At 39.7% G+C, this 1,153,433-nt stretch overlaps 2 protein-coding genes, 2 long non-coding RNA genes and 1 pseudogene across 51 annotated transcripts in view; 3 read left to right on the plus strand and 2 right to left on the minus strand.

Annotated features, from left to right (window-relative positions):
• Positions 6,416-509,707, minus strand: CADPS (calcium dependent secretion activator). 41 transcript variants are annotated; one of them, XM_021069125.1, is made up of 35 exons: positions 507,961-509,582; positions 387,111-387,224; positions 376,404-376,736; positions 279,455-279,535; positions 268,102-268,335; positions 263,966-264,087; positions 212,740-212,851; positions 204,933-205,072; positions 183,611-183,677; positions 171,687-171,795; positions 164,617-164,829; positions 159,826-159,837; positions 151,361-151,497; positions 147,760-147,947; positions 145,247-145,405; positions 131,018-131,119; positions 129,430-129,493; positions 128,892-129,015; positions 126,468-126,536; positions 125,578-125,595; positions 112,078-112,184; positions 111,059-111,067; positions 106,853-106,873; positions 105,487-105,643; positions 104,236-104,377; positions 96,163-96,309; positions 92,639-92,794; positions 88,658-88,805; positions 80,608-80,682; positions 79,620-79,703; positions 53,705-53,737; positions 52,764-52,826; positions 46,694-46,801; positions 10,878-10,982; positions 6,416-7,636 (listed from the first exon to the last, which is right to left on the minus strand). In XM_021069125.1, exons 1-35 carry the CDS (start codon positions 508,402-508,404, stop codon positions 7,457-7,459), a joined length of 4,377 nt encoding a protein of 1,458 aa, XP_020924784.1. In that variant the 5' UTR covers positions 508,405-509,582; the 3' UTR covers positions 6,416-7,456. The 41 variants fall into 41 exon arrangements, with proteins under 41 accessions (XP_020924784.1, XP_020924826.1, XP_020924820.1 ...); XM_021069140.1 differs by lacking the exon at positions 96,163-96,309 and having other exon boundaries at positions 6,680-7,636; positions 507,961-509,707; XM_021069128.1 differs by lacking the exon at positions 125,578-125,595 and having other exon boundaries at positions 6,680-7,636; positions 507,961-509,581.
• Positions 633,652-637,904, plus strand: LOC110256259 (annotated as a pseudogene).
• LOC106505628 lies at positions 689,882-868,144 on the minus strand. 4 transcript variants are annotated; one of them, XR_002337611.1, is made up of 6 exons: positions 868,008-868,144; positions 865,555-865,674; positions 858,565-858,656; positions 849,205-849,447; positions 815,624-815,827; positions 689,882-690,875 (listed from the first exon to the last, which is right to left on the minus strand). It is a non-coding gene; the product is annotated as an uncharacterized LOC106505628 (long non-coding RNA). The 4 variants fall into 4 exon arrangements; XR_001300230.2 differs by lacking the exon at positions 868,008-868,144 and adding an exon at positions 867,664-867,851; XR_002337612.1 differs by lacking the exon at positions 849,205-849,447.
• Positions 811,651-816,179, plus strand: LOC110256260. The gene is made up of 2 exons (XR_002337610.1): positions 811,651-813,160; positions 815,736-816,179. It is a non-coding gene; the product is annotated as an uncharacterized LOC110256260 (long non-coding RNA).
• The window catches only part of SYNPR (synaptoporin), a 323,587-nt gene continuing 38,099 nt past the window's right edge, over positions 867,946-1,153,433 (plus strand). The window contains exons 1-4 of one of the 5 annotated variants that reach the window (XM_021069171.1): positions 867,946-868,165; positions 868,281-868,346; positions 1,070,626-1,070,750; positions 1,141,391-1,141,589. In XM_021069171.1, the coding sequence (XP_020924830.1) occupies positions 868,148-868,165; positions 868,281-868,346; positions 1,070,626-1,070,750; positions 1,141,391-1,141,589 (408 nt within the window). In that variant the 5' untranslated portion in view covers positions 867,946-868,147. Of the gene's footprint in view, positions 868,166-868,280; positions 868,347-930,009; positions 930,820-1,024,500; positions 1,024,884-1,070,625; positions 1,070,751-1,141,390; positions 1,141,590-1,153,433 lie in introns of those variants that run through there. The other 4 variants (XM_021069169.1, XR_002337609.1, XM_021069170.1 and 1 more) reach the window with 4 other exon arrangements.

A 1,153,433-nucleotide genomic window follows, 5' to 3' on the forward strand; every position in this document is an offset into this window, starting at 1 on the left:
GCCATGAGCTGTGGTGTAGGTCGCAGATGTGGCTTGGATCCCCTTGCTGTGGCTGTGATATAGGCTGTCAGCTAGCTGTAGCTCCGATTCGATCTCTAGCCTGGGAAGTTCTGTATGCTGCAGGTGCAGCCCTAAAAAGCAAAAAAAAAAAAAGAATCAGACTGCAGTGGGGCTTGGGTTGCTGCCAAGGCACAGGTTTGTTCCTGGCCTAAAACACTGAGTTAAGGATCTGGTGTTGCTGCAGTTATGGCGTAGGTGGAAACTGCAGCTCAGATTTAGTCCCTGGCCTGGGGCATTTCCACATGCCACAAGTGCAGGAAAAAATAAAGAATTAATTTGACAAAAAGCTGGAGAATAAATGGATCAGAGATGGTTTTACTTCTTTTCAATGTAGAAAGAAACCCATTTCCTTGATTTGAGAGAGATTGATGAGATCATTAGTCTACATTAATCTGTCCAGAATTAATTTATCTGAATTATTCTGAGCTTTATAGAGAGATGGACATTTCGTCACCCTGCCAGAAATTACTTCCTTCATAGGAGTTCAACTTGCACTATCACAAAACTAGAGATTGTTGTTTAATTAAAGCATCCTCTCAAGAGTTTAAATTTTCCAAATACATTGCAATGTCAGTATTCTCCATATGCTCTGGAATTTTTAGTCTGTAATCTTGATGTTTGGTTGTTTGGGTTTTTTTTAAATTTTTTTGAAGGATGATTTTTATTTAGAATGAAAACAATTGCACTAAAGAACACTGTGGAGGAATTTGCTGTGCTCAAAACTCTGTTCCAGGAGGTGACTGGGGAGTGAGGTGCCTAGTGCAGCACAATAATACAGTGACATTCATAGAGTGACTGAAACCTAGTGACAGCTTCCACTTAAGCGGTATTTGTCTTTTTATGTAGCCTTTGGTTTTCTTTTAAGTGTGTTCAAAAATTTCCAACACTCTCTGCAATCCTTACTATCTTCAATCACGTTTCTGCTTAGAGATTTAAGCAGAGTCTTGTTTGTTCTTTGCAATTGTATTCACTACCCAGGAAACAAGCCAACTTGTTTCTGACGGACAGAGGGAAACATGCCAACTTAACCATGTTTACGATTGCTTTTTGCCATCGCATGATCAATTCTTAGGAAATAAGAAAAAATTTTATTTGGGCACTTTGGGCTTTTTGTTGCCTTTGCATTCCTTTTATTTTGTAGTTATGTGTCTGTATATTAATTGTGATAATTTTATCCCTCTGTTAGCTGGTGGCTTTTTGATTAATTCATTGTGCTGTGTTTTCCTTTGACCTTCAGTGTACTGTCGTCAGGGTAGAGAACTCTGCTGGCTGATTACACTCTTGCTGGCCCTTTTCTTCTCTTTTGCTAAATCACAACAAATGCAGATTTACAACCTTAGATGAAATGCATAGTTTCATAAAAAGGAAAACAGATGATAACTTTAGTATGTCAAAAACAACCGTGAATAAAAGATGAATATTGATTTTTAAAAATTTGTTTACAAGAATTGCAGAATTGTGCATAATTTTATTTCATATTTGTTAATCATGTGCTGATGGAAACTGGCCACAAAGAACACACTTATTTTGGATTTTAAAATTTCAATAAAATGAACTTATTAAAATTTATGCTGCAACAATAATGATACAACCCTTGCTGGTTGATTGACTTCCTAAAATTCTCACAGAAGCCCAAGTTTATGACTGCATGACTATTCATGCCTGCATGAGAAATTCAGGTCACATTAGTGGTGGGGTGGATGGTTTTCCTAAAGCTGTTGAGATTCTTTATCGTGAGTCATTCTTTCTTCATAAACAGAGGATATGGTAATAAATTTAGTTTATATTGTCTTAGTCATGATCATACTCAGGTGTGCTTGATGTCGGCCCATTCAACTCAACCAACATTTATTTTCCAGGTAACAGACTGGCTCAGAAAAATGGGTGCATGGTCCCTGACCTCAAGAAGCTGACAGTCTAGCAGAAAGACATACACATTAAAAATCATTATAATATAGTGCAGTAGACTGGGATTGAATTTGGGGTGTTTCAGAAATTTTTCTTTTTCCCCAGAAAATTCTTAAGTCACACATTTCTAACAGTCTCCTGGGTCACTTCCACAGATGGCTCATTTCCACCATTATGTTCGATCCATCTACATTTTATCCTGGATTTTTAATTTACCTTATTTTGCTTTTATTTCTCCTTTGATTAGACAATCTCCTGAAATACAGCACAACCATTAAAAGTAATGCAGAACATCTATATGTGCAGACATGGAAATGATTCTATACTGGTAAATGAAAAACATGATATATCTCAGTAGGCTCAGGCTGAATCCCATTTGTGAAAATATATTTAAAAAAATATATAATATAAATATATCCAACTGGATATTGGATATATATGTTATATATATAAATATATCCAATATACTTATATATAAATTGAACATATTTGGAAGAATATATGCCCATCTGTTAGCAATGGCTACTTTGGGGAAATGGGTTGGTGAAGGGAGAGGCTTCAATTTTTTGTTTCGTATAATTCTGTTCTATTTGATTTTTTTAATTTAAAAAATTTCTTTAAATATTTTGAAAAAATAAAAATCCTAGTTAGCTCTCTTTCATGTATACCAAAAACCCAAACAAAACTAGATGTCCACCTATGAAATCTTAATCCACCCTTCCCATCTTAATTTCTCCTAACCCCTTGCATAAATCTTTCCATGAAGCCAGGCTCTCCTAACACACTAAGCATATTCATTAATGCCTAAGTCAACATGTCTTTGTTGAGGCCTCACTATGTGCACTGGGAATACATCAAAGATCAGAGAAAATAGCAGCTTGAGCCAAATGGCACATCCTGTCACCTACCTCAGCTTTGGTCTATGTGTTTTCCTTTCCTCTCTGTGGGCTCCTCGAGGCCCCCTCCTTCAGGAAGCTTTCCTTTTCCTTCTCCCTTCTTTGAATCTTACAGTATTTAGTCTATGTAAGTCTTTTGAAGAGTCAATTCACCTAGACTAAAGGTTCTAAGAGAACAGTAATCCGATGATTTACATTTTTTGTACTTTCAGCCTTTGTTTACTAATCATATATATAGTGAATTTAATAAGGAAGAGCAGGAGAGTTCCTATTGTGGCTCAGTGGAAATGAATCTGAGTAGCATCCATGAGGATGCAGGTTCGATCCCTGGCCTCACTCAGTGGGTAAAGGATCCAGTGTTGCTGTGAACTGTGGTGTAGGTTGTAGACAGGGCTCAGATCTGGCATTGCTGTAGCTGTGGTGTATGCCAGCAGATACAGCTCTGATTTGATTCGTAGTCTGGGAACTTCCATATGCTATGGGTGTGGCCTTAAAAAAAAAGGAAAATCAGGAAAGCTGTCACAAATTATACCCTCCTGAATTGGAGAAGAGCTACATGAAACATGTAATGATGCAATAACCCACTCATGAATAGTGTGATGAATACCATGAAAGAGAAGGAGAGAGTGTCATGCGGATATACATCAGGGAAATCAATGCTGAACTGAGGGTGGGGTTTGCAATGGCCTCCCTGGGGATTTAGTTGGGCTTTGAAGGAAGAGACGAGGTGTTTAGGGGCAGGGGTCCAGGTGGGAAGAACCATGGTGCACAGCAAGTGAAAGAGGCAGGGGTAGCTGTAACCTAGAGAGAGAGGAGTAGAGTTAACAGAGGCGGCTGGAGGGTTGGGTGAGGATCAGCTTGTACATGGCCTTGTCTGCTAACTTTGCAATATTTGAGCTTAATTCTACAAGGGGAGCAATTGCATTCTTTTAACTGGAGGGTGGACAAGACCACACTTACCTTTTAGAAAGGTCCCATTGGCTAATAAGAGGGAATGGATCAGAGAAACAGTCTAAGCATTTCTAGCAGTGCCCAGTCAGTATGGACTCAACTCTTTAGGGCCTGGTCATTAATACAGTGAATGCTCCATCAGGTTAACATTTCTCTCTACATTTAGATGTCCCACCATCCTTCTGGCTCATTTTCCTATGGCATCTTCCCTACCAGTCTTCAAATAACTCTAGAATTTTCCTCTTTAAGAAAAGGGGAAAAAAAAAAACCCCAAAAAACTTAAACCTGCACTTCACAAGAGAGGCTACCCAAATGGCCAATACATGTTAAAAGGCAATCAGCTCCATTTGTGTAATCACTGAACTACAATTATAAACCATCACATCACATCAGAATAGGAAAATGAAAAACAGTGACCATACTTAGTACTTAGTAATGCTGAGTATTGTCAGGGACTTTTATACTCTGCTGGTCAGAGTGTAACTGTGTTCATGCTCTGGAAAGATGGCAGTATTTCCTAAAAATGAACAGTGTATCTTTACCCTATGACCCAGCAACTGCACCAAAAGATACATCCAAAAAATTCATGGCAGTATGATTTATAAGAGCCCCAAACTGAAAACAAGATGTTAACATGGATAAATAAATGGTAGTCTAGTCATACATTGGCATACTACAGAGCACTGGGAAGAAATGAACCACAGCTACAACAACAGTGTAATATAAAGCAAGAAGAAGCCAGACATAAAAAGAATATGTGCTGTGAGTTTACCTGCATGAGTGTTTCAATTTAGCCAATGCAATGAGAAACCAGGATAGAGGTTACCTTTGTATAGTGGTTACCCCTAAGAAGCAGAGAGAAACTGTAAAGGGGCACAGCACTGGTCTATCTGGGGGTGTTTGTTTTGTTCTATTGCTTGACCTGGTGGTGGTTCAAAGAGTGTGCTCACTCTCACAAATCACTGAGCTGTATACTTAGGATTCGTGCACTCTTTTGTATGCATATCGTATTTTCATTTCAAAAGATGGAAAAAAAGACAAAAACTTCAGATTTCTCAAAGGAATAAAAGGAATTCCAAAGGAATAAAAAAGAAAGCTCAAGGTCCCCAAACTGTCTCCATCTCAGTTTGCAGTTTATGCCAAGGATGACCTGAGACTTCAGCTTGCAGAGCTCCTCTGATGCCATTTCCTCCTCCACAGCCCTTGCTCCAGGGGTGCCACACTGGTGGATGATATTCAACAGGAAGGACCCTTGGTGCTAGGCTGTAGTGAATTCTCCTTTTTTTTTTTTTTTTTTAACAGCCTTGGTTTAGGGCCTTTTGTAAATTGCTTCTTTTTATGCATTTTGATTAGTTGGCTTCCTCACTCACTTACCTCCAGGCTCCTGAGCAGTTTCTTTCTTTTTCCAGCTCCTAGACGCTGGGCAGACACGCTCTCTTGTGCATTCTTGAGTTGTTTGTAATTGTTGCGAGAAACATGCTTTAGTTTTGGCAGCTAAAAATATCATTAGTACAACTACATCCTGCGAAAGTCTAGCTTTGCCACACTGACTTAACTCTGTGCTGTTGGGGAGCAAAGACTTTTCACACCTGATGCTATAGCCTCATCATTTGCCTGAACAGTTCTCTACTAGTCTCTCTAGATTAACGTTTCTGCATGGAGTTGTGTAACCACTGGGTAAGTTCCCTTAAGCTTTCTGATCTCAATTTCCTTGTCTATAATGAGGATCATACTAGTCCTCACCTCTTACGATTGTTGTGAGATCTGAATGTGGTAATACATGCAGAAGGCCTGGCATAAAATAGTTGCTAAATAAATGGGAGTTATTCTGAGTACTAACGGCAGGGAGTACTGGATGGGAGTTATTCTAAGTACTAAGGGCAAGGAGTAGTGGTGATTTGCACCTGCAGACCTCAAGGATTAAAGAGAGTGAGATGTGCTATTTAGAGGGCTTGGTCTGTCGAGATCCACTAGTGAACATTCTGCCTGGTCCTAGAGAAAAAGTGGTCATCTCTCTAGAACCTGAGTCAGCCCCAAGGAAAGGTCAGCTTGATTTAGCAGTAGACACAATAAAACAGGTAAGGCTACCAAAATATTCGATTTCTTTTTAACTTAGCTGCTTATATGGCTGACAAGGACTGGGGAGTGAGAAGAGTACTCCATATCTTAGAGAAGCTTGTAAAATGCTCTAACAAATATATAAGAATCCTATATAATTGGCACACGCTTTGTTTGAATGCAAACACTGCTGTTAAAGTGGTGCTTAAAAACAGTTTGTTGGCCTTCTCTTCATACAGGAGAAACATTTCTCTCGTTTACACTACTCTCTTGCTTAGCAAACCCTTATTTATCCTATAATGCAAGTGTAATCTGCCCAACATGTCCAAATGCCCACAGATTCTGAATTAGCGGAGTCTGAATTAATGGAATTTTAGGCTGTCTCTTGTGGAGACAAGCATTTGAAAACTATCCACTCCAGCAGTTTTGAGAACAATCTCTGAACGTTTCTTCTCCTCTTCTCTTTCCCATGTCTTCCTGCTTTGTGTGTTTCAGTTCTGGCTTTCAAAGGAGACGGAAAAAAGACTCAAAAGTGTTCTTGGGACATTTCAATAGTTATTTATTGAGAAGCCACAGTTTTCCACACTTTCATAACTGTAGGCTTTATATAAGGCAAAAGCAAGATGGATCCACTACTTTACACAGAAAGAAAGGGCTCTGCAGAGGACCCCAGGGTCATGCAGTTACAGATCAAAATGCAATGTACATGACAGATATAAAAAACAGTGTGGAACAAAATAATTTAAATTATGGCTACAATCTACTGAAAGAAAGATCCATATCTTATTATAAACACATTTATAGTCTAGGGTCATAATTTAAATATTAAGGTCTTTTTTTTTTTTTTTTTTACATACACAGTTATCGAAACATAAAAGCAAATGTAAGATTTAATAGGATAAACTTTGATAGAAGACAGTCGCTCTGAACTGTGCTGGATGTTATATAGGATCACCCTTGCCATGGCAATTAGGAAGATCGAACCACTGGTATGTAGCCATCCTTTTTTGGGTAACTATCTGGATAAGTGAAAGGATGGGGCTAACAACGACATCAGGGGTTCATTTTGCAGTTTTAGGAGAACAGAAAGAACCAAAAGTTGGCTGTTGGAGCCTTGCCTTTTGTTTTCCGAAAAACAAAGTAGATCTATGTGTCTTAGTTAAATTACTTTGTTATACTCATTTAAATAACTGGCATCCACATACGGGAAACAAAGAAAGTACTCGGTGTACTCGCCCTCACTTCCATTTACCGTCAATGCACACACAGCACATTAATGAAGCATCATTGAATTCTGCTGATAACAGGGATACACCTAGCAATAGAGCTATGTATTCTCCATAAATGGTATTTAAAGAATGGTGCTCCATATTGCTTGTAAACATATAGACATGGATTCAGGAAATCGTGGAGTTAAAGGTTGTTTGCTAATCTTGGTACCACATAGCTAAAATGGCAACTGTATTGGTACACTTCTCATGGGCATGGGAGTTGACAGAAAGTTCCCTAATGGGTTAACTAATGGACTAAGGACATGCATTGATTACAAGACTCTGTCCTAGTGGACTCCAGGCCCGAGTGTTCTAATCATCCTCTTCGTCTTCCTCATCACTGTCCTTCATGCTGATCCCCTGCAGGCCCCCACCCTCGCTCACAGAGGCGGTGGCCTCCTCCACAGTGAGACGGTTCCGGATAGTTTCGTAGGTCTTGCTGTTTAAGGTTGAGTCCAGGACCCCTTGCAATCGGAAATCTCTATAGGTTTTCTACGGAGGGAAAAGATGCAGTGATGAGGGAGATCTCATTGCCATGAAGGGAGGGAGAGGTAACAAAGCAAGGCTGGGGTGAAGAACATTGACCAGAGCTAAGTGTCACACTTCATGCACTGTCACGTGAAAAGCCACCATGTTCAGATTTCACTTGTACTGAAAACTGAGATTTGTTGAATGACAGAAAATGAGAAATTGTGACAGGATAAACTGTATTAGATGAGACAAAGCAAAGAACATAAGCTTGTATTTATTCAGTTCTGTAAAGGGAACTGTTCCATAATTGTTTTGATTCTTTTTTTTTTTTTGGGTCTGGTTCTTTCTCTTAGGTTAGCATGATATTGTTTGATAGACAGTATGAGGGGCTACAACACATAAATAATGGATCAAGTGATTATGGTATTTTGTGATTTCTGTTGCAGTCTGGTCTTTAGTAATTTTGAGGCTTGTAACTGCATATCCCTCTGTCTCCTTCACAAGGCAGACATATGCATGTTGGTATATGAAACTTATTACAGGCAGCAACAATTACGGGGAAGATGGGGCGCTAATGCCTCATCAATATGTTGCAGGCATGTGACTCATCTCTCGTCTCCTTGGGAAAGAAGTGTATCTATTCTGTTCACAACTTCATGGTCTCAGGCGAGAAATTTGGCTCTTTTTCAAGAACAATGGTTTGGTGTTACTGTACCACAAGTTCTTTCTTTGTTCCTTCAGGCGATTTCCCTTGGATTTCCTTAGGTATCCCAGGGACTGTTTTTCTAGGAATCCCTTAGCGTTAACTGAACATGACCAGAAGCATCTGGCTGTTGTCTACTTCACAAAGCGTTTTGTTGAAAAAGGTCTCTCTCTAACTACAACTCTTCTCATCACACTGCATATCATTTCAGCTACTGATTCTGCTGTTTGTTTCCCCTCCTGATAGGGGAAACTTGCTAAAGGGGCAAGAGAAGGAACACTAACACACTTCAACACCACTTGCATCGTGATTTCGGTTTTTGGTAGTCCATCTGATGCAGTCCTAGTGTCAGTCACAATGGCACCCACTCTTGAAGGTCACAGGCGGTCATGACTGCAGAGTTAACTAGAGAATGTGGTTCAGCTCAGTGAAGTCCAGTAATAAAAGATCATGGATAGGATGACCACATGGTCCCTGTGCAGTTTATGTCTTTGTCCCAGTGTGACTATCTGTGGCACTTTCTTTCTCTCTTAAAAGTAATCTGTTTTCGACACTAGATTAAAAGGTCATCTTAACTAAGGACTGAGCTGCAAGGCTCTCCTAAGTAGCTACAGGAGCTGGGTCTTCACCCGGAGGGGGGAGAGGAAGAGGCTGAGTAAACACTAGGTGTGGTGTAGACAAGATAGCCAGATGATTTTTTTTTTTATTTTTCTGGACTTTTCAATCACTTAGCATTGATTGGCAGAATATGATGGGAAAAAAGAAAGATAGAAATCTCTTGAATATTCTCTTCTCTATTCAAATCCAGAGCAGTATGTTTCTCAAGTAGACTCTGAATGTCTAAGGGCAGGGATCATAGAGTCATTTTTTTAAAAAAATACTCCATCTTGTGATATATAAGTAGGGGCTCACCTAATATTTGTCCAGTGTTGGATGGATGGGTAAAATGCTTGCTGGATGATAAATGAATGGATGAATAAACAGAGTGGATGGAGAGGCAGGAAAGAAAGCCTGTTATCACTGGAAGTTTGCCTTGGAGAAGGAGGCCTCTAGGTAATGTACTTAGTGAAGAGGTGGCGAATTCTGCTTTATCCCTCTGTGTTGTGGTTCTAGTTCAGCTGGGCCCATTTTGGGCCAAAGTGAATGAGTTCCTTTGGCCGTGTCATTTCTGTGTCCTTTCCCTGTGGTTCATGTCTGTGTTGATTTTGGCAGAGGGCTAAGAATATACCTCCTCTCAGATATAATTTTTTTCTTAATAATATATTGCTAATTCCTATTGTCACAACAAAAATCTGGAAATATCAGTTATCAGTAATGGGAAGATATTTTAAAATAATAAAATTAATGTCTTCTTTTCAAGTCTACCCAATAAGGGTCAAACAGAGAAAAATCCCCTAAAGAGTATTTATATCCAGAAAGTGGAATTTGAGTGGCCAGGCAATGGTTAGTAAGCTTGCCTTAAGGGAATAAAAATTTAAAATATGAAAATTAGGTTGAGTGCATACATTTCTTTTTTAAGAGCTGCAGTATACTGCTGTCTGTAACCTTCCCTGGGAGAACTCTTTGTGAGATCAAATGCATATGATAATAATTCTCCTTAATTACACTCAACGGAACAGTAATTGGTTTTAAGTCAGCACTGGGGTTGAGGGGCAACTTCAATGCAATGGTGCTAATCCGAAAGAGACTAAGAAATGGGGGCGGTGGTGGTGGGGTGAGTGGGGGCAGGGGGACTTTTGGCAAACTGTTAAGAAATAGAAAATCAGCTGTGTTTTACTGTTAAAATATTTTAAAAGAGACTCTGTACTTTGAGATTTTTGCATACGAATGTTTTAAAACCCTCCACGGTGAAGCATCAAATGGAAACTGAAATGATCAAAACCGTATTTACCCCCTTCTGTGATCTTATTATTTCATGTAAACCACTGAGATTTCACGCTGAAATAATTATCATTAGTCCAAGGCACACACACATAAGAACAGGGGGAAAAAGCTACATTCAGGGTATGTTACCTCACCTTCATGAACCTTTACATTAGATTGTATACACACATTGTAAGAGAAACTACTTCAATTAACTACAAGAACAATATTGATTTGCATCCTGATAATGATCACAGGACATATTTAGAAATAGCTGGAGGTAAATATTTCTATTAAATTAATTTTGGCAAGTTTGCATTTAATTAAACCATAAATGAAATTAGAAATTGATGTGATTACCATAGTGGTACCCAAAAGCCAGCTTTTGAAAATGTGATGCAATGGGCAGGATGGCCCCTGCAAGATTTTTGTGTGGCCAATGCATAAAGCATTTTTCCAGTCTGGGTAAGATACCCAGTTCCTTTTTATTAAATTTGCCTTGGATGTCTGAGTAATAAATTAACCATGCATCCCAAAGTGATTTCATCAGTTTTTCCTGCCTGAGATACTGTTTATAGAATCATCTTGTTTTATATGTAAACTAATATTCTTTGTGATAAGGAAGTTCTGCAGCTTGCCAATGAAATGGATTTCTGTGAGCTGTTTTCAAAGGAGAATCATGATGTTTTCTTTTACCTTTACCATCCTAATTAGTGTTTTCAATTGATAAATGTGAAGCTGTAAGTCCATCCGGTCCGTCAACCAGGTGCAGATCACATTCATGGAGCTGTTGTACCATTGCTGAAAAAAGAGACAAAAGTTCTCCAGCCAACACATCATGGAACATTGAAAAAGCAGAGAGGGAACAGGCCATGTATGAGCCCCCTGATCTGTTCCAAGAGGAAAACAGAATGGTTAAAGAGAATTTGAAAGCACAGAGATCAGGAACAGTAACTGACACAAAATCACAAGGTACCAGATCAGCCGAAAAGAGATCAGCTTGGACTTTAGAACAGAACTCTTCCACAACACACACCTCTTATATAATAATTCACAAAGACCAGCTTTTGCTCTTCTGATTCTTTTCTTTGGTTCATTTTACTCAGTTGAGATTTAAGTCACTGTGTATTTCCTCATGCTACTGACTCTCAGGCGCCCAGAAAGATATGGGTTTCTTTCTCCACTGAAACAACTGATGCCACTTGCTACTCACCTTGTGACAAATCCAGAGCCTGTCTGTTTAAGACAATTCTGGGCATCAGGCTCGGAGCCTTAGGAATTTTGAGCAAAGTTTACCTTCATTTACCCTTTGGCATTTGGATAAAGACAATGAAGAAGGGTTTCTCTTTAAGGGCCAAATTACACTCTGGGCAGCTTATGTGGCCTTACGTTGGCTATGCAATCTGTTTTAATCTTAACACCAAAAAATTATGGAAGATGAGAGAAAAAAAAACCATCTACAAATGAGCTCATTTCAAGCTGTTGAAATCATACTTCCCCTTAAGGGGGTTAAATTTTGCTTCTTGTCTGTGAAAAATGCTTGAAGCTGTGTCACTTTAGACTGCCACCCCTGTGGTGCAGGGAGTCTCTGGTGCGGTATAATTTTGCAGTACTGCTCATATATTCATAAATCTCACTCGGAGACATATGAACAGTGTTATGAAGTGTCAGTACGAAAAAAAAAAATCTAATCTTTTAAACTTCACCAGGTTTCATTACGCATTGCCGCTTATACCAAACAATTTACAAATAAAATGAAAAGGTGTGGATGGACCTATATATTTATTTATAGGGCGTGTATATGAACTGTGCACAGAAAAGATATAAAAACCAAAGTGGTTAGAGAATTGAAACATTGCATACTCTCCTGCTAACCAGCACACACACATGCGCGCACGCGCGCACACATACACACGCATACACGCACACGCACACCAGTGGAGATTTGAAAAGCATAAATAAAAACATGTTTCTGATGGTAACTCCACCCTTTCTCACCTAAAGATCATCCAAAATCAGTTTATGCCTAACACTCACAGTTTTTCCGAAGCCTTGTTTCTGACTTAATTTCTTTAAAAAAAAAAATTAATTTGGGTTTTTTTTACTTGCAAGGTAGAACTGCCAAGTTTCACCTTGCAAGAAACGACACAGTCTCAGCCATGGCGTTCAGAAGCCCTCTTTGCAATCTTTCGTCTCTAGGCTCCTTCCTCCTCAGAGCCAATTGTGGCTCTTCTTGGAGCCCAGCCGCAAACAGAGACCACACCACCCCAATCAAGGCAGCACTGCAGCCTCACAGCCAACTTCTGCTCTTTTAAAGATCATGGAGGCGAAACTGTCAGTTTTGGGAACCTTCTGTCCCTCCCCCAGGGAGCAGGCGGGGTGAGGGATGGGGACTTTTTTCTTGAGATCTGCAGTTCCCTCCCCGTAGGGTAAGGAGGGGCTTTGCCCTGGTCAAGGTGCTTCAGGCAGGGCCAAGTTTTCCCCTCTAGGAGAGAGAACATTTTACTGAAACTTTTTCTTTGGTGGGGGGAATGTGATGATTTGGGGGTGTTTTTGGCACCTCGTGCCTTGGGGTTCTGGAGCTTTAGCTGCCACTGCATCTGGGTTTGTGAAGCAAGGGGCTGGGGACAGAATATGACTGGGTCATGGGTGTTTCTGTAGCCCTACCTTACTCTCAGCAACTGGGGGCTCTCCTGTGTTTACCCTAGGCCTCGACTCCCACATTTACTGGCTTCATCTGACATGCAGTCTAGGGGCTCAGATAATCTATTCTGAGAATAATGAGCAACACCCCTTGCCCCCGACCCCCACCTCCTGGGGTTGGAAAATGACCTTCAGAGGAATCTGGGTGACCTCCTAGCCAGCCCGACAACACCGTGGCCCCACCGTGGGTGCACGGCAGGGACACAAAAGAAGAATGTGACACTCTGGCTTCTAGGCAGAGGTGGCATTTTGCTTTGGCTGTGACAACAAGCAAACCGGTGCTGGCTTCTATCACTGCCAGCAAGTCTTGTGCAACATGCCTTTTTCTCTTTGCTGAGAGACATGCCACCTTTCAGGGGATAAAAAAATAACGAGCCCCCCTATCTCCCCATTTTATATAAGTAATTCCTGTTCTTATAAGAGGGCTTGTGGATAGTAAAAAGGAGAAAGGAAAAGGGAGAATACTGTCAATACACTTACTCTGCTGCTGAAAGGGTAGGGAAGTAGGAAATGCATGCAGCGATGGATCAGTGCATCACACTCACAGATTCCCACCCCAGGAGAACAAGAAAGCCCTGGAACATCCATGCTTCTCCTCCTGGATCTCACATCTAGCAAAAGAGGTGTAAAAAATGTATGATGCCCCATTGGCTACACATCGAAAGAGGCAAAAGGGAGTAAGTCAACTCCTTTCCAAACCTTATGCTCAAGTAGATGAAATTGGAGGCACTTTTGGATGAAGCACAGCGCTAACTTGGTTTTCCAGAAAGGCGCTTAAAGGCACTTGGATGTCGAAGAAAGCAAGAGTCACTGCCTTCTAGAACTTGAAAATCTTAGAGGTGAAAGGGATCTTCCATAATATCCTCTGTAGAGGAGGAAACTAAGACCCAGAGAGGTGAAGTGACTTGCCCAGGGTCACACAGCTAGTTGCCCAGTATTAGGCACTGGAGGGGAAGAGCCGATTATCTAATTACTCCTCCCTAGCAGCAGGGGTGGGGGGGAACAGTGTGCAGGGCGTGAGAATTGCTCTTGTGTAATCTCTTCCCAACTCTGCATTCAGGGATATCACACTGATAGCTGGAAATGGGCCTCAGTGGGAGTTTTTACCCTGTGGAAACTGGCAAACGCCACAAACCAGGGCATTCTCCTTCCCAGAAAGCCGGTTGTTAAAACATTTTATCAGCATATTACTGGGTGTCAAGGGCTGTTCCTTCTTTTCCTCATGCAGTTCACAGTGCTTATTAATCAGGGTTGCTTTATTTGAGATGGATGCTAATATAGCAGATTTGTTATGATTCTTCAAAAGAGGAAATTAATAAAACGTTGTAAGTTCTCCCCCACTTTTTTTGTCTTTGGTTCAGATATGCCTTTTCCAGAGATATCCTGACACCTGGGCACTAAAATTTTAGTGAAATGCACTCCAACCCTTAGAAATCAAAACTGTGAGCTGACAACACATGTACTAAGTATTTACTTATAACCACAACCCCTTTGCTGCTTTCCCTCAATTCAAGCATATTAATATGAGACTTCTTACATGAGGTTACTTTAATTCTAAAACAGCCCCAGAGAGGTAATATCCCCAGGACCCTGGCACTTCTAAAGAATGTTATCTAGGGATAATTCTGTGACGGTTTTAGGGTTGGAAACCAAAAGGACGCCCATCACAGCTATGGCCTGCGGGATAATAGGGTGCTTGGAAAGTTGGGAACTTCTTGAGTAGCTGCAACCAGATCTGAAAGCTCTGCTTAAGAGAAGCTAGAAGGCTTATCTAATAATTTTCTATTTAATTCTTCTTTCTTTCTTTCTACAACATAGGCCTGAAGAGCACAGGCCTTACCTGTCTTTTACCTGGGTTACTTATATTCTCAGAGACTCAGTTTCCTGATCAGAAAATGGGGAAGAATCAGCCTCTCACAGGCTTTTTGATGATGAAATGAAGGGATGCTAATGAAGCTCACATTACAGTGCAATGTGTATTTTGTACTTGGCACATAGTAAGGCCTCAATAAAGGTTGGCAGCCACCATCTCTCTGCCCCCCCCCAATCACCACTAACATCTTCATCATCATCACCATTACCATCATCTCTCACCTCTTTTTTTCTCTCTCTTCCTCAACCTAGGAAATATCACAGAACAAGGAAGAAAGCCACAGCAAATAACCATAGAAAGACACACAGTGACAGAAAAATTCTTACTGGAATATCTCTGGAATCATATGCACACGTCTTACAGGACACAAGACTAGTTCTTAGGAAAGGAATTCCACTGGAAAGTTATTTTGGGTGAGATCACCACCCAGACCTACAAAACCATTCTGGGTGCATTATACACATTTTACCTTATTTTATTGTCTTTTTAGGGCCACACCTGGGGCACATGGAAGTTCCCAGGCTAGGGGTTGAATTAGAGCTGTAGCCACCGGCCTATGCCAGAGCCACAGCAACACTAGATCCGAGCTGCGTCTGTGACCTACACCACAGCTCACAGCAACGCCGGATCCCCAACCCACTGAGAGAGGCCAGGGATAGAACCCACATCTTCATGGACAGCAGTCCAGCTTGTCAACCACTGAGCCATGATGGGAATTCCCATTATACACATTTTAAAACTACACTGACCTAGATTTAAATATTAGATTGAAAGGATTCAAACAAAATAGTGATTTTTCAAACCTTGTGTGGATTGGCTACTTATTAGCTGGATAAACTCAAGCAGGCTACTTAACTCTCTGACCCTTAGTCTCCTCTAGGGTTAAGACCAGTTCTTACTTTATAGGATTATTGTGAAAGGAGATAATTATGTAAAGAGCCTAGCAGAGGGACTGTCACATAGTAAGCACTCAATAAAATTTAGCCACTCTTGTTACTATTGCTCTCAGACATGTAACACAGGTATCCTTTCAATGTATAATACAGAACGATTTTCTCAATCTGTTTCTAATAGAAACTCACATGCAGATATACCCAGGTCACACATTCTGTGCGGCAAATACACCCACTTCGTGCAGAGAAATCCTTCCCTTTCTTTTCTTTTCTTTTCTTTTTGTTTTTTAGGGCCATATCCATGGCATATGGAGGTTCCCAGGCTAGGGGTCAAATCAGAGCTACAGCTGCTGGCCTAGGCCAGAGCCACAGCAACGTGGGATCCAAGCCATGTCCTCAGCCTACACCGAAGCTCACCGCAACACCAGATCTTTAACCCACTGAGTGAGGCCAGGGATCAAATCTGCATCCTCATGGATCCTAGTTGGTTTGTTCCTGCTGAGCTACAATGGAACTCTTTTTTTTTTTTTTTTTTTTTTTTGCTGAAATTCTTATACGTAGTGTGTCTCTTCTATAATGTGGGGGTTCACTACAGCCAGGTGTAGGGTGAGGTCAGTGAGGCAGTTATGTTACAAGTGCAGGCTCGGATGCTGCCTTTTAAAATATTTTGCTCATCATGGATTTTCTGAGTTCATTTTGGTTTTTAAAAACATATTAAAATATTGATCTTGATTATTCTATTTTTGGGTTCCTCCTTAAATTCTGCAACAGAGAAGTGATTCATTCACCTCTCCCTAGTCCCTGTCCTTGGGTTCACTGTTCCCTCAGGAACTTGATCCTCTGGAAGCGCTGCAGGATTGGGAGAGAGGATGAATAATTCACACTTCACTGGACAATATAGGTTCATGAAAAATGGACTTTCACTTGGCTTTGGGTAATCCCTCGTCAGCAGAATGGAGTGATATTACAGTGATTGCTACTGCCTTTGTGCCTCTCCCAAAGGCCACCTCAATGAGTCTAACTTCTTGACCCTCCCACCCCTATCTTGATGTTAATTCAATGTCCTCACAATGTTAGTGATTCATTTGTTTTCAGAGCCAGCTACATAAGGAGTGAGTGGCAACGGAAAGAAGGAATAGAGGCTGAAAAGGAAATAGAACTACTCGAAGTGTTTCTATACTCAGTAATTACAAGGGTAATGTACCTGCTTAACTCATGCAACCCCCGCCATTAGTATATACCATTCTACCATTTTTAACAAAGTACTATTTTGTACAGGATTCCTAATACACACATACACATGCACGTGCAGAATTAATAAAAATCACTACCTACTCATTGAACCCTGAGTCCTTATAATATACAAGCATTATTTAATTTCATCATTGAGTTGAACTCTTAAGACTGTCAATACTATTAACAGCCCTATTTTGGAGATGAGAAAAAGGGGCATAGGTAGGTTCAATAAGCAGCCTGTGGTCCCACAGCAAGTAAATGGGGCGACAGGCTTCAAGTTGTTTATTTTCCATTACATCTGTATGAGTTTTCACATTCAGCTCAATCATTTAAAAAAAGTAATGGCTTGCTTATATAGAAACAACTACTTTCTAGGTGCCTTTTCATCAGTCATTCAACTCAACTTCTCAAAGGAGAAGTGTGTGGGGAGGACAATGCTGTGGAATTTGTCTCCTTCAGAGCTTAAACTTGGCCTGGTGTTGAAAAGATTCTACTTTTTATGAGTTTAGAAAGTTGCTAAGCAGAGTGTGGGGAGTCAGGGGTTTTCCCATGGAAAACCACGCAACAGCCTTAAAGAACTAATGGATGAGAAACAGTCATTGCTGACTCTTAAGGGAAATGATTTGAAAAGGTTGGATGGGAAGGAAGGATGCCATTTCTTAGCTAGCATCAATGTATTTTTAATTCCTCTCCCTGTACCTTAGCTAACCTCTTCTTACTTTCTCTTAGGTTGGTAACTCAGCAATTGCTACTGGGCAGTTTGTGTTTTCAATGAGAAATTCAACCAGGAAAATTGCCTTCGTCACAACAGCTTGAATTTTCCTAACAGAGTTTTGGATATACAAAATTATGACAGTGATCAAAATTTCAGTTCTGAAAAATGATCCATCATAAGCTTTAAATTTTTCTGTGAAGAGGGAGAGGAAGACAGAGTCTTAGGGAAATTCAGTTTCATGTTAAATTAAAGAAGACGTCATCAGAAAGTGCTTTAAGAAACAACATTTTAGGGAGTTCCCATCGTGGTGCAGTGGTTAACGAATCCAACTAGGAACCATGAGGTTGCGGGTTTGGTCCCTGGCCTTGTTCAGTGGGTTAAGGATCCAGTGTTGCCGTGAGCTGTTGCATAGGTTGCAGACATGGCTCAGATCCCGCGTTGCTGTGGCTCTGGTGTAGGCTGGCAGCTACAGCTCCGATTCGACCCCTAGCCTGGGAACCTCCATATGCTGAGGGAGCTGCCCTAGAAAAGGCAAAAAGACCAAAAAAAAAAAAAAAAAAAAAAAAAAAAGAGAGAGACAATATTTTAGGCAGAGTCACAAACCCAACGAAAATAATTTAGTGAAAAACCCAGTTCTTCCTGTGTTGCTTTTTCTTTAAAGAAACATTTTATTGGAGTATAACATGTATGCATCACTTTTAGCAAAACACACACACACACACACACACACATACGTATTCAGAGCAAGACATGCTGTTCCATGAAAGGTAATATTTGGCCCAATATGGTGAAAATGAGCTCTTTTAGAAATTAGTGGTATTTGGCCCAAGGACCAATAACCACACCATACACAAACACATATATTTACATACCTTCTTTGATTAAAAATTGTGTTTCAATCTAATATATCCTAAGCAAGAAATTCACAAGGATCTGAGCTCATTTCCAAATACACATTTCCTTTGAAACTGGCATGTCCACACTATATATATGCCAGGCAGGCAAAGCACAAAATGCCTGGGCAGTTCATGGCTGAAGTCTTAAGAGTTGAGTCTTTATTACCATCTATAGTCTCACTTCACAGATGAGTAAACTGAGGCTCAGAGAGTCAAGGTGTCATCCAGCAGCGAGCAGAAGATGAGCCTGGATGGAGCATAAGGCTGAGAGGCAGTACAACCCCTAGAAGCTAAGAGAATGGACCTGAGTCAAGCCTGTCCGATGTTTGAATCTTGACAAATCCCTTAACCTCCCAGTGTCTCAGTTTTCTCATCTGCTAAATGTGGATGATTATACAAACCGCTTAGGGTTATTGTTGGGATTAAATGAGTTAATATGTGTGTCCTATTTACAATAGCGCCGGGCACACACTAAGCGTTAGCTGTTATTATCTTAGCTACACTATCCAACACAGCTTCCAGAATAAGAAACAGTATCTCCCTAGGTGCAAGCTATTCAGGGGTGTGCAAAGCCTCCTGAGCAGCATCCGTTCTTCTAAAAAGGTCTGAGCAGACAGGTAATTTGCAACCTCTTGGTAACCAACCTGTTATTTCAGATTGAAGAAACACAGTGAAAGCTGGAGGATTGTTATCTTTTCTTTGGAAAGTACCAATTCGCCAATGCAACACATCAGAGAAATTGCCTGAGCACCTTGCCTGAAGTGTCTAATGAAGAAAGCACATTCTGTGTATTGGCAAGGAGTCAATGGGGAAGATAATACTTTGACCACACCCATGTGACTAAGTTCTTCATTTTGCTTCTTGTAACAAAAGTGGGTTATTATTAGTGAGGGAGGAAAAACCCTCACAACCTATTTCAATTGCTATATTGAAATACTGTAATGAAATCTTTTATATTTGAAGCTTTCAATGCATATTTCTTCCTTACAGTTTGGGTAATTTAAGAGCATGTGAAAACCCTTATCCAGGTTTCTCTATCCTTCTACCAGAGTCCCCATAGCTTCACTGGCCTGGGCCACAATTCCACAGCCTCAAGGGTTTCTAAGGGCTAAGGATCGCCAGGGATCCAGTTGTATTTGGTGTTCTAATCCAGATTCAGAGAGGGTTTGACAAAGAAACCTTGGCATGTTTAAGACATCTGTGCCAAGTGGAGAAGTACTGAAGATAGGACCCAAGTTTCAGAATTTGTAGAGCTCCCCAAGGGCTGAACCCACATTTTCTAAAAGGGCATATCATCCGAGTACTTGAAAAAAATGGGTATGTAGTTGAAAGATGGAACCTCGTGCCTTAATTGAGTGTTACTATAATTCAGAATTTGATTTGCCAGTGTAATTGCTCCTAAAAAAGGGTATTTCCCAGTCACAGCTTCAGGAAGCCCAGCTAAAAGCAAAGGCACCAAAAATAACTGGACCCCCAAATCAGAGGTTATAGATAATCCGAATGACCACCTAGGTTTTCCCAAGTATCCTTTTTAGTTGAGGGTGGTTTGTGTTAAACATCTGTACTTCTCCGAATATCTAAAAAACCATTTCATTGAAGTCTTTCTGAAGCTGTCTTAGTGTTGCGGCTTTTCAGGGTTCCAAGCTCTGGATAGCATCCCCCTGAGAGTCCCAGATGGATGGGAAGTCAGAGGCAACTTGCTGAAACCAGGCTTCCAGAGACCGCCCTTATCTACAACCTAGTTCCAAGAGCACCCAGCTACTTGTTTGCTTTACCTTCTTCTCCTAAGGAAGAGATAGTGCGAATGAAATAATCATTTTTTTTAAAGCTTTGATTTAAATTGCTACTGCTGAAACACTTTGCTTCTTTAGGAACATGTGCAGAATTGAACATTTGGGAGCAATTTTATTTTAACCTCCTTAGAAAGGCCCTAGGTGATACCTTAATATTCTTTTATTAAAATAAGCAGTTATCTGCTCAAAACCAAATTTCAATACTCTAAATCTGAAATGTGGGAAATATCCAACAAGTGTGTTTAGCATCGACATTTCAAATGGACAATCAAAATGATGGATCTGTACCTGGAGTCCTGACTTAATGCATTACAGCCTTCTAACCAGTCAGTCCTGTCACTATTAATTGCCTGGGAGAAGATACAAGGGAAGTAAGAGTCCTGAAGGATCCTTTCCGAAAGCAAATCAAGCAGCAGAGTTTAATTTAAAGCTTAGCTTATGCAAGCTATACCGGGGACTCTGTCTGTAAGACACGTGTGTGTGTGTGTGTGTGTGTGTGTGTGTGTTTTAATGGCTTGATGAACTTGTTGACAATCTCAGTAAGCTATCCAAGCTACCCAAAGCCACACCGGAAACGAGTTTGTCACTTCTGAATCAAGCAGACTGTATGAAACCCAACAAGTCACAAATCCCCTTGTATCCTGCCCAACTCTATGTCTCAATATGGTGGATGGTCACCTGCCAGGAGATGTGAGAGTATTCAAAAGGCTTGCTTTCCTAATTCTCCTAAGATATTACTGGAAAGTTTACCATCTCTGAATGAGAAGACTAAGTCCCAGATCAACTCATAGCTATTTACCTAAAGACAGACAGGTATAAGACAGGAAAGCAGAGGCACTAAAGTGCGTTTTGAACTGTGAATGCTATCTCAACTTACACCAAATGCCACTCTCCACCATTTCAGATCCTGAGTAAGTGCTATTACAAAAAGATGGAGCTCCAGCAATTCCACTTGTGAGTACAGAGGCAGAGAAACTGAAAGCAGGATGGGGAAGAGATATTGGCATACCCCCTGTTTATAGCAGTATTATTTGCAATAGCCAACAGGTAGAAGCAACTCAGGTATCTGGTGACAGATAAATGCATAAACAAAAGGTGGTATGTATACATGATGGAGCATTATTCAGCCTTAAAAAGGAAGGAAATCCTGTCACAAGCTATAACATGGAGGAACCTTGAGGATATTTTGCTAATGAACTAGGGAAAAAAGACAAATACTGTATGATTCCCCTCATATAACATGTCAAGAATAGCTACATTCATAGAACAAAGAATGGTGGTTGCCAGAGGCTGGGGCCGGGGGGTTGGGTGGGGCAGGAATGGCGAGTTATTGTTTAATGGATATAGAATTTCAGTATTGCAAGATGAAAAGAGTTCTAGAGATTGGTTGCACAACCGTGTGAATACACTTAACACTACTGAACTGTACCCTTTGAAATGGTTAACCTGATCAGTTTTATGTTATGCATGTTTTTATCACAATTAAACCAAAAAGAAAGAAGTGAAAAAATGCCACCCATGCAGAAAATAAACTTTGCTTTAGAAAGTACAGGTAGGCAGCCGTGCACATATTCTAATCTGGAACACCCAACCATGTTTCACAAAAAGCCAAACAATTATGTGCACGAGGAACACGGGCATTTCCTTTAATCCCAGGACTGAGACAATTTCTCCAGGCCGAGTTCTGCGGCTGTGAAGAACAAAGAACATATCTGGTAGCATTTGCTCAGTCACTTATTGGGTTTATTTAAAACATGCCACGGGGCCAACATTTCTAAATCTGTGAAATCGAATTAAATGAAGCCCAGAGATGAGAACTGAGAATCCTCCTAGAGGACTGGGTCAGACAACAAAAAAGGATGCCTTTTTTTCCCACTTCGTGACACGTCACCTCATATGTTTTCATGGAGACTCCCCCATCCGCATCCCCGGCCCCCCTGATGTTCCAGGAGCAGATTTGATGAAGCGGCACTCAGCCCCGAGACCCCAGTTCCCTTTGCCCACAAGGGCAGCTGCTCCCCCATCTAGAATCATTCCCCCTGCGACAGACTTATTAAGGTTTGGAATGTGTGTTCAGGAAGCCCTTATTTTAGGAAACAATTAAGTAGAATTAGGCTAATAATGCGAGGCAGGCAAAGCTTTTGCCCTTTGCTGAGAAATAACTCCTACATGGAACAGTTATACTAATAAAAATCATGTATTTGTTAAATGCCTCAAAATGATCTTTGCACCAAGCTCGGCAATTAACACTGCCCCACTGAGGGGCATTTATTCCCCAGGCTAAGGAGGATTAATCTCTGTGTTTGCTCCACCAATGTCTTCCTTTGCTGAAAATACAGTAGGAGGCTTTGGGCTGGAAAGAGAAATTTCTGCAAGCGGGAAGTTCACAGGAGGCTTAATTTCCTTCTGGTCTTAGAGGGTGGCAAGGTGGACAGGAAGGGCTGGGTGCTCCCTGCCAGGCCCACACAGAGGCCCATGCCAAAGATCTTCTTGGGCCTGTCCTTGACCGAGAAGGAGGATGGGAAAGCCTTTCTTCCAGGGGCCTGGGCCTCATCTACTGAGGGGACTTTCACCCCCAAACCCCCAATCCCAGTCTGCACAGTAGCCAAGCTAACTGGCCTTCTTCTGGGCCAGAAGCTACAGATTTCCCACCTCCAAGTCCGGGCAGGAAGTGACCGCTGGGCAAAAGGGGGACACAGACCCTCCCGTTGGACGCTTTGTCTCCTTGACAACACCCCAGCTGGTGGCCCGAGGAACAGACTTAATTTCTTTTCTTTCTCTGCCCACCCTCCCCGCCCCATACATCTTTCCCTCTTTCTCTAGACGCAAACGTACGACATCCAACATAAAGTTGCCGAAATAGCAATCTTGTCTCTGAATATATAAATTGCAAAAATTGATATGAATAAATCTGCAAGTAGCACACTGATTGTGGCACATTTTATCAAAAAACGGCGCTCGGTTGCTCGGTGGCTGGGGAGGGGGGTGGTGTCATTACACATACAGAAAAACATCTGCAAACTCCCAGTTTCTTTACTTAGAACTGAATGGAGGCATGACCTCCTGTTCCTTGCCATGAACCCTGAGTTCACACTCATATTTTACATGTTACAGGAAGCCACAGCTCGCCCCAGGGGTGCTGCAAACAGACACGCAGAAGCCAGATGTAGCCCCCCCTGCTCCTTAATGCACCTGAAGAAGCCGGCAACTCAACATTCAAAAGCTGACATGCTCGTAGCTTAAGGTCACTTCAGATTTTGTAAAGCGGAGGACAAAACCAGGAATGCTTCTAGGGCTGGGCTGTCAGCGGGGAGGCGGAGGGATTACAAGAAACCTGTGACTCTGCCTCTTTCTGCCTTTGCTGGTAGTTTTTTTGTGTGTGAACAAGTGCCATACAACAGATTGAGCCTCGTATAAAGGCCTGAGACTGTGCAAGGGCCCCCCGCTGGGCCTCAGCTGTGCTTGCAATTAGCAATAGGCACCGAGTGATTATTGTTGGGGTAGCGGATGGCAATGCGAAGTGACAAGTTTTATGGGGGAAGTTGGGAGTGGGGGTGCTCGGCAAGTTTCTCTTTCTTTCCTTTTTCTTTCTTTCTTTTCTTTTCTTTTCTTTTTTCTTTTTTTCTTGTTCTGCAAAAACCCTTCCTTGGGTGGCTGCAACCTCCCGTTGCACTGAAAGCTATTTTTTTTCTCTGCTTCCCCCCCCCCCCCCCCGCCCGGTCATTCAAAAGAGTCTGAACAAAATCGGTGAAAGAATATTTTTCTCGGTCCTTCAGAACTCGGGTTTTCTAGGTCAGAGCTTCCTTGCTGCCCTATTTAATGTCAGAAATACCCATTTGCCTCAAATTAGCAGAGATCTTGGAGGAGAGGGCAGGAGATTAAGCATACAAAATTACTCAGCAGGTGACGGTGGGGTGGAATTGAGGGTTGAGAAGTCTTTAAAACTGACTACAAGACATTATATACTTCTGACAAAAGAACATAGTAATCCTACCTGCTTGCTTTAACCACTGTTGTTTGCCTATTATTATGTGCTTTAATGCTCATGAGAGCAAAACTATTGCTGATACTACTCAATTACCATAGTAACTCACACCAGTGACCTCTTATCTCAAGGCTCCCAGCCCAGCTGAACCAATCCAAAGAGTTTGTGTCTTTTTATTGATTTAAACAGCAACATATACTTGGACTGGAAAGCTCCAGAGGGAGGCTACTCCTCTCTTTGTCCAGGATCAGAACTTGCTTTGCAGTCTGGAGTAGAGGCTTTTTCACCTTTTGAATCCAAGGTGTTTCTGAAGTTTATGGACTGGAGGCTGTGGGACGCCTTCAAAAACATGATGAAGACACAGAACAATGCCTGGTAACAAGAAAAGACCATGTGTGCATCAAAGACGAGCGGCCTCCCAGCTGCATGGATAGTCGTGTGCCCCACTTGGGCCTTTAGCTCTCTCTGTCTCCCAAGTTTGGGAGGAGGAAAATGGGAGCCTCTGACTGGGGAACACTGGCTATTTTATCATATCAGTGGGGTTAAAGGCAGATAGGACAAAACAACTATGCAGAGGGATTTAATTGTGTTTTTCAAAAGAATTATAAGTGATATTGCCTAAACTTTTCCAATTTTGCATTTCCCCCTGGCCTGTGAATGTATCTGTGAATGCATATATGCATACTGTGTACTCTGTCTTAATACTATTGGCTATTCAGAGTCCAAGGGTTACATTTATATGTTAAACATCCTGACAAGTCCCACCACAGAGAAACCCTGTGAACTTTGCTTTATATTTTCCATTTTTTTTTTTTATATTTTCCAAATGAATGTGACTCAAGAACCACTTTCCATGAGCCACTTAGTAATCTCTTTCAGGGTCCTTATGTTCTATTGAACCCACATTGGAAAGAAATTCTATAGTAACATCAATAATAATACTGAACAACAGCAATGGTAAAAAAAATAAACAGTGAGCCCTTTTTTCTTGGCAGGCACAATTCTAAAGGGTTTATATGGATTAAACTCATTTAGTTCTCCTAAAACCCTCAAGAAATAGTTACTTTTAAAATCCCACTCTACATTTCTATAGCATATCATATTTATATGAATTCATTCTCCATGAAGAAGAGAGACAAGGAAATGTAATAAGCCATATGTAATAAATTGGCTTGTAATGTTCATTCTATTTTTCCTGTCCTCCAGAGATCTGGAAGCCCACAGGCTCCCTAACCATGTATTTTTCTAGAACTCCATGCCCTATTTAATATCCAGTTAAATGAGGACCGAGGCATGACTCTCTGAAAAATCCTTCCACCTTTGAACTAAAGGTACCCAAATAGTGAAATATAACTTTCCCCTCTGTCTCTTTTGATTAGCCTCAAAGCCCTGCTGTCCCGAAAGAAAGAATCCAATTTAGGTATCAAAATTAGATCTGTGCTTGCTTGTACACAACATGGCTTCTAAAACTGCTGGACGCCTCAGTAATTGAATAAAAATGTAACTAGTGGTCAAGCTCTGAATGAAAGATGGAACATGGGCCCAATACCAGCTGTTCAAATACCCCCTGGCTGACCAGCAGGACCTATCACAACAAATCAGGACATACTTGTGTTTGGGACTCTTGTTAACTAGACAAGGTTTTGTTTTTTTAGCAAATGTCAGAAGATGATACCGAGCTTTCGGCAAGCAGACCTGGAAAACTGACATTTAAGGGAAAAGGGAAAAGCTCTCTTAGGTACCTGGATTTTCTTAGACTATTTCTTTGTCCAAGAGATATAAATAATGAGCCCAATGTGATTAATCCTCAATCAGCATCTAACCAGGCCCTGTCTGCCACCTGGGCTGCCTAGGGCAGGTGTGCAGTTTGGATATTAACAAACTCACCATGGTTAACAATACCTTTTTCTGGGGCCTATTTTTCTCTGGATACGTTGGGGATTTAGTCCTGGGCCTCCCTGTGCATTGAGAAAATGGACCCCCATGCCTTTAGCCTTCGTCCTCTCAAAGGAACCTACTGTTTTGAGAAAATGTATAGTTACAATCCGAATTCACACTTTTCAAGTCATTTCAGTCACTTAGAGCTCCATTATGTCAAAAATGAAATTCTAGTTTTGGTGGCACATCCTACCACCTATTATCCATGTGAGAAGTGTGAATAATTTATCTGAAAACTATTCTCTGCTATGCATACAAGGACTTCAGAGGCAGGAGGGAGATGCATCCTTGGAACTGAAATCAGATTATTCACAAACAGCATCCGCCCATTGCCTGATTGCTTCTTAGGTACGGGAAGTGCATCGAGAGTTAACAGCATTAACTCGCAAGCAGATTGACGTAAGCAGCTGAATAAGAAATTTGCATACCATATAGAAATGATTATAGAAATCATACTCTAAAATAAGGATTGTAACTCTTGTACGGAACAGAAAGATACAGCGGAGTGCCAACTTTGTCTTTTGAAAACGGGGTTGGTTAATCACATTAGTGCTAATTTCATCATTTGCACATATTAAACTTTCTCTAGTCATGACTCATGAGAGTTTTGTGAGTTGAGGCTGAAGTTCTTATGCAGGAAAATTCACAGTGACTTTAGGGCGTTGTTTTTCTGGGCTAAGGTTGTTTTAATCCCAACTCTCAATAATAATGAAAAAAACCCATGATCTGTACATTCACATAATTTCTATGTTATGCCATGGAAAACATTCAGGTAAATGGGATGCTATGGGTCCAACCACACAGAAAGTTTCCAAGTATAAGATGACAGGCTACTAATATACCATCGAGGAGGCACAGTCCAGAGTCCCCAGGATTCCAACACAACAAAAGCCAACAACTAACACACACACACACACACACACACACACACACACACACATGCGTGTGTGTGTGTGTGTGTGTGTGTATACACGTATATGTACAGAACCCTTTTCCAAAGTCCTCTAAGCAGTGTAAAAATTATATCCATGTCAACTTAGTCAACCGCGTTCTATGGAGGATGATTTCTCATAAGGAAAATACCATCTTCTTAGGAGCCAGAGATGACATTAAGTTTCCTGAGAGCAGTCAATGGGATAACACTCAGGTGCTGGTTTAAGAGCCCTGGCTTTCAAAGAGAAGGTGGTGGCATGAAGGTGGGAGAAAAGATAGCAGGTGGACCAGTCAAGACTTAAACTCCTAGGAGGAAACATTTAGGGGTGTGTGGTGACTGCCCCTATAAAGGAGAACAGAAAAATTTTGATGCCTGGTGCTCAGAGATGAAGAAAAGAAAGACAAAGTGCTGCTTTTTAAAAAGTTAACATGTGTTTTCACCATGTACAGCTGGGTTCTGCTTCCCAATGGCGCCCTTTCCTCTTGCTTTATTTTTAATCTCTGGAAACAACATTCCCCTCTTACCACTTGTCACTGAGCATGACTCTAATTTTTTTTTTTTAATCTTTCTAGGAGGGAAAAAAACCACCCTCACATTTGCCAGATCACTAAGCCAGACCTTATCCTGGGGGAGCCCACCACCCTATTTCTGGAAAGGGCATAAACCCCCAGACCACCATCCATACACAAGACATACATTTGACCCTCCTGGGTGCTCTCAACATCTCCAGATGGTTTTGGATCCACCAGCTAGGAGAGAAGAAGGCTGCATTAGGTCCCCCATTGAAGCATTCAGATGGGTCCAGGATCTGAGCACATAGAGTTAAACTGTAAATTAGCCATGAGTTAATATGTGCAGGCTGGATCCCCCTGCCTTGCCATTAATGCTTTCCGTCCACAAGGCTCCCTCCCCCTTCTCCACCCTCCCTTCCTTTTTTTGAGGCGACAGAATAAGAAATTAAACACTTGTGGGTTCATTCGAAAGAGTGAATGAAATTGAATAAGCTCTCAGTACTTGAGGCGCACAGCGAGTGCCTGAATGGGGCAAACCTCCTAAGTTGAATGGAGTGTCTTTTGGGACCAATTTGTCTCTTTTCACTCTTTATTCTTCCCTTTTTGCTGACAGATGTACAAAGGCGGAACTGCGCCGTGCAGCTTATCCGCAGGCACCCACAGCAGCTGTCACTTTTGTCGAGCAAGTTAATCAAGCAAATGCCACCATATCCCACTTTCTATAAGGAACAACATGTTATAGACAGTAGTCTTGCTAGAAAGAGACTTTATTTTAACTTTGATTGGCTTGGTTCCCCTGCCCCTCCCAATGCTACCCCCTTCCCCCCCAAAAGGAACAGGGTGGGGGATTATGCCCAAGCCAAGGATTTGGCTATGATCACGTTAGATTTACTAATAATATTGTATGGGAGACTGATGACTTGATGTGGAGTTCTTTCCTAGGGGTGGAAGGATGCCCTGGATGTGTTTTTTTTTGAGCACAATATTGTTTGTGCTGGACTCTTAGGCTGCATGGCTCAAGTTATAAAAAGAAAAGCTGAGGGCAGAAAATAGTATTAGGTCAAAAATGTCTTGGATAAATTTTATTCTCTTTTCCTTTGTAAAGCAGGCTGCATTATTTATATATTTCTTTTGATAAACTCCTTTGCTTGGCCAAACTTACAAAGACTACGCTAAACACAAAATAGCATGTCTTTATGCATCTTGCCGTTAGTGATTCTTTAAAATGTACGCCCAAATTTATTTCTAAAGTACATCAACACAGGCAAGCAGGCCTCTGTGTCTCTAATTCTCTGTGAGCCAAGCGGGGGGAGTCTTTAAAAGAATTCTAGCACGTCCACATCCACATACTTCCGTGCCCCACCACTAGTAGGTGGTGTCCAGAAACCACAGGTGGAAGTGAGCTTCAGTAAACAGTGTATAATGCTGACCTCAGCTTCTACCCCAGCAGCCCCCACTCATTTAGGAAATTTAGGAAACCCAAAGTAGACATACTTTGAATAAACAAACTCTTTAGAAACAAAGCATAGAGACAACTTTTCAGTGGCCAAGGGATTTTGCTATGTTCAAGGGCTGGCTGACAGCTGACATCTATCTGGTAAGCTCTTTAAAGCTTTGAGAGTTAAAAAACAATTCCTCCCTCCCATTCCCTCTTCCCTTTTCCCCCTCCTCTCTTCCCCTCCCTCCCTCCTTTTCTTCCTTCCCTCCCTCCTCCTTCCTTCCTTTCTCTTTCATTGCCTTGTCACATAAGCTTTAGCCAGGATTCAGTCAAGGAAGGACTTTGGTGAAACCCAATCACAAATTTTCACATCGTTCACACCTTAGGCATTATTGGATAATAACCACGTAATGACTTCATTGCAACCACATTTGTATTATGCATGGATTGTATGACCATGTTATTCTGTAATGCTGGATTACTTTTCCCCTTCTGTAAAGCACTGCTGATCTGTGAAACCTCATAGTGCCATTGAAAATGTAGCTATGTGGATAAGTTAAGAGTCCAAAGTGCCTCATAGGAAAATCTTAGGCATTGTTGTTGAATTATACCACTGTGTCAAGATTTGCTTAAGGAACTTAAGCTGCTACTCTAAACCATTTATCAACTGTCTGGGATGCAATGGTATTGTGTTACCATCATTCTCCCTGCCCCAAATAAGCCACAAAACGTAATTCTTATGGAATAAAAGATCTCAGACAGAACACAGAGGGAGGTACAGACTGAAAGCTGAAACCCACCCCTTAGTTGGGCCTAGGTAGAAGTAGTTTTTGCAGCACATATGGTATGCAAGCTTCCCCACTGTGCTGTGGTCCCTCTCTGCTGAGGATGGGGTTTCACCCTGAAGTGGGTGCAGTATCGCTTCCTGGGATCTCCCACTTTCAGGTATAGGATCTGCTGGTGTTGGTGGAACTTGAACCCGGTGACAAGGTCCTCACAGTCAGGAGGAGGGAGGGTTGAGTTTTCATTAAGTGATCTGCCTGATTAGCTATGCAACTCCCATCATTGTTAGTGGGCAAGCTGTGACTAATAAGCCACTTTCTACTTGGGGGTTACATTTTCAATTTCTGTCTTAAATACTCTTGTAATACCATGTAGGAAATAGTGACTGTTATAGCACAGTCCCCAGTGGATGCATGCAGGGTGCAGAGCATTCAGGGGAATGGGAGTTTGGGGGCACATGTTTGAATAGAGTTTGTTTGTTTGTTTAGGAAGACATTATGGCTGGGTGTCTACACTACAGCAGAAAGAAAGGAGTCTGCTCTAGGACTGATCACTTCTCAGGCTTCTGAATTTAATGAAGTCAAATGTACCTCTCTCAGTGACTCAACTTCTTTTTCCGTAAATACCTATCTCACAAGGAAGTTATAATAGTTACACAAATGATGACATTTAAGTGCTTAGAGTAGTACCTGGTTCATAGATAGAACACAATAAATACTGGCATTGACTGCCTCAATAGGGATGTTAGGTAACTACCTCCTAGGACTGCTAAGAGAACTTAAAAGAAATAACACCTTCGATAAGATGATGTGGTTATTGCTAACGTACAGTTGGGAAATATACCTAAAAGAAAGCTTAAATAAATTGTATCATTAATATTAAACAGCCATTTATTAAACCCCTCAATTGTTGGGAATCTTTCTGTCTGTTTGCATTTGCCTTTTAGGAGAGCGCTCTCCTTTTCCCTCCCTCCAAAAGTTCTCTTTGGGAATGAATCATAAGAGCAGCTTTCAGGAGTTCTTGCCATGGCACAGCAGATTAAAAATCTAACTGCAGTGGCTTGGGTCCCTGCAGAGGTGCAGGTTTGATCCCTGGCCTGGCACAGTAGGTTAAAGGATCCAGCATGGCCACAGCGGTGGTGTAGGTTACAGCTACAGCTTGGATTCAATCCTTGGCCCAAGGACTTCCATATGCTGTGGGTGTGGCCATAAAAATTTGAAAAAAAAAAAAAAAGGAGCAGCTTTCAGAAAATTGTATGCTAGTAAACATTTCAGCTTCTTCCTTCTAAGGCAAGGGGTATGAAAGAAGGAACAATGTATTTGGAGTTGGGGAAGTGATTAGCAGTACAGTATTGGAAAAGTCACTCTTTTTACATCTTCATGACTGGATAGTGTCCCTTGGGGTTAAGTGGGGTAAAGTCAGGGCCCTGAAAGATCTTGACCCAGAGAATTAGATTCTGTTTCAAATGCTTGGTAAGGCGGAAAATAGAACTCAGACATTTGAGAAAGTGTTTCAAAGGTAGGGGTTGGAACAGAAAAGGTTTTCCAATAAATCTAACAAGTTAGCAACAACAACAAAAAAATAAAATGGGCCAAAATAATTCCTTCCCCATGAAATTAATCAGAACACTACATGTTTAAGAGTTCTGAAAACAAATCAGGTGACAATTGCAAAAATCCATAGAAAGATACTTAAAGGATTTAATTATTTTTTTGAGTTGGAATTAGAAATAGACATTATCTTCCACAAGGTCCACAAGATAGGCTAGAGATTCATCAATACCTATTTAACACACAGTTATTGAGGGTTCACATATTCCAGAACAGGGGGGATAAAAATGGTGAATAAAATAGATAATATCACCACTCTGGAGGGGTGGGTGGAAAAACCATAGTTGAAAGAGATGAGGTCTTTGGGGCCTTGGGGTCCTGGGAAATTCTTTTTGACCTTTAGGTTCCTGTTTTAAAAATGGAAATAATAGTACTTCTCCTATCTCTTTGTATGGTTGTTACAGACATAAAAATGAAAAAGTTATAAGGTTGTTTTGTTGGACACAGAGCAGGAAAAGCATTAATAGAAATAATAGAGCTAAACATGTCATTCAGTATCTTGTATCCTCTAAATCAGTATTTTTCAACCTTACCACTGTTGAAATTTTGGCCAGATAATTTTCTATTGTTGGGGGGTGGGGTGGGTTGCTGTGCCATGCAGGGTAAAGTTCACCATCTACCCATTAGCTGTTAGTAGCATTTCTCCCCCTCATCCCTGTTTGTGACTGTCAAAATGTCTCCAGGCATTTCCAAATAAACCCTGGGTGGACAAAATCATGCATAGTGGAGAAACACAGTTCTCAATCAATGGTTCTTAATTGAATCAAACCCCTGGACCTGTTTAAAAAAAAACAGATGCCTGAGCTCTATCTTAGATCTACTAACTCAGAATCTATGGCAAAGAACTGGGATGAATATGTCTCTAAAATAAAAAAAAATATGTAGCCCTCCAACACCAAAGCCTATCTAATTATGATAAAAAACATCAAACAATCATCAACAGAGGGGTATTCCACAATATGTCTGACCAAAATTCCTCAAAATTTCCAAGACGATCAAAGAGGAGCTTAACATGAGACCCAACTAAATATAATGAGATATTATAAATGGGATCTAAGAACAGAAAAAGAACATCAGGTAAAACTAAAAAGTATGAATAAGCTATGGATCAAAAAATACATTAAGTAATTCTGATGTACACCCCTGGTTAAGAAGCAGACATTAAAAGACAATACAATAATACCTATTAATATATAAAGACTTTAGCTCTTAAGATTTTGGAGCAGCTAAATGCCTACAAAGCAAACATCCAGATGTGTAGATTGGAGTCATCATAACCTGGGTGAAGCTATCACTTGTTTAAGTTCTGGAAAGATCTCTTCAAAGAGAAGTCTCGCCAAGACTGATGAAACTACAGTGTTGGTGAACCAGGGATTCTCCCAGAGGAAGCAGTAATGTCTCCTTGTTTAGTGCCCAAGGACAGAATCCTACCTCTTTTTCTTTCCCAAATCCTAGATGTCTGTAGATTCAGCCCAGGGCTGCCTCTTCTGGGGAACTATGTCTGAGGCTCCATCCCAGTGGGAACCTGCTCTACTTTAAAACAGATTTTCTTAAGGAAACGCTCCTACACTGTTGGTGGGGATGTAAATGGGTGCAGCCACTGTGGAGAACATTATAGAGGTTCCTCAAAAAACTAAAAATAGAGCTACCATAAGATCCAGCAATCCCACTCCTGGGAATATATATATCCAGAGAAAATTCTAATTTCAAAGGAAACACACACTCCAGTATTCATAGCAGCACTATTCACAATAGCCAAGGTATGGAAATAACCTAAATGTCCATTGACAGAGGCTTGGATAAAGAAGATGTGGTACATATATATAATGGAATACTACACAGCCATAAAAAGAATGAAATAATGCCATTGGCAGCAACATGTATAAAACTAGGTATTCTCATACTATGTGAGGTAAGTCAGAGAGAGACAAATATCATATGATATCATTTATATGTGGAATCTAAAAAATGAGACAAATGAACTTATTTACAAAATAGACTCACGGACATAGAAAACAAACTTATGGTTACCAAAGGGGAAAGGTTGGGGGGGGAGGGTAAATTAATAGTTGGGGATTAGCAGATACAAACTACTACATATAAAATAGATAAACAACAAGGTCCTACTGTATGGCACAGGGAACTATATTCAATGTCTTGTAATAAACCACAATGGAAAATAATCTGAAACTATATATGTAAAACAGAACCACTTTGCTAGAAACTAACACAGCATTGTAAATCAACTACACTTCAATTAAAAAAAAAAGATTTTCTTTGGGGATCCTGCAGCACAGCTGGGCCTTTTGTTACTTGCTATAATAGTCTCTGACCATTTCATCTCTGGCTTTTCAAATCCTATTGATGTGGAATGTATCACTACTTTTCTTCTCTCTGTTGCAAAGCCTGCCTTAGCATTAGGTAAGGATGGGCATTGGTTTTTGCATTACTACCACTACTGATGGAGACCACAACAACAAGAAGAGATATTTGTGACTAATGTCTATGCACCAAGCACCATCATGGTATAGGCATTCCCTCATTTAGTTCTCCTAAAGAGCTACATTACTGTTTTTATCCCTATTTTTTTACAGAGGAGGAAAGTGAGCTTTGATAAGGTTAAATAAGTTACCCAAAGTCACACAGCAATTAAGTGGCAGATGCAGAAATTGACCTTGGGGATGTCTTACTGCAGAACCTATGCTGCTCTTACTGCTTGATGTAAAGGAGATGGTTCCTGGGAGTTCCTATTGTGGCTCAGTAGGTTATAAACCCGACTAGTATCCGGGAAGATGGGGGTTCAATCCTTGGCCTCAATCAGTGGGTTAAGGATCTGGAATTGCCATGAGCTGTGGTATGGGTCACAGACACAACTTGCTGTGGTGTAGGTGGCAGCTTCAGCTTCAATTTGACCCTTAGCCTGGGAACTTCCATATGCTGCATGTGTGGCCTTAAAAAAAAAAAACGGGACAGTTCCCTAAAAATTGGAAAGGGCACCTTCTAATAGAAGGAAGCTGTAGTGATTCATTTAATGGGACAAGATAGAAGTTTTTACTGAAGTACAGAAGTTTCATGGGAACTACTCATAGATGAGGGCTAAGTTCCAGCTGAGAAAGGTAGGTATTGATGATCTTCGGTTTTTAATTTTTAGACCTCAAAAGATGTCTTTGGATAAAGCCTGTAAAAAGGATTTTTGAAACTAGATTCTGATACGTCTGCCAAGTAGAGTATTTCTTAGAGACAGTCACTGGAATCCCTTGGTGAGAAAATGATCCACAGATAATGCTCATCATTTATACCAAATTTAAACTTAAAGAGCCCATATCATTAAAGGATTTTTAAACTACTGACATTTTGAGCTGGATAATTCTTTCCTGTGGGGCTGTCCTGTGCATCTAAGGATATTTAACAGCATCCCTGGCCTCTACCCACTAGATGCTAATTGTACCTTTCCATTTGTGACAACCAGAAATGTCTCCAGACATAGCTGAATGTCCCTGTGGGAAAAATCACCTTGAGGTAAAAAACAGTGAGCTTTTAACTCTCCAAACTAGTGAGGTACCAAACACCTGTTCCCTGCCACCCCCAGGCCAAATAATAACTTTTTTGAACAAAAGGGTATGAGGTAGGCTCAAGGATGTGTTGTACAACACGGGGGAATATAGCCAATATTTTGTAATAATTAAATGGAAAGTGACTTTTAAAAAGTGTATAAAAAATAGGAGTTTCCGTCGTGGCACAGTGGTTAACGAATCCGACTAGGAACCATGAGGTTGCAAGTTCGGTCCCTGCCCTTGCTCAGTGGGTTAATGATCCGGCGTTGCCGTGAGCTGTGGTGTAGGTTGCAGACATGGCTCTGATCCCGCGTTGCTGTGGCTCTGGCGTAGGCCAGTGGCTACAGCTCCGATTCGACCCCTAGCCTGGGAACCTCCATATGCCATGGGAGCGGCCCAAGAAATAGCAAAAAGACAAAAAAAAAAAAAAAAAGTGTATAAAAAATAAAAAGTTTTAGGGAGTCGTGGCTCAGCAGTTAATGAACTCCACTAATATCCATGAGGATGCAGGTTAAATTCCTGGTCTTGGTCAGTGGGTTAAGGATCTGGCATTGTTGTGAGCTGTAGTGTTGGATCTGGCATTGCTATCGCTGTGGCCAGCAGCTACAGCTCCAATTTGACCCCTACCCTGGGAACCTCCATATGCTGTGAGTGTGGCCCCCCCCAAAAAAAGACCCAAAAAAATTTTAAAAAAGCAAATGGAAAGAAAAAATGACTTAGAGAATTTCATGAGGAAACTCATGAATTTAACTTTGCTTATTTTACATATTATTTTATGCAATATTATGTATTATGTGTTCTTTCCAAAATTTTTTTACACAAAAAATGGGTGGGGCTTTCATATCCTGGTTAGCAGGAAGATATGACAATTAATAATAATTCCATCCTGGGTAAGACCTGGAGATTTGCTGGTATAACTGGCATTAGTCCAGGGATGGTTAGGGTGAAGAATTCTGCCAAAGGCAGTCAAGGTAACCCAATGTGGCAAGTGGCGTTATCATTATAAAACCTTCTGACTTGGGAGTATTCATACTGGTGGCGAATCGCTAGACTCCATTAACTTGATTTTTAGTCACCTCAGCAGGAGTTAAATAGAACAGGAGGCTGTTAATTCTCTTCTATTTATTTTTTTTTATTTTTTTTGTCTTTTTGCTATTTCTTTGGGCCGCTCCCATGGCATATGGAGGTTCCCAGGCTAGGGGTCGAATCGGAGCTGTAGCCACTGGCCTACGCCAGAGCCACAGCAACGCGGGATCTGAGCCGTGTCTGCAACCTACACCACAGCTTATGGCAACGCCGGATCATTAACCCACTGAGCAAGGGCAGGGACCGAACTTGCAACCTCATGGTTCCTAGTCGGATTCGTTAACCACTGCGCCATGATGGAACTCCTAATTCTCTTCTGAATTGGCAATTGGGAATGAATGCAGTGTTCTAGTTGAGCCTTCTTTCCAGGTTTTTGGACACATGAAAATAAGTTGTAGCCACATGGTAGAAGCAACAATTTTTTTTTTTTTTAAATCAAGGTCCAGGTGCAATTATAAAAAGCAAAGCAGTTGGGGGAGGCCAAAGTGGGAATCCGTACTGCTGATCTAACACACTTCTCCAGATCCCTCCCATGGCTCAGAGAGGGACTGACTACTCTGGAGAGAGACAGTGAGGGGATGAAGAGTTTGGGACGTCTCCTAAGCTGGTCCTCTCATTGCATGAAGCCCTTCAAACATAATCTACTTCCAAGTCCTGCACAGCTCCCAAGCTAACTCTGGGCTTGACAAGTGGATACTTTGTTGTTGATGTTATACACACTCATCAAGTGTGTGTGAAGGTGGACGCAGAGGGACATGCGACACGCTGCCAGGTAGGGCTCCCATGTATACATGCAGCATTAACCTTTTTTCTTGCTCATCCAGATCAATGGCTCTCAAACAGGAGTGATCTGGACACCCCCACCCCCTCCCAGGGGACATGTGGCCACGTCTGGAGACATTTTTGGTCGTGACTGCTGAGAGGGGTTTGCTACTGGCACCTAGTGAGTAGAAGCCAGGGATGCTGCTCAACATCCTTCAATACAGAGGCCAGCAGCCCACAACAATCGCCTGGCTCAGAATGTCAGTATTACAGAGGGCAGGAAACTCTGCTCTTGGGAGGGAGAGACCTATAATAACCTACACATTATACTACATATGATGAAATCATTTCACTGATTACCACCAAGATTTTTGAAAAATGGAATAGAAAATATCAGACTGCATCACATAGAGGGTAAATATTGTTTCATAAATGATTTTGCATGTGTGTATGCATGCATGTGCTTGTGTGTTATGTGTGTATACATAAATACTGGTAAAATTTGCTTCTTACTGTGAGTCATGGGCAAATAAGAGATTTGCTGATCTTACTCTGTACTTCTCAAACTTTAATATGCCTTTGAATCAATGGAGGATCTTGTGAAAATGTAGCTTCAGATTCATTTTGGCTGGGGTTAGGGCTGAGATTCTGTGCCTCTTACAAAAACTCCCAGGGACAGCTGATGCTGAGGGTTCAAGGACCACATTTTGAATAATATGAACCTAGATTATATTTAAATTCATTCATTAAAAATTTTAGGGCAAGTGATTATGACTTTAGACATGATGAGACAGTGAAATCCTTCAATAGTAGCCTCTACAGAGCCTGGTAAGGAGAGAGAGGGTTACTTGGTTAATTACTAGGACTTAGTAGAACTCTATCTTGCAACACAGTGTGATAATATTTGTTCCACAAAATGTGCCTTGGCTACTGTGTGTGTATGTGTGTGTGCTTGCACGTGCGTGCATTCAAGTACATGTGTGATATGTGTAAGGGTCTGTCACTTCCTGCCTCCATGCACTAAGTCTGCCATAAGAAAAAAAACAAACCTTTTCTAAGATAGAAAAGTATTGTGTGGGTCACATTAGCATGGATACTGTGACCTTAATGTAACAGAGCAATCAGCCTGGCTTCTTAGAATGATTATTGGAACATTCTTTGCTGGAAAAGAAAACAAATTAACTGTATTCACCAAATGTCTCCTGGAACACAGAAAGCTGTTCTCGTAAAGGCACTTAGCAAAACTCTTCCTTGCACACAGGCGCTAGAAAAAATTCAAGACTGGTTTTTATATAAGGTTTGCCTGAAAGTCAACAAGATCGATTTCTGTGAATGGCTTTAGATGAAGCTAGCCAGATTAGAAAGAGCTACTTGAAGACATGTCCCTGAAATATAAATCTGTAAGCATGATGCTAACAGAAAACAAATACTTCCTTTGGGATAGTAATAACCCATTTGATACAACTAATCCAAATATATTAAAACTACCTTATTTTTTCTGCATATACGGTTGGTGAAACCTCAAATTGCCTAGGCATGGAGAGAAGCCTTCCCATATTCATATGGACTAGAAATGTGTTTTTATACTTATGACTCCAAAAGAAAAATAATGAATTGTTATCATTTACTTGTTATTGTGAAGGCCATAGGGGAAGAAAAGATGTATATTTGCATATGAGTTTCATTGCAATAGGGCAGCAGAGGCATCAAAACACTTCTTTCCAACCCCTGTCATGTTAAAGATCAAAAACTTCTATTTTGAGTGCCTTATTCTTTTGGCTTAATATTTTGTTAAAATTGCAAATATTCCAACAAGGACAGCACTAAATCTTCTTCATCTTAATAGAGGAGGAAATAGCACATCTGCTAAAAGCAGAATTCGATGATGGGAAGTAGGGAAATCATGAAGACAGTAGGACTTTAAAGGGCACTAGAGGATAAAAGTCATGAGGATGAACTTGGATTGTCTTATACTCCTAGCTTAGAAAGGTCCTGAGTCTGAGGTTCACACCCAAGAACCCATACCCTAATCATATGTGTGTGTGTGTGTGTGTGTGCATGTGTGCATGCATGCGTGTGTGCATGCACATGTGTGTGTGTGTGTATGGATATATATTCCTTATAACATTACAAATCAAAGTGGACAGGCCTAATACTTCTCATTTCCCTCTTACTCTCTGTCCAATTCCCATATTCTTCTTGGGAAATGACATTCCTCTATAGCTCTAATGCAAGGCCCAGGACATGGTTTAACTGCCAGAATTTACTTTGGTATTCCCAGTTATGTGTGTGTGGGGGGGAATCCATTGTCTCTCCTTTCCTGGTTCATTTTGGATTTGTTTTTACGTTCCAATATATAAAATCCACACAGAATCTAAAGGGTATCCTAGTAGTCTGGAGAACAAGCTGTTTAGTCTCATAATTGAGGATGAGAGGGACAAGGTCATAGTTCAATTAAAGTTTGATCTAAAGAGTATCGAAAGCTCAGCTTCAGACTGATTTGAAGGGCTTAATTTCACATTGATAACTGCAAGGAAAATCCTCAGAAAATTAACCAAGATACCTTCTGAATGATCTAAGGTGCAGAGGGAAGTTAAAGTTCCTGGTCTAAGATTTTTACCAAAGCAGTGAGATAAGAAATACTGGAGGAGTTCCCATTGTAGCACAACAGAAACAAACCCGACTAGAATCCATGAGGAGGCGGGTTTGATCTCTGGCCTCGCTCAGTGGGTTGGGAATCTGGTGTTGCCTTGAGCTGTGGTGTATGTCACAGATGTGGCTTGGATCCTGCATTGCTGTGGCTGTGGTATAGGCTGGCAGCTGTAGTTCCGATTCAAACCGTAGCCTAGGAACTTCCATATGCTGAGAATGTGGCCCTAAAAAGAAAAAAAAAAAAAAGAAATGAACCAGGACCTCAGACATACCCATCTAGCTCATAGCTCAGGTATCTGTGCCTTAGTATATGAAATAAAATCCCTGCAGCTTTTTGTATGGCCAGCTTGTTCCATGACCTCTGTGGATTTCTTGCTGTCTAGCTTTTTTTTTTTTTTTTTAATACTTTCAGAAATTCTCCCTACATACAGAAAACAGTTTTTTTTTTTTTTTAAACCCTGGTTGAATTATGCTGAGTTACTAATTATGTCCAAAAGAGCTACTTGGTTGAATTCAGCTAGATATTTTTTTTTTTCCTCCTCAAATCAGTTCTATGTTTAGATAGTAATAAACTCCTCCAGTCTGCAGAACAATTGGCACGGCGGTCCCTTTAACAAGTCGGGATCATGAAAAAAGGGCCAGTGCTGGTAAAAAGAAATTTAAAGTACATCACAACCAGATAAAACATGTGGCCCTGTATCCCTGTATCAGAGCCTGGGTTGCAAAAACCAACCATAGAGAATATTTTTGGGACAAGAGGGAAATTTTGAATATGGACAGTCTATCAGATGAACACTTACTGACATGGAAAATCAAGACCGTTAACTTAAAAACAGCAATTTTTACTCACTTATTTTGGTTAAAAGAACTTAATGTATCCTAAGGACATATAAAAAGATCCAGAGAATAAACACTCAAATAAGAATCTCTGCCTGATGGACATGTAATGTTTTCTTATTTTTGCTTAGCTATATTTTCGAAATGTCTCCAGTGGACATTTATTCCATCTGTCATAATAAAAGGTATTAACTCCTCCCCTCTCCACCCCAAAAACTCCTCATGTTATAAGGCCAATTCTGATTTACATGCCAATGCGATGCACTTTTGTTTAGGGAGGAGGGACAGGTCATTTTAAAGTCACTGGAAGGAACAAATAGTTCTGTGAGACAATGAGGATTATGACGATAATAAAAGACTTGCTGAATTGTTAACTATGCCAGGCTACACCAGTACTTATTTAGTCCCCACAACAAAGGGAAGAAGTCATTTTCTTTACAGATGAAGAAAATGAGGCTCAGAGAGGTTAAACAATTCACCTGAAGTTAAACAGCTCAGAAGTGACAAGACCAGGACCCTTCTCCTGTCTGGCTTACTTCAAAAGCCCCAGTCCTGACCATGGCTCTTCTGCCTGTTTCTGTGCTACATTTTACCGAAAGTAAAAAGGTACCAGGCTGCTGTACATTTATGTAATCCTAAGCAAGCTTGGGGTTAATGGCTGAAAGTGACAGCAAGATTCTCATAGCATCTTGGAATGAAGATGGAGCTTTGTTGAACAAGAAAAAAGATGCCTGGGAAAAGCCTTTCCATTTAGTGATGATGAGGATGAGGATGTGACGATGATGGTGGCTGACACTTACCAAATGCTTCCTTGGAGCCCGATGCTTGCAGGAGCTCACGGCACATCACCCTCATAATGATTCCATGAGAAGGTTCTGCTTATTACCATCTCTGTTACACAGATGAATCAGCTGAAGCTCTGAGAGATTAAACACCTTGTCCAAAGTCACCCAGCTTGTAAGGATTAAGGGTGAGGTCTGAAGGCTCCAGAAGCAAGGCCCGTGCTCACTACCTAAGAGCTCCCATGAAGGGACAGCCGAACCTGCTTATTGCTTTAGAGAGGAGCTAACTCACTATCTTAGTGTCTTGAATGCCACATGCCTTGATTTCTCTCATCACCCCCCTCAAACTGCAACCTATCACACTGGTGAATCTTGTGTACTTTTGGAGGTAGTTTCCCTCACCTGGACAGGTGGCCACATACATTATAGCATCACCTAATAGCAACGATAACAAGGCTTTCCTTCTGGCCAGTCTTTCTGTGCTTACTTCCTAGAGCAGGGTGGCTCCTACTCTGATTGATATATGTTCATGTAGAGAGTGCACTTGTAATTTAATCAGGTCATTAAAAATAAAGTTCTCTCTGGCTTCATATAGAAATACAGCAAATATATTTTAATGCACAGAGGTTTCATTTTTCAAATTACCCCTTTAAAGGGACACATTCACACTCAATTACTGTGCTGACACATAAAGTGGACAAATATACGGTTTGATAATGGAACAGCAAATTAAAATCTATGCGAGGCAAAGGATACGGAGTGGCGGCCCCATCCGAACCCGATCGTGCTGCCTGATTAAGAGCTTACGAGGCAGTTTGGTGAGGGGCCCTTTCCTGATCTGATAACTGCCACGGAGAAGCCAAATGCAGAGTCAATCTGCAAGTACTTAATCCTCCAGAAGGCAGATTAAGTGTATAATTGACCTATATAATCCATGTATCATCTCCAGTCAACTGTTCTCTGGGCCCGGTTCACAGGGATACGGGGCCTGAAGAAAGGCAGTGTGGATGCAGCATTACCCCCACTGTGGATGCCATCCAAGTTCGAGATGGCTTTTTAATCACTCATCTCCGAGCCTGTGAGGTTTAAGCAGATGAATTCGCCCTAAGCACATCTCTTTTAATCCCGATTTTCTTCTCAGTCTGTATCTTCAAGAAGTACAAGGAGGAAAGAAAATAAATTAATTTTTGTTTAGACCTTGAGATCTTAGGTGCTTCTCTTGATGATCTGATCTCTAATTTCAAAAAGCATGTTTTTGTTTCGGGGAAGATGTTGAATTAATCACCAGAGAAGGGGGGAAAAGCCATCTGCATGATTTATGGACACTCAAGCTTTAAATCACTGTCTTTGAGAGTTATTTCTTGGGCTGTGCTTTCCTTTTCAGTTGCTGCTTTAGGAATATGGAGATTATTCGGCTCCGTGTTTTATCTTTTCTTTAAAAGTCAGCAATAATTTTCAAAGAGGCTGAGCTCTCACTTGAGTCTGACAGCAATCGGATTCTCTTTTGAAACAGTCAGTATCTTTAACATAATTTCAATTCCTTGTCATTATACGTATTGGACTATTCTCTTGCCCTACACTCCTGAATGTTTTTGTCTCAAAATGTTATAAACTGTGATGTTGCAGCAACTGAAACCAGTTGACAAGGGCTAAAAAAAATGGACAAAAAAGCAGATGAAAAAATGTACAGCTGCATATCTGAAATGCCAAGAAAAATGGGATTCTTTTTCCAGCCAGCACTAAAGTTTTCTTAGGTGTGTGACTAAAAAGGTTGCTGGCATTTTAGAGAAGATATAGGTAAAGCAATTGTTGATAAACACAGAATTTTTCACTGCACTGAAAAGACCTGGTTGAGGCAATGTTCTGCCTGGATTTCTTCAATCCACCTAGAAAATGTCTGTTTAAAAAAAAATTTTGGTGAAGATGAATTTGGAAAGCTGCTCTTAAGTTACATAATAAAATAGATAAAAATGCAGAACATTAAATATAGAGCCCCAAATGCTATGCCGATAATCTCCCACAAGCACCCAATTCCAGCCAGAAGTACAATGACGAGGCAAAGAAAAAAAAAAACAGCTCAGACAGAGAGAGAGAAAGTGTCCTGAAATACAGGCCTGGTTAAAACAGAAGATGTGCTCATTAAATGACCAACTATTAGTTCAAATAGTCTCAGATACAGACACACACTAAAGCCATCCAGCCTTTTCCACGAGATACATGAAGAAAGACAAAAAAATGGGAATATTCCTGCAGAGAAAGAACTTAAAGGACTTATCAGGTAAATAAAACTAAGACTTTGAAATACAGCTAAAAACACAACAGGAACTCTGAGAAACATGCGTCTGAATGACAGATGCCAGCAGGAACTAAAAACCAGAGAATGACACAACAGTCAAAATCAACAACCTCCAAACAGCAAACAATCTCGGAGAAATATATATTTTTCCTCATTCTGAATGCTAATTTTCTATTATTCATTTTTGCCATTTATCAAAATGCAACAATTTGGAAGAGAAACCTCTCAGATCAACAAGTTTTTCTCAAGAGCTTTCTGCCAATTGTTTAGAAACCCGCCCCAGGACCATTATTGTTAAGAAGGGAAATGAAAAAGTAACTTCAGCGTAGCAAGAAATTTAGGGTGGGAGGTTTTGCAGCCCCTTTTGCCTTAATATTCTGATTCCCTGTGTAGCGGGGTGGACATGAGCGCCTTGCAGAGCGTGTATATGTAAAGAAATAAACACCATGCCTGAGGAAACAGAAGCCGAAAATAATCAAACATGTTGGTAATCTGATGTTTTGCTGCTAGATTATAGAAAAAACACTAAGTACTGAATTAAATTACCGGGGCTGCATGGTAATGAAGCTTTTTGAGAAGCTCTGGGTTTTTGCGAATGACAAATGTTTTAAATCCATGACAGATTCAAGAACTTTTTTTGCACTACATCAGTTAGGTTGCCTAGCACCAATATTCTGTAAATTAGGGGAGCAGGTTATTTGGAAAGTAAGGAAGTAAATGGCAAAGAAATTCGTTATCGCTAAATAAGCTACTGAACATTTTTTTCCACAGGGGTGGGAGTGATGCTTGGTGAATGATTGTAATAGTTAAGTTTTACAAGCAGATATTCAGGGAAGAGTAATTAAGATTCCTTTGAAAAAACATAACTGGGACACTATGAGATTCAATTGTGGGGATTCTTATAATGTTACTGATGCCATTTTATGCTGGTCAGTATAATTCCACAAAAGAACTTGACATACTCATGGATTTTTGAATGACCTGAAACGAAATTTGCAGCTTGAAAAGCATACTCTTAGGGATGTTTCTTTCCATTATCGATTCACATAAATGACCAGAGGGCTTGAATTTGCCTGCATTCTTAAACAGTCGGGCAAGTCCAGTTTTACCATCTGTGCTAGCCAAGGCTACACTCTTATTTGAAATAAAGACTCAGTTGTGCTTTCCCTTTAAAAAAAAAAAAAAAAAGCCCCAGAAAAGGACACTTTGCCTTGCTGCCTTCAACAAAGCTACCTTAAACAAAAATTCCCCCTCATCCTTCATTTTAAAAACAATAACGAGAGCAGGGTAGGTTATTTGTCAATGAAGCAGTAGGCTGAACTGCAGATTGAATGTCAAATTCAGTACTGGATGTTTGAAAGTTTTAGAGTACTCAGGGATTTTCATATACACCCTCACACGGGAACAAGCACACACACACACACACTCGAGGGCCACACAAAACCGAGAATCAGAAGATATTGATCAAAAGGGAAAAAACCAAGTCAACCTAGGCATTGAAAAGAACAACCCACAGGCTTCTGGAAAATTGGTAGCCTGGAATTTCATTTAGTGGTGATGGGCAGAGTGTCCACCCTCCAAAATGCAGACCCGAGGGTGCTGCCTGCCTGCTTTCAATGCCTATTGGCTGGGCGATTGTGTCCCAGACATTCTAGGCTCAGTACTTTCATAAAGGCACACATGCAGAGAGGGGCGAGGACCTGCCGGTGAGCTTTATGCATGTATGAGGCATTCTCAGTGGATGTGGGCCATGCTAGAAGATGTACACAGGAAGATTATTTGATTCTAATTCATGCCACTTGATATAATGTGATAAAACATTTGACATGAGAGATAAGTTCCATTTTAATCCAAGGGAGGACGGGTGGGAATTAAAAAGTAAGAAGGGTTTTTCTCAAAGAAAGGTGATGCAGAGGAAAGAGCGGTTTTGAGCACAGAAAGGGGATGATTAGAAAAAAAAAAAAGAAAGAAAGAAAGACAGGAGCCTTTTCAACACATGAGGAAAGCAAATGAGCTGGAAGACAAAGCATATAAAAGTCAGGAGCTGCAGAGTCTTAAGCAGTGCCAACAATGAGCTCACTTAGCCATGGAACAAAAACACACACACACACACACACACACAAACTCAATGTAAATTGCTGAACACAATCACAGGAAAAATATAGAAACACGGATTCCATAGTAGACCAAAACATTAATGTTCGGGCTGGCACTAAAAATACGGAAACCTGGACAGGAGGAGCTCACGCTTCACAAGACAGAAGTAGGCTGTACAATTAGAGCCACACGGAGACAAGTATGTCAGCTTCCATGCACTCTGGCCGGGTCTACACTGGCAAATTCGGTAGAAACTTGAAAGAAAATATCTGGCTAAATTAGGCAGCCCCATCTGCTTTGGCCTGAAAGAGGCAGGCGATTTGAGACCAAAGCAGATTTTTTTTTTCTTTTTTCCTTTTTTTTGCTTTTTGCCTCAGTGGCTTGCTTTGGAAGGGCAGATGTAGTCTCAGTGGAAGTAAGATTGCTTCATAATGATTAACCCTCGGAAACCTGCATTTTTCTGAAGTTTACTCAGTCTGGCAGCCTGATGAATCTGCTCTTTGTCCATCAGCGGCTTCCCCCGAATCTTCAAGTGGGTGGGTGGGGAAGGGACACCTTGGTTCAGAAGGGCAAAGGACCAAGGGATGAACAATAAATGTTTGCCAAAACATAAACAATACATGTATGCCAGGGCTAACTAAGGATTTCTAGTTCTTCGGAAACAAAATCATCTTTGACGTGATCAAAGATGCAACATTGACTGCAAAGTCACACATCACAGCTGGTGGCAGGGAGGTCTGCCCCTCAGGAGAGGTAGCTGGCCTCAGCCTCCCAGCTGGCAGGGCATATCTCCCTAAAGGGGGCCAGACTGCAAGGAGGGGAGCCATGACCGGGGAAGGTCTTTGCCAGTTAGAGGAAGCTGCCTCACAAGCTTTGTGCACGGAGAAGCCTGCCTGCTTTAGGCTGTGCGCCGTCCTCCGTATCACACAGATTGGGACTGAGACACGGCCACACCAGAGTGGGGTCGGAACAGACACACAACAGAGAGGAGCCTAAGGCAGAGGGAGAGGAAAAGATTTTGTTTGCATTAGGACCAATCCGTTTTCTCAAAATGTGACTTATCCTCCTGTCTCTTATTTTGTCACATTTTGGAGGGTCTCCTCCTTGGCCTTCAAGGAGGAGAAGGCATTTACTTACATCAAATAACCTTTCTATATACATCTCCTCATTGACCTTATCACGGAGGACATCCTGAGAGTGGCGAACGAAAGTCACATAGGCATCAGCCACGTCCATCCCGGGTTTCTGCAAAGAAACAGGAGAACATGAAAATGAAATTCTCAGACAGTGACTTTGTCTCCACTACCTATGCATTTTGCTCTGCCCACCTCACACAGCTCTACCTGCCCACCCCCCACCCCAGAGCCTTTGCTGGCATCTGAGGCTAGCTCCCCAGTGCTGAAAGCTATCCTTAGCACACAGGATTGCTATCCAGAGCTGATACTCAAACCTCCTGCTCTTCCTAGAAATTTAACCTAGCTGAGAAGGGAGTTGGGATTACAGAGCTTTATGGAACATTTTTCTATTATTATTATTATTATTATTATTATTATTATTATTTTCTGGCTAAGATACTCTCTTCACTGGAGAACCCAGAGACCTTCCCTGGTTTTTCCTTGGATTGAAACCTCTGCTGAAAAATACTCAAATATACTTTGTCTTCCACTGCCTGTGCTTACCATAGTATTAGAAAAGGCTCAGTTTTCCCCCATCCCCTCTTGAAAAATTGAGAAAGTGCCAAGTAAAGAAACTGTATTTCAGTCTATAGCCCCTCCTACCCAGCTCATATTTTGGGGGTAGTTTAACCTGAGCACGTAATGACTGTTTCCCAGTTAGTTTACTCAGAGGAGGCATTCAACCAGTTGACTTTGCTTCCCGGCACTGTCTTACTGTCCAGGGATTAAAACAAGATGTGGAGGGGGAAAGATGGATTTTTAAATAAATTAGATTTTCTGGAAAGGTAAGCAGGTGGTTTACCCAGGAGTTACAAAATCATTTATCATAAGAAAAAAAAGTAAGAATGCACAGTGCTTGAGATGTTGCAATCAAAGTTATCTCCAAAGAAACCTATTAAAACACTGTAATATGGGTCATTAGGATAGCTGCCACCAACCCCTTAAATTTCCACAGTGGAGACGTATGTTGGCTAATAACTAAAAAGATTAGTTTTCATTACTGTGATTTACCTTAGATCACAAAGTATCATTTCTCTATAAGACGTGACTGTCAGGCACTGCAAATTGAAGTTAGTTAACACTTCTGTGTAATTTCCAGGGTGAAAATGAGGAAGGTTTGGAAACAGTAGGACTGTATTTTTTTTTCCTGATACAAAGCAAACAATTATCAAGCAAAGGGCCAATGCTTGGCCCCTGGGATGCTAGTAACATTTCTTAACACCTGCTGAAACAATGACAAGGTATTAATTTGAAAAACAATGAGGACAACCCAAAGCCACAGTAGTCAACTGTTACACTTTCAAGCAATTTTCAGCAAATGGATTGAGCAGGTTGCATGATTGTCCTATAATTGTTGCAGTTTTACCATACAAAACAATAGAGGTTCTCCAATGAGATGTTAAGTGATAGCTATCAGTTCTCAACTGGCACCTCTCCTCCTCTCCCTTTGGCAGCCACTCATCAAAGGGCATCCTCAGTAGGGCTAGGGACCCCTACCTGGGGCACTTGAGAAACTTATTATTATTATTTTCATTTCTTCCCTGGTGATGCCTGTGGCAGATATAGCCTTTTCCTGGACACATGCAGCCATCTCAGAGCTAAGATTCAAAGCCAAACTCAGCAGACCTCTTTGTAACTACAATGTTAGGAACAGCGATCTACAATAATGATGATTTTCACCACTCCTTTGGTTTTTATTAAATTACTATCCTCAAAGGGGAATGTAATTTAAGTTTTAAAAACTTGAGAAATAAAATCATTGCGGTTTAGCTCATCCAGGCAGTTAAAAAAAAAAAAAAAACCCGAAAACCAAAAACCCATGACACTCTAAGTTTTGACCAAGTTTTATTTTTCTTCATAGCACTTAGCAATGTCTTACAAAGACATAAATTTATTTGTCTTTTGTCTTCACCCACTAGAACATAAGCTCCATAAATACAGGGACTTCATTTGATCTATTTTCTATTGCATAATGCCTGGCACATAGTAGGTGCTCAGTAAATATTTGCTGAATGAAAAAAATCACGAATGAATAAGCCCCTGCTCTGCTTCCTTTTTTCTCCCCTTTTCTTTTTATAGCAGCACCTGTAGCATATGGAAGTTCCCAGGCTAGGAACTGAGTTGGAGCTGCAGTTTTGACCTACACCTCAGCTTGTGGCAATGCCGGATCCTTAATTCACTGAGCAAGGCCAGGGATTGAACCTGAACAATCACAGAGACAATGTTGGGTTTTTAACCCACTGAGCCACAATGGGAGCTCCTCTACTTCCTTTTTAAAACTCCTCAGTCACATTACATAGATTTTCATTGAATCTCCTCCAAACTGGAACATCTGAAAATCACTTCAATTTCTCTAGGCCTTGGTTTCACCATCTGTGATATGGGATTGATTATAGCTCCCCTACTTACGTTAAAGGATTGTTTTTATCATTAACTAAAAAAATGGAAGTTAGAATGCCTTAAAGACTGTAAATTGCTATACAAACATGAGCCACAATGATTATTTTCCCCCAAGCCCCCCAAGATTATATCACTTCATGGTCTTATCTACCTTTGGAATCTACTTTGGAACTAAGAAGAAAAAAGGGGCTTCAGAGAAATGATCATCAAAATAAAAATGACCACGTCTCTGCATGAAAATACGTTATCTCATGATAAGAGTTTTTCAGTCCCCACTCACAACCAATTCCATCAAGTCTGCTTTCCACCCTTTGGTGGACCAGGAAGGAGAATGAAGGGACTTATGTGAAACAGGTGTGCTGGTAAAATGATCACCTTTCTTGACACTCTGAGCTTGAGGGAAGAGGCTGCCAAACTGTAGCACCAGATATTAGACTCAGTAGTCCCTGAGATTTGGGACTATCAGGGGCAGATATAGGGCCTCCTATATTTGGGAGGCCCAGGGGGGAGCAGGTCACTATGTGGCCACTGGGGGAAGATAAAGTCACAAAGGTGATCCTTGGTTATAGAGAAAGGGTTAAAGTATTGCCAGTTCCCTATTTAAAAAGACAGGGAAGAATGTGCAATGCATTCTAAGCAGGTTTTCGACCAAAGTGGTTAATATAAAAACTATTCGCAATAGCAAAAAGACAAAAAACAAACAAACAAACAAACAAAAAAACAAAAAACTATTCGCAGACCAATAAGCTAACTGTAGTTATAGATAGAAAATATTCTTGACTAAACAAGTGATGCTATTAGATAAATTAAGTTTTATACCACACTGCTATCTAAACACAATAGGAAAATATTCAGGTGATGGTTTTCAATATCTCACAATTATATTGTTTCTTTTAAACGTGGCTTGGGCAGATTGATGGAATAGGACGTAGATTTTAGAAAATAATTAAACAAGGAACATATAAATCTCTGTATAGTTAAACTTCTTCCATGTATGGAAGACATAATTTGCGAAGAAGCCACTTGGTGGCTTAGGAAAAATAGGATATTTTAATCGTAGCTTGCTCCTCCCAGGATATTTCTGAGCTTGGGAAAACTAATTCAGATTTTCAGCATCCTAAGCAAGCCCTAATTAGGAATGCAAATCTGCTCCATTTTGAAGGGTCGAATACTACATCTAAGACAAAGAGATATGCTTTGGGGATTATACAATGTTTTGAATGATGGGCAATAGTGCTTCTCTCTATTAGTGTAGCTAATTAAGAGACAAACCTCTAAGGTAACTAACTACTAGTCCCCACAAGGAACTAAACCAACAAACTATGTGCCAAAACCCTCAAAGGGCAACAGGAGTAAACTCAGAGTCTTCAGAGCTAGAAACAACTTGGAAGATGATTTTACCCAATGGTTTTTAAACCTGGCTGCAATAAGAAGGATATGGGAAGCTTAAAAAAAAAAAATTGATACCTAGACCCCATACCCAGAGATTCTGCTTTAAATTGGCTAGCAACCTCACATTAATACTCATACAAGCTCCCCAAATGTTTCCAATATATGACCAAAGTTGAGAATCATTGATTTAGTCCACTGTTCCCAAGGTTGCACTATGTATCAGAATCAAGTGGAGAACTTGTTAAAAAGAGACTTTCAGGCTGCACCCTAGAACTACTGAATCAGAATCTCTGGAGGCGAAGGGCTAGAACTTTCCATTTAAAAAAACCCAAAAAACCAAAAAACCAAACCAAAAAATCTTGGAAGTATTACCTCTGCATATTCTGGTTTGGGGACCCCTGATTTAATGGGTGAGTCACTGGTGAGCTGGTAAAATGGCTCTTCAAAACAAAAACAACAAAACAAAACAACAAATCTTGATCTGTAGTGCTTGCCAATTTCCGTGGTGTAAATAGTTTCTCCATGCCTGATTTTAAGCTAACAATATGTGTGTGACTAAGGCAGAGTTGGAAAGAAATGCATACAACTAACTCGTGGGAGCCATTGCTGTCAGGCTTTATATATGGAACTGCTAAGTCCTTGAATCTTCATGGTCCCACTTACTTGCCAGGTGACCTTGACCATGCCACTTAACCTCCCTATGCCTCAGTTTCTTCAGCTGTGAAACAGGATGATCATATTACTTCCCTCATGGGGTTGTTTTGAGAAGTAAACAATGTATATATAGTACATGTGTATAATGTATTATTATTTTTAGAACATTGTTTATTAAAACATTTATTATAATATTATTTGCTACAAAAATACTTTAATCAGGAATTTCCTTGTGGCATAGTGGGTTGAGGATCCAGCATTGTCACTGTAGCATCTTGGGCTGGTGCTATGGCTGAGTTTAATACCTGGACCAGGACCTTACACATGCTATGGGCACAGCCAAAAAATCCCAAAAAACCCCACTTTAATTATCTTAATTTTAAAGTTTAGCTTTGTTCTAAGCTGAACTATCTGGTTAAATCATGGTGAATAAACACATCTGTAAATGTGTTTTTACAATCATATTTTTCTAATACTCACTAAATCATTTTTCAATTATCCAAATAAAGATGTTTGTCCATGCACTATCAGACTTCATCTTGCAGATGACACAGTGTTTAAGAGCATTGGTTTAAATCTCAGCTCTGTCACTTACCAACTATGGGATCCTGAGCAAGTTAATCTCTCTGTGCTGTGGTTTCCTCATCCTTAAAGTGGGTGTATTGCCAAGGTTAAATACAAAGTGCTAAGAACTGAGCCTGGCACACAGTGGCTTTATAAGGTTTTGGTGCACATGCTGTTATTAGAATATTCTTATCATTGGTAGTATTTTGGAACATGCTGAATCTCTGGAGGGAGGAAACTCAGCTGATTCATTTTTGTTCCTATCTTTACAATAAATCTGAACCTGGGTTATTGGAATTAGGCTGAACTGAATACAATTGCCAATACATGACTTTTTTGACCTCCACTAAATCATTTGACCTCCTCAGTAATTTCAGTGAAGAGAATCAACTGCTGGATCATTTTTTTTCCCCTTGCCTACTGGTTGCCTGTTGAAACCTCACTGGTAAGATCCCCTTCTGCTTTGAGGTGTGACAGAAAACAGACCTGACATACCAGATCTTTGGGTTGGGGACTAGAATTTCCATTTCTACTACCCCTGAAGAACAAGGCAGGCCAGGATTGAGGTCACCAAATTCATCCCTCCTCCCATGCTCTGTGCAACAGAGCAGAACACCTCCCTTCTCTCAACCCAAGGTCTCTGCTCCTGCTGCTGGAATCCCTAGTGAGTGCCAGGTAAGGTGCAGAGTGTCATCTATATGTGTGTCATTTAATGTGCTCCGCAAATCTGTGATGTGGGTATTGTATCTCTATTTTAAGGATAGAGAACCAGGCTTAGAGAATTTGAGCAGTTTTCTCCCTGTGAACTGAAAGTTTATACTTGGGGGCTTCAGAAAATAAATTACTTAACTTCTGTCCTGGCCCCAGGGATGTAAGCTTTTTCTCTCTTCCATTATAAAGACTATCTACGCAAAGGAATCGGGAGGTCCCCCAATGAGAAGTATTATATAAATTCAAAGCATAATTATTGATTGTACATTCTTTCATTAAACAAACAAAATGTATGCTAATGGTAAACTCACTCCAATTTTCCATTTTGCCATCCTTTGAGAAATAAGCCAATAAACCATTACACACTTAGCTTCCTGGGGAAATGAATTTAAATGTTAATATAAATCCTTTTAGAAAAAAACAAATTTTAACAAATAAGTATTTGAACAAGGAGGGTACTTAACCACGTTCAGAATGAGAAATATTCAGTACAAGACCCTTGGTGGCTGTTGAGATAAGCTCTCTAAATTTAATATTTTATAATAGACTCACACCTCTTTTGTTAGAAACGGAGAAACAGAATCATTTTATTTTCCCCTTTATTGGAATATAGTTAAATCTCTCCAATTTTATTTTGCTAATAGGCAGGGCAAAATCTGTCTATAAATGTACCCTGATTTATCACAGGTAATCCCACACTCCAGCATTCATGTGCAGTACTTAACCTCAATTTAAATGTAAATTTTGGGCAACTTTGAGTGCTTTATCTGTGAACTTTGAGAGCTCTCTTCATTAATGAGGTCTGCACTAATTATAAGCAACTTTGTAAGGTTCCTTAAAACAATTGCAGAACTGACCCCCAAATGAACAAATTTGGAATTTATTTGTTTAGAAAAAGAATACTGGCACCTTGTGCAAATTTCTAGCTAAGACCCTGCTCCCAAGGTGGGCATTCAGGGAGGCAGAGGGGGACCAGATGATAACAGAATGAAATTTACCAGGGAAACCAATGAACTCTGAAATGAAAGTGAACTGGCTTTCCCCTCAGATAGCATCTCTTTTCCTGTTGAAAGGAACCCTACCCTCTTCTCATCTCAAAACAATTTTACCATGAAATATACTTGGCTTCCTTTCTTCTGGTTATTTGAGTCAGGAATATACAATTTAGCAGCAACGAATGAGAAGAGCACCATCAAAATTCTCGTGAAAGCCAAAACCTTCCCCCCACCCAAAACAATTTTCAAATACTCACAGGTACATCCACATATTTGGAAGCTGCCTTCACCTAAGGAGGAAAGAAGAGAATGGGAGTGAGGCTGGTGTTTATGTTTTATTGTTCACAGCTCAATGCTGTATCACCATCTGAGTTAAAACAATATGCTGGCACACGGAGCTGACCAGGAAACACAGAAAGGTACTAAAAAAATAAAATCTGTTTGCTATATTTTTTTTTTCCTGCAAGCCAGACCCACTGCTTTGGAGAGAAAGAGAGAGAGAGAAGAGGGAGGGAGGGAGCGAGAAGAGAAGAGAGAAAGGGAAGCTTTACTGACTGAGATTCTGTAGCTGGGGTGGGAAATGTGCATTTTCTTCCCTCCCTTTAAAAGGAAGAAAAATGACTGGAGCTAAATCCAAAGTGATGAGTGGGGGGATTGTCAGTCTGGAAATAAGAAACCAAGGCCCTTGTCGCTTCCTTACCTTGGAGTCTTTGTGTAATTTGGCAGCAGGTTTGTCCTAATCGAATCTGTTTGAGTTCTCAGTTTCTGCTAACGCTTTTAAAGAAGAGAGGATGTGCTGGGTGGGCACCCTTAACCCAGAGGGAGGTGTGTGTCTCTGGGTGGGCGTCAGGTGGGTACCAGAGCCTTTCAAAACTACCTGAAGGCTACTGTTGTGTATCCTGAGACTTTAGATACTAAAAACCCCAGAAGGGAAGTGGGTATGACATTTCTTTTTTTGCTTTTTAGGGCCTCACCTGCAGCATATGGAACTTCCCAGGCTAAGGGTCGAATCCGAGCTACAGCTGCCAGTCTATACCACAGCCATAGCAACTCAGGATCCGAGCTGTGTCTGTGACCTACACCACAGATCACGGCAACGCCGGATCCTTAACCCACTGCATGAGGCCCGGGATCAAACCTGCATCTTCATGGATCCTAGTTGCATTTGTTAACCGCTGAGCCATGAAGGACATTTATTTTTGGTTTGGGGAGAAGGAGTGCAGTAGAGTATGGTGTTTGAGAGCATGGAGTTTGGAGTCAGATCTGGGTTCACATCCTGGCTCTGTGACTTACAAGCTATGTGACCTTGGCAAGTTATTCCATCTCTCTGAGCCTTGATTACCTCGTTTGCAAAATGCACATACACTGAGATACCTGTTGCAGAGGGTTGATACATAGGTGAATGCACGCAGAGTCCCCAGACACAGTGAGCTCGGAACAAATGCAGGCCAAGGTGATGGATTTACAAGCAGATCGCGGGAGGGGGCTCTAGATTCTTTGAGAAGTCAATGAATAGGAGGTTGCCTGATTTTCTATGTGTTTCATTTTGACACAAATCACATATGTCCCTCTGGGCACAGGCAAAACTGAGTGGCTACATTTGGGGGCCAGAGAGGGTTTTCAGTTTTGTTGGCAACTACAAAGACTGTGTTGCACACCAAGCGCTTAGGATAACTTTCACATCTCAGGGGGGCTGCCTCTTGCCACTTGGCTGAAACCAGTATTAGGAATTACCATCTCTACCCACAGGTCTCCCAGGAAAGTATCCATGGGAGTGTTTTTCCCTGATGCTCTTTTCTCAAAGCCACTTATAAAATTGTCAAGATGCAAGAAAGTGAAGCCAGTGAGCCAATGGGTGGGGTGGAAAGAGCCCAGGATTTAAAGTCAAAGGTTCTGTATGTGACAGAACTAGTGGACCTTGGATGATCACTTTGCCAGATTTTCTCTTTGTAGAGTCTCTTTGCCAGGTTTCTCAATATCTAGAACAGGGAGAAAATACCGTGTACTTTGTAGGACTGAGAACCGGATCAAGGGACGAAACGTGCAAGAAAATGTTTCAGAAACTTTAAAGGGCTGAACGCATATAGATTAGGTAATTAAAAAAAATTTTTTTTTCTGCTTTTTAGGGTTCCCAGACTAGGGTTGAATGGAGCTACAGCTGCTGGCCTATGCCACAGCCACAGCAATGCAAGATTCAAGCTGCGTCTGTGACCTACACCATAGCTCATGGCAATGCTGGATCCTTAACCCCTTGAGCGAGGCCAGGGATTGAATCTGCATCCTCATGGATACTAGTTGGGTTTGTTATCACTGAGCTATGATGGGAACTCCCCAATTAGTTAATTATTGAGAGGGCAATGCTTTCTACCTTCTGGAACCATCACCAGCACCCAAGATGATTCGTAGAGTCTCCTGTGACAGATTCTCTTAAAACCCTACATTTTTTTCTTTGTAGCACTGGTTGCAATCCCAATCCCAATTTGGTACTTTTTTTTTTTTTGACTGCACCCATGGCATGTGGAAGTTCCTGGGCCAGGAATCAAACCTGAGCCACAGCAGTGACAATACTGCATTCTTAACCACTAGGCCAGGGAACTGCAATTCAGTAATCTTTGTGCAATGTCTGTCTCCCACTGAATGTCATGTCTTGTCCATGACTGTCTTCCCAGTGACTCACTTGGTACCTGGCTTAGACAAGGCACTGAGGGAAAATTTATAGATGGAAGGAAGAAGAAAAGGCTAGTGACCAGTGATAATGTCAGGATGGTTGAGGAATAAGCAGACCAGATCAGGAAGCCACTGCATGAGTTAGTCTGAAAGCCAACATGCCTGCAAAGGCTGATGGGTGAAGAAAACCACTAGGGGCCATTAAGGGGATATATGAGGAAAACTTTGCAGAGTTTGCATAATTAACATTTTACCAAATGATACCCAACCCCAAATCTTTTCCCTTTATTCCTATTCTATCTAGAATTTTGTTTGAACAAGAAGGTGGCTTTCCTTCCAATTCTCCTCCATGTACATGTAACATTTGTATGATGTTTTTCACTTTGCAAACACCTTCATGTACAGTTTCTTCCTTAAGCCACCCTGCACTATTTATGACTGAGGACACTAAATCCCACAGAATTTAAGAATTTATTTGATCATGATCTCAGCCAGAAGGCAGAGAAATCTGGGCTCACATAAGTCCAATTTTTCCTTTTGAACTTCTGATCTTCTCACAATGTTAGAAAGTGTGGGAATTCAAGCATCAGTGGTCAGGGCAAATGCTGATGAAATTACTCTTATCAGCTACAAACTGCCTCCTATGCTCTACAGAGTGCTTGGCAGTTGTTAGGAGTTTTGCTACAGCTTAAATGATCAACCTTTAAACACGCCTACACTTACCACCAACATGCAGTTTCAACCCAAAGAATGACACCAAAGTTTATTTTTTTCAAGTAGAAGATAAGGCGAGCTTTATCTCATGATGACAACTATCCCCTCTCCTAATTTGTTAGGTTTTTTTTTTTTTTTTCAATCTGCCACGTGCTGACTTACACTTAGTTTTATTGATCCCCCTGACCCCCCCATCCCCAAATAACAGGAAAAAAAAGCTCAGAGTAAAACGTGGTCCTATTATGATTTAGAAAGATGTGGTGTATCAGTTTTGGTCCTGGCTACTGAACTTTAAGGAAGAGGTTGAGGCCAAAGGGCAGTCTGGAAGTATCTTCTACAAGGAAAGTAAAAGGAGTTCCCGTCTTGGCGTAGCAGAAACGAATCCAACTAGGAACCATGAGGTTGCGGGTTCGATCCCTGGCCTTGCTCAGAGGGTTAAGGATCCGGCGTGGCTGTGAGCTGTGGTGTAGGTCACAGACACGGCTCAGATCTGGCGTTGCTGTGGCTCTGGTGTAGGCCAGCAGCAACAGCTTTGATTTGACCCCTAGCTTGGGAACCTCCATATGCCACAGATGTGGCCCTAAAAAAACAAAAGACAACAACAAAAAAAAAGTAAAAGAGAAGTTGTCTTGCCTGCAAAAGAAAGGGCTAATGGCAAAAGAAATGATAACCTTCATGTAGTTAACCAAGGACCTTCCATTAGAAGACTGAACTTGGTCATGTAGCACAGAATCAGGATGAATGGGTAACACGACAGGGCCTGAGAAGAAGGGACAGACAGCTATCTCAGTCCAGCCAGGCACTGATGATCTCTGGTGGTTGAGACCTCCTTGCTGGAGGAGCTCCAGCAGAAGGTATGTGCGGTGCTCTCCTGCCTAATGTCAACAGTGCTACATTTAAGTATCATGGTTCCTTTTTTTTTCTTTTTGGCTGCACTTGTGGCACGTGGAAGTTCCTGGGTGGGGGATAAAACTTGTGTCCCAGCAACAACCTGAGCTGCTGCAGTGATAATGATAATCCTTAACCTACTGCCCCACAAGGGAACTCCCAGATTTCTTTTACGTATTCAGAGGGCTGTGTTTTTCAGCCAGCTATACTCTAAATAGAAAGGAAGGACCAGATTTTTGCAACCCACCTGGGATTTGGAATTATTGCCAAGGGTCAGAAAATCCAAGTGCACACTGGGCACTGTGTCCAGATCAAATAAACAGTGCACCTTACAATCTACACAAGACTGTTTCTTATTACATGTATATATTGTTTTGATGCATAAAAATTTTTCTTAAAAAGCACCATTTTATAAAATTTTGTTGGTATGCATTTTTTTCCCCACCAGTGGTTATCAAAAGTTTGTGTGTGTTTATGTATAATTTCCTTTTCTTTTTTAGATTTTTAAAGGGGAATAAGTTCTAGGGAGAAACGAGCTGTTTCTGCCCTTTTCTTTTTTAACTGTAAAAGAAATCTTCTTGTGCAATGGCTAAAGGTTAGGTGGAGAATTGGCAGAATTAGAAGTCAGGTTTTCCCATATTATAGCTTGGTGACTTTGACCAAGTTATGTAACCTCTGAGCCTACTCCTCTGAGATTACTGTAATGCTCCTCAAAGGAATAGGGAGGGGATTGAATTAGGTAATCCAGCTAAGTATGTAGAACAGAGCTGGGAACATGGTGAAAGCTAATAAATGTACCTACTCTTACTGGAAATATTGGCTTACTGGTGTAAAGCACCTGCTCCTTGTCCTGGTGGTCAAGGTGAGAGTTTCACTGCTCACCCTAGCCCACGGGCAATTTCTTGCCATAAAAAGGATGCTGAAATCTCCCCAGGTTAGCGGCAGGTATGCGAGCTGGTTCTCAGTCAGGCAAACTTCCTGCCAATTCTGTGAACACGGTATGCTCTGGACTCCTCTCCAGAACACAGACAGAAGCAAAGACCTCTGCTCCCCGCCCAGGCTGGCTGAGCTATGGCATGAGGGAAAGGGCAGTTCCCCAAACCAGGGTATTCAATCATGCATCCTTACTGCTTTCTGTTCCAAAGCCATGTGCCTCAGGGCCTAGGAGGCCAGGCTGAAAGACAGGGGTTTCCTCTCCCTGCCCTCATGGGAGAGGCTAGAACTGTGACTTCAGCCTGACTTTATTTTCCCAGACCCCCTGCTTTCTCACCATCCCCACTCTAGTGGGACCAAAAAAATGCCCTTTCTCTAGCAGGATCCATGAACACCCCACCCCAAGCCTGACCCCTTGACCAGAAAGAACCAGTTCTGGGAAGGGATGTTCAAAAAAGAGACACAAATAGGAGAGGCTGATGGAGACCAAGGATGAAGGTGGGGGGACCAGCTGTCAGTGAGCCACCTGTTCATGTTTTCTGAGGCTTGCAGCAAAGAACAATTCTTAGGTACAAGGCATGGCATTAGGGGCTCGGATGAAAGCAATCACTCCTTGATTCGTGGTCCCTTCCTTGGATGATGTCTAAACGCGCAATCTCTCCAAACACACAGGAGTCATGTCTACCCAAGGACTCGTAGCTAGTGCTCTTGAGTGCTGTGATGAATGAAGGGATTGCACATGTTATATTTAATCCTCACAACCTAGGATTAAAAGGGCCCTATTAATATTCCCATTTTACAGTTGAAAAAACTGAGGCTAAGAAAAAGGAAGCAATTTAGCTTAAAGTTACCCAGCTAATAAGCTACAGCTTTGGACAACCTGTCCCCTAAGCTGTCCATTATTCAGTTAAAAAGAAAAGCCTATCAAACCACTTTTTATTAACTAGTCATATTTAAGTCTTGTTTCTTTGTGTGTGTAGACACAACCTAAAACAGCTTTTTCAGGAAAAATATTTGAGAGATTTGAATAATGATCAACACCGACTCAGGGCAGAAGGTCCAAAACAGTTTCTCTGGCTTCAGTGTCCCAGCTAATTACCTCGACCCTCCACCTGACTTAGCGTGTGTAGACAGGCTTAATGGTTACTCTGTTGAGCTCCTCCATTATTTTTCAGGTGCCCAAAGGTAATCTTTTCATTGAACACTCACCATTCCGGGATTTTCACAATGCTGATGACTAAGGGATTTTCTTCTGCCTGGTCCTAATAAGGGGACCTGAGTTAATCATTGTGCAGCTTTGATAGGGAGCACGGCAGGGGCTTAAACCACTTCTCTTGCTTCATTAGGGGAAAAAGCAACCCAGGTGCAGACCACGAGGACCTCAGGGTTTGATACTATTAAATCAATGCACGGACAAAAAAAAGTGGATTAGGCTCTTTTTGCAAATAGAAATCTGGTGGGTAAGACTCAAAGATGGAAGTAAAAAGAAGTTGAACATATATCACTGCATTAGTGACTGCCTGAGCTCTCCTTTCTCCCCACGGTCTCTTAAAAAAAAAAAAAAGGCAAAAATCAACCAAGGAAACGATTTATTCTCTGCACGAGCTGACTCCACCCCTGCCCATTTGACTTCACAAGAGCTCTGAGCTGATTTCTCTGTCTTTGCCCATACACTGTCGACCATACTGCTCTTTCAAGGGGCCAGCCGCGTTTACTTCAGTGTGTGACTTGTAAAATTTCGCTATAAGGATAATGATGCTATGTCACTCCTTCCTCCACTTCCCTAACCCAGATGATCTTAGAGATTCAGATTTTATTTATTTATTTATTTATTCATTTTTGAGCATTGAGGCAGTTCAATGTGTTGATATGCTATAGTGCCACTACCACTTATAAAATAATTTTATCTTTAATAGTTGAATTTTATCATCTATCACCATCCTCATGTCTAAAATGTAGGCTCTATGAGGAATATGAACTTCTTTTTCTCTCCTCACTATGCAGACTGGTATATAGTAGGGGCTCAATAAAAATGTGTTGAAAGAATGAACTTTTGAGCATGGTATTTAGAGGTTTATAGTGCTTTTTTTTCCTCTTTAAAAAACTCTCAAAAAAAAAAAAAAAAAGAGGAGTTCCCATCGTGGCGCAGTGGTTAACGAATCTGACTAGGAACCATGAGGTTGCAGGTTCGGTCCCTGCCCTTGCTCAGTGGGTTAATGATCTGGCGTTGCCGTGAGCTGTGGTGTAGGTTGCAGACATGGCTCAGATCCTGTGTTGCTGTGGCTCTGGCATAGCTGGTGGCTACGGCTCCGATTAGACCCCTAGCCTGGGAACCTCCATATGGCACAGGAGTGGCCCAAGAAATAGCAAAAACAAACAAACAAACAAAAAACCTCTCTCTCTCTCTCCACACACACACACACACATGTATATTTTCTTTTTAGGTCTGCACCTGTGGCATATGGAAGTTTCCAGGCCAGGGGTCGAATCAGAGTAGCAGCTGCCAGCCTACAACACAGCCACAGCAATGCAGGATCCAAGCTGCATCTGTGACCTACACTGCAGCTTGCAGCAATCTGAGATCCTTAATCCATTGAGTGAGGCCAGGGATAGAAACTGCATCCTCATGGGCACTAGTTGGGTTCTTAACCCACTGAACTGCAATAGGAACTCCTTCTTATTTTTTTAATTCAAGTACATGATTTACAATGTGTTGGTTTCAGGTGTATAGACACATACATTTATAGATCTATTCTTTTTCAGATTATTTTCCATTATTGGTTGTTACAAGATATTGAATATAGTTCCTAGTGCTATGCACCAGGCCTTCTTGAAGTTAGTTTTTAAACTATAGCACTCTTAAAGAATCATTTAAGAAAACTACAACCAAGCACTACCAATTCAGAAGGAAATGACATTGTTGCTTCAATGAAATGAGTGCACAGGGGCTCTTGTTTCCCTCCGCTATGGACAGGACAGTGTAGAGGTAAGAGCTGGGGGCCAGGAGTCAGACATGTGGGTTGGCATCTGGTTTTGTCAGCCACCAGCTGTGGGCCAGGTAATTAACTTCTCTAAGCATCAGCTTCCTTCTTGGAAAATAGAGATGACAGTATTTCCTCCTTATGGGGTGGTTGTACAGATTATTAATTAAAAAAAAAGATTTCTTAAGTGTTTATTCAAAGCATTTGACTTATATTAATTCATTTAGTGCGTGCCCAGCATTAAGTAATTTAATGTTTGTGAAAACCTTTGCAGAGGGCATGGCACATGTACATGTTAAATGAACGTTGGCCATTATTTTTACATTCTCTTTTCCTTTCATGTCCAAAGGGCTGATTTGATAGTCCAGGTTCCAGGGCACAGGGTGTGCTAATTTGATGGTGGGTAGGGTTGTTCAACTTGAAATATTTGCACACTGAAGTGTGGTAGTTCTGTTTCATGGTTAGAATGCTTCACGAGACTCACGATTAATCCTATGGTAAGATGCCTGGTCCTCTTACTTCTACTCTTCTTTGCTGGCCTTGTACCAGGTTGTGATCTAGACCCTTTCTCTGATTCTGGTTCTCCTTGGCTCCTCAGGCCCAAGCTCTTAACAAAGAGATCCTGGGAGACCAGCATGGCTCCGTAGAGTTCTCTGCATTGTAATATGGACCCTAAACACAGTTCATAATGTGGCATCTTGTGGCCAAAGAGGCCTGCCATCAATTGTTATGTTCCCTGTGGGTGTGCCATGTCCCACTGAGTCCATCCCCCTTGAGTCTGTTACTCCAGTGATGAAGAGAATAGTGATGGAGATGACACCATATTAGTCCTGAGCCTGATATGCCCGCTTTGCTTTTTCACCCTTGAAAGCCAGCTGCCACTCAATGTAGCTGTGCAGAGACTACCATGTCATCAGAAGCCTGGGGACATGGAGAGGCTCAGTAGGATGGGGAAGAAATAAAGCATAGGGAGACACTCAACTTATCAGGCATACAGCTCCAGCCCAGCCAAGCTAGGGGCCCCTATCAGTGCTCCATGGAACCAAAGAGTCTTCTATGCAGGCTTTTCCCAGATTTCTGACCCATAGAAATGTGACCAAAATAAACTGTTTTAAAAAGCTACTGACTATGCTACAGTGTGTTATGCAGCAAAAGATAACCAAGATATTCAAGAAGGTGTTACCTGGTCTCACATTTTCCCAACTTTACTCCTCACATTCCTGGAGGATGCTATGGCGAGGTTGCTGTCAGTCTAGGACAGGATTTGAACATTCCTGGGCCTACTGGGTATACAAACACTAATGAGTTGCCTGATTTTTCCCTTGACCCTCAATGGTATTTATTGAGCATATACATATGGAGCACTGTGCTAGACCCTTTATGTATAATATACATATATATATTTGGTTTTTAGGATTGCACTCTTGGCATATGCAGATTCTCAGGCTAGGGGTTGAATCAGAGCTCCAGCTGCTGGCTTTCGCTATAGCCACACCAACGCTAGATTTGAGCCACATCTGTGACATACACCATAGTTCATTGCAATACCGGATCTTTAACCACTGAGCAAGGCCAGGGATTGAACCTGAAATCACATGGTTACTAGTTGGATTCATTTCCAATGTGCCACAATGGGAACTCCTCTTACATATAACTAACCCTGTTAATCATCCCTGTAGAACACAACAAGGCTTTTTACCACCCCCCACTTCACAGATGAGGACACTGAAGTTCAGAGAGGTTAAGCAACTCTCAAGAGATGAATCAGAAAGTGGTAGAGCTGGAGACCAAGCCCAGGTCTGGTTATTAAGTGCAGAGTCCTTTCATAACATCAAGCTGTTGATACTCTGAAAATGATGAGTCATTCTAAAGCTATTTCTTAACTAATGATCACCTGGGCTCTGAGAGGAGAAGGGGCACTTACTTGTGGACTGCGGCTCAGACAGATCTTGGCTTGAATTATGCTCCATCACTTACTTGTTGAATGAGCTTAGGAAAATTGTTTAACCTCCCACAGATTCTACAATCTCATACGCAAAATGAGGACAATGAGTATCTTTTTTAGAAGGTTCTTGTGAGGTTGAATGGGTTGACATCATGCTAAGCGCTCAACACAATACTTGGTAAAAAGTAAGAGCTCAAGAAGCATTAGTTAATACTATTTCTAGGGTTTAACTCACTTGAAGTTAGGGGGAGGGGGCTGTACCAACAAGGGTTGGCAAACTTTGGCCTGCGGGTCAAATCTGGCCCACTGCCTGTTTTTATGTGGCTCATGAGCTAAGAATGGTTTTCACATTTTTATTTTATTTTTTCTTTTCTTTTTTTTAATTTTTTTTTATTTTCCCACTGTACAGCAAGGGGGTCAGGTTATCCTTACATGTATACATTACAATTACATTTTTTCCCCCACCCTTTGTTCTGTTGCAACATGAGTATCTATTTTCTTTTTTTTAGGGCCACATCTGCAGCATATGGAGGTTCCCAGGCTAAAGGTTGAATCAGAACTGTAGCTGCCGGCCTACGCCACAGCCACAGGAACACCAGATCTGAGCCTTGTCTGTGACCTACACTGCAGCTTGTGGCAACACTGGATCCTTAACTCACTGAGTAAGGCCAGGGATCAAACCTGCATCCTCATGGACAATATGTTGGGCTCTTAACCCACTGAGTCACAATGGGAACTCTGGTTTTCACATTTTTAAATGTATTCTTTTCCTTTTTTTTTTTTTTTTTTTTTTTTTTTTTTTTTTTTTTTTTTGCTTTTTAGGACTGCACTTGAGGCATATGGAGGTTCCCAGGCTAGGGGTCAAATTGGAGCTACAGCTGCTGGCCTACACCACAGCCACAGCAACACAGGATCTGAGCCATATCTGTGACCTACACCACAGCTCATGGCAATGCCAGATCCTTAACCCACTGAGCGAGGCCAGGGATTGTACCTGCAACCTAATGATTCCTAGTCAGATTGGTTTCCGCTGCACCACGATGGGAACTTCTTAAATGAAAAAAAAAAATCAAAAGAATAATTATATGTTCTGACATGTGAAAATTACAAGAAACTGACTTTTCAGTGTCCATCACACAAGTCTTACTGGAACACAGCCATGCCCACTCATTTACATCTTTTATATTTACATTTTATATTCATTTACAGCTGCTTTCCTGCTACAAGACTGAATAGCTGTGACAGAGACTGTGTGACTTGTAAAGTCAAAAATATTTACTCTCTGGCTCTTTCCAGAAGGAATTTTCTGACCTCTGGAGTAGAACTTGCTTAAGTGGAAACCAGTGGAGTGTGGGTTGGGGGAAGAATCATAAAACATAAATTTCTTATCCTAATGTGACTGCTAACTAGTTGACTACTTGTCTAACCTGTCAGCCTCATGTCCTTATCTATTATAACAGGACACAGAGGTAAGTCTTTTCTCTTAATTCCTTCCAAAAATATGACTCTTAAATGGTATACAAGAGAGATTCTATGAAGGGTGTGGGATAGGAAACACTTCCTACACCTTGAAAAGGTTATAAATATTCTAGCAGTAAAACAAAAATGTCTATTAATATTTTAGTATTAATAAGAGCTCTGGAAATGAGGCTCCAGGAAAAACTATAGTAACAGGGAAAGGCAAAAAATCAGAGATAAATAAAGACCATTCACGCAGGTACCAGACAATGTAACAGGCCGCAGTGGGTAGACTTGGCAATGAGGCATCAGGATTGCAATAGGCAGCATGCGTTGCTTATTTACCCTGTGCCAGGCACTGTTTCCAGTGTTTCTTATGAACCATTTCATTTAATATTTCCAGCACCTTTGAGATGCAGTCTCCTTATCTGCATCTTTTCAGGCTATTGTGAGCACTAACAAAGATGATACACATAAAAGGACAAAATAAAAGACATAGTAGAGTTCCCGCCATGGTGCAGTGGGTTAAGAATCTGACTGCAGTGGCTGGGGTCACTGAGGAGGTGTAGGTTTGATCCCCAGCCTGGTGCAGTGGGTTAAGGATGCTGCATTGCTGCAGCTGTAGGATAGATCACAGGTGTGGCTCAGATTCAATCCCTCATGGGAAATTCCATATGCTGGGGGTGCGGGCAAAAATATTGAAAGAATGAAAGGAAGGAAGAAAGGAAGACAGACAGACATGGCAAGTTCACAGTACATGCTAGCTGCTATTACTATTGTTGGGGTTACAAGCCAAAGGGACAGCCTTTCTATTCTATTAGCAATATCTATTTTTATTAGCAAAATCTGCCAATTTGCCCTGAGTCCATACTTTTTTTTTTTTTTTTTTTTGGTCTTTTTGTCTTTTTGCCTTTTCTAGGGCTGCTCCCGAGGCATATGGAGGTTCTCATGCTAGGGGTCGAATCAGAGCTGCCGGCCTACGCCAGAGCCATAGCAACGCGGGATCTGAGCCGAGTTTGCGACCTACACCACAGCTCATGATAATGCCGAATCCCTAACCCACTGAACAAGGCCAGGGATTGAACCTGCATCCTCATGGTTCCTAGTCAGATTCGTTAACTACTGTGCCTCAGTGGGAACTCCCTGAGTCCATACTTTTGCCCATGTTTCCCCCCTGCCTCCAGTTTTCATGCTCTCTCTCTTTTTTTTTTTTTTTTTTTTTTTTTTTGGTGACAAAAATCTAAAGGGCAGGTTTATATCTAGATGCACACAGCCCCTATGATAAGCACTGCTCAGGCCAATAACATGGGAGAAGTATGATCATATCATTAATCAGAAGATTGGAAATATTTGAAAAAGGTTATAGGGACTAGAGTCAGTGGAGGGAAATGCTTGAGACCTCAGAGTCTGGGGATGGACTGTATGGGGCCAAATTCTATATTTGTATAACCGGGTTACTTTGCTATACAGCAGAAATGACAGAACATTGTAAATCAATTATAATAGAAAAAAACAAAAATCTTAAAATTCTAGCTTTACTGCTTACTAGACAATTTACTTTTCCATGCCTCACTTTCCTCATCTATAAAATGGGATAATAATACTCTTCACAGAGTTGCTGGTTTATTAACTGAGTTTCTAGAACAGTTCCTGCGGCATAGTAGGTAAGAACTATGTGTCAGCTGTTACTATCATTTCTGTTGGAAAATCAGATTTTTCTATGGAGTCAAACTCGTGTATTAAGTTTGGTCTGGCCCTGCACTATCTGACAGCTCCAAAGGGCTACTTAAATTTAAATAAATTAAAGAAAATGTGGGTACATATACACAGTTGAATATTACTCAGCTATAAAAAATAATACCATTTGCAGCAACATGGATGGACCTAGAGATTATCATACTAAGTGAAGTTAGACAGTGAAAGACAATCATATGATATTACTTATAGGTGGAATCTAACAAAAGGATACAAATGAATTTATGTGCAGAACAGAATAAGACTCACAGACTTTGAAAACAAATTTATGGTTACCAACGGGGACAGGTGGTAGGGGGATGGAGGGACTCGGGGTCTGGGATTGGTGTATGCACACTGTGGTATATGCAATGATTGACCAGCAGGGACCTGCTGTATAGCACAGAGAACTCTACCCAATATTCTGTGACAGTGTATGTGGGAAAAGAATCTGAAGACGAATGGGTGTGTGTATATGTATAACTGAATCACTTTGTTGTACAGCAGAAATTATCACAATATTCTAAGTCAACTACAATAAAACTTTAAAAGTGGGGGGAAAAGCACACGAAAAAAAGAAAAACAAAATGCAATGAAAAAATCCATTTTTTTAAGTTGTACTGGCCACATCTCAAGTACTCATGAGTCATATAGGGCTAGAGGCTACGGTATTGAAGAGTTCAGATATAGAATATCTCCAACACTGAAGAAAGTTCCATTGGACAGGGCTGGTTTCAACTCAAGAGACATTCTTCAATGTAAATTCTTCCATTTTTTAGAACGAAGAGATGTGTCATTCAATTCTCATGTCAGAACGAGAGATCAGCGGGGAGAAGAAGCAGGGGAAGGAGGAGGCCGTGGGTGTCAAGAGCCTCATCTTCTGAGTGAAACAAGAACTAACGGTAATGGGTACTGTGGAAAGTGAGAAAGATGCCAAGAGAGGAAGGGTAACACTGGTTTAACAGTAACAGGAGGTGGGGGAAGAAGTAGAGAGAGAGCGAAGGGAGTAACTATGCTAGTGGACTATGCTAGGGAGGCCAACAATCTCTATGATCAAGCAATCAAGAAATAGCAATATAAGAATTGTACCGAAAGCTATGAAGAAAAAAGCAAAATTGTTTGAAGGGGTCCCTTCTGGGGTAAAGGACTGAGGGTGGAAAGGGACAGAGAATTGTTGCTTTTAAAAAAAATTATTATTGTGAGTGTTTTTTATACTCTTTCATACTTTAACTACACCTGCACATTTCTTTCATAAATATAGAGCAAAAAGAACAAAATCAGCGGTAGCATTTTCAGCATTCTAGCATCTGCGGGAAGAATGTATCTTCTCCAGGGTGACTTCTTCAAGGATTGTGGTTGATTGGAATCAAGATTCTGAGAAGCAAAATGTAGCAACCCCCCCCCTCCGCCACCACCCAATACATAATCTGGATGCTCTAAGTGCATCTTGGGAAGAGGAATGAATTATAAGTGCCAACTGAGGGACTGACGGCTTGGGGGAGACAGAATGTGCCAGTGGGTGGATGTACTGGGACTATGTGTGCGGGTGAGCAGTTGAGCAAACCTCAGTGGCTCCTGCTTGGGGCCAAGTGACAATTACAGTGAAAACCCCTTCCAACACTTTCTGAGCACTGGAGAAAAACACAACCCTTGAAGAAGATCTGGAATCCTAGACAGTATGATGGGTTCCCAGAGCTCTGCCACCAGAGGGGCTGAAATGTCTTCAGTGTTTGCTGAAGATCAGTGGTGTTTCTGGCCAACTGTAAAGTGCTCTGCCCATATCAGCACTGTGTAAATGCTGCATAGATGCACATTCATGGTGAGGCCATCTTCCCTTGCTTTCCCTTTTAAGAGGGTCAGCCTTTATCAGTGCCATCTTAACCAAGGTGGGAACTGTGACATCAAGAATTTTTGTTGTTGTTATTGGTTTTATTTTTATTTTATTTTTTTATGGGGAGGTAATCAGATGGCCATCGCTCAGAAAAATAATAACTGGCTTTCAAAATCTGATGCACATGTGAAAGAAAAGAGTTAAGCATCAAAATGTTTTAAAATAAAATTTCTCTAAATTACCTATAAAGGAACCACTGTTCATTTTTTTTTTTTCCAGATAATAGAAGGAGATAGTGGATTCTAAGTCTGGACTCTCAAGATTATTCTTTCAATGGTTGGCTACATGAACTTTGGAAAAGCAGTTTGTTTAGTTTTCTCATAGACAACAGAGAAATACTCATTACTTGATATGTAGTCAAATATAAAAATACGGGAGCATTTACCAGTGGCCAAAAACCTAATTTACCCTAATGCAATCCTTTTTTTTTTTTTTCCTTTTAGGGCTGCACCTGTGGCATATGGAGGTTCCCAGGCTAGGGGTCAAATCAGAGCTACAGCTGCCGACCTACGCCACAGCTGCAGCAACGCAGGATCTGAGAGGCATCTGTGACCTACACTATAGCTCATGGCAACAGCAGACCCTTAACTCACTGAGCGAGGCCAGGGATCAAACCTGCAACCTCATGGTTCCTAGTCAGATTCATTTCTGCTGTGCCACGATGGGAACTCCCTAACTCAATTCTTTTAAGAACTTGTCTCCTCATGTTACATGTGACAGAGGGGACTGTGCCTCAGAGAGGTTAAGTTGCTTCCCCCAGGGAGCACAGCCAAAAAAAAAAAAAAAAAGAGCTAGGATTTGAACCCAAGTGGATCTGATTTCAAAGAACTCACTAATGCATTATGTTGCACCCTTTACTGCCCTACCTTTCTCACAAGATAATTTATCAGAGTCTGAATATAAAATATAGACGATGGCTTTGGGATGTACTTTGAAAAAAATGTCATATTATGATGATGATATTCACCTATTACCACAAACAAGATTGATGTGACAATAGATGCAACCATCACAGATATCTGAAATGACCCCTGAAGCTTACTGTAGAGCTTCAGAGGGGCTGGGAGAAGGTGGGAGAGAGCACAGGCTTTCCTGGAAAGCATTCTTCAGCAAGAGCACAGGCTGTAGGGCTGCCGGTGGATTGCATGGCTTCTGTGCATGTTCATAAATATTGATTGTGATTAAACTATTATCATAGTAATGAGGGTAATAATACCTCCTCCAGCCCATCCCACCACACTACTCCACCGTCTCCACCTTTCATTAAACAAAGAGCTGCTGGCACTGCTGGGGAGTTGGGCAAGAGGCAGGGAAATGATCTCTATTAAGCAAAAGCATTCTGTTCCATGCGCTGATTAGGAAGCTGCAGCCTCATTAATGAGAAGAATTGTTCGCGTCTCCCGTTGCTTGGGGTACTGTGCTCTGAGACTGGGTCCAGGAAGTATGTGTTCTCATCTCTCTTCCCCCTGGGGCTTCCGAACAGATGCCCAATTGAAGGAGACCTGTTTTTCCTTCCACTCTCCCCCACTTCTGTCCCAACTCTTTATTCCCAGAGAGGATTTCTGCAAGATTCAAGGGCTCCTCCAAACCTACCCTTTTAATGCTGCTGTGATTTAACAGTGGTTGCAGGGTTATTATTTGCCTGGCATGATTTACTAGTAATTAACCCTCACAGCAGAGGCATGATGGTTTTCATCATTTACAGATGAGGAGACTGGGGCTCAGAGGGGTTAAGTGACTTCCTAAAAGACCCAAAGCTGGAGGCATCATGGAGCTGGTATATGGACTTGGGTCTGTTGGACTCCAGGGCTTGTGCTCCTGAAGAATGCTGAGCTGTTCCTCTATTTATTTACATGGTATCCTCTCATCTTAGGAGAAACTTGGATGTGCAAATTGGAAAGTTTTAATTTTGTAAAATCTCCAAGCAGGCACAAAGACTTATTTTTATTTGGTTCTAAGTGGGGAGCCTTTGCCACCTTGGGCATTTCTGGGTTTTGCTTTGCCTTATAAACATCTCTAAATGCTAAGAAGCTCAATTGAATGCAAACTGGAAGCAGGCAAGGGCCACAATTTGCATTCCTGCTTCTGCATGGCCTTGGTCCTGAGCCAATGAGTCCTGTACTGTCATTACTGAAGAGTAATGTTCCTGCACGAGGGGATCACCTGTCACCCCTGCTGCCCCCTCCTTCTCCCTGCAACTGCCTCAGTCTGAACTCAAGGGTAGAGATTGTTTACACAGCCGCTGCAAGTGAAAATTTGCTTCTGGTAGCTAGCCTGGGTCTGCTACACAGCAGAGAGGTTTTTTTCATTTCCTTTTCTTTCCCCCTCATCTCAGTAAAGAGTGGGGAGAACAAATACATGGATAAGATAGGAAATCTGGGGTCTTTGCCTAAATGAGCTGTTCAAGTCATTTTCCTTCTCTGGTCTCAGTTTACACAACTGCAAAATGGGGTGGCTAGAATGTATCACAACTTTCCAAATTTCTGGCATCAATACCACCTCTCTGATTTGGGCTACTGCCCATGTGCCATCTGTATTATATTTACTTATTTACTTAATATTCTCCTTTAAATTGGCTCACTTTTAAAATACTTAATTATAAAAAGAAGCTGAGTGTCACTACCGTAAATGGAAACTCAATATCACTTGCAATAAAAGAAGGAAAGCATAAAAATAAATACAACATAAATAAAAGTTATCACATTCCAGGTAGACGAGGTTGCCTGCTGAGGGTGCTGAACTTGAGGTCTGCTCTTTCCTTCTCTCTCTCTCTTCATTAGACATGAAGATTTGAACTTTTAGAGGACTGTGAGAGGCAGATAAACACTCAAGGGAAACTTTCTCTTTGAAAGCAGGATAAGGATGAAAATAAAATTTAAAGAGAAATAACCCTCTCACAATTTGATTGCTGTTATTTAAAACTGAGGTTTTGCAGCATCTAACATCATTTGTACCATGTACCATGAGGTCCATATCATAAGTTTGGAAAGCACTCAGTGATATGCTAAGAAAAAAGAGGAGGAGGAAGAGGTAGTGGAGGAGGAGAAATAACCCTGGTTAGTAGTGTTCGCCAATTTCTGGGTGTAAATACTTTGACGCTGGTCAGTTTCAAGCTACCAACAAGACATAGGTAAACACAGACATGAAAAAGATTCACAAAGACTTGGCTCGCAACAGCGGGCAGAAACTGAACATGTCACTGGACCAGAAATTTCTCAGAAGTTCCTTCTGCTGTATGCACTCTAGAGAGCAACTTCCAGATAATAGGGATAAGATCATCTTTTTTTTTTAGAAAGTCTTTCCCAATCTACAAGTTTTGCTCAATAATTTACAAAGAGCACTCATTTAAAACAAGGTTGAGTAATCGATTCTAATATTCAGTACTCAAGTGACATAACCACAGTAACAACCACAATCATAACAGTATTACAAGTATGGATACCTATCTATTTCAGGTATATAACATTTTTCTTATTTATTTCTAACAATACTACATGATACAGGTCTTACTGTTGATCCCGTTTTATAGGACAGTAAACTAAGGCAAGAAGTTAATTAATCTGTTCCAGATTATATTCTGGTAAGGAGCAGAACTAGACAAGCAAGTAACCTTGGTGTATGTTGAAATAAACCGGATTTGATTTAACATATGCTCAGAGAAGGGGATATTTAATTCTAGTTAAGCAATTATTTTGGTTAATAGAGAGGCATTCTAGAGACCAGGTATGAATGAAAAGTTCTTAAAGAATTTAAAGCATGAGATGCTAAAAGTACATTAAACTTAATGGAAAATATCTCTAGTGAATCAAATTTTTGAATATGAGAATGTGCTGAACTAGAAGTTATAAGAGAGTTTTGGTTGATCCTGTTATGGATGATAGTTTAGGTTGCTTAGGAGAGATGATTGCCATACTAAGGACTGAATCAGGAGAAAATTGTTGGTTAAAATCACTAAGGTCATTTAAACATTCCTACAGGATTAAGGTGAGCCTGTGGGCCCCCTGCAGTGTGCAGGGCCTGTAGAAGGGTGATGCTTACTTTGTATCTAACTTTCCCAATGACTCCCTGAAGTAGGCATCAGCACCAAGCTACAGATGAAACTGAGACTCATACCTGTTCAAAAACTTGCTCCCATTTCTGTAAGTCTGGCTTCATGATCACCCCTCTCCCTCTAACTTTCTGGTGATCAGCTTCCCACTGAATGTGGCTTGGCGGTCAGGTCAGAGTCTCTAACTTTTAATTTCAGAACAATTATTTCCTGTTTGAAGCCACACATGTGTTTGCTCGGTATTTCTTTCAGAGCTGACACATCTATGACCCTGTAGTTCAGCGCCTCACAGTCTGAAGAAAACACTGTGTCTGTCCTGTCTATCTTCAGTTTGAATGATCCTCATCTGTTTATTAAAGAATATTAGGGAAAATGGTTAACTTGAGATGATTTTTTTTTCTTCTGAAATCTGCCTTGGACAGTAGGTATGTTAATTGTCAACTGTGTTTTCAAGGCATGAATTGAAATTGGGGATGATGTCCTACTAGGTGGTAAAATTATCTGTCAGACCCCAAAGTGGATGTCAAATTCTCAAACACTGGAGAGCAGCTGATGAAAGAAGTCCATAGAAGACATGGAAGATAAGTGCTTTGTAATTTTTGAGCGTTTCAGGGCATGGTGTCTTTGTTGGGTCCATGTGAACAAAATACATTAGACAGAATAAGTCTTGCCTTCTGCTGTCAAAGCTTCAAGACTAGAAGACCACGAGCCCAACACCAGCCTGTAGCAGCTGGCTGGTCTCTCTATGGGCTCCCTTCTCCAAGTGAATCAATTTTCATAATGTCCCCAGGTAAACCCTTAAATTATAACCACATGACCAGGCTCCTGAAAACTCTGTCTCCATCCCTGTCATTTTCTTCCTTTTGCTCTGGTTTCGCCCTGAGTCACGTGAACTTTCAGTTTCCAGAATGTTCCAGACTTTCCCTTTCCTCTCCAGTCTTTGTACCTAGCGACAGTCTTTGTTTTCTTCTTTGCCAGGCAAAATTTTATTTATCTTTTGGATCTCAGCTCAAATGCCTTCCCTCCATGGTCTCCCAGATGAGGCAGAGTCCCTTTAGGCTATGGTGCTGTGACACCAGCTTCTTCTCTCTCTCTGAATAACTGCCAATGCTTGCAAATTGTCCCTTGAGAATATGTCTCCCTCATGGAAATATACAATAAGAGGCATTGTTCTTACTCATTGCTAAGCTCCCAGTACCCAGCACATAGTAGGAACACTACAAACATGTGTTAGATGAAGGAGTAGCTTAAAATGAAAGATTAAATGGGGAGCCTAAAGGAAGTGGGAAGATTTTGAATGTCTAATTCTCCGGTTTCATGGCAAGACTGATTGGCTGGTGGGTAAATGATAAATTTTTTCTTTTGCTGGTAAGATGTGAAAAATGGATGACTCTTTCCCTTGGGAATGATCACAGTGAGTGGATGGTTCTTGAAAAAATCCCTAAATGACTGCGTCTGTGGGTTTCTGGGCTTCTATGGGGAATAACATCGTGGTGATAACAAAGGAGTAAGTCTAAGACGGAGTCTTAGCAGCTCTGTCGCTGTGAACATACTGTTCAACTTCCTTCATCGGTAAAATGGGGGAGAATCATCATATCTATGACATGGGGTAATTTTGAGGATCTGATAAGAAAAGGCACATAAATCACTTGGCACAGAGCTTGGCACATGGTATATTCAATAAATGTGTGGGTTTACAACCATGGCGGGCACTTCTGTCCAAGGAAGACCCCTCCACTCTGAAGTACAGAAGCCAAATGGCTTGAATCATATGAATTCAGTATGTGACAATTTCATGAGGTTCTCTGAGGGTGAACCAAGACCTCTTTGTCTATACCGCCATCACCAGCCCACACTATATAAACCCACACTGGTTATTCCCTGAAGCTAAAGCAAAACTGGAATGCCATCAGAGATAATATTAACAAACCACTATCAATACCCATCCCATGCTGCACAGGAACTGCCCCTTAACCGAAATACTCTGTGGACCGAAGGGAATCCCCTTGATCCAGTTCTGGCCTTTGACCAAGGTGGCAGTCTTGCTCTCTGGCGTACCATCAAAAGCCCTGCACTAAAGCAGTCCATGCTCCTGGCTGATCTTCACTAACATTAGCCCTGGTCTCGGGAGAGAAGCACATCTACCTTGTTTCATTTCTAAGTGGCAAAACAATTTAAAATGCTGGCAAGAGGGGAAAAGGGGGAATGAGGATAATTTGAGATCTAGGAGATTGGACATACTGTAGGGTTAGGGCCCCCAACAACCCTAATGTGTGCTTTACTCTCCCTGGCTTGAGTGGCTTCCATGTTATATTGTGACAATATCCAGTGGATGTGGTTGATGGGGGACCTTGGGTGAAATGCACGGGGCTTCAGGGGATTGGATGTCATTGTTCCCTCTGCCAGCGGTGGGACTGGGCTCCTAATACATTTTCACTTTTCCTTGGAGACTCTACAGTTTAGAGGGAGAGAGGAGGCTGGTCTGGCTGGAGGGCTTAACCTCTTGGAGCCTCAGTTTCATCATCTGCAGAAGAGCCTTATTGGAGTGGGATTGTTCAGAGAATTCGAGAAAAAATATATTTAAGGCACTTAGCCCTGTGCCAGGCACTTAGCAAGTGCTTAAAGGCTAGGAGCTGAAGATCTTGCAGCTATTTTGGATTTCCCAATTCATCTCACATAGCCACCATCATATTACACTGAAAGGAATTCAAAGCCGGGGGTGGTCTTGTGTTCCAGGTCACACCGCTCCTTAGTGAGGGGTAGGGCTGAGGTCCTAGCCCAGGTCTCTCCACTCCATGATGTCTTTTTTTTTTTTTTTTTTTTTGCTCTACCCCACTGACTCTGAGGACTCAGTCGGCTCAGCTGAGCTCTTTGATACATCATAGTTCTCTGGCTTTTCATCTTTGCCCCCTCCAATTAAATCTTTATCTTCAACATCCACCCAATCCCTAAATCCTGTTCATGCTCCTTCCAAAATATCCTGCAAAAATGCCTCCTGCTTTTCTGCCACGTGGTCACTGTAGTTGCTGTTCTGTCCAGAAGATTCTCCCTCCTCCTGATCCATGACTTATCCCTTTAAATTTCAGCACCCATGTCTCCTCCTTGGAGAGACTGGCTGGGATGATCCTAGCTGAAAGAACATTGTCCCCCTGCACCCCCTTTCTCTCTGTTCCCTCTCTCGTTCCAGTTTGTGGCCTGTACAGCACTGCTCTATTCTAAAATTTTCTTTCCTTTTTAATACTGTCTCCTTTCCTAAATGTAAACTCCGAAAGGATAGGGAACATGTTATCCTTGCTCACTGCTGTGCCTCCAGCACCTGGCACAATCCACGACAAATAGGTGCTCGGTAAATAGAAGCTGCATGCATGAATGAACGAATGAACGAACGAACAGATCCACCAACAGAGTATGTGGTAACACCTGGATAGGACCAAAGAAAGGATTTTCACTTGCTGGCAGGGGGACCTGGACACCTGCTTGTCCCCCTTCCTGGCCTCCTAAAAGAACAGCGCGAGGCTACCCACAAGACAGGGATTCTTCCAAGTAGGCAGCCCACACAAAAGCACATCTTGCAGTCAGGGGAAATGGGCGGATAGTTGCTAATTGCGACTTCCAACTGGGCTGATCTTTCAAAAGTTCGAAAGGCGCCTGCCTCCATCAATCCCAGGCTGCCACTGCTGCTGGGGCTGGAGAGGGAGGAGAGGAGGGGCGTGCTTGGGCGCCTCTTGGGCTGGCACAGAGAAGCCACATCTCCTCCTCCCTCCCCCCACCCCCCAGCTCCTCTCCAAGAGAGGAAGCAATGCAGATGGAGACGAGAAATAAATATTCCTGCCTGCTCTGTGCCACTGCAGACGTTTTCCAAAATGTCTGGCTTGGACCATGAAATCAAGCCCACCCAGGAAAGGAGGCGCTCAGCGGGAGAAAGAGGGGGAAAGGGTGGCATATTTGTCGGTACTTGTCAGCTTTCTGGGGGGCAGAGCACATGGCTCAGACTTGGCAGTCCCACTGAGGTGGGGACGTGGTAAGTGCACAGTAATACTTGAAGAATTGAATCAGAAATGGGAGCGGAGTTAAGGAAATCCTGCCAGAGTGTCAGCACCAGCTCGGTGCCTTTGTCCAGGATCCTAGGACGCACAGCTGGCTCTCTCATTCTGGATTTCAAGGCTCTTTCCACGGGACCTGCTGCCTCTGCTCAACCCTTGGCCCTACACCCCAGTCTGGGGTTGTGAACACAACTGGGCTGCAGGAAGTCTTCAAAGGCCCTTTAAAATGCAGGCAGGAGCTCAGAATCCACGTGTGGAGAAATTCCTGCCACCTCTGAGCGCGGCTCGCCTTCTCCAACCCTGGAACACCAGCAGGGATGAGAACACGGGCTGCAAATGATAAGTGGGTGCTTTTGGCCTCGGGGTAGCCAAATGTGTGGGAGAAGTGTCACTAAGGGAAGTTACAGGCCCAGCAACAGCCCCAAAGTGTTCTGTGGTTACGAGGACTTCACAAGGCATGCTGCGCGGCTGCAAAATGTCTCTGAAAAGGGAGATGAGAGGATGCGAATTTCAGCTTGAAAACTCCTGCATGGGATATGCTAGGGCTTTGTTTCTAATCCTCCCGTGACAATCTCCCTGGTCCTGTGCCCTTGATGTTGTTGCCACCAGACCACCTTTCACTAGTTTCCTTGGCAAGGCAGTAACATGGCTGGGGCCCTTGGTGGAGTGAATTCTGCTCAACGAAGAGCACGGGGGCTTTTCTGATTTGCCCTTGGTTCAAATCCAGTGCAGTAAAAACAGTTGCTCAAAACGAAGCCTCAAGAAAGTGGTATCTTTTGTGGGTGTCGGGGGAACATTTTCCAGAAATGCTGCATTTAATTCTGCCTCTTTTCACCATTTCCATGACTTCACTGAAGAATGAAAGATTATCTAATATTTCCCACTCATGTGTCCTGAATCCTTCTTTATGAATCTTCCCCACTCATTTGCCCATCTGCCTTCTAGTGCCAGGCAATTGCCAGCTGAATCCCACTCTCTCCAGGAAGCCGTGCAGGGGTGGGGAGAAGCTGGCAGAAGACCTGGGTTCCTGTCCCCATTCTTCTCATTGCTGTGTGACCTTAGACAGATTAGTCCCTCTCTCTGGGCCTTGGGTTTTTTTTTGTTTGTTTGTCAAAGGAGTTGGTTGGATAGATTTCTTTTTCAGCTGTGGCACATTCGGGTGGTTCTATGAAGTGAATCGGATCGAATTCCTACTGTTACCATCCTCTTCCTACCCTAGCTCTGCCAATAATTCCAGGGATCAAGGCCATCACAATTCTGGGATTGGGTTCAGTCCTTTTACTTGGGAAGGTCACAGCTGCATATCAAAACAAGCTGGACATGTAGATAGATAATGTGCATATGTATAATCTAAAAATTGTTTTAAATGTTTTCTATCTACATTTCCCTTAATTCCCAGGAAATCTAAGGTGTGGGTTAGGGAAAGACCAAAGTAGGGTGTATTTAGAAAGGACTTGTGATCATGTATGTCTGCACTGTATAATAATCATATTAGTTATCTCTGCCATTTATTGAGGCTTGCTATGTGCTAGGACTATGTTGAACTCTTCCGCTTAACATTATTATCCTCACAACAGCAGGTTATGGAAAATATTATCCATGCCCCACTCCCACACAACATTAGTAGTTGACCACAATTAACACACGTACACGTAAACCAAAAACAAACGGGCTCAATGGCCCTCCTACAAACCAAAACTGAAACCAATCTGAGGCTCAGAGAGGATGAGATAACTAGATCACACGGCTGGTTAATATTGGTAATGGGACTGGAACTTGGTTCTGTTGGTTTCCAAAGATGATGATGCGCTATTCTCTGACCTGCATTGGGCCTTGTCTTGGCATTCAGTGCCTCTCTAGGAGATTCTTCATCTCCTAGAAGAGATGTTTTAAAGACCTAGAAGTAGTAGGTCCTAAACTGATTGCCTTTCCTATGGTGTTGCTAGAGGGGAACAGTTGGTTTCAGAGCCAGCAAGAACCTTGCTCTCAGAAATGACAAGAAAGCACGAGGAATGGGACATTTGAGTCCCCCCAAGCAGTCCATTTATAGTGACCATCTCCACTGATCACTTGCTTACAGAGAATTAGGCTGGCTTTTGCCCATGACCTAGCTTACCTCTGTGCTTATGCCCAGTTCTGGCACAGAATTAGAGACTCTCAGAATGTATAAAGATTGGATCATCAGCTCCAGAAGTTGTAAACTCATGTTCCTAAGCCGAGGTAGTTATGGGAATGAGTAAAAGCCAAGAGGGGCTATAGGAAAGTGACAAATAAATATCCTGGACTGTGAGGACCACCTGACTCAGCTCCAGAGGACGGCTGCTATACACACACACAGCCCAGAGCTGCTGAACGTTCACTTTACAAAGAAACCCTGGAACAGTGACACCTCTGAATTTTCTTAAGCGTGGGCAAATCGTTCAGTAAAGAAAAGTGTACCCAATGCAATGAGGACCAAATAAAATCTATTTACAAGCTCTATCTGACTTGTAGATCTCCATATGGAACCTTTAAAATTAATTTTCCTCATTTGCAGATGAGGAAATGATCGCCTGGAAACATTAAATGATCTCCCTGGGACAGCTAAGGTGGCAGAGGCCAGCACCTCTCCCTGTGGATACACACATGTAAAGACATATGTAGGTGTGTCTGTGTACGTGCGTATACACACATGTATTTTATGAAATGATTTTCGATTACCTACTGTCATGAAATGTTCTGTGGCTTTTCCTGTTATTATTCTACATTGGTGGTTGACCACAATTCACACACATACACAAACCAAAACCCAACAAGACACAGCAGCCCCCCTCCCTAAACTCAAACCCCAACTAGAGCGAAAACTGAAAAGAAAGAAGCTCTTTACTTACGGTAAAGGACAAAAAAGAAGAAAACAAAGTCCCCTCGTCATATCTGGATAATTTTGCCAGCACTCCTTCCAGGATTGTAACGAACTAGTAAAACAGCAAAAAAGCATGATTATTTCAAACTGTGACTGTTCACAATAAAGAGCAACATTTCCCCACCTCCCAGACACCAGCAGTGAGCCCTCGTTCGTTTGTAAGTTCTATTATTTGGTTCATATCTTTGGGGAAAGGAAGAGACTGGCTTTACATAGAAATATTTGACTTATTCGGCTTTCTCTTCATTATTATGTGATTGCAAATATAGAGTGTTACAGAAGTGCAAAGTGACAAAATATTATTGAGTTGCATATAGCATGCGATAATATTAAATGCACTTTTCAAAATCCAAAACTGCGCAAAGCAGTTTTTACGTTACATATTAGCACTACATTTAATCCAATCTATTTTTATTTGTATTTTATCAGTAATTTGGGGGAAACAGAAGTTCAGCACTGGCAAATATAAATGTCTTCCCATTCAGCATTACTTAGTTAAAATTCTATAATTCATGAGGGTGACTGAAATAGCTTTATCTGACTTTTATGTTTTATTATGACTCTCACTGCATGTGAAACTAGGGGAAAGGGGGTTTTCATGATGGCAGAATTCCTTATTACCGTTTAACTTTCTGGTTTTTTTTTTTTTTTTTTTTTTTTAAATCTAACTTTGTCAGTGCTGAAAAACCAAACAAATATTTCCCACATAACCTAGTGCAACGTTTGGGGACAAATTCTTATTAAGGTAACATATGTCACTTCATCAATTCATCTTCACACGGCTCGCAATCATCAGAAACATCATTCGGAGCTGAGGCTGGGTGACGTACAATCTTATTTCCTGAGAAATACAAGTACTCAGCGCAACTTTTTTTAACGTGTTACATTTTAATGGAAACACAGACATAACAAAGCAATATTCACAATGAAACATTTCACCTGAAGCTGAAGGTTACCTTTGCAACCAAGAGTGTTATCATTTCTTTAACAGTTTCTTCAATTAGTTCATCTATTTTTGAATGGTATTGATGCTAAGGAACACAGAAAAGACAAATATTAGCATGTTAGAAGGTGACGGCATCACATCCGTTGGTAATTTTTAGACAACACAATTTATAAATAAAGCCTGGCCTGCAGACCTAGTTTATTTCCATAGTTCCAGAAGCAGCTGGAAGATTCTGATTCTGTCTTTTGATGAAAAAAGATCAGAACCTCTTTAAAAAATCATCAGGCGCCTCGTTCCTGACTCAAAGCTTTGGCTGGCTTTGATACGTGGGGACACATACACTTACAAATAGCATGCATGGATGGCTTAACGGCTCTCCTGGCAGTGTGTTGATCTGGGTCTTACAAAGCAAGATACCAGAATCATTTAATACAGGGGATGAAAATTGTCTTTGGGAAACTGCTGGGCAATGTGACAGGAGTCACAAATTCTGAAAGGAATTTGACCAAGACACTGAATGATTTTGCAAAAACTGTTCTCAAACCAACAGATTTGTTGGGATCCTGCCTCAGAGCTTCCCAGTTCTATCTCAGGTGTGGACTCAGTGTGATGGCAGTGTTTCTTTCAGGACCTTTGTGGCAGCCACTCATTTTCTTCATTTGTGTATAAGCAGACCCAGGTTTAGAGCCTCTCCTGAGATGGCTGCTAAGTTTTTCAATTTCTCTAACTGCCGCTGTCAATTAAACTTAAATAGTAATGCAAAAACAAACCCCTACACAAACAAAAATCTGCTGCAAATGCCAGGAGAAAAGGAAAAGCGATTTCAACAGAAGACAGTGTATGCCAGCTCCTTGACATTTATTAGATCATTTTAGTATCCATTTGAATTATTCCATATTTCCTTAATAAAAAATAACAATGCAAAACATTGCTATTTGGAAAGGAAAATGCACTTACCCACTCTTTAGCAAACTTTCAGAAGGATGATTAATTAGGAATAGAAAAGAAAAAGGAACAGTGCAAATAAAAATTAGGACAAAAGGACACATAAGAAAATAAAAATTAAACAAACCATCCAAAAAGCTATGAAAACATACAGAAATAAAAAGGCATAGTAATGTGGTTTGATATTCTGATAACTGGCAATCAGAATTATTGAAAGTGAGCAAAGGGATGTGAATTAAGTTAATGCACTTAAGGTCATGGGTGAATTTTGATTGTAATTGGAAGACCTAGATAAAGTCCCACTAAGAAGTTAGGAAGTCATGATGTCTAAGAAAATATAGCTCAGTTTCTTCATCTGTAAAAACACAGATACTACTACTACCACCTAGGACCAAGAAGGGGATGCCAGTAAATATGACTGATTTTGGAAAGGGAATGAGGCAAACCTGTATAACAGTATTTAGCAGGTCTGTCAAATTATTATTATCTTCATTACATGATGATGATGATGATGATTAAACATCAGGGTTAAATCTTTTCTAGGCAGTTCTGCTTTCAGACTCATAAATCTATTTTGAAGATCAAGTTGAGGTTCTAGATGCAAAGACATTTTGTCAACTGTAATTGCAATTCAAGTGTGATTATTTGTTCAAGGTCATCAAGGAGAAGATCAGAGTATGGAGAGATAGTCTTGTTGCTCAATTATCTATCTCATTTTAGTTTCCTTGTATTTGATTAGAGGAAAATAATAAAGTGAATGGCCCATGTTGTATAGGCCTGATGAATTAGGATGCATGTTGGCTCTACCACTAGCCTCGTGACAGGATTTACTAGTAAGTGGCATAAACCTGAGGGTAAAAGTGAAAATTATCTGCAGAATTCTGTGCTAGGAACACAAAGAAAGATGTCAGAGCGAAAGAATTCAAGAGTATTGAAAGGGCTCCAAATTCATTTTTAGGTCTTGAGATAAGATCCAGAATCACACGCTCACTTTCCCTCCTCATGTGACTGCCTCACTCTGCTTGCTTTTCTTTGGAATTGCTATAAATGATTCAGATTTATTAAATTAATTATGAGTTTAACTAACCCAGAAAAGCTAGTTGCGGGCAAAACAATATGATGTGAAACATTAAATGAGGGGCTTCTAACCAACCAGAGAACATCACTGAGAATAGAAATAATCTCTTGAAACACTTGGCTGAAATGGCAAACAGAGCCAAGAGCAAATCATTCTCCATGCACCAAGGAAGATTTAGGCTCTAGATCTGAGGAGTTAACAGTGTAATTCTTTCTCAAAAGACAAACAACCTTTCTCTTCAGAAGTGGGAGAACCTCAAATCTTTTCATTCTCTAAGGAATCTAAGCTAAAGTACATGGAGACATGGTGGCTTTACGGGAAGCGACCTCCGATATTTTCATGTAGAACATGGCCCTGACTTTTCTCCAGGTGGTACCACCGTCTTTCCCTTTCTGTCCATATGAATATTATGTCTCCATTCCTCTGCACCTTTCTTTTGCTCTACTTAGGAAAACATGTGTTTGCTATGCTTATTCTGCCTCTTATTTCAGAGGGAATGTGAGTATGTCAATTTCCATTGGTCCTCATCTCCTCAATGGGGCTAGGATTATTTATTCCTGTTGTGAATATAGAAATTGCATTCACCTAACAAACTCATGAAACCATGTTTGTAAACACAGGTTAGGAACTCAGAATTCTGCGATCTGGCAGAATTACTACAATTACTAATTCACTAGCAGGGTGTACAGATTTTTCTAAACTCATCCAATATCTATACATCTTATTGTATGTAAATTATAATTTGAGTTAAATAAAACCTACTTTGGGAAAGACTAGAGCAGGATAGTATCTACCCTGCTTATCATGTAGCAAAGGGATACATATCAAAGCAATTCAAGTAGTTATAAATCACATATTCCTTTGACCAGATGCTCCTGAGACTTATTTGATTGGGCTTGCTTTTCTGGAGAAATAGTAAGTATTCTGCCTTCACTCTGCTCTTTCTTGGGAGATATATTCCTCTATGCAGATATGAAGCTCCAGGAAGGGGTATAAATATGACTGGGGCATCTTTTAATTACCATCCCCCAAATAGATTATCTTGTTGCAAAATTTCTTACAGTCAGATGAACTTTCCAATTCTCTCTTCATCCTAATATGGGTATAAATAGGTATCCTTACTATTTTTGCATTTTCCAGTCCTCTCTGTTGGCCTTCTTAGATTGACTTGACCCTAATAATAATAACAATATTCCTAAGTTACATTTTGGGGCACTAGGTCATGATGGCAACCAGGGAACAAATCATCTTCAATGGCATGGAAAGTTTGAAGAGTTTACTTCTGCTTCTGATCAGCTAAGTTACTGAAAATTCACAGTCACTTCGTGAAAATTATTCCACTTGACTTCCTGTGCTGCACATTTTGCCTTGTCATGGAACAGATTGTGTGTATGTTGTCTTTCTGTTAAGACCATCTGACCTTGGAAATGAGATGAAAACACACTAGACCAAGTGAGAAACTATTTAATACACAATTTCCTCTCTATTGGTGCTTCACAAATTTTAATTAAAAAATAAATATTTAAGATGGAAAAGTATGCTTAACAAATGTTTCAACAGCTGCCTTTAAATGAGACTTTACCCCAGGGATGAAATTCAGGAAGTGATCTTAAACTTGGACAATACTGTATCACCTGGTCAGTATCTAGTCCAAATACTTTGAGGGAGTTGGAATCCAGGTGAAAGCAGGTATTAGTAACTAGATCTATATATAATGTGAGAGTACCATTCAATAATCACAAAACGAAGCTACCTAAAAACACTGGACTTCTCTTCCCCCCGTTTCAAGATATTTCCAGCCATCCTTGGCCAATCTCATTTCAACAACTTAGTTTTACTTTGGAGGCGAATATCCCTGTTTTATAAATAGATAAAAATTAAGAAGAGACTGTTCACATGAGACATCCCATTAAAATTCTACTCAAGGTCACAGCCATAGAGCCAGGTCCTTCAGAGGAGGTATGTATTTATAGACAATGATGTCTGGCTTCATTCTCACTGTTCTCAGTCACTTGGAATTTTAAGGTCAGAAGAGGCCTCATTTCTCACAATCTGGCCACTTAGGTGTCTCTGATTCAACTATACTATGGGGAAATGGCATAACAGGTCTCGCTAGTATGGTCTGGGCAAGTGACAGGCTTGGGATAAGAATAAGAGACTAGAATACAGAATTGGATGCCCTTAATAAAGATCATTTACTCTGGGTGTGTGTGCACTAGTTCTGGGAAAATGGAAAACACTTACGAGTCTCAATTATTGTTTTCATTTTAAAAACAAACAAACAAACAGCACTTGAGTCATTTAGGGGTAAATAAATGGATGTCTTTTCTGTTATATCAAATACAACAGTGTCCAGGAAGAAGTAGTTAATGCTACTTAACCTTAAAAATATTACTATTGGGGAATATCCAAGACAACTTTCTAATCTCACAGCCAGAAATTAGGAAGCTTTATGCCTAATTTTGACAAACTCCATGTCTCTCAAAGGTTGAGTGTTGTCTGCTATTATCTCTCATTTGATGAATGATGACAGCTGGGTTATGAGAGTAAGTGACTTGCTTACTTATTTGCTCAAGGTCACGTAGTTTGGCAGCTAAGGTGTGGAGTCCATTTGATATAGTTTTTAAGCTGCTAGATAATTTATTCTAGAAGACCAAGACTTCAAGGTTAAGCCAAGGTCATTCTACTTCAGGACAAATGTGATTAGTGGTAAAGATAAGAGACAGGGTGCACTGTGACAAAACCAGCTTATTATTTCCAACCAGGGTCTAAAGTCTGTCCTAACTTACCTGTTTCCAACCAGGGTCTAAAGTTTGTCCTAACAAGATCCACAGGTCCCCTACAATTATATAGTGAAATTGTGTCAAGGTATTTTTTTTCCTGGGAAATGGGTTCATACATTTCATCAGATTTTCAGTAGGGTTTCCATCAATCTCCTCCCAACTCCTATAATCCTCCTCAAACCTCAGTTCAAAAACAAAAGATCTGAATGACTAGGCTTGTTTGAAGCAATCATTAAGCCATCCGACCAGGTATGTGGGAGTTCTCTAAACACAACCACAACTGAGACAATCTGAAGAGGAAGTGTAAAGCTGCCAAGGGGAAAGGGAGGCAGTGCAACCCTTCCCTACCCTGAATGACATCGTCCTTGTGAAAGAGTTAAAATGGACCTCTCAAGCAGTTGTAAGGGCAAACAGATAAACTGGACTCCATAAAACTTAAAAAAACTCTTGTGCTTTAAAGAATACTACCAAGAAAGTGAAATAAACAAACAAAACAGAAGGCAAGAAAATAGTTGCAAATTACATATATGATAATGGTCTAGTATCCAGATTATATAAAGAACTCTTATGAATAAACAATAAAGGACATCCCAATTTAAAAAATGAGCAGAGGATTTGAATGAATAGACATTTCTTCAAAGAAGATATACAAATGGCCAAAAGCACATGAAAAGCTGGTCAATATCACTGCATATAAAAACCATAATGAGATACCATTTTACATATACTAGGATCGCTATTAAAAAGAGATAATAAGAAGCACTGGTGAAGTTTCTCTTACATTGTTGATGGGAACATAAAATGGTGCAGCCACTTTGGAAAACAGTTTGACTAACCCTCGACAAGTTAAACATAGAGTAACCATATGACCTGGCAATGACATGTCAAGAGAGTTGAAAACCATAGGTCCACATGAAAACTTGTATAGGAGTATTCATGGCATCTTTACCTGTAACAGCTAAAAGGTAGCAACAACTCAAATGTACATCAACTGATGAAGTGATAAAATGTGGTATATCCATATACAGAATATTATTTAATATTATAAAAGGAAGCAACAACATAGATAAATCTTGAAAACATCATGCCACTTGAAAGAAACCAGTCACCAAAAGCTACACAGGATATAAAATGCTCATAATAGGCAAATCCTTTGAGATAGCAAGAGAGTTACCTAGGGTTGGGGAGGGAGGATTGGGAAATTACTACTAACAGGTCTAGGTTTCTTTTGAGGGTGATGAAAATGTCCTATAATTGAATGTGGTGATGGTTATACAGCTTTGTGAATATACCGAGAACTATTGAATTGTCCACTTAAAAAGGGTGAATTCTATAGTATGTGAATTATTTCTCACTTAAAAAAAAAGTTCAAGGGGAGAAAAGTTCAGCAGGGATGAGATTCTGGAAAGTTTGAATTTGAAGAGTTCTTGATGAACTTTAAAGATCACCAAAAACAGGGTTTTTAAAGTGGGCTCTGCAAAGCCTATGAGGTTGTTGAGAGTTCCCCAGAGAAGGGTGGGGGGTAGGTGATTGGTGGGTGGTGAAGAAATGCCAAGGTGAAGAGGAATATTGTAGCTTGTGCTCTGGGCCCACTCCTCCTTGACCCCTGCTTCTCATTTCATCCAGAACAGCTCTCATTTATTTGTTTTGTGGGCTAGCCTTCTTAGTAAGGTGTGAAGAATCAATTCTGCAGCTAAAAACAGCCTAAATAAAACTAAAATAGTGGTATCATTTTACAGATGAGGAAACTGAGGTTTAAGGAGGCTGAGAGGAGTTCCCTGGTGGCCTAGTGGTTAAGGATTTGAAATTGTCTCAGGTTTGATCCCAGGCCTAGGAACTTATGCATGCTACAAGTGCAGTCACTCCCTCCCCCACAAAAAAAGGAGGCTTGGAGATTACAGTTTGCAGCACAGTCAGGGCAAACACCCCAGGGTCTGGACACCTAACCTATGCCTTCCTCAGGAGGCTGTTCTTTATACCTCAGCCATTCTCCTTAACTCTTCTTGGATACTGAGTCTCCACCAGTGGTTGTCAAAATGTGGTCTCCAGACCAGGCAGCTGCATCAGCATCACCGGGAAATTCATCAGAAAAGCAAATTCTTAGACTGCAACCCAGACCTATCAGAAACTTGAGACTTCACAATCTGGGTTTTAAAAAGCTCTCTAGGTGAGTCTGATACACTCAGAGATTTGAGAACTACTGCTTTAGGTCATTCACATGAAGCAAATGGAGCCAGTGGCACCCTGCATTTGACCCCAGGGCCTAGAACTGAGCCCCTAGGGAAGGTCCCTAAAAAGAAAATCAACCAGGAGCAGAAGCTAACAGGGATGGCTGGGGAAACTGATTTGGAGGGGGAAGAAGGTTACAGCTGATCTTGCCAGGAAGAGAATACCACCAACCCACATTTAAAAATGGAAGGTGCTGAAAAGAGAAAATAAATAACGAATAAGGAGCAAATACAATTTAGTAAAAATTCTGAGCATGTAAGGCTGGTATCGAAAGATCTGATTTAGGAGCAATTTATGCCAATTGGCAACAACATGAGAGTTGCCAGAAATGTTTCTGAATTAATTCTAAATTGGTATATGAATATCTAGCTGGCTTAAGGCCATCAGAGAAAAATGATCATGATAGTCTTTAATCAAGCCCAAGTTGCTGTTTCTTTCTCCTTTACTTTTTAAATACCACTTTAGAATTGGAAACTTAGCAAAGGACTAAACTTTTTGGTCAGAGAAGATTCACAATGAACTCAGTCGTAAGGAAAATTAAAGTCTGTGATTTCTTGGAAATTCCAAGCCTGCTCTCTGGGGACTAGGTAGCAGGGTGATCTAGCGTTATATATCCTGGAAGTTGCTTAACAGTAGGAGGCATGCTCTCCTGCTGTCCAGATGTTCAAAGTGATAAAATACACTTCAAATGTGAAAATGACTTGTATTCTGGCAAACAGATCTGTTGGTGATGCCAGCCTAATAAATAAGGTCATCAAACTTCATCTGACTTAAAGGAACTTTACGACCACCCCGACTCCAGCCAAGAATCACTTTCAAGTGTGTAACAGAGTCATCAGTACATGCCTTAGAGATTTACTTAACAAACAGATACTAAACATTCATCTGTGGCTTAATCCACAAATGTTAGAGTATATTTCTGAAACTAGCAGACTAGTGTAGATGGAAGGAATCTGTGAAGTTTTCTTCTACATGATCAATGGAGGGGGGGAAAAATCTGTATTTTTTTTTTTTTTTTTTTTTACCTCTTGGCCCATTTCCATGCTGCAAAGTTTTGTTGATTGAGCTTTGGCATCAACCATAACATTAAACATGGTGCATATTGACTGTGGGACTCGAAAATCTGTTGATCGACTGGTTTTTTGCAGCTTAACTTCAAATGCAATCCTGGTTCTATTAAAACAAAGTAGGAAAAGACCAATTCAGCATTCAGATGGCAGCAGGTGGAGGAGACATTTTCTGAGGGGTCAGTGAAAAAGAAAATTGAAGGCTGTAATCAGTTTCAATCAACAATGACTTCACATGTGTTCCTTTTAAAATGACTTCCCCAGCTAAGGCAGGCCTATTCACAGAGACGGCCACGTAAACCCTTCCTTTCTCACCAGTACATGGAACACCTGTAGCTTGGACTGTTTCAGTCTATAGTTTACATGCTATGGAGAACCCTAATTGCAGGAGAATGAATGAATGAACAAAAACCCAATTACAGTATTAGAGCATATATAAGTTCTTGCACATTGGCAACTACCTTGAATCACTTCATTAACCACCCCCCAAAAAAAACCCCAAACCCACAAAAAAGCAGCTTCTGATCTTCAAAAATATCTCATGGGGTGGGGAATATCTCAAATGACATTTATTATTTTTTTTTCTTTCTAGTTTGAAAGAGAGTGACATAAAAAAAAATCCAACTAGCTTATTACATTGCTTTAAAGACTTAAAAAAAAAATAAGATGGCTACTTTTGGGGAGATGAGGAAAATTAGGAATGGTCCTGGGGGAATTCTACTATGTCTGCCTGTTTGTATGTTTTTGCAATATAATACATTATTTTGCAACAAGAATATGTTCTTTTTATAAGTAAAAATGTCATAATATACTTACCATCACAAGTACTGTACAACTGTGGAAACTTAATGTGACATAATTTTGACATAGGTCAAATTATGATCCCATCAATGTGCTAACTGCGCACAGGAAAAACCTAATCCGATGTGGCCAGCTGGTAATAGAGGTGTGAGATTTAATCTGTGCTATCAACTTTGTAAAGGGGACCAGTTAGATTTTAAAAGGTTTCAGAGAAGTGGGTCACATCATCACAAGTCTTTAAAGAAAAGCACGTGGTTAGTAAGTGGTTTTATTAAAGCTCCTTTCGTCCAGAGCATCTTTTCAGCACTGTTCACTGTCAGGTTCTGGAGATCATACAGCCACCAGGAAGGCACTGCTTTAAGAGGTATTTGTAGCAGTTTTCTAACAGTGCATAGGGAGGACCACACAGCTAGTTAGCTCAGGAAAGGATGCCAACTTGCTAACACACCCTGGGTGCATGCAGGAAAGCCAAGTATAATTTCTAAGGTTGGAAGCCCAGTTCTTAAGAAAAAAAAAAACTTAAAAAAAAACCCTTAAAACACTCCTATATATTATATGATCATGTTAAAGATAAATCTCTCTTGGCTCCTAGAGACTCGGTGCACTGAAGGAGCTTTCTAATCATGATGATCATTTTAAGCTACGTGGAAAATACATCACTTTCTGGTTTTGTGAAAAGGAGGCCTGATGGGGACTGACTTGGACAGGTCCCTGTGCTGATCTTCGGAGGTTTGTGTGCCAGTTCCGGCCCAATTTGAGAAATGGAAATGCTAAATCACTCCCTTACAATGAAGTAATCGTCTTCTGTTTTCACAGGAGAGCTGTTCATAGCCCTTGGAGTGTGCGGCTATGAAAAGAGGAAGCTGAATGCAAAATTAATATGGACTGAGAGGGCTCTATTGGACTGAAGAACCATAAATGGAGAGGTCACTTAATTCACTCACTCTCTGAGGGCAGAGTTAGGGCACCTTATTTTGTGTGGCACACAGGACCTGATATAGACTCGACTAGAAGCCTGTCAAGTCCATCAAACAAATGGTTTAAATTGCTTAGAAACTTGGAAATCTGGTGTGCCTGGTTGACTTTTTGGCACTGAATATTTACATCTATAAAATAATGTCCTTGTCCTTCTAGAACAAGGCCCTTTTACTATGTGCCAAAGAGGACAGCCAGTGTTCTAGGCTTTACTAATGTAGATTCTGTGTCTTACAACACCCAAGGATTTCTTCACATTTTACCCTCTGGATCTGGAGGTCCAGGGATGTATTTGCCCCTATGCTCGCTCTTTTCTGCTTTTGTTGGGGGCCTCAGTGCAAAGGGACATCAGGGCATGTATGCGTCCAGTGCCAGGTTGGACACGTGCAGTTGACTAATTTCTGTTCGTAAAAAGGTTACTTAACAGCCACTATGTGCCAGGCATGAGGCTGAGACCTGGGGCTGGTGGGGGCGGGGGTGGTGAGGATTCAAAATTACCAAGATACACTATCTTTGAGGTAGCTGATCTATAAAGACATGTGGTAAGGGAGAAAACAGAGTCATTATCTACCTTTCACAGCCATATATCTTCCCTTTTCCTCCCAGCATCTCCCTACTTCTTATTCCTTACTCAGAAGTCTGGCTTCTTAGAGGAAGGCAAATGTGTCTTTCTGTACAAGGGCGAGCCCAGATCAGAGGCTAGTAAAGGTTCATTCTGGTGCATGGTAACCACTAGTACAGATTGAGGGAGAACTTTTCACCACAGGGAATCTGCCCTGCAAGAAGATTTGGGTGAAATTTTTGGGCCCTAGTGAAAGGCTTGTATTCCCTAAAATTGATAGAGACCAAGTAGGGAAATGGTGGAATTTAAAACCTTAAGGAAAGATTTGGACCTTTGGTTTGAGAAATAGGCCTACCTTTAGTTCTAAGAGTGGAAAGAAATGAGCAAAACACAAAATCTGAATCACCAGGACTTTAAGTTCCCAGAAGTGCCATTGGACCCCTGCCAGATTCTCCACAACACATGGTTCCTCCCCCAGTTCCTGCTGAGATGCTCACCTACCTGGGACTGTGTTGTTCTTTTGCCCTTTTGGTTTCCAGTTTTGATGCTATTACTTCTCTTTTCTTCTTCCAAGATATAAAATAATGAATTCAGATCACTCTCAGCCAAACCCAACCCCCATCACACACAAGTGATCCATCAACTAAACTGCATAACATCTGGTGATCTGGAGAAGTCTGGGCTGCGTGGGGATTTTGTGCCCCTTTTTTTCATAAGGAAAAATAATAGAACCGTTATGAACTGGAAAAGGAATTTGGTTGTGTGTCTGGGAATAGACAGGGTGATGATAATGATGTCAAACCAGACACATCTCATTTCTGTCTCTGATACTCAGATGGAGATACTCTGTGAGGGAAGGGATGTGACCTTTCAGTCTTCCTAATGTGCCAAGAACTTAGCACCATACCCAGTAGACAGGAGGAGCCCCTTTTTGTTGAATGGATGCGTACTGTCCTCCATTTTCTCTCATTTCTCTGGAAAGTCTACCTAGGAACATCAAGTGCAGCATTCCCACCTCAATCCTATATGCCATGCTGACAAAATGGACATGGGCAGAGAGTCAAAATGCACAATTAATGTCTCATGCCCCTTTTTGCTATCTAGCTGGATTTGGGGCAAGACAACTGAATAGTGGCACATAGTAGATGCTCAGGTCGGACATACAAAGTGAATGATGTTGTGAAGAGCCTGTAGACACTGCTGGAAATCAAGAGATATCTGTTCCTATACTGGATATGCTGTAGAACTGTAGGTGCTTCTCTATTTTACATCCAGCTACCCACCCATACCACACTCATATATTAACAAATATTTATTAATTAAATATTTTGTGCAAGACACTTATGGGTATCCGGGATAAAGAGACAGGAAGGACCCTTTCCTCATGGAGCTAAATGAAAAAAACTGGTAGCTGTGCTTTGTTGGGTTTGGGACAGATGTGGGGCATGTGAATTGGGTGGCTCTGGTCCAGCTCACTTTGACCAGCAGTCACCTCCAAAACACTCCAAATTATGGCCAGCTGTAAGAGTGGCTACTTTGCCTTCCCAAGTCAGTGTACAGTGGGGAAGGTGTGTAGAACCTGTCCAGCCACTGATGCTCACCTTTTGACACAAGATTCAATCATGTCACTTGCCATCAGCTTCAGTCGTTGTTCCAGGTGCTTTCCAAACTCTTCTTCAGGCCAGTGCAAGTCCCGAATGAAGGTCTGAAGGGCATCAAGTTTCCAGAACAGATCCTCTGAAGTGCCTGATCCATTACTGGCAGGATAAAAATTAGAAAATAAGAGTCACCCACTGGCCTAGGGTTATGAAAAAAGCTGACACAAAAACAGCTGGGGTCTAGAAGGCTGAAGGCAAACAGTGGCTTCAACATACAAAACGATGTGTCTTGGCGGTGGAGGTGGGGGCCATCTCCATCGGCAGATTTTGAGTTTTACCATACAAGACTTAGTCGGCTTTGTTTGGCCAATTATTCCAGACCAGTGAGAAGTCTGAGGAAGGTATTGCCCCGTAGCTATAACAGTGTATGGTAAAAATCAGCCTTCTTTCAATAACCACATTAACACATGTGATGATTCAGATGAAGGCCACAAACCAGAGGGAGAAGTAGGTCTCAACGGATAATAACTACATGGCAACATGCAGTTATTAGAATTCAGGGTTTCATGCATTGCCCCGGCTCCCCACCAGAGTGGAGAACTCTTGGAGACTGCACAAGACTTTCAGTTTTAAAAGAACAGTGCTAACAAAGTGGTGAGCGAGGACCCACTTTCTCTCTTGAAGAGCTGGAAAGAAACTGGGGTGACTCCAATTGAGATGAGTACACCTGGATACCTCGAATCCAAGATTCTTGCTCAGTTTGGTTATTATTCCAATTTTCACAGACCAGCCTGTGGCACAGGCAGCCCCAGGACAAGGTGGGGTGGGGTGGGGGAGGTGAGTGGACAAGGGATATTTGCAAAGCTTTAGGGCTCAAAACCTGAGCTCTTTTACCATTGCACCATCTTACCCAGTCCTCTGTACAGATGGAAAAATTGGTCTTGATTGCTTTCTGTACAATGATGTCTAAGAAACTTTTACCTGGGGCATCGACGGAAAGCCTGTGTATGGGAAATGCTCCACCTCTCACCCTCTTGCCCTTCTCTGGCTGGCTTTCTCTTTTGTAACAATTCCATTTGGAGCTCTGAGGGGTAGTCATCCCCCACCCCCTTCCTCGCATACCACTAATGCTAACACGGCAATTTATAAAATGTCCAACATACCATGCATTACCACTTGTTCTGACATCGTCTATAGAAACAGATGAGAGTGGGTGTTTCTATTGTGACAGATGCCAGCTGCATTGAATTAATGCTTCAGAGAGAGAAATATAGCTAGTGCATAAATGCATACACAGCTACTGCGGGAGGTGGGGGGGGGCAAACTCCCAACATGCCAGGAGTCAGCCTACGGCCTGGACCAACAGGGTAGTTTTCAAGGACAGACCAGTCTGAGGTCAGTACATAGATGTATCTGACACGGAGCAGGTAACATGGAAACACGTCCTTAAAATGAAAGGTGGCAAAGGAGGAAACTGAAATTATGAAAAGATATAGAATCAGGCATTTCCTGGTGGGTGACTGAGAATCTACACCTTCTTTTCAGATACTGCTGTAAGCACTGTTTGAAAGTGGGGGAACGCATTGCTTCTCTGTGAAAGTTCAGCCTTCCCCCATCCCATCCTATGCTTGGGAAAAAGAAACCCCAACTTTCTCCTATCTAAACCCCGTTTTGGAACTGCACGGTTGTATGTTTTAAATCATTAAGTACATATGAATGCAATAATTGGTATTTATTACAACAACATTTTGACACCCATCTGGTTTCAGAGTTTCAAAAAATTCTTCTAGGGTTTTTTTTTTTTCTTTGAAGAGCTTATTATTAAGTTTTGACATGAGGAAAAGAATATTTTCTTTTTATTTTTAAGATAAACTGTTAATGTTAAGGCAATAGCACCAAGATTATTTTGATTGTTGAGCAGTTACCAAAATGTGTTCCCACTCATGCCTTAATTAATTGAACGGAGACCATTATCTGCTTGATTACAATGTCTTGATTCATATCTTTTCAAAAACAATGTCACAGAGCATGCACAGAAAGAGGTAAGAGAAGCTTTCAGATATTTATCTTTCCATTTTTAACAGCTACTACCTAATCTAACTTTTCAAATAGTCATCTTAGCATGAATATGATTTATGGGATTTTTTAGAAGTTTTTTTTCCCAGATACACATTTTGGAGGTTTTAATTTGTCTTTAAAAGAAAATCAGATACACTGACCAGGTGATTTTGTTGTGAACTTGTGAGCAAAGAGGGGTTTTTAAAAATACTAGGCCACTTTGGAGGAGCCAAGTAGAGTAATCATTTTGAAGTCCTGTTCTCTACCTGGATTGTGTAGAAATAAAAATGTTGAGGGCCATCTTGATGAATGTGATTTCAAGATTCAAAACATCACTGCCAGTTTCAGATCATTTTTTATTCCTTTGATAATAACACTTCCCTTTGAAAATGTGCCAATTTATTCTTTCAAGAAAAAGGCTTATCTGGCCTATAATTAGCTGTGGTCTAAGAAAAGGATCAAAGGAGGGTATAGAATCTCTAAACCTTCTTTCACTTATTAAATCATGCATGTGGTTCTAGTTTAATTTCCCTGAGGTAGGATTTCAGGGTGCTGGATCTTCTTCTTGCTAAGGAGAGAAGATTCATTTCCTAAGCTGGAAGAAGAGCCTTCTCCATCACCACCGTCCAAACTGCTGGCTTTAAAGGAGTGACCTGAACTTCAAGAAAAACAAAGCCCATGCCTTGGTGGCTTTTGAATGAAGGTAGAGAATGGCCCTTGAAAGTGAGACCACAGATGACACAGCTACCCACAAATTTAATTATCTGTTGTTTGAATCTTGCATTCTCAAATTTAGAGATCTTGCTACCTACCTCTCAATGCTCCAAATTGTATTATGACCTTGGAATGCAACCTTACATCACTTTTACATTACTAAGGCTTGATCCACTCAGAAATTTTCATTTAGTCCCAAACATACTGTTACTATATCCTGCCATTTGTTGACACCAGAAATATGCTTTATGGTTTAAACAGTCTCCGGGAATTTTTTTATTAAAAAAAAAAAAAACCCACAAAACAAAAACCAAACCCAAACCAGCTTCTCAGTAGGTGTGCTTTCCTCTTTGATTTGGATCAAGCCAGAAATGACTGGCCAGCTCAGGAAAGGGGTTTCCTTGACTATTTTTGGACGATTAACTCTTAAAGTCATGTCACCTGCATTAAAAAAAACAAACAAAACCTTTCCCCAAACATGGGAAGAAGCCTTTTGCAAAAGAATTCAGGACGTGAAACATAGTCTTCAAACGTTCAGTGGGCGGAAGACAAATTGTTAGTGCTGTATATATAGCAAACGTCTTACAAACACGCTGCATGCCAGAAATAAACAATATTGTCTCTGTATGATCAGCAAAATATGTCTAATTATCCATCTCCATCTCTGTTATATAGGATGTATAGAAATAAACAATGCATATCCATGCCAAGATCACTTAAATTTAAATGAGATCTAATGGGAACTGAATACACACTCAGCATCATATATAGCAGCCATCCATGACGGTGCCGAAAAAGTAGGCATTTGTGGGATGCCTAGAGGGATGTTAACTGGTAGATTTGGTACTTTGGGAAGGTTCACATTAGGTAGGTTCACATTGGGTAGATTACTGGTTAAACTCCTGTGGAAGAAACAGACAGAAAGAAAAAAATACCATCACAGTGACAATGCAGATGTGGCAGAAGCACAGAACAGTTGTAAATAAATTGGCTAAGTCTACAGCAAGACAGTAGCGAAAACTTAAGCGACACATTTCAAAAAGCAGCTTACAGATGGGGAGCTGTGATGCGGCTCAGTATATAGAAAGAAATGACCAAAGTTAATGGAGAAAACAATTAACTACAGAGTGACTTAAAAGCATGGACACTCATGGAGACCTATATACAATGATCATTTTATTTAAATGCCTTTGTGATGGGCTGTTTCCAAATCCATTACCATGAAGGTCTAGACCTTGTCTCATACAAAGAACTTAAAAAGTTCATGGAATTCTTGGCACTGCTGTGGCTAGGGCTGCAGTGAAGTAGTTGAGATGGGTAGAAATTGTGGAGCACTTTGATTTTCTTACCCTTATTTGCAAATTGGTTTTGATGGAGGCACATTTCTTTAGTCAGAGAGTAGACACAAGATGTAGCAGGAAATTCACTCACTTGAATGCACGCATAATGGTAATGGACAGAAATGGAATTCTTTCCAACCACTACTTCTGAAGACAGGTGGATGTACCATGAGCATCAGAGTTGATGGCAAAGATGAAGGAAAGTGTATCAAGAAGAATGATTAGCTTTGCATGATTTTATAGAACATGTAAAGAAAATGGAAATATCCCTTCCTGAACTAAATGCAATTAAAATGGAGAAGTGTTTACATTCAAAAAAAGGAAAAGAAAAGAATCTCAGATTCAGCTTTCAGAGTAAATTCTTTGGCCATAAGTGGATTTAAAATGTGGCTTTTTTTCCCAAGTAATTACCCTTAAAAGTGAGATAGAGATCAGAAGAAAGGCTGATGGGGGCTGGCAGGGAATGAGAGGGAGTATTCCGTTTCTTGATCTGTATGATTGGGACACGGATGTGTTGGGCTTGAAAAGATTAATGAAGCTTCATATTTTCTGCAAAAAGTTAAAATTTATGTTAAAAATGAAGCAACAATTAAAAATTGTGACCTTGTATCAGCTTTTTGTTTTTTGAACAAAGATTGATCAACTGATGTGATGAAAGAGAGATGGATGGCTTTATGAGTAAAGAGAGAAAATAAAACAAAACAAAAACCCCAGAGCGAATCAACCATATCTCCTTGGAGGGACTGTGTCATATACTGCTCAACGAGCTGGCATCGTGTGCTTCTGTAGTGGCATTTCAAGGGTGTTCCATCCAGCCAAAGTCACTGGCACGGTGGAGCCCAGCCTAACTCTGCATCTGAGAGGAGCCTTCCTGTTTAAGTGGAGTTGACAGCATTTTGGCAAAGAAGTTGAGGTTTTCTTTTTGGATCTTGCAGAAGAAGTGCAAGTTTTGCCAAAGCAGCTCTGCCCCGGGCAAGCTGTATTTGACTAACACAATCTTGCAAGGGCTGGAGCTGCCTCTCGGCTTGCTTAGAGGGGCAAGCCTACTCATAAGTCTGAAATTTTGGACGCTGGAGATAGCCTGGACACCTGCCTCTCTCTAGAAACGAGCTGCCCTTTCATGATGGGAATACAGCCCCGGCTGCCGGATGGAAAAACCTAGAATGCAAAGTTCCAACCTGGCATTCTTCTCCTTAAGGGAGACAGGTGACTCACAGGACTGTCCTTTACACTTCACGTTTGGGGAGAGCCAATTATACTTTTGTACTCAGGACGAAAGGGCACTCTCACGGGAACGCTCAAAAGAAGATTAGCTAAAGCGAATATTAAGTGGAAGGGAAAAAAATGGAACTTCCACTTCCATGTTTCTCTGTTGAACTGGGGAATTTGCTTTTGAATTCAGTCCCTGGTGGTTCTCAGTCTTAAACACTGCTATGTAACGAAACCGTTGGCGATTTCCACTGAGACATGTGTAAGCCTATATAAGCAAATGTGATCATTAAATGATACACACACTGAATATTGATCAAGGAATTAGGAGATCTTTAGAGATGGCAGCCTGGAAAGTTAAAATGTCAATTCTGAGCAAATTAAAAGTAGCTAGGAATGAATAACATACAAATGTATGCAAAAGCAACTTAATTTAAACATATTAGCGGATGGTGGGCACGCATATTAGAAATGAGTTTCGTTTTGCACATGAAAATTAAAAAAATGCTTATATTAATGAAACACATTGTATTTGTAAAATATGACACTTTGGCTGGGCTGCACTGGACTCATAGAAACATCTCCTTCTGTGACATATTATTATGATATACTTGTAAAAGGCTGAAGAAACATGCTTGATATTTCTGTTTTTAGCTAAATAATATTGTGTATTATTAATGATATTAATAACTTATGTTAATAAAGAGACAATTCCAAGCATTATATATGACTAACACATGTGAGAAGGGGGGATTTTCCAGTAGCACTTAGGTCAAACCAGGCTCCTGGAGCTGCTGATGGATATAAAAAATTATTATTTTAGAGGGCCCTTTAGCAACTACCTAAAAGCAGGTTCAGCATGCTTCTCGGTGAAAATCATAACTGGATATCTCTGGATAGTGTAAGAGGTGTAAATTGCAATCCTAACAATGGATACATGTTAAAAGTTAGACTCATTCATTTTGGGGACTGCTGAAAAACATTTGCTCCCATTCATGTCAAAAGACTCCTCCCTGGATTAAAAAATACTCATCTGCTCTCTCTCACCCTGATGAATGTTACAAATGTGTGTATATCTCAGCATTTCCACAGAGGGCAAAGTCACTCCTTACTTCTAGAATTAATTCTAATACAGTTGTGACTCTGCACAGAGAGGGGATGGTTGAGTCATCTCTCCAAGTTTTCTGCTTTAGATTTATGGATGGGGTTACATTTAAGACACAGAATGCCTTCCTCTTTATGAGCCATTTGTTGTATGAATTATGTGGTACCTTTTGTCTTCTTTTGGTGCTCTGAACACTAAAACCTCTCTCTTTGTTTACTCTTACATCTAATTCCTACTTTGGGGCGTGGAGCACTCTATTATCTTCCTAGAGTTTAGAAAAGTGGTTCCTCAAGCTTTTTTTCACTATCACCACCAGACCCCTCAACTGCTTTCCCCATCAAAGTTTAATACCACCAATATACTATACATCTGTTTGTGTACTGTATGTAGATCTATGCTTTATACATATTTATGAGTATGATTTTTTTGTTTGCCCTCTCCCTCTCAAAATAACCAATTTCCACCATCTTTGGGAGCTGTAAAGCCCTTGTTTAGAATGTGTGGCCTAGAGAATAAAGTTCTAAACCTCATGGGATTTTAAAACCTCCCAGCTACCGCTCCAATCTTATAGTTTGTCTCCTTTATAATTCATGCTGGTCCAAACCAAACATTCATTGTTTCTGCTGCCTACCTGACTTTCCTCCCAATTTTATGTCTGCCCATCTTCTTTCCCAACACCTTACCCTTTTGAGATACCCTCCAAACTATTTCCTTTATGACTCCTCAGTGGAGGTTCATTCCCTTCTATCTCTTGTCCTCATAACTCTTCCTTAAATTACTTGTACATTGGTAAATACTGAAAGTCATTTTTCTTGTGTGCATGTTGCTCAGACCCAACTACATTAAAATCCACAATCAGGGGATTGCATTTTCTTTTCTGTGTTCCTCCCCAAATAGTTTTCCTGTGGTAGCTGACAATTTTCAGCCTGTGTGGGTTCCTTAATTAAAGTCAGCTAATCAGTAAATAGTTACTGAACACCTGTTATGTCCCAGGCCCTGTTCTAGGTGTTAGGAAGGCAAAGGTGATTGAATGTGGATATGGGGTAAATATGGAAAATCACATATTCTCGAATGTTAGTGTTGGAAAGTCTTGGGTATTCAAAGTTCTTTTTTTACAAAGGAAGATGCTGATGTTCAGGAAAATCATATGACTTGTCCAAGGTCACTCAGCAAGTTACTGGCAGAGTTAGGAGTTGGCTTTTAGTCTAGTACTTGTCTATTTTATACCAAGCTGCTAAAGTATCTTTGGTCTGACATTTTATTATCATTAATATAGTGACATCTTTGACAATATTGGAAAAGAGATTATTTAAAAATACTTTCCATGTGTCTATCTCAGGCAGAGAGATATAAAGTGCATTTTGAGACATGAGAAACCCAAAGTTTTCAGTGTGCACATATCAAGAAGCAGTGCTTGGTCCTCCAATTCAGAATCATTCTGACCTGAAATGGGTAACAATGAAGTGTGGATTCTTTGTGCTTGAAAGTGTTTCAGTAGAGACTGAAAGATGATCTGTCAAGGAAAGCATAGTGCAGAGGGGTTTCTAGACTTGCAAAGCTTTGGATTAAATGCTTTCTAAGTTTTCTTCCACAGAGAATGCCAGGATGACTTGGCTGGTAGAAATGTTGTCCATCTGCTAGGGAGGACCCAAAGTTCATATTCAGGGCTGCCTGGAGGGTTCCGAACAACTCATGACTTGTCCTGATGGATGTTCCTGAGAGGCTTATGGGCTCCAGTCTGGGCTTGTCTGGGAGAGGCTACCTTCAGCTGTGGTTAGAAGCTAGGGGATGACATCTTCCACCAATGCATAGAAATTCAAATCACAACTCTCATCTGGCTTAACAGAAACAGAGATACAGTTTCCCTTTTATCTCCTTGCTGAGATGGAAGGCCATCTTTCGAGAGAAAGAAGCAATAAGGACTTAGTCATTTGACCTTTTCTAGCAAATAACTTCAGTTGTATCAAACCCAAATGATGATTACATCTCTGTTTTCTTTTAATGGGCCATATTTTGAAATAAGAAAATCTGAAGAATAGAGAATAAAATTTGTTTTTAGAATCTTCCATATATTGGTAGCATTTCTTTGTCAGAGTTCTTTTTTTTTTTTTTTTAACATTTAATGTATTTTGTTAACAATGTGGTGGGGGGAGGGGCACTGAACCTACACAGGTGAAAATCCACATACATTATATTTAGCCCTTGCATCTGTGATTCCACATTATTCTCAGTTCCATATCTATGGATTCAACCAACTTATGACCATGTAGTACTGTAATATTTGCTACTGAAAAAAATTCACATGTAAGTGGACCTGCATCATTCAAACCCATGTTGTTTAAGGGTCAGCTGTACTTGTTTTTCTTGAAGTAAGCTTTGCAGTGCATTTCTCAGTCATTTTACCTATAATCAGGTGTCTATAATCATGACTTTTGAAAAGTGGAAAACAGAACAATTGAAGTATAACAACTGTTTAAGAGAAACTATGCTGTATGAGTGTGTATTAGAGGATCATGTGGCAAAGCAAAGCAAATCTATTTATCTAAGTCAGCTTCTCATTTCTGAGTAAGCTTGATGAAAAACATTCCAAGAAGATCATTCTTTACTTGGAAAAAAAAATAAAGAATCTCTGCTTCTTTATCAACCTGCTATCCAGGTTCAGAGAGAAGCTCATCATTCCTCTTTATAGGTAAAAAGTAGAGAGAGTCATTCTCCTTAGTACATAAGTGTGTTCCCAATTTTTTTATACCCTTTGTTTTGTGCCGGCCATTCTGCAAATCTGTCCCATAGCATCTACATTCTGTTTACAAATTAGCTAATAAAATGTATGTAATTTCAAACGATTTTAACTTATGTTTTACTTGACACCTTCTAGTACCTCTACCTACTCTGAAAAGCATGTACTATTTAGCATGAATTAAGCAAACCAGTCATATTCACGAGTCAATAGCACAGTTTGGGACAGCAAAAAGCTACTTAAGAAAAAAAAATACATCCTTATAAAATATTCTCAGGGTTCTAGTCACAAACGATTAATCCTTTGCCAATTTTTAGATCTTTAAATTACTGATCAAAAAATTCATTCTTCATTTTCTTTACTCATTAAAACAAAAATCCAGATAAAATATTTCCAGACTAAGACTTCCGATTATGAAAATGACTTTGTTTCTCTTTTTGCTTCTGACTGACCAAGTATATGTAATGCTTCAAAAGAAGAACAGTCATTGGCTTGGTTTCTGAAGAATTTAACAGGTTATAAAATGACATTAGTGACATTATCATAGAGCTTCATGACAATTATCAGACATTGAGTCAAGACTTTTTAAAATTAGTTTTACAGATAAGAAGACAGTTATAGAGGTTTAGACCCTTTCCCTCTGGCTGGTAAACGGAGGACAAGGTCCTAACTTAAGGGCTTTTTAAGAAAGAGTGATGAAGGAAGCTCCTAATTTCCTCCTGTGTGTGTGTTGGTGGTAGTAGCCTCCACATTTAAATCCAAGAAAGTAAAAGCTATTTCAAGACCATTGCTATTTTCAAAATGCAAATATTACTCATTTTAACCTTTTCCTTTTTCACAACTGTTCTGCACAGTACACTGTCTTGATTAGAGTGAGCCATTAAAAAAAAAAATGCAGTCACTTGTTATTGCTTCATCATCAAGGGTCCTGGTTCTATTCTCATGAGTTAAAAAGCAGCAAGGCCATATTAAGAGGCCATTATAAACCTGAGAATAACAAGCTAAAATTTAGATTCTTTTTGGTACTTGCAAATGAAGAGCTACTGGCTATTAACCTGCTCTCAGTAGGGTAAGTCTAGAAACCTCTCTTGTGGCTCAGATGTGGAAAGAGGGGGTGTGGGCTGAAAAAGCTATTTTGCTCTGATTTAGTCATTAATCAGAATCTTATTCAATGTAACATTAGAAGGAGGATCTTAATTCAGAAAACTACTTAAAGACAGGGCACAAGTTAAGGCTTCCAAATTGAGAAAAGTGTCTTAAATATCTGCTCCAGAGTGCCTGAAAGTATGCTGTGCATATCCCACTCCGCTCCATGCTGGTTGCTGCATCCCACAGATGGAAAGGACCAGAGAAAACAAACCGGTTCTCTTACAGGAAAACAAGATCATCTAACTGAATAAAGCTGTTATCTGGGTTTATTGGTACTTTTCAAACCATACTAGAAAATTCTCTCCATCTAGGAATTCTCCACTTCTCCAGAAAGGAGAGTCCAAGACTGACCCTCTGGCAGTCTTGAAAGTCAGCCTTTCTTCTTGCTGGGAAATGCAAATGGCATGGGATCTGCCAGACCTTCCAAACAGGATCTATGTGCCAAGGACTTGTGGAAATTGCCAAAATCACAATCTATAGGATTTCCGGTTATTAGTCCCACAGGATAGATAGCCCATTAAAAAAATGGCAGTGTGATCAAATTCATTTAGGAAACTCTGGATTAAGCACAGTCAAACAAGTTTCTGTATTACTATATTGTCAGGGTTTGAAATACACTGGTGTGCTCTGCAGCTCTCCAAGAGGCAAGGGTGTGGGCTGGATGAATGGGGTACAGGGAGTTTCCTGCACATATCTGGCCACCGAGTCCTTTATTTGAGGAGTGTCTCAAAAGCCCAGACTAGGAAATGACAAACTCGAGCCCACAGGCCAGTTTCCTGCCTCTGAAAATAAAGTTTTATGGGAACACAGTCCCACTTATTTCTTGAGTTACTGTCTTTTGCTGCTTTTGTGCTACATTGTAGAGTTGAGAGTTGACAGAGATCATATCACTTGAAAATCCTAAATATTTACTCTCTGGCCTTTTACCTAATAAGTTTGCTGACCCCTTGCCTAGCCCCTATGGAACATACTGGGAAACATTAATTCCCAGGGATAAAGCCACTGGAGTAAGATACACAGTACAAATATCACAGCCAGGTTTATATCCCGTATTGCTTATGTCTTGTGCAATAAAACAGAGATTCCATTTCATAACACATTCCTCAAACTTTTCCTTCCTCCCCTCTTTGGACAAGGAGCCTATGAGAATCATAGCTGGAAGTAAGTCTGGTATTTGCTCTGTGTCCATGTTAACAGTGAAAACCATAAGACACCACGAATCCATTTCTGTATGACTCTCCAGCCATTTGCACCCAAACTCCGATGGTATCAAAAGAGGTTTCCTTACTTGACTGGTTCCCATGACTCCCGCTCAAAGCCCCTGTGAATGGATTGTGCAATTGAGGACTCCATCAAATCCACATATCTAACCACAAGTGGGGCAAACAGGTCTTGCAGGTGTTTGTGAAATTTTCCATTGCACAAATTATCTAGAACAGATAAGCAAAAGTGTGGTAAGAATCCACAGTTGCTTTATAGCATGGAGTGTATGTACACAGAGAGGATAGTCTTCTACATTAAATACACTGCTTTTTAAAAAAGACAAAAAGATAGAAGAGGAGAAGAAGGAGGAGGGGCAGAGGAAAGGGAGAAGGAGAAGAAAAGAAGAAAGTGTACCAGTAGCATCAAAGCTCATGCTTCAATCTGTGGAAGGAAAACAGAATTCAAAAACCTTTTACTCATTTGTGACACTCTTCTAAAAGGGAAAAAATGAATAATTCTTCCTTAAAGAACAACAGAAGCAACAATTGATACTGTTTTTTAGACTTCACACCTGCTTCCTTTTCTTCCCCTCTTAGTTACCAGGAAGAAAGAACATTCTCTACCCTTCCCTACCTTTATCACTCTCCCTGGGAGCAAGGTCTATTTCATGACTATGTGTTGATGTAAGGTACTCTGATATGCTTGGGGGTGTTACTGAGCTAGAAATTGCTTTTCTTTTTTCTTTTTTCTTTGTTTATCTTTATAGGGCTGAATCAGGGGCATATGTAAGTTCCCAGGCAGTGGTTGAATCAGAGCTGCAGCTGCCAGCCTACACCACAGACACAGCAATGCCAGATCCAAGCCAAATCTGTGACCTACACCACAACTCATGGCAATGCTGGATCCTTTCCCCACTGAGTGTGGCCAGGGATTGAACCCACGTACTCATGGATACTAGTCGGGTTTACTACCAATGAGCCACAATGGATACTCCAGAAACTGCTTTTCGTCTAGGAGGCATCTTTTGAGAAAAACTCAAAATGTGTAGTGGGTAAGCTAAGTAGCTTGTTCAAGAGCAAATGAGACACACAGGTACAGGCATCACTTTCCCCCTGCTCTGGGGCTCTTATGTCTCATGAAGAGAGAGCAACAGGACACTTGTTGGAAGAAAGGGAATGTGCATTAGCTCTAGGTTTTTTTTTTTTTTTTTTTTAAATAATCATAAAGCTATGAAGACCTGTGTCCAACCTGCAGTCTGCCAGGGATAAAGACGTTTTAGCAACCTGGTTATGGGCACACTACTTAGGAAAGTCAAACAGTCAAGGATGATACATACGATCGGTCCGCAGAAAATCATTCAGGAGCTGAAACAGTGGAAAACTGTCCCATGTGTCTGGGGGCTGCACCTCTAACGCTGCATCCATGTCCACTGCAAAGAGTGACAGGAACGTCTCTGCATGTTCCACCATCAAATCTGACCACCACGCGAAGGCCTTTGAAATTTGGCAGAAAAACAATAGACAAAGAGGTGATAAGCTGCTGCTCTGACCCAAGACGTGAAGTCCAGCCCTCACTGTTCAAGACTCTGTGCATCCAGCAGGGTTTGGTAATTTTATTGTAAAGAGAACAGCATTTTGGGATACAGCTGGGCCTCGATGTGTCCCAAGGTCCTGGCTTTTCATGATTCCAGGCCTGCCTTAGAAAGTCTTTATTCTGATCTGCAGGTCAGAGAATGCAACTTGTAGAAATGACAGGCATGGAACTTCTGTTCAATTTACAATAACTCAGTATGTTTTGAGTCATGCTCTTTATTGCTCTTGTTGGCTAGTTTTTGCTCTAAAATATTAGAATTTGGGAGTTTCTTCACTGTGTTTATGGGTTTTCTGCTGGTCTAACTTGAAAATTGGCAATTATTATTTACTTATGTCTACACATCTGGGGCTTAATTGTCTGGTCTCACACAAGCTCAGCAACTCATGTTTCCCTACACACTGGACATGTTACTCCTATTTCATACCAAGGCGAAGGAAACCACTGTTGCAATTGCCACCAAACTTTTGAGTGGAAATCTCTTTAAGCAGGGAGCCTCTGGTTTTGCATCCTGTCTCTAGGAAAGATCAGGCTTAAGGCAGGAGATACTCGGTAAGATCAAGACTTACTTTTCTGAGGGTTGGACACATATGTACATTGAAAACCAAAAATATCAGTGAAGTAACTCATTTTCATGCACGTGGGTCCTTGGAAATCATTGTGCAGGGTCTCAGAGGTGGCATTCACATCAGATGGGTCAGATGTGAATGCAATTCAAAGGCATGCATGCATGTGGACTAATCATTTCTGGCAGGGAGCATGCAGAATGAGTGGCAGTGTCAACAAGCCCCCCTTCCCCCCCTTTTTTTTTCTGATTTCGAAGAGAGCAAGAAAACAAAAACAAATCACCAGCCCCTTCTAGTCCCCCACCTCCCTGCCCAATGCTGTAAAGTATTTACATGGGAAACACTTTCCGGAGCATTCACCGAAAAAAAGATGGGGCGGTATTTGGAAACATGAAAGATGATTGTGGAAATAATCCCATAAATGAGAGTTTGTTCAATGGCCAAGCTCTTCTGTGATCTATCAGTTATTTGGGGATATTCTAACAGCCACCAGGAGGCAGAATAGGAGTTCACCTCTTTTCTTTCATGAGATTTCATTTTACTTACTTCTCCTTTATCAACATGTGGCTGGGTTGCAAATTAAATGGAAAAAATCAAGTCATGGACCATTCTGCAAGGTCAGCTTGGCTGGAAATAGACACCTGCTGTTTCCATTTTAATTTACAGTAAAACCTCACTAATTCAGAGCAACAGGAGAAGAGACATGAAAGTCTGTCGGCAGAAAAGCCTAAATTATTAGGCTTGTTAAAAAAGAAATATTATTGTGCTGCTTTCCAATGCAGTCTGTACCTGGGCACCAAAATAAAATGTATTCATTAGTTATCACCTAAACATATCATAAATGTAAAAGTTTTGTTTTTTTAAGACCCTCCAAATAATAATAGAGAAATTCACCTATAAATTGAAGTCAAAGAGATGGAAGCTTTGACTTTCTTGCTCCCGGGATGAAACTTGGAAAAAGAAACTTTAGAATTTCCAGACTAAGTTGAGTTCAAGTCCAACATTTTACTTAAGAGAAATTAAAGGGGCCACATCTGCAATTGAATTGTCACAAATTACAAGTACTTGGGTCTGAATCAATGAGGTTTTATTGTAGTTTCACCACTTGGGGATGAGAACCCTGGGGTTTGGGCTTGCTCCACAGACGACCTGGCCAAATCCAGCAGAGGAAGAAATCCTCCGCCCCACCCTCAGAGCTCTCCTGGCCACCTCTCTTTTAGGCAGGGACCTTCTAAATGTTGACACTTGGTGGAGCCCCACTCCCAACTCCCAATCCTATATGGAGGGCTGGCCCTCAACAGTCCTGATGCAGGATTTGTGTGTGCACAATTCACAATGGCACACCAACTTATTCTTTAGTTATCTGATTCACTTTACATCTTCAGGGTTAGTCCAAGAAAAGAGTTACTGGGGAGACTACATTGCTTTCCAGTTACAATTGTGCTCTAGGATGACAGGAGAAAAAAAAAAGACCCACACAAAATGAAACTAAACAAAAATCTAATCCTGAATGCTTGAAATTAAAACATTTTCAGCCCAATCTTACACCTGTTTCTTACCAGCGTTATAGAAAAGTTGCAAACCAGAGGCCATAAGAACCACCTATTTCTATTTTCTACAGAAAACTTAATCCCTTGTTAGAATATGATAAATTACTGAGCAATTATCCACAGTTGTCACATTAATAATCACATAGATAGGTAGCCCTGCAAAGAACAATGACTACTGTGATATGAATTACCACCACGGAAGTCTGGCAGGGAAACTTAGGATTCTAGTAAAAAAAGAAAATTTAAATAGGGGGAGGAGGGGTATCAGAGAAGTAAAGTCCAAATTGATGTTTATACACTCAAGGTAATTCTTTCGGAACCTCATAACCCGACTCTGCGAGAAGGGGGAAAAAGTTTCTGGCAAGGGCACTAACTACTAAAAAACCATACCATAATTTTAATTTAATGAACAGAGTCTGTGTGCCTGGGTTGGGCAAGGCAAGGCTTTAAAATAAAACAACGATTATATTTATTTATTTTATTCTTGCTCAGACAGATGAATGCTATTTCTGTACACAAGCTAACTCAATGTTTACGGGCATCTCAAGTCTTCAGAAATCTTTTCCAAAGACAAGAAGGAGTTGTACTTTGGCTTCTACATACTTACCCAGTGTTTTTCATTTTAAGGCAAAGATGTATGCTCAGGGGCTACAATCAACCACACTGGACACACTATATAGTCTGTACACAAACTACATGTATATATGTACCCCTCTGTGAACCACAATACATATATACATATACATACGTATACATAGAGAGAGATTGCGAAGGTGAAGCAACAGTACATGAAGGCATAACTCCTCTGTGTGTGTGTGCATGTGTGTGTGTGTGTGCGTGTGTGTGTGCGTGCGCACACATATAACTTAGGCTCTGAGAGCAGAATTAAGCTGTAATTTAGACATGTGTGACAACTGCTAGTATATACTGCACGTATGTATAAATGACACATTCTTAGCTGGTGGGAATTTTTTTCTCCTGAAACATTTAATTACATTATATTGGAATTAAAAAGCATTTTAAAGATTATTATTATTATTACTGTTATTATTTTTGGTGGGGAGGCAATTCTACTTGTTATTTTTGTCTGGTGCATGATTGCACCAAGATCCATGTTGAGGATTTTGTGGTTTTCTAGAGTTTATTGAGCACCTGAAGAATATGGCAGTGAGTACTGGTCAGTAGAAAAAAAATTTCATCCTTCACCAGCATCCTTCTGGCAGCAGAATCTTATCCTCAGTCCATAAGGGCAAATTCTGCTTCTATGGTTGTAGTCTAGAGGCCCTTGACCTGGCTTTACCCTGGGATCAGCTGGGCAGCTTTAGAAATTACCAGTACGTGGCCCTCCCTATGAGATTCCAACTAACTGAGCTGGGGTGAGACCGGGCATCAGCAATTTTTAAAATCTTCCCAGGTGGTTGCAATCTGTACGGGAGCATTGAGAACAGGTGGTTGTGCCTTTCTGGACCACTCTACCTTGAAACAAGCCCAACATGTTCTGTTTCGTTCATGTACGTTCCACACAGGCTTTGTCCTTTTATGCTTACATATTGGTGCATTTTGCTTCCTTACCGATGTGTTCCTAACAGTACAGTAGCCTAGCTTTGTTGAGTGCTCACTATGGGTCAGGCGTAGTCCCAGATGCAGTATTACTAGCCTTCCACCTTAACGACCATCTGAGGAACATTCTATAATTATCTCCAATTTACAAGTTAAGAGAGATTAAGTAACTAGGTTGATATCATAAAGCAAGAAAGAGGCAAAACTGGACTTCAAATTCAGCCACAAACCTGAACTCCTGACCATTCAGCATTCTATCACCTGAAGGCCAAGGCTGTCTTAGGCCTTCATGTGTGTCAAAAAAGTGCTGAGATAGCTGCTCTTGTCTCAGTGCTCAGGGGTAGTTTTTGACTGATTGAGTAATTAGCTTTGTGATTGGGCGAAACAACTAATTTGAGATATAATCCTGTACATGCATCTAAAAGCAAACTGGGTCTCTGAATTCCAAAGCATGCTGAAGTTTTCATTCCTAACTCCCAAAGTTAGAAAATAAGAACAGGATTGAATTTATTTCTACCCTACTTATGAATGGCTTTTGAATAGGTAAGATTAAAATATTTTAAGATATTTTTGTGGTTATGAGGGCAGTTTAAGACAGTGATTAGCACATAGTGGAAAAGGGTTGTTCAGAAAAGTGAAAAAAATGCTTTCTTTGGAATATCAACTTTTCTGTGGTACCTCTGTGAATAGTTTGGGAAAATATCCTCTTTTCTCAGAATGCAGCAGCCTTGGAAAACAATTTGATTAAATCAAGCATGTATGCCAATTTTCTTCTATCATTCACATAGACAATAACTATGAGGGAGGAAAACCATCTTCTTTGCATCCGTGTCTTCAAAAATTTGGTCTGACATCTGGGGGAAAAACCCTCAACACCCAAATCAGAGGAGGGCTGGCCAGACCCTTCCATGCCTCTGGAGACGATTTTGTGGGTACCTGGAAAAAATATACTTACCATCACTTGAACCCCAGATGCCCCCCAACCTGAAAAGAACATCGTATGAAGTTGAACAAAATTCTAGCCCAAATTAATTTTATGTCTGGAGGTTAGTCTAGATTTCTATGATTGGAGGGTGTTGATCTGGCCCCTCTGCTCAGCCTTGGCTGTGCCTTTGCTGGGTGCTGTAGGAGTTCATTATATCTGCCTCAAGGAGTCTTCACCCACTTCTCAGGGGGTTTTCGGGGAAAATGACGATTCTTTGGCACTCTCTCTATATATAAATACTGTATATATGATTCACATACAGACAGCTGTAGAGGAAGATTAGTATCACTCTGGCTAGCTACGGGTGACTACGTTCAGTACTCATCTGTTGGAATAAAGGTAAGTACAGACGGACATAGGAACTATGACAGGCTACGGGGACAGAGTCAAGGCAGGTAGGAGGCATGTGTTGGGATGTAACTGCAGTCGTTAAGTCTATCACTTGCTTCATGCACGCACAAGAGGATCACCCACATTTCCCCTGCTGTGGAGGGCCACCCATTTCACAAGCAGTTCACTGGAAATTGCTGTTACATTCCTTGGGTCAGTGTTAGGAAGCAGGAGCACTGGGAAAAGTCCCATTAGAAGACATGGTACCGGAAGGGCATGCACAAACTATGACAGCAGGTGGCTGACTCATTCATTTCAGTCACATACCTCTTTCCCCTGCCACGATCAGCCAAGATTGAATGGAACAGTAGAAAAACAGGGAGGAAATTTAAATATGCAATCAGGCAATAGTCGGGACAATTGGCTTTACGGTGTATTATATATTATTGAACTATACTATCAATTTTCATTTAGTCATGGGAATGATCATTTTAGGTGCTTTTGAAATTAGTTTTATTGAATGTTCCCTTTTCCCCCACCTTTTGCTACAGATGTGATTGAAGAGGAAGAGTGAAAATCAGTCCAGTTTTCACAAAGGCTACTTGAAGAGAGATGATTTTAAATCCCAGTTTTGAAATAAGCAGTGAGAGAACAGTTTGATCATAATGAAATCTTGGAATCTTTTCTTGGCAGGGTTGGGTTATTAAGTCCTTTCAGATTTGGGATTTAGTTAGCCTTGAAATCCCTTGGTTTAAAATGATCAAAATAATCATTTTGACAGTGGTTTATTTAAAAAAGTAAGCTGTATTTATTTAGATGTATGTTGGAGAATCGACAAGTTGAACAACACAGAATAATTTGTTTCTGTCACGCATTTAGCAACCCAGGTCATCTAAGATTAACAAATGAAGACTAGTGCAAGCAGACTAAGTTACGGAGATAAATTAAAAAAGATGGCTCTCGATCCACACACCAAATAAAATAAATCCGAACAACAGTGGTGGCAACAGAAACAACCACAAAGGACCAAAAAGTATTTTGTGTGTCCCTGACAATAACCATATGATGCTTGAATAATTATCTTGAAAATATACTCACCTCTTTGGCTTGTTGCTAGAAACATCTGAAAACTTAAGCTGAAACGTACAACACGCAACCCCTTTTTGGTTGTTTTAAACAACCTTCCCAAGGCTTCTCCTTGCAAAACTTCCACTTGCATTCTCTTTACCATGCCAGTTAAAAGAAAATAGGTGTTAAGGCATCTTATTGACAAAGTCGCTGGTAGCATCAATTTTACAACCTCACCTAAGAAACACCAAGAGGCATTTCCCACCATACCTGCTTACCTCTGCATGGTGTTCCTCATTCTGTTGAAGAACTTCAATGACTAGTTCAGCAAGACGTATTGTGTCTTCCAGCTTTTTGGCAGGAGTGATTAACCGGCCTACATTTTCTGTAGTACAAGAATTTGTGTTAAAATTCAGCGAAAGCGTCTGGCTAGTTTTGTGGCCATTAGAATTAGTGGATAATAAATTTCAAATAGTTACCAAGTTTTTAGAAGTTTCATGCAAATGTTGTGCCACATAATTAGTAGTGAGCAAACCATAAAGCCATTTTTAAAAATTATCATCATCAATATAATACATTTTAAGAAAAAGCAGTGCTCCAGCTTCAAATTTGCTTCTTAAGCTATATTAAGACTATGACAGCCCATTGCAAATTTAGCGACATTTTGTACACACGTTCTTTAAAGACAGCATAAATGTACTATCTTTTATCCCTCTCTAGGCAGTGGTGCTACCTGAAGTGGGAAGATATAACAAATCTTATTAGTCTTGTTTGCTGCTACTTTTGTTTCCTGGATTTGTCCACAAATGTTCAATACTACAGCATTGTTTTTTGTTCTAGGTCTGCATGTATAACAGGTATGGGAATGTTCATTTTTTAAAAAATGGGTTAAAAGGCCTGGCTGTTTTAAGTTGTCTAGGGAGGATATTGAAAATTAATGAACATTCCTGGGCTATGAGGTAGGAAGTGGGATAGAAATATTAAAAGAGTGTTGGGTGTAGTTTATTGGAGGAAGTGGTTTGTGTCACTCTTTGGCATAACTGATCAGTTAGGTGGCAACAATGTTCCCCATTTTTTTCTTTTAGTTTTGATTGTGTTGAAAGGGGGCCTTTTATCTGAGGAGAACAAACTGAACCTTGGTTTCTGTCCTGTCCTTTATAGTGTCTGGCAATGTTACCAAAAATTATGATTTTTTTCCCCCTGTGGGGGGAAAAGAGTAATATTTGAAACATAATTAATGAAATGGCCTGAATTCAACCAGTCTAAACTCACAGGGGAACCTGTCTTTCAGGCTTAGACTCCTTCACTCCTTGAAGCCTCAGAGTCATTTAGAGCCCATGGGGTGTAACGGCAATAAAGGTCCTTCAGCACAATTCCATGAGGAGGTATATATGTGCACAAAAGGACCGCAGAAATTTATTTTAATATCTTCATCTGAAGTAGATATGTTTTGGCTTCAGGATTTTTCTTACTATAGAAGATTACTTAGTACTTCACAGGAAGCACTGGTTTGTTGCTGTTGGTAGGGAGTACACAAATGGTAGGAGATTGCTAATTAAAAAAATAAGCAGCTCCTCATAATTTTTCCTGTGTGCATTTGTTATGTCAGCTGATTAGTAATTTAGGATTTAATAACACAAAACCAAAATTCCATCAAACACTATGCAAAAAAAGTAGTCCAGCCAATGGGACCTAAGAGGCATGGATGAGACTGGGTAGGAATTATTGAGGTGCTGAAAGTTTCACTCCAGCAAGGCCTGGTGATGGGTGTGAAAATGGGCTTTCTGGACTCAGGCCAATGGAATGTTCCCCTGTCTCTGCCAGGCTTGGGTGGAAATGTGGCTAGATATAAGGTTAGGGCATGAAGGTGGGAGCTGGGGTGAGGGGAGTAAATATGTAGATTAGGCAGAGAACATCCAACCCTCAGAGTAAGGAGATGTGTGGAGTTTGGAGGCTGACAGCTCATTGCCTGGCCCAGACCAATAAATACTTGGAGAAAGAATGAGGGATAAGATTGATTTCTGTGCTTTTGGGGGACCCAATCTGTTTATAATTTCATAAATGAACTGTCATAACTTCATTTCAGGCATTTCTACAACATACTGTGTATATATGTTGGGGTAATACGTGTAGAGTGAGGTATTTGCATTTTGATAGTAAATATGCATGGGCTACTATTTTTTTGTTAGTTGGTATTCACATTTACACATCAATTTGCAAATTTCTCATCCTATGCGTATTACCCATTTGACACATACACCCACATACACACATCACACACTTACATACATTTTCTAGTAACCAGACAAGCCTGCACATTAATACAAATCTGCAGGAAATCCCACCTGGGGCACATCTTGGAAATCTCTTACTGTCCAAATAGAGAACATGTTCTTTTGGGGTGAACACTCACCAAATGTAGGGGACTTCTAGCTGACAATGACACATGATGTAGAAATGGAAATCATTCCTACCAATATTTTTATGTGCTTTTATTTCAAAACTGTGAATGATTTTTGTGTTTGGAGAAATCCAAGACATGTAAGCTAGGACCACATGAAGATTTGTTTTAATATGCAGTGCTCTTAGATTGACTACCATATATATCAATAGATACACATAAAGTGTACGTGTGCACACAGTCATTCTATGAGTGTGTACACATGCACGCAGATATGTGTATGCCTAATGTATATATACAGACAGTATGTTTAATACAACCTCGTGCAATTTTGCTCTAACATGCAACCATATAAAGTAAGCAGGTCATGTAGCCTTTCACCTAGAACACTGGAGCTTCGAATGAATCCAAGTAGTCAGACTTCCATTTTTTATTAATTAGCTGCAGTCCATGAACTGTAGATAAGCTCCTTTATTGAGAGAACCACTCTATCCTCCTCTTCACTTGCACTCCTAACGCACTAGCTAAGTTGTAAAAAATGGCACTAAAAGCAACTGCTCTAAGATGTTGTCTTTAAAGAAAACATTGTGCAAAATCTAGCACTTCCCCCTCCCCGCAACTGAGGTCAAGGAGAAATTTGTGCTTAGAAATGACTTTTTTTTTGGGGGGGGGTCACTTCTGCTGTCTGGAAAGGTGTTGCAATATTCCTACCATCCAATCTTGTCCTAGCTGGAGCACTGAAGAAGGGGAACTAAAAATACAATATATTTAGTAAACATTTCATACGACAGAATTGAAGCTCATAACATATAAAAGAAAATCGTCATGCAAAATGTTATGCAACAATGTTATTTTGTGCTGACATTGAGATTTGAAAATGTTGCATATGTCAGACATAGCTAGACAAAAAAAAAAATGTGGACATTGGGAAATAAATGCTCCCTTTTTGAGTCTCTTAAAACCTATGGTGTCAAACTCGAGAGTCTGAGCCTCAGGTTAGTATTCTAAACAAAATTTCAAGAGAAATGAACAGAAAGCAAACTAAACTAGAAAGCTGTCAAATAAAGGAAAGGTAGAAGTGTACAGTACTTGGTTTTGGCCTAGGCATGCCTTTGAGCCTCTGATATAACATGCTGGTCTGCGTTTGGGTGGGTGGAGGAGGCCCAGGAGGTGACGGGGGAGCTGCTCGGGTAGGTGAAGAGAGACGGTAAAAAAGTAAAGAGACAAAGTGACCATCACAAAGGGTGACAAATAAGATGACAAACTCCAAAAAGAACAATCAAACAAGCAAAAATGATCAAACACGAAGGGAGAGCTATTGCTTTCCTGGCATGACTGCAACATTCCAGAGGTGTGACATCATGTGACAAGGGACGGGACTCTTACCAGCGTCATCAGCACCACCGTACTGAGACACTCAGAGGCTGAATGCAAATACTGGATGCCTTTATCCAGATGGATACACATGAATGATGGTGGCAGCATCATTGGCCGAAAGAAGATAGAATTTTTGTACAATGAAGAACACCTACATGCTAATAGCTGCTTCCTACTTTCAGAGGATCAGAGGTAGCACATGATGTAGATGCAGCTAGAGGATCTGGCTTTTTGCCAGCAGTACACTACTAACTTTCTATGTACTTTGGACCTTCCACCAAGTCTCTCTGTGCTTCTGCTTCTTCCTCTCTCAATTGAGAATATTAACATCTTTTTTTGTGTACCTTGCAAGGTTGCTGATAAGAGCAAATAAAACAATGCACAGGACAGATCTCTCTAAAGTTTCAGTGGTCTACGAATGCTTATTGTTATCTCCCGCATTGTGAGAAGGCAGGAATTAATTGCTTTGCAAAAGCAGATGAAGGCTGTGATTAGTTCAAGTGAGCTAGGGAATAGTCTTGCTCCCTTTGTGGAATTTCAACATGTCAAAATCTGTCATTTTGGGGAAAAATGTGTGGTATCTGATTGTTTCCAGCTCATTTAATTATTTTCAATTTGGAATTCTCATGGCTTTTATATTGTGGGTTGAATCATATATAAAAACTTGCCAGCTTATCAAATATGTTACTTGCTATTCCAAATGTTAGAATACCGTAATCAGCACTTGACCCATCTGTCATGTGGTTTACAATATCAGCACAGCAAACATCCTATAACAATAGCCTCTTCCTCAATACAGGCACAGAGCACCATCAGCTTCTACATTTCTCTCTCTTTAATAAGTGTCTCATTAACCTTGGACCTGGCCCTTTCTAATGGTTCTTGTTTATAAAGCAATCTGTACAGTGAGGGGGACATACTCCATTGCCAAGTTTGCGTCTTGATTTGCTTGAATTTTCAAGTGGGAAAATGAATTTTACTGTAGGCATATAGGAAATGCAATTCTAGCAACAATAATTAAAAATATGAGAGATAAGGATAAATATACTATTCTGGCAAAACCATCTATTAAAAGCAAAAGTTGACATCATCCTTTTTTTGTGGGACCACCTCAATGTTTTAAATGAAGGACTACAAAAAATTTTATTCACCAGGTCCTCTTACTTAAATCTTTTGTTTGGGAAAGATTTGTGTAAATAATCGAGAAAAATTGGTTGTAAACGATACCTATATAAAGGAAGACAACTACAGATCTCTTTATAAAAAGGGACTCTACATTTTATGTTTTGTTAAAATCCAGTTTTCCACCAACAGCCGTGTGGAAAGTTGGGTTCATCTCTGGGAACACCTCCTGCTGGCTCTGGCTCTTTGAGCAAACCTGTGTTTCCTGAGTGTGCAATTCTCAGGAAAACTCCTCCTTTATTCTTCCCCAGATAACAGAACATGTATAAACCACTCAACCTGGTGCTTTATCAAACAATGAAATGTCCACAGGCTGATCCATAACTGGCGAGGCAGCAGTTACATATTTCAGCTCAATGGGTCTCGATGAAAATTCGTAAAGGGATTCCCTCCTGCCAACTGCCTGTCCAGAATTCTGACAGTGAGGTTTGCCACCATAGAAAAACAAGCTCCCTATTTTTTTCCCTCACAGAGCAAAACAAAAACATCATACCTTGGTTTCCAACTTCATTTACCCAATTACCATTGCTCATGTTTACACAATTAAATCTGCTTGGCTTCCAGAGAGGGAGTTTAAATGTGACTGCAGAAAAATAAAAAGAGAATTCCTCTGCATGCTCAGCTAAGCCAAGGAAGAGAGGCATCCAGGAGTGAGAGACTCTCCAATTAGCCCTTAAATAACCTGACCATCTCTAATTCCAGCAAGCGAATTGCCAGTCCCCGAAATATCATATGAGAGATGGATATTGTTGATGGAAAGCCCACTTACAACCAAGTTCCAACCTATTTATGTGTTTGTATTATGCTATTACTGAAAATAACTAGTCTGTACTGATTCACGTGGATTTGAGGGTAGCAGTGGATAAAAGCTAGAGTAGGAACAGAAAGCTCAGTAGAGAGCCACAACATGCTTTCCAGAGTACTCTGCCTCCCTAAAACGATGACTCCATGGACCATACACTCAGCGCAGGGTTACAATTCAACATGCGGAAAGGCCCTCATATGTACTTGGTTCCCTGAGTCTTCATCACTCCATTTCAGAAGATTCCATCTTTAGGACGGTATAAAGCATGTGGTAGTAAGGACCAGTGGATGAATCATGGATTGTTTTCTCTAGTCTTTTTATTGCAGCCATCTTTGTCTCTTCCCCATAAGAACATGGGCGGCATGGCCTGTCCACTCTTTCTCTAACTTGTTTCTTCATTTTATGTCCCACTATTCAGGATCATGAGCCCACACTCTTGCCAAGGGGGTAGATATGCAACTCAAGTCTCATCATCCCCACCTCAACTGTTGCTAAAGATTCCAAGCCAGCCTTTAGTTCCTTCTCTCCCCTGAAGTTCACTGTTCACGTGGCATCCATAGTGATTTCCATAAAGCATGCATCTGAACCTGTCATACTTCTCCTCAAAAGCCTTTAAGAGACACTACCCCCCACCCAAATAACAAGAGTTATGCCTTCATAACAAAGGCTCAATCCCTCTGTTAATACCTCTACTTGAGCACTTATAGTCCCTTAATAACAAACAATTATATGCATGTTTGTTTCCCCTTATGCCCTGTGAATTCTGTATTTTTAGGGGCTAGAACAGTACCTGGCCCAGGGCAGGTCCTCAAATATTGGTGGAAGGAAATCCTGCCCAATGCTGTGTTTTCATGGAAAAATCCAATACTCTCTGATTGCAATGTACATGAAAACTGTACAGCAAATTTTATCTCTTACCCAACCCCCTGGTAACCTGACAAATGCATTAAGCTGAATTACTGAAAAGCAAACATTATAACTTAAATTTACAAACCAGAGAAGAACTTCAGGCATCTTAACGGAATTAAAAATGATTTAAGATAATTATAATTCTTTGTATTTAATTCAAACTCTATCCACAAGAAAGAAATAATGGTATTATGACATTTCCCCCTCTCATTTGGTATCTTTGTGTCTCAAAATTAGGCTTTGTCCTTGAGACTGGGCTGTTGCACCTAAGAAAAGTAAACTTACTTCTTGATAGACACAGTAGTGGACATCTGTTATTTTTATAGGCAATGTCGCCTTGCTCAGAATTGCCTCTCTTCCACTCCATGTGGCTCAGGTGGGAATGTCAAGCAATGAATCCTCCAGGGGCAGTTATGTGAGCCAAGCCAGGCCAACCATAGCACCCTACACCACCATGGGTATTATGACTGGCTCAGGAATTAACATGTGACCCAAGCTCGACCAATGAGAAACTTTTCTGGAATTTTATACCACTTCTTAAAAAGGAAAGCTCTTTCCTCTAGGGCCATCAGCTAGGATAAAAAGCTGGGGCTATCTACGGCTACGTTACTCCCAACCTCACTACCATGACCTCCAATCACATTAAAGAAGCCTGTCAGCTTGGAGAAATAAAAACACACCATAAATTTTTATTTCTGAATCCAGTTCCTCTATGCATTTCCTAGCTACACAGGCTAAAAATTACCTTTTCTTGCTTAAGCTATTTAAGGTTGTTGGTTTTGTTGTTGTTTTATTGGTTTTTTGTTTGTTTGTTTGTTTGGGCTCTTGCTATAGCAAAAATATTGATTAATAGTACTGTTAAATATTCACCCCGTCCCTAAACAAATTTTCACATATATGGCCACAAGGTCTCTGGGGCAGGATCTTGGGACATCTGGAAGGATGATGAGTAGAGGAAAACATTTCAACAAGGCCTAGGAACAACCCAGACTTTTCTTCTTGGGGAACCAGACCCTGACCCCCATGCCCCTCCTCCCTAGACCCCAGGCTTGGTGAAGTTGCCTTGCACTTATTCCTGCAGCATCCTGCAATCCCTTCTACAATACAGCCACTTATTCTATGCCTGTGTTCTCCAGCTTACTGGGAGCTCCCTGAGGGTAGGGACCTCAACTGTGTTTCCTCATTGCTCACTCCCCTGGTGCCTGGCACAGTTCCTGGAACTTAGTGGGTATTTAACAAATATATGTGGAACTATATTGCAACATTTTATTTTGAAATATATGATAAAGAGATAAATCAGCTGCCTCCTATATTCCACTGACATCCACACCCTAACCTCTGCATCAGCAGCTTCAGCATCACCTGGGAGTTTGTCAGAAATGCAGATCTCCAGGCCTGGTCCCATACCTACCAAATCAGAATTTACATTTTAACAAGGCCCCCAGAGATTTGTGTAAACATTAAATTTTGAGAAGCATTGCTTTATAGTCCATTTTTGAACTCAAATATTATGTCTATATTGCAAATTGGATTTGGAGGTTTTGTTTTAATTTCTTTCTTTCTTTCTTTCTTTCTTTTTTTTTTTTTTTTTTTTTTTTGGTCACACCCATGGCATGTGAAAGTTTCCGGGCCACAGCAGTGACAACACTGGATCCTTAACCCACTGCACCACAAAGAAACTCCTAGAGGTTTCCTTTTAAATAATAATAACATTATAAAATCATAGGTAGGTATTCAGCTATATAATAATAAGTGCTTACTATATATGCCAGGCATCATATTAAGAGCTTTATGTGGAATATGTGTTTTAATCTCTCCAACAATCCTTTGAGAGGAAGAACTGCTATGAGCCCCTTTTACAAAAACAAAAGTGAGGCTTAAGGAGGTTAAAAAACTAATAGGAGCCAAAATTGTGATTTAAATTTTTGGTATAACAAATCCTGAGTGCTCAGGCTGTTCCTGAGGTTCTGTTTTCTTGGAGCTGAACATGTAGGATTCCAGCATGTGGATGGTGGATGTCTTCAGCTGTCACACTGGAAACTCGGACCACTTAATACATTGTAAGTGGAGCCATTATCTCTCAGTTGAAGCAGCTTGAAGATGGGGGTGGGCTGGGGTGGAGGTGAAAATCCTGAATAGCCTGCAGGACCCCAGACTAGAGTCATTCACTGCCTTTCTTATTGTGAAACCAGTTCCTTTTCTCTAAGCCTTGATGTTCCCATCTGTCAAAGGAAGGTTTGGAATTAAGTTCAAAATCTTGTTTTGGTCTTATAATTTTATCACGAAAAACACAAGTATTTCATAGTATGGAAGTTGAAAGTGCGGGCTTTGGAATTAGCCTTGAATTCAAATTCTGTCTCTGCAACTAACCAGCTGTGTGACTTTAAATGAAGGGACTTATCACTCTATTTCTATTTCTCCATAGTTCTATAGACAAAAAGAGTGGTTTCTTATTTCATGGAGTGTAAGAGGCACATTTTAACATTTCCAAAATTGGATGCATCTTACACTTGATGGAGTGTCACAGTTTAGTTGGCAGCATTATTTTATTCTTAAAGAGTACATAAATTAATGGTGTATCTTATAATTGATGGATTTTAGAGTCAATGAAATATGCTAATAAAATACTTACAGAATTGCGAAAATTAAATGAGATATGCAAGTATCTACTTAGCACATACTAAATTCTCAATAAATGACAGTTGTTATCATGATCAGCAGCAGTAGTATGTCTTTTTTTCTGGTAGAAGAGATATTAGTTTCATGTTTATTGGATCATGGCATATATATATATATATACACACACACACACACGTTAAAATATACACCTATTTTAATGACTGCAGCTATGGCATATGGAAATTCTCAGGCCAGGGTTTAAATCTGAGCTGCAGTTGTGACCTATGCCACAGCTGTGGCAATGCCAGACCCTTAACCCAATGTACAGGGCCAGGGATTGAACCTGCGCCCCTGCAGTCAGATTCTTAACCCACTATGCCACAGGGGGAACTCCAACTCATGGCATTTTTTTTGTCTGTCTGTTTTTTAGGGCTGCACTTACAGCATATGGGAGTTACCAGGCTAGGGGTCAAATCAAAGCTGCAGCTTCTGGGCTACACCACAGCCACAGCAAGGCAGGATCTGAGCCATGTTTGTGACCTACACCCCAGCTCATTGCAATGCCAGATCCTTAAGCTACTAAGCAGGGTCAGGGATCTCATGGATACTAGTTGGGTTTGTTATCATTAAGACACAATGGGAACTTCCCAGGGCATATATTTTTTTAACACATCCTCTCTTCTTCCAAGATCCTTCTTGGTGATGGTGTTTGAAACATGTCTCTCCTTGCCCCCCTTCACTTTTTATAAAGTATAGATGAGGAACTAACCTACAGAATAATTTGGGCTTGGAAACTCTGATTGATATATCACTAAAAGAAGAAGAATGAAGAGGCAAACATCCAGTCACTTATGTATAAAACATGAAGCAGAAGATGGTCCTTATCTGAGGATCTTGCTGAGATGGGATGTGACCTCACTGGTCTTTTGGGTGGGTGGTTCCACACTGTGTGTTGGGACAAGCTTGTTGGTCTCTCTTTTCTCCTTCAACTGGACTGGGACCTATGAGACATTTGATGGAGACAGGGAAAGATACACAACCTCAACACTATAGAATCTGCATGGACGTCCTTTGGATGGATTTGACTTGCTCTAGAAGGTTCCCGTCCATTTGGAAATAATAATAATAATAAAAAGTCAGTTCTTGGGTAATCTCAGGAATCTCTGCTACCTCAGGAAGACTTCACAGTGAAAAGATGGTGGCAATTATCTGGTTCCAGAAAGAGCCACTTTGTTTTTCTTCCTGAATTAAAAGTTTTAAGTACTTTTGAATTTAGCCATTGAGTGAAAGGGTATTATCCAAGTGCCTGCCACATTAGTTGGAAAAGCTGCATGATGAAGAGAGACCCAAAAAAAAAAAAAAAAAAAAAGGTATTTGAATTTAAAATGATCTGGGTTGGGGCGTTCCCATTGTGGCTCAGTGGAAACAAATCCAGCTAGCATCCATGAAGACATGGGTTCAATACCTGGCCTTGCTCAGTGGGTTAAAGATCCAGCATTGCCGTGAGCTGTGGCATAGCCTGGCAGCTATCACTCCAATTTGACCTCTAGCCTGGGAACTTCCATATGCCATGGGTGCAGCCAGATAAAAGCAAAACAAAACAAAAAATCTGGTTCAAGGAGATGCAAACTATTGCATTTGGAGTGGATAAACAATGAGATCCTGCTGTAGAGCATGGGGAACTATATCTAGCCACTGGTGACGGAACATGATGGAGGATAAGGTGACAAAAATAATGCATGTGTGTGTGTGTATATATATATATATGTATGTATGTATACACACACACACATACACAACTGTGTCACTTTGCTGTATAGCATAAGTTGACAGGATATTGTAAATCAACTATAATAAAAATTATTTTAAAAAATAATCTGCATTCAAATCCTGCTTGATAATGTCACATAGGCTTTCCAAATCTCAGCCCTCTCAGCTGTAAGAGGGGCAATAATGAAGACTTCTCTATGGGACTAAGGGAAAGACTGAACCAGGTCCTCCATACCAGGGCCTTAGCATGGTGCTAGGGTCCATCTCTCTCTCTCTTTTTATCTAATTTTGCAAATTCTTGCCATATTTGAAGGAAAAATAATTTTATTTCGAGTTCCAGTAAAACTGCTTTGATGCTCAGAAAATTATGTAAGTATTTAGCCAAGATTTCAGGCAAAACAGCAATAGGAGTTTAGACTTTCTCAGAGCTTGCTGGGTTCAGAACGTGTGACGGTTTTAATGGAAATGTATTTAAAATAATAGAATTAATTTGCAGGAGTCACAGCTTTTTTTTTTTTTTTTTTTGTAGAGTAACAGCCTTTTACATCTTTTTTTTTTGAGATACTGTAATTAAACTGAACATTTATTTCTAATAATGCTACCAGACAGAAAGCATAAGTCCGCCATAATGCCATCTGCAGAGTCCCGTAGCCTTTCAAAGCGCAGCCTGACTAAAGGACTCCCTGGCCGTCCATATTTCACCCCGATTTGCACGTGTAACTCCAGCTGTGCCCTGCCACCTCCATGCAATTGGTTTTGCATACCTATCCATGTATTCAGGCTTTGTTTCCTCTAAGGACATTGAAAAGGGAGGGAAGGTTAAGAAAAAGGATCACAAGGTCAGGAAATATGTGATTATGATTGAGCTCTATTTTACCTAGAAGAGCCCTTGGACATACTAAGCTTCAAACGCAACTCTGCTTTGACCTTAACTTCTAGGTCCAGTTTTACTTTCTTCCTCCTCCTCCTCAGTCTTTTCTCTCCATCCCTGCTAGTGTGTTTTTTTCTGAAATGCAAACCACCAAGCCATCCCCTTACCTAAGGAGCCTTTAATGGTTCTCTATAGCCTTTGGAAGTAAGACACGTGGATTTTTCTTGTGAACAATCTGTATTCACATAAGGGTTTGTATATATTTCAGGTGAAGAATATTTGGACCATGAGAAACAGTCTGAACTCTGTGTTTTTTGGGGATGTAAAGGAGATCGTGCCTCCTGCTTCTGTTGCCATCAATAGCACCCATTCCTGCCGTCATTTCACTCTGTTTTGCAACCACATTGAATTACTTAGTAGCTAAGAGTATGGCCTAGCATCTAGACAAATATTCTGACTCTACTAACTTACTCTTCTAGGAGCAAGTTATTTAAACTCTCCATATCTCACTTTGCTCATCTCTAAAATGGGAATAATAGTAGTAGCTACGTCATAAGGGAGTTGAGGATTTAATGACTGTATACATATAAAATATTTAGAGTCACACCTGGCATGTGATACACACTGAATAAGCTTTTGTTATTTTTATTGACTGTATGCTTTTTTATGTATTTTGCATGTATTACTATGTTTATCTAGGATGCCTCTCCACTTTCCAATCCCATCTCCTTTTCACTGATACTATTTCATCCTACAAGATGCAGTTCAAACTTATCATCCTTGTGAAGACTTTCATGGTTTTCTGACAATACCCTCTGACACATAAATGTAGCAACTGGTGTTACTGCATATTGAATTTGTAATTTGCACTTAGGCACCCATTTACACATATGCTCTACAAGGCTAACAGCTGTTTCCTCTTGGTTACATAGTCCTTGGCTGTTACCACTGTACCTGACACGTAGTAGGCTCCCACTAAGCACTTGTCTAATGAATGAATAAATGAATGAGTTAATGAATAAATGAATAAATGAACACCTTCCCTTTTAGGGAGAGAAAGGCTTGTATGTTCTGAACATAGGTTTGCGCATCTTCAAATACTTATTGCATACCATCAAAAATCCTTTCTGAATTGATCTGAAATACATTCAACTTTGATTAAATGCTCATTATTTTTTGAGAATCCTTTAGGCTTTAAAACAATGATCATACTGTAGATTTATTAAAATTTTAAGGTAGAGCTTTCCTCAAAATAGGTTCAGAAGTTTGAGGGCCAAACAGGAAGAAAATTCCAAAGCCAGCGAACTTTTAAAAACTTTCCTCTCATGAAACTTCCAGCAAGGGCTCCTGTTCAGCCACCGGTGTGTGTATCCTGCCTCATCACGTGACACGTACAAGAACAACACGGACACAACTCCTCTCTGCCTTGGCTGATACACATTCATTAAAGAACACAAAATTCTCAAGAGGGCAGGAAACAGAAAAAAAGAAATGAAAAACAAAAAGGAAGATTAGTTTGGTTCAGTAATTAAAAAAAAAAAAAAAAGCACGTGAGGCCAAATCACGTGGCATCCTGAAACCAAAGATGAAATGAAACTCCACATCAAACCAGAGTTCTGTTCCTTCAAAGCTTATGCCTTTACAGAAATTCTGCTCTATAGAGGTCAACATCTAATGGGCATGAGATATCATTAGACAGCACAAATTAACTCCTTAAGTATCATTGCAACTCCACATCGGTCCTTGGGAGTACATATCTTAAGGAGCTATTGAAAAACAAAAACAAAAACTAAATATAACTCAACAGTCCTGATAGGTTTATAATGCATAGACAATTGGTTCACCTGCGTCCTTTTGATTCTCTATTTGAAAGAGAGAGCACGATAAGGAGAGAAGAGAGAGAGAAACAAGAACACATATGCAGGATTAATGAGCAAGTGAACCAAAATGCCCCCCACTTATGTGTGATACATGATATTGGAAAGAAAAAGTTGCCCCTGGGTTCCCACCGCCCGGAGGTGTGGGGGCCAGCAAAAAAAGGCTCCTTCACAGAAGTGGAAAATGCTGCACAAATAGAAAATTAGTAAAATTAAGTTTAATGTGAAATCAAGCTATGAAACATACATGAACTATCCAAGTGACAATTAAGTCATATGTTCTAGCCAGAGCTTAGAGGATGAGGACAAGTCAAAATCTCCAGAAAGAACAAGGAAAAGCTTCCAAGCTTGAGAGAGAACAAACAGGAGGCATTTAAGATCTATTTTTTACAGAGAGTTGACCACCTTGTGTGATCTTATACCCGCAATAGTTTGACATCTTAAACATGGGAAAAGAAGGCATGGTTTTGCCCCAACTGTCCTTTAACTGACATCTAACACATTGCTCCCCGCCTAGCTGCTACCTTTTGATTGTGTACCAGTGACAAGCACTTTACAAATTGGGGTTACACACAAGCAAAGTAAAAATGCATTCAGGTCACAGACAGAGAATAACTGAAAAACTTACAGACAAATCTGAGTTTATCACAAACAAATGGCTTAATTGTCTAACCTGTGTTAGGCTGATAAAAAGTGACTGGACTTCTCACAGTGGGTTTCACAAACAGAATCAACAGACAAGCCAATGCTAAAAAACTTGAAGCAAGGAGAGTGAGTTGGTTTGGACCTGGATTTTCTTGAAATAATGGAAACAGAAAGAGTGAAGACAGCATGGCGAGGAGGTGGTAGGTACTCACGAATGGTTAAATCCATCACTTGGGAGGCCAAGCAGAAGACAGGATGCTCATACATTTCTCTCTTTTTCCCTATAAAAGAGGATTTGGGCATGCAAGAGGCTTAGGTCAGAGGTAAAGAGGTTAAAGGTCATAGGTTAGAGGAAAAACGTTACATTAGCTCAAAGGAAAATAGCCACAGAATATTTTGGGATAAACACAGGATAAAAGAAAAAGGAGTTTCAAAATTGGAGATCTACTGGATTAACCATTCAGCATGCCGTGAGTCACGAGAGAGATTGTGACCATGATTTTACACGTCTCTTCAGAATTATTTGCAAGAGTACAATGACCAAAAACATCATGAATAAAGGGAAACAGAATCTCATTGACTGAAGGCTCCAAGATACTAAGGATTTCAGACTTTAGTATCTAAGGCTCTTGAGGTATTTCTTCATAAACATAGTCTCCAGCAATATTACTACAACTTCTTTCCAAAATTCTCAGGGAACTAAGCTGTTAATGGTCACAGAGGGGCTCAAATGTAAAAATGGAAGATTTCTTTTCTGAAGGTAGGCTCATAACCTTGTAAAAGAAAGTTGTCTGGTAGTAATATCTTTCAAGCTGCAATGTCTCAGCCTATGGTGGACTATGTTCATGAAAGAAAACCTGATACATGCAGCCAGAGGATGTTGGGTTGTCTGAATTAACAATCCCAGCATGCTTTGAAATTGGTGTCACAGCCACTTTTGCAGAGGTGATGTCAAAAAGTGGCTGAGCCAATCACGGACAAGGAAGGAGAGAAGCGGAAGAGAGCAGGTAGTGTGGAATGAGGTACTTCTCTGAAAAGAGAGTTGGAAAAAAAAGATTGGTTTCTTCAAAGAATCCCCAGACCTAAAAGTCACAGTGCAAAAGATAATTAACACAACCAAGAAGAATTGAGGCACAAAAGGAAATTACAGACCAGCTGATCTACTTTGGAAATGAATGCATTTTTACTTACAGATCTTAAAGTTTGTTTTTGGATATATTTATCTGAAAGAAGAGAGCAGATCTTACCAAAAGACTGGTAATAGCTAGACCAAGACCTACGTACAAGGCAGCAGACATGGCAACTGAAAGTTTCTTGATCCCATCCCATCTCTGGCCTTGCCTAGAATTATTAGGTACCCAGTTGACTTTACCAAATACAACCAATCATTATGTCCTGGGAAAGTAAATGCTGGAATAATTATTTGCTAATATAGCCCTTTAACGATCTTCTTGTTCCTCTATTTTTGTCACTCATTACCAAGTCAAGAGTTGATAAACATCCTTTTAGTGCCCAATTCTTAAGTATTTCTCCCTGGATGCATAACAATGAATTCATTACCACTGGTACACAATTTGCATTGTCAGACAGACAAAATTGAGAGAGGGAGGACATGTAATGTACAGAACACTGTGGATTTGACATGATCTTAACCTAATTCTCTAAGGAAACAAGGATTTTGGCAGGGTAAGTGATGGGGTTTTGGTAGTTGATTAGGTCTCTCTTATTTTTTTCCCCAGTCATGTCCTGAAGGCAGACAATGGGCATTTCTGGTTTTACTTGGGTGTTTCACATGTGAGAGAACATTAGATTCCAGAATGCGGACACACTGAGTTTTGCACACAGAACTTCCACATTTATACACTTACACCACTGGTCAAGTTGGGTGTGGTTTTCAAATCACCCTATAGCAGCCAACAGGGTAACAATGAAAAGTGATTAATACCTTTGTAAATGAACAGGTCCCAAAGAACCATATCTTCGCAAGTAGAGTGAACTCAAAGTGCCTTAGGGCGATTACTTGGTCATCAGTGACCACTTCCCTAAAACTTGAGAGGGCAGTGACAACAACCATCCTAGGTTTGGGGTAATAAGAAGGAACAAGATCTAAAGCAAACCAGGAGCCATCAGAGACGGCCGAACACTAGCCTGCCATCAAGTTTGAAAAGCTACCAAAAGACAAGATACTTTCAAGGGGCAAGAAAGAGTTAAGCAAAATCTTGATGTTCCTTTATTCAATTCTCGTTTTACTTCCTAAGTTATCAACAGTGGACAACAAACCGTTTTGTTTTCCTCTATTTAAAGAAGGTAGCAACCCTATGGAACTCTTTCACAGGAAAAATGTTAGCCACAGAGCAAAGGTAGGGCTAACACAGACTCTTCGAAGGACCTTAGTTATCTGATAACATCCTATATTCAATACTCTTCCCTGTGAAGACTGTTCCTGAACCCCTCTTCTTTAATTCATTTACATGGCCACAGCTGAGGAAGCTATCACAATTCAAGTGCTTTCAAGTTTCAGCTTAACATTCTGAGATGGGCCACTGTTTTCTGATGCCCATCAGGAAAGAGAGAGACTTCCCCAGGGAGGCATACAAAAATTTAACTTAAAACCTGGGGGCAGACGGGGGCCTTACCTTCAATTTTGGCATACTCTGAGAGCCGAGAATAGTTGACTAAAGCAGCCTGCTCTAGACATTTACGAATGACTGTTTTTACCTCCTCTTGTGGCACTGGAGTTACAATATCTTTCATCAAAACCTATAGGTGGAAAAACAAGGTTATTAAGATGGTTCAGCGACATGTGTTATTCATTTATACTTCTTAAAGAATTCAGTTTAAAAATTGGTGTAAATGCCTCCTTGCAACTTAGTACTGATCAGGAGTTATTGTTAAAGAAAGAATGAAAAATTCCAATGCACGGTTAAGATGCCAAAGCCTGTCCATGAATCACAGAAGGGCTAGGAACATCTCTTCAGTATATCCTAACTGTTTGAGAGTCCAGGGATAGAATATCTACAATTTTGGTACTTTCTTCATATTTATTCTGGTATCTGATGAATGGCAAACAAATCCTTTAAAAATTACAAACAAGGTCATACGACCACAGTATTTCATTACAATTATGTTCATGTCTCTGTGTATATATCATTTGTCTTTTACTTTCACTCTTACCCTTTCCAAGAGTGAGAGAGTAGCTTTCAAAGCACCTTCAGGTCGACCAAATGGAAAGCAATACCTAAAAAGGACAGAGGAATTTTCAGGTTGCCCAAACTGATTACATTTTAGCATGAAATATGCTATATTCTGATTCCTGCAGCGACTCTCTGAGGAACGGCGAATGCTTTTTATTTTGTCACATTGTGTTATGTTAATCTGAATTCACACCATATATGTGTGTATATAATGTATATATGTGTATGTGTGAATAATGACTAAAGAGAGACTCTGCAAATGTCTGCAAGAGAAAAGAATATTTCCAGTGATGACATCAGGCTCTGTTTAGATTTCTATTGTGAAGGAGAACCACTTTTTAGCTCAAATGTGACCCTCTATAGTATTATTGAGACCAGCATTAAAAATACTTGTTGAGAGCTATAATGGAAAAATTTAAAAAAGAAAAATAATCATACAAAAAAATAAAAAAAACTCATTGAAAGAGGCTAAAATTCACACATACTTATTTAAAACCCTAGAGGATTAAGATAAGAAATTAAGGAGTGTATTCTGAGTGAATTCATGCTTCTGTTAACTGTCTTTCCTTGATTGTAGTTTTTCATTGTTGTTTGATCTTTTTTATTGTCAATGTTATGTTGCACGGAGTGTAGGACTGATAAAGATTCATCCAGGAGGTTTGTAATGGCACAGAGAGAATTATGTCAGGTACCACTAAGAATCCTAATGACTATTTCAGGCTGTCACAAGCCTTTTGGGACACTCTTCCTCTTGGTACACAGGGAGTAGGGAGGGCTACCAAAAACCAGGCTATCCTAGGTCTATGCCACTTCCCACTTGCTGGCTGAGTGGCCTTGGACAGGTTGCTTAATCTCTCTCAGTCTCAGTTTACTTGTTTGAATGGGGACTATCAAAACTACCTTACACAATTGTCCTAAGAATTAAAAAAATGACTTCATACTTATCTAGCCTCTAGTTCTCTATGGTACACAGGAAGAATTTAATAAATAGGAACTATTTATGAGCTCTTATTTGACATTTCTTGTCCAGAGCCACAAGTGCAGCTTTAAAAATGTCTAGTTTGCTCTATATGGATAATCAGGCTATGCGGTGCAAGGCCCAAGTGCCAAACCTGCTGGCTATTATGAAGGGAAAAGTCAGACCGTCAAAGTGGATGCAATTTTCTTTCCTTCTCTTTGATGCTCCCTAGTTCTGTTTTCAGAGAACGTAGAAGGAGAAGGTAGAGATGCTCTTCTGGTTACCACTCCCTTCCCTGTTCATGAGAACTGATTCACAGGACTTCTCACTGTTTTATTTAGAAACCTTGAAGAAGCATCAAATTCAATGTTTTGGTAGATTTTTTAGATAGACTGATGATAACAAGGAAGTCTTTGTTCTTTTAGTGGAAATAATATGAACTTAAGATTTCCAAGTCTCCTGGCTACTGTCTTGGTCGGCTTTTTCATTCAGTTATTTCTAAATATCCAGTGTGTCTCTGAGAGATCTACCGTTTTAGAAAAATCAAGCCCTTAATTTGTCTCTTCCCAATCTCATTCTCCTAAAAAGTCCATTAACCCCAGACCCTTACCTAAAATGTGTAATCTGATTTTCCAACAGGACTCGGAGTCTCTCTTTGATTTCTTCAAAACGTTCCTTTTCTTCAACAGTCACAGTTCCAATTCCATCAGGCCTGAAAGAAGACATGTCATGAGGTGACGGGAACCTCATATGCTGACACCATCAAATCAAATCTCTAGCAGGAGGAAACTGTCTAGTTTAGAAGAACAACTACAGTGATCGATGTGACCTTAGGAGAAGTTCTGCTCTCTAGTGCTGGTGACTAGAGGGGAAGGGGTATTTTGAGGTAATCCTTTAGAGACATTTGCAGAACTGTCGCTCATTTATTGTGAAATGGTAAAATGTACAAAGTGGTGGCTTGCAGGTTAAGTCCAGCTTCCAGACCTGTTCTGTCTGGCTCAAAGCCTCTTAAAATCTTGAACTGCTTTGCAACAGTTTCTAAATTAGAAAAGTTTTATAATATGGCCTCTTGAAGATTTAGAACAGCTAGCATTAATTGGTGAGTGGCAATTAATGGCTTAGCTGGGATGGGCACTCACCTGGTCCCTATCTCTAAGTTACATTACCTGTCTCTCCTGTAGGCAGTTAGGTTTGGGACTCCTGAGTTACACAAACTCCTATGAAAACCAGCTGTCCTGTAAATGTCTGTCTTTCCCAGGGCTAAATGTTGTTAAATGACTTGCTTTCAAGCTTCTAATTACAGATGTTCAGATTAATTTAAGCACTCAAGTATTAACTAAAGAACAAATTACAACACATTGTAGAAATTATAAAACCTCAGTGAAAGAAAATGAAGAAAACGCAAATAACTGGAAAAATATCTTGTGTTCATAGGTTAGAAGATGTAACACTGTTAATATGTCCATGCTATTCAAAGCCATCTATAAATTCTATGAAATCCCTATCAAAATTCCAATTGGGATTTTTCACAGTAATAGAAAAAAATTCTAAAATTTGTAAGGAAACATAAGTAATTCTGAAAAGGAAGAGCACATTTGGAGGCATCACACTTCCTGAATTCAAACCATCTCACAAAGCTGTACTAATCAAAACAATATGGTACTTGCATAAAAACAAACATATAGACCGTTGGAACAGAACTGAGAGTCTAGAAATAAACCCTCGTATATATGGGTCAACTAATATTTGACAAGGGAGCTAAGAATCCTCAATGAGGAAAGTTCAATTTCTTCAATAAATGGCATTGGGAAAACTGGATATCCACAAGCAAAGGAATGAAATTGGACCCTTAGAACACTCACAAAAAAAGAACTTGAAATGGCTTAAGGACACATGTAAGACACATGAAATTAAATCCTGAAACTAAATATCCTAGAAAGAAACGTAGAAAAAAAGTTCTTTGACACTGGTCTCAGCAATGCTTTTTTTGGATATTACACCAAAAGCAACAAACAACAAAAGCAAAATAGATAAGGTAAAAAAAAAAGGTGACACCAGAGCAAACTAAAAAGCTTTTGCACAGCAAAATGTAAAGACAATCTATGGAATGAGGGAAAATATTTGCAAACCTTCTATCTGATAAGGGGTTAATGTTCAAAATATAGAAGTAACTCATAAAAACAGCAAAAAACCCAAGTAATTTCATTGAAAATAGGTAGAGGACATAGACAACATCTCTCCAAAGAAGAGATATAAATGGTCAACAGGTACATGAAAAGATGCTCAACACCATTAATCATCAAGGAAATACAAATCAAAACTGCAATGATTTATTACCATACAATGTCATAATGGCTGTTATCAAAACAAAAAGACAACAAATAAGTGTTAGTGTAGAGAAAAATGACCCTTTGTGCACTGTTGGTAGGAATGAAAATTGGTACAGACACTATAGAAAATGGTATAGATGTTCCTCAAAAATTAAAAATAAAACTGCCATATGATCCAGCAATCCTATTTCTGGGGACGTCTGAAAAAGGAAATCACTATCTTAAAGATACATCTGCACCCCTATGTTAACTGCAGCATAATTTACAATAGCCAAGATAGGGAAACAACCAAAGTTTTTTGTTGACAATATTATCTATGGACAGATGAATGGAAAAGAGAATGTGATATATACACAGTAGAGTATTAGCCACAAAACATAAGGAAATCCTGCCTTTTGCAACAACATGGATGGACCTTAAGGGCATTATGCTAAGTGAAATAAATCAGACTATATAATTCCACTTAGATGTAGTATCTTAAGAAGCTGAACTCATAGAAGTAGAGAGTAGAATGGTGGTTGCCAGGTCCTGGGCGAAATATGGAAATGTTGGTCAAAAGGTATAAACTTCCAGTTATAAGAAGAAGTTCTGGGATCTAATGTACCCTACAGTGACTATAACAGTATTGCATTATTTACTTGAAAGTTGTTAAGAAAGTAGATCTCAGAGCTGCTACTGTGGCTCGGTGGAAATGAACCCAACTAGTATCCATGACCTGGGTTCAATCCCTGGCCTCGCTCAGTGGGTTGGGGATCTGGTGTTGCTGTGAGCTATGGTTAGGTCACAGGCATGGCTCAGATCCTGTGTTGCTATGGCTGTGGCATAGGCTGGCACCTGCAGATCCAAATCGACCCCCAGTCTGGGAACTTCCATATGCCACATGTGCAGCTTTAAAAAGCCAAAAAAAAAAAAAAAAAGAAAAAGAAAGAAAGTAGATCTTAAATGTATCAACACAAAGGGATGTAGGTGTAACTACTTTTACTACAGTAATCATTTTTCAATATATACCTGTACCAAATCATTACACTGTACACCTGAAACTTACACGTATGTATGTCAATATCTTAGTAAAGGTAGAAAAAAGAACAAACCATATAGGCTATTTTTCAATTGTAGTGAACTATTGCTCATTTAATACAAAGAATGACTCCAGCATAAATAAGGGAATTTCAGCTTAATTACAGCATTCTCATGTTTCTGAATCACCATTAGGTTCACACACATTTTCCTTATTTATTTCCTTTGGCCCATTCACGTAGAAAATACAAAGGAAGGCTGCATATTTAAAGCCCAAATTTATCTGTGCCAAATTAGACATAGGATAATCTGACCCATTCAAAGTCTTCAGCATCCCAGATCTTGCAGTGACTTGTTTTGACTACTGGCTGAGCCAGTTTGCAGATTGGTGTGTCACCATGAAACTTCTATTGGAACATTCTTCAGTTTGCAAATGCAAGTCATCTTGAGACCAAACAAATGGTCTTATTTATAGGCCTTCTCAAGGATCCAGCATAAGTTGGGAAAATCCTGTATACCAGACCAGTCTGACTGCACAAAAGACTTGGCAAATGATAGCTGCGTACCTCCTGTTAGGGGTTTATTGGTCAGCTTCCCTTCTTTTTAAGTACTAAAAATGCCCTACTTGAAAACATCCCTAAATAGTAAAAGCCTGTGTAGCCCATCTCTTCACGCCCTCCTGAATTTACAGGCAAAATGGTATCAGGTAGGCTGTTCTCTTGGAATCTATACTTGTGCCCTTATTTTCAAAAAGATATCTGAAGTGTTAATTTATGAAGTTTATTAAAAACGTTTTTTTAAACACAAAAGACCCACAAATCTCTAGTCAGATCTCAGGATTAGTTCACTGACCTCACGAAATACATGTGACACTTTCTGCAGTAGTGGCTCATGTTTGTTATACTCTATAACTTCCTTTAACTGTGGCCTTTGGATTTTGCGGACACAAAATTCCACTTGCTAATGCACTGAACCTTACAATTGGTGTGTGCAGGCATACAATCGATTTGGGGAGAAAAAGGAGCCATTTTAGGTATTTTGTTTCTTAGCAGGGAATTAACCCAGAGAAAAATGCTCTTAAATATAAGGTACAATTCAGAGAGGAGTTTATAGATCACAGGGAAAAGTCTGAAAACCATTTACCACAGGGAGCCCAGGGATGTGTGTGGACATTATTAAGAAATAAACCTTTCTGTGAAGAAAATCATTCCTTTCTTAACCAACAAGTCTTCCAAGGCCATTAGGCAGTTAAAAGATAGCTCTTAGTTTGTATTTGAGATGATAAAAACTGAACATTTAGTATGTGCCTGGGCTTCGTGTAATTCTCACTACAAGGGGTATTATTACAAACATAAATTTGGATTATGATGTCCCCCCTTCTGTTCTGATGATTCACATTTATAATTACTAAAGGTATGGATGGCAGCTTCCATGTTTCCTTGGACTAGTTTGTGAACACTGTTAATCTCCCTATCCCAAAAAGGTTAACAACTAAAAATTATTGTCCTTCTTTCTTGTAGTTGCTTTGTAACTGCCTATGTCAGTGTGAATAATTTCGTTTTAAAATAAATGAAACAAACTCATCTTATGTCTGTAAGACACATGGCACAGAGTTCAGCAACAAAAACAGGTAATAAAGCACATCACAGTTTGAACATCCAGTGCAAATTTGTTTGTAATGGTCAGAATTGCTCTGAAAAGGTACTGGTAACAGGGGATCTTATTTTACAAACCGAGGAAGAGATGGGCAGGAATCATATCATTTGTCCAGGGTCACAGCTTGTAACTGTATCAGTTATAAAGAAAAAATAACCTTTATGGATATTTTGGTTTCTCATCATTATTACTGAAAATTCTGTCAAACATCAGGTTCTTTTTCCTTGACCCCTTTAATCAGTCCATGTTAATTTTACAGGTTTAGGGGGATTTCTATAGATCTACTAACTGGAGAATCAGTATTTTGGGGAGCACTATCTTCACAGAAGTAATAAAATGCTTTCCCCAGAGCAGTGGTTCTCAAACCTGAACTTGTCTCAGAATCACCTGGAAAGCTAGTGACAACTCAGACTGCTAAGGCACCCCAGAGTGTCTGATTCAGGAGATCTTGGGTGGGGCCTGAACACTGGCATCTCTAACAAGTTCTCTGGTACTGCTGGTTGTGAGGAACCTTCCTTGAGAACCTCTGCCTTAGAACAGGAAAATATCTGGTGGGTGGCTGAACACAAGAAAGAGCATTTTTGATTCAGGGCTCCCAATTTCCCTTCGATTAGAGTGAATTTGGAACGAAATATCTCCCTTAGAAAGCACATGGTCCCTTTATGAAGCTAACAACCCCTTCTGAAAGTGGCCTTTGCACCATTCTCAGGATGCCATTCTAAGCAGCGCTGGTTGCAAAATAAAGAGAAGAACTGTATTGGTGTCTCTCAGAAACCATGCTTTTGTTTCTCTATTCCGGAAACATTTGGGGGTGATTCTATAATTGTCATAAAACTGGCTCTGCATCTTGTTCCTTTCTCAATACTTTTAACACTTAAGGAATCACAAAGAATGAGAGAAGAGGAGGGATAAAGTTGGATTTTAAACTCCTACCTAGCAAATCCCAGGCTGAGCTGTATCTTTACTCATATGTGCCTAGAAGCCTGCATCCTCTGCCCTCTTGTATCCTGACTGCTATATTTTCTGTTCATGTTTTTGTGCTTCTTAGGGTCTGTTGGCACTTCCTAAGGGCACTTAAATTTCCTTGGGAGGAATGACTTTGGCTGCACTGTGGGTACTGCTGAGGCAGAGGGTGAATTGAGGTGCCTATTCTCTCATTGTCAATGCAGAAGGCTGCCTGCAGGCCAGCTCCTCCATTTCATGGTCATTGTACAGCTAAGCTGGACTAGGAACTACACTCAGCCAACCGGACACCCTTCCCTGGAACCTTAATGTCAAGTAAATGATGATAGGATTAGAAGAAATAGGTGAGATTTGCTCATCCCAGCAGCTGTGCCCTGACCAGCCAGAACCCCCAGGTTAGCAGCTCTTAATCTCTGAACATTAGAACCAAGAGAAACTTTAAGGGGTCTGACCCTCAAGCACTGATTTAGTATGTATGCAGGGGGGCCAACATTGTCATATTAAACTCCCTGGGTCTTTCTAATGTGCAGGTAAGGGCCGAACCACTGCTTTGGCTCTGTTTCCTACTTTTCTACAGCTATTTTGATTCCAGTTTCCCCTTCTCTTTTTTGGAGGCTCTTACCATCCCAATAAACTCCCTTTCGCTTAGATTATCCAAAGTTAGTTTTTGTTCCTCACATTGCACTGATGTAAGTTCATCAAGTACATATCCCCTCTTTTCTCATGCTTCCAACTTCAGCAGAAACATTGATGCCTTGGAACCTGGCTTTAGAAACGCACACAGATACATACAAACAAGACAAGGAAATGTGGTTGCTGGTTCTAAACTGCACACTGGCTAACCACTCACTTCTTGTATATCATGATCCTGCAAACTCGAGACAATATGCAGGTCAAGTGCAGTCATTTTTGGAGCCCCGTGGATGACTGGAAGCTCTCCCACCTGCAGGCCATCATTGGAGCCAGAAGTGGGTCTCTCTGGCCACAACAGACTATATTGCATCTGACACAGCAGGCATCTCTGGAATCCACCTTTCAAGTTTTTGGCAAACCATTTTCTCACTGTCCTTCACAAAGTTGACATTTTCGGCAGCATGATAGGAAAGATGTCACGTCGGCTGCTCTTCAAGTTCTTGTCACAGTGGTTAGCACCAGTTCTGTCATCTTCACTCTCCTCACAGTCTCCCATCTTGAGCCATGTCACAAATAATAATACATCTAGAGTTGTGTTTTTCTTTTCCTTTTGTCAGATTGAAACGACCCTAACCCAGCTGCCCATACTTTAGGACTTGTTATGCAAATTCATCTCCCCTTCCCCAAATGCTTCTGAGCTACAAGCTTGTTAATTAATGTCTATTGTAGGATTAATCCAATATGATTAAGCATGAGGCTTTTTTAATGTGAAGCATTGCATTTGGATATTTGAAATTAAGTGTGAACAACGGAGCCAAAGAAGTAAAGCTACCTTGTGTTTTGTGAAAGTGAATTGATCTCTTCGGGGTTGTTAAATTGTTGCTACACACCCAGGTGTGCACAGAGAGTCCTAGCATTTAATTATCTTACTAGCAGGGTTCTCCACATTATATTAAAAGCTGGGCCACAAAACCGTTGTTTGGAAGGTAAAGTATCTTTTTAAGAAGGTCAGGTTACTAAATTAATTCAAAGCATACAAGGATTGATGTGTTCTGATAGTGCATCGATTTGGTGATCAAGTGCGGAATCCAGGGTAAAAAGAAATGTGTGAAGTCAACAAAAGAGGAAAGAATGTCTAGTCCACCTCTCTGCATACAGCCAGCTTTAAGCTCCAATCACTATCAACAAGGGGTAAAACTCCAGCTGAAGTGGGAATATACTTTCTCTCCAAATGCAAATGTCCACATATGCCGGTGCAGGCACTGTAAACATGATATATTCTCTCTCTCCAAATGGATGCATGCCTGCAGACCGCATTATGGATCCATGAAAACGTCCTTAAACAAGCATGATAACTGAATCCTACCCGCTACAAAATTGTTCCAGCCCAGAAAGATGAGAGCTGAAAGGGTCAGAGTGGAATTGAATACTGTAGTAGATGTTCCTTGCAACGATCCCTAAAGAGAACATTTAGACCAAACACACTCTCTTAACTCTCTCTTTTTAAAAATTGACTTTTTCTAGCAGTTCTTTAACTTTACAACTTTGAGAATGATAATCCTAGCGTGAAATACTTTCCTTTGTCTCTCTCAAGTGGTTAAAAACTACACATTCAAGACAGGACCAAAGCATCATCATCTCAAATGGAGACATCCTCACTTGCTCATCTGGATGGTTTGTATAATCTCTAGGTTAATTATAAATTGTAATTAGGACTCTCACATCCCATAGTCACTGCTTCATTATGAAAGGCTAGCTTTACCCTTTCTTTCTCCCCTCCCTCCAGCCTTGCCCTTTTCTAATTATGCCCTGATGCCCTGGGGCTCAGACACGCTGCTAAAACAAATATATCAAAGTGTTTGTATCACAAAGAGTAAGATAGGAAGCAACCACAAGCAGTTTCTACAACATTACAAATGTGTGTTGAAATTACTTGAGGTTGGCTGTAGTCAATTTGAAAAAGCGGGTGGAGAGGGCAAAAGTATAACAGTGAGGTCTTCCTGAGTTGTTTTCTATTTTTCTAAACATGCAGCTATAACCCAACAATGTCAGAAGGTGTCTTCACTCTTTTATAGCAATGGGGGGTGATGGGAGAGTCTCTCTCTACTGAACAGTCTTAAAGAATGTGGATGCTATTGGCACAAGGACATTAAAGTGTCTCAAGCTCTGCTCAGGTACTGAATGAAGCAAGAGCCCACAGATGGTTAGAGAAATGGTGTAAAATGTATGCACTGCAGGAATTTATATTATGTTTATTTCCCCAGAGGACTGATTTACGAAATTTGTACTACAGAGATACTTCTTTTTAAGGACTAAGAGATGAGGTTCTTTATTTCTAGACAAACATGGATAATTAGGCTTTAAATTCCACCCTGAACACCCTCTGACCTTATATATAGCCTTCTGAGTGGTCAGACCAGTAATATGTGTGGCTTTTTGGTAACATACCCATATTGAAAAGAGTGTCACATCTGAAAATATATTTTTGCATCAGTGAATCCAGTGACCACAGTATGAGGACATACTGTGGGAATTTTAGAAGGAAAATGCCCATGACTTAGGTGGTTTTTATAAGCCAGAAAGACTGCCCTGATGGGATAGGTAATTTAGCACCTTTTATAAGATTTTATGTATCTGAGTTGGAAAATCTGCTATTCTTCTAGGGCAAATATTTCTTACGAAGAGGGTCACATGGATTAATAGCATATGAGATCTAAAAATAATTTCTCCCTGGGTTGTAGATTTTCTCTTGAAATGTGTTTGGACTTTTCCCCCTCTCCTTCTTACAAATACTTCCAATTAGGTGAAGTGGGTTCTTTGGGACTTAGAAGACCATGACTTAGCCACATGTAAGGCCAAAACCACCTGCCCAGAGCTGGGAGGCCAGCCAGCAATGTGCTCCTGTCCACAAGTGCAATAATGCCTGTGTTAGTGTGTAACATGAGACCAAGAACGCAGACGTGACTGTCACCCTCCAATGCCTGCCTGCTACCAAACTGCTGGATTGAGAGGTTGGTAAAGCAGAGCTATCCCTGTTACAGTCTTTTCTCTCTCTTTTGGGGAGGGAGAATTAAAAAGCACCAAATGTCATGTCATGATGGGTGCATATGTGTATAATGCAAAGAAAGAGACGGGGGTAGGAGGGGAGGAAGGAAAGAAGAGAGGGAGAGAAAGGAGATAGCAGTGGAAGGAAAAAAATATATATATGCAAAATGACTCATTTACTGCCAGGTAGGCATTCCCAAAGAAATAAAGGAAACCATCATGTGACATGGATTGGGAGTGCGGGCACAACACTGGAGACAAGGGCATTGTCAATCCAACAATGGCTGTGGTCCAGAGGACAGAAGACAAGAGACTTGAACTCTGGTAGTGGCATTGAAGAGAAGGAGAAGTGGATGGACTTGAGAGATACCTAAGAGCACTGACAGGGCATGGGAACTGAATCCTTGTGATGTGATGAAGAAGGGGGTGGCAAGGATGGCTTCCAAATTTTTTTCTTGGGCAACTGGTTGGATAGAACCACTTACTGACTTAGGCAACCTGATGGAGTTAACAGAGAAGAAAAGTGAGCTCCATCTGATTGTTCAGTTACTCAAATCCAAGTCACAGGGATTGCATGGTCTCTGCACACAACTAGCACCTTGGCTCCAAATACATCTTCCAAAAGAATCCTTGGATACATTTTCAGAGATTTTAGGACTCATGCCCTCTTACATCTGCTTGCAGACTCATTAATCTATGCAGCTTACTTTGGATTGGGGAGGTTGGCATTATGGATTTGTTAATTGCTGATACAATGTACTTTCTCCGCAGGCCATATGTGAAGAGCAGCACTGGCATTCAAGAAATGTTAAATAATAATGTAAATGAGAAAAATTTCGAATCCCAATAATAAAGGGATCCAAGGAACATTGACGCAACTTGCAATCATCGGAGCTGTTTGATTGCCTTGTCACTGTGGGACAGTGACCAAAGTGATGTTATTCTAAATGTCATCTAGAAAGAATACTAAAAATATTATGGTGAAAATTAAGTACTGCAGCCTTAGGAGCTGATTTAAAAATTAGAAGATATAGCGATTTACATCTGTGGATTTGATGATCGCCAAGTGCAGCCAGCTGAACATGCTCACAATTTCCTTTTCTTTCTCTCTGTCTTTAAGAAAATGGGTTCAGTTTTAAAGAGCTGGTCTAAACTCATTTTCCCTCAGTCAGTGGTTCTGAAATGTTGCTACATATAAGAATCATTTGAGGAGATTTTAAAACCATGATGCTTAGGCCATATCCCAGATTAACTAAGCCAAAATTTCTGCAGGTAGGGCTAATGCATTAGCCTTTTTTAGGCTCCGTGACCCCAGCATGCATGCAAGTTTGACCACCAAGGTCTTGAATAAGTAGGACCTGAAGACCAAATGTCTTAGAAATACATGAGGAGGAACTGACTAAAAGTGGAAATACTTGGCTCCATCGAAGACTTGCTGAATCAAATTATTTGAGGATGGGACCTCATACTTGACATTTTAACAAACTCCTCATGTGATTTAAATACACGCTAGAGTGTGACAACCCCTGAACAAGCTGCAACTCAGTGATGGCAACTTTTGGACACAGAATATATTTGTGCAAAATAAACTACAATCCAAGTAAAAAGGAGAAACTTCAGCCTATCACCTGGAAGTCTGATCTGTGTGTGTGTGGGAGGGTTGTTTGCAAGGGGCTGTTCTGTGCATTGTAGGATATTTAGAAACATCTCAGGCCTCTACCCACTAGATGACAAAAGCACCATACTTCCCCAGGGTGACAACCAGAAATATCTCTAGACATTGGCAGGTGTCACCTGGGGAAGGGGTCACCCCTAGTCAGGAATTACTACTCTAAAAGATGCCAAACATATGGTTCCATAAGTTCTTTTTCTTCTTCTTCTTTTTTTTTTTTTTTTTTTTTTTGGCTTTTTAGGGCCGCACCTGTGGCATATGGAGGTTCCCAGGCTAGGGGTCTAATCAGAGCTGTAGCCACCGGTCTACACCACAGACACAACAACACCAGCTCTGAGCCATGTCTGCAACCTACACCACAGATCATGGCAACGCCAGATCCTTGACCTGCTGAGCGAGGCCAGGGATCGAACCCACAACCTCATGGTTCCTAGTCGGATTTGTTTCCACTGCTCCATGATGGGAACTCCTGGCTCCATAACTTCTACTGCTTGGAATTATGAAAAGCAAACATTTTCCTGATTGGCCAGAAATGTCTACTTTGGATTGGATGTTTTAGATTCAAGTAGGTACAGTGTTTCACAGAGATGTGGCATAGGCTTCCAGAAAAGGTGAAATAAACTCCATCACCTGAACAGTCAGTAATGATTTCCAGCTGCAGTAGAACAGGACTCTGCTTCTGCCTTTGGAGCTGCTGAGTTATTAACAGGTAAAAAATTAGTAATTAGGTAAGCAACTACTTTTCACCTAAATTGGATGTGAGATGATAGGATTGAGCTCTCTTGTTCAGTTAAATTCAGCTAAAGGGTAATCTGTTTCCAGAGTCATGAATTCCTTCTTATTGTGGGTCAAAGAATAGATAACATCTCCATATAGGAATAGTGTTCATCCTGGTGAAAGAGGTAGGAAAATGCTCTTTTCAGTACCAAAAGGCTGTTAATTGGTGTTCAAAGGAGACTCTGTCTGATGGGGTCTAAAACTCCAGATATACCCTGGCTTTTTCCATGAGGCCAGAATTACCAGGTGGGCCAAACTGATTTTGGATATCTTTAGAACAAACATGGAAAAGTCTTTAATTCAGATGACTGCAATGGTATCTCACATGGAAATGTTGAAACTCATACCAAATGGCAGAATTTGCATCTCACACCATACACAGGTACTAATGATGGCAGAAAGGTTACAAATTCAAGCGCCAAAGCCAGTACATCCATGTTTGAATTAGGCCCACGCAAGTATTTGCTATGGAGCAAGTGACTGAATTTATCTGAGTCTCAAACTCCTTATCTGTTAGATGAGGGTAATAATAGCACAGATCTCATAGCAATGCAATAGGATAGAATGACATAATATATGTAAACAGCACTTCACACAGTGCCTGGTATACAACAAACATTTATTAAAAGGTGGCAATTATTCTTTTTTAAAGTAAACTTTATGAAATCTGACAATGGACTATTTTACTTGTTATTATAACCCACAGAAGATAATTTTAGAGGATAACTGGATATTGCAAATGCTATGATTGTATGTGCTCATTTTGCAATGAGAAAACTGAGGCACAGAAATGAGATATGATAATCTGAGATTTATACAGAACAGGCTCTAAAACTCAGATCTTTAAGATATGTGTACAGCACTGATGTAGTGCAAAGAGGAAGAGCTTTGAACTCAGAATATCTGAGTTTGCCACTTAAATTTACAGACATTCAGCTTCATCACCTGCAAAATGGATGTAAAAGTAAGTATCTAACCTGAAAATGTTATAGCAAATGAGAAAGAATGCATGAAAGTACCTTGTAAACTGTACAATACCATACAACTGATAGTTAATACTATGATTTATTCGTCCTTAAAAAGTGAAATGCAAACACAGACCCTGGAACACACACATAAGCCTCAAAATGCCTTTCAAGATCCTTTTGGATAGCTTTTCACCACACAGGGAGAATAAGTTAGTCTCCTGCAAGCATGGACATTTACTCTCTGTTCTGCTTCAATGAAGATCATACCAAAAGCAGAACCTTGGACAGCAGCCAGAGAAGCTCCCTTCAGACACCTGCAACATTCTCTATGGGTTTGCTGGATGCAAGCTACTTCTGCCTTGTAGTCTGACTCTCACAGGGAAACGCAAAAGCCCCACTCCATCTCCATCCTCATATACTCCAAGTTCAGAAGATGGGTGTCTACATGGAATTGAGGCTTTTTTTGACCTTCACTATAGGACCTGCATACACTGAATTGACAGGCTGCTATATTCTCTAGAAAGTGAAAATTGGCATTTTCATTTGGTCTGCCTACAAGTGAACTATATATTAGGATGTAGGACTTATAGGACTTAGAAATATTCAAGTGAACAAATTCATACCGATGCATAGAGCATACCTTCTTGTGAACTTTTTGCAGTTTGCCAATGCCGGGGTCAGAACATTGGTTTCAAAACCTCAACAACAAAATTTTTAAATGTCCATGTTAATTTTGGGTGAGAAGGGATGGTAAAAAAGGATATAATGGTAACACTGGAGATAACTGTTCATCTATTTTAAAAGGGAAAAAGCCACCATTGTGCCATTTTACCAATTCATAAAGACAGCATCCCTAAAGGAAACAGGAAACAAGAGCAGATAAACATAATTTTAGAACTTAAAAGTGCTTTCAAGGTGACCTCATCATATGAATGATTCTAGTAAAAGTTACTAATTTAGTGATAGACTTCATGTTGTGTCTTCATTATAAATCATTATTTGAAGATGGATTTCTTTCATGAGATAAACGTGAAACTGAAGGTGTTTGGTGAAAATGATGGACTTACTATAAACATAAATCTATCTCATGCCAGTCCATTTTATTTGCTCCTTAAACATAATTTCAAAATTATAAAAGAGCGGGTTGTTTATTATGATTGACTTGGTAAGGTACCAGGCTCCTAACTAGATGCCACTGGAAAAAAAAAAGCAATCTGACTCATGAATCTGTTTACATATTGCTCAATTAGGTTTTTTTTTCCTCAACATGAACATGTTTTAAGAGTCACTAAATACCTGACTCAAATTCAGTCCTAATACATGGTATTTTTGCCCATAGCTAGGATTTTTTATTTATTTATTTGGTCTTTCTGCCATTTCTAGGGCTGCTCCTGCACCATATGGAGGTTCCCAGGCTAGGGGTCAAATCGGAGCTGTAGCTACCGGCCTGCATCACAGCCACAGCAATGCGGGATCTGAGCCACGTCTGCAACCTACACCGCAGCTCATGGCAACACTGGATCCTTAACCCACTGAAGAAGGTCAGGGATCAAACCTGCAACCTCATGGTTCCTAGTCGGATTTGTTAACCACTGAGCCATGACAGGAACTCCCATAGCTAGAATTTTTTTTAAGGAAGTGTACTTTTGAACAGAGACTCCAGGAATACACAAAGCTTGCTTTTTGCTGAGGTGAAAGTCTTGGCATAGACGGCAGTGGGGGTTAGGGGAGGGTCACAGACATCACAAACACAAGCTAATACACATGTAACTGCTTACCTTTTGGGCTCTGTATTTGCCTGGGTTTTGGGGTTTTTTCTTTTTTTGGATTCCTTTTTGGTATCTTTTTTAGCCTCTGGTTCAGATGGGGAGGGAGTTTTGCTCCCTTCAGGGTCTGTATTTGGTGGCAGCCCACTAAGGTACACATGCATTTGTTGACTTTGGAGAGGGGGTGGTCGCATGGGGCATGCACAGAGTGTGGCCAGCCACAGGAGAATCAAGAGCACACACACATGCACAAACAAAAGAAAGAAAAAGAAGGATGCATCAAACAGCAAGAGCAAATGCATTCAAACTAAAATAATAAGCAAACAACAACAACAAAAAAAAACTGATGCAAACTTGCATAAGGAAAATCAGAACTGAAAAGAAAATAAGAAATCCAAAACTGTTTCCATGACAAGATGTATAAACCTAACTGTGAATCAAGTGGCAGTCTTACAATATGAAATCCAGACAATGTGTATCATAATTCATGATGATGTTTACCAGGGAGTTTACAAAAACACTTCATTATTTTATAACACTTTCTTATTCAGTAACATATGTAGAATACAGTGTGACAACCCAGAGAATATAATGCAACTTCTCTCTCTCTCTAAAGAATTCAGTCCAAGAGGCTGTAACAGATAGTCATCAAAGTGTACATATTTATAAAAAGCAGAATTATGCAGATATGCTCCCCAGGTATCAGAGTTTTCATGAATATCTTTTATCCAAATGAAAGGTCATGTGCTGGGCTAGCAAACCTTATAACAATGGGAGGTGATGAAAATCTTGTTGCCTGTTAAATATTCAAACTTACAATGCTATTGTTATCTAGTTCTAAATGTTGAAGTTGCATCTCATAAAACCTACCAGTGCTAGGGAGGGGAAAAGCACAGAACCAACCATTAGATATTTCAGAGTTGTATAGCTTGCAAAGATAAAGACGACTGACACAATTCTGATATAAAATAAAACGCGGTGTGGAGTTCCTATTGTGGTGCAAAGGGATCAATGGTGTTGCTGGTGCACTGGGACACAGGTGTGATCCCCCGCACAGTACAGTAAGTTAAAGATCCAGCGTTGGCATTGATGAAGCTGTGGAATAGGTCATGACTGTGGCTTGAATCTGATCCCTGGCCCGGGAACTCTATGTGCTGTGGTGCGGCCAAAAAAGAATAAAATGAAATGAAATAAAATAAAATAAAATAAAATGCAGTCAATTCTGGATTCTCCCACATGTGAATTTTTTTTAGAGCACCACAGACAGATTCTGAAGCCACCTAGTTTTCCCTGGGTGTGCCTTCCCTGGTTATTGGCTGGGGTTCCTAGGATAACATAGACTTGTCTTTATAGTAATATGAGGTTATATACACTGGGATAGTAAACTGGCTGTGGCAGTGTGGAAATTTATTCCATGTCTTCAGAGCCAAATGGTAATGTTCTTAAATTATTTGCTGCTTTGCATTATTCAGAACATGGATCTTTTCCTCCAGGAGCTGGGCAATGTCTAAAGAAAGTAAGTACTTACTATAGAGTTGGGAGAACTGATGCTCTGGTCTTGTCTACAAAACCTATAAGGGGGGTTGATGACACTGTGATCTCTGAAAAGTTCTTCTCTGCTCTCTGGTTAAACTCTAAGTGTCATGATTATCTTTGCCTTCCAGCTTCACTTTGTGTGTCTCAGCTTTTGAATTTCCACCACAGAACATTTGTACATGATATTTCTTTTGCCTGGAACTCCTACTACAGTACTCAGTCCAAGCATGGCTTCCTTAAGGAGGCTCTCCCTGTCACCCTGCCACCACATCTGAGTCCTGTTCCTTTATTAAATGCTACCATGGAACTGTATTCCTTTTCTCAGAGAGCCAATCTCTGTGGAACTCTGACATCACTTAGTGTCTGGTTTTTGCTCACCATGTACCAGAGTGTCTGACACTCAGCAAGTAATCATTAAATATTTATGGAATGAATGAGAGTAACAATGGCAAAAATTTATTTAGCCCTTTCCATGTTCCAGGCATTATGCTAAGACCTTTAAATCCACTTGCATCCTCTCAAGAACCCTATGGGGACATTAACATCCCTGTTTTACAGATGGGAAAACAGTGGCACAGGGGGTTTAATTACCACCCAGGGTCATGGCTAGTAAATAGAGGAGTCATGAATTGAACCTAGATTGTTCTAGTAATTAGAGACCACTCTAGGATTCCTGTTTGCCATTTCTTTTTTTTTTTCAAGTTTTTTTTAAATTATAGTTGAATTACAATATTGTACCAACTTCTGCTAATTTGTGCCATTTCTTTTAAGTCTCTTGAAAGGAGAAGAAATTAGGATCTGTGTGTTCTTTTTGTTTGTGTGGCTGGCACGCATGTGTGTGTGTATAAGTGTGTGTGCATGTGTTTGTATTACTGAAGGAATAGGGATGGATAGAGAGTTAGAGATGACCCTAAAAGTAGAACTAGTCATAAACTACTGCCAGTGCCTTAAAATTTTTTAAAAAGGAATGCCTCTGGACATGTGCTTACCTGTTCCCGTGGACGTGGGATGCACAGAAGGCAAAGCTGTAGTGAAGGAGCGTGGGATCAATCATGGCGCCATTTTCTGCCCGTTCAAGCAGGTCTCTGAGGTAGCAGAGGTGTCGGTGACACCCTCGCACTCCATTTCGGGCGCAGTACTCGTCTAGGACAAACACCTGGCCAGGACTGAACCAGCCCTGTTTGGGGAATAAAGGAGAGACTTTCTTTTAAATACAGGTTTCTTTTCTTTTTTTTTTTTTTTTTTTTTGGCGGGGTGGGGGGAGCTGCTAGAGTTGGGGAGTCACTGGAGAGGGAAGTTGAAAAACAGCCAGTGCTAACTAACACTTACTGATTGCTTATTAAGTGCCAGCCACTGTGGCCAGCACTGTGCCTGCTACCTTGTTTAACCCTTACAACGGCCCTAAAAGGTAGGTGCTGCTGCTGTCCCTCTTTAATGGGGAGGAAATTTCAGCTCAGGGAGGACATGGAATTTCCTGAGTATCGCACAAGTAGTAAGTGATGACATTCAATTAGCAGAGGGCCTGATTCCGGAAACAGACTCGCCCATGAGGCTCAATTGTACACCTTAAAAGGAGTGGGGATAGGGCAAAGTCTTGGTTACTGATAAGAGAAGATAGTAACATTAATGCCTTCCATTGGTGTAGTGCTTTTTCCTTGACAAAGGCCTGTCAGGTGAGCCCCCTCCGCAATCTTGTGAAGTAGATAGGGCACTTTATCTCCATTTCATAGATGAGGAAGTAGAAATAAGAGCTCACAAATAATACAAAACAGGCAGGACTCAAATCCAGCTCTGTCTTATTCTAAGTCTTCTGTTTTTTCAGTACTCTGGAGCATTAACAAATACTAGGATTGGTCTTCAAACATGCCAGGACTTCAAAAATCCTTTTGTTTTGGAAGAAAAAAAATTTTTAGATTTTAAAATGAAGATAACAGCAGAACTTTCAAAGAGAACAACATGACTAAGTTTTCAAGTTGTGAATCATATATGATTCAATTAAACTGAGAGGAGCTTCTTATTTTCTCCCACCGAGTTATGTGTTTTCTTATTATTTATTTGCTTGCTGAAGGACCACACAAAGCTCTGCTCTAAAAGAGAACCTGGGTGGAATCTCCAAGTCAGAGCAGATTGGGAGGTCCGATGGGGTAGAAACATCACTGTTTTATACATGGGAAAGTGCTGCCTCCGTCATGCACTCCAGGGATGCTCAGAAGGGCCATGTGACTTGCTGCTCAAAGTCATCCTTGGGACAAGTCTGCAATCAGATCACTTCTTTCAGTTTGGGTACCTTTCTGAAGTGGGAAATAGTCCAATTTAGGTGGTACTTTGTAAGCCTGGAATTTAGGATTGTTGTAAATCTAAATTTAATTTTACTTGGAGGGTCTTCTCTGAGTCATCTTTTGAATATCTCTCCCTTTTGAAAGAGAAGAGGCAAAAGGAGCAAAAGACTGGGTGGCAGGTAGAGGTCACAGAAGTGCAGCAAGGGAGGCCTCTGCCACACACCAATCTTGTATTAGTGATCTGAGGAGTCTTCGATTGACAACATGCAGCTCAGCGATGCATCCAACGAAAGACGGCATCTTTCCTATTTCAAATTATAAGTTACTGCAGAGGGCGGGAGAGTAGTCGAGGCAGTGGGCTGCCCCTATAGGCAACTTCTTTGCCACTCCATCTGCTACCCCAAATGCTAAATCTTAGAAACAACACTGCTGTGAAAGATTAAAATATATTTTCTACGACTCAGATGACACCAAGTCTTTTGTAGATGCCAAAATAGCTGCTTTGAAAAGAGTTGAAGAAATATCAATTAGGAACTCAGTCGAAGACACAGAAAAATTTATGTATCCCTGCTGGTCGGTCTCCAAAACTAACTGAAAAAAAAGATTGTAATAATGAGAAAATGGAATATATAGAGGCAGGAGATAAGGTCCTTTTAATTGCTGTTACTTTTTGAGATTTTGGGAGGATGATTAATAGATACAGGTAAACAAAGAGGGAAGGAAATGATTTGACGCTATTCATAATTAATTTTGGATTTTTAGGCCTATATATGACTAAAAGGAAGCAAGCTTCAAAATTTCATATCTGGTTTAATTTTTTAGTGGGCATTCACTAATTCTCCTTAGTGATGAATTTCTTAGGGAAAAAGAAAATCATCTTAAGAAATTAAGATTTGAAAAAAAGTCTTGAAAACAATACATCTCAAAAAAATTCCTCAAGAGATGAGAAATTACGCATAAAAGGAAATGATTTAAGTTCAGAGGCATATTCTTACAAGTTTCACAAATGCAATTTATAATTATGTGAATAATTACATAATCGTAGGAAGCACATTTGAGAAAAATTGCCTTGCAATGCAAGGTAAGCTTTTTTTTTTTCTTTTTTAAGTCAAAATGATGTGTTTCTTTCCAATTTGGCAGAGTGCATACTCTTCTGATGAAGTGCTTCTAAACCTGAGATAATCAATGAATCTTTTATGAGACGAAGATTAATAACTTATTCCATATACTCCCGCTTCTGTTTTTAAGACTATTTTATCTACCATTTTTAATATTTTGGCTTCGGCACAGGAAAAAAAAAAGGAATTTAAAACAGAAATTAGTCAGAATAAAGATATAGCCATGTCATTTAGAAAAAAATAGATTTTTCTTATATTTATGTTAATATCAATAATATGTTAATATTAATTATATACTATTAATAATATACTTAGTATGTGGAGTTAGAGATAAGGCTTTTCTACTGGGTAAAGCCATTTTATTCTTTCCTCTCAGCTTTCCCATCTATAAAATGGGATTAATAACCTTTATCTTTGAAATGAAGTAAAAATTTATGGTTTGCAGAAGGAAATAAATCAAGTCTCTTTTAGGCTTTTGGATGTAATAGTATAAAGCCCAAAATATATCCTCAGAAATCCAATACAGACATAATATTGAATTTAAGTTTAAATGATTTAAATCTAGGCTTAAAACAGGATTTCAAGAAATGTTCATGTTCTTGCTAGAGAGCTGGACTTCTAAATGCCTAAAGCACCATATAACAATTCCTTCTAAAGGTGAAAAATGCTTTTAGAACTATGAAAAAAAAAAAAAGCCACCCAAACAAATCCAAACCCATTTAGCTTATGAAAAAGGAAGTGAACTTCACTTATAAATCATTTTGATCTTAAAAAAAATAAACACAAAGAAGACATTCATTTCTGAGACAAGAACACAGAGTCTTATCATCTGGTTTGAGATGGGAGGGGGATCTTAAAGTCTAGGAAAAATGAGGCGATTTTTACAAGTTCCCCACAAGCAGGTGCCAAACTCGATTACCCTCTTGAGAATATTTCTCATGTAGCAGCTGAAAAGGGGGAAGCTCCGACACGGAGGCTGGGGGGTTGGATCTGCCTCTACTGATAACTTCCTCCCGCTGTATCTTCTTTCTTTGGTAAGTAAAACTGTCTCAACCCAGGAAATCAAGAATACATTTATAATTGTTAAAGGGGCTCTGCAATGGAGAAAAGAGCTTGACATAAAGGTAGAGAAATATTTTATTTTGTAAAAGGTTATCACGTTTAAATTGCTGTAGACCAAAGAATATACTTGCCAGGCAAGAATAGGAATCATTAAGTCTGTGATCCAAAGTAAGACGTTGCACCATCTCAAAGAGGGAAGCGTGGTCAAAGTTACAGGGGTTGGAAGAGATAAATTCATCCATGCCATGTTTTTGAGCTCTATCTGCGTCTGTTCATTTATACATGTAGAGAGAGACACAATTTAGAGAAACACATCACATTTTCTTTGACATTTCAAATACACAGGAATTCACTAGGCATTACGAATGCTAGCTGTTTCCTCGTTGCCTCCCACCAACATTCCCAAGATATTCTTTTTACCTCCCATTGTCAACTTGCATCACTTACTGGTGAGTTTATTGCATTTAGGCAAAAATATATTGGCATCAACATGTTTATCAAATGATCACAACTCCAGTGCATTTATGTTGTTCTGTAAAAACTAAGCACATGACTATAACTTCGCCTGTGTTTCACCAAACACTGAAAGCAGATCGGATCTTTGCTTATAAAAGCCTAGTTAGCGCTTAGGTTTTTAATAGATTCTGCCATTCCAGTGGTTATGTCTAGAGCAATTTCTCTACAATTATTGGGATTATCTGGAAAAAAAGGGTTATGCTGATTTTCAGCAGAGTGACAATATTCGTATCTTCCCCTTCCAAATCCCCATTGCCAATTTGGTTGCACAAAAGGTTTGGGTCCCCGCCCTCCAAAATTAAAACAAAATAATAACAAAAGATTTTCACTGAAGTCTGGAGGATAAGTTAAATGGGAATTTAGTTTGTGACAGCCAAGGACATTGCCTTAGAGTGTGCTTACTTAGTTAGCAAAGCTTATGAAAGACAAATTTACTCAGCAAGGGCTATGATCTGCCATTTATTGTGAATTAATAGTCTCAATGTATTCACACTTTTCCTTACAGGGTGAAGGCTGTAGGCAAAACCTCCTAAGGGCTAACTAATTAATCTCATATGTGTAACTAAAATAGTCTATATTCCATCAGCAAAATAACTTAGAGAATTCGACTTGAGTGAGGCCAAGTACATCCCAAAGAGGGAGGAACGAAGGTCCTAGACATTAAAAGCATCGGCTCACTCCATTTCATATTTACTCACTCTCCTGAAATGCAGATTGCGGAGAAAAAGAATCTTATATGAAATCCAGCAAGAGTTTCTGCATCCCCTTTGCTTACAATATTCTACTGGAATACGGGCACCTGCCAGAGACAGCGATGCTGTCAAGATACGGGGAAAATGGATTTCTGACTTGAGAGGGTGTTTGAATAATATTTTCATACCTGGCCTTCGTCCCAGCCATTTTTTTTTCCCTCCGTGCTTGGGGTATGCTGGAAATGGGGGTTATCGTAGCAGTGTGATGTTAAGATAATGACTTCTCCTCACATTATTAATTTTGCATATCATTCCAACCTAAATGTGTGACAGGTCAGATGGATGCCCTCTTCTTGTTAGGTTTTTAAATCTCCAGTCATCTTTCATAGAAGCCCCAAGTGGTCAGTGTTTGAATAGGATGTGTTGTTTATGCCCAAGACACACAGAAGCAACAGTTTCCAGAAGGCAAGTTGAAGAATATGAGTTTTAGTAGCCAAATTGCTCCATGAGGAGGAAAAAAAGCAAGGTTTTGGAAGGGACAGCACATGAACAGGAATTATATTAGAGAATCTGAAAGACTCTGCTGGGTTAATTGCTTCGGACTTGTCTTCAGGAAAGTACTTTCAGTTTGAGGTTAGGTGCTATACCTAGGAGGATTCTTTTGTCTGGTAATTTGGTCTCAAAGCTACTTTTCTCCTTTGACTCAGGATGGCCAGAAAGAGAGGTGGCCAGGAAGCTGGTACTGGGGAAAAATCTAGCTGCTTCTAGGCTGTGTGTGTTATGTGTTTGTCTCCTCTGGCCCAAAGCAAGTGTCTTCAACCTGCTCTAAATTTAGGTCCCCCCTGCCTGATGGCACCCCCTCTAATCCAGGTGGTACCCCTCCATTCTTTAGGAGAGATCCTGCCCTCCCACCTCCATTCTGTCAGTCCCAGGTGAAACTAAAAGTGGGGTATACCAACTGCTCATCTTGTTTCAGCCTCATAAAGAGCCTCCCTCACTCGGGGCTTCCCAATTCTAACAGAGAGAAGAGACATTTTAGCTAGCACTAGCTCCCTGCTCTGAGATTTCTCAGAAGATGCTGCAAGCTGACAAACTGGTCGGGCCCTTTCCTTCACCAGTTTGGCTCTGCTATTTTATTGCTCCTCCACTGTGATGGTGCAAAGGGTCATTTAGCTAGAAGGGAGGGGCCTCTTTTGTAGCTGTGAAAACATGGCCCAAGTTTTAAGTGACTTAACTTGTTATTTGTCGAACCTCTTGAAAACTTTGTGATGAACTATTTTGCCTGGTTGCCCACTCAGGAAATGGATCTGAAAAGAGAGCTTGGCTCCTCCGTGGAGACCAGGATACAGACCCCTCCTCACCACAATCCATCATCACAATACAGCTTCACTACACTAATTCTTGACTTAGAGTTCATTTAAAGAACAATCCCATCTTCACTTACATTTTAAAGCAGGCTTTAAAATATGCTTAAAATCCGCCTGCCTTCCTTTTTAGAAAAGTAGCCCTTTCAACATAAAAATTCCATTTCCCTTTTTCCTCTTTTCCTCTCTGTCAGTTCAGAGGTAGAATGAGCCTGGGACTGACTTAGATGGCCTGGATGCCAGAGTGAGCTGGGGATACCCGCTGAGCTGTTGATCTGTCTGAGCCTCAGTTTCCTTGCGTGTAAAATGAGCTGAACTTTCAGTTCCCTTTCTGCTGTCTCTGTCATTTAATCATCTTTAAGATCCCTTCACACCTTCCCTGTGCGTGGGATGGAGCTTAATGCAGTGGGAATTTCCAGCAAGTGAAACGAGCAGCCCCTGGATTTTGCTTACACAAAATCATCATTTACTCAGAATTAGGCTCATTATCTAATGGTTCCAACAACTCAACAGTGCTTAACAGGGTAGCTGGCTCCCATGAAATTTCTGAGAGTTTCATTGAGCTTATTATATTCAGGAAAAAAAAAAAAAAAAAAAAGAGGAGCGGTAGGGACAGGAATGCTATTTTAAGGTGTCAGGGGAAGGGATGTGATTTTGAAGCTCCATCCAAGCAGGGATTTTGATATTTTTGTTCTCTGCTATATTCTCAGCATCTAGAACAGTACCTGGTACACAGCAGGCACTCAAAACATATGTGTTAAAATAATGAATTTATTTCATCGAAATAAATGAATTCACCCTCTCAACAACGATTTTCTATTTCTTGATTTTAAGGAATGTAGATACACTACATTTAATGGGAGCTGTTGACTTGGGCCAGGATAGCAGTGGGTAAATGGGTGGGCTGAAAGGGTGGCAAAGATTGGATTCCAGACCAGCACTGCTGTCACAGGGTGCAAGATGTGAGGGAAGGTGATGGGTGTTTCTGAGGCTCATTTTCTTCTTTTGTAAGTTGAGAATGGTGTTTGGGTCTCCTTCAGAGGGGGCTGTGGAGAGCATCTGATGAGGATAATCTGGGAGGCCCAGCACACACTAAGTGCTCGAAAAACCTTCGCCGTGAATGAACAAGCAGGCTTCTTCCTGCTCCCGAAGCCAGTTTGTTTAACGTTTTTAGTGAGCCAAGGCTGTATCCACATTGACAGCTAATGTTATAGGTTGCTCTTAAACCGTATTGTTTCTAGGGAGCTGGGAGTCCTTCCCTTCTGTTCTGCCCCTGTATAACCAATTCCTACTCTCTGGCTCTGGGTTTTTGCTGGGTGAGGTTCCAATTTCTCTGTGGTCAGAATACACACTCACCCACCCACCCACACCATTAAACCCCTTTGTAGATAATATGTTCCTTGAGGGTGACTTTCTGCTCTGTTATTTCCTCTGCCAGCTCCCAGAGAAGCCAGGTCCTTAGGAGGTGTTTATTAACTGACTTATTCTGACACCTCCATCCCAGGAAACTTCCCATTGACTTTATTAAGGAGTCACACACATGGGGATTCAGATGGCATCTTGCAAATCCAAAAGTGGGAACATGTGCTCTTAGGGGGGAAAATCTTATAAAAGGAAACAGAATTCTAGGTGCAGGTGTCTTTGGATACCATTCAGATTGTCTGCCTGTGTCTCCATACATGTCTAGGACCATATGCATTACATATGTTGTCTATTTTAAAATAAAACACTGCAGTGGTCCAGCTGTTCCAAATTCTGTTTCAAAGAACTTGTGGCTGCTTCTCAAGCAACACCATATAGTCATCCTTGCACTGTCCCAGTCTGTTCTACAGTGCTGAACATTAAAAAAAAAAAATGCTCCCTGAAATTCCATTTTGCTCTGTACAAACAATTGGAATTGGTTGATTAGAGAAAGAGAAAACTCCAATGTTGACATTAGCAAGGGGAAAACAGCTCAGAGCAAAAAGATGAGAACATTAATTCCTGGATTCAGGACACCTTGGGATCAATTTCTTTGCCAATATTTAGCATGTGTCAAGGAAGTGAAAACGAATTTGAATACTGAGTAAAATAAAATGAAGAGGATACAGCAGAAGTTTAAAACTCTAATGATGTTTAGAGTATCTCTTGTTTTAGGAGATGCATACCAGTATTCTTTTTTGTTAATATGTATATTCTTTTTTTTTTAATTAAAAAAAACAAAGATTGACTGCATTTTAAGAATTGACTTTACCTTTTTCAGACCTGGCTGAAAAACTGCTAAGTCCTACATGGCCTGCAAGGGCTTCAAATGTATTCAAAATGGGCTACGTAATTTTAGAAGTTCTGGTGCTAGGGCATAATTCAAACATCTCTTCCAAACAATGCTACTTATTTCACTTGGGGTTTTAATTACATAAAGATTTTGAAGTCCTATAGCACAGACATAGGAGAGTGACTTCAGGCTCAATTTAGGTCAATAAAGTTGATAGTGGTACCTAAACTACATTTAGAAACTGAGAGCACTATCAATGATACCTCTGACACAGAAGCAGGCTGATAGACACTCAGATTTATGAAAGGCAGGCATGCTTTCAAGTAGAAATGAATTAAAATCTTTACTCCACATTTGAAACACTTTTAGTTTGGCATTTAAGGAATGCTGGGCAAATAATGGTTCCTAAAATGTGATTATGTGGATTTCATTCTCTCATGTAATCTACTTAAATTTCAAATGATTTTTTTTTTTTTTTTGGTCTTTTTTTCCTTTTCTAGGGCCGCTTCCCGCGGCATATGGAGGCTCCCAGGCTAGGGGTTCAATCAGAGCTGTAGCCGCCGGCCTACGCCAGAGCCACAGAAACATCAGATTCGAGCCACGTCTGCGACCTACACCACAGCTCACGGCAATTCCAGATGCTTAACCCACTGAGCAAGGCTCAAACCCGCAACCTCATGTTTCCTAGTCGGATTCGTTAATCACTGCGCCACGACGGGAACTTCTCAAGTGATGTGTTTAATTGACCATCCTACCATTTATATTTTTCTTTAACTGATCGCGATGCTTGGGTTCATTTCAGGTTTGATATTCCTTTCCTTTCCCCCCCTCACAATGGGAAAGCATATAACATATTTTTTCTTGATCACTTGTCTTAAAAGCAAGCATATTTTTGTAATCCTGTTTCCCATATAAAATTTTTTAAAGATAAGTCTGTAATAAGGTCTACCAAATGGGATTTTCTTGGCGGGGGGGGGCGGTGTGTGAATAATATAGCTTTCATATTTTCATTTTATTGAGATTTTCCTATTATTCCAACAGCGCAGGGAATGAAGACAAAAGGTCAAATCTCTTTATTTTGTAATATCACATTTTGGAAATTTTTATAGGTAAGGGGAAAAATTCTGCTGTTGAAAATAGCTGTAATTGTCTTGTTAATAAACTGGCTGAGAGAGGCTCCTTTCTCTAGTGAATCCCTTTTATAGTAAGCTGGAGGTAGCTGTTTTATCACTGAAATGTAGAGCACAGTTACGGCTGTTTTTACTCCTGATGGATGCTAGAGGCAAAAGACTAGCGAATGCAACTATAAAGTCATTGTGAACTCAAACTGCGAATTAAAAGGTGACTTTGTATCTTTCTTATATGGAAAATGTGTGCTTGTCATATCTGCTTGACAGTACAAGAGTGAATGTATGGTTTGGACAATAACGAACAATGACAGTAGTCAACCTCATCAGAAGACATGAAATAAAGAAATGACAATGATTGATGGCAGCTGGCTGTTTACGGATTTTTCTAGAAGAGTTTTTCTTGGCATGATCAAGTAACAAGGGGATGTTGTGCCCTGCCTGAGCTCTGCACATCAAGCAAAAGACTGGTCCTCCCCTGCCTGCTGCCCTTGAGGAACAACTTAATTCTTTCATGGTCCCTTTGACTAAATCAAGCTAACTTGCATGGCCAGGAGAGGATGGCTTCTTCAGAAGCTATCAAGGGCCACAATGCATTTTGCAGAAATCTCTGGCAATATACCCAAGGGGATAAACATGTGATGTTTATTTCAATGTTCATTTTTATAATTCTTCCTAAGACAAATGCTTGAGTGGAAATCTTATCAAAGATTTTTGTCAATGATCTCAAAACAAATAAATAAATGCTTTGTAATTTTCCCTGCCGTAGTTATTACATTTTCAATTAATTTACACAGTACCTGATGATGTTTTTGTTTCTGCCACATAATCAAAAATAAATTTTCTACAGTTGACTAATACTGCATCTTACTGTAAATCACTGTAGGTCATGAAAATACTCAGATGATTAGTGAATAGTATGTTAAATGTGTCTGAAGTAGTTGTCTACTGAGATCCTATCAAGGTACTTTGAAAAATTTGGACCTGATTATAGGAGTCTATCCTTTTAAAAAGTCATTTACTTTACAGTGAGAAGGAAAGTGATTAACAGTGTGGTTTTGGGTCATGCAAATTAATACTGAATTAATTCTCTGATGTTGCATTCCTGCAATGTAGCAACTGCAAGTTGACAATATAAGAAGATATAGCAAAAATCTCATGAGTCAAAACTATAGAAAGGAATTAAGGCAAATGACTATTTGGAAATCTACTATGAGAGCAATGCGTTGCTGTGCAAATACAGGTAAATTCACTAAAATGAAATTCATTCAGTCATCTATTCATCCACTCTTTCTTTCATCCTTTAAAAGAAGTAGAGCAAAATCCTAAATTCCCACTAAGTTCACATTCTCTAGTAAGCTTTTAAAAATGCCTCATCAGACATGGAAAGGAAAGGAAAGTTAAATTAATTATCTGCTTGAAGGGGTGAAAAAAAATCTGTCTGCTAGCCAGGGGTACGTTTATGCCAAATAAAAGAAAAAAAAAAGAAAGAGGTAAATAAAGCAAAATAAAGAAAGAAACAAAAAGAAGAAAGGACTATTATTTAATGGTCAGGAGGAATGATGTGACCTACGACGTCTAAGTTAGCATTCAGAATACTCAAGTACATATTTGCCTGCTCTCTTGACCAATTTTTCTACCTCCCTCTTATGTCGAGCCTTCTCGCAACACATTTTTGGTGGACAGCTTTTTCCTCTATGAATAAAGAAACTGTGTACTCTTTTTTACTAATAAATGAACAGTTTTTCTGAGTTTTAAAGTTTCTTTTCTTCCCTTACAGGTGTTTTTTAGAAAAATTAATGCAAATACAAATGATGTCAGAAAAGTTATTGTTGTAATTGTTCTTGGGAGAGCAGCAGAGAGATTTGAGACCAGAGGTCAAAACCCTCCAGGACATGGTGAGACTGAATCTGAAGCTTTTGTGAATCAGCTCCATGAATTCAATTGCGTCCTTCATTTCCTGTTTTTGTGCATGGTAGTTCTATGTATTAGAGCTCTCTTTTCAAAATGAATCCTCTATTTGGCCTTTGAGCACACCCTCAAGCCAGCTAGAATGAAATCTTTCGTGTTCAAATAAGCATTTACTTTATTAATTGTGTTCTGTAATTTCTTGGAGTCTTGCTCAGCTAACATCTTTGGGTTTCCTACCCCACCTTTCTATTGTTAAGGTATCCATGGTTACCACACCATTGGTTCTCTGACCATTCTAACCTTTGGAATGGGAAAGGACAAAACAACAACAACACATTGTCAGAGTGCAAAATGATCTGTTTTCAGGCATTAAGCAGTCAGGTAGCTGTGAATTCCACAAAACAAAGGCATTATTTGCCCATTTTGTTGTGATGTTAATATTCTTGGAATTAAAAAAAATTAGGAGATGTTGATGGCTGGCTTTACTCAGAGGATCATTTGATGCCAATATGAAAGCCAAGGAGAGGAGGCAATTATGCACACATCACATGCATCCTAGTTTCGGTATGGAAGCTTACATTTCAAACCTAAGGTCAGGAAAATAACATGAGAAGTTTTACTACAAAGTCTAGACATGAGGAAGATTTCAGAGGAGAGGGAAAAAGCACATTGCAGGTGTCAGATAATCTAGTCTGATTATCTGAGCTGTGCTAGCTATAGGGGAACACTTACCCTTCAGTCCAGCTAGAAGTTAGCAGGGTAAGAAGGAACAAACCAGAATAACATAAAGACTAGCAACAAGGCTCAGGAAAGCAGACAGGAGTTCTAACCTAGCAGCTAAAGTTCTTGGGTTCGAGCAAAGATTGAACAAGAAAACTTAAATGAAACAAAACAAAACAAAAAAACCAAAATCAACCCCCCCCAAACCAATAGTAACCAAGATCCCCCTAACTTTTGAAGACTGCTCAGGTGGTAGCAAAATTAGAACAATTCTCAAAAACATCCAACTTTAGGGATCTATCATGTGATTAATAGTTATTAGTTGAGAAATCGACATTAATATGAGACTCATTGCAAGTGATATATCAAATAACCATTGACCAAATAGCAAGGCTTAAAATACCCCCTCCCCTCCCACTCTGAATGAGAACAACGGAAGTACTGATTTTTACTGTTCCTCTAACACAGATTGGACAGGGATCAGGTGATTCAATGAGAGGCCACTTGGCGTAATAAATTATGGCAACACTCAACTATAGATTTGAACGTCATTTCCAACGTAAGCAACAATGCCTTAAAAATTGGAAGGTTGCAAGTATTTGTTTTAAAAAGTTGTATAGTTAGGCACTGACTTATTTTTTTTTCAAGTTTTAACCAAAAATAAGAAAAGGAAAAAAATTAAATCAACAACAACATACACCAAAAAACCCACAAAAGAACAAAAAAGTTTTAAAGTTTGGTGGAACCCTCCCCAAATCATTGTAGAGTCACATACAAACTAATGAATAGCAGGATCTATTTTTTCTTTTTTAGTTTTTCCAATTTTATACAAATACTCCACTCCACTCTTTCTAGACGTGTCTTTCATTTTGAAATTGCAAAAAGTAAAAACTGTACCCAGAAGTCTGTTAGACTGAATTTAGGAATAACCAAATAAACTCACAATTAGTCCCAAGTATTCCAAACTGTAAAATGTTCCATTCTCAAGTTTCCCTTGAACAGACAGCGACATGACAAGACTGGAGTGTTTATTTTTCTCTATACAAAAAAATCTCTCCCATTTTTCTGTAGCTCCCCTTTGCAATGTAAATATTAACAAAGTGATTACAAAGTTACCTCATTGAAAAGTTGCCCTTAAAAATCCTTCATTTGCAAGAATGGCAAATACTTTGAGCAAATACTCAAAAACAGGGATTTGATGAGATGTGTACAGAATTAAGTATTTAACAATGACCCTTACCGCTTAGAGCTCAAGGACATCTTTTTAAAATGCAATACTTGATTGTTTTTACTCTTTTTGTTAGAGAACCTGTGACTGACTTAATGTTTGTGATGTTAAAATTAAAATAAATCTATGGATAGACCGAGAATCAAATGGCAGTGAAGGCTCAAAGTTTGCTGTTTATTACTATGCCGTGATTGTTTCTCATGTTTCTATAACCTTGTTTTGTAGTACCAGGTGACCAACTGGTCCCAGTTTGCCCAGGACTAAAGGGTTCCATGACACAGGACTTTAATTGCTCAGTTGAGGCAATTCTGGAATTCTCCTGTGGTGCAGTAGGTTGGGGCTCTGGCAAGGTCACTGCAGTGGCTTGGGTCACTGCTGTGGCATAGGTTTAATCCCTGGCCCAGGAACTGCCACATGTCACAGGGTGGCCAAAAATAAAATAAAATGAGGCAAATATTAGGCAAATCTGGATGAACTGGTTACCCTAAGAATGAATAAACAGTGTGAGTCTGACTGAGTTATACAAGACCTGATCTGTTTAAGAGAGACAGTTTGAATTTAGCAGTTTAAAGGCAGCACTGAAGTAATTGTTGACATAACCACCATTCTGTGGCAGACTCCACTGAAAATGATGAGAAGCACCCCCTCTACCTCCCAGCCATTTTTTGGTTGTTTTGCATAACTAATCAGTGACACCACAGAATGTAAAATTCTTGGTTCCTTTTTGGATCTTTCTCATGGGTTTTATATACCCCTAACTGTGAATGATCACATGGAGAAGGTTGAGTTGATTAAATCCCGACTGATTCTGATGCTGGTTTCTAAATTATGGGCACAGAGCCTCACTTTCTGGTACTCTGGCTGCAGATTTTATTAAGTGCCTCACCTAGCAATGGATAGACTCTGGAGCAGGTGAAATTTCTGCTTCAGAGATAGTAAAGTAACTATGGGATTATTGAGTTTAACGCTATTGGATTGAAACTCTAGGAAAAGATTGTTATTTACTACAGGGTCATGGTGTACAACTGTACACAGAGGGCACTGTACAACTCAATAGGCACCATTCTCATTTTTGTCTATGGGAAAAGTGCTTCCTGCAGGGCACAATCTTCAGGGCTAAAAGTGATGACCTCATTCTTACAGAACCTTGGAGTCATATTCATATTCTCTGGAGATAAATCCAAGAACCATGAATTATCTGACCTCCTCATTCACCTCTCAGCCTACCTCACATGCTCCCTAGGGATTAATTCTCCCGGCCTCAAATCAAATTTCAACCTTTATGAATTTGCTTTGGATGCCCCATTTAATATAAGTTCCCTCTGTCAACTAGTATGGCAAAATACATCAAGTTTCTATGTACTCTATTGAATCTTCTTGCTGATGCCTAGTGAGTAGATTCTAATTTCATTGCTAAATGAATCCAACCCACAGAGGAAATTCTATATCCAGAGCCCTTGTGTATATCCATGTAGAGACATACATCAATAGATCTTCTCTTCAGCAGCCTCCGTCAGTAATCTCTTTTTTTTTTTTGAAAAGTATCTGGTCTTCAGTTAATTTTACCCCTGAAAGGCTGTCCACTTTCCTACACTAGAGAGAAAAAAGTGGGGATAATCATGAACCAAGTAGTAATTTCTTAACCTGGCAGATGATAGAACAGAGACACTGAATGTAAGGTGAAATGACTTCAGAAGAAATGGAGAGTATTTGGAAATAAGACTGGGATTTTCCAAATATCACCTGAGATACACACTTTATGAAGTTGATTTGGATGGTGGTTAAAATTAGGCATACTTCCCCTGATACATAGATAATTCCAACTCAGAGGGATATAACAGAATGTGTTGTGTCAAATTTATCAAAAAGGAGCCCTTCAGGCAAGGTGAAAGAAGAGATTCCATTGCAGAGGTTTTTCAAAAAAAAAATATATATATATATATATTGGGTCTATTTTATCTCAACTAATGACTAAAACATTTAGAAAGAAATGCTACTTTCTTTCTTTTTTGCTCTCAAATATATGCAAGTGCCACAAATAAAAACAGAGAAAGATAGAAGAGAGTAGGGAACTTGGTGGTGGTTATAGTCAGAAGAGCTGTGCATCCTCAACTTCTTCCTTATTCTTTCCATGAGATTGTGTGATTATTTACAATGTTCCACAGGGAATGCATCTTTCTTTAAAAAAACATCAGTACTGGACAGGAATTCCTGGGAGCACCTGATGGATAGTATTTGTTTAAGAACATAGTCTTATTAGACAGAAACAGACGTGGCAGTAGAATTCATTGAAAAGAGAATTCTGTTTAGTTGCTGTAGCTACTAAATTATTTGATCCACATTTTGTTTAAGAGCAACAGAGGAGAGACTATGTTTAAGGTCAAGTTTCTGATGTGGGACTTGCACACTTGCTTTCCCTTCTGCTGTAATTGCCTTTCTGTAGATATTTGTGGGGTTAACTCCCTTTCTTTTGGGCCTAAGCTCAAATCATTTGTCTTATGTGCCCTCTCCCCACTCAATCACCATTGCAAGGCATTCTTTATGGTATTTCTCAATGTCTGAAATTATCTGACTTATTTTTTCACTTGTTTGCTGTCTGGACTTCCCCATTGGGATGTAGGTATCTTGAGAGCAGGGACCTCATCTGTCTTCCCCATCACTATGTGTCATCACCTAGACAGGTGCTCAGTGAACAACAGTGAATGAGTGAGTTCCATGCTAAAGTAAGGACCTACCATGATTACTGCTAAAAATGTATACTTGACCTATCTCTAACTGACCTGTTATTCAGGGTAAGGCGAATATCTCTCCTTAGGGTTAACGTTTATAACTAAAATGAATTGTTTCATTTGGTGCTATTATGTTTCCATTTTCTGTGTTTCAATAAGCATCTCCAGTGTATGCTGTCTTTCATTTTACCTTGTTTATCTGAAGTGTCACAAGATCCATCCTAGGTAACGAGTAGGCATGGCAAAGGGGTAAGAACTTAAAACAGATGCTGAGGTAAGACGGAAAGAGACTAGAATATGAACTGGAGCTGTTTAAGGAGACAGTTTCATTTTTGGGTTCTGGTATTTTAGCTCAGAATGGGATTTTAGGTACTGTGTTTTGTTTTGTTTTGTTTTTTCCCCCACTGCATGTGATAATGTCATCATTTATTTTTAAATGGTTCTAAGTTGCAGATTTAAATTTATTTCAAATCAAGCCCTATTTTAAAATTACTTTTAATAGGAGGAAATGATGCAAGAATATACATAATCTACTATATTTGACGGACTCAAACAAATACATGTTTGGCTGTGAATTTCAAACTTTCTCCAAAACAAAGAGCTAAAAATGCACCTAAAAGATATTTTACTTTGTTTAGTCCTTGGGGGAAAATGTCAAGTATTGCACTTTAAAATTACTTTTATCTAACATTTTTGTCCCAAAGTTTCCCCTCTGAATTCACTATTTTTTTCCAGCAAACATGATTTTGTGAATCCTTAATCTTAAAGCAACTAGATTTTTTTCTAATTCAACTTTAAAAGATTGACTTTACAGAGCTATTTTTAAAAAATAGCGTATTTACTTACAAAATTGGGAGATGGGGGCATCCAGCTGAGGCACATTCCCTCCCTTGGCGTTGAGTTTTTGGACTTGGGTTGGGGGCACAGGCTTGTGTGACTGCCCGGTAGCCCGATACATAGCCTGGACCCAGAGAATTCGATCTTGCTCATCATCACTTGCAAATATCACGGTGTCTCCTTCTTTGACTGCATTGAAGAAAGCTCGGCCACCCTCCAAACCTGGGTTAAAAGGGAGGAAAAATTACTAAGTTGAGCTGCAAGGTTCTCGGCAGGACTAAGCTCTGCGAAAGGCTGTTTCTGTGCTTTCCCTTGGGGTGAAAAAAGGAGGAGTAGCAACATATTTGATTATAGGATGGGAAGTCAGATACCCACTTGGCTACAAAGTAGGGCCTTGATGTCCAACAGGCATTTTGAAACCTGGCTCTTGTCTCCTGCCATCTTTTTTTGGTTGGGGGCAGAGCTGTCAATTGAGTAGCCTACTGGCTGGGTAAACATCTGTCTATAAATCATACTATTATTTTTCTCATGTTTAAAGACAAACAAACCAAACCAAACAACAACATCTCCTGACCCCATCTCTCCCTTCAGTACAATATCGCCCTCGTGTTCTTCTCTTTATAATGCAAGGAAGATCTCTAGCAAGTCTTCTCAAATTTTAGTGCACATGTGAATCCTCTGGGCATCTTGTTAAAATGCAGCTTCCGATTAAGTACAACTAGGGCTGGAAACTGAGATCTTGCATTGCTAACAAGCTCCCAGATGATGCTGATGGTGCTGGCTGGAGGATCATGCTTCAAATAGTAAGTTTTATTATTCTGCTTTAAAGTCTCTCCAGTCTGGGGAGTTCCCGTCGTGGTGCAGTGGTTAATGAATCCAACTAGGAACCATGAGGTTGCGGGTTTGATCTCTGTCCTTGCTCAGTGGGTTAAGGATCTGGCGTTGCTGTGAGCTGTGGTGTAGGTCGCAGACACAGCTTGGATCTGGCGTTGCTGTGGCTCTGGTGTAGGCTGGTGGCTGCAGCTCCGATTAGACCCCTGGCCTGGGAGCCTCCATATGCCATGGGAGTGGCTCAAGAAAAGGCAAAAAAAAAAAAAAAAAAAAAAAAAAAAGACAAAAAATAAAAATAAAAAAGTAAAGTCTCTCCAGTCAGGCTGCTGCCCCACTGAAACCTGTCCAGATCACCAGTGACTTTCTCACTGCTGAATCTAATGATCAATTCAAAGGTCCCATTTTATTCCATCCATCCATCAATTTTCTTTGAAAAGCTTTCTCCACTTGGCTTCAGGTCATCTGATTTTCTCTTCCTCCCATGGCTGCTGCTTCTTACTTTTGGTTGCTGGTTCCTCCTCTTCCACCTCTTTATCCTGATCTTTAAATGTGGGAGCATCTGGTCTTCTGCCCTTGGACCTCTTCTCTTCTTCTTCTATACCCAGTCCCCTAGGTTTGTCATCCACTCAAATACCATGAATATGCTCATGGTCCCTATACTTCTAGCTCTACCCTGAACATCGGATCTGAACATCCAGTGGTTCTCTTGACTTCTCCATGTGGATATATAACAGACACCCCAAACTTATCCCATCTAACACTAAACTCCTGGTCTTTCTCCCAGACCTCCTCTCCATCTCTGTAAAGCTGAGCTCATTCCTCTGAGTGCTCAAGTCAACCACCCTGGGGTCCTTTTTGATTCCTTATTTTCTCTCATTGCCCATTCCAATGACATTCTGAAGGCTCTACTTTCAGGATGTTATAACAGAATGTCCCCTCTTCTTTCTCCAGTGCTGCCACCTTGAATTCAGGCATGCTCATCTCTCCTCTGGATTGTTTTAAATAAGCTACTATTTGATCTATCTGTCTTAATCGTCACTCTCCATAGCTGATTCTCAAGATGGGAGCCAGAGCAATTGTTTTAGCACAAGAGTCAGGCCATGCCACTCCTCTGCTCAAAACCTCCCAGTAGCTCTGCATTATACTCAGAGGAAAAGTCTAGGTTCTGACAAGGCCTGCAAGGCCTCACATGAATTGACCCTCCACTACTTCTATCCACCTCTCCTACCACTCTCTCTCTCATGTGCACCTGTATATATGATCATTAATGATGGTCATGCTGGCCTCTTGCTCTTCCTTCAACACTCCAGCTGTGTTCTTACCTCAGGACATTTGCACTTGCTATTTCTTGTACCTGGACCTCTTCCTCCAGACAGCTGCATGAGTCACATTCTCACCTCCTTCATTTCTCTGCTCAGATGTCACATGCTTACTCAGGCCTTCCCTGACCTCTGCATCTCCTACTTACCTTTCTTGCATCATAGCCCTTACCACATCTAACAAATTATATAATTTATTTTACTTCTAAAGATAGGGAATTTTTGTCTTTTTTGTTCACTACTGCATCCCTAGAACCTAGAATAGTGCGTGGCATAGAGTAGGTGCTCAGCAATTAGTTGATGGATGAGTGACTGCTCTATAGAGCCATCTTGTCCCATAGGCAGTTTTCAAAGTTAAAACTCAGAGAGAAGTAGGAGGAGGCTCGAGGAGGCTCGTTTTGGTCTCAAGCCAGAGTTATACTGTGTCTGTCAACATAACCCAAAAGCCTGCATTTGGGGTCTTCTGGGACTCTCTATCCATAAATAAGACTTCAATATTTTTACCAAGTTCCTCATCATTTTCCCCTTCCCCATTATCATTTTAAACATGAGAAGACGATAAGGGGAATGATTAGCATCCCTAAATTTCCAACAAGGCTCAGTCACTAACCTCTTTGACATTTACATTGGAGAAGATTTCTGGTGATGTTATGACTTCTCCATTGTGCCGATAATATTAATTCAAATGTCTGTTACATGAGAGTGATTATATGTTGGTAGTTTTGCAGTTAGAATTGTCAGGGCTTCTAGAAAAATAAATAGCTATTTTTTATATGAAGCAACTAGTGGTACAGCATTTAAAAAAAATATATATATATATTTTGTATTTTTAGGGCCGCACTCATGGCATATGGAGGTTCCCATGCTAGGGGTCCAATCAGAGCTGTAGCTGGCGACCTACACCACAACCACAGCAACACAGGATTCAAGCCGCATCTGCGACCTACACCACAGCTCACGGCAATGCAGAATCCTTATCCCACTGAGCAAGGTTAGGGATCAAACCTGCATCCTCATGGATACTAGTCGGGTTTGTCAACCACTGAGCCATAATGGGAACTCCCAGCATTTTTAATAAAAACTTTTTGGTGGTTATGATTATGAAGGTTTGACTCATTTCTTATGGATCATTTTAAAATGTGTGATTTGGGTAGGATGATGTACAGTTAGCAAGCTGGAAAAACGTGATAAAATGAATGGATGGAATCATAAGAAGGAAAATTCTGCAAGGTGAGACAGGAAGAAGAGCTGTGAGGGATGCTTTAAGCCCGAAAAGTGGGCCCCAGGGAGTTAAAAGAGTGGGGTCAGCAGAGCTTCTGTAGTCCAGTCTCATGGGAAACTTTGGGATAAGCTACTATGACACTATAGGTGAACTCTAGGCTAGGTGTCATTGCCCCACCACCTCCCCTCTGCCAGGGCCTGCAGCTGGGAACAGTGACACTGTTTTCTTGGAGCTACTACCAGAAAGTCAGTTCATGGGGTTGCCCCAGGAAGTAGAGAGGTGGAGATGGAAAGATGCTATGAAGTTTTCAGATTTGTGTTTAATCCGTTCAACTGTCCCATGAACTAAGGAGTATCATTCTCATTGTATCAATGAGGAAATTGAATCACAGAGAAGGTGAAAACTAGCTCATGAACACAAAGTGGGGCTGTAACCCCAGCTGTTTAACTCCAGAGCTGATGATAATAACCAGTACTGGACTCCTGCAGAGCCTGGATAGCACACTTGGTGCCTAGTAACCACTCTCTGAGGATTAGTTATTAACAGGGTCAAGGTGAATCGTGGAGTGAGTGGGCCAAAGAGAAATACCTGAAGCAACAATGATAATGACAGCAGCAGAGAGCAATGGAACTTTTTCAGAAAGCACTGGAGACCAGAGACACTTCAACAAGAACCAGGAGAGAGCAGAGCAACCAGGTGAAACAAAACCAAAGGGGAAAGCAATATGAACATCAACATGTGCTCCAAGGTAAAGCAACAATTTCTGGGAATGCAATCTGCAAAATGCAATGTGTGACTGTGCCTGGGCTCTGCATGGAATACCCCATAGGTACTGACCTGTCAAGAACTAGAGGACACGTCTAGGAAGGGCTGGAGGTAGACCAAGCAAGGAATGTTGGCCAGCTCCCTGACCAGGGATTGCTGTTCCAACAACACAAAAGGACACAGTCTACTTGTGATGTAAAGTTATCAAAGACTTTTAATTTAATCATTTAGTAAATTGTGCCACTGAATTATTCTGAATGACTATCCTCTTATTTGAAGACTTAATTATTCAACCTAATAGGAATTGAGAGACTGTCGTATCCCCTTCATACCGTATTCAGGGAAAGGTCAAGTGAAGCACTTTCATTGTTAGCGTATGATTGAGGGACTGAATGTAAAACTTACTTACAGTTATTTACCAATTCTTCAAATAAATCTTTCAAGGACCCTAAACAGGCAGAACTGATTTAAAGCAAATGCTTGTGTCTGGATGATGACTGGATCTCAGGTTGATACAAAAGCAAGGACATCCATGTTACAAGGCTACCTGCCCCATAAACATCTCCATCAGTTGGTTCTATTGACAACCAGGAACAAGCGAAGATGAGGAGGGGCCAGATGGACTCATAAGTCCTGTTTCATTTGCACACTCACTGTTCAGGGAGCATTGGGGAGAATCCTCAAATCTCTGAGGACACTGGCTAAATTGTACATTACCTCCACCTCCAGCGGACAAACTTTATTGTACATGAGACTCCCCTAACATACTTATTTAAAGGATTCTGCCCTCTCCCTTCTGGTTCTTGGTTAGGTTTGGGGTCCAGGAACTACTACTTTTAACAAGCACTTCTTAGGAAATTCCAGGTTGGACTTTTTTCATGACATTTGGGAATCTTTAAATCTCCCTTTTCATTGAATCATTGCTAAGAAAATAACTAGGTCTTGGCACATGGAAAGACAGAGAAGAAGCTGCTTATTATTTTCAAGAACATAATCAATTTACTTTCAATTTGCGCCCCTGGTAAAGGAATTTATAAATTATATCCCATGGGATCAATGTGAAAAAGAAGAGAAGTATTTGTAATATATATGGTCAGTTACTCCTTTGCTTATAGATAGAAGAGCTTTCTCCAGGCTCCTGCTCTTCTCCTTTCTAAAGGAAGAGAATTCTGCTTTTATATGATAAAATAACAATTCTAGGTTTGCTATATAGCTGTACACATAGCTATGTTTTACTGCAAGTGCCAGAGGCTTAGACCCCAAGTCCCAGCTCTTTTTCTTCCTTGGCAGAATGAGATGACAATCCTGGTGTGATTTACTTGGTGAATTGTGATAAAATCCAATGCAATCACATAATACTGAACTGCCTTAAAAGCAGTTAGTCATAAGATGGTGCTGTTCTTCCTTCTCATATTAGTCATTTAGTCTCCCAGTGTATTTATCTGCCATGCCCATGACATGCCGAAGAAGTTCTGGGGCCAGGAATGAACATGCACCGCGCAGGAGTGACAACACAGGATGCTTAACTCACTGAGCCACTAGGGAACTCCACGGCCTCCCACTTTAAAATGGAGGTCTTAGGAAAGAGGGATTCTATTTCTTTGAAGGGAACTCGATGATTTGAGAACACAAACCATCACGAAAGGACATGAGGGCTGGTTTCTTAATGCAGGAGCCACATCCTTTCTATGAGCTGTTGCATGAAACTGTTTCAAACTCATCATACGTTCTATTCATTAGCAGGGATTTCAGGGCAGAGCCTTTAAGTCTTACCTGGTCAGCTCTGTACCTCTCCTGCAGGATGCTAATTATATATGGAAGTCTGGAGGTGGGGGTGGGGGGCTGGGGGGTGGACCTGGTCCAAGGCCCTCAGGGCTGGGATTCTGAATCCCACTGAGATGCTAATTTTCCTAAGTGGGCTGGGTCAAAGGCCTTCCCTGCCACACCTTTCCAGGTTAATACCCCCATCTTCTCTCAAACTGTTTTTCTTTTATGTGTATTTTGTTGCATGTGGAAGAGCAATATGGGAGTAGAAAAAAAGGTTTTGGGCCAAATAATGCAGTATGGTTGGAAATGCTTTCCTTGTGCAGATTTGGCATAAAAATAAACTTCTCTGGGAGAGGGCTGCTGGTGCCTGTTGCTCATTAATATGCTGAAATGATTTCGCACCCCCCCCCCCATTTTGAAGGTTCCTTGAGGCGGATTTCTATTCATTTTTTTTTCTGGGGAAAAGATAAAATGGGTGGGGGGAGAGGTGTGAGGGGGCAGGATGTAGAACTTATGCAATATAGAACTTATGAGAAATACTAGCATTTGTGTGGTTCTCTTAGTTACATAAGGCTGAGGAGCTTGGATGTCTACACTGTGGGTTGGTGTCTTTTTAAGAAAAAAAAGCATTTAGGGAAAACTTTCAAGTATCATCAGCTTACTTTGAACTGTAGTTAGCACATGTGGATGTATAGGGCAGGTTTACTTGGACACAGAGATTTGGCAATACTTGCCAAGCCCACATACCACTGGAGAACAAGATACACACACACACACACACACACACACACACACACACACACACACACACACACACACACAGGTCCTCGGTGTATATGTAGGACTTCTTTTTCAGGAATTCCTTTTTAACATTCTAGGGTGGAATATATATTTGATGTGGGCACAGCTACAGAAAAGGAAATTGTATTATGTTTTCATTTTGGTTTTATGAGGATCCCCTGAGTCAAATCAAAGACCTTGATTAGAATGGCACTTACTTAACCAGGACGGAAGCTACATAAGATGGGAGGCCGTGGCTGTCGTGGTCAGCTACGAAACCCTAGTAACTTGGCTTAGTGTCCAACATGTTGGAAGTACCCAGCAAATGCTAGTTGACTGTTCACTTGGGAAGCAGGGAGTTACGTGGGTTCATGGCTTAACAGGTGAGCAGGTACCTGGCTGGGGGTCTGTGTAATCCACAGTGTAGCCATCCAGTTGTAGAAGTTCCTGAGGCTCTGCTTTTTTCTCCCGGTAACTGCACATGGCAAACGTGTACTGACTCACCTGAAAAGGAAAAATATTGATTGTGAGGTTGGTTCTCTAGAGCCCACTTACCTTGGGAAAAAACCCTCCCCGTTCAAACCTGACTTTTCCCGAGGCCCTGCACTCAGGAGCGAGCTTCAAATTAAGTTTCTCCATATCCTGACTGTGTGGCTTGGAGCAAGTTCCATAGCTTCTCTGGTCCTGTTACCTCATCTGTAGATGGATATATCTGAGAACCTATCTTCTTACTGGCCTACTATGTGGATGGATTGAGTGCACATGTGGAATGTGTTTAGAATCTTTTCCTGATGCTTAGGGGGTACTTGATAGAAGGTCGCTGCTATCATTACTGCTGCTGTTTATTGGGTTAAGCTACACAAAATTGTCAGGTTTGTAGGTCAAAACTTGCTGCCAAGCAGCAATGTTATAGGTTCTGCCTAATATGACTTGGCTGAAACCATCAAGCTCTCAGGCACAAACCAGGTCTTTCAGACAGAAGTCAGGGACTAGACTTTTATTTATTTGTGCCCCCCTTTTCCTTTAGTATTTTACCACTTGCAGGCCAATTCTCGGCGCGGAGCTGCGCCTCTCACTCCTTGCCCCCCTTCCCACTGAAGGAGTGATTTTTGTGGTTTTGCAAAGTCTCTGCTCCAGACAAGCGCAGGAGTGACATGCTGTCACAAGCAATGAGTGCTTGATCTCTAGGTGCCAGTCATGGTAGAGCTACCCTCAGCCCCAGATGGCGTGGCCGTTGTCACTGGTGCAGCCCTCACGGCCTACATGGGTATCCACCATGCCAGTGCTAGGCGGCTGCAGGCCGGCCTTCAGGATCCTGTCGCTGTGGTACAGCCAGACCCAGGGTGGATACTTGGCTTTTCTACTTCTGGCTTGTCTGCAAGGAGACCTGGGGAGAGCAAGCGTCCTTCCAGCTTTGAGCTAAAAGCTTAGGGGCATATTTACCATCCACGGATGTCACATGTCTTGGCAAAGGAGTGCCACATCCCTCATCTCTTAGCTCCTTTTATTAAAAGAGACATTTACTGAGTGAACTTTGATCCCTGCAGGGGATTTTTTTTTTAATCTCCTTCTCCAGGGGTCAGGTTTTTTTCTTTTTCTTTTTTTTAATGGTAAGAAACTGTCTCTCTCAAACCCTGCACACATTTTCTACACAGTCCTGGGCCTGCAGGTCCCAGTAGCAAGATAAAGGGAGTATGTGGGAGAATGTTTTACTGATTGATTTATCTGTTGCTGCCCTCTGTTGGTCCTGATAAAAACTTTCTGCCCAACTTGGGTTTCTTCCTCATGCACACAATTTGTAGATCAGTAACTTACATTACAAGGTCTTGATGGGCTTCAAGGGAAACATAAAGCCACTAAGAGTATCATCATATGTGGATATGTAGTATTCTTTGTGCTAAGTAGAATGACCAGTAACATCTTCTAAAAAGGATGAAGAGTGCAAGTTTTGGAGGCAGGGTGTCACATAGGCGCAGGTCCCAATCCCAGCCCTCATAAGCTGTCATCTATGTACCTCAGAGTCCTCATCTGTGTTTTACCTGTGTCTCACTGTGGCTGGAGGATTAATAGAGTGTTGATGGGCTTATCACACTGTGTGTGACACTCACCTAGCAAATATTCAATATATGTATTTATATAAGCAGTTTCCTTGCATTTGGCACTAACATTTAAATAAAATAGCTGAGTAGGTGTATTTGGCTACTAGATTTTAAATCCTTTGAAGGCATGCCAAGAGAGTTATAGAGTTATATGTCATGGTTATATTCTCCTTGCCATAAGTAATACTACCATGTAATGGGCACTCACTACTTGAATCTGACTGGTTCTAGAAAGTTAAGTGTGTATAATCCAGTTAAGAAGTTTTCTTTCTACAAGATTTACGTTATTCCCCTGGACAGCTGACCCCCCAGGTTACATGGCATGACAGTGAACACAGATATTGCTACAGCTACGCAATGATTTTTTTTTTAACCTCTCTGGCAATACAGAGATGATATAGTTTGTTAATGTGATGATTAGCCAAACAGAGTTTCAGACACTCACTCGAGATCAGAAAAATATCACAACAGAAGGGTGTTATTTCAAGATTCAGGCATTTACTATTACTACACGCTTGGGGCTTTTGGATTTTTCCTTTTCTATTTCAGGTCCTTGCTTCTTGGAGTGCTGTAGGCTGCTGCCCCCTTCTGGTAATATTGTTGAAGTTGTTCTGGACAAGTCGGGGTTCAAAGAAACTTGGGTTTATTAGGACCATTTAAATTTGGAATTTGTTAACTTACTTTAGGGGAAAAAATGAGATGAGAAGAAATTATTTATTTTGGAATATTTTTAGTTACTTCAAGGTTGGATTTTCTAGAGCACTTGAAGTGTTTGAGAGCTTGCTGACATTTTTTTTTTTTGAGCTTCCATAAGGCATCAATCACTGAAAGCTACTCCCAAAGAAATGCATGTTTCTCTGCCACAGGATAGTTCTATTTAAATGGTATTTTGATGAAAAGTTAATGAGATAGCAAGTACTGTTGTAATAATGGCATAGAAGAGCCTTGAAAGCATGCTGGAAGAGAGGATGGAATAGAAAGATCTAGTGATCTCAATGAATCCATTGATCTCAATGACCAGAAGGTGCCTGAAAGTGCACTTTGGAGAGAAAAGCTTACGAGAGTCCAGTTTTCACAGTTTTGGGATTTTCAGCTGCTTAGTACCTTCTCCTGGAATTGTGAGATGGAATGTTGGGACTTCTGAAGGTACAATCTTTTTTTTTTTTTTTTTCGTCTTTTGTCCTTTTTAGGGCCATACCCGTGGCATATGGAGGCTCCCAGGCTAGGGGTCTAATCGGAGCTGTTGCTGCTGACCTACGCCAGAGCCACAGCAATGCCAGATCTGAGCCGTGTCTGCGACCTACACTTCAGCTCACGGCAATGCTGGATCCTTAACCCACTGAGTGAAGCCAGGGATCAAACCGCAACCTCATGGTTCCTAGTTGGATTTGTTTTTGCTGCACCATAATGGGAACTCCAGAGGGGACAATCTTTGAGGATTTTTTTTTTTTTCAAAGGTGGCTGGATCTCAGATACACAAGGAACTCCTCAGCTCATTTCCAAACACTAATATAAACTAGGAAAAGGTTTGAAAGAATGTTTCCTAAAGAGTGGACTGAGGCATCTTCAGTAGAGTATGTGTATGTAAAGGGGGGATGAGGTTATACAAATGCACATTCATTAAGTCAGACCAACTGAATCGGAAACTCAGGTCCAGGTGGGCTTCAGGAATATGTATTTTCCATAATTGTCTCAAATATTTCTTAATGCATACTGAAATTTGAGAACTGCAGTTTTAACAAACAGGAACTATCTCAAAACTTTAAAGTTGCCTTGAGTTTCAATATATTTAGAGTTGGGGTATGAGATAAGGGGACAGTCCTTTCTTGTCCCTAATTTGCCCCTCTTCTTCCTCCCACCATGCATGAAAGACTAAAACACTTGGATACACAATAATAAATACATTTTGGAGTTCCCTTCTTGGCGCAGCGGAAATGAATCCGACTAGGAACCACGAGGTTGCGGGTTCCATCCCTAGCCTCGCTCAGTGGGTTAAGGATCCATCATTGCCATGAGCTGTGGTGTAGGTCACAGACGTGGCTCGAATCTGGTGTTGCTGTGGCTCTGGTGTAGGTCAGCAGCAACAGCTCCGATTAGACCCCTAGCCTGGGAACCTCCATATGCCACAGGTGCGGCCCTAAAACAAAGACAAAAGACAAAAAACCCCACAAAAAACATTTTGTCTAAGTCCTCCTTCCTTGCTTTTACAATTGTTCTTTGAGAATGACTCAGCTGTTATTTTTTTTTTTTTTGTCTTTTTGCTATTTCTTTGGGCCACTCCCGCGGCATATGGAGGTTCCCAGGCTAGGGGTCTAATCGGAGCTGCAGCCGCCCGCCTACGCCAGAGCCACAGCAACGTGGGATCCGAGCCTTGTCGTCTGCAACCTACACCACAGCTCACGGCAACGCGGATCGTTAACCCACTGAGCAAGGGCAGGGACCGAACCCGCAACCTCAGGGTTCCTAGTCGGATTCATTAACCACGCGCCACGACGGGAACTCCTCAGCTGTTATTTTTATTGAACCCTGGTCCCTAACCCTTGTCCAAAGCTCACATACAGACATCTTAGAAAAAAGTTCTTAATTTATGGAAGATTCATCCATGCATTCATTCAACAAATACTTTGTGGCTGGGAATATAAAGAGGTACAAAACCAGCTATGGTTTCTGGCCTCACGTCTAGCGGGAGGTAGACATTAATCACATTATCTGAGAAATGTGTAACTTTAATGATGCTAAGTATTAAAAAGAAATGTATGGTACTGTAAGAGCCTGGGGATTTGGTCTAGCTGGGTGGTCAGGAAGGCTCTCATGAGGGAGCAATGACTGCCTGAGTGAAGATGTGAGGTTGAGAAAGATTTTATGAGTGAAGCACAATCCCTGGGGACTAGTGACCATTTTTAATGTAATGTGGTTGTGAAGGAAGGATCACAGAGTCTAAATTCCATATTCTTGATGAACAGCGACACAAAAGCCTTATGGTGGAGCAGAGAGAAAATAAGTTTTGTAGCTATAAAGACTAAGATTTTTATCCTTAGATCTGTTATTTTCTAGCTGTGTGATCTTGGGCAGGTCAGTTAACTGTGCTGGACTCAGTTTTATCTTAAACTGGAGATGATGATAATATCTGTGGGACACATTTTATGTCTATATGTAGAGCATTCATCTCCCTCTGGTAACTAGAGCCTGATTTTCCTTGGGGAACCACCCTCTTTTCCACTGCCAGCCCATTTAGTGTGTCCAAAGCTAATTGTGCCTCTAGCTGGAGGCAGAATGGGTAGAACAGGTGGTCCTGGCCAGTCAGTACCTCCTTAGCTGCAGTGATTGGTTCAGGGATGAGCACATGACCACATCAGGCCAAGAAAGCTTAGTCGGGGCTTCTGCTAAAACTATTGGGCATGAAAAGCTGTTTTTCCTCTGCAGGTGCTAAACTGTTTTAAGTCCTGACCTTCCAGAGTCACTTCCTGGGACTTGCTTGAGGATGAAGCTGGCTTAGAGCAAAGCATAATCAAGAGACTGTATAGATGAGAAGCTAAGTCTTGGTGACTTTGTTTGAGCTCTGGACCTAGCTAGGCCAGAAAACTCTTTAGTTAATAATTTAATTAACTAACCTATATAAATCTTCCTATTCTAAACTTAAGCTAGTTTGGGATGATTGTCATCATTTACAAACAAAATATAAATATAAATGCCCTTTAGGGCAACCGTGAAGTCAAGTGAGAAGAATAAACATTCATCCAGAGTTAACAAATCATTCACTGACTTATAATGTCTTACAATTCACCTTTAGAGTTAACTTATTTTAATACTATTTTCTGGATGGCAACTGTTGTATTATGAGGTATTTTATATTATTAGACAATATCTTATCTCATTCAGATTTAGATTTTTTTTTGGGGGGGGTCATGCACAGGCATATGGAAGTTCCCGGGTCAGGGATTGAACCCAGGCCACAGCAATGACAATGACAAATGCTCCACTGCTAGGCTACCAGGGAACTCTGGGATTTAGATTTTTTTGATGCAGAAAAAGAATTTTTAGGCTTTATATTATCTCTAGGGAATCAGAAATAGGATATGGATTTAGTGACCACATTGATTCTGAGCAAGATGAGTTCTAAGACATTATATATGCATAAATCTTTTTGAGCACAGGCCCATCTAAGCACTTGGAGTCATGGAAGACACCTAGAAGCAGAACACAAGTGTTAGGTTTCACATTGGCTGTCTGTGAGCCATTGACCTTGGACATGTTATTTAACCAGCCTCTGCCCCAGTTTCCTCCAATGAGAAATGGACATAAAACTTGTCCTCACTAGAGCACAGAAGGGTTGTGAAGATCAGCTTGATGACCGCTTTGTAAACTCCAAGGCGTCATATAAATACAAGAAGTTCTTATCATCATTAGAGGAACCAGAGGATACTATGGTCTGTATAACGCTAAATGGGAAAAAAATACCTTGGATATATTTTGGATGAAGACCAACCAAAAAACTGATTTTAATGAGAATCTTTGGGGCATGGGAGAAAAAGATGCTAGAGGTAAAGCTTTCATCACTAGCAATGGTTTGGCTGCAGTTCCTAACAATGGTAATGGTGTGTTTGGTCCTTAGCATGGCCCCGAGGGTTTAGAATGAATTTACCCAGCAATATCTTAACTCAAGGTCCTAGGGACCCATTTTCCCTCAATCTTTGTTAGGATCTGCAGCCATGTTCAGAGGGCATATATTGGAATTTCAAGGAACACAGGTGAGAGGCTTTGTCAGGCCATTTACACATAATCATAATCATCTTTTTAGCTACTCTGATGCTCTAGTCCTTGGAGAACATGAGAGGGTGTGGTCTAAAGGGAATGGGAGACTTCAGTGTGAAAGGGACAATGACTGACCTCTGAGGCAGTGCTTCTCCAAAGCTGGTTTCTGGACCACCTGCATCAGTGTCTCTTGGGCTGCTTGTTAGGCATGCAGATTCCTGAGCTCCATCTCAGAATCTACTCTGCATCAGAGACTTCTGGATGGTCCCTGGGCATCTGTATTTTAAACAACACTCAGTGCAGGCAGGCCTGGACCTACTCAGAGCACATGTGGAGGAACACTGAAGTCTTTGGCATAGAAACACTCTGAAGCTGCTTCATTCCCTTCAGAGATGGCAGGGCAGATTCCAGGCACATCCATCATAATTTCAGCCTTAGTCCTTAAACACGGGAACTGCTGCTTTGGCTCAACACCCCTCGAGGAGTGGCCTTTGTTCTTTGTTAGTGGGAAGCCTGTTTACAATCTAACTTTTGTTTCCCAAAGTAGTAGCTCTGGAAGAGAGAATTTAATACTTCTGCATTACAGACAAAGATGGAGACTACATGCAGATTTTGTGTGTGTGTGTAAGAGAGAGAGACTGAGAGAAAGAGTGAGGGAAGGAAGGAAGTGGAAAGACTCAGGGAGAGGGGAAAGAGACAGAGACAGATACAGAGACAGAGAGATTGGAAAGTATGTGTTGCCAGCTCTTTATAAAAACACTGCCTGAGACCTAACATCTAAATGGACAGGAACAAGCCATCAGCAAGTCACCTTAGGCAGAAGTGCTTCCTGTGTGGCGGTTTGACACTGTCCTCCACAGAGATCCCTCTGAGGCTCCTGGGGAGCAGGGACAGGGTTGGGGGAATCTGCTTCCTTCCCCGGCTCCCTCACCCTTCCCCAGATTTGACCAGACTGGCTCTCCTGTTTTTGCTTCTGCATTCTGAGTTTCTGTGGAATGGTGTGGTGGCTAAGAAGAAACTGAAAATCGTTTGTATGTAAGACTGAATTCAACACTGTAGGCAACTGTGGGCAGTGATTGTCACTGCTTGAACTGTCATCTTTCTCTTCAAGCAACTTGGGATATTTCTGCTTTCCCCGAACTGAGCCAGGATAGAAGGCCATGAACTTCTCTCCGGTACCTCTGTTGACATTGGGGTTGTTTCAAAGGCGTTAAGTTTTTTTTAACCCCTGTAAATGTCATCACTTAAACAGTGAACAGGGAAAAATGAGAAGAATCAAAAAACAACGTTGTGAAGTTCCTGTTGTGGTGCAGCAGAAACAAATTTGACTAGGATCCATGAGGATGCAGGTTCAGTCCCCAGCCTTGCACAGTGGGTTAAGGATCTGGCATTGCCTTGAGCTGTGGTGTTAAGGATCGCAGCCGTGGCTCAGGTCCCGTTTTGCTGTGGTTGTGGCATAGACCAGCAGCTGTAGCTCTGATTCGACCCCCAGCTGGGGAACTTTCATATGCTGCAGGTGCAGCCCTAAAAAGAAAAAGAAAAAAAAAAAAAAAAAAAAAAAAGAAACACACACACACGCACTGAAAAAAACCAAAACCCAATGTTGTATTTTTGAGGCAGACCACCAAAGTTTCTCTTAGACATTGTTGTGGTGAACAGGATAAACATGGAAACAGAATACCTGAGTTCTCCTCCTGGCTCTGCCATTACCTTTATGATGGTGGGGCTGTCATATTACCACTGCAGGCCACAGGAGGTGTGAAGGGGAGAACTGAATTTAGGTTGAATCATAAGGTTTATTTTGGAGGATCCCTTTATCCAATGCACCTCTATGGCTCTTTAAAGTGGACGAGAATCACATGGATATGAAACATCTCGTGAAATGCTTATAGGAGAGATGCTGAGCTTTGGATGGGGTTTGGATGCTCTTTTATGATTTCAGAAGTGAGCACAGAGTTTACTTTGTAGCTGCTGAGTGATTTTTATCTTTTCCTGGTAAAAGGTTCAGTGTGAAGACACTGAAATATCTGTGTTCCAATGGTACTGTCTGAAATAATCATTCTTTTCCTTTTGGTTCAGTATATTGTAGAGACATGGCCTCACTAGTATTTTCAGCACAATTCCTTATTTTTTTTTCCCCCTGTAGAGTTTTTTCTTCTCTAAAAATTTCCCCAAGATAAGAAGCATTTTCCAAAGTGAGAGGTCAGTTACATCTCCCAAGTACTCTGTTATTTTAAAGATTCTCAGAGAAAAGTCTTATGTCTAATAATTGGCTACTGCAGGGTGGGAGGGGAGGATCTTGTCACATGGCAAGGCCACCTGTCCCATTTCCTCTGGGAAGGTGTCACCAGCCACTCTTCAGGCCATTTTCCTTTCTCAAAACCACTTGAAGCATCACCTGGACTCATGCTGTCTTCCTTTTCATTCTTTCTTCCACCAAGAGTCCCCTGAATGGCCAGGCCAGACACTGAGCTGGAGTGTATGTGTGTGTGTGGGTGTGTGGGTATGTGTGCATGTGTATGTATGGTGGGGAGAGGGCAGGACAGCTAGATGAATCAGAAACAGAACTGGCTCTGAAACAACACAGAGTCTGTGGAGGGAGGCCAGGCAGACCCACAAGTGGTTCTATGAAAGCTATGAGGCTACGTGAGAAGCATGGAAAAGGGAGAATCCTCCATAATATAGCACTGCCTCTTCTCATGTCTCTTGTCTCTTCACTTAAAAGCTCTCTTTAGAGTGGATATCACCCATTTTTGCCTGCTCAGCATCCATTTCTTTTTCTGGTAATGGGCATCCTGATTTTGTCTTGGAGACAGCTCCGTGATTCAAGGCGCCATGGTCCGCCCCTGGGAAAGCTGGGTATGTGACAGGGATGGACCAGTCTAACTCTCTCTCTCATGTGACCCTCAAAAGGAGATGCAGGGATAGAGAATGGTCAGAGCTGACTGGTCTTTCAGCCGCACCAGTGACACTGGCCATGGTTCCCACTATCTGAATTTCTGGGACTCCTCTGGGTTGTAGCTTTTTCTTTTTTTTTTTTTTTTTTCCTTTTGTTTTTTGTCTTTTTAAGGCTGCACCTGCGGCATATGGAGGTTCCCAGGCTAGGGATCCGATGGGAGCTGTAGCTGCCATCTACATCACAGCCACAGCAACGTCAGATCCAAGCCCTGTCTGTGACCTACACCACAGCTCACAGCAATGCTGGATCCTTAACCCAGTGAACAAGGCCAGGGACCGAACCCAGCATCCTCATGGATACTAGTCGGGTTCACTAGCCACTGAGCCGTGATAGGAACTCTGGTAGTAGCTTTTTCAACTATCCTATGATACAACAGCCTTCCAATGCACTTAAAAAAAAAAAAGCCCTTAAATACCTGGAGTCCATTTCTGATGTTTGCCTATAAAGAACTCTTACAGAACATTTAGATAACAGGGGTGGCTATGCTGGTATGGGAACAGGGAGTATATGGGAAATCTCTGTACATCCTTCTCAAGTGGTCATAAGCCTAAAACTGTTATTAAAAAAAAATCCTTTAAAAAGAGATTTTGAAAAGAAAAAAAAAAAAAGCTCCAGGCAGGATGGGAGGGAGAGGAGAAAGCTGTGATGAAATTCTGCTCATAGAAACTTAAATCAGCTACTAATCCAGAATTGCACAAGGAGAACTGTTCTAGGCACTAGAAGATTTCAAAGGGTTGTCTTCAGGGGGTTAAAGTCTTGTTACTGAGATAGGACAAAAACTTGAGAAGTTAAATAAAAACAAAAGATGTAACTTCCAAAACTGTGAGATAAGTAAAGGGAATTAAGTAGAAAAAATTCACACACACACACAAGCGCATACTTGCACAGTGCCACCTCCCCCCCCCCCCGCCCCCCGGCCAAACTCTTTGGACATGAGAAACCAGGACTCCTAGTTCTTTTCTAAGACCTACTAATGTGCCCTCCACAAAATAAGCACTCAGTCGATAATGCTCAGCTGATACTCTGAGGAAAAGTCTGTCAGGGTAAAGTGGCTTCTGTCACTTCACTGTAGCTTACTGGAATGGCTGGGAATAATTCCAGAATTTTGCTTTAATTCATTTAAAGTTTTTTCTGTATCCCACAGCAGTCCTGAGAACAAAGATGACCTCTTGCTCACAGCCAGAAGGATGCAGTTTGCCTTAGAGGTACAGGCGAGCCTTGAGTAGATCTGTAGAAGGTCTAGCCTTAGAAGCTCAGGGTTGGCAGAACTTTCAGGACCATGTAGTCCTAAGAGGTGGCTGCTTTATTGTGAGTTTTCAGAGTTGGCAGTGTTTAAAATACTAGTCAGTACTTATAGACAGCACAGTAACTGGGGAAATACCTTTAGTCATGAAATTAAAGATGACTCACATTGTGACATCTTTCAGAGTACAGCAAAATTATTTTTTGGCAGATCGAATTATAGTTTACATGCTCTGATGGAGCTTGTAAATTAAAAAGAGGCAATGGCAGATTCCTTTGTAAACTGAAAAATCCTGATGCAAAAAGCAAACAAACCAAAAAAAAAAAAAAAGAGTGGGGAGATTTTCAAGGACACTTATTACCATTTCTGGATTTTTCCTTAACTTCCCAGGAAAGCAACAATACTATTTCTATATTACCAATGTATTATTAATATCAATATCTGGATCTACATATACACAGATCTTCTTTGCTCCATGGTTAATAAACAGTCCCAACTGGGAAAGCCCAAAGTACATCAAAAAGGAAATTCTGCAGGTCTTAGAGTCTGAGTTACATGAACATCCATGAAACAATGTCTATAGTGATTTGCGTTCAAAAAAAAAAAAAAAAAAAAAAAAGGGAAGGGAAGTTGAGGAACAACACGAAGAGTTTGGTTATTGGAAAAGTCTATGTAGAAAGATATGTTTAGACTGTTAAGTATAATTACCAGGGTCTGAAAGCCTCAGACGTCAAGAAGAGTGGAATGCTCTTCTCCAGGTAATTCAAAATCAAACATGTTAAACAATGAAAACATGTAAAAAAGTCCAAGTAAATTCTGACTTTTCTTAAAATGACTACCTTAGTGTGTTCAGAAACAGGAAATTCTTCTAAACCAGTGTTAATGTCCTTAGTGCCATAACCAGGCACATGCCTGCTTCCTTCCAGGGCTCCTTCATTACCAGCAGGGGTGGGAGTTTACTGCCCCTACGTCTTTTACATATTTCTGTATTGTTAGAATGAAAAAATAACAAGCATGCATTGATTTTTAGAATTTTAAAGTGATGTAAAAATAGGACAAGGAAGACAAGGGAGCTCTCGGGGTACTGGAAATGTTCTATACCCCTCTGAATGGTGGTGGCATGGACATAATATACAGAAGTTCACTAGTTAAATGCTTGAGCTTTGTGCACTGTGGGTAAACTATAGCAATTAAAAGCATTAATTAGTCCTATCAAATCTTTAAAAATGATGGCTCTTAAGACTGATATTAAAGTTGAAGCGTTACCTGCACCAGTACAAAAAATCTTTTTTTCCATCTCTTCCAGACATTCTTACCGATGGCCCATAAATACCTAAAGGAAAGAAGAAAGACCAGAGATGCATTAATGCTTGAGCAAGTGTGCTGTTTAACTGTCTTTACTTTGAAGTTGGGTGCTCATAAACAAGGACATATGCATGGCTTGGGAACAGAAAGCACATTCTGCTGCTGTGTGGTTGAGGATAAGGAACAGCAGGTACGATTTACTTTCACTTATAGAAGGAAATGTGGCCCATCATCAGACTTGACAGATTCCTTGACTGATTCCAGAAAGCACCTTGGAAAATGTTACCTTGTGCCTTAATTTGTTTATGTGCTAGAAGTCTTGTAGGTAGGGAAACTCCTGAAAGCTGTTGCACAGGAGAGAAAAAAAAAGTGCTAAATCTTACAACTCCAACTCTTTCTCCTCTTGTCAAGTCTCATTCAGGAAAATCTTGCCTCGTTTGCTTTTCAGTAATTCTGGCAAACACAGGTACACTACAGAAAGGAAGTTTCAAGTAGACATAGAAAGTTCTCTTTACAACCCTCCCTCTCCCCCAAATGCTCTTCTGTTGGTGGAAATTAATCTTTAGAGAGAATTTTTTAAAAAGATTTTAAATTAATTAATTAATTAATTTATTTATTTATTTTGCTTTTCAGGGCTCCACCTGGGGCATATGGAGTTTCCCAGGCTAGGGGTCTAATGGAAGCTACAGCTGCCAGCCTATGCCTCAGCCACATCAGTGCAGGATCTGAGCCTCATCTGCGACTGACACCACAGCTCACGGCAATGCCAGATCCTTCACCCACTGAGCAAGGCCAAGGATGGAACCCTCAACCTCACGGTTCCCAGTCAGATTCTTTTCCACTGCTCCACTGTGGGAACTCTGAGAGAAAATTTTTTTAAAAGGAGGATTAAGAAATACAAAGCCACACTTCAAAGCTATCTGAAGTTTTTATTTATTTATTTGTCTTTTTAGGGTTGCACCCATGGCATACGGAAGTTCGTAGGCTAGGGGTCCAATCTGAGCTGCAGCTGCTGGCCTACACCACAGCCACAGCAACATCAGATCCAAGCTGCATCTTCAACCTACACCACAGCTCACAGCAATGTTGGATCCTTAACCCACTGATTGAGGCCAGGTATAGAACCCTCATCCTAATGGATACTAGTTGGGTTCGTTGCTGCTGAACCATGACGGGAACTCCTATCTGAAGCTTTTATGATCAGTGTTACTAATTCATTCATCAGTTATTCCATTGGTCTTGTGGATTGACACACGTTGAATTGGCATTGATCAAGGAAGTGAGGCTGCTGGTTTTGAGGCTCTACTAGATCAAATGAGGAAAGATCTGATCATACTCAAATCCTTTCTAATCCTCAAGTTCCAACACTGGCTTTACCTGCTATCAAAAACCATCTGTACAACTTCCAAATCCTCACTTCACCTGGAATCATACATAATTTCCACTTTGGAATATAATGAAGAATGTACCTAATTAAAGTGTACACTGTTTGACAAATATCAGGGCCTCTTAGGAGTGGCTGGTAGCTAAAGTACTTCCGTTTTGGACCAGAGACCCAAGTCACTTGGGTCCTTCTGCTTCTTCAGGCTTACTCACTCCTCAGTCAACAAGGACAGCTGTGAAGTTGCTTATGCTGATCAGACCTCTACTCTTTCAGTCCCAGACCACACTTACTGCCATGGACAACCCAAGACGAAACTCAACCCCCACCCCCTTTTTAGGGCCGAACCTGCATCATATGGAAGTTCCCAGGCTAGGGGTTGAATTGGAGCTGCATCTGAGGTCTACATCACAGCCACAAGCAATGCCAGATCCAAGCTACATCTGCAAGCTGCATTACAGCTTGAGGCAGCACCAGATCCTTGACCCACTGAGAGAGGCCAGGGATCAAAGCTGCATCCTCACAGAAACAATGTTAGGTTTGTAACCTCCCGAGCCACAGTGGGAAGGAACTCCCAAAGATGAAACTCTTGATGGGTTTCACTAGAATGATTTTCATCCTCCTCCTGGCTGTGAGACTGATCCTACCATCTGCAATTCTAGCATGAATTTCCCTGCTGAAATTCCTTCAGTGAATCTCCCCTGCTTACACAAAAGGAGCCCTCATGTTTGGCCATTCACCTGTACTTTCATGATTTATTCCAAATCAGTCCATCTATTGTATGATTGACTTACCTTTTTTCTTTAAATTGATTTAACATAGAATCAATTTGTTTTGAAAGGAAATTTTATATTGTAGCTTTGATATACTCATATTATATAACATACATTAAAATACATAAATAACTGTTTAACTAATATATGCTTGTCTGTGTATCATTGAACAATCTCATGTACCATCAGTGGTAAGAATATACTTGGGGAAATCTTCACCAATAGAGACCAAATGAAGCATCCTGACCTGGTCTAAAAATGTCTTTGTTTCCTGGCTATGCTTCACTTTCTAAATTCAGCTTCTACCCTGAGATTATCTGCAATTTCTGACCACATCATAAAGTTTCAGACCCCTATGAGTTTGCACATGTTATGGTGCCTGGCATACCTTCTCTCTGATCCTTATGTTAAAATTCATACTCTTACTTAACATCATTGCCTTTTTGGGCCCCACAAATAATTCTGCTGGAAGTTACAATGATCACCCTGCTATAATTTGTTTTCGTATTCATTGCTCCTATTGGACTATGAGTTCCTTGAAGGAAGAAAACTTGTTCTTTCCCCCCCCCAAATTCTTTCTAAATTGATATATTTTGATATATGGCAGGTCAATATACATTTGTTATATTTCAGATAGTTTTGAGTGCTGTGTGGTCTTGGGAAACCAGAGCAACCTTTATAAAATCCTCTGATGAGTTTCAGACATTGCATAAAGACACAGACTCCATTGCCAAGTTCTTTGAGTTTGTTCTCTGCACAATCCCAAATAGATCCTATCTATTTCTGTCTTCACTGTTATTCCCCATTTGAGCTTCCATCTACTCTACCTGGGCCACAGCAACAGGCTCCTATCTGGTCTTCCAGCTTTCACTCTAATTCCATTCATTACACAGCAGACAGAGTGATCTTTTAATGGGTTAAACAGATCATGAATACACCCATTCTAAACAAGGATGGGAAACTATCAATGGGTTTTAAGCAGGGGAGTGACACAATTATGTTTCTATTTAAGATGATACCAGTGGCTGCTCAGTGGTTAATGCACTGCAGATGGAATGGTTAAGAGGTAAATCAAGGACACTAATGAGATGGTTACAGTGGTACAGGCAAGAGAGAGGGTGGTGGCTGGACTGAGGTTGAGGTCCTGGAAATGATTGGCTGGTTGGTAAATTTATCAGCCCAGAGGCCAGCATGGTTGGCTCTGGTTACACAGATCAGCTAGACAAGTTCTCTTAACCTTCTTGAAATAAGGCTATTATGTATCCATGGCAGAAATGGACATAAAAGGGAGCCTTAGCCAGGCCTAAGAAGAGACAGGGTTAGTGGCCTGTATGGATTGGGAGTATAATCTTTCTCACTGTTGTTGGGAATGTAAATTGGTAGAACCACCATGGAAAACAGTATGGAGGTTTCTCAGAAAACAAAAAACAGAACTACCATATTATCCAGCAATCCCACTCCTGGGCATACATCCAGACAAAACTATAATTCAAAAAGAAACATGCACCCAAATAGTACCAGCGCTATTCACAATAGCCAACACATGAAAACAACTGAAATGCTCATTGACAGATGAATGGATTAAGATGTGGCACATATATACAATGGAATACTACTCAGCCATAAAAAGAATGAAATAATGCCATTTTTAGCAACATGCATGCAACTAGAGATTATACTGAGTGAAGTATGTCCGAAAGAGAAAGACAAATACCATATATCACTTACATGTGCAATCTAAAATATGGCACAAATGAACCTATCTATAGAACAGAAACAGACTCACAGATACAGAGAACAAACTTGTGGTTGCCAAGGGATGGGGGAGGAGCTAGGAGTTTGGGGTTAGTAGATGTAAACTATGACATTTAGAATGGATAGGCAGTAAGGTCCTGCTGTATAGCACAGGGAACTATATCCAATCTACTAGGATAGACCATGATGGAAAAGAAAATAAAATAAGAATGACTGAGTCACTTTGCTGTATAGCAGAAATTGGTATAACACTATAAATGAACTATACTTTAATAAAAAATTCAAAAAAAGAGCATACGGAGCTCCTTTTGTGGCTCATTGGTTAACAAATCCAACTAAGAACTATGAGGTTGCAGGTTCGATCCCTGGCCTCACTCAGTGGGTTAAGGATTCTGCCTTGCCATGAGCTGTGGTGTAGATTGCAGATGAGGCTTGGATCCCATGTTGCTGTGGCTCTAGTGTAGCCCGGTAGCTACAGCTCTGATTAGACCCCCTAGCCTGGGAACCTCCACATGCCACGGGTGTGGCCCTAGAAAATACAAAAAAAAAAAAAAAAAAAAAAAGAAGCATAGTCTTCTCATTCTATTTCTGCTTGTTAATCTGAGATGTTGGACAAAATGTAAAACTACTTGATGCTATGGAAAACAGAGTTGGGAAAGGTTCCTCTCTTGTAGAGTTGTTGTGGGGGTTAAATGGGATGATGCTGGTGAGGTATGAGTACAAGCAATGGCAGGAAATAGATGCACAATAAATTTCAGCCTATTATAAAACATCCTAGGGGAAAGCATAACATTACTACTAGTTAATAAAAGCTAAATATGTGACAAGAAATCTCCTTGGATATAAGTACCTGGGCAAATAGATGAAATAAAAGATAAATAAAGACAATGGGCAGAAGATTTCATAGTTTTAGTAATGCCTGGTAAAATTTTAACAGTCTCATACCTTTCTGGCAGCTACTACCCATTTTTTCTTTCTTCTAACTTGAACTCACATAAAGAGATGCAAAACAACAAACACAGCTACTACAGCTAATGTGTTTAAGTTTTAACTGATTAGAATGGAAGTAGGAAGAAGAGATCACTTGAACCCATAGGATATAATTCCTATGAATCATTATTTTTTCCTGCATTATAAAGATATTAGTTACTTCTGGGTGAAGTCTTATCAGTCTTTTGTGTTGTGCCAGGAACTTTACATGAATTTACTACACCCACCTGGAGGGGTTAGCTTGAATCTGGAGCCATGCTGCCCAGGTTCCTGTGCGACCTTGGCCAAGTTACTGGACTTATCTCTATTTCAGTTTTCTAATTTCTACAATGGAGATAATGATTATGGTACCTTCTTCAAGTGTTGTTGTGAGGATTAAAGCAGCTAATGAAATATAAAGTCCTTAGAACAATATCTGGCACAAAGTAAGCACTTATTACTAGGTATGTCATTATGTTATTATTCCTATTGACTCTTGAGGAACCTGACTTCAGAAAGTTCAAGTACGTTCCCCAGGGTTCCAAGTCGGTGAGTGACATTGCCAGAACTTACACCCAGAACAGTTTGGTTCTAGAACACCCTCCTCAGCACGCTACTCTTCCTCTTACTATGGATGACAAATGTTGCTTTCTTTATTGAACTAGGAACATGACTGGATATTCTAATCAAAAAGAGAAGATTTCTGGTTGAAGGCTACTGAATGGGAAAGATGAGTGGGAACAGAGAAAAATGAACAACTCTCCTTTGGAAAGTATCATTTGATTTGCAGGAAGGAGGGGCTTTCTCTCTGACATTTTCCTCAGCATTCACTGCTAATTTGGCACAAATCAGGAGGTACCAAAACCAAAAAAAAATTGAGGGCTACACTGTACCATTTCTGCTAGTCAGTTTTGGCTCTATACTTTCTTAGGTTGATGCATGCTCCTTAAACAGAATGTAAAATACCTGAAGGAGATGGAATTCTGCCACTGGAGACATATAGGGGGCTCCCCTCCCCACTCCAGCTTCTCATTCTATAGACAGATCTACCTGTGTGGGAATTAGTGGACCTCAACTCTCTCTTTAGGCCATCTGGGTATATGGGAAGCTGGATTCACGAACAGATAAATTGGCATTCTAATGCAGTGAGAAGAAGTTTAGCCAATGGGTTGCATCTCAAACTCAAGGTGAAAACACCTAGGTGGGAATTCTGGCCTTGCCATTAACTGTCTTTTGGCTTAGCTGCCGCATGCCTCAGTTTAATCAGTAAAGTGGGAATGGCATAGGCTCTACTCCATTTGGTTGTTTTGTTATGACTGATGGACATGATACACGTCAAATTGTTACCACAGTAACTGGCAAAGAATAAGTGCTCAGTAAATTTAGGCATTACACTCATTTGTTGCTATGCTTAGTAGTAGCAGTAGTAGTACTAGTAATAGACTACTAGTAGAAATAGTATTCCTAGTGGAAATTGCATGTTACCAACTTGGTAAAGGATTCACCTTTGGATTTGCTATTTCAATTTGGGTTCAGCTTTTGGGCATATATCTATTAGGAAATAATGCAAGATACACATATTTGGGTTTGGAGAATCAGGTAATATTTTGAATCTTGTAGCATTTTCATAAAACCCAGGCCTCTGGGTCACTGACAATTCTATCATTTACTGGTGGCACTTTAATTACATGAGAGTCCAGAGCAAAGAACTGAGGTCTACAAAGAGATGATGAAGATACACTTGGATTCAGCTCAACTTCACTCCCCAGAGTCTCAAGCAAGTGCCTTTATGTCCTGTTGTCCTGGGACTACTTGGCAGAAGGGCACACAGGATGCTTGTAACTTGGCATCTGTGTGAAAAAACGGGACCATGTTCCTTCATGTGGTGTTTGTGAATATATGTGAAATACTACCTCAGCTCTGTTAGGTAAGTATCTTCTGTGCTTAGTACTAGCTGTGTATATGGTGGGTACTCAATAGCTAGTCTTGGGGACATTTTATTGTATGTCTTAGGGTGTACACTATTGTACCTGGGGATGAGCATCCAGTGCAGGGAGAGCTGAGTATGTGGCCCCTCAGGACATCTGCCAGAATCACCTGTCCCTTACAAAGGGGTAAAGATGGCTGAGAGGGACATGGAAACCAGGGCTGCTGAGCTTCCATTAGCTAGAAGTCAATGAAGAGCCTAGAAATGAGAAGTCAATGCTGCCTGAGTCGAAGTGGAGAGTGAGGCTCAGCCCTAAGGGTCGAGGATGCTGCAACTGTTCTCCTCTGTGTCCCTGTGTCCCTGTGTCACCATGTGCTCAGACCATACCAAGCGGTAACGAGGCAGAGCCCCTTTTTGCCAGAAGTTTTTCATGAGAATTTTTTTTCTAAGAGGAGCAGTCACAATGAGACAAAAACTATTATTCCCACTAGGATGCTTCCCTCCCTTCCTTGGGGCATGAAAGAGAACAAGGAGAATGCTAAGGCTGCAGATGCCTCAGTGTTCTTGCCTCAGCCTGGCAGAAAGACGCATGGACTGAGAAAAGGTGTAAGGTACTCATGAAAGCAAATGACATCAGTGATGACAACCACCATCATTACCAATTCTTTTGTAGCAGTGCCTCTTACCAGGTATCAGATCCTGTTCCAAATGCTTTATTTACATTGATCAACTCATTTAATCCTTACAATCCTCTGAGGCAAGCATTATCATTACCCCCATTTTACGCTGAGCAAAATGAGGTCCAGAGAGGATTACATTCTAGGCAATTGACCTAATTCACATTTAAATATAACAATAGAACAAAGAAGATAAAAATGGGATCATAAGATTATTCAATTAATTTTTTTAAAAAAAGCAGAAAAAGAGGAAAAGGGAATAAAGATGAGATGGGATAAATAGGAAACAAATAGCAATATGACATGAATGTAACCATATTGATGACTATATTAAATAGAAATAGGCTAAATAGGCCAATTAAAAGGAAGAGATCTTCAGGTTGGATTAAAAAAAACTACACCCAATTGTATGCTCCCTGCAAGTAATGCGCTTTAAATCTAAAGACATAAATAGGCAAAAAAAGAAAGGAGGGGAAAGGATTTATGATGCTAATATTTTTTAAAAATCTGGAGTAGCTGTACTTATTAGTGTCATGCAAAATAAATTTCAGGGCTAAGAATAATACCAGGGATAAAGAAGATCATCTTGTAAGGATAAAGGAGTCAATTCATCAAGAAGATACAGTAATCTTGAATGTTTATGTATCTAATAACAGAGCTTCAAATTACATGATACAAAGATAAGTAGAAATGTTAAGCAGAAACAAATAAATTCACAACCATGGTCAGATTTCAACACCTCTATCCCGGTAATTTATAGAAAATCAGTAAGAATTTAGCTATCAACTAACTTGATCTAACTGATCTAATGATAGAAAATAAGCCAACAGGGGGAATAAAATGGAATCAAAAAAATATTCAATTAGGTCAGTTTAGGTGGTTCAGCTGAAAGTCTGTGCCAGTATGACTGGTGTCATGGAGACTTATGGAGAGAGGAGTGGAGGGTGATGGTTTTGAAGGACAAGAAGTCTTGAGCAGGAATTCCCATCGTGGTGCAGTGGAAATGAATCCAACTAGGAACCATGAGGTTGTAGGTTTGATCCCTGGCCTTGCTCAGTGGGTTAATGATCCGACATTGCCGTGAGCTGTGGTGTAGGTCACAGACATGGCTCGGATCTGACGTTGCTGTGGCTGTGGTGTAGGCTGGCGGCTACAGCTCTGATTAGAGACCCCCAGCCTGGGAACCTCCATATGCCTCAGGTGTGACCCTTAAAAAAAAAAAAAGTCTAGAAGAGTGGTATGGCTAAGAAGATAAGAGAAGGGGATTTTAAGAAGTGTGGTTAAGTCTTATAAGCTGTTTTCCCTTTAAGGCTTTTAAAACATAAATGGAAAATCAGAATTGTTTTAAATTACTCCTGCTTGGTGGACTGTGGCTCACCAAATGAATCCAAAATGGAGCCATGGGAAGCTCTGTATATTATTCAAGTTTCAGGTCCTCAGTTAAGTTAATTTCTTTCACTTCATACTGAAAGGAGGAACTCAATTCTAGACCTGGCCCAGATGCTGACTCTGACTTGGGCAAGTTTGTTCACCACTCTAAGCCTCAGTTTCCCTGTTAGTAAAGTGGAGATTCAATCACATTCCTTTACTCAGCAACTAATTTATTGGACTTTTACTACATGTCAGGCTCTCTACTTGCTTCTTTGAACAAAAGAGACAAGTGCCCCTGCTGACAAGGAACTTGAAGTCCAGTGGGGAAGACAGATAACAAAATAATAAATGAAGAAATAGATGTGTGAGATGACTATAAGTGCTCTGGTGAAAAGAAAGCAAAGTAAGAGACAGAGAGAGGACACAGGTGGGCCAGGAAAGGTCTTCTGATAAGGTGCAGAGACATGCAGAAATCTTGGTGAGCTGTGTGGACTTCTGGGTAAGGAAGAAGGGGCATCCACATCAAAGGAGACAGTGAGGACAGGACACTGAGATGGGGGCGTGCTTGAAGGCTTTGGGGAGGAGCCAGGAGGCCAGAGATGCTGGAGCAGTGATCAAGGTTGGATGGCAGTAGAGTACTTATCAGATAGGACCTTGTTGCCATGGAAATTACACTTCTATTCAAAGGAGGTGGGGAATCACTGGAGGCTTTCTAGCATTTGAGTTGCAGGATCTGACTTGTATTTTTTAAAAATGACTCAGGCTTCAGGGTGAGAAAGAGACTACAGGGGGTAAAGGGCAGCAGCGAGAGGCTTATGAGGCAAGTGCAACAAGTGAGGGGAGAAGTATAGGAGGCCTAGATTTGAATGGTCATGTGGAGGTGGAGATGGGAGGCTGAACTTTGAGATCTGCCTTGGAGGTGGAGAGAAGAGAACTTGATGATGGATGAAATGGTAAGAGAGAGCAAAATGTCAAAGATGATTGCAAGGATCTTGGTTTGAGCAACTGAGTAAAGGGAGAGGCCATTTATTAAGATGGAGGGATTAGGAGTTCCCATTGTGGCTCAGTGGAAATGAATCTGACTAGTATCCATGAGGACGCAGGTTTGATCCCTGGCTTTGCTCAGTGGGTTAAGGATCTGGCGTGGCTGTGAGCTATGGTGTAGGTTGAAGTTGAAGCTCAGATCCTGCATTGCTGTGGCTGTCGTGTAGGCCAGCAGCTACAGCTATAGCCTGGGAACCTCTATATGCCATGGGTGGGGCCCTAAAAGGACAAAAAAAAAAAAAAAAAAAAAAGGGATTATAATATTTAGTCCTTGGGAGGCTGTTCCAGGGATTAAATGAGATAATATATGTGAATGCACTTCCTGGACTTGACAACACCCTCTGGATAAAAATGATGAAAAATTAGAAAGCCACTGAGGAGCTGCTCATTCCCACATATTGCCAGTACTCATGTCATAAGGCCAAAAGGCAGTGTTAATGTTCTCACTGATACCATACTTTTCTGTTCAATAAAGTTATTCTGAATGGCCCAGGGGCTCACTGCAGAAACCGCAATCCACCAACAAGGAGTAATTCACAGGAAGTCTGATGGTTCCTTTAGGATTTAATAAACATTAAAGTAGATACAATTTACAGCCTCAACTGTGCTGCTGCTGCTGCTTTTTTTTTTTTTTCCTTTTATGGCCACACCTGTGGCATATGGAAGTTCCTGGGCCAGGAGTTGAATCAGACCTGCAGCTGCCGGCCTATACCACAGCCATGGAAACACTGGATCTGAGCTGTGACCTATGCTCCAGCTTGTGGCAACGCCAGATCCTTAACCCACTGAGTGAGGCCAGGGATCAAACCCACATCTTCACGGAGACAAAGTCGGGTCCTTAACTTGCTGAGCCACAATGGGAACTCTTCAGCTGTGTTTCTTAAAAATTCCTTTCTCTCTCATTCTTGAAGCTGTTTTGATATTCCGACCCTCCTTCCCCATATAATAAGGCTTCGTACAACTATTTTAGGTTTAAATTTTTAAAAAATGTAGTTCACAAACATTTTTATTTTCTTTGAATCATCCCTTGGGTAGCTAAGGGTAAGCACCCCTGATTTAGGCCACAGTGGGTCTGACAGTGTTTGTAAGGCATCCACTGTCCACTTCTTAAAGCTACTCCAAGCCACCCTCATGTATTTCCTGGCAGGGGTGATTTTTAAATGTCAGCCTAGTAAAATGAAATAGCGGCGGATTCCGTTAGATGAATTTCTTCTATTACTTGCAAGGTCAAGTTTGCCTGAAATATGCTAATAATGAATCAACAGAAGAACTACTTCATCCAGATTGTCTGGAGAAATGATGAGAATGTGGGAAATGGGAATGTGACCAATGAGGAAAATGATACCTATGTCAAAAGTTTGCCGTGAGGACTGAAGGAGAGTGTTTGTAAAACTCCTTGTACAGAGCCTCAAAGGGGCTTAGAAAGTGGCTTGAGCTACCCATCTTTTTCAGGAAGTTTTTTTTTTTTTTAAAGCAGTTTAAGCACAGATATATTCATTCACATTTGTTTCTTTCTCTTTTGTCTGCTCTGTCCTCCTTATTTTGCCCTCTTTCCTCCTCATTTTGCCCTCTTTCCCTCCTTCCTGATCACTCAAGCTCTTATTCCTTTGACAAGTATTTACTGAGTATTTATGAGCCGGAGCATTGCTTAAGACACAAAATCTGTTCCTGTGTGCTATAGGAACCTAATGGAATTCTCAAACCCTCTGTTTTGAAACTAGGATGTTTACAATGAAGGGGGAAGAGGTATTAGGGGGAAATTCCATTAAACATTTTTGGAATATGCCAGCAATATAAGAAGAAGGAGGAGGAGTTCTCCTGTGGTGCAGCAGGTTCAGGATCCTGTGTTGTTACTGCAGCAGCATGGGTCACTGCTGAGGAGTGGGTTCACCCACTGGTCTAGCAACATCCACATCCCACAGGGACAGCTCCCCCCACCCCCGAAAAAAGGAGGGAAAGGTGACCTTAGAAACATTTCAGGAACATTTCATGAGATGCTAACTTAATGGAGGTGAAGCTGACTGCCCTAAATCTGCGAATAGTTTGGCCTGAAAACAACACCATGAACATTCTCCAAATCCAAGCCCGAGTTCAGATTTAGGTACCTGGCCTCCATTTGGGAGGGGATCTTTGCTTCCTCTGCAGTTCTCCACACCTGATCCCCTCCAAGGCCCTGACAGGGAAGTATCTACCTCTCACTGGAAGCTTGAGCTTTCTTTGCTCCCTAGAACTCTGAGGTTCTAAGGCCAGGGCGCTGTCCTTTACTCTCTGACCACCTGCTGCTTCCGTCCACTCAGCTGCTGGGCTGCGTGCTCCCCATCCTCATCACACCCCCTTGGACCTCTCACGTGCTTCTGTTTAAACCTGTCTTAATCAGGGGCTAGTCTCTGGTAGAGGGTTTCTAAACTTGCCAAATCTCTAGCACATAGCCAAGCTTCAATTTTCATGAAAGTTTTATCACTTTTAGCCTTCTTATAAACACAAACACCCCCAAAGAGATTGAGACATTTCTCTAACAGGAGGGGTTAAGCAGAATGTAGCTGATTGGCAAATGTTTCTTGCAGAATCCTTGGAAAACAATCCATTGCCTTCCATTGGTGAAACATTCCTCCATTCAGAGTTAAAAGGCCCAATGCCTTTCTAAGTGGTCACATTTTTTGTGATGGTAGGGCCCAGCAATTTAGTTCAATAGGCCAAGGCCCAGCATAGACCCCAGCTGTCAAAAACACTTTCTATATAAATCGTTGCCTTGAGTGGTACAATAAAACTACCTATTCTTTTTTTTTTTTTTTTTTTTTAATTTTATTTTCCCACTGTACAGCAAGGGGGTCAGGTTATCCTTACATGTATACATTACAATTACAGTTTTTCCCCCACCATTTCTTCTGTTGCAACATGAGTATCTAGACATAGTTCTCAATGCTATTCAGCGGGATCTCCTTGTAAATCTATTCTACGTTGTGACTGATAAGCCCAAGCTCCCGATCCCTCCCACTCCCTCCCCCTCTCATCAGGCAACCACAAGTCTCTTCTCCAAGTCCATGATTGATTTTCTTTTCTGAGGAGATGTTCATTTGTGCTGGATATTAGATTCCAGTTATAAGTGATGTCATATGGTATTTGTCTTTGTCTTTCTGGCTCATTTCACTCAGTATGAGATTCTCTAGTTCCATCCATGTTGCTGCAAATGGCATGATGTCATCCTTTTTTATGGCTGAGTAGTATTCCATCGTGTATATATACCACATCTTCCGAATCCAATCCTCTGTCGATGGACATTTGGATTGTTTCCATGTCCTGGCTATTGTGAATAGTGCTGCAATGAACATGCGGGTGCATGTGTCTCTTTTAAGTAGAGCTTTGTCCGGATAGATGCCCAAGAGTGGGATTGCAGGGTCATATGGAAGTTCTATGTATAGATTTCTAAGGTATCTCCAAACTGTTCTCCATAGTGGCTGTACCAGTTTACATTCCCACCAACAGTGCAGGAGGGTTCCCTTTTCTCCACAGCCCCTCCAGCACTTGTTATTTGTGGATTTATTAATGATGGCCATTCTGACTGGTGTGAGGTGGTATCTCATGGTAGTTTTGATTTGCATTTCTCTTATAATCAGCGATGTTGAGCATTTTTTCATGTGTTTGTTGGCCATCTGTATATCTTCCTTGGAGAAATGTCTATTCAGGTCTTTTCGCCCATTTTTCCATTGATTGATTGGTTTTTTTGCTGTTGAGTTGTATAAGTTGCTTGTATATTCTAGAGATTAAGCCCTTGTCAGTTGCATCATTTGAAACTATTTTCTCCCATTCTGTAAGTTGTCTTTTTGTTTTCTTTTGGGTTTCCTTTGCTGTGCAAAAGCTTTTCAGTTTGATGAGGTCCCATGGGTTTATTTTTGCTCTAGTTTCTATTGCTTTGGGAGACTGACCTGAGAAAATATTCATGATGTTGATGTCAGAGAGTGTTTTGCCTATGTTTTCTTCTAGGAGTTTGATGGTGTCCTGTCGTATATTTAAGCCTTTCAGCCATTTGGAGTTTATTTTTGTGCATGGTGTGAGGGTGTGTTCTAGTTTCATTGCTTTGCATACAGCTGTCCAGGTTTCCCAGCAATGCTTGCTGAATAGACTTTCCTTTTCCCATTTGATGTTCTTGCCTCCCTTGTCAAAGATTAATTGACCATAGGTGTCAGGGTTAATTTCCAGATTCTCTATTCTGTTCCATTGGTCTGTCTGTCTGTTTTGATACCAGTACCACACTGTTTTGATGACTGTGGCTTTGTAGTATTTCTTGAAGTCTGGGAGAGTTATGCCTCCTGCTTGGTTTTTGTTTCTCAGGATTGCTTTGGCGATTCTGGGTCTTTTGTTGTTCCATATAAATGTTTGGATTGTTTGTTCTAGTTCTGTGAAAAATGTCATGGGTAATTTGATAGGGATTGCATTGAATCTGTAGATTGCTTTGGGTAGGATGGCCATTTTCACAATATTGATTTTTCCAATCCAGGAGCATGGAATATCTTTCCATTTCTTTACATCTTCTTTGATTTCTTTGAGTAAGGTTTTATAGTTCTCGGCATATAGGTCCTTTACCTCTTTGGTTAGGTGTATTCCGAGGTATTTGATTTTGTGAGGTACAATTTTAAAAGGTATCGTATTTTTGTATTCCTTTTCTAATGTTTCGTTGCTGGTATACAGAAATGCAACTGACTTCTGAATGTTAATCTTATATCCTGCCACTTTGCTGAATTTATTAATCAGTTCAAGGAGTTTTGGGGTTGAGTCCTTAGGGTTTTCTAGGTATAGAATCATGTCATCTGCATACAGTGACAGTTTGATCTCTTCTCTTCCTATATGGATGCCTTTGATTTCTTTTGTTTGTCTAATTGCTGTGGCTAAGACTTCCAAAACTATGTTGAAGAGCAGTGGTGAGAGTGGGCATCCCTGTCTTGTTCCAGATTTGAGTGAGAAGGCTTTCAGTTTTTCCACATTGAGGATTATATTTGCTGTGGGTTTATCATAAATGGCTTTGATTATATTCAGGAATGTTCCCTCTATACCCACTTTGGCGAGGGTCTTGATCATGAATGGATGTTGAACTTTGTCAAATGCTTTTTCTGCATCTATTGAGATGATCATATGATTTTTGACTTTTTTTTTGTTAATGTGGTGTATGATGTTGATTGATTTGCGTATGTTGAACCATCCTTGTGAACCTGGGATGAACCCAACCTGGTCATGGTGTATAATTTTTTTGATATGTTGTTGGATTCGGTTGGCTAAGATTTTGTTGAGAAGTTTTGCATCTATATTCATCAATGATATTGGGCGATAGTTTTCTTTTTTGGTGGTATCTCTGCCTGGTTTTGGAATGAGGGTGATGGTGGCCTCATAGAATGTCTTTGGGAGTATTCCTTCTTCTTCAACCTTTTGAAAGAGTTTAAGGAGGATGGGCACCAATTCCTCTTTATATGTTTGATAGAATTCACCTGTGAAGCCATCTGGTCCTGGGCTTTTATTTGTAGGGAGTGATTTTATGACCTCTTCAATTTCATTTCTAGTGATTGGTCTGTTCAGTTGGTCTGTTTCTGCTTGATTCAGTTTTGGCAGGCTGTAAGATTCTAGAAAATTGTCCATTTCTTCCAGATTGTCAAACTTATTGCCATATAGTTGTTCATAGTATTCTCTTATGGTTTTTTGTATTTCTGCTGTATCCGTTGTGATTTCTCCTTTTTCATTTATAATTTTGGTGATTTGGGTTCTTTCTCTCCTCTTTTTAGTGAGTCTGGCCAGGGGTTTATCAATTTTGTTCACCTTTTCAAAGAACCAGCTCTTGGTTTTATTAATTTTCTCTATTGTTTTTTGAGTCTCTATTTTATTGATTTCTTCTTTGATCTTTACAATTTCCTTCCTTCTGCTGACTTTAGGACTTCTTTGATCTTCTTTTCCTAATTCATTTAGGTGGAGGGTTAAGTTGTCAATTTGGGATCTTTCTTCTTTTTTGAGAAAGGCCTGGATTGCTATAAATTTCCCTCTGAGCACTGCTTTCGCAGCATCCCATAGATTTTGAGAGGTTGTGTCTTCATTATCATTTGTTTCAAGATAGTTTTTAATTTCCTTCTTGATTTCCTCATTGACCCATTGGTTTTTTAGTAGCATGTTGTTTAGTCTCCATGGAGTAGGTTTTTTCTCTTTCCTTTTCCCATGGTTGATTTCTAATTTCATGGCATTGTGGTCAGAGAAGATACTTGAGATAATTTCTATGCTCCTAAATTTATTGAGATTCGCTTTATGTCCCAATATGTGGTCGATTCTTGAGAATGTTCCATGAGCATTTGAGAAGAATGTGTATTCTGATTTTTTTGGATGTAGTGTCCTGAAGATATCAATTAAGTCTAACTTTTCTATTGTTTCCTTTAGGATCTCTGTTGCTTTATTGGTTTTCTGTCTAGAGGATCTGTCCATAGATGTGAGGGGGGTATTTAGGTCTCCTACTATGATTGTATTCTCATCAATATCTCCCTTTATGTCTGTTAATATTTGTTGTATGTATCTGGGTGCTCCTATGTTTGGGGCATATATGTTGATGATAGTAACATCCTCTCCTTGGATGGATCCCTTAATCATTAAATAGTGTCCTTCTTTGTCTTTCTTTATGTCTTTTGTTTTAAAGTCTATTTTGTCTGATATGAGCGTTGCAACTCCTGCTTTTCTGTCATGTCTATTGGCATGAAATACTTTTCCCCAGCCTTTCACTTTCAATCTATATGTATCTTTTGTCCTAAGGTGAGTTTCTTGTAGGCAGCATATTGAAGGTTTTTGCCGTTTTATCCACTCAGCCATTCTGTGTCTTTTGATTGGGGCATTCAGTCCATTGACATTTAAGGTGATAATTGATAGATGATTATTTATTGCCATTTGATCCTCGTGTTCCAGTTGATTCTATGGTTCTCCATTCTTCTTTTTTTTTTTTTTTTTTTTTTTTTTTTTTTTTTTTTTTTTTTTTTGGTTGGATGGTCTCCTGTTATTATCTGCTTGAGTGTATTTTTTTTTTCATTTTTTGCAAATGCAATATTTGGTTTTGGCTTGTGGTTGCCCTGTTTTTTAAGTATGCTAACCCCTTCCCATAATTGTGTGTTTTAGCCTGATGGTCCTGTAAGTTCAAACACTTCATTATTATATTAAAATTAAGAAGAGAGACATACATACAAACAAAAAGGATTATTTACCTCCTAACATCCCTTGCCCACATTTTATGGTTTTGATGACTCTTTTATTTTTTTCTTTTTAATTTTATTTTGTTTGAAGCATGTTCATGATTAAATCTGTATGCTGGCTTATTTGAGTGACTGCTCTCTGATTGTATCTTCCTCAGTCCTAGTTCTTCCTCTTCTTCTTCTTCTTCTTTTTTTTTTTTTCTTTTCTTTTTTCTTCCCTTTCCTTCCTTTCTTTTTGGTTTAGAGAAGCCCTTTCAATATTTCCTTTAACCTGGGTTTTGTGTTGCTGTATTCTTTAAGTTTTTGTTTGTTGGGAAAAATTTTTATTTCCCCTTCTATTTTAAATGATATTCTTGCTGGATAAAGTATTCTAGGTTGCATATTTTTTCCTTTGAGCATTTTAAATATCTCTTGCCATTCCCTCCTGGCCTGTAGTGTTTCTGTAGAGAAATCAGCTGATATTCTTATGGGGGTTCCCTTGTAGGTAACATTCTGTTTTTCTCTTGCTGCCTTTAGGATCCTCTCTTTATCACTAACTTTTGCCATTTTTATTATGATGTGTCTTGGTGTGGGTCTGTTTGGGTTCAGTTTGTTTGGGGCCCTCTGTGCTTCTTGTATCTTGAATCCAGTATCCTTTAGATTTGGGAAGTTTCCAGCGATAATTTCTTCAAATATATTTTCCATTCCTTTATCTTTTTCTACTCCTTCTGGAATTCCTATTATGCATAGATTGGCCCGTTTTATATTATCCCATAGGTCTCTTATATTGCTTTCCAGTTTTTTGATTCGGTTTTCTGTCTGTTGACCAGATTGAGTGATTTCCATTATTCTATCTTCCATATCACTGATTCGTTCTTCTGCATTATTCATTCTGGTTTTTACTGCCCCTAGTTCAGTTTGCATCTCTGCAAATGAATGTTCTAGTTTTTCTTGGCTCCTCCTTATATTTTCTAGCTCCTTTCTGAGGGTATCTGCATTGCTGTTCATATCTTCTCTTAATTCCTTCAGTATTTTCACTATTTCTCTTTTGAACTCCAGGTCTGTCAGACTGCAGAGATCAGTTTCATTGTTGACTGTTTTAGGTGAGTTCTCCTGTTGGTTTGACTGGGGGTGGTTTCTCAGCTTCTTCATCTTGCTTGTTGTCTTCTTTCTCCTGAGGGAGTTGTACTCTCCGTTATCGGGTAGTGTTTGCCTTGTCACTGCCCTGGAATATTTCCTGAGGGCTGTCGTTGTTGGTCAATCTTTTTTTGAGGCAGTGTGGCTTTTCTGGAGTGTTGATGGGACTAACAGTGTTTCTTTGAAGCAAAGGAGGACTTCCTGAGGGCAGACAGGACTGGGAGGTCCACCCCACGATGGTAGCAGATTTCACTTGGTTCTCAGCACCCCCTGGGGTCTTGGGCGGGTAGCAGGGCCCTTGGAGACTCAAGAGGTTCCTCCCCAGGGCAGCCCGACTCAGAAAGACCGTCTGAGATCTTTTCCCGATTCCGCCAGGCTTGTTGCAGCTTTTCTGGGCTGCAGGGGGTCCTGCCTGGAGCTGGCAGTCCTATGCAGCTGGTCCACTAGGTCTCAGCACCCCTTGGGGTCTTGGGCGGGTAGCAGGGCCTTTGGAGACTCAAGAGGCTCCTCCCCAGAACAGCCCGACTCAGAAAGACCGTCTGAGATCTTTTCCCAAGTCGGCCAGGCTTGTTGCAGCTTTTCTGGGCTGCAGGGGGTCCTGCCTGGAGCTGGCAGTCCTATGCAGCTGGTCCACTAGGTCTCAGCACCCCCTGGGGTCTTGGGCGGGTAGCAGGGCCCTTGGAGGCTCAAGAGGCTCCTCCCCAGGACAGCCCGACTCAGAAAGACCGTCTGAGATCTTTTCCCAAGTCGGCCAGGCTTGTTGCAGCTTTTCTGGGCTGCAGGGGGTCCTGCCTGGAGCTGGCAGTCCTATGCAGCTGGTCCACTAGGTCTCAGCACCCCTTGGGGTCTTGGGCGGGTAGCAGGGCCCTTGGAGGCTCAAGAGGCTCCTCCCCAGGGCAGCCCGATTCAGAAAGACCGTTGAGATCTTTTCCCGATTCGGCCAGGCTTGTTGCAGCTTTTCTGGGCTGCAGGGGGTCCTGCCTGGAGCTGGCAGTCCTATGCAGCTGGTCCACTAGGTCTCAGCACCCCCTGGGGTCTTGGGCGGGTAGCAGGGCCCTTGGAGGCTCAAGAGGCTCCTCCCCGGGACAGCCCGACTCAGAAAGACCGTCTGAGATCTTTTCCCAAGTCGGCCAGGCTTGTTGCAGCTTTTCTGGGCTGCAGGGGGTCCTGCCTGGAGCTGGCAGTCCTATGCAGCTGGTCCACTAGGTCTTAGCACCCCCTGGGGTCTTGGGCGTGTAGCAAGGCCCTTGGAGACTCAAGAGGCTCCTCCCCGGGGGAGCCCGTCTCAGAAAAACCGTCGGAGAATTAGGTGGATCTATTCACGGCCTGGCTAGGCTTGTTCTAGCTTTTCTGGGCTGCAGGCCTTTTCTAGGGGGCTGGTGGTGTTTGGTGCTGCTCTGTGGAAGTGTAGCCCCTCCAAAGGGCAAGCAGGCCTGTGCAGGGAGAGCCCCTGCGGTGGTAGGCTTCAGGCAATTGTTGAGGCCAGCCCTCCTGGCTGGCAGGCAGCCCCAGGTTCGGCGAGAGCGTAGGGGGTGGCGGGGGTGGGGGGAGGGAATGCACTGGGAAGCACAGCTTTCTGCTAGCTAGCGGGCCTGTAAGCTTGCTGTGGCGTGGGGGGTATTCTATGGGGACCCACCCCTTCTTCTCTCCCCTCCCCAGCACGGGCGCAGACCAGGCTCTTCTCCCAGGTTCCCTCTGAGGCGGCTTTCCACTTCCCCGCCCCTAGAGTATTGCTCCCTTCCTCTGCGACAGCTTTGTTTTCTAGTCTCCCAGGCAGTCTCTGCCCGTCAAATGGTTTAGAGACCTCCCAAGCAGTTTCCGCTCTTCCCCGCCCCCCTAGCCCGGGGACTAATCTCTGGAGCCGAGGTCTCGGTGCCCAGCCCCCCCCCCCCCAGGCGTCCCCCGGCCCTTTCTTGGGGACTAACCTTCGGAGGCGAGGTCTCGGTGCCCAGCCCCAACCCAGGCGTCCCCCGGCCCCCTCTCGGGGACCAACCTTCAGAGCTGAGGTCTCGGTGCCCAGCCCCCACCCAGGCGTCCCCCGGCCCTTTCCCGGGGACTAACCTCTGGAGCCGAGGATTCGGTGCCCAGCCCCCACCCAGGCGTCTCAATTTTTGGTGACTGTGCCCGTAGTTCAGATGGTCCGTTGGGTTCTTGATCGTTTTTCCGTACTCCGACTTACTGCTACACTCTTCTCTGCATCTGGAGATTCCTCCGGTTCGTTTGATCTTTCGCCCGGTAGGTGACTTTCCAGGGTGCGGGATCCCTTTCTCCTCCGCAGTTCCCTTTCGGGAGCGCCCGTCCCGCTCGGATTCACCTTCTCTCACTCTCCTCTTTTCTCCCGTTCTGCCCAATAATGTCACGAACTTCTTGCCGTTATTGGAGTTTAGGTTCCTCTGCCAGCGATTGGTTGTTGTTCTGTGCGAGTCATTTCTTCTGTAGATGTGCTTTTTTTGTTGTGTTTGTGGGAGAGGGCGAGCGTGTCCCCCTACTCCTCCGCCATCTTGTCCTCTCTACCTATTCTTTTTATCCTACTTGAAATTACTTCATTGGCCACTCCTCTCAAACCTTAAAGAACTGAAGACAATCATAAATTTTCTACTTCTCAGTTAATTTAAATGCTACGCTAAACACTAAAACTGATTCAATGTGAATTGATTGTTTGAAGGTCGCCTACGGCAACTGCTCACACCTCCTGACGTGGTTGCTGACGAAGGTGTGAGTGTAGGATTCTCAAAGACCTGGATGTTTCTAAGAAGGTATGGGAAACCAGTCAAACTCCCTATGCCAGAATCGCCCCCGCATGCTTCTAGGAAGGTTTTGAATTGTACGGGAAATCCCATTAGAAAAGAATAAAGAAATAACTCTATCCTGACAGTTTAGCAACAATGCAAATATGGTAATCATGAGAACTGAGGAACTTAGTGTAAATATCAAAGACATGTATTTGAATAATCCCTCATGTATTTCTTTGTAATTTCTTCCATGTAGTTCTTGGGAGATCAGTTTTGATTTTTAAAATGAATGGAGGTGTGTCTGAAACCACCACTCGGAGAAGGAACACTTACCCAGAATGCTTCATGTTTTGAGGCTTATCCATTCGGACAGCAAGTTTGATTTTGAGGTCTTGATCGGGGCAGTTTTTGGAGACTGTCATTTTGTGCCACTCTGACTGTTTGGGGCTGTTTGGGGTGGGGTGAAGAATAACCTGCAGGGAAAAAGGACAAACATCTTAGCTGGAAGACAGAAACACTGTTATGGACAGGTTTCCACAGATGAGAAACCTGGCTGTTGAGAACTGAGCATCTCATCCAGGTTTCAAAGCCAGTGGGAAGACAGGCAAACAAAGTGGAGGCCTGAGCCTCAAACTCAGACCCCAGGCTCCACTTACCAACTGCGGCTGGCTCATGGCTCATGCTGAGCAGCTGGCATGAGGACAGAAACGGCATTCTTTGTTCTCTTCTCTCCCTCCATGGCTAATTCTGTACAATCAAGGATCATGATGCTTGTGATCCTGCTTTTATACTTTTAAAAATTCTTGTTTAGGACATATGGAGGTTCCCAGGCTAGGGGTGGAATAAGAGCTGCTGCTGCTGGCCACAGCCACAGCCACAACCACACAAGATCCAAGCCACATCTGCAAACTACATCACAGCTCACAGCAATGCCAGATCCTTGAATTATAAAAGGAAGAAATGTCCTTCTAGATTAGAGAAACTTCTTGTCTGCTTTTTCCCATTCCCTCCAAGGCTGCAGGAGAAGATGGAAGGGACCGCATGTGATGAGGAATGTGAGACTTGAGATGGGAAGGGACATGCTTAGAGACCCACTTTCAATCTGATTTCACCTGGACTTGACACTTGATCACCCAGGACACAGCTCTGTCCTGGGAGAAAAGGAAGCAGACACAACTCCAAGAAGGCTTGGCTCTTAGGGAATGCCTTTTACCAGGTGCTTCAGAGATGGCGCTATGACTTGGGTCTTTTGCCTCAGTTTTCATCATCGTCACAGAGGCTGTAAGTGAAGCCAGAAGGGGACCCACTTCTCCAGTAAATCTACTTTTTACCATGCAATGAAAGAGTTCTCCCTCGGGAATCACATGGGATTGAAGGAAAGCGCATTCAAGGAGTGAAGTATCTGGAAAATCCCCAAAATGAAGGGAAGAAGAACTAAATATGGGCACAACAAAAGCTGGGCCCACTATGATCTGCTTCTGGGATGGCAGCGTGCCCTGGTTTGTTGTGTGCTATTTGGGGTCTGTTTTCAAAACCTCTGCTTTCTTCCAGTGCAGGGGAAGCAGGCGCCTTTCACCTCTGCGAGGGGGTGGGAGAGGCGCAGAGGCTTGGGGTGGGCACCCGGGCCTTCCAGACTTCACCAATGTCATGCGAACTTGGCTCAAACTTGGAGGGTAGAAACACATGGCTTCCAGAGTGACTGTGGAACAAGGCTCTGAGTAGAGCAGGAAAACATGGCAGGATAATGAATTCTTTCCTCTTTAACAGGCTTTGCTTGCATTGATTTTTGACCCCTTCTGATTCTTGGCCCAACCCTCTTGTTTCCAGTAAATTCCCTCTCTCCAATAAAAGAAAATTTGTACATTCTTGCTTAACCCAGCATCTGAGCATTCTCAAGATCTAATGATGTGATTAAAATGCAAGAAACCCTGATTTTCCAAACTGGAGGCTGCTATATATATATATATATATATATATATTTATTTTTTTTTTTGATCATGCCCTACTTCAACAAAACGTTTTTAAGCAATTAGCCAAATACCCGTAAATGGATCACTACTATCAATATAAATGTACAGCTATGAGTCAAATATATATCCATGTATCTTTTACAGGATGTCTATTTACTATGTATTAATATACTACATTATTTCATATATCATAAAACACACACAAACCTAGATGTTTTAAAAAGACTGAAAAACTGTTTTTAAATAGTTTGCTAACAATGGTGAGTTTGTACTATTATTAGCTATATTTTAAGGTACCATGTACATGTAAGGTAAGAATCAATGATACTGGATGAGAATCTGGGGTTCAAGTTGTCTTGTAAGAAATTTCATAATGTCTGGACTGATGCTTCACTCTGAGTACACCAGAACTGTTTCTATCCCGTGCCATGGATAATAGGACTCCTGCCAGCCTGACTGGGGTCAGCTCCATTATTACCATGTTGCTTGCCAGGCTTGCAACATCAGTATCATCTTCAAATCATAGCTCTTATTTGGTCATTGGCTCATTTTGAGAGGGTTAATTTGGTTAAAATTCTATCATAAAATGTGCCCGTTCCTTTAACTGGCACTAGTACACTGCGCTATGCTGTAGGACACTGGAAATACATGAGTAAGTCAGGGTGCTACTGGGTTGTGGAAACCCCTCGTGTTATCCTTCAAGATAATACCCATCCCTCTGTGTCACCCTGTACCATGTTCCATATCCTGAGACTCCAGGCTTTGTGAGGTAGAGAGCGGGGCCTGCTAATCTCAGTGAAGCTGACCTCTTGCCCTGAGCCAGTGTGGCTGGGGGGTGACATGCCGAGAAGGAAGGAAAGGGAGGAACTGGTAAGAGAAGCCCTATCAAGGCCAGAACAACAGCAGGTAAGGCCCAGGGCCTCCTTCTGCTCCCATTCGTTTGGCAAAATCAGATCTGCCATATGGATCCTAGGAGTGTTTCCCACTAGCAATATGGTGTCCATTCCTGATGCAAATGGCCAGTCTTTACTGGCCCCTCCACAAAGACATCCTGCTCTGCATAGTTGCTTCCTGTGGAGACCTCCTCTCCAGTGTATTTGGAGAGATGAGATCACTGCAATTCTCCTCCACTTCCATCCCCACCTACCATGTGCCCGACGGGCCGGTGACTCCTTTGCGTCGGCCGTGCTGAATTATTAGGATCCTGAGGGGGGCACATGAGCCCAAGCAGTCCAGACACCTCATCTGGACATTCCAGGCTGCTAATCGAGCACTTTGCTATCTCAGCTGAGGCCCATGTGTGCTGTGCTTTGATGTGGTGATGCTGATGTGGGAACACAACCCATCCCATGCGGTAGGCTGCATGCCAGCCTACCCCAGCTTCTCTCAGTTACCTGGGCATGCAGGCAGGTCCTGCTGGGGTCGGCTTTACCTGGTTGATTCCCTCCATCACTTAGCCTGTATATCTCTTTACCTCTGCATTCCCCCAGGAAGTTATCTCTGCCCCTCAGACTAGATTATATCCACTTGCTATGTGTTTTCTCAAGCAGAGTACTTGTCACACTGCATTGTAATTTCTGATTTTATATCTATATCCTGTATGTCTTGTGAGGTAAAGGATTTTTGCCTGTCATCACTCCTGTGTGCTCTGCGTAGAGCACAAACGACTGGACATAGTGGTCCCTGCAATCATATTCAATGAATACAAGTGTGATAACCATTGCAGCATTGGCAAGAGTTTAGGGAAACAGGCACTCCTTCGTGCCTTTTGTAGAATTATAACCTGGTGTATACTCTTTAGGGGACAATTTTGTAGTATCTATCAAAATTCAAATTTCATCCAAGATTTTTTTGAAATTTATCCTATAAACACACACACACACACACACACACACGTGTGTGTGTGTGTGCAAAGAAATAAACTTAAGGATATTCACAGAAGCATTGTTAACACAGCCAAAGACTGGAAACAACCTAAATTAATTATAATACCTCTACACAGTATATGTAGCCATGAAAACAAGAGGGAATGATATGGAATAATCTCCAAATATTCTGATATTTCAAGCAAGGGGCGGAGCAGTGTGTATATAGTAACTTCCAACTGTGTTCTTTCTTTCTTTTTCAAAGAGGGATATATACAAATATGCTTCCATATGCTATTTTTGTATGTATAGAATATTTTGGGAAGAATAAAAAATAAATTAAAAACAAAGTTTTTCTTTGGGAAAGAATACCAGGGTTAGGTGGTGGCATCATTAGTATTCACTGTATATCCATTTTAATTATTTTTTTACAATATGCAGGAGCTACTTTTTAGTCCCAAAGTTTAATAAAAATGTGCATGAATGAACATAGCACTGGAATTTAGAATGTGGCTGTGTCCTGCTGAACCTGGGAAGAATCACCGCAGAGAAACACTTTCCCAAGGGGTGCAAAGAATCACTTAAAAAAAAGATAGCTTTTGTCACCCAGCTGTGGCCTATGGGGGTTCTGCCAGCAGAGGGCGCCTGCCCCACCAGCACAAGGGCCGGGCAGGCCAGCTCCTCCGCAAGCTGGCAAGTTCTTAGGCAGGAAGTATAAACTAGTTATCTGGGGAACTATGTAATGAGACTGGAGGAGAGCATGATTTATTAAGAGATTAATGGCTGTGAAAGCCATGGCATTTTCGTGGCCTTCACCACAACAGGAGAGCCGAGAGTTTTATTTATGCATAGGGATGATGTGGTACAGTAAATAAAAATAGCCCTAGAGATGGAGTGACATCATTACTGGCAAATCATTCACCGTCTCTGGACCCCAGTGTGCTGTCTGTACAGGAGGAATAACAACTGTCCCTTCCTCACAGGGCTCTGGTGAGGAACCAGGGAGGGGCTGCACATGGAGTCCTCAGGACAATGGCCTGGCCGGTGGTAAACATGCACTGGCCCCTACTTATAGGGGGGTGGTGGTGGGGGGCTTCCTGCCTCCCACAGCCATCAGTTTTCTCACGTATAAATTCAAAGAGTTTGATTAGCCTGGTGGTTTTAACTTTTCCCGGTGGAAACAGCTTTGAAAATCTGGTGAATTCTTTAGATTAGCAAGTCCAGAAAAATGCACTGATCTCCCTCTCCCCAACATTTCTAACAATTTCAAGGGGCTCCTGAGACTCAGGGGTGGGCTCAGGTTGACTTGACTCTTCTAACACTAATATCCTAGGTCTCTGAAACACTCACAATTTTTCATTCAAGTCTTCGTGGAAGAAGAGAAGTTTGAAGAAAAAGGAGAGGTGGGCTCCTTCCCCTACTACTTGTGTCTCTCTTTCCCTAAGGACAGAAATGAATACTTTTCATGTTCCAAAGAAAACAGGTAAACCTCTTCTTTTCTTTCAACTCGTTTCTTTTTTGTGGGGGACATTCTTTTTGTATTAGTTTTGTTTAGTTTTTGTTTTACTTCTATCTGTGGTCTATGTACTATGCCTGTGATTCCAGCTCAGCTCTATAGATAAAAATCAGCTTTTGTTTTGTAAAAAAACAAAAAACAAAAACAAAAACAAAAAAAAAAGGAATGAAAAAGAAACCCTGGGTAATATGTTCTTGCTGGGATTCTTAGGTGTGAAGATCTGTGTGCTTGCCTTGCGGTATTCTATCATTGTTCTATAGATCTTAGAGGCTCAGAGAGGTTAAGTATTTTGACAAATGTCACATAGCTTTCAGAAGGGATTACACATTCAACTAGTAGAAAGGAAATTTATTAAGAGTCTATGTGCTGGGCTCTGGGCACAGATATAGGATGGTGAACAAAATAGTTTGTTTTGTGGCCATATTTCTCCTACCACAGGAAAAGGCATGGGGGCAGGGGCAAAAAAATAGGTAGGAGATTAAGAGATATGAGCCACCATATGTAAAATAAGCAAGATACAAGGATATATTGTACAAGGAATCTAGCCAATATTTTATAACAACTGTAAATAGAGTATAAAGTATAAAAACACTGAGTCACTATGATGCACATCTGAAACTAATATAACATTGTAAGTTAACTACAGTTTATTTATTTATTTTTTAGGGCCACACACACACCTGAGGCACATGGAGGTTCCCAGGCTAAGGGTCGAATTAGAACAGTAGCTGCCGGCCTGCGCCACATCCACAGCAATGCAGGATCCAAGCCATGTCTGTTACTTCTGCCACAGCTCTCGGCAACAGCCGATCCTTAACCCACTGAGGGAGGCCAGGGATTGAACCTGCATCCTCATGGATGATAGATTTGTTTCTGCTAGCCATGATGGGAACTGCTGAGTTTAATTTTTTTAAAAAGGAAAAATACTTTAGGTTTCTATTCTCGTGGGGCTTCCACTGGGGGAGATAGAAGCCAACGTTTCTGCACATTCTCATTAGTGATCAGTTCAGAGGAGGATGTGAACAGGGGGCTTAGGCAGTTTAATGAAGGGTGATGGGCAGTCAGCAAAGGGATCTCCGAGGAGGAGGTGGCATGTATGTAGAGATGGAAATAGCCTTTGGAAGAGTTGGGTGGTGGGGAAAATGGTCCAGGTGGAAAGAAATCCTCCCAAGATGGGAAAGAATTTGGTTTATTTGAGGGACTAAAATTTGGCCAGTGATGCTGAGGTCTACTGGATGAGGGGAAAGGGGACAGCAAACAAGGCTGGGGAGGTGGCCAGAAGCCAGATCATGCAATTCTTTGTGGCCTGTACTACAGAGTTCAGATTTTATTATGAGCAGTGTGGAATGATGGGAGCATTTTAAACTAGCATGTGACTGATCCAACTTATGTTCTGAAAATGCTGGCTATTTGAGCAGAAATTATCACAACACTGTAAATCAACTATATTTCAATAAAACTTAAAAAAAAAAGGAAAAGAAAACAACGGGATAGCACAGGGAACTCTACCCAATATTCTGTGATAATATATATGGGAAAAGAATTTGAAAAAGAGTAGATATGTGTACATATATAACCAAATCACTTTGTTGTACAACAGAAATTATCACAATATTGTAAATCAACTATGCTTCAATAAAATTTTTTAAAAAGAAGAAAATACTGGCCATTAGCTACAGAGACCATAGCTGAGATGTAAGAAGAAACATCTTTATTGTCTCAGTGGTACTCAAAGGGATTGGTATAACCCCTCGAGATGTTTCAGAAATTTAACAAAATAACTGGTATTGGGCTCTGCTGGTATCGAATGGGCAGGGCCCAGGGATAGTAATCATTCTGCAACAAGAGAGCTATTCCTTCCCAATGAGGAATCGTCCTGCATCCTGACTTTTTAGTATTTCCACCAGATATGAATGGAGGTACAAAAAACTGCTGATAATTAACTGCATCTAGATCCTAAATCTTTTTTGGCACATACATTCTAAATGTTTTTGGCATGCTTCCAGCAAAATCAAGGAAGCTTTGTTTTCAAGACTGGTTTACTGTTGCAATAAATGACTGATACGCAGATCTTGGATTTTGCCACCTGCACAGTGATTCTCCATCTGGGAACAAGTAAAGGTTCCTCCCTTAGATCTTCTAGTACAGTCATGCTTGAATTTTTACATTTTGAAACTATTATCAGTTGATTCCTTTCTTTTTTTTTTCTTTTTTCTTTCTTTCTTTTTACTGCCTCACCTGTGGCACCTGCAGCTTCTCAGGCCAGGGGTCAAATCAGAGCTACAGCTGTGACTTGTGGCCATGCTGAATCCTTAACCCACTGAGCCAGGTCAGGGGTCAAAACCAAATCCTTACAGAGACTGTATTGGGTCCTTAACCCACTAAGTCACAACGGGAACACCTGGTTGTTTCTCTTTTATTTCTCATTTACATTATGCCATTATAATGATTTTAAGATTGTTATGTGTGTTGGTTTGTTCAATTACCTAATAATTTTGCTTCAAGATGGAAAGGGTACTGCACGTTTCTGCTCTCAGGCGTGTCTGGGTCTCCCGGTGCTGAGAGATCCTGACCTATTTTTTGCTATGTGCATGGATTTAAAGAGGGGAAACTGAGGCTCCACAGCTGGGGGACTTTCTTAAGGTTACAGGTCAATGAAGAGTGAAGCCAGGGAATCCAACCCCGAAACTGGGCCTTTCAGCAATGTCACTGCTGCCCCTGGGGACCCAGGAACACATGCTCCCCAGAGCTCCTTGTGATGGAGAGTCCTTGTAATGGGCAGTGCTTACCCGTCCCAGCTCCTTGTCCTCCAAGGCCAGGACTCCTGTGCTCTCTGTGAACAGCTTCACCTTCACAGCGGGCAGTGCATGGGTCGTAGAGAAGTCACCCTGGGTGCCCCAGCTGTGGACAGAATCAGAAGGGTCAGCATGGAGACCTCCACCTTGATAATGCTAAGCTCAGCCACCTCCTTCTTGGGATGGGTGAATGCACGGTTAACCTGAGGCATCGAGGCATTGCTGGCTGTCACATTCCCCTCTCCTCCCCTCCCCTCCCAAGCTGCCAGAGTGACAAAAAGTGTTAATTAACTTGCTAGGCAAATGCAAGACAGATGCTCAGAAAGTTGCCACGGGTCTTCACAGAGCTGTAAGAAATCACTTGGAATTAGCATGAAATCAAGTTGGTGAGAACTTTCGTCCATGCATTTGCTAACCCTTCAAACTATTCCAGGGTAACCACTAATACACCCTGTAGGCTTTGAATCCCCAGTTCGTAGAAACTTCTGCTCTAGATTTTGAGATGGGGCTTTATTTGGCAGGAGCCAACAGCTGACCCTACCACGAGACTCAGTAGTAGCAGGGAGGTGGGAAGTCCCACCACCACTGACATCTACAGAGATGATGAATAGAGGAATAGATGGAGCTTAGCTCTGCTGAAGAGGAGTGACAGGTGGAAGGATGGGATGTGAGAAATGCCCTTCCCCATTCACTGGTCTCTGGGAGTCAGGGGAGATCTCCCCTGAGAAGTGCGTGGCTTTTATCCAGCATCTGGGTAGAACACTGGTCTGGGCTGACATGAGCCCTGATGGGCCCTCAGGTGTGACCTTTTCATTCACTTATTATGATTCTGACTGAGCCATCTCCATACTCTATACCTGACATCAATGTGATCTTCCCAAAGTGTCAACTGAATTGCATGAAGCCCCCACTTAAATCCTTCCATGGCACCTGTTCCACTGCACTGGGGCAATCCCAACCCCTGGGAATGGTTTTCCACTCATCCACTCAAGTGTCACAGGCCTTCCGATTGTGCCCCTCAGGGCTATTACCTGTATAGGCCCTTGATGGCAGTGCTTCTCCTCTATCTTTCACCTGGCTACTGCTTCAGGGCTCAACTTAAACAACGCTTTTCTAGAGAACATGTCCCTTGATCTCCCAGTCTAAATTAAGTTCCAGTGTTAAACTCCCTTGAACACACTGCTTAATTTTGTGTCTTAACAATCACTGGATTTGTAATTATTGATTTACTTGCATGAGTGTTTAATAGCTAAATCCTCTAGTTTTCTGTAAGACTGTGTGTTCTGTTTATATTGCATGCCAAGTACTTAGTATAGTGCTTAGCATGCAGAAGACAATAAATATTTGTTGGTGCAAATATATATTCTTTTACAGAACTTGGAAACAGGAATAGATATAACTTTATATAGAGCTGTTGTTGTTTTTTCATTTTGTCATATATAATGTCCAATTTTCATGCTGCAAAATAGCCACTGAATATCACCTTTAATGACTATAATATTATACCTTAGGGATGCACCATAATTTATTCAGCCATTGTCCTGCTATTGACATGGGGCTGGACATTACTGTTTAATGTCACCTCTGTTTATTTCCTTTGGAAATAGAGAGTTAGCTGGGAGATTGTGTCTTTACTCATTTATCAACAAATATTTCAATGCTCCTACAGTGCTGCCAGACTGTGCTCACCAGTGATCACTTTCAAAGCTTGGGATACCTATTTCCAAAATGCTTTCCACCAACCTGGTGACTGTCTTCCTATCACCTAGGAAGGAGGGTGCAAACCACATGGCTTCTTGCCCGCTCTGTGTGTCCCTAGTCACTTCTTCTTCTGGCCTATTTTTGTCATGGTTATTCTCACAGGCATTTCTTTGATTACCAGCAGGCTTGACTATTTTACTCTGTGTTGATTGGTTGTATTTCTTCTTTGGTCAGATGGACTTCTGGCTCTAGTCTCATAGTTGCACCCAATCAAATAAATCCCATTAACTAAACTCAAAGACTTGCGGACTCTGGAGAGTTGACGAGAGCGCCAGAACAATGGAGATCAGGGACACCCAGTTTCATGGGGATCCAGGTGTGCAAGAACCACTGAGGAAGGTGCAAGGGAGAAAGGAGGGGATGTGAAGAGGATAGGAGACAGAACAAGAAGTGACACTTTTAATACACTGGCAAAATGTTAGCTGTACAGAAGGAAGATCCTCATTTTGATCATCAGCCACAGCAGCAAGTTCCTAGGATAGAAGATTCTTTGTCCTGGCAAAGGAGATGTAACAAGGCCTAAAGATTTGATTAGTTGCTTAAAACTGTAGGACTTGGAGCAAGTTAATTAACATCCCTGTACCCTGGTTTCCTCAGCTATAAAATCATATTTCACAGAGTAGTTATAAAGAGTAAATAGCAGCAGGCTTGGAACAGGACAAGAGCGTCATGCCCAACCCCAATTTTGGCCACCTTCCCTTCCCTAAATAGGGACATATATAAGATGTATTCTAGAAACAGTGATGATCACTTACATTTTATGTTATGCATTCAACACACATTTATTTAGCACATACTAAGTATTTGACTCTTTGCTGGGCAAGCAAGGTGGACATTGTCCTTCTTACTACACAAGGGATGAGGTAAAACAGTTTATTTTGTGCCCATTTCATAGGTGAGAAAGCTGAGAAGAAGCTCAAGATCTTGGCCATTTTATTCCAGTGAATTGTGATCAAGTGGGGCTAGAATCCAAATTTCTTAATTACCATTTTACAGCTCTTGCTGCTGTTAAAGTCATGATGATCAACAGCAAGCATTATTAATGGCTGACAATTATGGCAAAAAATATGATCACTGCTTTCCTATTTATGGTCAACTGTGCTCTTAATCATTTTGGACATTTCTCATGCTTGATCATGGAGATAAGGAAGATTCCTGCTGGAAACCAAGAGAGTTCTCGAATGAGATGCTCTAACCTAAGCTACAAAGAAGCCTGAGTCCCGGTACCCTGGGGGCCCCACACTTTATCCCTATGACAGGATCAGTGGGCATGAACCCAGTCTGTCTGTACCCATGCTGCTACCCAAGGGTGCCTGGTTCAAAAGGTATTCAACACGACACTGATGGTGGGGCAGGGCAGGGCAAGGTCTCTGAGGCCCCATCATCTGGATGGGGTTCAAGCCGCTGGAGGCTGTTGTAGCAACCCCTGTCCATTTGGACAGTGATTTGCTTTTCCTTCCCACCAGGCCCACAGCTGTGCTTTTGGCTTCCTACCATGACACTTGGCTCACCTCAAGTTGCTAGGTCACTACTAAATTCCAATGTATCTGCCAGATTTCAAAATGGCGACCTGGCCCAATGGAGTGGACAAAAAGAGAAAGTCCCCAGTCTAATTAGGACCGGTTTTGTTCTTTTCAGGGCCCAGTACAAAAGGAAAATGTGGGGCTCCTTCTTCAAAAAGGAGGGCAATGTACCATTAAAGATAAACACAGTGTCTTCCTTTCTCCAAGTCGTTCCTCTTCCCCAACACATGCCCGTTATTCTATCAGACTCCACTTAACTGACATAAGGTCAAAGATAAAATAATTAATAATGTCAAGACAGTAATACAGAGCATGAAAACAAATGGTCTGAGCTTGGGGCCTGGGCAGTCTCAGGGTTCACAAGGTCATGAGTGAGACTCTGACACTTAGTGTGGCCAGAGGATGGGCCATGCTGAGGAGGTTGGCTGCCCATCTTTGCTCCTTGCTATAGTCCTAGGACTCTGTGGAAACCACTCCCAGCTTCTTTTTGTCAATGCTTCCTATTTTTAGGAGCCCCATAGGTACCTAATTATCTATACCTTTCTTCCCTGTCTCTCTCCCCTTTGGGAAAAAAAAATCATGAAAATGGCCACTCTCTGTCTTTTTCCAGCCATGGAAAGACATGACTATAATAAAAGCAGCTACTATTTATTTAGTGCTTACTATGTGCTGGTCACAAATTCCTCTCTCAAAAATATTAGATGGTCATACATTCATTTTTTAAAGCCTTCTTGCCCATCCTGTCAAATGCTTATAACTACCATCTCCATAGCTGCTGACGAGGAAACCGAGGCTCAGAGATGTTGGTAATGTGTCCAGGATCATACACAGGGAGCAAATGGTATGTGACTCCACATCCCAAAATCTTGACCAGGCCACTCTGTTGTCTCCCTCCCACAGGCCACCAACTTGCTCCTCTGCGTCTGGATCCAGTTAACATCAATTACCTTTGTAACTCAAAGGAAGAGTTCTGTTTCAAAACGGACAGGACTTTGGGCTGCCCTGAATTAATTTCACATGTTTAATATACTACACAGAGCATTACATAATCAGTGTGTGGTGGAACCATAGCCTTGCTGGGGGGAGGGGGCACACATTGGTAAATGAATCTATTTCTCATTGCTGCATTCTTCTCTGCACATTTCTTTTCCTTTGCTGTGCACTGACTGACTATTAAGATGAATGCCTCTTCTTAAGTTTCCCAGGACTGAAATAAAATTCCACTTTGATTTGAAAAGACCAGAGGTTGATAGTATTTATTGCCAGCGGCAGTTGGGAAGGTTTACTAACTTCTCTCTGAACACAAGGTAGAAAAAGTCCAGTGGGTGAGGTGTCTCACTTCTGTGATCTTATCATATCTGCCACTATAGTCACACTGTACAGCTGGCTCACAAAAGCACTAAAAATAACCACCAATTATCAAATGCATATGGTCTGCCAGGCCCTGGGCTGAGTGCTTTTCATAGATATCCACATTTAATCCTTCTGACAGCTCTGCAAGGTATATTCTGTTATTATCCCCACTTTATCAATAGAGAAAGTAGGATTTGGAAAGATTAAGTAATGGGGCCAGGGTTTCAGGCTATCTCAGAGCTGGGTTTCCAACTAAGAGCTGCTGACCCCAAAGTCCATTTATTAGATATAGCACTTTACTACCCCTCCATATCTCATAACACAGTATTAGAGTGTATTTGACAAGATCTGTGTATATCTGGTTCTCTAGATGGTGAACACCTTGGGGCAAGAAGTATGGTGTGATTTTAAAAAAAAAATTCCTATACTGAGTGCAGGACCTGACACACAACAAACATTTGTTTAATGACTAGGAAGATGTGACAGATTCAGGCGTCACCTGATTCAGGTGATTGTGGAGAGATGTGACATAGGAGATATTCAGAGATTTGATTGTCTCCTTTAAGCCAAACTGAGGACTTTATCCCCTTAAGGACTCAATGTTTTTCAGAGCACACCAAACTCTCTGAAGGTACATGCTGGCCGGCAGCATGAAGAAGGGACCCAGGAGACACAGCAGCCAGGACAGCACTTGGAGGAGCAGGGCATAGGTCTTTGAAGGTCAAGGAGGGGTTAGCTCAAGAGGTCAAGGGCTGGAAGTGATGTGGATGCCAATGGTATAATGTTGGAAAGTGCTACTGAGTTATAAAATAAACAACTGTCATTAGTTTTCAACCAGAAGCAATGCAAGCAGAGACTACAGAAAATGCAGTCACCTATGGGCATCTCCAAATATGAAGGAATATGTATTGAGACATGTATGTCCATTCTAAATCAAATAACTTTTGCAAGAGAGTGGAGAATAAAGAGAACAGTCCAGCTGATGAACCTGTGTGCACAAGTGGTAGTGGATATAGTTCTGACTTCCAATGCTAAGACCTTCACTTTGCCCTGCATTTGGATAACTCTTTCTGAATGTCTGTTATGTACAATTCACTGTTATGTACTGCTGTGGATCCAAAGGTGAATGAGATGTTGGTGCTTCCCTTGTGGGTATTATATTCTCCTTAGGGAGAATTCATGTCCAGAAATGATAACAAGTCAGAGCCTTGGCTTTCACATCTGTAACCAGGGATAAGAATAGTACTGCCCCCAGAGGGCCAAAGGAAAGATAAGTAAGGAGATAAGCTGTTGTATGTATAGTGTTCAACTCAATATCCAGCACAGAGAAAGCCCCCCAAAAAGTACATTTTTCATTTTACACTTACAGACCAGGGGTTGGTAAAGGTCTATGTGCCAAGTCTGGTTGACCAGCTGCCTACGTAGTATGGCTGATGAGTTAAGAAGAGTTTTTACATATTTAAGTGGCTGAAAATATTCAAAAGAAGAGAAACATTGGGACACATGAAAATTAAATGAATTCAAATTTCAATGCCAATCAATACATAAAGCTTTATTAGGACACCACTATGCTCATCCATTTACGAATCACCTAGGCTGTTTTTCATGCTTCAAACGTAGAGGTGAGACGTCATGGCGGAGACCTTATGGCCAACAAGCCTAAATTATTTACTTTCTGGTCCTTTACTGAAAATGTTTGCCAACCCCCACTATACCCACACTTAAATTGCTGCCGGCTCAGTCTAATGGGAGCGCTTTGATTTTCATTAGCAGATTAGAAGTATGCTCACCAGAGCACATCCACAAAGATAAACTGTCAACATGCACTTACAAGGACAGTTCACCCCATGGTGATTCAATTTGCTGTTCTCAATTCTTCATGGAGCGCTTGCTAGAACTCTTGGTGTCCTAGAAAACGTGAGGTGCTGGATCACAGCATTTCAGACACGTGGTGTCCAAATGCTGCTCGCAGACCCACTTGAGCTGGCTGCCTCCTTTAGTCACACCCCATCAGTATTAATATCAAATAATAAACATGAGTAGCAGATAATTCATTGGGTGGAGGGGGTGGAAATGACTTTTAAAGTCACAGTACATTACTTCTCCAAACCTATTCAATAGGGCCATGGCTTTGAAGGTGAACGCTTTGATCTGGGGAAGAAAATAAAGGAGATGGATGTGCTTGGGTGGAGGGAGAGAGAAATCTATGGGAAAGGCAACCTTCTACTGTGTGTTTGGAGAGCATCTGCTTCATCGCAGTCACATCTCTGTTTACTATTTAAAGCCTCTTATTTGCAGAAGCCTCCTTAGACCATATGTTATCAACAAATGTTGCTAATCAAATACACACAGTAATTTTCATTAGAATTTCCCCATCCCCCTCATGAACAAAAAACATTTGCCACAAAGGGAATATACCTCCCAAAATAACAGTAAACATCCACTGCAAACCTTTGACAACAGAGTGGTACTTATGAATGTGTGTGTAAGCCAAGAACACATCCACTTTAGGCAAATAAGGACCCTTGGAGAATTGGATTTTGTGCAGTTTGGTGTTGGGGGATGATGTCATTAGTTGCCATGGTGATGCTCAGCATAAGGCCATCATTCATGCCACGGAGACTGGATTTGCATTTATTCAAGGTATACGGCTCATGTGAGCCGGGTGTTAAATTGGTAAGGTTCATAAAATTAACTGTGGGCTTTAACAAGGGAGACGTGTCATTTCAGGGAATGAGAGTCCCTTGGTCCCGTTGCTAAGAGGGAAAGTTAATAATTGCCTGGAGACGACTGCATTAAAATCCTTTGGCCTGCCTTTCAGGCAGACGGCATGATGTCCTACATCAAGTGAATCAATTGTGCCGTCGCCGTGTGTTTCACGCAAACTAATTGATAGGATGTGCTCTGGGGTCTTTAATGTACTAGAAAAGCTAACCTACCTCTTATCTAAATAAATGAGGCATTTGCTTTGTAGAAATTGGTTATCCCGGAGGAGGAGGGATGGAGTCTCCGGCTTGCCTATCTGACATTTCCACTATCTCCTCTCCAGGAATCCAAAATCAAATGTGTCTAAACCTTTCTCCCCTCAATCTGTTCCTAAAGGAACTGCCAGCCACTTGGAAAAGAAAGGTTGGGAGTGCCAGGAAGAAGATGGGGAGAATATTTATACAGAGTGGACAGTTAGAACTTAACCGAGAAGCATTCATTAGGGGTACCTCTTTATCTGGTTTCTTGTTTGTCTCTTCCTGCTAGAATGTAAACTCCCAAGGGCAGGGATATGTGTCTGTTTCCCCGCTAAGTCTGAGGAGTGCAATATGCCCAGCACCTAGCACAGTGCCTGGCATAACCGATAGGCATTTAGTAAAGGAATGAGTTTAATGAGTTGTGAATTGCTCCACACACATACGTGCACATTTGAAGATGAGATCCAAGATGAAAGCGAAACTTAATTCTCCTGGACTTACATTCTTTGGGATGGTTAAAGAAGAAGTACAGAAAAATTCTCTACCCTAAACTTTGTTAAGGGTAGGGATCAAGCCCATTGCTGTTACAGCCCAATGTTTAGCTCTGCCTGGTGCATAAGAAACATTCAATAAATCCTTCTTGCATGAAGGCCAGAGATCAGACACAGGAGATCTGTGTATCAATCCTAATTTTCTCATTAGCTATGTGACCATGGGTAAACCACTGGCAGAATCTCAATTTGCTTATCTCTATAATGGGAGTAGGAAGGCTGATATATTTCGTCATCCTAAAGACAAGAGCCTGGGTATTTGGTTTCTAGAATTTCCTTTTGATTTCTTCTTAGAGTATCCATCTCTGCTAAAATTACCCTTCTGTTCTTGTATGTTGTCCTTTTTTTTTTTTTTTTTTTTTTTTTTTTGCCATTAGCAACCTTAGCATATTATCATAGTTGATTTACATTCCTAGTCTGGCAATTCCAACATCTTGACCAAATCTGAGTCTGGTTCTGATGCTTGCTCGGTCTCTTCGCCTTCTAATTTTTGTTGAAAGTGAGGTACCATTTAAATGGAACCCTGTGTGTCTCTAGCAGCAATTCCTCTTCCTGGCCTTCCATTCCAGTAGGCTCTGATTCTCTGTATCTGCCCATCTCTCTACATTCGAGGGCAGCAGTTTTCGCTGTGACCTAAATTCTCTGATGGATCTAAGAGCTGCTGATTTTCAGTTAGTTCGGCCTTTTTCTTGTTGTGAGGACAAAACCCATGACTTCCAATCTCTTCACATGCCAGACTGGAAACTGGAAATCCATTAGAGCCTGGATCTGTCAAAATCCTATCCAGCTGTGAGATATTACACTGTGTTCTTTACGGCAGCTGACTCATGAGAAAATGTATAGATGGTCAAAAAAAAAAAAAATCTTAAAAGGGAAAGCCAAGGTTGGAACTAAGTAATAGAATGGGTATGGGATTAGGGTGGTTGGTGTAGTATGTGATGCTGGCGCAGTGGGGTAGGCCTGGGGTTGTGTGTCTTGGGGTTTTGTGGGGTTGGGATGGAGTGAGGAGGAGTTGTCATGGGCCAAATTACAAAGATGACAGCATGTCACGTGGGTTGAGTGTCAGGGTTACCTCTGGAATGGAGTTACCACTTGGCCCAAAGGTCTTCTCTGTCATTGTGAAAGGGGGTAAATTTTTATTACTGGAAACGGTGGCTGTCTCCCCAGTCTGAGGTTCCCTGGCACCTCCATCACCTAATCCTCTAATCATCTGTTTTTTCCAAGTTGCTAAGGTCCATTAGAGAAGATGAATTGTTTGCTGCCTTGCAGACATTAAAAGAGTGCTTTCAGGAGGTTGCTAAGAATATGTTCATTCACTTTCTTTTCTCTGTGACTCAGCCAACCAACTCCTATTTAATTTCCTACATTGGTGTTTTCCTTCCTATCATTGCTCTTGTAACCTGAACTGGTTATTAGGGTTGCAACCTGTGATTCTCATAAACTGGGAGGCACTAGAGTTAACTGTGCCTTTAGAACCTGAACCTGCTTCAAGACACCTTGCAGCCTCCAGAAGGCTCACAAGTATACAGTCAGTGAGGCTAAAGCTGTCAGGAAACCTGCCCAGGGGGATTACAAAACGGACTACAAAACCCTTTGCATTCCAGCTAGTTCTACTAAGCATGAACCAGATGAGGAAAAACAACTCGGGATGGTAGAGCAACAGACTCTGAATGGACAGGAGCCCTACATCATGTTGGCCGTGCCTCTCATTTACAAATGAGGAGGCTGGTGCAGTGGGGACAAATTTTGGAGTCAGGCTATTTAATTTCTATCACTTAACAGTTGTCTTATCTCAAACAAATTTATTAGCTTCTCAGATCTCAGTTTTCATGTCTATAAAATGGGTGCATTAACAATATCCTTATAGGGTTTCCTATCTGCCTGTCCCCCAATTAAATGAGAGAAGCACTGAGTATCATTTACATTCCTAACAAAGGGCAGCTTGCATTATCCAGGAAGTTCAGGATTAAGAGGGCAGGCTTGGGAGCAGCCTGCATTCCAAACCCAGCCATGCCACCCTCTACTTGAGTGACTTTAAACAGCTGACTGAATGTCTCGTATCCTCTGCTTTCTTACCTGTCAAATGGGGATATTAATAGTGCTTCCTTCATAGAATTCTCTTGATTGAATTAGAGGAGAAAATGCTACCCAACCTGATCACCAAAAAGCCCTCCCCAATTACTCAGGGCATTTCAGAGATACACAACAACTTAGTCCAAGTGCTATCACTAGAATCAAACATCAAGATGTGAGCAAACCTTGTAAATGTTTTAAAAACCATATGAGCAATAGCTTTTGTGTTTCCTCAGTCAGGGAAAAATACAATTAGGGCTTGAATTTGGGTTGGTGTTTTTGGCAGCCATGGCAAAGGAGTAAGAGCTGAGAGTTCACTCTCACTTTCTCAAGACTTCCTTTTCTTAAAGTACCTGAAACACTTCCTCTCACCCCATCCTGGTGATCTTTCTTCTCTGGCTTTCTCTTGGTCCTAGGAGGTAGATCATGTTTTTATTCAGAGATTCACTATCTTCTGCCTCCTCCTAGAGAAATTTTTTCTTCCTACCCCATTGGTACTGGGTTTTTCCACATGACTACTTGCTTTGACCTCCTTCTGGGTAGAGTTTATAAACCCACAACTTGACTTTGAAATTATTCCTGTGACTTTCTTGGGCCAATGGATTATGAGGAGATGTGATGGAAGCAGAGGCATGAAATGTGCTTGAATGGTTGGGCTTGGTCACCTGAGCTTCTGTCATCACCATGAGCAGAGCATCCTCCAGGTAGCCGTTAATCCTACAATCTGGATTCAACAAAGAACTATATAGAGCAGGCATGAGCCCAACCCAGGAGCAGACCCAAGGTCAATGAGGCCCACAGCCTGAAACAGAGACACCCAGCTGAGCCTGGCAAGATTCAGCTATTTCCCAAACAACTTGTAGATAAGTAAATGGAATAAATGACTATGGTTTTAGCCATTGAGTTTTGAGGGCAGTTTGTTACACAGCAATAGCTAGCCAATACAGTGCCTTTATCTGGTGCTTGATCACATAATTTTGGTTCTATTCTATGTCCTGTAGATTGGTCTGGAGTCCTGAGCTAGAATAGCACATACTGGAGAGCTCAAACACATCTCATAGTCTTTTCATATTATTAAAAAATCTATTGCTGCCACTCAATAAACACCTGCCTAATGATCTTGCTGGTTTGAAAAAATCATTCCCAGTTCATACGTCCTCATAAAACCACCTCTCTGCTTCCCAGTGTCAAATGAGGCAGTCTCTCCACAGTGGAAGAGCTGGACTAAGGCCTTATTGTGCTGGTGAAGGCTGCCACAGGCATTGTCTAGGTCCCCTAACAAGCAAGAGTGTCAACACCTCCCAAGGCCAGGGCAGGCAGCCAGTGTCTCTCACACCACTTGTGGTCAAGTGTTCCCAGGGGAAGTCCTAACCACATCAAAGATGTTCCAGAATAAGTCTCTTGCATGGAAGGTGGTGAGTATTAAGCCAGCCTCAGTAATACTTGAGTGCCCCCAACACTGGTGGCTCTGTTTAAGTGGGTAGCCAAGCTGTGGTGGGCACACACTTGGCGGGGGGTGTTTAGGGATGGCCATTCAGAGCTTTGGCTGCCTTCCAAGCAGCTAGCCCATCCTGGGAGACCTCCCAGTTGCCTTTGTTAGAAAGGATTCTGAGAGCTGTTGGTGGTTTTGCTTTCCAGGGCTGGGTTCCCATCATCCCACAGAGAGGGATCCCTGAAGACACTCTTTTGAGCCATATTTGTCTCTTGCCCCATGGATGGGCTGGTGAATTTCTCCTTTTTTCTCTCTGTTTCACTGTTGTGAGAAACCATTGGGAGTGGCCATGAATGCCAGGAGCCTCAAAGGAAAATGGTGAATGGGCCAGCTGGCCAAATGCCCTTCAGTAAGGACTGAGATGTGGTCTCAGAGCACTGGGGAAATTGCTCTTAAGGCTAAGTGCAATGGCACTGGCCCAATGTGCAGCCAGAGAGCTGTTCTTGAAAAGTGACAGATCTCAGTTGTAGATTCAACCAGTCCATGGTACAGTGACATCATCTTAGCTGAGTGAAAATACCACCAATGTTCCCAGTCAAATCTGGCTCACCTTGTGCTAACCACTGGCATCCTCCACAGGACATAGCTACATTTACATCCCACCCACATAACATTAAACATACAAAAAGGACTCTAGGCCATCTTATAAAAAGTGTATAAAAAACTAGATGCAAGTCAAACTGCCATTGACTAGTGAATGCAGGTTCACTTGAAGAGGCATGATACTCAATATTTTGATTTTTCAGATATCTTTCTTTTAGAGTTAATACATTTCCTTTGACGTTTAGCTAGTTTTTGAGGGTCTTGAAAAAGATATGTGCCCCAAGCATGGAACCTACTTGAGTCTCACTGGTAAGATGGCTATGCTGGCAAGAAATGTCTTGGGCCCAGATGTAACTAATACTCTATGATGGGCTCTTGGTTTTCACTGTGAAATAATAAATATAAAGGCTCACCAATTGAGAAGAGCTAGAATGAACTTTAACTTCCCTCAATGCTGACTTGCGTGCATCTTCCCAATACAAATCAGTTTCCTACCCTGTGCCCAGGAGGTAAGCAGGCAGATACTTTCATCTATCTCCTACCTGCAAGGTCCATGGGCTCTCCTTGGCTCAGTGCCAGGGCAGACATAAACCAAAAGGAGGGAACTGAGCCAGATGTCCCCAAAATGCTCAGTGCAAGAGCCAGTCACTCACCCCTGGACTAAGTTTCCTCACTGTCTATGGATTTGACAGTAACAAAACCCGCCCCCTGGATAGATAAAGGCCATAAAAAGTTTTAGTGCTTCACAGGGGCTTACCCACATTAGTTTTCTTTTGACATGGGGGCCTTTTTTTGTTACCCATACTGCCTGCTTCCTTCCTGCCCACATCCTCCTCTTCCCTCTTTACAGATGGACACAAGCCTTGCAATGGACTCACCTGAGCCCATCAGTTCAGGGCCCTTCTCCACTCCTGCTTGGCAGGGGATCTGTTTTGCTTTTTCAGGCTTGCACCACACTAAAGCTCAATGTCTTGGAAAATTGAGAGGCAGAAAATGAAGCCAGGGGTGGCCAGAGAGGAACTCTGAGGGTGAAATGCTTAGAGATGTGAGCTCTATGGCCAGGGGTGGCCAGAGAGGAACTCTGAGGGTGAAATGCTTAGAGATGTGAGCTTCTAGTTTCAATCTCAGAGCTGTGTCATTATTGGCAAGAGCCACTACCTCTGGCAGCCTCAATATCCTCATCTGGGGACTGGGGATGAACAAAACACCCACCTCCTGGGGTTGTTATAAAGAAATCATATCATGCAGGTAAAGCACTAGCAGAGTGAACACAAGATATGGCCTGGCTGAATGAATGTTAGCCACTGTTATTAAAAGGCTTCTTGAGGTGATAGGGATTTAAAAGAATCTTTAGAAATCCAGGGGGTTGAATTTGGAGGCTTTCTTAAAGAAGGCCATGACTAAACTTATGAAAAACCTCCCTTTGGCAGGGCCGGGTTGTTAGGACCAGCCATCATTCAAGTACTGCTAACTTCTGTGCATCTTGATGGACTTGTTTGTAGAGATGTTTTTTTGTTGTTTGTTTGTTTTGTTTTTAAATCAAGATAACTACTTAGAATCATTCAAATGGTGAGAGAAGTATGAGTTCCCTCTCCTGGTTCTTCTCCTGCCTTACTGGCCTTGCTTCCTCTGTCCCCTTTGCTGCTTTTTCTCATTTTCTCTCTAAACCTCACACGCTGGCCTCAGTCTACCGACCTCTTCTCTTCTCTGTTTCTATCAGTAATTCTCAATGGGGGTGGTTTTCTGCCCCCCAGGACACATCTGGCAATGACTAGAGACATTTTTGGCTGTCACGACCATGGTGGGTCCGTATGCTACTGCTGGCAACTAGCAGGTAGAGGCCAGGGATGTTGCTAAAAATCCTAGAATGGGCAGGACAAATCTCAACAACAAAGAATTATCCAGCTCAACACATGCAAAAGAATGAAATTAGAACACTCCCTAACACCATACACAAAAATAAACTCAACATGGATTAAAGACCTACATATAAGACAGATACTCTAAAATTCTTAGAGGAAAACATAGGCCAAACACTCTCTGACATAAATGACAGCAACATCTTCTCAGATCCACCTTTTAGAGTAATGACAGTAAAAACAAAAATAAACAAATGGGACCTAATCAAACTTCAAAGTTTCTGCACAGCAAAGGAAACCCTAAATAAAACGAAAAGACAACCCATAGAATGAGAGAAAATATTTGCAAATGAATCAACTGACAAGGGATTAATCTCCAAAGTTTATAAACACCTTCTGCAGCTCAATACCAAAAAAGATACAACCCCATCAAAAAATGGGCTGAAGATCTAAACAGACAGTTCTCTAAAGAAGACATATGGATGGCCAAAAAACACATGAAAAGATGTTCAACATCACTATCAGAGAAATGCAAATCAAAACCACTATGAGGCACCACCTTACAGCAGCCAGAATGGCCATCATCAAAAAGTCGACAAACAATAAGTGCTAGAGAGGGTGTGGAGAAAAAGGAACCTTCTTACACTGTTGGTAGGATTGTAAATTGGTGCAACCACTGTGGAAAACAGTATGGAGATTCCTCAGAAAACTAAACATAGAACTACCATTTGATCCAGGAATCCCACTCCTGGGCATCTTTCCAGAGAAAACTGTGACTCTCAAAGACACATGTACTCCGATATTCATTGCAGTACTATTTGCAACAGCCAAGACATGGAAACAACCTAAATGTCCATCGACAGAGGAGTGGATCAAGAAGAGGTGGTACATATACACAATGGAATATTACTTAGTTATTAAAAGGAACGAAATACCAGCATTTCTAGGAACATGGATGGACCTAGAAATTATCATGCTAAGTGAAGTCAGCCATATAATGAGACATCAACATCAAATGCTTTCACTGACATGTGGAATCTGAAAAAAGGACAGACTGAACTTCTTTGCAGAACAGATACTGACTCACAGACTTTGAAAAACTTAAGGTCTCCAAAGGAGACAGTTTGGGGGATAGGGGAATGTGCTGGGGTTGTGGGATGGAAATCCTATAAAACTGGATTGTGATGATCATTGTACAACTACAAATGTAATAAATTCATTGAGTAATAAAAAATATCAATGATGCATAGAAACCCTGATTCTACACTGATCACACTAATGATGTCTCATAGACACCCCCAATTTAATATGTTCAACACTCAACTTCTAATTTTCCCCACCTCAAATTCAAATCAACCCCCCTGAAGTCTTCTGCAGGCCAGCAATGGGCAATTCCAACCCTCCAGTCTTTCCAGCCTAAAGCATGGAGTCGTCTGTGACCCCAAAAGATCTGTTGGTCCTTTCTCCAATACATAAGCAGACTCTGACCACTTCTCACCATTCCATTGATCCCACCCTGGTCCAAGGTGCTGTCTTTGCTCCCGACTTATTACAATAGCCTTCTGACTTGTTTTTCTACATTTTCCCTGCACACTCAACCCCCACCCCCCAGAAGTCAGAGTGATCCTTTAAAATTTAAGTCAGCTCTCATCATTCCTCAGCTCAAAGCCTCCCAAAGCTCTCTTACCTCAGTCAAAATAATTAACCAAGATGTCAATGGCCCCTAAGACCCTACTGAAATTGGACCTTCATTGCCTCTGAGCTTGTCACTTTCACTGTCATCCACTCAGCTACAGTCACACCAATCTCTTTGTTCTTCAAAAACGCTGTACACGCTTCCATCTCAGGGTCTTTGCAGTTGCCATTCCCTGTGTCTGAAATGCATGAGCCACTCTCTCAGCTTCTTCCAGGCTCTGGCCAAAGTCACTTTATCAGTGAAGTCTTTTCTGACCATCTTGCTTAAAGGAGCATTCCCAGTGCTCCTTATTCTCCTCCCCTACTCTGTTTTCTCCTTAACACTTACTGTCATCTGACACATCTCACTTTCCTTCTTGTCTGTTTACTGCTCGTCTCCTCCCACTAGAGGCCACCTTCTGTGGAGGACAATAGTTTTAGTCAGCTTTGTCCTCTACCATATCTCTCTCTAGACTGAAGCCCTACACATTTTAGACACTCCACACGTATTTGTTGAATAAATAATCAGTTCTGAAATAGAGCTCTTGATGAGTTCTAATGTTAGAATAATTTTCTTTCATTATCAATAGAATATTGGCAGGCCAGGTGGGAATCTCATCTTTGCTATATATATATATATATATATATATATATATGTATAATTATGGGAAGCTACTTAAATTCTTTAGGCCTCAGCTTCCTCATCTGAAAATGCGTTGGACCTTCAATTCCAAAGCTGCCATGAGGCTAAATGAAATAACACATGTAACACCCACAAGACACAAAACTCTGATTTATACCTATAAATCATAATAGGTATAGTGATAATAATGGAGCTGACTTGGGGAGTTTCCTCTAATCTGAGGTCCCATGATGAATTCCCTATTTATTTTATTTTATTTATGTTATTTTATTTTACTTTTTATTTTTTATTTTTACAATATATGGAAGTTCCTGGGCCAGGGGTTGAATGAGAGCTGCACTTGTGGCCTAGGCCACAGTCATAGGGGCTGGGGGCAATAATCAAAAATTGGGGACAACAGGGAAGTGACTGGACAGCTACCCTTGCCACTCACTCTGAGTTTTCCAGGGAATGAGAAGCGGGTTTACTGATTTAGCTTCAATATTCCTCATTTGTTGTTGGGAAGATGGGTGAGGTACTAAAATAGAGATTTCCTGGCTCTAATACTAACTATGCAAAAATGTGTATAAAGAGTAGCCTTCCCAGAGTATTTATTTTTGATATCTTCCTTGGTGATTTTGCTGCTTGGCTATGCTTGTAAATTACTGTGGAGTCCAGAGTTTTCAGCAGCATGCGAGACAAATAGCAGACAGGCCTACAGGAGATACTTTAAGATTCATGAAGATTAAGATGCAGACAGGCCTCAGTCTCTCAATCACAGATTTCCCTTCAATAGTAAGTAGGTGTCCCTTGGTAGAAGGACAGAATAACAGATGCTGACCATACGTACACGTAAACTGTCTTTTTTAGTTTGTGAGCTGTTAATGGGAACAGTGGCTCTGGGAACAGTGATTTTGTAAGAGTTACTGTAATAGTGACTCTTAGTGGGAAGTTATAAGTGACTCCCCAGCAAACGATGATGATAATAATAAAGCTCTGACTTCTGGCTGATTATGTGCCAACCACTGTTCTAGGGACTCTGACGTGAATCATCTCATTCATTAAATTCAGAATTGAACCTGAGTTGAATACACGTTGACTGTCACATGGCTGAGTTGGGGGAGGTCAGCCAAAGTCAAGAAGGCTTGATTCATGAAGTATGTGAGACCCAATGTGTACTTGATTCCTAGAAAATGGAGCGGGTTGAACAAAGAACAATTGGCCTTAGTGTGATTGGTTGCAGAATATTATGGGAATAGTATGCAACCAATAGATATGAGACCAACCCAGGGTGAAAGGAAGAAGGTAGAGAAGCAGAGGAGGAAGAAGAGGAGAAGGAGGAGGGGAAAGGGGAGGGGTGGAAGAGGGAGGGGAAGAGGGAAGAGAAGAAAAGGAGGGGGAGGAGGGGAAATGGGAGGAGGGTAGGGGAAGGAAGAGGAAGGAGAGGAGGAGAAGGAAGCAGGAAGTGGAGAAAGACGTTTGTCTTTGAGTAAAATGTTGTGATAAGTAAACATACTGAAAATTGGAATTCCCAGTATCCATTATTGTTTTAAAACCCTCCCTTCACAGCTTCCAGCTTCATATAAGTAATAAGACATCTTCCTGACCTTCTGAGTACATACAGGCACACAGCTTCACCTCCCTTTCCTTGAGGGAGGAGAGCAACATCAATAAGACACCCCTCTTCAATTAAGCTCCAGTGCACACCCTCCTAAAGAAATCTGTGTCTATTTTTTTTCTCTGCCTGCAAAAGCCCTCCCTCCCTCTGATCTGTAGCTTAGGCTCTGGCAGTTCATTATGAGCACAATAAAATCAGGTTTATTCCCTCCATCAATCAACCAAGAAAATTTATAGAATTGTGGTCATTAATTCCATCACTTTAAGGGGGAGGAGTGATAATTTCATTATCCATTATGATTGCTTGTAAATTTTTATGAATTATTTGCATCATTAAAAATTCAACATGTGCCTGACATGAAAATGCAGAGCTGTCTGGATCAGACAGAATTTTTTTCTTCTCCTTCTGCCTTATGTCAGGCACAGATACTGGTGATGTTCAGGGTGTTGAAGCTTTCTCTTCTTCATAGAGGGTGGCAAAAGCAGAGCTATGTGCCAAGGGAGAGTGAGAAAATATGCCAAAAAAGCATTAAGTGACACAAATGAGTGACTGACATGTGATTTAGCCCTTCCTACAAGAGTGGTACCGCAGGATGGTTTTAATGACTGACATAGTCATACCTTACCATGAAGAGTTAGATGGCAATTTGATGGTCCTGTCCAGGGACCTTGGCTTGGCCAATATTTTATCTTTAATTATGGGTCATGTTACACTATACCTTATATATAATTTTGCATTTTTGTGTACTGTTACTGTCTTGTCAGCTTGGGCTGCTCTAACAAATACCCTAGACTTGGTGACTTAAACAACAAACATTAATTTTGTTTGCTATTCTGGAGGCTTGGAAGTTCCACCACCAGCAGATTGAGTGTCCAGTGAGAAACCTCTTCCTGGTTGCGTCCTCATGTGGCAGAAGAGATCAGCTCTCCTGAGTCACTTTTATAAGGATTCTAATTTCATTTATGACAGCATCACCCTCATCACCTAATTACCTCCCAGAGGCCTAACCTCCAAATACATATCACATTAGGGTTTAGGGCTTCAACGTATAACTTTGGAGGGGTGACACAAACATTCAATCTATAGCATTCTGCCCCCAGACCTCTTAAATTCCAGACCTTCTCACAGGGTGAGAATGACACACCTTCATGCTGTCCCTAAAACTCCCCTCGAAGTCCAAAGTCTCATACAACTATCATAAGGACATTTGCCTGGTCATTGCTTCATCTGTAGTAATGGATCATGTTACAGCACATCTTGCCTGCAGTTCCACCTATTTTGTATACTGTTGACAACACTTATTAACTAAAAATTTCATAGATGTAATGCTCAGCACTGTATAGACATCACCTGCTTGAATCCTTGCCACAACGCTATTACGTAGGTATGACTACTTCTATTTTACAGGTTTCTTTCTTTGTGTGTTTTAGGGCCACACCCATGGCATATAGAAGTTCACAGGCTAGGGGCTGAACTGGAGCTACAGCTTCCAGCCTACACTGCGGCCACAGCAACACCAGATCCTTAACCCACTGAGTGAGGCCAGGAGTCAAACCTGTGGATACTAGTCACATTGGTTTCGGTTGTGCCACAAGTAAGGTGTCCTAGAGACTCATCAAGGCTGCAGGCAGTTTTGGAGCATCTAATTCAACAGGTATTTATCATGATATATAGTCTATCTATATATTGTTATGTCTATATTTTAGTAAAGTTGTGTGAGTAAACTTAGGGACATTTTTATTAGAAATAATTTTTAAAATTCAAATGTCCTTCTAACCTTGTATAAAATCCTGCAGAAAAAGATAGATACCTTAAATTTGACTTTATGGTATCTTGTTGCCATGGGGAAAGATGTGGGGTCAATTTCTCTGAAAACATTAATTGATAATCTCCTTTTTGTCCATCACAAGGTTAAGTTCTAAAGTGCTCAAAGATGTCTGGCTCCCAGTTTTTGTCCTAGTTCATTTGAAGAGCTGAGTAATTACCTCAACAATTAAAGAACTGCACAGAGGAACTAAACAGTTTAATATAGTTCAAGAAATGCCCCAGGTAAAATACAGTCAGCTAATAAATGGATAATAGAAGTAATGACTACTGTGATTCACAGGAGAGTGAGACTGATGTGGTGGCAGTGATCTGGGAGTCCATCAAGGTGGGGGAGGGAGCAACTGGAATGGGTCATAAGAATGGATAAAAGATGGATGGGCAGAGGGAGTATTCCGGGGGGGGGGGGAATTGAAAGCAACTGTTATGAAAAATCCTTTAGTATTTTCTTATGCTCTTAGGATAGATTTCGAACTCTGTGTTCATTTCTTCAATCAATAAATACTTATCAAGCACCTTATGCTTGGAGTTATTACAAACATGATTTTTTGCTTTCATGAGTTAATAAGCTGGTGGAGAAGCCCAACATGGAACAAGGGCATGCATGATGATATTTACCATGGGGAGAGTAGATGTGCTGAAGGATCATGTAATGTGGGGGAGTATTGAATACGGGGATGAGAGAGGGGAAGCATTTTCAGTAGTTATATAATAGCATCTAACACACATGGAGTCTGTTCTTCACTTTCACAGAGAAGTAATGGCTGTCATAGAGGATGGCTGACTTAGGCTGCTTGATAAAGGGTAAAAATGTTTAGGTTTGATATGATATATGAGCTATCACAGAGCAGACAGAGTTGGTCCGGAGAAAATCACTGAACTAGGTGAAGTTCACAAATATCTCTTATTTTCTTTCCTGCTCAACATTTTGCCCCTGCTTTTAGTTATGGCATTCTAATTATTCCTTGGGAACCACCCCTCCCTGACCTTGGTTCATACGGTTTGAGTGAAGCTGACCACACTCCTGGATTGAGATGTGGCCATCCTTGACACTACATTTCCTAGGCCACGATGGCTAGGGGTAGATGGTTCAGGAGTAGATCCTTGGCTCAACTGATGCAGTAAGAGTCAGCTGTAAGACTTTGGCTAAAATACAGGGAAGAAGATGCTTTTTCTTTGGGCGTTACTACATGCATAGACTATAGCCCAGGAAATACTGTCAGCGACTAACTTGTCTCAATGAAAACGAAGTTGCCTGAGAATGAAAAGAATCCAGAGCCATAGAGCTGAAGGAAGGAGAAATACTTGATGACATCTGGATCACTTGAGAATCTGGATCAAGCCATGCCTGCAGCCCTAAACTCTTCAGTTAAATGAAATGATAAGATCCGTTCTCAGCCTAAGCCAGTTAGAGTTTTATTAACTGCAACATAAGAAGAAGTAAAGTAAAATTCCACATACCCATATTTCTTCACTTGCCTGTTCCTTGTTCATTTACTTCTTCTCATGCATCTCTCCCTTTCTGATGCCTACTGCCTCATGATCAGAGTCTGACATTTTGCTCGTTGAAATACGTCAGCACTACTCCATTATTTGGACATCAAGAATTCTTCCTAATCAAACCTACTTGCCCTGAGTTATATTGATTCTTAATGAAATACAGATTAGTCTGAACCCTCCAAACTTCCTTTATCTATTCATTCAACTCATTTATTGGCTCCTAGCAGGCCTAGGCACTATGCTATATATGTTCTTGCATGGAGCTAGCCCTCTAGATTAACTGTACAATAATCCAATCTTACTTAGGTAATGATGACTAGGAATGATCTAACCCAGGGATCACCATACTTGGCCTGCCATCTGATTTTGTGAACAGAATTTTACTGAGGTACATCCATGCCCATTCATTTATGCATCATGTGTGTCTGTTTCACAGGAGAAAAGCAGAGATGAGTAACTGTAACAAAGCTGAAGTATGTGTCCTACAGCCCTTCATAAAAAAGTTTGAGCAACTATAGTCTAAGCCTTGTTTCCTCACAAAGGTATGTGCAGCATAACTGGGATCCCAACAGATCTGGTGTTTCAGTTCAGTTCTTTTTTTGTCTTTTTGTCTTTTCTAGGCCTGCACCCGCAGCATATGGAGGTTTCCAGGCTAGGGGTTGAATCAGAGCTGTAGCCGTGGGCCTACACCACAGCCACAGCAACACCTAATCAGAGCCAGGTCTTTGACCTACACCACAGCTCATAGCAACACCTGATCCTTAATGCACTGAGTGAGGCCAGGGATCGAACACGCAACCTCATGGTTCCTGGTTGGATTCGTTAACCACTGAGCCATGACAGGAACTCCAGTTCAGTTCTTTTTAATGGTAGAGGTAAATAAAGGGCAAACTTGAACTTTCAGGAGCCTTGTGGCACTATGTGAAATACTGCTCTGCGAGCATTTATTCAAAGTTATTGATTTAAAAAACCCTCCACATTTTGTATTCTCTCCCATAACTGTTTTTTGTTGTTGTTGTTGTTGTTGTTTCAGTATAAAACTGTTCCCAATTTTACCAGGAAGTTGACATGACAGGAAGATGCTGCCTGCTGACCTTTGGGACTTTGGGTTCCATGCATGTTCCAGCTTGAAAAGCATGGCCTGCATTCAAATTAATATGTCTCTAAAGTGGGACTTTTCAAGTTGGGGCTTAGGGGAGGGGAGGCTTTCTCTAGTTTCTGCAGCCTCTCTGCCCCCATCAAAGAGACGACAGCAATAGGAAAGGTCAATCCTTCTGGGTGATTTCTGGCCCCAGCAGCTGCTCCTTCTGCCTCTTCGGAGTATTGAGAATTTACAAGGGTCCTTTTTGGTGTCCTGTTTTTAAAGGTCTTTTGAAGCATTACAGTTTTTCTAATGAGAAGGGACATTTAGATATTATTCCTCAGGCTGTGTGTTATGCCCTTCGCCTGCGACCTCGCTGTGAAGTGCTCTGCTGGAACTCATCTAGACATTATTTATGGGCAGAGATTGCTTAAGGATGCATTTCTTGGTTTGAGGTTATGATTATGGATTTTTTTGGCTGCCTTTGTTTGGCATGTTTGGCAGCAGAAAGACTGTACTGTATGTTTGGAACACTGTATTGGTATTGATGCACAAAAAGGCACTCAGTATTTATTGGGTGCTATTGATTGTCTTTTACTCTTGGGGAACTGGGGTCTGATTATATTGTCAGGCTTTGTTTAACCCTCTTGAAAGGAGAATCACTTATCAGGACAGACTCAGCCCCTCTTCTTGGTAGGGTGGGGTTGCCTGGTAGCATTGAGGGACTGTCACCACTGAGGGTGGTTCAATGCTCACTCATGAAAGACACTGACTGAGGGCCTACTATGTGCCTGGTCTGTGCTAAGCACTCTGCCTTCAGGATCTCACTGAATCAGTACCACTGTCATCATCAGGTGGGGCTTTCACTCCCATTTTACTGATACTGACATTGACAGTCTTGAAGCAACTGGATCAAGGTTCCTCAACTAAAGAATAATAACAATAATAGTTAACGTTTACTGGACATTTGCTCTGCTAGGCATTGTGCTTAAGGGCTTCAAACCCAGTATCTTGTTTCATCGCTGCAGCAGCCGCACAGAGCAGGTACCATCATTATTGCCCTGCTCAGAGAAGGAAATGGAGGCTCAAGACATTAGAGAACCTGCTGCAGGTCACCAGACCAGGGAGGAGTGAAGCTGAGGTTCCAGCCCAGACAGCTTGACTTCAGAGTGAGTTTTTAAGAAACCTGTGCCAACCCACACACTCTAATGTTGGGAAGTGGAACTGGGATTCCACTAATGTGCTGCCTCTTGAAACCAGCAGCCCTTTCTCCTATCCATGCTGGCCCTTGACCTGCCAGGCAGTGTCCAGACTAGTGCCTTCCTGACTCTGAGCAGAAAGGAATTCCAACTCCCTGTGCAGATCCCAGGATGCAGAGTGATAATAGAAGGAGCCTGGGACAGAGAGTTCAGAGGCTCGGCTTCCAGCCCCTGCTAGAGTTCTGTGCAACTCCGAGCATGCTCCATGCCCTCTCTGTTCCTTCATTACACCAGTACAGAGAGGAGGCTGGGTTGGAGGAACTTAACACTCGCTTCTGGGTCCAGGGTCTTTGTTTCTGTCATTTAATCTCCGCCCAAGATGTTAGACATTTTTCTGTGACTCCTGTGTGAATACAAGATACAGACAAATCTCTGGTGGGGGGGAGCCTACTTTTTGGGGAAGTGGGCTTTGAATGTCACATTCTGGAACCTAACTGGGACTATTTTTGTGTCCAGAGGGCCTCTACTTGGATGGGAAGATGGAAGGCAGGGGGCAGAGGAGCAAAAGCTGGCTGCCATTAAGTACCAAAAGGGGCTACAGGCAAGTCAAGAGTTGTGGATGCCACCCAAGCAGAGCAGAATGGCAGCCTTCCAGGCACAGAAATGCCTGCTGAGTTGGCAGAGTCTTCATGACCTGAACTCCCCTTTCCTCCCTTCTAATGGTGACCTCATCCTCTCTTCAACCCCCACCCCCCCAGTCCCACTGGCTTCTAAGTTCTTCTTGAGGCTGCTTTCCCCACCAGTAAGATAGAAATAAGAGAGTGCTGATCCCACTTGTCCCCACGCAACTTTCCTGATCATTCCAGCCCTCCCACCTCTCCTTCCTGCAGTCCTCTACCTTGCAGAGTTTCTTTAACTGGTTCCCTTGTGTCAGTTTTACTTTGGGGCTGATGAAAATCCCAAGGGAAGCTGGCCCAGGACTAAGAAGGCCCTCTCACATCGCAGGGAACTGGGTGTGGAAGGGAGCTGAGCTGGAGTTGAATGTATCTGAAATCTGTATGATTCCCACTCCCTACAAAATGTATTTATGACATTTCGACCATGTTCCAGGTTGAGCACTCAGTGCTGTGGAGATGCTACAAGGCGCAAGACAGACGTGGCCCTGTGACTTGTGCTCCAGACCTTCAGTTTTTTTTTTTTTTTTTCTGGACCAAGAACTTCTTCCAAAGTCTAAACAATCATGCCTAGAGGCTTATGCACATCTGATTTTTTTTCCAGAATGTGGTAATTGTGGGCTTTCCTATTTTAGCTAGGACGTTAAAGGTAGACACTCAGCCTTGATCAAGGAAAGAAATACGAAAATGTTGTGTAAGTGAAAAGGCCAAACATCATGTATCCTGGTATTTTTAGGGATCCTACTTCCTTATTATTACATAATTCTTTGTTGTTTATCCCTGAGCTGGGCTTTGAGGATACACTGGCCCATTTTATCCCTGTTACTGATAAGACACTGAGACCCAAGTAAAGGATTCCTTAGGCCCAGAAAAAAAGGAAGTTATGGTAGGATTTAGCCACTAGATGGCAATCCCAGGCCGTGAATGCTTCCCCAATTTTGGTGATAGTGGACTTTCAAGGAGGGCATAGCTAATGCTCAGCTGTGGTGGATTTTTAATCTCGTGCTCCCAAGCACTTTCCCATTTGCTGTAGAAATATTTCAGCTGCTTTGGCAATGTTCAAGAACACACCAGGTCCTCTGCATTCTTAACTGCCTTGTTAATTCAACCATGTGGAATTGATAATTAAGAGCAACTGTTGCATGGGTTAACAGTCATGTGTAATTTAAAAATGCACCTTGGGCGTTTAAAACAAACAAAAAAGGGCCCAGATCTGCTTTATACAAAATCCTCACAGTGATATAAAAGTTAAGGTATCTCAAGAAAATTTTACCCCTTCTTCTCGAGGAGTAGTCTCCTCTATGTGGGGTGGAGATAGGGCTTCAGTGGTTATGTCTATGCCACGTGGCTCTGCTCTTGTCGGGAGCTGATCTTGTCAGACAAAGACACCAGGCCAAAGCACAGCCATTCTGGGTCTCATATTTTGAAAAGTCTGAACTTAGATCAGGGAGACTGAAGGGGAGGGTGGTCAGTTTTGAATGGAAAGTGCCACTAGATTAGTCTTTATTGGTGGCTAATAACTCCCGAGTATTTAATTAATACTGAAACGCAATCCTTCCATGTCCTCTGACAGAATCATTTTAATCAGATTTCATCCTAGGACACTGTAAGGAAATGGGCTAGACTGGAATGGATTTCTACTTATTTTTGGCACAAAAGAAGATAATATGACTCAAAAATAAAGCCCTAAGTTGATTTACAATAATTTCCTAGTCTCCTTGCCTCCCAGCTGTCCCTTGGTCCCCCTTTGGCAATAATATGAAGAGGACTAGATCTCAGACTGGCCATTTTTTTGGTGTTAACCACAAGGCAACCAGACCCTTCGATATACTTGTTCATTGATGATATTGCCCACGAGGCCAATGAAAACAGAGTATAAGTTCCCACGGCTGAAGAATTATTTTCTTAAACTACTATTTCAGTCAGTGGAAATAAAATGGTTTAATATCACAGATAAAGCAGATGATTGGTTATATCAATGGTTCTCAGCTGGGGGTGATTTTACCATCCCCTTTCCAGTGCCATCTGGCAGTGTTGACATTTTTTGGTTGTCACAACTGGGCGTGATGACGTTACTGGCAATTTCTTCAGCTTATATTTATAGACTTTTTTCTCTTCTTTTCTTCCTTACAACCTTTAAGACCCCTTTAGAAGTTTTTAAAGTCCAGGGTTACTGAAAAACACCGTATAATGCACAGGGAAACCTCTTGTGACCAAACATTAACTGGCCCCAAATAGCAATAGTGCTGAGGTTGAGAGACACTAGCCCTCAGTGGAAATTTTAGGTAGTTCTAGGAGTTACCCAAGTCAGAAAGAGGACTGATAGGGCTGTCTCTGCATAGAAGACAAGGTCTGCTTCCTTAATTTCTGTCTTTCCCGCTCTTTCTCCTTATCTCCATCCAAGTGTATGTGCATAGCCTTCCCAGCTCCAGCTGTTTGAGAATTGCATCAGACCATCCATCTGTCTCCAGGAAAGAGGAATCCAAAAATGCAAATGATTTGTTCTCTGTTAAGTATACAGCTGTGGAAAGAACTATTTAAACCAGGGCTAGCTATATATATATATATCTATATATATATCTATATCTATATATATATCTATATATCTATAGGAAACTATCCCCAAATTTCTCCAACCCCATCAAGAATCCCCTAAAAAAATCTTTTGCTAAGAGATTAAATTGCCCATCTCTTTTCAGGTGAACTTGCTTCCTGCTTTCCTGAGAACTTAGAATTTTTCAGAGACAGATGTATTTAACTTCTTTCCCTTGTATATTTAAGTTTCTCTACATTCTGCAGGGCAAGTTACCCAAATGGGACTGAGTCTCAGTTTTTCTTAGCTGTGAAATGGAGATGATAAAACATACTTCACAGAATTGTTCCGAGGTGGGTGCACACTAGAATCCAGATGAGGAAAATCTTTTCTCTCTGGACCCTTGTCCACGGACTGGTTCCACCCCCACCCCACCCCGACCCCCCAGGAGCCATGTCTGCAGCATGTGACCTTGCCCTCCAGGGCTTCAGATGACTGAGCCAGGGATGAGCACCTGACCCAGGCTGAACCAATCAGGTTCCTTCATTGCAGAGTTTGCAACTTACAATGGGGAGGCCCAAAAACAGGTAACCACTGCTGCTGGGTCACACTGATGGCAGTTCTCGAGCATTCTTTGTCTACTATTCATTCTATCCCTTTTAAACGTCCTTGTGTCTTTAAGTCCTTTTCCATCAGTTAAATTTTCAAGACTGTTTTTTTGGCCTTGATTCAACCTATATTTATAGATTTCATTCTCTTCTTTTTTTCCCTTTTATGCCTTTTTAGAACCTATGCTCCTGACACAGTCCTGAACTTGCAAGCACTTCATAGCCAAATTCAAAGGGCATTTCAAAAGCCATCTCCTCCGGGACCATTCTTTGGTTTTCCCAAAAAGCAGGAATCTGCAGTTCACCTCAGAACAGAATCTTTTCTATTTCATATTCGTTATGAATACACATGACTTGTTTTTCTGTGAGTGTGCATGCACCCTAAGGGCAAGGTCTTTACTTTTCATTTATTCATCTTTGGCCTCTAGCAGTGTTTTACACACTGGATACTCAACTGAAATTGATCAAATTCATGAATTATTCACTTATTTGTGCCCTGGGGACTTCTTTAATAATTGTTATCTCATCTTTTTCAAGGCTGTAATGAAAAGCTAATGAATATCCAAATAAAATTCAATAAATCTAAAAGGATAAAAAAATAAAATAGAATTCAGAGAAAAGTGAGGACCTATTTCAAATGTTTCCTTCCTTATGGTACTCAGCAGAAGAGAAACCCAGAAGCTTCTGGAAAAACCACCTGAGAAATCCAGAGTAGAATTAAACCCTTCAACAAACACTGGGCATTGTGATTCTCAAAATGCAGATCTGTCCTAGAGGTGATTTTAGGTGGCACAAAGATGAGGCAATCAGTAGCCACACGAGACATTCTCTTCCCTTCCTTCTGATTGCCTCAGGAAGCCCATCTCGATGTGGCAGAAGAACGTCTTAAATATGCTTATCCTCTTTTGTTTACAAGAGGTGGCAGTTTTGTTGACATTTGGAGCCTCCTTCTTCAGGGAACAGAACCAATGTAGAATTTACCAACATTGTTTTGTTTCCACTGAAGTTATTTTTATGGTGACTCTATTTACAATCAGACAGAAAAAGATCCCCTTTAAAATCTAAGTGCAAGAATGGGAATATATTTCTAAAAATATGTGAAACAAGTAATAGTGCTGGTAGTATGCAGGTGTGGTGTGAGGGTGGTCGGAGTGACTGCAGTTTTAGAAAGATATAGCGAGTGCTAGATACTGCATATTTAACTGCAGTGAATGTTAAAAATGTCAGATTTGAAAAAGGGAGGGTGACTTACAAGTTGATATATGTCCCAATTCTTCTTAAAGCCAAATTTAGAATAGATTTTTCTATGAAATCTCATCATTAATATGTATATTCGAGGATTTATTTTTATATAATGTTAAGTCCTTAATTCCTCTCAATCATTTCCATGTTACATCCTACCTTCTTACTGGTTTCTGTGTGTGTATCTGTGAGTGCATGTGTGAGTGTGTGTGTGTACCCTGCTTTCAACAGAACACTACAGCAAACATGAACTGTCAGATTCAGATTCTGACAAATGAGGCAAACTTCTGCCTAATCCAATTATTCTGTATAATTAAAGCAGTTAGTTTTGAATTACAACTGAGCTCAATTTTAAGGAGAAAAATAAATCACTCTTTTTAATTTTCTAGTGCCTTAGTTTTATCCAGCTTTTCCAAATCGTACTTATGGCCTGCCTATAAAAATAAACCTAAATGTAAATTATGATTTAAATCCCCATGGGCAAGCTGTTCTGCCTTATTTGTTAGAAAGCAAATAAGACCTACTTTATGGCCTGTTTGTGGAAATGAAAATTTCAGACCAAGGGATTTTAAAAAGATGTCAATGATCTCGATGCCATAGCTATACAAAGGACTAAACACAGGAATGTTCTCAGAATAACCTGAGAATCTTTAAGACAAACCATTATTTGATATTTTTCTTTTATATTATATGAAGATATGGAATTTTAAAATGTATATAAATACATTACTTGTGTTCACCACTTAAGCTATTTTTAAACAATCTATTGAGATGGAGGGCTCTAACCTCTGAGTTTTTGGTAATTTAATTTTGATCACTGGAGGTCAGTCAAGCCTGCATTTGGACCCCTCCCTCCTTCACTTAACTGTCACTCAATCCCTTTAAAACCAGTGGGAAGAAATAGGATTCCCTCTTTCCTTGTAAACCATTATGATTTGAGATCTCAAATATATTCAGCCTCAAACTGTCACATGAAATTCTAATTGAGAAACCCCAGGGTAAGCAATGTGTTCGTAAATCAGTTGTTGCAACCCTGGCCTGGAGGAAGTTTTTGCAGGTAACATTTTTCGTGCTCATAATGTCTCAATATTTAGGTCTGCTCTAGTGTCGGTGAAGTGGAGTATTCCCCCTCCTCCTCAGCTCAGATTCAAGAATGAGGAAGAAACAAATGAGGAAGGTGTTCTGCTGTGTGACTCCCTCCCGGGGCATAACCAGACTGGAAAGACCCCACCCCCAATGCCCGCATGCACAGAGGAATAAAGTGCAGTGCTAATAGCTTCTGCTGCTACAACAGACAATGCTGCCTAAGTGGTTTTCACTTCTTGGGGCCATGACACAGTCAGGGCAGCATGCAGATGAGATGCAACTCCACATGCATATCTGGCCAGAAAGCAATCATTTTCTCCTAGACTCAAAAAATAAGTAAACAAATAAAAGAAGCATTAAAAAACACAAAGACAATCAGAGAGCTGCTAACACAGAGACAGCTTCGCCTTGTCTGTGTTTGACTCAATTTTTGTGTACGTGCAAAATTTAGTAACTAATTACTAGCACCAGGCTTTGTATGGATGGTGACTTATCAGGTGTGGTGACAAGTGAATGACCTGTCCTTCTGCCACTCAGGAAATGGCACCACAACTATCTGGTTGCTCAAACTCAAAATCTAGATGCTATCCTGGATGCCTCTCTGCCCCCATTACTTCTACACAAGCACACATTTAATTTAACTGCTGGCTTTTTAGTAGCATTTTCTAAAACAGGTTTGTTTTTCTCAACTGTCAGCCTAGTCTAAGCCACTGTCACCTCTTGCTTGGACAGCAGCAACAGGCTCCTCACTACTCTCCCAATGTCTGTTCTTTTTCAAAAAGAACATAGATGGAATGATTTTCTTCTGACAGTTTTTAAAATAACAGCATTATTGAGGTCAAATTTACATACCATAAACTTCATCTATTTTAAGTACATAATTCAAGTAAATTTACAACATTGTGCAATCCCAGTTATAATCTAATTTTAGAATACAGTCATTACTGCCAAAAGATCATTTGTGCCTGTTTGCAGCCAGTCATACTCCTACCTGCAAGGCAGCCTTGACATTGAAATCCCAACTCCAATAGCACCTTTTTGGGGAGGGATATCCTGACTGGCTAAACTAAAGGGAATTTTCTCCCTATCCAGTCATTCCCTATTCTATTACCCTTTGGTTTTTTATTTTCATAGTACTCTCAGCTGTCTTAAATTATCCTACTTGTTTGCATATTTATTGTCTGTCTTCTTCCCATAGAATATAGGGAGGGGACCATCTTATTCATTGTTGTACCCTTACTCCTAGAGCAGTATCTGATTCATATGTTAAGACAGCAGTGAAACAATTTTGTTGAATGAATAAGGAAACAGGTATGAATACAAAAAGAATAAATAGAGTAAATCAGGATGCACAGTGGATCCCGAGATGTACCAAACCATAATCTTTCTTTTGGTTGAGTTGATAATATTTTTGGATCTACATTTTCTGATTTTTTTTTTAAATAAGTACTCCTATGAAGAAATTTTAGTCATTTGTCCCTTGACTAGATTTAACCTTATGTGGAGAAAGCATGTACTTCCAATCAGCTGCACTTTGGGTCTAGAGAATCAGTGTGAATACTCCTGGTTTGGAGTTTTATGTGATTTATCTCCACTTTTTAACAAGGTGTTTGATGTCAATTTCAAGAGCCATGGTTTCAGTCACCCTGGCAACCTAAGTTTAGAATTAAGCCCTATTAACTGCCTCTCTATTTAGAGTGTCCTCAAGGTTATGTAGGTTTCTCATCTTAAGTGCCTGAATATTTTCCATTTCAAATATGGGTCAAATCTTTTTCTCAGCTTACTTTTTAAAAAGAATAATAAAAGCCAAAAGGAAGAAAGAATCCTTTCCTTGGATTTATATATATGTGTGTATGTGTGTATTTTCTCTCAATTTATATATTATTTTGCTTATATAAATTGAAATATTTATATTATTTTGAAATTATATATATTATATTACATATATATATTTTTTGGCCAGCATTCCCGGATTGGATGAATTACAACATTGCTAAAATGGCCATACTACCCAAAATAATCTATGGATTTAATGTGATCCCTATCAAATTACCCATGACATTCTTCATAGAGTAGAATAAATAGCCTGAAAATTTATATGGAACCATAAAAGATTCAGAATTGCCAAAGTAATCTTGAAAAATGAAGCAGGAAGCATAACTTCCCAGACTTCAGACAATACTGCAAAGCTGCAATACTCAAAACAGTGTGGTACTAGTACAAAAACAGACATACAGATCAATGGAACAGAATAGAGAGCCCAGAAATAAACTGAGACTCCTACTGTCAATTAATCTTCAACAAAGGAGGCAAGAATATAAAATGGGAAAAAGACTCCTCAGTGTAGTGCTGAGAAAATTGGACAGCTGCAATATACATCAATGAAACTAGAACACACTCTCACACCATGCACAAAAATAAACTCAAAATGGCTTAAAGACTTAAACATAAGGCATGACACCATAAAACTCCTAGAAGAAAACATGCAAAACATTCTATGACATAAATTATACAATTTTTTTTAGGTCAGTCTCCTAAGCAACAGAAATAAAAACAAAAATAAACAAATGGGACCTAATCAAACTTACAAGCTTTTGCACAGCAAAGGAAACCATAAACAAAACGAAAAGACAACATTCAGAATGGAAGAAAATATTTGTGAGTGATGCAACCAACCAGGGCTTAATCTCCAAAATATACAAACAACTCATCTAACTCAACAACAACAAAACAACACAATTGAAAAATGGGCAGAGGACCAGAATAGAAATTTCTCTAAAAAACAAAACAAAACAAAACAAAAAATACAAATGGCCAGAAGGCACATGAAAAGTGCTCAACAAACATTGTTAGTTATTAGAGAAATGCAAATCAAAACTACAATGAAGTACCGCCTCACACCAATCAGAATGTCCATCGCTAATAACTCTACAAATAACAAATGCTGGGAAAGGTATGGAGAAAAGGGAACCCTCCTACACTGTTCATGGGAATGTAAATTGATATGACCATTATGGGAAAACAACATGGAGGTTCCTCAGAAAATGAAAAATAGAACTACCATGTGATCCAGCAATACCACTCCTGGATATGTATCCAGAAAAAACTATAATTCAAGAAGATACATGCACCCCAATGTTCACTGCAGCAGTATTCACAACAGCCAAGACATGCAAGAAACCTAAATGACTATTGACAGAAGAATGGATTAAGAAGATGTGGTATATATATATATATATATATATATATATATATATATATATACAATTGAGCATTATTCAACCCTAAAAGATGTGATAATGCCATTCACAGCAACATGGATACAACTAGAGATGATACCAAGTGAAGTAAGCCAGAAAGAGAAAGACAAATACCACATGATATCACTTATATGTGGACTCTAAAATATGGCAAAAATGAACCTATCTACAAAATAGAAGTAGACTCACAGACATAGAGAACAGACTTGTGTTTGTCAAGGGGAAGGTGGGAGGGAGTGGGATGGAATGGGGGTTTGTCGTTAGTAGATGCAAACTATTGCATTTAGATTGGATAAGCCACAAAGTCCTACTATACAGCGCAGGGAACTATATCTGATTTCTTGGGATATGTAGGTATAACTGAGTCACTTTGCTGTACAGCAGAAATTGGAACAACATTGTAAATCAACTATATTTTAATACAAGATTTTTTAAAATGAAGAGAAATTAGGGGCTCTTAGAGCTTAAGTCACACAGTAAAAAGTAATACTAAAAAAAAAAATAAATTGAAGCCAGCATTATTAAGCTTTGTTCTACTACTCGTTTGGAAAACTTATTTTCACTTGAATTTAACACATACAATGTTGATATGATGTCCTGATCCCTAGTGGGTTAAAAAAAATGGGAAGGAACTAATCAAAAAGCTCTTTTTAAAAAAGAATTTATGTTGTTACTAGTTATTGTAGAAGACTTGGAAAATTCCAGTGCTGAGCTGTGTTCATTTCCTGTGCATTGTCTCTCCCATATAACATAATCTGTGACTTTGTTTCCCTGATGCTTCCATCACTCAAGATCCTAAAAAATATAACTAAGAAATTAATTGTTCTCACCTCAATGTATAAATACCACAACATAATCTGCTTGCTTAGTTAAACGAAGTACCACTCTGCTGTTTATATAATAATTCTAATTGTGAGCCTTTTTATGTATCCAGACAAATGGAGCAAATTGAGATTGCTCAGTGAGGCCAGAGAATGACCTTTATCTGAGCACAATGGCTTGTTTGTTGTTTGTGTACAAACAGCTGAACCGCATCTTAATAGCACACTCACATTTAAAAGCTGTCATGAATTTTCAGAGGCTGCCAGAGACAAAGATGGCATTCTGATGGTGGAAGCTGAGGGCTCCCAACAAATAAACTCAGCGAGTGACTGTCAGCCACACACTCTCGTCACCACTGTATATACAGGATGATGGAGGTTTAAACTGTGCATTCTCTGGAATAGGGTGACCAACTATCCCAAGTTGTCCCAGGACACAGGTCTTTCAGTGCTAAGACTGGTAAGTCCTGGGCAAAATGAGAGTTGGTCACCCTACTCATCAATACATAGGAACTAACTAGCTATGAACCATTTTTCTAGGAATTTCTCCAAAAGAAGCAATCATAGATGAGTATAAAGATTTCCATACTATGTTATCTATCATGTGCCTACATGTGTGTGTAGAAGGGTATGTACACACAGTCATAGATACAGAAGAGCAAACTGGAAAAAGACACCAAAACTTTTATATTCATCATTGATGGGTATTGAGACATGAGTAACATTTAATTTTTCTTTATACTTTCCTTCAATTTTTGGCAACAGATATATGAATTTTTTATATGAAACATCAAATATAATTTTTACAACTAAGCCAATAAGACCAAGCACAGTGCTTTGCACAATATAGATACTAAGAAAATATTATTTGAAGTATATGTCCAAAGTAGGTATTTCCTGCCCAGACTTTTCAGCAGCTACATATGGGAGGATAGTCCTAGGTCTAAGATTCCACTGTGAGGCTGGAGTCAAGCCTGATTTACTTAAACATAATTAAACATGATCTTCATGTAAGACCAGTACCCAACATCCACATTATTTGTAGAGAGCTACTCACTCCCTTGCTCAGTGACACTGGAGCCATTGTAGGTTACATCTTGAAATCCTTTCACAGTAAGACCTCCCTTCCAGCAGCAAGTACTGCTACAAGCACAGTGCAATCTGATGTTTAAACTAAGTAGGACATGTAACCTTGAGGGGAAGTGAATGCGTTAAATTTCTTTTTTGGTTTGGTGTCAATGTCACTCTCACATCAGCATGTAACATTCTGTAAAAGACGTGTCTTTGCTAACGTGGTACAGCTGTAGAGTAATCCTTGCAGAGAATAAAAGACCCAGCTAGGGAACCGACTGTCCCAGTTCCCAGCTGTACATCCATTACACTCACGAGGTTGTAAGAGATGCAATTCACTCAAGGTCATTCACCAAGGCACCAGAACCACAACTTAGAAATTGGCAAATGATGTGTGAAAATCAAAGTTTGGGGGGTAATAAACAATGAGAAACACGAGAGACCCAAGCGATGGCACAGGCTAGAATGCAGCCTCCAGAGGGCATAGTGCTCCCCTTGGAAAAGAGTAGAAAATGGAGATGAGGAGGAGTGTCTTGGTTTGAGGCCCCAGTGTTTCTCTCTCTTTTTTTTCCTTAAAAACTGAAGTATAGCTGATTTACAATATTGTGTTAGCTTCAGGTATATGGCATGGTGATTCAGGTTTTTTTTTTTTTGCAGATTATATTCCATTTTAGGTTATTACAAGATATTTGGTATAATTCTCTGTGCTAAACAGTAAAATCCTTGTTGCTTATCTCTTTTATGCATAGTAGTTCGTATTTGTTAATTCCATACTTCTAATTTCTTCCTCTCCTTTTTGGTAACCATAGTTCGTTTTCCATGTCTGTGAATCTGCTTTTGTTTTGTATATAGCTTCATTTGTATTTTCAGATTCCGCATATAAGTGATATCATTTGGTATTTGTCTTAGACTTATTTCATTAAACATAATATTCTTTCAGTCTATCCAGTTTGTTGCAAATGGCATTATTTCTTTCCTTTTTATGGCTGAGTAATATTCCATTACACACAGACCATATCTTCTTGAACCTGTTCCTTCACTCCTGTTCCTCTGCTGCCACCAGCCACCATTATCTCCCACATGACTGCAGCAGCCTCACAACTGACTTCCCTACTTCCAGGATGACCCACGAAATCATCATGCAGTAGCCAGAAGGATATTTTAAATACATAAATACCATCAGGTTACTTTCAGGCTTAAAATCCAAACTTCTTACCTTGGCCTCCAGACGCTATGGATCTGCCTTCAACCAAACTTGCTGATCCACTTCCATCCTCCTTTAACCCTGGCTTTGCTCCAGCCCCTCAAACATGCCAGGTTCCTTCTAAGGGTCCCTGAATCCTCCATTCCCTTGCCCAGCATGCTCTTTGTCTGGCTCCTTCTTGTTCAAATGCCACCTCTTCAGGACATTTTCGGACCAACCTAATAACAACAGCTGTTTCTTCCCAACTTGGTTAATCTCCATCAAATCACTCTGCATCTTTCCATCACAGAAAAGCTGAAGGTGACCTGAATCCACATTTGGCTGAATGCTAAATGGACTGAGGGTGACAAATATCCGGCCAAAGCTGATTACTGAAATCACAAAATAAGCTCCTGAGAATGCGCAGATCAAATGAAATTATTAACAATTTAGTTTTTATTATAATTTTACTATTAAAATTTTAATAGTCACAATTTAAACTTCTGTTATTGTGGCATGGGAACAATAATTTCTTAGCACTACACTTCCTCTTGGTGCCACTATATGGCACATTTAAAGGTAGATGCCAAAGAGATGTTTACATTGCCTTGAGCTTGGTGAAGAAGTGGAATAACTGGGACCAGCTGTGGGGAAATGTTAACGGTGATAGCAAATTATCAAGCTTTCCTTCCTTCCAGATAGCAGATTATCTTATTTTGTACAACATGAAGAAGGCTGGTATAGCCAATGGCCTACAAAGATTAGAATCATGATAGAGCCTAATCTTTATTTTTCTGCTTTCTATGATTATTTAAATTTTACAAAGATCTCTTGGCTCAAATGGAGCATGATATTCATCTTAAAGATATCAGGTTATATTCTTCAAACATTCATCTATTTATTTAACTGTTTGAAAATATTCATTGCTTTTCCATATAAAATAAGCAGATTTTAATGGCCAATTTTTCCTTATGTTGACATTTTGACAATGAATATGTGTGTGTGTATATGTGTATACACTGACTGATAGAATTTCAACATATAAGGCACATATAAAAGATTCTGACTCTAACAGCATTTGGAATGCTCTCTAATACTTGGAAATGAATATTCACATATTAACAATAAAGCAGAATGATATACCTTGTTGTATTACAGATATTATCACACTGGCTATGATGATTATCTATATGATTACATGATCACTGACCATGCACAAGTGCAGAGATGCCAGAAAGGACTTTGAAATATCGTTTGACTATTAGGCCTTCCAAAGGCAAGGCTGAAGCAAAGCTACATATATTTTGACTAAATAGTAAGGCCAAAGCCAAACTTGGATGCATCTCTACCTATGATTTACAATGACCTTGTCTGTTGTCTGTCCCATTAAATTATGGGTGCCATAAGGGCAGGATTTTTGCTTCCTTGGTTCACTGCTATATGCCCAGCACCTTGCACAGTGTTTAGCATAGAGAAAGCACTCACATAAAAGAGAGAAAGGAAGGAAGGGCTAAATCAATGAACAAAGCAATATGGTGAATGTATCTTGGGCTCCTCTCCGTGTGATCTGATTCTTTCCGATTGACAAATATTTGTGGGACCATCAAGCAGCAGGCCTATGGGATGAATTCTGATCACAAACAACCAAAAGAGCACAATGAGTTCTTCCAGAGGCTGCAATTTTCAGAGACCAGGCTGGTTTTGAGATTTGTTTTGTTTGTGGTCTCTCTAAAAGAGGAAAGTGAAAAAGAGATAAGCATTTTCCCAGGTCTTAAATCTTGATTCATTTGGCTCAATGGAAGATCATCGAGTTCTGTTGTTGGAGCAGACAGTCTGCGATTTGACACAGCAGGGAGAAATACAGGTGACAATGCATGGCAGGGCAAAACTGGGGCTTCAGATCTTGAGGCTCCTGCCTCTAATTCCTTTTTCTTAATGGTCCTCAAATATTGGTGATGTAACTCTATTGTACTACTTGATATGTGACGTAATGGCAGACAAGATGTCTCTTTATTCTTATCACTCTAGAAAATTTATGAAAGAACAAATTCAGAAGCACAGAACTCTGCCTTAACTAGAATGCCTGGCAGCCTATTTGCTAAATGTCAATGTACGCCCTCAATTTATGGAGATTTAGTTTAATTTGTGATATACCTACTGATCCCTTGGTGTCAGTGTGTGTGTTTATGTGTGTGTGTGTGTGTGTTTTGTTTATTACTTGAAAAGTGACAGGGGTTTGGTGCCAAGAAAAACTCACATAATGGGTTTGCTTATTTTTCAGATTTTTTTTTCTGTTCATTTGACTATCAAGCACTTATTCAGGTGGAGAAAATTCCATCACAATTATCATCATGGCTATCAGTATTCTAAAGAGGTTTTCAGGACTACCATATGGACCCACTTTTTAGCTTTGCCCAAAGCCCTTCATCATTTGCCATTAAGGCTTGGATCTGAGTCAATCAAGATTCATTGACCATCTACTGCATGTAAGGCATTATACAACAATTAGCTGGATATATATATTTTTCTAGGTATGAGTAAGGCATCTATATATTGTTGGGGCTCACAGCAGGCTGCCCCAAGATGTGCCACAATGGCATATTGATCATTTTGACTTAAAGTTACTTGGAAAACAGCTAGTAGAAGAAAATGATATTAAAAAAACACTCTGACCTCCCTCTTTCCCCCTGACAGTGGGAAATAAATCTCCTATGTAAAAATATCCTCCCTACAGTAGGAGGATAGAAAGCATTCATATTACCAGAGCCTGGGATTCAAGGTTAAGAAAATGATGCAAACAAACTCTGTTATTCCTTCATTAGTTTCCTACCCAAAGCACAAAGCTTCTTATTAAATCTTTAGAAATAATTATTTCTTTGTCTAAAAATTATATGAGGGGGAGGGATAAATTAGGAGTGTGGGATTAATACATATGCACTACTCTCTATAAAACAGATAATGAATAGGGACCTACTGTATAGCACAGGAAACTAAATATTTTGTATAAGGGAAAAGAATCTGAAAAAACGCATACGTATGTATGTATAACTGACTCAACTTTCTATACTCCTGAAATTAATACAATTTTGTAAATGAACTCTAATTCAATAAAAAAGGGAAAAATAAAAAAACCCAAATAAATAAAAGTAAAGTAAAAATGATATATAAGTAGGGATCCCATTTGAATGAGACCTCCTGGGTGTACAGATGTAATTTTTTTTCTGTTAATCTGTTTTGTGTCGATTAAATTATTAGACCAGCCAAAGAACTCAAGGGGGAAATTTCCCCCTCCCCAATAATACGAATGAACACATTCCCAGGGAAGCTACAATGGGCAATTAGTTGAGAAAGGATCTTAAGCTTCTTTGGTTCACATCACTCACCTTTGATGGCCTGTGCTACCTGTTTTCTTTTCCATCCTGGTTCTGATGATGGCAACAAAAATTTTAAAGATAAGAACAATAGCTCTTACATTTGTGCCAAGTGTTTTGCATATATTGTTAAACTGAATTCTCACCAACAAGACTATGATGTAAGTGTTGTTAGTTTCATTTTATAGATGAAAGAAACTGAGATTCAGAAGGATTTAGTAACTTACCCACTATACCAATGTCAATGACACAATTGTCTCAGCCAAAGCTTTTGCTTTCATGCCTCTGCTGGGCCTTATTTTCCATATCATCACTAAAATGTTTCCAACTAGATTCCATGTACTGAAGTCTTTCTAAAATAGCAGTTCCACCCTAAACCCTCTGAACCAGAAGCTATGGGGCGGGGTGAGAGCTTTAAGTCCTTACCAATGAGCCCAGGGAACTTTGAAGGATTCTAGAGTTCAAGCATCAAAGCCCCAAGGTTTCTGAACACCCTGATGACTGGTATCATGCCAGGAAAAGCATCTGTCTTCCTCAGAGGCCCCATACTCACGGGCATCTCTGAAGTGAGGTGATGTGTATGTCACAGCACAGGGGGTTTTGCTGTTAAACAGATAGGATGCTTACGAGCAAGTAGAAAGTATTATCTCAGCAACACTTTGCTTCTCTTGAACAAAGGCTTGGATCCAGAAAGAAGCTAGAGTGGGCTTGTGGAGACCTACACTGTAGGGGCAAGATGCTTTGGTGTGCTGTGGCTCTGGATGAGGACCCAAGGAGGACACCGCCCTTATCCATTCCTCTCCCCTCCAGGAACCAGCTCTTGTATTAGTGAGCAGCCCAGCCTTAGGGTGTGTTCTCTCACTCTGGAAAGCATTTTGGCAATAGTGCCCTTTTTCCCTTGCTGGACATAGCTATTTGCTTTCCGTGTGCTTAGAATCATACAGCTTGGGTTTGGGATTGGTAAGCTTTTTGGTTAGGGTGGCTTCCTAACTCTTCAAAGCTTCTTTTCTTTATAATAATATATAAGAGGGGAAGTGCACATCTATTTCTTAACACTACTATGTGGGATTCAGTGATATTACAGTGGGCTTTCAGCTACTAGCAGTATTTCTTAAGAGGCTATGATATGACATTCACTGGACTCAGCTATTAGCTTAGATCATTTTCAACACCAACTCCATGGGCCAGGATGTATTAATGTTTCAGTTTCAAATGGAAAGAAACTAAAGCTCACCTATGAGAATCCACTTGCCCAAGGAAGGTAGTAGGGGTGGGATTTATACCCAATTCTGATTCTACCATTTGGTACCAAGAAGTTTAGTGCCTGGAGCCTGGTATATTTTAATAAATGGTAGGAGCAACTGTTATTGACAATGATCTCCATGAGGAAGGATGATGATCATGAGCTTTAGTGTCTCTCATGGAATTTTGTGAGCATCTCCCGGGCAGGGGCTGCCTCTGGCTCATCTGTAGACTCAGGCATGTAGCAAGGCAGCAATGAGGCTGCATTTGGGGAGAATCATGCCTGCTGAGCTGAGTGTCTGCATCAAGGCGGAACACCTGTGCGACAGCACATTCATCATCATTTAAACATGGGCAGTGATTCAACCCACAAAATAACTGTTTGTGGAAAGGAAATGAATCCTGTTCGATAGTTTTGCTGAATAGTCAATGCTAATTAAAATACTTTCTTCCAGAGGAGCGATTTCTTTCAGAAAGGTAGGGTAGCAGAATGAGTTATAAATACAGACTTTGGGTTTGGCTTCTAGCTGAGTTATTTACGGTCTGTGAAAGTCCGACCAAGTCACTTAACCTCTCCAAATCTCAGGAGTTCCATCAGTACAGTGGAAATAACAATAATACCCATATTATAGTTTAGTATGGTATCAAATAAGATATTGATTATGAAATATTTAGTATAGTACATGGTCCATAGAAAGTGTTAAGTCAATGTAAGTGATTACTATTTTAGACCGAGGTCATTTTTTTTCCATCTCTCCCTTCTCCCTCTGAACAAGAGTGAAGCCATGATAACCGCCAACAAAATTATTATGTGACAGGCATTGTTTTAAGTCTTTTATGTTAATTCATTTAATTTTCAGAAAATGTAAAAAATGAGGCACAAAGAATTAGGTAACGTGGCCAAGGTCACAGAACTGAGATGTGGACCTAGCACTCTGGATTCCCATTCTGTGCTCGTGCCCAAGACACTATAGTGCTTCTAGGCACTGAAAAAACTAAACGAAACCACTCCTGTTTTCTTATTACTGAGAATTTAGGGTTTCTGGGTTGCATCTCATTATTACACGTAAGTGAAACATTCCTTCCTATATCCTCTCTAATCACTAAATAACAAGTACAGTGGTTGTTTAAGCTTGGGAAGACATGCATTCAATTGGATTTCCACTGAACAGTGATGGGCAATCAGTCCAGATCTCAGCTTACATCAGCATCAGATATAATTTGCAAGTAAGCTCAGGCTAAGTATTCAAAGAGAACAAGAAAGGAAATGAACCTACTGTCACTTGGTTCTTAAGGGGCTATTAAAAATAGATCCTTGCTTCATATCTACCCAAAGCTGCACTACTCATGAAATCTGAACTTTCATGGGGACTCCCATTTGGATAGAGTACTATTAACTGCCAGACTCCAGTCATCACTTGATGATCCAATTATGGAACTCCCACTAACTCTAGGAATGTCACCAACTCGATGTTACTTGTAATTCCTGAAAATTCTATGTTAAGGTCTACCATTACTGCTCTTCTCCGGATCAGCCAGATGAAAAAAAAAAAAAAGAAAGAAAGAAAGAAAAAAAACCCACAGAAAACTATAGCATTACTGAGGGGGGAGGAGTCTGGGATACCATTTCTCAGAACATAGGGAAGCTGGGAAACTTGGTGACCTACATAAGAGAGGATGGCTAATTGAGGATGGAGTCAGATGTAGCACTTGGAGTACCTTTTCCAAAGCTTGTTCTCTTGTGTGCTGTCCTGTCCTTTTCTATCATCTACCTTGATGATTGTTGTTTTACCAGCCAGACTATTTTTATCCTCCAGCTCATGAGCAAACACACACTGGTTTTCAACAAAAGTTGTGGCTTTGAGACCAAGCTTACTCATCTCTGAACATCCCAAAGTATGATTATAATTTTGCTTCCTCCCAACACACATATCTTCAGGGAGTCTAGCAAAATTGAATTTCTGGGTTAGCATTGGCCTTTACCATTTATGATTTAATTAACTCCAAAAGAAGCTAAGCTTTTTTTTTTTTTTTCTCAGAAAGGAAAAATGAGAGAAATAGCACCCAAGTTTCCACTCAGTAGTACATAAACGTCTCCTAGACTGTGACCTTGAGCTGGACTCTGGAGAAGGATGACAAACAAGCTGATTCTCAGGAGGCCTCACTCCTTTTTCCATGTGTTGGCTTTGCAGTTTTCAAAAGCTATAGTGGCTCCTGAAGAAATGATCATCCTGTGCCCAGGCACTAAGTTGTTTCCAGCCAGCTTTTCTCTGGGCTCTGCAATTCCAAGAGTCTGCCTGTATTACCCTTCACTTTAACACTAATATCTGACAAACAGTATGTGCTCTGTATTTGTTGACAATACACCTGTCATTTCAAGGTTACTCTGGTCCTTAAAGATGTTTCAAGGGCTCGAGATGGAAATCCAATCAGAGCCTCCCCAGTTTAAAATCTTCCATTGGTTTCTCCATAGTCTTGGAATGAAGTCAAATCCTTCATGAGGCCTAGAAGGCCCTGAGTTGTCTGGTCCTGCTTTGTGCTCTTTGGACTCTATTTCCTATAGCACATTCCCCTTCACTGACTCATCTCTAGTCCTATTGCTTTCTTTTTGGTCTGAGAACATATCAAGCCCCTTCCTACCGCAAAGCCTTTTCACTTGCTATTCCCTATGTCAGGAATGCTTTTCCTAGCTCTTCTAATGGCTGAATCCTTCTCATCCTTCAAGTATCATCTCATATACTACCTACTCTGAGTGGGCTTCCTGAGCCAGTTCAGTACCCTATGTCTTTGTTGCTTTTTATTGTAGCACTGTGTTCATTTTTTTTAATATAATGATTTTTATTTTTTTCCATTATAGCTGGTTTACAGTGTTCTGTATTTCGTACAGAAACACATCACATCCTGTTACCGTCTTTTATATTTATGTGTTCATTTGTTTACTGTCAATATCCTATACTACAATGTATGCTACATGAGGCCAAGGCTTGACCCGTTATTCATGGGTGTAGCCCCAGTACTAGCTGGGAACAAGTAGGGCACCCTGTGTACAACCATTGAGGGAATGTAAGAGCCCACCCTTTAAATCATTCCCTTATACCTAAATTTCAAAGCGGCCATTCAGGAAATGCAATCTGTTTCCATTTAAACCATTCCAAGGTTCAGTACACAGAAAACATTTTTAGCTAAATTGAGGAAGGAAGTACCATTAAGAAGATGATACATGAGGCAAGAAATTGGAGGGTGCAACTTCCTTTTCTGACTTTGTAAATGACTTAATGTGGAGGCGACTTAATGGAACTGTATTTCTATGAATAATTGGGGTATAATAAGCCCAGCCCACTCTGAATCATACTCTTAGGACAAATAATATATTTCATAGAAGAAAATGTTGTAGAAAGTCAGCGTGTTTTGTTATTACTATTATTATTTTTTAAATAGGGTCTTATCAGATAAGATGCCATTAGAAAATGGTAGGGCTATACCAAGATTCACCAGTGAGGCTATTTTATTTTCTTATTTCCTTGGAAGATGGCAGGAGACGGTTTGATTGTATTTTCAAATCCCTGATAATAATGAAATCCATACATCATGAAGCCCATGGTTTGTCAGGGAATAAGAAAGTTGTTAAATAATGGAATACCAAGTGGCATTCTTGGTTTCAATTCAGTATGTAATTGCAGATGAGTTAGCACAATATTGGGCTGCTGACGCAAACTGCCTTTCTTTTCAGCAAAATTACCTAAATTTCTCTCATATTTAATCTTCAGGACATGCCTTCATTGGAGAGTAACATACTCTGTACAAATCCACAAAGACAGTCATCTGGGGAGTATATCTTGTACTCACGGAATATATCAGATTTCTTTACATCATTGCTCCCAAATTAATTTGCATATCATCTTTCCAATCTTCACCATTTTTACATACCAACCCAAGACACTTTCATGATTATCTTTTATCATGTCTCAATACCACCTGTGCTATTATTTATTTAATACAGGTTATTTAAATTAATTCACTTTCTAAATGCTAATATAGTTCTTTAAAAAGGAAAACTTATGTCACTGCTGCAAAAAACAAAGCAGCCCCACAAGCCATGAAGGGAATGTTACACATTACATTACAATCTGTTCTTATATTCTTATGTGTTTATTTGTTTGTGTCCTTCACTGCATGGTTTGTGAGGCCAAGGCTTGACCTCTGCTATTCATGGCTGTATCCTCAGCATTCATTGGACTTAAGGAGCGCATTCCATGTATACTTGTTAAGAGAATGGAAATGCCTACCTTTCATATAATTCTCTGACATCTAAATTTCAGAGGAGCCATTCAGAAAAAAAATGCTCTTTCCTTTAAATCCATTCCAAGGCCAAGTACATAGAAAACATTTTTGGGTAAACAAGATCTAAATAATGTGATTAAATTCCAATTAGAAGCTCTTGCCTGCAGCAGGTAGGCTTTTGGAGGTGTTAACGATTCACCAGAACCAACCAAAACATTGTCCTGGACTGGATCAGAAGAACTTTTTAGTTCTTTCAACACATGGAAAAGGAGTAACTTCCTTCTCACATGAATTAATGTTGCTCAATGCTATGTCTTGCTAACACCTAACATAATCTCTGTTATCAACAGAGTAAGAGTGCCATCCTTCGAAAAACACTGCTTTATGGCAAGAAAATTCCTCTGCCCTATCTCACAGGAGATGGACAAATACACCTGTGGTCTTGAAGCCACCAAGTATTTCCCTTATCCACTCCTATGCTTTCCTGAGATTGCTCATCGAAAAGTGGGATTTCAAGTACTTCTGCCCTGCCTCAGCACCCTCACTGGTTTCCCATCAGAAGTAGTATACACATGAGATTCTGCTGTTTAGCACTGGGAACTATATCTAGTCAATAGAACATGATATAGGATAATGTCAGAAAAAGAATATGTATGACTGGGTCACTTTGCTATACAGTAGAATTGACAGAACACTGTCATTCAAGTATAATGGAAAAAATAAAAATCATATTTAAAAAAAAAAAGAAATGGCATATTGCATCTATTAACCCCAAATTCCTAATCCATCCTACTCTCTCCCCCTTCCGCTTGGCAACCACAAGTCTATTCTCCATCTCCATGATTTTCTTTTCTGTGGAAAGGTCCATTTGTGCCATGTAGTAGATTCTATATGTAAGTGATATCATATGGTATTTGTCTTTCTCTTTCTGAGTTATTTCACTTAGTATGAATCTCTAGTTCCATCCATGTTGCTGCAAATGGCATTATTTTGTTCCTTTCTATGGAAAAAATAAAAATCATTATAAATGAAAATACAAAACAAATCCTAACACCCTTCAAAAAAAGAGAAGGAAATGGTATATTATAAATGGAGGCAATATTTTTAAGGTAAATATATCTATTGAAAAATTTTGGTCATATATTCTGGCTCCCTACACTAAAAACCCATGAGAGGAGGACAAAAGAATTGAGAGGATATATAGTCAGCTTGAAAATAACCCATGTGTAGAAAATAGGTTGATAAAAGGTAGGATGAGAGGGGGCTACAAACACACAAACACATGCACATGTACCCTTTTTACAACCACAAAGTATATTTAAGTCATGAACACAGCATTCTTATATTATGCACCTAGTTCAAAATAACCATCTTGGGGCAGAGCCATGGTTGTAAGTAAAGAGGTAGCCTTGAGAAAGGAGGTGAGAGAGAGCTTGGACCCTCCATCAGTAGGTTTGGACCATAGAGAACAGCATTTCCAATGGATGCTAATAGGTGTTAACTTAAAAATGTTTGGGAAACTCATGGATAAACAGAGCTAAAAAGGTTCACTTTCTATGGTAAATCTTCAGAGTTTTTAAAATGCCAATGTACACCGTGAATAACTCACAAGAAATGTAATGTCTTTTATTTTCCAACCTCACTTGACCATGGTACCAGTCTCCCTATCCTTGTTTTTCTTGGAGTATTTTACACATTAGAGTTCTAAAAAACACTCTTGGACAAACCAGGTTATGTAATGCACTCCTGCATTTGTGACTGTACCTGGAACAAAAAGGAAAAAGCCAAATTCCTTGTAGACACATGACAGGATAAGATATTAGAGTTCTAGTTTTGGGGTAAAATACTTAGTGATAGCAACAATAGAATTTATAAGTAGTAAATAAAACAGGCTTGAACGGAAACTTGGTTTTTGAAATGTATCAATAAGGTATGGCATCAGCTGGCAATGGGAACAGTCAAGGACACGAATCAGAAGATGAAGAGGGCAGGAAAAGGGCTAAAACTTGTCAGATGATGAAGTGGAGTTGTTAGAACAGATGACAGATGACCCTCCAAAGGGTATGTATGGGGATAATCAAAATCAAGTAGCAGAGATGACAGAGACTAATAATGGGAGAAACTGTAAGCAAAAGCAGGGAGGAAAAGGAGAAGAAACAGAAGCTTCAAAGAAAAGAAATGATGGAGCAGATTCTGAGTAAGTTCAAACATGAGAGGGAGGGAGAAAATGTACCTGCACAGGGGCTCATTCATTCTATCAGACAAAACTGGGGGCAGAAGAGAAGTACAAGCAGTGAACTATGACCAAGAGAAAGGTAAAGAAGAGAAGTAGATAAATAATTTTAGCTTTACAAGGTAGATGAGTACAGATTATAAGGAGATTTTATAAGGATAAAGAAAGAGGAAGAGACATGATCTTTGATAGATTTCAAACTCTGGGTATATCTCTTTGAGGTACTCTAGAAATAGCAAATGCAGGACACTCATACCTCTTTCTTTACAAGATGATCACGCACTATTTTCCTATGAATACAGATTTGGCTTCAGAACCCTTCTCAACACAGCAAGGAAACTACTACCGACTGATGTGACTTGACACTAGTTATGAAAGTTACATTCTTACTCTATTAAAAAACAACAACAACAAAAATACAAACAGCTCATGCAGCTCAAAATCAAAAAATTAACAGCCTAATCAAAAAATGAGCAGATGATCTAAATAGACTTTTTCCAATGAAAACAGACAGATGGCCAAAAAAGCACATGAAAAGATGCTTAACATTGCTAATTATTAGAGAAATACAAGTCAAAATTATAATAGGTATCACCTCACATTGGCCAGAATGGCCATCACCAAAAAGTCTACAAACAACAAATGCTGAAAAGGGTGTGAAGGAAAGGGAACCTTCTTACACTGTTGGTAAGAATGTAAAATTGGTACAACCAATATGGAGAATAGTATGGAGATTCCTTAAAAAAACAAAAAATAGAGCCACCATATGATCTAGCAATTCCACTCCTAGGCATATATGTAGAGAAAATTATAACTTGAAAAGATAACATGCAACCTAATGTTCATTGAAGTGCTATTAACAATATCCAAGACATGGAAGCAATCTAAATGTCCACTGACATAGGAATGGATAAAGATGTGGTATACAACAGAACATGAGTCAGCCATAAAAAGGAGTGAAATTATGGCATTTGCTGCTACATGGATGGACCTAGAAATTATCATACTAAGTGAAGTAAATCAAAGACAAATACATGGTGTCACTTATATGTGGAATCTAAAAAAATGATACAAATTAACTTATTTGCAAAACAGAAATAGATCACAGACTTCAAAAATGGATTTATGGTTACTAAAGAGGAAAGGTGGTGGAAAGGGACTAATATTTATATACTACTATATATAAAATACACAATCAACAAAAACCTACTGTATAGCACAGGGCATTCTACTCAGTATTTGGTAATAACTTATATGGGAAAAGAATCTGAAAAAGAGTGGATATATGTTATACGTATAACTGAATCACTTTGCTGTATAGCTGAAAATAACACAACATTGTAAATCAACTATACTTTAATATAAAATAAAAATTAAATTAAAAAGAAAACACAAACAAAATCCTCTGAGGGATTTTGGTAAAGACCCACTCATTAACTGAGGAGGAATAGAAAAATTATACTTCTGGCTTGAGAAGCAAAATACTTCAGTGTGAAATGTTTATTAATATGGACATAATAATGCTCATGTATGGATTAAAGTAAACATAAACATGAAATAAGAGCATTTCAAGTAGTAAGACCAACGCACTCCATATTTATTTGTAATGTGAAACTTTTTTTTTTTCTTTTTAGGGCCACACTCGCGGCATATGGAGGTTCCCAGGCTAGGGGTCTAATTAGAGCTGTAGCTACCAGCCTATGCCAGAGCCATAGCAACACGGGATCCGAGCTGCATCTGCAACCTACACCACAGTTCATGGCAATGCCAGATCCTTAACCCACTGAGTGAGGCCAGGGATTGAACCCGGAATCTAATGGTTCCTAGTCAGATTCGTTTCTACTGCACCACGATGGGAACTCCCGTGAAACTCTCTTAAACATTCACAGATACATGAAAATCAGCTCATCACTCACCCTGGCAACTGGAACCTTTAAGCCTAAAAAACTGATATGAAGTGCCTTTCAGGTTAAAATAGTCCATATCAAACAACAGCTTCTTAGAATAATCAGTGATTTTTCTTTGCTTCTCTAACATATGACACCATATTGGGCTCAACATCTTAAAAGGTTGGAATCAACACCAAACAGGTTTTAATTCCCCCTCTATGACCTATTTTTTAAAAGCACAGATAAATAATGCAACAATATAACAGCACTGATTATGATTGGGCCATGGTGACAGATGGGTGAAAAATTGGGAGTTTATCAATGATGGTAAAAAAGAAAGTGCACTCATTTTCAGCATGAAAGTAAGTTTTAAGAAAGGGAGGAAGGATAGTGTGTGACAAGGTGTGTTGGTTTCCTTTTCCTCTTGCATACACTCATTAATTTCACCCGGATCTGGGCATCTGAAGCTTTTGCCTATTCACACAAAGAAGCACTTGAAGGCATACAATGACCTCAGATTTCCTCTAGTCAGGGAAATATTCAGTGTTTTCTTTGAACTGTTTTGTTTGAACACCCTGGGAAGTTATTCATGTTCTGCCAAACAGCTCATAATGCTTTGAGGGAGGAGAGACAGTGAGTAGCTGTGAGGGGTTATCCTTTTTATGACTTTCCTCTGAATTAACAGCAATAAAAAAAGATGCTCATTAACCTAGGCTGGTTTAATTGAGATAGGAAAGAAAAGGATTTTGAGTGGCAGTGGGTAGGGAGAGAAGAGAGCAGTGATCTCTCCAGAATTCATGAAGACTAAGAGTCTATTGACCCGAATAAATGAATCATCATCACTCCTGGGAACTGCTGCCTTAGAGTCCTAACTGGTCTCCTGCATCGGCACTGGCCCTTTCCACTGCAGCCAGAGTAATCTTTTCAAAACACATGTCTAATCATATATGCCCATCCTTACCTCTCCGTGGTCTCAAGAGGTACTTTAAGGTGTGGCCCCTTCTTGCCTCCTTGGCAGCTTACGGAATACCTTGTTCTCTGGACCCCAGCCTCACTGGCCTTCTTGCAATAGCTTCTTGCCACAAGGACTCTGCTGACCATAGGGCCTTTGCACAAGCTGACTCTGCCTATAATGCTCCTTCTACTCCCAATCCTTTTGCTCAACCTATATAATATGAGCCCAAATGTCTTACAACTGCTCAAGAAGGCCTACTTAGACTGTTTCCAAAAATTGGTTCAGGTCCCTTCTAAAAGCACTCTTTCATTCTTGGCATTTATAACCCTTTGTAATTATATATTTGTGTTATTATTATTTTTTTTATTTCCCCCACACACACACCCCACTCAACTGTAAGCTCTGTAGGGCTACAACAGGGACTATTTTCCTTTCTACTGTGCAGTAGTGCCCTGTATATATACACTGACAAATACGCGTTGACCTAACAAATTCTAACAACAACAAAAAAATTTTTGGCCACTCTATGGCACATGGATTTCCTGGGCCAGGGATCAGATCTGAGCTGCAGTTGCAACCTAAAGCACAATTGCGGCAATGCCAGATCCTTAACCCACTGTGCTGGGCTGGGGATTGAACCTTCATCCCAGTGATCTCAAGATGCTGTGGGTCCTGTTGCACCACAGTGGGAACTCCTTGACCGAACACATTAGTTGACTATGCCTAATGTGACATATTTGCTGATGCATTCATAACTGTGACACATAATGGAAAGAATTGCCTATACTGCAAACCAAATATTATTTAGTGAATATACTAAGACAAATTTCTATGAAATTCTCTTGCACATCTTACTTAAGGCTGCAGGCTATGACTAAACGCTCTAAGGTAAATACATAAAGCCTCCAGAAAGAAGACTATGTCTTAAATTTCATTCTGTTCTCTGCTCTGAAGGAACTGGAATCCTTATTATAGCTGCCAAATAAAAAGTAATTGTCATTTTGTTTGGAAAATAAACATGAGTACATCTTGCATGAACTTCTGGAGAAACCAAACCTTTTAGCTTGGAGTTAGCCAAAACGGTGGCAATGAGAAGAACTTTCTAGAAGATGAACCAAGGAGAAACATAACTTACGTTGGTTTGGAAGCCTCGGCCTGGTCAGTCTGCAGTTTCTCTCCTCCTTCCACTTCCATTGTACAATATACAATGCGATTTGGAGCTAAGGATTTGAGGCCCTGGACTTCCATGATCACCACCTGGAAAAAGAATCCCAAACAGCAGAGCTTATTGCCAAAGCTCATTGACAGCACCATCCAGAGGAAAATATACATGAGTAATTACAAAAAATCCAGTAGGTATCTGATGGCTTCTATCAGGTTTCTACCAGCTATTCTGGGACAAGTCTGGGAGGGAGATACAACTCTTCACAGTGTAACTTATTTCCTCTCAGATGGAAAGACAAGGTTTACTAATTCTGATGCTCACAGGGGCCAGACAGGATATGTGAAAAGAGCTACACTTTTCTGTGTTAAACACCTAAGATTATTTTTCATTTCACGAAAAAATAGGATCTCTCCTATTTAAATAAAAAATATATAGTCTAGCTTTTAATTTAGAACTTGGAAGAGACATAGGCCAAGGGATTAACTTTTCTATTTACAATAAAATAAGTGATAACACAAGTGCTAAGATAAAGCACAAGTACCATTCAGCATTAGAGTCAGAGATGCAAGAGGGTGTAGTGGGGACTATGGCAAACTGAGAGCCCTATTTAAAGGGAGCAGTTGCTACACAGTTGCAGCCTATTGTTGCTTTGTTTTACCCCAGTCCAGAGTTGTCAAATACTCTACTTTTCCTACCAGAAAATGGAAATCTGAATCAGAATCAAAGTCAGAAATACAACTTTAAAATTTTGACTGTACTTCTAAAAGGAAGAAATGAAACATGCAAACTCTGTGCAGGCCAACATTATTAAGATGTTTTTGTAAAATGCCTGCAGTTGCACACTATCTTTTTAGACTGAGGGAAAAGGCTGGTGTTTTGGTGGACCTAGTTGTATCATATATAACTCCTGGCGTTCCCACCACTAACCTTAAACTCTATTCAATCACCTGCTATTTTCACAGGTAACTTTATGCCCTCTCACTCATCAGAGAGAACAGAAGGGAAAGGAGGGAAGATGAGAGGAAGAGAGGACAGAGATACTGACTTGAAAATCTGAAACAAATGACTGGCAACAGAGATCTATAAAGTGCAAGATATATTTTAAAAAAATCACTGAATTGTACCCCAAAAGAGTGAATGCATTACACAAGGAGGATATGGATATGTAAAAATATATACTTTTTTTGTTTTTAAAATTGGCTTGATACAAGGAAGCACAATAGGCTGGCAATGAATAGCCAGACATCTCAAACTTGGAGTGAATCAGGATAAACTGGCAGGTTGCTTAAACCAGATACTGATGGGCTTCATCCCCAGAGTTGCTGATAAGTAGATCTAGGGTGGAGGCCAAGACTTTTTATTTCCCTGGTAATGTGGATATTGATGCTGCTGATCCTGAATTGAGAACCAGTGTACTACACATGCAATGTTGGGCAAATCTTAACTTTGAAGTCACTTCACCTTGCTTTCAAACCTCTTCAGTATAGGTTTCCTCATCTGCAAGATGGAGATAATGATACATGTCCTCCCTCTCTTTATGGCTGTTGTATGAGAATTGCAGGAGATGATGTATGTAATTGAACATTTTTATGCTGGGTAGAATGTAATATCAGATGAAAAGAAATGAGAGGTGTTGAAGAAAGAGTACAATTTATGGAATTTTAAAGATCTGAGTTCAAATCCTGAATTTGCATCTTCACTAGCTGTGTAAAGATTTGCAAGATTCTTAAACACTCCAAGGCTTTGCTTCTGTATCTGCAAATGCCTTGAAAGGTTGTAGTGAGGATTCACTGAGTGAATGATGGTATAGCATTCCACTAATACCTATTGTGTTTCATCAGAGCACTCTCCCTGCCCAAGGCTATGCCACTTGTAATCCTGGACTTCAGTTCTCTTGCTCCAGGTAACAGCACTCTGCTGTCCCTTCCAGCCATGCAATTCTCTAATCACAAAAATTATGTTCTGTGCCAGCCCATAAATTCAAACCTAGACTGCCCTGATGACAGTCCTCTTGCTCCCTTTTTTTTACCTCCCTCACTGTGTCTCCCCAAACACATTCACAAATAGATACTCAGTGCTTTTTGCTGGCTGTTTTAGTAAGATGTGCAATTTAGTGTTCTAATTAAAAGGTATTTGCATTTCATTTGGTACTTGTACTTACAAGTTACAGCCTGTTTGAATCATGTACACATGGGAGTATGGTTAAAGACTCGCCCACATGTATATTTTGGATAATCAGCTGCATAATATTGAGTACTGATAAAGAATTAGAAAATTACAGATTTAAAAGCTTCATGAATATCAATCAAACACTCCCCCACCCCTTTTATGAGGAAGACAAGAGGCAGTAGAGAATAAATTGCCACCTTTAATTGGCAATCATCAAATTCAAAGACACCTAAGAAAAAGCATTTACTAGCTCAGGTGGCAGTATTTTAAAAAAAGGAAGGAAGTTTCTGTGAAATTACACTGATGATTTTTTCACACACCAAGTACTCTATATTTAATTGAACACTACCTCTTCCAACTGCAAAATACACGTTGAAAACACTGTAATGTGACTATCTCAACCTGAGCTGAGCGCAGTAAAACAAATTACCTGCAGTTAATTCACAGCAAGCCTTAACGATGTTCTAGAATATTAATTTAGTCTTTACGAATTCTAATTAAATCTACAGACATTTGATCTATTTTCTTGGATTTCCCAGGTCTTGGCTTATCATAAAATCCTTGTGGGACTTTGAGCTTTCATAAGTTATGAATAGTTTTTAAACTTTGGAATGCGTAAGAAGCACCTGCATGGCTCATTAAAATGTACAGGCTACCCTCTGCCTAGAACATTTTTTTCCTGACAATTTTATTGAGGGATATTTTACATATCATATAATTCAAGCATATATTTCAATCATTTAAAGTATATAATACAGGAATTTTAACAAGTTTACTAGGCTGTGCAACCATGATCATAAATAAGTCTTAGAACATTTTTCTCTCCCCGGTAAGGTCCTCCATGTCCATTTCTACCTCCTGCCCTATGTAACACTAATCCACTTTCCATTTCTGGGTATTTTCCTTTTCTGGACATTTCATATCAATGGAATCAAATATTGTGTGGCCTCTTGTGTCTGGCTTCTTTCACTAAGTATAATGTTTTTGAGGTTCCTCTAGATGAAAGCATGTACCAGTAGCTTGTTCCTTTAGCCAGTGAAGAGTATTTCATTATGTGGCTGTCCCACATTTTGTCTGTTCATTCACCACTTGATAGACATTTCAATTGTTTCCATTTGGGGCTGTAGTGAGTAACACTGCTATAAACATTCGCAAACAAGTCTTTGTGGGGACATGTGTTTTCATTTCTCTTGAGCTGGTAAAGTAGTTGGAACACATGGTCATTTTATATTTAACTTTTTGAGAAACCACCAAACTATGTTCTAAAGTGACTACACAATGATATATTCTCATTCTCTAGGGATCTGGGTCAACAGTTCTGGATGGTGCCAGGAATCTTCATATTGAACCAGTTTTCAATTATCCTGATATAGCTAGATCAGATCCACTCCTTAGATTATATGTGTGAAAAACAAATGTGTGAGTAAAAAATAGAGAGCCATATTGACAAGTTAAGCATCCTGCCACAGTTCTGGCCCAAAGGGACTCTTTCTTGGGGTGATAATATAAATTTAAAAAGTCTCCACCTCAACAAGGGGCTCTCTACAGGGTAGCCAATGGGAAAGAAAACTGTCCACACATCAAAAAATGGTGCTAGATCCCTTTTTTCCTAACTTTAAGACAGGTTGCCAAAATTTCAAACATTCTAACTTGCATGAGGCATTTAAAAATCACCTTTGGCAATGCTTTTTAAGACATGGAAAGTAATGCAACATGAAATTTAGTAGGTGGTTCTCAAGACTGCATTTCTTAAGGAAAAGGATGGGCTCCTGGAGATGGGAAATGACTAGCTGATTAGCTGACCTGCACTTTGCAAGCTGTTATTTTAATAACTGCTCCTGGGGTATAAAGAGGGAAACAAGCTGATTGGGATGCATCTAATCACCCAGGTCCTGCCTTCTATGCCAGGAAACTTTCAAGGGTTTAGGGCTTTTTACCTCCAAGGAGAAAGACAGCACGACATCTGACTTAGAGAGCTGGTTCTCGCTCTCCTCGCCCATGTCGATGATGGAAGCGTTGTGGCTGCGTTTGAGTTTCTGAAGCTTGAACTCGCCGCCTTTGGACACTGGCATGCTTTCCAAATTGGCCATGAGCAGATTGACTGAAGACTTCAGCTCTTCAATGTACATGTTTTCCATTTCTTTGGACACAAACTTGGGGAATTTGCGTTCCTTGGAAAGAAAGAGAGAGGAATGAGCAGAGGAGTAAATGGAGACCCGATTTACATAGAAGGTTTTCATCTTGCAGCCTGAATTTGTGGTGACATCTAGCGCTAATGAAATTTGCCCAGAGACTGGGGCATTGTGCTAGAAAAATGATCAGCCTAGTTGAGTAGACAGCTGCCTGCCTTCTAGTTATTTATAATCTCTAACAGGGAAGAAACACGTATATAAACATATAGTAACAAAGTGTCAAATGTTTTACTGTAGTTCTATCTCCCCTTTCAATTTTCTCCAGGAAATTTGATTTATGGGAAGAAAAATGGGGTGATATTTTTCAAATCTGGTTTCAGTTCAAAGAGTTTTTCTTTTTAGCAAAATGCAGCCAGTTGTTTTTAAATTGTGGAGACAGAAAGACACCCTATTTCTGGATACCTATAGAGATTTTCTCACATGAATAATTCAAAAGGATTTGAATCATTTGAATAATCTCATTTGAGATGTTTTAAACATTGCCTGTGGCTATTTCTAAGAAGAATAGTTAACTGTTTTCAAGAAAAATTGAAAAAAAATTAATGAAGTGATGAAAACTTTGATTAAAATTCCTTAGAAAGGAAGATAAAGTAATTCAGTATGAGAACTGACCTCTATTTTTTCCCCTTCTTATGAATTCATCTGTAAAGGCAACATGCTTTAGCTGGGCTGTTTCTACATACGTCTATATTGTCCAGGCACCCTGAATATACTTTGATACTTCACCTTTACAAAGAATCATTTCATGAACTTGATCTCCTCAGTCTAGCTCCATAACAGAGCAGATAAGGGCCTGCCAAATCAGTTTGACATTTTTTTTTTCAAGTGACAGAAAAATCCAATGTGAACTGGCTCAGACAAATGAAAGAAATTTATTAGTTTGAAAAGGTCCTGCAGTAGAACCAGCTTCAGGCTGGGCTATAATCAGGACTCAGATGATATTATTATAATTAAATTTTTCCTCCAGGTCTTGGTTTGGGTTCCTCTGAGTTGGGTTTCATACTCAGTCTGGCTCCTCTTAAGGTTATGAAAAGTTTGCTAAAAATCTGAAGCTCTCACTATTACATCATATTATCTAAAGGAAAAGTGAACATCTTTTCTTGTAATGCTCACAGAATAGGGAGCATCTTTTATCTTGGAATCCTCACCTGAAATCTGATTTATGTACCTACTCTGAACCAGTTTGCATGGCCAGTGGCATGTCATACTGAATTATTTAGACATGAGTTATTTCTTCTACCCCTGGGTTCAGAGTAGAAGTTCAACTGGATCACACAGAACATAAATTGGTTTGCCAGTTCTGGGTGGTAGAAAAATACTATGTCTAATATATGGGCCCCTGACTCAAAGTCAACCAACTAATTCTACCAAGTGGCTGGCAATCAACTGGATTTAATGTCTCAAGCAGTTGCACTGAGAGATACTGAGAATGCAATCGGTGGTGGAATTAAAACAGTAAGATCAGAGAGACTCTTGGGTGGCTGCCATACTGTCCATGTTGGAACAGGTAAAAGCAGAACAAGACACGTGACAAAGAGAGAGAGGTGGAGTGATAGAAAGAGGGAAGTAGAGACAGAGAGGAGGAGGAAGGGAGGGGCAGAAGAAGCTCTGGAGTTACAGAAAGGAGCTTTGATTTTTATTGGTTTTCCAATTCTAAGCCAAGTTGTTCCTCCTGCATTTTAGATCCTTGAGATTTTCTAATTTTCCTTTTAATAATTCCCCCAGCCCACAGCTAGAAAGGTATGTCTTCCTTTTCCACCACAGAAACTTCACTGATATTGGCATAGTGGGTCCTCTGTATAGAGCTTGGAGATGCCTTTGCCCTTCACCAGTTTTCTTCCAATCTGGAGTCTGTAAGTGTTTCTCTTACCACCTGCCTCCCTAGGTGACTCTCAGTCATCTTGTCATCTTTCATATTTCAGCCTCAGGACTTCACTTCACTGGGTTGGATCCCTCTTTTATCCTTTTTTATAACACGCAGTTCACCTTTTTGATAACACTTATTATAATTATAATTAATGAAACAACTTTGAAATTTATTTAATGTTTTCTCCTCCTGCCGGACCACAAGGCAGGACCATACCTATCTTGATAGCCCTGGTGAACTCCTGTTGTCTAGTATAATGTTTGGCACATAGTAGTATTCAATACCTATGAGTTGGGATGACTTGTCAAAAGGTCCATATTAAATATCAATGCAGCTGAAACTCACCTATGAGAAGGAGGTGGAAGGATGATAAATTAAGTTCTGGAAGCACACTGAGATTCTGCTTTCCCAGGTAAATGTGTATGGGAGTCTGATATCCACCCAGAAACCTTTCATTACTGGTTCCTTCAGAATCTCTTGATATAATCACTTCCCACTTTTAATATTGGGCTCAGCCCGCTGCGTGGTGCTTTCTAAACACACTGTGAGTGAATGTGAGAGAAGGAGCAGGATGGGTCCTTCAGAAATGAGAAAATAGGTTGATGAGCTCGGCAGGAACTTGTAATGATGCAGTGCAAAATTCCTTTATCTTTCAAATTTCTGCACATTAGGCTTGTGTTTTCATTCTTGAGCTCAATTGTGAGCCTCAAGAATATGGGTATCCTTTACGACAAAGGCTATAGTTTTCTAGGACACTGTTACTTAGAGAACACAACCATGCAAACTATGTCTGGCACAGTGTTAGGCACAGGGGGATCACAAAGACTGCCCTGGAGCTTACAGCTAGTGGGGAGAAAGATCTGAGGGAAATATCAAGGTGGATGCTATAATTGAGGTAGATGAGAAATGAGCTCTTCCTGAGAGAACCAGGGGTGGCTTTCCAGAGGAGGTGGCCCTTGAGCTGAGAGTCTGAGGAAGAGGATGAGCTTGACAAAGGGGTTGAGTTGGCTGAGACAGGGCCATTTGTATTTGCTCTTTTTCATGAAAAAATATAACAGGCAACCATGAATCCAAGAAGGTCTATAGAACTGAACATGGTCACAAAATATTTCCTCATCTTTTTTGAACATGGCTTTTCTTAAGAATGAGGAGAAGAATGAGGCAAGTTAATCCATGTCAAAGGCTGCCAAACAGCAATGGTTACATACTAAAAGTCTGAAGGCCATTATACTGACCTATTTCATTCCTCCTTGTATTGAGGCCCAAATCTCATAACTATATGGGAGACTGGGGGTGCCAGGTAAATGAGATTTTGATTTTTACTGGCAGCTGTGGAGAAAAACCATTATGTCTGTGAAGTGGGTTCTTTCCTGCCAATCAGCTGGGAGAGACTTACTATTAAGTGTTTTCCCTTCATTATATCCACCTCTGGGACTCACTTAAGGCCTTTTAACTCCACAGTCTTAAAGTTTTGAAAGAAGACCCAGTGCTTACTGACACCACCACTCTGGCCCAGAGCTGGCCTCCAACAAACGTTTTGCAGCAGGGTATTGGAAAAATCCAAAGAATAATCACTCCTCTCAGACCTTGGATATTTCCTAACGACATCATAAAAAGAGGCTCATAAAACTGAAGTCTGCAAGGGAAAACAAGGCCATTTTTCTGTTCTGAGAACTTAAGCCTTGAGAAGGAATAGCATTCTGTCAATCCATGCCGAGGTTCTAAACGGGAGTCTTCAGCAGCAAACCCATTATAAACACATTTCAAAGCTGAAGTTGTGCCAAATAAGGAAAATGGAGTCGTCCATCTCGACTGCTACTTTTCCAAGCATAAAAGGAAATTGGCCTTGACAAAAAGACTGTTTATTCATATTGCTTTATGAAAGATCTAGCATATGCACAGAGGAGGTCTTCAAAAGAAATTCTCTGCCAGAATTTTGTTTTGGGCTGATAACATTCCATAGTGGGGATGGCCCCTCAAGGATAATTCCTACCAGAGTTACTAATGCTCGGCCACACTGAGGGATTTGGGGAATATATTGAAAAACAGCATTTTAAAGTGGTAACAGCTTTGTCAGTCATTTGCTTTGCTTTTCTGTCTGCATTTTTACCCATAAGAGAGTGAGGTGGGTACATGTAAAAGCTGGCCAGGCTACCGCCCACTCAGATAAAGCCTCCTTAAACCCCAAAGGCTCAAATGACATGTTGTGGATGATCAGAAGGGAGGCTGTGGCTGAAAGACACTCTGTAGATGGGGTGCTTGTGGACAATGTCACTCATAGTCAGTACAATCTCTCAGACATTTCTCTGGGTTCCTATCATGTGTCAGATGGTACAGTTGTCACTGGGGATGAAAGTCAGCCAAGAGTTAGGTGTCCAAGGTTGGGGGGAAATGCCAGAAAGTGACTACCAGACTCCCTGTGACACATGAAGTAACAGAGGCATTTGCAGGGTACAAAGGAACACCAAGGTACCTGACTGGTTCACAGGGCTGAAGTAGACTCGTCTTTGAATCCTGAGCCTGCCATTTACTAACAGCTTTCTTTACCTGTCCAAATTGTAGTTTCTATATGTGAAGTGTGAATAATAAGTACATACATATATGTACACATATACTCATGCCCATATACATATATACACATACATATATACATAGACACATATACATATTTACATTGAGTGGCTTGCTACTTACTCCCACCACTCTAATGACAGACCCAACAATTATGATGGTGATGAGAGTAAAGACCATGATGCCAGCTGGCAATTACAAGTTCATTGTCCTGTGCACTAAGCAAAGCCCTTTACGAGCTTTACTTCATTTAATCCAACAACCTGCTGAGGCTGGTGCTATTATTTATTCCCATTTTCCTAACAAAAATGAGGCATAGAGGTTAAGTCCAGAGTCAGTAGAACTGAGTTTGAAACCCGGAGCCCATGTTGCTAGCTACCATGTGATAGGGCTGAGTTATCTGGCCCCAAGTGGCCACAGGGCCAAGGTGAACCCTGAGGGGCCTCTCAGAGGGGTTCCCCAACACCACCTCTGCATGGCTCACAGGGGTCAGATGGCTTCTCCATAAATAGTGGCCACTCCACCATTACCAGTGTGGAGGGTGAAGTACAGGGAGTGATGCGGGGACGGGTGGCCATGCTAAAAGAGAAAGGTCTTGGCAGTCATTTGTGAAAATCAGCATCACAGCTACTGAAGGTCCAGGTATTTCCATTCCCTGGACTGGCCCTTTCACTCAAAGCTGTCCTTGAGAGGAGTAGTCTGACTTCCTCAGCTTTTATGAATGAGGTGGACTTCCTGCCCCTGAATGAACCTCCTTGGTGTTTAGATTTTTCTTTAAACTCAGATTCCCCTGAGTTCTGCTACCTGACAAAGGCCAGAGTCATGGAGAGTCTCCCTACACACATTCTTTCAGGCAAAGCTGAACAAAGCTTCTAGCATGTGTCTAACACTCTGCTACTTCATGACACAGGGGAGATGCCAGGTACAAGATACTTTTATAAGCTGGGGGTGCTGTCACTTTTTGGTAGGAGAGGGTTCCACTTTTATCTGATTTCTGGCAAGGCATGGACAGCACTTTTCCTTCAGGGAAATATCTGGATATTATTTCTCACTTAGGCATATCATCCGTGTTTGCAATGGGACCATGGTATGATGGTAATTGTGCTCTGCCGAGAATAGGGGTTTATTTATTTATTTATCTTTTTGGCCGTGGAAGTTTCCAGCCAAGGATTGACCCTGCGCCACAGCTGTGGCAATGCTGGATCCTTAACCTGCTGTGCCACAAGGGAACTTCCAAGAATAGGGGTTTAAATGGCAACCCCATGTTTAAATGATAGCTTGAAAAACCAAGGGTGCTGAAGCACACTTGACCTCTGTCACTAATATTACAAAAGGTGTACTATTTGTCATATAATTCACTCAATAATTTCAAAATTTACCCCAAAATGTGGCCAAAAGAACTGGCAAATATCACAGCAGCCCTAATGCCACAATCTTCTCATTTAAGCTTCAATGTCAGTTTCTGATCAGACAATTTAAATAACTGAAACTTAATTCCTGGGTAAAATTTGGGGACACTTTAATGTCAACATGAGAGGATTTGGGAGTATGTTTGAACAGGGATTAAGAAGTCTTTTCTACCAGATTTTTAAAAAATGCATTCAGATCTCTTTGTGGAATTTTTAAGGCAGCGTGTCTGATGTTCACAGTGAGGGCTCACACAGCCATCTCTATCTCATGGTTCCTTGGATGTTGGTGTGATTGAACTGAGAGATTAGAGCCTAGGGTTGTGGGTAGAGGAAAACCACCTTGCAGTTTCCCCACTTCTCTCCTAAGAAGAAAGGGCAAACATATGCCTTTCACAAGTATGTGGTGATGGACATGCTTTTGGCAGAACCACCAAGGTCCCTATCACCTCTGTCCCAGATTCCAAGGAAATAAAATTAGAAGGGATTCAGAACTCCCAGAGCCTATTCTGCCTGCTGCTATTGCTTCGTTTGGGCTTCTGCATACACTGAAGGGAATGCACAACCAATTTCCATGGAAGAGAGAAAGCAAGTTTCCTAGAGAGGCAACATCAGGGAGAAAGGAACTGGGGGCAGGCTTGTCCTGGTGTAACTCCCCACCTGTCATCTGACTACTCAAAAGAAAGAATGTGAAAGTTGGAATCAGAGCACTCAGCTTTCTACTTACTAGCTGAGTGCATTTTGGTACATCACAAACTCTTCCATGTGCTAAACTGGGGAGAAATATGGGAACTCCCAGGATTGTTTGTCAGAGGTCTAAATGAGAGTTTATGATCACTTTCACAGCCACTGTTGGACACATTTAATGAAGAAGTGATGAGAGAAGAGAGAGGTTAGGATGTGGTAAGATGAAGGCCTGGGTGAAAGGCATATGGGATGCTTGGATTGGGTTGATGGGGAAATGAGGGCTGTGTTTGGGAAGGTACTTTGTAATGGTAGTGTTCACACTGGGTAAGAGAGCAGATTCTGGTCACTGAGTGACCTTGGACAAGGCCTCTGTCTCTGCTTCAGCCTTGTCTATGAGATGGGGATATTGATAGCACCTTTCTCATAAAGTTGTTGGAGGGTTAGATAGGTTATCAAGTGTAAAATCCTTAGGAGAGAGTCAGACACAAAGTAAACACCATATAAGCAAGAGTTATTTTTTTTTTTTTACACATCTTGGAGTGTCTCCTAATTCATAACAACCACCCAACCCACAGCCCTACCTTGTGAGTACCACAATCACCCTCTATGATACATTTCCAGAATCTACATGTTCTCATCCCCTTTCCATGGTGGGTTGGGTGAGTGCTGCAGGAGTTGGCCCTTGAACCAAATTGGGCCAATCAGAGGCTTGATTCTTGAAATTGTGAATATGAAGGGGGTAGTGAGAAAAGAGGAAAGAGAAAGTAGGGAGAATGATTTGAGACAGAGGTTGACTGGATGAATGAATTCCTAACTGGCCATCCTGGAAACATAGAGAACTGTGCAACAGTCATGTCTCCCACCTGAGAAGAAAAGAAAGCTGCTTTACAAAAAAGGAAGGAATAATGAATAGGCCACACAGAATCAAGAGATGGGGAAAAGTTCTGTCCCTGTGGTGCCCCTGGTTCTACTTCCTTCCTTGGTTTGGGCTGTACCTTGCCTGTGGGCTCTGGGAGACACTCCTGACCCCAAGAATCAGTCCTTTCTTTTACATAAGCTTCCTTCAGTTGGTGCTTCTAATTTGCATTCAAGATGCTCTGCCCATCTTTTAATTCAGAGAACAGAGTGAATTATGTATGATGGATGACATCTATCTCCAGGAATTTCTGGTTATGATATTTATAGGAGCTGATGTTCCGCCATATGGGTTGAATTGCACACCCTCAATAAAATTCACTGTGATGCCAGAAATAGAAAAATCAGGGCATGCTAAAAGAAGATAAGCTTTGTGTTAATATCTCTTCATGAACTAGCCCATATATGAGATCCTGATATTTTATTTCATTTTTAGTAGGTAAGATGTTTCTTACTTTTCTTCAGTAGTAGCCCAGTTGGTTTAAGCAAACAGAGAATTTACTTTTCTTGGACTTCAACTGAACTGAGTGAAAGCAGTTATACAGCTGAGGGTCAAGAATAAGTAGATCCAGGGGTTTGAACATCCTGAGAATCTCGGTATATTCCATCTCTCTTATCTCTCTTGAAGCTATCTATGTTGACTTCATTCTTTAATTTTCCCTACATGGAAGAATTGAACATGGCTGCACACATCTTTCTACCACTAGAAGATACAGTTCTGTTGGACCACAGTCCACAGGTCCCAGTGAAGGAATTCATGGGTTTAGTTGCATCCATTTCTGGACCAATCACTTGTGGCCAGGACAGGTTTGGAACCAGGATTAATTCTACTTAGGTGTAAAAGTCACTTCCAAGACCAAGTAATTGTGGCAAATGAGCCATTGGCATGAATGAATACTGCAAAAGAAGACATTCAATTTCTGTCTCCTGGGGAGATCGGGAGAGAGCAGTGGGCAGACTCTCATAGAAATCCTCATAATCTGAATGTTAAATATATCCTCTATATACTTTGAAATTATTCTCCATCCTCTGTGAATAATGACCAAGTTTCGCTTTAATTGCCTATTTCATGGTCCAAGAAAGTCTAGTTCTAAGTTTTGTCTTTAACATCCTATTTGGTATCAGACTATCTAGCAGCATGGACCTGGGGACAGTTTTTTCTGACTTATTGTCTAAAAATGAGCAACTTGGCTCACTATGCAACAGCTGTTCACCACAGACTACACAAGTTTCCTAAAATATCATGGTATGCCTCAAAGTAAAAACAAACAAACAAACAAAAAACTAAAGGTGCCATGAGCTTGTTTTTGAAGTGTGTGTTTGTGTGTGTGTGTGTGTAAAATTTTTCTCTAGGTGGCATGAATACTTATTAGGTGGAAAAGGAATAGATGCCTCAGGGCAGGGCATAGACCAAAGGACCTCTATTTGCTGGATAATCTGCTAAGGAGACACGGGAGTTTACAGAAGTAAATTCTAAAGCCTTATTGATGTTTACTCCCACATCAAGCAGGATTTTCAAACATAAGAACCTTTGACACTGCCTTTAGCCAAATAACTTCAGACTATTTTTAGCCACCAGACTGACTCTACTAGAAACGCTGAAGGTGTCCAAAAACAAGATGCAAAACATTTCAATAAGACTGCTTGAGCATGGATGGGGATCTTCCTGCTTCTTGGGATCTCTCTTTGGTTTCTCTTCCAGGAGAATTCATTCCCACGGGTACACATCCTGAGACACTTCTTTCCATAAAGAGGAAGGTTGAATGCCAAGCTCTACTTGGTGTCTCTCCCCCCTTCCAATTCCCACGGCCCACCCTCACATGAACACATACCTTGTGGCCACCGTGGGAACCAGTAGGATCCTATTATGTAAAATATTGATATTTTGTTCTTCATGGATATTTTTGCATTCATTATAGTTTTCATTTTTTAAGATGTTTATTGTTTCTGTTATAGTTGATTTACAATATTCTGTCAATTTCTGCTATACAGCAAAGTGAGCCAGTTATACATATATATCTCTGTGTGTATGTGTATGTGTGTATATATATAGATACACACATTCTTTTTCTCACATTATTCTCCATCATGTTCCATCACAAGTGATTGGATATAGTTCCCTGTGCTATGCAGCAGGATCTCAAAGTATTTAATTAAATATTATTTATGTTGATGACTGCATCCCTCACCCATTTTGAAATTTTGTACCTTAGCTTAGCTTAGTACCTGACCCAGTCCTGATGTTGAGACAGACTTGTGTAAAGGGTCCAGTGTTGCCTCCTAAGTAGTACCTATCCTGTTCAGCCTAGATTTTCCCATCTCTATAACAAGAATGCTAACAGCAATGTCCTTCTAGGATTGTTTGGAGGATTGGATGAGGTGGTGCACATAAAACACTTAACATGCTTGACACAGAGTTAGTACTCAACAGATACCATTAGTAGGAAGACTATTAACAGTAACACACATGGCACTGCTGTAAGAATAGGAGATAATACGTAGGCTCACAGTCATCATAGGAGGACATAAACCCAACCCTAGAGCAATCCTATCTACCGGGAGACTCAGACATGTAAATGGATAGTCACTCTTCGATGAACTGTCATAATAAAGGTTTACATGTGGTGTGAAGAAATCACAAAATGGGGAGCACTCACTCAGTTCTTGGGGAAGGGGTTCTGGGCTGAGGACTGAAGGCTGAGTCAGACAGCTTGCTAAGGGGAGGAGAGAAGAAATGTCCTTCTCAGTGGAACCAGCAGTGGGTACAAAGGGACCAAGGCTGGAAAGGACCCGGGATATTCAGAGGGTGACATTCTGTGTAGCTAGAATGGGGAGTTCTGGTGAGAACCTTGTGGGAGGGGAGGCTGGTAAGGAAGCATAATGGTCTGTGGACGAAAAGCCTTGAAGATCATGCTAAAGGAGTTGGACTTTGTTCTGGGGCCAAGGGAGGATTGTGTTGAAGGATTCTAAGGCTCTGTTTTGAGATGTTCACAGAGGACGTTTAGAAGGCAGTTATGTAAAGGACGGCCAGGAGTGGGGAGGGAGTGGGTCCAGGAATACTCATGAGGAGGCTAATGTAAGGTCCAGGCGTGGAAGACGAGGGCCTGAATCGGAGCCTTAGCAGTGGCACTGGAAAGGAGTAAAGGGATCTGACCCACATTTTGGAGGCAGAATCAATGAGCCGTGGCAGACTGTGTGTGAACTGTTGTAGGGAGGAAGGAGAAAACGACACTGACTAGGAGGTTTCACCCACAGGAAATAGACAGAGGCCAATGGAAAAGGAGTTCATGTGGGGATGTGTACTTGGTGGGAAGAAGAGGATACGAAGTAAGATTCTGACCACATCTAACTTGAAATGCAGGGACTATCCAAGTGGACATGCTCAACAGACAGATGGAAGTCTAAGTCTGGGACTCCAAAAAAAAAAAGTGAGGCTGGAGCTTGAGTACTGGCTGGGGCATAGAAAATACGTGTGCTGTCTCCAGGAGAGGTGCCCTGAGAAAGGAGGCCTCAGGACCCAATCAGAGTGACTGCCCCCTTCCCTCCTGCTCTCATTCTCAGTTTTATCTTTTCATGGTCCTTAATAATCAGTTTTCTTCCTGAGTGAGACTCTGGCCTGGTCCCCCAGCAAATGTCCCCAGAGTTTCCTTACCCTGGCTATTTGGTCTGCCATTTGGAGGCGTCCATCCAGCTCTCGTCTGATCTGGGCTGCTTGCTCATCTGGATTGTCCAGCTGCACAAAAGCACAAACATGGAGACATTCAGTCTGGGTGACAAAAACCAAGATGCTCATGACTTTCCATTTTACACCCCTAATCTGTGCTCCCATGAACACAGTTAGTTCTAAACTAAATGTCAGAACTGTGTAGCATTCCTGCTGTGGCATAGTGGGTTAAAGTTCTGGCATTGTCTCTACAGTGGCTCAGGTCACTACTGAGGCATGGGTTTGATTCCCAGCCCGGTGCAGTGGGCTAAGGGTCCAGTAATGCTATAGCTGTGGCAGGAACTTCCCTATGCCATGGGTGTGACCAAAAAGAAAAAAGAAAAGTTAAGAATCATGTGACAGACAAAATCCAATTTGAAGGAAATCCCAAGTTAAATCTTTTCAGTGTATATATGTATGTGGACTGGGTCACTCTGCTGTGCAGTAGAAAATTGACAGAATACTGTAAACCAGCTACAATGGAAAAAGAAATAAATGTCATAAAAAATATTTTCAGGCAGAGTGTGATGTGGTAGGCAGGACATTGCTAAGAAAGTCATTTGAATGAACTTGGATAAGAATCACATCTAAACTTCTAGGTAGCAGTGCCACTAATGAGGTGGCACTCCTATTTTGGAGTCCAATGAAGAAAGTGTTTATTGGGCAGACATACAAGGTAGGAGAGGGTACTATAACTATTAATAACATATAGAGCATCTATAGTGTCTACATGCCATATATCCTGCTGCTCTCCCACCCCTGAACCATAAGTCAACTACAGCATTCCTTCTCTCTGAGTCCTGAGACCTTCTCAATACTCCAGATGGCTGCTACTGCTCAGTTGGTGTTGATACCTAATTGAAGTCTCTTTTCATCACCTCCGATGGGTAGACAACTTAACTTCTCTGGTGTCAGTTTCCCCATCTATGTAATGAAGGGGTTGGTTATACAATCTCCACCATCCCTTTTACATCTTTCTATAAATCTATGAAAAATATTGGTAAATATTTCTATAAAGGACCATATTATTAACACTCTGGGCTAGGAGAGGCCTAAGATCTCTGTTGCAGTGACTCAGCTCTTCCAATGAAGTGTGAAAACACACAGACAATAAGTAAAGGAATGAGCACTGCTGTGTTCCAGTAAAATTTTATGTACGACAGATGGCAACGGGCCATAGTTATTGATCCCTGCCCTGTGGACTGAAGTTCTCTAATTCCAAGCAAGCCTTGTGTTATCTTTCCAACTGTAATAGAGTCTGCTTTGTTCAATAATTTATAATTTATTTCATTCACGGAAAAGTTTCCTAAGAAGGGAAGAGTGACATTCAAATCAGATGTGCTCTATTTTTCTTTTCAGAAACTAGTAAGTGAAAACAAAAAGTAGATAAAGAAATATGTGTTCCCTAAGTCCCTTTCTTTTAAAAGCCATTTTTGTTTATAAAATTGAAAAGTATGAAATTTTTATTCAGGAATTTGAAAATGAAAACTGAGCTCCATGATTAAAAAATCTTATTTATTCTATGAAATGGTATAAAAATGTTATTACTAAGATGATGTAAATGAGAACACTGGATAAATTATGGTCATATTTTTGAAGCATCATGAATAGTTCTCTTTGGCTTGTTTTACAAAACACCTAAGAATCCATCTGATTTTATTCTGTGCATTTACCACCCTGTCCAGTTCAGGAGTTGCTTTATCTTCTCTTTTCCATAAAGCTTGGATTGCAACTCATTGCCATGTATTCTAAGGTAGCATTTTCTAAAGGATATTCTGCTGAACAACAATCTTATTAGATACTCCAAAAGAAAGTGTTCAGAAAGGCTCCAAAAGAGTGGTTATCTAAGTGTGAGCAATGCTATGTTGACATGAACAGTTTCTGAGAAGTCTGCAGTAAGGAAATCTGTCAGACTTTGACTGACCCAACTATTATTTAACATATATTTTTTAATTTTTTGCATCATATCTGGTGAACATGAGTTGGAAATCCCATTCTAGATAAATAAAGAGAATCACCAGAGAGCAGTCATACCACTGATCAGTGGTCCATCCATGACCACATGTGGGAAGCATGGTTTTCTTAGTGCTGGTTTTAATATCAGTGAACTGTTTTTATTCTGTTCCCTTGGAAGCCCAAGACTTCATATCCACATGCAAACCCATAGGGAACACTCAGAAGTGTCTTATTCAAAACACATATGTAAAGAAAACTTCATACTACTTCCCAGAGAAGAAGGAAAATGATTTGGTTGGGGCTCAAGTTGGGAATTCTGTCAAAAGATATGGTGTTCACAGAGGTTAAAACCAAAAATACAGCCCAAGACAAACATGGCCATTATGAAGCTTCACAGTGGTGTATGAGTTTTCCCACTGGCTTCATTGAATACAACTAGAAACAGCAGAGAATGCCAGCAATGAAGATGAGCAGGTTAGGTCTACACAAAGCTTGGTTCACTCATTCATTGGTTCACTTACTCATTCATACATCAACTTTTTATGAAATGTCTTGCTATGCAAGATACTGGAATACAGAAAGGAACAAGACAGCCCCAGCTCTTGCTACCATGGAGCTTGAGTCTAACAAGAAGAAGTATCATTATTTGAACAATTTGGGCACACAAGGGAGGGAGTTAGCACGTAGTGAACATCCTATTTCAAGACCAGGTACTATATGATCTATATTGAAGCCTTTTCTAAGGGGTCCCAAGAAATAGATGTTAAAGGGCATTCTCCCAGGAAAAGGATTCTGGGGTCAGGAAACACCGCTCCCTCCTGAAAATTTATGACATATTAGCATAATTAAGATAAAAAATTCTAGAGTAAATAAGCCTATTTAACTGCATTTAACTTTGTCTTTGACACAATTATTTCACTGAAAACCAGTATTCCACAGAGAAGTTTGGCAAATTCCTCAAGTGGAATAACTTTATGAAGTCGGCACCATTATCATCTCCGTTTTACAGGTGAGGAAATTGAGTCTCTGTAAGCTTCAAGACTGTGGTAAAGTTGTATAAGCCATCTGAAACAGAGTCTGCCCTGCTTCAATCTGGACCTGTCTTGTTCTGCTTTTTGTTGACTTTCTTCTTTACTGTGTTGTTTTGGTTTTCTCACTGGCCCTGACAATTAACTCAGCTATTTTGTTCAACTGAACACATAGGGCCATCACTGAGGGGCTGAGAAATGTTAACACTCCATCTCCTGTCACGACTGATTTCTTTTGGGGAAACTGTAGCAGTGCCAGAGCTCTCCCTAAGAAATGATACCTGTGGAGTTCCTGTTGTGGCTCAGCAGAAAGAAATCTAACTAGCATCCATGAGGACAGAGGTTCGATCCCTGGCCTTGCTCAGTGGGTTAAGGATTTGGCTTTGCTGTGAGCTGTGGTTAGGTCACAGAGGAGGCTTGGATCTGGTGTTGCTGTGGCTGTGGTGTAGGCCATCGGCTACAGTTCCAATTAAACCCCTAGCCTGGGAACCTCCACATGCTATAGGTGCAGCCCTAAAAAAAGACAAAAAAAAAAAAATGATATCTGTGGGCAGATCCTTATCCTGGCTTTGCCATTTAGTAGTTATGTGATGCTGGCCAAGTTACTTAACCTCTCTGTGCTCAGGTCTTCTCATCTGAATAATCAAGATAATAAGTCTACCCAAAGGCTGTCATGAGGATTCACTGAGACCACAGACATAAAGTATTTAACCCAGGGCTTGGCATGCAGCAAACCCTCAGGAAATGATGGCTGCTCTTTGTTATCAGAACAGTCCATGCTGGCTATATTTCTGACATGGGCCACATGGGGAGTCAAAGTTTCAGATGAGAAGGTGTTGGATGGGCTAATGTCCCACCCCTGGGTGGATGGGGGTCTTGGTCTGATAGTCTGTGCCCGGAAAGGAAGGTGATGGGAGTTTCCATCTCTGGATGAACTTCCTTGGCTTCTCAGTGTATCCCCCCATTCTCCAGGGTCAAGTCCTTTGCTCCACTGGACTTTAATTGGCAGAAGTGACTGGCAGGTGAACATTGCTGCTGGAGAGCTAATGATCCAAAGGGAAGATGAAAACAGAAATGTAACCAAAGCTCCCTAAAATAGCCTGGCATGAGAGAGAAGCCATCCTCTGTGGAAAAGCTTGACAGCCCTGCTGTATGAAACCCCTCAAAATAAAGAAAAATCAAGTAATTACCTTTCAAGTGCTGGAAAGAAAAAGCCAGAGAGTGAGCTTCCATGGAAACGAGGTTCTGTTTACCTAGCTGGTCTTTTCCACTGAGCAAAGGATAGATCCACTGGCAAACCAGGCCAAGGGCAAACCTTTCCCTTTGACAGCTCATTAGGGTTAAAATATGTACATGGGTATGAAAGCTTTTTACCTAATTAGCCAAATAATCTTCCTACTAGCAGAGGTCAAAGAGAGGCAGTGGGTTGTTTTGATTTGCCAGCCCAGCAAAGGGAACTACTTCTCTGGGCTTTTCTTTAAAGTGATGGAGAACAAAGCTCAGTGCTGGGTAAGTGCACACAGGTATCATCTAGGATGCTGGTTCAAACCCATCCCAAGGTCAGGGAGTCTCTCCATTTACACCTCTGCCCCTACAGTCAATGCAGACAGGAGAACTCAGACCAGCAGCTCTCTGGGGTTGGTTTGCACCGGCAGGAGCACTACATGGTGGAGGACCTCACAGCGCCCAGTTATCCCTCTCCCATGTTTCAAGACCCTGTCAAATCTATTAACCTCTTCGAGTCTCAGTTTCTGCAGGGTGGGGACCATCTTTATTTTGTATAGCTATTGAATGAGACTACATGCTTCAAGGGAAGTCAGGCCAACTGGGGTCCAAATTTCTGCAATTCCCTTACTCAAAGCCATGGAACAAGTGGCTAAACCTCTCTAAGCCTCAGTTTTACTGTCTGCAAAACCAGGGATGAGATAAGATACCTACTTCAGTGTGTAGATAGAAGGATGGAGAGAGATGACTATGAATGCATAGCATCTAGTATGGTGCTGACATAGAGTAGGTCCAATAGCTTAGCAACTAGTTTCTTGAATTATCAATTTCAATTTTTAGAGTGGAGGCTCATCAGATGTTAACTCCCCCTCCCTGCCCTTTGTGATTTATGAAAGAAACCAGGCGGGTAGACAGGGGAACCCTGGAATGGACAGTAGGTGCCTGTATTCTGGCCCCAACTGGCCCTTAGCCAGGGGATCTGGGGCCAAAGTCATAACCTCTTTGTCCAAAACTCTTTCATCTGAAAAGTGATGAACCCTAGGTGATTATGTTCCAGGAGTCTCTGAAAAGCCAGGATGAACATTTCTCAAAGTTGCATTCCGCAGAACATCATTCCTGCATACCCTCTATGAAAAAGACTTCTGCAGCCAAATAAAGTCTGCTTCCTCTCTCCCCTTCCCAGAGAAGCCACCAGACATGTTAGTGAGAAATGCTACATGAAGGCAAGCTCACGTGGGTCCAAACTTATCTGACAACATGGGTAATATGTTTGAATACTCCAACACACTTCAGGCCATGCTCACCTAGGCAATTCTCCTGTTAGCTTCACTTTTCTCATGTCCAAGGACAGAATTTGGGAGGAGAGAGAAGGATGCAGAGAGGAAGCAACCCCACTCTGCAAAAAGGTCTATATCTCAGTGAAAGGAAAACACTCCATCTGACCTTTTTGGCTGATACAGATTGCACCAGATTGCTGGGCATCCTCATTAGCCCTGAAGCCCTGGAGGGTCGGCCTTGACGGTGTGCCCGGAAGACATCCTTGGGTACCACTTTTCCTATGGATGCCTGAATCTTCTGGGTCTCATGCATCATGATGATGTGGAGGAGAGTCCAACTCTGGATTCTTCTACAGTCCTCACTGTTACTGCTAAAGGCAATCCGCAATCAAGCAAAGAGAGGATGTGATTCAAATATGCAGAGAATTTAAACAGAAGCAAGCAGATTACTTGGTGCACTGTTTGACTAACTGTTCTGCTTTCTGGACACATCTCTGGTCCTCAGCCTCAGAGCCAATGGACAAAGTTTGTCCTCAGAACTATACTCAACATGATCCAGAACTGTGGCTGGGAGGACACTTAGGAGGTAGTGACCTCAGGCTGGGGCGGGGCTCTGTGGCCTTTTGGGTGCCACCTCCTCTGCCTCAGTCTGCTCTACTGGGTCCCCTGCAAGGCCTTTGGAAGGGTTTGCTTTCTCCTGCTTCCAGATCTTTGCATGCACTGTCTCCCACACCTGGAACACTCTCCTTTGCTCCCTTCCTTGACTGATCACCACTTCCTTCATTCTTCATCTGTGCAGTAAACTCTTCTCTGACTCCTCCAGATTCCCTTCTGTCATATATTCTTTGGGCACAGTGCACCTCTTGTTTATTAGCATTTATCACAATTATAATTCCACACCACTCATGTGATTATTTGATCTCTACCTCCCAGACTGCAAGCTCTGTGAGGGAAGGTGCCTGTAAATTTGGTCAGCTCTGCATCCCTGGCTCCTAGCCTGGTTCCAAATAGAGAGTGTGCTCTGATGAATGCCTGGCCAACCAAAGGACTGAGTTAACTTCAACCTAAAGAGGGAAAAGGACCCACCCACAGGCACACAATCATCAGCGAGAGAGCTGAGACCAGGTTCCCAACCTGCTAACCTTCAGTTCTCTATGTCTTGCTGCTTGGCGGCTGTGTCCTGGGAAGCGCCCCTTTCTGCAGAAATAGGTCAAGACTGAACTTAGCTGGCCTATCACCAGTCTCACTGCAGATAAAGCATCCTTAATTCTTGACTATGGGGCATGGAGGCAGGTGTGCCTGTCAGCAGCTGTGGTGCAAGCCACCTGCTGACCTGGGTTCAGCTCAATCTGTTCCCCTTGTTTTCTCTCCATTTTCCAGCCTTGCCCCTGGGCGCCCAGGGACTCAGTCTGAGAAGGAGGCTGCCAAGAGCTACTGCAGAGAGGGCAGAGGCGCCTCCCATAAAGCACTGGCACGGCCCTCCTATCCTCCACAGCCCTGCATTTTTTATCCGCCTTCAGAGACAAACTGCTCCAGTGAATGCTGCCTGCCTGGTGCACTGCGGTCTGGAAAGTTACAGCCAGGACAGTGTCAGTTCCCAATGAGGGGATGTGGGTATTGAGCTCCTGCCTCCAGAATGCATGGAGGTTTGCACTCAATGTCTGGCTGCTGCCACTCCCAACACCTTTCTTCCCATCTCTTCCTTCCAGCCTGCCTTCCGTCTGTCCATCTCTAATGTGGAGGCTGCACAACAGGGTCAGACCTCTCTTGTCCAGGATTCACTGTTGCCTTTCCACTTTGAAGCCCAAGCAACACTGAACAAGCTATGAGATCTCTCTAAGCCTTAACTTTTATTTTTTCAACCCTCTTAGCTCTACAGCTGGAATAATAATACCTCCCTGGTAGGACTGAGGAGAGGTTAAATGATGCACTGTGTGTGTCTGACACTTAGCGGAGTACCGGCAGGCAGTCATTTTCAGGAAGTCTTAACCACTACTGGTACTTGGTATTCCGTGGCTGTATACCTCTTCCTTACACAAATTCTGATTCTATTAACACTTAAAGTGGAGGATCAGGTTTCCCCTGCTTTCAGGTAGGAAACCAAGCTTCAAAAGATGAGGTAGTTTGCCGACAGTTTCCGAGACAGCCAACCCTGCACAGAGAGGGTAATCCTGAGAAAACAGGGCATGGATTTTAGAATCAGAAAAACTTAAGATCAAATCTTGCCTTTGTCATATACTCATGGTGTGACCATGGCCAGGGTACTTAACCTCTTTGAGCATCTGTACCTGGAGCTCTAAATAATACCCTCAGAGGACTATTGTAATGGTGACATCATAGACATCTCCACACTGTAGAGGTTTAACACATTGTAGGTTTATTATTACTTCTATTATTATCACTGGGAGTGAGTCTGGTGAAAACTGCAGCTGGGCCTCTGACGTGAATCTTTACCAGGGCTCAGTTCCAAGGTTATTTGAAGAGAAAATGTGGAGTTTGGTGTCCTGGACACACTCAATTATATTTTGTTTTTGTAAAAATCACCCAAAGAGAAAACGCCGCACTTGAAGAAGAGTTAAAACCAGATCATTAGTGTCTATCTCTATGATGCCTTATTTCCTTTCTAAGAGAAGACCTTGAGTAGGTCAAAGTTTCCATTCTGAAGGATGTGCTTCTCCTTGATTGCAAAATGCAAGGTTTAGCTCCCAGAGTTTGTGAGCCAATAAGAACATCCTCTGCATTTGAGTCACCCGTTTTATGTCTTCTCTGACTTCTGGCAATGCAGTAAATATAACCCAAGAGCTCCAAATGTAGTAATTCTCTGAGTGAGCAGCAAACAAATACATAAAAATACCCCAAACATAAAGCCAATTCATTCCTTTATGATCCTGCAGTGCTCAACTGGTCTTTCTCTAGTCCTACTCTCATCCTGTGACCTCCTCTCTACTTTTTTCCATTTCAAATCTGACATCTTATCCAGGGTCTGATTTGAGACCTGCCTTCTTTAGGAAAGTCCTCCTTGATTACTTTAGTCATGTATCAACCTGCTTCTATAGGTAGCTCTAACCAGTCTAGTATCTCAACCTCTTACAGATCACATGTTTCCGATTTCCCTTTCCTGCCAGACTAGCTGTGGGGCACAATGGTCTGGAACCCAGGGAACTGGAAATAGTCAGACCTGAGCTCAAATTTTTGCTCTGACACTTATCAGCTCTGTGACACTGGACAATATGCTGAACTCTCTATGTCTTCCACTTCATCTGTAAAGTGGGAGTCCTAATAGTAATAATGCCAACAGTAGAGGTTTGTCATGAGAAGGAAACAAGACAATACCCATTAAGGACTTATTGTGATGCCTCAAATAGGATACAGGGCCAGAGAGTCAAGGCTGTTCTTTAGTACCGTTGAGGCCAGAGACCACAATTTTTATCCAGCATGAAGGATGTAGCTGTGATTTTTATGGATCATCTTAATGATCTTCACAGCTGGGACTGGGAGATGGTCCAATTCACCTGCACACACCCAGAGACACAAGAAATTGCAGCTATTCAGAGAAGGAAGCAGGCATCATCTGTCAGGGTGGGAGTATGGCAGCTGAAGCCCAGGGTGTGGAAAAAACAGGCGGTTTTGTGAAGAGAGGATGCATAAGACTACGTTAGCTTATTCCTTCTTAACTATGAAGTCACACCTTCAGTATCTCTTGAATCCGTCGATTCTGTTTATCCACTTCCCTAGGACAAGCTGTCACCGTCTCCATTGTGGATCCCTTACCTGTTTACCTGCTTCCCCTCAGACATAGTTGTTCAACCTGGCCATACATTAGAATCACCTGGGGGACATGAAAGATAATCATGATATCCAGGCTGCACCCAGACCAACTAAATCAGACATTACCGTTGGGTACAGGCATCAGTTTTTTAAACTGTTCTGATGATTCCAATGTGCAAAAAGATTGAGAACCTTTACCAAAAGTCAGTGGTTCTCAAACTATGGTGTATTTAAGAATTGACTAGAGAACTTGCTAAAACACTGAGCCATGGGCCTCATCCCTGGAGAGTTTTGATTCTGGAGGTCTGGGGTGAGAACCAAGAATTTGCCCTTCCTTGGTGATGCTGGGAAGCACACTCTGAGATCAAGGATGGAATCCATGCTCAGCAGTGCTCTCTGCTCATTTTTTGGGCACAGGCACTTGCTCACATTACTCTCCTGCTTAAGACCCTGCAAAAATATTCCATTATCCTTGGCAACAGAAGCCTGAGATCCTTGTTAAAGTGGAGGAAGCACTGCCATCTGGCTCCTGCAAAGTTTTCCAGCCTTTTTTCCACTGCTCTGTCCTGCCTCCAAGCTCAGGCCATTCTGTGCTGCTTCAAGGTTCTCAAACATGACATACTCATCATACCCCAGGCCAAGGCACACTACTCTGCCTTCCTATGCCATCTTCATCTGGCTAGCACTTATTAACCCAACTTCTGGCCTCTATGTTTCTTCCTTAAGATCCATCCTAGCCTCAGCTAAGGTCATTTCTTCAAGGTCCCCACAACATCTTGAACCTCCTCTTTTATAACTCTCATCACATTTGAGTTTTTTGCTCCAGGTCATGTTTTCTGCAAGACTACAAATGCCCTGAGGATGGGAACACTGTATGTCCAGTTCTCTATAAAATCTCCTGAGACTGGGCATATATCTGGACAAAACAGATAATACACCTGTATGGTCATAGAAGCACTATATTTACAATAGCCAAGATATGAAACAACTTAAATGTCCATCAACAGATGAATGGATAAGGAAATGTGGTACAGGAGTTCCCATCATGGCGCAGTGGTTAATGAATCCAACTAGGAACCATGAGGTTGCGGGTTCGGTCTCTGGCCTTGCTCAGTGGGTTAAGGATCTGGTGTTGCCGCGAGCTGTGGCGTAGGTTGCAGACGGGGCTCGGATCCCGCAATGCTGTGGCTCTGGCATAGGCCAGTGGCTACAGCTCTGATTCAACCCCTAGCCTGGGAACCTCCATATGCCGTGGGAGCGGCCCAAAGAAATAGCAAAAAGACAAAAAAAAAAAAAAAAAAAGAAAAAAAAAAAAAAAAAAGAAATGTGGTACATATATACAATGGAATATTACCTAGCCATAAAAATGAATGCAATAATGCCATTTGCAGCAACAGGATAGACAGAGAGATTATCATACTAAGTGAAGTAAGTCAGAGAAACAAAAACATCATACGATATCAGTTACATGTGGAATCTAAAATATGATACAAATGAACTTGTCTACAAAACAGAGACTCACAGAAATATAAAAGAGACTTCTGGTTGCCAGGTGGGGAGGGAGGTGAGAGGGATGGGCCAGGAGCTTGGGATTAGCAGATGCACACTATTATATATAGAATGAATAAGCAAAAAGTCCTACTCTATAGGATAGGGGAATCCATTCAATATCCTGTAATAAACCATAATGGAAAAGAATACGAAAAAAACATAAATATATATATGTGTGTGTGTGTATAAGTGAATCATTTTGCTGTACAACAGAAATTAACACAACATTGTAAATCAACTATATTTCAATAAAATAAACTTTAAAAATTAATTAACAAATTTTAAAAATTCCCCAGGAGTTCCCACTGTGGTTCTGTGGGTTCGGAATACTACTACAGCAGCTTGGGTTACTACTGAGGCATAGGTTCAAACCCCAGCCAGGTGCAGTGGGCTGAAGGATCTGGTGGTTTCACAGCTGAGGCTCAAATTCAACCCCTGGTCCACGAATTTAGATATTCAGCAGGCATGGCCATAAAAGAAAAAAAAAAAGTCTCCATAGACTGATGCCTGATAGGTGTGCAAGAAGTATTTCTAGAATTAACTTGAGATGGAGATAATAATGTCCACTTGGCAATTCCTTTTTTTTAACACTCTTCTTTTAAAAATTTATTTCTTTTCTTTGTTGGCCGCCCCACAGCGTATGGAGTTCCCAGTCCAGGGATCAGATCCAAGCTGCAGTTGTGACCTACACCACAGGTGTGGCAACACCAGATCCCTAACACACTGTGCTGGGCCAGGGATCGAAACTGCATCCCAGGACTCCAGAGACACCACCAATCCCACTGTGCCATAACAGGAACTGGCAGGGATGTTTTCCTAAATTAATGAAACAAGTTTGTAAGCTCACTTAGTGTGGAGTCTGACACTTAATAGGTACTCAAATCATGACCTAAATAAAAATCTGAATGCATATGGTTTAAACTTATTAAATCCTTGTTGAATATAAAACTGAAATTGAAAAGGGACAGATGAACTGATCAAGGTGGTGTCAGAAGTATGAACCAGTTTAGTGCTGGGAAGCCAATTTCCTCATCTGGAAACTGGGAATATTAATACTTAACTCATCATTTAAAAACTATTCATTAAACACTTGCTTTATATCAAGCACTCTACGAGGTGTGAAAGCAGAACAAAGAACTTGCCTTCTATGAGCTTCTGATCTACATAAGAGTCAACATACCTTAAATACCGAATATACACTATGGCCTGGCATTGTACAGAATATTTCATTCTTTGTCTTGTTTAATCTTTGAGATCATAATTATTTCAATCAACACCACTTTACAGATAAGGGGACTCAGACGAATCAAAGTAACATCTGCAAGAAGTGGGAGAGCTAGGATATGAATTCAGATCTGTCTGAATCCAGAGCACATGTTTTTAAGCAGCTTGCTGTCACAACACTGGAGATAACTTCTAGAATTCTTTCAAAAGTAAAAAAGAAGGATGGAGTTCCCGTCATGGCGCAGTGGTTAATGAGTCTGACTAGGAACCATGAGGTTGTGGGTTCTATCCCTGGCCTTGCTCAATGAGCTAAGAATCCGGCGTTGCTGTGAGCTGTGGTGTAGGCTGGCAGCTACATCTCTGATTAGACCCCTAGCCTGGGAACCTCCATATGCCGAGGGAAGCAGCCCTAGAAAAAGCAAAAAGACCAAAAAAAAAAAAAAAAAGAAAAGAAAAAAAGAAGGATTATCAACCAATTAGTAAACAATTACACAAATGTAAATTATTTTATTGTCATTAGTTTTAAATTAGTTTTTACTAATTTCTGAAATTCTATGAAGGCAGTTGATGCAATAGAAAATGATCATTTCTCCAAAAAGAAGCACAGGAGATTGTGATATGAACGTGATAGGACATAAAATGCTTTTTTATGCTGTTACATAATTTTGATATCTCAGCAGCCTTGAATCACAGTGAAAAGCAAGTGATAACTGACAAAAATAATGCATTCAACAGGAAATTCAAAAAGGATCCACTGATATCTAAAATACCTCTATATACTAATAACATCAAATGCTTATGCTAAAAGTGCCCACTATGTTAGAAGGAAGTGAATTTCATTTTCAAATATTGATAATGCAGTATAAAAGTTATTCTCAAGGACAAAATGAAGTCAAGTTTTCCACCTTTATGTCTTTAATGAATATGTATGTGCATGAAGGTGTGTGTCTGTGTGTAGATGTGTACACATGTACAACAGAGACCTCAAGTAGTAAAAAACATAGAGCTGTCTGTCAATTGAAATTGAGGGGAAGTAGTATAATTTCCAGGATATGTGAGAACTGTCACATGCACCTCTGTTTCCTTTGAGCAGCATGTCACAAATATAAGACGTACTTAATTTCTAGTCCCAGGCTCATCATTATACAAGTCCCCAGGAGGAAGTGGGTCTATTCATAAGTCTACCCACATGTATCATTATTTCATTTTGCCTGCCCTGAAGAGTGTGCCTACCTTGTTGAAACCATTGTTCAAAGCCAAAAATATTTACAAAGGGTGTGTTTCACCTTGATTAAGACCTGTCAGAGAAACAGTTAGCTCCTGCTATCAAATCCATAACCAAGGAGATATATTTTATTAGTTATTTTAAAAACACCTGTGCATAAGAGAAAGAGGTACTATTAAAAAAGAGGACGGTTCTAAGTTTTCAGCAGATGCTCCCATCTGTTGAAATGAAAAAAAAAAAACAACCCACCCAAATTTAAGCTTCCTGTTTGGAATAATCTGTATTATGGGCTATAGATGAGTGAAGGCATCAGGATATCATCTACTAACACAGGTGGCACATTGCCATAATGAAAATATAAGTAAATACTGAAAAAGTAAATTTGAAGAGGGAACAAATTCATCAGGAGAGGCTAATTTATTCCAGTAGTGAATTAATCTGAAGCCTCAGTGGCTTAAGACATCAACGGTTTATTTCTTGCTTATTCCATTTGGCCAGTGTGGATTTCAGGGGACTCTGTTCCACAAAGTCACTCAGGGACCCAGGCAGATAGAAGCACAACCATTTCATGACCCCCATCTCAACATGTGGCTTATATGCTCACTCTGACAGGGGAACACAGAGCATGGACAAGTCATAGCCTGTTTGCTAGAACCAGTCACATGGCCCTAACCTAACTATAAGGGAATCTAGAAAATATAAAAGAAGACATAAAATATTTTGTGAACATTACTGTCTCTGCCAGAAAAAGCTACCATGGATTCTGGTTAAAGTGCTCATAATATAAAATCTATCTTGAATATCTGGAAATTGTTTGATTTTCTGACCTGACCTGTGTGGATAATCCTACATCATTTCAAATTAATGCAAGTGAACGTGGTATAACACAATTAAATTTGCATTGTGAAAGGCAAATATGGCTGTGGCTTAGTGGAAGGAAATTAAAGAGATACTCTCCTCTGAGAGAGAAACTTGCAAATAAACAGTATTTTAACCAGTATAAATTGAAACAATTTTCACTGAAATATGCAATTCTGGCACAGAAGAGGTTCAAATCAAGATGGCCTTAGGGGCTCAAAACCTAATTTATTTCTAATGTACTTACAATCATCCAGGCTATGGAATACTTTGAGTGGCAGACCACCATCAAAACAGATGAATTCTTGTCTCCTGAAATTTTATTTGTATTTCAAGACTAATCCTCTGTGAAACAGTTATTAAGATTAGATAATCCATTTGCTGATGTTACCCTTTCACATTTGCAAAAGCACCGAAGTTGAACTTTCTTAGCAAAGGGGATGCTTTTTAGGGCCTTCAGAGAGAAAACTTCCCAGCGATTGTAGCAAATCCACCCCATTCCCACCTCACAAATTTCTATAAAATCTCAAAGGAAACAAATTTAGTCAGGGATCTCAATCACCTTTTTAAAAAGAGCAAGCAGAGAAAATTCACAATGGGAACTGTGTTTTTAAAAAGAAATAGCATATATATGTACCAGGTCAATGACCTGCCCTTTTTGTGCTAGCATTCCTGGAGACAGGATTGATTAGCAAAACGATGCCTTTCAGGAAGATGTTTGTTGTATTCTAAGGCAGCAGAGTGGAAAAATACATTTCTGAAAAATGGTTTTAACATGAAGGGAAAACCAAATGATTTCCAGGTGAATAACTCTGCTAGTGTCTGACACAAAATGTGTGTTCAATATATATTTATTAAGTGATAGCCTATAAATACCTTATCCTTCTTGCAACAGGGAACCCTCAGCATTTCTAAGCTGATCTATGTGTTTTTAAATTAAAAAAAATATTCTCTATGAGATGGATGGATCAGCTGCTGGCCATTTTATTTGAATAAAAAAATGGGCAGATTGTACAGCATAGGGAATATAGTTAATATTTTAAAATAACTATACATGGAGTATAACCTTTAAAAATTATGAATCACTGTGTTGAACACTTAAAACTTACACAATATTGCAAATCAACTATACTTCAGTAAAGTTTTTTAAATTAAAAATGGTTTAAACATTTCATTTTCATGACTCGGAATAAAAAATGTTTTTACAAGCCCATTCCTTTGTTTTCTCTAAAATAACACCTTTTTAAAAGTTAACAAAAAAAAAAAAAAGAGAGAGAGAGAAAGGGAGAAATCTAAAAGTATAGAGTTTGGAGAAAATGAGATCCTTAGGTACAAAAATCCATCAAAAAGTTGGAGGGACTGTATAGAGATTATTATTACTGTGGTTGTTTATATGGTTTACCTGCTTTTAACTCCTAGAGGCTTTCTGCTGACCTTTTAACAAAATGTGTACTCCTCTAGTTTCTTACTGTGAAATTCTGCCTTCGTGATATCAAATCACAGTGCCACAGGCCCCTGCTGGTTTCAGACAGGGCTTAATGGATTCTGTCTCTACAGTTTGACATGTGCAGTTGACTTGGAAAATGGCTGATTAAAAAATTTAGAGTCAACATATGCAGCCAGCCTGCACAGAACAAGATAACGCCCTGGGTGACAGCCTGTGGCTTTGATGTAGGACAGTTGGAGGGGATCCTATGCTGCTGATAGGAAGTCAGACTGCAGTACCCAGCAAGGAAAAAATTGTGAAAAATTCATAAGCTTCCCTATCATTAATAATTAATCTCCGAGTCAACAAGCACTGGCAATTTATACTGGCCAGCACTGGGAAACAGCCAGGACCAGAGCTCTACCTCCCTTTGCAAACCTTTCTGAAGCGATTAATTTCATGACAATCTTCAGTTTCTTATCAGAAAAGCAGGGCTGCAGAAATTCAGGAGACAATCCTCAACATAAACCGTGACGTTAGCTTCATCATAACTTAGAAGATGAAAGAATTAGCTCTCCTTAGCCACACTCTCCCTAAAAATGGTTTAGATTTGCTTCTTAACCTGGTGGAGGTGGTGGGGGGCTGATTTTGCTCCCAAAGGGAATATCTGGTAAAATCCCACAGACATTTTTAGTTGTCACAACTGAAGAAGAGTGTGCTACTGGTATCTAGTGTGTAAGAAGCCAGGGATGCTGCTAAACATCCTACAATGTACAGGATGACCCCGACAATGAAGAACCATCCAGCCCCAAATATCAACAGTGCTGAGGTCAAGAAACCCTGCTATATACAGTGACCTCAGGCAGGCAAGCTCTTTGCCTGACAGCATTTGATTACAGGGGCAAAGAGAATATGGCTCAGCTGACGGGGAGGCTTAACTTCATCATGTTAATCTTCTAGCTGTTAAACTCTTCCCAGTATTATAGCTCGGCTGAAATCTGAAATAATTTGAGGCAAGAAAGATAAGAATGGGAATGTGGGCAGTTCATACTGTGGCTAAAAAAATCTGAGACAGTGACAGGCTTGCAAAAATAATCTAGGTAGGTATTTGAGGAGCCCTGCTTGAGAGGCTATTGCATTTCAGTGTGTTTAACATAGGTGGGATTCACCACTGGAACCGTGAACAAGAGTGTTCCCAGTGTATCAGCACCACTGGGTTCTGTGCACGCCCCTGCCACAGGCTTCCTTGTTCCAGAAGAAGGCTCTGCAGGGTCCCTGGAAGCACATGACGTTCTCTAATATTCTGTTGGGTGTGCGGTGATTGTTACATATTCACAAACCAGGATCCTGAACTGTTGCTCAGAGGCGAAGGGTGACCCAAACATATAACCACCTCTCCTTGATTGAAAAGCCTGAGATGCATCTTAGAATTGAATGAGAACCCAAAAGTAGAAAACCTGGGGTGGGATGGAAGCACAGGTAAGGAGGATAAGATCTAGGTAGGTGATCTTCAGTCCCTTTAATCTAACTTATTTTAAAATAAAAGCGGAAAAACCCTGCCTTTTTTTTTTTTTTTGGCTTTTTTTACGGCCACACCCCTAGCATATTGAAGTTCCCAGCCTAGGGGTTGAATTGGAGTTACAGCTGCTGGTCTACACCACAGCCTCATCAACACCAGGTCCAAGCTGTATCTGCCACCTACACCACAGCTCATGGCAACACCAGATCCCTAACCCACTGATTGAAGCCAAGGATCGCACCTGCATCCTCATGGATACTAGTCAGGTTCATTATCACTAAGCCATGACAGGAACTCCCCGTGCTTCTTTTCTAATCAAGCCAAAGATTTTTGCCCTCCTTCCTCACTCAATTTAGGTTTTCCAATGTCACTATTTCATAAGGAAGAAAAAAAATTAATGCTTGATTCTAACATCTGTGTTTCTAGGGATTCTCCCACTGAAATGAGAAACCACACTAATCATGTGTAGAAGAACAGGCTTGCGATGAGTTCATTTTACCCAAGAACATCTTAAGCCAGTTTGCTTTCTCTGATTAGCTTCGCAGTGAGTGGGAAGTTGAGATTCTGGGACCCAGGCTTATAATCACCCTTCCCTTGTTAAAGTTTTCTTTAAGTGTAAATGCATGTTTTTTTTTAAACATATAATTTCTACATGAACAGAGCTGCACATAAGAAACATGCTGACCAAAGGAAATGTCTGCCATGAGGTATCGAATGGGATTCTTCCTGTTTTTCAGGAAATGGAGACGCAAACTTCAGGGAAACATTCACATCCTCCAGGGCTTATTAAGAGCTGTCCAGCCCGACATGGCTACCCTGATCATCTTCCCGACACCCTCCCCGCCCACCTTGTCCCTGTGTTTATGGAAGCAGAAGACTGGGAAAGGAGACGAGAGGAGAGGGAATGATCAGATCAGAAAGAAAGAGAACTATTGGGGTTCTTGGGATATTGTCTTAGGGGCAACTGTGATGGCTTTTCTTCTTTTTATTTCTTTTATTTTCTTTTTCTTTCCTTCTTTCCTTCATCCCCCCACTTTTTAATTAATTTTTTAAATGGTTGCACCAGAAGCCTATGGAAGTTCCCAGGTCAGAGACTGAATCAGAGCCACAGCTATGACGAACACCACAGGTTCTTTAACCCACTGTGCTGGGCTGGGGATTAAACCCTCACCTCCACAGCCACCCAAGCTGCTGTAGGTAGATTCTTAGCCCACTGCACCACAGCAGGAACTCCTGTGATGGGTTTTCTTTCTGCCCTCTGGGGCACTACCTGCTGCTTCTCCTTTAAGAAAATAACTTGGAGAGATTGGGGTACCTGCAAGAAGAGCATCTCATTTTCCTGCTGGATGTCTGCCATGCAACCTATTGGCTGGCCTAGGTCTAGTTGAGCAGATCTAAAACATGAAGAGAACCATAGGAAGACAGCAGAGTGATGGCGGGGTGCACCTATGTCCTATTTTTACTATGACTATTTGGTGGGGCAAAGATGCATGGGTTTCTTATGAATCAAGTACATAGAGAAGAAGAAAGTTGAGCTAGAGCCACTTTAATGTAATCTTGTTCTAGAGGATGGATGTTGGACCAGGGAACCCCAGCAACAGGTGGCTCTGGAATGGAGCCCCAGGGGTAGGAAGTGAGGTGTGGTCAGGTGACAGGAAGTTTTTGAAGGTCTCCCTCATGAAAACACATCTCTGTATGACCAAGCTCTCCCAGGCTGCACAGCCCACCTCAGATGTGCTGTTGCCCTGTCTAGAATGTTTCTACTGTCATCTATGCCAAGCCAATCCCTGCCATTTTTCCTCTCTAGGGCAGGTTTCCCACCATGTCCTGTCTTTTGGATTCCTTTCCCAAAGGCTCTCATGAAATCATGCACCTATCATCATAGCAACCAGGTTAGTTTACAACTGCATCTGTTAGTATAATTGCTGATTAATGTCTGCTTTTAAGTCCCATGGTTTTTGCTCAACAAGATAATCTTAGAGATTGGCACAGAGCCTGGATTATCAAATTCTTGAGGACAGAAAGAAGGAAATGAACCCTCTGTATGGAGCCCTACCAGTGACCTCTTCATAGCATTTACCGCTATAAAACTTGGTATTATCCTTTGTGCTCATATCTAATGCTCCTATGAGACAAGACACTTCTGAGGGTAGGAACCATATTTGGTTTCTCTCCTGATCTCTAATAGAACAATGAAGAAAGAAACAAATAGTGGGCAAGATTATTATTTTTTTTTGTAAATATGTTCATTTGTATTATTTTTAATTAGAGTCCACATATAAGTGATATCATATGATATTTGCATGTGGTGTTAGAGAATATTCTAGTTTCATTGATTTCCATGTAGCTGTCCAGTTTTCTCAGCACTACTAATTGAAGAGACTGTATTCTTTCTATTGTATATTCTTGCCTCCTTTGTTGTAGATTAATTGACCATAGGTGTGTGGGTTTATTTCTGAGCTTTCTATCATATTCCATTGATCTACATTTCAGTTTTTGTACCAGTACCATACTGTTTTGATACCTGTAGCTTTATAGTATAGTCTTAAGTCAGGGAGCCTGATTCCTCCAGCTCCATTTTTCTTTCTCAGAATTGCTTTGGTTATTTGGGGTCTTTTGTGTTTCCATACACATTTTAAAATTCTTTGTTCTAGTTTTATGAAAAATGCTATTGTTAATTTGATAGGGATTGCATTGAATCTACACATTGTCTTGCATGGTATAATCATTTTGACAATATTGGTGTATCTTTCCATCTGTTTGTGATTTCTTTCATCAGTGTCTTACAGTTTTCAGAGTACAGGTCTTTTGCCTCATTAGGTAGGTTTATTCTTAGGTATTTTATTCTTTTTGATGCAGCAGTAAATAGGATTGTTTCCTTAATTTCTCTCTCTGATGTTCTGTTGTCAGTGTATAGGAATGCAAGATATTTCTCTGTATTAATTTTGTATCCTGCAACTTTACCAAATTCATTGATGAGCTCTAGCAGTTTTCTGGTAGCATCTTTAGGGTTTTCTATGTAAGTGGGCAAGATTATTGTTGTTTGATGAACCCACATGAACAAAATCCTACACTAGATTTTTCTCATTCAAAGCTGACCCCCAGATAATCTTGTTTTGAAGAACTATGGTTCTTCATTCACCGACTCAATGGCTTGAATGTATTTACATGATCCCCAAGATTCCTCTGCTTTACTCTAAATACCATATGAGGACTTCCCATAGTGGTGCAGGGGAAAGGAATCTGACTAGGAGCCATGAGGTTTCAGGTTTGATCCCTGGCCTCACTCAGTGGGTTAAGGATTTGGCATTGCTCTGAGCTGTGGTGTAGGTCATAGACGCAGCTTGGATCCTGTGTTGTTGTGGCTGTGGTGTAGGCTGACAGCTGTAGCTGCAATTTGACCCCTAGCCTGGGAACCTCCATATGCTGTGAGTGTGACTCTAAAAAGAAAAAAAAATAAAATAAATAAAATAAGATGAAAAATTAAAAAAAATAAATACCATATGATATCACTTATATGTGGAATCTAAAACTTGGCACAAATGAACTTATCTACAAAAGAGAAACAGAGTCACAGACATAGAGAACACACTTGTGGTTCCAAAGGGGGAAGAGGGAGGGAGTGCCATGGATGGGGAGTTTGGGGTCAATAGATGTAAACTATTATATTTAAAATGGAAGCAAGGAGGTCCTCCTGCACAGCGCAGGGAACACTATCCTACCTTTTGAGATAGCCCGTGATGGAAGATAATCTAAAAAAACAATGTATATAAAGTGAATAGGTCACTTTGATGTACAGCAGAAATTGGTACAACCTTGTAAATAAACTATACTTTAAGATAAAAATAAATAATTGTGATTCTTAAAACAATCCTGTTCCAGACTGACTTATGCAATAGGTAGGGAGGGACAAGGAATGTTGGATGTGGAGGAAACAGAGGCAAGAATGACACTTTAGATGACACTTTAGGCTTTTTTTTTTTTTCCAGAGGACTTTAGTTGGGAAAAAAATTCCTATCAAGACATATCACCTTCGCACCTGTAGAAGATTAAAAGGTATTTATTGCAGGGCTGCCTTATTAACTAATGAATTTGAAGGCAATAACAAAACAATCAGAAGTTACAACAGTGAGCTATTTTTGGCAGCATGAGGGATGAAGTCAATTCGGAAAGAGGAAGGCTTCCTTCTTTAATAATTGAAATCCTATTTCACAGTCCATAGATTTTGTGACTGTGCCTTGATACCACAATAAAAGTATTTCTGGAATCAAGGAAAGAACTCAGTTTTTTTTTTTTTTTACATTAAAGATAAGTGTAGCAGCTATTTTTCTCACTGTTTATTCTGCCTTAGCATAGGGAAACTGTACCCCTAGGAAGCCAGTGAATCACTAAAAGACCTGAAAAGGCCAGGATGGACACACTTGGTCTGTTATGTGAGATACTTAAATCATAAAGGAGCTTAATTGAGAACCCTTGCAAGGAAATCCCAAGTACTGGAGATGTTGGCTCTTCATGAGTGCTCGGTGTACTTCCTATGCAAGCACTGCTTTGTTTTTGTGTGTGTGTTTTTTTCCACTCAAAATATTGTGCTTCAAAAATCATCTCTGAAAACTGCTACTGTCCAAGTCATAGGATTTCTAAATTAGTCCATTTTCATTATCACCCTTACTTTGCTATTCAACTGAGTTGGAAGCCAAGAGGTCAGGAAACTAGTTTAATATTTCAAAATTCTTATTTAAGAGATCTGGCCCACTGGAAAATAAGTTTCTAAATAGGATTATGACAGAGGCAGTTCATCCTTTCCTTCTCCCTACAAATATTTATTAAACATAGATTGTGTCAGGCAATGTGCTAGCCATTAGGTCTACAGTGATGAACATAAATGAACTAACTGGCCCTTCCCTTGTGGAATTTATAATTTATGGAAGGATGCCAACATTAATCAAATAAGCATGCACATTAATGTATACTGACAAATAGATAACTGTTTCAAGTGATGAGAACAAGATTCAGTGAAAGAAGACTGACCTAGAAGCTCCTGAACTGAGAACTAAAGACATACAGAGATTAACTTGGCAAAGAACTAAGAAGCACACTTGGGACAGGCATGGTACAGTCAACCCTTCATACTCATGGGTTTCTCAAACTGAATCCAGGCAACCACGTATCCAATCATCACTGACTGAATCTGCAGATGTGAAATCTGTGGATACAAAGGATTGCCTGTACTCTTTGTATTATGCCATCCTGAGAAAGAGAAATGGAGATGGAGAATCAGGCTCCCAGACTTCAGACTATACTACAAAGCTACAGTCATCAAAATTGTATGGTACTAGCACAAAGATAGAAATATAGATTAGTGGAACAGGCTAGAATGCCATTTTATAAAAGGTACTTAGCATCTGAGGACTCTGGCATATGCATGTGCTCTGAGAACCAATCTCCTGTGGCACAGTGAAGGATAGTGAAGGATGAAATACGTGTAAAGGGCCAGTAGCAGGAGGGAATGTGGAAGCAGGTCAGTGTGGCTGAAGGACAGGGTGAGGGAGAGAGTTGTGCAAATAAGGGTAGAGAGATAGTCAAGAGTTAAGTCATGGGGTCAAGGAAAGACTGTGCATGGGGTCTTGTAGGTCATGGGAGGGTTATTCATCTGTATCCTAGAATCAGCAGGAAATCACTAGAAGGTTTAAAGCTGGAAGGTAGGATGGGAAACATGGGGAAGGGGGATGAGCAGCTCAGACTGGCATTTCATATAGTTAATGTGGAGAATGGGTTGGAATGGTTAAGGATAGACCCTGATGATGTGGCCAAGTCAACTGAAAATACCAAGTGCCTACATGGGGCTAGGTGATTTGTCCTGTATGTAAACTTATTTGTGACTATAATCCCATAGAGAAGATTTTTAAAAAATATTTAAACAAACTTTTCATTCTAAAATAATTTTAGATTTATAGGAAAGTTGCAAATATAGTGGAGAGTTCTCATATACCTTACACCCATGACCACCTATTATTAATATCTTACATTACCAAGATACACACTAGTATCAATACACTGTTACTAGCTAAACTCCATAATTATGCGCAATTCCTTAGTTGTCCCCTAATGTATTTCTCTTTCCAATATTCCATCAAGGCTACTCCATTACATTTTGCCATTATGTACCAGACTCCTTTAAACTGAGAGTTTCTTAGATGTACCTTGCTTTTTTTTTTTTTTTTTTTTTGGTGTTGTTGTTGTTGTTGCTATTTCTTTGGGCCGCTCCCGCGGCATATGGAGGTTCCCAGGCTAGGGGTCAAATTGGAGCTGTAGCCACCGGCCTACGCCAGAGCCACAGCAACGTGGGATCTGAGCCGAGTCTGCGACCTACACCACAGCTCACGGCAACGCCGGATCCTTAACCCACTGAGCAAGGGCAGGGACCGAACCCGCAACCTCATGGTTCCTAGTCGGATTCGTCAACCACTGCGCCACGACGGGAACTCCTGTACCTTGCTTTTGATGAACTTGACAATTTTCAGCAGTGGTTATATACTTTGTAGAATGTCCCTGTATGTGTAACTGGGCCACTATGCTGTACAGTAGAAAAAAAAAATTGTATTGGGGAAATAATTAAAAAAAATAAAATAAATTAAATAAAGGGATTAAAAAAGAATGTCCTTCATTCAAATTTTTCTCATAGACAGACTGAGTCTATGGATTTTGAGAATGAAACCGTGGAAGGGAAGAGCCATTTCCACCATAGCATATGCTATATGCATACATGATATTGGCCTTATCATTGATATTAACCCTGATCACCTGGCTAAGGTAATGTTTTCCCCACTGTGAAGTTAGCTCCTCTCCCTCTCCTGGTTTTGCTCTCTTTGAAGCAAGTCACTAGGTATATCTAAATTGAGTGGGCAAGTTTTACTCCACATCCTTGACTATTATCTAAACAAATCACTTAGAAATCTTCTGTGTAGGAGATCTGTCTCTTCCATCTATTTATTTAGTCATTTATTTATTATTGTATGAACTTAACAATATTTATGCTTTATATTATAATAATCCAGGGCATCATTTAATCTGTTGCTCTGTTATACATCTGGGTACTGGGAGTTCTTTCTATTATTCCCATATCCCTATTTATACACCCACTATTGTGGGTTTTTTTCTAAGCACCTCTTTACTTTTTGACACTACTTGATGTTCCAGGTTCATTTTGCATATTGCCTACTGCAGCCCTAGAATTATTCATTTTTCCAAGAATCCCCGGTTCCTTTTATGAGCATTGGATATGCTCATTGCTGCTGGGAGAAAAGGTTTTGTTCTTTAATTCATATGATAACACTGATGATTAGACAGTATAAATGACTTGCCAAAGTAGAGACATAGCCAAAATTCAAACAAACATCCTTTCCTCCAATCTCCTTTGTAAGAATACTCATTCATTCAAAAAGAATATTCGTTTCAAAATGAAAGTTTCATTTCAACCCACTATTTCCCTGGTTGGCCTATGTACTCTGGGGGAAGCTGAGCCTATTCTCAGCTCCAGGTGAGGGTCCCCTCTGTCTTAAGCTGTTCAGCAGATCCCACGTACCCAGCCACAGTGATTGGCTCATGGACAGGATAATGTGGGATAAAATATATGCACCAATCAGACACAAGATAATATTTTCTAGAGGGTTTTTGGGCAAGAGACTTCCTCACTCTTTTGAGACAGATGCTGGGGGAAAGCTCTCTCTTCCTGCTGGATGTGAATGGAAATGTAAGAAGAGACTATTGCAAGATACGTCTGTGCATTGTGAAGGAAACAAAGGGGGCAAAGACTCTGTTCCTGAACTAAATAGTTTATGATCAAAGTAGGGCATAAAATGATATAGAGCTGAAAATTATGCTATCAATTAAAGATGTTAATTCACCTATTCATTTACTTAAACTTATAACACATCTACTTTGCTTCCACAAAAGAATTAGGTAGTTTCCTAACAAGGCAGGGTTGCAATAAACCTCTATAGGATAAGAAATCAGTTAAAAAACTGAGAATGTTCACTTCACTCAAAAGCTAAGTTCAAAAAACTTACTGAAAGTGAGCAAAAACAACACTCTTGATTCTTTATCATCAAAGGAAAAATGAGGAACATGGCGAATTACTCTGTTTTCATAATCAATTTCAAAAGTACTAGTTTTGAACTCTTGGGAGGAACCTACCACCAGACAATCTGCAAAACACACACTGAACTTCCTAACTGTTGGTAATAGTCAGAGTAGTTTCACAAACAATGCAGGAACATTCCTATGAAGGCCATTTCTTACATCCATTTTCAATCAAAGCCAAGGGTATAAAGGGTAGTTCTGGGATGCTTTACAAAGACTCCCCAGGTATGTGGCCTCCTAATGAACTTGCTAGAGGAGAACATTCCAAAGAAGCTCAGGAATAATAATTAAAAAAAAAAGTTAATGGACCCCTTGACATTTTTACTAATTCAATCCCCAAATTCTTCTCTGATCTTAACTTTCCTCTCAAAATGTTCATATTTATCACTCATTCCATCAATTTCACCTTCCTAAGGACATCTTTCTTTGAACTTTCTGACCTCCAATTAGGACTAGTTGTTTTCTGCAACTGGCCCATAGATTTTTACCCTGGAATTTTCCCAGTCATGTGAGGAGGGGGGATTCTCTTTACTTTTCTCCTGACCTGTGTTGGATTGCCTTTTCCTTGTCTTAAGTATTCCTCTTTCTTGGGTTACTTTCATATTTTGGTGGAATACTCCCTTTGGTAGCTTTCTGAGAAACAATACAGGGAACATATTTTTTTGGGGAGGGGAATTTCATGTCCAAAAATACCATTTTATTTCCTCAAACTTGAATGATAGCTTGGGTAAACAACTTTCTAGTCTGGAAATAAAAGTTTCTAGAAATTTGATGGCTTCACTTCCTTGTCTTCTAGCCTCCAGTGTGGCTGCCGAAAAACTGAAAATACTAGCAAGGAAAAATACAACAATACATTAAAAGAATCATATCCTATGATCAAGTGGGATTTATTCCAGGGATGTAAAGAATCTTCGATTTCTGCAAATCAATCATTGTAATACATCACATTAACAAATCGAAGAATAAAAATCATATGATCATCTCAGTAGATGCAGAAAAAGCTTTTGACAAAATTCAATACCAGTTTACAATAAAACTCTCTAGAAAGTGGGCATAGAGGGAACCTCCCTCAATATAATAGAGGCCATTATGGCAAACCCAGAGTTGACATCACTCTCAATGGTGAAAAGCTGAAAGAATTTCCATTAAGATCAGGAAAGAGACAAGATGTCCACTCTCAAAACTTCTTTTTTCTTTTTGTGGTTGTACCTCCTGCAGCATGTGGAAGTTCCCAGGCTAGGGGTTGAACTGGAACTGCAGCTGCAGGCCTATACCACAGCCAGAGCAACATTGGATCTGAGCCACATCTGGGAGTTATGCTGAAGCTTGTGACAACACCAAATCCTTAATCCACTGAAATAGGCCAGGGATCAAACCTCACAGATACTATGGTGGGTTTCTAACCCACTGAGCCACAATGGGAACTCCTCTCACCACTTTTATTTAACATAATTTTGGAAGTCTGGCTATGGCAATCAGAGAAGAAAAAGAAATAAAAGGAATCAAAATTGGAAAAGAAAAAGTAAAACTGTCACTATTTGCAAACAAGATACTATACACAGAAAATCCTAAAGATGCTATCAGAAAACTACCAGAGCTCATCAATGAATCCAGTACTTACAGGATTCAAAATTAATATGCAAAAATCTCTTGCATTTCTATACACTAACAATGAAATATCAGAAAGAGAAATTAAGGAAACAATCCCATTCACCATCTCACAAAAAAAAAAAAAAAAAAAAAAAAAAACCTAGGAAGAAACCTGCCTAAGGAGGAAAAAGCCCTGTACTGTGAAAACTATAAGACATTGTTGAAAGAAACAGAAAATGACACAAAAAGATGGAAGGATATATATCATGTTCTTGGATTGGAAGAATCAATACTGTCAAAATGATTATATTACCCAAGGCGATTTATAGATTCAGTGCAATTCCTATTAAATTACCAATGGTGTTTTTCACAAAACTAGAACAAAAAAATTTAAATTCATTTAGAAACACCAAATACCCTGAATAGCCAAAGCAATCCTGAGAAAGAAAAATGAAACTAGAGGAATAGGCTACCTGACTTTGGTCTATACTACAAGCCTACATACAATAGTATGGTACTGGTGAAAAAAGAGACATAAAGATCAGTGGAGCAGGATAGAAATCCCAGAAATAAGCCCACACACCCACAGTCAACTAATCTACAACAAAGGAGGTAAGGATACATACAACAATGAAAAGACAATCTCTTCAATAAGTGGTGCTGGGAACACAGGAGAGCTACACATAAAAAGAATGAAATTAAAACACTCTCTAAAATCATACATAAAAATGAACTAAAAAATGCATTAAAGACCTAAATGTATGATTAGATACTATAAAACTCTTAGATGAAAACTTAGTCAGAACTCTCTTTGACATTAACCACAGCAATATCTTTTTGGACCCTCCTCTTAAAGTAATGAAAATATAAACAAAAATAAACAAATGGGACCTAATTATACCTAAAAACTTTTGCACAGCAAAGGAAACCACAAACAAAAATGAAAGGACAACCTATGGAATGGGAGAAAATCATTGCAAATGAAGCAAACAATAAGGGATTAATCTCTAAAGTATACAAACAACTCATATAGCTCAATATAAAAAAAATAAAACCAAAACAAAATAAAAATAACCAAATCAAAAAATGGACAGAGGACCTAAACAGACATTTCTCCAAAGAAGATACATAGATTGCCAAAAGGCACATGAAAAGACGCCCAACATTTCTAATTACTAGAGAAACACAAATCAAAACCACAGTGAAGTATTACCTCACACCAGTCACAATGGCCATCATCAAAAAAGTCTACAAACAATAAATTATTGAGAGGGTGTGGAGAAGGGAACCTTCCTATACTGTGTGTGGGAGTGTAAATTGGCACAACCACTATGGAAAACAGTATGGAAGTTTCTCAAAAAACTAAAAATAGAACTACCATATCATCCAGAAATCCCACTTCTGGGCATCTATCAGAAGAAAACCATAATTTGAAAAGAGACATACACCCCAATGTTCAATGCAGCAGTATTTAAAATAGCCAAGACACAGAAGCAACCTAAATGTCCATCAACAGAGGAATGGATAAAGAAGATGAGGTCTACATATACAATGGAATATTACTCAGCCATAAAAAGAATGAAATAATGCCATTTGCAGCAACATGGATGGATATAGAGATTCTCATACTAAGTGAAGTAAGTCAGAAAAAGACAAAGATCATGTGATATCACTTACATGTGGAATCTAAAAAATGATACAAATGAACTTATTTGCAAAACAAAAACAGATTCCTTGACTTTGAAAACAAACTTATGGTTATCAAAGGGGACAGGTCGGGGGGAGAGATGGATTGGGGGTTTGGGATTGGCATGTGCACACTATTGTATATGGGATGGATGGTCATATGGGGACCTGCTGTGTAGCACAGGGAACTCTACCCATTATTCTCTGATAATCTATGTGGGAAAAGAATCTGAAAAAGAATGATAATGTATAAAGTATAAATTATTACAACATTGTTAATCAACTAAATTTAATAAATTTTAAAAATGGAAAAAAACCTCAAAATCTCTTAAATTACTCTTTGTTATTTGAACCTATTCTTGTCCCACTCTCTATAAGCTTGAGAATTCTTCTTTGTCCCTGATGTCCTAAAGTTTGAGTCTAAGTGTTCTCTGTGGGTCTGTTTTCATCCACTGTGCTGGGCACTTAGGGAGATCCTTCAATCTGGACCACGTTTCCTTTAGTTGCATGAAATTTTATTGCTATGTGATGATTGTTAGGGTTTCCGCACCTTCATTTTCTCTGGGCTCTATTTCTGAAACTGTCATTCCGATGTTGGACCTTCTCTTATGTTTCCCATTAAAAAAAAAATCTTTGTCTTCGCTTCATATTCTAAAACATTTTCTCAATTTATCTTCCAACCTTCCTATTGAATTTGTAATTGCTGCTATCAAAGTTTTTGCTTCCAAGAGCACTTGTCTGTTCTCTATTTTTTTTTTGTAAATAATACACTGTTCTTGCAATACCATGGTGGCAATATTTTCTTGGATCCTACCAAGGATGTTAACATCTGTTGACATTTTCTCCTTCCTCATGATCCATGTTTTCTCCAAGTTGTCTCTAATTTTCCTGTTTGGACTCTATCTTCCATATTAGAGGTTCTTCAGTTGTCTGGCAATCTTTGGTTTCTGGTCATTTTTAAGAAGGGAGTGAGGAACAAACACTATTTGGATGCTTTGAGAACTTAACGGGGCTTTTGACTTAGAGTTCATTTAACATGATCTGGGTGCTTTATTTGAGGGAAATCCCCAATGTCATTATCTCCTGCTGTGCCCTATTGAGTGTGTCAGGTTCCCCAGAGAATCCTGCTTGGAGGATGAAGGCCTAACTATCAGTATCTGGTTGCTGGATAGCAGAGGGAAGCTGAGGATCTCAACATTCATTTTGCATCTGTTCACTTAATCCCCTTGCACAATATCATCTATACTCTCAACCATGCTAGTTGCACCCTGTCAATAGTTACGGTTTGTTTTTGTTTTTGTTTTTTTAGGGCTGCACCCGCGGCATATGGAGGTTCCTGGGGTACGGATTGAATCAGAGCTACAGCTGTCGGCCTACACCATAACCACAGCAATGCTTGATCTGAGTGCGTCTGCAAACTACACCATGGCTCACCACAATGCTAGGTCCTTAACCCACTGAGTGAGGCCAGGGATCAAACCCGCAACCTCATGGTTACTAGTCAGATTTGCTTCTGCTGCACCACAATGGGAACTCTGACCCTGTGTTTTATTCTCGTCACTTCTCTTCTAGGAAGAGTATGATTGGAGTTCTGAAGACAGCAATGCTTTTTAGACTTTTAACCAATCTTTATTTTTAGCTTCCTCTTAAACTTCACTTTCAGAGATAAATATTGGCACAAATTCCTGAGCCATTTAAGGATATATATCATAGGGTACTCAGATTTCTTTATTGCTGGTATAAAAATTATGTTTCTTTGGAGTTATGAAATCATTTACTTCTTGCCTATTTATTATCCAACTTGCATTATTTTGTCATTATCTCTTCTCCTCACCCCTTTTAATTATTAGTTTGGAGAGACTATAGAAGGGAATGATGACCTTATATGTATTTTATACACCATCTTTTAGTCAGTGACCTATAAATTGTGATCTACTGAGTCATGGGGTTCCCTCTAGGTCCTTTGGGGACCACGGAAGAGAACTGTATAAAGGTCAAGGGTAGGGCTCCAGACTTTCCACCCTTATTCCATGAACAGCATCTCTAGACTTTAAACCATGTCACATATCATTTGAAAAAAAAAAAAAGGATTCTGCTGCTAAAAACAATTGCATGGCACTTACAAAAATCTATATTTGGCCCTGAAAGCTACCCACATGCATGCCTAAGGATAGAGAAGAGGGGGGCATACAGATATTAACATGTTAACACTAGCAGCCTCCAAATATGGCCTTTAACAAGTTCCTTCTCCTACTAAGCTGTGTCGCTCCTGGTGTCAGGAGGTGGAATCTATTTCCTCTCCCTGTGAATTTGGCTGGCTTTGTCATTGGCTATGATCGGCAGGATTTAGCTCATTACATTCTGGAAGTTCTGAGCTCAAGCCTTAAGTGAACTGGAAGCATCTAGTTTCAGTCTTTTGGTGCCCAGTTGTCATGCTGTGCAAAGCCCAATACACAGGAGAGAATTAAAGGACTCTGTAAAGACCAGCAGTATTAATTGCACGCCACCTGAGGAAGCCATCATTAATGTTCCAGCTCAGTGAATGCTGTGGGTGACTGCAATCCCAGCTGATAGCACTGAGAGTAGAAGAACCATCCTTCTGAACTCAGCCAATAAATAGAATCCTGAGAGATAATAAAACAATTGCTCTTTTAAACTAAAATTTTGGAGTAGCCTGCTATATAGGGACAGATAACTAAAACAGAACATTCCAGGGGCCCTTTGTTTCCTTCTCTGTATTTTTCTGATTTTAAAAAATATTACTTTGCAATATACATGCTATTTAATCTCCCTTCTTTAAAAACACGTTATAAAAATGTAAACGGAGAAGCAACTTTTTTGTCATCATGATTAAGTTTTTGTAATTAATAGCATGCAAAATGGCCACCAAGACATGATGTGGTTATGAGCAGAATAAAGCTAACAAACTTATAGGTATCCAACTTGACCTGCTAACATATACTTGCGCATGTGCACACACACATACACACATCTGACACAAGTGATCACGTCTGAAGGAATGAATAATCAAAGAAACAAACAGTAAATAGACTTTCTATGGAAAAACTGGGTGGAATATAAAAATACTATATAAATCACGAGGGATCAAACCCACATCCTCATGGATACTAGTCAGATTTATTTCCACTGCACCACTATGGGAACTCCCCTGTCAGGGTTTTACTCCCACTCTTCCTCTTACAAGTTGGGATGTTGAGTGAATTACTTAGCCTCTGAATCCTTTCCTGTCCACTTGAACAAGGAACAGTTTTAATTCATATGATTGTGTTAACTGACTAAAGGATTATTTTTGCAAGTTAGGTATTGGCAAGAGAATTCTAACTGTGTATACTATCTAAATACCTTTAAATATAATTTTTAATAGTATACTATATTTTAATAGTAAATTATTTTTAATTCAGGAGCATTAAGTACATTCACATTTTTGTGCAACCATCACCACCATCCATCTCTAGAATCTTTGCATCATCCCCAAACTAAAACTATTTTTTTTTAATCCATCAACTGATTCTGGTCACATTCATCCGTTTTTTATTTTATTTATTTATTTATTTATTTATTTTGTTTTTCTGTCTTTTCTAGGGCTGCACCCACGGCATGTGGAGGTTCCCAGGCTAGGGGTTGAATCGGAGCTGTAGCCACCAGCCTACGCCAGAGCCACAGAAATGTGGGATCCAAGCCGTGTCTGTGACCTACACCACAGCTCACGGCAACACTGGATCCTTAACCCACTGAGCGAGGCCAGGGATCAAACCTGCAACCTCATGGTTCCTAGTCAGATTCGTTAACCACTGAGCCATGACGGGAACTCCTCATCCATTTTTTAGCATGGTACCTAATACCTGTTAACTGTTGTATAACAATCAGGGATCATGGGGCTTCATTTTAGCTTTTGAATTTCATTTTTTAGCAGCTTTAATTGTAGAAATTAATATTTCATTACTCTTATCCTTTCTTAGAAGTCTTTCAAAGAAAGAAGACTCTTTAAAAAACAGAATGAAACTTATTGTATCTTGAATAGTCATAATTTAAGATGCATTATGGGATCTTAGCAATTTTATTTTTCCTAGACCCTAAAACAGTTTGCTATTCATCACCTTAGGCATTATTTGATATTACTTACCAATTACTCTCAATGATGCTAAAAAAACCACTAATGTGAAACTTTAAAAAACATGAATGTCTGCTGTATAACTACCAAATAATCTATGATAATCTATGTGGGAAAAGAATCTGAAAGAGAATGGATGTGTGTACATGTATAACTGAATCACTTTACTGTACAGCAGAAATTATCACAATGTTGTAAATCAACTATACTTCAATAAAACTTTAAAAATGAAAAAAGAACACGAATGTGAAATATAAAAATAATGGAAATGCCTAAAAGTTTGATGCAATAATGAAATAAACCATCCCTATTACATCTGTTTTCCTGTTATCTTACCCCAAGTATTATAGCATCTCTCAAGGATTAAGAGAAGAGAGAGGATACCATCCTTGTAGTTTAAAAAAATCTTTTAGTCAACACAGATGAGAATTTGTAATTTTTATTTTCTACCTATAATGGCAAAAAATAAGGAAACTTAGAGAGGAAGATGTTTCATAATTATTCGATAAATGAGAACATTAATGCAAAGACTAATTCAGACTATGAATCTTCAGATGACAATATCCTAGGCAAATGCTCTCAAACTCTAGAATCATTGTGAGGACACTGTATTTCCAAGGACAAAAAGGCAATGCAGTGTTCTCAATCGGTTAGTCACTCAATAAGAATTTTTATTATGCACCATGCACAAAAATAAACTCAAAATGGCTAAAAGACTTAAATATGAGACAAGACACCATCAAACTCCTAGAAGAAAACATAGGCAAAACACTCTCTGACATCAACATCATGAATATTTTCTCAGGTCAATCTCCCAAAGCAATAGAAATTAGAGCAAAAATAAACCCATGGGACCTCATCAAACTGAAAAGCTTTTGCACAGCAAAGGAAACCAAAAAGAAAACAAAAAGACAACTTACAGAATGGGAGAAAATAGTTTCAAATGATGCAACGGACAGGGGCTCAATCTCCAGAATATATAAGCAACTTATACAACTCAACAGCAAAAAAGCCAATCAATCAATGGAAAAATGGGCAAAAGACCTGAATAGACTGTTCTCCAAGGAAGATATACAGATGGCCAGCAAACACATGAAAAAATGCTCAACATCGCTGATTATAAGAGAAATGCAAATCAAAACTACCATGAGATACCACCTCACACCAGTCAGAATGGCCATCATTAATAAGTCCACAAATAACAAGTGTTGGAGGGGCTGTGGAGAAAAGGGAACCCTGCTGCACTGTTGGTGGGAATGTCAACTGGTACAGCCACTATGGAGAACAGTTTGGAGATACCTTAGAAATCTATACATAGAACTTCCATATGACCCCGTAATCCCTCTCTTGGGCATCTATCCGGACAAAACTCTACTTCAAAAAGACACATGCACCTGCATGTTCATTGCAGCACTATTCACAATAGCTAAGGCATGGAAACAACCCAAATGTCTTTCAACAGATGATTGGATTAGGAAGATGTGGTATATATACACAATGGAATACTACTCAGCCATAAAAAAGAATGACATCATGCCATTTGCAGCAACATGGATGGAACTAGAGAATCTCATACTGAGTGAAATGAGCCAGAAAGACAAAGACAAATACCATATGATATCACTTATAACTGGAATCTAATATCCAGCACAAATGAACATCTCCTCAGAAAAGAAAATCATGGACTTGGAGAAGAGACTTGTGGCTGCCCTATGGGAGAGGGAGGGAGTGGAAGGGATCGAGAGCTTGGGCTTATCAGACACAACTTAGAATAGATTTACAAGGAGATCCTGTTGAGCAGCATTGAGAAATATGTCTAGACACTCATATTGCAACAGAACAAAGGGTGGGAAAAAATGTATACATGTAAGGATAACTTGATCCCCTTGCTGTACAGCGGGGAAAAAAAAAGAAAAAAAAAGAAATCACCACAGGGATATATATATATATATATAAAGGAATTTTATTATGCAATGTTTTGTCCACAAAACGTAGACCATTCTGTTTTGCTAAAAAGGTGAATGTCCATATTCTTTTATATTTATGATGACTATACACTAAAATGTTGCTTGATATGGGTCCTAAGTGGATAAGGCAGGTATATATCAAAGGGTGGATAAAAGAAAATAGATAATATAAATATCAAAAATTCTATTGATCACTCTAATTTATGTTAATAAATCTGAAATGCTTTGCAATTATGGAACAAGGATGGCTGTCCTCTCAAAATTATGAGCCATCAAAAATTTTCAAAAGTGTATTTTGATGATATTAACTGCAAGAAGATAAAATCAGAAGTAATGATAAGCTATAACTTTTAGAGATATATTTGAAATCTGGAATCAGATTTAAAGATGGCTATGCCCCAGAATCACACATGACAGTTGGTGACCAGTTAATGGCTTTCAAAGTAAGATACCCATTTTTGATATATGTACCTTCTAAACCAGGAAAACATGGAATAAAAAAATTGCTATTTGCTATTATGTAAATTTTTAATAAAATTTCTAATAAAGTTGTTTTTCATCCTAAAAAATATACTACACAAATCAAAGAAGTAGTGATAACGATTTTAGTGTTTGGAAGAGAAGCAGGGGAACTTAAAAACAATCTAATCCTAGCATTTCAGTTTTAGAGCTTAGTAAAGTGAAGTCAGGAACATGAAGTGACTTGTTCACATCTCTAGAAAGTGGCAGTGAAGAAGACTACAAAGGAAGCACCATGCTAGGAGAATAAGTTAACTCATGCCAGTGAATGAAATTAAAAAAAGAAAACTACATTTTTCTTGACAAACAGAAGGGAATTTTACTTCTCTTGATGTAACTCTTCAGAAGCATAAAATACTGGTGCCTTCCTATGGAGGGAAAACAACAATAAAGAAAATATTTATTCAAAGTTACTTGGGAAAGTCAGGTGTGAGAGGGAATCAATGGATCAGCTGACATCAGAGGGCGGTGGGCAGGAAGAGGTCTTTGGTCCCAAATAAGAGAGCATTCCCCTGATTTACTGAGGTTTTTGTTTTTTTTTTGTTTTTTGCCATTGGAGTTAATGAACATTGTGAGTTGTGATGTAAGAAAAAAAAAGTGATTAGTCTGTGGACAAGCAGAGGCAGATAAAATCCCCTGGTTTGATGAAGATTTATCATTTCCATTCTTTCCAAGTTTGCCTCAGAAAACACTGTTTATGGAATATATTTCATGATGGTGTTGCACCTACCTTGTTTCAATGAAGTTCAATTCATTTGTGTTTTAGTGTGTATCTCCTCATGATCATTTATTTAACATTACGCATTTTGATAACATCTCTCACTTAGGGAATATCCCAGAATGCACTGGGTAATCAGGCAGGAATGTATTTTAAGCCATCAGGGACTAGGACATTAGTTATCATTACAGATACCCTTTGGTCTCAGGTTTCTCCCCATACAGCAATACCCAGAAGGCGCTGGCCTCATGCTAATTCTTAGTAACATAATTGAGATAATGGTGATGGCTGTGGGTTGCCACCAAGCAGCACAGCTGCAGCAGCTGTCACTGTAGCCTGGGAGCAGCCATCAGGAATGAGTTGCTTCCTTTATGGGCAAAGGCTTGCAGCTTAAAACAGCACGAGGAGCTTTGTTTATGGCAAAGAGGGATCAACAGTCTTGTTTGTGTAGATTAGGGTTGAGGGGGGACCCAGAGGGGGGTGGCAAATCTCTTCCATCTGTTCTTGTTTTTCTAAAAGGCTGATGTGAGTGAAAAATTTTAAATGGCTAAAATTCTCTGCTCATTGCCCTCAATATCAGTTTATAGGTTTATAAGTTCACACTGACCTCCTCCAGGAATTTGTGAAAAAGTCCCAAATGGGGCAGGAAATACTGCAAAGTGCCATCTGATTGAAGTAGAAATGATTTCAATCAACAGCCAGGGACATTTTATTGGGAGACTGTTAATAAGTTCTAAGAAAAAAAAAAAGCACTTACATGCTGTCAAGAAAAGGAACTTCTTCTTGTTTTTAACTAAATGACAAGAAGGTACACTCTCAGAGAAGGAGGCCTCTGAGATCCCAGGGTGCCAGGCATTTAGAGCCAGGATGGATTGGCTTGAACATTTTCAATTTTCAGGGGTTAGTATCATGACTACTTCACCTTTTGGTTAATATTATCTTTTGTATATTTTGAAATCTTGCCTTAAATTTCAATGTTGTACATTAAGAATTTTTAATGCTCCTTCCTGTTTACGGTTCATATTTTTTGCTTCTACCTTAATATGACTATGGTAAAAATCCCTTTTAAAAAGGATTTACAAAGAGATCATCTCCTCTTCATAACAAATGTCCAGTAGGTGGCAGTAGCAGTGCTGTGAGTTGGGTGGGACTGAAATAAGTCATACCCATTTCACAGTTGAGGAAATTGAGGCCCAGCAAGGTCAAAAAAAATTTCCAAAGTAAACCATTCATCTAATCCCATTCTGCATTTATTTGACAACTATTTGGCAAGCAGACACTATACTATGGGCAACCACATCACAGAGGTGAGGTAGAAAAGTACCAGGGTTAGGAAGATGTGTTTGGGAGCTTGGCTCAGGATTCAATAAAAAATTTCCATCACATCATCAAGATTTCTCACTCTCAGTCTTACTAACATTTTGGAATCAATAGTTCTTTTTTTGTGGGCAGACTGTGCCGTGCATTGTAGGATGTTTAGCAGCATCTATGGCCTCTACTCAATAGAAAACAGGCACACTACTCCCCTACTTGAGATAACCAAGTGTCTCTAGTGTCATTGGCTAGTGTCCCTGGGTGTGGAGGGTTGGGGGAGAGGTTACTTCAATTGAGAAGCACTGAAATAATTGAATTTGAAGGATGGATTAAGAATATGTGCCTTATATATACAACAGAATACTATTCAGTCATAAAAAAGAACAAATAAAGCCATTTGCAGCAACATGGATGCAACTAGAGATTCTCATACTAAATGAAGTCAGAAAGAGAAAGACAAATACCACGTGATATCACTTTTGTGTGGAATCTAATATATGTCACAATTGAACCTATCTACAGAAAAGAAACAAACTCATGGACTTGGAGAACAGATCTGTGGTTGCCAAGACGGAGGGGGAAGGACTGGGACTTTGGGGTTAGTATATGCAACTACTGCATTTGGAGTGGATGAGCAATGAGGTCCTGCAGTATAGCCCAGGGAACTATACCTAATCACTTTTGATGGAACATGATGAAGGATAATATGAGAAACAGAATTAACTGGGTCACTTTGCTGTATAGCAGAAAATGTCAGAACACTGTAAATCAGTTATAATAATTTTTAAAAAAATAAAAATATTTAAAAAATAAAAATGAGTATAATAGTCCCTACATAACTGTCTTACTGTGGCTAATGAATTGACTGGAAGTGACCATTAATGGGAAGTTCTGATTCTCAGGTCATCCAATGTTTGCAGAGTTCCTTCTATGTGCCATGCCAACAAGAAGGTGGAGAAGATCCAGACCTTAACATCCAGACCTTTCCTTTTATCTATAGTGTCCCCTGAGCCTCACCACTGGCCACTCCTCTAAGCCTCCCAACCTGCCCTGTCCTTGCTCCTGCCATCCGTAAACATTTTCCTGTCCTAGTCTGTTATCATCTTTCACCTAAGTTGTCAGGAAGCTTACAGGTTTGAAAAGGCTTTTCTCAGGTTGACATTTTAGAACTTGCCATGCTCAGAGGCTCCGCGTCATGCTACTGTCCCTTCTTGTGAACAACCCACACGACAGTTCACAAAGCCCTCTGAATGGCTAGCATTAGAAGGAATGAGGGATCCTGGAACCCACTGTCCCTAAGGGGTCCATGGTAGCAGTGAGAGGTGACATGGGAAGAGAAGAAGAGGGAAAAGAGGTTACCGTTATCAGCTATTTGCTCTAAGTTCCGGGGGTGGGGGGAAGGGAGGGGAAATTTTCCAGACTGTGAATAAATGTGTGACAAATGATTTATCTTTTGACTTCCTTTGTTACTAAGCTGTGATTTGACAGCTTTTAAGAGTTTTAGTGATATTTTTTGGTAGAAAAACTTCCTAGTTCTAACAATGACTACATCTCAAATAAGGAAGGGCGAATGTTAGATTTCATCCAAGCAGTGAAGTGTTTTCTATAGACAAAACAGTGCAATTAATTTTTCCCTGCTGCACCTGAGCTAGAGGAAAATGCACTCCTCCATTCCCTTTTTTTCTGTTATTACCTCAGATGGCTTATAAAGACTTTTCCTATAATAGGAATTGTGACTCTAAAGAGACTGCACACAATGAACTTTAAAATCATAATGTAAACATAATTAAGAGATAATGCCAAGAAGACAGAATGTCATCTTGAGATAACGACCTCCAACTGCTCTAAAAGTGTAGAAGGAGAAGAAAGCCAATGCCCAGAAATGCAGGTTGGACATTAGCCAAGACCTTCACTTGAATGTCAGTGCTCGAGGGCTGCCTGAGTGATAACAGAATCCCTGCTTTACAAAATGTAGTCAATTCTCCATCATTCGCAGGAGGGAGGTTATAGGGCATAAAACAAAAGACAACATATTAATTTTAATCTGGGTGATGTATTTGTATAACCCCTTGGACACAAGTGTACTTTTCATGAAAGAATTTCTTTCTGCTAAGTTGCCAAAATTTATCAGACCCCTGTTCAAGTCTTTCAAAGCCTCAGGTTCTGCTTCTGGTTGGTAAATTAATTCATGCAAATGTGCTAATAGCTTTTTGGGTTATCTTTCCCAGCAGGTACACTTCCCTTTTAATAAATGGAAGAGCTTCCAGAAAGAAGCATCTCCTAAAATGGGCAGGAAGGGCAGGATTTCAAAAGGTAGCACTGGGAGATGAGCTGAGAGTGTATTCCAGATGGAGGAAGCAGCATAAGCCAAGTATGGTGGTAGGAAAACTCAAAGCAAGTTTAGAAGCATGACAAGTAGTCTGGTTTGACAACAGGGCAAAAATGGTCAAAGAGGATAACAAGCACTTTAGCTGGGAAGAGTATAATTCTTGTCTAGACAAGAATCCCAAACAGGTACCTTGTCTGTCAAATTTGGAGTGAAGATGTGCTTTGATTTTCCTGTGCAATATATATATATAGTCTTTTTGCCTTTTTAGGGCTGCACCTGTGGGATATGGAGGTTCCCAGGTTAGGGGTCAAATCTGAGCTATAGCTGCCAGCCTACACCACAGCTACAGCAACGTGGGATCCAAGTCATGTCTGAGACCTACACCACAGCTCACGGCAACACTGGATCCTTAACCCACTGAGCGAGGCCAGGGATCGAACCCGTGTCCTCCTGGATACTAGTCACGTTAACCACTGAGTCACAATGGGAGCTCCTATTTTCTTAATCAGGATTTTTAGCTTCTCTTAAAAATCTGGAAGATCTGGCCATAATGGCCCTATGATGCTGCTAGAGCTGGAGCAAATTATCAGCTGCCTCTGGTGAGGTTCTTTTTCCCCAGGTGGCTACAGTCCCCACCAACACACAACACACCAAGGAAAAAAGGAAGTTGTGACTTACTGCCAATTTTTTCTAATGCCAAAGAATCACAATCTCCAAGAAGATGCATAGTTGTATTGTCTTTTGTTCTTATACTGAGGGTCATGAAAAAGAAGTTGAATGTCCTTTCACCAGACTCACTTCTGTCATTTCTATTAACTCTGCCAGCACCTGAGATTCTGATCCCTGCAGTTTAAACAGAGGAAGACTTAAAAAGATTTTCAGGGTGGGGGTGGGGGTGGGGTAACATGACCAAAGCATACCTCAGTTTGGGCATGAGAAACCACACCAGATGGAAAAGAATGAAGAGGGCTCTAACACAGAGCAGAATTAGCACGTGGCTATAGTACTACAAATCCAAGTTCAAAGGGTCTGAAGGAGACTAGCAGAAGTAGCAACAGATTGGGCAGTAACAGATGCATGGGTGAAGGAGATAACATTTTGAAGTTTTTACTTTAGCTTCCTGAGCATATGACATTGGAAATTCGCAAACTTGGAGAAGGAACTGGTAAGTTGAAGTGAGCGATGAGCTCATTTTGAATATGTGTTTTTAAGGATACTGGGCAGATTAGCTGGAAATAGGAGATGAGGGCATAACAGAGAGACTGAAGCAAAGGACAGGAAATTGTGAATCACTTGAATGGAAAAGGCAATTGATATAATGGGAAGGAAGATCACGAAGGCTGAGAGACTGTATGTAGAGAGAATAGAAGTCCATGTAAGAACCATGGGAAGAACCACATTTAGTATCTCTTAGACTGCTCAGAATGCTATAAAAAATACCATAAATTGTACATGTATAACTGAATTACTTTTCTGTACAGCAGAAATTATTGCAACATTGTAATTCCACTACATTTCAATAAAACGTAAAAAATGAAAAAAATACCATATATTGAATGCCTTATAAACAACAGAAATTTCTCATAGTCTTGGAGGCTGTGGAAAGCCCAAGATCAAGGCAGATCCCTGTCTAGTGAGGATCCATGCCCTGGCTTACGGATGGCCACCATCTCCCCACGTCCCCTCATGGCAGAGGGACAAGGAAGCTCTCTGGGGTCTTTTTTATAGGGGTACTGATCGCAGTCCTGAGGACTCATGACCTAATTATCTCCTATGGTCCCTGCATCCAAATACCATCACACAGGGGACTGGGTTTTAACTTATGAATTTTGGGGGGGACACATTGAATCTATGGCAAGGAGCCATGAGGAGACCATGAAGGAGTCAGAGAAGGAGCAACCAGAGAAAAGGAGGAAAACCAAGGGAGCAAAGCAGGATGAGAGGTGGGGAGGAGGAAAGTTTGAGAAAGAAGGACCTGTGATGTCAAGTCTGTGGCTTGAGGCAGAGCCACTGAGTTTAGAGGAAACCAGGGAGGTGACGCCAGATTCAGAGAGGTAAAGGAGAGAGTTGAGGAATGATGTATATTAATGAATCTATCAACTAAATGACATAAAGGCTTTATCACCATGGTTTCTGAAGCTCAGAAGTCAGAAAGTGAAGAGTAAGTAAAGAAACTAAAGCATCACCAAGAAGTATTTTAAATAATTCCAGCCATTTACTAGAATGTGGTCACAGAGAGTAGTCAGGCTTCCCACTGTCACAGTGACATTCTGAAATCATGCATAGGTATTTTTTGAAATGAGAAAACGTGTTTGGGGTTGAGCATGAATGCGTGGCTTTTGTTTTATAAACCTATCTGTCATTATGACATCAACGACTTGAATTTCTCAAACCATTGTCACACCTCTGTGTGATACAGAATAGAGCATCTATGGTAGAAATATTCTGGTCTTTGCTCTTTTCTCCTGGCAATGGTGCACTGCTGTTCTTTCAGTGAGCTACTATGCCCTAATTCCATCTTGTTATGGTGGAATGGAAGTCTCAAGCAAGGTAGAGCCACCCTCCCTACTGTCCTCATTCTCCTACCCAGTCTAACATATGGGCAGAAGACCTAGTAATGCCAATCCAAACTTCTCCTGAGTATCTTAATCTTTAGGACAGAATAAATAACTTGGAATTAAGTCAATAAAATGATGGCTGTGAAGATGATGCTCAGTAGCATTTGCAGTTGTTACCATCAGAATGGTGCTGTTCCCATCAGTCCCCACATCTGACTGTGGTCCTTTACTGTCACTGTTGTTTAACCTGGCTGGCATCAGTTTAATTTGCTTGCTACCCAAACAGTTTCACTGCTATGTATCTGTTTAAGAAGACGTTGGTGAATCTTACTGATGATATGATTCTGGGACCTGGAGATTTCCATGATTAACCATGAACATTATTTGTAAACATACCATGAACATTAGCTGCCACCACAGATCCTCCTTGGGATATTCTCCTATTGCCCTGTGGGAGCAGGACCAGTGTCTGCTCTTCATTGCTATAGAGCTCATTCTTGGGGCACATGGCAAATGCTCGTTAAACAGGTGAGTGACTATATACAGGAGGAGACCCTCTTTGCCATCATGGCAGCCATACAGAGCTTTACATCACCCTCATAAAGATCCTCCAAGGTGAATAGTGGGCTCCTCTCTTTATGAACCAGATGAGTGAAACTGAGCCACAGGGGAAGTCAATGCCCGACTTGGCAATAAAGTACAGTGGCTCCAGGTACCATTATCTTCTCTGGATAAATAAAAGGAAGCACATGGGCTATCTCTTTTTTCATGGCAGCATTGTGGTAAGCCAACCTCCACCCACCAAATACTGCTCATCCCTATCAATCTTGCTGAGCCCCAGACGTTTGGTCTTCAGGTTGGAAACCTCAATTCATGAGTAGGCTGGATTACTACATGAGTTCAAAAGAGACAGAAACACACGAGAGACAGAGAGAGAGACAGAGAGAGAGAGACAGAGAGAGAGAGACAGAGAGAGAGAGAGAGAGAGAGAAAATATCCCACCTTTGGATATTTGGGACTTGTCACAAAATTTCTTAAATGCACATTCACTTGCACACAGAGTATAAAACACACCTCAAAAATAATTCTTCCAATAGTAGCCAGTAATGATATTTCCTCTCCTGGAAGCCATGGGTTAAGACAGTGAATGAATAGATGGTACACCCCTTTTGACAACGTGGTCTTCTCTTGTGAAATGTACATAAAAGTCCAGATACCCATGGATTTTCTTTTATAAACACTGTCAGGTCACATCTATCATCTAAAATTCTCAACCCCACTGTCATTATGAAACCTGTCAATGCTAGTATTTTCAACTAGGTCCTCAAACTCTGGTGTGCATCAGAATTATCTCAGAGTTAAAAAATATATTTACATATGCTCAGAACTCACCCCAAATTTTTGGATCAGGATTTTGAGGGGATGGAGCTCCAGTCCTTGCATTTTTGTTCTACTTCCTAGGAAATTCTTATGCTCAACGAAGTATAAGTACTGCTCAGTATAAAGGAACTGTCCGATCTAGAGAAGACAAATACCTGGCACACTTAGTGCAACATTTTTCTCCTGCATCATAGCAAATATCACTAACTCATCTCTGCACTCTTTCCCACTAAGCCACAATTTTGATCACCCCACAATGGCCATTTAGTCAGAGTAGGATCAGAAGAAAAATCTATGTGCTGGTCTGGAAGATAAACCCTATATATTGTTCCAGCCTTCTGGAAGTGGGTTGGATCTAATAAGCCCACATCCTGTCGTCCAATTACAGACATTAACTTACTCCTATAACCATATAGGATACCACTCTTTTTTTAAACGGAGGTATTATTGACATAAAAAATTGTTAAAAAAGTAAAGTATACAATGTGATTATCTGATATATGTATACATTGTGAACAAACTCCCACCATCAAGTTAGTTAACATACCCATCACCTCACATATATACCACATATACCTTTTTTTTTCCTGATAACACTTGAGATCAGCCTAAGTAAATATCATTTATATAACACATTACTATCAATTACAGTCATCATGTTACACATTATATCCTCGCTAGGGGCAGGGAGGTGGGGAAATAGAAGAGGCTGGAAAAGGGTACCAACTTTCAGTTATAAGATGAATAAGGTCACATGTCATCATCTTATTCCAAGCCACCATCACTGCTCACCAGGATGGTTCACTAGCATTCTACCTGGTCTCCTAGTTTTGATTCCTGTCTCTTGTACTACAGTTTCCATAGAGAGCTGAAGTGAGGTTTTAAATATCAAAATCTGGTCGTGTTTTTAATGTGAGTGGTGCTTTTTTGTTTGTTTGTTTGTTTGTCTTTTAAGGCTGCGCCCATAGCATATGGAAGTTCCCAGGCTAGGAGTCAAATCAGAGCTATAGCTGTCGGCCTACACCATAATCATAGCAACTCAGAATCTGAGCCGTGTCTGTGACCTATACCACAGCTCACGGCAATGCCAGATCCTCAACCCACTGAGTGAGGCCAGGGATCTAACTTGCGTCCTCATGGATACTAGTCAGGTTCTTAACCCACTGAACCATGATGGGAACTCCAAAGTGTATTGAATTTATAAATTAATTTAGGGAGAGTTAACATCTGTATAAAGAAAGTTATGTCAAGGTCAAGCTTAGAACTATCAGTGTCTCTCATTTGTTTATAGAGTAATCATGGCCTCTCAGCAGATGATCTGTCTGACCTCTACACACTTCTCTAATATCATCTTGAGATGTTCCCCCCATTGACCTTTTTGGTTTTTAAAAAATATATAGATATTTTTATCTTTTTTTACTGAAGCATAGTTGACTTACAACATTAGTTTCAGACGTGCAATCTAGTAACTCAATATTTGTATAGATTACATGCCATGCAAAGTTATTATAAAATATTGCTTACATTTCCTGTGCTATACATTACATCCTTGCATCTTACTTTATAACTGGTAGTTTGTACCTCTTAATCCCCTTCACCCCTTTCGCCCTTCCCGTTACTGCTCTTCCCTCTGGTAATCACTAGTTTGTTCTTATCTGTGAGTATGTTTCTGTTTTCATGTGTTCATTTGTTTTGTTTTTAGATTCCACATTTAAGTAAAATCATACAGTATTTATTTTTGACTGACTTCATTGAGACCCTCCAAATCTATCTCTGTTGTCAAAAATAGTAAGATTTTATCTTTTTTTTATGTCTGAGTAAAATCCCATTGTGTGTGTATATACACCACATCTTCTTTATCCATTTTTCTGTTGATAAATACTTAGGTTGTTTCACACTCTGGCTATTGTAAAAAAAAATGCTGCTACGAACAATGGGATACATACATCTTTTTTAATTGGTGTTTTCATTTTCTTCAGATAAATAACCGGGAGCGAAATTGCTGAATCATATAGTAGTTCTATTTTTAATTTTTTTGAGGAACCTCCGTATTGTTTTCCATAGCAGCTGCACCAATGCACATTCCCACCAACAGTGTATGAGGGCTCCCTTTTCTCCATATCCTCACTAACACTTGTTATTTGTTGTCTTTAATGATAGCCGTTCTGATGGGTGTGAGGGAATAGCTCATTGAGGTTTTCATTTGCATTTCCCTGATGAGTTATGATGAACATTGACCCTTTTTGTTTTTTCCAATTTCTTGAACATCAAGTTTTTCCCCAGTCAAGAACCCCTACACTTTCTCTTCCCTCTCAGGAATATTCAAGTCCCTTTCTACTTCCATGCTGGTTCTTCTCCATCCTTCAGGTCTCAGCTTAAATTCAATTTCTCAGAGAGGTCCTCCTGATCACTTTGTGTAAAGCAGTGCTCATTTTCTTCCACCCATTACTCTTTATCACATTGATCCATTCATTTCCTTCCTGGTCATTCTGACAAGACATAATTACTTTGTGCACTCATGTGGTCATTTTTTTTTTAACTGCCTGTTTTTCACTTGGAGTAGTAAGCCACATTACAGAGAAGGACTAGCACTTGTCATTATTATCAACTTCATCCCCTGCACCCAATATCATGATGGGCGCAGAGCAGGTTCTTAGTACATATTTGTATGATGCTGGGGCTAGGAGTCTGCAAACCTTTTTCTTTCCTGCTTTGCCAGCCGCTCTGTGTTAGGCTCTGACAATAGAGGATGCTAAAGGAAGGCTGCAAGGTGGAAGATGGAGAAGGTACTTGCCTCTTCCTGTTTTTGCTTCTTTTGGTGTGAGCTGCACCTAAGCAAATGTATACCTCCTGGCAGCAGCAGTGTTTTCCCTCAGCAGCAGCTCAATCTCACATGCAACCTTTCCATCACTTGCAGAACCAACCTCAGAGGGTACCAGCCTCACAAGGCCCTGCCTTTGAGCTTAGAGCACCAGCACTGTGCCCAGCACCCTCCTCAGAGGTCTGGGTTTCAGCTCTGTGGTCCTCTCTTCCTTAAACTTCTAAATTTGAATAATTCCAGCCCATTCTTTTCTCCCCCCTCACCTCTAGGTACAGTGGCAGCTTCCTGCAATTGCTGCCCCTGCGACATCTGACAGTTTTCTTTTTAACTTTGCAGTTACTCGCTTAATAACTTTTTAAATAGTTAACCATACTTTATATTAAATCCTCTCTGTTCAAATAACTGAACTGGTTTCTGTCTCCTGACTGGCCCTGGCCAATACATGCAGACAGAGTGATAGCAGTGGGTGCTGCCACAGCCTAATAGAGCAAGTCTCAACCTTGCTTAGGGAGGAAGTTTGAGAAGAGTAAGGGAAGGCCTATTGGCAAAGGGAGAAAATTCTCTTATTTAACAAACCACCAAAACAACAGAGAGATGGAGGTGAAAACCCTCTCAGACAGTGAAGGTGTTCTGCCTACGAAGAAGGAAGAGAGGGAAGAGAGACCCAGCTAGAGGCAGGAAGACCTATGCTCAGTAGTACCACACTAGGGAGAGGGGGCTGCACCTCTGCCTCTATCTCTGTAGTGGTCCAGAGAGGCATCCACATCAATCAGGAGGCCGATTAATCAGAACAGGGTTCTCTGCACAGGAGGACATTCTGATGGATGGCATTTCCAGAGCACCTCCCACAGATACCCTTGAATGTGGAAACTGACCTATGGACAGGGCTTTGCAGTTTATAACACATATTTATAGATTATCTGATTCAATCTTTGTAAGAACTTTGAGAACTACAGCAAGGCAGTCAAGTACATGAGCTTTGAAGACACAAAGCTCAAGATTGATCTTGGCTCAATCACTTTCTAGCTATGGAATTCTGGGCAAGTTACTTAAATACTTGATCCTTAGTTTTCTCTTTTTCCCAAGTGTACATTATGGGAAAGTCCACTGTCCATCTCATGGGGCTAATGATTGGGAGAAAGTACATAAAGCACTTAGCACCTTGCCTAATACAATCAAATGTTCAATAATGCTTTCTCTTACATCATTAATGAAAACAGAGGGAAGCAGGGAGGTGAATTTACTTGCTCAAAGTCACTAAGTGATGAATGCAGGCCTCACATTTGTCTTTACCCTCGGGTCCCTTCACACTTTTTCAATGGAAGCACTGCTCTTCTGGAAGCCCCTCTGCAAGGGGCCAGGCCACTGGCCTACCCAGGTGTGTCCTGCAGAGGCACCGTCTCACACATAGGTTCTGATGTGTGAAGACTTGCTCAAATGCAGCTCCTTGGCCCCTTTCCCTGGTGCAGATGAGCGAGTCCCGGCACTGCCATCCACAGTGGCTGTAAGTCAAGGCTCCTCTGTTCATCCTCCTGGACTTCTGTTTTCTCAGGTGGAAAGGAAACAGGATGAAGGAAGATCACCTCCTGTGCCAGTGGTTCTTTTTAACTCTGCCTATACTCTGGCAACACCTGGAGAGCTTTTGGAAAAAATACTGCTATCTGGGTTCTCACTCCCAGAGATTCAGATGTAACTGAACTGAGCTGTGGTTTAGACACTGGTCATTAAGAAAAAAAATCCTGTTGAGTCTACTGTGAGGCCAGGACTGACCAATATTGTGTGGGTCAGTGGTTGACAAACTATAGCCCATGGGCCAAACCTGGCCAATGGAATGTTTTTATTAAATACACTTTTATTGGAACCCAGATACCTTGTTTGTGTTTACCTATCATCTATGGCTGCTTTGGTGCTATTGAAGCAGAGTTGAGTAGCTGCAACAGGGATCATATGGCTCCCAAAACCTAAAATATTTACTAACTAATATTTACAGAATAAGTTTGCCAACCTCTTATTCTAAAGGTTTGTATGATCTCTATGGGTTCATGATTACTATGTGATAAATTAGATAATATGGTCAATCTAGAGAAGTGACTTTCAAACTTTCTAGACCACTCTCTAGAGTAAAATAGAATGTATATCTGTGGTGGTTTGAAAAAATTGTGTCTACAAACTCTTTGGTCATCTTCCTTTCTAGTGGTGGAGCCTAATTTTTCTTGAGTGTGGGCTGGATTCAATGACCCACTTCTAAGGAAGAGAATTCAGCAAAACGATGGTTTGTGACTTTGGAGATGAGGGCATAGAAAGGCATCATGGTTTTCAGCTTGGTTGCTCTCTCTCTCTTGGATTCTTCCAGGGATTAAATGAGGTAATATAGGTTAGGCATTTGGTACAGTGTCTGCTACATAGTAAGTGTTCCTTTGGAAGTCTCAGTTCTCATTATAATTATCATAACTCAATCCCTGAGCATGTCTCACTCCTTATTAGGGATGATTTTTGAATTCTGAAGGAAGGAATTGGGGGGCTAGTCTTATGACTCATTGGTGTCATTAAAGTGGGAATTCTAGGACTATCACCATAATCTCTATTCAGTTTTTACCATTCCTCCAGCATTGTACTTGTGCTTCATATGCTTTGTCTCTCTTTATTCTCACAGGAACACTATAAGGACTGTCAGTTTATACTTGGGAAAGAATTTTTAAGTAATGTCTCCAAGGCTACATAGCTGGTAAGTGGTAGAGGCAGCATGGGAATCCTTAGTTGGATCCCAGAAACTGCAGTCTCATTCATATTATCCTTCTAGGATAAGAAATGGCAGCTAATTTGGGGAAAAGTTACTATTATTAGCGATGGTAGTTGTAAGGAGTGGAGGTCCAAGACTAAAAAATTCCAGTCTAGGGGCCCCAAACTATCCCATTTAAAAGCACTGGGATGAATAAAATATGGATGGAAGTGTATCTCCTGGCCTCTTCCAGAAGACCATGAAACTACTGTGGCATCTCTCTGAAAAGCCTGAGGGTGAAGTGATGCTTGGAAGAGATGCCCTGCTTGTCATCTGATCTCACAGAATATACCTACAGGCTCCCATCTGCAGGCCCTGCCTTGGGGCATGGAAGTGGTTCAGAGAAGAGTATGTTGCAGAATGACCAAGAACCGAATATAGCCTTGTGTCCCCCAGCAGAGGGAGGTCTGTTTATTTATTCATCAAATCATCCATTCATGCAAACATGTGAATGCCTGCTACATGCCAGGGACTGTGAGACACACATAAATAAAGAAAACATGGTCTCTGCCTTCAAGGATCATGAAGAGCAAGGCCCATGTGGCCTGTTATAATGCTAAGGGTTGAGCGGGACAGAGGAGGAATGAAGTGCCATGGAGCTCAACTTGGGAAAGCTCCTGAGGATGATTCAGAGGGGGACAGACATGTGGAGACCAGTTGCGCTGTATCATCAAGAAATAAATGGACTAGTGGCAATGAGACCATAGAGAAGGGACCACACATGAAAAATATGGACTTGGGAATAGTTGGTGACTGACTGGATGAAAGCAAAAGAAATACAGGAGTTACTGGCATGAGTTTAAGTCTGTTTCTAGCAATCTCTGTCCCAAAGAATTTTCTATGATGCTGGAAACATTTTGTCTGCATTATTCAATATGGTAGCTGCTAGTCATATACAACTACAGAACTCTTGAAATGTAGCTAGTACAACTGAAGAGTTAAAATTTTAGATGTCCTTAATGTAAATTTATAGCACTTCCAATGAATTGTCCCATTTAATTTTCACAATGAGTCTATGGAAGAGGTAGCACCCTTAGCTCCATTTCACCATGGATAGAGAAACTGAGGCACAGAGAAATGAAGTCACTTGACCAGAATGACCCAGCCAGTAAGTGGAATTTGAGCTGAGACATCCTTGCCCCAGAGCCCATGCTCTAACTCACACTACAATTATGTTGGCATTTTGCTCAGACAAATCTTTTTGTAGAGATAAGCCCCTCATATATAACAAACATGTTAAAATCTTGTGAGATTTTTGACAGTAGAATTACGTACAAGGTATTAAGGCAGCTTACTTTTTAAATGAATACATTTGTGAACATCCTGATTCAACTTTTTGGTGAATCTATAGAACTTTGCTGAGAAAGTTCACACCTCCAACTGAGTGACTCTACTTAATGAATTCTGAAAATGGAGTAAACTGCTCAAAGGACTCCAAACACTTCTCTACCAGAAGTCCCTTAATCTAGGAAGGGCCCTCTCAGTGGCGATGGAGGATGGTTCTGTAGTTAATTTAAGGGAAATGAGTGGGCATTTTTCGACTTCCAGCATTAGGGAATGAAGGTCAGCACTCATAGCTGGAGATTGTTGTATGGATTGGAGAAAGCTCCTGGGAACATCCTTCTACAGTACTCTAAGGCTACTGACATTTGGCCTCTCCCACCAGGAAGCCACAAGTGAATTGTGACGACAGTTTTTTCTTCGGTGGGATTCATGGCAATTTGAAGAGAGCCATCTTAGAAATGACAGACCACAGGGAAAAAGTCAGAATGAATTAAGGGGCTCTAGGCTAGATTTGAACCAGTGGCTCCTAGGGTAATGTGGCTTAATGACAGGAGACTGCCAAGGTCTTATAATGTGTGACTCCAAGACACAAATCAGGCAGATCATACTGAGAAGAAATACCAGGTTGTGTTTTCCCTTTGCTACAATAGGTGAAATTTTGAGATGAGTTAAGACCCCCCAAGGAGCCCATGGTGCATATAACACAATGTCCAACCAACTGACCCATTGCTACAGCAAAGCACGTCCCCTTGCAAGTCCCCTTATCTGGAATTGGGTGTCCTCAGGTGAATTTCTGGCAACATGGAGAATGTTTAGCTAAAAGATGGTAGGTCACCATGCTGTAGATCTGAACTCTGATTCCATTCATTCACTTCACCCATTTATTCAATACCTACAACATATCAGGCAAGATTTTAGGTACTGGGGACATGGCACTGAATGAATCAAGTGAGTTCTCCACTTACTTGGAATTAAAATTCTGGTGGGGAAAGAAGGCAATAAACAGGAAAATTAAACAAAGAAGACAATTTCAGATCCTTACGCTTGTGCTACAGAAAATAAGCTGTTATGGTACCAGAGTGTCATTGAATAGAGAGACTTCTTTTGGCCCAAGTGATAAAGAGTAACTCCAGTCTTTACACTCAGGGAATATTCCTTCTGTACTCTCTGAATTTGTTCTACCAATCACTCCTGGTAAATTGTAGCTATGAGATAGTTGTCTGTGCTATACTTATGTGAGTGTACATTTCACTTTGACTTGACTCATTCTATTTTCCATTTGACTCACATATGCTTTAATGATACCAAAGGAAATTGGCTGGTATCCATTGGGGTTCTATTTATTTCAACTGCTGTTTTCGTTTTTCATATTTTTGCCTCCAACTAAAATTTCTAATTTGGTCTTTCTTTCATCTGGCAGGCTTTCTTTCATGTGCCTGCTCTTGGACTTAGTGCTAAAGATGATGGATTTATTACATGGAAATTCAAGTTATTATTGACGAGAGCTGGGGATCACTGAGGATGGTTTTCTCCTCTAGTACGAAGCTAATACCAGTCAGAGATGGCACTCTTGAACTTCTAAAAGGGTGCCTCAAATTTTAGCAGGCACAGGAGGATCTGGTATCAAATAGTACTAGATACTGTCTTTTTTGTGTGTGTCTTTTTAGAGCTGCACCCAAGGCATATGTAAGTTACCAGGCCGGGGGTGAATTGGAGCTACAGCTGCCAGCCTACGTCACAGCCACAGCAACGTGGGATCCCAGTCGTGTCTGCGACCTACACCACAGCTCACAGCAACGCCAGATCCTTAACCCACTGAGTGGGGCTAGAGATTAAACATGCTTCCTCATGGATACTAGTCAGGTACATTACCACTGAGACATAATGGGAACTCCAGTCTTTTTTTTTTTTTAATAGAACTTGTGGGTATTTCATAGATTGACAACATTTCAATAAATATGCAAACCACAGCTTGGAAAGATTCATTTTCTCTTTTCCCTCTACCATTTCTGGAAAGCCCATATAGGGAAATAACTGCTAGTAGAGTCAACAAAGTAGAAGGATCAGAGCACAGAAAACCCGCATATAAATTAACCAAGCTGAGCATATCTGCGCTTTGATGGTGTTTACGATTCCAGATTGGTACTAAAAAAAAAAATCTGTGATATCTGATTGAAGCATTGTGTCCACTGACATTTAAGGTAATTATTGATAAATATGTATATATTACCATTTTAACAGCATAAATTGGTACAACATTGTAAATCTGCTATACTTTAATAATAAAATTTTTAAAATGTAAAAAATAATCTATGACAAAAATAATAATCCTGAGATAACATAACAAAGGAAATATATATATATATGACTGGGTCACTTTGAAAATGGCACATCATTGTAAATTAACTACATTCTAATTAAAAAAAATCCACCCTTAAAAAATAAAGTAACATTCCTCTAAGACAAAAAAGGTGCTCTGGGGGAAAATTAATAAAATCATCTTCCTTTTTTGTGTTTTCCTCCTTAATTGGATGATAGCTTTTGCAGGATCCCTTTACCACTGGTCTCCCATGCTCTAATTCCGGAAAGGTAAGAACTAGAGTGAAGTTGTGTGGGGCTCCCCCCGCAGCTGCTCTGGCAGCATCCTTATCCTTGTAGGCATCTGGGCACACTGAAGAATTCTCTTCCTTTTTCCAAAAACACCCATCTCCCCCAGCTCACTCTTAGCTGTTCCTGATTTCCCATCAGGGAGGCCTAGAAGGGAGCCTCCCCGACTCGCCTCCACCCCATTCTGCTTTCACTGGAATGTCTGTCTGCACATGGTGTTCACACTATACATCTGCTCAGATTTCCTCTGATGATAAGGACACCAGTCATACCGCAACAGGGACCACCCCAGCCACCTCATTGTAACTGGATGACTTCTGTAAAGCCCCCATCTCCAAATAAGGTTACATGCACTGAAGGTTAGGAATTCCAACATGAGTATGGGGGGGGGATACAATTCCCTCTGTAACAAGAAACTACGATAATTTGCATCCATGACACTCAATACAGTGCCTGACATGTGGGAGACACTCCATAAACACTTCTAGAATGGAAGAATCAAAAGCTGATAATGGGCCCTGAGGCAGAAACACTGAATTGGTAATTTTCTATAAAGAAGGGTGATGGGATAGGGCTTCATTGTCAGTTACTTTAGTCTCTAGCCCCACGTGGCTACTGAGCACCTGAAATATGGCTAGTCCAAACTGAGTTGTGCTATAAGTGCAAAATGCAATCCAGATTTCAAAGACATCATAAAAAAAGAGTAAAACAACTTCTGAATAATTTTAATATTTGTTATGTTATTGAAAAAATAATGTTTTGCTTATATTGAATAAAATAAAAATATTATTCAAATTAATTTTACCTGCTTATTTTATTTTAATGTGACTACTAAAATTTTAAAATAATATCTATATCTTGCATTTTATTAGTATTAGACTTGACTGATATAGGGAGAATTTGGAACACAGAGAAAGCATTGATGTGGATAGAGGGAGAAAAAGTTGGGAAAAAATAATAATATTTGTGTGTATTGGTCTGTATATATATTGTATGTGTGTGTATTATATATATATATATATATAGAGAGAGAGAGAGAGAGAGAGAGAGAGCATGTGAATGTACATATATTATGTATCCACCAATGTGCTAAGTATTCTATATGTAAAATCTATTTTAATCTTTACGATTTAATGTGGTGAGTATTATTGTTATTATGGTAATCTCCATCTCACAGATGAGAAGAGTGAAGTACTGGAGGTCAGGTCACTTGGCCAGGGATACTATGAGCAGTGATTTAAACTCATTCCTCCTGGCCCCAGAGCCCACTCCCTCAAGCACACACTGTTTCCTTTTCACAAAGGAGCCATCTATTTGAAGAAGGCAAAAGCATTAAAAAGAACCAAAGGCTGAGTTGGGGTGTGTAGAACCTGTAGAAAAATTCAACCACCTTCCCCGTCTTCATTAGGACAGAGCCTAATCAGGCCTAATGAAGACGAAATCCAGTTGAGTCACTGGTGACCTGCTATAATTGCCTTCACTGATGGATCAATGAGAAAGCAGAAAGCTGAGCAGCTGTGGCCTCTGCAGTAGCCGCACAGGACGAAGAAAGGGGCAGGGGCGCAGTGAGCGCTTTTCGACTTTCTGGGAAGCCCAAGGGACTGGAAGTGGAACAGAAACCAAGTGCAGACAGAACAATTAGCTACCAGCCTCTCTCTGCCAGGGCTCCACTCCAGAAGAAAGCTCTGTGGGATGTGAGGAAATGAGCTCCAGTATCAGGACACCTTCCGTTTCACTGCAAAGGCATTTGAAAGTACTTGCTAGAGCAAAGTCAGAGCTTCCAGATCCTGTGTCCAGCATCCACCAGTTAATATGGCTTTAATGGGGGTATCTCCAGCTCCCACTCAAACAGGGGGCTCTGTCCAAGCAGTAGGGATCAATCGGGTCGCCCCTCCTCATTTTGTAGCACTAGTCCCTCCAGGAAGGGAGACAAAGCAACAGGACATTTTTTTCATAAACGTTCAGACTGAGGTCATTATGAGAGATATGTGCTTGAATTCTCATTCCCCAATTTATTAGCTACTGGACTTTAAACAGATTGTCTCCAAATTGCAGTTTCCTTCCACGTAGAACTGAGTCTTATTTCATGCATATCATCAGAGTGTTGTTGCTTATTATTAAATTGTATATGAAGTTCTTGGCCCAGTAACCCATATATTCAATAATTACTTGTTTTTCTCCTACTATGCACCAAATCACGTATTACTTATTATTCCTAAAAACACATTCCTGAGGTCCAAGTCCAGACCTACTGAATCAGAATCTCTGAGGTGCCATCTGGGAACCTTCTTTTCTTTTTTTCTAGGGCCACACACAAGGCATACAGAAGTTCCCAGGCTAGGGGTCGAATTGGAGTGGCAGCTACTGGCCTATATCACAGCCACAGCAACGCCAGATCCTAGCAGCATCTGGATCCTTAACCCACTGAGCAGGGCCAGGGATTGAACCACCCTCGTCCTCATGGATACTAGTCAGGTTAATTACCACTGAGCCATGGTGGGAATCTCCCTTGGAACCTTATTTTCAAAATGCTCCCCAGGAGTTCCCGTTGTGGCGCAGTGGTTAACGAATCTGACTAGGAACCATGAGGTTGAAGGTTTGATCCCTGGCCTTGCTCAGTGGGTTAAGGAGCTGTGGTGTAGGCTGCAGATGTGGCTCGGATCCCGCGTTGCTCTGGCTCTGGCGTAGGCCAGTGGCTACAGCTCCGATTTGACCCCTAGCCTGGGAACCTCCATATGCCGCAGGAGTGGCTCAAGAAAAGGCAAAAAGACCAAAAAAAAAAAAAAATGCTCCCCAGATGACTTGAAGGATACCAGTGAAGCTGGAGAACCTGTAGGTTGCATGCTGACATCGGTAGCACTAATCATTACTTGATTTCACTTCATAAAAAGGCTTGAGAACAGAGATTCTCTCTCTCCCTAGTCTCACTTCTTATTAGCAGGCGAATCCTTCTGGACCTATGACTGAGTGAATGATTCTATCCCACGAAGCTTCTAGGTGGTTCCCAATCTTGGTTACATGTTAGAATCAGCTGGGTTAGGACAGGAGAAGTTTTTTTTAAGAAATATTGATCCTTGGCCTCTACTGCAGATCAGCTAAATAAGACTTTTCACTGGTGGGGCCTGAGAACGCTAACATTTTTTTAAAATTGGGGTACAAGTGCACAAATCTTAAATGGATAGCTCAATGAATTTTCATATATTAGATACAACCATTTAACCACCACCAGATCAAGACATGAATTATTGTCAGCCATCTAGGAAGCTTTCTCACATCTCTCCTCACCTTACCTTTACTCCCTCCCATTAATATATTTTATTTTATTATATTTTCCATTTTTAAAAAGGTTTATTGAAGTGTAGTTGATCCACAAGTTGTCACAACATTGTGGATCAACTACACTTCAATAAACCTTTTTAACAATGTTGTGACAATTTCTGCTGTACAACAAACTGACTCAGCCATACATACTTACAAATCCATTCCTTTTCAGATTCTTTTCCCATATAGGTTATCACAGAACATTGGGTAGCATTCCCTGTGCTATACAACAGGTGCCCATTTGCCAGTCAGTCCATATACCACACTGTGCATATGCCAATCCCAAACCCTGAGTCCATTCCTCCCTCCCCACCTGTCCCTTTTGGTAACTGTAAGTTTGTTGTCAAAGTCTGATTCTGCTTCTATTCTGGAGATAAGTTCATTTGCATCCTTTTTTTCTTCCCCCATATTCCATGCTTAAGTGATATCATACATGTACAGCTAGGTTTGAGAATCACTAATTTGAATTCTAGACCAGTGGACTTTCCATCTAGGCCTCATCCCACCACATTTGCGAACTTGTCTTTAGGTAATTTTTAATCTTAAGTTTATCAGGGCAAAGAAGAAATGAAAATACTTTCCATCTAACCCAAGCTTATCATCGCTGCCTACCCATGCAATTCCTGACTTATGATTTCCTCTGTGCCTATTCCTTCATGCTCTTGGGATCCCCCTGTGATTGCCACCTTTATGAGGTTTGTGCCCCATACCAGCAAGCCAGCCTCTGGTTTTAGTTGCAGCAGGAAAGCAAACAAGAAGAAAAAAAGTGAAGGTTCTTAATCTTTCTTGCACCACAAACACCTTGGCACAGACTGGTGAATTCTGTGGACCCCTTCTCATCATATATTTTTAAATTTATACAATAAGATATGCAATAATCTTGATAAACAGACATCAAAATTATTTTAAACATCATTAAAAATAAATGTGCTTGTTTAATAACTCATCAACTAACAAGCTCTAGCAACAAATCTAATATCTGTGGTAATTTTGATGGAGTGATGAGTATAAACAGCATTTCAGGGTACCTGCAGCAACAACAAAGATAATACACAACATTTGTTGATATCATTATAGTTTGTTGCCTACATTTATACCTGAATTACATGCTAAGTTTCAACTAAATGCTAGTAAAAATAAAATAAAGATGTAGGTTTTTTTTTTTCCTTTTGAGTTCACAGACTGCCTGAAGTCTTCTTAAATCCCCTGAATGAGACAGTTTCAAATTCTTATCTTATTATGACTTTCTGGATCAGAAAAGCTCCTAAGGGTAATAAGCTGGGCCAGCTTGGTCGTATTACCTACAAGGAAGCTGAGATACAGGGGACTGAAGTGACAGTTCAGGGTTACAAAGCTGATCAGTGAGACTGGATTCCAAGTCTTTCCACAAGTCTACACTCCTAGCAGCTTGGAATAACCCCATTGTTCTCTTCACTTGTACCAGATTTGCATAGTGTTTGCTATTTATTTACTTATTATATTATGTATCACAGTGTTGCTTTATATTCTAATAGCTACATGAATACCTATTATTTCTTCCCTATTACAACTTAAAGTCTAAGACCAAGGAATTCAGTCTTATTTTCTTTTGCGACCTAAGTAGCGCCATAGTGGATGCTCGATAGCGAATGAAAAAACCCAACATATTCCTGAGATGTAGCTTTTCGGTCCTTCTAAAACATCCCAAAAGATATTTATGAAATGGGATGATGTTGTCAATTTTTTGCAACTTTAAAAATCTATTTCAGAAGATAGATAGGCTTCATTCTTTAACAACTGCAAACACTTTCGATTGTATGGTTACAGCAAAACATTCCTCAAATATTAGCATTTGGGTTATCTCTAATTTTTAGCTATTCAAAACAATGCATATTCATGTATATAGTTATTTGATCCCTTATACAGATACTCTCTAAAGCAGATTACTAGAAGTAGAATTATTGGATCAAATGGTATTTATGAATAAAATTTGGCAGGTATCATCTTATTTGTCCTGTAGAATGGTGGTGCCAATTTATATTTCCAACAGCAATATGCAAGGATGCCAACCCCCTGCACCCTTGCCAACACTAGGTATTGGAAGTCTCTATTTTTCATGACTGCTAATATGATAGGTGAAAATTCCGACACTGCTGCTAAAAATGCATTTCTATGCTTAAGAGCAACACTGAAACATTTTTTCATACGCTTAATTGTATGTTGCATTTATTCAGTGATTGTGCCCTTTACTCATTTTCCTGTTTGGGTTATATACATGTTTCTTAGATGATGAATTAAAACAGAAGTCTTGTCGCCTGCCTCTGAATTTCATTTTACCAATTAGCATCCTTAACTTGATCAGTTAAGAAATGAATCATTTCTATTTATACAAAATATGAACAGTCAAGCATTTTTTTGGAATGAAGGTAGGGCTCTAAATAAAAGATACTTAAAGGAGTTCCTGTCATGACTCGGTGGTTAACAAATATGACTAGGAACCATGAGGTTGCGGGTTCGGTCCCTGGCCTCGCTCAGTGGGTTAAGGATCCGGTGTTGCTGTGAGCTGTGGTATAGGTTGCAGACGCGGCTGGGATCTGGCGTTGCTGTGGCTATGGCTTAGGCCAGAGGCTACAGCTCCAATTAGACCCCTAGCCTGGGAACCTCCATATGCTGAGAGTGCGGCCCTAGAAAAGATGAAAGAGACAAAAAAAAAAAGATATTTAAAAATACGAAAGCTATGGTTGTATGCAATTTGCCTCAGTTCTCTTCTTTGACTTCACTGGAGTTGTTTAGCCCTCTCTATTTCCCTGAGTCCTTGAAAATTGCTCAGAAATTGTGCTCTACAGAAATCCTCTGACAGAACTCAGTATTATCACCACCATTTCATACAAGGAAGAACTGGCCAGAAAGGTTAAGACTCAAGGTCATAAAGTTAATGGATGTAAATGAGCCAACATCAAACCAAGCCAATTCCGAGAATTCTAGAGTTAAAGCATCAGGACCTTTTAGCAGTGAAGGAATTGCTAATGATTGTATAGTTTTGCTTCATGACTGAATCGTTGCTCATTTTCTCCTTTATGTTACAATAATAGTACTGGCTACTGTTGATTGAGCTTTTTTACCAGTGTCAGACACTGAATTTTATGTTATCCTCTTTAGTCCTCATTTAAAACTCTGTGAGATAATGTGATGGGAATTTGTTTTGCTATTGTTGATAATTTTTGCCCTATCCACACTAACCCTCTTTCTCCTGGTAAAAGACAACAATTTCCTCTGGGGGGAGGGCGTGACCTCTTCCTCACTGTTCAATCCTGGTGGGACCTGTCAATTAAGAATCCTTGTCATTGTGACCCAATCCTGACCAGTACTACGCTCCAGGGACTTGAAAACTTTCTCTTAGAGTTGATTCTTCTCAAGGGTTATGACCTGTGGAGACTTTTCATTAGGTCCTGTTACTTAGATCCCAATAGCCACCTGCCTTTTCTGAACCTAGTTTATGCCTATCTCTTTGATTCTCTGAATTCTGCATTTCCTTCTAATACATCCACCTTCGTTTAAACCAACAGAGCAAGTGTGTACTTTTACTAGTCCCATATGTGCACATGAGGTAATTGAGCTTCACACAACTAATAAGTTAAGAAGCTAGCAAATATCAAAAACCTGTTCTATCCTAAAAAGTTCCTTGATACTGACATGTAACCAAGGTCACAGTTAGTTGGTACAAAGGAAAAGCAAGCAAGCCAAAAAACTCTGTTTAACTTTTCTGTTCCAAAGTATGGTAGATAAGTTTAAAAATCTTCCTCATAATGAACATATTGAATATACAGTATTAAATAGCTTTATATCATGTTTAATTAATTGCCCATTTTGCTTACTTTTTCATCCCCAGTACTACACAAATTCCTAATTTTGGAGAGATTGTTTCGGGAAGTGGACTCCCCATTAGGCCAATTTCAGGATTCCCACAAAGGAAACTTTGCCTTCCCACCTCCTGCTTTGGAACTGCTGTTTAGCTGTGGTGACTGGAAACCAGAAGAAATCCTGGGAAGTCCAACCCCGCAGGGCTGTGATCCCAAAGGCAAGGGGAAGAATTGGGGAGGGGAGGAGATTGTTCTGTGCCAAGCAAGTGCCTCCTAAGATAAAAAAGAGAAGCCTGCCTGCAAAGTATCAAGTGGTTCAAAGAAACCAATTAAATGGATAGAGAAAACAATTGAAAAAAAATCAGTACTTGACAAAGTTCCCAGATATAAATAAGACATGGTTAGGTGAGGGCCCTAAAAAGAAGATACCCAAGAACACAATGTTTTTGTCATTTCAAGTTTTTGCTGATGCAAAATCTTCTTACTGATTTTTCCTGGGGTCAGCAAAGCTTTCATTTAAAAAAGTAATGTTTCTACTTCTGATCAAAAAAAAAAAAAAGACTTGAGAGATAAAATGCCCAGTCACAACATATGAACCTCATTTACAGACCAATTCAAACAATATGTTAAAAAAAAAAAATTTAGGTACACACACAAGAAAACAGGAAAATGTGATTACATTCAATATGATATGATATGGAATATTTATAAACTTGTTTAAGGTGTGATATTGGTTTTGTAGTAATGATAATTTTTTTGTCTTTTTTTTTTTTTTTTTTTTTTTTTTTTGCTATTTCTTTGGGCCGCTCCTGCAGCATATAGAGGTTCCCAGGCTAGGGGTCGAATCGGAGCTGCAGCCACTGGCCTACGCCAGAGCCAGAGCAACGCAGGATCCGAGCCGCGTCTGCAATCTACACCACAGCTCACAGCAATGCCAGATCCTTAACCCACTGAGCAAGGGCAGGGACAGAACCCTCAAGCTCATGGTTCCTAGTCGGATTTGTTAACCACTGCGCCACGACGGGAACTCCGATAATTATTTTTTAAAGAGTCCCTATCTTTTAAAGATATATATTGATTCTTTTCCCAAACAGATTGTCACAGAAATTATCACAACCTTGTAAATCAACTATATTTCAAGAAAACTTTTAAAAATAAAAAAATAAAGATACATCCTAAAATAGATACAGATGACAAGATGTGTGAAACTTGTTTCAAAATAATCTAAGGGTAGAGGATGAGATGGGACAAAGATGAAACAAGAATGACCATAACTCACTGTGTGGCAGGTGATAAAAGGTGGATGGTATCTTCATAGGGTTTCCTTATGCTATGCCTACTTAACACGTGTGAAAGATTTTTTTATAGTAAAAAAAGTCAAATAAAAAAGGTGAAATGTATCTCTTAAGTTAGGTGTAGGGGTACATTTTATTAATTTTTTTTTTTTTTTTGTCTCTCTCTCTCTCTCCCTTTTTTGTTAGGGCTGCACCCAGAGCATATAGAGGTTCCCAGGCTAGGGGTGGAATTGCAGCAGTAGCCACAGGCCTATGCCACAGCCCCATCAATGCAAGATCCGAGCCACATCTGCAACCTACTCCACAGCTCACAGCAACGCCGGATCCTTAACCCACTGAGCGAGGCCAGGGATTGAACCTGCGTCCTCATAGATACTAGTCAGATTTGTTTCCATTGAGCCACAATGGGAAATCCTATTACTATTCTCTAAACATTACATGTACTCTGTATACACGATAGATCTGTGAGATGACATTAATTTCTTTGATTTAGCCTATGTCTGCAGTATTTACTAGTTTCTGAATATCCTTTGCATGAGTTTCATTTCTACTCAGCTCCTGGGCCTTGGACAAGTTACTTTAACTCTTTCTATATCTCAATTTTCCCACCTTTAAAATCAAGATAAAGTGCACCTTATAGCATTTTTAGGACTATTAAATTGACAATCTCTATGAGGTACTTAGCTTGGAGCCTGAGATATCCTAAAAACTGAGCAAGTGGTAATTACTACTATTATAATTATTAATAGTATATTTTTAAAAATTGAGCTATTTATCCATTCAAAATTCACTGAATGCCTATTGTGTTTTTGATACGTTTTGAGGAGCTTGTTTTTCCTCAGAATACCATAAGAAGAAGGAATTCGATAAATATGAGAATTAAGCACTAAACTGCATCCATTTAAGTCACAAGAGACACCATAACCATGCTGTATTCCAGCAAAATAGTTTTCCTGAATTTTAGGAACCACACATTAACACATGCACATTAAATTTATTTATTCATTTATTTTTTTGCACATTAAATTTAAATGCTATTTGAAGATACATAAGGTCTTTTAAAATGAGATTTAAGACATTCTGCTTAGTAATTTAAAATTCAGTGTAGCATTTATAATACTATCAGACTATGTAAATTCATGTGTATCTCTTGTTCATAGATGAGAAGACAATACATTGCGATGCATGGGACAACATTTCAATTTATACCACTGTAAATCTAGATCCAATAAGAGAATGGTAGAAGAACGTCTGGAAAAATCCAGACAGCTTAAGGTCCAGGTCCTTGAATAATAGTTTTTAAAATGTGAGCCAGATCTTTACACCAACTTGGAACATTCTGTATCATTTGCATGCTACATAGTCTGACAGATCAAAGCTCTTTGCCATTTTCTGAAGGTGGCATTACATTAGATACTGTCACCCAAACAAGAAGACTTCACTGCTATTTTCTACCATTTTATCAAAATCAAACCTTTAGAAATGACAGAATTGGGGCAGAGAGAGATAACATGATCTTTATTTTTTATATAAGACTTACAGGTTATCAGAATAATTAGTTGAAGAGTGTAGTGGTCCCTCATCTACTTGCTTTGACTCTCTGACTTGTATCATGTAGCTTGATTAACTTTTTGGCTGAATTAGTGGATGTTTTGGAGTCAAAACATCACAAGAAAATCTAATGTTCACGTCCCAAATGATTCTATGTTTCTAGTCTCCTGGTGGTGTAATTCAGATTCTAGAAATATCAATGGCTCATAATATCAACTCCAGGCAGGAAGAGACAATAAAAAGACTGGAGAAGTCTAAAGTGTAGGCATCCAAGACAGCTCTTTAATCTTAGGTTGTTTCAGAACTTCTCAGTGGCCCTGCAATGTACTCTTGCAGAAGTAGGCATGGGAAGTCTATACATTGAGACTAATCAATTTTGTGCTTTTCTTCTTCTATATGCCAATATTTCCATTTATTCACTCTTCTTTCAATAGACCCATTATACTGAAAACTAGACAGATAAAACAATCAATGAAGAGTTATAGTACTTGTCCATCACAAAGATGAGATTGGATTTGCAAGAGTTCATTACAAAACCTTACATACTGTCATAGTAAACACATTATTTGTTGAATGAAAGAACAGAGAAATGTCAAATATTCTGGTGATGATACAAATTAGTTTTGTGGTATTTGGTATTTATTACACAACTGAATACCTCCGCTGTATCTCAAACCTGGCACTCCATACCTATGTGTATGCTCCTAAACATGTCCACTTAGCTATCTATAAGAAGTATCGACATTAATTTGCACAAAAGAGAAAACTTGGCTCCACCTTCCCCCAAACCTGCTCTTTTCTCATCTTGGACAATAACACCTACATCTTACATTGCTCATATTTAAAAACCTGGGGCTCATCCTTTTTTTCCTCACATCCCATATTCAGTCTAGCATTAATTCTTACTCATCCTATATCTGCACCTTCTGCTGAATCGGACAGCTTCTCAGCATCTCCAAACTATCATTATCTCTCCCTTGACCACTTCTCAGTTCCTTTCCCCACCCCCCAGTTTCCCTAAGTCCAGCCTTTTGCTTAGTTTCCATAAACCTGCCAGAGTATTCTCAAGGCATACATTCTTGTTCACCCTTTTGCTTAGTTTCCATAAACCTGCCAGAGTATTCTCAAGGCATACATGAAATCTTATCACCACTCTGCTTAACAATTCACCAACCATATCCTGTTGCAGATAAAACAATTCAAGTTCCTGATCATGGACTACTAGACACCACAAGAGCTGGATCTTGTCCGCCTCTCTCATTTCCCACATTCCTCTCTGTTTTCCATGCTCCTACAACACCCCACATTCATTTTCTCCTTGCTGTTCCCTCCACCTGGAAACATGCTTCTACCCAGTTCATAGTTGCCTCCTTCTGATTATATAGTTCTTGGACCACACGTCACTTGTTAGAGTGACTTTTCTCCTGTCCACTCCAGCCAAAGAAAACGGTCCTCCCCTCCCTGACACTGTATCCCATAGTCTTTTATTTTATTCATAACACTTACTATCTGCAATTACCTTAATTATTTACATGCTTATTGTCCATCTTCTTTCATCAGCATGAAAGCTCCACTGAACTGAGAACACATCTGCTCTGTTCACATCTGTCACATTCCCACCACCCAGCACAGTATTGAGCTCATTGAAGGTTCTCAATAAATGATGGCTGTTTGAATGAACAAATTAGTGCATATTAAAAAGCCCATCCAAAGAGAAAGACAAATACCAGATGATGTCACTTGTATATGGAATCTAAAATATGGCACAAATGAATCTGTCTACAGAACAGACTCACAGACACGGAGAAGAGACTTGTGGTTGCCAAGGGGGAGGGGGGAAGGAGTGGCATCTACTGGGAGTAGATGCAAACTTTGCATTTGGAGTAGATAAACAATGAGGTCCTACTGTATGGTGTAGGGAACTGGATCCAGTCTTCTGGGATAGACCATGATGGAAGATAATATAAGAAAGGGAGTGTGTGTGTGTGTGTGTGTGTGTGTGTGTGTGTGTGTGTGTGTGTGTATGAATGACTGGGTCACTTTGCTGTATTGTAGAAATTGGCATAACATTGTAAATCAATTACAATTTTAAAACTATGTAGAATAAAACCTAAACTACCAAAAGAAACTTAGTTAAAAAATTTTTTAAAGATAAAGAGCCCATCCATTCAAATGTTTGAGGGCCCACTCTAAAAACCATAAATTTTTTCTGAGGGTGCAAATGCTAAACAATTTCCTCTCTTACAGAGTTTCCATACTGTGTCTTTCGACCCAAAAGGAAAATGACCAGAGCACTTGCTGTTTTTCTGCCCAACTCTGAAGGGCAACAGCCAGGCACTCGTCCTCCTCTATGGTAAGCACGGCCAGGTGAAATTCCTAGAAAGCTAGTTTGAGAATTCTGGATGCTTCCAAGGTTGAGTAACCATTGCTCTATTCTTCACATCCATGTAAAGACACAGACGTGAGACTGGGTGGGCTCCGTGAATAACAGCAGTTTTGGCAGGAGATCTGGGAACGCTAATCTTCCAAGGCTGAGGAGGTGACACATCCAACCCTGCTCGTCTGACAGTCTGAGCGCAACCCACGTTCCGAAGAGGAAACTGCCTTTCCTTCTCAGTCTGTGGGAGGCCACCCGGAGTGTGAGAAGTTCAAATAGAATGAGGACACATTAGCTGTATAGAAGGTGGCTCTGGGAGTCAGGTTTGGAGAGAGGCTCAGAGTCTTTGATTAAAAGGCTGTAGGTAAAAGGGCCTGATATTTCAGAACATTGCTGGTGAGGGAAAGGAATCAAGGGTCTTCCAAACACAAGGATTCCTTTCTAAGTTCCGAGTTCTTAGGCACATTATCTGGGTTCCTATGCCAACCCTTGCATTAAGTCCTTCAAAGGCTTCCATTCACAGTGGAGATAAAGATCCTAACCAGACCCCTCCTGGGATCTGCATGGCTTGGCCCCTGCCTGCCTCTCCTCTGTCCTACTCTTGCCAACAGAGCTGTTTTCAACCCCTCATATTTTTAGTCTCTGTCCTGGCACAGGGGCTTTGCATGTACTGTTCATCCTGCCCTACAACTTTCTCATTCACCCTCCACTTTGCTTAGTGAAGGCTATTCCTCCTCCACATATCGAACTAAAAAATCAGTTAAGGCTAGCCATCCCTGACCTCCTAATCTATACCAGATTCCCCAAAGAGACTGGTTTTTTTCCTTTAGAGTTTTTATCTCAATTTAATACTACAAGCTCATTGGTGAGATCTTCAATCTTGGTTCCCCCCCAAGTCTGTAAGGTACATGAGTGCAAGCATTTTGTTTTTGCTTACCACTATATCCCCAGTGCCTAGCCCAGTGCCCACCTGCAGCAAGTCTGTGTTCAACATAATTGACTCATCTGTAAATAAGCGTGATACTTCCCTGGAAAATATATACACATCCTGAAAAATGCAGCTATCGCCAAGCGAAAGAGTTCATCCTACCATTACGCTACAGGTCTGTGCTGATCATTTGAACTTGTAGCAAAACTTACCCAGCTCTTTATCTAAGCTAACATGGTCAGAGTCAACTGCCTATGACTTTGGGACTGGGTGGGATTGAGGAACTAGTTCTGCCAAGAAGTCATGAGCAAAGGTGCTGTGTGTCCTTTCTTGGGTGAGCACCTTTTTGTGCTGGTGCATCCTCACCAGAACTTCCTTTTGCTATGGCACAGTGGAAACATCATTTGAACCAAGGGCGAACCATCAACCTAGATCAATAAGTAATTATTATGGGCAGAGCTCCTTTGTCCACCTCTGTTGGATATATTAATATAAAAGAAAATCATGCGCTTGTCTTCTAAGCCACTGAGATTTAGGGACTATTTTTTACTACAGCCCAATGGAACTTATCCTGACTGATGTAAGAGCTGGATCCAGACTTCTTTGCTTAAAAAGTAACAAGAACAGAATAATACTAATGATAATAATAAATATTTATTGAAAAGTTACCATGTATAGGGTATGGTTTTAAGAGCTTTAGAGCAATCATATTATGGCAGTTTCTCTCTTTCTCTCTCTCTCTCACACACAAAAAGAGTATAAGGGAAGCAAATTTTTTTTTTTTTTTTTTTTTTTTTTGGTGCCACATTCGTGGCATATGGAGGTTCCCAGGCTAGGGTTGAATTGGAGCTGTAGCCGCAGGCCTTCAACACAGCCCCAGAAACACAGAATCGGAGCCACATCTGCGAGCTTCACCACAACTAACGGCAATGCTGGATCCTTAACCCACTGAGCGAGGCCAGGGATCAAACCCGCAACCTCATGGATACTAGTCGGATTCGTTTCTGCTGCGCCACAACAGGAACTCTGGAAGTAATGCTTTTATTCTTAGTTTACTGATGCAGAAATTAGATTCACGGAGGTCATTTAAATTGGTCAAAGTCAGCCTGCTTGTGAGAGGTGAAGCCTGACTCTGCCTTGTTCCAAAAACCACATGCTGTTACCCACAAAGAAAGCAGGTCTGCCCAGTTGAGGGAGAACCACATGTGGGTGGATTTACCCAGCACAAGTTTCTCACCCTCAACAAATGACATTCGGGGCTGGGTAATTCTTTGTGGGGGGCTGTCCTGTGCCAGTGGCTGTTTGGCAGCATCACAGCCTTCAGCTTCTACCTGAATCTGATACCACACTTCCCCCCAGCTGAACCCCAAATGTCCCCAAACATTGAAAATATATGGGAGAGGAGGGAGGGAAAAAGTGTTAAAATTGTCCCCAGCTGAGAACCACTGGTCCAGCAGCTGATTCCACTCATCTGCTGAGAATGAGTACCAGTACTAGGCTCTGGCGGTGGTGCTGGGCAAGTCAGACATGGCTGGGGTTTTCAGAGAGCTTCCAGTTTTGAGAAAAGAGCCAGATGTTGACCACATAATTCTGTGAACATTTCCTTGTAGAAAATGCTACAAGGGAAAGTACAGAGCCTTCAGTTGGGACGAAAAACATTCCTGGACCTGGCTGCAGAGAAGCAACTCATAGTGACTAGATTTTTATCAAGAAAAGATGTTATAGGTCTCCATGGAATGCCAGTAGCTTCTGCCCAACAGTGACCAGGCTCTAAATCACCTTAAACCCTCCCAGCTCAAGGGACCTTGCTACCCAGCCTTAAAATTGGCAGACAGGTGGAGAAAAAGGGACACTGTGTACAGAGTCCCCCCCTTTAGTGGCATGGGGTGAAGGGCTTGCCTCTGTCATCTGAATATACATGAGCTAGACTCCACCAGGGCTTTTTACTGTCAAGTGGCTGTCAGAGGGCTCAGCGGGTCTGGGGATAATGTACTCAGATGTTTATCAGGCCAAACAGAAAAAGCATCCACTGAGACTGAGGCAAGTGGAAAATATATTCCTCTAAAAATAAACCTGATTTTCATTTCAAACTGGGTCAGTTTGGCTTGGGAATTATTGGGGAGTGCAGCTGAGCTGCTCTGGAGATGAAGTGGAACACTGGCTAATTTAATTTGCATATGCAGCTTAAAATGCTAGCTGCCTAGATGCTGGGGGCTTGGCAGCACCCTCTCCTGCCTCTGCAGGTTCTGTCTGAGAGGCACTGTGGTAGCCACTGTCTCAGAGAAGAGCAGGTTTCACTGAGAGCCGCATATCTAGGCTAGGGCAGAGGAAGGGCACTGGGTAGAGGGCATCTAAGATCAGGTGGCCTCACTCAGGTTCTGTTGTATGGTTTTCTGATGCCATAGGACCATGGGATGCGAGCCAACTGTTTCCCTGCATGCAGTTCACCTTGATGTGTGTGCAGCCAAGCGCTCGTGTGGAACAGGGGTGATGTGGAAGTGAGGGTACCTCTGCAGGGCATCAGGTCCATCCTTGCTTTCCCAGCTCCAGTCACTCTCAGGGAGAAACCACAGACTCTTTGGAGCCCACTCTCTCCCCTTTATTCCTCCTCCTCCACTTGTTCCCATCCACTTAACTCTGGCTTTTCTCATCTGCTCAGAAACTTCCCTTAAGAACTCATGGGCTCTCACCTGAGCATCACTGCCAAACCATCTAGCTTTGCAGTCCACAGATCTGGGGACTTGATGGACTAGGAAATAGTAATTTAAAAACAAATTGAGGCACAGACATACATTTTGTCTTGTCAGGTAAAGACGTTAAAAAAAAAAAAAAAATCCCGGAGGTCCCATCATAGCGCAGCAGAAACAAACCGGACTAGGAACCATGAGGTTACGGGTTTGATCCCTGGCCTTGCTCAGTGGGTTAAGGATTTGGTGTTGCTGTGGCTCTGGTGTAGACTTCTCTATCTTGCTTCCTTTATTCTAATCTCTATTCTAACAGAACAGTCCTGGATGATGGAAATGTTCCCTATCTGTGCTAAGGGGTAGCCAAGAGCACCCCCAACCCCTATCATGGCCAGTGAGCACTTGAAGTGCGGCTAGTGTGACCAAGGAACCAAATTTTTATTTTTAGTAAATTTTAATTAATTTAATGTTAAAATAGATAGAGACATGTGGCTATGGCTGGTGCTCTGGACAAGGAGGCATAGAACGTTCCCTGTGAGAACAGAGGTAACAATAGCCTGGAGTCTAGAGAGATTCTTCCACAAATGTTCAAAACGAAAGTAGAGTGTGGCAGGGCCATATCCTCTGGGTTTGAACCCTAACCTAGCACTAATTAGCTATATCTCCTTGGACAAGCTTTAAAAACACACACTGTGCCTCCATTTCCTCAACTGTAAAACAGGGATCATAACAGCACCCACTTCATAGAGGTGGCTGATGATTAGTTGAGTTAATGGGTATAAAAGCCTTAGACACCGTCTGGCATATAGGAAGCACTAGAGTGTTTGCAATTACTATTACATAGTTCATACTGCAAGGCTCCATGATTAAGTTTGAATTAGCTGCTGAAGACACTAGTTCTCACTCCCAAGTTAATGCTCTGGAGGTATTGCCTTCCCAAAGACAAGCCAAATGGTAGGACCTCACATTATACTCACAGAGAAGGGAATGGACAGGGGAGAGAAACAAGCTGAAGGAGGAGCCATGTGTGGATACTTTTTAAGCTCCATCCTAAGATAATTGAAGAAGAAGCAAGTTTCTGCTGGACAGTGGCTGTCTACAGCTATGGTTAGTGACTGTGGCCTGGCATAGATCCACCCTGGTAGGGGGCCAGTGGAAGACATGACCACTTTGGGTCCAGAGAGGGGCTCTTGAATTCATTTGGTTGCCACAGTAGTCACACCAGTTTCCTTCATAGCACTTCATGGTGTAAGCAGTGCATTTATACCTCTTTTCCCAAAAAGAAACTCTTAACTTTCCCACATTCAAATTTGAAATAAAACTCTAGCTCTAGATGAAATGAAAGAGCCATACTCCTTGGACTCAACAAAAACAATTCTAGGGTTCCCAGTAGACCAGGCCTTGGCCACAAATATCAGGGGGACGGAGAATTGCCTACTCCTGGCAGGAACCATCCACCTGGCCTTCACAGGAGGAGACACACAATTATCTTATGACATAAGACATACTCTGCTAGGAAGGCTAATTTGCTTTATCCTTAATTACAGGGAGCCAAGATTGCTCAGGTTCCAGTTATTCTGGGGATGTGCAATATCTATGCAATATCTTCAAGTGACCCATTAAATGTATTGATCAAAGACGACTGATAAGTAGTACAGGATTCTGGACAAAGGAAGTAAAAACAATATTTGGCTTAAAGTAATTAACTCTTCTGCTTCCAATCAAGGCACCCTCAAACAAAAATCCTCTTCCTTTACCTCTACCTCCCGCCAAAATGAACTCGGACGTCTATCCAATAGCATGTCTAAGAGTAATTAGAACAGCTTTATCCATAGTAGCTCCAAAGTGGACATAAGCCAAATGTTCACCAACAGTAGAATGGATAAATTACGCTGTATTCACACACTGGTAACTCTATCATTAGTCACCTGTGGCAATAAAAATGCATCTTACAAATGTAAAGTTGAGAGGAAAAAAAAGGAGCCACAAGAGGAGAGATATATACAGATAGATAGATTTAGATTTTATAATTGCATTTATAGGAAGTTTAGAACAGGCAAAATCAAGCCTCAAGAATCATTTCAGTTGGCAGGCAATCTCGGGAGAAATGTTGATGTGAAAAAGCCCAATACCTAGTTTTTCTCTGATTTCACAGTTGTCTCCATAGCAATCATCAGACTCTAAAATGGGTAGCTTCTTCAACAAAAGAGACATTGTCCTTCTCAATAGCTACCTGGGAAAGTGGCCAATACCCTGTTTAAGTGGCGTCTCTAGAGACGTGCGCTGCCCACACGTTTTCCCACTAGGGAAAGGTTTTGTGAACAATAATACTAATACAACTTTGAATGAGAACACCATGGAGGCCTTTATAGCTATTGTCTTGAGGGACAAGACTAACATTCATTTAGCAGTGAATGTTGTTATCTCAGTCCTGGGAGCCTGTGATTCATGCAGTGGACAGTGGATACAGAAAATGGAAATCCTCATGAGGTTTCCCCCCAATACTGAGTTTGCTTGTTCCTAGAGTTTAACTAAAGTGAGAACATTCTGACATTTTGGTCTTGTTCTTTTTCTAGAAGCTCAGGAGAAGGGGTTGGTTTTAAGAAATGGCATAAACTCAATTTTGGTCCAACTTGTGCCTGCATAGCTCTTATCGATTTATTAATGGCCACTGAAATATTATGTTTTTCAATTACCTCACCTGCAAAAAAAAAATAATAAAGTAAAATGTGCTCTTCTGGCCTTGCAGGATTATCTACGTAATTGAAAAACATAATATTTCAGTGGCCATTAGTCAGGTGAAGGCCCTGCTCAAGGTCACATAGCTAGTAAGTGTCAGGGTGGGAATTCAAGTCCAGAAGTGTCTGTCTGCAAAGTCACTTTCTCTTTACTGTATTGGCTGTCTAGCATGGATTGGTCTCTTAGACTTTTGCAGGAAGGGAGATGTTATATACTCCTTATTACCTTTAAAAATATGTCTCCAACTTAATTATGAAAGTCTTTCTTAAATCTAACAGTCATCTCACTTTTTCCTTAAATAAATTCATTTTAATTCTTTGGAAGACATTGAGAATCACATCTCAGCTTTTCTTTTACTTCCTCTATCCTCATCCCTTTAACTTTCTCTCTTAACAACAATTACTACCAAAGAACTTCAGCAGCCCCTCAAATGTGGCATTGGAAACTGGAATTTGAACTGAGCGAACCTCTGGATCCAGTGAAATTTCAGATCTCAAACTAAAGTTCTCTCAATGATAACAACGTGAGTAAATGGCTAAGTTAACTTATTCAGAAGGCTCCTTGGCAAAGTCTCAATGTTTGTATTTAGATATGATGAATGTAACAGCTTTCAGGCAACCCCTTGGATAAAGGGGAAAAGCAAATGAAATAAATATTTTTTCATTCTCCTTTCTCTTAGAAATAAATTTTGTAAGCTTGGCTTTAGGGGCACGGAAGTTACCAGAAAGATATGTGTGTATGTTTAAAATGTTAAGCAACTTCATGCATGCACTAGTATTGGATAAATATTTGAAATTTGGAGTCAAATCTGCAGTCCCTCCAGCAACCTGCTAGTTTATTTCAACTTCAGTTTTCTTATCTCCAAAATGATATTAACAGTATTTATCTGCAGAGATAATGCATACTGATAACCATCCCTAGCATAAATGTTAGTCACTGCTATTATTACTAGCTTTTGTAATTAACCTTCTGGCCTTAGCATCTGGGATATAGAAACACCACGTGTTTTTGAGTCAGGTGGTTACAACATCCCGAAATATTTACATCACTGAGTCCACTATATGACTTAGTGTAGAAGTCTGTTTTCTTAGTATCTAAATTGACATGGAGCTCAGTGCTGTCTTTGAGGGTCTGGAATCTTTCTATTTGTTTCTCTGAACATAATCACCCTATGATGGAGTGACTCAAGCCTCTCTTTTAAATAGTCTGTAATGGTGAGATTCTTTTGGAAAAATTGCCAGGGAATGGATGGGTGGAATGAGTTTGCAAACATACCTCAATCCTGCCTCCAACTTAAACCACAAAGGTGCGGAGTAGGTTACTGGAGAGACAACGTATTCATTCAACCCAATAATGAGAGGAGGTGGTTTGAACAACAACCAAATTGATGTGTAAAATGGGGTTTAAATTTTCAATCTTTAATGTCAGAGAGTCCTGGGATCAAATCTCAGTCCTGCCACTTAGTGTGTGATTCTAGGCAGGTTACTTAGGCATTCTGTGCCTTAGTTTCACAATACATAAAATGAAAAGAAGGACTCCTCTCATTGGCTTGTTGCATGAAAATGAGATTATCTGACATGCCATAAGCACAATCCAAATTGTTATTATTACATCACTGTTATTCTTGTTGTTTTCTGGAAATACTGGGGAACCTTGTACAATGTGCCTTTAACACTTTCTCATTCTATGTCGATAGGGAAGAAGACCTCCTTTGCATCCATGGTTGTTATAAATGCTGCTTGCTAAATATTTCTAGTTCTCCTCTCTGTTGGGATCATGGTAAGGCTACACTTTCTTGTTTCTTTGTGGTTTGGTGAGACTGGTGGTTTGTTGTGGAGCAAATGTTGTGAAACTTGTGATATAAAGCACTGAATTGCTGCTTCAGACACACCAGAGTACTCTATTCTATCATGGCACCCATGACATTATAAATGTTGGCTGTTCCATCAGCCTGAGCCTCTGAGTACCTTTGAAGTCCAGAGTCCTTCTGTCACTCCACAATGGTCACATAGCATGAGCAAGAAACAGATTCTTGCTTTTTTTAGCCCCTGAGATGCTGGGGTGATTTGCTATTACAACCTATGTAGCCAACTCTGACCATACCATATCTCTAACTGATGGTCCAGGGGTTTTCAGTGGGTTGTAATTTCTGCCCTCCCCTATGGGACATTTGGAGGCATCTGGGGACATTTCAGCTGTCATAAATGTTAGAGTGTGTGTACTACAGGCATCTAGGGCCAGGGATGAGGGAAACATCCTGCAGTGCACAGAACAATCCCCCAAAAGAATGAAATGTCTTGCCAAAAACACCAATAGTACTCGAGTCTAGTACTGAACCTCCCCGAGACCCTCATACTCCCCATGCTCTTAAACCCGATCCCCACATACAGCCCCATCATCAGAGAATGCACCCATACAGCCTATGCATGTCACAGGGACCATGTTCATTCTTACCATATGCGATTACCTGCGACACTGAGCCACACTAGGACCAAAGCATTCTGCCTCAAGGATTCTGCCAATCATTCTTGCAAAGGGTACCCCTGGGGCTGAGCCAGGCTGGAAGTCCAGACACTGCAGGAGAAAACAGCCATCTTTTTTCTGAGGAAACCTCGTTCTGTTCCTCTATCAAAGCTGCCACGGTTGCCAATGAGTTATACACTGGCCTCACTTCTTCTGGAAAAATTACAGAAAAATCCCTAGTCTGGCTCATTAAACATTTCAGTGTAAAAGTGGAAAGGAATGGAAATTTGATGTAGGTATGAGATGTTCATTTGGGCCCAAGCTTCTAACAGTCTGATACCTGTGGTCAAAGCCTCAGGTGGCATATTAATTAACCTCCTTCAAAGAGGCAATCATATTTGACAGAGGTGTAAAAATGACAGGCAAGGTAGGTACCAGGACCAGAACCCAGACCTTCTGCTGACTCCCAAATATTCAGTTTTTTCTAATACGCATCAGAAGGGGGAAAGGCTTCTTGAGTGAATGATGGTGATGGAACTAGCTTGTCCTTGAAAGTCTGGTGGCCCTGTGCACAAAGGGCGTGTATCAGCCACTTTCCAGGTATGAAGCATGGAAGAAAGGGAAGGGAAGTGACAAAAACCAAACATAAAGGTCACTATCATTTGTGTGATTGCAACTCAATATTTTCTTAACTCCCAAATTAGGTACTCTATACTTGTCACTACAATGTATTAATAACTGACACCCCAAAGATGGTTTGCTTTGTTGAGTGCATAATCTCAAATCTCAGCACAGCAGAGTCCCCTCCCCTGGGACAGCTCTAAGTCCCTGAAAACTATTCAAAGGATGGTGATTCCAAGTGGCACTAATTTTACAAAGCAAATAATCATAATAGGAAATAATAATACAGGTTTTTTCCCAACATATATTTATTGAAGCCTAATATGTGTGAGGCACTGGTTAGAGAGGAGACATCAGACAGGTTGGGTTCCTGCCCTCAGAGAGCTTACTTCTTGAGGGGGGGGTAATGATAAGTAAAATAATTATGGATGGCAATTTGCGCCAGAAAGGAAAAAAAACAAACAAAAAAAAACAGGGTGCTGAGTTTAAAGAATGGTTTGAGGTCTATTCTGACTTATAGTCCTCAGACTGTTTCTCTTTTATGTTTTTTGATAATCTAAATCCTAAAGTGTGTTAAAACAATTTTTTTAAAGTTGCAAATGTAAGATAGCCAATAGATAATCAGGTTTCCATAACAAAGATTAAAGTTACACTTCCAATTAACTTTCATAAAACAGATATCAGACCACTCTAATCTAACTCACTACTTTGCATGCATGTGTGCACGGCTGGGGGTCAGCCATCTCTACACAAACAAAGACGCTGGTGTTGGACAGAAAATGACTGAAACCATGCTTCATGATTGAATCTAATTAGCAACATAGATTAGTTACATAGAAATGTAACAAAGGGAATGATGCCAGAAGACATTCATGGATGCTTCAGAAATTGACGAAACTTGCCTGAGAGCTGAACCTAAGGTTTTAATTTTTGGTCTGATTATTTGTTAACCTGCAAACTTTGAAGGAACCTAATTAAAGTCAATGAGAAATAATCTCCATTTAAAAAGTCTTAAATCCATGTTTTTGGGCAGAGCTCTTGTGCTTTTTTTCCCAAGTTCATGTCATATATCAATTCAAAATTCAAATGAAAAAGCCCTTATTAATAATTTTGTTTCTTCTCTTTCCTTTATTGCTCTCTTTCCCTCTTATTTTATGAGGCATAATATTTATTTTGATGCATATTTTATTCATGAGGCATACATATTGTAAAGTGTAAAGTGCAGAGCTTGGTTAATATTCATAGACATGCATCATGTAATCATGACCCAACTCAATATATGGAACTGTACTATCCAAAAGAACTTGGTGTGATGATGGAAATGTTCTGTCTGCATTGTCCATTTTGACAATTACAAGCCATATGTGGCTACTGAGCACTTGAAATGTGGCCAGTGTGAATGAAGAATTGAATTTAAAATTTTGTTTAATGAGGCTGATGGCTGCCATTTTGGATATTATAGTAAAGGGCATTTCAAGCATTTCAGTACCTTCGAATCAATACCTACTCAGTTACCCCTCCCCACTCTGCTGACGCAATTACTATTCTGCTTTCTATCAACGTAGATGAATATTTCCTGATCTTGAATTTTATCTAACTGAAAATAGTGGAATATATACTCTTTGGGTTTGGATATATTCTCTCAATAATACCTGTGAAACCTATCCTTTTTGTTGAATATACCACCAGTCTTCTTTTTAAATTGCTTGAGTATTACATTGTATAAATATACTATAGTTTTGTGTATCAATTCTACTGTTGATGGATATTTGGATTGTTTCCGCTTTTTTGGCTACTGGCAATGAAGTTTCTATAAATATTCTTGGCAAGATCTTTTAATGTGCAAATATACTAATTTCTTCTGGGTATGTACCAAAGGATGGAAATGCTGAATCTTATCCTCCCAAAAGCACATATAAGAAATCTAGTACTGTCATTAAAATAAAATTTTACTTTTGGATTACAGATATTTTTAAAGAGTACAGTAATACTTTTGTGCTGGCCAAGGGAATGTACACCTGATTCAAGCACTATTTTGCAATATCTAATAATTTTAAGAGCAATTACCTTATATCCCAGTAATTATGCCTTTAGGTATGTTCCTTGGAGAAATTCTTATACATGTGTACAAGGAAACGTGTAAGAATAACATAACAGCAAAAAAAAAAAAAAAAAAAAGGAATTCTTTTATTTTTTGGCCACACCCATGGCATGCAGAAGGTCCTGGGCCAGGGATCATACTTGTACCACAGCAGCAACAATGCTGGATCCTTTACCCACTGAGCCATTAGGGAACTCCATAAATGGAATGTATTTATTGAGTAAACAAAAAATATATCCACAAAGGAATGTCATCCAGAAAAATGAACAAATAGAGCTACATGTATCACTATGACTGAATCTTTCAATATAAGGATGAGCCCAAAAAAACAGTGCCAAAAAAATTACTAAAGACCTACTAAGGAAGGATATATATGAATGTATTAAGAAATGCATCATAAGGATAAACAGAAACAGAATGGTTACTCTATGGTTGGGGCAGGATGAAAGATTGAGATTTCAATTTTACTAATGACATTTACCTTTAGCTGGGTAATAGGTATGCAGGTATAAATGTCATTATATTTCATACCTTTCACATGTCTTAAATACTACCTAATAATAAGGAAAGAACTTGTCAAAGTGGTGGAGACTGCTAGGCATGCCTTAGTACCCATGCCACTTTCTTCTTACCAGATCTTGAAGCTCTTATTCCCCACAAAGTTTTAGCTGAGCACATGCATGCCCAGCTAAAACTACACTTGTCAGGCTTCTTTGTAAAGACATGTGGTCATATAACTAGGCTCTTACAATGGCATGTGAATGAAGCTGAATACAATTTCCAGGTTACATCAGAAAAAGAAGCAACTTGCCTACCACACTTCCTCTTCTCATTTGGTTTAAAATGAATGTGTTGTTGGTGAGACAGCTTAAACCACGTGCATATAGACACCGCCCTGTTTTGCCCATTAAATGTCAGCTTCATGAAGCAAGGGATCTGGCCCGTCACTTTCACATCTGTATCCATAGTCCCTGGAACATTATCTTGCATGTGACAGGTTCAATTCATGTTGAATAAATGCATGATTGAACACTGTTTCATCACTAATGGTGTGCAGATCCTCCCACCAAAGAGATGGAGTCTATTTCTCCTTCTTCATACACACCTACATACCTAACTTCACTTTCACCTCACTATTTTATGAGGTTTTGCTGATTTTATTATAATCAAGACAGCATTTTTTTTTTTTTATTAAATTTTATTTTCCCACTGTACAGCAAGGGGGTCAGGTTATCCTTACATGTATACATTACAATTACAGTTTTTCCCCCACCATTTCTTCTGTTGCAACATGAGTATCTAGACATAGTTCTCAATGCTATTCAGCGGGATCTCCTTGTAAATCTATTCTACGTTGTGACTGATAAGCCCAAGCTCCCGATCCCTCCCACTCCCTCCCCCTCCCATCAGGCAACCACAAGTCTCTTCTCCAAGTCCATGATTGATTTTCTTTTCTGAGGAGATGTTCATTTGTGCTGGATATTAGATTCCAGTTATAAGTGATGTCATATGGTATTTGTCTTTGTCTTTCTGGCTCATTTCACTCAGTATGAGATTCTCTAGTTCCGTCCATGTTGCTGCAAATGGCATGATGTCATCCTTTTTTATGGCTGAGTAGTATTCCATCGTGTATATATACCACATCTTCCGAATCCAATCCTCTGTCGATGGACATTTGGATTGTTTCCATGTCCTGGCTATTGTGAATAGTGCTGCAATGAACATGCGGGTGCATGTGTCTCTTTTAAGTAGAGCTTTGTCCGGATAGATGCCCAAGAGTGGGATTGCAGGGTCATATGGAAGTTCTATGTATAGATTTCTAAGGTATCTCCAAACTGTTCTCCATAGTGGCTGTACCAGTTTACATTCCCACCAACAGTGCAGGAGGGTTCCCTTTTCTCCACAGCCCCTCCAGCACTTGTTATTTGTGGATTTATTAATGATGGCCATTCTGACTGGTGTGAGGTGGTATCTCATGGTAGTTTTGATTTGCATTTCTCTTATAATCAGCGATGTTGAGCATTTTTTCATGTGTTTGTTGGCCATCTGTATATCTTCCTTGGAGAAATGTCTATTCAGGTCTTTTGCCCATTTTTCCATTGATTGATTGGTTTTTTTGCTGTTGAGTTGTATAAGTTGCTTGTATATTCTAGAGATTAAGCCCTTGTCAGTTGCATCATTTGAAACTATTTTCTCCCATTCTGTAAGTTGTCTTTTTGTTTTCTTTTGGGTTTCCTTTGCTGTGCAAAAGCTTTTCAGTTTGATGAGGTCCCATGGGTTTATTTTTGCTCTAGTTTCTATTGCTTTGGGAGACTGACCTGAGAAAATATTCATGATGTTGATGTCAGAGAGTGTTTTGCCTATGTTTTCTTCTAGGAGTTTGATGGTGTCCTAAGACAGCATTTTAAGATGGAAAAGCAATGCCTATTTGTCTCAGAGCTATATAGTGAAGCAGGTAGAGCTTCTCAATGACAAAAGGATCAGAAGAGAAAATGTCCTTTTCTCTGAAAGGCATTTGAAATAATGGGAAAAAGCTGATGACTCTCCCAACTGCTAACTGAGAACATTTTCAAACTTATCTTCCTATATTTGCCAATGGTTTCCTGAGAACAAAGTACTTCCACATTTAAAAATTGTGCTTCATGTTTCATGTGTAGAGGTCAGTGACCTTTAGGTTCAATGCCCTGTTACATGGTTTTTATTTTTATTTTTACTACAGCAATACAAATATTATTTTTACTACAGCAATAAAAATTATTATTGCCTATTCATTAAAAGAAGCAGGTAAAGGATGTCAGGCATATATTGGTTTAAGAGGTTCAACACTAGCATGGATTAAAAATAATGATGTCAACAATATCTGTGGTATATTTAACGGTGGCCACAACCCTTCACTTGGATTATGGCCACACCATTTGGAAAGTGACTGTGAAGATCCTCCCACCAAGAGATGGAGTCTATTTCTCCTTCTCTTGAACCTTGGCTGAACTTGTGACTTACTTTAGCTAAGAGAAGTGACAGTGTGACAGTTCTGAACCAAGACTTCCAGAGGCTTTGTACTCTGCCATCCTCTTGCTCAGTACTCTGTCCAGCAGCCTCGGGAAAAAGTCCACGGAGTCCATGGAGGATAACTGTGTCATCTCAGCCCAAGTCATCCTAATCAACTATTATCAACTCATCCCTAAAGAGAACAAAACTCCCCACCAGCTGTAGAGCTGACAATAAACACATAAGTGAACCCCAAATTGGAGAAGGTTCCCAGCTCATTTGTAAGCTTGTGAGCAGTAATAAATGCTCACTGTTTTAAGCCACTGAGTATGAGGGTTGTTATGCAGAAGTGCCAGTGGATACAGGCATCATGGCAACAGTAAAATAAATGCACCTCTTAAAGACAAGAGCTTTGCAGGTTTCAATCTTTGAAAGGTAACATCCTTAACTAAGTTTGGCTTTTTAACAAATGGGGATTTCAGACTTCTGTTTACTTGTTCAGTTCCCCCAAGTTATTCAAACTCTACTCTCACTCTTGGATAATGAGAAAAGCTATGCAGCTTTATTTCTCAAATATAAACCCCAGCCAACCAATCTTCTTCTTCCCATTTTCATAGGAGGAGTCCCTTAAAGTTAACACATTAGCATTGATGCCAGAAAGCCAGAACATCAGTAAAGTCTTGAAAAGTTCAACTCAGATTGAAAACAGAAAATGAGAGGGGCAAAAGAGGAGATTCTGTAAGGAGTTGAAATAATAAGGAAAGTTTAGAAGTTAATATCGAACCTCACTATACTTGACATTCTACAAGACACAGTTACACAGTATATATCTTACTAAAGATCTGCTACTTATAAAGTACACTTGTTTTTCAAGGTCACTTGTATTAGTCAGCTATTGCCCTGATAAGGCTGCATGACAAATCACTCCCAAACTCAGTAACTAATACAAATAAATGTTTGTTATCATGTTCATGGGTCTGTGAGGGGTTCTGATCTAGACCAGCCTTAGCTATAAAGTTTACATTGTGGGTTGCATTAGACTGAGAGTTAGCAGGGTTGGGTTCTACTCTGAGTTTAGTTAAGTTTGGTTCCATGTGAGGCCCAGGCTGGACTAGTGTTCAGGAGTGAACCTGAAATATGTACTTCTCTTGGAAGATCACCAAAATGCAATGACAACAAAACCACATATATAAGGACATTTCAGGTTCTCTGCTCTTCAACCCTGCTAACAGCCTGTTGACAAAGTTCAATGTGACAGTGGGGTCTAAAGTTAAGAGATGGATATGCTTACTCAAACCCATGAAAAATGGCAGGATGTTTAATTCTAAATATAGATGAGTAAAGAATTAGAACAATTTATTTAATCATCCATGTTATATTTTTTAATGATTTTAATTTTTTCCATTAAAGTTATTTACAGTGTTCTATCAATTTCTACTGTACAGCAAAGTGACCCAGTCACACACACACATACACACATTCTTTTTCTCACATTATCTCCATCATTGTCCATCATAAGTGACTAGATACAGTTCCCTGTGTTATACAGCAGGAGCTCATTGCTTATCCACTCCAAATGCAATAGTTTGCATCTATAACCCCAGACTCACAGACAATGCCACTCCCTCTCCCTCTCCCTTGACAACCACAAGTTTGTTCTCTAAGTCCATGAGTTTCTTTTCTGAGAAAAAGTTCATTTGTGCCATATATTAGGTTCCAGATATAAGTGATATCATATGGTATTTGTCTTTCTCTTTCTGACTTTCTTCACTCAGTATGTCTCTAGCTCCATGTTGCTGCAAATGGCATTATTTTGTTCTCTTTTATGGCTGAGTAGTATTCCATTTTATACACACACACACACACACACACACACACACACATCTTCCTAATCCATTCATCTGTTGATGAACATTTAGGATATTTCCATGTCTTGGCTATCATGAGTATTGCTCTGGACAAGGAAAGTTTTGTCCAGAGAATGGGATTGCTGGGTCATATGGAAGAATTAACATCATAAAAATGGCCATACTGGAGTTCCCATCATGGCTTAGCAGTTAACAAAACCGACTAGCATCCATGAGGATGCAGGTTCGATTCCCGGCCTCACTCAGTGGGTTAAGGATCTGGTATTACTGTGAGCTGTGGTGTAGGATACAGACATTGCTCAGATCCTGTGTTTCTGTGGCTTTGGCATAGGCCAGAGGCTACAGCTCCAATTGGACCCCTAGAACCTCCATATGCCACGGGTGCTGCCCTAAAAAGACAAAAAGAAAGACAAAAAAAAAAAAATGGCCATACTACCCAAAGCAATCTGCAGCTTCAATGCAACCCCTATCAAATTACCCATGACATTTTTCACAGAACTAGAAAAAACAATCCAAAAATTTATATGGAACCAGAAAAGACCCAGAATTGCCAAAGCCATCCTGAGGAACAAAAACCAAGCAGGAGGCATAACTCTCCCAGACTTCAGGCAACATTACAAAGCCTCGTAATCAAGATAGTGTGGTACTGGAACCAAAACAGACATACGGACCAATGGAACAGAATAGAGAATCCAGAAATAAATCCAGACACCTACAATCAATTAATCTTCAACAAAGGAGGAAAGAATATAAAATGGGGAAAAAACAGTCTTTTCAATAAGTGGTGCTGGGAAAACTGGACAGCCACATGTCAATCAATGAAATTGGAACACACCCTCACACCATACACAAAAATGAACTCAAAATGTCTTAAAGACTTAAACATAAGACAAGACACCACTGAACTACTAGAAGAGAACATAGGCAAAACATTCTCTGACATCAACCTTATAAATGTTTTCCTAGGTCATTCTCCCAAGGCAATGGAAAGAAAAGCAAAAATAAATCAATGGGACCTAATCAAACTGCAAGCTTTTGCACAACAAAGGAAACCATAAAAAAATTAAAAAGACAACTTACAGAATGGGAGAAAGTAATTTCAAATGCTGCAACTGACAAGGGCTTAATCCCTAAAATATACAAACAATCTACACAACTCAACAGCAAAAAAAACCAACAACCCAACTGAAAAATGGGAAAAAGACCTGAATAGACATTTCTCCAAAGAAGATATACAGATGGCCAACAGACACATGAAAAAAATGATCAATACTACAAATTATTATGGAAATGCAAATCAAAACTACTATGAGTTACCACCTCACACCCGTGAGAATGGCCATCATTAAGGAGTCAACAAATAACAAATGCTGGAGAGGGTGTGGAGTAAAGGGTACCCTCCTATAACTGTTGGTAGGAGTGTAAATTGGTACAACCACTATGGAAAACAGCATGGAGGTACCTCAGAAAACTAAATACAGAACTACCATATGACCTAGCAATCCCACTTTTTGGCATATATCCAGACAAAACTTTCCTTGTAAAAGATACATGTTACCTTTATGATACAATTTCTTCACATCTCTGGTCTGTCACTGGACAAAAAAGGATAGTAGACATCTCAGATAATCTCTCTTCATTCAAGTCTAAACTGTAGCATTCAAATTCAACTCAACTAGTACCTCCTCTACAGAGTGGTTCCTGATCAATCAAAATTCCATTGTTATCTGAGATCTCCAAAGTCCTCTAGCTGTTGAGGTTTACATCACTGTTCCTCATTGTCATTAACTACCATGATCAAATCAGGCTAGTGCTCACTGAATCTTTAGTACAAGGCAGGCTCTTACATCTACCTGGTGGCTATCAATATCACTGCTTTATAGAGATGGTAATGAACTTGCTAAAGGGTTAATAGATAGTAGTAACTCCACCTGGATTGATACCCAGATGTGTCTATAAATGTGGTGTCTCTACCAGATCATGCTACCCCTATACATTACAACTGACTACTCTGTCAATATTGACTTTGTATTATGAAGAGATTTTGCTTGCATGTTAGTTTTGTTCCTTCAATTACAATGTATGCTTGAAGGCAAGGACTTTGTGTTTTTATGCTGCTTCACATTTTTCCTTAGCATGTTTTGATTAGTTGTTTGATTTCAGGAACTGATTTCAGTGAACCAGCCCAATACTAAACATAATTCAACAGAATGGAAATTTCCTAAGATGCAGGAATTAGAGTCAGTAATGGTGGCTAATAATAAGTAGCATCAACTATCTTACTAGTTGGATACTATCATTATTCTCATTTCATTCATGCAAAAGCTGAGGCTGAGAGATGTTAATTCACTGGCTCATGAACAACATAGTATGGAGCAGAGCCAAAAAGCAAATCTAGGAGTTCCCGTCGTGGTGCAGTGGTTAACGAATCTGACTAGGAACCATGAGGTTGAGGGTTCGATCCCTGGCCTTGCTCAGTGGGTTAAGGATCCAGCATTGTTGTGAGCTGTGGTGTAGGTTGCAGACACAGCTTGGATCTCCGAGTTGCTCTGGCTCTGGTGTAGGCCGGTGACTACAGCTCCAATTTGACCCCTAGCCTGGGAACCTCCATATGCCACGGGAAGCGACCCTAGAAAAGGCAAAAAGATAAAATAAATAAATAAATAAATAAATAAAAATTAAAAAAAGCAAACCTAAATCTCTGTAACTTTAGAGTCCTCTTTTTTATTTTTTACAACTGATGGCATTCAATGTTTAATTTCTGTACAATATTAAATTATAACTATACTGAAGGTTTTTAGCTGTGAAATTATATAAAGGTAAACCCTAATCATGGACAAAACCTTGGCTTGAGCAACAGTAATAATAAATAATTCATGATAATAGTAAATAATGACAGTTTAAATTTTCTTTTAAAAAGGTATGTATACGAAGCATGGTGCTAAGTGATTTTTTCATTATGTTATCATGGCATCACAATAAAGGCAGTAAAACACATTTTGTGTTAATCCCATTATATAGATGAGTACATTGAGGCTTAAGGAAGTTAAGTGACTTGTCAAGATGTACAGTGGTGACAGAAAGTCACTGTTGATTTCTTTGTTTACTAAAATGTACTTTTATAAAATCAAAAAGAAAAAAAGATTGCAATGAGTCTGGTATGTTAAGAATCTAACAACACACACCATCATTTCTCACTGTTTGTAGAATGGATGAGCTAAGGTTTATACTAAAACCTTTTGGGTTTAGGAGTTCCCGTCGTGGTGCAGTGGTTAACGAATCTGACTAGGAACCATGAGGTTGTGGGTTCGATCCCTGGCCTTGCTCTGTAGGTTGGGGATCCGGTGTTGCAGTCACGGCTCAGATCCCACGTTGCTGTGGCTTTGGTGTAGGCCAGTGGCTACAGCTCCAATTCAGCCCCTAGCCTGGGAAACTCCATATGCCGTGGGAATGGCTCAAGGAAAGGCAAAAAGACAAAAAAAAGAAAAAAAATAATAATCCTTTTGGGTTTAAAAGGTAACATCTTGGATTCATAGGACAACTTTTTAGAAAGTAAAAAATTCTTTCTGATGTGATACATTATTTAACTCAGGGGTTAACACACTGCAGCCCCTGAGTCAGATCCACCAGCATCCTGATTCTCTAAGTAAGGATGTACTACTAACACAGACAGCCATGATGATTCCTTGCATATTGTCTATGGCTGCTGTTGCTACAGTGACAGAATCAAGGCATTGCTACACAGGCTGCAGAGCCCACGAAGCCTAAAATATTTACCAACCCCTGGTTTAATTCTTCATTTAAAACCCATGTACTGTGAATGTTTATGCATACTTTTGTGGGTGTTCTTTCTACAAAGAATGTTATGCACACTTTTGTGGTGTTCTTTCTCCAAAGAACAACTTTGTTCTAATTCTGGGGTTCCTGGGCCCTGGAAGAAGATGCTCATGATGGGGACATGAAGTAGTCACCTTTTCAAGTCATCCAATTGGCTCAGTCACACACCAGCAAAGACAAGACAAGACAAGGCAAGCGTTTTCTGTTCTTAACCATTCGCCATCACTACGAGGCTTGAAGTATGTTTTTGAAAATGAAATCAGGATATATTTGTACTGACATAGTAGAGGCTAAATAAGTGAAAACAAATATAAACCCAATCAGTCACCACTGAATAAAGACACACCCATTAGAATCATAATAAGAAAATATAGAGAACTGAGTTGAGCTTCAATTGACCTTTCTTTTTCCTCCAACAAATTTTAGGGAAATAAAGAGCAGGCTACACAAAGACTCTTAAAAGGCTAAGTAAAACACTCATAGACCCATCTTCCAAGAAATACGCAGGATCAATGAAATTTCTACTCTCCAGAACCTTCTGTAACAAAGGAAAATCACCACTATTTTCAGCAATTATGTTAAAGAGCTGATTTTTTAAAAATGAGAATTGCAATGTATATTTCAGGTTCTCTCTTGGGGATTTTTTTTGTGCATATTTTTTTTTTTTTCCACACAGGCAGTATGTGGGAATTCCTGAGCCAGAGATCGAACCTATGCTACAAAGCAGCAACCAGAGCCACAGCGGTAAGAAAGCAGGAGCCTCAACCCACTAGGCCATCAGAGAACTCCCAAAGAGCTGATTTTTTAAAGTCATAAAACCTTGAATTCAAATCCTGATTTTGCTACTGACTAGCTGTTTGACCTTGGAAAAACTGTTTAACTTTTCTCTCTTTTAAGTTGCTTATTAAAATGTAGGTAAAAATATCTAGCTTACAGGCTTATTATGAGGATTAAATATGATAATATATGTAAAGTACTAGGCTTAGTGCATAGCACGTGGTCAAGGCTTCATGTTGGGTGCCATTATTACTGTTTAAACTGGAGGTCAGAACACAGATGAGAGGTCTCCCCTGAATCAAAGTCCACCATGAAAGACACTCAGAATCACTCACAAGCTGAGCAGAAAAGGGAACTATGATATTTCATGAATGTTTTCAAAAAAAGGTTAAAACAAAAAAGGTTTATGACAAAATTTAATCAGTGCACTAGTTTCTATTACCCAAGTTTCTGATAACTGCAGGTTTGAAACAGTGACGAAGAGAAGGTAAATTCAAATAATTACCATGGAGAATCTAGGCTTGTGAAATATGTCAGGCTTGTAAGATACCTCCATGTGCATAGCTGTATTAGCAGATTTATAACAACTTCCATAATGGGCTGAAAGGTGGCAAAAGAAAAAAATGTGATTTCTTCATGTCCTTTTCTGAATACCTCTTTAACACTTTTGATTACAATTCTCTGGTTCAATGCTTATGAAAGCACTTGGAATAAAAGAGAATATCTATGATTCCATTTTGGCAACAAAGGGAAGAGCTTTCTCAAATGTCTACAGCACTTTTGAGGCCCACATAGAAAATACCCAATTCCCTGTTCCTCAGATGCAGAATACCCACTGCCTCTCAATTTCAACTTTCCCTTGCAGTCTTTCTCTCCACAACAGCAGGTACAATCAGGTAGAAGTACCTGGCCATGTGTTCCAGGAAGAACTGATAGAGAAGTCAGAACTTTCTAGTGAGCCCATTATGAAAACTCATGAGGGGATCATCAGAAAATTGATGCTCAGGGAGATTAGTTATTGCTATCTGGCCCTGTGCCCTCTGTATCTTTCATGCCCTCTAATTTTGTTCCTGCTAACAGTCTTGAACATTCTCATGTGGTGTTCACATCTTGGTTTCTTTCCATATCCCCAAAATGGTGAAATTAAAATCTATCTGGCAAGCAAAGCCACTGAAAACCAGCTGTCCATCAAATATCTAATGGCTCTTAGAGTTGGCATGTGACTGCAGAAAGACAACATTTAACTTCTGAACTCTTTCTGCAACCCTGTGATGGAAGAGACAGGCTGAGTGTGACCAGAGACAAAGTTTATGCCTAGAGACATACCATGAACCTCAGATGAAACCCACTCTAAAATCAGAGAACTGGCAGGTAGATTCAGGTCTCAGATTGACAGGCTTGCTCCATTTCTATCCTTTGACTAACCAGAAATAAACAACCAAACACACACCTTTGTGGAATATGAGCACTTAAGCCTCAGGAGACCATAACTGCCTTGGAATATGCACTTACTGATTTAGTCAATATTTATTTGAACATTTATTTTATGCCCACCATTGTGCTAAGTTGGCCATATAATGGTGAAGGCAGTAGACATGGTCCTTGCTCTTAAAGAGATAATAAGACAGGGAGATAGATAAGTGAATGAACAGTATGCAATAATTTCAGACTGTGTGAAGTTCTATGATGGCAATAAACAAGGTACTATTAAAGAAAAAAAACATAACAAGGAGAAGCTTATTCTAGGCAGAATGATACAGGAGATTACTTTTAAATTGATGTAACCTTAAAAGGTTACATTTAAATTGATACTTAAAGAACCTCTAAGAAGAACACTGGTATAGGGGAAGAACACTTGTGGCAGAAACCCTAGGATGATCCCCAGTGAGTCATACCCTACTATAGTCACTTTACCTCAAGGGTGAAGGACTCTGTGACATGTTTCTAATAGTTAGCATATGACAAGAGTGAAGATATTTTGCAGATATAATTTAAGTCCTTAATCAGTTGACTTTAATAGAAAAGGATGATTATTCTGAGTGGAGCTAACTTAACCAAGCAATCTTTTAAAAGAGGATCTAGAGGAGGTCCCATCGTGGCACAGCAGAAATGAATCCAACAAGGAACCATGAGATTGTGGGTTCGATCCCTGGCCTTGCTCAGTGGTTTAGGATCCAGCATTGCTGTGAGCTGTGGTACAGGCTGCAGATGTGGCTCAGATCTGGCATTGCTATGGCTGTGACGTAGGCTGGCAGCTACAGCTCTGATTAGACCCCTAGCCTGGGAACCTCCATGTGCCTCCAGTGCAGCCCTAAAAAATAAATAAATAAATAAATAAATAAGGATCTAGAAATCACAGACTTGAAGTACCCGAGATCTTCTCTCTCTGTGTTGCTAGCTTTGATGACCTCTACAGCTACAAGGATATGAGATTCATCAGCAAGATGAAGAATCTTAGAAATGGATCCTTCCCTGTTGAGCCTATAGATGAGAACATAGCCCAGTCAGGTCCTGAATTCCAGTCTCATGAGGCCCTGATCAGAGAACTCAGTTGACTCCTGGACTTCTGATCTAAAATAACTAGGAGATGATACATGCGTATTCCATTAAGCCGCTAAATTTGTGGTAATTTTTACAAAGCGATACAATGAAAACTAACACAGTACTCCAAGCAGGAAAAGACTATAAAGTTATGGGGAGTTTCATTTTGGTGAGGAAGGAGGAAAATGGCCAGGAGGTAGACCATGGGTTCATTTATAATAAAATAGGAAAGGCTATGCATTACCCCAGTATCTGCCATGTGGTGCTTAGTACAGCAGGTACTTAAAATATCTGTTGAATGAATGAATTTATGAATAATGAAGGTACACTGCTTAAATAAAAGTACTTAATACTAGGCTTCCATTTCCACCCTCTCAGATTTTAAAACATTTCTTCAATATGTATTTATTGAAAGGCCATTGCATATGAAGAACTTATTGCTGTCAGAGGGGAGGGCCAAGAAAAGTGATTAAGAAATAGAGTCTGGCCAAGAAGTAAATTCTGACAGCAGATTACTAGAAATGCCTAGATTAGGAAAAAAGATATGTACTTATATAGCAATGAAAGACTCTATAATGAGGTACAGATACAACCCAATAATCCAGGTCACAGCTGAAAGCTGATAATTTGAAGTCTCTCCTCAAAGTCTAATAAACCATTTGAAAACCTGCCAAGTGTTAATCAAGTCCAAGGAAGAGAGCCTAGTAATAAGATAACCACACCACCAAAGGCCACATCTATGATGAATTGGAGGAAAGGAAAGGAAATTTTAAGTATGTTAGTAGTTCAGTATGATGGGGAATTTAAAGATGTTTATAGATTGGAAAATTATATTCCGTGTGTCTCTAGTCAAATCTTCTGGATTATGTGAAAAATCTCTAGAAATTCAGAGAAGAAAAATGAAGAGAAGAGTGTCATCTTCCATTAGCTGGAGTTTGTATGTGATTCTTGCTGTCCAGGAAATGACAGCTGAGAAGAAGATTTAGGGTCATGCTATTGATGTTTCCAGGAGCTTCAGGTGGGATAAATAAGGGCATAGCCAGAAATGCTGTTCTCAAAGAGTAGAACTGAAACAGGAAGAAACAACTAAGTTTCTTAATTTGTATTCATCCATATCCCCTTGGACATTAGCTCGGTTGCTTCCTTAAAAAGGATTTATCTTCATTTTAAAATAGATAAAAGTGTAGATTTGCTGCCTTCTAAAACACACCTCGGCGGTGTTTTTCAAGGGGAAATGCCCACTAATTTTGAAACAAAGCAATTAAGGATAACTCATCAAGTTAAGGGGGGGGGGTTAGAAGTTGCAGATATCTGGTATACCCAATTGGGATTAAATCACCTGCAGACGTGGAGGCCAATAGGGAAAAAGCAAAAATGGTGCTTCATATTTTTAAAACACATCATCATCATCTCTGCATTTTATGAAAACAGAAAGTGGGTCTGCATTAATCTCATTTCTCAGATGATACCATCCCTTCTCGAAGAGGTTATCCACTTTTTTTGAGTTAGGTTTAGAATTCAACTCAAATGCTCAAATAGCTACATAATTGACTGCTTCCTCTCAAGAGTTTAGGAAAATAAAAACAACACTGATTTCACAATAAGGATTTCCAATTATTTTACATGGATGATGACGCTGAGAATGAACAAGATCTTCCATGAGATAGTACCATGCAATCTCAAACAAAATCAACTTTAAAAAATTCTATGCTTAAATATGGAGACATTCATTAAGCCTCCCTGCTTTTTAAAAAATGTTTTGATAGACATGGTTCATTGTACAGCAGACAACTGATATGTAACTAATACAGTCACTCTTTGGTAAATATCATTTCTCATTTGAAAGGCAAAGTGCAGTTACTGCCAGCACCTCATTGAGAGATCACAGAAACCATCAGAAGCAGCACCAGAAATCAGATTACAGCTTACCCTAAAATGTGACAAGTATTCAAGGAAACATTTCTGGGTTAGGAAGTACCTATGAACTGCTCTGTCTGTAAGGGGAAGTTCACAAAAATAGCAAACAAAACAGAAGACAATATAAGCAGGGTGAGAATGAAAGTCATGTGATTTTCAGTTCTGTATCTTTGTTTCTCTGAGCTGACAGAGTTCTGCAGAGCTGAGTGTATTCTATGATAAAGTGAGTGAGTAAATCTATAAATTCTGAAACCCGATTGTAGGGCATGAGAAGTACAGTCTTCAGGTGAAATCTGTTTTGGTCAGTCTGGGGCTATTTCCAGGGGTGGTGTCAGACGGATCTACCCCATCAATGTCAGTATCTCAAGGCACTGGTCACCACAGCCAGGCCTCCTCATCACTGGTGGTATGATATGATGTAAGAGGCAGGATGAAGAGCATCTATCTTTCTTTCTTCCTTCCTTCCTTCCTTCCTTCCTTCCTTCCTTCCTTCCTTCCTTCCCTCCCTCCCTCCCTCCCTCCCTCCCTCCCTCCCTCCTTTCTTTCTTTCTTTCTTTCTTTCTTTCTTTCTTTCTTTCTTTCTTTCTTTCTTTCTATTTTTGGCCATATCCACAGCCTATGGGAGTTCTCAACAGAAACCTAAGCTGCTACAGAGACCACTCTAGATTCTTAACCTGCTGTGCTACAGTGGGAACTCCAAAGAGCTTCTATTTTAATGGTTAACGTTTCACTTTAACGCACTTTCATTTAAAAAAAAATCTAGTCCTCAAAGCTGTGATTTCACATATATCACTTCTAAGGATAAAGAGAGGATTAAAAAGTGAGTTACAAGTTGGTTTCATTAGGAATATTAAATAAATAATCATACAGGTAGTACTTGGAAATGGCACAAATCATAAAAGTGGTTTATCAATAGCTGAAGTCTAGAATACAATACTGAAGATAATTTCCTTTTCATCCTATTGTTTTGATAGTTTCTTTGTTGAGATTTATGCTATTTCTTTCTATTTACAAAATACTTCCATGACTAAGGCAGAAAATGTGGAAACACAGAAAACCTCAAATGAAACCATAAATATCAACCATAATGCTATCCCTAAAGATAAGCATACTTAAGATTTTATTTCTTATCCATCCTTTTTCCATAAAATGGGATTATGTCTTTAATCTCTGGTTCATAGCCTGATTTTTTCACTTAGAAATATCTAATGAACACTTTCCAATGTGATAAGCTTTCATCTTTAAAAACTATGTGAGTAGCTGAAGAGTATTATCTCATGTGGCTAAATCAAAAATCTAGTTAATTAATCTTACTGCTGAGAATTAAAGTTGCTTCCATTTCCTCATTGTAATATAAAATGCTTCAATAAATATATTTGGACTTAATATTCTTATACAATCTCTGAGTATTTACTTATAACAAACTCCTAAAGAGAGAGGCACTAGGTAAAAAGATGTGCCCTTTATAAAGGTGTTTTGTTGCAAGTTACCAGATTATTCTACAGAAAGTTTACAATATTAAATTAGTTCACCAGTAAATTATGAGAACATCCATTTTTATAACATTTGTAATATACTATTACTACCAATGTTATATCTCTTTTAAAATACTTTGTCACTACAATTGTATAAATCAGATTACTAAAGACATGGAACTTAAAAATAATCATATAGTTAGAATTATTTTTTTCTTTTCTGAATTACCTGCATATTCTAATTTCTCAGTAGTCCTAATTTCTCTTGAGGTGAACCACTGAAGCAATAATCAGATGTAGGTGTGAGCATAAAATGTAATACTAAATGCCTTAAGTATTTCTGTCCCAAGAAGTTTTCTTTACACTTTTTATAATTCTCTTTTAGTTAAGGAGACAATCATCATTTGGGGGAGAAAGGACATTATCCTTTTATGTTATTGTATTTTTTATTAACTCATAGAAAAGATCCTGAAAATATGAGTTGAATTAATTCACTTTTAGGAGGAAACAGTAAAATATGGTCTTGACACATCCGTCTTCAAAAAGTTCAAAGTCACTGAGCTAAGAAATGGCACAGCAGGAGATTCATTCCAATGATGCTGAGGTTTGAGTAAGAACAGAAAAACTGTAAGCTGTCACAATAAGAGGAAAAATTCATCCCTGTAGTTACTTTATGCCTTGCAGGTTTAGCAACACTTGAAAAGTGCTCCCTCCCCCTCTCCTCGTCTCTCTGTCTATATATAGTCTTTTTAGGGGGTACAGCATAAGGAGGTTCCCAGACTAGGGGTCAAATTGGAGCTGCAGCTGCTGGCCTACACCACAGCCAGCAGCAATGCGGGATCCCAGCCACATCTGTGACCTACACCACAGCTCACAGCAAAGCCGGATCCTTAACCCACTGAGTGAGGCCAGGGATCGAACCTGCGTCCTCATGCATCCTAGTCAGGTTTGTTACTGCTGAGCTATGATGGAAATTCCATGACTAGTTCTATAATTTTGAATCTTATTTATAATCCAATAAAGGTGGTTGATTATCAATGTTTTTGAAGCTAAGACAACCCATCTTCTTATGGTCAAAAAGCTGGTGGTGGTAGATGGTAATGTCACCTGCTTATACCATTCTACAAATGTCACATGAGATGCAGTAGTATTTTAATTAAAAAGAGTAATTACATTTAATTTCATATTGAGATTTATTTGAGAATTTCAAAATACCTGACCCATCAGAGAAACTCCCTACCTTCAGGGAGGCAATCAGAGCTCTGAACTGAAGTGGGCTGAGAAGAAAACATGGTGTCAGGAACGTGTTTGAATGTAATGTATATATGATATTATGAATAGACTCCTATTAACTAAAACATCCAGAAATTTGCAGGTAAGCTATAATGGATGATAACAACAGGCTACCTACCAGTTAAAACAATCTGACACCATCCATTTAGAAATTCAATAGGCATTTATTGAATACCCACTATGTGCCAAGAATTATTTCACACATTGGAAATATAACCAAATAAGGCAGAGAGATGAATTGCCACACTGGTGCAGCCAACATTTTGGTGAAGGGCAGGCAGAGCAGGTGAGACAGATAATAAATAGATTTAAAAAAAGGTAAATAAGAAATGGAAAGTAGCAGTACAGGCTTTGATAAAAATAGGACAGAAGAATGGGAAAGAGAGTGACTTAGTGAGGTGTGAGGCAAAAGAGAACTTTAGATGGAGTGGTCTTAGAAAACCTCTTGGAGAAGCTGACATTTAAGCTGTGCCAGGCATGCAAAGGCCTTGGCAAAGAGCATTCTAAAAGAGGGAAGAGCAAATGCAAAGATCCAGAACCAATTTGACGTGTGGGGGAACCAGAAAAAAGGCCAGTGCGTAAGCATACAAGGAGAACAGTATGATCAGTGCTGATGCTTGTACTGCCTCCAGCCTTAATGATGACTTGGGAGGTCATTCTAAGTATGATGAGATGCCACTGGAAGGTATTTGGCACAGAAGTGGCATGATCCAATTTCCAATTTAAAAAGGTCACTTTACTCATACTGCTCAGTAACAAAAAGCAAACAACCCAATCAAAAAACAGGCAGAAGATTTAAACATTTCTCCAGAGAAGGCAGACAGATGGCCAATAGGCACATGAAAAGATGTTCAACATTGCCAATTAATAAACAAATGCAAATCAAAACTATAATGATATACCACCTCACAACAGTCAGACAAAAAAGTCTATAAATAGCAAATGCTAGAATGGGTGTGGAGAAAAAGAAACCCTCTTACACTGTTGGTGGGAATGTAAATTGGTACAGTCACTACTGAAAACAATATGGAGGTTCCTCAAAAAATGAAAACAGCACTATCATATGATCCTGCAATCTCATACTTGGGCATATATCTGGAGAAAACCCTAATTCGAAAACATTCATGCACTCCAATGTTCATGGCAGCACTATTTACAATAGCCTAGACATGGAAACAACTTAAATGTCCACTGACAGGGGAATAGATAAAGAATATGTGGTACATATATAAAATGGAATAGCACTCAGCCATAAAAAGAATGAAATAATGCCACTTGTAGCAACATGGGCCGACCTAGAAATTATGTATTGAGTGAAGTCAGTCAGAAAAAGAAAGACAAATACCAAGTGGCATCCCTTATATGTGGAATCTAAAATATGACACAAATGAACTTAACTACAAAACATGAACAGATCATAGAGAGAACATACTTGTTGCCAAGAAGGAGGGATGGATTGGGAGTTTGGGATTAGCAGATGCAAACCATTATATGATAGAATGGACAAACAAAAATATCCTACTGTTTAGCAAAGGGAGCTATATTCAATATCCTATGACAAACCACAACAGAAAAGAATATAAAAAAGAATGTATATACATGTATATAAGAATGTATACACGTGTGTGTATAACTGAATAAATTTGCCATAGAATAGAAATTAACACAACATTGTAAATCAACTGTACTTCAATAAAATATTTTTTTTTGTATTTTCTAGGGCTGCACCCGCTGTAGCGGAATCCTAGCCGCATCTGCAACCTACACCACAGCTCACAGCAACACCAGATGCTTAACCCACTGATTGAGGTCAGGGATTCAAACAACCTCATAATTCCTAGTTGGATCTGTTAACCACTGAGCCATGATGGGAACTCCTTCAATAAAATAATTTTGTTTAAAGATGGCAAAAAGACATCAGAAAAAAGAGATCACTTTAGTTGATGTGTGTTAGGTGTATTATTACCATGAGGCAAGAAGAGAGGCAGGGTTACCAGCTAGGGAGACAATGTGGTCATCCAGGTAAAAGATGTTGGTATCCTGAATTAGGGGGTAGTCATGAGGACAGGAAGAAAAAGCCTTAGAATCCTGTAGTTCTTATGTTAAATATTTAATGGCATTGTTCTGTGGCTGTCTGTTGACTTTTTGCCTCTTGCAGTAGACTTTGTTACCATTTATAAAGTGCCCCATGTTGCTCTGAGCTTTATAGACATGATTTTTTTTTTTTTTTTTTTTTTTTGGCTATACTCCTGGCATGTGGAAGTTCTTCCATCAGAGATCAAACCCATGCCACAGCAGTGATAACCCTGGATCCTTAACCACTATACCACCAGGAATTCTGGTATACACATAAATACTTACAAAAATTGCCTCCCTCACAAGTAGGGAGATTAACTAATTCCCAAGACCTCAAAGTTAGTGAGGAGTCATATTAAGATTTATCTAGGTCTGTCGCATTCTAAGCAAGGAACAACTCTTAGCCAATATAGTTTACAGTGTCTGCATTTACAGTTTCTTTAGGGGCAGAGTTGGTGTAGGGAAATCAAAGCACAGCTAAATTTCTGTAATAGTTCTTAAAAGTAAGGGGCAGCAAAATGAACTAGAAGTGAGGGTTTAATTTAAAATGCAGATTTCTGGGCCCTAGCCTGAGAATGCAGAACCAGAGTCCCTAGGGTTGAGAACTATAAATGTGCCTTTTAAAAACACTACCAAGTGACACTCAATGTGAGTGGTTGTGAAGACTGCAAAGTAGGAACACAGTACATATTTGCTGAATAAAGAAATATAATGAGGAAAGATCTAGGATACTTCACTCATCCAAACTTTGAATCGGAGAAAATATAAACCCATTTTGGAGTTAGCCCAAGTAGAGTCTCAGCTGGACACCTCAGAACCAATTGGAAATTTATGATGTGACTAATATATGGGTATGACAAACTCAGGTCTTCTGGAAGCTTTTTGTTTCAAATAATTATTCTTGTTGATCAGGTGCTAAGTCCAACTGTCTCCCCGACTGATGAAGTACAAGCTCTTCAACTGGCAAATACTATCTAGTCTAAAGGTAAAGATATTTTTTTTTTAAAAAAATCATCATTTTGATTTTTTAGCACTTTCAACACATGGGCCAGCCCACCCACTGGACACATTACACAGCACTGAGGGCCTACAAGATTTTTAGGGGCTCACAGAATGTTTTAATTTCTTTTAAAAGTCAAAAGAAAAACCTAAATGTAGTCTAGCCTGGATTATATTCAACTTTGACCAATGCAGTTGTAAAACATAACTTAAAAATTTTGTTTTAAATCAAGAAATGGCACATGAAGGCAACAATCCCAAGGACACACAGAAGTCATCATGTGGCCCTGTTCACTCACAGTTTGGGGCCCAGGTGACAGACACCTTACCTGGCACGCATTGTATAGGAGCTGATGTTCAAACTTCTTGATCCCAAGAATGTTCTGGAACATCTCGTAGAGCTGCTCTTTGCTCAGAATCAATTCGGAAGCTGCACTGGCAGTCATCCGGGCCTGCTGCTTCCTGGGGTCCTCTTCCCCACGGTAGATTGCATCAAACTTGGCCATCCAGGAGCTCAACACTGTCTCCTTGCTGAGGCCGTCGATCTCAGGCAGGCTGCGTACCCGTTTCTCGATGTGCTTCTTGAAGACTTCTCGAGAGTCGTTGGCAGAGCAGCCCCCACTCTGTACCATGCGGGCCACGCGGTCACTCTTCAGGAAGACCTGAATGCAAGAACAGGGCCAGGACAGATATCAGCAAGGTGGCCCTGAAGGAGCCCTTTTGCTGTGGCTGGGTGATGGGCTGACCCTTCCATGGCAGTCACAAGAGTCACAAGAGGTACCAAGGAAGGTCACATCCTGCCCCACTACCTCCTAGCTGTGTGAACTCAGAGAAGTCACTTCCATGTTTGGCATTTGTGTCCAAATGGTACTCACTAGGTTGCTGCAAGGATGAAAGAAGACAGTCATATCTCGAGAGGTAGCATGTGGTATAGAGAATCTGCTCCTCAGACTGCCTGGGGTCTTTCTCTGCCATTGAGTGGCTGTATTTCATTTGGCAAATGAACCTCTTTGTAACAGCTTTCCCATCTGTAAAATGGGGGTAATAGTAGTCTCTAGATCACAAGTACTTTTCAATGAGGCTTAAATGAGTTAATATATGATCATCATTCAGAACAGTTTGCTTTCACCCCAGTGCCCACCAATTGGGAGTTTACACAAGCTACATGATGCTGGGGTGTCATACAAGGTGGCGAAGCTGCTGCCCGCTATGCACAGAGAGGAAACATCTGACACTTCAGAGCTGTGTCCTGGTGACACTTCAGAAGGTGCATAAATATCCTTTCAGAGGCAGAACAAATGTTCGCTCCCCTGTCAGATTTCAGAGAATGCCTTTGTTAGGCGATTGCTTGGGGGACATCTCACTCCCTCCCACTTCATCACAAAGCCTTCCTTGGGGAGGAAAGATCTTAGAAAGGTGGGCTCCATTTATTGTCAATTTAATGAACTCATTTAGAAGGAAGGAGGCTGAGGGTACGCTTCACAGGCTAGAGGCCATGGCCTACTCCACTGTGCCTGGGAAATGGTATTCAGTTGAGACCTTAGAGTTCGTTTAAAAATCAATTACAAAGAAAAAAGTTTCAAATGAAACCTCAGGCCTTACAAGTCTTAATAAGCAAAGGAATTCACCTAAAAATCTTCAATGCTTAACACAGGTAATTTCTTCATCTAACACACTGTATCTTAGTTATAGGTCTAGATCTCAAAGAAAATCAAAGTTTGGAAGCAAAAAATGAAGTTTGTGGAGGAGCAGTATAACTATGTGACAGGAGCTGTAAACTGTGGTCCCGGGTCAGCTCTGCCACTACCTTGCTGTGTGACCTTGGGTATGTCACCTCCTCTCTGATCCTCTGGTTTCTTATCTGCACACTGAGGGAGGTGAACTATAAGATGTTGAGGCTATCTTTTCATCTGTTGTATTTATACTCTTCTTCATGAACCTGTTCACCCTTTCTGTGGGCGTTTACATGGTGGAAGGCCCAAGCCACATGCCAGGGACACAGAGGCAAGCAGAAGAGATGCACATCCAGCTCTAAGGCCTCCATGACACTGACCTAATAACTCCATACAGACATCATTACAATTGAGGACAAGTGCTGACCAAGGGCAAGTGCACAGATTCATGGGGGCCAGTATGCCTTTCTAGAGGCAAATACTCCTTTGAGTGAAATATGTGAAAGGTGGCTAGGAAAATAGAGAAGGAAAGAAGGAACAATAAGGGTAAAAACCCTGAGGGTCTGAGGAAACAAGGAGATGCCAGAGTGGCTGCAAGACGGACAGAAGGGGTCAGATGGCCAAGGGCATGAAAAGTCACATTAAGAATATTGGTCTTCATTCAAAGGCCACTGGGAAGCCCTAGAAAGCTTTAAGCTAGGACGTGTTATAATCAAACCCACATTCTCTGGCTTCACTATGGAAAACAGACCTCAAAGGACCAAGAGAATAGACAAAAGGCCAGGTAGGCAGCACCTTAGGAGCACAGGTGAATGATGATGGTGGTGGGGGTGCAAAGGGGTTTATTCTGCTTTGTCAGCTCTAATGAACATCAGAGGTGACCCAAAAACATTCAGTCAGCAAGGAAGCCACACTCTTTATCTGTCCATATCAGTGGCCCACAAACCTGGAGCAGGCATGTTATAAGCTCTCAGTGCCATATTCCTTTCTCCTGAAGCCCTTCTACAGCTGCCACTTGTCATCTGTCTGTGTCTGGTTTGTACCTGGCTCCAACTAGACTCTAAGTCCCAGGAAACTGTTTTTCCTATCACTTCTTCTGAGTGCCTAAGACAGGACCTGAGACATGGAGCTACATTGAATGAAAGAATCATGAGTGAACACAGGAATAGAGTGGGCATCTCAAAGCAGAGACCCTATGGAGATTATATCTGGATAGGGGCGAGAAGGGAAAGGAGAAACCAGCAAACACAGTATATTGGTCTCTTAACACAACTGACTGAGGCTACATTTTCCATGGGACCTAACAGCAGGTGTAAGAAATGTGGCTAGTGGTACATTGGGCCCAGCTGGCATCTGTAATTGGGGACCCCTGGATCCTGCCCAAATCATTTGCTCCACACAGTCCCTTACTTTGTACATAGTAGCCACTTGATAAATATTGTTGAACTACTAGTGGATGACTTCAGACAAGTCACTTAATTCTACCAACCTCCTTCTCCTTCTCTGTCACATAGGGTTCAGCCAGCCAGTCTTCTTTGACGAGATCAAACGGAAAGGGCTCTGGAAAGTGGAAGTCTCCCTCTGTCCACAGATAGACTGTGACTGCCAGGCCCCAGAATGAAAGGAGATGAGTGGAATGTGGACAATGGCAAGGAAGGAGGTGGAAGAGCAGGGAGACAACAAAGTGCCAGAAGGAGGCAAGACAGCCCTGGGAAGAGAAGGCAGCAGCAGAAAATGAATTTTCCAGGCACAGGTTCTGCCTTGGCTTCTCAGGCTATCAGAAGGGAAGTGGGGCCAGAAACAGGCTTGCATGTCTCTGAAACAACCCCTGAAACTCATCTTTACTAGGGGCTCTATCTGGTAGTTTTAGTTTTGTTTTCTGTTTTATTTTTCAATGACTGTTGTGAGGGACTTCTACCCCAGGCACAGCTCTGCATAGCATATCCATAATTCCTCCTCATCCCTCTGCCAACTTCCAGACAGGTCATAATGGGAGAGGGAAGATAAACAAATAAACATGGAATGGTGAAGGGCAGTCAGTTCATCAGTCCTTCCCTCCATCACCAGAGCCAAACAACCTCAAGGTTGTTCTAGAGACATGCAGGCACACGGGTAGTTAATGACTGTACATGGTACAGGGAGAAGCTGGTGCAGCCCCTGCTTTTTATAGACAGGCTGACAATACAAGGTGCATCCTTTCTGGCTCTACAAAAGCACATAGTTTCAACATATATGAGAAAAATACCTAGATATGAGAGGAAATAAGATAATAAACCTCCACAGCAATGTGGTTGTTACTAATGAATGGGGATCAGAAAACGGGAGGAGCAGGCTTGAGCATCAGATGATCTGGGATCAAATCCTGGTTCTCCCAGATACTAGCATTATCAGCTGAGCAAGTTGTTAAGTCTTTCTGGGCTCTAGTTTCTTCATCTTTTTTTCTCTTTTTCTTTTTCTTTTTTTTTTAGGGCCAAACCTGCAGTATATGAAAGTGTCCAGGCTAGTGGTCAAATGAGAGCTGCAGTTACCAGCCAACACCACAGACACGGCAACAGGAGATCCGAGCCACATCTGCAACCTATGCCTCAGCTTGTGGCAACACCAGATCTTGACCCACTGAGTGAGGCCAGGGATCAAATCTGCATCCTCATGGATACTAGTTGCTTATATTGCTGAACCATAGTGGGAACTCCTCCTTATCTTTCAAATGAAACTCACAACAATCCTAGGATTGGAGTGAGGCTTCAATATATGTCAACTGGTAAGTGTGGTGACTACTATAAGAATATAATAAAAGTGAGCTACTATTTTTAAATATTAAACATAATATATATTTCATTAACTTCAAAAGATGTGCTTGATATGTTGCTAAACCAGAGACTTCCAATGGTAGAGGTGAAGTTGAGTTGGGCATAGGACCATGACCCTTGATGAAGAACATCATAGGTAAGAAAACTTTTCACTGATGAAGGTATATCATATCTATGACTTTTGCAGATACAGAAAGAAGATTGAAAACTACTGTGAAATGAAACATGTGGATTGATAATATTTTTAGTTATTTTTATCTTAATGTGAAAATTCAAAAACTATCATTGTCTGTATAGATACATCAAAAAATACTTGGAAAGACACATACCAAAATTTAATCATGGTTGTCTGAGATGATAGGGTTGGTTACAGGTATTTTTCTAACCATTTCATTTATATTTTTCCCTCCTTGGTCTATTTTTATAATTGGCATCTTTTACTTTCATAGTCACTTAAAATGTCTCTTTCAGCACGGAAAATTACAAATTTTATCTTTACTGAAACAAAGTACATGTTAATTTTTAAAATAAAAAGCATCTTTGGGTCTTAAATATAGTCTTTGTGAAAAAGTAAGGGCTCCTGGGCAAACTCAAGAAGTACATTTAGAGCAATGACCTGGGTAGGTGGAGGGTAGGTGAAGAACAAAAACAGTTCCCTCTCCCATTTCTGTGCCCTTTTCCCCTGCCTTGACCTTGTACCTCCTGTATCCCATGTCCAGGCCGCAAACTAGGGAGGAAACTCTATAACTTTCAACTCTCTTCGATCATTTATTTCTATGAAGTAGGTGGATACTGCATCACTATTCTTCCTCTATAACCTTAATATATTCATAATGACACTTTCCAGTCCTTAGATCATGGTAAATTTGTGTGTGTGTGTGTGTGCGTGTGTGTGTAATTTAATCTGGACAACAATTATGCAAGGGTCTTACTACAAATGAAGAAGCTGAGGCTCAGACATGGCTGAGGCCCCAAGGCCAGGGCACAACAGAATTAGAATTCAACCCATTTTCAGACACTCAACTCACCCGCTTGACCATTTGGCCATGGCCTCTGCCTTCCTTGCCTGGCTTTTCCTACAAGAATGAGAGCCTTTAGAATGGCTAATTACTCTTTCCCTAGGGGTAATTCTGTTTTAAGGCCACTGAGGAACTATAGCAGTTTCGCTTAGTGGAAAATATTTAATTTCAGAAAAATATCGAGGTGAGATCCGACATCTACTTCTTTTAGATTAAAAAAAATATCCAGCACAAATGAACATCTCCTCAGAAAAGAAAATCATGGACTTGGAGAAGAGACTTGTGGTTGCCTGATGGGAGGGGGAGGGAGTGGGAGGGATCAGGAGCTTGGGCTTATCAGACACAACTTAGAATAGATTTACAAGGAGATCCTGCTGAATAGCATTGAGAACTATGTCTAGATACTGTGGTGGTGAAGTGGGTTAAGAATGTGACTACAGTGGCTCCATTTGCTGTGGAGGTGCAGGTTTGATCTGGCATTGCCGCAGCTGTGGTATAGGTCACAGCTATGGCTCGGATTCAGTCCCAAGTCTGGAAACTTCCATTTGACTTGGGTATGGCCAAAAAAATTTTAAAATTCAGTCATAAAGACAAAACAACGTGTGTTACCCTGTGCAGAAGACACCCTCAGTTTTTGCCTGCCAACTGTCTGTCCCCTTCTGAAAAGGATACCTTGTTCTGAAAACGCCTTTGTCACTGCACATAGTTTCAGTGGAATGGTCAATTGCAGAACCTTATCCTTCCTTTTCTAAGTGGTTGGCTGGGACCTGAGCTTGGCCATCAGACCCCCCATCTGGGGCTCAGATTCAGAGTGGGTGGCCTAAGAACGGAATATGGTTAGATGAGAGTATGTCATGGGCTATGCATTAGATCCTGCTACCTGCCTTCCCAAGGTTAAGCTGCCCTGGCCTCCCTCTTTTCATCAGCTTGGTTATTTCCTTTAATAGCAAAACAACAACAGTCACTGTTATTATTGTTGTAGTTGTTGTTATCATGAGGACTTGATTTAGCTACACTTTCTGTTGCTAGCAGCTGAAGAATTGGGTCTAAGACACCATGCAAAGTGAATCTGGAGTTTCCATTGTGGTGCAGTGGTTAATGAATCCAAGTAGGAACCATGAGGTTGCGGGTTTGATCCCTGGCCTTGCTTAGTGGGTTAAGGATCTGGCGTTGCCATGAGCTGTGGTGTAGGTTGCAGATGTGGCTCGGATCCCGTGTTGCTACGGCTCTGGCGTAGGCCAGTGGCTATAGCTCTGGCGTAGGCCGGTGGCTACAGCTCTGACTAGACCCCTAGCCTGGGAATCTCCTTATGCCGCAGGAAGCAGCCCTAGAAAAGGCAATAAGACAAAAACCAACCAGGGCTTTCTTAGAGAAGAGTAGCTCAACAAACAAAAAATGGCACCAAGCAAAACTCAGTCATAGCAGTGTTGCTGGTCAAAGGCCAGATATCAGGTGCTGTATTCTAAAATGTGTCGATATGTCTTCCAACTCATCCTACAATCCCATGTCCCACTAATCCCCACCCCCCTCCAGCCCCCATGTTTCCTTCCCGACAGGGTCTCAATGAGGAAGGTTCTGTAAAACCTTTTCATTCACTGCTTCTCTTGGATATCGGGACCAGTAATGTGAAGGAACCAGAATGACGCAGAGAGATGGGAGATGGGGTTGAGGATGGAGGGTGAGATAACTTACATTTTACACTTCTTCAAAAAGTTGAGAGTTAGAAAAGATGCAGGTGCTGTGGGGTAGGCTCTCTGATGTCATAGGAAAGACTAAGGATGAAGTTGCTGGGCTGGAACTCAGAGCATCCACTACAGTACCCAGCCCTCAAAGCCATTATGAAAGAGATTAAAGGATTAATCTCTTGCCCTGCTACATCCTCTCTGCCAATCAGGGCCACTGGGGAAGGACAGAATAAACCTGCATGCTCTTGAGATCCATAGGGGACCTTGGTCTCCCTTTGTCCTGGCCCAGCTCAGGTTCTAGGCCTGACTAGCAGGCAGTGAATGCTGGTCCAATGGCCTCAGACTGGGCTGGTTGCGAACAGATGAAAAACAAACAAACAAAACAGTGGCTGCCCACACCTTTCATTTAAAAAAGACTGCTCTTTAAAAAAAATAAAAATTAAAAAAAAATGAAAAAAATTACTCTTTACTACTCTAGCATGTTGACAAACCACTATTGTCTTAACAAAAGAATGCCATTGCCTGAAATTGACTTTTCCAAATATAGTAATCTCAGAACTGTGGAGAAAAAGGTTTTTTTTAAACGTCTTTATCACTGGTAAACCGAGATGTATATGTGTTGGTATAGTAGGGTGCAGTGTGTGTGTGTGTGTGTGTGTGTGTGTGTGTGTGTGCACGTGCACATGACAGAGAGGGAGGGTGTTGTTGAGAATTAGAAGGAGAATATCTGTTGGTTTTGCTTGCTGAGCCCACATTCCCCCTTCTTCTGTTAAAAAGCAGCCCAGGGAGTTCCCACTGTAGCTCAGCATAAGGAATCTGACTAGTATCCTTTAGGATGTCAGTTCAATCCCTGGCCCTGCTCATTGGGTTAAGGATCCAGCATTACTGTGAGCTGTGGTGTAGGTCACAGAAGTGGCTGGGATTCCGTGCTGTGGCTGTGGTGTAGGCCAGCAACTACAGCTCTGATTCAACAACTAGCCTGGGAATTTCCATATGCCGTGTGTGTGACCCTAAAAAGACAAAAAAAAAAAAAATTTTTTTTAAAGCAGCCCAATTTCTTAATGAGAAATAAACCATTTTTCAACATAAATGGTTCTGGTAGGACTGAGCCTGTATTCTGGCTCCAGAGTTGGTATCTGTCCTAGGCCTAATCACCAGTCTGTCTCAAGCCTTCCCCCCTATTTAGATCAGCTTGAGAATGGACCCATGGTCCATGCTGGTTCAACCAAGTCACTCTGGGGCCTTTTGCTGGGACTTTCAGCAAAGAAGAACTTTCTTTGCCCCTGGAGTTGCTAAGTTGGTGGGATATGAGTTTCCAGGGTCTTCCACATAGGAAGAACCCATCCAAGAATGCAGCCAACTCTGGAAAGAACATAGCTGGGGTGTGTGGAGCATGACACCATCTGACTGGCATCTTTGGGGTGTCTGGATCCAGCTGCAGATGAAGCCATATCTATTTAAGATAAGTTGCTTTTAAGTTGCTTCAGCAAACCAATCTCATTTTTGGCTTTGACCCAGGTGCCTATCACTTGTATGCCAAAGAGTCCTGACTGAAACAGAGACTGACAGAGAAGCCACCTGGATCCCAGAGGAGGGAAGAGGAAGAAACTCAGCTCATCCACTACCCAATATTGAAGGGAGAGAGAAAAAGAGACAGGGAAGCAGCTTGGAGAGCTCCCAAATGAAGCATGAATCCTGATCCCTGGGTGAGGGACCTTTGCTTCAGAGGATTAGGCTTCCCAGGAAATGTAAATCTCAAGACTCTAAAGCTTTATTAATGAATAGGTAAATAATTAATACCCACATTATTCCCTGTTACTTGGCTCTTAATATTAAGTATTCAGTCACTTCTTAATGTCTGTATTCTCACCAGATGAAAAAAGAAGCTCTTTCAAATAAACTAGCCACTATAGAAGAAAATATCAGGACCACTATAGACATAATGGTAATTTCCAGAGACTCATTAACAAGCTGATGACTATTAATTTTCAAATTTAATTAATAGATAAAAATGGTACTTTCTTGTAATTTGTGTCATTAGTCAAATGAGCTTTCTAATTAAGATTTGTAATCTACAAATTTACAAACTGGTGAATGACACTAAATACGGGGAACTACTGATAAGGATCTGCCTGGTCTGGACTGGCTTTCAGAATGTGAAAAAGAGGGTAAAATAGTTTCATTCCCTGGCAGTCTCTAAACAGAACCTTTCTTAAATATATTTAGGTTATTCACTGCAACACTACTGATTGCAAACTTCATTCCCATTCTTCATTAAATCCAACTGAAAAATGTGTTTCATCAGATAAAGCACTAAGCTCGACCCTTATTGGCGATAATACTACTTGTGAAGAGAAATAAAAGTTTAAATGTGACAAATGTAGACAAATTTTAGACCTGATACCTAAAACAGATCCCAATAAAAATTTCATTGAGGAAATGGTGTGCGAATTGAGTCTGTGGGTGGACCCAGCGAACATCATCAGAGAGGTTAAATGCTGTTTACTATTAAATGCTAATTAGCAAACCAATCAATAATATTTTCACAAGCTCTTACTGCAATCTCTCTCCACTCTCTCCTTAAAAGAAGGAGTCAGGTACTTTAGCAATAGGAAGGATAGTTTTTACCCAATCAACTAACATTTTTAAAGCATCTACTGAGAAATGGAACATCCAAAAGGAAGGAGAAGCATGTGCTTAGAGCATCAGTGAAACAGGAGCACCTATGTTTTTGTTTTAAAATAATGTTCTACCTAATAACTGAAAAAAAAAAATAAAGGAAGGAAGAAAACCAGCAAAGGAAGCTCATGTGAAAAAAATCAAAAGTTTTTTTGATTTCCTAACACTTACTTTACAATATATTGTTATTATGTTGAATTGCACCTAACAAGATACCATCAGTTTTTTAAGGCTTAGGGTTTGGTTGCTAATGGTTTTAATCCATCCTTAACAATAGGGAAGATGTTTGAGGCATAGGATTCAAAATACAGAGAATATCTGGTTTACATGAAAATAGATTAATATCAAGTTTGGTATCTTTCAAAGACCAAATAATCATTTTTGAAAATAGGTACATATGGTGAACATTACCAAAGGGAAGTTATGGCATGTCCGTTTCATGAATGATGTACAATCGATAGCCAATGTGTGTATTTTGGAAGAATAATTACAAAATCAAAAAATACTAGTGGAATTCCAAATTCACTTTGCTGGTAAATAAACCTTTGAGGTCTAGAGGTGAAAACTTATGCATGATGCACACTCAAGATATATTCTCTCATTTATAGGTTTTCACCTGAGAACAGTGCTGCATTTTGGATGATGTTCTAACTTACAGGAAGGAATTCACAGCACTATTTTAATAGAAAGGACAAGGAAGCTAATAAAGACAGTATCCTTCAGAGGTGTTATCATCCTTTAGAAAGCGTGTAAGTGGCGGGAGAATGCTTCAGACTCAGTTCAAGTCTTAGTTTGTGGCATTTTAACAGCTGTTTGACTTTGAGTAACTGACCTAACTTCTTTGAGCTTCAGTCTCTGCATCAGTAAAATGAGAATAGTATCAGGACCTCCCTCAAAGACTGTTGTCGAGATTAAACAAAAAATGGTATCAAGCACTTGGCACACTGCCTTGTGTAACAGTCTGTTGGTAAAGAGTGGCTTCTATTTTACAGTTTTCCCCCAAAGAAAATGCTGTTATTGCTTAATACTGTAACTGATCACCAACTCCTTAGCCTCAGGGGGGATGCCCCTGTGGCAAGCCAAGGCTACCATTCTCACTGATCAGTAGCTCAGAAACTCTGGGCTTCTGGCTTAAGTAGTGTTGCCATTCTTCTGCCTGGTGAATCTTACCTCATAGTAACTCTGGACAGCATTCATGAAGGCTTCGTCAGCCACGATTTGGGTTTCCCCATTGAGGAAAGCCTGAAACCGGTCCTTGACAGTCTGCAGCTGCTGCTTGCTGATCTGCAAGAAACAGAGAAGGAGGGGGACTGTGAGGACTTGCTCTAGTCAAGGATCAACATTACACTGAAAATGCCAGGCCCATTGGCGTCCTGGAACTGGCTTGTGCAGGCCTGTGAGAGCTGGATATTATATTTGCATGAATTCTGTGAGCCAGATGTTGAACACAGGCATTGCTAAAACATAGCATAAATTACAGTTGAATTATACTAAAAAAGACAAGGATAGTACACATTCAAAATTCATGATTCCTGATTATTTTTATCACATTTCATATTATCTGCTTTTTTGAGGTTATTTATACATCTATTGTATTTGTAGGATGAAAGTGATGCATAATGGGGTGATACCATGCATTTCTTCCTAATTTTGCATTCAATGATGTTTTATTGGAAGCTAGATATCAGCCAAGATGGGAATATTTATTTACACCATGGAAATTGGCAAATGCCACAAATCATGGTTGGAGGTTTTGTTTTGTTTTTGTTTGTTTTACTGAGATGTTGTTTTTCAACACACCATTGCTCAGGCCGTTCAGATGGTATGAAATGAATTCCTTGATAAAGATATAATAATCAAAATAGTACAGTACTGGCATAAAAACAGACGCATAGATTGATGGAACAGAATTGTGAATCCAGAAATTAACCCACACATACATGGGCAACCAATATTTGACAAAGGAACTAAGAATACTCAATGCGTAAAGGATAGCCTCTTTAATAAATGATGTTGGAAAATTAGATATTTACATCGTGAGAATGAAACTGAATTTCTAGCTTGTACCACTCACAAAAATTTATTCAAAATGGATTTTAAGACCCAAACCTAGGACCTGAAAATGTAAAACTTCTAGAAGAAAACATAGGTTAAAATCTTCTTGATATTGGTCTTGGCAATGATTTTTTTGGATATGACACCAAAAGTACAAGGAATAAAAGTGAAAATGAATAGGTAGGATGACATCAAAGTCTTCTGCAAAACAAAAGAAAAAATCAGCAAAATGAAGATGCAATATATGGAATGGGTGAAAACACCTGCAAATCATCTATCTGATAAGGAGTTAAATCCCCAAAAACATAAGGAACTTATACAACATAAAAAAAGATTAAAAAATAGGCAGAGGCCTTGAATAGACATTTTTCCAAAGACATGTAAATGGTCAACAAGTACATGAATATGTGCTAAATCTTACTAATCATGAGGAAAATATCAATCAAACCAAAAATGAGCTATCACCTCACACCTGCTAGAGTACCTATCATCAAAAAGACAAGATAGAAGTATTGGTAAGGGTGTGGGAAACCTGCGAGCTGTTGGTAGGAATGTACATTGGTGCAGCCACTATGGTTTCTCAAAAAATTAAAAAGAGAATTACTACATGATCTAGCAATCCCACTTCTCGGTATACCAAGGAAAGAAAATCACTATCTTAAGGAGGTAACTACACCTCCACATTCACTGCGATATTATTTACAACAGCCCAGACATGGAAACAACCTAACTTATTTGTCCACCAATGGATAGTTGGATAAAATGTGATACACATACATATACATATTTATACATATATAATAAACACACACTGGAGTATTATCATACACACACATACACACAGACATGCAGTGGAATATTATTGTCATATAAAAGGAAAACCTGCCTTTTGCAACAATGTGGATGGACCTTCAGGGCATTATGCTAAGTGAGATAAGTCAGAAATACTGTATGTTCTCACTTATGTGTGGAATCTAAAAAATATGAACTCATAAAAGTAGAATAGAGAGTAGAATAGTGATTATTGGGGCTTGAGGGGTAATGGGATCAAAGGGTACAAATTTTTAGCTCTAGGACGAAAAAGTTCTGGGATCTAATATGAATGGCATAGTCACTATCATTAACAATACTCTACTAAATGCTTAAAAGTTGTGAAGAGAGTAATTTTTTTTTTTTTGTCTTTTTGCCTTTTCTAGGGCTGCTCCGGTGGCATATGAAGGTTCCCAGGCTAGGGGTCTAATCAGAGCTGTGGCCACTGGCCTACACCAGAGCCACAGCAACGTGGGATCCAAGCTACATCTGCGACCTACACCACAGCTCACGGCAACACCGGAAACTTAACCCACTGAGTGAGGCCAGGGATCGAACCTGCAACCTCAGGGTTCCTAGTCAGATTCGTTAACCACTGAGCCATGACGGGAATGCCAAGAGTAATCTTAAATGCTGTCACCTTAGGGGCAAAATGGTAGTTTTGTGAAAGGATATAAGTGTTAACTAACCTTATGGTGGTAAGATTTTGCAATATATACAAGTATCACATTGTCACATTGTATATCTTACACATATGTATGTAGTACTTCAATAGTATCTCAATAAAGCTTGGGGGGATATTCTGCTAAAGTGCAACATGGCAATATACAGAGGTTTTCAAACTTCATAGTTTTTACATTCATGATCACATGAAAGGTGATATTTATATCCAAGATACACTTCCAGGATGTGACATAGATTATTTAGGCAGTAGGTTATGTGTAATCCCCGTGTTTTATCAATCTCAGCTTTCTTCCACATTCCAGAAAATAATTCCCGAAAGAGTCCTATTTATTCTCCTTCTTCTACCCCTCATCTGGCTGGGTCCCAATGTCCCTCAGTCTCAGCACAAACAGTACTAACTTATGAAGCCCTTGCTAACCTGTAGCCTACACCTTCCTGCTACATAATTCCAGGGCATCTCATTTATTCTTACAACTTGTTAGTTATGGTTAAATTTGTTAGATGATCTGCCTTTTCTTGCTATTTCATTCACTGATGTTTCCCCAGGGCCAGCTTAGTGCTTTAACACATGGCAGGCATTCATGTTCAATGAATAAATGAAGGGTAGGGAAGATAAATTATTTTCAAAAATCCTTTAATCAGTTCTCATTTATATAAAAAGAAAGCCAGCTAAAACCTTTACTCTTTCAGCCATTATTTATACAAAGTTACACTTCATAATTGGGTCTGAGCACTGCTGCTCTGCTAGAAAAAGGGAGAAGATCATTGCAGTCCTATTGACCGTTGTGTCATCTTGGATAAGCCACTTATATTCTCTGAAATGGCCACAGAGTTAAAAGCCTTTTTGGAATAGGGCCGGGTTTAAATAAATAAATGATATCTTATTCTCAGTTTTCCCACTTGGGAAATAGTGATAATTCTAATTACTTGCCACCTTGGGGTAGTTATAGTTATTCAATAGCATAATATGAGATCCTTTACAAAATTGTGAGTCTCTCTATACATTTAGAGTGTTTCCATCATTAGAGTCAATGCAAATTTTTCTAGTAGAAAATAAAGTTTAAAGCTATTGGAGACCGAAGGCTGGCTTCAGTTTGACTCCATCAGGAAATGGATCAAAACAAAAGAGATCTTTGAGAACAGACATAGATAAAAGTCAGGGTGCTTTTGCTAATTTGTCTACTTTGGGAGAAGCAGGGAATAGTGAACTTGGGAAGCAAATATGGAGGAGTTAGGTTTTTTAAATCAGATTCACAGTTGTTTTGTTCTAGATACAAAGTCCAATGTCAGCCGCTTGTGTAATTTTCTAGTAACCTTACATTTTCTAGTCACATTTAAAAAAGTAAAAAGCAGGTGAAATGAATTTTAATTGGACTGAACATGTAAAGAATATTATCACTTTGACATGTAAATATATAGAAAATTTTCAGGGGCAAGGGGTTCGTCTAAGACATGTGGAAGTTCCCGGGCCAGGAATAGAACCCCTACCAGAGTAGCCACCCCAGCCACTTCAGTGACATATATAGAAATTATTAATGAAATGTTTTTGCATTTTTTTACACTTTTTTATTGAATCTTGTATACTTTACACCTAAAGTACATAATAACCCCACTGCAAGTGTTCAATAGCCTCATGTAGCTAGTGGCTGCCACACTGGACAGCAGAGTTCTGACTATGGGATGAACTCACTTCTAAGCTGCTTCACCTTTTCTGTTCTGCCCAAAGATATTGGTTATCCATGGTGAATTGTATAGAAAATCATGGTTATTTCATATATGCTTGGAATCATTTACACTGAAATATTGGGCTGCAATTGATTTGCTCATAAAAACATCATCATCACATGAATGTCTTTAAAGCAGGCCCGCCTTAACTGGTTTAAGTCACACATCTCTGCAGGATAGAACCACCTGAGACATGGCCACAGGATTGCTTGCCAGAATTCCTTCCAAGTCTGGATTCATACCAACTCTGCATGATCTGGGGGGTAGGATGGAGGGATATGATGGGGCAGGGGAAGAGAGGAAGACCAGCAAACCATGCTTTTGCCTTAATACTTAAGTAATTGAAATAAAATGAGGTGCACCCCATCCAAAGGATGAAGATTGTTTACCCAGGCCAAATCCATTATCACTCTATCCTTTTGTTAAATAAGCCTAGTGCTCATTTATTCAAGAAAGATTTATAGAGTACCTCCTGCCTTTCTGGCCCTGAGGCCCACAAAACACACTCAACCTCTCATCTCACTGGCCAGGGCTAGGCACTGGGGAATCAAAAGAAATAAGAGACTGTCCTCAAAGACCCTTGGGTCTAGACGGAGGGAAAAGGATACCCAAAATGCACAAAAGTATGATTTAGGGTTTTGGAGGAGAAAGATTACAGAATACAAAACTCAAAAAGAGAGAACATGTTGGAACATTCATTTCAGTGGAGTTCAGAAAACACATACCATGAAGCCCCACAAAACATCCCCCACTTCCCTGGAGACTCCAGGCTCTAAGCAGGAGAGTAAGGAACATGAACTCTAGTAGCAGAGTTTACATCTGGGCTTGACATATGCCAGTCCATGTTCACTATTTTTCTCACTGCTAATTAAACTAGTGTCTATTTAGTCAATTCATGAGTTGTGTCTCACTGGACAAATGGCTAACCTCTCCACACCTTAGTTTTTTCAATTGCAAAATGGGGCCAGTAGTGACCTCATGGGATTGTTGTCAGGATTAACTGAGATAAGTAAACTATTCACTGTAGAACTTGGCACAGCATGAATGCTCAATAAACAGCTGCTATGATGGTTAATCTTATCTTTGAGCCTCTGTCCTTTCTCTTTCCTTGAGGAAGCATCACTGGAAAAATTCCACATGTATCTTCAAAATCCAGTCCATTTGTTCCTTCCAAGATTTCCACTTGCTTAGGACTTTGTTCACAGCCCTAAGGGTATCTGCATCACACTGTGAAGTAGTTCTTAAAAACCAGTGCTCAGGGCAGGGTCAGGAGTGAGGAGTTAAGAATGCAGGTTTGAGGTCAAAGGGCTGTGTTTCAAATTCTGATGATACTACTCATTTCCATGCTGGGTGATCTTGGGAAATGTAGTTTCCCTAAGCCTTGGTTCTTTGTGTATAAGATGGAGATTATAAAAAGTATTTCCAGCATTGGTGGAAAGATGAACAGGAAATGTGATGATGTACCAAGGATCATATTGTACTGTCTGGGACAAAAAAGGAGTCCAATGATATGGCACAGACAAAAGAATGAATCCCAGACACTGCATGATGTGGCCTCTGTCCACTCCTGGCTTTCTTTCTTCCACTCTGCACTCCACTGACTCTGCTCTGGCCACGCTGGGCTCTTTTCTCCTCAAATGCACCCTGACTTTTTCTTGCATGGGAGTTTTGCACTTGCCATATTCCATGCTCTTTTCCTGCCTCTCTCTGTAATTGCCACCCTCTCACCCTTAGGACTCAGCCTACCCAGCATCTCCCAGGAAGGTCTTCACAGATCATCCTGTGAAGTTTAGTCATCCCCAAACTAATCATTATCCAGATGCCCTAGACCCCGTGCATTTCCTCCACAGCCATTATCATAGTCAGAATTCACCTTTTTCTAAGATAAATGTATTTTATTGAATTGTAACATGCATGCAGAAAAATATATACCATAAGCACAAAAAAAAAAATCTTTACAAAGTGAACTTTCCCATCGGACCAACACTCTTATCAAGACATACAACATTACCTGGACCCTGGAAGCTCTTGCATGTCCCCAAAGGCATTGCCCCTCTCCAGAAAAGACCTGACTTCTACCATCACACATTGATTTTGTCTATTATTGAACTTGATGCCAGTGCAATCAAGCCTTATGAAATTCTGGCTTTAGGCACATGGTTGGGGGCAACAATAGCTTATTTATCCTCATTGCCCACTAGTATAACAGGGTGTGACCCTAACCACTATTTATACATTCTCCTATTGATGGACATTTGTGCCTGTTTATTTATTTTACAATTCTGCTTACATTTCATTGTCTATCTCCCCCTAAGAGCATCTTCACTGGTACAAGAACCACATCTGTCCTGTTTATTGCTGTGCTTCTAGTGCTTGGCACATAATGAGCACTAACCAAATAACTGTTGAATGAATACATAATCTTACTGATTGTTCAATATACACCAGGCACAGTGTTAGGCTCTTAGAGATTCAGAGAATGACCAAGGCACAATCTTAGATCTCAGTTTTCTTACAGTGTTGTCAGAGATCTTATGCATCTTTGATTCCTTAGCATCCTTTTGCTGATTGCATGAGTGAATGAAAATCTCTCTTAGGAGCTCACATAAATAAGCTAAAAGACAATCTACAGGACAGAATTTATCTCTAGGTAAAAGCAACTGACCTAGATAGGATAAGAGCCCCAAAGTGACCTTACACAAACACGTCAAGACAATTGGCCCAGAGTAGCTGACTGTACAACTCTAAATAGACAAACAGGCATCTATTAGCTGCTTACAGACAGAATCCTCCTAAAATAGAAGTCCATCTAAAAGTATTCAATATGTATGGAAACTACTTGTGCATCAGATTAGAATTCAGAATTGAAGTAATGAGTTTCAAGAGCAGAAAACCCTGAAATGATGAAAGGTAATTATTACAGAAGAAAGTGCTACAGCAGCATTTGCTAGAATGATTCAAGCTTTCTTGGTTCAATCCACCTCATTAAGCAAGGCCTGAAAATTCCCGCTGCATTTCAGGCAGTTTGGAATTGACTGCAGCCTTCTGGAGAAGTGCGAAATGGAATCTAGAGTGAAGAGAAAACCACACGTTCTAAGTGCTGGTCTCAGGAGAGACCATGTCAGAGTCAAAGCAAGCTCAGGTCAAATCAGGGTTTGAATACAAGTTGTTACGCATGTAGTTAATTTTGATTTTTTCCCCCTCTGTAAATAGGAGATAATATTATCTACCTTACAGGGTTTTTATGAGAACTTGATGAAATAATGCATGTAAGGTACATATAGCATAGTATATAGCATAGGGTAAAAAGAAAAAGGACCCAATGAATAAACAAAAAAAAAAAGGAGTATTATTTTTAGGATTTAGGTTTTTTTATTGTTATTTTCCCAATACAATTTTTTTCTTTTCCCCCTTTCATTACTTGTTTATCTTCTTTCAATGCTCATTTTTCCTATTTATTCAGTTATTTGAAATTACATTTACCCTCTCATATTCTCCCCATTTTATAGGCTGAAAGTACTCTTTTCCCATTATCCTTGTAGCTGTAAGTTGCCATGTGACATTGGCAGAAAGCTATCAGGGTCTTCTGGAAAAGCTTTTGAATATAATGCTCATAAAAGGAACCTACCTGGTAATATAACTCTTTCCTTTCTTGCTGCCTCCCTCTTCTACTGAGAATACAAACATACTGTTTAGAGCTGTGGTATTTATACTGTGATCATGAAGGAAGGTTCATGTTAGTACTTACATTTTTGAGGAGCTGCACCCATCTTTGGTCTTTTCATTATGTAGGGGGAAAAAATGAATCATTATTTTTTCAAGTCATTGTGTGTTTTTCCTTACTTGCAGCCAAAAGCTTTCCTAATGGATACGTGTAACTTTCTCTAGGTGTGAAAGAAAGCATACTTCTAAGGCACTTATTGGTTAATATGCCTGACATGACAGCAGCAACTATATTATAAAAGAGGGAAGAAGCAATGCTCACCCTAAAAGAATGATTCTAAAATGGCAGCATCCTAAACATAGGGAAAAGGTAGTAGAAAATGTTTGGGGGTGTTAATAGATGTTCCAATTATACGTGCAAGTGGAGCAAGCCCTTCTCTAAAGTATAAGGTCAGCACTGTATATTACAATCTATTATTATGAGCTATGCTTCTCCTTTTATAAAAAAATTATTTCATTAGAGAAAACTGGCAAAAATGTCAAGTGCTTTAAAAGCTGTAAGTCTAGAGAGATGAAGTCAATATTTACTTATCTTTCCTTGAAGGTTATCAAGATTTATATTAGTCCATTAATTTTATTCATAAAAAATGTTCTCTTATGACCTGAATAGACATTTCTCCAAAGAAGATATACAGATGGGCAGCAGGCACATGAAAAAATGCTCAACATCACTAATTATTAGAGAAATACAAATCAAAACTACAATGAGATACCACCAAACACCAATAAGAATGGCCATGATTAAAAAGTCAACAAATAACAAATGCCGAAGAGGGTGCAGAGAAAAGGGTACTCCCCTTCACTGTTGGTGGGAATGTAAATTGGTACCACCACTGTGAAAACAGTATGGAGGTACCTCAGAAAAATAAATACAGAACTACCATAAGACCCAGCAATCCCATTCCTGGGCATATGTCCAGACAAAATATTCATTGAAAAAAATACATGCACCCCTATGCTCATTGTAGCAATATTCACAATAGCCAAGACATGGAAACAAGCTAAATAAATGTCCATCAACAGATGATGGATTAAGAAGATGTGGTATATATACACAATGGAATACTACTCAGCCATAATAAAAACAAAATAATGCCATTTGTAGCAACATGGATGACACTAGAGATTCTCATACTAAGTGAGGTAAGTCAGAAGGAGAAAGACAAATGCCATATGATATCACTTATATCTGGAATCTAATATATGGCACAATTGAACTTATCTACAGAAAAGAAACAAACTCATGGACATGGAGAACACACTTGTGGTTGCCATAGGGCAGCGGGAGGGAGTGGGATGGACTGGGAGTTTGGGGTTAGTAGATGCAAACTTGTTGCATTTGAAGTGGATAAGCAATGAGATCTTGCTGTGTAGCACAGGGAACTATATCTAGTCACTGGTGATAGAACATGATGGAGGATAATGCAAGAAAAAGAATCTATATATGTGCATGACTGGATCACTTTGCTGAAGAGCAGAAATTGACAGAACATTGTCAATCATCTATAATAATAACAATAAAAGTCCTTTTCTTACAACCAGACTAAAATGTTTTCTACTCTGAATGAAGTCTTGCTTTTGGGAAAAATAAAATTCATAACATCCTAACCAAATATTTACTTATTTACATAAAATTTTTATCTTCTATATTATTTATATTTATATAACACATGCTGTGCAAAGGTGTTATTCATTTTACTTGAGGAAAAAAATAAATTTGAAAGACTTCATCATGGAAAAATAGGACAATAATTCTGAAATGGAAGTTAAAAGGGCAAAAGTATTGAAGATGGAAGATATTAAGATGGTGCTGTAACCCTGGATTTTTCTTTGGATCATGATTTCCCAAAATTCAACTGTTCAAGTAATGCTTTTATGAGTATGCCTTCTCTATATACCAGCTGTACTACTATTTACTTAAAATTTTGTCCTGAATATATTTCAAATAACTTCATTTTTAACTGAAGCTTATTCTAAGCAGTACTATCTGTGAAACAACAGGCTTTATGTACTAGAGCAATAGCTAAAATATATACATAATATTATCTTATTTGCATCTACCACATTTTATTTTTTTATTTTTTATTTTATATTTTTGCTTTTTAGGGCCGAATCTGCGGCATATGGAAGTTCCCAGGCTAGGGGTCGAATTGGAGCTACAGCTGACTGCCTATACCACAGTCACACAGGATATGAGCCGCATCTGTGACCTACACCACAGCAACACTGGATCCTTAACACACTGAGTGAGGCCAGGGATCAAATTCGCATCCTCAATGATCATAGCTGGGTGCTGAGCCACAAAGGGAACTCTGACCACATTTTAAAAAGAGCTTCTTTAGGAAAAACAAACAAACAAACAAACAAACAAAAAAAAAAACAACAAAAAAACCCAAATCTATCTATAAAAGTTCTTGCTCTTATTTTAAAAAAAATTAGGGCAGCAGCTGAATATTTTTAAGTTAATTACTACCTTTAATAAAATGACTCTGAAATTTTAAATTATTAAATAATGGAAGGACCAAGCAACTGTGTTATTCCTAAAGACCTATTTGGGCAGGTGAGAAAGAAGAAAGCATTCCTTGACCATAGAAAAGTGACCTTGGAAACAGAATTTCAACACTGGTTAAGATGAAATTCTCTCAGATAATAATTAGGAAAAGTGAATCTAAAGAATGAGTCTAATAGCTGGATTAAACATGGTAATAAGAGGAAATAATAGGAAGTAAAGGATACAGGTGAAGGAAAAGAACAGGAGGAAGAGAAGGAAGACTGTACACACACTGAAAAGCTCTTAAAAGTTGGAGCAAATATCCTACCCTTGAATGCAATACTAATATATTTTCTAAAAAAATAATTTTATATTTTTCCAAATTGGAAAAACTCAGGCAGTATTCACCTAGAGTCTTCTGACAAGTGGTCAAATATGGTGCTTTAGACCTGAAGGCCTCATAGTTGTTTTGGTTGCTGCAGTTCTCAAATATTATGGATTCAAGTCTCTTTATCCTTTGAAAATTTATTGAAGACTCCATGTATAATTTTCTAAGGTACCACCATACTGTTATCCATAATGGTTGTACCAGCTTACATTCCCACCAGCAGTGCTGGAGGGTTCCCTTTTCTCCACACCCCCTCCATCATTTCTTCTTTGTGGACTTATTAATGATGGCCATTCTGACTGGTGTGAGATGGTATCTCATAGCAGTTTTGATTTGCATTTCTCTTATAATCAATGATGTTGAGCATTTTTTCATGTGTTTGCTGGCCATCTGTATATCTTCCTTGGAGAACAGTCTATTCAGGTCTTTTGCCCATTTTTCAATTGGGTCGTTGGCTTTTTGGCTGTTGAGTTGTATAGGTTGCTTGTATATTTTAGAGATTAGGCTCTTATCAGTTGCATCATTTGAAACTATTTTCTCCCATTCTGTAAGTTGCCTTTTTGGTTTCTTTTTTGTTTTCTTTGCCATGCAAAAGCTTGTCAGTTTGATTAGGTCCCACTGGTTTATTTCTGCTGTTATTTCTGTTGCTTTGGGAGACTGACCTGAGAAAACATTCGTAACGTTGATGTCAGAGAATGTTTTGCCTATGTTCTCTTCCAGGAGTTTGATGGTGTCTTGCCTTATACTTAAGGCTTTCAGCCATTTTGAGTTTATTTTTGTGCATGGTGTGAGGGTGTGTTCTAGTTTCATTGATTTGCATGCCTCTGTCCAGGTTTCCCAGCAATGCTTGCTGAAAAGACTGTCTTTTTCCCATTTTATGTTCTTGCCTCCTTTGTCCAAGGTTAATTGACCATAGGTGTCTGGGTTTATTTCTGGGGTCTCTATTCTGTTCCATTGGCCTGTATGTCTGTTTTGGTATCAGTACCACACTATCTTAATGACTGTGGGTTCGTAACATTGCCTGAAGTCTGGGAGAGTGATGCCTCCTGCTTGGTTTTTGTTCCTCAGGAGTGCTTTGGCAATTCTGCGTCTGTTGTGGTTCCACATAAATTTTTGGATAGTTTTTTCTAGTTCTGTGAAAAATGTCCTGGGTAATTTGATAGGGATTGCATTGAATCTGTAGATTGCTTTTGGTAGTATGGCCATTTTTATATTATTAATTTTTCCAACTCAGGAGCATGGGATATCTTTACATTTACATCTTCTTTTATTTCCTTGATTAATGTTTTATAGTTCTCAGCATATAAGTTTTTTACCTCCTTGGTCAGGTGTATTCCCACATATTTGATTTTTTGGGGGGTGCTATTTTATTTTATTTTGTTATTATTATTTTTTTGTCTTTTTTTTTTTTTTGCCATTTCTTAGGCCACTCCTAGGGCATATGGAGGTTTCCAGGCTAGGGGTCAAATCAGAGCTGTAGCTGCCGGCCTACACCAGAGCCACAACAATGTGGGATCCGAGCTGTGTCTGCAATCTACACCACAGCTCATGGCAATGCTGGATCCTTAACCCACTGAGCAAGGCCAGGGACCGAACCCCCTAGTCAGATTCACTAACCACTGAGCCACAACGGGAACTCCAGGGTGCAATTTTAAAAGGTATTTTTTATTCCTTTTCTAATTTTCATTGTTAGTATACAGAAATGTGACTGATTTCTGAATATTAATCTTATGTCCTGCTACTTTGATGAATTTGTTGATCAGTTCATGTAGTTTTTGGGTTGAGTCCTTAGGGTTTTCTATATATAATATCATGTCATCTGCATACCATGACAGTTTTACCTCCTCTCTTCCTTTCTGAATATGTTCTTTGAAAAGGTAAACAAAATTGGCAAAGCTCTGGCTGGACTCACCAAGAAGAGGAGAGAAAAACCCAAATAAACAAAATAAGAAATAAAGAGGGAGAAGTCACAATGGATGCTACAGAAATAAAAAAAAACCATGAGAGGATTTTATGAACAATTGTATGCTAACAAATTTGACAACCTAGAAGAAATGGACAACTTTCTAGAGACTTACAGCCTGCTAAAACTGAATTAAGAAGAAATATATCAACTGAACAGACTGATCACCAGAAATGAAATTGAATACATCATAAAAACAATCTCTACAAATAAAAGTCCAGGACCAGATGGCTTCACAGATGAATTCTACCAGACATATGAAGAGGAACTTATACCCATCCTCCTGAAACTTTTTCAAAAGGTTGAAGAAGAAAGAACACTCTCAAAGATCCTATGACACCACCATTACCCTAGTTCCAAAACCAGACAACGATACCACCAAAAAAGAAAACCAGAGGCCAATATTTTTGATGAATATAGACGCAAAAATTCTCAACAAAATTTTAGCCAACTGAATCCAAGAACATATCAAAAAGATCATACACCATGACCAGGTGGGATTCATCCCAGGTTCACAAGGATGGTTAAACATACACATATCAATCAACGTCGTACACCACATTAACAAAAGAAAAATCAAAAACCATATGATGATCTCAATAGATGCAGGGAAAGCATTTGACAAAGTCCAACATCCATTAATGATCAAAACTCTTACCAAAGTGGGTATATAGAGGGAACATACCTTAACATAATCAAAGCCATTTATGACAAACCCACAGCAAATATAATACTCAATGGACAAAAGCTGAACACCTTCCCACTAAAATCTGGAACAAGACAAGGATGTCCACTCTCACCACTGTTATTCAACATAGTAGTGGAATTCTAGCCACAGCAATCAGACAAACAAAAGAAAGAAAAGGCATCCAAATAGGAAGAGAAGAGGTAAAACCATCTTTCTCTTTGAATGAATCATTTATCCATACGCAGTTTTTAAAAAATAGCTCACATTGGTTATAGAGAAGTATTACTTCATTTACTTCTGAAAATATTTTAAATATTGATATATTTCATTACACAGTATTAAAAAATCATGTTACTATCACACTGGCATCACTAAAATAGTATTTAGGTGTTGGGAAACTGTCAAGCTACAGTGGTGGAGGAAATCTCAGATTTTATCACTGGCAAAAAAACACTGTCACTTTTCTGGAAGTAACAGGCTATTGCCATTCATTTTCCAGAAAACATTGGCTAAACACTTAAATTTGAATAACTTCAGTTTTTCTGGCAGTTCTTTCAAGTAAAATTGATGCTCCATTTAAAGCAAAAAAAAAAAAAAAAAAAAAAAAAAAAAAAAGGCTACATCATTGGCAACTCAATTATTCAAGCCCTTCCAGAAGACAAACATTGCCTTTTGTTATGTAGCCTAAATATTTTATTTCATTATATAGAATATTGAAAGAGTATACTCAGGGTCAGATTTTTTTTTTCTTTTTACAGCCGTACTGGTGGTATATGGAAGTTTCCAGGCTAGGGGTTGAATCGGAGCTGTAGCTGCTGGCCAATACCACAGCCACCGAAGTGCCAGATCCTTAACCCACTGAGAAAGACCAGGGATCGAACCTGTGTCCTCATGGATACTAGTGAGATTCTTTTCCACTCAGCCATGACAGGACCTCCCTCAGGGTCAGATTTTAATGAAATTTGACCATTAGTGCAAATGCCAACACATTGGTGCAAAAAAGCAAATAGGTCTTAGTATTGTTAGGAGAATCTTGTAGCCTCCCAAGGATATGTGGACCATACTTTGAGAAAAGATCAGAGTGATCTAGTGAATTACCAAACTTGACCAGCTATTAAGGCTGCAAGGAAGGCAACCAGGTGGAGTCAGGTAGGGTCTGATCTTGGAGAGGGAAGCTAGGCACAGAATATAGGGCAAGGCCTTGTGTGCCCAAGGGAGGAGTTGGGATTTCATTCAAAGTAGGATGGGCAACAACCACTGGAGTGTCTCCTTCATGTCCTGTCAAACCCGACATGATTTGAGAGCATGCAGGATCAGAAAATAGTCATGAATTCTCAGGTTCAGTGAAGAACCAGGAAAATGTCTCATGCAAGCTCTAGGCCATCTAAGGAGAGAGGGTCTTGAAGAGTGTCCAGAATCTCAGCTGGCAGAGATAAGAACAGCAGGGAGAAGAGGAGAGAGGGATGGAAAGTGTGAAAATGAGTGAAAGGGGCATTCCAAGATGGGGTACAAAAGAAGTGAACAAAGAGTGATGAGAAAATGTGGGCCCTATTTGGAAGAACACAGTGAGAAATTCTTAGGTCAGTTTGTAATTTAAACTGTGTTGACTTAAAAAAAAAAAAAAAGAGGTGCTCTTAGCGTAAGCATCCAGCATGTACACAGGATAGTCCAAAAATAAAGTCACAACCACCTACTGGAAATGGAACAGCAGATAGTTCCACTTGGCTGGAGCCCAGATTACAAACACCAGCACAGCAACATATGAAATCAGGAAATTGCTAAACACTATCCTGAGTCATTTGAGGTTTAATAGTGAACTTCTCAGTAGCAATTATTTACAGAGAAAAGTTGGAAAAAAAAACTGCTTGCAGCTTATGTATAGGTTATAGAAGTTTCTTTAGTATAACACTGAAATCCTACACAAGACCCTGTGTCCTTGTGTTTTGAAATGAAGGCTTTTCCTTTAGCCTCCCAGGCTTCCCCTCAGTCTCAAAAGACAGATTCAAGAGTTAATGATTAGGGGAGTTCCCGTTGTGGCACAGCGGAAACTAATCTGACTAGGAATCATGAGGTTGCAGGTTCGATCCCTGGCCTTGCTCAGTGGGTTAACGATCCGGTGTTGCCGTGAGCTGTGGTGTAGGTCACAGACACGGCTCGGATCTGGCATTGCTGTGACTCTGGCTTAGGCCAGAGGCTACAGCTCTGATTAGACCCTTCGCCTGGTAACCTCCATATGCTGAGGGTGCGAACCTAAGAAAAGACAAAAGACAAAAAAAAAAAAAAAAAAAAAAAAAGAGTTAATTATTAGGACTTATTATTACAGTGAAAAATTAGTTAAAGCAGTCTCGATTATGTTGTATCCTGTTTTCGCCCACTCCCTCACTCTAAATGGCGTTTCACAAATGACTTCTTCCTTGATTAATTGCTTCCTTTTTACTAAAGATTACTTCAGTAAATCTTTACTAAGGGCCTAGTGTTTTCCTTTGAAACCACCTCCCCAACACTTCTTTTTGTGAGCAAGCCTTACTACAGAGACAAGGTCAAGATGACCACCAGAAAGTCACTGGACACTTGATGCTAGCCCTGGTGACTTCAAAATGATCTATGGAGGGAGAAGAAAGCAGGCACTGTGATCCCTATCAACAGCCCTTGGTTTTGTTTGTTTGTTTGTTTGCTTTTTTTCCAAGCTAATATAAGACCTCTTGCTGCCCCCTCTCAAGGCAGGACACTGTTTTGAGGGCCTTAGCTTCTTTTGGCCTCCTTTGCCTGGCAAAGCAATAAAGCCGTTCTTTCTGCTTCACCCAAAACTCTGTCTCAAAGACTTAATTGGTGCCAGGGTATCAGCTCCGACACCTCATAAACCTGGACTAGGACTTCACCAACACTGATGTAGGTAAGAACCTTGTCCTGTTGGTTATGGACAGTGAGAGAATGTCCATAACTAGAACACTTGACTGGCAGCTGCTAGGGTATCTGGAGGGAGAGGAAGATTTTTTTTTTTTCTCCATTCCTGATCCAAAGTGGCAGAGGAAAGAAATGGGAACAAGTTAGAAGCTGTTCTGAAATTGTGAAATACTAAAAACACTAGTTTAAAAACATTAGCAAACCCTAATATAAGGATTGGACTTAATCTTTTTGCATCGATATTGGCTCACGGGTTGTACTGAATGTCACACACTAGTGCAAGATGCTAATAGTGGAGATTGTGTTGAGGGAAGGGGAGATGCTGAGTATGTGAGAACTCTATACTTTCCACTCGATTATTCTATAAACCTAAAGCTGCTCTAAAAAATAAACTGTGTTAATTAAACACCACACACACACGTACAGGTTTTCTATAAATGGACCCAAATATAGCAGCATGGATGATGCAGACCTGAACCTTGATGGGGGAGAATAGAAAATCCTCCCACTCAAGCTTGTCCTGAGATTCAGAACAGGAAAGAGTCAAACAGCAGCAGTGCTCTTGAGCTCCCTAGTTCAAATGCCTTGTGGCAATATGAACCAGCTGAACTGGACAGAGATTTTAGAAGATACTTCTGCATTCAAAAATGAGTTCTGGCTTATTAAAATATTATTTATCATTGGCTCAATTCTCTCCCCTGAGATTTCATGTTACTGATAATTTAAAGGCATCAGTGATGTAATTACCATTGTTCTACCCAACAGAGAAATAATGTGGGTTCGTTTTAGAAGCAGCTGAGAGGGTAAACCTCCTTCAATTTGAGTGATGCCACTTGTCCTATAAAACAGACAAGCAGTGTTGATTTCATGCACTGGTAAGCACATTGGTAGACCGCATGGAATATTACTAAAATGTCTTTAAGGAAAGTTCCCTTTTTACCCACTATAAAATTTGTCTCCAATTGGGGAACAACATGCTTCTATGCTGTGTCTAGAACATTGCCTCCCTGGGCAAAAAAAAATTTTGAATTTCATTTTTTAATAAGTCCTCACAGCTTCATAGATGCATTGTTCTTTTGGGGGGTATTAATGCCATTTAAGAGCCTCTGCTACTGTCTTCTCTCTTCACTATCTTCACTTGGCTAAAACTTACTTGTCTATTGACATATGTGTAAAGTCACCTCTCTCTAATGGCTCCCCCAGTCCCTAAGCTCGATCCCCTCATCCCGTCTCATGGCATTTATTATATTAAAATAAAGGCATGAACTCATGTCTATCCTTCCCACTAGACTGCTAAGAAAAGGAATTTTCTTCTTTTTTTAAAATCACTGAACCCCAGTTCTTAGTAGCAGCCAAAAGATCAATACATTTGGGAGCTCCTAATTTGTATCAGCACTGCTCCTGAAGTTTGTAGAAAATAACAATGCTTATGCCCCTCCTCCCTCACAGACCCACTTGATCAGAATGTCTGGAGGTGGAGAGCCAGGTATGCCACAAGTTTAGAAACATAAGGAGCATTTCTCATGCACAGCCAGTGCAAGAATGAATTGAATGCTGAATGAACTGAATGCTGATGCATTTTAAAAAAGGATTAAAGGTATTTTCCTATTCCCTCTTTAGAAGTGAGTTGAATATTCTGCAAATTCATGTGAAAAAGGCACTCGTTTTTTTTCTATACAGTTCCAGAAAAGTAAACTAAGGCTAAGTAGCAGGTACAGGGCAACTGATTTAGGGGTAATATGAGGACAGACTTTTATATGGGACTTTAAAAAATGGATTAGGTTGCTCTTTGATGCAGTTTCTTGCGATCAAAAGTATTTGGTTGTTCAGAGGGGATTTCTCATTGAACTGAGAGTTGAAGTATGTGGCTCCCATAGCCCCTGGCCCACTGACTTCATGGTGCTTTATTCTACAGAGGTATTTTCCAATCTTTGAAATGTATAATCATCAGGGACAAGGAGCAATTACTTATCTTCTCTGAAAAAGATAAATAAACCCATGGCTATGAATTTCCATCTGGGAGAGCTGCAGTGATGTGCTGGTAAAGGTCTTACAACCAGATCTTTAGGGGAAGAAGGGGTTTTGTTTTTTAGCATTTTCTGGTTTCCATGATGTAAACATGCCCACCATAATGGATGTCAAGCTACCAACCTGACCTTATCTGGCTGGCAAAATTCCTAAAAATTTAACATTCGGTCTTGAGACTAGTTGCAGCACACTTCTGCCAAGCTGCCTCCTCTTTTCATCCTCCTCTCCCCCTTTCCCCCATTTCTCCCTCCCTCTTCATCCCTCATCTTTTATCATTACATGATTTTTGACTGGAAAGAATTTAAGTAAGCCGAAACTCTAAAACAATTCATCTCACTTCTTTACAATCTAGAATTCTCATATGAGTCAAGCACTGGGAAATACTCATTCTGGTTCAAATTGTCTCCAGGCAGAGCTTTACTCATGCCTGCCATGCTGATTCTCTCCATTTCTCACACCAGTTTTAATACTAAACTCCAGTAAAATGTCCCTTCCTCTAGGAAGCTGTCTCTGAACATCCAGCTATATACTCCTAAGGCTCCTTAAAATTGCAGTTCTCACCACCTTTGTGTTTATTTGTTGAATGCGCATCTTCCCTACGCTAATATGGCCATAGGACTTGGAATGAATCTGTTCCACTCAGTTTCCTGCATTAACAGAGTGTTTGATACATAGACGTCACTGATTTGGTATTTGTTAGATAATCATATATTTGGTATTTTTAAATAATCAGTTTTAAACACCATGGATACAGATTTTTTAAAAGCTCTAGGTGGAGAATGAAGATGACTGTGTATTCTTCCCTGCTCTACTCTCTTTGAGCTATGTGACTTAGGGCATTTTACCTAACTTGTCTTAAAATGGAGGTACTGGTATTTACATTCAGGGTTGTTGGTGATTAAATTAAATAATTTATTAAGATAAGCTATCTAAAGCTTGGAAATAAAGCTACAAGCTGACTGTGTCACCTTTTTCGGTTGCAGGCTAGTGTCTAACAAGCCTACCCAGAGGTCACTGCATTCTCAGAAGAATCACAATTTTGTTGGACTTACTCATTGCTACTGATTAGAGCTCAGACACTATGAAGCTAGAGATTAACTAATAGAATACTGATAAATTGCAATGGATTTCTGTCTGATATAAAGAGATCATCTCTAAAGTTACAGATTTATTTACCTATAGGACAATAACCAATTTTGAATATAACTTAGCAAACTTATTTAAGCATCCCTTTGCTGGCTGACTACATCAATCTCTTGTCTTTTAATGCTCTTTGAACCAGCTTCCCATCCTGCTGGTTCTTTTAATAATGAGTTAAATAAACCTTTGATAAATATACTACGTATTTACAGGTGAGTTATGTTTTTAACTTTTTGAAAAATACAATTTGACAATATGTTGAAAAATGTGCTTTGACAAGATATAGGAGTTCCCATCGTGTCTCAGTGGTTAATAAATCTGACTAGGAACCGTGAGGTTGTGGGTTCGATCTCTGGCCTTGGTCATTGGGTTAAGAATCCGGCATTGCCATGAGCTGTGGTGTAGGTCACAGACGCGGCTTGGATCCCGCATTGCTGTGGCTCTGGCATAGGCTAGCGGCTCTAGCTCTGATTAGACCCCTAGTCTGGGAACCTCCATATGCTGTGGGTGCAGCCCTAGAAAAAGACAAAAAATTAAATAAAAAAATAAAAAAGATATAAAGATTTATCATGGAACTTGGCTGTTAAGTGCTACTACCATAACAGTGGAATAAGTATTAATCCTGATCTTTCTCCAGGATTCAGTTTCTAGTGTATAAGAATAAAAAGTTAGGCTGATGTTTATTAGGGTCCTATTTGCTTTGATGTATGATTCTGGCTGCTAATGTCAATGAGATCAACTGGATATAGGCAACCTTAGGTTACCAGAGATGTGCTTTCCTGTGTGGGGAGAGGACACACACTTCCTTAGTCACAAAACCCATAGCCAGGAGGCTTGTCCTGTGGTAAACTGCACAATCTCTCTCAGTAGTTAGTATTCACTGCCCTTTGAGCTCAGAGCAGACAAAGGCACCAGCCTCATGGCAGCTGAGTTGGCTGCTGCCAAACACAAGAGTGGTGAATCTGAGGGTAGGAAAAACTTGAGGATATGTCAGGACATGCACTCCATTGACACACTTCCATTTAGAAATACAGAAGTCATTCTTGTATAAACTCCCTCCTTTCAAACAACAAACAGCTTTGAAGTTGGGCGTGGAAACTCAGAGATGAGCAGATATGCTGCGTCAGCCTCCCAGGCCTCTGACACACAGGGATGAATAGAAAATGACACACTGGACACCCAGCACAGGTAGCTAAGAATTCTCAAGCAGAAATGGAAAGAAATCACTTCTGGAAATAGCAAGGTGAATTCTGCTGGGAGGGCACAAAGGACTGGAGTGCAGAGAAAACTCCTGGGAGCCAGGACATGCTTTGTTTGTATATGGGGCAGATGGCAGTGGGAGCCATCTGAGGTGTCCCATGGAAACCAGTTGCAAAAAGCTTTGCAACATAGAGACCACCTTCTGGAAGTCAGCCTCTTGGATTTTAGAAATTGAAAAGAGACCAAACCGGCTCTACATCCTCTACTTCACTGAAATTCCTTAATTCCTTTTGGTCCCCATATTTGATAGATTGAGTTTCTTCTAGTTCCAAGAGGCTTGCTTGCTTGCTTGTTTACTTATTTATTTATCTATTTATTTTGCTTTTTAGGGCTGTACCTGCAGCATATAGAATTTCCCAGGATAGGGGTCAAATCGGAGCTACAGCTGCAGGCCTATACCACAGCCACAGCAATGTGGAATCCAAGCCACATCTGTCACCTACACTACAGCTCACAGCAATGCTGGATCTTTAACCCCCTGAGTGAGGCCAGGGACTGAAACTGCATCCTTGTGGATACTAGTCATGTTCATTACTGCTGAGCCACAAAGGGAACTCCACTAAGAGGCTTTTTAAAGGAAAAGTTGAGTATCAATTTCTTTTTCTTCCATTTCTTTTTAAAATTTGCTTTATTTTTACCACACCTGACACATTTGGAAGTTCCCAGTATAGGGGTCACATCAGAGCTACAGCTGCCAACTGATGCCACAGCAACAGTGGGATCCAAGACTCATCTGCAACCTACACCACAGTTCATGGCAATGCCGGATCCTTAACCCCACTGAGCAAGGCCAGGGATCAAACTTGAATCTTCACAGAGACAACAATGGTCCTTAACTCACTGAGCCACAATGGGAACTTTTGAATATCAATTTCTAATCATTTGCATGCTAATATTCCTCGCCTTTCTATAGTCCCCCCAAACCCCCATCAATACTAAGTTGACATCTGCTCTACTTAGAAATCTATACTTGGTAAGGGTAGTGGTGAAAAGAAGCATCCTTCTGGAACAAGTTGAAAAACTCTGGAAAAAGGAAAGGGTGTCCAAAAGCAGGAGAAAGAGAGAAATGAAGAGTGAGAGGAAAAAAAGCTTCCCCCACCCCTTGGTAATTTTTACACAAGGCAAACAGACTAAGGGGGGGATCCTTAAAGTTTAACATCAACACTGACCAAACTTCTGGAGCTCAAATTCATTCATCTATCCATTCATTTATTCATATATTCAGTCAGTTACTTATTGAGTATCATTATATGCTAAGCACTGTTCTCAGCACTGAGTATTCAATGGTAATTTTAAAAAGCAAAAATCCTTGCCCTTTTGGAACTACCAGTCTGGTTGATCCTCATGATACCCAATAGATGGTATGGGTTCATGCCCAGCATTTTACTTAGTGTGTAATAAAAGAGGAGGTAAATTCTGACTTATGGTGTCCACAGGGAAAAATTATCTTAATGGGTCAAGTGTGGCTACGAAGGACAGCCAAATTTCTTTCTCTAGAAGGACATAGAGAGTTATATTATGTAACCCTGGACAGGAGGAAAAATAGTCAAAGAAATTGTCTTTGGTATTTAAGCACAGCATTCCAGGAGTTTTGAATATAATCAAGACAATTATCTTCCCAACAGCATCATCTTCCATCCTTCCAGAATATTCCTGTGGTTCCAAAAAAGAAAATAAACAACACAGGGTGTGGCTTTCCTTGAACAAAGATGGCTTGTGTGACCAGTCAGATTTGAGTGAGTTTCATGGATGCGTGTGCTTCTAATTTGTACCCCAGGAAAAGGCTGATTTAGATTTGGGCACAGTTGGGAATGGTGCACCCTAAGTTTTCCCACCATCAAGAATTTCAATGTTTTCCTCCAAGAATTCAAGTTTTGAAAATTGTCTCCCTCCTAAAACTCTGCATTTATCACCTAATAGTATTTTCTCTACTTGTTTTTATTAATCAAAGAGCAAGTAAATTGTGAACTTCTGATCAGCAGTTAACCTCCACACTTAATTGATACAATTCCAGATCCAATGTTTGAGGTATCCTGGGATAATAGAGAGACAGCAGATAAAAATCTGGCTTTGGGAGCTAGACAACAAGGTGGGTTTTAATCCTAGCTCACTACTTAGCAGTTGTGTGACTTCAGGTAACGTACTTAGCCTATTAGGTATAATTATAAAGTTAGGTGAGACAAGTTTAAGAAAATATATATGCAAGGCTATTCACTCAAGTATTATGTATAATTACAAATGCCCATTATTGGGGACTAGTTGAATAAACTATTATACCACCATGCAGTGGAGTATTGTATCATTATAGGAAAGAATAGTTTCAGATACTGATATGGAGTGACCTCCGGCACACATTATTAACAGAAAAAAATAATAGGCAGAGAAGTGTGTGGTATAGTATGGTGCCATTTATCTAAGAGAATGGGAGAGAAATACACACTACACACACACTCTTATACTTAAAGCATGGAAGATAAACCAAAGCTTAAAATGAAAATTATTGCTAGACTGTGATCTCTGAATACCATTTCCCTCGAAAATTGGCCAGGGTTCCTTGGCTGATTCCCTGTCTGAAGCATGTAATGTATATGATGACCCTTATCTTAGCAGAAATTAAGGAATCTATCAAAGGCTTCTGGGATCTTGTTAAAGGGATTCAGGAACCAATTGTAGGAGGTTACCACTGGCTGTATGTGATTTGAGAATAAAAATTATGACTACCCAGAACATCATGTCAAGTTGTGTTTAAATCATAAGAGTACTCAAAGAAAACAACACAGAACAAAAACCATAATTATCTTCCAAGAATGCTAAGGAACCACCTGTTATTTTGATAATATAAATAAAGAGTAAGTATCAAGCTTTTTTTTTTTTTGCCTTTCTTGTGTGAATCTGGCTCAGAGTAAACAAAAAACTGATGAAAGAAACTTTCTCTTTATAGACCTGTTCCAGCTAATACCTGAAAAAAGAAAGTCTATCACCCTGTCACAACCCCCAATAAAATAATAGACTTAGGTGTTGTCATCGAGGGCTATTAAGAATCCCAGAGGTGCATTTGTGCCATCTATTAGATTCCAGATATAAGTTATATCATATGGTATTTATCTTTCTCTTTCTGACTTACCTTTCCACAGAAAAGAAAATCATGGACTTGGAGAATAGACTTATGGTTGCCAAGGAGGATGGGGAGTGAGTGGGGTGGATGGGGAGCTTGGGGTTAATAGATGCAAAATATTGCCTTTAGAATGGATTAGTAATGAGATCCTGCTGTGTAGTGCTGGGAACTATATCAAGTCAATTATGATGGAGCATGATAATGTGAGAAAATAGAATGTGTACATGTATGTGTAATTGGGTCACTATGCTATACAGTAGAAAAAATGTATTGGGGAAATAACAATTAAAAAAGAAATAAATGAGAAGGAAAAAAAAGAATCTCAAAGGGAGAGAATTAGTCATTATGTGACTACTGATGGAAATACAAATACTGCTTTTGAAGTAGTCTTATAAAAGATAAAATCTTAATGTGATAATCCACTGGTCCTATTACCAATTTATGGGGATTGTAGATGATCATGTTAAATAATAAAAGTGGATTTAGGACAAATGACCAGGTATCATCAACAACAACAAAAAAAAATGCAAGCAAAATTAATAGTAATAATTTTTTAAAAAGGAGAAGGGAAAATCCATAGATTGAAGGATACACAACTATCATACCAATCAATTTTAACATAGGGACCTTATCTGGAATCTGATTTGGATGAACAAAACTAAAAAATATTTGTGAGATCTCAGGGAACTTGAAAACTGGCTGGATATTTGATGCTACTAGGAGTGTTGTCAAGAGGCCAGCCCTCCCCAGCGCAAATTATGAAAAAAATATTTTCCAAAAGGGTAATTATCATCAACAGTGAACTATGCCTCATGCATCCTACTTTGAGACATTAGCTAATGACCGCTTGAATCCATCACAATTAGCAAGATGTATAAAAACCAAGCATCTAGGACAAAAAGAAAAACTCTTAAAAAATTGGTATTATGGAGAAAGCAATTTGAAAGCAAATACTGTTTTTGGAAATGATTCATTTATTGCATGATGTCAGAGCATAGCCATATAGTTGTTGTATCTCTAAAAATCTCTTTAAAATATCTCAAAAAATATATAAACCTGACGAGTCAGTGTTCAGAGGTTTTGAACTCAGAGTTTTAGTAAATAAAAAAAAAAAAATTCCCATTGTGGCTCAGTGGAAAAGAATCTAACTAGTATCTACGAGGATGCAGGTTCAATCCCTGACCTTGTTCAGTGGGTTAAGAATCCAGTGTTGCTGTGAGCTGTGGTACAGGTCACAGACGCAGCTTGGGTCCTGAGTTGCCAGGTCCCTAGCCTGGGAACCTCCATATGCCACAGGTCCAGCCGTAAAATGACACACAAAAAAATTAAATATACATAGGAAGCTTCCCTGTGGTGAGGTGGGTTAAGAATTCCATGTTGCTGCAGCTGTGGTACAGGTTGCAACTGTGGCTCAGGTTCAGTCTCTGGCCCAGGAACTTCTATCTGTGGTGGCTGTGGCTATTTTATGTGGCCATAAGATAAATACATATTATATATATATATATATATGCAACATTTATAGAACAGCAATAGATTGACATTGGAAAAGACAACCATTCACTAGGTGGACTTCAACAAAAATCTTTGCATAATTGGTGGGTGGAACCGAGATATGGATATCCTGATTTCAAAAGTGCAGCCAGTGACTCAACTTCCATTTGGATCTAAAGCATCATTTTCAGTTATGACCAAGTAGTAAAAAAATTCAGAACTGAGCCTTTTGAGTTACTAATTTGGGAAGCATTAAACAAAAATTTCAAAAATACTGAAGTATACTCAAGCTTATTACTTCTATCAAAACATTTATTATATTTGGATTTTTATGATATCAAACATACTTCCATACCATTAACAAACATAGAAAAATCAAATATTTTATCTTTCACTCATTCTTTGTTTACATTTTATATATACTTTTATTATGTGTATAGTATAGTAGTACAGTGGTTATTAAATAAATATAAATGGGATATATCATCAAAATGTTTTGGTGATGGAGTGTGTGTCCAAAAGGGTTTGGAGGTCACAGATATAGTAATTAAAGATACTCATTTTGGAAGCAGACTGAGTTTGAATTCTAGGTCCACTGCCCAGTAGCTATGTGGTCTTGGGAAAATAGCTTGGCTTTTCTAAGCCTTAGATTATTGATAAAGTAGGTATATTTTTAGTATCTTCTTTATGCCTCTTGTAAAGACTTAATAAGCTAATAATATACAAAATTGTAACTCTGTCTTTGGCACATGATAAGCATGCCAAAATGTTAGGTTCTAGCATCATCATCATCATCATCATGGCCATCATATCATCATCATGCAGCCCAGCTCTCTCATCACTACTATCCATGTTAGGCTCTAAAGATTAAAATTAAAGTAACCTTCAGTGTGTCTTTGAGAGAACCTCACAGTTGTGTAAGAAATTCCATAACTTATTTTGGCAGTTTTATTAAAGGCACGGCTGCTCAACTAGGTCAGGTGTCCCTCAAGGCTCCTTTGAATGACATGATATGTAACACACACGGTCAACTCTGAAATAACTGAAGGGCAGAGAATGCAATACCTTTCCTCACTAGTTACCCCCTTAATTTGTTTACAAAGTACATGAATGAAAAATAAGAGACTCCTGGAAAAAAAGCAGACAGGGCACAATTCAGCACTTTTTGCCATACATATCCTTTCTCTAACTTCCCCTCAGGTTTTGCTTGTGTGACTGCCTTATATATTGTTTATGAATCCATGGGTTTCCTTAGTTAAGAGGAATTTGAAAAAAGTATGCACTTTACTAGGGGGAATACCTAGGAAGTTGGTGACTCATAGCAATTCACTCATTTCTCAATGTTCACTTAGATGATTCATGCCAGAAACAAGAAAAATCTCAAAAAAAAAAGACAAAAACCTAATCTTTATGTAACAGAATTGGAAAAAAAAGAACAAAAATCAAAGTTAGTAAAAAGAAATAAAACATAAAGATCAAATCAAAAATAAGTGAAATAGAAAATTAATACAAAAGAACCTATAGAAAAGATCAATGAAACTAAGAGTAGATTCTTTGAAAAGATAAACAAAAGTGATAAACTTTAGCCAGAATCATCAAGAAAAAACAAGAGAGTGCCCAAGAAATAAAACCAGAAATGAAAGAGAAGCTACAACCATCACAGCAGAAATATAAAAATCAGAAGGCTGATCTGTAATATGAACAGCTATACACCAAAAAAAATGGATGACTTAGAAGAAATGACTAAATTCCTAGAAATAAAGAATCTTCCAAGATTGAATCAGGGATAAATGAAAAAAAATTAACAGACTATTTACCAGTAATAAAATTGAATAAAAAAAAAAAAAAAACCTCCCAACAAAAAAAATCCAGGACCAGGTATCTTTACATGAGAATGTTACCCAGCATTTAAATAGGAGCTAATACCCAGCCTTCTCAAACTTTTCCAAAAACCTGAAGAGGAAGGAATGCTTCCAAACTCACTCTACAAGGGCAGCATCAAGACTAGACTAAGACATCACACAAAAAAATAAAATTACAGACAAGTATCACTGATAAACATAGATGTAAAAATCCTCAACAAAATACTAGTAAACCAAATTCAACAATACATTAAAAATATCATATACCATGATCAAATAAGATTGCTTCTAGGGATGTAAGAATGGTTCAATATCTGCAAATCAGTATGATACATTACACTAACTGAGGATTAAAAATCATATGATCACCTCAGTAGAAGCAGAAAAAGCTTTTAACAATATTCAACATCCATCTATGATAAAAACTCAACAATGTGTACAGAAGAAGCATAACTCAACACATAAAGGCCAGATATAATAAGCCCACAGTTAACATCATAATCAGTGATGAAAAGCTGAAATCATTCTAATTCAGGAAGACAAGGATGTCAATTCTTGCCATATTTATTCAACATAGTATTGGAATTCCTGCCCAGAGCAATCTGACAAAAATAAATAAATAAATAAATAAATAAATAGGATTTAAATTAGAAAGGAAAAAATAAAACTGACACTATTTGCAGAGATGATACTATATATAGAAAATCCTGGCCAGAGAAGAAAAGATGGCAGAAGAGTAGGGGGACACGCTCGGCCTCTCCCACAAACACAACAAAAAAAGCACATCTACAGGATAAATGACTTGCACAGAACAGCAACCAATCACTGGCAGAAGAACCTAAATTACAATAATGGCAAGAAGTTCGTGACATTACTAGGTAAAACAAGAAAAAACAGGAGAGTGAGAGAAGGTGAATCCGAGCTGGATGGGCGCTCCCAAAAGGGAACGGAGGAGGAGAAAGGGATCCTGCACCCTGGAAACTCACCTCCTCGGGGGAAAGATCAAACGAACCGGAGGAATCTCCAGATGCAGAGAAGAGTGTAGCAGTAAGGTGGAGTTCTGAAAAGCAGATCGAGAACTGAACGGACCATCTGAACTACAGGCACAGTCACCAAAAATTGAGATGCCTGGGTGGGGGCTGGGCACCGAGACCTCGGCTCCAGAGGTTAGTCCCCGAGAACGGGCTGGGGGGGCACAGCGGAGCAGAGACTGCTTGGGAGGTCTAGAAACCGGTCTGTCAAATTTGACGGGGCAGAGACTGCCTGGGAGACTAGAAAACAAAGCTGTCGCAGAGGAAGGGAGCAATACTCTAGGGGCGGGGAAGTGGAAAGCCGCATCAGAGGGAACCTGGGAGAAGAGCCTGGTCTGCGCCCATGCTGGGGAGGGGAGAGAAGAAAGGGTGGGTCCCCATAGAATACTCCCCATGCCACAGCAAGCTTACCAGCCCGCTAGCTAGCAGAAGGCTGTGCTTCCCAGTGCATCCTCTCCTCCCACCCCTGCCACCCCCTACACTGGAGGGACCTGGGGCTGCCTGCCATCCAGGAGGGCTGGCCTCAGCAATTCCCTGAAGCCTACCACTGCAGGGGCTGTCCCTGACAGGCCTGCTTGCCCTTTGGAGGGGCTACACCCCCGCAGAGCAGCACCAAACACCACCAGCCCCCGAGAAAAGGCCTGCAGCCCAGAAAACCTAGAACAAGCCTAGCCAGGGTGTGAAAAGATCTGCCTAATTCTCGGACAGTCTTTCTGAGTCAGGCTGCCCTGGGGAGGAGCCTCTTGGGTTTTCAGCGGCCCTGCTAGCCGCCCAAGCCCTGAGGGGGTGCCAAGCTCTAGCAGATCAGCTGCATAGGACTGCCAGCTCGAGGCAGGACCCCTTGCAGCCCAGAAAAGCTACAACAAGCCTGGCCGGGCCGTGAAAAGATCTGCCTAATTCTTGGAAGGTCTTTCTGAGTCGGGCTGCCCTGGGGAGGAGCCTCTTGGGTTTTCAGTGGCCCAGCTAGCTGCTCCAGCCCTCGGGGGGAGCCACACTCTTGTGAAACAGCTCCAAAGGACTGCTAGCTCTCTGCAGGACCCCCTGCAGCCTGTTAAAGCTACAACAAGCTTGGCCAGACTGGGAAAAGATCTGCCTACATTCTCAGGCCATCCTTCTTAGTTGGGCTGCCCTAGGGAAGAGTATCCTGGGTTCTCAGTGACCCGGATAGCTTCTCCAGTCCTCAGGGGGGTGCTACACTCCTGAGGAACAGCTGCCCAACACCGCCAACCCCCTGCAAGAACCCCACAGCCTAAAAACACCAGAGCAAGCTCTGCCTGACCAAGTGAAATCTGCTACCATCGTGGTGTGGACCCCCCAGTCCTGTTTGCTCTCAGGAAGTCCTACTTTGTTTCAAAGAGACCCTGTTAGCCCCATTAACACTCCAGAAAAGCCACAATACCTCAAAAAAGATGGACCAACAACGCCAGCCCTCAGGAAACATTCCACAGCAGTGACAAGGCAAACACTGCCTGCTCATGGAGAGTACAACTCCCTCAGGAAAAAGAAAACAACAAGCAAGATGAAGAAGCTGAGAAACCACCCCCAGTCAAGCCAACAGGAGAACTCACCCAAAACAGTCAACAATGAAACAGATCTCTACAGTCTGACAGACCTGGAGTTCAAAAGAGAAATAGTGAAAATACTGAAGGAATTAAGAGAAGATATGAACAGTAATGCAGATACCCTAAGAAAGGAACTAAAAAATATAAGGAAGAGCCAGGAAAAACTAGAACATTCATTTGCAGAGATGCAAACTGAACTAAGGGCAGTAAAAACCAGAATGAATAATGCAGAAGAACGAGTCAGTGATATGGAAGATAGAATAATGGAAATCACCCAATCAGTCAGCAGATAGAAAACCGAATCAAAAAACAGGAAAGCAATATAAGAGACCTATGGGATAATATAAAGTGGGCCAATCTATGCATAATAGGAATTCCAGAAGGAATAGAAAAAGATAAGGGAATGGAAAATATATTTGAAGAAATTATCGCTGAAAACTTCCCAAATCTAAAGGACACTGATTTCAAGATACAGGAAGCACAGAGGGCCCCAAACAAATTGAACCCAAATAGACCCACACCAAGACACATCATAATAAAAATGGCAAAAGTTAGTGATAAAGAGAGGATCCTAAAAGCAGCAAGAGAAAAGCAGAATGTTACCTACAAGGGAACCCCCATAAGATTATCAGCTATTTCTCTACAGAAACACTGCAGGCCAGGAGGGAAGAGATATTTAAAATGCTAAAAGGAAAAAATATGCAACCTAGAATACTCTATCCAGCAAGAATATCATTTAAAATAGAAGGGGAAATAAAAATTTTTTCCAACAAACAAAAACTAAAAGAATACAGCAACACAAAACCCAGGTTAAAAGAAATACTGAAAGGGCATCTCTAAACCAAAAAGAAAGGAAGGAAAGGGAAGAAAAAAGAAAAAAAAAAAAAAAGAAGAAGAGGAAGAACTAGGACTGAGAAAACCGCAATCAGAGAGCAGTCATTCAAATAAGCCAGCATACAGATTTAATCATGAACATGCTTCAAACAAAATAAAATTAAAAAGAAAAAAATAAAAGAGTCATCAAAACCATAAAATGTGGGCAAGGAATGTTAGGAAATAAATAACCCTTTTTGTTTGTTTGTTTGTATGTTTCTCTTCTTAATTTTAATATAGTAATGAAGTGTTTGAACCTACAGGACCATCAGGCTAAAACACACAATTATAGGAAGGGGTTAGCATACTTAAAAAGCAGGGCAACCACAAGCCAAAACCAAATATTGCATTCGCAAAAAATGAAAAAAAAAAAAAAAACACTCAAGCAGATAATAACAGGAGACCATCCAACCAAAAAAAAAAAAAAAAAAAAAGGAAAGGAAGAATGGAGAACCATAGAATCAACTGGAACATGAGGTTCAAAATAGCAATAAATAATCATCTATCAATTATCACCTTAAATGTCAATGGACTGAACGCCCCAATCAAAAGACACAGAGTGGCTGAGTGGATAAAAAGGCAAAAACCTTCAATATGCTGCCTACAAGAAACTCACCTTAGGACAAAGGATACACACTGAAAGTGAAAGGGTGGGGAAAAATATTTCATGCCTATAGACATGACAGAAAAGCAGGAGTCACAACGCTCATATCAGACAAAATAGACTTTAAAATAAAAGAAATAAAGAAAGACAAAGAAGGACACTATTTAATGATTTAGGGATCCATCCAAAGAGAGGATGTTACTATCGTCAACATATATGCCCCAAATACAGGAGCACCCAGATACACACAACAAATATTAACAGACATAAAGGGAGATATTGATGAGAATACAATCATAGTAGGAGACCTTAATACCCCCCTCACATCAATGGACAGATCCTCTAGACAGAAAACCAATAAACAACAGATCCTAAAGGAAACAATAGAAAAGTTAGACTTAATTGATATCTTCAGGACACTACATCCAAAAAAATCAGAATAAACATTCTTCTCAAATGCTCATGGAACATTCTCAAGAATCGACCACATATTGGGACACAAAGCTAACCTCAGTAAATTTAGGAGCATAGAAATTATCTCAAGTATCTTCTCTGACCACAATGCCATGAAATTAGAAATCAACCATGGGAAAAGCAAAGAGAAAAAACCTACTACATGGAGACTAAACAACATGCTACTAAAAAACCAATGGGTCAATGAGGAAATCAAGAAGGAAATTAAAAACTACCTTGAAACAAATGATAATGAAGACACAACCTCTCAAAATCTATGGGATGCTGTGAAAGCAGTACTCAGAGGGAAATTTATAGCAATACACGCCTTTCTCAAAAAAGAAGAAAGATCCCAAATTGACAACTTAACCCTCCACCTAAACTAATTAGAAAAAGAAGAACAAAAAAGACCTAAAGTCAGCAGAAGGAAGGAAATTATAAAGATCAAAGAGGAAATCAATAAAATAGAGACTCAAAAAACAATAGAGAAAATTAATAAAACCAAGAGCTGGTTCTTTGAAAAGGTAAACAAAATTGACAAACCCCTGGCCAGACTCACTAAAAAGAGGAGAGAAAGAACCCAAATAAACAAAATTAGAAATGAAAAAGGAGAAATCACAATGGATACTGCAGAAATACAAAAAACCATAAGAGAAAACTATGAACAACTATACGGCAACAAGTTTGACAATCTGGAAGAAATGGACAATTTTCTAGAATCTTACAGCCTGCCAAAACTGAATCAAGCAGAAACAGACCAACTGAACAGACCGATCACTAGAAATGAAATTGAAGAGGTCATAAAATCACTCCCTACAAATAAAGGTCCAGGACCAGATGACTTCTCAGGCAAATTCTATCAAACATATAAAGAGGAATTGGTGCCCATCCTCCTTAAACTCTTTCAAAAGGTTGAAGAAGAAGGAATACTCCCAAAGACATTCTATGAGACCACCATCACCCTCATTCCAAAACCAGACAGAGATACCACCAAAAAAAAAACTATCACCCAATATCACTGATGAATATAGATGCAAAAATTCTCAACAAAATCTTAGCCAACCGAATCCAACAACATATCAAAAAAATTATACACCATGACCAGGTTGGGTTCATCCCAGGTTCACAAGGATGGTTCAACATATGCAAATCAATCAACATCATACACCACATTAACAAAAGAAAAGTCAAAAATCATATGATCATCTCAATAGACGCAGAAAAAGCATTTGACAAAGTCCAACATACACTCATGATCAAGACCCTCGCCAAAGTGGGTATAGAGGGAACATTCCTGAACATAATCAAAGCCATTTATGAGAAACCCACAGAAAATATAATACTCAATGGGGAAAAACTGAAAGCCTTCTCACTCAAATCTGGAACAAGACAGGGATGCCCACTCTCACCACTGCTCTTCAACATAGTTTTGGAGGTCCTAGCCACAGCAGTTAGACAAACCAAAGAAATAAAAGGCATCCATATAGGAAGAGAAGAGATAAAACTGTCACGATATGCAGATGACATGATCCTATACATAGAAAACCCGAAGGACTCAACCCCAAAACTCCTTGAACTGATTAATAAATTCAGCAAAGTAGCAGGATATAAGATTAACATTCAGAAGTCAGTTGCATTTCTGTATACCAGCAATGAAATATTAGAAAAGGAATACAAAAATATGATACCTTTTAAAATTGCACCTCACAAAATCAAATACCTCAGAATACACCTGACCAAAGAGGTAAAGGACCTATATGCCGAGAACTATAAAACTTTAATCAAAGAAATCAAAGATGTAAAGAAATGGAAAGATATTCCATGTTCCTGGATTGGAAAAATCAATATTGTAAAAATGGCCATACTACCCAAAGCAATCTACAGATTCAATGCAATCCCTATCAAATTACCCAGGACATTGTTCACAGAACTGCAACAAACAATCCAAACATTTATATGGAACCACAAAAGACCCAGAATCGCCAAAGCAATCCTGAGGAACAAAAACCAAGCAGGAGGCATCACTCTCCCAGACTTCAAGAAATACTACAAAGCCACAGTCATCAAAACAGTGTGGTACTGGTATCAAAACAGACAGACAGACCAATGGAACAGAATAGAGAATCCAGAAATTAACCCTGACACCTATGGTCAATTAATCTTTGACAAGGGAGGCAAGAACATAAAATGGGAAAAAAGAAAGTCTATTCAGCAAGCATTGCTGGGAAACCTGGACAGAGGCATGCAAAGCAATGAAACTAGAACACACCCTCACCCCATGCACAAAAATAAACTCAAAATGGCTGAAAGACTTAAATATACAACAGGACACCATCAAACTCCTAGAAGAAAACATAAGCAAAACACTCTCTGACATCAACATCATGAATATTTCCTCAGGTCAGTCTCCCAAAGCAATAGAAATTAGAGCAAAAATAAACCCATGGGACCTCATCAAACTGAAAGGCTTTTGCACAGCAAAGGAAACCAAAAAGAAAACAAAAAGACAACTTACAGAATGGGAGAAAATAGTTTCAAATGATGCAACCGACAAGGGCTTGATCACTAGAATATATAAACAACTTATACAACCCAACAGCAAAAAAGCCAATCAATCAATGGAAAAATGGGCAAAAGACCTGAATAGACTGTTCTCCAAGGAAGATATACAGATGGCCAGCAAACACATGAAAAAATGCTCAACATCCCTGATTATAAGAGAAATGCAAATCAAAACTACCATGAGATACCACCTCACACCAGTCAGAATGGCCATCATTAATAAGTCCACAAATAACAAGTGCTGGAGGGGCTGTGGAGAAAAGGGAACCCTCCTGCACTGCACTGTTGGTGGGAATGTCAACTGGTACAGCCACTATGGAGAACAGTTTGGAGATACCTTAGAAATCTATACATAGAACTTCCATATGACCCCGCAATCCCACTCTTGGGCATCTATCCGGACAAAACTCTACTTAAAAGAGACACGTGCACCCGCATGTTCATTGCAGCACTATTCACAATAGCCAGGACATGGAAACAACCCAAATGTCCATCGACAGATGATTGGATTCGGAAGAGGTGGTATATATACACACTGGAATACTACTCAGCCATAAAAAAGAATGACATCATGCCATTTGCAGCAACATGGATGGAACTAGAGAATCTCATACTGAGTGAAATGAACCAGAAAGACAAAGACAAATACCATATGATATCACTCATAACTGGAATCTAATATCCAGCACAAATGAACATCTCCTTAGAAAAGAAAATCATGGACTTGGAGAAGAGACTTGTGGTTGCCTGATGGGAGAGGGAGGGAGTGGAAGGGATCAGGAGCTTGGGGTTATCAGACACAACTTAGAATAGATTTACAAGGAGATCCTGCTGAATAGCATTGAGAAATATGTCTAGATACTCATATTGCAACAGAACAAAGGGTGGGGGAAAAATGTATACATGCAAGGATAACTTGATCCCCTTGCTGTACAGTGGGAAAATAAAATAAAATAAATAAAAAAATAAAAAAATAGAAAATCCCAAATCTGCTACCAAAAAGCTACATGAACTAATAAATGAATTAAGTACAACTGAAGAATACAAGATTTAAATACAGAAATAAGATATGTTTCTATACACTAACAATGAATTATTAGAAAGAGAAATTATGAAAACAATTCCATTTATAAATGCATTAAAAATAATAAAATGTTTAGGAATAATTATAACAAAGGAGGTAAAAGACCTGAATGCTGAAAACTCTAAGGCACTGATAAAAGGAATTGCAGACAATACAAAAAATGTAAAGATACCATGTTCATGGATTGGAAGAGTTAATATTTTTAAATATTGTTACTATTGTTAATATTGTTAAGATGACCATACTCCCCAAGGCAATCTTCAGTGTGATCCCTATTAAAATCCTATGGCATTTTATACAGAGGTAGGACAAATAACTCAAAAAGTTGTATGGAAACACAAACAACCCTAAAGAGCCATAAGAATTTCGAGAAAGAAAAAACTCCCTTACTTCAAAGTATACTACAAAGCCACTATAATCAAAAAAAGTATGGTATTGCCAGAAAACCCATAAATCAATCAAACAGAATTGAGAGCCCCCAAATAAACACATTCTTCCATGGTAATTAACATATGTGACAAAGGAGGTAAGAATATACAAAGAGGAAGAGACAGCTTCTTCACTAAACAGTACAGGGCAGTTCCTGCCCTGGCTCAGTGGAAATGAATCTGACTGGTATCCACGAGGATGCAGGTTTGATCCTTGGCCTCATGAGTGGGTTAAGAATCTGTCATAGCTGTGAGCTGTGGTGTAGGTTTCAGATGCAGCTCAGATTCTGCATTGTTGTGGCTGTAGTGTAAGCCAGAGGCTACAGCTCTGATTCAACCCCTAGCCTGGGAATCTCCATGTGCCATGGGTGTAGCCCTAAAAACCAATAAATACATACATACATAAATACATAAATAAATAAAGCTAGAAAATCTGGACAGCTACATGCAAAATAATCAAACTAAAAGAACACTATAATTCAACTATACTTCAATAAAATTAAAATAAAAATTTTAATTTATTTATTTAATAAAAATAAAAATAAAAAATTCAATTTAATTTAAAAAATGAGCAGAGGACCTAAGTAGACACTTTTTCAAGTAAGTCATAAAGAATACCAACAGCCACATCAAAAGATGCCTAATATCACTGATCAGCAAGAAAATTCAAATTAAAACCACAATGAGATCTTATCTTATACCTTCAAAATGGCTGCTATTAAAACAAACAAACAAACAAACAAAAATGAGTATTGGCGAGGATATGGAGGAAAGAGATCCCTTGTATGTGGTTAGTGGGAATGAAAACTGGTGCAGCCACCATGGAAAATAATTATGAAGTTTCCTCAAAAAATTAAAAGTGGAGTTCCCGTTGTGGTGCAGTGGTTAACGAATCCGACTAGGAACCATGAGGTTGTGGGTTCGGTCCCTGCCCTTGCTCAGTGGGTTAACAATCCGGCGTTGCCATGAGCTGTGGTGTAGGTTGCAGATGCGGCTCAGATCCAGCGTTGCTGTGGCTCTGGCGTAGGCCAGTGGCTACAGCTCTGATTCGACCCCTAGCCTGGGAACCTCTATATGCCGCAAGAGCGGCCCAAAGAAATAGCAAAAAGACAAAAAAAAAATTAAAAGTAGACCTACCATGTGATCCAGCAATTCCATATCTGGCTATTTTTTCAAACAAAAAACAAAAACATTGATTTAAAAATATATATGCACTCCTATGTTCATGTAGCATTATTTACAATAGTCAGGATACAGAAGAAATGTTAAGTGTCCATCAAGATATAAAATGGAATATTATCCAGCCATAAAAAGAATGAAATCTTGTCATTCGTAACAACATGGAATGATTCAGAAGATATTATGCTAAGTGAAATAAGACAGAGAAAGACAAATACCATATGATTTCACTTATTTGCAGAATTGAGAGATAAGGCAAATGAACATACCATATGTAACAAAACAGAAACAGACTCAGAGATTTAGGAACAACTAGGTGGTTCCCACTTACAAAATAATTATGTCACAGGGATAAAACATAAGCATGGGGAATATAGCCAATAATGTTATAATAAATTTGTATGGTGAGAGATGGTAACTAAAACTATCGTGGAAATCACTTTGTAATGGATAGAAACACCAAATCACTATGTTGTGCATCTGGAACTAATATAATACTGTAGGACAATTATACTTAAAAAATAATAAGATCCATGCCTTCAAGCTGTGTGTTTTAAAAATCTACCAGAATTATCTGGGAGACCCACCACACAGCTGCATTTTTATATCCTGCAATGCTATTGCATGTGTCCTTTAGCCCTTGTTCTAGCTTCTGATGCAATGACACGACTTGTTGTTAAGAGTCTTTCCAGCAGACAGGGCTTCCCCTCAATGATGAGGCTATTACTGTGTTTTCAATCAGATGACTTGTTTATTTGAATAATCTGCTCCCTTGCTCCTCTCTGTGTGCTCAACCAGAGAGCTAATGAATTCAGCCAAAATCAATCTCTCTTCTCACAAAGGGAAGTAGATTTCACTCAGATATTTTTCCAAGAAGACTGAAAAACTAAATTCCAGTGAACTTCGGATTTGAAAGGCTAGTGACTTAGGGTATTTTCCACTGACCTTAAATAGGACTGAAAATAGCAAACAGTTTAGGTTCTAATATTGATCTGCCTACACATTCAATCCTGGTGATTTGGCGCTCTTTTCAAGGATCAGGAAAAAATGACCTCACTGGTTTCTGCTGAGAGCAGGGACTAGCTTCCAAATGGATGGTTTTATAAGGCAGATTGCGGTAGCTAAGAACACAGATTTTTCACTCTAGATAGAACTAATTTCAGGTCACGGCTCTACAGTTCTCAGCTATCTGATTCTAGACAAATTAAAAAATTCAGCTTCTGGGAAGACTAGCATGTACGTGTGGTTTTTGTGAGGATTAAATGAGATACTATGTACATATGATACTATCTATGCACACATGCATAGCTAAAAAAGCACTCATTTTATGCATGCTTTCATCACCACTGTAATGACCATTATTATCACCAGCACCATTTGCATGATTATCATGAAGTTGCCTGACGCTTGGAAGTGAGAAAGGAGATGCTTTGGTTAGAGTTTCAGTTCCAACATTGTTCTAGATCTCTCACATGCTAGCAGCATTTGCTATGCAACTTTGGTCTTATTTTAGGTGAAAATGGGCTCAATAAAAATCTTCTGCAAGATTCTAATGTACTAATCTATCTAATATAATGTACTCATCTCAGAATTTGAAAGCCAGTGTCAAGTGCATAAAGTAAAACTGGGGGAACATAAAACTATACACATATTCAGTGCTCAATCTCTGGTGGCAATCAAGTTCTAGTATCAGTGGCCACTGTTTACTGGGTATTCATTCAGCGTACACTCAGTTCTAAGAGCTTTATGTGAACCATCTTGGGGGTTCTTCTTGACAACTCTGAGACATAGGCACCTCTATTACAAGTGAGGAAAGCAAGACTAAGGGAGACCAGGTAATTTGTACAAAGCCACAGAACCAGGATGGTAAACCCAAGTTCTAACCTAAAGCCAATGTTTTTGATAACCCTGCTACCATCCCCGCAAAAAGGGTGGACTATGTGAGTCCAACCGGCAAACACACACAACAAAGCACTTACATGGGAGATGGCATGTGATCATTTCCTTTGTTTTTCATGTATTCAATAGCATTTTGCTCAGGCTAATGTGTTCCAGTGAGTTGTATTCTTTGAAATTGTGTAGACATCAAGTGGCAGCACGAAGATGTTTTATAGATAAGCTGGCAAAAAGGAGGCAGAAACCAGTTCTACACTGCACATGTTCCAAAAATATTCAGCAAAGGAAACAGTCCACAGGTGAATACAAAAAAAGATTAGTTTGGAGTTTTCAAGAGTTTTATGTTTATTTTTAGACATTATTCTAAATAAACTGATAAAAATATAGTCATGCAGTGAGAATGTCTATGCAATGGAAATAATAATAACTTGAAAGAAAGTAATACTGTAATTAGCATTTATCAAACATCATTATGTGCTGGGCTCTGGGATAATAAATATTTATTGAGGGCCTATTATCTGTTAGGTAGTAATCTAGGTTTTGCAGATAGGCTGAAATAAAATAGCCAGAGTCCATATCCTCAGGGAGTTTACATTTATATGTTTTCTCTTAGATTCATGAATACAAGTTTTTGCAGGGGACTTTGAAAATCTGCAACAGAGGGCTTAAAATCTTTAAAAACATTTGATCTAGTAGTTCCATTTTTATGAACTTTTCATAAAGAAAATTATGTCAATTACTCCTATAAACCACAGGGTGGTTTAAAATAAATAAAAGGAAGTAACCATATAAATGTTGAACAATTGTGATTCAGATGGATACATTTTGATATTACCATACAATGAAATATTACTTTGGTCATGAGCAAAGATTCATAATCTTATGAAATGATTTCAGAAAATATTCATGATATTGCAAGAGTATGATATGTATTTTTATAAACCTCACACAGAAAAATATAAGGTTACATAATCACCTAGTTCATAGTAATATCTCTAAATAACTGCTCAGATGATTTAAATTGTATTCTTTTTTCATATTTGTAGTTTTTAAATTCCTATCATGAGTAGGTACCACTAATACAAAGAGACATTTCCATCCAGATAATTGTTTCCAAATCTAATGTCTCCACTTATATCTTTGACATAGTGAAAAGAAAGGGGAAGTAAAAAGTGCTCTTTAGTGATCATTGTGTTAAAGTCAGATTACCCAGCAAGGTTGGAGATGGAGACTAGATTCACATCACTTTGTCCAAATTGCCATGCCTCTAAGACCAGCTCTATCTAGCACTAAACTGAAAATTATATCTTCTTTTTTGCCCATTTGTAAAATAAAAGCGTTGAACAAAAACGAGTTTTTATGGGATATTGTCAATGAACAAAAACGACTTTCCTTACTCTGCTGACAATTACCTCTAAACCCTAAGACATAGAAGATGAGTCTTTGACAAGATAGCTGTGGAGAAAACTGACTAAAAAGGGCTCAAGAGTGCTGATGTTGCAGATGCGTCTTCATGTGTTTTCCAAGTCTAATTAGAACATTTTCAATAAAAGTTCTGTTGCTTTCGGAGCCATGATAATTTTGTGGTTTGTTATTTTAAAAACAATGGTTTTTTTGTTTGTTTGTTTGTTTGTTTTGTTTTGTGTTTTTCCTGAAGAACATGTTTTGGATCTTAGGCAAAAAGTGAAAATATATTTACCAGTATTCTTTGTACAATGTATACATTTCCCATCAAAGATTTGGGTATCTAATACATGGGTATGGTAACATAAGAGACGACAAGAAAATAGACAATTTTTCATAGGAATAAAATGAGATATGAATGTACCTGGGATTCTTAAAGAAGATTATTTTTTCTATACTAACTGGACACTCTCTAGCTGTGCAGTCCCATAGGACTTTTCATGAGGATGGAAGATCTCTGTACCTGCTTGTCCAATATGGAGGATATAGTCCCATGTGGCACTTGAAAAGTGTGACTAGTGGATGAGAAACTGAATTTTTATTTAATTGTAATTGTTTTACATTTATAGAGTTACACCATAGCTAGTGGCGACCACACTGGACAGCTCAGGTTTCCAGCCTTGCGATATGAAGTGTGGTCTCTGGACCAGCAGCAACAGGGTTACCTGGAAGTCTATTAGAAATGCAGAATTTCATTCCTTACTTGAAACCTATAGAATCAGATACTGCATTTTAACAAGATCCCTCAGTGATTCATATGCAAACTAACATTTGAGAAGCACCACTCTAGAGACAACTGTTCAACTTTCCATTTCATCAATCAATTAAACTGATCTATCCTCAGTAGATGTTAGTATCTGTCCATGGTTCCAGGCATTGAACTAGTCACAGCAGGGAAAATATGAACATATCTGAATGGGCATGAGGCAGCAGAGCATGGTGGATAAGGGCATGAGTTTGGGATCGAAGTGTTTCCCCAATTCACCTTCCTAAATGTGTTATCTTGAGCAAGTTATTTTACTTCTTTGTTTCCCATCTTTAAATGGAAACAATTTGTAAAGATTAATCAAGTTAATGCACATTAAGTGCTTAGCACATGTCTGGCATAGGGCAAGCGCTCAATAAATGGTCCTTGTTGCTGTTGCTTTAATTATCAAGCCTCTTGAGATAAAGCTGCAGATAAAGCACATTGTCAAACCAGTTCTTTAGATGGACCTTTGCAGCAGATGAGAATGTAAACTAGTCCATGCGGAAAAGATGCTGACTCACAGCCTTCTTAGGGAATGTTACTCATCCTAAATTCAGCAGGTAGAACAGATAGATCTTCTGTACAGAGATACATTTTTTCATTAAGTAAAATACCATAGGAAAATAAACTGATGCATCTGGGCAGAAAAGAAAGAACGGTACTTTTAATTTTTAAATGCTATGTCCTTTGCCACAGGACCTTGGTAATTTCTCCCAACTAAAGCTCATATGATAATTCATTTATTTAGTAATTATTTTTGATAACCTATTTTGGAAGGCAGTATAGCATAGAGATTTAGAGCATGGATTCTAGAGTACAAGCACCTAAACTGGAAGCCTAGGTCTGCATCATATTAGGAAATTTTTCCTGTGCCTTAGTCTCTTCATCTGTCAAAAGGGAATAACAGTAATAACAACCTCACAGGACAGTATAAAGATTAAATGAGATGATACATTTAGGTACTTAGTAGATTGTGTCCATGTCTTGACTATTGACAGATGAATGGGTGAAGAAGATGTGGTAGCTATATACAAGGAAATATTACTCAGCCATAAAAATGAAATAATGCCATTTGTGGCAACATGGATGGAGTTAGAGATAATCATACTAAGTGAAGTATGACGAAGACAAAATCATATGATATCACTTATATATGGAATCTAAAAAAAATTGATGCAAATGAACTTATACACAAAGTAGAAATAGACCCACCAGACATAGAAAACAAACTTATGGTTACCAAAGAGGAAAGATGAGGAATAAATTAGGAGTTTGGGATTAAGAGATACATACCACTATATATAAAACAGATAACCAGCAAGGACAAGAACCGTATAGCACAAAGAACTATACTCAATATTTAGTAATAACCTATAAGGGAAATGAATTGAAAAAATTAATACATATATGTTTGTATAACTGAATCACTCTGCTGTACACCTGAAACACAACATTGCAAATCAATTGCACTTCAATTAGAAAAATGTTCAAAAATAAAGTACTCAGTAGTGCACTCTCAGTAAATATAAGCTAGTAAGACACTAGAGGAAGAAAAAGCAAAAACATACCTACACCTTAAAAAACAACTCAGCAGCCAAGTTACTTAAAAAAAAAAAAAAAAAAGCCTAAAGGTTTGTGATGGAGCACGATAATGGGAGAAAAAAGAATGTATACACGTATGTGTAACTGGGTCACCATGCTGTACAGTAGAAAAAAAATGTATTGGGGAAATAACAATAAAAAATTTTAATAAATAATAAAAATAAATTTAAAAAAAAAGGTTTGCTACTTAAGAAGTGTTTAGAAGTACTCTTCCTCACACAGTAGTTCTATCTCTACTTTGCTCAGTTTTCAAACCAGTGATGGAAGAACTTATGAATGCCAAGTGATAACAAGCATTTACAAAGTTGGAGAAACATAATACACACAATTAATATGGTATAGAATACGGCATCACTGTTTATTTGACTTCTTAGAAAGGGTATATTAATTGGAAAATTTTCTTCATGTTCTCTTTGGAGTCGATATTGTTAAAGGTGAAGTTGAAACATTTATAGGAAGCATGGTCTTTTTGGTATTTCCTGTGAGTTTTCTTGGAAAGAATCCAACACAGACCTGAATTACACAGAATCAGTTTCAGTGGTGCTACTGATCAGATTTATTCATGAACTGAATTAAAAATTATGAAAGAGGTTGGAGCTAATATATGCAGCAGACCATTCCATTAAGCATCCTTTCTCATTTGCCAGCATGACTATTAAACCAGAACACAGACCTTTTGACTCAAACCACTGCTCAAAAATGACTACACTAAATAACCAGGGCCCTTTCCCCAAATCATCCTGACTCTCCCTACAGAGAACTTGGTTGTCTCGCATGGATCGGGGTAGTTCCTGTTATGGCTCAGCAGGTTAAGAACCCAACTACTAGGAGTTCCTTTCATGGTACAGTGGGAACAAACCTGACTAGCATCCATGAGGATGTGGGTTTGATCCCTGGCTTCACTCAGTGGGTTAGGATCTAGCATTGCCATAAGCTGTGGTATAGGTTGCATATGTGGTTCAGATCTGGGGTTGCTGTGGCTGTGCTATAGGCAGACAGCTGAAGCTCCAATTCAAGCCCTAGCCTGGAAACTTCCATATGCCACAGGTGAAGCCCTACAAACAAACAAACAAACAAAAAACCCAACTAGTATCCATGAAGAAGATGTAGGTTCCATCCCTGGCCTCCCTCAGGGCTATAAGGATCTGGTGTTGCTGTGAGCCGTGGTGTACATCACAGATGAAGCTATATGGACCCATGGAACTCTCTGGGGTGCCCTAGAAACTAGGAGTGTGAGCAAGACCCAAGACTCTTGGCTATTCAGCTCACCATGTACCTCTTCTCTTAACACTCCACAAACAAACTAAACCTACACTTAAAAATTGCCAAAATAGAGAGTTCCAATCATGGATCAGCAGGTTAAGAATCTGACATAGTGTCCATGAGGATGTGGGCTCAATCCCTGGTTTCACTCAGTGGGTTAAGGATCTGGCATTGCCACAAGCTGCAGTGTAGGTCGCAGATGAGGCTTGGATTCGGTGTTTCTGTGACTATGGCTGTGGCTGTGGCTTGCAGCTGCAGCTATAATTCTACCCCTGGCCCTAGAACTTCCAAATGCTGCAGGTATGACCCTAAAAACATAAAACAAACAAACAAACAAACCTGCCAAAATGACATCAGGAATTAATGGGCAAGTTTCCAAACCAGCTGAGTGGTTATCATTCTAAATAAAAAGCATGATAGAGCAATGATTAAGAACTTGGACTCTGAAATCAGCCTGGGTTCAAATCCCAGTTTTGCCACTGAGTAGCTGACACCCTGGCAAATTACCAAACCTCTCAAGTTTTCCCATATGCAGACTGGGTGGCAACATTACCCACCTGATAAGGTGGTTGTGATAATTTTTCAATTTTTTTAAATTTTTTTAATACTCAATGAATTTATTACATTTATAGTTATACAATAATCATCACAATCCAATTTTATAAGATTTCCATTAAACAAGTTAGTGAAGGCAGCTTGCATTTACCTCAGTACATATGAAGTGCTGTTCTAAGCACTTCTCCTCTATTACCTCATTACATCTCACACGGGCCACAGGACATGTCTTGTCATCTCCTCTTCCACCCATTTTACAGATGAGGAAATGAAGGCACATACACTTGGTAATTTGCCAAAAGCCACAGAATTGGTAAGTGCCAGACGTAGTATTTAAACTCAAAGAGTCCGACTCCAGAGCCCATACGTTAACCCTCATGCTGTGAGTTGCCTGGCATAAATAATTTGATATTAACTGTTATTGCTATGGTATTTATGCTGGACAATAATAAAAGATAGAGAATGAGTTGTCATTATGGCTCAGCGGGTTAAGGAACTGACATAGACTCTGTGAGAATGTGGGTTCGATGCCTGGTCTTGTTCAGTAGGTTAAGGTTCTGGCATTGCCTCAAGCTGTGGCTCAGATCTGGTATTGCTGGTGGCTGTGGTGTAGGCTGGCAGCTGTAGCTCTGATTTGGCCCCTGGTGTGGGAACTTCCATATGCCACTGGTGCAGCCTAAAAAAATATATATATAGCAGAAATCATTGGTAATGTTCGTGAAGCCATTATCTGTCTGTCTAGGGCCTTCTGATATATGTTTGTGGGCTAGATGATCTGTGGGGTTTTTTTACAAGGTAGGGACAAGTGGTAAAGAATCCAAGAGTCCTTTCCAATGAGTGCTGTGGTCTCAATAGTTTAGGTGAAGACTTTTCCAAACTCCCATTTCTCCATTCTCTTTATTCACATCAGCTCACAGAATGTGGGAGCCTGTACCTATCCTGTGGGAAGCTCTCCTTCAGAGCCTTGTCTCCCTGCCAGCGTCTCATGAACCCTGAGGGGTCCTTTTTCTGCAGGCTTCTGAGTGCCTTGTCTCCAAGTCATCCACAGGCCACCCTTATTTTTACTGACCATCTTCCTTAGGAATTCAGGCCCTCCAATTCTTCAACCAACTTCAACATAATGATGGACTTCTTCAAAATCTTGAATGTGTCCCACCTCAGGGGCTTTGCACACACTAGAAGACTCTCTGAGCAGCTCTTAGCAGGGCTGGCTTGCCATCTCACCATTTTTATGTGTCATTTCCCAAGTCTTCTTCTCAAAGAGGCTTGCTCTATCCATCCAATCTAAATCTCTCCCCACCACCCTTTTATCACCTAACCCTTATTTATTTCCTTGAAGCAGTTTTTTTTTTGGGGGGGGGGGCAATAATCTAGGCCTATGCCTAGAAGTAAGCTCCGTAAAGTAGCTTATTTATCGTGTCCATCACTACACCACCTATATTAGCACGTGGATGCTCAGTAAACATCAATTCAACAAACACATACATTTCTTCCTCTCTGCATTAGCTGTATCTCTTATACTTGTCTTCTTGCCTCTCTAGAATTGTATTTTCAAGGTCTTTTCTTCCTCATTGACTTTCCATCTCAGGTTCTTCCTTATGAGCTCTCATTCCTTCCTTCATGTATTCATTCAACAAAAGTTTATTGAATATCCATAAAGTGCCAGACATTGGTACACAAAGATGAATAAAACACATTCTGGCCTTTGTGGAATGTTTACATCTATTTGGGTGAGGCAATGTGTATACATGACTTCAACAGAAGCTTTTATCTGCTACCTCTGTATGAAGGAGTAGAGAGGGACTCTTAGCCACACAAGTGCAGTCAAGGGAAAACCTTCTGCAGGTCATGAAAGAGGAGCTGATTTGAGAAAGACAAGTGGGAGATAGTAGAGTAATGAAAATCTGAGCAGGCATTCCAGGTAGAGGGAACGGCATGAATAATGGTACAGAAATCATGATGGTGGTGAAACTCTAAGTAGTTAAATATTAGATGGTGAGGAGTGAGAAAAGGATGGCATGGGATAGGTCATGGATGGTCATGAATTTTATGCTAAAAAGCTTGAACTTGATTCTACAGGCAAAAGGGAGTTATTCAGAGTTTTATTCAGGAGAGTAAAATCTCCAGCGAAGCTATTAAATTATTTGAATTTTTAAAAAGCAATCTCAAAATTTCCTTGAGTTTCCAAAGGGCAGAAATTCACACTTGGCCAACTTAAGAGAAAGAATAAGGAAGGAAGGAGTTACATAAGAATACAAATGCTGTGTTAAAAAGACATTAAATTCTTTTTTTCTATAGAAGTCCTATAGCAGAGAGAGTCTAGGCGTGGGCATAATTGCAAATCTTTTTTTTTTTTTTTAAATACTGGCATCATTTGCTTAAACTAAAAGATGATTTCATTCTGATTGGAAACCATTTCTGATTCAATTTAAGTGATGTGCATAAATAATTTATAACCACTCAAGATCAGCATACTTGAAAATAAGCTAGACTACTTAATAAACTAGTCTGCTTCAGTGTTGTAGAGAAACAATAAAATTTGAATAAATGTAGGGAATACTGGAATCAAAAAGACCTGTGACAGACATTTTTGGGATAAAGAACCCACTGCTATGAAACCATTAGTTCTCAGTACTTTAGTACTTAGTAATCACTTACTAATTAAATATATCCTAGGATACTTCATAGTATAACTCATGATTTTTCTTAAAACTGGAAGTATGCTTATATTCATAATTCTACCAATTGCATATTTTTCCTTTATTCTAAGAAGAAAGTAAAAGGAATATGGAGATGAGTGTGGGGAAATGAATAATGTACAGAGTTGATCTATATCATTCAACCCAAAAGTTTTCCTCCCGGAAGATCAAAATTTGAGATACTGCAGGCAAAATCTAAGGCTTTTACCTCCGTACTCTTTTTGCTTTTTTTTCAGTTATGCCCATTTATTTTTCTCTTTCTTATACAGTGTGCCCACAAACTATGTCCCATGGCTATGTTTGATTTCCTCAGAGCTAATGATGGAGTTGTTAGTTTCTAAATGAATGATTAACATCCAGTACCTTGCATGTGGTGGAGGCTCAAAAAACATTTAATGACTCATGAATGAATCAGTCAATCAACTCTCATTCTACTGCCTCCTGCTTTGTATGGAAGATAGACATTGCCATGAAGGCAGATTTAAAGGGCTCCTAAAAGTTACTTCTAGCAAAAAATCTTGTGAAACTACAAAATGCACAGGTGTAATTCTGAACATCACCTTGAAGAATCCAAGCAAAACTTAAATGTTTAACCTTCATTCATTCACATCAAGAAACACTGAGCACCCTGTTTCTGACACTATTCTTTGGACTGTGCATAAGGCAGACATAGGAGATAAACCATCTACAGGTAAGGGTTGAATACATCAAATATTCCAAATTGAGATAAGTGAAGTAAATAACATCAAAAGAAATATTAAATTTCTACTCATTTTTTAAAGCTCAGTCCAAGTGTTCCCCACAGTGTGCCTGGGATGTGTTAGTTACTTTTTCCTGTCTCCTCCCATTAGACATTCTACATAACTCCATTATAGGACATATCACTGTACATTCTAATATCAGTCTTGCTTGTCAGTATTTATATCAGATTAGAAACAAAACTCACACATAATAGATCTTTAAGAATTTGTTGAATAAATGAATGGATGAATCTGTCCTCATTCTTAGAGTATCGGAATCACTCAGGTGCTAATGAAGAATCCATGAATCTCCCTAGGCATCCTAAGATATGTTGGCATTAACCTCACCAACTGATGGTGATACCCTAGAGAACTACTTGTCATTTTCTGCCATCCTATTGCAATGGTCCATCTCTGGACAGCCCGTGGGGGACATGTGTTTCTAAATTGCCCGTCTGCTCCAGAAAAAGAGCAGCACTTCACAGATAGTTGACAATTACTGACAACACTTTACCCTCATGCTCTGAGGGACTGTGCTTTTTCTTAAAGGGAAGGTTAAAGCATCAGCAAGGGGGGTGGTTGCCGAGAGTTAACTTTGGCTTTTGTATCCATCTGGTGTTGACCATCCAGCCTCATGGTAAAGGGCTCCAACTATGAAGACAGACTTCCTAAACTGAAATCTGGGTTCGGTTACTTAACTCTCCCAATAAGTTCACTTGTGAAACTCTCTTAACATCCTGATAAGAAAAAAGATATCTTTACAGACCCCATCTAAATTCCTTCTGTTTTAAATAGTAACTTGTTTCCTCTATGGCACGTATTTATATATAAGCCTGTTTTGTAAAGCAGCAAGAAAACATCAAGATTCCTTAATTCCACAGATTATGGCGTTAAGAGACTGCATTCAAGAGTTTGCTTTGCCACTTTCTATGTATGTGAACCTGGGAAATTTGTTAAACCTCTTGGAGTCTCCATGATGCTTATGTACAAGTTTAGATAATAATGTTTACTTCCAGGGCTGTAATGAGGATTGAATGAGATTAAGTGCTGAATGAGACATGGGGCTTGACTCAATGTCTGGGAAATGTGAGCTCAATAATTACCACCATCATCATCATGGTTGGGCAATAATTCTCCATGGCACTGCTAAAATTCTTGTGGCAATTTTTCTTCACTATCCCTTCAAGTTTGTTTATATGTTGAACACTTTTGTAATATAGAGATACAATTTCTCTACAGGGCAGAGAGAAGATTTGTTTCCAGATGAGGATTAAAGAGATCATCTCCCTTCAGAACAAAAACTAGGCAGGTTTACTGGCAGCACCATATAAGACTGAAGTTCCCTGAGCTCCACTTTGTTCCGCTATGACACAGACTCACTGAATATGCAGTATCCACCTGGGCTCTTCCATGTGGTCCCCATGGGACACGGGGAAGCTGGGGAACCAGTGTAAATAGGCAGGCAGCGCATGCCCCATGCTGTGCCATGAGCAGGAAAGCCCTTCGTCACTGCCACAGGTAGTGTCATCTGGTAGCATCTATGATTCTCTGGCAGGTTAACTGGTTAGCTCACAAGGAGAGTAAAATCTCAGACCCTTTACAGTTCTCGGGAATCATCCTCCTCATCATCATTCTTCTGAGAGAAGAAAATGGTCAAAGCAAGTAGGAAGGTCTTTATCCCAAGTGAAACGCCTTGTGTGATTCAGGGGTAACACTCCCTTTGAAAGCACAAATCCTTTGATTTTTAATATATGACTATAAAAAATTTATTGTATTTTCACTCAGAATCATGTAGGTAAATGGAAATTAAATTAACTGGGTAATTATTTTAAATACCAGTTAACTTTGAGTGTTTTTCCTGGACATGAGTTAAACTGACTGATTAAATATAGAATTACTTTTAAGTTACACATTGCGGATTTGCATTTTCCTTGTTAAAATAAATAGGTTCATTTAATTCTGCTTGTTTTGAATACAAAGAGCTCACAACAGAGACATCCATGCAATCTGGCATATATATTACACTGCCGTGATCTTGCTGAATGTGTTTCCGAATATCGTTTTTAATCTGTGTCATATTAGTTAAACATCTTGGAATAAACCAGAACAAAAACAACAAAGATTAAAACGTTGCCCCCAGAAAGCTCATTTATAAAACATCCTTCTTTGATGTCTTAGTAGTAAAACAGTTTTACACCTAGATCCCCCAGTTTAATTTTCCTTCTATTTTTATACAAAGCCCTTCTTTTGTTTGTTTGTTTTTCCTCTATCAGGGGAAACACATAGCCTAGCTATCTTTGTTAATGTATTAAACTAAGGTAGAGGATTAGGATGGAATTGAATGAGTTAAATGGACATTGGTTTGAGTCCTAGATCTGATAGGGATGGAATGGAATAGTTACACAGGTGGTTGTAGAAGTCCCAATAAGGGACCATAGAAAGGAAAACCTAGGGAAATTTGGGAGATAACTGTAAGTTAATAATTGCTCAAGAGGGCCATCAGAACGTGGCAGGCTTGCTTGACTAGTGAAGGTGCGAGATATGCCTCAGGTCCTTGGGTAGAAGATGGAGTGAGGCCTGCATTCATGTTCAGGCCAGGTGCAGGAGTTTAAGGACCACCCTTCTTCTGGTTTGAATAGGCCCCATGACAGTCCTAGTTTGACCGTATAGGGTCAAATACTCTCTTACTGAATACCAAGGAGGAGCTACTACTCGAAGAGAGAGGAAGAGGCAGGCTTTTCCCACCCTCATTCCCCTTGGATTATAAGACTATAACCCACCTGATTCACAGGGCAGAGCCTCTTTGCCTGCTCACTTTCATCTCTCACAAGTGTCCTATCTTAATAAATCTATTTCTTGCCTATCACTTTGTCTTTCGCTGAATTCTTTCTGCATGGCGGCACAAGGAACCTGAACCTCAGTAAGTCCAGATACCAGGTGAATGATTCTAATTTGGTTCAAGTCCCAATCTGGGTTTAGGCTTGGTTCAAGTCCTGGCACATGGGTTCAAGTCCCAATCTGGTTTCTGGCTAGGTTCAAGCCATAAATGCTATCAGCTTCAGATCCACCTCTGTGACTAATCTTGGATTGTGAGTCCTAACTTCCCTATTGGTAGCATGGACATTATAACAACACATAACCACTAAGATTTACCTGGAGGTATAACCAAGGGATAATGCTCATGAATGCTACTTAAATGGGTACCTATAAAACAAGGAAAGAATAGATGATATACAGAGTAAATGCCCCCAGTGCAATCATTTTGGCAGAGGTAAGGCTGAATTAAAAATAATTCCTGTCAACAAATGCTCTTTGGCTTTATGACTCTGGCTTACTCTAAAATAATCAAGAAGAAATAAGTGCATAGATTTTATGTTTATTTGCCACAGGAATGATGTTAAAGATATTGTCTTCTATACCCCTCAGTGAAGTCTCAATGAAGGCCTCAGTGAAACACATCTTTCATGACTAACTTCCCAGATATTCTTGTCTTGCTCAAGGAACTTCTATGCTATGCACTGACACTGTCCATCATATAACTTTCCTGTTTTTCTATGGACACAAGGAAGCTCTAAAGTCTGTGGTTCAGTATTTAAAACCCAGCCATTCCGACTTTATCATATTGATCCTAACAATACAAGCTACCATTTATTTATCACCAACAATGTGCCAAGTGTTTGCTACAGGTCATCTTTACTCCTCACAGTGATCCAATGAAGCAGCTGTCATCACCCTATTTTACAGATAAGAAAACAGGCTTAGACACGTGAAACAATTTTTTCAGGGTTGCATGGGACATGAAGCTGAGTTTTGAATCCAGGTGATTCTGAATTCTGTTCTTTCCATACTGTCTTACTACTTCAAAACTAGATGATAGTTTTGATCATCTATCCTCTCTAGATTCTCCTGGATCCTGATTTTTCCCCTCTTTAGAGTTATTTATTTTGTTGGACACAATCCTGCAGGCATCACTCCTCAGTCTCACTTTGCTCTCATTCCATAGATAACACACTCAAAAAGTTAACAAATATTAAGTCTCCGCCCAGCTTAAAATACTTCCATTTCCCCACTGCTTTCTGAGTAACTTCAAGCTCTGCATAGACCCCTCCCCACTGCCAGCTGATCTTGTCCCTTATCCTCTCACCAATGTTTATTCTCTAAACTGACCTAGCTCTTTCCTGACTGGAGGCCTCTGCATTGACCAGTCCTTCCCAGGCAAGAAACTTCTTCTCTTCCTTCTTGCCATCCCTTACAGGTCATCTCCTCCAAGAGCCCTTCATTGATCAGATAGTCTAAGGAGGGCACTGGTTTTGTTTTCTGTCATTGCCCCTGCTTCTCTGACAGTCCTGGTCACAACTGGTACTTATCGGGTTTTTTGCTTACTTTATTAATGCCTCTGTCCCACAGTAGGTCATATGCTTGATCTGTCTTTACTAAGGACTGGAGTGAAAACTTATGAATGAATGAACAGGAGCTCTGGGAGGACCACTCTCCCTTTGAGTTTGGAGGAAATGAAACACAGAGTGAAACCTCAGAGCCATCTGGAGGTTAAGGAGTATTCTGCCTTTATACCCTCAACTTTCTCAAAGGGAATGTCTACTGTTGCCAGGGCAACAACTCTGGATAAAATAATACTGAGCCGAAGGAAAGAGAAAAGGGGGAGAGAAATAACACAATCAAACTCTGTGTAAACATGCTCCTTGTTTAAGTCAATGCTGAATTCCACTGACCTATTTCCCATTTATTAGTTTACAAGTTTGTGACTTTTTTGTTTCCTATAGGAAAGAGCCTCACCAGAAATTACAGCTCAGGAATAACAACGTGTTCCAACAGATGGCTCCCTGGTGATTTGAAATGCCCCTAGAAATAGCTCTGTGGTGTTGTTGCCTTACAAGTCCATAACATGAATTTGACATAAGTTAATATTGGGTTATTGTAGTTTGGCTTATAACATATCACATTGATTTCTATTTTTCATTAATTAATTAATTAATACATCATTTATCCATCTAGCTATCCATCATCTATCTACCTACCTACCTACCTACCTATTTAACATAGGGAAGGACAAAGTCACTGAGTGTTGAAGGGCTATATGTGTAATATTACTTCATCATTTAATGGAAGGAGGAGTACAGAAATCTCAAATTTACTAAAAATAAACAAAGGACTAGGAATCATGGATCTTAAAAACAGTATCAAATAATAGAGAGCCCCAACGATGGACATACAGAGATGAAATCCTTTTAAGCCAGGGTTTCTCAGACTTGGAACTATTGACATATTGGGTCAGATAATTCTTTGTTGTGGATGCCCGTCTTGGGAAAAGAAAAAGGGGTAGTAGGATCTTTGGCTTCTACCACTAGATTCCAATAGCGTCACCTCAGTTGTTACAACCAAAAGAATCTCTTGATACTGCGGAGTGACGCCTAAGGGACAAAACTGCCCCCAGGTGAGAACCATGGTACTCATAATTCAGTTGCTAAGGTGTTTACAGCATTTTTTTTTCTGGGCCAGGAGTACTATATACATCATCTCATTTCTGCTCAAAAGCAACCTATAATGTAGATGTTTAACCTCATCTTTCTCTCTCAAAGGAAAAACCCAAGGCCAAGTCAGAGAGTAACTACCCTCAATCCTACAGTTAGGAAGGGGTAAAGGCATGATTCACACTGGGGTTGGTGGGATACCAAACCTTACTTCCAAACTACTATGCTATGGGGAAGAGTCTTTCTCCATCTACATTAAAGATGAAATGTCAGAATTTTATGAACCACCTTCCATCACTTTTCCTTTTCAGCCTGGAGGGCTCTGCTGCTTACTCTCAGTGTACTTCCCAGTCCCATCCATCACCTTTCTTCTCCCGCTTTGTGTTAGGGATGTCGATTTCTTTTTTCTATTTTTTTTGGGGGGAGGGGGAGGCTGCACCCGTGGCATGCAGAGGTTCCCAGGCTAGGGGTTGAATGGGAGCTGCAGATGGCAACATATACCACAGCAATGCAGGATCCACGCCGAATCTGCAACCTACACCACAGCTCATTGCAATACCAGATCCTTCACCCAATGAGCAAGGCCAGGGATCGAACCTGCATCCTCATGGATGCGAGTCAGATTCATTTCCACTGAGCCACGATGGGAACTCCAGGATATTGAATTCTACACATGGTCTTCTTCAGCTTCCTTGTCTTCTGGCTTTCTGTTGGCCTCAGCCAATGAGAGGCACCAAGAAGAGATCAGAGGGTTGGATGAAAGAGAGGTTGGGATATTTATTCCAGTGGCTTATGTTTTGTCAAAGCGTAGCCTGGTACTTTACCTACAGCTCTTATTAGAGGGCCCTCCTTCCCTGCCTTTTTTTGCTATGGGCACTATGACATCTCTGTGCCTTTTTCCTTATGTATTTCCCTTACTCTGTCCACTTTTCTTTAAATAACCCCTTCATTTAGCACACCCCATCTCCCTGTCTGATGATCCAGCTGTTTTTGGTGATCTTTTCGGGGGGCGGGGGGGCAGCGGCAGGATTCTGATGACCAGTAAGCAGAAATAAAAAGAACTAATACAGGAAGAGAGCCTAACTCTTGTCTTGGAAAATGTTCTTCCTAATTGGGGGACAAATCATTCAAACCCAACAGCTAGATAATTGCACTGTGAGTATAGAAAATGCAATATACTAATAATAGTGCTGATGGTTAAAGACTACTATCTGAGCATCCCCTTTAAACCAAAGTATTAAAGTCTTCCTCTCACTTAATCTTCACAATAATTGTATGGTGTCAGTGCTACTGCTCCCATTTATGGTTGGGGAAACAAGATTAGAGAGATTAAGTAACTTGTTTAAGGCCATACAGACAGGAAGTGACAGAGCCTATTACTGAATTTAGTGATCAAAGTAGAATCAAATTGGACTAACATTAACCTCAATTTCAACCCAATATATATATTTTTTAAAAAGTGTAAGAACAAACACATATTTTACAACTGTTTCTAGGCGAAAAGGCACTAATTCAGATGACACTAATGCAGAAATCGTCCTTGCTCAGCGAATGAATTTGCAACTCTTCCTGAATAAGATGCTGGAATCATTATTTCCTCTCTAACATTTCCAGGCTTGAGATAGCAAAAGCTACAGCCCCAAAGTGACCAGTTTTTCAAATCAAGGGCTTTGAAGTTAAGAATTACTTCAATAGGAGTTCCCGTCGTGGCTCAGTGGTTAATGAATGCTACTAGGAACTATGAGGTTGCGGGTTCAATCCCTGGCCTTGCTCAGTGGGTTAAGGATCTGGCATTGCCGTGAGCTGTGGTGTAGGTCTCAGACGTGGCTTGGATCCCTTGTTGCTGTGGCTCTGGCGTAGGCCAGCTGGTGCAGCTCCAATTAGATCCCTAGCCTGGGAATTTCCATATGCCGCAGGAGCGGCCCTAGAAAAGGCAAAAAAAAAAAAAAAAGACCAAAAAAAAAAAAAAATTACTTCAGAGGGCCTTTGACTTCTGGAAGAGAAATTCTTGCACTTTCAGGACTGTTGTGTTCATGGCGCATTATTGCATAAAATGGGCCTATCAGGGAATAAGACATTTTGACCCCAAAGTTTGACCCTGCCATTTCAATGCTACAAATATTTTTATTACCAACATTAATCAGATTTAAATCAAAACTGGAGAATCTTCATCAAGGCAATAGTTTCTTGGGTAAATGACATTAAGCCAATTTAATTCCTTAATCAAATTTCTATCTAGCACAACTCCAATTTTTCCATTTTCATTTTATTTTATCAAAATGATATTCACAGGGGTGAGATGATTTTTTTAAAAACTTCATAAACATTTGCTTCTTTTATCAGATCTTTTTCACTGTGATTTCAAAGTTTTTTGGGGGGCACAGTGAGTTTCCTCACTGGCTATTATTGCTACCAAAAATGCTCATTTTCCTGGGTCAACTTTCACAAAATCTAAATTTTGTCAAGAAGAAGTTATTTCTCATCAATTTCTAGAAATATTAAATTTTATCATGTCTGGTTTTAGGAATCCTTAATTTAACCCCATCTGAATATTTCTAAATCTAATAATAACCACTTTCCACTCCCAGTTCTTATGTCACCCTGTTGGGTCTATTGTGAGGACTCAGGACTCCAGTATGTGTTAGATGCTAAGCACAGAGCTGGGGTTGGTGGGGAGGGCAGTCCACAGTCAAACCCAGCTTTATTTTCTCCCTGCATTTCTTTTTTTTTTTTCCCACTGTACAGCAAGGGGATCAAGTTATCCTTGCATGTATACATTTTTCCCCCACCCTTTGTTCTGTTGCAATATGAGTATCTAGACAAAGTTCTCAATGCTATTCAGCAGGATCTCCTTGTAAATCTGTTCTAAGTTGTGTCTGATAACCCCAAGCTCCTGATCCCTCCCACTCCCTCCCTCTCCCATCAGGCAGCCACAAGTCTGTTTTCCAAGTCCATGATTTTCTTTCCTGTGGAGATGTTCATTTGTGCTGGATATTAGATTCCAGTTATAAGTGATATCATATGGTATTTGTCTTTGTCTTTCTGGCTCATTTCGCTCAGTATGAGAGTCTCTAGTTCCATCCATGTTGCTGCAAATGGCATTATGTCATCCTTTTTTATGGCTGAGTAGTATTCCATTGTGTATATATACCACCTCTTCCTAATCCAATCATCTGTTGATGGACATTTGGGTTATTTCCATGTCCTGGCTATTGTGAACAGTGCTGCAATGAACATGTGGGTGCATCTGTCTCTTTTAAGTAGAGTTTTGTCTGGATATATGCCCAAGAGTGGGATTATGTCTCCCTGCATTTCTAATGAGCCCAATTCAAAAACCCAAGGAATGAGAAAGGGGAAATCCCCCCACCCCAAACCCATAGCAGGGGAATAGTAGTTTATGTAACCATACTCTGTTTCTAAATCAGAACTTCCTCACCCAGAACCCATAACATCTAATTTAAAAGGTGAACACTGAGAGGTGAATGCACATAATTGTTCGTGTGTGTGTGCTGGGGTGAGGAGTTGGTCCTTAACCTTCCTCAAGCTTTCAAGGAGGCTGATACCTCAACAAAAGCTAAGAGTCAGAAATGTAAATTCCATTAAAGAGCTGGATGTAAAGCACGCAGAAGTGAATCAAGTCAAACACTTCACAATAGCTTTGATATTTAGCTGAGAGAGTGGTTTAATATTCTCATCTAATTGCTCTCACCTCTAGCTGCTGCATATCCTGCTTACTCCTCCCACCAGCCAATCTTAGGAGACACCTTTGAAACACCCCTTCCTTTAGTGCTGTGCATTGCACAGTTACCACTAGACTTAGCTGCTTGGAATTTACCACTCTTCGAAGTCTGCACTGTCTATACTTCAAGCTTTGAGAAAATGCATGCATTTGGCAGTAAGGATTTACATTTATTATATTAAAATAATCATAAGAACCAGTATTTGTAGAAGGGATATGCCATGTGACTGTTAAAAGCTCTGCACTATTCAGACTTATTTCAATCCTATTCCATCCTTCAAAGTCCAGTTTATGGCACTCCAACTCTTCCTGAAACCCTATCTCACATGAAAGCTACCTAATGATTTTGTTCAAGCACTGTAACAGATCATTCACTATTCTTTCCTACAGGGCAAGGACTAATGACTATTAAATAGTTGTAATTAACTTAATTTTTGTTAGAAAGTATCTTTCTCCCCCAAATGAAGGCATTCATTATCTCTCTGTCACAGTTTCAGCAATTTAATTTATAACCTTAAAAAAAATCAAAACTACTAGAGCTCATCAATGAATTTGGTAAAATTGAAGGATACGAAATTAATACACAGAAATCTCTTGCATTTCCATACACTAACAACAAAAGATCAGAAAGAGAAATTAAGGAAGCTATCCCATTTGCTATCAGATCAAAAGGAATAAAATACATAGGAATAATCTACCTAAGGAGGAAAAATAATTGTACTCTTAAAACTCTAGGATGATGTTGAAAGAAATCGAAGGGAGATGACACAAGCAGATGGAAAGATATACCATGTTCTTGAGTTGGAAGAATCAACAATGTCAAAATGACTATACTACCCCAGGCAGTCCACAGATTCAATGAAATCCCTATCAATGGCATTTTTCACAGAACCAGAACAACAACAAAAAAAAAAACTTAAAATTTTTATGGAAACACAAAAGGCTCTAAATAGCCAAAGCAATCCTGAAAAAGGAAAATGGAGCTGGAGGAATCAGGCTCCCTGATTTCAGATTATACTACAAAGCTAGTCATGAAAACAGTATGGTACTGGCACAGAAACAGAAATATAGATCAATGGACTAGAATAGAAAGCCCATAAATAAACCCACACATCTATGGTCAACTAAACTATGACAAAAAAAGGCAAGAATATACAATGGATAAAACACAATCTCTTCAATAAGTGGTACTATGAAAACTATATAGCTACATGTAAAAGAATGAAATTAGAACACCTCTAACACCATAAACAAAAATAAACTCTAAATGGATTAGACACCTAAATGTAAGACTGGATACTATAAACACTTAGAGGAAAACAGGCAGAACACTCTGACATAAATCACAGCAATACCTTTTTGGATCCATCCCCTAGAGCAGCAAAAATAAAAATAAACAAATTGGATCTAATTAAACTTAAAAGCTTTTGCACAGCAAAGGAAAGCATAAACAAAACAAAAAGACTCATAGAAAGGGAGAAAAATTTGCAAATGAAGCAACGGATAAGGGATTAAGCTCCAAAATATACAAACAACTCATGCAGCTCAGTATAAAAAATACAAACAACTCAATTAAAAAATGGGCAGAAGATCTAAATAGACATTTCTCCAAAGAAGACAGCCAAGGGAGTTCCTGTTGTGGCGCAGTGGTTAACGAATCCGACTAGGAACCATGAGGTTGTGGGTTCGGTCCCTGCCCTTGCTCAGTGGGTTAACAATCCGGCGTTGCCGTTAGCTGTGGTGTAGGTTGCAGACGCGGCTGGGATCCCGCGTCGCTATGGCTCTGGCATAGGCCAGTGTCTACAGCTCGACCCCTAGCCTGGGAACCTCCATATGCTGCGGGAGTGGCCCAAAGAAATAGCAAAAAGACAAAAAAAAAATAAAATAAAATAAAAGACAGCCAAAAACACATGAAAAGATGCTCAGAATTGCTAAGAATTTGAGAAATGCAAATCTAAACCAAAAAGAGGTATCACCTTACACCAGTCAGAATGGCCATTATTAATAAGTCCACAAATAAAAGCAAATCTAAACCAAAAAGAGGTATCACCTTACACCAGTCAGAATGGCCATTATTAATAAGTCCACAAATAACAAAAGTGTGGAGGAAAGGGAACTCTCCTACACTCTTGGTGGGAATTTACATTGGTACAACCACTATGGAACACAGTGTGGAAGTTCCTCAAAAAATTGAAAATAGCACTGCCATATGATCCAGGAATCCCACTCCTGGGCATATATCTTGAGAAAAACATATATCAAAGAGTTCAATGTACCCCAATGTTCATGGTAGCACTCTTTACAATAGCCAAGATATGGAAGCAAACTATATGTCCATCAATAGATAAATGGATAAAGATGTGGTACATATATACAATGAAATATTACTCAGTCATAAAAAGAATAGAATAGTGCCATTTGAAGCAACATGAATGGACCTAGAGAATATCATACTAAGTGAAATAAATCAGAGAAAGACAAACATGTTATATCACCTTTTTATGTGGAATCTAAAAAAAATGATAAAAATGAACTTACATAATAGAAACAGACTCATGGACTTCAAAAACAAATTTATGGTTACCAATGGGGACAGGTAGAGAGAGGGGTGGACTCAGGGTTTGAGATAGGCATATGCATACTATTGTACATGGAATGGATGGCCACTGGGGACCTACTGTATAGCACAGGGAACTATCCAATATTCTGTAATAACCTATATGGGAAAAGAATCTGAAAAAAATGGCTATGTGTATATTGATATGTACAACTGAATCACTTTGTTATGTAACAGATATTATCACAACATTGTAAGTCAACTATAATGCAATAAAACTTGAAAAATAAAAAAAAACTGTGATGAGAACCAAGGGGGGGAAATCAAAAGATACATTATGTTGGCGTTTGAATTAAAATTTTAAAATACTATATGAATTTTGCTTTAAAGTTTTATAATGGTCTTTTATTTACCTAAATGTCTTCCAAGGTTTTAAATATCTCTGAACTAGCTAAAAGTCCTCAAATGTATTCCCTATGTTCACCCTATGAAAAATTACATATGTAATCAAAGCTATGTTAAATTTTTTCATTCTAAAAACATTTTTACACAGTAATTTACTTAATTTCATTCTAACAATATTTACACAATAATTTCAAATGAAAAAGGCAGGATTCATACTTAACGTAAATACAATATGACATCAGTGACGAAAAAAAAATATTATCCAAAAACAATTGGAAGGAAATGCACACAAATGTTAAAATAATTTTCTTTGGTGGTGATAATATAGATGATTTTTAACATAGTTTTATATACTTCTGCATAAGTCGAATTTGTACAATGAGCATCATTTTACTGGTATAATCAGAAAAGTCTTTTTAAAAGCCATTTTACCTTCTCTGTAGGTTGGCCTTCCACTGTGAGGTGGTGATGCCCAGACAGGCTAGCTAATATGCCCAAGTTTAATAAGCTAGTTAGTATTAGACCCCAAGTTTGGACCTGGAGACTGTCACTCTTCAGAAAAGACTCCTTCCCACAAGGAAATGAGTAACAAAGAGCCGTCTTTCACAATCCATGTCAAGATGCAATCATAAGAATTCTCAGCTTCAGACATGCACATGACCTCATTTTAAAGGCAGCAGAGAAAACAATTGGCATTTGCTGCCTTGGGCCACACATGTTGTCTAGATGGTTCCCAGGCATTAAGGAGCAAGTGAGTGGTTCCAAATAGGCACTCTCCATCATCAGAAAGAAGCCACACATGTTCTTTTAGGAAACTGATGTTAGACTCCTTTCTGAATTATAACACATTGAGTGGAGACAGTCAACTTGAGTCAGCACCCCAAAGCATTAGCCAAAGGCATGGTTTTGCCAGCAACTAATCCATCTGTGCATAAGACGCCCCCTTCCAAAACACTCTTGGCTGGTGACCTTCTGATTCTCTGACTCCCTGGTGGACATTAAACAGGCTTGTGTTTGGGGAGGGGAAGGCATGGGAATAGAAAAGCACGGGTCAAAAGTGTCTCAAGAGAGTATTTTGATGTTAACACCCAATTCCAACATGTATGTGTGTGTTGGGGGGATTATCCCACACCAGGCAATTCTCCATGAGTTAATTCTGAAACTACCTGGAGACAGTGTCAGATTCCACAGGTTAAGGGCTTGGTCTCACCAGACATCCCTGCTCCTTCACATGCCAATCTCTGGTTCAGGTTGTTACTCATGCTTCTGAATAACTGGCTATAAATTAGAGGTTCCCATCATCTCTTTCTTGATTTCCATAAATTTGCTAGAGCAGCTCACAGAATTCAGGGAAACACTCATGGTTTACTGTTTTATCATAAAAGGATATAATAAAAGATACAGGTGAGCATCCACCTAGAAGAGATGTTTAGGGTAAAGTGTGTGGGAAGGGATGTGGAGCCTCCACCCTTTTTGGGTCACCCCACTCTCCCAGCACCACCTTAAGGCTCCCCTAACCACATACTTTGGGGATTTTTATGGAGACTTCATCACGTAAGTATGACCAATCATTAACCCCACTTTCAACCCTTTTCCCTTCTAAAGAAAATGGGAGGCAGGGTTGAAAATTCTAAGTTTCCAATCATGGTTTAGTCTTTCTGATGACCTACTCTCATCCAGAAGCCCATTCAAAGTCTTCTCATTGGAACAAATGACACTCTTGTCATTTAGATCAATACTAAGATTTTGGAGCTCTAAGCTGAGAATCGGGGGAGGAAAGGACCAAAATATATTTTCTCTTATCGCACAGAAGGTCGTACTTTATAATTTTACTACTAAATTGAATTCAGTTTATCTATAATAATATCATTTAAAATGTAATCAATATAGAAAGTTACGGTTTTTGTGGGGTTTGGGGGGGTTGTTTTGTTTTGTTTTTTCTTTTTAGGGCCACATTTTTATTTTACTTTCACAATTCTTCTAAACCCATGTGTATTTTACATGGATGGCAGAAATTTCTAACTTTCCAAATTCTCTAATCAAATCTCAGGAAGAAGTTACATCGTGGGGAAACCTAACTATGGTTGTCCTCAAATTTACAATTCCTTAAAAACTGGCAAGGCATGTTCTGAAAATGCAGATGTGAATTTGTGACCTAGAGAACAGGTTTCAAATGAGGCTGGAAGTGTGTTGCGTGGGCTTTGCAATCGTTAGGGATTATCTCTATGAAACTGCTGAGCAGAGGGAGTATCCCTCTCTTCTGCCTCCAACTGTTTGCGTTACTTTAAAGATCAAAGCAATTAGTCAATGATATGAATCACTAAACAAATTTTCACACGTTAAAAGCAAACTCAATTCTGAGGGCTCCGCAGAGACACAAATGTCACAAAACAGATTTTGCTTGAATTCTTTTTGGTTCCTCCCTTAGCAGAACTCATCAATCCCTTTGCAATTGTTCTGCCCTTCTCTTGAATATGTGTACAGTTTTTTAAAAAACTTAAATTCCTGTTTCTTAGATTTCTAGGAGACTACAGTTCTTAAGATAGAGACAAAATACGTATGCATACATTCACCAAAAGCTATGTACAAACTTGATCATGGTAACACAAACTGTAACAATTTCAAACTGCAAATAGCCAAAATTGGCACAGTTAGCAGAATGGGTGAAAAATCAATGGGACAGTCAATGAATTAGACACAGAATGAAAATGAATCAACTACCGCAGTATGCAACAACATGACGAAACTCACCAAAAAATTTGAGCGAAAGAAGCCAGATGCCGGAGTAATCACACTCTATGATACCATTTATGTGAAGTTCAAAAACAGGCAAAGCTAACTTACAGTGTTAGAAATCAGAATAGTGGTGACCCTCCATGGGAGCAGTGATTGAGAGGGAACTGGACGAAGTTGCCAGGGGGCGGGTAACGTCATTTACCTTGATCTGGGTGTAGGTTACATATGTGTACCTGTAAGATCTTATGATTTTCTCTATGTCCTTTATACTTAAATACTACTTACATAAAGATCACTGGGAACATAAGAAAATTAGAAACTTGGTATCATACACTCCTATCACATGTGTTTCTATTAAACATTGATCAATTTGAAGCAGGAAATCGATGGGTTCTAGGATAGACATTTACAACCAGCCACCTGTTTATACTTCAGGCTAGAAATAACAACAGGAACAAGGTAAATAACTGAAATTTGTCTTCTGTGGACACTAAACAATGGCAATGGCAGAAGCAGAGAGGAGCTAAGCCCTGCTTGGAAGAAAGATCAAGAGGACACATACTTCCTAACCTCTGGGTCAGAGGGACCCCCAACTCCACATGTACAGAAAGATCCCTCTGGGTCAGAAAGAGGGAGGATGCCAGATCATAATAAGTCTAGTTAACATTCCCACAAGGCCTTGCTTTGAAATCCATCTTGACCAAAAGATGTGCATGTATATCAGGAAGGGATCTGGGTCTGATCAGGTGTAAGAAATAAAACAATTGGCCAAAGGAAAACAAAGACCTGCAAGAACTGCCCTATATAAGTGATTTAAATCACCTCTCTGGTGAGATCCTCATTCAGGGAGATGCCTGCACCTGCACTCCTCCTTTGGGTGTATATTACTGCTTTGCTTCTGCCTTAGATAAATAGACTAATTCTCTGAAGCTCTCCCACATGTTGTACTGTGTTTCTAACAATAAAGTCTGTACTTGTTTTTACAGTCTTTGCCTCCTTGAAACATTCTTGCTTACTACAGGGGGCAAGAATCAGGGCAATTCTGCTTTTAGCTTCTATCTAGTCTAATGGCTAGGATTCCTGGTTTTCACCCAGGCTGCCCAGATTTAATTCCTGAACAGAGAAGTAAGATCTTAATAAAGAATTAAGATCACTCACTACTGTCTCTCTGAAATCAACTTTATGCTGCCTCTTGATTTGCCTTTTAGAATTTCTAAATAGGCTAAGATAAAACAACTGAAATGGCTTTTAAGAAAAGGCCTTTTTTTCCCCTTGTCTGTGTGTGTCTTTGTCTTTGTCTTCTCTCTGTCTCTACCTCTTTGCCTCTCTTTCTTTCTCTAGGGCCTTCTGTCTCCCTTGGATGTGCAAATTCACTGAAAAAAGAAGAGTTTAGTAATAAGGAAAATTTTGCATTTATGGACTGTCTCTGAAATCTTCAAATTAATCTTTTCATGATTATGTGGGGATCTTGAAGAGCAAAGTATTTTTTGTCAGTTTCTCATTTCATTTTCCAATTTGAGCTGGAAGAGAGATCAATTTTTCTCCACCCATCTAACTCTCACAGAGCAAGATCACAGGAGATGGATGTATTTTTATAAATCTTTAAATTACTAACAGCATGAAAGATGCTCTGACCCTGCCTTGCTATGAATACTTAGTATATTTAGACTAGATAAGGCCAAAAGGATGAAAGACGTGTTTTGTACACTAAAACTTAGATAGATAGGTATGTTTTATACATAATGTTGTATATGTTATATATATATATATGTTTTATATCTATATCTATTCATTTATCTGAATCACTTTGCTGTATACCTGAAACTAACATGATATTGTAAATCAACTATAATTTTAAAAAAATCTATTCATAGCTTAGGATGGTCACTTGGAGCAAATGAAATCCTTCAGGGTAAGAAAAAAGGAAGAAATTTCCTCTTGATAGAAAGTTTAAAATAAATAAAATAAACTAAAAATCAGGCATGGCTAAAAGAAAATTTTCCGGTACTACTGGGTAACATGACCCTGCTATCTTTGCAAAAACTTGCTTTAGCACAGAATTAGTATGAAGCTATGCATTTAGAAATCCTCACATTTTTTTCACAGAAGATGTTTAAAAATGTAGTTTCTCTTGGAGTAATTCAAACAGAGCTGACCCACAGACATCACTCCTTCCCCAATTCCGTATCTTGTGCTAATCCCTCCAGCTTTCAAATCTCCAGTTTGCAGTGACAAGGAAATCTATGAATGACCGAGAAGTGGTGTCCAAGCCTAGATTTCCTCCACCTTCTCCTTAACCAAATGTTCCAACTGGAGTGGCAAATGAAGTGAGGGATGGGCTGGACTTTTCTTGGCCTTTTCACAATCATGATCTAATGGGATATCATGAAAGTGTCCAAGGCCAGGAAATGAAAACAAAGACAGGTGATGCCCCTGGAGCCAAGACTATCAGGAGTCTCAGAAGATCTGAACATCCTTCTTCCCTAGGATTTAAAAATCCTCTTCTCACTTACATGGAGAATCAAAAGTTGACTGAGGAGCCTTTCTAAACCTCGGGATGGCAGAATATGTGACAGACACTGCATAATTTGTTTGCTTTTGCTCTCTGGATAACTTCAGAACTTCATATCATGAAAGGTTAAGTACACAGTATTGAAAAGGGTACATTCTTGCTCAAATCAACTGCAACCCACTTTCCCAAGGTATAAGGAAGGGCCTTAGCATGACCCTCCAAGAAACCATATCTCTCAGCATTTTCATGTGAGATGCAATCTATCTGTCATCTCTGTATGAGCTTATCAAGGCAGTAGGCCTTCCTGAAAAAGGGGCATAGTCTGCTGGCACATTTTCAGATGCCTAAGCTTGTAGAACCTTATTGATTCCTTGACTATGATTCTTCAGCGCTTTAGCTCCCTAGAACCGTGAACTGAGGGTCAAAACATCTTGCAAATCTGGAGTTTCATTTAAAGAAATAAATGCCTAGGGTTTATTAAGTAATTAGGTGGAAGTCATTGGTTAATATTTTTCTCCTGAGGGTAAACAGAGGTCCTTAAGTATGTAGATTCTTCAATATACTGGTCAATCAGTATGAATTTTCAAGGAATTATTAAGTAGGAGCATCACATTTTGGGTCAAGAAGGTTGTCTACTAGACAGAATGGTATGATAGGAATATCAACAAAAAGTTCAAGGGGCTTCCAAACCAATTTCACTTATAAATGAACACAAGCTGCATATAGGTTTCCATGTTCAAATGTCTACAGAACCACATTTCCCACCAAGGGAGGAAAAACAGGATGTGATTTAGAATCTACTACAAATGGACTCAAGAGTTCATATATAAGTAATAACTTATATACAACCCATATTTGGTTTAAATGACTGTGTCCCAGCTAGGAATTTTCTAGCTGAAATTAAAATTCAGTGCCAAGTCCAGAGTGAGAAGAAAACAACATGCTTGGAATCACTTTTCAAATGTTTTTCTTGACAATTTAAAATAATCACCAAGCCAGCCCCTGGATGGGAAAATCTCAAATTATGGTTGCTGAAAACTGTTAAAAATCTTAGCAAACTTCTATCTTCCTCAAATTTGTCTGGATTTCAGACTCATACTGGAGCCTAGGTTCCATCTACTGCATCAAAATCTCAAGAAACGCTTAGCCAGGGAAGCACGCCCACACTCACTAATCAAGAGTCAACAACTCTACTTTTCAAATAGGCAAGACCTGGCAGGCACTTCACAAATGCGGATGCAAGAGTGGCGCTATAAACTTGTGAAGAAAAATGCCCAACATTCTTGGCCATCAGGAAAATGCACATTACATTACAATAAGAGGAGTTCCTTGTGGCTCAGTGGTAACGAACCCGACTAGGACCCATGAGGACACCAGTGCAATCCCTGGTGGTGCTCAGTGGGTTAAGGATCTGGCATTGCCATGAGCTGTGGTGTAGGTCGCAGAAGAGGCTTGGATCCCGAGTTGCTGTGGCTCTGGCCTAGGCTGGCAGCTACAGTTCCTATTGGACGCCTAGTCTGGAAACATCCATATGCCACAGTTGTGGCCCTAAAGGATAAAAATACAAAAAAAAAAAAAAATTACAATAAGCATTTCAAATAGGTGAGTCAGAAATGTGAGTATTTCAAGTAGGTCAAACACACCTATCTGAATAGCTAAAATTAAAAAGACAGGTGACTGGAGTTCCCATTGTGGCTCAGCAGTTAAGAAACCTGACTACTCTCCATGAGGATGGGAGTTCCATTGCTGGTCTCACTCAGATGGTTAAGGATCCAGTCTATGAGCTGTGGTGTAGGTCGCAGACATGGCTCGGATCTGGCATCGCTGTGGCTGTGGTGTAGGCCAGCAGCTGTACCTCTGATTTGGCCCCTTGCCTGGGCATATGCCACGGGTGCAGCCCTAAAAAGCCAAAAAAAAATTTTTTTTTTTTTTAAATAAAAGGTGAAAAATATAGGAGAGGATGTGGGGCAACATTCCCAAGGCAGAATTCAAGGTGTCCACAGGACTGGACTTGTATCAGGAAGCTGTGAGGAAGAATTCGTTTCCAAATTCATTCATATTGCAGGAAGAATACAGTTCCCTGCAGTTGTAGGAATGAGGGCTCTTTTTCCTTGCTAGCTATCAGCCAGGAGCTGCTCTCAGTTTCTAGAGTCCATCAGTATTCTTTATCACGCAGCCACCTTCCTCTTCAAGCCAGGAGTGGTGCATTTGATCCTTCTCAGATTGTAATCTCTGACTTTCTCTTCTGCCCACCAGATGGAGAAAATGCTTTTTTCAGCCACACCCCCAGCATAGGAAGTTCCAGGGCCAGGAGGTCAAATCCAAGCCACAGCTGTGAACTAAACCACAGGGCAGCAACACTAGGTCCTTAACTCACAGTGCCAGGCTGGGGATCAAACCTGTGCCACCCAGAACCAACACCAGAATAATTTCCCTTCTGCCATATAATATAATCAAAATAAAATAATGACGTTATCTTCACAGTTTCCACCCACATGCAAAGCAGAGGAAACTACACAAGGGTGAGTGTCGCTAGGGGTCACTCTCATAATTCTGCCCACATCTCCTGGTTAGTCTCTTTTGCAGCTTTCCTCAAATGTCTGATTCCTTATTCAAAATTTGTCTTCCATATTGGACTGTAAGATTGGAGAGGGTAGGAAATGAATGTTTATTTTTCACAGCTGGTGTCTTAAGCACCAAGCACGAGGCTGAGAGGGCCCTGGTTGAATAAACCTATCAACGAATGGTTGGTTGGCTGGCTGGCTGGTGAGGACAATGGGAAGACGATGAATTTCTTCTAGTTCAATATAGCAGTTGATGCATCAGTCTGTTGACTAGATACAGCAACAGCAGGGAACACAGTCTCGACTGATAGGACTTTTGTTTTCAGGTAGGCAAATGGTGGAAAGAAATTGGATTTTCAGAAGAAAAACCTAGATGTCAAGGTTGAGGTAATGAACCCAGAACCTTAAGATACTCAGAAACCTGAAAATGCTTAATTTCTGTTACCACATGAGAAATGGCCTGTCATTTATTCTGTGACTTTCTGTTGGTTTCTCCAGGGATATCTATCACCTTTTCAAAAAATTAATAGGTGCAGACAATCATGGCAGCTAATGAGAAAACAGAATGTGCCTTTTATAGCCATGCAAACTCAGCTGATGTGATTTAAACCAACATGGAAATACCTTAAAACTGGATTGTGATGATCATTGTACAACTATAAATGTAATAAATTCATTGAGTAATAAAAAAATAAAAATATAAAAAATAAACCAACAGGCATATTTGTGTTGCTAAAATGAAAAACCTACACTCAGCCCTCAACTGAATTGCTGAATGGATAACAGCCTCTTATAAAAAAAAAATTCAGAATGGGTTGGGTAAAAATTTTAAGATATGTATATCTGATGAAATCACCAGACTCACATATATTCCAAGTCGATCATACTTTTGAAGTTTGTCCTCACCAAGGATAATGCAAATGGTTATGTTTAATTATATTTTCCCTTTAGGTGATTCAGTGAGATACGATTTTTAAGTGAATTTTTAAAATATCCTTTTCTTTTAATGTAAGAAAAGTGGTCAGGGGCAGAGAGCCTATAGCTAACAGAACAGCAGACATCAAAAAAGGGCAAGATCAATGTGAATCTCCAGGATTAAAATAAACAGTTGTAGTTTGCAAATTTGCATACATTTTAAGGCCACCTCCTCTCTCCACCCCCTAAAGGCCTAATCCTTTGACTGGCAGTTACAGTCCTATCAGAAAGCCTGATGACATTTATTCTGGTGCACTGTAGGAGGTAAGTAAGCCTTAATCTGTTTAATCGTTTCATCCATGATTTCTTTGACTAAAGGAAAGCAATTACTATTTCAATTCCTGCTGACTGCCTTTCCTAGGAATGAAGTCATGGGGATCAGGAGTCCTGTCAATTCCATCTTCCCTGGACCATAGGAGGTTGCAGGTTTATGAGTCTCAAGAAAGCCTAAGGGAACTCTGCTCCTGTTTTTCGGCCATAGCTCCTGCTGGTAGTCTCTATCTGACTCTCTCTGCAGACATTACATAATACACAAGGGGGAAATGACCTGAAATAATCTCAGATTAGGAGGACTTGGACAAAGAACAAAATCTAAACTGACATCCAAGGCTAGGATTGCCATGACCATCTAACCCTCCTGCTTCTGAAACATTTTGCAGCTAGCGTTTTGATTCCTGTTGCTAAAACCTCAAAAAACCTGATGTATCTTTCAATGTGATATATTTGAAAACCCAGCCAGACATGTGATAGAAAGCTAAAGTGACTGATAAGTTGTATAATGTATGGATATTCAACAGTTATCATCTGCTAAAAATGGAGTTATTTATACCATAAGTGGTATCACTGGGTTTAACAGCACCTTGAATCTGGAAGTCAAGTTTGAGGCTACAGCAATATATCTGAGTTCTCTCACAGGCTGTGAAAGTAATCTCTCAAATGTTGGATGTCAGAGCATGTACAGTGTGGGAAGTCGGAACATGTAAGGAGTATGGAGGGTGAGCTAATAAAAAGAAATGAAGGGTTGCATGCAATGGCAGGAATCTAGGGCAGTGGAGATTATTAAAATAACCCTCAGGTTCACACCTGGGGTTCCCTCTCTTCCAAAAAAAAAAAAAAAATCCATGGTGGCAAAAGAAAATAACGTTGAGAGTGATTTTCTTTATAGTGCTCACAGCACAAGCAAATATATTAGTACTCTCTTTTTCTTTAAAAAAAAAAAAAGATAATTCTATAGCATGCGGTTTACTCTACCAAGAACTGATATAATTTGGGGTAAAGACAACAGCCTAGGGAGTGAAATATTTTAATTCTTCTAATGAGAGGTTCTTTGCAGTTCTTCTAAAAACACTTGTTTTCTCCGTCTTCATTCTCCCACATATAAATGCCAAAAAATAGCAGGTAAGGTGGGCCAGCCTGGGGAAAATATGTGTTGGGGGTGAAGCTGGCACATACAGAGCCAAGAAGTGTGTGTACGTATGTGCTTGCAAACACATACATGGGCAAATACCTCCAGCATAAAACCTCTAACCTTCAATTTGCTTTTAGTGGGAAAAGTACTTTTCAACTGGAAAAGATCACAATTGGTGGGGCATGCTTGTCTAAGACGCTTAATAATTTCATAGCTTTTTATTTAACACTGCTGTTTAGATGTTAGCAGGGAGTCAGTTTCAGGAAAGTCAGAGAACTCAAGTTTTTTTTGCGGGATGTTGAAGGGGGGCACTTCATTCCTTAGTAGCTTGGAGGAGAAATTGCTACCATTGGGTGAATACCAAGGGCCAAGTATATTATCAGGTACATTGTCTCACATTAGGGCTTCACAAAGTGTGATCACGCGGGGACCATAGGGTTTCCCAACATGTGCCCCCATGGGGGAAGCAGTGACACCTGGGAACTTGTTGGAAAGGTACTCAGCAGGCCTCATACCCAAGGCTCTGGAATACAAAACCCTGGGGTGGGGTCCAGCAATCCTTTGGGACAAGCCCTCCAGGTGATTCCAAGGAGTGCTCAAGTTTGGGAAGCCCTGCTTTCTATCATTTAAACCTCATGACTGCCTTACAAAGGATGGATTATTATGTGCAGCTCCAGTTTCTTACAGATAAGGAGAATAAGGCTAAGGGAGATAAGGCCATGTGTCACACAGCTGGTCAACAATGGGGCTAAGATTCAAACTCCAGTAATTTAGATCTCTAAGCTTAAATTTTTTCATGTGACCTTCAATCTATTTCCTGTTGGCTAGAGAAAATAGCTTCAGACTTTGCAAACAGCTCTTCCTGGCCCTGCCCAGAAAGGAAGCAGCTTTCCAGAGATGGTGAAGCAATGGTTCTTCCTTTGTATACACCTATGGTCACAAGCCTTCTTTGATCCTCAGACCTCAATCCCCCAGACATGGAATCATACACCTGAGCTGAGAGGTATGAGCAGGACTTAGGGCATCAGTAGCGCAGCACAGAGGGATAACCAGATCTTTGTACTACTGAGCTCAAAGAACTCAGACATTAGCCTTCTAACTACACACTTATAAGGCTGTGGGCTTATAAGTAACTGAAACATGGCCTGCTGTGCCTGATCCTAAATCCTAAGATGACCTTGAGATACAGTTCTTCACTCCACCACAAGAATTCCAAGTTAGGCAACAGAAGAGACAGAGGAATGAGGAAAGAGTCAGACAGATTCTGGTAAAGCTACTGAGACATTTCCAAGACCACTTTGTTCCAGCTGTGCTTTCAACTGATCAGAGTTATCAATAAAGATTTTTTAAAAGGGGGAGGTTGTTGCACTAGGTTCATATTTTCCTTAAAATTGGTGTCATAGTGCAGGTAAAGCTGGTGAGATTTGAATAAGGTTGATGAGTTTTACTCATTTCACGGTTATGGTATCATACCATTGCTGTGCAAGATGTTACCACTGGAAGGAACCAGGTAAAAGGCATCTAGGACCTCTCTGGAGAATTTATTACAACTATATACAATTCTACAAGTATCTCAAAAGGAAAAAAAATTTTTTAATGGTGTCATGGGGCTGTGGGGGAAATGGGAAGATGTTGGTCAAAGGGTAAAAACTTTCAGATATTAGATGGATAAATTCTAGAGATCTAATGGTGCTATAATTAATAATACTGTATTTCATACTTGAAGTTTGCTAAGAGATTAGATCTTAGGGGTTTTCAACACACACACACACACAAGGTAATTGACCATAAGGCTATGGGTATTAACTTGACTATAGTTAATTAGTATTGGCAAATTATATTGCCATATCATATTGTCATATCATGACATATGCACATATCAAATCATCACATTGTATACCTTAAAAAAAAAACTATGTTGTACAACCTAAATACATCCAATTTCTATTTGTCAGTCAAAACTCAATAAACCTGGTGGGGGTGGGGGGGAGATTGGTGTCATGTATGATGGGTAGGAAGTGATCTGAGCACAGTAGCCTGGGGCTATGCTATTTCAGATCCTTAGATGCCATCCCTTCATGGGCCTTAGAATCCTTGTAGTTTCCAAGCAGCTGAAACGGAGGCTCTCATATCATCTTCTTCTTTCATAGGAGTCAGTGAAACCCAGATGCTTACGCTCACTGTTGAAGCCACACACTAAGGGAGGGTCTCCTTGATCTGGTAATTAGTGGGCCTGTCTAGCACCTATCCTTAGGCATGGTTGCTAGGTAACATGGCCACTCTGCTATTTTGGTCCAGCATCTCTCAACCTAGTCCTTCCTCGAAAGGGGTAGACATGTTGTGGGGAGGGAATCTTTGTTGGAAAGAAATCTGTTGGTTGCAGCCTATTCAGTTTTCTTCTTCTTTTATTTTTTTTTCCCCCTGAGCTGCCAGACGGAATATTTTAAAATACACCTAAGCTGTTCTGGGCACCAAGAATGTCACATCAACTGACTGCCTGTTAATGGTTTTGATGGGAGGCTTGGTATGACATTCTGGCTTTCCAGTAGATGGGGATTGCAGACAATATTTAAGACAATATACTGCAGAGCAAAGTGGGGGCTATTCCTTGATTTTCCCTCGGTTCTACAAAGGAATCTCTCTACCTTGTTAAGTGGAAATACATGATACTCCCTAAACATATCTTTCCAGGAAGTCTGAAAATAGGATGAATGCTTACACTGGTGGTGAGGTGTGGAAACAGAAGCAGGATGGCCACTTTTCAAGCAAATGTTGGGGGCTGGACAAGATGAAAGTTTATTCTTATTAGAAACAATTACACGAAAGTCATATCATTTAACACTCACAATACCTATGAGGTAAGTATTTTAATCCCTATTTTACAGACAGTTGAGGATTACAAAAGTAAATTAACTTGCCGAGATCCCAGAGCCAGTGCAGATGTTGTACAGGTTATCGCTCAAACTGGATGCCTTTGGACCCTAAATTCATACTTATAGCATTTATGCTGTGTGTGCTAGGTAGACTTTTCCAATTATAGATTCTTCTAAGACTGTAATGGAGGTGATTCTTTTGAGTAGCTTTGATATTAAATTAGATATTGGTAAATGACCATCAGGGTTGATATTTTCAAAAATAAATACATCTTGTAACTGAGGGTTTGGGGTGTTTTTGTTTGTTTGTTTTTCCAAGAGTAGAGTGAACCAGAGAAATTTAATGGATCGAAACAATCATTTTGGTCCAGATGGTTCAGATTAAGCTGTGTGAAAAAAAAAATAGAGGGGGATTACAGATGTGTACAGCTCACAATTTGTTGTAAAGAGCTTTGCCACTCTTTGCCGCTTAGTGTAATCATTATAATACCTCTTATGCATACAATGCTTTAGGGCTTACAAAGCACTTTCACATATATTATCTCATTTGATCTTCATAATAATCCTATAAGCTCAGTAGGACATTTCACAAATGAGGAAAATTAAGTTAACAGAGGGTAAACAAATTGTCAGGGCACTGTTTCTCAAAGGGGGAACTTCCAAGTTTTGGCCAGGACACTGCTTCATTGCGTGAAACCGTCTGTATACTGCAGGCTGTGTAGACATCCTGGGCTCTCATCTACCGAATGCCAAGAACTCTGACTAGTCATTGTCACAACCAACCGCCCCCTCATCCAACCACAATTTTAAATGGGTCCTAAGGGAGTTGAATGCCCCATGCCCTATGGAGAGGCATTGCTATATGGCAGGCATCAGTGTGGGGTCATCCTTTGGTAAGCCATGGAGCAGCGGCTCATATCTGGTCTCCAGAAGGTAATTACAGGGCTCTTTCTACCCTATTTCTAGTCATCAAGTGTGTAGCAGCCTAGCCAGGGTTAGGAGTCTCCATAATGCAGTTCCCTTCATGTCAAGGAGAGTATTTTAAAGCTCCTGGGCAGAAAGATAGGCTTATCACCAAGGAATGAAGCAAATGACTAGTTGGACAATGAGATAATCCTACATTTGCCATAAAAGATTTTCGGTTTTTTTTAACATAAATACCAGAATCTGTACCAAAGGGGCAAATAGATGCAGAAGAGCCTTCTAAGACAAGGATTAGATCTAGGTTTATCTCTCATATCAGTACCTTTTTTTTTGTTTGTTTTTGCTTTTTAGGGCTGCACCAAGGGCATATAGGGATCTAATCGGAATTACAGCTGATGGCCTGCACCATAGCCATAGCCATACCAGATTCGAGCCTCCTCTGCGACCTACATGGCAACACCAGATCCTTAACCCACTGAGCAAGGCCAGGATTCAAACCAGCAACTTCATGGTTCCTAGTTGGATTTGTTTCCACTGCACCTTGACAGGAACTCCTCTCATATTGGTAAACTTTTAATATTTTAATTTAATGATATGTTTACAGTTGGAAGCCAAATTAGATCTTCATTTAAGTATGCTTTAATTTTTCTTTTATTTCTTAATTTTATTTTTTTGTCCATGTCTGTGGCATGTGGGAGTTCCCGGGCTGGGGATCAAACCCACACCACAGCAGTGACAAAGCCAGATCCTTAACTAGCTGAGTCACCAGGGAAGTCCCTAGCTATGCTTTAATAACATATACATACATACCAACAGATTTTTACTTATTATTCCACTTAAGACATATTTTATATTTCAATTTCTCTGTTGAGGTTGCAAATTGGCTGCTTATGAACCCAACCCTACAATTAAATGGGAACGTTTGCTTTGACCTCCCTGTGTTTCATATTATGAACATGGTTTTGGTTTCCTTTAGTTGATATACACAAGCTCCATTTCATCACAATCCTCACCACTCCCAACTGTATTTCATCTAGTGTATTTTAATCTTTTACCTTCTTTGTATAGTTCCTGTAGCAACTGAATTTTACGGCCATGTAAATGTGCATAGTCTAGGGCTAATTACACAAGAAAAAATGTTTGAGGATTCATGAAAATGATGGCACACCAAGACATATGGACCTTTTTACCTTCTGAAACCTTGGTTTCTCAGGGGAAAAAAACGAGACTAGTGTAGTAAGTTCCCTCATGTCCTATGTTATTGTGAAGACTACATGAATGGATAATGTGAAAACACTTCAATAAAGCCCAAAGTACAGCATCAACCCATCCACAGACTAATTACCAAGGGCCTAGAATTTACCAGACACTTGGTTCTTGGGTCCTGGGCCAAGTTAAAAAATGTGAGACTTCCTGGAACTAGTATTAGCTCTCTAGGCTTTATACTCAATATTAATGAGTACTCACTTATGATGATAGCCAATTTCTTTGCTAGAGGACCCAAAAGTAGTTCAAATTGAGAAGCATGCAAGTTGAAAACTAGAAAAGTTGCGAGAGGTGCTGTTTCAACTCTCCACTTGATTTGGGAGCTATCCTTGCCCAATGGCCAACGTGTTCTCAATAAACAATGGTATCTCCTCTGCTTAAATGTTATCCCTTTCTTCTGCCCACCACCTCCAGGTGGGTGGGTCACCCTCTCTTTGCACCTCTAACTGCCTGTGCTGAGCTCTGTTAAGGTGCCTATCACATTACAATGAAATCTTTCCATTACAGAAAACCATAAGCATCTTCACATGACCCTGTACCAGGTGGAGGTTGGCACCTAGTAGGTCCTGTTGAAAGATCCAACCCAAGCTTATCTTTGAAAATCATTCTGTCTCTTCTCTAGCCCACACCAAGTACCAAAGTTGCCTCTCTAGGTTATATTTTTACACATGAGGATCATCTTCAACATAAAAGAGAACATTTACCCCCACCTGAGTTAAAAGCTTTCACCTACCCCACTTTAGTCACTATCATCTGCCAGCCATTCCCCCCACCACCCTGTTCCAATATGCTTATCAGCCAAATTGGTACACCAAGGACAGAAATGCTGGAAATGTTTGTGCTGTTGTCTTCTCCTCATTCTTCCCTGGAAGAGTACATACAGGAACAACAAGGTAAAAAGAGAATATCTATGCTGAGTGCTGGAAGCTAAATTAATTAGAAGCCCCAAAACCCCAGTTGGTCATAAACAAAGTCTCCCTACAGAAAATTGGTTCTATAGTTACACAGACATGATTTAAGAAATCTTTCAATACATGGCATTTTCAGGAATGTTAAAGCTATTACACTGACTGATAGGGTATGCTGGACCTAGACATTTCTCTCCCAAGATAAGACTCCACATTTTCTGTGGGAGATTCAAGTAGATTATTCTTAAATTACAAAAACACAAACACAAGAGATGATCTTGTCCAAGTCCAGGGGAGAGATGACATAGGATATTTCTATTATCCAGTCAGTTTTTTTATAAATAGATATATAAATCCTCATGTATCCTCATGCAAATGGTGGACTTTACCAACTGCTGTCCATGGAACAATTCCAACTTGCTGGGGAGGATTTATTCCTTCATATGCAAAATGTCAGAATCCTTACATTTCCTAGACATACTACTATAGACAAGTACATATATTTCAAAGATTATAACCAAAATGTTTGCTTGATAACAGAATCCCACCATTTTAAGGGCAGCAGGGCATGAAGGCTTCCTGAAGTCCTGGGCAGCTTTTTATTTTTTATTTTATTTTTTCGGCCACACGCACAGCACATGGAAGTTCCAGGGCCAGGGACTGAATCTGAGCCATAGCTACAATCTACATAGCAGCAGCAAATCATTAACCCACTGTGCCACAGCAGGAACTCCCTGGGCAGCTTTTTAATAGAGACTATTCACGTTTAACCATAGACATAATAATAAGCATCAAAACAGCTAACATCTATTGTGTGCTATATGAGATATAGTGGGCAGACCTTTTCAAATACTTAATCCTTGCAAAAACTCATTGCCGTGAATATCATTATCTTCACTTTCCAGATGAGGAAACTCAAAGAGGTAAAAATAACTTTTGCAAAGTCACACAACTCATAAGTGACAAAGTCACTAGTTACACCTAGGCAGGCTACCATCTTATCACCTACATGAGGTTCTTCTATGACAACAATCCTATGGTCAAAGTCACTGAATATGGAATAAGGATGATGGTTTCATTATTTGGAATGAGCATTGGGCACAAGTCTTTAAATCTGGATTACAGGCCTAGTTCCATCACCAAATTACTGTGACGCCTTAAATCAATCACCTAATTTCTCTTAATCTTTAGGGACTCATATGATTCAGGCATAAGAAAATACAGACCTTTGTAAAAATTAAATAAGGTCACAGATATGATCTTCTAGAATGTAAATTCCATGAACATCTTCCAAACACCTAGGACTATAATAGGAGGTGATCAAAAAATTTTGGTTGATCACGCCATGCACAAAAATAAACTCCAAATGGCTGAAAGACTTAAATATACGACAGGACACCATCAAAATCCTAGAAGAAAACATAGGCAAAACACTCTCTGACATCAACATCATGAATATTTCCTCAGGTCAGTCTCCCAAAGCAATAGAAATTAGAGCAAAAATAAACCCATGGGATCTAATCAAACTGAAAAGCTTTTGCACAGCAAAGGAAACCCAAAAGAAAACAAAAAGACAACTTACAGAATGGGAAAAAATAGTTTCAAATGATGCAACCGACAAGGGCTTGATCTCTAGAATATAGAAACAACTTATACAACCAACAGCAAAAAAGCCAATCAATCAATGGAAAAATGAGCAAAAGACTTGAATAGATATTTCTCCAAAGAAGATATACAGATGGCCAGCAAACACATGAAAAAATGCTCAACATCGCTGATTATAAGAGAAATGCAAATCAAAACTACCATGAGATACCACCTCACACCAGTCAGAATGGCCATCATTAATAAATCCACAAATAGCAAGTGCTGGAGGGGCTGTGGAAAAAAGGGAACCCTCCTGCACTGTTGGTGGGAATGTCAACTGGTACAGCCACTATGGAGAACAGTTTGGAGGTACCTTAGAAATCTATACATAGAACTTCCATATGACCCCGCAATCCCACTCTTGGGCATCTATCCGGACAAAACTCTACTTAAAAGAGACACATGCACCCGCATGTTCACTGCAGCACTATTCACAATAGCCAGGACATGGAAACAACCCAAATGTCCATCGACAGATGATTGGATTCGGAAGAGGTGGTATATATACACAATGGAATACTACTCAGCCATAAAAAAGAATGACATAATGCCATTTGCAGCAACATGGATGGAGCTAGAGAATCTCATACTGAGCGAAATGAACCAGAAAGACAAAGACAAATACCATATGATATCACTTATAACTGGAATCTAATATCTAGCACAAATGAACATCTCCTTAGAAAAGAAAATCATGGACTTGGAGAAGAGACTTGTGGCTGCCTGATGGGAGGGGGAGGGAGTGGGAGGGATCGGGAGCTTGGGCTTATCAGACACAACTTAGAATAGATTTACAAGGAGATCCTGCTGAATAGCATTGAGAACTTTGTCTAGATACTCATATTGCAACAGAAGAAAGGCTGGGGGAAAAATGTAATTGTAATGTATACATGTAAGGATAACCTGACCCCCTTGCTGTACAGTGGGAAAATTAAAAAAAAAATATTTTGCACCTAAAACAATGACAATAAATCTCTGGCAGCAGACTTCAGCCTTAAAAAAAAATTTTTTTTGGTTGAGTGAATGAATGAATGATGCGACAAATGAAAAATCACTACATAAAATGCATTACATTCAGGAAGCATATATTGTATAGCTGATCTGAGCTGACCACATATTAGGTGCCAATAGCCTAACATGAATAATTTCACTAAGACTCAAGAGCACTGTGCAGTGGAGGTATTTGTACTCTCATCCACATGAAACAAGTAAGGGAATAGATGCAGAAGAGCTACAAGTCTTGCCTAAGATTGCACAGTCAAGTCTTAGAGCTAATTCTTGAAACCACATTCCCTCTAGTCAAGATAAGATGGGAATACAAAGATGAATTATGCACATGTCTCTTTCCTCAAGCAAGTTACAGTTCATTGCCAGAAGGTAAGCCATGCATGGAACAGTAAAATTGAGACCAGTTGCTTAAGAGTCAGAAAAAGAAAAACAGAATAAACACAAGAAGTTGGGTATAATTCTGAATGAATTAGTCAAAAACTAGTGTTTCTAAATTCTAGCTACACTTTAGAATCATTGGTACTGGTATTCAAAAATACCCCAAGTAGCTAATGTGCAAGTAGGGTTGAGAGCCACCAATCCATGCAAATCTCTTTTTTTAAAAAAAAAAATTTTATATCTGCTCCTGTGGCATATAGAAACTCCCAGGCTAAGGTTTGAAGGTGAGCTTCAGGTTTGAGCTTCGGCAATGCCAGATCCTTTAACCCACTTTGTGTGTCTTAGGGGAGGTGTGGATCAAACCTGCACTTCCGCAGAGACCTGAACTGCTGCAGTCAGATTCTTAATCCACTGCGCCACAGTGGGAACTCTGCAAATCTCTTAAAGTGCTTTATGTTAAGCTTTAAGGGATAAGTGATGTGGCATTATCTTAGAGAAATAGAGAGCTTAAATTACTTGTCGAAGGCAGCAGCATAAAATGCTAAAACTGAATCCAGAAACCCAATGCCTTGACCTCAGGGAATATTTTGAGATGAAGATGCTCCTGCTACTTTAGACCATATCGAATAGCACCAGGAAGGTGGTTTCTTTCCCCAGAGGACACTGTAGAGGATAAATTTCAGAGCAGACTTTTCACCCAGAACCATAAATTCCAGCTAGAAGCACATGTGCTACCAGCAGGACTAAGAAATGGAGAGTCAGGAAAGAATCTGCTTAACTCTGTCTCTCCCCACATAGCTCATCATCAGTTTCTGATGTGAAAACACAAAGCTTTGCTTGGTCTGTATCTATAGAACCTAAATGTAAAAAAGACAAGCTCCTGTCCCTGAGGTGGCATCGCCCAGCGTGACGGATGAAACCAACTATTACAACTGCTAAAAAAGCTCCCAGTCTCACAGTCGTACAACTAAAGGGCAGAGAAGAAGGGGCCATCTGCTTTTTCTGGCTGCGGACCCAACCCTGCTTGGAAGGAAGGAAGAGGCCCTCCGCTTCTTTAAAACAACAACAATAACTAACCATTTCTTCTTGTTCATTTTTGGAGGAATTGCTTCTTTTAGGTAGGGAGTGTTTTAAATACATTTGAATGTCTAAAGTTAGGAAAGAGTGGGAAAGCCAGAAGGTACCTCCTTTTTGTTCCCAGTTTGCTTTCAGTGTCTGGTACTTTTCTAGCCTGGGAGAAGAGAGGACAGATTTTTCTATTATCCTGAGATTTTTGACAAATGATAGTTAACAATAATTCTGGCTACTAGTACCTTATTTTTTTTTTTTCTCTTTTAGCTGCGCCTGTGGCATGTGGAAGTTCCTGGACCAAAGACTGAACCTGCATCACAGCAACAACCCAAGGCACTGCAGTGACGGCACTAGATCCTTAACCCGCTGTGCCACAAGAGAACTCCAGTACCTTTTAATACTATTTTTATCCTGGAAAAGATATTCATTATCTAAGTTCTGTGGTGCCTCAGGTTCCCTCATAGGGGGCATAAGGGAGACAGAAGCTGGAGCAGGGCTAAACTTATTTACCCACTTCCTTCCACACTCCCTCCTACATTTTCATGTGTCTGTTAGGGTTCCGCATAAGATTGTTTTTGAGGAAACTATTTTAATTGCTAAAAAAAATAATTGGGGGAAAAAGCATATCATTAACCATGTATATAGTACAACCTCATTTTTCAAAAATATGCATATGTGCATGTCTAATGCACAGAATAAAGGTACTAGTGATTAGTGATAATTGATAACTTTGCTGTTTTGCTTATTTGTATTTTCTAAGTTTCTAAGTTCTCTGCCATGGGTTTTTGTTAAGAAGAAAAACTCACATGTGTATGTAAAAGGAGTCTTCACATGTTCAATGGATTTGGACCTTTGAGGACTCCTTGGCAGTGTGAAGTCTGATACAACATGAAGAGATGCTCTCCTAGACATGGCTGAGGATTACATCCTGTTTCCCATGTGGAAGCATTCACTTTGGGCCAACAGCTCGGGGGAAGTCCTCAGCTTTAAACTGGTCCTGCCCATCCTCCCTAAGACAATTGCCATTTCCAACTGGATGGAGAGGGGATATCCAACAGCAGGCAATTCACACTTGGGAACAGTCTAACCCATTTGAGCAGATGCCCTCATTTTATAGATGAGAAAGCAAGAGAAGTGACTGCTGAGGCCACCATCGAGTAGTGATGGAAAATCAGATTCTGAGTTCCTCTAAATCAGCTGCGTATATAGTTAGCCCTGCTTCAGAGACCCACTGAGGCAGAAGCATAGTAGTTAAGGGTATCAACTTAAGAGGTCAGACTACCCACCAGCTGCAGCCACAGGCACCCATCTCCTCCACACTTCTGCTCCTTCATCTGAAACACCATGACTTACTGTTCAGGGTTACTGTGAGGCTCAAATCCAATAATCTCAGGCATGTCAGCTAACACATGGCCAGACCTGGCCTGGTTTCGCAAAATATTTACCAGTAGAGAAGTATTATTATCATATTTCTTTGTTCCTCCCTTCTATCTGCTTTTTGGAAGCATCAAAATTCAATTTGATTGTAAGCCCAGCCAAGTTGCAGAGGCTGAGCTAATGGGGCAGGTAAGGGGTTCCTGTGGCATTTGAGAAAACAAAGGCTACAATGTTCTCCCAGTGAAAACTCTCTTACACAAATACAGGTGGGTAGCAGTGAGACATATCATAATCCTGCCCGTCATCAGAGTTCAAATACAGAATTTGACTTCCATTTTCCATTTGTTTGGAAGAGGAGATAATATGGAAGATAGGAGCAACATTTATCATTTGGAAATATAAACTGTAAAGTATGATAAAGCAGAGACCTTTATAATTTAACTTGAAATGTTTCTAACTCTTTGCAAAATATCAATCCATTTTGAGAATAATAGATATTGATTGACAAGAAACAATAGCCTAGTGGTAGCTTTTGAATTGGAAAAAGGAAGTCAAAGCACATATTTTTTTAGTTTCATGGAAATAAATGAAGATATACAAGATAGTCGATTTACTTTTCCCCATTATGTACTATCTTGAAATATAAACAGAAAGAAATGATTTTGCAGGTTGCCCTGCAGCAAATTAAAATAATCAAGAAATGGTTAAGGAGATTGCTGTGTCAAATTCAGAAAATGCCACATTAAATGCCATACACTGCAGTTGAATTTTCTTTTTTTTTCTACTATTAATATTTGATGTATTTCTTTCCATTATATTTTATATAAATATTCTGAATACTTTTATTTTAAGTGCTACACAGCAGGATCTCATTGTTAATCCATTCCAAAAGCAATAGTTTGCATCCGTTAACCCCAAGCTACCAATCCATCCCACTCCCTCCCCATCCCCCTCAGCAACCATAAGACTATTCCCCAAGTCCATGAGTTTCTTTTCTGTGGAAAGGTTCCTTTGTGCTGTATGTTAGATTCCAGATATAAGTGATATCATATGGTATTTGTCTTTCTCTTTCTGACTTACTTCACTTAGTATGAGAATCTTTAGTTCCATCCATGTGGCTACAAATGGCATTATTTTGTTCTTTTTTATGGCTGAGTAGTTTTCCATTGTTTTTATATACCACATCTTCCTAATCCAATTGTCTGTTGAGGACATTTGGGTTTTTTCCATGTCTTGGCTATTGCGAATAGAGCTGCAATGGTTGAATTTTCCAAAAACCTACTTTGATTCAAGTCATAGAGTCTCCGAATTCATGTTTCTTGTATCATGTCTTTAAAATGACAGCCAAACATCTTCCTTGCTACTTTTCACATTTGAGTCTCTGTTTTGTTTGTGCTCCAATCTTTATGAGAATCTACAGGCCATGTAAATTAAATATCATTTTCATTTATCTTCATGCTTATATTCCTTATAATCCTGAATTATGCAAGCCAGTACTGGCTGTCATATTATGAAAGAGCACTGCTGTGTGAACCTCACCTCGGGGACATGAAAAGTCATAGAAGAGGCAGAATTGAGCTGTGTAGTCTTGACAAAAGAACTGCCAGGCATCCTTCTGTTTACTTTGATGTTTATCAAGATACACTCAAAACATTTGGGGGAAATTCAGCTTCCCTACTTGGAACCTACATTGACAAGGACCAAGAGAATTAGAAATGAAAGAGAAAGAGGAAACAGAGTTTACATTAAATTATTTTTGAAAGCCAGCTTGTATTCCTGGAAGCGGGGGAAGGTGTCAGACTCATTCAGTGACCACATCACCTAATGAGGGATTGAGTGCATTAGATCTAGTGATCACAATTCTCTTCATTTTTGCAGTTGAAGACATGGAGACCCAAAGAGGGGAAGTCTTTCACCCCAAGTCAACTCAGTTCCTAAGCAATGAGGCAGATATGTATTGGACAAAACTCCTATTCTCTGCTCTCTGTTGGCTTCCTCTCCCCTCTTCATTTGCCTTCCTTTATCCATTTAGACACAGTGCCCAGGTGAGACCTTTGAAGGAATGATTCAATCACTGTACATTTGTTGAGCACCTTCTTGTTAATCACACTTGGATGCACACTGAATCACCTGGGGAGCCTCTACAATGTACTGATGCCTGGACTTTTGGATCTTTCAAAGGCCCTGGGTAAATCTACTATGCATCCAAGCTTAAGAATAACTGGCCTAATAAGCACGTGGGGTTGAAAGATAAGACAGGCATTTCCCCTGCTCTCCAGGAATTTACTAAATTATCTGGCAAATTCAGATGCAAATAAATAAAAAATTAAGTTTAATTACTCCTAGCACCACTTCTTTCTTTATTCCTTCATTTCTTCTTCAAATATTTACTGAGTATCTATTATATACAAGAAACTGAGACAACAGAGACAGTGTCCCGTCCTCAAGAGTGTACAGTCTGGTGGGAGATATGGGCAACAAAAATAAAAAGGAAGGGGAGTTCTCTTGGTACCACAGTGGGTTATGCATCCGGCATTGTCACTTCTGTGGATCAGGTTGCAGCTGTGATGAAGGTTTAATCCCTGGCCCCAGAACTTCCATATACTATGGGCATGGCCAATAAAAAATAAATAAATAAATAAATACATAAAAATGAAGGTAAACACTGGATTCAAAGGATTCCCCAAACAAAGCCCCCTTGACCAGCCAGGATGCAGCGTTAAGGAAACATCATGTTAAAGAGATAAATGCAACCTGAATTTTTAAGGCTGAGTAGCAATTGGCCCAGGTATGTATGCGTGTGTGTACATAATATGTAATATATGCATACACATATATATGTACATACATAAGCATGTATGTGTATGCATATGTGTATATATGAATATAAAATATATTTGTGTGCAATGCACATGTGTATATATACATATGTGTAGATGTTTGGATATATTATTTATATATATATATATATATATATATATATCCGCATATATATAGTCTTTTTAGGGCTGTACCCATGGCATTTGGAAGTTCCCAGGCTAGGGGTTGAATCAGGGCTATAGTCACTGGCCTATACCACAGCCACAGCAACGCCAGATCCGAGTCACGTCTGTGACATACAACACAATTTATGGCAATTCTGGATCCTTAACCCAATGAGCGAGGTCAGGGATTGAACCTGCCTCCTAATGGATACTAGTCAGGTTCATTTCTTCTGAGCCACAATGGGAAATCCTAGATATATAATATATATGTGTGTGTACATATACATGTATATATATGTATATAAAACAGCAAGACATTCTAGTCAGAAGGAACAGCATATGCAAAGGTTAAAGATGAGAAAGAGCTGTGCATCTTTGAAGCTCTGAGTCTCCCAGTGGGGCTGAAGAAAAAGAACATTTGGAGGAAGGCCAGAGATTCTAGACTCAGATTAAGCAGGATCATTGTTTGCCAGGCTCAGGAGTTGCAGCTTCATTCTGAAGGCTGTGGAGAAACTTCTGAGGAACTTTCAACTAGGAAGGAATCCTGAAATCTTTTGATGAAAGACATGTTTGTTCATCCCAGAATGTCTAAAGTAAACAATTTCCCATCCATTTTTAGGCCATAGAGGACACCTTGCTGGTTAGCCAGAATTTATTAAATATGTTGTAGGTAAATTTTCAGGATGTAGGGGGATGCTTTATGCCATTTCTCAGTATCTTAGAGGGACCAAAGCTCCTCTTTCAGGTAGGATAACAATAATAATGATAATAATTTCTATCAAATTCAACATGCCAGGGAATTTACATACATACATATTACATACATTTTTATCATAACCTCTGTTAAGGTGGTATTATTAATCTCATTTTACACATGATGAAGCTGAGGCTCAGTGATGTTAAGTTACTTGCCCAAGATGACACAGCTTGCATGTAAGTGAGCTGGGATTAAAAAAACTCACATCTGACTATACAGTTAGGGCCCTTTCATCTTATGCTTTTTAGTTCCCCAACTCATAGCAAAGTGTAAGTGCAGAGAACTACAGCATCAACAATCTGCGGGCACTTACAAGGACCCCATGACAATCAATCCATAAAGAAAGACAAGCAAGGCATGGCCAGTTCCTTCCAGTTACACACAGAATGAATGCTAACTAGCATCCAGGCAAGTGGGCCAATGAGGATTTTTGTCTGAGGTAGCTTTTTGTGCTGCAAGTATCTTTCAGAAGCAATGTAGAACTCCCCCTGATTCGTGTCTTGGGCTACTGGTTGTTGCAACCTTTTTAGAGAGTTGTTTCCTTTTGATCTTGTGAGTTACCTTACATCATATTTCACAATAAATTATCTATTGGTTCAGTGCCAGACTCTGAGAGTAGAGCCAAGTAATAGCTATTTATTATCATGGGAAGACCACTGAGCAAGCTATCACAGAGCAGAGAAAACAGACTACGTCAAGTACAAATCTCTGTCCCACGACTTAGGAACTGAGCTAACCTGGGCAAAAGGCTTAATCCTCTTTGGGTCTCAGGGTCATCAACTACAAAAGACAGACAATTGTGACGACTTGACATAATGCATGAAAGTCAACCTTCTGCCACAGAGTCAGCCTTCAACAAATGTACGATGTCCTTCCTCTGATGTGACTAAAGATAAATTAATTAAGCATTGGTGAAATGGCCTCCAAAGGGGACCTGCTAAGGCAGATGGGGGGGGCTGGTTTACATGCATGGTCTGGCTTTTAGGAAAACAGATATTCCTCTCCCATGTGGGTGAGAAATTCACATGCTCCTTAAGTGTGTTACTGTGGAGTGAGTTCTGAGTGCCCAGCACCCACGCAGACTTGCAAACCTCAGTGATTGTGGAACACCCCGAGACCAGCCCAGGGGCCATTTTATTGCTGGACATATTACTGTCCTCACTAACAGTGGGTAATGGAATGAGGAATCTTGGAGAGGACTGAGAAACCTGTTGGTCTTCTCATTTGACAGAGGTGGGCAACACAATTTAAAGTGTTATAAAGAGGAAGCGAATGGTTTACAGAAGGTAAAATAAAAAGTCAATGATAAGAAGCAGGAGGGAGTAAGTATAAACTATGTCATACTTTGAAGACAGTCGAAGAGATTTAAGATAATATATCAGTAGGAAAACCCAGTGTTCAAGTCATTTAGCTGAGGTTCTCAAACAAGAGATTCTTATCTGGTCCTTAGGGAGCATATGAAGCCCCTAAAACTGTGTGCAAAACAGTGTGTGGGGGTGTGTGTTTTGGGGAAAGAAAGTTCATGTTCTTTGGACTTTCAAAAGGGTTAAGAGCACAGGTTCTGTGTTCAAATCCTGGTTCTCCTGATTTATAACTTTTTGATTGTTATAAAAGTCATTTAGGAGTTCTTTGTGGCATAGAGGTTAAGGATCCACCATTATCACTGCAGCAGTTCAGGTTCCTGATGTGGTGGAGGTTCAATCCCTGGCCCCAGAATGTCCCCATGCCACAGACAAGGCCAAAAAAAAAAAAAAACGTAACTTAACCTCTCTAGGGATAACAATAAAACTTATCCCATCCTGTTATGATGATTAACTGAGTTAATGTTTAGAAAACACTCAGAGAAGTACGTGGAGCAGAGAGGTCCCTTTCCAATGTGGGCAAGGGACGTTAACAATCATCATCATCCCCTGGGCCATAGAAGGAACAGCTGGTCCCTGGGTCCTGGACAAACCCTGCCCTAAAATTAAGGAACAAGTCACTTGAGAAATCTGAACATCAAGTGTCCAATATATAAAATGGGATGATTTGCCCCAGGCACTGGGTAGACCCTCTAAGCCTAAAGGTAAGATAGTGTCCCTTCCCTGCAGGAACTAACTCATGGTCTGGGATGAGCAAATAGATACAAAATAAACATAGCTAATTGAAATAAACCAGCAAACTCAATAACAGAGATAGACTCAGAGGATGCTGGGGACACAGATGGGAGATGCTAATTCAGTTGTGGGGATGAATGGCCTTCAACACCTGTCTGAAAAAGCTTTGCCGACAAAGATGTTATTTCGGGGAGAAGGAGGAAACGGTCAGGGTCTTTTAAGCAGAGATATTAGTAAAGGCCAAGAGTTGAGAAATACTGTAGCATGTTTGAAGGGCCTCCATTGATTCATGGATTTGGAGTCTGAAATATGGAACAAGAAGTGGTGAGAAGGGAGCCATAGAGTAGAGCGAGGCCATGAAGGGCCTGGATGCCTTGAAGAGGAGCTGAAACTTGCCCTGTGGGGAACATGATAGAATGTACATAGAGGGGTGAATCTGGCAGTGGGGGTGAAGGATGCGTTGGAGAGGGCCAGGCCTGGAGGGAAGAAGACTCATTATAAGAGGTTTTGAACACACGCATGTGTGTGCACACACATACACACACACAGAAAGGAGGATGACAAGAACCAGGGCTACAGCCTGAACTGGGTTTGTGGCTGATGGGATAAGACAAGAAAGATACAGGAAACACTGAGGAGATAAACATGGAGTGACATGGTGACTGATTTCACATGAGATGCAAGGGAGACAAATTCAAATCTGGCCACTGAGGTTTCCAGCTTGGATGACTAGGTGCATGGTGATTGCAATGTCTGAAATTAGGAGAGTGAGGGGGGCTAAGCATGTGTGTAGAGGTGATGCGCAGGGGTGGCGACCTCAGTATGGGACATACCAAATTGGAGCAAATTGAGGAAGACACATTGAGTGAATCCAGACTAGGTCTGTAATCAGGATTAAATTAGATAATGCCCATGGATTGCTCCATGAACTACAAAAACTAATTATCCTCATGATCACTGCCCTTAGCTCACAGCATGAGCCTCCCAAGTTCTTATGTAACCTCTCTCAGCCTTAAATTTTCCATCACTTCAATGGGGATAATAACCACCCATTATTTCTAACTCATAAGATATTTGGGTACAAAATGAAATTGTCTATGAAACATCAAGTCCTTTGTGGGAAAGGCACATAAATCTAACATAATATTATTAAATGCATTGAATTCAAAGAGAAGAGACAGTGTACAACGTGATTTCCACAATATTTAATAATGAGAAGACAATTATAGCTCTGAAATGCATGGTTTAACATGACAGCCAGATTACCATGATAATTTTAATCATATAAGTGAGAACTTAGTTTTCCTATCAGTCATGGGTCTATTGTTGAGAATTCTTTCCTAGAAGATAAAATATTGTGTGTTTTTGTATACCTATGTTTTGTGTGTATGTGTATGTGTGTGTGTGTGACTAAACGTGTGTACCCCCTCACATGAACAGATGGGAAATAATTCATAAACAGCCTGAGTCCCTGGAGGTGTTGGTAAATTAAAGGTGAGGAAGTAATATTTTTATACAAAGTTTTAATATTTTACAATAAATAGTTAACCAACAGAATTAGCTATTAGAAAGAATCAATAGTAAAAATTAAGGACTGGAAAATGAACCTATCTACAAAAAAGAAAAAGACTCACAGACATAGAGAACAGACTTGTGGTTGCCAAGGGGGAGGGAGGAGGGAATGGGATAGACTGGGAGTTTGGGGTGACTAGATGCAACTATTACATTTAGCATAATGAATAACAAGGTCCTACTGTACAGCACAGGGAAATATATCCAATATCCTAGGACAGACCATGTTGAAAAAGAATATTTTAAAAAGAATGCACATTGCAACACAGAAGAAACTGGCATGACTTGTAAATCAACTACACTTTAATTTTTATTTATTTATTTATTTTTTTTTGTCTTTTGTCTTTTGTTGTTGTTGTTGTTGCTATTTCTTGGGCCGTTCCTGCGGCATATGGAGGTTCCCAGGCTAGGGGTCGAATCGGAGCTGTAGCCACCGGCCTACACCAGAGCCACAGCAACGCGGGATCCAAGCCGCATCTGCAACCTACACCACAGCTCATGGCAACGCCGGATTGTTAACCCACTGAGCAAGGGCAGGGACCGAACCTGCAACCTCATGGTTCCTAGTCGGATTCGTTAACCACTGCGCCATGACGGGAACTCCTACACTTTAATTTTTTAAAAAATGAAAGAAAAAAAGCCTTAAAAAAATTAAGGACTGGGAGTTTCCATTGTGGCACAGTGGAAACAAATCCGACTGGGAATCATGAGGTTGCAGGTTCGATCCCTGGCCTCGCTCAGTGGGTTAAGGATCCGGTGTTGCCATGAGCTGTGGTGTAGGTCACAGACACGGCTCGGTTCTGGCATTGCTGTGGCTGTGGTGTAGCCTGGTGGCTACAGCTCCAATTCGATCCCTGACCTAAGAACCTCCATATGTGGCCCCAAAAGACCAAAAAAAAAAAAAAGAAATTAAGGATGGGCAATTATCCAAGGTACTTGGTGAACCTTTGGTCCCAAATGATGCAGATTCTTGTTTGTATATCTAATTTTCTGGGTTACTGCCAATCCTTTATGACACATGGACCAAATCAGGAAATCACCATAGATTCAGTCAGTTGAAGCCCTGTTGTGTCGTACTGACACTGGTGACTGCAAGAACCAGTGAGGCTGGTTCATTCATCTAAAAGTCCATTCACTTTTGAGCCAGATGGACCTGATCTACACCAGCCTCCATCTCCAGGCAGTAAATACGATGCCTAAATTCCTCCCTGCAATACATTCTATTCTTTAAAGCCCTGAATATCTCCTCTGAGTCTCATCTACATCCACTGTTAGGCACCAACCAGCACTTGAAATGGGGAGAGGAAAACTGATCATCAAAGCAAAAGAAGCAAGAAAACCATTTATCCCAAAACAAACATAGGGAGGCCACTAGCCCAGATTCTCATGGGCATTCCTCAGAGTAACACGCACAAGCAAATCAGCTGTTTGAGCAGCATACTGTCCTCATTGTATGTATAGTGTGAGTACAGACTCCAAAGCTATGGCTGAGTTTCTGCTCATGTAATCAAGAGTGTTTTCTTTTTCTATAATTTACTCTGAATAATCCTCAATGCCTATAAAAGTGACATTTTGGGCTGTCTCTCTTCTTATTAAGTGATTTCTGCCTATTTTTTTAGACGCAAACCATTGCATTTAGAATGATAAGCAATGAGGTCCTACTGTATAGCACAGGGAACTATATCCAATCACTTGTGATAGAACTTGATAGAAGATAATATGAGAAAAGGAATGTATACATATGTACGACTGGGCCACGTTGCTATATGGAAGAAATTGACACATTATAAATCAACTATACTTTAATAAAAAATCTTTTTTAAAAATGGAATAAGATAAAAAAACTCTATAGTAATACCAGAATTTCCCTCAGAAGGTACTCCGAAAATATGTCTGCCGACTATAAAGTCTCAGAAGTAAGTCAATAAATTATTTCCCTCTGGTTTATGGTTCTCTCCCCTTACAAATAAGATGGAGAAAAATGATTAAGTGGAGGTCTGTAAGTGAAGGCCACTGTTAACTTACTAAAAATGTCTCCACCATTCTTCTCTTATTCATGGACTTTAGCCACAAGGGTAGAGTTAAACAACTTATAGCCTCAGATTAAAACCAAACATAAAATTATTTAAACCACATCCAAGAAGCAAGTAATCCTCAGTGAAACAAACCAAGACACCCGGGATGGTTACAGAGAAGTTAAATCTATATGAACCTTGTTCATCATCAGTCAAGAAAGTATGTTGCTCATGTATCTATTTGGCAATTACAAGAGATGCCAATCATGTAGCACTTACCAGTGCCAAGCCATTGTTCTAAGAGCTTTACAAACACTGCCTCAACTAATTATCATAAGCACCCTACAAGGTAAGGTAATATCATACTTATTTTTCATAATGAGGAAACTGAGGCACAGGACAGTCAAGTAATTTGCCCAAAGTCAAAGAGCTGGTAAATGGTAAAGATGAGATGGGAACCCGGGTAGCCTGGTTCCAGTGTCTGTATTCTTATGCTCACTATGGAGTGAGGATTTTCTTCAGTAAATCTGTCCAAAATACAGACCAAGATAATACTGTTTTTAATTCCACAGCAAGACTGCATCTTTAATTTTCTGCATGGTTGCCTCAGTTATCATTTAATCATCTTCATCATAATATAACAATAACAATAACCATAAGTACTTTTTATTTCATGTCAAGAATGTGCCCAACTTTATAATAGGTATGCTGCCTAGATTATCTCATTTAATTGATTTCTTATAAAAATTCTGCCAAGGCAGAAATTAGCCTCATTTTATAGGTAAGGAAATTGATGTTCAGAGAAGTTAAATGTCTTTCACAAGGTCAAAAACGAAAAGGTGGAAAGCCAGGAATCTAGACTTCATGGCTTCTGATAATGATACACAGCCTCCATCTCACTCAACAGACACAGCCTTTTCTTAGAATTATGGCAATTTGAACATTTTATACTCACCCTCATGATACACAAGATTAGCCATATATATACATGTATAGTGCAAACATCTGTGCTGCTTAACCAAGGTTCTTTGAGTACTCTTACACCAAAACCTGATGAGCCTGGCTGAAAGTTTATGGTTTTCCTAGCTACTAGAAGGCATGGTATTTGTAAAGCATATGGCAAATATGTTTAAAATAAAAAAATATAGTTAATTATAAAGTTTAACATAACCATTAGGCTCTGTTATAATGAAATTTTCTTTCATCTATGTTCTAATGGATAATTAATTTCCTATTTTTTTCCCTGAACTGCAAAAACATTAACAGGTGACTATCAAGAATGATTTTTCCCAGGAGACAAATGATGCAGTTTAAAGTTAAAGTGCATTATTCTTCTAGGTATTAAACGCAAATAATCATTTTGGGGATTGCTAATAATCATGATTAAAGTGAAAACAGTTAATTCCACATTCTTTCCTCACTCTGTTTATGGCTAAAACCACATGTATTTTACAGTACTAGTGATGTTAATAAGTAATGAACACTTACAGCTAAGAAACAGAAATATCTGAGCTTTCTATGCTAAAGACAGATGGTATCTCAGGTTTGTATTTTGAAAAGAAACACAACTGAATTATAAAATATCCCTAAATAATAGTGATGTAAACAAAATAGCAGCTGGGGTGTGTGCTGGGACACAAACACACGCAAACTAAAGCTGGAGGAAGGCTTTACGGAGTTGAACTCAACCTCATCTGGGCCCCAGTAACTTCCATTTTGTTGCTCCACCATTTTCAAAACAAAACTTCTGCCTTATGGTACAAGATGACTGTTCAAGCACCAGCCATCAGGTCTGTTTTCTATCCACTACGAAGAGTGAAAAAGGAAGAAGGGAGGAGACACTTTTTAAAATGACACTTACTGAAAATCACTCAGACTGCTGTGCTTTCATCTCATTTAACAGAATTAGTCCCAATGCAATATCTAACTACCATATGAAGGCTGGCAAGTATCTTTATTTAATATTCCAGATAAAAAATAAGGCCCCATTATTAGGAAAAAGAGAAGAATGGATGTTAACAGACAATTAAAAATTTCTACTAGAGCTTAAAAATGTACACAGATCAATACTCTTTTCCTAAAATAAGACATCACCCTTGGATTTCGTAGATATTCTCTTCTCTAAATCTAGGCCCTTGGCAACTATATAACATCTAAAACCTAATTTAAATTGCATAACCCAGAGCTATGTAGACATTTTGTATATAAGAGCAAATGTTATTGTTATGCTCTTATAAAAAGTCTTTCATTGAGCCTCTACCACCATGGTCTAGAAAAATAGGGCAAAAAAAACAGTGCCAAACCATCCTCTTAAGTTTAGACTTCTTCAATGTGGAAAAAGTAACATTGACTTAAGATCAGGAAACTTGAAGACAGGTTCTGGTTTTGCCAGCAACTAGCCTCCTCAACTTGGGCCTTGGTTTCCTCGTCTATAAAATAAAAGTTGGAGTTGATGGTCTCTAGGACACCTTCCAGCTTTAAGTATCATTGATTCTAAAAAGCCATTTTAAAGAATCTTAGGAAGCCTGCCAAGAAGAGTATAAAGACCAAATAGGGATTACAAAATGGATGTTGGTGTTTTCCAAACTGTGCTCCCCAGAATACTAATAATGCATAAAGCGTTTCATTAAAAAATAATAATAATCTTTATCAGACTTCTGATAAAGTTAGCAAGCATGTATATCATCTATTAGCACCAAATTTAGTTCATCAAGTTTAAAACACTGGCTGACAAGTCTCTTCTCAAATCTAAGAAAAGTCTTAGAATTGGTTAAACTTTAACAGGAGGGAAAATATAAAACAGTAAAACCATCTTGTTTAGAGCAAGAATTCAGGCTGGAATGTGTGAGGAAAGGATAATGTGATTCGAATTGATAATACCTTTTTTGACATTAACTGCCTATTTCTAGGAACCATTTTAGATTTTTTCAAAAATGTTTAATTCATGAAAAGATTCCCTCCCCTATTCTTCCAGACTTTCCTTTTTCACTATCCTATACTGAGGAGCACCCTGTACCCAAGTGCATGCCTGTCAAAGTCAAGGACACACACAGCATGCAAGCTTGGAGGTGAAGAGTAAATAATCTAAGTGTGAATAGAAACTTAAGGAAGTCCTAACCATCTACAGTTATCATGGCCTCTGAAGTAGCTGAAGACTAGAGACTTACAGATCTCAAAGGGCAGATTATTTAACAGGGATGCAAATGAGAAAATTAATTTTTAGTATATAAACTAGACAAAGAGATGACCACTCTCTGATTGTTAGTCTCATGTAATTACATGAAAGTAAGAGGGTCAGTTTTAGACAAACTTATGGTCAAACTCTTAGCCAAGCTAATCAAGGGCCCTGAATGCAAACAAGATAAACTAATTCTAGTTAACTTAAGAGGAAAAGGAACTTACTGGGAAAACATGGGTAGTCTTCAGGGTCTGCAGGAAGGCAGGAGTTTGGATAACAGACAAGAACCAAAGATAAGCTACTGAGAAAAGCAGGAGATCAGCTTGGAAACACCTGTGGACCCTCAACATCACAGGGTGGGGCTTTTAATTCTGCTGCCTGTATCCCACTGGACACAGGATGCTATCACTGTGGGTGAAGTCAAGTCTAAATGGTTCCTGTTCCTTTGCCCATTATACTGCTCAATCCTTGGTCAGATTTTCAGGCCCTGTCAGACAGCCTCTGAAGTTTCTGCTGTAGAAGATTGTGCTCCATGTACCAAGTTCCCTCAAACAGAAATGTTCAGATGATGGCAGTCAAAAAGGTAGTCCTTCACAAGGAATCTACAACTTAACAGATGTGTGATTCTGAGCAAGTTACTTTAACTCTGAGTCTCAGGTCTATTTACCTCAAAAAGGAGATAGTTAATGCATACTTTAGAGGGTCATTTTGAAGATCACATGAAATTATACATGCAACTCTAGACTAGAAAGCCCAGAAGAAGCATTCAATATATTGGCCTTACGTGCAGTTGACAGGAAAGAAAGGGAAAATGCTTGATTCCATCAACATTAATGGGATAATGATTTTCAAGGCTGTTACTATCATGGTAATTATTAAGAGTAGGCTTTGAGAAGTTAGATTTCCAAACTCCATTTAACCCCTGTTGCCCCGAAGTAGTTGAGGTAACTAGTTGATAAGGCTCTTAAACTTCTTTTAATCTATTAATGTTTCCTCTTCCTCACCTTCTCCACCTTGCTCTATCATCTTTTCCTGTGATTTTGTTGTCGTTGCTGAAGCGACCTCGTGTTTTATTCTGCAGTTTCTGATAGCCCAGACTTTTCTGATTTCATCCCCATTTGTCATGGGGCATGTTCCTCTCTGTCTCTCTCATACTGTGTGAGTCAAATCTAGATGACTGATCAGATTCAGGTTTAATTTTCTGGCAAGAGTATTTCACAGGCAATGTGTTGTGCTCCCGTCAGGAGACACATAATATCTAGTTATTTCTTTTTTTTTTTATTTTGTCAGCACTTATGATTATTACCTAGATGCATCAATTCACTGTGGGCTGCAATTCTATCATTCTTTCTTCCTATGTTGCTTGATATGCCCTATAAAGTAAAATCTTCTTTTATCATATTGGTCTAAAGTACAGACATAAGGAAAAGCAGGATACATGCTTGATGCTGTAGTTCCCGTTGGGGCTCAGCAGGTTAAGAACCTGACATAATGTCCATGAGGATTCTAGTTCGATCCCTGGCCTCACTCGGTGGGTTAAGGATCTGGTGTTGCCATAAGCTGTGGCTTAGGTTGCAGATGCAGCTTGGATCTGGTGCTGCTATGATTGTGGTGTATGTCTGCAGCTGCAGCTCCGATTTGACCCCTAGCCTGGGAACTTCCAAATGCTGCAGGTACAGACATAAAAAGGCAAAAAAAAAAAAAAAAATGCCCAATGCTTTCTCTTGCCCAGTTTTTAAAAATATATTGCTTTTCTATCATCCTTCAGAAATGCCCAATAAGATGTGAATATCTTCTTAGTATTACAATAAACTTATGGATTTGAATAAACTTGATGTGTTCTCAATCATATCAGATATTATCACTATGAATTGTCAAATAGCCCCCTTTGGACCATCAGAGCCTACTCCTACTCTGCTAGGCTCCTGAGTCCTTGTGACATGACCCTGTAGTCTACACTAACTTTGTCAATACTATTTTGCTTTTTGATACAACAAAATACTCTTGCCTCACCACATCCAGTGACAAAACCCCGTCAGCACTGCCTTTGAGATGACTTTTATATCCACGCTCTTTCCTTTTCCTCAATTCTAAACAGCCACATGAAGAGATTATTAACACTTCCTATTTAACTTGATCCCTTTTCTCTAATCTCTCCTCACCAACACCCCAATGACTTATCCCAAAAAACTCGTGGAAGCATAGTTTTCCCTTATTTAAAAATCTTTGATAACTCATCCATCCTTCTAGACAAAATAAGTCCAAATGTACTGACCTGATTTTTAAGTTTCATCATGATCTGGCTCCAGTTAGCCTCCATTTTACTTTGAATTTCCTTAAGGATATTCTATGCTCCAACCAAATGAAGTCACCTCAAATTCTTTAGAAATGTCCTGAACTTCTCCACCTTTGTAACTTGGCTTAATCTGATTCCTGATTTCTACTTTTTGAAATCACAGTAATATTTCAGGACTCTGATTAGAAGCCACTTCCTCCTTTCACAAGCCATGAACCATCTTTGTTTTTCTTCTGGCATTTCTCACTCAACATTTCAGATGTCAGCTACTTATCCACTCATCTATGTAACACAGAATGAACACATAAATAACCACAAACTTAACTCAAATCAGAGCTATGTTACTGATATTTTCAATATTCAATTATTCTTTTACTTTAAAAAATTATTAAAAGATATGGGACTGATAAAATCTTCTGGCATCGTTTTTCCCCAATTCCCTAGTGATATGTAAATGAGCTGCAAGCCCTAGGAAGCCTACCTAAGCAGTGATTCAAATGCTTTATCTCCAACTTGACATAGTAACTTTGCACAAAGGGAATGAACTGAATTCTGAAATGAACAGCAGAACAAACGGGAAAACTTCACTGTGATCAGTGTTACTTTTATCACCTCTCTCCATAGGCAGACTCAAAAAAAAGAAAGAACCTCCAGAAAATAAAATACAATTCCACCAGGTCAAGTCAGAATGGATTCCATCATACTCAATCACACTGCTGTTCAGTATTTATAGCCAAGGGTCAAGAATACAGTGATATTTTGCGAGAGGGCGTCTAAAATATATATGACAAAATAAGTAAAAGGAAGAGACTAAATCCTCTCTACTTAGTGTCATTTTAAGCTCGGCCTTACTACTGCTGCACAGCATGAATTTCAGCATTTTCAAGGCTATTTGTAAACATAACAAAAAAGAAGAAAGAAAGAAAGAAGGAAAGAAAGAAAGGAAAAAAGAAAAGAAAAAAGAAAAGGATTTATTCGGAATGATAAAAATACAGAAATCTCAACTCTCAGCTCAGAAAGCTTTAAAAGTGACTCACTTGTCAACAACTCCAACCCAGGAATTCAACACTTCTTTAATTATGTGAATTGAGAGATAGAATCTGTGTGGTTGGAAGAGACAGAATAAAATTACTAATCTTCCTGTTAAAACAGTACGTTTCTCTGCATGGTCTTCTCATTGTTTTGCCCTGGGAAGGTCATGGCAAGCAATCAATGCATCTGGTAGCAGGAACATTCATCTTTTTTGGTGTGGGGAATTTTATCCCAGAGTCTCTATATATGAAGAGTATAATTTGAAGCTTCAAATCACACCTTTCTGAGAGAGGACACTTATTAATGACAAAGGGGATTCTGGGCAATGCCGTTCAGATTGTGTGTGCTCTACTGTCAAAGAATATGGGATCAGTAAGCTATCTTATTAAGAGCTATCTAACGAGTTTTATATGTTGCTTTCCTTCATGGATATGGATGAGAATACGACCAGGTGGAGAAAAATCTAGTTTATAAAAGACTATATGTTGCTTTTGGTTAGATGGGACTGTGTAGTCTTAAGAAAATGTTGTTCTGTTTTCCTTAACTACTTCTGAATAGGAAGCTTCTACCCTGAGCATGAAAATACTTTACTATTGTGAATAAATTCATTAAAAAGAAAAATAGTAGTGAAGTTCAAATAGAGATGGAGTGCTGGTTTTTTAACCCTTTTAAATTCAGCTGTCCCTTATATTTTATACATTTTTATTTCAAAGATCCAAAATATTCATTTGATATGTTTAGTCTAGGATTAGGTATTTAGAATGAACCCTATTCAAAACATAGATCTCAGAATCTTAACTGGACTCTCTTGGTGCATACTTAATTTTCAGTAGACTCAAGTTCCAACTATTTTCAAAGAAAACCATAACTATTAATAAAAACAACTGTCTTGATTTTAAGACTTTCAAAATGTATATCCCTGGAAGTATTTTCATGCCATGTATGGCAGTAACAGAGAAGTCAAGGTTGCCAATAAATTACAGGAAAAGATAAACATATTGGAAAAGAAATAAAATTATTATTTTAATTTTAAACAATTCATTATCAAGGAACACAAAAATTAGCTTATAACTATTTAGAATCACAAGTAATAAATATTTTAAAAACTTGTAAGTTTTGCACATGTCAACAAAAACATAAAATGCTGTAGAATTTCTCTTGTACAGTGTAAGCAAGACAGTATTTGGTGGGTGAATTTAAAAATAAATTAGTCAAAGTAGAGAATCATAACACTTAATGTAATATCTAATTTTACTTAAAATGTATCATTGTTCATTCGCTGATATTTTGGCCTAGGGTTACAATCTTGCCTTTATTTATGGGTTTCACATTTTCATTAATATGCATAATATATAGACTTTGATTTCCAGTTCTTATTTTCTTAAAGAGGACTGAAAATTGGAGTTCCTGTCATGAGTCAGCAGAAACGAATCTGACTAGCATCTATGAGGATGCAGGTTTGATCCCTGGCATTGCTCAGTGGGTTAAGGATCTGGCGTTGTGGTGAGCCGCAGTGTAGGTCGCAGAAGCAGCTCAGATCTGGCACTGCTGTGGCTGTGTATAGGCCAGTGGCTATAGCTCCGATTCTAACCCTAGCCTGGGAACCTCCATTTGCCACAAGTGAGGGCCTAAAAAGACCAAAAAATAAAAAAAAATAAAAAAATAGGAGTAAAAGTTAAAGAAATTGCAAAGCAATTTGATCAAAAAATCATTTAGATATTCATAACTTTTCCACCAAAATGGTACTGTAGCTTTTCCCAACTACAATTTAATGACATTTTCAGATGTAATTGAAATTTCCCAAAGCAATCAACTTGGTTAAAATAAATAAAGACTATCTTTTGTCTTTGTACTCATATCTCATTAAGATATATGACATTTAATTAAATTATGGAATTACAATAACTACTGAAACTAGCCTAAACAAGTTTGGAAAACACAATTAGTCTTGATGAGCAAATATCTCAGTTGATAGGGACAGAAGTATATTTAAGAGGAGCCTCTTAGCCCTGAGCACCTTTGTATTACACAGGGAATAGAGAGTTTTGCTTAATGCAGAGTCTGATAAGAGCACTCAGCTAAAAAATGTTGTAGTTTACTTACTAATTTATTTTGGCCATGCCTATGGCATCCCAGGCCAGGAATCACACCAATACCACAGCAGTGACCCAAGCCACAGCAGTGACAACACAGGATCCTTAACCCTCTGAGCCACTGGGGAACTCCAATGTTATAGTTTAATTAGAACTAAATTGTACAGGAGTTCATGTCATGGCTAGTGGTAACAAACCCGACTAGGATCCATGAGGATACACGTTTCATCACTGACCTCACCTGGTGGGTTAAGGATCCAGCATTGCTGTGAGCTGTGGTGTAGGTCAGAGATGCAGCTTGAATCCCATGTTGCTGTGGCTGTGGCACAGGCCAGAAGCCATAGCTTGGATTTGACCCCTAGACTGGGAACTTCCATATGCTGCAAATATGTCCCTAAAAAGCAAAAGTGAAAAAGAAATAAATTTTATAGTAAATATTTAGAACATGTACATTGAAAACTACAAAAATAAACAGACAGGGAGTTCCCACTGTGGTGCAATGTGTTAAGGATCAGGCATTGTCTCTGCAGTTGTTCAGGTTGCTGCTGAGGTGACGGTTCAATCCGCAGCTTGGTGTAGTGGATTAAGAATCTGGCATTGCTGCAGCCTATGGTTCAGGTCGCAGCTCTGGCTCAGATTTAATCCCTGGCCTGGGAAAGTCCATATGCCATGCATGTGGCCAGAAAAGAAAAAAAATAACCAATAGTAAAAAAATATAAACTGAGATCAAGTTACTTGAATTCATGCAAAGATTTTCTTTGTTCTTAGACAGGATTACCATGAAGATGTATGCTTTTCCTACATTAAATTAAAGATACAATGGAATTTTAATCAAAATCCAAATGATCTTTTATTTCTGAATCACTAAAAAATATTTTCCCAAAGGATAAAAAATGCAAGAAGAGTCAAGGATATTCTAAAGAAATGTAATAAAAGGAACCTCTCTATTAATATATCCTAAAACTTATCATGAAGCTACAGTCATGAAAACACAGTGTTTACAGCGCAGGAAGGGAAAGTCACAGGAATGCTTTTCTACCTAGAACTCAAAAATAAAACCAAATGTTAATATGAATTTAGTGTATTTATAAGGAGGCATTTAACACTACTGGTGAGCAAATATATGATTTAATCTACGATGTGGAGGCAATCAGCTAGTTGTTTGACTAGAAAAGTGGGTTTCACATTTCCTTCATTACACCATGATGTATTTCAAATGAGTTAAAAATAGAAAGGCAAGAAAAGTGAAACCAAAAAGGAGTAGAAGAAAATATGCATAAACAGTTTTATAATCTTTGGGTATAAAAGGTACTTTGTGCATAAAACCCAGAAACTATAAAGGGGGAAAGTGGACAGATTTCAGTACTTTAAAAAATTCTTTTTAGGAGTTCACACTGTGGCGCAACAAGAGCACTGTCTCTGGAGCATTGGGAAGCAGATTTGACATAGTCCAGCACAGTGGGTTAAGGATCTAATGTTGCTGCAGCTATGGCACAGGTCATAACTGTGGCTTGGATCTGATCTCTGGCCCAGGAACCTCCATATGTAATCGGGTGGCCAAAGAAAGAAAGAAAGAAAGAAAACAAGACAATTATGTTCACCTAAACATCAATAGGCTAACATAACAAACATAAGGTCTAACAACAAATGACCAAACATAAATTGCACACATATGACAAAGTGTTAATACCATTAAAATGGAAAGAACCTTTAAAAACAAGTCAAGAAGTAGAAAAGTGAATGTTACGTCACAGAGAATTTATAAAAGGAGAAATATCAAGAAACAACAACATGTAAAAAAGAAATACAAATATAAAATTTTAAAAATCACCTATCAGTTTGACAAAGCTGAAAAAGAACTAATGTCTGGCCATAACGTGGGGAGTCAGACCTACTTGTGCCTCATTCATGGGGATGTGAATATTTACAGATGTTTTGGAAACTGGTAACAAATTTGAAACAAATACAACCTTTATATTTAGCGCATACACATTTGGAGAAGTGTAGAAAGACATGTACACAAAGATATTCATTGTAGAACACATAGAGTAGTAAGAAAGAAATCAATAGACAACTTGTTGAATAAATTATGGTGTATCCATAAACTATATTACTACAAACCATTTAAGAGAAGACATATTTTTATGTTTACTGACATGGCAAGATTTTCTTTACAGACTATCCTGCAAAAATCAGGTTGCAAAACGTTAGATATAGAACTATTATTTGTATACATAATATATATATATTAATCTCCTTCTCTATGTCTTCATGTAAATAATATGAATATATCTTATGTGTAGAGGGGACATCTTTGGGTGGTGGGATTACTTTTAGTTCTACTTTATGTATTTCCATATTATTTGATTTTTCTACAATAAATATGCTTTACTTTTGTTTACAGTAAAATATGTAAACTAGTCAACTTAAGCAGGGCTTAGGAAGACTTTCATTGAATTCACTTTATCATTTCAGTTATAATAAAAGCTAGCACTGCGGTAAGACATGATTTATACTTAATCAACAAACTGCATTTTTGGCCAAAATACACATGGAATTAGAGGGAAATAATCATTATTTTGCTTCTCACATAACTGATAGGGTATTTCTGCATATGCATTAATCTAAATATGCAAAATAAATTTGACGGTTAAGGCCTGAAAATTCAAGTCCCAGATCTCCTATTTTGAAGAGAAATACAGCATGGGTAGGCTAGTTTTGGCTGTAACTCAAAACTACCTACAGAAAAGAGCATGTACATTACTATTGGAAGCCCAGATGAAAGGTAGGCTTCACATCAGACTTAATATTGTGGCCTATTACTATCACCAAAAACTCAAGTTATTTCCATATCTAAAGTACTTTACTGTTTTCACCCTGGGTTTCAGTTTAAATTGGGTCTCCTCATGGTTCTATTATGGCTGCCAGTAGCAACAAGGGTGCATGCTTCCTTAATATGTCCACCAAGAGAGGAGGAGTAAAACTTTTCTCCCAGCATGGAATACAATATAGTCTTTCCCTTTAGTCTGATTGGCTCAACTTAGGTCACATGGTCACCCACAAACCAATTGCATTTCTGGTACACTGCCATGTGTTGATTGGCTTGGACAAATCTGTGTCTATTCCTGATGCTGGGGATGAGGAAAAATACCCCAAAAAATTCTAATTCTGTTTAGCATTGAGGCAAGATAACGGCAGGTAACCAATACTGTCCACTAAAAATAACATTTTTTTCCTATTTTCAAGGTACAATTAAAAGTTTCATTTGAATCACCTCAACTGACTGGTCACACTGATTAAATTTACTGAATAATTTGGATTATCCACATCACTTTAATAATATGTTTTGCTTCAATGAATTTGGGATCATGGAACAAGTGTAAATTTTCAGCCAAATTAATGCAAATGTTTCATATTGCTATTTTCCCCAAAGATCTGGCATTTTAAGTAGAGAGGTACATTTGTTGTAAATAAAAGCAAAATAAATTACTGCATTCTCTCAATATCTTTGTTGCTATCATATGTGGAAAAAAAATCTTGGTTAAGATTTTGACTTTAAAGCCTACTAGTGAATTGTTTTTGTTCTGAAACCAGAGTTCACTGACAAGATAATATTGAGATACTGAGTTATAGATTTTTCCAGAAACAAAGAATATGCCAAAAGATAGTGATTAAAGAAATCCTTAAATAAAAGCATTTGGATGAGTCCACAAAACAGAAATACACAGAGTTCTCACTGTGAGTAGAGAAGATAAAAATGTTCTTGATCATAAATCCCCCTAAATTTTGGTGTATAAAATATGTAGAATGTAAACTTTGGTTTTCTTTTCCATTAAATCTTTTCTAACATGGTCGCTTATTGCCAGGTCTTAAGAAATAAACAGACACTCAATTTGGCATAATATTTAACTTAATGCTGAAGCAGACCTACATCTCTTCTGTGAATACTGATGGTTTTCTGCACTCAGGCAAAAAAAGGTGAGAGTAAAGGCCTATGCTTTGCCCCTCTGTAAAGAGCTCAAGGCAGCCTTCTGACTCAAATCCTAATTGAATATTGACTAAGACAGCTTTGAGCTTTCAGCACATAAAATGGAGGGGGAAATATGAAAAGCTCTTTGGATCAAACAGCAGACTCATGATTGTTTAGAACTGCTGCTTCAATGGGATCGAGGTGGGGAACTGTGCTTCTGACTAATTAAAACAAGGACAAACCAGTATCTGTTTACTCTGAAAGTCTATAATGCTGAATTATAACACACAGAAGTACACAGGCTGCCTGTGGCAAGTAGATAGTAGAAAGAAATCCTTTTCTTCATTGCCAGGCAAACAGGAGAGCTGGCCAAATAAATAAATAAATAAAAATAAAAAAATTTAAAAAGTGGGGCCACTGTCAAAGCTCATAGGAAGTTGTTTCTAACCTGGCCAGGGGAAAATGCTGGAGCAAATCATGTCCTTTGCAAATAAGACATTCTGCTTGTGTTGACAATATTCTTTGGAAAATCTCAAGCTTCAACTGCCTTAGGGGAAAACACATCACGTCAAGACATTGTCAAGGCTAATCACCCCCTATCTGGCAATCACTCAGATGTCTACCTTATCTGTGATGGGCCCTAGGCCTCAGTACAGTGGTACCACCATTGGAGCTACTCAGGGGTATAGCTCATTTTCAAAGACTCCTGACTGCCTGTCAAATAAAGAACAACATGCAAAGTTTACTAATACTCATTGTTTACCACAACCTGGTCCCAACCTACCTTTCCAATCTTACACCTTGTTCTTGGGTCTACTTTTGAGAGGCTTCTGGTCATTGCTCATGCTGTCCATAGAATGGCAATTCTCCTGCCTCCCCATATTCAAATACTATCTATTCCTCAGCTGCAGTGCAACCTCCTCCAGGTAGCCAACTGGGACCCTCCAGGACTCTCCAGTAATTAAAGCAGTGGTCTGAAGCCCTTCAGATGATGTCATAACCTGGTGATCTAGGGATATCTGATCTATGTCATAACCTGGTGATCTAGGGATATCTTAGACTGAAGTCACCTTTATTCCCAGCAGAGATAACAGAGATAACAATGACAGATGGGAAATAAAACCCCTCTTCATTACTAGAACTCAGATGACTTGGCTGAAGCATTCTTTACTCCTATGCAGTCAAGATTTTTACCATCTCTATCAACAGATGAAAGGTAGAAAAGATGATGGTACCCACTACTGTGCAGGAAGAGAGAGACTCTTGGGAACTTGTGCTTCCCTTTTTATGTAGGTGACTCAAATCACTAACAAACGTAGTCCAATAACTTTTCTGAAATCTTGCCACTGAGATCAGAATCTTTTCACTTAAGGAGGAATGAGGAAGGTTAGGGAGTTTGTACTCTAAACCCTCAAGATGTTTGTGCAAACCTAGGTCAGTTTTGGGGATAGAATCACATGCTGATAGGAACAAATCCAAGCATCTCTCCTAGTCTGGTGGGGCACTCTTAGAAATTTTCTCTCCAGATTCTATAGCTATACCCCAAGCCAAGCCTCCTCCACTGCCCTCCTGTAGGCTTAATATAAACCTGGGCTTGTTATGGGGCCAGATTAAGCTCCATTTTAATCCCTTGGGTCAACTGGAATCTAAAGTGGAATTGCATGTATGTTTCCTGAAATGATGCCAGGTCCAGCTCTATTATCTCTATTTGTGTCATTATAGTCTCCCCAGTGTTATGCAGGAGGGTTTCTGCACCTTCACGGGAAGGTATGAGTATACTGGTCACCAAAATTCAATATAATTTAAAAGACAAGCACCTCACTTCAGATTTTTAAGATTTGTAAGAAGAGAAATGAACACTCATACCCCACACACTATGATGACATACATAAAAATTACTCTAATAACCTGAAGAAAAGGGTTGACAGTTGTTCTAGTAGAACGCCTTTGAACTAATGATTTAAGACACTTTGACTTCAAGGCATTTCTGAGATTTTCCACAAATTTCCCCACAAAAATATAAAGATCATCTGTGCTGGATAAAACATTCAAGCCTAATCTGTGACCTTTTCTCACACTGTGAAAACATTTAGACTCTTCCCTTCTGCCCCTATTCCATATTCTCCACACACTGTGCTTAATCTTCTTAAAGAGCTGTCGTGGTCATGGCATTGCTTGGCTCAGAATTCACAGTGGTTCTCCATGGCCTTCAAGATAAGTTCCCCCGGGCCCCACCCAACCCCATCACACTGGGGTTGAAAGGCATCCACAATCATGAACAAACCTTTGTTCTAATTCATTTTTTCCTCTAATAATGGAATCTTATACAATAGTATTTGTTCAGAGGTGCTCAGACTTGCTTTGCATTATTTCATCATGAATACATTAAAGTATCTTTCATTCTTCCCAAATCCATCACACCCTCATCCCTTGATCTACTCAGTCAGCTTGAGGCCACTTCTTCCATCAAGCCTCGTCAGAGGCTCTCTTATCTGTTAAGCAATAGGGCATGGTGACCAGAGTCTTGAAACTTTCCAGGGGTCTTAAAAAAAATCTAGGATCTCAAATGAAATGTATTGTCTCCAAAATGTAAGAATAAAAATGGAAAATCGCAATTAATAAAGGTTTGGTTAAACGACTTCCAAATGTAGGTTAACTTCATTAATTTTTAAGTTTAGAGCTCATAAAATATCACTACAGTTAAAAACAACAGGTGAGACTATTCTTTTTTTTCAGTTTGCAAGGGATCCTATGAATATACACGATTCCTGAGAAGTCACAATCATGTATTAATCAAATCATATAGACCAAGAGTTTCAAAAGCAATGCTGAAAACATCCTTTCCAGTTTTTCCATGATAAAAAAGATAAGTGAGTGTTGGATGTGAGGTACATTACAATATATTTGCTGTGAGGCTTTATAATAATGAGAGTTAGCATAACTTTCCAAAGTCTTCAATGGTCCTGGATACTTATTGTGAATCTACAGTGAACTCTGCAATGTCAGGGACCTAGATACATTTAGGGCACCCAGGCTGGTGTCACACGGTTTCATCCTGCCAGGAAGACATCTCTCTAGACCCCATTTCCACTCCAAAACAGGATTTAGATTATAGGGAGTTCCTGTTATGGATCAGTGGTAATGAACCTGACTAGTATCCATGAGGATGTGGGTTCGAAACCGATACCTGGCCTCATACAGAGGGTTAAGGATCCGGCATTGCCATGATGTGTGGTGCAGGCTACAGATGCGGCTTGGATCCCATGCTGCTGTGGGTGTGATGTAGGCTGGCAGCTACAGCTCTGGTTTGACCCCTCGCCTAGGAACTTCCATATGCCACAGGTGTGCCCCCCCCCAAAAAAAAGATGTGAAAGAAGGAAGAGAAGGAGGAGGAGGAGGAGGAAAAGAAGAAAATAACTACTCAAAAATGTTTTACCTTTTCAGGGCTGCACCTGCAGCATATGGAAGTTCCTGGGTGAGGGGTCAAATCTGAGCTGCAGTTGCAGTCGACACCATAGCCATGGCAACACCAAACCCAACCTCCATCTGCAAACTACATGGGAACTTGTGGCAATGCCGGATCCTTAACCCACTGAGTGAGGTCAGGGATCAAACCTGTATCTTCATGGACACTATGTCAAGTTTTTAACCCATTGAGCCACAACAGGAACTCCCAAAAAAGTTGTTTTGGAGAAAAATATGAGTTTATCTCAGTGGACTTACTATAAATGGTAGGGAATATTTATGACTCTAAACAATCAAATATTCAGCAATCATAAACTCATGCATCCACAATTTACTGATACAGGCACTATCTACACATAAGATGCTCAGTAAAATCATCTCTGAAGAGTTAGGAGAGAGAAATAGGTATACACTGAAGTAATAGGTGCTCAACGCTATAATGTAATTAATAAAGCACAAGGGTTTTTTTTTTTAACCTTTTATTTTTTTTTCTACTGTACAGCATGGTGACCCATTTACACATACATGTACACATTCTTTTTTCTCACATTACATGTTCCATCATAAGTGACTAGACAGAGTTCCCAGTGCTACACAACAGGATCTCATTGCTAATCAATTCCAAAGGCAATAGTCTGCATCTATTAACCCCAAGCTCCCAGTCTACCCCATTCCCTTCCCTTCCCCCCTTGGCAACCACAAGTATATTCTCCAAGTCCCTGATTTTCTTTTCTGTGGAAAGGTTCATTTGTGCCGTATATTAGATTCCAGATATAAGTGATATCATATGGTATTTGTCTTTCTCGTACTGACTTATTTCACCTAGTATGAGAATCTCTAGTTCCATCCATGTTGCTGCAAATGGCATTATTTTGTTCTCTTTTATGGCTGAGTAGTATTCCATTACGTATATATACCACATCTTCCTGATCCAATCATCTGTCTATGGACACTTGGGTTGATTCCATTTCTTAGCTATTGTGAATAGTGCTGCAATGAACATGTGGGTGTATGTCTTTTTTAAGGAAACTTTTGTCCAAATATATGCCCAAGAGTAGGATTGCTGGGTCATATGGTAGTTCTATGTATAGATTTCTAAGGTATCTCCAAACTGTTCTCCATAGTGGTTGTACCAGCTTACATTCCCACCAACAGTGCTGGAGGGTTCCCTTTTCTCCACAGCCCCTCCAGCACTTGTTATTTGTGGATTTATTAATGATGGCCATTCTGACTGGTGTGAGGTGGTATCTCATGGTAGTTTTGATTTGCATTTCTCTTATAATCAAATATGTTGAGCATTTCTTCGTGTCCTTGTTGGCCATCTGTATATCTTCCTTGGAGAAATGTCTATTGAAGTCTTTTGCCCATTTTTCAATTGGGTCGTTGGCTTTTTTTTTGTATAGGTTGCTTGTATATTCTAGAGATTAAGCCCTTGTCAGTTGCATCATTTGAAACTATTTTCTCCCATTCTGTAAGTTGCCTTTTTGGTTTCTTTTTTGTTTCCTTTGCCATGCAAAAGCTTGTCAGTTTGATTAGGTCCCACTGGTTTATTTCTGCTGTTATTTCTGTTGCTTTGGGAGACTGACCTGAGAAAACATTCGTAACGTTGATGTCAGAGAATGTTTTGCCTATGTTCTCTTCCAGCAGTTTGATGGTGTCTTGTCTTATATTTAAGGCTTTCAGCCATTTTGAGTTTATTTTCCTGCATGGTGTGAGGGGTGTGTTCTAGTTTCATTGATTTGCATGCCTCTGTCCAGGTTTCCCAGCAATGCTTGCTGAAAAGACTGTCTTTTTCCCATTTTATGTTCTTGCCTCCTTTGTCCAAGATTAATTGACCATAGGTGTCAGGGTTTATTTCTGGGGTCTCTATTCTGTTCCATTGGCCTGTATGTCTGTTTTGGTATCAGTACCACACTGTCTTGATGACTGTGGCTTTGTAATATTGCCTGAGGTCTGGGAGAGTGATGCCTCCTGCTTGGTTTTTGTTCCTCAGGAGTGCTTTGGCAATTCTGGGTCTGTTGTGGTTCCATATAAATTTTTGGATAGTTTGTTCTAGTTCTGTGAAAAATGTCCTGGGTAATTTGATAGGGATTGCATTGAATCTGCAAATTGCTTTGGGTAGTGTGGCCATTTTTATATTATTAATTTTTCCAACTCAGGAGCATGGAATATCTTTCCATTTCTTTACATCTTCTTTTATTTCCTTAATGTTTTATAGTTCTCAGCATATAAGTCTTTTACCTCCTTGGTCAGGTGTATTCCCCGGTATTTGATTTTTTGGGGTGCAATTTTAAAAGGTATTGTATTTTTGTATTCCTTTTCTAATATTTCATTGTTAGTATACAGAAATGTGACTGATTTTTGAATCTTATATCCTGCTCCTTTGCTGAATTTATTGACCAGTTCAAGTAGTTTTTGGGTTGAGTCCTTAGGGTTTTCTATATATAGTATCATGTCATCTGCATACAGTGACAGTTTTACCTCTTCTCTTCCTATTTGGATGCCTTTTATTTCTTTTGTTTGTCTGATTGCTGTGGCTAGGATTTCCAGTACTATGTTGAAGAGCAGTGGTGAGAGTGGGCATCCTTTACTTGTTCTAGATTTTAGTGGAAGGCTTTCAGCTTTTCTCCTTTGAGTATTATATATTTTCTGTGGGTTTGTCATAAATGGCTTTTATTATATTAAGGAATGTTCCCTCTCTACCCACTTTGGTAAGAGTTTTTATCATGAATGGATATTGGTAAAGCACAAGGTTAAGAGTACTGGCTAGAGTTAGACTATGTGGGCCCCAACCCAGTTCTACTCTTACTAAATGTGTGACCTAAGACAAGTTTCTTAACTGTTTTGCCACTTGGTTTCATCATCTGTAGAGTTAAGATGATTAGTACCTGTCTTACAATGAATAGATGAGATAAAAGCTTATAAATTTCTTGAACAATGAATAGATTAAACATCCAATAAATTGTCACTGACTTACTCCTATTCTTTATAATGATGAGGTGTCATTGCCTACCTACGAGAGCAGTGGGCAAGCTGGGAAAGGCTTTTCAAGATGGAGGCACAGCATGGCAGACACTGTAGCATGAAAGAGCATGCAGCAATGCAAGGAGAAAAAATGCTTACTATAGGCTACAGCCAAAGCTGAGTGCAGAAATGCAGGAGTTGAGCCTGGATGGGGAGGGATGATCTAGTTATGCCATGAAAAAGAGTTTAGAGTTTGTCTTATGTTGGCAATAGAAACTCACAGAAGCATTCTGATCAGGGAAAGGTCAGGATTGGTTTTGTGCTTCAGAATGATCACTTTGGTAGCTGGATGGAATGTGGGCAATAAAGCAATCAGAGAGAATAGTTAAAAGGTTGTTGCACAAGTCCATGCAAGTGATCATGAGAGCCCAAAGCAGGCAGCAGTGATGCAGATGAAGAGGGGGAGAAAAAGATAAAAACTTTATCAGGAGGAATATCAACAGGATGTGTGTATCACTTGGCGGCAAGGATGGGATGATTAACAGTGAAGATGTGAAGGTGAGTTGTGCACTTCAGCCTCTAAATCCTTGGCTACACAGTAGCATCAGAATTGTACTTACCAGAACTGTAAAATAATGCATTTATCTTCACTGAGTAGAATATAGAGGTAGAAAGAGTCTTGGTAAGACATTCTACTGTTGAGTGGTCTAAGGACATCCCAGGGAAGATAGGTTGAAGGCCAGAGCTCTTCCAAGTGTAATTTGTAGGCCAGTGCCATCTGAGAACTGCTTGTTACTGGTCTGCACCAAGATAAAGTGCTAGCACTAGAAATTACATCAAATTCATCACTAATCTGTTCAATTCTACTGACCGTTTTTTGTAGCAAGATTTTTTTGAAGGAAGTGACCAGATTTACATTTTAGTGCAAGATCCTTATCTTGTTGTAGACCCATGACAAAGCATTAACTGATTTCACCAGTCTTAGAGCATGCCTTCTGCAGCACTGATGTAGATGACTAGAGGTGTGATTTGGGGTCTGGTGAGAGGCTTACGCTGGAGCTCCGGATTTGAGAGCAGACATGTAGAGCTGTTGGTAGCTAAAGATATCATCAGTGGTGAGGTTTCTGAGAGGTGGGACAGAGATGAGAAGAGGGATTTATTAGTTTGCTAGGACCCCTGGGACAAAGTACCACAAACTAGGTGGCTTAAACAATAGAAATTGATTGTCTTACATCTGGTGGCAGGGTTGGTTCCTTCTGAGGGATGTGAGCCAGAATACATTCCGTGCCTGCCCCTAGCTTCAGGCCATCTTTGGTGTTCCTTGACTGTAGAAGTATCACTTCAATATCTGCCTTCTTTACATGCTGTTCTCCCTGTGTACTTGATTCTGTGTCTAAATTTCTCCTTTAATAAAGACACCAGTCATAAAGGATTGGGGTCCACCCTAGTGACCTCATCTTAACTAATTACATCTGAGAAGACTTTATTTCCAAATTAGGTCATATTCTGAGTATTGGGGGGTTAGGACTTCAACATATGGATTTGGGGGGGTACATGGGGGGGGATCAACCTATGAAGATAGTCAAGGATGGAGACCTGAAAAAACCAATATTTAAGATTCAGATGCTCACTATATCTGCCAGACCTATGAGCTCTGTTCAATGCTCATGTACCTCAACTTCTCAACCAGATTGATAGCTTCCTAGAGATCAGGAAAGCTGTCTAAAATGTCTTTCCATATTTTGCCTACAGAATTTTAGTGAGTTTCTTGTGTGTAGAAGTGGTTCAAAACAATGTTTTCTGATGATGTATAACAAACAAAAATTGAATATGGAAGAGCCCCCAAGAAATGTTTTGAACACAGTATGTTGTGACACACTGCCTTATAGACAACAGTTGCTGTACTTGTCAGAAAAATCGCCAAAGGAAATGTTCAAGATATATTTTAACTCATTTGCTTAAACAACTCAATGCCTACCATCCACACCAAAAGGCTGTTCTTCTGTATGGGCAACAGAAGGCATAATTATTTGCAAGAATTTTCAATGTTTTCCCTTTGCTTTCTTAAGTAGCACAGTAGATTCTCCATACCACTGTGCCTATCTGCCAAAAGCCTATTGGTTTTTTTTCAAAGTGCTATGGCCCCTGGAGGGTTTGAAACCTAGCAGGTACTCCTGGAAAATTTAGGGTTTAAAAGAAGAAGTTAACTGAAAAGTATCTCAGCACTTTCCTACTGCATGAAATGCTCCTGAGAAGCAGCATCAAATGACAGGTTGGGATTTTTCTCCTGTAGGCTGCTAGAGGACATCAAGACATTATCAGTTTGCTCCATAGCTCTAAATTTTGAAAGAGTAGCCAGAAGCTTGCACATTTAAGGGCTTGATAATTCAATTTATTTTTCAAACCTCTCAAATGTTTCCCCGGCTTGTTAAAATGAAAAGAATGGCTTAGCTAAGATAATTTTCCCTTTTGACTAGTGAAAGGTATCAGAAAAATCCATACTAAGCAGTTTTATTTTATAGGTATTTCACACTCATCTTATATTCTTATTATCACAACCAATATACAATAGCACTATAGTCATTATTTATTTATAGCCTAACTACATTCTAAAAGGACTTTAGATAGCTTATAATGAGAGAGAAAACAGTGCCAAAATCTCCTGAGAATAAAAGTAGAGAAAAGAAGCATATTTATTTATGTCTAAATATGCCGAACTTTAATTCTATTATATGACTTTGGCAACATTGAAATTTGATAATATTTTCAACAGACTAAATATTACTATAGTGCCAATGACTGATTATTGTTTTCTTTCCTTCAGAAAGAACTAAATCAAATAAAACATATGCCCAATATGGAGATACACTTTTCACCTTAGCTTAAGGTTTGGTCACTTAAACATACACGATTCAAGTTCAAGTGAGATTCAGTCACAGCAAGAAATTCTTAAATGCTTATGGTCTTTGAAAGATGACTTTTCTCTATAACAGATCTAGAAATTTGGTATAAATAAACCAGACTGGGAGGTGATTTATGGTGCGTTTCTGCAACATAAATTATTTTGAAACCATGTGGTAATTGGCTTACCCATGTTTTTCACTGATAATCTTTTATAAAAGTATGTAAGTTTGTCTCTATGATAGAGGCAAACTATATTTAAAAACTCCTTCACCACCTCTCCTTAGAAACTTCCTAGGAAATAAAGCATCAGTGCAGAATTTCAACAGTCAATCTTTACAAGAACCTACTGTGTTCCAGGCACTGTTTGAGGAGGTCGAGAATCAAAGAGTAATAAAATATGGTCCCAGTCTTTGGGATTCCTACAGCCTACTGGGAAACAGGCACTCATAGAAAAGGCAATTTAAATATAATGTATAGGAGGAAAAGTAGAAATGGACTAGGGAATTTCAGGAGCATTCAGCCTGATACAATGGTTTGGGTAAGGTATCGTGAAGGAGCTAACGTGAGTTAATGAAGGGATAAACAAGAGCAAATTAAGTCAGAAAGATGTTCTAACATAAGGAACAGAATGAGCAAAAGTATTGTAGTTTAAAATAGCATGGGGGCATTTGGTGGATAAAAAAGCAAGAATACTGTTATTATAATTACTGGTAATATTTGTTGAATATTCATCATATATTAAGGATTTGTTAAGAAGTTAACATAATTTCTTTCTTGTAAGACTCATGATTACTTTACAGATGAGGAAACTAAGATTTAAAGAGATTGGATAATGCACCCAAGAGCACACAGCTGCTAGGTCACCAAACTGACCAGGAATTTGAACCAGAGACTGATGGCCTGCAAAAGTAAGGAAGTGTCTCAACACAAAAGGAATGGGGATATGTTGTACCCTCAACCCCATTTATCCTGTAGATGATGCTATAATGGCAACCATCACCTTCTGGGTCTATTTATCATGTCAATAATAATGATGATCATGATGATGACAGCCATAATGAATATAAGGTTAACTATGCTCAATACTTCACACACAGTTTCATGGATAAAAACAACGCAAAACCGCACATATCAACTTATCAATAATAAGAACACTTGCATACCACTTAGCACATGCCAGGCACTGTTCTAATAGCTTCACTATATTATCTCACTTAATTTTCACAAGAACTCAATGATGGAGGTACCGTTAGTATCACCACTTTATTGATGAGTAAACTGAGTAGCAGAGAGTTTAAGTAAGTTGCCCCAAATCAGAGCCAGTCTGAGGTATGTCCAGGAAAGCAAACCTAGGCATTCAAGTTTCAGAGTCTATGCTCTTAACCACTGTCCTTCACTAGCCATCATATGCCAACAGCAATGACCAGACTTTAAACCACTGATTGAGTTTATCCCTTTTTTACCTGCTAACAACAGAAAAGTAATTCTTCCACATGCTTGGACTGACAAATAGAAAAATAATAAGGTAATTTTAATTGTCAGCCCTCCAATTCTGTGGAGACTATAAATCTGATCCTGAGAGAGACACTGTTGCCAGAGACAGGGAACAGAGAGTTCCTTATTTCAGTTATTTTTCTTGGATACATTACAGAGGCCAGGATCAGACCATCAATATCTGTGCAACAATGGCAAGAAGAGACAGGTGTTGACAAGAACCAGATAGCTGGTGTCCTACCAACTATATATATATATATATATATATATATATATATATATATATGGCATAATTTTAGTTAAAAGTGATTAGCATTCCATTATTTAAGTTACAGCTAGTAGTCTCATTTCTATTTCTTTTTGCAGACTCATAAAAACTCAGGTTGAGCTCTGCTACATCTTCCAATTACAAGAGAAGACAGAAATATAAATTTGTTTACTTGAAATATGTTGAAGGTTTTAAATGTTGGGAAATAACTCAAAAATTGGAAAAATACATTGTAGACGAAATACACGTGTGAGTCAGTTTCATCCCTCAAGCTGAATTTCTTGTATAGCCTCCAGCCTTGTAAACTTTTAAGATCTCATCCTACTCATCTAAAATTTTAGGTAGTCGGACAAATCGAACTCTAACTTTATCTCTAACCATCTCAGATTCTTTGAAGACAATTCCTTATTTTGTAATGTGAAAACATACCAAATGCAATTTTGAATGGAATTATGTCTTAATAATAAGTAACCGAATTGTCCTGAAAGAAATATTAACCATTACATGCAGAGATGAAAGTACAGATAATCTGAGGCTGCCCCATCCCGTTTGCATAAGGCAGATGAAAAAACTACCCCAGAGACAGAAGATGACTTGCCTGCCATGGGTAATTTATTAATGGTAGAGTTTGAATTCAAACACAGTTCTCAATATGTATTTCTCTTCATCAGTAAGCTTTCTTTATTCTGACAAGGAAATCATTTGAACTCCTAGATCCAACCATACCTGCAGTCAATGACCCTACACTGGATTTTTCAATTACATGCGCCAATAAACCTTTCCCCTTCCCTTTATTTTCCTATTTATGTAGCCACTTCAGTTGGGTTTCTGTCACTCGGAATCAATGAAATGGACTAACAGTCCCATAAGCAATGACTCCTTTCCACATACCTGCTACCTCATGCTCTTCTCCAGACTAGAATACCTGTCTTTCCTTAGGCTTACACAAATCATACAAATTCATGAAGATTTTCCCTACTGCTACATCCAGTATGTGTGTATGTGTGCATGCATACACACTGTCTCCCCTTCTACTTTACTATTTGTAATCAGCATCTTAAAATCAAACACTATCTTATTCTCAACTCATTTGACATGTATGTATGTTATCTTCCAAATTAGAACAGAAGCTCACCAATTCAGAAGTGTAACTCAAAACTGTCTTCTGGTTCTGCCACCAAGCCTGGGAGAGAACTTTTTTTTTTTTTAGAACTTAGGTCTAAGTTAGTAGAACTCTCCTAATCACTCCAACTTAAATTTGGCCCCACTGGTTTTATTTCAAGGTGATAGCCTATGGTATGTCTTAAATTTGTTTTTGCAGGAGAATGACCTTGGAATCATCTGACTTTTACACTTTTTACACAGTATAATTTTTCAGGAATGAAAGATTTAATTTCCTTTGTTCTTTAGTCCAGTTTTAGGTGAGCAAAATCTATTTCAAGTGTGTAATGAGGCAAGAACTTCTCTTATTACTTTTTTGGTATTATGCATCTTCAGACTGTCTCAGCCAGTACCAGTGCATAACAGTTCCTGCCCAGCACACCAAGAAGATTGGAGGTGGGAGATGCCAAAAAGCATACTTAAGAAATTCAATACTTTCCCTGAAGAAGAGGAAAATGTATTATTCTTTTTGAAGGAATCCTAGTTTAACAGTCATTTAGTTTTCTCAAAAGGTGAGACTATTTTATTTTTAAAATGCAAATCATGGTACACTGACAAAGCAATTCTTATGAATTTTTGAATAGTGGAGCTAACCCCAATGCCTCAAAGCGTATCTGAAGATGCATCACCATTATTGATTTAAAGTACACACACACAAAAAAAATATAGTCACCTAGCACTAGATTTTAAATTTTATGAAAGTTATGGGCTTTTGAGTCATAATGGAACAACCAAGTCCGAGAAGTAAATGAATAAAGATGGAATTTCTGTGGCTAACAATGACTCAACATAGCCATCATTTCAGGGCAGTATATAAGCTGAATCACATGGAAATGAGTAACCTGAACTTAGAACACATTTGGTCTAGTCATAAAGTTCTCTTGAATGAAAAAGGAGTTCACATAGAAGAGACAGTTTTAGGACTGCCCCCTTTCTTTCCTCATATACATAAAGATGCACATGTACACACACTTAGAAATGCACACATAATGTTCATTTTGGACATTTGCAATCCAGCCACTATGAATAATTTCCAGTGAATTAAAAAAAAAACTGGTCATGTTAATCTAAACATTACACAGAATTGTTTTCAGTGCCTACTTTAACATTCCCTCAATAACATCTGTAAGTAGCCAGTTCACATGAGGTAGCTACCCATCACCACTGCTACATAATCTAGACATAATCTAGAAATATATGGTAGAGCTCTGCCACACCAACTTCAAGGTATTCACTCTATAAGTCTGACAAAAATTAAGAAGAAACCTCAGAACTGTTTTTCAAATTGTCATTTATCAGCTGCTAAAACATAGTGACAGCCTGTTGACCAGGTTTTAGTTTTGATCATAAGTTATCATTACTAGCAGGTTATATTTAGATTCACAGTAGTGCAAGGAAAACATACCTACAACTGACAAAACATGTTTCCACCAAGTCTGTTTAACGTCCCTTCTTTTAACTGGGAAGATGTTGGAAAGCTTTGGAGTTCTCTTTCTCAGTAAAAGTGAAAGCAAAGTAATTAACTATCAGAGTGATCCAGCAAAGGTAGCTTTTCTCTCTGCTCCTTCCCAATCGTTCCTCTGAGATAAGATACTCTTTTTTTTTTCCAGCTCTACATAGAAAGACTGACAACAGTCTGCTGTTCAGATTTACCAGCTTGACAGCCCATCTCTCTCTTTCATATTCTTTATGAAGTTAGTATCAGATGCTAATTTTGCCCATGTTGACTATATGATAGGTGCCTAAAGGGGGACAGACAGGCTTCTCTCAACTCAAATAGAAATAACCCTGGGTAAATAAGTACACTAGACATGTCAGGATGCTAGCTGTTTTTCATTTTAGAATGTTCCTGGTGAGTGTTGCCTATTAATAAGATAGGATTTGAAATCAGAGAGCTCCATGCCTAAACTCCCATTCTTTCACCTGTCTACCTAGTACTTTAGGCAAATTACAAAAACTCTCTGGGCCTCGGTTTTCTCTTCTAAAAATGAGGGTGGTAATTCCTATATTGCTAAGGTTATAAGGAGAACTTAAAATGTTCTAAGATCAGAAACAGGAATTTAGGTTAAAAACTAAAGAAATTTTAAAAAGCTGTACATGTTATTTAACAATAATGTATCACTATTGGTCCTTTAATTGTAATACATGTACTATACTACTCTCAGATAATAGGGAAAACTGTGTCTAGGGTGTATGGGAACTCTGTACTATTTTCTCAATTTTTCAGTAAGTCTAAAACTCTTCTTTAAAATGGTCTAGGGTAAGTGCTTTGTACAAAGTAGGTACTTGAAAAATGGTAGCCAGTGTTATGACATGGTCTATTTGGTTTTATAAAGTCTATTAAACTCTGTACAATATAATCTTTCCTTTCAACTTTATTGAGATGTACTTGACGTATAGCATTGTGTAACTTTAAAGTATTCAGCATGATTTGACAATATGACTTTTTCTTTCCCCCAGTTCAGCAATTCATTTTTCATAGGCAGATTGTTCTCTGCCCCCGTCACTCTATTCTCTTTCTCAACATCATTTTTTGTCTTTTTCTAGTTCATCCATTTCTATTCATGTTTACTTTACAACTAGTTGATATTTCTCCAAGACTAATTTCAGTTTATCAATCTTATTTGTTGGCTTTAAATTTCACCACAATGATTAAGCAAACTTTTAGATACTTTCAATAACTGCTCCTTTAAAAAAAGAATCCAGTCCTAAGCTTTCTGTTTGAAGAAAAACAGCAGAATAGCCTTTTACAGAAAGGCACTAAACTTAGAGATATAGTTATGGAAGAGCTTGTTTTCTTTGTAATAAAGAGATATTCAGCTTCCCAATATAGCCAACATCCCTGAGGCAGCTTTGCTAGGATATGTATTTAGCAGTAGTCTGCTGCAATAACTAAAATAGTTTGACCAAATGCCAGTGTTATCAATCTTTCCCAGAGTCCCTCTGAATGTTAAGGTCATGTGTAAAAACAGAACTCACTGCCCCTCAAAACCACAACTTTGGATCCAGGTAAAACATACCAGATGAGATAAACAAGCCTCATGATGAACTTTCTCAGGTGGCTGAAGGTTCTGTTTAGAAAAACTGGATCTTCATGAGAATGGCTTTCTTTCCCCATTCCGATGCCATATTTAGAAGGACAGAGCTGTAGAGGCTTTTGATGGATTAAAGAAAGCTTTAAAATTTTTCTTTAAGTGGCAATAGTTTTCAATGCCAAAATAACAGAACATTATTAGTGGGTGTGGTTATTAATAGATTTTGGAAATGAGTTTCTTCTGCTATAAGGACACAATTAACAGCATAATTCCAATCTGAAACATGAATCAGGACCCAAGACCCATCCTTAAAACAATATCCAAAAACTTTTACTGTTCTGAGAATATTTTTGCTCTATTGTAGTTGAAAAAACTCAAAATACAGGTTGAAAAAACAAATGACCACTGATGGGGGGGGGTAAAGAGTCAAGTGTGTAGCCCACCTGTGCTTTCTCAACCAGGAAATGAGTTTTATTTCTAATAGGCAAGCTTATGAGAGCTGAAACGAGTCATCAGCTCTGGGCGGTGTGTGTATATATACAAGCAAAACAAACAGAGAAATCTGTGCTAACTCAAGATAAGAGTGGATAAATATAGGAAAACCTAACACTCTACTACACACAACATATAATTCAGCCTTAAATGACAACAACGGAGAAATTCACTAGTTTAAAAAACTGGTCTTCCAACCTTGATGGGGCTACCGCTGGCTTTAACCGCCCCTCTAGGGGTTTAACTAGCGTTTCTGATACTTCAGCTGCTTCAGATTCATCTAAAAGAGACAGAACAGTTTCTTCACTAACTTACTGCAGCTGGGTAGCTGACCGCTTCTAGTCGGTTCGCCGCCACTGGCCCTCAACCTGCAGTAACTAACAACTCCTTTCTCTGGCTGGAGAACAACTGATAGAAATATGCACTTTTGTTCCCATGAAAGGTAGCCCGAAACCGCCTCAGCCTTGCCCTAGCTTCAGACACAAAAAGCTTTTGATGCTTGTAATTGCGAGGCTTTTTGCTGCTGCACTTTTTCAAGCTAGCAGCGGCAGGGCTTGGAGAGCATCGGAGAGCCAGAAGGTGGCGGCGAAGTCACCTTGGGATGAAGAGAAAAGGGTCAAAGGGAGGAAGGCAGTGGGAGCTGACCCCGGCTGAAGGACCAGAGGGTGCGCCCCAGCTCTGGGGTTCGGGAGCAGGAGCAAGGGAGTGGCGCGAAGCCTGGCCAGGGGGAAGCGGGGTCCAGGGACCCCGAGGCAACCCTAGTTGGCAATCAGCTGACCCGGGCGGAGGTAGGAGGGTGCCCTTCGCAGAGTCAAGGGAAGCTTCGCCTTCCGGGCTCGTTTTCTCCCGCCTGCCCCTGCGGTTGCTCTCCGCCCGGGTTTGCAGGAGCGCGGCTCGGAGGCGCTCTCCTCGCTCCTCACCGGAGCCCCCACCTGCCAGGCGCCCCCGCCCGCTTGCCCAGCGCACGCCCAGGAGGGCGGGCCCGGAGCTGAGCGCAGCCGCCCGCCGCTGAAGAGTGCTGGGAGCCGGGCAAGCGAGCCAGGCCTCTCACGGAGCCGGGGCTGCTAGTCACTCCCCGAGCCTAGGGGGTCACAAAGCCGGACTTGCTCGCCTCGCTCACTGGCAGGGCCCAGGCTATGCGCTCCCGGCCCCTTGCTGGTCCGGGGCAGCTCCTGGCTTGCTCCAGGCTCGGGGCTCGGCCTCGGGGAGGTACCCTCTTAGCTCCTTCCCCAGGGCGCGGTCTCTTACTCGCCAGCTGCGCCGCCAGCTCCCATTGTTCGCCCCGCCCGCCTGGCGACGTCCCGGAGCTGCTCCCTCGGCCTCCCCGGCGCACCTACCTTCTGCTGCCTCCGAGCCATGTCGGTGGGCTGCTTGGCGTTGAAGGGGTAGGCGATGCAGCGCATCACGAACACATAGAGCTGCAGCCTCTTCTTCCTTTCCTCCTCCTCCTTCTGCAGCCGCTCCAACTCCTCCTTCTCCTTCTCGCTTACCACCGACGGGCTGGGGCTGGAGGGCCGGCCGACACCTGCACGGCTACTAGGTTGCAGCCCCCCGGCCCCGCCGCCGCTGCTCGCGCCGCTGCCCCCGCCGCCGCCGGCGCCCACCCCGGCCCCGGCGCCGGCACCGCCGCCGCTCCCCAGCCCGGCGCCGCCGCCCGAGCCCTCGCTGGTGCGACTGGGAGACAGGCGAGCCCCGGACGCGGCCGAGCCGAGCACCTCCTTGCCGCTTTCCTCTTCCACGATCTCATCCGATTCCTCTTCGCTGGAAGAAGGGTCTAGCATGGTGGCGCCTGGGGAGAGGGGTCCTTGGAACCCCTGGCTTGGGGTGCAAAAGGTGGGGGGCGCTGGAGGCGGCTGGGGGTCGGCTCTCCGGGATGGGCGCTTCTCCCCAAATCAGGGAGCGAGCGCGCTGATGCTCAGCCTCGGCCGCCGCTCGACTGCTTCCTCCGCCTGATGATCGCCAGCTGGGCTCAGACCCAGGAGCACGAGGGGAGGAGGGGAAGCGAGAGTTGCGTCCGTGGACCCGAGGTGGGCAAGGGAAAGAGTCAGTTGCGAGCTCCGAGCCCTCAGCCGGATGCCATCTGCAGCCGCTGAAGGAGGCGCCTCCAGAAAAGATGCCGAGTGTTGCAAGCTGTCGATGCAGCCTAGAGCCGAAGAGGCATCTTGCCGATTGGGGAGGGAGCGGCGCTTACGTGTTTATTGGCTTAACTCTCCCGTGTCCGCGGCGTAAAGGGTGGCTGCAGAGGGCTGGAGCGGGGAGAGCGCGGAGCGTCCCCAAAGTCTCAGAGCTTCCGTACTGACCCTAATGCTTTCCCGCCCTCCTCACCCCCATCCCCTCTTGGATAATTTCCTCCTTGACGCCCAGCTCTCCAGGCTTCGACCTCTCTCCCCCCTTCGCGGACAAAAAGTTTCGGGGGGTAGGAGGAAATAAACAAATCCTGTGATTACTTCTTGTCAGCGAAGAGTGGGCTATTTGAGACACTAAATTCAGAGGTCTAAGAGGAAGTCGGCGAGATCTTAGGGGAAAAAAAAACTGTTTTTTTTTTTTTTTTTTAAATCCACAGCTTTATTCATACCTGGGGCAGTGAGGCTGCGCAGCTTGTTTGTCCCACCTGTGTAAACTCTGATGCCAGCAATTTACATACGCACATTCTCATTAAAATAAAAGTGAATCAAATTTGAGCATGCAACTTAACTATTTAACTAGCAGCCCTCCCCTTGTCTACCCCGCAAAAGCTATGATGAACAATTTTCAATTCCGAGAACTAGTAATACTTTATGCTGAGGTGAGCCTACCACAGAAATAGAAGGGTTTCTGATTGCTTAGTCCTTCCTCCATTCTGGCTCGCTGGAAGATCTGGGTGGAGGAGTGGATCAGATAAAGACACCCTAAGAATTCAGGCATCAACAACTAATGCGCTGACTGTCGCACCGTTTTCCTTCCTGCCTCTGGGTTATCTATTAATTCAAAGCAGCAGATGGTGCCTTCCTTCCCCGTGCTGCTTTCACTTAAGCCAATAAACCCAGCGGTCGGGGGGAGCTAGCCAGCGTGCTGAATCTAATCAGCGACCCTCAGATGGATTGAAAATAAACCAGGACCATCCACCCTTGGGTCTTAAGCTATCTTGAGACCTCTCTTCATTTCCCCTCACCCTATCTCCCACATTTATGTATTTTCAAGGCTCTAATTATTCGTAGATACTCGTGGGAGTTATTGTTAAAGTGTAGTGTGAATTTAAAGTTTATATCACATCTGTTTTTATGTATTTTAAATTTTACCATGAGTTTTACTGTAGGCTTTGATATTCAAGAAAAGCTTTCTAGCTAGTCTGAGACTTAAAAATGAATTTAAAACAGCATCTAGTTCCACATTAATTCTAACAATCTGTTTAATTTTTAAAATTATGTAATATATGCATGGGCTCATACTTGACTTCACCACCATACTCACCTCAAGGGCAAAACTTCTGTGGTCATTATACATTCTGTATTATTTAAAATAAGTAACCCAGCAATGTGGAAATTTTTACACTTTGGCAGTTCTCACTTTTAAATTTTTCTAAAGAAGTAAAAGATGTTCAAATTATGTTGTACTGGTTTCCCCGGAAGAGGAAATATAGTAGGCCAATCACTCAATCAATCAACCTTTAGTCAGCATCTTTTTATGAAATGACTATTGTCCTAAGGATAAGTGGGAATTTTAGAAGACATTCTCTTAAAGAGTCTATAATCTCCCTTTGGAAATACAACATAAACTCATAAAAAAGATTGACAGCACTTATTTCAAGGCAATATATCAATAAATTTAACTTAGTAAACTGCTAAAAGCTTGCTCAAATGAAGCAACTGGGAATAGAAGAGAATCAAAAAAAGAGAGTTAAATTTTAAAGATAGGAAACATAAGAATAAATGGTAAAAAGGAAGATATTACAAATGGAAAAAGTGATTTGCAAAGCCATAGTGACAGGACAAGGGCCAACAAAAGTACAGAGTGCTATGGGGGGTGTGGTATGGGAGCAGGAAAGGGAAAAGTGAGGAGGAAAAAAAGTTGAAATAATCCATTTGGTCATATGGGAGGGTCATTTTTAGGACACAAAGAAACAAATCACAAATCATTAGCTATGGAGAATGGCGATTTGCTCCTGAAGACCAGACAAAGCCATTTACTAACTAGATAATGCTTCTTTAAGAAAGATAAGGCATTTAAGTATCATCATAGTAGGCACCAGTTCTGTCTTTAGAACCAATTGGAATTTTTCAATCAGTGTAAGAAAGTTTTGTTTCGGTTAGTATTTTTACAATTTTTCTGGAGTTTTGTGGGAGTTTTGCAGTTATATTCATTAAAACATAAACTTGGTATCTACCTCTCATTAATCATATAAACCTATGACTTGGGTATTATATATGACATTACTTAGATAATTCTAACCCTCTGCTCAGGAGAATACAGCCATGACTCCTTAATCAAAGAGACTTAAAAAAAAATTTACTGGAAATACTTTGTAATTTTTTCAAAAGATGTACATTGGTGACTTTTTAAATGTACATCCTTTCAAAGATATTTTTTACCTTAGCTGAAAGTCAATTCAATGTCCTTAGAGATATTATAACACTTTACTACTGCTGATGATAAGATGTGCCATCAGAACTCCTTACGCATCCATCTAAACCAGGAGGTGTGACTTTCTTTCTTAGATGCAACTTTTGATGAACAAGGAGGAAAGTAACCATAGAACACATCCAAAGGTTAACACATGGATGTTAACAAGAGGCTAACACTTGTCAAACTTTTGTTAACATCCACGTTCTTCTTTTTAAAAAATACAATTCTACCATAGATTCTAATAAATGTAAGTATTTATACCCTTAAACAAACTATTTTAGGTGCTTGAATACTTGCCCCCAAACTCCAGTTCTGCTTTGTAGGAAACTTCAATAATCTTAAGGTGACAGAATAAATTTTAGGCAGCCATCTGGATACAATATCATGAAGTAGAAGATACAACATTGAATTTTTTAATCCTATCCACTAAAGCAAAGTCTAGAGGAAATGGAAATGACTGAGATGCTAAACTGAGGTTTTATAAGATAGACCTTAGATTATTTCTATACTCATTCTCCTCTGAAGTACTTGCTGTGATTGTGTGAAAAGCCACAGGATGAGGGAATATCTGACCTGTTGGCAATCAATAGACACTTGATGAAAAGCAATAACGTCCTTATGTCACTCATATAACATGTTTCAATCAAATACAACTGAGTTGAATGCCCATTTTACTGTTTTTTCCATGTGTTTGGCCAGATTAAATATGTATTTTTAAATCTCACAATAAATTTCATATAATCTAGATGTACTCATCTCATCCAATCAATATTGCTTTTTATTTTTTTTTAATTTAAGAATAGCTCACAAGCACCAGAAAGGATAAACTTGAAACTCGTAGGATGCCTAAGGTCAAGTTAAATGTGTGGGTTCTCTGTTTGGGCAGTTTTGTCTTTGCCATTTAATAGCAGCTATTCTGAGAAAAATATTCAAGGACTTAGCCTCAGTTTCCTCTTCTATAAAATGAGGGGGAGTGGTCCTCACTTCTTTTGGAATGATAAGAAAATTAAATTGGATGCTAAACAAAAAGTATTTTTTCAACAGATTTTAGGTTTAAATTTTTTTTTCCAACTGGTAGAGAAGGATTTGTAGTAAATAAGGGGGCTAGAAAGTGGATACACATAAGTAGAAGGAAAACAACATTAAAAAATCAAATAACACAAGTTTCTTACCTTACCTACAGAAATAAAATAAAAATGGATTAAACATAAGACCTGAAACCATAAAACTCCTAGAAGGAAACATGGAAGTATGCTCTTTGACATCAACCTTAGCAATGTTTGGGGGTTATGTCTCCTCAGGCAAGGGAAACAAAAGCAAAAATAAACAGATAACACTATCTGAAACTAAAAGCATTTGCACAGAGAAGGAAACTAGCAAAATCACAAAAGGCCACCTACTGGATGGAAGAAGATATTTGCAAATGATAAGTGTAATCAGAGGTTAATATACAAAATATTACACAACAATATCATACAACTCAACATCAAAAAAAAAAAAAAAAACACCCAATTCAAAAATGGGCAGAAGATCTGCATGGACAGTTTTTCAAAGAAGCCTTAGGATGGCAAACAGGCACATGAAAAGATACTGAACATCACTAATTACCAGAGAATCAAAATCAAAATCACATGAGATTTCATCTCAAATGATTCAGAATTGTCTATTGTCTATTATCAAAAAAAAAGTTAACAAGTATGGGATAAGCAGAAAAGGGAATACTTGTGCACTGTTAGTAGAAATGTAAATTGGTGCAACCACTATGGAAACATTATAGAAGTTCTTCAAAAAAATTAAAAATGAAGCTATCATACCATCCAGCAGTTCCACACCTGGATTCCTATCTGAAGAAAACAAAAACACTAATTCGAAAAGATGTACGTACCCTTATGTTCATTGTAGCATTATTTACAATAGCTAAGATATGGAAGCAACGTAAGTCCCCGCTGACAGATGAACAGATAGAGAAGATGTGGTGTATATGTACAGTGGAATATTACTCAGCCATACCAAAGAAAGAAATCTTGCCATTTGCTACAACATGAATGGACCTAGAGGGGATTGCGCTAAGTGAAATTAAGTCAGAGAAAGACAAATACTATTTGAATTCATTCGTACGTAAAAATCTACAAAACCAAACAAATGAGCAAATGTAACAAAACAGAAACAGAGTCAAAGTCATAGGTGGTTGTAATGTCTAGAAAAATTCAGTCACTACTTTGTGCACCAGAAACTAATACAGTGTTGAAATCAATTATACTTCAAAAACAAACTCATTTTAAGAAAGATTAGATTTGTGGTTAAGGGGATGAGAGGAAGGTAAATTAGATAAAAGTAGTCAAAAGGTACAAACTTCTAGTTATAAGTACTAGTGATGTAATATAGAACACAATAAATAAAATTAACATTGTTGCATGTTATATATGAAAGTTGTTAGAGTAAATCCTAAGGGTTCTATTATAAGGAAAATCATTTTTTCTTTTACTTTTTATCTATATGATATGATGGATATTCACTTAAATTATTGTGGTAAACATTTTATGATGTAAGGCAAATCATTTTCCTATACACCTTATACTTAGACAGTGCTGCTTGTCACTTATATCAATAAACCTGGAAGAAAAAAGGAAAAAAATCACGTAATTCAGAAATAGATCCTTAAATAACAGAATTATTTGCTTATTTATTTTTTTGGTTGGCTTGTTTAGATAGTATTTTCACATCCTTAGAGAATGGTCTATTTTGTTTGCAAAACCTACTCTTCATCATTATTCTTTATCCTATAACAATTCTTGCTCAAGTGAAATGGAGTAGGTTAGTATGGAATAAGAGGTAATCTTAAGACAAAAATAATGGAATCAAGCCACACAAAAAACCATTTTCTTTTACTCCAGGCAACAAAACAAAACGTTTTGGAGTGATAAATAACAGTATTTACAGGAATTGGTCTTAGAAAACCACCTTATTAGTTAAGAAAATGATAAAGAAAAATGGAACAATATAAGTTATAATATTTAACTTGAATTCTGAAAACCAACCATTCTCAAAAGTAATCACATTTCTTATTATTCAATTATTTCAATAGAAGTGGGAGCTAGATGTGGTATAGACTGAAATGCATTTTTACTGGTATTTCCATGGCAAAGTGAAGGACTGAGTCTTCTGTATTGACTCTAGGATATGGTGACAAGGAATAAATGAATGGGGAAAAAACATTGTCATAGCTCTTTCCATATGAGATAGTAGGTAGACAATTTCTCTTTAGCCTAATTCTGCAATTTGGCTTACACTGGTATATGCTGCTACCATTATATTTTTATCTTCTCAAAGTAATTTTCTGAGTTGATTGCCTCATTGTATTTAATTGGTTTCATAATCTGCACTGGCTTTAGTCTGGGAGGCTTTCTACAGATTGTAAACCATAATGACTAATTGACATTACAGTATTTTCATATTAACAAGTTTTTCATTAAAAAAAATTGAAAATGGTAAATTCCTTCAATTTATGCTACATGGGTCTTTTGAAGGCTAATCTTTTGGAAGAAGCTAATGAGTAAGAAAACAAGGTTAAGAGAGCCTTGATGAATGAAGAGAAAGTAGCGAAAATTTAAGGGTAGGTCTTGATCAAGGGATAGATACTATCATTTGGGCCACAAGTCAAAGGAGGTTAATCTATTGGAAGAAATGCTTTAAACCAGGTCTAGTCACCTACATGACATTAGCAAAAGGGAAATTCATAGATTAAGACCTAGGCTCCTCTCTCAGAGTGACACTGACTCCTCCATAGGAGAGTCTACTATTCCAGCCCCATTGTCCATTAGAATGCTATTACTCTTCTCTTGTTTCTTTCATCAGTAAGAACTTTCTGCCCAGTCTGGTTCCAAAGGAACATTTAGAAAGATGCGGACCTGCTGTTATTTTTCACTGGCAAGTTGTACCTAACAATTTACAATTTGCCATGAAGAGGAATGGACTTCTATAAGAATCTAGAGTTGCATTATGACAGGGCTTAGTATATGACAAACAGTGTAAAAATCCTGTTCTTTCATTGTCCTTTATCCTGTATGGCTCTTGGGAGTGATACACAAGTCACAAATGCAGATAAAAATCACAATGCCATTATGATGAAAACTGGGACAGGGCTCAGTAATCCTCTCCCTCCCACAGAACTCTATAATACTCAAGTAAAACATATATTTTAGACTTTGTTCTAGGCATAATCTCTGCCTTCACCTTGACCATCCAGAATTCATATTTTTGTGTTTTAATTTTCTGGGTGGTAGCAAGATACTGGAAAATTAAATAACAATTAGGTACAATTAGGTATGCCTACATAAGAAGAGAAAATGAGAGAGAGAGAGAGACAACCCTTCTTGCAGGCCTTGAATCTAGTTATCCCAGTAGCATCAAAAAAGAAAATAGAAGAGCTATATGTGGCTGCCACAGTTCTTCGAAGCACAGTGACATGCCCACTCATAAACATGCTTCAACTGGAATATATTATCTGATAAATTTGATTAATATGCCCTCTTCTTGAGGAGAAGGTAGATTCAGAAGCTTGCCTTTCTCTCTACAAGATCATAACTCAAGCTCCTACCTTTCGCCAAGTGGCTCAGACTCTTAGATTCCTCGTTGTCCTACAAAATTAAGAAGCCCGCTGAACTTTGTACTTGTTTGTTAAGAGTGGGTCTCTCTTCATCAGTTGTATTTATTTGATATTCTGGCACTTTTCTTGGCAATATCTTTGAAGGAGATAGCGAACTAATGCATGTTTATGCTTAGAACAAAGTATAGCCCATTGTAAGCCTCTGATAACTGCCAATGGAGATGGTGATACTGTTGATAACTACTGTGAAACTTTCACTCCAAATAATAAGGCTAGGAGTTTCCATCATGGCTCAGCGGTAATGAACCCAACTAGTATCCATGAGGATGCTGGTTTGATCCCTGGCCTCACTCAGTGGGTTTGGAATCTAGCCTTGCTATGAGCTGTGGTGGAGGTTGCAGACACAGCTCACTCCCTGTGTTGCTATGACTGTGGTGTACACCAGCAGCTAGAGTTCCAATTTGACCCCTTAACCTGGGAACCTCCATATGCTGCAAGAAAAAAAAAAAAGAGCAAAAACTAAATAGCAAGCCTAGGCCCTATTTTTTTAGAAGTGGAAAGAGGGGTACAGTTTACTAAGGCCAGTGAGAAACCTCTTACCCTTGAAGAGAAAGGCAACTTAGCATTGGAAACCTGTGGCCAACTGTGGGTCAGCATCAGAGCTTCCACATGGGTTTTGAAGGAAGTGGGCATTGTGTTTTTCCAGTGTAGATTTAATACCTTCCCCTTCTTCATCCATGTTCATATCTTAGTCTACTTTTACATTTTTAGACGGAATACCAGCTTAAGGAAGAGAGCTAAGTGAAAGGTAAGGGCAAAGTCATAAAGCTGGAAGAACTGGCTCGAACTCAAAGGGGAACTCTCAGTATATGGGAACAGGCACATCAACTGTCAGAAATACTTTTCTACTTTTTCCTTGCAGGGCATTACTTCCTGCTATAAAAAGACCAGTATACAGACTTTCCTGGGACTGGTGAAAAATCAATCTCCATTTCAAAGAAGTCATCACAGGAAATGTGATAATTGTTTAAAGAATATTCTGCACTCAAAGTCAACTCACAGTGAAGAGATTGCAGAAATTTAGACCTAAATCATAAGGCCTTATCTCTCCTCCCATTATTATTTATACAGCACAACAAAATGTGACTCCTATGAGTCACCAAGTCATCTGTACTGTCAGCCATTAAAACAGCACATTTACCATGCAACGGCCAAAACCTATTTGATTCCTTCTGAAAATGAGTAGAAAAGGGAAAACCTTATGTGTGTGATGGTGCTTTCAGGTGATAGGTTGAGTAATCACCTTAAACTAAGTTGTCATTTTTTTTCCCCACTCATGCATGTGTATGCTCTCTGGCAACTTCACAGGCAGGGGGGATGGCTTCATCATGAGGTAACTTCATCCTGGCACTCAATTACCTATTCAAGGTTACTGAGGGTGCCTGGGTCTTCAGTCCCTTCTGCCAATTTCCTAGTTGGGTGATGAAAGTGATGAATGTTCAAATTGTGCCCACATTCATGACATACAATATGTGACTTTAAAGTTAATCTCTCATAGAAGAAACTAGTTTAAAAAAAAAAAAAAACAAGGGAAACTGTAGCCTGTTAAAACTTTGTTTTTATACCCAAGTTCACTTTGATCAATTGGCATTTTGGTGATAAAAGAAAACCTCTAACATCTCCACATCAACCTTACATTCCACAACGATTGATATGGTTCCACAGTCAAATATTTGTTCTTTTGTCCTCATAATTACCTTGGCTGTTGCAATGGTTTGTATATTTTTAATATTGTTATAGACATGATTCACTGTTTTACTAATTGAGTTGTTTCTAGAAAGAAAAAAGAAACTCAAATGAGAATCTAAAACATCAAGTTCCAGTTGTGGCTCAGCAGTAAGGAACCGGACTAGTATCGATGAGGATGTGGATTCAACTCCTGGCCTTGCTCAGTGGGATAAGGATCCTGTATTGTTGAGAGCTGTGGTGTAGGTCACAGACACAGCCTGGATCTGGCATTGCTGTGGCTGTGGTGTAGGCTGGCAGCTGAAGCTCCAAATTGACCCCTAGCCTGGGAACTTCCACATGCCATGGGTGTAGCCCTAAAAAGACAAAAAAAAAAAAAAAAAAAAAAAAAAAACCCAAAAACTAAAACATTAAATTTTGCATGAGTGGTATGAGTTGCACATTTGAAATCAGACAGACTTGGGTTCCAATCTTGGTTCCACTAGATCAGTGACCTGAAAAAGATAATTCTTTGATCTTCAGCTCTTCAACCTTAAAATTGGAAATAAAAGTACCAATGTGTGTAGATATTTTATGAAATCAAATCAAATTCATGCATCTAAATGCTTAGCACAATGGATGGCACATGGCCAAGAAATGGAAGATATTGTCAACATTGTGCATGAATTTGTATCCTATTGAATGGAAAAACTCAAAGAGACCGATGAAGAGAGAACAGGCCCTGTTGGAGAAGTTTCTACAACTTTTTTTTTTTTATTATTAGCAAGATCTTAACCCTCCATCCCTGAATAAAGAACTTCATTTGAGATAGCTTATAAAAATATATGAAGTTATCATTACATGTTTTATCAAAATTCATCTGAGGAAGAACTTATTTGCCAAATGATCACGAAATAAGGATGTTATAACTAGACTTGTAATGAGGTGGACATTCCTGGAAGGAAAAAAAGAAAGAAAAGGCCATTCAAACATTGCTTTGAGGGCCCAACTAAATAGCTTTTAGAAAGAGCCTCCATTAGTTTGTATTTGCATAACAAAAAGATTCCCCCACCTTCCTATAGTCTTATTTGCAGATTCCCAACTAGAATATTTATTAAAGTCTAGATGCAATTAAACCTTTTGTGAAATTTGTGTTTGATCATGAATAGGGGTGAGTCAGAAAGTCTGTGAACGAGACTGAAACATAAAGGGAAGTGTACAAGAAAGCATTCTCATCTTATATTTAGCAATAACATTCAGATGACAAAAAGGAGATTTTAGAATAAGATGAAGTTTTCCATTGAGTGTGTTCATCGCTAATCTTGGTTTCTTTGTTTATGGCTCTCATTAATTCAACTAACATATGCTAGATGTTGGAAGATTTGCTTATAACATGGTGATGGGAAAGGTAGCCTTACCCTGACCTAATCTGTCTGAATTCTGAGAGTGCTTTTGTATGAAAGGAAAATTTAGAGTCCTCAAATAGCAATGTGTTTCATTAACATAACAAAACCGTATTTCAGATTACTACAAAAAGATGCCATAAAATCTAAGCTTTTATATTTCACTCTAGAAACTTAAAAGGCAGTTTGTTCTCACCTCTATTATTTCTGAAGTAGGAGTTCTTCTAAAACAGTCTATATTTTACTATGAATATTTCATAGAGGTGGTTCCTGAAGAGTTTACCCAATCTGGAGAGGTATTGGGAGGGTTAAGCAAGGTGATTTTTTTTAAAGATAAAAGTGGGCTTAATCTAATTAAATAATGTGTCCACAATTCCAAGCAACTCAGAGCAGAATTATGCATATGGATGGGGTGACTAAGTAAGAGAACAAATTTCCTCTCACTATGATTTTGTAGATTTAAATTTCCCAAAGTAATTTTCCTGCCACCTGACCTTATTTTCCTTACCACAGCAAAACAAATCAACTTGAGAGGAAAAGGAAAGGAAAATGATAATCTATGTTTTTGTGTTCCCAGATTATTTGATTCCCTGGGTAGGCTTCTCTTATAATCATAGCAAAATATTCATAATTTAGAAATTGGCAGGAAATAAACTGCAATCCTTCTGTCCCTGTTGGAACATATCAAGGGATCAGGATTTTCTCTTATTCCAGAGATTCCTTTCAGCACATGCCAATTTTTCAGGACTGGGGATGCCGAGTGACCAGAATTACATGTGAAACTTTGCAGTGAGCCAAGAGTTCTGGATGCATTACCGGGACCTCAAAGGCATTTTGATTCTGCTAATTTAAATGTAGATGTATATTTAATCATTGGGACCAGTATCACTTGTCATTTGAGTAAGATTTGCTGAAGAGAGGATTTGTTAATCCTTATCATTTATTGAGGGCTGGTATATGGGGACTTCTGGTAATGCTTGTTAAGTAACCCTTGACTTTTAGAGTTCAATTCTTTTTTCATTGGTTTAATGAACATACCTATTTATAACCCTTATTGACCCCCTATTATATACCAGATTCTGGGCTAGATCTTGAGAAGACAAAGTTGAATGAGGCTAGCTTTTCGCTTGCAAAGAGCTCACAGTCTAGTTGGGAATATAGGCAATAAAGAAAAATGATAATGTTCTCTGGAAGTTTTAAAGATAGCGCTATAGGTGTATAAGATATTATGGAAACAGCTAGGAGGAACACCTAAAGTTGGCATATGAAATGGTATGAGAAACTAGAAAAAGAAAGTTCACAGTGGATTATAGTCCAATATGTATGAAAGATGGAAATTGTACCAAAGACCAGTGATCTGGGGATAATCTCTTTTTTGAAATACGTCTCTATGATAGTGTTAGAAAGGTTTTAAAGTGATACTTTCTAAAAAGAAGTGGACAAAAGGGGTTTTCTGGGTAGGGAGAACTATGTGAGCAGAGGTTCAAGGGCAAAGAGCAGAATGGTAAACAGAAAGATCTATACAGATCCTGAAATCAGAAGAGCCTGGGTTCAAATAGGGACTGTTGTGACTTTCTAGCTCATACTGAACCATGCAAAAATTGCCTAGAGCAGTTGAACCTACTCACAACCTGCTTTGTTATTCTATTTTTAATTGGGTTTTATTGCTAGCTTTAGAGAAGTCTTAGATTATATAACCTTTAAAATTTCTCCTATTTGAGGAATGATGATAATAATCATAGTAATTAATGATGATAATAATGATGATGAATACAATGTTCTTGTATAGGGTTCATATATGCAGACACCATGGGTTTCATATGTTTTCTCTCATTTTTTTCCCAAACTAGTGCCGCATGATCTTGATTTGAACTTGTGCTATTCAGTATTCTACTGTAGGGCAAACAATTTTGAAATTCTAAGACTGCTTCTTGGTTGTAGTTTGGATTCCAGTCATTATAAAGAGCATCAATAAAAGATTTAAGAGTTAAATACTTTACCACAGTAACCTGACAAGTAACATGTATCTTGGGTAAGTTACTTAATGTTACAGATGCCCACATTTTCTTGGCTCTGATATGTGTTTCATAGAATCATTCTAAGGATTAAGAAGTAAGGCTCAAGAAGTTTAACTGTCAGATTTCATCATAATCATCACCTAGTTTTTTCTCCCTGCTCCTGATGTACACAGCTCCTAATAACAAGAGCAGAGCTCAACTCCTTCTTCTTCTTCTTCTTTAATCTCACTTTCATGGAGGCGCCTCAGTAAAGACATTTGATCTTGTAAGGTCCTCATTTTAGCACCTTTGTTTTTTGCTTCTGTGAGACACCATTCAAATACCATTGCAGACAACTTTCACCTTCTTTTTTCTGCTCCCCAGAAAACCCCTTTGATTCAAGATTCAACTGTTAATAATTTTGTACTTCATTTCCCATTGACAACTTCTAGTCCCTACTGCTGGTCCTTTCCAAATTCCAATTAAGAAATCTTGAAACAAGTTTTTCATTTTTTCTTTGTTCCTGCCATGGCCATTATTCAGCCTCAGAGCTCAGAAGGAATGGCTGTAAAATATCCACTGTCCCCATAACCAAAAGTGCAGGTTATGGTCTGTAATAAAATAATTTTACAGCACTCTTCCATCTCTGATGGCATGAGGGACAGCCAAACATCCAAACCCATAAAATAGCTTTAACCACAGATCTCATAGAAAGTGACTTTGAGTTGAATTTATGAAGGAGCTTGGAGTTTCTGGAGTTTTTGAGGTAAGTCTCCCCATGAACGAGGGAGAAACAGGACCTATTGCTTTGACAATGAGGTGTGAAGGAAAATGCAGGATTACACTGCTTTTGTTCTTTCTTTTTTACCTCCCCCCTCTTCAAGTTTGAACACACCTTCAAGAGGGACTTTCCCCTGAAGATTGGAGTGTGTATGGTGATAGAAGACCCTACTTTGTATTGCCTGTGGCAACTCAAAACTTACCACTGGGGCTGTGGTTTCAAAGTTTGTGCATAAAGTGAGCTGGAAACAGTCTTAAAGATGGACATCCCCCAAGTTTTTGATGTATTAGGTCTGTAGTGGGCTTCTGGAGTATGTGTTTTTGTCAGGATCCCTGGAAGTAATAGGTGCAAATGGTCCAAGTCCGCCCTTTGAGAAATGCTCCTTTTAGGGAATTTCCATTCCTATGACACATGGATGGAGGAGATGGGAAAGATCCCAGATTTTACTTACATAGGAAGTGCTGGACAGAAATGGAAGAAAGAAAGGTATTATCTTCTACTTATTCAAGAAAGAGAATCCTTGTGTTTTTTTTGGGGGGGGGAATTCAGAATGGGGTCTTAATTACAGTGTTATTCTGAGGGAATCAGAATGAGGTAATATCTAAATCCAGGAAAATGACACTTACTGCCCACAAGTCACCCCTTTTCCTGAAGGGTTTAGTTGGTTCTGAAGATGGGTTTCTTCCCTCTCTTCTCTCCAATCAGCTCTGAGATCACCTAAGCAGCCACTCCTCCAGAGGACTTCTCTGCCCTCTTCCAACATGTCATACTCGGCACCCCAGGCCCTTCTTCTTACTCTTCTTACTCTTGAGTCTCAGGTTTCACTTGGATGGAAACAGATGCCTCCGTCTAGGCAAATGAAGACTGGGAGCCTTTAAGGCCTGCCCCCTTCCCCACCTGAGGGAGGAGCAGCATCTAACCCTGGGGAAGCTGGGAAACCCAGGCTGGAATCTTTAGTTAGGAACGGAACCCTGGTGCACAGCATCCAGGCAGATAACCACCTCATACACCAATGCTTCTGTCACACTTTGTTTCAATCCATAGGATAAAAAGAATCAGGGTCCAAATAAAAATTTTCTTGTGGGTCCTGCTCAATGGGAAACATTTTTTAAGAAGGGAAAGCTATTTTTAAGGATTACTGTATTGGTCTATTGATTCCCGACCAAAATGATCAAAATGGGTCAGCTCTCCTATGCTGCTAGAGGTATTTTTGAGAAGTCGTTAAATAAATGCAAAGTCACGCATTTGTCACTTGCCGCCCTGACCCACTCTTCTGCACTGCCGAGGGTAAGCAATGATTTTGTTCTTAGCCTATTTTGCTGTCAGCCTATTTTTCATTCACAGAGAATCTCTGACCCCTCCATCCCAGGTTAGGCAGTCAGGAGCCCCAGCGGGATTCTCAGACTCAATTTGCAGTTATTTTAAGAATTTAAATTACATAAGTGAGGCCCTTTTTAGAATCCCTTCTTAGGGTCAGTCTCACACAGGACAACCTTAAAATTGCTGCCATAAGCATGTGAGTGGCTTTTGCCATTCTGTCTTTTATAAGAGCCACAAGGCTGCTACGGGGAAGGGAGGGTGGGGTCTTCTGACCTCTATTCCTAGGGTTGCAAGAGCAACCCTCTTTCACTGAGGACATGAAAAGGGAATATCCTGCTTTGGTTACAAGGGACAGAAACTCAACTCACATTGGTTGGAACAAGGAATGGGGGTGTATTGGCTCATATACCTAAATCCAGCAATAGAGTTTCAAGCAATGTTAGCCCAGAGTTTAAGAGACATCTTCCAGATTCAGTCCCTGTGTCTTTACTTCTGCTTTGTTTTGTGTTGCTTTTCCTCCAGGTCAGGCCTTCTCCATGTCATGTCCTCCAGAAACTCTGGACAATGTCCTTTCACTTGAAAGTCCTTTGGGAAGAAATGTTCTTTCTTCCCAAGAGTTCCCCCCAGAGTTCTGCCTTGAACCTCATTGGATTGCTTTGAGCCAAATGCCACCTATGCTGAATCCCCACGGCTAAGGAAGGGCCTGAGTCTCTGACTGGATGATCCAAAATCACAAGCCTCCTCTTAGAGTCAGAATCACCCACCAAAGGAGGTGAACTATGATGGGAAGGAAAAGAAGCATTTGATCCTCAGAAGAAAATCATTGGATCTCAGAGGGAAAAAAAGAAAAACCACCTTAGTACTTATTATTCAAGTAGGTGAAACAAAGGATGCTGGTGAGTCTCCTGAGAGACTTTTGGATTTGGGGGTATCCACTACCCCCAGTACCCTTATGACCCCAAATTTCATGAAGCGTCTGAAATATGGCCAAGGGAAGAGAAGCAAAAAAGCAAACCCTCTCATGGTCCTATTCTAGCTTGTACTGTTGGAGAGTTTATGTTCAGGAGGCTGAGATTGTGCAAAAGTTTGGCAGATTCTAACTCTGCATATCACAACGTCTCATTCAGCAGGAGAAAAAGTGCTACTATTTAGCGTGTGCCTACCACGTGCCACACACACACACACACACACACACACACACACACACACACACAGCAAATATGCTGATCTATTTAGTATCAAACTATTTAGATTCATAATGCTGGTCTATGCATACTATTTAGACTCATTGCATTGGGGGCGGGGGAATAAATAAAATTTTCTAAAGGCACAGCAGTGGCACAAAAGCTTCTTGAGGGTGGGGAATATATCTTGTTCATTTCTGTATCTTTACCATTTTAGTCTATTCTGGGTACTATGTAAAGTACTTTTACAACGCTAAATCATTTAATTCTCATAATAACCCTATAAAGCAATTAGAGATTTTTAATCTTCACTTTAGAGATGAGGAAACTGAGGCCCAGAAAGGCTACATAGGCAGTAATGGAAGAGCTGGGATCGTCTCACACACCTGACCTCAGAGGCCCTTCTAGAAATTTTATTCATTTTCATGAATGTAAACACAGAATAGGGGGTCCAGCTCCCGGATGCACAATTCTGAAAGAACCATGCTGGGTATCAGAGAGACAGTCTATACATGTACTGTCTGATGTGTTACTGGCCACATGTGGCCATTTATATTAAAATTAATTGAAATGAAATGAACATTTTTTTCCTCAGTTCACTAGTCAGATTTCATGTGTTCAATAGCCACACAAGGTTACTGCTATACAATTCCATTCTTGCAAGAAAATTTTATTGGGTGGAAGTAGTAGATTAACTCCAAATGTCATTCCTAATCTTTTTTTTTTTTCTTTTTAGGGCTGCACCTGAGGCATGTGGAAGTTCCCAGGCCAGGGGCTGAATCAGAGCTACAGAGCTACAGCTGCTGGTCTGTGCCACAGCAACAGCAATGTGGGATCTCAACTACATCTGTGACCTACACCATAGCTCATAGCAATGCTGGATCCTTAACCCAGGAGCGAGGCCAGAGATCAAATCTGCATCCACAAGGGATACTAGTTGGGTTCGTTACCATTGAGCCACGATGGGAACTCCCACCAAATCTTGTTATGAAGATCGGAACTGACTGTTTTCCACAGTGCACCCCTGCCCACTGTGCTGGCTGCCTCTCCATGCCCTCTTCCATTACACACAGTCTGCTCTGGGCATCTCTACAGTCGCACCAGGCAGAAGTCAAGTTTTGCTCGGACATTTAAGGCAGGGAATCTGGCTGCACTGTTGGCAAGGAACCCTGGCAGAGGTGGGGAAGGATTTAAAACTCTGGTTTGATAGATTCACAGACATAGAGAACAGATTTGTGGTTGCCTAGGGGGAGCAGGGAGGGAGTGGGATAGACTGGGATTTTGGGGTTAGTAGATGCAAACTACTGCATTTACAGTGGGTGGGCAATGATACCCTACTGTATAGCATAGGCTATATGTATATCAAACACATACACACACACATATATATATACATAATCTTTTAGGATAGGTGGTGATGGACGGATAGTATGAGGAAAAGAATGTAAATATGCATGACTGGGTCACTTTGCTGTTCAGGAGCAATTGGCACAACACTGTAAATCAAGTATACTTCAATTAAAAAATTAAAAAAAGGAATTAGAGATTGAAATTAAATGACATTAGAAAGTGAAACAAACAACCAACCAAAACAACAACAAAAAACCCCTGTGGTTTGTTATCCTACAAGATACTGCCTGTGGGTTAAAAAGCCTGATCTTTGGAGACACAAAGACCTTGATCTGAAACCCAGATCACCACATACCTAGAAAAGGACCACAGAGAAGCGGCTTGAGCCTCAGATCCTCACCTGTAAAGTGGAATTAATAATAACTTGCCTCCTATCAGCACTAATATCCTTGATGTAGCATCTGCTGGTGGCCAAGAACTGGCGGCACCTGGGGTCACTATTATGTTGATTACACAACCCAGATGACCCATAGTCTCCAGTCTTCAGGGGTCACCCTTCTGTTGAAAACCAACAAGACAATATCCTGAGCCAACTGCCAGTAGACCACGATTCCTTCCCCAAGTAATTTCGGGGACATCCTGAAATCTGTCTTGAGGGCTTCATGGCACGCCCTAATTCCTTCTTTGCTTTGGACTATATTTTTAGGGCAACATGGGTCAATTTTATCATCATGTGATGTGTTTCTCTCTTTGTTCTATTCACTCAGCCCTTCAAAACATAAGGATGACCAAGCTGTGGCATTTAACAGACTTAAGGAAGTAAGTTATAAAACAGAAGAGGAAAGGGTAATGTTGGATAATAACCACTATTGTTTGGAGTGTTTGTAGATTGTGCACCTCCAGAGAGGTCTCCATGTCCTCTGACTTCTCACTATGCTACAAGGACCATCCAACCACCTCCATGAGAATGGTTTTGAACAGGAACTTCTTACCTATGACAGAAGGCCAGAGCTATCTCCTACCCTAGAGCTAGTGTTAAATGATCCTCTCCCAGCCCAGCCAAACACAAGTTGGCCTCTATTGTTGTCTGGAGATGACTGATTCAGATAAATAACATCTGCTTCCTGACCTTGAGGGTAAAACAAGTAGCAAGCAAGATGACATGGCAGCTAGTGAAAGGCCAAGTCAAGGAAATACATTTGCTGATTCCTTAACTTCATCTCAAAGTGGATGGAAGGAAATTTCTCTACTTATATCAGGCCCTGTCTGTGGCCGTAATCTCTTGATTTGTTCTGGGATGCAGAGCAGTCAGGTACTAATGTGGCGTGCACACCAGGGCCTGTGGAGGGGCCCAGGGGCTCCTGTCCATTGGCTTCTAATCAAAGCACAAGCTAGATCTCATATTCTCAACCCTTTTCTACAGCCTTGACTCTAGCATGGAGGCCTCTATTTATTTCACAGAGAGAGGGCCCCTGGGTCTTGGCAAGAACAGAGGGCTCAGAAGAGGAAGAAAAGCAGCTATAGAATGGAAGGAAATGCTTAAGTAACCTCAGAAAGGAAATTTAGATCTTCCTCAAAGAATGATCACCTTTGAGTAGCACTTGACAAACAATAGCTCGTATTTATTGCGATTTCATTGTGTGCCAGGCATGGTGCTTGCACTTTTGAAGGCATGATCCCATTTCATTCATAAATCAGTCATAAAAGTAGGTATATTATCCACTTTTTGGAAGCTGAAGCTCAGAGGGCAAGTAATGGATCAAGAATATCCAGGAGTAACTGGGGAAACCACAGAATCTGTATTCACAACATCTATCTTTGTCTTCAGTGTTCTTCCAGGTATGTAATTTCATTGACCCCAGTGACATATTAGCCCAGGGGGACAGGGCATTAGTTAGACCCATTTTGCAAAAGGAAATGGAAACTGAGAGAATTTACATAACTTCCTCTGTGTGACCTAGATCTCCTTAGTTCTAGTCCTGAGAGTTTCCATGACACTGAGCAGAAATGGCAGGGCTTTCACAGTACAAAATCTTCCCTGCTGGGTTTTTAAAGCCCTCAAGATCCATTTTCATAGCTATTTCTGTGCCAAGGCTTCTGGTGAGGTATAATATCAATAATCATTAAGGAATTGTTATTCATTATAAGAAATCTCATCTCTCAACTGGGCTCCAATTTAAGAGAGTGACCTCTCCCCTTTGCTTAGTAAGCCTTCTTGAGGTCCAAGAGTGCTGTATCACTGCACATACAAAAATGGCTTTCTCTTTGTTGTTTGTATTGCCCCAACTGTTTACAAACTGCTGCTATTTCCAAAGGCTGGCCAAGTCCCTGCCCCCTCAAAAGGGTACTGTCTCATTTAAAACAAAACAAAACAAAAAAACAGGGAGTTCCCCTTGTGGTGCAGTGGAATCTAATCTGACCAGTATCCATGAGGATGAGTGTTCAATCCCTGGTCTCGCTCAGTGGGTCAGGGATCTGGTGTTGCTATAAGCTGTGGTATAGGTCACAGACATGGTTTGGATCCCATGTTGCTGTGGTTGTGGTGCAGGATGGCAGCTGTCGCTTTGATTCAACCCCTAGCTTGGGAACTTCCATATTCCGTGGGTGCAGCCTTAAAAACAAAAACAAAAACAAACAAACAAACAAAAAATTTAAGTCCTTTTATTCTTCACAAATAGGAATTAACTAGCAATGGATAAATTTAGTATTTTAAGGAGGAGACAAGCACCCTAGCTAAGGTAGCATTAGAAAGGGACTTATCTGTTCCCTTTATTATGAAGTTGTCATGGTGGAGTTCCCATCATGGCACGGTAGAAACAAATCCGACTAGGAAACATGAGGTTGCAGGTTTGATCCCTGGCCTCGTTCAGTGGGCTAAGGATCCGGCGTTGCCATGAGCTGTGGTGTAGGTCACAGAGGAAGCTTGCATCCTGCATTGCTGTGGCTGTGGTTTAGGCTGGCAGCTTTAACTCTGATTCAACCCCTAGCCTGGGAACCTCCATATGCCATGGGTTTGGCCCTAAAAAGCAAAAAAAAAAAAAAAAAAAAAAAAAGTTGTCATGGTGATGAGAATGGGCCATTGGGCCATGACGAAGGACCTAGTGAAGTCACCATCACACTCTGTTCTGTTTTTGAATTCTCTGTGAAAAGCTCTTTCCATCAAGTTCAGTGGGGTACTTTTGCTTAGTCCTGTGATGTGAAGGGTATTTGTGCCAATAAATTCACTTTGAATTCTGTTGATCATTATCTTTTTATGTTAATAAATGATCCTCAATGGGTCCCAAATATTAAAAGAGAGATAATAATCATTATTTTTAGTTATAACTGTACACCTGGATGGCAAAGTAGGTTGCTTTCTTGAGCCAATAATCTCACTTTGGGTTATATTTCTTACAAATATAAAGCATCTATGTATATCTATTTCTATAAAAATATGGATATATAATATATAAATATATATATGGATGAATACAGATATTTATTGTAACAATGCTATAGTAGAAAACAAAACAAGAAACCAGGTCCATCAATAGAGGACTGGTTGATTAAAACATGACACATTTATATCATGATGTAGTATATAGATATAAATTAAAAAAAAATAAGATCTGCACATATTGGCCTAGACGGATGTTTGTGATATAATTGTTGAATGCAAAAACAAGTTTCAGAGTAGAGTGAGGGATATGATCTCACTTTTGTAAAATACTGTATCCAAAACCCATCTGTGAGCATATACATTTTTACGTGATTGAATGAGCACAGGTGCCATGTGGAATACTACCTAATTGGCGTGGTTACCCAAAAGGCATAGGGAGGGATGCTTGGAGGGAAGGGCGTATTATTACCTTTTGTGTGATTTGTTATGATCAGTACATATTATCCTTTTTCAAAAATCCAGTAAGATAAAGCCAGTAATAAAGGGGGAAGAAGTTGCTTTAAGACAACAGCTGTCCATGCATGTCACTCCTGGCCAGAATTATCTCAGGGGATTGCACAGGTCCTACTGATAATCTTCTGATCATAAGATCAAGCATCTTATGACTAAAAATAATAACAAACCTCAAGAAAAGGGAGGGGCTGGGCTGTCATCTTCTAAAATTCTCCTTGCTGATGGTAATTCCAATGAGACTAGTGGAATGGTTACTGTCTGACAAGAACCAGATAGAAAAATCTATTATTTTTCTGCTTTCTTAGAAAGCATCATATAACTGTGGGAGTATTTCTCAAACTCAGTATTTCTGAAAGAGGAACACTCTTTTAAGCATTCTGAGTGGGAGAAGAAATGCTGGTGTATTAAATTAAGCCCCTAGCAGTATCTGCTTTTAACAAATCTGTTCTTCCACACCTACATCCCTCCCTTGCCTCTTTCCTTCTTCTTCTCCTCTTTCTCTTTCTTGTTTTCTTTCCTTCTTTCTCTTTTATTTTTATTTTTGTCTTTTTAGGGCCGCACCCGTGGCATATGGAGGTTCCCAGGCTAGGGGTCTAATCAGAGCTGTAGCTGCTGGCGTACACCACAGCCACAGCAATGTGGGATCCAAGCCTTGTCTGTGACCTACACCACAGCTCACGGCAACACCGGATCGTTAACCCACTGAGCAAGGCCAGGGATCAAACCTGCAACCTCATGGTTCTTCATCGGATTCATTAACCACTGAGCCATGACCGGAACTCCCCTTTCTTTCTCTTTTAAAAAATATTTAATATCTCAAACTGAGTTAATATTAAATTAATTTACAATTCTTTGGCTTATAGTAAAGAAGTGGACTATTTAGTCTTTAAATTATATTTTTTCACTGATTTACAGTAAAAGTTACAGTAAGATACATTCCCCCACCTCCCCTTACCCCACACACATACAGATGGTCTTGACTTATGATGGCTCAGCTTACAATGTTTCAAATTTACAAGCTTAACAACACAATATGCCTTCTGGAGAAACTGTACTTTGAATTTTGATCTTTTCCTGGGCTGGCAATGGGAGCTACATGCTCCCTGGCCATACTGGATGTCAGATGCCACTGCAGCCTCACAATCACCAGGTTAAACAATAGATACTCCTGCAACCCAAACATTGTGTTTTCCACTTTCAATGCAGTATTCAATTAGATATTCACCACTTTATTATAAATTGAATTTGCAATCGTGAGCAGGAAAAACAGAGCTCCCAGAATAATTAGGCTACCAGACTTCAGACTTTACTACAAAGCTACAGTCACCAAAAGCGTATGATACTGGTACACACACTCACACACACACACAGACACACACACACACACACACACACACACACAAACAAACAAAAGCCCAGAAATACGTATCAGTGGAAGAGAATAGAAAGCCCACAGATAAACATATGCACTTATGGTCAATTAATCTACAACAAAGGAGGCAAGAAAATACAATGGAGAAAAGACAGTCTCTTCAGTAAGTGGTGCTGGGAAAACTGGACAGCTATGTATAAAAGAATAAAATTAGAACATTCTCTTACATCGTGTACAAAAATAAACTCAAAATGGCTTCAAGACCTAAATGTAAGGCCAGAAACTATAAAACTCTTAGAGGAAAGTATAGGCTGAAAATTCTTTAACATAAATTGCAGCAATATCTTTTTGGATCTACCTCCAAGTGTAATTGAAAATTTTTTAAAGTAAACACATGGGACCTAATTAAACTTAAAAGATTTTGCACAGTGAAGGCAACCATTAAAAAACCCCAAAGACAACCCACAGAACGGGAGAAAATCTTTGCAACTGAAGCAACTGACAAGGGATTAATCTCCAAAATGTACAAACATCTCATACAGCTTTATATCAAAACAAACACACAAGCCAATCAAAAAATGGTCAGAAGATCCAGATAGGCATTTCTCCAAAGAAGGCAAAGAGATGGGCAGAACACACATGAAAACATGCTCAACATCATTAATTATTAGAGAAATGCAAGTCAAAATTACAATGAGGTATCACTTCACACCAGTCAGAATGGCCATCATCAAAAAAATCTACAAACAATAAATGCTAGAGAGGGTGTGGAAAAAAAAAAAGAACCTTCCTACACTGTGGGTGGCGTTATGCATTGGTAAACCACTGTGGAGAACAGTGAGGAAGTTCCTCAAAAAACTAAATATAGAACTACCATGTGATCTACCAATCCCACTCCTGAGCACATATCTGGAGAAAACCAATTCAAAAAGATACATGCACCTCAGTGTTCACTGTAGCACTATTTACAATAATCAAGACATGGAGGCAACCTAAATGTACATCAACAGAGGACTGCATAAAGAAGATGTGGTACATATACAATGGAATATTATTTGGCCATAAAAAGAACTACATAATGCCATTTGCAGCAACATGGATGGACATAGAGATTATCATACTAAGTGAAGTAAGTCAGACAGAGAAGGACAAATACCATATGAGAGCACTAATATGTGGAATCTCATAAAAATGATACAAGACAACTTATTCACAAAACAGAAACACACTCAAAGATTTCAAAACCAAACTTATGGTTATCAAAGAAGAAATACTGGGGGAGGGATGGACTGGAGGTCAAGATTGGCATATACACACTACCATGTACAAAATCAATCAGTAAAAAGGAACCACTATATAGCTCAGGGAAATCCATTCAATACTCTGTTATAGCCTACATAGGAAAGAATCTAAAAAAGAATGTGTATATATATGCATAGATATGGCTGATTCATTTAGCTGTATACCAGGAACTCACACAACATTGCAAGTCACCTATACACCAATAAAACTTATTAAAAATAAAATAAAATAAAATAATTAAAAGAATAAAATAAAATAGGCTTTGTGTTAGATGATTTTGCCCAACCATAGGTTAATTTAAGTGTTCTAAGCACATTAAGATAGCTAGGCTAAGAGATGTATTTGGTAGGTTAAGGGTATTAAATACATTTTCAGTGTATGGTATTTTCAATTTATGATGGGTTTATCGGGATATAACCCCATCATAACTTGAGGTAGATCTGTATACATATAATTGTGTATGTATATATGCGTATGTATATATATGTGTGTGTATAAATACATGCAAAAATACATATATAATACATATATTCTGCCCTTCATGCCCTGGGGTTTAACACTGTTGTTAGAGAGGGCTGACTGTATTACATCATTTTACATAAGAGACTTCAGCATCCATGGATGCCAAGGGCTCCTGGAACCAGTCTACAAGAACGACTGTATTATTATGATGGAATGCATCCTTTCTATTTGAGGTATATTACCAGAAAAGTCACAGAAAATTCTCTATCACATTACATTTATAATGAAAAGGAACATGTCTATCATAGGCTAAAGTTTACATACTTTTCTCAGTTTATGCTGATTCAGCTTGCATCCTAGTTTTTGGTTTTATTTCTCATTTGGAGGAATCTCATACATTTCAGCAAATAAGATGTCTCTGTTGGGCAGTTTATTATAGACACTTCTAAAAACTGTTAATCAGTCTTTAAGTGAAAAGAATCATGTATATCCATGAGTCAAATGAGCACATAGAAGAGATTTAGTATCTAGTTGATATTAAATAATAGAATTATCAGAAAACAGCATCTGATGTCCTGAATGCCTTCGGGGTTTTTCCCAATTGTGAGAGCTTCTTGCATCTTTCCCCCTTTCCCTCAAGAATTAGAATTTAGCCAGTAATTTCTTTTTCCTCTTTGATGTCTAACTTGGACACCATAATAGTTTTCTAACTTTTGAGACTGCCATATCTAACTTCTTAGAAAGTTCAGCCTTTGTCTCTGCGGGATCTGTACATTCATGTTCTATAAACATTTTTATGGTTGTTGATTTTTGAAACCAGGCACAACACTTACAAACTAAGCTATAACTTTAAATGCCAAGATACTCAGGAGCACTAACTGGAATATTACCCATGTTCGTGGGCAGGTGTTAAATATCCCAAGATACCAAGTACCAAAAATAAAAAGAAACTTCCTGGAGGAGTCCTCTATTGGCAAAGTTCCTTGATTGGGAACCAACATCATTCTATCATTTACTTGCATGCTTCTTCCTCCTCTCTTGTAACCCCACCACTAGTCATAGGATGCAGGTTGCTATGGTGATAGGGGAGAAGAACAATGAATTGGGAGACCATTGTGAAACTATTGCAGTGGGTTCTAAAGGGTATTGTAACAAAGTTTTACTTCTGTCCTCACCTATTTTTTTTTTCTTTTTTTTTTTTTTGTGGTACAGTTATCAAAACTGAGAAACTGTGTGACATTGGTTCATTTTTAACCAAGATCCATACTTTATTTGGATTTCACCAGTTTTTCCATGAAGGTCCTCTTTCTGTTCTTGGATCTAATGTAGGAATTTCCATTGTTTTTTGTTATTATACCTCCCAAATCTCTAGTCATGCTCCCAAATTTCCTGCATCCTGTGACAATTTCTTGTCTTCCTTTATTTTAGAAAGGATTTCATTCTACTCAGAATTTTATCAAAGTTTACTCCTTTGAACTGGACTTGAGGTGTTGCATTACTGCCTTCTCCTGTGGTATTTTTTGTGGCTCTTATAAGGACAAATGTTTCTTAGGACTCAAAAGACTAGGCAAATAATGTTTCTAGTTTTGTCCCCTTCATAGTAATCTTGTGACTGGAGGAGGTCATGACCACCAAGAAGAAGATGTTTCTGACTGGTGACATTTTCCTTCTGCTAGACTAAAATAAATAAATCAAAAAAACAAGAACTTAGTTCTGGTTTAACTTATAAATACTTTAAACCTCCACTTCCAAAATATTCAAATAGTTTTAAACCATCATGGCAGATTATGTGAAAGAGGTATTTTTTTTTCCTTTCCACCTTCAGTGGTTTACAAATAGGAAGCACTTTCCTTTAACAAGGTTCTTTAAACAATCTGTTTAATGCCACCCCACAAAATCCACAACCCAACCTGTTATTTTAGCTCCAGCTATTTCAACGCTGGAGTCCTTGCCACAGCAGAATGTCTATTATCAATCTTGCTGCTTGATTTTTCTTACCACCTCTATATAAGATTTGTTTTGAACTCCAAACTGAACGTATATTTTAGAAATCTTTCTGATTTACCCTCTTTACATTAAATGAGAATATACACTTTGGAGGAGAGAGATCTGACTGATCTCAAATTCCAGATGTGCCACCCACTCTGTGACCTCAAGCAGGTTGCTTCCATCCTCTGTGCCTTCATTCTCTCATCTGTAAAATGGGGACAGAGCTTCTCTCCTGGATTTGACTTTCAAAATCCTTCCTCTTTGCTGAGCTGTTCTCTTTGTCATTATTTCTATAACCCCCAGGGTTAGCCAGAAATTAACTAATCTGAAAATAGAGATGGCTGCTTCTGGTTCTCTTGCTCCTTCTATCACTCTCAAGTATCTGGAGAATAAAGAGAAAGAGTTAAGGGTAAGAGGCATGCAGGAATGTGAGCCAAGAGTTTGCAAAAGTTTGCTTCCCATGGGCATCTGGAAAGGGGTGGGGCTTCTGCTTTGGCAGGTGGGTGGGAGGAGCACTGTACAGTTAATGTTGGATGTGGTGGGATAGGATGGGATGGAACTGGTCGGCAGATCTGCTCTATCTCTGTCTAGAAGCTTGCTGCATGTTTGCTACCCTTGGGTTAGAGGAGAGGTGCTAGGTCTGGTGTCCATATTTGAATTTTCTCCCTAGAGTGGGGCTTGTTTCATCACTCTGTGCCCAGGGGATCACTCCACCATCTATTATGTACTCTGGTATCCCTGCCTCGACAAAAAGCCCATTAAATCTGACTCTGGACCTTGTTGCAGATCCCACTCATACTTCATTTTTTAACGAACGCACTTTGGACCATTGTTTCTGGTGGTTTACAGAGGTAAACCTAGGCAATACCTACAGCCTGAAAATAGATTCACACGTTTATATTATTGTTTTTCCACCTAACAGTCTACATACCTGTAGAATATTTTCATCACTCTTCTGGTGGGGAGGTTCTGTCACCACAAGTATTATCAAAAAGAACAAAGAATGAGGTTTTTAGGTAGCCCCAGATCTGTCACCTGATGCTCTCTACTTTGAATTATTAGTTTGGCTGTCGGATTCAATATATACTTCATGGGTACCTAATCTGTGGCAGGTACTGTGTTAAGGCAGTGCTGATGTGTTGACTAAAAGAAAAAATTGAAAAGCACTTAGTACAGGACCTGATATGTGTTTGATACTAAAATGGTTGCATTCATGTCTCTCCTCCATTGTGCACACTCATTGATCTATTGATCAGAGTGGTTAACAGTGCCCAGTGCAGTGGCTTTCCATATTTATAGAAGGAATCAAAGAAGAAATGTTGAAATATTCATGCCATTTCTCCTAACAACCTCCTGCCCTTTAGAGAAAATATATGAAGTCAATACCACCAGGGATTAAGAGAGCAGGGAGTAGTGCCAGACAACTTTTTTTTTTTAATGCTATTCTGCTCATTGTTATGTGGGTGACCTTGGGCAAATTACTCAACATTTCTGAACTTCAGCTTTTTCATCTATGAAACTGGGCTAACAACAGTAACAAACTCCACAGAGAGGCGAGGATTCAACAAACAGATAGATATAGGAACTTTAGCATAGTGGCTGACATGCAATAAGTATTTGATAAACAGTAGGTGTTATGATTATCATTGTTATAAAATTATATTCTAGGAAATGGATACTAATTATTTCATAAGGTCTGAAAAGTAGAGCAAGCTTCTATAAGAGTCTTATGCAAAAGTTTAGCTTTCTATGAGCATCAGTTATCAGTCTAAGTTTCTATTTTCAAAATAGCTGCACCTCTGTTTTTCTGCCACATGCCATAGGGGGGGATCTCAGCGTGGTGGGGGATGCTATTTACTACTGAGATCCTCCTAATTGTTTAAACAGCTTGCAATAAAAAGAGAGAGGAAGGGTAAATATATTATTTGTGAGGGATATTTATCTTTCTGGTGAGACAGTACATTTCCAAGACATTTCTACTTTGGGTATTACCTACTCCCATTGAAGTGGAAATATCAGCCTTAAATAGAATGTTATTACTGACTAATTGAAGTATTTGATGAATGTGTTGAAGAACTATGAGAGAGAAAGAAATGATAGGGGGCGTTAGGAATAAATTAATAAAGGATTAAATTCCAAGAAGATTAATTTGGAGGCGATTTGTAGTATAGATTAGAAAGGGGGAGAAATCCCTAGAGGAAGATTATTAAGGTAATTACAGTATTTGTAATATAATCTGATTTCCTTTTCTTGAGAGAGCCACTAGCCTCGTAAACTAGGGATTTTAGTAAATTAATTAATATCCTGCCTTGATCCTTAAAGGATTCAGAGTGGCTTAAGACTTCTGATATTGCTCTCATTAGAAACTTTGGGTTTTATTGCAATCTGGTTCATTCATTCATCCATCCATCCATTCATCCCACACATGTCAACTGATGGTCTGCTGCATGCCAGACACTGTGTTTTTGTGTTGTTTTGTTTTCTGACTGCACCCACAGCATGTGGAATTTCCTGGGCCAGGAACAAAACCTGCACCACAGCAGCAACCCAGCAACCCAAGCTGCACTGACAAAGCTGGATCCTTAACCCGCTGAGCCACATGAGAACTCCCCAGACACTGTGCTGTTGTTGCATATATATTACTTGATAATATGCTTGTGTCCCTTGGCCCTGTGGAGCACACAATCCAATTCTAGCTGATGAGAAAGTCTGTATCATTTTGTTCTTTCCTGGATTTAAACAAAATGTGTTGTATATTATAAAGTTTTTAATAAACTTCTTGGGTTCAGAACACTGATGTGCCCCTAATCATCTGAAAGTGACAATCTTTGGGAGGAAAAACAGATTATCTCAGGAAGAGGCTGCTCATATTAGGAGTGACATGAAAGACTCAAATCTCAGGAGGTGATCAATCATCATGACTAATCTTGCCAAATAGCTATGGTTAGAGTGGTGTTTAGAGCCCAATTAAATATGACTAAACCAGCCAAGATGACTAAATATAATACCATACAGGCTCACTTGATTTCTCTCATTCCCAACTAGTAAATCTTGACATTTTGAATAACTCTTTAATCAAATAAGCAAAGGTTCTCTCTAGTATAACTCACTAGAGTAGTCAAAATAAAGAGGCAATGAATGGATTGATGAATTTGACTTTCTCCCTTCAGACAAAGGTATCAGGGTAAAGGTGAATTAATTACTAAAATAAGAGAATGAGTGGTGGAAGTTACAGCTATAGCTAACATTAACTGAACACTATATGTCAGGCACTGTGCTGAGCACTCGTTTTATGTACATGATTTTGTTTAATCCCCAAGGAAACTATGCTATAGTATTTTGTTTAACAGATGATACATTCTAAGTTCAGAGAGTTTGGGTTACTTGTCCAAAGTCACACAACTTGTAAGTGGGATGAACAGGGATTCAGCCCAGCTTGGTCTGACTGTTGGAACTTTGCCAAAGTATTATATACTGCTTCCCTATGTGTCCATCCTTCTCTGAAATCTTCTAAGGTTGGCCAGTGGATTTTTTATTTCTTCTTCCTGTTTTATTTGGAAGAAAACTGAGATTCAAAGAGTTTTGCTCAGATAATGGGAGGTGGGACAGATTCAAGATCTGAAACAAGGTTTTTCTGAATCCAAGGTTGGCATTTCTTCCATGAAATTCTATGATGGCCATAAGTCTGGAAAGTCAGGGGAATAATACAGACATAATACTTCTGGATTGTGTCAAATCAATGTGACAAATGCTGTCATGAAGTTCAAAAAAGAGAAACAAGTGAACCTAGACAATAGTACAGGTAGGTGCAGTGGATGAGGCACTTGCATCCATAAGAACTTTTTAATTACATACATGCCAACCCTGAAGTCTCTGTGTCATTTAAATATGATTCCATCAACATTTTCCTCAGTGACTTGTTATTGAACAAATCTGTAGGTGACACAAAACTGTTAGCTTTCTATGAGCATCAGTTATCAGTCTAAGTTTCTATTTTCAAAATAGCTGCACCTCTGTTTTTCTGCCACATGCCATAGGGGGGATCTCAGCATGGTGGGGGATGCTATTTACTACTGAGATCCTCCTAATTGTTTAAACAGCTTGCAATAAAAAGAGAGAGGAAGGGTAAATATATTATTTGTGAGGGATATTTATCTTTGGGGAGACAGTATAAAGAACCAAAGTGAAAGCAGTCAAGGTCCCAAACTGAATGTTAATGACGATGAAGGGGTGTGGATGCTGTGCTCACCCAGGTCCCCTAGAGTCCCCATTGGCTGGACCTCCTCCTGTGTCTGCTGTGAGAGCCAGTACCTTCTCTCTTTGGCCAGAAGCTACCAGGTAGAGAGGAGGAAGTACCTGATGGTTTATTTCACCCCCAGGACTAACTGGTGTGAGGTATTAAAGCCCAGCTCTTCTGCCTCCAGTTGGGACAAACTCTGAGAAATAATTTAGAGTGAAGACTTTTCTGGCAAGACCAGACTGAGGCTGAGATTTCATCTGAAATGGCACCTGTGATTGGCCTCCTCTACATCCCCTATCCTGAGGTCCTTACCCCTTCACTGGATTCTCCTAAGAGCACTAAAGACATTTTGGCATGAATCCTGGTCTTGGGGTCCCCTTCTGTAGAGTCTGACCTAAGATGGTCAGTGGTCCTCCATGTGGGTCTTAAAGGCCTCTTCAAAGAGATAAACTCAAAGAGCCTATGGCTGGGATAAAAATTACCAGAGCCTTATTGCCATTCTACCCCATTGCAACTGTTACTGAGTTCTCAAGCCCTTTCTACACATCCTGGCCTACCCCTTCCTGCCCCCTACTAGGAAAGGTATTTGGGCCAATCCTCACCCTGCTCCTATAGGGGCTATATACACACCCAACCCACCAGTAAGTGTAATCCTAAGACCTCTCTTCTCTCCTTTGTCTCTGGACTATAAAAACAGACATGACCACTGAGCTCAGGGTTGGCTCTTCCCAATTATCAGAAATGTTTCCTGCTGTGCTAGCAGTGTTTCTTATCTAAATAAACTCTTCTTTCTCTTCACCTCACTATGTGTCTGGAAATTCTTTTTCCCACCCACGCATGGACCACAACATTCTAGACGTCAAAGATTATGAGGCTTTCATCATCTCATTCCCAGAAAGTGATAGAGTGATGGAGTAGGCAGCTTATCAAATCAAAGAAGGAAGGAAGGAGGGAAGGAATGAAGGAGGGAAGGAAGGAGGGAGGGAAGGAGGGAAGAAAGGAGGTAGGGAAGGAGGAAAGAGGGGAGAAAGAAGGAAGGAGGGAGGAGGGATGGAGGGAAGGAAGGAGAGAGGGAAGGAGGGAGGAGAGAAGACCTCAAAGATTGTGAAGGAAAATGCTGCATGTAAATGTAAATAGAAAGTGCTTAAGTTCCAGATAAACACACAGAGATACTAACAAGATTTGTGTGGGGCATAATTCAGGCCTGTGAAAATGTCTAAGGAAGCACTAACTTCTAATAAGAGAGAAAGGTTGAAGAAAGGCATGTAGAGAAGGGCTATTCATTCCATTTAACAACTATGCATTGAGCACCTGCTATGTGCCAGGTCCTGAGGCAGGTGCTTGGGACTGAGAAATAGAACATTGCCTGACATTATCAGTAAACAAAGGGTGTCACAGTCATCAGAGACTGCATCCACCTCAAAGGGTAAGCTATGAGCCCTAAAGGAACTCAGGAAGGAACAAACAACACCTGCCATGTAGCAGCCATCAGAATGTAGCCACTCCCAAAAGTGAGCCCTAAGGAAACTCAGGATGTAAAGACACAGGATACTGACCCCAGAGAGCTGAGGTGCTTATCAAAGGAATGATTTCAGTCAGCTCAGACCTTTGCATATTCCCATATATAGAAAAGCACTAAGTTCCTTAACTTGATAAATCTGGTTTTCTTTTATTAACAGTAATCTTTAGGTCCTACTACCTGTCCTTTGTTGCAATACTCCTATATATCCTAGAATCCCACTCACATCCTGAAAGCAGTTTTCTCAGGATTGCTTGAGATGCTGCCTCTGAGGCTCAAGAGCCCCCAGTATTGTCCACCAAATAAAATAATAACTCTCAACTTTCATGTTGTATATATTGTTTAGTTGACAGGACCATCAGGATCATTACACTCATTGAACTTACATTTTAGTGGGAGAAATAATCAAACAATAAACCTAAAAATAAGTAAATCATACAGGATTTAAGAAAGGTATGTGTTTGGAAAAGAGAAAAAAAAATGAGCTAGCTAAGGAGGTCATGGTCTATGGAGGATGAAGAGGCAGTTCATAGTTTTGAACAGTTCAAAATAACTCTCAGGAAAGAGGAGATGTAAATAAAGACCTAGTTTGAGAGAGTGAGGGAAGCAGATACATGGGGGACATTTGAGCTAGAGAATAGCTAGAGGCCTGGACAAAGGCAGGGCTGGGCTTGGCATCTTCAAGGAATAAACAGGTGGCCAGTAGGGCTGAATGTCCTGAGGAAGGGAGAAGAAGGAGGTTAGAGAGGAAAGTGGGGCCCAGAGCATGCAGAGCATTGCAGACTATGATCGGAATTCTGATTTATGGGCACAGTATCACCTAGATCTTGATAGCATGGGCTTTGGAGTTGGGCAGACCTCACTCAGAACATCATCTTGTGTTACTTTAGGCAAGTTACTTAACTTCCTTGAGCCACTGTTTCCTCGTCTATGAAATGGGTTTAGTCATAGTACCAACTTCATGAGGTTGTGAAGAGAATATAATAGAGCACTGTGAGAAAGCTCAATTTTTAAAAAATGTTAAACTGTTTTTAGAATTGAAGTATGGTTGATTTACAATACTCTGTTAGTTTTAGGTCTATAGCATAGTGAGTCACTATTTTGGCAGATTATTTTCCATTATAGGGTATTACGAGATACTGAGTATAACTTCATGTGTTATACAGTAAGTCTTTGTTGCTTATCTATTTTACATATGGAAGTTTGTATCTGTTAATCCCATACCCCCAATTTGTCCCCCCCCACCCATTTCCTCTCCCTTTTGGTAACCATAAGTTTATTTTCCATATCTGTAAAACTGCTTCTGTTTTGTATATACATTCATTTGTATTACTTTTAAGTGATATAAAATATTTGTCTTTTTCTGACCTCATTCACTAGGCAGAGTATACTCTAGGTCTACCCGTATTGATGCTAAGGGCATTAATTCATTCTTTTTTTATGGCTGAGTGGTATTCTTATGTGTAAATTTTTATGTAAAGTTAAATGGGTCTGACAACTCAGATTTCTGGTCAGTATCAAGGCTTAAATGTCCCTTCCCCCTACTCTAGAAGTGATTCTATGGGAAGAGGTAGGAAATTATATTTGGACTCTTAATAGCTTCCCTACATAAAGGAGGGTTTAGCAAAGAACTCAGGGCAGGCAGTCCCTCACAGTTCATGTACTGGGAGATTATGGGGCAGATACAGAAGAGATCATTAATCCAGCCAACACAAGGGATGGAAGCAGGAGTCATAAGTGTTTTTCTTTATTAAAGAAAGGCAGACGGTCCATACCTCCTGCCAAGCTTTAATTCTTTCCAGTCTGGGGGTCCCTGGGACTGCTTGCTCTCATCCTATTCCCCATAGCCTCATTTAAGGGTAAACTGTCAGCTCAATAAACCTTGGATGTTGGTTCTTGGAAGTTCAACTTCTGTTCTTCCTCATCTGCCACTGTCTAATGGAAAAGGGTCTATTGTACTAGGATAACTTTTTCAACGAATGATAACTGAAAAATGTAGCTCCCTAGAAAGGAAAAAAAAAAAGAGCTTTCTTAACAGAGGATGTTAAGGCATAGAGGTTGGGTGCAGGGCTTTGAGTTTGTGCCTCATCTCCAGTCTTTGTTGGGAAGAGATCAAATGTTGAGATGGATGGATTCTTTGCATAATAAAAATAACAGGTAACATTCATAGAGCAATTGTTATATTGCAAACACTGTCCTAAGTGTTATATACTTGCTAATTTTCAATAATCTTCAAATACCAGCATATGCTATGATTATCTCCATTACAGAAACTGTGGGATAGGAATCTTAAGCAACTTGCAAAATTCAAGCAGCTAGTATAAGTAATGGAATGGCTATTTAAGTCTAGGGAACTTGGTAGCAAACTGGATGTGTTTAACCACTGTTCTACTGTTCTCACAAGTTTTTGTCTTATCTTTCATCTTATTAATACTCTAACAGGGAAATGTTGTGGGCATTGCTCTGACCTTTGATTTATGATCTTTGAGCTCTGGATGATATTCAACAGCATCACCTAATACTTAGCTGCTAATAAACTAGTTTAATTGGCTGACATAAATACCATGCGGCCTTCTGAATTCCAAACCCTAGAACATCTCAATGAGCCTAGCAGTTACTTTCTAAATATATATTGCATCAGAGCTACAAAAAATTCCACCAGGAATCCCATGCAGGTTTGCTTTTTGGCTCAAATTGCTTCAAATTTTATTCAGAGAGCAATCAACGGTGCTTCTAAACCATCCCATTTGGTCCATTGGCACCTTACAATATAGGGCAATTTAAATCTCATTGGGTTGAGCCATGGGCGATCAATTCTGTAATAATTATTCTCTCAGTTTCCAGCTATTTCTATGAATATGGTGTACTCCCACAAGTTTCTTAACAAGTAGCAATTTATAGTGCTGATATTTTGTTGGGAGAAGGGTTGTTACTTCCAGAAGCTCTCCAGGAGCTCCAAAATTGGTCATTATCGCCAGACATTGAATCACAACATGCTTTTTACTCTTAGATTTTCCCAGCAACTTCATCCAAGAGAGGCAGGATTCTGGATGTGGAAAGAACATGAGACTGGAAGCAGGACTCTAAGATTTAGACTGAGCTTTGCCTTTGTACAAATTCATTCTTTTCGGTGAGTCTCAGTTTCACCTTTCCATAAAATAAGGCTTTTGACAAGTCACAGGTCTTACAAACTGGCATTCTCTCATTTATGCGGCAAAAATGCCTTGTGTTTCTAGGAGTCAGTTCTCTTCAAAACAATGGAACCACATAAGGCAAAAAAAATCCAGCATTTATTGCCCTCATGACATTGACATTCTGTAGCAAGATGAGATTTCCCTGAAGTGGCTTGGTGCTATTTCTGGTCCCATATTTTCTTGCATAAATAGAACTTTGCCACTCTTCTCTCCATGATGGAGCCTATTTCTCTCCTTTTGTACCTGGGTAGGCTCATAACTGCTCCAACCAATAAACTGTGGTAGAAGTGATGCTATGTGACTTCCGGGCCAGGACACTTTGCCTAGTACTGGCTCCGTCCCCCTGCCCCCCACTATCCACCTCTTTTTCAAGATGCTCACCCTGGGAATCCAGATACTTCCATAGTGAGTAAGCCCAAACAAATGCATTTATAACGACCACATGATGAAGGGATCCCCACGGCCTGGAATGTAGTAAGTACTTAGTAATAATTGGCTAGTATTAACTTAACATAAAGTAGGAAAAAATAGTATTTTAGCAAGAAAACTAAAATATCAGATATAATATCATCCTTCTCATCTTGCCCCAAACTTGCATCTCTGAGATAGATGAGGAACAAGAATCAGAGAGATTATTTAGCCTGTCCAAGGTCATTCAAGGGACAAGAAGAGATTTTTGGTATAAGCCCCTTTTTCTTGATGCAGAGGGTCCTTACTACCACATCATGGTAGGCCTGTACTTTATCTTACAGGTATAGGATTTATTTGCCTTCATTTATAAAGCTTACATTTTCTTTAAATACCAAAGAATATGCTGAAAGTGATATTTCAAATATCCCACTGGAAATGCAGCCATGGACTAAGTAAGAGAGTGTTAGTAAATAGGAAAGTTGAGCAGCATGTTACTCAGGAACTGACAAAGAATAAATATTTAATATTCCTCAGCTCAAATATGGCATGGAAATGATATAAATGCATAGCACTGCATGCATCTCAATGCAAACAAGGATTTAAGTGACACTGCCAACCTTTCATCAGAATCTGGCTCTAATTAAAAGATGTTTTCTGTAGGTATATTCCTCTGCAACTTGCAAGCAGGCACCCCGTCTATCAGGACTGAGTAATTGGCATTTACTTCTTTCTCCCTCTCTGCTTAGTTGAACTTCACTTACCATCATTTCTCATGATGGGCAGGAGGTGACATGGGCAGACTAAGAATAAGGAGGCTATGGGACAGGAGGCAGGTCCGAGATTGGGAGGGGAGATACCAGGCTTCTAGACCTAGGTCTGTCTCTGCCTCACCGGGTGATGCCAGGCTGGTTATTCCAGATCTCCAAACTTCAGCTTCCTCATTTATAATATGAATCAAGGTATATCGGTGCTGAGAGACAAAATACATTTATACAACTGTGCTAATTAATAACAGCTTCCCTGAAGACTGTGTTGAGAATTCTGAGGTAAATCTAAGTTAGGCAGAAAAGAGCTCTGTGTTTGATTAGCTATGTCTGCCATGGGTGAGAAAAGATATGAGAAAAGATATAACCTACTTTAAAATAGAAGAGTGATTAGACAAATTGAGAGAAATAGGGAGTTCTGTGTTTGATTATATATGTCTACTACAGGTAAGGAAAGGTGTAACCTGCCCTAAAATAACAGAATGATTAGACAAATTGAGAGAAGTTGGGTGGGGATGATGGGCAGGAGAAAGTTAGTGAACAAAGGCAGAGAGTAAAAGTTTGCTGCTTGTCCCTGGTGGGGGGGGGACCAGTAAACCAATTTGATGAGACTGACCCCTTTTTCCATGCGCCCATCATGATAAATACATTTACATTTAATTACATTTACACACCTATTTCTACTTCTATCTCATTTTGGAGATACAGTGAAAAACAATAGCTCCACATTTAGATTCTGGAGTTAGAAAGACCTCAGTTTGCATCTTAGCTCAATAGCACCCACCTCCTACATTTATAAACACAAAAATGGTTAGTACAAATAGATTGTTTAGTACCTGGCCTGTGTCAGGCAATTGATAAACATTAGTTATCATGATCACTATTATTATTATTAGTTTTGAAATACCCAATGGCTAGAATAGGGATGGCATGTGATAGGAACACAATAAATAAATAAATGCAAATGCATAAATACATAACACGCATGGCTATATGTAAGTTGAGAGTTCTTACATTTCAGGTCAGTTTTAGGTTCTGGGGGATATCTGAATATCATACTCAGGAAGTGGATTGTATCCTGGAGGAAAAAGGGCCATTAAAATTTGGAGCAGGAAGGTAGTACATAGCAGCCCTAAGTCCTACTGTAATTTTCATCAGAAGGCATGGGGGTGGACATACTTCTCATCAGACCAAGAGACAATGAGAGGGCTGAAGGGTTTGATCATTATGAACCTGCTGGTGGTCTCAACGAAGCTGTGTTAATCTTTCATGTGGAGCTAGTGCAGAACTGAAACTAGCCATCAGAGAAAACAAATCACTTCTAAAGAAGGCTTTTTTTTTTTTTTTTTTTTTTGTAAATCTGAACTGTGTTGCTTGACTGTTGATCAAATCAACCATACAACAGTCATTTCTACTTCATTTGGGGTTGTATCGAAACAATCTCATGCTGCAAGGTTGATTGACTGCTGTTGGCATATAATGTGATTAAGAAACAAAAAGGGTAAGAATGACACAGCTAGAGTTTGGGCTAATTTCATGGCCCCTGGATTGTGGATCTTATCCTCCTGATTCTCTCTTTGCCCTTCCCTGGCCACATCAAATCATGTCAAGCACTAAGAATAGAGGATGATTATCTCAGGCAATTCCTTGTTGTCACTTCCTAGTGAGATGACCAGGAATATTTCCATAACTTCTTGGAGACTCAATGTCTACATTTCTAAAAGTATAGAACTTGCAGTGTGGTGCTGAAGATTCACATTTATGATTGTCACATACATGTGTGGTGGATTATCTATCCTGCTATTTCTGGGCATACAGAGGCACCCAATAGGTATTTATTTATTTATTTATTTATTTATTTATTTATTTATTTATTTATTATTGAGTAGTCAGGTCCTTTAGTAATTTTGCACATCTCCTTTCCTCTACTTCCACAATAAATGTTTACTATCATTATCATCATTGTCCAGATAGTCAGGTTTAGTGACAGACAAGTAAGTAACAAAGAACTGGACTTATTTGAGCTTGCTCAAAAAAAAGAAAGTAAGAAAGAAAGAAAGAAAGAGATTATTGTGAATAAAAACATATAGATATCTCATTTACCAACATGTTAAAGAGAATCAAACACCTAGGAATAAACCTAGCTAAAGAAATAAAAGACCTGTACTCTGAAAATTTTAAGACACTAATGAAGGAAATCCAAGATGACACAAACAGATGAAAAAACAAAAAACCAAAAAACCAAAAAAAAAAAAAAAAACCCACCATGTTCTTGGATTGGAAGAACCAACATCATCAAAACGACTATTTTACCCAAGGCAATCCCTATCAAACTACAAATGGTATTTTTCACAGAACTAGAATTAAAAAAAAATTAAATTTGTATGGAAATACGAAAGACTTTGAATAGCCAAAGCAATTTTCAGAGAGAAAAATGGAGCTGAAGGAATCAGGCTTCCTGACTTCAGAATACACCACAAGGCTACAGTCATCAGAAAAGTATGGTATTGCCTCAAAGAAATATAGATCAGTGGAACAGGATAGAAAGCCCAGAAATAAACACATGTACACTATGGTCAATTAACCTATGACAATGGAAGCAAGAATATACAATGGAGAAAAAACAACCTGCTCAATAAGCGGTGCTGGGAAAACTGAACAGCTACATGTAAAAGAATGAAATCAGAACATTCTCTTATACCAGGCACAAAAACACTCAAAATGGATCCTAAATGTTAGACCAGATATTATAAAATTCTTGAAGGAAAATATAGGTAGAATATTCTTTGACATAAATTGCAGCAACATATTTTTGGATCTATCTCCCAGAGTTATGGGAAACAAATAAACAAATGGGACCTAATTAAAATTAAAAGCTTTTTCACAGCAAAGGAAATCATAAAAAAAGACAACCCACAGAATAGGTGAAAATCTTTGCAATGAAGCAACTGACAAGGGATTAATCTCTAAAATACATGAGCATCTAATTCAGTTTTATATTAAAAAATCCAAACAATCCAGTTAAAAAATGGTCAAAAGATCTAAATAGACATTTCTCCAAAGAAGACATATAGAAGTTCAAATACATATCAAAAGATGCTCAACATCACTAATTATTAGAGAAATGCAAATCAAAACTACAATGAGGTGTTACTTCACACTAGTCAGAATGGCCATCATCAAAAAAATCAACAAACAATGCTGGAGAAGGTGTGAAGAAAAGGGAACACTCCTACACTGTTGGTGGGAATGTACATTGGTACAACTGCTAGGAAAAACAGTATGAAGTTTCCTTAAAAACTAAGTATAGAACTACAATATGATCTAGCAATCCCACTCCTGGGCATGTACCTAGAGAAAGCCATAATTTGAAAAAAACTCATGTACCCCTATGTTCACTGCAATACTATTTACAATAGCCAAGACATGTAAGAAACCTAAATGTTCCTTGATAGAGGACTGGATAAAGAAGATGTAGTATATGTATACAATGGAATATTACCCAGCCATAAAAAAGAACAAAATAATGCCATTTTCAGTAACATGGATGGACATAGAGATTATCATACTAAGTGTGTATGTGAAACAGAGAAATGCAAATATTATATGGATCACTAATACGTGGAATCTAATAAAATGATACAAAAGAACTTATTCACAAACAAAAACACACTCAAAGATTTCAAAACCAAACTTTTTTTTTGTAATTATTACTTTTTAATAGTTATTTCCCCTATACAATTTTTTTTCTACTGTACAGCATGGTGACCCAGTTACACATACATGGACACATTCTATTTTCTCACATTATCATGCTCCATCATAAGTGACTGGACAGAGTTCCCAGTGCTACACAGCAGGATCCCATTGCTAATCCATTCCAAAGGCAATAGTTTGTTATCTATTAACTCCAAGCTCCCCAACCACCCCCCCCTCCCCCTTGGCAACCACAAGTCTATTCTCCAAGTCCATGATTTTCTTTTCAGTAGAAAGGTTCATTTGTGCTGTATATTAGATTCCAGATATCATACGATATTTGTCTTTCTCTTTCTGACTTCCTTCACTCAGGATGAGAGTCTCTAGTTCCATCCATATTGCTGCAAATGGCATTATTTTGTTCTTTTTTATGGCTGAATAGTATTCCACTGTGTATATATACCACATCTTCCTAATCCAATTGTCTTTTGATGGGCATTTGGCTTGTCCAAACCAAACTTTTGATTACCAAAGGGGAAACTATGGAGAGAGGTATAAATTAGGAGGTTGGGAATTGGCCTATACACACTACTATATGCAAAATCAATCATATATATATGTGTGTGTGTGTGTGTATAATTGATTTACTTTGCTGTACACTAACTCAACATTGTAAGGCAATTATACTCCTATAAAATTTATTTTAAAAAACACAGAAAAAAATCAGGCAACCTTATAGACATCTAAGGGTCCTAAATAATTGTCTGGTCACATAGGACCAGAAGTGGAAATTTGAAACACAAAATTACTCTCTGTCCACCAGTGGCTTTGCTGGGTTTCACCTCTTCTCATCTCTTGAGTACTGGGTTGTTCCTCTCATACTTTCTCATCTGTCTCTTGACTTGTTGCTTCAGTTCGTCAAAGGTCTAAACTGGCTACCAGCTAGCAGGTCACAGGCACTTATGGCTGCTGCCCACATTCCATGTAAATGAGGGTTGTGTTTCCTAAGACCGCTCCTTGGGATGGGATGCCTGGTTCAGCTTCAGTCTATATATACTGTTTCTTCTTGGGTCAGATATTCACCTTAGTCTGAGTAAGGGCTCATATAGCACATTAAATGGCCATTGCCAATGTCAGTGGGAGAGAACAGGTTCTGTAGCAGATGGTGCACATAGCATAAAGAAACCAACTGACCCATCCTCTGCATAGAACAATGGCTTTTAAAAATTTTGGACTGTGACTCGGTAAGAAGCACTTTTCTATCATGAGCCATCACACACACACACATACACCCCAAACATTTATTAAAGTGACACTTGTGTGATAGTAACTGATAAATACTGATTTATTTCTTTTTTGCCTGATATTTCTTAATCTGTTTTTCTGTTTGTTTGCTTGTTTATTTCATTTTTTTAAAAGTGCTGGTCATGAGCAATTAAATTTCACAACCCACTAAAAAGCTGTGACTCACAGAAAAAAGGCTGACACAGATCATTGAAATTGCCTTTTAATCAATCTTCTCTTTCTAGTCCGTTCTATAGACCCTTGTAAGATTAACCTTCTTTTTTTTTCATTTATAATGATTTTCAGTTTTTCCATTATAGCTGGTTTACAGTGTTCTGTCAATTTTCTTCTTTGAAGCCCAGATCCTATGAAACCTTAATATTTCTCCTCTTACCTATGGAACTGATTGATCCCAAATGCCTTCACCTCTGCACTCTGGCTTCATCACCCCTTTTCAACTTTATGTGTTTGACACAAAGTCTATAATCTGGTGAACTAAATTTGCTCTATGTTTTCCTGTCTCCTACTTTTTTCTTCCTGCTTGGAGTACCCTCCCATATCTTGCTTCTTCCAAATCTTGCTTATTCTTTAAGGTTCAGCTCCTGTTCCATGCCCTGCATCATTTTCCTTTGGTTTCTCAATCAGATGTGGCTTCTGCTTCCTTTGAAACCATTTCCTTTGTAGTTCTACTGATGGAATTTTGATTGTCTAATCAATATCAGAATTGCATTATACTTGCATAGGAGTTTGTTTTCTTGCCCCACTTAGGATTCCTAGAGGTGGGTAGAGAGTGGCAGTTTATCTACTTAAATTTGAATTTTGAACAAAAAATTGATAATCTTTTAGTACATCAAAGTATTGCATGGGATGTACTTATCTGACACTAAAAATTAACCGGGATTTCTGTATTTTATGCAGCAACCCAAGGCCCACTGGACTGTAACTTCTTGAAATTACAACGTACTAGGTAGTATGTGTGATTTACTTTTTATCTGCTTTTCAGGAATAAAAGTAACCTACAAACCCTGACTAAATTATCCTTGGGTGCCCTCTCCGTTTTCCTGGATGCTGCTAAAATCCTCTGATGTGTTTAGACAGAAAACATTCAAACTTGTCACTAAATTATCCCAACAGCAGAAAAGAAGTGACCTTAATATCAGAAAACAAGGGTCTCATGATGGCAAATGAATTCACCATAAGCATGTGCACGCGCGCACACACACACACACACACACACACACACACACACACACTCTTACTCTTATGGTCTATAACAGCTCTGTTTTTAATGTCTTAAATTGTTCACCAAGGAATAAAATTGATGCTTAGAAAAAATAAAACAGCCTCTTTTACTTTGTAGTTTTGCATAACTCCCACACATTTTTGCTTATCTCTGGAGAGATCCCAGCTGAAGAAGTACCAAGTAGGTTGGTTTGTGTCAGAGCTGAATGATGGGACAGGCTGGGGGCGGCTCTGGAGGAAGATGGTGCTGGGGGAAGTCCAAGCCACAGAGCATGTTTCTGAGTGGGAGGCAGGAAGGAAAGCCAGTGCAGTGTTTCCCAAACCTGATTCATCGGGAGTTTACCTATGTATTTAGCAAGTGCCTTCAGCTGTTCTTACCATTAGGCAACTTGAAGACGCATGGGCACAAGCGTAAACAGCACTGGCTTTGAGATCCAAAAGATGGATTGGTGTTTTAACTCTGAAGCTTACTAGCTAGCTATGTGGTCATGGCCAGTAATTTCACCATTCTAAACCTCAACTTCCAGTGAAATAGTTATTACAATTTTTTAAAAAAATCAGAAAAGCTGCCGCTGGAGTTCCCATTGTGGCTCAGTGGTAATGAATCTGACTAGCATCCTGAAGGTTGAGGGTTTGATCCCTGGCCTAGCTCAGTGGGTTAAGGATCTGGCGTTGCCGTGAGCTGTGGTGTGAGTTGCAGAGGTGGCTTGGATCTGGTGTTGCTGCTGCTGTGGCATAAGCCGGAAGGTACAGCTCCAATTGGACCCCTAGCCTGGGAAATTCCAGATGCTGCCTCTGTGGCCCTAAAAAGACCAAAAGAAAAAAAAAGAAAGAAAAAAAGCTACTGCTAAGAGAAGTCCAGATTCCCAACATAGATCTGCTTATTCTAGGACAGTGCTCAAAACGTGGAACTCCAACTAGGATTCTCAGTAGCACCTAGTAACTAGTTGGAAATGAAAATTCTTAGGCCCTGCCCCAGACCTACTGAAAGAACCTCTGAAGGTGGGGCTCAGCAATTTTATGTGGTTCCATGAGCCCTCCCGGTGATTCTGATGTACTAAAGTTTGAGAACTACTGCTCTGGGGGTTTCTGATTTAACTAATTCTAATTCAAATTATCATGTGCAAATTCTTGCTATTTTCCACATCTTTGAGGGATCAATTAGATATACTAACCTAATTCAAGATTTTAAAATGAAAGGACTTTTTTTTTAACAAGTAAATTTTACTGGAGTATAGCTGACATAGAGAGTTGTGTTATCTCAAGTGTACAGCAAAGTAAATCAGTTACACATATACATATATCCATTCTTTTTCATGTTCTTTTAATATAGTTTATTACATAGTTTTGAGTAGATTGCTCTGTGCTATACAGTAGGTCCATGTTATCTACTTGATTTATAGTAGTGTGTATATGTCTGTACCAATGCCCTAATTTATCCCTACTGCCCCACATTTCCCCTTGGTAACCACAAATTTGGTATCAAAATCTTTTAGTTTGTTTCTGCTTTACAAGTTCTTTTGTATCATTTTTTTTTGTTAGATTTCACATATTAGTGATCTCCTGTGATATTTGTCTTTCTCTTTCTTGCTTCACTTAGTATGATAATCTCTAGGTTCATCCATGTTGCTGCAAATGACATTATTTCATTCTTGTTTGGGACTGAGTAAGATTGCTTGTATATATGCACTACATCTTCTTTATCCAGTCCTCTGTTGATGATGGACATCTAGGTTGCTTCCATGTGTTGGATATTGTAAATAGTGCTGCCATGAACACTGGGGTGCACGTATTTTTTCAAGTTAGGTTTTCTACAGATACATTTCCAGGAGTGGGATTGCTGGATCATATGGTTGTTCTATATTTAGTTTTTTAAGGAACCTCCTTACTGTTTTCCCTAGCAGTTACATCAGTTTGCATTCCCATAAATAGCATAGGAGGGTTCCTTTTTCTCTACACCTTCTCCACCATTTATTGTTTGTAGAAATTTTGATGGTGGCCATTCTGACTAATGTGAAGTAATAACTCATTGTAGTTGTAATTTGCATTTCCCTAGTAATTAGTGATGTTGAGCATCTTTTCAAGTGTTTTTTGACTATCTGTATGAAAAGGGCATCTTTTTTTTTTGATATCAGCATCTATTTGAATTCAAATCTCTTTAGCGACCGGAGCAAGGAAGTCAGATATTTGAAATAGTCTGTTAGGAAACAGACTTGAGTCATTTAATCATATATTCATTTATGGTGTTCCTGTCGTGGCTCGGTGGTAATGAACCACTCTTGGACTAGTATCATAGACTAGTATCCATGAGGACTCGGGTTTGATCTCTGGCCTCACTCGGTAGGTTAAGGATCTGGCATTGCCGTGAGCTGTGGTGTAGGTCACAGACGCGGCTCGGATCCTGCATTGCTGTGACTGTGGTTTAGGTCAGCAGCTGTAGCTCAGATTCCACCCCTAGTCTGGGAAATTCCATATGCTGTGGGTGCAGCCCTAAAAAGCAAAACAAACAAACAAAAAAATCCAAAACATATATTCATTTATTCAAAAACTTTATACGTCAAGGTGAACCAGGAAATGTGCTGGATGCTGGACGACAGAGGTGAAAAAATGAAAATCAAAGAGCAAAGCACATCAGGTCCTGGTCCCTGCCCTCAGGAGCTTACAGACTCACAGGGCAGAAAAACATCAGAAATCCACAGAAAATAGAAACTTTCAAGATAAGAACTAAGAAGGAGAGACATGAGGTATAAAGAGTGGCTGTAATAAAAGGTAGAATCCAATAGAGGAGGAAGGACCTTACGGTCATTTCCCTGAGGAAGTGTTACTTGCATGAGCTCTGCAGGATAAATGGAAATTGGTGTGCAAATTAGGCCAGGAAAGGTCCTTCTCTGTGCTAAGCCCCATGGCAGAGGGGACTATGGTTGGAGCAAAGAAAGCAGGGAATATGTGGTTTAATCTGAATTCATAGGTAAGCTGTGGCTGGAGCAGGTTAGCCAGAAAGGCCAAGTTTAGATGCTCTGCCTTTTCCTCAAGAGCAGAAGGAGACACATTTGTCTCCTCAGGATGAAATTCCCATATTGGGTGCCTCTTATTTAAAATCTCTGTGCCTTTACACTAAGTCAGTGGCCCTCAAGCAAAGGTGATTTTTGTCACCTTGGGAACATTTGGTAATATCTGGAAATATTGTTTCAGTGTTCCAAGTTGTTGGGGGGTTGGGGAGGAGTGAGTAACTGAGATCTAGTGAGTATTGTCTGGGATGCTGTTAAATGCCCTACAACGCACAGGACCATACCTCCAGCAGAGTTATCTGGCCCAAAGCAGCAACATGCAGTGGCCGAGAAGCCCTGAACTAAGCAAAGAAGAGATATGTAGGTGTCTGATTTTTAAAAACCCTGAAGAATATTTTTCCTTCAAAGAGAATTAAAACAAAACAAAACAAAACTTGCTGGATCTCAGTGTTTCTTCTCTAAAATACAGAAATAGTTTGCCTCAGAAAAAGAATTCTGTCTTAATAAAAAACACACACATACAAGGCACAGTGACTCAATGTTGAAGACTTCACATTTTTCAATTCTATAACTGATAGACAGGTATTCAGCACAGACGTGATAAGTTGTGTGACTGCTTCTGCAGGGAATCTGTTCCTTGAAAATACAGGCACACAAATACATTAAAAAATACTCCGAAACTTAAGAAAAAGGGAGAAAAAAGCCTCCTAGGCATTTCCCTGATAGAAGAATTGCAGTTGATAGAAATAGAGTAGTAACAATTTGCTGGCGGAGAGAGAGGATGGGTTGTGAACATAATTGCATATTTCTCTTCATCAAGGCTTTGGTGCAGCCTGAAAGCCATCACCAGACTGTGTTCAAGAGGATGGGAGGCAGCCCATTTCCCTGCAGGAGGCATCTGCTGAGGCGTGAGCAGGAGGCCATCTCCTTTAACCCTTCACTTTTCAATAGGTAGATTGCCACATGCACGGTGACTGTGACTGCAGCGGTCTCGTGATGCCCTTCTGTTTGGTTTCCATTCATTTGGCAGCTTGCTTCATGGCTAGGTTTGTCTTCCCTCTGATTGCTCAGTGGACTCACCCAGAAGTAATGGTCTCTGACCAGGCCACAGAGATCTGCCAGCCTCCTCAGAAGCCAGCACGAGGCCCTCCAAAGAGAAAAGAGCGATGGGAGCACCAGGAGGCAGAGAACACAGCAGCCACTGCATCAGGGACTAAAAAAAGCCCCAGACACATGTCTGATTTGGCTTTGGGCATCTGCCCAATTGTTAATGCTAAGACGTCAACAGCTGCTGTGGCCTCTGCTGCTGCCACAGCTGAAGCTGCCACAAAATAGCTCAGACACTGGACCCACAATTATTTCTTCCTTTTTTATTTTGTAAAGAATATTATGGTCATAGCTATGGAATAAGAGCCATGAACATTCTGGCAATAATCCAGAAGGTCTTCTTGGAAGAGGGGAGCACATCCTAAGGGCAGGTGGAATCTTTACTGACTTTTCTTGTTGCTCCCCTTTTATAATCAAGGACTTTTCTGAGTCCATTTTCCCAGCCCCCTTTAGGAAAGAAGACTGGTCTCCAGGCTATCCCTAGAGTCAGATACTTTATTTAATCTTGAGTGTCCTGCGGGCACTGCCACACCAACTGTGGAACCTCCTCCGTTCTTGGCTTTTTGAGCATTTGTTTGTTTAGGGGCTTGAAAAATATTCATGACTTCTCAGGAATTAAAAATAACCCAAGTGGGCAATCACTTTGCCCTGATCCACTTTCTGAATGGTACCTCCACTAATGACTCCTTATCTAGGCAGGGATTAAGAGAATAATCTGTCTGTGGCTGACTTTCCTCATCTCTAAAATGGGATGACACCTCAAAATGCGGGCCATCTTTGTAAAGTTATGATTAGCAGTTTACAGGATTGTATGCAGAAGGCATTTTGAATAGTGCCAAGCACACAGAAGGGGCTGACACATATTACCTGTTATTTTCGTAATACTCAGAGATTTCAGGCAAAACCCAGACTGAGGACCTCTGTCCTGGTGGCTGTCACAGCTTTTCCCAACACTGCCACCGAGGAGGGCATGGCCTTATGCCGTGATGATTTTTATACTGTGTCCTGGCTCTACCACTCCTTGTACCCTCCCTGATACACACCTACATACACCTATACACACGCGCGTGCACACACACACACACACACACCACAGTTGCATGGATGAGGGATGACCATAGCAGCCAATCTATGACCTGGGATAGCTCTGTATGAGAGGGCCTGGCAAGAGAGCCCTTTATTTTCTGTCCAAGTAAAGATGAGCTCGGGTAGGAGTTCCTGTCATGGCACCTCAGGATCAGGGGTGTCTCTGGAGTGCTAGGATGCAGTTTCAATCCCCAGCCTGGCATAGTGTGTTAAGGATCCATCGCAACTGCAGTTTGAATCTGATCCCTGGCCCAGGAACTTCCATATGCCTCAGGACAGGCAAAAAAAAAAAAAAAAAAAAAAAATGATCTCAGGGCACTCAGATTCTAGCCCCAGGACTTTGAACAGGGAAGCATGGAGCCCACCAGGCTGTAAAGTTGAGAGGTACTATGTAGAGACGCCAGGGCTGTGATGAAACTAAATGTGCAGAAGAAGCTGAAAGTGCGAAGAAGTCCCAAGAAAACGGAAGCCATGAGTAACAAAAGCAAGGAGGTAGAAATATAGAATGGCAGTGCACAAGGAAGCTAGCTAGCGGTGAGAGGAGAAGCAAAATACACAGAGATAAACAAAGAGTAGTGTGTTACGTCACCTTCCGGACAGAGTCCTGATGGGAAGATCTACCCAAGTTCACTGCTAAGATCTTTGAGATGTTTTGTCTTTCTTCTTATTTTTCTAGGGCCAGTTCATACCTAGGTTTCTGCTTGAGGTCATTCTTTCCCTGATTGGCTATTAACTTTCTGTCTATAACTTGGATTGAGTCTCTTCCTCGTGAGCAAAGAGCTAAAGTAAACAGCAATATAACTGTACAACTTCATATACCTGATAGTTTTCCTGTGGTTTTGTCTTCTTCATTCTTTGTTCCGTTCCACTTCATTGCCTACATTTCTCAAAAGGTTGGGCCTTGTTCTTTGTTCTTGCTTTGTGCAACTTATGACAGTAACTGTGTAGGCTTTTATAATCTCTGGGTACACAGGCGCTTAAAGAAATAGGCACTTACTATTCATTGCTTTAGAGGGGGCAGTGGTATGTTTTAGAAGTAAGCAAATGTCATCACATTTTATTTGTGTCCTCATAATTCACAGATGTTGAATTTTAGATTTTGAGTAAAATTTTGGAGTTTCTGAGTTTTTCCTTTTTATTTTTTTCCCCCTCTTATTTCTGAGGTGAGTCACAGCATGATGTAGAAAATGCTTGGGCTCTGGATTCTGGAGACCACAGCTGAAATCTTGACTATTGAAATAAGTTAAATGTTTTGAATTTGACACTCCCAGGGTTGTTATAAAAATTAAATTAGTAAACTAATGGAAATATCCTAGCAAGTAGTAAGAATTTGATAAACATAGGACTCCTTCCCCAATTCTTAGTGGATCAGGACATGTGGGGCTGCAAACAATAGAAAGCAATTCCAGGAGTTCCCATTGTGGCTCAGTGGTTAACAAACCTGACTGGCATCCATGAGGATGCGGATTAAATCCCTGGCCTCACTCAGTGGGTTAAGGATTTGGCATTGCAGGAAGCTGTGGTGTAGGTTGCAGATGTGGCCCATATCCCGTGTTGCTGTGGCTGTGGTATAGGCTGGCGGCTACAGCTCCAATTCAACCCCTAACCTGGGAATATCCATATGCTGAGAATTCAGAACCTAAAAAGATCAAAAAAAAAAAAAAGGAAAAGAAAACAATTCCAGCTATCTTAGCTTAGCACACTGGGAAATTCATTTAACAGATAAGAGGGCAAATTCCAGAAATCCAAGGAAGAGGTACAGCTGGGCGTAAGAGGGATTTGAACTACTGAAAAGCCAAAAAGAACATGAGTAAGTATTTGGTTGATATGATGTTGGTAATATTTAAACATATACTATTTAAACATAATTTATAAAAATTAGGAAGCCATTTAAAAGTTCTACAATCAAGAAAAGGGAAGAACCCTAAGAGAAAATAAAGAGTTAAGTACCAGTGCTTTATTCAAAATAATAACATACAAAAAGATTCCTTTGGGACAGCACACATGAGTTAAGAGAAGTGCTGAAAAATGCTAATTACTAGCATAATAGTGAAGCAAATAAAAGGTACAGGCTCCAATAGTACTGTCTAATTTTTCAAATTCTACAGATTTTCTTATGTACTGAAATAATTTTATTTATAAAAAATCTGGAAAGGAATGTCTCCAATATTGCTGTAATTATTGAAGCTGATATTAAATCTTTGATTCACCATTTCACTACTTAAACAAATTCAAAAATGGTTGAAGAAATATCAAAACTTCTCTTGGCATATCTTCCTAATTCTTCTGCCCTATGCCATCCAAGTTTTCCTGCTAATAAGTCCCACATCATATGGAGGATTTGTCCACCCAACACTTCCCAGATTCTATGTCTTCCATTTGTTGATGCTAACACAGACTAAACAGCAGTGTCTTGACCTCAAATCCATATTTCCAGAATTACCCCAGTTGGTCCTTCTTGAATGAGGTATCTAACCCTAAAATATTTATCAAGATGGGGGTGCAACATGTGCCAAGCATGGTGGCCAAAGAGCCAGTGCAAAGGGGAGAGAAAGGTACATGGATCTGCAAGGCAGTGGGATGGTTGAGCATGGGTTCTAGAATCAGACAACTGGTTTTGGTTTCTAGCATCATCATTTATACCTATGTGAAGTTTGGAAAAGCTCCTTAATGTTGCAAGTCTCAATTTCATCATATATAAAATGGAAACAATAAAGCTATATCATAGGTTGTTGAGACAGCTAAATGAAGGGATCTATGAAATATGTTAGGATGCTGCCCTGCCCCCAACCATTATGGTGTGGGAGGCAGACACAAGATGGGTTCCATTACAATGGCATTGCAGCACATTTTGGTGAGTGGATTTTAACTCCTCACAGTCAACTAATCTATGACAAAGGAGCCAAGAATATACAATGGAGAAAAGACAGCCTCTTCAATCAGTGGTGCTGGGAAAACTGAACAGCCACATGTAAAAGAATGAAATGAGAACACTCCCTAATACCATACACAAAAAGAAACTCAACATGGATTAAAGACCTAGATATAAGACCAGACACTATCAAACTCTTAGAGGAAAACACAGGCCAAACACTCTCCAACAGAAACCACAGCAACATCCAGATCCACCTCTTAGAGTAATGAGAGTAAAAACAAAAATAAACAAATGGGACCTAATCAAACTTAAAAGTTTCTGCACAGCAAAGGAAACCCTAAACAAAACAAAAAGACAACACACAGAATGGGAGAAAATCTTTGCAAGTGAATTAACTGACAAAGGATTCATCTCCAAAATTTATAAACACCTTTTGCAGCTGAATACCTAAAAAACAAACAACCCCATCAAAAAATGGGCAGAATGTCTAAACAGGCAATTCTCCAAAGAAGACATACAGATGGCCAAAAAACACATGAAAAGATGTTCAACATCACCCATTATTAGAGAAATGCCAATCAAAACCACTCTGAGGTACCACCTTACACCAGCCACAATGGCCATCATCAAAAAGTCAACAAACAATAAGTGCTGGAGGGGGTTTGGAGAAAAAGGAACCCTCTTACACTGTTGGTGGGATTGTAAATTGGCGCAACCACTGTAGAAAACAGGATGGAGATTCCTCAGAAAACTAAAAATAGAACTACCATTTGATCCAGCAATCTCACTCCTGGGCATCTATCCAGACAAAACCATGACTCGCAAAGACACATGTACTCCAATGTTCATTGGAGCACTATTTGCAACTGCCAAGACATGGAAACAACTAAAATGTCCATTGACAGAGGAGTGGATGAAGAAGATGTGGTACTTATACACAATGGAATATTACTCAGCCATTAAAAGGAAAAAAATATCAGCATTTTTAGCAACATAGATGGACCTAGAAATTATCATGCTAAATGAGGTCAGTCAGACAATGAAACACCACCATCAAATGCTATCCCTGACATGTGGAATCTGAAAATAGGACAGAATGAATTTCTTTGAAGAGCAGATACTTACTCATAGACTTTGCAAAATTTATGGTTTCAAAGGAGACAGTTTGGGGGGTGGGGGGATGCACTGGGGGTGTGGGGTGGAAATCCTATAATATTGGATTGTGATGATCGTTGTACAACTATAAATGTAATAAATTCATTGAGTAATAAAAAATAAACAAATAAATGAGAGAATGCAGTCAAAAAATGTTTAACTCCTCAAAAACATGGCATTAAAATGCCAAGACTATTAACTCCCTTAAAACACAGAATCTTTTGTGGAGGCTGTCATAGTTGGAGATCCCAAGGGCTAATTTAGAATTTCATTGAAGAAAGTAATGCATTTTTTCTTTATTTTGAATACACCAATTCTAACAGAGAAATTGCAAATTAAATGAGGTTATTAGTTCCAGAAGAAAACCTTAAACTCTACTCACAGCATTAAATACAGCTCAGATAGAATAGAAGCTTGTTATCAATGGCAACTTTAATCCTGTTGTGTAAAGAGAATTTTAAGTAGAACTCATAAACACTCTGCCTTTAATGTGAATTTTGGCTCTGAATTTGAAAGTGACATTCTTGTTTTAGATACAGCCTGGATTTAAGATTTGAGTGAAGCCATTTTGTCCTGTCATCGTAGCAAACATCTTTCCTTATGAAACATAAGATCCCCTTCACCCTGAGGCTGGAGTCACTCTTTTATACTATGTTAGGCGTTTAAGCAGGGGCCCTAATTCTTTCAAGTCAATTCTTTTCAGTCTACAATATTTTTCATCTACTGCTCAGGGAGACATAAGCCTTGGGGAGTATTAGGTCCATAAAAGCTTCCTCTGAAAGACTCATATTTTATGGGCACTTGGATATAAAGAACGTGACTGAAATCTGATGATGTGTGTTTGTCAAATAGATATGTATCTATGTGTGAATAGATGGATAGATGGCTGGCTGGCTGGCTGGCTGGGTTGATGGATGGATGACTAGATGGGTAGATATGGGTGAATGAATGGCTGGATAGGTGGGTGGATGTGTGGGCTGGTGGTTGGCTGGATGGGTGGAAGGCTGGATAGTTAGCTAATGAATGTTTGTTTATTTATTTATTTATTTATTTGATTTTCCAGCATCCAATCATGGCAAGATACTGTTACTATTACAACTTTTTCTCCTCTTAGAAATGAATCATTGTGTGCATTCTTGGGAACTGAAAGCAAGTGGGCCAAGTTCCCTTTATTTCCATTTTGTCAAGTTCAGGAATAGGGATTTGACTTTCTTGGCCAATCTGACAGTCCTTTAAAGCACCTGGAATTTGAACAAGTGCTGTAGGTTGGGGGGGATGGGGTGGAGGAAATTATCACCTCAGCAACAGAGGTGCCCTGTGGATCTCTGAATGGACCTGTTCCTACTGGTACAACCACTCTGGTTCCAGATGCCCAGCCCTCTAGAAGTTGCTTGATTTGGACTTGTTTTCTAAGCCTGTTTCTGCGGTCTTCATAAATTCTCTTTAGCTTACATCAGCAAGATTTTTTTCTCTGTTGCAACCTGGAAGTCTGACTAATAACAGATACTGAGAAGTAACTTAGTTCCTAGCAATTCTAAATTCTTTGTGGGCATTAATTTATTTGATATTCAAAAGGGTGCTATGATTAAGTACTTTCATTGATTCCTGTTTTACAGAAGAGTAAACACTGAAAGCCTACATAATTTCTTAGGATCACATAGCTACTAAGAGTAGAACTTCCATTTGAGTCCTGGTAGTCTGACTGGAGGGCATATTTAACTCTGCCTTCTTAACTGTTTTGCAATACTGTTTCTGCAAAGATGACAAAGGGATGGAGGGAGAGAAAAAGCAAGAAAGAGAAGAAGAGAGGGAGTGAGGCATGGGCTGTGACATGTTCACCAACATCTTTTCCTTTTCCTCCTGGCACACAGTTAGGTATACATCCCTGCCTCCTTTTCACTTGGATGCAGACATATGACTGGGTTCTGGCCAATGGGATATGTAGAGATAGGATGTGTGTCCTTTCTAAGTCAAAGTAGTTAAGGTGTGGATGTGTTTTCTCTAAGTCTTCTTTTCTCAACTGCTGGCAGATTGAAGAGGACCCTGAGAGCCTAGAGGAGAGTGGAGCCACAAGATGGAATGGTCCAAGTGGAAAGCTTCCTGAGCAGGAACCCACAAAAGTGACTGTGATGGGAATGAGAAACAACTTTGATTCTCTTACAGAATTTTAGGGATGTCAGGTAGAGCCTCTAACCCACCCTAACATGGGTGTATAAGCAGATAGTGGCTACAGAGATGGTAGAGCAAAGTAAACTTGGATTCCAATGCAGGGAGATCTCTGCCACTTTTATGAGTTTGTGTTTTTTCTACCTGTCAGAGAAATTCTAATTCCCTGGAGATGTCTTCCTGGAATTCCCATTGCTGCATTATAATTTCCATCAGTGCTTTAAAAAGTGTTGCTTTTTTTCAGAGTTTTTTTTTCTCTCTCTCTCAATGACTTCATTTCCTTTCCTCCTGCATCCCAAAGCAGATGGGGTGTGGAGATTGAATAATGTTTTAAAAGCTGCCTTTTGGAAAGCATCCAAAGCCTTTGATTAGACTGAACCTGTACTCTCACCTTTCAAGTACTCTTTTGTTATGTCATACCTTGCATTTTAGAAGTGAACATTTCCCCTCCATGCCCACAAATTTTGGTGCTAGGCAAGAATAAAATATGAAAATTTCGTGGCATCGAGTCTGTTAAATTATGTGCTGATGAGGCTTCATATTTCTCCTTCTAATTAGAGGGTAAGATTTGAGTAACAGCAAGTAAATTGCTGAAACATGTCTAAACGTATTATTTTATTTTGAATGACACCCTGGTAATAAAAACGACTAGTTTCACAACAAAGCTCTTATCTCAAAAGGTCAAAATATTATATATTTTTCAAAAGCTTTCCTACCTGTAAAACATCTTCTGGGAAGTATAACACCCTCCCTTACAGGGAAAATAATTAGCAGGGGATACAGCTGCTGTCTATCAAAGAATTATTAAACTATGTGGGATTACATAAAAAGGCTTTTTCATTGCATTTGCTAAATTGTACAAGAACAATTTTATCAAATACTTGTGAAAGTAATATGGATAACTGCCAGGTTTATTCATCAAAATGGGGGCAAATATACTCAGGATCATGACACAGGTGGTAAATGACATCTTTGATTAACTCAGACATTTGCCTTTGAGCCCCATCAAAATGAAGCGACCATGTATAAAACAATTTTTGTATATTTTCAATTTAGATTGAAGACTCAGCAAAGTACCAGATGACTTCTCAAGGCCCCTACAATGATGACTACTGTACAAGTTACCTTTTTTTATTTACGAAGAGGGCAGAGATACTCAGTACAATTTATGTTGTCAATTGAAACGGGTTTAGCTAAGAATTATATCAATGTGCAAACTATTACATTTAGAATGGATATAAGCAATGAGTTCCCACTGTGTAGCACAGGAAACTATAGCCAATCTCTTGGGGTAGGCAATGATTGAAGATAAAAGGAAGGGAATGTATATATTTGTATGACCAGCTCACTTTGCTGTACAGCAGAAATTGGCACAGAATTGTGAATCACCTATAAGAAAAAAATTTTTAAATTAAAATAAAAAAGAATGATACAATGGAATCATTAATGCATAGTTAATCACAATATCAAAAGATGTAGGCTTTGAAAGAGATCTTAGACATTTGTCTAGTCCAATGCCTTTATTTTATTGATGAGGACATTGGAGTCCAGAGAATAAAGTGCTTTGCTCAAGTTCATCTACCAAATTATTGCTTGATATAACTGAGAAGTCTAGGAGTAAAATCCAACTGAGTTCAGTAACAACTAGATCTAGGGGTCTCCATCTATTACTTGGCTCTGCTTTTTCTCTATGTTGCTTTCTTCTTGCGCAATGATAAGACATTTCCAGTCTTAGGTTCTTTCATTTCAGTGGCTCTGGCCAAAGAGTGCTTCTTTCCTCTACTGAAACACAAGTTCAGTTGGGGTCGTGGCCTAATTCTGAACTAACCACTGGCCAGGGACATTCTACATCCTGATTTACTTGGTGACCATCAGTAAGGCAGGGAGTCAAGTCAGTGTCACGTAAACCATATGTGGATGTGACTGGGAGGTAGTAATTCCCAAAGGCAAATCCAGGCAACATTGCCAGAGAAGAGGAAATGATGCTGAATGGAAAAAAATCAACGAATGTCAGTGATGCTTCATGAATCTCCTTGTCAGACTAATAAATAACTTCATTATTTTTTTCATGGAATATCACAAAGAAATGACTTTATCTTTTTTAATTTAGATCTGTATTGTATAATAAAAATGTAAGTGATCATTATTAGCCATCATTTTTTACGTTAAAAAAGAGACAAAAAAGGATAGACACTAGTTAATCTACTTTGAACTAACTCTGGAACAAAAATACACTTTTAAAAAGAATATCATATCATTTAGTTTGAGGATTGAATGGTTATTAAAATAGAGATTGGGATTTAACAGGTGTTATAGCATTAAAAATAGATGTTTTAAAATGGCTTCATGACTCGATTGTTTGGAAGGCTTGGATTTTTCACTTGAAAGTTAATGGGTTTATTTTTAATGTTTTTCTGTTTTGTTTTTTTTTTCCAAATGGAAAGTTAATGAAAAATTTCAGGACTTCTATTTGCAATGCTTCTCTGCAAATAAACCATCAGATGGGTAGTTATTATTATCTCCAATAAATCAAAAGCCAAATTAACTCTAATCACCACTGAAATACCTTTATTGAGCAAGGCATGTTAAGGCAATAGAGACATCCTGACATGTGTGGCTTAAAAATTCTGAACAGATAAATCAACATATGAATCTACCAGTTACCAATTTGAGAGGAAATAATAGATTTATTACCATTCGCATGATCATTAATTTCTTGCTTCTCTCCTGCTTATCTTTATTCTGTGCAGTAAGTGCATAAATTTAGCAATATGTTAAACAATGCTTATAAAAACCAAACAAAGCTGTGTAAATGTAAAGCCCCTATTTTGGTCAACAGCATTTAGCTGAGTGAAAAGTGACCACAAACCTTAAAAGTGGCCCTGGTAAGAGTGCCAAAACTTCAGCTGTTTTGTTTTGTTTCTTTAACAGAAAAAAATTTACCTAATTATTTGACAGTATGGCCTTAAAAAATCAAAATGAATGCAGATACCCCCAACATCTTTAACAATATAAATGCTCAGAATATCTCTAGTGACACTTGGGGATTTGCAAAATGCAGGTTGGCAAACACTAGTCCACTCATGGCTCTTTTCCCATCACGTTCCTTCTTCGAAGGATGGTTGGTTGCTCCCTTGCTTCAGGTGATAACAAGTTGAGCACTTCATTTGGTACTACTGGTGTCTTCCCTCCTACACTTTGTTATAAGGAAAAGTCTCAAGTGTTCACTTCTCAGAGGTCACTATGTCATGGGTGCTCATCAAGTGTCATGGTGGAATGTGGCCTTTGGAGCCAGGCAGAACTGGGAAATTCTAGCCCTTTCTTTTGACATTGGCCCAGCTTTTCACCTGACCTAAGACAGTCTATCTGAGGGAGACATCAACTTCCCTCTAGCATGAGCTTCATGACCCATGACTGGGACCGTCTCAACACAGATCCCATCTCCCATCACATGCCAGCTCTCAGCAGGTGAGTTAATCTCTCCAGGCTCCAGTGTCTTCATATGAAGTGGGATAATAGTGTCCACATCCCTTGGGGATGTTGCAAAGATTATATAATCAGCCATGTGTGCAAGAGAGAATCTCTTCCTCTCAAGTCTTTTCCTCCCCCCTTTCTACCTGTTCTGTGTCTGAAACACTGGCTGGTATGGACTACGTCAATGGACATCCTTCCCCTGAGGATTCTACTCAACAGGAGGGAGCAACAGCACGACACCAGAGGGCAAGAGGAGTGTGAGGTTGGGACATTGGTTTCCCCAGCTCCCTCTCTCCTGTGCTGCCCTCCAGAAAGGCCACCTTTCCTCTGAGTGGACTCTCTTCCTAGAGTTCTCTCCAGCTTCTGGTGACCCATTCCTTCCTTCCCCTGGCTGCTTCAGGCTTACCTTCATCTTTGTAAACAATATCTTTTATTAATGTCTCTTCAAACTTTTATTTATTTATTTATTTTGTCTTTTTGCTATTTCTTTGGGCCGCTCCAGCGGCATATGGAGGTTCCCAGGCTAGGGGTCGAATCGGAGCTGTAGCCACTGGCCTACGCCAGAGCCACAGCAACGCAGGATCCGAGCCGCGTCTGCGACCTACACCACAGCTCACGGCAACGCCGGATTGTTAACCCACTGAGCAAGGGCAGGGACCGAACCTGCAACCTCATGGTTCCTAGTTGGATTCGTTAACCACTGCGCCATGACAGGAACTCCTGTCTCTTCAAACTTTAATGTACCCTCTCATTCCTGTATGCATGCTACATTGTTTCCCAGCACACATACCATGAGAAGGGCTTAGCAAGCACTTATATGGTTCTTGGGAGTGTTAAGTGAAACTATGCACATTGAATGATTGGTCCAACATAGGGGTCAATTCATCATGAAAATAATGTATTATTAGTAATTAAGACTGTTATTAAGTGCTCATTATACACAAAGAGCTATTAAGCGCTCATTATAAACAAAGCACAGAGTAGCACTTCACACTTTTGATTTCATGTTACTCTCCCAACCCTGAAATCTACAAGTAGTTACTATTTTCTCCAATTTATGAACAAGAAAACAGAGACTCAGAGTGCTAAAGTAACTAGCCCCAGAACACATAGCAGGTTTGCTCTGACTCCAAAGCTCATTCTTCTCATCACCTGTCTGCTGTCATAGCTTCTAGTCCTGCTTCCTGATACAGACTTTTGCTTTTAATTAGCATATTATTTTAATAAAATATTAAACAAAAGGGAAAAATTATCACAAAAATTGATAATCTGACAAACATTTCCTCCCAGTGTTAAAAAAACTAAGAATCCAGATACTATAAATACAGTTTACTTTACAGGTACTTGTGGAGAGAATCAACTAATTTACCACGTAGAATATTCCTATCTGTTAACATGGTAGCCATATTTTAGCTTTATTTCCCATATCACAAACATGTCATAAATGGAGAATTTTTAAATCAATTTTCTAAATCTCTGATGCAGGTGTATAGAGTTATTTTTGTGTACTGATTTTATATCCAATTACCTTTCTTACACCCTCTCATTAATTCTAATAATTTGAAGATTATTTTGAGTTTATTTGTGAATGACAGTATTATTTCCTCCTTTCTAAACCTTATACTTGGGATGTATTTTTCTTGTCTTACTCCAAATTAATGCAATCGCCAGGATAATAGAAGAAGTTATATTGGATACGGTGAGGTTTTCCTTGATTTTAAGAGGCATGTATCACCATTAAGTGTGGGGCTTGCTCTAGGCTTTTAATAGGCAAACTTTTTTGGATTAAAGATGTTCCTTCTATTTCAAATCCCCATATTCTATTATTGTCCTTTGATGGAAATTTTTCTTTGTTTATCAGTCCTGTTATAGATACTCTAAAATAAACATTCTTCATTTTAAAGTATTTTGAACAGCAGGCCTAGATTTGTGTCCTCAGTCCAACACATAGATAACCTCAGTGTTTAACTTTTGAGAGATGTAAAAATTAAGAGCATTATTTTTATGTGAAGAAATCCACCCCCTCAACAAGGCAGCATGTTTCAATGAAAAAAGAAAAAAAAAAAAGCTCTAGACTTAGAGCAAGGAGGTCAATGCTCTCAACCTAACTGAGGCTCTTTACAGGTCACTTATTTTCACTGCTGTTGCTCCACCATGTGGGAATGTGTTTGGATGTTTAGAAAATCGAGTTTCTACTAACTGGGCTTCCACTTCTGATTTTTCTGAGACAGTAGGGCATGGAAGATTCAGGAACCACTGCGGTCAGGCCCCTCTTTTCCTTCCAGGCAAGTGAAGGTAAACTAAAGCTTTAACTGGCGCAAGGAGAAAGAGGTTGTTCTGAAGGAAAAGAGCTTTACTCAACCTGAGAGGAAACACAGTTCTCAGTATGTCAGACTTTCCTTCTGAGTGAGAGACAACTGATGTTGAGCTGTTAAGTGAGCTGGGATCAATCCCCTGTGAGCTGGAGAGAGATGTTTCCTTAGGTGGTCTGAGGAGAGGAGCCAGCAGCTGGAGGGGAAACAGTGCCACTGGCTGTTAGCTGAGGTGTGATGTTGAAAAAGACAGACTCAGCCCCTTTTCCGAAGAGAAGGGGCTCTCTGGACACACAGAAATGAGGTCTGCAGGAGCAGATTTAACACTTGTGCTCCTAGGGGAATTTAGGAGTGACTAATAGGAGCTTCTTTTTCTACTTTTTCTGTGGCTGCTGACACTACTAATAGCAAGTCATGTTGTGTCTCTTCGTGTGTAATTGTAGGCCTGTAGCTCCACAGAAGTCAGAGGAGTTGGTTAAATCCACCCAGCATTTCAGAGTGGAGGATTTCATTGCCTCCTCAGAGACATCTTGTGGGTGAACAGAGCTCAGTTTTACTTACGTATATATTTTTGCATTCAAAAAGCCTTTTTTAACTCCCACTTGAAAAGTATCTGTCCATCCATACATCCACACATCCATCCATTCACCACTGAGTCAGCATTTACTGAGTATTGCAATAATAATTATTATTACTAAAAACTATTATTTATTGAATTCTTACCAAATTTCATTACTTTTTTGTTTGTTTGTTTGTTTTTGTCTTTTTTTTTTTTTTTTTGCCATTTCTTGGGCCGCTCCCGCGGCATATGGAGGTTCCCAGGCTAGGGGTCGAATCGGAGCTGTAGCCACCGGCCTACGCCAGAGCCACAGCAACGCGGGATCCGAGCTGCGTCTGTGACCTACACCACAGCTCACAGCAACGCCGGATCGTTAACCCACTGAGCAAGGGCAGGGACCGAACCCGCAACCTCATGGTTCCTAGTTGGATTCGTTAACCACTGCGCCACGACGGGAACTCCCCAAATTTCATTACTTTTACATGTACTTTCTCATCCATTCTCCACAACACCTATGAGATATTTAACTATTATTATCCCACTATATAGGTAAGGAAAGTGAGGCACAAGGAGGTAAAAGAGATTTTTTCAGAGTCTTGGAGCTAATCGTTGAAGGAGTCATGACTCAAAACCTTAACCATTTTGACCCAACAGCCCTTTCCAGAGGCAACTGAAGTCAAATCATACTGGTTAAATGTTCAGTAATTTTGAGCACCAGTTGTTCTATGCAGCCATGACTAAAAATTAAATTTAACAAACTTTTTTTTTTTTCTTTTTTTGGCCATGCTCACAGAATGTGAGAGTTCCTGAGTCAGGAATCGAACCCACACTACAGCAGAAACCCAAGCTCTTGCAGTGACAATGCCAGATCTTTAATCTGCTGTGCCACAAGGGAAGTCCCACACAAATTTTGATTAAATAAATTGCAATAAAAAGTAATAAATAGTCAAAATCATCCCTTCCTAATTAATTTACTACATTCTACTCTATCCTTGCTCTTGAAGTCTTTTCTATTGAATCTCTATGTTGGAAATACTGTATAATGGTGTGTTATGGGATTTCTTTTTGCAGCTCTGCATCCAATGACATCACATTGGTATGTTGAACTTGGCCATGGTTGGTTATTTACACCATGGAAATAAACAAAAGCTGCATATGGTGGGGAGGCACTTTTTTCTCCTAGGGAGCCAGTTGTTAAGCACCAGTATACCAGTGTCCCTTTGTCTAAACTGCTGTGGCATATAACCTCTACATAATGTCATGATATTAGGTACTAGGCATTATGCTGGATACAGAGGATACAAAGTTGAGTCAGTAACAGTAGAAGAAAGCAAGAGAAAACCTCATCTACTGGAAATTGAAAAGTCGTGGAGGCTGCTTAATTCTGGTTTGAGACATCAGTTCAAATAAATTATCCAGGTATAAGGTTATGCATGGAGAAATAAGACCTAAGGAAGGCAGAAAAAATATAATAAGGATTTAATATAATAATTTCTTCAGTCTCTCTTCACTTTTATTGTAGAAACACCAAACAAATCAACTGTACTGTGAAGTGGACCCATTTCAGGTACAGTGTACCCTGAACTTGAATAAGTCCAATCTTGCATCTTTGGAATATATGGCTTTTCGATCAAGGGAAACACTGTTCCTTATTTGGAACACTTTAAGAACCAACTAAATTAAACCATATAGAGGCTTTGTACAGTCAGGAAACTGAATACTCTAAGGAAGAGTTAAAGCCCATTGATATGGTAATTTCTCCAGCAGATATTTTTCTAATACAATTTCACACCAGCTTGGACAATATGGTCAGCCAGATTCATTCTCAATGATGTTATAGAAATGGATGTACAGAAGGGTGGAAAGCAAGAGAAAGATAAGAGTGTGGTGTACAAGACACACAGGTTCAGCCCCGGCTCTGCCATTTATCAGCAAGTCATTTCTCCTTTTTGCACCTCAAGGGGTCTGTTTATAAAATGGAGGGATTAGATCATCAATATTTTTTCACGCATAGCCTTCAGAAGCATCACCAATTGAGCTACTTAATATACAACCTCTCAGATTTCCACATGCAGATCATTAGCTCATTAGATCTTGGTCATGCCCAACAATTTGCATTTTAAGCTGGGACCTGAGTTAATTCCCCTCTCAATGGTCTGATCTGTCATACATCCACATCGCCAGACTAGGTGATCTCTATTCATACCTGAATCTGTGGCACTCTTGCGTTAAATGAAATATAGTTTCTTCCCTCCCCGCTGCTTTTTTTTTTTTTTTTTTTTTTTTGGTCTTTTTGTCTTTTAGAGCCACACCAGCAACATTTGGAGGTTCCCAGGCTAGGGGCTCAATTGGAGCTGTAGCCAATGTTCTACACACAGCTCACAGCAATGCCAGGTCTTTAACCCACTGAGTGAGGCCAGGGATCGAACTCACATCCTCCTGGATGCTAGTCGGGTTCATTAACCACTGAGCCACGACGGGAATTCCTGAAATACATTTTCAATGTTAATGAATAGTTTTTGATTGTAAACAGCAGTTTTAGATGTCACTTGCAATGTACATTTAAGGAAGAGGTATTTTGCCTTGTATTACCAGCTAGATTACTTCTATTTGAGTCCTACCTGTTATTTCCCTAATTTGATAGAAGACATCTGTTTCCTTTCATCACTTTTATTTCTGATGGCCTCTAGTATATATGGTTATGTTCTCTGGGTGACAGAAAATTTTAACTGCTCATTTTAGCAGCTAAGAAGCTTTCCAATAATGGATTTTCTGAAAGGGAAAAAAAATATAAAGCTATTACCCTGTGTTTGCTGGGCATGATTCTAAAAGCAATCGGAAAGTGACCAAAATCTGAATGATTGTACTATTGAATTCAAGTCAGTATTGTAGAAAACAAGAACATTGCACTGGCTTTTAGACAGATATCTTATATTCCTTGTTCAATTGAAGTTTATCCTGTAATAAGAAATAAGATTTGAAAATAAACAACTATGTGGTATTATAAGAGGAGGATATAGTCACCCAATCTTTGAGACAACTAGTTTCCCCTGCAAAGTGAGAGTTATCTACTCTTGTCTCTCTCCTAACTGGTTAAGTGCTTTGAATCTCTGATTTCCCTCTGCCTGCCATCAATTCATTCCTCCTCTAATAGTGGCAGCCTAGTTTTCCTCTGGGAATGCAGCTTTCCTCACTCTTAGAACATGTACTCTGTGAGTACAAGGGTGAAGAAGAGGGACTGCGTGCTTCCGGGGTGAAAGGGCATTCCTCTTGGCACAATGATTGGTTCAGGAAGGGGTGTGAGACAATTTGGATGAGTAAAGATTAAGCTTCAGACTTCCGTGAATAGCTGGAGAAGAGAGCTCTTTTTCATTTTACTATATTTGAAGCTATGTGGAATGTGGGGCTAGGGCTGCCAGACCACTATTTTCTCACTTCACGGAATCTAAAATTGGAGGTAACCTGTGGAGAACAGAGCCAAAAAAATTGAGAGAGAGAGACTGAGAGAGGGAATGAAGAGCCAAGACCTCAAGCTGTGTTTGAAGCTGTTAGATCTACCCCCTGGATCTATTACCATGAGCTGATAATTTTATTATTATTATTATTATTTTGCTTAAACTAGATTTCTTTTGGGCACATGCAACTAAACTGATATTACCGCATTCCTTAAACAACTGGTCCAGATGTAAATTGGACATGTAAATTCTCTAAGCTAATGACTTTAGTTTTACTTTTTTTTTTTAATACTGGCAAAATGAAGGTTTATATTTGAAAAAAAAAACCTTTAGTTCTCTCAAGATGTAATAGTTATTAGAATATATATATAAGAAAGAAAAGATATGTAAGAAACTGGTAATAGTATTTCCCTTAAAGAATGGAGAACTGGGGGTTAGGAGGGAAATTCAGTTTTCACTTTTACCCTTTTGTACTATTTAGGTTACTTTTATATGTACACATTTTACCTACTGAAATTCCCAATTATATGATTCTCCAAAGTCAACTTCTTTGATAAGCACTAGCATATTTATTATTTACATACCAAATACATGTTTTCGATTTACTACTTGGTAGCACTATGACACAGTGAATAGATGCTAAAGTGTATTTTTCCATTTGTTAAAATTTCATTTTTCCCCTCAAATATGCGAAAACAATGACGATGACACAAACATTTAAATTAATCATCAGATGCATCAAAATAGAGCATATGCTTTATTCATCTAGAAGTACTTTCTGAATTTTGTAGATAATGTGTCTCCTCCCTCATTTGCAGAGTATTAATTTATCAAGATGCCATCTGTTCAATTCCTCTAATCCTCAGCTCTCCCATTTTGAAGATGAGACATTTCAAAGTAAATGCATCATTCAAATTGAGGACTTAGGGGTGGCTTATGTAATTCTGTTTCATTGCCTCTTCTAGCCTCAGGGATGGGTTATGCCATTTCATTTTATTTCCCATTGTCCCTACATCATCCTATTATTTGGTTTTTGGTGAAAAGAGCTTATTGAAATGACTTAAGTGAACCCTCTGCTCAGAGAGACAGAAAAACAATACCTAGAAATGAGAGCTACAAAGATGAATATTAGTTGGGTACATTTTGATCCTCCTATATTTTCCTTATCTTCATGGAATTAAGTATAATCATCAGAACCAAGTGTCTTGGGAGGCTGGTTCCACTGGTCAGCTTTTAATTTTCTGCTCCCTTTTCTGGATTACAATATTATTTGTAATTTTAATCTGAACAATGAAACTAAAAAGACCCTGTTAAGACTCAAGAATTTAAGGGTACTTTGCCAGTCTAGATAGACTGTTATAAATTTACTCCAAGTTGGTTTAAAGTCAACTAAATAGCATTCAGGATAATATGACTATAATTAACACTAGCTTACTTTATTTCGTAGCTCATGTAAGGTATTTTACCACATGTTTAATACTCATTTGATTCTCTCAATATCTTTATTATTATTTTCTTTTTAGGGTTGCACTTGCAGTATATGGAAGTTCCTGGTCAAGGGGTTGAATCAGAGCTGCAGCTGCCGGCCTACACCACAGCCACAGTACCACTGGATCTGAGCAACACTGGATCTTTAACCCACTGAGCAAGGCCAGGGATCAAACCTGCACCCTCATGGACACTAGCTCAGTTCTTAACCCACTGAACTACAAGAGGAATTCCCAAGTACTATTATTATTCCCATTATACAGATGAGAAAAAGGAGGCATGTTAGTCCAAGTTGAATAAATCATCCAAGTTTTCCAAGGTCCCACATAGAAGAAATGTTAGACCTGGGATTTGAACTCTGGTAGCCTGATTCCAGAACTTGTGACCCTCAGTGTGCTCAGGCTCTAGCAAGGCAGATCACAGCATAAACCAATAGATCAGGGTGTTTCTTTCTCCCTCATCTGAGTTATAGCCTTCTGTCTTTTCATTTTTATAGGTTTTTAGTGTGGTGAACTTTTTACAGAAAATAGAGTTGTAGCCTCTCTTACTTCTGGTGTCTGTCCCCCTTGTGGCTGAAGTTGGTACAGGGCTTGATGTAGGCTTTCCAATGGGAGGGACTGATGCCTGCCCACTGGTAGGTGGAGCTGAGATTAGAGGCAGCTATGTGCCTGGGGGGGTCTTTAGGCAGCCTCTTTACTGATGGGCAGGCCTGTGATCCCACCTGGATTGTTGTTTGCCCTGGGGCTTCTCAGCCCTGACTGACAGGTGGGGCCAGATTTTCAGATTTTCCCAAAATGGCCACCTCCAGAGAAAGGCACACTGCTGCATATTCCCAAGAGCTTTGCTTCCAATGACCTTCCCTCACAACAAGCCACATTCACCCCTGTTTTCCCAGGAGGTCCTCCAACAACTGCAGTCAGGTTTGACCCAGATTCCTTTGGAGACTTTGCTTTGCCCTGGGACCCAGTAAACGTGAAAGTCTGTGTGTGCCTTTTAAGAATGGGGTCTCCATTTCCCCCAGTCCCGTGGAGCTCCTGCACACAAGCCCCACTGGCCTTCAATGCCAGATGCTCCAGGGGCTCTTTCTCCCAGTGCCAGATTCTCCACACATGGGAGTTTGATGTGGGACTCAGAACTCTCACTCCTGTAGGTGAGTCTCTGTGAACCAGTTAGTTTCCAGTATGTGGGGCTTCTCACCCGGGAGGTATGGGGTTGTTTATATCATGTAATTGCCCCTCCTACCTCTTGATGTGGGCTCCTCTTTGTTTTCTGGAGTAGGATGTCTTTTTGAAAGTTTCCAGTCCATTTGGTTGAAGATTGCTCAGCACTTAGTTGTAAATTTTGTTGTTTTTAGGAGAGAAGTTGAGCTCCAGTCCTTCTATTCTGCCATCTTAATCCCATCCCAATAGATCAGGGTGAAAGCAGGCTCAAGTACAGGCACAAAGACATATCAGGATTGATTGAATATGGAGAGACCAGAGAGGCTTCCTCGAGGATAGTATGTAATAGATAGATTTTGAAAGGTGAATAGGTATCTATCAGGCAACTACAAACTGTGTGTTCAAAAAGCAAAGAAGCAGTTTTATTCACTGACCTCAAAAATTTCGCTTCACACCATCATAGCATATATGTACAAATTAGGGGATAAGATGCTAAAAGTGAAAATAAATTTCACTTTGAAATTGCTATTTTTTTCTGCTTTTTAGGGCCGCACCCTCGACATATGGAAGTTCCCAGGCTAAGGGTTGAATTGGAGCTACAGATGCAGGCCTACACCACAGCTACAGCAACTGTGGGATCTGAGCCATACCTGCAACCTACACCACAGTTCACGGCAACACCAGATTCCTGACTCACTGAGTGAGGCCAGGGATTGAACCCTCATCCTCATGGATTCTAGTCAGATTCATTTCGCCATACCAGAAAGGGAACTCCCCAACATTGATACTACTTATAGCTTCCTTCCTGTAATGAATTAGCCCTCTTCAAGTCCTTAGGGATATATTTAGATGTTTGAAGATAAATCACAATGCTTTCCAACATCTCAGAGAAATGCTAGTTCTCATTATGTAATTTTACATGGTGTATTGATTGCATTAAGGCCTCAATTCTTTACCCTCTCATGTAGCCTCAAGTTTTCCCACATGATTTTCCAATTCCTTTCTCTAAAGAGGCAGAATCTACTTCCTCACTTTCGATTCTGGGCTGTCTTAGTTGCATGCTTTAATCCTGGAGATGTTAGCAGACATGACACAACAGATGCTTTAAAAAGCACTTGGAAAAAAATTAGGGTAAAATATAATACCTATTTTGAATAAAATTATAAGGGGAAAAAAATCACTTGGGCATTTTTTTTGCTTGTGCTTTCTCTCCTCCCAACTTGAGACTATGTCTAGGATAGCCTGGAGAAGGACAAAAACCATTTGGAACAAAGCAGAGCCTTTGGCCCTTTTGCTTCTGCCAAGGATACTCCAAAACAATCCACAGCCAGCCAACCCTAGTCATGTGAAAGAGAGTAAGTGCAACTCAGATCAGCCAAGCCCAGCCTGGTCAATGGCACCCTTCAGACTCAGGAGCTTAGTCAATGCTTATTATTGTAGGTTACTGAGTTTTCCATCTGAATTTCCTCTATCTATAGACAGTTTGGGGGTTACAGTAATTGACCTTGCAGTTACCCCAGGGGAAAACATGAAATATTCTATCATTCTCAAGGAAGTGATGTTGCTGTGTCAGTTTCACCAAGTTACGTAGCATCACTGTGACAACAGATAACTGATATCATATGTAAGACCATTTTATCACACCATCAACATTGAAAACTCCCAGAAGTCAGAGTCTTCTATTTATTTTATGCTCCAAATAAATGTGGAAGCAACAGGCACACAGTATATACTTTTTTAAAGGCAAAAACCCCAACAGCAATTCAGCTTCTTCGACAGTAGTAGAATATTTCATGTTTATCCCAGGAGAACTGCAGGGTGAGATACTGTATCCCATCACAGGAATAGCCAGCAGCTAATTTTACACAGGAATAGCCAGTAACCAATTTTACACAGGAATAGCCAATAGCTAATTTTGATACTGTTTTGGAACCAACAGGTAGAAAAAATGGGTATGTTATATAATCCAGTTTTTCTTTTCATTGTTCTTTAAGGAACTTTAAACCAAAGTTATTGTTCAAAAAGCCTTTAAACATCCAAAAGGGAGGAATTGAAGTTACAATATTAGGAACATTTTTGAATGTTTTGTAGTCCAACTCCCTTGTATATGGACAGAGATGAGCCAACATCAATTTCAAATAAAGATTATTTCATTTGTTCCTAATCATAATGATAGGCATTCTCAATATTGAAAACATGGAAAATAAAGTTAAAAGAAAGTAAAAATGTTTCCTTCACTAAAATATAATCATTGTCAGTAGTTGGTATTTTAAATATATTTTTATTTTATTTTAGTAATAGCGGCATAGTTTCAGGCACAGTGCTTGGAATTTTACATTCATTTCTTCAATTGCCACAAAACCATGAGATGATATTATCTCCATTTTTTAGGTAAGGAAACTGAGAATATAATGATAGGAATATTGCTAGCATAGTACCCCTCCCTGCTGATGTAGAAATTCAGCACCCTCTTCAGAAGTCCCCTAGTTAATTTTCCTTTATTTAAATTTTTATTAAGGAAAAGCCAAACATACACACAAGTATAGTGAAAAGGCTCTATACACCCACCATCCAGCTTTGACCATTATCAATACATGCCAGTCTTGTTTCATTAACTACATCCACTTTTTCCTCATGTCCTTTGGTTCCAGTTTTCCATGTGGACTTCTCTGGAGATCTCTTAAGTTTAACTCACCCTGCAGGTCCTCAAGGGCAAACCTGAAATACTCCCATACTTTTAAAGAGGCAAGTTTGTTCTGTTAATCTGGTCTAAAAAAGAAAATGTGCCTGGTGCCTGTTATAGTGGGCCCAGCCCTGGTTACAGTGAAGCACATGGTCCCTGGGAGCTGAACATACAGACACTATCTTGAGATGTACAACCTACCGGCACTATAAGAAGGAACAGGGTACCACACAAACTACAAAGCACAGTCATGAGCTCCATCATAAGTGATAGAAAAATCCCTCTGAGAAAATTTCTCAGCTTAGGGCATTGTTTCTGTAGCTCCCAGGGAAAGTGTTCTAATTGCCAGAATGGACTGATCTCCCTTCACTCCCCCCAAAAGACTAGGCCCTTCCTCATGAGCTGCCCCAGCATGCTTGGCTGTGCCAACATCCTTCGCCCTAAAAGGTATAAGTGGTTAATATTCATGAGGGCTTCTACCAGTGGAGTGTGTAGGGGCATATGGAAACCACAGCCTTTGTTCTCAGCAAGTTTGCACCAAAGTGTCTGAGTCTGTTTACTCACAATTTCCCCATGTTTTGACATTTCCTTGCTGATTTGCCTCTTGAATGAATGCCTCATGAGACATTTGTGATTGGAAGTGATAGCCCAAAGAGCCGAAGATTGGCTTTTCCTGTTGCCATGGGCCATCCGATCTCATTTTCTCATAGAAAAAATGTTGCACTAGAGGCAAAATGAAAAAGGCAGCACTAAATGTCTCCAATTTCTATCTCTTATGCCTAGTCTCTAGATGAGACAGGAAAGCAGAACTGCCACAAAGCTCTGCAGCAGTTACTTTGGTTTGATAACCTTTGTCACTCCAGTCTTCTGAGGCAAGAATGAAGATTTTATGATTATCATTCTTTTGGGATAACTTTACAAGTAAAGCATGTTTGCTGTCAATACAGTACAAAAAGTATAAAAAGTATAAAATCCGAAAAGCAAAACTACCATTCTCATCTCATTCCCCAGCCCTACTTGCTTAGTTCTCTTTAAAACTGATTACTATTAATTTGGCATTCATATATTTACACATTTTTCAATGCTTTTATACATATATACATATATAGTATAAAAGAAACATATATGAACGCATTCACTCACATATGTATGTGGGGTTTTTTTGCATACTGCATTAAATCTAAGATGCCACTGATTATACAATCTGTCATTATTTTATGTAACACCATCAAGACTTTCCCCTGGCCAATTATAACACTCAAACACCATCAATTATAAGACATCTTATAATAATGTGACAATGCAAAAAACACACGTTTTTTAAATCAATGAAAAATGGCATTGTTTTGCATTTTATTTTTTCAAATTAACAGTACAGTACAGTTATATTTTCACTTCAGCACAAGTGGATCCACTTCTTTTTAAACCATTGCATATTTTAAGTTAGCTGTCCCACAATTTACTGAACACTGAATGAATATTTCCCACTTAGTGTTGAACTGCTTCCAAATTTACTATTAAAATAACACTGGATGAATACATATTTGTATAAACCTTTGCATACTTATATGAAAATTTTATAGACCGTATTCCTAGCAGTGTAACTGCTGGGTCAGAGCTTACAAGCCAGTAAAATATTTACAGGTACTGAGAAAATAGGACCTGAGACTTTTAATGCCCATTTTCCAATTGAGAATACTGTGGTTCTGGGGACTCAAGTGCCTCCTCAAGCTCCTGTGGTTAGTAAGAGGCTGAGCAGTTTGCCAGTTGATTTTGGACTAGGACAGTATTCTTAAGCCCACACTCTTCCTCCTTTGTCTTTTCTACCTTGGACAAATCTTCAACAGAACAGAAAATGATTAGTAAGTTTAACGAGCAGGCATTTCAGTCCTTGGAGAGAAGCATTCATTTTTTTTCAAGGCTCTGAACATGACACTTATGAGAACAGCCGTGCACTTTGTGGACATTTAATGACCTGTGGTGGCAAAGACACCTAAATTATTTGTACACACATCTGAGCAAACAGATTCAGGGCTGATGTTCTAGTTCAGTAGAAGCTATTTCTATTTTGTGAGAGGAAAGGAAAAGAAAGTGTGCGGGGGCTTCTTGGTGCTGTGGAGTGGGTGATTTCTGGTGAGCTGTCCTGAGCGAAACTGTCAGATGTGGTGGTCTGTTCCAGTTTTGTAAGCCTTAAGGTTTTCATATTCCTCTCTCCACTCATCAGGAAGAACAACGAGTATGGACCTGGTTGCATCAAGCTAAGCAAATTTCTGCTGTAATTACACTCAGGCAGTACTGAATGGAAATAAAAGTTTATGTGAAAACCCATATAATTATTCTGGTTGATAGTCAATACTACACAAATCTCTTAAAGCAGTGCTTCACAAATGTTACTGAGTATATGAATCCCTGGGGCTCTCACTAATTTTAGAATTTAGATTCTAATTTAGTAGATCTGGGACGGGCTCACAAGCTGCATTTCTGGCCCAGGTGATGTCTATGCTGCTGGTCCACAGACCCTACATTTGAGGAGCAAGGTCCTAGATGAGCAGTCTGCAAATTACAGCCAGGGGGCCAAGTCTGGCCCTCTATCAGTTTTATAAATAAAGTTTTACTGGTACACAGCCACACACATTTGCTTTTGTACTGTCTATGGCAGCTTTCCCACTTCAATGGCAGAGCCACGTAGTTATAGCAGAGAGTTTATGGCCTACAAAGCCTAAAACATTTGTTGTCTGGCCCTTTACAGAGAAAGTTTACTGCCTCTACCCTATATGATTCCCTTGATACTGAATACTTGGTCCTCAGGACACAGTTTCAACATTCATCCAACATCTAATAAACACTGATCTAACACTAATTATGCACTAAACAATGGGATAAAAGGATACAGTCATGAACAAGATACAGTCCTTTTTCTCATGGAGCTTGTATTTGTTTTTCTCCCTCAATATGTGAGCAAGTTATTATATTCGCTAAGGCTCAGCTTTCTCTTCTATAAAATGGGGATTAAAATGCCTAATGCTTAGGTTAGGTGTAGGCAGTGTGGTAGTTACAACACTCAAAAAAGGTTAACTATTATTATATTATTTGTATTATTTTTATTATTCTCCAGATTTCTGAACAATGAACCACTTCCTTGAACTTGTGTGTGTGTGTGTGTCTGTGTGTGTGTCTGTGTGTGTGTGTGTGTCTGTGTGTGTGTCTGTGTCTGTGTGTTTCCTTCCTGGCTATTCAGAAAGAACCAGAGCTAAAACTCACTTTTCCTTAAACTTTAAAAGAAAGGTTTATCAATTCAATCAGAGCTTCTGACATTGAAACTTCACTTTGATTCTGAGACCAAAGCAGGAACAGGGTTCTTGGCTCCCAGAGGAGTCCTTTCCGTTTCTCTGGTTGCTGAATCTGCCTTCAGTGAGGTGCTAATCATGACATGGTCCCTCGTGGGAAAGGGTGGAGGGACAGGAGGGGGGCTGTACTCTCTCAGCAAGAGGGCCAACCTTTAATGGGATTAGTTAACAACCCCCTATGGTAGCCACAGCCAGCCATTATGCTCAAGAGCTAAGGTGGATCTTTAATTCATTATTTACTCAATTTCAAAGAAAGGCTAGAAGAAACTCAAAATTCTCTTTGGGTCACTGGAAACCTGCAGGCATATTTATGTTACTTTATGTTTATTTGGGGTCTTTAATAGATTATAAGTTCTTTTTCATTTTTTTAATTCTTTTTGCTTTTTAGGGCCGAACCTGCGGCATATGGGTCAAATCAGAGCTGCAGCTCTTAGCTGTAGTCACAGCCACAGCAATGCAGGATCTGAGCCACATCTGTGACATATACCACAGCTCGTGGAAATGCTGGATCCTTAACCCTACTGAACGAGGCTAGGGATCAAACTTGAATCCTCATGGATGCTAGTTGGGTTCGTTACTGCTGAACCACAATGGGAACTTCTATAGATTATAAATTCTTCATGGTTGGGAAGGATGTACGCCTTAATTTTGTTTGCTAAGAAGCAAAGATTTGAGTGTCAGGAGCTTAACTGGAGGTGAGAAAACCAGTAGGGCAGTGAGGAAACAAGAGAGGGAAGAGAGGTAGTGACATCTTGCGTTATTGCTAGATAGCAGCATCTGATAACCCCTAGAGTGCTCCTGGGGTTTAACCTGCTGGGGAACTCTGGAAGATGCTGTAGGAAATGTACCTCAGAGTTAACCCACTGAGAGCTGCAGGTGCTGGTGATTTTATACACCAAAGACTGTCACTTTATAACTGGTTAAGGGCTCCTGTGGGATGTCTGTTTATTTTCTGACTCAAAGATGCCACTGCTGTCCACTAGAACCAGTCGGAGAGACTGAGGTGGTAAAGCCAAAGGGGTCCACACAGGCACTGGTAGCCTCTAGTAGCTTAGCTGTTTCTCTTTCCCATACCTGAAGTGTGTACTTATTAAGATAAATATCCTATTGGTTTTTTGTTTTGTTTTGTTTTGTTTTGCTTTTTTTAGGGCTGCACCTGCAGTATATGGAAGTTCCCAGGCTAGGAGTCAAATAAGAGCTGAAAGCTGCCAGCCTTCACCACAGCCACAGCAATGCAGGATTTGAGCTGCCTCCACAACCTACACCACAGCTCACAGCAACATCAGAACTTTAACCCACTGAGCGAGGCCAGGGATTGAACCCACAACCTCATGGATATTAGTCCGGTTCATTATTGCTGAGCCACAATGGGAACTCCAAGATAACTATCCTATTTTGGATGAATCTAGATCTAATAAGCAAAACGCGGACAGTGAGGGAGGAACAGGGCTGAAACTGCTTCAGTGAATGTAATCACTTGTGGAAAAGTGAATGACAGAATGTTTCATTCTGGAAAGATTTTGAAGAAAAAGGAACCTTAATGTTGATAGGGTTCTGCACATGCTACTCCAAAATATGGTACCTATGCCTATGGAAAAGTCTAAGCTGAAGGGGTTTGAGAAGATGGCAGCAGCAGGAAGGTCACTCTGACTTTCTCCCTGCTGAAGTAGGTCATAAAACACTTACCTGAGGGGTGCCTTCCCTACACCCAAAGGAAATGAGCATCCTCATCTGCAGAGACAGAGGAATACTAAGAAGAATGAGAACAAACATGCCTCGGTAAGTTTCCCTCAATTTACTTACTCCACTTGCTTCATACTCTGACCTATCATATTTCTCCACAAATATCCACGCTTCCTCAAACTTAGCATAAAAACTCTAATGTTTAACTGTTTCCTCCGGTCTTTGTTTCATTTTGAAGGCTCCCATGTCCATGCAAAACTTATGGAAAATAAATTTGTATGCTCTTCTCCCTTTCTCAGTTTACTTTCTGACCCACCCAGGAACACTTAGAGGGTTATGGAAAACATTTCCTCACCTACAAGGCTCTAGGTATAAGAGAGGAACTGACAAGCTAATGAAACAAATAAACTGAAGTTCTAATTCCTCACACTTCTCTAAGTCAAGCATATATTTCTGCTCCCCCATCCCAAGTAAAATGCCATACCTGGAGTTTTGTTAGACGTTAGAGATGTCAGTGAACAGATGATACCAAAGATAGATACAAAAGCGATCAGAGGTTGTGTCAGGGACAAGAATTTTATTTTCTTTTTTACAAAAATTATTTAGTTAGTTATTTTAATGATTTTTATTTTTTCCATTCTGGTTGGTTTACAATATTCTATCAAGTTTCTACTGTACAGCAAAGTGACCCATTCACACATATATATATACATTCTTTTTCTCACATTATCCTCCATCATGTCCCATCACAAGTGACTAGATATAGTTCCTAGTGCTATACAGTAGGATCTCACTGCTTATCCATTCCAAAGGCCATAGTTTGCATCTATTAACCCCAGAATTCCAGTCCATCACACTCCCTCCCCTTCCCCCTTGGCACCCACAAGTCTGTTCTCAAAGTTCGTGAGTTTCTTTTCTGTGGAAAAGTTCATTTGTGCCATGTATTTGATTCTAGATATGTGATATCATATGGTATTTGTCTTTCTCTTTCTGACTTACTTCACTTAATATGAGAGTCTCTAGTTTCATCCAAATGGCATTATTTTGTTCTTTTTATGGCTGAGTAGTATTCCTTGGTGTATATATACCACATCTTCCTAATCCAATCATCTGTCAATGGACACTTAGGTTGTTTCCATCTCTTGGTTATTGTGAATAGTGCTGCAATAAACATGTGGGTGCAGGTGTCTTTTTTAAGGAAAGTTTTGTCCAGATATATGCCCAAGAGTGGGACTGCTGGTAGTTCTATATTTAGTTTTCTAAGTTACCTCCATACTGTTTTCCATAGTGGTAATACCAATTTACATTCCCACCAACAGTGTAGGAGGATACCCTTTTCTCCACACCCTCTCCAACATTTGTTATTTGTTGACTTGTTAATGATGGCCATCCTGACAGGTGTGAGGTGGTACCTCATAATAGTTTTGATTGGCATTTCTCTAATACTTAGTGATGTTGTGCCTGTTGGCCATCTGTATATCTTCTTTAGAGAAATGTCTATACAGGTCTTTTGACCATTTTTCAACTGGGTCGTTGGGTTTTTTTTTGCTGTTGAGTTGTTTAAGTTGTTTGTATATTTTAGAGATTAAGCCCTTTTCAGTTGCATCATTTGTCAGTTTGCATCCCATTCCATAGGTTGTCTTTTCATTTATTTTTTCTTTTTATGGTTTGCTTTGCTGTGCCAAAGCTTGTCAGTTTGATTAGTTCCCATTGGTTTATTTTTGCTTTCATTTCTGTTGCCTTGAGAGTCTGACCTAAAAAAACATTTGTATGGTTGATGTCAGAGAATGTTTTGCCTATGTTCTCTTCTAGGAGTTTAATGGTGTCATATGTTTAAGTCTTTAAGCCATTTTGAGTTTATTTTCATGCATGGTGTGAGGGTATGTTCCAGTTTCATTGGTTTACATGAGGCTGAGGGACAAGAATTTAAATCAGTGCCAAACAGTGGGTTCTCAGGAAGTAGTTGTTGAGATAGAATTCATCATGCAGGAGCTTTCTTTAAAGATTCTTGGGCTGGATACTTGTGGAAGGGGGTGGGATAAATCAGGATTAAGTGAATAGAGAAACTGAGCTGGAACACAGGCCCTCAAACAGCTCCTGCCAACTGTTCAAGGAGCTCCATGCCTAGAAAGGCCTAGTGAATTGTCCCAAGTAGGGCTAAGGCAGCCATGTTGTTATACTCCTGGCCAAATCTTATATATTGGCCTTTGGATATGGGCCACCCCAGAAAGTGGAGGTGATGCCTGTAGCCAAGGCCTTCCTTGAAGGGACAGACAGCTGAAGGCTGGATGCTGACATCACTCCTGGCTGCTAGGGCAAAGGGTCCTTCACTGAAGGGAGAGCTGGGTGGAGGATGTGTGTGTGCAGCAGTGGCCCCTACATTGAACTCAGCTTTTCTCCTTCTCCAAGACTCAATCCCCACCACAGGCTTGTAAGATTCTCTACCTTCAACCACCAATGGTGTGTGATTTAAATTCTGATATGATTCTCATGCTTCACAGCTCTTTAGTTCTTTTGGAACCTACTCTTCCTGCACATTATTTGGTGTTGTAGAATTATGTACCATATGTACCATAATATAATTCAAGGATCACTTTATTACACATCACGGTAGACCACCTGTGATATAGGGCAGAGAGGTACCTAAAAGTTGCCCTGCTTGCCATCCAAGTCCAATATTCAGATTTCCACCATCTTAGTTACACCCTCTTGGGTGTACATAACCAGATCTAAAACTCACTTCAGTTTTCATTTTCCTGGTGCTTGAAGTAGCTAGGAGATTTTGTTAATGACCATTTTGTGTTCAATGAAGTTAGGTACACAGTATCCCGCAATGGTGTGTGTGTGTGTGTGCGCACATGTGTGTGTGTGCATGTGTACACATGTCCCAGGAAAAGCTGAGACTAAGCTTTGGGCAGCACCAAGTATATGGCAGCTGATAAACATCAAGATGGGCCATGCTTGCAGGGAGGAAATGGTTGCACAGTCTTACTTCACCACTTGCAACCACAAAGAATCCTCAATATTTACTGTTATATCTCAGAAGGCTTTGCCTAAAACATGGTCACAACAATTTACTCCTATATTTTCTTTTAAGAGTCTTACAGTTTTATTGCCTACATTTAGGTCGGTGATCCAGCTTGAGTTAAGTATTGTGGATGGTGTGAGAAAGGGGTCCAACTTGATTCTTTTGAGTGTGGATTTCCAGTTCTCCCAGCATCATTTGTTGAAAAGACAATTCACTCCTGCCATTGAATTGTCTCAGTATTCTTGTCAAAAATCAACTCAGTATAAATGTGAGAGTTTATCTCTGGACTTCCATCTGTATGTTTATCCTACAAGAATACCACACTGTCTTATTACTATACTTTGTACTAAGCTTTGAAATTGAGAAGTGTGAGTCTTCTTTCTTTTTAAAGACTGTTTTGCCTATTATAGATTTCTTAAACTTCTGCATAAATTTTTAGCATCAACTTGTCAATTTCTACAAAGAAGACAGCTGAGATTTTGATAGGGATTGTGTGGAATTTGTAGATCAATTTGGGGATTATTGTCATCCATCTTAACAGTATTGTTTCCTGATTCATGAACACAAAATGTCCTTCCATTAATTTGGGTCTTCTCTAATTTCTTTCACAGTGTTTTGTAGTTTCCAGAGAATATATTTTGCCCTACTTTATGATTTATTCATTTAGATGTTATTATATTTTTTCTTTTTTGGCCATCCTGCAGCATATGGAATTCCAGAGCCAGGGATCAAATTCAAGCTGGAGTAGCTACCTATGCCACATTTGTGGCAACACCGGGTCCTTAACCCATTGCTCCAGGTGGGGGCTGGAAGCTGTATCCCTTCCACTGTAGAGACATGGTTGATCCACTTGAGCCATAGCAGGAACTCATTGATTTTTAGATGTTATATTTTAAATAATTAAATTAATTACATAAATTAATTTTAAATTAATGTTAAAGTAATTGTTTTTTAACTTTACTTTTGATTATTCATTGCTATTTGTCTTAGCTTGGACTGCTTTAACGAAATACCATAGACTGAGTGACTTACTGAACCCATAGATCTAGAGGCTGGGAAGTTGGAGATCGGAGTGCTAGCATGGTCAGTTTCTGATGAAGATCCTTTGTGGCTTGTAGTTGGCTGCCTTCTCATTATATCTTCATATGGAAGGGAGGGAGGTGTGTGAGGAGAGAGAGAGAGAGGGAAGAAGAGGAACTCTCTAGCGTCTTCTTACAGGGTATTAATCACATCATGAGAACCTCACTTTCATGACCTTACCTAAACTAAATTATTTACCAAAGGCCCCACTTCTAAATAGCATCACATTGAGGGTGAATGCTTCAATATATAAAATTTGGGAAAACACAAACTTTTGGTCCATAACACGAGTGTATAGAAATACAGCTGATTTTTGCAAATTGATCTTGTATACTACGACCTTGATGAGTTTATTTTCTCTAATCAATTTTTAGTGGGTTTTGTGATATTATCTGTATGTACCAATTGCCAAGAGACATAGCTTTAATTACTCCTTTCCAATCTAAATGCCTTGAATTTCATCTCCTTATCCAACTGATCTGGCTAGACTCTTCATTACAACAATGAACAGAAATGATGAGAATGGCTATCTTTGCATCATTCCTCATTTTAGAGGGAAACATTGAATCTTTCACCAATAAGTACAATGTTAGCTATAGATTTTCTTTCATCGATGAAGTTTCCATTTCAATTTTTTGTGCATTTTTATTATGAAAAGTTGCTGAGTTTTAAAAATTCTTTTCAGTGTTTGATGAGATAATCATGTGGTTTTTGTTTTTATTTTAATTTTATTGATAGAATGTTTCATATTGATTTTTCAGTTAAACCAAACTTTCATTCCTGGGATTAAGTTCATTTGAAACATCTTTTTTTTTTATTACTCAATGAATTTATTACATTTATAGATGTACAATCATCATCACAATCAAATTTTATAGGATTTCCATCCTACACCCCCAGCGTGTCCCCCCCAACCCCCACACTGTATCCTTTGGAAGCCATAAGTTTTTCAAAGTCCATGAGTCAGTATCTGTTCTGCAAGGAGGTTCAATCTGTCCTTTTTTCAGATTCCACATGTCAGTGAGAGCATTTGATGGTGGTATGTCATTGTCTGACTGACTTCATTTAGCATGATAATTTCTAGGTCTATCCATATTGCTAAAAACGCTGGTAATTTGTTCCTTTTAATGGCTGAGTAATATTCCATTGTGTATATGTACCACTTCTTCTGGATCCACTCTTCTGTCAATGGACATTTTGGTTGTTTCCATGTCTTGGATGTTGCAAATAGTGCTCCAATGAACACTGGAGTACATGTGTCTTTGCGAGTCATGGTTTTGTCTGGATAGATGCCCAGGAGTGGGATTCCTGGATCAAAGGGTAGTTCTATGTTTAGTTTTCTGAGGAATCTCCATCCTGTTTTCTACAGTGGTTGCACCAATTTACAATCCCACCAACAGTGTAAGAGGGTTCCTTTTTCTCCACATGCTCTCCAGCACTTTCTGTTTGTTGGCTTTTTGAAGATGGCATTCTGGCTGGTGTAAGGTGGTACCTCAGAGTGGTTTTGATTGGCATTTCTCTAATAATGGGTGATGTTGAACATCTTTGCATGTGATTTTGGCCATCTGTATGTCTTCTTTGGAGAATTGCCTGTTTAGACATTCTGCCCATTTTTTGATGGGGTTGTTTGTTTTTTTGGTATGGAGCTGTAGAAGGTGTTTATAGATTTTGGAGATGAATCCCTTGTCAGTCAATTCACTTGCAATGATTTTCTCCCATTCTGTGGGTTGTCTTTTTCGTTGTTTAGGGTTTCCTTTGCTGTGCAGAAAATTTGAAGTTTGATTAGGTCCCATTTGTTTATTTTTCTTTTTATTGCCAATACTCTGATGGGTGGATCTGAGAAGATGTTGCTGTCATTTATATCAGAGAGTGTTTGGCCTATGTTTTCCTCTAGGAGTTTGATAGTGTCTGGTCTTATATCTAGGTCTTTAATCCATTTGGAGTTTATTTTTGTGTATGGTGTTAGGGATACATTCTTTTCCATGTGGCTGTCCAGTTTTCCCAGCACCACTTATTGAACAAGCTGTCCTTTCTCCATTGTATATTCTTGGCTCCTTTGTCATAGATGAGTTAGCTGTAGGTGTGTGGGTTTCATTCTGGACTTCCTATCCTGTTCCACTGATCTTTATTTCTGTCTTTGTGCCAGCACCATATGGTTTTTTTGTTTTGTTTTGTTTTGTTTTTTGTCTTTTTGCCTATTTCTTGGGCCGCTCCTGCGGCATATGGAGGTTCCCAGGCTAGGGGTCGAATTGGAGCTGTAGCCACCCGCCTACGCCAGAGCCACAGCAATGCGGGATCCGAGCTGCGTCTGCAACCTACACCACAGCTCACGGCCACGCCAGATCGTTAACCCACTGAGCAAGGGCAGGGACCGAACCCGCAACCTCATGGTTCCTAGTTGGATTCGTTAACCACTGCACCACGACGGAACTCCCCCATATGGTTTTGATGATTGTTGCTTTGAAGTATAGTCTGAAGTCCAGGAGCCTGATTCCTCCAGCTGTCTTTGGCTATTCTGGGTCTTTTGTGCTTCCAAACAAACTTTAAAATATTTTCTTTGAGTTCTGTGAAAAATGTCCTTGATAATTTGATAGGGATTGCATTGAATCTATATATTGCCTTAGGTAGTATAGTCATTTTGATAATATTGACTCTTCCAATCCACAAACATGGTATATCTTTCCATCTATTTATGTCATCTTTGATTTCTTTCATCAGTGTCTTATAGTTTTCAGAGTACAGGTCTTTTGTCTCTTTAGGTAGGTTTACTCCGAGGTATTTTACTCTTTGTGATGTGATGGTGAACGGGATTGCTTCCCTAATTTCTCGTTCTGATCTTTCATTGTTAGTGTATAGAAATGCCGTCAATTTCTGTGTATTCATTTTGTATCCTGCAACTGCCAAATTCCTGGATGAGCTCTAAATGTTTTCTGGTAGAGTCTTTAGGGTTCTCTAGGTATAGTATCATGTCATCTGCAAATAGTGATAGTTTTACCTCTTCCTTTGCAACTTGGATTCCTTTTATTTCTTTTACTTCTCTGATTGCCACGGCTAGGACTTCCAAAACTATGTTGAAAAGTAGTGGAGAGAATGGACATCCTTGTCTTGTTCCTGATCTCAGCAGGAATTCTTTCAGCTTTTCACCATTGAGAATGATTGTTTGCTGTGGGTTTGTCATATATGGCCTTTATTATGTTGAGGTAGGGTCCCTCTATGCCCACTTTCTGAGGGTTTTTATCAGAAATGGGTGTTGGATTTTGCCAAAGGCTTTTTCAACGTCTATTGAGAGGATCATATGGTTTTTATTCTTCAGTTTGTTAACGTGGTGTATCACACTGATGGATTTGTGGATATTGAAGAACCCTTGCATCCCTGGGATAAATCCCACTTGATCATCATGTACAATCCTTTTGATGTATTGTTGGATGCGGTTTGCTAGTATTTGGTTGAGGATTTTTGCATCGATGTTCATCCATGAAATTGGCCTGTAGTTTTCTTTTTGTGTGGTATCTTTGTCTGGCTTTGGTATCAGGGTGATGGTGGCCTCATAGAATGAGTTTGGGAGTATCCCTTCCTCTGCAGTTTTTTGAAATAGTTTCAGAAGCAGAGGTGTTAGCTCTTCCCTAAGTGTTTGATAGAATTTGCCTGTGAAGCCATCTGGTCCTTGACTTTTGTTTGTTGGAAGGTTTTTAATCACAGTTTCAATTTCAGTTCTTGTGATGGGTCCATTCATCTTTTCTATTTCATCTTGCTTTAGTCTTGGAAGATTGTACCTTTCTAAGTATTTGTCCATTTCGTCTAGGTTTTCTGTTTTATTGGCGTATAGTTGCATATAGTAGTCTCTTATGATCCTTTGTATTTCTGTGATGTCCGTTGTTACTTCTTCATTTTCATGTCTAATTTTATTGACTTGAGTCCTCTCTCTTTTTTTCTTGGTAAGTCTGGCTAGGGGTTTATCGATTTTGTTGATCTTTTCAAAGAACCAGCTTTTCATTTCATTGATCTTTTCTATGGTTTTCTTTGTTTATATTTCATTGATTTCTGCCCTGATCTTTATGATTTCTTTCCTTCTACTAACTTTAGTCTTGTCTGTTCTTCTCTCTGGAGCTGCTTTAGAGGTAAAGTTGGCTTGTCTATTTGAGCTTTTTCTTGTTTCCTGAGGTGGGTTTGTATTGCCATAAACTTTCCTCTTAGAACAGCTTTTGCTGCATCCCATAGGTCTTGGAGTGTCGTATCTTTGTTGTCATTTGCTTCTAGATATTTGTTAACTTTCTCTTTGATTTCTTCAGTGATCCATTGGTTGTTTAGTAGCATGTTGTTTAGTCTCCACGTTTGTGTTTTTTGCAGTTTTTTCCTTGTTGTTGATTTCCAGTTGTATAGCGTTGTGGTCAGAAAAAATATTTGATATTATTTCAATTTTCTTAAAGTTACTGAGGTTGGTTTTGTAGCCCAGGATGAGCATCACATATCTCTTGATCCTGCTTTGTCTTTCTCCTGGCACCAATCACATACAGCATTTTTTTTTAGGGCCACACCCATGGCATATGGAGGTTCCCAGGCTAGGGGTCAAATTGGAGCTGCAGCTGCCAGCCTGCCAGCCTATGCCACAGCCACATGCTAGATCTGAGCCACATCTGCGACCTACACCACAGCTCACTGCAACACCGGATGCTTAACCCACTGAGCAAGGCCAGGAACCAAACCCACAACCTCATGGTTCCTATTTGCATTCCTTTTCTCTGTGCCATGACGGGAACTCCACATATAGTATATATTTAGTGTGTACTTATATATTGTGTGCCTATCCCAACTAAAATGTTAGTTCCAGAAAATCAGGGATTTTGTCTGTTTTTTCCTTGCTCTATTCTCAATATCTAGAAAAGACATGATAGGTACTCAATGAATAACTAACGAATGAATGATTTCTACTTATCTGTGTCCACCATGAAGCTCAAAAAATAATAAATACATATAATATAAATAAAATAAAAATTATGCATGTGTGTGCTGAAGTCATCCATATATCCTTCCTGGTTTTAGGCACCTTCCTCTCTCCCAGAAGTAATTACCACATTGAGTTTGTCGATTATCATTTCCAAGCATTTCTTTATCTTACATACATATGTACTGCTAAGCAGTATATAACATTAGGTCATTATACACTACACTATAGCATAGCATATCACAACAGGAAAGAATAGAGTATTATAGCTGTGTATAATAGAATCTAGTATAATCATATCAAAAAGAACAGTTCTCAAACTTTGCTATCAGAATTACTAGGGGAGTTTTTAAAAAAGCCCAGTGCCCTGTCCCTTTATGGGTTTTATCTGAAAATTCCTAAGGGTGGGACCCCAGTAGTTTCTTTAAATCTCCCAGCTGCTTCTGTGGCAGCCAGGTTGGAGGATCCAGGGCATTGTCCACAACAGAATGTAGTGGTCAGGAGTCAGACTTAGGAGCCAACCGGCCAGGGTTACCATCCTTCCTCCAAATCTCTCCTGAATTTCTAAAGTTGGCCATACAACACACTCTACTACCCCAGTGGGGAGCAGCATGGAATTCTTTCTCAGAAACACTGACCAGAATCCAACTAACTTAGTTGAAGGGCTAGCTTCAGATTCTAGCTAGCATTTTTCTGAAATATTCAACTCTATGGCCTTCCATCTAAGTCATTGGCAATCTCCCCCCTAAAGGGTCAATTCCTTGCTTCAAAACACTCATTAGTATTTCTAAATTTGTAAAACTTCACTGAAGTACGACCTGTATAAGGAAGAGTGTACAAGTCATGGTTGTATGGACTGATGAATTTTCACAAATTGGACACATCCACCAAGATGCTGAACAAGCATCTATATTAAGAAACAGAACTTCCTCAGCCCTGAAGACCCCTCTCAGATCTTCTCCATGCTCTACCTTCCCAAGAGTAACTACTCACTTGCTGTCAAATAATTAATTTTGACTATTTTTGAACTTCACCAAAAACAAAATAAAATACATACTCTTTGTCTAGTTTTTCATTTGGCATAATACAAAATGTATTACTTCTTAATACCCTTTAGGTTAAAAAAAAAGAACTATAAAAATGAAAACCATGCATAAAAGAAAGCAAAAGGCACTAATTATAACTAATTATTGATTCACGACCTGGAAAAATTGGAGAAACAATGTAAGAAGTTCTACATTAATTTATTTCTTAAAAGACAGTTACCCATTTTTCTTCAAAGAATAGAGAAACTTTTAGATTGCCAATTTTACCAGCTCATTCATGGACCTGTCAGTATGCTTTTGCATAATATATATTACTTAGAAAAGAGTGTGAATATAGATTATTTGTAAAGGCTTTGCTAGAAAGGCAGGTGAGGCCAACTTTGTGTGCTCTGTTCATAGAGTACAATAGTCCCTACTCTAAAATTCATTTTTATTTTATCTGTGGTGTATGCTTTCAGGAATAAATGTGAACTCATCATGATCATTTTAAGCTAGTAGAAATACTAGTCTGAGATATCTCTTTTTTTATTTATTTTTTTTATTTTCCCACTGTACAGCAAGGGGGTCAGGTTATCCTTACATGTATACATTGCAATTACAGTTTTTCCCCCACCCTTTCTTCTGTTGCAACATGAGTATCTAGACAAAGTTCTCAATGCTATTCAGCAGGATCTCCTTGTAAATCTATTCTAGGTTGTGTCTGATAAGCCCAAGCTCCCGATCCCTCCCACTCCCTCCCTCTCCCATCAGGCAACCACAAGTCTCTTCTCCAAGTCCATGATTTTCTTTTTGAGATACCTCTTGATTCATTTATTCAACACATTTTGAGCACTACAAATATAACATTGACCAAATACAAACTTGGTCCCTGCCCTAATGGATGGTACAGGCTTATGAGAAACAGATATTAATCAAATAACCATGCAAATAAATATATCCCATTATTCTCACTAGTATCTACCAAACATATACACATATACACTCTTTGCTGTCTAGCTCTTATGCAACCTAAGGGGTCAGCTGCAGTTTCTCTTCCTTAAGGAAGAAGTTCCTGGATGTTCTTCACGTATCTAAAATAGGTCAAGGTGACCAGATTTATGATATTATGCTATAGATTTTCCTCCATTTTTAGCGGGGTGGTAAGACATAAGTTGAGAGTACATGCATTTCACACAGTACTTTGTACAAAATGAATATGCAGCAAACAATAGCTTTTAGTGCATTTAAAATATATAATCTCTGCAAAAATGCTCTAAGCTGTATGAGGGCAGGAACCACATGTCCTTTTTTCTTCAGTAACCCTTGCACTTGGCATGGTGCTAGGCACTCGGAAGACAACACAGCACAGTATTAAATGTAAAGGCACTGGGGTCAGACATTCTGGGTTTGAATTCAGTGCAGAAGTCTGACTTTGGGCAGCTTTTTAAAATACTCTTGCCTGCATATCTCATCAGAAACTAGATTCCTTGATAAAAACTGGATTGTGAGTGTCAGTTGAGTTCATGTTTATAAAGTGGAAGGCACAGTGCCTGGCTCACAGTAAGGGATTTATACATTACCTAGTATTATCCTTAGGGATTCAATAACTACTACAATTCCACTCTGCCTCTTTTAATACTACACTAACATGCTACCAGAATCCAAGAAAATGAAAATCAAAGCCAACAACACTTTCACTCAGGACTACTTCAAGCATCCTGGGCCCTCCTCAGCTGAGTTAACTCAGCCATGGAGTTTGACCCTTGAACCTCAGGAGGACTCATTTAGAAAAAACAATTAATGGAGAGCCTTACAAAAGGAAATTATACTTTGAAAGATTTTACTCCTCTTTCACTATTTCATTTGAACATCGGGGTTCCTTTCTAACTTACACATGGCTTCATGCTTTTCCATTTCTAATGAATTCCAGGATTTTATATCTGAAAAGGAGCTGAGGTATCATCTACTCCAACATCAATGATTAGAGACACAAAGTGGGTGGAACAAGATGCCACAGCCGATCAGGAATGAAAAGGGACACTGTTGACTCTACTAGCTCTTCTTTCTAACACACCACACAATGTCCTCTTGCTTTGTTTAATGTTTGGTCTTCAGCTTTAGAACAAACCAGAGAACCCTGGCCACAGTGGAATCAAGGATATGGTAGTAGCTTCATAGCTTCTTTGTATTTTCCCAAGTGAAGATTGTAGCATAGATAATTAATATGCAAAGCAGTAATAATGTATACACATTGAACATATTAAGAGCTAATATTTATTGCATATTCTGATGTGTCATTGAGTGAAGCAGAAGGTATGTATTAATTTATGGTCTCCTTAAAAAAGAATAAAGAACAGAAGATGAACATTACTATTATAAGTTTCACTCCACTAGAGAGGTTAAACCACCTGTCCAAGGTTACACAGTTTGTAAGAGAATAAGATTTGAACTAGACGATTCTACTCCAAAGCAGGGTTGTGCAAGATAAATATCGTGCAAGCCATATAATACAATTTTAAAATTTCTGCTAAGTATATTTAAAAGTAAAAAGACAGGTGAAATTAATTTTACTATTTTCCACTTAGCCCAGTATATCCAAAGTATTATCATTTTAATAATAATAATCATCATCATCATTTCTTCTTTTTTGGCCACACCTATAGCATATGAAAATTCTTGGGCCAGGGATCAAATCTGATCCACAGCTGTAATCTATAGCTGCGGCAATGTCAGATCCTTAACCCACTGTGCCACAGCAGGAATTCCTGAGATATTTAACATTTCTTTTAAACTTAACAAGTTTTGAAATCCAGTGTGTATTTTGTGCTTAGAGCATATCACCATTTGGATGCTAAATTTCCAGTGGAAATACTTAATCTGTATTTATATTTCATAAAACTTACACATAAGCATTAAGTTAAACATGCCCCAATTGTTCTAAGCATACTTAAAGTTTCCAATAACTGGTTATCCATTTTATAACTTAAATTTAATTTGATAGTAAATAAAATTAAGTATTCAGTTCTCCAATTCCTGTAGCCACATGTCAATTACCTGGGAACTGGAGCTGAAGTGTTGGACAACACAGCATCCTAACCACTACTCACTCTGCTTCCTTTCTCACGACACTGGCAATATCACCCTGCGGTAAATCCATGTCTATAGAATCTAGAAAAGTAAGAACTGGATTCTATACGTTGCTCACCCATGGCGGTTTCACGCATTCTGGGCCCTCCTCGGCTGAGTTAACGGGGGCTTTGTGTAGACCCATGAACTGATCAGGGCTCACTTGGAAAGGGCCTAAACTAAGAACTCAATGAACTCACTGAGTAGAGTCTGAGTGAAAGCAAAAGAGATGTACTATTGAAACAAATCATTCTACAAAGATATAATACCTGGGCCTTCTGAACAAAGAGGACAACTTAGAAAAAAGAGATGGCGCAATTCCCTCTGGGGTTAAGGGACCCAATGGATCACCTCTTCTCTTTCAACCTGAGAGCATGTTTAATTAGTTAGAAATTGTGTATTCTGACGAGTTCCTAGTAAAAATTCCAGCATGACGAAGAGGTCTGGAAATATAAATATTCCTCAAAAAGCACTTATATATGAATCACTCAGGACCTCAGAGAATTGCTTCTTTAATCTGTATTTATATTTTTTTCATTTAATGAGTACTTATTGAGAAGAGACTATATGAAAAATAGTTTGCACGTACTGTCTCATGGGAATCATTGCAAGAACCCCACCAGGAGCTTGATGTCATTATTCCCAGTTTATAGATAATAGAATTGAGATTGTTTTTTTCTAGATCTGGATCTATGCTATGGTGATGTATACAAAGCACTTAGGTAAGAAAAAGCATGAAGCATTGAAAGAATTCAATGAAATTGGTTATCCTAGAGGGAAGAAGCTCAGAATAAGAAATATAAAGCTGGAGTTCCCGTTGTGGCTCAGTGGTTAACGAATCCAACTGAGAGCCATGAGGTTGCAGGTTCAATCCCTGGCCTCGCTCAGTGGGTTGGGAATCTGGCATTGCCATGGGCTGTGGTGTGGGTGGCAGATGCGGCTTGGATCCCGCGTTGCTGTGGCCCTCGCATAGGCTGGCAGCTACAGCTCCAAGTAGACCCCTAGCCTGGGAACCTCCATGTGCCGTGGGAGCGACCCTAGAAAAGGCAAAAAGACAAAAAGATAAAAAAAAGAAAGAAAGAAGAAAGAAAGAAAGAAAGAAAGAAAGAAAGAAAGAAAGAAAGAAAGAAAGAAAGAAAGAAAGAAAGAAAGAAAGGAAGAAAGAAAGAAAGAAAGAAATATAAAGGTCAGATCTTGTGGTAGGCTAAGCAGTTTAAATTCATCTTGAAGAAAATGAGAAGCTTTTTTTAAGACAGAAGACAGATAGGATGTTGTTGTTTTATAGAGTATCATATCAGCTAAAAATCGTTTTGTTGAAAGCAGTAGAAAATCTAATCTAAACTGGAAACATTAAAAAATACTTACCAGTTCATGTCATTGAAAAGCTCAACAGGCTTCAGGTAAGCTTTGATCCAGGTGCTCAAAAATATATTACCAGAACTCAGTTTCTCTCTTATCATTTCTTAACTCTGATTCCTCATTGCTTGATATGAATTTGTTTTGAGCAGTCTCACTCCATGTGTTCTCAACATAAATGTAAACACTTTTCAGAACTACATGATTCCTTATCTCTGTCCAGTGGGAGAGAGAGTGACTGCTGCTCCAGGAATTAACCAGAAATGCCTTTAGTTAAACCTCTGCCCTTCTTTGGTGCTGTACCCATTTCTTACACAGGCAAGGAGAACAAGCCCTTAATTGCCATAGGCCGGGGTCAAAAGTTATATACCTGGAACCAGAGGTGAAGTCAACTTCACCCAGATACACTCAACTAAGATTGGAGCAGTGCCAGAAAAGTTCAGAGCCCTGGCTTAGTGCCATTTTTGCTATTAAGAAAATCTAAACAGGTTGGCTTCTCTGTGTCCTTTGACAACATCAGGCAACGGATATGGGTTTTGCCTCTAGCTGGCTGATGCCATGGTCAAAGCTTCAAGTTTTGATATGACTTAAAAGGAGAATTTTATTTATTTTTATCTTACAGTAAGAACATTTTTATTCTTTTTTAATTTATTTTTTATATTTTTTGTTATTTCCCCAAGACAATTTTTTCTTTACTGTACAGCATGGTGAACCAGTTACACAAACAAGTATACATTTTTTTCTCACATTATCATGATCCATCATAAGGGACTAGACAGAGTTCCCCATGCTACACAGAAGGATCTCATTGCTAATCCATTCCAAAGGCAATAGTTTGTATCTGTTAATCTCCAAGCTCCCAATCCATCCTGCTCCCTCCCTCTCCTTCTTGGCAACCACAAATCTATTCTCCAAGTCCATGAGTTTCTTTTCTGTGGAAATGTTCCTTTGGGCCATCTATTAGATTCCAGATATAAGTGATATCATATGGTATTTGTCTTTCTCTTTCTGACTTACTTCACTCAGGATGAGAGTCTCTAGTTCCTTCCATGTTGATGCAAATGCCATTATGTCATTCTTTTTTGTGGCTGAGTAGTATTCCATTATGTATATATACACCACATCTTCCTAGTCCAATCATCTGTCAATGGACGTTTGGATTGTTTCCATGTCTTGGCTATTGTGAAGAGTGGTGCAATGAACATGTGGGTGCAGGTGTCTTTTTTAAGGAAAGTTTTGTCCAGATATATGTCCAAGAGTGGGATTGCTGGGTCATATGGTAGTTCTATGTATAGTTTTCTAAGGTGCCTCCATACTGTTCTCCATAGTGGTTGTACCAGCTTACATTCCCACCAACAGTGCTGGAGGGTTCCCTTTTCTCCACACCCTCTTTAGCATTTTTTATTTGTGGATTTATTGATAATGGCCGTTCTGACTGGTGGGAGGTGGAATCTCATGGTAGTTTTGATTTGCATTTCTCTAATAATCAGGGATGTTGAGTGTTTTTTCATGTTCTTGTTGGCCATCTATATGTCTTCCTTGGAGAAATGTCTATTGAGGTCTTTTTCCCATTTTTCAATTGGGTTATTGGCTTTTTTGCTGTTGAGTTGTATAAGTTGCTTGTATATTTTAGAGTTCAAAGTGGGTACAGAGGGAACATACCTTAACATAATAAAAGCCATTTATGACAAACCCACAGCAAATATATAATACTCAAAGGAGAAAAGCTGAAAGCCTTTCCGCTAAAATCTAGAACAAGTAAAGGATGCCCACTCTCACTACTGTTATTCAACATAATACTGTAAGTCCTAGCCACAGCAATCAGACAAACAAAAGAAATAAAAGGCATCCAAATAGGAAGAGAAGAGGTAAAACTGTCACTGTATGCAGATGACATGATACTATATATAGAAAACCCTAAGGACTCAACCCAAAAACTACTTGAATTGGTCAATAAATTCAGCAAAGGAGCAGGATATAAGATTAACATTCATAAATCAGATGCATTTCTGTATACTAACAGTGAAATATTAGAAAAGGAATAAAAAATACAATAACTTTTGCACCCCAAAAAATCAAATACGTGGGTATACACCTGGCCAAAGAGGTTAAGGACTTATATACTGAGAACTATAAAACATTAATCAAGGAAATAAAAGAAGATGTAAAGAAATGGAAAGATATTCCATGCTCCTGAGTTGGAAAAATTAATAATATAAAAATGGCCACACTACCCAAAGCAATCTACAGATTCAATGCAATCCCTATCAAATTACCCAGGACATTTTTCACAGAACTAGAACAAACTATCCAAAAATTTATATGGAACCACAACAGACCCAGAATTGCCAAAGCACTCCTGAGGAACAAAAACCAAGCAGGAGGCATCACTCTCCCAGACCTCAGGCAATATTACAAAGCCACAGTCATCAAGACAGTGTGGTACTGATACCAAAACAGACATACAGGCCAATGGAACAGAATAGAGACCCCAGAAATAAACCCAGACACCTATGGTCAATTAACCTTGGACAAAGGAGGCAAGAACATAAAGTGGGAAAAAGACAGTCTTTTCAGCAAATATTGCTAGGTTACCTGGACAGGGGGATGCAAATCAATGAAACTAGAACACACCTTCACACCATGCATGAAAATAAACTCAAAATGGCTGAAAGCCTTAAATATAAGACAAGACACCATCAAACTGCTGGAAGAGAACATAGGCAAAACATGCTCTGACATCAACCATATGAATATTTTCTCAGGTCAGTCTCCCAAAGCAACAGAAATAAGAGCAAAAATAAACCAATGGGATCTCATCAAACTGACAAGCTTTTGCACAGTAAAGGAAACCAAAAAGAAACCAAAAAGGCAACTTATAGAATGGGATAAAATAGTTTCATGATGCAAGAATATTTTTATTCTAAAAAAGTAAATTTTGTGAGGGGATAGATGTGTTAATTAAATGGGAAGAGTTTTTTCACTAGGAAGAGTTTTTTCACTATGTATACATATATCAAATCATCACAACATACACTTAAAATATCTTAAATTTTTATAGATCAATTAGACTTATATACCTACTGAATTTTTTTAAAGGAGAATTGGCAACCATAGCCAATGGTCCATAAAGGGCAGAGGGAGGAAGTGGTACAAAGCAAATGGAAAATAAGTTGGATGTGGTTTGTTGTTTGTACTAGTCATGAGAAAAGATTCATCAATCTTCCCCCAAAACTGTCTGTGACCAAAGGAGACATTTGGACATTTTCATCACCATAATTGGTTGGCCCTTTTCTATTGACAATAACAATCTCTGTCTTGGGAACTCATAGCAAAATGAACTACCATTCTCAGCTCTCACAAGGAGCAATAAATTTTGGCAGGAAAAAAAAAAGTACATTTCTGTAAACAAAACCAGAGCTAACTAGAGAAGTTAGCTCTGAAAGAAAACTAGAAAAATTAAAATTTGAGTTTCAGGCTGTGAATTACATGTTTTTTCTATGTCTGATTTTTGCTGGTTAATTAGAAAAATTTCTTATTAAATCAAACATTTCTCCCAAGGGATTCCATAAATCTTTACTGTACTTTTTATCTTTCTCAGCAAATAAATTATATTTCCTTTTGGTATTATTTCTACTTTTAAGCCCTAGCATTTTTCATAATAGATACTTATAGAAACTGGTAGTTAATGAAACACTAAAATGAAATCTTGACAGAACAATTTCTACTAGGATCCAAATTCTCTTGGATCGAGAAGCTTAAAAGAAAACAGTGAAGCTTAAAATGAAGTTTTTCACAGTTCTGATACTACTTTTTAGTTTCTGCCCTCATGCAAGTAAAATAGAGGAACTGAGACACAAGGGCAAAATAAATAGATTGGACCACATTTTATTGCACCTTGATGTTAAGAACATCTGTTTGATGAGACTATAAAATTCATATTTAAATCCCACTAGATTAGAACATTAGCCTGATGAGGACAGTGATGGTTCAGCTTAATTCCACTGTCTGAACGTCTTGTACCATAATAGAAGTTTTAGACATTTTTTGAGCAAATAAATTTAAGATGAAGAAACTGATGTTCTGTGGGCCATTGGAATATGCACGTCTTAAAGCAAGTCTTAAAGGGTCAAAATTATGACACAGTTCTCAATTTACCATAATCCAGTATTCTATTATCAGTTGATGATGATAAAAGATAATATCCCTAAAAGTATTGCTGTATCCCCAGCATCATTTCCCCTTTGCCCTTCCCAGTAGTTCCCAATTTTCACTGGAGATCCATAGGATCTTTAAAAGTCTAACTCCATTCTCTGCTCCACCAGCACATGACCAAAGTTAAGTTAGTCAGTACATTCCACCTTCTAGTTGCAGTGATTGCTTCAGAGTAGCCTTATGACCTAAGCCAATCCAATTAGATTGACTCTCAGAACTTCAACAAGAAAGGTTCTTGCATAAGCTTTCTTTCTCTAGATAGAATGGAGTGTCTGTGTGAGTCCTAGAACTCCTTCAAAGATATGCAGAAAAAGGCCTATGGCTGATGCAGTCATTTTTGTCATTATCATGTTGGAAACAAGTCAAATGAAAATTCATATTCACCTGGAGAGTATAACTAAGAGAATTAAGGGAAGAAGAACCAGAATCCATTGTAAATCTCTAGATCAAATCACACTAAAAGTTTGGCTTAACCTTAGAATGGTCTGCCTTGTGAAACAACACATTTCACTTTACTGTCTGGGTTGAATTTTGGAGGGAAAAGGAGTTATGAGTTAGAGCTCTTACTATGTGCAGATATGGTAATAAGCACTTAACACACAATACTTTATTTAATCTTTACAACATCCTATTTTACAGATAAGGAAACTGAAGCTCCACAAAAGTTAAATGATGTGCCCAAGATCATAGAACTATTAAGTGGTAAACCCTTGTTCCAGAGCCCATCCAATTAACCACTGTTCTAGCAGCCTTAAAAACACATTGCCTCCATTCAGACCCTCCCTCCTACTTAGAGCTTTTTAATTTGTATTTATTCCTGCTTAATTAAGCAGATTGTTACTGCCATTCATGTCTCAAGTCAGTTAACACCTCTGAAGTGGCCTCCCCTGACCACTTTATCCCAGGAATTCTGTTTCCCATCACCCTATTTTTTTCCTTCAGTATATTCTTCTCATTCTCTATTTACTCCCCACTAGAATGTAAACTCAATATAGGCAGAAACCTTTTAACTTATTCACTCCCATGTTTTCAGTACCTTGCCTAGAGCTTCGCATGGGGTGGGCACTCAGTACACATTTAATATTTTTGAATGAATAAATACCTCTATTAATTAGGAATGATTATGATTATTTTTATTATGATTGTGATTTATAATCTCACCTCCATTAATACATGTTAATGAAATAAAACTGGGATGGACAGGAATAGAGAGAAAGAGAAATGCTTTAGAGTCCTTGGAGACCGTGATTGCTGGGAAATTTGTTTTGCTGTGGCACTTAAGCTGTTTGATGACTCAGCTGGTCTACATTCATCTGTGAATAGCCAAGTTATCATTTGAAATGTCCTCTGTATCCAGTCATATGCATGGCTGCCCAAACAGCTATTTAAGGGAAAAGGGGAAGAAGTTGATTTCTGGCTCTGTGTGATTCATGGGCACAAGGAGACTTGAGGGGAAGGAAAATGGAATGAAAATAAGTGCTGAAGAAGATCAGCTCTTGGCCAGTTCTGTGTAAACTCTAAGACCCTCTCTTTATCATGCTACTTACTTGAACTCACATCTGCAAAGAGCACCTTTGGAAAAACTTCCAGCCTACAACTGTGCCCTGCAACACATCCCCTGAGCCCGCCCAATTTCAGAACCACTGTGATGGACAGTTCCATGTATAATGGCAGTGTCCCACCTCAAGGCTGCGTCTGGCGGAGTCTATCCACTCAAAAAGGCAAAAGGCCTCCCAAATGTGGGGTAATTTCCTTCTGAGGGGCAATCCTTAACCCATGGAGAATAGAAGTGAAAAGTCAGAGTGCCCCAGTCTCCCATTCTCTGGTTGACAACTTGTGCAAATTTTCCTCGGAAGGTCTTCAGTGGGATTGAGCTCTAGTTGCCAACAGTGTAAAGCAGCTTAATAATGTAAGTTTTATTGGCTTTTCCCCTCCTGGTATCACTCTCTTTTTCACTGTGCTTTCTGGATATCCCCCCAAATAAACTACTTATTTCCACATCCTTGTCATAGGATTCAATTTCAGCGAAAATGCTGAGCAAGTTGCAAAAACAGTCCCCACAGATGTGTGTGAGTGCAAACAGGAGAACTCTCTGGTGAAAAAATGACAAGAAGGGGAAGAAAAGGGTACCTTTTCCTTTGGGCTGACATAGACCTCCCCCCACCCCCACTAAAGGTGGTCTTGTATTATAGCCCATCTGCTGAGTCTTCCAATCCAGGTGATTTTGTGCAGCCCCAAAGTGCACATCATGGTCCTCCTAACATCATCTCTTTCTCTATCTCCTCAAAAGTAGCAAAAACATTTCTAAGGCTTATCAACCTTGATCAACATGTATCAAATTCAAAAGTGACTGTATCCCCCACCCCCTTGAAATCCAGTTTTTCCCATGGTAAATCTATCATGTGTGAATGTATATATTTAAGCCTCTTTGTATAGATGACAATGATTACAGTAGAGATTACATGTGTTTAGGTTTTGTTTATAAATTTCTATACCATAAATTACCTCACAAGTTTATCACATGTGGATATTATTCCCATTGTATGGATGAAAATATTGAGGCTCAGAGACAATAATGAACTTGCCCAAAGCAAAACTGGCTAGTAATCTAGAATATGGTTAACCCAATATTTTAATTCAGTCTTAGGTTCCAAATCTCAAAACTTTTCTACCAGCCCAGACAGCCTCCGAAAACAGTTCAAGAGAAAACCAGATTTTTTTTAGAACTTGAATGTTATTTTTCTTACTCTACTGAGTTCTCTAAAATTTCCTACTGAGTTGCAAAATGATTTTGAAAGGCAAAGATATGGCATGTAAAACTCTCTCTCCCTCTCTCTCTCTCTCTCTCCCTCTCTCTCTCTCTCTCTCTCTCTATATATATATATATATATATATTTGAGTGGATGAATGATTGAAAGATGTTTAAGGAGAAAATGGAAATGCTTCCTTATTGATTCCCTAATACTGCTATTAAAACCCAAATGATTGACTTATGACAATAACTATAATTATACCAAAAGACTCAAATATGTTTTTTAAAAAAGATTCCAGGCCAGAACTGGAATCTTGCCACTTACTAACATTGAGATTCTGAGCAACTCACCTCACAGGAATATGTGGGGTGTTAAATGAGATAACCTTTTCCCCAGTGTCTAGCACAGCAATTTCAAGAACGTAGTAGGCTCTCAACAATGAGATGTTTTATTCATTAATTAACATATATTAAGGCCTCCTCCAGGCAAGTCGCTGTGCAAGCCACAGGGGGAACTAGTAAAAGACAATGCCTGCCCTCAGTGAGTGCACAGCCTGGGATGGGGGAGGAGGTGGGGAGCTTGTTTATAAATTAGAAGGTAGATTTGAAATACTTGAGTTCTGAATGTCCCCTGGTCATGTGTTACCGTAAATGTTCCCCCCCATTGCCTCATCAGCTTCCTATAAGTTCCAGGAAAATCACTCAGCCACTCTTTTGTTCAGGGTTGTGTGTGAATCATGTTTTCTCATTTTGGATCAGTCTGTATTTATCAAAGCCAACTGACTCAGGAAAGAACTGGGGCACAGAATCAAACACCTGGAGAATTTTCCGCACTTCCCAGCTGTGGACTCTCAGAAGAGGAGTGTGGGCTAAATGGATGGAGCCAGAAACTATGAGTTTTAACTAGTTCCTGCTCTGTGGCTAAACTAGGAAGGAAGTATGCCTTTCAGATCATTTGCTTGGCTGTGCAAAGAGGAGGAAGAAGATGAGGAGGAGGGGAGGGGGGGAGGAGGAGGAGGAGGAAAGGGAGGAAGCAACATAGCAAAACAAAATAAAATAAAAAATATCCCTATGTTTCTTGATCTTCCTTAAATCCACTGGGTTAATTCAGTCCGCCCCTCTTGGCTATCTAGTGGAGGGTGAGCTATTAGAGAGACTCCTTCCTTGAGATGATGGACATCCTAGAGGCTATGTAGCATCACAACCTCAGGGAAGCCTCTCTGATCGTGAACATTAATCTGTCCTAGTTACTCCCAAGAATCCACACTGCCTCCAGCCCACACTGCCCCACAAATTCTGATGATACTCCTTCCCCAGGGTCATGCTTGGAGCCTGGGACCTTTGGGAAGGCTTGGGGCTTATGGTGATTCCCAGATTCATTCCTCTTAGTAGGCTGGGCATCTTCCAAGGCTGCTTCCAGGGACAGCTCAAATTTCTACTGCTTAAGGGTACACAAACACACACACACACACACACACTCACACTCACTTACTTCTGTCTTCAAAAATCCCCTTTTTAATCCAAAGTGAAAAAATGTTCTTCCTTTCTACTCTGGTTTATCCTAGAGGCCCCCTCCCCTCCCTTCTCTCCCTGCTAATCTAGCAAGAGAGAAATCTAGCATCATCTATTCAATAGACTTAGAGTTTTGAGATCAAAATATCTAAAGGGAACTGTTTCTTCTTTCTTATTTGCTGTTAAACTTCCCGAAGGCAAGAGAGCAAGCCTGGCTACCTCCTTGACTGATGGAAGGGAAAAGAAAAATGTATGGAAAAACTATGCAAATGAACATGTCTTAAGATGATTCTACTAGAGCTCTATGCTATTTGAATTTCAATGCAGCAAGCAGGGTAGTCAAGTAGAGTTTTGACTAGATAAATGTTTGATATCATAAAGGATGAGAACTATATCATAATAGCATGTGTTTATAGATAATTAGAAGTTAGACATAAAAGGAAATTGCTGCTGCAATATTTGGTTTTGAGCAGAATTGATTACGATGAGGTGTGAGAAGAAAAGGCTGCAAGATAGTATCATAAGCCATCCAATGCCTGTCCCTAGAGAGCCTGACTTGGCATCCAACAGGATTCCAAGAGGAAAAGATACAGTTACAATAGCCATCATTAACTAAGTATTTACTGTATGCCAGTAACTCTATAATATTATCAATTTAAACTTCACAAAAAAAAGTGAAATGTGAGCTCCAGGTGGGAAAGGATTTTGTTTCTTTCACTGCTACACCTCACAGTCATAAACAATGTCTGGCACATTATAGGTGTTTCATATGTATTTTTTAAAAGAATGAACAGATTGAATTATCTCCATTTTACAGATTAAAAACTGAGATTTGATGGGAAGGAGTGGAGGATCACATAGTTAAAAAAAAATAGAATTTGGACCTAAATCAGTTTAGCACCAAAGATCCTACTCTTTCTAATCAAATTACTGGGAACTAACCAAGAGAAATAATTCAAATTGTGAAAGTCAGAGATGAAAGAGGAAACATCTTTATAGAAATAAAAAAATTATAAAGAAATAGTTTTTTAAAAAACTGTCTGCGAACAAATCAGATAAACTTGGTGAAATGGACAAATTCCTCAAAAGGTAAAATCTACTGAAACAGACTCACCAAAAAAAAAGGAAATTTGAACAGAAACATAGTAAAGCTATTTAGTTAGTATTTTAAAACTTCCTTCAAAAAGAAGCCCAGGTGAAGATAGATTTACTAGTGGATTCTTCTAAATATTTAAATAAGAATTAATACAATTCTTCATAAACTCTTCAGAAAAAATGGAAAGGAAGGAATACATTCTAACTATATCACCTATGATATAAGGCCAGTACAACCTTGGTACAAAATCCTGACAAAGACATCAATCACAAAAAAAAAATTACTGACAAATATCTCTTATGAATATAGTCACAAGAACTTCAGTAAATACTAACCAGCTAAGTATAATAACATAAAAAATGATGTTTAAAAATAAAAATAAATAAAAAATAAAATAATAAAAAATAATAATAAATAATAAAAATAATAATGTAAAAAGTAAAAAATAAAAAAAAATGATGTTTCAGGGGAGATGGGATTAAGATGGAGCTCAACTTCTCTCCTAAAAACAACAAAATTTACAACTAAGTGCCGAGCAATCTTCAACCAAATGGACTGGAAACTTTCAAAAAGATATCCTACTCCAAAACTCTACTTAAAAGAGACACGTGCACCCGCATGTTCATTGCAGCACTATTCACAATAGCCAAGACATGGAAACAACCCAAATGTCCATCGACAGATGATTGGATTCGGAAGATGTGGTATATATACACAATGGAATACTACTCAGCCATAAAAAAGGATGACATCATGCCATTTGCAGCAACATGGATGGAGCTAGAGAATCTCACACTGAGTGAAATGAGCCAGAAAGACAAAGACAAATACCATATGATATCACTTATAACTGGAATCTAATATCCAGCACAAATGAAATCTCCTCAGAAGAGAAAATCATGGACTTGGAGAAGAGACTTGTGGTTGCCTGATGGGAGGGGAGGGAGTGGGAGGGATCGGGAGCTTGGGCTTATCAGACACAACTTAGAATAGATTTACAAGGAGATCCTGCTGAATAGCATTGAGAACTATGTCTAGATACTCATATTGCAACAGAACAAAGGGTGGGGGAAAAATGTAATTGTAATGTATACATGTAAGGATAACTTGATCCCCTTGCTGTACAGTGGGAAAATAAAAAAAAATAAAAAATAAAAAATAAAGATATCCTACTCCAGAAGACAAAGAGGAGCCCACATCAAGAGGTAGGAGGGGCAATTACATGATATAAACAACCCCATACCTCCCGGGTGAGAAGCCCCACATACTGGAAACTAACTGGTTCACAGAGACTCACCTACAGGAGTGAGAGTTCTGAGTCCCACATCAAACTCCCATGTGTGGAGAATCTGGCACTGGGAGAAAGAGCCCCTGGAGCATCTGGCATTGAAGGCCAGTGGGGCTTGTGTGCAGGAGCTCCACGGGACTGGGGGAAATGGAGACCCCATTCTTAAAAGGCACACACAGACTTTCACGTTTACTGGGTCCCAGGGCAAAGCAAAGTCTCCAAAGGAATCTGGGTCAAACCTGACTGCAGTTGTTGGAGGACCTCCTGGGAAAACAGGGGTGAATGTGGCTTGTTGTGAGGGAAGGTCATTGGAAGCAAAGCTCTTGGGAATATGCAGCAGTGTGCCTTTCTCTGGAGGTGGCCATTTTGGGAAAATCTGAAAATCTGGCCCCACCTGTCAGTCAGGGCTGAGAAGCCCCAGGGCAAACAACAATCCAGGTGGGATCACAGGCCTGCCCATCAGTAAACAGGCTGCCTAAAGACCCCTCAGTCACACAGCCACCTCTAATCTCATCCAGAGACAAAGCCCCACCCACCAGAGGGATAGGAGTCAGCTCCACCTACCAGTGGGCAGGCATCAGCCCCTCCCATCAGAAAGCCTACAGTAAGCCCTGTACCAACTTCAGCCACAAGGGGGACAGACACCAGAAGTAAGAGAGGCTACAACTCTATTATCTGTAAAATGGTCACCATGCCAAAAACCTATAAAAATGAAAAGACAGAAGACTATAACTCAGATGAGGGAGAAAGGAAAATACCCAGAAAATTGGCTAAGTTATGAGGAGATTCTCAGCCTCCAGGAACAAGACTCTAGACTGTTGATGCTGAAGATGATGTAAGACATTGGAAATAAACTGGAGGCAAAGATGGATAATTTACAGAAAACACCGATCAAAGAGATACAAGATATAAAATTTAAACAAGAAGAGATGCAAAATACAATAACTGAAATAAAAAATTCACTAGAAGCAGCTAACAGCAGAATACAGGAGGCAGAAAAAAGAAGCAAGATGGAGGACAGATTAGTGGAAATTATGGATGTGGAAGAGAAAAGAGAAAAAAGGTTGAAAAGAAATGAATAGATTCTCAGAGAACTCCGAGACAACATTAAATGCACCAATATCTGTATTATAGGGGTGCCAGAAGGAGAAGAGTGAGAGAAGGGGACAGAAAAAATATTCAAAGAGATAATAGCTGAAAACTTCCTGAACATGGGAAGGGAAACACTCACTCAAAGCCAGGAAGGGCAACGAGTACCATATAAAATAAACCCAAGGAGGAACACCCTGAGACACATACTAATCAAACTGACCAAAGTTAAAGATGAAGAGAAAATATTGAAAGCAGCTAGGGAAAAGAAACAAATAACTTACAAGGGAGCCCCGATAAGGTTATTGGCAGATTATTCAGCAGAAACTCTTCAGGCCAGAAGGGGGTGGAATGATATACTTAATGTGATGAAAGGAAAAAACCTCCAACCAAGATTACTTTACCCAGAAAGGCTCTCATTCAGATTTGAAGGAGAAATCAAAAGCTTCACATATAAACAAAAGCTAAGAGAATTCAGCAACACTAAACCAGCTTTACAACAAATACTAAAGGGACTTCTCTAGGCAGAAAAGAAAACACAGCAACAGGAAACAAAAATACCACAAATGACAAGGCTCACCAGTAAAGGTATATATACAGTAAAGATAAGAAATCATCCATGCACAATTATACCACCAAATCAGAAATCATGAGAAGAGGTGGGTACAAATGCAGGACACTGGAGATGCACTTGCAATTAAGAGACCAACAGCTTAAAACAATCTCATATAGATATAGACTCTTGTATCAAAACTTCAGAATAACTGCAAACCAAAAATCTACAATTGATACACAAACAAATAAGAAAAATCAACTCAAATACAACACTAAGAATAGTCATCAAACCAGAAGAGAAGAGAACAAGAGAAGAAGCGAAAGAAAAAGAGCAACAAAAACAAATCTAAGCAATTAATAAAATGGCAATAAGAACATACATATCAATAATTACCTTAAATGTTAATGGAATAAACACCCCAACTAAAAGACATAGACTAGCTAAATGGGTACAAAAACAAGATCGACATATATGCTGTCTTCAAGAGACCCACTTCACTTCTAGAGACACATATAAATTGAAAGTGAGATGATGGAGGAAAATATTCCATGGGAAAGGGACTCAAAAGAAAGCTGGAGTAGCAATACTCATGTCAGACAAAATAGATTTTAAAGTGAAGAATATTTTAAGGGACAAAGAAGGTCACTGCATAATGATCAAAGGATCAATTCAAGAAGATACAACAAATTTAAATATCTATGCACCCAACCTAGGTTCACCGCAATATATAAGGCAACTGCTAACAACCTTAAAAGGACAAATTGACAGTAATATGATTATATGGGGGACTTCAACACTCCACTTACAGCAATGGACAGATCATTCAGACAGAAAATCAAAAAGGAAACAAAGGCCGTGAATGAAGCATTAGACCAGATGGACTTAATAGATATTTAAAGGACATTCCATCCAAAAGCATCAGAATACACATTCTTCACAAGTGCACATGGAATATTCTCTGAGATTGACCACATTCTGGGCTGCAAAACCAACCTCAGTAACTTTAAGAAAATTGAAATAATATCAAATATTTTTTCTGACCACAACGCTATACAACTGGAAATCAACAACAAGGAAAAAACTGCAAAAAACACAAACATGTGGAGACTAAACAACATGCTACTAAACAACCAATGGATCACTGAAGAAATCAAAGAGAAAGTTAACAAATATCTAGAAGCAAATGACAACAAAGATACGACACTCCAAGACCTATGGGATGCAGCAAAAGCTGTTCTAAGAGGAAAGTTTATGGCAATACAAACCCACCTCAGGAAACAAGAAAAAGCTCAAATAGACAAGCCAACTTTACCTCTAAAGCAGCTCCAGAGAGAAGAACAGACAAGACTAAAGTTAGTAGAAGGAAAGAAATCATAAAGATCAGGGCAGAAATCAATGAAATATAAACAAAGAAAACCATAGAAAAGATCAATGAAATGAAAAGCTGGTTCTTTGAAAAGATCAACAAAATCGATAAACCCCTAGCCAGACTTACCAAGAAAAAAAGAGAGAGGACTCAAGTCAATAAAATTAGACATGAAAATGAAGAAGTAACAACGGACATCACAGAAATACAAAGGATCATAAGAGACTACTATATGCAACTATACGCCAATAAAACAGAAAACCTAGACGAAATGGACAAATACTTAGAAAGGTACAATCTTCCAAGACTAAAGCAAGATGAAATAGAAAAGATGAATGGACCCATCACAAGAACTGAAATTGAAACTGTGATTAAAAACCTTCCAACAAACAAAAGTCAAGGACCAGATGGCTTCACAGGCAAATTCTATCAAACACTTAGGGAAGAGCTAACACCTCTGCTTCTGAAACTATTTCAAAAAACTGCAGAGGAAGGGATACTCCCAAACTCATTCTATGAGGCCACCATCACCCTGATACCAAAGCCAGACAAAGATACCACACAAAAAGAAAACTACAGGCCAATTTCATGGATGAACATCGATGCAAAAATCCTCAACCAAATACTAGCAAACCGCATCCAACAATACATCAAAAGGATTGTACATGATGATCAAGTGGGATTTATCCCAGGGATGCAAGGGTTCTTCAATATCCACAAATCCATCAGTGTGATACACCACATTAACAAACTGAAGAATAAAAACCATATGATCCTCTCAATAGACGTTGAAAAAGCCTTTGGCAAAATCCAACACCCATTTCTGATAAAAACCCTCAGAAAGTGGGCATAGAGGGACCCTACCTCAACATAATAAAGGCCATATATGACAAACCCACAGCAAACAATCATTCTCAATGGTGAAAAGCTGAAAGAATTCCTGCTGAGATCAGGAACAAGACAAGGATGTCCATTCTCTCCACTACTTTTCAACATAGTTTTGGAAGTCCTAGCCGTGGCAATCAGAGAAGTAAAAGAAATAAAAGGAATCCAAGTTGCAAAGGAAGAGGTAAAACTATCACTATTTGCAGATGACATGATACTATACCTAGAGAACCCTAAAGACTCTACCAGAAAACATTTAGAGCTCATCCAGGAATTTGGCAGTTGCAGGATACAAAATGAATACACAGAAATTGACGGCATTTCTATACACTAACAATGAAAGATCAGAACGAGAAATTAGGGAAGCAATCCCGTTCACCATCACATCACAAAGAGTAAAATACCTCGGAGTAAACCTACCTAAAGAGACAAAAGACCTGTACTCTGAAAACTATAAGACACTGATGAAAGAAATCAAAGATGACATAAATAGATGGAAAGATATACCATGTTTGTGGATTGGAAGAGTCAATATTATCAAAATGACTATACTACCTAAGGCAATATATAGATTCAATGCAATCCCTATCAAATTATCAAGGACATTTTTCACAGAACTCAAAGAAAATATTTTAAAGTTTGTTTGGAAGCACAAAAGACCCAGAATAGCCAAAGACAGCTGGAGGAATCAGGCTCCTGGACTTCAGACTATACTTCAAAGCAACAATCATCAAAACCATATGGGGGAGTTCCCGTCGTGGTGCAGTGGTTAACGAATCCAACTAGGAACCATGAGGTTGCGGGTTCGGTCCCTGCCCTTGCTCAGTGGGTTAACGATCTGGCGTGGCCGTGAGCTGTGGTGTAGGTTGCAGACGCAGCTCGGATCCCGCATTGCTGTGGCTCTGGCGTAGGCGGGTTTCTACAGCTCCAATTCGACCCCTAGCCTGGGAACCTCCATATGCCGCAGGAGCGGCCCAAGAAATAGGCAAAAAGACAAAAAACAAAACAAAACAAAACAAAAAAACCATATGGTGCTGGCACAAAGACAGAAATAAAGATCAGTGGAACAGGATAGGAAGTCCAGAATGAAACCCACACACCTACAGCTAACTCATCTATGACAAAGGAGCCAAGAATATACAATGGAGAAAGGACAGCTTGTTCAATAAGTGGTGCTGGGAAAACTGGACAGCCACATGGAAAAGAATGTATCCCTAACACCATACACAAAAATAAACTCCAAATGGATTAAAGACCTAGATATAAGACCAGACACTATCAAACTCCTAGAGGAAAACATAGGCCAAACACTCTCTGATATAAATGACAGCAACATCTTCTCAGATCCACCCATCAGAGTATTGGCAATAAAAAGAAAAATAAACAAATGGGACCTAATCAAACTTCAAATTTTCTGCACAGCAAAGGAAACCCTAAACAACGAAAAAGACAACCCACAGAATGGGAGAAAATCATTGCAAGTGAATTGACTGACAAGGGATTCATCTCCAAAATCTATAAACACCTTCTACAGCTCCATACCAAAAAAACAAACAACCCCATCAAAAAATGGGCAGAATGTCTAAACAGGCAATTCTCCAAAGAAGACATACAGATGGCCAAAATCACATGCAAAGATGTTCAACATCACCCATTATTAGAGAAATGCCAATCAAAACCACTCTGAGGAGTTCCCGTCGTGGCGCAGTGGTTAACGAATCCGACTAGGAACCATGAGGTTGCGGGTTCGGTCCCTGCCCTTGCTCAGTGGGTTAACGATCCGGCGTTGCCGTGAGCTGTGGTGTAGGTTGCAGACGCGGCTTGGATCCCGCGTTGCTGTGGCTCTGGCGTAGGCCGGTGGCTACAGCTCCAATTCAACCCCTAGCCTGGGAATCTCCATATGCTGCGGGAGCAGCCCAAGAAATAGCAACAACAACAACAACAAAAAGACAAAAATAAATAAATAAATAAATAAAACCACTCTGAGGTACCACCTTACACCAGCCAGAATGCCATCTTCAAAAAGTCGACAAACAGAAAGTGCTGGAGAGCATGTGGAGAAAAAGGAACCCTCTTACACTGTTGGTGGGATTGTAAATTGGTGCAACCACTGTAGAAAACAGGATGGAGATTCCTCAGAAAACTAAACATAGAACTACCCTTTGATCCAGGAATCCCACTCCTGGGCATCTATCCAGACAAAACCATGACTCGCAAAGACACATGTACTCCAATGTTCATTGGAGCACTATTTGCAACATCCAAGACATGGAAACAACCAAAATGTCCATTGACGGAAGAGTCGATCCAGAAGAAGTGGTACATATACACAATGGAATACTACTCAGCCATTAAAAAGATGAAATACCAGTATTTTTAGCAACATGGATAGACCTAGAAATTATCATGCTAAGTGAAGTAAGCCTTACAATGAGATACCACCATCAAATGCTCTCACTGACATGTGGAATCTGAAAAAAGGACAGACTGAACTTCTCTGCAGAATAGATGTAAACTCACAGACATTGAAAAACTTATGGTCTCTGTCTGAGACAGTTTTGGGCCTGGGGGATGTGCTTGGGTTGTGGGATGGAAATCCTGTGACGTCAGATTGTTATGATCCTTATAAAACTACAGATGTGATAAATTCATTTGAGTGATAAAAAAATTAAAAATAAAAAAAGATATATTTGATGCTGACCCTGGGGTGAAGGAGAGATAGCTTAGCTCATCTTTCAGGGTAGTCAGGAAAGGCCTTTCTGATAAGAAGACATTTCAGAGAGACCTAAAGAAATCAGGGAAAGGAATCAAATGAATTTTTAGGAGGAGAGCATTGACAACAAAGAATGAATTGGGTACTCCTATTCCATGTCCTAACCTAGGGAAGCTGCATGGCTGGGTGGAGAGGGGAAGACCAGGACAGCTGAGAGCAGAGAAAGAGTCTCCTGTAGGTTTGGAAGACCATGTTGGGAATTCAGATTTATTTTTTGTGAGATAAGAAGTCATTTTGTATTTTTGTATTCCTTTTCTAATGTTTCATTGCTGGTATACAGAAATGCCACTGACTTCTGAATGTTAATCTTATATCCTGCCACTTTGCTGAATTTATTAATCAGTTCAAGGAGTTTTGGGGTTGAGTCCTTAGGGTTTTCTAGGTATAGAATCATGTCATCTGCATACAGTGACAGTTTGATCTCTTCTCTTCCTATATGGATGCCTTTGATTTCTTTTGTTTGTCGAATTGCTGTGGCTAAGACTTCCAAAACGATGTTGAAGAGCAGTGGTGAGAGTGGGCATCCCTGTCTTGTTCCAGATTTGAGTGAGAAGGCTTTCAGTTTTTCCCCATTGAGGATTATATTTGCTGTGGGTTTATCATAAATGGCTTTGATTATATTCAGGAATGTTCCCTCTATACCCACTTTGGCGAGGGTCTTGATCATGAATGGATGTTGAACTTTGTCAAATGCTTTTTCTGCGTCTATTGAGATGATCATATGATTTTTGACTTTTCTTCTGTTAATGTGGTGTATGATGCTGATTGATTTGCGTATGTTGAACCATCCTTGTGAACCTGGGATGAACCCAACCTGGTCATGGTGTATAATTTTTTTGGTATGTTGTTGGATTCGGTTGGCTAAGATTTTGTTGAGAATTTTTGCATCTATATTCATCAATGATATTGGCCGATAGTTTTCTTTTTTGGTGGTATCTCTGCCTGGTTTTGGAATGAGGGTGATGGTGGCATCATAGAATGTCTTTGGGAGTATTCCTTCTTCTTGAACCTTTTGAAAGAGTTTAAGGAGGATGGGCACCAATTCCTCTTTATATGTTTGATAAAATTCACCTGTGAAGCCATCTGGTCCTGGGCTTTTATTTGTAGGGAGTGATTTTATGACCTCTTCAATTTCATTTCTAGTGATCGGTCTGTTCAGTTGGTCTGTTTCTGCTTGATTCAGTTTTGGTAGGCTGTAAGATTCTAGAAAATTGTCCATTTCTTCCAGATTGTCAAACTTGTTGCCATATAGTTGTTCATAGTATTCTCTTATGGTTTTTTGTATTTCTGCTGTATCCGTTGTGATTTCTCCTTTTTCATTTATACACTCTGTGACATCAACATCATGAATATTTTCTCAGGTCAGTCTCCCAAAGCAATAGAAATTAGAGCAAAAATAAACCCATGGGACATCATCAAACTGAAAAGCTTTTGCACAGCAAAGGAAACCAAAAAGAAAACAAAAAGACAACTTTCAGAATGGGAGAAAATAGTTTCAAATGATGCAACTGACAAGGGCTTAATCTCTAGAATATATAAGCAACTTATACAACTCAACAGCAAAAAAACCAACAACCCAATGGAAAAATGGGCAAAAGACCTGAATAGACATTTCTCCAAAGAAGATACACAGATGGCCAGCAAACACATGAAAAAATGCTCAACATCGCTGATTATAAGAGAAATGCAAATCAAAACTCCCATGAGATACCACCTCACACCAGTCAGAATGGCCATCATTAATAAATCCACAAATAACAAGTGCTGGAGGGGCTGTGGAAAAAAGGGAACCCTCCTGCACTGCTGGTGGGAATGTAAACTGGTACAGCCACTATGGAGAACAGTTTGGAGATACCTTAGAAATCTATACATAGAACTTCCATATGACCCTGCAATCCCACTCTTGGGCATCTATCCGGACAAAACTCTACTTAAAAGAGACACATGCACCCGCATGTTCATTGCAGCACTATTCACAATAGCCAGGACATGGAAACAACCCAAATGTCCATCGACAGATGATTGAATTCGGAAGAGGTGGTATATATACACAATGGAATACTACTCAGCCATAAAAAAGGATGACATCATGCCATTTGCAGCAACATGGATGGAGCTAGAGAATCTCACACTGAGTGAAATGAGCCAGAAAGACAAAGACAAATACCATATGATATCACTTATAACTGGAATCTAATATCCAGCACAAATGAACATCTCCTCAGAAGAGAAAATCATGGACTTGGAGAAGAGACTTGTGGTTGCCTGATGGGAGGGGGAGGGAGTGGGAGGGATCGGGAGCTTGGGCTTATCAGACACAACTTAGAATAGATTTACAAGGAGATCCTGCTGAATAGCATTGAGAACTATGTCTAGATACTCATGTTGCAACAGAACAAAGGGTGGGGGAAAAAGTGTAATTGTAATGTATACATGTAAGGATAACTTGATCCCCTTGCTGTACAGTGGGAAAATAAAATAAAAAAAAAAAAAAGAAGAAGTCATTTTGTAGAAAAGCTCTGTTCTTTGTGCCTTTTGTAAATGTCTTCAACATTTCAAAAAGTTTTTAAAAGCACATATAATCAGGAGTTCCTGTCTTGGCGCAATGGTTAACGAATCAGACTAGGAACCATGAGGTTGCGGGTTCGGTCCCTGCCCTTGCTCAATGGGTTAACCATCCCGCGTTGCCGTGAGCTGTGGTGTAGGTTGCAGACACGGCTCAGATCCCACTTTGCTGTGGCTCTGGCATAGGCCGGAGGCTACAGCTCCGATTTGACCCCTAGCCTGGGAACCTCCATATGCCGATGGTGCAGCCCAAGAAACAGCAAAAAGACCAAAAAAAAAAAAAAAACCAAATATAATCAGATACAGATATTTTTATCTGAATTATATTATTTGATCCATCATCTCTATAATAATAGGAGCTCAGGGCCACACCATTATACTTTAATTAAAAAAATGTTTAAAAAGAATTCCTCGGGACAAGCTGAGGGCCCCAATAAATTAGTTACACATGGGATGAAAGGACCTAAGAAAGTAAGAAAGGAGAGTGTGTGCACACATGCGTGTGGTGTGTGTGTGTGTGTGTGTGTGCACATGCACAGGGAGTGGTCACTGAAGACAAATTGTACTTTCTCAATGATCAAATAACTGTCCACAATGCCTGGCCAACAGGGACCTGCTCTATAGCACAGGGAATGCTACCCAACATTCTGTGATAATTATATGGGAAAAGAATCTGAAAGGAATGGATGTATGTATATGTACAACTGAATCACTTTGTTGAACAGCATAAATGATCACAATATTGTAAATCAACTTTACTTCAATAAAACTTTAAAAATGAAAAAAAAGATAACAGTTTGTAAACAATGTGCAGTAGATCTCATCTCCACGCAGAGGGTTGTACAACTCTTAAGAGATTAGAAAGCATTCTCAGTGACTTCAGAGAGGGCTAACAGCTCGGGTCAGCCTCCAACTAGGAGGGCAAAATTCTCATTTGCCTTTTGTAAAGCTCTCATTGTAAATGCTTCCATCTCTTCTGTTTACAGTTCAGCTAAGAGTTGAGGAAGGAAAGCAGAAAAGTTGCACTAGAATTTAAAGTGACTCGACTGTTTTTAGAAGAGACTCCAGTTGATGAACTTTTTCCAGCCTCACACTATCTTCAGTCTGTTTGCTGTGGGGCCCACATCCTACTCTGAACATTTTCAGTGGTTTGTACTTTTCATTTGAAGCTCATAAGAAATGCATTGTCTTTGCTTTACGCCCAGTTTCTACTCAGGCAAGATGAAGGATTCTTAAAGACAAATGCTGAACTACTTCTCTCTCTTAAATGTTTGCAGACAGCACACCCAGTGTAGTGACGCAGAGAGGAAAAAATTCTTGAGGAAAACATTGTTTTCCCCCACCCAAAACATTGTCTCCAATATTTGTTAAAATAGGATCAAAGAAACTAGAAATGATCACTTAGGTTTTTACCATTTTCGCCTTATGTTTTATCTTTTTCTGTCAACTATGGGTGTGGAGTGCAGTAACCAAGCTGCCAGAGGGTGAAGAATCCATTTAAAACCAATATATCTGTGCCTGGCTGTGAGGAAGAAGAAAGGTCAATTAACAATTTCATTTTACCATCAGCCTACCAATTCTGATAAAGCTGTATGTTTGTAGTCCACAGAGAAATCTAGTCTGCTTTTTAGGTGTTACTATTTCAACCCTGGTTTTACGAATGATCATCACATTTAAGAGAGTCAGTGTTTACATTGAATGCTCTGTATTAAAATGCTGCATATTGATCTTTGCAATGGTGAAACCATTCTCAGAAGATGAGAAGACATGTACAATATGGTAAAGAAACACTTCTCACTGTCTTTTGGGGAACAATGAAACTATATTTTACTCATATTTCTAAAATTTTCCAGACAATAATAATAGTTCATATTCATGGAGAATTTACTGTGTGCCCAGCATATGTAAATACTTAAGATACACATTTTTCATGCTATAATGTCCATATTGAGCCAGCTGGAGATTTTGTTACAAGAGAGTCTCTGATTCAGTAGGTCTGGGGTTGGACTTAAGATTCTGGATTTCTAATAAGCTCTTAGATGAGGTGGATGTGCTGAATTTCCATCCACATCTTATTAAAAGGCACTATACAGTGCATTATATGATTCAATCAGAGCACAACCCAGTGAGATTGTTAATATTATCACTTCTTTATAGGTCAGGTGTCAGACAGGTTATGTGGGTTGCCCTAGGCCTCAGGTAGGACACAGCAGACCTAATTCTGACTCCAGAGCTCAAACACTCTACAATTATCTTCTAACTGCCTCCTATCAAAATGGAATCACTCTTGACGGATTTAGCCTGTAATTAATGAATAAATTTTTAATAGGCAATAATATATCCAAGCATTTTAGTTTAGTCAAGCCCTTTTCCTTCATTCGAATAGGTTTCTGCAGCCTGTATAAAACTCAGTTTATTAGAGGGAGCTTGTTTTCCTCATTTATACCAGCTCGTAATCAAAAACCGTACTGACATTTTGCAGACTGTTTCTGGCGTACTAACTGTTTTAAATGTTAGTCTGGTTCCAGGGGAGACATTATGGAGAACATCAGTCTCAGCTCAGAAATGTGCCCTGCATTCAAATGCAGGCTGGCTAAGGGTTTCTTTGAGCAGTCCCAAACTAATTATTATGGATAAGCACATTGTAAACATTTGTGTTTGCTATTAAAGCCATTTGTCTACATTCAGTTCAGTTCCAGTAAACCTTTCATCGAGCACCTACTACCAGATCTTAAAGGCTGTGACTGAGGCAGTAGTGGGGAGTCAGAGATGAATAAAGTAATGCACGTTTTCCTTACAGTACTTATAGAAAGGTCGTCACTCTCAATGCATTTGAATTTTGTGTAATTAATGAATATCACAGCTAAAGAATGAGAAGCAACCATGGACATGTTTATGAATGAGGTAATGTCTGCCTGTGTTAGATACATTTGATTTTAAAGAATCCTGAGAATAAACAGATTCAATGCTGTTGATGTGATTTCTTGCCCTCCCCTCAAAAGGAATCATTTGCCTTATGTGAAAATGCTCAGTTGTTCCTGTCTTTCATTGGTTCAAATTAACATCTCCTTTATTTTTTTTTTTTTCTTTTTAGGGCCATACCTGGAGCATATGGAAGTTCCCAGGGTCGAATCAGAGCTACAGCTGCCAGCCTACACAACAGCCACAGCAACAAAGGATCCAAGGCCACATCTACAACCTACACCACAGCTCATGGCAATGCCAGATCCTTAAACCACTGAGAAAGGCCAGGGATCGAACCCCACACTCACAGATACTAATGTTCAGTTCTTAACCCTCTGAGCCACAACATGAACTCTGCTCTCCTTTAAATTTTTTAAAAAGGATTCACATGAATATTGTGGATAGGGACAATGGAAACAACAATAGGTATTAACTGTGAGCATCAAAATTCTTCCAATCAACTAATGTGTATTGAATGCTTACTAAGTGCAATATCATGAGCCAAATTTTTTTTGGAAAGTAAAATAAACATATTAGGCATTGTTCCTGCCCTTAAAGAGCCACCAATCAGTGATTCTTAAACTTTCATGTGCATAAAAATCACTAAGAGTATATTCATACAATCGAATTCTGCCTAACAATAAAAAGAAATGAACAGTTGATATCCTCAAGAATATGATGCATCTCAAAGACATGCTGAGGGAAAGAAGTCAGACATAAGATAGGATATTGTTATAAAATCAACTATTATGAATACACCAGACAACCTTCAGACAGACTCAATTTTGAAGCTGTTGCATAGACACTATGCTTACCTACCCAACCTAAAGAAGACTCTCTTTATTTCTTTCATAGCATTTACCATAATGTGTAATCATACATTTATTTACCAGTTTACATGTTGATCTCCTACCTCTCTGCTAGACTGTAAGTTCCAAGAGGACATTCATTGTTTGTCACTATATTCCAGATGGCTCAGGATCAATAAAATGCTCTGTAGGTATTTGTTGCAATAATGATCACCAGCTCCTTGAGAAGAACACTGGTCATTTTTCTCTATGTCTCTCATAATTAACAATAAGGACACAAAGAGGGCTCTTAAAAATACTTTTTGAATGACAAAGTCACCAGCAACTATAGTATGGCTCATAATTTAGAAACAAAGTGATGTGAAATTATTTATCCAAATTTGGATGGATGACTTTCTAAGCAGGGAAAATTAGTTCATTGAGTAAATGATGCAAAGGAGACTTCATTTAAGCTACTTTAATTAATGGAATAGATAATGAGAAAGATGCTGCTCTAAGTTAATCTTTACTGTACACATTTCAGGAGAGAGCAGAGTCTAGTTAAGTGTTTTTCTCAGTCCTGACAGCATAGCAGAACCACCTAGAAAGCTTTTCATATCACAGGTGCCTGGGTTTTCCTTCCACTCCTTGAGGTAATAATTCTGTTTTGGGGGGCAGGTCCTAAGTATTGATAATTTCAAAGTCTCCCCAGGACTGACAGGACAGAGAATCACTGCCAAAGAGGAGTGTGTATGTAATATAATTTGGACTTTCGTCAAAAGAAGCAGGACTCCAAACCCATCTCTGTCACTTTCCAGCTATATGACCTGGTACGGATTACTTATCCTGTCCCACCCTCAGAGTTTACATTTATAAAAGAGGATACTAATGTCTACCTTTTAAGGTGGTACGGATTATAAATTATTTAAAGTTCCAATACAGAGTAGGTCATTACAATTGATCTCTTTCATTCTTTCTTTATTTAGGTAAGATAATTTTTGTTTGTTTTCTTTTGTTTAGTCCCAAACAACTCAGGTCCATTTATGGTGATCACATCTTATCTGGGCTTGAAAAGGGTACTTGCATCTCTATGAGATTAAACTGGTAAATAAGGTGATGCCTTTATTATCAAAGCTAGTTTTTTTTTTTTTTTTTTTTGTCTTTTGTCCTTTTAGGGCCACATCTGTGGCATATGGAGGTTCCCAGGCTAGCAGTCTAATCAGAGCTGTAACTGCTGGCCTACACCAGAGCCATAGCAACACCAGATCTGAGCCGCATCTGTGACCTACACCACAGCTCACGGCAACGCCGGATCCTTAACCCACTGAGCAAAGCTAGGGATCAAACCTGCAACCTCATGGTTCCTAGTCGGATTCGTTTCCGCTTTGCCACAACAGAACTCCAAAGCTAACTTTTGAATGGTAGGCCTCTCTTAACTCATATTATTCTAAATGAGATCTAAAGAAATAAAGTAAATTAATAATAACAGGAAATCAATAGTGATATTTAACTTTTCTGAAGAATTTACCATGGGTCAGAGATTGATATGTAGGCCCTGCATATATCATTTTGTTCACTCCTTAGAGCATCCCTGTGGGACTGGGTACTTTGGTACTCTTATTATTGTCTCCATTTACAATCAAGGAAAATAGCAAAAAGATAAAAAACAACTAGCCCAAGTCCCATAGTTGGTAAGTTGTAGGGCAAACATTTGAATTTAGGGGACTGATTTTAGTCACCCTGTTCTTAATTGTTCCACGACCATCATTTTCTTCCAGAAAAATAGCCCTAAGTAAATCTACAAGACTGAGTAAGGAAAATGACACTTAATTGGTTTGTTATAATGTGTGTTCAGAGATTGAGTGGCTATGGTTTTGAAAAAAAACAAAATGGACTGAGTATATAAAATTAATAAGAACTCCTACTTATCATTCAACTATTTTTGAAAGCTAGATAGTGAATAATCAACTTACATTTTAAGTTGTTTTTGTCTTTTCTTAGGGCCGCACCCTTGGCATATGGAAGTTAGGGGTCAAATTGGCACTATAGCCACTGGCCTAAGCTACAGCCACAGCAATGCCAGATCTGCCAACTACATCACAGCTCACAACAATGCCAGATCCTTAACCCACTGATCGAGGCCAGGAATCAAACCTGTGTCCTCATGGATACTAGTCAGATTGGTTTCCACTGAGCCACAACGGGAACTCCAGTATTTTCATATGTAGTTTTACTTGAGAAGTAAGAAACTTCTTCAAATACATTCTTTTGTTATTTTAGTATGTTTTTTGTTGTTTTGCTCTTTAGGGCTGCACCCATGGCATATGGAGATTCCCAGGCTAGGGGTCAAATGGGAGTTGGCCTGTGCCACAGCCACAGCAACACAGGATCCAAGACCTGTCTGCAACCTACACCATAGCTCACGGCAACGCTGGATCCTTAACTCACTGAGTGAGGCCAGGGATCGAACCTGCATCCTCATGGATGCTAGTCAGATTCGTTAACCACTGAGCCACGAAGGAAACTCCTATTTTAGTATGTTTAGTTACAACTTGCCCGTCTATCACTCAGCTGAATTACATCTGAATTCAGGAATCTGTCCCTAGTGGGGGTGAGTCTGTCCCTAGTGGGGTTGAGTTTTATTTAAATCCAAGTATCTCATCCAGGACAACACTATACTCTGAGCTCCTTCGGCCCACTGGCTGCCTAATGTACACGTTAGAGTGGATGGAACATTAATGATAGTTTAGAACGACTTTTTTTTAAGTGGATGGATGGATATTTTTTCAAGCTGAGTTTTACCTGGCATATTTGTCTCTAGAGCTTTGTTGTATTGCTTGCTGAAACTTGAAACATTTCAAAGAGAACATGACTTTTGGTTAAGTTTCTTCATTTCCTTATTCAATGAAAGGAATTCAATAACTAAAGGCCTGAATATAAAAGGTGTTGCGTGTCCAGTTGGAAGGAACATGGTCTCTTCCCCCAAGAAGCTCAGAATCTTGGCTGGGCTGAAAGTAAAGGATGTATATTACTGTCTTATGACTCTGCTAGACAGGCTTGTATGAGGAGAACTAAAGGGGTTTGGAAGGACTGGGTCCTCATTCTTGCCTACCACTCTTCCTGGTTCTATCACCTCGCCTATCCCATCACCCACTGTGGTCCAGCCCTGTACAACCACAGGGCAGAGGTCTTTGGGCCAGTAGAACTTGGCTTGAATCCCACTCCTCCCCTGCTGAGCAGTGTCACCCTAGATGGACTATGTAGCCTCTCTTGGTTTCCCATATATAAGCTGGGGCTAATAAAAGTCTTTCTCTCATAGGGTTGTTGTGAGAATCCAAGAGGTGCCACATAAAGCTTTTATCAGAGTGTTTCACATGTAATGAATTCTTGGTAAATACATAGAATGATGATTTATCTTCTAAATGGTTTTTTTTTTTTCAAGTGTGTGTTTCTTTCCTCTACAAAGGAGATCTCTAAGGTCTCTTCCACTTACAGCATCCTTGGATTCTAAAACATCAACAAGTAAACAAGTGCCAGCAAAGGATGGAAGGCCTTTTAGCTCCTGTAATGGACATGTGCATGACAAGACTCTAAACCTTGACTACTGTTTATCTGGAAACACTGCTGACCCAAGAGCAGGAAGTAAGCATCATTATTTTAACATTTTAAGAAAACAAGCAAATATCTCTGTTACTGTTAATAGTGAAGGGGCAACTCCTTCACTAATCAGGGATTCCTATATTTATTTGAGATACTTTCTAGTTTTGGCACTCACAGAAGAATGCATGGAAAGGTCAGCCTGGCTTTCTTTTTTCCTAGCTGAAAACACTTTCCTGAGGTCTGGCTAACAGTCAGACTCAGTGTTTTTATTTATGGCATTCTTTGCTGCATGCCTGACTGACGCCAAACACAGAAGCCTCGATTAATTTTGTGCTTGCCTTATAGAGTGATTTAGAATAATTGAGGCTCTTCAGATTCTCAAGAGTCATTTCCTTTGGAAATGAGTACAGTTTGGGTCTGGACAGAGTAGAGCAATTTGAAAGTAATGGAGTGCCTTAAATCTGTTAAGAGGGCTGCATTTTGCAAACCTCTGGTGTTTGGGAACTGGTGAACATCAGAGAGTGTCAAAGATCTGGGCCACTGCAAAAATAGGATTTCTGTGCTTAATGGCTGGCATCTTGTGAATGCTACCCCTGCCCTCTCACCTTCATTCTCTAATATTTTGGGTTGGCTACATAACAGTTTGCTGAAGCATAAAGTGTGGTGATGGTGGAGTTTAAATCTGCTACTAAAAAACCCACCAGCTCATTTCTCTCTTCTTGGTATTATTGTAAGTGGCTCTTAAAGGGCCAGGCACATGTAAACCACCTTGATTTCTCCTCTTGGCTAACTCCTCCCCCAGACACTTGAGACAGGGCGGGGTCTGAGCTCTGGAGGACCTTCCCCCATACCTGCCAACTCACAATCCCAGGGGATGATTTATCTCCTGAGACTGACACACTGCAATGCCGCAATTCTGCTCTACTTTTGCAATGTGCTGACAAGGCAGAGTGGTTGGTGGAGAAAACACAAGCTAAGGAAAAATGCAAAACCAGGGAAACACGATTAGATTTCTAAAAACAAACTCTACCTACCCTTCCCACACTTTTTATTCCTGCGAAGAAATAATGCTCCTGTCTCAGATCTCCAACCTGACCTTCTACAAGTAATCTTCTGCTCATCCTTCAAGATCCAGCGCAAATTCCACCTGTACTGGCAGCCTCCCTGAGAGCCATGTGGAGCTATAATATGCTTACATGAGTTATCTCATGTACCCGCCCTTCTCCCTGTCTAGCAGGTGATTCCCTTCAAGGCAGGGACATGTCTTGTTCAATTCTCTATCGCCAAACCCTTCACTGAAGAGAGAATATGAACTGACATTTGGCACATCGCTGCTTTATGCCTGGCATGAAATGCAGGCTACCTTCCTCTCCCCAGGGTGGAAAGCTTAGGCAATTCAGGAGCCGGGTACCAAGCATCTCTCAATGCATCTCTTGCTTTGGCTATTTTTTGTGTCTCTTCTAGGTATCCTTTGGGCTCATTTTTTTTTTTCTCATTGTCAGATCTGACTCATGTGTCAGGGACCTGACAAGAGGATCTAGGAGCTGGAAAAATGGACATTTCTCACCTTCTGCTTGACTACAAATGTTAAGGTTTTTAAAAACACAGCTGAGATTTGGTTTGGTGAGACAGGCAAACACAGAAATGACAGTCGTGAAGGAGAAGTTTTTAAATCTCACTGATACATAGAAGTAGGAAGCACATCACTGCTACAAAGGGCCACACAAGGAAGCACCAGGTTAGTCAGAATGGAGGAGCAAGGGGGAAATGTGCTAAGAGCCTTTACTGTGGTTTCTGTGTGAGTCATGGTAAATAGGCTCAGGACTGTCTACTGTGAATAATTTTAGCAGAGCGTGTGGGATAGGGGCTGACATTAGCTGTCTATTACTTGGCCTGGGGTGATTTAGGACAGATGGGCATTGGCCTAGAGTGTAAGGGCTGGATAAAGGAGGTAGTTGGGAAGTATGGGCATAGGATGGTTGCTTTCTATATAAAAGGTACACTCGGCAGGTTGGCGGGGGGAGGGGGAGTTGTTTGCTTTTTCTAGGAATTAAAAAACTGGGAGGGGCAGTTCTTTCCAGGATCAGCAAGGCCTCAAAATGTCAAAGCATCAGAATAAAAAGACATGCTTTCTCCATTAGGTCTAACTAGCTCACCATATGACATCCTTACTTGGTCCTTTCTAAATGATGACACTTCTGCACTGAGGTTTGGAACTAACATCATAATGACACTGCAGATTGACAAGAAAAGCAAATGAAAGGAAAGAAGAAAGGAAGAAAGGGAGCAAGAAAGAAAAATATTTTTCAAGAAAAAATGTAGAGGAAACAAAGGGGCTGAGCACACAGTAGGTGTTCAGAATATATTTGGTGAATAAACAAATAAATAAACAGAGGATAGACTATCAGTCTATTGGTGTATCTTCCCATTTAATCCTATTATATCATTAATATGAATGCAAGTCTCTGGGTTAGCGCCAACAAGGATATTTGCAATTTAAGCCTTTATTTAATTATGTAATAAGGCCCCGGGCTGTCAGTTCAGCTATCACTGAGCAGATGGATGGATGAATTTTCCATAGCCCTAAAATTACAGTTTGTAAGGAGACTGCCTAGTTAGTCTATTTGGAAGGTGGTTTCTGTTTTCCCACTTAAGGGACCGTTCAATCAGTCACTTTCACTGAGCAGTAGTTCGTTGGATTAAGGATGACATTTTGATTCTAGATGAAACCACAGTGGAAACACTACTCAGGCTGTTATTCTGATTTCCACATTTACCAATGAATATGTCCAGGGCTGCCTCCATTTTTAAAAAATCCTAGTGTAAAGCCCAAGGGACTCCACCCAATATTCTGGGATGGTTTATATGCCAAAAGAATCTGAAAAAGAATGGCTCTGTGTATATTTATAACTGAATCACTTTGTTGTACAGCAGAAATTATCACAACATTGTAAATCAACTCTACTTCAATACAACTTTAAAAAATGAAAATAGAATAAAATAATTAAACAAATCCTATCTTCCAAAACAGACAAATAACTTAAGCAAGGATTTGTCACCTTTACAAATCAACACCTCCAACAAATGGAAGTGTTGTCTACAAATCACTTATAAATCAGCTTTTCAGAGAGGCTGGGATCAGAGAAATCTGGGGATTAGTGGATAACAGATACAGATCATGCCAAGATCAATCAGAAATGATGAGAAAAAAATAATAGGGCTCTAGAGAAACAGTATCAACTTACAATAGTGTGATCTGCATGCAAAATTTCAAGATTGCCTCTGCAAACTGAAGCTCTCTGTGGGAAAGGCTGAAGAGGGATCCTACCTGAAAGTAGCTGAAAACTCCACCTTTCATTGATTAGAAAGGATACAAATAACTCTCATGATTGGCTCTCAATCTATCATAGCTTTGTAGCAGAGCAACCCAGCTGAGCACAAGAGGAGACTGGGGTCAGGAGCTAACATCTTCTCCTTTCCATGCAAGCATTGACTTGTATAAGTTGATGTGTAATCAACTGCAATCAGTTGCAAAATGGCCTCAATTCTTCATACCTTCTCTCCCCCACATCCATACCCATTGCATGGCCAGTAGTTGCCATTGACTGGCTCTGGCAAATTGAAGGTGGTAGAAGAAATAGTGGGCCAGGTCCAAGTCTAGGCCTCAAGAGGCCTGCGTGTTTTAGAAGATTCTGATTCTAATATTGTCAAGAGAGGGGGAAAAAGGGGATTTTTATTTAGCATTTACTTAATTTCAGGCATCTAAATAAGTGTATTAATAAGGTTCACCATAAACATAACCAGAATCAGAATAAAATGGCAAAGACAATTGAGGGTATTTTGGTACCCAGTCCTGAGTTGAGATTTACATGTTTTATTTCACTCTTCATGAAAACCCTAAGAGGTTGGTATTCTCAATGGCCCCATGATGTAAGTGAGGAAACGAATTCTTTTAGGCTAAGTAATTAGGCTGAGAGCAAACATCCGATAACTAGGAAAGCCAGTGACTATATAGTTGCCCTTCATGTCAGTAGATATGGAACCGCAGGTATGGAGGGCTGACTGTACTAGCCTTTTCATATAAGAGACTTGAGCATCTGGGGATTTTGGTATGGAGCAGGGTTTCTGGAAGAAACACCCCTGTGGATACCCAGGGTCAGTGGTATATGCAGTCTCATTTAATGATCTTTGTGAAAGCACCTGGTCCAAAGATGGCATAATTCCTCATTTAATTTGAGTAGGTACTAAGGCTATGTGAACACATGCTCATGTGTACAGAACCCAGGATTCTCTCCAAGGATAATATGCATGCGTGTGGGTAGGGAAGGAAAGATTAGGTGTGAGGAGATGGCTTTTTCCCAGACACAAAGGAAAAGTTGGTCTGAGTAGGTAAGCCTTGATAGTTTTTGCAGCTTTAAAAAAAATGTAGAATAATTAATTCAAAACTGGTAGCAAAACTCCCCAGATAGATTTTCTATGGTCCATCAGCGGCTCCCACTTCCCTCTTAGGCTGAATAGCTTTACGTGCACCAGGGAGGCTGAAGACACAGTCTGTTCTATTTCAGGGCAATACAGCAGTGACAGTTCCCTACTATGCAGTCACTATGGACGTAGAGGATAAAAAATAAATAAAAGCACTTGGCTTCTTTGGCAGACTCCATTTTTCTCTCATACTCCACATTTAACCCATCAGCAAACCCTACTGGCTCCACCTTCATGATCCATCATGTGACCCCCCTTGTCGCATGTTCCACTGCTACTGCCAGCTATTACTTCTTCATTTTGCCTGGGGTGGGGAGGGCTGCAGTACCTGCAAATGGCTCTCCAGGCTTCAAAAGCACAGGCAGATGGATGTTACAATATGAGATCATAGCATTCCTCTGCTGGCAACTCACCCGTGGGTCCCAGCTCATTCTTAGAAAAGCCAACAGCCTTTACAGGGCCTCCAAGAGCTTGCAAAGTTTGGCTGACCACTGTCTTCCTCTGACACACCATTGCAGCCATACTGACCTCCTGGCCCTTCCTACAACATGCCCAGCCTGCCTACCCCTCAGGATTCTTTTCTGTAGTCTCATAGACATCCTCAAGGGCCCTCCTTTATTTCCTTTAAGTCTTTGCTCAGTGTCACTGTGGCTCTATAACCTTCCCTAAGACTGCCACATTTGAACATGGTACCCCTTCCTACACTCCCTACTGTCTGTTCCTGCTTTCTTCTTGCTCCATAGCACATATCATCTTCCAAAATATTATGCAAATTGTTTATTTGTTTATTGTCCTTCTTTCTATAAAGACCAGAGGTTTGTGAAGCCATAATCTTTGTCTCTCGGCTTTACTGATACACTATATTTTCAATGGATTTCAGTTGAATAAATGGCTGGAATTTAACAGCACAGAAGTCAATTAGGTGTTTAACAACTTGGACCAGATTGCCCAGCTCAAAATTCCTGCTCTACTACTTAATAATCTTGGGACATTCACTTCACCTCTATAAGCCCCAGTTTCCTCATCTGCAAAATGGATATGATAATAGAACATGACTCACAGAGGAGATGCATACAGAATAATTAGCCCAGTGTCTGGCATACATTGAACACTCAATAGACATTGACTGTCATCATACATAGTTTAAAAATCAGTGATTAAATTCTCCTTTTGCTTTCTTTGGAGGTACAGTGAATTCAGAAGAAAAATGAGATACGAGGGAAGGGTATTAACACGTAATGAACACCTCAGCTCATTTAATCCTCACAATCATCCTATGAGGGAGAGTTCTTTTCCCTATTCAAAAAATGATATCAGGGAGCCCTTACAAGGGTGAGTAAAATATCTAAGGTCACATAAGAGGCAGAGCTGGGCTTCACATCCAGATTGGCTTTATCCTATTGGTCTTATTCTTGCTCCTCTGCAACCCATTCCATCTCTTGACCCTAGCTGTAGTGATGTCCAGCATCATCATGTTCCCTGAACACTTCTGCCCTGTCCCAGCTCTGAGAGTTGGCTTATGTTTGCTGTCTGGACTCACCTTTCCTTCCACTCATTCACCTTGAAATCCAACCTATCTTTTCGGGCCCTGCTCAAATGCCATCTGTTCTCTTTAGCCCCTAGTATTGTCCTTGGATTTAACTCCTTCCTCTGCTCTGCTTAAGATTCACTACCTTACTTCTAGTGCTTTCTTCTCTACTGTATGCCTCCCACATAAGGGTGGGATCTCTTTGAATTTGGGAATTGCACAGGCTCATCTGTGTGTTTCCACCATATCTGGCACAACACAGTGGAGTCATAACACAAGCAGGTCCAGCTTGTAGGATCTCAACCGTGCTTGTTTGCAATGCTACCATTACACTCATTATTTTAAATATGTTTGAAAGTAAGGCAGCCACAGTCAATGTGTGTTGGCCTAAACCTATGGAAAAAAATGTATGGATAACTCTAAGGTGTTTCTACTAGTGACAAGAGGTGAAACACACTAATCTAAGTGTCAGGCAAATAGGTGGTGTTTCTATATTAACATACGCAAGGAAAGAAATTTAAGTATTAATTATTAATTGGAGTAATACTGAATAAAGAGGATTTAGGTAAGCTGATACAGGGCTATAAACACAAAAGTCACAAAAGTATGACATGCATTGAGTGAATCTGGAGCATCTTTTTTGTCCAAACAGACGAGGCATTCAATAGACATTTACTAAATCGTGGAGTTGATTTGAATTGAAATAAATCATAAATGTATGACTTTGAAATTCAACAGATCAGGAAAAGAAAATCTCTATCTAGCCCCAAAATTGTTTCCCATAATTTGGTACAAAAATAGAAATATTTCTTGAATGCTAAAGATAGCACAAGTAATTGAAGGTGGACTGAAGGGTGACAAATGATTTGATTGGAAAGGAAAATTCATCTTGTCACTTATTACCTGCAATCCAAATTTATGCAAGACCAGCCAGGAGGCAATTTTCATTTTATCCAGGATAAACCAGAGCTTAAGCTACCAAAGCTTGTCATCTTGAATATCTCAAACAGTCATTCAAATGGTTGGTGTCCTCTTATTTAGAATGCTTGCTGTTATAGTAATTGACAGATGCCTTGATTTTTCCAAAATATTTCACAGCGCAATCTCATTATAACAGGATTTGCTGTAGAATGACACTTCACAAAAGACACTAGTTACTGAGTTACAAAGATTAATGTATCTTCTTGTAAGGCAGACAGTCTTGGTGGTCCTACACCATGAACATCCTGACTTCCTAGAACAGTCTTATGGTGACTTAGTTGTGCTTGATTTCCTTCATCCTTCTGCTATCTATTTCTTTTAACTGATATTTCAACAATGTAAGATCACACTCTAGCCACGTCAACCTGGCTCATTCTACCTCATGATGCTAATTCTCCATTGGCCCTTCATATACATTTCCATCCTTCTCCACTTGGCTTTGTGCCCCAAGAGGCTGATCTCCATGGACCGGACCATCTAGGATCTCCTGCTCTTTGGCTTCTGGCTGGATGTCATTAATTATGGGGCACTGGGAAAGTTGAAAAGGAGGAGAAGAGTGATTGGGATCTCTATTTCTGCCAGCTCTTGATCCAGGTGTGGTTGTTTTTTATGCCACAGTTTCTGTTGAACATCTTTCTTTCAAATATAGCAACCAACTCTTCCCTTTCCTTATGCCTTCATACCTAGATGTGGTAGGGGGACCATCATTAAGCTTTATCCCATCCAGAATTCTGTAATCTCTCATTAAACTCTCCCCAATGCCCACACTTCACTGTGTCATCTGTTTCCTACTGTTTGATGAATGCCCAAATATTGGACTATCTCAATATAGTAGTACAATAAAACACTTATTTGTACAGTGTGGGTCTTTATATTTTCTCCTCAAAATAACCCATGATCTTCTCTGATTGCTTTTCCTATAGTCGAGGCCCTGACACTCTCTTCTATCATATCCTCCTGTTTGTTTTTCTCATAGCACCTATTGTAACCCAGAAGTATATTGATTAATTGCTATTCATCTTTTTGCAGTCTTCCTCTTCTACCAGAATGTAAGCTTGATGAAGAGAGGTATAGTATAGTCTTGTAAATGGCTCTGTAGTAATTGATCCATGGTATGCATAAAATAAAAGAATGGGGAGTTACTTCTGTGACAGAGCAGATTAAGGATCCAGGGCTGTCACTGCAGCAGCTTGGGTTGCTGCTGTGATGCAGGTTTGAACCCTGGCCTGGGAACTTCCACATGTCACATGTGTGACCAAAAAGCAAACAAAACAAAACAAAGTAAAAAGAATATTTATCTGGGGAGGCAGCCTGTAACAGAACCCAGTTTGCAGCCAGGAGTCAAGCACATGGTCATGACTCAGTGCTTAGGAGCCATGCAGTTCCTGCTCTCAAGCTCAGCAGGCAGAATACAACAAAATATTGTGGGGCCCTCTGAATTCTAGGTGCAGTTTTAAGTCTGCATCACCCTATCTGTTGTTAGATATTACAGGTGAAAAGGCAGTAGGAGATTCCTCCATGCTAGAAATGCTGTATCTAGCTTTGGCACCTGAAATTGAAAGTCAGGCTAGTAGCCTTTAAACTACATTTGGCTTAGAAAAAAGGTTTAAGGGATGTTCTAACTCTAGAAACAGTAAATGAGATAGGTCTGTGGGATTTCAAAGGGAGAATTGGTTACAGCATCTGTGACCAGCTTGGGTGCTCAGAGAACTTACTACCATTCTTTAATGGGTAGATGAAAAATGATTGATTAAATGGTTTAAAATGATTGTCATGCTTCTAAGATGTTGTGACCAGGTGGTACTCAAAGGTTTTATACATGAAGAAATGGCATCCATATTCTGGTCTGATGTGGGATCTTTTCCACTGTGACAACAGGAGAATTTTCTCTCCTACCAAAGAAGTATCAAGGATCCCACATGGCTGTTGCTCCATTTTTGTTTTTTTGGTTTTTTTTTTTTTTTGTCTTTTTGCCTTTTCTAGGGCTGCACCCGAGGCATATGGAGGTTCCCAGGCCAGGGGTCCAATCGGAGCTGTAGCTGCTGGCCTACGCCAGAGCCACAGCAATGCCAGATCCGAGCCACATCTGTGACCCACACCACAACTCACGGCAACACCAGATCCTTAACCCACTGAGCAAGGCCAGGGATCAAGCCTGCAACCTCATGGTTCCTAGTTGGATTCGTTAACCAGCCATGAAGGGAACTCCTGTTGCTTCATTTTTAATGACTTTATCAATCTTAGGAAACCCCTTCAATGTCACCCCCCATCCCTGCTTGAATTATTTTTAAACTCAAATTGTTATTGCAACTACTGTAGAGTCACTCGCTATGTGTAAGAAATAATACAGACATATATTACGCAATCGTCCTGGTGGTAATATTTTGCAATACTGCAAGATTTTACCCCAACCAAGATGTTGATATTGATACAATCCATTGAACTTATTCAGAGTTTCTTCAATTATCTTGTACTTGTAGGTGTGTGTTTAGTGCTACATCCATGTTCAGTTTTAAATAATAATTTAAGCTAAAATGGACACAGTGGAAAGACAGAATCTGTTTGGAAGCATAAGGAAGTTTCTCTGTGCTGTTTTGGCACAACAATGAACACACAGAAGGACATTCAACCCCAAAATAGCAGCCAATGATATGTTTCTGTGGAGAATGTCATATAGAAAATGAAATAAAATAAAGGGATGCCATCTCATGCAGAGAATGTGGATACAGAATAATGTATAAGAAAAGGACTAAAAGATTGGTGAGTTTTGATGCTCAAAGAAACATGAAATTCAGAGGAATATCTTCATTTGGATTTGGATTTGCTGTTAATATTGTATAGATTTTGAGTTGTGTGCTTTATGAATACAGCTATATATCATGATTTAATTTTTTAAAAACATTATATTTAGTGATCTATTAATAGTTTACATAAAGATTTTTTGGTTCAACTAAAAGATAAGTTCAGCTAACCAAAACAAGAAACAAAAAATAATCGGGAGAGGATGGTCCAAAAGCAGAACATAGAAGCAGAGTACAAAGAGCACCCAGAGAGATCCCCCAAACTCCAAAGCCATGCAAAAATGAAAGGGCAACGATTACTTGCTAATGGACAAAAGGTGATCTGCAGAATGCAAAAGAAAGCAAACTCTGTTTTCAATTTAAGTGATCAAGACTTTATCATAGGTCTAGTGAATTTACCACACAGAGATTCCATAATATCAATAGAAAGCCTATTGTGAAGGTCAGGATAAAGCAAATGAGGACTTTAGTCCACTGAGTTTCTCAGAAACAAGATAATTCAAGTTCTTCCTTCAGGGATCCCTTGAGAATCAGCCTAATCAGTCTAAAGGCTTTAGAAATGCTACCCATTGTGCTTACACTCCTTTCTGCAGGACTCTTAGGGCTGAACCATGTCTTCCTTAATAAAAGTGATTAGCACTTAGCAGCATTCAGCAGGAGGTCCCTTGTCTCTTGCAGGGCCTTCAGAGCATCATAGATGGGAATGCCTACCAAAACTTTCCGGGAAATGCCAAGTAAAATCTGAATCTAGTACATTAGCCATAATGAAAGCTTAATGGGCCCTTAGGGAAGGGGTGGGGTGCAGGGATACAACTAAAAATTGTGAATGAAGATAGAAATTGGGATAATGCTATTAATGAGATTTGTATCCCTAATAAGACTGTTTTTTTTTTCTCCTTGAATCACAGTTTCTAGGCATTCTAATTTCTACAACAAAATACATTTTTGTAAGGATTAGCTTTTAAATTATGGCAAAGTATGGTAGGTTTTAAATTGTTAGGAGGAATGGATTCTCTATGTCATTGGGTCTATTTTAAAAATGACTTACTTACCACCCTCCTTCTTTCTTTCATAGAGGAGAGAATAGAATAGCTTAGAAATTGCCCATAAAGGAAGATGAATTGATATTCTACCCATCATATAACATCAACTTATGCTTTTCCAAGAATGGAGACCATTTAAATTTTTATAATTCCCTTTGGTTTGTTGATCTTAAAAGCTTATCAATTTTCTTGCTCAGCATGAATTTTCATCACTTCCAACTTCAGAAAAGTTTCATACAAGAATAATATTCAAACACTGAGAATTCAGTAAGATGTCCCCCAACTCCCAAACTCCCTCAAATTAAATAGTTTAACTTTCATACTAACAAGTAACTTGAGCATATCAGAAGAAAGAATGGAACTCCACTCATTGTGACATGTTGCTACTTAATTAGATTCAGTGAGTGAGTTGGATAAATGAAATATAAACCTCTATTTTACATAATTAGAATTATTTTTTAACCACTGTGGCTTCATACCACCAGTTCTCCCATGTTTTTCTCCCTATTGGGGTTGATGTTAAATAGTATGAAATGATATAAAATTTAAGAATTATCTGATTATTGTAGTTAAAAGAGACAGTTAAAGTAAATGAAAACATCCAGGAGATGATATATAGCTGGACTATTATCTATATGATCAAATCAAACTCAGTTACCTCCATATAAAGAATGTGCAAGAATGTTCATAATACCTTCTAATAATAGCCCAAACTATAAACAAATGTCCATAAACAGAGGAATGAATAAAAAACTGTGCATATCCATACAATAAAATAATATTTACTAATAACAAAGAGTTAACTACAAATAAATACAACTGCTTAGACAAACCTCAAAAATGTTTTGCTACACAAAATAATCCAGACACAATATATACTTTATGGTTCCATGTATATGAAGCTCAAGAACAGCCAAGATAGTCCATGGTGATAGTAATCAGAACCAGGCTCCCTGCTTGGGTTGTAGATACCACCTGGCAGGAGAATTTGAGAGTTGCCTCCTTGCACCAGGGCATTGGAAGGATGGCAAAATAGCTTCCCACTTGGCCTCACCTCCACCACTTGAGTGGGGGAATCAGAATGTCTCTTGCTTGTCCTGGGACAGGGTGGGCTTGGGGAGGGTGCATTTATTGATTTTTGGTTGGCATTGGATGAACATTAGCAAAAAGGTTTGCTGTTGTTAGTCTATTCTTTTCCCCCTCTTCTCGTATAGGGAGAAGAGGCTTTTCTTGAAGCTTCTTTGTCTGAACTCTTTGGTAGTACAGAGCTGAATCCTTCTGCATAGATAAGAGGCAATAAGGAAGTATAGGGAACTAACTGCTGTGTCATTCCCCAATTTTCAAGGTTCCTAAGCAGTCTGCCTCCTTCTTTCCACTCTTTAGAGTCTTCTTATGCTATTTATTACACTATGTCCAGGGATTTTTAGTTTTAAGAAGGAGAGCCCAGATCGAGTGGGGCTATTCCATCTTCCCCTAAACTAGAAATTCTCTGTTTTAATATCAACATTTAATAGGATAAGCCCTATTAGAATGTACATGACAATTAGATCAGAGCTGCTGCAGTGCACAACCCCAGGGAATGTCTATCATGGTCTATATGAGTGGCCCCCTGAAAATTGTGCAGTACACAGCCTGAGCAACTGTACACAGTAACTCTGCACTAAAGCAAAGGGCTTGGTTTTGTTCATGGCTGTGTTTCGAAGGCCTTGGACAGTGTCTGTTACAAAATAGGTTCTTAATTATGTTTGTTAAATGAATGTTGAATATATGCCCTTATAATTTTGCTTGGATCCATGTTTATGAAAAAGATGCTTTGGAGGTGGTCTTTTATACCATCTACAATATAATATACTCCTCATCTTGATACTTTTATGCAGATGAGAAAAGTTTTTTCCCCATCATCTTTTTTCTCTATTTTCCTTTTTTTTTTCCACAGAAAAGATGAAGTCTTCCATAAATTTTTAGACCAGCAGCTCCTATCACTCTTTATCACTGAGCTCCTGTTTTTTTTTAAAAAAAACATCACATTTTACTTGCCATCATACAAATATTTATTTATTTTGCGTGTCTCTCTCCATTGGACTATAAGTTCCATGACTGCAAGAATTTTGTTTTGTTCACATCCTGGCTTATAATAGGTTCTCAATAAATATTGGTAGGAAGAAATACAGGTGGACAGAATACAACTCACAGGCATCAGAAAATCTGGTACCAGGGGTGGAGCTGGAGGCTGGCCTGTAGTTTGTGTACCTGATTCACATAAGCAACCAGAATAGAGGAGGTTCTCAGTTACATGGGTTGACTGTTTCCAAATATTTATTTGTGGACAATAAAATATTTGTAAAATATATACCCACCAAAATAAAAAACTTTTGCAGTGGAATGGATACAGAAGATATATATATAAAAATTCAGCCATGAGAAAGAAGGAAATTTGCCATTTGTGACAATATGGTTGAATCTTCACAGCATTATGCTGAATTAAATAAGCCAGAGAGAGAAAGACAAAGACTGCCTGGTATCCCTCATATATGGAAATGTTTTTCCTTTTTAAGTCAAACTCACAGAAAATCAGAGGTAAAAAGTGGTTGCCAGGGCCTTGGTGTAGGGAAGATAGAGTTTGTTAAAAGGGTGCCAACTTTCACTCTAAGATGAATAAGGTCTAAGGATCTATAGTGACTAGAGTTTTGATAACACTGTATTGCACAATTGAAATTAGTTAAGAGAATGGAATTAAGTGGTCTCAACTAACCAAAGTAATAAATAAATAAATAAGGTAGGAAGGTGATGGATATGTTAATTAACTAGATTTCACAATATATACAAATATTGTCACCACAATGTACACTTTAAATAGCTTACCATTTTTACATCAACTTTACCTCAGTAAACCTGAACTTTAGAAAAAGAAACAACTTGATGAAATAGCTTGTCATAAAATTAAATAGTTAAAAGAATACATTTTGTAGTCATACAGACTTTGCCATAAATATCGCATTGTCACTTCCAAAAAAAATTATAAACATTTGATAACTTTGGAAAAAGAATCAATAAGGATAGTCAGAATTTAACTAAAAAACATGCTTTTAATAAATATTCACTTATGCAATCTAACTTGTTGAATAATACAGTGAAAAAGCTAATACCATTAAGTGATTGGGAGCAATGCCATGTAAAAATTAGGCTGAAACACAGAGCCTTTGCATCAACAACAAAACAAAACAAAACCCCCCAAAAACAAACCTCTAGATACTTAATATGCTGGAAATCACATTGATTTTGTGTATCTGTTTGTTTGTTTGTTTATTTTAGGGCTACACACGTGACATATGGAAGTTCCCAGGCTAGGGGTTGAATTGGAGCTGCAGCTGCTGGCCTACACCACCAGCCACATAAACTGGGGATCTGAGCTGCATCTGCAACCTACACCACAGCACACACAATGCCAGATCCCCAACCCACTGAGTGAGGCCAGGGATTGAACTTGCATCTTCATGGACATTAGCAGCATTTGTTTCCAGTGGGCCGCAATGGGGAGTCCTGTTTATTTTTCTTATGCTTTGTATTTGTATCAACTATCTTGATCATTTTTTTTTCTTTTGGTTTTAGTAATTTGCTTCCTTTTCTTTTTAATTCTACTTTGAAAAGAAGCATCTCTTGAATTTAAATACCAGAATGGACAGAAATGGAAGCTACCCAAAAGCCTGAGGACACATTTTTTTCCATTGCCAGTGGATATTGATCTACTTCAGAAATTCTTCTTTATTATGGTGAAGGGAAGAACAAATTGATAGAAGGAAGGCAGGATTGTTCATCAAAGGTTAAATAGAAATAGTTATCCTTTCTAGAATTCTTTTCAATGTCCTCATATTGCTTAAATTATGTATCACGCACCTTTTCATGAAATGTCACCAACATCTTTTTTTCCAGTCAGCTTGAATCTGCTCTATATGTGAAACTATTTGTCTTGAGCCACATAATGGCATAGTGTGGGCAACTCATCTTTCAGATGCAAGAGGAAAGAAACTCAATCTCAGAATTATACCTTTCTTATCTTTGGGTAAGGGAAAATGTCTTACATGCACTGTCACTTTTCCTTTAAAAAACTGCCATCTCTTTAAAAAACATTGTTTGAAAGCAGTAAATGATGCAGAACAACAAGCTGTCAGAGGAAAGACCAAGGATATTTTAAGACCTTGCATAGCATTTGTAGAAATTCTCAGCATCAGAGTAGAAATCATAATCTTGAGAAAGACTGCCCTGAATTCAAATGACTGATCTTCTCATGGAGAGGGGGGTATTTTTGTCTTAATTTTTTCCCTTACATAGAAAAGAACATCCCACAATTTGTGCCTTTCCTTGGTTCTTTGCATCATAAAAATTGTTTCAACACAAAAAACGTAAGCTAATGGATAATATTTAATCTTAATTACTTTAGTGTATTCAAAAATAAGAAGTTTAAACATCACTGGGACATGGTAGTGGTGCTGAAGAATAAGGTTAGAAATATTTTTTTATTGGAAGAGGCCAAAAAATATAAGAAGAATGAGATGAATTAATAATGACTATTTAATTCCAACAATGAAGAAAATTGTCCAGTTGGGAGCAAATTCAAATGTGAAGAGAACTATTTTCTTCTCTTGAACACACTACTATATTGTTAATACATATTTTTTATACAAATATTTAATTAACTACTTTTTCTTCCACTGATAAGAAGAAAAATAAAAGACTGAAAGATAATAAATACAAAGTCACGCCGACATCAACCAGGAATGAAATACTAAATAAAACCATAAAGAAAATGCCTTGCACTTTCAAAAAAAGAATTATAGGACTAAAATGAGATGAGAACACTTTCATTATTTCCTTTTTTAATTAGCCAACCTGAGCCTATAGCAAGAAAAATCTTAGTTTAAAGTATTAAGGAGATTGAAAATGATCACTATAGCTGTGTGATCCTCTGTACAAAGGCAGACATGAAAGAAAACAATCTCAAACAATAAGTCTATCATTTCTCAGGATCAAGCTTTCTATCTTTGTAGCAGGGGTTTTATCTGAAAGTATCTCTAAATGTATTGTGGTTAGTGGATTGGATTAAACAAAGCAGAAATATCTATAAAGCTAATGTCGGTGAGTAATTTAAATGATAACTAAGTTCTGAATGGCATTTCCATTTCTGTTCTGTTGATTCGACAATGTTAAGTCCAAAACTTTAATTACTTTTTAGCTGGAGATAAAACCTGTATTTTTTTTCCTCATAGTTCTTTTCTTATTTCCAATATAGTTGTAAATCCTATGTGAAAATATATTCCCTTTCTCTTCACTCCCACACACTCATGCACACACACAAACCCATATATCTGCTTATGATTTAGTATAGGGTTCAAAAATCCATGGACCTAAAGACAAGTGCCATAAAGAAGGAGAAAAAGCTCTGTGTAAGACTGTAGGGAGTAGTGAGGAGTACAGCAAACTTGACTGAAAGATGACTTGAAGGGGTCACTGCTAATCATCTTCTGTCAATTATTAACAATGAGAATGTAACTCAATATTTCTAGATTCTTTTTTCGTAAGAGAAGCCATATTACAATTCATATTTGTATCCAATTCACAGTGTTTACATACTTTCAATTAATTCAGCTAAACAAAAAACTAAGAAAAGGAAACAAGCAAATAGAATATCTTTTAAAACAAAAACTCAGGTTGCTGTACTTAACTAGTTTTCTACCAAGATATTGCTTCTGGCCTGGTATGTAATATCAGGAGGCTTAGTTTTCTTTTTTTTTTTTCCATTTTTTATTACTCAAATGAATTTATCACATCTGTAGTTGTATAATGATCATAACAATCTGATTTCACAGGATTTCCATCCCCAGCACAGGCACATCCCCCCATGCCCCAAACTGTCTCCTCTGGAGACCACAAGTTTTTCAATGTCTGTTAGTCAGCATCTGTTCTGCAAAGAAGTTGAGTCTGTCCTTTTTTCAGATTCCACATGTCAGTGAAAGCATTTGATGTTGGTGTCTCATTGTATGGCTGACTTCACCTAGCATGATAGTTTCTAGGTCCATCCATGTTGCAAAAAATACTAAAAACTACAAAGCAACAGTCATCAAAACTGCATGGTACTGGCACAAAGACAGAAATACAGATCAGTGGAACAGGATAGAAAGCCCAGAATTAAACCCACACACCTACAGCCAACTAATCTATGACAAAGGAGCCAAGAATATACAATGGAGAAAGGACAGCTTGTTCAATAAGTGGTGCTGGGAAAACTGGACAGCCACATGGAAAAGAATGTATCCCTAACACCATACACAAAAATAAACTCCAAATGGATTAAAGACCTAGATATAAGACCAGACACTATCAAACTCCTAGAGGAAAACATAGGCCAAACACTCTCTGACATAAATGACAGCAACATCCACCTCTTAGAGTATTGTCAATAAAATAAAAATAAACAAATGGGATCTCATCAAACTTCAAATTTTCTGCACAGCAAAGGAAACCCTAAACAAAACAAAAAGACAACCCACAGAATGGGAGAAAATCTTTGCAAGTGAATTGACTGACAAGGGATTCATCTCCAAAATTTATAAACAACTTCTGCAGCTCCATACCTAAAAAACAAACAACACCATCAAAAAATGGGCAGAAGATCTAAACAGACAGTTCTCCAAAGAAGACATACAGATGGCCAAGAAACACATGAAAAGATGTTCAACATCACCCATTATTAGAGAAATGCAAATCAAAACCACTATGAGGTACCACCTTACACCAGCCAGAATGGCCATCATCCAAAAGTCTATAAACAAGAAGTGCTGGAGAGGGTGTGGAGAAAAAGAAACACTAGTACACTGTTGGTGGGATTGTAAATTGGTGCAACCACTGTGGAAAGCAGTATGGAGATTCCTCAGAAAACTAAACATAGAACTACCCTTTGATCCAGGAATCTCACTCCTGGGCATCTATCCAGAGAAAACCATGACTTGCAAAGACACATGTACTCCAATGTTCATTGGAGCACTATTTACAACAGCCAAGACATGGAAACAACCTAAATGTCCATCGACAGAGGAGTGGATCCAGAAGATGTGGTACATATACACAATGGAATATTACTCAGCCATTAAAAAGAACGAAATACCAGCATTTTTTGCAACATGGATGGATCTCAGAGGCTTAGTTTTCAGTCTCTCCTTTCTGCCCCCTAGCTGAGAAGGCTAGGTCAAGTCTTATAAAAGATTTGTACTGGAAACACAAACTGATTTGAAAATTTTAGAGTATAAGAGAATTTATAGAACCTCTCATCCCACCTACTTGCTTTACAGATGAATTTGCTGACATCTAGATAAGCTCATAGATTTATCCAAGGTCCGAGGGGGAAGTGATGACAGATCTAATGCTAAAAACCTGGCTTCAGACTCCCAGAACTCAGAACCACTCAGTGGCAAAAGTAATGAGAATATTCAGATATGGGGATAAAATCATGGGGAGAGTGCTTAATTTTAAAACATTACTTTTTAAGTGCTGCTAGAAGGGAGAGTGTATTCTATACCTGCCCAGAATACAGCATACTCCCTATCACCATCTTGTCCTTAAATATGAATGAATGAGTGAATAAGCAAAGAATAAAGACAACTAATTACATTTAGAGCCAAAACAAGTCACCATTAAGAAGCCAATGACCAAAATAACTCAGAAAAGGTAGAGTTCAGAGATAAACTGAACTCAGGTAAACTGCCATATTTTTCACTGGAACCATTAAAACAAATGAAACAAAACAAAAAGCTTCTTCCTACTGTAACACTGACTTTGAGCTCAAGAGGAATATAGTCTTTGCTAGATCTGATTTCTGATTATTCCTTACCGATGCTGGAAATTCAATTTACTGACTCCATCAAAGTGCCCTGCAGAGAAGAGTATAAGCCCTGGCTGAATGGAGGAGATAAAAAGAAACCTGATATTAAAGATGGTTTAGATGATAGTCCACCGAAAACAGAACCAAGTCAAGTATGCCCTTGCTTGTGGCTTGTTAAAAAACATTTTTTTTCAGGAAAATGTATATACTTTATGGAGCTTTGTACTAGAATTTAATGCATGTTTTTCCCATGAATGCCTGATGCTCCCATGCTGAAAAAGTTGTCCACTGTCTTCCTCCCCAGTTGGTTTACTGATTAATTTTTCTCTTTTATGAAAAATTGATATATAAGATGAATAAGACAAGTATTGTCCAAATCTTATAAAGTTAAGGGTTTATTTGAAATATTTTTATAAAGTATGAAGCAGAATATACATGACAGTGAATGAATAAGATGAATTTTGTTGTCAATATTCTCATTTTGATGTAAGAGGGTGCATTTCTTCTCTATAAAATATTCCTTGGTGCAGAAAATTTAACAACTTAATTTCTATCTTGTCCTCTAAAATTCTCTCCTAGCCACAGCAATTAGACAAACAAAAGAAATAAAAGGCATCCATATAGGAAGAGAAGAGATCAAACTGTCACTGTATGCAGATGACATGATCCTATACCTAGAAAACCCTAAGGACTCAACCCCAAAACTCCTTGAACTGATTAATAAATTCAGCAAAGTGGCAGGATATAAGATTAACATTCAGAAGTCAGTTGCATTTCTGTATACCAGCAATGAAGCATTAGAAAAGGAATACAAAAATACGATACCTTTTAAAATTGTACCTCACAAAATCAAATACCTCGGAATACACCTAACCAAAGAGGTAAAGGACCTATATGCCGAGAACTATAAAACCTTAATCAAAGAAATCAAAGAAGATGTAAAAAAATGGAAAGATATTCCATGTTCCTGGATCGGAAAAATCAATATTGTGAAAATGGCCATCCTACCCAAAGCAATCTACAGATTCAATGCAATCCCTATCAAATTACCCATGACATTTTTCACAGAACTAGAACAAACAATCCAAACATTTATATGGAACCACAAAAGACCGAGAATCGCCAAAGCAATCCTGAGAAACAAAAACCAAGCAGGAGGCATCACTCTCCCAGACTTCAAGAAATACTACAAAGCCACAGTCATCAAAACAGTGTGGTACTGGTATCAAAACAGACAGACAGACCAATGGAACAGAATAGAGAATCTGGAAATTAACCCTGACACCTATGGTCAATTAATCTTTGACAAGGGAGGCAAGAACATCAAATGGGAAAAAGAAAGTCTATTCAGCAAGCATTGCTGGGAAACCTGGACAGCTGTATGCAAAGCAATGAAACTAGAACACACCCTCACACCATGCACAAAAATAAACTCCAAATGGCTGAAAGACTTAAATATACGACAGGACACCATCAAACTCCTAGAAGAAAACATAGGCAAAACACTCTCTGACATCAACATCATGAATATTTTCTCAGGTCAGTCTCCCAAAGCAATAGAAACTAGAGCAAAAATAAACCCATGGGACCTCATCAAACTGAAAAGCTTTTGCACAGCAAAGGAAACCCAAAAGAAAACAAAAAGACAACTTACAGAATGGGAGAAAATAGTTTCAAATGATGCAACTGACAAGGGCTTAATCTCTAGAATATACAAGCAACTTATACAACTCAACAGCAAAAAAACCAATCAATCAATGGAAAAATGGGCAAAAGACCTGAATAGACATTTCTCCAAGGAAGATATACAGATGGCCAACAAACACATGAAAAAATGCTCAACATCGCTGATTATAAGAGAAATGCAAATCAAAACTACCATGAGATACCACCTCACACCAGTCAGAATGGCCATCATTAATAAATCCACAAATAACAAGTGCTGGAGGGGCTGTGGAGAAAAGGGAACCCTCCTGCACTGTTGGTGGGAATGTAAACTGGTACAGCCACTATGGAGAACAGTTTGGAGATACCTTAGAAATCTATACATAGAACTTCCATATGACCCTGCAATCCCACTCTTGGGCATCTATCCGGACAAAGCTCTACTTAAAAGAGACACATGCACCCGCATGTTCATTGCAGCACTATTCACAATAGCCAGGACATGGAAACAATCCAAATGTCCATCGACAGAGGATTGGATTCGGAAGATGTGGTATATATACACGATGGAATACTACTCAGCCATAAAAAAGGATGACATCATGCCATTTGCAGCAACATGGATGGAACTAGAGAATCTCATACTGAGTGAAATGAGCCAGAAAGACAAAGACAAATACCATATGACATCACTTATAACTGGAATCTAATATCCAGCACAAATGAACATCTCCTCAGAAAAGAAAATCAATCATGGACTTGGAGAAGAGACTTGTGGTTGCCTGATGGGAGGGGGAGGGAGTGGGAGGGATCGGGAGCTTGGGCTTATCAGTCACAACGTAGAATAGATTTACAAGGAGATCCCGCTGAATAGCATTGAGAACTATGTCTAGATACTCATGTTGCAACAGAAGAAATGTGGGGTAAACTGTAATTGTAATGTATACATGTAAGGATAACCTGACCCCTTGCTGTACAGTGGAAAAAAATTAAAAAAAAAAAAAAAAAAAAAAAAAAATTCTCAAAAAACTGGTGCAAGCAGAGCATGTAATGGTAGATGGTGAATCTTATGATTATTTTAGTTCTAGATTTCTGGCTTAAATCTAGCTGAAAAGGTCAGGTAGAACTAGATGGGGTATGACCCAGAGTCAGATCAGTGCTGCTGTACAGTATTGACATTGACTGTGGCTACATCCAGTTTGGATGTTTGTAGAATTTCTACCAACTATGGTAGCATCACAGAAACAATGTTTTTGATAAATAAATAAATTTTGAGTGGTAGCTTTTCAATACAAAGAGACCCTTCTACTGAGATGAGAAATGCATTAACATTGGACCATTTGGGTGATTTCTTTGTGCGTGTGTTTGTTTTCAATGTCCTTTTCTTTCCCTAAGCAAGTATAAGCAGATATTTCAACTGAATAAATATGTATTATTTGGCCTATGTGGGTCCAATTCTGAGACACAACTATTAGAAGCTGCAAAATATTCTTTGTGAAAGCAGTAACCAACATTTATTGAACACTTATCTCATGCTAGGCAGCAGACCTTAATTTCCATGTATTATCTCACTTAGGTCTAACAATAACTCTGTAAGTTTGGGCCTATTATCATCTTCCTTTAACATAAGACTTGGATAGCTGTATGTTTAATTTTTTGAGGAACTTCCATTCCATGTTCCATAGTGGCTATACTAATTTACATTCCCACCAACAGTGTACTAGAGTTCCCCTTCCTCCACATCCTTGCCAGCTGTTGTTATATCTTTTTTGTTTGCTTTTGTTTAAATCGCCATCATGAAAAGTGTGAGATATCAGACTGTGGTTTTGATTTGTATTCCCTGATGATTCATGAGGTTAAGCATCTTTTCATGTGGCTGTTGGCGTCTGTATATCTTCTTTGGAAAAATACCTCTTCAGATCTTCTGCCCATTTTTAAATTGGATACAATGCAGTCATTCCATTCCTGGGTATTTAGCTGAATAAAATGCTAATTCACCTCAATGTTCAAAGCATCACTATTTACAACAGCCAAGATGGATGCAGTCTAAGTGTGTCCCATCAACAGACACATGGATAAAGAAATGTGATATATACAATGGAACATTACTCAGTCATAAAGAATTAAAATTTCACCAAAATTCCCTTTGGTCCAAAATATGCTGGAGTCAGTTTCTGGTGCTTACAACTAACCCCCCTGACAGACACAGGTCACTGCTCCACTGCTATTTCCCTGGACCAAGGACTCACCATCTCACAACTGAATGAGTGCAATAGCTTCTGACTGGATCTCTGCCTCTATGTTACCACCCGTCAGCATCAGCAGCTAGCCTCCCATTGCCCGGGTAGGCGGGCATGGCTATCACTTAAAACTGCAAATCAGATTAGGCCATCCGCCCTGACAAAACCCTTCAATGGCTTTCCATCCCATTAACACTAATACCCCAGCCTCTCACCTTGATCACTTCCGTGTTTCAACCTCACATCAGATCACAACCCTCCTCCCCCCAAACACAGCCGTCCTAGCCCTGCCAATCCTTGATTATAGCAAGCTTAGTCCTGCTTCTATGCATTTGTTCTTTTAGAGCTGCTAGATTTAAAAATCTCTTTTGTTACCAGAAGCATAAAAAAATTTATTATTTATCTGAAGTTCACATTTTAACTGGGCATCCTCTATTTTTGTTGGCTAAATCTGTACACTTCTACTTGCTGTTCCTCAGCCCGGCCCCCTCCTCTCTCTTCCCTAGCAAGCCGTCAACTCATTACCTATGGAAAGATGCCCCCTGTCCAACCCCCCCCCACCAGTCACTCTGTCTTTACACTCACTCCATTTATCAAAGCCCTTACACTCTCTGAAGTTACTTTCTACTTTCATTTGTGATTGTTTGTAGGCTTTCCTGTTTCAGACATGTCACCCCCTAGAAAGTGAATTTAGTGGCCTTGACTGTATTGGCCTCTACTGGAATTATGCTTGTCTGCAGTAAATGCCCAAGAAATAAATATATATTAAGTGAACAAATGAAATTAATGTATGATATTGAGCCAAAGAAGAAAATCCAAGTTCAGTAATTTTCCAGTAGAACCTTTCTCTTTTCGTTTGTTAAATTTTCAATGGTGTGCCAATTACCCTAGAACTTAAAAAATATTCTATAAAGACAAGTAATCATACTGGACTTCTGCAAAAGTCACAATGATGCATATTATCCAATAATGATGCATTCCGTATGACAGCTATGGTTATTTCATGAGGAACACTTAACAGGACACTGACTCCTAGGAATTTTCTTCTCTCCTCAGTTACTTTTCAAATATAATTTGGTTTGTATTCTCCATGTGAAAAGAGAGACAGAAGAAAGACTTGGCTTATTGTTTTCCTATTTCAGTTTGAACAATGAATTGATTTGAAAATGTTGTCCCCCTCACTTTCTAAAACCCTCAATGTTCTTTATGTTGCCTCCAAAATGATGAATAGGACTCAAGGGCCCCCTGAGCTTATCACATTGAGAGACATTGGTTTTTTCCCTTTTTAGCCTAACTTCATAAAAGCCATCAGCATTTTAATGGAGTCAGGTATCTATCTGGAGTTTATAAACCTGGGAAAATGAGTTTGTGTTCCACAATGTAGACATGGATATTTTTATTAATTTGGAGAACTGATTCCCTCAGGAAAATGAGATTATGCTTGAGTTGTTGGCTAGTCTTTCAATCGTTCTGATGTCTTGTGCTTGAATTTATTGAACAGAGCTTCAGAGCCCACAGAGACATGCAGCCTTTCTATAATTTGGGGAAGGCTGGAACCAGACATGAGGTGAAATTGAGAACACACATCACTATGACAAGAATCCCAACCACAACCAAGAGAGGGAGAGAAATGAAGGAAGGTAGAGAGAGAGAAAGAGAGAGAGCTAGAGAAAGAGCACCGAAGAGAATGTTCCAATACTGTAACTAAGTCCAGAGGTAGTGCTGGTCAGGTGAAGTTGATTCAGAGGTTCAAATGAGGCAATCTAACTTAATCCAAGTTTCATATTGTCCTTTCTTGGTGCCATTTTCAATGAGGTTTTCCCTAAACAACCACCACTGGCATGATGGCTACCAGTCTCTCCAGCTTTTTATTTCATCCAGCTAGTAACCTCAGCCGAAAGAAGAACCTCTCTTTGCTAATTCTATCAAAAAATGCTCCAGAGCTGATTCTCATTGGCCTAACCTGGCCCAAGTGCCTATCTCTGGCTCAATCCTGGTCAGCAGGGGGATGAATTATATGGACTGGCCAGCCCTGGGTCAATTCCTTCCCCTCAAAGAAGAAGTGGTGAGTAATGTTAACTTCACCCAAATCATACTGACTTGTGAGCAGGGAAGGGATTATTTATTGAAGAAATTTGGGGTGTTGTTTCTAAATAAAGGGGAAATGATTGTATAGCTTTCTTCTCTCTTGGCCTTCCTGCCTTTTCTCATAATATCTTACTGCTCTTATATTCCAAATGGTTTTCTAACAGCTCAGTGCATTTGGGGAACCCCGAGGCTGCCATCTCTTTATTGTGCCAGGAGGGACACTGAAAATGTGTTGATATAAGCCAGATGAAATGAAAACTTGGCTTTCAAAACAGTGGATATCAGCTAGTAGAGGACATGTGTGAAGCGGTTTTCTTTCAGGCAGCAAAGCAGAGAGGAGATGAAAGACCCCACTCCCTACCCCCACCTCTGCAAGACCTTCACATACTGCATTCCTTCTCCTCCTATTTTTCTGAATTATCTCAGCTTCAAGTGTTTTTGGGGAAAACAAAACAAAACAGGGCTTTGTGTAATAACACGAACTGCCTACATTGTTGATTTAATTTTTTTTTTTAAGGGCTGTACCTGTGGCATATGGAAGTTCCCAAGCTTGGGGTTGAATCAGAGCTGCAGCTGCTGGCCTAGGCCACAGCCACAGCAATGCAACCTATACCACAGCTTGTGGCAACACTGGATCCTTTAACCCACTAAGAGAGTCTAGAGATCGAATCTGAATCCTGTGGATACTAGTTGGGTCCTTAACCTGCGGAACCACAACAGGAACTCCTTGTTGATCTACATTTGACTGATGTATGAAATAATGATGATGTTCCACTTCTAAATGTATAAATCCTTAACAGTGAATGATAACGATACCATATTTCTGTTTGCTCTCTACTCCCTAGCCGCTGAATGTATAATATTCTAAACAACCATATGAGGTAGATACTATTTGAAGATAAGGAAACCAAGGCACAGAGAGGTTAAGTGACTTATGCAAGGTCACACAGGTACTATGTTATAGAACCAGGATTCAAATCCAGGCAATCTGATTTGGGCAACTATGTTTGAACAACTGAAATTTGTGTGTGTGTGTGTGTGTGTGTGTGTGTGTTTAAGTTTTTGCCTGCATGACCATCCTCACTGAAGCAGTATAGTTTGGCGTGATCAGCCATCCTTTACCAATGAAATAACGGAGGCTTAGAGAATGGAGGATGGCAAGAACCAGGTTTTCTGATTCCCACCTCAGCATCCTCAGGAAGTCTTGGCTCATTTCTAAGCAGTAATGCCTATGTTGTGCTCTCCCATCTCCCCACCAGCCCTTTAAGGCAGACTTGGCATGGGAAAAACAAACATCAGACCAACCCATACTGCTATTGAGAGCAAAGTTCCTGGAGACAGATTACTTTTATTCCAATACCAACTCTTACTTACAGTTTATATTAACATTCTGGGCTTCAGTACCTGTTCCAAAGAGTTAACTATAAGGAGGAAATGAGTTACTGCCTATAAGAGTGTGTAGAACAGGGCCTGGCACATAATACATATCCAAGGACCCATGTGTTCATGGTCCTTCACTCTCACTCACCAGTGCTTTATATTGTGAAAACAGAAAAGTCCTCCAAGGACACAGGGAATGAGTGCACTTGTATTATGTTTAGCTCTTTCTTTCAACACCAACAACTACACTCAATCTCTTTCCCTAGTGCTACGTCTCCAATAAACAGTCTGCTTCTCATGACTGAATACTTTCTGTAGCATTTATCTGTGGGCTTATGAGGAGTGTGAGGGCAGTATGGTAGAAATAGCCTGGGTGTGGTGCTGTCAGGGAAAATGAGATTGAATGTGCGCCCCACCACAGCACTTATCACCTGTATGACCTGGGGGGAGTTACTCAACTACTCTGAATTCCATTTCCCTGTCTGAGAAATGGGAAGAGTTACATTTCCCTCACTGAGTGCTGTGAGGATGACCACTCTATGTGTGGCACATAAGAACCAGAGGCAGCACTATTAGTAATGATTTAACAGGGTTTTTGTTTTATCACTCTTTTCTGCCTGTGTGCTCTTTGCCTGGTCTTTCAGAAGATGTTGCCTGCTACGTGATGGTCTTTGTGGGCAGACTGTTCATGGCACTGTTCTTGTGAGGCCTGGTTCTTGCACTTGGCAAAGAAAGAATTCAAAGCCAAGTACCGCTTAAACAAAGCAATAAGCCAAAGTTTATTAAGGAGAGTACACTTGTGAGAAAATGTAAGCAGGCTCTTCAGGTAAAGCTGGGGGCCTTGGGATATAGGGTTAGGGTCACTTTCACTGGTGTCATTTTGGGGTCTCTGGCGATTGCCCCTCCTTTTTGGGCCATTTAGTCCCTCCCAGACATGGCAGTCCTGGACCTTCTTTATTTGGTCATGGCTCCCAGGACTCCTTGGGAAAAACCCATGGAGGGGCCAAAACTGAAATACTGATTTTATTAAAATGATTTTAAAATGAGAATGTGGTTGTCTGAGGATACACTAAGCTTTGGTAAGCACATGTTCAAGACAAGGGGCTTCCCCTTATTGGTTTTGAGGGTGCTGGCTGACCATAGGGCCAGGATGAGGGATGTACTCTGAGTCAGGTATTATAGAACATTGCCTGCTGCCTGTGGTACCATCTCCTGAGACTTGTTTGTCTTCCCCTGCCCCCTTTTCTTCTGTCATGCTGCCTCTCTCAACAACACAACTACTTACTGGCCAACTTTTTAATCTGCAGACACAAACATTTATAAATTAACTTCTTTTTAAATTAAAAAAATTTTAATGAAAGAAACACAAATACAAAAATAGGGAAACATCTGAGAACCAAAATTAAGCCATGGAACTATCAGTCCTATTGTTGCTTAAAAAAATATATATCCCAGTGGTGTCATACCCCATACGAATTTAACTTACTTGAATTCATCTGTATAGGCTTGGCAAAAAAAGAGAAAAGTGGTGGGTGGGAAGGAGGTGATAGCAGAAGTGAGCAATTTAAATAATATGCTATTCCGTCAGCATGCCTACACTGCACGGAGCTTGAGATGTGATGGGAATCCACTGTTGCTATGTTTATTTAACAGGATGGGCACCTTGCCATGCTTATTTGGATGCTGGTGTTTAAAAGCAATCATTTTTTATTCAACATGTCTGCTAAATGCCAGTGCATTGGTGTCCAAAAGAAAAGGGCGGTCTGTGTGGGTGTGTGGCCCTGGTGGAAGCCAGAATGTTGATGTCCAATGCAGTTCCATTGGAGGGCTTGTCAAGGGGTAAATTCAACTATATGCATTTTTTGTCTTATATTCTGCCTTTGGAGCTTACCCTCTCATGGTTAGAGACACCTCTGCATTATGTTTAAAATCAGTGTCTGTTAAGCCCCCTATGTAATAAATAACGGATTTGCATCAGCAAATTGTAATAATCTCTAGAAGGAGATAATTTGCAAGGACATTAACTTGATAGGCAAGCCACCATTAATTAGAAATCTTAGCATCTTGGCTTGTAAATGGCTAATTAAGCCTCTGTTGAGATCAATTGCAGGTAAGAGGCAACACAGAACAACCTAGGAATATGCAAAGAGTGTTCCCCCTTGAATTTGCCTCTACTCAAAAAGAAGTCCAAGAGGAACTCTAGGTTAAGGGGGGGGGGGAAAGGATCTAACAACAAATTAAAAAGAGAAAAAAAAATGGAAGAATAAGAGCAGTTAAAAGTTAAAATAGAATCCATTAATATTGAAACACTTGTATCACCACATGACCTGAAAATAGTCTCAGAATTGCTTTTTTTAAAAGTGTGTAAAATGTCAGGTTCCCCAGACACACACCAACCATTTTACTAGAATTAGATATTTCTTATATAATTTGACATTCTGTTTTCCCCACCCCACCACCACCACACACATCACAGGAAGGTAAAGTTATACCATTTCAACTGTCAAAAATTACAGAAGCACCACGTTTATATTTAAGTCCTGTCATTGTGTCACTTCTGTCTTTTTTTTTTTTCAAATTTAATGGGCAAAATCAAGATGTACCATTCCTTAGTTTTCAATCTATCCTCTATCCACAATAACCTGGATTTGAACTTTGCTAAGTAAATGCTTGTGCAAAGTCAGTTCTGGTCTCTTTAAGCCTTGATCATTGGCTTTGGTTTCTGGGTGCAGTTTGGACTGAAAGAAGCAAGCCAATAAGAAATCACCAAGAGGAAGGATGGCTGCTTGGGTCATGCCCTTCACTAACTACTCTCCAGAGTAACACTCGCCAGGAAATCAACAAGCTCCTCTTTTCCTCTGACTTACACAACCCCAGGTAGATAATGCCCTCAGGAAGCAGGAGAGGGAAGCTGACAAAATTAAAGCATCCCTACTTCTAGACATCTCACTACCCGGAAATCAACAAAAAGTCAGGTGACCACTTCACACATATTTGACCAACTCTCCTGGTTTAAGCAACAGAAACCAACGCTGGGCATCCTAATCCAAACAAAAGGAAATGCGCTAGAGGGTTATCAGAAGTTTGTGGAACATATGAAGGATGCAGGGGCTTGACTTGGGGCACAGAAAACCTGGAGGGCAACATCCTGGCTGGGGCAGAGAGATGCTGTCACAGGCCACTTGGTGGGATAAGTCATTCCTTCTGCTTTTCTGCTACTAACTCAAGATTCAAACACCTCGAACAGAGAACTCAAATAGCTGAGTTTAGGTAATATGATGCAACTTTAGCCTAATCTAGCTTTCTAAGTCTTTTGGTTATAAAGACTTGGTTTTTAAGGAATAGGCAAGAGTGAAAGTTTCTTATTTTCAGTTACCTGCATTCATTCACCTTTGATGTTTTCAAACATTTATCTCATTGAGTCAATAAGTTGGCGGGAAATGACTGGAAAAGTGTTTATTAAATGATGATAAATAAATGATTACTACTTAATTCTTCTGATTTGGAATTCATGGATTGATCTGTGAAGTAAAACACGAGTTTTCTCCAGAGAGCCATTAAAGTTGAAATTTCTTTTCTAGAAGAATCGGAATCAAAATTTGTTGGACAATTTTTTCAACCATTCAAAAAATGCTTATGGATAACAAAGATTGTTATTTTACTGGTTGCTTAACATGTTCTGCTAACAAATGTGGTTTGAAAATACAAAAAAGAAAAAAAAACTAAATATTTTGGCATTTCAAGCTATTCTCTGGTACCACTCATATTTTAAGCAATAAGAGCTAGGGAAATGCCTTAGCTCCAGGCACAACATAGCCATCCAACAAATAGTGAATTGTGTTAAATTAAATTGACTCAAAATGTTAGTCCAAGAGAAAAGCACCAATTTCTCCACGACTCCCCAATGCAGTGAAAGAAAGATGTGTCTGGGTGTAAGTACATCCTCATATTTTTTGAGTGGGGGCAAGCCCGTGGCATGTGGAAGTTCCTGAGCCAGGGACTGAAGTGGTGTCACAGTGGTGACAATGCTGGCTTTAACCGCTAAGCCATCAGGAAAATCCGTATCCATATATATGGATATGTGGCTCTTTACCACTGAGCCACAGTGGGTACTTCCTTTATTCTCATATTTTTTAATCTTCCACCAGCCAGACTCTCCAAGTTAAGGTAAAAAAGCTCAGGCTCAGAGTTCCCACTGTGGCTCAGCTAAAACGAACTTGACTAGTATCCATGAGGACTTGGGTTTGATTCCTGGCGTCACTCAGTGGGTTGGGGATCTGGCATTTCCATGAGCTGCTGTAGGTCGCAGATGTGGATCGGATCCTGCATTGCTATGGCTGTGATGTAGGCTGGTATCTGTAGCTCCCACTGGACCTCTACCCTGGGAACCTCCATATTCCACAGGTGCATCCCTAAAAAGAAAAAAAAAATGTGCAGGCTCTCTCCTTTCTGATTCTTCATTAGCACTAGACCTAATTATTTATGTGTAATTTGTTGAAATGACAGTGTTCACTTTTTAAAGTAAGGGATTATAAGTGTTTTGATAAGTAACGTTTAATAACAAAAAGGGTGTAAAATGTGTAAACTATTCAATCTCTTGTTTTCCTCACAAGTAACACTTTTTAAATGCTTTCTATTTCCCATCATTTCATCATAACCCTCTCCTTTACTTTCTCTTTACTGTTAGTGTTGAAATTGGTGTGAGCCAGGCTAGATGTCCAATTCACTAAGTTTTGCAGATTAAACGTGATAGAAAGAGTGCCCATAACTCTTCCATGTGAAGAATCTCACCCCAAGTCCCCCCTACCTCCCCCTGGCCAGGAAAAGTACATGCCACATGAGAGGAGCATGCCACAGTAGAGTTTCCAGTTAACCACATACTATTGCAGTCTAATAAATTAACTCTGCCACTGTCCAATCATTCTCCTTTCTGACTTTCAGTACTTTCTGAATGGCATGGACCTTCTAAACGGTGTGATAAAAACTTGGTCACAGCAGGCCCAGGAGAAGTGGGATGGAATTTATTAGATAAGGACATATTAAAATATGTTAACATAAATACTACTGGATTTGAACATTGAATTTTATCAGTATATAGCTTATGAATTTAACAATTAAATTAGAGATTCCTGGAAGCTTACTCTACTTCTGTCAATCTAAGAAAGAGATTCAAATGTGTGCCTCACAGATGGAGAACTTCCATCATTGTATTTTTTTCTCAACTAACTACAGAGCATCGGTTGGCATTGGGACTTCACATTTTTACTTTCACATTTTCAAGATGGCTATGTCCTCCCCCCATCACAAGCTTCTCCATTTCCCTGCCCTCTTCTGTCATGTTTTTTCTTCTCTTTTGCCACTTCTTCTGAGAGGCAGTTTTACTTCTCATTTTCATGAAACCTTGGTCTAACATCCGTTAAACATTCTCTCCAGTGCCTGGAGCTCTTTGGAAAAGAGATGTTATATAAATCTAATGAATAAATAAAAGACTAGCTATATCCTTGGGCCTTTGCATTGCCTGGCACTGATGAAGTTATCCATTTTCTAGAATTTAAATAAGTATGTTACTGAAATGAAGACTAAATGAAACAGAGTAAAACTTCATTCAAATGAGGAGAGGCAACTCTCGGGTCATTCCAACCCCAAGAAGGCTCTAATTCTAAAACTGTTATTCATAATACATTAAAGTGCATTTTATAGGGATTCCTGCTGTGGCTCAGTGGAAACGAATCTGACTAGTAACCATGAGGGTGCAGGTTCAATCCCTGGCATTGCTCAGTGGGTTAAGCATCCAGCATTGCTCTGACTGTGACATAGGCCAGCAGCTACAGCTCTGATTTGACCCCTAGCCTGGGAACTTCCATATGCCATGCATGTGGCTCCCCCCCCAAAAAAAATGCATTTTATAAACCTTTACCTTGTCTGCATTGCACTTAAGATGTATTTCTCTGTTGGCATAACACATGCATGCATAGTTAAGAAGCCTATGTGTTTATGTAATTATATTTGGGTTTCTGGTGAAATCCTCTAGGGACACTTGATTGATTTAAAATAAATGAATCTCATTTGCAAGCTTCAGGGAAGCTTGGAGCATTGGATGCAGTGCTGTGTGTGCTGAGCACAGATTCTGGTATCGTTACAAAAGGACCATGGTCATGGCATCTTTTCAGCTTTGGTGATCTCTTAAGGTCACAAATTCTCTACCTAAATATGTATCTCAACATCTAAAAAGTAGAAAAAATCTCCCCCACCACCAACTTTCCCCCAACACTAGGCCTTTTTATTACTCAAGCAAAGGACAATGCTGCTTTTGAAAGCAACAGTTGGTTTCAAGAGGGCTTCTCTCCCCTAGTGCCAATGGCTGGAGCAACAGGAGAAAGGGTGTACTGCACCCTGTGAAATAAAGAAGCCAGTGAAGTAAGCATGTTTACATTTGGAAATATTTCCTATGTGGGTTCTTTCCCTGTGTGAAAATAACTCACTGATGTGGGCATAATGCAGAGTGGAGAGTAGAAGAACACAGAAGGGTGTAATAGATGCTCCCAAGTGGCAAGTTTTCTTGGAAGGAGTTAGGTTTAGTCTCTGAAGCTGTATTCATGATGTGTTTTATTGGCTTCATTGTTATCCTAATAAGATGATTTTGATCTCAGATGTATCTGTCTTATTTGAATATATTGGTCAACATGGTAATGAGCTACTGCTGCTAAGAATTGGTATGCCATTGAATGGACTCCTCTTGGAAGCTTTGCATTTCTTTGTGAAAAATGTTTATAATGTAAATATCTTATAAATTGCCTAATAACTCTAAGCATAGCTGACTGGCCTAAGGGTGAGCATCTGACATAACTTGAGTCAAGCTGTGGATGACTAGTGACCTGTGAGGTGACAGGGTTAAAAAACAGAAAAGAGAAAGTGAGCCAGCATGATTATCTTTTGGGAGTTTGAACTGGGAGACAGAGAAAGAAGGAGGCAATTAGTGATAGTTAAGGCTGTAAGGTTAAATAGAAAGGCCCTAACAGCAGTAGACCTTGGTAAGCTATAGCTGGAAGGAATCTAAAACCATAAGAAAGGGCCAGCTATATGGCAAAGATAAACCAACAAGGCAGAGAGCTAGAAAGTCACATTTGAGGAAGGATTATTGCTCAGTCACAAGTATTGGATATAATCCCTTCATTCTTTCTTTATTTTTCTCCCTTTCTCCCTTCCTTTTTTACTTTCTTCTTTCCCAAAGAACACTTACTGAATGCTTACTGTATCCCAGGAGGCAGACAGGATGATAAACAAGGCAGACACAGTGGCTGCCATCATTACGGAGCTTTAAGTCAAATGAAGGTGATGGAAAAGTACCAGGGCTGTGCTCTAGCCTTGGTCACCAGGGATGTGGGGTAATATAAATTAAGGCATTTGCTCCAACGGCAGGATCTGATGGGCTACAACATGGACCATGACAGACAAAGCTGAGACATCTGGGGAGAAAATTGATAAGCTCCAGAACACCAGCTTTCTCCAGTCTGCTCTCAGCAACCCCACCCTACGCTCCCTCCTCTTGATGCAATATTGTGAATGTGTAATTTTCCAGGAGAGACAGACATTTTTGTCACATTTAACCTGTGTCTTGAAAGATCCTAGCCTGTCCTATAACATCCTATTGAGGCCCTGGTCAGTTTCCTTGGGGTTCTGTGACAGAACTCAAAAATTCTAGAAAAATCTCTAATTAACCTGATGAGTTATTGGAAGTGGGCTCAGGGTCTAAAAGATTGCGTGGCATAAAGGAGATCAGCCTTGTGGCTCCAGAATACATATTAAATGCATGTATGAATAAGGAGGCTGGAGAAGCAAGCAGAGACCAAGTCCTGTCTCTTAGAAGGAAACTGTAGCTGCTTCAGCTACAGAAAGCCTCAGGCCATCACAACCAGGGTATGCGTTCTTTGAGATTCTGTATATAAACCATGCAGGCTTAAAGGCAAAAATCTCTACAAATTGGATTCTTGTTTCTATTGTCAAGATTTCAAGGAATAAAAAATGGTTGTTTTAAGCATAATAGGATGCTTACACCAGGAAATCTACTGTATTAACTACATTCCAAGAGTACTGGGTGAACCTGAAACTGCCCATTAGAAAGTAAAAGGGTATTGAATGAACCCTAAATCCTGCCTTTGTCTATTTGGATGTTAAGTCAGCAACTGAACATTTATCTGGAAAATGCAATCAACACAGAGAGTAAAGTCTGGGTACTTCTAGCCCATTTTCTCTATGGTAAGTTTTTTGGGTCTTAATTTCCCAGTTAATAACTTTCACTTTGCTTTGTAGTTGCTAGTCATATACCAAAGGGCTATATTTTATATATATATGTTTATATATATATAATATTGTATACAAATCTCATTATATATAAATTAATATATTATATGTAAATATAAAATATATATATATATACATATATATATATATATCTCATTTAATACTCTGGACAATCCTAGATGATTACATTTAAGTGCCATGTTCACCGAGGAAGTGATAGAAGCAGGTTTTGAGCCACAAAGATTCAAAGGACACAGAGAAGAAGGCCACATGGAGAGGGAGGCAGAGATTTTAGTTCTGCTCCAACAAGCCACAGAATGCCTGGAGCCATCAAAAGCTGAAAAGGGGAAGAAAGGATTCTCCTTCACAGCACTAGAGGATGTGTGGCCTCATCAACAACTTAAAGACTTCTGGTCTCCAGAATTGTAAGAAAGTAAATTCCTATTGTTTTTAGCCACCCAATTTGGGGTACAGTGTTATGGCGGTCCAAAGAAAGGAATACACTCCCCATAAAAGACAACAACCAATAAACACTGCATAAATGAACAGGTAAGTGAATAACTTGAGGACTCAGTGAGTGTTAAGCAATTTTCTACACCAAGCAACGGACTTGTAGAAATTGAATATGCAGCTAGAACTCACCAGGTGCATAAACTGGGATATAAAGAGGTGAAAACATTTACTCAAGGTCCCAAGGTAAATTAAGGACCCACATCTCTTGACACCCCCACCTTCCCACCCACCACCAAGTTGTACTGGAACAGTGTTGTCAGAGTCTAAGGCAACCTGGGGGTAATTAAATCTGAGCTGTGTGAGAGCTTCGTTATGGAGGCAGAACAGAAGTAGGCTAGGCATCGCAACAGATGAGCTAAAAAATAAAAAAGGTACAATTAAGAACCTCTTAACTCTAGTGTCAGTTGCAGAAACTCTCCCACAAGCTTGGAGGCTGCTGAGTGGGAGGCTGGTGTGCCAACCTCTTTCCCTTCTTTGCATATCTCAGCCAACTCAAGATTTTTTTTCTTGCTAGCCCTGAACTTCTCCACCTCTCTGCCTTTGCCCACGCTGTACCCTCTGCTTAGATTGCCCCACACTCATGACTTCATTAAAAATCTTACTTTCTTTAAGACCTAACTCAAATACCAACTCTCCCCTGACCCCTTGAGATTTGTGCTCCCTAGCACTTAAATATCTTAGCATCTTCTGGACCTTAGCTTGCTGGTCCTGGTTTCACCTTGTACTGGCCAAGGAACTATGGATTAAGTACCATTTAATTTCTCTGAGCCTTACTTTCTCCATTCATTTATTCATTCAGTCATGCAAACTTTGATACATTGTGAGCAACTGATATGTTCCAGGTAATGTTCTTAGTGTTGGAAATTGAGGTGGGAGAAGACTGACTAGGACACTACTCTCATAGAAATTGTATTTGAATTCAGGAGGGGCAGATAATAAATATCCAATAAATGACAAACTATCAGCAGTGATAAGTGCTATGATGAAATAAAAACAGAGTGTTTAGGAGGATGCAGGTAATAAGACTAGGGGTTCAGTGAAGAATTCATGAAGGAAGTGATGCTTTAGTAGGCACCTGAGTGACAAAGAAGAGCCAACCTGGAGAAGATGTGGAGACAAAGTGCACTCAGCAGAGAGAGGAGCAATGGCCCCAGCGTGGAATCCATCTTGGTGCCTTCAAGAACAGCAAGTCTAATATAACTGAATTAAAGTGTGATGGGATAAGAGTTACTGAAGATGGCCATAAAAAAGAATGAAATAATGCCATTTGCAGCAACATGGATGCAACTAGATTCTCACACTAAGTGAAGTAAGTCAGAAATACAGGAGTTCCCGTCGTGGCACAGTGGTTAACGAATCCGACTAGGAACCATGAGGTTGTGGGTTCGGTCCCTGCCCTTGCTCAGTGGGTTAACGATCCGGCGTTGCCGTGAGCTGTGGTGTAGGTCGCAGACGCGGCTCGGATCCCGCGTTGCTGTGGCTCTGGTGTAGGCTGGTGGCTACAGCTCCGATTCGACCCCTAGCCTGGGAACCTCCATATGCCGTGGGAGCGGCCCAAGAAATAGCAACAACAACAACAACAAAAGACAAAAAAAAAAAAAAAAGAAAAAAAAAAAAGAAATACACATACCATATGATGTCACTTATAAGTAAAATTTAAAATATAGCACAAATGAACCTATCTACACAACAGAGAAAGACTCACAGACATAGAGAACAAACTTGTGGTTGCCAAGAGGGAGGAGAGAGGGAGTGGGATGGTTTGGGAGTTTGGGGTTGATAGATACAAACTATTATAGATAGAATGGATAAGCAATGAGGTCCTGCTATATAGCACAGGGGAATATATCCAATCTGGGCTAGATCATGATGGAAGACAATAAGAAACGGAGTGTGTGCATGTGCATGTGTGTGTGTGCATGTGTGTGTGTGTGTGTGTATGTGTGAGAGACTTGGTCACTTTGCTGTACAGCGGAAATTGACACAATATTGTAAATCAACTGTACTTTAAAAAAATAAAAAGTGAGGTGACTTTGGAGAGAATATATTCATATAAAAAAGAGTTATTGAAGATGAATATGAAAAAGAGCACATTCTGAAGGACCTGGTAAACTATGGGAAGAGTTTGGGATTTTATTCTATTAGAAATGAGAAGCCACTGATAATTCTAAACAGGGTACCGTCATAATCAGATTTTCTTAAAAAAAATCATTGCTATGGCTGCTAAGTGCAAAATGAGTAGAGAGTTGAGAGTGAAACAGGGAGAGCATTTAGAGACCATCATAGTAACCTAGGTAAGAGATGGTGGCTTCTGGTGTTGAGGACAGCACAGTGGAGCAGGAGGATGGTGGCCAGATTTGAGACACAATTGACAAGATGGATTGGAAGTTGGGTGTCAAAGATAGAACAAGGTTATCCAGGGATTACTCCTATGTTTTGACGTGGGCCTGTTGAAGTGCCATTTACTGAGTGGAGACTAAATCCACACCCTTGTACTGTCATGATCTAAGCACTGCCAACCCTGGATTTGTGGAATCTGGAATCTGTATTTGTGAAGGACTAGAATGCAGCAGTTAAGAATTTGAACTCTAGAGGTCAATTTAGGTTCAGCAAGTTTATCAACTTCTCAATGGCTCAGTTTTCTCAACTGAGAAGTGAGCAGTAGAGAATGGCTCTTATATTGAAAGATATCGCATATAAAAGGCTTAGTACAATTCCTGAGACATTATGCATTCAAAAATACTTGCAGTACTAGTCACTGGTGTCACCATTACTTTTTCGGCATTCATTCCTTGAAGGAGTATCTCAGTTGTTTAGGCTTCCCTCTGGCTTACCTAACTCCCTAACAGTGTCACACCTAGGCTTTTCTCCCCACAGAATGCCTTGTTACTCTTTATCAAAGCTTGCTTGTTCCCTGGCTCCAAGATCTGTCAAGGTGTTGGCCTTCATTATCAGTTCCATTTGTACAACTTCAGAAAAAAACATCTTATAGAAAGGAAAACTCGCTGAACTTGAAGTCAAACATCTCATTCACTCATACATAAGACGGAACTGCAGATTTTGATAAACTAAAATTGTTAATAAACCCTTCTGAATTTGGAAAGCTGAGATATCAAGAAATTAGGAGAAATTTTGTTGGGATAAGGGAAGAGTTATTATTTACCATTCTAAGAAATGGACTAGCAGCACAACCTTGAATTACAATGAAACCAAAATGGACCTATGAACTAGAGCTTAATGAAAGGATTTGTGGATGGTAGACACTGAAGAAATGCTCATCAATTAGTTTAAAGTAAATTTTTGTGAAATTTTTAGTATCTCTTTGCATTGCATAATTGAACCATGATTGAAGAGTAGGTAAGACTAGAAATATTCAAACAAGAGGAGCAACTTCATTTGTACTAAGTATTAGGGCAAACTTTATCCTCTTCCTCTACAATTTCAATTTTCACAGTCTTGAGTCACCATTATTTAATATCACAGACTTTTTTGGGGCACATTCTCTATGATGAATTACTTATCTGCATAATTTGTAATGATTTTTACTCTTATGAAAGAACAAATGGTAATTAAATGAGGTTCTATCATTTATCATGCCCTTGAGATTTGGTCAGCATGAGTGACAGTTAAGTCTTGTCATTGTAGCTAAATCTCTGCTTACTGAAAATTCCATCTCAGTTCCCACCATGGCTTAATGATTGCACCACATTTAAAACAATTAGGTACATTTCTTGGAAGTCAGATGGGGCTTGGAGCAAAACTGGAAACTCTTGGAGTTTTTATTTGAATGTTCAGTTCAAAATGTAAATGACTTCTCACAATAACTATCAAGAGTAGAGAATGACAGGGAAGTTCATTACCTAATTAGGAAATACTTTTTACAGCTATAAAATCTCTAGTTTTAAAATTAGACTGGTTGTCAACCTATGGGAATTGTTTGAGTCATGTGGAATTCTAATACAATAGAATCTGGATCTTGGCTTCTATATTTAGCCTCACTCAAATTCATTCCTTATTTTTACATGCATACAACCCAACTTAGCAACTCGTAATTACTGGGTAGGAGAAGAGACATCCAGGTTTTTTCTTAGATTGCAAAAATGTCCTGGTCTATAGAATTATTATTCTCAGCTAGTGAGTTCTAATGAGGTCAGAACTTGATTTTGACACTTTGAATTGTTGATAGGGTTCACATGGAAGATAATTAAGCCTTTATCACCATTTTCTGCCCCCTTAACCATCTTGAAATCTATGCTATTTGTCATGGCAGTTCAAATACTTTTTAGATGGATTAAAGTACCTTAATACAAAGTATACCTTAATACAAAGTAAAAATATTTTTGTGACCTATAACTACTGGTGGAAGGAAATTCAACATACATGTCTTAGTTTCACTAATGGGTCATTAATTTTATCTAAGAAAGATCATGTATTTTAAGTAAAACCAAGATGGTCTTACATTCTACTTGATAAAAAAATAGTAAATATACTCAAACATGGACAGGTACAGTAAGATCTTTTTGAAAGAGCCAATATTTTCTGCTATATTAACAGCATAATTTGGAATTATTTAGGGTGTTTTATGAAATGCCTGCCTATTTATTGTACTCCTATTTATACTTCACAGTAAGGTAAGCTAACATTTAAAGGCCAAATATGATTATGGTCATCAAATAAAGAGAATGGGATATAATATTGCTAGCATATAATATGGTCTTTATGCAAGCTCTAAATGGGATAATATATAGTATTCATTCAATCCCAAATATTTTTTTTAAATAAATCAATCTTGAGCACATGGACAAACTGCATTAAAAACTCATACAGACTTTTTTCCCCTATCAGAGCCAGTGGTTCTCTTGCTTCTCACTTAAGTCTTTTACTCAGTTTTGACTGAGTGGGTATTTCCCACCAGAAAGAGAAACTCACATGTCTGTGTCAAAATATTCAATTTGGTAGCATCATGGAGAGCAAAATGGAAATAATCCTATAGTTGAGGGAGCATGACAAGGAAGCCACAAGACCACCACTCAGCTTCAGAAAACCAAGAGAACAGCCAGGCCTCAGTCTGAGAGACCACAATTTCATTCATCAGTCAAATGAATATGCTGTTTGCTCTTCAGAGAGATTTTATATGACATATCCATTTAAAAAACTGGGACTAGCTTTGTTGGATAAAGACTTGGGAATTAGGCAATCTTATTGAACAAGTAGTGATAATTAAACCTTCTAACCCGAGGCATGGAGTGAACCAGGATGAATAGCCAGAAAGAGTTTTATAAGGGAAAACATAAAAATTATACCTTATAGCAAAAAAAATCAATTCCCTATTAAATCACTGGATAATCCCTTCAATCATAACATTTTGTTGTTTTCTTAGCTGGGAAACCTTGGTGTCTAAGCTTTAGTTTGTCGTACATTTCATCTAAAAAGGTCTAGGAATTCCCTGGTAGCTCAGTGGGGTTAGGATCGAGGATCATTGCTATGGCTCAGGTCACTGCTATGGCACAGGTTTGATCCTTGGCCTGGGAATTTTGCAAGCTGTCTTTTGACAAAGACATTTTAGGTTATCATAATCATCCTCTTCTTCTCTTAACATGTTTGTATTCACTGAATTCTCAGCCTTTAAAAACTTTCTCAGGTTACTAAACTAGCCAGAAGGAAAATCCCTGTCCAACAAGTTTCTCCCCTCCCCCTCACCTCCTTGCCCAATCTCAGTTCCTGGTTCCCTTTTTCTGCCTTTGCCCCCTGGACCTTCTCACTTCAGTGGTCCTGTCAATAGAACCAGGGGTTTTCAGGCACACTAGTAAGGTTTTTACAACTGCTGCCTTGGAGGTCAGATAAATCTGGCCCCAAGTATTGGCGCTAGCCACAGTTTAGCTTAGGGACTCTGAATAAGCTATTTTTAGCCTCTGTGCTTCATTTTCTCCATCAGTAAAAAAAGAATAATAATGATGCCTACCTCACCATAAACACTTCACACTAAGAATATCTGCTAGCTATTTTGAGGATAATTTTTAATCAATTTTTAGTATTTCCCTGTTCCACCCATATAGCACAGTAGGGTGGAACATATAATAATAATAATAATGCCAATAATAATTAATAACAGCATTCATCAAATATTTGCTATGTATTAAGCTTTTCTAAATGAACTATGTTATATTAGCTTAATTTTTACCCCACTGTTCAGTTGTTCTCTTATCCACATTTATAGTTCAGGAAACTGAACCTCAAAAATTTAAAACTTACCCAAGTTCACATGATTAGTAAATGGTCAAGGTGAGACTTAATAAGTCCAGAAATTGCTTATACATACAGTCATTAAGGTTTAGACTAGAGGTCAGCAGACTTGGGATCAAGCCCCAGGCTGATCAGTTGTAAGCTGAGTTACCTCCAGTTATTCACTGCATCTCTTTACTTCAGATTCCTCATCTCTAAGATAAGCTGAAGTGTTACCTCTCTATCCACAAGATATGGTGAGGATTACATTAGGGAATTGGAATACCTGATTAGTTCTCACAAGTGTAAGTTATTTTTTATTAATTTTAGGTAATGTTATAAATGCTGGAAGAGCTGTTTAAATGGAGATGCTGCTGCTGCTGATTTTCAAAGGGCCTTGATCACTGCAGGAAATAGAGAAACAAATTCAGGCTAAGGTCATCTTAGCTCTTGGGAACTTAGGATGCTGTCTTCTTTGTTAATGATATAGTATTTGGGGGGTATTCCTTCACTGCTCAACCTAGTAGCAAGGATCTTACGAACTAAGGTTACTGAGATCCTTCCACTTAAGCCAAGATCTCTGTCTACTGGGGGAAAAAAAATATGATCTGGACACTTGCTTTGGTGAACCAAAAGTCAAGATGATGAGCAAGGTCTTTTCTATGGGAAACTGTTTTATACATCACTACAGCTAGGGTGATCTCTGCACAATCCTAGTCTGAGGGGAACCATCCCCTGGATTAACATCCTTCAATGTGTTTATTGTTCTGGAGATAACATACACAATCCACATCCCAGTCTCCATATCCAGCATGGCTGTCTGTCTCCCTGTCTCCTTTTTTAGCCATAGCACGCCCCTCTCCTCCTAGCTTTACACTCTGGTCTTCTTGAAAGCCCTTCTCCCCAAAGGGCCCTTGCATGAGCTCTCTCTCTGCCTAGTACTTTCTAGCCCATTGCCTTTTCCTTCTCTAGGTGACTCAGCTCAAATATCTCTACCTCAGAAAACTCCCTGGCCTGCCTGATGAGGTCAAATCCCCCTATTAGAAATTTTTATTGGATCCAGTGGCTCTCCTTCACACTCTCAATACAACTGTACATTTATCGACTTGATTATCTAACTCAAGTCTCTCTCCTCCAACAGACCAAATGTTCCAATAAACCCATCTGAGGGCCAAGACCTTCGTGATCCATAAGTATGTGTTGAACCCACGAGTGAGTGGGAATATTTGTTGCCTTTAGTGGGTTCTCCATTCTCATTTGAAAAGCAAATAATAGAAGCCAAGCTCCCCTGCTTTTCATCCTCTTAAATATGTAACTTTCTTCCTGGAAATGATGGAATATGGAAAACACACAAAGCCATCCAAGATTTTCTAAATAGAACAAGGCAGAAAAAGCAAAAGAAAAGTGATATTTTTCTCCCTTTGTATAGAAACAGTTGAGGGAGGAAACAAAGTAAAATAATTAAAGAGAAGGTAAGTAGATTAAATTATAGTGACTTCCAAGAAGCTGTCCATCAAAATTTTTTAAAAAAGAAACTGGAACAAAGGAAGCAATAAACATAATGGGATTGTGAATTCTGATGAGGAAATGTAAGGGAAAAGAATCAGAGCTTCATTTTCTTTGCACCGTTTTTAATTTGATTTAGCATTCTGTCATTGTTGGCTGTGTTTTAAAAGAACGTCTTTCAGGAATTTGCTTGTGTTTCTTTTGCTTTAACCATGACATCATCAAGAGCATGTATGAATGCGATTGTGGAGTGTAGGAGTCTGGTTGGCTCTGCCACTCACTGGCGCCATGACCCCTAATAAATTACTTCTTCCTCTGGAATCTACTTCCTTCATCCATTAAATGGGGATAATAAAAGCACCCATCTCATGCACTTGAGACAAGCCAGTGAGATGATGCAACAAAGTCTTGACACTGCTTGGCATACAGGAGAAGCTTAATAAACATTAGCTGTCATTATTATCGCTGGCAGTTCTTGGTTGTCTTTCAAAATTCTAATCTGAATCCTCATTTTCAGGTAACTGCATTTATCTCAAATGCTAGGTCACTGTTAGGAAGATCATGTATGGATTCATTGCCTTCTTGACAAAAGTGTCAACTCTTCCAGACAGGGTTCCATTGTTTATGTCTCCAGAGAATAAACCAGTTGATTATCTTTCCCTGAATCTGAGACTCTAGCTTTCTCTCACACCTACCTCTGAATGCCTCAGAGGGTCTTCTCATTCTGGCTTATTGCATACTGAAAGAAGAATATTAAAGGAGAATCCTATGCTATTCTAAGTGATATGGGTAATTCATTTGAAGATTCATATCTATATTTTCATGGGAATACTAAGGGATAGAAGCTATTGTTACTAAATAGTCAAATCTAAGACTAAGGAAAATGCTTTGCTCAGAATAATCAAAGAATAGAGGAGTTCCCGTCGTGGCGCAGTGGTTAATGAATCCGACTAGGAACCATGAGGTTGCGGGTTCGGTCCCTGCCCTTGCTCAGTGGGTTAACGATCCGGCATTGCCGTGAGCTGTGGTGTAGGTTGCAGACGCGGCTCGGATCCCGCGTTGCTGTGGCTCTGGCGTAGGCTGGTGGCTACAGCTCCGATTCAACCCCTAGCCTGGGAACCTCCATATGCCGTGGGAGCGGCCCAAAGAAATAGCAAAAAGACAATAAATAAATAAATAAATAAATAAATAAATAAATAAATAAATAAATAAATAAAAGAATAGAGTTGGAGAACACCTAATAAGTTATTCAGTCTACTGGTCCCAAACCTGTCTCCATATTAGAATCACCTGGAAACTTTTCAACCAACGCACAGTCCCAGGAAGACCCCAAACTACTGAATATGATTTCAACAAAGGAGAACCAGGCAGTCTGATGTTTTAGACTTCTCCCTGGGTGATTATGATGATTGGTCAGGGTGGAGAATTCTGATTTGGAACAACAGGTGACAAAAGGGTGTCATCTCACTGCCAACACAGTGGATCAAGTATAACTAATTGAGGGATGAAATGAGAAGCAGTCTGTCACTGTTTCTGGGTCCATTAAGAAAGTGTACTATTCACTTAATGTTTCATCTGGTCTTAGTTTAGGAGAATGGTGGTTCCTGTGCCTTGTATTCACCAGAATTGATCTATTTCAGTATTCTCATTTTCAAGATGTGACATGAGAAGGAAACTGACTTACTCTATCTGTTGGCTATAGCTTATTTCCAACCTTTCCCCAACATCATCAGCTTAAAAAACAATCAGGAATTCCCGTTGTGGCGCAGCAGAAACAAACCTGACTAGGAACCATTTGGTTGCAGGTTCGATCCCTGGCCTTGATCAGTGGGTTAAGGATCCCGCATTTCTGTGAGCTGTGGTGTAGGTTGCAGACACAGCTGGGATCTGGCATTGTTGTGGCTCTGGTGTAGGCCAGCAGCTACAGCTCCGATTAGACCCCCAGCCTGGGAACCTCCATATGCCGTGAGTACAGCCCTAAAAAAAGGACAAAAGACACACACACCAAAAAAAAATCATGTATTTGGTCATGATTTTATGAGTAGCCTGGATGGGTTTTCTGGTCTGGGTTGACTGACTAGGGCTAAATGATCTAGTATAATTTCATTCACATTTCTGCAGTTGGAAGCTGATTAGTCTAGTGGGCGTCATTCATTCACAGTCTGGATATAGGCTTAAATTCAAGCATCATCCAGCAGGCAAGCCTGAATTTTTTCACACTTGGTAACCAGAGAGCAAGGCCTAGCATCCAAGCACTTTTCAAAGCTCTGCTTGCATTTATTTGTGAATGTTTCATTGACTGAAACACATTACTGAGCCAAGCCTGGCCTCAACAGTTAGAGAAAGAGATGATACTTCTTCACAACACAAGATGGGATGGGATGCAAAATAACAAATGAGTGTGCACACAGGCAAAGAACTTTGTGATTATTTTGCAATCTGCAACCCTTGTCTAAAATCACAAGTGATTTGTAGGAGAGTTAGGACCAGAACTCCTGGTGCTTATTTCCCAGTTTTGCCTACAATAAAAACAAAGGAAGTGTTCCAACAATTTAGCCTCTAATGTATATTTGGACTTGAAAAGTAGAACACTCTTGGCAGAACAGGAGCTAGAGATAGTCAATCAGTCTGTAGGATGTGGGACTTGTCTCCACCAAAGATGGCTTTGAGGAAGATGTCCAATGGGTTCTAACAGACTCAGACTGATTTTAACCAAGGTCATTTCCAAGGAACCCAGCATGGCAAGGGAGGTGTGGCAACAAGAAGTTTCTGGGCAGTGGCTACTTAAAATTCATAGAGTAGCAGCATCATGATTCCCTGGGGATCCCAAAACCTGCCAGCAGGACAGGATCAGCCTGGAAGGCAAGAGGGTTCTATTGAGATCTGTGTTGTTTGCTGAGTTCCAGTGTAAGTTCCTCCAGGTTTTGCAATGCTTAACTCGAAGGGAGGCCACTCATATGGACTAATAGGTGAATGGCACCCTCTGGTGTGGTGTTGGGCAATATGGTGGTCCTGGTTTGCTATTTCAACAGGGAAGTGTAGGGCTTTCAGCAAAACCATGCTTTATCTCAGTTAGATGAACTGAGTAAAATCTCTCACATCAACACATCAAGAAGTTGGGATAAAACAGAATATGCACTTGTTTGGAAGGTGATAATAAAAATATTAAGAACTATCATTTATCAAGTACCTACAATGTGCTAGATATTATCCCCAGCACCTGATATATGTAATCTCTAATATTCACCAAAGGTGGGAATTTTTATTTAAAGCCCATTTCCTATGTGAGTAAAGTAAGGCTCAGAGAAGTTATAAGATTTATTTGCCTAAGATAACATGACTAAATAGTTAGTGAAGGCGCTTGACTGCCACCCCAGATCTATCTGATGCAAAATCTTGAGCTCTTTCTTGTACAGCATCTTTCCTCACTTCAGGTGGACTTTGATGGGACCATCACCAAGACCATTAGTGACCCCCCTCTTAAAGGTAAAGTCCACCATTTTCCCCTCAAAGTATAGATAGATACATCAGCAGCTTGAAAACATATTACTTTGACTTCCATTTAGGAAGGCAAAATAGCATAACATTTTATTAAAGTCATGAGTCTAAAAAGAGAAACTTAAAAAAAAAACCTAAATATCATTTTTGCCCAGTTACTTGGAAATAAGGCAATCATCACATGATTACTTATGCTGGTAATGAAATTAAGATAAAGTTTCATCAAAATAGCATATGCAATTTTACAGCCACCGCAGAATCAGTATAAATATGAGCAGATGTGTCTGAGTCTCTTGGATTTATAAATACAGAAACATTGTTCCCATTTGGGGTACAAAAAAAAAAAATCATTCTTTACTCTGCATGTAGAACAGTGCAGCTCAGGGCCCGGGTGGGGACAGAGAAGGTGGGGAGACACAGCCAAGAGACCTCTTCATTCCCTGCAGCTTCTGATGACAGATGCTCTTGCCTGGGAGGACCTGTGTATTTCCGGTTGTAGATATATACACTGGGGCTTTGAGATTAAGTGCTGAAGCAAGTATCAAGCCAAACAGAGGGATTTTCCAGATAACACTTTGGTTTTCCTCTTCTAGAAAAATAAGCCATGTCATGTTAACAATGTTCTGAGTTCCAAACTCAGGCAGGTTTGGGGCTCCAAGTCTATTCTCCATCACAGGTGGCTTTGCAAAGGCGAAATGACTTTTTCAGAAGTCTGTTTTGTCTGCCCCCACCCCACCTGCACCCCTGAGACCTTATTTCCTTACCAAAGAGTTAGCAGCTGAGCCATTAGTAAAAAGCCTCTCTTATTCTCTAACAGGGTTGAAAAGAGCTTTGAGTTCCTATTATCAAGACCCCTGAGGGGAGGCACCAGGAGGCACCAGTTTCGCTCAGCAAGGCCAAAAGCATAGTCCTCAAGAGCACAGGCTCAGAAGGGCCTTAGGTTGTGTTAGCTAACTTCCCCATGCCATCTTTTCTCACCTCTAAGATGGCATTTTGAATATCTGCCACCCAAAATGCACTGGAGAAACTGCTTACACAGATGCCCTGGGGTGGGGGGCAGGGAGTAAAATGTAGACCTTTCTCACCATCAAACACTCCTGTTGCAGGCGGCCCACCCTCCCAATCTGGAGCCTCCTTCAACTCTCCTGAATATGACTTTGGCAGAAGACCAGAGCAGCTGAGTCATCTTCAAGGAGTTTTTATCACCACATCCACTCTAAGCTTTTCTCCTGTGGAAAAATACCCAGCACTTCCCACAGCGGTCCTGAGTGCAGGGGTGGGAGCATGGGGGCTTGCTTCCTTCTTGTCCCCGAGCCCAAATAAACAAAGCTTTTCCTTCTGCTCTACTAAGTTAAGCAGAGCTAAGTACTTGGTGGCTTGGATATAGGCTGCAGGACACTAACATAAGTGCCTGCTAATTTGATTCTGTCTCACCTAAGAAGCCTTCTTCACAGGCCAGCTTCTCATCCAGGACTTTTCTGACTCCTGCAGATAATTGGAGCTTCAGAAAGCACACGTTTTGGTGAGCATACAAGTTCCATGCATCATAAAGATGCAGGTGAAATTGAGCTAGGCTCTGGGAGACTCCTGGGCACACAAGAGTTTCAGTGTCCCCCATTTCTTATCTGTAGGAAATAGGCTTCAGTCAGCCTGTTAGAGCTTCCCTGAGAACCAAAGGGTAGGTTCAAACTGTTACTAACATGTCTAACACGGTTGAGAATAACTTTGAATTCCTGCTATCAAGACCCGGGAGGGGAGGCATCAGAAGGCAACTCCTGAGTGCCAGGGTGGAAGAATGGGAGGGGATGCAGATACTAGGGAGGAACTGTCAAGAAACAATATTGCAGCCTCAGGGCAGGATCCTGGTCTCTCAAAAGATACGCATAACAGTATCTCTGAGTTCTGTAGAACTAACCTCCCCCCCAACCCCACCCCCGCCCAAACTGGAAGATATGAATTACTCGATGAAGCATTCTTTATTCCAGAAAGAAGGCCAGAGTACCAAGCCTCAAGGACCATCTGAACACATCCCAGACTGCCTGACATCAGCTTTAAAGATTGCAAGCTTGCATCTAGCCTGATCCTTATCTGTGGTCCTATTTTCCACTCCCAAACTCTAGACCTGTTTCCTATTCTCTCTCAAGGGAGGGCATAGTCTCTAGGGTACTAGCCTGCTATGGCCTCCTTTGCCTGGCAAAGCAATAAAAGCTACTCATTTCTAGCTCACCCCGAACTTAGTCTCTGTGCTTTTACTCTGCACCGGTGGACAGAGGTCTCTGAGTTTCAACAACATGGGTGAGGCTGTGAGTGCTGGTTCCCCGTCACACCCCTAGAAACACTGGAAGCTCCAGAGCTCAGGCCCTGGTCCTCAAATGGAAATCTTGCGTCTGGCCCTCTATTCTCAAATCCAAACTCATACTAGCTGTCCCCTTAAATCCTCCACTGCATCATCTAACAGGCTTTTCACACTTAACACATTCACCAACTCCTAACTCCCCAGCCCTTCCTGGCGGACACCTCTTCCTTGTCATGCTGAGAGATGTTACCTGCTCCTTCTCCTTACTCTAGCCAAAATGTCCAGCCACCCCCAAATCTTCTCCTTCTTTAATTAGTCTCATCTCAGCATGTTCTGTTGGTTCTACCTTTAAGTTATTTTTAGAATCACATATTCTCACCAGCTCTACTTTTCTCCTCATGACCTAAGTCAACACAATCTCTCACTTGGATTCTGCACAGGTTCCTTATCTGATTCTCTCTCCTTCTATTCTGTACCCCTCAAGCTATCCCCAACCTAGCAACCAGAATGGCCCTTTAAGACACACATTGGACCATGCTACTTACATGTCCTAGCGCCCCCCCCCCCATCTCACATGGGGTAGGAGTTAAATTCTTCACCATGGCCTTTAAGTCTGGATTTCCATCTCTTCCTCCACTACTCTCCTTTGCTCACTGCCCTCAGCCACATTGATATCCTCACTCCTTCTGGAACACAGCTCTGCTTCCAAATTAGAGCTTTGCTTCTACTCCAGGATATTTGCACTTGCTGTTGCCTATAACAGAAACACCCTTGATCTCAACCCTTTCCAGTCTTTGCTCAAATGTCTTTTTCTCAGACCAACCTTTTTAGATCACCATATTTTATTTAATTAATTTATTTATTTATCTTTTTACGGCTGTACCCGCAGCATATGGAGGTTCCCAGGCTACGGGTCAAATCGGAGCTGTAGTCCCCAGTCTATGCCACAGCCACAGCAATGTAGGATCTGAGCCGCATCTGCGACCTACACCACAGCTCATGGCAACACCCATCCTTAACCCACCGAGTAAGGCCAGGGATCGAACCCATGTCCTCATGGATGCTAGTTGGGCTCATTAACTGCTGAGCCACAACGAGAACTCCTAGATCACCATATTTTAAGTTGCAGCCCCCACCCTCAGGCCCCTTTTCTTTCCCTCCTTCAGTTTCCAACATAGCACTTGTCATCTGTTAGATAGCAATTTATTTCCTTGTTTGTTTAGAGTTTCCTTACCTGTCCACTGGGATTTAAGCTGAATGAGGGCAGGGCTTTTGTCCTATTTTGTGTTTTGCTATTTCTTGGCACCTCAAACAGTGACTGGCATGTAATATTCATAGTGGAAATGCAATAATTCTTCATGGAATACATTTTTAAAATTCTATTAAAAGGCATTGCAAACTATAAAGTGCTACTATTATAGGTGCAAAACATGTTTGAACTCAGATGATTTCAGTCTATTTCAACGAATCTACCCAATAATCTACCACCTATCTTTGCTTTCTAGCTCTAGATGCATTTACAATCAAAATAAATATTCATGTTATCATCTTGGGAGAGTTCCTCAATGAGATGTAAAGAGAATATCAGTATTACTGGTTAAAAAAGTATAATTTTCCAGGTAAGTTTTTCTGGGTATGAATTCACCTAAGAAGCCTTCACATACTGGTGAAGCTAGTATGTTTTTCTAGTGATGCTGTCTCTTCGTGACTTCATAGACACCAAACCATTCTAAGGGGTTTGATTTGTGGCATAGTTGTTATTCAATGAGAAACTGTGTGCACAGAGAAAAGAGCTCAGGAATTGAGAGTCACATATACCAGGCAGCAAATTCTGCCTCAACTGTGTTGACCACAGGCATTTTTCTGCCTGTAATTTTACCTCAATGACAAAAAAAAAAAAATACAAGTATATCTGTGACTATATGCACAGTATGTCCAAGGGGAAAGTGAGGCTCAGAGACTTAAAATCGTGTGCTCAGTGAAGCATTATGGGTGGACAGGACAGCTGGGATTCAAACTCAGATGAAATTTACTCAACACTCATGCCCAATTCCTCTTCACATGTTGATGGGTGTCCTGGAGAAGAGACCTTTTACAAGCCATTAACCAGCCATGGGATCTTCAGGAAACTCTTACTCTTCTAGGTCTGTTTCCTTGACAATATAATCAAGGGATGTTTTACCCCAAAGGAGAATACCTCCTTTCTTAGAGCAAGGTTGTAACTGCTATTTCTTATCAGGACTAAGAAGGGACAGAAACTTGCCAAAGGAATTTACTGTACTTTTATTCTTTAACCAATATACTCCTTAGCAATAGCCAGAAAATACCTAGAACTGTTCTTTCTGATTTCTTCATTTTCCCAGTTGGTCTTGGACACCAGGATGAGCCAAGCTGTCTCACTGCTGGGGGCAAATGACAGAGGGGTTGCTTACAACTCTGCAGGTGTGACTATAAATGTCATGAGACAAATGCAGCCTCCTGTCCTGTTCCCTACAGGGCTGAAATTGTGGGCCTAGGCTTCACTAAATGACAATCTTTAATGTTATCTGCAACCTTGAGGTATGACTTTGTGACTTTGAACTTCTTTTGGGAAATCATAAAATCAAGCAAGCAAAATGTCTAAATCTAAATCAGATGTGAACAGGGTATTTGTAAAAGGAATATACACGTCCTTGGATATTTGGCCAATCTTTAAGTAAAGCATGTATAAATCTTACTATATCCTGCTCAAATCTAACAGTTTATATTGTTATCGACATCTCATGAGCAACTATGAACAGAGACTCTGGGGTCCTTTGCTGGGACATGTCCAAAGAATATTGTAACATGAGACTTAAAATTAACACAATGTGCTTCCTAGATACCTGGTGAAATCAGGAGGGTCTCTAATGGCTTCACTTCGCTCCATGGAAAGGTCACCCTAGCTTATCAAATAGACAAAATGCAGTTCCTAATTCTCCTTGACTAGTAGGTTTCACTTTTTTTTTTTTTTTTCAGGTTTCCAGCCCATGGAATTACTCAAATAAGCTAAATTTATCCTCCCACAGGAACCGGGTCACTTCATCCTCTTTTGTAATTAAAAAAAATTTTTTTTACTATACCTGATTTATAATGTTGTGCCAATTTCTGCTGTACATTAAAGTGACTCAGTCATACATACACACACACACACACACACACACACACATACACATATATATATATACCTTTTTTTTAAATCTTTTTAGAGCTGTACCCGCAGTATATGGAGGTTCCCAATCTATGGGTCCAGTCAGATCTGTAGACACCGGCCTACACCACAGCCCCAGCAACACGGGATCTGAGCTGCATCTATGACCTACACCACAGCTCATGTCAACACTGGATCCTTAACCCACTGAGTGAGGCCAGGGATAGAACCCAAGCCCTCATGGATGCCAGTCAGGTTCGCTAACTGCTGAGCCACGATGGAAATGCCTACCTTCTTTTTTGTGTATTATTTTCCACCATGGTCTATCCTAGGAGATTGGATAGGGTTCTTTGGATAAGGTTCTTTGTGTTATACAGCAGGACCCCATTGCTTATCCACTCTTTTATTTGTCTTTTGTCCTTTTAGGGCTGCACCCGTGGCATATGGAAGTCCCCAGGCTAGGGGTCGAATTGGAGCTGAAGCTGCTGGCCTATACCACAGCCACAGCCATGCCAGATCCGAGCCACATCTGCAACCTACTCCACAGCTCATGGCAAAGCTGGGTCCTTAACCCACTGATTAAGGTCAGGGATAGAACATGCGACCTCATGGTTCCTAGTCGGATTCATTTCCGCTGCACCATGACAGGAACTCCTCTGCTTATCCATTCTGTGTGTAATAGTCTGCATCTACTAACCTCAAACTCCCTGTTCATCCCACACCTTCCTCCTCCCCCTTGGCAACCACAAGTCTGTTCTCTGCATGAATCTTTTTCCGTTTTGTAGATAGGTTTATCTGTGCCATATTTTAGATTCCACTTATAAGTGATACCATTTAGCATTTGTTCTTCTCTTTCTGACTTACTTCACTTAGTAGGATAATCTCTAGTTGCATCCATATTACTGCAAATGCCATTATTTCACTTTTTATGGCTGAGTAGAATTCCTTTGTACCACATCTTCTTTATCCATTCTTCTGTTGATGGACATTTAGGTTGTTTCCCTGTTTTGGCTATTGTGAATAGTGCTGCTATGAACATAGGGGTGCATGTATCTTTCTGAATTATGGTTTTGTCCGGATATGTGCCCAGGAGTGGGATTGCTGGATCATATGTTATTTCTATACACCCCACCTTCTTGATACCACAAAGCCTGCCTTCTGTGGTCCATGACTCTTCACTCTGTCCCTAAGCACAGCCCCCATGTGGCCCTGTGTGGCATGCGGTGTTCTGCTCCCCCAAATTGCAAACATAGGTGAATAGTAAACCACTGAAAATCTCATCTGTCCAGTATTGGGTGTCACGTCTTTGGTGACCCCCATAACCCTAGGGTGGGGATTCCTCCATCAACGGACTCAGTAGAAGCTACTTAAAACAGGTACAATTCATAAAAAAATAAGGCAAGGTAGAGTGTTAAAATTTTAAACAAAGGTGAAGTATTACATAATAGCTCCATCTCAAGAAACAAATTCCTATGTTCTCAAATTAACAACTTCCCAAACTGTATTTTGGTATTATACACACCAGATTTTATGTCAATTCAAGGCTGTTTTCCTAGGTTTAGTTATTTCAAGAATAAGAGTAGCAGGGCTCAGGGTTTCACTCAATAGCTGTGACAAACACATAATAAATGGAAGAGTCAGGAATCAATTGTGTAAAGTTAATTGATTCTCCTTTGGCTGTAATGCATTTTAGTTCAAATATATCTGTTCGGATTATAACTTCAGTTACTGTGTCCAATAAGTAAATCATTGTTCTAAATGGTAAGTTAGGCCAAATTAAATAATAAAAAAAAAAAGCTGGGCAACTACTCAACTAAACTGTTTAAACTCTTCCGCTGAAAGTCTTTTGAAAGATTGAAAGCTATAGGCAGTGTGCCTTAGTAGTTAAAAAAAAAAGTTAATACCTTTTCTGAAGCTCTCTGTCATTAGTGGTAAAAAAGGTTTGGACTTTATAGTGCAGCTGTATTAGTTATACATTGCTGTGCAACAAATCACCCCAGGATTTAGCTGTTTAAGTCAACAAATATTTATTATCTCACAGTTTTCTGTAGTTAGTAATCTGGGAATGACTGAGCTGGGGACCTCTGGTCCAGGATCCTTCCCTTCAAGATTGTAGACCAGCTGTCAGTCATGTCAAGACTGGGTCCACTTCCAAACTCAGTCCCCAGGCTTCCTCCCTTGTGGGCTATGGGTCTGAAGGCCCTCACTATGTCACCTGGGCCTCCCCACAGGGGCTCATGGCAAGGATGCTCACTTTTCCATGACAGAGAGAGCTAGGATGAGCAGGACAGTTCTTTGGTAACCCCATCCTAGAAGTTGTATGCCATCACTTTTGCCATGTTCTATTCCTTAGAGTTGAGTCATAAGGTTCCGACTATTCCCAAGGGAAGCATGTGCATGCCAGGAGGGGCACCAGCAGGGGAGTCAGCTTGGGGGCCATTAGCAGGTACACATGGCATGCCCCATGCTAGTGCCTGCAACAACATCCCACCTAAGAACCTGCACCTGTCTGAGGTCTTTCTGTGGCCACACAGGGAAATCCTGGCTCACAGATGGTACAGACCAGAGCACTGGGTAATTTATGCCTCCAGGAACAAAAGTCAATCAGTAAAGGATGGGAGGATAAGCACTTCTGATTGGCTACACTGCTTCCCCAATGCCCCTGGGGGCACTGAGCTCTAGCTCCTCAGGGTGGTAACCTGTTTGTGAAAGCACATTTTACTTGTCTCCCCTATTCCCTCTCTCTTCACCCCCCCACCCCAATCTGGCTGTATTTCACTTCATTTCTCCTTACTGGTACTTCTTAGAGTCACCTCCCAAGTTATTTTATATAACCCTTGCCCCGTGGACTGCTGCTAAGGGAACTAAGAAAATCTTAAACATTAAACATTTCTTACCCATTAAAGAAATACTGGAAGAAATCACCAAATGCCAAGGAATTGTACAGCTATGTATGTTGTACTTTCTCTCACTTAACAATTACTTATTGAGCAACTGCTGCACACATACATACAGCTATGCACTGAGCACCTCAAATTTTAAAAAGTCAATTTCTGTACCTCACAGGTTACTTTGAAATGATGAAAAGAATGGAAATTTTAATTTCTTCTTAGTTCTCATGTTAGTTGTAGGCTTGAGGGATAAATCTATAGGCTGATACTATTTTCCTCTTTACTCTTAATTCTAACTTTGTGTATAATCTATGTATCTGATGTGTATGTGAGCATGTTTATCTTTGCACCACCTAACACACATTTTGAAGGTAATACATGGAACATTTCTAACAGTTATTTGCTCATCTCAGCTTCCACGTGCCTACTCCCCAGGGTTCAATCCATTCCACTTTTGAAAAGATGTTGACAAAGAAGCAATCAAGATAAACACTGGGATCACCATGCCCAGAAGCCTTTTTGCCAAGCCTGTCACCATACGAAGAAGTGGTCATGGGCAGTCAAGAAGCCAGGAGCTCTAGGAAGAAAGTGAATAAACAGATGGATGGGTGGTCCCTGGCCTCAGCCTAACAGGATAAGCGACACATCCTAGAACATTCTTAGTTCTTCTGGAGGCAGGAAATCCAGCTTTCTCCATCTTAATGGGAAATGTCAGTGAGGAATTATGTGGCAGGAATCCTCTCAAGTAACATGAAACAATCTGAGTACATCTCATAGGAAGCTACCATCTCGGATAAACTATCATCTCTGAAGAACCATCTCCTGAAAAGGGAATTCCTCCCACTCGTAAAATTTCCCAGCATTATCCCTCATCTGTTCATCAATTCTGGTGATCGACCCATGACCCCCTTGCTTGTCAACTCAAAAGAAAATAGACAAATATAAAATTCCTTCAAAAACAATCCTACAAAATAATTCTTGCAGCAAAATGTATCTCCCTTCAGCATAATCTTTGCCCGTGTTGAACTAGTTGTTGTGAGAGATGGAACTTGCACAATGACAGGAATACAAGAAACGTAGGATGGGCTCCTTGTGGCATGAAGAATGTCTGCTTTCTCACACTTAGCTGACTCAAAATGGCCGAAAGGATTTTCCTCCGATGTTTTAAGAGCACCTGTCCTTGAGAGGAGATGGAGAGTGAGACATTCCAGTTTGAGGAGGTTGACATTTTTAGAAGTGGCAGATCCTCAGCCATTGTGAAATGGCTTTTCAACCTGTATCTGGTGTGATGACAAAAAGACAGCTCAAGTGTGAGGGGCTCAGATTCATACAGGATTATGCTACCTCTTTTACAAAGCAAAAGGGGAAGGAAGTACTCATGGCTGTTGCTGAGAACCAGGATGGCCAGTTATTGCAGGGAAATTGTAAACTTGAGAGTCTGACAAATTTGGACTAGAAACATATCTGCATGGCTTTGGCAACTCAAAGTTGCCAAATGCCAGTTTCTTCATCTATAAAACGGTGATAATAATACCTACCTGGAGAGGCAGGATATAATCTTTCTTTTCACAAGGGAAGCCATCTCCAAATTTTTATACACTTAAAAGTGATTTTAACTGCCTGGGAAATGCCATTCATGTGGCTAGTCATGTTACAGTAGCCTTGAAAAAATTTTAATATATAGTCTAAGGACAATTTACTTGACCTAGCATGTGAAGAAAGGATTCAAAATGGAGAATGGCTTTTATAATTAAAAAAGAGAGAGAGAGAGGCTCCTGCTATCTTCAAAGTTCTGATTTCTATATGACAAATCACAATAAATTTGCCTGACTTGATTTTACCTCTCAAACTTGTTTTCTTTTCTTTTACTTTTTAAAATTAAAGTATAATTGTGTCAATTTCTGCTGTACAGCAAAGTGACCCAGTCATATATATGTATATGTATGTGTATGTGTATACACACACACACACACACACACACACACACATTGTCTTTCTTTTATTATCTTCCATTATGGTCTTTCCCAAGAGACTGGATATAGCTCCCTGTGCTATATAGTAGGATCTCATTGCTTATCCATTTTAAATGTAATAGTTTGAATCTACTAACCCCATTCATCATTTCCCCAAGTTTTGTAACTCACCCAACAAGTTCTTTTTAGAAAATTGTCCCAGATACCAAAGCTGATGACAAAGACCTCATCTTTTCATTTATTTTTATTGAAGTATAGTTCATTTACAATGTTGTGTTAATTTCTGCTGTACAGCATATATATTTTTATATTTTTTTCCATCATAGTCTGTCCTAGGAGATTGGATCTAATTCCCTATGCTATACAGTAAGTTCTCATTTCAAGCCTGTGATAACTCCTGAGGACTTAAGTTGTCATCTGCTGTCTTTGCTTTTCTGGCCTCTTTCTATCTTCATCTGGTAATGGCATCTCAGTTTTATTTGGGAGACTGATCCCCCCGCCACAACTCTCAGACTGTGGAGTTCAAGTGGGGTTTGCTTTCTCCCACTGCCTCTGGCTTGGACGCCAGACTCAGGCATGGTCAGTAAGAGCCACAACAATTACGTTAGAGTTGGTTAGATAAGAATTTTAGCCCACCGTGTGCCAGGTCTATGTTTTTCTTTGGACCTACTGGGAAAGGATTCAATTTCTAAGGGTAAAAATAAGTTGTGAGTGAGTACTCAGGTCCTTAATGATATAACTTGAGCTTCTGGATCCAACTATGTTTAAGCCCATTAATTCGTAGGCTTGTAAAATATGTGAGTCTGTAATTTTTATTTTTATTTTACATTATTTTTTTTGCTCTCACCTACTTAAGTTGAATTTCTCTCTCTTATGACAAGAAGATTATCGCTAATATCTGGGTGCTAATAAAGATATTATGTAACATTTTTGACACTTAACAAACTTCATATATCACTTAAGAAGATTTATATTTCATTTAACCTTTATAAATATCCTATGAGCTAGGAACTAAGATTAGGTCCCACTTGACAGGTGAGAGACTTGAGATGAGGTGCTCTTCAGAAAACCATCTGTGTCTATGTAGCTGGTTAGGTGCTAGAGGCAGAATTTGAATCCAAGTCTATCTGATCTGAGAGTCATGCTCTCCACTTCAACATTATCATTTGTAAAAGAGGCCAATGAACCATTGGCATTCCATGTGTTTATTCAGGATGTAAACTATGACACCAAAGAACATCCTTTTATTTTCCAAGGGTGGTCCCTAATTCTAATCCTCCGAGTTCTTCACCTGGGGTGGTCTTGTAGAAAAGCTTATGGCTCACAGGAGGAGAATGCTGTCAACTCTAGACTCCATGCAACACGTGAGTAGGGAGAAAATGATTCTAGTCCAAAGCTGTCCTTGGACTTTAGCCTTCTCTTGTGTCTGTGAAAAGGGAAGCAGAGGAGAGTGGAGGTGGAGGATTTATGGGAAGATGTGGGCAGCCTGTTAAATTCTAGTGGTTTAAAGGCATTGGCTTTACATTATTGGGACTAATTGAAATGAAAGGTTTGAGGCTCCAGGGAGCTGACTCATTCCCATCATCCTAATATTAAATGAGTTGAGTTCCACTTGGTTAACGGGCTGAACCAAATTTCTCAGTGTTGGCTGACAGCCTCGGAAAGATCGGTTCAGTTTTACAACGTTTCAGTGAGTCATTCCACACACGTTGCTAGGTTGCTAGTGTTGGTTCCCTGAGGGGAGGCAGGAGGAGGCAGAAAGGTTTCCAGGTGAGAGTGAAGGGCTTGGAAGTTCACTGGGGAACAGGAAGCTAGCAGGCACACTTTTATCCAGAACAAATTTGGAGCTCAGTGTCCTTGCTCTTATTCCTGAGTGTCATACTGGTTAGCCTTGTCACTGTCCTCTTGGGACCATGATACATACCATATAGTCTCCAGAAGTGAAAGGAAATGGGTTTATTTTGTGATAAATCCAGCTGATTCATCTTAACATACCATACACACATGCACACGTATTTATGTATACTCATCTGTGTGTGTGTGTATGTATGCATGTGTTTCTTCTGTCTATGAAAGGGAGTGTGACAGACTGAAAAAGGTAAGTACTTTGGAATGGGACAGCCTGGAGTTTAAATCACAGCTCTGCCATGTAGAGTCTGGTTTTAGACCACCTGACCTCCTGGAGACTCAGTTGCCTTCCTTTGAAAATGGGGATGATTTTTACCTTTCATGCACTTTTGGGAAAATCAGAAATAGGGTATTTTACATGCCCAGTACATAGTGGGTATTCAATATAGCACTAATGTGTGGCATTTCACTTCTGAGAGACCTGTCATTATTTCTGACTTAGCCATTTACATCAGTAGGTCATATCAGTAGGCAAGTTACCTAGCCTTCTCTCATTCTCAGTTTCCTGATTTACGAAATGAGGTACTAATACTCTGTAGGACAATTGTGGGATTGAGTGATGCATTATTAACTACTGTAATGATGCCAGTAATTATAAATCCCTTTAATTATGTTAAGCCCTTTCATAAAATGCATATAAAGCATTTGCTATATTTCCTACATCATAAACAATGAATAAATATTAGTTACTATTCTGTTAAATAACAGAAATTATAATTATTCAAATCTTTTGACCTACAATGATGGCAATTTCACATGGCCCACCTGAATATTATTGTTCCTAAAGGTAGATATAATGGTTAAGATTCTGTGTCTAAGTAACCCAGTAGCCTAGATGCTCTTGTTTTGTTTGAATGGTAGAAGCCTGACATTAACTGCTACTTTTCTATTCAGTGCTTTGGGCAGTGAGTGACTGAACTTCATAAGAGTCTAATTAATTCACCAGGTTCCTGTGAACTGCTCAAGAGCTTAAGAAGCCATGTTTCCTTTTTAGTGTTGATGAGGGTGGGAAAATAACCCTAGAAAGAATGACTAAGCTTCAAAGAATATATGTGACTTGGTGCCAGGTTATGTCAGCTCAAGTTCTTCCAGCATGGCAATGATTCCTGATTCTCAACAATTCCTGGCCTTTGTCCTGCATTGAGAAAGTTCATTACACAGTGTTTTGACTTTTCTAACTTGCAGTGAATTCTCCTTGGTTGCATATGGTCTTAAAGGTATCCAAGGGAAAAAGAGATGTTGGAAATCACTTCCGTCTTTGTTAGAATTGTCCCATGGTAATTGATTTAGGCCACCTTGGAGCTCAACAATAGACTAGGTGTGATGCTAGATCAGACAAGAGGTGATGGTGATAGGAACAAGGGTGAAAGACTGCAGTGATGGGGAAATTGGGGATCATAATGTATTTAGGAAGTAGGGCCAGTAAGACTCACTGCTGATTTGGCTATGGACCATGAATAGAAGGGCAAACTCAGGAGTTCTATTGTGGCTCAGTGGTTAACAAACTCAACAAGTATCCATGAGGACAGATGTTCGATCCCTGGCCTCACTCAGTAGGTTAAGGATCCGGCGTGGCCGTGAGCTGCAGTGTAGGTTGCAGACATGGCTCAGATCCCGAGTTGCTGTGGCTTTGGTGTAGGCTGGTGGCTACAGCTCTGATTTGACCCCTAGCCTGGGAACCTCCATATACCTGAGTTCGGTCCTAAAAAGACAACAACAACAAAAAAAAAAAAAAAAAAAAAAAAAAAGAAGAAGAAGAAGGACAAACTCAGTTGGGTACTGGGTAGATGGTGCCATTTCCTCAGATGGGAAAGACTGAGGGGAGACCAGTCTTGGGGCTATGAAGGAAATCAAGAGATCTATTCAGCTGGATTAAATTTGAGTTGCCTATTAGAGACCTAAGTGCAGACATCAAGGAAGAAGCAGTTGAAGACAGAACATAGGCGCTCGAGGCATGTGTTGGGGCAGGGAACTTATGAAACTGTTCTGGGAGGGAACCATTAGAAATATGGTCACAGCAACTTTGATAATGAGAGAAATAACAGGAAAAGAAAGCCAGGGGACTGAGGGTCTGAAAGGGCAAAAAGAGATAATGGAGAAAAAAGTACCGAGCATCCATCACTTCTCCATGTAAGCTCATACAGTGTACGAGGCATTGCACTGGATGCTTGTGTAATGCTCATCGAAAACCACTATTACTGCTGAGAAGACCAAGACTCACAGAATTTAGGTAACTAATCAAAGAATCACACCTAGTTATGAGCAGAGTCGAGATTTCCAACAGAAACTACCTGACCCTAACACCTGGGTTCACAGTGAATGAAATACTCATTCCTCCTTATCAGTGAGATAATTTGTTGACAACCAGTAAGGAACAAGACTGAAGACAGACATAGGTTTTCTCTAGCCTGCAAGATGCTTGTCCACAGCTCATCAGGCACTGGATGTCAGACCCTTTGTGTTTGCACAGTACACACTTCATTCAGAGGCAATGGGGAAAAAAAGAAGTAAAAAGAAGACAAAAAAAAAAAATCAAGATGGTGTCACTTGTTAAGGATTGGGAGCAGAATTTTTAAAATTATTATTATATGTCATTTCTATATGGTACATAACTTATTTGTTTGGTTTTTGGTTCCTATAAACACCCCTTGTCCTTCCATTGAGAATGTTCTGGATTAAAACTGTCCTTCCACTTTTCTTAGGCAGTCAATTGTAATTCCTATTTAATTACTCCATCATCTCAGCACATTGCTACTTTTTGTTCTGACTCTGGAGCGAATTTCTCCAGCAGTTCATTGGCTTATTTAATTGGAATGTCCAAGAGGTGAACATTTGTCAGGCCCGGTTGGATTTGGGAATTAAATCTTATTGTCAGGAAATAGAAGATGACTGGCCACGTCTGGGTCATGACTTTCCCTTGTATGTATAAGGCAGGCAAGCCCCTGGGGTTTACAGTTCCATTGGTGTTGTATGGGATAGGGGAGGAAAGTTCCCAACATGAAAACAACAAAGATCTAGTTCAGTACTTAGACTGGATGGAGGCTATTGCTGTTATTGTTGCCATTACTAGCACTGCTGCTATTTTTATTCCAGCCAGGGCAGTATCTGAAGCCAGACAATAAATCTGAGATTAGCAGTAGGTCCCTGGTTTGATTATTGACACAGAAAGGATTTTTATTTTGTCCTATTTTGATGAGAGTTACATGAGGCCTGAGCTGCAAGCAACTCTGCAATCAGTTTCTGAGATGTTATCGAAACGATGACAAATCAATTTGGAAAAAAGAAAATCCATTGAAATGTCTCAACAGATTCAATCCTCTCTATGACCCAATAATTTAACTTCTTTTTAAATCCAGGATCAGTTCTATGGAGAAGCTGTTCCTTTTCTTCTTGAGTCTAGGAAGGCAAATCTGGCTTATTCTATCTGTAGGATATAGTGCTCACATAACAATTGCTTTTTGATGGTCCTTTTGTGGGTTTCCTATAAGACCAGCCAGCAAAAAGGGTAGTTAATTTAAGACAGTTTACAAACTTGGTACATGCAGCTCTTGAGAATTGTAGAATTATAGCTCTCAGAATTGCCAGAAGGTGTTTAGTTTATTTGGTGTCCACAATGTTCGATTAATTTGTTTAGTTGTGTGTATTTTAAAAGTGAATTATTTCACATTTAAAAAAAAATCTAATTGCTAGCTTAATGGAAGATGTGGCAGGGAAGTGGGCCCACAGTCCCATGATCAGCACTCTGTGGGAGCTGAACAGCAGCTGCCTCTTTAGTTGGGACATAGAGCAATTAGGGATACATCCTGCCACAAGTAATGGAGGTTTAAACCATGTGGACATGGGTTGTTTGCTTCAGAAATCTGGAGGTAGATTTTTGGGGCTTCATTCAAAAGCCTTAACAATGGTATCTCTCTATCTTTTGCTGTCATTCTCAGTGTATTGGATTGTTTCTTCGTCCTCATCATCTCAGTAAGAAAGGAGAGGGGTCATTCAAGGGAGCACTTCTTCCCATTTATCTCTATTTAAGGAAGGCAAAGATTTGTGAGAAGCCCCCTTCCAGTCTTTCTCTGCATCTCATTTGCCAGAGCTGGGTCACACGTCTACCCCCAGCCGCTAGCAAAGGATAATGGGGTGTTGTTATTGTTTTACATCCCTTCTGATTTGTCACCTGGAGTTGAGAACACTCTGACCTGAACAGAGTCAGGTTTCCTATAGCAAGAGACAGGGGTCAGGAATGCCTTGTGTCAGGCAGTCCACAAGCATGGCCATGGATTTTTACCCTCCATCTTACTATGGTCCTCTTTAGGAGTTTTACCCCAGCCACCTTCATTGATGTATTTTACCTCAGTGAACTTTGCACTTGCTCATGTTTTTGGCTCCAGGCCCAGATCAACCTTGATCACTTTTCTGGCTCTGTTCTGGTTCTGGCAAAAACAAGATGCTCCATTTGATAGAATAGGGAATTTTAACTCTAAGTCTCCATCGAATTTGCCCAGCTATGTGACCAGGGACATTGTGCATACTTTTTATGAGTTTCTTAAATGCAAGCAAAGGTGTTTTATTAGTGTTAAGATGCCCAGAATTTATAACAGTACCTGATATCTAGTAGGTATCTAAGAAGTACTTGTCCTTTTTAACTCTTAAAAACTTTGAAATAATGATTAAGAAAAAAGAATGTCTTCCTTGTATACACTAGAAGAATCCTTTGATGTATAGACATTCTTGCCACCATGTAATTCCACTTTATGGTAGAAGCATGAGAAAAAGTGAAAGAGAGAGCAAGCAGAAGGGAGAGACTGATTGAATGGCTGAGCAGATTATGTGTTGCTTTGGGAAGTATTTTGTTTTTGTTTTTAAAACAAGCTTAGGGCGCAAGTGATAACTTAGAATATAAAAGCTGTCACTGAGAAAGGTGATCCAATATAATTTTTCTCAAGATTTCAAATCAATGTATTAAGTCTGATTATGAAATTAAACCAGTGAGATTTTATTTGGTGTTTGGTAGTGTAATCAATTATTTCACATGAACAATCAGAATTGTTTTTTTTTCTTCCATTACATCAAATACATTGTTTATACAACTACATTATTTTCTCCTTTTATTGTTTTAAGATCTCATTGTATGTTTAAAATTTTTTTCCCAGTCGCATGTTAAAAGTAATAATAGTTGCCATACGTTCAAGCAGTGAGTGCTTACTGTATACAAGACTTAGTGCCTAGTATGTAGTAAATATATGGTAGGTAGTTATTAATGTAAAACAAATGAATTCAAGACCAGTAGGGAAATGGGCTCTTGACCCTTCAACACAGACATGAATGAATACTTAGGTGGTATAGCACAGGGGAAGATAACTGGGCACTAGAATCAAATCATCCTAGATTTGAATCCTGATTTTGCCACTCGCTGATTGTCTTTTCAGGCCACCTTCTTAACTTTCTTAAAATAGGAGAATCAATCCTACCCCCTCTAGGTTAAGATTTTTTTTTCAAGTCATGCACGTTAAACCCTTAGTTCAGTGCCTGGCACAGTGTGAAAGCTCATTTGGCATTTGCTGTTGTTATTAATCTCTCAACTATTTTTCAGTGATGTTGCATTAAAAATTACCTAATTCAACGATGTACAAAAATAAACAATTTTTCTTGCCTGTGGGCCTGAGAGTCAGCTGGAGTGGTTCTGTGTTGAGCTGTAGGTTGACTTTTTTGACTCACTTGAGGGTGTGGGTTGGGTTCAGTTCTGATCATCTTCCCCGATCAGTGCCTACCTGGGGATGTTCCTCTTACAATGAATGGCAGGAGCACAAGAGGGAAAAACCAAAGCATGCTAACATAGGAGATACCAATTCCACATCCATATATTATTGGACAAAAGGAGTCACATGGTCAGGCCCAAAGTCAGTGGGCCGAGAATCATTCTGCTTAAGGTAGGAAAGAAAATATTTGCTGAAAATAATCTCATCTACCACCATTTGGAAACTTGGCATCCAAGTAAAATAGCATTTTCTGTAAGTGTCCACCTATCTTAACTGCATTTTGCTTCACAGTGACACTACCACCCCTTCTGTACCACAAATATACATTCTATGTCTTTCTCCCATGTGTTAATGGGATTTGGTTATTTTGAATTAATTCACACCAAAGCAATAGGAATAATAATGTGTTGCCTCTTCTCTGGGGTATTTGTACTTTAAAGAAAATATTCTGCAAGGAGAATGGGTAGCCCCCAGGAGTAAAGGAGTGGTGCTGCTATGTTTTGATGCTAGGGTACCAGGATGTAGGGACAGAGAGGCTCTGTGGATCAGTGAGACCCAAGGCAGCATGGGAAGGCAGAGCACTAGATCCAGCAAAGATGGACTGCTAGAAAGCTATTCTTCTGCAGTGTTGCCAAGAGGTAAAGTGCTTACTAGTAAATTTCCTTCTAGCTAAATCTCCTGGGTTTCTTGGGCTGAGAGGAGTCCTTGAGAGGAATATTTATTTGACAACTTCTGGTTTCTTATTTAATTGGAGCCGCATATCTTCTCTAAGGCCATTTATAAGTTGTACCATGCTCTACCGATACAAATTCTATCCAGAGACAAGATCTGTGTTGGAGTTAGCATTTATAACTTTCTATTTCTATTATAAATTTGGGAGAATATGTTCCATGAGAATTAATGGGAAATTCTTGCCACCAAATAGCTGTCATATGTTAGTACTCTTATTAATGTATTAATCATAATATAAACTTTACTGTGAATGTCTTTCTTTCTTTCTTTCTTTTTGCGGGAGGGGGGGTGCACACCTGTGGCACATGGAAGTTCCCAGGCTAGGGGTCAAATGGGAGCTGTAGCTGCCAGTCTATACCACAGCCATGGCAACACCAGATCCCAGCCACATCCACAACCTGCACCTTAACTCGCTGAGTGTGAACCAGTATTCTCATGGACACTATGTCAGGTTCTTAACCTGCTGAGTCACAATGGAAACTCCCAAGATATGTTTTAATTCTTTTACTGAGAATTATCTTATTTTTTATTAAAGTATAGTTGATTTATCCCAGGACATTTTAAAGCTACCTCTCTGAAGAAGACAGAAAACCATGAGACTTTTACCTTTTATGCTCAGTCTCCATTTCAGCAACTCCAGTGTGTTTCCTGGGAAACCCTACATTATCATTATGGGATGATGGCTTCAGTGAGCTGAACTATTTAATTGGTCTTGTATTAACCCTGAAGTTCTAATAAGTCACTCAGAGGATTATATAATTCATGTACAGCATTCTGTAGCTCATTTATGTTTTAAATTACTTTTGTTGCAGACATTAATATGTTTTAGTCTTTGTCACAAAGCTGGATGGTATTTCAGCGACATTTCCTTCTAAAAGTTTACTATTTTACTCCCCAGTTATTTGTCAACTCTGCATTAGATCCTGGGTATATGCAGATTTAGTATTTCAGTTATTTGTAAGTGTTCCTGACGGTCGATACTCCAAAGGAATTTTTAACTTTTCTAGGACACAAATAGGAGTTGTGTAGGGCCCAAGTCACCTAGCTGGTACATGAAGCTTGCTGAACACTCAGCATATATATTCAAAGGTGTTTGGCTGTTTTGTATGCATTGTTGCAGAAGCAATTGCTTTCCTAATGTAATTATTTTAAAGCTTTTTTTTTTAAGTAGCTAATGTATATTGAGCATTTATGAGATACCAGATGCTTAAAGGAGTATTTAAAATGAATTGTTATGTAGAGATATTGTCATTACACCATTTTCCAGGTAAGGAAACAAGGCTTATGAAAGAGAGGTCTTGTTAAATTTACACAGTTCTGAGTGGTGGATCCTGCATTTGAACCTGGAAAGTGAAACTGCAGAGCCCAACTCCTTGCCTACCTCCCCCTTTCAGCATATATGGTAGACATTCAGAGGTTTACAAAATTGGGAGTTCTTACCTGGAAATTACATGTACTGAAGACGTCAAAGGGGAGATGTTATATTCAGCAGTGAGTCAGATCTCTACTTTCTCTATTAGGAAAATAAGAAAAAGTGATTTGTGAAATTGTTTCAGTGGGTGCCCTAGCCAGTATTTATTCTAATGGGTTCGTAAATTACTTTAGTTGAATATTTATAGAATCATCCAAGACCAAGGGGATTATTTATAGTTTCTCACTTATGCTTTCCCATTTTGTGGGGGGAAGTGTAATTCCAAGAGTCATATTTGAGAATTTGGTGGTTTTCAAAGGTCTTGGAATATACCCCAATGGACTATCGATGGCTATTGTATTACCATCATTATATTTTGTTTTTATGCAATAATATTTACCTGCCCAAGGTGAATATAAATGTAAAATAACACACAGAATGTAACATCAAATTCCTAGCACATAGCAACTGGTCATTTATTGGAACTCTTAGAGTCAAAGTTTGTGCCTCAAACTTGAGTTTTTGAGGCACCATATGCAGAGGTAGAACAGACTGGCAGGTTGCCCTGTGTTTAGCATTTGGAGGGATAAGTAAAAAATTGTGAGGCTTCATAGCTTGGGGACAAAAGACAGTTACTGGTAAGAAGGGATGTCTTCCACAACTGATGCCTTTCCAAAAAATTCTCATGATGCTGTGATAAATTATTAAGGCTATCAAAATATAAAGGAAGCTGTTTGGACAAGACAGAAAAATAGCAAGACCCATGAAATAGTGAGACCAAAACTCTAATTTTTTTTTTTAGAAACTTGTTGTCTCATTAATCAATTATCAATATCTCTAGCCTTAGCCCTTTCAAAGTTTCCAGTACCTAATGTTGTTTTAGGGGAATGATTTCTCCCCCATTGTGTGCCATTTTGGTGGAACTGTCACTCCACGTACATTGCTCTCTCCTTGCCAAGAAGTGGACCTGTAACACAAGCTGGACAAATTTTCTTTCTTTCCTTGTGTTCTGAAATTTTAATGACAGACATAGCAAGAAGGCAGCAAAAACCATTGGAGGTGGTTCATTTCAGCTCTGGTGGATGATAAGTCTGTCAGTTTGGTTTTTTTTTTTTTTTTTTTTGTCTTTTGTCTTTTTGTTGTTGTTGTTGTTGTTGCTATTTCTTGGGCCGCTCCTGCGGCATATGGAGGTTCCCAGGCTAGGGGTCAAATCGGAGCTGTAGCCTCTGGCCTACGCCAGAGCCACAGCAACGCGGGATCCGAGCCGTGTCTGCAACCTACACCACAGCTCACGGCAACGCTGGATCGTTAACCCACTGAGCAAGGGCAGGGATCGAACCTGCAACCTCATGGTTCCTAGTCGGATTCGTTAACCACTGCGCCACGACGGGAACTCCCTGTCAGTTTGTTTTTATTGTCACAATTCTCAGAGCATCATGGGTTCCTGGGAGCCTTTTCTCTGACTACTTCTTCCCTTAAATATGGACATTTCCCCCAGAACTTCCAATGAGTTACTTTTGTGCTCAAGTTAGATAGGCCCAATTAATTTCTGTTCCTTGCAAACTAAAAATCCTAACTGAAATAGTTGTGTTTTTTGTTTTTTTTTTTTTTTTTTTTTTTTTACAATTATGTAGAAGGGATTTAATGACATAGTTTTGGGAAATATTTAGTAAATGGTTTTCAGAAGAGGAGCACTATTTGAAATTCTCAGAAACAAAAATATGGCACGATTGCTTTCAGGAGCTTTTCAACTGTACATTTTCTTCCACATCCCAATGGACATCAGACCTGTGGAACTGAAAACTAATTTCTAAACTGATCTCTCCCTGGTGGTTCTAGTAAGGACAGAAACAGATATTCCGAATGTTTGTATGAAAGAGCTCTCTGAACCACTTCCCTGCTGTATACATACATACATATATATTTATGCTCCAAACTTCTTCTTGGAATACTGATTTTATTTCCTTACTTATGTGTTTATTCATTCAACAAGTACTTTTCTTTTTCTCTTCACATCAGGGAACAAAGCATGCTGTTATTGCTTATTCTCAGATTCTTTTAAAAGCCCATGAATCAATTGGGGGATGGGGGTAACCAAATAGAACACAAAATAGGATGATCTCTATGGCCACTGGATTGCCAAAAATACACATTCTGCAATTATCATCAGAATGACTTGTTACCATTTGAAAGTAGATGAAGAACGGAGATGCCAGTTATTCAGCCACATTCAAATCCCAAGAAATAGTTTTCTATCCATTCAATTTTGAGTAAATCTTTGGGTCTGGCTGGGTTTTGCTCAGTTTTTTCCACTCCTTCCTAGTTTCTATTCTGCCAAATATCTAATCATGCTCAGATGCATTCTGCATAATAAACTCTTTGCATTTTTCAGTGACTGTTTTTAATACAATACCCTTTAATATCAGTCTGTTCCTTCCCCACTTCCTTCTTTGGAATAACTAGCTTGATTTGGGCTGAATGCTTTTTTTCAGGGTTAATGGCAAAAGTACTAGTTAAGAGTAATACGGTTTTCACCTTCTACTTGATAGCTATTGGCATGCATGCTAGTGTCTGTATCAGATATTAAGGACTTTGTTGCAATTTAAGACTTGGTTGGTTCTGTCAGATATCTGTCTGGGACCTTTCCCTTGATGGAATCTGTCAGCATTTAATAACTCTATCAACAATGAAGCACAGCACAGGTATTGTACTAACAGGTTACATAGGTGTTTGCTTTGGACTTCCCAAGACAATGACTCTGCCTTAAGGAACAGATGGCTGCCAGTTTATAAGGGAGGTGATCTCAGCAAACAGTCAAGGAATAGGGGAAAAGCTGATGAAGGAAACTCACCTTAGCCAGTTTCTAGTACGGACAACTAGAGCTTCATAGTTTTGGGGGATTCTGAAAGACAGTATAGGACAATGGAATGCTCCAGTGAAGAAGAAGGAAGCTGGGGTATGTATTTACCAACTCCCCAGATAACACTGGTCAAGGGCAGCCCTAAGGGCACTCAGCTTCCAGTCTTCCACCTGGACACATGTGGGTGAAGTGTGCTTCCAAGAGCCAGACAAAAACCCCTCAGACAGAGACTCAGGTATTGACAGTAAGCAGCCTTTGATGTGAAGAAATTGGTACTATGGGCAGGGCACCTAAAGCATCATTTATCCACCTTGCAAATTGCAACACAAAGGAAGTAGGGGTGGATGCTTTATGAAAAGATCAGATTAGACACTGCTTATGCAGTATTCTTTGAAGAGAAAGTCATTCTTATGCCAAGGTTTCTGTTTTTCCAGAGATATATAGAGATTTCTACCTTCTAGACATACAGCATTAAAGAATAATTCATTGGGGTTAATTAAGCCAGCAGGACTCTGTATCATCTTCATCAGAATTTCCCAAGAATGCTTTATAAAAATTCAGATTCCTAGGTTTTAACTCTAGACTGGCAATCAAATCTCTGGGGGTCGGAGGACAGAAAGAAGCTCCAAGAAATATTTGCGAATTCCTCCAATTTGAAAATATCTGAGTATTTGCCCTTTGCCTGATAATCTTAACATCTTAAAATAAAAATACTGCTTTTTTTCATTATAATATTAATGCACACTCAAATCTGTGTAAGTCATCTCTGTCTTATTTCACCTCTACATCTGCAGTGCTTACCTAGCACAGGCTTGTCACATAGTGAATGCTCAATAGGTACTAGTCAAATAAGTGAATGCTTATTATAGAATCTAGAATGCAAGCATTCTTGGTGATTGAATGACTCACACCGTAGTGTGAATAAATTTGTCAACTCTTTTCCTCTAAGGAAGGATGAACAGATGCAATAATAGAACACTGGGAACCAGAGGGAAGGCACTGATAAAAATGGAATAAGGATCAGACTTCCAGCTACAAGATGATCCATCTGCACAAAGAGGATACAGTTAGCACCTGACATGTTTGCCTGCCCAATGTCCATTACTTTGCCATTGGATACATCACCATAATATTCCTTTGGGAAAACACTCCTCCCCTGTGCACAGCCCATAGTGCTTGTGAAAGCATGACTCAGATGTGGCCAGTCATCTTATTTCATCTTCAGGCTCACAGGGAAGGATCTGTGGTTCAATTGGTATCAATTAGAGGTTAGTCCAAATAAGAAATTAAAGAGGATTCTTAAATTCATGGAGAGAGAAGATAAATACCTGTTAGCTTTGCTCAAATGGTTGAATATAGGTCTATACCATCTTTACCATCGCATGGGGAAATGGTGCTTAAGAATGAAACCAAATGAGTAAGAAGGAAAACCAAGAATTGGAGACAGACTCACAAGAACACTATTGGGGTTCCTGGATACAGCCATGTCTGAAGCTCCTGTAACTGGCATGACTTGCCACTTACAGGAGCCAGTGTTGGTTATATTTTTGTCACCTGAAACAAAAAGAGTCCCAAATGTAAAAAAAGATTGAGATTAACTGACATCCAAGGAAGATCACCAGGTTGTCATTGAACATCTACAGTTGTCTCAAAGAAGTGGGCCTGAACCCCTGCTCTCCTAGTTCCTACCTGAGCGAAATTTAGCTGTTGCCTAAAGTTTCTAATCCTCAATTTATTCTTATAGAGAACTTGGAATATAATGTACCTCATGGTGTTGTGAGGGTTATATACATTAAGAATAACCATGAAGATGAAATGGTAGAGTTATTCATTAAAGTTCCTTCAGATGAATTTCCTTCACTTGTAGGGCATCCTTGCCACCACCACTTAGCTAAGAAAGTCCTCTTGATAATTCCGAAAGCCTCCATTAAATAGTATTGCTCATGGATTAAGGCATGCTACATACAGTGGGTAAATTTTCAAAGGGTGTTCAAGATATTGGACAATGTTTTCTCCTCATTGCCAAGTAATTTGTGACTATCAGGGAATATTTTGGCCTCTTGAATGGTGTTTGATCTTCTACATGATGTAAAAGGGAAAGTGTGAAGTTGAAGATTATTATAGACTGTATTTTCCAAAGATTGATATAACACTATCTCCCATTCCAGGTTTTGTTTAGCACTGTGACCTTGCTTCTGCCCATCAAGAGGTAGAAGGTAATTCCCCTTCCCTTAAACCTGGGCATTTCTTAGTGATCCACTTTTGTCACAGAATACAAAGGAAGTGACACCAAAAATGAGTCTGAAGACCTAGGTGAATGCTTGTTCTCCAGATGCTCCTATTTGGGATAATACTTATATAACTGAGCTGCCATGCTATGAGATTCCCAAAGCACATAGAAAGTCCACTTGTAGGGAGAGTCCATGGCCTCTTTGAGTCATTCTGACCCAAGTGACAGGCATGTGAGTGAATACACTTCTTGATGAATCCAGGCTCTAGACAATACAAATATAGTTCGCTCCTAGCCTCAATGTATCTTCAGCTAGGGGTGTATTTGTTCTAAGCACAGAAGAGGTATTCGTATTATGCCTTTTTGAATTCCTGACTTAGAACTTGTTATTGTTTCACACAACTAAAATTTGAGATGTTTTCTAATCATTAGCAATAGATAACTAGAACACATGGGAAAGCCTAGCTATCAAGGAACATCCCTCAGCCTTGAAGACATGATGATATTTATTGGACCAAAACTCTGTCAAACAGGACATACATATACTGGCAAAATGTAAACAACCAAATGGAAAACAAACCAACAAAACCCATCAGAACAAAACTCAGAACATTAGGTTACTAGAATTGGAAGTACATTTGATCATCAACCAGAACTATCTCATTTATAGAGGAGTATACCACCCCAAGTGTTGGTGTTGTAATGTTCAGGAGCCAAGACATAAACATCTATACATATAAGAATGTATACAATGTATAAAAATCTATACATACAAGAATGAGATAACTAATAAGGTAACATACTATCACTGGAGTCTGAGGTCAGCCAGACCTGGGCTCAAATCTCTTTACTCCAACCCTACTAGTTGAGTGATCTTTTACAAATTTTTTTAATCATCTTAAGGCTCAGTTTCCCCTATATGCAAGACAGAGGGACAAATATTTTCTTCATAGATGTATTATATTAAATAAGACAAAGCTGCACTTGGTATATTGCCTGGTAATAATAAACATTCCATGTCTTAATTATCACTGTTATAATAACTGTGTTGAATATTGTGTTCGAAGCCACTTGCAAATTATTTTTAATTGGATAAATCTGACATACAATATTGTATAAATTTAACGTATACAGCATGTTACTTTCATACACTTATATTGTAATGTGGTTACTGTAACAATGAAATTTAACACATCGCATGTTTAGAGTAGTATTATCATCTATATTCAATATACTGTGCATTAGATCTCAATACCTCACTAAGTGCCTAAGATTGTACTCTCAAATACCATTCAGTCTTATCTCCCTAGCCCTCATCTCTGGTTAACCACCATTTTACTCTCTTGTTTTTGCTGTTGTTGTTGCTTTGTTTCGTGGGGGGTTTTTTTGGTTTTTTTTTTTTTTTTTTTGGCTTTTTAGGGCCGCACCTGCAGCATATGGAAATTCCCAGGCTACAGGTCAAACTGGAACTGCAGCTGCCTGCCTACACCACAGCTAGAGCAATGTGAGATCCAAGCTGTGTCTGCACCCTACACTGCAGCTCACGGCAATGGCGAATCCTTAACCCAATGAGTGAGGCCAGGGATAGAACCCACACCATCATGGATACTAGTCAGGTTCATAACCTGCTAAGCCAGTATGGGAACTCCCTGTTTTGTGGTTTTTTTTTTTAGTTTCCATAAATAGGTGATATCCTACTGTACTTACTTGTCTCTTTGCCTGACTTATCTCACTCAGCATAATGTACTCAAGGTCCATCCAGGTAGTTGCACATGGCAAGATACCCTCTTTTCTCATGGCTGAAAAATCTTCCACTATGTATATACATACTCGGTTTTTTTTGTATGTTTTGTCTTTTTGAGGGCCCCACCCAAGACATGTGGTGGTTCCCAGGCTAGGGGTCAGATCCGAGCTGTGTCTGCGACATACACCACAGCTCACGGCAACACCAGACCCTTAATGCACTGAGCAGGGCCAGGGATCGAACCCGTAACCTCATGGATCCTAGTCTGATTTGTTTCCACTGCATCACGATGGGAACTCCTTGTTTTTTTTTTTTTTTTTTTAAACTTTATACCTTATTTTTATTTTTTTCCTTTTTTTTCTTTTCTTTTTTTAAATTGTTATTTCCCAATACAATTTTTTCCTACTGTACAGCATGGTGACTCAGTTATATGTACATGTATACATTCTTTTTTCTCACATTACCATGCTCAATCATAAGTGAACAGACATAGTTCCCAGTGCTACACAGCAGGATCTCATGGTTAATCCATTCCAAAGGCAATAGTTGGCATCCATTAACCCCAAGCTCCCAATCCATCCCACTCCCTCCCCCTCCCTCTTGGCAACCACAAATCTATTCTCCAAGTCCATGAGTTTCTTTTCTGTGGAAAGGTTCCTTTGTGCCATCTATTAGATTCCAGATATAAGTGATAGTATATGGTGTTTGTCTTTCTCTCTCTGACTTACTTCACTCAGGATGAGAGTCTCTAGTTCCATTCATGTTGATGCAAATGGCATTATGTCATTCTTTTTTATGGCTGAGTAGTATTCCATTATGTATATATACACCACATCTTCCTATTCCAATCATCTGTTGATGGATGTTTGGGTTGTTTCCATGTCTTTGCTATTGTGAAGAGTGGTGCAATGAACATGCAGGTGCAGGTGTCTTTTTTAAGGAATGTTTTGTCTGGATATATGCCCAAGAGTGGGATTGCTGGGTCATATGGTAGTTCTATGTACAGTTTTCTAAGGTGCCTCCATACTGTTCTCCATAGTGGTTGTACCAGCTTACATTCCCACCAACAGTGCTAGAGGGTTCCCTTTTCTCCACACCCTCTCTAGCATTTATTATTTGTGGACTTATTAATGATGGCCATTCTGACTGGTATGAGGTGGTATCTCATGGTAGTTTTGATTTGCATTTCTCTAATAATCAGGGATGTTGAGTGTTTTTTCATGTTCTTGTTGGCCATCTATATGTCTTCCTTGGAGAATAGTCTATTCAGGTCTTTTGCCCATTTTTCAATTCGGTTGTTGGATTTTTTTGCTGTTGAGTTGTATAAGTTGCTTGTATATTTTAGAGATTAAGCCCTTGTCAGTTGCATCATTTGGAATTATTTTTTTTAAATCCATTCATGTATTGATCCATTTTGGGCTGTTTCCATTCTTGGCTATTGTGAATCATGCTGTGATAAACAGGGGAATGCATCTATCTAGTCAAACTCCCCTTTTGATTTCCTTTGGATACTTACCCAGTATGGAATTTCTGGATTCTAAAACATAAGCTAACTTTCAATAAAGATGATAATAATATTCTATGGTGGAAACCAGAATAAGAATTCTAGTTAATATTCATTAATATGCACAATCCATGAACTAGATCAAGGTTCCTTTTAAGAATTGCCTCCCTTAATGATCACAACAACATTGTGAATCAGCTACCAGTATATCTCATTTAAGAGAAAGAAATTGAGGAATTTAAAGTATAGGTACTGTGTTCCAGGTCACACAGTGATTAAGTGGTAATCAGACGGCAGAGCAGTAGCTCTTAATCACCATGCCATATTGTGTTTCCCTGTTGGATACATTTCCTTTGAGTTTTTAAATGAGGAGCCCTCTTTTAGGTCAAGCCACCACCATATTACACTACCAGCATGGTCCATGGCACTACAGAAACATGAGGTCTCTTGGAGTTACCGCACTGAGATGCAGAACAGGTAACTGCCCTAATGTATATGCAATGGAGTCACTGAAAGAAAGGGAGACATAACTCAACAGGGAATGAAGACAGGTTCATTGTGGTTCCCCATGGGTGATTCAGCACTTTCAAGGTCAATTTAATATGGAAAATATTGCCAATTCCTATTCATTGAAGACCTGATGCCTGATGCCAAAATCACTTAAATGACTCAGGAAACTCTGTCCTTATCATTTTGCACTGAATATACCTTTTAAGGGTGGGACTGGTGTTTTGCTTTGAATTTTGGCAGGCTGGCAAACATCTCAAATGTTTTCTGAATGATCCTTAGCTTATAGTGCACTTCCTGTCCCATAGGTGTAGCACTAAAAAAAAAAAAAAAAATATTCACTAGATTCTCCCTGCTCAAAGAGTGATCCATGGACCAGCAGGATCAGTATCTCCTTGGGATTTGCTAGCCATGCAGAATTTCAAGGCCCAACCCCACATCTATTAACTCAGAATTTGCGTTTTAATATGATAAATGTGTATATTAATCATGTAAGTTAGTATGAAAACCACTTTCTAGACCCATATTTATTGAAAACTTCCTCTGTGTCACCTATTTTTCTAAGCTTGAAATAAACAGAAATTTTCTGAATTCATGGGGGGAAATGTCTAAGAATCAAGTAAAAAAAAAAAACTCTTGTGCTTACTAATTTTTAATAAGAAAGTAAGAGTAGATGAGGTTTTCTGGGAACCTTGCCCTTTATTAGCATGAGGGACAAGACTACTCCAAAGATCTGAGACCTAAATGAATGGAAGAGGTGAATGTGTAAAGATAAGAGAGAGGGATACTAAGGCAGAGAACAAAGCATGTGCTGTCAGGAGGTAAGAATGAGCCTGAAGTGTCTGGAGAATGGAAGGAAGGTCAGAGTAGTGAGTGACAGAAAAAGACAGGAGACAGGTCATTCATTCAACAAACAGTTACTAAGAACAAAGGCAGTGCTAGGAACTGTCCTAGGTGCTGGAGATATTCTTGTCCACAAAACCAACGTTCCATTCTAAAGTTCTTATTCTAGTGACTGAACCAGATAAGTGACAAATGTGACAGAAACCAAAGAAGGATCTGGTGGTAGGAAGTTATAGAAGGGGTTTTATCTTAGGGGAGGGGGTGGCAAATTATGGAACATGGGCCAAATTCAGATGGCCACCTGCTTTTATAAACAAAAATTTTATTGTAATACAGGTCCTTCTCATGAATGTATACATGTTCTACAGATGCTATCATACAACCATGGAGAAGTTGAGTAGTTATCACAGAGATAATATGGTTTCCAAAGTCTAATATATTTACTATCTGGATGTTCACAGAAAAAGTCTTTCTTAAAAGATAGAGTGTCTGGGGGTAGGGTGAGAGGATGGCTCTCTGGGAAAGCAATGATTGAGCAAAAAAAATAGGCAAGACCCACATGACATAGGGTCATTTATTTTTTATTTTATGAAAGTATAGTTGACTTACAATGTTATGTTAGCTTCTGGTGTATAGCTAAGTGATTGAGTCAAACATACATGTAATTGTTTTCATTTGCTAATCCCAAACTCCCTATGCATCCCTCTTCCACCCCTCCCTCTTGGCAACCACATTTGTTCTCTATATCTGTGAGTCTGTTTCTGTTTCATAGATAACTCATTTGTATCATATTGTAGATTCCACATCTAAGTGATATCATATAGTATTTGTCTTTCTCTTTCTGGCTTACTTCACTTAGTATGATAAGTTCTAGTTCCATCCATGTTGCTGTGAGTGGTATTATTTCATTCTTTTTTATGGCTAAGTAGTATTCCATTGCATATATGTGCCACATCTTCTTTCTCCATTCATTTGTTGATGGACATTTAGTTTTTTTCCATGTCTTGGCTATTTTAAATAGTGCTACAGTGAACATAAGGGTATGTGTCTCTTTTTGAATTATAGTTTTGTGAAGATATATGCCTAGGGGTGGGATTGCTGGATCATATGGCAATTCCATTTTTAATTTTTTTGAGGCCTCTCCATACTGTTTTCCACAATGGCTGCATCGATTTACATTCCGTGGGTTCACACAGGGCCTTTTAGACCATAGTGAGGAATTTAGGTTTTAAGTGTCATAAAATATCATTGTATAGTTTTAACTAGGGGGTAAAATAATTTACTTTTTTAAAAGCTTGCTAGCAGAACATAGGGTTCAAAACTTTAGCTGAGTTTCTGCCAGATTTTAGTCAACAAAGGCACCTGGTGTTGACAGCTGAACTGTTTTCCCTTTGATCTTGGCTCTATCTAGCTTAGGTGGATTTTTGGCCAGACTAAGAACCACAGGATGTTTAATGCAGAGGAGATGTCCCCTTTCCCACCCTTGTGTTTTCTAACAGCATTATGATTACTAGGGCTTTGTACAATTTCCTTGTGAATGACTGACTGGGAACAATTCTTTGAAAGGGATGTAGTAATTTACCCCCATTGCCTGTCTACAGGGGAACAAAGCTGCCCTTATTTTTAGCTTAATGCCATGATTACTTTTGAATGTCTTGGCTGCCTTTATTCATTCATCTATTCAACAAATATTTATCAAGTGCCTATTATGGACAAGGCCGTGCATTTGGCAGGGTAGATGAAAGCCCTACCTTAGAAAGGTCTTATTTAGTGTTGCCAAAAAGCCTGAAGAGGCAGATGTAGGAGAAATTTCCAGGCGACTATACTATTCGAAGGAATGAAAGAAATACGGCCTCTCTAAAAGGATTAGGGCTTTTATATTAAAAAGAGAAGGTTGAAAGGGGATGTAATTGGAGCCATTCCAATCCTGAAGGGCATGGATGCCTTTAACAAAGCCAGAGATATTAAAATGAGGGTCACACAACAGGATAAGATGTTAAGAGTTCCTATACCTGACTTTTATGTAGCACTTAGAACTTTTCAGGTACTGGAAAAAGGAATTGACTGATTTAATCTTCATCATAATTTTTAGTAAGATCATTATTTTAAGAATGAGGAAACAGAGAGCATAAGTAACTTCCAAGCTCACACAGCTTATAGTGGGGGAGCCAGGATTAGAAACCAGAGGTATTGGACCCTCAAGCTAATATGGAATGTTTCTCATTCATTTCTTCATATTCTTGGAATTACTGCGAGATTCAAGAAAAAGTTTGGAGAACAAGGGGCATGGAATGGAAATACTCTATCTTTACTTTTTAAAGCTGATTGTCAGGAAGACAGCTATCTCTCCTAGAGCTTTCTTCTTGTCCCTTTAACAGGAAATGAATGCCGGCCTATGGTGGAAATCTTTATAAGGTGTGGCAAAGAGAATGTAGCTACATTATGAATCACTCTAATCTCTGGCTTGGAATTGACAATCCTGAAATTCCTCATATAGATCCAGCCTAAAGGTAATCAGAGGGTACATGCTGACTCTAAGTTTATTTATTTGCAAAAGATAATGTATAAAAACATTAATAGATGTGACGAAGAAAGCTTGAGAAGCTAATGAGTAACAATGCTAGTTAAAATGTGTTGAATGTTCAATGTGAGGTCAGTTTGTGCTAAACATATTATGCACATGATGTATAATGATCTTATGAGTTAATTATTACTGTTAAGCCTGTTTCATACATGAAGGAATTGAAAATTAGAGATGTTAATCTTGTGTTAGGTGACAGAATCAGGACTTTTTGTGCTTCTAAATGTAAACAAAGTTTATATATGCACTCTATGAGACTAGTGTCATTTTCTCTGTTGCTAACTGCATATTATATCCAAAGACATATGCCAAAGTGAATTTTTAATCTTTAGTTCAACTGACCTGCTAGATTCTTGGCATGTTGGTCAAGAAAGACCATAAATGAAGCTGGTAATCTTTCTGATGTGCAATTTCTGATCAATAGCTCCTGAGAGCCTTTCAGCTGTGAACTGGAGCCATGCTGACCTTTCTATCAATGACTTGGGAAATGAGTCAGCCTGAATTACACTCCAGAGGAGGCAATGCCCATTTCAACTCCAGATAAAGCAAGACATAAATAGGGAAAAGCAGCTTGATAAATTCCAGCCATACCATTTCTGTTAGCGATGAGTCACGTTAAAGACCACAGGGAGAGAAGAGGCAGAGCCTTTCATGGCTTTGCAATAAAGAAACCACTGTTAAATCCACTTCTGTGGCCTCCTTTTATCAGGGCTTTATGCTATTGACATAGTGATGGATTTGCACTGATTGGCTGATTGATCTATCCATTTATTTATCCATCCAACAAATATTAAGTGTGTTTTCTAAATTAATATTCCATTTCATCAGGTCAGTGTCCCCAAAAGTGTGGTTCTCAGATCAGTAGCATCAGCATCACCTGGAAATTTGTTAAAAAATATAAACTCTCAGGTCCAACCTGGACAATCAGAAGCTGAGGGTAGGCTCCAGAAAATTGTGTTTTAATCAAAACCTGCCTGTGATAGATGCTAAATTATTGATCTATGCAACTCCTATGCTGTAAAGACTCATTCTTCCAGTCTTGACTGGATCCCTTGAAGGCAGGACCCTGCTTCTCTAAATCCTTGCTGGGTCTCTAGGGCTCAGTGCAAACTAAGCATATTCTGTTCTCTTAAAACCTCTTACTGAATGGATGAATGAACAAAGGTCCAGAGCTACATATGTGCAAGGAACCTTTTTTTTTCCTCCAGTCAAATTTCATGACTTGTGGACAAGAGACTCAAAAGTAGAAAGTGGGAAGGACTTAGGCAAGATCAAGAAAAGTCCCAAGGGTCCCAGGGTCCCAGGTACTAACTTAATGCCAATGCACAAAGGATATAGTTGATGTATTCCTTACCCTTCCTTCCTTCTGCAGTTTGACACAGTGACCTAGGTCTCCTTCAGGGAAAATCATCAAGACATATAAACCTCAGAATAAGTATATATGTCATGATTTATGATTCTATTAAGAGCTCTGACATGGGAGCTGCTGGCCATCTGCTTGCCATTCATCTATACTGAGAACAGAGTGAGAAGGGATACACTTTATATAGAACAAGAGAAAATAATCTTAGAGAAGACAAACTATTTCCCAACAATGAAAAAAGTAGCATGCATTCTTCACAAATTTCTCATTCATTCACTCAACTGAGTAAATATTTCCTGAGCATCTACTATGAGCCAGACACTGTGCAAGGTGCTGGAGATACAATGAGATAAAGAATCACAACAATTGATTAGCTGCAATGGAACTACATGCTATCAAGGAAAATTATATCATTCTGTGAAAGTTTTTAATCTGGGCATCTAAATACTTCTGGAAAGATTTGGAAGGTCTGACCTGAAAAGTAACAGATAGCCTGGGACCTGGAGGGTGAAAAGGAATTAGTGAAATAATGAGCATCCTAATCTCGGAAATATTTTAAGTATTCTTGTTGAAATAGTTTATCTAGGTTACAGAGGAGGTAGAAGCAGAAGGGAATTTGTGCCCAAAGGTGAAGCCATTGGCAAATTCCCAGGGCCCTATGCCACCTGAGTATTTATACTTTCTGGTTCTAGCAGTGAGAGGCAGTAGGAACTCAAGGCAGGATTCAGGCCAAGGTTAGATGTCTACTATTTTTTGATAAAGGCAAACCTTGGAATAATGACCATGGCCAAATAATCAATAGCCAGTTTCTTAAAAGACAGAGCGAGCTGTGAAAGATAAAGATGATTGGCTTTGACTTTCTCTGTCAGCTGGTGTCTTGCTTATCAGGAGAGCCCGAGGACAAAGATATGAGCAAGGAGATGGGTTTGGGGAAATGCAAAGTCTCGATTCTGCAGAGACATTTCTTGCTTGGTTATTTATTTGATTCTTTCAGAGCAAGAGTGTTTAAAGAGGCAAAGGAAATCATAAATGGAATAGAGTCTAATTTTCACACACTGCTTGCAAAAGACAGACCAAGAGAAAGAGGATTATCATAATTTGTGCTCAAGAAAGCACGTGCTGTTGACTGGGAATAGGACTCTCCCACTGGGAGTAGAATGCTCCTTATGCCAGCTACCACTGAAACATCATGTGGTTTCTAGAACACTGGTGCCAGCAACTCAGCCCATTTTTCTACTAATTCTGTTACACCTGGGGCCAAATGGTACCCAATACAATCCTAGGTGATTAATATCTGTTGCAATTGAGCCTGCCTGTAATGTGGTCATGTCCTGGGTACTAGCACTGTAATTATTCAGGAAGGTCATGGGGCTATTTCTTGCAGCTATAATTGGTGATGACTTCACCTTTTAACAACAGCAGTGTGTCTAGGTCAATCTTACTGTCAAGTGGCAGGCTAAAGTTAAGGGACACGAAAACATTTAGGCTTTTGGACAATAGCCTCTTCCTCTTTGTATCCTGTGTTCTTAGAACAATGATTGACAGTTTGGAGCCACAGTGTTAGGGAGAGGAAGACTTGTGAGGGTGGATCTAGAGAGGGAAGGAATAAAGGGAGAGTAGAAACCTGATCTGAGCTCTAGATAGATGGTTTTCAACTGGATACATATTAGACTCGTTGAGAGTTTCTGTGTGTTTTAACATTTACTGAATATAAGAAGCATAAATAGAACTGTCCACATCAATAGTATACAGCTTGATGAACACATATTAAGAAACATAGTATCAGCAGCATCTCAGAAGCTCCTCCTTTGCCCCTTTCCAGTCATTCATTACCCCCGTCCAAGGGGAAATGCTTTCTAGACTTCCAATGCCATAGAAGAGTTTTGATTGTTTTGGAACATACATATTGGAATAATCATACTCTGCTTTCTGGCTTCTTTCACTCAGCATTATATGTGTGATTTCTCCATACTGTGTGGTATTCATATGCTCATTTTCATTGTTTATTGTGTTCCTTTATGTGACTATAGCGTTTATCTCATCTTCATGGGCAATTGGTTCCTTTTCTGTTTTTGGCTATTGAGAGTAGTACTGCTGTGAACATTTTTGGATATATGTCTTTTTGGTGTACATACAGGGGCATTGCTTCTGGGATGTATTTCTATTAGGAGTGAAATTTCTAGGTCATAGGGCATGTATAAGTTTAGCTTTAACAGATATTGCCAAGCAATTTTCCAAAGTGATGGTACCACTATACATGCCCATCTGTAGTATAAAAATTTCTGGTTACGCCTCAGCTTCATCTACACTTAGTTTTGAATACCTTTGTTATTTTTACCTCTTTGGTGCATATGTAGTCATATTCCTTGATAGCATTTGGTGCACTTCCCTGATGATTAATGAAATTGAGTACCTTTTCCTGTGTGTACTGATCAGTTATATAATCCCTGTTTCAAAGTTACTGCTTTAGTCTTTTGCCCAATTTCCTACTGTGTTTTTTGTCTTTCTCTCTGATTTGTGGGAGTTCTTAATAGATTCTGGATAGGAGTCGGTGATGGATTTATATATTCTATTTTTTTGCTTTTTAGGGACACACTTGTGGCATATGGAAGTTCCCAGGCTAGGGGCTGAATCAGAGCTGCAGCTGCTGACCTATACCATGGCCACAGCAATACCAGATCCTTAATTCACTGAGGGAGGCCAGGGATTGAACCCACACCCTCATGGATACTAGTTGGGTTCATTACCGCTGAAGCACGATGGGAATTCCAGGATTTATGTATTTTAAATATATTCATCCCATAAACTTTCTTAATGCTGTGTTTTGATGTACAGAGTTCTTAATTTTAATATAATCTGATTTATCCTACTTTTCTTGATGGGTAGTGCTTTTAGTGTCAAAATTTTTATCTATTTCATGGTCATAATTTTTTCCTTTTCTCTTTTCAAAGTTTTATTATTTCAGTTTTTATTTATTTATTTTTGCTTTTTTGGGGCCACACCTGTGGCATATGGAGGTTCTCAGGCTAGGGCAGAATCAAAGCTATAGCTTCCAGCCTACACCACAGCCACAGCAACACCAGATCCAAACCTCTTCTGCGACCTACACCACAGCTCGTGGCAACACTGGATCCTTAACACACTGAGCAAGGCCAGGGATCCAGCCTGCATTGTCATGGGTCCTAGTCAGGTTCGTTAACCGCTGAGCCACAAAGGGAACTCCCTACTTTAGTTTCTTTAAATTTAGATACGAAATTCAGTTGGAATCAGCATTTGCATATAGTGTGAAATAGAGAGTCAAGATACTTTTTCCCCCCATTTGGATATATAGTTGATCCAGCTTCCTTTATCTTTTCCAACACACTAGTCTTCCTTTGTTTAAATCAGGTGACCATATATATGTTGGTCTATTTCTGGATTCCTTTTTGTTCCATCTTTCTATTTGTGTATCCTTGTACCAATAACACCTTGTCTTAACCTCCGATAAGAGTTATGGGAGTTTAAGCCATAGGGTCTTGTACTTCAAGATCGCCAAGTGTAACCCAGACTTTTCATTGATTTTAGCATCAACTATCCAACTTCGGTGCAAAAAATCTGTTGTGATTTTGATTGGGATTGTCTTGAATATGTCAATCAGTTTGGGAAAATTGATAAATTTGGAAAATTGGTCTTCATATTCATGTACATGGTATATTATGGTTTCTTGTACAGCATTTTATAATTTTCAGTAGTAAATAATCTTACACATCTTAGGTTAGATTTATTCTTTAGTGTTTGATACATGTTGATGCTATTGAACATGGTACCTGGGCAGCTTTTAAACAATGCTGAGCATAGTCTTCCCTGTCCTGAGATGCTGATATAATTCATCTGGGATGGATGAGGCCCCAGTCTTAGTGTCCTAATACACATCCAAGTTTGAGAACCTATCCTCTAGGTCTAAACCTTTGCCTGCTTTCAGCAAATTAACCAACCCTTTGAGTCATCACTTCATTATCTGAAAACATGTAATAAGAGTATTTTCCTCTCAAGGTCAAGAGTGTTCTGTGTTTACAATTCAATGCTGAATGTGAAACCAAGAAGCATAGTATTTGACCTAGGTGTTTTATTTTTAAAAGATAAGTGACAAGATTAATTTTACTTACAAAATACAGGAAAAAGCACAGTAATCTAAAGTTGATTTGATCACATTCTCCTGGGGCCTATGAAGAGAGTAAAAATAGTCATCATCAAGGAAATGTGATTCTTCTCCTGACTCATAGGAGTGTCCTCCACTATTTCATTGAGAACTGTTCACTCTCTCTTTCACAATAGTTCTAACAGGCTTAGTGATCTGGATTCCCAGACTTCAGCACAAGAGAAGAGGCAAGAAGAATAGACCAGAAGGCAAAACCACCACACCAGGCCATCAGAGGAAGTTACAGAAATAGTAAAGATAGGTGAGCTCCAAAGGACAGAAGGGTGGAGCTATTTAGTGTAAGTTAAGGGAAAAATGAGTCAGGAACACTGGATTTTGTTATGCACAGTTCTGTAACATTATTATTTAAAGCCCAAATCAGCACAAAAAATGCTATAGGTTTTTAGGATGGTAGGGAAGCGGGTAACAAATTTTTAAAAATCTTCAAAAACAATGACTAAGGTGAGATTTTTGGCACCTCTGCTATCTGAAAATATACTTAAATGATGTTGCTTTTCTTTTTAAAATATCAGATAAATTGTATTTTCCTTTATCACCTCTCTAAGGGTAAAGAGGTAAGTCCTCTTGAACTTTTCTCATTTCATTCCACCTTATGAGCAAATAGTATTACTTACCACCTGCACAGATTTGCCAGGGAGGAGGTGAAGGAAGAGGCACCTGTGAAGTCTTTCCTTGATGAGTGAATGTCCCAGATTTAGCTCTTTGCTTTATGACCTTATTTGTCTTTTAGTTAGTTTAGAGCTAATAGTTTCAATCTCGCCTGACTCACACATTTGATTTCCCTATGTTGTCCTTGGAAGCAAATTTAGAAGCAGAATATTTCCATGGGAATCCAAATTATTTCTCCCTGGAGTTACACTGCTCCAGTGTCTGCTCCAAAACCTCTGTACCAAATCCTAAAATAGAATGATCGATACTGCTTTTTATCTGTGAAATTAGACCTAGGAGACCATTGTTCAGCACCAAAGAATCCAGAGAACATGTTTACTCACACTGAGACATGAACCCCAGATAAGTGTCCTCCAAACATTTGGGGAGAGCCCAGGGATCTGGATGACAGATGTTACCATCTGCCTGCAAGCAAGCCAAAACATCTATAGGAGCCAGACTTTTGAGCACTTCTCTACCTGAACTCAGCAAACATTCATTCAGTCAACAAACAATTCTTCAGGTGTCTGCTCTGTATCTGCTGCTATTACCTGGTCCACAAGAGCATGTTCTGACCTACAGGCTTAGACTCTGGGTCCCCAACAACTTGCCATATTGTTACTGAGTATCCCAGGGCAATTTAGTCAGCATTGGAGCTGCTCTATTTTCTGTGAGAAAGATGTCTAATGTATTAGGGGAGTGGAAATATGGTTCCTCAAAAGATATATTCAGCTGGTAATTTGAGGTGGCCAGTGGTATACTATCGAAGGCCGCCTGGGTTTGTGACAATAAGCAAGACTTTGGGGCTTGGTTTCTGGGTTCACGTCTCAACTCTCTACCACCTACAAGCTATGCAATTGTGGGCACATTGCTAACTTTCTTTGCTTCTCGGTTTCCTCATCTATAAAATGGGGATAACTTGAATACCTTCCTCATAGTTGGTTGCTAAAATTATTGAGTTAACATCTGTAAAGCACTTTTGCAAGCAGCTGGTTCTTAATAAGCTGTTCCATCTAGTGGCAAGGGTGTGAGAGTGGAAATGGAAGTGATATGCCCTGGGGGTGGAGAGAAGTTTGGGATCCATGACATTATTTACAACTTCTGATGTTTGGTGATAAAAAACAGACTCATTTTAGTCTAGCTTATTATTCTTTCAAAATTTCCCACAGACAATGCACCCCCTTATTGCCTGTACCTGGGGCAAAGTGCTCCTCACCTGACTCCCTCCCTGTTCACTGGATATGCTAGGTCCCATGTTTCCATTTAAGGAAATACCCCTCTCCATATTACTCAAAGTCTTTGACTTTTAAATTATAAGCAGGCATCAATACATATAAGGGATTTGCTTGAATTGCTACCACTAAACATTTTCTATGTGTCAGTTTCTTTTTTTTTTAAGGTTTTTTTTTCTATTATAGTTGATTTACATTGTTCTGTCAATTCAGTTTCTTTATAGGCTATATTTCACCTAGATGTCACATGAATTTTATGAGGCAGATTATTTATAATCCCCATGTTACAGATGAGGAAACTAAAGTGTCATGAAGTAGTATTTCTCCACCTTGGTACCACTGGCTTTTAGGGCTGGATAATCTTTTTCGGGGGTTGCATGCCCTGGTCATTGGAGAATATTTACCAGCATCTCTGGACTCTATACATTCGATGCCAGGTTGTGACAGGCTTTCCATTGTGAAAACTGAAAATGTCTCCCAATTTTCTACCAAAAGCCTCTAGCTTGTAGTGGAGTAATAAACCCTTCTCCCTCACCATCACCCTAGTAAGGAAATATTTCCATGGAAGATAATTTCTGGATCTTCTACCAGCTAGTAAGTTGCAGAATTAGGATTTAGATCCAGGCTGTGTTAACCATTATGTAGTAGTACTCTTCTGACCACTGTGCTCTGACATGGGAGTCACTGAGGCAAACACAGCACACTCGAGTCCTGGCTGGAACTGCACCCTGCTTACATAATGAAGAGAGAGCAAGAGCATCTCCAGGGAAGGCACTGGTCCCCCTATGGCTAGAGGTGTGGGGAATCTCTCCAAGCAGCCAACACAGGGCAACTTACCTCTACGCACCCCTCTCATACCACAGCAGAAGGAACCCTTCCCCCCGCTCCCGGTGCAGTTCAGATAACTGTAGTGGGTTGGCCAGGTGCCATATCATGTATACACTTTGAGCAGAGATAAGAGGGTGCTCCTTACACTAGGAAAGATATTCCTACGTAAGATTATGAGCCCAGCACAAGGTAAGAGGGCTCTTTATTTCTCAGTAAGGAAATGTCCCAGACTGAAGCCCATTCCTATGTGGCCTAGTGGGGATCCAAAGATGGCACTTAAGAGCCTGTCTTTCCCAACAATTACATTCTCATCCAGTGCAGTGTTTCTCAAAGTGAGGTCCAGAGGAGACTGGCGGCATCGACATTACTTGCTAACATGATAGAAGTGGAAGTTCTTGCCCCCCCACTCCTAAATGTGTGGAATTAAAAGTTTTGAGGGTCAGACCCAAACCTGAGTGATTCTGAAACATGCTGAGGTTTGAGAAGCACTGGTGTAATTCAGTGGTACTCAACCCAGGCTTCACACTAGAATTACATGAGGAGCTTTCAAAAAACACTATGCCCAGACCTCAATCAAGAAGAGCTCATTAGAATCCCTGGCTCTGAATACAGACAATCAAGATATATTATGTTTTTGTTTGTTTGGATCTTAAGCTCTTCATGGTAATTATATTGTGCAGCCCAGGTTGAGGGTCAATGGCCTAGTGGAAAAAGTGTTGACTATTCAGAGACTAGGGGTTCCAATTTCTGTGTGACTTATCTTACCCTATCTGGACAGCAATTACCTAATCTTTAAAATCAAGGTGCTAGATCAGGTACTTCTTGCATTTTCTGGCTCACATTCCTAAGTACTCAACTCCTTGTATCAATTCATTGGTATTTTAAATGATTTATTGCTTCCATCTATAGTGAGCCTGGATAAAACTCTTACATTTTGTGTGACCTGATTTTTTTCATCTATAAACCAGATAGAAGTACTGGTGTTGATAAAAGAGTACATGACTTGGAAAGAGAGAATTCTGACCAAGAAAGTGCAAGTAAGGTAAGCCTTCTTGCTCTGTGGTTGATATTCAGCAACCAAAAGAATTATGAGCAGGTGGCCTGGGACATTTATGTTTGCCTGAATTGCCTTGATGTGGGCACCACTACAGCTGGAGCTGTGCCACCCAGAAGGCTCAGAGATGATTCAAAAAAACACAAACCTCTTCTGTGGGCAATATGGCTAGATTTAGACTATTCTGGACTGACTGAGACACTGTGGGCAGAGCCAATAGCTAGAATTCTGGTAAGGGGAGCCGATAAGAGAGCCTTTAATAGAGATGCCATGCCTTGGTCTCTAAAAGGCTGACATTTTTTTCTAACCAACCTGGTTAAAGTTTCTTACTTTTGTCATTTGTCCCCTGCCCTCTGTTCTTCTTTCTCAGGATATCCATGGAGTAAAAAATTGTACCAAGTCAATACCAAAACAAAGAGCTATAAGAAAGCCATTTTATTGTAGTCTTTTTGAGAAGGAATAGAGAAAGAAAAAAAATAGAAAAACCTCACCAAAAAAAGTGGAGGAAAAAATGCCTTCTGGGGAATCACCTGACTTGTTCATCTCTTTCTTTAGACAGAAGAATAACCTGATATAATTTCCTTATACACTATTAAAGGAAATTGATCCCCGACAATGGAATAGTCAGTAGAAACTCTCTAGAATCAATGCCCAAACTTCTGAGTATGAAAATCTCCTGGGAAGCTTGCTAAAATAGGGAAGTCTCAGCCTTTGCCAGCAATTCAGTTTTAATAAGTGCTTGAAGGTTTCTAATGCCAGGGTAAGGACCACATCTCTAGAAATACTTTTCTGTGGAACTTTTATCATTGAAGTTATTATATTACATCATATTACATTTTATCATTTAAGTTATTAATTATATTACACTATTATTGTAAATGACCCACAATTTCCATCTATATGACACTGGATAAAATGCTTCTACTTTTGTGTCTTGGTTTTCTTGTCTGGGAACTGGACAGAAATATTCAGGTTGGTAAAAGAGCATATGACTTGGTGAGAGAGAATTGCAATTCTTTTGGCCTTTCTCCTTTATGAGACCATATGATATTTTATAAAAGAAACTAGAGCCTAGTTCTGGAAGACAGCTGGCACTTAAGACATGTTTGTTAAATGAATTGATGCATTCTAACAAGTATAAATAAATAAAAATGATGGGATGACAGAAACCTCAGAGAACTTTTTCCCCCTTGCCTTAAATAACTTATAAGATTTGCAAATTTTATTAGAATTTCTAGGCCACTTATTTTAGCATCCCACCCTCCTAGAATAATTTCCAAGTAGTAAACTCAGATCAATACTATCCTTTACCTTCGAAAAATCTATAGTTTTTACTGATTAGAGTGATAGAAAATTATTAATAGTTTTGACCTGATCATGTATTAACAGAAGTCAAAATCTCAGAGTTGGATTTCTAAGGCCAGAAAATTCTTCTCAGCCCACACATCACCGGGCAGCCAATTATACATTTTTTTTCCTTGCTTTGAAATGAGTGATTTAAAAAGCAACAGTGGTTGAAAATCTTCTCTCTCGTTGCTTTATCTCAACCTTTTAACTCTACCATGTAAAAGACTTAGTTCCATTTTTCTTTTTTATACTAGTAGAACTTAAAAGTTCATGTATGGAGTACTACTGAGTAATAAGGAATTACTATTGATACAACAACTTGGGTGCATCTTAAAACTAAAGTTTAAAATTCCAGTCTCAAAAGTTACTTATGTTCAGTTCATATACAGAGCATAAAAAATTAATAAACAGAAACCTCAGTTACACCAGAATTGGGTGGTCAGAAGAGGGAAATCTCCTGCATCACAGGAAAAAGAAAGGGTTCGTCTTTTTGCCTGGCAAGAGCTCAAACAAGGAGAGACTGCTCCAACTTAGCTAATGAGAAACCATTCCACTTTGAACTCTCAATTCCACCAGTGGATTCTGTGTTTGCTATAGCCCTCCCAGCTTCCTTTCACCCTCTTTAAAAGAATTTTCTCTTTGTTGGGTGGGGTAATTGGGTGGGGAACTTGCATGTGACTCCTCATGAATACAGACCTCGAATTGCAAATTTTCACTGATCCCAAATAAGCCCATTTTCGCTGGGGAAACAACTGGCAGTCTATTTGTTTTAGGTCAACAACAGCCTTCTTGAAATGACAAAATTATTAAGATGGAGAGCATGAAGAGGGAAAGGGAAGGAGGTGGCTATGACTATAAAAACGTAGCATGAAAGACCTTTATGATTAACAGTTCTATATCTTGACTGTGGTGGTAATTATATGAATATACTTAAGATATAATTGCACAGAAGTAACTACACACACACACACACCAAACTGATGAAATCACAATGAAATCTGTGGACAGTGCTAATATTAATTTCATGGTTGTGATATTATACTATAGTTACCTAAGATGTCACTATTAGGGGGAACTTGAGGGAAGAATATATGGGATCTCTGTATTATTTCATACAACTCTATGAATTCTCAAAAGTGCCTCAAAATGTTTTTTCCAAAGTACATTTGTATTTTGTATGTCTATGTAGACACACAAACATATTAAAACTATTTACATATCCATCTTAAGAAAGCAGATCATTATTCCTTTGATCACCCCACTGGCCCTTTTTCTGATGCCAATTTCCCTTTCTCACCTCCAAAAGGAAACACTATCCTGAATTTTTTGTTTATAATTATCTTGCTTTTCTTTATAATGTTAACACATGTATATAAAAGGCTATATCAGTACTGGCTGCAGTAACAAACACCTGGATATAACCCAAATACCCATCAAAAAGAAATTAACTAATGTTTTAGTCAATTAATACAAAGGAAAAATCAACATGATTGAAATAAACTAGTCAGATGAGTCAGCAAGAGTGAATCTTAAAAACATAATTTTGACAAGGAAACAAGTAGAAAAAAATACATCTAGTAAGAACCAATTTATACAAAGTATTAAACCTACTTGAAGCCAAACTGTATTGTTTAGGGTAAACCATATTACTATTTTACTTTGTAAACTAAACTATCAAAAACCCTAAGGCTTTGGGGGAATGTGGGAGAATTTCTTCAATTGTGTACAGGATCATCACAGCGGTACCATATAAATGACCTTTAGAATATTCTTTTGGTGACCCTGGTTCCCTTTTAGACTCTGCTTCAATTCTCTGATGAATGATTTGAAGTGAAAATGGTGTAATTTCCTCCATTTCTGGGAAGTCATTTGAAAGACGGTTCTGGCTGCCACTTGAAAATTTCTTTACTGGTTCCAGAATAATAAAAGATCATCTGAATTTCATCTTCTTGGAATACGTGAAGAGAAGCCCATTATTTTGCAGAATTGCTGAGAACCTTTGTAACCCATCATGTGGTTAATGTAAATGCTCAGATGCAAGTGAGCATGGGCTAGGGAGTACAGGTGCTAATACAGATTGGTGCAATTTTTAAAAACTCACCAGTTTGTTTTTCTTTAGTATCAGCCTTTTCCTCTGTGAACACACATTTATATAGCTATGGCTATTCGGATGATTCATGATTTAACAGCATACTAAGAGCCCCTATAACTTTCCAGGTACGGTTCTAAGGACTTCACCTATGTTGAGTTGCTTAATCCTCACAACAACACTGTGGGGGAAACTGAGGCACAAGGGATTAGAGAATCTCTTCAAGACCACATGGCTGGCCTGAGACATATCTAGGATGCCATCCCAGCAGTCCACATTCACAATAACCACAGGTAACCCTTGCTACAAAACTGAAAACATATATATTTGTGTGTTTAATGCACAGACATATATCAGAAGAGACAATGGAAAAGGTCAGTCAGTCTAAATGGTGGAAAACCTGAAATATATATATATGATACATGTGGAAGTTCCCAGGTCAGGGATCGAATCTGAGCCACAGCTGCCACCTATGCCACAGCTGTGGCTATGCTGGATTCTTACCTACTGTGCCATAGCTGAAACTCCATAAACCCAATTTTTAGCACACATGGCTTTGTCATTCTTTAGCTCAATAAACTCATTAAGTAGTATTTATGGAGATAAAACAGGAAGTGTTGCGAACTAGGACTGTTTTCTTTTATGTTAGCCTCTGGCATACGTTGGTCTTTAAATTTCACCACATAACCACACACACACACACACAATTGACCCTTAATAATCTCAGGGAAAAATCTCCAGTGAACATGTGTTAGAAGGAGCAATGGTGGTCGGGCATCTTTATTTTTAATATTCCCCCCACCTTCCCACAAGCTTACTTCCTATCTCCCACCCCCCTTTCTCCTCCTCTCCCAGTTAACACTTAAGCTCAGCCAGGCTTAAGAATGCTGCATTGCTTAACTGCTTTCTCAAAGAGAGATCCTTGAATTACCAGAACCCAAGTCATCTAAGGTACTTGTTAAAAAATACAGTCACAGGCCTCGTGACTCAGAATCTCTTACAGATGCACACATTTGAGCATCCCTCTTTTAAAATAAGCACCATCTTCAGATGTGAAGGTGTGGTGAGAAACAGTCCCCAGCTGTGAGCAGAGTGTACAGTAATTGTAACAAAGACATTTTCTTAATTCCAACTGAGGCTGATTATTTTCTATGTTTTTAGACTTGAGAATCTAATCTAATCTATTTTAGACTTGAGAATCTGAAATGCCTGCTATTTCCCTATACAAGGTTCTCTTAATTGATTTGTCTTTCTCACACTAACTGTCAGGTATTATATATTCTCTATTTATTCAGCCTCTGGTAGATATTTACTGAGCATCGTACTGTGGTGCCAGGGCTGTTTCAGGTGCTGGGCATAGAATCCAGTGAAACACAGGAAGGCTGCTTGCTTCTCTTGTGTGGGTCTGCTCTGTAGATGTGTGGGAAAAAGTACATAATAAATGCTGTGATATTAGGTTTTGGTAACTATATGATGAAAAGTATCTTAATAGAATGAGAGGGAAAGTTACTAGTACAAGAGGGGATAGTTGCTGTTCTGGAGTCAGCTCCTGCTTGCCTGCCAGAGCTGCTGGTTACATTTGCAGGAGCTTTTTGGGCTGGTTGTTAAATGCAGCCTTTATTAAAATTTAAATTAAAATTAAGTAAACTGAATTGAAAGTAAAAGCAGTAAGTAGTCAAAACTTCATTTCCTAATGACTGCATTGCACCTCTTGTACCCAAGGGTTATGAAAAGTGTTCTTTCTTCCTAACTGCACCTTCAGGGAGGCGTGTTGGCAGCCTGAATCAGGTCATGGTGGGAGTGTGTATGCCACAGAAATTGGCAGAGGCTACAAATCAGGGCTTGGTTTATGGTTTTGTTGATTGTCTAAACTTAAAGTTATGCAGAGAATATTGATAGTACTTATTAAGCTGAAAAGCATCTTGTATCATAGCTGTTTCAAAAACAATCTTTCAGTATTTGGAAACTCTTATCCAATTCCACATTTTCTATTGACCAGGACATCAGTATTTCCTAGCCCACTCCCAAACACAAACTCCCCCAAATTCAGAATGGGTTATTGAGAACCCAAACCAGAATATCTGCTTTGAGGCATCCCCACTATCAGCTTCATAGGCTGAATCTGACAGAGCACAGTGCTGACCTCAACATGGCTTGGGTTCTTTCCCATTCCTGCTCTCAGTCAAATCTTCAGCTTGGAGACTCCACCACTCTCTCAAGTGCCTCCTGGAGATGGCTTTGATTGAACAAGCCTGAAACCATCCCTCAAGAATGCTACGGCTTGACCTATGATATTGAGCCACCATGTGGCTTCCACTCATGTTCTATTATCAGGTTTTTTTTCCAGCTGCTCTCAGTCATATTTTTCAGTGAAGCTTTTTAAAAACCTCTGTGCCCAGAAAAAAAAAAATAAATAATGAAGACAAGTCTCTGTGCCCAGGAGTGCTAATTATAACACAGGAAATCAAGACATAGAAACTAAGGTCTCTATTTTCTGAGTTATTCAGGTTGGGTTTTTAGACAAGCTGTGTTCATGTACAAGTTCAAGATCATTCTAATGGCAGGATTTAGTGGGATCTATTTAGAATCTGGGTTCAGAAAATAGGGCCATTCTGAACTAAAACCATCAGGAATGGTTTAAATATGGATTTGAAGAAAATCAGAGCTTCGATCTGGATTTGCCTCCCTTTATAGGAGGTAATTATACAGGAAAGAGGTTCAAGGAAGAGAAACCAGAGGCAGTGGGTGGGAGAGGTCAAAAACACGATGTGTGCTGGAGGGGCTGTGGGATAAGGGAAACCAGGAGTAGTTCTTGTTCTTCTCTTTTTCTTTGCCTTCCCACCCTGTCCTTCTTTTCTTATCTTGCCTTTCTGCTTCCTCGAGGCAGCAAACATGGGAGATTATGGTTAGAATTCACTTACTTTTCATCTCACTTCAACTGCCATGAGCATCAAATTCAGAGATACATCCCAATTTGGGCCCTTCCATTTCTGGACTGTGTGACCTTATGGGTGTTTAGAGGTTTTTTGTTTTTCGTGCGGTTTTTTTTGTTTGTTTTTTGCTGTTGTTTTTTGCCTCTTTGGGGTTTTTTTTTAGTTTTATTTTTTATTTTTTTTTAATTTCCCCATACGTTATTTTTTTTTCTACCGTATAGCATGGTGACCCAGTTACTCATACATGTATACATTCTTTTTTCTCAAAGACATGGAAACAACCCCAATGTCCATCAACAGATGAATGGATTAAGAAGATGTGGTATATATACACAATGGAATACTACTCAGCCATTAAGAAGAACAAAATAATCCCATTTGCAGCAATATGGATGGAACTAGAGACTCATACTGAGTGAAGTAAGTCAGAAAGAGAAAGACAAATACCATGTGATATCACTTATATCTCGAATCTAATTTATGGCAGGCACAATGAACCTTTCCACAGAAAAGAAAACCATGGACTTGGAGAATAGACTTGTGGTTGCCAAGGGGGAGGGTGAATGGAGTGGGATGGATTGGGAGCTTGGGGTTAATAGATGTTTTGTGCCTCTTTGAATCTCAGATAACTCATCTATAAATGGGGATTAAGAAGACTCCTTGCAGAGTTGGAAGGATTCATGTTACGACTGTCTATCACATTATGTCTGTCAAGGCTAACAGACAGTGGCCACAAATGTCAACTTTTCTACAATAGCCTTTCCTATGAGATATATTTATCTATGAATTTATTGCTGGAGGTTACTTTGCTCCTGCAACCTTTCTGTTTAGCTATGCTGTTCCCAAGTCTTACTCATCTTGGTTTCTTTGGTGTAGAATCTGCTACATAATTGATAGAGGGCCAGTTGACATTTGATGTATAAATGAATGAATGCATGGATGGAGAAAGGACCAGCCTGAGCTCTTGTTTCTCTAAAAAAGATCTAAGGTAAGACTGTGTATCACTTTGCTTCCTTTTGGTTCCAGTTAACACTTTGTATTTTTTTTTCCACTGTAAGATCACAGCAGGCCTTGATCACTATTCCTGATCTAACATTGCAAGCGTGGCTTCCAGGACACTGGCTAGGAGAAAACAGCAGAATTTGGCTTTGAGTTCCAGGAACAAAGGAGTTGCAAACATTGTTCTAACAGTATTTTATGACATTATTTTACCATTGTATGCTGTTTCCTACATCCTTGCTGCTACATATTGCTTGAAAGTGTCTAAAAAAGGTACTGTAAAGGGAAAAATGAAAAGATGTGTCTCCTATAAAGACTTAGAACAGGGGGTGGGGGTGGGGGTGGGAAAGGGAGAAGATATGGAATAAGGCAACTTGGGCAAGAGACAATAAGAATAAAAAAGAAAAAGAAAGAACATTATAGTAGTGGGGATAAAGGAGAAACATGTGGAAAATGTTCCTTTGTCAACTCTTAGAATGTCAGGTCCCTAAGGGAGGTTCTGAATTCTTTTTGTTTGAATGTTAGGAAGAGACTTAATTTCATTCTCATCAAGAAGGCCAGATGACAGAATTCTCAGGGTTGTAAGGAACCACATGCTCAAATGGTGCAACCACAAACAGTGATTGAGTCTTCTCCTCTGAATCACTGCCTAATAGGAATGTAAGCTGAACTTGATTGCCACCAAAGGTATGAAACTCACTACATACAGTAGAGGCTCATTTCCTACTTGCTCAACCCTGTGCTTATCTGAAATCTATTTCTCTGGAGTTTCTGCACACTCATCTCATATGCAAGCTCCAATTCCTCCTACTGGATGACCTTTGGAAAGTTATATGATCTGAGTTTACTTTCTTCAACTATAAGACTAGTATAATACTATTTAGTTCATCCAGATGTGCTAAACATTAATGAAAAACAATGCATTTACAACAAGTGTCCTAAAGGCCTTCCATGGTTTATTAATTGTGTTTTCCAGGTTTCTCCCCAATCTGAAAGCCTTTTGGTCCTATCATCCTTTAAAATCCTTCCCAGTTCTCAGATTCCATCAAAATTATTTGTGATCTTTCCCCCCATACCTAATCTTTGCATCACCCACACAAAGAACTTATGGAGTTTTAAGAATGTGAAAGGATGCAGTTGACCTGATCTGTGAATTCAGATTCCCAGCTATTAAGTTAAAGGTCTGAGAACTGCTTTGTCCCCTGTGATAGGGATCCCAAAATTCACAGAAACCCCAAGATCCTTTAGATAAGCTACCAATGATTCCAGGGAAATATATAGAGTGGAATCTCTTTGCTAAAAAGCAGAAGTGCTTTAAATTACAAACCAGTCTGGAGTATCCTGCCTCTTTCTTCAGTCTCTCACTGCCCTTCAATGAGTTTGTGAACCAGGAAGGTCTATCAGACTCACATAAACAAATTAACACCAAGAAAGAATGTACAGTCAGCCCTCCTTATCAGCAGGTTCTGCATCCATGGAGTACATCAGCCACAGCTGTAAAATAGCTATTTCCCAATTCAAGAAATTTCAAAAAGCAAAACTTGAAGTTGCCATATCTCAGCAATTTGTATATAGTATTCACACTCAAATAGGTATTGAAAATAATATAGAGACCATTTAAATTACAGGAAAGGATTTCATAGATTATATACAAATACTAGACTACTTTATATAAGGGACTTGGGACTCCACGGATTCTGGTATTTTTGGGGTCCTGGAACCCATCTCTCCATGGATACCAAGGGATGACTGCATCTACACAGTGGATAAATATGCTTATTTCCTCACATACCCTATGATTATTAAATAGAAAGAACTTAGAACGATGCTCAGCTCAATTAATGTTAAGATTGTGCTCACTGTCATGAAAACATTCTTTCCTGATGTTTTCATCATTTTCAATTTTTTCCCAGTGGTTATCTACAATGTAATTAAAAATGGACTATGTGCTTTTTCCTCTAATATCACACACCTCAAATCTCTGCCTTCAAAATCTCAAATCTTCCCCATGTTTTTCATTCTGATTCTAACGTCTTTCTCTTTCCTTATCACCTGTCAGTATCCTCCCCAGCCTTCAACGTCCGTATCATATAAGGAGACCTAACTGTTTTTGTCTTTTTTTAACCCTCAACTGCATAATCTATCTGTTCATCCTCTGACTCCCTAATAGCATTCAGAACATCTCTTTCTGAATTACAGTCACTTGCATTCTTGGTTTAGGATGGAACAGCAGTTGACCCTGGAACAATTCTGGGGTTGGGGTGATGACCTCCTCACAGTCAAAACTCCATGTCTAACTTTGCCGTCAGCCCTCTGTGTGGCAGCTGAGCACCTTGTATTCAACAACTGAAGATCATGTAGTACCACAGTAAGTATGCATTGAAAAAGATTCCACATATAAGTGGGCCTGTGCAGTCCAAACCCATGTCATTTAAAGGTCAACTGTATTAGAACACAGCTTATTTAACTAGGAGGAATGTGCCTCTTTCATAGCTGCACCCCCAGTAGTGCCCAGCACTCCAGGGACATAGTAGGTATCAAATAAACTACTGTGAAATTAAAGAGGCTAGATGCTAATGAGGTACAATCATCTAAAGTACCTTTATATACAACTGGTTGTTTATTAAAAAGAAACTAGTTAAGTAGGCATATCATCATGAAAGGTGGTTTACCACCCCTTTAGCAGTGTATGTCGTCTTTAGGGACTTTCTGCAAAGCATAGCCTCCCTTAATAATCATATTTGAGGTTGCCTTTATGGAAATTTATATCCTAGAAGATAGATTTATGCTTCTCTGGCTTCCCCAGGCTCACAAACCATACCACCCCCTCCTCTTTGTTGGTTTTGGGACATTTGCATCAAATAATCCCAGACAGTGGTGGTTTACCACAAAGAAGTCAATGAAAGCCGCTTTTGATAACAATAAGAATTCCTTGCTTGGTCATGTAAATGTTGAATTTATAAAGTGGTTTCACAGATGTTACTGCACACTTTCAAATGCCATCTGAAAAGACTGAAAACTGTGGTTAAAAAAAAAAAAGATCAACAAAGTTTTCCGTTTCTGTTGATATATTGGATAACACCGAGTTAGGTGTTTTTAGGAGCTTCTCGGCTAATATGGTCCATCCAACAGGAGCTACAAATCCCAGAACCCAGTGGCATCCCAAGTTGCACTAGAGTTCTATCCATTTAAGCACTTGCCCTGAACCCCAAGTGTGTACTCATCCTTCGGCTGAGATGAATGATCAAGTGCAGCTAAAGAGTTATCAGGCAACGTAAATACCTAATGACTGATACTCATTCCTGAAAGCCAGAGGTGGGGATCATATCTATTCCAGCCCTAAAATATGCTTTTTCAGGTCAATCTCCCAGGTCAAAATTGTTTTTGTAGTAGTAGCTGACACATGGTCCTTTTCTGAAAAGCCCAAAAGGGACCTCAGGGATTTATGGCTAGAAGTTCAGACTGGAAAGCCCCCTCAGTTCTTTTCAGTTCTATTGTCTGATGATTTGCCATTTTCCACTAGGTCCCACTATGATCTGCCGTGGCTTGAGAGATTGCCATTGAATCAATACTCACATCATAGTGTTTCAGGCTGCAGTTTCTACAGTATGGGAGGAAGGAGGCTCAGGATGGTTATTAAGCCCCCAGGAAGGGAGGAAGATATGGAGAAGAGAGGTATAATTTGTGGAACCAGGAGCCTTCTGGCCTCCAGAGTGGTGGACAAAACCCTTGCTACCTTCGTATTAAGATGTGCTTTCTATGGATTATGTAATTCTGAGGGGATAAATAAAAGGCCCACCATAATATACCTTTTATTTCTCTGTCAAATTGACCCACTTCAAAAAAAATGTTACAAAAGGAGCCTTTAAGTATATTAGCGATGTTTTATTTCTTATGTTGCGGAATGAGTACCATAGTTTTCTTTGGATTCTATTTTCTATCTTGTGCTACATCTTAAATGTCACAAAATGTATTTTAAAAGGGCAGAGAAAAAAAATCCAATTTATGCCATTCTATAGATGGCTAATAGATGGTTGATTAGTGATGTTACAATATTTTTCCCTTACACATAAATACCACTTCTGGTGATATGGACCCAGCATGGGGGAGGTAGGAGAAATAAAGAAATAAATAATTCATGTGAAAATAAGGTTTCCATCTAGTAATGGAGGCACAGTGACAAGATGCAAAGAAAGGCTTATCTTTCAGCCTTGTGCTAGGGTCCCCATTGCTGGAGCACACTGTCTGAAGAACAGTGTAAAATGTCAATGTAAACAATTACATATATACATATATCGATCATTGTTGTTCAGAATCATATACTGTATTTCTTATACTAAAAGCCTCCATACATTGGGGGAGTCTGGTCTTTCCCTGGCTGTAAAGGAGCCCTGCTAGTGACTTTTCCAGTGCAGAGGAAAAGTGAAAAAATGTTCTAGTTTCACACCAAATGGGCCATGGAAATCAGTTCTTAGAGCTTTCCTGTCTCTTCTAAGGACTCAAAGGCAATGAAATCTGTGACTCTGTTGAGTGGAGACTCCTTCAGGACTTTACGCATAATTTATATATTTTAATGATGGCTAAAGTTGATTAAACCTTCCTTCTGTTCCTAAGCTCCTTACCTATATTATCTCATTTAATTTTTCCAGCAGCCCTATGTGATAGAGACTATGATCAAACCCACTGTACTGAAGAGGACATCGAGGCTAAGAAAGGTTAAGTAACTTGTCAAAAGTTCTCCTATTACTAGTTTTCTGAGCTAGTATTTAACCTGAAGACTAATTTCAAAGCCTACATGCTGCAACAATTTGGCATCCCATCCTCATTATGAGCCATCAGAAGGCTCTGACTGACTTCTTGACTCTGGTACAGGGATGGAGGGCTCCAGACTGGCCTGAGCACAATCAGGGGTCTCTACTAACCCCTGTTATTTCAGCTTTAGCTGTGTTCCTAAGACTTATCCACATTAATCTAGAAGCTAAGTGTCATTTACTAATATGATTCCTCAACTGTATGCCTGAAATCCAGCCATTTTGTAAGTACCTGGCTAGATGTAAGAGAATGGAATAGAAGTTCTCACTGTTGTGTGATTTGATAAACCATTTTATAACATTTCTTAAGACTTTTCAGCTATATTTTGATTTTAGCAATAAGCATAAGGAGAGAGGAAGGGAAAGCATTTCAGTCATCCAATATTAAAAGGATGCATCACTTTGGGATATGTAATTCTTACCCAAGTGTCACTTTGTAAAACTCAAATGTCCTTGGGTAGGAGGAATAACAGGAGTAATTGATATCAAGGTAAGTCTAACAGAATAGTTTCATATCTGGGCTGTGGAATCATACAACTCTGGGTACAGACGCAGCTTTCTCCTAATTGATGGTTAGTGTAGAAAGAAGATGGATAAAACAATTCAAACCATCTGGTAACTAATAAGGCAAAGCAGTTGCCCTATTAGTAATTAGATGGGTACTGTCCAGACCCATCATCATTTTCTAAAATGCAAGCAATAAAAAAAATTTAATAACTTTAAATTGAGATCAGTTCCATCTTAGGCAGGGTAGGCTCCAAGCTGAAAATGATTTCATGGTGATCCAGGTTCTCTTTCTACTTCTCTTGGCTTCTTTTGTGCCCTGTTGGCCCTTCTAAGATGCACTTTCCTAATGGAGTGACAAGATGTCTAAGTCCAGCCTTACATTCAGTTTCAAGTTTGCAACTGGAATGCCTTCTTTTTTTTTTTTTTTTTCCAGAGCAAAAACTAACTGGAGTTAAGTTTTGATTAAAGATATTGGCTTGGCCTAAGTTATATCCCCATTTCTCCAGCAATCACTCAGGTTAAGAAGATAGGGGGCCTCAGGAGCTAGGTCTGTGCCTAGCTTTCCCACAAATCATGTCATGTCAGCAGAGGGGAGGTGGTTTTCTAGAGACAGTTGGAGTATTTCACTAAAAATGTGGGTTGATGAATTGTAGGCAGAAAAACAAAATTCTACACATACACTTTTTCTTTAGAAAGATCTGTGCACTACTGGATACAAATAGGGTTCATTCCCTCACTGGGGAAGAATATACATTCTTCCAAAAGGGAGGTCTGACACCACCTGATGGATGGATCTGCTGCTTTCCAGGCTGTTCTGAGCTCTGCTGTAGCTGCTGATTTGAAATGACCCTTCTTGCATAACAATTACACCTGGCACCCTTGCTTGAGAGCATGAGGGGGAATTTCTTCATCCTTTCTTAAAGATACAATTGTTTCTGACAACCAGTGTCATCTGCAGTGACAGATGTCACTTCTGACTCTCATTCACAGCAGACAGCTGAGCTCAAGGAGACTGCTAGCCTTTGATGATGGTATTAATTCTTACCTAGAAAAGCCATAATACTGAAATGTTTAGGTTTGAGGGATTTTCTTAGTAAAATATATACTAGGGCAAGGGCTTCTGAAGCAATTGCACACAACCCATGTACTTCCCCTAACACCAGCCATCACTTGATATTCAATTTATTTGTTCAAATACACTATCATGTTAATAGATGCAAACTACTGCATTTGGAGTGGATAAGCAATGAGATTCTGCTGTATAGCCCAGGGAACTCTATCCAGTCACTTGCGATAGAACATGATGGAGGATACTGTGAAAAAAAGTATATATATATGCATATATATGTGCACACATATATATATATATAAAAGTATATATATATGCATATATATGTGCACACACACATATATATATAAAAGTATATATATGCATATATATGTGCACACATATATATATATAAAAGTATATATATATGCATATATATGTGCATACATATATATGTATGACTGGGTCACTTCGCTGTGTAGTAGAAATTAACAGAACACTGTAAGTCAACTAAAATGGAAAAAATAACAGTCATAAAATGAAAAATTTATATACTACAATGCAAACTCCAAGAGGGGCAGACTTTGGGTCTTGTTGTTTGCTTTGTCTTTTGTGGCTCTTTGCAACTAGCACAATCTGGGCAGGTAGTAGAAGTTTAAAAATAAAATATGTTGAATACTTCAATTAATAACTGAATATAGGAATTTTAAAAGACGTTTGGCACTCATGTGGGTATATATTTTGTATGTGTGTGTATGGATATAGATATAGAAAGAGGTAGGTATTAAAATGTGACTGTGGTCTTTCATTTTCATCCATTCTTCATATGGGAAATTGAGGTATATTTATTAGGGAATTTGTATAAAACCCAAGAGGAAATTAATGCCATGGCTGTAACACAGATTATTTTAACACTATTGAAGTCTCTTATGGAAATTACTCAGCTGGCTCAAATATCTTCCATTTTTACAGTGTTTTCCAATCCATTTATACCTTAGGCCATTCAACATATACTCACTACAGAATTACTGTTTGAGACATGTTTACATTCTTATTTTGAGGCCAAACTTCACAACTAGCAGTTATTACTCCTCAAAGGACAAAAAGAGACTCAGCAGGTAATGTGACTTGTCCATAAGCAAAAAGAGACAATGGCAGCTAAGAATCACAATGAATTTTTCTAACCCTAGGTCCCATGCTTGTCTCCACTGGGAAATGGTACTTTGTAATCTACTCACTATGGGGTCTTACTGCCCCCTTTGCATCTCAGAAACGCTCCTCTGCCTAGTGAACATGTTGTCTGACATGCCCGTTTACTGAGCTTTGATGATGCATGGTTATAGAACAAGAGCAGTCAGGCACATTATTTTCCACAATTATGACTGATGCTGGAACTCAGTCTAGACTTGCTGTTGATTCCTCATCCATTCTTTTCAGACTCAAGTTAATGAAATGGAATATAAAACTAAAGGTCACAATAAGCACAATTCTCTTTGGGTCTTGAGATCTCTGAGTCACACTTTTTCAATGGTAGATCTGCAGGCAGAATCACAAGTCTTGATTTTGATCAGCTCATCAAAAATAAGGATAGGCAAATAATTTTTCAGTACAAGAAGGATCAGATTTCTCTGTCTATATACTCACTGGAGCTTTTTTTTTTTTCTATGCTAATGTGACAACCCTTGGGTGTCTGACTTAAGATTATAAAGAAAAATATTATTTTTGGACTCTGTGCTCCCTTTAATTTCCAAATTTTCTTAAATGTGTATGTTTTGAAGTTTTAAATCATGAATGATAGAAATAATATTGATAGTGACATGGATAAATAACTATCATTTCTTGAATCTATCTAGTATCTCCCTTCCAATGAGGTCAAGAAATTACCATGACCTATTTTATTGTTCATATATTTTGCTTATGTCCTGTGTGAACAAATTAGAGTATAGGAAGTCTGATAAAATTTCAAAAGAAGGTATTTTAGAGCCAGAGGCATGTCCCTAGATTTCTATCACTTCCATTCCACCAGACTGCTGGTTTTGGTTACACATTTTTGAATACAAGAAGCAGAGTCTTAATGAAGACAATTCAAATAAGCTAGGTGGTGAATTACCATAGGGATATTTTTGAAAGATAATAAATGAGACAGCAAAGATTACATGTAACCTCTAAGGCTTAAATACTTTGCTTTTTTTTTTTTCTATTTTTCATGAGACAGGGGTCTTTTTATTTATCACTGTATCCACAGTGCGCAGAGAACAATCAATGTTAAAGTCTCAACACATACTTAAATAATAAAAACAGTAATATGAATAAAAAAAGGTCCTATTGATTACTTACTAAGTGCCAGTTACTATGCTAAGACCCTTACATGGATTATTTATCTTTTACAACAATCCAATGAAGCTGGCTAGTACTATGTTATCCTGCTTTATAGATGAGAAAATGGCAACATAGTGAATTTTAAGTCACTAACTCAAGATTACAAAGTTAGTAGGCACAGGAACTGAGCTGAGAATATAGGCCTACAGGGAGCCAGGGCCCCTATTATGACTAGTAGAATCCAAACACAAGAACTGCTAGAAACAATCTAGGCCTGGTGAAAAACAGAATTTGAATACCAAGTATTATTTCAGAACTTATTTCTCTCTCTCTCATGGACCACATGGTCTTCTGGTATTTTTGCTAATTTTACGCTTCTTTTAGAAACAGAAAGACCTAACTTGCTTCTTCTTTCCCTCATCTGAATTTGCTTCCTGTGTTTCATGACTTCTGCTTCCTTACAGATTCTGCAGCTTCATAGCTTGGAGTTACCATGATTCTTGCCTCAGGGGACTAAATTCTACCTCAGAGGACTAAATCTACCTTATACTTCCATCTTAAAAAAAGAAAAAAAAAAACTAGTTAATACTTTCTGCTATTGCCAATAATCTTGGTTCTGGCTGCTGTTAAAAAATCTCCATAGACAAACAGTTTACAGACAATAGACTTTTCTATCTCATGGTCCAGGAGGCTGAAGGCAGAGTGCCAGCATGATTAGGCTCTGGTGTGAACCTCCTTAGGAGGGATGACTGACTTCTTGCTGTAGCCTCAGGTGGTGGGAAGAGGTAGTCAAGCAAGTTGCCTTGTGATGCTTATAAGGGCACTAATCCCATTCAAGAGGGGTGTGTCCTCATAACCTTATCTAGTCCTAATTGTCTCCCAAAGAACCCACCTTCTAATACCATCACATGGGGAGGGGGAGGGTTAAATTTTATATTATTTTGAGGGGTCATAGATATTCAGTCCCTAACATCAACCATCTCATTTCTTTAAGAGTTTTCTAATTAAAACTTGTGAGAGCAAGAATCCAGTTAGCCCAACCCACTGGCTGCCTTTACATCCAGCTCCTAACCCAGGGCCACTGGCTGGGGTTTGGGCAGAGGACGCACCATCCTTGGAGTAGAACTGATTCAATGCTTCTCTAGAGTTAGAGGGCTGTCTAGACGTTTCTATGTCTCTAAGACATTGTCCTTCTGGGAGCTTCATCAGTTTGAACTCTTTTTAACCAAACGTGATTTTTAAAAAAATATACCAATGACAAAACAGTTGAAAAATAAAACCAAGTATTTATACTTGCTTCAGAGTATAGCAGTGTTAGCAAGTACCAACATCTTTCTTTTGCTCTTGCCTAGCTTGCCTCTCTGTCACTGCCACTCATTCTCACATAAAATCCTTCAACCTATAGCCTCATACAGTGGAGGCTCAAAGCCTACGTTTTTACATGTCTAAGTTTAGCAAAAAGATAAACTATGCCTCAACCTTTCAACAAGACACAAGCCCTAGCCAAATGAACCCAGACTGTGTCTTAATAGCTCATACTGGGTTATGTGCTCAGTCCTGATGCCAACTCAGTGGTTAGGAAGAGCATGGAAATGATGAAATACTCAAATAGGTCAGTTTGAGTAACTTGCTAGCAATGAGTTAAAGCCAGTACCATGTGAATATGGTGACTCAAAGTGGATCAGGGGGATTATTCAGAAGGAAATGGGGAGCTGCCTTCAAGAAAAGACTGAGCAGTGTTGGGCCTGCAGATTTTCCAAGTACAGCTTAAGATGATATACTGAGTTTTGAAGCTGGAAGGGAAGTGGTAACAGTCCATGCTTTGCATTCTAGGTCACTAGTAGCCTCATCATGACTGAACTCAGGAGAAAGCAAGAAAATGCAGCTTTTCCCATACAATCTTGGCTCTAAGGGCTGTAGCAAGACTTCTAGTTAAGAGTTTAGTAGAATGACAGCTCCTCAGCAGAAATTAATCCATGAGCTTACTTCACAACCCCCCACTGCTACAAAAAGTCCCAGTTTCCTCCCCTCCCAAAGAAGGTTGGATGGGTGTGGCTACCTGCTACAGGAAGAAACAGTCCTTTAAAGGAAGAATTTTAAACCTCATAGGAAGTAAAGATGGAAGAACTGAAGGTTGAGGTATGAAAAAAGGCAGACCATCTGTAAAAAAAAAAAATTTTTTTTTAATTTTGGTTTCATCCTTGATTGGTTGTGTGACCTCATGTAAAATACTTAATTTGGGGCATCAATTTCTTCATCTAAAAGATGATGGAATTGGATAGTTGCTCTACTTATGTTTGGGTTTCATCTGTCCTTCCTAATAGCTTCTTACAATGGAAACTTATTCAATTGCTTTTAGAGCTCTCTCGTTTACTAATACAGGCACTGGAAAACTATATATTCCATGCTAAGCACTACTTTTGCTGAGTCCCATTAATTTTGATTTATTGCATTTTCATTTTACCTCATTTCAAAATATATTTTAATTCCCCCTGTGGTTTGCATTTTGATCCGTGATTATAAAACTGTTCTTTAATTTCCAGATATTTAAGTATTTTCTAGACATCTCATTGTTAATAGCTTCTAACAATATGGTTGTGGTAAGAGAATTTCAATCTTATGATTGGGTCATAAAATAAGTCTCTATATATTTTACATGAATGTGCCTTGTGCATTTGAAAATCGTATTTACTCTGAAACTGTTGGTATATTGTTTAATAAGTATTTATTAGATAAAGTTGGTAGACAGAATTGTTCAGATTTTCTCTACGCTTGCTGGGCTCTTATTTATTTGGTAAGTGTTCTATTAATTGGTGAAACAGAATTGTCTATTTTTTCTTTAGTTCTGTAAGATTTTACTTTGAATACTTTAAACCTTGAAATTGGATGCATATACACATTTAGGACACTTATGACTTTTTGATGAGTTGACCCCTTTAAATTAGGTCATTTGCCCTCTGATGTCTGGTAATACTTTCTCTTGAAATCTACCTTGTCTGACATTAATGTAGTCCTTACATCTTATGCTAAATGTTTGCTAGACTTTTTCCATTCTTATATTTTCAACCTGTGTCATCATATTTAAAGTGATGCTTCTTCTAACATCATTTCAAAAATCCTCTCTGGCAATCCTTTTAATTTTTAATTGAAAAACATGATCTATTTACATTTTGTGTAATTTTGATATAGTTGGGTTTAAGTCTATCCTCTTGGTTTGTTTTTTCTATTTTACCCATCTGTTTGTTTCTTATTCCTGTCTTTGGGTGAATAGAAATGGTTTTACAATTTTATTTCTTTAAAAAAATTTTTTAGTTTTGTATCTTTATGTATTTTTTCAGTGATAGCTCTAGAAGTCAAGATGCTCATTTTCTTTTTATTGTTATTTCCCTAAAACCATTTTTTTCCCCACTGTACAGCATGTGGACCCAGTTACATAGACATGTATACATACTTTTTTCTCCCATTGTCATGCTCCATTATAAGTATCTAGACATAGTTCTCAGTGCTACACAACAAGATCTCATTACTAATCCATTCCAAAAGCAATAGTTTGCATCTGTTAACCCCATGCTCCCAATCCATCCCACTCCCTCCCCCTCGGCAACCACAAGTCTATTCTCCAAGTCCATGAGTTTCGTTTCTGTGGAAAGATTTCTTTGTGCTGTATATGCAGATATGAGTGATATCATATGGTATTTGTCTTTCTCTCTCTGACTTACTTCACTCAGGATAAGAGTCTCTAGTTCCATCCATGTTGCTGCAAATGGCATTATTTTGTTCTCTTTTATGGCTGAGTAGTATCCAATTGTGTGTATATATCACATCTTCCTCATCCAATAGTCTGGCGATGGACATTTGTGTTGTTTCCATGTCTTGGCTATTGTGAATAGAGCTGCAATGAACATGCAGGTGAATATGTCTTTTTTAAGGAATGTTTTGTCTGGATATATGCCCAAGAGTGGGATTGCTGGATCATATGATAGTTTTATGTATAGATCTCTAAGGTACCTCCATACTGTTCTCCATAGTGGTTGTACCAGCTTACATTCCCACCAACAGTACAGGAGGGTTCCTTTTCTCCACACTCCCTCCAGCACTTATTTGTGGACTTATTAATGATGGCCATTCTAACTGGTGTGAGGTGGTATCTCATGGTAGTTTTGACTTGCATTTCTCTAATTATCAGGGATGTTGAGCATTTTTTCATGTGCTTATTGGCCATCTGTACATCTGCTTTGGAAAAATCTCTAAAATATACAAACAGCTTACACAACTCAACAGCCAAAAAGACAAAAACCCAATGGAAAAGTGGGCAAAAGACCTGAAATAGACATTTTTCCAAAGATGCTCATTTTTAACTTAGTACTATCAACCTTCAAATTCTATGGATCTACGTCATGGTATAGTGTGTTACAACAGTACAATTCCATTTCTACCTCTCATCTTTTGTATTCTTGTTTTCATATCTTGCTTTTGCACATTTTCTAAGCCCCACAGAATACTGTTATTCTTTCTTCTTTTAAAGAGTCAATTAAAAAATGTATTGCTACAGATATACAAGTAATAAAAAGGTCTTTACATTTACCTACATATTTAGTCTTTCTGATGTGCTCCACTCCTTCCCTATGATTCAGGCTTCCTTCTGATATCATTTCTTTTTAGCTGGAAGAATTTCTTTTAGACTTCTTATCATATAGGCACACTGAAAATGAATTCTCAACTTTTACATGTATTAAAATGTCTTTATTTTGCCTCAATTTTTCAAGAGTATTTTTTTTTCCAGTCTTTCTGCCTTTTCTAGGGCCGCTCCCTCAGCATATGGAGGTTCCCAGGCTAGGGGTCTAATCAGAGCTATAGATGCCAGCCTACAGCAGGGACACAGCAACTCAGGATCCGAGCTGAGTCTGTGACCTACATCATAGCTCACAGCAACACTGGATCCTTAACCCACTGAGCAAGGCCAGGGACTGAACCCACAACCTCATGTTCCCTAGTCAGATTCGTTAACCACTGTGCCACGACGGGAGCTCCCTGAAGAGTACTTTCATCAAACATAGTAGTCTATCTTGACTGTTTCATCTTTCAGTACTTCAAAGACAGTATTTTATTGTCTTCTGTCTCTCTTCTTTCTGAGAGGAAGTCACCTATCATTTGTATTATTCTTCATCAATATGTATTATTTATCTCCCTTTGGCTTCTTTAAAAAACTTATTTTCCTTTGTACTGCTACACCTGCAGCATATGGAAGTTCCCAGACAAAAGGTTGAGCCAGAACTGCCACTGACCCCTAAGCCACAGCCACAGCAATACCAAATCAGAACCTGATCTGGGACTTATGCTGCAGCTTGCAGCAGTGTTAGATGCTTAATCCACTGAGCGAGGACAGGGATGGAACATGCCTCCTTATGAAGACTACTATGTCCGTAGTCTGCAGCTTCAAGAAGACTATGGACTCATAACCCACTGAGCCACAGTAAGACCTCGTTAAGTATTTTTTGGTCTTTTTTAGCAGTTTGACCTCTCTGTCTAGTTAAGGTTTTTTTTGGTCTTTTTTAGCAGTTTGACCTCTCTGTCTAATAATGGCTTCCTTTTGATTTATCCTGCTAAATAGATGCGTGAGTTGATAGTCATCAATATTCAAATATTTTTCTGTACTGTTCTCTTCCTCCTTCTCTTTCTCTCTTTCTCTGCCTCTCCCCCTTTTCCTTCCTCTCTTTAGGTTTCAGCTTGGATAACTTTTCTTAGCCTATATTCAAGCTCCCTTCATTTATTGTGCTTAGTTTTCTGTTAAACCCATCAAGTGAATTTTCTACTTCTGATAATTTTTTAAAATTTTTCTAGCATTTAAATTTGGTTCTTTTTATAGTGTCTGCTAAAATTCCCATCTGTTCACACATATTGTCCACCATTTCTTGTAGATATTTATTATTTTAAACTCCCTGTCTTATATTATGAACATTTGCATCCTTTCTCTATTGATTATTTCTTATTGACCATGCTTTTCTTTAAAAGCCTCAAAAAATTGTTTTATTGTCCTACATACTGTGTGTAAAAGACCAGAAGAGATGCAAGTAAATATTATTTGTTCCCTGGAAAAGGTATGTTCCTTATACTGTGGAGCTAATAATGTTAGCAGCTGAGTCCATCTAATCCATATTTAGCCTAGACACAACTTCAGTTAGATTAAGTTCACTTGAAGGACTTCCCTTCAGAAAGACTCGTAATCTGAGCCCTGGTAAGGCTTCCTGGATCTCTCTCTGTGTTACAGCCTCTCCTAGCATTTTGGTCTCTGGGAAGTTCTCCTTGCTCTCAGTACTGCATTCTTAGGCAATTTCTCTTGGCCCTCCTTCCCCACCCTCAGCCTTTGGAGGGCCACTAAAGTACAATCTGTTCAGAGTCTGGGATCCCTTGAAAGAATTTCTATCAGCTCTCCTGAACTACTCCCAGTGTTCAGCCTCACACCTCTGAGCATTCAGTGCAAGCCTGTGGGAAAGAGCTGATGAATGGGTGCAGAACTTCTCCACAGTTGAAGCTTCTTAGGATTCTCATCTCTCCTGCCAGCTCACACACAGCCATTAAAAGTTTGTTAAATGTTTGGCTGGTTTATCCTAATCTATGTTTGAACAGGTTCTTCTCCCCAGCACTCACCCCCACCCCCCTGCCCAAGTTCTACCACGGATGAAATAACTATTTGTTCTCTTCTCTCTTAGGAAGGTCTTATCACTTCCTGGAATTTAGTTCATTAAATTTCCTTGCACCCTCAGTGCTATGTAGCTTATCCAAGAAGTCCCTTTAGGGTCATTTTACTGATAGCTTTTAAATTCTGAAGACACTGGAAATCTGAATAAGCTGTTGGAGACAAGGTGAGTATTATATATCCATACAATCAGAAATTGTCTCCTTTTTCCCCTTTTGGGTAATTTTTTAATAGTTGAATAACAGACTCAATTAACAACACAGCAGCCAATGCCAAGAAAAAAAAATTAAAAAGGTGATGTAAGATAGCATACCAATAGTCGCTTATGATGATCCCAAGCTAGGACTCAGAATGCTGAAGCATATCATGTTCTTTTGCTGATTTATTTTTGTTGCTATTGTTGTCTCCTTATAACAAATACTGTTTCATTTGAGTGAAAAAAGTCTTCATGATATGACAGATGATGAGATGGTTACTTTGGCTTTTAGCAAATGCTTAGAAGGTAAATCTAAGCTACATTCTGTAGAGAGGAAGTAACTGACTTCATAGCAAGTAGTAAGGTCATCAGTGGAGACAGTGTCCCTGCTGAGTCTCCTCACTAGGGCTCTAGTTATTTTGAAACTGTTGTGATATTGATGCAGAGGAAAGAAACAGAAAATACTTTGTACTTCAAAGAAGTGAAAGACAGAAGCTTGACTTAGGTCTCAGCCTTTTAGTAAAGCACTGTCCCTTGCTTATTCAAGAGCTCTTGCCTCTTGGCATGCTAGGTCCAACTAAAGTCCCTAATACTATGTCCCATTAATTAAGTCACCCAGTTCACACAGATATAAACGAGATTCTGCTTACTTTCCAAAAACCTCAGCTTCCTAGCACGTTCTTACATCTCTCAATTTTGGCCTTTTATAGTATAAACAGTTAGGGCCCTAGAAAATCTATTAAATCATCTACAAGGGCAAATGAATGACATTAAGTACAAGGTGAGTTTGCAGTGGAATTGATTATTTCTTCAGCTGGTATCATGGAAATCTACTGAGTCTCTACTGCACTCATGAAAAACAGATCATGTTTGACAAATGTGGCTGGATATTTTTATACACTTCCTTTATTGCCTGATAAGTAGGAGTGAAGGAAGTGGGATTTCTCTGAATATTTGTAAGGTGCATGACATTGAACCCATCAGTGGAATGATATCTAACCCTAGCAATTCTTCTTTCTTGGAAGAGTGGAAATCATCTAGCACAGGGCTTAGGAAAATAGGCTTTGAAATTAGACTTCCTGGGTTTGTGTCTTGACTGTACCATTTATTTGGGCAAATGTCTATACCTCAATTTCCCCAGGGAATAGAAGCATTTACTATCTGTCTGCCTCTTGTCATTCTCTTAAACACAGTGGTATTTGTATAGATTTCTGCACATAGCTTGGCTCGCAATTGCCAAGTGGTAACAAATTATAATATATGCTAAGTGGTAATTATAATACATGAAAATTTGATCCATGATAGAAGGCTTCAAGAAAACCCAATAGCAAGTAAAGACTCTGGAGGGCTTTCTCCAACTGTATTTGTATACGCAAGTTATTCTAGCCTGGAGGTCTGAATGGCTATTTTTTCTCCCAGTACAACTGACTAGTAGACAAGAGAATCACTTGCTCAAAATCTTTTTGTTCAACTTTGCAACGCATGATAGATTTAGCAGGACTGTATTGTGTGCTATTCTATTTTTCCCCCCACAATTCAATATTAAATAGAATTTGTACCTAGAGGGAAAGGAGGATGAGAGAAATTCATCTGCATGTTGAGGTGAAACTATGTGGAATTCAAAATGTTACTGTGGATAACTGAGAGCTGAATGTCTAAAAGTACAGGAAATGGGAGACTAAGTCAAGTGCCTGTTATTTATTTATTTATTTATTTATTTTGTCTTTTTGCTATTTCTTGGGCCGCTCGCGCGGCATATGGAGGTTCCCATGCTAGGGGTCGAATCAGAGCTGTAGCCACTGGCCTACGCTAGAGCCACAGCAACTCAGGATCCAAGCCACGTCTGCAGCCTACACCACAGCTCTCCGCAACACCAGATCGTTAACCCACTGAGCAAGGGCAGGGACCGAACCCGCAACCTCATGGTTCCTGCGCCACGATGGGAACCCCTAAGTGCCTGTTATTTTTAAAATGGCCTCACAAAGATCTCGGCTCCCAAATCTAATATTTATGCCTAAACTCAGGTGGAAATATTTCCCATGTTTAATAGTAATGAATCTTACATAATCATGCCAAATAGAGTATAAAAGTACAATTATTAATCTTATCTCTGGTAACTTAAATATTTCCTTATTCCCTTCCCAGTACCAAAGAAAAAGGCAAAAGGCAGAAAAAATAGTGCTGAAGATAACCCAAGAGGGTGAATTAAGACAACGTGGATTCAAACCTTGGCTTTGCCTCTTTGTAGATGCCAAGTCTCAGATTCCCCAATGAAAAAACCAAAGTAGTGATTACCTCACTGGGTTCTTGTGAGTTTAAAGGAGATGTAACATGATGTGTTTTATACATGTGACTCATCCTATCACTACAGAAAAGATTAAGCTTCTAGATGCTCCGTCTTGAGGCTGAAGACGCATGATGGTTCAGATGTGGCCGGGTGTGATTGTGGGCCATAAATTACACTTTCAAAGGTGGCTCCATCCATCTTACTACTTTCACCCATTTACCCATAAAGGCCATCACTTGGCAGCTACTCAAGAGAAGTAAAAAATCCAATTTGGAGGCAAGTGATGAGGTAGCATTCCCTACAGGTGTTCTTTCCTAAATTCAGATTGAGTACACAGCTCTGTGTAAGGGCTTCAAAACTTGCAAGATATCATGACCCTCAATGCCAGGATAAAATAGTGCCAAACCACTGACAGCTGGTTTGGCTGAGTCAAGCATATTGATCAGCGAAGGTCATTGAGATGCATCATGGGAGCTGCTGTAGGGGAAGAGAATCATTGTCTCCAGAGGCATCAAGTCAGCTACAATGTCCCTTTCCTTCCATCCTGGGTGCCAGGACCACTAACATGGATCAAGAGGCTGCTTGCAGCAAATACCTATGCTCAAGGCATTTCACTCTGTGAGCCCTTTTGTGGTTCCTCATCATTTCTGTACAACTCCTTATTTCAATAGGGAAAAGTTGGAAATACTGGCTCTATTCTGCTAATTACATAAAAAGTTAGATGCCTATAATGATAGAGTGGTCTTAACACTCATCTGTCTCAATTATCATTGTCCTTCTCTCGGCTTCACCCAAAGTTTAAAATGGGGGTTGTTTTTAAAATTTGTTCATCCCATACATACTCTTATCCATGTATAGGGACCACTATTCAATTCATCATGCCCATTATATCAATAAGAATAATAAGGACCAAAAAGCAAAAGGAAATTTGCTCAGATCACATCACTATTCAGTAGTTGAGCAAAACTGGAGTTCCTTGATTGTAAACAATAGCAATACAATGTAGTGACTTAAGTAATAGACACATAGACAAGTATGAACTGAAGGGAGAGCTGAAGACCTAGGCATTGGGAGAAATATGAACATGTATCTTCAGTGGTCTTGGTGGCAGGAATTCATTGGTAGTCTCTCCAGGATTTCTCCATCAGGTCATTTAGACTCAGCCACTTCATGCATGTGGTTGTCTAAGAGTCACACTCCTGGAGGGAGAGACTTAATTTGTCATCAATTCTCAGGTCCTTTACCTAAGCAGTGGTCAAGGACTCTGGATCCAGAGGTTGACTTTCCACTAGAATCACACAGTGACAGAGTCAGGGGAAATCACTAAGGGATACTGAGAAAACAGAATGAAAAACATAATATTCCCGAAACACGTGTATACCGCATATTTAAAATAAAGGCAAACTCTTTTCATGAGACAAAGCAATTTAAAAATAAATAAGTCTTAACTTTCCAGAAAGCTGAACAACAAACACTTTTTTATACAAAATGGTTTCTTTTGAGTAGTTTCAGTTTGATGGATGATGACCAAGGCCCTTGGGGCTGCCTCCAGCTTTTCTTCCTGGGATATAGCCCTGTTTCTGTATTGGGAGTAAAAGAAATTTGCTGTTCTGGGGCTTAATCTCCATTGAGAGAATGACCCAGACATGGTGAGGAAAGGCATCTGGTGTATAATACCCTACCTCTCAATGTTCATTTCAATCACTTGGAAAATCTTACTTGCAGGATTTTTCAAAGCTGTATTAATCATATGTTGGACATAGCAAAGAACTCCTGAAGTACAACCATCACCCCAGGGAAAAAACACATTGCCCAAGGACAAGGAAGACTGAGTTTCAGTTCTGTCTCTGACATTTGCTGACTTGGACAAGGCTGCTTTACCTTCCTTGACCTTAAGGCTTTTTTAACCTATAAAAGAAAGATGTTGAAATAGACACTTTCTCAAGAATTGGTAGAACGAATAAATGTGAAAATGGATAAATGTTTTAGAACTTAATAAAACTAAACTCCACACCATGAATGAGCCTTAATTTAATTCTTTTAAAACAAGTATAGGACATGCAGAAATAGAGAAGACAGACATTAGTCAAAATTACTTTAATTGTATCTTTGTTCTGGCTCCAAGTTGTCTTTGTATGAAAATTGTCACTGAGATATTATGACCACTATCATCAGCCCTGTGATGAAGGTGTGATTGTTTGGATGCCTGAGAACTCGTGGATGTTCCTTCCTGAGCTCAAAGTCATTTGGTGGACACAACTGGAGAACTAAGACACCAAAGGGTTTGCCACCCACCCCACCTCGGACCCCCATTTTTAATACTTCATCAAGAGCAGAAATTTGGGGCAATAAAGCATTGGATAAATTCCATTCTCCTCTTAATGGAAACATTAAACAGCAAGTAAGTGTAATTTTTGAACAAAGAATTTTTAGAAGGGTCTTGCAAGTATTACACATTTCATTTCCTTTTTATATCTAATTTAATTTCTTTGGTGTGGACAAGACAGTTTAACAGCCATACTTTGTTAACTTTATTCCTATTCCTTGCAGGCAAAGAGAAAATTAACCACATCAGATGTCAGTAGCTCCACAGAGAGCTTCCTCGAATAATCCAGGCACTCTGCTGGACTCTAAATATAGAGTCCGGATCTTTGCTCTCAAGAAGCCCACAGATGGTGGGGTTGGGAGAGGAGTTTCTTTCCACTCTCCAGTCAATGCATAGTCTATAGGTGTGAGCAATACCTAACTGTGAGGTTGGCTAAAAGCCAAATTTACTTGTGCAGAAGTAAGCCCAGGAAGAACCCCAAGATCTGTTTTGTCTGCTGTCTATCAGGTTAGGTAAGAGGGGAATCAGGTAGAGGAGATGGATTCATTGCAAGTTCTTTGTTACCTCTCTAAATAATCTGCAACTCTAAGGATTTTCCCTGCCCCTGTTCTAGCAGAAGAAAGAAACCAAAAATAGCCAAATGCTCAGACTTATCTGCCACTTTGATATTATTAGACTCCAGGGAGTAGATGTCTCTCATTATTATAAGAGAATTATGACTGGTTCTGTGAACCACAGACAACCTTATCTCCATCTTCATTCTCCCAGGCAGTTATGTTGAACATGTAAATAGTCCCCCTGCTGTGATCATTAGTGCAGCTGGCCAGAGATGCTCTATTTTCAAGATGCTGATTCAAGAATATAGGAGCATCAGGAGCAACGCACCAGGTAAGTCCTCCCCAGTGGCAGGTGCTGGTTCAGTTTGTGAAAACTGTGGGCCTTTGGTTAGGTCAAGGCTCATGTGGAACACTGTCTTCATTAATGTTTATATTCTGTGACAATTAACAGATGCCCCCTTGAATTAGCTGAAACAGGAAGGGGGTCATAGCACAATGATCCAGCATATCAAGCATTTTAGGGAACACTGGTGCTAATTATAGTCTGACCTCTAACGAGGCTGGGCTGAGAAATCAGCACCTACTCTCTGTCTTTGTGAGGCCATATGGTCCCTCATTTCCCCTTATTTCTGCACCTCAGCTTCATTTTTCCCCTTTCCAATACTCCTGGCTCCATCTCTGCACATGTGGCAATAGATGCCTGTGCCTCGACTTCTTCATTTACCCGCCCTTGACATTCACATGTCAAGCAGTAAGTGGAGACTCAAACTCTCATATCTTTGACTCCAAATCCCCAGGACCAGCTAAGTTGGCCCATACTCTCCACTTAGGATCAAATCAGGAATTAGGACTCCTAAAGCCCAAAGATGGACCCCCAGGAAACTCAAGCCTTGCATGAAGAACCACTTACTGAGCAAGATAGCAAGCCCTTCATGTGCATCATCTTTGCCTGAAACTCACAGAAACCCTATGAAGAGCTATGATCTTATTTTAACAAAGCAGACTAAGAAATTTGCCCAGGATCATACACTTTAATGGCAGAAATGGAATTTAAACCCAGTTCTCTTCAACTTCAAAATCGTCTCTTTACCACAGTCCTCTCCTGCTCCAAACAGGGCTTCTACAATTTAAACCAGCTTCAAATCACCCAGAAGGTTCATTGAAACCCAGATTTCTAGGCCATGTACCTGGAGATTCTGATTCTGGAGGTCTAGCAATGGGCTCAAGAATTCACATTTCTAACAAGCTCTCCTAGGAAGCTGATATTACTGGTTGAGACCCACACTCTGAGCAGCACTGATGGTTTAAGCTATCAAGAAATGAACCTTCTCATGAACTGACAAATCTCCAAGTTGTAATAATACCCTAGAAATATCCAGCGTAAACCAAGTTCTCATGACTTCATTTATGTGCTTTGTTTAACCCCAGTGTTTTATACATTCTGGTTTTCATACATGGTTCTAAGAAATAAAATTCTGTCTGACATAGGGACTCTTGGAGTTCTGGAAATATATGCACTACATCATCTTTGGAGGTCATTGTGCAAGTTACCCTTTCTCCTTTTTCCTGTTAGCCCTCCACTCAAAAAAAAAAAAAAAAAAGTCACTCTGAAACTCTTCACAGAAATAATTCTGAATCACACTGCCCAAGTGGGAGATGGCAGAGACCAGTCACTTGAACTAGGATGAATAGCAACTTTGCTCTTCTCACCCACAATTTTAAAAAGTTCTTTGTATATAGTACTAAATATGAACTAACAGCTACTACATGTCATGGGTGAATCTCACACACACATCATTGAAAAAAAAAAAAAGCCAAACATGATAATATACATGCTGCACAGTTCCATTTATACAAAGTTACAAAATAGGCCAAACTCAAGAGTTCCTTTTGTGGCTCAGCAGAAATTAAACTAACTAGTATAGTACCCATGAGGACTCAGGTTCGATCTCTGGCCTCATGCAGTGGGTTAAGGATCTGGCACTGCCGTGAGCTGTGTGTAGGTTGCAGACACAGCTCGGATCTGAAGTTACTGTGGCTGTGGTGTAGGCCGGCAGTTATAGCTCCTATTTGACTCCTAGCTTGGGAACCCCATTTGCCATGGGTGCAGCCCTAAAAAAAAAAAAACAAAAAATAAATATAAAATAGAATAGGCCAAAATCATCCATAGGGATGGAAATCAGGATAGTGGTTGCTCCTGGTGCAGGGTTTCCAACTGCAGGGTATGGGGTGGGGTTGGGGATGGGAGGATGGGAATGACCTGTTTCTTGACCTGGATGCTTGTCACATGGCCAAGTTTAGTTTGTGGAAATTTATCAACTTTCACATGTGTGAATGGACCACTTTTTTTGTACATATATTATCTTTTAGGATAGAGGTTCAGAGGTAAAACAAAACTCATTTGTAGGAAAGCAGAAATGTAAACCTTTGAGATCTTTATCACAACTGTGCTCAACTTACACACCAAGAATAAGCCTGAATGGAAACACTCCAAAATGTTAACTGTGGCTGACTCTGAGTAGTGAAAATGTGCTTGAATTTTATTTTTTTATTAATTTATCCATGAATCATGTAAATTTTTGGCAATATATATGTTATATTAATGCATACATTTTAAACTAAGCTGTAAAACTAAGTTTTTATTCAGATGCTTTTATTTAAAAACACAAATCAATTTTATTAAAGTAGAAGTAGAGGACCCAGTCCCAACAAATTCAGAAAAAAAGAAACACGTGTCTACAAAGGCCTATTTAATATAAATGTCAAAACAAAAATGTGTCATGGGATTTGAGGGACCTTGACTTTATGCTTCATAAATGTTATTTCCCAAGGGCTGCTCCCAGCTTCTATTGGCATTTGTAAAGCAAGATTCGTGAGGCAAAGGCATTTAGTAAGTGAGGAAATGATCATTTCATGAGGTTTCCAAAACAGAATATGAGCATCCAAGGACCCAGTGATAAACAGAGTGATGAATGAGATTTTAGACCCAGGCTCAGGGATGCTCAAACTCTAGGAAATCCACCTCATGTTCTTTAGGACTTTTAATATTTGTGACAGTAATAAAATAGAATAAAAATATCAATGTCTGTGATCAGAATTTTAAAAGCATTCTTTCATTTCTCCTTGAAGCTCTAGAAAAGTGAAGCTTTTCAAAGAAGTGACACTTTTTTCTGTTAGCTCAACATTTTTGACCAAAGGAGCAATAAAAGCTTCTTGAAAGTTTAAGAGAGAAAAGGAATGGTGGTGTGACCCTCTATTCTGGTCTCTCAATATTCCCTGTGGTTTCTCCAGCATGGAAACATCAAACACATGAAGAAAGAGGAAGAGCCATTGGGAAAGAGGCCAGTGCTAAGTTGACTGGCCAGGTGCGCATTACTTTGCTGCATTTTGGAGAAAAATTAAAGTCTTCATGGGTACACACACTTCCCCTAAAAATAAAGAGCTAACCCCTAAATTGACAAAGAGTTAACCAATGATCTGTATATACTATGTACACTCACAGTTATGAAGCAGTAGCTGTGATGTATACATGAGAAGTGGCACAGTGTACCATTAAAAGCATAGCCTCTGGGATTAGTCTCCTTGAGTTTCAATTTTCCTATATATGTGACTCTGAGAAAATGACCGGAATCTCAGCTTCCTCAGCCTAATGTGTGAGTAGTTTTTATTTCTTCCTTACTGGGTGTTTATGAGGATTATGAACAATTGCCCATGTGCCAGTTATTAATGTAGTGCCTCTCAGCTCCCAGATCACCCTTCAGTACTTGCTCTGGAACAATGGATGGAATTTTTAAGCATTTCTCCTTTAAAAGGAGCACAGCATTAAGCTTTCTCAGTAGAGAGACATTGTCAGGAGGAAAAGGGCTTTCCTGCTGGTACAAAGGTTGCCATGTCAGTCATTGGTATGAATGGGAGAACATCTGCTAGGGCTCTGCCCCTATGGTGAGCCTGGAAGGTGGGTTTCTCAGTGCCCTGGCAGCCCTAGTCAGTCTCACCTTCATGGCCCTTTCAACAGGACACTGACATCTAGACCTCCTGCCCACACCACCTCCTGCAAGCTTGGGTGCGTCCAGTTACAATCTTCACTCCACCCTGCCCCAAGAGTTGCCTCCAGCTTGCCCAGCAGCTGTGGACCAGCTCTGGCCCAAGAAACCGGGGAAATTTCATACCATTTAGTGAACGGCACTTGTACCTTCTCCAGTGAGGTTTGAACCCCAGCCTTGGGAAGTGGGCCAAATTTGTCCTTTTTTAGCTACTTTCCCTTAGCTCTCCTACCACATACAGTTATTTTTTTTAAAATCTTATAGTTATTTTTATCATAGGAATCAGTAACCTTTCCTGTAAACCACATAGTGATTTAAACCAAGGAACCTCAGGATCAACAAAAACAGGCCCAAAGCCCAGGGTAGCCAGTGGCCTGTTTTAAACATAGCCTATAATCTAAAAATGACTTTTATATTTTTAAAGAGTTGGGTAAAGAACAGGAAGAAGAAAAGGGAAGACCCCATGATGAAATTCCCTGCTTTCAAGGGATGTTGAACCTCTCCCATGTACATCTCTCTCTCTGTTCTGTGTGACCCACGGATGAAACTCTATTCTCTTTTCCTATTTCCATGAAATAACTCTTGGGGTCTCAGTAAGCATGGAGGACGTGCCCAACTCTGAACCCTACCGTGGTTGTTACTCAAAGGCAGATTGGTTGTACATTTTCTCATTAAGTGTTATCTTTCTTAAGCTCCCCAGTGGCAAATTAGCTAAGTTTGAAGAGTTATTATTCTATACAAGACATCATGGATGCTTTGGGATTATGATGTAACCTAGAAATATTAACCCCTTGATGTGGCCTACAGTCTTGGCAGTTTCCCTTAGCTACCCAATGTTTGAATTAAGTACATAAAAATGGTAGTAGTTCATTATTGAATATTCATTAGATGCTAAACACTGTACTATGTCCATGATATATACATTTTCCCTTTCAATCCTCAGGAGTATCCTACCAGGTAGGTATTATCATCATCTCCATATTATAGTTGAGGAAAATGAGGTTTGGATGGGTTAAATAATGTACCTAAAGACAAAGCTAGTACATGGCAAAGCCAATGTAAACCTCAGTGTGCATGAATTCAAAACCACTATTACTTTCATAATGAAGTAAGGTCCCACTCATTTAGATGCCACTAAATGAAAGTTTGAGGTAATTATTCCATATTCAGCAATTCATGACTTCTTATTTACACACTGCATTCAACACTGTTCTAATCAGCCTCTGTGTCTGGAATAAAAATGGTCTGGTCCATTCCATTTTAATTCAATCCATTAGAAGATTCATATGGCCCCTGATGTATTTTAGTTCCCAGGAGGTGAAAAAAAGATAAACATTTTCTGCCCTCAGTGAAGTCAGAAGTCTATGAAGGGATTTTGGTCTTTATCTTCTTGGAATCTGTTATTCCTCATTCCTCCTCTGTAGTTTGTGGAAGCTGGACTAGTGAAGGGATGAAGGAAGACTCTCAACTAAAGCATTATTGAGTCAACAATTCAAGGCTTGATGTGTTATTGGTAAAGAAGCAAACAGATCTCCCTTGCTCATGTGGGGATAGAAGCTATGGCTCCTGCCTCCTTAATACTGCCAACATTTTACAGGCAAAGACAGCCTTAGATAATTACACTATCATCAACACTTTCTTTGGGATATAATTAGAGAGGATGAACCTTGTTTTTCAGGGGACACTGCCATGCACCCATCCACAGAAATATTTGAGTTGTAAAGACCTCTCTCAGGACACAGCTGGTTAGTCAATACATTAAAACTAACCCAAGCTGGGCCAATCAGATTTTATCTTCCCTAGAATTTTTGTCCCCCAATTCTGTCCTTGTGAGTGGCTGAACCAGTAATAATTAAATTTGGGGGCTGTGGGGTGGTCATAAATTTGTATGTTAGAAGGAACAAATAAAATCTGTCTCCATGTAGAAGACAAAGAATACTGGCATGAAAAGGAAAACAGCCATGATAAATACAGAGAAAGTCATGAAAATGTTTCCATTTCTGGTTCCAGGATGGTTTCATACATTCTGGTCATAATTCCCAAGTCTTTGCTTTATTCTCAGAATAAGTTCCCATTCTTGGTATAAGCTAGCCAAGAAACCAGAACTGGTTTCTGTCACTTGTCATCACTGACCCTTAACTAGGTCAGAGACAAAGCTTTATCTTTCCCAGAGCTGCTGTGTACAGTGGGTCACTGCAAAATACAAGGGGGTGATGGTCACACCATAGGTTGTATTATATAACCATATACAATAGATCCTAATCTTCAAAATCACTGTAACCTTGAGCAACACATTTCCTGTGTTCAACTCAATGCATCAAGTATTGAGTCACATTTCTAAGGCAGAGATGGCACCAGGCAGAGGATACAAAGATTAACAATAAAATAGTCACAACCTAGGAAAGCAAATGAATGAAACACAATCCCAACATAACATGTTATAAATGATAGAGGAGCATGTCAGAGAAGCAAATCACTAACTTCCTTCTGGAGATAAGAGGGAGGCTTAATACAGAAGGGATATACAGGCCAAGTTCCAGGCAGCGGGAATAGCAACCATGTGAGTTGAGTAGCAGTGTATGTTTGCAAGAAGTAGGGATGGTTTACAGTGGCTGAAGGACAGTAAGGCATGGGGCAGAGCTGGAGGGAGGAGCATGGGTCAAATCACAAGGAGCTGAGTCCCTCGAACTAAGCAGCTTGTACTTTTAGGCTGCAGACTAAGGTTTCTCATATTTTAATAACATACAGTTCATCTAGGAATCTTGCTAGAAGGTAGATTTTGATTCAGTACCTCTGGGGAGTCTGTATGTTTAACGAGCTGGGTAGTGATGCCAGTGCAGCTAGTCCAAAGAGTCTCTGAGTAACAAAGATGGAAGCAAATGAGTCACTGAGAGTCATGAAGCAGGAACAATATGGAATTCCAGCAAGATCCCCCTGATATGCTAGTGTGGTTCTATCAGGCCTAGAAGGTGGGGAAGACTTAGGCAGGGGACCAGTTATGAAGACATTTCAAGATCCCCATGAGAAATGTCGAGAAGAGCAATTTATTGTGTCAGCTTGAGTGAAATGTCCTACAGAGCAATAAAAAGTCGTTCCCTTCCTCATTTTCTGGATCAATGCTACAGAATAATGAAGACTTTAAATTTATATTCTTAAATAGTACAATATGTTTGCTCAGTGTTTATTTTTGTATGCACTGCATTCTTAAACCAATTTCAAAATCATTTTCCTCTTAATGTGCAAAATCAATTCTACTCATGATCAAATAATTGGCAATCAAATGGTCCTTTCAAGTGGGCTAGATTTGGTGCTAAAATAGTTTGTAATAAAACGAATTTTTTTTGCAAGGAAATGGAGGGCACCGTCATTTTAAGTAGGCTTTAAGTGCAGCAGAAGTGAGGTGGCACCTTGGTTTGAAGAAAAAAAACAAAAAACAAAAAACAAACAGAAACAGATCATGGCGGAAGAGAGCAGACTTGCGGTTCCTGGTGAGAAAAGGGAGGGAGTGGGATAGATGAGAATTTGGGGGGGTTTTTGGATGCAAACTCTTATATTTGGAATGGACAAGCAATGGAACCTACTGTACAGCACAGGGAAGTATATGTTATTGAGTCACTTTACTAAGAGACCTTTAAACACTGTAAATCAATGATACTTTAATAATAATTCTAAAAAAACATTTAAAAGAATTACCTGGGGGCATTTATTCAAAATGCATTATCTTCCCCCATCTCTCGCCTTCCCTTATCCCCTTCCCCCCCACCCCTGCACCCCCTACCCCTCCCTAGCATGTGGAAATTCCCAGGGCCAGGAATCAAATCTTAGCCACAGCTTTGACCTACATCACAGCTGGATTCTTTTAATCCACTGTGCCTGGCCAGGGGTTGAACCCATGTGTCAGCAGGAACCTGACCCGCTGCAGAGACAACATCTGATCCTTAACCCATTGTGCTACAGCAGCCTTATTTTGAGTATCTCATATGGGCTCAGGCACCCACATTTTAAACCAGCACCTCCAAGAGAATCCGGTGCAGGTGAAATACCCCAGAAAAATTAAATACCAATCTAGCTCATTTTGGCAAAAACCAATTGCCTTCCTATAATATGTTGTCATTACCTACTGCTGAATAGTACCACCAAACACAGAAGATGATCCCTTCCTCCAAAAGGTTAGATATTCTTATGAGTTAAGTCATCAGGAGGTTTCATGTTATCTTTACCCAACATCCTTATTTCCACACCATGCTTAAAAAAACACTGGTATCTGGCAAGAGCCATACTGCAAAACTGTCGTTAACCCAAAAGTAATTTCAAAGTGTTCTAATACTCATTGTTCCCTTTGATTCTCTGAAAGAGGTAATGCAACTCCACACTTCCAGGTTTGTGTAGAAAACTTTAGAGATAGTATGGATCTTGCTTAGCATCATATTGCTGGTCAGGAGAAGAAAAACTGCAGCAGAACTTTTTCTTACCTTCAAAACAAGTAAATCTAGCAATCAGAAAATTGTTATGGTCAGCTGCCCCTCTAGGCATCCAAGAAGAGCTGAGGTTCTCAACCCCGGGTGACATCAAAATCACACTATGCGCTTTTTAAAATCGTGATGCCAAAACCGCACTCCAGACTCAGGTGGCAAACAGGCATCAGTATTAAGCTCCCCGTGTGGGGTGACTCCAATGTGCAGCCGCGTTTAGGAAGCCTTGATGTGGAACCTCTGCCAGAGGAGGCTTTGTTGCGGCACTAAAGAAGCTTCATCTCCAGGGAATCTCCATTTCCACACAGACTGCTTACAAAGATGGGTATTTAAATTTATATTCATGTTTTGGATTTATTTTTCTCAAAGAAGGCTCTTTGTGTTAGTTTGGGTCCTCTCAGATGTGGGTATCAAGAGAGTTTATTGAAGAGGACAAAGGGGAGAGAAAGCAGGAGTAGGTTGGGGGGGGTTAAATTGCAATTCAGGTGTGATACCTATGGAGAGAAAGAAGGAAAAATTGGGCTTGGGTAGGAAGAGCTTCAGAACATAGTAAAGTTCTAAGAAAGCCTTTGCCAAGCCAAGGCTCCTTGAACAAGTTTACTCCATGGAGGCATGCAGCACAAGCAGAACTGGTAGGGCTTATAATGTCTCTTGTGCTCAGTCATTGGCTGTTCGGAACAGCTGGAGGGAAGACGACCTCAGCAAGGATGTCAGGAGGTCTAAAGGTGCTGCGAAGCCCGGCAGAAGTTTATCTCTTCAAGGTGAAAGTGCGTGGTGCATCTCCATGGATACCACCCACTCATCTATAGGAGGCTTTGCCCCAAATCTAGACCTGCCCCTTCCTCTGGAGTCACGGCTGGGTTGGGGAAGGAGGAAATGCATTCAAGAGCGCTATGGTTAACTTTGACAATTTCCAGTGGTAATTCACAGGCCACATGTACAACTTCAATTTTTCTTTTAATTCGCCAGAAAGCTTGGCTGTGATATGCTAGTGTTTTCTCTCAAGTGAATAAATACCCCCAAGCGGTGATCAATCTGCCAGGCTACTGTTTTCAGGGACCTACCATTAAGGAAAACAGGTGAAACTTGGATTTATTCATTCAGTTAGTCACACAAGGATTTTCATTAAGTGCTTTTCTGTATGCCAAACACTACGGGATGCATAGAGTTCTGGATTCAAGGTCTGGATCCTATTTTCATGAAGCTTCTATTTTAGTGAGGGGAGCTAGATCAAAATCCAGGGGGAATGAGTAAGTAAATAAAATGATGACAGCCTGTAACAAGTGTTTAAGGACATGAAGTACCTTGATAGAGAGGAACCAGATTGGGTGCTATCTCAGATAAGCTTGTTAGACAAAGTTTCACTGAAGTAGGGGCCATTTAAATGGAGACTTGAACTTTGGGAATCAGAGTAGGGTGAGCAGAGGGGGGCTGTTCTAGGTAGAAAGGAACTCTTAGTTTATTCTAAGTGTTATTCTCAATCTAGTGTGCCCAGGGCACATTGAGCAATGGGAACCCTGGCACAGAATGAGTTTAGAGAGGTGAGAAGTCATACAGACCTTATGGGCTATGGCAGGGATTTTGAATTCGATTTTGTTTTGTTTGTTTTGTTTGTTTGTTTGTTTGTTTTATTTTCCCACTGTACAGCAAGGGGGTCAGGTTATCCTTACATGTATACATTACAATTACAGTTTTTCCCCCACCCTTTCTTCTGTTGCAACATGAGTATCTAGACATAGTTCTCAATGCTATTCAGCAGGATCTCCTTGTAAATCTATTCTAAGTTGTGTCTGATAAGCCCAAGCTCCCGATCCCTCCCACTCCCTCCGAATTCGATTTTGAATGTAAGGTAAGTCACAGCAGGAGTTAAAGCAATATGCCAGAGTCATTGGGAAGGATGGTTACAAGATCTAATACATGCTTTACAGGGATTACTTTGGCAGCCCTGTGAGAACAGACAAGGGGGTAGGAGGAAGAGGAAAGACCAGCTAGACTGAATCTTAACATCCGGTGTCAGGTAGATGCCAGGAGGAGAAAGGGGCATATTAAATGCTTCCAAGGATCATTTTTCTCTACAGTGTCTTGGTATCTTCATGAACATCATCAAGGGTTAAAATCTAATACCTATGAGTTCATATTCAAAATTAAAAATACTTCCTTCCCATCATTATGTTGTAAGCTTATTATTTTCATCTTGATTCATTTATTAGCTGTTTGTAATAAATGTCACTTTACATTGCAGTATTTGTAATTGCTTGTGTTATTTCCAGAGCTCTGTCTCAAACAGAAAAATAATTTATTGAGCTCCTGCTATATGCCAGGCACTGTTATATAGACACACAGATAGGTAGTTAGCTATCTTTTCAGATGAGGAAAATTAGGCTTAAACAGTTGAGAACATGGCCAAGATCACACAATTTAAATGATACAGAGCTAGGACTGACACCCTTGTCTGTCAGTTTTCAAAAGCTTGCGGGTTGTTGTTTTTCTTTTTACAGCCATGCCTGCAGCATATGAAAGTTCCCAGGCTAGAGGTCAAATCGGAGCTACAGCTGCCAGCTTACACCACAGCCACAGCAATACAAGGTCTGAGCCACCTCTGTGACCTACTCCTCAGCTTGCAGCATCCCTGGATCCTTAGCTCACTGAGCAAAGCCAGAGATTGAAGCCGCATTCTCACAGAGACACATCCTTAACCTGATGAGTCACAACAGGAACTTCTCAAAATCTTGTTTTGAACCACTAAATATATGGCCCAAAGATCATGCTGTATCCATTTTTCTTCTCTTGAACTATAGAAAGGAGAGATTTTCATGTCAATACAGAAGTCGCACAACTCTTTAAAGGATTTCTCTGCCCAAAATCTGGTTCTGCGTGTGTTAGGAAAAGTCACACTTAGTGGGTGTGAGATGTTTTGTCTCCATAAACTGGAATTCACCCATCTTTCTTGCTGATCTTACCAAACAATGGACGACTTCTGAACCCCAGTCAACATCCCTAGAATTATCCCTCAGTATCTCACTTGTGAAATGTGACCTGCTTAGAATTTACATGAAACACTTCCCAGAGCTATATTCATTTCAAACATGGTTGTTTACTTAAAACATGTTTTATCTTATTCTCTAAGTAAAACCATTTCCCTAAACACACCTTGTACTTACATGGGGCATCACAGTTTGCCAAACACTTTTGTTTTCTATCTTCCGATTTTTTAGGGGCAGCTAAGACAGGTGATAATCCTCTTTTTAACAGATGAGGAAATTGACTCAAAGAGGTGAAGTGATTCTTTCAAAACAGATTCTATATTTAAGAAGGGCAGGGATAGGAGAAGGACCTGGGCATTAAGATTTCAACACTTTTAGAAATATTAAATGAGGTTAGAAAAGGCCCTAAGCTATTATTATTTAGGGTAAGTTGGTCCTACAAATAAATTTATGCCTACATCAAGACGGACTCCTGGGCAAAGAGCTGGCTGGTGAAAAGTATTTAAGTATCTGCAAGAATGGTACAAGTAACATAAATGTGAGTCTTTTCTATGCTTAGCAGCTCCTGACAATATTACTATATTGATTTCCTGTCACTGTTTCCATCCCTTGCTCCTTTCATTCACAGCTGGCCTCTGTCAAGGATTCTTTTCCTCCCAAGAATTAAAATTCTATTCTGTTCAAAACCAGCTTGAATCAAATATAACTATGAGAGGTGCCTTATGGACAATACAGAGGCCATGCTGATGCTTTAATCTGCAATAGAACACAGGAGGAGCTGAGGAATGTTTGGGCTGCAAAAACAAAACAAAACAACAGAGTCAGAGAGGGTCATAAACTCATTCTGCAAATAATGGAAGGGATCTCATCGAGAAGTGGAACCAAGCCTAGTCAGTAAAGCCTAAAAGATGGAATCAAAAGCAACGAGTAGAAATCACTATATTTGCACACCTATTCAGCAAACTCTGAAAGGAAAGGAGAATGTACATGAAGTAACCTTTCAATCTAGTTTTAGGATTCATGGAAGGTTTTCCTGAGGAAGGGACACTAAATTGAGACCTGAAAGATGCCTTCATCGCAGCCAGATGAACCAATGGGATAAGCATTTCAAGCAGAGGGAACAGTAAAGGGGGAAAGAATTTGGTACATTCAAGGACCTGAAAGGAAGCCAATAGCCTAAGGAGAAGAGGAGACACTTGTAGAGCAAATTGAAACAGAGCAGGAGCCAGACCATGGAGATAGGCTGTGAGAGCAAATCGATTTTAGCTGAATGTAAACAATACAATTCTGTCACTCAGATCTGTCCCCATGTGAACTGGGCTCCTGAGGAACAAGGGTGGGCGAGAGGCTGGGTGAACCTCACAGAGAACGCTGGTTAAAGAAATGAAGCAGGAAACAGGGAAGAAGGGAGGGGGGAGGACTGGATTGCACGGCGTGTTGGGTCTCTTCCAATGCTGAGGGTCTGCAATTCTGTTATTCCAACAAGTGTGTGATGTAGCCCTTCTAATTTCTTACGAATTTCAAGGTTGCTAATCTTTTTACATTTAAGTTTGACATGCAACAAACCTTGGGCAAAAACAAAAGTGAGGGGGAGGAGATATATACAAGGTGGGAGGTGAAGAGGTATAAATGGTATGAGGAAGATCAGAGACTTGAGGTCAATGCTCTTAACTTGGGGGCCGAATTTCAATTATGAGATACAGGACTTACAGTATCACAGTTTGGTGGCTGAGAAAATGGACTCTTGTCTGTTTCCTATTGTATCCCCATACCTAGTGGGGCCTATCTGCTGAATGAATAAATGAATTTAAGTCTCTGTTATGGCGGTGTGCTCACAGCTGCCCCTGGTTTTTATAAAATGTTGATAACTCAAATTCTACTCATAAATTTCCAGCCATGCCTGAGAGAGGCAGAGGGAAAGAAGAGTTCATCAGCACTTAAGTGTAATCCACCCATAAAGCCTTCATTCCCAGGGAAGAAAAATCAGCCATCCTCCCTTTTCATGTTTCCCCGAGGCTCAGCTCCGGTCATTTCTCTTTCCCTTCAAGGCTACCTGTGATATTCATTTGACCTGATTTCTTCTGTACAGTGTGGCAGCTGATGATTAGGAGGCTTGTCCCTGGCTGCATTTAAGGGGCTGGCTGAAACTCTCTCTATGGAGATCCCTACTTTCAATGTGAACCGTCACCCACTTTATTGGCTCGGAGGGTAGACTGTCATTGGCAAGGTCAGCTGCAGTCACAGAGCTCTGTGCCAAGTGTCAAGACCAAGGAAGAAAATCTGGGAAAGGGAACAGTACCTGGGAGCACACACCCTAGTGTCTCCTGTTCTGGGTCAGGCATTCCAGCAAGATCTCTGCGTCAAACAGAGCTCCTACAAATGGCCAGTTAAGAGCAAGACTGACAGCCCAGTGAATATTAGGATATGGAAAGGCAGTCTTCTCTGATGGTGTGGGTTCCCAGAGGCTCCCTGTGTCCCCTGGTTTCAGTTTGGGCTCTTTGCAGGATGAGGACACAGGTAATGACATTCCCTTGTACTTACAGGGGGAGAGATCATAGCAATGCTGTGCAAAGTGGCCTGGAGCCAGAGCCAGCTCGTGGCTCTTCTTTATTAATTGCTTCAGTGGTGCCAGGCACATATATCATATGGGAGTGTGGTGAACACTGTGACGAGCCACCCAGATCCCCCTTCAAGCTGTTGCTGCAGCTGTTGTAAGTGCTTTTGGCAGACAGCATTCTCTCATCAGCCTCTTTAGGAATGCCTCTGCTGCAGAGAGCTGCCTTCCAAAGGTCATCAGCCTCCCTCAGTGACTCACCACCAATGACAGGTCAAGGTGAGCCTATCAAGGTTGGACCATGGCAGCTCTGTGTGGGGTCGGCCAAGGCTGTCATTGGACCACTTCCCTCTTCCCAATCCTGCATCCTTCCCCTCCCTTCAACATGTGTTTGTCCTAAACACCCTCAAAAAAATGTACTACATTGTCTCAGATTCTACTTCAAGGAGAAACCAATCCATGGCCATACTGAAGGATAAAAATGATTGACTGACATGCAATTTTTCTCTGCCTTGCTTTTCCCATGCCCACCAAAAAGGGTCCTGGACTTGCCCACTTAGTTTCTTGTATCTTCACCTACTGAAGTCAGGCCCACCTTCACCATAAACAGAACAAGGAAGAAGCACATGGGAAGAAAGAGAAATGAGAGGATCCGAGGTTCTGCCTGCTCACCAAGTGTTAGGTAAGGGTGGACAACCTCCCCCCACCCCGATCACATTCATTTTGCCTAATGTACAGTAAGCCAAAATTCTGAGACACTAGGCTTTTCGCAAGCGAGAAGATGGGAGAACAAACCTCAAAGCTGCCTGCTGCCCCTGGCCATGCTCCTTTCCAAGGAAAGGGGCTGAGCGTTATGTATGAGATGAATAAAGCAGCAAGGTGGTCTGAGGTGTGGGGAGGATGGGGAAGGGGACTGGAAAAAGGTGCTAGAATCCTTGTTCTGCACAGGTGTAACTAGGCTACAGGCCTCTGCATGCACAATTGGAGGCTCTCAATGCCATCTGAGAGTGTAGTTTTTGGCCCTCTGATGTCAAAAGGCCACCAAGTGGACACTCATGCATGCCCAGTTGGAGGGCTAGTGATCCTATCCAGTCTTAACCGGCTCAGCTAGAACTAAACACAGGTGACTCCAAGTTCTAGGAAAACAATTCAAACATCTTATCTTCTCGGTTGCACGCAGCTTGGAACACATACAGGCTTTTGAACCAACAACTAATAAGAGCTTGATAAGTCAAGGCAGATGAAATGGATTTGACTAATGATTACCCATGATTTCATTATCTCCATTTTATAAAGAAACTGAGGTCAGAGACGCTGCATTCTAGGATCCATTTTTGCTTCTATATGACCCTGAACTATTCTTTTAACTTTCTTTGATCTTGTGATTGAAAGACAAATATTAAATGCCAAAAACTCAAGGAAATGAACTACACATTGAAGTCCTTTAACCATTCTAAGATCTCCAGTTCTTTACAGAATTAAGTTTTTTCCCATATTATGTATGATTATGATATTAATAAGGTAGTTGAAAAGTTTACTTTTCTACATGAACCAATGCCTACATTACATAATTGGAACATCTCTAGTACCTTGTGAAATATCCAGGGATATAATGATTTCCCTGTTTTACATTTGGAGAAGCTCAAGCTCAGGGAAATTAAGTTCTTAGTGCAAATATACTGACTTAATTTTAGATCCCAAACACAGACTCACATCTCCTAAAACTTCTTCCACTAAGAGTGATTCTCTTTAGTTCTGTGTCCTTGTAATGAGCTGGAGGAAAGGAGGCAGGGCACAACCTTTTGAACAATGACTTTGCCATAGAAGATATGACAGAAAAGTGGCCTGAACCTACTAGCCCAAGGTGGAAGACTGGACGTCCAGTAGACTTTAAGCCTCATTATTCACTCATTGTCATACATTACCATGCTAATTGACACACCCACAGGCTTCAGGACAGTTCTGAGCCTGACCCTGAAAACCCAAAAAGTGGGCAGTGGCCTAATTCCTGGAAATCCCCACCCCTTCCCCAAGATAGTTAGACCATTCTTCCCACTCATTAGCCTACGAAATTATCAAACCCATAAAAACAAACTGTCCCATATTTCAGGACTGCTCTCCCTTCCGAGATGCACCACATTCTGTTTATACAATGTGTTCATTTTGCCATGGCTTGCTTCTAAATTCTTTCCTGAACAAAACCAAGGACCCTCATTTGGTGGTCTAATCCAGGGACTCACCCAGACCTGAGACATCATGTACATCCATGGTATGTACTCTCGTACCCGTTTTCCTGCAATAGTGTTCCTTAATCTATTTCTGAATAACAAGTTACCTGAACAATTAGTGGTTTACAGTAACAAACACTTGTCATTTCCCACAGTATCTAAGGGTCAGAGAGAAAGGTGGCCATCAGCTTATAGGCTGGTCCTTCAGTCATAAAGGCTTGACTGGAACTGGAGAACTTGCTTCCAACTCTCGGCTTCAGTTCTTCACCCCATGGACCTTTCCATATGCTTGCTCGAGCGTCTTCACATGGCAGCTGAACTCTCTCCCTGACACCCCCCAAAAAAAAGCTCAATCAAGAGGGGAGACAAGAGGAAACTGCAGTGCCTTTTATGACTTAGCTCAGAAGTCAAACACCACTTATCTCCCACATCTATTCATTTTCGGTGATTAATTAAGTCCAATCTACATTCAAGAGGAGTGGAATTAAGCTTTAAATCTTTAAAGGAGGAGTGACAAGAAATTTGTGGACACACATTAAAACCACCAGTCCTGCTCTTTGGTTGACTTAAACATTGCCTCCTAAGGGGGACAGTGTTGTTCCCCCAGGAAATTCAAGCCAGCACAAAGAACCAGATTGCCAAAATTTTACTGCATGACAAGTTTTCTCAGGTGTCACATTAGGTGACAGTGTGGTAGCTCTTTATTCCTTGGCCAGGGTTGGCTTTTAAAAAAAATTCTAATAATACAGTGATAATAATGCAATGGTGAAGATCTGATAGCCCAGGATCCATTCCTCTTTCTTCTAACTTTACTTGGGAACCCCCCATTCACCTCTCCCAGTCCAAGTGGAACTGGTGATTCAAATCCACTTCCTTTGGGTCTGAAGATGGTCATGTGACCTGGGCCTGGCCCTGAGCATATCCCACTACCCTGGCCACAGCGACTGGTTCTGGGACAGGCACAGAAATTATGTGGGTCTGGTGATAGTCAATCCCCAGATTTTCTTGCAACTACTGGAAGAAATTTTCCTCCTGCACGATTCTTAGGCTCCTTCCATCACATGGGCAGTTTGTTTGAAAGTGAGGTTAGCACCAAGGAGAAATGGTGTGAAGACATGGAAGGAGACTCTTAGTAATGTCATTACTTGCATCTAGAAATCAGCATGGTATTTGTCTTTCTCTTTCTGACTTAATTCACTCGGTATAAGAGTCTCTAGTTTGGGGGCGGGGGAGTAGGATGGATTGGGAGCTTGGGGTTAAAAGATACAGACTATTGCCTTTGGAATGGATTAGCAATGAGATCCTGCTGTGTAGCACTGAAAACTGTCTAGTCACTTATGACAGAGCATGATAATGTGAGAAAAAAGAATGTATTCATGTATGTGTAACTGGGTCACCATGCTGTACAGTAGAAAAAAAAAATAATGTATTGGGGAAATGAAAAAAATCAGCATGATTCAGGTCATGAAGCCAACAAAATTCCAATTTTTTTTTTTAGCTGCAGTCAAAGGGTCCTAATATACTAAGTAATAATATCTATCTCTTGGGTGTTTATAATATACCCAGTACACCTGCTAAGAGCTAAATATCATTCATTTCTCAAATAACATTTTGAGGGAGATACCATGATTCTCTCCTAGGCTCAGTGAAGGTGAAAATGTGTCCTTGGTCACCCTTCAAGGAATAAAGACATCTGAATTTGAAGGAAAAATTTTGCAGCTAGGTAGCTGAGCCACACTCCTAGCACTCCTGACTACTCTTACTGGAGATTTTTAAATATTTACTAAACCAATTAGTTAGGTGAGAGTAGTAATTACAACTGATCACTCAGAGCCTGGGGCTATGCTAAACTTGCCATTCAATCCTCATGTTGACTTTAGGATGGAAATACTGCCATGCTCTTTAACAGACAGGAAACAAACCTGAGGGCCAGTTTAGCTCTATGTCCAAGGTTACACAGCTGGCAGGGGGAGCTGGGATATGTCCCAGATATATCTAAGGAGAAGCCACACATATTCACTTTATTATCAGTAATGATTTAAGAGGTAATAGACTCCATGGGGTATTTCAAAAAACAAAACAAAACAAACAAACAAACAAACCACCAGAGACCAATTCAAGATTTTTTAAAAAATATTTTCTCTCCTTATGTGAGGGAGACCAACACATCTTGGTTCCCCCAGGACTTTCTCATTCTAAAAAAGGGAAGTTAGGCTGGTCTCCCTCCCTCCCTTTCACAAGCAGTGGCAAATGGGAAGACTAGGATATTTGTCCTTGGCTGGCAGGCAGAAAAGAGAATTGGGGCTGGGGACTCCTTGCCACCCAGTTCCCAGAGAGAACAGACCTCATCTCAGGATTGAGGAAAGAAACCAGGAGAAGCCTGCTGTCTTTGCAACTCATCCATGAGCAAAGCTTGGAAGACTGGAGCTGGGGGTGTTCCAGCTGAAGATGCCCTGAGCATCTGTTCTCATGTGCCCTGAGCCTAGAAGATATGCTTTAGTTAATCAGAACTCTCAGTCCCAGAAGGAAGTGGCCTTTGTCAATAAAGGCATCTTGTAACATGGGAAGCTCTCTTTGGAGCAGCTGAGGGTAGTAGGCAGCAAGCAGGTCAAGGAGTCAGGTGTCAGGTTTGCTGTTGCTTGGCCACACCTCCTTTGTTACTTCTGGGTCTTGGCTTCCCTCCCAAAATGCTATGGGTAGTGACTACCTTAGTGTTTTGCAATGCCTAAGAATATGTTAACATACGAAAACATTTTGTATGTTGAAGTGTTCCTGAATATAAAGGATGCTGCTAATGTTAATGTTTTTTTTTACATCACATCTTGAAATAACTATCTTTCTGGCTTAGGTTTTCATTTTTTAAGGCTGTACCTGCAGCATCCAGAAGTTCCCAGGTTAGGAGTCCAGCCTATGCCACAGCACAGCAATGTAGGATCCGAACTGATTCTACAACCTACACGGCAGCTTGCAGCAATACCTGATCCTTTACCCACTGAGCAAGGCCAGGTATGGAACCCGCATCCTCATGGACACCATGTCTGGTTCTTAACCCACTGAGCCACAATGAGAACTCTGGAGTTTTCATTTCTGTTTTAACTATTCACCCTGCTGAAAGATTCTATTCAGAGACAGCATTTACCAACAGCTCTAGGTGATAGTCAAGGATGGCCTCCCAAAGATGTTCATGTTAATTTCTCACTTGTGATTATGTAATGTTACACAGCAAAGTGAATTAAATTGGCAGATGAAATTTAAGTTGGTAATCAGCTGACATCAACAAGGATCCTCAAATGTGGAAGGGAGAGGTGGCAGAGTCAGTATCAGAGTGATACTCTAAAATGACAAAAATGTGACCAGCTACTGTTGGATTTGAAGATGGAGGAAGGGGTTACCGCCAAGGAATGTGGGGAGCCTCTAGAAGGTGAAGAAAGCAATAAAATGGACTCTCTCTAGAGCCTTCAGAAGGCAATGCAGCTTTGTTGACACCTTGCTTTTAGCTCAGTAAGACCCATTTTAGACTTCTGACCCCCACAACGGTAAGATAATAAATCTGTGTTGTTTTAAGCCAGTCAGTTTGTGATAATATGTTATAGCAGCAATATAAAATAAAAGCACTCTAAAACCAAGATAATCCAGCAAGAAATAGTCATAGGATTGTCACATGAAGGGAAACAGCTACTCTCTGGGAGGTGGATTATTTGCTCATGTTTCTCTGGGCAGCCTGACAGTGAGCCTTTTAAGAACTTAAGACATGGCATTTGATGGATGCATCTGCAGTATCTCCCTGGGTTGTTGTAATCCACAGGAAGACAAAGAGGTGGAGCCTTTGGAGGTGAAACTTGGTCAAAACAATTGCCCATCACACTTCTAGTGTATGCTTCCAAAGTCATCTAAACTGCTCTTGGCTCCCCTCTCTACTTTTATTGGAATCAGTGTTTGAGGATAAATGACAAGCCAGCTGGTGTTTCTTGGGGGTTGGTTTTTAATGTGGTATTTTTTTTTCATTCTAAGGAAGAGGCAGTCTAGCAAAATAGCAGAGGGGCTGGAATTTGCAATTAGACTGACAAGGTTTAAATTGTGCCCCTACCACTTAAACGCTGTGTGACCTTGTGCAAGTTATACAACATCCTCAAGTCCTGTTTTCTCATTGACAAAAGTGAGCTGATAAGAGTAGCTCCCTGAAGACATAGGAATGTCAAACAGAATAATGAAGGTAAAGAGTTTTGGATGGTACCTGCCTCGTGATAAATTCTCCAGAAATGTTAACCATTACCATCCATTGCCTATCTCTGATCTGAAAGAAATAAAGGAAAGAATGAAAGCAGCCCAGCTCTTGGAGTATGCTGCAGGATATAGAGGCTGAGGGTAGAGCCCAGAAAATCAAGGGATCTGTGCACAAACTGACTCAGCTGTTGGCAGATCTTTGCATGGTGGCTGACTCAGTCCCGATGAAAGCTTGTTCACTCTGCCAGTCTTCCCAGGCACCTTAAAACCTGTATTTAGAGGCAGTCAACAAGATGTGTGTATACAGTAAGTATTCATCAAAACTCATTTGCAGCCCTGGATGCTAGTTTAGCTGAGTGTATATTACTGAAGGCCTTTATGGCCTTAACAGGATCCAAAGGTTCTATTTGGAGTTGACATAATTCAGTGGGCAGGATGAGGGCTTGGGAGTCAAACAGACCTAAATTCAAATCCTGGCTCTGCCACTTTCCAGCTGCCCCTTTTTCTTAATCAATGGAAGGGAGATACTGTTATCTTTCACTAAAAACTTTAGGGTGAAATGTGATATGCAAATCAAAGGCTTCAACAGTGTGAGGTAGTCCTTGGACTTAGTGTATTACTGGTATAGATCATTTGGGTTCAGAAGATTTGACTAGCACTAGCCCCATTACATAATAGGACTTTGGGGAAATCCTAAACCAATTCCAAGATTGTTTCTCCTTCTGTACAAAGAGGTAATAAAAAGGGATACATGTACTCTTATGTAGCTGTTATGTTTGGCAAAAGAACAAGGCTTGTATATAAAAATCTTTTGAGTCAATTAGAATATTAATTTTCCTGGTTGTGCAAAAAGCCCCTGATGTCCCCATCACCCTGCCCCAGCAAATGGCACATTCACAACTGAGTTGTGTTAAGGTGGTGCGATGTTAGCACTTAGATCCTCTTGGATAATGCCCCATGGGATTTAGTTCAGTAGAGGCAGGAAGGGAAGGTGACATGAGGTAGGAAGAGGGTGCAGACAACAGACAATTGATAGCCTTCCATGTAACAAGCAGGATTGTTTCTGGATTCTAGTAGTAGAGCAGGGGACATCAGCATAAATAACATAAAAGCTAGAATATATAAGAAACTGAGCAGGAATTAAGCTTGTAGGGGCCAGGCACTAAGGCAGTCACTTTCCACAAATAATCCCAGTTTATCTACCTAACCACTTTATAGACTAGAAATCACTTTTCTCATCTTTTAAGCACAGGAATTTGAGGCCCAGACAGGTTAAGAAAACCAGCTAAGATCACCCAGAAGGCCAAGAGCTGACCCAGGATCTGGGTCCAGATACGTTCGGGCCCCAAAACTGGTATTCTTTCCATACATTCCACACTGTATCCTTAAAGTCCGAGTGTGATGATTCCATGACTCTTCTGATATCACGTCAGATCAGACACGAGCAGGATCCAATGCATAAAAAGCATGCCTAAACCATTCAATCAGTGGGCTTCAGGGGACAGATTTGAAACCTTCGATCCTGTGGGTGCATTGCAATAGGCTCAGAATTGCTCGTTTACCCGGTTTCATTGATTGTGGTGTACAAATATTGACATACTTCTCATATACCTTTTCCCAAGGTATCTTCTATAATTATTATTAATAAAACCTGTAACTACCACAATTAAACTGCAAATTCACAAACTGCTACATTGAAGATTTACTGAAGGCTTTTTGTTAACCAGGCACCAGTTAAGTGCCATTTTAAAAAAACTATCTTTTTAAATACTTAAAATGCTCTTTTGAACTAGAGACTACTATTATTATTTATTTTTTAGCGAAGAGGAAACAAAGGCTTCAAGGGGTTAATTATCATTTTGAAAAAAAGTTATATTCTAAAATGTACTTTGGAATTCCTTAATGAAGTTGAACTGTTTATTTACTGTAGGACTTCTCAGAGCCTTGAATGGACTCTTGAGAATCTCCAAGAAAGGGACACTTACTCATTCTGTGATTGCTGACTGTACTTGACACAGATTGCTTTCTCTATTGGACATTTCTTTGACTGCCCTTCTACTACTAGCTTGTCTGCTCTGAGAATCAGGTCTCATGCATTCTACTCATGCCAAGTCTTATCTGATCATCTTGCAAAATCATGATTTTTTTTTTCTTTTTCAGAAGCTCTTCTTGTTTATGGACTCTGAGAGGGATGGAGGCAAGTGTGAACTGCTTTTTATAGAGAATTGAGTCACTGATCATTTGGACTTAACATATGAGACAGTGGCTGTTTCCTCAAGAGCTGCAGAGTTTAGTTCTGAAACAAGGAGATGAAGTCAGCTTTCCATTTTGCACTGAAGAAGTCCTAGTGGATAGAAATAAATGAGAAAAATGGGTTTGCAAAGGAAAGTACATGATGTTCTGGAAAGCTTAAACCTGGAGGAAAATTGTAGGCATGTGTGGTTTCTTTATCCATTCTTAATTTACTTTACTTGCTATTTATCAAATAGCTAGGCATAGTATGAAAAATAAAAGGAGTGTGTGGGTTCTCTGCCCTCCAAGATCTTTTGATTCTAAGTTTACATGCAAAAAGCAGGACAACAGGAACAATGTTTTATTTAAATTATTCCCACATTTTGATATATTTCTAATTAATGTAAAAATCACTTCCTTATAAATCAGATATGGCTCTATGTAAAAATCACTTCCTTATAATCACTTATTTATGTAAAGTCAACTTCCTCCTTTTGAAAATTACCCAAAATTTCAAGGAACACAGAAATATAAACCCTGTTTTGGATTAAACCATGTTTAATTAAATATTTAACTCCCAAACCATACCATGTGAAGACAAAAGGCAGTAGTAGGCACGGTAAATGGCCAAGCAGAGTATCATTTATTCAGACGGCAGATTGTACTGAGTCTTTTCATGAGTAACATCATGAAAGCTCTGGAATGGAAGGCCTTTGATTTTTCAGATTGTGGCAGTCAGCTGTGACTGAAAACAAGGACTTATTTTTCAAAGTCACTTTAAGGAGGAATTGGACCTGCAGGTCCCAAGACCTCTATGACCCTTCACAAGATGCAAAGAATCATCCCTGATGGAAATAAATTGAAGAGATTTCAGAATTGGGATCCCAGGCACAGAGAACTAAGTGAAAGCCGCCTTGGTACAATTAGGTCCACAGCCCCATACCTCTGTCTGAAGGTCTATCATGAAGGTTAATGCCTGCCCAAGCCTTAGCCCCCAACTTAAGATTGGGGCATCTTTCCATGGAGAAGCTGAACCTACACCCCAGCCCCTATCCCCATAAATGGTCTGCTTGGAAATCCAAAAATCCCAAGGAATATCCAGCTGGCCATGAAAATTAAAATGAGCTCATCACGTAATAAGTCCCAATCATACCTGTGAACTTGTCATTCATCTTTTTAATACCTAATTCAAAAACTGAACAGTCAAGAATCAAATATTTGAGAGAAGTCATTGATCTGGAAGGTAAACAAAGGCAGTATGAAGAAAGAAAGCCTGAAAAAAAAAAATCTTCAAATAAGACAGTGCATCTATAAAATAAGAGGTGCCTATAAAAATGGAAAAATTTCTTGGAAACAAACAACTTGATAGTGGAAAAAAATGTAGATTACAGGTAGAAAAGATATATACAAAGAAATCTCATCCAAAAAGTAAAATAATAAAAATGGCAACAAATGAAAGATGGACACCTGGAGGTAAACAATAAGAAAATGCAAAGCTCTATCAAGTAAGCTCATTACTTGGTTAGTTAGAGTTTAGGAGTAAAGAATTGAGAACATAGGAATATCCTGGTTTGGGATCCCTCAGAAGCCAAAATTTAGATACAGGTTAGAGCTTAAATCATTTGGGAGGTGATCTCAGGAACAATAGAGTTGTAGGACAGCGACAACTAATAGGAAGGAAAGAAAGCAAATAAAGTATGTATTACCAAGCCAGTTACTATGATAGGCAATGGGAACTCAATCCAGGTGGGTGAGGCTGGGTCATAGTTTATAAGACACTTGAGAGTTATCAAAACAAGGGCAAGGAGGCTGGCATATTAATCTACCACACCTTATAACTATGCCACTGTTTGAGGGTAGCTCCAGGGATATTTGGCTTGCTCACATGTAATCCAAATGTGCTTCCATGGTCAGAAAGATGAAAAGAATCACTCGTGAATAAAGTCACAGAGATTCACAACAGGTAGCTGTGTACTTTTTCTAGGGATACTGCAACAAAAATCCGTGAAACTGGGTGCTTTAATGCAACAGATATTTATTTCCTCACCATTTGGGAGGCCAGAATTTCAAGAACAAGCAGCGGGCAGGACTGGCTCCCTCTGAAGGCTGGGGAGAAACCATTCTGTACCTCTCCCCTAGCTTCAGTTGGTGTTGACAACCCTAGGCAATTCTAGTCTTATAGCCACATCACCCCTTTCTTGCCTCCATTGTTGTATTTGTCACTTCTGTGTCTCTGGATGGTCCTTTGCTCTTCTTGTAAGGACACTGGTCACTCGATTTAGGGCTGACTTCAACTTAGTAAGATTGCCTCTAATTCCTTAACTAACTCCATCTACCAAGATTTTATCTCCAAATAAGATCGCATTCCGAAGTTACAGGTAGACATGAATTCAGAGGTTACGCTATCCCAGTTACTATAGTAATCCTTTTGTATGGAGGCAAATGCTGAGAGGATCTGGACAGAGAAATAGCATCATATGCTACAAAAATAAAGAATGCTGCTTACTTTGGAGTAAAACACACCTAGGTTTTAATCTCAGGGGAAGAAAAAGCAGTTTATATTAAGTTGGGTGAAATGACTGGACATCTGATTATTTCTTCATATTTTTAAAGTAATTTAGTATCATTCCATTCAACAAGGATTTTTACCACAGAATATGCCTTCTACTGTGAGGACCAGAGAAAATATTCTGCCATAGTTTTGAGAATGAGGACACGTACAATGTAGAAGGACAACATGGACATATATGAGACATTTAAAGGGCAGTGCAAAGCAACTGGCAATAAAGTGAACAATTAAAGCATAGACTTCACTGCCTAAAGTTTGGACAGTAGAAGAAAATGAAAAAATTTTCAGGACCGGAAAACATAAGTCCCTAGATTGGAGTGCCCCATTAGGTACCCATCACAATGGAGACAAAGAGACCTATGCTAAGGTGTCATCATGACCTTTCAGGAGACCAGGGATTAAAAAAGACAACCACCAAATTCTCCAGAAAGGGCAGAGGTACACTTCATACATTAAAAAAAAAAAAATCAAAATGGCATCAGTGAGAGTTTAGAAATAAAGAATAGTTTCCAAATTGTGGCGATTTTATTTTCCACTTTGATTTCTATGCCTGCTAAACTATCACTTACGTATAAGGATAAAGGGGGCATGGTGAAGAGACTTTTCAGACTTTCATATTTCCAAATATTCCCTTCACTGTACCTTTTTCCTTTGTTTCAGCAAAATCCAAGAATGGACTAAGCCAGAGGAATGGAATCTAGAGAAGAGGATCTCCAAACCCAGGTTAAGGGAATTTCCAGAATGTTAGCTAAGAGAGATCGTAGGGTGCCCTTTGCACTAGAGAGATGGTGGTGTAGATTAGAGACAGAACACAAGGAGAAAGTTTTGATAGTTTGTTGGAGACCTAAGATTTTAAGTTTCTCACTGGAAAAAGAAAAAGGAATTGAAAAGTATTTAAGTTATTACAAGAGGTGGAAAGATTTCATTGATTTACATAAAAGTCAGCAATAGAAAGCAGTCGGTTTTCACTCCAGGTGAGACAAAGTGGTTTAAGAGATTAAATGTAATGATGGCACACTACTTCATTTGGCAATGAGAAATATTTACATAGTCATAATAATAAAAGCACTGGTGTGCAGTTCATCAAAAATTTGTGATATCATTATAGTGAAAGGGGTAGAGGTAAGGGAAATGGAATGTAATAGAACTAACATCCTATCTCTAAAATGGAAGTGCATGGATAATGTCAAAATTTGAGACTCCAAGAAGCTCAGGCATATTTTTAAGAAATCTAGGGAAATAACCAGAAAAAAAAATAGCTGAAGAGTTTTAAGTACTTGTCCCTGAGGAGATCAAGAGCCAGTGAATGTGCCTTGGGGGTGTCGAGTATGTCCTGGTGATTTGGGGTTTCAGGTTTTTTTTGAGTTCAAGATTTCTCCAGCTCTTCTTCCAACTCTGTGAGCTGCCTTGGTTTCCTTCATTGTCACGTAGTCCAAAAAATAATTCCCTTTCAGTAAATCCACTTTGTATTGAGATTCTGTAGCAACTAAAGAGTCCAGGTTATTACAGGAAAGATGTGGATCCCATTAATGGATATAACCTGGTGACTCCCTTTAAAAGATTAGCTCTGATCCATGTCTGATGTACAAGTTCTCATTAAGATAAATCAACCAAACCCTCATTATGACATGAGCTTAACCATCCTCTTCATCTTTCCAGGCTTCCCTCCCATTACTCCCAGTTTCATGTCATGCTCTATATGTACGAAACACTTTCAGTTCCCTATGCCTTCTACCCCAACATTCCCCCTGACCAGCACTCTCTCACCAACACACTTTCTCTATAACATCTTTGCTTTTTACATCTGGTTAATTTTTTTTTAATTTCCCATTTTTTTTTCTACTGTACAGCATGGTGACCCAGTTATTATTCTTCAAGACTTAGCTTAACGGTCTACTACTTCAGCCTTCTGATTTAGCAGGTTGGCCTTAACATTCCTCAACTACACAGCTCAGTGTTAGCCCTTCAAACACTATGTTGTAATTCTGAGATTCTACCTCCATACCTCCCTTTAGACAAGAAGCTACCTAAAGATTACATCAGTGTGTTAGTTGTCTTTGTACCCTTAGCACTCATAGTGGTTTGTTCAATAAATGTATATTGAACTAACCAACATAGCTTATGTCCACATGAACAAAAATAAAGGTGATTATCTTGGTGTTTCGATGCATAAAAAAACCATCTCGAATGTGGTAGCTTAAAACAGTAACTTTTTTTTATGATTCTAACGTTCAAGCATGGCAATCAAGTACCACTTGTCACCATTTATGTGGTGTTGTCCTGAGCTCAGAATTTGGCAAGAGCTGGAACATATAAGATTTGTCATTTGCCTGGTGCCTCAGTTGGGATGGTAGTAGTTGGCTGGGGCGGACTAGAACACCCCCCATACACGTATTATTTAGTAGTATCACCTGAGCTCCTTGAGATGGGAACTAGATCCCCAAAAAAGGACAAAAGTGAAAGGTGCTAGTCATTTTAAGGACACATTGTCCGAAATTCACAGAGCCCCTTCTGTTACATTCTATCAGTCAAAGTAATTTGCAGGCCCAGCTCAGATTCAAGGAGGGAGAGTATGTCCCACCTCTAGGTGGGAGAACTGACATGACAAGGCTGGAGGAAATTGTGGGCATTCATCTTTACACACAATCTACATGTGATAACACAATCATTACAGGTAACCTCAAACCAGGTTAATTCCATGCTTACACTTTTGAACTAAAATATTTTTGTGGATTGGATTATCCCTAGAAAAATCAGGAAGTGTGATGGGGAGGAGGCACATTGTTTTGCACATGTGAATATAATGTCAAAGGTAAAAATAAATGATTCAATTCTGATATTTGAACAGCCACAAAGAACCTAGTGCTAATGTTAAACTTCATTAAAAATCACCTAGGTGAATTATATGTCTATTTTCCCTTAACACATACAACATTGTAAATTAACGATACTTCAAAATAGACTTAAAAATTACTTAGATGATATTTCTGAAAATATTTACTATCTTCAGCCAAAATGTAAAATAATGTTCATGTTTAAAATAATCCATTTTATGTAGTCATTCTTTCCTAGGACATTCTTTTGTACATTAATGCTTTTGATAATATAGAACTCTCATACATTAATGAATGGATACACCTGCATTTTAGACATGTCCATTACACTAATTAAAATCTAGTATGGCTGCAGCTTTTAATTACTTTTCATCATTGCTACAGTCAATGAAGCTAGCTTTATTACCCACTGTTGCCTCACTTGTAATAAATCTTTGTAAAACCTGAATAAGAGTTTTCAATTCTGAAATTCCAAGAGACAGGCTTTTCTGTCTAGCTTTGCTTGGAGCAGAGTGCACAAATGAGCTTTATTTACTTGTTACCTGAAAAGACGAACAATGCAAATAAGACCAAATAGGATTTGGGCTTTTTCCTATCTCTACTTGAATATCCTTTTCTTGTAGTTTATTGTCTTTTTCTTTCTTTGTTGGTAACAATTTACCATGTAGGAGAGATGAGTCAAGGCATTGATGGAGGCTTAAGAAAACTAGAGGAAAAATCAGGAATCTTGGATTCCAGTTTTCTTTCTGCCATGTACTAGCTGTTCTTAAGCCTTTAGCAAGTCCCTTCAACAAAGTGAACCTAATTTTCCCAGTTGTATCAAAGAAATCAGCTCATTTTTTCTACTTTCCTCACAAATAAGAAAAACAGTGAAAGGGCTTTACAAATTATAGCTGTCTAAGCAGATGGGAGGAAACCCTTTGGTGAAACCATAAATGAAACAGTACAAACCATCAAAAATCAAAGGTAGATTTGGTTCTTATTTACTCACTTAATATTTATTGTCTAGTATGTGCTAGGCACTGTGTTCATGGCTAGAGATTAATGGTAAATCAGACAAGTGAGTTTCCCCATCTTTGTGGAATCTATAGCCTTACAGGGGAAACATACGTTAAACAAGTAAGCAAATAGTATCTCTGTAAATGCTAGAAAGGAGAGGAACAGGACCCTGAGAAGGAAATAGAGAACTGAGTCAGTAAACCTTCCTGGTATGGGAAATAAAGCTTAGAGAGTGGGATGGAGTCATATCAGCAGATAAAGGGGCACATAGACAGGTCCCAAGCAATCTATCCAATTCAGTGAAGACTAGGAATTCTAGAAGATCCTTAACAGAGAGAGGGAATGCACATGAGGTAAGAAACTTGTAAACCATGAAGGGCTTTGGCTTTGATTCTAAGAGCCATATAAAGTGACTGAAGGCTTTTAAGCATGAGAACAATCAGGTATTATGCTTTACAAAAATCTCTTTTACCATTGGGTTTTAAGTATCAAGAAGGAAAAATGGGAGCTAATGCAAAGAGCCTGAAAAGTGATGATAATACCTTACCTTGGGGGCTAGCAGTATAAACAGTGGAGATGAGATGAACTCAATGTAGACATTGGAGGTAAACCGACACGATTCATTCATAGAATAATTATAATTAGGAAGAGAAAAAGAAGACTCCAAGATTTCTGGCTTGACCAATTGAAAGGGTGGTTCTGATGGAAATGAGGAAGCTGGAACAAATTTGTAAAGGAAATAAAAATATACCAGCATTGTGCCATGTTAAAATGGACAAAACTATAATTCAAAAAGACACATGCACCCCTATGTTCATTGCAGCACTATTCACAATAGTGAAGACATGGAAACAACCCTAAATGTCCATCGACATGATGAAAAGATGTGGTATGTATGCACAATGGGATACTACTCAGCCATAAAAAAGAACAAAATAATGGCATTTGCAGCAACATGGATGCAATTAGAGATTCTCATACTAAGTGAAGTCAGAGAGAGAAATACAAATACCATTGATATCACTTACATGTGGAATCAAATATGGCACAAATGAACCTATCTACAAAACAGAAACAGACTGACAGAACAGACTTGCGGTTGCAAAGGGGGAGGGAAAGAGAGTGGGATAGATGGGGAGCTTGAGGTTAGTAGATGCAGACTATTACATTTAAAATGGATAATGAGCTTCTATGGTACAGTACAGGGAACTACACCCAATCTCTTGGGGTAGAATATGGTGGAACATAGTATGAGAAAAAAAGTGTATGTGTGACTGGGTCACCATACTGTAGAGCAGAAATTGGCACAATATTGTAAATCAACTATAATTTAAAAAATTTTAAAGAGATTGACATTTAAATGGAGCTATGAAGAAGGCAGCTGGCTAGAGAAAAATTAAAGTCATGCTTCCAAATACCCTCTGGCATAGACTGGGTAAAGAGCCACCAACCCAAGCCACTGCTCTGGTGCCAAGCTTTATCATACCATGCCTGTGACTGGCTGGGCAAGTGGTTTTATTTTCAAGCTTTTCCCATATCCTTCTGAATAGCCCTATTTCATTTGCCAGAACTATCTGTATACCACTGACCAGAAGGGAGGACATAGTTTTCAGACAGATGAAGGTCACCCTTCATCAATCAACTGGTGGATCTTCTGCTTTTCTTTTTCTTTAACGCATTTTTCAAAACCTAAGAATACTGTGTTAAGAAGTGGTAGAATATAGTTATTAGTTTTCCAGGCCTGGGGTCAGTTCTACCAAATACCTAGCTTCAAGCAGAGGCATGCAACACAGTTGTCAAACATACTCCCCCCATTTGGCCTATTCAGTCTACCTAGTGCGGTAGAATGTAATTTTAACTTTCTGCATTTCTCCATCTATAGTTGCTGCTTTCTAGTCTTATTTTGTGATTAAGGTAAAGGAAGTTGATTCAACTGGAATACTTTATTGCTTTCCATCTTTTTCTTCTAATACATAAAACTAGAACTCTCCTATTCTGATACTGCCCATGACTTAAGTGAGGAAATATTGTCCCTGATAGGACTCTTGTAAGGAGCCATTCTAGACTTAAATCCAAGTATCCATACTTATAAACTCAGTGACCTTCAGTTTGTTGCATGAAGGTCTTAGTTTTCCCATTTGTTCAATGGTGTTAAGTACCTTACACCAAGTAAATGAAATGCATAGATCATCTTTAGACAAAGCTTTACACAGTGTTAGGGATTTGTGGTTGTTATTCGTAGATGGAGCCTAAAGCACTGATTAGTCTTGGAGCTGCACATTCCAGGGTCTTAGAGGAGTCCTGGTGAGGAACATAAGCTTATCAGATTGACAACTATCTGATAAGCTTATGTTCAACTGAGTAATGTGAAAGTACATAGTTATGTTGATGGAAGTGACGATGACCTGAGCAGGCACTGTGAAGGAGGTTTGTTTTTCACAGGAGTCTAGTTTCTGTAAGTTTTATTATAGCTTCTTCCAATGATCTGAGCTTGAGGCACTCTCCATTCCCAAGAAGGCATTGGGTATCATGAAGTCAGTATTATTTCCCTGTATCCTACATACTGGATTGGTGTCCAAGCTTACCATCTTACCTGGTAGGCCACACCCAGGAGAGGTGAGGTTAGGTTTGTTGGGGGTGAAGAAGAGAAAAATCTCGATACTTAAAGGTTATAGAAAGCAATGATCAACAAAGAAAGGAGGTGTGAATTGTAGCATACTGTATTTAGAGACAGTCAAATGCTGCTATAAATGACTTTCTTTGGATGTTTGAGTATGCCTTACTTTTATCTAGTGATTTTCCATACATAAAACTTTTTTGTCTTTCATCTTTTTAGGGCTGCACCCACGGCATGTGGAAGTTCCCAGGCTATGGGTCCAATTGGAGCTGTAGCCGCCAGCTTACACCACTGCCACAGCAACGCCATTCTGAGCCACGTCTGTGACCTACACCACAGCTCACAGCAATGCTAGATCCTTAACCCACTGAACAAGGCCAGGGATCAAACCTGCAACCTCATGGTTCCTAGTTGCATTCGTTTCCACTGCGCCACGACAGGAACTCCCATACATAACACTTTTATTGATATGCGATCCTCAACCATTTTACAAATATTGAAAAAGCACCCATTTCAGCTCTGCTAGCTTGGCAGGGAAAATTGGGGAAACTGAGTTTCACAAGGAGACAGGATTTGCTTATTGGTATCAGGTCTATTCAGAGCTCTTGTTTGGTTTCACCCTCGGGAGGTATTTCTAATGCTTTTGGGTTTAGGAGAAATGGAAAACAGTTGACCCTCAGAATTCAAAATTACCATTTCTGTTTTTGACTATTTGTGAACAACCTGAAGCTCCCTAATTTGTAGCGTGTGTGCATATATTTTCATTTTACTGAGGCACGAGTCTGAATTGCTACAAGACTGTTGTGTGGGAGTGTGCGTACTGTACATCTGTTGTTTTTGCCTGCCTGGCACCTATTCTCCATTCTTCAGTGAGAAAGCTTGAGTTTCCTTTGGAACACTGTGCTCATTGCCCTGGTGGGACTGTCCATCAGGGAACCGGAGAAGGGCATGTGATCAAAGCTCAATCAGCTCGATTCTCTTTTCTAGAAATTTGAAATCTGAAATAATATAGGATTGAAGGGAACTGAGGAAGATCTAACCCTGTGATAATATCCTGTCTATCCACTTCTGTTATTTTGAGTGGGGGTCAAATTTTTTTAAACCAGCTAGTAATTATATTGGGATTTGTGGGGCCTAATGTTTCATTGTGCTCAGTATTTCCTTTATACTCTGATCTCCCCTCTTACCCTTCCAAGGAAATTCCTTTTTGTCTTTCATGTTGGCAGAGTCAGTTTCTATAGCTTGCACCAAAGAACTTGACTGACATAAAGTGAGTCTTTTGGCTAAAGAATGAAATCTAGCTGGCTGGCCAACATCCACATACCAGTGAGGCTTTCTCTTCATGCCTCCTACTAGTGTATGGAATAACAATTGAGAAGAATAAGAGCATCTTAGTAAAAGGGCTAGGCCTGTTGATATAAGCAAAAAAAAAAAAAGTCTTCGAAAAAGAACAGTGCTTTCTCAGACATGTAGGTAAGTTTTAAAACAAACCATTAAATTTGTCAGGGCTCAATTCTGACTTGAATACAAACTTTATAATTCAAGAAGACATGATGGATTTAACACATTATTTTAGTAGTAGTTCCCAAGAGAATTTTTAAGTAATCAGAAAAATTTTAATGTTAAAAAGTAACACCTTTTTAAAAAAATATTAAAAGTCAGGCTTACATGTGGGATAGGTTCATCTTAGGAATCCTGAGCTTTCCACGTTGGAAGATGGTAAGTCTATACAAAGCTTTTTACATCCTCGATCTGGGGTTATGCGATGGTCTCAGAGTATATTCTTCCAAGTGACAAGATTTTCACTTTTGTCAATATTTCTCTTTCTATTTTAACAATAACAAAAAACTATTGTTGGACATCCTATTTAGATGGAACAGGGAAAAAAAGTTAAGTTTTTTCACAGTCCTGCATTAGAAGGACTATAAAGTGAGCACTGTTTCTGCCTTTAAATATTTGTCCATCTAGCAGAGATGAGAACATGACCCACCCAGGAAACTGGGAGTAGTGGTCTCATCAATTCAACATCAGAATCACTCAAGAGTTCTCTAATAGTGCTAAACTGAGGGATCCACTAAAACTGGCTTTACTTCAAGAAGCATCAAAATCCTAGCATTCTAGTTCCTTCATTTCCCACAGGAAACCAGAAGGTGCAGGGGGCTAAGTAACGTGGTCAGGGGTCTTTCTTCCGACTGTGGCATCAGTACATGAGAAGTTAGTGTTCCTAATTTCTAAGTAATTTAGTGACTCGCTCAATCTCACAATAATCCTATGAAAGAGATACTATGATGGTTTCTATTTTGTACAGGAGGAGAAAGGAACTCACTGCAATGTTAAGTAAGTTGTCCAAGGTCATACAACTAGAAGAGGTAAAGCCAGATTTCAAACACAGGCTGTGTGGTCCTGCATTGCATTCTTGAAAACATCTATTCTGATACCAAGAGGGTAAGTAACAGTATATTATGCTGTGACTGGACACAGTCAATTTTAAGATGGAGGAGAGTCTATTGAATATAGTTTTCCTTGTAACAATATTGTCTACTTGGATTGCAGTCTATTAAGTTAATTGTATAGATACTATCAAGTGTGAGATACTCTACCAGGTGTTTTGCTGACACTATAGTTGATTATTGCAGCAACACTGCAAAGCAAGTACTATTTTCCTTTGAGAGGAGGAACATGGACTGGTTTGTCCAAAAACACTTTAATCAGTTGAGAACCCAAGTTCAAACTGAGCTCTAGCTGTTCCTAAAGTCTGTGTCCTTTGTTGCCTTCCAAATCTAAGACTTTGGCTTCTTTAGTGCTATTTTCCAACTTACTGAGAAGGTTCTATCCCTCCTTCCTCATGCCTATAATCAGAAAGGAGTTGCATATTCTTGTTCAAAATATATCCTATTCTAGCCAAGTAGTTCAGCCCGTCAAGGTTCCCCATACCCAAATTAACCAGTATTTGGAATGGAAATCAGACAACAAACCCCAGTGTACTGGATTGAAAATTACAACCTAGCTGGGCTGGTGGCTGAAAGACTAATGTGAGACATGTAGATAATAAACAGTGCAGGTTTTGGACAGGAAAGCATGGCATTAAATAATTGCAGCCAGTGAAAGTGGAATGTGGGGCCAAGTCTATGCAGCTATTTATGAAACTGAGAAATGGAATATTGATGTTTCGTACCAGTGCAGAGAGCTTTCTGGTTAATTACATTCCTGGATGAAGCCAGAGAAAAATATGATACTTACATTTTTCAGGGAACAAAATAATTTTCCTCACTCACTGGGAAATCAGTTAACTCTGTAACTCACCTACTGTCTATGAAACTCGGAACAGCATGCTATTGAGTGTGGAACACTGAACCCGTGGCCTTGGTTATGTCCTACTTTTACTACAGATTTACTGAGCACTTGCTATGTGCCAGGCCAAGATCCTTCTCAGAGCTCAGTTAGCTGAACAGCCACAGTGACAAGACCTGTGAAAATGACTAGGTTAAGATCCCATTCCCTCTCCCATCAATCACTACCTTACCCAGGTTTGTTTTTCATAGTGTTCATCACTACTGAAAATTCTTTATTTATTTGCATTTGTGCCTACTGTTTGTCTCTTCAGGTAGAATGTAGGCACCACTAAAGCAAGCTTTTGCTTTTTGCTCTGTTCCCAATATTTAGAACACTGTCTGGCCTGTAAGAGACCTCAGTGCTGAATGCAGTGGAGGAAATAGAGGAAGAGGTGGTGCAATTTATCCAGAGTGGGCTGGAGAAGGCACTGGGGGGGACAATGTTTTGAGCAGAACCTTGGAAGATACATTGGGGTTTATCTATGGAGGAGCAGGTTATGAGCACTGAGGGGAAAAGGCAAGGTAGAAAGAAATAGGTGGATGCAGGAAAATGCATGACATGTTTAGGCAGTGAGGATGCAAAGGCTGGGTCCAAGAGAGCAACTGTAAGTGATATATAGCAGTGGCAAGATGATGCCATATACAACATAGAGATACAATGCAATATGTTCATCTCCATTCACTTGCCCCCAGCTGGCTGGGACCCACTGACTTCCCTTAGCCCTCTTTAGTTCCCAAAAGTACTTTCTCAAAGAAGCCTTCAGCACCTTTGGCTGGGCTCTAGGATACTAACTAAGCCCACAGTTCTCTTTAGCCATCTCCATTCTATCTCCTTCAAACTTGGACACATTAACTTGCTCCACCAGTCATACGGTTCTAGCAAAAGAATTTTTAATTGACACTCCCAGTGGCAGAGATTAAATAAATTGCTTTTGATGGTGAAGATTTTATTAACCTAAGATAATTAAGCCGTGTTTGAATAGATATGAAGCAGCATAAGTGCTTTCCAAATATGTCATAATCTATAATGTGTCACTTTGTAGCTTGCACTCTTTTTGCTTTTTCACTAGCACTGCTGTTTGAATGAGTGCCAAGCTGCTTAGTTTAAACTCTTCGTTGCAATTAACAGAAAGCAACAAAAGCTCAAACTATAAAAGGAGAAATTATTGAGAGAACACTGTGTTATCCATGGGACTCCAAGGCAGCTGGGCCTCTCAAATGACTTGAAAAAGAAATTTGAAACAGGCAGTTTTTAATCTCTTCATCTCTCTCTCTCACTCCCTGTCCCTCATTCTCTTTCTGTCTTTGCCTCTGGCTCTGTCTCCTTCTGTCCATATTTCTTCCTGTGTTGCTCCCTTTTCTCTCTCTCACTATCATTCTCTCCCTCTCTCACTATTCTCCCTTCTACTGGCTTTCTTTGCTGTTCCACGTTCCTGGCTAAGCCTTCCTCACACCTCTCCAGATTCTACTTTCTCCATGTAAGAGGCCAGCTCAGATGACTAATTCCCAAATTGCTCAGATTTCAAAATCCATAGAAAGTGGGAGCTAGTTAGTCCAGCTTGAGTTAGGTATCATCCATGGTCCAATCAACCATGAACAGGGAAAGTCACAGGATACAAATACGCCTAGGGAGCAGGTGTGCAGCCGTCCTTTGGGATAGTAAGGTAAAGGGTTTTTCAGGCAAATGGTATTGCTCAGAGTTGAGCATACATGCACAGAGTATGGATGAAACTTGATAGCTCTATTGTTAATTTAATGTTAGCTGATCCAGAAAGCATGGTGAGAAATATAAGGAATTTCAGCACTTCATGTAGAGTGATTCATCTCTAAGAAAGGTGATCAGACTCTGCCAACGACACGGCATTTACAGAGTTGTAAATCTTAGGCCACCAAAAGCCTAAGAAGCGGATTCATGCAACCCATTGTTGTTTTAGGGGGGACACAAGTACCCATTAGCTGATAGGCATATGCCCATGCCTAACAGTGCCTATTTGCAAAGTGGTTTCTTTTCTGTCCTTGCCTTGTTCGTCTGTGAAATGAGACAGGTAGATGTGACAGTCTGAGCTGCCTTAAGCTCTGCCTTAATTCCCAGTGGAGGCAGAAGAGGCCCCACGAAGTCTGGGCTGCTCTCGAAAGGAGCTGCCTGCCTAATCACAGCTCACATATAGCCTTGTGGCTGTGAGGCCCTCTGAATTCTCCTCAAAGCCATTACAGCTGAACTCAGGATCCTACTTTTTTTTTTCCTCTAGGTAGTCTATTATTAGATCTGCCGACTTTGCAGCTCCTGTCAGATGTCTGCTTCTCAAAGCAGACATTTTTCCGACTTGGAGCCAAACCTCTGAGCTCCCAGGGACTGCGGTTACCTTTGTCATCTCTAGGCAAAGCTTGGAATGCATGCGGGCCTCTGAGCAGGGGCTCCTGGGGCCTCTCCCCCAGCTGTTAACCACGGAGGGAGGTCCTGCATCAAGGCACCCAGCTCTCTTCTGTGGGAGCTGTCAGCATGAGAACCCTACCACTGCAGGCAAAGTCCAGGGCCATGAGGCTCAGATGGAGTGTAAATGATTTTACCTGGAAATGACAGAATTATTCAAGTGGGGCTGTGATTATGCTTAGATTCATCTGGGCACTTGGTAGAGGGTGTAAAAATAATGAAAGAGCAAGGGAGCTGCTGTCAGTCAGAAGGTTTCTTTAGTTCATTTCTCTCCTGTGGGAAATGGGATCTTCTTTCACTCACTCACTGAGCCCCGAGTATGTTCCAGAGTTTTTATATTCACCCAGCGCTCTGCTGGATATGGAGGAAACAGGAATGTGGACACAGGGCTCAGCCTCCAAAAAGGGAAGATGGACTGGCTAACACATCAACATCAGTCCAGGGCTGTGGCCAGAGTGTCTGTATTCCTTCATCTTCCCGAGCTATTTATTTCCACTTACGACTTCTCCTGGAGCCCAAACGGCACCTGCCTGAGAGGCTAAGGTGGTGGCGGTGGTGACAGATCTGATGAGCTTTTCTGGATTTAGATTTCATGAAGTATTTAGGCTTGACTAAGAAGGTGGTAGGGATTTCACAGATGGAAATCAGAGAGGCATTCCAGTGCAGGAACTAGCATCAGCGAAGGACAAGGTGTGTTTGAGGGAGCAAGTGGCTAGGGCAAGACCCATTCGTTACGGTACTGTACTCCACAATCTCTTTCCTGGCTTACCATTTGTTGAACATGAAATGATTGACCATGTATTTAGCATAAATTAAGACAAATACTACAGATACATAAAAATATACCACTCCAATCCTCACTGCATCAGTCAGGCTTCCCCACTCTATATCATAAAGCCACTCTGGCCCATTCAAGTAGAATTAAAATTTATTAAATTTATTAAATGATATTACAAAGCTCAGATAATCACTGGGAAAAATGCTCAAAACCAAGCCACAGCACTGATGCCAGGAAGATGGTGCAGGTGCCTGTACTGGGCACACACATACTACAGCTTGTCTCATAGACACCCCTAGAGCTCATTTAACATGGGATATTGCCTCCATCACTGTCACTGAAAGCGCCAATAGCTGCCATGGCTGTAGAGTCAGATCAGCTCTACTTCATACCAGTATTTCCACATTCAAGTCTGGAGTAGCCCATCTTATTCATGGAATCTAAGCCAGTGCCTGTGTCCCAGCTGTAAGGAAGGCTGGGAAAGCCAGGCTCTAGTGCCTTCAGATCCCCCTGGGAAAAGACTTGCCATGAGGCAGGTGACTCCATCAGTCACAAGAATGGATTTTAGATGCTATGTAACAACAAAATAGTGACACATGTTCCTCTGTAAGGGTGTGTTCTGTGCACAAGCTTGTTTAAAAAAAAAAAGATGCTGAATCTGACTCCAGCACACTCAGAAAACCCACACATGTAGCCCACAAATTTGTTCACCTCTACAAACATGTTTTGCTTGGCTTACATAGTTGTTTCATTTGTTCATTTTTTTTTTAATTTGTACCATATTCTTCAAATGTGTTATTTTTACATAAAGACCTAAATTTCCTTGTGGCACCATGACTTGTCTTCTAATTCAGTAACAGTTAAACATAAGCAAGTCACGGTTACCATTTGGTTTTTCCACACTCTTCACCCCTCTCTACTGTAGTCCCTTCAGGCCACTTAACTCATTCTATTAACTGCCTGCCTAGTAGGCATTGGAGTAAAAATGCTAATATTATTCATACCTTTCTGAAATTTGGTGCTTTTACTTAATAATGGATTTTTGCTAGTTTCAAGGTGTAATATTTTAAGCTACTTAACTGTATTTAGTGTCCTATGTATTCAGCTTTTTTCTTTCTTTTTTTTTTTTTTTTTTTTTTTTTTTTTTGTCTTTTTGCCATTTTCTTGGGCCGCTCTCTTGGCATATGGACGTTCCCAGGCTAGGGGTCGAATCGGAGCCGTAGCCACCGGCCTAAGCCACAGCCACGCCCACACCAGATCCGAGCCACGTCTTCAATTTAAACCACAGCTCACGGCAATGTCAGATCCTTCACCCACTGAGCAAGGCCAGGAATCGAACACACAACTTCATGGTTCCTAGTCGGATTTGTTAATCACCAAGCCACGATAGGAATGCCACTTTTTAATTTATTTCACTCATGTTTTAGAGTTTTTAGCGTACAAGTCTTTCACCTCCTGGGTTAAATTTAATCTAAGCATTTTCTTGTTTTGGTGTCATTGAAAACGGAATTGTTGTCTATTTTTCTGATTGTTTTTAGTATATAGAAATGCAACTCACTTTTATATGTTGATTTTTATCTTGCAACTTTACAGAATTCAATGATTTACTTCTAACAGTTTTTGGGTAGCCTCTAGGGTTTTCTACATGTAAGATTATGTCATCTGTGAACAGAGATAATTTTTCTTATTTGGATGATTTTTACTTCCTTTTCTGATGTAATTGCTCTGGCTAGGACTTCTAGTACCATGTCAATTAGAAGTGGTGAGAGTGGGCATCCTTGCCTTGTTCCTAATCCTAGAGGGAACATGTACACCATGGGCTATAATGATTGCTCTGTACTTTCCATGCATGGACTTTACTTTGTTGAGGAAAAGTCTTTCTATGTCTAGTTTGTTTAAAGACTTTCACATGAAAAGGTGAATTTTGTTAAAGGCTTCTTCTGCATCTATTGATATAATTATATGATTTCATCCTTCGTTTTCTTAATGTGTTGAGTCAAATTAATTGGTTTTCATATGTTGAACAACTCATGCATTCCAGAGATAAATCTCACTTAATCATGTTGTATGATCCTATTAATACGCTGTTAAACTTGGTTTCCGAGTATTTTGCTGAGGATTTCTGACATCTATCTACATTAGATAGATCTACATCTAGAGATAATGGCCTTAGTTTTCTTTACTTGTAGTGTTCTTGTCTTGCTTTAGTGTCAGGGTAATACTGGGCTCATAAAATGAGTTTCAAAGCAAATTCCCTCTTTTCAATTTTTGGAAGGATTTGGTGTTAATTCTTCTTTAAATGTTTGGCAGAATTCACCAATGAAGCCATTTGGCCCTGGGCTTTTATTTAGGAGGTTACTAATTCAATCTTCTTGCTTGTCATTGATCTGCTGAGATTTTCTATTTTATCGATTCAGTCTCAGTAGGGTTTATGTTTCTAGAAATTTATTCACAAATGTGTTGGTGGATAGATGTCCACAGCAGAGCCTATGATCCTTTTTATTTCTGTGGCATCAGTTGTAATGCTTCCTAATTTTTATTTTGACTCTTCATTTCCCTTCATCTAATTAAGCACTTATCAATGTTGTTTCTTTAAAAACCCAGCTCTTAGCTGATTTTTCTGTTTTTCCATTTCTTTTGTTCTCATTTTCATTCTCTCTTTCTACTAAAATTTTCAATAAAATCTTAAAATGTGGAGGGGAAACTTCATAATGATAGTTAAGGTTTGTTTTTTTTTTTAAATATGAAAACAAGATCACAGGTAACAAAAGCAAATAGGCAAATGGGACCACATCAAGCTATAATCCACCTGCATAGCAAAGGAAGCAATAAATGGAGTGGAAATGCAACCTATAGAAAGCGAGAGAATATTTCCTAACCATTTATCTGGTAAGGGATTAAAAGCAAAAAAAATTAGGAACTCCTATAATACCATAGCACCAACTCACTTTAAAAATTAGCAAAGGACTTAACAGACATTTCTCTTAAAAAAAAAAACAAACACACACATACAAATGGCCAATATAAGTTCCCTCACTAATCAGGGAAATGCAAAGTGAAACTGTACTTGTTAATATGGCATTTATCAAAAACCAAAAGATATTAAGTATTAGTGAGGATGTAGAGAAATTGGAATTCTTGTACAAAGTTGGTGGGAATGTAAAATGTTATGCTCACTATAGAAAAAAATATTTAGGTTCCTTGAATTAAAAATAGCACTACCATACTCTCCAGCCAATTCCACTTCTGGGTATATAGAATTGAAATCAGGATCTTGAACAGTGATTGGCACTTGCATGTTCATTGTAGCATTATTTGCAATAGCCTAAACATAGAAATAACCTATGTAGGTTGTTTAGCCCATTAACAGATGACTGGATAGAAAAAAATGCTATATATATATATACACACACACACAATGGAATATTATTAGCCTCAAAAAATAAAGAAATCCTGCCATACGTGACAACATAGATGGATGGATCACATTATGCTAGGTAAAATTAGTCACAGCAGGACAAATACTGTATAGTTCCGCCTATATGAAGTATCTAAAATAGTTAAATTCATAGAGACAAAATAGAGAGGTAGTGGTTGCTGGGACTATGGGGAGGGGGCTAGAGGAATTGTATTTCAATCAGCCATCAAGACTTAGATGAACTAAAATCAGTTCTAGAGATATGCAATATTACAATACTGTGCCTGTAATTTGCTGTGCTGTGAAAATGTTAGGGAGATTTAATTATTTTTATTTTTTCCATTATTTTTGGTTTACAGTATTCTGTCAATTTCTACTGTACATGTTAGGGAGATCTTGAGTTAAGTATTCTTCCTACAATAAAAAAATCCATTTTCCCCCAAGGAAATAAAGAAGGATTTATTGTGACTTTCTACCACTCTGAAGAATTCTTGGAAGCCAAAGGCCCCATAGCCTTATGAATACTATTCTTCTAAGAAATCAAGGTATTCTTCCGGGAGGTACAGTGCCTGCTCTCTTTGACAGAAAGCAGAGCCTTCTGGATCTTCCAGGTTTTCCAAAGGTCCAGGAAGAAAGAGAAGAGCTGGGCTGAGTCTCCCCAGAGACCTTCTAGTTGTCTTTGAATTCAGGCCAGTGGCGCTTCCCCTTTGGCCTGGCTGTCAAGGAGGGCAGTTGTACCCTCATGGCATCTTCAGAGCCTGAGTTCTGAGCAGAATGATCCTCGGGTCTGCTTCAGGCTATTATTCCAAAAGACTGTGCCTTGAGGAAATACAAACGCTGCTCAGAAGCTCCATCCCCCCTACTCCTTGGGGCATCCTGAATACAAACTGATTTTTAGGCAGGGATAGGCCTCTGGCTAGAAAGGAAGGCAGCCCTGGAGTCAGAACACCAGACGTGGGTCCCTGCTCTGATAGTGTGACCCTTGCCAAGTCTCATAGCCAGTCTGGGTTTTAGTCACTTTCCTTGCATAGGAAATAGGTAATCGGCCCATGTCCTGGGCTTTACCATTGCTGGATTTTGATTTTAAGCAGAAGTGAGTTTAAATTCCTACTTCAACACCCTTATAACTTGGGAAAGTTCTATATAAACAAAATGCTTTTGTCTACTTGCTATTTCAGGTTTAAACAATTGAATGGACTTTCCACTAAATTTGGATTTTAAGTTAGCTGGATGGTCCAACTTACGATTTAAGTCAGATCACATGACCAGATGTGGATACTCTATATCCAAGGTAAGAAATGACAAGGAAGGCACACTGACTGGTTATGGTGCTCCAGACACCACATGAGGCACTCGGCATGCAGTATCTCTTATTTTCCACCAGTGTTAGGAGGTATGTACTATCATTACCTATCCTTTACAGAGAAAGTAGTAGCAAGAGAGATTTATTTAACCCTGGGGAAAACAGGTAGTTAAGTATCTAAATCCCTTAGCATTGTGCTTGGGAACTGGTAGTCATTGTTACTAAAGTTGCTTGGTAAGCAACTGATTCTAATATCATAGAAGACATAAAATAGCAGCTGTCTGTGCAAAGGACTATGTTAGAGATAATGGTTTTGTGCAGATTCATAGAAGACTTTACATAAGAAAAGATGTCTGACACTGAGCCCAGAGGAATAAGTGGAATTTTCCTATGAAGACAGTTATGCATAGAGGAGGGTGTTGTGGAAGCAATGAGAATAGCAAAGGCAGATATAGCAAGATCTAAGAACACAGGAAGGGCCTGGGGAACCTCAAGTGATCGCAGGTTGCCAAGCCGGGGAGGAAAAGCAGGAGCCCAGCCTGGAATGATAGCACGTCTCCCACAAAGGGGAAAATCTGAAATTTATCTTATGGGTTAGTTAACCTCTAGCCGCATGGCAAACATTTGTGTGTGTACTAAAGCTATTTTCTCTTAAATTTTTACTTATCAACATTTAAAAATCTGACTTTTTTCAGCCAAGAATCTCAATTTCCAGATTCAACCCCCCCACATACACTGGACTCTTTGACCATATTGATTCTCCCTTCAGCGTGGCAATGTCATTTGAACCTGAAAGCCACTGTCACCTGTAGACTGTTCATTACAATCCCCACTGTTCCCAGCTGCTGCACTTAGAAGACACCTTTCTTTTACCTCACCCTCCTGTTCATTTCTTGTGGGCATATGAATTGGCCACCACAGCCCTGGGAAATGTGGAGTAACAATCATCTAAAAATGACTATGTACTTACTGTCTTCCCCTTTGTTAGATCAAAGAAATGTATCAATCACTGTTGTCTCCTTTAAGGTCCCATCACTCTAGGGCTGGGCTGCCCAATATGGTAGCCACTTGCCACATGTAACTATTCAAAATAAATCTTAGTTTCTCAGTCATACTAGCTACACTTCAAGTGCTCAGTGACCATATGACTACCATATTGCATTGCACAGATACACAAGTTACCCTCATGACAGAAAGTTCCATTGGACAGCACTGCTCTAGATACCAGCCAGGGCTCACACACATGAAGCAGACAGAAAAAAATGCAACACAAAACACCAACCAATTGGCTTGAATCGTGCTAAAGAGGATGGAAAAAGGCAGAAATTCTCATGTCCCCTAACACAAATGAAGCATGGTAAAGGAGGTAGACTGAGAGTGGGAAGGATGAGACTGGAAGAGAGAGTATAGGATATGAAGGATATGAGGGGATTCTGTTAGGAATGCTTTGGCAGCAAATCACAGGATATAAGAGTTAGGGTTAGGGTTATGCTAAGTGAGGTTGGCTTTTCCTACACAACACAACTGGCACTGGTTCAGAGACCTAATGATGTCAGGTCCAGGATTGCCAGTGTTGTATGTCCTAGGTGGCCTTCCCTTAACTAGCAGAAGTGGAATGTTTGAGATCTAGCCTTCATGTCTTCAATAAAAATAGGACAAATGAGGAAGAAAGGTATGCTGGCAGAACATACCCCCCTTCCAATGAATATACATATTCATCGACCAGAATGGGACCCTATCATGGCACATAGTAGAGGCTCTTACAGCTTCTAGTACAGGAAATTAAGGCCAAAGAGACTGTTACTGGCATTTCAGTAAAGCCATCTGCCATAGCAAGGGGTCAGGGGGATGGGGTGGAAGAGGCAATGGGCTGAAACCCTGAGATTTGGGTTCTAACTGTCACTATCAACTAGCCATGTAAGATTTGGAAAATCTTATTTATGAGCCTCCCAAATCTCATCCCTTTATGATATCTAAGGGCTCCTTTCAGGAGGCCAATAGTCCATGGTATCATGAGATCCGTGAAACCATCCTTTCATCCTTAAGTAGAACATAAAACAAAGACCAGCTGAGAAAGGATGTTGTGTGTCCTAGGTGGAAACTGGAATGAAGGCCTAAAAGAAGGTGTCTGCATGACTCATTGGCCCACCCAGTCCCAGACCTGCAGTCTCTACTTTGTAGGACCTCCACAGGTCAAACCACCAAGCCCATGAAGTGGTTGGCTTTCCAAGGAGAAAGAGCCCCGAGGAGAAAGTTAGATTTTTGTACCATGATTTCAACTGCCATCCCACACCTATAGAACTCAGCCCATGACCCCTGCCTATAAAACCTGATTCTCCCCCAGCCACAGTTCCTGTCAGGATAGGGCTCTGAGTTCCTCTTTTTCAGGGCTCCTGGCCACTCTGGTGGTCAATAAATCTTGCTTGAGAGCTCACTGCTCCAGCACTCTAACAACTTACTGTTAATCAGGGAGTAGATAGTATTAGCTTTCTCTGCTGTAACAAGACATCAGATTCAGGGAAGTCAAAAACACCAATTCTTATTACCTTAAAGTTCTGCAAAAGTCTAATACAGGTCTTCCTGGACTAAAATCAATATGTTGGCAGGGATGCTTTCTTTCTGCAATCTCTAGGAGAGAATCCATTTCCTTGCCCTTCCAACTACAGGTTGCCCTCATTCTTTGGCTCATGGCCACTTCCCTCATCTTTAAAGCCAACAACTTTGCATCTCTCTGTGCCTTTCTTCTGTACTCACTTCTTCCTACTTTCTTCTCTTTACTCCCTATTTTTCTTTGAAGGATCTTTGTGATTATGATGGGCCCATCCAAATCATCCAGCATCACATCCCCTTCTAAAAATTTATCTGATTAGCCACCTTAATTCCATCTGCCACCTTAGTTCCTCCTTTCCAAATAACCTAACATTTTTACAGGTTCTCAGAATTAGGATGTAAACATCTTCGGGGAGTGAGGAACACATTCTGCCTGCCACACAGACTTCAGCACAAACCAGTTGGATATCAATCCAGAAATTCCACTTTTAAGAATTACTCAATAATATAATGGGCTATGTGCATTGCACCTTATCATGTAGATTTTATAATAGCAGAAATTCAGGAAGAAAAGCAATGTCCATGAAAAGGCTGATGGCCAAAAAAATTATATTCCATGTGTAGGCTGGAAAATTGTGCAATCTTATCTATTGCTACAAATGTTATCTATAATGTAGGCAAAAAAGCAGATTATAGATTATATGGTATTAGCCCATTAATACTAAATCTATGGGCACACAATGTACATATTTTCATACATCAAAAGACTATGGTAGATTATTTGAAAACAGTAGGTTTGAGATGCAAAGAGATTATAACTCGCTATTTTTAGAATGATTATATATATATATATATATATATATTCAGAGGAATAAGTATGTCCTTTAAAGAGGAAAAACAATGATGTTTAAAAAAATTCTTTATCACTCCTGAATTATTCACCAGTAGATATTTCTTACAGAAATCTCCCTTTTTATTTGCAAGTCAAACAATAGGGTCTAAATGAAAAACAGATTACACTGCTGGGAGCCATTGTATGTGTGTCCGCATTCAAAAATTACATACAGATCATTGGTTGTTTGTGCCATTTTAACTGTCTTCACTCTTCTATGTTTTTAAATCATCTTTCAAATGCTGTTCCCTTTGTTAATCTAATACATAGATGCTCATTACACCCAGAATCTTGGATTTCATTTGTTCATTTCTCACCCATGAGACAGACTAAATCTGAAATCTTAGGCAACATGGTATTTTGATTTCCAGGTGTCTTCAGAGGGATGTGTTTACCACCTCAACAACCAAAATGTAGCAAGGGCCTACTACATGCTAGTCTTTGATGCTGTCACTTCTGGTTCACGTGAGATCTTCTTTAATTCTTTCCTTTTAAACCTCTACTCTGTGAGTTAGTTTGCACGCATTTCCTTTTCCAACAGTACATGCCTTAATTAAATTAGCATTTCCCAAGTTGTGTGTCTTGGAACTAATGTTCCCTGTAGTGTATAAGTATTGTAAAGATAATTTTTTCCTCCAAAATTTCTCTAATACACGTGCATTTCTCAGGCATGTGCATTTAAATATATCATAAGAGAGGTAACTAACTTGGAAAATGGTGTGCCATTCTTGAGATCACAACATGAAAGGCTACATCCAATTCATCAATGCTACTAAAAAAAAAAAAATGATGCTTGAGATACACTTACCAGTTCACCCTAGAGTGGTATACCACCCTATTAAAGACCTCTGGCATCTGTTATGTATCTTATGAATATTCTTGCAAGATTATATTATATATTAAGCAGAATAGTCAAACATTAATGGTTTCTTGCCAGTTACTTCATCTGTACATCTTACTCTAATCCTATCATGAATTATAATTCATAAGCATGAGGCACCATCAATCCATTATGGTTTTAAAAGAAGTGTTATGGTCAAATAATTCTAGAATTGTTGGCTATAAGAGGTGTCAAGTTCAAGCAGGATGGTGATATCTATGTACATGGAAGTCACTGAGACATTCTCACAATACACCACATGGGTGCTCAAGCCTGAGCAACCTGGCCACACCTGGGCAGCCTCTGGTGACATACAGATGCTCATATTGTAGATCAATTCTAATAAATGTCAATGTTCTACGGAAGGAATCTAGGAACCTGTATTGCTCAAGATCTCTATAAATATTCTTCTGCACTATGTCCACAGACCTGGTTTATAATCCATGAGTATATTCCATTTTGTTAATTTTTATAAAAGAAATTACTCAAGATGAAAATAAATTTAGCTCTTTACCTATTTGAATGGTATAGCAAACCAATGAAGTCTCACAAGGGCACAAGTAAAAATGCAGCTCTTTTTGTAATGTACAATAAATGGTTATTGCTATTACAGCAAGTTTAATACCTGTTCTTGAATGGTACAGCCTACAACTCAGGTCTTAATCAAATTCTGTTTAAATTACCAAGGCAGTTGAAATGCATCCTTCTCAACAACAAAGAAGGAATTAATTATGGAATATAATCTTGGTTTGCTTTTTTAAGTACAACCCCTTTAAAAAGTGGTTTGGCCATGTGTACCAAGAATCTTAAAAATGTTTATTTGCAGCAATAATTTTTACTGCTAAGAAGATCCCTGAGGAAATAATCGGAGAAGAGGACAATGTATTTAAATGAAGTGACTTCATTTGTACTATCACAAAATGTGAAGTAACCAAAATGTGTAAGTATAGGGGACTGTTTTAAGAAATGATCCCATGTACACATGATAATGTTATGCAACCATTGCAATATTTGTAACATATTTGGTGCTAAGAGAGAAATGCTGTACAACCCAATACTGAAGCAGAAGTTTCAATACTCCAAGGATGCCACAGCTGTCAATTTTGGTAGACATAAGATGTCCAAAAGGGGGCTGGATTTTGTTTATGCAGGAAGGGGGCATGTATTAGAAAAATGCAGAGGGACGTGAGGAAGCAAAGTTATGAGGTGAGTAGAGCATCCACAGAGGCCACCCTCCACCCCATCCTACTCCACACACACACACACACACACACACACACACACACACACACCCCTGAAGGTCAAGACTAGAGTTTCTCAGCCTTTGGCTACACATTGGAATCACAGTAGAAATCCTGATGCTCAGGCTCTCTCAAGCCCATCATATTGGAATTTCTAGGAGTCAGGACTTAGGTATCTATGTTTAAGCTCACCAAGAACTGAACATATAGCCAAGTTATAAACATGATTAGAGACAGTTAACAGGAGGATTACCCTTGTGCATCACGATGAAAGGGAGTTAACAGGAGGATTACCCTTGTGCATCACGATGAAAGGGAGTTAAGTCACAGTACCTCGCATTCCTTTTTTCCCCTCCATCTTCCTTATCTACCAGTAGAGCTTTGGCAAAGTCCTCTAAAACCTTCAGTGAAGAACTACTTAAACTTTCCTCACACTTAGTCCCAGGAAAGATGGAAAGGAAGGAGGCATACTGTGGTCTTCCCCCTTTAAAAGTTCCTGCCTCATTAACAGTGGACTAGATGATCCAGGCCCATCTTCCTGCAGTCCCCTCTTAAAGACAGCTAGAGATACACACCAGGGGTTCAGACAAGCTTCCAATTTCAGCCTGCCATGGAGGCTACAGCAGCACTGAGCAGTAATCTACATATTTCTTATCATGTTAGCATATTTATAGGAATGAATCTGTAGTCTCAGTGTTGGTTCTAAGCACACACGAGCTTAGAATTACACATTTTAAACTCTAGGATAGTATATTCACCTTCCCCTTTGCTTTTAGTCTAAGAAAGTTATTTGTCATCAGGAAAAATGACCCTGATATCAGTACAAAGAGATACTGCCCAAATACCTCAGCAACAAAAATGGAGAGAAAAAAAATTAAAAAACTGAAACTAAAAATGATAAGGATGGTTTTCCTCAATTAAGATTTGCAAACTGGCATCCCCAAGCCATACCTAACCAAGAATTGTGTTAAGCTCACACTTATTTACCAAAAGCCTAAATCTGAATCCCTTTAAAAGGGGTGTGCCATCTTCAGCTCATCCCATGCCAGTCTGTATTCCTATACCACGGCCACTTGATGCACACCTGTCACATGATTGGCCTCCACAGTCTGAGTGATTCATTACTGCTAACTCTGTTTCTTGGTGTTTTCAATTCTGGGTTCTCTACAAAGGCTGACATGGAACACATCAGTGTTGCAGAGATTCCAGCCAGGAACCACCTTCTCTATCCTCTCTTTGAAGGATCTTGGACACAAACTCAGATAAAACTGTGAATCACTGGCCAATGTCACTGAGAAACAGTTTTCCAGTTCCACAGAAACTAACCCAAACTAATTACAGGATTCAGCAGGGACAGGGCCTGTGGCTCCATCTGACATCACTCCATCAGAGCACCAGCTGCTGAATTGTTTTTTGGCTACAAAGAGGTGAGCAGTGTTATCATCAACCACCTCGCAGCAGGACTGAGACATTGGGATTGGGGGCGCTGACCCCTTGCAAGGGTGAGCCATCTAACCCACCTTTTCCTTTTGCACAGAGGACCACAGTGAAAAGGCATCTCCCTCTGTTTAAGTGACCCAAGAGTTTGTAACTGTTCGCTCTGCTTTCAGAAAGCCCATAGAAAGGAAACAAATCTGCACTTTATTTGCTCTTTGTTTGATAAATAGAATTCAATATGATGTGGTTTACATTATCGCCCCACAGACCCCAGAGCATTGATCTACACACAAAAAGAATCTGACAAATGTTAGCTCCAATAAATGAATGAAGGAACCTATCCTTAGCCTAGCCTATGGAGTCAAGTATCCAGAACTCAAAGCAATATCTAAAATTTTCTGCAACTGCTACAAACAAAATCTGCTATAAACAAAGCTGTTTCGAGGAGAGTTTCTTTTTTTTTAAATTAAAAGATGTTGGGAAAGATTTTTAGAGGAAGGAGCATCTGAGCAGCAGCTGGAAGGATAAGGAAGATGCACCCATCAGCAGGAATAGAAAAGGATAGACTATTCTGACACAGAAGCAAAAGCCAAAGGAAATTGCTTTGTCATTAAAGAGAATCCACTTCAAGTGGAAACCAAAACTAAGTAAATTCAGGGAAATTTGATTAGAAATTCCTCAAAAATGAAATAAAAATTTATAAAAGTTTAATTTGCATTTTACAATGCATGTATTATAACCAAGGCAGTATGCTAAGTCTTAAGGGATCAAGACTGGGGTCTGTGTGTGCAATACTTTTGACACAAATGTACGACACTATGAAATGATTGACTTCTTTCACTTTCTATTTGACTTTTAAGGTCATGTAACATCATCACTACAGAGACTCTGACACATACCCAGGTGCTAAGGATCCCTTGTAGTTGACTTTGGCTAGAATACAAGATGTACCTTGAGATATTGTGAGTAACAAGAATGGCTAGGCTGAATGGGGCCTTGGACACTGGAATGAACAAGTGGGACTTAAATTAATGGACAATAGGAAGCCCATGACCATGTCTGAACATGAAAGTTAACAAAGCTCTCCTTCAGGAAGATATGCCTGGCAGTGCTAGGGAGGATGAGTTGCAGTGGAGACTAGAGGTGTATAGACAATCAGGAGGCTGATATCATCCATCAGCACTTGTGTTGCCTTACAGCATGTTTGTCTACAGGGAAAGGCAAAGATCCCTCGTTCATCAACGATCTCTGTCCTCCTTTGACTTCCACTGCAATTGATGGTGATGCATACCTTCATTTATCTTTGTAGGATGAGAGACATTTTTCAGAGCCATTTGCATGTTTTAAACAGCCCACACAGAGATGAATGTGATTGGCAATTTGGAACATATTGTCTTTCTTCGGCTCCAGAATCAGGCCTGAGGGAAGAAGGGTTAAGTAAGAAGCAAAACAGCTCCCCCTCACCCTTTCTCACTTCTTTGAAAACACGAAATTAATTTTTCATCTTGTGATGTTTACTTGAGAAGGCAAAATGAAAAGGCTAGACTTTTTTTAGGTTTAAGAAGCAATGGAGTCCCTGACATTAAGAAGAGCTGAATATAGAGCTGTTGTTTTTTTAAACATCTTTCTAAAGCCATTTATTTAATACAACTGTAAACATTTCAGAGCCTCAAATGAAGTCACATCAGTGAGGTGCTTTTCTCAGAATGTTACAGGCAAATCCCTTCCACCTATGGTACTTTTAAAAATGTGAATACATCCACATTTCCCCTTTATTCTCTCTTTTACAGCTCCCCAATCCTCAAATACACACACACAGAAGTGCATACTCTTTCACTAAATAAGGCATCTATTCCAGGAAGAGGATAAATGGAGGTTCAGTAGATGAAAATTAACACCTTCTACTACAAATTCTCTCACAAGTTCTGAACATGAGTACTTAGCCACCCATGAACCAGGAATGGATTTCCCAAGTAAATATTAACAATGACAGCAAGGGGACAACAGGGCAACAGGACAATGTCTCCCCCTTGAAATAAAGGTTTTAAAAGGTGTTGCTAACAAGTAGAAGGGCTTCACATCTTTGGTCCATCTCTCACTTTCTAAAGCTTCCTGGGCTAGAGACTTTGCAAGTTTTTGTTACTCTTCACTGGCTTATATCCTGAGCTTCTCTCCTATCAAAACTGAAGCCTTATGAAAACCAGGAAAATCCTAAATTTGAACATAAAGATGATTTCTTTTAATCAGGTACTTTATCCTCAAGTCTCAGCGACTCTTTCCTGGCAGGATGATGACAGCAGGAAGCACATTTCCTCTCCCCTATCAGGCAGACAGTAAATGTACTGAGCCCTTGGTGTGTGCTGGCAATGCTCTAGCCATGAATGAGGCAGAGAGGTTCCTGCTCTCAAAACATTAACTTTCCTGGAGGAGGAGAAGAAAACAAATAAGCAATAAATTCCATGACTGCTAAAAGCCAGGAGGAGAGAAAAGTACGAGCTACTTTCCACCAGGTCTGCTGGGTCGACCTCCCCGAGGAGGTGACACAAGTTGAGTTGGACTTAAAACATACACATTTCGACTTGAATTCCCATTTGAACTCAAAGTCGGGTTGAGCACATTGATTAAGGTTTAGTTTTCCCAAGACAAAAACCCTTCTTTTCAAAAATTGGTATTTAAATTCTGCGACCACAAAGGTCCTTCCTTTTCACCTTCACGGAATGGAACTATCAGATTTCTGGGCTTTCACAAAACTCTTGAGTATGAGACTCTTTCCAGGTTTACATAAAAGGTTAAATAAACTTTGTGGGGTTTATCATCCCCATATGATGGATGAGGAAATAATTCAGAAAAGTTGAATGAGTGGCCAAAGCTGGTACGTGCCAATAGGTAAGAAGAACCTTGGTGGCTTGGTACAGTATTTTTTAAAGGCTCTATAGGTTATTAAATTCTGATAATGTATTAGTTCTCTAATGCTGCATAACAAATCACCCTAAATTTAGCAATTTAAAACAAACATGATCTCATGGTTTCTCTGAGGCAAGGCCTTTGACTTGGGGTCTCTCACAAAGCTGTCACAGTATCAGTGGGGCTGTAGTCACTTGAATGCTTAACTGGAGGAGGACCTGTTTCCATTACTATTTACGCATTGGTTGGCAGGTCTCATGGGACACTGGCCAGAGCTACCAACTCCTTCTGTTGGGAACCTCTCCGTAGGGCTACTTTTGACATCACAGCCTGCTTTTCCCAGAGCCAAGACTCAGGGAGAAAGATAGAAACTGAAGTTTAGGAGCCCAGGCAAGTCATATGTCCCTTCACTTCGGCCACATTCTATCACTAGATCTGAGTCACTTAGTCTAGACCACACCTAAGAGGAAGGGATTACACAAAGGCGCAGGAACAAGGAGGGGTGCTTGGGAACTGTTTTAGAGGCTGCCTACCAAAAACAGTTATTTTGAAAGTAGTACAGTCAAAATAAATTTTTCATTAGACAGCTATTTAAAAACTCAGTATTAGGAGTTCCCATCGTGGCTCATTGGAAACAAATCTGACTAGTATCCACGAGGACACAGGTTTGATCCCTGGCCTTGATCAGTGGGTTAAGGATCCTGTGTTGCCATGAGCCGTGGTGTAGGTCGAAGATGCAGTGTGGATCTGGTATTGCTGTGGTTGTGGCCTATGCCAGCATCTACAGCTCTGATTTGACCCCTAGCCTGGGAACCTCCATATACCGCAGATGTGGCCCTAAAAAGACAAAAAAATCAAATAAAAATAAAATTTAATAAAAATTCAGTATTGTATTTTGGAGTACATGATTAGATTGAATTGCTTATCAAACTAATGATTAGAGATTAAAAATATCATTAAAATAGAAAAAACCTAAGTCTATAATCATGCTAACCTGAAATTGAAAAATCCACAGACAGATGAAACTTAAAACATGCACATCTCCATTTTATTATACTCAATTTAATACCAAAACAGAGCCATCTATCCATTAATGTCAATTTGAATTTTATAGGTTGTGTTGGATGCCCTTTTTTGTAAACTTCATAGCAATACTTCAGAGCAGGTTCTGAGATTAGCCTTGTTCGACTGAGGGGAGGGACATAGGTACTGAGATAAGGCAACTTGCTCAAGATCAAGAGCAAGTAAGAGCTAGTATTTAAACAAGAAATCTGACTCCAGAGCCCATACTCTCTTAATTTTGGTGAGAACCTGAGCTTGTAAGGAAAATGAACATTTTAATTAACATAGGTTGCCAGCTCACTTGTAAACGGATTACACCACACCTATTAAGACAAGATGAAATGGCTGAAAATTAGGTGCACTCAATTCCACTTCCATTTCCCTTCAAATGGCACCCACTTTGCATGAGCAAATAATTAAGCTAAAGGAACATCTGACCGTACACTTAAGCACACGTCCAAACACTGACTTATTCAACCACCCATCCATCCACCCACCCATTCATTCTTCCAACATTTCTAGCTCATCTGCCTTAAATCCTTATTTCAAACACTGCAGCCAGTAACACTCTGGTCTCAGTAGTCGTATCTACTTGTTCTATTGTAAATTTTTTAAATAAACTTTAAAAAATATATAAGTACTTCCTTTGACTTTAATTTGTTGTAAAATGGAAGCCTTTTATGTGTAAGTTTATTTTTTCTCCAAATATACTTCAAAATAAACTCACAGGTGTTTAAATTTAAAAAAAAAAAAAGATTAGGGGGTTTTACTTATTCCTACGATTGCCAAGCCTTGGCATTCAATCTGTCCCTGACCCGAAATGTTTTAAGAGAGGAACAGATGTGACCCTTTAAGGACCTTCCCCCACTTAGAACAGAAGGGGCCAAGTACCTGGATCCAAAGACCTAGCTTATCCTGAGGCTCTGGGGAGAGGTAATGTTGGGGGAGGTGGGGGTGGGGAGAAGGACTCTTTCCCTCCCCCACTCACCTGCCCTTTGGCTCTGTTCAATTGACTGGTTTGAAATGAGATTGCTTTCCTGAACACCTGTGGGACCAGCCTTGAGTCAATATTTGATATTCATTAACTAATAAACAGCTGGAGACGGGTAAATCTTTTCTGTGAGGGCTGCTTTCTGAGCTTGCAAAATCAATACCCTCCCCTTGCTAGTTCCCCTTGTAGCAGCTGCATTTGGCTCCCTCCTAAACATTCCCTATAAGGTGTGGACATTGCTGCCCACATGGATGTTGTCTCCTGCCAGGCTGGGGCCTCTGACATGTGTGTATTTGGGGTATCTGTGTGCATGAAAACAAAAGGAAGGTTGGCCACTCAGATCTCTAACAGCAAGAGTTCTTCCCACATAGTCTCCCTTCTTTTCCTTTAGTTGTCTGTTCTGACTTTTCAATTCCTCTCCCCATTCTTTCTTCAACCTTTTCCACTCTTGTTCCAGCCTTCCTTATCTTCATCTCTCTCCTGCCTTTCTCAGTCTGCTTCATTCAGTATAGATTTCTTAAGTAATCTGTTTCAGGTCCATCCTTATGGAGGACATTATTTAGTTCAGCGGGAAGAGGTACTAGTTAAAATGATCCCTTAGTTATAATGACTGCAGTGGTGGGGAGGGGTTTGAGTTGTTACAGAATATTAAGTCATGTTCATAGACACTTGTCTTCCATATAGACAATTGCTCCAAAAAAGTTTTATTTCCTTCTCCAAGTTTATAAAATTATTTTCTTACCACCCCTTTGCCGCTAAGCCAGTGTGACAATTATTTGTGAATTATAACAGGTTTGAGAAATATTTCTTTAGGCCCTGCCTTTTTCCTCACAGATGGACTTGGGCACTTTTGCTCTTTATCCCTCATTCACAGGGCTCCATAGAATAATTTTAGTGGCAAAGCTTTCCTAGGCTTTAAGAAAAGCCATTCAGTGTGCTATTTTCAAGTGTGTTAGAGCTACTGCTTGCTGCTACTTAAATATTCTTAGGGTGCCCTCTTCTGTTTCCTTGCAGTAATAGTACAGATTATCACCTTGTTTTAGGCTGAAAAGTCAGATGCCATTATTCTGTAGACATGGAGGCAAGTAGGGTGGTGGTGCCATCCACTCAGCTGGCATCTTGAAGATGCTGAGACTGGACTGGATGTGTAATAGCGAAGAACAAATATGACACATAAGGAAAAACAAAGCAATAGAACCTTTATATTCCATTGATTTGTTTCACGTTAGTCACTAAAAGGGATGTTGCCTGTAGCTTGAAGCACAATGGTCCATTCTCCAGGAACTGCACCTCCTTAGCTTATAGAAAACATCCTGACCAGGCCCACTTGAGAATGGCTACAGGGAAAGAAGAAATTAACACATCCCCTTCTTGAAGTCTGGCCTGAACCAGAAAATACTTGCAACAACTTATCTCCTTCTTCACTTTACCTCCTCAGCTTCCCCTTTTTGTTCCATTAAAAAAAAAAAAGCCTCCAAATTTGGGCAAGATGGTTCTTTGGGACACTAGTCCCTCTTCTCAGTCTGCTGGCCTTCTGAATAAAGTCACTATTCCTTATCCTAACACTTTTTTTAATGATTTTTATTTTTTCCATTATAGCTGATTTACAGTGTTCTGTCAATTTTCTACTGTACAGCAAGGTGACTGAGTCACACATACATTTTTTTCTCACATTATCATGCTCCATCATGAGTGACTAGATATACTTCCCAGTGCTCTACAGCAGGTTCTCATTACAAACTATTCCTTTTGGAATGGATAAGCATCTATTAATTCTAAATTCCCAGTCCATTTTGATTAACCTGTCATGTGAGCAGTAGGAGCTTGGACTTCATAACAGTCTACACAGTTGTCAGATCATAATATTGTCAAAATTCTCTACCAAGTATTTTTGGTCTTTCCTATAAACTCATAATTTGGTCAGGAAAGAAATGTTATCATGATTCGTTACTATAAGTGAAAAGGTAAGAGAAAATCTTTCCCCCCACTTATGGACCCTCCTAAGTGAGAATTACAGTTGATCCTTGAGCAAAGTGAGTTTGAATTGTGCAGGTTCCCTTACATGCAATCCTCCCCCTCCCAAAGTCAACACTATATATAGTATTACACTATCTGCAACTGGTTCAGTCAGTGAACGTACAACTGTGGACTTGGAGGAACCTCAGATACCAGGTCAGACTATAGTTTATAATTGAATTTTCCACTACGTGCAGTGTTGGCACCCCCAACCTTTGCCTTTTTCCAGGGTCAACTGTATTTTCCACTTGTTTAAGCTATGCGTAGCTGAGTATTTTCTCTCCTTTTTTGAGACCCTTTGATTGCAAGCAATTTAAACCAACTAAATTTAGTTTGAGCAAAATGAGGCAAATTATTATAAGGTACAAGGGTACCTCACAGAGCCTAGAGACCACAGGGCCTTGGGCAGAGCCTGTAACTTGGAAGAGCTGAGTCATCAAGACTGATGTTCCAATTGCCCCCATTTCTCACTCAGCTTCCATCTTTTTCTTTCCACTGTCTCATTTTCTGTGCTACTTCCAATATGCATGTCTGAGACCAACACTCTTTTCATCCAAGTCAAATTATTGAGAGACAGAATCAGACTGCCCCTGTTTGAGTCAGGTGTCTAGCTGCGGACAAGTACGGCAAGAGGTGGATGGTGATGCACAAGAAACAGGGAAGTCACTCCTACAGGCAGTTCCTGGCAAGAGTTCTTGGGAAGATGCCCCTGCAACTGATGCCTGAGGAAACTGAACAACAGACCATGAAAGCCAGAGTTGGGCTTGAGTATATTCTGTGCCTTGGGGAACTTCTAAAGCTAATGACCCAGCCCCTCCTGTTACAAGTGGCAATGCCCTGATCACTGGGGCCACTCAAGGCATGGCAAAAAGGATGTACTTTTCAGTCAGCAGCTATAAACCAAATATCCGAGGTCACCTGGGACCCTCTGAAGTTCCAAGTCTGGGAAGATCCCGGAAACATCACTGACAACTGAAATAGAGCTTTTATTGTGGGCTTACTTCTTCCCAAATGTTATTTATTATTATTATTATTACAGCAATGCAATAGTTTTCACCACCCTCAAACTCTATGGAAAGGTGACAAACTGAAATCCCCTCTAGTTTCTTACCCCATCACAGGAGACCATGAATGGTATCTGAAAATATATTACACTAAAATATTTTCCCAGAAATTACACAAAATTGTACATACAAAATATGTAAGAGCTGGAGGTGCATGAAGTGACATCCTTTTTTTTTTTAAATAATTTTTTTATTTTCCCATTGTACAACAAGGGGGTCAGGTTATCCTTTTTTTTTTTTAAAACCAGTTCAGTCACTTGCAGAGTTTGTGCGCACACAAGCACACACAGGTGAGACAAGATTTCCCTTTTCTACCTTGAAATTATATAGACATGTTTAGATTTAGTTGAGAAATATGGGGAATGGTCTCTAGTCCTCCATTCCCCAGGTTCCTTCTCCTGGTTCTCTCAGCTTTCATTGTGGTAAGTTTGAGATTGAGATTTTCAGCAACTCTGAACTCTAAGCCCTGGCCCATCTCCCTGGGGCCTTGATTTATGAAGCTTTCTCCTTTCCTAGTTCTGTGACCTATTGGCTGTTCAGGGCGGGATGCAGCTCCCTACCATTCCTAGAACTACTTAATGCTTTAATTTTGCTACATTCCAGAAAATATGCTTTATTTCTCAAATAGAGCCTTTCCATATGATGTCCCTCCCCAAAAACCCCCTTGCTGTAAAAACTAACTTTGCCTACAAGGTCTTTTGAAGGAAGCTGCCTTTTAATGAATCACAGAAATAGGTAATTAAACTCCACACAATCTGTCTTTACTGAAACCTCTGACATTTATCTATTATTTCTTGAATGTCATGTAATTACTTCAATCTATAGTTTTATGTTAATTATAACCACCACTTTTGAAAGTCTCTTATAATCCAGACACTATGCGAAGTTCTTGGCCTTCCTTAGTTTTGATCCTTACAATTTACAGAAGCAGAAACAAGTTCATTTACCAAGGTTTTAGAGTTGTGCTAACAGAAATATCATGTGAGTCACAAAATTTCAGATTGTGATTTTTTAACTTCAAAATTTAAATTTCATAGGCAATTTAAAATTTTCTAAAGCCATATTAAAAAGTGTATTTTAACTCAATACATCCAAAAGATTGGTATTTAAACATCAATGTAAAAATTTAGTTTTTTGTACCAAGTTCAGAATATGCTGTGTGTATTTCACTTATAGTACATCTTAATTTAGACTAGGTGTAAAAAATGCATTTAGATAGTTCTGCCTCAACATCACTAACCATCAAGTTAAACACAAGTCAAGACCACAATTATACACACAATACTTGTTAGAATGGCTATAATCAAAAAAAAAAATGAAATGCCAAATGTTGGCAAGGATGTGAAGAAAGGGGGAATTCTTGTACACTGTTGGTAGGAATTTAAATTGGTGCAGCTACTATAAAAAAGAGTAACCGAGGTTCCTTAGAAAATTAAAAATAGAATTACCAGCAATCCCACTTGTGAAGCAAACAAAACCACTAACTCAAAAAGATGTCTGCACTCCCGTGTTCACTTATAACAGTGAACATGCTTTATAACAGCCAAAATATGGAAGCAACCTAAGTGTCTATCAACAGATGAACAGATAGAGAAAATGTGTTATGTATACATATACACAATGGAGTATTATTCAGCCATAAAAAGTAAATCTTGCTATTTATGATAGCATAATGCCCTTCAGATCCATTCATAAGTGAAATAGAAGATAATGCATGATCTCACTTATATGTGGAATCTTAAAAAGCAACAGAACAAAGAACTCATACATACAAAGAACAGGTTTTTAGTTGCCAGAGGTAATGGATGAGGGGTGGACAAAGTGAGTGAAGGTGGTCACAAGATATCAGAAAGCTGCTAAGGGAGATTTTAAAATTTCTCATCACAAGAGAAACATTTTAACTATGTGTGGGCATGAATGTTAAACTTATTGTGATCATTTTACAATAATTACAAATGCCAAATCACATTGCACACTTGATGTTATATCAATTCTGAATCTAATAGATATTCTGCCTCATGCTTAGCTCAGTAGCATTTTTCAGTCTTTGCTTTTGTTTCTGTATGACTAGGAGAAGAAGACAACATTCTTGGCATTTTAGCAGAAGGAAATATATAGACAGCACAGAATAATAGAGATGTAATGTTACTTCTACCTCAGGTTGATTCCTATTATTTAACTCTTGAGTTTGAGTCATTAGCACACGTTTAATTGGGCGGCTTTATAGATTTGTCTCATACCTGACCCCTAAATTTGGGTCTTGTTTTCTTTCTTTCATTTATTCTCGAAGAGTTCCAGCCAAGAGGCTAATCTTTTGCTGTTAGTTTTTCTGATCTTTCTAACAAGGGGCATTTGTGGTGAAGGCCTGGCAGAGTCTAGAAGTGTAGGCAGTTGTGGAGGATAGGTTTACTCCTGCTGGTATGTTTGATATCTGGAATCTGAATCCCAGACCAGCAGAGTGGGTTAAGGACTTGGCATCACCACAGCTATGGTGTTGGTCACAGATGCAGCTCGGACTTGACCTCTGGACAAGGAACTTCCATGTCACAGGTGCAGCAAGTTCAAAATTTTTTAGATACCAAAAAATGTCATTGAGAAATGCTAGTAATTTCAGCTGTCATACCAGCCAATTGTCTGGGACAAAGACAAAAACTTCCCAGTGGTTACATGGCTAAGTGTCTTAGTTTAGCTCTAGAAGACAAGCTGGCAATTGAGCTAACATAAGCATGCTTCACAAAATTCACACTTCGTGTATGACAGCTGGAGAGCAAGGACTCCAATGTAGTGTATGTTTCTTGATGGCTAGAAAGGGTTCTTCAGATTTGTCCAGTCCTACTGAGAGTCACTATCACTTCCTGACTGTTTTAATGGAGGAGGAGGATTTACCAGAGAGGAGGATTTTTTGTTTCTGTCCTCAAACATTCAGTTCCTTTATATATTCTGGAACATTGGAAAGGCTGAAACTCTGATTACAAGTCAATCAAGCTTGACCTTCAGTGTCTCAAAAAAACAAAAAAACAAACAAAACCAGGAATAGAAAAACACTAACAGCAATAAGTGATGGCATTTATTAAACACATACTTGGTTGATACTGTGTAGAGCACTATTTTTTTATTACCTTACTCCAAAATTCCATAAATTTAGTAATATTATTCCTTTCTACAGATGAGAAAACTCAAATGCACAGAGGTTAAACAGCTTAAGGCGGCACAGCTAGTATGTGGCACAGCTGGGACTGGAACAGTCGTATTTGATGCCAAACGTATGCTATTAAGCACTACATTTAATTGGGTCTTGGGTCTGCCCATTATCCCCAGGATTCTACTTGCAGGCAATAGTGGAACTGATATGGCCCATATGCTGAACTGAATACTTTTTCTTAAGTTCTTTTTCAGGGACATTGGTAGTTTCCACTATGGCATTCTGTGGAGTTCATTTACTGTCAACTCATTTTTTTTCCCCAATACATTGCTTTAATGATATTGTATTTAACTCTAGATATTGCAGACTCTGGGTTAAACATTCCAGGTTACATGTGCACAAGAACTCTTTAGATATGCAGCTGCCATCTAATTTTGAAGCTAACTTGGATTGAATGCTCAAGTTCAAAGAAGTCAGAGACAGGAAGGGGAAGGGTACTTGCTGAGAGCTTTGATGTGCCAGCAACTAAGATGATGCTTTGTAAAGTCTCAGTTGCTTTCTCTAAATTGAGTAAATACTATTACTCTTATTTTACATAGAGGGAAACTGAAGCCCAGAATGAATGTATCCAAGGTCCCTTAGCAAGTTAAGTAGTGGGACCATGATTTAGACTCTTGTCGCATTTAAGTTTTTCAGTCTCCCCCTATACTGGACTGCTGCCTCAAGTGGAGATAAAATACTAACTTCTCCAAACTATTTATTGCCAGGGAAATGGCAGCTCCCCAAGCATTTTCAAAGATTCAATTGCTTTCTGAGATGAGAAAACATTAGGAACTGGATGTGCTTTTACGTTTGGCCCAGGTGGGCTGATACCAAAGTGCTATTAACAGAAGCAGCAAAATGGGCCGGTAGGAGGCAGATAGAACAAGTAATGTGTCCAGGTAGTTATCACTCCTATTGAATCTAGAAGAAATTCCATCTGCAAGTATGTTGTGTGTGTGCATTAGGTTCTAAGTAGCTACTCAAAGGAGAAAACTGCATAGAGCCAAAATTCTTCTTAATTCCTGAGAAACAAGAGGTTACTAACAGTTGTCTCAGGCTCCCTTAGCCTGGCTACACTCCCGTATGTTGATCAAATCACTCTCTCTTCAGTGGACTACAAGGTGCAGACACTGGTTTGTGTGAAGGGCCCATGCTGCATGAACAGTGCTTCTCTCTGTGGGTCTGTAAGGCGTGCATACTAGGACAGACGCCTGTACGTGGTCTCCCAGTCAAAGGTCAGGCTAGGGCAGAACCATCCCAGCCACAGGGTCACCATCTTCCTTTCTGCTGTGGCACAGCCTGTCTGAAAGGCTGTTGCTTAGGTGCTGAAGTGGGAATGCAAAACGTATCTGTGTGGGGCAGCAGCAATGGCAGGATGAGCTGATACTGACTTCCATAAATGCATTAATAAGGATTTTTAGCAGCCTGGATGGTAGAAAAAGCAGAGACAGCAAAACATGACATTCCTCTCTTAAAGAGGTGGTATTGATTGGGAGATACTTTCTATCTGCAAGCAGAGATTACAGAAGGGATGGAGAAAGAAAGCAAAAGCAGATACTTTTAGAGTCATTTCCTGAATAACTCCTTCACTAACAATGGAAAACCTATAATGAGTATGTTGTCAAAGGGGCTATTGTATGTTAAATTCACTTATGTGGTACATGGATTAACTAGAACATAACTTCATAGGGTGTTTTGGTTTTTGTTTTAATTGGTCTTTACTATTTGCACAATTTTCATCCCCATTTTGTTGGTTTATTGAATTAATTAGCATCACTCAGAAGGTTGTGTGCTATTGAGATTCTTGAGTTAGATTGGTTTTCTGGTGATCTTTATACTAGCTGTTTACCTCAGGGCCAAAGGCTATTAACGATTTTTTTTCCCCCTCTTTAAAGTCCCAGAAGATATTTCCAGAAAAGGTAGGCTGGGAATAAACACCTCTGGGCTCCTTCCTGACGTGCTGTCTTATCAGCTGTGTGGCTTTCTTTGGTGCCATCTGACTCTCCATGCCTTCATTTGAGCAAAATGAGCATTTTGTACCAGATGATTCCTAGGATCCTTTCCAGGTATTGTCAGTCTTGATTACAATAGCCAACATTTTCAAATTTGAGGCTATCCATTTCCAATTTCATTTGGAGATGCTATCTGAAAAAGCATCACAGTTCCTTTTGTTTAGACTCCCCCCCCACACACACACGCTTGTTGAATTGCTTGAGGGCCAATCCCTCAAATGAGGCTCAGATGGAAGAGAACAAGGGGGATTTGAACTTTACGGATTTAAGCATTTACGCGCCAGCAGGCCAGGTACTCGGGGCAGAGAATAGTAGTATGACAAGCCTTAAACCCAGGATTGGGTAGAATTTCCTGGCTTCACAAGTGGGTTGAGAGCATCAAACTATTTCTAAAAACCTTTCTGCATTCCCAAAAGTGAAGTTTTTAGTGTGTTAACAGGCAGTCTCACCTATTTCTGATTTTAGCTTAGCCCAAGGGCATTTCATGATCAGACATATTTGGGAATTGGAGTTAAATTCTTCCTTTACTGCAGGACTTTCCAGAGACTTCAACACATTAATACACATTTTAACTCCACAGGCAAGAACCACCACTAGGAAAACAGGATTTCCAACTCTTTTTGGACCACAGGACGTTTCCTAAAATGTGTTTCTCAGAACTAGTGTTCCAAGGAGCACAGTTGGGCAACATTGTTTTCAGTGGTCCAGTATTAGCAAGGACAGATACCTTGATTCCCATCATCTGAAGTAGCTGGAAAAAACTGATTAATTTGGGTGGCTGTTTTGAAATATCAGTGATCTGCAGTGCTGGCTAACTATTCTCATAGCTTCCAATGCATTTACTGAAGAAATTCAGCTGACCAGAAAAGCAGTCTGGTCTGCTCACACAGTACTCAGTCAATATTGCCTTGTGGCTTCAAACATTTAACTCCCCATTGTTCTTAAAAGAGAAAAACCTCTGACAAGACCTTCCAAGGTCCTGTGCGGTCTGGGCTGATCTGTGCTCCAACTGGATTTGATACCAGTCTTACTTCCCATGCTAGTTTCCTAGGGCTGCCATGACAAATTACAACTGGGAGGCTTTCAACAACCTAGATTTATTCTCTCAGTTCTGGAAGCCGCACATCTGAAATCAAAGTGTTGCAGGGCCATGCACCCCCTGAAGCCTGCAGGGAGCTCTTCCTTGGAGGAAGGAAAAGCTTTTCCACTTTGTGGGGTGTTCAGGTGTCCCTTGCCTCATGGCAGCAAAACTCCAACCTCTGCCTCTTTCTCCACATGGCTATTTTCCCCGTGTGTCTCTTTCCTCATAATTAACCCAATCACATTGGGTTAACCAACAACCCTACTCCTAATATGACATCTTAGCCAGTTACCTCTGCAATCACTGCTTCCAGATAAGGTCACATTTTGAGGTCTCAAGGGTTAGGACGTCAGCATGTTTTGGGGAACACGTTCAACCCCAAAAACTTTGCTGTGTCCCTCCCCGTTAGGAGTCCTCATCACCTTCCTAATTACCTGTCTCCTCCACACATCCTAACCCCAAGACCTGTACAAAAACACTTCTCCTGGCTAGTCTTCAACTGGTGTCCCTTGCCACTCTTTCACAGGCTCCTTTCTCCCCATTTCCTAGCATCTCACACTACTGTCCATAGCGTTTTACCTCACAATTTTCCATTGTGCCCGCAACTATTGTCTTCACATCATCTTCCTCACCTTCCTTCCTTATAGAAGGGAGGCTGTGACAGTTTTGCATCCAGGTGTTTCCCTGTCACTGAGCATAATTCCTGGTACAGCTCAGTGAAAACTGTGCCTTAGTATTTGTACAGTAACATTTAAATAGACGAATCACTAAAATGGGACCCTTTCTGAACAGACATTTCAGAAAGAAGTCTCTTCCACCTTCTCACTACCACCTAGTGCCTAAAATAGAAGAAACAAATACTCCCTGGGGTGGCACATTCCTCCTTCCTCATGGTGGGGTGAAGGTGAGGGTGCCTCTGCAATGCTGGGGTTGCTGTAAGCTCCTGTCATTGTTCAGGTTCACTCCTACCAAACAATGAAGTGATGGGCACATTTCTGTGTGAGAGCAAGCTCCCTTCTATAGCCTCTTTGTGGAGCCTGTTTGTTCTTCCTTTGACAGGTGCTTGAAAAGAAAAATTATCATTTTCATTCAATCTCTGAGGAATGAGGAGCTCTGATGGCAAAGCTGGCTTAATATTCACAGCCCCAGATGAGCAATAGCTCTGTTACCAGCCTGGTAGGTGTATGTAACATGCTGTCTACCTTCGTTAGAAGCTCCTCATCTGAAATGAGACGTTGCACATCCTTTCATGGGATGATTGGATAACTCTGGCCACAAGCCCCAGGAGCATATTAAATACGGTGGAGAAAATCCACTGGGAAAGTTTAGTTCCGGAATAAGGGTTTGATGGTTCTCTGGGTGGTTGAGAAAGTTTATAGCGAGGAGATGATTCCCTAGAAACAAATGCTTTTTTTCCCCCTCTTCTCCCTTCTACTTAACACGCTTCTCAAATTCTTCACTCCTGTTCCTTTAAGAAGAATTTCCTCTACAGACTCAGGTTTATTAAACAGAAGCCCATTTACAAGTGAATCACCTAGTCAGAGCATGTACAAGTCTTCTTTTCTCCTTAGGCTGCCTGAAGTAGGGAAGGATCCGATCTATGAGTTCTATGGGGGATTCTGTTTCCTAAAATGTAATGAATAGTTGAAAAGCTCCAAGAATTCTTCAGTGAATAAATTCATCCCAACAGAAAAAAAAACCACAATATTTAGATTTTATGTGATTTATCATTAAAGATTATACTTTGGGAGATTAAACTTCAAATGAAACAAAGACACATTTAAATTTAGATTCAAAAAGGAATTAAAAGTGATGGACAGAGCAATCACTTTACACAAGGAAAGGCATGATGTGAGAGGAGCAGGACATATAGACCTCTGATCCTGATCATAGCTGATGCCAAGGTAAGTAGGCACCTGACCTGAGCAGAGCCAATCAGATTCTCTATTCTAGAAATTTAGTGTTGAGAATGAGAATTAGGAGTCACGTCTAGGGCTGTGGCTGGATTGGCTTTATGAGTATCATCTTGTTCTAACTGTAGTAGAGAAGTAGAGGAAACCATGCTGCAGAAGAACAGAGATGAAGACAGCATGCACCAGGCCTTCAGGGAGAATGAGAGAGATTAGTTACCAATTTTCTATTTCAGGTGCCAGGTCCTGTGGGCAAAGTACGGTGTTTTCCGATTAAAGAATGACATTCAGGTTTTGTATTCTTAACCTCATAACCCAGGTTTTTGTTAGTGAAAGTGAAGAATTTACTGACTGATGAATGAGGTAGGGAGGATGAAGACTCAACCCATCTCATTGTGCTTATTCAATGGTGTGTACCAGGACACATGATGAGTCTTCAACTCAGTTTTCCTAATGCGTTCTTCTGATTTCACCAGTCATAATTTGATAACACTAATTCTCTTAAAAGTATATTTGAAATTAGGAACCAGAGCAGGTGGATTTAATCTTTAACTTGACAAATTTATGGCATCAAAGGGAAAAATGACTCATCGGCAGTATTTGTCACTAACAAGATTGAACAACAAGCATTCTTGAGTGCCTTTTATGTACTATGTCTATTATATGAATTTATCTGAAATAAGCCATTTTTGTATCCTAAAAAAAAAAAAAATTACAGGATACGCATAACAATGTCGTGTGAATCTTGCTGATCTACAGGTAAAACTCTTAAAAAACAGTTTATCAGGGAGTTCCCGTCGTGGCGCAGTGGTTAACGAATCCAGCTAGGAACCATGAGGTTGCGGGTTCGGTCCCTGGCCTTGCTCAGTGGGTTAACGATCCGGCGTTGCATGAGCTGTGGTGTAGGTCGCAGACGTGGCTCGGAAGCCGCATTGCTGTGGCTCTGGTGTAGGCCGGTGGCTACAGCTCCGATTCGACCCTAGCCTGGGAACCTCCATATGCCGCGGGAGCGGCCCAAGAAATAGCAAGACAAAAAAAAAAATAGTTTATCAGAAAGGAAAACAGAGACTATGATTGAAAAGCAAGTCATCCTCTGGTCTCTTTAATCCTAATATCAGAAAATGTATCTGTAATTACAGCCTGCAGCATTTTAGAAACCAAGAAAAAATTTCTATTCAAAAGCCCACCATTCAAGCATGATTAACTTTAATGGATCTAAAATACCCTGAAACCTCAAAGGCCCTTCTCCACAGCTCTACCCAGGCAAGATGCCCATTGTCCGTTATTTGGGCAATTCCAAGTTGTTAACTGAGCAGGACCATGAAAGGCCATCCCGGAATAGACTCCCCTCATTGCCATGTCCTCTGCCTGCCTCTTGTCGGTAGATAAAACTAGAGCCTCCTAGGTCTCGCCTCGGTTCCAAAAAGTAAATTTCAGAGAAAGAAAATGCAGGAAAAAAAAAAAAAAGCTTAGCCAATAAACAAAGTCAAGGATTATAGATAATATTCTGAGCCCAGTCCTTCTCTCCAGGTGGCAGAAGTCCCCACAAACACTTAGAACCTCAGACCAGAATGTTGATGTTGACTCCCAATTACCTCAAAATCAATCAAAATAAAGTCCATAAGCTCATCATCAACCTTGAAATTCCCCTCCCTTCACCCATCTTCTATAACATTTCTCCGAGAGAGTTCAGGGGAATTTGTAAGTTTTAAGCACCAGCTGCCCTGGAAGCTTTGCTTGGCGCCCTGCAATCAACACTGCACTTGCCTTCAGCACAACCAGGTGTCAGTAGACTTCAATGCACATGGGCAAGCAGACTCAAGCTGGGTTGGTAACAATTGTTGGTACTGAAAGAGTACTTAAGATATTGGGTTAGAGATGCCAAGATAGAAGTGTTCGAGTTTTATACAAAGTCATCCACTTTCACATAAACATTTGTTTCCAGAGTACAGCGTTTGTCTTAATTATCCTCATACCTTCAGTGATACCATTCTTTGAATTAAAATTGCAGCCAAGTAGACACCACACTAGGAGCTCATCAGAGCAAAATTGGCATGGGGTTTAAATCACTTGGGAAAGATGATCCTTAGCCAATTTATCGCCAGAGTTGGTCTAAGGAAAGATGTGGCTTTCTGACACTTAACCCAGGATTTCCCTAATGCTAGTCAAATCCGACACAAGAGGAGTTATTTTTCACTCTTGCGGACATATGGTCTCCTAATGATGCTTCATTAGTTAAAAAGGGCATCATCTGTTTTGTCTTCCAGAATCAAGGTCTTGTCTGGGCATTTTTAAACATATATTTCCACGAAACTCCTAAGTGTTTGGGGGCTACTTAGTACTGATTCTTATAGATAGGACCAGCATTTCTCAAAAGTCCTGTGAAATGTTCTGCTGAAAAAGTATTTTCTACCCAAGTTTGGCAAGTCCTGCAAAGGCTATTTCCCTTATGGAGGATTTTTTTTTTTTTTTTTTTTTGTCATTTTGCCATTTCTTAGGCCGCTCCCGCGGCATATGGAGGTTCCCAGGCTAGGGGTCTAATCGGAGCTGTAGCCACTGGCCTACGCCAGAGCCACAGCAACGCCGGATCGTTAACCCACTGAGCAAGGCCAGGGAGTGAACCCGCAACCTCGTGGTTCCTAGTCGGATTCATTAACCACTGCGCCACGACGGAAACTCCTATTTCCCTTATGGAGGATTTTAAGTACACAAGGGACTTCGTCATTCCTAGTTATTCTTTATATACCTGGACTTAGTCTAGGATTGGTATATGGTACTTTAGTGAGAAATATAGATTCAATAGTAAATTGTGCAAGAAATCCTTCAGTAATGAAATATTTACCTTCATTTAGCCTATTTCCCCCAAAGTTTTGACCAAAGAACTTTGTACAGGAACACCGTAATAGAAGAGGAACAGAAGACCACATTAAACTGCTTCCCTCATTCTCTGGAGTATATATTCTACTACTTTAGCCCTGAATACCAAGAGTTCAACATTAGAGAAATGTTGCTTGGGCCCAAAGAGCTCCATTTAAATTCCTTTAAGAATGTTCCCATTCCATGGTGCTGGGTTAGTTATGACTTTTACCCATTGTAGCGAAGTTTGCTTTCAGCTCAGAAACTTGAAAATAACCAGAGCTAAGACTGGTAAACTAAAAGTAACTGAATGTGACGTTTTGCAGTAGCCTTGGGATCTAGCCTACGTGAGCAAGAAGAAAGGTTATGCTTCCCTTGAAGCACAGGTGGCTCAAATAAGCTTGCAATCCATTTCTACCCTTTCACCTTGAAAGCTCATGCTTCTCCTTTCTCTTAGCATTAAAGTCTAAATCAATCCTACCCCTAATAAAGATGATTCTCCAGGATAGTCTGCCATCTCCTCGGATGGCTGGCTTTCTGAGTGGAGTTGCTGTTCCTTGCCAGAACCCCTTGTATCTCTTGACTTACTCGCCTGACCTGTAGCTAGCAGCAGAGGCCTGGACTCTATCACACTATGTATTACATTCACAGACCACAATTTGATAATGATAGTGGCTCCATCCTTCTCTTAATATTCACCTTAATTCCTTCAATAAGAGTTTTAAAGAAACTTACAAACTCAGCTATTTAAAAATAGACATCCGGAATGGAAATCTACTTAGCATTTTCTATTTCAAAGGTCAATGAAACGTAAGCAATGAGACAAAGAAAATGGTTAAGCCCTTTTGCCCCAGAACCACCTATGTCACAAGTTCTAGACACCTACTACAGATGTTTGAGTAGTTTACGGGTCCAGCTTAAAACAAAATACCACTTGGGACAGCTTCTCATAGTCTTACAGGCCTGTCATCCTCAAGACCCCGTTAGTACTAACTTCTCCCTTGCTAGGGGGTTTAGCTACCTTGCTTTCCTTTGGCTCCCCTAGCACATTCTGTTCCTTCTCACCTGAGGGTCTTCAGCCAGCTGCCTTAGTAATCATCTTCCCTCTCTTTCACCTAGGTAATTTTTCCTCAATCTTCAGAAATGGGTTCAGGCATCATCACCCACGAAAGAATTCCTGGGTCTCTCATCTTATAACATCCTCCGCTTCCTAACCCCTGTAGGTTTCATCACATTTTTATCAAATAATGGGGTAATTATTAGCTTAATGGCTATCTTTCTCTATGGACTGGAAGTTCCCCAAGACATAGATGGTGTTGATCTTGTTCAGTACTTCCTGAAGTCCTGTATTTGATGGATATTCATATTTGTTTAGATTTTGCAATTAAATGCAATTTAGAGAATTCCATAGAACCTATGTGAATTAACAAGTATTTTTTTTCCCCCTCCTTAAACAGGACATTGTTTTTACTAAGAGTGAATAGTCAGCGCACAGTCAATTGTGGAATCCACTGGAGTATTTAATAAGAGTGTTAGTTTTATGTAATCAAAATAGACCTTCAGTTCAATTGTACCTGATTCACGAATGAAAATAATCATTTTCATTAGTTATCTCTGGCCAGCATTGGTTAAGTACTTGAATTCAGCTGCAAATGCTCTGGGTGCTAAGAATAATGAGAAGACTGTTTTTAGTGACCCCTTTCCTCCAAAAATAGGTATTCTAAGCCAAAAGCGAACTCATGATAATTAGGACTGATTAGGGCCTAAAAAGTTTCATACTACTAAAGTGAAATACTGTTGACCAAAGTGGTTTTTACAAGTCCTGTCCTTTGAATTTCCTTTTTTCTCTATTTCAGGATTCCGCAAGGTTATTCTCGCTCATGTTCAATGCAAGCAAGGTCGATTTGGTGGCTCTGGGTTTCTACAAACCTTATTCTCTTGCCCTTCCCTTTTTAGTCATTTTTCACAATCACCGTTCTTGCCCTTTTAAACAATTCATAAGGCTGAACAACAGGAGAATGGCTGAAGACAGGAGGTAAGACCACTTAATTTGGGTCAAAAAAAAAAAAAAACACCTATTTTGATTTTCTATAAGCAGTTTCTTCCCTTTCTTCCACCTTTTTTCTCTACATCTTTCCTTTGTATTTTCTTAAATACCTAATGGTTATTTTTAGTTGGTACCTCCTACTCTTCTGTGGGTTTTCAAGTGCCTGTATGCCTAACCCATGTTCCTATCAAAAGCTCGATGTTAAGACATGATCAACAATTCATTAAACCAGGATTTTGTTTATATTTGTCAGATCCCACATAAGATTTTCTCTTCACGATTAAACAAAAATAAAAATTTACAGCTTTCACAATTAAAAAGAATTTGTCAATAGGTCATAGGAAGCTTAAGAGATGCAATGAGGGAAAAAGTGCTACCTCACAGAAGTCAAAATCCCAACAGGTTGAGGAGAACTAGTTTTGCACTGGAAACTCTCCCATCATTAGATTCACCCTTAGAATTTGGACAATCTTCAAAGTCACTTAGTACTGTAAATTTCAGTGTTTTTAAAGCAGTGAAACCCATTTTTTGGGCACGGAATTATGATAAGTGACAAACTGGAGCTGCTTGGGTTGACTGAGGGTGTGGGATTTCTAACCTGCCCGTTTTCCTTCCTCTTCCCCTCCCATCCCCTCAGTGAAGTTCAGGGCCCATTTTGAAAGCCACTGACCTAATTTTAATCATTGCTGTAGGTGAACATCACTTTTGGTAACCTTTTTGACATCCTCACGTGTGCTTCCCTGATGCCTAAAACTCAGTAAGTAACATTCTTATTGCCATCCTTCAACCTCTTCCCCAAAATCTCAGCTCATTAGTTTCAGTTTAGGCTAGTTGGAAGAGTATCACCGTGCCTTCTGTAACTTCTCATTTTCCTCTAAGGAAAGCTGAGCTTCTAGTTTTTTGCAGAAAGAGTATTCTGTTGAATCCCTTCAAGCCCTGTCTCTCTCTCCACAGATTAACTCTGCTCTTTTGCTATCTTTAGCTGCATTCTGCCTTGGTAGAGAACCGCGACCCTTAAAAGTCTAAGCAATTTTCAATTTTGTTGAAAAAAATTAGCCTGTATTTGAGCTTCCCCTCAGTACGGAAGCAGTTTCATCTTGTTCTGCCACCCTCAGCAAGCCAAAGGGCTAAAACCCAAAACTTTTTAGTAAAAAGAAAGTTTCCAAGAAAGAAGAAGAAACTTCACCCCCACCCTGTAAGAGCCGCAGCCTGGGAAGAGGCGGCATTTATAGGATGCAGAGTAAATCAGCTGGGCGGTCTGAGGGGTGCGGAGAGTGGGGGCGTGGAAAAAAGTGATTGGGAAAAGGTGCTAGAATCATTGTTCTGCGCAGGCGTAACTTGACCACAGGTTTCTGCCTGCGCAACAGGAGATGCTCAGCACCACCAGAGGGTAGAGTATTCAGCCTTCTGACGTCAAAAAGTCGCCCAGCTGACACTGATGCATGCTCAGTTGGAGTCAGTGGGCCTATTTGGGCCTAGCTGGCTCAGCTAGGTCTAGACACAGGTGACTCGAGGATCCTGAAAAACAACTCAGGTAATGTCTTATAGTTTAGGCTCTAGGCGGCCTGGAGGAGAAACAAGGCTTCTGTAGGAACAATGAAAACGACCTTGATGAGTGAAGGCAGGTTTCAGGTGAAATGGATATAACTAATGCCTACCCACGCTCTCATCAGGGTCTTAAATGAAAGTACTCTGCTCAGAGGTCAGGGTTTAGAAAGTAATTTGAATCTTTCTTTCATTGGGGATTTATGAACACAGACTCAATATGTGTTGTGATCTTGAAAGGACACACTGTTAAATTTGAATTTCATTTTATTTGGGGTGGATTGCCCATCCCAATCCAAAAGTATTTTTTAAACTGCTCAGGATAGGAGGATCCCTAAGGAATTGGAAATCCATGTCTTTTCTGAGGAAATCTCAGATATGTCAATCCTTAGGTCTCCCTTTTTATCACTCATTTCCTATTTAGCATCTTTATCACTCCAGTTATTTCTTTGTGGTTAGTTTTTCCCTAATTAGTTTTAAAATTCTCAAGGGCAGGGCCATGTCTTATACTCACTGGAGGGCTGAGCAAACTGTAGAGATGAAAAATTATAAAAACTCCCTAGTTGATAATTCTGTCCTCTAGTAGTTACTATGATGCATGCTGAGGTTATGCTGTCTGTATTTCTCCATTATTCTCTGCAGACTCTTACTTATTTCTTTAATACATAGGCCAAAAGGGGATAGGTTAAAGTATGGAAGCTAATATTTACTCACCTAGTGTGTGCCACATTTTAACACACGTGCTTTGTGTTTTACGTCATTATATCCTTCCAACAATTCTGAAATGTCAGAATTGTAATTGTAACCTTTCTTTAACAGATGGAAGTTAGCACTGGAATCCAATCTTGTTAGAATTCAATGACCATACCTTTGTCTCCAACCTACAATGACCCCTGGGATCCCATAAAAAGTACCCCCAAATCCTTTGCTCTTTGCATCTTGAGAGAGTAAAACTTAGTTCTAAGGACTCTGTTGTTGAAAGATGTTTTTCCTTGAGTGAAACAAGGGGCCAGAAAGGATCCCAGCTGAAAGCTTGTGTTCCCCAAAATGTGTTAACAAAACACAAGTTCTTCAAAATGTGTTAACAAAACACAAATAAAGGTATTATTTTAAGAGTGATTTTGTGTGTAAATAAGTTTGGGTATTGCTGGGTTAAACAACATTAAACTGACTTTTTGGAACTTTTATTAATTCATTCTATAAATATTTATAGAGTACCTGGCACGGTATTATTTGCTAGAATATAGACACCAGTCCTGTTCTCATGAAACTTATGGTCCAGTGGGGGTGACCTATGTCTGTCAAGGAAGATATTTATTTAAAATTTTGGCATGTCCAAAAAATTGAAATTTGGCCAGTGTGTCCAGAGCACCAAAAAGGAGAAAGACAGCATGGAGTCAGCAGAGGTGGGAAGTCCTCACATTACACTGGGCTTTAAACTTCAGAGAGTTTGCTTTTTGTTATACTTAAACCAGAAAAGCCTCTGAAGGGTTTTAAGTGGATACACAATTTAACGTCTTTTAATAGTCACTTGGCTGCTGTGTGGCAATGTAAGTGACTAAAATGGAAGTTCTACAAGGACAGGGCTTAATCTGTCTTATTTGCTGCTTTCGTCAAAGTGGGTCAGTGTCTGGTACCATAACTGGTGTCCACTAAACATTTCTGGAATAAATATGTATTTTGGAAGAGAGCAAGAGTGACTAGAAATCCCATAAGACAGGTATTGTCATAGTCTCGGTTAGAGGTTATGGAGCCTTTACATCAAGATTATGATGAGGAAGAAGAAAAGTCAATGAAATTAAGGACAATTTAGGGGTTTTCTTTCTTTTTTTTGTTGTTGTTGTTGTTGTTTTTGCCACACCCATGGCATATGGAAGTTCCTGGGCCCTGGAGAGAATCTGAGCCACAGCTGTGGCAAGCCAGATCCTTAACCTATCTCCAAGGACTACTTTGGAGAAAGTAATATTAGGACTTCCTGGTGGATTTGACGCTAGAGTTAAACAGGAAGAAAGCGCCAAGAATAATTGAAATATCAAGTAGCTAATAAGTGATGGGTTGATGATTAGGTTATTGTCTCTCAGCTTGCAGGCTGCTCTTCTACATGCTGCCATGTTGTTCTGGGGCTGGACTCTGCAAACCACCTTTCTGCTTTCCCAGCTTCTCCCTGTCAAGCTCTGCCAAGAATGAGTGTGACAAAGACTCTGAAAGCAGGGAGAAGAGCCTGGGTCCTTTCTGGTCACTTTCTGTAAGCTTTCTGCTCCCATGAACGGAGCTCCAGCCTCATCTTCCTCACTCAGGAGAAGCTCTTCCCTCCCAGAGAAGAAGCTAACCCAGTGCAATTTTAAGACACCACAAAACCATCCCCACTGCCCTCCTCTCAGACACACCAGCACTACCAGCCATTCCCACCTCAGGTGTCTGAGCTTCAACTCTAATTTTAATTGACTCTGACCTTTTCTCTTTGTTCTCCAGCTGGTGGCTCTTCCTTCAGTTGCCACTTCCGTAATAACTCAGTGTTCTGTGGTCCTTTTCCATGATCTGGTTAACAACTTTATACTTTATAGGCTCCCAGGAGACTGGAAGAAGGCCTCCTTCCCAGGAATGTGGCCATTCGAAGCTGGGCAGCAAGACACAACGGCTCACGGGAAACAACTGCCTGCAAAGATTAAGCACCTGTAAAGATTAACTGCCCCCTGGATGCCACTTGCTGTTGTTGCACTTCTCTGGTTGTGAGACTCGGACTCCAGCCATCTTATTGTTCTGATTTTTCCCTTCCCCTATAATCTTCCCTGCCACAATCACTAGATCATGGGACTCAACCCCACGCCCCTTCCCAAATTGCATAACCTTCCTTTCATTGTCCTTGCCATGAGTTCCCACCATAGACCCACGCCATGGAGTCCCACCATGATCCTTTATAAGACAAAATTCTCCTCACAGTCAGGGCTGACCCTATCTTGAGCTCAGCCCATCTGTTTCTGATGCCTCAATAAATCTCTCTTGCTTTACTGACTTGGCCTAGTGCACTCCTCCTTTGGTGAACCTAACGATACCTAGCTAACATGCTTTATATTTGAACAATTATCTGTTCAAATCCCTAGTGTGGTTCCTCTTCCCACTGGACCCTGTTCAATGCACTTGGCTTCCAATTTGATTGCATGGAGTATGAGAAAGAATGGAAGATACCCAAATCGAATGCAGAAAGTGAAGAATGTGGATTTAAATATCTTAACTTTGAAGGCCTGAGATAGCCGCAAGTGGTGATGCCAAGCAGGCACTTGGGTAAATAAGTTTAGTGTTCTAAGGAGAAAGTTAAACTTGACATATAATTTGGGAACTCAAGACTTTAGATGGTATTTAAATCCATAGGATGGGATGATTTCACCTAGAAAGATAATGTAAAGAGACAAAGTAATTTGAGATAGAGAAGAAAATGGAGCCCTAGGGCTGGGGTAGCTATTCAATATGCTTATATACATTGTGAATCAGCACTTGCTATGAGAGAGAATCTAATGTATTTGAGGAAACCTTGGTTTAATCTCCCCTTCAGGCATGCAAGGGACGATGCAGGGGAAGGCAGTCTGATGAGCAGCCAGGCCTTGCGGGGGCGGGGGGGTTTCCTCTGGACCACTGAGAACATGTTCCTCATTGCAGGCTACGTTGGACCAACAGGCATTCCTGACCCAGATGCTTAAGGGCAGCCTCCCAGGAAAGGAGACCAGGGAAAAGAATTGTTCCTGCAATCTATGAAGATATGTTGCTCTCAGCTGCAAGAGCTGATCTGCTGGCTGCATAATGTTACCCTCGACTTGACTCCCCCCAAGTTCAGTTTTACAGGTCTCAGTCTTCTCTGCAGCTTCTGGGGCAATTTAAGAAAGATACAGATGAACACCAGTCCCTGACAGTGTCTCACAGGAAGGGGAGATTCCCCTTCAGTGCCTGGTGGATAAGGCCCTAGTGTTAAAAGATATCACTGGGAGGAACTCAAAGCAGCCTAGTGAGCTTGAGAGCTGTGCAGATGGTCTGCATGACTATCTGGGCCTCTTTGGTCAGGCTGGCTGGCTGTAGCCTCATTCCTGACAACATGCTGGTGGCACAAAAGAGTGCAGATGTGAGAGGGTTTTAGCCTGTCATCATCTCCTCAGGAAGAGAGGTAACCTGGCAGCTAAAGCCTGGCTGGCAGGAAAAAAACTTTCAGGGAATCCTTGCCAGGGCCATTTAACACTGAAATCAAAGGGGAAACTCACCCGTAATGCACTAACTTTAAAATGCCTTTCCCTTTCCTGAAGTTAGGGCTATTGAATTCCTCTTTTTCATTTAAAATGAAACCCTCCAAACTGAAAAAGTAGCTCCTGTGTCGTACATTTTATGATCCTAAGCAAAGCACAAAGCAGCTAGGAGATAACAAGATGGGCAGCGGGAAGGACAATCTCAGCCCTGCACCTGTGACGCTGCCCTTCCCCATGTGGAAGTCAGTAGAGTTCTCGGGCTAAAGGCGCTGGCTCTTAGGTCAGCAAAACCAGATTTCAGTCCTGGCATTATCGTTTGGTAGCTGTAGAGCATTAGGAAAGTTTGCCTCTTCTGAGTTTCAGTTTCCTTGATCATAAAACAGAAATAAGAATTTGTACCTTACAGTGCTGTAGGGATAACAAAATTAAGTAACATCTCTAAAGCATTCAGCACAGAGCCCAGCTCATTGTTGATGATCAACAACTGGCAGCTGATGGGAGTAGTTTCCTCCAGGGTGCTGAGCAGCCATATAAACTTCTTTATTAATGGTAATTGCATGTCAAGTTTGTGCCATTTTAGAGAAAACCTTTTAAGCAAAATATTTTTCGTAATAAAGGGACTAGCAATGAATAGCTGGGAGCAAGGCCTTGGCTTTCTAGATGAAAGAGGTCAACTCCTGATTTGGTGTACTTCAAAGTTCCAGATGATTCATGGCTCAGCCAGACCCCAAAGAAAGGAGATAAATGGCAGTACCTAATAATAGAACAGTATCATGAAAATTTAGAAAGACTGATCCAGAAGAGGTAAGAACTGCTGCTATGCCTTGAGTTTGAGAACAAGGGTCTGTCTATTTTAAAATGATCCTCATCCCTTAGACGATGCCTCCTGACTTCCTTCCTCTGAGTTTAAAATCAAATGGTAAGGTGGAATTTATTGGTAGTTTAAAAGAGACCAATCATTTTTTATCTTGATGAGCAAAGAGCATTTCAAAATAAATGCTGGAAAGTTTCCGTTGCATTGGGTAGTGAAAACCCTGTAAAAGGCTACCCTAGATTTAGGCATTGATAACAACTCCCAAATGTCAGTGGTTTAACATGTTAACGTGTATTTCTTGTTGACTCAACCTGCTGTGGATAAAGTACTCCTTCAGGCTGCTGTACTCCACACAGTGACTCAGTGATCTTGGGTCCCTACCTTCTCAAACCCAGGCTCCATACCATGCCTCCAGGACAGAGAAGAGGCTCCAGAATGACACATGGAGGTTTGAGCCTAGAAGGAACACAGATGCCCTCTGCCCCACTTCATTGGCCAATATTGGTCACATCACCCTGCCTAACGACCAGGTGGTTAGGAAGTGTGTTCTGTGGCAAAGAAGGCAAGGAATTCAATGACACAAGCAGACCCTAGTAACACCTGCTGGAGACCCTGAGGTCATTCTGGACACCAGTTTCCAGTCTGTAAAACCTACTCATGTATGAATTTATCTAACATTTCTTGGAAAGCAACTCTGTTCTAGGCCCTGAATGGGGAGATTTTGACTGCTTGGCCCCTTGAATTCTTTGCTGTGTTTTGGAGTTTTCCACCCGATGGATTCATTGGGGAGGTGGGTGTGGTACCACCAGTGGTGGCATCTCATCACATGTGGCGGCCATGGCAGTGTTCTCACAAGGCTGCTACCGTGATTCTGGCCAAGGCTCTGGGCCCACTTGTTCCTGCCTGTTTTCCAAGCCTTGTTTTCCAGTCTTCTGATAATTCTATGAGTCAACAAATAGTCTTTCAGGAGTTCCCGTCGTGGCGCAGTGGTTAACGAATCCGACTAGGAACCATGAGGTTGCGGGTTCGGTCCCTGCCCTTGCTCAGTGGGTTAACAATCCGGTGTTGCCGTGAGCTGTGGTGTAGGTTGCAGACGCGGCTCGGATCCCACGTTGCTGTGGCTCTGGCGTAGGCCGGTGGCTACAGCTCCGATTGGACCCCTAGCCTGGGAACCTCCATATGCCACAGGAGCGGCCCAAGAAATAGCAACAACAACAACAACAAAAGACAAAAAAAAAAATAGTCTTTCAGAAAGTTCTTTCTAAAAATAAATCATTTAGAGTTGGTCTCTGTTGCTTACATCTAAGAACTCGACAGGCATAACCATGTTACTGGTACTCTGCCAGGAGACTGTCCACCTATAAGGACTCTCTCCTCTATACTCCCATAAAATGTCATTTTCTTTTTCTTCATTCTGTGGTGGTATTATGTATACAATGATTCTCCTCCACTACTGTAGGTTGAGTTCCCTAGGAGCAGAATTCATGTCTAAATATGTGAATTTTTGTACATCCCATAATACTTATCAAGGTGCCTTGTCTGTGGTAGCTGTCTGACATTTTTTTTTTTTAAGTAGATGGATTTTCTTTACTTCAAAAAATAGGTAAGGTATCATTCTTGACCTCAAAGATTCTGCTAGGGATCATTCTCGACCTCAAAGATTCTGTTAGGGAAGCCAGATGTGGAAATTAATTATAATTTGGTTCAATTAAAGGAAATGAGTGTCCTCTATAAGAGTATGGTAGAAGATGTGACTGATTTTTACCGGGAGGTTAGGAAAAAAATAAGTTCAGTAGAACAGAAGACAGTTGAACCAAGTAATACTTTTTAGGCAAAAAAAGATGGAATAAAGGAAAGGCCTGGTTTTTCAAAAGGAGGCATGAAAGTTCTTGAAAGTTTAAGAAACTTCAGGTGGTCTGGTATGGCCACAGTGTGGTCTTCAGAGCACTGTAGGAGTGTGTGGCCTGACACATAATGAAGGACAAGGCTGTGGGTCCTTGAAAACTACACCAAGGACTTCGAGCTTTATTCTCTAAGCAAAGCAGAATACTGAAGACACTGAGGAGGGAGGATGATATGGTATTATGACCCATACCATCACCCCAAGAAGTCTAAGCCTTTGGTGGCCATGCCCTTCTCAGGCTATGCACTTCCTGAGTGCACCCCAGATTGAGCAATGGGGTGCCAAGAGGCTCTCCAGGTATGCTGCTTCATTGTCCCCATCGTGTGCAAGCCCTACGGCTTCCTGATAAACAGAGTGACTCCCTTGCCAAGACCGTGATGATTGTTCTTCCTACTGCTCCCCTGGCATGATGATTCTGCAGTTCCCATACTGTAGCCATAACTTTTGCACAGACACTTTCACTATATCCTTTGGCAGAAGAGTCCCCTTTGGGAACTAGACCTTTAAACCCACAAAACCCAGAGATGGGAGCATATGAAGCATAATTTCCCCAACTGTTTCACTGAGAGTGGCACCCGCATGTTCATTGCAGCACTCTTCACAATAGCCAAGACAGGGAATCAACCCAAATGTCCACTGATAGATGATTGGATTAGGAACAGGTGGTATATATACACACAATGGAATACTACTCGGCCATAAAAAAGAACAAAATAATGCCATTTGCAGCCACATGGATGGAACTAGAGACTCTCATCCTCAGTGAAGTAAGTCAGAAAGAGAAAGGCAAATACCATATGACATCACTTATATCTGGAATCTAATAGATGGCATGAAGGAAACTTTCCACAGAAACGAAAATCATGGACTTGGAGAATAGACTTGTGGTTGCCAAGGGGGAAGGGGAGGGAGTAGGAGGGACTGGGAGCTTGGGGTAAATAGATGCAGAATGTAGCCTTTGGTATGTATTATCAATGGGATCCTGCTGTATAGCACAGGGAACTCTGTCTAGTCAATTATGATGGAACATGTAATGTGAGAAAAGAATGTACACATGTACGTGTAACTGGGTCACCATGCTGTGCAGTAGAAAAAAATATATATATAAAGAAATAAAAATAAAATTAAAAAGCCATAAAAAAGGAGAGTGACAGAAGCAAGGGATCCAAGTATTATATGTGTCATAGAGCATCAATTAAGTGTCACTCACTGGACACTTAGAGTGTACCCTGTGATGTGGACGATGGTGGCTCATCATTGAGAAGATGGTTTTTTGAGGTGCCACCTCTACTCTGCCTTCTATAGGCCACTCCCTGGCTCTGCACAATAGCAGCTTGTGGGTGATGCAGCATGAAATATGACTACTGGCTATCTATGCTCCACTTACCAAAGGTGAAGGGATACTCAGAGCCATTTGATCTAGCTTTAGACTCCCATTTTAGCATCTATTTTTCAGACCACCCTGGCACTAAGTCTTGAAAGTTTGGCTCTCTGAGAAAAGTCTTCAATAGTGATTAACATGCAAGAGGTTTATTAGGGAGTATTTGAGGGGATCAATACCTTTGAAAGGGAAGGGAAGGGGAGGGAAAGAAAGTACCAAAGTTGGAAAGTGAGAGAGGAGTTGGGCTATGACACAGGCTCAGCAAAAGCCTCATCCATCCCCACGGTAACTCTGAATTTGGAAGAGTCCTCTAAAGTTGTTCCCTATGGGGAAGGGATGTGGCTGGGATTTCCACCGCTGTGTCTCGTAGATATTGCATGTGGGCTGCCTGAGAAACAGGAAACAATGGCTTTGGGAACAATGGCTCTCTTCAAATAAGGCAATCCTTTAAGTCTAAGAAGTGAACACTGTCACTTAATCTTTCTAAAAGGAAAATAGACCTTTCCCTTTGAAAAGGAAGGTCTGGGACGTCTGTACCATGTGGGATGAGTAAGGAAGAAATGGATGACAAAATCAGAGATAGAATTTTACACAAAATTACTTTTGGCATCTTGAAACAAAAACCGGACAACTGCCACTTAACCAAATATAGGTGTATTTTTATCACAATAGGAAAAAACCTAGAGGTAGGCGGTTCCAAGCTGGTATCACATTTCATGCTAGCAAGGCCTCAAAATACTTTTATCTTATATCTTTATCTTACATCAAGCATGTAGGCTTTATCCGCAGGGCCATGAAACAGTCACTTTCGCTGTGGCTGTTACCTTCCTAATCAAGGCAGGAAGAAGACAGGTGAAAGGTAAAAGCCCCATATGAGCTGAATTTGTCCTTTTCTAAAATGATGGGGAGGAAAGCTTTCCCAGAAGGACCCTACCAAAGGTCATCTCGTTATATTTCAATAGCCAGTAATGGGTTATCTGGCTACTTCTAACCCACATGGATTCAAGGAGTTCTGAGTTTGTGACTGAGCTCATGCTGTCACTTACAGCATCAGATTTCTGTGCATAAGAAAGACAAGTACATCGATGTGGTATGAGATGGCACTAGATAGTCAAGCGGTGTTGTCTGCCATGGGCAGGCAGACACCAGACCATATAGGACCTTGCTATCCACAGGAAGGCATTTGGATTTTATTCTAAATGCAATAGGCAGTCATCAAAGGGTTTTAGGGAAGAGTGCATGATTTAATTTATTCAGGCAGCTGGGTACAGAAGGGTTACTGAGAGGGAGAGAGGAAGAGTGGAGGCCGGCTAGGAGCCTGTTGTCTTAGGTCAAGAGGGAGATGAGATGGATCATGTGAGGAGGGTGGGCAGCAGTGCACATGGGGTTTATGAAGAGTCTCTGAACTATAACAGCTAACTGCCACCTTGGCTACAAAAACCCATTCTGCTTAGAATCCTCCTACATGTGAGCAGAGAAGATCCTGATAGGTAAACAGGGGACCAATGTGATCTCCCTTTAACAGAACCTGTGCTCTGGGAGCTGGAAGCTAGCCTAAGCCATCATGTCATCCTTACCTTCAGGTTGATAAGGGATCATTATCTTCATTTTACAGATAAGGCAACTGAGGCTGCAAGTGACCAGACCGCCCTCTTTCACTAATGACTAAAGGCAATTAATTGAGTTCCTCTACCTTTCTCCTTAGTTTCATTTCTCCTTTATTTTCTCCTCATTTTACTACGCTCTCAAGATTTCCAGGTGTCTTCTTAAGTATCTTTTTATGGGTTAAACTCTGACTGAAAACATTTACAAATAGCAAAGAGGAGAGAACTCCCTGGTAGCCTTATAAGTATAGAAAATACGGTTTCTGGAAGTTTGTCTGCAAATAAATAAATAAATAAAAATAGGCCATCTGGCGCCACCAAGTGGCTACTTCAGAAGTTGCATAAGAAAAAGTAAAATCTGTGTCCTGCCCACCTGAGACCCTTGGAAGGACACAAGGTAATAAATGGTTGACATAAATCCTGGAGTGATGTTACTTCATGAGCTTCTCTGAACCCTGGGATTCTCTCATGCAGATTGGGAGGAGAGGAAATAGTCTTTATAAGCTGGGGGAAAGAATCATTGCTTCAGATCTTTCCTTGACTTGACATATTCTTATCTCCACATAATGAATGAGTCCCAGAGAGTTTCTATGATATATCCAAGGCCCTATAGCTGGTAAGCAGGAAAACTGGGACTTGATCACTTCCTTCTGGTTGTTTGTCCAGGATTATGACAACCATCAGTCACTGTTACATATAGACAACAGTGTACAGAAGGAATCGTGTCCTTTTTATTTTTTGTTAAAATAGAGTTGATTTGCAATATTGTGTCCAATTCTGTTGTACAGCAAAGTGACCCAGTCATTCATGTATATATATACATTCTTTTTCTCATATTATCTCCCATCATGTTCTATCACAAGAGATTGGATATAGTTCCTTGTGCTATTCAGTAGGACCTCATTGCTTATCCATTCTAAATGTAATAGTTTGCATCTACTAACCCCAAAACTCGTTGCCCATCCTACTCTCTCACCCCCCTCCCCCTTGACAACCACAAGTCTGTTCTCCATATCTGTGAGTCTGTTTCTGTTTTGTAGATACGTTCACTTGTGACATATTTTAGATTCCACATATAAGTGCTATCACATGGTATTTGTCTTTCTCTTTCAGACTCACTTTACTTAGTACCACATCTTCTTCTTTTTTTTGTTGACTCATTAGTGGTTTTTTATTTTTTTTTATTTTTTTATTATTATTATTTTCCCACTGTACAGCAAGGGGATCAAGTTATCCTTACATGTATACATTACAATTACATTTTTTTCCCCACCCTTTGTTCTGTTGCAACATGAGTATCTAGACATAGTTCTCAATGCTATTCAGCAGGATCTCCTTGTAAATCTATTCTAAGTTGTGTCTGATAACCCCAAGCTCCCGATCCCTCCCACTCCCTCCCACTCCCATCAGGCAGCCACAAGTCTTTTCTCCAAGTCCATGATTTTCTTTTCTGAGGAGATGTTCATTTGTGCTGGATATTAGATTCCAGTTATAAGTGATATCATATGGTATTTGTCTTTGTCTTTGTCTTTCTGGCTCATTTCGCTCAGTATGAGATTCTCTAGTTCCATCCATGTTGCTGCAAATGGCATTATGTCATTCTTTTTTATGGCTGAGTAGTATTCCATTGTGTATATACACCACATCTTCCGAATCCAATCATCTCTCAATGGACATTTGGGTTGTTTCCATGTCCTGGCTATTGTGAATAGGGCTGCAATGAACATGCAGGTGCATGTGTCTCTTTTAAGTAGAGTTTTGTCCAGATAGATGCCCAAGAGTGGGATTGCAGAGTCATATGGAAGGTCTATGTATAGATTTCTAAGGTATCTCCAAACTGTTCTCCATAGTGGCTGTACCAGTTTACATTCCCACCAGCAGTGCAGGAGGGTTCCCTTTTCTCCACAGCCCCTCCAGCACTTGTTATTTGTGGACTTATTAATGATGGCCATTCTGACTGGTGTGAGGTGGTATCTCATGGTAGTTTTGATTTGCATTTCTCTTATAATCAGCGATGTTGAGCATTTTTTCATGTGTTTGTTGGCCATCTGTATATCTTCCTTGGAGAAATGTGTCTTCAGGTCTTTTCGCCCATTTTTCCATTGATTGATTGGCTTTTTTGCTGTTGAGTTGTATAAGTTGTTTCTATATTCTAGAGATTAAGCCATTGTCGGTTGCATCATTTGAAACTATTTTCTCCCATTCTGAAAGTTGTCTTTTTGTTTTCTTTTGGGTTTCCTTTGCTGTGCAAAAGCTTTTCAGTTTGATGAGGTCCCATGGGTTTATTTTTGCTCTAATTTCTATTGCTTTGGGAGATTGACCTGAGAAAATATTCATGATGTTGATGTCAGAGAGTGTTTTGCCTATGTTTTCTTCTAGGAGTTTGATGGTGTCCTGTCGTATATTTAAGTCTTTCAGCCATTTGGAGTTTATTTTTGTGCATGGTGTGAGGGTGTGTTCTAGTTTCATTGCTTTGCATGCAGCTGTCCAGGTTTCCCAGCAATGCTTGCTGAATAGACTTTCTTTTTCCCATTTGATGTTCTTGCCTCCCTTGTCAAAGATTAATTGACCATAGGTGTCTGGGTTTACTTCCGGATTCTCTATTCTGTTCCATTGGTCTGTCTGTCTGTTTTGATACCAGTACCACACTGTTTTGATGACTGTGGCTTTGTAGTATTTCTTGAAGTCTGGGAGGGTTATGCCTCCTGCTTGGTTTTTGTTTCTCAGGATTGCTTTGGCAATTCTGGGTCTTTTGTGGTTCCATATAAATTTTTGGATTGTTTGTTGTAGTTCTGTTGAAAAATGTTATGGGTAATTTGATAGGGATTGCTTTGAATCTCTAGATTGCTTTGGGTAGTATGGCCATTTTTACAATATTGATTTTTCCAATCCAGAAGCATGGAATATCTTTCTATTTCTTTACATCTTCTTTGATTTCTTTGATTAAAGTTTTATAGTTCTCGGCATATAGGTCCTTTACCTCCTTGGTCAGGTGTATTCCGAGGTATTTGATTTTGTGAGGTGCAATTTTAAAAGGTATCGTATTTTTGTATTCCTTTTCTAATATTTCATTGCTGGTATACAGAAATGCAACTGACTTCTGAATGTTAATCTTATATCCTGCTACTTTGCTGAATTTATTAATCAGTTCAAGTAGTTTTTGGGTTGAGTCCTTCAGGTTTTCTATGTATAGGATCATGTCATCTGCATACAGTGTACCACATCTTCTTAACCCATTCATCTGTCAGTGGACACTCAGGTTGTTTACATATCTTGGCTATTGTGAATAGTGCTGCAATGTATAGCAGCTATGGATGGTGAGGAGTCATACACTATCAATTATAAAATCTGTCTTGACTATAGGTGATGTATAAAGATTAGAACTTCTCTGACTTGACTCCTGTATCACTTACTGGCATTCTTTAATAATTAGTAACCTCTACATGATGGGATTTCATCAAATGTATTTTGAATGAAGGGATAAATGAGTTTCCTTTCTTTTCCATACAAAGTAGCTGGAGTGCAAACAAACCATGTCCTAAGCCATTCTACAGATGGTCATGTACCCAGAATATGATTCAACTATTTTCCCATTGGACTTGACTAATAGGCATTTCCTTGACATAGGACAATAACTATGGAAATATGATGATTATAATGTTTGATTCCAAGAAATCAGCCATAAGTTTTCTACATCAGTTTAGTCCCTCAAATTTTCAAGTTGTTAGATGATGTCAACTGATGCTACAGAAAATATAAGTCTGAACAGTTTTATAAGCATGGGATCAACCATCAGAATCCTGTTATCATCTCAGTAGCTTAACATTTAAGAAAGCCTGTTCAGTGATTAGCAGGAGATGTGATAATGAGATCTTAGCTACTCGCTCTCAATTCTGACTTAATCCCACAAGGACCACCAATGGGCCTTAGGATTGCATCATCTCTTCTTTTAACCTCAGAGCCTTTATCTTCCTTCAAAGAAAATTCTGCTGAACTTATAACTCTTTATCCCATACTTATGTCTGTTTAGAGTTCTCTGCTTTCATTATACCAGAAAACAGGGTAGCATGGTAGAAATAGGTGTATCTGAATGCTGGTATTGCCACCTTATGGATTTGTGGCCTCAGGCAAAAACCTCAACCTTTCTGACTTTTGTTTTCATCAGCTACAAATTAGGGGTACTTGTACTTAATTTTCAGAGACACTGAAAGATTAGAGCTGCATCAAGTACTGAACACAGCATCTGATGTACACACACACACATTATATACTAAATAAATGGGTGCAATTCAATCACTATTATTACTATTACTGTTGCAATTTTTCCACAGTGTAGAAATTTAAACTGTATTAATAGGGGAAATCTGCATAGATGTGTGACCATCAAAGAAGCAACTGAACTTCTAGTATCTGTTTTTTGGAGAGTGTACATTTAGTTCAAGTACCGATGCATTCAGTAGAACTTTCACTTGAATTAGTTTAAGTTAATTACATTCATAATTGATCATGACAGAATCTATGTGCTTTTGTAAACCAGTCATATGTTTACCAGTAAGATACAGTGATTCAGTCCCAAGTCAATGCTTATGGAGTACATGAGTGCTCAGATCCTTTGTGATGATGCAACAGTCTTCTATGAGTCCACGGTCCCTGAAGGGCCTCCCTGATCTGGTCTAATCCTCTCAGTTTATAATCAAAGCTACTATGGATTAGAGGTGTGAAATGGCTTATGCATGGTCACATGGTGGGTCCATTTCAGAACCAGAAACTGGACCCACGAATCTACAGCCTTTATCATATATTGATTCTGCCATCCTAAAGTCCCCAAACTTCAATTTTTCTTGCATAACACCTTCAAAATTCTTCCCATATCTGTTTATAACTACTAATATTATTCACTGAATACTTTTATTCAAATCAGATTCAAGGTTGCTCCTAAGAAATACCCATAAAAATCACTGGTTTTTAGATACTTGTTTTTTTCCCAAAAAACTTGTTGAATTGGTGTGAAACTTTTAAAATTTATAAAAACGTATTCATGGAGTTCCCCCTCTGGCTCAGTGGGTTAAGGCCTGGAGTTGTCTCTGAAGCAGCTTGGGTTGCTGCTGAGGCTTGGATTGAATCCCTGACCCAGGAACATCCATATGCTGTGGGTGCACCCCCCAAAAATGTATTCATGTACCATCTTGCATCATCTCAGATACTGCCAGTGGTAACCCAGTACATACGCAGCCCTAGACCTCACAGCCTCCCGGAGTAGGAATTTAAGTGTTTCTCTTTCCTTCTAGGGCTTTTCTTTCCCTTCTTGCACATTTCAGTGAGCAATCTGGACAATCTTATAAAGATGGAGCTTTAAACTACAGTGAATTAAGGCACATGCCTTGATGTTCCAGAAATGTAATTTAAGATGTATCTGAGGGAACTATATTCAAAATCCTATGATAAACCATAATGGAAAAGAATATATTAAAAAGAATATATATATATGCATATATATATATATATATATATACACACACACACACACATACACATACACAAGAAACCACTCTGCTGTACAGCAGAAATTAACACAACATTGTAAATCAACTATACCTCAATAATTAAAAAAAAAAGATATATCTGAAATAACACCTGTCTCTAATGTGAATATGCACTGCCTGTCTAGGTTCTGGTCCTTTTAATATATTTGCTATTCATGCTTTCTGTTTTCAGAGATTCTGAAGGAAGGATTCCAGTCTACTACAGTAAATAGAGCATGAAAATCAGGTCTGGCTTGAATTTTATCCTAGACATTAACCCTATCTCAGCTTTTGTAGGCTCTTCTTCCTGGCCAAAGTGTGGCCAAAAATTAGCCTTTCTTCCCACTTGTCAAGAACACCTTAACTTTAAAGAGATGATAGATTCACATCATATTTTAACTCTTTTTTTGGATTTTTCTAAAATTATAGCCAATTTACAATGTTGTGCCAATTTCTACCCATACATGTTTCTTTTTTTAATCATGGCATGGTGACCCAGTTATACATACATGTATACATTCTTTTTTCTCACATTAAGTGTTCCATCATAAGTGACTAGACAGAGTTCTCAGTGCTACATAGCAGGATCCCATTGCTAATTCATCCTTAAGGCTACATTCCGCATTTACCCCTAGCTCCCACTCTCCCACTCCCTCCCCTTCCCCCTTGGCAACAACAGGTCTATTCTCCAAGTCCATGATTTTCGTTTCTGTGGAAAGGTTCCTTTGTGCCATATATTAGATTACAGATATAAGTTATATCATATGGTATTTGTCTTTCTCTTTCTGATTTACTTCACTCAGAATGAGAGTCTCTAGTTCCATCCATGTTGCTGCAAATGGCATTATTTTGTTCCTTTTTATGGCTGAGTAGTATTCCATTGTGTGTATATATACCACCTGTTCCTAATCCAATCATCTATCAGTGGACATTTGGGTTGATTCCCTGTCTTGGCTATTGTGAAGAGTGCTGCAATGAACATGTGGGTGCATGTGTCTCTTTTAAGTAGAGTTTTGTCCGGATATATCCCCAAGAGTGGGATTGCTGGGTCATATGGTAGTTCTGAATAGATTTCTAAGATACCTCCATACTGTTCTCCATAGTGGCTGTACCAGCTTACATTCCCACCAACAGTGCAAGAGGGTTCCCTTTTCTCCACACCCCCTCCAGCACTTGTTATTTGTAGACTTATTAATGATGGCCTTTCTGACTGGTGTGAGCTGGTATCTCATAGTAGTTTTGATTTGCTTTTCTCTAATAATCAGTGATGTTGAGCATTGTTTCAAATGCTTGTTGGCCATCTGTTTGTCTTCCTTGGAGAAATGTCTCTTCAGTCCTTTGAACATTTTTCAATTGGGTTGTTGGCTTTTTTGCTGTTGAGTTGTATAAGTTGTTTGTATATTTTAGAGATTAGGCCCTTGTCAGTTGTATCATTTGAAACTATTTTCTCCCATTCTGTAAGTTATCTTTTTGTTTTCTTTTTGGCATGTTTCAATTTTAAATGGGATTCTGCACATAAATTTTCACTGGATACATTTCTATGCTGCCATCCTAGTGGCTATATATAAATCAAGCATAGGATAGCAGAGTGGTGAAGTACAGGCACCTGTAATCTCACTGCCTGGATTATAAGGACTCGTCTACTTCCAGTTTTTTGTATTAGTTCTTAGTCCATGTGAATCTCAATTTCATCATCTGTAAAATGGGATGAAATAATAATAATAACAACTACCTCATAAGGCTGTTATGAGAGATAAATAAGGTCCTATGGAAAAACCTCTTAACCCATTGCTTGACACTAGGAGTTTAGTGAATTTACTTTCTTCTATAACAGTGAGGCTGGTTTACACCTTGGGAAATTGGAGTTTTATGGCCCATGTTTTATATAAATGGGATGCTCAGGAGATACCATTTTAAAGGGCATGAAATGACTGGTGGTTTCCCATTAAAAAGGGGAAAATGTTAGGTTACTGACTCATGACTCCTTCTTATACCCCAATCAAGTTCCTAAGCTTCCATCTCAGGAAATTACTTCCATCCCAACATGGATGTAATAAATACTATTGCTACTCCCTCATGAGGATAATGCATTGTTGGGCTGGCCACACACTAGAACCTAGATTGAAAGTGTCAGCATCCTTCTAAGAAAAGGCCATTTTTTTCTTTTAGCAGATCTTAAGGGTGAGAACCATGCCAAAAATAAGCACATGTCTTCACCAGACACTAAGCTGTTCAGTGAAGCAAATGTCAGGGGGAAAAAAAAAAGAAGAGAAAGTTCAGCCCTTTTGCACAGATTTCTTTACCAAAGCCAAGATCACTTAAAATATAAACTGGCTGATTTACTGGAGCATTTACACCTGTTTGCCTTATTTGACAAGATGAACTAACTAGGCTCACTCTCTGTTGTCCTTTTAAACCCTAATACATTTTGTCCTTACTTGGAAGCTGTGTTGCCACCATTAAGAAAACAACATAATCATGTGCACAAGATGAAAAGGCAGAAGTCAAAGAGTTAGAACTCAGAGCTGGTTCAATCTACTGGGGAAAAAAAAAAGAAAAAGAAAAAGAGAGGTGGGGAGCTACCTCTACAGAAGATATGCCAGATTTATGAAGTCATTAAGCAGGGTTACTTCACACAGCTCTCAAAGCTGCTTCAATGAATATTTCTGACTCTTACTGGAACTATAGCTCAAGTTACTAAATATTCAATAATGCATTATTCCTTTTTCCATCGTCAGCACCCCCAAAATTATCTAAACTTTTTATAACATGACTTATAGAAATGATGGTCAGGCAATTTGGGGTCTATTCCTAACTCTACCACTAAGTGTAGAAGCCGTAAGGGAGTTTCTTCCCGGGTCTCATGTCCCTTATTTGTCTAAAATAGAGAAGGTATTATTGCTAACATCCTGTAACTGCATCACCCAGAATGACAAGGCATTAGCAACTGAGGAAATATTTCAGTGTAAGCACGTCATTGATTAAACTAGAAAAAACAAACAAGCAAAGGGGGAAAGATTCATTTAAGCCACAGTTTAGATTCGACATATAAGTGCTATCATATGGCATGTCTTTCTTTTTCTGACTTACTTCACTTAATATGAGAATCTCTAGTTGCATCCGTGTTGCTGCAAAATGGCATTATTTCATTTGTTTTTATGGCTGAGTAGTATTCCACTGAATAGCACAGAGAACTATATCCAGTTTCTTGGGATAGACCACAATGGAAGATAATATAAGAAAAGGAATGTATATATATGTATGACTAGGTCAATTTGCTGTACAGCAGAAATTGACACAACAATGTAAATCAACTATACTTTGATAAAAAAAATGTTTTAAACCCTCTGATTCTCAAAAAAACCAAAACAAATAAAAATACACAATGTAAACAAGTTTTGTTCAAAACTTAAATTTTTGATATACTACCCTCTAGTGGAGACTGGAACCAACTTTGCTAATTTCACCTGAAAGGACAGTCATAGGACAGGAGTAAGGACAGTTTTGTTTAAACTGTAATCATTTACAGTCTTCCTCAAAGTGTAATCCAAAGTCCCAGGGCCTCAGAATTAACCCAGCTTTTCAGAGTCCACTCAAGACCAACTAATCCAGGCTCTTTGAGGATAGTAGGTTCTAAGAATCTGCATGGCTAAGAGAAAACTCAGCTGATTCCTAAATCCACTGGAATTTGAAAAACAGTGTCCTGGCCCCCAAGAGGCCTGGTATGGATGTGAGCATGATCATAAACCTAGTGTGTAGTTAGAAAGCAAATCTCTAAACCTTGAGTAGAGATACAAATGCAAATCTTCTTTTCTTCAAATAAGTAGAAAGTAAATACACCATCAGTCCCCTGTCAACTCCAAGATAAGGGCCATGTTCCTTACACAGCACACAAAGCCCTTCATGACCTAGATCCTACCTCCCCAGCCACCAGCCCCTGGTGCTTCTCTTACGCTTTTCCTCTGCCCCATATTGATACCACTGCCACCATCAAATTCCACTGAGAACTTTTAAATCCCTAAAAAAATCTGTGCAACTGATTCTGCATTTTTAAACATGCTCTTCACTCTATATGGAATAGGCCTTCCTCCAACTTAAGTTTGATTGGAATTATCATGTCATTTTTACTTATCATTAAGCAAACTGGAAAGGATAACACTGCATGAAATTGAGATCATTGTTGTTCTGCAGGCTGCATTTATTCTGTCTGATTTCCATACCCCACTTTTTCCAAGTATTTGCTGTGCAGAGAGCCTATAAGCAATGTTGCCAGTGGCCATGGCCATCCCCTTTCCAATCATATGGCTGTCTCAAGCCCCTTTCTTTTTTACCTAAGTTTAGAATACTTAAGAAATAGATCCTGGGCAAGTGTAAGATCAAAATATCAACATTATTTCTGAAAAAAGCTTGGTTGGAGACTGTAGCTAGATATTTGGGTGCCTTTGGAGGAAAGGTTTATGATGACAGAATAGATGTCCTAACCAAGAACTCCTACCCTGCATAGTTTTGGGGTGAAGATGGGAGAAAAGGAATGATACTCTGCTGTTTCAGTCTTTTAGTAGTTTAGCTCTCTCCAGTTTATAAAAAGAATGAGAGTTGCCTCCAGGAAGGCCCAGCTCTATAGAAACTCTGCAGCTGCCCCTCGTTGGAATTGCTAAATGAGAAGAGTACTTTCTAAGCTCTGAAATGTATTTTTCAATATCTATTCAAATGATGACTTGCCTGTAGTCAGAGTTCTTGTTAACAGCATGCAGTATGTTCTGCTCTGGGCCAGCCAGCTGGCTTGTGCTGATCACTTGTTTCTCATAAAAGGTGTTGTTTTGGGACACGTTACTGGTGATAGGTAAATGCAGTAGTAAAAATTTCAATTATGAACGTGATAGTGAAAGGCTATTTCCTTTCTTTTTTTTTTTCTTTTTTTTTTAATTTCCTTTCTTAACAAAGTTTCTATTGATGTAATTGTAGGTTCACATGTAACTACAAGAAATAAAGAGCAATCCCTATAACACTTTACCTTGTTGTTTCTTCAGTCTGTTTTCTGAATGGGGTGAATTCTACTGTGCCCTCAAGTTCATCACATTTATCCTCTGTCATCTCCACTCTTGGGCCTATCCTGTGAATGATGCATTGGTGGTGATGTATTTTTGAGTTCTATAATTTCCATTTGTCATTTTTTAATAATTGTATTTCCTTGCCGAAACTTTCTATTTTTCCATGTGTTTCAAGAGAATTTGTGTTTGATTGCAAAATCATTTGTATGATGACTGCTTTGAAATTCCCATCAGATAATTCCAACATTTGATTTATGTCAGTGGATGTTGCCATCCGTACATCAGTTGTCTTCTTTCCTTCAAATTGTGGTTTTCTTGGTTCTTAACATGACATGATTTCAAGTTGCACTGTAGACATTTTGTCTGTTATGTTAGGAGACTGTAGGTCCTGCCTACATCTTCCATTTTAACCAGCAGTCACCTGTTTAGGTGTCACTTACTGGTCTTGGCTTACTTTGTGGGCTGTGGTTTCCATGACAGTTTAATTTTGAAAGTCTTTGTGGTATTATTCTGGTCTGCTTGGGTTATGCATGATGTTGCCAGCGAGACTCCTAATCCATCTGGGGAAGAATGACCCTACTTGGGCTACCTTGTCTTGTTAGGTCAGATTTGGGATACGGTGGGTCCAGGTCATCTGCCCCTGTTGGATGACACTGTGCCACTATCCTGTTCTGTAAGTCCTGAGGAAACCCACTCACCTTCAGGTTTACTCACAACCTTTCAGCATGCTCCTCTGTCATCTCTTACGCCGTTCCCAGGGTTTATACAGGGTTTATATTTCTGTGTCGTAAGAAGGAACAGAGGGAAACTCATCTACACTATCTTGCCCTGACCCAAAGTCATTCCATTTCATCTTAAAGAAGAAAAAAGCCTCAATTTAAAAAATAATTCAATCTTTTTTTTCTGAATCAATTTGCATCTGCCATAGGGAAGGGGCAGCATTAATTAGCCTTTTTAGTTTTGCTCCTTTTTCTCCTCAGCAGTTCATTATTTTTCCATGACCCATCTCCCCTCACCTGACCCCCATGACCCCTCCAAACTGCAGAGGTATAATTTTGGAGGGATTTTTAAACGTAAGAAACCAGTATCAGGAAACATTGCCTCCATGTTAGGTTAAATACAAAGGGAGGTAGAAAATAGGGAGGTTTAAGTACCAGCAGGTTTTTTTTTTTTTGTACCAGCAGTTTCTGTAGTACTATTAAATGAATTCTGTGATTTCAAATAAGAAGAGATCTGACATTTTTTTCATTTAATTTTAATGACTGACGGAGCTTATATGTTTCAACATTCTTAGAGGTTATTTGTATTTAATATGGATCAAAGTGAAACAAAACGGGGCCCTAAGGGCATAATTTCAGAGAATGAAGAAATAAGGATGTTATTTCCTAACAGTGAGTTCTGAAGTGCGGTAGAGGATAATGCGGTATATTCTCATCTTGGAGGAAGCTGGAGTATCTTTAAAGACTGGATTCTAAAATTATCATTGCTCGGCTATGGGTTTTTTGTTTTTTTGTTTTTTCTATTTCTTTTTATGGCCGCACCTGAGGCATATGGAAGTTCCCAGGCCAGGGACTGAATCTGAGCTGCACTGCAACCAAAGTTGTGGCAGTTGGATTCTTAACTCACTGTGCCACAGTGGGAACTCCTTCTTTGTGATGTTTTTAATCATAATATTTCATTTATTTTGGACTTTCAAAAAGTTTAGAGTTAAGATTTTTAGGTGCGATTAAAACCAAGTTTGAGCAATATTGTTTTAGAGAATGAAGTGACACAAATTCCATTTTCCTCTGGGGTAAACCACTAATTAGGCTGGAAAGTACACGCTCTTACCCACTGAGTATAAGCTGTTGTAGCTGTTTTCCAGCTCTCTCTATAGATGTGAACTCAGCATGTCTTTGCTGACATTTTCATCTAACACTCTGGCACTGCTCCTTCAAAACCCACCTTCCCTCTCCCTTGACTGGGATAGTGTGACAGGTGTTAAAGAGCCATCTTACCATTGTCAAGCAAAGGTTTAATGCTTAAAAGACTTATGAGATATAAAAGGTTGTGAGGTGGACTGAGGTGCTCGACAACTTCTTTCCTTTCTTTCTGTTCCTATCGGGCTAAGGGAGATTCAGTTTAATGAGGTGGGGTCATATGTGAGATGGGGCAGGTGTCTGATCTACCTCTCTTTTATTCCTTTACATCTTACCTCTTCACCCCTCATGAGTTGTTTGTTTCACTATTTTTTTTTAAATACAAGACACATCAAGGCCATAACATACAAAGCAATCAATCAACATGGCAAGAGAAGAACTGACATATTTAGCAGAATAATAATGTTCAGCGGGACTTCCTGCTGTGGCACAATGGGATTGGTGGCATCTCTGCAGCGCCAGGATGCAGGTTTGATCTCTAGCCCAGCACAGTGGGCTAAGGGATCCATCATTGCCACAGATGCATTGTAAGTTGCAACTGCAGCTTGCATCTGATCCCTGGCCTGGGAACTTCATATGCTACGGGGCAGCGAAAAAAGAAAAAAAATATTGTTCAATGTACTTTAAAAACTTAGCTCTTTTGTATTTTTCACTTTTTGTTTTAGAAGCATTCATCCCATTTTAACAGGGCTCATCTCCATATTACACACTCTAGGGGAAAAACAAATGCTTTCCCTCACCAGCTAGATAATGTCAAAGGCAGTTTTTCCTTCACTCGTGGAAAGAGAAAAAACTTTTCCTTCAGCTTATGATTTGTGCTCTGGATGTATGGTCCCCTAAAATCCAGAAGGAAAAAAAGAAGAGACAGGTCTTTTGTACAGAGGGATAAGGAAGGTGTGGAAGTGTGTCTGGAGGTAGGGAATGAGGTGACTAATAAATACAAATGATCTCATACTGGGACACTTGTTTCAGAAGACATTGTCTCAACCTATCACGTGCCCAGTGAGTGAGCCAAGGTGAGGAGGATCACTGTAAAGGACACATTAAAAAGCCCATGACCCACAATGTATTGGCTTCACTGCCAGTCACTCAGTACAGCCTTCGTATGAGAATTTCCCATAATTTGTAATATACGCCATGCAGCCTGTGCCAGTTGGGACTCCAGTTTGTACCAAAAAGAACCCTGTTTAGTGCATACCAGCACATCACCAGCAAACTCCCCTGCCCTGGTAGCAACCCATTATACTATAAGACTTTATACTGTTTCCATCTGATGAATCCCTTGCAAGCACCTCAGACAATGCCATGGAAATTCTCAAAGACCAAGCTTCTAAAGCACAACAGTGATGAGTAAGGCCCCTATTAACTCATATATGGTTCAGTCTGAAGATGTTAAAAAACTCTAGGGTCTCTTACCAAACCTTCATCAAGAGTGAAGATGGTGAATATGTACCATTTTGGGGGTTTTTTTTGGTATCTTTAACATATATTCATCGCCTGTTACATTTCCATGTCTAAACATGATATGCTGCTTTTATCTCTGCACATGTAAGTGCTGAAGAACACAACTCACAGAAATAAAGTTCTACATTTGAAGATAAGGAAAAAAACAGAGTGAAGCTTAAAGGTTGTTTCCTTCCTAACATAAATAATCCATAAACATTTGAATTATTAACATTTGGAAGGTGAAAAACAATACAAAATATGTGTTCCATATAACCACACCAGAAGTGTCATATCATGTTAAGTTCCTCAGTTATGTTTATGGTTATTTTGTGTTTGCAGTGAGAAAAGTAGAAACTTGTGGAGTTTTTAACCAAATCTCCGGTTTTTCACTGCCCAACCAGATTGATGTAAAGAAGTTATGCAGGAGTTCCCGTCGTGGATCAGCGGAAACGAATCTGACTAGGAACATGAGGTTGCGGGTTCAATCCCAGGTCTCGCTCAGTAGGTTAAGGATCCAGCATTGCCGTGAGCTGTGGTGCAGGTAGCAGATGTGGCTTGGATCTGGCGTTGCTGTGGCTGTGGCATAGGCCGGCAGCTACAGCTTCGATTGGACCCCTAGCCTGGGAACATCCATATGCCACAGGTGTGGCCCTCAAAAAGACAAAAAGACCAAAAAAAAGAAGTTATGCAACAAAATATTTTGAGTTAAATGAGGACAGTGAGTCCTTTCCAAATATTCCTACACCACAAAAGCTGGCCTTCTGTATCAATAATAGATAGGCCTTTAAGTATTTCAAACCAAAGGAATCTAATACAAGGGATTGCTTGCTCAGATGATGGCAGAGCTGAGGAACTAAACAGTACTATGACACAATGCTGCATCTAGCAAAAGCAAGGAAGCAATTACCAACCTAGGGCTGGAGTGAGAAAAGCAGGGGGTGATTGTATAGAGCTCAGGAGTCAGGGTCCCTGGTGGGGACTGAGGCCGTGGAGGGCGGGAACATCCTCCAAGAACTGCAGCCACACAGGTATTGCAGCGACTACTGGACATGCCACCAGAAACTAAACAGAGTAGGGGATATCCTGGCTTTTCTTCATCTCATACTCTCCACGCTTCCACCCAGAGCTTTCCATTAGCTAAACCCATCTAAAAGCAGAAGGTAAGAGAGCCTGGGAAATGCGGTGTTCTCCAATGTAAAACTGCAGAGACAAGGGCAGAGGAGTGCAATGGGACAGCAGGCAGGCCTTTCCTCCCTGTCCTCTGCTGTAGCTCCTCTCTGAAGTAGCCAGATAATAGAATCTCATACATATTTCTTGAGTTTTCAGATGCTAAAATCACCACCAAATGGAAGAAATTAACTATTTGATGGTCTTGAGCCTGTAGCCCCTCAGACCTATTGGTGCCTAAGGATTGATTAAAGTTAACCCCTGGGACACTGCCTTGTTATCTCACCATCAACCAGTCAGAGAATTGTGCACAAGCTGATCACATACCCTGTGACCCCCTTCCTCCCCTGGCCTTTAAAAATGCTTCGCTGAAACCCTTCGGGGAGTTTGGGTTTGGGGGAGTATGAACAACAATCTCCTTGCATGGCCCACCCCTGCAATAAACCTTCCTCTGCTCCAAACTCTGACATTTTGGTATGATTTGGCCTCGTTGTGTGTCAGGCGCCATGAACTTTTGGTCACTAGCCAATGGGTATGAGAACAAAAGCCAAGTGATGAGCACAGCTCACCTCTAGCTAATGAATTCATGGTAGTTGCTTCAATAGCTTTCAGAATAAGGGCAGACTGTGGAGTATCAGAGGTCTGTCTGTTCAATATCTGCCCTGCTCTCTAACTCTCCCATCTCTTAGCTGGCTAGTCAATGTTGCCTTAAAAATATACACAATGGAGGAGTTCTCGTCGTGGTGCAGGGGTTAATGAATCCGACTAGGAACCATGAGGTTGCGGATTCGATCCTTGCCCTTGCTCAGTGGGTTAACGATCTGGTAACTGGCGTTGCCGTGAGCTGTGGTGTAGGTCGCAGACGTGGCTTGGATCCCGCGTTGCTGTGGCTCTGGCGTAGGCTGGTGGCTACAGCTCCGATTAGACCCCTAGCCTGGGAACCTCCATATGCCATGGGAGCGGCCCAAGAAATGGCAAAAAAGACAAAAAAAAAAAATACACAATGGAGTATTATTCAAACATAAAAAAAGAACAAAATAATGCCATTTTCACCAACATGGATGGAACTAGAGATTCTCATACTAAGTAAAGTAAGTCAGAAAGACAAATACCATATGATATCACTTATATCTGGAATTTAATATATGGCACAAATGAATGTTTCCATAGAAAATAAAATCATGGACATGGAGAACAGACTTGTGGTTGCCAAGAGGGAGGGGAGGGGCGGAGGAGGGAGTGGGATGGACTAGGAATTTGGGGTTAATAGATGCAGACTATGGACTTTGGAATGGATAAGCAATGAAATCCTGCTGTGTAGCACTGGGAACTATATCTAGTAACTTATGATGGAGCATGATAATGTGAGAAAAAAGAATGTATACATGTATGTGTGACTGAGTCACCTTGCTGTACAGTAGAAAATTGACAGAACACTATAAACCAGCTATAATGAAAAAATAAAAATCATTATAAAATTTTTAAAATGGCCACCTTCATTGTGGCACCTGCATTTTGTGTATGAATGACTAATAGACTCTTCTTTTGTGCAGAGTCATTGCTTCCTTCCAATCAGAGTCCTGTTCTACAAGCTCTACAAATGGGAACTTCATTTAAGACCATCCATCTATTGAGCTTTTTGTCATACATATAGCCTCTCAAAGCTGCTATGCCTGGAGGCTAATAGTGGAATGTAAAAATAGCTTTTCCTGTTGGAACGGCTTTTCTTATTTGTATTCTAAGTAACTCATTTAGGCAGACATGAGATGCTCCTCTTATTTGCATTTATTTTGCCCACAGAAGATTTATGGTTCACATGCCTGATCAGCTTCAAAGAAATAATCAAAATACGAATTGCTTGAACTTTAAAGGCAGGCACTCAGAAAACCTAGGAGAAGGAAAAGAAATTAGGGCACATTTGAAACATAAATGAAAGCAGTTTTTGCCATGGTTATCTTCAGCTAATATCTCCAAAGCACAAATAGAACAGAATTTTGAGAATTACTTACTTCACAGCAACCTCATCCTTTCTGAAATTTTATTTTTGACTAAATGCACCAGAAAAGATATCAATGGTAAAACTCCATTTTCACGTGGGGTATATAACCAGAAACTATCACATGATTTTTCTGGAATTCCATTTAAGCAGTAACTGGTTGTCATCTTTACCCTCAAAAGAAAAGACTTTGAATGAAGAATATGCTATTAAACAAATGTAAGGAATGTTGTTTTTATTTAAAGGATATCATTGGCTATAATATTACATTTTAGCCAAAATATCTTTTTGCTCATCTTCTCTTAGCTTTGATAGAAATGAATGGTTTAACAAAATATCACGGTATTAATCTGGTGGACATTTTTGGTGACAGAATATATACTACTTTTGTTGGTGATTCGCTTAACTGTTAACTAATCAGTCCAGAATTGAGGTAAATTTTATAAACTGTCCAAGTTTCTACAAACTTTAGTGCTATCATTAGGCAATGATTTTGACTTTGAACAGCCTGTGTTTATACATTCTCTATTTAATATTCAGTGCATACAGTTATTATCACTTGATCACTGATGTAAGAAAGATTGTTGAGTGTGTGTGTGTGTGTGTGTGCATGCGTGTGTGTGTGTGTGTGTGTGTGTGTGTGTTTCATAAAGAACATTAGCACCCTCTTCTGGATGATTTTTGAGGCTGTAACAAAAATATTCTAACAATCTTTTTTCCTTTCCTAACAATGAACAGCTTGAATATTCATTAAATTTGCTCCTGATTAAAGCACAACCTCTGAGTAATTTAATTATACTGTATATTTCAGAAACACTGGTAAGTGCTCGAGTCAAAAAACACTTCACTGCTAAATGTTACCCAGTGGGAATAAGTGTTAGCTTATGAAAAGGAAAAAAATGCTGCTTCTACATTTCTTAGAATGAGTATTTCCAGTGATTTAAATATACAGAGCTATGCAAGGAGGGAGGGAACACAAGGACAGACAAGGAGAGCAGACATTCTTCTCCCAGCTGCCAGTTCTTGAAAAAAATGGATGCCCTTGCATGCTTTAATACCAGCCACTGACACAATTAAATATTCTTTTCTTCAACTGGATTTTTAAAAGAAAATCAGACACCTTTTAAAGTCAAACTTCCTGGAGTTCCCCAGCTGCTCCTGATAAATACCGTATGAGGATGATGTTGGAGGTGTTACTGAACATGTTTGATTCATTCATTCATTCACTCACTTGCTCCTGCTACAAACAACTCAGTGAGCATCTCCTGCGTGCCAGGTACTCTTTCAGGTACTGGAGATACAGGGAACAGATCCACGTTCCTGACCTCACAGAGATAACACTTCTAGTGAAGAAAGATGGATACAACGCAGAACCATGTACATAATATGTCCAATGATAAATCCTATGTAGAAAAATGAGGCAGGGTGAAGGGGAGAAGGAGTGTGGGTGGGCACCTGGTGGGTATTTTATACAAAGTGGCTGGAAAAGTCCTCGCTGATAAGGTGATATCTGAGCAGAGACTTGAGGTCAGTGAAAGTATAAACCTCCTGGATATTTAGGGAAAGAGAATTCCAGGTGGAAGGAAGAGCATGGGCAAGCCCTCTGAGGTTGCACCTTAATTCCCTATAACTATTCCAAATGCTGTATAGGGGCTCAGCGTATTACAAAGTTAAGAGCCTGCTTGACTTTTGGAATTCAAAAACTTGGATAACAGTCTGTATATTAGCACCTGACAAATGATCTGAAATCTCCGAGCTTTTATTTTCTAATCTATAAAATGGAAATGTATGCAATTTCCTCCTGCCCAGTGTTAACTGTAAAGGCCATGTGAGAGTGTAGACAAAGAGATTAAAATTGTAATTGGCATTGTATGATGTTCAATAAATGATTGCTATGACAAGGGGAAAAATACTTCCCAGGGACACTTGAATTTTTTGCAACATTTATGTATTAATATGAATCCTGGATGTGGAAGTGGAACTATCTTCTAAATACTAGTCTCAAATTATAGCATGAGCAGCGATGTTCCTTCTTCTCTGTGGTCCTGGACAACCTGTTTTCCCTTTATGAACCTTAGGTTTTGCAAAATGAGGAAATTAAATAAAACTGGTCACTTAACTGTAAAGTCTTCACGTAGCATGAGAGCTAGAATTCCTGTTTTTAAAATCCCTGAATATGAAATTTTGTATTTACTTCTGATAAGGATAAGGAGGAACCCAAACATCAGGCTTGCATGGGGCTGAATTCTGAAACATGGAAATTTGGTGGCTAAAGCCACTGGCTGTGGAGCGTGACAATCAGGCCAAGGTGATACCCCAAAAGGTCGTTTGGTTTACATTTACCTTGAGAGCAATACTTTCCTGAAATTCTTGTCTTCCTGAGATAGTTTCAAAGGGATCCATCATCCAGGTCTAAGTCCAGCACTTGGACTATTTCTGGGCCCCTTTCACAGGGTTAATTCTCCTTCCAACCTTTCTTTCCAAATCCCATTGCTTCCCTTTCACCCTATTAAAGAAAAGCCATTTTCCCAAGCTTTTTCCATGATGAATCAGCCTAAAATGGTTAAATGGAAGGTCACCAGACCGGGGGTGGAGCTGACAAAAAGGAGAAGGCAGAAGAGGAAGGAGTCTATCTCAAGCCAGGTCTATGAGGAAAATGTGGCCCAAAATGAGGTGAGGACTCAAGCACCTAGTCTATTCCTTATAAGGCATCTTTCCCTGTGTTTGAAAAACTGTCTAAGGGTCATATAGCTCAGGCTGCTCTATCCATCCTTATAATCTTTAAATGGGATTAAACAGAACTAGGTAGAGCAGTGAAGGGAGAGCTAACTGCCCAGAGGCAAAGTAATATACAGAGGAGCCTTGGCATGGCCAGCTATTAAGTAGCAGTTCCACCAAAGTCTATTCCAAGAAATGCCACAGCTCATATTTAAAATTTCCTTGCTTTTCCCTTGCAGAATATATCAGAACTCTGAACCTGCTAATGCTGATTCTGCCCCTTACTTGGATGTTGACTTTGGGCAAGTTTTCCAACGTCTCAGAGTATCAAGCTGTATTTGTAAAGTGGGGGTAATAATAATTTCCTAGCAGTGTTGCTGGCACATAGTATATTTCAGGACATGACAGCAATTATTATCAGGATAAAGGGAAGTGTGGTTGTTGTAAGGAGTTGCTCAGACTGTCAGGTGCTTTCTAGCTGGAAGACAGGATGCTAACTTGGGTAAGATATGGGTAAGTATGAAACAGAAAACAGAAGAAATGGACAAGGAGAAGATCTGAAGAGGAAGAAGCCAGATATTGTAGATGTTACATGATTAAGATGTTGAAAAAATAATTATGCAGTTGGCAATCAGTCCTTGTTCATTTCTCCTAAAGTTCTTATGTATCTTCTTTTATTTAGCTTTTCTGTATAATTCTCACTGAGAGAAAAATTTACTATAATGGAAACTCTTTGAGGCAGTGACAACGTGAGACATTTGAAATGGATGATCTGAAACACTTGAATTGAGACCCAAACCCACTGTGCTAATTAGTTATTGGAATCTTCGTGTAATTACTGCTATCATGTGACCACTGGACCAAATGCCATTTCGATGAGTCCTAGCTCTGTGTTTGCAGAGTGGAGATATTATAACATTGTTGAAGCATAATAATTACCTCTGAGCAGGTGACTCAGTTTCTCACCTTCAGTTTTATTTTATTGTTCCTAATCCTATTTAACACTTATTCGGTTGTTGTCAAATGCAGTAAAGACTGGAAAGCAGTTGCCTTAAAATTTTATACAATCTTCCTCCCAAAACAAAAAAATCAATCAATATGTAACTTTTGAGAAAAACTCCATTTATATAACTTTAGGGTTAGTTAAAGCCATCTTTTCATGTTAATAAGCAATTGAGGGAAGATGAAGTATAAAAAGCTGAATCATCTGTAAGAATATGCTTAATCTCTCTTTTAATTAAAGACATGGGGAATCAGAAAATCAAGAGACAAAACTTTCAGCTATTACTTTGGAAACTAAATATGTGATAAAAATCTAGTGGATGACGCTATGGAGAAACAGGTATTTCTATACAAGATTGTGGTCTTGTAACGTTCTGGAGGGGAGACGTGGTGATGTCCATTAATATTTACAATATACTTGCCCTTGACCTTTTTTTCCAGGAATTCAGTGCAAGGATTTTTACTGTTAATATTTGCATATAAATTTTCAAGCTATCTGGGCAAAGATGTTTATTGTAGCTGGTAACAGTGACAACATATGGAAACAACATAAATCACTACCTATAAAGAGTCATAAACAGGATATATACACATATATAACAGTTGGTAATTTCAGCTGTTTGGGGAGGGCTATTTGCTTGAATTCCATTTCTGTCTGGTGTACCACATGCCTTCCTTCAGGGGGCAAAGGGCAGAGGAGAATGCAAATATTGAATAAGTAGAAAATATTTGGCTTTGGAGTTTCAAAAGCCTAGACCCTGATATTTAGAAGTTTGTGCAGAGAATAAGGAAACTTACCTACGTGCCCTGGTAAATAAAAACTTCCTAGCTTGGGAGAAGTGAGGGAGTCAGAGGGGAGTATATACATGCATACACATACCCTGGAAAGGGGCCTCCATTGGAGGCTGAATCCAGAGGTGGGAAGTAACACAAGCTACAGGTTATTTTGCTGAGTCTGTGAGAAAATAGAATGTGCTCCTAAGATGCCTAGAAATGACCATACCCTCACCTCTTTCCTCCCAATTTTGAGTATCCTGACATATTGTTAAAAGGGTAGGAAAGGAATGGCTATGTGGTGTGACTAAAAGATAGGTCTGAGAAAGCTGGCAAGATTTCCACCACATCACAGCATGGCACAGTAATCCCTTGTGTCTGAAAGGGACATGACACACAAAGGAGAACTGAGGATCTAATGGGACTAGAGTAGGAGCCGGGGATGGTCACTGGAGAGCTACGTGGATCAGGAAGGGAGGACTGGATGGGACAAATATATCCTGGCATCTGTCAGCATGGAAAGACAACAACCAAGAACAAGATCCTGCAGGCATGACCTCTGTTCTACATAAGCCTCAAGGAACTCAGCTAAATGCCAGGCCTGGAATTGGCAGAGATTAAGTTCTGACCACCAGAGGGAATAGAATCCTAAGATAAAACTAAGACGAATTAAGGAAAAATAAAGATAATTGAATGTCTTCCTTGCCTGAGTTAGTGGGATGAGAGAGTCTCACTCCACATACCATGAAGTAATGTGTATCTATCATAAATAATGAGGCAAAGATATATGCTCCGATGTGAAAGATTTGCAAGATAAATTTTAAATTAAAAAAGGCGAGAGAAATAATTTGAGTAGTGTGCATTTCATTTGAATAAAAATGCTGTATGTTCTAAATGTTGCCAGGATATGGAAGAAATGATTAACTGTGACTCCCTCTAGAGAGTGTAACTCGTCATCTGAAACCACTTTATAGAGATTTCTTTTAAACCAAAAGCTTATATTATTTTACAATACATATTTATCATATGTAATAAAATCATTTTCCTTATGCCCTGTTTTGTGATCCATTACATTTAATTAGAATACCATTTATGTGTAGCATTTATTTCAATAATTTCAGAATAAAGGCTGAAAATATGTGTCCTAAATATCTTTTGATAAAGCTGCCAAAGAGAATTCATTTGGTTTCCTTTTTCAGTGAGAAGGGGGTGTAGTATGGTGCCTTAAAGGAAAACTTCCCTCTATCATTTCTGAAAAAGTGGATATGCAACTTTTCTAACCATAAAGCGATAGAAAACTTTCCTAAAAATATGTCAACAACCAGAATAAAGATGTATGATTTGAAAAATTGGACAAAGTCATACATTTTCATACATTCTAGCATATGGTAAAATATGCAGGTAACAAACACTGAGCATATCATCAAAATTTATATATGCCGATAAAGAATGGATCCTTTAAAGACATCCTGTAGTTATTCAAAGCCACAGCAAACATTCATTAAGCCATTTTTTTCTTTTTGGAATTGCTCTCAAGTTTATGGCATGATGTTCTGACTGTCCTAGCAGATGCCAAATCATCATCCTTTAAGGATCAATTTTAATTTAAATTTTAATAGTGGTCAAAAGCCATTTAGAGTGAAGTATGGTGAATAAAGCAGTCACTCTATTTATTTATTTATTTATTTTTAAGTATTTTCTTTTTTTTCCCACTGTCCCGCATGGGGACTAAGCTACACATACATGTATACATAGTTTTTCCTCCCATTGTTGTGCTGCGATGTAAGTATCTAGACATAGTTCTCAGTGCTACACAACAGGATCTCATTGTAAATCCATTCCAAGAGCAATAGTCTGCATCCGTTAATCCCAAACTCCCAATCCCTCCCACTCCCTCCCTCTCTCCCCGGGCAGCCACAAGTCTATTCTCCAAGTCTATGATTTTGTTTTCTGTGGAAACGTTCATTTGTGCTGTATATTAGATTCCACTTATAAGTGATATCATATGGTATTTGTCTTTGTCTTTCTGACTTATTTCACTCAGTATGAGAGTCTCTAGTTCTATCCATGTTGCTGCAAATGGCATTAAGTTGTTCTTTTTTATGGCTGAGTACTATTCCATTGTGTATATATACCACATCTTCCTAATCCATTCATCTCTCGATGGACATTTGGGTTGTTTCCATGCCTTGGCTATTGTGAAGAGTGCTACAATAAACATGTTGGGTGCATGTGTCTTTTTCGGGAAAGTTTTGTCCGGATAGATGCCCAAGAGTGGGATTGCGGGGTCATATGGTACTTCTATGTATAGATTTCTAAGGTATCTCCAAACTGTTCTCCATAGTGATTATACCAGCTTACATTCCCACCAGCAGTGCAGGAGGGTTCCCTTTTCTCCACACCCCCTCCAGCACTTATTATTTGTGGACTTATTAATGATGGCCATTCTGACTGGTGTGAGGTGGTATCTCATGGTAGTTTTGATTTGCATTTCTCTAGTAATCAGTGATATGGAGCATTTTTTCATGTGCTTGGTGGCCATCTGTATATCTTCCTTGGAGAAATATCTCTTCAGGTCTTTTGCCCATTTTCTATTGATTGATTGGCTTTTTTGGTGTTGAGTTGTATAAGTTGTTTGTATATTCTAGACATTAAGCCCTTGTCAGTTGCATATTTGAAACTATTTTCTCCCATTCTGTAAGTTGTCTTTTTGTTTTCTTTATGGTTTCCTTTGCACATCACATCATGAACTTGATGTGAGAGAATGTTTTGCCTATGTTCTCTTCCAGGAGTTTGATGGTGTCTTGTCATTTAAGTCTTTCAGCCATTTTGAGTTTATTTTTGTGCATGCATGGTGTGAGGGTGTGTTCTAATTTCACTGCTTTGCATGCAGCTGTCCAGGTTTCCCAGCAATTATTGCTCAATAGACTTTCTTTTTCTCATTTTATGCTCTTTCCTCCTTTTTCAAAGATTAATTGACCATAGGTGTCTGAGTTTCTTTCTGGGTTATCTATACTGTTCCATTGGTCTGTATGTCTGTTTTGGTACCAGTACCACACTGTTTTGATGACTGTGGCTTTGTAATATTGCTTGAAGTCTAGAATAGTTATGCCTCCTGCTTGGTTTTTGTTTCTCAGGATTGCTGTGGCAATTCTGGGTCTTTTGTGGTTCCATATAAATTTTTGGATTGTTTCTTCTAGTTCTGTGAAAAATGTCATGGGTAATTTGATAGGGATTGCATTGAATCTCTAGATTGCTTTGAGTAGTATGGCCATTCTTACAATATTAATTTTTCCAACCCAGGAGCATGGAATATCTTTCCATTTCTTTACATCTTCTTTAATTTCCTTGATTAATGTTTTCTAGTTCTCAGCATATAAGTCTTTCACCTCTGTGGTCAGGTGTATTCCCTGGTATTTGATTTTTGGGGGTGCAATTTTAAGAGGTATTGTATTTTTGTATTCCTTTTCTAATATTTCATTGTTAGTATACACAAATGCAGTAGTCACTCAATTTAGATAGCAAAATTTACAGTAAAAGAAAAGCATCATATAGGAGTTCCTGCCATGATGCATTGGGTTAAAAAATCTAACTACAGTGGCTCAGGTCACTGCAGAGGTACAGGTTCAACCCCTGGCCCAGCTCAGTGGATTAAAGGATCTGGTGTTGGCACAACTGCAGTGTAGGTCACAGTTGTGGCTTCCACAACTATGGCAACTGTGGCTTGGACTCAATCTCTGGCCCATATGCCATGGGTGCGGCCATAAAAAGAAAGAAAAAGGTGTGGTATAATTACAAAACAACATGATTGTTCTATAAGCTCTGAAAGAAACAATGCCTATTCCTCAAAGAAACTTGACTGTTTTAAAAAATACAGCATCATTTGAATTATGTTGCCTTCCTAATAAACTACTTTAAATTAACTTTGATGAATAAATTTTAACCTGTCTGCTAAAAACCAACCTAATGACTTATAGTAACATTCTGTTTATTATCATTGTTTTAAAATATGAGAGTACAAGATTTTTTAAGCTATATGTCTAAATACTTTAGATCAACATTTAAACTGGGTCATTAAACCAATTTAGTAGTTGCAACCAATATTAAAAATATAGACGAGGAAATACCAGAATGCCACAAGTATAGTCGACGTAAGTATGACTTTATCAAATTATTTCAGTAATATATTTTTAGTCAAGCATTCCTTATTCAGCAAAAATTTATTGGGCAAACACTCTACACCTGTCAGCCATTTGGACCACCACCTGGTATTCTCTCACCTAGATGTGTCTAACTTCTTTCAGCCTTAACATTCTCTGGAATAATGAATTCCAAGTTTAATTGCATTTTGAAAATTTTTCCAGAAAATATTTTTAAGTGATTACTGTGTGCTAGAACTTTATGTGCACTTTACTATAGTATCTCATTTAATCTTTGTTCTAGTTAAAATTGCTGCATAAAATACCATTCTAAAACACAGTGGGTTAAAACAACAATAATCACTTACCTAGTTCACAAACTTTGAGCTAAGTCAGCAATCAATAGAAAAGGCTTATGTCTGTTCCATGTTGTATCAGTTGGGGCAGCTTCACTGGGGTTGGAGAATCTGCTTCTAGTATGTGTTAATGCATGGCTGGCAAGTTGGTGCTGGCTGTCAGGTGGGAACTCAGTCATGGAAAAAGGCAAGGAGACCCCATGCCTCTCCCTGGTTTCTAGGATTTCTTCTCACCATGGTTGGATGGATGAGTTCCTAGAAAAAGCATCCCCAGCGATAGTAGGTTTCTTTTTTTTAGGTTGTGCATATATATTTTTTATTAGAGCATAGTTGATTTACAATGTTGTGTCAATTTCTGCTGTACACATAATGACCCAGTCATGTCTATGTGTATATCTATATATACATTCTTTTTCTCATACTATCTTCCATCATGTTCTACCCCAAGAGATTGGATATAGTAGCTCCTGGCACTGTATAGTAGGATCTCACTGCTTATCCATTCTAAATGTAATAGGTTGCATTACCAACCCTAAACTCCTAGTCCATCCCCACCCCCAAATTCCCAACCACAGATCTGTTCTCCATGTGCCTGAGTTTGTTTCTGTTTTGCAGATAGAATCATGTGTGCCATCTTAAGATAGCTAGTTTCTTAAACATCCAGAACCTGACACCATGCATTCCATTCATGAAGTAACCATAAAGCCCAGATTAAGTAGGAGGAGACACTGACTCTACTCCATGATGCAAGAAGTGTCAAAAAATTGGGGAACCATGACTCAAACTGCCACATCTTCAAATAGCCACATAAGGTGTATTTTCTATTGATACATCCCAATCTTACAGACAAGGCAGCTGACACAAAGAGATACTTAGTAATTTTCCCCAAAGTCACACAGCTTTTACAGGTCACCTAAGCCCTGGGCCTAGGTCTTTCTGTCTCCAAAGCCAGGCTCTTGTGACTCTGCTATTCTTCTGATTAGTGCATATAAAACTCTACATTGTTCATAATTTATAGCCAGGATTTGTTGTTTCAGGGTAAAAGCCAATAAGTGCCATAAATTGAGAAAAGTATGAGTAAGGATTTACTGATAGTAGATAAAAAGACGAAAGAGCTTAGTAATCTGTGAAAGAAATACAAAAAGGTTGGAAGACACACAATCAAGATAATGCTTGAATTTAAGCAAAATAGTAGTACACGAGAAAGTCATTCTTGACTTATTAACCTTTTTGAAAAAAACTATTCCAGATGGAGATAAACATGTTCCTCAAGTATGCAATGAAATTCTTTTAGCCTTTAAGAAGAAAAGTGCTCTAAATGAAAAGTACTTTTATTATCAGCCAAAACAACCCCTATCAACATTGCAGGAGTATGGGTGATTTTTTTCCTTATGTCTCCAGAACTAAATACTAAATAGGGTCTAGTATTCTTTTTTTCTGTGATGTTAGCTGTAAGTGGTTCTTAGATATTCAACACGAAACTCAGTTCTACCCTTTGAGGTTAACCCTTGCTCTCTAACACAAAATATAAAAATATTTAAAATTCAGAAGAGTGCGAAACACACCATTGGCTTGTTGAAAGAACAAATTTCTTCCTAGAAGGAAAACAGAGGAGCCATTCAAATTCATAGAAATAATTTAAATGTGTTTTCAAGTGTTCAGGATATAGTGGCAGTTTGGTTTCCAGTGGCATTCTTTAACTTCAAAAGGTGTGCTTTCTGCTTTAAAAAAAAAAAAAATGGAAGGACTACTTTTATTTTTCAGGCAGCAATAAAAATCTTAACTTCCATGATGTTCAATACACTAACATGTGGAGAAGCTGACAGTGCTTTTGATCACTATTTTCACACCGCATTTGCACTGCTGGGACAACGCCTGTTGTATTCACTCTTGTAACCCCAATACCTAGTATTGTGTTTGGGTTAAGACATTTGATAAACAATTGCTGAATGAATGAGACATTTCATTTGTTTTAAGAAACAATATTTAGGAGTCCCCATCGTGGCACAGCAGAAACGAATCCATCTAGGAACCATGAGGTTACATTCAATCCCTGGCCTCATTCAGTAGGTTAAGGATCTGGCGTTGCTGTGAGCTGTGGTGTAGGTTGCAGATGAGGCTCGGGTCTGGTGTTGCTGAGGCTCCGGCCTGGGAACCTGCACATGCTGTGGGTGTGCCCCCCCCCCCAAAAAAAAGGAAAAAAGAGATAATATTTAGTCATAGTCCATGTACATTTCATGGGTTGAATGAGTTTGATCAGTATGTAAAAATACATTTTTACCTTGCTTCCCTTAATAGTTAAAGAGCAGCAGGCATATTAGAGACCATCTCTTTTAAACGTTTGTTACAAATAAAGAAATTGGGCCTAGAATCAGAGAACCTAGCAAACCTGGCCAAAGTTCATGGATGCTGCTGAGAGTCAAACCAGGCAGACCCCCATCCAAGTGGACAAGGACTTCGCTACCCTCATTATCAATATGAAAGGGAAATGCAACTGCCCTTTACAGACCAAACATGCACCCGTGTTCCCCCAGATGAGGTTTAGCTTGGAAAAGAGAATTGATCACATAAATGAATTCAAGCATTTGTAATTTCTTTTTTCTCCTTAAAACATTAGCTTTGTTATTATTTTCACTATCTTTACATCACTTTTTTTTAGTACATTCAAATGTTGAAAAGACCACGGTTGTGTTTATTACCATAGTGCCTGTTACCCAGTAAGTTAATAGGAAGAAAACAAATATAAAGCTGTGTTGTTAGAACACCTCCAGGAGTCTCACTTGTTCCATATACTGGTTATACATATGGAGACTGGCTTTCCTACTCTGCTCAAGAGGCAAGATGCCTAGGAACCATGAAGATGGTTGCATTTCTTTTAAAATCAGTGGGGAAAAAAAGAAAAATAATCCAGATTGGATGTTATTCATCCTTACACCAAGAGAAGCACAAGTGTTTTAATGTTTTTATAGAGAAAGCGCTCATGAAGGCAAAACTTCTGAGGGCCCATTGGAAATCATGATGTGGCCCTTGGCTCTCTGGGGTGCTTTAAGAATGGATGATGCTACAGAAGTGCACTGAGCTCATTGAAAATCTACAGACCATGGTGAGAGTGGGCATCCTTGTGTTGTTCCAGATTTTAGTGGGAAAACTTTCACTTTTCTCTATTGAGTATTATGCTGGCTGTGGGTTTGTCACAAATGGCTTTGATTATGTTAAGATATGTTCCCTCTAAACCCACCTTAGTAAGAGTTTTTACCATGAATGGATGTTGGAGTTTATCAAATGCTTTCCCTGCATCTATTGAGATGATCATGTGGTTTTTGACTTTTCTTTTGTTAGCATGGTATTGATTTATTTGCATATGTTGAACCATCCTTATGAAACTGGGATGAATGCCACTTTGTTGTGGTGTATGATCTTATTTATATGTTGTTGGATTCGGTTGGCTAAAATTTTGCTGAGAATTTTTATGTCTATATTCATCAAAGATATTGGCCTCAGGTTTTCTTTTTTGGTGGTATCTTTACTCGGTTTTGGTATTACAGTGATGTATTAGGGTATTAGAATGTCTTTGGGAGTGTTTCTTCTTCAACATTTTGGAAAAGTTTAAGGAGGACGGGTATAAGTTTCTCTTTGTATGTTTGGTAGAATTCATCTGTGAAGCCATCTAGTCCTGGACTTTTATTTGTAGGGAGTGTTTTTATTACATATTCAATTTCATTTCTAGTAATAGGTCTGTTCAGTTGATCTATTTATTCTTGATTCAGTTTTGACAGGCTCTAGGTCTCTAGAAAGTTTTCTATTTCTTCTAGGTTGTCAAATTCACTGGCATACATTTCAACATAGTATTGGAAGTCCTAGCCAGAGCAATGAGACAAACAAAAGAAATAAAAGGTATCCAAATTGGAACAGAAGAGGTAAAATTGTCACTGTATGCAAATGACATGATACCATACATACATAAAACCCTAAGTACTCAACTCAAAAAATACTCGAACTGATCAAAAAATTCAGCAAAGTAGCAGGATATAAGATTAACATTCAGAAATCAGTTGCATTTCTGTATACGAACAATGAAATATTAGAAAAGGAATACAAAAATACAGTACCTTTTAAAATTGCACCCCCAAAAATCAAATACCGGGGAATACACCTGACCACAGAGGTGAAAGACTTATATGCTGAGAACTAGAAAACATTAATCAAGGAAATTAAAGAAGATGTAAAGAAATGGAAAGACATTCCATGCTCCTGGGTTGGAAAAATTAATATTGTAAAAATGGCCATACTACCCAAAGCAATCTAAAGATTCAATGCAATCCCTATCAAATTACCCATGACATTTTTCATAGAACTAGAACATACAATCCAAAAAAAAATTATATGGAACCACAAAAGACCCAGAATTGCCAAAGCAATTCCAAGGAACAAAAACTAAGCAGGAGGCATAACTCTCTCAGACTTCAGGCAATATTACAAAGCACAGTAATCAAGACACTGTGGTACTGGTATCAAAACAGACATACAGACCAATGGAACAGTATAGATAACCCAGAAAGAAACCCAGACACCTATGGTCAATTAATCTTTGACAAAGGAGGCAAGAATTTAAAAGGGGGAAAAGACAGTCGTTTCAGCAAGTGGGGCTGGGAAAACTGGACAGTTGCATGTAAATCAATGAAACTGGAACACACCCTCACATCACACGCAAATATAAACTCAAAATAGCTTAAAGACTTAAATGTAAGTAAGACACCATCAAACTCCTGGAACAGAACATAGGCAAAACATTCTCTGACATCAACCATACAAATGTTTTCTCAAAGTAACAGAAATAAAAGCAAAAATAAACCAATGGGACCTAATCAAACTGAAAAGCTTTTGCACAGCAAAGGAAACCAAAAAGAAAACAAAAAGACAACTTACAGAATGGGAGAAAATAGTTTCAAATGATGCAACTGATAAGTGCTTAATGTCTAGAATATACAAACAACTTACACAACTCAATGGCAAAAAAGCCAACAACCCAACTGAAAAATGGGCAAAAGACCTGAAGAGACATTGAACAGACACATGAAAAAATGCTCCATATCACTGATTATTAGAGAAATGCAAATCAAAACTACCATGAGATACCATCTCACACCAGTCAGATTGGCTATCATTAATAAGTCCACAAACAACAAATGCCAGAGAGGGTGTGGAGAAAAGGAAACCCTCCTGCACTGTTGGTGGGAATGTAAGCTGGTACAACCACTATGGAGAACAATATGGAGGTACCTTAGAAATCTATACGTAGAACTACCATATGACCCAGCAATTCCACTCTTGGGCATATATCTGGACAAAACTTTCCTTAAAAAAGACATATGCACCCGCATGTTCATTGCAGCTCTATTCACAATAGCCAAGACATGGAAACAACCCAAATGTCCATGGACAGACGATTGGATTAGGAAGATGTGGTACATATACACCAAGGAATACTACTCAGCCATAAAAAGAACAAAATAATGCCATTTGCAGCACCATGGATGGAACTAAAGACTCTCATAGTGAGTGAAGGAAGCCAGAAAGAGAAAGACAAATGCCATATGATATCACTTATATCTGGAATCTAATATACAGCACAAATGAACATTTCCACAGGAAAGAAAATCATGGACTTGCAGAATAGACTTGTGGTTGCCAAGGGGGAAAGGGAGGACATGGGGTGGTTGGGGAGCTTGGGGTTAATAGATACAAACTATTGCCTTTGGAATGGATTAGCAATGAGATCCTGCTGTGTAGCACTGGGAGCTCTGTGTAGTCACTTATGATGGAGCATGATAATGTGCGAAAATAGAATGTGCACATGTATGTGTAACTGGGTCACCATGCTGTCCAGTAGGAAAAAAAAAAAAAACGGTATTGGGGAAATAACTATCAAAAAAAAAAAAGAAAAGAAATATCTTGGGTTAGCAAATGGTGAAGTCAAAGTCAGTGGCAGAAACTGTGAGGGATCTGTTCTCTCAAAGTTTGTTGAGGAAAAGGATTCATAAGTTTTTCCCATGGACTATCTATCTCTGAGCTACATTTAAAGGAGCTGTTGTGCACTTTCCTGGGATATTAATGGGCCTGAAGGGACTGCCAGGCTCCTAAGCAGCTGCAGCAGGAGTAGGTTACCAGTTGAGGCCAGAGCACATGCCTCAGTTCAAAGGGGGCCAGGAGACTGGTTCCCCACCAGGGATTGAGAGTGTCATTATAAAGGGAAATCTTTCAGGCTGACAGAATAAAGCCAGTTTACAACAATGTTAGTCAACTAACAGCTTTCCTGCACCAATGACCCCTGTTTGCTTCTGTCAGAAAGCTGTTAACAAGGGGGAGGAGAAGCCACGAAAAGGAAGAAGAAGCAAACCACAGTATCCTCCAGCACGTATAGGCTTCCTACCTGCATGAGGTCCTGACTGCTGCATCCGAGAGGAGTTAACTTTTACTCTATTTTGACATTTTGATTACTATATGGGAGTGGAAATTCCACATGTCAGAATCAAGACAATTTTAAATGACCATACAACATTTTATTAAAAGAGCAATCCAGTCATGCCTGAGGCTTGCTGAAGGGGCCTGAGGGAACTCTCCTCCCCACCCCCTGCATCAAATAAATGTTAAAGAGATCTTGAGAAACAAAACAAAACAAAACCTGGCAATTTGTTCAGTGTCATCCATTTCAGCAAAAGTATTCTGAAATAGTTAATCAGTTCAGAAATGGTTTCACAAATTGAGATTTCCTGTCACTTGAATATTCATTATTTCACCGTGTGGAATAATCATTCTTCATGTAATAAACAAACAGATAAAATGAGCACAGAATTTAATGCATGATTTTACACACCAAGCCATAAATGAGGGGAAAGAGTCTCCAAGAGAATTAATATAAAAAGGAAGGTGCCTCTTTTTATAAAGTCAATGATGACACAACATCCAGGCAGCAAAAGAAGAGGGCTGGGTGAAACTAAGCAAATCCCTATTTCATGTTGTAGGCTGCCAATCACATCAATCAATCCGTTCTTGATAAACACAAGACATGTGTTTGACTGTGATCACTTCTGTTTATATAAAAATATTCATGGAAAATATAGAAATATTTTGAAAGTTTAGGGAACTTTATTTTTTTTTTTTTTTTTTTTTTTTTTTTTTTTTTTTTTTTTTTTGCTCTTTCTTGGGCCACTCCCGTGGCATATGGAGGTTCCCAGGCTAGGGGTCTAATCGGAGCTGTAGCCACTGGCCTACGCCAGAGCCACAGCAACGCAGGATCCGAGCTGAGTCTGCAACCTACACCACAGCTCACGGCAACGCCGGATCGTTAACCCACTGAGCAAGGGCAGGGACCGAACCTGCAACCTCATGGTTCCTAGTCGGATTCGTTAACCACTGCGCCACGACGGGAACTCCAATTTTTTTTTTTTTTTTTTTTTTTGGTCTTTTCTAGAGCCGCTCCCTCGGCATATGGAGGTTCCCAGGCTAGGGGTCGAATCAGTGGTGTAGCCGCTGGCCTACATCAGAGCCACAGCAACACGGGATCCGAGCCGCGTCTGCAACCTATACCACAGCTCACAGCAACACTGGATCCTTAACCCACTGAGGGAGGCCAGGGACCGAACCCGCAACCTCATGGTTCCTAGTCGGATTCGTTAACCACTGAGCCACAACGGGAACTCCGGAACTTTAATATAGAGGGGAATTGTGGAATTGTTTATCACTGAAAGTGCATATCCCAAATATACATTTTTTGGAAATATCTTTACTCTTTCAATCCTAGAAATTTCTTTCAACTTCTAAGTAATTTTATTTGTATGAAATACATGTGAAAAGATTTTTCAAATAACTTTAATAAAAATAAATAACTGAAATTCATTTATTTATTTAAGTATCTTGTGTACATCTACTCCAATTACAAAATATGCACAAATTGTTTTCCTAATAATATGAAGATATGATTTGCCTATGAATAAGGAAATTAATGAATGATGGATTTTCCTCACAAATGCTTGACCATGGAAAGGTAGGTTTTAAGAGTTCTAGTTGAAATGAATATTCACACAACTGCTTTTAAAACATGAAAACTCATCTTAGGATTGATATAATAGCCATTCCTTTATGGTTCATTTTTGAAGTTATTATTTCTAATGATCATTTCTCTGATACAAAGGGTGTTAAAAATATCTGCTGATGGGAACACTGCTAGAAAGCCTTTTGTAAGGAACATCTTCAATAAAAAATATCAATTACTTCCCTTCACAGAAGTGATATTCTAAGTCTATCCCATCTTATTCAATACTGTCCCATTCAAACCCACTTTGTAGCCTTCTACCTTTACTGGTCACCTAATAGGTACTGGACACTAAGCTTAGTAATAAATGTGCTACAAATATGAGGAATCCTTATTTTCTACCTTTAAGGAGATCATTTATTCATCTAACAAACATTGGGTGTGAGCCTATTATGCTACAGATTTCCTATGGGAGTTGGAGATACAGTTAGCAGAAATGTGGCCAAGGTTCTGTCCATGTGAAGCTTACACAGTATAGTAGGAAGGTAAATACTGAAAAAGTTAAATCTAAGCATAGTTGTTACACAGAAGTACTGGATGCGTTATGACAGCACATGACAGGGGCACCTAACTCATCTGCAATATTAGGTCAGGCTGTTATGTGGACAGCAGGCACTAAATTATAATATCTGTAGGAGTTCCCGCACAGTGGGTTAAGTCTATGGCATTGAGGCAGCTATGGCATAGGGTGTGGCTACAGCTCATATTTGATACCTGGCCTGGGGAACATCCATATGCCATGGATGCAACTGAAAAAGAAAAAAAAAATACATAAATAAAATAACTGGAATAAATCCAGAGGATTATAAGTGCTAAAAGAAACATTCCAGGGAGTTCTCATGGCTCAGTGGTAGTGAACCCGACTAGTATCCATGAGGACACGGGTCCGATCCCTGGGCTCACTCAGTGGGTTAAGGATCTGGTTTTGCTGTGAGCTGTGGTGTAGGTCACAGACACAGCTTGGATCTGGAATGGCTGTGGCTGTGGCAGAGGCTACCAGCTGCAGCTCCGATTTGACCCCTAGCCTATAAATTTCTATATGCCATGGGTGTGGCCCTAAAAAAAAAGACAAAAAAAAAAAAAAAGAAAGAAACATTCCAAAGTACAAGGAACAATGAGGTAAGAGTGACCAGTTCTAATTGGTATATGACTAAAGAAAGCAGAAATCTGGAAGCCTACCCAGATGCCATTTGAATACAGCAATGAAAGATATTTTTTCAGGGAAGAGTTTAAACCCTCAAAACAAACTTCAAAACGTAATGGCATGAACAAAGTACTACCTTTAGCTCAAATGACGCTATCATCCTCCAGACATGACTTTCATCTTTGGCTCCAAAGTAGCTGCTCCTGCTCCTGTCATCACATATGTATCCTAGCCAGCAGAAAGAGAGAAGGGAAGTAGACCGTATGAAATAACAAGGAAGAGTAACCATAATAAAATGTAAAGTGAAAAATGTAGGTTGTGTAATAATCTATATGGTATTATTTCTGTAAAATATAGCATATATACTATTTGAAATATATAACATGTGTATATTATATTGGGGGATATATACACATATAATATATGTATGTATATTTCCTGAATAGAAGAATATTCTATTCCAAATATATCTCTATTCAGGAAATTGCATGTTCCTTTGGGCAATGGAAGTAGCAGGTAGAAAGAAGGCATTTCTACCTTAAATAGCTCTATATTATTCAAAATTTTATATGTATTACTCTGAAAATAGCTCTAAAATAAAGGATACCAGAAGAGTTAATGTGCTTATATTTCTCCCCATAAACACAAATACACATAACTTACACATTAAACCAAAAAGCATTACTTTTAATTAACTTTATATAGTAATAAAAGCCATCAGAGAAAATACACTTTTCTCTTGGTTAGTTTAAAGATCATGCTAAGGAAAAAGTAATCCAACATTCATTCCATTGAATGAAGAATTTCATAAACATGCTCCATTTCTTATTCTACCATTGAGCATAATAGGTCCCCAGCTAGAGAAATAATAGTACTAAGCAGTGACTAACTTTTTTTTTGACTTCAGGATGTCAACTTAGGATTGCTAGATCTATCATATTTTAAAATTAAGACTTCATTTTTTAGAGCAGTTTTAGGTTCATAGCAAAATTGAGCAGAAGGCAGAGAGATTTCTCATACATGCCGTGGCCCCACACATGCATAGCCTCCCCCACTATCAGCTTTCACTGATGCATCTATACTCACACATCATAATCACCAAATGTCCATAGTTTACATTACGGTCACTCTTGATGTTGTATATTATACGGGCTTGGAAAATGTATAATTACATGTATCCATCATCACAGTATGATCCAGAGTATTTTCATTGCCTTAAAAATCCTCTGAGTGCTGCCCATTCACCCCTCCCTCTACCCTAATGTCTGGAAACTACTGCTGTTTTTACTATCTCTACAGCTTTGCCTTTTCTAGATTGTCATATAGCTGGAATCATACATTATGCAGACTTCTCAGGTTGGCTTCCAATATTTAAATATACATTTAAAGTTCCTCTACATCTTTTCATGAATTAATAGCTCAGTTTTCCTAGGCAAGCATATTCCTATCACCTCATTAGTATTTAACTTCCTTAACACTAAGGTAAAACAAGATTTCCTTTGGATATCTTGAAAATAATGAGAACAGTGCTTTTCTTGGGAATAAATGATGTTCCAAATATCATTAGTAGTAAGACTGAAACTAAAAGGACATAGAAAGATTGAGAATGTGGAATACATAGGAATAAACTTAACCAAGGAGGTGAAAGACTTCCTCAGTTAAAATTATAAAATGCTGATGAAAGAAATTAAAGAAGACTCAAATAATTGGAAGGACATCCATATTCGTGGATTAGAATCCTTAATAAGTTTAAAAATGTCCATAGCACCCGAAGTAATCAATCTACAACCACTGCAATCCCTATCAAGTTCCCACAGCATTTTTCACAGAAAGAGAAAAAAAAAACCCTTAAAACTCATAAGGAACCACAAAGACATTAAATAACCAAAATAACCTTTAGAAAGAAGAACAAAGCTGAAGGTATCATGCTTCCTGATTTCAAAACACTTAAAAATTAAAGCATTAAAAAGAGTTGGTGCCCACATAAAGACCGACACAGACCAACAATACAAAAGCCCAGAAACAAACGCAGTTGCATATATGTTTAACTAATCTTCAGCAAGATTGCCAGGGTTACATAATCAGGAAAGGACAGTCTCGTCAGCAAAAGGTGTTGAGGGGATTGGATACCCATGTGTTCTTACCACAATTAAAAAAAAAAAAAAAAAGGATGAAGGCGTTCCCGTCATGGCGCAGTGGTTAATGAATCTGACTAGGAGCCATGAGGCTGCAGGTTCAATCCCCGGCCTTTCTCAGTGGGTTAAGGATCTGGCATTTCCATGAGCTGTGGTGTAGGTTGCAGATGCGGCTCGGATCTGGTATTGCTGTGGCTCTGGTATAGGCTGGCATCTACAGCTCCGATTAGATCCCTAGCCTGGGAACCTCCATACGCCGCAGGAAGCAGCCCTAGAAAAGACAAAAAAAAAAGGATGAAAATGTGGGTGATCAGCTCCCTGATATTTAATTAGTCAATGGTATTGGTAACTAAATAAAAGATTCATCAGTATCTCCAATTTCCAGTTGTGGTCTGAGAGGTACATATTTTACATTCTATATAATTAGAAGGTACAAAATGTAAATTCAAACTCTTAAGAATGACTGGATTCAAACTTGGCTTCACTGCCATTTAGTTGTATGAACTTGGGCAAGCCATTCATTTGTCCATGTTTCAGCTTCATTATTTGTGAAATCATAACTAACCCCTAGTTTATAAGGAGCTTATCACACTACCTGGTACATACAGGTTCTCAACAGAAGTAACTTACCATGACTCTGTTGATGATATCTGCTGACCATGGTTTGGAGAAAGGATTCTTTCATTTTTCTGTCTCCCCTCCCTCTTTCTTTTTTTCTTCTCTCCTTTGTCTCTTTTAAGTGTTTTTTTTTTTTTAACCTGCATTCTATTTCTGGAAAAGAGCCTATGTAATTGTATCTTTCTTCTGGGTATTATTTGCCAAGCAGGTGTAAAAGTGTAGTGCAATATAATTTAGTAAAACCTAATTTTAGGTATTGGATTTGTACTTCTCTCTGTGTGAGCAGATCCAGCAGGGTCCTCACAGAATTGTCAAGCTGTGTGAAAGAGTACATGATCATGAAGGGCCAAAGGAGTCAATTTTCTAATGTCTCATATTTGACTTAATTTGTTTTTTTTTTTTTTACTTAAAGGTAAGAATAGGAAGGAATAAGTAAACGAGTTCTCATAATTTCTGAACAAGTAAGGTTTCCTTTTGCCTCATTAAGAGCAGATGCAAAAACCATTTTGTCACAGTGCAACACAGGGTCTAAAGGCCATCTGGAGAATTTAATAAAATGGAAAGTCGGTAAAATTTGGATTACATACTTTTACTAAAGATGTGAAAGAATAGATCTGATCTTTCCTGTCTTCATCGTGAAATAAGAATATAATTATTAGAGACTGCAAATACTGCCAAGAAAAGTATTTTTAAGAAAAATCATAAAAATTCCTGCCAAAGTTCTACTTATAAACATCAAAGAAATAAAAAACTTTAATATTAAATTGCTTTTTTTAGGAAGTATATCAGGAAACCTCCCCCTGAAAATGTTTTAAGAATGACCCAATATTCTTACCAACCAGAAAGAAAGAAGCATTTTGGGGAAAATAAATCAGATTTCCAAAAAGAAGGCAACAAAGAGAAGCAAACACATGATTTTCCCAAAGTGTTTATTGTAAGTGGTGGTTGAATGATAACCACTACTTGGGGTCCAAATACCATACACCATCTCCTTATCACTGGGGTAGGTTCTATTTCTTGGCCTTTTAGTAGCTTTCTGTATTAGGTTCTTCTGAATGCTTCACTTGTGTTAACTCATTTACTGTTACAAAGTGATGTGGGTGGTATAGTTATTAACCCCATTTTACAGATAGGAAAACAGAGTGACAAGATTTTAAGTGACTTTTTTGCTTAAGGTCACACAACTAGGAAGTGATAAGGCCAGAATGTGATGAACTCAGTCCATCTGATTCTAGAACTTGTGTCATTATTTCTCATGCTGGACTCTTGCCTGGGGAAGAAGACTTTAGGCAAGGTGTGCCCATTCCTTGGGCTCCATTTAACTCATGTAAAAAGGGTAGTGAGCGGTATGGGATTAACTCAGTGCTGTTATGATCCATGAATCTGTGAAAACAGGGAAGTGATCCAAGGAGAACGTCAAAAATGACAAGCATTTTGGAAAAACAAAGCTAATGATGAAAGACAAAAATAACAGAATGATCGAGCCTTTGAGAAGGGAGAGTATATTTGTAATTATGTTCATGGAATAACAGCATAGTAATAATAGTAGTAGTAGCAGCAGACAATGGTGCCCATCTTTTTATTTCTCCAGAGAAATTTTGTTTATGTTTCAGCAAGAAAAATATTTTTGCCTAAAGCTTGTGACAGTTTCAGATTTGCACAGGAAACTGCATATCATCTTTTTCTTGGAAAGTTATGAGGGTGCAAGAAAAATCATGACTCTGCTGTTTACCATCCATAAAATTTCAGCTGAGATTTTTAATTTCTCTGAGCCTGTGTTTTCTTCCATACAAGGCAAGAAACAGTAGTACATACTTACATGGTTGATGAAGATATTAAATGAGTTATGTCCAGAGAGGTGCTTAGTATTCTGTCCAGGATCTACTTACCACTTAAATACATTGCAAGGGTCATTATTGTGATTACTGTTACTATTTTCCCTGGGGTCAGTGATGAATCCCTTGACATGAGTTTTGGACCTCTAATGTGCATAGATTAAAGCCTGGTCATATTTGCACATATATCTTTTGTTTAAAACAAAGATATAAATAGCAAAATATTTTGCAACTTGAATTTACATTAGCCATCCACATTTGAAGTTTTTTTTATCAATTCTGATTGTCAATTAACAATGATCCTATTTGAATGCTAAAAATTCCATAGAAAACCTATAGAATCTTTTTTTTTTTTTTTTTGGATAAAGTTTCAAACCAAACACACATCCTTCCATGTTTTATTGCAGCCATTTAAGACTGAAACAGAGATAAACATGGCTTCACTTCATCAGTGGGTTGATAGATAATGCTACATGTATTGTAAAATCAGAGTTCTTAATGTTTCCTCACCATTTCCTGTCCTGTGTACCAGTGGCCCCATGCAAACCAAGCACACAAACGAATATTACACAGATGTGCTATTGGCCTTTGCTTTCGTGCTTACCAGTTAAGAGTTGGAAAGATCAGGTTAGCAGCAGAGGATGAAATAGATAACATTTTTCATGACTTCCACTCATTACTTATTTTCGGTAATTTTTTTTTTGGCTGCACCTGTGACATGTGGAAGTTTCCAGGCAGGGATCGAACCCACACCACGGTTGCAACCTGTGCCACAGCTGTGGCAACAGTTGATCCTTAACCTGCTGCAGCACAAGGGAACTTTCCTTATTTTCGGTATTTTAAATAACACTAACATATGGGTGGTATTTCCTCCTGTATTAAGTTGCTATGGATAAAATTTTAAATCACTTTTTCCTTTTTGCCACAAGAGACATAGGAAGATGAAACCCAGGTATGTTATTTCCTGAGATGGAGATTTAATTTGCCTGAATAACTCAAGTTCAAGTCCATCTACAGCAGCTTGGTACTTTTTTTTTTTTTTATTTGATTCAAGGTTAACCCTTTTTGAGATTCAAAATGTTTTTTTGAAATTTTGTTTATTTGCTTGTCTTACCAAATATTGAGTGTGAACAAATTCGGTTGATAGCATATCCCACTACAAGTTAAGCCCAGTGAAGGCAGGTATTTTGTCAAGCTGTTTATAGTTTACAGAACAACACTAACTCATAATTGGCTTAAAGTCCTTACTTGTTGAATGAGTAAGTCAAGGTTTCTCAATCTTGGCAACTATGGACATTTCCATATGATTCTTTGTTGTGGGCAGCTGCCCTCTGCATTGTAAGATATTGAACAACATCCTTGCCTCTACCCTCTAGATGACAATAGTTGCCAGGAGTACCCCCTCCCTGTTGTGACAACTTAAAATATCTCCAATTCTTGGCAAATATCTCCTGGGGGAGGGAAAGGTCCACATTGCACTTTATTGAAAACCACTGCAGTAAATGAATGTATTGCCTTCACATGTCAAAGGAAATCTTCATAACTCTAAGTGCCTGGCCAAAAATGAAAGAACATGGAAGCTATCTGATTTACATAAGCAATAGAGGCCACTAAAATGGATCATTTATTCTCCATTAAAGTTAACAAGGTTGTTGAATAATTTCAATATATTTGTTAGAGCAAGAGGGAAATTATCTTTCCTTATCATGGGGCAGAAGACGAATCACCCACTCCCCAAGGTCTACAGCATCCCTCCTATCTCTCCCAACCTAGTTCTTTAAGGAACTTAATGTTGTATCCAGGTCTGAATATAAAGGTTCTAGCCCCAAAGTCTATGGAGCATTCAACATTGCAAATGGGATATGGAACTCTGGGTTATTTTGGTGATGCAGCTGTTGGCAGCTCATACATTTCTGGAACGTGAAAAGCATCCTCTGACAATGTGCAATTGTTGTCTAAGCAACTACAGTGCCACTTGCTACAATTCTGGGTTCCTATACATGTGTTTGGAAGACTTGGAAAATGTGCCACCATATTAGCAAGAAGGAATGTTGGGTGTGAAGAGAGGCCTGGGGAAATAGGCTCAGTAATCACACTTCGTCCTCTCCAAGTTCTCAGCTCAAATGAAATGCAAGTGGGTGGTATTTTAATGAAATCTACCTCTCTGTCTCAAGAGATACAAATGTTTAGCTGACCTTGGTCAAGTTACTGAGCCTTTCTAACCTGTATATGCTGTCCATAAAAGAGGGGATGGCTGTGATGTTTAAAATGATGTACTCAAAACACCTAGCACAGTGCTTGGCATGCAGCGAGAACTGAATTGATATAGCTATTATGATCATTATCATCATGATCAAACATTTGCAGGAGGTGTTATACCTCATAAGCTAGTTGACTATGATGGAAAGAGCAAGGATGCAAGGACAATGAAGTCATACAGACTCAGAGTGGAATCTTGGCTCAGCCAATTAACAAGCTGTGGGAACTCTTGTAACAATCAGTTTAGGTTATGTTGTACTGTAGTAACAGAAGACTTACACATCTCAGTTGCTTACAACTCCAAATGCATTTCTTGCTCAGGTGCAGGTCAGTTAAGATCCAGTTGCGGCTCTGCTCCACATCACTCTTATTCCAGGATCCAGGGGGTGAGAGTAGCTTCTGTGTAATACATTGTATTAGTCGTGGTAGAAGGAAATCAACAAGATGGCAAATCATGAAGGGGTTCTTAAAACTTCTGCCCAGAAATGTATTTATCACGTCTGCCCACTCCCACTGGCCAAAGCAAGTAACATGGAAACTCCCAAGTTCAAAAGGGCAAGGAAATACAGTGGAGGGCACTGCAGAGAATGACAAGATGGTGCCACAATCGACCATACCTGTGATGTGGGCCTCCGAGCCTTTGTCTTTGCTTCCGCAGAAGCATGAGCAGTTAAAAAGTTAACTAATACACATGGGGAGATTATGATGTGCTGGACTCTGCCCAAGATATGTTATCTACCAAATCTCACCGGGTCCTCAATAACAACCATCTAAATGGAAACTGTTGGCTGAATTTTAGAGATTTAAAAAAAAACCCTGAGGTTAAGTAACGTCACACACAAAATCACACACAAAGATTTGCAGGAAACATGCACACACACACACACACACACACAAAGTATTTGTAGTTGCATAATGGCTTATTTTTGAAACAAGTTGTTTCTAATTGTTTTAGACTCGATCTGCATGTAGGAAGAGCAGGAGGAACAAAACTGGCTAGCTGCAGATGGTGCAATGAGCCCTTTGGAGTTCTGACTCACTAACTTTCCAGTTTTTTCTCCAACACAATCCATGGGCAGGGGACATCTACACTGGGTCCTCTTTCTTTACCAAGTTTTGGCCTGCTGCCTCCCCTTCTCAGACTCCAAACTATTCATTTCTACCTTTCTCCTCAACTCCTGAATATTAGTCATCAACCCCCTCCAATTCCAAACCTTTTTGGCAGATCTTTGTGGTAAACAGATGGGCTATCTGTGTTGCTGGGAGACCACTTCGTAATGGAATTCTGTCCAAAGGGACTAAAAAGAAAGGGGACCTATCAGCTCTATGAGGAGCATTGAAGACTCCTCCTCCCCTTCCTTTCCTTTTTTTTTTTTTTTTTTTTGTCTTTTTTTAGGGCTGCACCTAAGGCATATGGAGGTTCCCAGGCTAGGGGTCGAATTGGAGCTACAGCTGCCAGCCTACACCGAAGCCACAGGAATGGGGATCCAAGCCACATCTACCACCCACACCACAGCTCACGGTGCTCAGGGTGATGTCGGATCCTTAACCCACTGAGCAAGGCCAGGGATTGAACCCACATCCTCAAGGATACTAGTTGGGATGGTTACCACTGAGCCATAATAAAAACTCCCTGTCCTGACTATTTTGAATTCAACTCTGGCTTCATTCTCTGCACCTCCCTTCCATGGCCCTCTACTCCCTCATCTCTAAAATGAGAATCTTAGTACTACAGACCCATCTGGGATTTGTGAACATTTAATGAAGTAATGTTATAAAGCCTTTAACACAATTTGTGATTCATGGAAAGAAAACTGTTTTGTCGTTATATATTATTTCTGGTAAGGTTAGCAGACTAAGGGAGGAAAAGAGTATGAGTTGGGGGAGTGGCGCTCAGTCCTATTTATGATGGATTTGAGGAGGGGGGCTTCATTTGAGGACTCTATCTTAGGCAAAGGATCTTGGTAGAAACAGCATGAGTTTTACAGGAACTTGCATTCCAAACCTTGTTTAGCCTCATGAGCTAGCTGTGTTACCTAGGCTAACTTTGCCTCACTAAGTCTAGTTTCTACTTTTAAGAATGGCATAAAAATACGCCCCTGACCTCATACAGTAGCCATGCGGATTACCTGTCTGGCACACTGTCTCCTATTTTCACAATTCATTCCTCTCCCCTCACCTCTAGCCCCTTTCCCTCCGACCTGGCCCTCTGCTTACTGCTGAGGGAATGGGCAGTGTTTATCCTGTTCCCTGATGTGTCCCAGTACACCTGGAGAACGTTCCAAGAAGGCTCAGGGAATGACCAAGTCATCAGTCTTTCTTTGGTGGTCAGAAGTCACCAGAACGCACACACCTCCTTACGAGGGGTATGGGCTGCCTCTCTCTTACCTGAAACCCCCGTATGCAGGCAAGGAAGCATCTTGCTGAAGGTGCCAGCCAGCTTACCTCAAACCTACAGGCCCCAAATTACCCTGGAGCCTGAGGGCACCGAGCGCGCTGGACGACTCGGCCCCAAGGTCGCGCTTCCGCCTCGCCCACCTCCTGGCCCTCCCCTCCGGACCTCGCAGCTGGCCAATTGAAGCCTCGCCTGGGCAGTTGCGCGGGCCTCCCTCCCACCCCCACCCCCACCCCCACCCCGCCCGCCTACCGCTCCCCCGCCCCTCCCACCCTTGCTGCTGTGCTCGCTGCACCCGCGCGCAGGCTTTTGGAGCCCATCGTTCGGGAGCCCGCACCTGGCACCCAGCTCTCCCCCGCCTCGCTCCTCCGGCTTTTCCCGAAAGAAGGCTTCTAGTCCTAGGGACAAGGACAGCGGTGGCCCTCGAACTTCATTTTCCCAGGCACCGCTGGGCGAGAAGCCCGAGCAAGACGAGCTATGGACCCCGTGAGTCAGGTAGGACCGACTGGGAGGCGCGGGTAATGCTGCGGGACCCCGGGGCTCCGGATGACGTTCCTCCAGCCCCTTCTTCACGCTGTGTCTTCCTCTCTCTTGCCTCCTTGGTCCACAGCTGGCCTCAGCAGGCACCTTCCGGGCGCTGAAGGAACCCCTTGCCTTCCTGCGAGCCCTGGAATTGGTGAGTAGTGATGTGTGTGCGGGGAGGCGAAAGAGAGAGCGAACCAGCAGGTGAGGAGAGGTCGGGTGGGGTGCTCCCTGCTCGGTTCCTCTCCAAGCGTGGGATTCAAGCCGCTTCCTTCAAGCCTCCCCACTGCCCAGGTTCCAGTCCGGGGTTGAGGGACAGGACGAAGGGACCTGGCTTGGAGGCGGGAGCTTGGTTTTGCACGGGCTTAGACGAGGTGTCTTCTCACTTCGGCGGCTTGCAGACGCTCAGGGGCTGTGGAAAGGAGCCTCCTGGGGAGACGAGGACGGGAGCAGATGGAGGAGCTGTCCTGGGCTTTGGCTGCTCACCTGGCTTTCCGCGGGGGTGAGGACCTGGGGGTGAGCAGAGTAGCGGGGAGGACTTGGCCAAAAGTCAGAAAGTTGGTCCGCACTCGGGGCAGCCCTCCGCCCCTCCTGCGACGCTGGAAGCGCTTCGCCGCTGCAGCTCCGGCAAGAGAAGCTGCGAGGCTGTGAAAGATGCTGTTATAGAGAACGGGAGTCCTTCCTCCCATCTTAGTTTCTTCACTCTGGCCACTCCTCGAGGGCTTTTCTGATTTCTCCACGAAGAACCTCCTAGCCTTCTCTGTGGAGCTTTCTTCAGCGACTGGGCTTTAGGAAGTTGTAGTACTCTTCTGTTTTGTTCCCTTAAAATACAACTTGATAGTCCCAACGCAACTTATCTTTTGGCAGAAGAGTGAAGCGCAGAAACAGTTACCCAGGGGGTCACACAGAAATGTTAGTGTTGCTGGCTTGGATGATGGTTATTCGGAGTGAAATCTGTGGGTCACACATTCTCTCTTGCTAGGAGCTCTGAAAGGCAAGTGAATCTATCTGAACAGAAAGTTCAGAGCCCGTCATATAGCATTAATCACAGGTCCTATCACTGACTAGCTGGGAAATTATGTAAGAGCCTGTTCTGTCCTCCCAGATCTCAGCTCCAAGGGCCAGGATCCTGCTTTGGCAGCAAAACCGTGGTACATGCTTACTTGGATGGTCTACAGGGTAGTCATATTTGGCTTGTTTGTAAACTGCATAAAAATGCATGAATCTATCAGCTGGGCATACATTAGGGCAACGTTTGGAGGGCTGGGACTAGTGGTTCTGGTATGGCTATTCTAAAACTGTTTTTGTCACAGCAAAGTTAAAGCAAGCAGGACTCAAAGTCCAGGCAGCTTTAAGTTGACTTTCTCAGAGTTCTTTCTGCATTCATTCATTTAGCTGTTCAATAAACATTCTTTGTGGAAGAGTGATTTTTTTGTTGTTGTTTTTGTTTTTTTCTTAAAGTAATAGCTCCATTGTCAAGCCATTGCCTCTCAAAACCAAGTTCAAAGACCTGACATCATTTCTGATATAATCTCTTATTGTTTCACATTGTCATTGTCGCTGTCCTACTGTCATTGTCACTTACCTGAAATATTAGTTGGTATTCCCTTCAGTCCTGTTGCAGTGTTTTTTCATGTCACTCCCCATACACAGCCTCTATGATCGTATTTTGAAGTGTGGTAAACCTGGATGAATTTTTTTAAAATGCAGATTTTGGAAATCAAATTAAAATATTGTGAAGGTGGGTGCCTGGGAATCTGCATTTTAAACAAGCTCCCAGGATAAGTTGTATACACATTAAATTTGGATAACCAGCACCCTAAGCTTCATAAAGTCCCTCCAAAACAGCAAAGCACTTCTTACCTTAATGCTCTTGTTATTCCTGTTTATACTATATGGAGCACCCTCACAGCTCAAACTGAGAACAAATGTTTGCTTTTTAACCTCAGCTTAAATATTACCTCCTCACTGAAAATTGTGCTCATATTTGCTCCTTCCCCTTTCCTCTACCCCAAACTGACTGATTCACCCCATTCTTTGGGCTTCTGTTACAGTTACATCTTAACCATTCACTCATGAGAATGTATCACACTGCCTTATAGTTGTTTTTTTCTTGATGTGTATGTGTGTAAATGAGAGAGAACTTATTACATTAAAACTTTTTTTTTAAATCAAAGTATAGTTGATTTCCTTTCTTTCTTCTGAGGCTCTGAGGAAGAAAGGTTTTGCTTGTAAATCAGTTGTTAGGCCATTGTTTGTGGGAAAGAACCTGAAAAAAGGGACCAGAATAACCTTAAAAGATAAGTTAGTTGATCACTGCCTTTGGAAAGAGCTGAGGTCGAGAGATGAAAGCAGGGAGATAGGTGGTTTGAGAAAGTTTATCAAAGTGGAGAAAGGGAAAGAAAATACCTTTTCTGTGCATCCAATAGGTGAAGAGTTCCTCTCAGGTATTTGTTTTCTGTGAGAGATAGTGACAGTGAGAGAGTTTTAGCTCTTCAGTGGCAGGAAATGTGTTATGTTTGTAGTCCCCACAAGTGTCTTTCATGGTTCTTGGTAAACAGTAAGTGATCAGCAAAAAGTGTAAATTGAGCACAACAAAGCACTAATAACACCCTAGTTTCTCCTGTTCTGTGGGGCAGCAGCTTTGAAGTTGGTAGTCTTTAAAGTCTTGGAACTGCAGTCCTTTTATATTTTCAGTATTCATATGCAGAAGTAAAAGTGTGTGTAAAGGTCTATGTTTAAGGTTATTTACTGTGACATCCTTTGTAGAGGATGCAACTGGAAACAATTAGTAAGTCCATTAGTAGGAAAATTGTTAACATATGATTCAGGCATGCTGTGAAATATTATACTGCCTTTAAAAAGATGGGTTAAATTAATATGCCTTGACCTGGGGTTCAGCATATATAATTATGTTTGATAAAACTAAATGCAGAAAAATGCATTTCATTCTTTGTGTTTGATGAAAGTGTTATGTGGAAGAAAGTGGTTTTCATTCAGCACATGGAAAAAGTGAGCAATCAGATTTCAGAGAAATGGATTGTATACAATATTTTTTTTTTTTTTTGTCTTTTTGCCATTTCTTGGGCTGCTCCTGTGGCATATGGAGGTTCCCAGGCTAGGGGTCCAATCGGAGCTGTAGCCACCAGCCTATGCCAGAGCCACAGCAATGTGGGATCCGAGCCGCATATGCAACCTACACCACAGCTCACGGCAACGCCAGATCCTTTAACCCACTGAGCAAGGGCAGGGACCGAACCCGCAACCTCATGGTTCTTAGTCGGATTCATTAACCACTGCGCCACGACGGGAACTCCCTGTATACAATATTTTTGAAAAAAGAAAATACAGGTTTTTTTTTTGTGTGTGTGTATGTGTGATTTGTATAGAGATGTATATATCTCTGAACTGTTGAAATTGATTTTTTCCCAAAGGGTATAATTTGAGGTTCAGTGGGGAGAGGAGAGGGTGAAGAAAAGCTGTGGTCCTCAGGAACAATCATAGGCATATCACTTGCCCACAGTTTGTGCACATGAGTAATTATGTTAAAAAATTCACATTTGAAATGATTTCCTATGGATGGACCACATGAAGCAGTATTACTTCTAAAGACATCCACCACTTTGAGATTTATTGCCTTGGGGGGAAAATGCATTTTATTGATGTGTTCTTTGCTTAGGAAGGGCTTATGGATATAGTAGATTTAAAGTTTAAAAACATATAAAAGTCAAGCCTTCAAGGAAAAGCTTTAGGCAGTTTCAAAGACCTTGAGGCAAAACTTCCAAATCCTTAATCTCTACTTAAATGAGGTCGGGGACTTTTCATTATCTTTTCCATCAAACTCAGAATTCAGGAAATAGTGCTGACTCAGGTGGTCTGTTTCATTTATTCCCTGATGATAAAAAAAGGTCTAGAAAAGTGTCTTAAACCATCATTTTTAAATGTAAAACATTTTTTAGATTGAATTTACCCTGTTCTTCAGACTAAGTTGGTAGAGTCCTGCCTTCCACTGATGGTTCTTATTTTCCTCCTTCAATTCTTTGCCAGTAGAACTTTAGCCTACTTTTTTTTTTTTAATTTTTTTGTTAATGCAGTCTTTCTGCTCTCTATTATTTACAAGGCCCTGGATTTGCACATGTGGATTTAGGTGTAGTGGAAGGTAGGGGCCCCAACAGTTTCACATTGTCCAGGACTAGAATTAGTGCAGATGTAAGGGCATCAGAGAAACTTCATCTCCCCCAAATGCTGTTTTCTTGGCTGGCAGGTCCAGATTCTGTCCCTCCAGAATGAACTGCTGGGGCAACTTGCTTGATTACTCTAGTTTCTATTCTTTGACCTCCATCTCCTATTTTGCTATGCCATTTCTGCTACAACCCATGGGTTCCATATCCCCATTCTGCCTTCCCTGTCTGCCTTCCCACAGGAGGCCAGCTAATCCAAAGATGTTGGATGTCTGATGTAGGAAGTATAGAGCTATTTGATTTCAGTGGAGGCACTTGCTTCCATAGTCTTGACTCTGGAATATAAATTCTGATCTATGTTTTCCAGACATCATACTGCCTGCTTGATATTAATGGTGTTTCTTTTTTTAATGGCATTTCTGATCATGTTATTGATAATCACACAGTAAGCATGTTTATAATATATAATATAATGTAATATAGTATAGTTATCATTTTAAATCCTTAAGCAGAGAACTAACAGTAGTGACCTCTGTCATGCAGACTTCATGTGAGGCCTTATATTGCAGTGTTTTCTATGCATCATTGTGTTGAATCTGTATGACTAACTTTCCCATTTCACCATGAAATTCAGGGGATGTTAATAACTCATCAAGGACAAAACGGTAGGAAATGGCAAAGCCAAGATTTGAGCGTTCTCACTCCAAACTGTATTCTCTTAAATGCTACACTCTTCTGCTTCCTTCGATGTGGCGCACACCTGCTGTACCTTATCCCTAATCCTCAGAGAAACGTTAAAAGGCAGATGCTATCCTATTTTGCAGTGTTTATCTCACCCACTCTATATTCTTGAGGCCTTTTCTGAAAATGCCAGGGAGTGTTTATATTTAGAGACTAACTCAGACATCAGTTGTCTTTGACATTGCTTTTTCTTTTGATTATTAATTAACCGAGGTAGAGTAGGTTCTAATTAAAAATCAGTGTCTTTTCACGAAAAAAATATGTAGAAAAAGACTTTGATCATAAAGCCAGTAAGTTTTATTTTATGGTCTCTTTTTTGCTTTTCTTAAAAATACCTGTTCATGAGTCAGACAAGTCTTTTTTTTTTTTTTCTAAGTAAACAAGACAGGAATTATATATAACTAGTTTAAATTATGAGCAGAAACCTGCCATTGAGGATCTGATGTAATTTCAAAGCTACATTAATTTGTATTTAATTATAACTTTCTAGCCACTCAGTTAGTGACAGAAATCATAGGCAACTGGGACATAAATCAATACATAGACTTTTCATAAAAGAGCAACTCCCCAGGGGGCTAATGCATTTGTCAGTTAATGCTTTTCTGAGCTTTATTAAGGCAGTTGGTATTTGGCCCCACAAGTACCAAAGATATGTAAAAACACTGTTTATAGATTTGGAATTGATTTTATTTTTTTCACTTGCTTGGTGACCTTGGACAGTTATTTAACTTTATTAGGTATCATTTTTCTCATCTGTAAAATGGAGTAAGATAATAGTTCTTACTTCAAAGTGTTGCCATAAATGATTTAATCCAATAAACCGCCTTTTTACAGTGCCTGAGCTATGAAAAGTGCTCAACAAACTATTTTGAATATGATAATGATGGTAAATAATAAATTGCAGGGACTTTGTTCTCAGGAATTTTTTTGTTGAGGTGTGAGGAGACTGTTTTCCTCATCTTTCTGAAATCATAATTCATAGACATTGCTTATTCTTGAAAGAGTTACATGTATCCAACTGAATTCTCCAGGGTATAGACAAAGGTACTTATAGACTCAACCATGGCCACTTACTAACCACATGCTAATACCCATGTACACCTGGTTCTTGGGAGTCACCTAGACAAAAAGAGGATAAGAACCCTGTGCTAATATTATAAGACAAAAATAATAAAAAGTCTCTAAGGAATAGATCTACAGAACCACAGCTTTCCTTTGATTCTTCATTTCTGCAGGTGTATCTTTGATCTTGGCTGTATTTGCAATTATTCTCGTTCATTCTGTTAGCTTGGCCATCCTCTGAGAATCTCACTTCCTCATTGAATTTTGGAGACAACAACTCTTGCCTACTGTCTCACTGTTTTGGAAATTTTAAGTAAGAACAATCATGTGAAACAATTTGTAAACTATTTAATGTTCTCCAAAAGTAGAAGAGAATTGTGGTCATGATGATGACAAAGGAGTAGTTTTTTTTTCCCAATCTAGGTGACTCTGGATGTCATAAAATAATTTAGTGAAAATTAAGGTGTGACGTGATCTTTGCTTCACCATCCATTCTCCAGTCTCTGCCCCAGTCTCTTTGGTCTCTTTGGAACCCACAAGAGAGAATGATGCTACCACCTCAAGCTGATGCACCATCAAAACTTGGAGGAAGTCCACCCTCAACCCTTTTAGCTCTCATACTAAAAGCCTATTTCCTGCTCTGTACACCTTTCACATCTCTGAGGTTTTTGAGGGGCCTGGTGATGGGTTCTTGCTGGTTGATGGACTTCCACACATGCCCCCTCCTCTCACTCTCCTTTTCACCCAACCCCTTTTAGCTGGCAAATTCCTCTCTTTTCAGGTGCCAGATTAGATGTTACTTCTTTTGGGAGGGCCTCTCTGAGTAGGGAGGGCCCAGTAGATGAATCAGCCTCCTGATGACTCTCAGAGCACATTCTTTAATGACTTTTCTACATTTTAGCACCTCACCCAGACTAAAGGCTCTATGAAAACAGAGATCTTGTTTGTGTTGCCCATCAGTCCATTCTAAGTACCTAACACAGTGCTTAATACACGGTAGGAACATCTCCAGGGGCATTCTTAAGTACCAGCAAAACACCTAGGCGGTAGGTGCTTAGCAAGTGTTGGTTGAAGGAAGTTGGGGGAGAAAGGAGGGAAGAGAGTGAGTAGAGAATGAAGAAGTGAATCCACGAGAACACATTGGATGGGGTTTCAATTACTTTTTGTGATCTCCATTGTGAAGAGGAATATTGGGGACTCCCATAGAAACAAGGGTACTTGTTAGTAGCTGTTAGTCTTGATGGTAGAGGAGAGTAAGTCACAGGGACTGATTCAGCTGTCAAGGAAAGAGGGCAGCTGTAGATGTATCCACTGCCCAGCAAGGGAGGAGAACTCAGGGAAATAAAAGTGTGAGGTTGGAACAGGCCCAGGCCTCAGGTCTTGGGTTCAAGTCAAACCCTAGCAGGAGTGCAGCCAGTATTGTGCCTTGGCCACTGTCCCACAGCCCTCTTTGCTTGTTGCCTTTCTGCTGCCCTTGGAGCTTATTCTTTCTGTGATTCTAATCTCCTAAGAGAAGGAGTATGATTGGTTTATTGGGTAAATTTTTCAGAGTGGACACAACTGTCAGCCCCAGGCCATATCTGGCTGTGGATGGGCTGCCCTAAGCCAAAGGTCCCCTGCAAGTCCTGTCACTAGTGGCCTGAATCAAAAGGATCATGAGATTGAAAACATGCCCCTGGACTTCTTTTTCAGCTGGAGCCATGGGACAATTCTTCAAGTCCTGGGCACTTTAGGCCCAAGGAGAGTTTTACCTGTCTGGTGGATGGATGAATAAGGAAGCACTATAAAACTTCTCCAGAACAAGACATTATGTCTTTGAGATTTGGAGAGCAGCATTCCTAGAATTCTCTCTGTTGAGGGGCCATTGGTGGGTCCATACTGATGATGTTATCTTGGTCTGTGCCTTTGCCCTGTCAGCATGGGGTTCTACCAGCTTGTAAAAGCCTCTTCGTGAAGCAAACATGGGGGTTTTTCCCTAGTGTTGGGACAGCCCATCTGTGAAGGAAAACGTGTTCCCCCCAAGCCACATGCACATCATCTTTGTTCATATATTGGTAGGTTAATTCAACACTGACACTTAATGTTAGAACACTATGTTAATTAGTACATCAGTTTATTAATGTGGTAGAAAGGAGAAAAGCATGAATGGATGGGGTTTGGGGGCTTGTTTTTAACTTAATATTCCTATGCCAATTAATTTTTTTTTCTTTTTTGGCTGCCCTGCAGCACATCGAGTTCCTAGGCTGGTGATAAAATCTGAGCCACAGCTGTGACCTACTCCACAACTGTGGCAATGCAGAGACAACTCCAATCCCATTGTACCACAGTGGGAATTTATATGTTTTTTTATCCTGAACGTTTATTTGTGGGAGAGTCATTGGCTTCCAGTGACTCAGTGGTCTGATGTGTCCTGTTTGTTTCAGGAAGGGGAGAGGAAGATTGGTTGAAAAGCAAGAATCACAGGAAAAATCTGGAAGGTAGCATGGAAATTAAAGTGTCATGGGCTTTGGAATGATCCCTTTGCTAAAATTCTGGCTTTTCTTTCTAGCCGTGAAGCACTGAGCATATTACATAGTCATGCTAATCTCAGGTCTAAGGTCATCAAATGAAGATTATAAGATTCATGTCTTTGGGTTGCTGTATGCGTTAAGTAAGATAGGGTTTATAAAACCCCCAGTAGAGCTTCCTTTATTCTGAGGCTCCCTAACTGTCACTAAGGAAAAGTTTGTTAAAGACAATGGTATGCCATCTATAAATACAATTAAGCACTTCTAAAATTTCTAGGAGGGTATAAACATAAAGTTTGCTCAATGTGTTTTTGTCGTATCATTTTTCTATTATTATCTCTCTATTGGGAGAACATTCATTATGAGATGACCAGAAAATATACACAAGTGGGGAGCTCCCATCATGGCACAGTGGTTAATGAATCTGACTAGGAACCATGAAGTGAGGTTGCGGGTTCGATCCCTGGCCTTGCTCAGTGGGTTAAGGATCCGGCGTTGCCGTGAGCTGTGGTGTAGGTTGCAAACCTGGATGGGATCCCGTGTTGCTCTGGCTGTAGTGTAGGCCGGCAGCTGTAGCTCCAACTGGACCCCTAACCTGGGAACCTCCATATGCCATAGCTGCGGCCCTATAAAGACAAAAAGACAAAAAACAAACCAAAAAACCCACAAGTAGTGGTAACACTTATATACAAAGACAGGCACTTAACCTAAGTACAATACGTGTGTTATTTCACTTTAAAAATTTTGAAGGACCAAATAATAACCTCCTCTAATATATGAAGAAACTGAGGCCTGGAGAGATCAAAAAACTTTCTTAAAAATCATGCAGAGAGTATGTGAGAGAGCTAGGACTTGAACCTAGGAAACTGGATACCAGACTCCTTAATCTTAATCATTTTACCTCCCATTAATAGCGATCATTCATTACTTCCAAATCTTGAAATTAAATGATTTTCCCAATGGAAACAGTGGGGACACTGTACATAGTTCCTTCTTAAAGTCATGTCTTCTTATTCCTAATCAGGTCCCCTTTCTACCATCTCATGCTATCAGAGCATAAAGCAAAATTTAGATGCTCAGCCCCATAATGACTAAAGATGTGCAGATCTTCTCAGGGACTTTTTTACTTCTCAAAAATACTCCTAATCCCTGAGGAAATTCTACTGATCGGTGTATATTTTCTAACAAAATCTTTGTTCACTGGTCCACTACATAATGAAATTCAGGTTCAGGAATGTGTTGTTGAAAATTGCCTGTAAATTTTCTATAGAATTCTATAGAATTCAGAAAGGATCTGGGTATTTAGCAAGATTATGAACACATAAATTCATTTTGGATGCCTGATAAATTACTTGAGTCAAACATATTCATCATCATGGATGCAAGAAGAGCAAATCAGTTTTGTCTGCCCATTGTGTGTGTGTGTATGTGTATGTGTGTGTGTGTGAGAGAGAGAGAGAGAAAAGGAGAGAGAGAGAGAGAGAGAAAGAGAGAGAGAACAAGCACTGCCCTTCTTTGGATTTGTTTCTTTGAAGGATTTGTGTGCCAAATAAGAAGACATACCCCCTGTGGTTTTAACAAGAAGTGCTCACACATCCATCTGGTCTGCCATGAAACTGCCTGGCTCCTCGTTCATGCCCTTAATTCACCTGCTAGCTTTGCCTGCACCTGATAGACAGTTGGCAGTACCTTTGGGATCCTTCCTGAAGCTGCAATCCAGAAGAACTGAGAAGGTAGAAGGGTTAGATTAGAAGAAAGAGTGAAAACAGAAAGTTACCAGGCACAAACCCATCATCTGAATGAAGAATGGAGATCCTGGGAGATATTTAAACTAGAAAAGGGACTGTCTTGATGAGTAGAGATGGTGATTATGATTTAGAGTGATGGCTTTAGAGCCACACAAGCCTGGGTTCAAGCATAGACCTTGGGTGTGTTTAAGGGCAAAGCATCTTCACTAAGTCTCAAGTTCCTCAGGGATTTTACTCACTTAAAAGATACGTTTACATGGTGAAAATGAATTCATGACTGAAAAACCTTTGACAAACCCTTTACGTCCCTAACATTCAACTTCTTCAACTGTAAAATGAGGATAATATCCATAACACAGATTTGTGAAATCAAATGAGCTAACTTTCTGTATGAAAGTTCCCATCAGAGGGCCCAATACATACTGAACATTCCTAAATCTAGAAACCTAAAGCTCAGTTATCTGGGAGATCTTTACTATAGGAGCAATGCCTGATGTATTACCTTTAATTTGCATCTATAGCTACAGTTGTTTGAGGAAAGGAAGAAGGCGTATTTCAGGAAGAAGGCATATTTCAATGTTTCATAAAACCATACTGTATATAATATCTTTTTTCATCACAATCACATCACAGATTCTATTTATGAAGCAACTGAAAACAAAACATGATTCTATGTATTTGAAATCTGTTTTAGAAGACATGCTTCATTGGTTAAAAAAAAGTGGGGGGGAGTTCCCATTGTGGCACAGTGGAAATGAATCCACCTGGTATCCATGAGGATGAGGGTTCTATCCCTGGTCTTGCTTAGTGGGTTAAGGATCTGGCATTGCCACGAGTTGTGATGTAGCTTGCAGACTTGGCTCGGATTCAGCGTTGCTGTGGCTGTGGTGTAGGCTGGCAGCTGTAGCTCCAATTTGACTCCTAGCCCGGGAACTTCCATATGCTGCAGGTGTGGCCTTAAAAAGCAAGAAGAAAAAAAAAAACCCCACCAAAGAATATATGTGAAATTGTTTGTGGCATTAAACTCCAGATATTCCAGGGAAAATAATGTGTTTATTGGCAAGAATAATAAATTTGAAATGTAGATACTGTTTGTACCTTTTATTGTTATTTTAAATTGCTGGCTGCTTTTTGTTTTCTTTTTAATGCCTGGCTTTATTCACTCCATTTCCCTCTTTTGGTAACAGAAAGAATACTTAGGTTTGACTCTCAGCTCCACCAGTGTCAAGCTATGTGACCTTGGGCACATTATTTGACCTCTCTGGTTCATATTTACAAGAGCAAAATTAATAGTAATTAGCAGGAAGAATTATTGTGTTGGTTAAACGAGATGACATTTGCAAAAGTGATGGCTCATAGCAAGCACTCAGCACATGCTTATTTTTCGTCTTTTCCCTAAGATATGTTTTAGTGCCAATGTAAATTTCTCAAGATTTTGTGAAATTTTAAAAATTTCACAAGGGTCTTTTTTCCTCTGGATGTTCCTAAGTGTTCTTCCTGTCTCTCTCTTTGTCTCTGTCTGTCTGTCTCTCTCCCCCCACCCCACCCCCCATATGAATTCTTTTTACTAGAGGCCATAAAGACCTGGAACATAACCCATATGAATTCGAATGGGACTGTTCAATTTGGTATGTGTGGCTGGCAAGGAAAGAATGATTAGACTGGATTGTCAAGTCCTAGATCAGTGTCCCAGACACTTTGGAGCCCCAGGCTGTCCACAGGCTTTGGGAAGGTGACCATGAATTTGTGAAGCTTTTCTGAAAGGAATAACATACTTGTTTATTTTAAAGAAAGACAAAGCCCCCATAAATAGTGGGAGTTCACTAAATGGCTGTAAATAAACGAGCTCTTGTTATGTGCCAGGCTGTCCTGAATCAGTGCTGTGTACATTATACACACGATGTCATTCAAACCTCACAGTGACCTCACTTGCCCAAAGCTACAGAGCTGATAGGTGACCAAGGCAAGATTTTAGGCCACGTCTGTCTGACTTCCTGCCTCTCCCACTCCTGCCGTGACCCAAACATACTAAGCATGTTTGTATTTGGGAGTGCATTTCTTTTGACTTGCTATTTACAGCCACTTTTATTCATAAGTTATTTGTTTAGTAATTGAAAAATCACAAAAATATAAGCAAAAGCTGATAACTAAAAATTACCTTATCCTTCTTCTGAGAGAGAACGAAAGTTAATATTTTGGAAAATATTCTTTCAGACATTTTAATGTTGATGTACCTTTTCTTTCCTGAAAAACAAAACAAAACAAAAAAAACCCATGATGTTCAATTGCTAGGGCTGCCATATCATAGTACCTCAAACTGGGTAGCTTTAACCACAGAAATTTACAGTCTCATAGTCCTGGAGACCAGAAGTCTGAGATCAAGGTGTGGCAGTGTTGGGTCCTTCTGTGGGCCATGAAGGGTGTTCTGTTCTGTACCTTTCTCCTAGCCTCGGGGGTTTTGCTGTCAATCTTTGTGTTCTTTAACTTGTAGATGATACATCACCTGAAATTCTGCCTCTGTCTTCACATGGTTTTCTCCCTATGTGCATATTTATGTCCAAATCCCCCCCTCTGTACGCACAGGTCACATTAGATTAGCACCCACCCAACTCTAGTATGGCTTCATCTTAACTAATTACATCTGCAGTGACCCTCTTCCCAAATAAGGTCATATTCTTAAGTACTAAAGGTATGGATTTCAACATAAGAATCTTGGAGGCACACAGTTTAACCCATAACAAATGAGTTCTTAGAATAGGCACATTTTGTCATCTGCTTCGTTCTCTTTAATGTATTATGAGTGTGTTACCATGCTACTAGTTAAAATTTCTTTCTCCATAATTTTGATGGCTATATGTTATTACACTATATGCCTATATTAGAAATTATGTAACTAATCTCAACTTTTAGTAGTTTTAAAAATGTATGTTATTTTTAAAACCTGCAAAGAACCCCTTCTGAAGTGTTAAGTATACCTCTGTTATAGTTTACTTAGTGTCTAGATGTAGAATTTCTGGTTCAAAAGGTTATGCATTTTTAAGCTATTTGAAACAAATATCAAATTGTCCTCAAATGAGGTGGTCCCACTGTGGGCATTACCAGTTAAAATATTTTCCATTTTCATAGACAAACATGAGATCTTGATTAAATTTGTACTTTTTAAATTTTGTGGTGAGATTGTGTATTTTTTTCATAAGATGGTTTATATTCTTCTTTTCATTTGGAAACATTTTAATGGACAGAATGGATTTGTAAAGCAATAGCTGAGGCTGCCAAACTCATGATGCTGTTCACATGGACTTTTACATAAGCTGCTGCCTTCATCTTTCTAGGTCACTGTACTACTCCACTATTTGGAAATTATTTACATTACTATACTCTGACTTGGTTAGAGACAAATACTGAGCTATCCTTTCTCTGAATCATGATATTAAATAGATGTATGTGATTTTTGGAATACCAGAGTTAACTTCTGTGTCATGAACCTTGAATAATAGAAATAAATTTATAATGTAAATTTAACCATCCAATTTGCATTTCTTTACATTTTAATAATACGCTTATTTATTACAAGTAACATCATTGTTTTACCTTAAATTATACTCTTAAGTGTTGGTCATACTCAGTACCTTTCTGAAACGTGCAGCTCATGTATATGTATGTTAAGTAACTCATGGATACAAATTAATGCCACACCTTTTTTGAGGCACTTGGAACTTTAATAATTCTTCTGAGGGAAAGGCAGGAGTGGATGAGATGTTATTGCTTCATTTGAAGCATACCTGGCTTGTGATTACGGAAGGCTCTATCAATGAAATAAAACAAATTCAGCAGCTGCCTGAAGCCAAGGGCATTTCCGCTCTCTCGGATGACATTCTTGACCACACTTGCTATTAACAGAGATAACATTATGGACGTATTCTGCCTCTGCCTCACATATGGCTATTTTGGGCCACCTTGGCCTCTTTGTGAATTAAAATAACAGTTGTTAACATTTATTATATACTTATGTACTTCTGAGCTCCAGGCTCTGTGAAATGCTTTCAACAAGGATGCCATTTAATTCTGGCAACTGTATTACAATGCATGCATCATTATTTCCTCATCTTTAGGGCAAAGAATCTGAAGATTAGGAAAATAAGTTTAAGTGGGTACCGTTTAAATGTGTGCAGTTGCTAACAGAAGAGCTAAAATTTGAATCCAGGTCTTCAGTGCTTCAAAAAGATCCAATGTGCTTATTAAGCCATCAGCTGTAGAGGAAGAAGAGTTCCATTTTCTCCCAGACACCAGATCCATATGGGAAGAACAATCCCAGCCCACCAGGTTGCCATTTATAGCCCAAAGTGAACCCAGATGAGGGGAAAGCCCAAGAATTTAGCCAGACAAATGGTATCCATGGGGCAAAATCCACCAATGTAGCAATTTGACTAAAGCTATTTATTTATCTCAATTAGGTGGAGAATTCTTTTATGGGCTAGCAGAGCAAAATTTTTGAGTTCTCTTTGCAGTTCAATGGCAAGTACATTTTTTAAAAAGTTGTTTCTTATGAGTTCACTTGATAAAACAATAAATGAAAGAAAGGATGGTTTTGATTTGCTTTGAATTGCAAAAGCAATTCTGATTTGTAGATCTCAGAACCACAGTGGCCAAAGGCAAATGATGGAAAATACTCAGAAAGAACAAGGGACTGGTTGCTCCCTACCATATCATTTTGTCAATAACTTCTCTGCCACCCTTTCACCGACCCACATCTGCTTGTAAAAATGCAAAGATCCTTGCACTTATAAACCTTTTGTTTTATTGACTTGTTTTAGGTGACATTTAGTTTCCTCTGCCATATTGATTAGCCTGCCTTTGAAGAACCTGGGGAACATGCCCAAGGCCATCTGGTTGGTAAATGTTTGGGGCAAGAATGCAAACCAGGTCTGCTGGGGGCCAGGCAAATAATGTATAAAGAAGCAAGAAGCAGGCTCCCACAATGGGCAACAGCGGCAGCCAGAGATATTGGCATTTCTGTCTACAGAAGCAGCTTCATCCACTCCAGCCAGTTGTTGCTGAGCAGGAGCATAGGCCCAAAGTGTCTAGATATTTACACTTTTCTTCAGAAAATAGCAATAAGGATTTCGGTGCTATTCTTGTGAGGTTTTAATGTTGGAAATGTCTTCCATTTTTCAAACACAGTGAGGCCCATTCTTTGCAAAATACACAAAGCATCATTTCCTTCTGGATGTAGCCCACAGTCTCCAGCTTATTCCCACCTTACCACAGCATCCTGGCCCCCCTGGAGGCTTTGTCTCCGTGCCCCCCCCGCCAAGGACCCAGCCCAGTTCCTCTTGCACAGAAAGTTCTCAGGAGCCATTTGGCTGATGCATGGATGGATGGGAACTTTGGTGTTCAGAAATTAACCCTAGCTTGGTTTTTGAAATGATAGAATTAGTAAGTTCAAGAGTTCTTTTACCTTCCTCCAGATAAAATTTAAAAAATTTTCACTAATGTCTAGGAAGCATAAAAATATAGGGATTATGTCTTGGGCCAAAACCATAATGTGAATGGAGGCAGTGGCTCCTAGTAGCGACCAGGGTAAGTTAGTGACACAGCTCTGGGTACCAGACAATGCACTGAGAAGACCTGAACTTCTCAGTTAATCAGTGTAACCTCAAATAATTCTGTTCCTAAACAGTGTGGTTTAATTGTTGTTTAAAGAATCAATGAATAAAGAATCCTGATGAGGGAGGATTCTAAATATTTACTTAGAATATGACTGTCCAAGAGAATATTCTGCATGCAGTGTTCTGAATATTCTGTAGTATTCTAAATAGAACATTATATTCTTCACTGTCTGTTACAGTAGTCCCTAGCCACATGTGGCTATTGATCACTTGGAATTGAGCAACCAAATTTTTAATTTATGAGTAATTTAAGTGTAAAGAGCTAGGGGTTACCATATTGGATAGCATGTGTGCAAAGAATTAGCCCATCTATCTGTTTGGCAAGGGCAAGATGCTAAACTTCAGTAAAAAACTTAAAAGGGACTGGCTGCTATGTAACAGAAAATATTCATCGTGGCTCTGTTCTTTTTTTTTTTCACTTTTTAAAAAAAATTTATTATAGTTGATTTAGTGTTTCATCAATTTGTGTGTGTATATATATATATATATATATATATATATACACACACACACACACATTCTTTTCCTCACATTATCTTCCATCATGTTCCATTACAAGTGAATGGATATAGTTCCCTGTGCTGTACAGCAGGATCTCACTGCTTATCCACTCCGAATGCAATAGTTTGCAACTACTAACCAGAGCCAGGAATCCCTAAATTCTAGAAGAGAAACAAGCAATTCATGTTTTTTTTAGTCCTACTGCCTATATTTTATTTTGAGTTAAATATAGTTGATTTACAACATTGTGCCAATTTCTGCTGTATGGCAAAGTGACCCACGTGACTCTGTTCTTTAAAACATTAATTTTTACATTTATTTTGCAACACACCTCATGCAGTTGGTGGCAGGGAGGTTTTCAAGCCAACTTCCAGAAATTTATCAGACCCTGAATCTCCCAAACTTTACCAACTCTTTAGTATGCTTTTTACACATTTTATATATATGTTTATATGTTTATGAACTTTATACATTTGTACATAAATTTTAGAGCTTGAAATAAAAAGATAAACAAGTAGCCTTTTCTGTTTGTATCCTGATATGAACAAGATGACAGTTGTTAAAGTTTGTACTAATTTGTTAGCACAAGAATATCTCATAATAGTAGTTACTGTTTTGTTTTAATGGCTGCATCGTGGCACACAGAAGTTCCTGGGATAAGGGATTGAATCCAAGACGCAGCTTCGAATTATGCCACAATGTGGCAATGCTGGATCCTTTGACCCACTGCATCAGGCCAGGGATTGAAGCCTCTGCAGCAACCTGAGCCACTGCAGTTGGATTCTTTTTTTTTTTTTTTTTTTTTTTTTTTTTTTTTTCAGACTGGTGGAGCAGTTGGATTCTTAACCCATTGCCCCACAGCAGGAACTCCAGTAGTTACTGTTTTTTAATGAGGATTGCATTTTATTCATTCAGGAAGCAGACTAAAAGCAACACAGATTGCTCGTTATTATATAATGCAGATAAATTAATTTCTTCGAGGTTTAGTTATCAAGAAATCATGGTGAGACATTTATTCTATGATTAGCAATGTAGTCTGGTAATGTTTTGACAGTGGCCGTATGAGCGTATCATTAGCATGCAAATGTACATTTAAGAGAAATAGGAGCATGGTAATCAGATTATGAGAGCAACAGTGATGCAGATGCATCATGATTGTGGTGTCAGCCATCTGAACAAGACCTGGGAATGAGTAATTGCATGTGTCTCATACCCTTCTCTCCTCTATTTGTCACCCATAGAGAGTATGGGATTTTAGAGATGGCCCAAGTGTTTTAGTTTTGTAGTGTCTTTGGGGTCCCTTGAAAGCAATACCAAATTCAAAAATGGCATATCTGAGGGCAATTAACTGGGAAGTGATGCCAGACAGCAGGAACGAGGGACCAGGGAAGTGAAATCGGGATGGGAAGGCGGCATAACCAATATAAGAGTACATTATGGAGTTGTTCATCCCTGGGGGACACTGTTGCTCAAACTTATAGGGCTTCCTGAGCAGGCAGCCTCAGGCAGTACCTGTCAGAACTATCTTGGGAACAAAAGGGTGAAATAGTAATCTTTGGGCTCCAATTCCCCATTACACAAGGGTAGCCTCATGGAAGTTAACTCCTGTGTTAGTTTGAGTTCCTCCAAAGCAAACTCTTAGGTAAGGATGATAGTTTATTTGGCAATTAATTCTAGCAAACAGTGGTAAGGGAGTGGAGAAATGAGACAGGGAATGGAAGGCAGTAGGTAATACATTATTTAAAATGTTACCACCATTGGCAAGCAGGTTAATTCCAGTGAGAGACCCTGGGTACTAGTGTGGAACACTCATTGGCTGAAATTGTCACCTGGCTACTTCTAGGAATACTGGGAAATGTAGTTTTTAGCTGTCCGTGCTATTCCCTCCAATAGAACTGCTGTTAAAGAAGAAAGAGAGAGCGGATCTTAGGGAGTTACCAGTTTCTAACACAAATGTTTTTCAGATAGTTGATGAACTCCCCATTTCGCTTTGGCTGAATTTATTTATTTATTTTAAAAATTCATTCTGATCCTTATCAGAGATCATTAAGCAGAAATCATTTGGTTGCAAGGAAAAGGAACCCATTGAAACTGGCTGAGGGAAAAAATAGGATATGTTGGAAAGTATCTGGTTCTCAGAAGGCAGAACAATTGGTCAGACTTCATGAGAGAGAGGAAGATGGAAGGGGGAGCTGGGAGTTGGGAAATTCATGAAGAGTTTTCCACCATCTTGAAGGGCTCTTGTTTCATCTGCCGTTTGCTTCTCTTAGTGTTCTGACTCCATTTCCTTGACTTTTACTGTAAATATCTTGCTCTACTTTTTGTGTTCAAGAAAGACCACCTCTGCCCCTAGCCCAATTCTAACCTCACAGTGTGAGCAGCCAATATTGCTGCTCTGGGCACAAAGTCTCAAGAGTCAGAGAGCAGCTGACTCAACCTCCACTGTGGTGTGGTTCCAGATCTGGGGAGAGGAACAGGACCACAGAGTATACAGAGGCTAGCTAGTGTTGGAGGGAGGGAGAGTCTTCTAGAAGGAGCAATGGGGAGCAGGGAGAAAATGGTTACTATCTCCACTCCCTGACAGTGACTTTTTCAAGTATGAGAAAATGCAACATTTATAAGAAAGCAGAGTCCCAAGGCAGTTGGTAATCTTTGCTGAATCACAAACTCCCAGGAGAATGGTGGTAGGCATTCCCCAGTAATTGAGAAACTAGCCCAAATGAGGTATCTCTGTGGGTGGTGACCACCACTTAGATGTTGGAGACACTCATCTTAAGACTATCTCCTATGCAGGGGTGTGAGGCACTTGCATGTTTTGAACATAGCATTGTTGAATTCATTAATCAGTAGAGGTGCTTGGTATTAAAATTAGCAGCAAATGATGAGTGTCCTTGATTGCAGACTTGGGATGTGTTTTTCACTTGTGCTCAAGAGTGATTTGAATATGTTTTTGATAACTGTTCCAAGTTTCCCTGCCAGTTTTGGAAGAACTCTTCACAGAGCTGGTTGGGGTACCAAAATGGGGAGTAGAAGGAGGGACTAGAACTCACCTCTAAGTGATGCCTTGCAAATGGTACTTTGACAGTTTTATAAAATTTGTTAACCAGAACCTCCTTTTATTTTTTAATTTTTTTTCAGAACCTCCTTTTAAAATGCTACTTATGTTCTGAGTTATAAATGTGAATTCTAGAAGGCACATTGTGTCTGTGTCTTTCTCTCTCTCCATCCATCATGCATCCATCTGTCCATCTGCCTTCATCCTAAGGTAATGTCAACATGAGTCTGCAGATTTAAATGCTTTGGTTTAAAGAAAAAGGGCATGGACTCGGTATTCACTAGGAGTACAAAGGACTGGGTCCCTTACCTCTGGCTGGCATCACATCTTTGAGCAGCCCCTTCTCTGGCTCTCTCCTCCTTCCCTCTCCTTTCCTGGAGAGCACTTCCCCAGGAACTCCAGAACAATCAGATGTCTATCTCAGGCTCTGCCTCTAGGGAACCTGTTCAAAGATAAACATGTTACTGTGGTTAGACCCTGTTTTTTAAAAAGCATATTGGCAAGGGAGCTGTCGAGGGTTGGAAATAGTTTAAGCGCAGTGAAATACGATTTAGTGAAAAGAGAACTGGTTTGAGAATCCATGCTTCAATCTCTGTTCCCCCATGTGACCTTAAACAAGTCACTTTCTGACCTCCACACCCTCATTGGAAAAATAGGAGTGTGAATTGATCTTTCCTGCACCATCTCCTACTAATCTGGTGTTGTGTAGACATAGCCCTTTATTTCAGTAGTGTTACCATGTCAAGTTGGAGAAAGAAATCCAGATATTTAGATAATGCCGTGAATAACTTTTAGATAGGAAATGTGCTTATTAGCATAATACCTAGTGTAGAGTAGGCCTTCAAAAAGTGTTAGGCATTTTGAGCAATTATTTTTAAATATTTATACTTAAAATGGGATACTTTGTAACTGTTGTAACTGTTGGCTAAGATAGCTCAAGCTGTAGGACAACATCTAAAAAAGGTTTCATTACAAGGATTTAGCTAATTTTTTTTTAAGTTGGATTGGTACAGAAGAGATAGCTAGAGGACATGGTTTACCATCTCACATTGAGTTTTATGCATATACCAATGTTCACTAGCTTGATAAATTTATTTTGGTACTGAAGTGTATCAACAATTAAAATTTCCTACAGTCTTCCTTCACCAAAGTAAATGATTTTCTGTCCTGAGGCTGTGATATGAATCTTCCGGAGATGGCATATTTTAATGTAGACAGTTCTTCCAAGTTTATTGCAATAGGCTTATGCTTAAATACGTATGATTTAAGGAGGAAAGCAAAACTATTTTAGAAAATTCTTCATAGAAACTTAGCAGTAACTAGCAGATGGATGCTGATGAAATGAATTTGTGTCACTTTTTGACACCTCTGGATTTTTTAATGTCCCCATCTTGTTTTCTGTAGGGGCTGCTCATCTGTCATTTGTCTCATGAATTAATTTCACTCTATTATTAAAGGTTACTATAAGCTTCACCGAAATATATGTTCATTGAGGATATATGTAATTCACCTCTACAATTCCATTACCAAGAGCTGGGCCTGTTTCACAGTGGGCACCCAGATGTTTCCTAAATGAATGGATGTATGAATAAAATAATTAGTTGTTTTCCCACCTTGAATGCCATTCCTCATCATTGTCCCTTGTCTCATCATTTTCTCCCCTGTTGAAATTTTACCCACCCTTCTAGAACCATCTCAGATTCTTAGATCATTCTTCTTCCTTATTTGAACTTTCATGAAAGACATTTCTTCTGTTTGGGAGACTCATGGTTTTCCTTTGTGTCTGAATGAGTTAGGCTGGTGCTTCCCAACCAAAACTAGCCTTTGCAGGAGGAATCTCTTCATATTGTTATTCAGACATAATAACATTATATCCAAATACACAGGTCTTTAAGTTTGTGGAACAGAATTAAATCTTTTTGGGCCTGACCCCAAGTTCATTATTCAGTCCTCTGCACCACTTTATTTCAATGGTCTTCAGATTATCTAGTTGTATTTTATATTCTTAAGTATAATAAAAATTTTAACATATTGTTTTTCATTATTGAAAGCATCAACAATAGTCACCAACCACCTTGAATAAATGTGCATAATTTATCATATTTTCTTTAAATTTTCCCTTAAGATAAATTTTTCTACATATAACAGTCATCATCATAAACGTAGAAAGTGAGTACAGTAATGAATTCACTTTCAAAAATTTATATTTTCAGAGGTGAAGTTCAGGTATAAAACATTGTAAAACATTCATATAGAAATACTGGCTTTGGAAATATTCTATCCCGTAATTCTGAACTCAGAAAAAAAATCTGAGAACAAAATGCTGTGCATCACGTTATCACTTATCACAAGCATCGTGGCTATTGTCATGGTTCCCTGTGTACCAAGTATCCAATTCAAGCAAGATGATGTAGAGGGAGGAAGGCCTGAATTTGTTCATCAAGACCTTGATTCTGGGTCCTGACTCTACCACGCACTAGCTATTAAGATCCTGGATGAACCACTTCTGTGTATGAGCCGTGCCTGCTAATTTCCCAGTTTTTGGAGATCAAATAGTATGTGAGCCATGTGTGTGATTATGCGTACTAAACTCTATACACACAGAAGGTAATTTATCCTGTGGAGTCAGACAGATTCATGTTCAAGTTTGAGCTCAATTGCTTCTGAGTGTAGGGAAGGTTTTTGATTTTGATCTTATCTGTAAAATTGAGAGTAATACACTTACCTCATGTATTTATTGTGACCATAACATTTTCAAATACATGTACAGTACTTAGGATAAGTACTCAACAAAGGCTAGCTACCAAAGAGTAATGAAAAAGCACTGAGTGAAGACTTTAGTTTGTTCTATTCCCCCTTTTAAAAAATCAGTTTTCCCTTCACAATCATGATCATTTGGACTCTGCCAGAAATTTGGGGTGAGGTTTTGAAAAAAGCTACATCATTGTTTGGTGTTATCTGGTCATCTCCCATAAAGCAGAATGGTCCCTTTGAGTTTTTCCAAGAGAAAGCTGAATTATCTGGAGACATTGGCCATCATGATCTGCTGTGAGGGTTAAGGGCCATAGGGTTCATAGCCCATTGAGATCCTATATAGTTAATGAACCTCTCCCAGTAATTCTGGGCAGCTGAGGAGCAAAAGTATATGGTTGCCAAGGGCTATAGAACTGATCCAACACAAAACCTGAACCAACTGAAATACTACATGAATTCTCCAATAAGTGCTTTTTTTAAGCATTAAAACTTATAAGAATAAAGTATTTTAAAGAAATATTCTGAGAGGCAGTTCTCTTAATTTTATTTTGTAGAATTATTGATAGCTATAATTTTTATAAAAGATGTAAAGAGTGTTTAAGTAGCTAAATATTAATAACAGCTTTAATATAAAATTTGTTGTGCAAATGAACTTAGATGCTGTGTTCAATATAGATTAGCAGGTTTTTTCTTTCTTTTCCACTATGGTTTATCTTAGGATATTGACCATAGTTCCCTGTGCTATTCAGTAGAATCTTGTTGGTTATCTTCCTCATTTATTAGAGCTTACATTTGCTAGCCCCAACCTCCCAGGCCAAACCTCCCCCAAACCCCTCTCCCTTGGCAACCACAAGTCTCTCCTCCACATCTGTGAGTCTGTTTCTGTTTCATAGATAGGTTCATTTGTGTCATATTTTAGATTCCACATATAAGTGATATCATATATGTCCTCTTTCTGACTTACTTCACTTAGTAAGATCATCTCTAGGTCCACCCATGTTGCTGCAAATGGCATTATTTCATTCCTTTTTTTGACTGAGTTGTACCCATTGTGTGTATATATACCACATTTTCTTTTTTTTAATTAACTTTTTTTACCTTTTTTTCCTACTGTACAGTATGCTGACCCAATTGCATATACATGTATACATTCTTTTTTTCACATTACCATGCTCCATCATAAGTGACAAGAGAGAGTTCCCATTGCTACAAAGCAGGATCTCATTGCTAATCCATTCCAAAGGCAATAGTCTGCATCTATTCACCCCAAGCTCCCAATCCATCCCACTCCATCCCCCTCCCCCTTGGCAACCACAAGTATATTCTCCAAATCCATGATTTTCTTTTCTGTGGAAAGGTTCCTTTGTGTCACATGTTAGATTCCAGATATAAGTGATATCATATGGTATTTGTCTTTCTCGTACTGACTTACTTCACTCAGTATGAGAATCTCTAGTTCCATCCATGGTGCTGCAAATGGCATCATTTTGTTCTTTTTATGGCTGAGTAGTATTCCAGTGTGTATATACACCACATCTTCCTGATCCAATCATCTGTCAATGGGCATTTGGGTTGTTTCCATGTCTTGGCTATTGTGAAGAGTGCTGCAATGAACATGCGGGTGCATGTGTCTTTTTTAAAGAAAATTTTGTCCAGATATATGCCCAAGAGTGGGAATGCTGTGTCGTATATGTATAGTTTTCTGAGGTACCTCCATATTGTTCTCCATAGTGGTTGTACCAGCTCACATTCCCACCAACAGTGCAAGAGGGTTCTCTTTTCTCCACACCCCCTCCAGCATTTGTTCTTTGTGGACCTATTAATGATGACCATTCTGACTGGTGTGAGGTGGTATCTCATGGTAGTTTTGATTTGCATTTCTCTAATAATCAGGGATGTCGAGCATTTTCTCATGTGCTTGTTGGCCATCTGTATATCTTCTTTGGAGAATTGTCTATTCAGGTCTTTTGCTCATTTTTCCATTGGGTGATTTGCTTTTTTGGTGTTGAGATGTAGAAGTTGTTTGTATACTCTAGAGATTAAGCCCTTGTCGGTTGCATCATTTGAAACTATTTTCTCCCATTCTGTAAGTTGTCTTTTGGGGTCTTTTTTATGGTTTCCTTTGCTGTGCAAAAGCTTTTCAGTTTGATTAGGTCCCATTGGTTTATTTTTGCTTCTATTTCTGTTGTTTTGGGAGACTGACCTGAGCAAACATTTGCAAGGTTGATGTCACAGAATGTTTTGCCTATGTTCTGTTCCAGGAGTTTGATGGTGTCCTGTCTTCTATTTAAGTCTTTCAGCCATTTTGAGTTTATTTTCGTGCATGGTGCGGGGGTGTGTTCTAGTTTCATTATTTGCATGCCCCTGTCTAGGTAACCTAGCAATACTTGCTGAAAAGACTATCTTTTTCCCATTTTATGTTCTTGCCTCCTTTGTCCAAGATTAATTGACCATAGGCGTCTGGGTTCATTTCTGGGTTCTCTATTCTGTTCCATTGGTCAGTATGTCTGTTTTGGTACCAATACCATTTTCTTTATCCTTTCATCTTTCAATGGACATTTAGGTTGTTTTTGTCTTGGCTATTGTGAATAATGTTCCTATGAATGTAGAGATACATGTGTCTTTTTGAATTAAGGTTTTTTCCAGATGTATGCCCACAAGTGAGATAGCTAGATTATATGGTAGTTCAATATTTAGTTTTCTGAGGAACTTCCATACTGTTTTTCATAGTGGTTGTACAAATTTACATTCCCACCAGCAGCGTAACAAGATTTCTTTTTCTCCATACCCTCTCCAGCATTTCTTCTTTGTAGACTTATTATGATGGCATTCTGACTGGTGTGGGGTGGTACCTCATTGTAGCTTTGATTTGCATTTCTCTAATAATTAGCGATGTTGAGCATCTTTTCACTTACTGATTGCCCATCTGCATTTTTTTTTTTTTTGAGAAATGTCTATTTAGGTCTTCTGCCCATCTCCAATGAGTGCCTTTGACGGTTTTTTGCTCCCATCCTTATTCTAGGACTGTTCAAGAAACCTGTTCACTCCACAGTGATAACATTTGAATGGCAAATTTTCTTGGAACAAGTAACAGCTGAATTAATTTTATATTGTAAATGACTGCTAGCAGATCCTTTTCTGCAAATGAGTTGTCTTATAAGGGAAAGCTTTTGGGAATGAAGGGGACAAAGAAAGTATCACTGATATCAGTCCAGCTCCTAAAAAAGTAAGTAAGACCCTTGGTCACCTTGAGAATCAAGTGAGAAAAGTAAGCGCACGCGTGCGCGCATGTGTGTGTGTATGTGTGTAAGACATTTTAAATTGATGGTCATTTGGGAGTTCCCATTGTGGCTCAGTGGTTAACAAATCCGACTAGGAACCATGAGGTTGCGGGTTCAATCCCTAGCCTTGCTCAGTGGATTAAGGATCCAGCATTGCCATGAGCTGTGGTGTAGGTTGCAGATGCGGCTCGGATCCCGCGTTGCTGTGGCTCTGGCGTAGGCCGGTGGCTACAGCTCCAATTCGACCCCTAGCCTGGGAACCTCCATATGCTCCGGGAGCGGCCCAAGAAATGGCAAAAAAACAAACAAACAAATAAATAAATAAATGGTAATTTGAATGTGGCTTTTCTCTGTAAATAATATCAGAATTGGTAAGGTCAAAGGAGAGTCCAGACTGGAGGAATTGCCTAACTTAGAAAGGAATTGATCCTCCAAATTCCAGGACACGCTACAACTTTTCATTTATTGAGAAAATATTTTGTCTTTCTTTCAGAGCCTCCCAGTTGGAACTCTATGATTTAAAAATATTACAAGTGAGAACTGTTTGAATGACTCATACAAAATATTCAACATTTTCTTCTTCTTGGGACTATAAGTATCACAATCTCCCCTTCACCTTTTTTTTTCAATAAAAACATTGTGTGTGTCTCACTGGAAGAAAAGGAGAGGATTTGTAATGAAGGGTTGGCCTTTCTGGAAATTAAATTTATAGTAGTTAATTTTACTAATTAAGCTTAATATAAAATGTAGAATTGTATTGTTCAGTGGTAAGACAAACTAGTATCTTAGAAAATAGGATTTTGTATGGTAATTTTTATTAAATGCTTCTTGTGAAGAAGACTACGAGTGATGACAAGAGTTTTACACAAGTTAAGGATCAGACAGTTCTGGCTTGCTGTCCTGATTCTGCCATGTTACCTGTAGAAAAAAGGGGAGGGTTATATTCTTTTGGAGCCTCAGTTTTCAGATAAAGACAATGGACCCAGTTTAGGAATGACATGGTGTACTTTCTGGTCTCAGAGATGGTTCCCAGTGGCCCCACCTCCTGGTATTCACACCTTTGTGTAGTGCCCTCCCACACTCAGCTGAGTTGGTCTGCCCAGTGGAGAGGCCCAGGAGATGGGAAACTGAATCCTCCAGCCAATAGCCAGAGAGGAGAAGGGGCCTGCAAGCAGTCACATGAATGACCTTGAAAGTGGATTCTCTCCTGGCCAGAGTTGAGCCTGGAGATGCCAGTAGCCCAAGTTGACAGTTTGACTGTGATCTCCTGTCTGGTACCACCAGCTCAGCATTCCTGGGTTCCTGATCGCAGAAATTCTGTGAAATAGTAAATATTTGTTATTTTTAGTAGCTCATTTTTTTAAAGCTAATTTGCTCTTCATTGGTTGAAAACCAAATTTGCATGACGACAGGAAGAAGAGTATTCTTTATACTCTAAAAAATTGAAAGCTTGCTGAACATTTACATAGGAAGTATACGAGATTTGCGTTTTAGATTTTTTTTTCCATACTTAAACCCTATGTTTTCTGCCAGTTCTCAAACTATATTGTGATAAATAAACACCCGGTGAACTTGTTTAAAACATATACACCTAGGCTTCACTACCAATCATTCTGACTTAGAGAATCACAGGCAGAGCTTAGGCATCTTTCATTTAAACAAGCACCTACACACCACCTCTCAGAAGCTCTGCCCTTGTCAAATAGAGCCGTTACCCTTAGAACCAGTTCCGGTCCTTCTTGCATATCTTAGGATAACACCCCATCCCAGTTTGCCAAATACTTTCTCTTGAAAGTGCTCTGTCCCAGGTGATCCCTCATTTGTGGGCACACTGTGATGATTGGTCATTTAGCAGCTTCCCACACCAGCATCTATAGCTGGAGTGCCCTCATCACCCCAGTCTCTGCACCTCTGCCTGCCAAGGTCTCACCCAGCATTCAAGGCCCTGTTCAAATGCTGTGTCTCCATCCCAGATGACTTCTCAGATTCCCCTCTTTTATTCTGAGAGCTTTTAGATTCTCAAAGCATGTTTCCTTTTACAGTATCTTAGAAAAGGAACATTTGTACCTTCTTTATCCTTTGTAAATTCCTGGAGGCAAGGCCTGCTGTCTTATTCATCTCATAATTGAATGTCAGGCTCCTTGATTTGAAGTGTTGATTCAAGATCAGTTGCCAGATTGCTGAGGCCCTGAGGAGCAAACCTTTAGGGCAGGTGACAAAACATCTCTCTTTAGTGAGGTTTCTCAATATGCTCCCTTTCAGTATGTTTGAATTTAGAGAAATCCTCTATTTCTCACTCTGGCAACAGTAAATAGGCTGCCATTATGAAGAAAATGCTGCATCAAGGCAGGTGAGTTCTTCCTAACACCTGATAGTTCCTCACTGGCAGAGCTGACTGACATGTTCCTAGGGCCTTCCACTTATATCCGGCCTCTGCCTACCAGATGTGTCAATGATGAAAAACAATATAAAATTAGTTCGTAGATGGCCCATTAAGATTTGCCAGGGAGTTCATTATAATAATAAAGATCAAAGTAGGGAACTCAGCATGCTTAATTATGACTTCAAAATGCAAAGAAATCCATTCCAGCTCTCTCTTCTCTCATCCTTGAAAAGGATGAAGTTCTCTCTGCCCAGTTTCAGATGGATTCCATTCAAAAGGAAGACTGTGCTTGGGGGATAGGTGGTTTTAATCAAAGGTTCGATGTCTACTCTGTTTTGGCTGGAGGAAGGCAGGTTCATTCAGTTGATCCAGGGAAGGGAGGAAGGCTTTTCTTTTCAACTGTCGTCATTTTTATTGTGCTTGCTCTCCCAAAGTGTACAGTTTTCACTCTCCAGAGAAGTGAAGGCAGAATAACTGGAGGACATTTCTGGGCCATAGTAATAATAATAATTGTTGTAAATTGAATACTGAGTTCTAGGACCTTTGCTATGTGAAAGCATCTCTTTTGGGTGAGGTTTTTCATGGTCCCTTTGTGAATTTAAAGTAACTTTGTGCTTTATTCAGTGGTAGATAGGGCATTTTCCAACCTAGTTTTCCCAATAATACAAAGGAGGCAGTACCATTATTGTCTCCATTTTACAGATGAGGAAATAGAGGCTTGAGGTTCAGTGATTCACCCAGAGTCACACATAAGTTACATAATAGACCAAGATTCAGACCCACACAGACTTCCTTCCAAACCCAAGTTCATAACGACTGCATTACGTTCCCCACCACCCTCACCACTTTCTTAAAAAAGAGAGTTCTAATGAAACAATTTTCTTTTTGAAAAATCATTTCAAAAATGGTTACTCGGACATTAACAAAGTGCCAAGATCACTTCCTTCATTCCTTAATATATGTTTGTCTCCCCAGATGTTGTGTACTGATTATTCATATTTTCTCATTGATTGATGTATAACTTCAAAAATGCTTAATTCTCTTTTCTCTTTGCTCTTTAATTAGCAGCTTCCTCAACCTGAGCTGGAAGTTTTGTGTTCTTTCCTTCTTCCTCTGTCTTCTCCTCACCTCAGCCTTTCTGCCAACTAGTTTTTTTAAGTTGAAGGAATTCTTTATAGTTCAGATAATCAGCCCTCAATTTACATGTTCTGTAAATTTTGGTTTTTATGTATTAAATTGTCTTAGAAAGAGGTCACACATTGAGATGAAGTGAGACATCCAGTGGTGATAAGACTCCTAGGGGATGTCTACTTAGAAAGTTCACTTTCAAGAAAAAAAAGCTAGACTCTGGTCTAATTGCTGTTGAGGGACTAATAAAGATCTGATATCAGACTTGAGAAGGATATAGTTCATGGCTCACAGTAGGGAAAAATAATAAATAAGGGTTTTTACTGTAGGAAAAGACTTCGAAGGACAAAGAAAAAAGGAAGATTATCTTCAATAATACTAGGAAATATTAAGGAAGAGGAAGAACAAGGGCCTGAATATCATTAAATATATGAAATAGTGGAATTAAGTCCTTCATTTTGCTTTGGCATTGAAGTTGAGTGATAAAAAGGAACGTGACCTTTTTTTGTAATGTTTTTTAATTATTGTAACTTCTCACTGTAGTTTAAATGTAGCCTGTAAGACATTCCAGGACAAGGAATGTGTCTAATCAGTGCTGATATCCTTAGCATAGAATGATTCCAACACATAGCAGGCATTCGATGAATATATCCATAATAAAATTTTATTTACTTACATGTTTTGTTCCCTAACATTTTATTGAGATATAATTGACATATAATAAAACATATTGTTACCATTTCCACTGTTTCTCATTCCTGTGGATGGATCCACATTTCCATCTGCTATCATTCCTCTTCTGTATGACGTTCTTTAACATTTTTTTATGCTGTGTCTGCTGATGATAAATGTTCTCAGCTTGATTATGTCTGAAAGAGTCTTTATATAATTTTTTGTTTTGAAGACATTTTTGCTGGGTATGAAATTCTAGGTTGTGAGTTTCTTGCTTTCCATATTTTAAAGATGTTTATCCACCATCTTCTCACTTGTTTTGCTACTAACAAGACATTTTCTGTAATTCTTATCTTCACCCCTCTGTACATAATGTGTTTTTTTTTTCTTCCTGGCTGCATTTAAAAGTTTTCTCTTTATCATGTGTTTTGAGAAGCTTAATTGTGATATACTTTAGTGTTAGTTTCTTTCCTGTTTATTGTGCTTAGAAATTCATTAAGCCTCGGAGTTCCCATAGTGGAGCAGTGGTTAACGAATCCGACTAAGAACCATGAGGTTGCGGGTTTGATCCCTGGCCTTGCTCAGAGGGTTAAGGATCCAGCATTGCCATGAACTGTGGTGTATGTTGCAGATGCGGCTCAGATCCCACGTTGCTGTGGCTCTGGCGTCAGGCGGGTGTCTACAGCTCCAATTCAACCCCTAGCCTGGGAACCTCCATATGCTGCGGGAGCTGCCCAAGAAATGGCAAAAAAAACCCAAAAAATAAACAAACAAAAAAAAGAAATTCACTAAGCCTCTTGGGTTCGTGGGTTTATAGTTTTCATCAAATTTGCAAAAAAAAATTTTTTTTTTTTGTCTTTTTGCCTTTTCTTGAGCTGCTCCCGTGGCATATGGAGGTTCCCAGGCTAGGGGTCGAATCAGAGCTGTAGCCACCGGATTTTTTTAATCTTCCATGCCTTTATTCAACTTCTTGAACATCTGTAATATAATTATAACTGTTGTAATATCCTTGTGTGCTAATTCTAATATCTATGTTACTTCCAAGTCAATTTCAATTGATTTTTCTTCTCATTAAGGTCTGTATTTTCCCCTTTGCATGCCTGTTAATTTTTGCATGGCTACCAAATATTTTGATTCTTACTTATATGATGCTGTACTTCAAAAATTTCTACGAATATTATTGAGCTTTATTTTGGCAGGTGGTTAATTTACTTGGAAACAGGTTAGTCCTTTTAGGTCTTGCTTTTAGGATTTGTTAGTTAGGACCAGAGGGGTGTTTGATCTAGAGCTAATTAATCCCCACCACTGAGATGAGAGCCTTATGAGTCCTCTACATGATGCCTAAGAATTAAACCCTTTTCATTCCAGCCATTGGGCCCAGGCACAGTTACTGGCCCTGTATGAACATCATGTACTCTTCCCTCTAACCTTTCAGGTGGTCCTCTCCCCAGCAGTGGGCAGCTTCTCCCATGTGTGCACTGACCGGTAGCTGCTAAATACTCAAGGAGAGCCCTCTGTGGGTTTTCCTCTGTCTCACCCTCTCTTAAGCGTCCTACTCTGCAAACTATAGAGGCTTTAGTCTCCTAGACTCTTATATGCAGTGTGTATGTGTGGACTCCAAGTGCTGGATGGATTCTTCTGGCTTTCTGCCTGGGATGGGATTTGCGTGACAGTAGACTGTATCTTAAAGTCCTGTTCTGTGTACCCACTCCCTATCTTTTAGGTCTTCTCTGCTGAGTGAATGTTTTCTCCACTAGAGACCCAGTACCCAGCTGGGTTTGGGGGGAGCTCCTTCCTTTACCCCACACCTTCCACCTCCAGGTACACACCCCAGCTTCCCCTACTTCCCACCATCCCACACTGTCTTCTTTTTCCCTTGGTGCCATTGAGACAGAATCAGCCTCACCTCTCTCTCCATCAGTCTCTTTTTCATCTGGTTTCTTCACAGAAGATATCAACTTTGAGAGGAATATGGATTCTCATTGTTTTAAGCAGTTAAAAAAATAAATAAATCTGCTTATAAAAAGGAGAGTTTATTGACTTAGAAGCCCAGAGTTAGAACTGGGTTTATGTTAGAAGTTCAATTTTTCATCTTTAACAACTTTAACTTTCAAAAAATGGAAACTTCATAATTTTAACTTCACAGTTTTTTCTGTCTCTCAGCTCTGCTTTCGCCTACATTGGCTCTACTCTCAGATTCTTTTTTTTTTTCAGCCATATATTCTTTTTCAGATTCTTTTTCATTATGTTTTTTTTTTCAAGATATTTAGTATAGTTTCCTGTGCTGTACAGTGGGACCTTGCTTTTTATCTACTATTGGCTAATCCCAAACTCCTAATTTATCCCTCCCTCCACCTTTCCCCTTTAGTAACCATAAATTTGCTTTCTCTGTCAGACAAATTCTTGCTCATGTCAAGATGGCCGTGGCAGCACCAACCTATGCTTTCTCAAGTCCAGCCCAATGGAAAAAAAAGGTCTATTGTTGTTCTAAGTTCTTCAAAAAAGTTTCACACCACTATTGGCTCTAACAGGCTCACATACCCAACACAGAGCCAACACTTGGGCTTTTGCAGAGTGCAGGCTGGCTTAAGCCTTAGAACCAGCAGGGAAGCCTTACCCTGAACCACCTGACATGAAGATTAGGAGGGCTCATTGCCCAGGACAACTCAGGAAGGGGCCAGTGGAACAGGCTCTGACCATGACACTGTCTTGCTCCCAGTGCCTGAGTAAACACGTTCAGACCAGTGTGGGAGAGGGGCTTCTGCTGAGCTGTTCCCTGCCCTACCTTGCTACTGAAAGCCAGCCAGAATGCACATATGTGTTATTCCATGCAGGTGTCCTCCCCACATTCTGCTGAAACTCAGATGGATAAAGTTGAGTGTGCACGAGTCAACAGAAGCCAAGAGAAGGTGGTAGTATTTTTGTTGTTTGTTGCTTCATTTAAAAAAAAAAATCTTTTTGCTTTTTTTGTGATTTTAATTAACTTCTGGTTTTCCCTGTAACATCTTACTCTAAGAAGACATGTAATTTAAGAAATGTAATTATATTGATAAAAGAAGCTCAGTTGTCACTTGGAGAAATTTTTTTCTGTGCCCATGAGAAGACTGGCTGACAGTGGGAAAATGACAGTGAAAAAAATCTCCTGATTGACTTTTCCATAGAACTGCTCAATGTGGTATGTGTAGAAATAAGTAATCTCAAAGATAAAAGCAGGTAATCCACTTTAAAGTTGTGTATATGTGTGTGTGAACAAATATATAAACACACACACACACACACACACACACACACAATTTAATACTCTGTCTAAACTTAATATAGGAAGGACCCTTGTGTTGGAGTTAGGAACCCTGGGATGTATCCATCTCTGCAGATCAATCCTTTAAGACATAAAAAAAAAATCGGAGTTCCTGTCGTGGCACAGTTATTAATGAATCCGACTAGGAACCACGAGGTTGCGGGTTCGATCTCTGGCCTTGCTCAGCGGGTTAAGGATCCAGCATTGCCATGAGCTGTGGTGTAGGTCGCAGACACGGCTTGGATCCCGCGTTGCTGTGGCTCTGGTGTAGGCCGGTGGCTACAGCTCCAATTAGACCCCTAGCCTGGGAATCTGCATATGCCACGGAAGCAGCCCTAGAAAAGACAAAAAGACAAAAAAAAAAAAAAAATCTTCCTCCTGGCCTCAGTTTTCTCATTTTTTAAAGGAGAAGGTAGGAAATAAATCTAACATTGAAATAAGTCACACAAAATAATTCAAACAACAAAGGATAAAGTATTCATCACAATCACTCACTCTATAGGTAGATAGTGTTTGATGTATTGGTGATGTTCCATCTGGGATTTTCATTGCCTGTGTGCCCAAAGATACATGCATATGATTTTACGTAAGTAAGATTGACTATGTTTGCTCTTCTGTAACGTGCTGGTCAAAGACTTAATTTGCTGCTATTAAAACTATAAATTCACAGCCTTCTACTAGCTGGGATCTAGGTGCTGCCCAACAAATTCTCTGTTTCCTTAGTCAGCTCTCTTCCTCCTCCCTGCTGTTTTTCAAAGGGACTGTTTTGAACTGGGCCATATTCAAGCTTCCCCTACATCCATCTTTCTCTTCCCACCAGCACATGCACTCATTTCCTACTTTCAGAAAAGACAGAAACCCTTTCATTCAACTTCTTGCAGTAAAACCTACTTATATAAATGACCTGTGTTAATGCACATCCTTTTATCATTCCTTCCTGAAAGAAGTCCTGCTCATGACCGTCCTGTCCACCTGTGTCCTGGACCCCTGCCTCTTCCAGCATGGCATAGCCCCATCCAAGTCTGTTGTACTGAGCTCCCTGAAGGTCTTCACTCGAGGGCCACTAACCTCATCTTAGTTCTTTGAGCAGACTAACCTCTTTCCAGTCTTAGGACTCATTCTTGTCCCTGTTCCTGGAATGCTCTTTCTTCCACTCACACCAGAGCTGGCCACTTCCCACCTTTCAGATTTCCTTTTGGATATCCTTCCTTTGCAAATGCTTCCCGACAGTCTCGGTAGATGTCTCTTCATCTTGATAGATTTTCCATCAGCTCCACGCTTGTTTCTTTCACAGCACTGATCACAGGAGACATTATTGGATTGTTGGTTTGTTTCTTTGTTCATCGTCTTTCTCTCTCACAAAGTTACAAACTTCATAAAGGCATAAACTCTGTTTTTATGACCAGGGCATACTCAGGGCCAAGCAGAGTACCAAAAAGTATTGCCATTATTGAATGAATGAATGGACAAATATCTTCCTAACTTGGGGAACATTTTACTTGAAGAAAAGTTGACCTGATGTTTTATCTAGGCTAATCTTGTAAGTATTTAGAGATTAAATTTGGTGGTATAACCCCAATTCTTCATGATTCTAATCCAGGTCTTCTTGAAATGTATGCACTGTTTTCTTATAACCAATTGAATTGTTACATACAAGTTCATGTGAAAAATAAGATGTGAATAGACATTTTAATATGTTATATGAATTTAGTGCTTTCCCTTACTTGTATGATGAGAAATTAATATGGAAGTGTTTCCATATGAAATTGCCTTTATTTCATGGATATAACACTGGAGAGTTCTGACATAAGACTCTGCAGAGTCAAAACTTATAGTTTATTCAAGAGGTCATAAATAGCATATTTTCCCAGACATGAATCTCGAATTTAGAAAATTAATTCTGTAGGGCCATGCATTTGCTGGTCTATTGAAGTCAATTAAAAAAAATGTATTTGAAAGACACTTATTTATCTACACAATGTTCCCCGAAAAATACTGGCACATAATTTAGTCACTAAATAAGAAATGAATACATTTCCTTTTGACTTAAATTTTTGTTAACAATGGCTGACCTAGCACAGTAATGCCATACTCACTCCTGGCAATTACTGGTTTTATAGAAGAATTACAGAAAAGATAAATGATTATGTCATCTACATCTCCTGTGAAGAAAATTTAGCTTGTACTGAAATAACCTTTATTATAGAAAACATATTTGCATCATTTAAAAAATTATATTAGGAGTTCCCATAGTGGCTCAGTGGTTAACGAATCTGACTAGCATCCATGAGGATGCCGTTCGATCCCTGGCCTTGCTCAGTGGGTTAAGAATCTGGTGTTTTCATGAGCAGTGGTGTAGGTCACAGACATAGCTTGGATCCTGTGTTGCTGGGGCAGTGATGCAGGCCAGTAGCTACAGCTCCAGTTTAACCCCTAGCCTGGGAAACTCCATATGCCGCAGGTGCAGTCCTAAAAAAGCACTAAAATAAAATATAAATTAAAAATTACATTGAGATATAGTGGATGTACAATATTATATGTTACAGTTTTACAATTCACAATTTTTAAAGGTTATATTCCATTTATAGTCATTCTAAAATATCGGCATATATGCCCTATATTGTACAATATATTCTGTAGCTTATTTTATACATGCTAACATTTTTTAATTTATATGACAGCTTTTTTATGATTACCCAAATGACACTTTGCTGTTAAAGTTTGGAAAATATAGAAAAACAGAAAGCAGAAAATAAGCCTCCCTCATAATTATAACACCCAAAGATAATGCCTGATTTTAGATATACTATGTATACATGTTCTACATGATTAGAATTATGCTGTAAGTATTTTTATAGCCTTTTTTCACATATTTTGAAAAATTTTTTATCATGTGGAATTCTCATAAAAGATTACTTTTGCTAATGGCATAGTATCATAACGTATTGCTGTATCATAATTTTAATCAGTCACTAATTATAGGAAAATTAGGTTTTAATTTTTGCTTTTTTATAAATAACGCTATAGTGAACATCTTAAGATATACGTCTTTATGCATTTTTTATTATTTCTGATTATAAATTCTTAAAGTGGAGTTAATGAGTCATTGGAAAGTCGCAACAACTAGGCTTAGTCACTAAAAAGTATGTCAAGGTAAAACAGAAGGAAGAGAATCCAAACTCATGTATGGTCACCATATATTTTAAAAATATTCCTATTTCTTCTGGCAGCGGCTTGCAGACTAAACTGAAGAAAAATATATTCAAACCTTTAGTGGGGCACATTTTGTAATAAAGGCACATTTTATAATACAGAGAACTTTGGGGTCTAAACTTCTGGACCAGAAAGGCAGAGTTCAGGGAGAGCTCCCTGCTCTGTGTCCACTGAACTGATCGAATTACCTGGCATGTAGCAGTAAGTTAAGAGATGTCTAATCCAATGATTGAGTGAATGAACCATTATTCCTGCCAGAGAACTTTTAGACTCTAAGAGCTCATCCGTACACTTCAGGAATTGTAATTACCAATTTTTTACTGACTTCCTGCGTGGAAATGACATCACTCTGAGAAACAGATATACATTTGAATTGAAGCTTTGTGCTTCACTCTGTGACCTTGTTTCAGTTTCCTCCTCTGTAAAATGAGGATGCAGTATTTGGTTTCCCAGAAGTTCCTGCCCTTCAAAGAAAGTGTAATCCAAAATCTCTTCTCTCTTCCTCTCCTTTGATTAAATCAGTTATTAATTTTGAAAACCAGAAGCATGAACAGTGCTAGGAAACATGTGTCATGGAAAAGTCAGGAGAACTAAGGGCTTTGGTTACATAAGCATGATGGCTATAGATTGGATTCTTAACCCAAAATAACCTAATTACTTAGACTGCAGTTTTGAAGGTTATACTCCTTGGAAAATTTTCACTTATGAAAAGATTTTATGTATTTTGAACTTATTTTTTAATATCAATATTCTTTAGTCTTTTCATTTTGTCAAAAGTAGAACTGCGAGGGGCTTAGTCCATTCCTGACCTGTGAATACAGTAGCACTCTTCTTTATTATCATGGTATACAGTTAAAACATATTTTATTATAGAAAAATGTGGGTCCTGGAGAAAAGTTCAAAGAGGAGAGTGTAGTTTTTGCTCTCCCTAATCTTCCTACATTGAAAATTGTGAGAGTCGGGGTTTCTATAAGAATCCATTTACCTTTCTAGAATACATTAATGTGACGACTATAATGATGATTATGAAAGCCAAGTAGTACGTGGGCACAGAGAAAGGAGAATTTAATTTGAGCCCCCAAATGTCCCATGGTGTGTGTGTCCAGATCTCCTGTGAATTTGCTGGTTTCTTAAAAATGAGGAATATGCTTTATCTTCTCTGTCCTAATACACAATTCATTGCTTAGCACCTAGTAGGTCCTTATTCTTCACTGTCACCTAGGGCAGGAGAAACTTCTCTGCCCCTCTTATAGGGAAAAGAGTTTAAATTTCTAGCCCTGTGTATATGCACAGAAGTTTTCTGTGTGCTTATGCACGTGTCTCCACGTGGGCAGCCAGTCTGAACACAAAGAAAACTCTTGAATAAAATCAGCTGAAGGCCTCCTTGTGATGCCCATTAGAAAGCGCCCAATGAGCCCTCTGAAGTTTCCCTGACAGGAGTCAGCTGAAAAGCAGCCCTGTCAGGCTGGCTGCCAGGGAATTAGCAGTTTTCAGCTCGGAGGAGGTTGAACTTGTGCTTGTCCCTGCCACCAAGGGAGTCCACTGTTGTTACTCTCCTGTTAGGTTTGCAACAGACAGCAGTCAGTGGGGAGAGGTGTTGCCTTACAATGTCCTGCTTGGCCAGGATGCTAGGAAAGATTTTTAATGGGGAATTGTTTGACACTTGACAGTGGTTGGAAAAACACACAGCAATTATCTGCATCCATTGCTTAGAGGCATGTAGGGTTCCCATGATGTCATCCATAAACATTTGTCACGTTATTTCATTTGTAAAGTATAGCATAGACACTGAAGATGTGAACACATACAAACAGCATATGGGGACAGACTTTTGAGTGCCACATGTGGACTAGTTACTGTGGTAGGTACTTTCCTTTCTCTAATTCATTGATTTTCCATAGATTTTCAGGTAAGTGGTGGTATCTCCACTTTCCAGCTGAGGAAACAAAGCCCTAGAAAGGGCAGGCACTCTCTTGAGGTCACACAGTTTGAAGTGGATAAAAGAGCACTTGGATCCCATCTGCCTGGTCCCCCAAGATCTGCATGCTGGACCATTGACCTATTCTGCCTCCACAAATATACATTTATTTTTAAGTATTACATTACTGATCATATACAGGCTTTTTTATATAGGTCTTTAACCCTCACCATGACTCTGTGAGTTAGGTGACTCTGTTCACCCTTTTACAAAGGACAAACTAAAGTGCTAAGAACCTAGTCACTTTCCCATGACACTCAGACTTTCAGGGTTAGATCTGTGTGGGGCCAAATACCAGACCCTTTTCACTCAATCTCAACATCTCCCCTGCCCTTGAGAAGCTCAACGAAGTTCTACTGTATAGTGCAAGGAACTATATCCAGTTTCTTGGGAGAGACCATGATGGAAGATAATGTAAGACACGGAATGTATGTATATGTATGACTGGGTTACTCTTCTGTACAGCAGAAATTGGAACAACATTATAAATCAACTATTCTTAAATAAATATAAAATAAAAAAAGTTCTTCACGGAGATGAATATACACAGATGTAAAGAGATTTACAAGTCCCCATCCAAATATCTGCTCCGTAAGAGTGATCTCTTGTGGAAGAGCTTGCAGAGTCCCAGGAAGGGCCATCTGTTTATAGGGCATTTCTCCTGCATAATCATCCCTTTAAGGGGCAGGGAGAGGCCATTCACTGGGGATTATCCAGTAAGAGCTTCCTCAGGTAGGCGCTGCAAAGAAAGGAATGGAAGATAAGACCTTAAACCTCAAAGAGGCCTTCTTTTCAGAATTCAGGAAGTGCTCAGATGGAAGGGGTAGTTTATGTACATCAGTAGAATTCAAAGTAGCGGGACTCTAGCTGCAGAGTGACTGTGACATTCGTCAGGGCAGACCTTTTGACACTGGTTCCTTTTGAAGCAACAGCAGAGCTTGTGAATTCTTAGCAAGCTTTCTCTTGAGGGCAGAATGTTCAAAAAATGACTCCAGAGGAAATAACAAAGGACCAAATGGAATATTATAGATTTGACCCATGGATTTTTCTTTTTACCTCATGGTTTCATTTCCTAAACTTGTGGGTCCTTTGGAGAAACAGATGGGAACTGGTAGGAATGTAGTCAGTTCCACAGGCATTTACTGAACTCCTACTGTGGAGGTGATAGAAAGATGAGTAGATTGAGTCTCTCTCCTTGAACTTGTTAGTAATTGAGATAAAATATACACAGTTTAGTGATGACTTTAAAAAAAAAAAGCTCAACCTAAATGTCGAGAGTTATATTTTATTACTGGATCTTAGTGAGGACTATGGCGAGGAGACAGCCTCTCAGGTAGCTCTGAGGAACTGCTCCAAAGAGGTCAGGCAGGAGAGAGCCAGGATATGTAGGAGTTTTTCCTGAAAAAAAACACTTGTAATTGAACATCAAAAGATTAATGCTAATCACAAAAATCAAACATCTCAAATAAATGATTTTAGTACTTTTCTATGAATGGGAAGATGCAAGAGTCTGGGCTCATTGAAATGATTGTTTTGATATGCATCATAAAAACCTAGAGCCAGTATCCTGTTTTTCTCCATCCTGAATTCCCTTTAGGGTGCACCATCAGGGCGGCTGCAGTGGCTGATGGCTTCATGTTAGGAATGGCAGGCGGCATTCTTTGTCCATATCAGAAAGCCTCCGTTATCTTGGAGTAATTTATTCCTGAGAAGTTATTTCCTACTAAGGCACCAATAAAAGCTTCTTGGAGGAGGAAAAATTTGAGTATTTGTTTTATTTTTTTTATGCCAGGGCACCCATAGCATACGGGAGTTCCCAAGGTGGGGATTGAATCCAAGCTGCAGCTGTGGCAATGCCAGATCCTTTAACCCACTCCACCAGGCTGGGGATCAAACCTGCACCTGTGCAAAAACCTGAACCACTGCAGTCAAGTTCTTAACCCATTGCGCCACAGTGGGAGCCCCAACATTTGAGTATTTGATCTGGATTTAAAGACCATAGGGCCTGGTAAATTATAAATAGAAAGCTCATTCTAGAATAGGGGAAAAAATCAAAAGGCGAGAGTGAAAGAATGTACATTCAAAGAGAGTATATTAAAGCAAGCTCAAAGTATGACAAGAAATAATGCTTGACTTTTCCTCAGCACTTACTTTGTTCCAAGAATTATGTTAAGTTTTTCACATGCATTCTTTCATTTAATATTCACAACCTCCCCATGAGACAAGTATTATTATTTCCATTTTACTGAGGAGGATAATGAAGCCCAGAAACAGTAAGTAATTTGCTCAGGTCACACAGCAAGTAGCAGAGTCGTCATTTAAGCAATATGATTGTAAAATCCTGATGTTTAAACTCTTAACAGTATACTGCCTCAGGAGTTCCCATTGTGGCACAGCAGAAATGAATCCAACTAGTATCCATGAGGATGGAGGTTCGATCCCTGGTCTCACTCAGTGGGTCAGGGATCTGGCATTGCTCTGAGCTCTGGTGTAGGTCGCAGTTGTGGCTCAGACCCCGAGCTTCTATGGCTGTAGTGTAGGCCAGCAGCTGTAGCTCTGATTTGACCCCTAGCCTGGGAACTTCCATATGCCATGGGTGTGGCCCTAAAAAGGAAAAAAACAAACAAACAAAAATAGTCCTATAATTGAGGCTGGAATATTGGCCAATAGCAATAATAATTAATATAAAAATAATATAAAAATTAATAGAATTATTGTAACTATCACTTGACTCCAGTGAATATTTTAAGAGTAAAGAAAATATTTTACTGGGCAAATTACTTTGATCTGACTTACTCCCTACACTAGTTGTATATCATTAATCACATTTTTTCTCTTTCTTTCTTAAATGGCCACACCCGTAGCATATGGAAGTGCCTGGGCTAAAGGTCGAATTGGAGCTGTAGCTGCCAGCCTACACCACAGCAACAGCAACACTGGATCTGAGCCACATCTGCTGCCTATGCTGCAGCTTGTGGCATCACTGGACCGGATCCTTAACCCATTGAGCAAAGTCAGGATCAAACCTGCATCCTCACAGACCCTATATCGGGTTCTTATCCTGCTGATCCACAGTGGGAACTCCAGATCTCATCTGAGAGAGTAACTAACTTGATAAAAGAACGTTAATGAAGTAATAGATCTCAGCTTTGAATCAGTGTCAGTGCCCTTAACTGTTACATTGCATTGCTTCCCAAGACTAGAACCAGATGTTAAGATCCTTGAATTCTAAGCCAGGAAGTTTGCATTTCTACTGGAGACAATATGGAAATATTAAACATTTGTGAGCTGGAAGGTGATATGCCTTGGTCTCGACTTTTGGATGATTAACCTGGAACTGGTACATAGAATGGAGTGTCAGAGCAGAGGGAGAAGTTATAGGATCTATTGCAAGGGTCCATGCAAGAGGTCCAATCCAGGAGAGATTGTGAACCAGGCAATTGCTCCTGAGAGCTCAATAAAGACCCTTGGGTTGGAAGCAGGAAAGTATATGGTATTCAGTTTATGAACGGTTTATGAATGATTAGGCTGCTCTTTTGGTGCCTTGAAATCTAGATCTCTTGCTAGAGACAGAGGCTGCCTATAGTGAATCAGCTGGCCAGGCAGCCTTTGGGGCTAGCAGCTATTTAGTATGGAGAGAACCTGGAGCTTTGATTATCAGACACTGGGGTACAGCTGCAGCCACCCAGATTTAGCCTAGCCAGATGGTGATGGGTAACTGGCTGTTCTCCACAGACCTCGGGAGAGAGCACAACAAATATCACAAGTGAGAGGCACATGGCTCCCCATGGACTCAGAAAACTTGCATTGTGCTTTTCTGATTCTCTTAAGGTATTTTCTTCCCATGTTATCTCAGTTACATGAATTCAGGTTGATAATGGTGAGGAATGTTTTATACAAATTAGATTTTTTAATAAGGCCATCTGGTGGGTTGTTCATATTTATATCCTAATATCCTTCGAAAGTCCTTCTAGGAGGTTAGAAGCTGAAATATTATCTGCTTGTACAGTATTAGTAGAAACTATTTATAGCATAGCAGAACAGCCATTGTAATTACAACTTAATTCTTGGGTGACAAGAGACAGGATGTTAATTAGATCTTTCAGATAGTAGTAATGACCACTTACTTATACCAGGCATTTTTCTCACATGTGATAGATATGAATTCTCAGCATCACTCAGTTGGGGGTATACAAGAAACATAACTTTAACAGCTTCTTTAATAAAGCAGTTTGAGCTCACAGTCTACCTAGTGGTCAGAACATCATCCACCTACTTTGAAGAAAGGTGTGATTCAGAAGTGTGTTAGTTGGTCCAGGTTTGGAATTCAATCATGTTCAAAATCATCCTCCCTTCTATTTATTCCTCCTTTTGACCCAGTGAGGGTACTAAGCTCAGGAGATCTTACTCAGGTGCCAACCTGGTGACAGTTGGAAGTGGGTGTCCATTTATTCATCCAGACCTGCAGGCCTACAGTCAATGTAATTCATTTAGCCAGCTCTTGATGCACCTGCAAACAGAAACTAGAAATCTACTAGTTCTGTCTGGACCCCATTAGACTCCTGGCTCAGATCACCTAGTGAGGTGAAATTCAGCCCTCCCATTATTCCCAGTGCAAACTATCCACATCACTGGCATTTGACCACTATCCTCAGCCAACTACCATTTCTCCCTCCAGACCCATGAGAAATTTTGCATGTCCTGTCCCCACAATAGCCTAGAGCTCTGGAAGTCTTGGGGCTACAAAAGGAGCTGCTTTTTATCTCCAAATCTCTTTGTGTGGGAAGCTGAGACACTGTCATTTTTATTCAGTGGTCTACTTCTGAGGAATCCAGCCCCAGGACAAATGGTGACTGGTGCCTCTCCATTTGAAGGGGGATGAGGTAGGAAGAGAAAAAGAAAAGATGAGTAATGGAATTCTGTTGTGGTGCAGTGGAAACGAATCTGACTAGGAACCATGAGGCTGCAGGTTCTATCCCTGGCCTTGCTCAGTGGGTTAAGGATCCAGCATTGCCCTGAACTATGGTGTAGGTTGCAGATGCAGCTCGGATCTGGCATTGCTGTGGCTCTGGCGTAGGCCAGCAGCTGTAGCTCCGATTAGAACCCTAGCCTGGGAGTTTCCATATGCCACGGGAGCTACCCTAAAAAAAAGGCAAAAATAAATAAATAAATAAAGGCGTCCCATTGTGGCGCAGCGGAAACAAATCTGACTAGGAACCATGAGATTTCAGGTTCCATCCCTGACCTTACTCAGTGGGTTAAGGATCCAGCATTGCTGTGAGCTGCAGTGTACGTCGCAGACGTGGCTTGGATCTGGCATTGCTGTGGCTGTTGTGTAGGCTGGCAGCTACAGCTCTGATTCGACCCCTAGCCTGGGAGCCTCCATGTGCCATGGGTTTGGCCCTAAAAAAAAAAAGAAGGGATGGGTAAATATTTCAAATGATGATTCTGTCATGCATGTGTGATCTTAAATCTCCACAGGACTTCTGGGTAGTAGGACCGATAACCTTAATGAGAAAAATGAGTCTTAGGAAAGTTAAGGCACATATGAGAGATCCCACTGAAGCCAGGAGACGTACAGACAGATCTGTTTGGACAGACCTGTCTGATGGCAAACAGTGAGCTCTTACTCATCACTCTACAGACAGCAGCTGAGGCTGGCTTATGAGACGTCTCTTAGAATTTACCTCCTAGGGTACATACTGGGACTGTTGTATGAACCAAATGACCTTGTGATAGAAAGGCTTTCTTCTTACATTGTCAAACATTAGGAGCAATAGTTAAGCCATGTCACTATTGTGAAAGTCTCCTTCATACAAATGGGATTATGCTGACATTCCAAAGGACATCACCTTTCTTGGGGATTTTCAAAGGAACTTCAGAGAGTCATTGATTGGGATTTCTCTTTGTTTACTCCAGATCATTGAGTGGCCAATCTTGTCATAAATGTGACATGCTGGCATGATGAAACTGAAAGCCTGGAAGCCTAGTTTCTGGTCCTTAGCCTTCAGTTTCTCACAGTGAAGCCCTGAAACCTGTGTCTTTTTCATCCCCCACCAGTGTCTCTCTCTGTTAAATAGCACCAAGAAAGGGAGTTGTGGTTGTTACTAACTTTGAGATCTTCAGAAGAAGGCAGAAGTTCGTGGCCGGAATTGGACTCGGTAATTCATGGAAGTAATTGAAGGGTTGTGCTTGTACTCTTCCAAGTATACACTGGGCTGGTTTTTAGAGGTGTGATATGGAAATATCTTGGATTAAAATGGCCATCAAATCCATTTCCTCACTCCCAAATGTTACCAAAATGAAGAGTGATATTTTCCCAATCCATTAGAAGACTAAATTCCTTGTAGAAATAAAATGAACCACTGACATTTTATTCTTAGCATTTTTTTTTCAGTGACTAGATATGTATTAATTACTAGCTGTGTTAAAGTTGCAATCATTTGTGCAAATTGGGAAAGAAAAAATAGCCACTGGCTATGATAAGTGGAGATAAATATATACACTATAAAAGGAAACGTGCCCCCACCAAAATGACTAAAATGAACAAAGCAATACCAAGTGATAACAAGGATATGAAAGAATGTACATCAGTTTACCTTCCCAATGCTGGTTGAGAATGTAAATTTATGTAATTTTGGATAACTAGTAGTACGAAATAAAATAAATATATAGGTAGATCGATGTGGAATGTATGTTCAAAATGTCATATATATGTAATTGTATGATATATGCATTTATTATATATTATTAATATTATTATATGTAGTGTAACTTATATAGCCAAGCAATCTTAGAAGTGAAGAGAGTAACTAACTTTGCTGGGAAAAGGGTAGGATGAAATTTCTGGGGTTCTGATAATATTCTTTTTGTTGATCTAGGAACTGAATAAATAGATGTATTCAGTCTGTAAAAATGCATTGAGCTCCTTTGCAGTTTTCTGTATGTATGTAACGTGTCCAGAAATTTGCTTTGAAAAAGGTAGTGTGTGAAAAGGACCAGGAGAGGCCCAGATGGAAAAGCAGGACCAGCTAAATATTGTTAACAAATTATTTGGATATAAATTACAAAATGTTATTCAAATGTAGAGTATCGTGTATGTGGGATCTAAAATAGATTTTAGTGGGCCTATCACTCAGTTTTAACATGACTTTTAAGAAAGTCTACAAATCTTACATCTGTCACAAGACCAGTTATATCATTCAGGATACTCCATACTAAGCTGTAAAAAAAAGTACACATCCTCAGGAAAAGTATGATATAAGCAGAGAGTTCCTTCTCACTTTTCCCTTTATCCTCAAGTTCTAGAAGCTCAAAGCCTCCTCTCCCTCTCTACATCTGTCTAAAATCTTTCTATTCAGGCTGCACATTTCACAATTAAGTGACCTGTTTAGCATTCCTAGCCCGAGTCAGTTCATTTCATATCAAATGAAACTGGTCTATATTTAAAAGGAGGAATTCATAATGTCCCAGCATGATCTAAAAACTTAATCACTGGGTTGAGAGCGCCCAGCCCCCGGTTCCCCTAACATGCCTTTTCTCTCTGGCTTTGACTCACAATCATGTGTTTTTAAAATGGACAAGAGGATGAGCATAAAAGCAAAATTGCTGGTGACTAAGAATAGTAGCCAGCGATCCTGGGAAGAAGGCAGTGCTCCAGGGCTTAGCAGGAAAGCTGTGGAGGCTTGTGCACTGTGGTCATGCAAGCCAGCATATGACTGGAGGATTGATGTGACCTCTGAAGAACCGAAATCCCCAGAGCTGGTGTCTGAATCCTCTATGATTAGATAAACTTGCCATGTTTGTTAGTGGCTTATGTGTAGATAGGAATATTATATGGTTTTACTTTCTTTCTACTTTTTACTTATTATGAAGTTCATGAGAGGTCAGGATCTGTTTTCCCAAATTTACTGCTGCGTCTCCATTTATCAAATAAGATGTACTGTAGTAACTTCACGTTGTATTTATTATCTGAATGACTTGAATACAGTCTGTAAGTCAAAGTGAACCTGAGGATTATCTCAGCTATCCTAGTTTTGGAAAATTGGGCTGGTGCTTAGGTCCTTAGTGCAAAGGTAATAGTTATTATCATTGAGCCTGGAAAAGTAAAGTACCTACTCAAGCAGATAAATGGAATACTTGGACTTTGCAGCAAACTGACTCCAGAGCACCTGATTCACAGTCAAGGGTTACTTATATATTAAAAATAATAGCTAATAACAATGAAAGTTTATGACTCAGCCACTGATCACTTAACCTGCATTATAATTTAATTACCATGATAACCCAAAGGGGTAGCTACTTTTCTTAGACCTATTTTACAGGTGAAAAAACTGAGGCATGGAGAGGTAACTTGCCCCAAATGGTGTAGTTTTTAGTAGTCAAGCCAGGATTTGAACCTAGGATCTAAAATAGGTTAATATATCTACAGCAGTCTAATCTTTTAACTGACCTGTTTGCTAACCTTTACCCTAGTCATCATGATGGAGTAATTTGGAAGAAAATGGAATGAATTTGTACTTAATCCAAATTATTTCTTGAATCAGATAAAATCTCCAAATGTAATGCAGTACATTTCTTGAGAAGAGGACAGTACTGCTTAATGACTGGTAAAGATCACATGTCTTAGGACCATCTTGATTTACCTTGGGGCCTTGAGCAATTCACAGAGTTCCTTTTCACTCACTAAAGTGTCTGTGCCCAGTAGACTATGTGGTTACCCTGTGAACATATTTGTCTCTACCAAAAATGCCCAAACTTCTCAAAGCTCAGGTGTCTAGGAGTTCCCACTGTGGTACAGCAGGTTATGGATCTGACATTGTCTCTGCAGCAGCATAAGTTGCTGCTGAGGCATGGGTTCAGTCCCCGGCTGGGCTGCACAGAGAGTTGAGGATCCAGCATTGCTGCAGCTGTGGCATAGGTTAAAACTGTGGCTTGAATTTTATCCCTGACCTGGGAACTTCCATATGCCATGGGTGTTGGGGAAAAAAAAAAAAAAAGCTCAGGTGTTTAGAATAGAGGCTACATCAATGAAGAGACTGGTTTCTTCATCTGACCCAGGACTTTCAGAATCAAGACCAGGCTGCTGCTTGACTACAAACGAGCTGTCCAGGCACCTCTGGATTTTATGCACAAAGGTGATCCCTGATTGGCCAAGTAGCCTCCTATCTTACTTTTCCCTTATTAGAGCAGTGAAGTAACAGCACAGTCTTCTGAAGTTGGATGGCATTCAGGGGGATATGTAACACCGTGTTCCCAGGGCTCTGGGCATCTGGGCAGAGATTTTAGCATCAGTTTGGACTTGCTAGGCTGAGAGAATCCTGTGATCTGACACGTGTTGGCTCAGCTGTTCCCGGTGTTGTCCAGAAGCTCGGTGACCCTTTCTGGGCTTTAAAGTGCTTCTCAGACCTCAGGAGCCTTTTATCCAACCCATGTACCCTACGGAAAAGCAGTCCTGGGGCCCTGTCCTTGCTGGCAGGACTGGTCAGTCTCCTCTGGTCCTTTGGGTATGTTCTTCTGAAATATACGACTTCAGGGACAGACCTTTGCATAAGAGTTAAATACCCCTCCCATGTGAGTGATGTCTCTTCTAATTGTAAATGGTAAAAGCATTGGTTGAACTGGCTTAGGCAAAACAAACAGACACACAAACAAATCCATTCTGTGTCTTGGTTCAGATTCCTGCATGAGATATAGCTAGTTACAGGATTTCAAGTGATGTCTTTGGAATCTATCTCTTTATTTCCAACTCCTGGCTGTTTTTCCCTGTGTTTGTAGATGTGCAGCCACAGTGATCAGAAGCAGGTCCAAGCTTCCATGATTCTTCATGCTTGAGACCTGAGAAAGACCACTTCTCTCTGCATGCATTTCAGCCCTTAAATAAGTGCTCTAACCAAACTGGGGATGAAGGAGGAGACAGTTAACACTTAAAAAGTTTTTATATGCTAGTTGCAGTTTAATGCTTCATTTATATATGTTAGTTGATTTAATCTCTCCACTGGCCCTATGAGAGAGGAATTAGTATTATTATCTATATTTTATAGATAAGGAAACTGAGCTACAGACAAACTAGGTAATTTGTTCAAGGACATATAGCTTGTTATTGGTGAGTGGATATTTTAACCCAGTCTTACTGTGGAGCTCATGCCCTTGACTCTACACTGTATCTTAAGACAATTAATGAGTAGTTCCACCATATGAGGAAGACACATTTTTCTAAAATAAGACTTTTCATTCAGACAAATAAATTAATAGTGATAGAGGTCACTAATGTTGTTCTATAGACCTAGATCATACTTGTGTGGGTCACTGAACTCTCTCTGATTCTTCATCCTCATTGTAAGGAAGGTATTGGTCTAGATAAGGGTGTGAAATACACAACGCCCATACCACAACACTCTTATGCCCATAATGTACCCAAGCAGACCCTGCTAATCTTCCATCACATCATTTGTCCCTTAGATCTGGATGCAGCCTTAGGATCCTTCTCAACACACTAATCCAGGCAGCCTTATTAACTGGATATAGTTTACACGTGAAAATGAAACCTGTTGCCATTCTAAGATCGAAAGATCTCTACAGGCATTTCCAAGGCTTACATTTCAGAATTCTTCTAAGGCAGCTGAGGCAGTCAGAAAGGCTTTTAGATCACAAAGCATAATCATGAGAGTTTATTAGATGCTCCTGAGAAAGGATTCCTAAGAATCCTTCAAGAGTTCTCTAACTTCTGCTTCAGTTCATCCTGATGAAGTGTTTGGTTTGTTCCATTCTTTTCTTCCTCTTCCAAGAAATGGTGATAACATACCACAAACCTCTCTTGTTATATTCTCTCATGTGTTTACCCCCACTCTCTGAAGTGCTTTCCATCAGAACTCCTGAGACAAGCCAGCAGTTGCAAATGGGCCTGGGCCTCAAAAATAAACCCATGCACATATTTTTACCTGGGGAGCTTGAAAAAAATTCTTTAGAGGGCCTTAGCCTGTTCTCAGTAGCCCTGGGTAGTACACTCTCCCACTTTATGAGAAAATTGAAACTCCAAGAGATAAAAGACTTTTCTAAAGTTATACAACTGGAAGTAACCAACTTGAGTCCTAGATCTCAGGCTTCTTGCAACAAATCTACACATGTCTATTGAGCTTTTACAACCCAGGCTGCGTGCTAAAAGCTGAGGGTTTGGAAGAGGCTTAAGCCAGTGTTGTCTCTCCTGGCAGGTATTTTCTATTTGGCAAGATGGAACAAATATAAAACACTGATGAGATAAAAAGTAAGTGGTCTCAGACAGTGAAAGACAAACATCATAATGATATCACTTATATGTAGAATCTACTAAAAGGATCCAAAGAATGTATTTGCAGAACAGAAACAGATTCACAGACTTTGAAAAACTTATGGTTACCAAGGGGGTCAGGTTGGTGTGGAGGGCATGGACTGGGGGTTTGGGATTGACATGTGCACCCTGTGGTATATGGAATGATTGGCCAACAGGGACCTGCTCTATAGCACAGGGAACTCTACCTAATATTCTATGATACTCTATGTGGAAAAAGAATCTGAGAGAATGGATATGTGTATATGTATAACTGAATCATTTTGTTGTATGCAGAAATTATCACAACATTGTAAATCAACTATACTTCAATAAAACTTTTAAAAAATGAAAAATAAAATACAGAGACTCTTTCCCTCCAAACAAAAAAGCAGTGTTCTATGAGTCCTGAAATTCCCTTTAGCTAGTGTGTAGTCTCAAGGGTAGTGCTTTCAACCTCTCTGGGATGCATTCCCTTTCAAAACGTGTCTAGCATATAGATCTGGAGTAAAAAGTTTCAAAAGAAGCAAGACCTGTGGGAGGAAGGGAAGAAGATGGTTAAGTCTTTTCATTGCTTTCTCTTGCTCATTCTTCTGACTCATCCTTTACATGAAGCTCTAACCTCACTTCCACAGGAAAGTGTTCCCTGATGGCCACATCTCACTCCTGCACTCAGATTTGGTCCCCCTCCTGCCCAAGTGGCTTTGTCCAGCTCCTATGTTAGACTTAAGTAAGTGGCCGTTAAGCAATCTGTCTCTCACCTGGAGTGTAAACTCCACGGGGGTTAAAATACATCTGTCCCTTCTCCTTGTGTCTTCAGGATTTAGTTCAGTACTTGGTGCATAGTATCCCTTCAGTATATGTATTAAGGAAAGAAAAGAGGGAAGGAGGAAAAAAGAGAAGTATATACACCTTAGATCTTAACCTTAATAATAATTCAAAATGAGACTAAAATTCACTGAGCCCTTATGAGGTCCCAGAGTGTTTCTCTCATTTCTGTAGGATATAGGTTTTATCCTCCCTATTTTATAAATAAGAGATCATGAAACTGAGAGGGTAGAAAAAGGTGTTCTATGCATATGGAAATCAAAAGAAAGCTATTTTATCATATCAGATAAAATAGACTTTAAAATAAAGACTGTTACAAGGGAAGTTCCCTCATGGCTCAGCAGATTAAGGATCAGGCACTGTCACTCCCCTGGCTCTGGTTACAGCTAGCTATGATGTGGGTGGGTTCAATCCTTGGCCTGAAAATTTATGCATGCCATGGGTGCAGCAAAAACAAACAAACAAACAAAATGTTTCAAGAGACAAAGAGGGAAACTATATACTGATCAAGGAATCATCCAGAAAGAAGATACAGCAATTAAAAATACATATGAACCCAACATAGGAGCACCACAATATATAAGGCAAATGCTAACAGCCGTAAAAGGAGAAATCAACAGTAAAAAAGAGATCAAAGCCCAGAAAGGTTTCATAACTCACAAAGTCACCCCATTATCAGGCAATGCATAAGAGGATTTGAACTCAGTCTGTCCAACTCCAAGGTTCATTCTGGGGTGTGTATCATTCAAGAACAGAGTTTCTCAACATTGGCTCTATTGATGTTTTGGGGCACATAATCCTTTATTGTCAAGACTCCTTTGTGTGCTGTTGGATGTTTAGCAGCATCCCTGGACTCTACTCACAAGTGCCAGGAGCACCTTTCCCTATCGCTATTTCCAAAAATGTTTCCAGCCCAGGCCACATGTCTCCTGAAGGACAAAAATCATGCCTAGAGATTTTATTCATGCCTTAGAGTAATAAGCCACATCCTAAAAATAGCTGATTAAAACTCATAATTTCTCAAACCATATTTTTTCCTAATCCTTAAGTTTATCTTAACCTTCCTTGGTTGAATTCAAATTAAGGAAACTTTCAAATCCTAGTAAACTCTTTTTTGGTTACACTCTCTCTTTGGACTTTTTAGAAACTTGACAATTAGTAAGTTCCTACTAACCCCCAGCCCAGCCTGGTGTCATCTTTGAATCTGAACAGCAAAGAGAATAGCCTCAGTTTCAAGGGAAGCCAAACGTAAAAGTGATGGTTCAGATTGAAATGAGGCATTTCTGCTTTGCTACCTCTTTTTCATTCATAGCAGTCACCAGTCCAAAGACAGTTATAAAATTAAAGGTGTAACTAAATTTTGTCTTTTCTATCCAACTCATTTTTATAGGTTAATTCACATTCAGTGCAAAGGGGAATTTTTTTTAAAAGCTGAAATGTTTCATTAAGATTTTCTAAACAAACTCTTTAGAATGACACGATGGTCTATAATAATAGGGAAATTGGTGACACCTGGTGGTGGACCACATAAAACTTCTTAGAGTTTAAAGAGGGGGTTTTATTAATTTTTTTAAAAGAATACTCTGTGCTCTTTCATTCGAGTACTGTAAAGTATTTTTGGCTCACAGCTGTTTTAATGGGCAGAGAAAATGGGTTGGCTGTGGAATTCAGAACAGCTAACACATTTTTTCTTCTGGCATGTAAGAACCATGTGCAGGCAGGGACAGGAGGTAGAGGCCAATCCATGTGCTTATAAAATCTCCATCAGGAACTGGCTTTCTCTCTTACAATTAGAAAGTTAAGCTTGGGTCCTTATAGAATGTGGTCTACCTGGAAAGGCTATGGCTTGGACATAGTTGCTGCAAGGGAGAGTCTGGTGAGATGGGAGATCAGTGCCATTTGGCTGGTGTGGCAAAGGATGTAGTCAAGAGAGGCCAGGTTGGTACACATAACAGGCATTTATCACAGCTGCCTTTCACTACCTGCTCTGCTAAAGTTCAACCTGGAATTTCTAGGCAGTTGTCTCAACGGAGTGTGTGTGTGTGTGTAGATGATGGTGCTTAGAGATGCCCTTCAATAGTCACAGGCCCTCAGAGTGAAAGCTGACTGCCTCAGAGGTAAATGCTTCTCTTGTTTTTACAGACGCATTGTGTAGATTTGAATCCTGGGCTGATCCATAATGCTATTTCCCTGCAGTCAACCCTGACTCAGACTCTTGCTAATGTTTGTGTCCTTTGACTCCTTGTAGCTGCTGAAATTAGTTCCACTAGAAGATGCCTAGAAATCCTGCTACTGGAAGAGAGTTTTATGTGGAACAGGGACAGAGCTGCCAGGAAGGGCCCTGCCTTAATATCTGGGATATAAAGCCAGCTGAGAAATAGTCCTGTATTTGGGGGTACAAAGTCCCCGGGAGACGGTGGTCATGTCAGTGTTGGGTTTGGTGCTATAGGGAGAGAGAACACTAAGTGCAACTGGTCATGAAGGAGGGCTGGGCCAGTGGAACTCACCATACCTGGAAGTGCACAAAGTTTCCACCTTCCATGAGTTTGGTTGACCCCTGTATCCTAGGAGTGGTCTTGCCTTAGGGAAACTGTTCATCTGAGGGCTTCTTCTGACCTCAGTAGCCTTGACCCAGGTTCTCTCTTGACTCACAAAACTTCCTCACCTTCCTGACCTTGTACCTTCTTTGGGGCCATTGTTCTCTGCAAACCCTTCTCTTGCTTGTCTCCTAGGCTTTTTTAAAGGCCTCTGTCCTGACCGCACTCAAGTTCCTGATAGCTTCTTAACGTCTCATTTATCATCAAGCAGAAATATTGGAAACAACCTAAATGTCTGACCATTAGAATTTGGTTAAATATATCGTGGAATAATATACAACAACAAGAAGTGATGACATAGGAAATTCTTTTAAAATATATTCACAATTATTTAGTAAGGCAGAAAAAAAAAAAGATGATAAAAGAGTATACATAATATACTCCAGTGGCCACAGCCACATCTTGCTACTTTGAGATGACACCAGAAATTGTCCCAGGAAAGTACTGAATAAAGGGGTTGAGGGGGCCTGGCTTCACCTAATAGGATTCCAAATACACAAAACACACATATACCCACACAAAATGGAGTAAAATACTGATGAAATATTCACCAAAATGTTAACAGTGATCACCTCCAGGTATTCATAAACATTTAATATTTTATAACCTAAAAAATGTATTTATAAAATCTAGCCTCAAGGCAGTCTAGTGCAGAAATAATAGTCTTTTCAACAAATGGTGCTGGAGCAACTGGATATTTATGCAAAAAAAAAAAAAAGAGAGAGAGAAAGAAACTAGCACTGAGTTTTACCTTTCACAAAACTCAAGTCAAAATGAATCAGAGACCTAAATGTAAGATGCAAAATTATTCAACTTCAGAAAGAGGACATAGGAGAAAGTCTAAATGATCCTGGGTTTAGTGATGACTTTTTAGATCCAACTCCAAAAACATGATGTGCAAAAGAAAAAAAAATGAAAAATTGGATTTTATTAAAATTAAAAACTTCTGTGAAAGGTACTGTTAAGAAAATGAAACGACAAGTCACAAATTAGGAGAAAATATTTGTAGAACATATATCTTATCAAGGACTTAATTGTATCCAAAATACATTTTTTTAAAAAATCTTAAAATTTGACAATAACAGAACAACTCAATTGAAGAGTATATAGACATGTAGCTTAGGAAGATTGTAGATGGAAAATGAACATATGAAAAGATGCTCAACATCAGATGTCATTAGAGAATTGCAAATTAAAACAACACTCAGATACCACTACATACTGTTAGAATGGCTAAAATGTAAAACACTGATAATACCAAATGCCAGTAAGGATGTGGAGCAACAGGAACTCTTATTAATTGATGGTAAGAATGCAAAATAATACAGCCACTCTGGAAGGCATTCTCTAATTATAATCTGTATTCTGGAAAACAGTTTGTCAATCTTTTACAAAGCTAAACTTAGCATCCTATGTGATGAAGCAAGTTTCCCCTAGATATTTATTCACATGAGTTGAAAACTTATATATACACAAAATATGGTCCACAAATGGTTATACACCTTATTCACAATGCTAAATACTGGAAGAAACCAAGATATCCATCAGTAGTTGGATGAATAAGCAAACTGTGGTACTTCTAAACACTGGAATATTATTAATAAAAATTAAATGAACTATAAAGCCATGGGAAACATGGAGGAACTTTAAATATATATTGCTAAGTGAAAGAAGCTAATCTCAAGAGGCTAATTTTTGTGTGATTCTAATTATCTGACATTATAGGGAAGACAAAACCATGGAAATAATAAAATGATCAGTGGTTTCCAGGGCTTCTAGAATGATGAAGGAAGGGAAGAATGAATAGGTGAATCTTAAGGGATGTTTAGAGCATAAAACTATTCTGTGTGATACTGTAATGGTATATATATGACCACATGCATTTGACAAAACCCACAGAATGTACAACTCAAAGAGTGAATCCTAGTGTAAACTATGGACTCTAGTTAATAACATTGTATCAATACTGATTTACCAGTTTTAATAAGTGTATCACAGCAATGCAAGATATTGGTAATTGGGCAGTATGTTGGTTTTTTAAATTGTCCTTAAAATTTTTTTAAATCATCCTTTTCCAACTTACTGAAATGCTAACTTCATCACATAGTAAGCTTTCTTATATACAAAAACTGATATTACTGAATGGGAAAATAGACAAATCCAGAATTACAACTGGGGACTTCAGCACCCTGCCCAGCAATTGATAGTACTACTAGATTAAACATCAGCAAGGATATAAAATATAAGATATATCTTATAAGGATATAAGAACAATGCCATTAATCACCGGGATCCAGGTGACCTTTATAGAGCACTTACTTGGTATTCATAAGACAATCAACACAATAACAGCAGAATACACATTCTTATCATGCACTGATGGGACATTCTTCAAGATAGACCATATTCTAGGTCATAAAACAAACTTCAGTGTATTTTAAGGAATTGAAATCATACAAAGTATGTTCTCTGACTCTAATGGAAATGTATTTTATGGTGGAGGGAGGGAACACATGTAAACCTAAAACTGCTCTAAGAAATAATTGTTCATTTATTTAAAAAGAAATCTGACCTCCAGTAAAGCCTTGAAAACTCTCTTCTGACCTTTGGACTCATGCAAACCAATCTGGCTTCTCATCCACTCACTACCCTGTGATAAGTGCTCATGAGAAGGCAAGCCATAGTGGTGGGAAGTCTAAATGTCTAGTCCTCTCAAAATAACCAAAGGAAGAACCTGGGGATGGGGTTGCCTGGCGTTCTTGGTCATCTCTTCTTGTCTTTTTCTGGACATCTTCAAATAATGAGTCAAGGTGAAGGTGATAGAGTAAATCTCCAGTTAGGACGTATGGCTGCCTTTGGACTCATATGCCTTCTGAATTGTTTTCAGATGTGCATATGTGAGTTTATCATTGTTAACCGCCTGAGATAAGAGCCATTAAGGAACCTTGGAAGAGATCCTCACATGAGGGTCACAGACACATGTAGTGTTATTAATTCTGTTTATGCTTGAGAAAAACTGTGGCTCAGGGAGTCTGAGTAGTTTGGCCAAGGACACACAACTGGTGATCACACACAGGGACCCTGCAGAGACCAGAAATCACAGTCTCTGCTCTGTTAAGGCGGGACTTCCACAAAAAGGGCCATTTCAGCATCCAGCAGTCCTACTACATGACAGCTCCTTTCTGGCTTCCCTTGCCTCCTTCAACTCTTACTCTACATTGAAGCTCCATCACTGCCCAGAGTAGGCTGACCTCACCAGTGAATGTTAGGATACTTTCCTCTCTACCCCTAAAGAGACCTTACTGATGATTTAAGGTCAGGCAGAGACAGTCTCTCTTCTGAATCCTTGCCTCATGTTTTTGCTTTTAATTCCCTGAAGATGATGACTTTTCTTGGTTATCTGATATGATGTCAGGTGCTTGGGTAGTACTCAATAACTTCTAATGAATTAATGAATGATACTTTTATCAAAACAGTTATTTCATGCTAACATGTTGTCATTGTCACTTTTAGTAAGCACATTTTTATGAAGCACGTACTAATCCCAGGGAACCATGAATGAGTATACAGCAGTCAATATGACAGGTGACATCCCTGCTTGCTATCTCCTGGAGAGACAGACAGTAAGCAAATAACAACATTTGTAGTATGTTTAATTTTTTAATTGAATTTTTATTCAGATAATTGTAGATTCACATGCAGGTATAAGAAATATATATCCCAGATGTTAATATTGCAGGGTCTATATTGTTCCAGAATCCAGCTGTCTTCTAGTAGCAGGATTATAGTACACTGTCACAGCCAGGATGGTGACATTGGTACAGTCCACCTGTCTTTTTAAGAATTCCTCAGTTTTACTTGTGTGTGTGTGTGTGTGTGTGTGTGTGTGTGCATGTGTGAGAGAGAGAGAGCACATGTGTGTCTATTTCTGTACAATTTTGTCATACGTATGCTTGTGTATCTACCACTACATTCAAGAAAGAGAACAGTTCCATCACCACAAGGATCCCTTGTGTTGCCTTTTCTAACCACCTTCCTCTCCCACCTTGTCCTGAAACCTTGTGCAACCAGTGTTAATGTCCTCCTTTTCTATAATTTTGTCCTTTTTAAGAATGTTATATAAATAGAATCTTACAGGATGTAATCTTTGGGGTCTGGTTTTCTTTCTCAGGGTAATTCCCTTCAGATTTATCCAAGTTACACTGTGTACCAATATTCAGTTCTTTAAGGAGTTCCCTGGTGGTTCAGCAGGTTAAAGAACTGGCATTGTCACTCCTGTGGCTCAGGTTTGTTCCCTGACCTGGAACTTACACATGCCATGGGTGTGGCCAAAAAAAAAAAAAAAAAAACCCATATTCAGTCCTTCTAATTGTTGAGTAGTAAGCCATGGAATAGATGGAGGACATTTGTCTAAGAATTCACTCACGGAAGAATATCAAGACTGTTTTTGATTCATAGCTTTCAGCAATGAAACACAATTTCAGGAAACACCCATATACCTACCACCTAAATTCTACCATTAATTTTTCAATTCATAGACTTTATTTTTAGAGGAATATTAGATTTACTGAAGAAATAGCCAGTGTAGAGTACACATATACCCCTTCTCCTCTATACAGTTCCCCCTATTAGTCATATCTTGCATTCATGTGGTAACTTTGTTGCAACTAATAAACATAAATTGATATATTATTAACTAAAGTCTATAGTTCACATTAGGGTTCACCCTGTGTTGTAGTTCTATGGCTTTTGTCAAATGTTCAGTGTCATGTATACCCCTTTATAGTATCATACAAAATAGTTCCAGCACCTTAAAAATCCTCTGTGCTCCACCTGTTCATCCCTCCCTTCCTCCCACTTGGGATCCCTGACAATTACTGACCTTTTTACTGTCTCTGTAGTTTAGCCTTCTCTAGAATGTCATATAGGTGAAATCATACAATATGTACTCTCATCAAACTGGCTTCTTTCACTCTGCAGTATACATTTAAGGTTCTTCCATGTCTTTTGTCACTTACTAGCTCCTTTCTTTTTTATTGGTGAATAATATTCCATTCTTTGGCATTTCCACAGTTTGTTTATCCATTCAACTCCTGAAAGACGACTTGGTTTCTTGAATTTCTGGCAATAATGAATGAGGTTGCTCTAAACAATTGCGGGTGGGGTGGTTTTTGTGTGAACGTGTATTTCAACTCATTTGAGTGATACCTGGGGGCACAATTTCTGGATTAGATGGTAGAGTGGGTTCAGCTTTGTGAGGAACTGCTCAGCTGTGTACAGAGTAACTTTACCATTTTGCATTCCCACTGTTGCTCCACTGCCTCATCAGCATTTGGTGTTGTCAGTATTTGAATTTTAACAACTTGGCTAAATTTATAATTTCCTAGTGATATTTGATGTTAAGCACCTTTTCATATGCCTTTTTTTGCTGTCTGTATGTCTTCCTTGGCAAGATGTCTTTTCAAACCTTTGCCCATTTTTAAGGTTATTTGGTTTTTTTATTGTTGAATTTTCAGAATTCTTTATATATCTTGTATACAAGTTCTTTTGTTTATCTTTTGAAAGTGATTTTTATTTTTTTCATTATAATTTGTTTATAGTGTTCTGTCAATTTTCTACTGTACAGCAAAGTGACGCAGTCACACACATATATACATTCTCTTTCTCACATTAGCTTCCATCATGCTCCTTCACAAGTGACTAGATATAGTTCCCTGTGCTATACAGCAGGATCTCATTGCTTATCCACTCCAAATGCAATAGTTTGCATCTACTAACCCCATACTCCCAGTCCATCCCACTCACTCCTCCTCCCCCTTGGCAACCACAAGTCTGTGTTCCATGTCCATGAGTTTCTCTTCTGTGGAAAGGTTCATTTATGCCATTTATTAGATTCCAGATATAAGTGATAGCATATGGTATTTGTCTTTCTCTTTCTGACTTACTTCACTCAGTATAAGAGTCTCTAGTTCCATCCATGTTGCTGCAAATGGCATTATTTTGTTCTTTTTATGGCTGAGTAGTATCCCATTGTGTATGGATAACACATCTTCCTAATCCAATCGTCTGTCGATGGACATTTGGGTTGTTTCCATGTCTTGGCTATTGTGAATAGTGCTGCAATGAACATATGGGTACATGTGTCTTTTTCAAGGAAAGTTTTGTCCAGATATATGCCCAAGAGCGAAATTGCTGGGTCATGTGGTAGTTCTATATATAGTTTTCTGAGGTACCTCCATACTGTTTTCCATAGTGGTTGCTGGGAAAATTGGACAGCCACATGTAAATCAGTGAAACTGGAACACACCCTCATACCATGCGCAAAAATAAACTCAGAATGGCTTAAAGACTTAAATGTAAGATAGACACTCTCAAACTCCTAGAAGAGAACATAAGCAAAACATTCTCTGATATCAACCATACAAATGTTTTCTTAGGTCAGTCTCCCTAGGCAACATAAATAAAAACAAAAATAAATCAATGGGACCTAATCAAACTGATAAGCTTTTGCACTGTGAAGAAAACCATTAAAAAAAAAAAAAAAAGACAGTCTAGGGAATGGGAGAAAATTTCAAATGATGCAACTGATGAGGGCTTAATCTCTAAAATATATAAACAACTCAACAGCAAAAAAAAAAAAAACCCAACAACCCAATTGAAAAATGGGCAAAAGACCTGAATAGACATTTCTCCAAAGAAGATATACAGATAGCCAACAAGCACAAGAAAAAATACTCAACATCACTAATTATTAGAGATAATAGAATTAGAGATAATTTTGAAATGCAATCAAAACTACTATGAGGTACCACCTCACACCTGTCAGAATGGCCATCATTAACAAGTCCATAAATAACAAATGCTGAAAGCGTGTGAAGAAAAGGAGCCCCTCCTATACTGTTGATGGGAATGTAAATTGGATATAAGTTCTTTAACACATATGTATTTTGGAAATATTTTCTCCCATTCTGTGGCATGCTTTTTCATTTTATTAAATAGTATTTCACAGAGCTAACATTTTTAAACTTTAATCAAGTCCAATTTATCAATTATTTTCTTTCATGGATTGTGTTTTTGGTGTTTTGTCTAAGAAGTTTTACCAAATCCAAGATCACCTAGATTTTCTCTTGTCTTCTAGAAGTATTATAGTTTTGCATTTTATATTTAGACATATGCTTCATTCCAAGTTAATTTTGTGAAAGTTCTAAGGTGCACATTTAGATTTTTGTTTTGTTTGGTTTGGTTTTTGCTTATGGGTATTTGTTCCAGCAAGATTTGTTGAAAATGCTATTCTTTCTCCATTGAATTGCCTTTGCTCCTTTGTCAAAAGCAGTTGATTCTTGATGCAGATGTTCTTCTGGTCTAGTCATCTATTCTTTCTCCTATGCCACACAGCATTGATTATTGTAGGTGTTTTTTACCAACTTGAAGAAGTTCCTCTTTAATCTTAGTTTGCCTAGAGTTTTTAAATCATGAATGGCTCCTCTCAAGTTGTATATATAAAAAAAAAATCATGAGGCTCTTGGATTTTGTCAGATGCTTTCTCTGCATAGATTGCTATAATCATGCAATTTGATGTGTTTAGTTTGTTGATGCGGTAAGTCACATTGCTTGAATTTTGAATAATGAACCAAATTTGCACACCTAGCATAAATTCCAGGTACATACTTGGTCGTGACTAGTGACCAAGTAGTGATCGGGTATACATTTGGTCATGGTGTATAATTCTTTATTTACATTGTTGGACAAAGTTTGCTATTGTTTTGTCGAAGACTTTATGCATAAATTCAAGAAATATTGGTCTGCAGTTTTAATTCTGTGATGTCTTTGTCTGCTTTTTGTATCAGGGTGATGCTGGTCTCATAAAATAAGTTGAAAGTGTTCCTTTCTTTTCTATTTTCCTGAAGAGATTGTGTAAAATTGGTGTTAATTATTTTTTAAATGTCTGGTAGAATTTCTAGGAAAACCATCTGGGACTAGGATTTCTTTATTGGAAGCTCTTTAATTACAAATTCAATTTCTTTAATGGTTATAGCACTATCCAGATTGTTTATTTCATGTTGACTGAGTTTTGGTACTTTATTGTTTTGGAGAACCAGTCCATTTCTTCTAAGCTCTAGAATTTATGAGTACAAAGTTATTTGTCATATGCCCTTATTATTCTTTCGCATGTGCTTTTAAATAATGATAAGTATCATAAAAAAAAAAAAAACAAGGATGATAAGGGAAGGCCTCTCTAAGGAGGTGATAGGTGAGCTGAGATCTGAAGGAACCAGCCTCAGATAATTGAAGAAAGCATTCCAGGCAGAGGGAGACATCAGCACAAAGAAACAGAAAAACACCTGGAGCAGGAAAAGCAATAAGGAGAGAGTTGGAGTTGAACCTGGAGAGGACGGGGGTTAGACAGCATGGTGGCCTTGGGTCATGGGAAACTCTTAGTTGCTATTGTAGGTGAAGGGGGCATCATTGCATGGCTTAAAGCAGGAAAAACCATGCCTGAATGTATATTGATAAAAGGTCGCTGTGCCTGCTCTGTAGAGAATGGATGGTAGGAGAATCACAAATCAGAAGACAGGTATGAAACATTGGTGATTTTGTCTCCAAGATGATGGTGGCTTGGCTCCCAGGGGCAGCAGTGGGAGACAGAGCAGGAACATGGTTTGAAAGTACCATTTCTTTCACTCTTTGCCCAACAGGCCTGAATTCCTTCTCCTAAGGGCTAGGATCAGCCATACCCTTTTTGTTGTTCTTCCAGCCCAGTTACCTTTGTTCAGACCATCTAAGGTTTGTGAAATTTAAATAAAGTTCAGACTATCAAAAATCATCTCAGCTATATTTTGGCTTTTCTTCTTAGTCCATTCAAGCTGGTGGCACAAACATACCATACACTGGGTGGCTGATAAATGATAGAAATTTATTTCTCCTACTTCTGAAGTCTGGGAGATCCAAGATCAAGGAACAGGCAGATCTGCTGTCTGGTGAGGGTCAACTTCACGGCTGATAGAGGACCACCTTCTTGCTGTGTCCTCACAAGGGGTCTCTTTTTTAAGGTCATTAATCCCATTCAGAACCTTTTCACTTCCCAAAGACCCCACCTCCAAATACCATCACATTGGAGATTAGGATCTAACCTATGAATTTGGGTGGGGACAACACAGACATTCATCTGTAGTTCAGACCATCTAAATCCATGAAGTTTAAATAAATTTGAGACAGTCAAAAATCAGGACAGCAGTATTTTGGCTTCTCTTCCACCATGTAAATCACGCTAAAAATTTTTGTCTAGGCGCATGATTCACAGCCTCACGTTAGAGGGTTTCTTGAAAAGGCTTCAGCCATTTGTTTTGTCAGAGGTTCAGGCCATTGTTCAGCGTTGAGAGATAACAGGAATACAGTTTAATGTGCTACAGATGTCTGGGACGGTGACTCAGGCTCCTGGCAGAAATCCAAGTCAGGAAACCTGCTGTTGCAATTCGTATTCTTCTTCGTGTCAGTGCCGGAAACAGCCCGCGCTGTAATTGCAGAGTTTATAGTGATGTAAATGCAGCCAAACCCCAAGTGAAGCCTCACAGATGTACATCATTAGGAAAGCTCTCAGCCTGTCTTCTCTGCTGTTCAGAGGCGATTCATTTGCAATCAACTTCAAAGACTCTGTGGACGGGAAGAATGTTCTCTCATGCTGTCGAGCTCACTTGAAAATCTGCCCTCCTGACACTTTGATAAAAGGTAATAACCCAGCTTCTTGTGTTCATAGAATGTGCTTATAATAACAAGCCTGGTATTTTTAAAAAGACCCCAAGTATCTTTAAATAACGGAATACATCATTTTTCATTTGAGCCAATTGTCTGCAGCCCCTCCCTTCTCCTTACTTATTTTCTGGTTAGTAAGGAGGCAGACCCTTGAGCACACAAGTCAGAAAGCCCTGGGTCCTTATTTTAAAAGCTCTATTTCCTAATATGAAAGTCCAAAAAAAAATTTTTTTTGGTCAACTTCAGCGTATAAACTTTTTTGGGGGGGTCTTTTTTTAGGGCCGCACCCGCGGCATATGGCTAGGGTGTGACTCCTAGGCTAGGGGTCTAATCGGAGCTGTAGCTGCCAGCGTATGCCACGGCCACAGAAATGCCAGGTCTGAGCAGCCTCTGCGACCTACACCACAGCTCACAGCAATGACAGATCCTTAACCCACTGAGCAAGGCCAGGGATCAAACCCACAACCTTGTGGTTCCTAGTTGGATTCTTTTCCACTGGGCCATGACAGGAACTCATAAACTTTTTGAAATAGAAAATCGTTATATGTAATTGTAATATTAAATATGCATATTATATATCAATATTTAGCTTTTCTCCTTTTTTAATATATTAAGATCCCAGTGGGAAGTAGGTGCACAAGCAAAGACAGTTCATTACTAAGGGGGTGTTAATGAGTGTAGCTGGGTCTGGAGGGCCACCTTGGGGGTCAGTTGCCTGGGAGTGTGTAGTAGCAGAGAAGTTTTTATCATAAGCCCACAGGGATGCAGGAGGAGGCACAAGTGGGAAAAAGGAGCTGTCATGGGAGATTGGTGACCTCCAGTGAGGGGGATAGCTTGGTTGAGATACGCTTACAGGAAGTGAGACTGAGGAATCCCTCACTCTCCCCCTCCTCCCCATCCTCTGATCTTTTGCTAGGCTCCCATTGGCTGAACCTAACCCAAACTGAAGCCCAAGGGAACCCGCAGATGTTCCTCTACCTAGATCACCTCCCAGGGAAAGGGTAGGGGAGAGAAGGGTGGGAAGGGGATCTGGAGGGACAAATTCATATGTTTTTAAAAGATTTATGTCCTCACATATTAATTTTGAAATATTGCCTATGTCAACTATAGAATTTCCTCAAACTATTTTATTTGAACTCTCTTCATGCATCAGTTTTGTTTTCATCACTAGAACCATCTTTGAGTCACCTAATACAGTTTTAAGAAATCTTCACTTTTTAAATAAAGAACTTCTAAATCTTTCTGTGATCCTATTACTGGAATCTTGACCTGTCTCAAATAGACTTTCATGTATTATTATTTATTTCATTCTTCATATAGACACATGTTTATATACTCTGCTATATTACTACTCACTATTTTACTTTTTTTTTTTTTTTTTGCCATTTCTTGGGCCCCTCTCACGGCATATGGAGGTTCCCAGGCTAGAGGCCCAATCGGAGCTGTAGCCACCGACCTACGCCAGAGCCACAGCAACGCAGGATCCAAGCCGTGTTTGTGACCTACACCACAGCTCACGGCAACGCAGGATCGTTAACCCACTGAGCAAGGGCAGGGACCGAACCCGCAACCTCATGGTTCCTAGTTGGATTCATTAACCACTGCACCACGATGGGAACTCCCACTCACTATCTTACTTCTAAAAATGATTTTAAGAGATTATTTTTAATGCTATTTGTTCTTTGCTCCTAAGAGGTCTTATTAATAGAAAGTATGACGAAATACATATTAAATTTCTTTGTTTCTCCTTTGACCAATTCTATCAGCTTGCCTTAATAAGTGTCCAAAAGTAGGATTGATAGAGGTCACTTCAGAAATGTTGTGCCACTGGAAAATATATAATTGGGGAGGTTTTGTAATGATATAAATGTAAAGCTATTCCTTTTTTCTTCAGAAATCATTTTGTGAAGGGAAACATTGTTTTTCTCAGACATACACTATGCTAAAACTCTAGACCTCAGTTCCCTCATCTGTAGAATAAGAATAATACTAGTTCTTACCTCAGAGAATTCCTGAGAAAAACCAGCACAATGTAATTAACATAAAACTGAGGATATAGTAAGTGCCCAAGTCATTTGGTTTATGTTAATTATTTATCTGTAAGGTTTCTCAGTGGCCCTACATAATCCACAGGCAAAGGGGGTTGCTCAAAATGAGGCAGGTCCTTTTGTTCTCAAGCCAGCAGAAAAAAGTCCAAGCAGAGCAGATTCAACAATAGTATACTGAGAGAAGGAATTGGATGTGTGTAAAATTTAGGCAGAGGATAAACAGGTCTTCATAAACAACCTGTAATCATCCAGGAAGTAGCCTGCCTCCTACCTGAACTCAAACTGGAAATACTGGAATTTATTCACAGCAACCAAATACAAATATTTTTCAACTACACATTTGCGTTTCATTATTGTTAAATCAGGCCTTTAATCTACTACATACTAGTCTGAATAAGAATAATCATCAATAATCTTCAGTAATTTTCTTTAAAGATAGTTCTTTAAAGAAATGGATTATGGGAGTTCCCCTTGTGGCTCAGCAAGTTAAGAGCCTAATTAGTATCCATGAGGATGCGGGTTCGATCCCTGGCCTCGCTCAGTGAGCTGAGGATCTGGCAACTCCCTTTGCCTGGTAAATGGCAGAGCATGGGTGAATCAGTGGTACAGGTCTTGGGTACCAAATGATGCTGTCTTGACTTCCTTTTGATATTGTCTTTTAGTTTCATTTTGGTTCTTTTTCTTGTCTTTCTCATAAAGGTATAATGCAGAAAATTGGAATAACCCATGGAGTTTGTCCAATTATATTTAAGCTAATCAAAGCTTAAATGTAAGCCATTCTTAATACCCTGGCATTATATTTCTAACAGGCAGGTCTTTTGTGGTCCCTTCATACTGAAACTAATAAAAAAAAGCTAATGTGTCATGATTTTCCATTTCAGTGTCTCTTCCACATCATTGTAGGAAAGAAATCTCAATTATCAGAAGACACCTTCCATAATTACAATTATACTTAGTATGTCCAAATATTAAGGGGAAGGGAAAATATGTAGGTCAGTTCTCTTCTACACACACATGTGCATGCACGCACACACACACACACACACACACACGCACACACGCGCACTTATTAACTTCTGGGTAGAGACAGAGATTTTTCCTTACAACAAGGATCTCTATCATCCTAGCTTCTCACATTCCCTAAATCCACTCTAAGGTTTGTGCTGGGAATAGGAGACAAGGAATAGGGGAGTTCTGTCTTGTTCATGGTTTTTGTTTTTGTTTTGTTTTTTTGGCAAATGAGTACTTCAGAATATATCATGATAGAAGCTATATTGCTAAAGGTGTGTGTGTGCACACACGTGTGCATGAATACCTGTGCACACTTGTGCACACATGCTTTGGGATGAAGAGGAGAGAGATGTTGCACCACTGTGCACAGCATCCCAAAGGCATTAGGCAAAAGTGTAAAGTCACATGCCTCAGGGTCCAGGCAGGTCACAGCCTGCAGGAAAGCAGACTGGCCATTGGAAATCCATCACTGTGCTCAGTGGAAATGACACATGCCCTCCATGCTGACATCACAGTCAGAAGCATGCATGTGTGCGTATCAGAGACAGGCACACTATGGCAATTTGGAGAGCCCTTGCCTCTCCTGATAGTTTAACAAGCAAATTAGGGGCTGAAGCATGTCTATAGCTTGGATCTGCCTCAGAGACCATCAGACCTCTCATCAAGGCACAGCTGCTCCTTTTACCAATGAGGAATTTGACCCCCACTGTGGTTACCTAAGGCATATCCTCATGCTCTTGGCTACCTGCCCCATATGAGACATTTTGGTTCCTTCTTGCATATTTTCCCCTCTCCTGTGTAGTCCTGATTGTTTCCTAGATTGTCTTAAAGTGACCAGTTATCCCTCATCTTTGTTGGTTTTACAGGAAGAAATATGCTCAGTGTCTCAAAGGCCAGAATTCTGAGTGATCCACTCACTTGGTCTTGGTGAATTTTTTTTTAAGTTTTATTGAAGTATAGTTAATTTGCAAGGTTGTGATCATTTCTGCTGAACAACAAAGTGACCCAGTCACACATACATACATGTCCATTCTCACTCAGAATCTTTTCCCATATAGATTATCACAGAATACGGGTAGAGTTGTCTGTGCTATACAGCCCAAACAGATAGGCACCACGCATACTGCTTGTTTATTTATGGCAGGTCTTACTCTTTTCATCTGCTTACTTCTGGTTTCAGGAGTAACAGGACGCTCTGTGCCTAATGTATTTGACAGTTTGAGTCCAAACTGCAATATTACATACTTCCAGTAGAGGGCAGGTGTGCTTTTCAAATCACAAGTGTGAGTGTGCAGTAGCTGGGAAATCATTTCAGCTGGCTTTCCCCTAATGCGCCAAGAAAAAAAGAATTCTTGGTTATTTGTTGCTTTGAAGAAATTTAGGCTAGGTTTTTCTTAGCTGAGAGAATTTAAAGGAGAAACATTGGCTTTTTTTTTTTTTTACCTTTTTTTTCCTACTATACAGCGTGGTGACCCAGTTACACATACATGTATACATTCTTTTTTCTCACATTATCATGTTCTATCATAAGTGATTGGACATAGTTCCCAGTGCTACACAGCAGGATCTCATGGATAATCCATTCTGAAGGTAATAGTCTGCATTTTTTTTTCCGTCTCAGGCAATAGAAATTAAATTTGGGGGCAGTGAATGATACACTGAGAAATATTACCTGAGATGACAGATTTCTAAATGTAAATGTGACATTTGGTTTTGTTAATCCCAGGCTGGTTTGGGAGTAAAATCATATGTAGCATAGTGTTCAAAGATTTTTTGATATTCGTGGATGCCTTTATTCAACAATAACTTGAACTAAGAACTTGCTGTGTGATAAGTAAAGTATATCCATTTCTAGAAACTGGGCATACTGCAGAGACAAGAAAAAGCTCCTCCATGAGGTCACAGAATTTACCTTATAAGTAGCAATGAAGTAAAATAAGCGACTACTTAGTAAGGAGAATCTAGTTGCATCAATATTGCTGCAGATGACATTATTTATTCTTTTTTTTAACCACTGAGTAGTATTCCATTGTGAATTAAGTCAGAAAGGGAAAGAAAAATACCATATGATATCACTTATCTGTGGAATCTAAAATATGGCACAAAAATGAACCTTTCTACAAAACAGAAACAGATTCACAGACATGGAGAACAGACTTGTGGTTGCCAAGGGGAAGGGGAGGGAGTGGAATGACAGGGAGCTTGGGGTTAGTAGATGCAAACTATTACACTTAGAATGGATAAGCAGTGAGACCCTATTGCACAGGGAACTATATCCAATCTCTTGGGATAGGACATGATGGAAGATGGTGTGAGAAAAATAATGTATATATATGTATGACTGGCTAATTATGCTATTCAACAGAAATTGACAGAACACTCTAAATTGACTATATTATACCAAACAAACAAAAAGTCCCAAATAAGTGACCGAATGAATGATAACTGATTGGGATACTACTAACTGCTAAGAAGCTATATTAGCGAGTATGGAGGCTGAGGGGCAGTGTGGTGCAGGTAGTGTGAAAAGTGTTTTCTCACAAGGTGATATTAGAGCTGACCCTAATGAAAAGCAGGAGTCAGCCATGCAAACACCTGGGGGAGGGCATTCCAGATAGAGGGGACAGCAAGGAAGAAAATCCTGAGGTGGAAACCAGAGAAGGAATGCCAGTGAAACTGGAGTGAGGTGAGCTAGGAGAAGAGAGGATGAAATATACTGAAAGAGGTGGTGAGCAACCTTTCACCAAGATGTGCAGGCATTGTCAAGGAGCTGTAGTTTGCCCCATAAAATTAGAGACTTTTAGTATTATCCATCCCATTGTTCTCAAAAGTGACAAAAGAATCTCCTGAAGAGCTTGTCACATAGGAGGTCTGCTGGAAATTCTTTTTTTTAATTTTTTTAAATTTTTTTCCCACTGTACAGCAAGGGGATCAAGTTATCCTTACATGTATACATTACAATTACATTTTTCCCCCACCCTTTCTTCTGTTGCAACATGAGTATCTAGACATAGTTCTCAATGCTATTCAGCAGGATCTCCTTGTAAATCTATTCTAAGTTGTGTCTGATAACCCCAAGCTCCCGATCCCTCCCACTCCCTCCCTCTCCCTCCCTCTTCCATCAGGCAGCCACAAGTCTATTTTCCAGGTCCATGATTTTCTTTTCTGAGGAGATGTTCATTTGTGCTGGATATTAGATTCCAGTTATAAGTGATCATATGGTATTTGTCTTTGTCTTTCTGGCTCATTTCACTCAGGATGAGATTCTCTAGTTCCATCCATGTTGCTGCAAATGGCATTATGTCATTCTTTTTGGTGGCTGAGTAGTATTCCATTGTGTATATATACCACCTCTTCCGAATCCAATCGTCTGTCATTGGTTGGACATTTGGGTTGTTTCCATGTCCTGGCCATTGTGAATAGTGCTGCAATGAACATGCGGGTGCATGTGTCTCTGTTAAGTAGAGTTTTGTCCGGATAGATGCCCAAGAGTGGGATTGCGGGGTCATATGATAGTTCTATGTATAGATTTCTAAGGTACCTCCATACTGTTCTCCATAGTGGCTGTACCAGTTTACATTCTCACCAACAGTGCAGGAGGGTTCCCTTTTCTCCACAGCCCCTCCAGCACTTGTTATTTGTGGACTTATTAATGATGGCCATTCTGACTGGTGTGAGGTGGTATCTCATGGTAGTTTTGATTTGCATTTCTCTTATAATCAGCGATGTGGAGCATTTTTTCATGTGTTTGTTGGCCATCTGTATATCTTCTTTGGAGAAATGTCTATTCAGATCTTTTGCCCATTTTTCCATTGATTGATTGTTTTTTTTGCTGTTGAGTTGTATAAGTTGCTTATATATTCTAGAGATTAAGCCCTTGTCGGTTGCATCATTTGAAACTATTTTCTCCCATTCTGAAAGTTGTCTTTTTGTTTTCTTTTGGGTTTCCTTTGCTGTGCAAAAGCTTTTCAGTTTGATGAGGTCCCATGGGTTTATTTTTGCTCTAATTTCTATTGCTTTGGGAGATTGACCTGAGAAAATATTCATGATGTTGATGTCAGAGAGTGTTTTGCCTATGTTCTGTTCCAGGAGCTTGATGGTGTCCTGTCATATATTTAAGTCTTTCAGCCATTTGGAGTTTATTTTTGTGCATGGTGTGAGGGTGTGTTCTAGTTTCATTGCTTTGCATGCAGCTGTCCAGGTTTCCCAGCAGTGCTTGCTGAATAGACTTTCTTTTTCCCATTTTATGTTCTTGCCTCTCTTGTCAAAGATTAATTGACCATAGGTGTCTGGATTTATTTCTGGGTTCTCTATTCTGTTCCATTGGTCTGTCTGTCTGTTTTGATACCAGTACCACACTGTTTTGATGACTGTGGCTTTGTAGTATTTCTTGAAGTCTGGGAGAGTTATGCCTCCTGCTTGGTTTTTGTTTCTCAGGATTGCTTTGGCGATTCTGGGTCTTTCGTGGTTCCATATAAATGTTTGGATTGTTTGTTCTAGTTCTGTGAAAAATGTCCTGGGTAATTTGATAGGGATTGCATTGAATCTGTAGATTGCTTTGGGTAGTATGGCCATTTTTACAATATTGATTTTTCCAATCCAGGAGCATGGAATATCTTTCCATTTCTTTACATCTTCTTTGATTTCTTCGATTAAAGTTTTATAGTTCTCGGCATATAGGTCCTTTACCTCCTTGGTCAGGTGTATTCCGAGGTATTTGATTTTGTGAGGTGCAATTTTAAAAGGTATCGTATTTTTGTATTCCTTTTCTAATGTTTCATTGCTGGTATACAGAAATGCAACTGACTTCTGAATGTTAATCTTATATCCTGCTACTTTGCTGAATTTATTAATCAGTTCAAGGAGTTCTGGGGTTGACTCCTTCGGGTTTTCTATGTATAGTATCATGTCATCTGCATACAGTGACAGATTTTTATCTCTTCTCTTCCTATATGGATGCCTTTTATTTCTTTTGTTCGTCTAATTGCTGTGGCTAGGACTTCCAAAACTATGTTGAAGAGCAGTGGTGAGAGTGGGCATCCCTGTCTTGTTCCAGATTTGAGTGAGAAGGCTTTCAGTTTTTCCCCATTGAGTATTATTTTTGCTGTGGGTTTATCATAAATGGCTTTGATTATATTCTGGAATGTTCCCTCTATACCCACTTTGGCGAGGGTCTTGATCATGAATGGATGTTGGACTTCGTCAAATACTTTTTCTGCGTCTATTGAGATGATCATATGATTTTTGACTTTTTTTTTTGTTAATGTGGTGTATGATGTTGATTGATTTGCATATGTTGAACCACCCTTTTGAACCTGGAATGAACCCTACCTGGTCATGGTGTATAATTTTTTTGATGTGTTTTTGGATTCGATTGGCTAAGATTTTGTTGAGAATTTTTGCATCTATATTCATCAATGATATTGGGTGATAGTTTTCTTTTTTGGTGGTATCTCTGTCTGGTTTTGGAATGAGGGTGATGGTGGCATCATAGAATGTCTTTGGGAGTATTCCTTCTTCTTCAATCTTTTGAAAGAGTTTAAGGAGGATGGGCACCAATTCCTCTTTATATGTTTGATAGAATTCACCTGTGAAGCCATCTGGTCCTGGACTTTTATTTGTAGGGAGTGATTTTATGACCTCTTCAATTTCATTTCTAGTGATCGGTCTGTTCAGTTGGTCTGTTTCTGCTTGATTCAGTTTTGGCAGGCTGTAAGATTCTAGAAAATTGTCCATTTCTTCCAGATTGTCAAACTTGTTGCCGTATAGTTGTTCATAGTTTTCTCTTATGGTTTTTTGTATTTCTGCAGTATCCATTGTGATTTCTCCTTTTTCATTTATAATTTTGTTTATTTGGGTATTTGGGTTCTTTCTCTCCTCTTTTTAGTGAGTCTGGCCAGGGGTTTGTCAATTTTGTTCACCTTTTCAAAGAACCAGCTCTTGGTTTTATTAATTTTCTCTATTGTTTTTTGAATCTCTATTTTATTGATTTCTTCTTTGATCTTTATAATTTCCTTCCTTCTGCTGACTTTAGGTCTTTTTTGTTCTTCTTTTTCTAATTCATTTAGGTGGAGGGTTAAGTTGTCAATTTGGGATCTTTCTTCTTTTTTGAGAAAGGCGTGTATTGCTATAAATTTACCTCTGTGTACTGCTTTCGCAGCATCCCACAGATTTTGAGAGGTTGTGTCTTCATTATCATTTGTTTCAAGGTAGTTTTTAATTTCCTTCTTGATTTCACCATTGACCCATTGGTTTTTTAGTAGCATGTTGTTTAGTCTCCATGTAGTAGGTTTTTTCTCTTTCCTTTTCCCATGGTTGATTTCTAATTTCATGGCATTGTGGTCAGAGAAGATACTTGAGATAATTTCTATGCTCCTAAATTTATTGAGATTCGCTTTGTGTCCCAATATGTGGTTGATTCTTGAGAATGTTCCATGAGCATTTGAGAAGAATGTGTATTCTGATTTTTTTGGATGTAGTGTCCTGAAGATATCAATGAAGTCTAACTTTTCTATTGTTTCCTTTAGGATCTCTGTTGCTTTATTGGTTTTCTGTCTAGAGGATCTGTCCATTGATGTGAGGGGAGTATTAAGGTCTCCTACCATGATTGTATTCTCATCAATATCTCCCTTTATGTCTGTTAATATTTGGTGTATGTATCTGGGTGCTCCTATATTTGGGGCATATATGTTGATGATAGTAACATCCTCTCCTTGGATGGATCCCTTAATCATTAAGTAGTGTCCTTCTTTGTCTTTCTTTATGCCTTTTGTTTTAAAGTCTGTTTTGTCTGATATGAGCGTTGTGACTCCTGCTTTTCTGTCATGTCTATTGGCGTGAAATATTTTTCCCCACCCTTTCACTTTCAATCTATATGTATCCTTTGTCCTAAGGTGAGTTTCTTGTAGGCAGCATATTGAGGGTTTTTGCCTTTTTATCCACTCAGCCACTCTGTGTCTTTTGATTGGGGCATTCAGCCCATTGACATTTAAGGTGATAATTGATAGATGATTATTTATTGCCATTTTGAACCTCGTGTTCCAGTTGATTCTATGGTTCTCCATTCTTCCTTTTTTTTTTTTTTTTTTTTTTTTTGGTTGGATGGTCTCCTGTTATTATCTGCTTGAGTGTTTTTTTTGTTTTTTTTTTTCATTTTTTGCGAATGCAATATTTGGTTTTGGCTTGTGATTGCCCTGTTTTTTAAGTATGCTAACCCCTTCCTATAATTGTGTGTTTTAGCCTGATGGTCCTGTAGGTTCAAACACTTCATTACTATATTAAAATTAAGAAGAGAAACATACAAACAAACAAACAATAAGGGTTATTTATTTCCTAACATTCCTTGCCCACATTTTATGATTTTGATGACTCTTTTTTTTTCTTTTTAATTTTATTTTGTTTGAAGCATGTTCATGATTAAATCTGTATGCTGGCTTATTTGAGTGACTGCTCTCTGATTGTGGTTTCCTCAGTCCTAGTTCTTCCTCTTCTTATTTTTTTTTCCTTTTCTTTTTTCTTCCCTTTCCTTCCTTTCTTTTTGGTTTAGAGAAGCCTTTTCAGTATTTCTTTTAGCCTGGGTTTTCTGTTGCTGTATTCTTTTACTTTTTGTTTGTTGGAAAAAATTTTTATTTCCCCTTCTATTTTAAATGATATTCTTGCTGGATAGAATATTCTAGGTTGCATATTTTTTCCTTTTATCACTTTAAATATCTCTTGCCATTCCCTCCTGGCCTGTAGTGTTTCTGTAGAGAAATCAGCTGATAATCTTATGGGGGTTCCCTTGTAGGTAACATTCTGCTTTTCTCTTGCTGCCTTTAGGATCCTCTCTTTATCACTAACTTTTGCCATTTTTATTATGATGTGTCTTGGTGTGGGTCTATTTGGGTTCAATTTGTTTGGGGCCCTCTGTGCTTCCTGTATCTTGAACTCAGTGTCCTTTAGATTTGGGAAGTTTTCAGCGATAATTTCTTCAAATATATTTTCCATCCCCTTATCTTTTTCTACTCCTTCTGGAATTCCTATTATGCATAGATTGGCCCACTTTATATTATCCCATAGGTCTCTTATATTGCTTTCCAGTTTTTTGATTCGGTTTTCTGTCTGCTGACTGATTGGGTGATTTCCATTATTCTATCTTCCATATCACTGATTCGTTCTGCATTATTCATTCTGGTTTTTACTGCCGTTAGTTCAGTTTGTATCTCTGCAAATGGATGTTCTAGTTTTTCTTGGCTCCTCCTTATATTTTTTAGTTCCTTTCTTAGGGTATCTGCATTACTGTTGATATCTTCTCTTAATTCCTTCAGTATTTTCACTATTTCTCTTTTGAACTCCAGGTCTGTCAGACTGCAGAGATCTGTTTCATTGTTGACTGTTTTAGGTGAGTTCTCCTGTTGGTTTGACTGGGGGTGGTTTCTCAGCTTCTTCATCTTGGCTGTTGTTTTCTTTTTCCTGAGGGAGTTGTACTCTCCGTGAGCAGGCAGTGTTTGCCTTGTCACTGCCGTGGAATGTTTCCTGAGGGCTGGCATTGTTGGTCAGTCTTTTTTGAGGCAGTGTGGCTTTTACGGAGTGTTGATGGGGCTAACAGGGTCTCTTTGAAACAAAGGAGGACTTCCTGAGAGCAAACAGGACTGGGAGGTCCACCCCACGATGGTAGCAGATTTCACTTGGTCATGCAGAGCTTGCTCTGGTGTTTTTAGGCTGTGGGGTTCTTGAAGGGTGTTGGAGGTGTTGGGCAGCTGTTCCTCAGGTGTTCAGCACCCCCTGAGGGCTGGAGCAGCTATCTGGGTCACTGAGAACCCAAGAGGCTCTTCCCTAAGGCAGCCCAATTCAGAAGGATGGTCTGAGAATGTAGGCAGATCTTTTCACAGTCTGGCCAATCTTGTTGTAGGTTTTCTGGGCTGCAGGGGGTCCTGCGGAGAGCTGGCAGTCCTTTGCAGCTGTTCCGCGAGAGTGTGGCTCCCCCCGAGGTCTGGAGCAGCTAGCTGGGCCGCTGAAAACCCAAGATGCTCTTCCCCAGGGCAGCCCGACTCAGAAAGACTGTCCAAGAATTAGGCAGATCTTTTCATGGCCTGGCCAGACTTGTTGTAGCTTTTCTGGGGTGCCGGGGGTCCTGCCGGGAGCTGGCAGTCCTGTGCCATTGTTCCGCGGAAGTACGGCTCCTCCTGAGACCTGGAGCGGCTAGCTGGGCCACCGCGAAGCCAGGAGGCTCCTCCCCAGGGCAGCCTGACTCAGAATGACCCTCCGAGAATTAGGCAGATCTTTTCACGGCCTGTCCAGGCTTGTTGTAGCTTTTCTGGGCTGCAGGGGTTCCTGCCTGGAACTGGCAGTCCTATGCAGCTGATCCCCGTGAGCTCGGCACCCCCCTGAGGGCTTTGGCGGCTAGCTGTGCTGCTGCAAACCCAAGAGGCTTTTCCCCAGGGCAGGCCGACTCGAAAACACTGTCCAAGAATTAGGCAGATCTTTTCACGGCCTGGCTAGGCTTGTTCTAGCTTTTCTAGGCTGCAGGCCTTTTCTCAGGGGCTGGTGGTGTTTGGTGCTGCTCTGTGGGGTATAGCCCCTCCAAAGGGCAAGCAGGCCTGTGCAGGGACAGCCCCTGTGGTGGTAGACTTCAGGCAATTGTTGAGGCCAGCCCTCCCGGATGGCAGGCAGCCCCAGGTCCAGCGAGTGGGTAGGGGGTGGCGGGGGTGGGGGAAAGGGATGCACTGGGAAGCACAGCTTTCTGCTAGCTAGCTGGCCTGTAAGCTTGCTGTGGAGTGGGGAGTATTCTATGGGGGCCCACCCCTTCTTCTCTCCCCTCCCCAGCACAGGTGCAGACCAGGCTCTTCTCCCAGGTTCCCTCTGATGTGGCTTTCTACTTCCCCGCCCCTAGATTATTGCTCCCTTCCTCTGTGACAGCTTTGTTTTCTAGTCTCCCAGGCAGTCTCTGCCCCGTCAAACTTGACAGACTGGTTTCTAGACCTCCCAAGCAGTCTCTGCTCCGCCCCACCCCCCCAGCCCTTTCCTGGGGACTAACCTCCAGAGCCGAGGTCTCAGTGCCCAGCCACCACCCAGGCGTCTCAATTTTTGGTGACTGTGCCTGTAGTTTAGATGATCCGTTCAGTTGTTCTCGATCTGCTTTTCAGAACTCCAACTTACTGCTATACTCTTCTCTGCATCTGGAGATTCCTCCGTTTCATTGGATCTTTCCTCTGGTAGGTGAGTTTCCAGGGTGCAGGATCCCTTTCTCCTCCTCCGTTCCCTTTCGGGAGCGCCCGTCCAGCTCAGATTCACCTTCTCTCACTCTCCTCTTTTCTCTTGTTTTGCCTAGTAATGTCACGAACTTCTTGCCGTTATTAGAGTTTAGGTTCTTCTGCCAGCGATTGGTTGCTGTTCTGTGTGAGTCATTTATCCTGTAGATGTGTTTTTTTTTGGTTGTGTTTGTGGGAGAGGGCGAGCGTGTCCACCTACTCTTCTGCCATCTTGTCTCCTCCAGTGGAAATTCTGATTTAGAGGTGTAAGTTGAGCCCTGTGGATCTGTATCTTCAAGCTCCATGGCTTAGAGATGCAAGGGGTCCATGGACCACATTTTAAAAAAATAGTGAACTTATCGGTTAGGGTTCTAAGGTTGCAAGCAACAGATTTCAACCTAGCTAAGTGAAGTAAAGAGAGAATTTATGGAAGGCATCTGGGGAGCTAATGGAACAAGGGAAAGTTGATAAACAAGACCCAAAGATGCTCTAGGGAGCTAGATGTGCAGAAAAAAAAAATGGGGTATCTTTTCAAGGCAGTATAATGTAGTGTTCAACTCCAGCCCAGGTTCTCTGCCTCCCAGTGCAGACTATTTATTCTTTCATAGTTATTAAGCATCTCCCAAGGGCCAGGCAGTGTGCTAGGCTCTGGTGATGCAGTGATAACAAGAGGGGCCTGAATCATTGTGCCCTTTCAGAATACATCTTTCTTTTTTTAATGTATTAACTCCTTTAATCCTCACAACAGCTCTGTGGATGACTGTCTTTATCACTACCCCCTGTAAAACCGTATTGTTCTTTCTCCATATACATTTATTTGTTAATTGAGGAAACACTTATTAACACCTACTGTACACAAAGTGCTGTGGGTAAAATAGAAATCCACAAAATAGTCTTCATGGTAAGGAAACATATGATTAGGGGAGAAAAGCACCCATAGAACTCAGAGGGGTAAGAGGTTGTTATCAACCCACAGGAGTTGAGATGTCCTGGGAAGAAACTGATTGTCCTTATTCATCTTCCTTGACAGTGAGGGAGACTTGCTGGGGCTGCCTAGAATTAGGCATGCCGTGGGCTCCCTGCTAAGGCGGGACCTCTGATGTTGGCCTTGGGCCTCCTGTGGTTTCAGCAGCACATTCTGGACTTATTTGACATTGATGACAGATTACAGAGTCCTTGCTCATGCAGCCCTGGAGATTTGGGATCATGATGTGGCCAGATCAGTAGGATGATTCAGGCCCTCCGCCATCCCCCTCCTGCCTGACTCACTGATGACTCCAGCCCTCCTCGTTTCAGCTCTACTCGAAGCAAACCCTCCACTTGTAAAAGCTTTCCATCACACTAAGCTGTTAGTGCAGCCAGCTAGGGGGCTGAAGCAGGCTTCCTAATGCTGTGGGTGGTGCTGTGATAGGATTCCAGGAACAGGCATTTCCTTAGCCTGGGGAGAGCTAATTTTTTGTGTGAATTTTTATGCACAAAGCTAGAGTGTTGTCAGATCCTCGTTTTTTTCACTTCTTTGCTCTTCATGCTTTGTGTGATATTTAGAAAGACCATCTGAAACTTGCAATTTGAAGGGTTTGACTTTCTTAGAAGGTTCTTTGTGTGAAAGGAAGGACACAGATTCTGAAGTTAGGCTGCCTGGGTTCCAGTCTTAGCTCTGACACTTACTGGCTACAAGAAGTTAGGCAAGTCCTCATTTGAAAATGAACTCTAATAATAATAACCATCTTAATAGAGTGCACAAGTTAGCAGTTGCCACAAAAGTGCTATGTAGCAGGGTAGCAGACCACCCTGCTACCCAGAGGTTGAGTTATCTAATAAGAATCAGGGGAGATCAGTGGATCAGGCTGATCTAAGATCAGCTCGGCTGGTTCCACACTGCAGGTTAGGGTTTGCTACACATGGCCCTCATCTACCTTGGACCAACAGATTAGCAGCAGATATACTTCTTATGGGGGTGGCAAAGCCATAAAAAGACGAACATGAGGCCTCTTAAGACACAGGCTTGGATTGCCCCACTGTTACTTCTTCCCTGTCCTGGTGACCAAAGCAAGTCACATGGCAAAACCCCAAGTCAAAAGGCAGAGAAATATATTCTTCCCCTTTAGTAAAAAGAACTGCCAAGTTCTATAGCAAAGGGAGTGGCTACACGGAGGAGTGAAGAATAGAGATAAATAATTCATATAATACATAATGTTATTGTGGGAATTAAATAATGTGTGTTAAGTGCTTCGATGCCCGACACATAGTGAACACTGTATCATTATTCTTTTTAAAATGTCTTTTCAGTCTAGAAAAATTTGCAGGTATGATCATGAGCATCTTGAGACAGATTGGAGCCTGCCTTATAAACGATGGACATGCATGTTATAATAACCACCATCAATATTTGTTGAGTGTTTTTGTATTCATTATGTAATGTGACCTTCACAGCAAAGCTGGGGAGTGGGTTTGACTTTGTCTGTTGTAAGTAAGGTGACAAAAGCTCACAAAAGCAGATTTATGGGACAGGAGATCCTAGGATTTCACCTGAGGTTTGTCTAGCTTCAAAGCCTGCTGCAGGCCTGAGACCAGCATCTACTGAAGGCCAGAGCCCCCCCACTTCCCAGATCATTCGGATTTCCAGAGCTAAGATACTGCCATTGGCCATAGCTTTGCCACTGATTGCATGTCCCATTTCCTCCCCCGCACCACTTCTCTGTCCATCCTACACTCATCAGCCAAGGCGATTCTTTAAAAATGCAAGTTTGGGGAGTTCTTTTGTGGCTCAGCAGTTAATGAACCCTGCTAGTAACCATGAGGATGTGGGTTCAGTCCCTGACCTCACACAGTGGTATAAGGATCCAGCGTTAGCTATAAGCTGTGGTGCAGATTGCAAATGTAGCTCAGATCTGGTATTGCTGTAGCTGTGGTGTAGGCTGGGAGCTACAGCTCTGATTCGACCTCTAGCCTGGGAACTTCCATATGCCAGCCATAAAAAGAGAAAAAAAAAATTCAGGTTTGACCATGCTACCCACCTGCATAGAATTTAAACAAGGCACTACTACTTTCAGAAATATTAAGATTCTTAACATCCCCTCAAAGACCCTGATGTTCCAGGGCCTGCTTCCCTTTGCATCCTCCATCCTTCCAGCCTCTCTGGGTCTGGGTGCTCTTGCCTCCCCAGCCCTTGACCAGCCCCCTTCCCTGGCACACAGACCTCTGCAGATGTTCTTCCCCACCCCTGGGCCTCTGTCTCCCTCTTTCCCTGGCTCTCCACCTGGTCAGCTTGCACTCATCTCCATGTATAAGCTGGAAGACTACTTCCTCAGGGAGACACCCCGTTCTCCCCGAAGGTCAGCTCCTGATTACCTGCTTTCTCTTAGGCCTGCGCACTTGCCTTAACAGCACTTGCCAAAGCTGTAACTCTCAGTTGGTAATTGCATGATTCTGAATATCTGTGAAACTCACATCTCTGTTTTAGGGTCTTTAGGACAGGTTTGAGGTGGCTCGTCTGCCTGGGATCTTCTCCAAATGCCCCCTGGCCTTGGGTCTCCTTCCTACTTCTCTTTGGTCTCGGCTCAAGCCCATCTCCTTAAGGAGTAGGACACAGCATTGTTAGTTATGTGAAGCCCCATCCTTCTCTTCTCTAGTGCTTTGCACACTCAGAACTGTTGTATTCATTGTCTGCCTTTTGTAGAAATCCATAAGCTCCATAAATTTAGCAGTGACCACTGTGCTCATTGATATTCCTAGCAGCTAGTGAGGAAGCTTGATTAAACTTGTGTACCCAAACCTCACTGGAATCACAAGGCATCAAGAGTGTGTTCATCACCCTGGCCATCTTGGCTAACTTCTGTGGCACCTTTGGAACTTTGTTCAAGGAACACAACAAACGCATGGCATTTATTAAACACTTACTACGTGTTAAATACTATGCCACATGCTTTACAAACAACATCTCATTTAATCCTCAGAATAACCCTCTTAAGGTTTTGTTAACATTATCTCTATTGCCAGTGGGGGAATAAAACTAGAAAGACAGATGAAACCATTTGTTCAAGGTCAGTAGGAAGTGGTGTCTTCCTTGAATCTCCAAGACTGAGTGAATGCCTTCCTAGTTTCACTGTGCTCCCAAAGGACTCATGACATTTGTCATTGTCATTATTGCCCTGTCTTATGAGACTTTGAGAGCCAGTGTCTCACTCCTCGTATTTTTTTCTTTTTTTTTAATTTTAAATGATTTTTATTTTTTTCATTGTAGTTCATTTACAGTGTTCTGTCAATTTGTACTGTATAGCATAGGTATCCAATCAAACATATATTTTCTTTTTCTCACATTGTCCTCCATCATATTCCATCACAAGTTATCAGATATAGTTCCCTGTGCTATACAGCAAGATCTTATTGTTTATCTACTTCAAATGCAATAGTTTGCATCTGTTAACCCCAGACTCGCAGTCCATCCCACTCCTCCCCCCCTCCTCCTCCCCCTCCCCCTCGGCAACCACAAGTCTGTTCTCCAAGTATATGAGTTTCTTTTCTGTGTAAAGTTTCATTTGTGCTGTATATTAGATTCCAAATAGAAGTGATATCATACGGTATTTGTCTTTCTCTTTCTGATTCACTTTGCTTAGTATGAGAGTTCACTCTTTCTTGTTCCTGTGTCTGCGTATTGGATACCCAATTCATGTTCACAGAATATGAGATATATGTGTCCTGAAACAAACCCATAAGCAGTTTTAGAAAGGGAAAAAGAAGGATTTCCCCAATAGATTAAGAAAAAATGAAAGAAAGTGATGAAATCAGTAGATGTAAGCAAAGCAGAAGTAACAATATCTAATTGAGTTGTAGTAAGAGTGAAATGATTTAACATGTTACCACGTGCTTAAAATAGTGCTTCTGACTTTTAAAAGTACCCTGCAAGTAGTGATCGTCATTATACAAATGTTTATGATGTGGCCTAGACATCAGTGCCATGTTTCTCATATCTCTGGCAGGGTTTAGATCCTTGTCTTAGCTCTGCTGCTGGTTGCGCCTGGAGGGTGAGCAGACCCAGCTCTACTGCTTCCCCAGGGATGGGATTTCCTATCTGAACTCCAAAGATCCCTCCCACATTAGATGGCCTCTTATCAGCCTCTCTGGAATCTGCATTTGTACTCTGGAGCCTGGCATTGCTGGTTTCTGGCTGAGCTAGCATGGTAACCAGGTACCTTGACATTAGGACTTCTGAAGTCTAAAAGTCTAACATAAAATTCCTCTAATACCATTTAATGTCCTTCTATTAATTTTTTTATGATACTAAGCATGCTTAATGCCTTCTCTTCTCTTTTGTATTAAGAAAGTCAGGAGTTCTCGTTGTGGCTCAGCAGGTTGTGAACCTGACTAGTATCCTTGATGATGGGGTTCGATCCCTGGACTCCTTCAGTGAGTTGAGGATCTGGCATTGCTATGAGCTGTGGTATAGGTCACAGATACGGCTCGGATCCTGCATTGCTGTGACTGTGGTGTAGGCTGGCAGCTGCAGCTCTGACTCCACTAGCCTGGGAACCTCCAGGCTCAGTGGGTTATGAACCTGACTAGTATCCATGAAGATGGGGTTCAATTCCTGGCTGTACCTCAATGTGCCACAGGTACAGCCCTAAAGGAAAAAACAAAGAAGTTCAAATATTTTCCATGTTTTTATTCAAAACATACACATTCAACTGCTGTATACCAGGCACTGTGCTGGGCTCTGGGAAGCAGAGGAATGAACATGAGATTCACCCTTCTCCTTCTAGGCCCGATGAGAGGCTAACCTTCAATAAGGAACACATAGAACCTTATCTTCCACTTCATGTAGATGAATCTTATCAGATTCTCCCAGCAAGAGAGTGTACCCGCCTCTGAGTATTTGAAAGTGAATTGAATGTCTGCACAGTAGTAGCTTTCTCCCTCCCAACAGCTCTCCTGTTAGGAAAATTCACCCCAAAGTTAGGTTGTTCGCACTTTGCGACAGAGACTCAATGTAAATCACAGTGTGCTACAAAAAAAGAAAAGAAAGACAAAGCAAACTCCCTGTTGCTTTGAGATGCCTCTGAGATTTCAGGTTGGCAATTGCTGGCTCTCCCAGAAAGATGCTCTTTTCTGTGTGTAGTCGTGCCCCTCTCTGGCACCCCCTCACCACTGAGAAGTCACTTTGAACAGCACTGTTGGCTTGAAGCCTTTGAAGACTTCTTGCTAAGGAGACTATGCAGGCAGCAGCTATGTGATCTTTCTGATTTCGGAGAGGTAGCTATCTTACAGACACACCTGGCTTCAAGTCCCAGCTCTTTGGGATTGTCTTTGTGATTTTTGTCCAGTTTTTTTACATCTCTGAACTTGTCTCCATATTTGCAGAATGAGGATGATAATAATACTATATGCATCAAGGTCTTTGGTTGCAAGCGAGAGAAACTTATTTTGGTAAATATAAGGGGACACAAGGTGGAAAATGTTTTTGAAGATTATGCAGTAACTTGTAAATACTAAGTGAAAATACAAAGAAGCAGACTCAAAGAATGAGAATTAAGCAGCCCTGGGAATTTATGAATTAGGAATTAAGAACTAGTCTCATCAGATTCTCAAAGATGAGTGTGAAAATCTCTACCTAGAGTTACGACAGGCATCTTAAAGTTAATATTTATAAAATAAAACTTGATTATTCCACCAAATCCTGGAAATCCCTATTTTTGTAACCATACCCTCTTTCATCCAGTTACTTTAGCCAAAAATCTTACAGACATCTTTGCTATCTTCTACTCCTACCTCACATCCAGTTCATCAGCAAACATTTTTTAGTCATGCCTTCAACCTATATACCTGATTCTAACTGCTTCTCACCTCCCTGCATCAACCACAGACCAAGAAGTGCCCCTATTTTAACTGGACCCTTTGCAATGATTTTCTTTTCTCTTCTTCCAGTTTCGTTTCTTGCTCCTGCTCCAGTTCTGTTCCACACCAAGCAGTCAGATTAATTATTCTAAAAACAAAATCAAAACATGTAACGTATCCTTTAAACTCTAACGACTTTCCATTTTATTAAAAATAAAATCCAATGTCTTGATTTTGGCCTGTAAGACCCAGCATCATCCAGATATTGGCCTCATCTCCATCCTCACTGTGTAGCTTCCTTCCCCTTTGCTTGGCACGTTAGCCTCCCTCCGTATTCATTGAATAGACTATGACTTCAACCAATCTTGAGTCAATGTATTTGAACAAAAATTCCAGAAAGTTCTAATAATCAAAGCTTGAATTTGCCACATGTGGGCAACTATTTAAATAGCATTTACATTGTATTTACAACTATTTACATAGAATTTACATTCTATTAGGTATTATAATCATCTAGAGATGATTTAAAGCATGCAGCATCTTAGGTTATATGCAAATATTACATCATTTCATATGAGACTTGAGCATGTATGGATTTTGTTATATGCAAATATTACATCATTTCATATGAGACTTGAGCATGTATGGATTTTGGCAAGAAGGTCTAGAGGGAGGTAGCCTGGAACCAATCTCCTGTGGATTCAGAGTCACGGCTGTATACTGATTCTACTTTCTGAAATCTGTTCCTTTTAGTCCTTTTGCTCTATAGCTCAGCCTCTTATTAGACAATTAATAAGACAAAATTTCTAAAAAATTGCTCTATACCTTCTAAAAAATTGCTCTATACCTTCAGCCTCTTATTAGACAAGTAATAAGACAAAATTTCATAGAGAGTCAAAGCCATTATCTGAACGATTCCTGAGGAAAGTGACTGTTAACACCATTGTAATTCCCTGAATTCCAAATAGTTCCCTGAATATGGAGACTCCATAGTAGTATGACACAAGGATTTCTGCAATGTTCATATGCAACTAACCTGCATTGTAGCAAATACAATGTTTGGTTTTTAATATCATTTGGAGTAATGTTCTTGTGTACTTAGCTATTGGAAGCAAGCATCATTTTTCATAATTATTACTTGTTTTATTGCTATCTGCTGCTGAAAATTCAAAGCTTTTCCCCTTTACAGGATCTATATTATAGGAGGAAATATTAGCTCTTTGATGTTTAGCTATTTAGGCATTTTCTTCTAAAGAAGATCAGAGAGATAGTAATAATAATAATAAATTCTTATGTTTACTCATTTTCTCCTTCGAGTGTTAAAAAATGATAAGCAGGGAGTTTCCATTGTGGTGCAGTGAAACAAATCCAACTGGTGTCCATGAGGATGTGGGTTTGATCCCTGGCCTCGATTAGCAGGTGAGGATCTGGCGTTGCTGTGAGCTATGGTGTAGGTCACAGACAAGGCTGGGATCCTGCGTTACTGTTTCTCTGACATAGGCTGGCAGCTGTAGCTCCAAATCGACCCCAAGCCTGGGAACTTCCAAAAAATAGAAATAAAAAAGATAAGCCTGACCAACCCCATTTTTCCTATCTTTTGAATATGAATTCTGGGACCATGGAAGTTTCTGAGATTTTACCACTGACTATCACTAGTAGGTGACTGAAGAGTGAAGCAAATTCAGTTCTTTTGAAACCATAGCTTAGAGACAGATGAGGTGTTCCTGATTTGGCTGCTGAAATACATAGGCATGGGTTGTTGTTCTTACACTGATTCTCTCTGTGATCTTAGGCAAGTCACTTTCCCTTTCTGAGCCTCCTTTTCCTCATCCAGAAGGTAGAAATGATAGCTAACTCATGGGCTATTGTAGAGTTTAAGCAAAATGAGCTGTAATCATTTAGTCATTTATTTACTTATTCATGTAAGTATTATTTGAACCCCACTTGGTGCCAGGTAATGTCGAGGTACTTAGAACACAGCCCTGAATTAAGACAGTCTTTACTTTGACTGGTAGGTAACAATGAAAGTGCTTCAAGGCTCACATAATAATATTTCCTTTTGTCTTTTTTTCAACTAACTTCCTTTATAGTATCATTGCTTGCACCAGTTTTGAAAACTGTGCATGGTAATGAAGGAGAGCATTAAGTATTAAAAGAAATTTGTCACTACCACATTGTTACTACTCTTGGTCTATTATCCCTGAAGAAGCAAGTTCTCTGATTTGGAGGGATGGAAAATGTTAACTAATACTACTGGTTAATAATAATATTGAGGAGTTCCCATCATGGCGCAGTGGTTAACGAATCCGACTAGGAACCATGAGGTTGCGAGTTCGGTCCCTGCCCTTGTTCAGTGGGTTAACGATCTGGCATTGCCGAGAGCTGTGGCGTAGGTCGCAGACACAGCTCAGATCCCGTGTTGCTGTGGCTCTGGCATAGGCCAGTGGCTACAGCTCCGATTCGACCCCTAGCCTGGGAACCTCCATATGCCATGGTAGCAGCCCAAAGAAATAGCACAAAGACAAAATAATAATAATAATAATAATAATATTGGAGTAACCATCTGCAAAAGTTTTCCCACTCTCAGATCCTGTTCTTTTTTTTCCGTTTTCTCTGTCACAAAGAAATCCACTGCTAAGTATATTGCAGTATATGAGTGAGTCCATTTGTCTATTCTAGATGAATTGTACTTTTGTGCAAGGTATTATGTGAGTTTCCCAATTTGGATATTAGTGAAAGTTTGTAAAAAGCAGGTGGGAAAGGTATGTAGATAGTATGACTTATGGATTCAGGATCTTCGTGTCAATCCAGTGCCAAATTTTAGGACAGATAATCAAATAGATAGTAGATGAGGAGATACCAAAGGAAAAAAGTAAACTAGAAGTATCAACTTCAGTGCCTCTTTAAAAATTTAAGATTATATTAAAAAAATTTGAACATATCTCAATGTAAATAAGGTATTTGGATAAGTCACTCAAGAAATCCTTGTTAGGTTGGGTAATAGAGACAGTAAATTCTGAATCAATCGAACGGTCAAGCATAAGCTGTGGATTAAAAGCGACCAGTCCAGATGATCTCTGTCCTTGGTCCTGACCCATTCACTGCCACTGATGACTTGTATTAAAACCTCAAGGAGTGGTTCCCAAACATTTGAATTACTTGGGGCACATGGGGAAAATAGGGCTGCTTGGATCTAATGTTGGAGATTTTGATTCTGTGGGCATGAGATGTTCTTCTTTAAAGAAGTTACCTTCATCAGTCTTGTAAATAACATTAAATTGGCGGATAAATCAATATATTAGGTGGCTAAATTATAATCTCAAGTGACCTGAATAAACTGAAACAAGGTCTGAGTTTAATGAAATGATGTTTTAAACAATAAGGGTAAATGTAAAGGCTTACTTTGGAGGGTCTGGAAAACCATCTGTACGGGACATGAAGGGGAGTGTGAAAGCTTAAGATCAGTCACTGCAAAAAATATTTAGATATTTAGCTGACTGCAAAGTACACATATGCCACCAGAGGGCTTTGGCTTCCAACCCCACAAATGTGAGCTGAAGCACAAGATATTTGCCAGAGGACGAGAGTTCAACTGTACAATTTATAATTGATTTCACAGGTTCCAACAAATGACACCCTGTAGGTTCAACAACCAGAATGCCTTCGAGAAATAGAATTTAGAGTTTGGAATGATCTGTAGCCATCTAGTCCAGAGTTATTCACACAGAGTTCTGTGGACCTCAGAATCCTATAGGGAGGCTTTCTGACTAAGGGTTGAAGGGGGCCTCTGGGATGGGGGGACAATTGGTGGAGCTCAACACTCCTGCCCCAAATGGAGCTTCAGCCCAGGTAGTTATGCTAGTATCTCCTTTATACTTTAGGTATCCAAATAGAGATTTGTGTAAGAAATTTAATTTTAAATTTTATTAAAATTTAACAAGAGGAAATAAAGCTGAAGAATTCCTGAAAAGTATGTCACCCTTAATATTTGCTGTCAAAAATATCGCCAGGGTATATTTTCTCCAAAAGATTCTCAAAGAGGAAAGAAACACACATAGTGCTCTTTCCATTAATTTGAGGGAAAGCTGTTACCCAGGGGAAAACAAAAAGCCTCTATCTAGCTAGCTAGCGAGCTCCTGGTCAAAATTATTATTTTATTACATTTTCTATTCAGCTGAAAATCAATGCAAACATTTTGACCCTTGGTACCACTTCAGGATGCTGGGTCTATAATAGGAATACGCCTCATTTTCTGATTATTTCTCACATAAACCTGGTGAGCAAATGATCTGTGGGAAGCTTTTGATGTTCTATTCCCTGATTTCCTTTGTTGCAGCAATAGCTCTTTGCTATTTTAAATGATACTGAACATTGTCTGTATAATTCATAAATATTTGCATTTAGTAATTATATCAGTAAAAGATTTGGAAGACAATTATGCTGAATCCATTTTATTTTCTGCAAAAGAGGCAGAATCTTAATTAGTTTTACTTTTGGCACTCATTACCCCATATATAATCTCTGATTATGTATTGAATTCAAGTAGAATTTAAATCTTTTCAAGACTTTCCTGGGATAAAATTGAGGGTTTTCTTTTCTCCCTATAGGTTTCTTTTTCTTCTAAAATGCTAATTTTATCTGGGGGTGGGGTGAGAAAAGAAATGTTTATTGTCTTGCATAAATTTAGACAATCTTTATCGCTACAATTATAGGGCAAGGAGAGTAACTTCACCATGCTATGAAAGGAAAAAGGCCAAGTATGATATAAACCAAAGAAGTTCTCTCTCAGAAACTTCTGGATCAAATTTTTAAGTAAAGAGTGTGCACCTTTCAGAGCTTCCAGTGTGGTGCAAGGGGATCAGTGGCGACTCTGCAGTACCAGGATGTAGGTTCGATCCCTGGCCCAGCACAATGGATGAAAGGATCTGGTGTTGCCACAGCTGCAGCCTAAATCACCACTGTGGCTCAGATCTGATCCCTGGCCTGGGAGCTCCATATGCCACTGGGCAGCCAAAAGAGAAAAAAACAAAAACAAACAAACAAACAAAAAAAAACTGTGCATTTTTCTAGATAACATTGTCACCCGGTAGTTCATTCATTGTCATTCACTTAGCAAGGGTTTATTGTGCTTTCTCTGTGCTATTTGATTCTGTTAAGAAAATGAAGTAAATAGAAGACACAGTTCCTTCTTGTTTGGCAGCTCATCAGTCTAGTAAATAGGATATGGATGCACCTGTAACAAACTTAGTTTTACAGCCTCTATCCAGGAGTTATAATGAGTAATGCAGAGGAAGAGTCATAGGACCATCAGTTGAACTTACCTCTATGCCAGGCACTGTAACTGGCCTATATTATCATATTCACTCCTTACAACGCTGCATTTTGAAAACAAAAAACACCCAAGTCACAGAGTAGTTAAGAAACTTACCCTATTGTTAACACAGCAAGTTTACAGAGTGAGGATTGGATGAGATACTCAACAGTAAGCAGTAATAACCACAGTGCCTGACACACGAAGTGCTTCTTGAGCATCAGCTTGTAGAGCAGGTAGTATCATGGCAGAAGTAGTAGTATGTGCCAGGGTCCTTCCTACCAGCTCCATGAGTTCATTACCTGTTTTGATCCTCATATTTCTGTTGAGAAATGGGCCCTGTGAGGGTAAATGATTTTCTTGAAGACACCAAGCATGGAAATGGTGAAGCAGGAATTCACATATGTTCTTTTTGTCCAGGCTTACCAGCTCTGGAGTTTGGATTTTGTTTTTCAGAGAAGAGTATCCTTATTGAAGTATTTCTGCAAGGAGTGACAGCAACAACAGTGGTAGATAAAGGCTACGGTTGCAGTGATGTTCTGGAGAGACAGGGTGGTGAAGGTCAAAGAAGGTAGAAATTATAGGATCAGTTTGGAGATGATCACATCCATTCAGGGGTGATAAAATTGATGTCATGAAAAGCAAGCTGTTGGTTTTGAGAGCAACAAATAGTCAAAAGAATATCTGGGCCTGAGTGATATGTAGAAGGAAGGATTTATGGAAATTAATGACAGGCTGTGAGGCATGAAAAGGAGAGTTTGCCTTGACCAAGAGCAGGTGCAAGGCTGAGGGCTGTATCTCTTTCTGTCACCTGGTATCTGCATTGCTGAGCAGTGTGTGCCTCCCATCAGGGGCTCTCTAAACACTTGTGATACATTCATGAATGACCAAGCTCATACTAGGCTTCAAGCCTGAGCATCCTGCACCGAAGCAGAGAAAGTACAGGAAAGGACACTGGTTGAGGTAAACAAGGAATGTGAATTTGCAGATGCTAAGCTTGAGGTAAAGTAATTGCAGGTGCAGAGCCAAGCACTGAATATAAGAAACTCAAGTTCAGAGCAAGTTTAGGTCTGGAGATGTCACTTCAGGGCCACCCATGTAGAAGGTGATGGTTGACATTAAAAGGGCAGAGTTTTCTTAAGGAAAGTGAGAACAGAGCAGGTCAAAAGAGTAAGGAGCCCTTTGGTGTGGAAAGTCATCATCCCAAAAGAAGGAATTTATTTCCAAAAGGAGGTGGTGACAACAGTGCCCAGTCCTGCTGAATGAACTGGGGGAAGTAGAATGGAGAGATGGTCTTAAAATTTAGCCAAAGGACTTTATCAAAAAGTTCAGAAAGAGCCATTTTATTTATACAGTGTTGTTTCAAGTCAGATTGCAAAAACTTGCTATGGTGAGCATAGTGCAGTAAAAGATGACCACCCGTTGGTAAATATTCAAATCAGACCTGATCCAGGGGGGTTTCTTAGAGTTGAGTAAGACATTTTATGTGTGGATGTGGTTTATTTTCAAGATTAGGAAAAGTAAATCATCCATGCTTATAGTCTGTGTTGTGGGCTGAATCTTTTCCCCAAAAAAATATGCATGTTGAAGTCCCAACCCCCAGTAACTCAGAATGTAACTGAATTTGGAAATAAGGTCTTTAAAGAGGTGATTGAATTAAATTGAGCCATTAGGATGGGATCCAAACTCAGTATGACTGGCGTCCTTATAAGAAGAGAAATACTCCAAGGGTGTGTGTGGGACAGAGTGTGACCATGTGAAGAGGCAGTAAGCCAAGGGGAGAGGCCTCAGGAGAAACCAACAGTGCTCACATGTTGTCTTGGACTTCTAACCTCCAGAAATGTAAGAAAGTCAACTTCTGTTGTTTAACCCACCCCTTCCCCCCCAGGCTGTGGCATTCTATCATGGCAGCCAGAGCTAAGGCTGCCATTGTTGGGGTGAGAGTTAGTGTGAAAAGAGGGACAGGCAGTGGATAGATGGAAAATAACTGTGTGCACACAAAAACAGTATAAAGTTCGTTAAGATGTTGAGGTAGGTTCCCTCTTTGCCCACTTTCTGGAGAGTCTTTATCCAAAAATAGGTGTTGGATTTTGTCAAAAGTTTTTTCTGCATATGTTGAGATGATCATATGGCTTGTATTTTTAAGTTTGTTGATGTGGTGTATCAGACTGATTTATTTGTGGATATTGAAGAATCCTTGCATCTCTGGGATGCACTTGATCATGGTGTAGGATCCTTTTAATATATAGTTGGATTTGGTTTGCTAATATTTTGTTGAAGATTTCTGCATCTATGTTCATCAGTGATATTGGTCTTTAATTTTCTTTTTTTGTGTGGCATCCTTGTCTTGTTTTGTTATTAGGGTGATGGTGGCCTCATAAATAAGTTTGGGAGTGTTTCTTCCTCTGCAATTTTTTGGAAGAGTTTTAGAAGAATAATAACTCTTCTAAACTCTTCTCTGAATGTTTGATAGAATTCATCTATGCAGCCATTGCATGCTGGACTTCTGTTTTGTGGAAGTTTTAAATCACATTTTCAATTTCAGTACCTTTGATCTATTCATATTTTTAATATGGGAAAAAGAATATATTATACTTTTTATTAGAATATATATCAACTATATACTCTATATATCAACTATATTCTAATAAAAAATGAAAAAAATTAAAAAAGAAAATTATATCTCAAAGTAGATATTAAATATATGAATATGATATATTGAAAAAATCAGTTAAGAAAATAAAACAATTAAGTGCTGATTGCTGAATAACATAGACTATGTGATATTTCTTGATCACTTAATTTTCTTAAAACATATTAACTATTGTCTTCTTCTACTGAACACACCAATTTGTTCCTTTGATGTTTGGAACCTGATATTCAAACTCCTTGAAGTCTGATCTCTTTTTCTATTCTGTGGCCTTTTTTGGCTGTTGTTATTTAATTTATTACTACCTATGAATGACAGAGGTGTTGCTCTCAAGGCCTTCCATGTCATTTTTTAATGTGATCATAATTGGGATATTCATCAGTCATCTAATACCATTTTTTACTTGTAGCTTAAGCATTTTCAGACTCCTTTCTTGTTTCATTATCATTGTATGAAATTCTGAGATTGATTTAAGCCATGGTAGATGAAGCAGATTTTCCTTCCCCACCCACAGTATCCAAAGATTCAGAATCTCCAAGCTTGTCCAAGTCCTTTTCTCATCCCAGGACCATTTGTCATGGATGAATTCTTTCTGCTTATTTGAATCTTACTTTCTAAAGCAGAGAATAAAATTCACAAGTGATTTGTGTGGCACCATCCTTGTGGATCAACCATATTCTTTCTGTTTTGTTAAAGCCTATATAATCAGCAAATGGCCGGATATAGAGGGATGGAGGAGCAGTGTACAAATGATGCACTTGTAGATGTCAGCATTAAGTGGATGTGTTAATGCTCCATTATTCTCCAAGCTCTCTGTCCCATGGGAGAAGCTTTCCCCAAATCTAGCCCAAGATTAGAACTGTGATATTTTAGAATATTTGGCAAGATTTCATTTAGGAAAACCAGGCCCTTGAGAGTGTCCTGAAAGGATTGACTCTGTCTATATCTGGGATTTCTTTAATCTTTTGACCATCCTTTAAGTAGGTTTTTTTTTTTTTAATTTTAAACATATTGATAAGTTGTCTGGTGCACCAGTAAGAATCTATTGGACATTTTCTTTTAATATAACTTCATAATCTTCTGTAGAAGTCTGAATACAGAATTTGTGCTCCTCTGCAGTATTATCCTGGAACTCAACTGTGTCCATCTCACCTTGGGATGGTTAAAGTGGACCAGTATCACACGGCTTTTTATATATGATTTGTGGGCATAACTGAAAGTTTCTGGATCAAAGGCAAAACTGTAGGATGTATCTCTTAGCATGTTTGGGATTTAAAAATAAGAGGAATTTTTCAAATTTTATGTTTTATACTATGAGGTTGAACTTTGAATTCATGAGGGACAACCTTGTAAAAATTCAGTGCTGAGCAGTTGCCGTCGTGGCGCAGTGGTTAACGAATCCAACTAGGAACCATGAGGTTGCGGGTTCGGTCCCTGCCCTTGCTCAGTGGGTTAACGATCCTGCGTTGCCGTGAGCTATGGTGTAGGTTGCAGACGCGGCTCGGATCCCACGTTGCTGTGGCTCTGGCGTAGGCCAGTGGCTACAGCTCCGATTCAACCCCTAGCCTGGGAACCTCCACATGCCGCAGGAGCGGCCCAAGAAATAGCAACAACAACAACAACAACAAAAGACAAAAAAGACAAAAAAAAAAATTCAGTGCTGAGTTCAAGAATCCTATATGATAGAGTACATTAAGAAGCTAAGAAAATATCCTCCAAGCCCTGTTATTGAATTAGAATTTAAATAATCCCATTTTTGTTATATAATTAAATCACTTTTTTAAGATTTTATTATTATTATTATTATTATTATTATTATTATTGTCTGTTTAGGGCCACACCCATGGCATATGGAAGTTTCCAGGCTAGGGGTCAAGTTGGAGCTGTAGCCTCTGGCCTACACCACCGCCACAGCAATGCCAGATCCAAGACCTACACCACAGCTCATGGCAACAACAGATCCTTAACCCACTTCATGAGGCCAGGGATGGCACCTGTGTCCTCATGGATCCTAGTCAGATTTGTTTCCCCTGAGCCATGACAGGAACTCCTTAAAGCACTTTTAGACCCTGAGTCTTCAAGTCCTTCAAATCCATTTATACTTACATGATATTTTGGTTATAGTTTTTATAAATGGAAGTGCCTACCATTAGTTTTTGCTGAGGCCTTAAGTTTACAGTTAAAGTACGTTCTACACAGGCTCCCTGAAGTGCTATTTAATATCAGTATAGTGATTTCATTGGGTACTGCTTAAAAAATATTATCTGGATGTCAGTGTGTCCAAAACTATCTCCAGCCCTGACCTGCCGTTGACACCCATACTTGAATATATAATGCTCCATCAGACACGTCTACTTGGATGTCTCAAGGCATCTAGAAATTAGCATGTCTAAAAAAGGAACTCTTGGCTTTCCACCTTAAAACCTGCTCCATCAGAATTCTTCTCCTGCCAAGAAAGAGCACCACTAACTACCCGACTGAGCAGCCCCAAACCTGAGTCGACCTTGGTTTCTTTCCTTATCTCTCCCTGACTTTTCAGATCCATCATTAAATGCTGTCAATAGCATCTTTTGGATATCTCAAATTCATCTGCTTCTCTTCATCGTTTTTGCTCCTACTCTAGTCCAAGTTGTCACCATCTTTCAAGAGGGTTCCTGTAATAGTCTTCTTTTAAAATTTTTTGTGTTTCAGATTTTTATAGATTATACTCCATTTATAGTTATTGTAAAATATTAGCTATATTTCCTGCACTGTGCAATATATACTTATAGCTTGTTTATTATGTACAGAGTACTTTGTACTTTTTAATCCTCTACCCTTATCTGCCCTATCCCTGCATTAGTTTTCTTTTTTTTTTTTTTTTTTTTTTTTTTGTCTTTTGTCTTTTTGTCTGTTGTTGTTGTTGTTGCTGTTGTTGCTACTTCTTGGGCCGCTCCCGCGGCACATGGAGGTTCCCAGGCTAGGGGTCAAATCGGAGCTGTAGCCACCGGCCTACGCCAGAGCCACAGCAACTCGGGATCCGAGCCGCGTCTGCGACCTACACCACAGCTCACGGCAACGCCGGATCGTTAACCCACTGAGCAAGGGCAGGGACCGAACCCGCAACCTCATGGTTCCTAGTCGGATTCGTTAACCACTGCGCCACGACGGGAACTCCTGCATTAGTTTTCTAACTCGGACCTTCTTCTAGTCTTGCCCTTCTAAAATCCACTCCCTTTACAACTGCAGGAACAATCTTGTTACTGTGTAAATCAGTTCACATCACTTTCCAGTGAAACCTTTTATGGTTTCTCCTTAACTTTAGAATAAAATACACACTATCATGGCCTGCAAGGCCCTGCATGATATGGCCACTTGCCCATCTCTCAACCTCATTATACACCACTCTCTCTACCTTAGTCACTGTTCTCCCATCACCTTGAGCTATTTTTGTAAATAAACAAGACATCCCATGCCATTGCCTTTGCACTTGCTGAATCTCAGCCCAAAACAGTGCCCTGCCTACCATTCCCCTTCCCTTTCATCTCTTCGTATGTTGAGTTCTTTCTCCTCATTCAGGCTTTAGCTCAGGTACCAAGTTATGGGAGTGACCTTTCTTGATCATCTCATCTAAAGTAGCTACATACATTCCCCTCTGTTTCTATCTATCACATCCCTTATGTTTGATTACTGTCTGAAATTCTTTCCTTTTTTATTGACTTCCTCCTCCTCTATAATGTACACTTTACAAAAAAAAAAAGACCATACATTTGTTATTTGCTATTATATTCCTAGTGCATCAAACAGCTCCTGGAACATAATAAATGCTTCGGTGCAGAGTCATGTCAGTATTGTATTTTTACTTTAGTGTTTTCCACAAAGCCATGCCTTAGATTAATTTCTCTCTTTATCTTTCCCTCTTAAACATCCCACTTTACCAATTACAGCTTACTTAGCTCTGTATGTGTTGAGGTGATAGTTTTATTTTGAAATTCTTAATAGAAAGGTTAAAGAAAAAACAGGAGTACAGTATGTTGATTGAGCTTATAGATTCTGATGCAGTATAAGTGTAATTTATGAGACACAGCTGCTGTTAAATGACTTAAACATTTATTTAGCAAAGGGCACATGAAAAATAAACATTTAATCACCAGAAAAATGTTTTCTTACTGATATAACCCAATAAAATGTGGCATTTTATTTCCAACTTTTTAGCCAGTGGTTCTACAATTTCCTGAAGCTTAAACAAAGTTAACAATTCCAGGTTTAAAAGGCAACTGGCTCTTAAGTTAGAAGTCATTTTCAGGTAAGAAAAGAAGTCTTATCTTATAAGTATAATTATCAGATTTAAGTGAAACTGACAGCCTGGAAAGGTACAATAAAATAGCTTCAGGACAATAGCAGATTTCAGTAGAGTAATGCCAACCTATCATCTTTAATGAAATCATGTACTTTGACTTAAAGTCTTTGTTTAGTGTACTATAAAATAAAATGAAAAAAAATTTTTTGAAGAATCAAATAGCAAGGATGAAGCAAACCAAGTGTGATACACTTTAGATGCTTTAAGAAACCCTGCTCATGAAGTCACAATGCTCCAGAAAATTGGAATCTATGTTTTTAAACAAAACATTGATTACATGGTTTTATACTTAGCAGAGCACTGTAGAGTTATTATTCAGAATGTTTCATGATTTTTTTTCCTCTTACTGACAAGTTGAATCCTTAATAAACAAGTATAGTGGAATTTGGTGGAATATAGGAAACTTGGACTGTCAGGATAAATAGACACAAAATATTAAAAGATCAACTTCACTAAGAAGTCCCATTATATTGCTTCAGAAAGTAAAGAATAAAAATTTCAGGCTAGGAGTTCCCATTGTGGCGCAGTGGTTAACGAATCCGACTAGGAACCATGAGTTTGTGGGTTCTATCCCTGGCCTTGCTCAGTGGGTTAAGGATCCAGCATTGCCATGAGCTGTGGTGTGGATCACAGGCTCAGCTCAGATCCTGTGTTGCTGTGGCTTTGGCATACGCCAGTGGCTACAGCTCCAATTCGACCCCTAGCCTGGGAACCTCCATATGCCGTGGGAGCGGCCCTAGAAAAGGCAAAAAGAAAAAAAAAAATTTCATGCTATAATTCTGTAGAGTTGACCTGTGGATCCATATTGCATTTGCTATGAGAACATAAAATCAAATATTTTATAAAGAAAAATTATGCAGTATAATAAAATATTTTCAAAAATCTCATATGTATTTTTGTATATAAATTATAGATATTTGTAATATTAGTATTATAACTTGGTTTCAAATATAATATTTCATGATGTGACATGATGTTATTCAAAGCCATAGCATTAAATAACCTTAAATCATATAGTGGAAAAATATTCATTTTCAAATTCTTTCTCTCTTTCAAACTTTTATGGGATTTTCCACTGTGGAGCAATGAGTTAAGGATCTGTCTTTGTCTATGGTGGAGTGGATTCTATCCCTGGCCCAGCACAGTGGCTTAAGGATTTGGGGTTTCGGAGTTCCTGTCGTGGCGCAGTGGTTAACAAATCCGACTAGGAACCATGAGGTTGCAGGTTCGATCCCTGGCCTTACTCACTGGGTTAAGGATCCAGCATTGCCATGAGCTGTGGTGTAGGTTGCAGATGCGGCTTGGATCCCGCATTGCTGTGGCTCTGGTGTAGGCTGGTGGCTACAGCTCCGATTAGACCCCTAGCCTGGGAATCTCCATATGCCACAGGAGTGGCCCTAGAAAAGGCAAAAAGACAAAACAAAACAAACAAAAAGGATTCGGGGTTTCTACAGCTGTAGCACAGACTGCAGTTGGGGTTCAGATTTGATCCCTGGCCAAGAACTTCCATATGTTGTGGGTGTGGCAAAAAAGCTATTATGGAATTTTGCAAGCACACACCAAACAGAGAATAGTATATTCGCATACTTATTGCCCAAGTTTATATCTCTTGCTAAATTTAAGAAATTTCCAGCCCTAATTCTTTTAAGTACTTCTAAGAACTATCCTCTTTATCCTTTCCTTCTGGGACTCCAGTGACGTGAGTGTTATATCTTTTGTTTGAGCCCTACAAATCCTTGAGGCTCTGTTCAATCTAGCAAGACAGAAAACCTTTTAGACAATAGCTATTCCACACCAGTCAAGCCCCACTGAAAACAACTGGGGCCCCCACCTTCCCCCCAACTAGCCAAGGTCAAGTGGGAAGAAGAGAGTTCCAAATCCACCAGGCTGTAATGAGGAACCCTAACCACCTGCTTCTCACCCCCTACCAGAGTGACAGAGAAGGCTGTGTAGGTGGGCAGGTCTTTCCTGCCTGTTGGGTGGTAAAAAAAGCCCCACCCCATCCACAGAGTAGCAGAAGACCACCTAGGGTGCCTGGATTTCCATGCCTGCTGGAGTGCTTTGGGAAGAAGCCTGGTAGAATCAGAAATTCCTAGTGGCAGTGTGTCCACACCCTACTCCTGTGGTGTCAGTGGAGAGAAGAGTAGCAAGACACTCCTCCCCAAGCCAGGGAGGATCATTAGAGACCTGTGCCGAAGCAGGCTTTCCCACTCCCAGCAACACTAACACAAGTCCCTTCTGTTCCTTAGCTGTTAGTGGAGGTAGGTGAGGAGCCTGGACTTCTTTCCCACCAGGCAATAATGAAATGAGGCAGCATTCCCGGCCACTCCACCCCAGCCCAGCAGTGTCAGAGGAAGCCAGTTAAAGTAGAGATTTGGAGTATCATGATACTAGACTCTATCTATTCTTTTCATGGTCCTTTGTCTAAATAGAATAGCTTTGTTGTTGTTGTTGTTGTTGTTGTTTTGTTTGTTTGTTTGTTTTTTGTCTGTACCCATTGGTATTTTCAGGGAGCTGGTTGCCTCATCTCCATGTTTGGGGTATAACAGGCAAAAAGCAAACCCAGGGAACTCACTGCCATGTTGTTTCTTCAGTTCCAAGCTCCCTAGACAGCCCGACCTTCTCCTTCTCCCCTTTCATAGTTGTCCTATGTCTGATTGCCATATAATTTCCAGGGTTTGTACTTAGCCAGAAAAATAATGAAAAAAGTGCCTCCTCCCAGCTTTACTCAGGCTGGTTTTTATGTCCTCACCCCTTCCCCTTCTCCTGCCATTTACTTGTTGGAAAAAAGGAGTGTTTTTATTTTTTGTTTGTTTTGAAGAATGTCCAGCATTCTGGATTGCTGTATTTTTATGTATCCCTTAATAGGTTCTTCCATTTCCTGTATTTCCATAAGCTGCCAATTAGAACCAGAGACTTGATTAACTGCGGCTTTCATTCTTTAGGCAGATATTTTATAGATGGTGCTGTGACCCTCACACCAGGAGATGCTAAACATCTGGACCTCCCACTTTCAGGGAGGTACAGATTATCAGAGAACTAAGGAGTTGTGGCCTTACTCATCCATTATATAGTTTCCTATCAACTTCCTCTGATGGCGTTCACATTCACCTCTCTTTTGGTTCTAAAAAAATTGCCTGCCTTTCACCCAACCACATTCTGAACTAATTGAGAATAAAATTGAGGACTACGAAGCATGTGGCAGCCATTGAAGGGTTGAATTGGGAAAAAATAACATAGCTTGGGACTTATTAGCTCCCAAGAGAAAAGAGTGGATCTGAACCAAGACTTTACCTTTTCCTGCTCACATTCATTAAGCAGATAAGTCAGTCCAGCCCTTCTGAAGCAGCATGAGCAAAGGGATGGAAGAGGCCATCAGTTGCCCTAATAGGACTCCTGCCATATACACTGATAGCAGCCCTCCCTACAATACCAAGAAGTGTACCTTGGCTTCCTGTCTCATCTCTAGCAGTTCAATTGGCAGCTGCAATATAGTTTTACTAAAGGTTAGTAAAATGTTTGTCTTTTACAGATGACTTCTATTTATATCACAAGATACCAACTTTTAATTTTGGGAGTGATATGGGATTTCTTTTGAAAAGATATTAAAACAAAAACATGGGGAGTTCCCGTCGTGGCGCAGTGGTTAATGAATCCAACTAGGAACCGTGAGGTTGCGGGTTCGGTCCCTGCCCTTGCTCAGTGGGTTAACGATCCAGCGTTGCTGTGTAGGTTGCAGACGTGGCTCAGATCCCGCATTGCTGTGGCTCTGGCGTAGGCCGGTGGCTACAGCTCCGATTAGACCCCTAGCCTGGGAACCTCCATATGCCACGGGAGTGGCCCAAAGAAATAGCAAAAAGACAAAAAAAAAAAAAAAAAAAAAAAAAAAAGAAGTCATTTAAAGAATATAAAAAAATGGAGAATAGTATGGTGAAATACTGCTGTGACAATAATTGTCACTAAGCTTTATGTAAATGCTTAATATTTGTGAAACCCAGATTAAATATCTAATGGCATTGTATTGATGTGGACACACAGAGAGGAAAAAATGCCTTATCTAAAACATTTCAAGGCAATCATTGCTGGATGTGAACTCCAGTTACCTAAAGCCTTCTTGGCTGCTCCTTTCTGGCTCTGCTTTTTCCTGAAAGTGCTAAGAAGATTGTGTGACCTCTGCACTAGAGGCTGAGAACATTTGGTTGCAGCCCTGCAAAAGCAGTGCCTGGGTCTCTCCTATTTATTGCTATATTCCCAGCACCTGGTGGAACGTGCAGCCCATAGTGAGTGTTTAATAAACATTCCTAAAATGTGTTGGATACTAATTTATATCCTGCAAAATTTTATCTTTTACTTCTAAATAGAGTATCCTTTGTTGAGATTCAATTAAGGTCAATTTCTGACCTCCTTTCCTCCTCCAAAGTCTGTTTATGACATGATCTTTGCCAGACCAAAATGTGTGATTTCAGGTTTCCTGTATCTTAACTAGTCAGGAAAAAGTCTTATAACTCCTTAACCCTGATCAGAGTTTGTCCTAGAAAGGACATGAATAATACATCCTAAGATAGACAGATGCAAATGGTAAAAATAACCCCTCATTATAATGCTAGAATGTTTAAGCATTTGGCAGAGTTTTGATTTTAAGCCTTTCAATCAGTATTTTTCCAGTTTATTGAAGTATGATTGACAAATAAAAATGGTAGGTATATAGGTTGTACATGTGATTGTTATAAGTGTAATACATAGTGATTTAATATACACATGTATTGTGAAATGATTACCATAATCAGGAAAATGAACACACCCATTACCTCACATAGTTAGCTTTTCCTTGCAAACTTCAGGTATGCAATAGAGTATTAACAGTAGTCATGATGTTGTACATTAGATCTTCAGAGCTTATTCTTCTTATAACTGAAAGTTCGTACTCTTTGACCAAATTCTCCCCATTTCACCCACCTCTAAGCCTCTGGAAACCACCATTCTACTCTCTGCTTCTATGTGTTCAACTTCTCCACATTCCACATGTAAGCGAGATCACACAGCATTTGTCTCTTGGTGTCTGGCTTGTTTCACTTAGCATAATGTCCTCCAGATTCACGTATGTTGTTGCAAATGTCAGGATTTCCTTCTTTTTATGGATGAATGATATTCCATTATTAATATATTTAGATATATTTGTGTGTGTATATATGTGAAATGTAGTGTATACATATATATATATATATATATATGTATCAAATTTTCTTTATTCACTCCTATGTTGATGGACACTTTGGTTCTTTCCATATCTTGGCTATTGTAGCATCATGGTGAATAATTCAACAGTGAACACAGGAATGCATATATCTCTCTGAGATACAGATTTCATTTTCTTTCGATATACACTCAGAAGTGGGATTGATAGATCATACGGCACTTCCATGTTTAATTTCTTGAGGAACCTCCGTACTGTTTTCCATAATGGCTGTACCAATTTACACTCTCACCCATAATGTAGAAAGGTTTGTTTTTCTCCACATCCCACCCAGCACTCGTTACCTTTTGTCTTTTTTGGTAATAGTTGTCCTAACAGATGTAAGGTGACATCTCCCTGTGGTTTTGATCTCCATTTCCTTGGTGATTAGTGATGTTGAACACCTTTTCATGTACTTGTTGACCATTTGTGTATCTTCTTTGGGGAAAAAAATCTCTATTCAGGTCCTTTGCCCATTTTTTAATTGGGTTATTACTGTTATTTTTATTTTTTATTTATTTTTTTTTTTGCTATTGAGTTTAGGAATTCCTTATATATTTTCCATGTAAATTCCTTATCTCATGTATCATTTACAAATATTTTTTCTCATTCATTAGGATGCTTTTTCATTTTTGTTGGTTATTTCCTTTGCTGTGCAGAAGTTTTTCAGTTTCATGTAGTTCCACTTGTTTATTTTTGTTTTTGTTGCTTGTCCTTTGGATATCATATCTAAAACAGTCATTACCGAGACCAATTTCAAGAATATTTTCCCCTATATTTTCTTTCAGGAGTTTTACCATTTCGGGTCTTACATTTAAGTTTTCAATCCATCTTGAGTTTTTTTGTTTTCTTTTTTTTTTTAATATGAAAATAGGAATCCAGTTTAAATTCCTTTGTTTGTGCAGTTACAGTTTCCCCAGCACCAATTATTGAAGAGCCTACACTTTCTTCATTGGATGTTTTTGGTGCCTGTGTCACAATTTGTGGACTGTATATGCATGGGCTTATTTCTGGGTTCTTGATTCTGTTCCATTGGTATGTGAGTGTGTTTTTATGCCTGTATCATACAGTTTTGATGACCATAGCTTTATAATGCAATTTTAAATATTGTATAAATAATGAAGAGAGATGCCTCCATGTCATTAATATTTATAAATAGAAATTTATAGAGTTTCTATGTGCGTAGAGTGTGCTAAGTGCTTGCTAGTGATTTTTCTCACTCGAACATCGTAAAACTCTATGAGTTAGTTGCTGTTGTTATCTCCTTTTCTAAAAGAGATCAAGGGTTACAGGTATTAAGTAACTTGTCAGGTGAAGCATAGCTACTGCCCTTGAGACTGGATTCAATTTCAGATCTTCCTAACCGGAAAGAAGAGCTCTTAACCTCCACTCACACTTGTCCTTGGAATGACAATTATTTAGAAGGCATTCTTGAGGTGCAAAGACTAGCAAGATTTAGATTTGAAAGGACCCCTGGCCCCAGCTCTCATACTTACAGCTTTATGACTTGATGCAACCACTTCCTCCTCAGTGTTTGCATTCTACTGATACCTCTTGTACTATTATTTACTTAGTATGTACTTGATCCTCTTCTTTGAGTAGATGACTCTGAAGGTCAATACAGTGAAGAAAACAGTGTTACTAAAATTTTCCTAAATACTGCCCAAAGCTTTGATGGTGACAACCATGTCCTTCCCCCATCCTTCCATTGCCTTTCCTCCCCTCCTCTCTCCTTCCCTTTCTTGTTTGGAGGTTGCCAGTAAGTATTATGGAAGTGTAAAGGCTGTGCTGAGACCACACTGAGACTCTCTCCTGGGTGTAATAAGGAATACTGAAAAATAATTGAAAAGAAAGTAATTTTTTGATGGTGTGGATTCATCATATAACATTGTGTGTCATCATGTAATATCACCTCTCATTCTAAGTGTGTGCCCCACAGTTTGAGAATAACTGGCTTAAACTCTTTGCAGATTTTTGTCAGAATCAAATGAAAGCACAGAAATGAAATCACTCAGTAAAGTGGAAATTTCTTTTACCCCTCTTTCCTTCATTTTGGAAGAAATAGCAACTCATAATCTTATTCTTAACATTTAATAGCACCTCTGGTTCTTCTGTCTGTATATTTTTCCAAAAATCATCTATGAAATGTTTTCAAATGAGGTAGTGGCTGAGGACTGTGAGTATATAGTTAGACTTTCTATGAGACCAAGTGGAAGAAAACCCTCCATTCAAGTTCAGGGAAACATGTATTTATACTGTTTACTCTGTGAATGATGGAGTCAATCAGCATCTGTTTTGAAGCACATGCTATATGTAAGTCACTCTACAGAGAAGAACCAAATATGGTTCTTAACCTCACAGACCTAAAAGTTTTGCATAGACCAATAAAGTTGAGAGACTCAAAAACGAACATTAGCCTTATCAAGATCATGTAGGTTGAATGCCAAATTATACCTTGGGGATTGTAACTAGGTAGAAGGTCATTCACGTTTATTTCATCTTGCTTAACACCTACTGGGTCCCTGTAATGCATCCGGTCTATGGTTCATAGTAATTATTTTGGTAGCACACAGGTAATATATGCAGAGTACTTATGACAAATGAGGCTCCATGGGGGATGCCCTCACACATTTATCATAATCATCTGTTACTCATCCTTACTTTATATGTAAAAACTGGAGGCACAGAGTGTACGTATGCTAAGTGGCTAAACGGCATTTGAACCCTGTTTTAATTGACCCCATGGCTTCTGCCTTAGCTGCTGAGCCTGATTGTCTCATCCCCAAAATAAAGAAAGAAATTTCTTCTACCCTGTAGGAATCCACATGTTCCATTGCCGCCTGCCATCTTCGAAGGCATGGGGCAGTGCTGAGTTCTGGAGTAATGACAAGGTGTCTGCCTTCTTCGTTAACAAGCTTTGTTTGAATCTTTTCGATGGCATTCTTAATGTTCCTGAAACCTGCTTTGTGTTTGTTTAATTATAATATAGTCTGGCACTTTGACATTTAATTTTCTTGTTTGGTTGTAATTATCTTCTATGAGAGTAAGAGAAGAGTTGGATTATATTTACTTCCTTTCTTCCTTTTTTTTTTTTTTCTTTTTCCTTAACATGCAAATCTGACTGTGACTCACTGTGTTCCAATGAGCCTCTTTTCTGGGTGACTGACCTGGGTTCAGCCTTCAGGGACGGGGCTGTACAGCCAGCCAGAGTCAGCCATCTGGGAACTGGGAGCTGATCTTGCAGGACGCAGCATGGTGCTGCCCCAGGTCAGCATATCAGGCAGGCTGTGTCACAGAGTACACTGTCAGTATCCACAACTGATGGTGAGCCTTGGGCCACAAGAGAACCTCGACAAGACAGTGGGGACCCTGCCAAGTGACCTCTTCTCTTCTATCCACATAATTAAGATTTTTCAAAAGAAATGGTCTTGTCCCTCAAGAATCCCATTTTGCTGGGGTCAGGTTGTATTTGGCCTGGTAGACCACTTAAGAAATCAGGACAGTTCTTTAATAGATCGTGCAGTACTGCATAGAGCAAAACAAACGTCTTCCACTCACACAGTGTGTATGCTTTCTTAATGATTTGACCTGATCCCCGCAGCAGCCCCATAAGAAAGGGTTTCCTCTAATTTAGTTATTTGCATACCACTTTTACAATTTTTATTATATCTGTGTACTACTTTTTATCCAAGTAGGTGACTTTATATTTTTCTTTCAATCACTATTTTTTTAAATAAATATAAACTTATGTACCACATAGTTATGTTATAACTCCAAAATACTTAGAAAGAAAAGTACAAATCTGTGATTTTCTCATAGATGGGCTTCACATCTCTTAACCTTTAGAAATTTCCATCAACAAGTTCAAGTTAATGATCTCTAAATGCCACCAGTCATTGCAGCCCCCACTTCTTTCCATACTTAAGTTTCCCACTCTGGAGTTCCCATAGTGGTGCAGCGGAAATGAATCTGACTAGGAACCATGAGATTGCGGGTTCGATCCCTGGCCTCGGTTAGTGGGTTAAGGATCTAGCATTGCCGTGAGCGTGGTATAGGTTGCAGACATGGCTCAGATCCAGTGTTGCTGTGGCTGTGGCGTAGGCTGGAAGCAAAAGTTTCTCACTCTGTAAAGAGAACTCTAGCATCACTATGACCATATGTGATTAGAACAACTTTGAATATATTCTCCTAAGTGTTTCTCATCCATCCAGGCTCCTGTTCACTAGCCTGGTTTCAGGGGGTAGAGTAAGACAGAGTGAGAGAATACAGGAACACAGTCTTAGTCAAAGAGGCCAAGATTACCAAAAAGCTGGGCTAAAAGGAGGAACAGAGGAAAAGAAGAAGAAAGACTCATGGGGTGGGGGCTCCTGCAGGAGATCGAGGGGTTTGAAGTGAGAAGTACAGAAGCATCTGTGGGGTGTGAGAGATTGAGGGGTGGGAAACAGCTTGGGGCTCTCCTGCTGTGTGTAAAAGGTTGGGTTTCCTGGGAAGCCGACCATGAGTCTGAGACTAATACTCAGGACATTTATCAGAGAGGACTTGGATCAACACCTGGCAAGAGGAAGCAGGATGAAGCAGAGGAAGAGGATGAGCCACAATGTGGTCATAGAAAGGCTTCAGCTGAGCCTGCAGGATTCTGAAGACAGGATGACCCTTCAGACCTGCCCACATCCCCCGTCAGCCATTGAATGTGGGTTGTCTCAGGAAGAGAGAGAGGACTCTGGGCAAGGTGGCCCTCTTCCTCTGAGGCCATCTCTGAAGGGGCTGAGAGCTGGGTGCTGCCCACTGGGCACTGAAAGCTGGCAGCATGACCCACAGCTTGGGTGATATTTCCCTTCTTCCTGAAGGAGTCCCTGGGGTCATATCACAGCATCTACCACATCATGTATTATAAACTTATCTCCATTTAAGGTTCAGGTTAAGTTTGGAGTTACTTTTTAAGCTATATGTGTATTTTTTAATGGTGTCTTTAAACAGTGACTCTGCAGAGACTGAGCCCATGAGGTCCCAGGAGTTAGAAGATTTATACCCAGAAACTTAATATTAGGTTCCCAAAGCTATTAAATGATACCTGCTCACACAAATTCCTATAAGTAGAAAAGAGGTGGGTAGGGAGATGTTTTATTTTATTTTAATAAAACAATTGTCCTGACCTCTGAAATTAGATATTTTTGGCATTTGCATGAGGAGATTTAGAATGTTGGCTACAACTGGGCTTTTATTTTTATCAACTTATGTTCAGCAACAGTAAGAGTGGTGATTTCTTGGATTTTCTGTCAGAGAAGTTGGAAATAAAAGAATATGTTTTATTGAGCACCTTGGTACACAGCAGGTTGAGAAACATTGCCTTAAATTGATGGACTGTGTGTTTGGACTCCCTTTTCAGACAAGGTTTTTTGTTTTTATTTTTGTTTTGCTCCAGATAACCAAAATGTACCTTAAGCATAAAAAAAGAAAAAGAAAAATTTTAGGTTTATCATGACTGGGACCCAGTCCAAATTATGTAACAGGTTGGCTCCATTCTCAGGCAGCCTTTCCTTAAGATGGTTGTCGATGGTCTTGGACTTACATGCTCCAAAGTACTAAACAGAGAGTGTGTTTCCTACCAATGGTTCCACCCAATGCTGTGGGACTGATGCTCTTTGGATCTGATTGGCTTATTTCAGTCATGTGCCCATCCCTGAACCAATCACAGTGGCTGAGGGGTAGGGTATCCTCATTGGCCAGGTGGATGTGATGTGCCACTCTGCAGCCAGGACATCCCATCAGCCTGTCTGGAACCTTGTGGATTGAGAATTCAGTTGGGGTGATTCCAAAAGGAAAATCAGTATGCTGTCGGTGAAAAAAGGGGTATGTAAATGCCAGTCAGATAAAAACACCTAACATCAACTATCCTTTCAGACCAAAGTGAAAATTCTGCCTCTGCTGCTTTTATTTGGTAAACTACATCAATTATTTTCCCCACTGTTGTACTATATAAAATGGGGCTGATAACCCTGATTTGGCAGGATTAGTTTATCAGTAGTTGTTGTATACATAAAAGCTCTTTGGAACATAGGAGGTGCTCACTAATTAAGAACTATAATTGTAGTTAATAGCAAGCACACTCTTGGCTCTATTCTGATGTTTCCACAAGTATTATCTCGCTTTCCATTAGGAACCTATGAAAGCTGTCAATTTGGACCAAGCACTAAAGACACCTACCTTTTCATAGGATAGTTAATGTTGTCCCAGCACCATGGAGAGAAAAATACATGATATCTCAGCAGTTTCTACCCTGCACACAAATTGGCAACTGGGAAATAGTTCTTTCTCTAAAGATCATGATCAACAAATGTGTTTTGTAGCCCACTTTTGAATTTTAATCAAAAGATTGAACAGAACTAGATAGAATATCAGGCAGGCCTTTCTCTTGATGGTGCATTTAACAAATCAGTGCAGCAAGAATACATTCTTCAAATGGTACCCAGGTGGCTTTAAATACATCAAAGGCAGGAAACTTGGAAAAGGATGAATGAGTGTGAAATTCAAGTGCGATGGGGTTTGATGTAACTGAAAGGTTAGAGATAAATGAGACTGTATACCTCAAAGAGAGGGATCTGGGCTGCTCCCTGAAAGAGAATATGGTATTATTGGTGATTGCTTTCTAAGGACACCTATCTCATTTGCCATTGTGGGAATACAATGTCAATGCTGACGGCACTGTGGGAAAGGAAATAGAGCAGTGTTAGGGCCAGACAGTCATGGGCAAGCATCCTGTTGGGTGAACTTGGGCAAAATGTTCTAATGCCCTGGATCTCCGGGTCCTCATCCCTTCACATGTTCCTAGTGATGGTCTGCCTCCAGCCTGTTTTTTTTTTTTTTTTTTTTAACTCTCTTAAAAGTGCACCCCACCTCGGGGCCTTCTCTCACATTATTTCCTCTGCCTGGAATGCTCATCTCTTAACTTCTCCTTGCTGCTCATCCAAGCCCTCCTCCTCCTCCTCCTTGGAAGTTCTCCATGCTCCCTGGGTCTCCTGATGCCTCCAGGGTTCAATGTACCCTTCCAGAGCCCTCTGCCCTCTTTCTTCTATTTCCTCTTAGACTGTCAGCCTGTGAAGCTCAGTGTCGTATCTAATATATTCCCAGGTATGTGCTCAATGCCAGGGACAGTGCTGGGCCAAAGTAAGTCCTCACTATTTTTTGAATGGATTAAGTAATTATCATTTAAATTAGATATACTGAATTTCATCACAACTTGTCTGCTTCTATTAATAAACTTTTGGTCTATTTATGGGAGAAAATATCAAGAATGGCTCTTCCTAGAATTCTCTCCATCTCTTTTGAGCACCATAGCTAAGCCAGGAAATGGTCTAAAGGAGCTCCTACCTGCTCCCCGCTTCCTTCCCTGGGGCCCATCCTCGGCCACTGCAGACTCTGCCTCACTGTGACATGGGAAGTCCATAAAACTGGCACCGGTGGGTCTTGTGATTCTCTGTTTCATAGCGGCTTTTTTTTTTTTTTTTTTTTGGCTTCCTGAGGATATTTGTATCTGTTAGTCATTTAGGTGTTGGCCATCTACTGAGTACCACTTTGCACCTCTCCCAGAATGGGGGAATCTGGCCTCGAGTTTGTATGAGTCTGAAAAATTATCTTTCTGAATGTCAGTACTATCAATATTACCACAAACATCCACTACCATTTATTGAGGACTTACTATGTGGTGCTTACAATGTTAAGGCAATAATAATAATTTCTAACACTTATGAGAATTTGTGTCATATACACACACTATATATACATATAAAAATATATACACATTATATATATAAATATACATATAAATAAGATGTGTATATCATATATATTCGTTTAAATCTGAGAATTAAATTAACCTTATGAAGGGGGACCAAGTGTAATCTCTCATACAGATGAGAAAAGTGAGGCAAAAATTTAGTAAGTAGGAAATCACAGGAAGATAGTAGCTGAGCTGTGATATGAACCCAGATAGATGGGTTCAGAGTCTGCTTGAACTCCTATGCTAACCTCATTTCAGAGTTGAGGAAACTAAACTTTTTATGTACCTGACATCTCACAGCTAGAAAATAGAGGCAAAAGTAGTAATTCAGGTGTGCCCGACTTTGGTGGTCCTTGACAACCACGTCTATTGCCCTTTCCTAAGCTGTGTTGCCTCTTTTTAGACATGAGTGATGAGCAGAGGTTTCTAAGTGTGAGCTTAGATTAGAAGTAATCTCCAACTCCATTAGGACTGGCAACTCTATTCCCTAACTCAAATGCACTATCAATAATTAATATTTGTGTAATGATAAATTTATCATGGAGAAGAGAAGTCACAAGAATCAGTTTCAGTAATGCTACCAGATGTTCCTCCTTCAGGGTCTTGCATTAGTATACTCAAAGTAGAATATCAGATTGCAGTAAGAGTCAAGTTCTCAGAAATGATCCTGCTGTCTGGTTTCAGATGTAAAAATTGAAGAGATTCTCTGGTTACACTGTTGTATACAAACTTTGCAAATTACTGGTTTCCGTCCCATATTTGCCCAACTCAAGGGATGACCATATACACAGAAGAACCTCTAAAATAAAGTTATTCATTATCCTTGAGGAAATGGCATGTGTGTCTGTGTTTATCTGTTGATGGAATCTTGGAAATCTGTTGCCTTCCCCGTGCTCTTAAGCATCATCTGGGGAATAGAGCTACATCCTTATAAGGCTATCATGAGAACCTAAGGAGGTAATGTATGGAGAAAGTACTCTGAAAAATGCTGCCGTGCTGAACAAATGGAAAGTGTTATTATCATTATCATCCCAGAATTCACTTGCTCTTAAAGGTGCCTGATGGTTCAACCATAATATCCAGCCCAAGTGGAAGCTCTTCTTTTTCTGCAAAGTAATGCTGAACCAGGCCTCCATTTTCTTATTGGGGGAATGTTGCCACTCAGAAGGCAACATTTCCTTTTCATTAGCTTTTCTTAACACAGGTAACATATGAATGAATTATTCCTGGTGGGGGGGGACTGTACTAAAATATCATAGGTAAACCTCCAGTTTTTCTTGACTCACACCCCAATTCCCATCTGGCCTTCTTCCTCAGAGAGAAGCACTGTAGTGAGTATATTTTGATTCTTATCTATATTTTTATGTATTTCTATATGCATATGGCCCTGGAAAACTAAGTGGTATGATTGGAAGTCTTTAAATAAGTAATATCATTCTGTTTGCATTGTTTTGCAATTGGACTCAACCATAAATCACTGAAAAATATGTCCTGGACATTTATTATTTTGTTACATATAGACCTACATTATTCTTTGGAAAAGCTATGCCATATTAAACAGGATAAATATACAAAAAATTAATTTTATTCTTCTTCTTAATGATAAATAACTGTGTTCCTTCCTCCCTCCCTCTCTTCCCTCCTTCTCTGTATCATAGATAAAGCTAAAATAAACAGTCTAATGCATGTCTCCTTGTGCATGTTATGTATTTTCCTAAAATAAATACTTAGTTACTGTTAGAGTAACTATAGAAATTTAAACAAATTTATAGTAAACAAATTTCCAAAGTGGCTGCATCTTTTATATTTATTCCTTTCATTGGTGTTAGAAAATGACTATTTTCCCACATTTTTCATGGAACTATTGACAGATTTCTTTATGTTTGCTAACTGAATGAATAACAAATGGTATGCCTTTGCCGTCTCCTTATTGATGGATGGCATTTCATTTCATAGCCTTTATTTGTCTACAGAACATTGTTTCATTGATTTGTGAAAGTTCTTTACTTCTTATGGCTACTCATTTTTTTGTCTGTTGTATACATATTATAAATATGCTCTAGGTAGATATAATTTTAACACTTAGATAAAAATTTTCCTTTTCATCTTTCATGTTCTTAGATAAATGTCCCTTCCTCAGGAGTTCCCATTGTGGCACAGTGGTTAACAAATCCAACTAGGAACCATGAGGTTGTGGGTTCGGTCCCTCGCCTTGCTCAGTGGATTAAGGATCTGGCATTGCCATGAGCTGCTGAGGTGTAGGTTGCAGACGTGGCTAGGGTCCTGTGTTGCTGTGGCTCTGGTGTAGGTTGGCAGCTACAGCTCCAATTCATCCCCTAGCCTGGGAACCTCCATATGCCGCAGGAATCGGCCCTAGAAAAGTCAAAAAGACAAAAAAAAAAAAAAAAAAAAAAAGTCCCCTCCTCAGAGAAATCTTTTTTTGACCTCCCAGATCAGATCAGCTGTCTTGGTGTACTCCTTCAAGACACAGTGTGCTTTTCCTTCATTGCATATGGCATAATACTAATTAATTTTTTCCTAATTTTTATTTCTGTGTCTGTTTCCTGGTCAAATGTAATCTCCCAAGGTCAGGATTGTGTTCAATCTTAGCCAGGACTTTTCCCCAGATCATTGCACTAACACATAATAGGTAAAAAAAAAAATAAATATATGTTAAGTGATCATATAAGTTTTGGAATAGGACAGACATGAATTCAAATCTTAGCTCTTCTCCTGGCCTAGCTGTGTGACCTTGAACAAGTCTCCTAAACCTCACTTAGCCTATGTTTTTACCTAAAACACATTTTGTAATTCTCTTTTCTGTCTATTCTTCATTTTTGTTTAATTTCATGTTGGAGTCAAGCTTTTAGTACTCATTCTAACCCAGAATTTGGTCAAAATTAAACCTTGTTTTGACTCTGTCCAAGGGATTATTTATAGAAAAAACAGAAAACTGTGTTCACTTTGAGGATCTCCTGGTTTGGTCCCTGAGGACAATATTAATTGTGATTCTAAGCTTTCTTAAAAATTGGGCAATTGCATCCACAATTTTTTTTATTATGGTGAAATCTCTTACCTTTAAAACAAATCATTTTCACCTTTTTTAGATCAAAGGAGCCATTCAGCCATCTTCTAAAGAGAAAATGCTCCCTAGATTTCCCTGGGCAGGAAGAATGTCAAATTGCTATAGGCCACACTGCTAAGATATAACCAAAGAAAGCTGAAACACCAGATCTCATTCTGTTCAGAATCACTTCTCTAGAATTTTAGCTCTGAGAAAATAGAAATGTGTTCAAAGAAATAAAAAATGCCTTAAATAATCATCCTTTAAATAGTACTTTAACCAAATGCCAATATTTATCATTAAAGCCATCCTGAGCTTTAGCATCAGATAAACTTCATGATTATCTCATTTTTATGGGGCAGAGTTTATCTAAAAAAATTCAGTTTAAATAGGCATATTTATCAGGTTATGGATCTAGCTTATACACCATGTGAAAAGCAGTGTGCTATTATAACCTACACATGGTGGGTAATAATAGGTTTAGTCAGGACTTGACTACTGATTATCAAACAGTTCTCATGCTTGAGGAGTTAAGTCATACTGGGTCCTGGTTTCTGACTCCAGTTTCTACATTATTCAGAAACTTGTTAATGCCCATCCATCTTTGCCTAAAACACAAGATTATTGAAGGTAATGCTACCAAATGCCATTTGTACTAGTTTTTGATTCGGTTGAATTATTTCCTTAAAATAAATTTCCAAAAGTGGAAATAGATTCTCTATGACTCTTAGTGTGTGAATTCACCCTAGTGTTTTTCTGGACGGGTGACACACATTTTCAGTGCTGCTAGCAAAATATGTGCAATGATAATAATAATAGTAACAAAATGACTAGCTTCTGTTTGTTGAGTAGTTATTGTGTGTTAAACACTGTGCTAAGCACTTTGCACACATTATCTTTTCTGAACCTCACAACAACCCTGTATGGGCTACTATAATTAGGCCTGTTTCCAGATGGAGATGATGAGATTCACAGGATCAGAGAGGCTAGTCAAGTTGCCTAAGGTCACACAGCTCATGAGTGTTGTCCTTCCATTATATATGAAGTAAGAGTAGTAATAACTAGCAATAATTGATCACAAGTATTGCATATTTAATATATAAACATTGTATATTGTACATACATAATCTCTTTAATGTATTTCTTTATCACTGAAACTTTATCTGTATCGGGTATTGTACTTCAAATTTTCTTCGTTCTTTTTTTCTTATTTAGTGAGTAAAAAATCATCCCTTGGGAGTTTTTTAAAAAGGTTTCTTTTTTAATTGTAAATATGAGTGCCTCTTCTATTTTACAGCTTCAGCATCTATAATCCTGAAAATGCACTACATCTATCTAAAGCCCAACTCTCTGTCTTACTTTATCTTGCTTTACTTCAATTTCCTCATCTTTCATAAAGAGTTAATGAGTGAAGACATGCAAAGCATTCAGAGCTGCTCCCAGCCCATAGTAAGCAGCCTAATAAAGTTAGGTATTACTTAATAATAGTAATAATAACCTAATAATAATCACTCAAGCATCATCAGCCATCTATGGTTAAATTCCTGCCCAGAGAGAGACACGCTATTGCTGGCAGCGTATTTACCCCCTTGAGGCTTACACCCGCCCATTGGATAGTCCCTTGTGTGACTTCAGCTCCACAATTATTTAATTCTGGGGCTGGCAAGCCCTCTCCATGAAAGGACTCTGCCCTTCTGTTCAGTGATTCATCCTATCGCAAGGCTCCTCCATCTCTTTCTTCTAAGAAAAGCTCTTAGCCTAAAAATGAAACTTCAAGAGCTCCCTTTCTGACAAAACAGGTTTTATAGAAACTCAAGGAAGGAAATTATAAAACCAATTCTGTGGACAGGTCAGTATGCCATGTCTAGAGGGAGAGGGAGAAGCTTTCAATCACTTGTTCCCAATAGCCTGAATCAGTCTCCCTTTCAGAAACAATGTTTTTTTCTTAGTCTGTCAAGAACACTTCTGGCTAAGTCACTCGGCTGTCCGGTCTTTAGTTTGAATATGATGGCGGGGGAGGGGGGAGTTCTCCCTCCAGCTCAGAGACCACCAGTACTCAAAATCTGACAAAAAGGCAAACGGTCAAATTTAAGTATTTCATACCTGTATTTAATTTTATTTTCAGTGAGAACCCTCTGATTGTGATTCTTTTTTTTTTTTTTTTTTTTTGCTATTTCTTTGGGCCGCTGCTGCAGCATATGGAGGTTCCCAGGCTAGGGGTCCAATCGGAGCTGTAGCTGCCAGCCTATGCCGGAGCCACAGAAACGCGGGATCCGAGCCACGTCTGCAACCTACACCACAGCTCACAGCAACGCCGGATCGTTAACCCACTGAGCAAGGGCAGGGATCGAACCCGCAACCTCATGGTTCCTAGTCGGATTCGTTAACCACTGCGCCACGACGGGAACTCCTGATTCTTTTTTTAATCATTTATTTATATATTTTTTTTTCCCACTGTACAGCATGGTGACCCAGTTACACTTACATGTGTACATTCTTTTTTCTCACATTACATGTTCCATCATTAGTGACTAGAATGCCATTTGCAGCAACATGGATGATTATGATTCTTTAGTAATAGAATAAGGGCAGAGTTTGAAGCCTTGAGGACATTGACATGAAACTGCAGTGGGGTAGGTTAGCGCTAAGAAGCTTTAAAGAAGGGAGGGAATAGGGAGTTCCCATTATGGCTCAGTGATAATGAACCTGACTAGTATCCATGATGATATGGGTTCGATCCCTGGCCCGGCTCAGTGGGTTAAGGATCCAGCATTGCCATGAACTGTGGTTTAGGTCATAGACATGGCTTGGATCCCACATTGCTGTGGCTGTGGCGTAGGCTGGCAGCTGAAACTCTGATTTGACCTCTAGGCTGAGAACTTCCATATACCATGGGTGCAGCCCTGAAAAGCAAATAATAATAATAATAATATAATAATAATAAATAGAAGGGAGGGAGAAAAGAGGTTCTTTTGGGTGACAAGCTATCTGGGAGTAGTCTTGGCATTGCTATTTACTGAGGCCTGGAACTCACTTAACCTCCCTCTGGAGTCATGGATCTGGAAAATAAGGGGAGTGATTCATATTGGTAGTTTTTTTAACTTCTTAATGCAGTGGAACCCTTTAAAAAATATTTAGTTGAAACTCTGATATATGAAACAGATGGAAATCAATCTACACAAGATAAAGTTAGAACTGAGGCCCCAACGTGCTTGGGCCTTCATTTCACTTATTTCTTCCCTTTATTCCCCCTCCTCCACACCCTCCTCTGTTCTCCTCTTCTGGCAGCTTCTGAGGCACCTTTGAGGAACTCTTGGGACCCAGACTGTCACAGTTAGGAGATCATTATTAAGGTCTTACTAGTTCTGGCAATCTCTGATATCAGAAGCCAGGTGAATACTAGGCTACTGAGTATGATGTAGAAGAAAGACTATCAGCTTCGGAATTAAGCAGACCTGGGTTTCAATCCATGCTCTTCCCTGCACTCACTCTATAACTTTGGACAAGTCAGTTATCTTCTCTATAAAACCCCGTTTCTCATATGAGGAGGATGAATGATTCCTCAAAAAATGTGATAATAGCTCATGACCAGTGTTCATGAGATATTAATTCCCTTCTTTTCTGTGTCCCAAGAATTTTCTTTGAAGGAAGTGAAAAGTGGCATTGAGCTAGGCTTTCAGATAGCTTTGGCCAAGGTAGTATTTGGGGATATGTACATACATATACCATAGTGGAAAATAGGATCTCCAATTATCCTTGGAGATGGATAGAGGAGGGATTTCACTGTTTCAAGAGGATGTGATGAAGGGAAGAGTGAAAGCTTTTTTAGAAAAATCCAGGATACAAAATGACCAAGTGACCAGTTTGGCTATTGGGAGCATGACTCAGCCCCAAGTTTGATTGTTCTTCGCCATCTGTAAATAAAGTTGGCTCCCTAATCAAGAAGGACTCCCCAGGGTGTTGGGAAAAGGGAACCCTCCTACACTATTGGTGGGAATGTAAGCTGGTGCAACCACTGTGAAGAATAGTATGGAGTTTCCTTAAAACACTAAATATGGAACTACCATATGATCCAGCAATCCCACTCCTGGGCACCTATTCAGAGAAAGCCATAATTCAAAAAGATGCATGCACCCCAGTGTACGTCACAGCACTATTTACAGTAGCCAAGACATGGAAGCAACCTAAATGTTCATCAGCAGAAGACTGGATAAAGAAGATGTGGTACCTATATGCAATAGAATATTACTCAGCCGTAAAAAGAATGAAATAATACTATTTGCAGCAACATTGATGGGTCTAGAAATTATCATACTAAGTGAAGTAAGTCAGAGAAAGACAAATATCACATGAGATCACTAATATGTGGACTCTAACAAAAAATGATTCAAAAGAACTTACAAAACAGAAACAGACTCAAAGAATTCAAAACCAAACTTACCGTTACCAAAGGGGAAATGGGGAATGGGAGGGATAAGTTAGGGGGTTGAGATTGACTGCTATATATAAAATAGATTAACAAAGACCTACTGTATAGAACAGGGTATCCTACTCAATACTGTCTAATAACCTTTATGGGAAAGGAAGCTGAAAAGGAATGGATATATGTGTTGTATAACTGATTGACTTTGCAGTACACATGAAACAAACACAGCTTTCTAAGTCAACTATATGCTAATAAAATTTATTTTTAAAAAAGAAAGACTCTGCATTTCAGAAGGTGACAAAGTGGGGTGATCCCGTAGTGGCTCAGTGGTTAACGAACCCGACTAGTATCCATGAGGATGCGGGTTTGATCCCTGGCCTTGCTCAGTGGGTTAAAGATCCTGCGTTGCCATGAGCTGTGGTGTAGGTTGCAGACATGGCTCGGATCCCGAGTTGCTGTGGCTGTGATGTGGGTCAGCAGCTACAGCTCCAATTTGACCCCTAGCCTAGGAATCTCTATGCCACAGGTGTGGCCCCCAAAAGCCAAAAAAATGTGTCAGAGTGACTGCATAGTTAGAGTATGGGCAAGTGTCTTAGGAGTAGTACCTTATAAAATGATTTTGAGTGAACAGTGAAAGCAAATGGAATCTTAATCTCCATTAGCAAAAGGCTGGTCTCTGTCACAGAGAGGCACACTCTTTCTACTCTCTGTTGCTGCAAACATGCATAAAGAATCTGACCACTTGAGGATATTCTTTCAGAGGACTCTGTCAGATGACGGCAACCAAATGAGGCAGGAATCAAAAACACATCCCAGGAGGAATGTTCAAATGAGACCTAGTCTGGGAAGCAGGCAGAAAAGAAGGCACTTCTTGGGCGAGGAAGCAGGAATGCATAATTGCTTTCCTGGTAGGAAAAGCTCATCAGCACCTACAGCTAGAATGACTGAGATGCAGGATGTTGGGGAAAGTTTCTCCAGTCTTGCACCATTGAGCACAAGATGCAGAACCCAGGAGGAAACCATCTGATTAGATCAGTTAAGGTCCCCATGACTCCTCATCGAGGACCTGGCTCTGGTAGACCAGAGTCTCCTGCCAACACTAACTTCCTTCCAAGTAACAGAATTATACATCCACAGTCGTTACCCTGTTACTTTGTAGTTCCTTTCACTAAACTATATATTTTTTTGTATTTTGACTTTGTATTCAACTGTATAATTTGCTTTGACTAGTCCAGTGAGGTGGAAATGAAGTGTATCAGTTAGAAATGAAGTGTGTCATTTCTTAGATTATTCCATAAAAGGTCCCCATACTTCTGCTTGTTCTTTTGTGCCTCTGCTACTTCCTTGAGAAGACAATGCCTTCATTGCTCAATGGAAATGAGAGTCACTTGAAGCAGAGCCACATAGCTGAGTCAACCAACAAATTCTCTAGAGACATAAGAGAGTTCAGGCAAGAACAGCAAAGCCCTCCCACATGAACTATAGACCTGAGAGGAAAAGAATGCTAATTGTTCATATGCACATAAAATGTGGGAGTTCTTACATAGCAATAGCTTGTTTTCTTAATGGGAAACATTGTATTTGTTATCTATTGCTGCCTAACAAATTACCCCAAAACTTAAAGGCTTAAAATAATAGTAAGGTTTTACTATCTCACACAATTTCTGTGAGTCAGGAATCCAGAAGCAGCTTCGCTGAAAGGATCTGACCTGGGGTCTCACGTGAAGCCAGAGTCAAGATGTCAGCCAGGTCTTCACTTACCTGAAAGGCTGGCACTTAGTTTACTTCCAAGATAGCTTACTCACATGGATGAGTTGGCAGAATGCCTCATTTCCTTATCACATGGATTTCCCTGCTCATGGGTCCTCACAACCTGGCAGCTGACCTTCCTCACAGCAAGAGATGTCCCAAGAGGGAGCTCAAGGAGGAAGCCACAGGCCTTCTTTAAGTTAGTTGGAGAAATCACCCACCATCACAGTTGCAACTTCTCTTCCTTTGAAGAAAGTCACTAAGGTTAGCCCCCACTTAAGGGGAGGAGAATTATGTTCCACCGTTCAAAAGCAGGAGTGTCAAAGAATTTGTGGACATATTTTAAAGCCCTTCAGGCAGGTACTAGATTAGATGATCACTGAGTCAAACAAAATGCAGGAGCAGTAGCTCCCCAAAATAAAATAAGGTAATCCTCCCCCCCAAAAAAAATTTAAGTAATTCCCCACAATAAAATGCTATAGGAAGGGAAGTAGAAACAGAACCATCAAAAAATAAAATAAACACAAAGGGAGGAAATGCCATGTAAATTGGGCTTAGACTCCCTTCGTATGACCCAAGGAAAAGGAATGGGATACTGTGTCTAAGAGCTATAGCAAGACAGAGTGGCCTGGATCTTGTGACTAAAGGTCCTCTGAGATTGTCCAGAAGAAAGCAAAATTGGCAGTAGAGCAACTGATGGCAGAGGGAAGGTCAGGGTATGAGAACTAGATGTAATACACACAAGAAGGTTTGTTTAATTATGATGCTAATGAAAAAGAGATTCCAGCTTGAGAAGCAGAAGTTTGTTAAACCTATGGTACTTTAAAACCTGTAATGCAGGTGGATAAAGGAAAAGAGAAGGATGGAGTTCATGCACTCATAAAGGTATTATGAGGAATTCTGAGAGGGGGGCTACGAGTGAAAGGCAAAGCAAGCATCAAGCATCGGAGAAGATAATTGGATTTGCTGATGAGTGGCCTGCGGGCGTGCCCTCCACACACAGGCCAGGAATCAAATAAATGCTTAATATGAGCCATTCAGTTAAGAGCATGCCTTTGCTGTGGTCAGTTAGATGTAAGAAGAAGAGGATGGTGATGCTTTATGGGTTTGTCACCAAGGTGAGACTAGAAAGTGCTATTCCAGTCATAGGCCAATGGGGCTCACGCCTTGCTACTTTCCATCATGTTGCAGGTGAACTGGCTTAAGGGCAAACAGCAAGAGGGTAGGGAGGAAATACAAATACGGCATCGTTATCTGCTTAATGGCTTACCTAGGTTGTCTGTGCAAAGTTTGCATATGGTTAACTGTGAACTTTGTAGAGTGTCTTGCATCTAGCCTAGAACAGAATACAAACTTGAGGATCAAGTCAGTGACTTAGCTGTTCTGTCCCAAAGAGGTAGAACATCCTTGGTACTATGCCTGCATTCATAGCAGACACCACTGGTTGATGGCTCTGTTTGCAAGTGTAAAGGAGGCCAGGGGAATCCTTATGGGAATCAAAATGGTGCTCCTAACAGCTACTACCAGTCATTCAGGGTTTATTGTGAGGAGAGCCCTGTTTGCCATCCCTAGGATCAGTCTCTCCATAGGGTGAGGAATTCTTGACCAGTATAGGATGAAGAAAGCAGTGTATTTGGCAAGGAAGACACCAGTCTGCTGATCCTCAGAGACAGCAGTGATCTCTTGATACAAAGAAGCCCATGCTATGCATCCTTAATTTCATATATCCAAGCCTCTCTGGTCATAAAAGGAGAGGATTATTACAGATGAAGGGCCTCTACTGTCCTTATTAAAGATGCAGGTGGAAGCTGGGAAAGTGGTTTGAAGAAGACCACTTTCTAGACCTGATAATGTTGGCATGTGGGGCTGGAGAATTCTTTGTTGCAGAGGAGGGGGGATGTCCTGTGCCTCATGAGATGCTCAGCATCCTCTGGACACCAAAGCATGTCCATCTAAGTTGTGACAGTCACATGTATCTCAACAAATTGTCATACTTCCTGGGGTGTTTAGGAGGATGCAGAATCTCCCTCAGTTAAAAACCACTGCTCTGGTGGTTTCTGATGATAAAAATCACCAGCATGAATTCCAGCTTCCATAAAAATGTATTTTATAAGCCAATGTCCACAATGATAAGAGCAGAAAGGATTCTAGAAACTCTGTCCTTTGGTCATTTTTCTTTTCTCCATTAACCGCCCGGGCAAAACCTTTGCAGGAAAAAAGGGCCAGCCTGTTTGTGGGTATAGCTGAGGGCACTCCCCCCAATTCTGGTAATTCCAAGACAAAGAGAATGGCCGGGGGGTGGGGACTGTGTATTCACTGAAGGAAAGGGAAACCAGAAGGGCCACAAGTCTTACTTGGGTCATTCTCATCTTCAAGCCTTTGCTTTTGCTGTTCCCTCTGCCTGGATCTCTCTTCCCACAGATCTGTGTGTGGCTGGTTATTTTTGATCCAACAGGGCTCTATCCAGATGTCACTTTTTCTGAGACCACCCAACCAGAGAGCACATAGTCCTCATCACACCTTACTTCATTATACTGTTTCATTTTTCTTCATAATCTTTAACCTCTGAATTTGTTGTCATAATTTGAACATATACTTATTTCCTATTTCCAGACACTCACTGGAGTGTGAGCCCCCCTAGAGCAAGGACCTTATCTTTTTCATTCACTGCTGTATCCCTTGTGCCTGGCACTAAGTGGCAGCTTGGGAAGTATGTGTTGTGCAAACAGGTAAAGCGTGGGATGCTTGATGAAGTCATTACACGTGTGATGGTAGTGCAGATTTGGAGATACATGGGGCATGGATGTGAGCACACGGCTTGGAGACCTAAATTGTTTCATCATATGAAGGGAAAATGGCCTCAAATTTGAGACCAGAAAACATTGACTGGGAGATAAGACTAAAAGAGTGAACAGCTATATATGTCTTCTAGAATGTGTATATTAACCCATTAAATCCTCCCAGTGAGCCCATGAAGTAGGTACCTTTGTTGGAGACCACCACCACTTAACAAATGAGAAAACAAAATGGTACCCAGAGGCCAAGGTAGCTTGTTCAAGGTCATACTGCTCGTGGTTTGGAGAGCCAAGATAGGAAATTGAACATTCTGGTCTTAGACCCACACCCCAAACCATCACACTAATGGAGGAGGACAGATGAATGGGACCCTTGATGTCCCAGAGGTGAGAGAGAACATGATGTTGGGAAACTGGAAGGAGTCAAGATGGATTATGTGGCAAGAACAAATAAGAGGGTGGAAAGGGATAAAGTAAGCTGAATAGAAAAGAACACCATCAGGGAAAAGCCCACTCATTAGCAAACTTGGAGTCATCCTTAATCCAGCACATGTCTCACATTGCATGTTGACATCAGCCACCCCATGAGCTGTGGTACAGATTTAATTTCTTGTGACCGGGTCCAATTTATCAGTTGGTAATATTTAGAAAGGTATTCATGGTAGCTGTCCTGCCTCCAACCATCATTTACAGGGAGAACAAAAACACTGAGCCCAGGTGCTTAGCATCCTGCTTTGGTTTATTTATTTATATATTTTTTGAATAAAAGGCAACGGAGCATTCGTTTTTATCCTGGAATAGATGGTTTGTCCAGCTGTAGATGCTGTAGAAAGGAAGCTGAATGTTAATTAGATGTCAACAGTAATTATGGTGATTATGTTTTTTGAATAGCTATTGGGAATAGCTGGATCTACATCTAGAATGTGATGTGAATGACATTTTAATAGTTTTTAAGAGAAAAAGAGAGCAGCCTGTTACTAAGGAAATTACAGTGAATAGAATTATAGTAAAATAGATTCCTTAACAAAGGAATATAACAATGATAATCATCACACATGAAGTATACACTGTATATTGAGGGAAATTATGAAAAAAAGTTTTTGAGACAGGATCCATTATTTAAAAGAAAACCAATTATCTTAAATCTTTGCCTCAAGGTTTCATTGGAGTGTTTCCAACTGTAAGTATCTTTTTGATTTTTCTTGGAACTGGGTCATATCGCAGATTTTATAAACCTATCATTGTAATGATATTTTAATTACATGCTTTTTATCTACTACAGGGACTCTGGTTCTGCAACATTTCTTATGAAGTGTTCATCCACTTCATAAGAAATTTTTATTTAATTAATTTATTTTTAGTATTTTTAAAAATAAAAGTTTGGGGCATCAATATTTAAAGCAGATATTTATTCTGCTTTTTTTAATATTGAAGGAGCCCCCCCTTTGTATTTTTTTTAAGAAGTCACCTAAAAAAAATAGAGCATCTGTTTCTTATATTTAACATATTTCATGTAAACCTTGAGGGTAAGGCAAGATTAATCTGGCCTCTCAAACTGGAATTTTAAAATCCACAGAAGGGAGAGGCACTGGTCTAATTCTTTGTCATCACAAATTATCAGCCAGCAGTGTAGATGAACATACAAGTATTTATTTAGTCATTCATTCAACAAACACTTGTTGCAGGCCTACCACATGTCATGTGTCATGGGAGAGGAGTGGGCAGTAATCCACATCATTATTTGGTGACATTATTATGGGGAAAGGACATATTGACCATCCGTATTAGTGGTTCTCTACCACAGCTGCTGCAGCCCAGGTGATTGCTGCCACCCCCCAAATCCCAGGTAAGAAATGTAGTTGACAGTGATAAACAAGAGAGTCTCAGGCCCTATCTGTAACCACCATGGGAGGTCTTTAGAATTCAGTGGGCAAAGAGTAAAGAGGATGATGATGACAGAAGAAATACCTGAAGCTGTTGGGTCACGTGGGTGGTATGAAACAGGTATAAAGGGAACCTTCTTGGGGGAAATGGCCTACAAACCAATAGGAAGGTAGTACCAAGTGCAGAGCTAGGGCAAGAGGGAGCATCATTGCAGAGCACTGAAGGCAAGAGTGTGGTACTCATCCTTGTCAGCGACAGTAGTCCTCCAAGACCTGATCTAAAGGATGGAGGAGGCTGTGTTGAGCATTGAGTTCTGACAAGTTCAGGGTCTGTGGACTATGTGAAAGCCAGGACTTTCTCTCAAGAGCAATCAGAGGCAGAGATAGGGGGTTGAGCATGAGTGAAGAGATCAGATTAACCTTTGAGGAGGCTGCTTGGGCTGCCTGTGCTGAGTGGTGTGGGAGCCCAAGGGAGAGCAGTTAGGGGGTTCCTTCCTACGAGATCCTGGGTAGGAGATGGGGCGATTGGAGCTACAGGATAGAGAATAAATGGATTTTAAGTAATATTACATATTAAATGGAATCCACAGAGCTTGGTTTACTGTCACTCGAATTCTGTGTTACTGGAGAACATTTCAGCATGTTGAATTCAACAGTAGTAACAAAATAATAACTGTAATCGTAATAATAGCATTTACTGTATTCTGCTCCAGGAAGGGCCCTTTTCATCAGCACTTCTTATTTAATCCTCACACTATCATGATGAATTAGACATAGTTGGGTATAGAGAGAGAAATCGGGGACCCAGGGGAATTGAGTCTCTTGCCCAAGATCACACTATGAGCAGGTAGCAAAGCTGGGATTTGAATGCTGATGGTCTGACTCCGGAGCCCATGTCCTTGCTGGAAATACACATCTGAGACCAGTAATGGGATTCCTAAATATCTGAATCTTCAGATATATGGGTTAAGAATGTAGTTTTTTATAACCAATACTCTGCTTGTCAGGTCCAATATCCTTGTACTTTCAGTGAGATTTATTCCTTTCGCTATGGAAAAAAAAATGTAGGTTTTGGATAAGAAAGAGAAAAAAGAGGGAAAAAAATCAAATTTTTAACAGCATAAGCATGGACTAGGTATCCAGCACTTTCTATACCAGGTATTTTTCTAGGTGCTTTATTTTTATTCCTCACTGTCCTGGGTTCAGAGGATATATTATTTTTAATGTTCTAAGAAACTCTAGGAGGCAGGTGGTATGCTTCCATTTGATGGACTCAGAACCTGAGATGGACAGAGATTTAGGGTTATGTCCAAGGTCATTCCACTAGAATGAGGCAGAGCCCAGCCATGTTCTTATTTGCTTTCCAGGGCACACCTCCTCTCGCAAAGAAAAAAGGAAGACAGAGGTATGTAAAGCACAGAAAGAAAGGGGAATTCAAAGGGTAGAAAAGAAAAAGGAAATCTTTACAGAGTGTAGAATTTGGAGTTGGACAGCCTCACAAGCAGGCCTCATTAGAATAACTGGCTCTCCTCTCTTCATCTTGTTGCCAAGTTCCTTGAGAGTAGAAATGGTTCTATTAACTTTAGTGCCCCACTTTGAACTTCACAATGGTTGGAAGCCAGGACCAGAACATAAGTTCCAGTCTAGATATTTTTACTGCTGGCAGAAGTGATTTGGTGCCCTTTGGATTGTCAGAGATCAGTCCATGTTGAATAATTGAGACTCCAAGGAATATCAGCTCACCTCTGAATTTTCTGGGAATAGATGATCCCTGGACTCAAAGGCCACCTGTCCTAGACCCAGGATCTTAACATTGGAGGACTGAAGCACAGGCAGTTTAAGTGATTTACTTACTTACTGAGAGTCACACATGTACCTGATGGTAGAGCTTACCCTGAGTTATTTCCATTGCATCTTGGCTTTCCATGGAGAAGTTCCAGGAATAGTTCAGGACTGCAACAGCAACCACCCACTGCAGCACAGACCAGGAGTGGTTCAAGAGTAGTGATGCTGTGTCCAACTGGCCTCTTTATCCCTGTAGTTAATAGAGTGCCTAGTTCACAGCAAGCTCTCAAAAAAAGCTTGAATGAATGAAGGATTACAAGCATCATGAACAACTCAGTCCTGTATATTAAAAAGGTGTTGTAGTCTAGTGATCCAGCCTCTGGTGCTGAGATCAGATTGTCTAGGGTCAGATCATCCCAGCTACATGTTTGACATTTAGTTCTCTTGAATTCAGTTTTCTCATCTATAAAATGGAAATAATACTGTAGTAGGATATTCCACTCAAAGTACTTGATAGGGCTTGATGTATAGTAAGTATTATCTGTAACTAATTTGTTAGCTCTAATAAACATACTAGTAAAATGCCTTACTTTATAATCTTACATCATTTCCCCCAGTTACCTTTGCTCAACAAAAAGAAGAATACATGGACAGAAAACAATCTTTTGAGAGATGAATCCAGAGGTGTAATCTTATCAGGGAGCAAAACCAATGAAGTGAGTAGAAAAGGTACCCAGATATCAGCTGATAACCCAGAGTGGGTGTCTCCATTTTCCCACCCAAGTACAGATGCTAGGGCTCTCCCTGCAACACCCCATGTTGATATTGATGGCTTGTCTTTCAGAAGATTCAAGTGTCCAGGACCTCTAGACATACTAGGGCCATATTTCTGTTGAATGATTCACAGGTATCTTTAGAAAACTGGCTGCCTTGGGTTCTCAGAAAGGGGGCATGGAGGGCTCAGCCATGAAAGTTGAAAGGTTTTGGTGTGGCTTCCCCTTGACTGCCCCCCAAGAACCTTTGCAGTCTCCATGTTGACTCCCCCTCTCTTCCTCTTCATGAAGTCTCTCCTCTCTGACTCTGCTAACCTCCCTCGGATTTTGAGCCTCTCTACTCTCTTCCTCTCTTACCTACCCCTAGGGGCTTAATGACCCTTGTCTTGTCTCCCTCCTGAGGGATCAGTTGGCAGCTTGCTTTCTTCTTGTTCTGATAAAATCATAGCATAAACCCTGTCTCCTTTCTTCATTCCTCAGAGGCTTCCATTTTGATTCTCAAAAGCTTTTTCTTCTCTCAAAAATATTCCTTATATTTAAAAAGCCACGGGTTTCAAAACTATTGTTTCTGATGCAGGCTTTAAGAACATATTGGGAATTCAGAAAAACTGAACATCGATTTTTTTTTTGTTTTATTCTCTTTATATTTCTGCTATAACCACACCAGTTCTCCTTGAGGCAACGTGGTACTTCTGACTGACCAGATGAAGCATCATAGTCAAAGAAGGGAAGAAAAGCGCAAAGATTGAGGTTTCAGGATCATATCTTGCTCTGTGACATCCATGCATTCTGGGTTCTACTTTCCAGTTTCAGCAAATTGGCCCCTGTCTTTGACTCCATGTGGACATGGATCCCTGGACTCTGCTCTCTTGCCCTTCTGAAGACACCAAGTGAGGACTGGGGTGATGTGGGTCTCCCAGAGTTCACCCTTGTTCTTCACATCATCCATTGGTCCTTATTTTATAGATGAGGAAACTGAGATTCAGAAAATTTGAGGCCATCAATTTTGCTGTTCATCACATATATTCAGCTCCTCTTTTAAGCACTGTTCTACCTCCTTGGTATTCAGTGCACCTATATAATTTACTTTGGTAAATAAAATATGAATAGAAGTGGTACTTATGGGTGGAAGCTCTGAGAGCCAATGCACAGTTCACCATGCTCTCCTTCCCTGTGCCTCAACCATGTCCCACATGGTGGGAAATTCCATTCACTTACATCCTGGAATAAGGGCAATGTAACGCAGAGCCCTCTCCCACCCTTAGTGAACAGGTAGCAACATGCAAAAAAAGAAAATTTCATTGTTTTAAGCCACTGGGGTTTAGGGGTTGTTTGTTAACCTGACCTGACCTTGATCATCCTCATTAATACAGAAGTCACTCATTCATGCAATTATTTATCCATTTATTTATTCAACAGATAATTATTGCATATCTACTCTGTGCAAAATATAGGCTAGGTACTGCAAAAGTAAATCGTGTTATTATAGCCTCTGGTAACTTGTTCACCGAAGTCAGACCCTTAATTAAATGATTAAGTTGGGTTTCATACTCAACTCAATGGAACCATTGGATTGCAGAGTTTGTGTTCTGAAGTGCTACATTCTACTATTTCAAATAGAGAATTCTAGAAGAGTTCATGATTGGTTTAAAAAACCTTTCAAGGTCTGAGTCTTGTCTGTATTAGAGAGCATAACAGGCTAAATTCCTTGTGTGTTGTCAGTTCAGTTGTAATGGGCAAAGTGAATTACTTTAGACTCACCACCAAAGAGAGGTTGAACAAGACGCTAAAATTTGCGCCATGTATTATGGGGAAGGCATTGGTCATGGTTTCTGGTTGTCAATCGTATCTTTTAAATACTGTTAAGTTTACAGGATTTTTCCGCTTGATGGTTTTCACCTCCCCAGTGTAGGAGTCTGAAAACTCACTTCCATTCCATTGCAGCTAGACCACAAGGAATATATCAATTCTCCCCAAGAAAATTCATCCCCTTTAGACTTTGATTCAGAAACAAGCAATCAGGGGGTAAAGGCTTACTGTGGAATCCTTTTAGGTGGGGAGGGGCAACAGAGAGGTCCCTGGCATTGAGAGCAGTGATGGCAGGGGTGAGTGCCTGGCATGTGTGTAGTGTAGCATCTGAAATGAGGCTGCAGTGTTGAAAGTAGCTCATTCAGTAGTACCAGTGCTGGGGGGAGCACTTTTCTTCTCATCAGGCTAGTTTTGGAACATGATGTGGGGCATTATTCCTGGAAGTCTGGCATTAAGCCCAGTTCTCTAAACCTCCCAAATAATTCTGTGAACTACCTAATATCCTTTAATGAACTTGTTTTCTGCTTAATCAGCCACAGTCAGCTTCTGTTTCTTGCAAGTCAGTACCCCAGCTGATACAGTATGGAAGCTGAGTCAGAAAAGTTTCAAGCCAGATCCTGAGAAAAGAGAACAGCAAGTGGCAAATCCAAAGGTGTGCGGGTGGGTGAGTGGAGAATTAAAGTCTAGGAAATCTGAAATCAAAGATGGGAAGGGTTGAAAAGGAAGTGAACTCCTGGTTCCCCATGAACACATTGGTGTGAACAGCATCCTTCTGCAGGTCCATGACGCTCAGATCTGTTTATTCAGTCATTCAACAAACAGTTATAGAGTACATGCTATATGCTTAGCCCCATGCAGGGTAGTGGGGGATGCGATGGTGGATAAACCATTAGCCTAAAAGTTTTATGTAATGGGGAGGCTGGTCATAATCAAATGATCACACTAATCAACAAATATGTAATTACAAACTGATAATTTTTTAAAAAGTGGTATTCTGAGTGCATTTAATAGGATGACATGACTGAGTGTGGAGAGCAGAGAAGGCTTCCTGAGAAAGTGATTTTGGAGCTGAGATCAGAAGAGCAAGGACAAGCAGGGGGTGGGAGACAGCAGAAGAACATTTAGGAGATGTGAACAGCATGTGCACAGATGCTGGAGGCAGAACAAACAGGGTATATTTGAAGAACCATGCAGCAGCTGAGATTGAAGGGAGCAGAAAAGATGATAATGGAACGTGCTAAGGCTGTAGTGGTTCAAGGGAGTTAGGGAATACCATGCAGAGTCTGAAGCTCTATTAAGGATTTTAATCTTTTTCGTAAAATCAATAGGAGGCTATTGAAGGGTTTTAAGTCATGTGCTAACACTGTTAGAATTGCAGTCTGAAATGCTATGCTGATTATAGTAGTGACAGTGTGTGTGGTCGGGGAGTGGAATGAATACAAGAAAGTGGATTAGGAACCTATAACCATAGGCTGGACGTGAGTGGGTTGCTAGATCACGCCAGAGCATTGGCAGAAGAGATGGAGAACAATAGAGTGATGGGAGAGATGGAGAGGAGGAAAATCAGTGAACTTCACAATGCGTTAGATGTATAGTTAGTGGACCCCAACTTTTCTGAGTTGGTCAACTTATGCAAAGACCATTGGAATAACATTAGTTTCGACAATGGAAGAGTGGGGATAGTATCTTTTTCATGCTGAGGTGTCTTTGTACCAATAACAATAAAATACATATAGTTGAATATGGGGATCTGAAGCTCTGGAGTGTTTTGCACTAGAGGTATCTCTCTATTGATCCTAAAAATAGAATCTTCTGTTAATCCCATACCCCTAATTTGTCCCTCCCCACTTCCCTCTCCCCTTTGATAACCACGGGTTTGTGTTCTCTGTCTGTGAGCCTAGTTCTCTTTTGCATATATATTCATTTGTATTAATTTTTAGATTCTACAAATAAGTAACATATAGTGTTTGTCTTTCTCTGTCTGACTTATTTCACTAAACAAAATATTCTCTAGGTTCATCCATCTTGCTACACAAGTTTCATTGCTTCATGCCAGGTTTCATTGCTTTTTATGGTTGAGTGATACTTCATTGCATGTGTATACATAGGATTAATACGTATTAATCCTATATATAAAATAGATAAGCAACAAGTGTTTATGTCTGAATAGCCAGATACTTATACCCATTACTTTGTAATAACCTATAATGGAATATAATCTGCAAAAATAATGAATTGCTATGCTCTACACTGGAAACTAACAATATCATAAATAAACTATACTTCAATTAAAAATAAATAGCTGGGTCACCTTGCTGTACAGTAGAAAATTGACAGAACACTGTAAACCAGCTATGATGGAAAAAATAAAAATCATTAAATTAAATAAATAAAACCCCCACCACAAAACTGGGAGAGAAATCAGAATCCTCTGAAGCTACAATCTGTCTAAACCCACACTGAAAAACCCAAGTTATATACATTCGCCCACTGATTCACTTCATTTAATGGAGCATACACCTGGCACCAAGTGTGAACATAGAGAGACAAGAAGGGGGCACAGACTTAGAGGAGCATTTAGTGTAGTTGAGAAGTAGAAAGGTCAATACAAAAGCAGAATAAAATGTAATAAATGGAGTTATGCACAGAAGTCTTTAAGAAGGCACTCTTTGGAGGGCATATTTTAGGGCTGAGGTACAAGTATAAAATTGTGTTCTAGGAATTGAGAACAGTGCTGCAAAGACTTAGAGGCATCAGAAAGTATGTTGTTTTTAAGGAATCACCCATATTATTAAATAAGGCTGAAGTAAGGGCATTGAGGGCTGGAAAGTAGTAGAAGATAAGACTAGAGATTTAGACAGAAGATGGGTATCAGCGATCCTAGAAACATTTTTAACTTTAAGATTGCTCATGTCACAGAAGCATTTCAAGAATGGGAGAATGGGACCAGATCTGTGTCTTACATAGCTAACTCTCCAGTGTTGTGGTGGATAGCTTTAATAAAAGATCAATATCCAATATCCAAACTTGATTTCTGCATCCTTTTGGTAGGAGATTTTATATTTATCAGTGCCTTTAGGGTTTCAAGTGTCCATGTCATTATCTTATCTCATTTGAAGCATGACAATTAGAAAATGCTACAAATCAGTGTACTATTATACTTTATCCTTTTCATGGTTAAATTAGGTAATGCTCACAAAATAACACTGACTTGCTTACTTGTTAGAAGCCATAAAATAACCTTCCTCATTAAGCAACCATTTTCTCATCACAAAATTTGGAACAAGGTACAACATATATTAATCTCTATTTAAGTGACATATATTAACTTCTATTGTATTCTTTGATTCACCATATCTTGACCATAGGTGACTTGAACTATAAAGGTCTCTTATCTTTCTGCCACAATTTTTCGAAAAGCTCAGAGGGTAGCTGTCAATGAGAACGCTGGGCTAAAAGTTTGGGTTTGTTTGGTCTTAATGAGTAAATAATTGAGAACAAATTCTAAGGAGGAGTCCCTGGGGCTTATGAAATGGCTTATTTGGTCCACCAATAAAGCAAGGTAGAAAATTAAGTTTTGTTAGGCTAAAACCATTTTATTTTCCTTCACTGACACAGGCGATGAGGACAGAAATTAAGACTAGATGCCTAGAGCAAATAGAGCCCCAAGTACCACTTCAACAGAAAACAGTCCTGCTAAGCTAGAACTTCAAATAGCGACACTGTGGATACTTTTAGTTTATCCCATTCAAGTCACTGTGAGCTATTGACTTACTGTGTGTTTTTATGTGTAAGTTACAGGCAGCTACTGCTACTCCTGACTGCTCTTTGGGAATAAGGGACTAAGGGTCTGGGAAGGAAGATCCCCACCGTGTTTTTCATGCTGTCCAGGGCTAAAGGTTCTGGTGCTATGAAAGTTAGGAGGCAGCTGAATATTAGAAAAACAAGTGGTCTTTTAAAAGCAGGAAGCTGGGGTATCATCATATAAGGAGAATTCTTCATTTATTTTTTAGTAATAATTGGAGGTGAGAATAAGAGACTCCAAGAGGGGAAGAAAAAAATTAGAAACAAATACCCTTCTGAAATAGAAACAAAGACCCTTGGCTGTTTCTTTCTCAGGCAGTAACTTGAGTATCTTGATTGACAATCTCTGTTATGAAGCCAATATTGTGAATAAAACAATGATTCTTGTATGGGAAGAAAAGCAAAGGAGGCTTCAGTGGTTTAATAACAGCCTTCTACTGGCTGGGTTGCTGAAAATTTAAAATATAAATTGACAGTAATTAGTTTTGTTTCTTTTATTTTAAAAATATTAAGCATTAAATATCTTTTTTTAAAAATCACGTACAATAGAAATCCATCTTATTCTTTGGAGCTTTATTAGGTTGTGAAAGCTTCACTTCAGCCTGGGTTCTAAGTCTGCTGAATTGAAAGAACTATAAAAAGAGACTTTGCACAACAGATCTGCCAAGTGCCTTCATCATGGGAACAATGATAGTGAGATGTCAGCAGTGCTGAAAAAGAAAATACAAACCTATCCCTGCCTCTTCATTATTGCAATTTAGAAATATTGTGAGTATTCAAGGTGATTACAGAAACTTTCAAAACCAACAGCCACTAATGAAAAACTGGAAAAATTATCTACTAAATATTTTGAAACAATCAAGATCAAATGCACCTGCTACGGAGTTTATTTATTTATTTTGAAGTTAAAAGAAAATGTACTAGAGGTGGAGAATGTGAGAGTCTAATTACTGACTGACTGTATAAACTGGAGCTTTTCAGCTTAGATATATAATAATTCATCCAGTATCATTTGCACATACAATGATATTGACTGGGCATTATGTTCATGCTTATGTCTTTCCTTGAAGTATGTGTGTGTATTTTGAAGTTTACCACTTTCTAATTCACAGTAAGGTAGTCAAGTACTTCCCTCTTATCTCTGAGTAGTGAAAATTTCCTAAACTTTGTGATGTGCTCCAGGAGGCTGGTTCTGACTCCTAAGTGTCAATGGTTAAATTTTCAAGGATTTTGTGAGCTGATTGTTAAACATGGTCATTATTAAAAATTAAATCATATTGACTCATTATTGAATAGGTTATATTTTAAAAGGATAGTAAACACCTGAAAGTCACCATTTTCTAATTATTTCATTGCCTCTTATCTGTTCTCTTGGGGTGATGCCTGTGTATTGTATCATGACAGTTCAGTTCACGTGATTATCTGTAGCAGGAAGCTTGACATTATACTGTATTTCATTTCATTTCATATAAGTGTGTTGCTGTGTAGATCCATATACATACTTATACATAGGGTGTATATCAAACACGCTTAAGGTATGAATGTTATCACTGTTCCACCCAGTAATCTGGAAAGTCTGGTTACAACTGCCTAGATGTGTTAGGTGTTATTCATTTGTACAGTTTGGTGGGAAAAACTATAAAGTGGCATGCTACTACCACGACACTGTGTTTGACTCTGAGTGTAGGTAGCTTGAAGCTGGTCATGCTGGGAGTATTGACACCATGGATACAGATCAGAGTTTAATTTATGGTTTCATTGATTATCTAAACCAGAGATTGGAAAACTATGGCTTGAAAGGCAAATACTGTCCCAGAGAACGAAGACTTTTTAATCTTTTTTTAAGAGTTATTTTTCAAAAAAGACAAATATTTGACAAATCATCTGTGGCAGTTTTTTGTTTTTTGTTTTTTGTTTTTCTGTAAAAGCTGGTAGTAAACGTATTGGGCTTTGTGAGATAGTATGTGTCTCTTACAACTTTTCAAATCACCCTTTCTAGCACAAAAGCAGCCACAGACAGGTTGTAAACAAATGGCCATGACTGAGCTCCAATAAAACTTTATTTACAAAATTTATTTACAGCTGATGGGGCTGATTTGACCCACAGGCTAGTTTTCAACTACTGGTGTAAGTTCTAAACAGACATAATTAACTATGTTCTGCAAGTGTCCTTCTAATAAATAAATAATAACTGTAATAATAATCATTAGCTCTAAGTAGTGCCCTTAAGGAATTAAGAGTATCAATGACCTTTCACTATAGCAAGAAGCAACACAGCTAACTGGAATCACTTGACTGTCCCATTACAGGAAACTTCCATCTCTGAAGGCTCTTTGTTCTATCATGTGATAGCAGTGGTGAAATGAAGCTTTGTGGTTTTAAAGCCCTTCAAAATTGTCTGATTCACTAGGCCACACAGGTAACTCACAAAGCAACAGAAGCTTACAAACAAGATATGTCCACTTACTCAACCGACTGGTCTTTCAAGTGATCTAAAGCCAAATGTTTAGGATGTGCTCTTAACTTTATTGAGACTCTTTTTTGTTGAATCATTGAACATGACATTTAAGTTCACATGGATTAACTCTAGTAAGTAGCCTGGTATTATATTGTATTTCCTTCTATCTTATATGAGTGTTTATATGGAGCCAAATATACATACCCATAGCAGGATGTATATCAAACATGCCTAAAGCACAAATACTCAATCTTCCCACCTAGTAATCTGTAAAGTCTCGTTGCAATTATCCAGATTTTAGGGCCATGAGCCACTTAAAATTAATGGAATATTTGGCTTAATAGAGCCTTAATAGTTTGTAGGCATTTTTTTCCATTTTTAAAGTTTTATTGAAATATAGTTGAATTTACCATGCTATGATAAATTCTGCTATACAACAAAGTGATTCACATTCATTCTTTTTCAGATTATTTTCCCACATAGATTATCACAGAATATTGAATAGACTTTCCTGTGCTATGCAGCAGGTCCCCTTTGGCCAATCATTCCATATACCACAGTGTGAATATGCCAGTCCCAAACCCCTAGTCCATGCCATCCCCACCACCTGTCCCCTTCAATAACCATAATTTGTTTTCAAAGTCTGTGAGTCTTTTTCTGATCCACAAATAAGTTCATTTGTATTCTCTTCATAGACTCTACATGTAAGTGATATCATGATATTTGTCTATAATTTCATCTTGAAGGACAATATTTATATACCTGAACATTCCTTCCACTTTGTGTAGAGTTCCTCCACATGCATCCTAAAAAGGAAGAGTCCCTCACCTGTCAATCAAACTCTTATTTATCTGAGGCCTTGTGGGAAGGGTCCCAGCCTGTCCTTCAGAGGCCCTATAAATAATCGGACAATGTAAGTAATGGTAAACCTGCTGGATGTGTGCTCAGCCCATCTGAGTTCTAGGTCTGGCCTTACCTCTAGGTCACTGGGTCAACCTGGTCAACCTGGACTAGATGTTTCCCTGCCATAGCCTCCACGTTGCTATAACCATCAAAACAGAAGTAGGACTAGGCAGACTGTAACATGCCTTACAGCTCACACTCTGTGATATCAGCTACTTAGAGCTAGAAAGTATTTCCAAGGCACATTATCACGGCCCTACCCACCTTCTGGGGCTGAAGGAGTGTGGTACAAGGGAGAGGGACTAAACTGAGAGAGGCTTGTGGTGACAGAGCTACCCCAGAGGTTGAAAACTGCCGGTCCTCACATCACATCAGGTTTCAAGGCTGATAGTTTGTCCCATATAACATTTAGTGCTTTTTTTAAAAAAAAATATTTACCAATGTTTTAAAAGTCACAATTTCACGTTAAAGTTTGGATTGTCTACTCTTTTTGAAAAATGGAAAAATCTAGCAACCTGGTCCCCACATTTCCTAATTGCAATGGGATCTGGGGCCTAGTAGCAGCTGCTTCCATTAAGTGAGTCAGGGATGCTATAGGATATCCATACCTTGAATACAGTTAGAAGATGGTTTTCCAAAAAGGCATATGAAAGTCTCATTTGAAGGATCACAACACCCTACTTTCTAAGCACCAGCTAGAAGAAATATCATTGTAGACATCGGTTCATAAGCAATACTAGTATTAGGTTCATTTTCTTTGTTGAAAGCAGTCCACTCAGTGAAATTCCAGTTTCTTCACATTAAAATTTTCCTAGGGAAATAGCTGTGATGGTTTGCATAAAATTTTAAGACCATATCTACATAGGAATAAATCCAACAAAAGAAATGAAAGATCTTTATGGGAAGAAATGCAAAATTTTACTAAGATATCTAAAAGAAGACAAGAAAAATTGGTTAGTTTAAAAAAAAAAAAAAACCCATGGGTGAGAAGGCTCAATATTGTAAAAATGCAAATTTCTCCAAATTGGTCTATAAATTCAGTGTAATTCAAATTAAAAAGTGCATCAAATGTTTTTAGATACATTTATTCTTCACTTTATTGGAAGAAGTAAAATCCAGGAAAGGTGAGTTCCCTTCATGGCTCAGCAGTTAATGAACCTGACTAGAATCCATGAGGATGTGGGTTCGATCCCTGGCCTCGCTCAGTGGGTTAAGGATCTGGCACTGCTGGACGCTATGGTGTAGGTCACAGACACAGCTTAGATCCCACGTAGCTGTGGCTGTGGTATAGGCCAGCAGCTACAGCTCCAATTAGATCCCTGGCCAGGGAACTCCATGTGCTGCAGGTGTGACCCTAAAAAGACAAAAAGACAAAAAAAAAAAAAAAAGAAGCTAGGAAAGGCCAGGATAATTTTGAAAGATACGATGAAAAGGGGGAAATGTCATAAATGTTATATGCAAAGATATTATAATTAAAACAGTACAGTATCGGTTCATTCATAATTAAATACATCAGTGCATCAGAATGGAAAGCTGAAATATTATATCCATATATATTTGAGAATTGCTATATTTGACATTTCAAATCAATGAAATAAAGATGAACTATTTCCTAAGTACAGTTAGGAAAATAGACTTTCTTTATAGAAAAAGTGTATTACTAAACCCTTCATACAAAAATAAACTCCAGAAAGATTAAAGATTTTAATGGGAAAAATGAGATGGTAAAACTATGAGGAAAAAAATTAGGAAAACATCTTTATAACAGGTTAGGGGGATTCTTAAAATAAGTGATAAAAACAAATATTTTTAAGATAAATTACTTAGACTTTATTCAAAGTTAAATTATATATGACAAAGGATGTCTTAAACAAAATTATAAAATAATAGTTGATTTGCAAAAGACTTCAAGTTGTATAATGTTAAACAAAGAATTTGCATTCAGAATACATTAAAAAAACCCTCTTACAAATCAGTGAAGAAAAAAATACAAAATAACCCAATGGCAAAAGACAGTAAGAGGCAAGTCACAGGGGAGGACACAAAGTAGGCAGTAAAATACGAAAAGGTAATCAGTCTTTACCAGTAATCAAGAAAATTCAAATTAAAATAAAAGAGATAAAAACATATATCCACACAAAGACTTGTGGTTTTTATTTGGAAACCATAAAAACATTGGAAACTACATAAATGTCCATTAATGTATAGATAAAATGTGGTATAGTCATACATTGAATAGGAAGAAACTAAGTATTGATATACAACAAAATAGGTGACTCTGAAAAATTTTGATGCTGAGTGAAAAAAACTTGCCCCTCCCAAAAGTATATCCTGAATGATTTCATTAATTTAAAAAATGTAGAAAATGCAAACTAATCTTTAGTGAAAGAAAGCAGATTTGTTGTTACCTGGTGTATTCGTTTTCCATTTCTGCATGATAATTATAACAAACATAGACTTACTGTTTATTTATTACCTCCCACTTCCAACAGAGTGGCAATCAGCTGGGCTGTCTGCTCAGGCTCTGGGTTCTATTTCAAGCTCTCCAGTTGTTGGTAGAATTCTGTTTCTTGCACGTGTAGGATTGAGGCTCTAAACTCTACCAGCATCTGTCTTTGTTGTGTGGACATCTGTCTCCACATAACAAAGTTGGGTCTGTCAAGGTCAACAAGAGAGCTTGTTTGCTTTTTCACATCTTTGTGGCTTCTTTATCTGACCTTTAGAACCTCTTTTAAAAGGCTCGCATGATTAGATTGACCTATCTGGGATGACCTTCCTTTGATTAACTTAAGTTAATCAACTTCATTGGGGACCTTAAGTCAACTGATTAGGAACCTTAATTACATTTGGAAAATTTCTTCACCTTTGCCACATGATCACTGGAGTGCTGTTTCTTTCCATATACAGGTCCCATTCCCATTCAGGGCAAGAGGATTACACAGGATGCTACACCACAGGAACTTGAGAACCATCTTAGAGTTTTGTTTGTCACACACAGTGTCAGAAGTTGAGAGGGATGCAAAGAGGCACTCATTACTGGAATTTTATTATTATAATATTTTATTATTTTAGTATTACCTCAGTTCCATTTGTATTGGGTAACACAACTATGGTATCCAGAATCTGTATTTAAAAAAAAAAAAGCAAGTTTGTATTGTCTGAATTTAATATGCCACTGTTCCAGGACAGGTTTTTAATCACTCTGTTAACAAACATTAAGAAAATGTATACACTGTGAACAGTCTCTTTGACAGTATGGGACAGTTTGGAGAGTGGGGCATATTCATAAGTTACATGATTAGTCAGGAGAATTTTCCCTCCTGCTCTTCTTCATAAATCCAAACCCAAATTTTATTACACCACTCTCTATCCAGTGAGAAGAGAGAACAAAGGAAAAAGTGTGTATTGAAGGTTATCTTCCTCTTTCAGTCAAATTAAGCAGGGCAGGGAGCCAAGGAGGAAGCAAGACCCCTGTGTATAAATTTGTAATGCAGGCATATCCTTCTTGCTAGTGTCTGTGCCTGATCCCAAACACATTAAATCCATCCCCTTAGGAGAGAAGAGGGAAAGGGCAGAGTCTGCCTCCCTGTCTCTTCAGTTGATCTATACCACGAAATGATGTGCCATTGAAAAATCCTGTTTTCACAGAATAGTACATGGAATGGGGGAGATAATTATGATAGAATCACCAGGAAGGAAATGCAAGATTAGGTCCTATTTGTAGAGTAATCCCCATTTTGATTAAAAAAAAAATAGGCACATATTCATTTGGGTAGAGAAAAGACTGGAAGGATCTACTCTTCACGAAAAGAGTAGTCATCTGAATGGTGGGATTCGTGAATACTTTGCTGCATGCATTTTTTTTCAGACCATAACTGACAATATTTGGAATAGAATGAAAAGCAAGTTTAAGTTCTTGTAATAGGTTTATGCACTAGGAATCATGAACAGCAAACATGGAGGGAGCTTACAGCTCTAGCAGAGGGCTCCCCATGTAAGTAATAACATCTCAAAGTACTCCTCTGCCAATAATGGTATTAGAAGCACCACTTCTGAGCTCTCACTGTTTCCAAGCACTTGGTAGAGAATATCCTATTCATTCCTTGTAGCAACTTCATAAAGACCTATTCACTCTAGCCTAGTTGCTACAAGCTTAGGTTCCACAATCAACCTGCCTAGTTTCAAATTCAGATTTTATCTCTTACTACCTCTATGACCTAGTTGAGTTCACCTTTCTGAGGCTCAGTATCTACATCTATAAAATGGGAATAACAATAGCAGCTACCTCCTGGAGTTATTATAAGTAATAGATGATATCATGGAAACAGTCCTTAAAATATCTTGGCATATGGTCAGTGTTCAGCATTCAAAAAATGTGCTATAATTATCCCCATTATATGAATGAAGACTTTAAAGCTCAGAGAAGCTGAGTTATTTTCCAAGGTCACTTGCCTCTAAGTAGAGGAAGTATCCAAACACTTGTCTTCTCAAGTGTCAAGCTTTTAATCATTATACTAGGAATTACTTTGATTGCTAAGCCACATGAAGCTTAAGACTTTACAGATAATTAACTTGGGCTGGAATTTTTCTTTTTGTCTCTGTAAATAATTTGACTTTCTTTGAGCTGGAATTTAACTTCCAAATTAATTTAAAATAATTTTAAATAATTTTAAAATGCTGTCTAGACTTCCAGCTCTATCAAAATAAATATTCTTGTTGTGATATGTCTTGACAGCTGCATTCCTTGAAGAAATTATATGACAAAAAATGTCTTTCTAAACCTCAAATTTTGAAGACAAAAAAAAACTCATGCTATTTGTTTGAAAGGATGAGTTATATGGAGCAGTAAGCTCTCTATCTAAAAAAAAAAAATGTACTACAAAGCTTCAAGGAGACAATAAAGTTTAAAAGAACCTGTTATCTTCATTTTATTTATTGCTTTTTAAAAAAAGCTAACACTGAGCTGCATATTGATATACAAGATAAACCAGTTCTTGGTATATTTCAACTTGTCTGCAAGTCAGTTACTTTGGTTACAGCTCCGAGTACATGTTCTCCATGAAGAATAAAAGATATATTCACATAAATCATTTCCTCAGCCTATAATGTTTGTATCAGTGAAGATGAAGTAGATGCTGGCCTTGGAAAGAAAAGTGCTTAGAACAGGATCTCAGCAGATTTCTGTCCTTTGATGAACTGAAGGTTGCTGTCTCAGTCATAAGCCTTATGGAAGCTGGAAGCCGTATGGCTCAGGCGTCTCAAGGTGTGCATTTCAATCCCAGATCAGCCATTGATTGACTCCATTGGAAGTCTTGAGCTCCTTATTTAATCTCTCCTGGTCTTGATCTTACACCTGATGAATGAGAAGGGGGTGGATAATAAGGCAGTGGTTTCCCACACTGGCTATGTGTCAAAAAAAAAAAAAAAAAAGCTTAAAAGATACACATCCTCAGGCCCAACTCCAGATCTGCTGCATCAGAATTCCTGGCTATGTGGCTCTGGAGAATATTATATTAAACCAGTTCATTTGCTTATTCTTGTATATCCATTTACTGCACACCAGGCACTGTGCTTGGTGAAACTAGCAGACTGCTGATTTCTTTTTGTTTTTTCTTTTTACAGTTGCAGGTGCAGCCTATGGAAATTCCCAAGCCAGGGGTTGAATTGGAGCTTCAGCTGAGGCCTGTGCCACAGCCACGGTAATGGAAGATCCAAGATTCTAGAAGAACTTCATCGCCATGTTTAGTGGTCAGCTGGCTGTTGGCTGGGCAATGAGAATGACTAAACATGGGTTTTTCCATATTATGCATCAGGCTGCCAGCACGATTCACGTGCTTACTTGAAAAACTTCCAAAAAAGAGAGTGAAAACTTTCAAGATAACTTGAGACAGGCTGGGAACAGGCAAAACTTCATTTCTGCCACATTCTATGGGCCAGAGTAAGTTATAGGTGAGGCCAGATTCAAGCAGTGCAGAAATGAACTCTATTTCTTACCTAATAAGAGCTATAAAGTCACATTGAATGAGTGTGGATAAAAGAAATAGAGCATTGCTTTTTTGCGATCGATATACCACGTATAGGAGTAAGAACTGGACAACATAACTTAAAAATGCCAAGAACTCATGTGTTGACAAGTTAGAGCTTTGGGTTTCTTTTTTTTTTTTTTTTTTTTTTCTTTTACTTCACATTTTTTTCACATAGGTAGCTATTACGTTGTTGATGGAATCAACAATGATTGAAAGCTAAAACACAGTAAGGGGAGCCACAGTGAGAAAAAGATCAACAACTTCATTATTCACTGTACTGAGAGAGTTGTATCCATAACTTGCATATCACAGATCAATTAATGTAGCTTTCTGTTCTCTAATGCATGCAGGTGAGTAACAATTGAAAGATTCTGAAATTGCCAAAGCCCAATAGTTCTCTAAGATATATCCAATGGCCTTGGATCTCAAGTGGAATTAGCCATGAGAGATCCAATTATTCTTACCACTTCTGCATACTCTGCAAATTACTTGGGCTCTCCCTATCTCAGGACTATAAACACTTTAGCAATCTCTGGAACCCTCAGGGAACAATTCTTTCTTAATAGCCATGATTTGTGATCACTGAAGTTTTGTCCATTTAAGAACCAAAGTTTTAGTCCTTTTTAAAAACCTACAACTATTTTGTATAGAAGTCGTTCTTTAAAAGTAAAAGCTGTTCATGTCCTTGTGTTTTAAAATAGAGTTGATAAAAACCATTTTAGCATAACATAGTTTTTTAAAATATTGTTCTTTGCCGTAGTGCAGTGACATCTTCAGAGCTTTGTGAAGCAAAGTAAGGTTTCTTTGCCATTACATAAAATATTCTGAGAATATTATTCTTTCAAGTTCTCATTTATGCCCTTTTTATTGTTTATGTGCTCTCTCTTGCTCCCATGGGCTCTAAGTATGCCTGCCTCTGACAGTTTGTTCCATTTTACTTGGCTTTTTCTGCTAAGCTGTCATCTTAGAAAACCAACTTTATTAAGATTATTTGTAGAATAAGAGTAATTATGCTCCACGTAAGGACCAGGAAGCCTCTAATCTGAGTAAGGGGCATAACCTTTAGTGTACCTTTGGTGACATGTCATTTGACTGCTTATTTTCTTGGTCTTGCCTCTGTCCAAGGAAAGACAAGAGCCAGATTTGGGGATCCAAAGCACCTCATCGAGTGTCAAGGAGGTAAAGATATTAGTGACCTGAATGAATAAATAAAATACAGTCTAGACAGGCTCACTGTGCTTAGGACATAAAGCATTCCATAACCCTATTTTGCCAAAGGTTAGTTTGTCAAATTACAGACTTTTTCAAAGCATTAGCTTATTTTTACATTGTAATTCAAGGTTTAAGGTGAGTTTGCTCATTTATTCCAGACATTCATTACTCCTGCTCTGAAGATGTGCATGCATGCTAACATGTACACAAACACACACACACACACAATGATAGAGGTAGAAACCCTGTCCTTGTGGAAAGTATATTCTTGTTTGGATGGTAGAAATATAAGCACATAATTGTGAACTCTTAAGAGAGATACCATAACTGAGACATTATCAGCCACTGTGGAAGAAGAGACAGTGGAAGCAGAAAAAGACTCCCTGTATGGATCTCTCTGTCCCTATAAAGTATGGTTGATAATATCCAACTAACAGGTTTATTTTAAGGGTTTATAATAACCCTAAGTAAGGATATATAAATTCAAAACTTATTATATAAAGAATTATATATAAGGTGAAACTTGGATTCGAATCTTGACATCGTCATATGAGCTAGGTTTTTGCTTAGCCCCACATTTTTTTTTTTTTTTCTGGAGAATGGGGCTAAGGCCTACCTTCTGGTTTGGTGTAGGAAGAATTAAATAAAAGAACCCAAGTAAAATGCCCTACATAGTGCCTGGAACAGAGTAAGTGCTCCACAGATGTCAGCTTTTTTCTCTTTTTCTTCTTCACTGAAAGGGTGGTAAGTGAGCTGGGTTTTGAAGGATGAGTAGGAATTCACATACCAAACCAAATAACAGATCTTCCAAAGGGAAAGAGGATTTTCAACAAAGAAAATGTGGATATTTGCTTTCAGAAGTGGAGGGTGATTTGTGAAGTTGTTGCCCTTCCCTGCCAAGCCAACAGTGCTTCCCTGTTTCTTTCTCTGTCTTCAGTAAAGCTAGTTCACTGACTTAGTGGGTTCGTCAGCTCACCTGTACCACCTTACTAGTATAATATTATTTGAGCTCTCGTTACATTCTAAGAGTGTTGGGACTTTATGAAGGACAGAGAGGAAAATGCCAGAAATCCATAATACTGAATGAACGAATAGAATTTTGAAATTGTATGAAGAGGAACAAAATACCCCTTCCACAGTCATATCCTCATGGTCTGAAGGTAAATCATAGACAAGAAACTTGAAATCCCTTTATTTAGAAGTAGTCTGTTCATCTATTTAATAGACATCTATTGAGCACCTATCATTTGCAAAATGTTGGATTGAAAGGGAGAGCAAACATGACAATGGCTAACTGTGAGTCAGATGGAAGGAAACAAGGACCTTAAATGAAAAAACACAAACTGAATTGGATGGTATGGCAATTGGGTTGGTCTTTGAAGGGCATGTAGGGCTGTAGTTATGTGAGAGGAAGAGTGAAGGCATTTTATTGGAGGGAACAGCACAAGTAAAGGGGAGAGGTATTAAAGCAAATTGCTCAAAAGAGAAGCTTGGTTTGTTCTATAAATCACCAAGCCCCTTAAAAATCAAATAAACACAAAGAAAATATCACACAGGAGACACAGAGCTAGAACCAACATAGTCTTTCCCTGGTACCCTCCTAAAAATGTCTTAGTTTCCTGCTTCGCTTTTTTTTCTTTTCCTGCTGATGACTTGGGCCTTTCAAAGGTGCCTATAAACTGTGTAGCAGTCACTGCCAAGGCCTTGCTGTATCCCTGAGCTCTCACTGCTCCAACACAGGTCCTTGGCATCCTGCAGGGACCCAACTTCTCAGCCTGGGGGCCTTAGCCCCTCCCATGGGATGGGCAGGGATTGGAGGAAAACTGGGCCAGCTTCCTGCCCCTCACGATGACCTGCTCATTAATGCATTCTTCACTAGCTTCCTTCACTTCCCTGACTCAACCCTCCCCTGCCTTTCCTGGAATCATCTTCCAAATAAATGCTTTGCACTTAGAGCATTGTCTCAAGAGGAACCTTGCTTTAAGGGCAGCCAAAGACAGCACGTCAGGCTGGTTTGAGGCAAGAGAGCAGAATCTAGGCTGATTCTGTGGCATGGTTCAAGGAGCATTTCTTTTGGTTGGGAACTCTGATTTTTTTAAGTTATGTTTTCAGGAGGATGAAATGAGTTAATTCACATGAAGCATTCATGCAAGGGCTGAGCACATAAACACCCACTGTGGTCATCGCCGTTATTATCTTTATATTGGTTCCCCCTCTTATCTTTGGGGGTGAGAGCATGCTTACTAAGAGAGGAAAACTAGACATGTAGAGGTGGGCATGAGGGCTCATTAATTCCCCTCCCACCCCCATGGTACAGATTCCAGAAGACAGCCGTTCCTTCTTGAGGTGAGAGACCTCTTCCTCCTGAGAGCCTTGGTTGAATGTCGATCTCACCTTATGGGACAAGTCTCATGGCTGGGTTGACTCTAATTTAATCCAAGCTGTAGCCTAGTCCACTGTGCAGGGATTGCTAACACCTATCAAATGCCCACTAGGAAGAAGGAGGCGAGGACTCTCCCAGCTTAAGACTGAAGAGGTCTGAGTTTGGAGCTGGTAATTCATGTTTATTCTGAGCTGCTCAGGTGATCCAGGTGCACAGCCAGGTTTGAGAACTGTACTTCTCAGTGGCCTTGGTCCCCAGGATTCACATCAAAGACCTTGTGGTGTCCTAACAGAAAGGGGAGGACATTTTCTTTCCAAAGAGAATATAAGGCTGACTGCTCTTACACCACTCCAGCTAATGTGAGAACAAGTTGTGTTTCTAGTCCCTTACAGGCAATTTCTGTGCCCACACTTCCATAGAGATGGGAGGAAAAGGGCTGCTCTTAGACTTGAGATAAGTGACATTCTGGAAATATCAGAATGTCCTGTTCTTCAGCTTCACTCTCTTAATTTGTATCATTTAACAACTTGGGGATGGTTTACAAAGGAACTAACATTTTAAGGGAGACATTGGTAAAGCATTCTATTTTAAAAATAGATGCACAGCTGAAGAGGAAAACTGGTTTCTCTCTGAGTGAATGCACAAGGCATGTTGAACCATTCTAAGCAGGCCCCGCAATAATAAATAGTCAACTAGTCTAGAAAGAGCGGTTGTATTTTATGTTTATGGAAGCAGACACTGAGCACAGATACCAACAGGAACTCAGGAACTCTGTTGAGGGCTCTAAATTTCAGTTCTCAGAGTACCTTCACCAAAGATATCTCATGCTGGTATCATTGCTGCCCTGTGAGATTGGCCAGGGCTGTGGCATCTTTTTTGGTAGGCTTGAGTCCAAGGATTTGAGGAAGATATAAATTAACAATGCAGGAAGTATCCCCAGAGAGGAGGGATATTCTTGGTTTATAAAATTGTAAGAGACTTTATTGGCCAAATGGATTGGCCAACACACACTTAATTTGCTTTAAGTCAAATGGCCAAATCTTATATCATAGGAATCCAGAGGTACCTCCAGTGTAAGACATGCTCAGGCCAAAAAAAGTTATTTTCTCAAAGATTTCGAAGCCCTTAAATTCAAATAACACCCCAGATCTCATTGACAAATCCCGTTCTCCCGTTGCATCACATCGTAACTTAAGACCGGGGTCAGGATGGGAAGGAGGTAACAGAGTAAGGGAAATTGTTTCAAATGGATCCTAACCCAGTAAATCATGGCTGGTGTCCTTGGAACTTCATAAGCACACTCATATGTGACAGATTCAATGTTTTGTAAACTACTGGGGACCTCATTGTCTTTCCTATCAACACCCTGTTTTATGAAGAGCTGTAACTGGTTGTGAGTTTTGGAGGCGTGTTTGTTTTAACAGGGGGATTTGAACTCAGTTTGTTGGGAAGGAAAGAAAGGCCAGAAAGCTGTTCTGTAAGCATTTGACTCTTAATTCTGTCTTGCCTTAAGTGTTAGAGAGGAGAGAAAGTGCATGACACTTGGGTCGTTATCATTACCGTCAGGCTGCTTTCCTGTGTTTCTGTTATCACTCAGCATTATTGTTCCCATTTTACAGGTGAAGAAATTGCAGCTTAGAGAGGCTAAAAGGGCCCTACAAGGGTACACAGTGGGCTGTGACCCCCTTCATCAGTAAAGAAGTCACAGAGCTCATCATCTAATTGACTAGTCATTTCTCAGTGTACTGGACATCATTATGGAAAATGGTCCCCATGTTTTACTTCCCTCCCTCTTACTACGTTACCAACAAGATTCATGTGAAAAAAAAAAAAAAATGGACCTCAGCGATTCTTTCTCATACAAAGTCTTAATCCTTAATCATAGCAACAACTGTTCATCTTGTGGTTCCACACCAGGCTTTGAGAAATATGTATCAAACCTGTAAGCCTTCGCTTTGTTGATGGAGCTCTCTCTGTTATAAAAAAAAAACGATAGGAGGAAAACAGAGAGCTAGGTCCTTGCTCTTTCTCATTAGAATTATGAGTATGGACTTAAGAAAATGTCTTTATTTTCTCTTCTTGATTTAGCAAAGATGTATTGAGTACCTATTATATGCAAAGCAGTATTGGGTGCTCTGCAAAATTAACAAGAAGAATGATTCTACTGTCCAGCAGTTTAGGGTGAAACCACTGCTAACCACTAATACCAGAACAGTGGGTGTTATCACCAGAATGTATGCCTTTGAACAGCATCATCACTCTTGTTTTCCAGTAAGTATAAGCTCAGTCACAGAGGGGATGGGCGGCTGCCCTCCCTGGATATCTATTCTAAAACTGCACACATTAGCAAGGCTGGTAAAGAGATTTGCAACCAGGACTTTTGAGTCAGACAACCTAGGTTCAAACCCTAGCACTAACACTTTTTAGCTTTACAGATTTGGGCAAGTTACTGAATTGCACTAAACAATAGCTTCCTCATTTGTAAAATGAAAACACATTCTAGATCACAGGGTTGAATGATAATCACATGAGTTAGTACATGAACCGAGCTAAAGCTAATACCCAGAATAAGTATTAGCATCATTCTTTGCATCACAAAGACAATTGCAAGGAATGACACTTGCCAAATTCCTCCATTGCATCAGTGGTTCTCCATGCTGTCTTGGCTTCAGAGGTAAAACTTTTTGTTCTTGTATAACCATGCACAGAAGCCTGGGGTATAGAAGAGCAAACACCATCTTCCCCACCTCCACATATTTACTTTTATAATTAAGATGTGCATCATAGTAATTCAGCACTATTCATTGAGTTACTAAACAAATACATGTTGAGCACTGTTTATACAACAAGCTCTGGTATGTTCCAGGCTTACACAGGTAAATCCTAATGATCCTAAGTACCTTTCGGGCAGGGATCTCACTTTTCTTTTTCACCACTGTATCCACGAACTTCGCACATGCCTTCACATAGCATTTGCTCCATAAACAATTGTTGAACTGAAACTTTTAGACTAAGAAGTGAGTGTCCTTTCATTTTGGATGTATAACAAAGTTCTCATGGATTTGGGCACTGTTCTTCCCTGGCAAACATATGAGCCCCAAGTAGGCTTTAGCTATGATATAAACCCGGAGTTACCTTCTCTCCAGAGTTAAGGTCTTTCTGGGATATCGAGGGAGTTTCTAAAGGTATTCAGTCCCACCATTGACTTCAGGTATTTAATTAGAGCAGGAAATAAAGCAGACGTTACCCAGCTTATAGTAATTCTGGAGGTATGGCCTGAGACCCAGGAGATTAAGGATGGATCTCAGGGGATCCCTAGACTGCCCTCCACGACATGTCAGAAGGAAGCCAATTCTTTAGAGACCTGATCTGAAGACTCAGTAAATCGACCCAGGTAACATAACTATTCAGAAATGCCAACACTCAAGGCCATTTCCAACGAACACTCACTTACTTTAAGCCATGTGCCTCGGCATTCCCATTGTGGCTTAGCTGGTTAAGAACCCAACATAGTGTCCATGAGGAGGCACACTCAATCCATGGCCTTACTCAGTGGGTAAAGGCTCCAGTGTTGTCACAAGCTGGCACATGTAGGTCACAGATGAGGCTTGGATCTGATGTTACTGTGGCTGTGGTGTAGGCTTAAGCTGAAGCTATGATTTGACCTCTAACCTCGGAATGTCCATATGCCACAGATGTGGCCACGAAAAGAAAAAATAAAATAAAATAAAATAAAATAAAATAAAATAAAATAAGCCATGTGCCTCAATGACATTCCTGTAACTCCTGAAACTCTGCTAAATCTTTTTGAACAGGGCATGGGCTGTCCTTTCCTTTCCAAAATGTGACAGGCTTTTCCCTCTAGAGGAGAAATGAAAGAGCTGTGCATCATCTCCCTAAAGCAAATAGGAGCTGGCAAGGGGTTTTATTATCAAGATTATAGCTGTCCCCATATTGTTATATGCCCTGTGTCCTTACACTCTGCATGCAAGTAGTTTACAAAGACCCAACAGCATAGAGTAAGCAACAGAACTGGAACTCAGATCCATCTGTTTGTGTAATCATGTTCCAGGTAGGAAAGAGCACACTCAAACTGGGTGATTAAAGGGAGTTGTGTTTAAAGGGGGAGGGGGCTTATTGAAAAGGAGAAGGTAGCACTTAAGTAGAGCAAAAAGGAATAGTGTGCACATGCAGCACCTTGAGGCTAGTAACTGAGAAGAGCTGTTACCACCCTGGGCCTGAAGGGTCAAGTGCGGGTAGGAAGGGGAAAGGAGAGACAAAGAGACAGGAGAGACAGTGTGCAGCAATAACAGTTTCACTGCCCTGGTGGTCTCTGATAGGGGGATGGAACCACCTCAGGAACCCATCAGGAGGGACCGAGAGAGTAAGTACCAGATTTCAATCTCCTCTCACCCTCTGACCTCCTGGCATCACTTCCTATTGGCTGCCCCTCCACTTGGAAGCCTCAGGGAGAGGGAGCTCGTGGATATGGTCCAGTTAGGTCAGCCTGGGACACAGAGCGGGTGGGAAGGGAATCTGGAGAGACAACTGTGTCCCTGAAGTACAGCATCTACCTGAAAGGTCATGCACTTAACCATACTTACTCTGCCCCCAAATCCTTCTGTCCTTCCACTTTTAGCAGATCATCTTTGCTTAGCTGCGTCTGTGCCAGGTTCTTTGCTTTAGAGAATTCAGAGATGAATAAGGTGTGGCCCTGCTCCTAAAGAGCTTAAACTCATGGTCTTCAGAGAATGTGTCAAACATTTTTCACTCGCTGGTTTTTGTTTTATAAATGTTTTTATTATTTATATTGAAGTATACTAGATTTACAGCCATTCAGGTATATAGCAAAGTGCTTCAGTGTATGTATACATAAATATATATATATAATCGTATTCAGATTATTTTCAATTATAGGTTATTACAGGATATTGAATATAGTTCCTTGTGCTATACAGTAGCTTCTTGGTGGTGACCTATTTTATATATAGTAGTGCATGTCTGTTAATCCCAAATTCCTAATTATCTCTCCCTTGATGACCATAAGTTTGTTTTCTTTGTCTGCTCCACTTGCCACTTTCACTATCATTTTTTCTCCTTTTTCCTCCCCCAGTGGGGCTACGTTTGCACCGAGACATCCACACATTCCTCAAAGCTTGTGCCATTACATTTCTTAGCTTCTCTTGTTTCCACAGACTTTTCCTCTGTGCTCAGCTTCTGTTTGCCAGCCTTGAACTCTACTGAGGAATGCTAATAACCTACTAAATGTTCAAATGCTATTGATATTATTTTATCTCATTAGGTCTTTGCAAATTAAAAGAGAGTTAGAGAAAAACACTCTCCTTCAAGAGCAAGAAAAAAAAACAAAATGTCTAGAAAGTTCTGCTAGTTCTCACCCTAGCTACCTGTCTGATGTGGACAGGTAGCTAGTTCTCACCCTAGCTACCTGTCCACATCAGAATAAATTGCATTTTACTCCTGCTAGGAGTTGTTTGCAGTCAAAGTAAGGAAGACATGATTAAAGATTTCAGGGTTGTTCCATAAGTAGATTGAATGTAAGTGCTCTCGTTACTATAGCATGAAAGAGTTGAAATTGCTTGGGAAGCAAAATGGAAGAACCTTAGCCTTGGTCATTTATTAGTATGGCCAGAGTAACGTTCTTGTCTTTGATTACCTCCCTCTCCCTCCAGCAAAGGAGAGATCCTCATGGTGCTGGAATTTTCCTTTCAGTGTTTGCTAAATGCTTAGAAAGCTAGACCTCCCACTGTCCAAACCTGCAGCAGACAGGCCTGGAAGGACCCCTTATGAGAAGCCAGATGTTTAGAAACAGAAGCTGTAAGGGCAAGGCACTGTTGCTTTTACCAGGAGGTGTGTCCACCAGGGGAGACCAGCTTGTTAGTTTAGGGAGAAAAAAGATTCATTTGAAGTTGTCTGAAGGCTGTGCTCAGTTGAAAGATTCGAGCTGAAGACCTGACCATATTGGAAATTAGCATTGCTAATGATGTTTTTAGAGAATCACAGATTATTTTAATCTATTTAACCTTCTCTATAAATACCCAACATAGAGAACATTGTACTATTTTTAATAATCTAATAATGGGTGGATGTTATTTTTTAAGACAATAGTGACAATGCTAATATTTTTTTTCAAACAAGAGCCATCAAACAATGGCATATGGCTTTAATTTTGTCAGTTCCAGTGGCATGTTAGAGAGTGGTAGCCAACTGTCTGAACTGTCTGATAGAGGAAGATAAGGACAGTCTAAATGGCTGGCTGAGATTCATTGAAGGATTGAAGGAGACGTTGACTCAAAGGTTCATTCAAGAAATATTTCGTGGGAGACAGGATTAAGATGGCAGAATAGAAGGACTGGAGCTCAACTTCTCTCCAAAAAAAAACAAAATTCACAACTAAAGACTGAGCAATCTCCACCCAAATGGACCGGAAACCCATACCCTACTCCAGAAGAAAAAGAGGAGGCCACATCCACAGGTAGGAGGGGTGATTTCATGATATAAACAACCCCATACCTCCCGGGTGGGAAGCTCCACAGACTGAAAACTAACTGGTTCACAGAGACTCACCTACAGGAGTGAGAGTTCTGAGCCCCACATCAAACCCTCACATGCTGGGATCTGTCACTGGGAGAAAGAGCCCCTGGAGCATCTGGCACTGAAGGCCAGGGGGGCTTGTGCGCAGGAGCCCCACAGGACTGGGGGAAACAGACACCCCATTCTTAAAAGGCACATGGACTTTCACGTGCACTAGGTCCCAGGGCAGAGCGAGGTCTCCACAGGAACCTAGGTCAAACCTGACTGCAGTTCTTGGAGGATATCATGGGAAAACAGGGGTGAATGTGGCTTGTTGTGAGGCAAGGACATTGAAGGTAAAGCTCTCTGGAAATATTCAGCAGCTGCCTTTCTCTGGAGGTGGCCATTTTGGGAAAATCTGGCCCCACCTGTCAGTCAGTGCTGAGAAGCCCCAGGGCAAACAACAATCCAGGTGGGGTCAAGCAAACAACAATCTAGGTGGGGTCACAGCCCCACCCAGCAGTAAACAGGCTACCTAAAGAGCCTCAGGCACACAGCAGCCCCTAATCCCATCCAGAGACTAAGCCCCACCCACCAGAGGGATTAGAATCAGCTCCACCTACCAGTGGGCAGGCATCAGCCCCTCCCATCAGGAAGCCTACAGCAAGCCCCCCATACCGACTTCAGCCACAAGGGGGGCAGACACCAGAAGTAAGAGAGGCTACAGCTCTATTATCTATAAAAAGGTCACCACACCAAAAACCTATAAAAATGAAAAGACAGAGAACTATAACTCAGATGAGGGAGAAAGGAAAAACCCCAGGAAATCAGCTAAGCAATGAGGAGATTCTCAGCCTCCAGGAAAAAGACTTTAGACTGTTGATGCTGAAGATGATGTAAGACATTGGAAATAAACTGGAGGCAAAGATGGATAACTTACAGGAAACACTGACCAAAGAGATACAAGATATGAAACTTAAACAAGAAGAGATGCAAAATACAGTAACTGAAATAAAAAACTTACTGGAAGCAGAATACAGGAGGCAGAAGAACGAATAAGCGAATAAGCGAGGTGGAGGACAGATTAGAAGAAATTATGGATGCAGAACAGAAAAGAGAAAAAAGATTGAAAAAATGAAAAGAGTCTCAGGCAACTCTGAGACAATGTTAAACGCAACAACATTCGTATTATAGGGGTGCCAGAAGGAGGAGAGAGAGAGAAGGGGACAGAAAAAATATTCCAAGAGATAATAGCTGAAAATTTCCCTAACATGGGAAAGGAACCACTCACTCAAATCCAGGAGGCACAACGAGTACCACATAAAATAAACCCAAGGAGAAACACACCGAGACACATAATAATCAAACTGACCAAAATTAAAGACAAAAATAAAATCTTGAAAGCAGCTAGGGAAAAGAAACAAGTAACATACAAGGCAACCCCAATAAGGTTATTGGCAGATTTTTCAGCAGAAACTCTGCAGGCCAGAAGGGAGTGGCATGATATACTTAACATGATGAAAGGAAAAAACCTCCAACCAAGAATACTCTACCCAGCAAGGCTCTCATTCAGATTTGAAGGAGAAATCAAAACCTTCACAGATAAGCAAAAGCTGAGAGAATTCAGCAACACTAAACCAGCCTTACAACAAATACTAAAGGAACTTCTCTAGGCAGAAAAGACAAGACAGCAACAGGAAACAAAAATTCCGCAAATGACAAGGCTCACCAGTAAAGGTATATATACAGTAAAGATACGAAATCATCCATGCACAATTATACCACCAAAATCAGAAATCATGAGAAGAGGTGGGTACAAATGCGGGACACCAGAGATGAACTTGCAATTAAGAGAACAACAACTTAAAACAATCTCACATACATATAGACTCTTATATCAAAACTTCAGAATAACTGCAAACCAAAAATCTACAATTGATACGCAAACAAGGAATCTCTGGAGAGGAAATACATCTCATCGTAAATAAGTGCATAATCCACCATGAAGGAGGTCATTTGACATCATTCTTGGAATGCTGAAGTCTTCTTAGATCTGATTCTGATTTCCTCTCCATCAAAGAACTTATGATAATTATAATTAAATAATGCCACTATACAATTAAATAATACAGTTCTACAATTGTATTATTAATAACCATTTCTCTCCATGGTACAGTGTAAAGTCTATAATGTCTTGTTTATCACATCACCTAGAATGGTGTAATGCCTTTATTGTAGAATCAATGAGATGGAACAAATTGTGAGGACATATTTATATAGTTACACTGTTTTTTAACCAACTTATGCATTTTATATTTTACTTATTTTCAGAGGGTGTATTATTTTTGTTATGCTTACCAGTTGTTATTCTTTTTACTATGCTATATAAAATATTTAATGGTATATAAGGCTTTTTTCTTTGTAAATTTTAGTTGCATAATATAACAATTTAATATAATGCTAATTTTTAAAGAAAAATTGAAATGTAATAGATAAAGTTAAGTAGTAAAGATGAAAGCCATAAAATTGGGATAAAGTATAGAATAAATTTCCTATTTGTCTCAGCATATTTTCCATTCCACTTCTCCAGTGGGAATCACTTAATCTGTTTCTTAAGATTCATGTTATAATAATCTGTGTGAATGTAATTGTGTATAAATGTATGTATTTTATTCTGTAAAAAAATAAAAAAAAAAATAAATGGCTGGCTGACAAAACTATTTGCTCTCCAAGGACAAATGTACATTCAAGTATCCAAATATCCAAATATTGCTGTGGGCCTAGATGAACTGAACTCTGGCAACCCAGCTTCTATAAAACATCTGATCAGTATGGTTTACAGAAGAAGCTTTCCACTATCTTTGACATGGCCTCCACTGAAATAAACATGATACAGAAATCCACAACCTTTCAAGAAGATTCCCCAAAAGAGGAGATATAGTCTGTCTGCATTAATATGAATGAATCAGTCACCTTTGTTCACCTGCACTGTGTTCCAAGACCCAGCTCCCTTGAGAAGCTGGTTTCTTGGCCTCTTTCTCAAGCCTAATTTATTCTTTGTTGATTGATTCATGAGACATTATTGAGCATCTACTATGTGCCAAGTCTTCTCTTAAACACTGAGGATGTGGTATTACAGAAAACAAACAGACTTCCTACTTTCCCAGACGTTTTCTCCTAGTGAAAGATGGTAATCAATAATTAAATAAACAAATAAATAAGCAAGAATTAATTGGGTTAGAAGAAGTACCAAAAACCCCGTATCTCTCTCCCACGTGCACATACACACACCACCACCAGCACCACCACCACAACAGCAAAATAAAGGGTAATGTGAAAGAGAGTGGGGAGAGAGGGTGTCTTAGGTCTGGTAGTCAGGGAAGAAGGACACTCTCAAGAGTGGACAGTAGAGCTAAGGATCCAATGACAAAGGAACAGAGTAGGCAAAGATCTGTGGAAAGACTGTTCTAGGCAGAAGAAATAGCAAGTGCCGAGGTATACAAGACTATGGCTGAGGAGTAGGGAGGGAGAGAGTGGGAATGAGATAAAAATAAAAGGGCAGATGGGAGCCAGGGCAGAGAAGACTTTGAAATCATGGTAAAGGTTGGAGTTTTAGGAGTTCCTCTCATAGCTCAGTGGTTGATGAACCTGACTAGTATCCATGAAGATGCGGGTTCGATCCCTGGCCTTGCTCATTGGGTCAAGGATCCGTCATTGCCATGAGCTGTGATGTACGTTGCAGATGAGGCTTGGATTCTGCGTTGCTGTGCTTGTGGTGTAGGCCAGCAGCTGTAGCTCTGATTCCACCCCTGGCCTGCGAACCTCCATATGTCACAAGTGTGGCCCTAAAAAGAAGAAAGAAAGAAAAAAAAAAAGTTGGAGTTTTACTTGAAGCCTACTGGACAATGATTGAAATATTTTTCTTGAATGAGAGTTACGATCTCATTTATACTCTGAGTAGCTCAATCTAGATAACAGGTTTCTCAAGATAAGAGGAAAAGCAAGGAGATCTCTTGGGGGTCTCACAGTGGTCCAGGTGAGAGATGAGGGGAGGAGGACAGTAGAATGCTAATGCCTTATCTGAAACGAAGCAGGAAACAGGAACAGCTTACCCCAACAGGAGAGCAGAATCAAACCAACAGTCTTAGAACATTATCTAGTCAAAGTTGCCCCCAAAAGCTCTTTGGGAATCATTCAGTGGAAACTATTCAATTTAAACATGAGAAAACCTAGAGTTCCCTGGTGGTGCAGTGGGTTAAGAACCCAGCGTTGTCACCACTGTGGTTCATGTCGCTGTGGTGGCACAGGTTTGATCCCTGGCCCTGGAATTTCCACATGCCTGAGGCAAGACCAAAAATTTAAAAATAAAAAAGGTAAATACAAAAAAACCTAAACATGGATAAATGAAGGGACATGCTCAGCCTCACCGAGCAAACCACTCACAATCCCAAGAATGAGCCTCACATTGCCTATCTTCCAGGGGGCTGAATATGGTCAAGTCCACCCAGAAAGAAGCCAAGCCTGGGTGGCTAGTAGACCCCTGTCTACACCTGGGGTTCCCAGTCTCTGTGGTATGAATCTGAGGACTGGGAGGAGCAGTGGAGTTATTTCAGAGTTCATGTAGCCATATATGGATTGTACACACCCTTTGGCTGAATAAATAAAAGTGTAAATGCTGCCATGTGGCATCGAGAACAGAGAGGTTAACAGCTTGATGCCTGGCATCCAGCTAAGTTGAAATCTGGGCTGCGCCAGTTATTGACTGTGTGCCTTGGATAAGTTACTTAACTCTTTGGGTCTTGGTTCCCTCTTTGGTTAACTGGAATGAAGATTGTAACTCTTTGCAGTTTTGTGAGGTCCACATAGGATAACACACTTGTACAAAAAAGAACAAAAATCTTAGCATAGTACATGACACAAGCAGATACTTCAAGACATGATTGCCTTGGAAGACAAAACTTCTTTGCTTTCAGTAAAAACAGGGCTCTTAACATTCAAAATGAATGAAAATGCCTCATTTGCCCTCTAAAGATATGCTTAGGTATGGTTCTGCCCCACAGGTGTGTGGCTGGACCCGTGGCCTCTTAAACCCAGCTTTAATGCTATGGGTGCATCTTTCATTCATTTATCCCACAAATGTTTACTGAATGCTAACAGAAATGCCTGGTGGTTCCTAGCCTTTTTTTTTCCTGCTTTGACTGTGTTCATTTGCTTAATTTACTCCCCTGAGTGACTTCTCTCCTTGAAATGCAGTGATTTTTCACTTGGCAGGTGAGAGGTGGCAGAGAGGGGAAGGGATGTGGAAGGATGAGATTCCCATCAGAATTTCAAAGGGGCCACATACAGTTGGAAGCTCCCACCAGTATTCTGGAGCATTCTGTGTGAGAGGCAGGCACATGGCAGGAAGAGGAGAGAGGGGGCTGGAGGATGCTGAGCCCCGATCACATGTGCTTTGAAAGCACTGCCTTAGCTGTTTGTAATGTGTTCCTCTCCAGTCCACCAACAGCTCTGTGAGGAGTTATTATGCCCATTTCACAGAGGACACACTGAGGCTTGGAGACTTTGTGGTACTCCCCGCATCACATGACAAGTCAGTGGAACCCAGGTTGCTTGACAACTCATCAGGCTTGGTTTATTTGGTCCCCCAGGCTCCTCGAGTTGTTGCTGTGTGTTTAGAGAGGGAAGAAAAGAAAGAAGGAGCTGGTGACGCGGATGCTTGGTGCGGTGGTGCCAGTGCTGGTGTGTGTGCAGGAGAGAGAAAGGGAGAGGGACCTAGAGAAAGACTCAGGACAGATTCTGAATTAATAATGACCAAGATAAAGCCTGGCCAGCCCAGGGGAGTATCAGTCAGGCCATCACCAACCACATGAAAGATAAAGCAGAGACGCCAGGGCCAACCTCACACGCTTCCTGTACTGAGTGGAATCCTGAAATGAGGAGCAAAGAGGGGAAGAAGCTTGTGGATTTCTTCCTCCTTTGCTGTGCTGTTGCCCTCTGAGGGAAGGGGCCTTCAGGAAGCCAGTGTGGGGAGAGCCTCTAACCCATGGGCAGCCTCTCCATGAATCCCGTCCCAATCCCACAAAACATGTTGCCTCAGGATGTTTTCAGCCCTTGGAACTCGTCCGCTCATCTCCCTCCTGCAAAGGCCTGTTTGTAGATAAAGCAGACCCAGGTCTTATGGAAACCTCTGTCATCTTTTTGATTTTCAGATTTGGCCGGGGAGACTTGAAGTCACACTCCTGGGACAAATAATCTACCAAGTCCTCATTCTTCCCTTCCCCAGTTGCCAGAGCTTGAAAAGCCCGTCTCCCGGCACCACCACCTTAATGATTATTTATGGATGGTGTGTGGCTTTCCCAAGTGGGAATCAGGCATAACATCCATGCATTTCCATAAAAATGAGGGCCATTTTTTAAACAAACATATACATATGTCCTTAATCTATGCAAATCTATTCACAAGGATTTTATAAATCCACCGCTTCCCACCCTCACCCTGGACACAGAAGATCCCAGCTCCTTTTTCTTTCCCATTTTGTTTTTAAGCACAGGGTTGAGAGAGGAGGGGGCTTGTGGAGTCAAGGGGGAAATGGTTCTCCCTGGGTGGTGCAGCCAGCTTTGCGCAAAGCCAGCGGTCCTGCACTTGCAGTTGGGAGCAAAGAGCCAAGTGTGGGATGGTAACCACCTCCCGCAAAGCAGTCAGCCTCTCACCAGAGGGAAGTATCAGGTTGCTGTACTTCGGCTGTGGGTTGTCACTGTCTAATAATATGACCGTCTTGCCATCTCTCTGCAAATAAGGCAGAAGCTGCTACCTGATTGGTATAACATCTCACTTACCCTCCTCATTGATTTTCTTGTTCTCCTCCTTTGCTTCATAAAAAGAGGGACCAGTGGCTGGTGCTGTGGACAGAGACGCTTGGTTTTTAGTATGAGACAGCCTCTGTTTTCTTTCAGGAGAGGGAAGTTGGATTATCAATTCTTTTGTAAATGTGTATGGTGATATTTGCTCCGGTAAGTTTATATCTCTCTTGATTTACAGCTCTGTGTGTGTGTGTGTGTGTGTGTGTGTGTGTGTGTGTGTGTGTGTGTTTTCATAGACACATTTAGGCTGTACAGTCACTTATCTTTCCAAATACCATTTTTTGAGATATTTGGTGATAACGTCTTTTTTTTTTTTTTTTCACTTTCCTTGCTTGTATTCATATGTTTCAGCCGAAGAGCTGTGCTGTGTGATAGTGTGTCACTTACCGTAGTTGTTGAAGGATGTGCCAGGTTTCTTTGAACAGAGTAAGGAAACTATTTAAGCGAACTTATATTTGGCTTCATAAAAATGTAATGTCATTCTGCCTCCCACCAGGAGTGTTTAATATCTTAAGTATATTCATTGTGCCATAACCTGCATACCATTTTAATTAAAGTTTCTTCCTCGGCATCAGACCAAGAATTTCTTAAACTCTAGAAATAGGTACTAAATACTGTATACTGTGCCAAAAGGGGTGTGCTAATTTCATGAGGTCTGTAAATCAAGGTAGGATGGATAAGATGAGTTTCCTCTAAGATCAGGTTCATGCGTCTTTAAAAGAACTGAATCTAGGGAAAGTATTTAGATCATTAAAGTAAATCTCCAGCATTCCATGAAAAGATATAATCACAAGTGGCTGTTGCTTCCCTTCTCTCTTTCTTTCCACTGTGTATTTGTGCCACCATCTGTCAGATGCCCAGCCCTGGCTGTTGTGTTTCTATATCTGAAGCTGATCAAGAGAAAAGTTGCTGTTATTAAATTCCAACTAGTGTAAAACCACGATCTGCTTATCACTGCTAATAATGATTTTTAAAAGCATTACCTGGTTAACTGCTTTGTTTTTATTTTTTTCCGGAGAGTGTTAGAGGGTCTGAATTCTTTACTGTTAATTCAAGAGTCTGAGAGAAAGTTTATTAATATAATTATCCTAGTCAGAAATGATAAGGTGATTAAGTAATTTCTCTAATAGAAACAAACTGAGGCTTTCATCTCCTCTTTTTGTTACACCATCAACAAATCTGTATAGTCTTTTTCATGATGAAAAAGAGGATATTTTTATAATGAAGGTTAAAGGCACTGTTGACTAAGAAGCAAGAGGAGATCTGGTTATATATTTTCTGGAGATTTTGAAAGTAAAGTTGGGAAGGTCATGTATGCCTAGACCTCTTAGGCATAGAATCTTTTTCAGAAAAGCAATGATTCAGATCCTGAAGTGGTCTGGGGCATCTCATGGGAATACAGTGTCTAGGAATCTAGGGATGTGGTCCTCATGTCTGTTTCTTTGGGGAATTCTGCCCCTCGCACCCTTTGCAAGATGGAATGAAACTTCTCATTCAGAGAAACAGAATTTTGAATCCTGGTTAATCTAGTTTAGCCTCAAAAAGTTCTATTTCAACAAACCCATCTGAGCTCACGTTGCCTCTTATGGTCCCAATAAGCATGTACCTAATAACGGCCTTCGATGCCATAAACCCTCACTGGAACCAAGTGATCCCTAGTTGATGGTTTCTTGAAGAAAAAAAAAAAAAAACAAAAAACTTTTATCCTTGGGCCGTTGGCATTTACTGCCAAGTAAACTCAACAGCTCTGATCATTCATCTCTGTCTCACCCACACTCACTCCCCCAACATCCCTTAATATTTTTGTCTCCTTTCTCTTTACCTGGCTGTTGTAACAGGATATATACAAAGTTTTTAGTTCTAAATGGAGTTTATCATCCTCTCAAGCTGTTTAGTAATATAAATTAATGAAAATGTGAGAGGGGAGTGGACCCCTGCTGGTGAAACATCTGTCTTTTCCTCCAGGTTGCCAGTTTGCAAAACTGTTAGGGCTCCAAGCATGCTTGCATGCACAGATGTCCTAAGGGTGATGGGGCACCTGTATCTTGAAGAGGTCAAGACCTTTTGTGTGACTTAGGATTAGTGTGCCTGGTCTTAAAAGCATCACTTTGGAAAAGTCCAGAGTGCCATAGCCAAAAAAACCGCTGTAACCTTTTCCAAGAAATAAAAACCTGTGCCATGTTGGGGAGAGTAACAAAGAAAATTTTTATTTCACCATGAGACTGTTTAATCTTTTTAGCAAGATGAAGAATGCATTTAGTGAGTATCTACTGTATGCCTGGCACTATGCTAAGCATTTTACATGGTTCATTTCCTTCCATCTTCACAAACACCCCAGGAGACAGATAACATGACCTCCCTGTTTCACAGATAAGAAAACAGAGACAGAGGGCAAGTGTGTGATTTGTTTGAGGCAACACAGTGATGATGATGAAGCTCAGAGCCAGGCTAGCTCATTCCAGAGTCAAGCTCTTCACTTCTCCCCTCAGCCAGGATCTCACATCATCAGTACAATCTACAAACAACTCCAAGGCTGCAGTGATCTACAGGGGCTTCCAATAACACACCATATTTCATGAGTGCTTTTCCCCTCCTGAAGCTGCATAGGACCCTTCTTCGCAGACTGTGCTTTTGTGACTCCAAGCTAATTATGCATTTGAAACTAGAGAACAGGTATTATATTTCCACACAACTTGGGCAGCTCAAAAAATGTGGATAAGAGGAAAAGGAGCCAGCCTAGCAAAAACTCTATGCAAAGGTGGCTAAGTTAAAATAGCTTTTTTAATTGAGCAAAAGAAATCCATCCCTTTGAGTTTTAGTCTTTTGAGCCTACAGTCAAAATAAAGATGTGACAATAACACAAATATCCATACTTCAAGGTATCTGGCTTGTCACTGATGCAAAATATAAAAAGCAACTGCTACTGAATTGATGTATTTATGGAGAATTTGTAGAATTCTTACTTTTTTTTTTTTACTCACTCCTAGTATGATTTTCGTACACCCTTTAGACATCTGGAAAGGGCTGAGGTGGTGCTTCAGGTAGAGTATTGCAAAGTGTCTATACCACCTGGGTAATTAAAAAATAAAAACAGCTGCCAATAAGGATGCTGAGAAGCGTGACAAAGTTGAAATTCAGGATCCCCAGATGCATTCTTTTGCACCTGAGCACTGAACTCCCCATTTGAAAGCCATTTAAGCCAATACAATTCAAATAGATCTTTTAGGAGGAAAATGTGACTGACATAGAATCAATGTTTGAAATGTCTTCTCCGCTGGCAGTTTGCAGACTAGAGGCAGGGCCCACCCGTTGCAAGGTGAGTCTGTGAGATGCTGCGTTTCCTTCCCTAAGTGAGAGAGAAAGGATGTTGAGTGATGAAAATGTTATTAGAGGATAGAACCTAGCCGAGGGCATTCTTGCCATATTTCACCCCAAACCAGAGGGATCTAAAACCATGAATGAACCAACAAACAAAAACAACCCATCACAAATCGGGAGCATTAAAAGTCAAGTTTTGAACTATTGACACAAGATTGACTTCTTGGTGTGGTCAGCTGCATCTAATAGCAATAGCTTTTGAGTTCCCTCTGGTGTAGTCAAGAGTTCAAAATGCAACATTCAGTAAGTTAGGTTTCCAGAATGGTCATCTTTTTTTTGTCAGAGGTTGGTAACTTATTGATTCTCTATTACCTCTTTTTCTTGCTCTTGAAAAAAATAATAGTTGGGTGGTTTAATCAGAGAGTATGGTTTTAGAGCCAGTCAGGATAAAGAAATTTAAATCAATCTGCCTTTTCCAACAGCATTTATGAGAATTTTTAAATATATTAATAGTGATCAAATGGGCACTTTTACTTTAATGAAATATGTTGTATTCAGCCCCCATGTTCATCCAATATAGGCATATCCTTTAAAACTAAGCTTAGAGACAATTTTAGAAAGTTTGTAATTCATCAGTTTCCCTCTCTAAGATAGAGCTTTCTTCCTAGAGGTGACCAAATCCAAAATAAATCATAGTACAGATTGTATTTCATCTTACCTGTGTTTCCTTCTGCCTTTTCTTTGGCTGTGGATGTGTGTAATTGAACACGTTGATCCATAAGAGCTTAAAAATGATCTGTTAAGTATGGAGACAGCATCTGGTGTTAAGACAGAATGAGTGTTGGACGAGGCTTGAATTCGTTATCAAACATTGTAAGCTGGTGTACAAACAGTGCTGGTGGTCCTTTTCCATCTTTGTCTAAGAAAATGAAATCAGGGAGGTTGTCAAGCCCAAAAGGAGCACATGAAGGCTTCAATCCTCTAGAAGAGGCTTTAGGTCAGTGATGTGTCTTGAAATGTTTAAAGATTAAGGGTGAGTCGAAAATGGAAACACCTCAGTCTCTCTGCAGACTAATGGATCTGCATAATTAATATATTTTACAGTGATCATTTTTAAACACAGATTTTAGCCAGAAGTCCTAATGGAAAATGGTTCCTGGGCACCTTCAGATGCATTCCACTACACTTTCTGGAAAACTTATTCCCAACACAGGGCATTAATTCACTGTGGAGCTTTGGATTGGCCAATATAATTGGGTAATCATGTCATTTGGGATCCTTTAGGGACTGGCATGTTGGGCTTATTGATGATCCCCATGTGACTTCTTTATCCATGCTTACAAGAATCTTTAAATCCTCCCAAATTACCATGCATTGTCTCCCTCTAGGCTTTCTGGCAATGATATGACAAATATTTTAGGCTTGTTTTATTTCTGGTACAGTATGGCTTTAAGAACATTTGTGCCCAATATAGATTATTACTGCAAGGACTTTTTTTATCTTTCTTTTTTGGTCATCCCACAGCATATGGAGTTCTCAGGCCAGGGATCAGATCCGAGCCACAGTCTCAACCTAAGCTGCAGCTGTGGCATCACTGGATCCTTAACCCACTGTGCTGGACCAGGGATTGAACCTGAGTCCCAGCACTCCCAAGGCACCATTGAACCCATTGCACCACAGCAGGAACTCCTACATGGACTTTTTAAATCACCATATTGACATCCACCTCTGAATGATTAACCTATCTAGCTTTGGAACTCCTTAAGGAAGGAAGATGGATATAATTTGGCATCCCAATTGCCTTCCTGTAAGAATGAATGGTTGACACCAAAAATCTTTTTTTTTATTTGGGAGCAGATTTGAGGGAAAGATTGGAGTGTTAATGTCACCAGGCTATTCTTTCATTCATGCACTATTTAAGGATGCCTGCCATGTGCCAGATACCATTCTGGACGTGGGAGATACCATGATGAACAGATAGACATAATATCTGCACTCTCAGAACTAAATGCCTTCATTTTCCATTTTCTCATCTAAACCTAGTTTCTTTTTCATGGCCCAGGATGTGTCTTTTTAAAAGCATAATTGAACTGTTCTAGTAAGACATTTGCAGGAAATATGTGCTTTTGGTTCTGTCTGTTCATGCTCAGTGAAGGAACGAAAGTGAATCCATTTATTTACTGATGTGATTACTGTCTGGCTGAAATGGAATGGTCTGAAGGGGGGAGCTAGGGGAGGTCTTGCAGGTGTCTTCTAAGCATTATTTATTACTCTCAGGCATCCTTGGATTTGATAGGCTATTCTCATGCTTGCCTGTGCTGGGAACGGACTGAAAGGGAAGAATCTTCAACAGGATATAAAAGTAAAGAAAATAGAAGAATAAACAGAGAGTGTGCCTAGAGGACATAAGATTTTCACTGGCAATATGAATTAGACCTAATTGGCATTATCAGGTTTTCTCTGTGTGTTCATTCAGTCATTCATTTATTCTGCAAATATATTCATAAATATATTTGAATTCAATATATATAGTGTCCACTTCGTGTCAAGTATAGCACTAGGTGCTAGAGCACTTGAATAAGTATGATATATTAGTTTCTAAATTCATCCAACTTCTAGGAAGCCAGGATTTCTTAGCTTGGACACTATGAACATTTTGGTCTAGAAAATTCATTGATGTGGGGGCTGTTTTATACATTGCAGGATGATGCTAAACGCAGCATCCCTGACTTCTACCCACTAGATGTCAGCAGCAAACTGCCCCCCACCCCGACCCCGCCAAGTGGTGAGAACCAGAATTCTCTCCAGACAATGCCAAACATCTCTTCATTAAAATCTTGCAAGAAACTGAGTAATTAGCACCAGCTCTGACTGAGTCTTCCCTGCACATTTTTACTTTTCTACTTTCAGATACTCTGCTGCATGCTTTGCTCCAGGATTTTTGAGTGGTTCTCCCCACATATTCTGTACAACTTGTCTAATAAAGACAAGTAAATCTTCTTTAATTCTTTTTCTTTCTTTCTTTCTTTCTTTTTTTTTTTTTTTCGTCTTTTGTTTTTTGAGGGCCACACTCACGGCATATGGAGGTTCCCAGGCTAGGGTCTAATCAGACCTGCAGCTGCCAGCCTACGCCACAGCCACAGCAATGCCAGATCCAAGCCATGTCTGTGACCTACACCACAGCTCAAGGCAACACCAGATCCTTAACCCACTGAGCGAGGCCAGGGATCGAACTCACAACCTCATGGTTCCTAGTCAGATTTGTTTCCACTGTACCACGATGGCAACTCCTTTATTCTTTCTTTTTTTTTTTTTTTTACTAGTCTGTCCTTTACTTCTCCTTAACACTTTACCAGGTTCACTTTCCCTACAGAGCCTCATTAGATTCCAGCAATCAACAAATGAGGTGATACTAAAATATAACCTTTTAAGAGATGAATCAATGGAAGTTTAGAATCCTTATTTGCCTACCTTCTTGCAACTAATAATGGATAGGACCTAAATTCACACTCATGTGTCCTGACTAAAAATATCTGATGTTCTTCTATAGTATTATAAACTTTAATGAGAAAACAAAAATATGTTTAAAGCACACTCTCTCTTGGAGACTGTTTTGGAAATAATGGCAGTGTAGCAGTGTCTGGAGGTCCACAGGCTTGACTCCTTACTCAATATTTTTAACCAGGTTGTTTTGAGCTCTTAGGGTTTCCTCAGTAGTTCAGGGAACGTGGACCCATATATCAAAAGAGCCACAGGAAGCCTTCAAGATGGGTAGAGTGGATAGGGCATGGCTTATGAAGTTTAGATGCACCTACGGTATGAGTCAGCGTGCCAGCAGGAAAAGATAACTTCCTCACACCATCGGACCATTTCCTGGTGACGGTGAAACATTAAAACTTAATTTTGTTAAGTTATGAAACTGAGATCCCAAAAGGTGAGTTGTATTTCTCCAGGCCTCATGGTGAATTCCATACAGAAGGATAAGAGCAGGGCTCAGTGTACTTCCAGCCCAGTGAGCTGAGGAATCATTGCCGATGGAGAAAGGCCAGTTTATGGATCTGGCACATACCAGAAATGGATTTTTAAAATAGTGGTAGACATTAAAGACAATAGTAGTTTGCAATAGTGCTTATCATGCATGCACCTGAGCTTGGGTAGATGCATGGCTTTCCAAGAGAGGGCCTCCACCTTACCTGAACCCGCATCCTTGATCATCTGATGAACTGTTAAAAGGATAAATTAGAAGTTTGGGACTACATAAACACACTCCTCTATATAAAATGGATAACCAACAAGTACCTACTGTATAGCATATGGAATTATACTCAATATTTTATAATAATCAATAAGGGAAAAGAATATATAATGTATATATATGTATATATATGTGTGTGTGTATATATACATATATATGTGTGTGTGTGTGTGTGTGTGTGTGTGTGTGTGTGTGTGTATGAATCAGTTGGCTGTGCACCCAAAATGAAGCCAACATTGTAAATGACTATACTTCAATTAAAAATAAGAATAAACCCTCTTGCACTGTTGGTGGGAATGTCAACTGGTACAGCCACTATGGAGAACAGTTTGGAGATAACTTAGAAATCTATACATAGAACTTCCATATGACCCCGCAATCCCACTCTTGGACATATATCTAGACAAAACTCTACTTAAAAGAGACACATGCACCTGCATGTTCATTGCAGCACTATTCACAATAGCCAGGACATGGAAACAACCCAAATGTCCATCGACAAATGATTGGATTCGGAAGAGGTGGTATATATACACAAAAAGAATGACATAAAGCCATTTGCAGCAACATGGATGGAACTAGAGACTCTCATATTGAGTGAAATGAGTCAGAAAGACAAAGACAAATACCATATGATATCAGTTATAACTGGAATCTAATATCCAGCACAAATGAACATCTCCACAGAAAAGAAAATCATGGACTTGGAAAATAGACTTGTGGCTGCCTAATGGAAAAGGGAGGGAGAGGGAGGGAGTGGGAGGGATTGGGAGCTTGGGGTTATCAGACACAACTTAGAATAGATTTACAAGGAGACCCTGCTGAGTAGCATTGAGAACTATGTCTACATACTCATGTTGCAACAGAACAAAGGGTGAGGGAAAAAAATGTATACATGTAAGGATAACTTGATACCCTTGCTATACAGTGGGAAAAAATAAATTAAAAAAATAATATTAATAATTTTTAAAGAAAAGATATCTGTAACTATTGAGACCCTTGGCACTTTTGCCAAGATATCCAAGATACAAGACCATTCAAGCCTATTGCTCTGGCAGAGCACTGTTTTCTGCCTGCATTGTCTGAAACAACTGAACTTAGAATGAGAGGAAATAGATCCATATTCCACTTAGGGATATTCATGGTCTTAGACAAATCATTAGCTTTCTCTGGGCCTCAGTTTCTTCATTTGTAAAATGGAGATCATTAATCCCTTCCCAGAGTTTTGGAGAGGATTGCTTTCATAAATGATATGGGAAAACCCTTTTAAGACCACATAGACCTAGACAATCATATTATTTCTTTCCCTCTGTAATCAAAGTTCAGACTGCTATCAGTTTTCATTCGGTGCTCTTGATGAGTGCATGAGGTTAGAGGAAATGCCTCCCCATCTACCGAGAAAATGACTGTATTTATGGGATGGGTCTGAAGGAGTCTAGAAATGCTTTGATGGGTAATTCCATCTCAAGGGGAGATTTATATCCATATTATAAATTGCAGAGACAGAGTATCTTCACCGAAGAATAACTGTAATAAAACCAAACGTAATATGGATAAAGCAGTTCCCTATGATCAGCTCATCTCAAGGCATGCTTCTATATTTTCCTTTCTCCTTCCTCAGAACCCTTTCACTGCCATCTGTCCAGGCATAACACATTTGCTGTGGGGTCTTGGAGGAGGGGATTGACATGACCTCTGATCTTAACCCTCTCCTCTCTCCAGATGATTCCAAAAGCCCCTTGGAGAGCTGACAAATTCCAATTTTTTTCCTCCTCCCTAAGGATCCAAACTCAGGAAAAACATCTTGCTGGCTGCCCTGGGTTTCTCATTAGCCCCAGATGCAGGAAATTCAAAGGTTTCTCACTTCTCATATTTTATTCACCTCAAAGCATCTCCCAACACATTTCGTTGGAAAACTCAGTTAGCTCATATTTTTTCCAAGAGCATTATCTGCTGGCAGTCCCCTGCCAGACTCCTTCTCTTCAACTCACCTCTGGTATTTATAAATTCCTCATCATCCGAAGAGTTTGGAAGACACATCATCTAACCCTCCCCAGACCAGTTCCCCAGTGTGCCTACCTTTCTACTCCCACTGCCTCTAAAACCCTAAGAGTGTTTCTCACACCTTTTTTCCCCTATGGATCTCCTCAGGAAGCAAGAATGTTTTCTCAGTCATTTATTTGCTCATCCATTCATTCATGTATGTTTCTGCTGTATTTATTGAGCCAGTAAACACCTGGCCACTATACAGCCAGGCCTCGTGTTAAGGTTTAGGATACAGAGGTGACTAAAACTGATGTAGTCCCTACTCTCCTAAGATTTGCAGTCTAGTGGGGGAAGAGGCAATTTAAAAATTCCTCAAAAGTGAGTTAATTACCATTGTAGTAGGTGCTAAAAATAAAGCTAAGCCATCTTAGGTACTAATTATGTGATAGGCACAGCTCGTGTATTTCATGCATATTAATTCATTTAATCCTCGTAATAACCCTTTAAGGGAGTTCAAAGAGGGAAGGATTAGAGCCCATAAAATCCTGAAGGGCATAGTCTCCTTTCATAAATCTAAGAATATGGGAATGAGGGTCACACAGCAGGACAAGATGCTAAGAGTTCACATAGCTGACGCTGATGCAACACTTACTGCTTACCCTGTGCTCTGCACGTCCCTAGGTCTGCACCTTCACAGCAGCATCCTGAGGGGTCACTGTTATTATTTTCATGATGGGGAAAAGAGATGTAGAGACCCTGAGCTTCTTGTCCAAGGTCACACATTTTATAAGTGATGTTTCTGAAACTATAGCTTAGGTGTCTTTGACCCCAAGCCTGGGCTCTTAAATGTAATGATAACTGAAAGGCTGATTAGGATATTCCTCATTTGGTTCATATTCTGGAAAATACTCTAGAATGGGAAGAAAGAGGATTATTTTAATGCATATGTGATTAAGAAATATAATGATTTATCTTGGAGTAAATCAGAGCTTGTGTGACGAGGAGTATTGCGTCCTTAAATATCCTTAAGCATATTTCAAGGGAGACAACCAGCTGCTTTTACAGCTTCCTATTCAAAGGATGGATTGAGGACCAGCAGCGTCAGTGTTACCCAGGAGATCATTAGAAAAGCAGAATCTCTGGTTCTACCCTAGACCTACAGAGTACTAAAGTCCACATTTAGTTGATCTCCACATAGTTCAGATGCGCAAGTAAGCATTAAAGCTCATCTCTAGAACAAGCTAAAAGATTGGGCCTCCAGATCTGCTCCTGATGCTAACTGACCAGTTGTTTGTCCTCCCCAGATTTTCTTCGCTCTGCATCCTTATGGGTAGAATTAGCATTGCCCCAGAGAATAAGAGCCCGAAGCTGTTGGGAAGATTCTATAGAAACTCTGAGTCTCTTTTTTACCTCTAGAATCATTTTTTCCTAGTGTGGTCCATAGACCACTTACATCAGAATCACTTGGGGATTTTATTTAAAATGATGCTTAGATTAAAAATAGACTTCTCAGGAGTTCTTGTCGTGGCTCAGTGGTTAACAAACCTGACTAGCATCCATGAGGGCATGGGTTCGATCCCTGGCCTCGCTCAGTGGGTTAAGGATCCATTGTCACGGGCTGTGGTGTAGGTCACAGACACAGCTCAGATCCTGTGTTGCTATGGCTGTGGTGTAGACCAGTGTGTGCAGCTCCGATTGGACTCTTAGCCTGGGAACCTCCATATGGCTGTGAGTGTGGCCCTAAAAAGACAAAAAGACCAAAAAAAAAAAAAAAGTAGACTTCTCAGAGCAGCAGCAAATGCCAAAATATATAGTGTAATGATGTCCTCAAAACCAAGAGATTGTCAAATGAACACTGAGTATCCTTCCTGAGGTGTTTATCAGGAGCAAAGACACAGTAAAGACGTTATCAGACAAACATTAAATCACATTTAATTTTTACATTTCATTAATCCTTTTTGGGAGGAATTACCTCTGTGGAATGTATACTTTGGACCATCCAAACTTTGGTTTCAAATTCTGGCGCCCATTATCTACTAGCCATGTGACTTTTTCTTAAGTGACATACATCTGTGAAGTGAAGAAAGAATTCTCACTACTGAGGTTGTGAGGTTCTCGACAGTGTATACGTATATAGCATGTAGTACTGCACTAAATAAATTGTAATTCTTATAGTTGGTTGTTGAATGAAATATCATAAAATCACTTCTCTTAAATTATCTATACTGTCATAACATAATTATGAAATTATAGATTAGTTGCCATAAAGAAAAACCTACTTCCAATACTTTACAAGTGATATTTACCTTAATCTGGCATGTATATCTTATCATTTCATTCATTTATTTATTCATTCAACAAATGTTTATTAAGATTCTACTAACGGCAAGGAATTTTCCTAGGCATTGGAAATGCAGCAGTGTTATATGTTACTGAATAGGATAGAGATGGTGGGTGGTGGGGAGGGGAATAAACAAAGAGAAAAAAATGTCAGATAGTGGAGACATAGAAATCAGGCAGAGGGGATGGGCTGTTCTTTCAAACTTGTATTTTTTTTTTTTTTGTCTTTTTGCCATTTCTTGGGCCGCTCCCACAGCATATGGAGGTTCCCAGGCCAGGGGTCGAATCAGAGCTGCATCTGCACCCCACACCACAGCCCACAGCAACACCGTATCCCCAACCCACTGAGCAAGGCCAGGGATTGAACCCACAACTTCATGGTTCCTAGTCGGATTCGTCAACCACTGAGCCACAATGGGAACTCCAAACTTGTATTTTTATAAATTGAATTAAAAAGTAACTTTATCAAGGGAAGCCTACAGAAAATTTTTAGACGTGTACATAACAATTTTCCATCTTGGTGAATTTTTGGATTTTCTCTTTAGGTTTTCTTGATAGTGAAGCCTATTTGAAAAACTTAAATTGGTTTGGGACTTGGTGAGCATTGGTACCACCTTTCTATCTTCCCACACTTGACAAAGTCATGTTCATTCCATGTGATATTAACAGTAACCTCAGGAAACGAATAGATTAATTGTGTATTGAATTTTCTATCGAGTGAGGGAAACTTTGACTCAGAAACACCATTTTCAGTTGACCAGGGGTTTACCATTGGTAAAGGCTGATAGAAAGACTCAAACTTAAATCCTCTCTCCCTGAATTCAGCATGGACTCTACCATAGTACCTCTTCTTATTTTACAGCCTCTACAAAGCCTCCATGAAATAAAGGTCAGGGCTCTAGGATATTGGTCTGCATTGTGACAACTTGTTGAGGTTATTTTAGGTTTCAGCTCTTACCATTGTCTAAATATGGTGCTGAGGATGAAAATGGGATAAATAACATAATGGCAAATGGAATTTATGAGGCATGGAGCATCAGCTATAAAACCATTTGGAAAATATGGAATTTTCCCAAGCAAATTTACTTATATTTTAGAATAACCTTTGTAAGCATTTTATTCCTAATACCTCTCTTTTAACAAATTCTGCTTAAAATTTAGGAAGAGTTTATTCTTACTCACTCAAAATTGGACTTATATCCTAGTGAATTCTACCAGCCAAACATTCAAATTACCTCGAAGATGTTACGTCCTTCCTTCTCACTCTCTTGCTAGTCCACAAACAAGGCTACATTCTAATAATGAAAATATTAGAGGGAATATGTGAAAAGAGAAGAACACCAGAACTGGCTTTAACTATTTTGTGAATCTTTCCAGCACAATTAGAGCACAACTGGGCTCCAATGGAGCCATGTCTACCTCTGGATCCTAGAACAGCCTCATTAATTTTCTTATCTTATTACATCGAGGTTAAAATCCACATTACCATGTTCAAACTCTGCTTGCTAGTGAAATAATGAAATTTTCTACTGTCATAATAGGTCACATCTTTGTTACTCACACACACAGTGCTATATTTCTTTCCCCCAACTACATATGAATATAAAATTTCCAAAACAATAGGAAACACCCAGCCTATTCAGCCATCCTAAAAACATAGTGCACATGGCTTGCTAATATTTGTGGCCCCAAAGTTCTGACAGGGAAGATATTTATCCAGAACTGTGTCAACTTAAGTATAATTAAAGATTATCAGTTAAAAAGAAAGCCGTTCATAAATAATGTAATGTGATTGAAGGGCAGTTTTCCCCACAATCATAATTTTTAAGCATCTTCTTTTAGTCTCATTTTTCCAGGTCCTCCAAGCTAAGAGCGATAGTTAATCATGGTTAGCCAGGGTGTCTGCCAGATACAGGTGGGTTGGAGCTAGAAATCAAAACATATCAAGAGTAGAGAGGAACCTGGACATAAAGTTTCAGTCAAATTAGATGAATAAGCTCTACAGAGCTGATGGCCAACATTGCATTTTAGTCAACTATCATTTTTATACACTTAAAATTTATTAAGGGAGCAGATCTCATAGTAAGTGCTCATTTCACAATTTTAAAAAAATAAAGGAGTTACCATTGTGGTTTAGCACATTAAAGGACTCAACATAGTCTCCGTGAGGATCAGGGTTTAAACTCTGTCTTCGCTCAGTGGGTTAAGGAGCTGGTGTTACCATAGCTGCAGCTCTGATACAACCCCTAGCCTGGGAACTTCCATATACCACAGGTGTGGCCCTAAAAGAAAAAATAAAATTAAAATTAAAAAATACTTTTTAGAAAGTAGAGGGACCTGATGGTGTTAGCAAATAATAATGACATTTTATAGTTTGCAAACACAGTAGAAACTCTATGAAAAACCCTACTCATTGCACTTGTTGGATTAGTCACTGTTCTTTATTCCCTCTAAAAAATTGTTAATTCTTATGGCATGTAGAATTCTTGTGAAAAGTTGGTATAGTCAAGCTCTACTGAATCCACCAAGTGATTTGTACATTTATTCACACTGTGAGTGAGTTTTTCTAAACCTCAAAAGGCATGCCCCCTTTTTTCCTCTCATTTTGCTTTGTGTATAGCTGTAAGTGTATGTTCAAATAATCTCAATGCTAAAAGTCACTTGTTTTATCCTGTTTCCATTATATTGTTTACTGTGAAATAGACCTCAAATAGACCCTGTTCTTTTTGCTGTCACTCCCGAGTCTCTGTGTCATGGTTCTTAGCAGAGAGTAGACCTTCAGAAAATGTTGAATGAATAAGTGATGAGTATATAGAATTTGCTCTTTGAGCAGGAACATTGCATTGCACCAGGATCTTTAAACTCCTCAGGTGAACCAATTTCTCTTTGGTTTGGTTTTGTGGGTGTGTTTGTTTTTATTTATATGTTTGTGATTACCTTTTGTATATTTGATGTACAATATTATATTAGCCTAAGGTGTACAGCACTGTAATTCGGTACTTTTACAGATTATATTCCATTGGAAGTTATTACAAGATCATAGCTGTAATTCCCTGTGCCATACAATATATCCTTGTTGCTTATCTATTTTAAACACAGTAGTTTATATTTCTTAATCTCATACCCCTAAGTTGCCCCTCCTCCCTTGCCTCTCCTCTTGGGTAGCCAACAGTCTCTTTGGGTTTGTTTGTTTGTTTTGTTTTCCCCTGCCTTAAAGTCATTTACCTCAATTCATCCCAAGCCCTATCCCAGCTGTTAAAACAGATTGGAGCTATCCACTGCCAATGAAGACCAAACACAAATACCAACAAAACTGCTTTTCATTTTCTGCCAGAATCAGCAGACCCAGGGGAGCTCCCCTCTTTGCTGCGGGACACCTCAACAGTGTGCTCACCTGGGCTATGTGAAGCCCAGGTGGGTGTCAGGTGGGCAGTGCCCTGGGCCTTTGCTTGTTTCTCCTTACCTGGAGCCATCATTCTCTAAGCTAAGAATGCCTTCTCTTGCTTCCCTCAAAGTACCTCTCCAGAAGTTATCTTAGGCTCTGATACATGCCCCAAACCCTCTTGTTTTTCCTCTCTCACAGAAGAATTAGCTTTCTGGTAAACCCCTCAGTGTTTTCTTTTTGAGTAAATTCTGACTTTCCAGAGATAGTTTTCAATTCCAGTTATGTTTTTTATTCTGACGACTTCAGTCTCTTGAACTGATATTTCCACTTAGAATGATCCCTTTTTATTATTTCATTTTTCTTCTTTAAAGTCCTCATAGGTCATTGTTTTTCCCCCTAGAACTTAAGGACATGTGAGAACCCACCAGTAGGCATAGCACAAGAAGCACAGAAGGCTCGTACATTAACAAGTTCTTTGGTGAAGTTCTTGCATCTACTAAAATAAATTAGGTCAAAATAAGATTGAAGAGAGCTTCAAGTGCCCCAACATCTAACAAAATGACTTTATTATTTAGAAAATAGGAAGAAGTGAAAAGAACTTGCAGAATAAGAAAATCATTAAACTCCTGCATTTATTAAAGGGATAAAGTCTCAGTGGAGCAAATTCTAACTTATAGTACCTTAGAAAGAGGGGAAAAGTCCCCTGAAAAATTATACAGGCCCCTGGAGCTCAAACTGTATTGGGGCACGTTAAGTATTTAGCAAGTATTGGTCCAGGAAGGAAGGAGGCTCTACTGCTATATTCATGCCAGGTAAATGGAATAATTACCTTATTCCTACTGATGTCTTGGATATTATTGATCACATTCAATACAATAACTTTGGTGGTGACTTACCCAGCTTGCTTTTGTTACTCTAAATTAAGGAATTTTCAACCTACTTCTTATGAATTGTTCTCTCCTTTCAAGACCCTCAATTAATTTTCTTCTTACCTTAATCCTAATTGTGTATGTACCTTTTGTGAAAATCAGGGTATTTGGGACACTAAAACTTTATTTGGTTTTGATATATGATAAAGTAATTGAATCCTAATTGTGTATGTACCTTTTGTGAAAATCATGGTATTTGGGACACTAAAACTTTATTTGGTTTTGATATATGATAAAGTAATTGAATCATTACATTAATAGTCTCATTACTAACAAGATTAGGTCTTCCTTGAATTTATGTGATATTTCTTAGCACTATCCTCTGCTTTTCTCACCTTCATTTTCTTCCTTCCTTTCTCTCTCTCCATCTCTCTGTGTATCAGTTAGTTTTTGCAGTGTAACAAACCACCTCAAAATTTCATGGCTTTAATCCATACTATTTATGATTCTGTGAGTTAGCGTGTTGGCCTGAGCTGAGCTGGACTGTGTGTCTACTGATCTTGATGGGCTCACTCATGATGCATCTGTGGACATTTTCTAGTTAGTAAGGTGGTTCTCTTTCTAGAGATTAGCCATCTCTCAGTTGGGAAAATGGCCATGACTAGGCAACTTACCTCTCATCATTTAGGAGGCTAGCTTGAGTTTGTTCTCAGGAAAATCTTTAGACTCCAAGAGTGAGCAGGAAAGCTGCAAGCCCTTTGTAGGCTTAAGCTTGGAAACTCATAGAATGTCACTTTCATCACATTCTGTTGTTCAAAGACTATAAAGCCATCACAGATTCAAGGCTTGGAAAAAATAGACTACAACTCTTGATGAAGGTAGCACCATTTTTGCAGTGTATCCAGCACTCAACTCTGATTTCTGTGACTGTCCCTTAAATCTTGAGTCAAGGGTTCTCCCCTCACCTCCAAAGAATTCTTACTTGCCCAATCTCACCTGAACTCAGACCTCTTTAAAACAGGCCTAACTACTGTCTCCCTTTCCTCGTATCCAATTCCTGGCAATAACACTGTCATTTTCTCAGGCTTTTAATTGTACTCCTCTCATGCCCTTCTCTCTCTACACTTTCTTTATAACCCAAACCACCAAGTTCTGTGGGAATCCTTCTCAAGTATCTCTCAAACCCTCCTCTTTGACCACTCAGATTTCTCCTCGATTTCCTTGCTGCCAATGGTTCTTCCATCTCAAACATCCCATACAGTTTTCCCAACTAATTTTGACTTATTTCTTCCCTCTCCAGCTTTGAACCTTCCATGACTCTCCAAGATCTGCTACACACAGCTCAGATTTCCCTGCCAGAGCCCGTTTTTGATTTGGCCCCACATACTGGCCCCAAACACTCCAAACTGCATCTCTCCTTTATTCAGGTTATCCTCCATCCTTTTTGCCTTTTAAATGCTAAGCCACATAGAGACCAACTTTCCTTCCTCTAGAGAGCTGAAAGGCAGTAGTCAGTGATTTCTCACTTTCCTATTGTTCCATTATATGTTTAGCCAGCACTCTATATTTTGCCATGTAATTACGTTTCATCCTACATAATCCCAGTATTCATGTGCACTAGCGTTGGCTTCTCCAGCTAAGTCTGATATCTTTAAAGTAGAGAAACACATCATATCCTCCTTTTGCACTCTCCGGATCTCATAGGACAGGATGTGGGCAAAATAGTTATTCAATGAAAACTTATTCCATTGAATTAAACCTCTGATTTCATTTAATTACTCCCTTTTTGGAGATATTTTTTCTATTGTTTTAAGAAACAGAAAGGCCTTGGAATTTATCAAGTCCACACAGACTAATACTTATGGGTATGAAAGGAAACTGTGGGTCCCTAAGCTGTTCTTTACATGGACTCTGTCACCTCTTACTCCTGACAGAATGGTCTCTACTACCAAGCTGTAGGAATAGGCTGCCTTCCCTCATTCAAACAAGCCATCCTGGACACCTTCCTTACCCACCACATCCAACTCAGCACTGAATCCTATCATTTTTGCCTCTGGAGTATCCTTCAATATGTCTGCTTCTATCGCTACTCTTACCTGTCTCACTTTCCCTTGTCCCCTTGCAACTTCTCATAAAAGGTCTCACTGTTTTCCACTCTTCTGCCCACCCATATCTTCCTCCAAGGCATTTTCCACATAGTGACAAGAGTGATCATTTCTAAATTCAAGTCTGCTCACCCAGCTTCCCTGCTTAAAATGTCCCAGTAGTGTTCTACTGTTAGGGTAGAGGTCAGTATCTTTAAGAGAACTTGTAACCATGTGGCAGCTAGCCTCTGTCTGCCTCTCCAGATCAGGCCTTCTTGTCATGCCCCACACCTACCTCCATCCAGATCTGTTCCCCAAATGCTCCATCTTCCCACAGGGGTTTTGCCTGTCCCATTCCCTCTGCCAACCCTGTGTACCCTTCATTCACTTATAGACATCCTTCAGTCAACTTGGATTATTGGAGAGTGATTTAGTTAATGTTCACTCTTCCATCAAACTATAATATCCTTGAAGACAAAAGGCCTTTGTTTTTGCTCTTCAGTGCATTTACTGAGCATAGCAGTGTCTGGTACATGTTAAACATTCAATATGTATTTGAGAAAATGAGTAAACAAAAGAATGAATGAATGGCCATATGGGTTCTAGCCCTGCACTCATGCATAAATATGCAAGAGATGTGGTTTCTGCCCTCAAGAGTTTACATTTTTGTTAAGAGAGGAAGGTATGTAAGTTATAAACTATAAAGTGTCCAATAGAAACTTAAAGACAGAGGGATCTTGTGTATACAGGGAATATATATTAGTTTCCCATTACCACAGTTACCACAAATTACCGAAACCTTTCTGACAGATAACGAAAATTTGTCTTAGGGTTCTGGAGGTGAGAAACCTTTTTTTTTTTTTTTTTCATTTTTAGGGCCACATCAATGGCATATGGAGGGTTCCCAGGCTAGGAGTCAAATTGGAGCCTCAGTTGCTGGCCTACACCACAGCCACAGCAACATGGGATCTGAGCCTCATCTGCAACTTACACCACAGCCCATGTCAATACCAGATCCCTGACCCACTGAGTGAGGCCAAGGATTGAACCCTCATTCTCATGGATACTAGTCAGATTCGTTTCTGCTACACTGCAGTGGAAACTCTATGGCGGTAAGAAACCTTAAAATCAAGGTATCATTAGGATTGCATTCCTTCTGCAGGCTCTAGGGGAGGTTTTTTTGTTTTGTTTTGTTTTTGTTTTGTTTTTTGCTTTTTCCCTGATTTATAGAAGCCTTCTGCATTCCTTGTGGCCCCTTCTTTTATCTTCAAAACCTGTAGTCTGTTCTAGCCATATTTAAATTCCTTCTCTCTCTTTTATTCTCTCTCTCTCTCTCCTCTCTGCTTCTGTCATCACATCTTCCCTGACTCTAACCTACCTGTCTCCCTTTCTTATGAACCTGTATACTTATATTGAGCCTACCCAGATAATCCAGGATAATCTCAGGGTCCTTAATTTAATTACATTTGCCAAGTCCCTTTCACTGTGTAAGATAATAACATGGTAGGAGATAATTCATGGATATCTTGGGGAGGGGGCCCAGTCATTATTCTGTCTACCACAAAATTGTAAAGACTGATATAAGAATTGCTTCATGGAAAAAGTGGCACTTGAACAGAGACTTAAAAACACAGAGTTGCTGAAGGCACCCTAGGGAAAGACAGACACATAGGTGAGGGCTTATAGGCAAAGAACAACTAATAATATGGTGAGATGGATTGTAAGTAATTTGTTGTTCACAATAAGTACTGAAAGCTGAGGCCAGAGAGGGAGGCAGAGACCTAAAGACAGAAGGCAGGTGGGGATGGTGGCCTGGGCTAGAGCAGTAGCAAGTGAATAGAGAAACTGTAATCAGTATGAAGAATGTAGAACCAATGAAGCCAGATAACTGAATGATTGCGATGAAGGAAGAATGCAGGGGGCCTTTCAGGTTTTTTGACTCTTGGGGTGGGACAGAAGGAGGTACCTTGGGCTGAGATGCAGCACATTTCAAAGGAGGTTCTTCCCATGGGTTCCAAGAGTCACCTTAAAAAGAACACAGCCTTTAAATACTCATTAAGCCTGGAGTCCTAATGCCATACTGGTTAAATGGGTTTGTTGTTACATCGCCAATGTTTCATTGAACTTGCAGCATTAGTAAATGATTGCATAATCATTAATGAGATCTGCTTCCTATGAAGCAAACTCTACATTACACAGTTCTTTCTGCTTCCCTCTGGCATTTGTCTACCATTTCTTCCCAGGAAACATAAACATGTCCACCGATAAAAGCCAAATGCAGCAGCTTCCTCCTTTTGCTTGAGCAAGTCTGACACCTTCTTACATCTTTGTTCTGGCCTTTTTCTGGACTTGTGTCATAACTTTACTTCTAATCCTCTCCCCATAGACCTCTGGTTCTCTTAGGGCTTTGGATTCCATCCCAGCATCTGCCAGATTCAATGGTGAGGCCCAGGGAGATCAAAAGAGCTCAGGTCCCTCCAGGTTCTCATCCAAAGGCAGGTTCTGCTTGTCTTTGAAAGCTTCAAGGTATGGATGAAGTTCAAAAGAAGGAGGGTGTCCCTGCTTTTGGCTAAGAATTCAAGGCACATAGTCAGGTTCAACTCTTGACTTTACCACGTACTTGCTGTAGAATATTAGAGAAATTACAGTGTTATGAGCCTTAGTTTCCCCATTGCAGAATCAGGCTAGTACCTACCTTGCAGGCATGTTGACTGTTCATTTGAGATAATGCATGCAAAGCACTTTGTTCAGATCTGGCAAGTAGGAGATGCTCCCCTCACATTAGTTGCTTTTTTTGTCTATGAGTATTTTATTAATAATAATTACTGTAATGTGGCTTAGAAGTAAATACTAACAGATTTCATACGGTAAGTCCAGACTCCTTCTGAAGACCTGCCTTGTACTGACCCAAGTCTCTCATCTCACATTCTTCCTCTCCTTGCCCAGTGCAACTGTAACAGCTTCATTTCATTCCTCAAATGTTCCAGGCTCTTGCCCTTCCTAGAATCTTCTGCCTGGAATCTTCTCTTCATCCATCTCCAACTCTTCCCAAGGCTGGCTCCTGTTTAGTCCTTTGAGCCTGAGTGTTCCTTCCGTCTTCACAGAAACCTTCACTGTTCACCTTGTCACCTGAGAAAGCCCCTCTGTTATTCCATCACTTTACCTATTCATACCTTCATTTCCTTTATCACAATTTTATATTGGTTTATTGACTTATTGCCTGTTGTTCCCACAGTAGTTTAATCACTGAGAGAACAGCATCCATATACGTCTATATCTGTCATCTCTAGCACACTTAGTAGGCAGACGATAAATGTTTACATTTAGAAGATTTCTTTTTTTTTAAGGAAAAAGCCCACAGACCTCTGATAAAATTGCAATGGGTAAAAAACTATTCCAGGAAGTGCCATATATTAAATTCAACCTTGAGTCCAGTGATGTGAATTTATACTCACTAATGTCTAGTTTAGATCACTGAACTACACTTTATTCCCAGATCATAGGAAATCAGCTTCCTAGGGTTGCTGATAACAGAGGCTATAGAGGCGCCCTTTCTAAATTGTGCATTGATGGAAGATGAGCTGAGACTTAACTCTTTCAAGTGATGTTATCCTCTCACCTCTATTATGACCAGGAAGAGATGAAAACATCAGACCAAGAAAGTATTCTTTGCATACTTCAGTGTGCATCCATTAAAATATGCATTTCCAGCCCATCTCTGCCAAGGAAGTCAAACCACCATAAGGTTTTGATGTTCTCCTATTGGCCTCCGGGGCATGTATTTCTGTTTCCTGTAAGGGGAAGTGTGCTGGTGGGGAGCGTCCAGACCCAGGGCCATCAGGAAAGGGAGTGGAGTTCATGCTGCGCTTCAGGCTGCTCTGCTCTGCAGACACACAAGTTCAGCTGCCAAGGCCACTGCTAACAACATTCCTCAGAGACTGGGTTGTTCCATTAGAAATCCATTCTGTACCACACAGAGTCACTGAAATCTCTCATGTGCCAGCAGGTGCCAGCAGAAGGATTCTGCCACTTTCCCCTATAGTTGAAGGAACAAGAAAAAGTTGTTTTTATACTTTATAAAACAAAAAGTTGTTTTTATACTGTATAAAACAGAAAGTTGTTTGTATACTTTATATACTTTATACTTTACTGTGGAACATGTATAGTTTATCTTTTCAGCAAAGTGATTTACTTTCAGGTTATCCCCCTTGTAAGAAGCAGCCTGGCTCAAAAAAAATCCAGATCCAGGATTTTGTAGTAGACAGAGTTTTGGTGCACATGGAATTAGGTAATGACATAAATCTAAAGGACATGACTTTTTTTTAATAATTTTTTTTATTTTCCCACTGTATAGCAAGGGGGTCAGGTTATCCTTACATGTATACATTACAATTACATTTTTTCCCCACCCTTTCTTCTGTTGCAACATGAGTATCTAGACATAGTTCTCAATGCTATTCAGCAGGATCTCCTTGTAAATCTAAGTTGTGTCTGATAAGCCCAAACTCCCGATCCCTCCCACTCCCTCCCCCTCCCATCAGGCAGCCACAAGTCTCTTCTCCAAGTCCATGATTTTCTTTTCTGAGGAGATGTTCATTTGTGCTGGATATTAGATTCCAGTTATAAGTGATATCATATGGTATTTGTCGTTGTCTTTCTGGTTCATTTCAGTCAGTATGAGATTCTCTAGTTCCATCCATGTTGCTGCAAATGGCATTATGTCATTCTTTTTGATGGCTGAGTAGTATTCCATTGTGTATATATACCACCTCTTCCGAATCCAATCCTCTGTCGATGGACATTTGGGTTGTTTCCATGTCCTGGCTATTGTGAATAGTGCTGCAATGAACATGCGGGTGCACGTGTCTCTTTTAAGTAGAGTTTTGTCCGGATAGATGCCCAAGAGTGGGATTATGGGGTCATATGGAAGTTCTATGTATAGACTTCTAAGGTATCTCCAAACTGTTCTCCATAGTGGCTGTACCAGTTTACATTCCACCAACAGTGCAGGAGGGTTCCTAAAGGACATGACTTTTGATAAGTGTTGAGGAAATTCAGAAGACGTGGAATCCAAAACCTCAATGTATATGTGTGAATGAGGGTTGGCAGGGTAGGAGGAGGGGCATTACACCTGGAAAGTGCTTTGGAAAAGGTGCTTGCCTGAAAGGCACCTGTCCGATTAATATGAGGGATAAATTTTAGTAGGAGGTGTGGCTAATCTGTTACCAGCACCTGATAAGTTGTGCTTCTCTTTAAGAGCAGTGGTTGGCAGTGGTTCTGGAGTTCCCGTCATCGCGCAGTGGAAACAAATCCGACTAGGAGCCATGAGGTTGCGGGTTCGATCCCTGGCATCACTCAGTGGGTTAAAGATCTGGCATTGCCATGAGCTGTGGTATAGGTCACAGACGCAGCTTGGATCCTGTGTTACTGTGCTGTGGCATAGGCTGGCAGCTGTAGCTCCGATTCCCTATCTGGGAACCTCCGTACGCCACAGGTGTGACCCTAAAAAGCAAAATAAAAAAAGAGCAGTGGTTCTTAGCCTGAGGTCTTTGGGTCACTAGATGTAGTTTATTAGGGACCCCTAGAGGGCTGAATCCACTGAATCTATATGATGTTTTAAATATATGTGGAGATGAGAATTTTCCTATAAAGTAAGTCCATCGCCTTTAGTAGCTTCCCAAAGAGTTAACAGAGGAAAAACACCAGTCCACGCATATTCCCCACATCATCTCATGAGATGACCTAGATGACCACTTTGTCAAATTTTCCCAAAAACATATTTATGTTATTCCAACTTCCACGATGATCTCACACCATGGAGTATTGTTATTTAATTAAGATAACTCTTCTTTATCTATTTTTGTCATATTGTTTCTGCTTTCTTTTCCTTTATCGCTTCATATTTTACCTGGATGGTTTTTATTCTCACATCTAGTTCTTCTAGTTCTGTTTATTTCCTTACAGACTCATTTGAACCACTTGTAGGGGACATCCTCCCCCCACCCCCAACCAGGTACTTTGATATAAACTTGTGGATCTTCCCTGTTTGGAGGGAGATAAGGGGTGTGGTTCCATTAGTTCAACAAATTACTATTAAATGTGTGCTATGAGCTTAGTATTATGTTTACCCTGATGACAGTAGTGACATGTTGGTCTTTGTTTACTTTCATCGAGAACTTTGGCTCTAACATTCTATCCTATTTTTTATCTTCTCTGTAAGTGTGTGGCAGATCCTGGAGGGTTGCTCTGGGTGAACTTGCATTAATTGAGGAGATGATTTAACTTACAGATGTGATGAGAGCACCTCAGGAGTAGGTGGGTGTGAAGGTAACCAAGAGATGGCCCCTGCTCTCGGAGGACTTCCAACCAGACAAGCAAGGAAAGAGCATAGAGGCATCCTGCCATTTTGCAAATCTTAATTATTTCATTTGCAGTTAATTTCTTTCCACCTCTTCTGTAGGTAGTCCAGCTTTTTTGTCTAGTTCCTCAAATTCCTAGTCTCCTCCCTCACTTGCACTCATTAAATGATTTCACTCAATCATCTGCTGGGAAAATTAACATCCTTCCACATAGGACTCCTCAATTTCTCTTCTTTCCAATTCGCTTTAATTCCCTGGAGCCCCATCCAGTGACTACAATCTGTCTCTTAAAGGAAGAATTGTCCTTCCCGTTCATTAAATACATTTTTATTGGGCATCTACTACTTGCAAGGCAGATTCTATTTAATTTCTATTCCCACATCTTCTAATTTCCTCTTGCCCATGGAAATCCCTTCTTTTAGAATTATGTCACTTTTGGGGGGCATAATTGTCTTTGATTCCTATGAACAAATAAAGTGATTTTCTGATGATATTTTAATCTTGCTAGATGTGATAAAAAGTGGTATGAGTTTAACTTGGGAGCCAGAAGCTAAAATGTTTAGAAAAGGTCACTGTGTCTTTTGACATGTCTAGTGATTTTGAATGGCTACATATTTGCCGACTCCTCTGCAGTGCTAGAGTTGATGGGATAATATTTATGTCTGTGCTCATGGCTACTATGGTCTATATGAACTCCACTTAACAACATTAGTACTCAGAAACTAAAACCAATCTATTAAATATTAAGTAATTTGATATTTTATTATCTCTTGCATTTGATCAATAGAAAGACATTATTGAATGATGGTGGGGACTTTTGTCTTATTGTCTAGGAAATAAGGTGCTTTATATGGAATGTATAGCCCCTCAGGCTATGGTGATCTTTCATCTCATTAAAACATAATGAGAAAAGGCTCCTCTCTCGTAATGAGGCAGAACTAAATGGGTTCTTGGAACAATCAATAAAATATTATTAAGAAAGAAAATTTTTGTAAAAGAGGAGAATATATTTTCCTCTAAGTCTTGTGATTTTATAATAATAAAACAAAATTAGACTTCCTTACTTTAAAAAATATTCCTCTCAGAACTCTTAAGATTATTCTTCAATAGCCTCTATAAGAACCATCAAACCTATTCACATTATATTAAATTTTAAAAACTATTGTATTTTATCTATACATGGACATTTATATCTACATCAGTTTATAATATGATCTCAATTTGTAAAGACTTTTAATAATGGAAGATTTCAAACATAGAAAGAAGCACAAAATAATAAAATGGGCCTGTATTTCCTCATGGCTCCAGCAATAATCAACTCATAGCTAATATTATACTCCCATCATTACCCTCTCCCCAAGCATCAGATCATTTCTCCCATAATAAATTGTTTTTTATCTCTCAAAGTTATGGAAAACAAAAACACTGAAGTGCCATTTCACACATCTTAAAAAATAGCAATAATTCAATATCATCAAATATCTATGAACTTTAAAATATGTCATTTAATCTCATGGCAAATCTGAGTTTTGCAAATCTGAATTTTTGATATATCTGTTATGACCTTTCTCCACTTCTCTGTTTCTTTTCATTTTTTGTACATTTTATAGTTTATTGTTGTTATTCTTGAAATGAACAAGGCATTTGCACCTGGAAAGTTTCTCAGGGTCTGGGTTTCGCTGATTTCATCCTTGTGGTGTCGTTTTACATGTGTCTCTCTCTCCTGCATTTTTTATAAATTGGCTGTTGGACATAGAGTCTTGGTCGAATTCAGGTGTTTCTGGTTTGTTTGGTAAGTATACTTGAAACTTGGTGAGATCTTCCATAAAAGGCACATAATACCTAGCTGCTTCTGTTTTTGTGTTATCAGTCATTAGCACTTAGATTGATTCATTAAGGGTTGTGTCTTCGCTTGGGCTGCCATAGCAAAGTACTACAGACTGGATGGCTTAAAAAACAGAAATTTCCTTTTCACAGTCCTGGAAGCCAACAAGTCTAAGATCAAGGTGTTTGCAAGATCAATTTTAGTCTGAGGCCTCTTCTCTTGGCTTGTAGGTGGCTGCCACCTTGACATGTGCTCACACGGTCTTTCCTTGGTCCGTACACATGGGAAGAGAGACAAAGAGAGGGAGAAAGCTCTGGTGTTTCTTCTTTTAAGAACACTAATCCTGTCGGAACATGGCTCCATCCTTAACCTCATTTAACCTGAATTACTTTCTTATAGGCAACATCGCCAAATATAGCCACATTAGGGGTTAGTATTTCAGCATATTAATTGGGGAGGGGCATGTATATTCAGTCCATAATGGGTTGAAAAAAAATGGGTCTAATTCTATTTTCCTTTCTTCATTATTAGGTGAATAGTTCTATGAAGGGAAACTTCCTCTCTACTGTTAGATCACTTACTTGTAGCACTCTTAAAGAAAAGGCAAGATAAAAGATTGATGCTTCCCTTTCACTCACTAGGTTCAAAAAAAAAAAAAAAGGATTTGTTCAGGAGTTCCCATTGTGCCTCAGTGGGTTAAGGATCCCACATTGTCTCTGTAAGGATGCTGTTTCGATCCCTGGCCTCACTCAGTGGATTAAGAATCTGGCGTTGACACAAGCTGCAGTATAGGTCACAGATGTGTGGCTTAGCTCCCATGTTGCTGTGAGGCTGTGGTGTAAGCCAGCAGCTGCAGCTCTGATTTAACTCCTGGCCTAGGAATTTCCATATGCCATAGGTGCAGCGGTAAAAGGAAAGAAAAAAGAAGAAGACGGGAGTTACTGTCATGGTGCAGTGGAAATGAATCTGACTAAGAGCCATGAGGTTGAGGGTTCAATCCCTGGCCTTGCTCAGTGGATTAAGGATCCAGTGTTGCCATGAGCTGAGGTGTAAGTGGCAGACGCGACTCAGATCTGACGTGGCTATGGCTGTGGCTGTGGCTGTAGCACAGCCCGGGAACCTCCATATGCCGCAAGAGAGAAGACAACGAAGAAAATGGATTTATCCACTGGTAAACTTTAACCAATTAAATATTTATTCCTTTTAGTGTAGTTCTGAATTCATGGCTTCAAACTGTCATTTTCTATCTGTGTGGCCTTGGATGAGTTCACTTAAGCCCTTTAAGCCGTGGTTTACCCAGCTCTGAAATGGGGATGATGATAACACCTTGGAGATTTCAATGAGATCATGTCTGTAAAGCAGACATTATAAATAAGTGTATTGCTGGACACTAATAGAAGTTCCCTGAGTGGTAGCAGCAGTTGTGTTTTTAAGATTAGAAATATAGTTGGAAAATATTACTTTAGAATATACTTCAAACTGTCCTTCTACTCTAGTATTTTGGGTATTTTTCAAATGAATAGTTTGCTGTCTTTTAACTGCCTATTTTAAGTTTGCATCTTTTCTATTATACAATCAAAATAATACCTGGTAGCAAGTTCTCTATTATTACAGAGATGATTTGATGACTATGCTTTGGGAGGTTCAGACATTGATTTCCTAGTAAAGAAGCACAGCAATCAAAACAACTTCACAAGGAGTTCCCATCATGGCTCAATGTGTTAAGGACCCAACGGTGTCTATTTGAAGATATGGGTTCAATCCCTGGCCTTGCTTAGTGGTTAAGGATCTGGTATTATGACAAGCTGTGGCAAAGGTGTGGCTTGGATCAGTGTTGCCATGTCTGTGATGTAGGCTGGCAGCTGCAGTTCTGATTCAACCCCTAGCCCAGGAACTTCCATATAGTGTAGGTACGACTTAGATGGAAAAAAATAAAACGTTACAAATATCTCAAAGTATGAACAGTATAGAGATGAAACTTGCCAGTGAGGAGTGCAAAGCCAGTAGAATGTGAAAAGGCCTTTGAATCTCTCCACATAGCTATTTGCATGTTTTAAAATTCTTCTGGCAATAAATGGTTTTATGACTCATTCTGGGTTTCTACCTCCTATATCATGAGCTTAAATATGATGCCTGTTTATATTCACGGCTTATAATTGGTAAGCCTTGGATGTTATTTAATATAGCCACAAGCACAGAAAATGCAAAACAAAGGAAAATCAACTCATGTTCTTTTTATGGGACCCTGTGCTTGTCTTTTTCATTCAAGTGAAGCTGCATTTAAAACAAAATTTTTTTGCTTTAATTTTTTTAAAGGGAAAAAGGAACGAGAGAAACATCTCTGTTTAATGAGCCATGCAGTCTAATGAAAAGAATTCATTGATTGTGGCCAACTGGTTATGGATCAGTATTTTTCTCCCAACTTATCCTATGTTATTCTAATTTGCTTTATGGATATAAATATAACCCTAGTTCATGAAATGTTCAAATTTTAGAGAAGACATGTCAAATATAATAAATTTATTCTGAATAGAATCCCAGCTTGACTTTCACTTTCCATTTAGAGGCCTGGTAACTAAAGCCTACTCTTTAAAAGAAAGGGGTTAAAGTGTTGTGACTTTTCTTTAGTTTAAAACAAAAAATTTTAACCATTCTAGGTTATCATGAAAGCATGACTTCTGGCAAGGAATAATTCATGTCAGCTTATTGAATTACAAAACAGTAGCTGTGTTCCATGCGTTTATTTTGTTCTAATTTTCCTATCAAGCAGAAGTATGCAGTTAAGATATCTATGAAAGATTTTATTCAGTGATATAAAATTACGATAAGTAAGATGGTTCAGGAAGTCCGTATCAGAAATTTATTCTAGAAGAATGTCAAGTTCAAAAACAATAGGCAATAAATTAATTCACAAGACTCTCAAATCAGGTATCAGAGAAATGGTGTCAGTTCTGGGTGAGAGGCTCTGTGGAATTTTTATTTTTTCTTGTTGTTCCATTATAAAGGATATGAGAGAATTGGAGCTGATGCCTTTAAAAATAATGACCATCATTGACTCTAATGAAAGATAAGTTACACTTTTACTCAACTAAGTATTGGCACTTACACTTAAACCATATATTCCCGTGGCATATTTTGAAATAGTCTTACCTTGATTGTAAACAGTGACTTCACCAAAACATTTTAATAAATGAGTGAGTAAAAAATGTGATTTCATTTACATTTTTTGAAAATGTAATTTTTAAAATTTTTAATTGAATGTAAATTCTTTAAATTCTATAGTGCTTTACAGTTTTCAAAAGTTTCATGCACATGATTTCATATAATCATATAATCACTTTTTTCCCCTACTTTTATATTCCCCCCAAATGTAAATAATTTGAAGGTATTATTAAAGATGATTCTGGCAGGGAGTGAGTTTTCTTTGATTAAACATTTTTTCCTCCAAATGAAAGTTAAAAACAGCACAGCCATCTAATGGCAGGCCTGATTTTACTTTGCTCAAGTTGCCCAGAGGTTGTTTAAATAAGCAATTTTGATAAAATCTTTTTTAAAAATTGAAGTATAGTTGATTTACAATATTGTTTAAGTTTCAGGTTTACAGCAAAGTGATTCATTTATATATTTTTCCAGAGTATTTTACATTATAGGTTATTACAAGATATTGACTATAGCTCCCTTTGCTATACAGTAAATCCCTATTGCTTATCTGTTTTTATGTATAGTAGTTTTATTTGTTAATCTCATACTCCTAATTATTCTTCCCTCCCTCCCTTTCCCCTTTGTTAACAATAAGTTTGTTTAATAAAATCTTTATTATTATTATTATTTTATATAGGGAATTTATTTTGTTAAAGTATTATTGATTTACAATGTTTTTTTCAATTACTGTTGTATAGCAGAGTGACCCAATCTCACACAGTTCCCTGTGCTGCACAGTAGGAGCCCATTGCCCATCCATTCCAAATGTTACAGTTTATGTTCACCAACCCCAAACTCACTCTCCATCCCACTCCCTCCCCTTTCCCCCAGCAACCACAAGTATGCTCTCCATGTCCCTGATCTGGTTCTATTTTATAGATAGCATCATCTGTGCCATATTTTAGATTCCAGATATAAGTGATACCATATGGTATTTTCCTTTCTCTTTCTGACTTACGTCACTTAGTATGAGAATCTCTAGTTCCATCCATGTTGCTGCAAATGACATTATTTTGTTCTTTTTATGGCTGAGTAGTATTCCATTGTATATATGTACCACATCCTCTTAGTCCATTCATCTGTCAATGGATTTTTAGGTTGTTTCCATATCTTAGCTATTGTGAATAGTGTTGCAGTGAACATAAGGGTGCATGTGTCTTTTTGAATGAATGTTTTATCTGGATATATTCTCAGGAGTGTGGTTGCTGGATTATATGGTAGTTCTATATTTCGTTTTCTGAGGTATTTCCAAACTGTTTTCCATAGTGGTTGTACCAGTTTACATTCCCATCAACAGTGAAGGGGGTTACCCTTTTCTCCACCCTTTCCAACATTTGTTATTTGTGGACTTATTAATGATGGCCATTCTGACTGGTGTGAGGTGGTACCTCATTGTAGTTTTGATTTCCATTTCTCTAATAATTAGTGATGCTGAGCATTTTTTTTATGTCACTGTTGACCATCCATGATATTTTTGGAGAAGTGTCTATTTAGGTCTTCTGCCCACTTTTCAAACAGTTTTTTTGGTGTGTGTGTGGTTGTTGTCATTGAGTTGTATGGGTTATTTATATATTTTGGAGGTTAGGCCTTTGTATGTTGCATTATTTGCAAAAATTTTTCTGCCATTCTATGGTTGTCCTTTTGTTTTAATGGTTTCCTTTCCTGTCCAAAATCTTTTGAATTTAATTAGGTCCCATGGGTTTTTATTTTTGTTTTTATTGTCAAAAAGCAAGGTGGATCAAACAAGATGTCGCTGTTATTTTAGTCAAGAGCATTCTGCCTATGTTTCCTTTAGGAGTTCTGTAGTATAGTTTGCAGAAGACATGATACTATACTTGGAAAACCCTAAAGACATTACCAGAAAACAGTTAGAGCTCATCAATGAATTTGGCAAAGTGGCAGGATACAAAATTAATACACAGAAGTCAATTGCATTTCTATATACTAACAATGAAAGGTCAGAAAGAGAAATTAGAGGAAACATTCCATTCACCATTGCATCAAAAAGAATAAAATGCATAGGAATAAACCTATCTAAAGGGACAAAAGACCTATACTCTGAAAACTATAAGATGCTGATGAAAGAAATCAAAAGACAACACAAACAGTTAGAAAGATATACCATGCTCTTAGATTGCAAGAATCAATATTTGCAAAATTACTACACTGCCCAAGGCAATCTACAGATTCAATGCAATCCCTATCAAATTACCAAAGATATTCTTTACAGAACTAGAGTGAAATATTTTAAAATTTGTATGGAAACACAAAAGACCCCAAATAGCCAAAGCTATATTGAAAAGGAAAAATGAAAATGGAGAAATCAGGCTCCCTGACTTCAGACAATATTACAAAGCTACCGTTATCAAAACAATATGGTATTGACACAAAAACAGGAGTATAGATCAGTGGAACAGGATAGAAAGCCCAGAAATAAACCCAAACACCTATGGTAAACTAATCTGTGACTGGACAGCTACATGTAAAAGAATGAAATTAGAATACTCTCTAACACCATAAACAATAAAATCTTTTTTGATTACAAAAGTTTTACATACTTACTGGAATAAATTGAAAAAATACAAAAATAATATTAAAATGAGATTTTGCTTCCAAAATTCAGTCCTCAATGTTAACAACTGATAATACTTCAGTGCTAGTTCTCTAGATATTTTCATATACCATTATAAATGTATGCGTATATAAATACTTTTATAAAAATGCAATGCATGTAGATCATATTGGCAGTTTGCTTTTTTTTGCTTTACATAAGGTTACATATAACTTTCTATATTGCTTTTCATACTTTCTAGCATTTGCATAATAGTTCATTGATTGAATGACTCCAAATTTATTTGATTATTTTTTAATAGGCATAAAGATTGTTTCCAATTTACTTTTTCTGCTACAATTATGCATTTTACTTAAAAGATTTCTGTCAGGCATTATATAGGAAAATACAATTCAAGCAGAAATTTACATTTCAGTTCATGGGTAAGTGTTAAATTTAGCATATAAAGCACAGGACTTTCTAGGCACTGTCCAGGGCAAAGGAAGTGACCTGATGCTTGGATAGGTTTGACTATGCCATCTTACCTTTATAAAATGCCACAAATGCTTATTTTACTTCTGCATCTTTTTCTCATATATATCCGGGTCAGACAGTGGCAACTAGCTAACTAAACAACTGCTCCCAGCCCTTGTACCATCGCTTACCCCCTCTGCAGCCCCTTAAAGCTAAGCATTCACTTCCCAGTTTCCCATGCATCTAAGGATGTCCATGGAAACTCAGCAGCCATTTTTTCTGGTGATGCAGCAGAGACCATGGGAACCAAAGAGACATCATCACTACCAGCAGCCATCTAGGTATGGACATCTCAATATGTGTGCAAAACCAAGTCCTCATTGTTTAAGTCACTATACCTGAAGCTTTCTGTTACCTGTATCCAAATCCTTTTCACAAACTGCTCCATCTCCACCTTGCAGGTTTAAGAAAACTATTACATTTAAAATGGATAAACAATTAGGTCCTACTGTATAGTACAGGGAACCATGTCCAATCTCCTGGGATAGACCATGATGGATAATAATATAAAAAAGAGCATATGCATATGTATGACTGAGTCACTTTGCTGTACAGCAAAAATTGGCACAACATTGTAAATCAACTATACTTTACTTTAAAAAAAAAAAGAAAGGAAAATGAAAATGGAAACTTCTTATGCTATGTAAGTAATTTGGGGTGCTCCTTCTGCAGGGCTCCATCAGAATTCTCCAGGTGATTTGTCTGAAGTACCAATTTTATGAGGCTGCTTTTTCTTGGGAAGATTTCCTATAAATCACAAAGCAGCAAGATGGGCACAGTATCCACTTTTTTGATAGGTAGCATGAAATGGAAAGCAGCGTGGAAGATGGTGGAGCTGGTTAAGAACATAGTTATAAACAATGACAAGAAAAAACATACAGCTCAATGGTAGAAAGCTTTTTGACAATGGTTTTCAATGCCTCTAAATAAGATGGAATTATACTCTCTTCCAGGGACAAGTTGCAGTTTTTATGTTCACAGCAAGGTCTCATCCAAGATTTTACAGGGTTGTTCACAAAAACCTTCTGGGTCAGAGTGGGTGCTTAGTCAGTTTCTTTGGGAAAATCCAATTATCAACAAGAGAAGAAACACTAAAAGAAAGAAGAATTGGACCAAAAATGAGTAGAAGTGGAACATTAAGTTTTAGAGGCATTCCTCAGTCAGCTGAGGGCCTTCTGGGCAGTCCCCAGGGTATGAGGAAAGCCACAGTTAATCAAACACTCTTTTTGCACCAGGAAGCATCCTGACAGTATGTATTCCTTGCTTTTCCAGGGCTACTATTGAGTAATCAGCTCCTCTAAACAACTATGTTCCCAGAAATGCCCCTCAGGGGTGCTAAGGACCAATGACTCATCAGCCCAAGACAAATCATAAAAGAAGAAGGGCCAAGAGGGGCTGGAGAGGCAGGAATTGGATCTCTTTAGCCTATAAGTTGTTGAATGATGGACAGGTATGAAAGTGAGAGACCCACAAAGCCCTCACTGTGGGTGGCTGACAATTAGGAGGGACTTGTCAAATGTAATTGGCAGAACTACTCCTGTCAGGCTTCTCCAGTGTTCCTATCATAAGAGATTCTGTCTTTCCCCACTGATGGCCTATGATGCTGCTGAGAGAAGGATTGAGTTGCTTGGGCAAAATCCACGAGCTACCATGGGCAGCCATTTGGATGATCAGGGCTTTGTCTTAGAGATGCTTTATTTCTTCTTCACTTGGCTTTCTGAGCGTTGATGTGACACAGAAAGCCTTATCCAGCCTATATTTATATTTCTGTATTATTTACCTTTCTATAGTCTTTCCAGCCAGTGGGACACCCTTCAAAGCTCTGGGAGACTTTGGAAAAACTAAGATAAACTTGAGAGAAGGGCAGATCCGAGGTCTAAGCATGACTACTTCACATACCAATAAACCATGTGATCTGGGTATGCTGTTTGGCCCAGTTTCCTCATCTGGAAGATGAGAGATTGTTTTCACTTTAGGGTGTTGTTGAGGGTTAAATGAGCTCATGTAAATAATGCCTTTCCTGAAGAGACTGGCACAGAGGACCTAATGTAGTGATTTTTTTCATTACTATCATCATCATCACCATCCCAAAGTTTATTATTCAGCTTCGCTACCAGGGTACCCATTTCCAAACCCTTCATCATCTCCTCTTCTTTCACTCATTCATTCATATGTTCATTTGCTTGACAACATTGTTGAGCTACCTACCATATTTTGGCACAAGAAGGGTACAAAGAGAACCAAAGTGTGGTCCTACTGGCAAATCATCTACAAACTGTCTAGGGAAGCAAGACACCTGCCCATCTTCCAGCCTCTATCCCTGCCTCCTCTTGATCCATGCTCCCTATTGCAGTCAGTGTGGCCTTTCTGAAATGCATATCCCTCCCCTGCTGAAAACCCAACCCCATCCTAAAACTCAAGTTTCTTCACACTGACAAACTATTTCTGTAAGGGTCAGTTAGTAAATAGGTTTGCCTTTTGGACCATAGTGTATTTATCATTAGTACTCAATTCTGTCATTGTAACCTGAAAGCGCCATAGACCATACCTGAATGGGTAGAGAGGGCGAGGCATGGCCAACGGCCCTAGTTGTCAGATCCCTGCTAGACCAGACCTGGTGCATCCCCGCCACCTCTTGAATGGAGTCTCCACTTGCTTCCCATCTTACAGTGTCCACCCCAGTAGTACCAACTGCACAGCTCAGATGTGCTTTGCTTGCTCACTTGAGTGTCTTTAACTTGCTGCTCTCTCTGACTAGAACAGTCATGTTCTCCCTCTTACCTGGCATGCTTGCCTGGTATCTACTTGCTCTCCATTCCTCCAGACTCCACTCCTCCTCAAGTATGCACCACTTTTTCCTCTAGCATGCTCCAGTGACTGGCACCACCCTAAAATATGGTCACCTTGCCTGTTCATTCACTTGTCTGCACCCCCAAAATAGATAGCAAGTTCTCTGGAGTTGGGGGAGGGGAATATATTTACATATTTAGTCAACAGGTGTTTAAGGAGCACGTGCTTCATGCCAATGGCTGTAACGGTGGCTGAGATTCAGCAATAAACATAGAGAAATATATTACCTTTCCTCGGGAAAGTGGTCAAAATCTAAACATGTGAATACATGGTGCCAAACAAATATAGATTTTTAAATGTCTGCTCATATATATATTAAAAAAAAGAAAAACAGGGAATATGAGAGCCAGAGTGGGGATGGACGGGGTCAGGAGGCCTACTGTAGTCAAATAAGACTTGCTGTTTGCAAAGGAACTCAGCTTATTTAGAGAGTGCTGTGAAAATGAGAGTGTGGTGAGCTCGAAGCTGAGGTTGCATGAGGGAAGGTGCCCAGGGTGGTACTGGTTCTTCCATTAATACAGTCCTAGGGCCATTGAAGTGTCTGAAAAGTCATCAGTGCCTGGTCCGTGTTTGGTAACCACCTCGGTTGCCTCTCCCAAAAACAGATCCTGAGACCTGCTTTTGGGAAATGTAAGGATTTAGGCTGAAAAATGTTACCTGAGAAGCAATGTCAGGAAGCACAAACACGAGTGAGAAAAACACCAACCGTGGGCATGTTTGTGAGCAAATGTTGCCATGGGCAACAGGGGGCTCAATCCCATTGGGAGAAACTATGTTGAACACATCTCAGACTTTCCTCATGGATGGACAAGGACACCCAGTGTTTATCCACCAACTTCCATTCCACATTGTTTGGAAGCTGCCAGGGAACTGACTTGCAGTGACATGCACTGCACCTAGTCACAGGATGAGCACATTCCTTCCACCTGAGAAATCCCTCAGCAGAGAGACGAATGTTTGGGGCAGATGCTTTGATGTGTATGAGGACTGTCCCCTGAAGCTGCAGGAGGCCTCTGGGGTGGGCTAAGGGGATCTAAGCTGAGCATCAACAACCTCTGCTATAATAATGGACTAAATCAGTAAGTGAATAAATGATTGAATGGAAAAATGAATGAATGAATGACTAATTGAGGTGAATCAATGAAATAAGCCCAAGGTGAGTGATAGGAAATAAGCAGAAATATGAGATATGAAATAAGGGGAAATGTGAAATAAGAGGAGTGGATCAGGAGTTCCTGTTGTGGCTCAGGGGGTTAAGAACCCAACACAGTGTTCAGAAGGATGCAGATTTGATCCCTGGCCTCACTCAGTGGGGGAAGCATTTGGCGTTGCTGTAAGCTGTGGCTTAGATCACAGATGCAATGCAGATCCATTGTTTCTGTGGCTGTGGTGTAGTCTGGCAGCTGTAGCTCCAATCCAGCCCTTAGCCTGGGAACTTCCATATGCCACATGTACAGCCCTAAAAATAAAAATAAAAAAGAAGAGTGAATAAATGAAATCAGCCCAAGGTTCTTGCTTCAGAGGAGAGAAAGGAAAACTCCTTTGACGTCAGTGGTCTACTAGAACATAGCTGACTGTGTAGCTCTTTTCCCATTCAGGGTTCAGAGTTGTCATGTTGGTAGCTTGGAACTGGCCATGGTGGGAGTATTTACACCATGGAAAGTGGCAAATGCTATAAACCAAAGCCTTATCCCCTGGACATCTGGTTGTCAGTACACACAGCTTGATAGTAAGAGAAGTACCAATAGTTGGTACCAATCTTCCAGTCTCTTTCCACTCAGTCTCCTTACTCTCACTTATTTTTTTCTAAGGCATCTTTCAGGCCCAAGGATGTGTATCAAGCCTTGGAAAATATTTCTGCCCTGACTTCACTGCAGACCCCTGTCCCCATGAGGGCCATTAATCAGCCTAGATTCCTGTCCTCCTCCAACCTAGTGCTTTCAACTATGCCTTGCAAATTAACCAAAAGGATTAATAGCAGCTTTCACTGATGCTCCTTGTGTGGTTCAATTAATTCAAAGGAGGGAGCTGCTTGCCCTCTTTCCAAGGGAAAACTTTTGGTATCATTAACTGTGTAAAGGTATCCCTACTATGGGGGATTTGGGTTTGTGGATGCTTATTAAGCCAGAAAACACAAGGCAATGCTTCTCTTTCACCTCAATGTATTCCTAATCAAGCTGCATGTGAGGGAAATCTTTGCTGGCTAATTTCATCCATTTAGAGAGTAATTTTTGTTGTTAGGAACAGAACCGTAGATCATCCAAGATGGTAGTGATATGAGAGTTCATTGTAGGAGATTTATTTCAGTCTCCTGAACTCAAGGGAAGTGAATGATTGGGCCAGTGGTTATGATATTGATTATCTGAGAATGTGCCGGAAGGTGAAGTGTCTGCCCTATTTGAGGAGAATTGGGACTTTGAGAAAAGGTGGCAGCTCAGAGCTTTTTTTCATTGAAATATAGTTGGATTACAATGTTGGGTTAGTTTCAGATGTACAGCAAAATGAGTCAGATACACACACACACACACATATACATACATATATATATATTCTCTTTTTAGATTATTTAGGTTATTACAAGGTATTGCATATAGTTCCTTGTACTATACAGTAGGTCTTTTGTGACTATTTTACATATAGTAGTGTAGATATAATTTAATCCCAAACTCCTGATTTATCCCTTTTCCCCCTTCCTCTTTGATAACTTATTTGTTTTCTATGTCTTTGAGTTTATTTCTGTTTTGTAAATAAGTTCATTTTTGTCATTTTTTTAGATTCCATGTATAAGCAATATCATATGTTTGTTTTTGGCTTACTTCACTTAGTCTGATAGTTTCTAGATTCATCCATGTTACTGCAAATGGCATTATTTCATTATTGCTTATGACTGAGTGATATTCCATTGTGTACCATATCTTCTTTACACTTTCATATTGATGAACATTTAGGTTGCTTCCATGTCTTGGCTATTATAAATAGTGCTGCAGTTAACATAGGGTGTATGTATCTTTTCAAATTAGAGATTTATCTGGATATATGCCCAGGAGTAGTTCTATTTTTAGCTTTTTAAGGACCCTCCATGGTATTGTCCATAGTGGTTGCACCAATTTACACTCCTACCAACAATGTGGAAGGTTTCCTTTTCTCCACCCCCTCCAGAATTTGTTATTCATAGAGTTTTTGATGGTCACCGTTCTGACTGAACACAGAGCTTTTGTACTTTCACTTGATTTGAATAAATGGACCTTTACCCCTGGGTTGTGCCCCCAATGTCTAGAAAGGTGAGCAAGTATAGTGCACTATCAGAAAGAAGGTACAGGTTTGGCTGAGGATGAACATGGAGCTCAGAGCTTACAGAAAATAACACTTGTGCAAGTGCACACACATAAACACAGTATCTTTACATCTGTCATCAAGTTGCATATGGGCCTTAGAGAATTAGCCTCAGTTGAAAATTTTTGTTCTCTCAAGTTCTCTCTCATCTCTGTCTATATCTCACACACATGGGTCCCTTCAGGCTCTTGTCCCTCTTGAGTCCTCCCCCAGTTCTTCTACCATCTTGGCTGCATAATACCAAGTTTTCCCATCTCTTCCATCTCCCAGGAGAGGACACTGTTCCCCTCAGGAATAAGCATTAGTCTGGCAGCACCAAGCATCTACAGACACACAGACCATCTTCTTGCTAATATTGATGGCCTCTCCAAGCAGCAGTTGTTAAGAAAGTTGATGTCTCTTTACAACATTTTCCAAGATTCTTCTTCTAAAATCCTTTATCCTATCAAGGGTGAAAAGAAGAAGGAAGGGGGGATGGAGAGAAGGAGGCAGAGAGGGAAGATAGGAAGGAAGGAAGGAAGGAAGGAAGGAAGGAAGGAAGGAAGGAAGGAAGGAAGGAAGGAGGGAAGGAAGGAAAGAAGGAAGGAAGGAAGGACAAAGTACTCATTCTCCTTGGCCATGAGCTTGCAGTATGTGTTTATGAGATGCCAGTGGGACATATGGAAAACCTCAGGCCACTAAAAGTTTTGGGGCATAGAAGGCTGGAACATTAGACAATCTTTATTTCCACATGGCCCAAAATTGTTCTTTTTCTCATTCTAAAGTTAAATAGAAGGCTGCTGACTGAGGAAGTCTACAAACTAGGATTCTAGTTCCAACTCTGCTCTAGCTGAGTTGGGGAAGTGAATTTTCTTCCCTAGTTCTCAATTTCTTCACTAGGGTGGTGGAGGGAAGGGAGGAGGGCGAGGAGGAGAGGGGACACTTTAATGGTTTATTGAGGGTTCTGAGCCTGGTGCTTCAGTGTGTTCTCTCAGCATATGTATACAAAATCATGTGCAGTATGTTACTCTCAACCTATTTCACCATCCAGCTGCCACCTTGGCCTTTCATTGGCTCCTTGAACCTGTCAAGCCTTTCCTCCCCTGGGGCTTTGATTGAAGCTGTGACCTCTGCCCAAAGCACTTCCTGTACCCCACCCTCTGTCACACGTGGCTTCCTCTCCTTTATCCTCAAGATATTAGCATAAATGTGACATCCTCCAATATAATGCCCTATCTAGGAGAGATTCCCCTCCAAACACTGAACACAGTTCATAATTATTTTGTTTATCTGTTCTTTTGCTTCTGTTGCCATCCCCCATCCAGCATTAAGCTCCGTAGCTGGCAGACACCTACTTTGTCTTTGTCTTTTCTCTGACTTTTTTACCTTTCAGTTCCCCACCAGCTGGCACCTGGTAAATATACCATTAAACATCTGCTGAATGAGCCGGTGAATTAGTTCTGATTTAGTGGCCGTAAGCTTGAGGTTTGGAAAAGTTAACTCACTCAGTGTCAGACAGCTACAAGTTGGACTCAAGCTCAGGTCCGCCCAATTCCAGAAGGCTCCTTTCTACTACCTAGAGTAGAGCAGCTGGGCAGACTCAGGGAGGGGAATTAGGGAGTGGGTTTCCAAATTTCCCTCCACTCTGCATTTCTCTACAACACTGAGAGAATTTTGAACCCACAGAGAGTTTTGATTTCTTCTCCCCACCCTGTCTTGATGTATTCTAATTATAGGACCAGGCCCCTGGCTGATATACTCTGAAGGAGTTAATTTCACTCTCCCAAATAGGGAATCAACCATCCCTATAATATGTTATTCACTCAGCAGGATCCGACTCTTCCGATGTTATACAGACATTATCTGTTTAATCCTCACCAAACCCATGCGAGTTTGATATCAGTTACACAGTATGATTTCCCTTTAATCAGAGGGGACTGTGGGGAAGGAAAGTTAACCAGAAAGCCCGTAAGTATCATATTTAACTTGAGTACAATGTCTTATATTTTCCAAGCTCAATAGAAGTTAAAAGAAAAAGAAGTAGTGTGTGTGGTTTTAATACTCCAGTGCCTTCCTTCTATGAGGCAAACATATGGAACTAAATACATAATTATCATTCCATCTTAAGTTCACTGCATGGTAGTATTAATAATATGTTACTGTATATAAAGCACTTTAATATAAGATGAAAAACCAAAGGTAGTTTCTTTGTAGCAATTAAGCCCTGAAATGAAAGGATTTGTTCTTAGGCTCTTCACCTCTAAATCACTATGTTTTAATGTTTAAAAAATTTCTAAGAATGCAACTGTTTGAAACCATTCTGCTATTCTGCCACATTTTCACTATAGGAATGTTAAACTTCACACGTGTGCACACACACGTACACACACACTGTTGTTGACATGAGGAAATATGATCACATATGTTAAGTGCTGGGCGTGATGCCTAGTTCACAGCAGGCATTTAATAATGCTACCAACAGATAATTCCTCCTAACATTTCCTTGTACAAGTGTTGATTACACACTTAGGATTCTTGCCCCAGAGAAATGCACATGTATAAACACCACACAGACCTCTGCATTAATTAAGAAGGAACTGAACATAAATACTCCATCTCAGTGATTTGGGAAGATACAGAGGAGATCCCTGTTGTACAGGTAAGGAAACGACCATCTCCACATCATACCACAGGGCCTTGGGCCCCGCCACTCCATTCTTTCTTGTGGAAGAAGTCAAACCAAAGGTGTTATCACAACATAGCACAAAAGGCTGAGCCATCCAGTAGAGTATGATGATACCTCCATTTAAGCGTTGAACAATTAAAATCATGTCCTCCTTATTCCTACCAATACTAAGATCTGACAAGCAAATGCACACTGTGGGGATAAAGATCTGATTCCCTTCAGCCTTGGTTCTGTGTGTATCATCCCCAGATTTCACAGTGGGTTACAGTAGCTTCTAAATGCCTCCTCAAGTCCCATTGGTGATATAAACTAGACAGAAAAGCAAACAAAGCAAAAATGATTAGTTTTTCTGGATGGTTCACCAGGGCTGATGGTCATATAGATTTAGCTAGGGAGTAAGTCTAAATTTCCTCTGTTATGTCCTGCAAGATCTTGCCAGAAAGCTCATCTACTGACAGTAATAACTTTTGTTAACATTTATTGAGTGCTTTTTCTGTGCCAGGATCTATTCCAAATGCTTTACACACATTAACACATATGAACACATCTATTGTAGCTTTTGGTTAAGTTGTTTCCATTTAAAAATACTGATTTTTAAAAAGTAATAACTTGGTGGATTCTGGCTCAAGATGACACAGTAGGAAGATCCTGAGTTCACCTCCTCCCAAGGACACACAAAAACTACCACCACATATAGAACAACTATCTCCTTGAGAGCAACCTGAACACTAGAAAGAACAGGTTTTCCAAAACTAAAGCTATAAGGAAAAGGCTACCTCAAGATGGGTAGAAGGAGCAGAGACCTGGTCTAGTCAGAATCTATACCCCTGGTTTCCTGACCCACAAGAGGAAATATCAGAGCCATGGCATTTTCCCCTGAGGAGTGAGGGGTTCGAGCCCAACATTGGGGTCCCCAGTGTGAGGGACCTGCATCCAGGAAAATGAGCTCCAGAACATCTGGCTTTGAAAGCCAGTGGGACTTATGTCCAGGAGAGCTGGAGGACTATAGGAAACTGAGACTTTGTTCTGGAAAAGCTCACACACACACTCACTCTCTACAAGTCCCAGGGCAGGGGCAGCAGCTTAAAAAGTACCTGTGTCATAGGAGAAGGAATTCATTGACTAGATTTAGGGTATTCACAGGAGGGGCAGAGATCTGGTGGAACTTTCTCATGGGACAGAAGCACTGCCAGGTGCCATTTTTTTTAAACTCTGTTTCTACCTACCAGGCCTGGTACTGGCATATACCTTTTCTTTCACTCTCCATCAGCTTAGCCAACACTGTGTGAATCACCCTGACATTTTCCTGAGGACCTACCCTGCCCAACCTGCAAATCTCAGGTGATTCCTCCAAAGCAATTGCTACCACATTCCACCCAGCAGACATCCCCAGCTGGCACTGGTATCCCTTCAAAATGCCTCCTGCACCAAGGGTCCAACCCCACGTACCAGCACACCCACAATAATCTCAGTTGGGCCTCAAAGCTACTTCAGAAAGTGAAGGAATAGAAAAGATATTCTATGCAGATGGAAACAAAAAGCAAGCTGGAGTATTAATACATATCAGATGAAATAGACTTTAAAACAGTCTGTAAAAAAACAAAAAGAAGGGCATTACATAATAATTAAAAAAATAATTCAACAAGAGGCTATAACACTTGCAGATATATTTATTTTTTTTTATTTTAGGGCTGCACTCATGGCATAAGGAGGTTCCCAGGCCAGGGGTCCAATCAGAGCTGTAACTGCCGGCCTACAGCATAGCCACAGCAACACCGGATCTGAACCACATCTGCAACCTACATCACAGTTCACGGCACTGCCGAATCCTCAACCCACTGAGCAAGGCCAGGGATTGAACCTGAATCCTCATAGATGCTAGTCCGATTCGTTTCCGCTGAACCATGAAAGGAACTCCCTGTAAATATCTTTGTACCCAACACTGGAGCACCTAAACACATAAAGCAAAAATTAACAGACATAAAAGAAGAAATTGATAGTAATTCAGTAATTGTAGAGGACTTTAACACCTCACTTACATCAATGGATAGGTCATTCAGATAGAAAGAAAATCATTAAGGCCTTCCATGACACATAATATCAGATTGACTTAATATATACAAACTGTTCCACCCCATGAGAGCAAAACGTTTTTCTCAAATGCACTTAGAACATTCTCCAGGATGGAGCACATGTTAGACCACAAAATGAGTCATGATAAATTTCAGAAGACTGAAATCATATCAAGCATCTTTTTTGACTACAATAGTATAAAACTAGAATCTAGTTATAAGGAAAAAACTGGGAGAAACACAAAGACTTAAAGGCTAAACAACATGCTACCAAACAGGCTTCTTCTGATCAATGGGTCACTGAAGAAATCGAAAAATACCTGGAGACAAATGAAAATGGAAACAGCATTCCAAAATCTATGGGAAACAGCAAAGGCAGATATAAGAAGAAAGTTTACAGTGACACAGACCTACATCAGGAAACAAGAAAAGTCTCAAACAATCTAACATTATACCTATAGGAACTAGATAAAGAAGAACAAAGCCCAAAGCTAGTAGAAGAAATGAAATAATGGAGATCAAAGTGATAATAAGTGAATAGAGGCTGAAAAACAATAGAAACAGTCAATGAAACTAAGAGCTGGTTCTTTGAGAAAATAAAACTCTAAAACCTCCAGACTCATCAAGAAAAAAAGAGAAAGGGCCTAAATGAATAAAATCAGAAATGAAAGAGGGAAAGTTACAACTGACACCACAGAAATACAAAGGATCCTAAGAGATTACTATGAACCATTATATGCCAACAAAAGAAATGGATAAATTCCTAGAAATGTACAGTTTCCTGAGACTGAATCAGGAAGAAACAGAAAATCTGAACAAGACTGGTCGCTAGTAATGAAATCGAATCAGTAATCTAAATAAATAAATAAAAATAAAAACAGACCCCAACAAACAAAAGTTCAGAACCAGCCAGCTTCACAGGTGAATTAAGCACCCTTCCCATGGTCACATTCCAGAGCCCATGCACTTAACCCTTATGCAATAACTCCTCTCGCTATGTAAGGTGAGCTGGTATACCTAGTGGGGACCCTAAGCTACTGTAAGAAGCTGAATTCCAAAATTAAAATTTAAAATATTGGGAGTATTACAGCATTGATTAGTGTTAAGTGCAGTGGACTAACTTTCTTTGGAAAAGAGCAGGAAATTCTTTTGTTTGCTTGCTGTCTTTGGCCAGATGTATCTTCTCTCTGGAAGACTTATCTGAATTTCTGCTCTTAATTTTCAGTTCTAATTCCCACAGATCCAGGTTCTGTCTGTACCAGGATAGACTATGACACTAATTGGTAACCTTTTAGCAGTTGACTTAGAAAGCTAACACAGAGCTGTAACCAACAAGGGGGCTTGAGGCTGACATATACTGAGACCTTATGCTATGAAATGGCACCTCTTAAATCTTTTCCTCTACTGGTCAACTCTAAAATTCTGTATCTTTTTAAAAATTGATACTATTTCATACTAATATGTGGAGTCTAAAAGTAATAATAATAATAACCTTCATATAAATAGAAAAGACCAGATTTGTGGTTACCAGAGAGGCAGAAGGGGGGTGGGATTGTGGAATTGGATGAACGTGGTCAAAAGGTACAAACTTCTCATTATAAGACAAATAAGTCCTGGGTATGTAATTACACTATGATGACAATAGTTAATAATGTTGTATATGTGAAAGTTGCTAAGAGGGTAGATCTTAAAAGTTCTGATCACAAGGAAAAAAAATTATGTTGTACACCTAAAACTAATATAATGTTATATATCAGTTATATCTCAATAAAAGAAAAATGTTTTTTTTAATGTCAAAAAATTTTTAAAAACTATACTATTTCAAAAGACAAAAACTTTTTATGGCAGAAAATACAGATAAAAAGAAGCAAGCAAGGAGGCATTCCAAATTCTTCCCTGGTGGGTATAACCATCATTAATCCCTCCATGTGCAGCTTTCCAGAGAGATTACCTCTCTACCTTCTGAGGCATGACAGCTCTTTACACAGACAGCTGGTTTCAAACACAGACCTTTTGTCCTTTTGTTTAATTTTTCCACAAACAAAATTACTCCAGCTTTCCAGACAATTTTTTCAGACCCCAACCCTTCCTTGCATTCCCCACCATCCACCCAAGACTTCATTCCAGCCTGAGCCAAACATGATGCCACACTTTAAAAACACCATAGCTTCCTTCAATGTAGATGCTAAGCCCCTATATATATCTCATGAGATAAAAGCCATCCTAATCCCCACCTTCTCTTTTGTGTGTCTTTGTTCTCCACAGCTTTTTGCCATCTTTGCATTTGCAACATGCGGTGGCTATTCCGGAGGCCTGCGGCTGAGTGTGGACTGCGTCAACAAGACAGAAAGTAACCTCAGCATCGACGTAGCGTTTGCCTATCCATTCAGGTAGGGAATGGCGACCAGTGCTTGTTCAGCTCCCCAAGAGGGAGAGCACTTCCTTCCTTCTGTGGTTTCTTTCTTTTCTTTTCTTTTTTTTTTTTTTTTTTTTAGGTTTCAATGGAGTATAGTTGGCTTACAATATTGTATTAGTTTCATATGTACAGCAAAATGGATCAGTTATACATATAAATATATCCATTCTGTTTTCCCATATAGGTTATTACAAACAATTGAGTAGATTTTAATGTGCTATCCGGTAGGCTCTTGTTAATCATCTACTTTATACAGTAGCGTGTAGATATTATACCCACCCTCCCAATTCTTCCTTTCCCCAACAGTTTCATCCATAGTAACTGTAAGATTAGTTTTGAAATCCATGAGTTTGTTTCTGTTTTATAAGTTCTTCTGTGATCATTTTTGTCCTTCTCTGGTTCTTAAAAAATGCAATCATGGAGTTCCCGTCGTGGCTCAGCAGAAACGAATCCGACTAGGAACCACATGGGGTTGCGAGTTCGATCCCTGGCCTCGCTCAGTGGGTTAAGGATCCGGTGTTGCCATGAGCTGTGGTGTAGGTTGCAGACGCGGCTCAGATCCTTCATTGCTGTGGCTGTGACATAGACAAGTAGCTACATCTCCAATTGGACCCCTAGCTTGGGAACCTCCATATGCCACGGGTGCAACACTAAAAAGACAAAAGACAAAAAAAGAAAAAAAAAATGCAATATCCCAGGGATTTCTGGGTTCCTAAAAAAAAGGATTCTGCCTGAGCCCAAAAAATACCCAAGCAAATAAAATTCCCAGCCAACACCCTGTGGAAAAGTTATTCCCTTGTATCAACAAACCACAATTAACTTTCTTACCCCACAAAAAATGCTACAAATGGCCCAGTATTGGGGTCATCAATGAGGAAACCTCAGTTGTACAATTCCTTCTTCTCCATCCATATTTCTAATCGCAGGGTCTCCAAAATTCTAGAATTGTGTCACCTCTAATTTCATATTGACTATGCAGTCCTTGCTGATGATGTGTTTAATGATGTTAATATCTAATGTTGTTTCTATGTGCCACACATTGTGCCTAGCTCTTTACCTGTTTAATCTCATTATCTCATTGCCTTTAGGGAGAGTACCTCATTTTCAAATTATTCTTGCCCTTTTCAAATCAGAAAACTGAAGCACAGATACATTAGCCCACATTCCTTTGGCCAGTAAGTGGCAGCATCAGTGTTTGAGCCCATCCAGGTTGAGCCCAGAGCTCACATCTCTATTCCTGTACTTAAATTGTTTGAGATAACTCTTTCAACCTCTTTATAAATTCACTATGAAAGATAATACCTGTCTATAAAATGATGATTAAATACCTACCAAGACTTGTCCCATATAAGACAGCTTGTGATTCTGATCCATGTACCCAAAGTAAATGAATCAAATTCAATTTTTAAATAATTTGTTTCTGTAAAGCTACCAAATACTTGGTACCAAATAACTGGTGTGATTTTTGAAAACTACTTTCAACATAATATTTTGGCATCTTATTAGTATACTCTCTTGTGTGCACTTTAATTTTGCAGACATTTATTGAATATTTGTGTTGTGCCAGACACAGTGCTGGCTTTGGAATTACAGAGAAAAGTAGAAATTAGCCCCTAAAACCTTTTATTAAACAGGCAAATACAATAAAAGGTGAATTCTGAATCCTTAGCTCCTAGCTCAGGGATACCCACAAGTAGCCAATTCTCTAATGTTCTGGATGATAAATGGCATGGATAAAAAAGCAAAGAAAATGTAATGTAATACAACAGCCTTTTCCTTATTAAAAAAAAAAAAAAAAACAGGCAAATACAGTGTTTTCCAAATCTTTCCCATGGAGCCCTAGATGTTTAGTGTTTCTGAAAAGAAAGGAAGAGAGGAAGAAAGTAAGAAGAAATGGACAGAACCTAGAAGGGAGAAAGAGAAGGCGGGAAGAAGGGAGAGAAGGAGAATTTTTAAATTACATGATAAAGTAAGTTTAAGAAATACTTCTTGGCGCTTTGCCTTTCTAATACACATTTTGAATCACCAAGAACATCGTGTTTCCCCAAAAATATATTTGACCATAGAAACCCTTTCTCACCAAGCATCTCAGAAGATTTGTATATCTTGGAACACATCCTTAATATATTGAGTGAAGAGTTTAGAGGCTATGAGAGTAAATGTTTTCATGGCAAATTTTAGTTTTGAAAACTCAGAGTAATAAATGAATGAATAGATGTGCAAATACTTATCGCAAGGCTGTAATGTGCCAAACACTGTGCTAGACACTTTCATGTATATCATATCACATAGTTATTACACCATCTCTATGAAGGGGATTCTAGGATTCCGATTGAGAAGACTGAACTAAGAGAAATTTTGTCAACATCACAAAGAAAATCAAACCCAAACTTTGGGATGTCCTATGTTCTAAAATATAATCCCCTGATTGAATAAAAGCTAAAGAAAGCAATGTTCAGGCTGTTTGAAGTGTTATGGTAGAGCCAAAAATTATGATGGAGTAAAGCAAGAAAGTTGAAAAAGTGGTTTGGGGCAAGACTTTAGAAGACCTTGAATGCTCAAGTGATTGAATAGGGAGTAGTTAAAAATGGTAACGAGAGAGTAATAAGGAAAATCATTTCAAAGTTGGGAAGATAAGTTTAGATTTATTCCTACCCAGTTTGAGGTGTTTTCTGTCAGGAAGTTTCGTGTTCGAACCTCATATAAGAAAGAAGAGGGGAAGCTTAGAAATGGAGCTCCAGGAGTCATCTCCATGGAGTGAAAAGTGAGTCCTGGACAAAGAGAGGTCATTGAGAGAGATGGAAGAATGAGCACACAGGGCAAGATGCCCACCCATAAAAGAGGAATGACTGAGGGGGACCGAGAAGAGCCAAATGGAAAAGGGGTGGGACAACCAGCAATGGTAGGCTTCATGGAAGGTAGGAAAACATCGTGCATGAGTGGTACCACTCAGGTCTTCAAAGTGAGGGAGTGAAAACTAAGCAAAGGCCGGTGGATATAATGAATGGTGGGCATTAAGGAATTTCATGAGCTATATCAGTAGGAAAGAAAGCATGCCATGCTGGTGGAGAATGGGACATAGAATTTGGTAGGTTTTCCCTCAGACAAGTAAAATGCAAAATGTTGGAGTTCCCATCGTGGCACAATAGTTAACAAATCCAACTAGGAACCATGAGGTTTCAGGTTTTATCCCTGGCCTTGCTCAGTGGGTTAAGGATCCGGCATTGCCATGAGCTGTGATGTGGGTCACAGGCTCGGCTCAGATCCTGCATTACTGTGGCTCTGGCGTAGGCCAGCAGCTACAGCTCCAATTAGACCCCTAGTCTGGGAACCTCCATATGCCACAGGAGCAGCTCCAGAAAAAGCAAAAAGACAAAAATAAAAAAAATTTTTAAATGCAAAATGCTAAGGCTGCAACTATTTTCCCTTCGGTCTGCATGAGATGATGTTTGTGAAGAAAGACAGCAAGTTTGTTAATGACCTTCTTATAGAGAAAGTGTTCATCTCCTGCTTCTTGAAAGTAATCAGCTCATTTCATGACATGATAATAAACTTGCCACCTTAGCTAGACAGTAATAAAGGTTTCCATAATAAAGGCATAAAAATCTTCCATCACTTGAGAACAGTTGAATATAGAAAATAGTAGCAGATTCATAATGAAAAATAAATTAAGTTGTTATATCACTTCCATGTCTTGAGACCACAATCAGGATAAAAAAATAATAAGCTTTCTGTCAACTTCAAACATTCTTATAGATATGGGAGTAGTAATCACTGCTTTTGATAATTAACAAATTAGTAATCACTGCTTTTGATAATTAACAAAATATTAGGATTAATTTATCCTAATATTTATTGTTGAATTTTCCTAAGTAGTTCAAAATTATAAACAACTTATATGTCTAAAAATAGGGAATCAGTTAAATAAAATATGGTAGGCAGCCACTAAAAGTCATTTTCTCAAATAACATTTAAAGACATATGAAATGCTCTTGGCATTGTATTAGGTGACAAAGCAGACTACAAAATTATTTGTGTATAGATATATGTCATGATTCAAAACGTTGTTTTATTTTATACTGTAGTACATACTCCCATTGTCCATCTCTCTCTGTCCCTCACATTTCACATCTATACTTTTTACTGAAAGCCCACATGTCTGTGAAAGTACTTCATGTAGCCACAGGCACTTTCTTGGTCAATATGCGGGTCAGGCAAAAAAGGCTAGGGAGTTCATGTCTCCTGGAGCAACCCTCATACAAAGACATTCTAAGTGAGGATAAATACCCCAACTTCCTCACCTCCGATGGGGTGTAACTCTAAGCCATGTTCCATACCCATCTTTCAGAAATACCCAGCAGGGTAGCTCCGCCCACAGTGGAGCTGGTTATTAACAAACCTTTTATTACCTACTTTACCTTTCCTGTCTCAATTCTCCACTGCCCTAATGGTGTTTCCAGAGATGATTCCTCCAAAAACAAGTTGCCCTCAAATCTTGATCTCAGAGTCTGCTTCTGAGCAGTCCACCCTCAGACACTACCACTGTGTGAACTACAAACATTAAAGGAAGTGGATGGATGAATGCGTGGGTGAGTGGATAGATAGATGGATGGATATATAGATGGAGGCATGGATGGGTGGATGGATGGATGGATGGAGAGATGAAGAGAGAGAAGTAATAAATAAAGACAGATCACTGTTTCTTCTCACTCTAAATCCTGTTGCACAGTGTTGCTCATGTGAAAAGCAGCTTGGAAAAAATCAAAACTTTCAGAAACATCTCCTTTAGTGGTTTTCAATTCAGGTTTCATATTGGAAGCCATGATTGGTTTTCTCTGTCCGTGTTATTTTAGCATATGTGGTAGGTCTTTTCCTTTTTGTAGTCATAGTAGCATGTACTTCAACCTTAATTTCTGAAAAATAGATGATCACTTAGATTTGAAAGGTGATCCCTGAGGCCCCCAGAATGAATTTGTCTAAGACATAGTCTATACTTTCTCCATCCCAAATATCTTCTCCAAATTTGGCGATTTAACCACATAGCTTTTCTCTTAGGGTAACAACAAAAACCATGTCATATTTTATGGAGATTATGTGATGAACACTGCATCAAATGGTTAGTTTATCTCTAGGTGGTGAGATTATGAATCCATCGAGTATTCTTTGTACACTTGTCCACATTTTCCAGATTTTCTACAATAAGTTTTATGACTTTTTACACTACAAATCTACTGAAGCACATAATGCAGGTTGAACTCTAGAGATGAATTACCTAGGTTCCATCCCTACTCTGGAACTTAACTTGCTATGTTTTGTTGAAACTGTTGCTCACCATCTCTGTTCCTTGTCCATAACACAGAGACAGTGTTACCTATTTCAGAGTAGTGTTGTATTAAATGAATCATATGTAGGAAATGTTTAAAATAAGTCCTGGCACTCCATAAGTTCTCTCTTAGTGTTTTATTTTCACTTTCATGACCAGGAAACAGTAATTTAAAAAGAGAGCTGAAGAAGATGATTATTCTAGTTAATTAGCAAAATTACCCTCAAGACAATGAAATGACCCCTTTATTATGTTATATTTTACCCAGGATGGGAGCTTCCCCAACCCTCTCTCTCTTAAGATGCAAACAGAGAGAGATCTTACATATTTAATGGTGCTGCATTTATTACCTTGCTTTTTAATTCTTTAATGCTTATTTTGGTTGTCCTGGAAGGTATTATTATCATCAGGCCTGAAATTTTTTCCCATTAAACTAATGGGAGAATGAAAGCCTCCCAAGGTACAGAATGGAAGGTGTTCAGTGGCCCCAGCATGACATTCCCAGGGTTGTTGGGCATGAGCGGGATGGGCAAATGGGACTCCAAGTCTGATCCTTGTGATCCTTAAAGCAGAATTTGATGATGGGTCTTCCATGTTGAGGGAAAGGCCAGCCGGGCCAGCTTACTGGGTACTGGCTGCATGAGCAGTGTCATGTCCTCTTTATGACTCTAGCCACTTGCTCTGATTCACCCACTCTCTTTGGAATGTGGAGCCAAGTGGAGGTGGGTGCCAGAAAAGCGGCAGAGTTTAGGCCATTATCCTGTAATGCCAGCTCTGCCACAGGGGAAAGCGTTTCCCCCTGAAGATCCTTACCCTAGAGCAATGGCATTAAACTTTTTTTTATCATAATGGCCAATTTGAGGGGAATAGAAGTGTGAAGGGCTGCCATTTTTTATATCTTATGTTCCAGAAATGCTGCATTTGCAAGTATATTTGAGTATGTGTTTATTGGGTTTCACACTTTGGGGCTCAAATTTCAAAAACTTTATATAACTCCTGTATCTCATGTTATTATTATGCCTTGAAATAAATTTTGTATGTGGTGAGACCTGGTGGTTCTCTGGAGCAGAGTGCTGGGGAGAGTGGAAGGTTGTGTAGCCAAAGGATTGAGGTAAATCTCTGGCCAAACCCTTGGCTTAACCAAGCTCTACCACCCAGCAGATGGGCAAGTTAGAGTCTCCCTGAGCCTAGGGTTCTGTATTCTAAGAAATAAGAGTACTTTCCTTAGAGTACAGTTGTGACCATTCAGTTAGGTCATACAAGTTGTTTGTGTAAAGGTCTGGCCCACATCAAGTGTTCACTACATTGTATATTCCTTGTTGTTAATTGCATGGATAGACTTGGTGCAAGGAATTGGCCCAGGGTACAGTTGTAGACCAAGGACAAGGACTGTCCTATTTGGAGATATCTCCAAGGAACAAAGGATCCATCATTTTCAGGGAATGTCTGCAGAGATTACAGAAAAATGTGGCACACTGGTGGCTGCCATGGAATGGGTTAAATTAAAAAATTAGAGAATGAGCAATTAATTTATTCCACCCCTGCCACACTGTTGGCCTTGCAGTCTGAGTTACTACTAGGTGGATCATTTTGTTGCAATTCTTTGTCAAAAGGAGAGTGGTGGGGAATTCCATACAAGGATGTCTTAGTTTGGCTTCTCCCAAAAGCACACACCAAGACAAGGATCTGTAGTTTTCTTGGTAGGTAATCCCTGGAAATACCATTAAGGCACAGAGTGGTATGACAAGGAAGTGAAGAAAGCCTGTGAAGAGTGGATTAACAAGCGAGGTACCATGGTGGGCACCTGGGGAGATGAAGACTTCCATACTTCAGGGTAATTCTAGCTAGCAAGTGATGAAGCTAGGGTCATTATCCAGCAGCACCTGCTAGCCATTGGTCAAAAGCTGCACCTACAGGGGTTATGTCCCTGGCACTGCATCTAGACCAAACATACCCTAGCAGCCTGTGAAAGCCTTCAAGTTGAGATCATGATGCTTGCATTAGAAAGCCATCATTGTATACAGAAATGGTGAGTACCAGAGAGGTGTGGGTGGGCAACCAATGGCCTCTCACACAGTGAACAAACTCTTTAATCATCTTTCCTAGATCTGTGACTGATCCCTTGTTGGATCATTTATTCATTCTTTCCAAAAATATTTATTGAGTGCTTAGTCTACAAGGCCCTGAACTACATAGACACTTTGGAAGTATTGGTTGGTAAAGTGGACACTTCCCTCATAAAATTTCCCTTCCCTCATAAAATTTTCAATCATTTGGGAACAGGAAGAAGGCAGAAAAGGGGGGGACAAAGAACACAGGTGCACACACACTCACACACTTAGAGTAGAGGTGACTTACAAGAAAAGGTGTGCATTGTACAGAAATGTACAATCAGGGTCGGTGGGAATGGAAGGGGTTAAAGGACCCCTCCCTGTATAGGAGGATCCAGAAGGGCCTCCCTGAGGAGGTGGCATTTAAGCCAGTCAGAAGATGAGAGGGAGAATGTTCTAAGCCAAGGGAACAGCATGGGCAGTGTGATGATGAAGAGAAGAGGGGGAGAAGCTGCGCTGTGTGCATGAGCTGGGTGGGGAGAGCCTCTCTGATGAAGTGACAGTGGAGTTCAGACCTACAAGAATTAGAGAGAGAGAAAGAGCTATGATCCTTGGAGTTACCAGAGAGTGTATTCTAGGGAGAGGGAAGAGCCAGGGCAGGGACCTGATATCTGGGTTTGGGAAGAGTTGGGGAACCTGCGAGGGGGAGGAGGAAGGGAGGCAGGAAATGAGCTTGGAGAAGCAGGCAGCAGCTGGACCACATTGGGCCCTAAGAGCTAACAAGAGGAACTGGGATCTTACACTGAGTGCGATGCAAAGTCCTTGGAGGTTTTAAACAGTGGAACCATGCAATGTATGCTTTTAGCAGATCTTTTTTTGCAGCTATGAAAATAGTTTTTTGGGAGCATGGGGCAGGGAGAAAGTCAGGAGGCCAGTTAGACAGCTGCAGCCATCTGGGGATGGGGTGGTGGGGGCGTAAACACAAGTGGAGGCGGGGGAGAGGGAACTGTATGGTCCATCACACATCAGACTTGCCTGGTCATCCATGTCTCGCCTCTTAAGAAAATTTGCATCTACACCCCAGCCCAGTTTGTCATCTTTTCCCAGGTTTTTCCATCACTTTTGTGAGTGCTGTTGGGTAGCATTTGGTCAATATAGGGATCAACTTTCATATTTTAAGTTTTTTGTTCTTGACGTTGGCCTTGGGTACCCTTGGAGGGGGTTCACTAGTTTTTCAGCACTGTATGAGGATATCATCCAGAACAGTCAAAATGCAAGCTGCCAGCTGACTTAACTTGGATGAAAACTTACACCATCAGGACCTGTTTGTGAAGGCATTTCTTATAGCAGTAAGAAATATATGAAGTAGATAATAATCCCACTTTGTGGAGTATGGTTTGAAACAAGTCATTGACTAGTACCAGTAAGAAAGAGACCTCAGGACAGGTGATTCAATTTTAAAAATTTAACCTAGGGAACAAGGGAGGCAGGGCTTGGATGCTCAGATCAGAGGACAACCCAGAGATTAGTGACTGTGAGAATTCACCACCACCACGAGGTCAGAGCCTGGGGTGGCAAAGTTAGGCCCTTGAGCCAGATCCAGCCAGCCTGCAGCCTGCTTTTAAATAGTTCAAGAGCTGAGAATGGTTTTTACATTTTTTTTAACGATGATCTTTGAAACATTAAAGTTATATAAGTATCTACAAAATATCCTTGGTTTTTACCTTTTGGCCCATCAAGCCACAAGTATTTATTACTGTCTGTCCCTTTATAAAGAAAGGTTTACTGAGCTGTGGGAAAGAGGCATAAAGGGAGGAGGTGCTCTTATTAGAGCTTAGGATGGGCTCCTGTGTGGCAGGAGCTGGGACTGTGGAGAGAGAAGGTGTCCAGATGACCATGAGCCAAGATGCCTATTGCCCAAAGCAGCAAGAAAAAGGGGAAGGGTGATTCTGGCTTCTCCCTTGCTCCTGCCCTCCAGTCTCCCACCAGAGCTCCCCACTGGCCTAACCGAACTGGAAGCCACATGGTAAGGAAATCAGGCCCCTGAGATGCAGAGCAGGGGAGAAGCAGGTCATGGAATTGAGGCAGTGACCAGCACAGAGTGCCTCGCTAAACCTCAGTTTCCTTGTCTGCAAAATGAGCAAACTGGATTGAAGCTTTCTTAAAACCTTTCACTCTATAAAAGCAGAAATACAGCCACAGCTGCTTCTGAGAGAGCAAGAGAAAATGTAAAAATTCAACAAAATTACTTTATATACTTTTTCTTTCAGCCTCATAGGGCTTGTTCTGAGATTTGTCCTATTTCGGCAAAACTCTGAACAGGGCTTTTCAAACCAGGATTGGGGCACGTACTGAAAATAATTGTAGGTTATGTAATCAAAGCTGTTGTTTCTGTTGAGCTCCCTTAGGGAGGTGACAAGTGGCAGAGATTAAATCAGTGTATGCTGGGTGAACCTTTTATGTAGTTCTCAGTCTCACTGTGTGTAATTGTATAGAGCAGGGGTGGCCAGAACCTCATTTCCTGGGAGAAGCTCTACCCCCTAGAAAAACGCAAACATTGCCTTTCTTCCAAGTTATAAAAACACGTTCTCGTTCTTTTCAGCAGTTTTCGTTCCTAGGGGTGGGGGATGGGGTTGAGTTGCCTAGAAAAGAACAAAGGAATTCAGCTATAGCAGCAGCCTGGGAATGTCAGAAGGAAACATCCCACTCACATCTGTCTGTATGTCCCTTGGAAATGTTAGGTGCCTGCTCCATCCCAGTAACCCCCATCTCTGCTTCCTTCTCTGTGGGAACCAGAGGAATGTTGAGGCATTCTTTGCCTCCCCTGGAGCTATCAAGCACGTGACCAGAAGTCACACAGTAGACTGTAGGCGGTCCAGCTGTTGTCAGTTGAGTGCTCAGACCTGTGTGCCCCCTTCTTATCTCCACCCATCCCTGAGAGAGAGGCACATTGGTGAGCTGCAAAAGGAAGTGAATTCTCCAGGGACCAGGAGAAAAAGGAGGCAAATGTTCAAGCTGCCTGCTTGCCAGATGCTCAGCAGTCAGAACTGAAAAGGAAATATATGGGGGCCTGGGGCTTCAAATGGTGACTACTGTGAGGCTGGAATTTGCTTTCCTTCTCCCTCTTCCAGGATCCAGCTGTGGGAATGCAGAGACCTGGCTGGGAGTCAGGACTTCAGATTCTTTCTCAAAGTCAGGTTCAGGGACCTCCCAGAACCTGCATCTGTGTCACGTAAAAAGCTTGTTAAAAGTGGAGGTTGTAAGATCCTACCCTAGACCTACCTGATCAGCTTGACTGCTGGGGGAGCCCAGGATGGATACTTAGCAAGTCCCCAGATGGTTCTTAGTGACACAGAAATTGGAGACCTGCTGATCTAAGAAGAAATAAAGAGGTAGCACTTCAGTTTGCAATTGCCTGATAGTTTGTTTTAACAGTGATAGATTTTTTTGAAAAATATTTGGGATTGCACTTTGGCTTAAGCTAACACTTGCCTTATTTATTATATTTAATAGGATAAAATAGAAAAAAGAAAGTACCATAACTAAGTAAATGGATGTTTCTATTTTCTGTTATTCCCGAGTTGTCTTTTGTAGCATGTATTACTCTTAGAATGAAAACCAATACATGACGAAAAAGCAAATAATAATTTAAATTTGGTAGTAATGGGCAAACTGGCAATTTCATGGTAGTACTTTCCTTTTTTCTCTAATATGCTTTGAGCAAGTCCTCCCAAAAGAGGTTGAACTGCTAGTTGCCTTTCCTCCTTAGGCTAAGCAGCAATTAGGGTTGAAATCAAAAGTAGGATAGGTATGTTAATTGTTTTATTTTGTGTATGTATACACACGCATATGTAAATGACTGACATATAAAATGATTGATAATTATTGATAGGGTCCTTATCCCCTTGACTGTCACAACAGCACTGTAACAGAGGCAGAGTTAGAGTATTTTTATTTCCCTTTTTGTGGATCAGCACACAGAGACTTAAAACTTTATTCAAAGTCACGCACCTAGTAAATGCCAAAGCCAGAAACCTCCCCAAATCTTGTGACCTCTTTGGGTGTCTTAGTGGAGTTGTGTACCTACTACTCCAAACTTTATTTTAATAGCAAGAATGAAGATGAGGATGAAGTGATGATGATCACCATACCATCATTATCATCAAACAAAAGCCAGTGTTTATTAATAATTCTACTATAGGTGAGGAACTGTGCCAAGCACATCATGCATATCGTCTGCTTTAGTGCTGACAACATCCCTCTGAGATAACATCCCAGTAGGATAGCTGCTCTGCACCCCACTTGACAGGTGAGAAAACTAAAGCCCATTGACACTGAATAACTTGTTCAAGACCACACGGCTGTTAAGCAGCAGGACCAGACCTTGAAGAGCTGGGATGGGCTTACCTCAAGGGTCATGCTCTTCATTGTCACACTGTAGAGAGCAGCAGTGATGTCCTTGAGTTGACAAACTACCACGAGAGCAGAGAGTCTTTCCTCACTCCTAGACTTTGAGCCTGCTCCCCACCAGCAGTCAGGCTGGACAGGTAAGAGGGAGGTAGAGAATGGTTCTTGGGGACATCGTGTTCCTTGGGATTCAGAATTATTGGTCTTTATTTTTCACTTGACTTCCCAAGTCCAGGAATAAACTATAAAGCAAAACCCCCTCAGGCAGGAGCTATCATGAGCACCCTTTTTCCTTTCGCAGCTGGCACAAATTTGAAAGAAATGAGCTGTTGCTTATACAGTTTGTGGAGTGTTTTGATTTGAAAGATTCTATGCCAAAGGAGCAGCTGTCACTTGGAGACTGTTGAGGAGTCACATAAATGGCAGGGTTTTCTAAGAATATAGTTGTTCTGAAGGGTTTAGTGCTGGAGCAGATTCTCCTTTCCCAGACAGAGGGATGGATTGTGGAGGGGAGCAGAGGTTGGAAAATTGAGTTTTCCTAGGTAGTGATCGAAGGATTTGAAAATCTTTGATCACAGTGAAGGATCTTTAGTTATAACTCTCCTTAAGCCTGGTACTGAGATATCAGAAATAAGTAGAAAATGCAGAGAATCTATCTGCCTTAAGTACAGAACTGGTGCTTCTGAGATGTACTCAGCTCTAAGGATCTTTCTAAACTAGCCGAGAATTATGTTCAACAATCTCTACATACATGTTTTATTTTAACATACCTACCAGAGGGTTCATTTTTCATTCTTTCTTCCACCATTTTTTATTCCATCATCTTAAACAGTTACATTTTTTATAGCCACATGTTAAATATCTCTTTTTTATTAGAAAAAGGAACAGTATTTTTTTCTGTTCTAAAAATCCCATTGTTCAGAAATTAATGAAGTAGAATATCAGAATCCTCCTTAATGCAACTTCTTAGAGATAATCACTCTCAAGAGTTTTGATGTGTATCATTTCAGACTTTCTTTGCATGTACTTGTTTTTACTCAAACTGATTTTGTTGTAAATATTATTTTGCAAATTATTTCTTATTTTTTAAAAACAATGGTAAATATCCTCCATCAGCCCTTATGGATCTACCACATTCTTTGGCCTCATAACTTTACCATGATTTATTAAGCCAATCACTTATTGATGGATATTTAGGTTATTTTAGTTTTGCACTGTTAAAAACAATGCTACACTTTTAAATAAATTTTATTAGAGTATAGTATGCTCCACTTAAGGTAGTTTTATAACTTTATTTGTAAGGTAAGTTCCTGGGACAAAAGGTTCTTCACATTCTTCCCAATAATAGAATTGAACAAGTGAACAAAATTAATTATTAGTGAGAAGTGTGTTGTTATATAATTATTACACATTTGTATTCCTGGGAAAAATTTGTGAAGAGCAATGTACTCATCTTTCTTTATATCTAATCCCCGGTGTATGTACCTTATCACTTTTCTCCACCCCTGTTGCTTCATTAAATCAGCATTCCTCAGCACAAATCTAATGAGATTTACTAATCAAAGCAACATTCACTGTAGTGCCAGGTACAGTACCTGGCAATGATGGAAATTTGAAAAAGAAAAGAGAATATGTTTGTGCCACATTTTAGACTCCACATACAAGGGGGAGTGGGATGGAATGGGATGGACAGGGAGGGTGGGATTAGTAGATGCAACCTATTACATTCAGAGTGGATAAGCCGTGAGGTCCCACTGTATAGCATAGGGAACTATATCTGGCCTCTTAAGATAGAACATGGTAGAGGATAGTATGAGAAAAAGAATGTGTGTATATGTATGACTGGGTCACTATGCTCTGCAGCAGAAATTGGCACAACACTATAAATCGACTATAGTTTAATTTAAATATTTTTCTAATTTTAAAAAAGAATATTTTCTCTCTCCATTGAGGTTAGTTAGTCTCTTAAAAGAATACTCGATATCACAGAGAGATTACGTGGCTCGTCAGGACCCACAGCAAGTCCTTGATTATACAGGAATTGCACTAATATCCCTGAAACCCTTCCTCGGTCTGACCATCACACAGAGTCACAGTGTAGATAATTAGAAATAAGGCCCTATTCATTTTTACTAGTGACAAGGAGGTCTAGAGCAAATTGCCTAAATTAACAAATTAATATTTACACAGTGTGACCAAACTTTTTAAGAATTCATACATTAAATTAATTTATATCATGGATGCTCATCATAACAAACCCTCACTAAATGTTGGCATTGAAAATGGTCTGCCCAATAGAGATTGCAAAGAGAACTCATGTACCAACCCCTGGTCCCTCGCAGATAGAAAAATATCATGAAAGAGTGTGTCTTCAAGTTTAATTTTCAAAAATTGCATCTTGCTTATCTCCGTGTTTAGTTTATTGCTTGTCAAAGTGAGAAAGGACTAGTTTCTCTGATCTTTTCACAAGTCACCACAAGCAATTGTTAAGAGAGTAAATGCTGTCAATTAACACCCAATTAAATAGGACATTTTTTTTTGTCAGTATAAATCGTCTTCTTAGGCTGACATGAACTTTACCATTTTCAAACCTGAAATTATTACTCTGATTACCATGTTCTTTAGAGATGTAATTCAGTCTCTCTGTGGAGTGACTGTTCTCTGGGAAAAAAAAAAAATGATAAAGTTTAACATTTCCTTTATGCAGAGAAAAAAAATTAAAGCATAAATATTCCATATTTAAACAAATAACACCATAGAAGAAAAGGAATGTAAATGCCTTATGTTGTACAAGGCTAAATGAAAAATGTAATGTGAATTACTTTCTAGCTCAGCCTCATCATCAGTGCCCAGATGACTGTGTTTCTGTAGTTTTAAAAATCACTTCCATTTTCATCCAAATGCTGCTAGCCAAATAAACAGTGTGTCTCTAACACTTTTGATAATGCTTTCTGGACGAGAAATACAGATAGTATGAAAATAAGCAAAGCATACCCAATTCATCTTTCAGAGTCTCACTGTACATCAACCAGGAGTCCTCAGAGACTTGTCGAACTTTTGAACTTGTCCATTTACTCATTTGCTCAGTCAATGCATGCCAAGCATGCAACCAAATGAGTATAGGTTACTTGCCCTCTGCTTCACATCCAGCCCGTACTTGACCATGTTTGGGTCCTAGGGGCCCCACCCATCTTAGCTAATTGGATGATGGATAGGCACCAAATTATTAGTTGGTCACCAATCTATAAATGGTTGCTGGGACAGAGAGAGACTCATTCATTCATTTAGCACATTTTTGGAATGCCTGCACTGTGCAGGGAAGTGCTCTTGGTGCTGGAGATGAGTGGAGAGCAAGTTGCATTGGGTCTTTCTTCTGGAACTTAACATGGTGGTGAGGACAAGGAGCAGAGACAAGAAATATGCAAAGTAGACTGAGATCATGTTAGATAGGTTCGATGACAGAAACTAAACAGACTGATGTGGGAATGAGGTAGGCAAGGAGGTCCCTTTTATATTGGGCCATTTAAGCTGAGATGTGAATGACAAGAAGGATGAACCATGGGAAGATCTAGGTGGAACATGGAGATGGAGCAGCAGGTGCAAAGACAGAAGGGAACCTGGTGAAGTAGAGCAATAGATAGAATAACAGTGCATAGAGAACACAGTGGAGAAAGCAGAGAGTGGGCTGCAGTGAGTCATGCAGGGGCCAGTAACAGAGGGTCTCCTGGGCCCTGTAAGGCACTTGAATTTTATTCTGGATGCAGTGGGAATGCTTTATTTAAAACAAAAGGAGTGACATGATCTAATTTATTTTAAGAATTGCTTTAGCTACTGTGTACAAAATATATTTTCAGTTTACACAAGAGATAAGGGTGGCTTAAATAGAGTTTTAGTAATTAAGAGGGGAAAAAAACGTAAAGATGTAGGATATGTTTACAAGGGTGGTACATAGAACTGGCTCATAGAAGCTGGGAACAAGGTAAGGCAAGAGAGTGGTAGTGGGAGGTTGGTGGGACATGGATCAGTTGTTCCGTTTTGGACTTAGCCAGTTGAGATAACTACTAGATGCAGTAGTAGTTGTTTTAAAACAGATGAATGAATGGCCTGTTGTAGAAAGTGATAGTAGACCAATCAGTCCCTATTTGAGGAATTTGCACTAAGAAACTGAAGGGGGGAGTTGCAGATGATGGTGCAGTCCAAGCCAGAGAGCCCACGGAGAGGTCTGTATGAGCCAAAATTTTAAGGAAGCAAACACTGAATTAAAAAGAAAACCAGCTGAAGGAAAAAGAATATCAGATCAAAAGAGATAGATATCTCTTGAGGAATCGTCAGAGCGCATGGCCCAAGAGGGACCTGGGAGGTGAGTTGCCTATATCTTTCTTACTTTCTAGTTCTGTCTTGATATGCCCTTCTGAAAATATGCTGTTTTCTTATTGTAGCTTTGGTGGGTCACAGTTTCTTTCCAATAAATTAACCCAATTGAGATGAATACTTCAGTACACTAAGGACCACAAAGATGAGAAAGATAAAGTCATTGTCCTCAGTTGAGTTCACAGCCCAGTGAAGAAGAAAAGATAATAAAAGAATTGTTATGTAAAGTCCAAACGGAATGCTAAGGATGTTAAAATGCTATTTATTTGCTGTTTGGTATTGCCTGTTTTTTTGTAAGCCATCAAAAAAAGCAGATGTACAACTCATCTCTTGGAATCTGCATCAAGTAATAGAAACTGCAAACAACCATTTCTGTTAGGAAATGTATGGCATTATATAAGGTAGAGTTTCCCAAATTTGATCCCGGGATTTACCATAAGTGTATACCATGTAGACTCTTATTTATTTAATATTTTTGTGGGGTTAAACTCACTTTTGTAACTTATATACATACTGTAGCCTCATCCAAAGCAATAAAGCCCTCAAATAATAGTTTGTTTTGCTATTTATAGAGTTTTCTAATATCATAAAAATAAATACAGATTGTGACAGTAAAGAGCTGACCTGTGTGTAGCTAAAATCATGTCACCACCACTAGGGCTACAATTGCCAATTCTCATAAAGACTGACATGGAGAGAAGAACACTAGGCTCAGATGTGCAAGATCTGACTTTGAACTTGACTCCTTCACCAAGGAGCAAATCTGCAGTTCTGGGGGAAGGAATCTCCTTTCCCCTCAGTAATAAAATGAATATACACATTCCCTACCCACGAAGTGATTATAAGGATCAAATAAGCCAGAGGATGTTCAGATGCTTTGCAAAAGAAGAAGTGTCCAGCCAATGATGGTGCTCATTAAGAATGTAGCTGTGGACTATAATGATTATACATATGGCTTCCTGATTTAAGTGCCGCTTGGTCAGTGCTGGCACTTAAAAACCAAAAAGATTATTGTCTCCTCTAAGTTATGCTCCAGAATCCTGCAGCTCTTTAAACATGACTTCACTTATTATCAGAACCACACAAAATGGACTGTACTCCAAATAATTTCCAATTATTTCTAGCAAGCAAGCCTTGTCTTCCCAACTATATAAAGGAGCCCCCAGGGAAGGCACCTTCTTTTATCAAATGAGTTCATTATGAATAGACTGTACATTATAGTATGTGGCATGGCATGAGCAAGGATTTAGTGCCACTTATTGCCTACAGCCCTGGTAAGAAATAATTAAGCTCTCTGAATCTATTTCCTAATTTGTAAAAGGGGAATAATAATCACTGTTTTGTAAGAGTTTTGAGAACTTTAATGAAAAAATGACAGTTAATTGCTTAATGGTACCTCAGCTTTAGCAAGCTCCAAATAAATATCAGCAAGTCTCATTACATTGCATGAAGGATAAGAATTACTAATGACATTGGTGACATCTACATTAGGAGTCTATGATTTTAAGTATCACAGTACCCACCTCCTAAGGTTACTGAGAAAATTAAATCAAAGCTCTGACATGTAAACAGTGACACATGATAAGTGCTTAATAAATAGTCTTTGCTATCTTCATCAGTGTTTACTACAGAAAGTTTTACTTTGAATAAAGCAGGGTATGATGACAAGTTTCTTAGTTGTAGAAAATTCTGTGTTAAATCACAATTGATTGTCTATGTTATCTGTATTCTGTCATCCAAAAAATACTATAGGAATTTAGCTTAATGTCGGAAAATAATAGGTGTTCAAAAGATACTATGCTATAAACAGGAGATATTAGCATCTGTTTGAATACCTAGAGCTCTTTACTGATAAAGAGCTAGACATGTGGTATACACACTACCTACTTGTGGCAACAAACCCTTGAAATGTGGCTAGACTGAACAGAGGTATGTTGTAAGTGTGAAATACACACCAGATTTCAAAGACTTAGAATGAAAAAACATTAAAAATTTTATTGGTAGTGTTTGCATTGGTTAGACATTGACATGGTAACATTTGGGGTATATTGGTTTAAATAGATAGATCCATGTAAATTCATTTTACCTATTTGTTTTTGCTTTTATAATGAGCTACTAAAAATTTTTAAATTAATCACATGGTCTCATTTATGGTCTGCATTATAGTTCTCTTGGACTGCACTAATCTAAGCCATTTCATAGTTCAAATGTTGACAAAATACTGCAGCTCAACTTAACAGTAGCAAAATTTTTTTTGGAATTTTAATGTAAATTATTTTTGTACTAGTTTTTATGTGTTGAAGCCTCTTTCTAAACTTACTGTTTTGTAGCAAGTCACGACTTTAAGTGGGGAGAGATTGGTCGTCTCTTCTGTTACTGGTTTATATCTTAGTGTATGTAAAACATATTATTTTGTAAGATAAAAAATGTAAGGTAGTTGTTTTCCACTGAATTAAAGTATAGAGAAAGTAACACTTTGCCCTAAAACTAACAAAATAACAAACACAGAAATGAATAGTTTATTATTACATACATAATCTTGAGGTGGAATCAATGGCTGAAATTAGGGGATGAGTCTGAGAACAATAGTGGATTGCTTACATATCAATAGTATTTGGATTGGTTTATATTAGTAAAATATTGCTTTCAGTAGTGCCATTATGCCCCACAATAATGTTTTGATTGTAGAAGACTATCATGTCCTATATGATAGACCACATTAATTTATGAATCCAATGGATTTTTACTGAAAATAATCTTACATAACATGCTACATTTCCAAATCTCCATCAGGAAGATGGTATATATGAGAGGGTGGCCTTTTAATGAGTTGATTTAGGTGATTTTTGATATGAACACATTTTACCCAAAATGTGTCAATAATTTTTTAAATCTTATATGGATGCACATGTTTCAGCCCTGTGTAGTTCTGAGTATCCAAGCTTTTGAGCAGGTTATAAAATGAAGAGCCCTTGTCAGCTAAGGGCAGAGAGAAAACTGCTTTACTTTATGGAAATCTTCTTAACAACATTCCAGAAACTTTCTGAAGCATCCAAAATAACTTCCTATAAAGAGGCATTAAGCACCAACTTGCTTTAAGCACCAACTTGCTTTAGCTTAGAATTCATATTTCACAAAATACAACAAACAGAACATCTCTGTATCTGCAGTCCTGTCGCCTGTGCTTTCCTCCTTTGTCCTATGGGATTTTAACAACATGCCCTTTTCCAAATTTACAACTGATTTGCTCTTCCAATTTTCATCTATAAGTCTGTCTTTTTCCTTTTGGAGTGCAGAGAGTGTTAGCTTCCACAGCTAGCCCAGGAAAGCCACATGCATGGCTAAAATCATATGCATTTACAGTGACCACCACAGGTGCAAGATGGGTCCATTCAAAGAGATGCTACAGAAGTTCCCCTAGTGGCTCAGTGGACACAAATCTGACTAGCATCCATGAGGACACAGGTTCGATCCCTGGCCTCTCTCAGTGGGTTAAGGATCCAGTGTTGCCGTGAGCTATGGTGTAGGTTGTAGACGTGGCTGATCTTGCGTTGCTGTGGCTGTGGTGTAGGCTGGCAGCTACAGCTCTGATTGGACCCCTAGCCTGGGAATCTCCATATGCTATGGGTGCAGCCCTAAAAAAAAAAAAAAAAAAATAGACGAAGAGATGCTACAAATTGAATGTTGTCTCAGAATGTGCCTTGAGGGTCTATTCATGAAGAGAAGCAGTTTTAACTAGCGACTGAAAAGTGAATAAAAAGGACTTCTGTGGATATACTGAAAAGGGCTTTGGAAACTTTCAAGGACTGCAGAGGTTAACTGCAGAGCTTCTATTGTCATTGGATAGTATTTCTAAATGCTGGTCTTCTTATTGACAGGGGTATGCCCCCTGCTTACTCTTCTGCTCAGTCATGATGAGCTGCTTTTGTGGTGCAGGTAGACAGAAGGTTGTGGGGAAGGGACAGAAAAAGAGCAGGACAGCATAGAGAGAATTCTGAGATGATTTTGAAAGAGATATAAGGAAGAAAAGGGGTGTTATTTCAAGAGATGGTGTGTGTGTGAAAGACAGTAACCAAACTAAGAAGGAAGAAGGAAGAGAGAACATGGGGCTTGCTCCATGCTCAGTGATGGCAACTCTTTTCTTGAGCTTCCATGCTGTTCCAGGACTGTGCCGTGTATTTTACACACATGTGATCTTCACAGTCAAAGGTAGTACTAGTCCCATTTATGAACAGGAAAACCAAGCCTCAGAGGCCTAGATGTTAGATTGAACCATATGACATTGCCATATCCCAATCAAAATATTGGCAGCATCATATGATTCAACCTACTACTTTTCACAAGGACACAGAACTGGTAAATTTTGGAATGAGCATTCAAATGCAACTCTACCTGGCCCCAAAACACTCTATTGTCTCACTTCAATGTGAAATCTAAAATAGCTGAACTAATAGCAATAAAGGGTAAAAGGATGGTTGCCTGGAGATGCAGGGGTCACATAAAAGGGGAGATGTGGCCTAAGGTTATAAACTTCTAGATGTAAGGTGAGTAAGTTCTGGGGATCTAATCTACAGCATGGTAACTTTAGTCAACAGTACTGCACTGTGTACTTCAAAGTTGCGAAGATCTTAAATATTCTCATCCCCCCCCACACACAAAAGGTAATTATGCAACGTGATGGAGGGGTCAGCTAACCTTATTGTGCAATATCTGTATCAAATCATCATGGTGTACACCCTAAACTTACATAATGTTATATGTCACATGTATTAATAAAGCTAGAAAAATAAGTGAATAGTAATGATAGATGGGGGGGGGGAGAAAGAATTTGAATACTTTCAAATAGAAAGGGGGTTGAAAACCACCCTTTACTGGCTCCTTTCATAAATGTACCCTGAAATAGTGAAGGCTCTGAAAAATCCGGCAGAAGAGAAATCTGTTTATCTCTCTTAACCCAGTATTTCCCAAACTCATCTGATCATAGGACCTTATCTTTAATATAACATCTATTGTTAACATCACACAACTATGCTTCCACAGGACACACTTTGGAAATGTTAAGCCAGACATTAGCAAATTTTCATTCTAATTGAAAAAGAAGAGTTCTGTCTCTTAAAAGGATCACTTAAAATTAAAAGCTTCCATGCTGCCTCAGACACATTCTCTTTCCAATTTATGGATCTGCTTTTGACAGAGGCAGAAATGGTGTTCTCTGGGTTAACCCATTCAAACCTACCATGTCCATTCATTAGTCAATGTGTTATATTGAGCACCGACTCTGCTAGCCTGACTTAGACAGCGACAGTGCTGAGAGAGGTGGATAAAGATCTAAGAGCTACGAAGCACCTCATGTGGTGGAAACATCGATCAAATGAAAATGGAGGGGAAGAAAGGGTCAAGAACGTCTCTTGTAATTTTATCTTAGGTGACCAAGTAATTAGCGGATTTTAAACTGGAGGTGTGTCTTAATCATACTCCATTTTCCTTGATTATAAAGAGATAATTCATGAGCATGTAGCCAGACAAAACTTACTAATGAATAATGACCACAGTCTTATGCCCCAGCACCTCACCCATGAAAAAGCACTAGGCTTTATTAATTTTGCTTCCTCCCTTCACCTCCTCTCTGAAGGAAGTGCAGAATCTGAGTAGTGACCAAGATAGTGATGATAAAAACACCTGGATGAACCTGAGCTCTTCTGAGGCAGTCAAGTAAATGTCCCCCAAGAATAAAGTAGGACTGGAATTTGTATTGAGTTGCTGTTGTAGAACACATACAATGTTTAAGAGAATCAAGTGCAATGATTGGGATACTAAATAAGCTACACTCAGTTATATATGACAGTGCAGAGGTGCTGGGCTATGAGAACCTTGGCTTCATAGATAATGAGCCAATTTTAGGGAGTCTGCAAACTCAAAAACCAGCAGTGTCAAGCAAGTACTACCGATGAAGTAGGCAGGGTATGAAAACACCATGGTGCAAAAGGAATGGAAAAACAGCCTCTGCCACTCAGGTCTAGAAAGAACCGATGCTAAAAATAGTGTAGAAAAGTTTTAGGAGAAACTAAGTATTTGCATAATTTCTCTAAGATATTTATAAGTTACAAAGGGGAAAATAATAAACTTGGTAGTGGAGAAACCCAACAGATGCCACCCTAACCAAGGTTAACATCACCAAAAATAAGATAACATTTACATCATGGACCCCATGATGTGAGGCACTGGGATTACAAAATTGCTTCTGTGGCCTCCCTGCTATAAAAGGCATAGCTTCAAGCCAATCATGAGAAAAAAGTAAGTCAACCCAAAAAGAGACATTCTGTGAAATAATTGACTAGTAATTATCAGAAGTGCCACACATAAGACCAGTAAAAAACTTGGAACCGTTACCCATTGTAGAAGAAAAAAGAAGCCTAATAACTAAATGCAGGAGTTCCCTTGTGGTGCAGCGAGTTAAGTATCTGGCATTGTCACTGCAGTGGGCATGGGTCGCTGCTGTGGCATGGTTTCAGTCCCTGGCCTGGGAACTTCCACATGCTACTGATACAGCCAGTGTGTGTATATATATATCAATACTATACACACACACACATATGCACACACACACACATACATACAAACAAAGAATATGGGATCTGGAACAGAAAAAGGACATTAAGGGGAAAACAGTTGAAATTTGAAAAAGATCTAGTTCAGTTTAAAATATTGTGAGATATTAGGGAGTTCCGTCGTGGCGCAGTGGTTAACGAATCCGACTAGGAACCATGAGGTTGCGGGTTCGGTCCCTGCCCTTGCTCAGTGGGTTAACGATCCGGCGTTGCCGTGAGCTGTGGTGTAGGTTGCAGACGCGGCTCGGATCCCGCGTTGCTGTGGCTCTGGCGTAGGCCGGTGGCTACAGCTCCGATTCAACCCCTAGCCTGGGAACCTCCATATGCCGCGGGAGCGGCCCAAGAAATAGCAACAACAACAACAAAAGACAAAAGACAAAAAAAATAAATAAATAAATAAATAATAAAATATTGTGAGATATTAACAATAGGGAAGGTGGATGAAAGATATATAACTACTGTCTATGCTATTTTTTTTTGCAAATTTTCTCAGTCCAAAATTAGTTCAAACTAAAAAAGTCTAGAAAAATAAAGAGAGCAGAAAAACAAAGGAAAAGAAATGATGAGATTCAGAAACTCCAACACAGCACCAACCTGTAGAAATATAGTGTGAGCCATGAATCTGAATCACATATGTCATTTTTAATTTTCCAATAGCAACTTAAAGACAAATTTTAGCAATTTAACCCAATATATAAAAAATATTGTCATTTCAGAATGTAGTAAATATAGGAAATCACTGAGATCTTTTATATTCTTTCTGGTTCTAAGTCTTCGAAATCCAGTCTCAATTCGGAGTAGCTACTTTTCTCATTCTCAAAGGCCACATGTGGCTAATGGCTACCATGTTGGACAGCACAGCTCCAGCACCATCAAGACATGGTGTATGCACCATACATTCTGTATGCATCTCTTATTTATGCTTCTTTCTATGAGGGTTTTGTTCTTTCCTAATATAGACTCCTTCCTTCCTTCCCTCACTTATGAGCTTTATATGTTCCAGGCATTGTTCTATCCATAAAATAGAGAAAAATTCCCAACTTCATGGAGCTTCCATTCTTGAGGGAGGGATTGCCGTAAACAGTAGCTATAGTAAATAAGTAAATCATACAGTAAGTAGGAAATAGTAACTGCTCTGAGGTGGGGGTGTAGGGGCACAAACCTGGGTAAGGTGACTCAGATATGCTGGGGGTAGGAAAACTGAAAGAGGCAGGACCTAAATCAAACCCACATCACCTATGACTTTATTCTGGTTCTTCCCATCCTTTAATTTCAACAGACCATTTTGAGTGGACATAATAATGAGACAGTGAAACACCTGGTTGCCACTTTCAATGTCTGGTATAAAAGAGGTGTTAGCACTCTGAACAGCCAGCCCTCCAGTTAAACAAAGCAGAAATTTGCAGGAGTTACCTTGTAAGGACTAGGGTATCTCAGCAGAAACCAAAAGGTTTTGAAATTATGCAGTCCATTGTCATTTTTTGACCTGAGTCTAAAAAGGTTTGATGAGTAAGATTTGATTCTTTCTTGCCCTGAAATTTGAATAATTACCTACAGCCTGGTGAACTTAACATATTTGAAAAATCGATTTATTTTCCTTAGAGGATGGTGAATTTTGTTTACTCCAGTTCAATGTTTTGTTTTGTTTTTTTGTTTCTGGTCAATAATAGTTACTTATTGAAATACCTCCCAATCTCAGTTCTTTCTGGTCTGGGATGTGAGAAAAGAGTAGCTCCCAGAAAGATTATAAGGAATCCTGCAACCTCTGCCTTTCAGAATCTGAGATACCTTGAAGTTAAAAGGCAGAAAGTGCAAGAGAGACAGAGAGAGATGATTTGTCTAGTATTGTGTGTGTATTCGTCCTGCCTCTGATTTTGTGAGATACTTGTCGGTGTAGATTCTTGGGCCTAACCCCAAATATTTGTAAGGTGGAGCCTGAGAATATAAGTGGTTAATAAGATTCCTGAGTGATTCTTATGCCCACTGGGTATGAGAACCATAAATCCTGGTGCTGGAAGAGCCCAGTTTTGAATCCAGATGCTTTGCTCAGTGGCTGGGTGCTCTGAGGGTCTCTTGTAAGGAAATGACACTGGACTGCCTCCTGCATGTTGGGTCCTCTGTCTGTGAAGCCTTGTAACCAGAAGACAAGAGAATTGGGATCCAGCATCCTACCAAGCCAGGCCCAGCAGGAGGATTCTTCAGAGCTCTTAGTTGTGACATTTTAACTAACTCTTCTTTTCCCATTTTTTAATGCAGCTGGAGTCGAGGCTGCTTTTGTCTCTTTGTTTTGCTAAGGAAAATGCAGGCATTTGTTTCTGCTCCTTTTCTTTTCATTTGGTTTCCTCTATGGCAGGTATTTGTAGTCCAAGGAGGCAAGAAAGAGAACTAGGACAGACTCCAGCTTTCAAGGCCTGCCTTGTGGACCTGGGAAGGGGCATGTCGGGTCTTGAAAGATGAACCAGCAACCTCTTTGTGTACACTATGAGCGTAGGCCTTTTATCAACTGTGGTCCCATCTAAATAGCTTTTTTTAAAGTATAAAGTGTATTTTCAGGGCCTAAGAGGTAACTTGTAATTATGGGCTCTCTAATGGACCCAGGTACTGTTTAAAAGCACCAAATAAAAGAGAAACCTATGAAGTTTGTGCTCTTTAACTAGACCTTAGAGTCCTGGATGAACTTACTTTTTTATGTTACAGTCTCTTATTTTTAATTCATTTTTTTAAAATTACAAAAGTAAGAGATGCCCATTGTACAATATTCAAATAAAACAAATACATTAAGTAAGAAATGAAAGATACCCTATACCAACCACTCCAGTTCTATTCTCTGCCACTCTTTCTGGATTTTTCCATACGTATATACACACATACCATACAAACACACACACACAAGAGTAATTAGGGCACCTTAAATTGTAAATAAGACCAACTCATTTCAAAAATTTTAGATAAATGAGAGGAATCTCAGCTTACATAATCGTACTTAACTGAGGTAAGACTCTGGCTGGATCCAGGGTCTCCAATAGGGTAGTCTCTCCTCTCATCTCATGATTTCTTGGCATGTCCTCTTTCTGTGTGTCTGCCTCATTCTACTCCCTTCAGTTGACTTTCCCCCCATGTTGAAGAGGATAACTAGACCCGCAGACCTGGATTTGGTCTAGATTCAAGACAAAATAGTACCCCATCTCCCTTCAAAAATGTAGACATCCTAATCCCCAGAACTTGTAAGTATGTTGCTTGACATGGAAAAGGAGAATTTAAATGGCAGATGGAACTAAAGTTGTTTATCAACTGACCTTAACATGGGAATATTATCCTGGATTATCTAGGTGGGCCCAAAGTAATCACAAGAGTTCTTAAAAATGAAAGAAGGAGGTAGAGACTCTCATACTAAGTGAAGTAAGTCAGAAAGAGAAAGACAAATACTATATGATATCACTTATATATGAAATCTAATATATGGCACAAATAAACCTTTCCACAGAAAAGAAACTCATGTACTTGGAGAACAGACTTGTGGTTGCCAAGGGGAAGGGGGAGGAAGGGGGATGAACTGTGAATTGGGGCTTAATAGATGCAAACTATTACCTTTGGAATGGATAAGCAATGAGATCCTGCTATATAGCACTGGGAACTATATCTAGTCATTTAGGGAGCATGATAATGTGAGAAAAAGTATGTATATATGTATCTGTGAGTAGGTCACCTTGCTGTACAGTAGAAAATTGACAGAACACTGTAAACCAACTATAATGGAAAAAACAAAAATCATTTAAAAAATAAATAAATAAATAAAAGCTGACTAAGAAAGAAAGAGGGAGATAAATTAGAGTTAGAAAAAGAGATGTGACAATGGAAGCAGGATCAGAGAGATGTAATGTGGGAAGGACGGACGCAAACCTCCACCGCTGGATTTGAAGACAAGCGGAGCCATGAATGGAGGAACTGGATAGCCTCTGGAAGCTGAAAAAGGCAAGGAAATGGTTCCTCCCCACTCAGTCTCCAGAGGGTAATGCAGTCATACTAACACCTTCAGACCTTGGTCATATTTCTGATCTACATAATGATAGTAAATGTGTGTTCTTTTGCACCACCAAGTTTATGGTAATTTGTTCTGGCATCCATGGAAAACTAATAAAGGGCCCCAAAGGCAAAAGATTTCTTCTCCTCAAAAAATCCAAATTTTAAAAAAATCCTTGGGAAGCTTCTTACCAGCCTAGCTTGGTTCTCAAGCAACCTCCGTCCCTGTCACCATGATCAACAAAGTTAGTATTTGATTACCCTTTATGTCAGGCAGAGGGGATCAAGAGATGTGACTGACAGCCCTTCTCCTCAGAATCATGTTAACTGTCCTGAGAACAGAGAAATTCCCCCAGGGAATATCGTGCAGGTTTGTAGTTTATAGTTTGTGGTTTAGAATGGATTTATGATGTTTATTTTGTTCTATAATTTGCTTCATTCTCTTTGTAACATATTTTGGAGATATTTCCACTTTAATTCATATAGATCCTACTTTGTTCTTTTTAGTAGCTACATGCTATTCCATTGGTTAGAGGAACCAAGCTTATTTAACCAAGTTTTCTGTTAATGGAAAGTTAGGATGTTTCCAACTGTTGCTTACAAAAAAGACCGAACAGTGTGTCCTTCAGTATGTCTCTAGGAGCAGTGGTCCCTACCAAATAGGTCCAGGTCTAAACTCTCAGTAACTGTGAGTGGGACCTTGTTTGGAACTAGGGTCTTTGCAGATGTAATTAAGTTCAGGGTCTTGAATGAGATCATTGTAGATTTAGGATGAACCCTAAATCCAGTGACAAGTGTCCTTATTAGATACAAAAAAGAAGAACACATAAAAACACAGGAGAAGGCTACATGAAGATGGAGGCAGAGATAGGAGGGATGCTAAGAATTGCCACATCCACCAGAAGCCAGGGGAGAGGCTTGCCATAAACTCTCCCTCAGGGCCTCTAGAAGGAACCAACTCTTCTGAGATCTGATGTCTGATTTATGGCCTCCAAACTGTCACAAGATAAACTTCTTTTGGTTTAAGCCACCCAGTTAATGGTGCTTTCTTAGGGCAGCCCTAGGAAACAAAAACACACGGGTTGTGGGAGCAACCGGTTCTCCTGCCTCCTTGTTTTTTTTAGCTTCTGTTCATCTCTCAGTCACCTGGGAAGACCAAGGACTAGAAGGTCAGATCACAGAAACCAGAGCCCATAAGAGTCATTTCAATCTCCATTTCTTGTGAATGGGCTTTGTGATTTTCCTTCTAGGCCCATTTTGTTTAAACAAATGATGAAATTAGTTTGCTCTTTAGAGTCAGCTCCCAGCAGCTGTGTGGGCAGGAGGCAGACCTTGTGTGAAAGGAGTGGCCAAGCAAAGGGAAGGCTTAGGCAGGATACTCCTCTCACGTGATCCATTGCACTATAGGTCTTCGGTGACTGTGCACAAGAGGAATGAGTAAATAGGCAAATGAAGGAAGGAGGGAGGGAAGGAAGGGAGGGTGGGGGAAGACAGATAAAGTCAACTATGACTATGACAAAGGGAGACCTTTCAATGAATACCCAGTAGAGCATCTTGCTAAAAATTAAGCCCTTTATATTTAATTCACAAACGTGGCTGAAAATGCTCATAATGTGCTTGGTGTGTACTACAGTCACACAGGCTAGCCATGTCCCCACTGTCACCACCCCTACCACTGCTGTTTCAAGTCACATATTGAAGTGCAGTGAGCGATACCTCAAGCAGAGAGCTAGGCATCTGATTATTTTTTTTTTTTTTTATCAGTAAAGCACTAAAAACAAAACCAACAAAGAAAGGCAGTAAGGCACACAGGTATAATCACAGTAGACAGGGGTCTTTACTGCATTGAGCTTTTTCTCATCTGGCTTCTGACTTATGTGAAAGACCATTAGGCCAAGTAGCTCATGCTGGTCATTAGCAGCTGCATTTTAACCTCAAGCTTGAATGTTTTGGGGAGGTAGGAGGAGAAAGAAAGAAAGAGCAGATGTTGATATGCCTGTTTTCAGGGTGTGTAGTGTATCACTGCCTGTCCTTAAGCCTACTGAAGGAGACAGGGTATGTGATGGAAGATCATGGGAAATGGAGCAGCTCTAAGAAACCCCTGCTGTTGTTCCTGCTAGAGCAGATATAATGCCTGAATTTGGCTGTTGGCCTCCCAGCAGGTACATGGCCTTGGGTCCTGCCACTCCCCCTTCTGGAGTCCCCTCCCCTCATCAACGCCCCTTGCAAATCCTACCTCCTGTCTTCCTACCCTGGAAAGAACTTCAAGAGAACAGTTCACAGACCTTATTAAATTGGAATAGTTGATATGAATTGTAGGAGGAGGCCACTGGGGACCAGTAATTGAATAAAGATGTAAACCAGTGTTAATAAGAATTGGACCAACCAAGAATTGCAGGGTCCCAAGTGAGCACTTTTCTATTTTCACTTTTCCTCAAGCTCCTGATGAATAACCTTCTGCCCTTAGGATGCCTGAGATTTGCTCTTTTGATAGCCTCTGATGTGCTTGTTTTCTCAATGCATTGAAATTTGGTCACAGGGCAGGAGCTAGCAGAGCTCTGAAGCTTCCTCAAGAACTTGGGTCTGTGATGTATGTTTAATGTTTTCTCTCTGTTACAGAGATAAATGTCATCAGTAATTCTGATTGGCAGGCTGGTGTTTAAGGCTTTGGGAATTATCTGAGTCCCAGGGTAGCAGAAATTGTTCTCCATCCAAATATTTACAAAACATAATTAAAGAGATTGATGATGTAGGGTTCTAGAAACAATATGGTAGTGTTACGTTTTCCAGAAGTTTTCCCTTCCTCCATTTCTACTAGTTCCATCATTTCTTTTTTCCCCGTCTCTGTTTTTTTCAATTCATGATTTTTGCTTTCAGCCTGCCAAACCTTTGCAAGCTTCTGATACCTCAGACTCTGCATTGAATTTCTCCCTTGGCCCGTCTTGTTACTGCCCCTCTGTTAATTTCATCTCCTCAATATCCAAAGGCCCCCTCAGGCTTCGTAGATTAAATCTTCCATTCTTGTCATTGTCCTCCTCACTTTGCTTAATTAGATAATGTTGGAGACAGCTTTGAAGATGCGAGGTGCTGTCCCAGTGCTAAGTGGGATGGTTATAATTATTATCTTGAAGCCTCACCGTAATCTGCTTCTTCTCTCTTGTTCTTTTCTCCCTTAGTCATCTGGGTATGAATAATGAACACAGTCTTTCCTTAAATGGAAAAATGGAAATAGAGCTGAGTTCTTTTTTTCCCCCAGGATGCCTGCTAACAGAAATTGAGGCATAGCCGTGTGCTTTTGGCCTGGGAAAAGGGACAGGGAAGGTTAAGACACTGCAGTGTGTATTTTGAACAGTCATAGGCTTAGAGGTTTTTTAAATGACTTCTGTTTTTACTACCAAACCAACAAAAAAATTGCTGTAGAGAATGTGGATAATTCAGAAAAGCACACAGATGAAAAGACATATGACGTGTGTTTTCACTTCCCAGATTTTGTGTATATGTGCATATGTGTGTGTGTGTGTGTGTATATATATATATATATATATAATGTCCATATTAATCTATTTTCACACATAAAATAGGGACAACTTGAACATAATGTTTTCTAACTTACCTCTTAAATTTACTGCACTGTGAACATTTAAATTACATTTTCTTCACATCATCATGACCACAGGACCCCCTCTTATACAAGTACCACAAGTTATTTAACCCAGTCCCCATAGGTGAACAATTAGTTGGTTCCCAAACAAGAGTTAGTCTAACAATTAATTGGACTGAAATAAACAATGCTGCAATCAGTATCCTTTATGCGTAGTGAATATAGGCTTTTTAAAATAATTATTTCTTCAGTGACAATCCCTGAAATTAGATTTGCTATTCAAAGGCTATGAAAGTTTAGTTAGCATTGGGCATTGAGTAAGACACCCACAAGGTGGTAACTCATGCTACTCATCTTGGTTTGGATAAGAAAAGGAAAACCCTGTGTTGGAGGGTCTCTTTCCTGGTCTTTCCTCAGCTTGGACGACTAACACCGGATTGGTCTTCTTTCTGGATGGACATGCTTTGGGAGTATCCATTGGATTTTTAGGATAGCTCTAAAAAATGGTCCAGGGCTCCTTGTGACTCATCCCTGAAGTCATGTGTCCCCAGGATATCAGTTGTATCAAAAGCAAATTCATGTTTAAAGAATGGCCCACTGGAAAAATTTACTCAGATTTTGTGCCAAATTAGAAGAGAAATTCTAATGAAGGAAGAAGGAATATTAGTGCTTGTTGACTACCTATGCAGTGCTGACATTGTCTTCTCCTAACGATCTTAAAAGATAGTGAAGTTGCACCCTTTTATGTTTTCCTTTTTCTTTCTTTATCTTTTTTTTTTTTTGAGGACTATACCTGTGGCATAAGAAAGTTTCCAGGCTAGGGGTCGAATCAGAGCTGCAGCAGCTAGCCTATGCTACAGCCACAGCAACGCCAGATCTGCAACCTACACTGCAGCTTGCAGCAATGCTAGATCCTTAACCCACTGACCAAGGCCAGGGATTGAACCTGCATCCTCATGGATACTAGTTGGGTTCTTAACCCACTGACCAAGGCCAGGGATTGAACCTGCATCCTCATGGATACTAGTTGGGTTCTTAACCCACAGAGCCACAATGGGAACTCCTTGCCTTTATTTTATAGTTGAGCTAGAGTCAAATCCATCTCTAACTGATGCCAAAGTCTATGGTCTTTCCTCCCCTCTATAACTCAGTTTTATAGTTTTTACCACTCAGAGCAAGTTTCAAGAGCCATGAAGAATCTGCCTCTGACTTAGCTGTTTTCATCTTCTGTCAATTTTTTCCTTTCTCTTTAAATATCAATTTGGTACATATTTGGCTTTCCGAGTATTAGAAAGCAACATTTCTCTTGTTTTACATGTGGGTCATGTTTTCATTAGAATCTCTGATGTATTAAAGTATTCTTTTTTTTTTCTCCTTACCTAAAAATGTAATATATATTCATGAAGGCTTTGAATACTGTTATATATGGGATGTCATTTAACCTGCTTTGCAAAGTCTGTTTATAAAAGCAACATCTGCTTGTTGGGGGGAATGTTAACATCTTAACTCAAAGGGAACATAAACTGTGGGCTTTAGAGTGATCTTTCTACACATGTATTGACTGAATGTTTAAGGAGATTCTTAAACAGGTGTTGTACAAACCAAACAGTGGACTAGACAAGCTTATATCCATAAATTAAGGACTGTAGCAAAGACGAGGATAATATAGTATGGGTGTTATCAACCCAGGTAGACAGCTTTAGAAGCAATCTAAACCTCTAAGTCTCAGTTTCCTTTTCTGCAGAATGGGAGATAGTAAGGTTTACGTGGACAATCACTCTGCTGGTTAAATTAGTTCATGTGCTTTCAAGTGCTTAGCACAGCACTTGGTACCCAAGTTCGATGTTGGTGGATGATGGTGGAAGAAAAGATACTTTAAGAAGCAGACAAAAGGAGTTCCCGTCGTGGCGCAGTGGTTAACGAATCCGACTAGGAACCATGAGGTTGCGGGTTCGGTCCCTGGCCTTGCTCACTGGGTTAAGGATCCGGCGTTGCCGTGAGCTGTGGTGTAGGTTGCAGATGCGGCTCGGATCCCGCGTTGCTGTGGCTCTGGTGTAGGCCGGTGGCTACAGCTCCGATTAGACCCCTAGCCTGGGAACCTCCATATGCCGCAGGAGTGGCCCAAAGAAATAGCAAAAAGACAAAAAAAAAAAAAAAAAAAAAGAGAAGCAGACAAAACCATAGAGTGGATTTTTATTGGGAAAGCATAAAAAGTATACAAGGATGGACTTTCCTAATGTAGACATCAAGGATCTAGCATCCGGCATAAGTCACAACTGCTGCTCAGATCTGATTCCTGGTCTGGAAACTCCATATGCTGTAGCGTGGCGAAAAAGGGGGAAAAAAGTGCTATGAAGAACCCGAATTACTCTATAATTTGTTTAGTTACACTATAAATTCTTTTGGAACCATGTTCCCTTCACCCCAATTTGAGAATCTAAGGCAGCTTTGCATTCTCCTAGAAGCATGCCACATTTTGCAACATCAGAGCAACACTCTATACCAGGATAAAACTGCCCCCAAACATGGAGGTCATAGAATACATTTTCATTTTTCTGAACAAGATCGAAAGGGAGAGGGCTCTAATGGGGAAGACCCAACCCCACAGGCAGAGATCCCAACCACAGCTGTGTGCTGGATACGTTCTGTGCCCTTGAGTACTTAGAGTGTGGAAAAGAAGACAAACAGGAAAATGAAAAAGTGCAGGGCAGAGGGGAAAAGGCAACTGTATATGCAGACACTGAAAGGAATGATTTCATGTTGCAGGTTGGGGAGGAAGGAAAGGAGGGCTGCAAATGTTATGAAAACAATGGGAGCTTGGGCTTAACGGATGCAAACTATTGCTCTTGGAATGGATTTACAATGAGATCCTGCTGTGTGGCACTGAGAGCTATGTTAGATACTTACTTTGCAGCACGACAATGGGAGGAAAAATTATGTATGCATGTATGTGTAACTGGTTACCCATGCTGTACAGTGGGAAAAAAAATTTTAATTATCTCCATAGAAAAATGCAGCAGTGGCCCAGGATCTTTCAGAATCTTGGGAATTTCTATGGACCATGTGGCATATATTACACCAAAATCAAAGTCCCAGGTCACAGGTAACTCAGAAAGTCACCCATGTCCTCTCCCATTAAGTTCATCCTCCTTCTCTTTATGAGAGAGAGGGAGTAGATGATATAGGTGAGTGGAACCTGTCAGGAGACATGCCTTCATCTCTGCTTCATAAGTTCTATCTCATCTATGTTATTCTGTAATGCCTAGAATACCTAAGCCTTCAAATGCCTGAATTCTTTTTTTTTTTTATTTGTCTGTACCCATGGCATGCGGAAGTTCCCAGGTTAGGGAACATAGCAGTGACAATGCTAGATCCTTAACCTGCTGAGCCACCAGGGAAATCCAGAAATTCCTGAATTCTTTTTTTTTGTTTTTTTGTTTGGTTTTTTTTTTGGGGGGGGGTTGCTTTTTAAGGCCACACCCACAGCATATAGAAGTTCCCCAAGCTGGAGGTCAAATCAGAACTACCGCCTATGCCACAGCCACAATAATGCAGGATCCCAGCTGTGTCTGCAACCAATACCACAGCTCATGGCAATGTCAGATCCTGACCCAATGACTGAGGCCAGAGATCAAACCTGCATTCTCATGGATACCAGTCAGATTTATTTCCACTGAGCCATGACAGGAACTCCCTGAAATTCCTGAATTCTTGATATCCAAAGGAAGGTACAGACAAACCATTTCACTATGCATATACAGCCTTGTTTGTGGAGGACTCTAACTGGGTCCCACGCCTAAAGGCCTGCTTGCTCAACAGAGGGCTCTAACATGGACAAACCAGAAAGGGGCACTACTAAGGAAATGGTCTGGTCATTCAGTGATATTTGGGTGAGGTGAAGCAAAATTAGAGCCCTTCTCCACTTTCAAGTGCATTGCTAATTCCATTTACATTAGCCCCTCGATGCTTAGTATTTTCCTTTAGACACATATCATAGCCCTATTCCAGCCTTGGACAAGTGAGCTAACCTCTTTGAAAACTGAGTTGACATGTACTGAATGCCAGCTGCATATGCGATACTGTCCCAGGTGTTTGATGGATGTGGCCTCAGCCCACTCTCAAAACAACTCTACAAAGAAGGAATTATTAGTAGTAGTATTAGATATTGCTCAAGATCACACAGCAATGAGTGGACAGAGCTGGAAATGGAACTCAAGATCTTCAGCCCCAAGGATAGAACCCTCACTGGTGCTTCCAGAACCACAGATAAATTTCAGCATTTGCAAAAAAGAGACAAGACTGATCATTCTTCAGGGCAGTGGTAAGGTGAAATTTACCACTTACTGAAGTGGTAAGCTTCAGCTATCAGTGAATAGTAGGGTCCATGCCCACAAAGGGAATTCTTTTGGAAGAATCTACAGGCATAGAAATCTGGTTGGCCACAGAAAATTCACTGTCACACATCCCTGACCATAGCAAGCCAGCCCACTTCCTACACCAACAGTGCCTTTTATCTGTTCTCTATTTTTCATCTGGCCACATTGTTCCTTTCTACATTATTCTTAAGTGACTGTTCAAATAGGTTAGAATGATGGCATTTCATTTCTCAGTGGTCTTCATTCCTGGCTGCTGTGATCCTTCTTGGTGAACAAATAACTTGGCTTTTCTACAGTTCTCTGGGTTGATATGTTTCGTTTGCAGTTGCAGTATGGTCTTTCAAAGATGAATGATCAGAAACCATCACTGGAAAATCAAAAATGCACTCGGAGGCAGAGAGCCAACATAGTTTTTCTTGTTCCTTTAATTATTGTGTAGATACGCTTAGGTTTGGAGTGTTGTTATTCTTGTGGAGGAGAATTGAAGGCACATAGCTAACTCTTCAGTAAACATTTTTGAGCCCTAGTTTTGGATACAATGCAAGGCTAACACTGGGCAAAGATAAAGGGACTCCCAGAGAAATCAGAATGGAGCTCGTCTTCAGAATGGGCCAGGTAGGGGTTGTGGAAGATTATAGGCTGAGAGAGATAAGACAAAGAGAACTACTGTCCATTAGAAATGTGAAGGAATAGGCTGGGATGATTTACCCAAGAGAAAGACTACTTCCATCTGGAATGATCACTGAAAGCTTCCTAAAGGTGGTGGCGATGGAACTGGACTTAGAAGGACATAGATCATCTAGACTAGGATATGGCAGATCAGGGAGGGTGAAGGACAGTCCAGCTATGCAGAATGTATCTGGAGAGAAGCATATGATAAAGGGAATTTATGAAGCAGATTAATTTTTATAAAGAAACATGACATCATTTGATGAGATAATGAATAGGGACTGAACCAAATTCACATCTCTAACATCATTAACTACCCTTCTCCCTGGCTTGCAATGCCTCCAATTCATTACTGCCCCAGGGCCTTTTCACTTGCCATTCCCTCTGATCTGAACACTTTTCCCAGACCTTTGCAGTCCCTTACTCTGACAAAATCCTTGTTTGTTTTATAACAAAACATATTAAACATGTCTTGTTTAATACCCTCTGCCTGGCACAGGAAATCTCACATCCATTGTGTTCCTATTTTGTGCCCACCCGTGTGTCAATATCACTTCAAAGTACTAGTTTTTATGTGATTCTAGAAAATTGAAATTTTTTATTTCTTCCTCTGAAAATGAATTTGAAAATACTTACTTCCCTTCAAGCAATGGTTCTCAGCCTGGAGAACTTTAGAATCACCCCTGGACCTTTTGAACACCCTCCCTCCCCTCAGGTGCCCAGGCCTGGCACCAGACTAGTTAAGCCTTAATCTCTATAGCTGAGGCCCAGGCTGTGCCAATATCTTTACAAAACTCCCCTGTGGTTCCGGGGGACCACCATCCCCCCCTCCCCTGAGAACCGCTGCTCTAGGTGGAGAAATCAGGGGTGGTGGCCCTCTGTGATAAGATTTCCCTTCCTTGCTTGCTCTGGTTGGGGGGAGGGAGGGTGAGTAGCTGGATCCAAAGCAAAGAGACACAGTCAGGAAGGCAGGAAGCATGATATGTTCCTGTTATTCCAGGACGAGTAAAGGCGTGTCTGCTGTGTGTCAACAAGGCACTGTCCAAAAGGGGTTCAGGGCATCAGGAACCAGAGAGAAGGGTTGGCAATGAACATTTGGGTCCCCTGAAATGCTCCCTTCTCTTGGAGATAAGACTGCTGCCTGCAGGGTTTGGTCATGAACCAAGGAGGATATTCTGGTTAGAAGGCCAAAGGGGATTTCCTTCAGATCGTCGCTGAACCAAAAGTGTTATTTCCCAGAGTGCAGTAGCATGTTCTACAATCACCGTCCCTTTTAGACTGTGATACAGAGTCATTGCCTTAGTCCACAAGGCTTGCCATGCTCTCGTTCTCCCTTCTGTTCCCACTTCCTGGTGCTTTTCCCCTTCCTGGGGACACTCCAGCCACACTCCCCTCCTTACAGGCCTTGAGGAGCGATTCCCCTCTCTGGACCATGGCCCGTTCTTACCTGGGCCCTTTAAGACACATTAAGCTCTCTCCACATGGTTGCACAATTTGCTCTTCTTAATCTCTGCTCAAATATCACCTCTTCAGACAAGTATACCTCTTCAGAGAGGCCCTCCCTGATCTCTTTATCTAAATAGCACCCTACTTCCTCTCAGTCTCTTGGCCCTGCTTCATGTGATTTATAGCTTTTATTATAGTCTATATTGTTTGGCAGTTCATTTTCCATTTTCTCTAATGGAGTGTAAGCCCAAAGAGCTGGAATCATGTCTTTCTTATTCATTGCCATATCCCAGCTCCTACCACAGAGCCTGGTACCCAGTAGATGCTCAATAAATATTTGTTAAATGGATGAATTTAACAAGGTTTTAGTTTCATTGTATTCATTGGCATATTTATCTTCTCTAAGGGCAGGTGATACTAAACTTTGCATTCAAGGTAAATGCTCTGCTTTTTAAATGAGATAGTGTCAGGAAAGGGGGACTCCATTTAAAGCAAGTAAATGGAAGCATAAGTAGTCCACAGATGTGATATAACTCACAAGAGTGATGAGAATGACTGATGTTTGGGAAACACTGGTCTAGAAACAGATCAGAAAGCCAAGAACAAACCAGGAAGTAAGGGGACTATCATCTAGTCACCCAAGTCAGTTTGCTGAATGGTACAATTCACCTGAGATTTACTGAGCATTGGCTGTGAGCTTAGTGTGGCGGGGTAGGTGTGATGTGGAATCCAGTCCATTTTCAGAGGTAAACCTCCGAGACTGCCTTGGGCACCATGGTAGTAGAAATCTAAACATTATCCATGCTATAAGCAAGGCCCAAAGAGGCCACAGAAGGGTGGCATTTGTTTCTCTGGAGGTAATCAGGAAATCTTTCTCTGAAGAGAAGGGAGTTTTGAACGGGGCCTTGAAGAATGGGTAAACTTTCAACAGGTAGAAATGGGGGCCAAGGCATTCTGGACAGAAGAAACAGCTGGAGCAAAGCCAGACAGAATAGCAGCAAATATGGGGAAGTGAGCCCCCAGGGTACAGTGAAAACAATATTTATGGACATCAGTGGAAAACTATGCAACACTTCCAATCTGCCTGCTTTAATCTCTGTGTAACTTACTCCTCATACAAAAGGCACTTCATATGACTGTGTCCATGTCCTCATGGACAGGGGCTTTAGAAAGGCATCTTTACTTCCAAATAACCAACCTCAAATCCACTATTTTTTTAAATTGAAGTATAGTTGATTTACAGTGCGTTAATTTCTGCTGTACAGCAGTGATTCAGTTATACATACATATATACATTCTTTTTTCATATTCTCTTTCATTATGGTTGTCCCCAGGATCTGCTCTTTATTTCTGCAAAGCAGGTACCTGGAAAATACCATTCTATCATTTCCATTATAAGCAAGCAGGCAGCAATGAACCATTGCCATAGCTGTGTATTAAAACGATACCCATCCTTGATTTAAAAAAAAAAAAACCCTCTGGAGAATCCCTCTGACAAGGGGACATTACTTGTCAGAACCCTGTTAAGCTCCATGGACTAGGAGCAGCTCTCCTTCAGCACCAGGAATCCAAATATATCTACACTTGGAACTATCAAGAGTCCACCCCAAGCAAAAAAGCTCTTAGTGAAGTCCTTTATCTCAATGGGGAAAAGAATCCTTGAAAAGAGGTTTCCCTTGATAGCCATAAGTGCATAAGCCTCCCTGCTCCCTCTCCCCAGCAGCCCCCTGATGAGTAATTAATGTCCTTTGCATGGCTTTATCCTGCTGCTTTGCAATATTCTGCCCCCCAACCCCATGTCAAGCTCATGACCTCAGTGATCATTTTTAAAAGTTAATATGATTTAATATGGCACCTTATCTTCCCAATGTGCTTGAGAGTTAACATCCTACTGAATTTCATCAAAGGTTTTTGTTTTGAGTTACAGTATGGAACAGAAAAGTCTAGGGAGGACGTTCTGATATTAAATAATGCATGAAGAAAGGAGCCATTCTTCCCAGTATTTCAGGAGCTCATGCTGGTTTCTAGCTTTTCCCACATGCTAATTCATCATTTTGATAAATCTTCCACTTTGGAGAATAACTACAGGAGAGAAATCTCTCTTTTTCTCTGCCTGTGTGGTGGTGGTGGTGGTGGTGGGTGTGTGTGTGTGTGTGTGTGTGTGTCTGTCTGTCTGTCTGTCTGTCTGTCTGTCTCTGTCTTCCTGAATTAAGAAACAGCCCATGAAGTGAATCTCTCTCTTGATCTCCTTTTATCATTAACATCTCATTTTCTACCAAAGCGTGCTTCGCGGAATGTTAACGGCTGTTACACAACCTTAATTTGGAGTCAAATAAACTTTAGGGAAAACTGAGTTAAACAGAGTTAAGCAGATATATTTACTGAGGTCATGGAATGAAGCCTTTAATAGGTGGCTCCACACGATTAATATTCAAGAGGGCTGTGTCATTTGCAGCATTTCCCAAATTGAGTGTTTCCATGGAATCTTTCCTTGATGAAGTGTCTAGAGAGACATGAGTTCATCAGCTAAGTGTTAAACCAGCAAAAAGAGGCCTGTGTTGGCAACAGATGCTCAGATGGCCCCTGTAATAGCTTGGATAGCTTGTTGCCTGAAAATCCACAGGGTAGGCCAAGTCAGGCAAGTTGTGCAGAACTGGCAAGAGGGGTGGACATACTCCCTCTGCATTTCCAGTCCAACTTCGCTCCAACTTTCTCATATGTAATGGGATGGCAATACCTACATTGCAGAATTGTTACCAGAATTGTCAAGATGACTAATTTGGAATAATGTTAAGTAAAAACTCTCAGCTCAGTAGCAGATGAGAAGCATACATTCAGTAATAGTCTCTGGTTTGTCAAGGTCCTTTGGTGCTGCCCCTCAAGTTTTACTATCTATGCAATCTCACAGAAACTTGTTACAATGCAGATTCTGATTCAGGTCTGAGATGGAGGCTGAGATTCTCTGAATTTATTCTCCTAGTGTGAGGACTGTACTTTGAGAAGCAAGCATCTCCAAGATAGCAAAGGAACAGAACATAGTCCCAACTTTTAAAGAGCTATCATATATGGAGAAAAACTAGACATGCAGGCAGCTAGCAATGTGCTGGTACAAACGATCCACTGTGGAGGACAATGTTAGAGCTCAATCAGGGTTTATGGGGGAGTTCTCACCTTGAAATGACTTTGAATGATGAATAGACTTCAAGTGGGCCCAGGATCCTGGGTTCTGGCTGTGCCGGGGAGGCAGCACACTCCCAGAGCTGAAGAAGCACATAGGAGACTCAGAAGATGCTCATGAACCATAGCGCGAAAGACTTGGTGAAGAGGAGGAGGTCAGTATAAAGTGGATCATGAACCTGGACCTGAGTCACAGGTATCAATAAAACACAATCTGGGAGAGGTTTAAGCAAACATACGTTTCCCAGGGATGCCATAACTAAGTACCATAAACTACATGGCTTAAAACAACAGAAGTTTATCATCTCACAGTTCTGGAGTCTAGAAGTCTGAGATCAAAGTGTCAGCAGGGCCCAACTCCCTCTGCAACCTACAGGGAAATCCCTCCTGCCCTCTTCCTGGTTCCTGGAGGATTGCAAGCAATGCTGGAGGATTGCAAGCAATGCTCGGCATTCCAGTCTCTGCCTTGGTCATCATGTGGCATTCTCCCTGTGTTTTTATCTTCGTGTTGTCATCTTCCTCTAAGGGCCCCAGTCATATTGGATTGGGGCCCATTCTACTCCAGCATGACCTCATTTTAATTAATCACATCTGCAGTGACCCTGTTTCCAAATACGGTCATAGTCAGAGGTATTGGGTGTTAAGAATTCAGCATCTGAGAGTTCCCGTCGTGGCTCAGTGGTTAACGAATCCGACTAGGAACCATGAGGTTGCGGGTTCAATCCCTGGCCTTGCTCACTGGGTTAAGGATCCGGCATTGCCCTGAGCTGTGGTGTAGGTTGCAAATGTGGCTCGGATCCCATGTTGCTGTGGCTCTGGCGTAGGCCGGTGGCTACAGCTCCGATTTGACTCCTAGCCTGGGAACCTCCATATGCCACAGGAGCGGCTCAAGAAAAGGCAAAAAGACCAAAAAAAAAAAAAAAAAAAAAAAAAGAATTCAGCATCTAGAGTTCTGCTGTGGCTTAGTGGGTTAAGAACCCCACTAGTATTCATGAGGATGCAGGTTTTATCCCTGGCTCTGCTCAGTGGGTTAAGGATCCAGCATTGCTGTGGCTGTGGTGTAGGCCAGCAGCTACAGCTCCAATTCAGCCTCTAGCCTGGGAACTTCCATATGCTGTGGATGCAGACCAAAAAAAAAAAAAAAAGAATTCAGCATCCCTTTTTTGGAGGACTCAATTCCACCCTTAACAGCAAATAGGTATGTATTCATTGGGTCCCAGCCATCTTCTAGGCCCCATCAGATAAACCTCAAAAGTAACTTTTTCCCACTGAGTACTGGGAACAAATGCAGGGCCATAGAGCTGCAGACCTCTGCCTTCTCTATCTTCACCCCTTCCCAAATATGAAAAGATTCCCTAGGACATCCCCAGGATCACTGAACTAATAAGCTGGAAACTCAGGACACTGATGCTGGGAAAACCAGGGCAGTATTAGAATTCTCACAGATGGACACCTTCTTTCTTCATTCCCCTACTCCTCCAGGAATGCTACACCATCCTCAAGGAGCTTCTGAAAGCGTGAGCTCCAGCTGCACCCTCTCTAATGTGTTCACACAACAGGGTTCAGTACAATAACAACATACAAAGTCCTTCTCCCTGGGCTTTCTAAGAAGCGGTGGCCTTCCATTTTTTTTTCCTCTTTGTTCTTGTCCAGTGGAAGACTAAGGTAAACAGCACCCACAATATGAATGCTGTAGGTGAGTGAAAGGGAGCTCTTGGCTACTTATTTTGTCAAATTAAACTGGACCTGAAAAAAGTGAGAACTTAAAAAAATAGGTGACTTTCTTTCTTTCAATTATACGCTTTGACTAGCTAGATGAATTCATTGTCACCCAGGTACACAACATTTTGTATTCCCAATAACACTGATTCCTAATGCCTTTGAGGTTACCAGTATTAAAGGAAAACCCCTGCCAGGGTGGCCATGAGCAGTAATAACTTTTTCAAGCCTGTTCTGTCAGGCTGATTGTCCATCCCAGATTTATTCAGAGCATCCTTTCTCTGTTAAAATGAGGAAGAACGTTGGCTGCATTATGTGAACAGAAGAAAGGAAGATGTGGAAGTAAAAGGATGTGAATGGATTATCTGTTTTCAAGGCAGCTGAACACAAGGTGCAGGCTTGGTGAAGCCGCTGTCCTCATTTGAAGGAAATAAGCCCGGGTGGCTACTTGGAGGTAGGAGTTAATTCTAAGCCATATTTAAAGACTGCTAAAAAAAAAAAAAAACACGTTGGCCTCAATCCAGGCCACAGTCAATTGTCCCTTGGTTCCACTGACTGAAAAGATACAAATACCAGGCCCCAGACCTATTAGGCACTCACCAGCAAGATTTGCCATCCTTGTGTTCTCAGTCCTGGCCTAAGCAATTCAGCACATTGCCCAAGAAGGCATAAACCTTGGAAACTGTAATACGCCATGCTAAGAAAAAAATAAACGATCCTCTGCAGGCCAGGCTTAATTTTGCAAACTCCATTTCCTGGAGATAATTGGCCACTGGGCACTTACAGGAGGATTAGTGGGCTTGAAGTCTCATCTCCTCCCCTGAAATCTTCCCCAGTCCTTCCAGCCTGAATTAATCTCCCCTCCCTTTGTGCTCCTGTAGCACTTGATCTGTACCTCAATTGTAGCTCTTATCACAGTCTCGGTTGGCATCACTGCTATTTCTGTGTGTCTTATCTCCCCTACTAGGGTATAGGCTCTCTAAGGGACAAGACTCTGTGCTCGTCATTTTTGTATTTCTAGCATCTAAGACAGGGCAGGTATGTCCTCATTAGATATTTATTGAAGAACTGGAGGATGGAAAGGAAAGAAGGATTTTCTGGCATTTTCCATCATTATCAAACATCACTTTCTTCTGTCACACATGGTCTCAATCAAATCCCTTGAAGGAGAGTTCCAGAATGCTTAAGAGATTCTGAAACATAAAAGGAATAGGAGAATTTCAAGGGAATTTACAGATGGGCCTTTTGGGAGATTAAATGAGTTGAGAAACAAATACACATGGAAAACTCCCTGTAGGTAGCCCTGCTTCTTTTGGAAGGTCCATGAATGGGCAAGGATGGAAGCAGACTTTGTGACACTAAGAGTTTTTGAGGTTGCAAGTAACAGAAATTGCCTTCAAGCAACAAGTGAAGTAATTTATTGGAAGGTTTTTAGGGACGTTCACATAATGAAAGGGAATGCTAAGCAGCTGGGCTCCAAAAAATATAGGAAGCGAGGCAGTTCAAGCACATATACCATTGAATCTAAGGAATGGCTTCAATTCACAGTTGGATTCATACACTGCTATAGGAAGGATTTGACTCCGCCCCTCATCCCAGTCAATACCCCTCAAGCTCCAAAATAAAGAAAAAAAATCTGATTGTCTAAGTTGGGCCATACACCTACCCCTTTTGTCTCAGGAATGTTCCTTTTGTAGAAGAGATGCAGTCCCCCAAAAGATGTGATTCCCCAAAGGAAATCAGGGTGCCGTTAATAAGAGAAGGGAGAGTGAGTGCTTGGCAACCAAAGCACAGCTAACATCCGCTATAGCCTTACCTTGGAAACCTACAGATTAGAAAATGACTTCAAGGAATGAAACTCCCTTATGGCTAATGAGGAAAATGAGACACTAGAAAACTTTTATTTATTAAGTAGATTAGACTTGAAATTCAAGCACAGTACATTTGAAAGAGTGCTGTCAAGTAGTTTTTCCATCATTCATATCACACTCATATTTTAGGAGGGTTTTTTTTTAACCTGTTAAATTGCTTAGAAAACCATTGGGGTTTTTTGTTGTTTTGTTTTGTTTTTAGGGCTCCAGTTCAGCATATGGAAGTTCCCAGGCTAGGGGCTGAATCGGAGCTGCAGCTGCCAGCCTGGCCACAGCCACAGCAACACAAGACCCAAGGCACATCTGCAACCTACATCACAGCTTGTGGCAGCACTAGATCCTCAACCCACTGAGCGAGGCCAGGGATCAAACCCACACCCTCATGGATATTAGTCAGGTTTGTTTCTGCTGAGTCGCAACAGGAACTCCAGAAAAGCATCTTTTATGTAGAAAGATGAAAGGACCAACCTTAGAAGAAGTCATCAAATGATGACTAAATCAGAAATTGAAATTGCTGAGTTACTAAGGTAACTGTCAGCACTTTTCTTTCTCATGCAGGTATGGAATCAAGTTATAGCATGGAGAAAAAAAAACAAGCTGAGTTTGTTAATGAAATGGGACTCTAGGAATTGCGTTGTCCACTTCCAATTTCTTTAATGCATGAAAATTACATTTTGTCAACAGATACTCATAGTGCATCTCCTACTAATACTCTGATAGTAAAAGTAAAATAGCAAAAGTTATCAGTTGAAGCCTTTTAAATGCTTGTGTGTATCAGACATTCTACTAAGATCTTTACATGCCTTTCTCATTTAATATTTATAAGAACCCAACAATAGTAGGTACTCTCAGTATTAAGAAAATAGGAATCAGAGAAATTATGTAACTTTCTCAAGATTGCATAGCTAGTAAGTGACAGAAAGTAAAATAATAAAGTGAAATACAGAAAATACTGATGTGGAAAATGAATACACTGAGTATACATCGATACATACAATTACGAACATGGTTATTTAGAAATTATTTCTGAAGCACTTACAAAGGTCAGGTTTTCAATAGATGCATACTAAAGGCAAGAATTTATAATGTGATTCTAAAACTGTAACTTCCAGGAAATTTGTGGGTTAGGGAAAAAGATCCATCAGTATAAAAGAGCATTTGATATAGAACACAATGACCTGTTATTCCTTCTACTGGCTCTGAAAATGCTATGCAGTTGTTATATTATGACTAATTTGAGAGAAAAAAAAACTAAGTGATTAATTTTTCCACCCTTGAGTCTTTTTGCATTTGAATGGTTTATTAAAGTCAGTAGTGTAATGTAGTGTTCTGACATTTTTTTAAAAATCAGGGTAATCAGGAAAGTGATATTGGCATAAGGTTAGACACATATGTCTATAGACCAATGGCAGGGAACTCGCATTCAGAAATAAACTTTTGGAGTTCCCATTGTGGCTCAATGGGTTAATGATCCAAAGTTGTCTCCTTGAAGATGCGGGTTCAATCCCTGGCCTTACTCAGTGGGTTAAGAATCTGACATTGCCCCAAGCTGCAACATAGGTCACAGATGTGGCTCACATCCGGTGTTACTCTGGCTGTGGCATAGGTCTGCAGCTGCAGCTCCAATTCAGCCTCTAGCCTGGGAGTTCCCATGTGCTTGGGTGCGGCTGTAAAAAGAAAAAATAAAATAACCTTGTACATTTATGGCCAATTGATTTTCAACAAGGGTGCCAGACTTATTGATGGAGAAAGAATAGTCTTTCACAATAAAACTCTTTGATAAAAACATGGGAGTAAACCTGTATGACCTTCAATTAGGCAGTGGTTTTTTAGAAATGACACTAAAGCAAAAAAGAAATAGTAGGCCAATTGAGTTACATCAAATTAAGAACAAACAAACAAACAAATTTGTGCTTCAGAGAACACTGTCAAGAAAGTGAAAAGACATCCCTAGAATGGGAAAAAATCTTGCAGATCATATGTAGCAAAGGGGACTTGTATCTGCAATATGTAAAGAACTCTAATAATTTGACAATAAAAAAGACAACTCAGTTTTTAAATGGGCAAAGGATTTGAATACACTTTTATACAGAGAAGACATACAAATATCCAAAAAGCACATGAAAATATGCTCAACATCACTAATCATTGGGGAAATACAAATCAAACCCCAGTAAACTAGCTCAAATCAAAAATATAGATAATAGTTCTGTGAAAAATGTCCTGGGTAATTTGATAGGGATTGCATTGAATCTGTAGATTGCTTTGGGTAGTATGGCCATTTTTACAATATTGATTTTTCCAATCCAGGAGCATGGAATATCTTTCCATTTCTTTACATCTTCTTTGATTTCTTTGATTAAAGTTTTATAGTTCTCGGCATATACGTCCTTTACCTCTTTGGTCAGGTGTATTCCAAGGTATTTGATTTTGTGAGGTGCAATTTTAAAAGGTATCGTATTTTTGTATTCCTTTTCTAATATTTCATTGCTGGTATACAGAAATGCAACTGACTTCTGAATATCCTGCTACTTTGCTGAATTTATTAATCAGTTCAAGGAGATTTTGGGTTGAGTCCTTAGGGTTTTCTATGTATAGTATCATGTCATCTGCATACAGTGACAGATTTTTATCTCTTCTCTTCCTATATGGATGCCTTTTATTTCTTTTGTTTGTCTAATTGCTGTGGCCAGGACTTCCAAAACTATGTTGAAGAGCAGTGGTGAGAGTGGGCATCCCTGTCTTGCTCCAGATTTGAGTGAGAAGGCTTTCAGTTTTTCCCCATTGAGTATTATTTTTGCTGTGGGTTTCTCATAAATGGCTTTGATTATATTCAGGAATGTTCCCTCTATACCCACTTTGGTGAGGGTCTTGATCATGAATGGATGCTGGACTTCGTCAAATGCTTTTTCTGCGTCTATTGAGATGATCATATGATTTTTGACTTTTTTTTTTGTTAATGTGGTGTATGATGCTGATTGATTTGCATATGTTGAACCATCCTTGTGCACCTGGGATGAACCCTACCTGGTCATGGTGTATAATTTTTTTGATATGTTGTTGGATTCAGTTGGCTAAGATTTTGTTGGAACCACAAAAGACCCAAAATCGCCAAAGCAATCCTGAGAAACAAAAACCAAGCAGGAGGCATAACTCTCCCAGACGTCAAGAAATACTACAAAGCCACAGTCGTCAAAACAGTGTGGTACTGGTATCAAAACAGACAGACCAATGGAACAGAATAGAGAACCCAGAAATGAATCCTGACACCTATGGTCAATTAATCTTTGACAAGGGAGGCAAGAACATCAAATGGGAAAAAGAAAGTCTATTCAGCAAGCATTGCTGGGAAACCTGGACAGCTGCATGCAAAGCAATGAAACTAGAACACACCCTCACACCATGCACAAAAATAAACTCAAAATGGCTGAAAGACTTAAATAGAAGACAGGACACCATCAAACTCCTGGAACAGAACATAGGCAAAACATTCTGTGACATCAACATCATGAATATTTTCTCAGGTCAGTCTCCCAAAGCAATAGAAATTAGAGCAAAAATAAACCCATGGGACCTCATCAAACTGAAAAGCTTTTGCACAGCAAAGGAAACCAAAAAGAAAACAAAAAGACAACTTACAGAATGGGAGAAAATACTTTCAAATGATGCAACCGACAATGGCTTAATCTCTAGAATATATAAGCAACTTATACAACCCAATAGCAAAAAAGCCAATCAATCAATGGAAAAATGGGCAAAAAGACCTGAAGAGACATTTCTCCAAGGAAAATATACAGATGGCCAGAAAACACATGAAAAAATGCTCAACATCGCTGATTATAAGAGAAATGCAAATCAAAACTACCATGAGATGCCACCTCACACCAGTCAGAACGGCCATCATTAATAAGTCCACAAATAACAAATGCTGGAGGGGCTGTGGAGAAAAGGGAACCCTCCTGCACTATTGGTGGGAATGTCAACTGGTACAGCCACTATGGAGAACAGTTTGGAGATACCTTAGAAATCTATACATAGACCTTCCATATGACCCCACAATCCCACTCTTGGGCATATATCTGGACAAAGCTCTACTTAAAAGAGACACATGCACCCTCATGTTCATTGCAGCACTATTCACAATAGCCAGGACATGGAAACAACCCAAATGTCCATCGACAGACGATTGGATTTGGAAGAGGTGGTATATATACACAATGGAATACTACTCAGCCATAAAAAGGAATGACATAATTCCATTTGCAGCAACATGGATGGAACTAGAGAATCTCATACTGAGTGAAATGAGCCAGAAAGACAAAGACAAATACCATATGGTATCACTTATAACTGGAATCTACTATCCAGCACAAATGAACATCTCCTTAGAAAAGAAAATCATGGACTTGGAGAAGAGACTTGTGGCTGCCTGACGGGAGGGGGAGGGAGTGGGAGGGATCGGGAGCTTGGGCTCATCAGACACAACTTAGAATAGATTTGCAAGGAGATCCTACTGAGTAGCATTGAGAACTATGTCTAGATACTCATGTTGCAACAGAAGAAAGGGTGGGGAAAAAATGTAATTGTAATGTATACATGTAAGGATAACTTGATCCCCTTGCTGTACAGTGGAAAAATAAAAATATATGTATATAAATATGTAGATAATAATGGAGTTCCTGTCGTGGCTCAGTGATTACCGAATCCAACTAGGAACCATGAGGTTGCAGGATCGATCCCTGGCCTTGCTCAGTGGGTTAAGGATCTGGCGTTGCTGTGAGCTGTGGTGTAGGTCGCAGACGCAGCTCGGATCCTGCATTGCTGTGGCTCTGGCGTAGGCCAGTGGCTACAGCTCCAATTCGACCCCTAGCCTGGGAACCTCCATATGCTGCGGGAGCAGCCCTAGAAAAGGCAAAAAAAGACAAAAGTATATATATATATATATATATATATATATATATTTAGATAATAACAAGTATTGCCAAGGATAAGGGAAAATTTGATGTTGCCTATATTGCTGGTAAGATTGTAAATGCTACGGTCACCTTAGAAAATAATTTGGCAGTTTCTCCAAATGTGACATATATGAGTATGTTAATGTTTAATCATATGATCTAATAGTTCCACTCCTATCTGAAATAAAACCATATATCCAAACAAAAACTTATACAAGAATGTTCCCAGCAGAATTATTTTAACAGCCCCAAAGTGGAAACAACCCAAATGTCCATCCACAGATGAATGGCAAACAAATGTGGTATATCCACACAATGGAAGATTATTCAGCAATATAAAAGTAATGAAGTACTGACATATTCAAGGAGGAAACTTGAATGCATTATGCTACGTAGAAAAGCAAAATATTGTATGATACTATGTATATGAAGTATCTAGAATAGACAAAGTGATAGAAACAGTATAGTAGTAGTTTCCAGGGAATAAGGAATGGGAGAATGGAGTGTGACTACTAATGGATATGAAATTGCTTTTGGGGGGTGATAACAAATATTCTGAAATTAGGCAATGGCTAGCTTGCTTTATAAATATAATAAACTCTGTAAATATACTAAAACATACTATATTGTACACTTTAAAAGGTTGAATTTTATGGTATTATGATTAATTCTATTTCAAAAAAGCTGTTGCTTAACCATAAATACCATGGTCTGTCCTTATCCCTCTCAGATGGTAAGCTTATGAAATGACTTGTAATTCCCCAAACTTGCTGTTTTCATACATTGCTGTAACTATCCACACACTCTGCCCTTTGTCTATAAACATCTACCCTCTTTCCCATTACTAATCTAAACCCTCTTCCCTGCCTTGTACATTTCCTATTCCTCTTTCATGGGTTGGCTCAGATTTTATCTCTACTACAGAATCTCCCTAAATCCCTAGTTCAACCTTGAGCTGCATTTATTTGAGGGTTTCATTGAACCTTGTACACATTTTCATTCCAACCATGGATCATATCCCATGGTGATTATCCTTTTGTCTGTATGCCTCCCCACTAGTGTATAAGCTCCTTGAGGCATTTGTCTTTGTGTTTTGAGTTCTGGGACATAATGAGTGCTTAGAATATTTACTGAATGGATGCTTAAAGATAGAAAACTTGCTGTCTCCTAGTTGAAGGATTCTATGATATCAGGATATTTTCTGATCACAGAAAGTGTCTTGGATTTAGACTTTAAATAATTTTGTGTGATGAATTCAGATTACCCGTGGAAACCAAAGCTACGGTGAATAAATATTTGTGTTCTAAATGTGAGATGCTACCTCTGTCCAAAAGTGTCCCAGGGTAAGCTGAGCTCCCTGAGAGGAGCAAATAATTCTTCCCAACACATGGAATACTCTTATACAATGAACCAGCTATATTGCAGCATCCTAAAACATTCCACTGGAGTATTTAGCTTTGATTGTCAATATTTTTTTTATTTTTATTTTTGTCTTTTTATGTTCTTTTTAGGGCCACACCTGCAGCATATGGAGGTTCCCAGGTTAGGAGTCCATTCGGAGCTATAGCCACTGGCCTACTCCAGAGCCACAGAAACTCGGGATCTGAGCCACGTCTGCAACCTACACCACACCAAATCCTTAACCCACTGAGCGAGGCCAGGGATCACACCTGCATCCTCGTGGATGCTAGTAGGGTTCGTTAACTGCTGAGCCACGACAGGAACTCCTGATTGTCAATAAACTCAAGATATTTTAAGAGTTGAATTGTGGATCTATTGTGGTGGGAAATAGAGCCTCTAGTGAATAAATTTTATCAGGATTACTGTCCTTCCAAAACAGTATCTCGATGCTGCACTACTTAAGCACCTTGCTATTTGAAACATCTGAACAAAGTTATCACATAGGCAAGTAGATTAAGAATGTACAATGAATTTTGACCTGTAAGACTTTTGGACTCAAATCCCAATATATAAACAGCTGATGGCATCAGAGAGATAAGAAATCACCATCAGCGAATACAATAGACCCTCAAAAAATTGCCTCCATGGAGATTACATTATAGAAGTGGAGGAGATTTAAGGGGTCATAGTTTCAAGCAGAGAGAATTATTAGTGTAGAGGTGATAAGATGTTTGGTAGATTGAAGGGAAACAGAGTGACTGGAGCATAATGAACATTAGGCAGCAGGGTGATAATTAATATTATCCCCTGTGGCAGAGAGACTTACTGATCACAATTCTTCACTACCTAAACCAAACTCATTTTTAAAAAGCCGCCTTTTGTCACCATAGTCACATAGAAACAGAGTATATTTCCCTGCCTGTTGATGTTGAGCTTGGCAGATGACTTGCTTTCGTCAGTGGAAGTTGGGCAGAAGTAATGATAAGTCATTTTCCAGATGAGACCTTAACAGGCGTGGCGTAGTCGTGCTTGCCTTCCTGTGCTTCTACCATCATCAGGAAAATAACTCTTCCAGGTAGATGTGCCCCTTTCATCCTAAGCCCCAGGATGACATGGATATACAAAGCAAAGCTATTCCCGCCAACCCAGAGACACAAGGGCAAGAGTAGGTGCTGATTGTTTTAAGCCTCTGAGTTTGGAGATGGTTTATTATGCATCATTATTGTGGCAAGAGTTAACTGATACAGTCTTCACTACTAATCTGACACATTGTAGCATTAACATTCTATTTTTTGCTTTTTTGGACATTATTTATTGTTCGTATAATCTATGGTTGCCAAGACATATCTGCAAATGGCAGGTTGTTTGTAAGTCATAAATAAAACAGACATGAGCCTAGCTATTTTATTGGAAAGAATAAACCTCACCTGACCGGACTCCTAATTTATGCTAGCCATTTGTTTAGTGGAAGGAATACAAAGGCTTTTTCTCTTTTCTCCACTCTGTTTCCACCTCTACACCAGGACATCTGTACTTTCAGTTCCATAGTTTGAAGATTTTATATTACTTTAAAAAAAATCCACAACCCTGTGGCTTGTAGTGTATATTTTCTCATCTTTGTGTGTTAGTATTAGTCACTCAAAAGTGGGGCAATTCCTCAACAAAGTAAAATCAACCAGGCAAAGTGTGAAGTTATTTTCACAAATAAATCCAATTTATGGCACATTTTCACAAGTTGCAGTTCTGAGGTTAAATTTTCCAAAAGGGTTCAAGCTTTCATGCACATATAGTCCAAACTTGAACCTAACAGGACTACACATAGAAAATTAAGCTCATCAGCTGTGGTAAGAAATATCATAGGAATTCCTTGTCTTGAATCTCAATACTAAAACATTTTCTCAAAATGTATCAGTTACTCAGCAAGGAATTCATGGGTGTAGGTCCACACAACATGCCAAGCAATACAGAGGTGAGGAGAGAGGATGGGCAGAATGGGTGATGGCAGTCAAAAGGTACAAACTTCCAGGTATAAGATTAATAAGTGCCAGGGACATAATGTACAGCATGGCGACTGTAGTTAACAATATACTGTATCCTGTATTTGAAAGTTTCTAAGCGAGGAGGTGTTACCTAAACGTGTTGTGGTAATAAGTTCATACTGTATGCATAAATGAACTCTTCCTGCTGCACACCTAAAACTAATACACTGTTATACGTCAGTTGCATCTCAATTAAATAGAAAAAAGTTGTGGTCCCTGCCTTAAGTAAATGTAACCTGGGAGATGATTTTGATAATTGAAACTGCTGGGAGCTCTCTTAATTTGGATCCTCCCTGTGGCAGACCTTGAGGCAGACTTGGGCCTGGGAGGTCATGTGTGTGAAGTGATTCCCAAGAGGCACAAGCAAAAAAGTGGAGGAAGTGAGACAGAGAAGGGAGAAAAGCCAAAAAAAAAAAAATGCATTAGTGAGCAGGTCACCACTATGGGCAGCTGGGGCCCAGTCCTGCTGGGATCCTCTGAGGAAAAAGACCAGAATCCTAAGACCAGGGGGCAGGGAGGCTGGCACTTTTATCCCCCCATGTTTAAAGGCTCCATTCAAGATTGTTAACCTCCACACTTCAGCAGTGCTTGCATGCAGCCAAACAGAGCTTCCTGGGCCAAGGGAGGCCTTTAGATAGAAAAGGGAGCATACAGTGGGAGGTTAATCACCATCTGCAGCAGCAGCCTGATCTCAGGCAGGTGAAGAAAAATGGTGCAGGACATCTCCTGTGTCTGCCACAGGGTGCAAAGCTGTTTATTCCATCAGATATGACAACAGTCAATATTTACTAAGCACTTACTCTGTACCAGGCAATGCTAAAAACCTCGTTATAGATATCATCTCATTTAATCTTTGTAACCACCCTGCAAGGTAGATGCTGTGATTAGCATCCTCCACAGACAAGAAAACTAAGATATTTGCTAAGGTGACAAGGCAAGTAAATAATGGAGATCTGAACACAGGTTGTCTGACTCTAGGGGCCTAAATAATACTTCACTCATGCAGGGCTAGGTGCAGGAAACAGAAGCACTGGTAACTCAAAGTGGGAGAATAGTGAGCCATGTAGTCCTCAGAAAGCCTTCAGGGTAGAAATATACTTGAGTAGTATATTAAGATTAAGTGGGAAAGTGCAGAAAAGAAATGAGCTATTGCAGGATAAGGATGGAGAAAGAGGAAGGGGGAAGATGGCTGTAACAGGCATTAAATACAGCAAAATGTCCCCATTGGAGAGTACACAGAGTTGGTTCTTATTATGGAGTAAGGCATGTATAATATTGCATGGAACTCTTCGTTCATTTGGCAAATATGTATTGAGCATCTACTTCATACTTGCCTTTAGTGGTAAGGAGATTTAAAAAAAAAAAAAAAAAAAGCGGAAAAGATCTGCTAGAGAAGAGACCCATATAGTCGATATGTGTTGTTTCTGTTTTCTAGTACTAGAACTCTTTCTTTCAGTAAATAATCCATTCATGAAGGTCATGTGAAGTTCTGCTCCATCTCTTCTTAGCCCCTACACACACACTCACACACATACACACATGCACACGGCATCAACTGCAGCCTGGCCAATTAGGGCACCCAGCCTCTTGGCTTCAGTGACTGTTCAAGAGATGGACACATGGCCTAATTTGGATTTTTGAGCTGGGGGCAGAAAGGGAGATTGGCCTTTGATGATCAGGCCTACTGAGCTGGTGAGATGTGTGTATGAAAGTGCCACCTTGCCCACCTGGAGAAAGAGTAAAGCCAAGCAGAGACAAGCAGAGTGGAGGAATGAACAATCCTTGTCCTGCCTTTTGTTTTTGTTTTTAGCTCTTAGGCTCAGTCTTGATAGTAAACAAGAGATAAATCTTATCCCAAATTTTTCAATAGAAGCCCTTTTAACCCCATAGAGGAAGGGAATCTGGTTGGGTAAGCTTTTCTTAACATGTCGTCTTATTTAATTCAACCAACCAAAGGTGCAGAGTCACAGTGTGCTGGCCTCATCAGTCTGCAGGACATCAGAATGGACTAGTCCTGTCTATTGACCCGAGTCATCACAGATCATCAGACCTACTGAATATTTATATAGGTGGGATTCTGAAATAATTGCATATATTTCAGATGGAAATCTGAACTTGAGGCTAATTTTTCTTCGATTGAAGCAGCCAAATCAATTGAGTACAAAATTCTTCTAATTATAATCCTCCTTTTAGAAAAATCTTTCTCTCCTCATTCACTCTCTTAATCCACTTTGGTTCCTGTTCATTGACTGGATAGCCAGACTGAATGTTGGCATAGGTTGGCCACAAGTGGAATTTCTCTCACAAGACTTAGGAGCCCAGAGAAACTAAACAGAGAAATGCAAAACTAAAAATACTTTCAGAGAAGAGTGCTTTTGAATCATGGAACATATCCTGATTTAACACAGCTGCCTTCGCAAGAGGGCACTTAGAATGAAAATAAAAATCTAGAGAAGTGATACAAGGTAGCACAAAGAGAGGGTAAAGAGAAGAGAGGAGAAATGTATTTTATCAGACCTTTGAGATGGCAGTGGGTATTTCTTGATTGGTAGCTGTTCACAATAGAGGATTAAATGGGCCCCCGTTTTTATCCAGGATGCTCCAGTCCTTTGTAAAGAAGCTAGATTAAAGTCATTTGGATCACTAAGTGTTTTTGAGTACCTGCTATGTGCCAGGACCTGTGCTGGGTGCTAGGGACACAATCTAGCATTCCCAAGATCTAGGGAACTAGAATCTTTTTCTTTCTTTTTCTCCACATATTTTCTTCTATGGGCCTCATTATTTTGGAGTAGTAGGATCAGTTTTGCCTGTCTTAGGTCTTTAAGTCCAAGGAGTGAAACACAACAGTTGATCCAGGTCTAGATCGGATGTTCAAATCTGAAAAATCAAGGGAGTGTTCGGAATAGGAAGAATAGGTGCCAGGTAAGCAGGAACATCAGATGTTTACTATGTAGGGATACTAAGATAAAAAACTCTTTCTCCCATGTTGCAAATGTCTCCATCTCAAGGCCTCAGTCTGTGACTCCCTTTCAGGGATGAGATGAAGGATGGAGAGGTAATGACTATATGTGATGCTCATCACAATGCAACCTCTCAGTCTGACCTCTCTTTTCCTCCCTCTAGCCTGAGAGACCTTGAAAAATAAAATGTCAAAGACCAGGGCTCATTCGTAATCTGAGATAAAGGCATCTGCCTTCTATGAGGCATGGGCAGTCAGGTGGATAGAGAATATTTAGGTAGTATCATTTACAGCTCTAACATGAGAGCACTCTGTCTAGTATTTGCCCAGGAAAGGGAGCTGGTACACACTCTTTGGCTGATGGCAGTAAAAACTTGCTTTGTATGATGATGCACATATGATAGATATTCAGTATCAAGCCATGCAAGCCCATATTATTTGAATATCCAAAATGGGCATAAAAAGGAAACGAGCATAAGAGGAGTTTCTGCTGTGTGGTTAAGAATCCAGCTGCAGGGAGTTCCCATCGTGGCGCAGTGGTTAACGAATCCGACTAGGAACCATGGGGTTGTGGGTTCAATCCCTGCCCTTGCTCAGTGGGTTAACGATCCTACATTGCTGTGAGCTGTGGTGTAGGTCGCAGACGCGGCTTGGATCCCGCGTTGCTGTGGCTCTGGAGTAGGCTGGCAGCTACAGCTCTGATTAGACCCCTAGCCTGGGAACCTCCCATATGCCACGGGAGCGGCCCAAGAAATGGCAAAAAGACAAAAAAAAAAAAAAAAAAAAGAATCCAACTGCAGGTGCAGTCCAGTCCGGGGCTGCAGAAGTTCAATCCCTGGCCCAGCACAGTGGGTTAAAGGATCTGGCATTGCCACAGCTGCAACTCAGATTCAGTCCCTGGCCTGGGAATTTCCATATGCCATGGGTATAGCCATTAATAAAAAAGGCATAAGAAAAATGAAAAATTGGGGGAAAGTAAAAAAACCAACATTTAGAGCAGCCATTCTCAAACATTAAGTCCCAAGACCCCTCTACATTTTTGGAAATGATTAAGGGCCACAGAGCTTTTCATTTGTGTGTATTATGTCTATGAATATTTAAAAGACAAGATTTACATATTAGAAATCAAAACTAAAAAATGTACAAAATATAAGAGTATGCAAATATACATTCCATTAGCTATCAGAACAATGGCTATATCTCACAACACGTGGCTTCTGGAGAACTCCACTTGTGAGGGAATGAAATTTAAAATGACAATACCTTAGTATTATTGTGAAAATAGCTTTGATCTCATGCACCCCCTGGAAGGGTTTCAGATATCCTCAGGAGTCTTTGAATCACAGTTTGAGGAGTTCTGATTTAGAGTTTTCAGGAACATTAAGTATTTCCAGGGAGTTACACAAAATATTGAATATAAAATTACTTGCAAGACTTATTTGTAGCATATGATCACATGGTTTAGACACTTCTAATTATCAGGAGAAGAAGCTAGATTTAGCTTCTGTTCTCTTCCATTTAAATATTCTGTGAATTAAAAAGAAAAATAAATAGTAGAAGGGTTTTTGTTTTGTTTTGTTTTGTTTGAAATCTTTCCAATGACTAAATACTATTTTCCTTTTTCAAATCTCTTTGAATCCTTCAGTCGATAGTTTGGTGTCATTGGACTCATTGAAAAACTCAAAGTCTTAGAGTTCTTGTTGTAGCTCAGTGATAACAAACCCGACTAGTAACCATGAGGACACGGGTTCAATCCTTGGCCTCACTTAGTGGGTTAAGGATCTGGCCTTGCTTTGAGCTGTGGTGTAGGTTGCAGATGCAACTAGGATCCCACATTGCTGTGGCTGTGGCACAGGCCGGCGGCTACAGCTCCAATTTAACCCCTAGACTGGAAACTTCCATATACCCCAGGTGGGGCCCTAAAATGACAGAAAGGAAAATAAAGAAAAATTCAAATTTTTTTGGCAGAATCCTTGACAGACATTGTATAAAATGGTCTTTCATTGACTTATTTGGGTGACTTATCTGGAAACGGAAGTTTAGGAGGCTGGCTTGGATAAACAGGAAGGGATTAAGCTGGACATAGTAAAAGATTGCCTGAGGCCACAACCACATATGTAGACTAGAATGCACGAGGGCATCGTGAAGGGACAATGTCTCCTTCTCAATGTTAGCTTCAAAGGAACCAAGTCTGTCCCTAAGAATTCTTTTCCAGGGTCAGTGTGAGTTGGTCCTGAAGGTTTCTAGGTTCACTCCCATCAGAGCTAAAAATGCAAGAAAGCCATTTCTCTTGAGCCAATTTCCCAGATAATTTTGGTGAAAGATACTTCCAATGTATTATCTGCCCTGCACCAAGCCCTGCACCACACTCCAGCACACACACACACACACACACTCACACACTCTCACGCACACACGCACTCACATGCACACACTCACACACTTTTCTTACCAGTCTTCCAATTAAGGAGCATCTTCAACCTCATTCATGGTAGCAAAACAGCTGTGGTGAAATCTCCTTGACAGTTTCAGGTTAATTGATTCTTTGGCAAATTGCTTTTTCAGTCCGTTAATTTTTAACAAACTAGTTTCTCATGTATCAACCATTCTGAAAATTTGCCAAGCGCCTCCTCACTGCAAGTGAATAAGGAAGTGGCTTCGTTGAACGCCTGGTAATAGCTGAAGAACTATTTAATCTGCTGGAGAAGTGTAGCACATGTGGTCAGGGAGGCAAGGTGAAGAAAGTGTCACTGTGCAAGAAGAGACAGACAAATGCCTCTTGACATTTAACAAATTTGTACTGGGTCTTTATTAGGAGCCAGATTTGGCCTAGTGCTTGTAATAGAGAGGCAGCGGAAATAAATAGGATTCCTGCCTTCATGCTGCTTAGAGTCTAGCGGGAAAGCAGGCAAAGCGTATGTTCACAAATAAACAGGGCAACTTCCAACAGGCAGTAGAGAAATAAGCAAAATAAATTACAGCAGTGTAATGGGTTAATGTGTTAGAGAATAACTAGGACTGGGACATGCATCTTAGACTAGGTGGTCAGTGGAGGCCTCTCAGAGGCAGTAACATTTGCATTGCGGAGACCCAGACGAAGAGATGGAGCTGACTGTGGACAACACGGAGGAGGCCGGTTCAGAGGCCCCAGTGGGTGGGGGGCGGGGAATTGGATCCTGGGAAGAGAAAGTAGCAAGAGGGCTTGATGATAGCAAACAAATGGGCAAGATCTACATTAGACGGTGTTGGCCCTCAGAGGCCGTGATGGTGGCAGGAGTTGGTGGCGGGGGTGGGGGGGGGCAGTTGGATATGACCCTGAGTGTAAGGGGAAACCTTGGGGTGGGGAGTTTTATGCAGGGGAGTAACATGTTCTGATTTCTGTTTTTAAGCAATTTCTGGTCACTGTGCAGAAAATGAATTCTTACATGTCATCTTCCAAATTAGAAAAAAGTATGACTAATCCCCTGTTGCTGGCAAAGCATTGGAAACATGGGTGACATTATACTTGCTGACAATAAAGAGCATTTTTTCCATCCCAAGCTGATAAATATGTTGAATAAACTGTGTTTAGTTAACTAAGATGAACAGTGTTTACTTGTGCCTTAGACTTTTTTTTTAGAGAAAGAATTTGTGTATTTATGGTAATATTAACCACTGAAGAACTGGAAATTTATAATTCCATAGTCACTTGACAAGGCAATAACTTTTCAGTGGTTTAAAGGAGATTGCATTTTGTTCTATATGTATATACATTTCTGCCTATTTTATTATAATCTGGGAGATATATTGAATTTCCTACCCAACAAGGGTTCTGTTAGTTTCCCTATCCTGAACATTCAGCAAGGTCAGTTATCATGTGAAGAATGAAATAACAGCAAGCAACAGCAGAAAATGACCAAATAACTGCTTGATAGGGTGCCTTTTTGACAGAGCACTATAGAAATAGAACACGCCACATTTCCAAGTCTTACAATTCTGCATTTTGAAAGCATTTGGATTTAAAAAATCAACTTTAGTAATTAGACTTGCACCTTGAATTTTGAATGTTGGAAAGTATTTGCAATTCACCTAATAATAGTAACTGTAATTGCACGTTATATGCAAGCACTGCCATCAATGCCATGTATTATATTATCTCATAATGTGGGTGGGCTCCAACCAGTCAGCTGAAGGTCTGATGAGCAAAAACTGAGGTTTCTTGTTAAAAGAAAACAGGAATTGCCTTTACATCGCAACATAGAAATTATGGTTTTCCAGGCTTTGGACTCAAGTCTGTAACAGCAGCTTTTACCAGACTCTCCAGCTTGCTGGCTTGCCCTTTGAATTTCAAACTTGCCAGACCCCAAATCTCATGAACATGAATATGTAGCATATTCTGACTGTTAATGAATCAAATCATTTCCTTAACATAGATTCCTTAAATTCCTTAAAATATGTATCCTGTTAGTTCTGTTTCCCTGGAGAACACTGAATAATACACTCCTTTCCCCAGTAGTCCTTCTTCTAAAAATTTATCCAAAGTTATACAGCTATCCAGAGATACATGTTCTAGGCACTGTTTTAACAGTTAAAGATGGGAAACAATCAAAATGTCCACTACTAGGGGACCATTAAGGAAATTATTGTGCAATGTGAAGTTCCCATTGTGGCTCAGCAGAAGCAAATCTGACTAGTATCTGTGAGGACTCAGGTTCCATCCTTGGCCTCGCTCAGTGGGTTAAGGATCCGGCGTTGGTGTGAGCTCTGGTATAGGTTGCAGATGCAGCTAGGATCCCATGTTGCTGTGGCTGTGGTGGAGGCCGGCAGCTACAGCTCCAATTCAACCCCTAGCCTGAGAACCTCCGTATGCCATGGGGGTGGCCCTAAAAAGACAAAAATTAAAAATAAAGGGTTAACAAAAAAAGAAAATTATTGAGCAGTGTGTACTAATACAGGATATTCTACACAGTATGATAATTCATATATCCTGTAGGTATATTATGTGACTGTTAAGAAGGAGAAAGTAGGTCTTCCTTAAAAAAAGGTATTTACTGGTCCTATTTTTAGGTAATAAATAGCAGATTTAAGACCCTGTTTGATTTTCGTTTTTGAAGTTGTTAACACAGGGGTTGAAATTGTGAGGAAACTTCTGTTTCTCTCTTGTAAACATTTCCGTATCAATTGACTTTTTATATGTAGCATGTTTTGAGTGTTTAATGAATCAAATCAATTTGGCCTAAATTCTAAATAAGAGGTCACCTCAGCCAGATTTCTGCTGCCTTCTCCCATGCAACTTGTGTGTGTTCTGAATGTTATAAACTCCTTTTAGTCAAACCTTTTAAATTATTTATTCCTAAAACATTTCTATACTAACTAAATAAAACAAACAGAGATAGGCAGCTGTCTGGACATTCACATGTTGAAAAAAAAAATGGGACTTTTTTGTTTCATAATTCACATGAGTACTGTACCACAGTTCAAAGACAAACAAGAAGGGAAAAAAAGATTTTCCCTGAAATATACAGATAATGACCTCATTATCTATTTTAATGTGACAGTGTATAGACAATCTGAGTTCCCTATGACTCAAATTCTATTTGAAGAAACTAAAATTAATAAATCATAGCCTAACAAGAATGGCAGTGCCTCTCTGCAAGTCATTATCAGAGTTTCATAGAGTTTTTCTTCTTTCATTCTGGCTCCAGGCCATGCCCTGGCTTCCACTAATCCCTTCCTTTTTAATCACCTTGAGGTCTACCCTTTTACTTTGAAATATTCAGCTCTATAAATACAAACTTGTGGAGGGGAGATGAAATTAGAAAAGATCCTTCTAGCATAAGACACTTTAAGTAACTTGGAGAGATATCTTTGTGGCTCATGGAGATGACAGTGCTGGAGGTAGGAGGGGCAGTCATCTTCCAGGCTTATCCGCATATGAAAGCACAGTGAGTTGTGTTAAAAAGAATATTGTTTGCAGTAACCTTGATTGCATTTTCCTATGTCTAGCTCAGTCCCTCTGCCCGATATTTATTATTACTCTCCTTAAAAAAAAAAAATTATCTTCCCTAAGGGTAAAATGAAGAGCACAAAAAGTAATGGAAAGTTCCTCCCGTGGAGACAGTAAGTTTGAATACATTTAATATATAATCACATCAGGGAGAAATGCCCTTGTGTTTAAGAGAAGAAAACATACTGGATTTGGTCTGTCATTTAGTTTTGGTTTTTTCCTTATAAGAAAATATTTTTAGGAGTTCCCGTCGTGGCACAGTGGTTAACGAATCCAACTAGGAACCATGAGGTTGTGGGTTCGATCCCTGGCCTCACTCAATGGGTTAAGGATCTGTTGTTGCCGTGAGCTGTGGTATAGGTCGCAGACGTGGCTTGGATCCCTCGTTGCAGTGGCTCTGGCGTAGGTCAGTGGCTACAGCTCCAATTAGACCCCTAGCTTGGGAATCTCCATATGCTGTAGGAGTGGCCCTAGGGAAAGAAAAAAAGAAAATATTTTTAGTGAATACAGGACATGCTATTGTTGTAAGGCTTGGAGGTGAAGCTGGGAGTTCTCTTGTGGTGCAGTGGGTTAAAGATCTGGCGTTGTTACTGCAGCAGCTTGGGTCACTGCTGTGTGAAGGTTCAGTCCCTGGCCCAGGAACTTCCACATGCCACAGGTACAAGGGGAAAAAAGAGAGAGAAGGTGGTTTTGATTCAACCAAGGTTAAGATAAAAATATCTAGGAAAACAATTCTGGCTGCCTAAACAATGCCATTTACCTCGAGATAAGGAAGCTAGAAATCAGCTCTTAGGTCTAGCAGACATGAGTGTGGGAAGAATCACCAGGTCCACTGACCTTCATGGGAACAAACATCATTACAATCCCTGAGGTGCTTCTAAAAGGATGTTTTCAACGAGATTGTTTTCTATTTCTGCTTTTTTTTTTTTTGATGTTAGCTAGAGCCTAGCAATGACCCTTTTTATTAACAGAGGCATTCCAGACACACTCCTTCCAGTCTCCTTTGCAAGATGAGAACTTCAAACCTGTGTCCAGCTTCAGCAACCTGAGGGTGGATGCTGAAGCTTCTCTCAGTTCTCGCTGCAGATGGGGTATCTCTCAAGACTGTCCTCAGTCCCCACCTTGTCCCCATCCTCTGCCTTTTCCACCCCCAGATAGGTTCTGTAACTAAGGCTCTGTGAAGTCAGACACTCTCCAGACTTTGAGCACAGCATAGAAACATGCTTTAGGAGGTGCTGGAAGGATAAGGGAAAACCTTGCTCTCATCAGTGTGTTAGTCTTTAGAAAGAGTGTGAGGGAGCTCCCGGCATGTCTCAGTGGTAACGAACCCCACTAGGATCCGTGAGGATGAGGGTTCCATTCCTGACCTTGATCAGTGGGTTAAGGATCTGCTGTGAACTGTGGTGTAGGTTGCAGACGTGGATCCTGCCTTTCTGTAGCTGTGATGTAGGCCAGCAACTACAGCTCTGATTCAGTCCCTAGCCTGGGAACTTCCATATGCCACAGGTACATCCCTAGATAAAGAAGAAAAGAAAGAAGGGGTTTGAAATCACTCAGATGCCTGAGGAGTGTGGAATAAGTAATCCCAGACCCCATGCTTTCATCTTGTGACAATTCTTCTGTTGAGAAACAACTGGAAGTGGGGAGAGAGAGAAAGGAGAAAGAGGAGAGAGAGAGGGAAGAGGAGAGAGAACATGAGAATGAGCTGGCTGCCAAAGGGCCCTTAGAAAAGGAAACTGTGGTATAGAAAGTCAGTAAAAAAGTGAGTGATAAAAGCAATGAATAGTATTATATTTTTTTCACATGACAGTTTAGGAGTAAAAGCTTTGGTATCAGATAGACAGTTTCAGGGCTCTTGCTTCCATAAGTTGCATTACTGCTCTGCTCCTGACCTCCCTTGCTGCTAAAATAAGGGGAATAGTACCCACTTTATCAAGTTTGGAGGTTCAAGTGAGATAATATGTGAAAGCTGCTGGCATGGTGCCTGGCTTAGTATGTGCTCAGTAAAGATGTCATTTGGTGATTGGCATCTAGTGGTAGAAGAGGGCAAAGCACTGGCACCATCTTAAATAGCATTACCAAATGCCATGCTTTGGGTTCAGTAAGAAAATCAGGGCAAGTGACGTCAGAGAGGACCTGTCCTTTTCAGCCTCCTGGATAATCTCCACCTGAATTCTTCACAGCCCATCACCTTCCCATCTTGGCTTCTCTAATGACTGGCACACGGTGTTCCATAAACGTCTCTTGAGTGAAAGAAGGACTTGAAAGTTTAGCGGAGATTGCATCTTTTCTCTGCCAACTGTGTGACCTTTGATGATTCTTTCAGTGGCTGAGCTTCAACCTCCTCATCTGTAAAATGGAAAAGGTTGCTGGGGAGAAAACAATGAGAGGTAGTGTGTCAAAGTGTGCTTAAGCTCCCCGGATCTTATTGTGATCTATGATGTGAATCATACAGGCTGAGCAAAGCAAGTAGGAGTGTGTGTGTGAGTGTGTAAATGCACATGGAAAGGCACTTGTTATACACACACACACATGACTAGCCAATGAAAGGAACTAGAGACTCACATACTAAATGAAGTAAGTCAGAAAGAGAAAGACAAATACCATATGATATCACTTATATCTGGAATCTAATATAAGGCACAAATGAACCTTGCCACAGAAAAGAAAATCATGGACTTGGAGAACAGAATTGTGGTTGCCAAAGGGGAGGGGAAGGGAGTGACATGGATTGGGAGCTTGAGGTTAATAGATGCAAACTATTGCCTTTGGAATGGATTAGCAATGAGATCCTGCTGTGTAGCACTGGGAACTATGTCTAATCTCTTATGATGGAGCATGATAATGTGAGAAAAAAGAATGTATACATGTATGTGTAACTGGGTCAGCATGCTGTACAGTAGAAAAAAAGCATATTGGGGGAATAACAACTGATTGCAATTTTTTTAAATAATAAAGTAAAAAAATGAATAAATAAAAGCAAATGCCAGGATTTACTATTGGAGAGAGAGAGAAATGGAATAAGAGGATTCAAGTGTCTATCAGCTGGTGAGAAGGATTGAAACAGGGCCTAGGAAAATGGCCAGGTGACAAAAAATGATTTGGCAGATGCCCTCTATAACCCTGGCTGTCAGAAATTCAGCAACAGCAGCTTGCTCCCCAACACCCTTCATGCTTCCCACATTTACTCCTGGGTGGGATCACCACCCTTGGGACATGTCATTACTGTCTTGTTCTGAATATTGTTAGGAGCTTTAGTTTCTTTTTCTTCCACATGTGGGGAGAGATACTGTCAACCATTTCAAAAGTCTTATTCCCAGATGCTTGTTATGGTACAGTGCTACCTGAACATAAATCTGTACTCTCCTTACTCCCATTCCATAAAGAACCACGACACAGAGTTCCCTGGGGGCTCAGCAGGTTAAGGATCCGACGTTGTCACTGTTGTGGTGTGGGTTCAGTCCTTGGCCCAGGAACTCCCACATGCTGCAAACATAGCCAAAAAAAAAAGAACCATGGACACTAGGATGATCACAGATCACAATTTCAGTAGTTGAGGCAGTCAGGTTCATTTGCTCTCTGCTTGTTTCTAAAGCAAATGTTAGAATAACCCAGGACAAATTTTGGAAAAAAAGGAAGATTTTAATGACTTCCCATTGGTTGATCTAAAGAGATTGAGATGATTGAGATCTCTCTTTGCAGGGTACCTTGTCCAGTGTCTCATTCATGTGCTTTAAGGTAAAAGCAGAATGAATGTTGGCTTAGACTATTATTCAGTGTAAACTATCAGTCAACCATTAGCTTAGATGGCATGGGAAAGCTGACTTACTCTTCTTTATACAAGCATTCACCTGGAAATCTAGGGATGCTGTAACTTTTGAAGCAGAGAAGCAGGAATTGCCATAGTTACTGGTATGGTTCCTCTGAAGTGGCTTGCACTCAGGACTCACCTCTGCCCTCCACTATCCACGTGACCTCTAGCAAGCTCATTACCCACCTCAGGTCCCAGTTTCTTCATCTGGATAATGGTGAAAGCTCCAGTGCCTACCTTAGAAAGTTACTATGAATATTAAAGTTAGTAAAGAAGCTAGCACAGTGCCTGGAAGTTGAAAATTGTTGGCAGTTGATGTCATAAATGTTTTTATCAAAAAAAAAAACAAAACCCACTTGCCTAATATTTTTCAAAGCCCTACAAACAGAACTAAAAACTATGGGTGCCTAGCAGTTCTTTAGTTTACTTGAAGCACCAGCGAAACATTTAAGCACCATTTAAAAGTATTGGTAAAAAATTTTAAAGAGAAACCTACTCTAACATGGAGTCTTTTGTGGATAGACACAATGTAGTAAAACCCAATGAAATTCAATTACTCCTTGATTGAGTCAGGCCAGCTGAGAAGGGAATTATACATTGGAAATCAACAAATTGGATTTGGTGCTTTTGCAGGCTCAGCAATTGCTCCCTGACTAGTTCCTCATAAGATCAGAGGTGGCCCCATCGCTTCCAGATTCTACCAGCTGACATGCTCTATCTGCGCAGAACAGTTTTTCCCTTGTTTAGGTTCTAAATGAATGATATTTGCTTCCAAAGTTATTCTAGCTGCCAGGCACATGCTGACTGTCAAATCTCTCCCTCCCAACTATAACATATATTTATGCATAAATATGTAACCGTTCCTTAAAAGAACCTTCCTGGTAAGACATGTATGTTTAGTAATAGACACCATCCCATAGCATTCAAACTGTTCAGTGATATGAATTATTATGCTCAAACCATTTTGAGCTGGCATGCTCTTCCTTTATAAATGTTCCCTGTTCACTCCCCCAGAAGAGGCACCAGCTTAGAGCTTTACTTCCCTTTCCCCTCTTGCTCCTGATTTTACCCCTTGTAGCCTGAGGGCTAAATTCCAAGCTATAGATCATTGGTATTAATAAGCACAGCAGATTTGTTATTGATTTATTTTTTGCCTTGTGCCAATAAGCACTACTAACATTTACGTAAATCAATACAATAAATTAGCAACGAGGAAAATGTTGCTATTCAGCTGATTGTATAAAGGAAAATGATTTTGTTCTCCCCCTCCCTGCTGCTCTCAGCATATGCAAAAATCACAGACCCAGTCTGTGCTTGTTAACTGAAGGAACTGGCCTTGGGAAGCACTGCTGATCATGACACCTGGAAAGTAGGTGTACTTGTGTCTAAATAGCTGTTGCCGGTGATGTGGCCCTGCCTAGTATTTTTGTTTTACATGTTGTTTATTGTAAGAGATATCTTTGCAGTCTATGTAATCAGATAAAGATCCACTCTCACTATTTATCCCAAAGAAAACAAACAAATTAAGTAGAAAAGATATATGCACCCCTGTGTTCATTGAATCATTATGCATGCTAGCCAAGAAACGGAAGCAACCTAAGTGCCCGTAAGTAGATGAGAGAATAAAGATGTGGTTTATATATACAGTGGGATATCAGCCATAAAAAAAGAATGAAATCTTGCCATTTTCAGCAACATGTATGAATCTAGAGGATATTGTGCTTAGTGAAATAAGTCAGAGAAAGACAAATACTGTGATATCTTATGTGGAATCTAAAAAACAAAAGAAATGATCAAACGTAACAGAAGCAGAATTATAGATAGAAGAATCAGGTGATTGCTGGAAGAGAGGAGGGTGGGGCGAGGAGAGAAATACTTTAGGGAGATTAAGAGACCAAATTTCCAGCTGCAAAATAAGTGAGTCACGGGTATGAAATGTACAGTGTGAGGAATATAGTCAGTAACTATGCAGTATCTTTGTACAGTAATGTCTTAACTACATTTATCGTGATGATCATTTTGAACTGCATAGAAATATCAAATCATTGTATCATGCAATAGGAACTAATGTAATGTTGTAGGTCAATTTTACTTGAAACAAACTCTGAGAAAAAAGATCAGATTTGTGATTACTGGGGTTGGGGGAGTTGGATGAAGACATTCAAAGAGGTACAAATGCTCAGTTACAAGAATAATAAGTTCTAGGGATGTAATGTATGCCATGATAAACATAACATACTTACATGGATGCAACTAGAGATTCTCACACTAAGTGAAACAAGTCAGAAAGAGAAAGACAAACACCATATGATATCACTTATCCGTGGAATCTAAAATATGGCACAAATGGACCTGTTCACAAAACAGAAGGAGAGGGAAATGGGATGGATGGGGAGTTTGGGGTTAGTAGATGCAAACTATTACGTTTAGAATGGATAAGCAATGAGACCCTACTGTATAGCACTACTGTATCCCCCAATTTCTGGGGATAGAACATGATGGAAGATAGCATGAGAAAAAGAATGTATATAGGTATGTATGCCTAGCTCACTTTGCTGTACAGCAGAGATTTACACAACACTGCAAATCAACTACACTTTAATTTTTAAAAAATAAAGTAAAAATAAGAACCAAAAAAAGGGAAAGTTGTTAAGAGAGTACATCCTAAAAGTTGTCATCACTAGGAAAAAATTAAAAAAATAAAGACCCAGGTCTATAACCTGACCTACAGGATCCAGCAGTGACGGTCTCTGGCTACTTCATCTCATCCTATATCACTCATCCCCTTTGCTGCCTTATTCCAGTTCCCATGCCATATTTCTTTGTTTCCCATGTGCTGTGCTCCTTGCCTATGCAGGATCTTGATACATGCTCTTTCATACCTATTTAACAGATTTATTGAAATGTAATTCACATACTCTACAATTCATTCATTTAAAATATTCTATTGAATGGCTTTTAATATATTCACAGTGTACATCCATCCCCATGATCAGTTCTAGAACATTTTCGTTGCCCTCAAAAGAAATCCTATACCACTTAGCCATCATCCCCAACCTCTTTTTGTCTCCATAAATTTGCCTAGTCTGAACATTTCATATACATGGAATCATACAATGTGTGGTCCTTTATAATGGGCTTCTTTCACTTGGCATAATATTTTCAAGGGTCATCTACACTGTAACATGGATCAGTACTTCATTCCTTCAAATTCACAAATAATATCCCATCCGCTGGATGTACCACATTTTATGTATCCATTCTTCACCTGACACACATTTGGGTTATTTCCACTTTGGGGCTATTTCTAGTACAAGTTTTTGTGCAGACGAATGTTATCACTTCTCTTAGATAGGTATTAGGAGTGCAACTGCTGGATCATATGATACGTCTATATTCAACCACTTAAAGAACTACCAGACTATTTTTCAAAGTGACTGCACCATTTTACATTTCCACCAACAATGCATGAAAATTCTCATCTTTCTAATTGGAACTTACCATCCCAAGCCCATTTCATTATTGTAATCTAATCTCATTAACTCTTGTTATTCCAATCTGGTGATATTTTTGGTTATAGCCGTACTAGTGAGTGTCAAGTTGTATTTCATTGTGCCTTTTTTCTTAACTTTTGATCGAGATAATTTCTATTCATTTTTCCAACTGCAGCTACAAAAATCACTTCCACAAGGAATCTTACCTTGACCACCCCAACCCCAAGACTAGCCTCAGGCTCCTCTCAGAACACCTGTCTTTTCCCTCTAAACTTGGGAAAGTTGAGCATGGGCAGAGACCAGCTCATCTCTCTTTATTCCCTTTATCCCCAGAACCTAGCCATCATGTGAAGCATAGAGCTTCTTGTTAAACATGTGTTGAATGGAGGATGAATTACAAAATAGTGAGAAAAATTGGTAGATTATTTAAAAATCACCTATGTCAGAATAATTGGCATAATTACCTTTTTACTCTATATCATTTTTCAGCATTCCCACAGACTAAAATATTAAGAAATACTTTAATGTATCTGCAGTATAATCATGATGAAGGCTTATATTTCCCTGAATTTTACTGAAACTGTACACTTTTCTGGTTGACAAGGAACAGGAAGAGGCTCAGTATACACAAGCAAAATCAAGTGGACTATATAAACAGTTTTCTCAAGTCAAGCAGTAAATGAAAAAGAATAGTTTTCTTAGAAAGGACTTAGAGGGACTGAACTTTCCTGCTTTGGCTGTCAACTAGGCTACACCCCCAGAGATTTCAATGCAGTAGGTGTGGAATAGGGCCTGGCATATACACTTTTATCAAATCCCATAGTTATGATGCTAGCTGTCTATGGACTCCACTTTTTTAAAAAAATGTATCCTAGTTAATATTCTCATTTAATAGAAACAGATTAAAGCAGAAGTTAAAAACTTTCTGGCCCTGTTCACTAGCTATGTGGTTTAGAGCAAATTACTTCATCTTTTCTAAGCCTTTTTCTTCCTGTGTGTGTGGGGGGGGAGGGGCAATAAAGTACCTGTTAGCATTAAATGAAATAATTCATATAAAACACAATATTGGGCATATAAATGCTCCACGGTCAGTTACTATTGGTATTACTATTTTATCATTACATTATTATTTAAATTGTAAGAGAACATCCACAACAAATCTGTTTTAAAGAAATTAAGCCTTGCTTAGTAAGAAAAATACTTCTGAGGCATAAATTGCAATGTATAAGATTCATCAGTGGCTTTATCGTCATTGTTACTTTTATAGATCAGGTGGCCCTTTACTGATATCTCTAAGCCTTCTTCATGTCTATTTCTGAGTGCCTCTCTAATACTCAAAGAATAGTTCAGTCATTTTTGAAGCAGAATTTTGGCTCCTATAATGAAATACAGATCACCACCCAGTTCACACTATGAGCTATTATACTGGATATCACATATCTTCCTTTGGAGTCATTTATTAAGCAGAAAGTACTGCCCTCCAAAATCATATTTTTCTTTCTCTTAAGTAATATATTAGGGCTGGGTGCTGTCTTGATAGAACTTATTCTGTAAAATAGAAATTCTAACAGTTTGATCAAACCAGGGCCTATCAGTCATCTTACAGAATCAAGAATGTTCATCTACTTATCCAAGTCCTGTTTTCTGAGTACCTAACAAGTGTCAGGCATTCAAGATTTACAGGGAAGAAGAAAATCAAGATCCCAAATCAAGTGGAGACAGGGGAAAAAAAAAAAAAAAACGATAATTAAATACGTTTCCAAGGCAGTGTGGCTGGTGATGGGTGCTGTGAATGACACTGAATAAGGTGATATGATAGAAATGTCCAAGGGAAAGGAGCTATTTTAGATTAATGGTCAGGAAAAGACTCTTCCAGGCAATGATGTTGGAGCTGTCATCTGAATGCCACAAAGGAACCAGCCATGGGCAATGTCAGGGGACAGAGTGATTGAGGAGAAGGAAATACCCAGTGAAAAGACCCTAAGCCAGGAGCTGATGTAAGACTGGTGGGTCATGTTTAGGAGTTAAGGCTGTGAGTCCAAGTACAGTGAGAAAGTACCAGAGGATGTCATGGTCTAATCTGTCATCATTTCAGGCCCCGACCCTGTCCTTCCTCCCCTCTCTTTAAAGTGACTAGCTCTTGCACTCTTGCAAAACCCAGTGGAATGATGTCTGCAGCATCTACTTGCATGATTCCATCTACAATCTCTCTAATTTCTTTAATGAACCTGTCACAAAGGCTTGCCATGAAGATCCCAAGTCACATCTTGCTTGTGGCATCTAGTTTTCTCTCTGTAGCATTTTAAAGAATCTCTTTTCTGGTACCCTAGGTTACACCAGGTGACGTTTGAGGTGCCCACCTGCGAGGGGAAGGAGCGGCAGAAGGTGGCCCTGATTGGTGACTCCTCATCTTCAGCTGAGTTCTTCGTCACTGTCGCTGTCTTCGCCTTCCTCTACTCCTTGGCTGCCACTGTCGTTTACATTTTCTTTCAGAACAAGTATCGAGAAAACAACCGGGGTCCACTCATCGTAAGTGGTTTGCTTTATGCAGTAACTTTTTCTATCCCTTCTCATTTCTTTTTCCAGTGCTTAGAGGGCTGTGGAGTTACCTAAGCCTTCAAGGCAGGTATTTGAAAGGCAGTCACATTCTTTATCATCCACATCTCTTAGATCTAAAATGAAAACATGACGCCTGTCATTCTTTTGTGCCCCCGCACTGGAGAAGTATTGTAAGAGTTGCTAGGAACTCCTCTGAAATAAAGGGTTGGAAATCTCATGAGATCAAGGAAATACTAGTACTGAGGCTTGCTGCAGATTTATTTATAATTCCTGTATTATGGAGTTTTTCCACCATTTTTTTCTTGCTGGTTATTTAGACAATGTGACTTGTGCTTATTTGAAACATGTTATTCCTTTAGCATATGATAGACTGGTCATAGAATGGCTAAGTCTGAAGACAGAAGTGTCAATCTCTGAATCACAGTCTGTTCCCCACCCCCTCTCCCCACTACCAACCCTCCCTCGCTTTTTTTTTCTTACACAGTAGTTCATAGACTCACTCGGTAAAACCCATCTAGCTTAATATGTCCAAATAAGGACACACATACACCTAGGAGACATCCGCTCCAGAGGGCTGCTTGGGTGTGGATAATTTTAAGGAAATAATTTTAAATTAATCAGCCTTCATATGTACCTTTGACTAAAATGTAGCTTACTGAGAATGTCCTACATCTGAAAATATCTTTCTGCTTCTTTCTTAGTCACCTAGCCCCACCTCATAAAAGAAAAGCCTCATACTTTTCCATCCCAAATATTACTACATGATACATTGCTAGGATGCAAAACCTTTGAGACACTGAAAAAGGACCATTTGAAATATCAGTGTTGATACTGACCAAAGAGAGTGATTCAAATGCCTGGGTAATGTATCCTTTTGCATGTAAGGAGGTTTCCACTTCTTTTCTTTCAATAAAATAGAAAGTCCTAATCTACTGGTCAGCTGATAGATCATTTAAAAAATAGTTTTTGATGACAGATCACTATGTGGTCCGGGACATGTTACTCAGAAAGAATTCAGAGAAATTAATGACATCACTATAACAAACATCCATGTATTCTCATTTCATTTATGGAAGCAAGCCTTCTCAACACATTTGTAAAACAAAAAATGAAAATAGAATTTATGCTGAATCATGTCCCATTTTGAAAGTAAATAATATTTGTCCCTCAAAAATACATAAACCGGTTGAAGAAAAACAGTCCCAATTTCTAATAAAAAGGTTACTTTTTAAATTTAATAATTTTTGGCATTTATAATACATTTATGTTGTTTTAGAAAATTATGCATGAATAATATTTGTAATGATTACCCAACCCAAAATAAATTTTTGATACTTAAAGCATTATGGTCATGGGTAATTTAAAAGTAATTTAAATTGATATGCATATTTGTGTTGCAAAGAAATATAATAGGGTGATCAATAAAATGCTTTCCAGTATAAAAAGTGTTATATGAGGCTATAATTCAATGGTGGAAGTATAATGGAAATACAGGTTTAAAGACAACAAAAGGAACATGTAAAGTATCAACTGTTAGAGAGGAATTTATTGAACGATTTCTAAATGGATAATAGAGAGTATCACATAATGATTTCATTGGATCCATCTAAAAATGGACCAGTGAGCTATATTTTTAGGTACCAATACTTATGCCAGAACTTACATTCTTTACAACTGTTTTAAGTTTCAATAAAAACAAAATTAGATGTCCACTTTATGCAAGTGGGAATAGTTTTTACAAATTATTTTAGGAAATGTGTGAGTGAAATTAATTTTACAGATTTCTAATCTGTGTATAATAGGAGCCGGAGCCTTGAAAGGAACATGTTTTGAAGAGTAACTGAGAAAAATCCCTATTTGTTAAACATCATGATAAAGTTTGAAGGCACTGGAAAAAGATCAGTTTGTAGCACTTCAGCATGTTATTGTGGAAAAAGAATAAATCAGCAGTATTTGAACCTTTGGAAGATGTCTATTTTTTTTCTTCCCAAATTGGAGCTACTAGTCTTAATGGTTTTAAAAAGTCTTTAGGAGTTCCCATCATGGCTCAGTGGAAACAAATCTGACCAGGAACCATGAGGTTGCTGGTTCGATCTCTGGCCTCGCTTAGTGGGTTGGGGATCCAGCGTTGCCATGAGCTGTGGTGTAGGTTGCAGACATGGCTTGGACCTGGCATTGCTGTGGCTGTGGTGTAGGCTGGCAACTATAGCTCTGATTGGATCCCTGGCCTGGGAGCATACATGTGCCATGGGTGTAGTCCTAGAAAAGGACAAAAGACACAAAATAAATAAATAAATAAATAAATAAATAAATAAAAAATCTTTAACAGAGTCACCTACTTTGGGTTCATTCTTCCCTTGATGAGCAGATAGATACACCAAAGAGATTGGTGTGTGTGTGTGTGAGTGTGTGTGCATGCACATACATATGTGTGTGCCATGAAACCAACATGCATGCATCCATTTCTGGATACATTTCGACACTCTCTCAAATTCTAAAGTCTGAGGAAATACTCTGACTTCCAGAGAGAAGTTGACTCAGCTAGTTTGCCCGTAAAGTGGTAAAAGATTTTTTTTTTACATTTTGTTATATAAAACTACATTTTCCTCATACAAAGTAATCTTGTGAAGCCATCCTATTTCATCTCTGTGTAAATAGTCTTTCCCATCAAGCAGGATATAATGAAATCCTGAATTGTGTACTACATTGGATAGGTTTTGTTTTATTATTGTGGGAGAAAGGGAGGAGTGGGGAGATAATTCTAGTAATAAAAAAAGGAAAGGCTCCTTGGTGAAACTTCAATGATATTAAAAAACTGTTGTGCTCATTGCTTAGCAGATGAAAGTTAATTTAAAAGTGAGCTGAATCCTAAAAATCACAGAATGAAGGTACAGGATCAGCACAATGCCGTGTCAGCTGGTGGCAACCCTCCCAGTTCTCATCTCACTGTGAAAGGGGCCTTGAGTGGGCAAGGAGGGGTGGGCTCGAAAACCCCCCTTTAACTGTGAGTTAGCAGGGTAAAGCAAATCCATAGTGTGAGCAAGATCTCAAAAAGTTGGGCCATACCTAAGAAAACCTTCAAATACTATGTTAACAGTAATTATACTTTTTTTTTTTTGGTCTTTTCGTCCACACCCGGGGCATATGGAGGTTCCCAGTCTAGGGATCTAATCAGAGCTGTAGCCGCCGGCCTACGCCAGAGCCACGGCAACGCAGAATCTGAGCCGCATCTGCAACCTACAGCTCAAGGCAATGCCAGATCCCTAACCCACTAGGCCAGGGATCAAACCCGCAACCTCATGGTTCCTAGTCGAATTCATTTCCACTGTGCTGTGACGGGAACTCCCTAATCATACTTTTTTAAAAAGCCAATCCTCTTTATTCAGAAAGATGGCCGCCGATCATTGCTTGTTTATGCTGGTCTTGTTCCCATCTATTCTTTTTTTGTTGTTATTGCCTTCTTTTTCACAAAACACACATTTTTTTTCTTTATTGTGTAGTTGGGAACTCTCTGTCATCCTCTAGGACGTGACAGTAACCATCACGTATGAAGATGAATGTGGAGGAAAATGACGAGGGTGGTAATGATGTTGATGATAACAGCGATAACAACTGACTGGTATTGATTGAGTTTTTATCTCTGTGTGGGGTTTGTTTAATACCCACAATCACCCTAGCTTGTATTATTATTCATATTTATAGATTAGGAAAGGAAAGCTCAGAGAAGTCGCCCAATTAATTCACCCACGTCATATCATAGAGAGTCAGAGGGTAGGGTTTGAACCCAGGTCTCTCCAAGTTTAGGGCCCACATATAACTACCATGCGAGAGGGTCCAAAATCCTGATAGGCAGTGTGCTACAAATTTAGAAAGGTGTGGGTGGCGGAGTTCCCATTGTGGCTCAGTGGTTAACGAATCCAACTAGGAACCATGAGGTTGCAGGTTCGATCCCTGGCCTTGCTCAGCAGGTTAAGGATCTGGCATTGCCGTGAGCTGTGGTGTAGGTTGCAGATGCGGCTCGGATCCCATGTTGCTGTGGCTCTGGCGTAGGCCAGTGGCTACAGCTCTGATTAGATCCCTAGCCTGGGAACCTCCATATGCTGCAGGAGCAGCCCTATAAAAGGCAAAAAGACACACAAAAAAAAAAGAAAAAAAGAAAGGTGTGGGTGGAGCTGGACAGCTGCAGTTATTTTTTTGCTCTAGATGTAGAGAAAGCAAACTCTAGGACTTTCCCCTAGACTTTTCTGCTCATTTAACTGTCATAGGGAATTGTTTTTAATTTCCTATCAGAATCCATTTGGAGTTACAGAATGGCTGCTATGCATCTATGATGCTGGGATAGATGGAGGGTTCTGCTGTTTATCTGTTGCACATGGAGGATGTCAGTGATAGAAAACAAGCTTTAAAAATGCCTAAGATCGATGGCTATTATAAATCAGAGATCGCCAGGACTGAATCCCATACATTTGTAAGCAGTTGTGAGCAATCTCAGGCAGGCTGGAGCCAAGTTTTCAATGGCTATTTTTGAATATACCTTTCTCTACTGAAGATGCTTGACAAGATCACACACCTTTAAGTGAAAATGAGAATCTGAATATCTTTAAAAGTAACATAATTGTTAATGATGCTGAATGACACAGTGGCGAGAAAATCAGGCCAAAGGAATCAGCCAGCTACTGACATCACTACACTAAGTGCCTTCTTGTACAGATGAATAAATGTCATTCTCAGAAAACAGAAGCGGCCACCTGAATGGTGTATGATTGTGGAATTGAAATGTCACCTCTGGTTATATCATTTTGTCATGTTCCTTAGAGTACAGTTTTAAAGCCAATCTCCCGCCTAGATTTCTGAGACAGGATGTTCTGAACCATTTTCAGCTCTCATGTCAAATCGTGACATTGTGAGGCTTTACTGGGGTTTTTTATATTAATATAAAGTAGGTTAAAAAAATAACCTATCTTACTGGGGCTGACAAAGTGCTCTAAGAATGAGTATCTAATAAACACCATCCCACATTTTGGTGAATCCTTATCACAAGGGGTTTGGTTTAAAGTAACTACTCTAAATAGTAAGGAGAATCAATATCCACCTTAAGATTTTGTGGGAAAGGAAGGGGCTGTGTTATTCAAACTCTTCTTTTCTGATAAAGAAGACCAGGCTAACCAAAGGCAGTTTGTGAGACTAGAAATATTTACCCATCGCACACACGTGGTGGTACCGTGGCTCACATTTGTTTTGCGCCCAGTGCATTCCTAATATTTTCATATTTGCTATCCTCCCTCAAAACAATCCTGAGAGGGAAGTAGAGCAATTACAATCAGCTTCATTCTGCAGATTCACTTTAACGCCTCTCTGTTGAGCACCAGGCACTGGAAAATGAGCTCCTGGAGATGAGGAACCTTGCCCATGGTCAGAGAAGTCAATGGCAAAATGAGGACTCAAACTCTGAGGCCAGGGATCTTGAGAATAGTGGCTAGACTCTGAAGCCCTGGATTTTAATCTCCCTGAATGATCTATTATTTTACAGTTGGAAGCCTGTTACTTTATTTATAAAATGAAGCTAATAATAATACACAAGTCCCAGAGCTGCTGTAAGATAAGGAAGAGTTAATGCACTATGTATAGTGCTCTGCAGAGGGACAGTCACTCCAGTAAGAAATCAGTTGATGGAATCTAACTGTCGCACTGTCACTGTCCTTCATTTTCATTATTCTTCTGCCCATTACTGGGTAGGACCTTTGCCCCCATGAAGGGGAGTTGCAGGCACCTCCCTTTCATTGCCTGCAGCACTCACCATTCTCCTTTCTCCAGCCCCCCAATGCCAGGAATGTTCTTCTCCCCCACATCCAATAGGATCAAGCTTGATTCAGAACTACTTCTAAGATCATAATTGCCAGGTTGAGCCATCCAATGAACCTTTCTGTTCCTAAAACCCCATTCTACTACATGATTGGAAGGTGGATTTTTAAAACCCCCCCCAAAAAAATAAGGCTCCCATTGTGAAGGATGGGCTGAAGCCATCGCTGAGGAAAACAGGAGGCAGGCACAGAGCTGGAGGCACAAAGAATCCACCACAGGTTCTTACTGTCAACTGCATCTTTCTTGGCTGTCATCAGAGATGGAAATCAGAATCATAGTCTCCAAGCTAGTCTGGAATTGCTGAGTGACCTCTCTCTCCTCTTCCCTCTTTTATTTTCTCTTTTCTTCCCTTTCTCTTCTCTCTCTTAGCATGTTAGTTATTCTTCAAGTCTAGATGTATTTCACTTAAATAGACTCTTCAGTGGGTCAAGCAACATGTGTGTGGGGATGAAGTCAAAGCATTCAGTCTGGTGAGGAAAATTATTTAATAATTATGACTCTCCTACAAAAGACCTGCTAAAGGTAGATGGGCTTTGGCAACTAGAGGAGGAAGCGTACCTCTACCAGAAGCCAAGGCACTCCCTCCCCAGGTGGGCTGGACTAGTATTAGAGACAACTCCAGGGCATCTCGTGGTTGATGAAAGGATAGATGAAGGAGATTAGTTTTGAAGTGTTGCCCCACGAATAGTATGTTTGATCCAAAAACAATAATAATAACATCATTTGACGCCCCCAAAGTATGTCTCTTGTTAATGGTAGGGACATCTGTCAGAATCTGGCTGGTGGTGTATGTGTATGTGTATGTGTACATGTGTGCCTGTCTGTCTGTCTATATTTTCCATCACCTCACTCTTTGAACCCAGAAGTGTTGGCAAAACAAAAAGGCATGGACCTAACCTTAAGTGAACTGTTCATCTAAACTAGTATATATTTCGCATCAACAAAAACATTTTTTGGAGTTCCTGTCATGGCTCAGTGGTTAACAAATCTGACTAGGAACCATAAGGTTGTGGGTTCGATTTCTGGCCTCGCTCAGTGGGTTAAGAATCCGGTGTTGCTGTGGGCTGTGGTGTAGGTTGCAGATGTGGCTCGGATCCTGCGTGGCTGTGGCTGTGGTGTAGGCCAGTGGCTACAGCTCTGATTCAACCCCTAGCCTGGGAACCTCCATATGCCACAGGTGCAGCCCTAGAAAAGACCAAAATAAATAAATAAATAAATACATAAATAAATAAATACATTTTTTCTAGACTCAGCACCACAGATGAAGGCAAATAAATTAATCCTTTTTAAAAGTTCCCAGCACACTGTCTACACATTTGATCAGATTTTACATTCTCAGTTCTTTTCCAGCTTTCTTATGATTAGTGGGTTCTTAATTACAGTTTAGACGAGGGTTAATTCCTACCGTATTTAGTACTACGTTTCTCCAATTAACTAGTCAAACAAAGAGACGAGCTGCAATGAAGGCAATGAACTGCTTATGGAGTGAGTTTGACCGTTCTGCAGCCCAGAGCTCGTCCTGTGCTGTGTTGGAGTCGGCACCTTCCATATGTGTCCAAACCCCATCTGTCAGATTTCCTCTCATTCCAGGGAACTTCTCATTCAGTTAGAAAAATCAGGACCTAGTGGAAACTTGGCAAAGGCCCAAATATATCTTTCCTGCGTAATTTTTTTTTTTTTCATTTAAAACAACACATAATGGGAAATATGTGTGCCCCATGGCCCAGGATAGCCAGAGAAAACCCTCCTCCCTTTCTCAGAGAGACCAGTGGTTCTCAGCTCATGGGGAGACAGTTGGGAATACCTGGAGGCAGACTGGATTATCCCTGCTTGTGGGGGCGCAGGGGTATTGCTGGCATCTCGTGGGTGGAGCCCAGGGATGCTGCTGGGCCTTCCACAGTGCATGGACCACCCACCACAAGTGAGAATTATCCGGCTCAAAATGGCAGTAGTGCTGAGGCTGAGAAACCCTGAATGATGCCAACAACCGGCAGCTCTTGAGCCCTGACTGTGTGCCAGGAACTGCATAAGCACTTTTTATACGTCTTCTCTTTAAATCCTTCAGCCCACCCTTGGAGTTTGGCCTTTTAACTCCCATTCTTGAGATGTAGGAATTGAGGTGGAGGATGTTTAAGAGATGTGCCCGAGAGAAAATTCAGGCCTGTTTTACCTCACCTCAGACTTTGCTTCATTTTTTCTGACGTCTTCCCGTATGAATGACTCCCCACCCCTCATAGTGTTCCTTTCTTTTGGTCTGTGAGACTCACTGCTGTCTCTTGGCTTCCCTCATGCCCTCTGTTATCCCTTATATTCCCTTCCTTAGCTACACACACACACACACACACACACACACTCATGCTATCTGAACATCTCTGCCCTGTAGTCCTTTTTCTCCAAAGCTAGAGAAAAAAAAAATGATACCCACCCCAATTCTTTAACCAATTTTAGGTACTACCCCTAGAACTCTTGTATTCTCCAAGAAGACTTTGGGCACTTTTATATTGCTCCTGACTCCATCTTTAGCTGTGAAATTTGAGCCACTGTAAATGTTTCTTAGCAACTCAGGGCACTAGTTTAAACTCAAGGCTCCAAGTCTTTTCTTCAAGACTCCCAAAATAGCATAAAGCTGGGAAGAAAGGAGGCAAAGGTACTTCCCTAGTCAATTAATAGCTATCTACATTTTTTAAAGAAATAATTTTGTCTTATACTAGATTTCCCTATGGTACCCTCAGACATTATTAGGTTTAAGTTTTTGTTTTTTAACCAAACAAATGTTCACATGGTATTTCCTTTTTGATTACAAGACAAAACTCTTCCTTGGATTCAAGTCGTCATCATGGCTGCTTCAGTCCTGCCTGGTCCCAGCCCCCATGCTTGGTACCAGAAACACACTGCAGAAAGATGCAGCTCCTGGCCTCAAGCTACCTGCTTTATTCCTGTTACCCCTCGGGGGAAAATCTGTCATGGTAAGACAGTGGGGAACCACTGGTTCACGAATCCAGGCTCTGTACCCAGAGTACCTGTGTCCACATCTCAGCACCACTGTCTGTCATCTGTGTGACTTTAGACAGGTTACAGAACCTCTCTGGGCTTGCTTTTCTTCACCTGTGAAATAGAGGTAATAATGGTTCCTGGCCTAGAAAGCTGTCAGTCAGGTTAGATGAGTTATTGCACACACAAAGCAATTAGAACAAGAGCAGGTGCCCATGAAGGCAAGCCATTACTTTGATCATCTATCTGGGTGTCCACAATGTGTTTTCTGTGTAGCTAGAGTGTATTAATGTCAGTGGACTGACTGACTAGAAAACAAGTGGATAAGTAGAAACTCTACTAACTCTCATCTTGAGAAATGCTTTGGAAGGCTTCTTGTTGCACTGTTAACATCGAACATTCTTTTATATTGTTTTTTTGGTTCTTGGAACCTGCAGATTCAACATAAGCTGCTGTCATTACAGAGAGGTGCAATCAGCCCAATGATGGGGTCACACTGCCCCCATCACTCAGTTTCCCCCTTTAGCTCTCCCACCCCAACCCTGGCACTCGGATCTCACCCTTTAGGGAAAGAAGGGAAAAAACACAATTCCATTAAATAAACCAGGCTCCAGAGAACAGGAGCTTGAATCCCTTATCAGCTGGCAAGTCTGAAAATAGCAGGAGAGTGTGAAGAGCACAATTGTGTAACAGGAAGAAACTTGGAAAATGGGATTGTTTGGGGCATCCAACTGAGAAACTAGGTTCAGACTTCTACCTTCCTCCTATCATTTTCAGAAAGTCACGAAATATCACCCACCCCAGCCTTGCCATGATGGCAAAAATATCCTTACTCTTTGCTAAGTTTATTTCTTTGTTTCCAGAACAAGCAGATACACACACACAGCTTTGGATTCACTGGGGCTTTCAGCAGTTCTAGAATGGAGTGTCTTCCACTCATACCCATGGTTCATTAAACTTTCAAATAATTGGCACCAAATCCAGAGCTTGGATTTTTTTGCAGCCCTCTTCGCCCTTTCTCCCAGCTGGGCATCTTCATTTCCATTGCTTATTAGCAGGGCTCTAATCAAAGCCACAGAGCCATACAAGGGAGTGCTTCACTATTTGCCCTGGGAGCACAGAGAACGTGACTCGGGTAAATCTGGCCTGGATCCCTTATGAGGGATGTGATTAATTGAAAATACCTGAGAGCTTGGCCAAGTTGTGATCTTCCTTTCACTCAAACACCTACTTATCTTAGACCTGCAACTTAGAATCTATTTCCATGTTGTTCTGAAATGTCTAAGAAACATCTAATTGATTCATATACTGTCTTAAGAACAGTTGAGCCTAAATTGCAGGGAGTTTTATTTATGGTCCAGTGGGTCCACTGCCCAACTGACTAGCCACACCTGGAGGCAGAAAAGTAAAATTACAAGATCAAAACTAAGAACTTATTAACCATGGAAAAAGACAACCTAAAAATTACAGGATCAAAAGTAAGAAATTGGAGTTCCCATCATGGCACAGTGGAAACGAATCGGACTAGGAACCATGAAGTTGCAGGTTCGATCCTTGGCCTCACTCAGTGAGTTAAGGATCCAGCGTTGCCATGAGCTGTGGTGTAGGTTAAAGACGAGGCTTGGATCTGACGTTGCTGTATCTGTGGTATAGGTCAGCAGCTACAGCTCCAATTAGGCCCCTAGCCTGGGAACCTCCACATGCCACAGGTGTGGCCCTAAAAAGACAGAAGAAAAAATAAATAAATAAGAAATTATTCAACATGGAAAAAAAATTTTGGAAAAATTCATGGAAAAATTGCAGTCAAGCCTAGGGGAAAGCAGGCTAAAATGCCTTCGTTTGGGCTGCCATTTACTCCTGAGCACTTTCCACTTAAATAAGATGGAAATCTTGTTTCTCTAAAGCCCTTTAAGGTGGGTATTATTGTGCCCATTTTTTATAGATTTTGGATCAGATTTACAGAGGTTAAGTAACTTGTACCATGATGCACAGAGACCAAGGCTTCACAGACACACTCTTCACCGTGGCACTCTACTGCCATCTCATTTTTACCTGGAAGTAAGAAAATGAAAATCCAAGAATATCTATCTGCCCCTTCAGCACCCCCTGTATGCCAAACACATGGGAGCTGCGATGACATAAAATACCCAAGTCCTCACTCTGCTGGAACTGACAGTCGAGTCAGAAGGACAGGACAAAGACATATCGTGATCAAAGCACAAAAGAAATTAGTTATATTGTCGCCAATAATCAAAATATCATGTAGGAATCAATGGGAAAGAGTGGGTGCTATTTATTGGCTTGAGTAGTCAAAGAAGGCTTATGAAGTCTGTGGGACTTGACAAAGAATAGAGACCAACTGGGTGGAAGAGAGGGCTTTCTGACCTGGAAAATGGCTTTCTCAAGACTGTAGGGGGAGATAATATAATAGTGGATGCTTTTGTTGGCCTGCCAGCTTCCTTCATAGTCTCGTTCAGTCCTGCTGAACTATCCATCATGGTGCCTCGCCAAGTAATATAAAATGGTCAGGGGACTCAAGCCAGGCAGTCAGAGTCTCCTCTGGGACTTATCTGTAGAGTGAAGTCCTTCTGGAATTGCTAGTTTAGGAAGATGTGAGTCTAGTTGGTAGGTAGTCACGTGGCCCACAATGTGGAAGGAATCTGTGAAAACACTAAAGCTAAGCAGAGATAAGCAGATCTTATATATGGAGAGAAAAAAGAGGTAGAGAGATACAGAGAGACTTTAAAAAAAAAAAAAAGAAAGAACATCTGGATTTGGCCATACCTGAAGCCAGACATACTCTAGAATTTCCAGACATACTCTAGAATTTTCCAGATTTATAAATTACTGAATTTCCCCCTGTGTTTGCTAGTTTGACTTGGATTTCTCATACATACCAAATGAAATATTCTTATCTATGCTTAATTTCTATCTCCTCTATAAAAAAAAGTTATAACAAAC

This window comes from Sus scrofa, chromosome 13 (assembly GCF_000003025.6).
Source record: "Sus scrofa isolate TJ Tabasco breed Duroc chromosome 13, Sscrofa11.1, whole genome shotgun sequence".
In the NCBI taxonomy this organism is placed as follows: Eukaryota; Metazoa; Chordata; class Mammalia; order Artiodactyla; family Suidae; genus Sus; species Sus scrofa.

What these genes read in the sequence shown, in the direction of transcription:
- CADPS (XM_021069125.1), bottom strand. Translation starts at nt 508,404, where the DNA reads ATGCTAGACCCTTCTTCCAGCGAAGAGGAATCGGATGAGATCGTGGAA. An exon ending in GCATGGAAATGGGCCAAGAG is followed by an intron (nt 80,683 to 88,657) that starts GTAAAAAAAAAA and finishes TGTGTTCCTTAG; the next exon opens with CATCAATACCATTCAAAAAT. An exon ending in CTTCTTTTTTGTCCTTTACC is followed by an intron (nt 53,738 to 79,619) that starts GTAAGTAAAGAG and finishes TTTCCTCCTTAG; the next exon opens with GTGAAGGCAGCTTCCAAATA.